Genomic DNA, 1153433 nt, shown 5'->3' with positions numbered 1-1153433 from the left:
TTCCAGGAAGGGTCTGAGCCCGGAAGAAGGGGATCCAGGGGTGAAAAGCCATCACCCACCAACACGTGAATGCAACAGATACATCTTTTGTATACAAGACAGAGTGAACCCGACTGAGGTAGGCTGATATTCGAGTGGGGGCTGAACCCGAAAGAGGAGGACCCAGGGGTGAAGAATCATCCCCCAATTGCAATCAGAAAGGAACTTTTGTTTATTATTTTGAACACATCAGGTCCTCAGAGGAAAGAGACTTTTTGAAGACAAGAGACTTACCCACCAAAGGTCCTGATATCGGAGAACGGAACTGTAGTCTCGTGCCGGGAAAAATCGAGGGTGTGCTGTGCTCAGGAGTCCCGCCTTGTCCTGTGCTCAAAACATGGGGAAGGGAGAACCCTGGCTACCACATCCTGACTTAACATTTGTGAACACTTCTTTCTTTCTTGTGAACCCTATTGCACACTCTTTTAGTATTTAGTTGTAAGGTTTGGCAATCGTTTTTTTAAGTGTAGGCCCTTTTATTTGACAAGACAACACTAGGACTGCCTTATTATTATTTGCTGGTCGTAGCTTGCTCCCATCTTAGATTTAGGATTAGATTAGGCATTTAGCTCAGCCATTTTACAGTTTAATAAACACCCTAGAACTGTGATCACTTGTGTCTGTCTTACTTTGATAGCATGCCTTCCTTACAGTGGGAAAAACCAGAGGGTGATTCACAACCTAGTCCCCGGGGATCCCGACTCTGGGGTGGACAAGTGAGGGAGGATCAACTAGGTAGAGGGTCCTCTGGTAGTGGGTGAGAAACACCTGATAGTGAGACATGGTACCCCCCTATTTCCACAACCATCCTGCTTATTTATTAGGAGAATACAGCTCAAGGGATTCTTGAAAGGGCTTTACTTCCCCAGTTAAAGGAAGAGACATAACAGAAGCTGAAGGAGAGAGGAGATCTAGGGTTTGGAGAGGCTGATGAGAGACCTAACATCAATACTATCCATGATGACGAACCAACTGTCCTTTCAGATTTGGCTTTTGCTCAGAGAAATGATCCATTATCAGCAGAGGCTTTTTTTACAAGTAATTCCAGAGTTTGAAAGCAAATATAAAGGAGGTCCCTTCTTTTTAAAACAGGCACTGTTATATTGAAAGGAAACCTCACGGGAAGGAACATGTAAAACCCGGTTTGTAATACTCAAAATCCATTGTAAAACAGTTCTGGAAATTGCCTAATTACATTTAACAGGGGGACATTTTGGAAAAGTTAAAACCCAAGCCCATATCAGTGGAATGTTTTATTGCCCAGGAATATATGCTGACATTAAAACCTGTGTGCAGACGTGTGAGATATGGAAAAAGACCAGCACAAATATTGCTCCACCTGCCCCTTTAAATCCACTACCTATAATAGAGGTCCCATTCTCCCGAATCCGGATGGACATCATTGGGCCAGTCAAAACCTCTAATCTGGGCAATAAATGTGTCTTATTTATTGTTGAATATGCTATCAGGTATCCCAAGGCCTTCCTCGTGAGAAATAGTACAACCCAGCAAATATTAAAACATCAGCTTCCATACTTTTCCCGGGTCAGGTTCCCAAAAGAAATTCGAACAGATCAAGAAACACATTTTATGAGTACACTCATGGGAGAAGTTAAAGAGTTGCTTCATGTTACTACGTTAAGAATATCAGTTTATCATCCGCAAACAGGTGGATTAGTAGAATGATTTAATAAAACCATAAAAACCATTCTAAGAAAACTAGTTGATGAATGTGGGACAGATTGGGATCACATGATTCCATGGGCATTATTTGCTGTGAGAAAAACCCCTCAAACATCTACCAGATTTACACCCTTTGAGCTATTGTATAGTAGAGAGCCAAGAGATGTTTTATACATGCTCAGGGAAACCTGGGAATAGAGGGAGGAGGCCCCATTACTCCTGTCTCAAACCGCAAAATGGTTACGAGAACACTTGAACAAAGGTAGGTCTTTAGTCCATACCCACATGAAGAAAGCTCAATACCGAACAACAGCTTTCATATGATAAAAAAGTAAATTTAAGAATGTTTTCAGTGGCTCAAAAAGTTCTGTTTCTCTTGCCAACTTCAGAGAATAAATTTATCTCTTGCCAACTTCAGAGAATAAATTGATCTCGAAGTGGCATGGGCCTTATGAGGTGTTGGAACAGGTGGGAACATACAACTACAAAATAGCCCAACCAGACAGATGCCAAAAGACTCATATCTACCACGTCAACATTCTAAAGGAGTGGGAAGAAAATCCAGGGTTCTCCCACACTCCTATATTTTCTTGTTTGGTACTCCAAGAAATTGAGAACATAGAATTAATACCCCAAAAACTCCCCAATGATAAGAAAGAACGTTTGAACGATCTTGTTTCCGCATTTCTTGATGTATTTTGCAAGACACCAGGGAGGGCACACAGATCTTACCACTATATATGAACACCACCGGGGGAAGTATTTCATTTAAAATCTTACATACTTCCATAGAAAAGGAAAAAAGATCATTATTGAAGAAGTGGAGAGTATGCTCAGGGCTAACGTTATCGGGCCTTCTTCAAGTCCTTGGTCATCTCCCATTGTACTGTTGACCAAACCAGACCAAACTTGAAAATGTTGCATAGATTTAAGGCAAGTTAACTCTATCTCAGCCTTTGATGCATATCCCATGCCTCGTATAGATGACCTGATAGAGAAATTGGGGAGTGCAGTTTTCTTGTCAACATTAGATTTAACTAAGGGATACTGGCAGGTTCCCTTGCATGACCCAGACAAAGAAGAAACAGCCTTTTCAACACCGATAGGACTTTTCCAATTCAAGGTCCTGCCCTTTGGTTTACACAGTGCAGCAGCGACTTTGAAAAGACAAAAAGGATGGGATTTTACAGCCCCACTCTGATTTTTGAAAGGGTGTATATTGATATTATTTTCTGTAGCCAAACATGGGAAGACCATCTTTATCATCTGTACACCATTATGAGAGCCCTACGAAAAGTCAGACTGACATATGCCAGCTAATGCTAGAAAATGTAAGCTGGCTCAGTCAGCTGTAAAATATCAAGGCTTTTTTGTAGGAAATTGTAGTATACAGCCTCAGCAAGAGAAAATAAAAGCTGTTCTAAATGCCCCAACACCTAAGACCAAGCAAGACCTTAGAGCATTTTTGGGTCTAATTGGATACTACTATCACAGGTTTGTTCCTAATTTCTCAGAAAAAAACATCCAGATTGACTGACAAGCTAATAAACGCTGAACCTCAAAACATATGTTGCACTAATGAGGGTGAAGTGTGTTATAAAAGTTTGAAACAAACTTTATGGCAAAATCCCATATTTAAAGTGGCAGACTTCTCAAAGGAGTTTATACTTCAGACTGATGCCTCTCTGGACTGGGAGCTGTACTGTCCCAAGTACACAAAGGCTTAGAAAACCCTATTTTATTTGCCAGTCGCAAGTTATTTCCCAGAGAGAAGGACTATTCAGTGTTAGAGCTAGAAGCATTATCCATCAAATGGGCCATCCTTTACCTCAAATATTACCTCTTGGGAAGAAAATGAATTCTAGTTACTGACCATTCGCCCCTTGTCTGGATAGGTCAGCGAAAGGAATCCAACCCACATGTTATGCAATGGTTTCTGGACCTTCAACCATGCTGTTTCATAGTAGAACATCGAAAAGGTAAAGATCAGAGCAACGTAAATTTCGTTTCATGGTCCTCCTGTGAAACAGAGTCGTCCACATCGCATAGGGGAAGGGTATGTGAAAAACCAGAGGATGTTTCACCATCTAGTCCCCAGGGATGCTGTACTCAGGTGGCCATGGAAAGGCCATCGCTTTTGGATCCTGACCCTGGGGGTGGACCAGCGTGGGAGGATCACCTGGTTAGGGGGTCCTCGGGGAGTGGGGGAGAAACACCCGATAGCGAGACATGGTGTCCCCCTATTTCCACAACCCATCTAACCCCTATTCTTGCTTATTTTATGGAAACTACAGCCCCCATAATTCCTCCCCACGGTACATTGACAACACTACTGAGCCGAGGAAGATGAGGAATAAGGTCAGGCAGATTACCTCCACTGACTTGCACTGGCTCTGTCCCTGTAATGAGGCCAGTCTGAGTCAGGCACATAATCCTAACTATATACGCCTGCCACTTGTTAACAGTCACGCTCAGACAAATAAAAGATGGAGCACACAGGCACTCAATGAGCAAGGCTAGGTACGAGAAGGAACAGCTCTTTCCGTGATGATGCGAAGCAAGCAATGGAAGTCAGAAGGCCAAGGGGCTGATCTACAGTTACGAAGATTGAGAGAGAGATAGGCAAGAATCCCCACTTTTGGGAGTGAGCAGAAGAAAGAAACCTTCAAGGTACTTGAAAACAGCCTGCGACCCTACCGAGTGAATGACAGAGTTGGGGAGGAGCAAAGGAGGTGCTGGAAACAGCCTTGACTGCTGCATGAAAGACTAAGATGTAAATAAGGCTAATAAACACAACCAGTGAGTTATTGAAGGCAACAAAGGTCTGGATTCTGTTGAAAGCAAGAGTATCTGTAACTCAAAGTTTGATGGTTGCGTGTATGCCGGCAAAATACATAATGGAAAGGACAATTGCTGAATTGTAAAAGGAATGTATACAAAGTAACAGGATGGTTCCTGTGAGGCGAAGTCACACATTTAAAAGTCTCTGTGTAATGTTCTGAGTTGATTGTGAATTAAAGGGAAGAAAAGAATCGAGAACCTGAAAGAAAGTTGAACTCTGAATATGCCAAGAAGGCAACATATATGAACCATAAAAGAGGCCAAGAAGGCCATAATAGAGGCCAAGAAGGCAAACCGAAGAGAATGAGAAACTTCAAGTACAAAGAAACAATGGTGTTTTAAGAGGAGGAAGATTGTGGATTGTAGAATTAGCGAGAGGTCGAAGTGGTCATGCAGAGGTCTTTGTAAAAATCCTTTCAGTTTTTGAAAGTCTTTGACAGTGAAAAGGACAGTTGAGACAAAACGTGGGGAAGGGAACCCCCACAAAGTGAAAGACAGACGCAAGCCCGTCAGAGGGAAGCCTGTGCAGAACTGTGATAAAGTGAAAGGCGAGAGACAGGCTCGAGCCCGACAGTGGGAAGCCTGTACAGTAAAGGTCCAAAGTGTATAGTTATGACAAGGCGGAGGAAGCCTAAGGAAGTGACTGAACTAGAAGCTTGAAGCCCAAGTCTGAACTGGTAAATTGTACCAGTAAGCAAAAGTGTGCAAGACTGAAAGATCTGTGCCATCCATCTATACTTTTTAGGAAACTCTCTAGACCCCGTGGTGCTGAACATGGGAAAGGGAGTTGTTATTTAAAGCCATTCTGACATTTCTTTTGAGACACTATTTCCCTTTCGAATTCCCTTATCACATTTGTCATTTTGAGAAGGAGGCCAAGGTTAGGATTTCTTAGTATAGGCCTTTATATTTTGACTAAGACTGACTTGGCCTGTTTGTTTTTTATTTAATGGTCGCGATTACTCCCATTCTAGAGTTAGGGCCAGTTAGGAATTCTACCAACCCAACCAAATGACCAAATAAAGGTTTTCGAAACTTGTATCCATTGTGTCTGTGTCTAAAATTGATATCATGTCTTCCTTACACAGGCAGCTGTAAAGAAAAGTTTAAAACTGTGGGAAGATACCTGGCATGGAAGTATACCAGGGAATCTGAGAAGCACATGAAAGATGTCCTGCTAGGCAGATACACTAGACACTTGAAGTTGTATAAAGACTCCATTTTGGGAAGATACCTGGCAGAGGAGTATACCAGGAGATATGAAAAGCCCATAAGAGGATTTCTGGTAGAGGAGTATAGCAGATAATCCTTCAAGATTACAAGAATTTTTTGAAACTAATATAAAGAAACAAAGGAATTGTTGGATGTTATGGAATATATTGTTTGAACAGGAACTTTCTGAATCTAGTAAAGATCCAAAGGAACTGTTGGATAAAGAAGCACTTGTGTGATACAAAGACACTGTTGTTCAAAAGAAACATTTTTGCCGTCCTGCCTAAAAATCCAGGGGAAGGGAACCACCCTCTGGATCTAAGGGTTTCTCCTTGGAAAAACGTTCATTGGATTTACCTTTTTATAATTATAATTGTTTATTTATAACACGCTAAATACCAGGAGTGGTTTCTAAACTGTGTTGTGCTGCGTTGTCTTGTTTCAAAGACAAACGCGTTGCCTCTGAGCTATCATTAGGAGCACTTTTACTAAACATCAAGTCAGACACATTTCCCTGCACCCTTAGTTGTTTGTTTCTAGTGTGAAGGTCAGATTAGAATGTTTTGGACATAGGGACAGTTTCTAAGTTACTAACTACTTGACACAGGGCCTCATTATAACTGTGCCGGTCTGGAAACAACGGTGCCGGTAATCGTACCAGCACCGTTGTTTCCAGACTGGCACAGTACGGGATTGCCTGCCGGAGCCGCTGTGCCCAATAGGGCAGACCCTGCCCGACACAGTGGCCATGGTAAGCAAGCCGTAACGGAAGCACCGGCACCGTTATGAACGGTGCCGGTGCTTCCGTGTTCCCCATTCCCATTGAGTCCTATACGACTTAATGGGAATGGGCAATTACAATTTACAGGCGCCTGACTGTCCAGAACGCTGGGGTTGTAACCCCCCCGGTGTTACCAGCAAGCCAGGCAACAGTAAATCTTACAGGTCTGGCAGCAACCCGCCGGTAGCACCAGCAGAGTTACCGCCGGACTTGTAATGAGGCCCACAGATGGATCTTTAGATTTAGTTTCCTAGGCAGGCAAACTCTTCTTTGGGATACGGCTAGAGAGAAGTTTTTCCAACCCATTTTTGTTTCATAAAATGTCTGACAATGAGAACATTCCAACTTTGTGACCGCCTCTCATTTCTAACCCCTCACAGTGCTCACAGCAGAGGGAGGTACAGAGACCAGGCCATAAGAATGGGAGTGAGAACAAATGAGCTAGATCCCTGAGGGACAACCAGGTCCAGAGAGGGAGACAGACATACATAAACAGATGGGTTATGGGAGTCCTATAAACCTGAGCTTTGAAATGAGCCAAACGGCTCAAAGCGACACAAAAAAACCAAGAGAAAGATATATTGGGGGGATGTTCATACCCCTATGAAACAAGTGAGAAACTGGGAACACGAGAACCAAGGGAGCCAGGAGGGCGCTATAAAACAAGTAAGGAATCATTTGAAGGGGAAACCAAAACCGAACAAGAGTGGATTCTTGTGGGGAAAGACCCACATAGTTGGTGGAAGAGGATTAAATAAATATCACTTCACCTACGATCACTAAGAGAATTGACTTTTGTTTGAGCTTGAGAATTTATGATTGACGTATGGGATACATTACTCACCATAATCATATTTCTGATGCTTGTTTCTGCTTAGATTCACATGCTGTGCATAGGCCGACATCTAGTGGAAGCTTCGGAGTACTACAGTTGTTGTTTTTGAAACTCGAAAAAGGGACGCCGACAGGGCGTGCCAGTAATACTATCCCTAGTGTGAAGTCCACTGTACCCATGATCCCTCACGCGTCGAGGTCCCTCAGATTGTTAATTTTTCTGACATGAGATAACATGAGGTGTAGCGCGAGTACAGTTGTATCCAAGCAGATACATATTAGACAAGCTCATAAGCATCCATGCGCCTTCTGTTCGTAGAGTGTGGTTGTGGGTGCACTGTTAGTCCCTCATGCTGGGTGAGTAGGTTGCACTGGCACGGGAGTTTGATGGGATCGCACATCGCCAGTTTGTGCAGATGTGGATACCACGGTTGTCTTGTCGACATGGGAGTAACTAGGATAAGCGTCATCGGTTCCTTGTGTAACTTGTTCACCACCTTCCTCATGAGAGGAGTTGGGGGAAAAGCGTGAGCAAATTTCCCTGACCAGTTCATCCATAGGGCGTTCCCCTTGGAGCCTGGCTGGGGGAACCTGGACGCGAAGTCTGGGCATTGACGATTTTCACTTGTGGCGAATAAGTCTATAGTTGGGAAACCCCATTGAGAGAAGAGGTGTTCTACGATTCCTTCGTGTAGCCGCCACTCGTGTTCCTCTGGTAGGGGATCTCTGCTCAATGAGTCTGCTGGAGCGTTGAGTTCCCCTGGAACATGTTGTGATGACAGGAACATCTTCCGTTTGAGTGCCCATTTCCAGATTTTTTGTGCAAGTCTGGACAAATTTGGAGAACGTGTACCCCCTTGTTTGTTGATATAAAACATTGCTGTAGTGCTGTCTGCTAGGATCTACACCGACAGGTTTGTTAAATGGGGTTTGAATGCCTGAAGGGCTTTGAATACTGCCATAAGCTCCAGCACATTGATGTGGTTCTGAGCTGTGTGGTAAAGGTAGTGAGGCCCCCACCCTGCCAGTGAGGCGTCAGTTGTGTCCACTCCCTGTACCTCTGGGTCGTAGAAAGGTTTCCATTTTGTTAGGTTTTCTCTCGTCCACCAGCGAAGATTTTGTACAAGCGTTGGCGAAACGACCACTAGATCATCCCACTGACCGCTTGCCTGAGACCACTGTTTCGCCAACCACTCCTGTAAGGGACGCATGCGCAGGCGCGTGTGAGGAACCAGGTAAATGCAAGATGCCATCATGCCTATTAAACTCATTGCTTTGTGCACCCTTATCTGGCGGCCGGCCTGATAATGTGGTATTTGCAGTAACACATTTTTTACTCTTTCCTCTGAAGGAAAGACCAATCCTTCCTCTGTGTTTAAGACAGCTCCTAGGAACTGTTTTGAAGTGCTTGGCACTAGGCTTGATTTTTTCTCGTTGATGGAGAAGCCCAATTGAAAGAAGAGGTTGATTGTTGTTTGGATGTTTCATCTGCAAATCAGAGGTGATTCCCTTGTTATGAGCCAGTCGTCCAGGTAAGGGTACACTGGGATTGTTTCCCTGTGCAGGTGTGCTGCCACTACCGCCAGTGCCTTTGTGAATACCCTTGGAGCCAAGGCTATTCCAAAGGGTAGCACTTTGAATTGGTAGTGCTTGTTCGCTATCTTGAAACGCAAGAATCTTCTGTGCGCTGGAAACATTGAAATATGAAAATAGGCATCTTTCATATCCAGTGTTGCCATGTAATTCCCCTTTTTTAGTAGTGGGATGACCTCTTGTAGCGTAGTCATGCAGACCTTTTGTGGCTTGACATACTTGTTTGCAGGGCGTAAATCTAATACAGGGCGCATTGTTAGATCTTTCTTTGGCACAAGGAAGTAAGTTGAATAAATACACGTGTTTACCTGGTTGGCTGGGACCACTCCTATGGTGTCCTTTAATAGAAGTGTAGTTATCTCTTCTAGAAGGATCCGCTGATGTTTTCCTGAGTGGATTTTCTGTCGTGGGGGTGGTTGTGAGGACGTTGAAGTTGTTCTATACAGTAGCCCCCTGCTACCGTGGACAGCACCCATCTGTCCGAGGTGATACCCTCCCATGCATGGGTGAAGTTGGAAATGCGTCCTCCTACTGGAGATGCATGGGAGGGTACCTGGAGCGGAACGTCACTTGCTCTGAGGTGGAGTGCCACCTCGAGCAGGGCCTCTGCCCCGACCAAGACCTCTGCGTTGTCCTCTGGGATAGCCTTGGAAGGCATGTCCTTTATTATTTCCCCAGGAGGAGCCTTGGCCTTGATTGTAGCCGGATCCTCTTTGAGGATTTTGGCCCCAAAAACGGCAAACATTACCGTTACCTCTCTGACCAGTAGGCTTGTTTGTGAGCTGACCTAAAGATTTTAGAGTGTCATACTCATCCTTTGCTGTTTTGAGTGCGTCTTCCACTGCTTTACCGAAGAGCACGTTAGGATCCACTGGCATGTTTATTAGAGTGGCTTGTGTTTCTGGCCTAAAGCCTCACTGGCGCAGCCATGCATGCCTCTTTATAACAGTCCCTCTGCAATGACTCTTCCGGCATTGTCCGCTGCATCCAAATTTGATTTAAGGAGACAGGTAGATACAGCCCTTCCATCTGCTGCCACCTGAGCTAGTTGTGATTTGAGTGGCTCCGGGGCAGATGAAAGTAACGCAGAAATCTCTTCCCACTTATGGCAATTGTAACTATCCAACAGGGTTGCGTTGTTCGCTATCCTTGTTTGATAGGCCGCAGAGGAGGCGACCTTTCTACGCACATGGCATAGATCTTTTTGCTTTCCTTATCCGGTGGTGCCTCGGAGGAAGCAAGGGGTGTGCCTTCTCTCTTTCTAGTTGTGGTGACAACTAAGGAGTCTGGTCTTAGTTGGCCTCTAATATATAAAGGGTCTGAAGGTGCAGGCCTGAATAATTTCTCCATACGCGGGTTAATGGCCCGTGTGAAATTGGGTGCTTCTAAGGAGGGCTGTATCCTGCGTTGCACTGATTTTAGTAGCAGGATAAACTGGTCCACTGTCTTTTTTGTCCCCCAGTATGTGTTCTGCAAAGTCTCTATCCTCCTGTACCTCTTGTGTGTCAATTTGGAAGTGTTCCGCCTTGGCTAATACTTCATTGAGGAGGGGTTGATTATCGACAGGGGAATCTACAACTGGAGTGTCTTTATTAAGAGGGGAATCTATGGAGTACATGTTAGCCTCTTGGTCTGCCTCTGGGTCTTCGTCATCCCCATAATAAGGTTCATCTGTATCCTCTTCATTAAGTTGAGGGTCAGATGACTCCACAAAGGAGAGATCTTCTTGGTCTTCTTGGTCTAGTTCAGGGTCATATAAATCTATAACCGTACTTTGTAAGGGGACATTCGAGCGGGACCTCTTAGAAGGGGTTTGAGTGGGTAAGGCACTTGAGAGCCGGAAGGGGCTGAGGTGGGAGGAGTGGAGTGGAAACTCTGAAAGTAATCTGGGTTTTTCTCATAAAAATTGGCCATGAAGGTCATTCTTCGCATTACTCTATCAATATCTTGGGAAGACCATTCCTTGGAACTTGGGATCACAATAGATTGTGGGGAAAGACCTAAGTCCTCATTAGTGGGAGGTATTACTTTAGGCATAGAGTCCTTAGGTTTTTCTATGGCCTTGGATAATATTGGCTTTCCCTTCTGTGGTGTCTTCTCCCTAGGAGGGCTCTTGACCCTATGAGGGGTTTAGAGGTCTTGTTGTGATGTTTCTCCACACCCTGGGGTCCAGAGGAGTGTTTTACAGACTTCTTGGGGTCTGCCGCTTTATCCGATGTCAAGCGTCGAATTTCGGATGTGGAAGCCGAGGCTTCGTCCGCGGACGATCTATCTTCGGAATAGTTTTTCGAGCGACACCCTTGCCATCCTTCTATGGTTGAACCCTGCCGTGTGGCGATCTTGATCGAGATTGCCCAGAGGACCAGGACTTTGTGGACCTTTCTCGGGGTGTCGAACGTTGTCGAGTGTTCGACTCCTTAGTCGAATCTCGACTGGGGCTTATGTGCTTTGTGGTGTGTGCTTTTGTAGTGCTGCCGCCGCTGGGTGTGGTCCCGGCAACATGGCCGCCGACTTGTCCTACGGGTACGGGGGTCTGCGCTTGAGTAGCTGAAGCTACTCCATCGCCCTCGCCGTCCGAAAGTACGGCGTCGCTGCCATCGTTAAAGGTTCCCTCTACCTCAAGTTGCCTGGCGTAGTGGGCCCAGCGTTTTGTGGAGCGGTCCTTTAACGTCTTTGGCTTGAAGAGCCTGCACGCTCCACAAGACGTTTCGACGTAGTCTCTTGGAAGACACAAATTACAAACTAAGTGTTTGTCCAAACACAGGCCTTGTCGGTTACACTTGGGGCAAAATTTAAAAAGTGTATTTTCCATAATTATAGGTTATGGATATGGCAGCTGGGCGAACAAAGTGTAGGAAGGGGAGAATATGCATTCTAAAATAGCCTCCCCCCTCTCTCCCTACTGTTCGGGCCGAGGCCTGGGGTGGCCTTCCAAAGCCGAACGGTCCGTCGCGGTGGTCTCCGACGAGCAGTTTTCTTTCTTTACCATGGTGTTTCGGCAGTCGGTGAAAGGATAGAAAGAAATACTATTGTAATTGTGAAAAGTTAATGGCTCAGCGCCGAAAGGAACTCCACTATACGCGTCTGTCTAGCATGGTGGAAAAAAACTATCTGAGGGACCTCGATGCGTGAGGGATTATGGGTACAGTGGATGTCACACTGGGATAGTATTACTGGCACGCCCTGTCGACTTCCCTTTTCGAGTTTCGAAAACAACTGTACTACTCTGCAGCTTCCACTAGATGTTGGCCTATGCACAGCATGTGATCTAAGCAGATTCCAAAAGCCTCAGAAATATATATATCAGAAACCCTTTTCTTTATCTGAAGCTCTGACAAGATGGAAATGAACTCATAAAGTCAAGAGACCTGTAAATAAGTGTGGCACTTGAAACTAGAAGAGATTCCTGGAAATACTGGGAGACTGCAGAATACAGTACACTGAGGGTAACCCCTATTGCCAGCTTTCCCTTTTTAAGTCGTTTTCTCTAAGTGGTAGTGCTAGCTTAGAAGTAAGGATCTGGACCGAGGACAAGATTGATTATTTTGACTAATATTGACAAGCATCCTTAGGTTAGTTTGTTAGGTAGGGAACTTCCCTATTAGCAATACGGTCAGTAAGGAGTTTTCTTCAATTTAAATAAACTTTCTGTAGTAAAATACGTCTTCTGGTCTGAGTCATTCTTCTGGCTTGCGACTTGCCCAATACCAGATATTCTGGGAGATTTAGATTTACAAGGACCTTAGTATTTCAGGTGGTCTCTCATTCTTGAATTTGGACACATGTGGTGGGATGGTTACCCAGCCCCCATGGATGCAACAGGTGGCTATGGGATTAATGTAAGGAAAAGGGCCTGTAGGTCTGGAAAGGTCGTTCACCACGTGTGTTTTGTGCCAAAAAGGGGAAAAGGCTACAATCCCCATGAGCCTTTGGGGCGGCTGTTGGCTGGAAGGAGGCAGGTGCAACCAACTGCTATTTAAGAGCTCCTTTGGTCTGTGCTGCCTGTTGGTGATTGTTGGCGTGGCACGAGCCAGAGGGAGCAGGTGTGCAGTCATAACACGTGAGGAGTCTTCTCATACAGGAACAGGGTCTGGTGGTGAATTCATGAGACCTGGGCTTGGCAGTGAAAACGCTGCAACGCAAGGCTGCTCTTTCCTGAGAGCAGAGCAGGGCACGGCTGGAGTCCGTACAATGCGGGAGCTACACTGCCTGGGGAGTTGCCAGCGAGTCCCCCCAGCCCTCAGTTAAGTGCTGGCATGAACGTTTGGGACAATTGATGTGGAGGCTCTCATAAGAGTCTCGTAAGGAGTGCAATTGCTGTATCAGTAAACTTTTGCTATGAACTAACGCACACCGGTGCCGAATATGTGCCGTTAAGAGAAACGCACAAGGTTACATGTTTTCCTACAACATGTAAACGTGTTAGGATAACGTGTGTATTCCCAGGACTGTAAAGACGCTCGTTAGGGTGAAAGCAGTGGTCAAGGCATATCGTGAAGTAACGTTATGTTTGTTTGTGGCTATTCCTTGTTTCATTTCATGTCTTACCAATTCATCATGTTTTGAGTCATGTTCTGAGCCATCAGGAGGTTTAGGTGCCATGGTAGCAGCGTTAAGGCACCTGTTGGGGACATAACTAAATAAGAAGTACTTGCCTGAACATCTCCTTCTTGGTACAGGAAGGTGTTATGTGTTATAAGTGTTATGTTTCAATTCATCCATGCTTCATGTGTTTATGTTTGTGGCTAACTCAGAAAATCTATACAGATGCAGGGTGGAGCATTGGCATTCTAAATAAGAAGGATACTGACAGTAGGAGTAAGAACTAAGAGAAGTTGTTATATGTTTTGTGTTTGGTATGTTACCCAAATCCCTTTTTTCGGTTACCCTAAACACCCCCTACCTATCCACAACCTCTCACTAACCCACTTTCTCCCTTCGGCTACCTCTGGGTGCCTGTGAGTATAACAATCAGGAGCCTGTGCCAACCAAGGTGGGGGGGGGTTACTACATTTGGCTTCTGTGGTTAGGAAGGAGTTGTGTATACTCCAGGAGTGTGACCATTTCCTCTTCTTCAGTTATGTGAAGATAGAAAGTCTGGGCGAATAGCGTTGTATGTACTGCCAGAGTCTAACAGGGCCCAAACCATCTTCCCTTGGACTTGCTCAAGAACCCGAAAGGCTCCTTCCCGTAGGTCAGCCTGGTGTAAAGCTGATGATGCTGGGAGTGTCCTTTGTCTGTTCTTTTCTGACCATTCCTCTGGGTTACTAAGTTCCCTCAGGAAGCAAGGTCTGACTCCTGGTGTCTGGTTAATAGGCTGTCACGAATCCCAGGGTCTTGTCACTGCTTCCATGGGGGAGACCCCTTTCCATGAGGCCAGGGAGGTGAGGCTGCTTCCAAATAGTCCCCCTAGGGGCGGTACTCAGCGGGTGGATGCATGGTAGGCAAAACCCTCTGTGGGACCAGTGACAACCTTGTTGAGAGAACGCAGTATCCCTTTAAACCTCCCAACTTCCCTCAAAACCCATCCAATCCCATCCAACCCCATAGTAGGCAATGTCTCCATGTGTTTCTGTAGCATTTCTCAGACTACTGGGACGAGGTGGAGGCCGCGAGGAATGCAGGTCACTGACAAGAACGAATGCGTACGTTCTAGCCTTTCAAGTGATCCTGTTGGTCAGCTGTCATCCAGAAGCAGCGAGGGAATGGAACCATAGTGTCTTTGTTGTCGGCTCAGCAGGAGCCGATGGTGTCCAGGGACGGGCAGGACTGCAGAGCAGAGAGGCAGATGGTCGCAGGAGGGTAGCACACTTGCGGAGGACCAGTGATGTGGAAAGCAGACTGGAGGAGAGGGAAAACACCTGCCGGTGACTGAAGCTGGAGTGCCTCTGAACTGCCGGCAAAATGCAGGTGAGACACACGAAAGACCGGGCAAGGTCCCAGTGAGACAGGAAAGCCCACAGAAGTGCCTGGTAGATGGCCAGACCCTACAGGTACAAGGGTGGCTAGTCCCAGGATTGGAGAGACCCAGAGAGTGCATGGAAAGCAACAGTGAAAGACAGAAGGAATGCCCATGTGGGCAGAGTGACCTAGTGAAAGATATACCCCGATAAATAATAAAGGGGGTAAGAACTTTGCAGATACTAGTGGCATGCACAGACCTTGGCAAGAGAGTAAACAAGGGCTGTGGATCAAAGAGAGATGAGCCGAAGAGAACAATGTGAGTAACCAAGTGAAGGGGTTCTGGGACCCACATCAGGAAGACATACCCCAACTAGTCATGAAGAGGAATATGAATTTTGCATACATAAATAGTACTGACAGACATTAGCAGGAGAGTAAACCAAGGCTGTGGCTTAAAGAAAGATCAGACACAGAGAACTGGGAGAGTAACCAAGTGAAGTGGGTGTGGGACCCACGCTGGGGGAACGCACCCCAAACATTAATCAAGAGAAATACAAACTTTACATGTACAGGTGGTACTCACAGACCTTTGCAGGAGAGTAAACCAAGGCTTTGAGGTGAAGAAAGATCTGAGAGAGAGAGAACATTGAGAACAATCGAGTAAAGGTTGCATGGGACCCATGGTAGGGTCACACACCCCAAACAGTGATAAGAAGGATACGAAGGTTACATGTAGCTTACATGTATAAATGTCAAAAAAGTGGTGAGAGCACAAGGACCATAGGAATATTGAGCTGTACTGGCTCGATTATTGAGGATACGTTGAGCTACCAGTTGTAGGATTCCCATGGGACAGTGCTCACGTGCCCCAAGTAAAGGAGCAAGGAAATTGTTGTGGGAATCTTGCGATATTGGCGCTGCAAACGTCTGCACGCCTCAAGCCTCACCTATCAGGCCATTTAGAAACACAAACCGTGCCTTGATAAAGACCCTTGTGGGGTCGAAACACGTGTCGGCACCTCGAGCAACAATAAAGACCCAATGACAAAAATCTAGAGCAAAAGTGATCTTTATTCCTCTATTTATTGTGACACAATATTCTCAAGTACTTAAGAATACTCATAAACCTGATACGCACCACGATATCGCAAGATTCCCACAACAATTTCCATGTATAATTGACACTCAGAGATATCAGCAGGAGAATAAACCAAGGCTGTGGGTGGAAGGGAAGAAAGAAATATAGAATTGTGAATCCAAGAACGTTCCCTATGTGATGAATGCAAGGAGTCATCACAGACGTATCCCCTGGCGGTAACCTCCTCCCATGTGGCCAGGAGTCAGCAGCTGCAACCTGATCCTGACCCTAACCCAGGGGGTGGCTATATGAGGGACCATCACATGGGAGGAGACAGCCTCTGGGGAAATTTCATGGCTTCATTGGATGAGACATGGTATCACCCATTTGCCCATGAAGAAAACCCCTTGATACCCAATACCCTAATGGCCTATTGACATGCATCTATTCCTCCTCAGGGAAAATAGAGAAACATTTTCACAAAACCCTTTAGGCCACATTTCCATCCCTGGTCTAAAAAGTAAAAGCTCCAAGAATACCTTTTCCACTTCTAATTCCCCTTCATATAGAACTGGCTTATCATATGGAACCATTGAAAGTGATGTCCCAAGTAATCTGCATTAGTTAACATCAATGAGCTCCAATTCCCACAAACACCCAAGTACTGGGACGAGGAGGAAGAAGGGAACGTTGCAGGGCAGAAGGAGCCTCAACCTCAATGAGCGTGCTAGTTGTTTTCAGAAGGCATCTGTGCGTGGGACATTTAAAGATAGAAAATGCACTATTGGAGGCTGCTGTTTTGGAGAAGACATTGCATCTCTCTGAGAGGCATGTGCAAGCTGGAAGCACGAACTGGTGTGTCGGACCCAAGGGGCTCGCCAGCAAAGAGGAAGAAGAACGTTGCACAAGCAGGACGTGCTGCAGAGACGTCAGGAACCAAGGAAGATTTCTGGGCGTTCGGCAGCTGGAAAAAGCAACGTTACACCTACCGGGACCTCAAGGAAGGCGCAACAGAAACTGGAACAACGTAGAAGCAGTTCAGAGTGGAAAGCAGGCGGCAACACTGCGCCGCATAAGCGTGAACGGGACTGAAGAAGCCACACAGAGCGTTGAGTCAACCCAAGCAAAGTGGGGACCCTAGGGCGTTTCGGCCAATGCGCCAAACACAATTTATACATGTTAAAGCCACAGAGAGAGAAACAGTAAGAAGATTATTTCCAAATCAAGAAGGCATATGGCAAATACGAACCCCAGTCATATATGAGTGCATGTAATGCAGATATGGGGGAAACGCAGAGTGAATGTTGAAACAACCACATATACAGAACCAAGAAAAATATATGCAATTGTGGAAGTAAAAGAGGAATGTTACCAATAGAAATAAGAATTCCTGGCGGGTGAGTAAACCAGGCAGCTACATGTCCTGGCAGGGTAGTACACCAGGCAATCACAAGTGCATAAGAAGTCCTGGCAGGGGAGCATACCAGGCAGTTGAAAATCTACAGGAAGTCCCAAGAAAGGACTGTGTTTGTTGAACAAAGAAGGAACTTTTAATGAAAGGAACTACAAGGATGAATAGCTTTGTAACTAACAGGATTGTTGTGTGTTAGGAAGTATGCAAAGAACTGTTAAACCAAGAAACATTGACATAGCATTTAAGAATCCAGTGGAAGGGAATCACCCTCTGGAGCCAAGGTTCTATTTTTCATTTATGAACTCATTTTGCAATCCCCAGGTTAAAGGCATTTCCCCTTTCACCTTATAGTTTGGCTTTTACAGTGAGGGTCAGGATAGAACGTTTGGACACAAGGACAGTTTTGATTTTGACATCCTGACACAGACAGGTCGTTAGTTTTTGGTAGGGAAAGTCGTTAACAAAGAACATGGCAACTTTGTGTCCGGCCGGGACCCTCAAGACAGCCTGGAAAAGGGTGTTCAGGCCATTCAGCCTTGTTACAGGGTTGGAAAGCCAGACCTCATAAGTATAAAGACGTATCCTGCTCATTAAAGATACAGAGACAATCTTGGATAAAGTGGAAAGACTCAGCGGAAGGGGAATCAACCCCTTAAGACTTGTGGCACTTTTGCTTGCTTTATTCCACCTTTTTGGAACTTTTGATTGTGAGCTACAAAGTCGAGCTGCAGGTCGGCAGTCAGAGAGACATTTTCCTTTGCACCTTTTGTTGAGTTTAGCTTGTGAGAGATAGGTTAGGTCATTTTATTGAGGCAGGGAAACCCCTATTGGAGGTAGGGCTAGTTAGGATTTCCTCTACCTCCCCCCCCCCCGCTCTTGTTATTAATAAAGGTCTTTGCCAATCAACTTACCATCCATGTGTCCGAGTCTTACTCCTACACTCTCACAAGGCAAAGATCTTGAATGGGGATCTTTTCCTCCAGAGTAGATTTATAATTTCCTCTGTTTCACTCTCACTTTTCTCTGTGAGGCAGTCCAGGTTCTCTTCTTTGGGTTGATGTTGTAGAAGGGAAGCCTATAGGTGCTCGAGTTCGAAGGAGGTGACTAGTAGGGGGGAAACAGCAGAAAGTACAAGGGAGACGAGTCTGTGATAGGAAGACTGAGGGCCTGATTCTGAGCTCATGATAAAAAGTGTGTGGAAAGCTAACATTCTCCCCTCCAGTTTCCAGCATCACCATTCTGAAGTGGTTGGAAGTATTGGAGGGGAGATGTCGTATTTTCCAGCAACAAAAGCTGCTAAAATCTCCCGTTGTGGGGGAAACGTGCTCCAGTGGCATTGCGAGCATTTCTTTCAAGACTGCAACTTTTCTATTTTAAGAAAGTTATCTTAAACTTCCATTAATCTAGAAAAGTGGTGCTGCAGTCTAAATAATTCTGTGTTTATTAAGGGGAAAAGTGTGCAGTGGAATTTAACGGCACCTCAGAGGTGTCGTATTTTAACTCCAGTTTTATCATGCTAAATCATTGCTGCTCAGAGGAGAATCCCCTCCATGTGGCTGCCTTACATTCCTCATGGTTGCTACGGCGGTTTTCAAGCCGTAAATCAGGCCCATGCAAAAGCCGAGGCTTTCATGTACCTGCACCACATTCTTTACCTGTCAGAATATGGTGCAGTTAAGAAATGTGTTGTTCTAGGGGGGTCACTGTTGCGTGGCTAGCGAAGATGGCCGCTGCCTGAAAGAGCTCCGACATAGGCTAACAAGCATCCTCTCCTTTCTCCTCTTTTGCCAGCGTAACTGCACTACAATCACGTTGAAGTTGATGTGAAGACCTCCTGCTGGCAGCTGTGTTGACCGGGTCTCTGCTGGTATGGTCTACCGGCACTATCGGGCCCCGGCCCATCCCCTGTCTGACTGCCATACCCTTCAGGCGAGGGCCTGCACCTCAGACTACTGCCGCGATTGCGGCTGGCTGTGCTGCCATCAAGCCCTTCCCTGGTCAGCCCCGTGGACTGGGGTACTCTGGTTTCTGTGCTGAACATTGTGGGACTGTAGTTGCGGTGTTGGATATCCTGTGCCACGCCCACCTGCCCGGCTTGGACCTCCATACCTGACACCTGCGGGCTGCTGGCGGCGTGCCGGCCGAGCTGCGGTACGGCGGCCCGGGCATTGGGGAGTGGTGACACACGCCTACATACAGCTCCTACTGGGTCCTTTCGGCCCGCGGCGGGCCGTGCTGTGGGCCTACTCCTCACGGGTGGGCCTGCGGTGTGCTACCTGGTTGGGCCGCCCTCCCCCTGATATAATCTGGGGATCGTGTGGGGCTCGCTGTCCAGCGGCGACACGAGGTTGATGACACCGAAATCTCTGACTAAGCTTTGGGAGCTGAGGCCCGTTTAGACGCTCGCTGTACTGCTCTGAGAATCACAGTCCTCCCTTCCACGCAACGCAGGGAGCCCCGCGGCTGAACCATCATCTGTGACCATCCCTACTCGGAGTAGTTAGTGGACTGCTCCCTGGCTCTCAATCTCCGTTGTGGACTGAGCTCTTCCTGAGATCTGTTCTATCTCGACAACAGGTGGGTGTCTCGGCAGTGTGGGTGGCTGTGGGTGCTCGGGTCCTACATGCAGTACCCTAAAGAATACCCCTCACCAGGGGTTGATGACCCTGCCAATCCGCTGCGGCGTGCGGCCCCTTCTCCATCAGTGGTCGTCACTCCTGAAGGGGTAACTCATTCATCCTTCATAAAGAGCGGTGTCCCGGCACATCAACACCGACCACACGGTGTGCCCTTGCCCTCCCAGTGCGGATCCTGTTGCACGCCCGACTGTGGGGGGCAACTGAGCGAGGCCCCCCGCCTCTGCGGGATCATCAGCCACAAGCTGGATTGTGCAAAACGCTGGAGCCTCTGCTCCCCCCCCCCCGCGGACCTCGGTTTCTGTGCGTGGACTCCACCTGGTAGGGCTGCTAGACCAGATTGGGTCTGTAAGAGCTGTCTTGCCAAGTCGTCTGTTTTGTCCCTGTTGACTACCAGTTTGCGCCTTAAGGCATTCGTCTCAGAGCGGGCTGCATGCACCTCGGCCCATAGTTTGCCTAACAATAGGGAAAGCTGGTCTACCTCAGAGGTTTCGATCGCTCGGGCAAAGGTATTGAAGACGGCTTTGTGTTCTGTAACACTCACCTGTCTCTCTGCAGGAGCGATGGATGAGCCTCCTTTGACCCCGAGTTCTCACTTCCCCTGTTTCACCCGGAGGAACACCTGTCAAATACAAGATGTACACTCAGACTAGAATTCACCTGATTCCCCTGGACCCTTCCCTTCTCTTTCTGTGTGCTGGGATGTCCCTTAAGGGCTTACCTTGATTTTTAGTAAGGTGTGCACTTCATCCTGCAATCGCAGAGGCGCGTTTCAATTGTAGGGATGGTGGCAATATCTGTTGGCTGAGTTCTGATGCCACATGCTGTTATATGCCTTCACAGCGAGACAGAATGTTCAATGTGCCAGTTTCTTCACTAGCTAGAAAGTCCTTTCCACAAAGTGAATGTTGCGCGGTGGATGTTGAGTGTCCGGAATTGTCCGTATTGTCCTTATTTGCCAAGGTATGTTTTAGGTGAGTAGCGCTGCGTGTAGAAGTCAGCCGCTGGTAGGTATGCGCAGCATCATAGGTTCGAGCGCACCTGGTAATGTCCCTCCTTTCCCTTGCAGGAATGGATTGTGGAGTGCTAGCGCCTCGAGACTGTTTTGAGTCCTTGACTTGGTGGTCTGGTAAGTAGAAACTGTGGTAAGTATGCACCGCGTAATTGGAGAGTGCGCAGTGAATTATGTCTCTGCGTTATTGGAGCGAGCGCAATGAATAATGTCTCTTCTTTCTTTTGCAGGGCTTCGAGCGCTCGGACCACTGACCTGGATTCCAGCGTAGCGGGAAGATTCGGTGAGTATGTGCAGCGTTATTGAAGTGCGCACGCTAACAAAGTTCTTCTTTGTGCTTACAGGTGCCGGAGTAGGATTCTCCTCCTGACCGGAGAAGGCTGCGGCGTGGAGAAAGCACGTGGGTTGATCCGGAGCAGGTAAGCAGAAGCGGGATGATCCGGAGCAGGTAAGCAGAAGCAAGATGATCCAGAGCAGGTAAACAGAAGCAGGAGCAGGTAAACAGAAGTAGGATGATCCGGAGCAGGTAAGCAGAAGCAGGTTGATCCGGAGCACAGCGAGTGTGTTGCTGATGCAGCTCACAGTAAGCAACACGAAGCACTGGAAGAATCTTGGGTGTGGCTTATATAGCCAGCCACACCCAAACAATAGAGAGCTCATGAATTGCCACGCACTTCCTGTTTGGCAACAGGAAGTGGTAACCAGGAAGTTACTACAAACACCAGGAAGGAATGAAAAGAAGGTATCTGCTATGGGCTTTTTGTGTGCCTATGCCAGGCCTGCCAAGCCTCTACCCAACTTGCCCCGACTACCTACCTGGTACCCATGACAGAGCACCAGCTAGATCCCATATTGGAGATAGAAGACCCAGAAGAAGTTTTGACCAGGGATAATGAGAAGACCCAGAAGAAGTTCTGACCAGGGATAATGAGGAGATCAATAGTGTGTTCCGGGATTATTATGACCGACACTACTCTTCACAAACTGGAGCCACCCAGGAGTCGATCTGTGAGTACCTGGACAGGATGGCCCTCGGCTGGCTCGATCCGGCTTTGGGGATGGCTCTGAACGAACCCCCCCCTCCGATGAGGAGTTATGGAAAGCAATCCTTTCCCTCCCCAACGGAAAGGCCCCCGGTCTGGACGGAATCACTGCTGAGCTATATAAAGCATACGCAGATCTGTTAATTCCTCAGCTGCGAGTCATGTATGAGGCGGTCAGGCTGAACGGAACCCTGCCAGAGTCTACTAGGACCGCCCTTATTACGGTCCCACTGAAGCCCTCCAAGGACCCCTGCAAATGCTCCTCTTATAGACAGTTATCTCTGATTAACACAGATAACACCATTTTTGCCAAGATCCTTGCAGATAGTTTATTGCCACATATACCGGCGCTAGTCCTTCCCAACCAGGCAGGCTTTGTCCGCTCTACCCAGAACAATTTACACCGCTTGTTTTCCCTTATACACAACGTAGACTGGAATATCCCAATAGTAGCGGCTGCACTCGACGCCGAGAAGGCTTCCCACTCAGTGGAGTGGGCCTTCCTCTTTTAGGTTCTCCGGAGAATGGGTATTGGCACTTGCGTTTCTTAGCTGGATCAGGTTGTTATACTCTACTCTGATAGCTAAAATATACACCAACCGTAGGCTGTCGAGCAGTATATACCCCACACGAGGAACGTGGCAGGGGTGCCCATTGTCCCCAATCCTTTTTGCGCTAGCAGTTGAGCTGAGAGTTTCACACCCAGAGAGGAGTCAAAATGTACTCTTACCTCTCCATCCTTTCTCTTTATGCTGGTGAAATGTTGCTATACGTGAAACATTCAAAAAACAATTTGATGCCCCTGGGGGAGGAGATCGTCTCCTCTGGTACCCTATACGCCTTGAAGATTAATTGGTCCAAATCTGAGGTTCTTCCTTTGACCCCCTGTGTAGTGCCTTTGGATGTGGGGGAAGAATGTCGGTGGTGCCCGGACGGTATCCGCTATCTGGGTGTGCAGGTGTCCACCTCTCCTGCTGCACTGTTTAAACTCAAATATGTTATAACCCTGGAACAATTAGAACATAAGGTTGATATGTGGATTCACCTCCCCATCTCCCAGGCGGCCTGCATGACCCTGGCTAAAATGGGGATTCTCCTTAAACTCCTATATATTTTTTAAAAATGTATGGCCTCCATCTGCTTACTGGTCTCGTCTCGGGAGTTTGATGATTCATCTAGTGTGGCAAGGGGGCCAGGCTAGAATATCCTACGATACCCTGATTTTACCATATGACCAAGGCGGTCTTGAGTACCCGGATTTAAGATCCTGTTACTTAGCAGCACAGATTCAGTATTCTGTATGGGAGTGGGCCCCATCCCCCAATCCACATAACCTCCTTGAAAAAGCCACAACCTATCCAACAGACGTAAAAGGGTTGCTCTGGGACGCTTCAATGAGTGAGGGGGAAGACCGAGATACAGCCAGTGGCTAATACCTTGAAGGCCTCGAAACTGTTACAGCAAGAGATAGCCCGCGAGGGATAGTGCTCCCCCGATTTATCCCTATATCGAGCCAAAGGAATCCCCTTCACTCACAAACTTATCTTCAGGCAGCACTTTGAATGATTGGGGATCAACAAATTGGGCGAACTTCTGCAGCAAGGCCGATTTATTACCTGGGATTATCTGAAGGGTAGGGGGAACTGGTCGGCGGTTACATAATTACTGTATTTACATTTACAGGAAGTGATCAAGGGCAAATGGGCCAATTTCCTGATACCCCCCCTTCTCCAATTCTTCAGTTTGTTACCAGCCCCCCCCCCCCTCCAGGTCCAACCTTGTCTCATCTCTATATAAATGTATCCAAGCCCAGAGGACGCACCCCACTCATAACTCTAGAGCTAAATGGGATACTGACCTGGGCAGGGTGCTTACCGGCAACCAATGGAAGCAAGTCTGTGCACAAACCCGTACTATCTCCATGTCTGGTCACTTAGGACTGATCCACTTTAAATGTATCCATCAGACATACTACTCTCCAGCCAAACTCCACAGTGTTTACCAGGCTAGGTCCCCTCAATGCATCATATGTATATCGGATTACGCTGACTTCTTTCATGTAGCCTGGTGCTGTTCCCGGGTACCACCCTTCTGGGATAGTGTTAAAGAAACTATGTCTGAAATTCTAGAAGGATATAATCTATGTGCCTCCGAAGTGTGGCTGCTTGCCCTTTTTGACCCGGGCCCAAAGAGTGTGGTGAAGCTGATCGCAATGGCGTCCGTTGTGGCTAGATCCGATTGCTAAAACTTGGGGACAGTCTAGAGCTCCCTCTCAGCGGGAATTGTTTAATTGCATGAACATGTGCGAGAAGAAAGAATCCCTGTACAACGCATTGCTCCCAGAGGGCAGTAAGCCTACAGGCTACTGGGCACAATACAGAAACGATGTAGTGCGTGCTCAGGACAGCTCACACCAGAGCTCCCCCAGGGAGTTGGTAGACGGTGAACCCTACCCCCGTCCCATATTTCCAGGGCATGACTCCTAGAATCTGCCCGTACAGGGTGGAAAGGTCTGAATTTGCTCGTTGTGTGACTTGCATATTTGTGGTCTCCAATGTAAAAGTGTTGTTTTGGTTTAACACTTTTGTTCGGGGGTAGGGTGGGATTGAGTTTGTTATACTTGCTGAGTATGTTGTCTTTTCTATTTCGCATGGAGTGTCTGTATCAACTTCTGTGTTTGTTGACAACTGAAACTCAATGTCATGCACTCAGCCAGGTCACAATCACGGAGTCGGCTTACCCCGTCACACCGCCGCTCGCCGACTCTGTGTGCATGCTGGCCCCGCTGTAGTCCCTTTCGGCACCACGATCCAACCCAGGCACCGGAGGACATACCACAGACCGTCCCGTGTGCGGTTCAAGCTGCATTTTCAATGGAGGTTGCCCTAGCGACTGCAGGACACTCGGAGAGCGCCTGCAGTCATGCCCAGGGAACACGAGACATCACATGAGCGGTACCCCGGTGACCGCATAAATACGCTCGCGGTGCAGAACACGTCGCTTCGCAGCTGTGCTTTTGCCGGTGTGTGGCGTTCTGGTTCGCTCGTTCTTGCTGTTACTTTTGGGATTTCCTGGCTTTTTAAATCATTTTTCTGCTCTTGGATCATGTTACCTTTGGATTTGCCCACTGACTTGGTCTCCTGGATCTCCCTCCTGGTCTTGAGCGTGGACTACCTAACGGATTGTTTTTGGAACTCCCATTAATCCGCACTCATCCTGGTTTTGACCTCGGGCTGCTTAACGGATTGCTTTGGAACTGCCCACTGAACTCTATACTTTGAGTATCATCATCCTTGAGGAGCTGGTTTTCTTTGTTTGCTGGGGGGCTGCCCTTCTACTTCCACCCAAAGGAGCCCACTGGCCGCTGGAACCTTGCCATCTACCCTGCCCTGGGTTGGGTGGGTTGTGGACTCCTGCAATGCGTGAACCCTGGTCTTCTACTCCCACCTCCATGCCAGCCACAGTCTCCCACTAGGTAGGTGGTCACTGATACACTTGCACCTATATCTTGACACGTCTGCTCTGATTCTCACCTGCTGTTTTCTTTTCAACCTTGGAGACCCGGTGCCACTGTTCCAGCCACCTGTGGCCATAAAGATCGGTCAGTGAATGTATTCACTCTCCCCGACTTCTACTTGGGGACGGAGGTATTCATACTCCACGCGACAAACCACACCTTGACACTCAAAGAAAGTTTAAAAAAAATAATATATAAGAAATGTCTTGTTCCGGCTTGGAACAACACATTTCTATTTTTACATGGACCTCTGAATCAAGCCCTGAATCAGGCAGTGTCTGAAAGGCACTACTCACTACCCCCTTTTAGTGAACTAAACCTTGGACAATGTAGTATCTGTTTAGGAAGTCCCAGAAGAAGGTAGATAGATAGGTCATTTGGCCTTTAGGTTTTCACTTCTAGTAAAAGTCAGAACTTAGACAGGTGGAGTCAATTTTCTGCATTTGCCAACCTGGCGAGTTGTGTCACAAGGCCAGTAATCTGGCTTTGGAAAAGGCGCAGAAACCCCTCTCAGCTGAGGCAGGAGGCCTACCAGGGAGGAATTCAGAAAAAGGTTGCACACCTGAATCGGACGGCGGCAGCAGACAGCCCAAGTCATGTTTCCCCAACCCGTGTGTCAGTGTGTCCCTTTGCAGACCCTTAGCTCAAGCCATGGGTGTTGATTCTGGCCAGTGTTTTCTCATTTTCAGAAACATCCAGTCTATGAATAGCCACGGCACCGAAGAGAACCGATCGCAGCACCCCACTCACCAGTGAGAGAAAAATGCCAGCCTTGCAGAGCTACAGTAAGGAGTCCCGCTTTGCCGGACCGACAGAAACCACAGTCAGTCTTGCACAGTTACCCACTAGACTGCCAGAGACTAAGGCTGTGATGCTGGAAATGCCTTATGGAGGTACAGGGCATCCTAGTCCTTGTCCTACCACTTCTCTGTGTGTTTTCTCTATGTTTTCTGCCACTGAGGCCCAGCCTGGACCTCTGGCAGTGCAGTTCTTCATGTTTTCCTTTTGGTGAACAACACCCATGGGATACCCTTATGGCACCCATGGGTGTGGTACACCCTTGTACACCTTATGTGTGTTTTTGGGCACCTGTGTGTTGCCCACATAGCAGGATATGGGCTGGTGGCCGCTACATGCAGACTTGGCAGTGGCTCCGAGTTTCCTCCATGTTGGGACGTCCCAGACCCTGCCATAGAAATCAATGGATTCCTGAAGAAAGGCAAGATGGCCACTGTGGCCACTTGGTTTCTATTGCCTTTTACCTTGTTTCCCAAAGTCCTGGGAAGCCCTCACTCTGTCCCTTCCCCCTGACTGGCTGGTGGCTGGAAATACCATATATGGCTCTCGGGCTGCCTCCTGGCAGACTGACTGGAACCTTCTCATGGGCTGTGTGTTGTGGGTACACCCTTGGGATGGGACCTGTGTGAATGGAGTCTGAAGTGAACTCACATTCTGTTTTATGGGTGTCTGGTTTATGTGTGTGACACAATGCCTGAGACAGCCCTGTCTGAAACTGGTATGACTGCAGTGTAGTGTGTTTAAAGGCTGGGTGCTTACCCCAATCCACATTCATTTTATGGGTGTCTAGGTGAAGTGAATAGCCTGAATGCCTGTGAGCCTAATTGGCTGGCTGCCTGCCTGCATGAATGCCCTTATGTGCGATTGGTTGACTGAGCTTTGCTCAGCCTGAGTGAATGGGGAACAAATGTATATAACTAGGGTCCATGCGCTCACCAATTTGTTCAGAAGTCGAAGCTGAAGCAACAATAAGCTGTTCCTTGAAGCCAAGCTGGAGGAGAAGTATGCTGCTGCAATTTCTTCTTGTAATCCAAAAGCTGCTATGTTCGTTGAAGGACTGATGCAGAGAGGACCCGTTTAGAAGACCTCTCCTCGACCTACAAGGGACCATCATGCAACCTGCTGCTCTTCATGCTAAGTACCCTGAAAGCCAGTCTTGTGTGCCTGCCATCTGTAGAAGTGGTCTTCGTGAGTCCTCAAGAGGAGTGCCGGACATCTCGAGTCAAAAAAGTCCATAAGTGTCACCCAGGGTCTGGAGGAGCGTTCCTGACTGCTGGAACCCTGTTGCTGTCTACTGCACAGAAGAGGGGGTACCCTGGTATAGTGCTGCTTGACACCCATAGGTGCAAAGGTTCCAAACAGCCGAAGAATACTTCAAGGGACATCCTTGCCATTATCACTGACCATTTTTCCCCACCAAAGAAGGTCCAGGGTTGCTGAGTGCAGAGGAAGGTCCGCCGGTGGGTTTCCCGCCACCAAAATCAACCAAAGATGTCCAGAGGGTCCAGACTTGGTGAGGGCCTGTGGTCCACTCCAGTGGTTGAGTCCAGGTCACCAAAAGTCGTCCAAAGGTCTGTGCTGTGGCTGCAGCACCGAAGAACCGAAAGTCGGAAAACCACATAATCCCGAAACCCGACACCAAATGTGACCTATGCACCTGTTGCCGCCAGATGTCATCACAGGTTCCAAGGGTCTTACTCTCATCTGCCATGCCTTTGAGGGGCCCACAGCAAGTTTCATCTTCCCAGGACTTCTACAGTCCGAGCAATCATCGACCAACGGAGAGCACCGTGAACAGCCAAACTGCTGCACTTCAGAAAGACTTTGGTTCTATTTTTCTTCTTGGACTCTGTATCCCAGTGGCTCCTTCTTCCGAGGCGAGGGGGGGGAATTCATCCTCGAAGGGAAGCGTTGAGTGAAACCGAGGAACTCTGCCACTTCGCCTGCCAGGGCACCAAAGGTACTGTGACAAGGAAGAGCATCTTCTAGCCTCAGGAGTCATCCATGGGTCCCATTTTTGACTTGGATCATGTTCTCCTGTGGCCACTCAAGTACTTTGGGGGTGGTGGAACCTTTATAAAAAAAGTAGAGGGCTAGTGAACATTTTTGGACTGGGCTGTAAAAGACAAGATAAGTTATTCCATAACTTTTCCATTACAGCTCGTCCAGGTGGGGGGGATCCTCACACAGAACTGTGTATCTAGTCTAAAGAAAGCATTCTGCCACTGTTTATAACTAAACTGCCTTTTTTCCCTAATATATGCTGTTACACCTCACTTAAGAATTCACATGCCTATTTGAACTGTCTGCAGTTGGTGCATTTATTACTGAATTTAAGTATTGTGTGGTACCACATAGAGTGTATATATTGCCATTCTTTGAATAGAACTGCCGGAGTACAAAGTGTTATAATTTATATTTTGAATGGATTGTGTCCTCCCACGCATTCCTCATCTTTGATACATTCAAGTCTGCTTGCAGATTGCTTCAGATTTTTTTTTCATAGGGTCGAGCATCATGCAGCGTCGAATCTTGGTCCTCGATGGCCTACATAGCACCCTTCGAGACGTCAATGCTGATTATATATTGGCATGCGCGTTGACCGTTACCTCAGTTCTGTTATTTCCACATTGCTGCGTGCTTAGGAGCTACGGCCTTCAAGCGGTGTTCGAACTGTGGGGCCAAGATGTCGATTACAGACCCGCACCATGCTTGTCTGTGGTGCTTGGGATCGGGCCACAAGGTCGATGACTGTGGCTCGTGTCAGTTGATGACAGTTAAGGCCTTGCAGGAAAGGAAAGGGAAACTCGACGCAAGTAAGCCCTCTCCCAAATCTCTGACTTTACCCCTTCGAAGAGGAAATCTTCCTCTGATTAGAGAGATGTCTCTACTGTTAAAAAACATTTGGAAACGGCATTGCAGGTCCTCGTCGTCGTCTTCATCTTCCTCGACTCTGGCAACATTAGAAAAATTCAGTTTAAAGATGTTAGACATTTTTAAAAGGCACGCTCCTCTGAGTGTTCCTCTAAAGGAGTCAGAGAAAAGTGGCCACCCCTCGACGTCTATTGAGACTGGTAGGGAGTCCCGTGTGTCCCCTTCTCGCATTAAGGCTCAATAACCGCTAGCACTAAGCACTGTTACTGATGCCCAGGTTAGGGCAGAAGGTTGTGGCTAGTCAAGAGAGGGAGAGACAGAACTAGGCCGCACAAAGATCTCAATAAAAACCCTTAAACTGTCCTCGAGACTGAGTGTTTTCTATGGCTTTTGTGACAGCAGAGATGCAAAGGCTAGGAAGGATTGGTGCTTTCTAGATGAGAGAGGTACATCCATAGGGCCTGATGAAGCAGTTAAAAAAAACAGGACCGTCTCTAAGTCTCTGAGTATTCTTGGCAATTCTTTGCTTCTCTGCATCCGAGGCTGGCAAGTTTTACAGTGCAGGTGACTTGACTATGCCTGCCGTTTCCCAGCGTCTTCAACCCACAAGCTCTCGCCACTGCTGCACTGCACCATTATATGCTGTCAACGCTTCTCCCTGACTCGAACCCGGCTTGGTTTTGTAAAGTGCACAGAATGCTGTTTCGGCACTAGAAGAAAGGTATTTGAAGTGATTCTGTTCCCCTGCCAGCCTTAAACGGCCCTTGTGACTTGTGGGAAACCACACTCTACCTTTTTAAAGAAATCTTCAGTGATTTTGCCATTGCTGGTGAAAATATTGCCTGTGCACTTGTCTTCAAACCCAGAGGGCCCATTTTCTGCTCAAATCTGCATTCTGTGTGGTTTCCTTTACAAGGGTGGATTTTAGTGTTTTTGATGAATTTTTTGTATTATTAGCACTTTACTTATTTTGTTTGGTCCGTTTCTGTACTAGCAAACACCCCTCCCGATAGGCTGTACTGGCCCTGTGTTACGAAGTTCCGAAAAAGGTATATGGAAGAAGTTCCTTTTCCACCTTTCTGAACAGGATCAACTGCTGGTTTAGTAGTAGCGTGGGACTGCGTAGAAATGATGCTTATTTTGACAAAAATGTTGCTATTTGTTATATCTAGCTTTCATTGCACCTGCTGCACGAGTGCAATGCTGTGCTTGAGTGATGTAGAATCTAGAGCAGAGAATGTTGTCTTATGACAGGGTTCCAGGGATGTCAGTTGGAAGTATGTGATCCCTGAGAGAGGAGGCCGGTGGATGTTATCTGTCCCAATTACCTACCTACCTCAATTAACTGTACCTGGTGTACTTGGAACTTAGTAAAGAAGTTGACAGTTCACTGAGAGATGTCAGTCATTTGTGGCCAGGGACCCAACTTACCTTCATGGTTCAGTGAGGTCAAGGTTGAGTGTATGTGTTGAGTGAGGGGAGTGAGTTGGTATAGAATGCTGTGGTTATTATGTGGTATAGAGTTATTATAGAGTGCAATAATGTATGGTATAGAGTTATTATAGAGTGCATTAATTTAACTTTTGTGGATTTAGATGTTTAGAGAAATATGATAATATGTTTTCTCCACAGATGGACTTTTAGTATTTTATTGATCTCAAAGATGAGGCCTTGTCTTAACATGCTGTGAAGATGTATATTAACCTTTTGGATTTCAGGTGGGACTCTTATGGACAACATGTTGATGAAATGTTAAATGTATCACAATGCACAGCTGGGGCATAAGTAACAATGTTCAAGATTTTTAATATTATAAGAGAAATGTTTTAGAGTAGCGCTTGTTGCAGGTGTCTAGTGGTCGATTGCCCTCTGTTGTTGTTGGTGTCGTTAACGGGGGAAGATATGTTGTATCTAACTTTGATTGCACTTGCTGCATATGAGTGGAATGCTGTGCCGAGTGATGTAGAATCTAGAGCAGAGAATGTTGTCTTATGAGAGGGTTCCAGGGATGTCAGTTGGAAGGAAGTATGTGATCCCTGAGAGAGGAGGCTGGTGGATGTCATCTGTCCCAATTACTTACCTGACTCAATAAACTGTACCTGTACCTGATGTACTTGGAACTTAGTAAAGCAGTTGACAGTTCACCCAGAAGAGTCATTTGTGGCTAGGAACCCAACTTAACACTATTCTTTACTTCCTAAAATATCCCTCTCCATCAAAATGTCCTTCTAGGGCGATCCAAAACGTCATCATGTTTATTGGATGCTACATACAGGAAGCAAACCACACTGGGCCCAATATATAAAATCAGTATTTTTTCCGCACCATGAAGCGTTATCGTGACTCAATACCTGTGGTGTCGTCAGACACACGGGTCACATGACAGGGGACTTGGGGACACTGGAAGGGGAGGAGCGGGCAGAGGGAAGGAGAATCATTATTCCCTCTGATGTTCCAGAATAAAGTTGTGTTGTACCTCTGTCCGGCTCCTGCCTTGTGTATCCGTATGGCACATGCTTGAGGCCATGGGAGGGGTATGGTAGGTCCACTATAAGATTCTACACTGGCGACGAGGCGCCTACGGACCCGGAACGTGTTTTGCTTTCATCCCGCGCTCATGGCAAGGTGTAAAGAGCCACTCGAGCTGCAGCGCCACAACTCAACAGAGCGGAAGAACTTTCCCGCTGACGGTGAGGAGCGGATTCGGGAGAGCATCGGGTCCCCGCAGGTGGACAGTGCACCCCCCCTCACCCATCGACTCCGGGAGGTTAAGTAGGTCTCCCGCTGATGGCAACGTCCTAGCAGGCGGGTCGGAGCGTCGGCTCCCCACAGTGAGCAGAGTGGGCCCCCCCTCCCCTCACCCATCAACACCGGGCGGTTGAGCAAGTCTCCCGCCGACGGCAAGGCCCCCCTGAGCGGGTAGGAGTAAGGCTCCCCACCACCAAGCGGTTGAGTGCATCTCCCGCTTATAAGCTGGCAGAGCAGGCTGAGGCCTGCGGGGAAAAGCAACAAGTGAACACAAAATTCCGAGAGCGGGCCGGAGCCCGCGAAAAATTCAGAGCAGCAGGCTGGTGCCCGCCAAACACACATATTGCATGCCACAGCCCGCGAAAACCCCAGAACTGCAGGCCAGAGCCCGCCAAGCAGATACTGCAGGCTGGAGCCTGCGAAAATTCTAAAGTCAGCAGGCCAGAGTCCGCCAAATACAAAGACTGCAGGCTGGAGCCCGCGAAGATCCACAAAAAATAAAATATCAATAAAGTGGGAAAAGCAGGCTGGAGCCCGAGGAAGCCAGCACAGCAAAGTGTAACCATCAAAGTGAGACACACCCCAGGCTCCCAGCCCAACAGTGGAGTCCACCATCATGTTGAGGCACGCGGACACACACACGCAAACAAGGTTAGTGCGCAAGGGGCAGACAGCATTAAAGTGCTCCTTGTGAAAGGAGCAAGCCTGCTCACCTGAGTAGGAAATCAACATGTCAGATAATGAATCATTAACAGTCCCCTTTACACCAGCCCAAGAACTCCCTGCCAGGATGCATGACAGCCTCATGACCCAATTACCCACCAATTTTGACCTTACCGACTCTGGCACCCTGGGTCCACGCTGGAAGAGGTGGATAAGAAACTTTGAGGTATGCTTACGAGCCATTGACCCCATAGAAGATGACAAAAAGCAGAGCCTATTGACTTTCTCGATCGGCTCCAACATCAGAGACATTGTTGAAGAACTCCCCACAGGAGCGACGGACACCTTCACAAGCTTAAAATCAACGCTTACAGACTATTTCACACCACACAGGAACGTAGATCACGAGAGACAAATCTTCCACACCACCAAACAGACCAAGGGTGAGACCATGGATGCTTTCATAATGCGCTTAAGACTCAAGGTGAAGCACTGCGACTTCAACACTATTCCAATGAAGAAGCTCTACGCTCACAAATCATAGCAGGGTGTGAAAGCGTGGACTTCAGGAAACGTCTACTACAGAAACGACGAAATCTGGAAGAAATCCTGTGACTAGCCTGCTCTGATGCTGCACTGACTGCTCAGGTTGAAGGGCTAGACGACATCAAGATTATTCACAGCAAACATGAAAGCCTCAACAAACTGGAAGGTGCATCCAGGGGCAAAGCCGAGCCATTCTTCTATCGATGCAGCCACTAATACCCACACAATGGGCAATGCCCCGCGATGGGCCAACAATGAAGGAGAGAAACAAGTATTAAGTCGAGGTCTCAGTTTTGTCCCTGTCAAAAAGGCAGACGACTTCAAAACTCAAATCGAATTACAAAAATTCTTCAGAACTATACGTTTAAAATATTTTTTCAGAAATCCAACCTCTAATGAGAAAGAAAAAGATAAAAGCATGACTGGTCTAAAACCAAAATCCACCTTCTGCCCCACTATAACGATGATAAGTCCAGCCATTGCTGGTTTTGAAAACAAAATCATCGATGAAACAAAAAAGTTGATCTCGAAAAACAACTTTCTGCGAGATAATCTGAGCCGATCTGAAAGACAAGCACTAAAAGACCTACAAACCAACTCCCTGTTTGTAATTAAACCTGCAGACAAGGGAGGAGGTATTGTCCTTTGGAATAAAGAAGCCTACAATGAAGAAGCCAAGTTCCAACTCTCAAATCAAAAATTCTATAGACAACTCCAGGCGGATCCGACACCAAGACTCAAAGAAGAAATATCTAGCCTAATGGCGCACGCCCAAGAAAGAGGGTGGATAGATCATGACGAAAAAATGTTCCTCACTAACTCAAACCCTATGATTCCAGCCTTTTATTTGTTGCCAAAAGTGCACAAACACAGTGAAAAATCATCAGGACGACCGATTGTGTCAGCAATAGATTCTATCTTGGAACCTCTGTCCATATATGTTGATTGGTTCTTGAGACCATGGGTCTTAAAAATGAAATCCTACATCAAGGACACTACTAGTATGATCAATACTTTGGAAAACATTCAAATTGAAAATGGCGATATTCTAGTTACGCTAGATGTAGTGGCCCTTTATACCAGTATCCCGCAAGCAGAGTCTCCAAATCCTTGAACAATATTTGAATCAACGAAATACAAACAACAGAACGGTGCCCACCGCCTTCATCCTGGAATGTGCCAGGTTAGCTCTCACAGAAAATTATTTCCTGTTTGAGGAGACTTTCTACAATCAAAAACATGGAACAAGTATGGGTGCACCATTTGCACCAGATATAGCCAACTTATATATGGACTATGTGGAAAGTAATTCAATTTATCACAACAACAACCCATATTCATCAAATATAAAAGCTTGGCACAGATATATTGATGACTGCTTCATGATATGGAGGGGTCCAGTTTCCCTCCTTGAGGATTTTCACCAACGGCTAAACCAATGTAATCAAAACATCGATTTCACTATGGTCCACAACACTGAAGCCATTCCCTTCTTGGACCTAGAAATCAGGACACAAAATGATGGCACTCTAATTACTAATCTATACAGGAAGAAAACTGATAAAAATACCTTACTAGAGTACCAAAGCTTTCACCCAGCGAGCCTAAAATCTAATCTTCCGATAGGACAATTCTTAAGAGTCCGAAGAAATTGCACTCGTCTGGAAGACTATGAAACACATGGAAAGCAACTCAAACAACGACTCAAACAACAAGGATATCCAAAAAAACAAATAAACGTGGCATATAAGAGGGCTAAGAACCAAAACCGTGAGGTATGTCTGAACCCCATAAAAAACACCCCCACAGAAAAAATTACCTGTGTTACAACCTTCAGTCCGATAAGTCACAATTTACGAAAACTAATTTTGAAAAACTGGCACATCATTAAAACAAAGGATTTTTCACCTGCACCACCGAGGTTTGCCTTTAAAAGACAAAACAATCTACGAGATAATCTTGTACATACATATCCCAAAGAAAACAAAAAAACCAACATGCAAAGAACACTATGGGATCTCCCAGCTGTTACAGGAAATTTGAAATGCGGCAACTGTTCAGTCTGCTCTCTAACCAAAAATATGAAGAGTATTCAACTGAAAGGAAAACCTTGGGTGTTTAAAAATTTTACAAACTGTTGTTCACAATGGGTTATTTATGCCATCCAATGCCCGTGCCAATTACTGTACATCGGCAAAACGAAAATACAAATTAAAACTAGGATCGGAGAACACAGATGCAACATCAGAAATCAAACACCTAATAAACCTCTAGTGGCCCACTACATGAAGTTAAAACATAAACCAAGTGAAATGTTTTGGTTTATAATCCAAACATCTCAAGCATCGAAAAGAGGGGGCAATAGAGATCTGGCCCTCCGGAAGACTGAACAAAAGTGGATTTTCGACTTAGATACTGTGAACAATGGTCTGAACTCTGCAGTCGAATGGGGCATCTTTTTCTAACTTCTAGATCTCCCTCACCTATCCAGCTGATGTATATAAATATCTGAAACAAGCTTATGAAGGTATACTATTAAATTCATCAGTGACTACATCATGAATCTAAGCCCCTAAGTAGGTGGCGTGAATATCAAGCGGATATATATGAGATATATATAACATCTTAAATAAGCTTGCTGAGATGCACTATTGATTTCATTAGCGATTGCATCAAGAATCGAAACCCCTAAGTAGGGGGCGTGGAAAACGACGTCCTCAAAATAACTCTGAGAAATATGCCAGTTTTAAAATACATCTCACGGCGGCAGAATCTTTAGTAATTACGAAATCAGACGGCACCAATCCAAATCCACACAATATAAAATAATATATATTTCTGAATAATTCACTAATTATCTTGGTGTTTGCATCATCCACCTATTATTGAGCGAAGTAGCATTTCAATTTGCACTCTCGCTCATGCATACCACTTCAAGATGGCGGCCCGGAAATGAATTCAAAATACGGTACATTCAACGTCTCCCAATCATAAACTCTGACTACGCTTTAGACCACGCTGCATTACGGTGCATCATCACACTTACACATGATCACCTGACCACATAAACATGGCAGGGAATAACTCGCGGCTCCTTCGAACTGTTTGACCACGAAGGTGCACGCGAACGGAGATCTGAAAGACGCCCACGCATAAATATTGAAAACGAGATCAACTATCAGGTAAACAAATGCCGCTGCACCCCAGCCGCTTGTATTACAAATATAGAATCGATTCAGCGACTACTGAGTAACTAAACACAGGCGGCTAGATAAACATGCAATATGGTAACTTGTTTTCCATCGGGGACTAATATAATTACAAACTCGCCCGCTCATTTTGTTCCTCAGGCAGACGTTCACAAAGTTGAAGTCGATGCACGCGGGCCCTCAGAATCTCCTTTAGAAACAGAAAACAGCATCAAAAAGCCGTGAAGAAGCCTAAGCAAGGAGGTACGTTAATTAATGCATCTCTGCAAGAGAAACTTCTTCTTTTTTTAAAAAACAAAACAAAAGGTTTTTCAAAAATATATCAGACAACCTTGTGTCTGTTTTCCTTCCCTCTGTCTATGTCACAATAGGTTTAGAGCCTCAAAATAAAATGCAAAAATGCATCTGTCCTCCGAATTGCTGAGAAACAGATTTGAAGCTACCAAGTGGATAAATTGTCCAAATTTACAAATTCATGATACAGGAAATTACGGCCTGAAAAAACTATCAAATACTTTAGTCCAACCATCTCAAGATCAAAAGGTCAGTGAAACTGCTCATATAGGGCATGCAAATTGCCCGATCAGATATACATTTAGCCAAAGATAATGTTTTTTTAAAATCACTTTGTTTTTGAAACTTTGCACAATTGGGGACAATTAACCAAAAAAGGACTTCAATTTCTTTTCTTTCTTTAGAGTCTCCTTTTCAATTTCAATCAAACGGAGACGGGAGCATTGAACGTACTGTCAATTTTTTAGAACAACACACTGTCCTGAAGAGGGCTTTAAACAATAACAGCGGAACACCAGGGAATGTGTTCACGGTATTCTGTTTAGCCGAAACATATGTAGACATCCCCAAGACACTTTAAACAATGTTGTCTTTTCTACACAAAACATCTGTGTAACTTGTGTTTGAACACTGATAGTTTGCTCCTTTGTTAAAACAGACAATAACAACATTTTATGTTTATGCATAATCGTGTCTGTCATTGACTAATCTCAGCCATAATTGGCATCATTGTGCCACTACTCCAGATTTGTTTTGCCTAATTGTTTTTTCTAAATTGTCTTTTTCAAATGTACTTTGTTTTTAATATATTTGTAAGATGGTAATGTCTTGTGGAAAGCATATACCACACTATGTATTGAATTTAATTATTGATTAAAATGTGGTTTTAAACATCTGTATTTCTCTGGTATGACAAAGTTGTCTGTCAACATATATGTTAAGTGGGGAAATGAAATAGAAACTAAATCAATTGAGGTGAATAATCTATCTGACTAGCTTATAAGGTGGACTAAAAGAGAGGTAATTGAGCATTGTTCTTGTTGTTTACATTGTATGAATAGTCCCCTTTTTTGCTCAATCCCCCTTAAAGAAAAAACCCGGGACTTACCCATTTCTCTCCCTGTGGAGGAGAGAACCATTACAAAGCGGTATGCAACATATTCCGCAGCAAAGTGAGAGGCGAAGGATGGAGTGGAAAACCGCCTCCAGAAATGGAACGAAGGCCACAGAGCCCACCCCGGGCATCAAAACAAGGGCAGGAAAACCCCCCAACGCTGGCACAAGGAAGAGAGGTCGGACAGGAGAAGAGAATGGACTTCAGGAGAATGGAGAGAAAGCTGACCACCCACCTCCTGGCCAAGCAGACCCAGAAAATATGTCAGATACCTGGTCGAACACTCTCAATCCGACAGTGGGTCAAGTGCGTCCTCGGAAGAAACCTCAGAAAGACACGAAAAACCATGGGAAGAACCGTGGAAAAGAGAGGCCATCTCTACGCATTTGGAAACCCAACAGCGAACTAGCACAGTCCAACCCTGATGATACAGATCAACAAAACGGCGGCTGAGTTCTTGGTGGACACAGGGGCCACCGTGAATGTAATAAGCGAAGAGGTTTATAACAGTATACTGCACGTCCTACGCATGCGACTTGCAAAGGCAAAAATCTACCCATACGGCTCCAAGACACCCTTACCGTGCAAGGGCTACTTCACAGCATCATGTAGCTACAAAGGGCAATACAAAGAAATCCCCATGCACGTGCTCGAAGCTGCCACCGAGAGTGGATGTATCCTAAGCTACAAGGCTGCGATTGAAATGGGCCTCATCCACATCCTTTACTGCCTTATGGTGCACAAATACCTAGACCCCATGGCAAACATCGAACAGGTATTCCCTGCACTACTCAAGGGCCTGGGAAAATTGAAAGGCCACCAGACAGAACTGCACATTGATACAAAAATCACCTAAGTAGCACAACACTATCGGGGAATCCCCATAAACATTCAAAAGCAGGTCGAGGAAGAACTAACAAATCTACTAGAAGCAGACATCATCGAACCTGCAGAAGGCCCTACGCCCTGGGGGTCCCCCATAGTGCCCGCGCCCAAGAAGGACTCCACAGACATCCGCATCGGCGTGGACATGCGGCGGCCAAATTAGGCCATACTCAGAGAACGCCATCAAGCCCCACGCATCACGATCATGGTGCACCTTCTGAACGGAGCAACAACCTGCTCCAAATTAGATCTCAATAAAGGTTACCATCAATTAGAGCTCAATAGGACGTCCCGATACATCACCACGTTCGCCACACACCAAGGCTTATACCGCTACAAGCGTCTCAGTTTTGGTGTCTCATCGGCGGCAGAGATTTTTCAATCTGAGATAAATAATGTTATTATACATATACCCAACTGCCTGAACTACAGTGATGAAATCCTAGCGTTTTGGCAGACCCAAGAGGAACACGACAACACGCTCATGAGAGTGTGCATGGCATTGGAGGAGGCCCATCTCACAGTGAACAAGGAAAAATGCGAGTTCAGGAAACAGACGCTGCGTTCCTTCAGACACATTCTCCTCAAACGGCATGACACTGGGCCCGGAAAAGGTCAGTGCACTAACAGACACAGTGCCACCTTGCTCCACGACAGACCTACGATCATTCCGTGGTTTAGCAAGCTATTGCACCCACTATATCAAGGATTTTGCGTCCGTCAGTGAACCCCTCAGGGCACTCACCAAACAAAATACGGAATTCAAGTGGATAGAAAAGTGTCAGCAAGCGTTCCAACAAATAAAGCAGCGCACATCCAACGCACAGAACATGGCCTATTTCAACCCAAGGAAAGCCACTGAACTGATAGTGGATGCAAGCCCCGTGGGTCTCGGGGCCATCCTGACACAACTGGACGAGAAAGACAACCAGTCGAAACACATTGTGGCATACGCCAGCAGAAGCCTGTCCAAGACCGAGCAGGCTTATTAGCAGGCGGAAAAGGAAGGACTAGCGGTGGTGTGGGCCTGTGAGCACTTCCATCTGTTCTTATATGGGAAACCGTTCACGACTGTCACTGACCACCAGGCGCTGCTGTTCATCTACGGGAACCCGCATGCCAAGATGCCGTCGCGAATAGCACGATGGGCACTGAGACTACAGGACTATAACTTCAACATAATCCACAGCTCGGGGACGGAGCACAACCCCGCAGAATTTCTCTCGCGTCACCACTGCAGGAAGTCTCAACCGTCTTCATCCATAGCGGATCAATACATTTGTTATGTGATACAAGGAAACACCCCAAAAGGCCTCGACTTCCATCTGATCGCCCACAAAATGAACAATGATCAGGGCCTACAAATCATCCTGATATGCCTGGAAACTGGGCATTGGAAACAAGCCAGGCAGCTGAAGGACAACACAAGGGAGACCAAACCAGACATCACCTGTCTCCTTGCTGTAAAGGACGAACTGGCTAAGACAGAAGAAGGACTGCTACTAAAGGGCACCAAACTAGTAATTCCCCGAAACCTGAGAAGGAAGGTGCTGGACTTAGCACATGAAGGCCTTAAGGGCATAGTGTCCACAAAAAGGATGGTCAGACAAAAACTCTGGTTTCCCCATCTCGATGCACAAGTGGAGGATCTGCTAAAACACTGTCCCACCTGTGCCACCATCAATCCACACACAAGACCTGAGCCACTGTGCATGACAGCGCTGCCCGAAGGGTCATGGGAAGAAATAGCAGGGGACTTTTTCGGACCACTAGATGGAGGAGACCACATACTTGTAGCAGTGGATGAGTATTCACATTTCCCGGACATTCAAATAGTACCCTCCACCTCGGCATTTCACACCATACCCGCTCTTGATAGAATGTTCGCCATCTATGGCATTTCCGAAAGTGGTAAAGTCAGACAATGGACCCCCGTTCACTGGGCAGGACTTTAAAACATTCTCCGAATACATGGGATTCCACCAAAGGAAAATAACGCCACTGCGGCCCCAAGCGAATGGCACAGTAGAGCGATTCATGAGCAATATCAAGAGAACAGTACAAATTGTGCCTGACTGGTGAACCAGTAGAGAAGATGCTATGTCAGCTCATGAGAGACTATCGAAATACTCCGCACAGCACCACTGGAAAGACTCCTGCCGAGGTGATGCTTGGAAGAAACATAAGGACTCGAATCCCCCACATAATCTGGGAAGAGGAACGCTACGGAGGGGACCGAGAAATGAGAGAGCAAGACTCCAGAAAGAAAGCAGAAATGAAGAGAGGAGCTGATGAGAAGAGAAGAGCACAAGAAAATGAGCTCGAACCTGGAGATGTGGTCACAGCACGACAGGCCCAAAGTCGCAAAAGCATGGCTGCTTTTAGGGAAGAACCCCTGACTGTCATCCACATAAAGGGGTCCCTCATCACTGCCGAAGGGGACCGAAGAACCACATCCAGATACTCCTCACACTTTCAACGATGCCGGGAGTAGTGCCCGTGGCTGACCACCAATCACCTATCCCAACCACCGAGTGGGATGCAGCCTATGAAGGGGACGGAGAAGAGTCCAGCGCAGAAGCTGCACTTTGGTCCCACACCGCAGAAGAACCAAGGGACCAAAGACCCCACTGAGCGTGGAAGAAACCGCAAAGACTCATTGAGGAAATGAACTAGAGTTGAGTTCTTGTTTAGTATGGGGGATGGGCGGTGGTGTCGTCAGACACACAGGTCACATGACAGGGTGACACGGGAAGGGGAGGAGCGGGCAGAGGGAAGGAAAATCATTATTCACCCTGATGTTCCAGAATAAAGTTGTGTTGTACCTCTATCCGGCTCCTGCATCGTGTGTTTGCATGGTACATGCTTGAGTCCAAGGGAGGGGTATGGTATCTACTCTAAGATCCTATAATACCTGCACTCCCCTAACGCGCGATATCAAGCACTGTTCCTCTAGTAATGATTCCGCTAATCTGGCAGCGCGTGAGTTTGTCTCCCTCATTCTGCGATTTCTTCCCTCATCCACTCTACCGTTCCTCTTTCGTTACCTACTTCTGTAACGCACAACATTATCTTGTTATGGTTTGCCCTGTACAGGGAATCCCTACACAACCTAGGACGTTGCTGTTTCACTTTCGGAGTACATCGACAACCCAAGCATTGCAGCGAAGACGGTATATTTCAGAGGTTCGTTCCATTCCCGAACCGCACCATGTTTCCCTTAGCTCCAGCTATCGCGTGTTGTGCGGGATTGTCATATGCTCCTCAGCCAATCAAAGGCCGGGACAACACGGCGTGGGGCGCATCCACGTGGGCAGCCGGCTTGTGTGGGCGGGCTTCATAAGGGCAGCGGCATCTGTGACGTGGAACATAGGGCGCGGCCACAGCACGCTGCTTTCACAATACAGAAGGGCAACAAACAACGTGGAGGAGGTGTGGCCTTGGGCAGCTGGCTACAACCACGTACACCGAGAACGGCGGACCTCGCCCCACACTGCAGCCCATTTTGGATCCATACCAAGTTTCCACGTTGGGGGAGTGCTTCTGGAAGGACAAGGCACACGATCCACTTTGGTTCCTGTTAACAGTACAGCTCGGGCCTAGCTCTCTCATAAGTCTGCGTAACTAAGCTAACAGCGAAAGACGACAGCGTGCTTGTTTCGTCACCCGCTGCATTTGTACATGGGCGTGGCTGCACGCGCTCATCTGTGGAATAGGATCGTTTCTGTTGACTGACGCCGGTGGCGCAACGCCATTGGGCTGATCGGACTTTAGTCCTACCCCCACCGCACTAGCCTCGGGAGGGGGAAGGGGGGAGAGAGGGCCGAAGCACCCGCCTACACGGCGCACAGCCTGCATTCATGCATTCATGTGCCTAGTTTTTTAGGTAATTGAAATCATGACGTAGGGTTACTGCTTGCATGCCAACAGAGTGACTGGAATAGGAGGGGGCATAGGAGACAGTTCATTCTCGTAGCAGTCCTTAAGTGTCTGGTTTCAGGTGTGAAGGATAGAGTTAACTGCTTGTAACTTTCAAGCTGCACTGGGCTAGTTTCATCAGAATGTGTTGATGTTAGATGCACCCCAACACAATAGTTTGCCCCTCCTCCGTAGTCTTTGAAGTTGGTGCCTCGCCCAACATTTAAAGGGTTAGAGCCTCTGCCATTTTAGCCTAGGTTCATCTTTGGTAGGGGCTGATGTGCATGCTTGCTTTTTGTTAAGCAGACTGTGAGGGAAGCTTTTCCCTAAACTTGTGGCTTTAAAGTTTTACTGTTTCGTGCGGAAACATCTATTTGCACAAACTTGAAAGCTTCTATTTGCAGGAATGGCTTTCCTCACCTCTCTGCCTAAGAAAAATCAAATGCACACATCAGCTACCCCCCTTCCGGCCCACCCCCATGGGAGCAAACATAACAGATATGTGCTCTTTCATATCGGAGGGGAGGGGGCTGATGTGTGCACTTGCTTTTTCGTAAGCAGCGCGGTGAGGGAAGCATTGTTGCATGTTAGCTCATTATGTTAAAGGTATTTATATAGCGCACCGTCACCAACGGAATTGGTCTCCAGATGCTCAGGCGGATCTGTAAACAAAGAGGTGGGGTTGGGTTAGTGGGTGAAGAGGGCGTAGGAAAGTGAGAGGTGGTGTCCTGTTGGCAGCTTCAGTTTGGTTTTCACTGTGTGCTGAGCTTGGATGTGAATATAGGATCGAAGTGAGACCTTGTGTGCTGTTGTTGTGATCTATGTTTTGATTGTTGGTGTGGTGAAGTGTGTGTGGTTTGCTATGAGAGAAGTGGTTGTGTGAGTTAAGTATGCAGAAATTTGAGGTTTTGGTTAGTGGGTTATAGGTCTCTTAATCCTTGTAGTTTGTTTTATGTATCCGGTTGTCATACTGGGTAGGTATACTCTTTCTCTTTCTTTCCTGACTGTCTACTTTGTAGGGCATTGGCAAGGCTGGTCCCCAGTTAGGCTATTGAGCTTAGTACACCTGGGTGGGAGAGCAATATCCCTACTAAGGCAGTGGTGTTATATTATCATTCACGCACCTTCCTATCTGTTTAGTGTCTGTGGTCCATTGCTGTCTGTGATTAAAATGTGGGCCAAGGTGTTCGTACTTTGGCTTCCTTCCCGATTGATTTGTGGATGTTCTTTGGTATGATTCTAGGTGGTCTATCTTCAATTAATACGTGGATATGTTGTAGATCAGTATATCCTTTACCTCTATTAAGGGTTGAAGGTTTAGGGAATAGGGGATAGGTTCCTCTCTAAGCCTATTTCCGCTGTGTATGCCCCTCTGAGCATTCTTTCAAGTTATGGGGTGAAGAGCCAGGATTTGTGGTGTTTCCTAAATTGTAGGTGATCTCTTGTGTTCCGTAGGTTCTTTGACAGTTCGTTCCAGATTTTTGGTGCGAGGTGAAAGAGGATCCTCCCGAGTTTTCTTTTGATGTATGATTTTGGTTCCAAACAATGTCGCTACGTGATCTGAGTGGCCTTGTAGTGTGATGTACGTTTATTTTTCTTCTACGGAACTCTGCGCCTTGGTCGTGGATTGCTCTGTACGTTATGCACATTGATCTTAACTTTATCCGCTGTTTGATGGGTAGCCAGTGGAGCATTTTCAGCGCTGTTGTGATGTTCTCTTCAAAGTAGTTTAAGGAGCAGCCGCCGCCGCATTTTGTATGCTATGGAGTTTATTTAGGACTCATTCAGGCATGCCTAGATATAAGTTATTGGCGTAGTCTAATTGGGACATGAGAGCGATAATGGTAGTTGTTTTGTTAATGAATGAGAGGAATGGTGGGATCCTTTTAGCCGCTTGCAGGAAAAAGAAACATTTCTTGATTAGGACGCTAACTTGTGGCTATAGAGTGAGTTCATTGTCCATCAGTACTCCCAGGTTTTTTACAATCGATGATGGTGCTGAGGTTTCACCAAGTTCTGTTGGTCATGGGATGTAGAGGTTGTCTTCTCCGTTTTTTGTGATGATCATTATTTCTGTTCTGCCTGGGTTGAGTTTGAGGTAGTTTTAAGTTCATCCAGTTGTATAGACTATTTTTGTATTGTCAGCGTAGTTGTAACAGGTGAGGCCATGTATTTTGGTGATTTAAATTAGTTGGGACAGGTAGATGTTGAATAGCAGAGGTGCAAAAGATGATCCATGTGGGACTCTGCATGACGATTCTCTTGGGCTTCATTTGAATGGTTTCATCCATATTGTTTGTGTTTTGTTTGTTAGGAAGGATTTGATCTATAGTAAGGCGTTATCGGTGATTCCGAATTCAAGTTTCATGATGAGGATGTCATGGTTAACTGTGTCGAATGCTGCAGAGAGGTCTAAAAGTATCGGAGCAGTGCTGTTGTTTGTGTCTGCGCTTGCCTTTAGATCATCCCAGATTGCGATAAGTGCTGTTTTTGTTCCTCATCGGTCTGAAGCCTACTGGTGCCTGGTTTGATAGGCAGTGTTCCTTTATGAATTCTTGGGGTCCATTTATGTGAGTTTCCAGGAGTTTAGCTGGGTAGGCAATGTTGGAGATGGGTCTTTAATTGGAGAGGTCCTCTACGTTTCCTGCTGTATCCTTGAGGAGTGGTTTGATGGTATGCTCATTTGAAGGTTTGTGGCACTCTCCCTGTTCTGATAGATTGGTTGAGGACGTTCCTATAATATTCCATTGGTGTTCCTTGTGAGAGGATTTATTTGTAGGTGGTAGGGATCCGCGGGGGCGCCTGATTTGTTGCTTTGATTTATCAGTTTGACGAAAGTCTCCACTGATATGTGTGTGAAGTTTCGGAGTTTGTTGTGGTGTTCCTTGCATCGATGGGTGTCTTTAGTGTTGTGGTTGCATGGTCTGTTGGATGGTAATGATTTTATATTTTAAGTGGTCTGCAGGGTCACTGCATAGTTTCTTCGATGGTATTGGACAGTTGCTGCAGCCGGGTATTTTTTTGTTGTAAAATTTCGTTTGATTTTAAATGGTTCTTTTTGGGTGTTTGGTGCTTTGAGGATTCTGTTGTCGTAGTTTCCTTTTTGCTTTTTGGATTTCCTTTTTGTATGAACGGGTATGTTGTTGCAGTTTTTAATGTTTTTCCCACAGCCTTTATGGTTCCTCCATTCTAGTTCTAGTTTAGTTTTTTCCTTTTCATGGCGTCTAGTAGTGTAGTGGGGTGAACCATTTTGCCGTTGCTCTTTTGCGTGATGGGTTGGACGTTTTTTCTTTGGCAATCTCGTCAATTGTTGTGATCCTGTTGTGAAGTATATCTATTTTAGTGTCCAGGTCAGCTTCATCCATAGTTGTTGCTTTAGGTTTGGTGATATCCAGTAGTTAGGTTAAGTTGGTGTTTTTTATGGTTCTCCAGTTTCTTTTCATGATGATCGGTACATTTTCCTGTTTCTTGGTTATTGGGGAGGGCAAAGAGTGTGTATATGTATTATGTAATGTGTGTGAAGGAGTGCATGATGAATGGTGGACTTTATGCGTGTGAATGGGGGCATTCAGTAAATGGGGCAGCGTCTCTAAGTTTGCCCTGTCCAGTTTCTGAAGTGAGAATTTAAAGGTCTGGGAGGGCAGCTCGCACTCTGGCTAGTAGTTGATCTGTGACCTAATCAAAGTATCCCACAATCCTATGTAGTCCTAGACAGATAAGTCAACAAAAATTGTAAAGTTTATTCCACGTATTGAACAGCCGACATGTGTTTTCAAGGCTGTGAATTGTCCATTGTATTATAATATTTATGAAATTAAGACACAAAAATAATCCAAATTTGTTTTTGTTGTGAACAATGACAATATTCATTCAAAAAACATGTTCATAAATCATATTCATCATTATAGTTTTTAAAATATAAAATTAGCCCAACATACCCCATTTCAGGACATAGGCGGCTGGTGGATTCAGATATCCAAAATTAAAAGAAAATGGAAGATACCAAAATAAATAAAAAACATGAGTTCAAATACTAATCAACAACCCCACTACTAGGCACCCTGAAAAGGAGTCGGGTTGCCCTTGTATACTCCACCCCCCCCCCGCCCCACATCCTGCTGAACTGTCATACCTGCCAAGCCTGGCCTCTCGCCTTCCCGCACAGCCCAGAGGACAGCCAGGCCTTTTTTCACACGTTGGTGGCTCTTGGGGAAACGATTCGGTGAATGTTTTTCTAGCGTTTCCTTATGCTTAAGGTGACAATGCATTTCCTTCAGCCATACCTCTTAGAACGTCCGCCTTGCATACGTGAGTGTCAGCTGATTGAATGTCATTCCGCGTTACACGCGAACATTAGCTGACGTGTATTTAAACCAGAAGCGTTCCTGGTTTCGGCGCTTCTGATCGTGGTTTGTTCTAGCTATGTTCCGGAGCTTGTTGTTTCTTCAAGCTTCTCACCGCTTTTCCTAGCGGTGCGTCCTTCCGGCTGCTCAATCTCCTATTAGCGAGCAGCTGATGCTCTACCGCATTTCCTTGCAGCGTCTACTTTCCAGTTGGTCAGCTGTTCTACCTAGCTTCCAGAGCTGCCTCCTCCGTCGCTGCCTTGTTGCGCTACCTGGCGTCGTCGTTCTCCTGCCTGCAGCTGCTCCTGTCCTGCTTCCTCTCAGCTGGGTCTTGGAGTCGCAGCCATCCATCTATTTTCACCCGCTCCTAGCCAGCAGTATCCACAAATGGGTCTTGCATTCAGCACGCCAAGGTGAGAGCGGATCCTACTGCAATTATTCTGCGCCTTGTCTATATACCAATCCATATCCCATTTCACCAGTCTCTGCTTTATTGTCAGTCTCTGCTTTATTTTGAACTCCTTTTGATCCACGGACTACTCCAAGATAACACTGCTCTCTACCTTCACTGTCTCAGTCTAAGGCTACAGGATTCAGTGCACTGGACTTTATGGACGCTACCCTGTGTGCACCACCCCGTATCTAGTGTGGCCCTCGTTACGTTCGGTTTAGTTTCCTTACTAACTTCCCTTTCCTTTTCGTTGGTTCATTTATTTCGTGGAGTTCCTGAGTGACAATACTATTGAGCAGGTTAGTGTATTTCAGCCAGACTTATACTAGTTCAACTCATTCTGGGTCAGTTCCTAAAACTACTTCTTGTGGTTCCTTTTCATTTACACGCCCTTTCCACTGATTACTCCCTTTTGACGGTTAATTTAAATAGTCAAAGTCTCAGGGACTGAGGAAGTCCTGACTTGGTCAATGCCTTTAATTCCCACCTCCTCTGCCTCCTCATCTGTACTTGCTTCTTCAGTGGAGCTCTGTCGATATTGCTCTTCTTTCTCTCCAGGTGGTGTCCAGCTTTTTTTGTGAAGTCTAGGTTAGCTCCACTGGAGGCCACCTTGCCAACAAGCTAACTGCCCGGCAATGGGACCCCCAGGGAGCCTGCCCCCTCAACCAGGGAAAAGCGTAGCTGAAAAACCCTGGAGGACTGGTAAGTTGCCAGTACTGTTGGTGAATTGGAGGTGTGGCTTGAAGATGTTGTTCGAAGAGAGAACTCCAACTCCCAGAATGCACTCCAGGAACCAGAAGGATGAAGAACCAAAGTAGGAGAGAGGCTTTGTGGCCAACTGGAAGCCAACGGTGCACGGGAAGCCAGGAACGGAGCTTCCGTGGAGGAGGGGCAGAAGGACGACTAGGAGCCGAAGCAAAAAGGCGGATGGAGCCCAGGACCCCGGAAGGTAAGCAAGGAATGGAAGAGCCTGAACCGAGCCGACTAAAACGAGGCTCAGAACAAGGAAAAAAAAAACACAAAAAGGCAAAGGAGCAGGGAGGACAAATGGAGGAGGGAACTGCAGACTGAAAGGAAATACTTACTTCGGAGTACAAAGAAAGAGGATACTCAGCATGTTAACCCGTAGAGGAAGCAGGGTTGCAACACACCGGTGCTACTGATTGACGCGTCTTCTGCGCACATGCATCAGAAGACTAGACCGCTGCCTATGCTTCCATGTTAGCCCCTCTTCCACCGTCTCCACAGTTTCCATGGCGTTCGCGTCATGACACAAAGTGACATCAATTGGAAGGTCTGAATTCGACGGACCGCGCCGGAAGAGTCCTCTCCAGAAGACTCTACGTGTATCCTTTGAATATTCCGGTATCCTTTATTTGGTGTTGTGGTAGTATTCCTGATACCTTAACGGAATCAGAAGCCTTTAAATGGAGGGCTCTGACCCCTTAACTGTACTCACTCAGCTAGTTTCTGACCTGAGCCAGGAAATAATATCGGCTCAGGATACATTGCGCCATCGCATGGATGTGCAGCAGGATGCCATGCACGCATCCCACAAGGGCCGACAGGCATGGAACCAATAGCTTCTGGTTCAGGTCTCCTTGCCCCTCAAAGGGAATCCGTGCAGGTACTCATGCCAACTTAGTTTCCCTTGGCTCCACCTGAGAGGTTCAGGGGTGGTCCTAAGAACTATCGTACCTTCGTAAACCAATGTCGCCTTCATTTTCTATGTAGGCCTAGCTCTTTCCAGACTTGACCACCAAAGCGACATTTGTACTGTCGCATCTGGGAAGTACTGTTGCAGCATGGGCAAACCCATTACTTGAATCAAACAGCCCATTGTTGTACGATTGTGATGCTCTATTGTCTGCTATGAGTAAGGTTTTCGATATGCGATATGCTACCCAGGCCACGGATTTAGAACTGTTGAATTTGCAACAAGGCAATCAGACTTTGCTGGCCTCCCTCGCTCGTTTTAACCAGCTTACCGCGGAAACCCAATGGCCAGAAGACAAGAAAACGGCAGTCTTCTATAAAGGACTGTCAGAAGAGTTCAGACTCCTTGTCAACAGTCCCTGTGGTTCCGGCAGGGCTTTCGGACCTTTTAGACCTAGTACTCCAAATAGATGCACGGCAATCAGCTGGAAAAGGGGGAAAAGAAACCCTTAATGTCAACACCTGGTCATTCCGACGCATCTCAGTCCGCCTTCAGTGAACCTGAACCCATGCAGATAGGCTCTGTACGTGGCCGCTTGTCGGCTGCTGAACGCGAGAATCGCCGCAAGAATAAATTGTGCATGTACTGTGGTTCAGCAGAACATCAGCTGGTTTCATGCCCCAAAAAGCCGGTTAGGAAGACGGGCAACGCCAAAGCTCGGCAATAGCATGGGTCCCTCTGTCGAGTACCAAACTGGACTCTTCTCTGTACCTGGCACCCTTCATAGCAGTAGCAGTGTCATTAGAATTCAACGGGAACACCATCCACTCCAAGGCGATGTTGGATTCAGGCGCGCAAATAGCTACATCGACACAACTTTTGCTACCCAATCAGCTATAACTAAGGTTACCAAACCAGTTCCAGAAGCAGTTAATACCATTGATGGTTCAGCCTTGTCTTCTGGGTTGGTAACGGAAGAGACCATACCTATTAGGGTGTCTCTACCCGATGGTCACACAGAATATCTGGTTTTTGATGTAATTGCCGCACCCCGATACCATTGATTTTGGGTTTGTCATGGCTCAAACTGCATAATCCCGTCACAGATTGGGTCACATGTCACATTCAATACCCCTTGGATTATTGCAATGAGAAGTGCTTCCTGGAATCAAAAGTGGTACACACACCTATACTGGCTTTCCTTGAGGGGGCTCCTAGTATAGGTGCGCTTGTTTCAAGCACCGTCCTGGTGCCTAAGGAGTATAATGCTTATTCCGATGCGTTCGACAAGAACAAAGCGGAGTTGTTACCACCACATAGGCCGTATGATTGTCCTATTGAGCTAGTTGTGGGTGCCAAAATACCAACAGGGCGTGTGTATTCACTCACCGAACGGGAGCATGAAGTCCTGAAAGATTACATTGACAAAGCCCTCAAGAATGGGTTCATTCACCCTTCACAATCGCCGGCAGCCTCTCCTTTGTTCTTTGTTCCAAAAAAGGAGGGGTCCTACGACCGTGCATTGATTATAGGGCTCTCAATGCAATAACTGTAAAATAAACAGTACCCCTGCCATAAATCAATGTCCTGCTGGATCAATTGGGTACTTCTGTCATTTTCACGAAATTGGACTTGCGGGGGGGATACAATCTTCTGCGCATTCGACAGGACGACGAATGGAAGGCTGCGTTTAAAACCCGGTATGGTCTCTTCGAATACCTCGTCATGCCGTTTGGCTTGTGCAACGCCCCCGCAACGTTCCAGTATTTTATGAACGACATCTTCATTGACTACATCGATCAATTCGTGGTCATCTACCTCGATGACCTACCGATTTATTCGACCTCCGTGGAGGACCATATTGCACATGTCACCAAAGTCCTTCAAAGGCTAAGGGAAAATCATCTTTTCGTAAAAGCTGAAAAGTGTATCTTCCACACCCAAGACGTAGAATTCCTGGGCTATGACATTACCAGTCAGGGGGTGAGAATGTCAATCCAAAGTCAAAGCCATCCTAGACTGGCTTGTACCTACCTCTGTGAAATCCTTGCAATTGTTTCTTGGTTTTGCGAACTTCTATCAGAGGTTTATCCACTCTTTCTCTAAAATAGTAGCACCTCTCACAGCCTTGACAAGTCCTAAGAAGCCGTATCACTGGACAATAGAGGCCCAAAAGGCCTTTGATTTGCTGAAGGAGACCCTTACCTCAGCCCCGGTCTTACAACATCCAGATCCAAATACACCATTCATAGTAGAGGCGGATGCTTCCAACTTGGCTATTGGTGCTATCCTTTCTCAAGAATGTACATACACCGGGGTGGAACATCCTGTGGCATTTTTCTCTCGTAAATTGGCTCCCTACGAAAGGAACTACAGTCACAGAGAAGGAACTATTGGCTGCTAAAGATGCGTTCCTGACTTGGCGACACCATCTTCTTGGAGTAAAGCATACGGTGTGTGTTTATTCAGATCATCGTAACCTCCAAGCTATCAAAACAATGAAATGCCTGACTGCACGCCAGGCTCGATGGAATTCATTCTTTGCCCAATTTGACTTCCGTATCTCCCAGCCAAAGTCACTGTGTCAGCTTACTTTGAAATTTGAATCTAGGCATTGTGTCAGCTTACTTTAAAATTCAAATCTAGGCACTGTGTCCGCTTACTTTGAAATTTGAATCTAGGCACTGTGTCCGCTTACTTTGAAATTTGAATCTAGGCATTGTCAGCTTATTTTGAAATTCGAATCTAGGCATTGTGTCGGCTTACTTTGAAATTTGAATCTAGGCACTGTGTTAACACACATAGCATCTAAGCTTTTTATTGTGCAAAATGGTCCTACCAGGCATCTACTCAATACTGTTGAAAACTATTCTCCACCTTATTAATTCTACATGCCCTCCTAGTTCCACCCTGAGCTTGGCCACAATAGGCACCACTCCACCACCCATAGAGCCCCACGCCACAACCATGCTACTCCAATTCTCTATACCATGCAGCTTCTCTGAAAGAAATACCAGACTACGGTCCAGACTACCTAAACTGTACAAGCCTCGAGCCAGGGACTCTATCCAGTCCAAACTGACTAACCGTTCCACTACCATTAGCACCTGCACCAACCTTACGCTGGAAAGACCCAAGTCCAGCCCACCCAATACTACGCTCAAACACAAAGCTCCCAACACAGCCACCATCCCCACCCCCACTAAGACTACTACCGCACCTATAAAAGACGCCCTCATTAATGCACGCTCCATAATAGCCCATGCTACAGATATAGCAGACCTCATTATAGCAGAAATCTAGATTTCTTAGCCATAACCGAGTCCTGGCTCCACGCAGCCACAGGTCCAGCCCTCTCGCTAGCCATCCCCGACGACTACATCATCCTCCGAGCGGATAGAACAAAATCTAGAGGCGGTGGCCTGGCTGTAATTGCCAAAACACATCTCAACGTTAGACTTGACTCCGCTACCCACCTCCCATCATGCAAATCACTCACAGCTAAGCTGTCTACTACTAACTCCCAAACGATATCCATTCACTTACTCTACAGACCTCCCGGACCCTTAAGATCCTTCGAGGAAGACCTCTGCACCATTCTCACCAATAACCTAAAAAGAAAAACCCAGAGCCTCCTCCTAGGGGACTTCAACCTAGGTTTTAAACACCCTAAAGATCACCAGGCCACCCTCATCAACAACACTCTCTCTGATATAGGCTTTAAGTATCTGGCCCCACCCATAACAAAGGGAGAACATTCGACTGGGTAGCAGACTACAACTGCGTGGCCTCCATAACCGATAACACCCCTCAACTATGGTCCGAGCACCATCTCCTCTCCTTTACCCTCGAAGCCTCGAGCCCCATCACCAACGATTTGCTATCCTCGGCCATCCCCTCAAGGAAAAACTGATCCCTCTCATTCTCCCCACACTCAACCAACTCCCTGCTACCTCCAACCCCTACGACCTTTTAGAAGGCTATAACAAAACTATGTGCACAGCCTTAGACTCCATTGCACCATTAAAACTAAGAAAATGTAAACCGAAAAAACATCTCAACCATTGGTTCTCTAGTCACCTAAAAACTCTTAGATTAGAAAAAACGCAAAAAGGAACAAGCCTGGAGACAATCTCCCAAAGACCATAACAAAATATTGCTCAATAAAATAACATCCAACTACAAAAAAGAAATCATAGCTGTGTTACGCTCACCTGGACCCCACAGGGGTGTCGATTGGACCCAGACAGCTGCGGTCTCCTTCAACGTGATGCGTAGTGCAGAGAGGACTGTCTGGACTGGCCCGCCCAGTCTTGTCTGCTGGACCCGAAGAAGTATTTTCCTGCAGTTCAGACAGGGATTAACCACCTGTGGGTTTTAGTGATGGCCTCCCAACTGTTCTCGCTCTCCCCCACTAATCACCTCCGATATCCCCTTAGTAACCTCACCTTATGTTCGTAAAAGATGAGCTCTCCATCCTGCGTGTCTTGCAGAGGCGCGTAGATACCAGTTACTTCACTGGTTGAAGGCGTTGGGAGAGTTCCGGTAATATTGACTCTGAAGTCCCTGGCGGGATTGGTAAGTATCAAGTTCAAAGAGTTCAATGTGCCCGATGTTCACTCTTGTCCCCTACCTTCCTTAAGTTGCAACTGAGTTTGTGAGAAGAAGGTCTCGTAGCTGCTGCTGGCGTTCAGGTAAGAGTCTGTGTTACCCAACGCTGTCCGGTAACTATTGCATGCGTTAACGTGTTGTTTTTCTCCCTCTTTACAGATGCGGCATATGAAAATGTGGAGAGTTATGGAATAATACCGCCAGTGGTAAATCAGGTAAGTCTATGGTGGTAAGAGGTTGTATTTGTTGAGTCCCTTGGCTCACCTTGTTTTTTCTTGTGTCCCCTAGGTGCCGGATTACGGCAAAGAAATGATGGAGACAGTGCCGGATCGAAAGATGCGGTGAGAACTGGTGAGTATGGCGCCGTGCTGGAGCTGGTGAAGCGACGCGTGAAGGACTTATGTACTTTCCAGGTCCGGAGATGAAATGGTTCCGGAATTAGGTGAGGAATTTGAAATAAGTTTGTTTTCTAACCTTGTCCTTTTCTTCTTCTTTATTCTAGGAGCTCCGGATTCGAAGCGGGCGTGGCAGAAGACTGGATGCAGGCACGCGGGCGTGGCAGAAGACGATGCTGGCTGCAGGCACGGTGAGCGTCACGCTGCTGGATGCAGAATAATGCGAAGCATGTGCTGCTGTTCGGGTGTGGTTTAAATAGCCTCCAAAGTAGTTCCAGGCAAGAAGTTCCCTAGAGCCACGCCCGAGTAAAAAATAGTCCCTGTAACAAAATAGTCCCATCCAGGCCTCATGTAGGCTTGGACTCGTTTGCAGCATGGTCTGCATCAGGTAAGTAAAGTCTATGAGCCTGGCGCCAGGACTGATTTCTATGATGAGCCTGGCACCTAAGGCGCCAGGACTGAACCCAGACAGCCCCTAGCCGGGGCTGCTGGGGTTTAAACAAATGTCTGGGTGCCTGCTCCCGGAGCTGAGGGCCTTGGTCCTGATGCCCGGGGGTAGGCATCATGACAAGCTGCCAAACCAGAGTCTTACAACCAGAGAATTGCACAATCCAACTCTAGCACCTGTTTACGATCATTAAAGAACTGGAAACACCTGTGCTAACTCCAGACACTTGTGTGAAGGACAAACAATGGTGCACCAGTGTCCAAAATGCCCTTAACAATAAAGTCACAGGCCTACAAACTAAAATTAAAAATAAGAAAGATTCCATAGCTAAACCAACCAACCCTACTAATACGACCCCCGCACCTCACATCTCAACACCCTCTTCCCAACCCCACTCGCTTCAGCTTCTCCAAAGTCCCCACTCTTAAAGTGGAAAAAATAATTCTCCGCCTAAAACCAGCTAACTGTCAGGCGACCTTTGCTCCCCACAAATTATTAAAGATGCGGCAAGAGACCTCTCGCCATTCATCACCAGACTCATCAACGCCTCCTTCACCTCAGGTACCATCCCCAGCAACCTCAAAGAGTTCTGGGTCCTCCCCCCTACTCAAAAAGCCCTCTCTTGACCCCTCCACTCCCACCAACTACAGACCTATTACCACCGTCCCGTTCCTGCTCAAGGTATTAGACAAGACAGCCTACCAACAAATTCAAAAACACCTTGAAATCATCTCCTCGGTATTCGGCAATCAGGCTTCAGACCCCAACACGGGACAGAAACGGCCCTTGTCGACCTGAAGGCTCAAATTGACACTCTTAGAGACAAAGGGAAAACTGCTTTATTGCTTCTCCTTGACCTCTCCGTGGCATTTGATCTAGTTGATCACAAAATCTTATGCAATCACCTGGATTCAGCTGCCCACTTCTCCCAAGAAGCCATCGGCTGGATGGAGTAATTCCGCAGCAACAGATCCATGCGTGTCTTCTCCACCACAGCTGCTGCCGACCCCATTCCCATCACATGCGGAGTCCCCCAGGGTTCATGCGTCTCCCCTACACTGTACAACGTGTTCACAAAGCCCCTGTTTGATGATCTAGATGATCTGGGTATCACCTACACTAATTATGCCAATGATACCCAGATCCTCATCCCGTTGACGGTAGATTAAAACCATGATTTGGCCTTGGTGAACAAGGTGTACCTCCTCATCCAGGCATGGATGGCAACTCACAGTCTATGCCTGAATGATGACAAGACTGAACTCCATACTTGGTTCCACCGCAAACCTAACTAAATTCGACCACAACTACACCAGCTTCATTATAGACGGGAACCTGATCAAAGTAGCCAAGGAAGTGAAAACCTTAGGAATATACATTGACTCCTCCCTCTCCTTCCATAAACAGGTTAGCTCTACGGCATCTTCCACGGAATACACATGTAAGCTTATAAGAGCAGCCAAACCCTTCTTATCCACCCAGAGCTGCATTACATTAGCCAGAGCCCCTGTATTATCAAAACTGGACTATTGTAATGCCCTCTACATAGGAGCTAGCAAACAGGTTACTAACAAAATACAGATGCTACAAAACAACGCTCTCGGAGCAACGCTTAGCATCCCCTAAGAGAGAACGCATCTCTAACATCAGGAGAGCCCATAACTGGCTCAACACTACAGATAAAATCATCCTACTCAAAGTAGCCTCACTAACACACAAATGCCTTAACAACGCTGCCCCCGCTACTTAATCGATAGAATAAGTAAACACACCTCCAATAGACCTACTAGAACCTCCAACGCTAATCTACTCACAATTCCCAGGTTCAAACACACCAAAATGGGTGGCAACAGCTTCCAGGTGAAAGCAGCCCAACATTGGAACTCCCTACCACCTCTCTAAGGACACCCCAAACCTACACACACTTTAGACGCAACTAAATACAATGGTTGAAGAACAATGACCGCTAATAACAAGAAATAGCGGATTGGGTTTCTCAGAATCCCCAAGAGGTGCAGAATCTGAATCTGGACATCAACGGTGGACTCCCATACTACAATGGTCTGTTGTACCTACCCACAGAAAAGACCCGTTCCAAGGCATTGAATTGGGGTCATGACTCTTTAATTGCGGCCCATCCTGGTCAGAAAAAAAACCTGGAATTGGTCCAGAGATGGTGTTTGTGGCCGAGAATGTCAAAGGACGTAATAGACTCCTTCTCCTCCTGTGCTCTATGCACTCAATGCAAAGGGCTGCCAGGTAAACCTATGGGATTATTGCACGCTTTACCCATGCCTCACAAGCCCTGGTACATGGTATCCATGGACTTTGTGGTTGAATTACCCCCTGTCCAGGGATATGATACAGTGTGGGTTGTGTTAGATTACTTCACCAAAATGGCGCTATTCATACCTTGTCGGGGTATTCCTACTGCCAGTGTCCTGACTGATCTCGTTCTGCAACATGTATTCCGGTTCGTCGGATTGCTATCTGTGGTGATTACCAACAGGAGGTCGCAGTTTGCATCTTGTTTCTGGAAGGCCTTGACATCAGCCCATCTGATGGACGAACGCCTATCCGGTTCTTATCACCGCCAGACCGATGGGCAAACGGAACGGGTTAACGGTACTATGGAACAGTATCTACAGTGTTTATTGCTACACTATCAGACCTCTTGGCTTGCAGTATTGCCCGCAGCCGAATTTGCGTATAACAACTCGGAGCATTCCTCAACCGGTGTTTCTCTGTTTTACGCACTATACGGTCAGCATCCCCGGTCCATTCCGGTGGATCTGAAGCTTCCCAGTACTGTCCTTGGGGCAGCCAACAAGCTGAATGCGATTACTAACTTGCATGCCAGTATTAAAAGGAACCTAGAGGAAGCACTGGCCCGCTCAAAAGATTATGCAGACAGGCACAGACGTGTTGCTCCGTCCTACAAAATCGTTATGTCAGTCTGGTTATCCACTAAAAACCGGAAAATACCAGGCAAAAGGAAGCTTCTACCTCATTTTGTGGGGCCATATAAGATCATTAAAGTGCTTAATCCTGTGGCTGTGCATTTGGATTTACCCTCTCGTTGGAGAGTGCATCCGGTGGTTTATGTTTCCCTAGTGAAGCCATTCGTGGATGGAACTTGGTTGCCCATTCGGCCTTTGTCAGTATCTGTGAAGGGCTCTGATGAGCATGAGGTAAAAGCGATATTGGACATGAAAATGCGTGCAGGGGTTCCTCACTACCTCATTGACTGGAAGGGATACGGCCCCGAAGATCGCTCCTGGGAACCATTGGCTAACATCCATGCACCCACGCTTTTGCGCTGGTTTCACGCTTCCAGAGCGGTGAGACGCCCTTTGGGGGATGGCACTGTCATACCTGCCAAACCTGGCCTCTCGCCTACCCGCACAGCCCAGAGGACAGCCAGGCTGTTTTTCACACATTGGCAGCTCTTGGGGAAACAATTCCGTTAATGTTTTTCTAGCGTTTCCTTACGCTTAAAGTGACAATGTATTTTCTTCAGCCATACCTCTTAGAACGTCTGCCTTGCATACGCGTAGTGCCGATCATGGGATCCGATCCACGGCATACGTGAGTGTCAGCTGATTGAACGTCATTCCGCGTTACATGCGAACATCAGCTGACGTGTATTTAAACCAGAAGCGTTCCTTGTTTCGGTGCTTCTGATCGTTTTGTTCTAGCTACTTTCCAGAGCTTGCTGTTTCTTCAAGCTTCTTACTGCTTTTCCTAGTGGTGTGTCCTTCCGGCTGCTCAATCTCCTCTTAGCGAGCAGCTGAAACTCTACCGCATTTCCTTGCGGCATCTACTTTCCAGTTGGTCAGCTGTTCTACTTAGTTTCCAGAGCTGCCTCCTCCGTCGCTGCCTTGCTGCGCTACCTGGCGGAGTAGTTCTCCTGCCTGCAGCCGCTCCTGTCCTGCTTCCCCTCAGCTGGGTCTTGGAGTCACAGCCTTCCATCTAATTTCACCCGCTCCTGGCCACCAGTACCTACAGAGGGGTCTTGCATTCAGCATGCCAAGGTGAGAGCGGATCCTACTGCAATTATTCTGCGCCTTGTCTATATACCAATCCATATCCCATTTTGCCTAAAGGACTCTACAAGTCTCTGCTTTATTGTCAGTCTCTGCTTTATTTTGAACTCCTTTTGATCCACGGACTACACCAAGATAACCCTGGTCTCTACCTTCACTCTCTCAGTCTAAGGCTACAGGATTCAGTGCGCTGGACTTTATGGACGCTACCCTATGTGCACCACCCCATATCTAGTGTGGCCCTCGTTGCGTTCGGGTTAGTTTCCTTACTAACTTCCCTTTCCTTTTCGTTGGTTCATTTATTTCGTGGAGTTCCTGAGTGACAATACTATTGAGCAGGTTAGTGTATTTCAGCCAGACTTATACTAGTTCCACTCATTCTGGGTCAGTTCCTAAAACTACTTCTTGTGCTTCCTTCAGCAGGCTGGTGGTTCCTTTTCATTTACACGCCCTTTCCACTGATTACTCCCTTTTGACTGTTAATTTAAATAATCAAAGAATGACATCAGTTGGAAGGTCTGAATTCAACAGCCCGTGCCGTATTCCAAGTCATCTCCAGAAGACTCTGCGTGTATCCTTTGAATATTCTGGTAACTTTTATTTGGTGTTGTGGTAGTATTCCTGATACCTATTTCTTGCCAGACATCCAGGGTACCAACTGGTTCCTCCCTCCACCCCCGGAATGAATTTGGTTAGCAAGGAAGGAAGTATAATGTCCTGCCACATATGAAAACTGGAAACCATCAGGGTTCTAATAGTAGGGTCCCAGAGGTGGCTGACTGCGCTGGGTGTGAACATCTGTGAAAGGGGCAGAGACAAGGGTGCCCAACTGACTGATGCTCCTGCCAATATTGTATTTATTGAAATCGGAAATGTCTTTGACAGCAACCTTTGCACAGAGTGCATGTGGATACAGAGCAGAATGGGGGGTGTCTTCTAATGTTGCAGGTGGAAGTATGAATGAACAGAAACTGGTTGTACAAAAGTCGTGAGTACTGAAAATGGATGTATATGATTTGGCCGTGGCACAATTGTTCGCGGCCAAATTGACTGTGGTCATTTCGGCCGCGAGACAATTTTTCATTTGCCAAATCGGGCCAAATTTAAACCCCCTACTTACCTTTTTCACGTCCGCTTTGTTTCTGACCATGCGGCGGCCGCTGCTTTTTTCTTTTCTTTATTTTTCCCGCCTCCAAACCTCCATAATTGGGGGACACCCCCATTCCCCAAAAGCCATCACTACCAAACATGTTTGCAGTGATCACCCATGGTACTGGCCAAATTGCTTAGGAGGGACCGTTAATCAGCATATCACTGAAATAAGAGTAGATGATCAATCCTTGCTGGTACAGACTCTTGCCCATCAAGAGTCACCAAGCAAGGATCTAGAAGATGAACACTCGGTGGATCTTAAGCCAAAAGAAAGGACTAGAAATGCTGTTCCATTTTGGTGAACATCAAGATACTGTGGTGTAATGACCTGATTGGTCTGTACATATATGGCTCCTTGAGGTCCTGAGACACAATCGGTTCTAGGTTGATAGGCAGGGAATGATCCACTGGAAAGTCTCTTTCTTGAAGCTGGGGTTTTCTGACATGCACAGGGACTTTGTTTATTTCCAGTATCAGCTGGTGCCGCCCTCCTCCAAATGACTTGAGGATTAGAAGTATAGCTGAGTAACCACGCTGCCTCTGGCCTATTAATGATTGGACAGATAGCCCTCTTCTCCAGAAAATCCAGGAACTCCTGCTGAAGGGAGGCTCTCTTCTCCACATGCTTGGGCCAAGGGTGCTTCTTGTTCAACCTCCTTGAACTTAACCTACTTGCATATCCCCTCTGGATGGTGTCCAGGACCAAAGTATCTGATGTGGAGTGGGACCAAAAGGGTTAGAACTGCCCATGCATGACCCTTAACAGATACGGATGTCGGGTTCTGGCCCATTCAGGAGTGGGATGATTTGGGTGGAGTCATTGTTCTGGGTGGGGGCCTTCTGCTTATCCCTTGAAACACGTGTCGTATCCCACAGATCACTGCTGAGTCGCAGAGGCAGTTAAAAGGTTTTTATTAGAATCTCTGCAGGCACCAACGCTGTCCATCTCTTGCATGTATTTTAAAGCACCTGTACCCTAATCCAGGTGTCCCTAACCACCAGATAAGTAGATAGACGGTTGATCCCTAGTGTCTAAAGTCTTCCTCGTACTTGCAGTGAAGACCCAAAGTCACATCTGCCTTTTCTAACTAAGCCTCCCGCAGGGTCTTCCTAGCGGTTCCTACACTATCCAGATGTTAGCGTTCTAATGGGATATTTGGGAATTGTGCCATACAGATACACTGTTGGATTCACGCTTCCTTTACCATGCTCGCCTCTCTTTCTTTTCCTCACAACTCTACCTGCTCCTGCCTACAATCTTATGTCCCTTTGCTAGCTTGCACTTTCTTTGGCTTGCCTTTACCCATTGATATTACTACTTCCTACTGTGCACTTGTCACGCCTGCGCCACGGGCGCATCCATTTACGCTCAATATGGACTATTTGTTTATCATTTATTTACAACAGATTCTTGGATCCATCTATATTTACTTTGGGAACTTTATTTCCCATTTGCGAGACTTTGGTGCTTTATTATTTTTTCCAACAAACTACGTATACCACAATGCACCTCGCTACAAGCATCGATTCCTGGCTGTTCCTATTGGTTATCAAAGGAACTACACCCCCCAGAAGGCCTAGGGACTTGCCCTGCTTCCACCAGCCCAGGAACAGAAAGGGAGGTGGCCGATTGCCTGCAGGTGTGCTTAGCCAGGTGCAACCAATTAGCCTGCCTCTGTGCTGGGCTAGGCAGTATAAAGGCTGCTGCCTGCAGTGGCTCAGCCTCTTGCATCTGAGAGTCCTTCCTCCACCTTTCGCGTCTTTCTACGGATCTTTGTATGCTGTTTACCATCTCTCCTGCTTGGATCCTGCCTTGCAGCTTGCTACACCCTGCTGCCTACAGCCCTAGCCTTCTGGGCTCCCTGCCTCAGTCCAGCTCCTCTGGGCTTCCTGCCTTGCAGCTTGCTACACCCTGCTGCCTACAGCCCTAGCCTTCTGGGCTCCCTACCTCAGTCCAGCTCCTCTGGGCTTCCTGCCTTGCAGCCTGTTACACTCCGGCTGCCTTCAGCCCTTGTCCTCTGGGCTCCCTGCTCTGCAGCCTGCCTCACTCCGGCTGCCTTCAGCCTTTGTCCTTTGGGCTCCCTGCTCTGCAGCCTACCTCACTCCGGTTGCCTATGGCCCTTGTCCTCTGGCCATCCTACTTTGCAGCTTATCACGCTCCGCTGCCTACTACCTATCTTTTTCCGCTGGGTTCTCGGCCTAGCAGCCCGCTACAGTCCTCTGCTACCTTCTACGGTCAGCGGCCCTGCCCCTCAGGGCCCACTCCTTGCCGCCCGGCCCTTCTGGGTTCCTTACCGTGCAGCCTGCTTTACTCTGCTGCCCTAAGCCCTTTTCATCTGGGCTCTCTAACTTACAGCCCTGCTCCTGTGGGCTTGCTCATCGCTTTCCTGCTCCTCTGAGCTCTCAACCTTGTTCCTTACTGTCCTCTACTATCCTATCCTGTTACACGACTTTCCCTTCATTTCCTACTGCTAGTTTGCTATCACCTCCTTTCCTGGATTTGTCTGTAGTATCTTCTCTTGTACTGTTTGTAGACCCTTTTGTACAGAGCTTGTCTGTTGGTTCCCATCAGCCAACCTCTGCCCCTTCCCTTGTTTCGTTTCTACATTACAGACACCCATAGCTGCTGTTCCAAGCCATGAGCAAACAGCGTGGGCCTCTGTTATAGCAAACTGTGTAGAAGGCTAGAGTATTTCCTAAGGTTCGTGGAATACTCTTTTCCTAGATCTGCATACACCCCAAGAGGTAATTCATTCTGTACCTTTTTCCCTTGCTACTCTGGCCTACTCTTTGTTCTCTTTCCTCTCTGCTGTGTGTGTACTTATCTGTCCACTTTATTTTGGCACAACCACCCAAACCCTTTCTGGGTGTCTTGTGCTACTCTTAATAGAGTGCCATCCCTGACAGCACTACTACTCCCTCCTCTGCTTTACTAGTCTGTCCTCCTCACTGCTACTCCCTCCTGCACACCATACTCCCAACACCTCCTTTCACTCAGTATCATTCCCTTCAGTCACTCCATACACTATTCCTAACCATGCTTCTTTCCCTCACTAGTCAATACCCTACATTCTCAAATAATCACCTCCAGTCTGCCATTCCTTTCTACTGATCTTTTGGTGATCCTCCACCTCTGACCATATCCAAAATACCACACTTCATCCTTCATGCTGCTGCGCCCCCTCCCACTTGTGATTGATCCTCTTTCCCTAGCCGATCTGTTGACTTTGGGAGGGGCATTTTCCACAAATCGCCCTAGTGCACGATTGACAAGGGGTATGACTCGGCAGAGTGCTTGACAATGGCCAGAGCAGTTGACTAGAGGCAAGTGAGGTTGGCTTCTGTCGCTGGGTCCTGGCTTTAGTTTCCTAACATGCTACCTTATACTCCTTGACTTTCAAACTAATCTCGTACCCAAGGGCACCTTGTATTGTCATCCTCTGCTCTCCCATCTCCCTCCTTCCTGTTTTTCCTTGACGCTTCACCACTATACATTTCTAGACCTAATCCAGGCTCACCCTTTTCAAACTCGGGGATGAGGGGTTTGGTTTGGGAGGGTGATTGTCAACTTCGACTTCCTATATATACCATTTGCTTAATCGTCCAATCTCCTTAACCATATTTGTTTTCTGCCTCCTGCACAGAAGCTTTTATATCTCTCCCCACTTTGTTTTCCTTTCCTGGTGGCTAGTCTCTTTCCCTTCCCTTCCCCTCCCCTACTCCCTCTTTTCCCACACCACTGTACATCTCCCAATTTGTTTCCCAAACCTTATCTCCAATGACACCTACTTTGAAATCCTCCTAATCTGTTCTGTAAAGGTAAGTCTCCTTCTTATGGTCAAAACCTTCTTCCTCTTTCCCGGGGATACTGGCTTCCTCTGCTCTACCTCTTTCAAAACCTTCGACAGCAATGAATTCCTTTCTCTAACTTTCTTTCTTCACTGCTCTTTCTCAGTCTCTAATCCCAGCTCCAGTAACCTCCTTTTCCACCTTTGCTCTTTCTCACTCACAACATCCCACACCTCCTCCAATATTTCCTCTACCACAGCCTCGATGCACACTTGTTTCTTCCATCACATTTGGTTAATCTTAACTTTCCCATTCTCCCCTCACTACATCCTTCATACGTGCACCTTTCAGGAGGCCCAAGCTGGATGCAAAAAATACACAAACCAAAAAAAAGATTATGAAGTGAAGGTGACATAACCAAGACAGACACTGAGTTTGATGCCTTCGCATCTCCTATTCCAAAAGTGGGCGTCCCAGAATTTTATAAACCCAAACCCTGTTGCCAGTCCTGGTTCCCCAAGAGGCTCTGGATAAGCCTTCCCGTCTCTGCCGGGTGCAGGAATAAGTGTAGCTTCTTCGTCGATTTGAAGTGGAGCCCAGAGTTGTCGCCTGCTATTCCTACCAACCTGTTTATCCCCATGCCTAGTCCCACCCAGTCACAATGTTTGAGGCTTCCCATCCTTGCTTGCCGGGTCTCCTACTCTTGTGGTGTTCTTGCCTGCATGTTCTGGCCGTGCCACTCACAGTAAGAGGATCCCATTGTGGCAAACTGGGGCTCGCCATTCATAGTCGCAACCCAACCTGAACTATATACATTCAAGTTTTTTACCTTGCATCCCTTTTCCTTGGAAGGCATTGTGACTTCCCTATTGGATTGCGCATAATGCATGTCCCATAATGCACCTTCTGGTAGTTTGGAAAACTTGTCTGTTCCTATGTAAGAGATTGAGAACCACAATGAACAAAAGCCCAATAGGCCTACTTTGCTTTCACTTTTCAAGTCCCACACAGGGAGGAGTTGCATTGCTTTCAGGTGTGGTGCTCCTGTTGCAGCTAATGAGCCTGCTTCACCCATGGGTGGTTCATTACGTAAGCAGCTGCCTGCAGGTTCACTTTGATGCCTTGTTTTACAAGGCTTCATTGTATCCCGTCATCTTCAACCTCATTATGGAACTTCTGTCGGACTCCCCATGAACACTGAATTTGAGTTACACCAGAAGACAAATCTTTACCTAAAGGCCAATTGCTTAAGCAACAACCAGCGAGTCAAACACTGTCGGACCTCGTACAGCCTGCACATTAAGCACCTACCTGAAGCTTGCCCTACCACACGACTATTGGGTATATTTTCTGGAGGAGTTGCACCTGATCATGGGGTGTTTTATTATTGTGATAGATGATGTTATCTTGTGATGATGCATTGGTGTCTTCCCTATTTATATTGGTAACACTCCCCTCAGAATATAGCCTAAAATGTTTCCTTTTTCCCAGGGTTTTTCAAATTACCAGTTACTGGACCTATTACACTTAGTATGTGACAGTATCACTTCTTCTCAGCAACTTATCTACCATGCCGAGGTATGCTCTAGCAGACAAAATGCAAAACATATCATATTATCAATAGGTGACTGTATAGACACACACACCATACACTCCAACTCCCTTACTAGTGAAACTACAAACCTACTTCAGATTTTACCACCTGTGGTCAAATGAATTACCACCTCCGGTAAAATAAGCCTAGTCCCTGTGAACTCTGTATCTGTGCAAATGAGTGCAGTCATGGAAAGAAAACCCAAGTCCATATGTTTTAATTTTCCATTTTTATATACTAATGATGTTCAGAATTGTTCAAATAAAATACATATTGCGGTATAAGCCATGTGTACAGAAAAATAGATTATATTTTACATTACAGAGTTTGTACCCATCAAAAGGCTCCCCTGAGCATTATCTTACCCAATGTCCTTGTATGCGAAGAAATTGGCAGGAAAAGCAGGTTGAGAGAGAAACTATCACAACAGCAAAGAAGAAATTTCCATGAACATTTGAAACTATTGTTTTAAACATTATACATGAACAGTCTGCTAACCCTGTATGTATTTGTATTTTGTATGTTATTGAATTTATATAGCCCTTTACTCCGAAGTGCTTTATGGATAACTGCTATGCATTCCAGTGGCAAATCCTCCCCCATGACTCATATTTACCTAGAAATTGGCAAGATTCCTGACACAGCTGATTGTGGAAAACCTTCTCAGTTGTTCTGCCACCGATAAGGAATGTCACGACCCCAGCAACTCCCAGCACTGCCTCAGCGCAGCTCTCTGAAAGCCCTCTAGAATGTGAAGGTACACACTCCCGACACAATATCCCAAAGTCAGAATAATCAGTTATTCCTACATACTCCCTCCTTTTTTCTACTGCTGGGGCATCAATGCAGGAGAAAACGACATCAAATGCTTTACAATGTATGTGTCGAAAATAAATATGACCTACATTGAAATCTAGGCATCAAAAATTATGTACATCCCCCAGCTTTGTACAAACAATCATCATTCCCAATCATATATAGGGACAATAACAATATTTTGTAACATGAATAACAATACTGGTGTATATTTTTAGAATTTATTTTTTAATCTAAAGATCTCATAATTGTTTTTCATCAGTGGTCTGATCTCTTTTTTTGAAATATATTTGTATCTTTCTTTGGAAAAATTATCTATTTATATATTTATTATTAAGACCATCCTATCATTTGATCAGCATCTTTGAATGTATATATACGGAAAAAGCTGTTGCAGCAGAGCAGCACTCCTAACCCATACGAAAATGTCAGAGCTGCCCCGGACAAAGGCAAAAGGAACTTGTGGTCAAATGACTGTCAAGTTTTATTTACTGATTAAAACCAAAAAAAAGCAAAACATGCACGCAGAGGTAGGACATCAAAGGAATGAGTTCTGTAACGCATTTCGCGGTTCACTTGGCGCTTGTTCACACACAAGGGACACACTGTCAAGGTAAGTTTAAATATTCAGATGTTAGTCCTTCCATTGTGTCTAAGGCTAAATTCATCTGTATAGCTAGTATTCATGGCAGACATCTTGTAACAGTTTGACCAACAATAAAAAAGGAAATAAATACAAATAGCCTCAGTTAACGACTGTAACAACACAGGCCATGTACAACATTGGAATAAATGCATTAGAACCCACAATAGGTATCGCAGTGAATCAAAATGTGTATGAGACAATTCACAAAGGTGTTAATCATAAAATTGCTCAGATAATTAATAAAAAACATTATAAAGTGCAGACAATGGACTGTATAAAATGTACTGGACCAATAAAGTGCATTTTGCATTCAATTTGATAGACTTGAGCAAGTCATGACACTAAAGAAAATGCAATGTTATATGCCAAAAATATCATGAAAATTCATCTTGATAATTAATATAATACAATGTGATACTGCATGGGATACCAAGGTCATTAAAGTTAACAAGAATACGAGAATGCAGCAACAATGGAACCGACAATAAAGAACAATCCATCTCAGAATAGCAAAAGCAGTATAATAAAATGCAAGTGCATAAAGTGCTATATATATATATATATATTATATACACATATATATATATTTTTTATTGGTGATCCAATTTATATGTATATTATGTATGTTAAAACACTTTTTTTTGCACAATTAACTCGTTACATTTACAGACATTATTCGCACATCTGTGTCAATTAATTAAATGTCAAATCAATAAAAAAAAAGAATATAATTAAAAACTGTTTCCTGTAGTAAGATAGTTTGTGATAACAAGCGTAGAGCGACCTATGCATCAGGTGTGTCCAGTCCATTAATCGTTGTACTACAAATACATATAACGCTGTTGTTAGCAGTACTCTGGTCCGGAACTCCATAGGACCTCCTCCTGGGGCGTCATCTCCACTGCATTTTCGGGCTCCTTATCTTCACCCCCATTCTTCGGTCGCAGGGGCTTTCCTGTTGACTCCGATCCAGGGGTCCACCACTCCAAGGATCCGGCGCTGACGAGGAAATACATTTTCTAGAGTTAAAAGAAAAAGACCCATTAAGTCCGAGGCCCAATACATTTTTCATTCCCTCTTCCACTGGAGCATCTAAAATGAATTCCATTATCATTTAATGCAAGTTATAAAAACAACATGCCATGCTGGAGCACCTGAAAAATAAATCTATTGTTAACATGCGAATTGGAGACCATGCAACCAAAACAATTTCAAAACTATACACACCCCTCCCCACATTGTACCTTCATACCAGAACCACTTTGCACTTTCCATGTACCAGTAACATCTACATTTCCCCCCTGGCTAGGGCAAATGTCCATTTGGCACTCATTATTAATTATCCTCAACTTGCTCAAGCCTCTTCACCTCATTTTTCGGGTGAAAAGGTTTGATTTGGTTAACATGGACAAACTGCTCCACTGTCAACTCACCCTCCTTTTTAGCTATCTTATACACTACAGGCGAGATCTTGTCTGTAATTTTATATGGCCCTTTGCCACGCTGCAAGACATTTTGAGTTTTTATGTCTTCTCTTTCCAAAGTTAAACTTGTACATCTTATCTCCTACCTTGTACTCTTTTGCAGACGTCTTCCTATCATATGTTTTTGCCCCGTCAGCGGCCTTTTCCAAATTCCGCTGCATAAATGCAAATGCATGTTGTAACTTCCTCAACGCTTCCACATATTCGTGAATTGTGGAAGCATTTACCAGGACCTGCTCATTTGTCTTGTAAAGCAAATGCTTTGGCATCACCATTTTTCTTCCTGTCAATATTTCATGAGGGCTGAGATTTGTTGATTTAGCAGGAGTCGACCTAATGGCCATTAATAGCAATGGAAGCCGAAGGTCCCAACTAGAATCTGCTTCTGCCACACGTTTTTTTAACATATCCACTATCGACCTGTCTCACCGTTCCACTCCCCACTGAAGGGGAAGGCCATTATGAAATATGTAGTTTTCTCTTCACACTGAAAATCTGCCATATCTTTGTCAGCAATGCACTAGTGAAATGACTTCCCCGGTCCGACTCTATCCTTTGAGGTAACCCAAATCTTGAGAAAATGTGATTTACAAGTAATGTGGCCGCTGTTTGTGCACTGCAATCTGAGGCTGGAATGCATTCCTCCCATTTGGACATTAAACAAGTTTCCGGTAACATATACCGATTTCCCCCTGCAGATCTTTTTACAGGCCCGACATAGTCGATTTGCAAATCAGACCATGGGAGGGTCAAACCGCTTTTCATTAATGGTGCTCTATGAGTAGGTGAAGCAGGTTGAAATTGTGCACATACTAAACACCCTCTGGTGTATAGTTCAACATCTTGGGATATTTGTGGCCAACAAGCATAATCTTTTAAAATGTCCAAAGTTTTCTATGAACCCCTGTGTCCTGCAGTTATAGCATGATGTAACATCAATCCACAAAATGACAAAGGCACTACCCATTGTATTTGACCTGTCATATTCTCTAATCATCAGTCCATCTTGTAACCTAATTCTCTTTTTATTGTTTAGCAACACCCTCAATTCCTCTTTACCTTTACGATCTTTTTCAGTCAGAGGATTTTGCTCTGCATCTAATGGATGATTATAAAATAGGCCTAACATCACGTCTTCCTTTTGCCCTTTGATCAGGTCCTGATCTGGAGTTCCAAAACTGCATTGCACCGCGGGCTGCTACACTGCTTTTGGAGTTTTGCATATTTTCCATGTGGTATGCACAACCACCTACATACACAGTTGGTAAATCCCTACATACCTTCTCATTGAACGCCTTTTGTGGGGATTGTTCAAATTTGATTTCTGTGGCCTCCGATGCACAATTGTGCAAATCTGCTAGCCCTTGGGCAACCAGGCTCTTCTTATTTTGTCCATATCTTACTTCCACATGAAAAAGTGCCAGTGTCCTGCGTGGAATTCTGGACTGGGCCAAATTCCCTGCAGAAACTGCAGAGGCTGGTGATTTGTTTCAATAATTACTCTTTCCCTTGAATTATGGGACGGAAATGCTGTACTGCCCAAACAGTGATAATGAGTGCTTTTTTAACATTCACTGAACTTCTTTTCAACCTGTGACAAGGCCTTGCTAGCATATGCAATAGTTTAGTTGCTCAAGTCATGCTTTTGATATAATACTGCTGACATGCATTGATCAGTGAATCCTATCTCTACTAAGAAATCCTGGTTCTTTATGGGATATGCCAGACATGGCGTCTTCATAAGACATTCTTTTAGCCTGGCTACCGCTTCACATTGTTCCTTTTCCCACTTCCAGGGTTCACCCTGCTTTAGCAATCTCGTTAAAGGCTGTGTAATCTCTGCATAATTCTCAATACATTTTCTGTTGTAACCGGTCATCCCTAATAAACTTTGTAATCCCTTTTAGATTGGTAGAATTCTGTATTGCCTCCACTTTCTTCTTTTGAGGGTTTAACCCATTCTCGGTCACCCCATGACCCAAGAAGCCAGTAAAGATGCTTCTCGGGACGATAGCTCAGGGGTAACGTGCTTGCCCTGGAAGACGACACAGAGCAACACAGGTTCGAGCCCCGGGCCTGCGCTTAGAAACCTCTGGGTATTAAGCACGTTATAAATAACATATCATACTTTGGCTCCAGCCTTTAATAACTCGCTAAGCATGTCTTATCTCATTGAAATGAGTTTTCAGATTCTCATTCTTAATTAGCACATCATCCAAGTAAACTAGTGTCCCCCTTTCTGCTGCATCTGGGAGCACCTTGCTCAGGAATATCCCAAATTAACTCCAACTATTGACTTATCCAAAAGGTGTCCGGGACAACACATATTGTGATTTGTCAAAAGAAAATGCAAACCAGTTTTGGGTATCTTCAGCCAGTGGTACACACCAGTATCCAGCTGTAAGATCTAATGTGGTAAACACCTTTGACCCGTGAACCTGTGCAAGACCTTGATCAATAAATGGAAGTGGCCACATTGAAACGGGTACCCTTTTGTTTAATTCTCGTAGATCTGCGCACAAACGCCACTGGCCATTCGGTTCTAACACACCTAACATGGGAGTGTTTGATGTGCTATGAATGGAGCTAATGATTCCTCTGAATTCTAAATGTTTAAATATTTCAGCTAGTGATTCCAAACATACATGGGGCAACCGATATTGTCGCACAAATACTGGTTCCCTACCATGTCTTTCTGATAATGTGGCAACATGCAAATCTGTTGTCTAAAATCATTAGCGTCTTTGGCAAAAACCTCTTTGAATTCCATAAATATTTTTCTCAATTGGTCCTTTTCTTCATTTGCGCACGCATATGCAGCCTGAATCTGCTCCTCTACCATCTTAGGGAACTCTGGGAAGTTCTCCAACGGAGGAACCTCTTAACTCTTCTCTAACCATGTGGCTGCATCTCTTTGGCAAGTCGACGCACTTAAATATTTTGGAATATTGACTTCCATTTCATTATGCTGCTTTTCTCTTTTATTCTCCTTGAAATCAAATAGAATTTAATAATCTTGATGACAGCACACTGTTTCACTTGACTCATAAGGATACACAGACTGAACTTTAAAGATTCCTTTAGGTTGAGAGTTCAAGGATTCTGGCACTCACCCTGCACAGTCACATACCTTTCAGGGATGTTCCCAATCACTGCATTACTGAAGTCTGCAGTAAAATAAGATTTTTGTATTGCCATTCCTATCGATGAATTCTCTTCTAAATGTCCTGGCACCCTTTGTTATCCACCAGAATTTTAATGGGTCCATCCCCAATCTCTATCAGTGGTGTATATTTGCATTCTAGCCCTTGCTGCCTCATGGATTCATTTAGACATACAAATGCATTAGAATCTTTTAACTGTTGTTCCTTTCTGTATTTTATCGCTATTGTAACTTGTCTGTTGAATGCAGGGATGGTAATATCCTTTCTCACCTGTCGTTCAACTGCATATGGTGCCATCTACGCGCAATGATAAGCTTGTCTTTTGTCCTCCAATTCAGGCATAGCCCCTCCTAATCTGTCCTAACCTTTTGATTAAGGAAGTCTAACACTATACATATTCTGTGCATGATATACATTTCCCAAGTCATATTTATTTTGTGTCCCGCTCACGATCCGCACATTGTGATGGATACTCTTGCGACCAATTGTAATCTTTAACGTGCATCTTCCTACAACCCTTTGCCCTGACTCGGGATCATCCAAACCAAAAATGTGTTGGTTCTTCATTCTGAATTTTGGGATCTCCTCCCTGTCAATTATCTGCTGAAGTCCTTTCTCATTAATGAAACTTCTTTCGTGCTCAAGTGTTAAAGTCACTTCTATCATTTCAGAATGCCCATTTACATGGATAGGATCCAGGGCTGCCCATATCCCATGTGTATTTCAGAAAGGGTTGAAATGTGTTTTTCTGTGTTTATCTCTGGAGTGACATGTGGCTTGCGTTTCTCTTCCTTTTGATAAAAGCGCAATTTGTATTCATCTATTTCTGTTTGCCATTTTTTCTTGGGGTCCAAATCGCCAGAGACTGCTTTTCTTTTTCACCCCACACTTCCCCCTGACACTTGAGAATGACAGTGACACTAGGCGCACAGCCATTCTGAAGATATACCTCCACTGCACTTTCTGACTTAGCCACATCATGGCATTCTCGTACATTGTTGTTTTGTGTCATTATTTTCTAAGGCCTATCTCGGGACAATAAGACCCCATTTACCCCATCAATGAGAGGCGACAACCTCTTTAGGCAATTCGTCCCTATGAGAAATGGTATTTCATTGATGGATGTGATCAATACTTCCTGTCTCATCCGATGCTTCCCTATCTTTATGTCAACCTCAGCGACACCTTCGATAGGTATTTCCTCACCATTGAAGTTGTGCACAGGGCCTCTGTTTTGTCTCACTTTTATATGATTTTGAGGGGATTTCCCTTCATTGATATCTTTTACCAACTCCTTTCACATTATCGTGGCCTGGGCACCCGTGTCAATCATTCCAAACGCATTACGTTTTTCTTCCACAGCGATAGGAGCATAGTACCTGTCTTTAACTTGCTCTAGATAATTTCAGGACTCGCCTTCCTTAGCCCCTTTTTCGCTCCTTGCCGAGCACATGGGCATGTCAAATTTATATTTTTCCCTCCTTTTTTCCCAATTCATTTTGGATTTCTTTGTCTATTTTTCTGTGCTCTGAACCCATCTGAAGTGTAGCCACTAATTGCCCCTCTGACCTGGGACTACCTATGTTCACTGAACATTATCATAAGTGTCACGTGGCAGCCTGTCGTTTTCTGGCTCATGACACTTATTTGTGTTTTGCATGGTACCTGTTCTTTCTGGCTCTTGGAATAAGTGTGGTTCAAAATACTCCTCGGGTGACTGATCTGCACCCTCCTTTTGAGCTACCGTTTTTTCTGTCTGGAGCTCAACAATATTCTCACTATTAAGGGAGGATATTCTAACTACCATTTGCACACACATCAATAGTCTGATTCAATTCTAAATTGAACCACACTCCCTTTTTGTGTGTTGCCATTCCCTGTCTCACTTTCATTTGTTTGTATTCTTATTTTTGAATCGGCAAGCAATTCAGGACTGTTATACAAAGGTGAATCATGTGTTTCTGTATTTTTATCAGTGCAGGAGCTTTTAAATAGTCACTTGTCAGAACGCATAAGATCACCTCTATGGCATTGTGCACCTTCACTTGGCTTCTGTTTTTGAACTGCACAGAGCTTTCCTATTTATTCGGACATTTTCACTTAGGCCTTTAGGCATTGAAACCTGTCCATGTCCCTGGATTCTTCTCTTTGTGGCCTGGGCCGGTATTGGTTAAACTCACCCTGATTAGGTCTATTCTGGTACCGCTCACGAGAGTGATTTCTATTTGTGTTACTTCTGAACTCATGGGCCATAGGAGGTGGGGAAAATGGCGTGACCATCTTTTGACCATGGCCAACTGGTGGTGGTGATTGGTTATAATGGCGAGGGACATAGTTCATATTTTGTTTTTCATTTGGTGGGAAATGTCCCCTATTCTGATTTCCATTTTCAATATATTTATCCACATACCTTGGTCTTTCTTGGTGACCATATATCATTGTATTGGGGTCAAATCTGCTCTGCGCCCCCAGTGTCTGGTAAGGGCCATTGTACACTTGAATTTGATTGTTATTCATGCCTGACATATCGTGGCGAAATCCCACTCTGGGGGCATTGCTCAGATATCTAGGGCTAATGTAAGACTCTCTATTGCTCGGATCCACAGTTTGGAACATAGGAGTTTGGGATGGTGTCCCTTGCGGTGGCATGCCCCTCCGATTAGTTGTCATGCTGCTCCTAGTCTGAGTTTGTGCTGATCCAAGTGGCATTTTTCCCTCCATTATTGCCGGTGTGGATTCTTTGGACTTTGATTTTGTCTCTTTAATCTTAGACCCTTCCTCTCTCTGACAAAAGATTACTTCATATAGTTTGCTCCCCTGTTCTATTATTCTTTCTAATATTTTTCCCTGTCAAATTCACGGATTAACTGGGATACAATTTCTTTTTGGAGGCGCTAAAAGTGCATTCCTAATTTCTACAGAATTAGGATTAAAGGACACATCAAAGTGTGAAAATGCTCTTGGAGGAACTGGCAAGGAGACATATCTGGTTTTGCAGTCATTGTATATGCTGCTTTTTTTTTGCCTCTTGTATCGACTGATCAGGTGAAAATGTATGTCTAACCTCTTTTTCAAAGTTTGTTTATTCATTTCTAATGCGCAACAGACCCGGGGGTATTAAATTCTAATGCGCAACAGACCCGGGGATATCCGGGCATAGCAATTACAGGATATGCAAGGCTTAGGTTACAGATTATGAGCAGGAATAATGCACATACACGACAGACATATGTCAATAAATACATTGAATAGAGTATACAGATACATTACAGGACTATAAATAACACGGCGATCAGAACTAAAAGTCGGCAGATTTGAGCAGGTTGATGTAACTGCGTCTTAAGTTCAAGTATGGTTGATCTTTCCTAATGGGGTGTGGCAAGGAGTTCCAAAGTTGGTCCGCTTTCACGGGGAAACTGCAGTCACCTGCCTTAAGGAGCTTAAATCTTGGGATAGTGAGGTAGTTGGTGCTGATAAGTCTCATGGGTCTGGTAGATGTTCTCCTGTGGAATCTATCCGTGAGATAGCTAGGGGCAGCATTATTTAATGCTTTATGGGTGAGTGATGCAGTTTTTATTTGGATTTTATTGTGGGTAGAAAGCCAGTTGTTTTGGTGCCTAATCACTGAAATATGTGATCTTCTGGCAACACCAAGTGCTGCTCTTGGGGCGTTGTTTTGGAGGATTTGGATCCTCTGGATGATTGATTTGTTGGCACCGATGTAGAGGGCGTTGCAATAGTCTAGCCTAGAGAGTATTAGGGCTCTGGCCAAGATAATGCAATTGTCTTCTGAAAGGAAGGGTTTGCCGGTCCTAATGAGCTTACAAGTGTAGGCCGTGGCGGAGGCCATGGGGTTCACTTGTTTGGCGAAGGAGAAGGTGGAATCAAGGTAGAAGCCAAGGGTCTTTACCTCCTTGGCCACCTTAATGAGGTTACCATCAATTATGAAGGATGCATATTCCTGACCTAGTTTCTTGAGATTAGTGCGGGTGCCCAGGATGATGAGCTCGGTCTTGTCATCATTCAGGCATAGACCGTGGGTCGCCATCCATGCCTGGATGAGGAGATACACTCTATTCGCCAAGGCCAAATCCTTGTCGTAATCCCCGGAAAGTGGGAGGAGAATCTGAGTATCATCTGCGTAATTAGTGTAGGTGATATCCAGAAGGTCCAGATCATCGAAAAGGGGCTTAGTGAATATATTGTATAATGTTGGGGAGACACATGAGCCCTGGGGTACATCGCACATGATAGGGAGAGGGCCAGCCGCTGCTGAGGGGGGAAAAGACTCTCGTGGTCCTGTCGCTCAGGAAAGGCTCTATCCAGATTATGGCCTCTTTGGAGAAGTGGGCAGCAGAGTCTAGGTGGCTGCTTAGGACCTTGTGGTCCACAAGGTCGAATGCGGCCGATAGGTCTAGCAGTAGGAGGAGGGCTGTTTTCCCGTTGTCTCTTAGCTCATCGACCTGTGTCTTCAAGTCGATGAGGGTGGTCTCTGTTCTGTGTTGGGGGCGGAAGCCTGATTGTCTTGCTCCTAGGAGTTTATGGAGTTCCAAATATTTTTGGACTTAAGTGTATGCAACCTTGTCAAGTATTTTGAGCAGGAAGGGTACTGTAGTAATGGGCCGGTAGTTGGTAGGTATGAGTGGATCAAGGGTTCGCTTTTTTAACAGTGGGAGCACCCAGGATTGTTTCAGACTGGTGGGGATAATGCCAGATGCAAGTGAGGCACTGATAAGTTTGGAGATAAAAGGGGCAAGATCTCTTGCGGCATCCTTTATGAGCTGGGCTGGGCAAAGGTCACCATGGCAGTTGGACGGCTTGAGTGAAAGAATAACTTTTTCTACCTCACGAATCTGGCAGGGGAGTCGGGTAGTGTTTCCTTGGAGGGGAGGTTAGGAGTGTTATTCGGTTGGGATAGAGAATTGAGGGAGGCTTTTTTTTTTTTGTTGGGCTCTTTTATTTTGGAGAGTGGTTACTTTGTTAGAGTGTGCCTGTTGAATATCTGAGCATCATGTTGTGTTTTTAGTGCAGATGCCAGGCATGTGGATGGGAGACTCTAGTTCTTTTAGTTCTTTTAGGATGGTGAATAATTCCTTCTTGCTGGAGTTGGCGTTAGAGATACGTTCATTGTAGGAATTACATTTGGCCAGGTAAATTTCCTTTTTATATTGGGACGAGATTTCAGTTAGTTTGGTTCTGTTGGCTTCTGACGGGAGTAATCTCCAGGAGGTTTCCCACCTTCCCTTTAGAAGTCGTAGGTCCCTTAGCTGTGGGGTGAACCACTTGTTCAGGTGAGATTTAGGCTTGCTTGGTCTGAGTTTGAGTTGCGCAATACTGTCAAGTGAGGTTAGCATAATTTTATTGTACTCATTGACCAACGTACCTGGATCTAGGTTGTCAGCAAGCGAGTTGAGGGTCGGGAGGATGGCGGGGATCACTTTGTCCGCTGTGATGTCCTTTTTGTTCCTTGTTAAACAAGGTGGGGCAATCAGTGTGACTAATGGGAGTGGCCTGGTGATTGAGAGCCCATGACAAGTGTTCCTGTTCATTGGGACACCGAATGACCCTAGCAGCTGCTGGATGAAGCGTTAGGTGAAAGTACCGTCTATACTGTTCACTAGGTATCTGGAGGGCTTTAAATATATCGTAGATTGTTTCTAAATGGTGTTCCATGCAACAATCTCCTCCCTTTTTGAATGGTTTATTCAAAGTTTTAATAGACTTCATGATTTTGATAGGGCTACATGGTTCTGTTCTCTGGTTTGCAGGAATGATGGTAACCACTGGCTGATAATTCATATCCCATCAGTGGGCTATAATTGGGTCTGGCCACAGGAATAGCTCTTGGTACACCGTTCCCTTGGGTGGAGCTGGGATTAACCTCCACTCCATTGAATGTAGTGCCTTATCGCCTTTCCTGAGATTTTAGACTAAATATTTGCTGTTGCAGGTTCTTGCATTGTCCTTGAAGTCGTTCTGCCACATGACAAAGATTAGAATTCTCATCCCTGATCTTCTTAATCACGGCTTGCAGCTCATTTATTTGCACCTGGCACTGGTCAAAAGCTCTGGTCTTTCTTGGCATTCTATTCCAAGAATGTAACTATTTCTTGTTCTACAGCACGGAATTCCTTATCTTTCTCCATGTTATTCTTTCTAAGTGTTTGTAATTCAGAATGGCATCTTTGTCTTGTCTTATGCATCTAAAATTCCCTTTAAGTGCACCAATTCTTGCTCATTTTAATGTTTCCTTCTGAGCCAATTGAATATTCATATTGCTACATTTAGATTGCAAGTCTGTATTAGACTGCTCTAATTCCGCTTTTAGGCACTCTATTTGATTAGCTGCATCATCTAAACTGCCCTGCAACTCACTAATTACCTCAGAATCATTTCCTTGCATTTTCAAAGACTGGTGTAAGGGAAACCATAATTTAACGCATAGCCTTATGATACAATCGTTCTCCCCCTTTTGGCCTGGAGCTCTAAAAAGTCTCACAAAGCATAGTTGCACAATGCTCCCTTCCTCAAAAATATTTTGCAGCAATTCTTTCTCCACTTCCCTGCATATTCTGTCTTTCCACAGGGCTGCATTTTCTATAGACCAAACTCCATGAGCAAATAGTTTTGCCTCAAGGTAGTTCGCCAGATCAGAAAAATCAGCTTCAACTTGGGACATGGTGACACTGCACACGATGCTGCACTATCACTTCACAAGCCAATTCCTTTTTAAGTGCACAGAATGGCTCTGCCTAACGCAATGCCACGCCCAGTAACTATTTTAAGTTCCCAATTGCCAATGCACCATATATGTTAAATACATTTTCCGGAGCAGTTACACCTAATCTTGGGGTGTTTTATTATTGTGATAGATAGTGGTATCTTATTGTGGTATATTATTATTCTAATGATGCATTGGTGGCTTTCTTATTTATAATGATAACACTCCCCTCAGAATATAGCCTAACAAATGTCCTTTTTCCCAGGGTTTCTTAAAGTACCAGCTACTGGACTTATTACACTTGGTATGTGACAGTATCATTCTTCTCAGCAACTTCTCTTCAATGCAGAGGTATGTTCTAGCAGCCACAATGCAAAACATCGTATTATCAATAGGTGACTGTGTACACACACACAACATACGCTCCAAAACTCACTGACTAGTGAAACTACAAACCTACTTCAGATTGTACCACCTGTGGTAAAATGAATTGCCACCTCTGGTAAAATAAGCCTTGTCCCTGTGAACTCTCTTTGTGCAAATGAGTGCAGTCATGGAAAGAAAACCCCCAAGTCCATATGTTTTAAGTTTCCATTTTTATATACCAATTATGTTCAGAATTGTTTAAATAAAATACATCTTGCGGTACAAGCCATGTGTACAAAAAAATAGGGGATTATATTTAACATTACAAAGTTCGCACCCATCAAAAGGCTCCCCTGAGCATTATCTTGCCCAATGTCCTTGCATAAGAGGAAATTGACAGTGAATGCAGTTTGAGAGAGAGAAACTATCAAAACAGCAAAACAATTTTTTCCATGAACATTTGAAACTGTAATGTTTTAAACGTTAAACATTATTTAATGTGATACAGTTTTACAAAGAAAACTTTACACATAATCGTAATAAAAATCTAAAACAAATCTAAAACCGACATAAAACAAAATGTACATAGGATTAACTTCCATACTTCTAGTCAGAATGACGTATGCAAATTAATAATGCGATAAAATCCTCAAACAAAAATCCATTCATGTGATCAACTAAAATGCATACATTCATTCCATCACTAACATCTAACAATGATCCATAAGAACAACTCAATTCAAATGACCCAGCATCTAATGGTTAAGTCACTGGTTAATCAGTCCATCTTTACAGAATTCATTGACTACATCTGGTTCATAATACTATTGGGTAATTAATTGCCCAGCTTCGATTACATGTCTCAGTTTGGGTATTACCACCACCACCAAAGTCAGCCTTGAATGAAAACATTTTGCAATTTGCTCTAAGTCTTCGTGAATTCACTTCATTGGTGCACCATAGTTTTTCAGCCACAGACCATACTCTGAATAAAGACCTATGCAAACTTATATTTTGCGTATTGATGCACTTATACCATAAGGAGGATGCTTTGATCGGCTCCAAATGGTGTACGAATCTGACGTAATGTTTCATGTAGATCTTTCCCATAATTGGACATTCAGTTGGTATATGCTTGGCAGATTCGCTGACAGCTTTATTCATACATATTCTACATGAACTTTCATCCCTGGGGATCCGGCGCTCAACACCAACTACAGCCAGTACTGGCAAATGGTTAATTCTAAGCAATAATATACATCTTCTAAGATTGACAGATGGACATAGTTTCAAATATATTTGTGACCTCTTAAACGTATAAAAGACATTGTGAGTAAATTGATAGTTCTTCAAACTACCCATGTGGACAACATTTCCATGCCAGTCCCAGTAGTCTCTGCTTTTCCAAAAGTGTATTTCATGTTGGCGAACTCCATTTGGGGGTCCAGCCTATGTCCCCAAACAATGTGTCCAATCTTTTCTTAAACAGAGAGTTCCCCCTTTCTTTTCGAATATCATCTCTCATACTATCTATGAGCAGATTTGCTGGGGCATTGAGTGTTTTCGCATATCATTCTGCCCTCTTCAAAACCAATAATGTTAATGAGAAGAGGAGGCCCAGCTCCAGCCTTAAAATGGCCATAGGGACACACTGGGGGAGCCCCAATAACTTCCTCCAGAACCTTCCTTCGATATTTTGAAGCCACTTCAGATCAATAATTATGAGCGCTTCTAATCCGTAAATTACCATGGCCACCACAAACTGTATGTAAAATTGCCCACTCTGTTTACAAGTGAATTGGTGAATTAATGCAGTTAGCTGCACCGCTTTACCAATGCATGACTGTATACCTTTCACATCAAGCTCTACCCCCAGATATTTATGATGGAGTATAGAATATCTCAAGGGCCCTGACATACATACGTGGGCAAGCTATCTTTCTGCCTGTGTACACCATCAGTTAGGTTTTGTCACGGTTAATAACCAGATCGTTCTTTTCAACATATAGCCAAAGCGCTTTAGCTGATCTGTGCAGCCCACTGAAGGTGTGGTCTAAGATGACTAGATTGTCTGCATAGGCTAATATGCGGCAGTGAGTGGTAATAAACATTATTAATGAAAACTGTCTGCTAACCCTGTCTGGCTACCTGCTATGCATTCATGCGGCAAATCCTCACTTATGACTCATATTTCCCTAGAAATTAGTGAGATTCCCGACACCGTTGACTGTGGAAAACATTCTCACTTGGTTTGCCACCGATAAGGAATGTCACAACCCCAGCAACTGCCAGCACTGCCTCAGCCCAGCTCTCGGGAAGCCCTCAAGAAAGTCACAACCTGGATGCCAGTGGATGCCTGCCTCCCAAGTCTCCTGCACGTCTGAACTGAAACACCCTCTCCCGGTTCCTTTTAATACCTCCCACTGTCAATCAAAATGAATCCTTCCCCTTGCCCAGAACATGCTATTTCACCCTTCCTGCCCAGTAATTTTTCGTTTGCGAATGTCAATCCTGCTTACTATAAATGTAACATCTTCCCCTTCCTGCACACACAATGGTGTTGTTCTTTTAGCATCATGATTTCATATTTTCGCAGCTTGCCACAATCTGCTGCTATGCTGCACATTTAAGAAAATCTCATGGAATTAAACCACACAGCTAAACGTCATTGCAGAATAGCATTTCAAAGTTGTTTTCAGGTTATTTCATCTGGACCAATTTGCACTAATTTATGTTAATGAGATGTTACAGGTTAATGGTTGGCCTGCTAGTTTATGTTAGTATTTATGATGCAGTGCAAGCCAGTCAAATGGAACGTTACCCTGAAATGGAACATTTTTAAACATGTGCTCACTGCAAGAATGTGTGCATTTCCATTTATGATGAGCGCCAGCTGCAATTGTCATTTATATTTGTATTTCTACATAAACCCACTACCACTACATATGCATGGACCCCTGTAACTCACACCCCACAGTTATTCTATCAAGCATGGAGGGTTAAGAATTTGCAAACTGACCGGAAGCCCCACTTATTCATGCCTCAAATATCACCCAATGCCAAATTTCTCTGTTTTACCATTGACTGTGTCTTCTCATTCAAAACGCACATTGGCAAGAAGACAGTGTGGTACCAGCTTGCTCTTCTCTGCAAATTCAAGTCTTTCATTCCCACCTTCAGTTTCAGAACAGTTGTTCAAGCCCTGCTCCTCCTACCTGGATGGATGCAAGGCCCTACTCGCAGGAGTCCCATATGCCATTTTGACCCCTCTGAAAGGCACCCTGAATGCTGAAGTAAGCCTCATCCCAGTACTCAAAGAATACAACCGCATCACCACCAGAGCTGCGGAGGCTACCCTTTGAAGCATGTATCATGTTCGAAACAGCCAAGATCATCTGCAAGGCAGTCGCAACAGAAACACTACATTGCTGAAAAACTCGCCTTCTAATGGATTGTGTCCTCCAACGTAGCCCTCATCTTAGATGTATTCGTCCAGCTTTAGCTGGTTCGGAATTTTTTTCTCGGCAGAGGGTGCTGTGCGTCGATGTCGGCGAGTCGAAGTCCCTCGAACGCCTCCGTCGAGGGTGACGTCATCGGGTATACAAGTAGCACGCGCGGCATCCGTTGGCCTCAGTTCCGTTTTTACGCAGTATGTGTTGCTTTGGAGACTCGGCACACCTCGATAGTTCTGTGACGCAGTTATTGTGAAGAAGATATTCGAGATGTCCTCATCGTCGACCCCTACTATCCCGCGTTTGGGGTTCAAGAAATGTAAAACCTGCGGTTCAAAAATATCGATCATGGATCCACACCGAGAATGTCTATGGTGCCTTGGCGAAAACCACGACATGGAGGCCTGTACGAAGTGTCAGGCAATGACGGGCAAGGCCTTGCGAGAGAGGAAGGGAAAGCTACAGTCGGTTGAAAAGTCTCAAGCGTCAAGTCGAGATCCCATGAGGAGAAATCTCCTCGACGCGAAAGGTGAAAACATAGGTCTAGGACCCGAAGTGGTTTCCACCACTCTTCGTCTTCGCCGAAAAAGTCTAAAAAGAGGCACCACTGGTCCCCTTCCACCTTGTCTTCTGACGAATCCCCCAAGAAAATGAAATGCCCCACAAAACATTCTTCCTCCGAAGAATGGGAATCATTTAGAGTTAAAATGATGGAGGTTTTTGAAAAGGCTAAGCCTTGGTCCGCGCCTTCCTCGGAAGCCGGCCGAGAGCGTAACCGTTCCGATACTTGCGCGTCCTCGAGCCTGGGTGATCAAAGGAGGAAAGATCGGAACCTTTCAGGACCCCGAGTGATAAAGATCGCTCGAGTCGACCGCTCGAGGTCATCAACGCCGTCCGGAACCCAACACACCTCGAAGGACGAGCCTTCGTAGAGCGTCTCGAAGCCAGCTCTGTCGACTACTGCTATTTCGTCAATGCCTTTTCGGCGTCGACCCCGAAGCTCTTGGTGCCAAAACTTTCAAAGGCTCCAGTTCAGCCAGAAACTGACAAAATAGCAGAAAAAGAAAAAGCTGCAAAGACTACAAAACCACTGTAACAGTTGCTCCAGAAAAAATGTATAAACCTCTACCAAGGAAAGAATATTTTAAATCCTTGACTTCAATTTTTGAAGAATAATAAAGGTTTGAGGAGGAGGATGTTCCTTTTGGCCTAGAGTATGGCACCCCCAATGTCCCAGAATGTCTAATTTCTGAGGAAAGCAGAATGGGGGATTTAGTGGAAACATTGCATAATACATCACCTGAGACAGAATTTGGCAGACCAGAACCAGGGGAACATGCCAGTCCCCCATAGAGACAACTGATGACAAAGGTGGTGGATTATTTAGGATGGGCTAGACCACCAACTCAGTTTATCTGAGTATAAACTGAGTTGGTGGTCTATGACCTGACTGACATATTGGATCATGGCCCCACCGAAGATCCGATTTTACCCTTCCACATAGCCTTACAAAATAGGGTGAGGATTAGAGAGACGTGGATTCGATAAAGTTATTCTACAAAATAGGGTGGCCAAGAATTGGGAGGAGACTCAATTCCTCCTGTGAATAAGTCCCTCACTTCAAAATACCGCCCTTCTAGTAGCGACCCCGGCTATCTGTCCAAACACCCTACTCCTGAGAGTCTGGTGGTTCAGGCAGCCACAGCTTCAAATAAGGTGGCTTACCCTTCCATCCCTCCGGATAGGGACGACAAGCGTGTGGATGGTTGGGTACGCAAGGTATTTTCAGCTGGGAGTATGGCATTAAAATCGGGCAGCTCCACATGTGCCTTGGCAACATTTTCGTACACTCTGTGGGAGTGCATTGCAATGGCAGCGGAGCACATACCAGAAGGGGAAGAAGGGGAAGGATTCCTAGCCATCGTTGGAGATGGAAAGGAGGCCATGCAGGAATCCCTTCAGTCTGGATTGGACAGTGCAGATAGCGTGAGCAGGTGCATGGCCACTAGCCGAGTAATATGCAGATTTGAGTTGTTGCGAAGTCGGGTATTTCGCACCAGATGTGCAAAACAGCCTTTTAAACATGCCTTTTGACGGGTCTCACCTTTCCGGCAACAAGGCTGACGAGAGCCTTGAGAGGTTGCAGACCTCGAAAGCAGCAGCCAAATCTTGGTGTCAGTCTTGCGAGAGTTGAAGTGGTAATAACACCAGAAAATCTACAGAGGGGTAGAATGGGAGGGCCATGAGGAATACATTGGAGGAACATCCAGTCAAAAGAACGTTACCAGTTGGTAAGTAAGATGTCGCGCTCACAACTGAACTAAAACAGCTGAGTTCGAGACACCCCGGGAGGAAGGGGGAAAGTGTAGAAAATAATAAACTCAGACACTGGATCTTATGTCTTCATCCGGTCTCTGCATAAATGAGAATTTGTGAAGCATTAAATATATATATTATTCTAATTTACCAAACATATATTAAACTAACATCTAACAATCCTACCTGATTATCCTCTGCAATAGCTTAGAGGAAATAAACTTTATTCTTTAATGTATTAAAAAAATGATGGCCCCCTGACACTCTTCAAAACCAATACCAAACTCTTGTTAAAACTGTGCAGCAGGAACCAGAGTTTATTTAAGAGTCACCTTTGTAGTCTCAACTGAATGAGTTCTTTTTTTTTTAGCACATAGAACATCCTAGGCACTGTTAATAGGGTTCTGAGAGACTTATGAAGAACCTTTTTTCTTTAGTTTCAGATGAGCGCCTAAATTGAATTTTTAAATAATTACTCTTCTTAAACTTTTAAAATCTTTACAAATTCACTGCAGATTTCAATCTCTTAGAAGGATGATTGCTCAACATACGGTAAAAAATGAAGTTGAAAGTTGAACGTTATTTACATATAATTATATACATAAAAAATGTGGAAAAAATTTTAATGCAAGAAATGTTCAAAATCAACTTTCCTTTAACTGAAACATAGTTCCACATAAAATACGTGCTTGTGCTGACATTGACTTTGTTGCCTTAAGTTCGTAAAGCTTTAGTCTTTTAAAAGTTTTACCGCACAATCAGGAAACCGGAAAAACAACACAAAGCAACAAAAACAAACGCGTAGGCTTACCTTGTTCTGGATGGGCGCCCGAAAAGAATCTCCCTCTCTCACCTTCAAGACGCAAAGGAAACAAATCTCCTTTTCATTTCTTGCAGACGCGAAGAAAACCGATCACCACGGGAAATCTCTCACCTCAGGATAAATGAAACGCGACGCTGTAGCCGTCCTCTTACTGGATCCGTACACGACGATACTAAAAAGGCAAGCAAAATACGTTAGCAAAGATTCACACACGCGCGCGCAGTCATTTCACTTAGGACGTAGTTTAGTTTAGTTTAGTTTAGTTTATTATTTGATAATGCGCTCCAAACCCAGGGGTAGCCGGGCGCAGAAGTTACAAGTATACTTGAGCTTGGTTACATACAATAATACAATAATACATAAAGAAAGTATATAACAAGTGTTGTTAACGATTAACAAGCAGGTAAGAAGGTACAGGCCGAGAGGCACTCTTATGCAGCGAAGGAGTCGGATTAGGGATCAGGAATATCATATCAGTTATTCACAGTGGTTAGTCAGTGGTAGGTCCAGGGAAGGAGAATTAGTGGTTAGTTGTCATTCGACCAGAGCCAGTTTTTCACGTGGCGTCTAAAGCTCGCATATGGTAGATTAGCTCTCAATGCAGAGGGAAGGGTGTTCCATGCGCAGGCAGCTTTCACAGGGAAACTGGCTCCACCCGTTTTTTTTTTAGTTTAAATTTGGGAATTTCGAGTAAGAGGTGGTTAGATGCTCTAGTGTGGTAAGTAAAAGATTTTCTGGTTAGTCTAGCCGAAATGTATGGTGGTGCCGCGTTGTTCAGTCCTTTATGAGTAAGGGATAATGTTTTGAGGAGGACTCTATCGCTGATTTTTAGACAGTGGTGATCTTTTCTAGTGTTGGAGATGTGTGCTCTGCGGGGTATGTCCAGATCTGCTCTAAGGGCATTGTTTTGTAGTGTTTGCAGTTTGTTTACAGTAGTTTTGCTGGCGCCCGAGTAGAGGGCGTTACAGTAGTCTCATTTAGACATTACTAGGGCATTGGCTAGCGTGATACAGTTGGTTTTGGAGAGGTAAGGTCGGCAGGCCCTGATTAATTTGCAAGTGTAGGCCGTGGAGGATACAAGGGCAGTGTGATACTGTTTTTTGAGAGATAGTGTGGCATCCAGGTAGAAACCTAGAGTTTTTACCTCGGTTGCCACTCTGATTATATTGCCATCTATGTTGAAGGCACGGTAATTAGGGCAGAGTTTTTTAAGGTTGGCATCGGAACCCAGGATCAGTATCTCAGTTTTGTCGTCATTCAGGCAGAGGCCGTGGGAGGCCATCCATGCCTGAATGAGGAGATAAATCTTGTTTGCCAGAGCTGTGTCTTCAGCAAAGTTGCCATAAAGTGGTATGAGGTTCTGCGTATCGTCCGCATAGTTAGTGTATGTTATCCCCAGTCTGTCAAGTTTGTCGAAGCGGGGCTTAGTGAAGATATTGTACATTGTGGGGGAGACACAAGAACCTTGTGGGGCGCCACAGGTGATATGTATTGGGTCCGCAGAGGCTGAAGGGAAGAACACTCTCATTGTCCGTTTGGCAAGGAAGGATTGTACCCAGGCTATAGCTTCACTTGAGAAGTAGGCGGCAGACGCTAGGTGGTTGCATAACACTGCATGGTCCACCAAGTCAAAGGCCGCTGATAAGTCAAGGAGGAGGAGCATAGCTGTGTTGCCTTTATCCTTTAACTCGTCGATTTGAGTCTTCAGGTCAATTAGGGCCGTTTCAGTGCTGTGTAGTGGTCTGAATCCAGATTGGCGTGATCCTAGTAATTGGTTCGTCTCTAGATAGTTTTGTATCTGGAGGTAGGCTACTCTGTCAATAATTTTGAGGAGGAATGGTACTGTGGTGATGGGCTTGTAATTGCTGGGGATGGCTGGGTCAAGGGACTGTTTTTTTAGGAGGGGTAGTACCCAGGATTCTTTAAGGTTGGTGGTTACCGTGTTAGTTCTAAAGGATGCGTTAATTAGCTTAGCTATGAAGGGTGCTAAGTCTCTGGCTGCATCCTTGATGACTTGGGCAGGGCAGCTGTCTCCTTGGCAATTGGTGGGTTTCAGGGAGGATATCACCTTTTCAGTATCCAATATGGATATGTTGGTAAATCTGAATGATTCGCGATTGATTTGGGTAGCTATTCTAGGTGTATCAGACAGTTGGGTGGTCTGGGTTGCAGTAGCGCTCAGGGATGCTTTTTTCTTGGCAATTTTGGATTGGAGAGTTATAATTTTGTTCGCTAGGGCATTTTGGATGCTAGTGCACCATTGTTTGTCCTTGGGAACATTATCTATGGGATCGATCGGATTTTCCATTTCCCGAAGGATGGAAAAGAGTTCTTTCGAATTAGAATTCGCTTTGCTGATTTTCTCGTTGAATGGGTCTTTTTTGGTTTGGATTATTTCCTTCTTGTATTGTTTAGCAAGGTTGTTGAGAAGAGTTTTATTCTCAACTGAAGGTGTGTGCCTCCAAATAGCTTGCAGTTTGCGTTTTTGGGTTCGTAATTCTTTGAGGTGGGGGGTAAACCATGAGTTAAGGTGGGCTTTTCGTTTACTTTTGCGTTCTTTGATAGGAGCAATAGCCTCCAAGAATTTGGACATTGTATTGTAAAATTTCTCTACTAACGTATTTGGGTTAGGGTTAGTCGTGCTTGCTATGAGATCAGGTAGGAGAAGCGGAAGCAATTTTTCCCTCGTAATATCTTTTTTGTTTCTAGTAGGCATGGGTGGTACTGTTTCCAAATTGGCTGGTTTAGGTGGCTCTATAGTGGATGAGAAGCAGATGAGGTGGTGGTCTGTCCAGGTTTGTGGTAGTATATTAGTGATGGTAGTGGTGCAGTTTCTGTTAGCTATCCAGTCTAGTGTGCGACCTTTCATGTGTGTGGGGACTAAGACTTTTTGTGTGAGGCCATGATCGGTTAGGATAGATTGGATGGAGTAGGCCTGTTTATCCTCATCATCATTAAAGCCCAGATTAAAGTCACCTAGTAGCAGGAGCTGGGTGGAGTCTTTGATGATATTGCTGAGGAGGCTGGAAAGGTCTTCTTCGAAGCTGCCTAGTGGGCCTGGTGGTCTGTATATCAGCAGGACCGTTAGAGTGCTGTTATTTGAAATAGGAATTTTAGCTGAGAGGAGTTCACAGGAGGTGATTTCAGGGTGTAGGGAGAGTCTAGTAGATAATTTAGTTTTGGCGATAATGGCCAGGCCACCTCCCCTAGAGTTGGGTCGATCGGCTCTTAGTATGTTGTAATTGTCAGGTATGGCAATCATGAGTGCGGGACCTGCGGCATCATGGAGCCAGGTCTCAGTGATCGCAAGAAGATCTAGATTGTCTGAGGCAAGTATGTCCGCAATTTCCGTGTTGTGTGCTACGAGGGATCTCGCGTTGATGAGGGCTCCTAGCAAGGTGGAGGATGTAGCTTTTCCTTGTATGATTCTAGGAGAGTGAGGGCTAGGCTTCTTCTGGACCTGCGGGCGGCAGTCTGTTTGTGTTTTGGGTCATCTATCTGCAGTTGGGGCAGACAGGTTGTAGTTGGGGGCGGTCAAAGTTGGCCTGGCGCCTTGGGGAATAGTTCTTTTATTTTTGATGTCATAGAGACGTGGCAGTCTAGCTCTAAGCCGCATATTTCTCTCTTACAGGTTGCAGAGAGTGGTGTTGGTCTGGGCCATTGTTGTGGTAATGGTTAGTATGGTCCAGAGGAGGGAACAGAGTGAGAATATATGGCAAGTCTTAATGGTGCACATAATGGATGGTGGCAGAGAGTAAAGGGCCACTGAGTTTCACAGTACAATAGAACCTGGGGTGTGCGCATCAATTGGCATCAGAGTTTGGCAATCCTAACATTGACTAAGGTGCACACAACAGGGGACATCTGGATTTGGCAGTCCTAACAGTGCCTAAAATGTACACAAATGGAGTCGTCTAAGTTTGGCAGACCTAGCAGTGACTAAAATGCACACAGCAAGGGACATCTAAGTTTGGGAGTCCTAGCAGGGCCTAAAATGCGCACAATACGAGTCATCTAAGTTTGGCGGACCTAGCAGTGACTAAAATGCACACAGCAAGGGACATCTAGGTTTGGCAGTCGTAGCAGTGCCTAAAATGCACACAATACGAGTCATCTAAGTTTGGCAGACCTAGCAGTGACTAAAATGCGCACAACAAGGGACATCTAGATTGGCAGACCTGACATTGACTAAAATGCACATAGCAGGGGACATCTAGATATGGCAGACCTAGCAGTGACTAAAATGCACATAACAGAGTCTCTTGAAGAGTCTTGAATTGGCATTTCTAACATTGATTATGATGCACACGATAGGAAGCATCTATCTTAGGGAGACCTGGCAGTGACTAGAGTGAACACAGCACGGAGCAGCTGAATTTGGCATTCCTAGTAGTGGCAAAAGTGCACACAGTGATGATGCGTCTAGATTTGGCAGGACTAGTAATCAAAGTATTCAATCACATACAATTGGATTAGGCAAGCAGGTTGCTGTTATAGATAGTAGTGAAGACGAGGGCGAACAGGTGGTCACAGTCTAAATATAATTGTAGGGGTACTCAGAGGTCCATTTTGAGAATAATTGTTAACACAGTTAGACAGCGTGCGCTAGTAGCATGCTTGGGGAAACGGGATGTCAGCAATGAACATGAGATAATGCACGAGTCGTCATAATACACTGGCAGGCAGTCGCAGGGCGGAGAAGTTCCGAGTTCAGGCAAAGAGCAGGGCTGGGGGCTGAACCCTAGTAGGCTCAATCGAACAGTAACAGCATGGGCATGGAATGTTACCTTGGTATGAATCACTGGAGGTCCAGGGGGTCTGGCCTTGACGATGGAGGGCCGGCTTCGCCTGCCGGCACCCAATGGAGGGAGTAGTAGCTCCTGTAGCCAATCAGATGGCTCGGGGCTGCTGCTGGCTTCCTGGAAAGGTACAGATGGCTAAGGCATCAAAGGGGCGGCATTCCTTCTCATCAGCGTTTCCAAAACAAATGCATTAACCCCAGCACACCCGGAGAAAAGTTTAAAACAGGAAACAGCAACTTGAAATAGCTTTTTGAAACTAGGTAGTACGAAGTATTTTTACTACTTTTTGAATACTTAGTTAGCTTTTAAACTGAAGTTGAAGACTTGTCAGCATATTTTTCATTACGGTTTAGAAGTTTTCTTCTTAGAGGGCTGTATCTTGACTGAGATGATAAATCTTCATAACAAATGCTTTTTCTTAAGAGGTTCTAGGCCCAAAAACTCTGGAGAGAAAATAAAACATGACCTGCACTGAAGGCATAACAAATGAAAGGCAGTTTAGAATGCCGGGATTTGACCACTGTCTTCCTGCCACCCAATCAACACTCCCGCCCCTGTCCTCCATCCCGGCCCGGGGTCCCCCACGCACTTCAAAAATAAAGGTCAAGACCCAAACCAATCTAAAAATGAAAGGACAATTGCTAAACATAAAACCTTGAAGTAATAAAATAAAATAAGAACGTAATATTAATAATGCTTTTTATTACCATTCTATCTACTCAGGAACCTGACACACCGCTAATAAACAAGCCTGTTGCACCCTTCTACTCAAGAAAGCTTCCCTGAATCCTAATATGGCAATACATTGTAGACCCATTACACATTTGCCGTTTCTTTAAACATTTTTAGACCGCAGCATATTTATAAATCCACGCTTACCTGGATGAGCCTAATCTTTCATGGCCCTAGGCAGTCAAGCTTTCAAGCCTATCACAGTACAGAGTCGTCCCTCTTAGATCCGAAATCCAGCCAACCCCTAATATGGATCAGGGACATGTTTCTACACTTTTATTACGTGATCTTTCAGCAGTTTTTGATGTGGTGGATTTTAACATTGTATTCAATTAGAATACAGTCTGAAGCATTTTTATCAAGATCTGCTGCTGATTGGAGATAATCTTTTTTTAAAATGTTATTAAGATTTTAACAGAACAGGTTAGGCAACATACAATTATTGCGTGGTGCAGAACTTATCTGCCACAGTCCGATCCCTCCTACACACTCCCCAAACTAATCCTGGAGCATTATCTCAAAACAGAACTCTCATCCACCCACCCCTCTGACCCCCAGGAACATTGTATTATCCAACATGTCTCCTCATATAACATGATCTCACATTTGGCATGCGGGTCACATTCAGATTTAGGTCCCTTTCAGTGTTTTTGGGCTGCTTCACCAATATGCTTACCAGAGTACATTCTCGATCACAACAAACCAGCAGTTCTCAGAGCAGTACAATGTTTCACCCCGCCTGTCCGTGTATACCGTCCGTTTCACCTCTCGGGCATCATGTTTTACCATTGATCAAGCATTGATTACATATTGATTCACAAAGTCGCCCCACAGGGTCTCATACTTTGTGGGTGGTTTCCATGTAGGGCAGCCGTAATCTTTTCCATCACTGTGATATTAGTGGCCACATTCCTCCATTCTTTCTTATCCGGGGCCGTAATCGCCTTCCAACGCAACATGATACACGCTTGTGCAGTGAGAAGGAGAGATGCCACTATTCCGGTCACCCTTCTAAACTCATCCTCACTTTTCCAACCCAAATAGCATCAGAAGGGGTGTAGCTTCCCTGTGGTTCCCATTGAGATCTCTAATCCATCCGAGAACCTCACCCCCAATACACTCTTAATTCGGGGGCATTCCCACCACACATGCCAGTAATCTGCTTGTTGACCGCATTGTCGCCAGCATAAGGGACTCGTCGTCTGATACATCTTAGACAACCTGTGGGGGTCATATTGCCATCTGTGGAGAAGCTTTATAGCATGTAATTTGTACCGGCACGCAATCGATACTAGCGAGGCCCTCTTACACATTTTTGTCCACAACTCAGGGTCTATCTCCAGATTCATGTCTTTCTCCCTTTTACTCTTCAATTTAACCGTGGACCCTTTCCCAGCATTTATTAATGTTTTATACATAATTGATATGAGGCCCTTGGTCTCTGTGAAGTTGAGAATGGTTTCATTTGGGGTAAGGTCTCTCTGTAAAGGGGGGTAAGGTCTCTGTTTTTTCTCCTTCCATGGTTCACTCATCAGTACGCTTTTAAGTTGTAGAAAGTGGAAGAAAGGGAGGGGCCCTATTCCCAGCGAATTCTCAAGTTCTGTAATTGTGAGGAAGTTACCCTCCCTCCAGAGTTGTCCACCCTCTCCGGCCCAGCCTCAAACCAAGGTTGGAATCTACTGTGCTTTGGGATCTTGTCTCGGATCCCTGGTGCCCAAATATGGCTCAGGGGCGATGGCCATGAAGTGATGCCTCCCATGTCTGCACCCTCTCTCCAGATCTCCCAAATGGTACCTAGTATGGAGTGGTGTCTTAATTCTACTGGTTAATTTGTCCTTCGGTACCCAGAGCCATTCCGATAGTGTGGCAGGAGTGAAGTTGCAATTATCTAGGTGTATCCACTGAAAGTGTGTGTGGTTTCTCATTTGAGACACTAAGATTCTTAACTGTACCGCTACATATTATTTCTGAAGGACGGATAGACCCACTCCCCTTTTTCCTTGGGAAGGGTTAAAACCTTGTATGCTATCCTCGCTTTTTTCCCTTGCCAGAGAAATCTCAAAATGGCCCTCTTCACCTCTCCAAAAAATAGTTTTGGCATCTTGATGGGGAGCATCTGGAACAGGTACAGGAATCTAGGAAGGCACACCATTTTAATTGCATTAAGTCTCCCCATCCACGGGATCGTGCGCTTCTGCCACTTGATTAGATCAGCATGAAATTGGGAGAGCAGGGGGGTTGGGGGGGATTTGGCCTCATATAGGGCGTCCAGATTGCGTGTGAGATTTATCCCCAGATATCGCAACGTTGTTTCCCCAATGGTGAGACCTAGTGTGGAAATCTGTCAGTGTCCTGTTGGGTGGGTTCTTTCAAGGGGAACAGGATTGACTTAGACCTATTCATTTTAAAGCCGGACAGTAGTCCATATTGTTCATCAGGTGTATGGCTCTTGGTATAGATCCTAATGGATTTGATACATGCAACAATAAGTCATCAGCATACAAGGCTATCTTATATTCCTTCCCATTTACTTTCAGACCTTCCACTAGGTGGTCGGCTCTAATTGTCTGTGTGAGGGGTTCAAGTGATAGAGCAAACAATATCGCGGATAGAGGGCAGCCTGCCTTGTTTCTTGACCCAGAGCAAACCATCTTGAGTAGTATGAGTTAATTGATACCGAGGCCCTGGGGGACATATAGACCGACTTCGCCCTCCTTCTGAATTTCTCACCAAGCCGTACCTTATTCAGGACCGCCTCGAGGAAACCCCATTCCACCCTGTCGAAGGCTTTTTCAGCATCGACGGACATGAGGGCAGGGTCCCCCGTCAACTTTATCACCTCATGTATCAAGTGTAGAGTTTTGCGCATCGTATCTACCCCCTGTCTCCCCAATATAAATCCCACTTGGTCTCCAGCCTAGCTGCCAATATCCTTGTGTATATCTTCACATCGATATTGAGTAATGATATCGGGCGATACCATCCGCAGTGACTTGGCTCTCTACCTTCTTTGGGGATAACCGTGATCACTGCCTCCGAGAGGAGTCTGGGGCTATACCCGTCTCCAATATATCATTAAGTAGGTCTACCATAAGTGGGAGGAAGGGCGACAAGAAGGTCTTGTATAAGCCTGCCGTATAGCTGCCGGTCCCTGCGGCCTTCCCAAGCCGCAACCTCTTCACTGCCTGCTCCACTTCTTCGGCCGTGATCGGGCATCCATCATGTCTGCCTCTGCACGGGTGACTTTTGGCATCTCCACACCTCCCAGGTACCCCTCTATTTCAACTTCATCTTCAGTAGTTTCGGATCTGTATAGATGCTCGTAAAACCATGCAAACGCTTCTGGGATGTCCCCTTTCTGCGAGCCCCAAGGTAGCATCTCCTCCATTATCTATAGCGGTCAACCACATGTCTTCCCTCTGTCCTCTTATTCTCGCTGCCAGAAGGGCATCAGCCTTATTTCCCTTCTCATAGCACCTCTGTTTAAAGAGCCGTAATTTGTGGACCACTCATCCCTCCTCGAGGAGACAGAGCTCTTCCTTTTTCTGTCTGGCTACAGCGACCTTCTCTGCTCTGCCCTTGGTGGCTGTCCGTGCGGCCCAATCCAGGTGTGTGACCTCGTTCCTCAATCTATTTTCAATGAGGGCTCTCTCCCTTTTCTTTCTAGCGCCTTCCCTGATCAATACCCCTCGCCGCGTCTCCTTCCCCACCTCCCACACTGTTCTCTTTGATATCTCCCCCGTGTAATTTGCTTTGAAATATTCTTCTATCTCAGTGCTCATTTCCGTTCCAAAGAGAGTCCTTCCACAGTGTTTCATTGCACCGTCATTTCGACCCTCAGTGTGGAAGGGATATTAGATTTACGTCGGTGGCAACCATGTCACGGTCTGACCAGGGAATATGTACAATCTCTGAGGCAGTCGCTACCTCCGCTAACTCTTCTGAAATGTACACGTAATCAATTCTAGTGAAGGTGCCATGGGGCGCCGAATAGAAAGTATATCCTGTTTCATTCGCCTGAAATCCTCGCCATATATCCCATAACCCATATGTCCCCATAATCTTGACTACAACTGTCCGGCCACCATCGCCTGGCTCGGCCTGATCAGGGTTGCCTGCCTGCCTGTCTGTCCTCTTTGGCGTTTGCCCAGAGGTTGAAGTCTCCAATGAGCATCACATTCCCAGCGGCTTCTATCATTATTTTTGATATAGTTCACTGTAGAAATCTGGCTTGGCCGGTATTGGGAGCGTAGAGCATCGCAAACGTGAACTTGATTTTACTCCTAGTACCCACCACCACGAGTGCCCTACCCTCCACATCGGCCCATACCTTGGTGACCTTTAGGTTTAACTCCTTTCTCACGAGTATCCCCACACCCACCTTTTTGAGAGGGCCCGAACCTCAGTATTCCATCCCTACCCTAGGTTGTAAGACCCTACGTTCGTCCCCATGCGCGTATTTGGTTTCTTGGAGAAAGAGTACATCCACCCATGATCTTTGAAATTCCCTGGACACCAAAGACCTTGTCATAGGGGAATTCAGTCCCTTGACGTTGAGCGTACTGACTCAGAGGAGGTTGGCTTTCATTATATCAGCGTTTACCGCCATTTCTTCCTTTCTACTCGTAATGTGCTCATCGCAGCCCCTAACAACTCTGACCCACATGTATAACATCTTAGACCACATAATTCGTTCTCACATAAGCATTCATTCCTGTCCAACACCCTCCCTTCGCCCAACCCCCCCTCCTCCTCCACCGATCCCGTAGTGGCGTCCAATCCAGCTCGGTTAACATCACCCAGCCAGTATCGGACCACCAGTCAGGACTGGATCCATCAAAGTCCCATCATAACACAACCATATAACCATTGAGCCCCCGTCATCAAACCCCCCGCCCCCACAGTCCCTAAAACCACTACATTTCCCCTTTGGCTCAGAGTGAACGCATCCCATTCTCTGGTACATCACCCAACTTGTCAGAGTTCAAAGCAGCTGTAGTCCTGTTGCCCCTTCTTCCACAACATCTCCAGAACAGGTTATTGCCTCGTGGAGCGCCCACAAGGCGCAACCGCCCGATGTACGGTGCTTGGAGTGTTCATCATATGTGATTAATGTTTTTGTTCGCATTTGTGACGTCTGGTAGTCCTCTTTTAGTAGGTATTCGACTATATCTATAGTAAATCATGTCGGCCACGAGGTTGGTCTCATCGATGATGTTGTGCTGTGATATGTTGTTCAGAGATCCGCACCTGGTGAGGAGTTCCTGGACCCTGGTATTCTCCTCCAACCTCGGACCTTGAATGCGCCATTGCCTGCCCTCTTCTCCTCCTGCCCGTTTCGCTCCGTTCTCCTGGTTTACCAGTAGGTCAGTTTGTGTCATGCACCTTTAATCTGAAATGACCTCGGGAGAACTCGGGCTGCAGGAGGAGGACTGGGAGAGCCATTCACTTGTGTCGGGATGTGTCTTCCCTATTTATGCGCGGCCTTCTAAAGTTGTATTCGCCTCTGCATAACCTTCACATCATTTGTGCTGGTTCAAGCACCCTAAAACCAATCGGCTGCGGATGAGGAGCCGATATCCATTTGGAAGCATTTTTGCTCATAACCAGGGGGGCATGTTCCACCAGTTGTTTCAGCAGAGTTCTTCGGGTTGGGGGGCCTTAGAGTGGGGCTCAAGCCACTTTTGGGAGGTTAGATCCATCCGTGCGCCCCCTGGTGGCCAGTCCTGATCTTTTTTCATGGGGATCGCTCCTCTCTCCCACATGTTTTTATAAAACTGCTTTTTGTGATGCTTGATGAGGAAGATGTCCTTTACACAAAGTATGCTGACAAACAGATACCGATAAAATAGTCTGCCGATTTATATATCTAGAGTAGCTCTGATCAATATTATCTTTGATCTCATTCAGTTTTGGATTGCACACAATGGGCCTCATTACGACCCAGGCGGTAAGTTACCGCCTGGGCCGTGACTTTACCACCATGGCGTAAACTACGTTTACGCCATGGTGGTTGGCGGATTTACCGCCCCATTCCAACCTTGGCGTGGCGGTAAATCCCCATTTTCCCATTTACCCTTCCCCATTCCCATTTTGCCCCATAGGGCATAATGGGAGTGGGGAAGGCGTTAATTACGCCACCGTAAATTACGGTGGCGTAATTAACTCCATGGTCCCTTAGCGCCATGGATTTTAACACCTGCTAAAAGCAGGTGTTAAAACCTCCATGGCGCTAAGGGACCTCGTACTCAGGCGGTAAGGGTCGGCGCTGTTTACGCCGCCGTAAAACCCTTACCGCCTGAGTTGTAATGAGGCCCAATGAGTTTGCGTTCAATGAGACTAAGACTGAGTTACTTCTTGTTGGTACACGACAAAGGTTGGACAAACTGCCTGCATCTTATAAGAGTTTTTCCATAGCTGGTTGTCTTATCAAGCTGCTTCCAAAGGTTAAAACCTTGGAAGTATTTATTGATTCTACATCGTCCATGACAGATAAAGTGAATTTCATGACTTCTTCCTCAGCATATTATCTGAGGTTGTTGGGCCAGATTCGGCCTTACATATCAGAAATGAACACTGCCATATTGTCTTGTGCAATTGTGGGAGCATGATTGGATTATTGTGGTCCCCTGCTTGTAGGGAACTCCCAGAAAAATCATACAAAGTTGCAAGTAGTGCAGAATAACGTAGTGAGGATAGTGGTTTGCTTAAAGAGCCGGGGATCACGTTACCAGAGCCAGAAGCGCCCCATACTGGCTGCCTGTGAGGGAGAGGCTAAAGTTTAAGCTACTCACCATGACGCATACATGCCTGTTTGGTAAGAAACCAGTCTATCATTAGCATAAACTGAGTGTAAAACAGCACACTAGGGCTTTAAGACCAAGCCATAGCAATCTGCTTTGTGTGCTGTGTTTTAAACTGGAGAGAGCATGCAGATGTGTTTAACTTTCTTGCACCAGATCTCTGGAACAGTTTGTCGTCTCATTTGCGGTCGGAGACCTCGCTTGCATCTTTTTAAGAAGGCATTGAAAAGTCCTAAAAATGCTACCGCCAAAGGTTCGAACACCAAATGTTCGAACCTTTGGTGGTAGCATTATAGGTAAGTATAAAAGAAAAGTCCCCCGCAACACCCCGCTCACTATACTGTGTGGTACAGTGAGCAGGGGTTGCGGGAGAAACCCCTGCAGCCCCCGTAAAAAAAAAGAAGAAAAGAAAAGGACCCTGCAGCGCCGGTTCCCAATCACGGAAGTGAAAGGGAACTGGCGCCGCAGGGACTCAGCGTGAAGAAAAAAGTAAGTAGGGTTTGTGTATGCTGGGTGCGTGGGTGGGGGTGTGTTGTGGGTGGGGGTGAGGATATGTAGGGGTTTCAATGTTTGCTCGCATGGGAAATGTGCAAACTTTTGGTGGTTCGCACATTTCTCATGCAAACTTTCCGGCCGCGGTAAAATCAGCCGCGGTCGGATCACATAGATCCAAATAAATAACATCTTACCAATCACTGAATGCTTCACTCAACCTAACTTCCCTCTCCTCTAGGGCTCCTCTTACCACTTCTATCTACCTCCGCACCTGTTACATCTCCATGTGTATTGACTTGTGCAGTGAACGTTAGCTCCTAAGGACTGACCAGATGTAAATCCATCTAAATGTCATGGGGCCCTTCGTTCATGGCTGCTGACTCCCAGATGGCTTTCTCCTCTCAAAAGGAGACTTGGAGGGATTTCAATCAAGGGGTTGCCCTTCAGAACCATACATCCGCAACCAAAATAAACCTCTTGTATCTTAAAGGTGGCATGTCCAGCAAACCACAATTTAACATGTCTGAACGTTCATTTATTAATTCAATTATTTCAACAACACCTTGTGTTCGGTTTTAATAAACATGTTTTGCAACATTTTATCGTGAACAAATATACTTTTGTGTCAGCATAAGAACTTGACCTAATGCTCAAATTATTGCACTGTGCCCTATTCATTAGCTGATTCACACCCAAACACTCACTCAGCACAGCTATCTGTAAATACTGTTCATATAGCACAGCAAGTAGAGCGCTTGCCCCTGATATCTCTGCACAGTCTGCTGTGGCACGTTCGAATCCCGGCAAGGTCAACTCAACCTTTCATCCTTCTGAGGTCGATAAATTGAGTACCACTCTGTTAGATAATGTCATCTGTTATTATAGCACGGCAGAGACCCATGGGTGTTTAGCGCTATATAAGAACTAGATATTATTAATAGTATCCTACGTGTTTTATTTCACACACTTCAATTAAAATCAATACACAGAACTTCATCGAGGAAATAGCGGCCACAATTGAACAACAGTTATTTAAATTGTAATATTAATCAATCAAAAGAACAATTATTTCTGTAAAATGTTACATTGTTGATTGAACATGGGGTTGTTGATTCCCACATGGTGCCACCTGCTATGCCACTGCTTAATTCTTCTGTGTGTAGGTGAGATACAGCACAGAAAGGTGAATTTCAATGTGGACAATGCAGTGGTGATGATAGAGAACAGGCCAGGAATGAGAAAGGGTTCAGGTTGATGTGGGGTTTTGTCCTAGGATGTTTACACCACAATATTGTTTTCATGGACATGCCTGTTCCTGGTAAGGACAATGGCATAGCTGATGCCATAAAATACTCAGGTTTTTGTGCAAACCATGGACTCCACAGGCCTCTGTTTTCACTGGATGTAGCACACGAGTTCACCGTATCTGACGTTTCTTTGCTTGTTTCTCACCAAAAGACACAGGCCAGCCACTTGTGTAAACTACAGTCTGCAAAAGCTGACTCCTGGCAGTGTCATTTGTCTCGTTGGCTGCTGTGATCTTAAGGAAAGAACTGTTTGCCCCTGCTCATCTACATGACTCACTCCAGCTGATTTATTTTAATTTGTTTAACCTTTTTAGTTTCATTTCAACACAAAACAATACAATTAACAATTTAACTAACAACACACACAGCTCTTCTACTGGCACTTTCATCTTGGAGTCCTTGATGTTACTTGTCTGCTTGATTCACGGCAGAGCCCTCTCCCACTGTCCGTGATATTTCTGCACCTTCTTGTGCTTTCCGCCCTGGTGTGAATAGGCGAACCCCATTCTCTCAGCTCCTTTCCATTGTCTGTTAGCCCTCGGCCCGGCCGCCTGGCTTGTCCATGCTGTCCCTTTCGTTGCTTCCAAACAGTTTGTGCACTAGTGCGTTCCATGCCAATATCCTGGCTCCACTATTGCCCTCCCCTCTCTGCGTCGCCCTTGTCCACATTGATGTTTCGGCCATTGCCCATTTGTTCAGATCCACCCACCACCCCTCCGTCGAGGGTCCTGTACTTGTGTTCCACGCCATTGCTATGCAGTGTTTTGCCAGTATTGTCATCAGTTCTTTAATCTTTGCCAGGTGCGTTCTCTGCTTGTCTCCCCTCGGAAACAGACCCAGCAGGTAGGAGGCTGGCGACCACTCCTGCATCTGGATACTACCGTTCTGCGGTCTTTCCTTGATAGTCTCCTAAAAATGTGTTATTCTCGGGCAGGACCAGAACATGTGCACCATATCTGCCAGCTCTTCCGCACATCTTGGGCAGCATGGGTCTGTTCGCCTCCCATACTCGACATCCGTTTTGGCGTCAGATATGCTCTATGCGTGAGATAAAGCTGCATCTGTCTGAACCTTGCATTCCTGGACACCTTCTTTGGGTACCGGAGGACCCTGTTCCATTCTTCATCTGTGAAGGGCTTCTTCCCATTTCGCTCGTGCCCGCAATACTCTCCTGTTGTTGGCTCCTAGTAGTTGTTCATAGAGCCTGGACACTGTATGTCCCCCCTTCAGAGACATCGTACCATGAGTCTAGTGCCTCCCCTGTGTCATCATCCTCCGGGAGGGTTGCCCACCTTTTCCTGATCGTCTGGACCATGTTATTATACAGTATGAATTGGCCGTTGTGTATGCCCTGTTCCTCCACCAGTGTCTGGAAGTCCACCCAGTGCCCATCTTGCCACAGATCTCCTATTTGGGCTACCCCCTTCTCCTCCCTCTGTGTCCTGAACGTTGCCAGGCTTGCGATGCGGTCATCCACCAGTCCTGCTAGGGGTATTCTCCTAGAGCAGGGGTCTCTTATGTCCTGGATTTTCCATGCTCTTTTCCATAGGGCTCGGTCCAGCTTTATCATGTTGGGGAGAGCGCTGGCCCGGGTTGTGTCCATCCACAGAAGCTCTGTTAAGTAATATCATTGCAACGACGATCCGAACAATACCGAGTCTATGGATGTGTCCTCGCCTAGCCACTGCACCACGAACTGGCGTTGAGCTGCCAAGTAACACCCCTCAAAGTCCGGGAGCCTGATTGGTCCCCCACCCCCATTCGTAGTCCCTTTGTAATGTGGTCAGTGCTACTCTGTTCCTCCCTCCGTCCCACAAGAACTCCCTTGCCTTGGCATGTAGCTGTTTGAAAAACGTCCCAGGAATGTTGTAGGGAATGTTAGTAAAGTAATAAAGAAGGCAAGGTAGGACTATCATTTTTATCAAGGCCTCCCTCCCTCCCTATCATCCCCAGAGATAGTGTCCTCCAGAACTGCACGGCCTTTCCTATTTTGGCCAGGGCCACCTGTGTATTACCTATATGTGTCTCGTTCATGTTGTAGTATATGTCCACTCCTAGATATCTAAAGGTGCGTGGTGTCCATGTAAGGACCAGGTCCGGCAACCAGTCTGGTGCCTCGCCCCTCAGACTCACCAGAGGGAACAGCGAGGATTTACCCTTGTTGATAGTAATTCCGGACAGCCTGCCAAATGCTCCCAGAGCTTCAAGCAGGTCTGGCAAGCATGTCCGTGGGTCCTGCACATAGAGCAGCATATTGTCTGCATAAATTGATATTTGGTGCAACTCACCACCTATCACTATTCCAGTGTCCCTATACTCCGCCCTTAGGAAGGCTGAAAATGGTCCAGGGCCAAGATGTACAGCATCGGGGACAGTGGACATCCTTGCTTCGTGCCCCGTGCTATGCTCCACTCCTCCGAAACCTGTCTACCCGTCTTCACCCTCACCTTTGGGTCCTTGTATAAAAGCTTAATCCAACGCAGGTATCTGTCCCCTATCCCAAAGTGGGCGAGCACTCCCATAAGCCACTCCCAGTTCACTGAGTCAAATGCCTTTACGGCATCCAACAATGCCACTGCGCTCTCCCCTTCTTGTTGGTTTGTGCTGTCTATGACATAGTGCAGTCTGCAGAGATTCCACGCTGTATTCCTTGCCTGTACATACCCTGTTTGGTCTGGGTGCACCAGCGCGGGTATTACCCTTTTAAGCCAGTTTGCCAAAGCCGCAGTAAGGATCTTAGAGTCCTAATTTATCAAGGCGATCGGTCTGTAGGACCCGCACTCCACAGGTGTCTTCCTAGGCTTTAGTATTGGTACTATCACAAATTCTGACATGCTACTCGGAAGCCTCCCTCTCTCGTATGCCTCCTCCAGTGTCTCTAGCAGTCTCGGGCCAGGCTGTCTCTATATTTCTTATAGAATTCACCTGGTAACACGTCGGGTCCTTGGGATTTGCCAGTCAGGAACCAGGCTATAATCTCTGACAACTCCTCAACCGTGAGGGGCATATCCAGCATCCGGGCCTGTTCCTCCGTTAGTTGGGGGAGTACGATCTCCACTAAAGCATCCGCTATGTCTCCCTTTCCGCCTCCTGGACCTGGGAATATAATTTCCCATAGAATCTCGAGAAGACCGCATTAATGCCCTCTTGGGACCTAATCAGTTCTCACTGTTCGTCTGTGATTGCAGTGATCGGTTCCCGCTTACCCTCCTGCCTGGTTAGCCAAGCCAAGAGCCTACTGGGCTTGTCCCCTTCTGCGTGTAGCCTCTGAACGTATCTCCCGTAGTCCAGCTTCCCAAGCCTCTCCCAGGTTGCCATACACTTCTGTCTCATGATAGTGAGATCACCCGGTTCTGTTCCCTCCGCACCTGCTCGTGTTTCCGCTCTTTCAATCTCCCTTTCTATTTCTTCTAATTCAGCCAGGATCTCTCCCCTGAGGCCCCCTGCCTTTCAAATTGCTGCTCCCCTTACCACCACCTTGAATGCCTCCCAGACAGTCCCAGTGATGTTCACACTCCCCACATTATACTCGAAGTAATCATCTATCGTGCTCTCGATGTGTTCCTGGAACTCCCCCTCTTGCAATGCTTCCACCCTCAGTCTCCATGTGGGTATGGGGGCATTCCTTTATATGTGTGCCCATGTCACCCCTAGCGGTGCATGGTCGGATAGTGTCTGTGCATGTATATGTGCCCCAGTAAATTCTCCCAGTGTCTCCTTGCCAGTGAACAGATGATCTATCAGGGTGAATGTGCCATGCATAGCGCTATAATTAGTATATGCCCTGCTGTCCGTATGTACCTTCCTCCAGCTGCTTCAGTATCCTCTGTAGCGCTCTGGCCGGCTGCGTCGGCCTCTTATACTTGGTGTCCGACCTATCCAGCCGGGGGTCCAGTGTGCAATTGAAGTCGCCAGCCCAAATGGTTGGCACGTCCCTGTAATGGGGCTATTCGTGGCATAGTGTCCTAAAAAACTCTGGTGCATCGTGGTTAGGAGCATATGTGTTCACCAGGCACACTTGTTGGTTCTCCAGCATACCCTGTATGATCAGGACTCTGCCCTCCACATCTCTTTCTTGTGTTACGAGCTGGAACGGGATCCCCGGGGCAATCCATGTCAGCACTCCCCTTGCGTAGTTCGAATATGTTGGACTGTATACTTGGCCTCCCCTTTTCTTGGCGACCTTGGCTTGTTTTTCCGCCGTCAGGTGCGTCTCCTGTAACATTGCCATATGGACTTTCGCCTTGTTTAGTTAGGCGTAAACCCTCAGGGCCTCATTACGACCCTGGCAGTAAGTACCCGACACTACCGCCATGGCGTAATGAACGTTTACGCCATGGACCGATGGCGGAAAGAGCGCCACATTCCGACCCATCGCGCACGAGCATTACGCCATGGCGGTAATGTAAATAACGCCATGGCGGAAAGGGCCCCTACCGGCATCGTAGGCCGCGCAAGGTGCACTACAGCCACCCATCTCAGCGGCCACCGTAATTAGCGGCCACCGTAATCAGCGGTGGCCGCAATTAGCGGTCACCGTGAAAAGCGGAACCGGAAATAGCGTCATCGCGGCGGAACGGGAAACAGCACGGCGGCCATCTTTAAAAACACAATCCATTGCCATCCTTCCCAACAACACCAGATCCAACCCTGACACCTGTCCCAACCCATCACCCACCCACTTAACCACCCAAAAATGCCCAAAGTCGTCGAGAAGGCATGCGACCGCCAGTGCCAGGACAGATTCTCCCGGGAGGAACTGAGCATGCTCGCGGAGACCCTACAAGACAATGCAGCCGTTGTTTTCTCGCCGCAAATGACCAGGCCGGCGATAGCCAAAAAGAAGGCCATATGGGCCCTGGTGGCAGAGCGCGTCAGCGTGGTGGGGACCGTACCCCGCACCCCACAGCAGTGCAGGAAGCGGTGGGATGACCTTAGGCTATGTGTAAGAAGCATCATCTCTGCCAACCGCAACCTTGCCCTGGCTACCGGTGGAGGTTCTGAATCCCCACTGAAACTCCAACCGTGGGAGGAAATATGTGCCAGCACGATTGGCATGGAAGGCATTGAAGGCGTCGGAGGGATGGAAAGAGGAGTACCGACAACTGGCGATGAAGGTAGGTGCCTCAAATCAAGACATGCCATAGTCACTGAAGTCCATTCATGTGTAGCACAATGTTGCCCTAGAGTTTAAATGCAACACATTAGCTGGACACTGCCCACAGCCACATGCGAGCTCCACCCTGTATACATGTAGCATGCACACCCTAACTGCCGGCACCCACATACCTCCATCCTCATTCCACACAAAAAGGAGACAACCTGCATGCCCTTGCCTCAAATGTGCCTCATCTAATGACCAAAATCATGTCAATCATTGTCATTCCAATGTCCGCAGACCCATCAATAACGCTCTCCCTCCTTTGCTCCACCACAGGCTCAGAATCACACCCCGAGGACGAGGACACCCCTGCGACAAAAAGAGCCAAGAAGGCCAAGACAACCATACACGCACCCTCAACCTCAGCTGCAGTGAGCCAGACCCCACAGCAAGCACAATCCACTGCCAGCAAACAGGACGGCCCACCGGCAAGCACCCCAGTAGGCAGCAGGCCAGCAGCAGCACCACCACCTGTTCCAACATTGCCTGCCACAGAAGGCACCGGTTCTGCGGCCAGCAGCAGAATTGGAGAGTCAGCTGCCATTGCAGCATGCTCAGACTCTGACATTGAGGAGCACGACGTCAGACACCCCACTGACCTTCCACATTCCCCCTGTTCGTCCCATGCCAGCCCCCCCATGAGGATCCCACACAGGAGCACACAGAGGAAGAGGAGTGGCCATCTACCCCATGCGCAGTTCTAAGTCCACAGGAGGGGAGCAGCCCCTCCATCACACCACCAGCAATGGGCACGGCCCAGCAGGGGCAACAGTCCCTTGAGGACATCATTCAACGGCAGGAACAGCTGTCCACGCTACTCACCGAGCATGCCGCGGAATGTGTGGGGGCTAGGGCAGCCATCGAACAGGCTACGGAGACCCTAAGGGCCAAAATTGCGCAGAACACTGACACCCTGAGGGATGCAATGCAGTCCATGTCAAGGGACATTTGTGGCGAACTTGCCGGGGTGCGCCGTGTGCTCTCTGAGCTCTCCCACACCCTACAGGACATGCATGCACGGGAGCAGGCAGGGACATCCTCCGCTGCCAGTTCTGCCCAGAGCAGCCCCGTCCGCCGTTCAGGACGGAACCTGCGCACCACAGGCAGGGGTGCCCCGGGGGCCGGGAGAGGGGGCTTGTAATAGCCTGTGCCCACTGTTAAAGGCATCTGTAGACACTCACAGGGGGTGTGTTGGGGTGTGCAGGGGGGGAGGGTGGAGGGGGTAGGGGGTGTGTCGGGGTGTGCAGGGGGAGGGGGTGTGTTGGGGTGTGCAGGGGGAAGGGGGAGGGGGTGTGTCACGACAAATTATGATTAAAATACACTTTTTCCTTTTTCTGAAATGAAATGTGTGGACATTTTTATTGCTTATGTGTGCTTTATTGGTGTACAGTCCACAGTGTGCATGTCCCAGAGGCACACAGTGCCCCAAGTGCCGTCTCCATGTGATACACACCATCCATGTGTGCTAGAAGCATTGGTCGATGATATTTTGACGCATTTCACGCCCCTCCTGTGCATCGCCTCCTCCATGAGGTGCGGCCCCATCTGCACCCTCCTCATCCTCATCGTCAGGTGGTTGCAGTTCTGCGTCAGGGGGCAGGGGCACATTTCGTCTGACGCACATATTGTGTAGCATGACACATGCCATGACTATCTTTGCCACCTTCTCATGGCGGTACAGGAGTGCCCCACCAGACCTGCTGAGGCATCGGAACCATGCCTTCAATAGGCCGAATGTCTGCTCAATGACCACACGGGTACATGTAGGTGCACGGTTGAAGTCCTCCTCGTGCTGGTTCTGCGGGCTCCGGACTGGTGTAAGGAGCCACCTCTTCAGGGGATAGCCTGCATCACCTGTATGTAGGCGAGAATGTATGTGTCAGTCATGACGTCTGATCAAGAACATGATGTGCCACCATGGCTTGCATCCAACTGTTACTTTGGACAACTTCTAAATGCACTAATTGATTCACACAATGCAACCAGTATATGCTCATGGCTCTCATGGCCTTTTTTGCATGCCATCACCCAATGTATGCAGAGGGGTGGAGTGCATTGTGAGTGCCCATCCACTGTGTCCGTTCATGCCGTTTGTTTTGTTGGCCTGGCACGTGTCCTGCGATGTCAATGCGCACATCATTGCAACATTGCTGTGGGCCTCATCATTGCCCCAGTGAGCAATGCTGATGTTGATAGGGACATTTTGGGGGCCCTGCTGTCTGTGTAATGGTGTGTTGATGTTTCTGTCCGTCATGTGCCTCCTTCGTGGGCAGTTATGGGGGACAGGCCTTTCGGTTGATGGTGTTTGGTGACGTGCATGTAGGTGCATTTCATTGTTGACAATGTGGTCTGAATTGGTAGAATGCACTTGCAGATGGTTGTGTCATGGTTGGGACACAACCTCATTCACATGGTAGGGCTGCATACATTGGGTATTGGCTTCACTGGTGTTGGGTGGAGTTTGGGTTGCTTTAGGGTATCATCTGTCTCCGTTCTCTCTGCTACTCACAGCCAGGAGGAGTATGCATCATTCCCCCCCCCTTTCAGCCAGGTGGAGTATGCATCATTTCCCCCCCCCTTTCAGCCAGGTGGAGTATGCATTGGTACGTCGTTCACCTACCCACTTCACATTTCCATGGTCATGACATTAGACTCACCGAGTAGCCAGGATCTTGGGCCTGCATGTCGCTCCATGTAGCATGGTATTGTGGAGTTCCTCAGGACCATTGAATCATGGGTTGATCCGGGGAATCGGGCACAACAATGTGTGATGATCTTGTTGGAGTCACAGACCATTTGCACGTTGATTGAGTGGAATTGTTTCCGGTTGCGGTACGGTACCTCCATGGCACGTGGAACCACCAATTCCACATGGGTGCAGTCGATGGCACCAATGCAACCAGGTATGCTGGCTAGTGCATGGAAACCCACTTTGGTGTTTGCAATCTCCTGGGCAGTCCGTGGTAATGAGATGTGGTCGTCTGTGTGCTTGAGGAGGGCAGCGAGCACTTGGATGAGTGTACGTGAGAATAATGGTTGTGAAATGCCATGCAAGTGCCCCACTGTGTGCTGGTAGGTGCCTGTGGCCAGGAAGTGGAGTACAGACACTACCTTCAGTAGGGGTGGGATGGCTGTTGGACTTTCTATCATGCTGACAATGTCATTGTGTGTCATGTCTACGATGGCGTTGATGGTGTCCCCGTCCAAACGGTACAGGGTGTGGATCTGCTCAGCAGTGAGGTTGAATGGACTGGCTCTGATGCGTGGGATTGGGGGCTGCCTGCGTGGTGGCACTGGCTGTGCTGGTGGGGCTTGCTGGCCCTGCCTTGCCCTCCTTCTCCTCCTGCGTCTCCTCTGTGCTGCCTGTTGTTGTTGTTGTTGTTGTTGTTGTAGTAGCACTTGCATTGCTATCAGGTCCTCCAGCCCCAACATTGCAAGTCGTATTGGTATCATTGTGGAGTGTGACTGGGTGTGGGAAGGGGTGGGGTGTGCTCTTTTTGTACTTCCTGAGTCTGTATTGCCTCCACCTGTGCTGTTTCTGTGCACCTGTGGCAGCTGGATTCACTTTACATGGCCATTTACGGTTGGTTCGCGATGGCGTACTTAGCGCCATGGCTGTAAGGTACTTAACGGGCTGGGTGATGGCGTTAGGTGCATGTCCGCTTGGGTCGGCATTCGCGTACCTTTCCGCCATGGCGCTAAGTACGGTGTGGGAGGTCGCGTGCGCGCGTCCTTGACGCAGATAGCGGCAGCGTTGACTACGATGCCGCTAATGGCATCGTAGTTAACGGTCAAGGGTCATAATCGGGCCTAGCGGAAAACGATGGCGGTAATCATTTACCGCCATCGTTTTTCGCTTACCGCCAGGTTCGTAATGAGGCCCTCAGTCTTTTGACGTATGCATTTAGTCCCCTGACATTCCTTGTGACCACGTTCAAGACTTCCGAGCCCATATGTTCACTGTTTCTGGCGGCCTGTGCCTTCCCATGGGCTCATGGGATGTTATTTGTCTAGTATCTGGTGTTTCCGGCCTATTCCCCTCAGATTGTCTCTTCGATTCGCCACTTTTGGGCGCAGCTCTGTCTGCTCTCTCTCTTCACCTCTGCTGTGTTCTGGTCATTTCATGCTTCTTCCTCCTCCAGTGCCCAGTGCCTTCTCCTAATCTAACTAACCACACAACTCCTATAACTATAAACAAACGGCCAGCCCCCCCCAACCCTCTGCTCGGGCTCCACCGCTTTCAAAGTGCTTCCCTCCCTCCTGTGGGTGCACTTGTTGCGGCGTGGTGCCTTGAAACTGGCTTCATAAATTCTGTCCTCCTGCGGGGTCGCTTCTGTGGGTCTTGGCGGCTTGCTTTAGGGGGTGTGGGCTCCCGCGTTTAACTAACTGCTGATTCAAGTCTCTAAACTGTTACTCTTATATCCGTGTCTTCTTCCCGGGTCATCGGGAGGGGGGGGCTTCTGTTGTCGTGCACATCCTTATCTCAGTTGTGGGATCCCCTGTTGGTCCGTCCACTCTTGGGCCTCTGTCGTGGTCTCAAAGAAATATGTTCTGCCATTGTGCAGTACTTTCAGTTTAGCCGGGTATAGCAGCATAAATTGCACCTTGGCGGCCCTAAGGTCGTACCTTTGTTGGCTAAAATTGCGCTCTGCGCTTTTGCACTTACGCTGTATAATCTGGGTACATAGTTATTCTGGCAGCGTTTCCCGTTATGACCCCACCTTCCCTTGAAAATGTCAGGATCTTTTCTCTGTTTTTAAAGTTCATGATCTTGGCTGTCATGGGTCTTGGGCGTGCCCCTGGTTGACGTTTCCTGGTTAGGGCCATGTGCGTGCTCTCCACTACAAAACCCTGAGACAGGTTCCCTGCTCCCACTTCCTGAAGCAGTAGGTTCTCGATATAACCTGTGGGGTCCCTGCATTCTTCTCCCTCCGGCAGCCCCACTATTCGTACGTTGTTATGCCTGGCCCTTCCTTCTGCATCTTCCACCCTCTGTTCCAGAGTTCGTATTCGGTCCAGCACCTCCGTCATTTGGCTCTGGGTGGAGGTTATGTTCGCTGTATTAGTTTGCACCTGTTGTTCTGCTTTGCCGACTCTTTCTGACAGGTTCCTCACATCCTGCCGAGGGAGGCTTACGTCCACTATCACTGCATCCGTTTTGAATTCAAGCAAAGTTTTCAGCGCCACGATAGCCTCCAGAACACGTCCCTCCTCTTTCGCTTTCTCCGTCTGTGCAGTGTCCGTTGTACTGAAGCCTCTGCCTGTGGGCGCTTCTGCCTTACGGGCAAACGCCTCCATGCTTGTTTGTTTTCCTTTCCCCCTTTCTGCTTTTCTGACATGTCTGTGCTGAGGATCTCTCGTCTCCTGTGTCAGGGCCCCAGTCTTGCCTCCTTCCTGCTGCCGCTGGGCTTCCTGTCCCTGTGTTTCTGCACCTATCAGTGCCTTCAAGCTGGGCTCTCTCTTTTCCTGATTATGGCTTATTGGTTTTATGCTCGAGGGCTGTGGCCTCCCACGCAAGGTCCGCTTGCGCCGTGCCCTGCTGCCTCTTCTTGCCTATGTTCCGGCGTCTGCACTGCACCCGCACTGCAGGCACCGTGGGTTGTCCCCCCTCACTCCAGCACCTCTGCGGCTCGATCCTTCTTACCCCTCTCACCGCTGTTGTATTTTGGGAGCCACTGTTCTGCAGCAGGGGTATGTGCCCTATTGTCTCCCTGAATCGGGATTTTCCTGTGTCCGTTGCAGCCCCTGATATACGGGAGCTGAGGTCTCCCACCTCGGCCTCATTGATTGCCTTTGTCTGGGTGCCGTGAGTTGGTGCACATTCATAGGCTGCTTCCCCTTGAACGTGTGCGCCAGTAGGCCGTGGCCTCCCTCATGTGTTTATTGTCTTGCAGGAGTGGTCTGCCCCCACTGCTGGTGGGGACTCTGTGAATACGTGTTGAATGTTGTGTGACCTCTCACTTCGGGTCTCTGCCCTGGTGTGGCCCCCCCTGCAGTGCCGCAAAGTCAGATGGCCTCAGCTTCTGCGCTACTTTGGATTGTGTGTGCCACACCGGCGCTGCCCAGTTGTCTGGTCTCTTCCCTATGGCCTCCCTGTAAATTGCTTACTAGTTCAAAACATGGTTAGGGTCTGTGGACTGCGGCCTCCCACGTATCATGCGCTGTCTCCCCTCACATATTCTGCAGGGAGCATCGCGACAGTTCAATGTACTTGGCAGCGCCACTGTCCGGCTGGTCCCCCCTCCGCCCCCAGGTCCCTGCTGGCTCATATGTTGCCAGAGAACTTCTGGACAATGCAATCAACTAGTGTCTGGGGCTTTTATTCCTGCGGTATCTTGGCTCACTCTGTTCTCTTCTCCCTCCAGGAGGCACTTGGGAGTGCTAGTGTTCCCGATGGGGCCACCGCCAGCGGCGCACTTACTGTATGCTTGCCATGTCTGTACCCTTTCCAGGCCAAGGCCCCTACTCCTCTCCGTGACCTCCATTGGCCGTGCTCTGTCTGTCCTCTTAAGCGCTGGGCCTCTGTTCTTCTCCTCGTTGGGTGCTGCTGGTCCTTGCAGTGCCTTCCCGCCTCTCGGATTGTCCCCTGGTGGTGTCTTCTCGCTGTCTGGGCCCTCTCATCGGCGGCGTCCGAGCGACCCTAAGTGGTCTGCCCAGGGCCTGCGTATCTTCACCCTCCTGTGCCCGCCTGTGAATACACCGCTCTGTGGCTCAGGGAGCTTCCCTCGGGCGCTGTCTTCTCACCCAAGGCGTTCTGTGGGACCTTCTGCCCGCAGCTGTAGGGGGGTCTGTGGTGCCCTTCTGTGGGAGGGTCCACGCCGCCAGCTTCCGCTCACACTGCGGGCATCCACTGTGTGCGCCCAGTGTCTGCGTGGACCCCTGCCGGCCCTCGTCCGCTGGTCTGCTTCGCTTCACAACCTCCAGTTGCCAGCTGTAGTTAGAGGTTGCCTACGGCCATCGGATGGCCCTCCAGCTGGTTCGCCCCTTCTGTGCGCTCCTCGCTCCTTCTTATAGCGAGTCTCATCTCGCTGGCCATGCCCCTTCTCCGGCCTGGCCTGCTGTACGCGCCATTTTGCGTGCCAACCTCTTGAGACCTTCACCCGTCGTCCTGGGTCACTCTCCGATTTCTGCCGGGATTACGATCAGCTGTGCCCCACACCTTCCGACACCTTTTGCTGCTATTTTTTCCGATTTATCAGCCTCTGCTATCTCAGCATATGCGGATCTGTCATATCATGCGGGAGCCTGGTATCTCTGCTCCTCAACGCATGGCCGCCAAGCCACGCCCCCCCATTCCAGCTGATCTTTATGACCAAAACCATTGCAGTGTTGGCCACCTGCCAGACCATTCGACCTGGTGAGTTTGGGAGTCTGCAGGAGTGCCTGAGCACCTGGGCAGTGAAGTGGGCTTTGGACAGGTCTTGCTGCTGATCGGTCTTCACTTCTCTTCCAGCCCCACTTGTGTTCCATTGTGTAGGCATCTATCGCTGCCCTTCCTGCCTGTACTGCAAGCTTTAGGAAGACATCTACTCCTGTCCTACCCAGATGGTCCCTTCGCACTCCCCTTCCTGACACACATTGTCTGAGGGGTGTTTGGAAGGATAAGTGGTCCGTGCCGACCGACATCGGTTCCTGTGCAGTATCAGAGAGTTCAAAGCCAGACAATTTGCATGGCTAGCCACTTTTCACATTCGAATGGATTTGCCTTTCTATTGCACTCCTACAAATAAAGGCCTAGCTGGGCCAAGTCCAAATAGATGTCTCAGCCGGTCGGTCAGAAATGGCTGCCATATGTGATAGGTCGGGGCCTTTCAGGAAAGCCCTTCAGGAAAAGAGGAACTGGAAACTCGGTGGGCTTAAAACTAGATATGTCGCCATCCCTGGGTCCCAGCTTCAACCAAGCACAAAGAGATGCCGATGTGACGAAGCAAGCAAATTTGTCCCTTCTCCCCCAGGGGGAGCCCTCTCCCCTGTTAGACTAGGGCAGTGAGCCTGCTCTGCAACACCCTCCTTTGGGGTCGAGGCAAGTGGGACGTCACTGGGAGGGTCTCACCCCTGCAACCCCCCCTCCGTAGGGGATAAGGACTTCCATTCCTGTGAGGAAATCCCTGATAGCTTCCATGTGAGGGCCTATATGGAATTTTCTAACATTCCAAATCAGTACAAGTTCCATAATTGGGATGAAGAGAAAATGTACTTATACCATTACCAAACAGAAGAAGAGACTAAATGGGCTTAAAAACTCTGAATAACTGTGCCGACACTTAAAGAAGAGGACAAGGCAGAAAGAGTGACGCAAGCAGGGGAAGGCCCCTGTACGTGAAGCGCTTGAGGAATGCAGAGCCAATGCAAGCCATGGGGACCGTGAGTTTCAGAATTGCTTTGGGGTGGAGCAAGGACGCTGAAGGGTCAGCGTGTGCAAGGAAGCAGAAGCCGGGAAGACCAGAACAGAGAGCTTGGTAGTGGCGTGGTGGGCAGGTTGTCCCCTCAACTACGCTGATATCACCGCACTGATGAACCGACTCATGGACCGAATACCCATAAAGATACTGAGATGCCGGGAAAGTGAAAGAAAGGCACCAGAAGCAGATGCCACAGAGAACAAACATAGAAATGAAGAGGAAGGAAAAAGAAGGCCCCACACACCTAAGGGTACCGGAGATAATCCCCCTTGAAACGACTGAAGGTAAGGGGGAGAACGGAATACCGGGAAGGAAAAAAAGACTTGTTATAGGATCAGAAATACTCGTCCCAGTACAAATGACGAGACTGTGAAAATCTGAAATGGAACTGTATTGATGTGATGAAGAGAAGCCTAGAATCTTCACAGAGGGAAACAAAACTGGAACAGTGCTACCTTGGGAAAAGGGTAAAAAATTACCCAGATTCTAAGAAGCACACATTGGAACACAATAGAGAGAGATAAATTTGCACGAAAGATCCGATGGGTCCCTAGGGTAGACTGCATACAAAGATGTCCTGAGAAGGAAAAGTTGAATTACAACTGTATAGAAATCCAAAGTCTCAGAGGAAAAGACTCTGGATCAGAAATCTCAGAATCCTATCGGAAAGAGAAAAGGATTCCGACCAGAAGCAAGCAACCATTAATAAAAGGAGATAGAAAGCCTATCAATTCAATCAGGGAGTTACAACATCTAATACAAGGAATCACAAGAGAGTAGTTGAGAATTGCATACTAATCAGGAGAAGAGAAGACCAGTGCAGCAGCATAACCAACAGGAGAAGGTAGCCTGTTTTCTTTGGACAGCTATCCACCACTGAAGAGCACCTTAGTAACATTTGTAGGGAATCCACATATTGATAGGGAAAGATAGGCATTCTTTTATTATATAATACAAACCTGTTACAAATGTCCTCAGTGTGTCTGCGTCGTTTTTCTAATTCACCACATGTGGTGTCAGAGTGGGATGAATACCAACTGATAAAAGCTGGGGGCCTATATTATTCACTAGGTTGAGTCCCATTACCAAACCCCCCCCTACAGCCACAGATGAATCTATAGGATTTCTATTTACAAAGCACTGAGGCGATAGTAATGTCTCCCAGATGAGAGATGCCTAATCCCAACTTGACTGACCTTAGTACTTCCCCAAGGAACCTATATTGGCATCAAATGTTGGATGTTATGGTGGGAGTCATTGATCCTGACTTCCGTGGGGATATCAAAGTCCTCTTACACAATTGTGGGAACAATCCATATACCATTAAAGAAGGGGGAAAGTTGGCACAAGGGATTCTTGAGAAAACATTAATCCCAGTGCCACAACACATACTAGATGCTACAGAAACAGAATGGGGAACCAAAGGTTTCGGAGAGGCAAACCTTCTCAGAGTAGAGAAAATCCCTGAAGAGTTAGAAGTCGTGTCACCCCCTTAACTGATCTGGCCTTTGTCCAAGGAAACTACCCCATCCTTACAGAGGCCTTCAGCAAAGTCACGACTGAAGAAAAGGGACGAAGTTAGGCCAGTCCCTTCTTTTTCTAGTTGTCCCACAAAGTCGCATGAGAATTGTTGTAGAATTAGCACACTTGCATCTCCACACTTGCATCTAATAGCCAGCCAGCAAGGGATTTGAAAGACCCAAAGTCAGATAACACCCCGATTTTATGGGCCAGGAGTCTTTGCTGATGTCAAGAGTTTTGTACTGACTTGCGAGATCTGTCGGAAAACAGCAACCAATCCGATCCCTCCTGCCCCCTCACAACCTTTCCCCTAATGTTACAAATGTCCTCCGAGTGTCCATAGCCGCCTTCTGATCCGCCACAATACACGTGCTGCTACTGGAACGCTCATATGGTAATCTGAATACGTGTGAACTTTCCCAAATATATTGCCTTACTTCAATGACTATTAAAGACAAAAAATGGTGTACTTCAATTCAGGATGCCTTGAATAATACAATCAAAAAGATTCTGGCCGATATCTGCACCAAAAGGGGCACTCATGGAAAAAAACTTCCATCCAGAAATTCCCCAGGAGGTTAATGAAAACCACCCATCCTTTGCTTTCACTCCGGTCGCGAAGAATGAGATGCTCACTCTGCTGAATTGGCTCAAACATACGTTTTGTAAGGGAGATGTGTGCCCATTGAAGGTAGCGAAATCGTGTGCCAGCCAATTGATCCCAATGATTACAACATTGGTGAATTCTTCCTTCAAGGAATGCTCTGTGCCATCCTGCTTGAAGCAGACTTGAATGTCACCTTTATTTTTATTTTTTAAAAGCCCTCCCTCGACCCTGATGTTCCAGCAAACTATAGGCCAATTTCAAAAACTCCTTTTTTGCTAAAGATATTAGATCAAGCAGCATGCTGCATACAGGTTCACGATTTTGTGGAGAAATTCCCGATCTTAGGTCGCAGGCAGTCAGGTTTTCGAAAAGCACACAGTACAAAACTTGCTTTGATTGACCTTCAGGCCAACATGATGCACATTGTGGAAAAAGGAGGCACTGCTCTCCTTATGCCGATGGATCTTTCAGCAGCATTTGATCTGGCCTATCACACCCTGCTGATCGCTAGACTTATGCACTCTGCCAGCATCTGCAAAATGGGTTGAATCCTTTTTGTTTGAGCGCACTGCTAGGGCCGATGATTTCCAGGTGCACTGTGTATTCCCCCAGGCTTCATGTCTGTCCCCTGTTAGACCTATTTATACTGCCACTATTTTAACGTCTGGATGCCAATGGGGTATTGTACACCAACTATGCTGATGATACTCAGTGTCTCATCCCAATTTCGAGAGATTACATACAGGATACTGAGTCCATCAAAATGGTTTATTCACTAGGGGCGTGGCTAACCAGCCATGGACTAGGTCGCATCTCCGTGCAGAGCTCCTGTTGATCTGTCTCTCATCCGAGAATGTACGCTGTTAATATGTCCTTTGGATGTCTGAAATTGAAGAATATGATGTCGGAAAGTACAGGGAACTGAAATCCTGAAAGGCGAGGCAACCGTGTCTGTGGATCGGCAGATAATGGTCTTTTTGTGCGGCGGCAGTGTTGCAACGTTTTTGCCAAAATGGCGGACAACAAAGGAAGCGGCATCGTAGCCCTGCGGATGTTCGATTGCTGAGGAACTGTTTGGATAACAAGTGAGGCGGCCGCCTGCATTTTTGGAAGACTTGCATCGCTTTGTTTATGCTTTCACGACTCGGACCTGGATGATTGTAGCAGCTTCAGTGCTACATCGTGTGCAAGGAGGGGCCATGGGTCGAGGCAGCTCTCCGCTGCCTGACGAGACTGCTGGGATCCGCCGAACCAGCGCGGGGCATGAGCACAGGGTTCGGCGCTGCTAAACGGGCTGTGCGTGCACTGATTTAAATGAAGCAGCACCCGCGGGCGGCCGCAAAGCATCGCGGCCCCCACCCGCTCATGGAATGATGCTTCAGTGATGATCGTGGAGTGCTGTGATAACACAAGCGGACTGCGGAGGGTGAAACAGGCGGCTGGAGACACACGGGTCGCGTGCAGTGTGATCCTGGGTGCCATGAGCAGCATTGAGGCGCCCACGCACGGGACACACGGATGCGCGCACCACAGCTGCACTAAACTGGGAGAGAAAGGAACGTACTATTAGCTGTCCGGGCACAGTAAACATATAGGTGTGCACAGCCTATATGAACATTATGCTACATTAGGGGTGCCTAGCAGGGCGCCGGCAGGCGGATGGACGAGCTCTGATGTGTGCCCAAGTGCTGACCCTGTTTGGGTCCGTGATGTCAACTGAACGGCCGAATGATAAGGAGATGAAGACAGTGTGACTTCTGGGCAAACCATGTGGGATATAACTCTCAACAGGCTACAAAGGTGAACCACCATTACCTAGATGCACAAGGACACTGGCACGGAAGGTATGTTTGGAATGGATGGATGGTGATACCTGCAGGATATTAACCAGCTACGTGGGGAGCCCTTCCTGTCACCTGGTGGTACCAACGAATACTGGGTGCTCATAATATTATGAGGAAGGCTACAATCCACTTGGTGGCAACGTCAGGGGCTTTACTAAATATGAGTCAGCAAATACACCCCAAAGAGCAAGAGAACTATCGGAGCCACGGCTTCAGCACGGAATAGGAGCATATACGGCTGAGGGGTGGTACTATGTTGTTAAAAGGTCTAAGAGCCAAGACCAAACAGCCCACAATGAGGGTCTTTGCCAAAACGCAGAGGACCCCTACGACTTCGGCGCAGAGCATGGCAGCGACTCCTGCGGAGAAAGCCCTGCACGGTGACAAGCTCCAGATCCCAGAGGCCATTGCAGAACTGAGCACTAAATGGGGGTCGGCAATGGCGGAGCTACGAACAGCCCTAGAGAATAAAATTGACACGGTAGGAACTGAACTCACTTAGTTATGACAAGACGTCAGGGCGCTGGCGGACAGGACAAGTGGGCTGGAAGGTGCAGTTAAGACCAACACTGACGTTAGTGCGAATAATGCAAAGGAAGTTCACGTGTTGAAGCAGCAGGTGGCCAATCTTGAAAATCGGGTGGAAGAAGCGGAGGGAAGGGCGAGAAGAAATAACATACGGGTGGTCGGCCTGCCGGAGGGGGAAGAGGGCCAGGACCCCACAAACTACGTCGAGAACATGATTCTCCAGGAGATAGGAGCGGACAGGCTTTTGCAGGTGTTCACGGTGGAGCATGCGCACCGTGCCTTAATGAGGAAGCCACGACCTGGGGCTCCGCCGAGACCAATCATTGCAAGGATCTTGAACTACAGGGATAGGGAGAAGATCCTGGAATACTTTCGCAAAGGCAGAACAATAGAAAGAGCATCCACCAAGGTTACGGCATACCCGGACTACACGATGCTGGTGCAGAGGCAAAGATACAGTTACATGAACGTCAAGAGGAGGTTCCGTGCAGCGGGCATTCGGTACATGCTTCTGTATCTGGCGAGGATGAAGGTGCTACATAAGAACAAAGTGTTTTTTTTTATACCCCTGAGGAAGCAGTGACATTGCTGGACCCTCAGGGTTGTCCAGAACAGGATACGGACCGTGACCCGAATGGACAAGATAATTAACGTCTTTAGGCCTTGAGCGTTGAGGGGGTAAGTGGGAAGGAGCTCCTGGTATGCTGGGGAAGTGAATTTGGCTGAAAAATGATTGACACTCGAGCCTTGTGCTCGATATGGACTGGAATATAGCATGTAAGATGCAAATTGGAGGATGTATAGTACTAATAATTAGCGTAACAAATCCTGAAAAAAGGAGCGAAAGGATGGAGGTGACCTGCCCCAAAACATTAGTAGTTAAGTGGCCATTAGGGCAACTTTACCCTACTGAGCCCTGAGCACGGGTTGGTGTGGATAGGACTAGATGTGGGGATGCCTGAGATCCAGGAATGGAGCTGGGCAATTGTTGGGGATGGTGTTGTTGGGGACGGGACGGGTAGGGGGAGGGGAGGGAGGCGGGGAGTTCGGGATGTACATAGGTATGGGGAGTTCAAGTTTAAACATGAGCGTTTGCGGAAGAACTAGAGTCAGGAATCTGTTTTGCGTGGGTGGGAGGGCTGAGTGGAAGGGAGAGAGGGAACTATTGACTAGCCATGGGGGATCTTAAGATAATAACGTGGAATGTTAGAGGACTTAACAGTTATTTAAAACGGAATAAGGTCATGCTGTATTTGAGGAGGCAGAAGATGGATGTCGCACTGCTACAGGAAACGCACCTGACGCGAGAGAAAGTGGAGTTGATGGGGAGAAAATGGAGAGGGATTGTGGTGGGTTCGTCATATTCTGCCTATGCTAGGTGAGTGCTTGTCTGGGTGGCGCCGCATGTCCCATTTAAGCTAATTGAGGAAGTGGTGGAGGCAGACGGGAGGATGGTCATATTGACAGGGCTGATAGAGAACAAAGTAGTATGCTTTGTGAATACGTACGCCCCTAACCAAAACACGACGGCATACTTCAGAACATTGTGCACCAAACTTAGTGCGTGTGTGGGTAGAGCGGTGATCTGGGGCGGGGATTTTAATTGTGTAATTGTGGATGATAGGATTGATAGGCCCACCCCAGCGGCTAAAGCATTGCAGACGCTACTAGCGGATTTTGGCTTGGTAGATGTGTGGAGAGCAAAACACCCTGATGAGAGACAATACTCACACTACTCGGCTCCGCAACAGCTGCATACGAGGCTTGATTATGTCTTTGCCACTCCGGACGTAGTCGTAGAGAGTATCCATATAGAATATAAAGCGAGAGTCCTCTCGGATCACTCGCCCCTGGTCCTCGGATGGCAATATTGCCCCCCGAGGGCGCGGATACCGACATGGCGCCTCCGGGCAGAAGCACTCAAAGATCAAGTCTTTAGAGAGGACATAAGAGATGAGATTACTAATTATTTTGAGGTGAATACTGGTAGTGTGCAGTCTGCGGGTACTTTATGGGAAGCCTTTAAGGTGGTGATGCCTGGGGTTGCCATAGCTAAATCAAAGGGATTGCATGGTGGAGTTCTAGCTGATCTGCAAAAAGCAGAGATCGAGCTGGAAAGAGTATTGGAAGGTGGCGGGGCTGATACGGAGTTAGTACTCAAATTACAGCAGCAGTGCGCGGAATACTGGGATAGGCTTTGTAACCTCAATTATAAAAAGTACATAGAGAGGCAGCATGCAGGAGGAGATAAAACGGGCCGGCTTCTAGCGTGGTTGTACAAGAGCGAAACCCCTAGACCCCCGATTCGGATTGTAACCAAAGAAGATGGCGAGACAGTAGATACCCAAGAAGGTGTAAATAGGGAATTTGCGGAATATTACAAGGTGCTATATGAGGATGGAGAGGGAGGCAGCCATGAGGAGATAAATGAAACACTAGAAGATATAGGTCTGCCCAAGATAAGTGAAGAAGAGAGGGAAGAGCTGGAAGCACCAATAACTTTGGAGGAACTGAAAGAGGTTGTGAGGCAGTTACCCACTAGCAAAACTCCAGGAGCAGATGGGTTCCCTAGTGAATTTTATAATGTATATGGGGTGGAAGTGCTCCCCCCCATGCTAGAAATGCTTAATGAGGCGTTTGAGGTGGGACGGTTGCCGGAGTCCCTCAGGGAAGCGATCATAATACTGCTCCCCAAGCCCAATAAACCAGAACACAGTTGTGGCTCCTACAGGCCCTTGTCGATGCTGAACCAGGACAGTAAGATACTGACAGCTGTCATGGCAAACAGAATGCGGAGAGTAATTGGCAAATTAATTCACCCAGATCAAACGGGCTATGTCCCGAGCAGGATCATAACTCACAACCATAGGCGACTCCATCGAGTGGTCGAATGGGGGTGTAGTAGTGAAGGCGAAATGGCGATTGTGTCATTAGACGCAGTTAAAGCGCTCGACTCGGTTAAGTGGCCATGGTTGTTGGCGGCCCTAGGAGGATATGGAGTAGGGTCATGTTATATTAAATGGGCTAAAATGTTATACAGTGAGCCGTTGGCCAGAGTTCGAACAGGTTCAGTGATATCTGAGAGATGGCAGCTTAGCAGAGGTACTAGGCAGGGGTGCCCCTGGTCCCCGATGCTTTACATTTTAGCCCTGGAGCCCTTAGCAATATACCTCAGGCAACAATATGACCCGATAGGTATTGAGGTTAAGTGGCCATGGTTGTTGGCGGCCCTAGGAGGATATGGAGTAGGGTCATGTTATATTAAATGGGCTAAAATGTTATACAGTGAGCCGTTGGCCAGAGTTCGAATAGGTTCAGTGATATCTGAGAGATGGCAGCGCAGCAGAGGTACTAGGCAGGGGTGCCCCTGGTCCCCGATGCTTTACATTTTAGCCCTGGAGCCCTTAGCAATATACCTCAGGCAACAATATGACCCGATAGGTATTGAGGTGGGAGGGGAACGACACTTAATATCCTTGTATGCAGATGATTTGTTACTATATCTGAAATACCCGGAAGAAAATCTCCAATATATTTTGGAAGTGTTGGAGAGGTATGCCAGGCTGTCCGGCATAGCGGTGAACCCCCAGAAATCTAGCATATTCCCGTTGGGTGGCTATGTGGGAATCCCTGTAGAAAGATTGCCGGTGCTACACATACCGTGGGCAGTGAGTTCCTTTCGCTATCTTGGGATAGACGTGTATCACACGGCAGAGGAAGAACATAAGTCTAACACCGAAATAGCCATTGGGAAATGCATGAGGTTTTGGGAGAAGTTGCCCCTAGCAATGATGGGACGAAGTGCAATGCTTAAAATGGTGGTTCTACCTAGGCTTTTACATTATTTTAGCAATATTCCATATATGATACATAAGAAGTTCTTTGTTAAGCTGAACAGTATGTGCAGGGACTTCTTGTGGCATGGTACCTGGAATAGAGTGGCATTATGGAAGTTACAGAACTTCTACGAAAAAGGCGGTGTTAAACTGCCAAATTTTGAGGCTTACTATGTAGTGGCTAAACTGCAATATGTGGCTAAGTGGCTCTCTGATGAAGAGCCCCTGAACATAGGTTGTTTGGACGGAACTGTACTCCTTTTTATTTGCGGGAAATGATCTGGTTGGTTGGCTCAGAAATGAGGGAGCGCCCTGGGATGATGTTGATGGGGTGGAATATGTGGCGTCGAGCTTGCCGGATGATGGGGGACCCTTTTCCATGTGCCCCGCAGATACCGTTGGTTGCACTGGCAAAAGGAGATGGGCAGCTGAGGGCAATTATTAGGACCTACTGGGAATCAGTGGGACTGGTTACATTGGGGGACATCTGGCAAGATGGGACTATTACGGATTTTGAAGGACTTGGGGAAGTAGCGGGATTACATGTAGGCCAATATTTTACATAGCACGGAATAGTGCATAAGATTGGAAATATGTGGCCTGAAACTATTTTGACAGAGGAACCAGATGCGGCATTATACCCCAACCAGTTGGGGCAATATATGATATATCGGAGGATGGGCATGAGATCTCTAGATTGTATGAGATGTTGATGACTAAGTTCGGGAAGAAGTTGGTACATTTGAGATTGGAATGGGAAACGGAGATGGGAGTCCCGATGGAAGATGGGATATGGGAACGTGCTTTGGGATATCACAAGAAGGTGTCAGGGAATGCCAGTTTCAAACAAATACAGCTATATATAACGCACAGGGCATACATGACCCCTCTGAGAATATCAAAGTTCCGAAATGTTGGGCGCCAGACGTGTCCTAAGTGTGATGAGGAGAACGCCGACATGATACACATGTTTTGGTCGTGCCCGGTAATTGAATGCTTCTGGGGCGAAGTGGAACAAAAGCTAGCGGGGAAGGGGGTCACGCTCATAATAGACACGGCCTGGGCCTGCTTGCTGGGAGGGTATCCCAGATCACGAAAACTTAAACATGTTGGGAAATTGAAAGATTTGGCATAAGTGCTTGCGAAACGGAGGATTGCTATGGGATGGAAGAAATGCCATAAGCCACGAATGGCGGTATGGTGGAAAGACCTACAGAAATGGGCGGAGGCCGAAACAATGGTGTGGCAAGATACTAGTAACACGAGTGGGGAAGAAGAAATGGGCCCCCTCATGGCATGGAAATTATTGATAGCTGAAATGTTTGGAGTAGTATTGGATCCAACAGAATCCGAGGGCAGCGAAAGGCTGCCACACGGAGCAGATATTGAATGCGAAGAACATACAGGCTCATAAAGGGGGGGTGGGACCGGGAGAGCAGTGTCTAAAGTTTGAATGCGCTTGATTGAATTGTCATTAATTGCACTGCATGTTTGGTTTGTATTGTTGTTTGGTTTGAATAAAATAATAAAACCTTTTTTAAAAAATGGTTTATTCACTAATTCAATCATGGATGATGAACAATCTGGCACTTAACGATGCAAAAACTGAAATGATTGTGGCTATAGTTTCACGCTTAAGGAAACTGACCCCAGACTATAAAGAAGTGCTCATAGCAGTATGTGCTATCGCCACCCTCTCGAAATGAAGACCTTGGGGATGGTGACTGACCAGGAATTCAAACATGAAGTCTCATGTGAGTTACGTGGTCTCATCCACCTCCTATATCTCAAACTCCTTACACAGCTGAGGCCTTTTTTGACACAGGGAAATTGTGCCTCCATTGCAAGGGCAATTATTGCTGCCAAATTGGATTACAGGGCCAGCTTGCTGCAGGGAAAGGAGAAATCATGCACCTTCAGGTAATTCCAAATAACGCAGTTGGAGCGCTTAAGGGCCTGAGGATGAATGAGCACATCACAGAAGCTACACTGGCTTCCTATAGCCAGTAGAGTGACATTCCGCCTTCTCTGTATTACACACAACTGCTTATATGGAATAAGCCCAGCTTACCTCACCAATGACCTTGCTTGGCTGCCGGTTGGAAGGACACTGAGGTCAATGTGGGGCTTTTAAGTGCCCTGTGGTCTAAACCTGACCGTGTCCATCAGGAATCATTTGTCTATGCTGCCCTGAAGAGATGGAATGCACTGCCTCCCAGACTGGGATGATGCTAGTCTTTCGCAAAGTTGAAACGGGATCTGAAAACACGGATGTTCTGCTGATTTCTCGGATAGCGCAGGTTTCAGGCATGTTTTGGAATGTGGCCGCTATGCACTAGCTTGTCCCAACCTTTTTGGGAATCTTATGCCTTAAGCCTTATTTGTTTTATGTGATGTTCTTGGTCTGTCTTTGTCAGTGCTATTATGCCGCCGGGCCTGTGACATGTGCTTTATAAATAAATACATTTTCTTGTGAACCCCTCCTAGTTCCCAAATGACCAGTCCAAGGTTATCTTCATTATAACATACCTAGGGGGGAGAAGTGAGCCATTAATCTGGGACACCCCATCACTTAGTTCAGACAATCCCAGTGCTTTGTTTTAAGAAAATGTTTTTAAGACGTTCCTTGTCTCAGGACAAGAAAGTGAAAATTCTGGCCTTGAAACAGGGGGCCTGTGATTTTATTTTTTCTGTCTTGCACTGCTCCCAAAAATTGGTTTCGGAGCTCCACTGTTCAGACATTGCACATATTTGTTTCAACATGGACTCAGGACCCTTACATATGTGCACTCAGCCCCAGCTACTAAGATCTTATCGATGTGGCACTTCAAATTGATCCGCAATTCTAAGAGCACCAGTTGTAACTAAAGAAACCTGAAAACAATCAGACTTTACATTCCTTCCTGGATATTCTGCCAAGCCCCATTAAAACTGTGGCTGTGGAACAACTTCCCACCCATAATGGTTGAACAAGTCCGCAGTCCCTTTTCTTTAGAAAAATGGAATGATAGGTAGGGCTATGCATGTACTGTGGAAACAAGGACCACTTTGTACAAAATTCCTATTTAGTGAGATTGCAGCATGCCAAAGCTCTGACATAAAGGGGAACTCTTCTATGAGCATATCTAATTCTCTCTTGTGTTCCTCATTTGCCTTTTCTTCGACTTCTGTCTTTGCACGTTTAGGAACCTGTTGAGTTTATAGAAACTACATCCCGTGACTATGGTCAACCGGCAAATTTATGGATCGAAAGCTTGCCAGCAAAAACTTGATACCCATGTTTGAAAGCTTCAGCGTGTGACCATCCATTCCATAGATGGTTCCCTCCCTGACCTCCAGGGACATCACACATGTAACTATTTCTTTATGAATGTGCATGTGAGATCATCAGGAATTAATTTGCTTTCAGCTCATTGCCGCCACCAATTTGCAAGTAATCCGGAGGATGGTTTTTGTATTCCGTCACAATCCCACCAGCAACTGGATTAAGTAGCAAGTGAATTTTTCATCACAGCACCATAAACAAGTCTGCCAGACTCCTGTCTTCATCAACTAGGTTCATGAAGTAGCTTCTTCATGACCCACAATAATTGCTGCTCTGGATGAGATTCGGCCTGAATATCAATGATAATTATGTGTTATTTATAAAGTGCTTACGCCTAAGCGCTTTACATGTAACATATATGCATACAATATCACCCAACTGGAGTTGGTACTCAGTTAACGACCTCGGAAGGACAAAGGGCTGAGTTGGGCTTGCTGGGATTTGAAGCTGCGACTTGCAGATCACACACATCGCAGCAGTGAGCTCTCAACCTGCTGAGCTATCTTACCACCGGTTATCAAGCATTCACTGATGTGTTCTCACCATTCAAAGCTGAGAAATGACCATGTCAACACCCTTATGATTTCCTAATAGCCCTCCTACCAGATGGAAAATTCCACAGGGAAGAATCTACTCCTTCTCTGCTGAAGAAGAAACTTCTAAAGGCCCAACTATTTTCAGTAAAGAAGGCATCCAGAGAGCTCCATGTGTTTGACTACCGTGAGTTAAACCATATCAGGGTGAAGAACCAACACCTGCTACCACTCTTTCCGGAAGTCATTGAGCAAGTCTATAATGCCCCCTGGTTCACGAACCTGGATTTACTAGGAGCATACAATCCGAAAAGGAGACCAGTCTAAGAGATTCAGGCCAGCTACTTTTGAGTATACTGTCATGCCATTCAGCCTCTGTAATTGTTCTGCTGCCACTATCATTCATGTGTTCCATTACAAAAGCAGGGTTTATGTAGCTGCTTATCTGAATGATATACTCATCTACTCTGATAATAGCCAAGACCATATATGCCATGCAAAATTGGAAATGTGACAGTTCTACAAGAAGGATGCAGAGTTCTTGGCTGTATGATAGCCCTCAATGGAATAAAGATTGATTACTGGCAGGTGCAAGCTGTCGTGGAGTGACCCACATGTACCAATCTGGAAAAAACGACAGTGCTTCGTGAGGTGATTGCTGAAAGACTTTTCTCAGCTGGTGCAATTTCATTCAGAAGGAAGACATGCAAGAAGGCTTCACCTGGATCACGGAAGCCTTATGTTCTGCCCATGTCTTGATCCAACCTGGCGCCAGTCACATGTTTGTACTAGAAGCAGATGCTTGCAGTGGGGCCATCAGAGCCTTGCTGTCTCAAAAAGGAAAGATTGGGTTGCTTCACCCTGTGGCCTACCATTCACAAAGAAACACCCCCACAGAATGCAAAAACCAGTTCACACAATGGAGGTCTCTCTTGGCGGCACCCTGTGAAAGTGCTAACAGACCACAAAAATCTGTCTAGTGGATCCTGTTTTTTGCTTGCATCAGCAACACTTTGTCATCATTCTGGTTCAGCACAAGTGTGAAAGCTGATGAGTTGTCCCATACTTACCCCAATTCCAAAAACCTGGTGGACCCTCTACATGTTCTGCATCCTGTTCCAGCCCCCATCATTGGGCTTGGGATTCTATAAGCAACTCCCAGTACTGCTTCAAGCCCTCAACCTTGTGAAATAACACCCACAGGGAAGATGGGATATGTGGTAAAAAGGTTTGAAGGTATTAGGGAAGTGGAAGTTTGATGGGTATAGGGGCTACTGAAGACCCCATGACATTGTCTTGGTGGGAAGGCTGGAGCAGGCTGAACTGATAGTTGTTTCTATTTTCCAGATGATGCATCCAAAAGGAGTGGTGTTCCCACGTTGTATGTATTTGATGCATTTTTTTGTTGAAGTGGATGGGACAGCTGGCTGGTCGGATAATTTGTGGCACGCATCTGCTTTGTAGTTCTCAAGATTTGGTGGTTGGATGGTCTGCAGTACCATGGGGTGTTTTCAGTGGTCGCGGTCCATTTTGGGGAAATGATCTGGTCTGGGATGTGAGTGTAACATTAATTATAAAGATTAAAACAGCTGATGGCGATGAGGGAGGGCTGGCCATGTATTTAGTTGTATTTCACTGGCTTACGTCCCGGGGCTATAAAATATGAAGTCATACAAATGAATAGAGAGGAGGGCTGCATCTGTGGATACTGGCAATGAATATTACATTTTGAAGTTGAGGATTGTACTGAAGAACTATGTGGGCAAGCTAAACATATAAGGGTGTGCGGCAGAAAGAACATCGCTGGTGAGGGTTTTCTGAGAGCCATTTGCACAGGAAGTTTGGTTAGCAGTTGTAACAAAGAACTTTGGTTGATAGGGTTTTGGTTGCATTAGCATTAAGGAGAGCTTAGTTAGTTCTGCTCAGATGAACAATCTGGCCCGGGGCAACAGTGGGGGTGGGAATGTCAGGCCTAAAAGGGGATACCTGAAGGCATCTCCTGTAGGCCAGTGAATGTTGGGTGTTAATGCATGGTAGTAGAAATTGATAAGCAAACTGGGGAAAGTTTAAAGAGGAAGGAAGTAGGGCATGAAGCGCAAATTATTGTTACATGGTCTGTTAGAAGTAATGCAGGTTTAGTCTCCAAGGCATTTGCTCCAGGTTAGTAGAGCACTATAAGCTTGCACCTGTCAATTGAAAGTGTGCTTTCTACTGTGGTACAGGTTGAACGATGACCCACATGAAAAAGGTATGCATATGGTTCAACAACTAGCTTTATTGTAGGTAATGGCTTGGACCAAACACCTACAGGATTTAGGGGACAAGCTATAAAACCTATGGCAATCGCTAAAATCAAAGGTGTCAGGGTGGGACAACATAAAGGCTTGCTCCAGATGTTCATCTTTCGAAATCTAAAATCTTTTTGTACCAGTAAATGCTCCTCTTCATATGGTGTGGCCAAAAAGGTCTGAGAATCTATCATTAAGAAGTATTCTAGCGGCCTCCGACCATACGCTTCAAACACTAAATGTTTCCAAAGCTTTGCCAACAAAAGAGTTCACCAAACCTAATCTTTAAATGTCAAGTCACAATCTAATAAAGCAAAATGTACAAATTCTTCTTGGACGGCTCTTCGAGGGCTTACTCATAGTTCGGACTCTCCAGCTTTTACCGGCTCTCTGAAGACTTTTCATAGATGTCAAGTTCTGTGGTTGCTGTCTGTCAGGTTCTTTTTCTTTAGGTTTTTAATCAGCCCCTGGTTTCCTCAAAGTATACAATGCTCCTCCCAATACTCCTGTTATATTATAAGTCTTTCTCCGACCTTGGGTTTGTGTGGTGTTCACAAATGGGTCTCCAGAAATTGGATTTCTTCAGCTTTCTCTGCCAGGCCTTGCGGTTCCTCAGCATTCACAATAGGTCTCAATTGACTCTCTTGGCTACCCAGCTACCTACCTTAATTTTCTGGTTACTTCGTCACAGGGGCCAAATGCATCTGAGAAACTTGTAGCTGATATATACAAACTCTTTCTCCCCAAGGAAAAATGAATTATTGAGAGATATACCTTGTATACAAGAGCACAACGCCCAAACAACACTGTTGCGAAACACATTGCAGATCTCCAAACAATAGCAAACAGAGACTTTGGGTCTCACCCCAAGTTACTAGGGGAATCCAGACATGGACCCCTTGCTCACTATTCTTAGAGAGGCACAGCTACACCCTACTGATGAGGTTCAACCAGACCGAAACACGTCCCTGGGGTTGTTGTTGGTACTCTTGTTCAGAGGAGAATTGAATAGCATTTCGGTGCTGGACTGCCCCAGGGCAGGACAAAGACTGATATGTTTACGATATTTATCCTCTGTGAAAGATAGTGAGCTAAAGACTCTGGGTAAGGCTCTTGTAAACAGGACTCATGTCTGGCAGAGAGTCTACCAGGACCCCCCTTGTTATTTGCATATTTCAAGTAACTTTGGGTCTCGCCCCAAGTTACTAGGGGAATCCAGACGTGGACCCTTTGCTCACTATTCTTAGAGAGTCACAGCTGCACCCTACTGATGAAGTTCAACCAGACCGAAACACGTGTCTGGGTTGCTGTTGGTACTCTTGTTCAGAGGAGAATTGAATAGAATTTTGGTGCTGGACTGCCCCAGGGCTGGACAAAGACTGATATGTTTACAATATTTCTCCTCTGTGAAAGATAGTGAGCTTAAGACTCTGGGCAGGCTCTTGTAACCAGGACCCCTGTCTGGCAGAGAGTCTCCCAGGACCCTTTGTTATATTGAGGCCGCACCTTACGTAAGGATTGTGGGGGTGGTGGAAAATCATATGGGCCTCTGTGGCTGGAGCCACCACGCACGGGCTAACAAGTCCTGGAGGTGTAACGTGCTGGGGCCCCGGAACACATTTACCATCAGGCTGTGTGCCGGCGCGCACGCATTACGGAACACTCTTTTAGGGCCAGCCCTGCCCATGCCAGGTGCTGGTAATTGTCGATGGAGGCATGGGCAGAGCGGCAGCAACTGGCATGGCGTTCATGACTGAGAGGAGCTAACGTTTTTCCTTGTCTAACCGCTCAAGGTCTGTGCTGGGATGGTCAGCTCTCGCTCTCGCTCAGCTGCAGTCCGGTGATCTGGAGGTGCACGGCAAGTTTTCCCTGTGCTCGAGTACTCGGACAAGACTTCAGCCATCAGATGTTTGCCACCCATGATCATCTGCTCGGGGCTGCCTTGGAAGGTTGGTGACCCATAATCTGACCATTGATTGGTTAGCGTGCACACTAACCTTTGGTTCCAAACAATGTGAAAAACATTTGCATGATAAGGCAGGGCCTATCGCCTTTTTAATGGAAGGTGCAGTAGCACATGCAAGTATTGGGGCAGTGGAAATCGAGTTACCGGAAGTCTAGAGAATTTGCTAAGGTTTTTGACAAAGGAAAGGCAGAGACATTACCTCCACACAGGGGCGTTGCTAGGGGGGGACTAAGGGGGCTATAGCCCCTGATCTTTTGGTTGTAGCCCCGGATAGAATCTCAGGAGCTACAGCCAAAAGACTAGCTAGCCCCCAGTCCCAACAGTTCCGACATCAGCGTAGCCCCGGGTCTTTTCCAGACCTAGCATCTCCCCTGCCTCCACATAGATCTTATGATTGTATTATTGATCTAGAACCATGGCTGAGCTACCTTGTAGTCAGATATATGCCTTGTCAGAACAAGAAAATCAGCATTTTGTGAAAATACATAGATGATATGTTGGCTTGTGGTTTTATTTGACACTCCAAGTCGCCAATTTCTTCACCTCTGTTTTTTGTGCCAAAGAAGGAAAGTACTTTGCGTACCTGCAAAGCTACAGAGCTTTGAACAACGTGACGATCAAGAACAGGTTTCCCCTTCCTCTGATTTCTTTTATTGCATTTGATGAAGACATCTGTGAGGGGGAATAGCTCAGGGGCAACGTGTTTGTCTTGGAAGCAAGACAATGCAGCGCAACACAGGTTTGGATCCTGATCCCGGGCTTAGAAACCAATCTCTGGTATTAAGCGCATTATAAAAGAACAATTATTAATATAATAATTTATACCCAATTAGATCTGAGAGGCGCATATCATTTGATCCTAATCAATAAGGGGAACGATTGGAAGACAGCGTTCGAACCAAGTTTGGCCTCTGTAATGCCCCAGCAGCCTTCCAACATTTTATGCAGGAAGATCCGAGAGAGTATTTAGATTGGTTTGCCATTGTTTACATTGATGATATTCTCATCTATTCAGAGACAGTGGAATAACATGTGAAGAATGTCAAGGCAGTGCTCATGGAGTTGCAGGATTAAAGGCTGTTTGCTAAACTAGAGCAGTGTGTGTTCCACCATTCTAACTCCCTCTGGTATGACTAGGGATGAGAAAAATGTACAAGCTGTGACCAAATGGCAGTCTTCCCAATGTATAAAAGATGTGCAATCCTTTTTGGGCTTTGCAAACTTTTACCAAAGGTTCATTAACAATTTTTCTCAGATCATTACTGCGATTACTCGGATGCTGTGAAAAGCATCCTGATTTATATGGGATGCGGATGTTGAGAAGGCATTTAAGAACCTAAAAGATGCGTTCACTGTGGCTCCTATTTTACGGCATCCAGATTTGGAGAAGCCATTTCAGGTGGAGACGGATGCTTCCAACCTGGTGTTTGGAGCAATTTTTTCACAAAAGGACGCTCTGAGAAACCTGAAGGTGTCTCACTGTCTGAACCCTTGGGATCTCTTTTTCAGGTGGCCAGGGTACGCCCACCACCCTTGTATCCAGACCCTGCGGGTGGACAAGTGCGGGAGGATCACCTTGGTGAGGGATCCACAGGGAATGGGGTGAGACATCAGATGATGAGACACGCTACCCCCCCCTTTTCGACACTTCCTCCACCTTTTTAGGTTATTCTGAATCCTGTTTCATTGCCCCCTCGCGAATTCCAACAAGTACCAACTCAGAAAGGAGGCGTGAGAGAGCCGGGAGAAATAAATGACATATATCACCCTTTGTACTAAAACAGCAGGACTATCCCCTTGTCTCAGATATGCCCCTACCTGACATTCCGTCAGTTGAAAAAGAATATTGTCAAACCAGTTCTTTTATGCCCCATTACCTTTCTGGGAAACCACACATATGCATTTATTTACCATCACACACTCGCCCTGTTTATTTGGACAAAACCCCACACAGGTTTTCACCTAATTAATCAGAAAAACGACAACTCCCACTATCCCTCCACACTGTGTTTTTCTACAAACACTGAGACGAGTACGAGGGGAGCTGAGAGAATGAAGCTCTCTCAAAACACCACTGAGTGATTGAAGAAAGACGGTGCCATATTAATACTGGACTGCCCCGCTAATGAGGCCAGACAAGGTCAGGCCTCCCTTTCTAACTACTCACACCTGACTCCACTTAACACTCCCAGCAAGAATAAAAGGCAGCGCAGGAGAGCACACTTTGACTGAGCTGGGGATGCCAGAGGGTGCCAGGACCCCAGAGAGAGACCTGTGGAGCTGAGGGGAACCTGGAAGGACTGGAGGAGAAATATCTACCCAGACCCTGAGCCTGACGGCGCTGGGGAGGCCGCAGTGTGGAGTGGAAGATGTGCCTCCAAGCAGCCTAAACCAGGGGCAGCTGGGGTTACCTGGTGGCACCCACAACAAAGCTTCTCCCCTGGGCTGAACAGGAGAGCCCAGGCCTCTGGGGTGCAGGTGGCAATACCTTGTCCCCCGGTAAATTTCCCCTAGTGCTCCAGCAGCTCCTAAAACCGAGAGAATGCTGTTTTTGGGGAGCTGAGGAAGTGTAAGCAAAATACGAAGAACTGCCTTATGGGACTGGAAGTCCGAAGACATTTTTTCGTTTTGTTTGGATAAGTTGAAGAAGGGTCCAAGCCCAGAAGAGGGAGGCACTTTGGGAACCTTGAGAGGGGTCAGAGCCTGGCAGAGGGAGACCCTGTCTGAACTTTGGGAGGGGGTCCGAACCCAGTGGAGGGAGACCCTGAAAGACTGAACAAGGCCAAGCAACGAAGAATGGAAAAAGCCGAATCTTCAAAATAGCCGGTAAGTCGGAGGCAATGTGCACGAAACCAGTCTGTGAATGAAACCAGAGTGAAAGTCAATTGGCAGATGAAAGATTGAACTTTTAAAGAGCCAAGACAGATCCCGTAAACTGAGTGGTCCGGTGCCACGTGGGTGCTTATTCGAAGGTCTTTGTTAGGTATCCAACTGAAAGGTGGAAAATGTACGAAGGAATTGTGAAGTTGAAGTGGTCCTGTAACGGGTCAAGCCAAGCCCTGTGCACATTCGAAAGTCTTCGATAGTTGATGCTAACTGAAATTGGTCCGATCCCGGCTGAGGGAGACTAATTGTATTAAGAAGAGGATAGGAGCACGACTGAGGAGGATCCGAGATCTGAGCCCAACTGAGGGGGATACGAGATCTGAGCCCGACTGAGGGGATACGAGATCTGAGCCTGACTGAAGGGGATACGAGATCTGAGCCCGACTGAGGGGGATCCGAGGTGAACCCTGAGTGACCCGAGAAAGAATATCCTATGAACATTGTGAAAGAGGATCTGAGCCCAGAAGAGGGCGATCTAAAGTGACGATGGTTGTATGAAAAGGAACTGAGCCCGGCTGAGGGGGATCCAGGATGAATAGTGAATCGCCTGAATTGAGTACTTGTAAGAGGAAAATAACATTTTGTTTGTGTTTTCACATGAAGCCCTCTGCATGAAGAGACTTTGATGGGCAAAGAGACTTGGGCACAGAAGGCCCTGATGCTAATGATTGAACTGTATCCTCATGCTAAAGAAGCCAGCGATTGTGCTACGCTTGAGTGAACCGCCTTGTCCCGTGCTGAAAAAGTGGGGAGGGCAGGCCAACTGCCTGAACATCCTGACATATCATTTTGTGAACACTTTTCTTTTTCATAAACACTGCCCCCACACTATTTGTATTTAGAGGTAAACATTGACAATAGTTTTTTTTTTTAGTATTGGCTCTTTTATTTTGTCAAGACACCACTAGGACTGTGTTATTATTTTGATGGTTGTAGCTTGCTCTCATCTATAGATTTAGGATTAGATGGGCATTTATTGTACCCTTGTTGAAGTTATAAACACCCTTGAACTGTCACTTGTGTCTGTCTTACTGTTGATACCATGTCTTCCTTACAGCAATGAGGGAATCTTTCACCTAGTAGCTCACTTTTCATGAAAACTTACCAGCTGTGAGCAGATTTATTCCATAACTGACAAAGAGTTGTTGGCAATGAAGGCAGCATTTTAGCAATGGTTGCATTATTTAATGGGTGCACACCATCAGGTTTTTGTGCTGACAGATCATAACAATGTGCAGTATTTGAAATTGTGCTGACGGATCATAACTATGTGCAATATCTGAAATCTCCTAAACAGTTATGATGGTCTCAGTACTTTAGGGAATTTGGCTTTTTGGTAACCTATCATCCAGGCAAGAGTAACGGCAAGGTGGACGCTTTGACCAGGCAACAGAATACTGAAGTGGGTTCCCAAGAGGAGTGATGTAAAATCATGGTGGAGAAGATCGATGGGGCAGTGGCTCAGGACTTACTAGAAGAAGTGCGTAGGATTAGCACAGCATCTGAACTAAAGGAATGGTTAGCTGAGAATCCAGGAAGGGCCATACGAGAAGGGTTACCGTAGCACGATAATAAGCCGCTCCTACCCCAATACCATTGAGAGAGAAAGCCTTATTCTGGTGCCAGAAGTCCCCAATAGGGGGCCATTCAAGGGAACGTAAGACTAAACACATGAACCTTGGAGACATATATCAATGGATTTTGTCACTGACCTTCTGAAGGATAAGTATGACACGATCATGGTGGAGGTTGACTATTTCTCCAAGCAGGCTCATTTCATATCTTGTGTAGGGGTGCTTTGTGCTCAGTTGTTTTTGCAACACCTGGTAGGTTTGCATGGATTGCCGACATCTATAGTGTCTGATCAGGGATCTTAGTTTTCTTCGCAGTTTTGGCGTGCCTTCTGTGAGATGATGGGAATCGGCTGTGCATTATCTACCAGCTCTCATCCTCAAACTGATGGTCAGATCGAACGAGTCAACCAAACCATGGAGCAATATTTACAGTGCCTGCTAGCAGAAGGGATGGAGTCTTGGGTTAAGGCCCTGTGGCTTGCAGAGTTTATTTATAACAACTCAGAACACGTCTCATTGAGCATGACTCCGAATATGCGCTTGTATGGTCAAGAGCAAAAGCAGTGGCAGAGCGCAAGCTGATGCTTCTCGAAATTCACCAGAAAGCATGTCAAAACCTGGAAAGGGCAAAGGAGTCTTGCAAGAAGACTGCAGACAGGAAAATGTCAGAGGCTCCTCAATATGTAGCAGGTGATAGGGTTGGTTGTCCAAACAGTACATACGTTTGGTGGTGGCTCGCAAATTCGTACCTAGATTCATTGGTCTGTGTGTGATTGAGAAGTGTTTTCAGAACAGCTGTACGCTTCCGTCTTCCTCTCAACATGAAAATTCACCCCGTTTTTCAATTATCTCTGATTAAAGCTGCAGCTGCTGGTGCTAAAACCAAGAAACCACTGCTTATGTCAGATGGTCAGAGCGGCGTCGCCGGTATTTGGTGGACTGGGTTGGTTACGAGCCAAAGGATTGCTGAAGAGAAGCATGCTTTCAGTGAAAGACAGAGAATTTGGGTAGGGGTGAGTGGGTGGTACAATGGACAGTCGAACAACACTGCAATCTTTATTTGAGTTTTCAGTCTCCCTGGAGCCTTGATGGGTAAGGATCTCTGCTAGAGGTCCTTACAAATCTTTGTGCAACATGTAAAGGACGGAACTGGACAAAAACATGCATGCAGTACTCTTTCATATTGTAAGGGCTGTCCTTCCAGGGAGAAGCAGGAGCTATCAGGGATTGCAAAATGCCCAAAGTGAGAGCCGACCCCACAAGGGTATTCCTGGAGCTAGGAAGTTACTGTCTCACCCTTTAAGAACTATTTACACTACAAAATAAAGGAAAGGGGATAGAGGCTGTCTTTCTGTAGTAAGGTGAGATTGACTGCTGTGTGCTCTAGTACTTGAACTTGTACACAATTTGGTATGATTTCTGTTATGAGAGTCAGGGAATTGCGCTTGCAGAGTTTAGAAGCTGGTTCCAAAAGCTATGAAAAGACATACTTTGCCATGTGGGCTCCTTTTGCTTGCCTGGTCACTTTCTCCCTTCTTGTGGTGTGTGGGCTCTTCATTTTGGAGGGCCTGTTTGTTTATTTTATTTATATAGCGTGCCTGACCCGTAGGTATCTGGGCGCTAGTAAATGAAAGATTGGTTTCAAGTTAAAAAAACATTTGAACAGTAATTAGGTCACTAATACATGTTACAATCATTTAAGATTACCGAAGTCACTTAATGTAGATCATACAGGACATATTATACGAGGCAATAGATACAATCTGTGGGCTGGTGCAAGCATAAGTACAGTGAAGTAAAGTCATAGATGAACATGTGTGGACATATAAAGTCATGCTGGTGCAGAAAGCAAGGATGGAGATAATGTTAGTTCTTATTGATTAGCCAGATGATAGCACATCTTCTGAATTTTTCGAAAACCTGTATAGTTTTTATGTCCTGTGGGAGTGTGTTCCATAACTGGGCGGCCAGGACAGGAAAGCTGGAGCCGCCAGCTCTTCTGAGGTTGTATCTTGGCACCAAGAGGCAGGAAGTGTTAGAGGATCTTGTGGTACGGGTGGAAGATCTCAGGATGAATTTGTTAGTCTGGTAGGGTGGGGCTCGGTGGTTCAGTGCTTTGTGGATGAGGCATAGAGTTTTGAGGTTGATTTTATCTTGCATAGAGAGTCATTTGAGGGACTTTCTAGTTACGGATATATGCTTTCCTCTAGGTATGTTTAGGGTGGCTCTAAGAGCGTTATTTTGCAGAATCTGCAATTTGTTCAGGATGGACTTGTTGGGACCTAGGTAGAGACCATAACAGTAATCCAGTTTGGATTGTATAAATGCTCGGGCTAGTATGAGAAAACTATTAGGTGAAAGAAGTGGTCTACACGCCCTGATCAGCTTGCCTGCATAGGCGGTAGCTGAAGCAGTCATATTTACCTGTTTAGTATGTTTGGAATTTGCAGAGAAGTAAAAGCCTAAAGTTTTTACATCTTTGGCAATGGGAATGTTGTTCCAATCTATGCAGATGCTGATGTAGTTTCGGCTGAGTTTCTGTAGGTTGGTATGTGATGCAACCAGGAGAATTTCGGTCTTATCATTCAGGCAGAAGCCGTGATGGGCCATCCATGCCTGAATGATGGTATACATTTAATTAATCCTGGCTACATCTGTGTCATAGGTACCTGATAGAGGTAGGAGAATCTGAGTGTTGTCTGCATAATTAGTGTAGGTGACACCCAGATTGTCCAGTTCATCAAATAGTGGCTTTGTAAAGATATTATACAAAGTAGGAGACACACATGAGCCTTGTGGCACGCCATAGGTGATGGGAATAGGATCAGCAGCTGCCGAGGGTGAGAAGACCTGCATTGTCCTGTTATCAAGGAAAGATTGAATCCACTTGACAGCTGAGCTTGAAAAATGGGCAGCCGATGCGAGGTGGTCACAAAGTACCATGTGGTCGACCAGGTCAAAGGCCGCCGACAAGTCAAGGAGGAGTAGGATGGCCACTCTACCTTTTATCTTTTAGGTCGTCAATCTGGCATTAATTAGTTTGGTGATAAAAGGGGCCACATATCTGACTGCACGTTTTATGATCTGTGCTGGGCAACTGTCACCATTGCAGTTATAGGGTTTCAAAGAGGCTATCATTTTTTGTACCTCTGGTACTGTTACATTGGTAAATTTAAAGCCAGAGTCAGGGTTTATGGGGGCGGGTATGGTCGGGCTGAGTTGATTACCGGTGGTTAATTGGTGTCGTTTGTTGGCTATTTTAGTCTGGAGACCAGTGATTTGTTGGTGAGTGACTTTTGGATGCTGGTGCACTAAGGTTTATCCTTAATGCAGGAGTCTGCAGGTGGGTTAGTTTTTCCAACTCTCTTAGGATCATAAATAGTTATTTGGAACTGGAGCTTGCATGGTTTATCCTATCATTGAAGGTTTCTTTTTTTGTATGGCTAATCTCACTTTTGTACGTAGCAGTGATATTTGCTAGGTTAGTTTTGTTCTCAATGGAAGGGGTGTTCTTCCAGAGTGTTTCGAGTTGCCTCTTTTTTGTGCGTAGTAGTTTAAGTTCGGGTGTGAACCAGGACTTCAGGTGTGCTCTTGGTTTCCCACTGTGCATTTTTAGAGGGGCAATAGTATCTAAGGCTTTGATCATAGATTCATTGTACAGATCTACCATCCGATTTGGGTCACTGGAGGGAGGTAGAGCATTGAGTCTTGGGATAACTAGAGGTAGGATGGCCTCCGCTGTTATATTACGTTTGTTTCTAGTAGGCAAGGTGGTGCAACAGGGCTTTTTATCATCTCTAGATTGTTGATGTTGAGCTCAAAGGGAAGAAGGTGGTGGTCGGTCCAAAATAGGGGTGATGACTCCTTTTATTGTGATATTGCAATTTAGGTCTGATACCCACTCGAGTGTCCTACCTTTCTTGTGGTTAGGTTGAGTGATTTTTTTGTAGGTAGCCATGTTCTGCCAAGGCATTAACTACCGATATGGCAGGTAAATCCTTAGGATCATTGTAGCCTAGGTTAAAGTCACCTAAGATAAGGTTTTGGGCCGCAAGTTTAGTGTTGTCCGCTGCTGTAGCAGAGCTGTCTTCTTCAAATGATCCTAAGGGACTGGGTGGTCTGTATATAATTTGGAGGGTGATGGTACTTTTAGGTAAGGTTTGGAATTTGACTGATAGGAGTTCGCATGAAACGACCGGAGACGAGGTGGCTATTCTCATGTCTAATGTGGATCTAAAGATTAGAGCAGTGCCTCCTCCTCTGGAATTAGGTCTATCAGCTCTAAGAATAGAGTAGTTTTCAGGGACTGCTAGGGCAATAGACGGGCCAGCTGCATCATGCAGCCAGGTTTCCGTTACTGCAAAGAAGTCAAGATTGTTGGACAAATTGGTGTCTGTGATCTCTGTCGTGTGGGCCACGACGGACCTGGCATTTAGTAGAGCCCCTTTAATAAGGTGCTTCTGAGTGATGTGGGGGTTCTTATTGGTCAGAAGCTCTTTGGGCTTGCAGTGAAGTCTTTTATGGTTCATCTTTTGGTCAGTGTGTTCTTTGGGTGGTTTGCTAATAGACTTGGGATTCTGATTGACTGGACAGCTGTAGCCGTAAGGAGCCTAGCTCTTAGTCTGTCATTTCTGTCGGTGGTATCGGGGTGAGTAGTAAGTATGCCTGTTGAGAGGTTAGGTGTAGAAATGTTATTGGTAGGGATGGTGGTAGTATCATTATTATTCCAGGATGAGGCAATGTATAGATTAGGTAGGAATGGTGTGGGCCTGATACTTAGGTCCCGACTGAAGGTACTCAGTGCAGGTAGGAAGGGGGTTGCCTTGATCGAGGTGAAGGTAGAGGTAGAACTTTGGTTTGTGTCCAACAGATACTCCATCGGGACAGTGTTGCATGAACAGGTGTTGAACCAGGTGAAATGGAGTAGCAGAGGGAAGAGGTGGAATATGCTCACCATGGTGTGTTGATTATCGGTGAGGGGCAGTATTGTGTTGAGAGCGGGTTATAGTCAAGCAGAGGCCTAGTGGGAATGGTCTGCACAGATAGGCTAGTTTGCAGTATCAGCACTTGCCCAATGATCCATGTAAATTTAAGCAACGGGATGGGCTAGTACAGGCGTGACGGCACTAGTTACAATCATAGATAGTTACTTCGTCATAAATCAAGTAAATTGGTACAAGCTACTACAGGAGTGGCGACAATGGTTCCAATCCAAATTGTGCTTTGAGTTTCATATAGAGTAGTCATATAGGTGACTACAATTGCAAAATGACAGTAATATTTGAGATCAAATAGTAAATCTATATGGGATAGTGCGACAAAGCAGGGTGGCTCGGGATATCAACAGTACATGCAGTAAGTCTGCATTAGTGGGGCTAGACAATGGAATAGGGCAACATCACAATAAATCAACAGTGGAAGCCGATCAACAGTAGGCCTATGATAGGCGAGGCAATGGAATGGGCAGAATCAGAAAGCAATAGTAGGCACAATGTTCATCAATGGCTCAGGAAATCAGTGATAGGTACAGACTGGCAGAGGATTTAGGAAAGGTTGGGGCAGAGCTAGGCTAACACTGGTTACAAGCAGGTTGAAGTGCCTAGGTACATCCTAACAACAAAATGGGTTAGTTCAAACTTAGCGAAGGTCAGAGCCGTCCAATGGCTAGGTACAGTTGATGGTGGACGGTAGAAACGTGCATATATGCAGCAGATTCTGTGAGGCGTGCAGTAGTGTAGCGAGACCATTTGCGGCAAAACGTTAGATCGTTCGGGAATGGACAAATAAATATGTTGATAGAATGGAGATAACTCTTAGGCTCATTCAGTGAATGGATGTTTGCGCAATGTGTGGTAGAACACAGTACATGCGCTGTACTTTCGACAGCCACAAGGGGTTAGAGGGACGTCCGGCAAGTATCAAAGGTTGTCACGATAAGTAGTTAGTTCCCTCATGGTGATTGTAAGGACAGTTACCCGAGTACGACTTTGGCAATCATAAAATAGCTGTTATTTCACCGGCTTCTGCGGCGAACAGGGGGCAAACAGGGGCCTTTGTGTGGGCCTTCGTTTGAGGCCGCCGGCGGTTCCGCCTGCTGGCAGATGTGGCCTATTCGAAAAGGCTGCTAGTAACCTAGCAACGTGGCAACATCCTTGATATGTCGTTGCGCTGCGCCCAGCATCACAGGGTCATGCAAACCAGGTCAGGCAATGCGATATCGTCGTCGTCGCATGCACAATGGGCCTTGGAATTGGGATATCTTTGTGCAGGCATGGGTGGTCATGGGAAGGGAGCCTTACCACAGTGGATAGCTCTCCAGGAGGTCATGGTGCAGCTGGATGCCGTGGGTGTAGATCGGCATGGCACGTCTCGTGCTCTGGCTGCTGGCTGCGAGCTGCTGTTGCAGAGGAGGAAGGGCTCCTGCCCTCTCCTCAAGGTAGCTGCTGATGTGGCTGACTGGGGCTCCAGGGGCAAACAGAGGCCTTTGTAAGGGCCTTCGTGTGAGGCCGCCGGCGTTTCCGTCTGCTGGCGGATGTGGTCTATTCAAAAAGGCTGCTAGTAACCTAGCAACGAGGCAACTATAAAGTATAGTATATGCGATTTAGAGGATAGCTCTGCCATCTAAAGCCTGACCATCTAGGCTGCAGTATAGGCTATTTAGGAGCATGTTGGGGCTGTCTAAATCCTTGTCACACACAGTAATTTAGAGGAATAGCTCTGTGGTCGAAACCCTGACTATGAATGGTGGAGTATATGCCATTTAAGGGGATAGTTTTGACCATTTATGGTGCATCATGGCATAAGGAGTCGGCACAGAATTAAAGTTGTGGGGGAACCCTGTGACCCCATGACCCAAGTAGCAGAGGGTTGCCTTTTGCAACTAAGTCCCCTGCCTTAAACCTGCTTCACTGAGTTTGACGGGGCCAGGCGTTCATCCGTCTGAGGTTGATGCATTGATAGAGCACCATTAAATTAGGTGATATTAACCCCAATCGTTGCAGTTCTTAGAAGAGGGGGGGTGGCATGAAGCCCTATATAAAATGATGCTATTATTATTACTACCACTCATTATAATGTTATTCCACAGCAGCACGCCTCATCAAAGCACTAAGAAAGTTGGACCACATCACCCTCATCCCTTACGAGCTGCAGGGGCTACCTCTCGGAGCACACATCCTCTGCAAGACAGCCTGCATCACCTACAAATCTCTCACTACCAAAACACCACTCGACATGGCCAAGAAACTCGCCATCGCTGGGGGCCAGCACACCACCAGAAGCCACAACATTGCCAGGCTTGAAACAAAGGAGAGGCAAGAGGAAAACAACAGGAAAGTGGACTTTTCCTAATTTTCCTGTCCCTGGAAGTTTCATACTACATTTCAAGAAAGACCTAAAGACTGTACTCTTCAAAAGTACATCTCACCAATCGCTGATCGCTCCACTCAACCCAACCGACTCCCCCCTTGATCTGCCTACTGACCCTCATCGACCTTTCCATCCCAGCTCCTCGGCTACCACTGCATCCTTACTTGCAACACTCTGGGTGCATTCCCCCCATGTACAGAGCTACGTTGCTTCCCATCTAGGTTTGCGCTTTATAAATCCCATTCAGAAATCCCATAAACACTCCAGACAGGTCTAATGACCTCTAAGCTATTTGTTGTGTCGGTTTGCTATGCCTCTGAGTGCCAACAGGAGTGGGTAACTGAAGCTTTCATCTGAGTGCTTTTAACTTGCCCCTGCACCGCTCAGCATGGCATGTTTTGTATACATATGGATATAGTGCCTCCATGTACCCTTAGTGCGCTGGACCGGGTAAGGAGACAGTTGAGCAGGATGCTGCATAGGTCCCTCGTGTGTTGTATAATACACTGGGGATCATTTTCGTTGGGGTGTAATGTAACAAACATGTGTAAAAGGCTTTTATGCATGTTTGTTACATCACACCCCATTTTCATTCATTTGTATTGTGTTTCCGCCGCCTCCCTTTCTCTCTGCCATACAAATGCATGCATTGTTATGCGGCCCAAATGCTGGGGATCCCTGCGTAGTCTGCCGGGTTTTTAAAGCAGGCGGACTGCATAGGGATCCATTGTAAACGCTGTCTGCCATGCCTACCATGCGTGCATGGCAGGCAGTGTTTACTCATTAGCACAGCGGGGTGCAAATGTGCGGGGCACGCATGTTTACCGCCCATTACCCTGCACATCTGCGCTTTGACGTGCAAATGACCAAATTAGGAGCTCTTTGAAAACAAGCTCTTTAGTAATTGATTCACAGGCCCTCATTACGACCCTGGCGGAAATCGAAAAACGATGGCGGAAATGCAATACCGCCATCGAATACCGCTCGGTGCGACTATGACCCGTCACCGTAAAGTACGATGCCATTAGCGACACCGTAGTGAACGCCAACGCTAACTGCACCAAGTACGCGCGCGCGCGCCATGCCAAACCGTAAATACCACCATGGCGCAACGGTACGCGAATTCCGACCCTAGCGGACATGTACCTAACGCCATCAAGCACGGCGGAAAGTACCATTCCGCCATGGTGAGAAGTACGGCTTCGCGAATCAACCGTAAACGGCCCCACTGAGTGCCTGTACACCGCTCCCTGGCCACATTGTACAACTCCCCGTAGGTGCAATGAAGTCACAATGCAACCAGTGAAATGTACAAGTCACCCATGCATGCCAACGAACAAAAGAATCTCAAGAGGGGCCAATGGGAGCTGCAGGGCACAGATGGCACGAATACAGAAGCCATTCCAATGGACATGACCTCAGTCTCCCACCAAGAAACGCACGCAAACACAGGCACCTGTGACCAGCAATATGCCGAAAATCACATCATTCCACCAGTCCACCTGGCTGACCGGCATCTGTTACACAAAACCTAATCCCCCGCCCCTGAGCATGACATCATTCAAACAGTCATATTGGCAGCCCTCATCCCTGACCTCACTGGGCTTCGTAGGCAAATGCGCCCAGCACAGTACCACGCAACCATACTCCGAAGCTGGAACACAATGCAGATCTCCTCACAATACATCGCTCCCCAAATAGGAATATGCCACATCACTTGCAGAGACGAACGCTACACGGCCCATATCAGAATAGAAATTTAATGCACAACAAATTCACCAAGCCCATACAGCCATTAGGCCATGAACTCCAAAACACATTTCACCATTGTGGGCTGCATCCGCAACAAATGACCAGCTACTTCTTGTGTGACGCCCTGTTCCTTCATGGTACACAGGGCCACATTCTCGTACGAAAAGGCAACATGGAAGCGCACAGAACCGCAGGGCTGTCCCAATGGGGAGGCACTAGTCCAGCTGAAAGGCCGAAATGTTGCTCCGAGCCACTAGTACTGCGTAAGGGCATGTGGCCCATTGGCGATCGTCCCATAAGATCGTAATGCTGCTCCACTGATTAACACGAAGCAGCAGGTGTCGGGAGTAAAATCCATCTGCAGGAGTGGCATACAGATGGCAGTGGCAAAAGGGGAGGAGATACCTGTCAACCAAAAGAAAAGAAAAAGAATAGAATGGCCATCAGAACTACATTCGAACAACTCACTTCAATGATCACACTAAATCCACAGCCATATGCATGCTAGCCCACTCCAAAGGATCATCACCACCCAAAAACCACTTGCGACTCATAACTATCTATATCGAGGTGAAAACACCATCACAAACGAGTGTACCTGTGCATGCGTCTGTGAAAACAGAATCCATCAGATGGGATTGGTAACGTGCATGGACACAAGTGTCTGAAGGCGCGTCGAGACAGGGAGGGCTCAACAAGGCCAGATAGACGATGGTCCCACTATGGCAGCCCTGCATCACATAGCGCAGGGGAGGCGGACAGATTCCAAGAAGCCCTGTACATGGCAAACACTGTATCAAATCATCTGTCCATGCATCCATTCATCATTCCCTCATCCCGTAATGATAACACCTGTTTCCATACTCACATAACATGTGAGAATTCCATTGAGTCTGTGCGTTATGCAGCCTGCAAAATCCACTGTGCCCCAGCCCGTAATTCCAGTGTTGTGAAGTAACATGTATTTGGGAACGTCCGGCCTCATCGTCCACTTCGCTATTGCGCATCCCAAACTATTCATATCAATAATTGCATCCTCGCCATGGCCCCTGTCCCAAGGACATTGAACAATAGAACGTTATATTTGCAGTCAGACCTGTGGGCATCTCCTCGCCGCTAGCTGATAACCGAAAGCGCCGCCCTTCGAATTCCTCATTTGCAACATCACGTCGAAAAGGCATCTGTGGCCGCTTGAAATCACAAATTAATCCATCGAGTGCGGCTGTGTGTGAAAATGGCAACTGCCTTCACTCACAAATGGGACGCCCCGCCCGTCGTTGCAACTCGGTACAGTGATGCATGAGGGTCCACCGTTACTCGAGTACTACGTTCCACTGACCCTTCACAAGTCTGTTCGCGACTGCTAAGATAGTATGTGAAACAATGGGACCATAGCCGAATGAACATATCAACCAATTTTACACGGCCATCGGGTACAAATACATGATTGTAATAGCAAGATGCCATTCCTCGAATTGCAGCGTTGTGTGCGGGACGTGCTCGGCCAAAGGGGAGAGCAGCTTGCACAGGTGGAATGAATCACCACAGGTGGAGGCCATACAGCCTGAAAACACATAAATTGCACACCCAGTCTCCTCCCACACCCACTCCGAAATGCTACCGGCAGGACTAGCTATGTTGGCCCTGGGGGACCTGATAGCACTGCAAGTACTCCAACTCCAAGAAGAAGACGAACACCAACTACAACCGGCCGCACGGAGGAGACGCAGGAGGAGGAGGAGGGCAAGGCAGGGCCAGCAAGGGCCGCCAGCACAGCCACTACCACCACGCAGGCAGCCCGCAATCCCACGCCTCCGAGCACATCCGTTCAACCTCACTGATGAGCAGATCCACACCCTCTACCGTTTGGACCGGGACACCATAGCCGCCATTGTGGACATGACACAGGCTGACCTTGTCAGCATGATAGATAGCCCAACCGCCATCCCACCCCTACTGAAGGTGGTGTCTGTACTCCACTTCCTGGCCACAGGCACCTACCAGCACACAGTCGGACAGTTGCATGGCATTTCTCAGCCACTGTTCTCACGGACACTATTGCAAGTCCTATTGCCCTCCTGCAGCACGCAGACGACTACATCTCTCTACCACGCTCGGAGCAGGAAATTACCAACACAAAAGTGGGATTGCATGCACTTGGCGGCATACCGGGTTGCCTTGGTGCCATCGACTGCACCCATGTGGAATTGGTCGTCCCACATGCCATGGAGGCCCAGTACCGCAACCGAAAACAATTTCATTCTCTGAATGTACAAATGGTGTATGACTCCAACAGGATCATTACACATTGTTGTGCCCGATTCCCTGGATCTACCCATGATTCTATGGTCTTGAGGAACTCCACTATACCACGCTACATGGAGCGACACGCAGGGAACAGATCCTGGCTACTCGGTGAGTCTCATTTCATGCATGATGATGTGGGGTATGTGATGCGGCAATGACCTGGCAGGAAGGGGGGGGGGGTGCGTACGTAGCAATGGCATTCCACATAATTCGTTTATCGTCCACATACAGGTGATGCCGGATATCCACTGAAGAGATGGCTCTTCACACCAGTCCGGAACCCACGGGACCAGCATGAGGAGGACTACAACCATGCCCACTCACGTACCCGTGTAGTCATTGAACAGGCATTCGGGCTACTGAAGACTCGTTTCCGGTGCCTCAGCAGGTCTGGCGGGGCACTCCTGTACCGCCATGAGAAGGTTGCAAAGATGGTGATGGCATGTGTCATGCTACACAACATGTGCGTACGTAGAAATGTGCCCATGCCCCCTGACGCAGAACTGCAAGCACCTGAAGATGGTCATGATGAGGGTGGGGATGTGGCAGCACCTCAAGGAGTCCGCGAGGCACAGGAGGGCCGTGACATTCGTCAGCATCTCATTGATGCATGCTTCTAGCACTCACGCCTGGTGGCTGATACATGGACACGGGACTCGTGGCACTGTGTGTGTCTGTGTGTGTCTGGTACATGCACAATATGGACTGTACGCCTATGATGGCCTAGTACACAAAGATCATTGTCCACACATCTCATTGGTTGATCGTGCATTGTTTATGGCATATGTGATATCATGTTGAACACCCTATCGACCCGCCACCCAAGTGAGCCCAACACACCCCCTCCACCCTCCTACCTCCCCCCCGAACACCAGTGTCCAAAGATGCACATTGTCAGTGGGCAGTCGCTATTGCAAGCCCCCTCTGCGGGTATCAGGGGCACCCCTGCCTGTGGAGCGCAGGTTCCTCCCAGATCTACGTTGGGGGCTGCCCTGGACGGAACTTGCAACGGATGATGTCTCTGCCTGCTCACGTCCATGCATGTCCCTAAGGGTTTGTGAGAGCTCAGTGAGCACACGGCGCACTGCGGCAAGTTCGGCACATACGTCTTTGGACGTCGCATGCAGTTCCCCCCTCAGGCTCTCGGTGCTTCTCTCCATTTGGACTCTCAGGCTCTCGGTGCTACTCTCCATTTGGACTCTCAGGCTCTCGGTGCTACTCTCCATTTGTGCCCTTAGTGTCTCTGTACTTCTCTGCATTTCTGCCCTGAGTGTCTCAGTTGATGTTTCTATGTCTGCCTTAGTGCCCCCACATTCATCGGCATGGTCCTTGAGGAGCGTGGCCAGTTGCTGCTGTTGCACGATTAACTGGTCGAGGGACTGTTGCCTCTGCTGGGCCATGGCCATTTGCGGTGGTGTCACAGAGTGGCTGGTCGCCTCATGTTGCCCTGCCACAGGGCTTGTGGGGGATGGCCAGTCGTCGTCTTGTGGGTGCCCCTGCGTGGTATCCTCATGGTGTACGGGATGGAACAGACAGGGGGATTGGGACAGGTCATGGATGGATCTGACTTCGACATCCCCGTCTTCTGTGTCGGAGCATGCTGCCATTAATGGGGTGTCACCTATGGTGCTGCTGCCACCGGAGGCAGTGCCTTCTGTGGCATCCATTGGGGGGACCTGTGGTGCTGCTGTTGTGGGCATGCTGGCTGCTGGGGTGCATGTTGATGTTCCCTCCTCTGTGCTGCCACTTGATTTGTGCTGCTGCCGTGTCTTGATGCGTGCAGCTGAGGTGGAGGGTCTTTGGCCGTTGGTCTTGGCCCTCTTTGCAGGTGTGCTGGTAGGGGTGTCCTGAAGCTCGTCGTTTGGATCGGACCCTGTGGTGGAGTAAAGGAGGGCAAGCGTTATTAATGGGTCTGTGGGAATTGGAATGGCAATGTATCACATGCATTGGGGTGGTACCTGAGGGTGATTTGGGTCGGGGCCTTGGAGGTGCTTTCATTTGTGTGTGGAGTGAGGGTGCAGTTGTTTGGCAGCCTGCAGTTAGGGTGTGCCTGCTGCATGTGTAGTGGGTGTTTTAGGGGTTTTTAATTATTTATGTATTTATTGTGAGTTTTAAAGTGCGCTATCAGGCCAATGTGTGTGGACGTTCTCCTGGCCATGTGTTACTGTTGCGCTATGTGGACACATGTGATTCACATGATTGGACATTGTGGATTTGGCATGGTTTTATTTGGGACACCTACCTGATTCTCCGGATGTCTGCACTCCTTTCTCCATCCCTCCGACTCCCTCTATGCTCTCCATTCCTATGGTGGAGGCACAGATTTCTTCCCAGGGGGTCAACTTGATGGGTGATTCCGATCCTCCCCCGGTGGCTGTGGCAATGTTGCGGTTGGCAGAAAGTATGCTACGGACGCGTATCCGCAGGTCGTCCCATCGCTTTCTGCATTGCTGTGGGTTGCGGGGTGCGGTCCCCACCGCACTTACCCGCTGTGCCACCAGGGCCCATATGGCCTTCTTGTTCGCAAGTGCCGTCCTGGTCATTTGCGTGGAGAAGACGGCGGCGGCATTCTCCTGGAGGGTCTCTGTAAGCACGGTGAGTTCCTCACGGGAGAAGTGGACCTGCCGCTTGCGGTCGCACGCTTTCTTCGCTACTTTTCCCATTTTTCTTGGTTTCACTAGGGTGGATGACGGGTTGGGATGTGTCTCAGGGTAGTGTTTTTAGTGGTTGTGTGGATTTTGTGGTTTTATAGGTGTACGGCGTGTTGTTTCCCGTTCCGGGCCCATGTTTTTACTTCCGTTTCCGTATATTTACGGTCACCGTACTTTCCGGTTGGCGCTCACTGTGGTGTCCGCTAAGATGGGTGGCGGTATTGCACCTAGGGCGCCGTACGGTGGCGGTGTGGGCCGTTTTGGGGTCATTTCCGCCATCGCGGACTTTGCACTTCCGCCATGCCGTGGTGCTCGTGCCCGATGGGTCGGAATGGGCCGCACTTTGCTCCATCGTGCAATGGCGGAAATGCTATTTACGCTGTGGCGGTCCGGTCAGTCACTTTCCGCCAGGGTCGTAATGAGGGCCACAGAGTCTTAATGAACCAGGCACACGTCATATCACTCTCTGGTGTGTTGGTTCTTCTGGACAGATTGGGGCTTAGGGCCTCACGGTAGGTGGAGGACCAAGGTGCTATTAGCACCTTGGTGCATGCCGGTAAAATACCGGCACCGCCTTGGTGGAAAGTGGAATTACCGCCCTATTCCAAGGTTGGCGGGGCGGTAATTCCCCCTTCCCCCATTGCCCTTCCCCATTCCCATTTTTGCCCCACAGGGCTCTATGGGAATGGGGAAGGCGCTAATTACGGTGCCGCAAATTTCGGTACCGTAATTAGCACCCTGGTCCCTTTGCGGGTTGGTTTTTAACGCCTGCTAAACAGCAGGCGTTAAAGTACCTACCCGCAAAGGGACCTCGTAGTAAGACGGTAAGGGTTAACAGTTACCGGTACCGTTGACCGTTAACCCTTACCGCCTTCCGTGTAATGAGGCCCTTAGTGTCAAATAGGTTCGGATGGTGTGAATGCAGTTGTTTGCGTTCTGGGACTTGTAGCCTTGGATTGGTAAGTGAAAAACCCATTGACAACAAATCAGGACTGGACTAGTGTCCAGCCAATTGTTTACATGATTACATGCACAGTCTTCTGGCCTGTAGGTCCTAAATACACCACCCTCGGAGTTAGCCACTGCATCTCCACGCAGAACCTTTCCTCTGTAACTAGCAGCATGCTAAACCAACCAACCTGCACAGGAAAGAAGCAGAGGCAAAATGTTTGCCGCCAGGGGCCCGGGAATACGGAACATACTCCCAATGAATCTGTTTCAGGAAGGTGCTGAGACATTCCTATACAAAAAGGGCCTTCCCAGCCTAATATCCACCATTAGGAAGCTGGATCTGAAGCACAGCTTTGCTTCACACTTGTTCTTCCCTCCTCTTCCCACACTCCCCTCTTGGTGCTCTGTAGCGGGTATGTGGGGGATTGCTGCTGGTCATAACGCCAAGGACACAATGGTTGTCGGTGTTGTTTGGCTATTTACCCTCCCATTGACTGCACATTGACATGCTAATCCCTATGCCCATTCCCACCCACTTCCTGCTCCTCAGTGCCCAAAACGCGCCCTACTGTGGTCTCTTTTGAGCTAACTTTATCTAGCCTTAAAATCAAACTTTGCATTTGAAGTGGCTGGCAGGATTTTTTTTTTTAAGCAGTGTTCTGAGAGCTAATGGTTTAATTGGTGTTGTAAACGTGCTACTGCAGTAAAAAAGGGTCTTAACCATGTCTGCTGTTAGCCACTTGATTTATAAGCAGCTTGTGTGTCCTTCACTGAAGTCCTGTTAAAAACGAGCACTGACAAAGCCAACAGTTTTGGCTTGTGTACAGGTAACAAATATGCATTTGCTGGGCGCTGCTACCATGCCCAGCTAGTCACATCATTATCAAGCTGCTACTATTAATGGCTGGTAGTACCATCACAGCAATGCCTGCCAAATACCTTTCCCATGTCTACACAAAAGGCCAAACTGTTGGCATTGCCAATGCTTCTTTAAAATGATCAACATTTTACCGCAGAGCACCTGCAAACCTCATCTTGTTGAAGCAGGATGTTTTGGCGCGGCTCATTTGGCACCGCGAGTTTCGGCGCGGCAACTCTGCCGCAGATCCCCTCTGACCGCAGCCATCCGAGTGCAGGGATCTTTTGTCATCTGCATTTTCCATAATGGTCAGTGGTTCTCAAACCCTGGTCCCTGATTTCAAGACCCAGCACTTGGCCACAAGACCAAATGAGCATATAGCTGAAAAAAACGACTTTCCTACTTATATCAGTAAATGCATGGTAAGTTAAATGTTGTGCTGAGGGCCTCATCAGGGGCTGGGCGCAGCAGTAAAAATGCAGTGGTAGCGCTATTACTGCTGCATTACAGCTCTGCCCAATCCCGAGTTTGGATGGAAAGTTTGAGATTTACCTCCAGCTTTAAGCTGGAGGTAAGTCTGGCCACTTTACGCCCATTTTCGGCACTATTAGTCCCTCAGTAATATCGCTGAGACTGTCTTTATAGAGTCCATATGAAAAAATGGGGAGCAACAGTATTGCTGCTACTCGGGATCCGGCGCTAATAGCGTTGGACTGAGTTGCAGTAACGCTATTTGCGTGGGGCGGTATCCTGGCAGATTTACCGCTGGGATGTCACCCAATTTGTGATGACACCCGAAGTTTCTTTGGTCTCGTGGCTAAGCGCCAGGCTTTGAAAACCAGCGATATGTGTTCAGATGCCACTGAGTGCAGTGACAAATTTTAAAATGTTATATATGAAAAGACTGTGGGCTTCATATGTTTGGCGGTGTGGCCAAAAACAGTAGTAATGCGGTATTACCACTGCATTACTGCCACATTACCACACCATCAAACTATGGGGTTGGAGCTAAGCTGGAGGAAAAACCTTCAGCAAAATGCTGGAGGTAATTCCTCCGCCTTACTGCCCCAAACCATCCAAATCGGTGGTCTTGCCGGTGGCGGTAATTCCACAGAAATCCCCATGGAGTCCTATGGACTCCAATAAATGGGGACTAATACCACCTACTACCACTTGTAGTCCGGCAGTAACAGTAAATACGTTTGGTGGTATTTCAGCAGATTTACCACCGAAATAACACCAAAGCTTGTAATGAGGACCTATGTGCCCATTTGGCGTGAGGATAATTTCGGCACAGCTGGTAAATGTCAGCAGCTGCACCTAAATCATCCTTGTGCCGGATGAGCTGTGCTGAATTGGCTGTTGTGCTGTTCGCGCCATTTTGGCCGCGCCTGAAAGGTGCCTGCAGTAGAACAGGACATTTCTGAGCTGCCAGTTCGGCATGGCCGATTTGACGAAGATGTTTCGCCGCAGGAGCCAGTTTGCCGCAGCCAGTTCGCCATAATTTTAATTAACATTGTACTTTTAACATTGCACTTTCAATACAAATAAATAATAAATATACAATTAGGGCAGTTGTGTACCTTGGCCTGCAGAGCTGCGTGTCTGAACAGTTAACCGCAAGACCATAGAGATCTTATCTGCACCATTTACTCGTATGAAGGTTACACTCAGTGGTCGAAGTGGGGGGGAGCAGAGCGGTGCTCCTCTACTATTTTTTTTTTTATTGGGATTCACTGTTCCTATACTTTTATTTTCAAAAGAAACCGTTTTTAACATGTGTAAGACGAATTTGAAACGTGCACTTCAGTGCACTGCATCAGGGGTAGGTGGTAAGGGTGGTTTTATTTTTTAGCATGTCCCTAAAGCGGTGCGAATGGTGGGTGATTAGAAAGGGCAGGGTGCATACAGTGCATGCTGTGGGGCACAACGAATAACGTTAATGGGGTCATTTAAAATGCATTTTGCGTTTTCTTTTCAGCGTTTCTTTCCGCCTTTACACAGTGGTGGGGGGTAGAACTGAGGAAAGACGGGACCCAGTTATGGGGTTTGTATTGGGTGTGGGAGGGGATGTGGGGAGGCGGGCCAGCAGGCAACATAGTTCCATTACTTCTTTTCGTATACTTCGACCACTAGCGTTTTCATGAAATTATAAGATCATGATAGTCTAGTGGTTATCTCTTCGGTCTCGCGCCCTGCACGCATCGGTGCGGCCTGTGCCGAAATGGGGTGTACTGCCCTGCGGCCACGGTGGGTCGGTAATAATCGCTCGCGCCAAAACCGGGCGCATCATCATCTTGTTTTAAGTCGATGCTTAATGTAGGCTAAGATTTCCGTGGGCTAAGATTCCCCCCTGCTGGCGATCAGTGGGAATGCAGATACTAAAACGCATGCATGTATTTGTTTCCTCTAATCTACTTCACAGTGAGTGCTCTCAGAGATACATTAATGTACGAATCATTTCCGAATAGCTGCACCACGTCGAATGGCCAATGCTCTTTGAGAGTGGCCATTGTTGTTGTCATTCCTACGGTGCACCCTGATACTGAGTGACTGGGCGTTGATTTATAATGCCAAAGGCAGAGTGTAGAAACAGTGCTACATACCCTTCGCTTCTTACCGTCTGCTTAAAATGCAGGCATGGGCTGTGTTATTGGCTTACTTCTGTGCTTGTGCCTTTTCCCCCCTAGGAGAGAGTTTCGACCAAAAAGGTGACCAATTGACGTGCACGCCCCTATCTGCACATCTATTGCTGTGCACAACCAAGGACTGCCACAGTGTTCTTATGTGTGACCCTCCCAAGTGTATTGCCCTTATAAGATGGGCCATGACACCTAATAAAAGGAGCTCCTGCATGTGCGTGCCTCAGAACGGCTGCAGACTCTCAACAACGGAACAGTTGGCTTTGTCTCTTATTTCTAGTCTGCAGGCCCCTACTGTGTGATCACGGTCCTGCAGGTCTCACTGCTCTGGGCCCCCCAAGACCTGGACCCCCCAGATCGGTATGGTGCCCCTGATCCACCCAGGCCACCCTCCATCCAGGATGCTCCCGGCATCCACAGTGCCCCCGGCACTCCAGGCCCATGTCCCCATGTGCCAACAGGGTCCCGCCCTGCAGCAACTGTAAGTCTGGGTGATCCCGGCAATCCACAAAGGTGCTGGGCCCCCCAGCACTGGTGAGAACAGCCATGTGACCAATGCCAGCCCCACAATAATGACGATGATGAGAAGAAACTCTGCAATGTGCCCCGTCCCCTGCTGACCCTCCTTTTCAAAAGGAAAAAAGAAAAGGAAAGTTGGGGCTCTGCCACCGCTGTGGTGGTCCCCGAAAGAAGAGGAAGCAGCATCTACTGCTGTGAAAAATGAGGAGTGGATGCCCAGCGCCCCGCTGGAAGATCCTCCCTGGCCGTGGCCCTCTGCGAAGAGGGTGCTGTGCGGCCAGGATGAGGGTCAGCCTGCAGCCACTGCGGCATCTGTCAGCAATAAGTCTGGAAGTGTGTTAATGCGGGGAAGGGGTGCAAGGTGTAACAGATGATATTAATGACAGTTCCATAATGATGAGGCCTGACAACAAAATATGGTGGAAAAAACTTTGGCCACAAGCTTTATTGTCTCATGAGCCATGTGCAAAGAAAACCAACCAACAAAAACATGAAAAACAACACAAATATTTTGGGGAACAAGGGATCAGGTGAGCAGGGACCCTACACCCACGTATGGCCAACTCGAGGCTGATCCCTGCTGCCCATCATACAAAGCTTGTGACATTCTGTGGACCCAGCGTGTGAGCTGTGTCCGGTTTATCATCATTACTTTCAAGTGACACTCTACAGTTCAATCTTTATTTGCAAAATGACTCCATTGCTTCACCAACAGCATTCAATTTCCTCAAAGTTTATTTCAATTTACCATCCTGGTGAGGTGTTTGCCTTTTTTTCCTTTCTTTAATGTGTTTTTTTTTAAAACCACTTTGGTAATGGCATTACTAGCCTTCCTTTTGATATATAATCCCTTTTTGGGATTGGCCTCCTCAGAGGCATTATTATTTTTCCATGCTTCCTGGTTAGGCGTTTGTCTTTTTCCCGTTTTGCATTCTGCACCATTTTGAGGCATCTATCTACCTTCCTTTTGATATATGTCATCCTTTTTTAGGATTGGCCCCATGAAAGGCGTTGTTAATGTTTTCATGCTCCTTGATCTGTTTCCTTCAAATTTTTTCAAGGCTCTATTTTTTTATTTGCCTCTTGTGAGGCGTTAGTAGTTAGTTGATACTTAGCAACTGGCTTTCCCCATCTGGCCAGTACACCTTGTCTTAATATTTTTCTGCTTTGTGAGGCGTTCGCCTTTTTGGTTATTTTGTGCCTTTTGCTCTTTAATGGTGGATTACTGAGCTTCCGCTTTCACCATACTCGCCTTAAGTTCTGCCCCTTGCCCGTGTGATTTGGTTATTTAATTACCTCCTGTGGGGTGTGTTGTAACGTCTTTCTTTGAGCATTTCTGTGCATTTTATATTTTTTCAATTGGTGCCTGCTCCATTCTGTGAATTTTATTTATTTGGTGCCTGTCCTATTTCTCTATTTTTCTCTGGTTGGGAGTATAGCTAGGGTTGTTTAAATGGGTGCTACCTAGGCTTGCTCCAATAAGAGGGAGGTTTTTGAAATGTTTTCACCTTTCGCTGAGAGGACAGACCGCGGTGAGCACTGCTCCTTCAAGTGCTGGGGAGAGGGGAAAGCTGAATGGGGGCTACCCTGCCCTCCTCAGATATAGGGCAAAATTGACCTGAGGGCAGGTAGCCCCCTTTGAAGTATCAGAGGCCCTTTGTCCCCATCCGTCCGATGGGAGCAGGGCCTTTGATGTGGGTTCCAGGGGCAAGGACTACCAGGCTGTCACCTGCCGCTGTCACCCTCTTGCTGGCTAGGGCGCCCAGAAGTCTGGGACCCCTTTGTCCCAGGAGCTAGTGGCCCACCCTGATCACATGTGTGCTAATGGATAGGCACCTGGCAAGTGCTGCCCATGTCCGCTTCCCCTGCAATTCCCACCTCCCATTCTATGCCCCTGGGCCTTCCACCTCCGGGGGCCCAGGTAAATAAGCCTGTAAGTGTTTTAGTGCGGGGAAGGGGTGCAAGGTGTAACAGATGACATTAATGACAGTATGATGAGGCCTGACAACAAAATAAGGTGGAAAAAACTTTGGCCACAAGCTTTCTTGTATCATGAGCTATGTGCAAAGAAAACCAACCAACAAAAACATGATGAAAAAGAACACAATTATTTTGGGGAACAAGGGATCAGGTGAGTGGGGACCCTACTCCTACGTAGGGCCAACTCGAGGCTGATCCCTGCCTCGAGTTGAATGTCCAAAAGATGTCCCTTGTAAAAATGCCCATACCTTCTATGGAGAGGTGGACCCCTTCACAGATAAATAGGGCTATATTATACAATGTGATCCCATGTTTTATAAACTTGAGTCCTGAAAATGTGGAGAAGTTTCACAATGCTTTGTTCAATTTACGTCTTGATATTTCTATTGCTTTGTTGGACTCAGCACCTTGCCCGTGATGGCGCGGAATGATTTCAGACATAAGCTCCATTTGTTTCCAACAATGTCATGCAATGCTTCTGAGTGAGGAGCACATTTCTGTCAGTAGTGGTTTTTTTCCTAACTGGACCAAGTCATTGCCCCCAAGGTGGATTATCAGTAAGTCAGGTGGTTCGAGCGCTGACTCCCAGTAGGCGGGCAAGCTTGTCGTGCAGTTCACCCGAGCACATGCCGGACTTGCCCCACCAGTAAGTGACTGTATTCTGAAAATGCAGGCCTTCCTGGGTTTCCTCGAGCCATCTTCTGACCCTTGTGATGAATGAGTGGCCCGGAATCCATGCAGTTTTTAATGTAGGTCCCCCTGTGGGAAGAGGGTGAGAAGAGGAGGGGGGCTGAGGAAGGGGATAGTGTGTAACTGTTAGATTAGGTCTTTCCTGATATATTTTCTGTATACCCCGGATTTCCATCCCCCAATCCCTTTTTATTGCTATCTCCTTTAAGCCTCCCATCCACGCTGATGTTGCTGCACCGATCCTGAAGGAGTGGTACCCAAATTCTGCTGGGTCCCATCCCACTGTCCTTATGGCTTTTTTAAGCACAGACCTTAACTGGAATCCGCTAAGGGCACAACCATTTCTATGGGCCTCATTACACGGACGGCGGTAAGGGTTAACGGTCACCGTTAATGGCAACGGTGACCGTTAACCCTTACCGCCGTACTACGAGGTCCCTTTGCGGGTTGGAGGAATTAACGCCTGCTTCTTGCAGGCGTTAAAAACCAACCCGCTAAGGGACCTCGGAGCTAATTACGGCACCGCAAAATTGCGGTGCCGTAATTAGCGCCTTCCCCATTCCCATAGAGCCCTATGGGGCAGAAATGGGAATGGGGAAGGGCAATGGCGGAAAGGGGATTTACCGCCCCTCCAACCTTGGAATGGGGCGGTAAATCCCCTTTCCGCCAAGGCGGTGCCGGTAATTTACCGGCATGGTCCAGGGTGCTAATAGCACCCTGGATTACCGCCTTCCGTGTAATGAGGCCATATGTGTCAAGAGTTGGCCTCCCATCCCTGAGCGTTTACCAAGGAAGGCTCTGGTGTTGCAAATGGGCAGTACTCTGCCTCCTCTGCAATAAAGATTGATAATTCTTCCTTTACCAGTCTGGTCAGTCTTAGATCTGTTTCGTTTTATTGCCATTGTATCTTTTCCCAGGTTGATGTCAAATACAGCCAAGCCCTCCTCTGAAGGTGTATTTGTGGATGCAATTTCGCTAATTCTAAAAGCCCCAAAGTGGTTTAATGTAAAGGTGCCCTAAATAGGGTTGCTTCATAGGTGCTGTTACATACCTTCTGTAAGCTGTCTACTAGGATTTTTAATTCAGCAAAGTTAAGAGGGTGCCTAGTGTCTCTTTTTACCCACTCTAGTTTGGACCAACCTTTCAAAGCATATCTTGTCAATGCGCTATGCGTGGGGTCAGTCCCCCCCGCCCCCGCCAGTTTGGTGTAATAAGCCATTGCTGCCAAATGGGATGATGCCCATGCCTTCTTTTTATTCTGTCTGAAGGCCCATTCCATGAAATTATTGACGTGGCTTTCTTTGATGTTGGTGATTTTGGTTATGTCCCCAAATTCTTTGAGGCATTTACTGTACAGCTTTGCTGTTTTCTGGGCCAGGGCATTCTTTGCCAGGTCCCCCAAGTTCCCCCTCGGCTCACCGGTTGGTGTACGATGCCGTGATTTGATTCCAGCAGTGCCTTTTCCTTGGGAGCGTATGTGAGCAGGGTTTTTTCCTAGGGGTCCTTTCTTACTGGAATGCTGTGCCGGCATTGTTTTATCCCAAGATTTCCCATACTTGTTCTGGTACAGCTGTCATCCTTTCCTCTGCTTGAGGATTCAGTGCCATGAAAGTATGGAACTGTCAACGGGACAGTGCGCCAGCAGCCTTATTTTCCTTACCGGCAATGTGGCTTGCAATAAGAACAATGTTGCATTTTAGGCTAAGTCTTGTTATTTCTCTTAATGCCTTTAGCACCAATGTGCAAGACGTAGAACCTTTGTTTAGCACATGCACCGCTGCCACTGTGTCAGACCATGTGACCAGCTCTTTATTGATCCGCATGTCCCCCCCATATGTAAAGTGCCATCCATATGGGAAATATTTCCAGCAAGGTCATGTTTTTGGTCCAACCTAGTTCGCGCCAGCTGGGGGGCCCGTGGCCTGCACACCATTTATTGCCAAAACATATACCAAAACCTTTGCCCCCCTGCCGCATCAGTGAACAAGGCCTTTTTGGCAGTGTCATTTACAGGCTTGCGCCATATAACTTTCCCATTGAAGTTGTTAAGGAATGTTTGCCATACTGCTAAGTCTTTTTGTATTTATTTGCGCAGCCGTATGTGGTGATGCTGTTTGGTTGCCCCTCTCATTCTCATTTCTAGACTCCTCTGTGAAACACCCGGCTTTGTGGCATGATCCTAGTTGCAAAATTGAACTTCCCCTCTAGTGACTATGTTCCTTTAAGGGTTGCTTTGGTTTTGCCTGCAATTTTTTTGATTGCCCCAGTAAGTCATCTACTTTCTCTTTGCGTATACGGCATTCCCCCTTGATGGAGTCAATTTCAATCCCTAAAAATGAGAGGGTCTGTGTTGGGTCTACTGTTTTCTCACCCATTAGCAGGACCCCTAAAATACCACGATTTCACTAAATGTATTAATACCGGAGCTGTACAGGATGGACCCTTCTGGTCCTGTAAAGAAAATATCATCCAAGTAGTGAACTACTCTAACCCCTGGCATTGCCTTTTGAGGGGTCCATTGCAAAAAGGAACTTGATTGCTCGAAGTATGCACAGGCAACGGCGGAACCCATGGGGAGGCATTTGTCAAAATAAAGATTTTTGTCAAAGTGAAAACAGAGCCACTGGGATGCACTCTCATGGACCGGCAGCAGCCTAAAAGTTGACTGAATGTCTGCTCTGGTCATGAGTGCATTCCGCCCCGATAACCTCACTAAATCAACTGCATCCTGAAAGCTGCTGTAAGAAATTGCTGCTTCTGTGGCGGGGATGCCATCATTGAAAGAAAACCCTGGAGGGTAATACAAGTGGTGCATCATTCTAAACTCCCCCCCTTCTCTATCTTGGGTACAAGCCCTAGGGGTAAGCATAAACATTCTGTGAAAGGGGGTTATTAAAAGGCCCCTCTATCCTGCCCAACCCTAGCTCTTTTTCCCCTAATTATTAAAGGTATCGAAGAGACAGATTTAAAGTTATTGGGGATTTGCTGGGATCCATGTCCATAAATTGGGATTTTAAATTATTTCTTAAAGCCTTGCTCTAAAAAGGGTTTTGCTGCTATATCAGGGTAATCTTTTAACATTATTATCAGCTGATCTACCTTCAATGGTGAGGCCCCGATTTTAAAGCTAGTGAGCGTTTTTCCCCTCTGTGATTTTGGGTCCTGGCCTAGCGGCGGGGTTCTTGGTGCATTTGCCACTGCTGTGTTCTCCACCACATGTGCTACATTGGTGTCTGAACCTACAATTTTTTCTCCCCAACTGCAAGAGCCTTTTTCATAGTTCCAACGGTAGGGGGTGGTGTTCCCCCTTGTCCCACCCGAGTTATGCAGGCTTGTGTGCCCCTGGGTCTGTTGACCAGTTCGCTGCCCCCCTGGGGCTGGATTGCGAAATGGGTGTTTTTTGTTTTATGTTGGGTTGAACTGCCTCTCTGGTATCTGCGTGAGCTGCACTGCCTGTATCCCCCCCACCCCTTCTATGACCCTGTGACTCATACTCTTTATTATTCTGTGTATTTTGAGATGTGTCCTCTTTAAGGACATAAAACATATATAGCTTGGGATCCTCATGCTCCCTCCCCAGGTCAGGAAATCTTTGCATCTCTTTTCTGAATTCCCTATAATAATTCAGCCAGGATTCCCCCCTAAATGTATAGTGGATTTCCAAGATCATGTGGTCTTATGCAATCAGCGTTGTGCCTTCCTCTGGGAATATTTCTAACATTATTGTGGCTAGAATTTGAAATGCTGCTTCCCAATTCTGTATAGTTTTGTCTAATCTTGGTCTCCTTGCTCTCTCTTTCTCTTCCTCTGTTCTGTCTTTCCTTACAATGTCAAGGCCTATTTCTTCATATTCCAACAGGTAGAAGATTTCTATCAAACGTTTTTCCCATATTTTATTCTTGATTTTGCGCTCGATATGCCATGCAATAGTCTTCTTCACACTCCTATTCACATTCTTTCCCGCTGTGCGCCTGCCAAACTTGGTAGTCTTGAGCCCTGCGGTCTCCTAACTGCTACTGGGCCCGACCCATGCCCTGAGGTGGCCTTGGTCATCCTCGCTCTCACTTTCAGACCCTGTGTCAGGACTTTCACTATCGCTGCTGGAGCTGTTAGTCTTCCCCGTGCCTTTTTTCTTTTTCCCTGGTCCCCCTTCTTTATGCCATCTTAAAAACTGCTCTAACATTGGCCCCAAGTCATTCTGCACAGTACCTGCTTTATCTTTTCTTGTTCTGCCTGGGTGGACATGTGCTGAGGTTGGCGGCATGCTGAGGACATCTTGGCGCCTTTTCTTCTTTCTGCGCGTCTTGTTCCGCTTGGTCATCCTCCTCGCTGGCCTCGCCTTCTGTTGCTTCATCTGCATAGGCTGCCCCGCTGGCCACTGCTATTTTGGCCATCTACTTCTTGACCACATCCATGCCGGTGAGGGCGTCAGTCATCCTTGTTCCTGCCCTTGACACTTGCTTGCAGATTTGGCTGTGGGCTTCTCTGTAGAGTGCCAGCCATTCTAGGCAGGTTCGTCAATTTCTCTTCTCCAGCAGTGGCTGGAAGGCCGCCCTGAGTTTTTTCTGCTGTTGTCCGCGTTGAGCTGCAGCTGCTGCTGCTCCTATCCTCCAACAGCGGCGGTCCGGAAAAGTGGAAAACAAAATATTTTCACCTCTCGTTGAGAGGACAGACAGCAGTGAGCACTGCTCCTGCAAGTGCTGGGGAGCGGGGAAAGATGAGCGGGGGCAACCCTGCCCTCCTCAGATATAGTATAGAAAGAACAGAGAAGGCAGTTACCCCGCTCTTAATTCGAATTCTTCAAGGAGACGGCAACCAATTTCCTGACTATGCAACAACAGAAATGTATATGACAAATTGACAACAGATGAATTTTGGGTCAAGTTGTTGCCAAGACTTGCAAATATATGCTCACGTACTAACCCCACCTTCCTAGAAAAGAATGATGCAAAGGAATCTCATTTTACTATACAACATATGTAATTATGTTTTTTAAAAAAAGTTTTTTGTAATTATATTTTGAATAAAATATATTGGGCCTCATTACACAGTAGGCGGTAACCATGGCGCTATTAGTGCCATGGTTGCCGCCGGTATTCTACCGTGTCCGCCTTGGTGGAAAGGGGAATTACCGCCCTACTCCAAGGTGAGCGGGGGCGGTAATTCCCCATTCACTAAGGCCCTTCCCCATTCCCATTTTTGCCCCCATAGGGCATAACGGGAATGGGGAAGGCGCTAATTACGGTACCGCAAATTGCGGTACCGTAATTAGCACCAAGGTCCCTTTGCGGGTTCGTTTTTTAAAAGTACCAACCCGCAAAGGGACCCCGTAATAAGACGGTAAGGGTTAACAGTCACTGGTACCCTTACCGGTGACCATTAACCCTTACCGCCTTCCGTGTGATGAGGCCCATTGTTTTTAATGGTACGGAGTCGTCTCTAATGACCAACCTACATGCATTCTTTTTTTAAGTATGCAGGTGCTAGATGGTGCACTAATCTTGAAGAATTCAATTAAGAAGGGGGTAGATTACTTTTTTATTAATTCTATACATGTCTCTTCCCCTACGGAAGGCTGTCCCCCGATAACAACAAATAGGGGCCACCCATTAATGTTTACTTTACTCCTCGGATATAGGCCAAAATTGGCCTGAGGGCAGGTAGCCCCCTTTGAAGTATCAAAGGCCCTTTGTCCCCCCATCCATCTGGATGGGAGCAAAGCCTTTGATGTGGGTGTCGGGGGCAAGGACTACCGAGCTGTCACCTGCCCCTGTCACCCTCTTGCTGGCTGGGGCACCTAGAAGTCTAGGACCCCTTTGTCCCAGGAGCCTGGTGGCCCACCCTATTCACCTGTGTGCTATGGGTAGGCACATGGCAGGTGCTGCCCATGTCCGCTTCCCCTGCAATTCCCACCTCCCATCTTATGCCCCTGGGCCTTCCACCTCCGGGGGCCCATGTAAACTGTTTGTTAAACTCCCGCCAAAGGGATGCCCAGAAAATGCCCGGCTCCACGATCGGAGCACCGTAACAAAATACAACCCAGACCAGATGAAGTAGCATCCACCGTCAAAAGTAAAATGCAGAAGAAGCGGCATCCGCCACCAGAGAGAAGAAATGTGCCCCAAGAAGGAGGAGAGAGTGGGAAAATGAAAAAGGAGGTTGCCCGTGCTCCCTTTTGTGTAGCCGAGCTGCCTGGCGGTGAACAAAAAGAATGAAGCGCTGCGCGTCGCCGCAAATAAAACACAAGTGTATGGCCCTCCAGCTATCCAGGGCTGACCGGTGGTGTGAAGGGAACAGCGCTCCATGGCGGAGCAAGGAAAATGGATGGGCCCCCTCCAGATCCTGGGCCCATCAGCGGTGAATTGTGAGGCATCATAGCCATGTAGGAGCATGGAAAAATGCTGGTGGCCCTCTGCAGATTCTGGGCTTCCGGCGGTGAGAATGTGCGGGCTGCTGTCATCGGAGCAAAGACAGTAAAATCCTGGGTCCACCAGCAGCGAATGAATACACGTTCTGAAAAGGAAAACAAAGGACAGAGACGCTGCAGTCTCTATTTGATGCATGCACCTGCCTGGGGCGGGGGGGGAGCTTGTGGACGTTGTGTACCCCTGCATGGGAGCAGAAGTAACAGCAGTACCAAATTAATGAAGGTAACGGGTCTGTAACTGCGTGGCGAAGTATGTCCTGTGTAGCCCCAGAGGCAGCCTACAGAATAATTGGGCATTGCCGGTTTGCCATTTCACACTCTGATGGATAAAGAATGTGCTCTGTGCCCAGAATGCTTTTGTCTCATCAGATTTAACATTTGTCACCATTCATTGAGAGAAGGGTAGGCACGGCACATCCTGGCGCCATAAGTTCATGTAGCGCTCCTGCCTTGTGGAGAAGAGGGGTGGTGCCGCTCCATTAAGAAAACGTGCCTGCCTGGGGCACCACTCTGGACAGGGGAGGCTGAAGTGTATGAGGCCGACAGGTCATACCCCACCATACTGCACATGCCACAGTAAAGTGAACATCCACTGCCTGGGTGGGGAGAGGCCGAGCACCGGCAACTGCCCTGCCTATGAGTAGGCGGCCGCAACCCCTCCAGTCACTCACCTGGCTACGGCTCTCAACCCAAGAGAGTGCTCGGGCAACCAGGTCACAAAGATGACTGCAAGACCTCCTGCCTCAGGGAGCGTGGCCGACACCCTGCCAGAGTGGTTGGGGGGATAAGGAATGGAAGAACTGAACCAGCGCCTCCATAGCGAGGCGACCCAGCACATCCCCAAGACACTAATGCACATGTGGGTCGCAACTCGGTACGAGTGATTGTGCCCCCTCCACTTGTCCTATGCCCACAAACCCTGCCTGAAAAGGGGGGGGGGGGAGAAAGTGCTGCATGCAAGCCCCATGGTAAGAGCGAACAGTACTCCTGCCTGGGGGAGTCTGAATGTGGCTCAGCATTTTTATTTATTTATTTATTTATATATTTGTAAAGCGCACGGTCGCCCAGAGGCATCATGGCGCTGGTAAGGAAGCTGCGAGCTCAGGGAACACAATAAGGGCAGAACGTTAGAACAGGGTGGTCTTCAGAGCTTTCCTGAAAGCCAGATGGTTAGCTGAGGATTTAAGTGATAATGGCAGAGTGTTCCAAAGCTTGGCTGCGGTAATAGAAAAGGCTCTACCGCCATGTCTTTCCCGATTGAACCTGGGAACCTTAAGTAGGTTGGTTGTAGAGAAGCGAAGGTTACGATCCGGGATATATCGGGAAAATTTAGCTTGGAGGAATTCCGCTAAAATGCGGTGAGAAAAAAAAAACAAAATTAAAAAAAAAAAATGTGGCTCAGCATAGATGCCCCTACCGCCAGTGTCTCGCTGCCTGCACCAACATCAAGGGACTAAGCCGATGTGACCCGGGTGTGGCTTTGCCAGCCATTGAACTGTGATATCGACTGTCCTGAACGGGTACTAGTGCAAGGTTGAACTGGCTCCTTGCAGCCCTGCAAATGCTTAAAGAGGTCTCAGTAAACTTGTATTTTGATGCTGTGAGCCTGCATGTTATTTCCATGCTTAAAGTGGTCTCAGTAAGGATATCTATGTTAAGCTGTGCTTCTGCAAATTGATGGTGTGCTCTAGATAGTGCCAGTAGCAGACAGTAGTGTCATTCAGTCGTTGAAGTTCCACACACTCCAGGTTAATAAAGTGTCTCTGAAAATGTGGTAGGACTTCCAACATACCACAAGCAGTACCCCAACCACGATTGTCACCCGCTGGATATGTATGGAGTGTTTGATGTGTTATATGCATCATTGGTTTATCCTAAGATTCATTTATCCTGCAATTCCCAAGTGGTCTAAGTATTTTCATTCTGTAACGGGGGGAAATCAGTTTATATTTCAGTAACATTTGTCTTGGTTCGTTATGAAAAAAAAGGAGTGTTATGTGTGACCCTCCCAAGGGTAGCCCACTTATAAGATGGGCCATAACGCAGTCATGGCCCGACCTAATAAAAGGAGCTGCTGCGGTTGTGCCTCAGAAGAGCTGCAGACACCAACCATGGAACAGTTGGTTCCGTCTCTCATTTCAGGCCTGTAGACCCATACCATGTGATCACGGTCCTGCAGGCCCACACCGTGTGATCACGGTCCTGCAGGCCCACGCCGTGTGATCACGGTCCTGCAGGTCTCGCTGGTCTGGGCCCCCCAGATCGGCATGGTGCCCTGCGTCCGCCCAGGCCACCCTCCATCCAGGATGCTCCCAGAATCCACAGTGCCCTCGGCACCACAGGCTCATGTACCCATGGGCCACCAGGGTCCTACCCTGCAGCAACTGTAAGTCTGGGTGATCCTGGCAATCCACAAAGATGCTGGGACCCCCAGCACTGGTGAGGCCGGCTGTGTGATCACTGCTGGCCCCACAATAAATGTTACACAATACTCCGACAAAACTCATTCCATTCCGATATGTTTTTCAACATTTGGCTCACATAAAACTGAATTAAGAGAAGAGGGCTTCTAGACCCTATAAAACATAGAGAGGACCGTTTTTTTTTTAAAATCAGTGGTTAGGACCGTGCCCCATGAAACACGTACTATCTACAAAAAGGTCCTAACTCCTCTCAAAAACTCACCCTTAAGGATCTAGAACCATCTGTTCAGCAACCTTGCAGACTACCCTCCTCAGTTGCAACAAATGACACTCCCAATTATTTTCTTGAAAAATATATATAGCTATGTTTTATTACAAACTTGTTTTTTTTAAAAAAAAACATTTTTTTTAAATGCATATCTAACACATTAAATCACAGTGTGCTAAACAAAAAAAAACTAAAACGAAACAGTGGAGAACAAACTAACAAAGTGGTCCTAGATTAGGACCCAAGAAACTCCTATAAAGTCTATGTACTTCTAAATTAGAAACCAACACCATTAGTAAAGATAGAAAAAATGACTAGATATAAAGTGTGATTTCCTGTGTGGTCGCTATCGACACTACAAAACAACACATCCAATTGCATACTTAACAAAACAAAAAACATAAAATATATTATTAGCATCTATGATAGGACTACAGTTCTGATGTCTAATCTGGAATCTCCTATACAAGTAACAGGATCCTTAAAATGATTCTAGGTACAATTCAGCTATTAATGCCTTATTGATACTGTGACACTATTCTCACAGTTGCGTTAACCCGACATGTTTCATTCCCATTGTCCTTAAAAAGATTTAAAATGGAAAATTCATCAGGGGAGTACTTTTTTTTAGCAACAATTGGCATGTCTATAACTGAATATGTTCAGTATACGTTCTGTGCAACTTGGTGCAACCGGAAAGGTAGCTCTTTTAGGGTGGCTTTCTATCACTGTGAAGCACCAACCTCACCGTCGACTTGTAAATAGTAGCAGGGGTAATGACAGAGTCTTCTTATAATGGAAGGTTTGTTTTCTGCCGCTGTTGTCTTTTATTGAAGCAGCGGCTGGAGCGTATCCTACTCTTATGGCTGTGACCATGTGGGACTGGTTGAAATTTCTTTTCTGCCGCCGTGCTGTTTCTCTGGTAATACTCAGTCTTTTTGCATATGTGCCTTGGCGTGTATTCAAGCTCTTCCCAACACCTTCTCAGTCAGTCTAGATTGGCAACATTTGTTCTCCCCTACAGCAAAAATTGCTTGACAGAGTTGCACCAAATGTGTACAGGAAAGTGATATCTGATCGCAATTGCGTGCTCTGCTTAGTTTTGGTGAGAATCCATTCAGTGGGCCTCATTACGACCCAGGCGGTAAGTTACCGCCTGGGCCGTGACTTTACCACCATGGCGTAAACTACGTTTACGCCATGGTGGTTGGCGGACTTACCGCCCCATTCCGAGGTCGGCGGGGCGGTAAGTCCCCAATCCCCATTTACCCTTCCCCATTCCCATTTTTGCCCCATAGGGCATAATGGGAGTGGGGAAGGCGTTAATTACGCCACCGTAAATTACGGTGGCGTAATTAACTCCATGGTCCCTTAGCGCCATGGATTTTAACACCTGCTAAAAGCAGGTGTTAAAAGCGCCATGGCGCTAAGGGACCTCGTAGTTGGCGGTAAGGGGTCGGCGCAGCTAACGCTGGCGTTAACCCCTTACCGCCAGGGTCGTAATGAGGCCCAGTGTCTTAAAATAAATCCTAAACGTGATCAATATCCTGTTGGGGATATTTCATGTTGGTGAACCCCAGGTCCATTTGGTGGGTCCTGATTGGCTCACTCACTGGGATAGGTAGTTCTGCCCACACCAATCTGATTGCCTCATTGGAAGAGAACCAGTTTTATTTGTCTGGGTTCTGGCAAAAATGTCTTAATTGATGTCATTATGGCCTGATGATTTCTGCAGTGGGTCTGTGGAATCTGCTGTGAAAAGCCACAAAAATGAGGCCTATATGAGCCCTCTAGGAGTTCATCTCACCCTAGGCAGAGGCGTGGAATATGTCCCCAAAAAGAAAAGTAAACCGAGGTTTTGGCAGCAGGGTCCCCAGGCTGCGTCCAAACAGGCCATGGATGCCTGCAGTCGCGACATACCCAGTGGCAGCATGACGTGGCTTGGGACTGGTAGGGACATGCATGCAGGCTAGACCCAGTGACCACATATGGTGTTTTGACTGTGCCCTGGGCATATGCACATACAGTGTAATAAGGCCTCAGAACAGCGGTATAAGACACCAACATGAAAAAACAGAATTTTTGGCAGTGGACCGGGTCCAAAGGGTCGGGTATGGCCTGAAAACCCAGGATGGCCACAGGAAATGGCCACATTGGGTAGTTTGCGGGTACCCAGGGAGTTGCCAAATGTCATAACTTCTGCAAAATGGCCACTGCAGGTACCGAGGGCATAGCCAAGGGCCATGTACTGGGAAAAGTGGCTATATGGCATGATCTTCGGCAAAACGAACATTGAATGTCCAGGAAGGTGTTGGTGGATGCCCAAACAGTCTGCCCAGGCAAAGTGTCCACTGGGCACATCAGGTGTCTTCGAGGTGCCTGGAGCATCGTTAAAGACCATGCCCTGGGCAAATTGGGCACTGCTTATGGCTGAAGACCATGTACAGTGAATGTAGTGGGTAACTTGGAAGTTCACGATGTATGGCCCAAGTCCATTCACCAAGATAGGTGGCCACTAGCCTGGGCAATCAGGACAGGTACTAAGTGAAAAGATGCTGCAGGGAGGGGCATTGAATGAGCTACCGACAAGAGCATGCAGAGTACAGAGAAGGAGCCAGGGAAAGCTGAAAGATTGCTCATAGCTATATCTCAGACACTCTAAGAGACCAAACCCAGAGAAGAAGAGAAAGCTGTAAGCCTGCTTAGTGATAATTCTCAGACCATGGCAGATACCAGACTCAGAGAAAGAAAGAAAGAAAGCTGAAAACCAGCTGAGGGATAATTCCTAGACCATGGCAGATACCTGACTCGGAGAAGAGGAGGAAGCTGAGAGCATGCTGAGTGATAATTTTCTGACAATGGCAGATACCAGACCCGAAAGAATCATATGATATGGCATTTGTAACTCGCCTATCCACAAGTGTTTCAAGGTGCGAAGAGGCAAGGAAGGGGGAACAGAGGGAGGACAGAGAGGACAATCTTACTAGGCCAAGTGACATTGAGATCGCGCAAGTGCAGGGGAGGGTTGCGGGGAAAAGTGGCATGGGGTAAGTGGGAGATAACTGCCAATGGGAGATAACTGAAAAACTGCTAAGGGATTCTCAGACAATGGCAAACACCAGACGCAGAGAAGGGGAGAAAGCTGAAAGCCTGCTGAGGGATAATTCTCAGACAATGGCAGATACTAGACCCTGAGAAAGAGGCAAAGCTGAAAGCCTGTTGACTCCTATATCTCAGCGACTGAGATAGATCAGGCCCAGAGAAGGAAAGAAAGTTGAATGCCTTCTGAGGGCTATACCTCGGACTATAGCAGAGACGGAACAAAAAGAAAGAAAAATGCGGCCTGTGGCTGGTGGCTAACAGTATTCAAGCCTGACAAAAATCCTAAGCAAGAGGGAAGAAACACTTGTGAGTAGCAATGTGTATAACTCTATTTCCATTGGCCCAGGAGGGCGACCCGCAGCCAGAAGGTGATACTATCGGACCCTGAATTGTACTCTAGTGCAACAGGGAGAAGACCCTGGTGGAAGGTGAAGTCAAGGAGGGAGCTGGGCATGAGCTGAGACTGCAAAAACGCTTTGCAAGCTGGGTACTATACCAATGTGTCTTTGAAGCCAAGCAGTGCGTTGGGTGCTATCGTTCCGTGGCTGTAGCTTTAAGCCAAGAAGTGGTGGGCACTATGCCATTGGAACTGTATATTAGATTATGGAGTTCTGGAAGCACTAGTGATCCTTCAGTTAGGGTTGTAACTATTTTGAGTAACCCTGACACCTTTTAGGGTAGTTATCCCAATTCATGTGCGTTCACTCCACCCATCCTGTTGCAGTTAATACAGATTGTTGAACAAGACTTTGAAGACTTCTGTGGTTTGTTGATCAGGACACAGCCACGCTAGCTTTACATTTTTTTTCTTTTGTGACGTCTTCAAGTACTGCCATTCTGAACAATCGTTGGATGTTGATACCAATACTGTCCTGTGGGATAGATATCATGGACAATTCTGGAACAGCGTTCAGCAAAAAATGTAGTTTTTTTTTTTAGTTAGGCCGTAAGCATACAGTGGGATTCACCTGAGCGTTGCATTGTTCTGAACCTTGGTTTGTAATTGTCAAACCCCTTTCTTTGCTGGATGTCAGGGAACACAAAATGACGCTAACCTGGATGGATCAGGAAAGGGCAAGAGTATCCAAACGGTCATACCACTTGAGGTGTTTCAGATCAGTTGCTGAGTGGTGGAATAAAAGTGCCCAAGTGCCCCCACCCAACCACTGGGAAACTCTGAATGCAAGTGTACCACAAAGAATGCAACACTAGAAATTGGCACACTGCTAAATGTTTTGGTTCTTTTCTCTTTATGTAATTTCCAAAGTAGACAAGGCACATAAAGGCAAAAAATGCAATTGGATCTCCTTTCCTTAGTTGACCTAAACCATGGGCACAACCCGCCAAACAAATTCCCCTAACAGACTCAGTGGTGCAGAACACAAGTCCCACAATGTAACATTCTGAGTACTGGATTGGAGATAAGTCTGTGTGCTAACCCTCCAGGCCACGCGGATGATTAGTCTATCATACACCCAGCTGCAGAGTGCCTGCACTTAAAATAATGTAATGACACACTTTTTGTTGGCATCAATTGCTGGCAGGAATTACATGGCAAGTGCCTGGTGTAACTTAGCCTCAAGTGAGGGGGTCTTTCTTCAGCAGAACCTGAAAACAACCATTCAGAATCAGACAAGAGAGTGAGCTCCTGACTGTAGCACCCTTTATCCTCTTCCCTCAAGCAGAGGTCTGGTGCCCTCTTTCCCAGACTCACAGTGGGTCCCTTGAGGGTGCAGTAGTGAGAGATTGATACACAGGTGGCATTTCTGTTCGTACAGACTGTTATTTAAATAAAAATAGCATTGGGGAAAGGCCTCACTAGCCCTAACACTACAAGGGGTTTCCCTGTCTCAACACAAATCTCAAATGGGTCCATCAGGATGTCCAAATAAAGATATGTCCACTGTCATGTCAAAAACCCTAACTCTTGCCCTCACACTAACAACTCAATATAAAGTGCAAAGGGGTAGTCTTCGCAGCAGATCCTTCGTAGTTCTTTCCAAAGTTCAAAACACAAAGTTCCAAATGGAGCAAAAACAAAGAAAGTTCCAAAGGGGTCAAGAGAATGTCTCCTTTCTCTTGACTTCTCAGTGTTTACAAGTCCCAGAGAGAATGAATACTTTCCCTTGGTTCCTTTTCCACTTACTTGAAGAGTGAAGAGAATGCCTCCCTGTATCTTAGCTTTGCCACCATGGTTACAATCCCATGGGATGTCTCCCTTCCCCAGGGTTCTCTTCCTTTACACACCCAACCAGGTTTACCCTTCCCCCCGGTATTGTGACTATGAAGAGGAGTGACAACTGTACTTTTTATATGCGTGCAAGTGCCAGACTTGCTTGGTTTCAACAGTTCACTTTGTAGGTAGACTTGGTGTACGCTAAGTACTACATATTGCACAGCCAACCTGGTTCACTTTCCTCCCAGGTACTGTGACTATGAAGATGAGCAATTTATGTAGTTCTGTAATGGGTACGAGTCCCAGACTCGCCTGTCTTCGGCACTTCTCTTTATTGGTGGGCATGGTTTACTTCCCTGCCAAGCCCTGCCATATATGATCATAGATGCAAAAGTTTCTTCAATGTCACTCTCAGGGTCCCAGACCCTAGGTTCGGCGTATTACCCCCCCTCCCTTTTACTTGCCACCACCTCTTCTGCTTGTCTGGGTCCCAGAGCTTAGGTTCAGGGTGTTTCTACCCCTCTTCTACTTGCCACGACTTTCTCTGTTGGTCAGGGTCCCAGACTCTAGCTTTGGGGTGTTTCACCCCTTTTCTGCTTGTCACCACTTTCTCGGGTCCCTGTGTCTCCCTTCCCCTTCGTATACCTGTTTTCCTGGTTTGCGAGGGCACCAGCCTTCTCCCAGCTTCTTCTGTCAGCTGCAGGACTCCTAGGAAGGCATGGTTCCTAGGAAGGCTTTGTTTGGTCTGCGGGCGGTTCCACAGCACCAATCGTCCTTAAGGAAGCCGCTGCGCTTCCAAAGCCTTGGGAACGCTGTCGCCTACGTCTGCCAGCCTGCCGTACCTTCCTGCGTCTCAGGACCGACTCCATAGCTCTCAGCTTCTTCTTGGGCATCCCAGCTTTCTCCCCAGGTACGGCAGACACAGTGCCTTTCCTCCTGCCTCCTCCAGGGAGGACTTGTCCTCGATGGAAGTCCTTCTTTCCTTTTTGTTCTATAGCCAGGTTTGGCTAGATTGAATAGGCTGGTCTACTCACTGTTGTTCCGCTGGGTGCTCTTCCGCACTCCGCGTATCTTAATCTCCGTACATTTCTTTATGTATTTCTTTGTTTTCACCTGCAAACACTTTTTGCTGTGTAGGCGCCATACACATGTTCAATAAATAAGATGGCATGACTGTTCCTTTTCGTCTCAGTACTTTTTAGGGGAGGACAAACTTCTACTTTGCTCGAATACATAGAAGTATGGGGGATTCCAGAATTCCGTAGAGGGTAAGAGGGTGAGGGAGCTGGTACAGTGATAGAAATATACTACATCTCTCCTAGGGTGCCATCCGTCATCCCATGAAGGTTTTCCCTCCCCCTGTGATCCTCCCGTGGTGTACCACCCCCAGGGGGATTATTGGACTGTGATCACACCGCCCTGTCCACAGGAGAAGGGGTCTCCCCCATGGGAGAACGGATGACATCCAAAGATATGTCACAGTCCCTTGTCTAGAACCCTTTGTTCCCCTTGCAGGAATGTTCCAAGAAGCACATGGCGAGGCATTGTATCACCCTACATTGAATCAATGCATCACAGTACTTAACAACATTGCCACCTTTCTCCAGCAAGGAGTAAGAGAACACATGTTGCACTATCACATATATATAGTTCTCTATCAATATGCTAGCTTTGCACATTTATTTGAGATTTTGTTGTAACTATTTGAAGCAACTTTGCTTCTCAGCATGGAACCAGAACCTCGAGAGGTACATTGCACAGTATCTCTATATGCAGTATTCACAAACTCTTTTGTTCATACATTGTTATGCAGCTATCTGCCTTAGTGACTCCTGTGTAGCATTCACATTTCACAAGTCCTTGCTCTGTTTTCATATCCTTACCGGGGCAGTTATTTCTCACACTGCCAGCACCGGCCAAGGGTGTGTGTGGTATTTATCATAGATGCCCAGTAAAAAAGGCCATGCCACAGTAAGATATTATGGTTAGACTGGCTGCACCAAAATGCCAGTCTAGCCATGTAATAACACTTATCATGTTTGCTTTATCATCTTTTTTTTTAACTGTCTTTTTATTGACCTTTTTAATAACAACAAGGAACAACTTTAGTAACATCCCTTCCGAACGCCCTCTCCCCACCCTCCCCCCCTCCCTTTCCTTGGGCTCGAGACAACAAAGCTTATCAACCAATCTTATGAAACGAACAGTAGATTTTGGCTTCAGAACATATTAAGAATACGAATATTATGAGGACACCCTTGGAGCATATAGTCACTCTGGAGATATTGTAGAATTGGACCCCAGTTCGTATGGAAGGTCTCGGTGGTGCCCCGCAGTTGGTTATGCATTGCCATACCTTTCTTAGCCATTGGAGCTGTGCCGGTGGCGTCGGTTGCTTCCAGCCTTGGGCTATGACCAGCCAGGCAGCGACAACCAACACCATAATCACTTTCTGTTGTCGCTTAGGGTGCGTTTTCTGCGCGTTGTCCCATATGCCGGTTAGCCATATACTGTCTCCTAGATTTTCTGCCCCTTGAACCATTTTCTCCACCTGGGCCTTGACCTCATTCCAGAAAGGAATGATCCTCGGGCATGTTTTCCATATGTGTTTCCAGTCTCTTTCTTGACGGCAGCCCCGCCAGCACAGTCCATCCATGGTTGGGTACATGTCCTTCAGTCTTTTCGGGGTAATGTGCCATTGGAGCAGAACTTTTTTCCACATTTCCTTCAGATGGATGGAGTTTGACAAGGTGGTGACGTTTCGCCAGGTTCCCTCCCAGTGGGAGCGCGGAATATCCATCCCCCAGTGTCCTCTCCCACCTCTTCATGTACAACCAACAAACCTGTTCCCCTTGCGAGTTCAGGTGGGCGTAAAGGTTTGATATCAGCCCTTGCGTGCCTGGTCTGTTATCAGGTAGGTCTCAAATTGCGTAAGGTCTCTCGTTGCTGCTTCTTCGTTGGACCGGAATGACAGCCAATAAGTCATTTGAACATAGCGGTACTTCTCGGTCCTCGTCACTCCCAGTTCTCGTACACATTCCTCAAACGACCTGATTGACCCGCCTTTGTACAATTTTTGGTATTCTGGTGCAGCCGGCCTGCTTCCATGAGGTGAAAGCCTTCGGGTCCATATCCGGCGGAAAATCGGGATTGTGGAATAGCGGCGTAAACGGAGAGGGGTGCGTTGTCAAGCTTCCTCTCTTTAAGAACTCGCAGCTGTGCCGCTTCATAATATCGTTTGAAGTGTGGAAAGGCCAGGCCTCCCTCCCTGACCACCGCTGTCAGTGTGGTCATTGCCACCCTCGGTCTTCTGCGCTGCCATATGTATGCAGATACCATTTTATTTAAAGAGCGAAAGAACGATCTGGGGAGCCTGATCGGGAGGGCCTGGAAGTGGTAGAGGACTTTAGGGAGGATTGTCATCTTCACAGCCGCGATGCGCCCATACCAAGATGTGGATAAAGGCGTCCATCTCGTCAGCAACCTTTGGAGGTGTGTAAGCAGGTCCGGATAGTTTGCTGCGTATAACTGACTCGTCTTGGGGGTGAGCTTTACTCTGAGATAGGTGATCTTGCCTCGTGCCACCTGGAAACCCTGCTCCTGGGTCAATTTTGAGATAGTCACGGGGTCGGCAGAGAGATTCAGTATCTCAGATTTCTTTTTATTAATTTTGAGGCCTGAGATAGCTCCAAAAGCCTCCAATTTGTTCATCAATGTAGGAAGAGACCTGATTGGGTCGGTCAGCGCCAAAAGCATGTCGTCGGCAAAGGCCATTGCTTTGTGCTCCAGTCCGCCCATCTGCACCCCCCTTATCAGGCGCTGCTGACGAATCCTTGCTAGGAGAGGCTCTAAAAACAGAGCGTACAGGAGGGGGGACAGGGGGCATCCCTGTTTTGTGCCTCTCGTCTGTGCGACCACTTTGGATAGGAAGCTTTTGACAGAGATTCTTAGGGATGGACTTTATAATTTGCTTTTAACATCCCCATGTAGGCGGCCCCAAAGCCCATGTGGGTCATATTTCGAAAGAGCTGCGACCACTCGACACGTCCGAATGCTTTTTCTGCGTCCAAGGTGAGTAGCATAGCCTCTATGTCAGTGCGTTCGGCCTTTTCTATTATGTGGCAAAACCTTCTGGTGTTGTTCACTGCTTGCCTTGTAGGGACGAAACCCGACTGGTCTGCGTCTACCAGAGAGGGCAGGTGATCTGACAGCCTGTTGGCTAGAATTTTCGTGAAGAGTTTTGCATCAAGATTTATGAGGGCTATCGGTCTGTATGACCCTGGGAGGGTGGGGTCCTTTCCAGGCTTCAAAAAGAGTACCAATTTTGCCTCATTCATTGACGCTGTAATATTGCCCCTTGATGTGAAGGTGTTGAAGAGGCTTGTAAGTCTCGGGGCTAGGACGTGTCAGAATCTCTTGTAAAAGGCTTCAGTGTACCCATCTGGGCCCGGAGCTTTGTTCCTGGGGAGTTGTTTGATGGCTTGTAGCACCTCCTCCTGGGATATATCCTGGTCCAATGCCTCCTGGGCTTCCTCCGTCAGGCGCAGAAGGGATAACGCCTGAAGGTATAGTTCTTGATCCTCCTCTGATGGAGCACTGGTCGTGTATAGATCCTGGTAGAAGGATCTCATTATCTCCCCCATTTCCTCGTTGGTCGTTTTCCGGGCGCCAAAGGGGTCCACCAGCGCTAGAATGGATCTTTCCCTGGTCTCTTCCCTGAGCTGCCGAGCTAGTAGGGTATCCGCCTTGTTGGCGAGGATGTAGAATCTTTGCTTCGTTTTCATGAGCGCGTGGCCCACCTTTCGGGTATGCAAGAGCTCCAACTGACCCTGGATGTGTTGCATGGCCCACCTTTTAGCCCTGCTCAGGTTCACCACTGCTTCCTTTTGGGCATCAAGCAGTTGAGCTTCCAGATCTCTCTCCCATTGCCTTAGTTGTTTCTGTCTCTTGGATTTCATTGCTATCAATTCACCTCTCAAGACCACCTTGAAGGCATCTCACAGCGTCTCTTGAGGGGTCTCCCCCGTGTCATTTTCAATGAAATACGTATCGATCTTGTCTTGTATTTCTTCCACCAACCCTTGATCCTGCAGTAATTCCGAGGGGAAGCGCCAGGACCCCACCCTTGACTGCCTTGAAAACAAGTGCCAAAGATAAGGTTATAGGGGCGTGATCCGAGAGGACGATGGGACTCGTCTTCACATCTCTGATTGTGCCCAGAAATGGCGTTGAGACCCATATATAGTCTATCCTCGATAGAGAATTGTCGACATGGGAGTAGTGCGTGAAGCCCCGGCGGTCTCCATGCTGTGCTCGCCTAGCATCGGCCAGGGAAAGGGAATCAAATGCCTTCTTTAGTGCCGCCGATGGGGCTTTCGAGCTTTCGTTAACACTTCTCGACCTATACAGTAAGGGGTCCCAGGCCAGGTTCATATCCCCTCCCAGGATGATTTCCCCCGTCGCAAATTGCTCAAGCGAGTCCACGTCCCTGAGGAATGTCTCTTGGCCCACATTGGGGCCATAGACCGACGCTAGGGTGATCCTTCTCCCATTGATCGTAATGTTTAGGAAGACATACCTCCCCTCCCCGTCGGATCTATGGTCGTGAATCTGGAATTTCAAGGTGTCCTTTATAGCCACCAAGTCCCCGGCTCTCTTCCCCTCCGCGTTTGACTGGAAAACATGTTTCACCCCCTTTATCTTGATGCAGGTTTTGTCTCTCTTCTTTATATGCGTTTCCTGATATAGTAGGATGTTCGCTTTCTGGTTCCAGGCCTGTCTGTCCAGTTTGGCTCGTTTTACGGGAGTGTTCATACCTCGTACATTCTGCGATAGCACTATCACCGGGACCTTATATGTCGAGTTCATTGCGAGGTTGGTGCGTAGACTCGATATGGTCGCCTCTTATTTCAATCGGGAATAGTGTCCTGCCCAAATGTCGCCTCAAAGCCTTTAACTCGTAAACCCCCCCCCCCAACAGTACCCACAAGGTCTGGGCCGGGTTGCTACATGCCCTAATATGAAATGTCCAGAGCTCCCGGCTCGTATTTCCCCTCTTAAACACATCGTGGGGAGTCCTAAACCCCACTAAAAGTTCCATCAAACTTCTCCTAGTTCCTCTCCCGGCCTGCTATGAGACTTACAGACTCATCAGCCGCGTTCTTCTTCTCCTGTTAATGACACCTCATCGGAGCGTAGTTCAATCTGGAGTTGGTGAGTTCTTGGCATGCCCCGGGCTTGCCTGGGCTTCCTTACTCTCCCTTTTTTTGTGGATCGTGTCCCATGTCTCTTGTTGGTTTGACACCTTGAGTCTCCCCCGGGGATCCAGGCGCGTCCGCTCTGCACCACTCGAAATGCCCAGCAAACTTTCCCCTTCTTCACAGGACGTGATCCTGTGCTGGACTCCCTCCCATGTAAATAGGAGACCGAATGGAAATGTCCATCTGTATTTGACCTGGGCTGCTGTTAAGTGGCAGACCACCGGGCCCATCAGCTGTCTTTTAAGCAGGGTGGACTGAGCCAAGTCCTGATAAAATTGTACCTCCTGGCCATTTGCTCTTATCTGGGGGGAGTGCCTGGCCTTCCTCAGGATCTGCTCTGGTCATGGCCCTCAGCACATCCCTGGGTCACTGTCCCGGTTCTGCCCGTCTTGTAGGACCCACCCTGTGGCTACGGTCGATCCCTATCGCTGGGTCGCCTTCTTCAGCCAGAATCTCCGTGAACAATTGCGAGAATGTAGACTTTAAGTCAGGGTCCCCTATAGTTTCAGGCAGGTTTTTGATTCTGACGTTGGACCTCCTCGATCTGTCTTCAAGGTACATGGTGGTCTGGGCTATCCTATCTAATGTCTCTTCTGATTTATGGGTGTCCTCTTCTACTTGTTGGAGTTTTCTTTCCAGGATATCAGTTCTCTCCCCCAGTTTGGTGACGTCCTGTCTGATTTCCTGGATGGATTGCACCATCTCTCCACTCAAGAGTTTAAATTGCTCTTGGACGGAGTTTAGCAGTTGTGATTGCAGATCTTTGAAGCACGCCTGCATGTCCACTTTATTCATTGTGGCTTCGTCCATTCTGCCTCTGGTCGAGATGGAGCCCAGCAGGGGGAATTCTTCCGATGTGGGCGTGGATCCAGCCTGTGTCCCCCAGAACTGCTTCAGGTTCTTTCCTTGGCTTCTCGGCAGGGAGGACCGCGTGGAGGATCCCGCCCACGTCTTGGACATTTATATTCCTTACTGGGTTTGAGTATTGTGTTCCCTGGGGGGGCTTACTCCCGCCGGCCCCGGGGAGGCTTCTTTCACGTGTGACCCTCTGAGGGGATCTGTGTGCGTTTTTCCTGTTGGCTTTTGTCTAGCTGGGCAGCGCTTGTGAATAGCAGAAGAATGCAGCAGCTTTTCCCAGGCTTCACTGGGGGTGAATCTATGGGGTCTCGTTGCCTGCGAGCCCCTCTTCTGGAGGCGCCCGACCGGGTGTATTGTTATGGGTCTCCCCCCTCCTTTTCGCTGCTTGTGCGCACGATCCCTCGCCGTGAGTGAACTGGGGGTGGCCCAGGTCTGGCGCAAGGGCCTCAGATCATCAGGGATTGTTCCCTCAGCGTGGGCCCCCCCAGCCCCTTCTGGAGCGCTCAACGTGGGTCTTTTGGTACTGCGGGGGGGTCTCCCCCAAGGCGGTTCTCCCCTCTTCCGGTTCGTGCTCTGCCTCCGCCTCGCTGCACCCGGGGTCCTCTGCTCACCTCGGCTGGGTGCACCGGCGCTGGGTTGTGCTCCTCACTCCTCGGGACTCCTGGGCCCGGGATCCGAGCTCCCGCCTTCCTCCGACGGCGGGCTGGTTCTTCCCTGCCCGCACCAGCCCCGGTCCGGCCTGCTGTCTGTCTCCGAGGAGGAAGGGGGCGCCACCTGCGTCAGGCCTCCCAGATCTCCTGCTGCTCCAGGTGGAGAGAGTGCCGCGACCCGACACAGGTCCCCGGCTGGGAGGCCCGAGACCACTCACTCCGCTCCGTCTCGTGGCCCCCTACTCCACTTGAATGTCCGCCGCTGACCGGGTCTCCGGACCTGCTCGCCCTGATTGCGGCTCCCAGCACCACCGATTCTTCTCCTGGGAGCCCGCCGTGCCCACCGTGGGCTGGTGTCGCTTCCGGCTGCTGCGGTATCTCCCCTCGGGCCTAGCCCAGGCACGGCTTGGCCCTTCTATCTCGGGAGCGTGGCGCAGCTCGGCTAACTTGGGGGGGGCCCTACCAGGCTCGGAGCACCGCGTATCTTCTGCGGTTGCTCTTTCGGGGGGTCAGCCCTTCAATCGTGTCCCGCTGCTGTGTTATCTGGTGCGGGATTGTCCGTTTCACTTCGTTAAGGTGCTAGATTTACGGCCCAGGGAGGAGAGACGGTCAGGTGCGTCCTCCTACAACGGGCGCCATCTTGGAACTCTTATCATCTTTATTTTAAATGCTCAGTAAACATGTCATACCACACTAAAAAATTGCTAGACTGGCTGAGCCAAAATGACAGTTTAGCCACATAATAGCAGTTATCATGCTTGCTTTATCATAGATGCCCAGTAAAAAAATGTCATGTCACAGTAAGAAATTGCTAGACTGGCTTCACTAAAATGCCACTCTAACCAATGGCGTAATAACAATGATGCCATGACACAGTAAGAAATAGCTAGGCTGGCTGCACCAAAATTCCAGTCTAGTCACGTAATAACACTTATGCTTGGTTTATCATAGATGCCCAGTAAAAATGACATGCCACAGAAATAAATATTCAGACTGGCTACATCAAAATTATAGCACTTTTTCATACTTGTTTCTTCATAGATGCCCGGTAAAAAAATGTCATACAACAGTAAGCAATGGGTAGGCTGGCTGCACCAACAGTCTAGCCACATAATAACAGGTATCATGCTTGTGTTATGATAGATGCCCAATAAACAAAGTCATGCCACAGTAAGAAATGGATAGACTGGCTGCACTAAATGCCAGTCTAGCGACGTTATAATGATTATCATGCTTACTTTATCATAAATGGGCAGTAATAAATGTCATACCAAAATACCCAAAATGCCAGTCTAGCCATGTAATTAACTTATCATGTTTGCTTTATCAAATAATACTTTTTTACTGGGCATCTATGATAATGCAAGCATTGTAAGTAGTATTACGTGGTAAAAGTGTCATTTTAGTGCAGGTAGTCTAGCCATTTTTGTGGGATTGGAACCCGGGAAACTACGCTGAGACCAGGACAGACCGGAGGAACGACTCCTCCCATAGGAACACGAGGGCCACAGAATCTGCCAAATCGGGCAGAGAAGAGACTGGGAGGGAAAAACTGTCTTACCTAGCAGTGTGACCACGCTGCAGCCCTGGTGAGTCTGGGACCTGGGAAACTACACAGAGGCCAGGACAGACCAGAGTGCCGAATCCTCCACTTGGAATGCAAGGACCGCACAGACTGCTGAATCAGACAGAAAAAAAGAAGCTGACGTGGACGTGTCGGCGACACCATGGAGAAAGGCGAACAGCAAAATCCCTGCTAGGACGTCGTCCTGTTGAAGCACACCCACAGGCATAGAAGGTACCAGGGTTGCACTGAGTTGAGGGAGGTGAGCGGAAACAAATAGAAAGAATGAAACTGACAAGGAGGGTTACGGGAGCCCTAGTAGCCCGAGTATTGAATCTTGGCAATAAGCACATATACAACCAGAGAGGTTAAGGAAACTCGAAAGCCAGGGTGGCCTGGAGAGTCCTCGAGAACCAAGTGACATTGGTAAAACATGAGCAGAAGGGAACCTGGAAGCTTCAATCAATTTGTTCAAAATACACAACAATGAGAAACTGGTAAAGTTGGTGCGAAAGGAATTAGGGAAGCATTCCTCCAAGTAAAGAAGTTGATACCTTTGAGTTCTCTAGCGACTTGCCACGGTTGTGTAGTAGGAATAAGGAAAACATCCCCCACCCCTCACCTCCGGAAAGAAGTTAACACATTTGATCTATCTATAGCCTGGCCAACGGGGTGGCAAAGGAATAAAGGAAGACATTCCTCTAAGTAACGGAGTGGAGACGTTTTACTTATGTAGAGTCTTCCAAGTCTATCTGAAGAGGCAAACAGGAGAGCTGAGAACATTTCTTTTCTGAACTATTTTTGTATGAACTGGAAACCATCTCCAGAGAGCGAGATCCAAAAGACAATTGAACCGACATAGCCTAGGTTGAGAGGCTATTGCTTTGGCTTACTTATTTTTATGTTGTTTTTCCACAGTGGTAGGGCCAGAAAGCAAAAAGGTTTGGACTGAGGACTACCTTTTGATTTTGACGATGGTAGAGCACCCTTAGCTTAGTTGTGTAGGTAGGGAATTTCCCTTTTAGTAGCAAGGATAGCTAGGCATGTTCTTTTTAGTTTGATAAACACCCTTGAAATGTCATCATGGAGTCTTACTCCTTCTTCTGGTTCACCATAGCATCTACGATAAAGCAAGCATGATTAGTGTAATTACGTGGATAGTCTGGCATTTTGGTGCCACCAGTTTTGCCATGTCATAACACTTATCATGCTTGCTTTATCATAGATGGCAAATTGAAAATGTCATGCTTGCCTCTTGGCCCATACATCTTGGATGCACACATAATGACATTCATACCCATTCAACCCTCAGTCACTCACCCATACACCATCTCTTACATTCATTCACACGCGCACCCAGAATATTCAGAAAGCATTCTCCGAACGCGCACCCAGAACATTCACACACACTGTATTCTCATTCACATGACAGGCACACTCACACCCTTACATACATACACACCATTCACATGCATGCACGCATACATCAATAGAATACATACATACCCACCCGACACGCATGCATGCATAATACAAACATACACACATTTAAAAAAGGTTTTCCTACCAGTTTCCCACCTGACTGGATGCTCTGCCTTCACTCCAGCCTCTGGCACCCGCGCTCCATGCAGACAGGAAGCAGGAAGCAAGGAGAGCTTACTGGTTGCTGCCTGACATGCATAGGGGAGGTGGAGTGCCCCATCCCACAATGTCAGCCAGCCACCACTGCAGTGGGCCAGAGCTCACCTCTAGCCCTGTCTAGTCAGAGTGAGGGCTGAGGTGGGCACCTTACCCCCCCATGACATGGGTTGGTGGGGCTCCCTGCACTGCAGGGGCTGCGGAGGCCCCTGGTACACCAGTGGTAGGAACCTACCAAAGATGTTGAGAGCAAGCCTAACATATATTGGCTCACTTATAAATAAAGGTGTGCAAGTTATAAGAGAGATGACACTCCTTGTGAGTGCAATAACTTAATGTGTGAATTTGCAAGCATTCAAAATAGCATGGTCTCAGTCTATGATAGAGCAGATTTGCTTAAACATAGGACTGCAGCGTCTAAACGGCAAATGCAAATAGAAGTTTTCCTTACCATCCAGTGAATTATTTTAGGCTGTTTAGATGCTTGTGATGGTTTACACTCATTCACTTTGGCTAAAAATGTACCCAAGTTATTCTTCCTTTCTGATCAAACACAACTTTATTCAGCAGTTAGAGCCATAAAAGCATAAAACAAGATACATACCATATAATACACTTCATAACACACAATACTACATCATAAAAGTTAATCTGGGGACTGTAAGAAAGGCATGGCATCAAAGTAAAACAGACACAAGTGTTCACAGTTCAAAGGTGTTTATTAAACTCTAAAATGGGTGGGATAAACACCTAACCTAAATCTAAGATGGAAGCAAGCTATGACCATTAAAAAATAATAATAATGCCGTCCAGTGGAGTCTGGTCAAATAAAAAGGGCCTATATTAAAAAACCTATTGCCAATATTGCCAATCCTTACAGATATGTTACAAAAGACTGTGGGACAATGTTCACAAGAAAATAAAGAATTGTTCACAAAATGATAAGTCTGGATGTTATGGCCGGGGTCTCTCTTCCCAACGTTTTTAGCACGGGACAAGGCGGGACTCGCACAGCACATTCCTGAGCTTCTCCGACATGAGCTTACAGTTCCTTTTCCCAATATTAGGACCATCTGTGCCCAAGTCTCTTCTCATGCAAAGTCTTCAGAGGGCCTGATATGCCAAAACAAAAGTTCCTTCTGTTAACCTTCACATAGGGTGGTTACCCTTCATCATTGGATCCCCCTCAGCCGCGCTCCGATCCTTCTTTCAGCGTCAACCTCCCCAAGCACTTGCCGATTTAAACGGAGACTTCCGAAGGGCGATCTTGTCCCGCTGGGTCACTCTGTTAGCCTACGGCAAGTGCATGTTTCACAAAATCAATTCGCACAGCATTCCCCTCAGCCGGGCCAAATGCCTGTTTCACTCTTCCCTCAGTCGGGTTCACAATTTCACAATCCTCAGAACTTCTGCAATGTGTCAAGGACTTTCGATTGTACAAGGGGTTTGGCTTGACCATTGTATGACCACCTTGATACCTTACACCAGCCTTTTCTATGGCCTCTTGGTACTTGTAGTTTCTCTTTTAGCTCAACACATTCTCTTTCTTCAGGCGAGGGGTACCAGCTAGAGAACTTCGATTGAGTGCCCATGAGGCGCCGGACCACTCTATCTCTGGTACCAAGTTTGTTCACAAAAAGTCTTTGAATCATAATCTTCTTACTATTGCCACTGCAACCTTGAGCCTAACAAAGGCCGGCCCACTATCAGGTTCTTCCGACTCACTGGCTGTGCGGAACTCGTTGGCTTTTCTAGCGCTGCTGAAGTCAAGGACGGTACCACAATGGCAACCGCATCTCCCTGTCCTGATTATCAGTGCAGGAGGGTTCCATGCACCGCTGACAGCCGTCAAACCATTTGCCAGCTGCGATTCCTGATCTTGTGTTTCTTTCATCAGAGGATTTGCTGGTCTGGGTTGAAAAGGGCAAGGACAGCTCCCTCCTTGACGTCCTTTTAGGTCTCGCCACCTTTCTCCTCCGTTTGAACTGATGTCCTGGAAAAGACGCTTCTTTGTGCGTTCGGCCTTGCTCAGAGTGTGCTCTTGTGCTCCGCCATTTATCCCTATGGGGAAGGGAAAGGGCAGTCAAGTGTGTGTAGTTGTCGGTAATTGCCTGACTCTGCCTGATGCTTGTGTTGGCATATGTCAGGTAAACGGTTCTGGTATTAGTCCATTGTCGTTCAGTGTGAGAAAGTGTTTGTGTTGGAAAAGGGGGTGGGGTAGAGTTTCTAAGTATCCTACTGTGCAGGATGGGGGAAAAGGTGTCATAAGGAAGGGATACTGCGTCTCACCCTTCAGTGTCCCACTTCCACTTCCCAAAGATCCCTCCCATCCAGGTGATTATCCCACACTGGTACACCCCAGGAACTGGATCCAATAGCGATGGCCGTGTCCTGGCCACCTGGATGACAGATCCCTGGGGACTAGAGGCGAGACACCTTGCGGTGTCTCAGAGGACCCATTATAGACAATCATCATATGATTAACACCCAACAATCACTTTTAAAATACATAATGTCAAAATTAGCATATGTTGACACAGCATAAACAAAATTTAGGAAAAGGCTGTGCACAGGATACTATAATTTCTACTCGAGGGTCAAAACAGAAGGCTACCATAGTTTCTCCTAAAAGGGGCAAGAAGGAAGGCTCACTATTACTTTGGTCATCTCAGCCAGGGTCGGGGTAAAAATGTAGACACTGCAAACCGGGTCCTTGGCATTGAAACAGAGCTCCAGGGCAGCTTGCAAGTTTAAATAGGGGTAACAAATAGCGTAATCCCAGGTCATTGTATCTACCACAAAAAACATAGTGCATAAAGGATTTGTTAGCTGCCCCGCAGGCTGCACACACAGCGCTATTACTCGCCTTCATTTTGGCTGTAAAGGAAGCTACTTTCATGGTACTTGTACGCAGCTGTACATATAGCGAACGCACATACCCAGGGCTAACATTATCAAGGTATTTGTCAAATCCATGTGACAATTTATAAGACAGATAAAGTCGTCAGTGCCATACAGTCCTGCTTCTGCCGATTTATTACCACTTTGTGATAAGCTTGCTTTACCACCATCTTTGAACCTGAGCTCATGCTATAGGAGTCTCCCAAAGTATAGCCAGGTCAAGTTTGGTGAGCTCTACACGTACAAACCTAAACCAAGGAAGTGAGTGTGTCTACCAAGAGTTAGAAAATTGGTTAGTGCCAATTGGAATGGTGCTAAGTGCTCATTTGACCAGATCCGGACCCAATACAGTAATGGTCTCAAGGACAGTTCACAGGCAATTGGAGGCCAATTACACCCCATCCGAAGGCTGGCTATTGGATCCCTCTTTGACTGCATCAGAATAGCCCACAGGAAGTAATTCTCTGTAACACTGAGGGAGGGGACCCTTTGATGGCCCCACAGCTCTGCTCCATCTAGTACCACGGGCAAGGACTGGGATCTATACATTTCTAGGGCAGGAGATATGGCTCCCCTACTGTGGGCATTAAAAAATCTCAGAATTCCCCCCACAATCTTTGTCCATTGACACTGTTGCCCTATGTAGCTGATTCAACCAATGGAGATTCTCTGAAAACCGAATACCCAGGTAATCATACGTGGCAACTTGTTCCAGGATCTGACCCTCACATTCAATGCTAAACGTAATTCTCCTGGCCAATTTATGCCTAAAAACCATAGCCTTAATTTTGTCGCTGTTGATCGCCAACTTAAGGCACCTACATTTCTTCATGGAAATAGCGAAACTTTGCTTAAGGCCCATAGGCGAGGTCGACAGGATAACTGTGTCGTCCGCAAAAAATAGCGCAGGTAGCCTGTCTTGTCCAACCCTAGAGGCGTCAAGACAATGGTTCACAAGTCCCCAATGATTTCATCTTTATACAGGTAGAAAAGCAAGGGGGCCAACGCACACCCCTGCCGCACGCCCTTCTCTACCGGTAATGACTTAGTTAATTCCCCTCCTAGGCCCCACCTCACTGATGCTTTGTTACAGGTATATAAAGTGTGAATGTTGTTCATAAGCTTCCCAGGTATACCTTTACTACCCAGCGCTTCCCACAGCAACTCTCCTGGTACACAGTCAAATGCTGGGCAAAGATCCACGAAGATTGCATAAATTCGGGTTTTATTAACTAAAACATATTTAGACAGGATCATAGACAGTCTGAAACCCTGGTCTATCGTGCTGATACCTTAGCGGAAACCTGCCTGTAAATGGTTTATAGCTTAACTTCCGTCGACCCATTTCTGCAGGTGGCCCAAAAGAACCTTAGCATAGATCTTTCCTGCTGTGTCCAAAAGTGAAATAGGCATATCATTCCCAGGGACATGCCTATCGCCTTTCTTATAAATAGGCACAATGTCTGTGTCACGCCAGGACGGCGGGACACTGCCAGTATCCACCATGGAATTAAACACACAGCACAGAACAGGAGCCCAAGCCCGTACCTCATCCTGAAAGAGGTCTATTGGCATTGTTTTGGGCCCCAGAGTCTTCCCTGCACCCAATGCCATAATGGCCACTTTCACTTCCTTAGGTGATTAAAAACCTTAATCCCTGCCCCGGGTATCACAGTTTAAAGAGAGCTGTGTGTTCCCTCTGAGTAGCAGACCGCTATGGTACAGGGCCCTGAAGTGTTCATGCCAGGAATCAGGGGTGATCTGGCACCTGAGCGTCTCCGGAGAATTCAGACCACTCCCATTTATCAGCCTCCAGAACCCAATAGTGTCACCCGCGCTACATTTTGTGTGCAAGTCTTCCCAAAAATCCTGGTTAAATGTAGATTTCTTCCTCTGCATCACTGCTTTATAATTTGCCCTCAGGGATTGCAGGAGTTGCTTATCTATTGGGTTTGCCCCATTCAGATATTGCACTAGACTGTCCTTGGCAGCCCTACAGTCCAAATCAAACCAACCTTTGGATTCTAAGGCCTCCTGATGCACCTTCTTGACTGGCTTGGTTACAAAAGGGTAGATAATACGAAGCATACTATCATATGCCTCCATAATGCTCCCAGGGAAACTTTCATCGCCACAGATTTCTAGCAGGTAAGGTACAATAGCAGCATAGAGGCCAAGCTTGACTACGTCAAAGTCGGCTGCAGATGACTTTAACCTTTGCCTAGCACGGCCAGCGATAGTGACCAATTAGCTCACCATCCCAGACCGGCCCCCATCCTCCCCAGAACACAAGCCCTTCGTTTCACACCATACTGGGTTATGGTCACTCTCACTACGCTTTTGGACATCTACGCAAATAATCTTGTCCCAATACCCAACACTAACAAAAATATAGGCAATCCTAGAGATCCCCATCGGGCCATCAAAAGTAAAATTAGCAGGCTGGTCAGAACTGAACCGGCCATTATAAGCTCTTGCGGTATTACCCAAATTGACCTTTTACAATTGACCTTTTGCACAATTGACCTTTATATTATTTTAGTTATTTTATATATGTATTGGGTTGGTTTTGGTTTTGGATTATGAATAATATAAGGGGATTGGGTGGGGGATTGCAGGTGTTTTTGGATTGGGTGGGAGGTTGCGGGGGTTCCCCCCCATATATGTCCTAATTGACCTTCTAAATTAGGTCAATTCTCCCAAGGTCAATTGTGAAAAGATCAATTAGTATACAGCCGTTCTTAGGTTGGCACTGTATAATAAGCGAGCTACATCAATGGCCAACCCGTGAACTCTAATAGGTTTCTCACACACCAGAGGCTGGATACCCAATGCGACATCCAACTCGTCTCACAGCCCCACCAGTATAACAATTGGCTCAATTTGCATGTTCAAATTCCCCCATGGCCAACACTTGGGGGCTAGTGCCTTCACACGATTTGTATTCAGTGATGGTGTGGCAGTTTCTTTAAGCTTTCCATGGGGGTATTGCCATAAGGTCTATTATAGACATTAAATAAAAGCAGACGTTGCAGTCCCTGCAGTCTGTCTACTGTCCTCTTTTCTGAAGGAGGAGCTGCTGAGTAAAACCTCTACCTCCTATGCAGAGCGTTCGCTGAGGTTTGCAGAGGTTGCAGTTATTGCAGTCGGTGACAGGTGGCGGTGGCAGCGTCCGACTCATTCCCGACAACGGAAGCTGGACAACTAACCACTGTTTGACAACTTCCCGAGGAAGCAGTTTCTACACATCCTGCACAACATTCCGCATTTGGGGGAGGGGACGATGCAAGAACAGAGGTGTTGGGTCTCCTCGCTTCGCTCTGAAGCGGACCCGGGCCGATGACCCTGCGCGCACCGGAATGATACGCGGGAGCCAGGAGTTTCTCACAACTCGGTTTATTAATCACATCGGCGGAACTGCCGAACCTGCCCTCGTCCCTCCCCCTTCCCCCGACATCGCGTCCGGGACGTCATGTCCTGTGGGACCCAACAGGGGTCCGCCCACACAACGATGTGGGCAACCTGACATCTCCTCCCTTTTTAACACGTTAGTTGAGGGGCTCCTCTCTTACCCCATCTCCTCGATGAGTCGCACCGGCTTCATACGACTCCTCTGCGGTCGTGTTGCCTTGCTCGGGGTCGGTAATCCCTGGCGGGTGGGGAGCGGGGCGCTTCGCCTTCTGACTCTTCTCCGTCTCCCTGATATGCTTCTTCGCGTGGTCTGTCCTCATCGCTATCTCTGTCCCAGGTCCATTGGCCTGTTGGAGCCGGTCTGACTCGTTTGAAATGCGAGCTGTTCCTGGTTATCGTTGAGTGGTCATCTCTTTGTGCCGTGACCATAGAGCCCTTCTTGTGTGTCACGACCAGCGGTGTGGGTGCGAAGGTGGCTTCCTCTTTCCTGTTCTTGGGTTGTCTTAGCCATACTTCGTCTCCTGGTTGCATTATGTTCTCCCGAGCCCTCCTTTTCCTGTCTGTGATCTCTTTTGTTTTCGCTTTGCTCGCGGTGTCATTTGCTTGCGCTTCTTGTTCCAGCGGTGTTGGATCTTGTGGTCTCGGTCCTCAGGTAGTCGCGTGGTGATCGGTCTTCGGAACATCAGGTCTGCCGGGCATACACCCGTCGTGCTGTGGGGCGTGTGTCTGTATTCTCGTAGGAGTTGATTAAGGGCTTGTTCGAATGGCTTGTTTTGTACATGGGCTATTTGTAGGGTCCTCTTTATGTTGGCCATGAATCTCTCGATCATGCCGTTGGCCTGTGGCCATCGGGGGGTGATGCGTCGATGTTGAAACCCCATGTATTTCGCGAATTGCTGAAAGTCTTGACTGATGAATGTGGGACCGTTATCGGACTTTATGATCTTGGGGATGCCATAGGCAGAGAGCATCCTGTCGATAGCTGGAATGACGCATGCGGTGGCGCTGCTCTCTACTATTTGGGCGTCCGGGTATCTGGAATGTTCGTCCATGAGCACGACCACGTGTATCCCGTTGTTAAGTGGTCCGAATAAGTCTATTGCCAGCTCTTCCCACACTTTGTTTGGCAGCGGTGAGGATTGTAATGGGTTCGGGTGTGGCGGGGGTGCCACTTGCGCACAGACATGGCAATTGCCCACTATATTTTCCACCAGGCGATCAAGTTGAGGGAACCAGACTTTCTGTCGTAGGAGGCGCTTTGTGGCGACTACGCCCCTGTGTCCTTCATGGGCTAGGTGTATTATCCTCTCCCGGAGCGTTCTCGGGACGATGACCTTGCATCCTTTTAGTAAGACATTATCCTCCACCACGGTCAGCTCGTCGCGGACTTGATCCAGCCACTTGATGTCTTCCTTCGTGGTATCCGATTCACCTCTGGCCTGCTGTTTCATGAGGGCCGTCTTGTCCACCTGTAGGCAGTGCCGGGCAATTCGCAGCGCTGGGTCTGCTTCTGATTGGATGGACAGCTCCAGCCACCCTACCGGAAGTGGTTGTAGGTGTTGGATGATGTAGTTTATGTACGCGTCCGCTATGGACGGATGAGACGCCGTCATGGGCAGGGGATGCCGGGAGAGATAGTCCGTCGGGTTTTCCTCCTTTCCTGGCCGGTGTTGTATGATAAACCTGTAGTCCTGTAAGCGGAGGCCCCATCTGGCGATTCTTGGTGGCATCCTGGCCTTCGGGCTGCCGTATATGGTGAGTAGTGCCTGGTGGTCTGTGATGATGGTGAACTCTTTGCCAAATAGGAATAGATGAAAGTATTCACAAGCCCAGACGACCGCGAGGCTCTCCTTTTCCGCCTGAGAGTATGCCTGTTCTGTGGTCGTCAGGCTCCTGCTGGCGTATGCTACCACGTGTTTGGTCCGTGGCTCCTTGGGGTCTTTTTGTGTCAGTATGGCGCCTAGTCCCACCGGGCTGGCGTCCACTATCAGCTCGGTGTCACGGCTGGCATCAAAGTATGCCATGTCCTCTGCCTGTGTAATGGCCTTTCGTATTGCTTCGAAACGCTGCTTGGCACTCCGTCGACCACGTGAACGGCGTGTCTTTCCTGGTGAGTAGTCGTAGGGGATTGCTGACTGTGGCATAGTCTTTCAGGTACCTGGAGCAGTAGCTGGCCAGCCCCAGAAACGATCTGAGGTCGGTGGTGTTCACGGGGGGCGTGGCTGAGTTGAGGGCTTCCACTTTCTCTGGGTCGGGTCTCATGCCTTTATCTGAGAAGATGCGCCCGAAAAACCTCAGCGATCCTTTGGAGAACTCGCACTTGGCTTTGTTTAGGGTGAGTCCTGCGTCGTCTAGCGCTTGACATACTCTGTGCAGTGCCAGGTCGTGTTCTTCCTGTGACTTGCCGTATACTAGGACGTCGTCCGAATAATTCAGACAGTTGGGAACGTGCCTGATCACTTTGTGAATCTCCTCCTGAAAGATCTCGGGGGCCGAGGATATGCAAAAACTGAGCCTTTTGTGAGGTCTAATTTGGAGAAGATCCTCGCCCCGTGGAGGAGGTGAATCATGTCCGTGATTCTGGGTGCTTGATGTCGCTCCCTTTCGATGGCTGTGTTAGCTCTGCGCATGTCGACGCATAGCCGTATGGATCCTTCTGGGGACTTCTTCGGGACGGGGACGATGGGTGATACCCATGGCGTCGGGCCTGATACGGGTTCTATAACATTCATTTTGATGAGCTTGTCCAACTCCTCCTCTACTTGTCTCTGGATGTTGAACGGGATGCCTCGGTAGTGTTGGGCCACCGGTTTGACTTGAGGGTTGATGTGGAGGTGCACTTTCCGGTTGCGTAGTTTGCCGAGGCCGGTGAAGAGTCTAGGGAATGGCTTCCTCGTGGTGTGGCCTTTGTCCCTCTCTACTCCCCTTTCTCCTGCTGCATGTCAGATGCGGCGGCACGTCTTCTCGTGCGCACCCGTGTGTGGGGAGGCGGGGCCGCTCTTATCGAGTGCCTCCGCGGGTCTGGAACGCCCGTGTTCCGTGGGTGCCTTTGTGCGGCTTGTGGGCCGTGTCACGCGGGAGCCGGGGCCGCGCTCCCGCGGCGCACTCGTGATTGGGAGGCGGGGCCGCACGTGTCGAGTGCCCCCGCGGAAACAGAGCACGCGTGTCCCTGCTTGTGGGCTGTGTCACACGGGAGCCGGGGCCGCGCTCATACGGCGCATCCGTGATGCATGAGTTTTGCAGGCCGAATACCAGGCCTCTGTCACGCGGGAGGCGGGGCCGTGCAGAGTCGGCAGCCGTGCCCGAGGTGCGCCGACACGCTGAACTGCTCGGCCGCAGACCTCGGCACGGTGCCTGCGGGGTCCGCGCCCGCTCGTCGCCAGTGTTGGGTCTCCGCTTCGCTCTGAAGCGGACCCGGGCCGATGACCCTGCGCGCGCCGGAATGATACGCGGGAGCCAGGAATTTCTCACAACTCGGTTTATTAATCACATCGGCGGAACTGCCGAACCTGCCCTCGTCCCTCCCCCTTCCCCTGACGTCACGTCCGGGACGTCATGTCCTGTGGGACCCAACAGGGGTCCGCCCACACAACGATGTGGGCAACCTGACAAGAGGCAGTATGAGGCTTTCCGGGGAAACCTGACCTGCATTCCGTTCGATATCGCAGTTGAGATATACTGAGAGCACAGTGCGGGACAAAAATCGGAGCTAACGAGATCAATGACACTGGAAACTAATCAAAGCTGCCAAAAACACAACCGTAGCTGAACGAGGCTAACCCAGGATTAAAATCAGGACCAGCAAATCGCGACTGGAAATAAAGCAAGTTCAGGGTTACAACGAACGGTTTATTTATGTGCATTTTTAAAGCGCTCACACAGCCCGGGGGCATCGAGGCGTGTTACAGAATGTGTTGTTGTTGTTTTAGTTGCAGCATATTTATAACGCGCTTAAATACCAAGAGGTTTCTACGCGCAGACCGGGGATTGAACCAACCCGTGTTGCTTCGTGTCATCTTGTTTCCAAGGCAAGCACGTTGCCACCATGCTATACTCCCAGGACTATCCGAAAATATGCTATTCTCGCAGCATAGTTCCCAAAGCAATAGGGTGGGTCATGGGGCAAAGACCTCTAATGAACATGAAATAACGACGAGCGCGGCTACTAAGGCCAAAGCAATCGGCAATTGTCTGCTCATTAATAAATCAATATGGCACCCGGTGGGTCTCACTACCAGTGAACCATTTTAAAATCAAAGATTTTACTATGGAAAACCACAATCAAAGTGGATATTTGGTTTGGATGTGCACCAGGGAGAACAACAAACTGCCGAGGTTCCAGCCAAAGTTCTGCTCGAAAGCACTAAAAACATAGATCTGGAGACCCCCGGGGTCACAGACGAAATGGCTGCCTGAGCCTTCGTTGTCCCTGAAGCCCGTTAAGTAATGCAAGATCAGCCCGTAATGAATAGCGAGCAGATGAACGAGTAGTGGAAGTAGTTGGCACCAGACAGGTCTTTTTCTGGAGGGAATCGGTGGGGGCAACCACCCGAACCCCGCACGGACAAGGGCACTGCCCGCACCGTTCGCAGGCCCCTTAGCGGGACTGAGTCCACCCCATACCTGCCTAACCTCCGGATTTTTCCTGGAGACTCAGGAATTTTAACCATTTCTCCCGGTCTCTGGGAAAGACCCTGGAATCTCAGGAATGTTTTCTTTCTTTCTGGGTCCCATCAGAACCTCCGCCCGATTGGCTCTCAAAGACTGCTGCCGGTAGCAAATCGGGTGAAGGCTTGCGCGGACCCGGATATGGCGCAAATGTGCCTCCTATGAGCCCGTTGTTGGTTGTTATATGGGGCCCGCTATGGACATCCAGCGGGCCCCCTGAGTGCCACGGTCACCCGCACTCTACAGGCTCAGTGCCTTTAGGGGTTGGGGCCTGCCCTGGACATCTGGCAGGCCCCCCCCCCTTGGCACTACCAGACATCTGCACCAATGGGGGTGGGGGCACAGCCAGCCATACCCCTGACTGTGCGGGCCTCTACCACCATGCTGGCATGAGGGTCCCACGGCATCGGAGCATGCAGGCCTGTGCCTCCCATAAGAAAGGAGACACGGACTCAGTCGCTCATCTTCTCGGGTCTGTAGCCAGTCTTCCGCACGTGCCTGCAGGGCTCCCTTTTATCATGGCCCATCTTAAAAGGGCAATACAAAGGGGCAATACACACAGGAGGGTTCACTACACAACATCCCTCCTTTTCCATAAAGAACAAACAACCGGTAATACAACAAAACTGATTCCCCCCCCACACCCCCACACACCCCCTGTTACAGAACGACATTACTTCAGGGTCTGGGAACCAACTTCAAACAGGATTTGCTATTAACACAAATATGGTCTCACATTCTTCTATACATAGCACCTCCCGACCCATCAGCCTCAGGTGACGGTCACAGGGGGATGCCCCCGGTGGCTGGTTGGCAGTTGGACTGCAAACTCCAAACCCTTTATTAACTTGGGGTACGGACTTGTTGCCATTGCCTGACGCTCACGGATAGCCACTGGTACCATATAGAGCACCCCTACCACCTGCAGGAGCACAGCTTCACATCACTGTCTTTTACGGAGACCACTTTAAGCATGTAAATGCTATGCCGGTTCACAGCATCCAAACGCATGTTTACTGAGTCCACTTAGAGCAAGGGCATTACTGCAGGAGACCAGTTCAACTTTTATCGGTGTCCCTTCCGGAGTCACTTCCCCGGAACCTGGTCCGTTGATGGTACAGTTCAAAACCAGCAAAGCCGCACCTGGTGGGTGATGCCAGGGGCCACATCGGCATAGTCCCTTGACTTTAGGGCAGTGAAGCGAGAGGTAGGTCACTGGGCGTTCAGGCTGCTTGACGTCCTGCTTACAGGGTACGGGCGATGGGCCATTACTCACCCTGCTCCTCGGCAATGTTCCTCCAGTCCGTGACGTGCTGTTCTCCAGTGGCACGTGAGGGCGCACAAGCACTCCTGAGGAGCTGCAATCCTTACTTTACCCTCGCGGTGGGTTCCAGGGCCGCCCGTGTTCGTTGGTCAGATCGCAGCTGTATGTTGAACTGAGGGGGGCCGGTAGGTACCTACCCCAAACCCATGTTGGCCTGGCCCTTCGACGGGATGACATGATGGGTACATTAGTGGCAGGCGGCCAGGGTGTGATCAGTGGCAGGTAGTCAGGGCCACTAGCTCCCTGGTCCTCGGACGGTACCATCAGGGACACTATCGGCATGGTGTTGAGGCCACTTATAGGGCAGGCAAGGTATCCTCCACGTCAGGGTGTCCTGTTTCCAGATGGCACTGCTCCGGGGTGATTACCTTCATCCTTGTTGTGACACACCCTTCGACTGTCGGTGTGGTGTACGGGTGCTCGCCCAGCTGGCAGTGCGGGACTGGACTGGCATCCCAGGTGAGTGGTGGGAGTTGATCTCTCGGATCACCTGATCATGCGTAGCACCTCTTCCCCGGTGCTGGAGGGTCATCATTTTGTCACGCCCTGTGCAGGCAGCATCCGCTGCTTGATAGTGGGTGTGCGGTGTACAGAGCGCAGGACGCCCCGGTGCTTGTGGCTGTGAATCCTGAGGAGCATGAGGGTCGAAGTCCCACGTCGGCCACGGGGTGGCCACAGTTGGTGTTGGGTCCATGCCATACTACGTTAACACAGGGCTGCCTTTTGTGCAGAGTCCTCCTTTTCTTTCCCTGGCACGGAGTCATGGTGCCCCTCCGTCCCTGTTGCTGCCATTGAGGTCCGGGGTCTGACGGCATCCCTCCCATGCTGTGAGCACCTGACATGTCTGTGCTCGATGATATTGGCACATGATATGCCTGTGCTGACATGGAGTCCTATCCCATTCACTGCCGGGCCAGGAAACCCTGCTGGGGCCGCCTCCTGTATTCCCTTTTTCCTGGAGTACTTTAACTGATCACCGCCACCTGCCCCGGGCTTTCAGAGGGCCATCTGTTTCGTCTCGCCTCAGCTCCGGCAGAGCATACATTTTTGTTTTCCATGATGGCACCATGCCGGGAGGTGAATGCTTACAGTCCTGTTGGCCTTGCCTTACTACTTCTGGTTCCGTGCACGGGTTCTCGTCCGACTGGCCATGCGGGACTGGCCTGGCCTCCCAGGTGCATAGTGTGCTTCAGTCTTTTGCGTGTAGCCTCTCACGCATTGCGCAGTTATGGAGGTGTATAGTGTGCAGAGCGCAGACTGCTCGGATGCTCATGACTTGGAACCCAGTGGAGCATAAGGGTGGTCGTCATACGGTGGGGGTCGCCTGGCCCATTGTTGGTGCTGCTGCAGAGCCTTGCTCTATTGATGCATGGCTGTCGGCTGGTGGGCAGAGCACTTGTTATTGAGCTCCTCCTGACTGGAGACCCAGCAACACCGCTGCGTGTGAGATATGCAAGCCACATTGAGGACCTTGTCGTTGGTGTGTAGCAGACACCACAGGGGGCAGGTCAGACTAGGATGAACGTGACTCTTAAACACACAGGCCCTCATTACGACCCTGGCGGAATTCGGAAAACGATGGCGGAAATGCAATACCGCCATCGAATAGCGCTCGGTGCGACTATGACCCGTCACCGCAAAGTACGAAGCCACTAGCGACACCGTAGTGAACGCCAACGCCAACTGCACCAAGCACGCGCGCGCGCGCGCCATGCCAAACCGTAAACACCACCATGGCGCAAGGGTACGCCAATTCCGACCCTAGCGGACATGTACCTAACGCCATCAAGCATGGCGGAATGTACGGCATCGCTAATCAACCGTAAACGGCCCCACTGAGTGCCTGTACACCGCTCCCTGCCCACAAAGTACAACTCCCCGTAGGTGCAATGAAGCCACAATGCAACCAGTGAAATGTACAAGTCACCCATGCATGCCAACGAACAAAAAAACACAACAGGGGCCAATGGGAGCTGCAGGGCACAGATGGCACGAATACAGAAGCCATCCCAATGGACATGACCACAGTCCCCCACCAAGAAACGCACGCAAACACAGGCACCTGTGAACAGCAATATTCCGAAAATCACATCATTCCACCAGTCCACCTGGCTGACCGGCATCTGTCTCACAAAACCCAATCCCCCGCCCCTGAGCATGACAACATTCAAACAGTCATATTGGCAGCCCCCATCCCTGACCTCACGGGCTTCGTAGGCAAACGCGCCCAGTACAGTACCACGCAACTAAACTCCGAAGCTGGAACCCAATGCAGATCTCCTCACAATACATCGCTCCCCAAATAGGCATATGCCACATCACTTGCAAAGAAGAACGCTACACGGGCCAAATCAGAATAGAAATTTAATGCACAACAAAATCACCAAGCCCATACAGCCATCAGGCCATGAACTCCAAAACACATTTCACCATTGTGGGCTGCATCCGCAAGAAATGACCAGCCACTACTTGTGTGACGCCCTGTTCCATCATGGTACACAGAGCCACATTCACGTACGAAAAGGCAACATGGAAGCGCACAGAACCGCAGGGCCGGCCCAATGGGGAGGCACTAGTCCAGCTGAAAGGCCGAAATGTTGCTCCGAGCCACCAGTACTGCGTAAGGGCATGTGGCCCATTGGCGATCGTCCCATAAGATCGTAATGCTGCTCCACTGATTAACACGAAGCAGCAGGTGTCGGGAGTAAAACCCATCTGCAGGAGTGGCATACAGATGGCAGTGGCAAAAGGGGAGGAGATACCTGTCAACCAAAAGAAAAGAAAAAGAACAGAATGGCCATCAGAACTACATTCCAACAACTCACTTCAATGATCACACTAAATCCACAGCCATATGCATGCTAGCCCACTCCAAAGGTCCATCACCACCCAAAAACCACTTGCGACTCATAACTATCTATATCGAGGTGTAAACACCATCACAAACGAGTGTACCTGTGCATGCGTCTGTCAAAACAGAATCCATCAGATGGGATTGGTAACGTGCATGGACACAAGTGTCTGAGGGCGCGTCGAGACAGGGAGGGCTCAACAAGGCCAGATAGACGATGGTCCCACTATGGCAGCCCTGCATCACATAGCGTAGGGGAGGCGGATAGATCCCAAGAAGCCCTGTACATGGCAAACTCTGTATCAAATCACCTGCCCATGCATCCATTCATCATTCCCTCATCCCGGGATTAAAACGCCTGAATATTTACTCACATAACATTAGAAATATCCATTGAGTCTGTGCGTTATGCAGCCTGCAAAATCCACAGTGCCCCAGCCCGTAATTCCAGTGTAGTGAAGTAACATGTATTTGGGAACGTCCGGCCTCATCGCCCACGTCGCTATTGCGCATCCCATACTATTCATATCAATCATTGCATCCTCGCCATGGCCCCTGTCCCAAGGACATTGAACAATAGTACGTTATATTTGCAGTCAGACCTGTGGGCATTTCCTCGCCGCCAGCTGAAAACCGAAAGCGCCGCCCTTCGAATTCCTCATTTGCAACATCACGTCGAAGAGGCATCTGTGGCCGTTTGAAATCACTAATTAATCCATCGAGTGCGGCTGTGTGTGAAAATGGCAACTGCCTTCACCCACAAATGGGACGCCCCGCCCGTCGTTGCAACTCGGTACAGTGATGCATGAGGGCCCACCGTTACTCGAGTACTACGTTCCACTGACCCTTCACAAGTCTGTTCGCGACTGCACAGATAGTATGTGAAACAATGGGACCACAGCAGAATGAACATATCAACCAATGTTACACGGCCATCGGGTACAAATACATGATTGCAATAGCAAGATGCCATTCCCCGAATTGCAGCGTTGTGCGCGGGACGTGCTCGGCCAAAGGGGAGAGCAGTTTGCACAGGTGGAATGAATCACCACAGGTGGAGGCCATACAGCCTGATAACACATAAATTGCACAGCCAGTCTCCTCCCACAACCACACCGAAATGCTACCGGCAGGACTCGCGATGTTGGCCCTGGGGGACATGATAGCACTGCAAGTACTCCAACTCCAAGAAGAAGACGAACACCAACTACAACCGGCCGCACGGAGGAGACGCAGGAGGAGGAGGAGGGCAAGGCAGGGCCAGCAAGGGCCGCCAGCACAGCCACTACCACCACGCAGGCAGCCCGCAATCCCACGCCTCCGAGCACATCCGTTCAACCTCACTGATGAGCAGATCCACACCCTCTACCGTCTGGACCGGGACACCATAGCCGCCATTGTGGACATGACACAGGCTGACCTTGTCAGCATGATAGATAGCCCAACCGCCATCCCACCCCTACTGAAGGTGGTGTCTGTACTACACTTCCTGGCCACAGGCACCTACCAGCACACAGTCGGACAGTTGCATGGCATTTCTCAGCCACTGTTCTCACGGACACTATTGCAAGTGCTCGATGCCCTCCTGCAGCACGCAGACGACTACATCTCCCTACCACGCTCGGAGCAGGAAATTACCAACACAAAAGTGGGATTCCATGCACTTGGCGGCATACCGGGTTGCATTGGTGCCATCGACTGCACCCATGTGGAATTGGTCGTCCCACATGCCATGGAGGCCCAGTACCGCAACCGAAAACAATTTCATTCTCTGAATGTACAAATGGTGTGTGACTCCAACAGGATCATTACACATTGTTGTGCCCGATTCCCTGGATCAACCCATGATTCTATGGTCTTGAGGAACTCTACAATACCACGCTACATGGAGCGACACGCAGGGAACAGATCCTGGCTACTCGGTGAGTCTCATTACATGCATGATAATGTGGGGTATGTGATTCGGCAATGACCTGGCAGGAAGGGGGGGGGGTGTGCGTACGTAGCAATGGCATTCCACATCATACGTTTATCGTCCACATACAGGTGATGCTGGATATCCACTGAAGAGATGGCTCCTCACACCAGTCCGGAACCCACGCGACCAGCATGAGGAGGACTACAACCATGCCCACTCACGTACCCGTGTAGTCATTGAACAGGCATTCGGCCTACTGAAGGGTCGTTTCCGCTGCCTCAGCAGGTCTGGCGGGGCACTCCTGTACCGCCATGAGAAGGTTGCAAAGATGGTGATGGCATGTGTCATGCTCCACAACATGTGCGTACGTAGAAATGTGCCCATGCCCCCTGACGCAGAACTGCAAGCACCTGATGATGGTCATGATGAGGGTGGGGATGTGGCAGCACCTCAAGGAGTCTGCGAGGCACCGGAGGGCCGTGACATTCGTCAGCATCTCATTGATGTATGCTTCTAGCACTCACGCCTGGTGGCTGATACATGGACACGGGACTCGTGGCACTGTGTGTGTCTGGGACATGCACAATATGGACTGTACGCCTATGATGGCCTAGTACACAAAGATCAATGTCCACACATCTCATTGGTTGATCGTGCACTGTTTATGGCATATGTGATATCATGTAGTACACCCTATCGACCCGCCACCCAAGTGAGCCCAACACACCCCCTCCACCCTCCTACCTCCCCCCCGAACACCAGTGTCCAAAGATGCTCATTGTCAGTGGGCTGTCGCTATTGCAAGCCCCCTCTGCGGGTATCAGGGGCACCCCTGCCTGTGGAGCGCAGGTTCCTCCCAGATCTACGTTGGGGGCTGCCCTGGACGGAACTTGCAACGGATGATGTCTCTGCCTGCTCACGTCCATGCATGTCCCTAAGGGTTTGCGAGAGCTCAGTGAGCACACGGCGCACTGCGGCAAGTTCGGCACATACGTCCTTGGACGTCGCATGCAGTTCCCCCCTCAGGCTCTCGGTGCTACTCTCCATTTGTGCCCTTAGTGTCTCTGTACCTCTCTCCATTTCTGCCCTAAGTGTCTCAGTTGATGTTTCTATGTCTGCCTTAGTGCCCCCACATTCATCGGCATGGTCCTTGAGGAGCGTGGCCAGTTGCTGCTGTTGCACGATTAACTGGTCGAGGGACTGTTGCCTCTGCTGGGCCATGGCCATTTGCGGGGGTGTCACAGAGGGGCTGTTGTCCTCATGTTGCCTTGCCACAGGGCTTGTGGGGGATGGCCAGTCGTCGTCTTGTGGGTGCCCCTGCGTGGTATCCTCATGTTGTACGGGATGGGACAGACAGGGGGATTGGGACAGGTCATGGATGGATCTGACTTCGACATCCCCGTCTTCTGTGTCGGAGCATGCTGCCATCAATGGGGTGTCACCTATGGTGCTGCTGCCACCAGAGGCAGTGCCTTCTGTGGCATCCGTTGGGGGGACCTGTGGTGGTGGTGTTGTGGGCATGCTGGCTGCTGGGGTGCCTGTTGATGTTCCCTCCTCTGTGCTGCCACCTGATTTGTGCTGCTGCCGTGTCTTGATGCGTGCAGCTGAGGTGGAGGGTCTTTGGCCGTTGGTCTTGGCCCTCTTTGCAGGTGTGCTGGTAGGGGTGTCCTGATGCTCGTCGTTTGGATCGGACCCTGTGGTGGAGTAAAGGAGGGCGAGGGTTATTAATGGGTCTGTGGGTATTGGAATGGCATTGTATCACATGCATTGGGGTGGTACCTGAGGGTGATTTGGGTCGGGGCCTTGGAGGTGCTTTCATTTGTGTGTGGGGTGAGGGTGCAGTTGTTTGGCAGCCTGCAGTTAGGGTGTGCCTGCTGCACGTGTAGTGCGTGTTTTAGGGGTTTTTAATTATTTATGTATTTATTGTGGGTTTTAACGTGCGCTATCAGGCCGATGTGTGTGGACGTTCTCCTGGACATGTGTTTCTGTTGCACTATGTGGACACATGGTACTTCACATGGATGGACTTTGTGGATTTGGCATTGTTTTATTTGGCCCACCTACCTAAATCTTCGGATGTCTGCACTCCTTTCTCCATCCCTCCGACTCCCTCTATGCTCTCCATTCCGATGGTGGAGGCACAGATTTCTTCCCAGGGGGTCAACTTGATGGGTGATTCAGGACCTCCCCCGGTGGCTGTGGCAATGTTGCGGTTGGCAGAGAGTATGCTGCGGACGCGTATCCGCAGGTCGTCCCATCGCTTTCGGCATTGCTGTGGGTTGCGGGGTGCGGTCCCCACCGCACTTACCCGCTGTGCCACCAGAGCCCATATGGCCTTCTTGTTTGCAAGTGCCGTCCTGGTCATTTGCGTGCAGAAGACGACGGCAGCATTCTCCTGGAGGGTCTCTGTAAGCACGGTGAGTTCCTCACGGGAGAAGTGGACCTGCCGCTTGCGGTCGCACGCTTTCTTCGCTACTTTTCCCATTTTTCTTGGTTTCGCTAGGGTGGATGTCGGGTTGGGGTGTGTCTCAGGGTAGTGTTTTTAGTGGTTGTGTGGTTTTAGTGGTTTTATAGGTGTACGGCGGGATGTTTCCCGTTCCGGGCCCATGTTTTAACTTCCGTTTCCGTATATTTCCGGTCACCGTACTTTCCGGTAGGCGCACACTGCGGTGTCCGCTGTGATGGGTGGCGGTATTGCACCTAGGGCGCCGTACGGCGGCGGTGTGGGCCGTTTTGGGGTCATTTCCGCCATCGCGGACTTTGCACTTCCGCCATGCCGTGGTGCTCGTGCCCGATGGGTCGGAATGGGCCGCACTTTGCTCCTTCGTGCAATGGCGGAAACGCTATTTACGCTGTGGCGGTCCGGTCAGTCACTTTCCGCCAGGGTCGTAATGAGGGCCACAATCCCGGTATTCATCACTAAAAACAGTTTTTTTAACAAATGCAGTTGTTTGTGACTGTCAACAAGGAAGTCTGCCAATGTCCAACATACCAGCCCTTCGAGCTGACATTACAACAGAAGGATCCTCCAGCCGCGTCCATGTGAACGTCGCATTACCGTGGATTGGAGTGGGTGGATGGTTCGGAGGGTCCTGCCATGGCAGTGAAACTGTTTGACTAGATGCGAATCTCGCACCCTGTAAAGTCAAATGAGCTCTTGGACCGGCGTTGCGTAGAGTGAAGTGGCGATCGGCTGTGTTGAGTCCAGCTGCATCACTGGCAGTAATGGAAGCCTCGGTGGGGGCGTTTAAAGCTGGTGGGGTTGCCTACTTCAGGACTGACTGGAGGGGTCGAACTCGCACTGCACGGCGCTGATGCTGACAATGCTGGGCTTGCTGGCCACCTGCGGGTGGTCTCTGCTGGGGGGGAAGCTTTCTGAGCATGCCATTCCCCGCTCCCCGGGGCTAGTCGCATTGTCCGCTGCACACTTGAAGAGGCCGGCCCGGCTTCCTGAACTCAGGGAAGGTGAAGCGGTGCATCAGCTTGCTGCCTGTTATGCAGGGCACCCACCCCCACTTGTTCGCTCCTGACTGGATCACTTCCTTTAATTCACAGCCGGGGCTGGGCTACAGGCGAGACCCGAGATGTTTCCCGGGTGTTTCCTTTTCTGGCGGCGGGTGCCACAGGGGATAGCAGATTGGATCCTCCCCTGGCCGCACAAGCACCCTCTTTGCAGAGGGCCGTGGCCGGGGTGGGGGGCCCACTGCAAAGGCTGCCTTCGAGCACCACTGTGTCCACGAGCGGGCATTTCCTTTGCACAGCAGCGGCCTCACCATTTCACTCCCCCTCTCCCCCCAATGAGGCGCCAGTTCTCTTGCGGCTGTGGCTGCACCATATCCTCACCCCTGGGCAGCACAACCCGTCGGTTTGCGGCAGATTCCGTGGGGATGGGGAATAGCACTCTCTCCCCGCGGGACCCGTCTTCTTCGCAGCAGCGGCCGCTCAGCTTCTTTCCCCTTTTTAAGCGCACACGCTCCTCCTTTGCAGCGGGGTGCCGCAGGACGCACCTCACCGCAGGGTGTCCCGTGCTTACCCCGCAACGCAGGCAGTGGGGCGCAGGCCAATCCTGGTTAGCGGTGGGGTTCAGGCGCTCCACTTCTCGCTCTCCCACCTTTCATTTGCCTGAGTCCACGAGGGCCGCAGGGATTGCACTTTGTGTGCTCGTCCTCTTCTCTCTCTTAGCGTGGGCATCCCAGTGCCTCGTCCTCCCCCCTCCTCCATGCCCTGGCCCCTTGCTCCCCCCTCCTTTCCTCCCCTTTTGCCACCCGGCACATGTCAGACTTCACATGTTGTAACAAACACTCGGACACTTTGTAGAGTTGGAAGAAAAATGCCTCAGCGGCTATATTTGCATAAAGTCTTGGAGTTATCTTACAGGCGATCCGTAATTCACCGCCACCGGTATACTACTCAGTGTGCGGCTACCTAGGTATCCCTTGACCCCCCCCCCGCCTTACCATCCTCGTCCGGTGGACGCCTCAGGTTGAGCCCGGCCCTTGCTAATAACCACTCTCTACCCCCGGCCGCTTGTAGATTCCCATGACCGTGTTACCCATGTGCCCCACCTTTTTTCTCTAGGTCTTTATTGGGAATGCCCAGCCCCCCCATCTCCCCTGACACTTAATCCGTGTCCTGGGTCTGGGTCTAGATAAAACCGGCAGCCACGCGGTGCCTCGCTAGTGTTCAGGTTCCTATACCGGCACCACCATAAGTGCCCCAGCGTTACACGTATCCCACATCCGTTGATAAGGCCGACACCGCCCTCCGGTGCAGGCCCACACCTTTCTGCCTGCCTAAATGGTCATCGCTTTGCGATGCCCGTTTATTCGAGTCCTTTCTACTCTACTCTGTCCCCCCCTTCCTCCCCCCAACTGCCGTTTGTACTGAAAGCCCCATCCTGTCTCTGCTATGCTGCCCCCCAGGTCTCCCTTCCGTCTTGCCGAGCCCCCGAGAGCTTCCCAGTTCCCTCTCCCCCAAGGCCTCCCTGCCAAGTCTGACCCAGTGCCCCCCTGCCTGCGTGATGTCTCTACCGGGTACCCTATCCCTTGATCTTCCTTCCTTTCCCAAACTTGCTCCTCCCGATGCAGGCTTCCCAGCCCTGTTCTTCCGTACCCCGTCTCCTGTCCCCCCAGCTTTTGGTCCTTGCCCCCCTCCACTTCCTGGATACTGACTTCCTCCCCCCGGTTCCCTCTATTCGCCTTGCCGCCCTTTCTTGAATCCCCCGCCTCCCTCCCCCTCATGCCCCCCTCCTTCGTGAAGACTTCCCCTTGCTGTTATTTTTTCACCGTTACCTGACCCCCCCTGTAGTCTCCTCTTGTCCCCCCCCAACCGACTTCCCTTGATGGCCTTGTTTGTGAGTTTGATATTCGTTCCCTCCCCCCCCCCCGCAATTTTGGGCTTGGAATTGGCTGCCAAGTCCCCTACCTCCCTCCCCTTTTCCCAGGGCCTCCCCGAGCCTATTGCTTTTGGGGCGACGTAGATCTAATCTGTTGGCTGATCATTCCCCTATGGGTCTGGCAGTACTTCGTTAAAGGGATTGACCTGTGACACCTCCAAAACTCTCTGCTGGCTGCCGGCGGCGGAGAGTTCCCCCAGCCTGCACAGGGCACTCCCCTCTTTAGTTTTAGCAATTGTCTTGTTTTAGCATGCTTTCCCCGCCCTTTTTGAAGATGTGTGGGCGATGGGTGGTTGGGGGTGGAAGCAGGGAGTGGGGGGGGCAGCAAGTGGAGCAAAAGGGGGCTCCCCCTTGTCCCCCCCTCCACCCACCCCTCACCCTTACAATCTGCACCCCCCTTACGTGCATCCCGTGTTTTCTAACGCCGTCCTCCATTCTAAGGACATTATTGCGGTGCGTTTTGTCCTTCTCGAAATAACCGGGTACCTTTAAGGTAATGAGGGGGTGCCTAATCCATACCATCCCCCTACTTTTTAGGAAACCCCCCATCCGGCTGTTGGTTTTCCTCCTCCCCTCCTCTGTGGCCCCGTGGCGTACCGCCCCCCTCCATTCCTGCCTTGGAATTATCTAGGACCACATCACCTCGCACTCCCTGAATGTCCTCCCTATTCTGGTTAGTAAAGTTCTTAATAGCTCTGTCAAATCCTTCCTTCCTTTTGTCACAAGATAATTTCCCCCGATATGTAACAAGAAAATGTCGGGCGACGGGTGTTGCTGGGCTGCCTGTTCCAATGTCTCCCATAAGTACGTGCTTTTTTTGGCGATCCAACTGATCTGCGTATTCCGGAGGCCCAGGTTACCGTCCCAAAACGCCGTCTGTGCTCTGGCAGCTGCCCTGGCCACGAAGGAGTGGCCCACGACCCATACCCTGTTGATTTCTGTGGAGACATGAGTGGTCATATTAGGTATGTGGCCTGATTAGTGTCCCTTGCGCCACCTGTAACCCTACCCCCCCCCCGGGCCGCATTGGCCTGGTTATCGCACATATAGTTTGTATTTGTCGGATGTCCATCTCCCTAGCTTTTTGACCCTGTCCTCCCCCAGAACTTCCCTGCTTGCCGTCGTTGCTGCGCCTATGCGGAACGAGTGAGTCGAATATTGCCCTGGATCCACGCCAGCACTTTTCAAGGCCCCCTCCAAAACTCTCCTGAATTAGAACTGGGTAAGCGGAGTTCTGTCCTCATGTCGGAACAAATACCCCGGCTCCCCCCCCCCTGATCGCAAAATATGCCGTTGTGTTCTCGACTGGGCAAAACGCTTCCTGTCCCAGCCTGGCCAACACTAGCTCGCATCCCTTGGCCCGCTGATCTGTTTTAGATATCCTGATGGTGACTGATATCCCCCCCCCTTATGACATACGTCTCCCCATAGCAGGGCTCTGAAGCTCTGGTCATTCTTTGCTTTCGCCACTAACTCACTGATCCGTAGGGCCCCAAAAAAGGCCAATGCAAAGCATGCTTTAAACATAGTGCTTTCGTATTGCGAGTAGCACACCCCTGCAGTTGCTGTCATGACCTTCTGTAATAGCTCAAAATCAATGGGTCTCCTCTCTGAGGTTGGTGAGGTTGGTCCCGTGGCCCCCCTGCCCCTGTCTCAACCTTTCAGTGCCGCTCTTACCAGAAAGCCCTTTGTTGGGTCATGCTGGCCTCCCAGCTGGCTATGAAATGCCACCGCGCTAAGGTGCCCTGTCAGCCATGATCTTGATTTGCCCGCCCCCTTGGCCCAGAGCACAAAGCAGTCCACCCTCTCTTCCATGCTAACCCCCCCGATGTTTACTGTTCTTCAAGAAAGTATCGTAGTTGGCCTTGTATCGCGTCCATGTGCTCCCAGCCAACGCTCTGGAAGCGAGCTTCCTCATTCCTTGGCCCAACTCACTAGCTGCCATAATTCCTTGTCGAATGGAGTCATGATGGGCTTTGCTTGGATGTGTGCTTTCCTGAATCGCGTCATCTGTGAACGAGAAAGTGCATCGGCCGCTGTGTTATCCACCCCAGGTACGTGACGCGCTTTAACCGCTGCATTAATCTCAAGGCATTTGCGAATCATGTGAGGTAGTAGACACAACGTGGCAGGGCATCTTGCCGAATGAGTGTTCACCGCCTGCACCACTGCCATATTGTCCGACCACACCACTAGTCTCTTGTTACTCAGTTCGTGCGTCCAAATGTGTATTGCTGCCACCACCGGGAATAGTTCCAGCATGGTGATGTTTCTGCACAGCCCCTTCCTGGCCCAATCCTTAGGCCAGTCAGCCCTGCACCCCTTTCCTAATATGGCTCCAAACCCCACCCGACCTGCCGCATCGGTGAACAGCTGTAACTGTGCGCACGCCGTCCACGGGGACTGCCATAGGCATACCCCATTAAATTCTCTTAAAAAGGAGCGCCATACTCTGAGGTCCTCCCTCAACCCTGTCCCGAGGCGTATCTTGTGCCACCCTTTCTCGTGCCTTCCTGTTGCCGCCGCCAGACGTCTTGCAAAGACTCTCCCAGCCAGTATTAACCTGGCAGCAAAATTGAACTTACCCACCAAGGATTGAATGCTCTTTGTGGTTGCCTTGTCCCCGGCCACAGCGCTGTCGATATCCCCAATGAATTCCTTGATCTTTTCCGTAGGTAATCTGCATGCCCCCTCCACCGTGTCTATTTCTATCCCCAGATATGTTAACTTAGTGCAAGGCCCCTGTGTTTTGTCCCCCGCCAGGGGTACTCCCAGATCCCTGGTTAACTTCACGAACTTTTCGAGGAGTGCTGCGCAGATATTGGTGCCTCCCCTACCCACAAACAGGAAATCGTCCAGGTAATGCGTTTTTCCCCCCCTGCCCTCCAGTTTATTAAGTGCCCATTCGAGGAAAGAGCTGAATGCTTCGAAATATGCGCACGATATGCTGCAGCCCATCGGCATGCATTTATCAATATACACATGTCCCTCAAACTGGAAACCCAGGAGGAAGAAACTGTCCGGGTGGACTGGTAGCAGCCTGAATGCCGCCTCTATGTCAACTTTCGCCAAGAGCGCCCCTCTACCTGCTGCTCTAGCTAAGCTTATGGCTTGGTCAAATGAAGCGAATGTTACTGAACAATCCTCCATGTCCAAGCCATCATTCACCGACCCTCCTTTGGGGTGTGATAAATTATGTATGAGGCGAAACTTCCCAGGCTGCTTCTTTGGTACCATACCCAATGGTGAGATGATAAGGTTACTCAATGGGGGTCGCTGGTAAGGGCCTGCTATCCTCCCTAATTCTATTTCTTTGTTGATCTTTGCCCTGGCCACATCCGCCCATTCGTTAATTGACTTGGAGTTGTTCGCTGTTCTTGCCCCCACATGACCCTTATAGGGTATGCAAAACCCCTGCACAAACCCCTGTGCTAACACGTCCCTTCCCAGAGCCACCGGATACTGTGCTAACCATGTGAGCAGTCTGTCGACATTGATGGGGGAATAACCTTTGTCATTGAGGCCTTTTCCCAGGCTCTCCCCGCCCCCTTTCCCCTCGCCCCCTTCATTACCATTGCTGCCTCTCCTGACTGCTCCCAGCGGCGCGAATGCCCTTGTCCCTTCACACCTTGATGTACCAAAGATCGAGACACCTTAAGGAAAAATTTGTTTATTTTAGTGAACAATGTTGATTCAAAACATGATGCCAATATCTATTGTTCAACATTAAAAGCCACACAAACTACAGTTGGCCCCCGTTAGAGCCGACCTGATGGTTCCTATTTCTGTTGCTCGATTGGCGTTGGCCGTCCCCTGCATGTTCGGCTGGATGTCCATGGGTCCCGCACGTGGAGCACGCATGTCTTAATTTGCATGTTGTGCCCCAGTTGCATGTCCCCTCATTAAAGAATCTGCAGTATAGCGGTGCCCTCCCGTTAACTAGGTTTGTTTGCCCTCCCCCCACTGGCCTTGTCATAGCTTCCGTGGCGGCGGACTGTACTGGCCCTGTGTTTCCCCGGCCTGGTTGAGGCCCTATGCTGTTACCCCATGCTGTCATTTCAATCTTCCCCTCCCTCTGTGCCACTGGATTGGGAGCCGAAACAGTCCTGTTCGGGCCTGCGCCCCTGCCGCGAGCCCTTCCCCTATCTCTGCCCAGGGATTAGTGCGACCTCCCGCCAAAATTATGGTCCCATCGGCTTGCTCGATTGTCCCGCTGGAAGACTCCAGCCAGTCCTCGACTGACTTATGGTTCCATCTAAGTTTGGGATCGTGTTCCATTCGCAAACGAAAACGCTGGTCCCTCAGGAACCATTCATTTCCACCCTGTTGGTTATATTCATGGATGACGCATGCTCTGTATCCCATTAAGTGCGGGCCCAAGTCTGGGTCCTTTTGGTTGAGAGTTTGGGCTAATATCTTGAATGCAGCGAGCCAGTTTTCGAGGGTTTCTGCGGGCTTCACTCTTTTCCTGGCTTTGGCTATTTCCCCCCCCCCCTGTTCCACGAAGGGTGTCATTGCCTTTCATTTCATGTTCCAAGAGAGATAATATGTCTATGAATTTGCCCTCCCAAATTTCCTGTTTTACCCACTCTGGCAGGAGTCATGCTGAGTATTTTCCCCCTGTTGCCGCCGGCAGCTTGGGGCTGTTGCTGTTACCGGGCTGCAGCCCCGGTTCCTTACCCACCTGTTCGTCTGCCCCAAAGCTGGTCGTTGCGCCGGGGGCCGGAGTGCCGCTTATTACCCCTTCTTCCCTCCCCCCCAGACCTTGCTTGCTCCTGTGGTGACCGACCCCAGTGCCCCGCTTGCTGCGGGGGCCAGTGGGGCATTTGCCCCTTGTGCTGCCAACACTGCCCTGACAATTTTTTGTATGAATTCTGACTCACCATCCCCGCTGATGGGCGCACCGCTCGGTAGCGGCCCGGCCTCCCGGTCCGGAGGGGTGATCGCTTTGGGTTGTCCTTTTGGCAGGGGTGCAGGTGGCTGTGGGGTCAGGGTGGGTGTTTGTGGATTTGGGATGCCCGTGGGGCCTGGTGGTGTTGCACCCAGCCGAGCCTTCAGTGCCGCCAGTTCTTCCTGCAGATCCCTTTTTGTTTTCTTTGCGTGTGGGCCCCCACTTGTTTTTGCCGTGCGCTTTTGTGGGTGACCCCCCTCGAGTCCAACTCCCGCTGGCAGGTTCTCGTGGCCGCCTGTGTCTTCGCCACTTGGGAAGTCCTTGCCCTCCGGGACAGTTTTCCCCCCTTCCGGGTTGTTCCCCGGGGTGGCGCTTGTGTTGGCAATCACCGGGCCCCCCATCCTTGCCATAGCTGCCTGCCACCCCAAGACCTCTGCTAAGGCTAAATATTCAGCCCAAGATTGTGCATCCGTTCCGCGCACAGAAGCTGATGGTCCTGCTGCTTCTTCTATTGCCCGACTATCTGCCGATATCACGAGCTCTACGTCGAGGGCCGGATTGACTGCGCTTGCGTGTACCGACATGTCGACCTATGTGAGACAAATTTTGAGTCACTGGGGAGTACAAACTGCGTGCTTCTTTCAAAGGACATTCTGGATCTGTTCCCAGGTCCCCAAGCCCTTTGCACCGTACTCCTCATTTTTCCCACTAGATATGCAGCATTCCTTAATTGTCGCCCTCTCGCCCCTGCCTGGGCCCCCCACCTAAAGCCCCACATCAATGGTGTTACACTTGGAACGGAAACCAACCCCGCCCTCTGCCTCCCTTGCCACCATCTGGTGTCAAAAACGAATTAAACACTTTTCCTATCCCTATGAACATGCCGCCCTTTCATAAACCTTACCTTGCAACCCCCTCGCCCCCGCGATGTCACAGATGTTACGCCCCTCCAACCCTCTTTGTAATTGACACATGCTAGCCGTGACCAACCCGTAGAGGATGACCAGGAGAGTGTGAGGTACGATACGCAATACTTGATTGGCCAAGCCAGTTGTTAGCAAAATTAGGCAAAGTGAATACAAATACAGCACATAGTTCCCTTAAAATACCCCGCCCGCGGTCATCTTTCCTTGTGTGCCACTGCTCGCTGCTAAACACAATTGGAAATTAGGCAAAGTAAATGCAAATGCCGGCGAAGTAAATCCAAATGCCGCACGTAATGCACCTAAAATACCCCCCCACCCCGATGTATACCCCGCCCGCGGCAATCGTTCCTTGTTCTTTTGTTCCCTCCTGGTGGCCCCAAACCTTTTTTTTTTTTCTTCTTCCCCCCCATTTCCCCCCCCCTCCTCTTACCCGACTAGCCCTTCTAGGACACTGGAACCTAGTTCTGCCTTCAAGCGGGCCCATACTCGCAGTATTTCGGTGCACATGTCGCACGCGCCGCATCCCAACCCCACCAAAACCCCTGCTCCAAATTCAACACGCGGCGACGCGGCACCGCCAGCATACCCCATCCCAATCCACTGCAGCCCTCCCCCAGCATCCTCCCTGTGCAACCAACAATCGGCGCTCCCGCAGCGACCCCAGCCTTCCCACAACGACTTCCCCCCTGCAACCATCGAGCGAACTGAGGTTTCTAAGCACGACCCGGGGATCGAACCTGTGTGGCTGCGTGTCGTTTTGTTCCAGCACGCCTCTCAGCTATCCACCCGAGACTGTAGGTTGCGTGGCTAAGGACATCACACAATGAGCGCAGGCGTGGGCATAACATGAGCATGAAGGGGCATATCAGTGAAATCTCCAGGATAAATCAGGGTTTCGTGAGGGCGACCCCCAGAACGCGAGGAGATAAACACCAGGTCAAACGAGGGGATGCAAGCGCATGCTGAGACATGTGATGGTGTCGTTAGACGCCAGCAAGCCTCATACCGAGAGCAGTAAGAATATTCCGACTTCCTGCGGCTGACTGAGGATGCAAGATGTGCAAGGGCCTGTGAGGAATGTGTTTGCAAAATAGTTGTTTCTGTCAACACCTTTGTAATATGCATTGCATTTTGGCTCTGTCTGTAGGGCTATTAGATGAGACCCTTGCCCCTTGACCATGTCACACTGGGGCACCGGTTGGCCAGTCCTGGACTTTTATTAAGCAAACAAATGCATTCTGGGAGTTGTAGTCTTGGTTAGCTTCAATGGAACACAATGGAGTTAAATCATGCAAATGATTTGTAAAAGATAACTCCAAGACTGCACCAAGGTGGCATCAGTGACAATGGTGAACCGTGGCGCGGCGGCCATTGAATGGAAGCATGTCTCTATGACTATGGTCTTACGTAGCTGAATGCAACAAACCAATTCCTAATGCTGGGTGGAAGGCGTAATCTAAAGCCTGGCACGGCGGCCATCGTAATATAATGTGCAATGGTAGTAATAACATATATAACTATATGATAATGAATAATACTAATATGTGAATATTATATACAATTACGTGGTTGATGAATGGCAATGTAACTGCACCTGACTGTGGTTTGTGCGTAGGTTGGCGCGGCGGCCATAATGGGTACTACATGCATTGGTGAACAGGGCGAGCGTGGCGCACGTGGTGCGGCGGCCATTGAATCTAAATCCTGCAGCTATGACTAACTTTGAGAGAAAACCAAGCTTTGTTAACAGCGATGCACTGTGGACACATGGCGCGGCGGCCATTAAAACAAAACGCATGAGTAACCCATGCATACACTCTCCGGATCGAGTCGGCCGTCCACACCACTAGGATACGTGGCAATGTATTAAGCTGACCCCCAGTGTGTCAACCATCCAAATGAAACATCACCAGGCAAGCAGGCTGTAAATTGGCACGGCGGCCATCATGAGAAACCCATGCTCACTTCAGCTATGTCGCACTGTGGGCACATGGCGCGGCTACCATTGACCAAACGCATGTCTCAATAACTTTCTACGCCAATCTTTAAAATGCACAAACGTAGGCGTGCCCACACTTGCATCTAAACACATGCCCCCACAACTTTGCTAACGTCGTGGGCTCCCACTGCAGCGCTATACAAAACATTTTTAACTTTCTACTGCAAACATAGGCGCGCCCGCACTTGTATCTAAACACATGTCCCCACAACTTTGCTAATGTTGTGGGCTCCCACTGCTGCACAATACCAAACATCTTTAACTTTCTGCCGCAAAAGTGGGCGCGCCGGCACATGCATCTAAACACATGTTTCCACAACTTTGCTAACGTCCGGGCTCCCACAGCTGCGCAATACAAAACATCTTTATCTTTCTATGGCAAACGTGGGCGCGCCGGTGCTTGCATCTGAACACATGTCTCCCCAACTTTGCTAACGTTGTGGGCTCCCACTACTGCGCAACACAAAACATGGCATGTTTCCCCACATTTTTGCCCCCTTCCATAGATGCAATGGTGTCTTTCATGAACCATCTTCTAAATAACATGACTGCGGCTGTGCGTATTATGGCGGCCCACATGAGTGACACAAGCCCACTTCAATTATGTTTAACATTGTGGGTGAACAAATATTGGTAATAACGATAGTTGTTCTGCAGCAACCCGTGGCGCCCTTCCCCCAAGCTTTCATTTCGGCCGCGACACACTGCTAACGTAGCTGTAACAGCATGAGCGAACAAGCATCTGCCCCGATTGATGGACTATGAGTCCCTGGTGGGCGGCCAATGCATCGAGATACTTGTCCATATACATTTCATCGGCATACCGTGGCGCCATTCCCCCATATTGCGTGTAAAGCTCGATGAACCGAGCGTGACACGGTGATCCCCCTGAGGAAAACGCGTAAGAGTAATCCCGCAATTGTTGCCAGCGTGGGACGGCGAGTATTCCGTATACAACATATCCCTCTACCTCGCGCTAACACCCACGTAACGCGATTTGCTCAGAGACCTGCTCTCACTCGCCCCCTAGCCCGCGCACCCCCAACCTCTCCCCTTCGTGTCACAACCACATACTCCCCGCACAACTTTACCTTCTTTGCCCGGCTGGAACGAAATCTCCTCCACTGGAACGCCCGAACCTCGCCACCGAATTCCCGTGGTACACCTGGAACGCCGCCCGACCTCACCAACCAACAGCAGCCCGAAAGTCCAACGTCGCTCTCCTCTTAGGCCGAGAAGGAAAACAAAATGCGTACTCAGGCGGGGGCAAGTACCGAGGGAGAGTGAAACGAAACCACGATAGGGTGAGGCGGTAAACCGAGGGAGAATGTGGTAGTGTTTTCGCCAGCCCGTGCCTTTATGGGCTGGCTTCTCCCTCGGTTCCCCGCCCCGCCCTTCCCTTTTCGCGCGCTTCCGGGGGCGGGCTACTGGTTCCTCTCCCCTGCCCGCCCCCTGACTTATAGGCATCGAGGGGAGGAAGTCGGCTGGTGCAGCCCCCACTAAGGGGCGGCGCCCGCCAGGCCACTTTCACTGGCGCGTTCGCCCGCCATTTTCCTTGTTTTTGAGAGAACGACTTCCTCGTCGCCAATGTTATATGGGGCCCGCTTTGGAAACCGAGCGGGCCCCCTGAGTGCCAGGGTCACTGGCACTCTAAAGGCCCAGTGCCTGTAGGGGCCGCCTGCCCTGGACCGGCAGGCCCCCCCTTGGCACAACCAGACATCAGCACCAGTGGGGGTGGAGGCACATGCCACCATGCTGGCACGAGGGTCCCACGGCATCAGGGCATGCAGACCTGTGCCTCCCATAAGAAAGGAGACACGGACTCAGTCGCTCCTCTACTGGAGTCTGCAGCCATTCTTCCGCACGTGCCTGCAGGGCTCCCTTTCATTAGCTTGGGCCATGACAAAGTCATGGCCCCTTAAAAGGGCAATACAAAGGGGAAGGGACACATCCCCTTAAAGGGGCAACATACACGGGAGGGTTCATTACACAACATCGGGTGGGAGGCAGCTTTCACTGATTGCTTTTTTAAAAATCCTTGCAGGACTTCACCACCGCGGCCCCCTGCCTGAGTGTGTCATTGTCTATGCAGCAATGACTGTAACGCTTCCAGCACATTGGCAAAAAGAATGCAGGTAAAGCAAAATAACGCGCGTTTATTTTGCTTCACCTTTCATTCTTTTTTGACGACTTTCAATGCGAACACGCGTTTCTTTTGCTTTTGTTTTTTTTGCCCAGGTTAGGGTGGACTCAGCCCCATTGAACCACAGCAATCAGGTTTGCAGGCTGGACAATTTACCACTGCACTTGCAGGGTAATTCATAGAATTTCGCAGAAAAGTGTCACAAGCGGCTGGCGCAGAGTGTCCGCGTGCGATTGTGTGCGCCAGGCACGTGCGCTAAAACCGATTTCCGCGCACAGCGTATTCATGGATTCCATGCTCCCAAACCAGCCGTGGCGCAGAGAATCGCAGCGACCCTGCAGCAGCGCCAGTAACGCCCCCAAGAACGCCCTCGCGCAAGGAAAAGCCATCAACATCGCTAAATCATCGCAAAGGGCTGCGCTAACCCTGGACCAGTTTACAGGGCTGCCAAACAAGGAACGCAAAGCGGGCAACCTTCATATCAGGAGTACGCGGGAAGTTTTACACGCGATTAGCCAGGGTACGTGTATTACAGGGGTACGCGGGAAGTTCAACACGCGATAGTCCAGGGAACGTGTATTACAGGGGTACGCGGGAAGTCTTACATGCGATTAGCCAGGGCACGTGTAATACAGGGGTACGCGGGAATTATCACACGCGATTTGGCAGGGTACGTGAATTACAGGGGTGCGTGGGAATTATCACACGCCATTTTGCTGGGTACGTGTATTAGAGGGGTGCGTGGGAATTATCACATGCAATTAGGCTGGGTGGGTCCTCACAGGTGTTCCCTGTACACCCTCCACGGCCCCTGCAGGCAGCCCACAAAACAGGGGACTACCCTGCACACCTGCTCATGTCCCCCTGCACCCCCACCCCCCAGCCACCAGGGGCACCCACCACCAGGCCCCCACCCATGTCTCCTACCACCCCCACCCCCCAGCAGTGCAGGGGCAGCCTCCACCAGGCCCCCACTCATGTCTCCCACCACCCCCACCCCCCAGCAGTGCAGGGGCATCCTCCACCAGGCCCCCACCCATGTCTCCCACCACCCCCACCCCCCAGCCACCAGGGGCAGCCTCCACCAGGCCCCCACCCATGTCTCCCACCACCCCCACCCCCCAGCACTGTGGGGCACCTGCCAGCAGGCCCCCACCCATGTCACCCACCACCCCCACCCCCCAGCAGTGCAGGGGCATCCTCCACCAGGCCCACACTCATGTCCCCTATCACCCCCACCCCCCCGCCACCAGGGGCACCCTCCACCAGGCCCCCACTCATGTCTCCCAGCGTGCTACGTGTATTTCAGGGGTGCGCGGGAAGTTCCACTCGCGAATAGCCTGGGCGCGTGTATTTCAGGGGTGCGCGGGAAGTTCCACACGCGAATAGCCTGGGCGCATGCATTTCAGGGGTGCGCTGGAAGTTTTACACGCGATTTCAGCAGGGTACGTGTATTTCAGGGGTGCGCGGGAATTCTCACACGCGATTTGGCTTGGTACGTGTATTACAGGGGTGCGTGGGAATTATCACACGCGATTAGGCTGGGTGGGTCCTCACAGGTGTTCCCTGTACACCCTCCACGGCCCCTGCAGGCAGCCCACAAAACAGGGGACTACCCTGCACACCTGCTCATGTCCCCCTGCACCCCCACCCCCCAGCAGTGCAGGGGCAGCCTCCACCAGGCCCCCACCCATGTCTCCCACCACCCCCACCCCCCAGCAGTGCAGGGGCAGCCTCCACCAGGCCCCCACCCATGTCTCCCACCACCCCCACCCCCCAGCACTGTGGGGCACCTGCCAGCAGGCCCCCACCCATGTCACCCACCACCCCCACCCCCCAGCAGTGCAGGGGCAGCCTCCACCAGGCCCCCACCCATGTCTCCCACCACCCCCACCCCCCAGCACTGTGGGGCACCTGCCAGCAGGCCCCCACCCATGTCACCCACCACCCCCACCCCCCAGCAGTGCAGGGGCAGCCTCCACCAGGCCCCCACCCATGTCTCCCACCACCCCCACCCCCCAGCAGTGCAGGGGCAGCCTCCACCAGGCCCCCACTCATGTCTCCCACCACCCCCACCCCCCAGCCACCAGGGGCAGCCTCCACCAGGCCCCCACCCATGTCTCCCACCACCCCCACCCCCAAGCACTGTGGGGCACCTGCCAGCAGGCCCCCACCCATGTCACCCACCACCCCCACCCCCCAGCAGTGCAGGGGCAGCCTCCACCAGGCACCCACTCATGTCTCCCACCACCCCCACCCCCCAGCCACCAGGGGCACCCTCCACCAGGTCCCCACTCATGTCTCCCACCACCCCCACCCTCCAGCACTGTGGGGCACCTGCCAGCAGACCCCCACCCATGTCACCCACCACCCCCACCCCCCAGCAGTGCAGGGGCATCCTCCACCAGGCCCCCACCCATGTCTCCCACCACCCCCACCTCCCAGCAGTGCAGGGGCAGCCTCCACCAGGCCCCCACTCATGTCTCCCACCACCCCCACCCCCCAGCCACCAGGGGCAGCCTCCACCAGGCCCCCACCCATGTCTCCCACCACCCCCACCCCCAAGCACTGTGGGGCACCTGCCAGCAGGCCCCCACCCATGTCACCCACCACCCCCACCCCCCAGCAGTGCAGGGGCAGCCTCCACCAGGCACCCACTCATGTCTCCCACCACCCCCACTCCCCCGCCACCAGGGGCACCCTCCACCAGGCCCCCACTCATGTCTCCCAGCGTGCTACGTGCATTTCAGGGGTGCGCGGGAAGTTCCACTCGCGAATAGCCTGGGCGCGTGTATTTCAGGGGTGCGCGGGAAGTTCCACACGCGAATAGCCTGGGCGCATGCATTTCAGGGGTGCGCGGGAAGTTTTACACGCGATTTCAGCAGGGTACGTGTATTTCAGGGGTGCGCGGGAATTCTCACACGCGATTTGGCTTGGTACGTGTATTACAGGGGTGCGTGGGAATTATCACACGCGATTAGGCTGGGTGGGTCCTCACAGGTGTTCCCTGTACACCCTCCACGGCCCCTGCAGGCAGCCCACAAAACAGGGGACTACCCTGCACACCTGCTCATGTCCCCCTGCACCCCCACCCCCCAGCAGTGCAGGGGCAGCCTCCACCAGGCCCCCACCCATGTCTCCCACCACCCCACCCCCCAGCAGTGCAGGGGCAGCCTCCACCAGGCCCCCACCCATGTCTCCCACCACCCCCACCCCCCAGCAGTGCAGGGGCAGCCTCCACCAGGCCCCCACCCATGTCTCCCACCACCCCCACCCCCCAGCAGTGCAGGGGCAGCCTCCACCAGGCCCCCACCCATGTCTCCCACCACCCCCACCCTCCAGCACTGTGGGGCACCTGCCAGCAGGCCCCCACCCATGTCACCCACCACCCCCACCCCCCAGCAGTGCAGGGGCAGCCTCCACCAGGCCCCCACCCATGTCTCCCACCACCCCCACCCCCCAGCAGTGCAGGGGCAGCCTCCACCAGGCCCCCACTCATGTCTCCCACCACCCCCACCCCCCAGCCACCAGGGGCAGCCTCCACCAGGCCCCCACCCATGTCTCCCACCACCCCCACCCCCAAGCACTGTGGGGCACCTGCCAGCAGGCCCCCACCCATGTCACCCACCACCCCCACCCCCCAGCAGTGCAGGGGCAGCCTCCACCAGGCACCCACTCATGTCTCCCACCACCCCCACCCCCCCCCGCCACCAGGGGCACCCTCCACCAGGCCCCCACTCATGTCTCCCAGCGTGCTACGTGTATTTCAGGGGTGCGCGGGAAGTTCCACTCGCGAATAGCCTGGGCGCGTGTATTTCAGGGGTGCGCGGGAAGTTCCACACGCGAATAGCCTGGGCGCATGCATTTCAGGGGTGCGCGGGAAGTTTTACACGCGATTTCAGCAGGGTACGTGTATTACAGGGGTGCGTGGGAATTATCACACGCGATTAGGCTGGGTGGGTCCTCACAGGTGTTCCCTGTACACCCTCCACGGCCCCTGCAGGCAGCCCACAAAACAGGGGACTACCCTGCACACCTGCTCATGTCCCCCTGCACCCCCACCCCCCAGCAGTGCAGGGGCAGCCTCCACCAGGCCCCCACTCATGTCTCCCACCACCCCCACCCCCCAGCAGTGCAGGGGCAGCCTCCACCAGGCCCCCACCCATGTCTCCCACCACCCCCACCCCCCAGCAGTGCAGGGGCAGCCTCCACCAGGCCCCCACCCATGTCTCCCACCACCCCCACCCCCCAGCACTGTGGGGCACCTGCCAGCAGGCCCCCACCCATGTCACCCACCACCCCCACCCCCCAGCAGTGCAGGGGCAGCCTCCACCAGGCCCCCACCCATGTCTCCCACCACCCCCACCCCCCAGCACTGTGGGGCACCTGCCAGCAGGCCCCAACCCATGTCACCCACCGCCCCCATCCCCCAGCAGGGCAGGGGCAGCAGGCAGTCAGGCAGCAGCAGGTGGGAGCGTGCTCGGGGCTCTGGGGGGCAGTAGTTCGGCCTTCCGGGCAGGAGCGTGGTATTCCGTGTGCGTACGCGTGGCCAGCTTGGTACGGAGTGATTTGGCACGTGAAAATCCTGCACGTCAGCGTGAAAACTGAGGAAAGGCCCTCAGCGCGTAAGCGCGTCTGTGACGTGACCCGCACAGGTGTATCCCACACAGCACGTGATGACAGAGCACACGTGGAAAGACTGCACGTCAGAGTGTAATCGCGTGTGATTGGTGGAAATGGCCCTACACGCAGAAGTGACAAAGCATGTAATTCGTGGAAATGGCCCTAGCGCGTACACGCCACGTAAGTGACGCTGGACGTGTGGGCCTGTATAAAAGGTACGTGTAGAACACGTTTTCCTTGTACGTGCTTTTCGTGGAGAGTGAGTGGGTGAATTCTGTACTTCTTGTCGTTTCACACGCGATTTACTTCACGGCGTTTCAAATTCGTATTCCCTGTTACCTCTGACAGCTTTTTCTCTTTTTTCTCTTTTACTGGTTTACCTGGGCCTGTTCCCTCAAACAGTGTTCCCTTCTACTGTTGTCCTGTCTCCTCAGACAGCGTACAAATCTTCTTTTGGCGGGGGTGTTGCCAACCAAACGTGCTCCTTTTACACGCTCGTTTACCAGGCAGACGGTGAGTCACGCACGTATCTAACATCTGTGCTTGCCCCGTGTGTAGCCTACCCCTTCAGAGGTCATTCTAGGCTGCGTGTGACACGCATACGTTCATTCTTGTGTTACTGGGTGCCACAGCGTAGTGCAGGTTTTTCTTTCTGCACACGTGGTCTAGGAGGGGTTGCGTGCACGTCATCTCCCTTTTTTGGGCCTCCTGTGCGTTGCGTGACCCGTCATCTTTCCCCAGGGGTTACATTCAGCCTTGCTAGAGCACTAGGGTACAATTACCATCTGGTACCCAACCCCTTTGACCCCCAATTGCCCAGGACAATAGTCTACATCCACTCCCATACGCACATTAACATCAGTGCCATGGCTGGGAGGCGAGGATTCCGTAAGGGTGGCAAAGGTGGAAGAGCCACAAGTGGTGGCCGTGGTGGATCCGGTAGGGGACGTGGCCGTAACTTGCAGGATGAGCCTGTCCCCCCATGTGTGGAGGACCAGTCACGGGCACGCTAATCCCCCCCCCCCTCCCGTTGAGGCTGATGTGGCTGACACCATCCATGCTCAGCCCTTGTTGGACCAGCCCATTGTGGCACCAGACCTGGCTGACTCCATGGCTGACTTCCAGGTCAGCAGGGCTACGACACGTGCGCTGGTGCACGTTGATGCCATCATGCCACGTGCATCTGGGGCAGCAAGGTCATCTGCTGCACCAAGGAGGCAGGGCGGAGAGGCTGCAGGGGCAGCTGCGGCTCCATCCACCCCAGCCCTCACACACCCAGCCAGGACAGTGTCGGTCCTAGTCCATGCTGCTGACATTCCCCCTGACACCATCACACTAGAGCCAATGCCTGCACCAACTCCCATGCTGAGTGTGCAATCCCACACTCCTGATACAGAGTCCACCAGGGCTCCTGCCCCTAGTGTCCAGAGCGGCGCAGGACACTCAGGATCACCACCACCTTCCAAGCGGAAGAGGAAGAGTGCTCGTCCGGCACAGGCTGATGCCCCAGACACGGCTACACAGTCCGGCCCGTCCAGGAAGCCCAGCTTCACGGATGACGAACTGAATGCACTTGTCGAGTATGTGTCCGCACATGACAACGAGATGGTCATTGATGCAGGATCCAAGACCACACCTGCACAACGCCAGGCACACTGGCAGACCGTTGCGGACATCGTAAGTGCCCTTGGAATCGTGAGGCGCACAGCCAATGATTGCTATAAGCGCTGGAATGACCTAAAGCGCAGGGCAAAGAGTAAGCTGGCCTCAAGTCATGCCGCAACTCTAGTGACTGGAGGTGGGTCTCCAGTAGTAGACATGGAACTCACTCCACATGAGTCAGTCGCTGGGACCTACGTCACGGAGGAACAGATCCAAGGCGTGGGAGATCTGGCTGATTACGAGGCATTGTCCGGTGAGTGCACATGCATGTGTGTGTCATCCATGTGCATGGTGTGTGTGTGAGGGCTTCTGTTTGTGTGCCAGGTAAGAGTGTGTGCGCCTGAGTCGTATGGGTCAGCCATGTGCTTCATGCAATACTTCCTGCGCAGCTGCATTTGGCCATAGCAGTATCCCTTCTGCCAACAGTAGACATCTAGCCCAACTGCACGCCAGTTGCCCTTGAAGTGTCACCTTGCCACAAGATAGTTGCTTATTATTCACTGTTCATTCAGTCATATTGTTTGCATTCCCCCACTTTTACTAGCCATGTCGCTGTCCACTAGTCACATGTCTGACATGGCTATGGTGAAGTGGAGTGACTTTGTTACCTGGATATCATTTGTACACACATGTCCCTGTGCAATTGGACCATTTCAGACTGGCAGCTCTAGGTGAAAAATCTGACCTGTTAGAATTAGAAAAGCAATTACATGCGGGAACTGGACTGAATGAATAGGTGCTGCCCTCCTCTCCATCTTCACTCAATAGCAATGGTACATGCCATCTGTGTGATGGCATGTGTGTTTCACCTGGCAATCACAGGCCAATGTGTGATGCCACTGCCAGGCAGCATGCAGAAAATGTGTTCATTTTCCATCTTGGTGTCATCAGTGTGTGCCATTTGCCTGCACTTCATACGCAGTGAGGGTGCATGCATGGGAGGGTTTTAGTCATGTGGGACATGTGTCAATCAAGTACTGGTTCTCTTGCTTCTCAGCCCTCATTGTGTGCCATGGTGCTAATGCCTGTTTCCATTTCTTTGTTTTCATGTCTTTGCAGGGGAAGACGCACCTGATACTGCTGGGGTTGTGGAGATGGTGCAGACCCAGGAGGGGTCCGAGGGCCGACCAACCACCAGTGAGGGACGTGGTGTGGTGGTGGGGGAGAACCCACAAGTGCTGCAGGTCGTGCTCTCAAGGGGTGTCTCTGGCTGCACCTCCCCCGAGCTGTACTCAGGTGTTGATTCGGATGAGACCTACGTGCCGTCGCAGGTGAGTGTTCCAGGGAGGGATTCTGTTCTGTCTCACCCACCTGCACCAGGGTCAGAACCCTCCATGGGGATGTCAGTGTTGGCAGCTATGCCTTTGGTGGTTACGGATGCAGGGTCACACTCCGCGACATCTGATCCTGTTCCTGGGCCAGCAGATCAGAGGGGGAATGCAGTCCTGCAGCCTCAGGCAGTGCCGGCACAGCAAGGCGCAGTTCGCCTTGCCCCAGACAGGTGTGGTGCCCGCCGACGTGGTGGCCGTACGCCACCTGGCAATACCGCATGGGAGCAATCCATTTACGGTATGGCAACCCAACAGGCTGCATCATCCGAGATGATGGCTCAGGCCATGGATAGGGTGGCCACTTCCATTGTCCCCCCAGAAAGGCTGATGGAGCGACTAGAGCAGGCAACCGACTCCATCTGCCAGTCACACAGGGAGGACATGTTGGGGTCCAACAGGGACAGGCGGGCGGCACTGGCGACTCTGCAGGAGGCCATCTCCATTGAGTCCCAGGGCCACAGGGAAGCCCTGAGGCAGGAGCTCCTTCACCTCAGGACGACTCTTGTTGAGCTTGAGGCTTCAACACACCAAAGGACAGAACAGCAGCTGGAGCGTCTCACCCGTACGCTCTCAGCTGAGATGCAGGCAACGAGGGCGGAGGTCTGGGCATCCCGTGAGTTGTTGCATGGGGACCTCCGCACACTCATCCTCCAGAACCAGACCTACCACACCCGCATGCTTGCAGCCATGGAGGAGCAGACTAGGGCCTTGCGTGGGCTGCCTCCCATAGTGCAACCACCTCCGGATGCAGCTGCACAGGGTGATAATAGCGACAGCAGTGATACTCCCACAACAGGGTAGCCGTGTGGGCCATGAGCCCATGGAGGTGTTTTATTTTCCCAGGATCCACGCAGGTGGGTTCTGGTGTGCATCCTGTCCTCGGACCTCCTGGGAGGCCTCCCCAAACCCCCCGGGCCCATCAATGGCCATTTTTGATTGTTTCTTATTTTTATTTTTATTGTTATTTATTTTATTCCCTATTTTTTTGGGACGATTTGTTGGCTTCCGTGGTTCCTGTGGGCATACGCTGCATTGTGGCTGGGCACATGCAGGCTTGTAATGTATTTGGTTCAGATGCTTGGGTTTGAGTCACACACACCCCTCCTGCTTCCCGTTTCCATGGGCTTGCAAAGGGTGTGCCCAAGTGACAGTGAATTACACGGTGACGTTGGACTCCCATGAGCTGTGTAGGCAGTCTGTAGTCAATACTGTGTATACATTCCTAGTGCATATTGCTGTTGTGTTGTACACTGCATGTTGCATTGATGTGTAACTCATCTTCTGTGTCTACCTCCCAATTTGCAGGTCCCTTCCTCATGTCTACACAAGGACCTCTAGTCTGGAGATGGGGTCCATGTTGGCAGCAGTGCACCTACAACTCTACATGGCGCCAACACTGCACAGTTGGTGGTGGTGGGAGTGCAGGCATTTCCAGGTGGTGAGACTACTAATATGTAAAATTTGTGATGTCATGTTAATGGTAGTACGTGCTCAAGTATGTTGTTGGTCCGGCATTGCTGTGAGCATTTCAGGTGTTGCAGGTTTCTAATAGGGACACTGTACATAGTGACACTAGTGTCATGTTGTGGGGATTACTTTGTTTACCTGCAAATAGCATGACATGGCACGGTGTGTCGTGTGGCGGTGCTGGGGTTGGGTTGGCTGACATGGCACTGTCCTCTTGTTGCATTTTGCAAGTGGGTATTCTTTTTAGCTGCTTGAATGTGTAACTCCACAAAACTGCATTGGTGGTGTCTGTGTGGGCAGGGATGCACACATTGTGACACTTCCAGGTGAACAATCTCAGGCTGATATGGTATTCACGGTTCATTCTCCAGACATTCAGGATCAGTGTCAGGTTGAGTCATCATTGATTGTCAGATGGAATGTGCCAGGGCAGTGTGCACTCCACAGGGGTGTGATTTCTATGTGAAGTAATTAGCCACTAGCTGTGTACGGGCTGCCTCCCCACGTGCCCTTTCCCCTCCCATGCGCAGCGGCTGTGCATGTGGTTGGGGATGTGGGGCCACCACCATGTCCACGGCCAGGCCCCGGCGTGTTGCAACGTTGTGCAGGAAACATGCTGCCACTATGATCCTGCACACTACTGGGGGAGCGTATAACAGCTGCCCGCCAGAACGGTCAAGGGAGCGAAAGCGTGACTTTAGCACTCCGAATGTGCGCTCCACTATGCCCCGGGTTCTAATGTGGGCTGTGTTATATCTTACCTCGGGTGGCGTGGTGGGGTTCCGAATTGGCGTCATCATGTGGGGGCTGAGAGGGTAGGCACTGTCCCCTGTGGAGGTGGTGATTGGTATCATTGGTGGGGTTGTGACCTTGCTCAGTATCCAACATGCATGCATGTGCAGTGGCATACATACTCACCAAGCAGCCATGTATCGCCATGCCGCCCAGCATCTAGGTCCCGGCATAGGGTGGACATTCGGTAAATGAAGCTGTCGTGGGTGGAGCCGGGATAGTTGGCATATACTGAGGTGATGATTCCCTTGGCATTACATACTACCTGCACGTTGATGGAATGCCAGTGCTTGCGGTTCCTATAGATGTGCTCAGATGCCCTGGGGGGACGTAGAGCCACATGGGTGCAGTCGATGGCACCTAGCACTTTGGGGAATCGTGCCACACCGTAAAAATCCAGGGCGGCAGCATGCCTTTCTGCAGGTGTTCTGGGCAGGTATATGTGCCTGCGGACTGATGGGCGTGCAGTGATGATGTTCAAGACCTGGTGTAGGCAGCGTGACTGGGTGGCCTGTGACACCCCACCCACTATGGCACTTGTCCGCTGAAATGATCCAGTGGCTAAGAAGTGCAGTACATTGAGGACCTTCTCCAGGGGGCTGAGTGCTTGGGAGCACAGGGTGGGTGATGTGAGGTCATCCTCCCACTCACTCACCAGGTCCAGTATTATGTGTGGTGGAAACCTGTACCTTCCATACACCTGGTCATCAGGCATCCCGAAAAGGCTGGTTCTGGGTGTGAATATTCTGGCCCTGACTATCCTCCTCCTCCTCCTTTGGTAGCCCACTGCCACTGCTGCTAGGAACGGTATGTTCATCCTGGCGTCTGGCTTGTTATTGTTTAAGTGCGCAAATTCATGCTTTGCGCGTGTTCTAGGCGAGCGTGTGACCCGCGCACCCCTGGAATCCAGTTCCCAGTCCAATAGCGTGTGGAAATTCACACGCACAACGGGATACAGGTGCGCTGACGTACTTGCGTGTGTAAGTGCCCGCGCACCCCTGAAATACACGTACATAGGCCAATCGCGGGTACGCGCACTTTTGTCCAATTACACGCGATGACACTCTGACGTGCAGTATTTACACGTGTGCTCCGTCATCACGTGCTGGGTGGGGAACACCCGTGCGGGTCACGTCACATACGCGCTTACGCGCTGAGGGACTCTGGACCAATGGAATCGCGTATGCGTGCTTACGCGCTTACGCGCAAAGGGCCTTTCCTCGGATTTCACGCTGACGTGCCGAATTTTCACGTGCCAAATCACTCCGTATCAAGCTGGCCACGCGAAAACACACGGAAGACCACGCTCCTGCCCAGAAGGCCGAGTTACTGCCCCCCGTGCCCCGAGCAGCCTCCCACGTGCCATCTGCTGCTGCCTGCCTGCCTGCCTGCTGCCACCGTGCCCTGCCATTTGGTGCCTGCACATCAGCCATCTGCAGGGGTCCAGTTGCTGTGTCCACCCCTGCTGGAACTGAAGACTCCCGACTGGGATTACATCGCTCCACAGCCCAGCCCCAGGACCCAGTTGCCCACCCACACCTGCCTCTGGGGTTGCCATGTCGGGCACTTCCACATCTGGCACCAGTGGCAACCCCAGGCCAGAGGGGCAGAGGGGCACCAGCTTCACTGCCACCGAAGTTGGTGTCCTGGTGGAGCATGTCCTGGGGCAGTATGATGCCCTCTTTGGATCGTCCCGCGCCAGCAAGGATGGACGGGAGAGGATCTGGGCCGACTGTGTGGTTGCCATCAACGCGGAGGGGGTGGCAACCCGCAACGTCCAGAAGATCAGGAAGCGCTGGGAGGACTTGAGGTCCAGGACCCTTGTGAAGGCCCGGCGCCTCGTGGAGGGGGGCCGGGGCCGCATGAGTTCCATCCAGATGAGGGTCCTGGAACGCGTACGCCCAGCGCTCCATGCCCAGATCCTTGAGAGGGAGGCCCGTCTGGAGTTGACCGGTAAGTGTCCAAGCATTACTGTGTGACACAGGGCATGTTGCTGTGTGCTGGGTCTATGATACTTGCCTGTATGTGTGCCATAGGCCATGTATGCATGTATGTGTGCATGGACATCATGGTAATGCATGTGCAACCAGTGATGTGTGACCCACATGGTTGTTGCATGTGTTCAAATGCCGCATGGGGACCCCTATGCAGATTTTGAACATGAGAGCATGCCAGTCTCTGTACCGGAACATGGGTGGGGGTGAGGGATGGGTGCCGATGCCAGGTACATATGTGGTAGCCATGTCTGTGTGGCTGACCTGCGTGTCTGTGACTTGTGCATGCCATGGATGCATGACACATGTGTGTGACAATGCACAGATTCAGTGAAGCAGCCAAATTACCCTTGTATCCGCTGTGTTTGTTGTGTTTGGGGCCAGATGGATGTGACTGAGGTGAAGTGTGTGCATGTGAAATGCATGAGCCATGATGCATGTGAGTTCCATATCATTGAATGTTTCAAGAGTCCATTGGACATGCATGGAAATGTCCATGGCATGCAGCATGCCTGTTACTGTGTGTGTTTTGCCTGGACTGACCCATGTGTTGTGGAGGGACATGATGGAAGTGTACTTTGACAGTGGTGGTCATCTGCTATTGCTTTCTGTCTAGGGGACCATTGTACAGTACCCTGATGCTTGTGTTCTTTGTCTCCCTCTACACAGCGGCTAGTGAAGAAGAGGGCGGAGACGGCGCTGTGGAGCAAGGCGGCGGGGATGCCCCCACGGCTGCAGCGGAAGGGGTGGGTGAGCCCCCACAGGGGCCTGCTACGGTGGGAGACGGTGAGGAGCCATCCAGGTTGGTGGTTTGCACAGAGGAGGAGGAGGCCGCCACTGGGGCACACATGGGGCCTGGTGGGGGCATCCCTGCTGGTGCAAGTGGTGCAGTCCAAGGCCAGGGGCAGGAGGCAGCACAGGTCACCGTGGAGGGGCCTGTGCATGTCGCTGTCCCTGACCCTGTGAGTGCACCACCATGCACCAGCAGGGATGCCCCGTCCCAGGCCCGTCCGCAGGTAGAGGGGATGTCCATGTCACCTGACTCCCCTCCACCTGCGGACGTGGGAACCCCTGGCCGTGCGGAGAAGGTCCTGATTGGGGTCGCGATGCGCACGGCTGTGATTCGTGATGCCGTGCGTGCTTCCCGGGAGGAGCACGCACGTCATCACGAAGTGCACCGTGCCGACGTGGCCCAATTGGGATCGGCGATGTTCGGGGGTTTCCTGCATGTGTTGGCCAATGTGGGGGCCCTCTCCTCCTCTGTGCAGGCTATACACCAGTCGTTCTCCCTGCCGTCTTCCAGCCCAGATGCCACCAGGGCCCCCTGTGGACCTGCCCCGACCAATGCAGCCAGCTCGGTGGGGATCCCATCCCTGCCACAGTTGGGAGTCGGAGGTCCAGCAGGGGTGGACAACACAGCAACTGGACCCCAGCAGATGGAAGATGTGACAGCATCATCAGGCAGGGCACGTGCACGACGGCGTCGGTGGTTTCCATCAGCCTGGATGCCGTCGTGCTGGCAGAGGCAGTGGCGTCGGAGGCAGCAGCGGGCTCGACGTGGGAGGCATCATGGCTCGGGGCCATCAAGATCAGAGGGGCAGGCATCGGCCGGAGGGCAGGGCAACCCTGGGATGGCAGTGTCTTCCGTGTGGGAGCAGTTGGTCCAGCGGATAGGTGCGGAGCGGCAGCGGGCGGAAGAGGAGCGGCTCGCCATGGTCAGGGCGGAGTTCTCCATGCGTCGGGCGTTGAGGCGGGCTGAGTGCCTCGAGGAAGCTCGCAGGGAGTTTGAGCTGGACATGGGGTTATCCCTGCGAGACCTCGGGGCCAGGACAGAGTCCCGCCTCCAGGACATCGAAATGGAGTTCGATGATGCCCTGGCCAGCAACATCACCGAGTGAGCCGCAGGACTTGCCCGCTGCCTTTGTATATAGTTATTTAGTTAGTTAGTGTTAGGTTTCCTTTATTCATTTTTATTTATTTGGACCGCTCGGACAATGGCCACTTTTTTGTATATATTTTTTCATTAGGTAGTAGTAGGTTTCATTTATGGTGTTGGGCTCATGGACCCTTGAATTTTCGTGTATATAGTTTGCTTTTTGAATGGACATTTCTTTTATTTATTATTGTGTTCACCATGAGGAAATGGTTTTTCATTATTTTCCTTCCACATGATTTTGCTTTGGACTACATTTGTTTTTGGATTCCTAATTTTTTATATTTTTTTACATTTGTTCTCGGACATGGACCTTTTATTTTGTTATCCCCATTGTTGTGTGTTTGATTTGTTTACTTATTTCACATCTTTAATACAATTTTTTTTTACTTTCACTTGTGGTATTTTCTCATTGGTTTCATACATGTCATGATATGGGTTTTGACATTCACTTGCACCCATTGTGTATGTGTGTGTGACGGACATGTGTTCATTTACATACTTGCCATTGGGGTTGTATCATGTAATTGCATTCACTATGTGGGTGGATGCAATCCTTGCCTGGGTGTTTGTGCTGGGTATGCTGCCCATTACTGCCATGATTGAGTATCGTCAGGACCTGGGGGCAGGGGGACATGTGTGGGTGCCTGGTGGAGGGTGCCCCTGGATGCTGGGGGGTGGGGGTGGTGGGAGACATGGGTGGGGGCCTGGTGGAGGCTGCCCCTGGTTACTGGGGGGGTGGGGGTGGTGGGAGACATGAGTGGGGGCCTGGTGAAGGGTGCCCCTGGATGCTGGGGGGTGGGGGTGGTGGGAGACATGGGTGGGGGGCTGGTGGAGGGTGCCCCTGGTGACTGGGGGGTGGGGGTGGTGGGAGACATGAGTGGGGGCCTGGTGGAGGGTGCCCCTGGATGCTGGGGGGTGGGGGTGGTGGGAGACATGGGTGGGGGCCTGGTGGAGGGTGCCCCTGGTGACTGGGGGGGTGGGGGTGGGGGGAGACATGAGTGGGAGCCTGGTGGAGGGTGCCCCTGGTGACTGGGGGGGTGGGGGTGGTGGGAGACATGAGTGGGGGCCTGGTGGAGGCTGCCCCTGGTTACTGGGGGGGTGGGGGTGGTGGGAGACATGAGTGGGGGCCTGGTGGAGGGTGCCCCTGGATGCTGGGGGGTGGGGGTGGTGGGAGACATGGGTGGGGGCCTGGTGGAGGGTGCCCCTGGATGGTGGGGGGTGGGGGTGGTGGGAGACATGAGTGGGGGCCTGGTGGAGGGTGCCCCTGGATGCTGGGGGGTGGGGGTGGTGGGAGACATGGGTGGGGGCCTGGTGGAGGGTGCCCCTGCACTGCTGGGGGGTGGGGTGGTGGGAGACATGAGTGGGGGCCTGGTGGAGGGTGCCCCTGGTGACTGGGGGGTGGGGGTGGTGGGAGACATGAGTGGGGGCCTGGTGGAGGGTGCCCCTGGTGACTGGGGGGGGGTGGGGGTGGTGGGAGACATGAGTGGGGGCCTGGTGGAGGGTGCCCCTGCACTGCTGGGGGGTGGGGGTGATAGGGGACATGGGTGGGGGCCTGGTGGAGGGTGCCCCTGGATGCTGGGGGGTGGGGGTGGTGGGAGACATGGGTGGGGGCCTGGTGGAGGGTGCCCCTGGATGGTGGGGGGTGGGGGTGGTGGGAGACATGAGTGGGGGCCTGGTGGAGGGTGCCCCTGGATGCTGGGGCGCGGGGGTGGTGGGAAACATGGGTGGGGGCCTGGTGGAGGGTGCCCCTGCACTGCTGGGGGGTGGGGGTGGTGGGAGACATGAGTGGGGGCCTGGTGGAGGCTGCCCCTGGTGACTGGGGGGGTGGAGGTGGTGGGAGACATGAGTGGGGGCCTGGTGGAGGCTGCCCCTGGTGACTGGGGGGGTGGGGGTGGTGGGAGACATGAGTGGGGGCCTGGTGGAGGCTGCCCCTGGTTACTGGGGGGGTGGGGGGGTGGGAGACATGAGTGGGGGCCTGGTGGAGGGTGCCCCTGGATGCTGGGGGGTGGGGGTGGTGGGAGACATGGGTGGGGGGTTGGTGGAGGGTGCCCCTGGTGACTGGGGGGTGGGGGTGGTGGGAGACATGAGTGGGGGCCTGGTGGAGGGTGCCCCTGGTGACTGGGGGGGTGGGGGTGATAGGGGACATGGGTGGGGGCCTGGTGGAGGGTGCCCCTGGATGGTGGGGGGTGGGGGTGGTGGGAGACATGAGTGGGGGCCTGGTGGAGGGTGCCCCTGGATGCTGGGGGGTGGGGGTGGTGGGAGACATGGGTGGGGGCCTGGTGGAGGGTGCCCCTGCACTGCTGGGGGGTGGGGGTGGTGGGAGACATGAGTGGGGGCCTGGTGGAGGCTTCCCCTGGTGACTGGGGGGTGGGGGTGGTGGGAGACATGTGTGGGGGCCTGGTGGAGGCTGCCCCTGGTTACTGGGGGGGTGGGGTGGTGGGAGACATGAGTGGGGGCCTGGTGGAGGGTGCCCCTGGATGCTGGGGGGTGGGGGTGGTGGGAGACATGGGTGGGGGGCTGGTGGAGGGTGCCCCTGGATGCTGGGGGGTGGGGGTGGTGGGAGACATGAGTGGGGGCCTGGTGGAGGGTGCCCCTGGATGCTGGGGGGTGGGGGTGGTGGGAGACATGGGTGGGGGCCAGGTGGAGGGTGCCTCTGCACTGCTGGGGGTTGGGGGTGGTGGGAGACATGAGTGGGGGCCTGGTGGAGGCTGCCCCTGGTGACTGGGGGGGTGGGGGTGGTGGGAGACATGAGTGGGGGCCTGGTGGAGGCTGCCCCTGGTGACTGGGGGTGGTGGGAGACATGAGTGGGGGCCTGGTGGAGGGTGCCCCTGGTGACTGGGGGGGTGTGGGTGGTGGGAGACATGAGTGGGGGCCTGGTGGAGGCTGCCCCTGGATGGTGGGGGGTGGGGGTGGTGGGAGACATGAGCAGGTGTGCAGGGTAGTCCCCTGTTTTGTGGGCTGCCTGCAGGGGCCGTGGAGGGTGTACAGGGAACACCTGTGAGGACCCACCCAGCCTAATCGCGTGTGTAACTTCCCACGCACCCCTGTAATACACGTACCAAGCCAAATCGCGTGTGATAATTCCTGCGCACCCCTGAAATACACGCGCCCAGGCTATTCGCGTGTGGAACTTCCCGCGCACCCCTGAAATACACGCGCCCAGGCTATTCGCATGTGGAACTTCCCGCGCACCCCTGAAATACACGTACCCTGCTGTAATCGCGTGTGGGACTTCCCGCGCACCCCTGAAATACACGCGCCCAGGCTATTCGCGTGTGGAACTTCCCGCGCACCCCTGAAATACACGCGCCCAGGCTATTCGCGTGTGGAACTTCCCGCGCACCCCTGAAATACACGTACCCTGCTGTAATCGCGTGTGGGACTTCCCGCGCACCCCTGTAATACACGCGCCCAGGCTATTCGCGTGTGGAACTTCCCGCGCACCCCTGAAATACACGCGCCCAGGCTATTCGCGTGTGGAACTTCCCGCGCACCCCTGAAATACACGTACCCTGCTGTAATCGCGTGTGGGACTTCCCGCGCACCCCTGAAATACACGCGCCCAGGCTATTCGCGTGTGGAACTTCCCGCGCACCCCTGAAATACACGTACCCTGCTGTAATCGCGTGTGGGACTTCCCGCGCACCCCTGAAATACACGCGCCCAGGCTATTCGCGTGTGGAACTTCCCGCGCACCCCTGAAATACACGCGCCCAGGCTATTCGCGTGTGGAACTTCCCGCGCACCCCTGAAATACACGTACCCTGCTGTAATCGCGTGTGGGACTTCCCGCGCACCCCTGAAATACACGCGCCCAGGCTATTCGCGTGTGGAACTTCCCGCGCACCCCTGAAATACACGCGCCCAGGCTATTCGCGTGTGGAACTTCCCGCGCACCCCTGAAATACACGTACCCTGCTGTAATCGCGTGTGGGACTTCCCGCGCACCCCTGAAATCCACGTACCCGGCCAAATCGCGTGTGAGACTTCCCGCGCACCCCGGTATACACGCACACGTATTTTTTGTCAGCGTGTCCGTGTTTGTGGATACCCCTTTGCACGTAATTTGTCCAGGAGGGCCACAGTATAGGACATTCATCATGGCAGTATATGGGTGCTATTTGTTGGCGCACCTTTTGGCGCACATTTCTTACAGCCGCAGAGACGCTACCGCCTGCTTTCTTGTGGCGGTCGTGTTTGTGCCTGTGCGCTGGTTTGAGCGTGTGCTTTTTTGCCCTATTCTATTCCATGAATACGTGTTGTAGGCGAGCGTGTGGGCGTTCCGCGCACTTGTGCCCTGTACTTCCCCCGTGACGCCCACGTTTTTGCAAGTTGTTCCCCATTCCGAGTGTTACGCCCGTGTTCCGCCTACTTTTGTTGCGTGCGCCGCGCTATGTGCGAATTTCGCTGTGGCCTGTGCGATTTTCGCTGTGACCTGGCGCACGCTGTTAGATGGCCTGTGCGCCAACGTGCGCGGCGCACTTTTTATCGCACATCCGCTGGTTTTCTCGCGCACGGACTTCCATGAATCGACGTGCGCTGCTTTTCGTGCGATTTTCGCACTTTCACTGCGATTTTCGCTATTCCACTGCGATTCGCACGTTTTTGCCCACTTGCGCCGCGCTAATTATTCCATGAATCGGCCTGTTAATAACTTGATGAAAAACAACTAAGGTGAAATGTCCAATTTCGGTACTGCAAAATTCGGGGAAAACCTTTGTATTGTTTCTTGGAGTTTACATGTGCACATTTTAACGTGCGGATTTTATGGAAGGCGAATTCCTTTTCTACTATGATATTTGGGTGGTTGTGAAAAGGCAATTTAATGAAATATGCACATTTCAATTTCGAACTGCAAATTTCGGACATCACATCACATTACAACAGAGTGACTGTGGGCGGGGCATAAATCTCATGATTTTTGATTTACAAATGTAGCCAGGTATGGTCCATCCTCTGAAAAAAGTGGGTGGACTCTGTTGCGTGTACCCTGGACTTGCTTGTACCCTGGACGTGAGCCCCGAGCCTGCTATAACAAATCTTGATGTTTCTCAAGGTCCATGGGATTGCAGACCTTGTTGGGGAGCTGCCCCATGGTTCTATTGCAGGCGAGCGTTGTTCCTTTGAGTGGATTGCAGTCTTAGTGGGGGATCCGCTGTTACAGATGCGCATGTCTATTTCATCAAGTGGTTTGGCATATTCCCCCGTACATCCTGACATTATTCGGGACCAACTGTGCAGCGTTCCGTAGTGGTTTCTGTTCATCTTGGTGCCAGTTAGGGTGCGCTGGTATGCAGTCCCTCTCTACATGCTCCTGTGGGCGGTTATCTTGTTCGACCACCGCTAGGATATCTGGTATTTGTAGTTTCCTAGAGAAAACAGAGAACAAGTGGCCAGTATCTGCTATAGGTGTGGGTCTACTGCCAAGCACTTTACGAAGGGACAGGAGCTGGGGCCCTCCCAACTGCCATATTCCCTCTCTGGGGTAGGAGGCTTCCGTTCCAGGAAGCCTCCTACCTCAGGCTGAGAGGGCCCCCCATCAGGGACTCATTTCACCAAAGCCCAGGGGTAGCGAAAAGTGACATCACACAATCCTTGACCTCTGGTAACATCACAGGAAGTGATGTCATTTGACCCGACCGTGAAGTGACATCACAGGAAGTGAAGGAACCCCTTGATAAAACAGTTAGGGGCATCACATAGCATTGTTCCTACGTACACAACGAAATATGGGTACTTTATCACTATAATGTGATATACATTTCATACAAGAATGGATCGCCACGTGTATCGTGTATCGTTAATATCACTGTGTATAGGGCCATATTGCCAAATTGCTGTGAATGCAAGAAGATGTCCAAGGCCAAATGATAATGATGTGTTATTATATAGCACTTACGCTTAAGCGCTTTATATAGAACAAATATACATACAATATCAACCAACTAGTGTTGGTACTCATTTATCGACCTCAGAAGGATGAAAGGCTGAGTTGAGGTGTTTAAAAATAGACTAAATCAGGCACTCACCCCCTGAAGTGTGCCTGAAATAAACCTTTAATGAGTCTAGCAATTATTGTATAGAATTCCAGAAAGACAAATTATTTGTTATTCCAATTCGGGTCACTACTCAAAGTGTTACACTAATGCAACCCCCTGTTTTTTTTTAAGAGGCCGGAACAAGAAAGCCAGCCACTCCAGAAACAAAGAGCCACGTGGCACTGGCGACCCCTGGCAGCCCCCAATGACATCCCTGCTCCCCACCCCCTCGTCACAACAAGCTGATGTCCTTTGGGAGCTACGTTTTTCACGAATGGGCAAGGGATGCCAAAGTGCATGCCTTCACTTATAATACGAGGATTTTTGAGTGGAATCCTGTCTCCTGATCATACAGTATTTAACCCTTTCACTGCCTTAAGACGTATGCATATACTCAAAGTAATTTCCATAACAAAGCAGTGAAGGCCTAGCAATGAAATTACTAGCGTATGCAGTGTTTTCCAAATACTGAATGAGGTAAACACCTCGCTGCTCATAACAAGTATGGTCAGTGCAACCAGGTGGTATTTCGAAAACACTGCCAGTTTTTTCAGTTTTCAGCATACTCATAACGACTCCCTAATTAGGGCATTCTTTTTAAACATGCTATCTGCTGAGGGTGTTCCTTGTACACCTAACATGTTTCTGCACTCTTACCCACAGCAGTTTGCGTGTTATTGCAGATGGTTACAAGGTTTATCCATTGCATTATCCAGCAGATTTTCATACATTCAAAACAATGGGTTGTTTGCTTTACACAGATCAAGTGCACTTGTTTAAATATGTCTGTGCAGGTTCTTGACAGAAATGCAAAACCGCGGCTTAACGTTTGCTATTATGAACAGTTTGTGGTTCTTCAGATGCTCCTATTGTCATGTGATGTTTCAAATTGACTTGTGTGGCTCTCGGTGAACCTTGACTCTTCCCATTTGGATTCTACATCACGTGCATCTTTGGAGGCATTACAGTCGCAGCCTTTTCTGGTTATTATCATGATTTGTCAGTGATCAATACTTTTCGATCCAGTAACGTTATAGAAAGTCAAGATTCTATTAAAGACAAGGAGTATGCTCTTCTTTCTTTACTTTAAACTCGAGCAGCATTATAACATTAACAATATAATGCAACATTTCAACACAAATAAAGAACTACATTACCCAAGAAATGTCCTTTTTTGTAGTCCATTTTTGATATGTCAACTTGAAAAATGTGATATGTTTAACCTATGCTCTCTCTCCGCTATGTGAAAACAAAATCAAAATATCGAGGCTGAGTACCCCAAAAGGAAATACACCGAACACGGGTTACAAAGGAACATACAAAGTACTTTATTTTATACTGAATCCAGTTACAAAAACAGAGCAAAATCAGATAGCTATCGGCCCTCAGTACAACAAAACGAACTCCAGCGTGGTTCAGTGTGTTCAGTGAGAGACGTTGTACATTAGAATGCATTCGCTTTTTATACACTTGGTGGGCACGATGTCCAGCCCCACTTCGGGTTAATATTCCACTTAATACATCACCGATCTAGGGTTCGTGCCAAGTCTTGAACAACCGCATATAACTGGTTTGCCTTTAATACATGTATCAAGAAGCCTATGCAATAACTGTGTATTCTAAGATTTTCCATGCAGGCCTTCTCAAACATTAATACAATGTAGTTAAACAGATGTTCTACGTTCAGTATTTGAATACATTGTTTCAACATATGCTCATGGATTAGTTTCACTGCACGAGTAATCCTTCTACACACAGGTCAACGAAGGACAAGGTCTCAGTTCACGACCTCAACAAGTGGCCTGCAGGCAAGTTACATATTAGCTATGTACAGAGGTCAAGACAGCCATGTTGTATTCTGGAATGACATCGTCCACCATTTTAATTTACAGGGTGACTTTTACAAAGCGAATCCTAAAATGGCGGCTTACATTGATTTAAGGTTAGGACCTTGCAACACGGATTCTTTTGCAAGCGACTTTCGGGCAGCTTGGCGTAGGCCAATATTCATATATTTATTGCAATAGGAGGCACAATATGATTTCTCTTTTGACAGCTAGCCCATAACCTTCTCTTCATTCCTTTGTCCTTCCTCTTTCTTTGTCTACCTCGACGGTTAACTCATGCGCCCCAACCGGTAGACGCTGAAACGTAAAGTTGTCTCTTGCTTGTCTCAGGATTTATTTATTTATTTTAATTTTTGATAACGCGCCAACAGGCCTCAGGGCACACACAAGACAAAGAAAACGGAGACAAAGTGGCCAGACAACAGGTGGAAAGGAATCTAGGGGAAATCTAAGTCAGTGATGCGTTAAAGATAAATATTTTCAGACTCTTCTTGAATTCGGCAAGAGAAGGAGCCTTTTTTTAGGTCAAGCGCGATGGCATTCCATGTGGCAGGGGCCAGGACATCAAAGATTGTCTTCCCGTGTTTGGCCAGACAGAATTTGGGCTGGATTAGTTCGGCCTGATCTAGAGACCTGAGGGAACGCAAAGACACATAAGGCTTCAACCGCTCTGTGAGGTAGCCAGGGGCTTCAAGGGCTAGGCACTTGAAGGTAAGGGTCAAGATATTGTGTGAGACACAATGCCTCACATCGCGCCTTGAAACACTTGTGTATAGGCGTGTTATAAATGCCATATCATATCAATGCAAGTTTCTTCTTGCTTCTGAGATGGAATGCTGTCTGGAAATGCCCAGGACTGCTGCCGTAGCTTCAGTTCCTGGTAAATGATGAAACAACAAGCTGAGGCTAGCTGCCATAGGGTGGGCAATCGTTAAAATACAATTTCTCACAAAACATTTTATTCCATCGGCATTACATTAGAATTCAACTCACTCTTAATACAATTGACTGGGTGGGATAATGATTTGCCTCTGTGTCTTTAATAGAATCTTTACTTTCTATAACATTAGTATGCAAAATCAGTACTCTAAGTCAAGACTGTCGGCTCGGATTATGGTAGTTCAGAGCTTACTCACCACCAACGTAGACGGTTGATCTATCAGTGTAAAGTAAAATTCCTTGAACGTTGATTCTTTTAACCAGTCGGCTGCTTTTAAAGTGTCTTCTAATCTGGCTCCTGCATTATATGCTTTTGATGCCATAGCTCCTTTAATGGAATGAGCTCCATAAATTTAAATGTCAATGCCCGCTTACAGCATACACCATTTGACCCATCTAGCTAGAGTTGCCACTGAAACGGCCTTGAATGGTTTCTTTAGTGCAATGAATATTTGTGTTACCCCTGCCTGCCTTATACTGTTGGTGGCATTCTCGTTACACTTCGGGCAACAAACTGGACACAACCTGGGTTGATCCGGAAAGGCCGAATATGTGACAGTCTTTTTTTAAACACTCTTTATTGGCATTTTAATATAACAATTCCCCAACTCTCCCTCCACCCTCCCCAACCTCAAAAACCATTCCCTCCCATAAATTGTCAAAACTTAACCAACAGTACTCTCCTTTCCCCCCTCTAATCCTCCCCCTTTCCAAATCCCGTATAAGTCCTCCTTCTTCCACTAGGCACAGCAGTCCAGCACAAAATTTCACAGTTCGGTGAGGTTAGAGTCAATCCATCTGCTACCCCCATCTCCGAGCCCCCCCCCCCTCGTCGCGGCCTTTTCCCAGCATACGTTACTTCAGGGTGGGCGCAGGTCATTATCCTTTGCAAGGTCATTCAACAATTGGGACCATTGAACCGTTACCTCCCCTGCATCTTTCCCCACCTCCAAGTTCTGCAGAACCGTCAACTCCGCTAAACCCCACCTCCTTACGTCCTTCCTCCATAACTGGATCGTCGGACCCAGGGGGGACTTCCACTCAATCGCCAATCAGCATTTTGCCAATATAAGTAAAAACCGACCCATTCTGTTCCGTAACTTGTTACGTTTCCCCCCCGGTAGGTTCCCCCACAAACAGATCTCCGGACGCCGCTCCAGGTTGGCTCCCAGTAACTCATTTACTCCCTTAAGCACCTCATCCCAGTACTCTATTCTTGCCCTACACTCCCATACCATGTGCCAAAACCCCGCCTCCTCCGACCCACATCTAGGGCGATCACCCGGATGCTCCCCGTTCATCGCCTTGAGCGCCAATGGGGTAATATACACCCTATGTAAAATGTTAAATTGAACCAGCTGGAAGCGGGCGTTCCTCAAGGATTTCTGGACCAAGTCCCAAACCCCAAATCGAGCGCCTCATATCCGCTTCCCATTTCTCCTTTACTTTCAGCTCCTTCTCCGCCGCTCTCTCTCCAAGACTCTTGTATATCCGTGAGATACGTCCCTTCCCCCCTGCCCAATCAAGTAGTACTCGGAGCACCGGGCATGACTCCGGCTCCTCAGGGATCCCCTCCCATAGCTCCGCCATCCTCCGGACCACCGCCCCATACACCAGAAAAACTCCCTGTGGTAAGTCAAACTTATCACACCACTCCCTGCAGGTAAGAAGCTGTCCTCCCTCAAAAAGGTCCCCCAACTTTTCGCATCCTTTCTCCTTTAACCTTCGTATTCCTACCCTCCCAATTGCCTGACAGAGTTTCTGGTCGGCCCCACATGTGAGATTAGTTTCATAGCGGCCCTTAACCCCCTTACCGCCCACATATTTCCTCCATGTCTCCCTTACCGCTTCAAAGACCACAGATGTCCCCACATTGCCCAATGGGTACCACAAGAGCTCCGCTGGCCGGCATCCCTGCTGCACAGACCCCACTAGTGTACCCAGGAGCTCTGCGTCCAGATGATCCCACACCAGCACCGATTGTAATTGCCCTGCCATAAAGTATTTTTCGTAGTCCGGAAGGCCCAATCCCCCACCCTCCCTCGGTCTCTGCAGAGTTTGCAGGGACATCCGTCTCCTCCCCGAGTCCCACAGCAATTCCCTGACCTTGACATCCAGCATTTTAAAAACTACCTTCCTTGCCACGTACGGTATATTTGTGAAGAAATAAAGCAACCGCGGGAGGATTACCATTTTACATAATGCCACCCTACCCATCAATGAGAGTGGTAAAACCTTCCAGAACTGGATGGAGTCCCCTATTTTGGAAAGTGCCCCCCCAGTATTGTGTACAAACGTGTCCACTACTTCATGGAACACCGGGACCCCCAGATACCGAAAGGATTCCGTCTCCCATCTTAACCCCAACTCTGGTATTTCCTCCACTGGACAGTCCCGTAGCCCTCCCACCGGGAATAGAACCGATTTCTCTGGATTTATACAGAACCCCGACATAGCTCTAAAATTACGCAGGATTTCTAAGAGGTCTGGGAGGAATAACCTGGGGTCCCCTACGTATAACAGGTCATCCACATATAGGGATACAATATGCCTCTGCCCATCCACCTCGATTCCAGCCTCACCCATCTCTTGCCGTAGATACGCCGCCAGTGGTTCTAAAGCCAGAGCAAACAAAATTGGGGAAGCCGCGCACCCCTGCCTAGTCCCCCTCTCCAACTCCCATGTATCCGAAACCCAGTTATTAGTTTTCACCATCGCCAGCGTTTTAGTATACAGCAAGGACAGCCATCTACAAATGTTCTCCCCAAACCCAAACTCCTGTAACACCCGAAATAACCACTTCCACTCCAGAGAATCAAACGCCTTCATGGCATCAAACGATGCTATAGCCATGTCCCGCTATTGTGATTTCACTCGATCCATCACGTGATTCAGCCGGAAATATTTCCCGACGTATTCCTGCCCCCTATAAACCTACATTGATCAGGATGTACCAGATTCAGTGCAACCGCCGCCAGCCTGGCCGCCAGAATCTTCCCCAGGGTTTTCCCGTCTAAATTTAAAAGCGATATGGGACGATACGCCGTGCAATCCCTCAGGTCCTTCCCCTCCTTTAGGATCACCGTGATCACTGCTTCCCTCATTAATTCCGGGAGGCATCCCCCCTGGAACGCCTCCTCATATACCCTCTGAAGCTGCGGGACAAGTAAATCAGAGAACTCCGCATAGAACTCCACCGGGAGCCCGTCGCTACCCGGCGCTGTGCCCCTCCTCATAGCGCGTATCGCCCAACGTATATCCTCCTCCCCTATGGGGGCCTCCAGTTCCTCCCGACTATCCTCACCCAACTTCGGCAGCTGGAGCATCTCCATGAGGTCCTCCACCTCTACATATCCCCTCTCACCCGTATAGAGCCCCTTATAGTATGCCACAAAGGCTGCATTGATCTCCCTTTGCGTCCCAACAATCCCTCCGTCATTAGATCGGACCTGAGGTATGATGCGGCTTGGGGTCTCCCTATTAATGAGCCATGCTAAAAGCTTGCCCGCCTTATCTCCCTCCCCGTGGAGTCTCACATCCCGTCTGTTATCATCAAAATGTGACGGCTCGGCCAAGGTCTTCTGGTGCAGCTCCAATGCTCGCGGCAGGGTTTCCCCCACCTCTGCCCCGCCCGCTGCCTCTCTATCCAGTCTCGCTATCTGGGCCTCTGTCCGCTGTAGTGTCTCTGAGAGGCGTTTCCTCATCCCGACTATCATGGCTAAGCATTTCCCCACCTAATGGTCGCCTTAAAGGCGTCCCATAACATCCCCCTATTGCCCACCGTGCCCTCGTATAGTTCAAAATATCGCCCGATCTCCTCTCTAAGCTCTGCCACAAACGCCCCATCTCGTAGCGCCTCCATCCGCAACCGCCACAGCCGCCTCAGTGGGGTCTCACTGGGCTCGCACAACGTCGTCACCAGAGGGGAATGATTCGATAGAATGCGCCCCAAATAGGTAGTTTCCCCAAAATAATGACAATATTCCCTTCCCACTACCATATAATCTAGGCGCGAGTAGGAACCATGTACACTCGGGTAATAAGAGAAACCCCATTCTTCCCCATGTTTCTCCCTACAGAGCTCCACCAGATCCATTTCCCGCATTACCTCCCGTTTTTTTTTTTTTTTTTATTTTACTTGTAACAATTAGTTATTTACACAACTTCAATTACAAAAATTCATACAAAATTTCATCATCTTTCTTTGTCATCAATTAGCTCTCTTATAGGTTCATTGTTTTCTTCCGGCTCTTTCAGATGAAAAGTTTGTTTTCAGCACAAGGCTTTCTCCAAGATGTTATCGAGAAAATCTACCACTGCACAAATTGATTTAACATTATTTCCAGCTACCAGCATGCACCACAAATGGTCCGTTGGTTGGACAGTTGTTAGATGTTTAAAGAAGAATGCACGCTGAGTCGCCACCTGGTCACAATCAGAGACTAGATGTTTAAGTGATTCTACTTCGTTTTTACAGAGCCTACATTTATTATCATCTATCTCTTTGTAGTGTCTCAGGTACATTATCTCTTTAGTTTCATATAAATTTAGCCGAAATCTTAAAAATTTGTTGCGATGGTATCTTGACGGAAATCTTGTTAAGTATTTGGGCAGCTTGTCAAGAGTATTACATGTCAAGCCTAAATTAAGCGAAGATGACATTGCCATTCGACGTTCTTCGTTTTTTATCCAGTACCAGGATCTCAGTTTTCTTTTTGCAATCTGTGGTGTGTTACATACAGACTCCCAAGAGATATCCATGACCGCTAGAGATTTCCTAATTTTCGTAGCCCAAATATGTATCATCCCTGAATATTGTTTATCTTCTTTTTGTTTTAAGATCTCATAGGCTGGAGCGACTATTTTTAGGTTCATTTTTCGTAACAAAACAATGGACTTCCAAAGAATCAGGCCGTCTAAGGGATCAAGGCCTAGTTCATGTCTTATTGCGACAATAGACACACAGCTTGGCAGAGCTAAAACTCCTCTCCAAAATTGCCCTTCCAAAACTGCCCAAATACGATTATCGATATTTAGTCCGGCCTCCGCCCCATAGGTCAGAGTAGGAATGACTTTTTGTCGATAGAAGGTTAAGACTGGAATCAGGGTAAATTTGCCAGATTCATTATGTAGGCGTTTTCCTTGTAGGGTGAAAGAAGTCATACGATGCTTCAAATCTAAAATCCATTCTTGTTCTCTGATGGATTTGTTTATTTGTATCCCTAGATAACGTATAGTGTGTACAGTCTCGATCTTTTCTCCAGCTGCATACCAACTGAAATTCTCAGCCAATCTTTTCTTTGTTGGTCCAAAGGACATGATCTTTGATTTCCCAGCATTTATTTCCAAACCGTTTGTCTGCAGATATATAACCAATGCTTGTATTAGACGTTGGAGTCCTATTTTAGTTTGATCAAATAATACAATGTCATCGGCATATGTCGCATAACTAATAGGTTGGTTATTTATTTTCGGTGGAAAGCAGCGAGTATTCGGGAAGGCCTTTGGTAAATCAGCAATGTATAACTTAAACAGTAGGGCTGCCAAGGGGCATCCCTGTTTCACTCCTTTGGTGGTTGGAATTTCATTTGTCACGGTGCCTTTATTATCGATGCGGACTTTTATTGAGGTACCTGTGTGTAGGGCCATAAGTGGATGGAGAATATTTGGAGGGCATGACCATGATGTTAATTTTTCCCATAGATTTGTGCGATTGATTTGGTCAAATGCCTGCCGCATATCTATGAATGCTATGAAGATGCTCCCTTTGTTCTTCAATGATTCAAGTTTAAGTATGTTTAGGATGAAGAGATTGATTTCAGTTCCGACCTCCTTTGTGAAACCTGTTTGTCGCTTATCCAATAAGTTGTTACAAGATGCCCATTTGGAGAGTTTTTGTTGTAAGCAAGTAGCAAAGATTTTCCCTATTATATCCAAGAGGGCAATTGGGCGGTAGTTGGCCGGGTTCTCCCTATTGCCTTTCTTGAATATTGGTACTATAATTGCAGTCCTCCATGAGCACGGTATCATCCTAGCTTCTGAAATTAGCTCAAACAGGTCTACAATAAAGTCGGCCCAAAGCTCCTTTTTTTCTTTTAATAGAACATTTGTTAGCCCATCAGGGCCCGCTGCACGAGAATTCTTCAATTGTGTTATTTGAGTAAGAATTTTTTCTCTGGATTCACATACATCCCATGTGACCGGATTTATCTGTTGTATTGGGCTGCTTAAAGTTGAAGTGCTTACAAATACTTTCCTAAAATGTTGTTCCCAGGTAAGCTTTGATATTCCATTAATGAAACCAGAATCTTGAGTGTTGTTGTTATTTAAAATTTTCCAGATGTCTCGTGAGTTCCGCTGAATAATTAGGCCTACCATTGTTTCAGCTCGTTCTTGATCTCTGATTATCTTGAAAGATTTTAACCAGTTTCGGTATTTCGTTTTACAGTTTTGGATTTCCCTTTTTTTCTCAAAAGACTTAATATCTTTCTTGTTGATTTGCCTGATGCTTTTGGTCATTTGTTTCTTTTGCAAATTTACCTGTGCACTATATATATATTTTTTCTGAGTTTGCGAGGTTTTGTGAGTTTGTTTTTTTGTAGTGCCAAATTGGATTAGCAAAGGTGCATAGTTTATTTTGTCGGGAGTTGTTGTTATGTCATCCTTAAGGCCATCTCTCAGCTGACGGATGTGATGGTTTTTAATTCGTAGCCTACTCAGCCCCTCATTCACTTCCAGAGGTAAATCATACTGTGCTGATGTTATGCACTGTTCTAGAATACAGATTAGTTCCAATATACTATGATCACTCACTACTGTTTTAGTTATTGACATTTTTGTAACTTTTGACCAGAAAGGAGCAGAGATCCAAAAGTAATCTAATATTTTTTGGCTTTTATCTTTGTTCCAGGTAAAGTTTGGGGGAATGTCACCTTTAATTGAACCATTGACCATCTCGCAGTTTCTCGATTGCATCGCTTCTAACCATTTATCTCCTCTAGTTCGTATTACAGTTTGTTCAGTCTTATTTTTGGGAGGTAGTTCGAGCCATGAGAAGTTAAAGTCTCCACATATTATTATAATGGTCTCCAAATCTGATGTTAAATAGGGATCAATAATTGCTGTTACTGATTTAATGAAACTTGCAGTAGAGATCATGGCTGGGTTCCAATAAAGATTAATAATTAGCAGTTGTGGGGAGGGTATATTTTCCTTCTGGCTCAGCTGTAGTAGAGTTCCTAGTACAAAGAGGTTTGGCATAAATGTTTGAATGACCTCCCATCCATAGGCATTATTAACCATTGTGATTAAACCAGAGAAAGGTCTCCCACGTTGATGTTTTCCTGCTTTATTTAGAATGATGGAATAACCGTCTTTCGATGGAACTTCTCGAAGCCATGTTTCTTGGAGACAAATGGCAAAATTATTTATTAAGACTTTAGGAAACTCATTGAATAGATGAAGGAATCCTCTGGTGTTCCAAGAGAGGATCCCGCATTTTTCCATATCCGTTTTTGGTGATGGTTATGTTTGTTGATCTTTCTGTGATGTAGCTCGTTTTATGGTTTCATCATAATTTTTCCATGTAGGTTTTGTTTCTACTCCACATTTCCGCAATGACAATTGGTTCCTCAATTTTTCGCGACGACAATCATTTCTTGATTTTATTTCATCACTTTTCCCATAATTTAACATATTTCTCTCTGAGTGTATTTCAAAACCAAAGGCCAGCAGTTCATCTTGTGCAGCAAAAAGAGTTTTTTCCACTGCTGATGAATTAATATGTAAGAAAACTTTGTCAGCGGATTCCTCTGAAATGTATTCAACAATTTGAATGTCTTCTGATGTAATTGTACGGAGTGAAGGGATGATATGCAGTAGTTTCATAATGTTTCTTCTGTTTAAGTTAACATCTTTATAATCAGACATCACATTTTCCACTCTGATTCTCCAAGAATGATATTTGGAGCTAGATTGACGTCCATCGCTTTCACTTATTCTTAATGAGATTTGTTTATTTCGCTGAGCAGCAGTCATTTTCGGATTGAAATTTTGTAATGATTCAGATACCATTTTTCTGTTTGTAACTTGGTGTGTTCTAGGTTGATTAGGTTCCGAGGAGTTCGTATCAAAGGTAGGAGGAAACATGGTGACCTTTTTATGCCCTTTATCCTCATCACCTATAAGTTTCCTAGAGAGTACTTTGCTTGGTCCAATTGGTTGTCTTTTACTCAATGTCTCTGTAGATAAGGTTAAGGAGGAACTGTCAGAGTCAATTGAGTAAGTTGAGAGGTCACATAGGTCTACTGAGTCCTCATCTTGTGCAGAAATCGAATCTAGACGAGCACGCTTATTTGGATTTTGTTTTTGTATTGACGATGATTTTGCATCATTCAATTTATTCCGTCTCTCCTTTGATTGCACAGTGATGACATTATCTACAGCAGCCTCTTTTGTAGGTCGTTCGAACAGCGCAAGCTTTTGTGGAGTTACTATATTTCTTACAAACTGTTTTACATTAGTATTACGTTTTTTTGCTTGATTGGTTGCTTGCTTTTTTGGAGCCAATCGTACCTTTTTTTCAGACAGTGTTGGTATCTTTAAGCTGTCCACTTGAAAATTTTTTGCTCCACCCTTAAAGATGTCAAACGAGTTTATGAGCCTCGATGTAGACGGTAGTATTTGATTTCCAGTCGCACTGTGAGTTTCCAGTGATTGTATTGGTTCTCCGATCTCTATAACCAAGTGGGTCGGATCTGTTATTTCTGCAGCATCAGAGGAGGTCTGGGTTTCTTGTATTTGTACCGTTGAGGTTGTTCTTCTGTCTGCAAGTGCCCTACTAGTATTTGTAGTTGAGCAGGTCAGCGGAGCTTCAGTATTTTGTTTAGTTTTGACTGCTTGAGCAGGAATTTCCTGGAGTTGTCTATTATTCCTGTTAGAACTAGATGACTCCACTTGAGGATTGTTCTTTGAGAGATGGGCCGCAGCTGAAACGGAGTTTGTGATTTTAGGAGCAGGAGTAGTTTTATTCAGCGTGACAGCTCCATTTAAGTGCTCTGGTAATTGTTCCGTATTTATTGGAATGTTGTGCCTTGCCCATTTCATACATTCAAGCGTTGCGGCCATTAAGGTGGAATTATCCACGTGGGTACTTGCTAGAAGATCTCCAAGGCGATATTGCCATTGTGAGGACGTCTCCGCCTCTCTGTCCATTCTTTGCAGCAAGGCATTATTCATATGTTCCATCTTGTCAACTTTTGAGATAAGCTGAGTAATTTGCGTACTCTGCTCTTTTATAGCCTCATTTAGACTCTCGTACAGTTTTACGAACGGGATTAGCGCCAAAGAAGTGGCGGCCAATACATTATTGTGGATTTGAATGCCAGCTGCTACTGACAGGTTGGATTTATTCATTTGATCCTGTGCAGAAGTAGCAGCTGTAAGTTTTGGCGCCGTTTCATGTGTTTGTTTGGCCATGGAATCTCGTCCCTTCCTACGTTGCTGTAGAGACTCATTTTCTACCTCGTCTTCATTCATTTGGATTAGATTCTCCATCTCAGCTGTCTTTACAACATTTTTATCACCGATGGTTGTGTAATCAATTGTTGAATTGTGGTTTGGAAGATTCTGATCAAAAAAACCAAATTTAGAGTGACGGCAGATGTTATTGGGGCTATGTCTGCTTATTATACGATTTACATGCTTAGAGTTGGACTTTTCTCCGAAACTCTGTATCAGTTTTTCTTTGATGGCATTGTAATCAGCAGTTAGCCTCTCTGTCAGACGTGCCTCTCGTCCTACTGGATCTAGAGCTTTTAATGAGATCTCTAAAGTTGGTATTGGATTTGTTTCTATATTAAGCAGATGTGATTGAGGTGTTGTAGAAATTTCATGTGGGTTCCAAGTTTCCACTTCATGTACTTCTCCGGTGCTATTTGCTGTTATAGGTAGACGAGAGTGTAACAGGTTTGACTTAGTTGAACTCTGTTTGAGGTTTACAAGTCCAGTTTTTGTAGAACCTCGGGAGGCATATGATGACATTAGCACGTTAGATTCAGCTTCATGCAGTTTTGCAGTTGCTACCATCATGGGCGTCATAGCTCCTTCTTTAGTTTGAGATTTATTCTGTACAGTATTTTTGTCTACCTGACCATTTGATTGGTTTAGGGGGGACATGGATAAGGTGTTTGCAGACACTTGGATTGACAATAGTTCTGAATCCGTTACATCGAAAGGAGACTGGATCAAGGAGGTATTTATCTCGCACACATTATCCTGCGTTCTCAGTTCCGCAACTCGGGTCGTAGAGCCAGTAGATAAAGTCACGGACCGGATTGTAAAGATTTCACATTTATTGCAGTTCTCCGCTAATGCTGTTTTATCCAGAATATCTACACTTTCGTGTACTTGGGCAAATTTTGTGTATGCAGCACTTAGAGAACTCTTTCTTGCTTGCCTCGTTAAGCATAGAGCGCAGGGCAGTAGAAGTATTTGTTCACGTGTTGCATTTGGCGTCAATTTCAGTCGGCAGTGAGTTAGTAAATTAACATTAATAATAAGATTTTCTGTCAAAGTAAGCAAGGAGCTTACTGTATATAGTGGCGTTGTGTGTCCGCCATTTTCAGTTTGTGTGATTTGAGACAATGTAGGCACATTTAATGTAACAGTTCTTACCTCATTTACATCATTGACCCTCGAGGTATTTTCCTCAGCGATATATACCGATGCCTGCAAGGGATAAACCGCTCGTTCGGACTGTATTCGTGTTTTCTGTTTTTGGCGTGTTTGGGGGCCCATCATACGGCTTATTTGCGTCCACTGCGTACAACAGCCGTATAACAGCCAATGGGCTTCTTTCCACCGGGCTTACAGCCACAAGGGTGGTAGCCTCCGGGTTTTAAGGTGGCGCCAGGTCACGTGATACAGTCACGTGCTGAGTGACACGCCTCCTCCAGGAAGCGTGTAGCTGGATCGAAGTCAGGCACAAAAACGAACGTTTTCCTCTGCAAGTAGACGCTCACACTGAGCGGGTGGCAGCCTCCGGGTTTTAAGGTGGCGCCAGGTCACGTGATACAGTCACGTGCTGAGTGACACGCCTCCTCCAGGAAGCGTGTAGCTGGATCGAAGTCAGGCACAAAAACGAACGTTTTCCTCTGCAAGTAGACGCTCACACTGAGCGGGTGGCAGCCTCCGGGTTTTAAGGTGGCGCCAGGTCACGTGATACAGTCACGTGCTGAGTGACACGCCTCCTCCAGGAAGCGTGTAGCTGGATCGAAGTCAGGCACAAAAACGAACGTTTTCCTCTGCAAGTAGACGCTCACACTGAGCGGGTGGCAGCCTCCGGGTTTTAAGGTGGCGCCAGGTCACGTGATACAGTCACGTGCTGAGTGACACGCCTCCTCCAGGAAGCGTGTAGCTGGATCGAAGTCAGGCACAAAAACGAACGTTTTCCTCTGCAAGTAGACGCTCCCGTAATGACCCTGCCATACACTTCTTTGCCCCCCCAGTACCTTGTCCGTCCAGCCGCTTTTCTAAATGACAGTTAAAATCTCCCCCCCATATTATCATTTCCCCCATATAGGCCCCCATTATGCATAGCACCGAGGGGAAATACTCTTTGTCATCCACATTGGGCGCATATGAGTTAACCAAACATAGTGACCTATTCTCCCATGTACCACGTGCCAGGACCGTCCTACCTCCCCCATCCGCCATTCCCCGCTCCAATTTCAACGGCACCCCCCCATGCCACCAAGATAAGAACCCCCCTCGCCTGAGTGGAGTACATTGTGCCCCGTATCTGACCCCCCCACTGTTTCTCTAGCTTCCCCAACACCTCCACATTCACGTGTGTCTCCTGCAACAGGGCCACCTGTATCCCCTGCCTCTTCAAATATTCCCCCACCCTCCTCCTTTTCTAATAGCTCCCCAGCCCTCGGACATTCCATGTCCCAATCTTCAAACTTCCCATCTTACTCTTTCAGCGTGTCCGAATTTTGCCCCCAAGTCAGCCCCTCTCCCATACATATGACTCAATCTCCTGTACCCTCCTCGACTCCTAACTGCTGTGCCAAGATTCCCCTCCAATATTCTTATAGCCCTCCTGCCCTCCCGCACCGAACTCCAACTTGGTGCCTGCCCCCAAACTCTCCCTCCCTCCCCTGACCCTCCCCCCTTCCATCCTCCCCCACTCCCCCATCCCTTTCCTCTGCTCCCCTCCCTCTCCTCCTACCATAACAGTAGACCCACTACACTATTCCACCCTTTTTCCTCCCCTTCCTCGGGGCTGGTAGTTAGTGGTGTTGGGTAAACTAGGGGTCCCACCACCTGCCCCATGCAGCCCCGCCTACATCTTCCCCTCCTTCCCCCGTACCACCCCACTTCCAGGAGTTGCGTCTGCCAGGGGTCCCCCTCAGCGGCCCCATATCAAATTTGGTCCACACCTTCCCCATCTCAAACCGACCTCCCCAACCAGGACCATCCGGAGAAGGATACGCTTTATAATGCCCCATGTCCAACCAGTCCCATACCTCTTTCGGGCCAGTGAAAAATCAGGACCTCCCTCCCGACAACACCTTCAACTTTCCCGGATAAAACATCATATATTTTAAGTTGAGCTCCCGCAGACGGCTCCTCACCGCATCGTAGGATCTCCTCTGACGTTGTACCTCAAGCGTAAAGTCTGGAAAAATCCTCAACTTTGCATTTCCGATCGAATATTGACCCACACTGCGCGCATCCTGCAGAATGGCGTCACGGTCCCGGAAGTTCATGATCTTGGCCACCAGCACTCTCGGCGGGTGGAACCCTGTGTGCCCTTTCCACTGTAAAGAGATTCGACAAGCCCTTAATCCCCAGGACTTTTAGGATCAGGTTTTCCACAAAAAGCTCCACACTAGGGCCCTCCTCCCTCTCCGGGACCCCGACCAGACGGATGTTTCAGCGCCTGGAGCGACCCTCCGCATCCTCAGCTCTAACTTCTAGGGTTCGAGTTGCGCCTAATAGGCCCGCCACCTGGTTCTTCAGTTTTTGGACGTCATCCTCCACCGTACTGACCCTCTGTTCCACCTCCGTAACTCTCACACATATTTTGCGGAGGTCCGCCCTCACCAACGAGACATCCACTCGAACCTCCTTAATGCTTTCCTGAAGAGTGTCCCTGGAGACCTGTATTGCCTCCATTAGCGAGTCTAAAGTCACATGGCTTTTTTCCTTCCCTGCGGGTATCCCCTGCCGATCCGGGCCCTCTTGTCTCTGGGGTCTGTCTTTCATCTCTGTGTATTTCTCCATCCGTTGCTGGCTTTTACCCATGGTGCCCCGGTTCTAACAGGGGCTCCTCCTCAGGTGCAGATCTCAAGGTTAGTCCTCAACTGGCGGCCTCAAGTCTATATCCACTAACTTCGCCTGAACCTCCCTTCAGGATCCCACCTCCCTCTCAGCTGTCTCCTGCCTTCACCGATTCCACACTGGCCCTGTAGCTTCAGCAAAGTCCTCCAACATTTGCCCACTGTACTGTTCAATCAGGGCCAGTCTCCAAGGGCCTCTCCACACTCCCCACTCAGCCAGTCCAGGGGGGGGAGCCTCACTCCCGGGGGCCCCCCTCTCCCCAGTCCACTTAATATATTCCACTGGGGCGGGACGTACTGGCAATCCAGAGTCAGCCAGGGAGACACCCAGAACCTCCTACCAAGAGAGGAACCAGGAATTCTTCCCCTGCCTCCACCTACTCCTCTGCCGCCTCCAGGGTCCGTTCCAAGCCCGCAGCCAGAGGGAGTCACTGCTTCGTCCTGCTTACTCTCACCGTCAGAGAGCTGATGCCTCTTACAGCCCTGTGCCCTACTCACAGGGCCGGCACCTGCGCCCCCTTTCCTCCAGGGGCCGGCAGTCTGCAATGTGGGCAAACCCTCCCACACGGAACCCGCCGCGCGGGTCCCCGCTCACCTCCTCCTCCCGGGGTCCCGTCTCTCCTCCCGCACCGCGGCAGCCCATCCCGCAGCGCCGCAGCCCGGGTTTTCCGTTCCGCCGAGGGGCCTCTCCTCGCGGCGGTACTCGGTTCTGCAATACCAGCCGCTGTATTGGCCGGCACCTCCTCTCCACGTCCTCTGGGCCACTCCTCCTCAGGTGCAAACCTACAGCTCCCAGCCGGGACTCAGCGTCCTCCCCAGTGGTGACACGCTCCACCGCCCGCCGCCAGAGCCACGTCTCCTCACACCTCGCCAGCAAGGTCCAGTCCCCCACCTCCGCCAGGGACACCACAGCGCTCACCCGGATCCTCGCCGCCACCGGAGAGCACCACTTCTCGGCAGCCCCCGCGGGTCCCACACTACTCGTCCTCCTCACTGCTGCTGCTCCAAAGGGGCCATCTTAAGTCCATTTTCCCGCCGAAGCGCCAGACTTTTCGGCGTTGCAAACAAGTCTCACACAGCTCCACAACTCTTCACAGGCTGGTTATCCTTCGCCCCAACAATTCAACTCTGTTCCCCAGCATTTCCTACGGCATCCATGGGGAATATATACAGGATTTCATGCGAATTTCGGCGGCCGCACAGGAGCTCCTAAAAAAATCACCTGCACATGGATCGGCAGTTGGCCACGCCCCCATATGTGACAGTCTTAATCCCTGTCTTAGTCCTCTTGTTAACATGGAAAGTGACCCCTGAAGGGCCAAATGACTTTCGTTCTACTTCGAGTGCTTTAACGTCAGACACTCTCTTACAAGATATGAGGCAAAGCAGTGTAGTGAGCTTTGCTGATAATGCCTTTCTTGAAAGCTGGTCATTATCTGGTATTAAATAAACTCAGTACTATGTTAACATCCCAAGTTTGGGAGTATCTGGACTTCGGTGGTTTCAAAATCCTTACCTCTCTGAGGAGTTTGCATACTAATGGATGCTTGTCCACTGGTGCATTCTCTATCTTGGGTTGTCTGGCTGATATAGCCGACCTACACGTATTAACTGTTCTGTAGGCTTTGCCCTGAGCTGCCAAAGCCGCTTGTAAATTCACTATTTGAATTATATTTGCCCTATTGGGATGCATATGCCGTTCCACACACCAGCTGTTCCACCGTGCCCAAGCTGACCTCTAGGCTTTCGTGCTACCTGGTGCCCAACCCTCTTCGATGAATCTCTCAGCGTCTCCAGAGAGTCCTGGCTTCTGCCAGGTTCTCCGGAAATTGCCCACACAATTAATCTTAGGTTGCCTTCCTGAATCAGCGGATGAATCTCTACCACTGGATTCCGAATCAACTCTCTGAATTGTGGAAGCAACAGTGTTTTGTCTATAGATAATTCCAGAAGGTCCAGGAGCCACACCTGACTCTTCCAATCTGGCGTCACCAGAATTAATTTTGCCTGCTGTCTCCTGACCTGCGCTACCATCCTCACAATCATAGCGAACGAAGGAAAGGCATACTCTCTCTCCGGACCCCACTTCTGTAGAAATCCATCTGTCGTTGCTGCGGCTGGGTCTGTTCTCTAGCTGAAGAAACGGGTCCACTGCATATTCAGTCTGGATGCAACCAGGTCTGTCTTGCATGGGCCGCTCAACTCCATTAACATATGAAATACTGTTCTGTCTAGATGCCAATTGCTGGCATCCCTCAAATGTCTCGAATAACAGTCTACCATGTCGTTTTGCAGACCTGGGATATTTTCTGCTTTCACACTGATCCTGTTCTGTAGGCACATGTGCCAGAAATCCATCGCTAGTGCGGCTAGCATCCTTGACTTCATCCCTCCTAACCTGTTTGTGTAGTGAATGGCGGAGATGTTGTACATTTTTAGTAAAACGGAGCAGTTCGCCCTGTCCTGGGCCCTGGGCACCTTACAGCGAAGTACCCTGCCATCAGTTCTAGGCCTACCTCCTTCCCTGACCATTTGCCTCCCGTTGTCATCTCTCCGCAACAGGCTCCCCAGCCCCAACGGCTGGCATCCGATTCTATGATGAGGTCTGGGGATGAGCCACACATCGCTCTCCTGTTCCAGTCCTCCATGTGACTGAACCACCAGTCTTGTTCCATCCTTGCCTCTGTGGAGATCGGTACTTCTATTTGTACGATAATGAATCTTTAGGCACTTTAGTGCCCTGTAGTGTAGGTGCCCCGGGAAGATCGCCTGAATGGAGGACGCTAGTCTCCCCACCAAACTGGCTATTTCTCTTAATAATAATTCTTCCCTCACTAGTATATTCTTGTGTCTATCACCAAACCCCGGAACCCTAGTGATTGAGCCGGTTCCAATTTGGATTTCTCCCAATTTATCAAAATCCCAGGCTCTGTAAGAGTAGTATTGTTACTTTTGCTTGTTGTTCCAGTCTTCCTTTGTCTTGAACCATCAGACAGAAGTCTTCTAGGTATACTATCATTCTGATGCCCTGTTCTCTCAGGTGACTGACCACTGTCCTCATCAATTTCGTAAAAAAGCCCAGGGTGCTGGCGCTGGCCCGAAAGGGAGACAAGTGAATTCCCACTTTTGACCCTCCCACCAGAATTGAAGGAATCTCTGATGTTCCCTTGGAATAGGGATCGTTAGGTAGGCATCTTTGAGGTCTATCCTCACCAGCAAATCCTCTGATTTTAATATGTCTCTCAAAAGGTGTATTCCCTCGATCTTGAAATTCCTGTATATGATAAATGCGTTAAACCTCTGACGTTTATCACTGGTTTCTGTTTGCTTTTACTTTCACCTAGAACATATTGCTTATGAATATTATCAAGGACTTGGCTGCTTGTGTAATGGCCCTTTTCCTTGCTAGTTCCAAAATGTCTTTGTCTAATAAAGCTTTGTCTTCTTTGGTGAACTTTATAGGTCTCAGGTAATCTGTTTGTACTGGTTGCTTATAGAATTCTAAATGGAACCCTTGTACTGTCTGTTCTACCCAGGCATCTCCTGATAACTCTGCACTTTTCGAAGAATAGTGCCGTCCTGACCCCTATCAGTGATGTCTCTGGATTTGCTGGGTCTTTTAGTACTCCTGCTTTTACTATCACCTGTGTTTGTTTGTTTGGCCTCTGCCGCTGCCTCTCCAGCCTCTGCCTCTACCCCTTCCTCTTGTCTGAAAGAAGAGGTTAGGTTTGCGCTCCTCCTGGTCTCTCCCTGTTATTGTAGCTACATCTTTATGATGAGTAGCAGCTGGCAGTGGGGCCCCTCCTTTTGCCAGCCCTTCCAAAAACCTTCTGGCCAAACACTCTTTTTAGTGATGCCTGTGCTTTGTCGATAGCGGTGTAAGTATTGGCAAATTATGGCATCTCTTTAAGGAAAGGCGTTCCCAAAGAGTTTGCCTTTGCTGTCTGATGTTGACTCTGCAGTGGCTAGTTCACTCATCTTGGGGTCTATTTTGACCAAGACAGACCTGTGCCTTTCTGTTGTCAGGGTGTTGTTGTCGTTGCCTAATAGGCCTATTGCCCTCTGTGTTATGGGTCGACGTTCACCTCGTCCTGTGCGGAAAACCCGGCCACCTGTGCCCCTAGCACTTCTGTTTCCCAGTGCAGCTATCAGGAAGGTCAAGAGGTTCGTGGCGCTCCCCAAAAGGATACGGCATAATGCTGCTCCATTCTATGCACGATGGCAGCTGCCGTGGAAGTTAGCAACTCGAAAACTACACTTCCCAGAAAACCTAGCTTCGTGCGGTAGTTCGGCTGTAGAGCCTCACGTTGGCTTGCCCCGCCTCTCTCACTGATGTAGTGCGTGGATGCAGCCAGAACGCCGCTTCTGTTTACAGCTACTCCCGGCATTTAGAAGTTCCTCCTTCGAGTGCCAAACCCTTTGTCTCTTTACGGAATCGACTCGGATTGTTTACTGGACCCGCTCTTGGAATTCCCTTGTTGGCTTGCCTTGCTGTGTACCGAACCTGTTTTGCTTCCACGGACCCTGCTAGAAAAAGTTTTGTCTTTGTTTTCGCCTGCAAGTGTACTGGAACCCTGTCTTCTCCCGGACTTCTCTTCTACACGCTTTTGCCATAGTCGCTGTCCGCTAGTGTGCCAGACCTTGCCTGCCTTCGACTTACCTTTCTCTGGAACCGCCATCCCGACTGGTTGTTACCTGCATTCGTGCCAGACCTTGCCTGCCTTCAACTTACCTTACTTGGAACTGCCATCCCGACTGGTTGTTACCTTCATTCGTCAGTCACCAGTGGTAAGACTTTTCTGCCTTACGAACGGAACTTTTGGATTGAACTTTGTTTTTCCTGTGCACTTAAGGACGCTCTGCAGCTGTGCACCATCCCGAATCCAGTGCGACCCTCGTGCCGCCCGGGTATTAGTATCCTACTAACATTCCCCTTTTTCTTATTTTATCCCTGTCGTTGTGTTCTAAACTGCTCAAATCCTTCAGTCCTTCTCCACTGGTAAGATCCTGTCCACCTCCTGAATTGTACCTTAGTTTAAATCAGTTAGGTGCTAAGTCTTGTGATATTCCTAGGTGATTCCCGGTTTCGTGCCGTACTTCCATACTACGGGGGGAAAAAGCTCAGGTATTCCATCAATTAGTAAGACTTACAGGGGACAAGTGTTACCTTCGTATTACTTACTTGTTGTTCTTTCCTTTACAGCCTGGTTCGTGGCGGTGCGTTCTCCCCGCCCTTCTGGGTGATCAGTCCCCTTGTCTGGTTAATTACAGCAAGAGGTCATATCATTTTGAAGGTCTTATTCCCTCACAGAGAGGAGGCTTGGGTGGAGGCTCTACCCAAAGCTCTTCAAGCAACTTCCTGGTTTTTGGATCTGCTCCCCGGTTCCATGCACTCATCTCACCGGTGAGTAACACTCTGTGCCCATACGGCTAGGATGTCCGGGTCTACTCTTTGCTCTGGCGGTTTTGCCTCTTCAGCCATCTGCCAGATTTTTGTTAGAGGCCCTAGGATATCTAATACTTTATCCTGGCACGATCGCCTGGATCTATCAATGCCTTTCTTAATGTCTGTGCCGTACCTTCCGATGAAGGATAACATTTTCTAGTTGATCTCTGGTGTTTGCGCTGCACTATCTGGTACCTGTGGTCTGGGGCATTCCTCCCGTAGTTTGCTCCTGGCTTCCTTTGATAAAGGTTTTCTAATCCTCCTCTTAATATAGTTGGTAAACTTGGCGGGGGTTTCCCACTCCTCCGACCTGGAATGGATAAGAGAATCTGGGTCGAAGACCTCGCCCATCTCTTCCCCCTCCCTTTGCCTTTTCATTTTCTTGGCAGCTTTGTTTTCTAGGAGGGCTTGGGAATGAGGACTCTCGCTCCTCAGAGCTTTCTCTGGACGTTTTGTCCCACTCTTCCTCTTCCAGTTCCTCATAATTGAACTCCTCATCCATGTAATCTGTGCCTCTCCTCCCCCACAACCTCACTCTTTTTTCACCACTCTTCTTTCTGCGTGGTGTGCCCGGTGGGGGGGCTCTGGCTGCTGCGTACATTTCGGGCTTTCTTTCTTCCCCCATATCCCTCGTGATGTTTCTCTGGGACTTCTCCTCTCAGGGCTTGCATTCAAATGGAGAATGAGATTAAGACTTCCACCAAACTCCTGCCCTGGGTTAACGGTCCCAGGCCTGCGCTCAGTACTCTTTGTACTGCTTGTCCCCTGCTGGGTTTTGCCCACCTCCTGCTGGTATGAGGCTCCTCATATTCAACGCTGGAGTTGTGTATTTTTTGACCCTTTGGTTGTTCAGTACAGGCATCTTGGGCCTATCCCCGTCAATATGCAGCTTACTGTGCATCTGGGGTGTCTCACTGTTTTACAGCTTGTCCTCTGTCTGTGCCCGTCTATTGTGCAGTGTACACACACTGCATTTTATTAGCTGCCATGTCCCTGCTCTCAATGCAGGCAATTTGTTTCCTCATAAGGATTTAGAATATATGTATGCCACCAGGCGCTGCGGTCTCACAATCAAAAAAAGTTCTTCCCCTTTGTGGGTTCTGTTTGTCAGACTATGCCCTCACACTGAAGCTCTGGGCCTCCAGTCCTATGTTTGATCTTTGAGGGGGGGGCTTTTATATGCTTTTATAAAATTATTGGTCACTTGATCCTGGATGATTCCTGATGCGCTCCTCTCATGAAATGACGTTGGAGCGGCGCCGGAATTAGTATCGTGTTGCACCTCGTGTCTTCCGTGAGAGAGAGCCCTCTAATACCAATCATTACTCAGTGCCGGACCCCCCAAAGGGCCCGTCGCGCCTGATGTCCCTCGGGGCTACCCGGAGTCGCTCCATCTGAAGCCCTCTTCTTATACTGTGCGCATGCACTTGAAACACTACTCATCAAATAAACATTAAATGACACAATGCTTTCACATCCATACACGTTCCAGCATAACAAAATGGGTACTTAACTGCGTCCCAAGCAGCAAAGAAAGAGGAAGGACAAAGGAATGAAGAGAAGGTTATGGACTAGCGAAGAGGGAGGATTGGTTAAATATATCACATGTTGTAAGTAGACATAAAAAATTGACTACAAAAAAGGACATTTCTTGGGAAATGTAGTTCTTTATTTGTTTTGCAATATTTTATTACATTGTTGATGCCATAATGCTGTTCGACTTCAAAGTAAAGAAAGAAGAGCATAATCCGAGCCTATGGTCTTGACATAGAATCAGTGAGGAACGCTGGTTAAGCCCCCTGTGTCATGACCCGGCGAAATTGCACCTTCTGGACCTCATGGTCATTGTCACGAAGGGCTTGTACTCCTTGTTCCTCCCAACATGGCCGTACCAAGCTCCGTGCTACGCACTGGCTTTCACGTCGTGGCACGTACTATAAATTGGTCACTCCCCTGCGGGTCCGCGCGTCTCAACGCTATCTTCGGTAGTGACCCGACGTGTGCTTCTTTCTACATTGGTTCCTTTGATCCTCTTACTTCCTTCCTTGCCTTTTATCCTGTTCCTGGATTTCCCCCCCTACTTACTCGTTCATCGCTAATCCTGGATACCCTGGAACCACGAACTTCCCGGAACTCTGAACGCGTCCTGCAACCTGACGAGGCTCGGGCGAGCCTATTCAAGACCCGAACCATCCACAGGAAGAGTCCTGCGGCCGAACAAGGGAGATCCAGATCACAGGTGAGACGGGGGGAGATTTACGACAGTTTGAGACGCCAAACGATCAATACGGATTCTACCATGGAGAATGCTATTCAGGACCTGATGCGCGGAATGCAAGAACTTTCCACAGAGATGCAGAATTTAAAAGCCGAGAATGCGGTGCTAAGACAGCTTGTCTTGTCACGTGACTCCGCGAACAAGGACAGCGTATTATTGGGAGGAGTGGTTGATAAATACGACGGTTCAACAAAGACCTTACGTGGATTCCTGGATTCTTGTTTGGTACATTTTACCTTCAAGCCCTACTATTCCTCAACTCCTAGGGCTAAGGTGGGCTTCATAATATCGCATCTTTCCGGTAATGCCCTTACATGGGCCACTCCTTTACTCAATTCGGGGGATGCTCTCCTGGATGATTATGAAGGGTTCATTGCGGAACTCAAGACCATGTTCGAACGTCCAGAGCTGGTCCACGGTGCTCAAGAGAAGTTACTTGACTTCCAACAAGGATCCCAAGACATGTTGACCTATGTTACCAGATTCAAACAGCTAGCCAAAGAGGCGGACTGGCCCCTGGAAGCCAGTTTTACCTTGTTTCGCAGAGGTCTAAATGAAGAGATTAAGGATGAATTAGCCAGAGTGGCACGTCCTAGTTCATTCCAGGCCCTCCTGGACTTGTCTATGCAAATAGACTTCAGAATCCAAGAAAGAAAGGCCGGAAAGAAAAAGAATAAAGTCTCAATTCAAAGAAACTCCCCAGAGAATACTACAAGGACCGAATCTGCCAAGAATCCGAGCACTGATTCTGAACCCATGCAACTTGGAGCCTTTTGTGGACCAATTTCCCCGCAGGAAAGGTTAAGAAGGATACACACAGGCTTATGCATGTATTGTGCCTCAGATAAGCATTTAGTTAAAGAGTGTCCTCTGGCTCCTCCCCGACGCTCGGGAAACGCCAGCTCCCGATCCTAAATGGAGCAAGGTTTCGGGAGAGCGATGTTTGCTCCACATCAATTCCATCCTTGAACTCTCCTGGACAAAACAAACTGGTGATATTACAGGCCTTTTTATCGCCATTCAAGGACAAGGTCTACCCCATACTGGCCTTGGTGGATTGCGGAGCAATGGGAGTCTTGATTGATCAAGATTGGGTCAGAAGTCATAACATTCCGTATGAAGCAAGAAGTTTTTCACAGCCAGCGGAAGCTATTGACGGAAGACCTCTTTCCTCAGGACCCATAAGTCTGCAAACAAGGGAGATCCATCTTTCCATAAATCATCATCAAGAAAGGATTGTGTTTGACATTATAAAATCAGCCCATTACCCCTTTGTTCTGGGCATGCCCTGGTTACAAAAGCACAATCCATATATCAACTGGACGGCCGGATCCTTATTCCTGGGCTCAGAGTTCTGTATGAACCATTGTTTAAACCTGGATACCTCAGTCACAGCTCCTATAAGTCTACCAAGGTGTCCAGAGACACCACTCATGGTTTCCAATATTGTACAAGTTCCAGAGATCTATCAAGGGTATGCTGATGTATTCTCTACTGCCATTGTTCAAGCCTTACCTCCACATAGACCCGAAGACTGTGCCATGGTGACATGGCCCCCTTTCGTTGCTGTTCGGGCACATGCTCGAGGATGGGAGCCAGCCGTTGACACATTTAGTGATCATAGCGGGCCACTATGACCACAGCATTGGCCGCTTTAACTGTTGTTGCCCCGATGGTCAGAACCTTTTTGCAGAAAGCATCTATTTTCCTGCTCTCGTTTTCCAGGGGTGTGGCGCATTTATGCTGTGACTAGCCATTGCTGACACCACTGACTCCAGGGAGGGCTGAGAGGTTAAACATTTAGGGGCTGTGTCGGGTGCTTTGAACTTTTTGTCCAGTCTTCCTTTTACTGTGGGTTTAGTGAAAGGGTGCTTCAGGGTTCGCAATCCCTCTTGCCACACGTGATCCAGAATGGGTATATCAAACACAGCTTCTTTGACGTTTTCCCATATGATCAAAAAGAAAACAGTCTTTCTTTTCTTCTGCCGTTGTCAACCCAAATTCGTGGCACGCCTTTGAGACCATGGCGTGGAAAGCACCAATGTCGTCTGGTGGGAAAGGCTCTGCTGGACTACCTGGCGTTGCTTGGTCTGCCTCATCTGTATCCCAGGTATCATCTTGGCAAGGGGAGTAAGATGTGGTGGAAGAGTAAGTGTCCCTTGGATCAGTGTCCTGGTCTGTGTACACTAGCTCCCCTTCTTCTTGTCCGCCTAATAGCAGACTACTTCTGCGTGGAGCATGGGGTCTGGGTGGAGATTCAGACCTGTGCGCTGAACGTGGGCGTTTGATGTGGTCTCGGGCCGAGTGCCCCGATCTCTTCTTGGAACCATTTGGGCCTGTTGAATTGGCGCTACCTGGTCCCCCCTGTGTTGAGGAATCACCTGAGGTTGAGGTGGTGGCAGCCTGGCATTGAGTTGCCCTAATAGACTTTGCAAAGTTGACAGTACTTGCAGGGATAGTACAGACTGTGGGTTTATTAGTGGATACGTTGGCGTCACCCCTCCTGTTCCTGAGGGTGTAGAAGGAAAACCGAGGGGTACAGCTTGCTGTCTTACTGGTGTTCTTTCCCCTCTTCATTGGGGTGAACGGAAGGTCTGTCCTGCGAGTGAGAATGGATTACTGTGTATTCTTCGGAGTCCGAATATGTGACGCTTAGACACTCCTTGCTAGGAGGCTCAAAATCTGACATTATCTCATGTTGCAGAATTTCTTCAGGCATGATTTCTGTGAATTTTATGAGTGATACACCTAGAGGGAGCTGTTGTGGTTCTGTTGGTTCTTAGTATCCCTTTAGTACAGAAGAGTATGCTTTCCTCCTGCAGCTCTGAGTTAGGGTGCTAAGGATGTCCATGGTTGGAACTGCGTATAAACCCATTGACAGGTGTGTGTGTGTGTGTGTGTATACTGTTTTAGGGTTCTTGCTTGATGTTTTCTCGCTGCTTCGCGATTTTTGTTTTTCCGTTGTTGACGGTGATGCCCCGATTTTGTTGAAGGATGTGCCGTCAACGATTCTTGTTCGGAAGAGGACCTATGCCCCTCTCTGGGAGAATGGGACTCCGACGATGAGCAGTGTTTCTTCTTCACTGACGGAGTCTTCATGGACGATTTGTCCTTATGCTTGCTTTTCAGCTGTGAGGTTATTCTTGACGACGAATGGGAGGTCGACATTGTTGCCGGGCGTGAGCACGTGCTTGTATTAGACTTGGACAATGATTGTCCCATTTTGGTCATCAACGCTGTTGGTGGATTTTCCGACGACTATTTATTCGTGGACCGCGAGCCTTCGTGCCTTACTGGTTACTTTTGAGAAGGATACCGGGGTTACTTGGCCACCTGCCATGGCACGTCGACAATTTCATCTCACCATGTGTTGGTTGTGTTTTCTGTATTTTCATAGGTCATTCTTCTGACCTGTACTTATGGCTGGATGGCAACCGCTTTTCAGAGGTAGTGGTAGCTCTCCCACTTCTTGAAGAGCCCGCTTCCGACGCCGGGTAAGACCCCTCGTTCAGTCAGCAAGTTAGGTGACATTTTATGCCTTTGAGGGTTTTCAGAGAGAAACCCTTACAGATTTTGCATTCTTTTGACAAGTGATTCGGTTATAGGGATTATAAACAGTCTACATGCCTGTCATCCTCAAACGTTTTTTAAGCCGCACGTACCACAGGCTCAACGGTCTCCATATTCATTGTCGACAAAGGATCATCGGTTGTTCTAAATTAACTATTTTGCCAAATATTTTATTTTCTGAGGTTAAAGAAGATTTCTCTGTGAAGAGAAGAACTCGAGGAATTCCACCAGCTAAGAAGACGGTTGAAATCTGAGAGGTAGCTGCTGGGGCGGAGCTATGCACTCAACGTCCTATTGGTAGGGACCAAAAGCACCCACAGTGATGTGGGTGGGACACTCAGGTGTCAAAAGTTTTGTCATAGGGAAAGTACTAAATTATAAATAACCGGGGATTCCCAGCCTGATGACAGGGAATATTCACAGCATGTGAATCTATGAAAGATCCAATGCTGGAGAAAATAATGTTAGGAGAGAAAAAGAAATGTAAAAAAGAAAGAGGACCCTGCTGCGCCTGTTCCCATCCATGTAAGTGAAGGGAACCGGCGGCAGAAGGATGGAGGAGTTGGCGGCACACAGCAATGTGTGCCGCCATCAGGTAACTAGGGGGCGAATCGGGGATTCGGCAATTTTCGAATTCAAAATTTTGAGCTTCGGTCTAATCATGGACAACCATTTCAAAGGGGCTGGCCAGCAGTACAAATGAGGTTGGCCAGCCCCCTCGCAAACATTTGCGTCAGAAGTGTTCTCATGGAACCTGGGAGAGCATTTCATTTATTATCATTATAGGACATACATACAAAATAAAAGAATGTATATATTAGTTTGTAGAATAAAAATGGAAGTGTGACAACATTTCAATGTTCGTGGATGGGGCAACATGTTTTGCTGCATCGGAGGAGCCGTGCTAATGCATCTCGTCACTTGTGTCTGGCGGCATCCATCCCAACCGAGCAACCGACCATTGAGCCCATAGCCATAGACAGGGTGTCGTAAATCTCCCCCCGTCTCACCTGTGATCGGAATCTCCCTTGTTCGGCCTCAGGACTCTTCCTGTGGATGGTTCGGGTCTTGAATAGGCTCGACCGAGCCTCGTCAGGTTGCAGGACGCGTTCAGAGTTCCGGGAAGTTCGCGGTTCCAGGGTATCCAGGATTAGCGATAAATGAGTAAGTTGGGGGGGATATCCAGGAACAGGATAAAAGGCAAGGAAGGAAGTAAGAGGATCAAAGGAACCAATGTAGAAAGAAGAACACGTCAGGTCACTACCGAAGATAGCATTGAGACGCGCGGACCCGCAGGGGCGTGACCAATTTATAGTACGTGCCACGACGTGAAAGCTAGTGCGTAGCACGGAGCTTGGTACGGCCATGTTGGGAGGAACAAGGAGTACAAGCACTTCGTGACAATGACCATGAGGTCCAGAAGGGGCAATTTCGCCGGGTCATGACAGCATGCCCCCTCCGAAGACTGGTTCCTCCAGGCTTGCCTGGGTGAATAAAATGGAATCTTCTGAGCAAACGAGGTTTCTTTAAATTAGAAACTGGTTCCCATGTTCTCTCGCTAGGGGGGTAGCCTTTCCACTCGACCAGATATTGTAGTCGACCCCTCCTATACCTGGAATCACATATCCTGGACACCTCATATTCCAACTGGTCGTCCACAACAACAGGTGTGGGTTTGAAGGGTTTTCGAGTAGAACTAACGTAGGGTTTCAACAGGGAAGTATGGAAGACTGGATGTATCTTCTTCCAGGAATCCGGGAGCTTAAGTCGGAAGGAGACAGGATTGATGATCTCCTTTATAGAAAATGGACCATAATAGCGAGGAGCTAATTTGTTTGGTCGTAGATGTCGAGATAACATTTTCGAGGCTAACCAGACTTGATCGCCAACTGAATAGGAAGGTGATGGTCTTCTCTTAGAGTCCGCATATCTTTTGGTTCGAGTCTGGGCCTGTTCTAACTGATCCTTTGCCTCTCTTTGTTAGTCGATCAGCGTCTGAATCCAAGAGTCAAGGGTAGGTACTGGAGTAGATTCTGGAAGAACTGATGGTAAAACAGATGGGTGATAATCTTGACTGCAATAAAAAGGGCTGATCTTGAGAGCTGAATGATCTGAGTTATTGTAGGAGAAATCGGCTAAAGGTATAAGGAGAGACCAATCGTCTTGAAACTTGGTGGCAAAACAACGAAGATATTGTTCCAGGGTTTGATTTACTCGTTCCGTTGTCCCATTGGTTTGTGGATGATAGCCTGAAGAAAGGGCACGTTGGATTCCTAGAACACGACAGAGATGTTTCCAGAATTGTGAAATATACTGAGGTCCCCGATCTGAAATAATCTTGGAAGGAAGGCCATGAAGACGAAAAATATGTTCCAGGAAAATTCCAGCAAGTTCTGAGGAAGATGTTAGTTTATACAATGGTGTAAAATGAGCTAGATGAGTGAACAAGTCAATGGTTACCATGATGGTTGTATACCCTCGGGAAGGTGGTAATTCAACAATGAAGTCAGTGGCAATAACTTCCCAGGGTCTGGTTGGCAACGTAGGTTGTAGAAGCAGACCCGCCGGCCTCTGATTATCGTATTTGTTCTGACTACAAATAGCACAGGTCTTGATGTATTGAACTACACTGGACTTCATCCCTGGCCACCAGAACTGTCTTTGTATAAGACGGAAGGTGTTGGTTACTCCTCGATGGCCGGAGTGAAGAGTATCATGGCATAGATTCATTACCTTCTGTTGAAGTTCTTTTGTCGGAATGACCACTGAATTGTTCTTGAATAAATATCCTTCCTTGATTGTCAGACGCCAGGGATTTTTCTCCGATATGTCCTTCCAGAGTTCAGATAATTGAGTCTGTGCTCTGATTTCTTCCAGGAGATTGATCACTTGAGCTACAAAGATTGTGGGTGGAAACATTTTAGGATAGATCTTATCCTCCAAGGGAACGTAGTCGGGACGCCGAGAAAGGGCATCGGCAATCAAGTTTTGCGATCCAGGAACATGTGAAATTTGAAATTGATATTGAGCAAAGAAGTAGGCCCATCGAGCTTGTCTACTGTTCCTGCACTCCATGGATTGTAGGACCTGAAGATTTCAGTGATCAGTACGGACTTGAACTGGATATTTAGCACCCAGGAGTAAATGTCTCCATTCAGTGAAGGCATGACGAATAGCCAATAACTCCTTCTCCAGAACTGAGTAGTGGGTCTCGCTGGTGGTCAGGGTCCGTGAGAGGTAAGCAATGGGATGTTCCAACTTATCATCGGATTCTTGTTTTAAAACTGCTCCTATGGCGTAGTTGGAGGCATCAATTTCCACTAGAAAAGGACGATTTATGTCAGGTTGGGCCAGGATAGGGCCCTGAGTGAATTCTTCTTTCAAGCGTTGGAATGCCTTGTCTTGTGGTATAGACCAGTTAAATGGAACGTCTTTCTTCAGGAGATTAACAATGGGTTGAACAATCTCGGAAAAGGTCGGAATAAATTTCCGGTAGAAGTTGGCAAGCCCCAGGAAGGATTGTATTTGCTTAACAGATGTTGGGGCGGGCCAAGCCAGTATGGCCTTCACCTTTGAAGGGTCCATACTAATTCCTTCTGAACTGAGGACAAATCCCAGATAGTGAACTGATGTAACATGAAACAAACATTTTTCTGGTTTGGCTAAGAGTTGATTTTCACGCAGACGTTGAAGTACTGCTTTTACATGTTCTTCATGTTTCAAGGAGTCCTTGGAGAAAATCAATATGTCAGCCAACGATAACATTGAGAAATAACATGTCAGAGAACACCCTATCCATAAAACGCTGGAAGACTGCGGGAGCATTAGTCAGACCAAAGGGCATGACTAGGTATTCAAAGTGACCAAAGGGTGTTCTAAAGGCTGTTTTCCATGTGTCTCCTTCCCGGATACGGATCAAATGGTAAGCACCTCGGAGATCCAGTTTCGTGAATATCACTGCACCTCTCACAGCTTCAAGGATATCCGAGATCAAGGGTAGTGGGTATCTGTCTTTCAGGGTGTATTGATTTAGGCCCCGATAGTCCAGGCAAGGTCTGAGCTCTTTGGTATCCTTTTTTGGAACGAAGAACAATGACGCACCAGCTGGTGATTTTGAAGGTCTTATGGTGCCGTTCTCAAGATTAGTGTCTAGGTATTCCCGGAGGGCTCTCTTTTCGGGTTCTGAAAGGATAAACATCCTGCCAAAGGGAATCACTGCTGAGGGTTCAAACTGTTATTGCCCCGATGGTCAGAACCTTTTTGCAGAAAGCATCTATTTTCCTGCTCTCGTTTTCCAGGGGTGTGGCGCATTTATGCTGTGACTAGCCATTGGTGACACCACTGACTCCAGGGAGGGCTGAGAGGTTAAACATTTAGGGGCTGTGTCGGGTGCTTTGAACTTTTTGTCCAGTCTTCCTTTTACTGTGGGTTTAGTGAAAGGGTGCTTCAGGGTTCGCAATCCCTCTTGCCACACGTGATCCAGAATGGGTATATCAAACACAGCTTCTTTGACGTTTTCCCATATGATCAAAAAGAAAACAGTCTTTCTTTTCTTCTGCCGTCTTCTGCGTTTCTTCTGAAGCACCCTTTCACTAAACCCACAGTAAAAGGAAGACTGGACAAAAAGTTCAAAGCACCCGACACAGCCCCTAAATGTTTAACCTCTCAGCCCTCCCTGGAGTCAGTGGTGTCAGCAATGGCTAGTCACAGCATAAATGCGCCACACCCCTGGAAAACGAGAGCAGGAAAATAGATGCTTTCTGCAAAAAGGTTCTGACCATCGGGGCAACAACAGTTAAAGCGGCCAACGCTGTGGTCATAGTGGCCCGCTATGATCACTAAATGTGTCAACGGCTGGCTCCCATCCTCGAGCATGTGCCCGAACAGCAACGAAAGGGGGCCATGACAATTGTACATGACGGGGAGGAGGCCTCGAACCATAATAGAAATATTGCAGTCGAGCTTGTAGAGACGTGGTCTAAGCAGATTGGTAATGGGGTGGTCCTGAGAAGGCAAGGTTGTGCAACCTAAGGTTGTGGACATGCCATTCGAGGGTGAAAACATTTTTGTTGGGAAAATAGACGAGGCTCTTAAGATCACAAAGGCGGATTCTGATACTGCATGATCACTGACTGCCTTACAAGGCAAATGTCTTTTCGTCGAGCCTCATGTCAAATCAGGTTGTCTTCAGCAAGAGACTCCAAAAGGTACGCAAGATCCGGCCACTACACCCAGGGATATAGAAGAAACTACCAGTCTTCCCTACGCACCAGAGACTACTGCCAGCTGCAACGCAAACACAGCTCAGCCACCTCGCAGAGAGGTAGGCAGAACAAGTCCTAGCAATGACTGCCCCAAAGACGCACCAGTAGAAGGAAATGTGGCGCTTCGCAGCGAAGGTGGCGATCAATAACGAAGGACAGATGGGTGCTAGATGTCATCCAACACGGCCATCTGATGGAGTTCAAGCACAAACAAAACCCCATACCCCCCCGTGACATTGTCACATCCACAGATCCTTCAACAAGAGGTGCGTCAAATGTTAGCCAAAAGAGCTATAGAAAGGGTTCAAAGGGTAGGAACAGGAGTATACTCCAGATACTTCGTAGTAAAAAAGCCGGACGGAAAGTGGCGTTCGATCCTGGACTTAACAAAATTAAACATAAACATCAAGAAACAAAAAATCATAATGGTCACGCTACAAGATGTCATAAAGGCGGTACAGCCTCACGAGCATCTAGCGGCGTTAGACTTAAAAGACGCCTACTTTCACAACCCAATACACCACAGGCATCAACAGTACCTCAGGTTCAAAGTCGGTGAGAAGCATTACCAATTCCGAGTCCTCCCGATCAGCCTCAAATCAGCCCCCAGGAATTTCACCAAATGCCTAGCTTCAGTGGCAGCTTTCCTCAGAAAATAGGGCCACCAGGTCCACCAATACCTAGACGACTAGTGGAGCAGAGCCTGAATGCACCTAGAAACAGCGAATTTACTAGCTCAGACGAAGACTCTACTCCAACAACCAGGATTTACTATCAACTACACCAAATCCTGCGTAGTGCCATCCAAAGGTCTGGTATTCCTGGGTGCACATTTCTTCACGGCACAAAGCCTAGTAAAACCCTTGGCTGACAGAGTGCACAGGTTGAAAGCTCTGGAATGCTCATTCACGCCAAACTCCCAGTGTGCGGATACATGGCGCTGCTAGGAACCATGTCGTACTGCGTTCCACTAATACCCAATTGCAGACTACACATGCGATCAGTGCTGCAGTTCCTGGCAACCAGATGGTCACAAATCCAAGGTTCCTGGGGAGACAAAATAACCATCACTCCTGCGCTCTGAAGATCACTGAAATAGTGGACAGTGCGCGACAACATCTTGACAGGGATGCCACTGTTAGAACCGTCCCACCAACTCACGATCATGACCGATGCCTCCTTGGCGGGATGGGTAGCCCACCTGGGCCAACACCAGATCAAAGGCCTATGGACTCCCAAAGAATCGACCATGCACACAAATGTCCTGGAGCTGCGAGTGATCCATTGGGCCCTAAAATCTTTCCTTACACTGATTTAAAACTAAGTAGTGCAGATCCTCATGGACAATACCACCATAATATTTTACCTTTGCAAACGGGGAGGAACAAGGTCAAGCACCCTGTATCAGGAAGCTCAAACCATCTGGCACTGGGCCATTCACAACAGCATCGAACTGGAAGCATTCCACCTGCCGGGGATACACAACCAGCGGGCAGACACCCTCAGCAGGGACATGACACAATCCCATGAATGGCAGCTTCACAGCAGCCAAATAAACAAGATCTTCGCCGCATGGGGCCAACCTCCCCTGGACTTCTTCGCCACAATATCCAACAAGCAATGCAAAAAATTTGCAAGCAGGTTACCGCACCCGAGCTAGCAGGGAGACGCGTACTCATTCCCATGGACTGACGTCTTCACATATGCGTTTCTGCCAAATCCTCTGATCAGGAACACAATCCAAATGATCCAGAGATACCCTTGCAAAATAATTCTTGTGACACCATACTGGCCCAGACAAACCTGGTTCTCGGACCTCCTGCAGCTATCACCGGACAGCCCAATACATTTGGCAGCCCAGGCAGATCTCCCGTCGTAGAACAGCGATGCAATCCTGCATCAAGACCCACGCTCCCTCAGGTTGACAGCGTGGCTCCTGATCACGCAGAATTTGGCCACCTAGTCATCTTGCAGGAATGCCATCGCATACTGGTGGCAGCCAGGGCCCCTTCCACTAACAGCCCATACAACCAAAAATGGAAAATGTTCTACACATGGTGTTCAGAGCAATCCAGCCTACAACCACTCCCCATACAACCACAACAGGTTCTCCATTACTTGCTGAAGCTAGCAAAGGAAGGTCTTGCTATCTCCTCCATAAAAGTACACATGGCAGCAATCTATAGGTTCACCAGAAAAAGAGGGAAACCACCTCTCTACAGTGACAGACTGCTCAAGCATTTTATGAAGGGGCTTTTTTGCACTTTTCCAGCAAAGAAAAGAATACCACCGGTGTGGAGCCTAAACCTGGTCCTAGCCGGCCTCATGAAGCCCCCCCTTTGAGCCTCTCTCTTAAGTGCACCTCAATTTTGTGACCTGGAAGGTGGCTTTCCTGGTCGCTATTACATACTCCAGGCGAGTCTCAGAACTACATGCATTAGAGGTGGACCCTCCGTACCCCAGATTTGCAAGGGACAAAGTAATCCTCTTCACCAATCCCCACTTTATCCCGAAAGTGCCATCTGAATTCCACAAGAAAGCAACTATCAAGTTACCTACGTTCTTCCAGGATGCCAGCTCCCAAGCGGAGAGAGCACTGCACTCCCTAGACGTTAAAATGGCACTGAAATACTACCTGCACTGGACAAAATCCTTTAGAGCAGCAAGATAGCCCTTTATCGCTTTCGGACCATTGAACAAAGTGAAAGATATCTCAAAGCAGGGTATCGCTGAAAGGGGCCCCTAGGGGACCCTGATGTCTATGTAAACATGGCGGGTCACCACACACGATAGAGACGCCAGACACAAGGTTGTATTCCCAAAGCTAGGGTTTTATTGCAAAGCAGAAGTCTCAGTTGGCCAACTCGGTCTCACGCCCCGCGACGTGTATCGCTAGACCTCGAGGGACGCAAGAGAGTGAATCACGTACATCAGTTGAACTTGGTGTGATGATGGACATTTCCGACCACTATGACACGTTCAAACATCTATTCTAGTAACAATTTGCAATTTGTGAGTGCAAAGGCATCTTTCGGTTATTGAATAGAACACGGCGCTTCTGTTCTTGGAAGCGAACTACATACGGGGGGGGGTTGCATTCCGGACCTTGCTATCTATCAGGTGCTATTCGCGTCCTGGGAGCTGACATGCTCTAGCGGGCTCAGCAAAGGGGGGCCGTTAGAACAGCATAATTCAAGCCTTTAGCTGTATTATTTTAACATATTCTACCATATAACGAGACTGGCTGGCAGCTGTGAAATGATTAAATGCCCTGCAGCTCTGCTTCAAGGCTACATTCGGGAGGGGGCCGGGCATTCTTCCTGGCGCTGCCTAAGTTTGTGTTTCAGCTAACTCTTGTTATCCTCACGGCCCTGCGGCCTTGTCCTTTTCTCATATAGACAACAATGATCCACAGTCGAGCAGTGTAAGCGGAAAATATACTGCGAAGCAATAGGAACAGAAAGCAATGAGCAATGGTTAGAAAACAAAATGGCGATTCTTGCTACATCAAAATGGCCGTTCATTGGCAAACTCGAAAACCTATATTCTGTCGTATCGTGCATGAGACGGTTGGTCCACGGCCACCAAAATGCGTTTGCGGTCTCAAAGTAGAGGTATCCGTATTTCTAGGCTGACATCGCAACGTGGATATCCTCTACAATTTCTTTCTGCCACACAAAGGCCAACAGGCCACTGCAGACTACAGCCAGGGCACATTCTATAAGAGCCACAGCTGCTTTGGCAGCTCTCTGGTCGGGAGTGCCCATCAAAGACATTTGCCAGGCAGCCACCTGTGCAGTGCCCCACACCTTCACTATGCACTACTGCCTGCAGCAACAGCATGCGGAAGCCATGCAGTCCTTAAACGGCTGTTCCAGTAAGGTAAACCCCTCTGGGGTTTGTAGTTATGTATGTATACTTCTGGCATGGGCATAGAAAGCAGGGGCTCAAATCTCTGTTTGTCTGGTTTTTCTCCTCCAGTCATGAATACTGCTATAAAATCTATTCACAGCAGGTGAATCTGAGAGGTCCAATGCTGGAGAAGGGAGTAGTTTCTTACCTATAACTCCATTTCTCCAGTATTGGTCTTTCATAGATTCACATGCACCCTCCAGCTTTCACCTCCAGGCAAGCATCCTCGACAGGGGGTTATCCTCCAGCTTGAGTGGTTAAAATTTGAGAGCTGATGGGGTGGAGCTACACACTCAACGTCTTATTGGTAGGGACCAAAAGCACCCACAACAATGTGGGTAGGACACTCAAGGTGTCAAATATTTTTCCATAGGGAAAGTACTAAACTATAAGTAACGAGGGATTCCCAGCCTAACGACAGGGAATATTCACAGCATGTGAATCTATGAAGGATACCAACCCCGGAGAAATGGAATTACAGGTAAGAAACTACTCCCTTATCGGGTGCAGGGGACACCCTCGCAACCCCTGATGCCATTGTAGTGAAAAAGGGTGCGGGGGACACCCCCGCAAACCTGGCTCCCCTTGTTCACTATAATGGCAATGAATGGGAGATTTGTTAAACATTTTCGGCTGTACGAAATTCAAACAAATCTCCCATCGTTTTCTTTTTTATTCGAACTTTTATACAGATACCCTTTGAAATGGGTATGAAACCTGTGAGAATATGGTGATCTGTGTATTTCTCAAATGAATGCATTCCCTACGATTTTTTTTTTTAATTGTCCCCCTATGTTTACATTGCAGGTAACACAAATAAAACGCATCATACCGCGTTGAGAACTTTTCACTTTCCATTGGAGAATGTAATTAGTAGTGCAAAAATCTATGTTCTTGTGTACTTGCCTGCCTTGCCTTTAGGATTACGTTTTGTGTTTGTGACTAATGATTACGGTAAAACCCCAGCGGTAAAGTGAATTGTTGGTGTTAAAAACTGTACAGTGTTTTAAACTTAAAAGTAGCAAACTAAATGAAATAATACAACAAAGATATCTGAATATCAGTACAAACATTGCATTTAAAAAGATAGTTCGAAACTAAGGAAATTATTTTAAGATATTTTCTCCAAAGTTTGATGAAATGTGGAACATGGTTCTCTCTTCCCTAGTTTTCCAGGATAGTTTTTGAAAAATAAAAACCGAAAGATACACCAAAATCAGAAAACATTTCGAACAGATTTTTATAGCTTTAGGCATAGCAATGTTGCCATTTCAAAGGAAAAGGTTATTTTAAAACGGATAAGTGTATGCTTGGCACCTCTGTGAAGGGTATTTTTTGTGTGAGCTTTTTTCCTCTTATTCTCCCAGCGTCATGTTAGGATGTCAGATAAATATAATATTGAAAATATGTATATTTCAGACACGGTGGGTGACGAATCGCAGGAATTTGTCCCTTCTCCCCGAGGGGGATCCCCCCTGTGAAGCCAGAGAAGTGAGCCCGTTCCACAACACCCCCCTTTAGGGGACGAGGCATTTGGGACCTCTCCAGGCGAGACTCCCTCTTTGGGGACAAGGATTCCCATTCCTGTGAGGAACTCCCTAAACATCCTTCCAAAATTTGCTCTTAATACATATTCAACCAGCTTTTATAGAAGAAAGCTTTGATAGAAGAAGGCACAAGGATGTTTTATTGCAAAACAAAATGTGAATATCCCTTTAAATGGAACACACAATTTAACTGCGACGAGGAGGAGAAAGCAAGAAGGTGAGAGGTTGCAGGACGCAGAAGGAGCAAGACACAGATTTATGCTGGGGTAAGCTCATGGCTGAAAGGGGATGAGACTGCCGTGAAGGGTCAGGAATGAAATTCGAGCACAGGCGATTCATGGTTTTGGCCATAGACATTTATTGAACAGAAATGGGTGTGGAAAATGCCTCTCTGTCCCTGCTCTAGGAGGTATTTCCTACCTAGAACAAAGCTAATGGGTCGGTCGTTTGTCAAGATGTTCGAAATAAACTGTTCTGTGTTCAAAGTACTTTTCTGACCCTCACATTCTAGAAATTAACTATAAGGTGAAAAGGCTAATGTCTTTGGCCTTGCAAGGTATACAAATGTTCAAAAGAAAAATGCTTTCCATGGAAAAAGTTCTAGGAGGACAAAGTGCAGTAGCTTGGCTGACAGTCTTGCATTTATTCTGCTCTGTCTCTTTAAGAAATATGGCACTCTTCATTCCTTTTCATTTGCTTCATTTACTTCTATTTGCTTTCAGTCCTATTGCTGAAATGCCCAAGTGTGCCCTCTTTCCTCGGGCGGGCTCTCTGGTTTGATGTAGCAGCAACGGCCTCTCCCGCGATGATCCTGCAGCGGCTCAGTGACTCCTGCTTCCTTCTTTCTGGCTCACCACCTCTGCTTCTTCCTTCCTCGACCTCTCGTGGCTCTCGTTAGTCTGTTCCATGCTCCCCATGGCTCCAACAGCACGTAGGCTGCTCTTTATACAGCTGCACACCAGGAGGCCATCCTTCCTCCTTTCTCGCATTGTACCAAACTCTGCAGTCTGCCTCCTTCAATTTCTCCCATGAGCCGGTTGGTTTCACGGACCTCGCATTCGCCCAGCAATCCCTCGGTCAGCACCGAGAGGACTCAACCTCTCCAGCCAGCTCTGGTTTTCCTGTTTAATTGTCCCGCTGGCCAATATACCCTGACGACAACTAGAGCGTGGAGTAGCTTGTGAGCCTTTACTAATCTTCATAACTCGGTTCAGCTTTCTCATGGCAGTACGTCTATCCTTAGAAGAAGGGAAGTCAGGTTGTGATAACTTGTAGACAGAGTCCGGGAAGGTGTTCTCAGTAGTTTTAAATTACAAATTTGAAGACTTGTATGGCGAGTTTGAAGGAGCATTTTAAGTAATGTTGGAGTTAGGTTTTAGCTTACTCAGAAGAAATGGATATCGAGTAGCCTGGGGAGTAATCGTCACCACTCCCTGCCATTTCCCTGTCTCAATGCATCGCATATTCTCCCTTGTAGGAGTTTGACGTTTAGAGACACCAAATTTACATGGAGGTGGGGGTAACAATATGCCATTAAGGCATGGGAACTGAGGAAGCATCCGTTAAGGAGAAAGGAGAGTATGTGATTTCCTCCACTGATGCCATCGGGTCTCCTTGACAGTCCCCTCCCCCCTCCGGTGCTCTTCCTTCATAAAGCCGCCCCCAGGGTCAGAACCAGGAAATGGTGGACATCCCCTGGCCACATAGTGGGGGATCATCCCAGGGAAAGAAGTGATGACATCCTTGGATTCATCACAAACCCTTGCCCTAAAGAAAGGGCTCTTTTACTTGGACTTGAGGTTTTTCCCAGAGGAGGAGGTCCTTCCTCTACCTGGGTTTCCCACCTCCAGATAGGGCTTTCAGGTATAAAGGCATCTTCCATCCAGGAATCAAAAGGGGAATATGAAAGGGAGGAATTATTTGTGTTTTTGTTTTTGGAGGGTCTCAAATTGTTGGAAATCAGTACCAATTATGGTCTCTTCCGGAAGTCCGGGAATTACAGCAGCATTTATCTGTGTTGATTCTCCCTGAACTGAAGATGGTTACTGGAGTTTTATGATATACATCTTCATCTCCATGGACGCAAGTCATTTTCACAGGATGTCCCCTTCTCAGGTCTCAAGTTGGAATTAAATCAGCTGTTACAGCTGCCTACTGTGAGAAACCTGTAAGTGTCTCCCTGACTAGTCCCCGAGGGTCTGTCATCCAGGTGGCCAGGACACGGCATTTGCCATTGGATCCAGTTCCTGGGGGTGGACTAGTGAGGGAGGATCACCTGGATGGGGGTCCTCGGGGAATGGAAGTGGGACACCAACGGATGAGACGCTGTATCCCCTTTCTTATGACACCTCTTCCCCAACCTACCACGTAGGATACACAAACACTTTAGCCCCTCCCTTTTTATAATGCGAACACTTTTGCATATTACGAAGGACGACGGACTAACACTCAAGGCATTTACCGGACATTTCTCCACACCAGGGTCAGGCAAAGTCAGGCAATTGACATGAACCACAGACACCTGACGGCCCTTTCCCTTCCCAAAAGGGATAAAAGGTGGAGCACAAGAGCACAATACGAGCAAGGCAGACCCCACGATGAGAGAGCTAACTCAGCATGGCAGTTCAAGAGAAGGAGAAAGAAGGCGCATACCAAGAGGGTGACAAGGAGAGAAGCAATCCTGCCCTTTCCAACAAAGGCCTGTGAAACCTCTGCAAAAGAGGAATCATTAGACCGCGTACAATAGCCAGCATGTGTAGCAGCAGATGTCAACGGTACACAAGACCCTCCTCTGCTGATAACCAAGCCGGGGAGAGACACTTGCCTCTGTGGTGCCAACCTCGACAGCAAATCGAAAGAAAGTCAAGCGGTTCACCACAGCCGTTCAGTCGTGGGGAGAGTCAATAAGAAACCAAACTGTGTTGAACGAAAAGTAGCAAACGGTGAAAGGTTAAAATGACTATTGATGCTGAGAGGGGTGCTCACTCATGAACTCTGGGCGATTACACGATTGTTGAAACTACCATAACCAGATGGCCTTGGGACCGGTGAAAAGGGGGGTCAAAGTGGTCATACAGGGGTCTTGTAAAATTCTCTTTACATTCGAAAGTCTTTGACCAAGAGAAGATTGTGAAGCTAAGGGAAGGGAATCCTGCATCGTAACAGCTGAATGGAAAAGGGACAAAGTCTAAAGTCCCGAAATGTTGACAAGAGTGAACACGGTAGAGGGATGTCCACAGTGGACTGTACAAAAAGACATTCAGGTTTGTGAAAGTCACAAAGAAGATTGTGTTGAAAGCCCTAGTGAACCCTGGCGGAGGGAGGCTAACAATTAAGAATGGATCTGCTTCCAGAAGAGGGGGATACAGAGGTGAAAAGCATCACCCAATGTATATGTGAAAAGGAACTCTTTGATTATTATTTGAACACATTAGGCCACAGTGGTAAGATACTTTTTGATGAAACAGAGACTTAACCACCGAAAGCCCTGATTGCTGAAAGTGGACCTTTTCGCTTGTGCTGGGAAAGCTCGAGCGTGTGCTGTGCTCTAAAATCCTACCTTATCCTGTGATGAAAACGCGGGGAAGGAAAACCTCAAGTACCGCATCCTGGCTTATTATTTGTGAACACTTCCTTCTTTCTTAAGAACATTATCCCACACTTCTTTTTTGTATTTGGCGTAAGGATTGGAAAATAGGTTTTTTAGTATAGACCCTTTTATTTGACAATGACACCACTAGGACTGCCTTCTTATTGTTCGATGGGTGAAACTTGCTCCCATCTTAGATTTAGGTTTAGATTAGGTGTTTTTCCAACCTACCTATACAGTTTAATAAACAGTACAGTATAAACAGTTTAATAAATACCCTTGAACTGTGATCATGTGTGTCTGTCTTTACTGTTGCCACCACAAGTTCCTTACACTACTTACCGCCTGAGTCAATTAAGGCGTTAACTGGTACCCCATTCACTATTGCGGAATCATGTGTTTTGAATGGTGTATTTCCACACAAAGAATTACTTGTAGTTTCAACAAGTTTTTCTTTGGTCCAAGAGTCAAGAGGTGAATATGGAAGAACAAACTTATTACTACTTCCCAAGGACTTCTTATCAGAGGGTTCGTCTTTATGGGTTCTCACTTTGCTTGGTAGTTTTCGGCAAACCCATTGGTCAAACTTCTGATGTCCAGTGGGGCTGGTAAATTGGGGATTACTGCCCGAATGTCATTAGGAACGTGCGGTTGAAGGGAATTTTCAACCTGACCCTAAACCCAACCTATTCTCTGATTTCCAATCTGGTTCCACCCCAGGGGAAGTAGCTCATGCGTAAGAGCATACCCCTTTCTCCTAGCATCCAATTGAGCCCAAATGTTTCTTCCATTGAAAATTACTGGAATTTCACATTTGGTTAAGGATTTGGAATAGAAATTAGGGAAAGGTTTTCTCCAGGTTCTATCTTTTGTTCTTCTGATTTGTTTTAAGGGACAATCCCCCTGGGGAGAACCTGCACTTGTCCCAAGAATGATCATGTTCATCTTTCTAAGGGGGTAACAGTTTAGGAGACAATGTTCTCTGCTCCTTTCCATCTACTTTAACAATTTCTGGGTTGGTCAGTGGTATAGAATATTTTGATAGATTATTTCCCTTTCCCCTCTCATATTTAATGGGACTTTTACCTGTGGCAACAAGTAAAACTTCTTTTGAGCAAAAGGTTTTATGTGTTCCTGTTTCAGGAATTCCCCAAAAGGATGTCAAATTACAGAAATCGATTTTATTTTTAATCAGCAGTTCATTTTGTTCCCAGGTCTGTTGATCAATTGAAGGGGACATAGAGACTTATTGCTCAGATTCTTTACTACACCCAAACAATAGGGTGTTGTTTTTTTCCTGTGGGCAAGTGACCTCTCCTTTCAATGGACCAAAAGACAATTCTGGGCATCCTTTCTTGTTAGATGTACGTTCAGCATTTCTTTTCTCTTCCCTGAGACTAGCAAGGGAAGGACGTCCACCTATTCTTTCATACACTAGACTTTCCAAAATCACACCACTCTGGATTTTAGATGCAATTGGCGTAAAATGTAAGAGGATGCACTTTAACTCGGCTCACTAGGCAGGATGGGAAGAATTTGTAACCATTCTCTCTTCCCAGATAAAACATAAATGGCAAGGTTAGTAGAATATTCCATGTGTAGACCCAAGGAGATGATTACTTTATCTTTACCCTTTATCATACACTATATGGGACAGAAAAGCTGATAAACATTTCCCTCCACTGTTTCCCTTATAGGCAGAATGCCTGTGAGGTCAGGGGATAAAAGGTAACTCCTGACTCCTGTCTCGTAGACCATATGTTGAAGGGTTTCATGTTCTTTTATCCCACACTGTTTTGTTTTTCCATTCAAGGGGGCGGGCAAGGTAAATCTCAGTATCTAGAGAGTGACTTCTTGGAGCAGAAAATGTTGTTTACTGAGTCTTCTCCCGATTATAGTTAATGTAGGGCTATACTTTCTACTATTTTTGTGGGAACCCCACTTTGTGTCAACTGAGCCCGATCCCAGTTCTGACAACATATGTGAAGGGTCAGGATTGAAACTCAGACACAGGTGATTCACGGTTTTGGCCGTAGACTTTTATTGAACAGAAATGGGTGTGGAAAACGCCTCTGCGTCCCTGCTCTAGGAGGTATTTCCCCTACCTAGAACAAAGCTAATGGGTCAGTCTTTTGTCAAGATGCCTGAAATAATCTGTCCTGTGTCCAGTATTATTCTGACCCTCAAATCCAAAAAATTACCTATAAGGTGGAAAGGGCTATGTCTTTTGCCCTTGGAAGGTGTACATGTGCTCAAAAGGAAAATGCTTTAACTCCCACATTAAGGTTCCACAAGGACAAAGTTCACCATTCCAGAGGATGGTTCCCTTCCCCTGGATTTCTCTTCACTCAGTTTTACACTGGTTCCTTAAGTTACTTTAGATCAAATCTAATTAATATACAAAGTAGCTTGGCTAACTGTCTCGTTCTTGACAGATTACCTGGTGTTCTGTCCTGGCAGGTTTCTTCTTACAGTTTGTTTTATAGATTGTCCAATTTGTTTCTACCCTTTGTTGTTAATTTGTATCCATTCTGCGTATTTCTAGATCTCCATTCATTTGAGCGATTATGTGTTTTTATATTAATCTGTGTACTTGTGTTAATATATGTTATCCGTGCATTCTTAGTCATATCCTTTAACTTTGATATTGTAGTGTGCCGTGTTTTAGTCAGCTCCTTTTTATCCAGTGAGCCTTTAGAAACTTGATTGTTCACTCCTTTGCTGCTCTCTGACTCCTATCAGCCTTCCAAGAGCTGTGGTCTGCATCCCGTCTAGCGGGTTTTAAAGCAGCCGTGGCTCCTATTCTTGGAAACTACATTTCCCAGACTGCCTGGTGAATCTTGCGTCCTTTTATTTGCATACCAGGCGCGAGAGCGCCGGTGTTAGACCACCAAGCGGTCTGTGCCAGTCCGTGAAGGGCCGGAAGTAGGAAGCCGCCCTCTGTTTGGTTCGGTTGTAACCATGGGAATTGTGGAAGTGCTGGCGGCAATAGCTGTGGCGAGGAAGATTTTCGAACCCAAGATGGGTGGACTTCCACATTCTGAGGTAATGCCGGTAGCTCAGAAAACTTCTTCGAGCCTAGTAGAACACCATAACCCCAATGTTACTAGCCTGAAAGATGTCGTGGTTGAGGGGACTCTGGAGAACGTTCCTCTTCCTTTGTATACGGATGAGGAACCTTCATCGGTCCTATCTGACCAGGATGATCAATGTGCCGGCAATGCCCTGATTGAAGTTGAGACTACAAACCAGTTAAGGCAGAACGTGGCGGTCACAGATATGATACCGAATTGCATAGGTGAAATAACTCCCGTTTCCGAACTAAAAATATTATCACTTAAAACCTGCTCGTTGATTAAACATGCTACCGAAGTAGCTGTTTTTATTTTGGAAGAAAAAATCGACATCTGTGCTATAACAGAATCATGGGGTAATGAGGCCGTGGGACCTTCTTTGGACCTGGCTGTACCCAATGGATACATCATGGTCAGGCATGACAGAATCAAGGGCAGAGGAGGATGGGGGGTGGCCATTATTTATAAATCTTGTCTGTCCATTTGGGAAGTAAAACACCTGCCTCTGGAAGACATTGAAATGGTTTTTGTCAAAATAAGCCTAAATGCTGAGGCAACTGCTAATATTTTGCTTCTATGTAGGCCCCCAGTGCTTATGGATGAACCTTTTAACTAACTGTTGTACATCTTTCATTGTAATAACAAACTATGTTTAGACATATAATTCGCAATTGGAATCAAGTGAGGGAGCTGCTTGTCAATTACTTTGCAATGTAACCACAACGCAGGTCTCGAGTACAAAGGAACCTGTCAGACTGCTAGCAGCCAAGTGTGAAAGAAAGCAGCTCTGGTGGAAAGACGTAAACAAAAGGCGTTCAACACTGTTATATCCGCCCTACGTCCCGCAGCGCGGTGACGTAGGGCCGCTTAATAAAAGCCCCGCCCCCGACAGTGGGAGGCAGTTCCGGGCGAACCCAGCACAGCGTGTGGGTGTCTCCTTTTGTCCGCGCTGCTGCCGATGCCGTGCCCCAGGCCACGCGGCCTCCTGGACCGGGGCCAGCCCCACGTGCGGGGCCTCCCGAGCACCGGTACATAACAATGGCGACGAGGAAGTGAGCGAGCAACCACGCGCTCTACATCGCCTCACACGCGGACGCCACACGGACCTCCCGCACAAATTTTTGGACACCCGGTGGGGGGCCACCGAGACCATGTAACCCCCACCCCAAAAAAAAAAATTCTCTCGTTCATCCCCTATCCAAAAGGGGCCGAGAATTTTTTTTTCTCTCTTCGTGTGCTTTTCCTCCTGCATGGCGCACATGCTACAAGGCGCCCATCGGTCGGCGCACAAGTGCCAGTGGGCACATTCACCGCGAAAGAACACTCCTCAATACAATGTGCAGACGAACTGATGAGGCAGGACGACATCAGGCCAGCACGACAGCATAACCAACAGACCGAGGGTACGTGACACCATGGCGGCTGGGTCATCAACTCCTGGACCTTCCACACCGTCCAGGATCGCGGCAAACCTGTCGATGGCGTCGCCACCACCCCGCTCGCTGGGCAGTTCATCGACGTTGGTTCAACCGTTCGACCCATTCACCGACCCGTCCTCCAGTGGACCCAGATGGCAGTTATGGCTACAAAAGTTCGAGATGGCCATGGAATGCAAGGACATCACGTCATCCAGAAAGATGAAAGCTCATCTGCTCCTCAGTGTGGGCGACGAGGTGCTACGCATCTTCAACTCCCTGAATGTTGATGATGGCCAAGACGCGTACCTGAGTGCGAAGGACGCCTTAACGGCGCATTTCCTCCCGCAACTAAATCCAGACTATGAGACTTTCATTTTTTGCACGACTATCCAGGCCACTGATGAGACTATAGACGCCTACCACACGAGGCTGAGGAAACTGGCCATGTCGTGTGAGTTCACGAACACTGAGAGGGAGATCAGACGACAAATCATAAATGGCATACAGTCGGAGAAGCTGAGGCGTCTCGTACTCAGTGAGAAAGGCATCCCTCTACAACGCATCCTGGAACTGGGTCGACAGAGGGAGCTTGCCCACTCCAGGGCCGCCAACATGGAAGCGACACTACAGAAACTGCAGCCGCCACTCTCAACAGCGATGGTCGCCCAGATCTCTGACAGACCATTTACGAGAGGTGAAAGCGGCGGCAACCACACCCAGAACAGGTGGCAACCTCGAGTACCAGGACCCACGGAATGTGGGTGGTGTGGTGGTCAAAGACACGGAAGGCGAAACTGCCCGGCGCAAGGCACCACGTGCGGAGCGTGCGGGAGGAAGGATCACTACGCGAAAGTGTGCAGATCAGCGAACACGACACTGCAGCCCCCACAAGGCACTCAGGATAAGGGGTCCCAGAAAAAAAAGAAGCAAGCCAGCGCAAGGAGGGTCGCGGTAGTCAACTCCTCGACGGAAGAGGAAGGCGATGATCTCTCAGCCCTACGGCAAACGGCAGGCATGGAGAGCGAAGGAAAGGGCCGAAAGGTATACCTGGTATCTGCATTGAACCAGGGGCCAGTACTGCCGAAAAGAACCGCCAGGCGACGAAAATGCACGGTCTCCATCCAAGGCCAGTACGTACAGATGACCATTGATACGGGAGCCTCGGTAAACGTCATGCCAACCAGTGTCTTCCAAACTCTTACACCACCACCTGAGCTCAAATCTACAGACACTCGTCTATTTGCCTACGGCAGCCGGAGACCCCTGCCAGTCATCGGGAGGTTCCGCACCATGCTTGAACATGGCGAACAGAAGGTGTGGTCAAAGATATATGTCCTGAAGGCGGGGATCGAAAGCCTACTGAGCGGAGATGCGGCTGAAGATTTAGGCGTGGTAAAATTCATCTGCCACATTGACTACGCAGCCGAAGTCGAGAACTTTCTCAGGCAACACCCCAAGCTACAGAAGGGGCTAGGCTGTCTCAAGGGAAAGACTATCAAACTACACATTGATCAATCAGTGAAACCACGTGCGGTGAGACACCGGAGGACACCGTTCCACATGAGGGAACAGGTAGAGAAAGAGTTAAAGTCACTGGAAGCTGCCATAATCATTGAAGAGGTCACAGGACCAACACCGTGGGTCTCCCCGATGGTGGTCACCAGGAAGCCCAAACAGCCCGGAAAAGTCCGGATCTGTATTGACATGCGTTTGCCCAATGCGGCCATAAAAAGGGAACGACACATAACACCAACAATCGATGAAATCATCACCAACCTCACTGGGTCATGTGTGTTCTCGAAGGTAGACTTAAAAGCGGGGTACCACCAACTTAAGCTCCACAGAGAGTCGCGCTACATTACCACGTTCTCAACCCACCTGGGTCTGAGGAGGTACAAGCGCCTGAGTTTCGGCATCTCCTCGGCCGTGGAAGTCTTTCAACAGACCATCCAGGAGGTCATCAGAGGCATACCAGGGGTATTGAACGTGAGCGATGATATCCTAATACATGCACCTGACACCAAGGAACACATCACGAGACTGAAGACACTCCTGGGCAGGTTGGAAGAAGCCGGACTCACAATCCATCGAGAGAAGTGCGAGTTCCTCAAATCGGAAATAACCTTTTTCGGGTACAAGTTTGACTGCACTGGCATCTCACCTGATCCCCAAAAAGTGGCAGACATCCAAGCTGCTAGTCCCCCAGCGACCCCCACCGAAGTACGCAGTTTTCTGGGAATGGCCACCTACTGTGGCAGATTCATTCGAAACCTAGCGACCCTATCTGAACCGCTACGGGAACTTACAAAGGTCAGCACCAAGTGGGTCTGGGGGCAGGAATGCCAGGAAGCTTTCGAGAGCATTAAAGACTCCCTGTCGACTGATACCAAGATGGCCTACTACGACACGGACCTACCGACAGAATTATTTGTGGATGCCAGCCCAGTAGGACTTGGAGCAATCCTGATGCAAGTCACGAAAGAGCGCGAAAAAAGACCGATCGCATATGCATCTAGGGCACTCACAGCTACGGAACAAAGGTACTCCCACATAGAGAAGGAGGCCATTGCCGTACTATGGGGGTGTCGACACTTCCACATGTACCTGTATGGGCGCAAGTTCACAGCAGTCACTGACCACAAGCCCCTACTACCAATTTTCACCGGGTCATCGGCGCACCCACCAGCCAGAATCACCAAGTGGCTGCTACACCTCCAGCAATATGATTTCGAACTCGTCTATCAGCCGGGCAGTAGCAACCCTTCCTTTCGAGACACCCACGTCCAGCCACTCAGCAGGAAGTTCTGATCGCCGAAGAAACGGAGGAACACATTTGTCAAGTGGTTCGCACCATGAGGCCCAAAGCGGTAAACATTGAGGACATTGCAACTGAAACCCTAAATGACCCCTGTTGCGACCTGGTAAAAGATGCCATCATGTCAGGCAACTGGAAGGAATTCATGACGCACACCCGCAACAGAACCGAGGGCGCTAGGGAGTTCCTGTCCGGCATGTTCACGGTTCGACAAGACCTCTCAATCACCGAAGGAGGGCTCCTGCTGAGGGGAGATCGTATCATCATACCCCCAAATTTGCAAGACAGGATAGTAGCCCTAGCGCATGAGGGACACCAGGGTCTCGCAAGAACAAAGGCCCGGGTCAGACACAGGGTGTGGTTCCCGCACATCGATGATCGGGTCGAAGGCTTAGTGAACACCTGTTTACCCTGCCAAATAACGGGTGGGCCCCCAGATCCAGAACCGATTCTGTCGGCCGAGCGCAGCCGGGCACGATGGGAAGCGATCAGTATTGACTTTTGCAAAATCAGAGAGGGTCTACATCTACTGGTGGCAATCGACGTTCACTCACGCTACCCAGAGGTCGAGATACTGGAGTCCACCGCCGCGGAAGTGGTCATCCCGGTGATAGAAAAGATGTTTGCCACTCATGGTCTGCCCACAACCATTAAGAGTGACAATGGACCCCCGTTCACAGGGGAAGAGTTCAAGCAATACTTACAGGAATTGGGCATCAAATACCACCACATCATGCCGAGGTGGCCACAAGCCAATGGGGACGTCGAGCGGTTTATGAGGACCATCAATAAGGTGCTCCGAGTGTCAAGGGCAAACGCCAGCCCGTGGAAGGTCGACCTATACCGTTTCCTGCGGAACTATCGGGTCACCCCACACAGCACCACGGGCATACCACCTGCTGACCTCATGTTTGGAACCATCATCAAATCGTGGATTCCCCATCACCCAAGCAGGACCCCCGATGACGTCGACAATGCCCGCATGGAGATGAGGAGAATATGTGCCAATGCTCACATGAGAGCCAAACGAAGAGCAAGGCCGTCCGACCATCGGGTGGGTGACCAAGTCATCATGTTACGAAACCCCACAAAGTCCAAGCTAGACACCAGGTACGAGGAACTGCCATGGACTGTCAGTAACCGGCGCGGAACCATGATAACAGTGACCCGGGGGCGTCGGAAGGTGACAAGGAATGCCTCCTGGTTCAAGCCCGTGCCCTGCACTCTCTGGACGGACTGCGAGGGCCCTCAAGACGATGACAACTTTCGACAAGACAGCGAAGAGCTGGCGCAAGACCCAGAGGAAGAAGCCGCATGGGACTGCAGCTGGCAACCAGAGAGCCTGGCCGGCAGTGTGGACGCCTGCAGTGAAGGTGAGCAGATTCACGAGCCGAGTGGGGACAGCCCCCAGGTGAAGCGGTATAGTCTGAGAGCCAACACGAGGCCGCCCGCGAGGCTGAATGACTATGTATGCTGAGCAGACACCGTCGCCAAGCATCCCACACAAGGGGGAGCTGGCACAGTGTGAAAAGAGAACTGTGTCAGGTGTTTGAAGTTGAGTATGTTGATTGTGTTATTGTTAAGTTTATTTGAAATAAAGGAGGAATGTTATATCCGCCCTACGTCCCGCAGCGCGGTGACGTAGGGCCGCTTAATAAAAGCCCCGCCCCCGACAGTGGGAGGCAGTTCCGGGCGAACCCAGCACAGCGTGTGGGTGTCTCCTTTTGTCCGCGCTGCTGCCGATGCCGCGCCCCAGGCCACGCGGCCTCCTGGACCGGTGCCAGCCCCACGTGCGGGGCCTCCCGAGCACCTGTACATAACAAACACCAGTGAAGTGAAGTTTCCCTGTGTGGCCATTAACGTGTCCCACAGAACCCTGCGGTTCATTCAGCAAGGATCACGTAAAAAAATAAGTAACTTTCTCGTTCTATGTCCACAGATCGTTTGTTTCAAACAAGTATTTACAGCAAACATAATGCAGTACATTTCATTGATGTTCCTCTCAGTGTGGAAATTGCTTTGTGGCCGGAAACTTTAGAGAAACAAGGAAAAAAGACTTAAATGAACTTGTGTGAGGCACATTTCTCGCAGCAAAATGAATTGAATAAACATGCGTGAGGAACATTTCTCGCAGTGAAATGAATTCCATAAATGTGTGTGAGGAAAATTTTTCATGTGTGACAAAAAAATTAAAACACATGTTCAGATGAAATGCAATTTGTGTCAGGTGTATTTATAACAGCGATATGTTCAGAGGAAAAGCAATGTGTGTGAGGCGTATTTATAACGGCGATATTTTGTACGATAAATTAATTTGAAAGGATATGATTACGTGATACCCTATAATGGTGGAGGAATTGGCAATGATCATCAAGCAACTTAAGTCCACCTCGTGTAAAGGTGATCCCTGCTCTGCCTTAATTATTAAATCTTGCCCGGCTATTCTACTGGACGCAATCTTTAAGTATATTAATGCTTCCTTTGCCGAAAATCTGATGCCAATGGATTTAAAAAGGCATGGATTACGCCTATTATTAAAAAACCTAGCCTATCTGAGGACAACCCTTTGAATTTTAGACCATCAAAAATACCCCCTTCTTATTGAAGATTCTTGATCGAGTGGCTTATGTCAAGATAACCGCCCACTTGAATTCTTATCCCATTCTTCATCCACACCAATCAGGTTTTAGGCAGGGGTATGGAATTGAATCAGCCCTTTTGGAACTGAAGTCAAAACTGGTTGACCGTATGGATAGAGGCTTGCCATCCCTCCTCATGCTTTTAGACCTCTCAGCCGCCTTCAACCTGGTGGATCACTTCATATTGATCCCCAAGTTGAAGGCGGTGGCAGACCTCTCCAAGGGAGCGGCTTCGTGGCTCTTTTCTTTTCTAAGTGATAGGGAATGTAGGGTCTTCTCCAGAGAGGCAGAATCCCCACTGACAATGTTTTAATTTAGGGTGCTTCAGGGAGATTGTGTTTCTCCCTGTGTGTATAATATTTCTGCTGTTCCGTTTTTTAAATATCTTGATCTTAATGGAATAGAGTTCACTAATTATGCAGACGATTCACAGTGTCTGATACCACTATCCGGCAACTTTGAGAAGGATGAAAGTTATCTTAATAAGGTATACTCCATTGTAGAAAACCGGATGGTCCAGAATAACCTTGCTCTAAATAAGGACAAGACAGAGCTCATGGTCGTGGGCTCAAAGAAACGTGCAAAAAAAATTAGGCCCAGCCTACCAGAACTTTAGCTTAAAGGAAATCAAAATTACAACACAAAAAAAGGGAAAAACACTAGGTGTAGTGCTGGACCAACACCTTAATACGAAAGCGCATGTCAGTTCCATTGTGCCCTCGTCCGCTTATTATCTTAAACTCCTTGCACACCTGTGCCCTTTTATTACTCAACAGAACGCAGAGACCATTGCCAGAGCAATAGTAGGTGCGAAAATAGATTATTGTAGTAGCCTTCTGACAGCAATTAATAAAGGAGAATGCAAGAGACTGCAGGTTGTACAGAACACTGCAGTGAGAATAATTACAGGAATTGCGCGCAGAGATCACATATCAGAGGCCCGTCGTAACCTCCACTGGCTTCCAGTGGAGTCCAGACTTGTATACCGCCTTGCTCTCATGTATTTAAATGTTGGCAGGGAAAGATGCCGGAGTATCTTCAGGCCCTGATTAGAGAAAAGGGTCATCTCAGGTGCCTAAGGTCATACCGCCTTGCTGCATATTCCGAAATCTAACACAGTCAAGGCCAGTAAAATTGCCTTTTTGCATGCTGCTCCCAGAATCTGGAATGTACTACCCACTGAGCTGCGGGTGTTGAAATCCATTGATGTTTTTAAAAGGAAACTCAAGACATGGCTTTTTAAGTAACTTTTTTAACATGCTAGTTTTTAACTGCCTTAGCTATCCTTGATGTTTTTCTACCCTCTTCTCACTTTTTTATGTTTCTCGTGTGTATGTCCTTTGTGGCACCCTTAAGCCTTCGGGTCCATGGATAGCGCAGTATAAATGATTAAAATAAAGCAAAGTAAAGTACCCGGTGTACTCTCCTGCCGGGATTCTCTCATATGTTAACACTTATTTTCATCAAACACAAACATTTATGACTTGCAATGCCTAGTATACTCTCCTGCCAGGGCTTTCCTCGTGTGCATACCTCTGCACCTTGGGTTTGCCTAGTATACTGTTCTGCCAGGGCTTTTCTCATATGCAAATTCTTCTTCTTATACACAAACAATTGTGACTGAAGTGGGAGTTTGAGTTTAGACACACCAACTTTACATGGAGGTGGGGAGTGAGGGTAACAATATTCCATTAAGGTGTGGGGCCCTGAGGAAGCATCCTTTAAGAAGAAAGGAGGGTATGTGATCTCCCCCACTGGTGCCATCAGGTTTCCCTGTGAGTCACGCCCCCCACCCAGGTGGTCCTCCCTTGTAAAGCCAACCCCCGGGTCAGGATCAGGTAGCGGCTGCTGTCCCCTGACTACATAGGGGGGATCATCCCAGGGAAAGAAGTGATGACATCCTTGGATTCATCACAGTGGGAACTCCAAGGAGCCCACAAGTTACAAACCCGCTGGCGAGCTGAGGCAGAAGTGCTGGATGTGCTGCTTCCTGGAAACCGGAGAGTGAGAGAAGCAGCGAGTGGTGGTGTGACCACAGAGGGTCCATGGTGGACCGACGTTGCTTGCAACAACAGCGAAACCACTACGCAGTTGCAACCGCATAACACCCTGGTATTGTGGATATCAAACAGCCACCCTAGACGAAGATATGAAGTACCAGAAACCGAAGGAAGACAGGAAGTCGGTCAGGCGTGCAGGAGAGCCTAATCCAAATGAATAGAAACCCTGGTGATGTTATTCCTGAGGTTGATGGGTAACAGGGAAAACAGGAGACCTGGGTGGGAAACAAAGAATCGTTATGAGAACATTGATACTCGTCTCAGTCGGGATAAAGAGATGATATCAGTGCGAGCAAGAGATACTCGTCTCAGTCAGGATAAAGAGATATCAGTGAGAGCAAGAGAAAGTAAAACAAGTGAAGAGCATTCATGCTTCTCTCAGTCAAGATAAAGAGACAGTACTCAAGAAAGTAAGAAAAGCAAATGAGAATCGCTACAAGAGTATTTATACTTGTCTCAGTCAAAATAAGCAGACAGTAACAGAAAAAGCAAGAGAAGTGAACACAAATCATTGCAAGAATATTCATATTCATCTCAGTCAGGATAAATAGACGATAAGAGAGAAAGCAAGAGAAGTGACTGGGAATTATTATGAGGACATTTGTACTTGTTTAAGTGAAGAGAAAGAGACGATCACAGTGAACCCAAGAGAAGTGAAGGACTGTTGCCATAAGAGTACTTGTACTCGTCAAAGTAGAGAAAGCCTGAGTAAGGAAAAGAGTGCAGCTATAAGAGAAAAACCAGATGAGAGTGATACACAAACTAAAACTATTCATAAGAAAAGAGATAGTAGTCTGGAATGAAAGAAACCCTGTTGTGAGAAGAAACCAAAAAATAAGGAAGTATTGAAATAACTGTATCAACTGGTCAAAGAAGTCACAAGAGACTATTTAAAAATCAGCTATTGAATAAACGATTGCAAGAAGCAACACCCAGGAGAAGGGAGTCATTCTCCTGTCTTTAGTTGTTAAGATAGTGGTAGGGTCAGTAAGAGTTAGTTTGGATCGTAGACAGATTCTTTTAAGATATTCACCACCGGGTGAAAGACGCCTGACTCCCACTGGTTTAACATTGGCCCCTCACAAAGGAACATACCTAATATTGACCTCAAAATCTAGGCTAGCTTTGAGACATGGGTTAGATGTTCTGGCTGGAGTCATCGACCCTTAATATCGAGGCAATGTTAAGATCCTTCTAACAATCACATAATAGCTCATATACCATAAAAGAGGGTGAGAAGGTAACCCAGGGGATACTGGAAAAAGCATTGTTCCCAATACCACAAAAAAGTAATGACCCAAGATTAAACAGATAGATCGTCACAAGGGTTTGGGGGAAGCCAATCTCTGCAGGAAGGAGAAACCCCCCTAAGAAATAGAGGAGAAGAGGTCATCCCCCTTCCAGATCTGGCGTTTGCCCAGAGGAATTACTCTATCCTCACGGAGGCCTTTGCCAAATGAATTACAGAAGAAGAAGGACAAAATCGGGCTGGTCGATTCTTCCTCTTAAGAAAGGGATTGTTGTATCTGGGCGATATAACCCCAGAAGGAGTACCTCGTTCCCAACTAGTAGTCCCACAAAGCCACAGAAGGATTGTTTGGAACCAGTCCACTGTCATTCGACTCATCAAGGGGTGGGAAAACCCCTAAGCCAAATGACACCTACATTCTGTTGGCCCAGGATATTTGCAGATATAAAGAACTTTGTGTTGACATGTGAGATCTGTCAAAAGACCACCACTACCACGGTTCCCACCACCCCCTTACAGCCACTACCTTTCACTGATGTCCTATTTTTAAAGATGGCCATGGATATTGTGGGGCCACTAGAAACATCCAAACTGGGAAATCATGTAATCCTAGTGATAGTGGACTACACCACTTGCTATTTCCCGAAGTCTTCGCTTTGTGAAACAATATCACACAGCAAATATTAAAGCATTTACTTGGGAGGCAGATGTATACATCACCCACAGCTTCTGCCCCGACTTGATCAAGTTTTTCACAGGTGAGGAGCGTTACTAGACAACAGTACCGCCCTTATGCAAGGACAAACATGGTCTAGTTAACGTTGCACTAAGTAATGCACGTGTATTAGACACAAAGTAAACATGCACTCCACACTCAGAACACACACACTAGGTCATGCATTTATATGTGAAAAATATTAACATAGCAACGACAAGACCCTCTGCATCGTCCACAAGGCTTTCCTGGGTCAGGGACCACACTAGATCCAACTTTCTCTTCCTAATCACATCTTGCTTCTCAAGCCCTCCCCTCGTCCACCTCCAACTCTCTGAGGGTCAGACGCTTCTCCAGGCAGAGAGTTTGGGTGTTAGGCAGGATTTGGAGCAGTACCCTTTGGTGCACTACAACAACCTTGTCCTCCTAGCAATAGGAACCCAACCTTTGGTATAAGTCTGTACTGCACAGCTTGGTAGTGTGGCTGAGCAGCCAGGCTCATGTCAAGAGGGGTCAATGTGAGCAGTACGGTGGTTACACATACATTCACAGTGATAAGTGTCCAAATAAACAGTTATACTCAAGGTTTCTTGATTAAACAATTATTAATGTATTTAACAGTCAGTTGAACAAGCCTTCTTCAGAAGAGGCAATATACCAGCAACATACAAATACACTCCAAAATACACACTCTTAGTTTCTCTAAATCAGCAAATACCCATTGGGAATGGCACACAGACACTTCCTACACCTTTAGGTGACTTGCATATTTAGGACACTGTGGACATTAATATATCACTGGTGCATTTAGAGAAATACTAGAAAGCATGTCAAAGAAAAGGGTTATAGAATAAACCAAGAGTTCACACAATTATTCTGAAGCAGGTAAGTACTTTTGAACCCCCAATGCAAAGTAAGTTAGCCACTTCTTGGAAGGAAAGGTAAACAAAATGTCAGAGGAAAGACGGTATTCAGGGAGCCAGGCCAGCCAATGTCAATTGAGCAAAAGTCTAGGTGAGCTGAAGCACTTCTTGTAGGTAAGTAAAAGTCTTGCATAATGTTTTAGAAGTTTTTGTAGACAAAGTAGAATCAATGTAGGGCCACAAGCTTGGAGGCTTGTGAGAAGTAGAAGATGCAAGCAACTCTACAGAAGCAACCAAGACAAGTCTCAACTGAGCTCAAGTAGGGCTACAACAACAAGAGGTAAGTCCTCTCAAACTTTACAGTACCTTTCGTTAGAAGAAATGGTTCTAGCTGATTTCTGATCCTGTGCAGCTCTGCAGATCCTTTAGTTCCTGGGCCTCAGTCGTGGGGACAAGAGGGAGGATGTCTGGGGACTCCTGCACTGCAATAGGATGGTCAGTGGCAGAAAAGGCCAAACTACTATTCAGCAGTTTCAGCTTCTCGCGTCTCAGTAAATAGCACCATGCGGTCTCACGGATACCACTCTGGACTTTCCTTGCATCTGGGGTCCAGCACTCTGCTGAGGTGGCTCAGACTTGGTCAGTTCAGCTTCAAGGGAGTCCGGGGGAATCTTCCTTCAGCATGGGTCCATCTTAAAAGTGATGCACTCTGTTTTGGTGTTCCTCTCCCTGGCACTTCCGTTCCAGCAGCAGCAGCAGTGGAAGTACAGCCAGCTCCAAGAGGATGTCCAAACGAGTTCACTTTGGAGTTGATTGGTCCCACCAAATCAAGGGGAGAAGTCGTCCTTGCAGGGCTTCTCTAGTCGAAACGAATTCAGAGCTTCAGCACAGCAGGAGGGCTTCACCGGGCAAACCAACGGTCCAGGAGTTGCAGCAGGCGTCTCTTCCAAGTTCTTTTTCGGATTCCTTCGTCCAGTGGTCGACTCTGCCTTCCAAGCCAAAAAGCCTTGCCTTTTGTGCTGGTTTCTCCCATTCATTCCAGCCTAGCTGTCAATCACACAGCAGGGTGGTGTCCTTGCCGGACAGCCAGCCGGCCAATCAGCTTTTGGGTGCATTCCTGTAACCAAGGGGATTAAGCACAGGGGGTTTCGGGCACCTCCCTCACTTTCTGACCCTGCCAGACATACTGGAGCCAGAGGCGGGCTTCACTCGTGAATCCCATCAAAGGCAAAATGAACAAAGGGACCAAACCTGGTTTGGCACACAGAGTAAATCTCAAGAATGACCTTTCCAGCAAGAAATGGCGAAAAAGGAAGACTGCAGCCATTTTGACAAAATGGGCATCCCTGGGTGCCTTACTGCAGCTGCGAATGCAGCCCGCAGTAAAAACACCCAATGGTAGTAAATAATAAACAACTGCCACCAGCCATTAATTGTAGAAAGGGTAACATACATTTGTTACGTGAGAAACTGGACAAAGGGGACATTAAGTAACCCCTCCAGCACCGTACTGTAAGATAGTGTGTGCTGGGTCTAGAAAGTTACAATATGTAAGTAAAGTCAATTTCACTTCACTACTCTTGCAAACAGTAGTTATCCAAGAGAAGGTATTTCAACCTTTGGGAAATCTAAGCGATTTCCCTGTGCCACTGCACTGAAGGGGCTGTGTGTCACAATGTAAAGATGATGCTTATGGAGTTTTGTCATACTCCAAAGCTACAAGAAACACAGAGTTCAAATCACAGAAAAATACACGAGAGAGTGGGAAAAAGGGTCTCACTCTCTCCAGGTTAAAAATCAAAAGTCCTAGAGTCCAGCAAATGTGCTGGGGGTCTCTAAGGTAGAGAGAAATTAGCACATTTCTAAGCATTCTCCCTAACAGGGGGGTAGATCTCTGCCCTCGGCTGGGGCCTCCCACTGGAACAGCCTTCCTGCCTCTCTCAAACTTGAGCAGGACCACTTAAGGTTCTGGAAGCAACTCAAGAGCTTCCCTTTTCTCTTCCGCTTTCAGTCTCCCTCTCCCTTGCTGATGCCCCTGTCTGCTGCGCATTCTGGCTAGCTGGACACCCACTGAACTCACTGTCATGCCTGCTGGACATATCTCTGGACCAGGAACGACCTCTCCATACAAAATGAGTTACGCCCATAGAACCACTAGACCATTCTACTCGAAATGGAGGTTGTTCGATGCATTGCCCGGAAAACGACGTCTGCATTGTTCACGTCGTTAAAATTCACGTGACTTAGTTCCGTCACGTGTATCACGGCAGTGCGTACATAAGCAGCGTGGAAACGCCGATCGCTGCTTCTGATTAATTCATTTTTGGCGTTTTGTAGCTGAACTCCGGACCTGCGTTCTCGCATTCCCTTCAGCAACTTCTTTGGCCTTTTTGTAGCGTGTTTTCCTCCACACGCTAATTCCTGGAGCCGTGTATCCTGTTCGCGAGCCAAATCTCCACGCGGACGCTGTCTGCAAGCGCGGCTGTCCTGAGCTGCGTGTATCCTGGTTGCGTACCAAATCTCCACGCGGACGCTGTCTGCAAGCGCGGCTGTCCTGAGCTGCGTGTATCCTGTTCGCGTGCCAAATCTCCACGCGGATGCTGTCTGCAAGCGCGGCTGTCCTGAGCTGCGTGTATCCTGTTCGCGTGCCAAATCTCCACGCGGACACTGTCTGCAAGCGCGGCTGCCCTGAGCTGCGTGTATCCTGTTTGCATGCCAAATCTCCACGCGGACGCTGTCTGTAAGCGCGGCTGTCCTGAGCTGCGTGTATCCTGTTCGCGTGCCAAATCTCCACGCGGACGCTGTCTGCAAGCGCGGCTGTCCTGAGCTGTGTGCATCCTGTTCGCGTGCCAAATCTCCGCGCGGACGCTGTCTGCAAGCGCGGCTGCCCTGAGCTGCGTGTATCCTGTTCGCGTGCCAAATCTCCACGCGGACGCTGTCTGTAAGCACGGCTGTCATGAGCTGTGTGTATCCTGTTCTCGTGCCAAATCTCCACGCGGACGCTGTCTGCAAGCACGGCTGTCCTGAGCTGTGTGCATCCTGTTCGCGTGCCAAATCTCCACGCGGACGCTGTCTGCAAGCGCGGCGGTCCTGAGCTGCGTGTATCCTGTTCGCGTGCCAAATCTCCACACGCGGACGCTGTTTTCAAGCGCGGCTGCCCTGGGCTGCGTGTATCCTGTTTGCTTGCTAAATCTTCACGCGGAAACGCTGTCTCCAAGCGCGGCTGGCCTGGCTGCGTGTACGCTGTCGCGTGCAATCCTGCACGTGGTTTTCTGAACTTCTTTGAACCTTTTATGCCTGTGACAGTTAACAGGTGAAAATCTAATTTTGTTCTTCGTGGGTAAGAAAGTATTTCATGAACTATTGGAAGGTGATTGTGCACAGTACTTTGGACGCTATCCTGTGGTGCACCAACCCGGTATCTAGCGTGAGCCTCGTGTCGTTCGGGATAAGTCTCCCTTACCAATCTTCCCCTCCTTTATTGTTGTTTCAACTCCTGGTTTTCTTCAAGAGACTTTCGTTGAATTCTTCAGTTTGACCATAAGGTTAGTGTTTCGAATTAATGCTAATACTGTGCTATCATAGTGATTTGAGCTTGGGACAGTTTCTTATGATACTTTATCTATCCTAGGCATATCTTACGATACAATACCCATGCCCTTTCCAGTGATCCATCTCTCTGCCTGTTTATTCAGTCAGAGAGTTGTATCATTTGGAAGGTCTAATTCGACCTACCTACAATCAAGTCGTGTGAAAAAGGATCCGGAAGAGCCCTACCAATTGTATCCTTTTTTGGTTACCGTATCCTTTTCAATTGATACATTGGTGATTTATGACACTCACATGGCCAGGCTCCTGCATGACCAGTTGCCCTTGCACTGCCTCTGGGCCACCCAACCACTTAAGGGACTGCATCTGCAGACCTACAGTCCCCTGACTCTCTGCACTTATGAGCCAACTCCCAACAGCACTTACGAGTTACTTGCACTTCTGTCCCCCCTCACTTGCCCAATCTGAATGATACAATGCCTTGTAAGATCGTTGTTTTGTCTTCCCTTCCTTGTCTTGTCACGCCTAGAAACACTTGTGTACAGGCGCGTTATAAATGTCATATCATATCATAACATTAACATAACCAATGTATAAGCTGAATGCAATACGAACGACGCACAAGTATAGCTCACTAACCTAGAAACCAGAGAGTAATGAGGCAGCCATCTTCTTTAAAATGGATGCTGCAGAATGCTTTTAAATAGGCCCAGGCCTCAAGACTTTGAAAGACCTCGAAACGCTGAATCCACAGAAATACAGGGCTGTGCAGAGCTCAGGTGGTAGTTAGCAATTAGCGAGATAGTGAGGATGAGAATAGTAGAGCAAAGGCAGGAGATAGCAGTTCTCCAGACACAAGCAGGATACTCCCAACGTAATTCAAAAGTTTATATGAAGACAACCATCCTTTGTTAGCCAGGTGCACAACAATAAGCCAACAAGCTCCATGAAGAATAACTCAAGAGAGTCCCCGGTGGAAGTAGAAAACACAACACTGGGCCTCATTACGAGTCCAGCGGTAACCGAGCCGGAAAAACCGGCAGGTTACCGCCGGACTTGTATTACCATTCCGCCTCCCTGATTCCTGGAATTACCAGGGCATTACAACCCGGTGACCTGGGAATTCCGGAGGCGAAATTCTGTAAGTCCCCATTCCCATGGAGTCTGATAGGACTCCATGGGAGTGGGGAAGTGGAAACACCGGCACCAGCTTGTAATGGTGCTGGTGTTTCTATGTCCGCCTGCAGACGGGTGGTGTTAAACCCGCCAGGTCAGACCTGCCTGGAGTGACACCTCCCGCCTGCAGAACTCGAGATCAGCCAGTCCGGATAAAGAGGCCCAATGTGATGAATCGGGTGGTGCCATCACTCCTTTCCCAGCAGTAGCCTCTCCCCATGTGGCCAGGGGACAGTAGTCGCTACCTGATCCTGACCTTGGGGGTGGCTATATGAGGGAGGATCACATGTGGGAGGCAACCCTCAAGAGAGTATGAGGGGTCAGCAACGAGAGGCGGACACAAAGTTGTAATGTTCTCAGCATTAGCCATGCTTATTAAAAGAAAAGGGGTTTGGAAGAAGGCCTTTCTTTCCCTACCCAAAAGAGAATGTCACTGCTTATGAAACTAAAACTAAAGCAAATTGACCTTGTGTCCACAATACCTCTGCCCCTCACACTAAATACAAAACCAAAAGATACAGGGAAAATGTTCTTCTTTCCAATTCAACACAATAATGAAAAGCCGTATACATAAAAGTTCAACCAAAAAAGTCATGTATCCAGGGTTTGTTCCTTTCCCCTGAACTGTTTCAAGAAAAGTTTTTAGAATGTTCTGTTTCACCAAAGTTTTGTTACAAGTAATGAAAATGTCTCTTTACCTTATTGTTCTCCTTAAGATGACAAAGTAAATGTCCTTTCTACAGCACAGGTTGGAATATCCCAAAAGAAAGTCTTTTGTTCTTTTCAGAATGACCAAACAAATATTTTCTACACACTGGTTGTAATTTAGTAAGAGTAAGTATTTCTTAATTTTCAGGATGGCAAAATAAATGCTCAATTTCAACAAAGATTTGACATAACAAACTACATTTTTAACACAAGATCGGATTTCCTGCCAGGAATTCCCCAAAACAACAGATATTCTGGTTTACTCTCCTGCCAGGAATACCTCCCTTTTCGAACACAGATTTGATATGACAAAGTATCTCTTTTAACACAGGATTGGATTTCCTGGTGACTCCCTTGCCCGGAAATCCCCAACCGAACAGCTATCCTTGTTTACTCTCCTGCCAGGAATATCTCCCTTTAGGTCCTTATAGTTACCCTGGTATTCTCTCTTTCCAGGTATTTTTTCTCAAAAGGTTAACTACCTGATATACATCCTGTATCAGGTCTGTCCGCAATATTCATTTTCCTTTTTCAAAGTCTAACTCAATTGTACCTCTTCAATAATTGAGCTTTCTTGACTACTGGTGAAACTTGTTCCTATTTTACCCACACTGGCATCCCATATATGGAGGTTGATTGAGGCTGTTGGAAGCGGCTTCAGTAGTATATAGAGGTTTGCTCAAGTTCTGTTGGTCAACTTCCTTCTTAATACAGATTGGCGTTTGGCAATGCTTGTTCCCAATTTCCCCAAATTGATATCTCATATAAAATGATTTGTAAAGGTTTTGCCTTTGGATCCCTTCCTTAAAGTGTTTTGGCTCATAGCAATGCGGTTTCCAAGTTTCTCCAAATTGACATCTCATATAGGGGGAGTTGTACCACTTTTGCCTTTGTACTTCAATTCTGTTTGGTCGATATTCAAAATATGTTCCCAAGTGTTCAATAACTTGTGGGCACGTTCCGCAGCCCCAAACTTCTCTGGGTCGACTCACCAGTTCTGTGGGCAGCTGTGGCAGAGATTCTCGGTTCGGTAGGCTTCCCCCACTGGGCTAGGCCTCTCTCGGTTCCCGCGTCGGCTCCTTATTGCTTTGCTGATGGAACTGTTTCCATTTCCCAGGACCATGCCTTCTCCGGTCATTCGGTGAAGATTTCTCATGTAGCGGTCCCTCAAAGGCTCCTACTACGAGAGTACCGGAGCTCCTCTCCTCCGGCAACACACACATCCAGGCGGCTGCCTACAAGCATCTCTACATCTGTGCACGCCTCATCTCTACCATTCTGCCTCTGTGTCTGCTTCCCGCTCCACACACTGTGCAGCTTGTTTTCACTTCTTCTATACCTGCAGGTGATTTCTGAGTTTAAATGTCCCAAGCAGCTTATTGAATGGTTGACAACTAAACAGCACGTTACACTTGGCATCATTGTTGCTCTGCATTAACTCCCCACTCCTCTTCTTCGTACCAGTACTCAAAGCTTTGTGGGAAATGGAGTCCACAAGATGTTCATGTTGTTTCAGGTTACATAGTGAAGCTGAAGGGAGCAGTGAGGATCAGCAAGGGTGAGAAGCACAAGAGGCGCTCTAGTGGGTGCAAGCCCATGATAGGTGCTGGGACATTTAAAACCGCTAAACAGCTGACAGTAGAGAGATGCTGCTTGGGGAGGATTCACCCTTTCAGTGTAGACTGAGAAACCTCAGAGCAAAGAAGTCTGTGGAGCCATGGGCTCAGGGAGAAGGCAGAGGATGGAGAACTGAGAGAGCCTGTTCGCTGGAGACTGCGGAAGGAAGGATAGAAGAGACTTCCTTGCGGCCATGAGAACCTGGGAGCAGCCTCAATGCCGCCCAGAGACAGAGAGAGGCTCAGTGGGCAAGCAGGTGCTGCGAAGGACGTGGAAGCTGCTGAACGAAACCTGCAAGCGTGCAAGGTAGACACACGCTGTTTCCCATTAACCGCAGAGGAACCGAAGAACGCTGCGAGAAGCCAGGGGGTCCTGCAGTGGGGAACTGGAACACTCGGCACTTCGGCAATGCTGCCAAAGAAGAATTAAGGAAACTAGAACAATTGAGAAGGAATATGAAATCCGATATTATCAGGAAAAGATTAATTGAATGTATCTGAGAAATATACCAGTTTGCAAATTACATAAAAAGCCCTGGCAGGAAAATATACCAGGCACAGACAAGTTTGCAAGTGTGTAAAGCAAGTCACATACAAATCCCTAGCAGGAGAGTATACCAGGCACAGTTTCATTTACAAGTGTGTAGAACAAGTCAAGTTAAATGTTCACTTTCAAGGCCAAAGACATTTCCCTTTTATCACTGTGAGAAACCTGGGGGTTTTCTCAAGTGTAGTCCCCAGGGATCCTTGTTCTAGGGAGCCAGGAAAGTGCCATTGCTCTTGAATCCCAACCCTGAGGGTGCACAAGCGAGACAGGATCAACAGGAGGAGGCATCCTTAGGGAGTGCACGTGGACGACCCTCAGGCGAGCCGTAGTATTCCACGTGGTTAGGCGAAGGGGATAAAAGCTACTCTGAAGCTTTTATAGGGTATTCCAACACCTATCACTTAGAACCCAATCCTAAAATTGTAAGAAAACTGTTAGGACGCTGTTGTGGTAAAGTCAGGGAAACATTCAGCCCTAATATCAATTTGAATCTATCCTCCTCCCCCTCAGCCGATTCAAACTGTTGTAGAAACCCTTTATTCCATCCTTTAATATCTCCATCTAAAACCAAGGGGTGAGGGAAGAAATCTTGCTCTCATATCATTATCCCTCCCACCATCATTACAAGAAAGGGATGATGCAGGAGAGATCGAATAAGTCATCTGATCATTCACAGTGATCTACCTATCCCCCCTTTCCGATTACCCCCTGACCTGACATTCCCGAGTCCTAAATGACATACATTTAGCCCGACCCTTGTTTTTCCATAAACTTTCCTTGTTTTAACCGTCACAATATCACTATGACCGAACAGCTACTTTCTGAGAGATATTATTATTGCCATGAATCTCACATTGACCACAAAAGTGATGGGTGGAAGGTTTCGAATGAATCTAAACCACTGGCAATTGCTCTGGGCAACCTTCCACACCACCGTTTTTTAGCCCGTCTGCGCCATTGCAAAAGGGGACCAGCCATGTGCAAATCAGTCAGCAGCTGCCGCCACCGAAGGTAGCAGCCCAGCCCGAACTGCTAGGCCAGGTCCCCTATGCACAGAAAACCAAGCAACCCCAGACATGTTTCGGCCTTGTTGGACCTCCTCAGTGAGGTGCAGCCTGGTTCCCTGTGGCGCAGCGAGCAAGGGACCCACGTCTGGGCATACCCTCTCTCACAAGGAGAAACAAACTGACCACAAAAGTGATGGGTGGAAGGTTTCGAATGAATCTAAACCACTGGCAATTGCTCTGGGCAACCTTCCACACCACTGTTTTTTAGCCCGTCTGCACCATTGCAAAAGGGGACCAGCCATGTGCAAATCAGTCAGCAGCTGCCGCCACCGAAGGTAGCAGCCCAGCCCGAACTGCTAGGCCAGGTCCCCTCTGCACAGAAAACCAAGCAACCCCAGACATGTTTCGGCCTTGTTGGACCTCCTCAGTGAGGTGCAGCCTGGTTCCCTGTGGCGCAGCGAGCAAGGGACCCACGTCTGGGCATACCCTCTCTCACAAGGAGAAACAAACTGACCACAAAAGTGATGGGTGGAAGGTTTTGAATTAATCTAAATCACTGGCAATTGCTCTGGGCAACCTTCCACACCACCGTTTTTTAGCCCATCTGCGCCATTGCAAAAGGGGACCAGCCATGTGCAAATCAGTCAGCAGCTGCCGCCACCGAAGGTAGCAGCCCAGCCCGAACTGCTAGGCCAGGTCCCCTCTGCACAGAAAACCAAGCAACCCCAGACATGTTTCGGCCTTGTTGGACCTCCTCAGTGAGGTGCAGCCTGGTTCCCTGTGGCGCAGCGAGCAAGGGACCCACGTCTGGGAATACCCTCTCTCACAAGGAGAAACAAACTGACCACAAAAGTGATGGGTGGAAGGTTTCGAATGAATCTAAACCACTGGCAATTGCTCTGGGCAACCTTCCACAGCACCATTTTTTAGCCCGTCTGCGCCATTGACACGGACAGGCGAAGTCGGGCACTGAATGAACATTGTAGCCACCGGAAGCCTGTTACTACTACTCAGATGTATAAAAGGAGTAACCACATGAGAGAGGAGAAACGAGGTGGAGCTGGCCAAAGTATGTGAGTCAGAGACCGAGCTGACAGGCAACAGAAAAAGCCTGTGCACCCCGAGAGAGGCTGTTGGAGAACAGAGCACCAAGACTCTGAGAGGCTGTGGTTTGAGAGGGACAGAGAAAGTGTGGCGAGGGAGCAGTGTCTCCAAGGAGCTGGAAGTGAGTGGTGTGGAAAGCTGCTCTCTAAAGAAAAAGTCCCTGAAAGGTGCTCATTCCCCTGGGCCAGAGATGCTGCCCAGGTGTGTTGGAGTGTTGGAGGGGCGAGCAAGGAGACCCTGACCTCGAAACGGAGAAACTGAGATAGCTACACTGATCCCAAACAGTGAGTTCAAAGTCAGAAGGGAACCCAGTTGGTGAAAGACGCGAAGCACAAGAGATTATTTGTAGCAAGAGAAGGACAAGCGTAGGATGAAAGAAGCGATGAAGAGAAAGGTTCAACTGTCCGTTGTGAACTGTAAAAGTGATTGCAAAAGGAAGATGAAGGAAACAAAGTAACAAGGTGACTGTGTGTACCTTTACACGTTGAAAGATTGTGTTAGAAACTCTCTGAAAGTGCAGGGGAGCTGTGCGAAGCTTGAAGTGAGAGATAAAGCGAAGCATGAGAAGGGGGATGCGCAAGACAGGAAAAACAAGCTGAAACGCCAAGTTAACTTGAGAGAGCAATAGTATAAAGGAGTGCTGTGGGCACAATCCCAGAAATGCCAAGGTGTTGGAGTGGTCACGCATGGAGCTAACTAAACTATACGCATTCGAAAGTCTCAGATATGAAGAATTGATGAACTGTGATAAGTTGTGCAGTTATAAGGGAAGGGAACCTCTGTTGAATCAAGAGTGTTAAAGGTGTTTAATCAAGATTTAGAGCACTTTGTGATACACCTCTAAAGTGAACTTTGTGAAATAGTGATTGAAGATGAAAACCCTTTGAAGAGTGTTAAACGTGTGAACTGTAAAACCAAGATGACTGTTGAATCTGGGGAATAGGAAAGCCTGGAGAAGCCAATGGATGTTTTGAGACTTGTTTGAAGCAATTCAAGTTTGGGGAAGGGAGCTGTGGGACAGCTCCACTATTGTTCAATGAACACTGAGAAGAAAGCTGCAGAGCAACTGCAGTACAATCCTGACCTTATTTTCCTACACCCTATTTTTTATGTTAACCAAACCCATACACAGTATTTTTCTAAAAGTGAGGGCAAGCTTAGGTTAGACACAGACATTCTTTTTTTTTTAAACTTTCTTTATTGGCATGTTGACTTAAAACAAATCAAGCAAACAGTAAGGTCATGCGCCGACCATAAAGAGAAAGGAAAAACACCCCTCTACCCCCTGCCACCCCCCTCCCCGCCCCTCAAACTAGACAGTGTCACCATGACAAAGTCAATATCACTGTGGTGCCGCCTTCGAGGATTCTACGTTCTGAAACAAGCTAGCATTTGAGTCCCTTGATGGGGAAGAATGTTGTGAGTCCAAAGCATTGTTTGTTGAAACCAGGTACGAGATGAACGGACCCCATATGTCTGGCGGGCGTGCGTGCAGTGGTAGAGTCTTGATATAGTCGGTTTCTACATCTTGGCAGTATGTTATGTTCTTCAACCAGAGCGCCAGACTTGGTGATGGTCCCCTGCCCCAGTTGTATGCGATTCTTCTTCATGCAAGGACTAGCAGCAGGCCTGCCAGTTTTCTTACTGCCTTTGGCAGCGTTTGAGTCAGGCTTAATAGCGCCATTTTCAGTTCGAGAACGAGATCCATTCCTATTATTGCGGACGTTTTTCAAATACTGCTCCCCAAAAGGAGGCTACCGGAGGGCAGGACCACGCTAGATGAAGAAAGTCCGCTGCAGGCGCCCCGCATCTGGCGCACTCTGTTGATATGGAGATCCTCTGGGCATGTAGTTTTGCAGGTGTGTGATATGTTTGATGGTGGAAGTTGAAGTGGATCAGCTTGAATCTCGAGTTGATCGCTACTTTCTGAGTGAGCCCCAGCGTGTAGGACCATTCTTCGTCCGAAATTGTGCCGCCCAATGTTTTTTCCCATCTTTTTTGCGTTTGAGCAGGGTGGGTTCCGTTCGCTGAGGAGGGCTTTGTAGATGCTTGTAACTAGGTGCCCATCTCCATGAGCTTGAATTGTAGTATGGAGAAGCGGCCAGACAGGTGGTTGTTGCGGGAAGGTCGGCATTACCGACTGTAGCGAGTGGCGAAGCCTAAAATAAATGAAAACATCAAGGGCATTATTGCTTCCTCTTTCTTGGGCTTGTTGCAGGGTCAAAAAGGTGCCTTCCGGGAAAAGATCATTCATGGAATGTAGGTGTAACTTTTCTGACCAGAGCAGGAATATTTTTTCGTTTGTGATGGAAATTCCGGGTATGTGTTTGGTCGGGAGAAGGGGAGAGAATCTTGAAGTGACGTTACTATCCTTAGCAATCTTCCTCCATATTGAGTATGTGGTAGCGACGGGGTTCATGGATGATTGGGTGACAGAGAATTGTCCAAAAATTATGGAGTGAAGGAGATGTTGTGTCGCCAGCGCCCTCTCTATCTGTACATGGGGTCTTATGAACTCCGTGGCGTACCATTGGCTTAGGTACTGGGCTTGGGCCGACCAATAATAGCGTTCTAGATCCGTGAGTGCCAGCCCTCCTTGCCGTGTCGGCAGAGTTAGTGTGGTGTATGCCACTCTCGCTATTTTACCAGCCCAGACGAGGTCGAGGACCATGCTTTTGATGTGCTGAAGGAATTTTTGTGTGAGAAGCAGAGGCATGTTTGAGAATAGATACAATAGCTTCGGGAGAATGATAATTTTTACAAGTGATGCTCTGCCCCAGAGAGTAAGCAGTAGGGATTTTCACCTGTCGATTTTGGATTGGATGGTATTTGCTGTGATTTCATAGTTGTCGCGTATGACCTCTTCCTTCTGTCGGGACATGTAGATGCCAAGGTACCTGACATGCAAGTGTTGCCACTGAAAGCCAAAGTAGTCCGCAAATTCAGTGGTGGCGGCGGTAAGAGGGAAATTCACTGACTTGCTGTTGTTGATCTTCAGGCCAGAGAAGCGGCCAAACCGCACCACTACTCTCATTGCTGGGTTGAGATTCTCCCTTGCGTTTCGTAAGAACAGGGCTACGTCGTCTGCGTATAATGAAATGATCATCTTGTGTGGGCCAAATGAGAGGCCTCTGTGGAGGTGATGCATGCGCATATCAGAAGCTAGGGGTTCCATAACTAGGGCGAACAGAAGTGCGGAGAGTGAGCAGCCCTGTCTGGTCCCCCTTCTTAACTGGATGTCAGCCAAACGGAGACCTCCCAATATGATGTTAGATGTTGGCTTTCTATAGAGTAGTGACATTAGATGAATAAAGCACTTTCCCAGGCCCATCCTTTCCAGGACTGTGAAGAGGAAGGGCCATTCGACCGAGTCGAAGGCCTTCTCGGCGTCCAAAAGCACTGCCACTGCCTGACTGTCTGGTTCGAGGGCTTCCATTGCTCCAAACTTTCTTCGTAGTCCATAAAAGGTGTTTCTTCCAGGAACAAAGCCTTCTTGGTCGGCTAGCACCATGGCGGGCATGAGGGGAAGTAGCCGCTTAGTTAGGATTTTTGCAAATATTTTATTGTCAAGATTTATTAATGATATTGGTCGATACGAGCCACATTCACTCGGGTCCTTTTCAGGTTTGTGCAGAAGAATTATGTTGGCCATGTACAGTGAAGGCGGTAGTTGGTCATTGGCCAGTGCCTCGTCGTAAACCTGTGGGAGCAAGGGGGCTAGGAGGTCGGCGTAGTGCTTGTAGAATTTGCCGGATGGACCATCCGGACCCGGAGCTTTGGTGTTAGGCAGCTCTTTAATGACATCAAGGATCTCCTCAGTGGTGATGGGGGCATTCAGTGGTTCCCTGAGTCGACCCAGTAAAGTTCCACTGTGTCTAAATAATGTGCCAGCTCCTCCGGATTGGTGGAGTAGTCTGAGTCATAAAGATCTTGGTAAAATCTGCGAAATGCTTCAACAATGTCTTTTGCTGAGTGGACGGCGTTCCCTGTGTGGTCCAGCACTGAGTCGATTGAAGTAGGTGTTCTGTCGGCAGCTATGAGCCTTGCAAAGAGTGCACCCGGTCGATGTCCCTCACCGTACTGCCGGATTTTGTGGTTCCTATCTAGGAATTTCACTTCTCTCTCAGCTGCGTTTCTGAACGTCTCTAACTCCTTCTTGATTGCAGCTACCGTCAGTGGGTTATTGTCTGTTGACAGCACTTCTTCGAGATCTTTGAGTCGGGCTTCACTGGCGTTCAGTTCTCCTCGAATTAGTTTTAAGATTCCACTTTCTTTCATGATGCAGATCCTCTGGTGAAGCATTTCAATGATTCCCATAGTGTCCGGGCTGAGGTCACCGACCCCTGGTTGACATCCACAAACGAAATCAGTTCCCTCCGGAGTTCATCCGCAAAGACAATGTCATACAACGCTCTGGGCTTGAATCTCCATGGTGGTCTGGGTTTGATTGATTGTGTAGTGTTGCATTCTAGTGACACCATGGAGTGGTCCGATAAGGCTCTCGGTAGAATACAACAATCCCCCCACTGCAGGCGACTGTGAGCGGACACTAGAAGATAATCGATTCTTGAGCTGGTCTGATGAACCCAGGAGTGAAACGTGAAATCTCAGATGTTCTGGTTTTTGTGTCTCCAGATGTCGACGAGATCATAGGCCCTGCAGATTTCAATAATTTGTAGGCTCGCTTTGTTTGTGGCCGTCGTCGTATTGTGCGATTTGTCTTTGGCTGGATTTAGGGTTGTGTTGAGTTCTCCACCCCATATGATTGTGGATCGCCTGGCCGAATATAGGTGGGTCATTACCCATTCGAAGCTGCTGGGGCTGTCTGTGTTCGGGCCGTATGAGTTCACTAGGGTGATTTCTTCCCTGTCGACTGTTCCATGCAACAGGAGCGATCTGTCTTTTTACTTTTTCGTGCGAGCGGTTTCTTGCGGACTATAGCTAGATGGTTGAGGTGGTGGGTCCTGGTGCGGTGGCACTGAACCGGGTGCGATCCTCTCCTATGCGGCGCATGTGGTGAGCCACGGGCTCGGTGAAACTTGGTAACTCCCAACTTGTGTGAAATCCCCTCCCAACCCGCGCGAGCAACCCCCAACTTGCTCGTCGTGATTCCCCCGTCTTCTAACATATAACTTTTGAACTTGAACATTGCTGTGCTAGGGGCGCTTGGATCTTCCCAAGTCGCGTGGCCTTAGGGTGTTCAACCTCGTTATTGTGTGTACTGGTGGTATGTCCTTCATGTTGGTCAGCGTTCTGTTTCCTCCGCTTGTCTATGGCGGATTCCTGTGGGCTCTTTCTCTTTGGGCGCAAGCTTGGTTGTTCTCGGGGGGCGGCAGCCTGCTTGGTCAAGACATACACTTGCTTCTTCTGGAGAATGAAAAAACTGGGTCTTTCCCTGATGTTGTACCCTCAGTCGGGCTGGAAACAGCATCGAATAGGGAATCTGGTTAGTGCAGAGCCTTTGTTTGATGTGTGTAAAGGACCTCCTCTGCGCCTGGACCGCTGGTGAGAAGTCAGGGTAGAAGTGGACAGTGTCGCCGTCGTGTCGTAGCTCACCCTTCTCTCTGGCCATTCGAAGTATCGCGTCTCTGTCTTTATAGCTAAGTAATTTGGCAATTATTGGTCGGGGTGGTGCTCCGGGAACAGGCTTGGACGTTGGTATTCTGTGTGCCCTCTCAATGACAAATAGGGGTGAGAGCGCTTCTGGTCCAAAGAGAGACTTGCACAGCTCTTCCACGAAATCTTCCATTTTGCCCTGATGATGCTTCTCTCTCACCCCCACTATCCGAATGTTGTTCCTTCTGGAACGCCCTTCGAGATCTTCGTTTCGTGCGTTAGCGGTTTTCATTTGGGCCTCGAGAAACGACACTCTGGTGGTCAAGGAAGCGACTACATTGTCAATATTGGAAATACAATGCTCTGCTTCGTCCAGGCGCTCATTGTGAGTATCCAGCCGATGCTGCACTTGATCAACTTTGGAAGAGAGGTCATCTAGCTTGCTGTCAAGGTTGCTAATACCTGATTTCAATTCTAAGAGAAGTTCCTTGATGTCGAGCGTTTGGGGGTCACATTCTACATAGTTTGAGGCGCGTGACAGTGAGTCGGGTTCACTACTGAGTCTTGGCGTTTTGGCTGAAGTGCTAGCTTCACAGTTCAGTTTGCGCTGCATTTTGTCCGTTTTCCCCATTGTGGAGTCGCGTGGGCGGTATAGCTAGTTGCCCAGTTGGGGAGTCTGGGGGCGGATGATGCAGGATGGGGAATTTTGGGGGGTCTACCCTGGTTATAGGGGTCCCTGCGGCTCTAAGGGTGTTTGCGAGTCACTTTGTTACCCTGTGATGCTGGTTCGTGATCAGCTTTCCGTTCCCAGCAGATGTCACTATTGGTGTCGGGAGTGGAGGGGTCTCGTCAGCCTGACTATTTGCTGGTGACCCTCTGCCCTGGGTGGGGGCAGCTGTACTGGTTTGTGAGGCTTTTATTGCTGGAGTGCGTTTGAAATGCTCCTGACCGGTGGCTTGGCTTACGCCAGCTGCGCACTGCCCCTGCGTTGCAGAAGCAGATTCTTTCACCAAAAGCTAAAGGGTTGTAAGGGGTCAGCTGCGAGGGGTGTTCGTGTTCTTCCCTGACCTGGGGGGGGGGCTGGTGGGACCTGCACTTGGATTGCGGACAGCAATGGACTCTATTTTTTGCTGTATGTAGGCCCAGCCCCCCCCGCACGCGCCGTACCTGGAGGCTCTGCTTGGATCTCGCCCTGTTGCTGGTTCATCGCTGGCTGCTGCTGTGGTTTCGAAGTGCCGCCGGCGGATTCGTTGGCAGAGTGTGTGGAGACTCCCCGCGGTCCCCGCGGAGTGGCAGGCCCTCTGCCCCCTCGCCCCGCCGCGATGCCGTGGCGGAGTGTCGCAGAACTGGGCTGGGGTGCGGGTATGATCAGCTCACCTGCCCGGGTGTGCTGGTACCTTCTTCTTTGGGCTCCCCGGTGAGCGCTGTGCTGTTGTTTATTTTCCGGGGGGGTGCTGCCGAACTGAGTGCTCCGTCTCTCCCCACTGGATTCAAGATCCACGGCACGCACCCAGGGGCCGTCTGCTCTACACGAGCGTCTCTGGCGGTCCACGAGGATCTCTCCAGACTTCGTTTGCTTATGGCTGCCGCAGATGCCTTCTAAATAGCGTAGGGCAAGTTAGGAGAAATCCCAACCCCTTGTCTTAAATAAAGGTTTTGAAACTGTATCCTTGGGCCTCGTTACGAGGTTGGCGGTAACCCGCTAGTGCGACCAGCGGGTTTCCGCCGACTTCATAACACTATTTCTGGAACGTAGCTTCCCAGTGCCACAGGGACATTACAAGTCCCGGCGGCCTGGGAAGTCAGGGGGCAGAAAATGAAATTCCCGATTCCCATGGAAGCATTCTGATGCGTTGAAGCAAATCATGAACTGTGTTAGAAACTCATTAACTGTTGTTAAAGATGGCTATGTGAACTCTACGGAGGGATGTCTAGGGAAAAGCAAAGAGAGTAAATCCCGCATGTGATAAAGCAAAGTGAACTGAGCGTTTAGCAAACATAAACCCGGTTGAGGGATGCCTGCGAGTTGGGGTGAAATGTTAAGCGCCCGTGAATATTGTGTCGACAAGAGTGAACACTGCTGAGGGTTGAAACAGTGAGAAGTTATTTAAAAATACATTAAGGCTCTTGAATATTGCAAGCTGCATTTGAAAGGCTGTGGTGAACCCGACAGAGGGTGGCCCAAGTTCCAAGAAGGATCCGAGCCCGGCGCAGTGAGATCCAAGGGGCAAAGAGCAATCACCCAAGGTGTAAGATTACCGAAGGAACTTTTGTTTGTTGTTTTGATCCATCAGGCCTTCCAAGGTGTGGTGTCTTTACTTGACCCTTCATTGCCGTCGGCTCGTCGGATGACAGTGGCATCTCGTGATGCTACATCTCCCCCCAAAATAATGACAGTCCTACCCCATTTCCTCGATCCAGCGGCAAGACTTTTGGAAGATTCGACAGGGTCTTCCTTGTCAAGGCGATGTGGCTGTCCCTTCCATAAGTTCCTCCATGCTGTGGCGTTCTTCTTTGTCTGGCTTATCTTTGTCCGCCGAGTATCTTGACCCCTTTTCTCTTTCTTCTGCTTCTTCTTCACTCCCTTTTCCATATGCCCGGATGGCAGGGGTGTTGCTAGGTGTGGAAAAGATCCAGGGCTACACTAATCTCGGGATTATCAGGACTCGGGGCAAGCTAGCCTTTTGGTTGTAGACCCTGAGATTCTATCCGGGGCTACAACCGAAAGACCCGGGGCTATAGCCCCCTAACCCCCCCCTAGCAACGCCTCTGCCAGATGGTGTCCTCTCCTGCTTTTCTGAAGAATGAGCTGTTTCTCGTTATGACCCATCCATCTCTTTCTGCAGTGATCATGGATCCCTTGACATGAGATACTTTCATGGGCCTTGGATCGAACGGTGGCATGTCCTTGTAAACCTGGGTTTGTCTTACTAGCACTTGTTCCCCTAGTGATATGTCTGATGCTCGTGCACTTCTCCTCCGACCTGTCTAGTTCTTCATTCTTTCCTTTGCTCGATTATCTGTTTCCCTTGTCTTTGTCATCTCTTCACCAGCCTCCACTTCCTGATCCTCCTGTGGTATTCTTGACCTTATGGGGTGCCCGAATATGAGTTCTGCCGGATACTTCCCCGTGGAGTCATGCAGTGTGTTCCGATAATCTCTTAGGAGTTGGACATGTCTGTGATTGTTGCAATGCAGACTGGCCTCTCGTTGCTGGCCATAAAGTGCTCCACCACTACATTCACATGGGGCCACAGGGGTGTGATTTCTTTTTGTCTGAATCCCATGTAGTTTGCAAAGTTTTGGAAATCCTTGCTGGTGAATGGAGGGCCATTGTTTGATTTCACCACCTTTGGTACTCCAAACACTGATCAAGTGCCGGTATCAGTGCTGTGGCTGCTGTGGATGCCACAATTTCTGTCTCAGAGTAGCAGGAATGTTCATCCGGGGCTACCAGCACATATTCAACTGATCTTAGGGGTCAAAAGAAGTATATTGCCACTTCCTCCCACACTCCATCAGGGAGCTCCGACATGCCTAGTGTTTCTGGGAAGACTGTGGTTTGCAAACTCAGGTAGATGTGGCAGGATTTTTGCATTTTCTCTATTAGTCTGTCCAGTCTTTGGAACCATACCTTGCTTCGCAACATGCGTTTGGTGGAGTCAATTCCATGATGACCGTCCTGTGCTATCTCTATGACCTTCTGGTGGAGAGTTTCCGGTATTATTATTCTATCTCCTTTTAACAGTAGAGATGACAGTGATATAGAAGGTTCCTCTGTCGACTTCGCCAGTGTTTTGAACAGCCGCTCATCCAGTGTCTAATCCCCTGATTTGCAGCAACTTCCGTTTTGGATCCAGGACATTACTAATGCTAGTGTGGCATCTTCAGCTATGTCTTTTACAAGTTCTGTCATGGCAATGGTGGCTGGCATTGTGTGGTGAATTATGTAATTGATATATCCATTCGCCCTATCACGTGAGGGCATGCCTCCAGTGAGTGGATGTCGAGAGAAGAAGTCTGCTGGATTTTCATACTTGCCTGGTTTGTGTAGCATTGAGTATTTGTATTCCTGGAGACAGAGTCCCCATCTTGCACTTCTTGCCAGCATTTGTGCTGTTGGTTTTCCGCAGATCGTGACAAGTGCTTGGTGGTCCGTGATTATTGTGAATGGCTTTCCATACACAAACAAATGAAAGTGCTTGCAGGCCTACTCCACTGCTAGGGCCTCCTTTTCAGCCTGTGAATATCTCTGCTCTGTGTCCGTTAGACTCCTACTGGCATAGGACACTATCTTTCTTTTGGCGTGCTCACTCCCAGAGTGCTGTTCTAGGGTTGCCGCAGTCCTACGGGTCTGGCATCCATGGTGATCTCCACCTGTAGGTTAGGATCAAAATAGGACATACATACAGCTGCAGCCATGTCCCTCCGTATGGTATCAAAACTGTCCTGTTGTGCCGGTCCCTATTCGAATTTTGCATCCTGTTTCGAGAGTGCTTTCAGGGATGCACTGGTGGTGGCAAAACCTGGGAGGTATCTGGTGCAATATCTCGCTAGAACAGGAAGGATTGTACTTGTGCCACAGTTCCAGATCTCAGAGAATCCGTCAGTGCTTTTATTTTGTCGGGGTCAGGTTGGATTCCATTTTGAGAGAAAATGGAAAATGTGTCCAAATAATTTTTGTGTACTTTTGTTAAAGTCACATTTGTCCTTCGCTTGGTTTGGAGCCCTCATGTTAACACATAATCTTATTTTGCCATCCGCAAAAATGGTGACTGGCGACCGGTGAGACCCATTGTGTGGGTCCACATTCCATGCTCTATGATGTTGCCTACCAAAAGCGACAGTAGCTCCTTCTCAACTTGATGCTGAATGTTGAACGGGATACCTCTAAAGTGCTGTGCTATGGGCTTCACCTTTGGGTCGATGTGTAGTTATTTTCTGTCCTTTGAGTTTTCCAATACCCTTGAAAAGGCTTGGAAAACTTGCAGCCACTTTAGCCGCCAGAGACATGTACTTCCCTGCCATTAATCGGCATAAAATGTGGATAAGGCCCATTTGAACTGCGGATTTGAAACTTAATATGCAGTCGCTTGCGGCCTCAGTTGCCAGGACGTGAACAGTAATATTATCTTTCTTGTCTTGGTGGTGGCACAATGTTCTAAAAGCACCCAGAGATGGCAGTGGTTCCTTGGCTCCATATGCGTAGATGTCCACTTGAGCCTTGCGTAGACTTGGCTTGCACTTGAGTTTTAGGTATTCTGATTCTGGCATGGCGTTGATTGTTGCTCCAGTATCCACTATGAATTTGTATTCTTGATTTTGCATGGTCAATGTCAGGGTGGGACTATGTTCTGATGCAGTGGGATTCCTAGGGCATAAAGGTATCCCTTTTTGCGTCTGTTCGTGCTGGATTCTGACTCCAATTCACTAGTGCAGGGTGTAGGCGTGTATAGTCTGTTTATTCTTTTTCTCCCTTTTTGACGCCCCTCTGGGGATTTCGAGTGCTTGCCTCTAGCGTGTCGTGTCTCCTTGTGGTATTTCCTTTCAGTATCTCTTGCTCTTTCCTCCCTGTCATATCTGGGTGGGGACCGATGTCTGTGCAGACCTTGATCTGTGGAAGTGGCCCTCATTGCTTTCAGATTTCGGCAAATTGCTCGATAGTGATCTTCTCCGCCGCAGGCAGCACATATCTGACCAATGGCCGGACAAGATCCGTCATGGGGAAGGTTGTGTACGCATCGAAAATACTGATGTTTTTCCTGTCTGATGTCATGTGACGTGGCTAGCAGTGACATCATCTTGTTTATCCCCTCTTCTTTGATGACAGGGGCTGTGATGTGTGTCTTGCTCAATGTAAAGATTTGTAGTCCTAGGGCTGATGATGTCCTCTCCAGCACAAGTATTTCTGCCAAAGAGTGTGGCACTTGCAGCAGCTTCTGTTTTAGCACCAGTGACTCGCAGCCTGCGATCACTTGCGATTTTATAGCGTCCTCGTTATTGTATAAGTGGAATTCTCAGTGTTTTACTCTGGCCCTTAGTCGTATGACAAATTTGTCCATGCTCTCCCCTTTTAGCTGTGTGGTGGTGTGGAAAATGTGCCTTTCATAGTCCACATTTCGGTGCGTGGCAAAATGTTCTTTTAATATCTTCTTGAGGTCATCATACTTGTATTCTATATCTTGGGTAATTCAAAAATGATGTCACGTACCTGCAGTGACGGTGAGTAGACAATGATGCGTTTGTCCTCTTGAAGCACTACTGCATCCATGTAGGCATCAAACTCTTTCATCCACCTAATCCATCGTGGACACAAACTGGTGGTATCTACTGTGTTAAAAGGCAGTATTGAAGGCACATGGAATGAATCTCTCCCTTTCTGCTCCTGTGCGCGGCAGGTGCAGCCGGATTCTGATCCTGGTCTGACATGGTGCCCTACTGGCCTTCGCTACCTTGCTTGTGTATCTGGGTGAAAGTAAAATGCTCCCTTTCTGTGGTGCTGGCAGTCTTATGCAGCTTCCTGCGCCTTCCTTGCCTGCTGTGCAATGCTGCTCCCTCCCTCTGGTGCCTCTCCAGGCACTCCGGGGCATCTGTGGGTGTTCCAGGCCGTGTGACAGTGCTATACGTGCTCTGCATACTCACCTGTGGGCCACAGGCCTTGCCGGTCCCTCTTTTGCCTTCTGTGAGGCATCCACTTCCTTCTGGAATGCCGTGACAAGCAGCGCATGATCCGCTGACTGGTAGCGGGTCGGGCTCTATCCTCGTCGCTATTGTGGTGTATTTACTTGAGAGGGAGGGCGCGCAGGGCCAGTCGCGGCAGCAGCGCACGCACAACCACCCGGACACCGAGAATACAGAGTGGTAACTAACTTTATGCGCGCAATGCGCTCGCACCATTCCTGGATCACATGACCCTTCATTTCCGTTGGCGCGTCGGATGACAGCGACATCTTGTGATGCTACACAAGGAAAGAGACATTGTAGAAAAGAGACTTGGCCCCTGAAGGTTCTGGTGTCGTTGAACTGGAATTGTGAGGATTGTGCTGGAGAGGCCCAGGAGTGTGCTGTGCTCAGAAGTCCCACCTTGTCCCCTGCTAAAAACATGGGGAGGGAGACCCAGCCATTCCATCCTGACTTATCATTTTGTGAACACTTATTTCTTTTCTGGTGAACATTATCCCACACTCTTTTTGTAACTTTGTGGTAATGATTGGCAATAGGTTTTTTAGTATAGGCCCTTTTTATTTGACAAGATGCCACTAGGACTGCCTTATTATTATTTCATTGTCGTAGCTTTCTCCCATCTTAGATTTAGGTTTAGATTAGGCATTTATCCCACCCATTATAAAGTTCAATAAACACCCTTGAACTGTGATCACCTGTGTCTCTTTACTGTTGCCACCACGAGTTCCTTACACAACTCACAATCAGTTCAAGCCTCTTAATTCTCAAAACCTTTTCCAGGTCGACTTTACAATCCTTCATGCTCTTCAATGGTTTTAACAGATTGCTGTCTTCTGCATTCACTTCAGCAATCTAATTCAGAAGTGAAGATTCTTTATCTTTACTTTCCTTTGCTTTTCCAGACAGGGCATCCTCCGTCTAGACGCAGTTGTCGGACCACATGGTCCATCCATTACGGATCACCAAACCGATAACCCCAGGCTTTCTTGCTCACACAGGTTTCTCTTTCACTGCACCTGTGCTCTGGTTTACATTTACTTTGGTTTCTCCTTGCCAGTGTTCTTCCACACAACTCACTTCGTTGTGCTCACTCTCTTCCACCACCTTGCTTTCACAATCTTCATAAATACTCACCACTTGCTTTTCAGAAAATGTATTCTTTGTCCTAAAGTGTTCAAAAAGTGTGCTTCACACATGCTTTGATTAAATTCGTAGGCTTATTAAAGTTTTCCTTTAGTTCGGTATTCAATAATGCTTGCTTTATATTTACATTTAAGTTCCTTTACTTGCTTGCTTTATATTCAAGTTCTTTTACTTATTGTTCAGCGTATGCTCATATTGCTAATAAAAAAACTCACTTTGGGTTCACCGTCAATTCCACAAATATTTCAGTTCATCCGGCATCTCAATAGGCCCCATTGTAGCCCCAGAAGGGCCCCGGTATGAGTGTTCCCCCGATTCTCTCACCGGTCGTGGGTGGCTCCTCGGGGCATCCTTTCGCTTCGTTCTGGACTCAGTGCACACTTCTCTGTACCTCTGCAAGCAGCTTTCGCCTCCTGCAAATCTTGCTGTAGGTTGCCGGTAGCTGCGCTCTCCACTCATGAACGCTACCAGTGGCTGGCCGCACTGGGGAGTTTTCCATGCCCCATAGCTCCGGCTGTGGGCATCAGGGAGAGTCAGCTTTGACCCTCTCACGACCCACTCAGGCCCAAGCGTCGCAGTCTCTCCTTGGCAATAGCCGGCGTCATGGCCTTCAGGCAGGACCCTCCTCGGCAGCCCCCTTCTGGGCAGGAATTCTCGCCTCTCAGGCCTGTCTCTCCGAGCCCGGCTTCTCTCCTGCTGGTTTCCCCTTCCTTGCTGGTGGCTCCACATTTTATGCACCTGTGACCTGTTAACAGGTTGCAGGTGTGAGACTGAGGGTAAATAAGAGGAAATGTCTGACAACAACCTAGGAAGGTAGGGGGAGGGGAGGATGTATTATTACAATGGAAATGTGGATACCATGCATTGCCTAAAGACAGCCTCTCCCCACTCCCCTAGGACTCTTCATCTAGGGGCAGGATCCAAAAGTGATGGCGTTATCGTGGCCACCCGACAAGAGGATCCAAGGGCAAAAGGTGTGAATATGCCCTCAGGTTTTTCCACAGTACTCATACTCATCACAGTCAAAGTAAAGAAAGCCTCAGTAAGGAAACGGCTATAAGAGAAAACCCAGAGGAGAGTGAAAAACAAACTCAAACAATTCATAAGGAAAGAGATAGTAGTCTGGAATCACAGAAACCCTGTTGCGAGAAGAAACCAAAGCATACAGAAGTATTGAGAGAACTGTATGAACTGATCAAAGAAGTCACAAGAGGCTATTTAAAAATCAGCGTTTGAATAAAACATTGCAAGAAGCAACACCTAGGAGAAGTGCGCCATTCTCCTGTCTTTAGTTGTTAAGATATGTGATGAATCCTACAGACTCCTCACTAAACCCCTGCCTAAAGTCTCCTCCCATTTGGACAGGGAAAGGCTGATGCTTTCTGATCCTGACTTTGGGGGTGGTGTTGTGCAGGAGGATCACCTGGGAGGAGAAAGGGCCCAGGGGAATGAGAGGACTCTGTGAGGTACGACGCAGTACTTGTCTTCCTCTAGAGAGGACATCTCCTCAATACCGAAGTATGTAATGGCTTGATGTCATAACAATCTTCCTGCTCCACAAATTTAACATCCTAATGTGGGTAAAAACTATCAGACACCCTTAGGCATTGAGAGAAAAAAAACTTCTAAAACCTAGGAGACTTTTAAAGCTATAAATTCCCCTAACTACCAAAGGTACAGTAAAAGGACGTCTGTGTCAAAGGTGCTTGCGGGTAAAGACATGCCCACAAACCTGAATGGAGAAAAGTACACAAGAAGCAGGAGTGTAAGGAGTGCTGCAGACAAGAAGGATAGGCAACAAAGACAGTGAACAGAAAAGGGCATTGAGTACAAGTAAAACAAACACGTTCAGTTCCCTCTTGAGCTATATGCAGAATGGGGGAAGTGTTTCCCACAGAACCAGGGAAAGTCCAGCCTTCTGACCAGGTTACTATTACAGGGTCCCACTCTGAATACTCATGGAAAGGATCAGCAGCAGTGGGTGTCTGTGTCTGGACCCAAAAGCCCGAACAAGGAAACAGTACTCACAAGACTGAAGCCTGTACGGGTCCAGCAGGAACTGAACAATGACTGCCTCCTGAAACAGGAACCAGAACACTGTTAACAAGAACACAAGGTTCAGTACTGAAACACGACAAAGGTAAGGGGCAGAGATTGCCTGCTGATAACCCAGCAGCCAAACTCTGAACAAAGGAATTACACAAGGCACAAGTGAAGACAAGAACTGTAACAGAAATATCCAGGGAAAAAAAGGAAGTCAAAGTGAGAAAGGTTCAGGACAGAGGAAGAAAGAAGAAAAGCAAGGAAACTAGAACCTGAGAACAGGTTAAGGAGACTGGAAACTGCAGACTGATAACAAGGAACAGTAACTCTGGAGTGGGATAACAAGGGCAGGACTGAAGACTGATAACAAGGGCAATGGGCACAGAACAAGTTACTGCAGCTAGGGAACAGGATAATTAGTGTTAGAGAGCAAGGGGCTGAAAACAGGGAACAGAGGACTGTTCGCAGGGGAGCAGGGCTGCAGTGTAGGAAGCACATATAGGTGCAGTGGCAAAAAGCAGGCTCAGAGTAGCAGGGCTGCAAGGCAGGGAGCACAGGGCTCTGGAACATGAAATGAATCTGGAAACAACATGACATGGCAGAAATCCAAGGATCAAAGCAACAAAGGGCTGGAAGCGAGGTCAATGCAGGAGACCTGTGCTCCTGCAGACAGCTGCTTAAATACTGACCTGACCTGTGCTGAAGCAGGCTAATTAGCAGCATTTGGAGCAGTACACCTGAAGATACTGGGCCTCCTCCCTCTATGGTCCTGGTAAAGTGAAAGCAGCACTGATCTCTAAGGCTTCTGGGATTTGTGTAGTTCTAAGATTGCTGCATAGGAATAGACAGAGAATGGGAACTGCCACAAGGTGCATTGTGGGGCATGTAGTTTGTGAAATTAAATAGGAAAGTTCCAAAGTCTTGCAAACAGAAAGTTAAGACAAACATATGAATAGATATTGTCTTGGAAGGTTTATGGTGATGATTGAGTACCATGCAGTCCACAATGGGTGCCAATTGATGCTCCAGTGGCACAGTCGTGACAGTCTGTGAATAATGATAATTCAAAATCTGAAGAACATTATTTCTCTATACAATCCAGTTTTGAGATTGATCCTTATGATATTCCTATAAAGAATATTATGAGGAACAGAAATTAGTTGAAGACCGAAAATCAAGTTAGAAAACCTAACTTTTTCATTTGGGACTTGAAGTCCCATAATTCCTGAAGTACTAGGATGAAGAAGTGGGTTAAAGAGGAACAACACTATGGAAGTGTTCAGCTTGTTAGTGGAAATGACCCACGCAAGAGGGAGATTGGGAGGTTTATAAGGCCCTCTCAGATGCAGGCCATTAGAGAGCAGAGAGAGCAGAGTGAGATGGGAGAGCAGTGTGAGCAGCAGAAGCAGAACCTGGAGGAGGGAGAAGATGCCGGGACCACTGTTGAGCAGAGAACAGTAGCCGGCCCTGAGAGGGTGCTTGCCTCCAGAAGCATTAATTGCATAGGTCGCGCAGCGGGAAGCTTGAAAGAGGGAACTTACCCTCTGAAGACCTGTTTGGCAGAGGCTGTGCAGCGGGTACCAAAAGTATGAAAGGCTTTCTTCCCTAGAAGGCTGTCTCCGGTGGACGGCGAGCAACAGAGAGCCTCCACAGTGAAGGAAGCTCCTTTTACAAGTGGCGCTGGTGGTGGCGAACCAAAAGAAGTAGATTGCCGGGTCATGAGAAGCCACTGAAGCAGAGTACATGTGAGCAGCGAGGGAATCGGATGCGCACGCCTTACCCGGTGAGTTCACCAGCTGATTGTGACCCCGCAGTGCTCCTAGACCGCTTGCATGCTCGACACGGGCGTTTGCATAGTAGAAAACACTTGCGTGTGAGTGAAAGTAAAGTTGAAGGCAATTTCGAATACCAAACTATCAGCAACCAGACAAAACTGTATTTTCAAAGCCAAATTACTGTGTGTTAAGCACGCGAGGTTATTGAGAACCCAGCAACACGAACGTTATTGTTCGGGCAGGGGAATATACCACCCGTTCAGGAACCTTTGAAGTAGTAGGCCTGGAAATAAAACCAGGTGTGAATGAATTAGTAGGCCTGGTATGGGAGTAACCAGGTACAAGTTGATCAAGTGCTGTGGAGTGGTGTTAACAAGTTATTCTAACAGACATTTATTGCTGAAGAAATAACTGTATAACATGGCTGCAGAAGTGTCATATATCTATATGGCCCGAACTCCCCTCAGTCTGTAGTAAAAAAAAAAAAAAGGGTGGGGGCGACTGACGTTCAGGATGATTAACCCAGACAGCATCTGTTAAGGCCTTTCATGACCGCCTTCAAGGACTTGTGGAGTTTTTGGCGGGTCCCCCTTCCTGAGGAAGCCCCCCAGGAGTTGGGAGTGCTAGCTGAGGTTTTGGGAAAACGCACCACAAGCCGTTCTGGCATTCCGCTCCAGAAAGATGTTCTGCAGGTGGCGAGAAAGGTCTGCGAGAAGCCCAGGGCCAACACATAGATGAACAAGAATTTGGACAGCAGGTTCAGGCTGACCATCAGCTGCACTCTTCAGTTGTGGCCACAGCCTCACTCTATTCTAAACCATTGTTTTCGTCTTCCTCCTCAGGAGCCTCCTCCTTTTGCCTGTCCAAAGAGAACACAGTCCTTCAGTCTTTGGATAAACGGTGCTACGCCATATCAGGGCTGCATTTGCAGCAGGCCAATGCTGCCGCCCTTTTGGTTGCGGCTAACCCGAAGCTGTAGTGGGAGCTGGGGAAGTTTCTGCCTGACCCCTGGATAGGCAACCCTTCAAGGCTGGTCTGGCGGATGCCTGGGCCGTTGCGCAGTACCTCATGGAATCTTCAGTCTCCAAGCCAGGGTGCCTGGGTGTCGAGATGAGGACGGTGTGGATGCAGGCCACCAAGTTTTCATCTGATGTGCAAGAGCGGATCCTAGATCTTCCCTTAGAGGCTGTGTACCTCTTTTATTCATCCACCGATGGCGAGTTAACAAAGACCTCCATGTGAACCCCCCAAGACCCTGGCCATCCTGACTAAGTCAGGGCAGAAGTCCTTCCCTCAGTGTTAAGATGGAATTCTGAACTCAAACCTGGTGGGCAGAGGTTCAGAAGGCCAGCCTAGTTTCTTGGAACAGTGTAACCTTCTTGACATACCAGGGCAAGCTAGGTAGCATTGGAGGGGGTCAAGACTAGGTCTCAGGAGGGGTGAGGGTGACTGAAAGACGTCAATGACCACACAGAGTAAAGGACACTTACAAATCACTCCCAGTCAGGTGTATATATTAAAAATACAAATACATTTATTCAAGGTCTTTGATTTTTAACTCACAGTAATTATCAATAGTAATACTTTTAAACCAATACGATCCTACTACACATATACAAGACCAACTGGCCTAAAGGGTTAAAAGCACAGAATGTATCCACAACCTGCAAGGGAAGGAAGCAAGCAGTGCAAATTATCTTTAGGCAGTTCTGTGAAGTTCAATGCCTAATTGAAAGGCAGTCCGGTCCCTACGTTGAGAGGAGCCTAGTGCTCAAATGTACTTTCAGGTGCTGGTGCACGCGATAGTGCAGAAGGGCAAAACCGGGGTCTCTTGTAGCGTCTGTAGCAGCTCAGAAAGGTGGGTGACGTGATGCAGAATAAGTTCCCACTATACGTGGAGGGTCTCCCCAACAGGGCAGAGCAGTTTCCAGGAGTTAAAAATGGTTCGATAGCTCAGGCTATCTGTGAAAAGGAGAGTGGCCCTCAGGGGACACTTGTGCGTAAAAATGGGTGGATGTGCTAGGGGCCACCGGTAAGGGTTGCAAGTACTTGCCGACTCCCGGCGCACTCTGGACTAAACTTCAGCAGTCGAGTCCACTTCAGTTGCAGGTTGAAATGCAACAGTTGTGCGGCTCTGTGGCTTTCAGTGGCGAAGTTACAGTGTTGATTCCCAAACGGGACAGCAGCGATTTCTCTGCTCCTGGTGGATGGATAAGGCCAGTTTCACTGTAGCAGGCTTCAGGGCACAGCAGCAAGGCACCTGTGAAGTTCGTCAACAAGGTTGGGCAACACAGTAACCGCATGTACTCCGGTTCAGGCACTCTTTACTTCAGACCTGGGAATGCCAAGTGTACGAAATTTGGTCTGTGAGTGCCGTGAACACCGAGCTTACGATGTCCCAAGTTTCAAGGGTCACCTCGAAACGGCCGAAGTGTCAGAGCAAAGGTCTTGCGCAAGCTGGTCAGCCGACTGGTTGGCCCAGGGACACTTCCGAGAAGGCTTACTTTCCGGGTTTGATGAAGGTGCTAAGAATAGTTGGTGCCACTATTCTAATGGATCGAAGCGTCTTCGCAGACCTTCTAGTTCGATCAGATGCAGAGGGGTCCAGCGGGACAACGGCGGGCTCAAGGTGCTAAACCTTCCAGTGGGTCACCAACGGTTCCTCGACTTCTTGGTTTCAGGATACTTGGATCCTATCCTTCAATCAGAACTCCAGAGATTGACCTGGTATGGGTATTTGGAGCCATCTCTTATCCAGAATCTCCTTTGCGCCAAAATGAAGAGGACCCAATGGGAGATCTGCTCACATACAGGCACACCAGACGTGGACCAATCACGGACCATGGTGGTCCCAGTCATTCACAGTACACCAGAGTATCTGGTACCCAGGATGTGTATTGAAGGTACAGTCCAACCCACATGCTGGAAGCACGCACAAGGCAAGCAGAAGCCCGCAAAAGCTTGGCCTTTTGTGGAAGAATGCACGCCCAAATGAGGACTGACCCGGGTCGGCTCGACCAGGGGAAGGGGCAAGATGGCCAAAGGATAGGACAAAGAACCTTGTGGCATGGCCATTTTGGATCCAGGCCACCTTTCTGTGCCAACCGCGGTTTGAAAGGGTTAAAAATACATGAAGATAAACTGCCACCAGCCCTGTCCAAGGCACATCTGCACTTCTAAAAAAAATCCTTCAAGGGTGAGGGTGTCTAGGGCCTTTGGAAATTGCAGGAGAGCCAAGCGCACTGTACTGTAAGGTACATTGTGCACTTGTAACATGTTGCAGAAAAGTTGCAACATTGGAAAGGACTAAGGGAAACAGTCTCCCAGTACTGACTGTTAGGCAGAATTGCATGTAGTACCATATGGGACCACCACATACAATTAGGACTACAGGTGTAAGCCAAACCAACCTTTGATATAAGCCTGCACCACACAGTTTTTGGTAGCGAGCTGAGCAGCCAGGCTTATCTCAAGAGTGAATGTGAACAGTCCAAGAGGTTACACAGAGGTCTTTCAATCACAGTGCTTCAAGTAGACAATTATACTTAAGGTTTCTTGGTAAAACACTTATTAATTTATTACGCAATCATTTAGAAAACATTCACTAGAAGGAGGCAACTTAATATTATACTCACACACTTCAGTACTGAACCAACAAGTTAGGCTGCCCTGAAGTAGGAGCAAAATGGCACTTCAGTTGCTTTCAATGGTAGTAAAATGCACAAGTTAAGTAGAAAAGATCATAAATACTTTCTTAGGCAGTGCAAATAGTTTCAGTTCACAAGAGGACTCAATTCAGTTCGATAGGCATAGGCCAAAGTCAATGGACTAGTGTTTTGGATAGGAAAGAGCAGTTCTTGCAGTAAACGGTAAAGTCTTTGCAAAAGTTCTCAGAAGTAGTTTAGGCGAAAAATAATCATATGTTGGGTCACAAGCTGATTAGGCCTGCAAGTTGGAAAAGTTACACAAACTTTCACAGCGAGAGTGGCATTCTCTCAATCGGGTTGGCACAGTACCTTAATATGAAGAACAAAATGCAGCTGAAGACGTTGGTTCCTGGCAGGTCCTGCAGATCTCCCTGTTCCTGAGCTTCAGTCGTGGGGACAAGAGGGAGGACGTCGGGGGACTCCTGCATGGGATAGTCAGAAAACGCTGACAAGATGGAGTCACTTCAATTCCAGTAGCTGTAATTCAAGCACACAAGCTGGTGTCCCTCTCCCTGATTAATCCTAACCAGCCTTGAGAACGGTATCCAGGTGGCTTACGAGTTGATTGGTCCCACCAACTCAAAGGAAGAAGTCATCCTTGAAGGAGCTTCTCTGTTGAGATGAACGTGCTAATTCGGACATGCAGCCGGGCTTCACCGGGCAAACCAACGGTCCAGGAAATGCAGCAGCTCTCCTCTACCAGCACTTCTTCGGTTCTTTCGTTCCAGTGGTCGACTCTGTTTAAAAGGCGAGTCTCTTGGACTGGAAAGCAGTTTTCTCCCTTGCATTCCAGCCTAGATGTCACTCACCCAGCACGGTGGCTGTCCTTGCCGGACAATCAGCCAGCCAATCATGCCATCGTGCATTTGTGTCTCCTAGGAGACTAAGCACAGGGAGTTTCGGGCACCCTCCCTCACTGCCTGCCCACCCCAGGCACTCAGGCGCCAGAGGCGGTGTTCAGTCCTGAAGCCCGCCACAGGCACACAAGGGGACCAAACCTGGTTTGGCGCACAGAGACAAACTCTAGAAGGCCCTTTCCAAAAAGAAACCGTTGAAAAAAGAAGACTGGGACCTGTTTAAACAAAGGGACTTAAGGCGCCATCTTGAAAAACATGGCTCCTGTGATTTTTAGCTACCAGTGTTTGCGTTCGGGAAAAATCATGGTAGTTCGTTATAAAACCACTGCCACCAGCCTTTTCAATAGGAAAGGGTAGCATTTGACTGCTACATGAGTATTTGGACACGGGATACTATGCAACCCCTCCAGCACTCCATTGTAAGATGGGGTGTGCTGGGTCTAGGAATTTGGAAAGACTAGTAAAGTCAATTTCACTTTACATTCTCTGGGAAACAGTAGTTCATCTCAGAGAAGGTATTTAATCCTTTGGGAAGTCTAAAAATCATCCCTTTGTCACTGCACTGAAGGTGCTGTGTAACACACATGAAAAGATGATGGCTATGGAGTTGTCTAAAACTCCATAATCAAAGAACACAAGTGTAAAACATACAACAAAATACATGAAAGTGGGAAAAAAAAGGCTCTCACTCTTTTCAGGTAAAAAAAAATAAAGTCCTCAAAATCCAGCAAAGTTGCTGGGAGTCTCTAAGGTGAAAGAAATTAACACATTTATGTGAATTCACCCCAACAACTGTCTTTAAGGGCATGTCAGTTTCCCCATAATAAAGTGAGCTAAAAGTCTGTGGGAGTGCAGCTGAAGGCTGTGCTCCTAAACAGCAACAGAACGTTGGGGGGGTACACAACTGGAGGGGAAACTTCCCATAAATGGGAATCTTTCCTAACACTCAGTCTCAGGGTGGGGGCGACTTCAAACACTACACTTTCAATGGCTTTGCGGGACCTTGGTGCGCAGAGGCTTGATGGGTCGCCCAGCGACAACAGGAGGAAGCAGCAGAGCATGTTTCTTTTCTGTTACTACCTCAGACGCCATAGAGCAGTGACATCATGGTCGGGGGATAAGTAGAGGGCAGGCTGGCTCTCTTCCAGGACAGCTGGAAGCGTTACTTCGAGAGTCCCTGTATCCTTTTTATAGTCTCCAGAGGCTTCAGTCTTCCTCTTCTTATACTGTCCTCTCCTCCTCTACGTCAGATAGGGTCCCCAGCCCTTTTACCGTACATCCTTTCTCTTCTGGAGATGGAGGCAGTGGAGCTGATTCCTTAGTCAGGGGCTCATGGACCTTTCTGTCCTTAACTTGTCTTTACCGCTCAAACGCTTTATGATTAATCCTGTGCACATAGCAGAATCTCTGTGCGCAGGGGACTGTATGTTCCCCAGACCCGAAGGATGTGTACCTTCATGTCCTTATTTACCACCTGCATCAGAAGTTTCTGCGGTTCACGATTGTCGTACCACTTCCAGTACAAGGTGCTGCCTTTCAGCCTGAACCCGGCCCCTTGTGTCTCCTCTGCTTGGAGGGCCATCACCTATAGCTTAGTCTGGACGACTGGCTGGTAAGGGGGGGTTCACCCAAGGGGGTGATGCATTGCTGCCAGAGATTGGCGGATATTCTTCAGCTGGGATTCTCACTCAACCAGAGGAAGTTACAGCTCTGCCACTTCCAAGAGCTGGTCATCATAGGGGTGCATTGGAACACGGCTGTTCATCAGTATTCCCGGCTCCTCTCCCTTTGCAAGGTGATAAGGCACTTTCTGGCCATCTCGGTTTTGTGGTTCCACTACCTTCTGTGGGTGATGGCCTCCTGCATGCTCACTGTGCAGCATGCTCGCCTCAAGATGAGGCGCCTCCAGCTCCTATTTTACAAAAGTGTAGTCTAGAGGGTGTTTACCGACTGGTTGAAATAATCTCACTAAACCATAATCTATACTTATAAAAATATTCCACCAGCCTTGTGGTGTAGATCCTTATGTAGTGTGACACTTCTCTCAATTACCATATGCTTCCTTTCAATTATGGCAAGCCTTTACATTTTGCAATTTGTTTTAACAGAGCATACACTATCTTAAATTATTTCAACCACTTCCTTAATCATATGCCGTGACTCATATCATGTTCAATTAAATGATTTTAATTCATCATGTTTCCAAATCGAGTCACAACCATCTAGTTCATTCATATACAATTTCATGTTGTGGAGTTAACATTAGTGTAAGGTGATTGTTTCTCTATACAACACCACCTTCCTGCAGCTAAAACGCTTTGGTTTCAATTATACTTTTCACATTTAATTTAATAGCAACATTCACTCACATTCCATACAGTACGCAACATGTTTCTTCCTCTTACACTCTATATAAGAACAATTTCATAGGCATTTCATCAGGGCAACACTCATTTTCATTTGCACATCATTTACAAGTATTTGACAGTTACACATTCTTGCTTCGGTATTCAACTTCTTTCCCGTTTCCTGTTTTATAAGGGGATATGTTTACTCTGCAAGAATCCTCTTCTTTCACCATCTACAAAGGATCAACAAGATTACAGTTTTAATTAACTGTTCCTACACTTGAAACCATTTTTTCAAGTAATATTATTGCACATTCGATGTGTGCAAAAAGAATTCAATTCTCAAACATACTGGCATTGAAGATTGGGCATACATACTCTCTCACCTGTTTTAGGTGTGTTCTGTGTAATCCTCGACACTTCTGGAGTCTAGGTTTCAGTTTTTACTTGCGCTGTTTACCATCTGCACCCATACTCTAGGTATAGAGACACAAAACGTGGACTATGGGTTAAGGGAAAAAGGAATGAATCCATTGTTTATTTGTTACATATGTCGGCCAATTGGGATCAGGAGATAGGGTCTCAGGGCCTCATTACACGGTAGGCGGTGGACCAAGGTGCTAATAGCACCTTGCTCCATGCCGGTAAAATACCGGCACCGCCTTGGTGGAAAGGGGAATTACCGCCCTATTCCAAGGTTGGCGGGGCGGTAATTCCCCCTTCCACCATTGCCCTTCCCCATTTCCATTTTTGCCCCATAGGGCATAATGGGAATGGGGAAGGTGATAATTACGGTACCGCAAATTTGCGGTGCCGTAATTAGCACCAAGGTCCCTTAGCGGGTTGGTTTTTAACGCCTGCTAAAATAGTACCAACCCGCTAAGGGGCCTCGTAGTAAGGCGGTAAGGGTTAACGGTCACCGGTACCATTACCGTTGACCGTTAACCCTTACCGCCTTCCGTGTAATGAGGCCCTCAGTCAGACAGGATCCCAATAGCCCGTCTCCTCCTGCCTGATCTTCACTGGTGGTTGATGGTCAGCAGTATCTCTGTGGGAGCTCCCTTCACCCGACGGCAGCCTACCCTTGGGGTGACAAGACTCCTCTTTCGGGCTGGGAAGGCTATGCAATTCATGATGCATAATCGTGGGCGGGTGCTCTTCTGCATATCAATCTGCTCGAGCTGAGGGCAGTGGGCCTGGCCTGTTCTGGTGAGGACTGACAACTCTACTATGATATTTTACCTGAACAAGCAAGGTGGCACCCGTTCTCCCCTACCCCCACACCCCTGCCTCTGCATGGAGGCGGTAGCTATCTGGCAGTGGGCAGTGATTGGAATGCATGGAACGGATTGGAGTGCATGGAACGGCACGGTATTGAGTGCTTGAAATGGTCGTATGCATGGAACGGCACGGTTTTGAGTGCTTCAAACGGTTGTATGCATGGAACAATCTGAGTACATGGAACGGATGGAGTACATGGAACTATTGGAGTGGGCTCGATCTCAAGCACCTAAGGTAAACCACCATATCAGTATCACATCTCCACGCTTACTCTCTTCTTTACATCACCACTCAACTAGAACACAGCGATACTATGACAACATTCGGTATAGCTGTTCTCATACCATCATTTGCCTCTTACTCCCCATCACCCTAACTAAACACTGCTGGTTAAACACCCTCCAGCCTAGGCGTTCTCCTCAGGCCTAACGCAGCCAGAATCAGTCTGGATAACAACCTGCCAGAACGAACACATACTCTTGAGCTCTCAACCACCACACCTACCGCTAAGAGGCAGCTATCACACGAATGCCACACCAGCTGCACACATATCCAGTGCTCACACGCACCTTTGACTCTCTCTATTCTCTCTACTGACTTGAACTTCGGTTCCTGAGGGCGTTCAACCTACCAGCACCTTCAGACCATACCAATGGTATATAAGGCGCTATATAAATGCAAAGTAACATAACATAACATTGCATTTTCAGAGATAATCAGTTGTGGCAAAGGATCCTGAAAAAGACAATTTATGCTGCTACTGACGATCTAAGGAAATATTCTTTGTTTATGTCAAGGAGATAATTTTGAATCTAACTATTGCAAGAGAAGAAAGAGAAAGAGAAGGAACCTTTTTGTTTAACCACTGGAATGTTGGAACTTTCTGTTGTCGATGATTTGGAGTCACAAAGAACTGCTTTGGAACTTTGTTACAAAGTAGGATTTTATTGTTTCTCCTTGGAAATGTGGAGTAGAATCCTGTTTGAATCTGGCAAAAAAATATAAATGAGTTGCCTTTAAAACTGCCTTGCATTACCTTATTGAGTTACTGTATGTATAAGTGTGAGGGACAGATACTATTTTTTAGAGTGTTTCTTAAATATTTTAGGCAGGGAAATCAACGCCAGGTTAGGGATAGTGAGGGGTGAATCCAACCTTTTAATTTAATAAACTGATGTCTTTTGAAAAACCTCACAAAGTTGTCTGCATCACATTTCCGACCCCTCGCAGATAGTGGTAGGGCCAGTTAGCGTTAGTTTGGACAGTGGACAGATTGCTTTAGCAGCAGGGAAAGATAGGCATTATCTTTTCTTTAATAAAGACACCCTTAAAAATGTTTTCTAAGAGTCTGCGTCCTTCTTCTGATCAGCCACAGGTGTCATTGATTTTGTTTTGTTGTGTATCATTGACTATGTCAGTTTTACCTCCTGCTTAATTTTCCCATCTGTATATTAATTAAACATCATAAATGTAAACAAGATTAAAAAAAGAAAAGCTTCTTCTTGAGATAACATTGAAAGTGGAAAACAAATATAAATCTCAGGCTAGAGGTTGTGACCAAGAGAGAGCACAGAGCGGGTCATCCTCGTCACCATGAAATGCTGGGCACTACAGCACTGGCAGGTGCTGAGGTGATGTAAATGCTCTCTTATGCATATGGACTACTCCGAAGGCTTAACAATCCATTCCTAGGATTGGTAACAGGATCCCACGCATGTAATCCGCATTTGCATTTTTTGGCATTGGTATGTGAGCCTTAAAAATACAAGAAGCCTACAGTATATTTACCTGCTGCCATCGACTGAAGCAGAATATTGTCTGACTGACACACTGAGTACAGGGAACAGAAAGCAGAGCTACCATTTTGAGGAGGACTGAGCTTGCATACCAAGGCATATACAATGCAATCGCCATCGGACATAGTGCCCTTCATTTTCTACATCATTACCTTCGTGGCAGGGCTGTTGGGAAACATGTCCATCTTGACACTGAATATCTTGGACTGGATGAAGAGCTTGGATCTCACCTCCTGTGACCTCATTGTCTCAGGTTTGGGTGTTTCTAACATATGCCTTCAATTTGCTTTCTTCGCAAGCTATCTCTGCTCCCTGATCAATCTTGAATTTTTTCAGAGGCACGCTGTCCAATATTTCCTCACCAGCAAATGTTTCTTCGATTTGCTCAGCCTCTGGATCACCACTTGGCTCTGTCTCTATTACTGTGTGAGGATTGTGAACTGCAGCTGGCCTCCCTTCCTATGGGTGAAGGAGAAATTCTCCAAGATGGTGCCCTGGCTGATTCTTTATTCAACAATTGTGTCCCTGGCCATTAGTCTTCCAAGAATATGGGATTTCCTCAGAGTGACCTCAGCCAACTCAACATTGAATATCTCAAGTAATTCTACCCCAACAAACCAAATGACAGATAGCAGCTCAAACATCCTATTTGTGACCCATCTCACAGTTTCCTTGCTGGCCTTCACAGGCATGGTGCTTTCTGCTGTTATAATCATAACTTCCCTCCACATGCACATGAAGAAAATGGCACGGGGGTCTGATGGCTTCCGGAGCCCCCAGACGGATGCTCACTTAGGTGCAATCAAAACAGTCTCTCTCCTCCTTATACTCTATATCTTGTTTTACACTAGTCAGAGTTTCCTAATATTGCGAGTTGTCAAAAGAGGAGAAAAAGCATACATAGCATGTACATGTGTGGTCTCCATTTTTCCAACATTGAATTCGTTGATTTTAATCATGGGAAGCTCAAGGCTGAAGAATGGTCTGGTCCAGGCTCTCCTGCATGTAAAGTGATTCAGAAAGTCTGCAGACATAGCCGCTGTTTGGACTTCAGACCTTCAGTTGCATTGTACATCTTGTTTGTACCTCAATTCATCTGCATCAATGTGTTTGACCAATAATGCTAGCAGAGTGCCCTTTACTGGACTGGACATGAAAAACAGCCCCGAGGTCTGTTTGTTTTTCCAGGGTTAGGTAAAATATTCCAAAACTGCATAACTCACCCGCATTTATAATTGTGATTCTTCTTTTATCCCACAACACTGATGCTAGTGAAAACAATGGGATGTTGTATTGGGGAGTGGAGGGAGGACTTCTCCTGTTTACCAATTGTACCTCTTCTGGAACGTTGGTGACTCCATCTTTCTTTGGCAGCAAGCTTTTAGAGTCACGTGTGGGAGTTGATCCCATGTGTCTACATGTGACTCTGGATGGATAGAGTTTTTCTGAGCCATATCAGGCTTGGATCATCTTATGATGAATAGTAAATGTAGGACATCCTAATTGTTTGATACTGTATGTCTCTTTCACATCTACATCCTCATGTTACTTGTCTTTGTAATCTCTGGAAAAAAGAAAACAATTTAGTGGCACACTTTCCAAGCATAATTTGTGGCAGTGCTGATTCTAATTGCAATGTTTAACATTTCTTTTACGTGAATGACCTACAAGATACTTGTGCAACCACAACCCTGCTATCTTGATCCTCGGTTGTAAATTGCAGAGGGTAGGAGGAGCTAAAGAAGGGCATTGGTCCATAGTTATCAACACCAATCTATACCGAGGGTGGAGATCGCAAGTTCCAATAGCCCAGACCTTCTTATCTGCTATTTTCTTGAGCCACTCCTCAGATATGGAAGTTACTACCACCTGAGCACTGCCTTTTGCCCGAGTTAAAAGTTTTCAGGACAGTTTTAAAAACTATTATATTTGTGCATGCCTAGTGTAATTTCTATTTCTGGTTTATCATATTTATTTATATCACAAAAATGTGAAAGGAGGGTGACTGTGTCAAAAATGAAAAGTTTATAACATGTTTAATGATTCAATATAGACGCATTTTGATGGCCAATGACACACAAGTTAAAAAACAAATGAAGACAAATATACAATCGTTGCAAAAAGTAAAGAGAATAAATGCTTCAATGTAGACCAGGGGACAAAGACAATTTTTTGGAAACAGATAGCATAAATTCTTTTTCTGTTCAGTCGGGTTCCTCAATGGATAACCCCCTTGATTCACAATCTGACTATTAATTCCAAATTGAGTTGGGGGCAGGTTGACAGCAGTGTTGCTGATCTTCAATGAGACCAACTAAACATCTGGCCCCGGCGGCTACGCTATCCCTGGCAGCCAGCCTGGACCTACACGCCAAGTGCAGTCACAGGCAAGCGGTGTCCTGCGCATTGCCCATGAAGCTTTTATTCTCTTTGCTTTCTTTACATTATATGTGTTGTATATTTGTCTTCATTTGTTCTTTAACTTGTGTGTCATAGGCCAGCAACATGCGGCTATATTGAATCAATTAAAATGTTTATGAACCTTTCGTTTTTGACATAGCCTCCCTCCTTCCTCATTTTTGTAATATTTATATATATTTGCTCTGGAAAAGAGGGTTTATGGGCACGCCTACCTTGTTGTAAGCTATTATCATATTTAGTTGTCTTTGTTGACTTTGTATTCTATTTTCACTTGTTTTTTATTTTGCTTGTAATTTTGTCCAACTTCTGCCAGTTTTAATGATCATTATTTGATATTATTTTTAGCATCTTCCAAATTGCCTTGTGATAAGTGTGTGTGTTTTTTTATAACACTATGAATAAACGAATACTTAAATAAACCTTTGATTTGTGTTACTTTCCATACTTCAACAAAGGAAACTGTGTCATGTAAGTTTTCCAGGGAGAGTTATCCCGTCCCATGGAGCAGTGAGCTCTATAAGGGGGAACGCCCATACTCCCTTCGCTAATGACTTGCTTCAAAATAAACGTTTATGAGCAGGCCCATTACTGCACTAATTCTCATGATTTACAGATAGAGTTTCTGAATTTCAGTTTCTTCGACAAAGCCTGGAAAAACACAGCAAAGATACTTGGTGAAACAGTGGTTTCTTTTCAGCTACTTGCAGTGCTTTCCTATGAGTAACCCAATAGGTACGTTTAGCACAAATAAACAAACATTGGGTGAACCTCCTATGGGGAGCCGAGGGATTCTGGAATGGGAGATGCCCACAACAACAGTGAAGAGCTAACCGCAGGTGGTCAACGGGGCATTCTCTGACTTCCTTCCACACTGCCCAAGTCACAGCCAGTCTGCAGGGGTCATCCCTCTTCACAATGCCAATATCTAGCAAAACACCACACCATTGCTTTAAAAGGAAGCTCCTTAGACACAAGAGGCAAGGTATGCTGAGCACCACTCAGAGGGAAGGAACACATACTTATCCCTTATTCAACCAATGAAGCGAGTGTCAGCTGCCGCCTTTGCCTCCACCTTCACTCCCCCTCCTACTGCCTCCACTGACGCTCACTCTGCCTCAGTCCTCTCTAACCTTCAACTCTCCATCTCCAACACTCTGGATATCCTTGCCTCAGTCATGAGGGTCCGCCTGAAACCGGCTGCCAAGTGCAACTCATGCTATGACTGTGATCTGGCCGCTCTGAAACACAAGTGCAGAGTTGCTAAGCGGAAATGGCAGGCTTTGAGCACATCCTCTGACAAACTGGCCTGCCGCCTGCTTCTAAAGCAATACAGACTCTCCTTCTGCTCGAAGAAGAGGGCCTATATCCAGGGCCGCATCTCGGCGGCCACTAACAATATGGCTGAACCTTTCAAAATCTGCAAGGAACTAGCAAACCCTACTGCAGTCTCTGATTCTCCTCTACCTTCCCAGCTCCTCTGCACTTCTCTTGCCTCTCACTTCATTTCTAAAACTCAGGACATCTTGTCCTCACTCTCCTCTACTCCACACCCTTCTCCCTCATCCACTCTCAGGGCTTCCTTGTCTCCCCTTTCCCCACCCCTCACAATCTCCTCCTTTTCTCTCATAACACCTGATGAGGTTTCTAGACAAATCCACTATGTGAAAGTCTCATCCAAACAGGTGCTCCCTGCTCCTCCAGAACTATCAAGGACAACATTGTCTCCCTTGCTACAGCCATGGCCAATTTCTTCAATCACTACTTTGAGACTGGATCCTCCCCCTTGCCCTTCAATCACTCCCTTGTGCACCCTTTGCTCAAAAAGGCTTCTGAAACCCTTCCTGTTTGGAATATTACAGCCCTTTCTCCATTACCCCCTTCCTGGGCAAACTCTTGGAGAAGCTTGCAATCTCCCAGCTTATCCACCACACTGAATCTGTTGGTTATCTCCATGACCACCAGTCGGGCTTCAGAGCTGCCATAGGCATGGAAACCACTCTCCTGAACACCCCTGAAGACTTGCTCTGTAATCTAGACTCCAGCTCCCCTTCTGTTCTCATCCTACTGGACCTCTCCTCTGCTTTTGACACAGTCAGTCATGTCACCCTGATAAATCGGCTCTGTGATACCCTTGGCATCACGGACCTGGCTCTGGATTGGTTGACCTCCTTCCTCTCGGACTGACATTCCCAGGTTCAATTAAGCCCTTTCCTCTCCACCATCTCACTCCCCACCTGTGGTGTCCCTTGGGGACCTATCATCTCGCCCTGGCTCTTCAATATCTACCTGGCCCCCTAGCCCTTCTGATCCCCACCTTCTCTTCTAACTTCCAGTGTTATGCTGATTACAGGCAGCTTTCCTTCAAGCTACTCTCCTCTTCCTCCTCTTCCTCCCTGACTGCTTGTCTGCTATTCAGGCATGGTGCACTGCTAACATTCTCTTCTGCCTTAATGCCAGTAAGACTGAGATCATTCTCATTGGAACTTCTGTTCCCTCTTTCCCTCCCACACTCTGGCCACCCCCCTTGGGCTCCATACCCTCACCCTCGTGTGAAGCTTAAATCCTTCTCTCCTCACATCATGGACCTGGCCAAGAAAGCCTATTTTCAGCTACACCTCTTCAGAGGCATTCTCCCCTTTCTCTCAATTTCACCAGATCTCTGGTTCTCTCCAGGCTTGACTGCTGCAATAACCTCTTCCTCAATCTTCCTAACTCTTCCCTTCGCCCCCTTCAACTAATCCAGAATAGGACTGCAAGACTTATTCTTGGCCTCAAGCCCAGGGACCGAATCTCTTCAGCCCTTAAATCTCTCCACTGGCTTCCGGTTGCTGCAAAGATCAAATTCAAGACCGTCTGCATAATCCACACTAGAGCCCTTCACTTGTCTTGCTCCAACTCTTTTCAAATCAGACATTGTTCCGGGCAGAGAGTGGGGGGTAGACCTCTCTCCTCTGCAGGTGCCTCTCTCTGGAATGGCCTCACTGCCCCTCTCAGACTTGAGCCAGATCTCCTTACGTTCCAGAAGCTTCTCAAGACCTTCCTTTTCTCTTCTTCCTTCCCCCTCCTCCTCGCCTGCTAATGTTCCTCTCTACCTGAGACTGGTGGCCTGGTTCCCTCAGAGCCCTACAGGGCGCCAGGCCCTCCTCTTCCCAGTTTACCCCTGTACTTACTCTCCCATCCCCTGCCCCTCCCAACCCTTATCCTGCACTTGCCCTCACAGGCCCCCCTGCCCACACTTAGCTGGTCGGCCTGCGCCCCATTTAGCTTTCCAACCCCTTTATTTGTGCTTGTTGTGCACCCCACTCCATTCTCTTCTTCCCCCTGGCCTCCCTGGTACTTCCTTTTCCTGGGCCCTATATCCAATCACTGCACTTCCCCACTTCCCTTCCCCCTTGCACTTCTCACTACCGCACTTGCACGATCTGAATGTCGCAAGGACTATTGGGATCTCTACTGTCCTCACTCCAGTTGCCTTCCCCCATCGTGCCTTGATGCGCCTCGAAACACTTGTGTATAGCGCATTACAAATGAACAATAAATAAATGAATAAATACCCTTGCTCTTTTCTCGTGAAAAGGTAAGACATTATCTCTTAACAAACAACCCACAGTTTCAAAACCAAAGAAAAAAAAAAGGACCATCACCGGCTCAAATACTTCAAATGCTCCATCTACCTTCACCTATTCCAGACTCAAACCAAGATCCAAAGCGGAAACACCTCCTTTAGCAAAGTTGTCTGACTGGGACTTAAGCTCGAGGGCAGACTCAAAACCATGAGTAACAAGCATGGATAGCATTCAGGCCAGGCTTATTCTTCCCATGCTGGGGGACTCAATGGGAGAAGAGAAGAAGGAAGACAAGGGAGATGTAGGGCCCCAGGAACAGATCTTCCTCTTAGGGCCCTTTTCTTTAATCATCCTAAGAAGGGCTTCATACCATTAATCTGCTCTGAAGAATGGGACTAAGTGAATCCTCCAAAAGTCATGTCCATTAGGTTAAACCGGGAGATTAGAGTAAAATATATCCAGAACCACTATTAAAGATCACGGAGAGGAGGTCCAGGAATTGTTTAAGCTATCCTAAAGTGTAGATAGAAACCCAGCAAAAATGGTGTTAGAGAACTTATTGAATCCTCTAGAAGCGAGCCAATCAGCAACAACAAATGGCATATCAACACTTTAAAAGAGCTGAAGAGAGCCAAAGTGCCATGGGTATTTCTCCCCAGTGCAAGGGCCTTTTTTGGTGATTTCGGTATGTGGCCATTCAATGGCTTGTAACTTTTGTTACATGAGGTATCTCGGCCAAATTTGGCTCCTTTTTTTCCCACATGTAGGCGGTCGTAACGCCACCCAGGAATCCTAGGTTGCTGTAGGGGGGTGAGAGAAAATAAGCAAAAAGGGCGGAAATTGTGGGTTTTTTCAAAAAATGGCAATACAATGATGTACAAAGAAGCTTGCGTTTTTTTCCTTGTACGAGCTAGGAACGAATGGTTTGCTGTGCTGAATTCCCCAATTTCCTGGCTTTCAAGAACAGGTTGAATGGAAACGAAATAAAATTATTTTGATGTGGTTATCAACCGTTTTGTTGAGAGGTAGGCGATTTTGGCCATTTTTGCCAATTGGACATACATGGACAGAATAGAAAAAAGGGTAGGAAAGTCGAGTTGGAGGACAGAAAGGCAAGTATTTCTGAAAAGTAGACAAAATTCCAAGTTTTGGAAGGGGTGATTTGCGTAGGTCAGGCAACAACTAGGTAGGGGAAACTGCCATAGATTGGGGGAAAAGCGAGAAAATGACCGGAAAAAAAGGTATGTGTTGGACATGGTGGGCTTGGTACGGCAATGGCTTCTATGAATTTTGAGAAAAGCAATGCTCCGATACATTCCCAAGACTCTTGCAGTTAGGAGAGCACACATTTTTTGTAGTGTTTTACAAAACAAGCAATACCACAAGCCAAACACTGAGCCATGGTACACAGGAGTTTTACGCTCACGGCCTGAACAGACGCACTTAGCATGTGTAAATCGGGAAAACCAATGTGGTGAGGAACGGCAAGCATACATTTTTTGAAAGAGCACAGGCAGACCTTTTCAACGGTAGGTGACTTGTGCAGGTTACAAAAGTGTATGGTGCCTAAAGCAGCGACTAAATTTAGGTCACATTTGGGAAATGAAAGGGTTGTGTGACAAAGGCCACCAGCAAATGGGTCAAAACGTTATGAAAACCACACAAACACAACACATGGCCTACCGTCCCGCGTTCCCACAGGTGTCCCGATGAAAACGGTACCTCACATGTGTGGGTGCACCTAGCTGGCCGCCAAGGGGAAAGCCTAAAACACAAGTAACCCCAAGTCTGTTTTCAGACCGGAATTTGAGACGCTCTGCCGACCGGCACAACATACAGATATGAGCCTCGGGTGTCCAAGCCACCGGGGAAAACAGGGAACCCCATGCATTTCCGAAAAGAGGACACCCGTTGGAATCCGCAGAGGTATTATATGCCCAAATCGCCCCAGAATTTATTACCCAGACAACCCTGCAAAGTCCGAAATGTGGGGAAAAAAAACGCATTTTCCGCACATTTCGCTCAGCTCACCCATCGAAACATGCCCCCAACAACACATGGCCTACCGTCCCGCGTTCCCACAGGTGTCCCGATGAAAACGGTACCTCACATGTGTGGGTGCACCTACCTGGCCGCCAAGGGGAAAGCCTAAAACACAAGTAACCCCAAGTCTGTTTTCAGACCGGAATTTGAGACGCTCTGCTGACCGGCACAACATACAGATATGGGCCTCGGGTGTCCGAGCCACCGGGGAAAACAGGGAAGCCCATGCATTTCCGAAAAGAGGACACCCGTGGGAATACGCAGAGGTATGATATGCCCAAATCGCCCCAGAATTTATTACCCAGACACCCCTGCAAAGCCGAAATGTGGGAAAAAAACGCATTTTCCGCACATTTCGTTCGGCTCACCCATCGAAACACGCCCCGAACAACACATGGCCTACCGTCCCGCGTTCCCAGAGGTAACCCAATGAAAACGGTACCTCACATGTGTGGGTGCACCTACCTGGCCGCCAAGGGGAAAGCCTAAAACACAAGTAACCCCAAGTCTGTTTTCAGACCGGAATTTGAGACGCTCTGCCGACCGGCACAACCTACAGATATGGGCCTCGGGTGTCCAAGCCACCGGGGAAAACAGGGAACCCCATGCATTTGCGAAAAGAAGACACCCGTGGGAATCCGCAGAGGTATGATATACCCAAATCGCCCCAGAATTTATTACCCAGACACCCCCGCAAAGTCCGAAATGTGGGGAAAAAAATGCATTTTCCGCACATTTCGCTAGGTTCACCCATCGAAACACGCCCCCAACAACACATGGCCTACCGTCCCGCATTCCAACAAGTGTCCCGATGAAAACGGTACCTCACATGTGTGGGTGCACCGACCTGGCCGCCAAGGGGAAAGCCTAAAACACAAGTAACCCCAAGTCTGTTTTCAGACCAGAATTTGAGACGCTCTGCCGACAGGCACAACATACAAATATGGGCCTCGGGTGTCCAAGCCACCGGGGAAAACAGGGAATCCCATGCATTTCCGAAAAGAGGACACCCGTGGGAATCTGCAGAGGTATGATATGCTCAAATCGCCCCAGAATTTATTACCCAGACAACCCCGCAAAGTCCGAAATGTGGGGGCAAAACGCATTTTCTGCACATTTCGCTAGGCTCACCCATCAAAACACGCCCCGAACAACACATGGCCTACCGTCCCGCGTTCCCACAGGTGTCCCGATGAAAACGGTACCTCACATGTGTAGGTGCACCTACCTGGCCGCCAAGGGGAAAGCCTAAAACACAAGTAACCCCAAGTCTGTTTTCAGACCGGAATTTGAGACGCTCTGCCGACCGGCACAACATAGAGATATGGGCCTCGGGTGTCCAAGTCACCGGGGAAAACAGGGAACCCCATGCATTTCCGAAAAGAGGACACCCGTGGGAATCCGCAGAGGTATGATATTCCCAAATCGCCCCAGAATTTATTACCCAGACATCCCCGCAAAGTCCGAAATGTGGGGGAAAAAACACATTTTCCGCACATTTGGCTCGGCTCACCCATCGAAAAGGTGTCCTCTTTTGGGAAATGCATGGAGTTGCCTGTTTTCCTTGCTGGCTTCGACACCCTAGGCCCAAATCTGTAGGTTGCCCACATGAACAAATTGTGCTGTGGCGAAAGGCTTGGGGTTACCAGCGGGTTACCCTTTTCTTTTTGCGCCCCCGGTAGGTGCACCCACACATGTGAGGTACCTTTTTTGTCGGGACACCTGTGGGAACGCGAGAAGGTATGACATCTGTTGTTGGCGACGTGTTTCGGTGAGTGGACACAGGGAAATGTCTCTGAAATTGGCTGGAAATTAAGACAATTCTCAGACATTTGGCTCTGGTCACTCACCGAAACACACCGCCAACAACACGTGGCCTACCTTCTCGCGTTCCCACAGGTGTCCCGATGAAAACAGTACCTCACAGGTGTGAATTCACCTACCGGGGGCGCAAAAGGAAAAGGGTAACCCACTGGTAACACCAAGCCTTTCGCCACTGCCCATTTTGTTCATGTGGGCAACCTACAGATTTGGGCCTAGGGTGTCGAAGCCAGCAAGGAAAACAGGGAACCCCATGCATTTTCCAAAAGAGGACACCCGTGGGAATCCACAGAGGTCTGCCTTGTGCAAATTGACACAGTTTTTATTAGCCACAATCCCCGACAAAGTGCGATATTTGGTGGGGAAAAAACACAATGTTCATTTTGTCTGGGGTTCTGGGTAATAAATTCTGGGCCGCTACCGACTTGAACACCTCTGTGGGCTGCCAGTGGCAGAGCTGGATGGGGTGGTGCTGGCTGAGGCTGAGGTGACTGTTAGTGTAATTATGGGCAAGCGTCCTTGAAACGCCTGCTGGGCAACCAACATTGACTCGGCAATGCTTGACTGCACGCTGTTCCCTTCCCTGACATGGCGTGCCAGGGTGAGAATGTGGCCGCAAATCGTCCAATCGACCTGGTGAGCCGACGCACCGACGTGGCATTGCTCTCCCGCTGCAGCCAGGCCTCCTCCCGCTGCAGCCTGGCCTCCTCACACTGCAGCCTGGCCTCCTCCCGCTGATGCATGGCCTCCTCACGCTGCAGCTTGGCCTCCTCCAGCTGTCTTTCCACCAGCTGCATCAGTGTGGCCTGTTGTTGCTCGATGTGCTGCAATCTTGTACATAGCTCGCCCATGGATGGAGTTGGGGAGCGCATGGGGGTGTGCAGTTCTGGGGGGATGAACTCTAGCCCATGGATGGGTGACAGGCCATCCATGTTGTCCCCCTCACCATGTTGTACTTCTTCGGCCTGCATGGCCGGGGCACTCCCATCACTTGATGCAGCCTCCTCAGCTGTGCAGATGGGTTGCGAATCATCATCCGGGGCCAGGGTGGGTGGCTGCATGGGGATGGTGTTGTCTGCTGATGTGCCTGCTGCAGCCGGTGTGCCTGGTTCTGCTGGTGTTCCTGATGTTGCCGGTGTGCCTGGTTCTGCCGGTGCCTGTGTGCCAGAGCAGCTTGCATCATCCTCCTGGAAATGAGTGCTGCGTTGTGCGCCTGCAGGTGGCCGCTGCGTAGCCTCTTGTCCGTCGTCGCTGTCACTTGTCACAACTGTGGGGATACAGAGGACATGCGGTTAGTTGTGTGGTGTTACGTAATGTGTCCATCACATGCATCAAACACCACAATCCATGTCCACTTGCAATTCAACACTTTTGACTATTGATACACACAGGTGTGTGAATTTCAAGGGGTCATGCTTTGGGGATGTGATACTCGTCGTTTGGCCAGTCAGTGGGTCCATTGGGTCACTCCTGCCCTGTTGGGGGGGCATTGGGAGTGGGTCCATTGGGTCACTCCTGCCCTGTTTGGGGGGGGGCATTGGGAGTGGGTCCTTTGGGTCACTCCTGCCCTGTTTGGGGGGGGGGCATTATGAGTGGGTCCATTGGGTCAATCCTGCTCTGTTTGGCGGGGGGGCATTGGGAGTGGGTCCATTGGGTCACTCCCAATCACACATATGGCTTTGTACTCTGTGCACTTACCAGCATCTGCAGGTGGGCTCACTCCTGCCTCTGCCTCTCCCATGCCGTGGATGCCTTTGAGGTGCATGACACTGCTGCAGCGCTCCTCCCACGATTGCAGCTTCAGAGGGGATGCAGGGCCTCCACCAGTTCCAGTGCTGTGTTGTGGTGTGCTGTGATGAGGTTGCGCACCCGGAGCTTGAGGTCATCCCACCTCTTGTGGCACTCCTTCACTGAGCGTGTGGTCACACCAACAGCTGTGCACTTGCGTGCAGCCTCCGCCCACACCTCCTTGCGCCGTTGCTGAGTAGCGCGCTGATGATCTGCACTAAAGAGCATTTCAGCATGCTCAACAATGTGCTCCACCAGTACTGTGAGCTCAGCCTAACTGAAGCGCTGCTTTCTCTGTCTGCGTGCTGGTATGTTGGATGCCATGATGGTGTTGGATGGTTTGTCAGTCTCAGGGAGGTGATCTGACCTGTGGTGTCTGAGGATGGCAGTGGATTGTGCTTTATATAATGGCCGCCTCTCTGTTTCCTGTATTTTCCCTGCGGTCATGGTATTTCCGCTTCCGGTGTTTCCATGTCGGTGGGGGGGGACACGGTTCTAGTGCCATTTTCTGTGGCGCTAAGTCTGCGCGCGTAGGTGTTTACGTGACGGCGGTGACTCCGTTTATGCCTCGGTGTGTTGCGCGCGACCCACGCGCCGTAATCGGCCCTTTTTTCCGCAACCTTGTGGTCGCGGAAGCGGAGTCACCGTCGACACGGAATCACCGCATTCCAGCACGGCGGACTCGTAATGAGGCCCATGCCTTCCTTACAGAACCGACCATCAGAACCTGAAAAATCTTCAACATGCTGGGACCTAAAATAACAGTCCAGCTCGATGGGCATATTTCTTCTCACTGTTTAACATCTCCTTTACAGTCATTCAAGGAAAGTCTAGCGTTACGTCTGATGCTTTATCCTGTAAATATGGACTCCCATTCCCTTGTTTCCAGAAAGAACGCCTGTTTCCGAAGCCACATTTCTATTTTATGTATCAGATTTCGTCCAGAATCTTCGTAAGGCCTTGCAAGCACATGAAACCTATGGGAAGTCTTTAATGGCAAAATATCACTTGGTTCAGGAACAAGAATTGTTTTTCTATGGCCAGAAGGTTGTAATCCTGACCCTTGCTCTGCAAAAGTCTGTTCTTCATATGTGCCATGAACTAATGTTTGCTGGGCATCGTGATGTGAAGACCACATTGAATCTCATCCAACAGTAGTTTTGGTGGCCCAGTGTGGCTTCCAATGTTTGTGACTATGTTGCTTCCTGCGTGACTTATCTTCAATCCAAGACCCCTTGTGAACGCCCGTTGGGCCAACTTGTTCAACCTGTTCTACCATCCAGACTGTGGAGTATGATATTGACTGATTTCATGGTTGATCTTTCTTCTTCCGGCTGATTTACAGCCATCATGGTCACAATTGATTTCTTTACCAAGATGGCACATATCTTGACTTTACCACAGTGCCCAACGGTCTCACAAATGGCTTGTCACTTTTTGCATACTATCTTTTCTCTGCATGGTTTTCCAGATTCGATACTCTCAAACCGAGGTCTACAATATATCTCGGCATATTGGTGTATTATCTGTAAATCGTTGGGAATCCAAAGAGCCCTTAGTACTGGCTTCCATCCCCAAACCAACGGTCAGACGGAGAGGCTAAATCAGACCCTGGAATGCTACCTCCAGTGCTTTGTCTCTGCAGCACAAGATAACTGGTCAGAACTACTCCCTCTCGCAGAGTTTGCTTACAACAAATTGACACACTCTACACTGGGAGTAAGTCCCTTCCGATGTTCCTATGGTTATGATCCCTTTTGTTTTCCTTCAATATCGCCTTCTTCTGTGAAGTTTCTTTCTGTCACGTCTTTGATCTCTGATAGTTCACTGAAGGTCACTAATCCACCATTTATGCTCGGAGCGCAGCACGACTTTGTGCCAAATATTATGAACACTTGAAACGCACTTCCATACAGGGGATTTAGTATGGTTGGCTTCCCGTTTTCTCCCCAGACACTTGATTCCATCCAAACTCTATCCTAAATATTTTGGTCTCTTTTTGGTTCAGGCCACCAGAGGGCCTGTTGCATACACACTGAAGTTACACCCATCCTGGTCCCAGATTCATCCTGTTTTTCACGTCTCCCAGCTGAAGAGACCTATTCTGGACCGTTTTCAAAGACACAACAGACCTAGACCACCTCCTGTTGACACCCCTACTGGCCTAGAATATGAAGTCTCTGGTATCTGTGACTCAATATTTACGAGGAAAATTACATTGCCGAGTGGATTGGAAGGGATGTGGACCTTCTGACTGCATTTGGTAACCAGCATCCCAGGTTCATGCTCCACGATTGGTCCGTTTCTTTCATCTGTGGCATCCGGGAAAGCCCAGGTCTCCTACTCTTTGGAAGGGGCATACTGTTGCATCCCGGCATGGCTCCTGGTACCTATGGCGACATTGGAAGCACACCCATTGCATGTTTCCAGCCATCACGTCAGGCATTCCCGCTATGTTTAACCCCATGCTATTAGAGCGGTCTAGCTGTTTCTTTCCTTCTCGCTGCGAAGTCCAGGGCGTTGCGCGATGACATCATCCAGGAAGACGGAACTGTTGCAGAGGACATCGAAAGCAGATCTGACTCTGGAATCGATGCGTCGCTACTCCTATAATTCACAGACGCTCCGTAAGTTTCTTCTTGCTGTCCTTCCTGCCGTCTTTGTATTCTGTCACTAGCCTTTACTTAAGTTCTAAACCTTCCTTATTGTATTGCTGCAGTGCTCCCAGACAAGATGATCCTTGTTCCTTCTGCTATCCCGCCCCTTCAAGCCTTGCAGCCATTGGGGATATTTGAAGTACTTCTACCTACTTTTCTGTGAAGATGGCTCCACCAGTCTTCAGGCTTTTCTACTCCAGGAGGGTTTCCCTGAGACTTCTGCTCCCCGTGTTTACACTACTGGTGGCAGAGGTTTGGGGGCAGTTCTCATTCTCCTCAGGTTTGATCCAAGAATATACAATGTGCAGAAGCACCTTTGGGCGTTCTTATGAGCAGAATGGGATTACCATAATAAATGATCTCGGACCCAAATAACCGGACAGACTCAAAGAATACGGCACAATACTACTTTATTTTCAGCTAAATAAAGTAGGGAAACCTGACGAACAACACATCGTAGTCCACACACTCTCAGTAACATTTCGGTTACACAAAGGCTTTATTCCTTCATGTTCCTCAGTTATGACATCATCCTATGTGGCAAATAATAAAACTTTGACGTTGCTGAATGTTTTCTTCCTCTGAACTTTAAGGGGAGTTAAGGTACATCATTATCTTTGTCTGCAGCTTATGAATAGGTCTTGTTATCTGGTCTTGCACCACATGTGAAGAGACCATGATTTTGTCCATCTCGCCTTTCAATTTAGTGCTATTTGATTTAATGATGTCAGGGTTCATTACTATCTTCGGCCTCTGGAGACTTAATTGTTCCATCTCACATTGCTTTCTGCATCTTAAATTGTTCAATACTTGCCATTCACAAATGTTCGCTCATTCACTTGATCTAAGAGAACTATGTCCTGTGTATATTGCTTACCTTCATTGACTCCCTTTGTACCCTGCAGTTGCTTCTTGCTGTGGCATCCATTTTCCAGCATCTTTCAGCTCTGCAACCGTGGTCTTTCTCCTTCAAGCTTCTGGCATACTTTTATTCAGGGCCGACGCCCATCTTTTCAACATGGTCGCTTTACTTGTCTTATATTTTCTACTGCAGCAAGCTTCTATGTGACTCATCTACCTTGCGTTTCTGTGTGTATACATTTACTACTCATCTGGTTACTTAAATTCTTTGTATATATGGTTTCTTCTCACTAGTATATATGTTTACTTTGCTTCTTCAGTTACATCTTCATTCTTTAAGTATTCTTATATCGTTTCTATGTGTCATTGTGTCTTCTCTTTATGACATCACTTTGCACCTGTCAGATTTCCTTTACAGCTCTTCGATGTTCAGAGGTATCTGCAAATCTCCTGCTACCACTTCTGTTCGAGGGTACATTTGATACGGTTGTCTGAGTGCATATTGTCTCTCATACACCCGATGCGGTACTGGAATGATACCTGCTGTCGTGCACAGTGTTTTCTTGTCCTTCATCCAGTATATCGGAGGTGAGAGGTCAGGTTCTATCAATAACGTACAAGTCTGCCTCTCTACAACAGGTCAGTAGTGTAAACTGTATATTGCGTGTAAGACTATAACAGTTTCCAGTTGACGTTGGAATGCACTCACCTACAGATTGTACTGCAGCCATTACTGGGTCTCAGCCATATTTTGTGACAACAGGAAGAATATTGTTTCAAGTGATGGACAGGTCCACCTAGGCCTTCTCGCCCATTTCCACAGTGGTGCTCTTGAGGGTCTTATCACCTCTCTCCCCTGGAGTCCTGGCATATTCTGTCTGTAGAACCACTGTAACTCTCATCTGGTCCTGGCCCTCCTCAACACCATGCCATATGCTCATTCTTCCTCCTGCTGTGGGCTCAACCCCTTCTAGTCAGGGCTTCAGCCCTACCCACTAATTTGCATGATGAATACCCTCTTGTTCCTTCCTATTCTTCTCGACTCACTAATCCTGGATAGTTCATCCGGCTTCCTAGCGGAAAGATGGAAAAGATGGTGCCTGCTGGTTCTCTCCTGCCACACCAGATATTCTTCTTCTACCATCAACGGATGTTCACCTCCTGAAACTACTGGATGTTCTCCTTCCACCACATGATGTTCAACTCCTGCTATCCCCATCTGTCAACCACCTGCCACCATTGGCAGTTCTCCTGCACCCCTTATGCTCTCATCCTGCCACATCTTTATGCTCTCCTCCTGCCACTTAATGTTCACCCCCCTGTTCCATCGTTATGCTCTCGCTCCACACTCTGGCCATACTTGTTCCAAACATGACAGGCTGACTTTCCCCTTGCAGGTTTTCATATCCATATACTTCCTCCCTCTGGATTCGATCAAGTGCTTCCACCTGGATTTTTAAATTAATTCTCTCTAGCAGATTAGTCTTGGCCTAACAGGCATTAAACCACAGTGTGTGTAGTGTTTCTTTGGAGCGGTAGGTGGTCCATGGCTTTAAAAGTGGCGTCTGCCATCTTGCACTGGGATAATGCATATTCTTGCACACATTAGCGTACAGCTTTAGGAGCAGAGTCACATCTGCTTTGCTCTGTGCAGTGAGTATCTGCAGAGCACAAACTGCAGATATAATGTACTGACCAACTTGTCTTTCTTCAGCCATGGATGTTGCTTCCTGGGGCATTGGTAAGTGATGTTGGGGAACTCCTGACCTTTCCTGCACACATTTCTATCTTGCAAAGGGTGTCACAGATAGCTCAAACAATTCTCCAAGTCTCAGAGACGGTTTTAGGGTTTCTATTGAAATTGTCCTGGTCTTAGAGCCGCCCTTCTCTCTCTCTCTTCTAAGACGCACAAGTTCTCCCTAACGCAGGGGCCCGACTCCCCAGGTCAGTATATTCTGCCGATTCCACCCTACTGTCTAAGTTCTCATTGGTGCTAAAAGTGAGGATCTAAAGTCAGAATGCCTTCTCTGTCTAAACTTCATGAGGAACTTCCCAAACTGTCCCTACACTATCGAGCGGTTAGTAACCTAAAATGGAAATTGGATTTTGCCGTCCAGAGATCCCTGATTTGGTCTTATTTCTATCAGACCCATGTATTCCACTCCGTCTCACATCCTGATTTTCTCTTCTCACTACTCTCCTCTTCCAATTCCACCTGCTTTCACTCTCTACACCCTGTGTCTGCCTCCTTTGTCTCACATCCACCATTTGATGTCAATACTTTCTCCCTGAAACTTCTACTCCCCCCTGAACACTACTGCTTCCTCCTCCACACTACTACTCCCTCCTTCACACTATTACTCCCTCCTCCACACTACTGCTCCCCCACCACACTACGCCATCCTCCACACTACAACTTCTGCATCCACACTGCAACACCCCTTCCCCACTACAATGCCCTCCTCCACACTACTACTTCTACTCCAACCCACAGCCTCTTTTCACTCACACAATCACTTCACCTTCACTCCCTAAACTTTCTCTCCTAAACACACTTGCCACTCTTTCACGCATACTCACAGTCCAGCACCACTTGTACTTATTAACCAATGCCTCACCTGACTCAGAAATCCCCTCCACAATCCACTCCACCATCCTTCTTTCTTCTTTCTGCTGGTCTTTTGATCTGCCACCTTCACCTCCTCTGACCTCACCTGAACAACCAAGGACCACTTTTTCGCAAGGTCCGCGAATCTGGCTCTCCTGTCATAAATAGAAGTAACCCTTCATTGACATGGAGCGGAAGACCTGGGCACAAAGCGCATGCCAGTAGGCTGGTATGCATTTAGGGAAACACCAATCTGGAATTCTTAAGGTACATTTCAGAGGGTGCGGTGCTTATGGGAATACATAAGCACAGAAGGAGAAGTGAAGAGCTGCATCCAGCAATACAAGTGTCATGTCCTCTGTCATGTCCAATCGCTCACCAGCTACTGTTCCCAGTTCCCACATGCACTCTCAACGGCAGCGACAGCAGCAGCGGCACAGAGGTTTCCCGGCTGGTGGACTAGTGTCTTTACACCCCTTTCCAAGCTGGCGGTTGCCATGGCGATTCATTCACGCTCCGCGGCGAAACAAGGGCGTAGGAAAACCCACGCGTCACATGCTCGGAAGACGCCCGCAACACCAATCCCTGTCTGCGTTGCGTTCCACGTGACATGCAGCTGCGGTCACGTGACCGCGTCACATGACCGCGTCACATGACCATGCTCGGATTGAAATAGGGCGAGCAAACGCGGAAACATTGCTTCACAGCTCCTTCACGGAGAACTGCTTGGCATTTGGATTACTCTTGTTATTCACGTACTACCTTGATCACGGAACGTTTGTTTGGACTGTCTTTTGGATTTTCCCTACCTGGATTTTGGCGTGCTCTCTGATCACCTGGACTTTTGACCACTGGCTTGGTTACTGGACTTGGTACTTGGATTACCCTGTCTGCAGTTCTGTCTTTTGGCTCCTGACCTCGGATTGTGTTTTGGATTGATCACGGATTACGTTCTTGTTCCATACATAACTCAGTTGTCTCCCAGAGTGCCATCAGAACACCTCAGCCTGCCGCTGCTGTCAGCATACTACCTGCCTACGCCTACAACCTCCCACCTGCCCACTATAGGTAAGCTGCTGTTACATTGTCACTACTGTGCTTACCATTGTTGTCAATTATCACTGCTTAACATAACCCTTTATTACCTTACAGTGGTCAGGGGGTTCTTCCGGCGTTCCCGGTTCCAGGCTGACGACACTCTACACCTGTGGCCTCAAAGATTGCTCGAGTAGTGTTTTTGCTCTTACTCGTGTGGTACTTGGGGACAGAGGTATTATTTATCTACACAACCATCAAGTCAGAACAACAGGGAAATTGGACTCCAAGTGGAAGGAGCTCCATACTGCAGGTATATTCCCAGTAGGTTTTGCCATCTAAGGAGGAATTCTAGTGAAGGTAATTGCAATGACTAAACAACATATATCTGTCATGCCTGCGCCATGGACGCACACATTGGCAACCATCATGGACTATTTGTTATTCATTTATCTTCAGAATACTCTTGTAACAACCCCTATTCACACTTTGGTACTTAATTCCCATTTGCGTGACTTTGGTGCCTTCTTATATAACTCAACTAACTGCATGTACCACAATGCACCTTGCCACAGCTATCAATTCCTGGCCATTCCCATTCGTCAGCATTAGAACCACAATCTCTAGAAGCCCTAGGGATCAGTGCTGCTTCCACCATCTCAGGACCAGAGAGGGGGGAGGCAGATTGTATTCAGGTGTGCTGCTCCAGGTACTGCCAATTAGCCTGCCTCAGTACAGGGCAGGCCGGTATTTAAGCAGCTGCCTGCAGGAGCTCAGTCTCTTGCATCAAGAGTCCTCCCAGCCCCTTTTTGCCTTTTGTCTCAAATTTGTATGCTGTTCCTGCTGCTGCATTTTCCTGCTTTTGTTCCAGTGCTCTTTCTGGGCTTCCTGCCTTGCAGCCTGCTATACCCTGCTGCCTACAGCCCTAGCCTTTTGGGCTCCCTGCCTCACAGCCCTGCTCCGCTGGGCTTCCTGCCTTGCAGCCTGCTACTCTCTTCTGCTTTCAGCCCTGACCCTCGGGTCTCTCTGCCTCTACGCCCTGTTCCTTTGGGTTCGCTCCTTGCTGCCCTACACCTCTGGGATCTCTGTCTGCCGCCTACTACAGCTCTCAGTCCTGCTCCTCTGGACTCTCTGCCTAGCAGCCTACTACAGTCCTCTGCAATCCACTACATTGTTTCTGTACCTTGTACCATTTGGTACTGCAGCCCTGCTTCCTTGTTTGCAGCCCCCTCTTTCCTGGCTGCTTCTCCTTTGCTCTCTTCCTTGTTTGCAACTCTTTGTTTGTTTTTGATCCCTAGCCTTCTTTTCCTTGACTCCTCTGTCCTCCCCTTTAGTTTACCCATTTCTATTGTACTGTTTCTTCTTTCATTCCCTTCTGCTAGATTTCTCTTAGACTTCCTTGTCCCTGGTTATTTCTGTTCTTGTCTCTCTTGTGTCTTATGTTGATCCTTTGTACAGAGCTTGACTGTTGGTTTCCGGCAGGCAACCTCTGCCCCTTCCATTGTCACGTTTTCTGTTTAACAGACACCCACAGCTGTTGTTCCCAGCCATGAGCAGACCGAGTGGGCCTCTGTAATAGTAATCCGTGCAGAAGGCTGGAGTTTCCAAAGGTCTGTGGAACACTCTTTTTCCATATCTGCATACACCCCAAGAGGGAATCCAGTTTGTTTGTATCTTTGTATTTCCTGCCCCTTTCTGTTCAGAACTACAGTTGCCTACTTTTCTTTCTTGATGAGTTTCCTGCTGTGTATGTACTTATCTGTCACCTCACATCAACATAGCCACCCAAGCCCTACCTGGGGGCCCTGTGCCACTCTTGACAGAGTGCCATCCTTGACAATATCTATGTAACAAGATGCAACAGACCCCAGGAGAAATATAGGGTAGGAGACCAAAAAAACAAGACTAGTGCCATTTACCAACTGGGACAAAACGCATGTAAGGACAAAGGGAAGTCAAGTTAAAAGCTGAACACTAGGGGTTATCGTAGTAGGTCAGGATATTGGGGATGAATCTACATATAGAGACTGGAGCAATATAACAGTAAATGATCCGGAAAAGACCCCATGCTGATTGCAGCAAGCATCATCGCATAGCAACGGACATCAAAAGATAACAAATTAATCAACAACGGGGTATATCCATATGCTTATCTGGAAAATAGAAATTATGGTATGAGTGCACAAATTGTGACTGGACTCTAGCACATAACCCTCAACACTCTGGCAATATTCAACGAGAGATTCAATACAATTCTACGAGTCCTAAGGTGCAGTGAGCCGCCTGTGATTATTGATCCGCCATACAATGTTCCGAAATAAAACTAAAGAGACAGTAGAGAGGGCAGCGATCTCAAAACCCAGAAGAAGAAGCAACAGGAGGGGGCTATTTCTAAACTATGGCACAAAGAAGGATAAGAGGGGCCCACTGAGGGAGGCCAGACCACCCATCAAGAAACTACTCAGGCTCCATTACCAAAGACGCAGTCAGAACGAGACTCAACAACAGAGACAATTAAGCAATGCTTCAATGATTTTAAAGAGCAGATGACCGAAACGCTTCAATCCCAACTTACCCTCATGAGAACTGAATTAGCACAATCCCTACAGGAAGTAAAAAGTGATATTAATAATTTGGCGGGATGAGTTCTAACAAATGAGTCGGCAATCCAGGAAATTGCAGAAGACACCCGAAAAATAGATTTATTAACAGATCAGCTGGCAACGGTGACTCAAAACTTCGAACTACAAGTGGAGGATATAGAAAATCGACCGAGAAGATCCCACATCAGAGTTAAATTACTTCCAGAGATGATCGAGGACAGGGAATTGAGATCAACAATGCAACAGGTGTTTGCCGATCTAATAGAAATGGAAAGCGGATATAAATCCTCAAATGGGCGCACACCATCATGGAACCATGTAACCAGAACAAACACCCTAAATAACTTCCCGAAAATATACCCATCTTGCTACAACCTCCTTTTCCTAATCGCCTGGGCAGCGGGAGGAACAAGTCTCATGCCACCGACCCATCCTAATTTCAAGTATCGTAAGTTCACTTCTCTCAACCCCCGCCGTAGAAGGCCACAAATTTGGTAAGCATAATCAAAAGCCCCAAACATTGGTACATTCCAGGCAAATAATCAAATCTGTGAGCCCCTAACCAGGGTGAACTGCAAAAATGACCATATGCACACAGTGCATGACTCGAATATGGGCTAATAAAGCCCAACTCACCATGCCCAAACGGCCCTCTCCCATGAGTGAAAATGCCTCAGCTACCACTGGGAGTACACCAGATGACCATTGCACCCCAAAGGCTGTTAAGCTAACACTTGTATCATGGCCTAAGCATGGTAAGGGGCCACTCCTAGTCTTCAAGCAGCCACTGCTCCCCCGCCCGACCCCACATCTCTACTAGAAGGGCTTGCCATCAGGTTTCTCTGTTGCGTGACCCCACCTCCCTGACATGCATGTTGGGCCTCTTTGCAAAATGAACCCTCCATTTCTCCTCTGGTGGTGAAATCCATGGCCTTCACCTATACTGTTAAGAGCAACTCGCAAAACATGATATATAGACAATGTGGACGCCTGCGCTGAGAAACATGTTACTGATTGCTCCTGACTTGAGCACTCTTGGGAGTCTGCGTGAAACTATAGCCAAGCTGTCTACTCGCATTACCACTGAAAAAATTAAAAAGCAACTGTTGTCCGAAAACTGTTTGGTCACAAAACATACTGCCACAATGTACAGACCTACCCGTGAGTAAGTACTTAACTTAATTCTCCCAGCTAAGATATAAGCTAGTGTCCAAGTGACTTAAAATATGACTGTCCCCATAGACTATCCACCCAAGCTATCACCAACAGCTTCCCTATGGGGCATCATAATTCTGCCTAAACTGGAAACAGACGGAACATAGAGTACGCGAAACGAAAAAGGGGTTGTCTTTAATTTGGGGATATTACTAGTGTAAGTTCCTTGTGGTGTATTCATACCCTTTGGGGGTGCAATAATGCTTCGGAGTGGGAGGAAGGTTTTTCTTGACAGTCCAAATAAGAAGATGGGGCTGCTCAAATAATGTATTTGGATTTATTATTTATGAGGATATGGGCGAGGTGAGCTCTTTCAGGGGAAGGTGAACAAAGTACTTACTAGTTCTTACTCTCAGTGCAGTTCCGTGTTGTGGTATGGTTTGTTTAAGATTCAACTTAGTGCGATTTTCTTTCCTTTTGGTTCAGTTTATGATTTTTGTTTTTGTTTTTTCAAACTTTATTTTCTTTTTGAAATCAGAAGTGGTTTCTAATTTGTCCAGGGTTGTACAGATGGCGGATTCTAGCAATTTGATCAAAGACTTTATGCGTTTGATTTCTTGGTACGTGAATGGTTTGAAGGATAACATAAAAAGGAAAAAGGTAATGTCTCAGTTGAGATCTTTGAAGGCTGATGTGATACTTTTACAGGAGACTCATTTTACAGAGATTGAGGCAGATACATTTGAGAAAGGATGGATGGAGCAGGAATTTCACTCAACATGCACTTAGAGATCTAGAGGGGTAACGATTTTACTTAAGAAAGATTTCCAAGGGAGTGTGATGGACTATAAGGCGGATAAGTTGGGGCGGTGGTTAATGGTCAAGATCTGGGTTCAGGAAATGGTGCTCACTTTATGTAATATTTATGCGCCTAATATTAATGGTGATGCCTTCTTTAATGATCTAGGACTATATCTGTTAGACATGGGTGGTGAGAATCTGGTGGTGAGTGGGGATTTCAACCTGGTGGTGGATCCATATTTAGATAGAAACAATCAAGGTGTTAGAGATGGTAGGAAAAAGGACAGAGAGGCTTTGCATTTGTTAATAGAAGACTTTGCATTATCAGATGTTTGGGGATTGGAGAACCCAATGAGGAGGGAGTACACTTTTCATTCAAGTGCTCACAATATCTGCTCTCGTATTGACAGCGTGCTTACCTTAGGTGTTGTGACAAGGCATGTCAGGAGCTGTGAGATAGAGGGTATAATTATATCTCATCATGCTGCGATTAGTTTAGTTCTCTCACTGAATTATTCATCTAATAAGGCACGAATCTGTAGATTGAATACAGCAATTTTGAAAGATGATGATTCGAAGAAAACCCTGGTGGACGAGGCCATAGATTACATAGGTACCAACTTGAATGGGGAGGTAGGGATTGAAACTGGTTGGGAAGCTTTCAAGTGTCTGATGCGTGGTGTGGCTATGAAAGTATCAGGGATTAAAAAGAAGAAAAGAGAGGAAGAGATGAAACAACTAAGAATCTCAGTTAATACTTTGGAAAAGAATCTTATGAGACTCTTTGATAAGGAGAAGTATATGAAATTGATGAGATCAAAGTATGAATTAAATAAGATCCTTAATGAAAAGGCTGAATTTGCCGTATTTAGAAGAAAATGTAAATACTATGAAGGTGGAGACAAATGTGGAAGACTACTAGCCCATCGGTTAAGGACAAGGGAATCTACTAGAGCAATAGGTGCTATTAGGAAAGATGGTGTGGTGACCAGGGATCCAACTGAGATAAATGATGTATTTAAGCAGTTCTATATGAACTTGTACAGTGGAAATGAAACAGATGACAGAGGAAGAAAAATCTTTTCTGGACTCAGAAATATCTCTGGAGGAAGTCAAGAAAGCGGTATGGAGTCCGAAAGTTGGGAAATGTCCCGGTCCAGATGGTTTACCTTCAGAATTCTACCGTGCTATGCCTGATGGCGTCCCAAGCATGACGAGAGACATGTTTAAGAATAGTAGAGTAAGTGGTTTTTTGCCGCCATCCTTACATCATGCAACAATTTCCCTTCTACTCAAACCAGATCGTTTGGAGTTGGATCCAGGGAGCTACAGACCGATTAGTTTAATAAACTCAGACAGTAAAAGCTTGTCTAAAATCTTGGCTACTCGGCTTGAGAAAGTCTTCCTGGGGCTAATTCATCCTAACCAGGCTTGCTTCGTCAAAGGAAGAGCTTCATCAACACACATGAGGAGATTGTCAGAAATCGAGGTTGGAGTCAGTGGCCTTATCCCTTGATGCCAAAAATGCTTTTGATAGGGTAAGGTGGGATTCTTACTGTACACAATGGAAAGGATGAATTTTGGTTTGGAATTCTTAAGTTGGGTGAAGGTTTTGTATAATTGTCCAACTGCAGAGATTAACAATGATGGACAGCTGTCTGGAAAATGTGTGCTACAGTGTGGAACTCGTCAAGGGTGCCCTTTGTCTCCGTTACTGTTCGTGATCCCCTTGGAATCCCTGGCAGAGGCTATACGATCAGCGGTCCGAATAGTGGGTATCAACTATAATGGGACATGTCAAAAGCTTTGGTTGTATGTGGATGATTTGATGGTGGTGGTGTAGTCTATGGCGACATCAATTGGTGAGCTGATGGAGTTTTTGAAAGATTTTGGTCAAATCTCAAACTATAAGATCAACTGGGCTAAATCAGAGGCTCTGCCATGTTCAAATTATACAAACCATACAGTAGTCAAGAGTTTTGGATTTAGATGGTGTGCGGATAAAATTAAGTATTTTGGCATCTGGGTCACTAAGGATATGAATGACATGATGAAAGTAAATATGGACATGTGTGTTCAGAAAATGAAACGAGAAATCGAACGTTGGAATTCACATAGCCTATCATTAGGAGGCAGGGTTAACGCCATAAAAATGACGCTGACACCAAAGCTTACTTATGTGGAATAAAAAGGTTCCTAGATTGAAACTCTGGAAAATGCAACTCCAATTTGACAAGGGAGGCTTGAACGGTCCCATGTCATTTCATCGCGATGAAAGGACGTCGTACTGGCTTGAACATACCTAACTTCGAAAGATACCATCGGTCATTTACTCTAGGACATATCCTGACTTTTTTTAACAACGAATGATGATTGGGTTACAGCGGAAGCAAAGGGTGCAGGACCCTTGGATGCTTGGGCTATTGTCTCCACCACCAATATTAAAGGTGCTGGCAGTTCAGCTTTAACAGATTTATTAAGATATACCTGCAAAGGCTTATGAGGTCACAGCTAAATTGAAGCCTGAAAAGACTGATACTTCTTCAGTCTGGTTGAACCCAATGATTAGAATTGATTAAAAAGTCCTATTTTGGAGAAGTTGGTTCGTTGCTGGGATCAAGAGAGTTGGAGATTTATTTAACGGGTGTCACGCCCCTTCGAAGGCGGTGGTCCTTGTGGCATCGATGGACCTTAGAACGGTGGGTGTCGGCCGTTTTTACTAGCAAGATGCAACCGTAACTAGAGATGCGGGTCTAGCCTCTGCAAGACTCGGTATCCAGGAAGTGCTGTCTCCCTACCCGAGTGTAGGTATATCTGTTCCTGTGATCAGCACACGAATGCGTTGCTACTCTGCTTCAACAATGCTACGTAAGTTCGCATCTAGGTATCCTGATACGGCTTGCTAAACACTAACCTTTCAGCCTTCTAAACTTTCTTGCTCTGTCTCAATTTCAGTGCATTCCTCACCGCCTCTCTGTCTCCCGATTCCACGGACTCCATCTCTTTCTCTCCCAAGTTTGCCCACCGGTCTCGTTCCGGAGCGTGGTAAGCTTCATTCGGGATTCTCCGGCATATTGAATTCCCGTTTCTCTACCTTTCCCAACTCACTATTCTATCTTCCTTCGCATAGTTACAGGCTTATGGCACACCGGTATTGCGACCGCCCGTGCAAAACTCTGCACTATCAAAGCAACTCCTAGCTCCGCCCTTCATGCCTCTCAGGTAAAGATTTCCCCGTGGCTTTCCCCTATTCAATCTAGTTATCTTACTAGTTCTAATCAAAACCTTTTCCTATCGTAGAGGTTTTCGGAAGTTTCTGACTGGCACCTTTTCCCACACATCGTTCCTGTTTAAGGGTAATCAACATTCCTAAACATCTTACATTTCCATATTTCCACTTACCTGTTTATACTTACCAGTCTCTTTCTCTTTCAAGACGAACGTCCTCCGGACTTCACCTGAATCTCCGCCTGCAATTGAAGACATCTTTCCCGCAACCTTCGGCACAGGGTTTTATTCCCCAGAGGGTTTCCCTGGGGCTTCTTCTCCTACCTGGTTTATCTGGGAGGGGGAAGAGGTTCTTGGGAGGCTTTCGCTTTCATCTCCCCGCTTGGAACAAGGAGAGTCTTCCCCTGCTGGAAGGTGTCAGTCACAGGACAGGAAGAGAGGTAACGGTGAGTCCTTGGGGTAACCTGGCAGTTGTTAAAATTGTAATGAGTATTATGACAGTTAGCAACGCCCAAAATATCATTGTTTTCGAAATTTAACCTGAGTTATCAGGAATTCTGAGCAGGTTATCTCAGGGGTTCAGGGTTACAAGGAAATATGGACGCAGCCCAACAACAGCAATTAGTTACTGCTGTACAAGCATTGACGGCTAAAGTGCAGGTTTTAAAACAGGAGAATGCCTATCTCCGACAGCAGGTAGGCAGAGTCCCTAGTTGTTCTGAGATACCTCCTGGCCCAATTCCGGGGGGTTTATACGATGGTAATCCTCATAAACTCAAGGCCTTTATTGAGGCTTGTAACGTTCAGTTTTCATTCAAGACAGCCTTTTTTCAAAGTGACCGTGATGAAGTAGGACACATGATTGCAAATTTAACAGGTCCCGCTTTAGCATGGGCCACACCTCTTGTTACTACAAATCATGCCTTGCTAGATTCTTACCCCGCCTTTTTGAACAGTCTTAGAGCCATGTTTAGCCGTCAAGAAATCACGGTTTCAGCCCAAGAACAGTTATTGGATTTCAAACAAGGATCCCAAGATCTGTTGTCTTATATCACCAATTTCAAGCAGTTAGCAGCTGGCACGTCATGGGCTGACGATGCTCTGGTCACTTTATTCCGCAGGGGATTAAACGAGGAGTTAAAGGATGAGATCTCCCGAGTCCCCAGACCTCCAAATCTGGCAGAATTAATTACCATGGTCATGCAGATCGACTACCGATTACAAGAAAGATTAAAGGAACGACGTCGCGGCCGTCCCATGAGACAACCTGTTACTTACTCTCCTAGTTTAGGGAAATCTCAGAATGAAGAACCTATGCAGATAGGAACTACCAGAGGTCGTCTTACTCCAGAAGAGCGCAATAGACGTCGAGTCAAGGGGCTGTGTATGTATTGTGGTTCCAAGGAACACACCATTCAAGATTGTCCTCTCATCCCAGTCAAAAGACAGGGAAACACCATTTCCCAACCGCAAGGGGAACCGCGGCTAGGGAATCAGTAACAGGTTCCTCATCCTCTATGATACCATCACAAGTAACAGAGATCCCCGATCTTACTATGCTGGCCTTGCAAGTCCAAATCAAATGGGGAGATTCTGATCCCATTCCGGTCAGGGCCTTAATAGACTGTGGGGCCGCAGGGAATTTTGTTGATACCCTCTGGAAGACCACTCATAACATCCCGTGTTCAGTTAAGACCTTGGCAATACCAGTTGAGTCGGTGGATGGTAGTCCGTTAACTTCAGGACCCATAAAGGAACAAACAATACCCTTACGGATGAATATTTCCTCCCATCAAGAATCTATTGTCTTTGATGTAATCCGTACAGCACACTATCCAGTAATTTTAGGGTTACCCTGGCTTCGAGCCCATAATCCTTATATCAATTGGAAGGCGGGCACTGTCTTTCTGGGCTCTGAACATTGTTTGACGCACTGTCTCTTGGACGGACCTGTTGGTTTTCGTACTACTATCTCAATGTTGGAAAATGCGGGTTCCATCTCTATGTTGAACCATATTCAGGAATTACCCCTCGAATACAGGCAATTTCAGACAGTATTTTCCGATTCAGAATATGCCGAACTACCCCCACATCGGAGAGATGACTGTGCCTTGGAACTAGTCCCAGATGCACCGATTCCTTTTGGTCGCATGTATGTCCTATCAAAACGAGAACGTGAAGTCCTTAAGGAATATCTCCAAAAGAATCTTTGCAATGGACTTATTCAAGAATCCACCTCGCCAGCTGGAGCTTCCTTATTCTTCATCCCCAAGAAATAATCCACGGAACTCAGACCGTGTATAGATTTCCGGGGCTTGAATAAGATCACAATCCCTGATCACTATCCTAGGCCTCTCATACCAGATATACTCGAAGCCGTTAAAGGAGCTACCATCTTCACAAAACTAGATCTCCGCAGGGCTTACCATCTCATCCGTATACGAGCTGGCGATGAGTGGAAGACGGCGTTCCGTACTCCTTTGGGACATTATGAATATAAAGTAATGCCTTTCGGTCTGTCCAACGCCCCCGCTGTCTTCCAACGCTTTATGGACCACATATTTTCAGACATTCTTCTTCACACAGTTATTGTCTACTTAGATGATATTCTGGTTTTCTCTACATCCCCATTGGATCACCGTCAGCATGAGAAGGAAGTCCTACGGAGACTGTTTAACAATCATCTCTATTGCAAACTAGAGAAATGTGAGTTTCACAGGAACCAGGTTGCCTATCTAGGATACATAATTTCTGCAAATGGGGTAGCCATGGACCCTAAGAAAGTTTCAGCTATTACTGACTGGCCTATACCGATGTGCATCAAAGATCTGCAGAGATTTCTGGGCTTTACAAATTTTTATAGACGTTTCATCCCACATTATTCTCAAGAAATTCTCCCACTGACGGCTCTTCTTAAAAAGAATGTACGGTTCTTTTGGTCAGAGGAGGCACAACTAGCATTTGAGGGACTGAAGCAACATTTCCTCACAGGACCCATCCTGATTACTCCAGATCAAGCCAAGAGATTCATTATTGAATCTGACGCGTCTCATCAGGCAATTGGGGCCGTTCTGCTTCAAGAAAATGATCAAGGAATAGAATGTCCTATAGCCTATCTTTCTAAGACACTGTCTCCCTCTGAAATAAATTATTCAGTGCTTGAAAAGGAACTGCTGGCTATAAAAAGGGCATTTGAAGAGTGGAGACACCTGCTATTGGGGGCAAGACACCCATTTGAGGTCCGAACAAATCACAGTAATTTACGCGTCTTACAATATTCTTAGACCCGAAATAGCCGACAGGCACGTTGGGCACACTTCTTTTCACCATATGAGATTGTATTCACCTTTATTCCCAGAAGAGCCAATCTCAAGGCAGATGCTTTGTCTAGAAAGGATTATAACTCCTCTACGCCCTTCCGAACAGAGCCTCTGTTTCCCAGAGCCACATTCGTGCAGGTAGTTACCACATTTCTTCAAAACGTGGATAACTCGACTTTGCAATTTACCCAGTTGAATCCAAGATTTCTGGCAACCTGGAAACTTACCTTGGTCCACGGATGTGCTTATAATAACAAAAAGCTCTTCCTCCTTTCAAGTGAACTACGAAGAACGGTTCTGAATCTTTGTCACGACTCTTACCTAGCTGGTCACAGAGGTGTGGCTAATACTAAAGAATTGATCCAGCGTAATTTCTGGTGGCCGGAAATGACTCGAGACATCATAGATTATGTTTCTGCTTGTGCCATCTGCTTGCAATCTAAATGCCCGCGATCTGCCCCTTCAGGTCTCCTCTCAGTAATGCCAGTTCCTAACCGTCCTTGGCAAATGGTTTCAACAGATTTTATTGTAGATCTGCCAATCTCAGACGGTTGCCCAGTAATCATGGTAACAATCGATTACTTTACAAAATTGGCACATTTTGTTCCACTTCCGTGGATTCCTACCGCATCCCAGATGGCAAGGATTTTTCTTTCACAGATTTTCTCTCTTCACGGACTTCCTGAGACCATCGTTTCTGATCGAGGTTCACAATATACGTCTCGATATTGGCAGCAAGTATGCAAGAGTTTGCATATCTCCCGAGCATTGAGTTCAGGATTCCATCCACAGACGAATGGTCAGACAGAACGTCTAAATCAGACCCTGGAGGGTTATTTGCGTTGTTACATCTCTTCCTCGCAAGACAACTGGTGTTCCTTGTTACCTTTGGCAGAATTTGCATATAATAACTCTCGACACTCAGCCTTGGGGTTCAGCCCTTTCTTTTGCTCCTACGGATATCACCCTCAGTGTTTTCCCAGCGGTACAATCTGTGCATCTAGGTTTCCCGATGTGGACGATCTCATCAATGCTATTCGGATGGGACATCGATCAGCCAGGACCTCTCTTCTGGAAGCCCAGGCCCGTGTCAAATGCCCTGCTGATAGACATCGCACTCCAGCTCCGAGATTGGTGCCAGGAGATTTAGTTTGGTTGGCTTCCCGATTTTTGCCTCGTCATCTGGTGCCGTCCAAATTGTCCCCGAGATACTTCGGTCCCTTTCCCGTTTTGCAACGAATGGGGTCGTCTGCTTACAAGCTCAAGCTCCCTCCGTCTTGGTCCAGGATTCATCCTGTTTTCCATGTGTCGCAATTGAAGAAGGACGTGGTGGATCGTTTTTCCCGAGTACGGATGGGTGCACCCCCTCCTGTCATCACCCCGATGGGTCCCGAATATGAAGTGGCTGGTATTTGCGATTCTCGTCTTTTTCGGGGACGTCTGCAGTTCTTGATTGACTGGAAGGGGTATTCTCCGGCTGATCGCTCATGGGAACCTGCATCGGCTGTTCATGCTCCGGCTCTGGTCCGCCGATTTTTTCGATCCCATCCGAATAAACCGGGTGGCCCGGGGCATTTGAGGGGGCATACTGTCACGCCCCTTCGAAGGCGGTGGTCCTTGTGGCATCGATGGACCTTAGAACGGTGGGTGTCGGCCGTTTTTACTAGCAAGATGCAACCGTAACTAGAGATGCGGGTCTAGCCTCTGCAAGACTCGGTATCCAGGAAGTGCTGTCTCCCTACCCGAGTGTAGGTATATCTGTTCCTGTGATCAGCACACGAATGCGTTGCTACTCTGCTTCAACAATGCTACGTAAGTTCGCATCTAGGTATCCTGATACGGCTTGCTAAACACTAACCTTTCAGCCTTCTAAACTTTCTTGCTCTGTCTCAATTTCAGTGCATTCCTCACCGCCTCTCTGTCTCCCGATTCCACGGACTCCATCTCTTTCTCTCCCAAGTTTGCCCACCGGTCTCGTTCCGGAGCGTGGTAAGCTTCATTCGGGATTCTCCGGCATATTGAATTCCCGTTTCTCTACCTTTCCCAACTCACTATTCTATCTTCCTTCGCATAGTTACAGGCTTATGGCACACCGGTATTGCGACCGCCCGTGCAAAACTCTGCACTATCAAAGCAACTCCTAGCTCCGCCCTTCATGCCTCTCAGGTAAAGATTTCCCCGTGGCTTTCCCCTATTCAATCTAGTTATCTTACTAGTTCTAATCAAAACCTTTTCCTATCGTAGAGGTTTTCGGAAGTTTCTGACTGGCACCATTTCCCACACATCGTTCCTGTTTAAGGGTAATCAACATTCCTAAACATCTTACATTTCCATATTTCCACTTACCTGTTTATACTTACCAGTCTCTTTCTCTTTCAAGACGAACGTCCTCCGGACTTCACCTGAATCTCCGCCTGCAATTGAAGACATCTTTCCCGCAACCTTCGGTACAGGGTTTTCTTCCCCAGAGGGTTTCCCTGGGGCTTCTTCTCCTACCTGGTTTATCTGGGAGGGGGAAGAGGTACTTGGGAGGCTTTCGCTTTCATCTCCCCGCTTGGAACAAGGAGAGTCTTCCCCTGCTGGAAGGTGTCAGTCACAGGACAGGAAGAGAGGTAACGTTGAGTGCTTGGGGTAACCTGCCAGTTGTTAAAATTGTAATGAGTATTATGACAACGGGTCAGGTTGGAAAAGTTTCTGAGAACTTCAAAATGAATTCAACATGCTAGGCTGCTCATTTGGTGAATATAGGAAGTTAAGAAGAGCTGTGAACTTGTCGTCATTAGAGAGATCAAATCTGTTGCCCAACATCATGAGGATTGGCGGTGCTGATCACTTGGCCTCCAAGATGTACAACCTATTAAGTGAATTCTCAGAACCGGATCCTAAAATCCTGTTGGCCTGGTCCATAGTTCTGAAAGATGAGATGACTACAGATAGATGGTCAAATACCTGTGGAAACATCAAAAAGATGTGCTTGAATATAGGTGAACAAGATCACCAAGTAAATATTCTTAATCGAGTATTCTGAACTCCAGTCCGATTATTCAAACATGGTCTAATAGTCTGACATTTTCTGGAGATGTAGCCTGGTTCAGGGTTCATTGGAGCACATGCTATGGGGGTGTCCAAGGTTGAGGGACTTTTGGAACGGGATCGCTGAGGTGATGAACAGGGTGTCATGAGAAGGTCTGAAATATGATTTTGAATCCCTCGTCCTGGGAGAAACCGACATATTTGAAGACTTGAATACACATCAAATCACCTGGGCCTTGAGAGGAGCAGCGGTGGCGAAGAAATTGATTTTACGTGACTGTCACGATATCAAAAGATCTGAGGGGCGTTCCTGGACTTGGATCCGACTTAGGACATTGATTTCGCAGAAACCAACTACTTATGATGGGTATTATTTTATGTTATGTTATTTTGGAAATTGCTTATATTGTTGCACAATTTCTTATGTTTTGTGATGTTTGAATATCCTGGATTGTTGATGATGTGCGGGGGAGGTTGTTTTTAAAAAAAATTATTATTATTATTTTTTCTTCTTTTTTTTCCTCTGCTTTTCCTCACTCAATGTTGGTATTTTTTCTACCATATTGTGATATTTTTCTGAATGTTGGTATTATTGAGGGTGTTTTTATTGGTTGTTAATTGTTCTTTCTGTTTATTCTTATATTTTTGTCTTATGAAATCTTTAATAAATTGGTTAGAAAAAAAGAAATGGAAAGCAGAGAAGATGTTTTGATTGACCGTATACATCGGGTCGGCCCAAAACGTAAAGAGCCTAGAGCAAGACCTACGGATGTGGTTGCTGCAATCCAGAAATACGACCAGAAAGAATCCATCTTGCTGGCTGCAAGGAAAGCAGCCCCCATCAAAGTCAATGGTTCGTAAATTCAGCTTTTTCAAGACCTAGCGTAAGCAACCTTAGTGAAATGAAGGCTGATGGGTCCAGTGGTACAGGCAGTAATCAAAAATCAGGTTAGTTATAGGTGGACTCTGGTGAGTGCGGACACAAGCTGACATCACGTAGAATTTTGAAGGAGCAATTAAGGATTACCCAACTCCTGCAATACTGACAGATGAATGATGGGCTTAGCGCAAGGCAACTCAATCCTGATAGGACCACAGAGACCAGACTTCTCTCACCTAGGATCCAGTTGATACTGACTCCTCCCACCTAGGATCCTCCCACCTAGATCCACGTTCTGTGTGAAAATGGTGCAGTAAACTGAAAATATTTTTAACCCTTGCAAGTCCCGCCCACTCTCACCTGACCTCCCAGAACTCCACAAAAAGCCCAGTGCTCATACCATTGTACGCGTGCTGTTGTGAAGCCCTGTGTTTAAGGGCTGTTTTGAGGCTGTTTCACAGATTTTTTTCGCTTGCATTTGAACTATTTTAATTGTGCTTAAAATCATCCAATTGCGCATGCTTTTGGATTGTGGACTTTATTGCTGTTTTTTTTCTCTTTCCACTTTTCTTCTCTGTTGTTTGTTAACTGTGCAAAGCAATTCTAAAACATCACCATTTCAGTACTACATGACTAAAGTATTCTCATTTTTGTAGGTAACTCAATCCTGATAGGACCACAGAGACCAGAATTCCCTCACCCAGGAACCAGTTGATACTGACTCCTCCCACCTAGGATCCTCCAACCTAGGATCCACGTTCAGGGTGAAAATGTTACGCTCTTATACATAAACGTCCTTGTGCCTATATTTAATTGCCCGCTCTGTTAGACTACTAAGACTTGCATTTTTTATGTTTTAGGTGCAGTAAACCGAAAATATCTTCAACCCTTGCAAGGCCCACCCGCTCTCACTTGACCTCCCAGAACTCCACAAAAGGCTCAGTGCTCGCGCACTGTTGTGAAGCCCTGTGTGGAAGGGCTGTTTTGTGGCGGCTCTGCAGTGGTCCAGGTGTGTCTTAGCCTTATAACAGATTCCCTAAAAGATCAATCACATCTGCGAATTCGGAGAAGGTTAGCGCCGTGAAAGCGCTGTTTGTGTAAGGGCTGTCTTGGGCTGCTCGGGGGTGAATGGGGCCTCGTTCGCTGTACTCATTTACAGAGAGGGGCAACACACATCCAGCATACAGAAGCTGTTATGTTCCGCTACGCGGTGACGCAGGGCATCTCTAATAAAAGCCCCGCCCCCGCGTTTGGGAGGCAGTTCCGGGGCAGACCAGCAACGCGTGCAGGTGTCTGTCTCTGCAGCTCGCGCTGGCGCTGCGCCACAGGCCGTGCGGCCTAGCCCGGACACTCCAGCCCCCGCGTGCGCACACCGCGGGCTGGAACACAACAATGGCGACGAGGCGGAACGAAGTTCAACACACGCTCGGCGTGTAAAGCATACCGATGGCCCACAGCCATCGCGGTGAAATTTTTGGACACTCGGTGGGGGGTGGATCACTCGCGTGACCCCCCTCACCCCAAAAAAAAAAAAAAAAAAACATTTTTTCTCTGCATTTCTCCTTCGCTCCACGATCTCCTGCTGGGCATGGTGGAGCCATTTCAACATCTGGCACCCCCCATTTGAGTGCAGCGACACGGATTGCCAACCAGGACAACGTGGAGACACCAGGTCCTGCGCTTCATCACTCAGTGGCTGGGGACCGCAGCACGTCCAGAGAAGGCCCATTTCCACGGCACTGGCGATGATCTAAGCGAATCACGACAACACTGACAAGGTACACGTCGACATGGCAGCCGGCACATCAACCCCTGGGCCCACCACGCCATCCAGAATTGCGGCAAACCTGTCGCTGTCGTCCCCCCAGCCGCGCACGCAAGGAGGGTCGTCAACTCTAATCCAGCCGTTTGACCCCTTCACGGACCCATCGTCAAGCGGACCCAGATGGCAGCTGTGGATCCAGAAGTTTGAAATGGCGATGGAGTGCAAGGAGATTACGGCGGCCAGGAAGATGAAAGCACACCTACTGCTCAGTGTGGGTGACGAGGTATTGCGCATTTTCAACTCCCTCAATGTTGATGATGGCCAAGATGCATACCAAAGCGCGAAAGATGCCCTCACGGCTCACTTTCTCCCTCAACTAAACCCGGACTACGAGACTTTTATTTTCTGCACCACCATGCAGGCAGCGGACGAAACCTTAGACGCGTATCACACCAGATTGAGAAAATTGGCTATGTCCTGCGAGTTCACAAATGTGGAGAGGGAAATCAGGAGGCAAGTTATCAACGGCATACACTCAGAAAAACTAAGACGCCTGGTCCTCAGCGAGAGAGGTATTCCCTTATAACGCATCCTTGAACTCGGACGCCAAAGGGAACTGGCTCACACCAGAGCGGCCAACATGGAGGCCACGCTACACAGATTGCAACCTACCCTAAACACAGCCATGGTGGCCCAGATTGCCAACAAACCATCCTCGAGGGATGATCACAGTAGGGGATATGGCCAGAACAGGTGGCAACCGCGCATTCCTGGGCCCACAGAGTGCGGCTGGTGTGGTGGCCCACGACATGGCCGTCGCAACTGCCCCGCACAAGGAAACACGTGTGGAGCATGCGGCAGGAAGGATCATTATGCGAATGTATGCAGATCAGCGGGCAGCTCCATCCAGCCCCTACAAAATCTTCCTGAGAAGAATGCGACCAAGAAAAAGAAGCAAGCCAATGCAAGGAGGGTCGCAGTGGCCAACTCCTCCACGGAGGAAGAAGGGGATGACGTCTCGACGATGCAGCAGAATCCCAGTAAAGACAACGACAGAAAAGGAAGGAAGGTATATCTGGTGCATGCATTGAGCCAAGGTCAAGGACCGCAAAGAAAATCTGCCCGAAGGCGCAAATGCATGGTCACCGTCCAAAACCATCCTTAAAAGCATCCTTATGACCATTGATACAGGCGCCTCAGTGAATGTGATGCCCACAAGCACATTCCAGACTCTAAACCCTCCACCAGAGCTGAAAAGCACAGACACGCTGCTATACGCATACAGCAGCCGGAAGCCCCTACCAGTGATTGGGAGATTCCGCACCATGCTGGAACACGGTGAAAATAGACTATGGTCGAAAGTCTATGTCGTGAGGGCAGGAATTGAAAGCCTCCTGAGTGGGGACGCAGCAGAAGATCTGGGAGTGGTTAAATTCGTCTGCCACGTCGATGAGGGCGAGGAGGTGGAGAACATACTGAGGCAATACCCCCAGCTGCAAGAGGGAATAGGCTGTCTGAAGGGCAAAACCATCAAACTACACATTGATGAAACAGTACAGCCCAAGGCCGTAAGACATCGGAGAACCCCATTCCACATGAGAGAGCAAGTGGAGCAGGAACTCAAGGCTTTGGAAGAAGCCGGCATCATAGAAGAGGTCACAGGACCCACACCATGGGTCTCGCCAATGGTGGTAACGCGGAAACCCAAGCAGCCTGGAGAAGTGCGGATCTGTATAGACATGCGCCTCCCGAACACTGCCATTAAAAGAGAGCGCCACATCACACCAACAATCGATGAAATCGTGGCTGACCTCACGGGTTCCTGTGTATTCTCGAAGGTTGACCTGAAGGCGGGGTATCACCAACTCAAGCTCCACAGGGACTCTCGCTATATCACGACATTCTCGACCCATTTGGGGCTGCGGAGATACAAACGCCTGAGCTTCGGGATATCGTCGGCAGCTGAGGTATTCCAGCAAACCATTCAAGAGGTCATCAGGGGCATCCCTGGTGTCCTCAATGTGAGCGATGACATTTTGATTCACGCCCCCGACACGGAAGAGCACATCAAGAGGCTTCGAACCCTACTGGACAGACTACAAGAGGCTGGGCTCACCATACACCGGGAGAAGTGTGAGTTCCTCAGATCAGAGATCACCTTCTTTGGCTACAAGTTTGGCAGCACGGGCATCTCCCCTGACCCCCAGAAGGTCGCAGACATTCAGGCCGCAAGCCCACCGATGACCCCCACGGAAGTACGCAGTTTCCTAGGCATGGCCACCTACTGCGGGAGGTTTATCCGAGACCTGGCCACCCTATCTGAGCCATTACGGGAACTGACGAAGGCCAACACCAAGTGGGACTGGGGGCAGAAATGCCAGGACTCGTTCGAAAGCATCAAAGACTCCCTGTCTGTCGACACCAAAATGGCATATTACAACACCAAGCTGCCCACTGAACTGTTCGTGGATGCAAGCCCGGTTGGGCTCGGTGCCATCCTGATGCAGGTGACAAAGGAAGGGGAGAAAAGGCCTATAGCGTACGCATCGAGAGCCCTCACGGAGACCGAACAGAGGTACTCTCACATCGAAAAGGAGGCCATCGCCGTGTTGTGGGGGTGCCGGCATTTTCACCTCTACTTATATGGGCGTCGGTTCACGACAATCACCGACCACAAACCCCTGCTGCCCATCTTCATGGGGACATCGTCGCACCCTCCGGCACGAATCACCAAATGGCTCCTACACCTTCAGCAATACGACTTTGATTTCATCTACCAGCTAGGCAGTGGAAACCCCGCAGGTTTTCTCTCGAGACATCCGCGAGCGGCGACCCACCAAGAGATCCAAGTGGCCGAAGAGACTGAGGAACACATATGCCAAGTGGTACGCGCAATGAGGCCTAAGGCGGTGAGCATTGAGGAAATTGAGTCGGAAACCCACAAGGACCCTTGTTGCGACTTGGTGAAAGATGCCATCATCTCGAGTGATTGGAAGACTTTCATGAGACACACCCACAACAGGACAGAGGAAGCGAAAGGGTTTCTGTCCGGCATGTTCACCGTCAGGCAAGATCTGTCGATCACTGAAGGTGGGGTGATACTCCGAGCAAACCGCATCGTAATTCCTCTCAAACTACAAGCCAGGGTTGTGGCCCTAGCACATGAAGGACACCAAGGACTGGCTAGAACAAAGGCCTGCATAAGGCACAGGGTATGGTTTCCCCAGATCGAGGAACGTGTAGAGGCACTAATCAGCACGTGCCTATCCTGTGAGATAACGGGAGCCCCGCCAGAACCGGAACCAATTCTATCGGCTGCACGCGGCCGCTCTCGGTGGGAGGCAATCAGCATTGACTTCTGTAAGCTACGAGAAGGCCTCTACCTACTGGTGGCCATTGATGATCACTCGCGCTATCCTGAAGTGGAAATAGTCGAATCCACCGCGGCGGAAGTGGTCATTCCGGCCATCGAGAAGATGTTCGCAACTCACGGATTACCCACCTCCATCAAAAGCGACAACGGGCCGCCGTTCACAGGGGAGGAATTCAAGAACTATTTGCAAGAACTCAATATACAGTATCACCACATCATGCCGGGATGGCCCCAGGCAAACGGGGATGTGGAACGGTTCATGAGAACAATTAACAAAGTGCTAAGGGTATCCAAGGCGAATGCCAGCCCATGGAAAGTTGATCTGTACCGTTTCCTCAGAAACTATCGGGTCACCCCCCACAGCACAACCGGTATACCACCGGCGGACCTTATGTTCGGCACCGTTATCAGATCCTCGATTCCGCACCATCCGAGCAGGACCCCGGACGGGGTCAACGAAGAACGCACAGAAATGAGGAGAAGGAGTGCCAATGCCCACATGAGCGGCAAGAGGAGAGCCAGGCCGTCCAACCATCAAGTAGGGGATCAAGTCATCATGCTACGCAACCCCACCAAGGCAAAACTCGACACCAGATACGATGAACTGCCATGGACCGTCAGTGATCGGCGCGGAACCATGGTGACAGTGACACGAGGACGCCGTCAAGTGACGAGGAATTCGTCGTGGTTCAAGGCGGTGCCCCACACCATGTGGACAGACAAAGAGGACCACCGGGAGGAAGAGGATGCTCGGTCCAGCGAAGAGGAGCCCGGATCCATCCCGGACGAGACAGGAGCGGGGGACAGGACTTGCGAACCGCCGGATGCCCCTAGCCTCGAGGATACCACCAATGAAGGTGAGCCAGATCAGGGGCCAAGGGGGGGTAGTCCCCGAGAAGGGCGATACGGCCTGAGAACTGCCACGAGGCCGCCAGCCAAGCTAAGTGACTATGTGTGGTAGCCAACACACCCCGTAGACTAACGGTGAACGTCCAATTGATTGCAGTTGTATTGTGTTTGTTTGTTTTATAATAAAGGAGGAATGTTATGTTCCGCCCTGCGTCCCGCTACGCGGTGACGCAGGGCGTCTCTAATAAAAGCCCCGCCCCCGCGTTTGGGAGGCAGTTCCGGGGCAGACCAGCAACGCGTGCGGGTGTCTGTCTCTGCAGCTCGCGCTGGCGCTGCGCCACAGGCCGTACGGCCTAGCCCGGACACTCCAGCCCCCGCGTGCGCACACCGCAGGCTGGAACACAACAGAAGCTAATAGCCAAGTGCATGCTCATTGTTAAAAGGTAAAAATTGAACACATTGTTGCTAGTACTTTATTAATGAATACAAGTATTGTGACTCACTGCAGATCGATTCACCCTTTGATGCTATAGTGCAGGCGGTCGTGTATTCTGAACCAACCATTACAAGTTGTGTTGCTTTGTGAAATTACATGTTCATTACGCCGTACACATTAAAAACCAACATACCGGTTGGCCACCAAGGGGAGCACGGATGCTCGCCTCTTTCAAGTGAGCTCCGTGCCTCTGGTCCCGTAATGCGGTAAAAGCCCCCACCGCTATTACAAGACGCAGGGTCGGAAATGACCCCCCCCCCAGCTGGGAAAAATCAGGATGAAAATCGGCATCAAATTTGTGAAGAAAATCCACATTTCCCACTGTGCCTGCAGCTATGACACACGAGCCCCATCCCCCTTCTAGACTCGGCGACTTCAGCCCCTACAGTGGAGCGCAGTGCCCTGAGAACTTCCTGCTGGCGCCCATAGCACAACTTGCGGAAGCGGACGAAATTGAGGGGCCCCATCTGACACCGCCAGCCCCAGTGAAGGTGAGGCAGTCTGCAGCGTGGGCGCAGCGGGTACACAGTGGAGATCCACCCTTTGCACACTTCGGCTCAGTGCGCCGCCCCGTCCCTCACACCGCACCTTAATCAACGCACCTGGCGCTGGCGGTGAACTTAAAAAAAACAGTTTACATGTTGAAATAGAGAAACAGTGCATTTCCTCCAAGCCAGATCAGGAGTCAGCACATACCAGCGGGCCCCTCTCAGGACCCCAAAACCTATTGGAATATCCAGCAGCCAAGTGAGCTACCCCCAACGGTGAGCCCAGGTGAAAGCAGACCAGGGAGGAGACCCAGCCCCACCAAACCGCCGCACTACACAGTGAGACCACAATATCACGGTGCCCCAGTGCTCCAGAACAGGCAACCACGACCTACGCTCTCCTTAGGGAACTGGGCATGGCTCTCCCATTAATATAAGCACTGTACCAAAAGTAAAATAAGTGCAACTGCCGGATAGTGCGCCGGAAAAAGAGTAACAAAACTGCAAACCCAGGGAGAAGGGACGCAACACCTTAGGTCTGAACCAACAAATGCAGACTCTCACTTCTTGAAAGCACACTGGGGTCAGCGATAACTGAGACTACCTACACCTGTGGCTCACTGACCCAGTCAACACGGTAGTGCAAAAGCAAGCAAGTGGAAGCAACATAGGACCCGAAAGCGTCCGGCCGCCAGGCGTTAAACACAAAGTGGGGAATCCATTGACCAATTCACTGCAACGGTAACAATCAGATGCTTGGAAGGTATACATCAAATATCACAGAGACTCCATAAAGGCTGTATGTAGGGACTACTGCGAATAGAAGCTACCACCACCTAACCACTTGGCCAAAAGGTAGCGTTGGGGTCATATGAACGCACAACAGAAACTGGCCATGTTTGCTTACGCCCCGACACCCCACGGCGCCACCGACCCCACTATGGCAACCACAATGACACAAATGTGTAAACTGCAGCCACAAAGAGCGACATTGCCGCTCTACTGAGCGAAATAAAGAGCATGGGGACCAACATAGGCGGCAAAATCGACAAGATAACGCAACGCTTGGACAATATCGAAGACAGATTATAAGGAGTAGAGAATAACCAGGCCTCGATAGACACTCTAGAGACACAGCTGGAACGCCGAATGTTCGATCTGGAGCAGAGGGAAGAAGAAATCAAGCTCAAAATGGATGACCTTGAAAACTGCGAAAGGCGGAACAATCTGCACATTTTTGGAATTCCAGAACAGGACGGAGAGACGGAAGGGGACCTTAAGAAAACGCTCCACGACATAATTAAATTACTAGTCGCCGACAACACCATTGATGAGCCCAGAACAGAGCGCATTCACAGAGCTGGGGACCCCCCTGGAGGCCCAAGGTCAGTCCTCGCCCGGTTTCACAGTTACCAGGACAAGGCCAGGGTGTTGGAAAAGGCAAGGAGTAGAGGCGCAATTACTCTGAGAGGGGCACAAATAACGATTTACCAGGACCTTTCCTCCCTCATACTAGCGCTCAGGAGAATGTGTGGACCCCTCACGATATGGTTAAAAGAATGTGACACTCGTTACAGATGGGGATACCCCTTCTCCCTTTCCTTCGAACATGGAGGCACAAAGGTTAGACTGAGAAATGAGAAGGAGACCAAAGCATGCATATTTGAGCTGGTCGACCCAAACGGACAAAAAAATGATCGAGCAGATCCGCCAAAGGAGAAGAGAGAAGGGCGTATACAGGGTCCAAGCCGGAGACGGGTGAAGGGATCAAGAAAATATCGCAGGGGCAATATCTCCCCAGACCGGGGCAACTAGATCGCAGGAGCCTTGCTGCATATTAGGGAAACACGTTGCAATGCCACAAAGTTCAACCAACGGCTCGTAGACTAACAATGAGTCTGATGGCGAACGGGCCCAAAGAGACAGCAGGAGAAAGGACTGAGACAATATCAAAGAGGCAACTTACCCCCGAAGGGGTCAGGTAAATCTGAACAGATGTAACGTACTAGAACTAGATTGGCTATATGAACACCAAAGGCTCACGGATCCGCATGGCGATCCACGACTTTCACTGAGATGTGGAGTTAGAACGGGGGGAGCAAGTGGGGGCTTAATGTTATTTTGATGTTAATTTTGCATGGGACCGTGAGGTAACGGTTCCTGCTGGTGGTTCGCAGTTGGGTCAGTGCTTTAAACTGGACTCGACTGGATGCCGCCAAATGAGGGGGGTGGGGGTAGGGAGGGAGAAATGGGCACAGGGCAAGGCTGGGAAAAATACCAAGACAAGACTTACTACAATAAAAGACGGGGGTTATGTATTGAAATGTGCCGAAGAGATGGCGTACAAGCGGCAGCGATTTAAAATTTTGTATACTTTGATGTTGCATAAGCATGACCATCGCTGAATCAGGCAAACGGGACCTCCTGAGGGTGGGGACACTTTATGTGAAAGGCCTGAACTCTCCAACCAAGAGATCACTTGTACTGAGGGAATTTCGTAGAGCTAAAATTGATGTCCTCCTTTTGCAGGAGACCAAATACATGAAGGGAGATGAGAGACCAGTCCTGGAGAAACGCTCTGGCATAGAATTCTGGGGTTCCGGGCTACTGCGTAAGGGGGGATTGGGAATCCTCATTAAGAAATCAATAGACTTCCAAGCTACCAAAGCTTGGCCTGATTCAAAAGGTCGGGCTCTGCTAGTAGTTGGAACCATTGGGGCGTGAAGGTTACAATAGCTACGATCTACTCTCCTAATGCAGGCCAGGTTAGATTCCTCCCCAAAACCATCCCTAAAATAATGCTCGAAGCCACAGGGCACGTTATGCTGGGGGAGGATTTCAACCTATGGGCAGATTATGACCTAGACCGAAAACCTGGCAATCCACCCCTGATGATATGATAAGAAGCGAACGTAATGAACTTGCAAAGATGATGCAATTATATGAGATGGACGATGTATGGAGGATGATGCACCCAGATGTAAGAGGCTATACCTTCCACTCAGCCCCACACAATACCTTCACCCAAATTGATTATATCTACTTTTCACACAAACTATATGACGTCACGACACATGCACAGATCTCCCCGATCACATGGTCAGATCATGACATGGTCATAGCCCAGTGGCATAACACAAAATGTGGGTGCCCCCCTGCGAGCCATGCTGTGGGGGCCCCCCCATCTCGGCAAAAAATCACGGTCGTGCCGAACTCTGGGCCGGCCTAGATTATCACGCTTGCACAATACGCATGAACGTGCTGCTGAAGGGTATGCCGCACACTGTACTAGGAGAAAGATATAAATATGTTTTTTAATGCAACATATAGCACACTTTCTGAGAATAATTGGCCAAAAAGCCAGAGTGTTTGCAATTGTTTTGTAGGGTAACACCAATCCAATATATGCAAGTCACCAACGGTGCACAGGAACATTAATGCTTTGCTATTAAAAATGCCATGCCACATTCAAAATATGTCCCACTGGCTGCACAATGTAGACCAGTGAAGATGTGTTATGAAATTACAGTAAAGCATGCCCGGCCACATTTATACAGACCTAGACTGGATGCACAAAAATTCCAGTCGAAGCAATAACACTCATCAAGAAGAGAGCACACATTGAAGCCCGGGTCTCTGCTGCATTGAACAACACGGCCAAACTCTTTAAAATCTTCATAGAACTGGTCAATCCTGTTGCGGTCTCCACCTCTCCGGTTCCCTCCCAGGTCCTCTGTATGGCTCTGGCCTCTCACTTTTCAGCTAAAACTCACTACATCCTGTCCACTATCTCCTCTTCCTCTCCCTCTTCCTCTCTCGGCCCACTTTGGCCATCTCTACCTCTCCTCCTCCTTTCTCCCTCTTTCTCTCTGGCAACACCTGACGAGGTTTCTAAGACAAGTCCGATCCATGAAAGTGTCATCCTAACAGGTGCTCCGCTGCTCCTCCAGAACCATCAAGGGCCATATTGTCATGATGCCCGCTCCCGGGCAGCCGGTTCAAGCCCTGCATCCCCGAAAGCGGACATCCAGTCCCCAAGGAAGGACCCAGCAACCCCATATAGGGGCCCTTTGGACAGTGTCCTGGCGCCTATGGCGCCAGGCTCTTAAAAGACATCAGTCCTGGCGCCATAGGCGCCAGGCTCATTATGGAAGTGCTTGGGTGCACTTACCTGATGCAGACCATGCTGCAGGATCCCGGCCTCCTTGAGGCCTGAAAGGAACTACTTTACCTGTGGGACTAATTTACCATCCGGGCGTGGTCGGGGAAGGATACATACCTGATTGGAGGAAGGATACATACCTGGAACTTCTTCCAAGGCTATTTAAACCCCACCCGAACAGCCACACCTGCTTCGCGTTGTTCTGCATCTAGCAGGTGGACGCTCACTGTGTCTGCTCCTGCATCCTGACTTCTGCCACCCCTGCCAGCATCCTGGATCACCTGCAAAGGAAGAGAAGAAGAGAACAGAAGAAGGAAAAGTCCTTACCTGCTAAATCCGCATCCCGGAGACATCTCGCCGACAACCCTGAAAAGGAAGACTTTTATTTAAAAGCTCATCGCGTCGATCGCTGCAGCGCCGCATTCCACTCACCTTTACTGGGCGCCTCCATGTTCAGCAGCGGTCATCCGGATTCGCAGTCACGCCCCAGCGCCTAGGGAGAAAAAGACCAGAACAAAAGGTGAGAGAGAGAAGGGAATAAGGAAAGCTAAATCTCCATGTTAAGACTTACCTGTTGATTCATTCCCTCTTCATTTCGAGTCTGCGCCGCATCCTGGCATTTCCGGACCACGGCCCCTAAGGGGAAAAAGAGACATCAGCGTTAATGAGCGAATGAAAAGACATTGCCAAAAAACGCTCATTAAAGATTTACCTGATTTCTACAAGGATTTCACCTCTCATCTCGGGTCGGTGCCTGTCCCCCGGCATTCCGTACCCCGGCCCCTATGGGGAAAAAGACACTAGCATTAGTACATTAATGCATGGACACAAGGGGAACCTCTTATCCAAAAACTTACTTGGAAGCCAAGCAAGTTTGGTTCTCACCAATCCGAAAATCCAGTGAAGTAACTGGATACCAACGCGCCCCTGCATCAGAAGCAGGATGGAGAGCTCGTCCTTCCAAACCCTAAGGTGAGACGCTACGAGGAATCACAGAAGGGTTTCGAGGAGGGTGAGAGGGGAAAGTGGGAGGCTGATTGCATTACCCCGCAGACAGTTAATCCCCTATTTTCACCTACAGAAGGATACTTCTGCGAGCCAGACAAGCCAGATTTGGGGGCCCGGTCCAGTCCGTCTTCCGAACCCTGCGCATCACCTTAGAAGAGATCACAGCAGCGCGAACCAGGCCAGCGCCTCCGTGGGAGTCAGGTGAGCGTTACAGAACGCAAAGACTTCCTACAAATTCCCACCCAGGCGCTATGGAAAGTTCTGAGACTGATCAGTTGGCCCAATTACTGGGGGAATTACGGGCCGAAGTACATGCCGCTCGTCAAGAGACTAATGCCCTCAGAAGGGAATTCATAATATCAAAGGAAAGAACTGATGACCTGGCCAGACAGCTTTTGCAAGGTCAAGCTGGGCAAACTCCTCTACCCGGTTCCGGAGGGAACCCCGCTCCTGTGGTTTCCAGTAACCCTGTGCAGATTAATCTACCTGGAAACATGCCGCTGGCCCCACCCGAACGCCTTGCTGGGGACCCCAAACAATTCGCCGTATTCATGAATCAGTGTCGTTTGCACCTCCTATGCAGACCTGGGGCCTTCCCTAATGATTAGACCAAGGTAGCCTTTGTATTGTCATATCTCAGCGGCTGCGCTGCCAATTGGTCAGTTCCACTGGTTACTCAAGATGACCTGATTCTCCGTGATTTTCAAAGGTTTCAAGCAAGCATGGAAAGGTTATTTGCTCGACACTCTCAGGGGCAGGCTCTGGATGACGAACTTCTATCCCTGCGACAGGGTAATCAGGACCTCCTATCCTATATTGCAACCTTTAATAGACTAATTGTGGAAATGGGATGGCCAGAGGATAAAAGAGTCACGTTGTTTTATCGAGGCCTACGCGGAGAACTTGTCTTGGCCCAAGTTGTAAATCCGCCCCAAGAATGCACAGAGTATATAGACTTAGTGGTCCAATTGGATCACAGACTTCAAAACAGCAAAGCAGATCGGTCCAGGTTTGAGACCTGGGTGTTGGTCAAGACCCATGCTAATCCCAAGGGAGTTGATGTCTCTGAGCCTATGCAAATTGGAGGGGTTAAAGGACCCTTAACTCAAAAGGAACGTGAAAGGAGGCGGCAGTTAAAATTATGTCTTTATTGTGGGAATTCTGGACACTTTCTACGAGATTGCCCGGCAAAACCGCCCCGAAAGGCGGTAGGAGCCGCTGATAAAAACCATGAAGACTCTGTTTCGGGAAACGACTCCGCCCGTCAAGTGTAGGGGTCCGCTTGCCGAGCTTGAAAACTAACTCTCAGACCTCGCATTTCATTGTGCCAATGGTTCTCGTAGATCCAGAACAGCCTAAGCGGTTGCATGCAATAAAGGCATACATCGATAGTGGGGCTATTGGAAACTATATGGATCGTGAATTGGTCTCTAGGATTAACCTCCCTCTCTGTCCTAAAACCAGCAAAGATGTCATCACCACAGTCGATGGAACTGAAATTGCCTCTGGACCGGTAACACATTCCACTACTGAGGTGACTCTTATTGGTCCCGACGGCCATCGGGAGGGTGTTGTGTTTGATGTAATCAAGGCTCCACAGTTTCAGGTTATTCTTGGAATCCCTTGGTTAGAGACACATAATCCTCGAATTGATTGGTGAGCTAAGAGAATAACCTTCCCGGATTGTACACAAACCTATACCCAGAAAACATGAAGATTAATCTAGCATCTGTAACCTCTGCCTCCATGCAACTACCTCCGGAATACCAAGACTTTCAGGACGTCTTCCAAAAGGAACAGGCCAACACGTTACCTCCTCACAGATCGTACGATTGCCAAATCGATCTGGTGCCCGGTGCACAACCCCCTTGTAGCAGGATTTATGCCCTTACCGAACCTGAGAATCTGCATTTGAGACAATATTTGGATCAATACCTAGCTAATGGTTTTATTCGCCCGTCAAAGTCCCCGGCATCCTCGGCTTTGTTCTTCGTGCCCAAAAAAGAAGGCGACCTTAGAACTTGTATCGATTACCGCGCATTGAACCAGATAACGGTTAAAAACCGTTATCCTCTGCCTCTGATCCCTGAACTCCTTGACCAGGTGAAGGACGCTTGCATATACACCAAGTTAGATCTCCGGGGGGCTTATCATCTGGTACGAGTTAAAGAAGGCGACGAATGGAAAACTGCCTTCCGTACTAAATACGGATTATTCGAGCACCAGGTGATGCCTTTCGGATTGTGTAACGCGCCGGCTGCCTTCCAATACTTCATGAATGATGTCCTTCGGGAACTCATCGATGTTTGTGTTGTCGTATATATCGATGACATTCTGGTGTACTCCTCTTCGGAATCTGATCACAGAAAACACGTCAGGGCAGTACTTGAAAAACTGCGCCAACACAAACTATTTGCTAAATTGGAGAAATGTGTTTTCCATACCACAGAAGTCGAGTTTCTAGGTTTCATCCTGACACCCAAAGGAGTCCGAATGGATTCAAGAAAAGTGGATGCCATCCTCAAATGGCCATCACCTAGCTCTGTAAAAGGGGTTCAAAGCATGCTCGGCTTTGCCAATTTCCATCGCAGGTTTATCCCGGAATTTTCACGCGTGGTACAACCCATTACTGCACTCTTGAGGAAAAATAAACGTTTTGAATGGTCTGAAGAAGCCGAGCAGGCCTTTCAGGATTTAAAAGCTAAGTTTACCTCCGCACCTATATTGAAACACCCGCGTCCAGATCTCCCTTATGTCGTCGAGACTGACGCATCCAGCCTAGCCATGGGAGCTGTCCTGTCCCAAAGAGATCCCGAAACCAACCTACTGCATCCCGTAGCATTTTGGTCCAGAAAATTCTCGGCACCCGAGGTTAATTATGCAATCACAGACAAAGAACTGTTAGCCATTAAGTCCGCTTTTAAAGCCTGGCGGCATTATCTGCTTGGCGCTCGACATACCATCACAGTGATCACTGATCACCGGAATTTACAGTATTTGAAAACCGCCAAGGCTCAGTCATCACGGCAGCTGCGATGGGCTTTGTTTTTCGCTGAATTTGATTTCGTGATTACCTATCGACCTGGCTGCAAGAATGGCAAAGCAGACGCCTTATCACGAATTGGAATGGGAGAATCTGATACAAACTCAGAACCAGTACCAATAATTCCCGAACAGAGGATTCTAGGCATGACTTCGTTACAGACGCTTGAAGACATTCAAGCCAGAGTGAAACAACTCCTGGACCCTACAACCTTACAGGATTGGATACAAAAGGGATCAGACTTTACCATAGATAATGGTTTACCTTATTTTCAAGGACGCTTATTCCTGCCACATAAGGAATTACACAAACTAGTTATTTCCGGTTATCATGATGCATTAATAGAGGGACACCCCGGTATTGCCAAGACAGAGGAAAAGGTGAAACGACAATTTTGGTGGCCCTCTTGGCGAAAAGATGTTAAATCTTTTGTGATGTCCTGTGGTGTTTGCGCCCAAAATAAAAGTCAAAAGAAAAGACCAGCCGGTCTCCTTCAACCTCTAGACATACCGCCAGCACCCTGGCACACCCTATCAATGGATTTTATTACGGACCTGCCTCCTTGTTCGGGGTACAATACTATTCTGGTAATTGTGGATTTGTTTTCCAAAATGTCCCACTTTATTCCTTTGAAAGGTTTACCTTCAGCTTCTGTCCTAGCCAAAGAATTCCTCGAAAATATTGTTCGGTTACATGGATTCCCATCTATACTAATCTCTGACCGGGGAAGCCAATTCATTTCCCACTTCTGGCGCAAATGTTGTCAAATGACGCAGATCGACGTAAGATTATCGACCAGTCACCACCCTCAGACCGATGGTCAGACCGAGAGGACAAATCAGACCCTTGAGCAATACTTACGGTGTATGTTACAGCAATCTGAAAACAACTGGAAAGACATTCTTTGGATAGCCGAATACGCATATAATAATTTGGTACACTCTGGAACTGGCCACAGTCATTTTTATACTTTGTTTGGGCATCACCCTCAAACCTCAAACCTTGACTCACCTCAGAACCTCGGAATGCCTGCAGTAGAACATCTGCATTCTACAATTACCCAAGCCTTCAAAGAGGCAACTACGCATTTACAACAAGCCAAGAGAAAATACAAGGAGAATGCTGATCTACATCGGAGTGAAGCACCTCCGTATCAGATTGGGGATCAAGTGTGGTTAGCTACCAGACATTTACCACTCAAAGGGCCTCGAACTTTTAACCCAAAATATCTGGGACCTTATTCTATTACGGCAATAATTAACCCAGTGGCTGTTAAACTTGATTTACCAGCTAGTATGCAAATTCACCCTGTTTTTCATGTGTCACTTCTGAAACCAGTGGTACCCGGAACCCGACTACTCACCCGACTACTCAAACCTCCAGAACCTATTCTAATAGATGGGGAGCCCAAATTCGAAGTGAAGAACATTTTAGACTCAAAAATGTTTAGGTCAAAACTGCTCTACCTAATTGATTGGAAGGGGTACGGACCTCAGGAGAGGTCGTGGGAACCCAGCGACCATGTGCATGCACCTCGATTAGTCAGGAAATTCCACCGACTCTTCCCAGACAAACCAAAACCCCCAGAGGGAACAACCTTGGGAGGGGCCTTGGGGGGGAGTGCTGTCATGATGCCCGCTCCCGGGGAGCCGGTTCAAACCCTTCGTCCCCAAAAGCGGACATCCAGTCCCCAAGGAAGGACCCAGCAACCCCATATAGGGGCCCTTTGGACAGTGTCCTGGCGCCTATGGCGCCAGGCTCATAAAAGACATCAGTCCTGGCGCCATAGGCGCCAGGCTCATTATGGAAGTGCTTGGGTGCACTTACCTGATGCAGACCATGCTGCAGGATCCCAGCCTCCTTGAGGCCTGAAAGGAACTACTTTACCTGTGGGACTAATTTACCATCCGGGCGTGGTCGGGAAAGGAAACATACCTGATTGGAGGAAGGATACATACCTGGAACTTCTTCCAAGGCTATTTAAACCCCACCCGAACAGCCACACGTGCTTCGCGTTGTTCTGCATCTAGCAGCTGGACGCTCACCATGTCTGCTCCTGCATCCTGACTTCTGCCACGCCTGCCAGCATCCTGGATCACCTGCAAACGAAGAGAAGAAGAGAACAGAAGAAGGAAAAGTCCTTACCTGCTAAATCCGCATCCCGGAGATATCTCGCCGACAACCCTGAAAAGGAACACTTTTATTTTAAAGCTCATTGCGTCGATCGCTGCAGCGCCGCATTCCACTCACCTTTACTGGGCGCCTCCATGTTCAGCAGCGATCATCCGGATTCGCAGTCACCAGCGCCTATGGAGGAAAAGACCAGAACAAAAGGTGAGAGAGAGAAGGGAATAAGGAAAGCTAAATCTCCATGTTAAGACTTACCTGTTGATTCATTCCCTCTTCATTTCGGGTCCGCGCCGCATCCTGGCATTTCCGGACCACGGCCCCTAAGGGGAAAAAGAGACATCAGCATTAATGAGCGAATGAAAAGACATTACCAAAAAACGCTCATTAAAGACTTACCTGATTTCTACAAGGATTTCACCTCTCATCTCGGGTCGGTGCCTGTCCCCCGGCATTCCGTACCCCGGCCCCTATGGGGAAAAAGACACTAGCATTAGTACATTAATGCATGGACACAAGGGGAACCTCTTATCAAAAAACTTACCTGGAAGCCAAGCAAGTTTGGTTCTCACCAATCCGAAAATCCAGTGAAGTAACTGGATACCAACGCGCCCCTGCATCAGAAGCAGGATGGAGAGCTCGTCCTTCCAGACCCTAAGGTGAGACGCTACGAGGAATCACAGAAGGGTTTCGAGGAGGGTGAGAGGGGAAAGTGGGAGGCTGATTGCATTACCCCGCAGACAGTTAATCCCCTATTTTCGCCTACAGAAGGATACTTCTGCGAGCCAGACAAGCCAGATTTGGGGGCCCGGTCCAGTCCATCTTCCGAACCCTGCGCATCACCTTAGAAGAGGTCACAGCAGCGCGAACCAGGCCAGCCCCTCTGTGGGAGTCAGGTGAGCGTTACACATATTGACACCCTCGCTGCACCTTGGCCAATTTCTGTAATCACTCTTTCACCACTGTAACGTTCCCCTCTCCCCTTAAGCACTCCCTTGAGCACCCACTCCTCAAGAAGCAGTCTGCCGATCCTACCTGTCTGGCAAACTATCGCCCAATCTCCATCACACCTTTCCTGGGAAAGCTCTTGGAAAAAAGCTGGCATTCTCCCAGCTTACTCTCCACGTTGAATCTGTTGGTTGTCTCCATGACCATAAGTCTAGCTCCAGAGCTGCCAGAGGCACAGAAACATCTCTCCTGAATACCTGTGATGATCTGCTCTCTAACCTTGATTCCAGCATTCCTTCTGTCCTAATCCTCCGTGATATTTCCTCGACTTTCGACACAGTCAACCACGTCATCCTGATCAATCGACTATGTGAGAACCTGGGCATCACGGATCAGGGTCTGGAGTAGCTGACCTCCTTCCTCTTGGACTGCCCCTCCCAGGTCCAACTTGGTCCCTTTTTTTCCATCACCTCTCTCTCTCTTCCTGTGGCATTCCCCAGGGCTCTATCCTCTCACCCTGGTTTTTCAACCTCTACTTGGCCCCTTTGGCCCACCCGATCTCTACCTCTCCTCTAACCTTTAGTGTTATGCGAATGGCACTCAGCTTTCCTTCAGGTTCCTCTCATCTCTTGCTCATTCCTGACTGTCTATCCGTGATTCAGGATTGGTGGACCTCCAACGATATCGACATTAGTGCCATTAAGATGGAGATCCTTCTCATTGGGACCCCTGCCCCTGCTTTCCCTCTCTCACTCTGGCCACCCACCTTGGGCCCTCTTCCTTCTCCTTCCTGCGAGGCAAAAAACATTTTGTGTCATCTTCGACTCTACTCTCTCTCTCCTCGCATCTCGGACGTCGCCAAGAGGTCCCACTACCTACCAGCTGCTCCTCCTCAAAGGGTCTCTTCCCTTTCTCACTTTCCCCCAGAAGCTCACTGTCTCCAGAGCCCTGTTTCTCTCTAGGCTGGACTACTGCAAAAGCCTCTTTCTCAAGCTACCTTCCTCTACTCTACGCCCTGTGCAACTTATCCAGAACAGGACAGCGAGACTTGTCCTTGGCCACAAGCCCAGGGATCATATCTCTACAGCCCTGAAATCTCTCCACTGGATCTCGGTGGTTGCAAGAATAAAGTTCAAGGCCCTTTGCATTATCCACAAGGCTTTCTGGGGTTGGGCCCACACTACAACCAACGCTCTCTTCCAAAATACCTTTTTTCTCTTTCCCTTCCACCGGCTACCTCCAACTCTCTAAGGGCTAGATGCTTCTTCAGGCAGAGAGTGGGGGTGGTAGATCTCTCTCCTCTGCAGATGCCTCCCTCTGGAATGGCCTCCCTGCCCCTCTCAAACTTTAGCGGACCACCTGATGTTCGGATGCAGCTCAAAACTTTCCTCTTCTCCTCTGCTTTTGCTCTCTCCCTCCCCTGCTGACCTACCTGACCTACCTGTCTGCTGTACCGACTGGTTGCTTGGCTACCCTCAGAGTCTCACTGAGTCCAGGCTCTTTCTTGATCAGTCACCCTTTCACTACCGATGGCCTACCATGCACTTAGGGACTGTAACTGTAACCCTACAGTCCCTTGTTCTCCTTGCACTACCCAGAGCTGCACTGTCCTGGCTGCACTTACTCAGAGCATTACAGCCCTGTTTTGCCCGCCCTTCTTCCTTGCACTCCCCCTCCTTTTCCCCTTGCATTTCTCATTCTCGCACTTGCACGATTTGAATGACACAAGGCCTAGTAAGATCATTTGTCTTGTCACTCCCTCTATCTTCACTCCATTGCTTGTCGCGCCAAGAATCACTTGTGTACAGGCGTGTTATAATAGACTTTTATCATATTTTATCACAGATGCTCAAAAAAATATACAATGCTGCAGTAAGCAATGGTTAGACTGGCAGCACCCAAATGACAATCTGGCCAGGTAATTACACTTATCAGGACTGCTTTATCAGAAATGCGCAGTTAAACAAAAGTCATACCAAATTGAGGAATAACTAGACTGGCTTCACCAAAATGCCCCTCTAGCCACTAATATCACATATCATGCCTGCTTAGCCTGGACATGGACAACCATTATGATTTATCGCACAATCCCACTTCCCACACATGCCCTCTCCCTCCCATGCCCTACCCCAACCTCCAAAATCAGCTCCTTGGCCCAGAATTACCTTCACGTCCCTCCTCCTTGTCCTAGAGCTTACGTTTGAGGCTCCTGGCCTCATAGGTAAGTACTGGGATGAGAAAGAGTGGGATTAGGAGTAATGAAGATACAGGTAGCTAAGTCAGGCATTACCTCCATGTATCTCTACCTCATCCCAGTGCTTGTGTATGAGGCAAGTACTGCCTCATACACAATTACAGAGACAAGGAAGAATAGGGCTAGGATGACGATTACCAACAAGTAATTAAGGCATTAAACACAAGTAGGGTCTTAACAATATTCAGTTGACTGGGCTGCAGCACTTGCCCCCAGTAATTTTGGGCTATGTTGACTCAACCTGGCTGACCTTCAGAGCAGTTGCCGGACAGAACAGGACACCGATGTTAAACGGCACCTGGGTTAACAAGGGCCAAACAGTTACTAACTTAAAGCATTTCACTGTTAGTACCTGCATTCAAATGCCAAATATTTTAAGCAATTGAAATTGTGATGTGTGTTTAGCACTTTCATGGCAGGGAAGTGATGGGAAGTGTAGAAAGGGAACAGGAGACCGTTCATTCTCACAACAGTTCATAAGTGGGTGCTTTCACACTTAAAGGAGAGAGTTAACTGCTTGGAACATTAAAGCTGCACTGGAAAAGTCTCATTAAAATGCGTAAAGAAGTTAGATGCCCCCACACAAAAAAGTTTGCCTCCCTCACCACCCTTGAAGTTAGCGCCTCCCCCAACATTTGAAGCATCAGCCCCCTGAAATGTAGGTTTTGCTGCACCCCTGAACACAAGCACAAACACCGTTCACCATATACACGCATGCACACCAGCCATCCTTACATTTAAGGGTGCACCCTTTCACCGTACACGCACACACGCACACCCAGTCACCCATACATTTGTGTGCACCCTTTCACCATACACTCACACACACACGTCATTGGGTTGAGGGGAGCCCTATTACTTCAAAAAGAAATTGGGCCTCAGTATAAGTTTGCCGGTCCGGTAACAACGGTAACGGTAAACTTGCCGGTACTGTTGTTACCAGACCGGCAAACTATGAGTTTTGCTCGAGGTTGCCTTCCCGCCAGCCAGGTCTGACCTGGCGGGCGTACCGGCACCCGTGAGCAGGGCATGTCGGGTGCACCGCCACCATTATGAATGGTGCCGGTGCATCCGATCTCCTCATTCCCATTGAACCCTATGGGGATGAAATGGGAATGGGGAGCATTTGTTTCCGCCGCCCGCAAATGGGCAATTACCAGGTCCGGCGGGGCCGTAATGACCCGGTAATTGCCCATTCGCGGATGCTGGAAAAAAGCGCAAGTTTGGCGGCAGCCTGGCGGCTTTACCGGCAAGGCTACGGCCAAACTTGTAATGAGGCTGATTGTTTCTTTTTGAAGTCACTCTGACTTCATAAAGACATTATTTCTGTTACAGAAATAATTTCTTTATGAAGGCAAAGTGATTTAAAAAAGAAATTAAAAAAAAGATTTTGAAAAAAATATTTGTTTTCATTTTTTTTTAAGTGGGGCCCCCTCCCAGGACATGTGCTAGCGGGGCCCCCCGCATAGCGGGGGCTGCGGGGGCCCCTGTTACGCCAGTGTCAAAGCCGATACACAATGGGAACACCTACCAGTTAGGGGAGGAAAATGGAGATGCAATGAGGCCCTATGGAAGGATTCAGTCTTTAAGACCAAAATTGAAACAGAGATCACAGAATACTTCAAAACCAATAACACCGGTGAGGTCTCCAAACAGGGGGTATGGGAAGCGGCCAAAGCTACCTGGAGAGGAGTCCTCATACGAGAGGGGGCCCAAAAGAAAAGAGAGAGATCTCTGATCGAAAACAGACTTAGAGGAGAAATAACCCACCTAGACACTGAAGCCAGGGTGGGTTAATACAATAGGCTCCGACAAGATTCAGGAAGCAAAAAAGAAAAGAGAGGAACTCCGACTACTAGAACACGACCAGATAGTGCGCAAGCTGCACCTCCTAAAACAAAAATGTAATGAAAAAGGGGATAAAGCCGACGCATTGTTGGCTGCTAGACTCAGGGCGCAACGCGCAGAGCGCAGGGTGATAGAGATATCCGATGTAAGGCCAGATCAGATAACAAGCAAACCCACCATCCCCGAAGCTTTCGCCGATTTCTGTGAAACACTATACACCCCAGAGGCAGACCCAGAGTCAAGCACGATAGAGAATTATCTAGCAGATATAAATATCCCCAAGGTCGGAGACACTGACTCGCGACATTTAGAATCTCCCATAACGGAGGAAGAAATACAGGATGCAATTAAAAGGCTGACATTAGGTAAATCCCCAGGAGAAGACGGATATACAGCCGGCTTCAATAAAACCTTCAGTACTCACCATACACCATTCCTGGTCGAGCTATTCAATGAGATCCTTGAATCAGGAAAGGCCCCAGACTCTTTCGTCAGAGCGCTCACAACAGTAATTCCCAAAGAAGGCAGAGACCCCAAGCAATGTGGGTCGTATCGCCCTATATCTCTACTCAATGTGGATGCGAAAATCTATACAAGGGTACTAGCTGCTAGACCGGAGACACTTATGCCCCACCTCATTCACTCTGATCAGGTGGGATTCATAATAGGGAGACAGGGAGCCGACACTATGCCGAAAAGGCCTTCGACAGAGTCGAATGGGCCTTCCTAGCAGCTGTTCTGCACACAGTCGGGATAGGCCCGAAATTCAGAAGGGGGATTCAGGTGGTTTACACGGCGCCCAAGGCCTCTGTATTTGTTAACAGGGAATATTCAAGATGGTTTGAGGTAAAACGAGGCACTAGGCAAGGATGCCCTCTCTCAACCATCCTCTTTGTTCTCTCGTTGGAACCATTAGCCCAGAAGATGAGAGAGGACACCCAGGTAGAGGGAATGCGAATGGGACAGACTGAGTACAAGATGGCACTATATGCCGGCGATATGCTCCTTCACGTGACAAACCCGAACTCGTCCATCCCCAGAGCATTGAGCTTCCTAGAAGAATATGGCCACATGTCAGGGTTCAGGGTCAATAAAGCTAAGTCGATTATTTTCCCCCTATGGGGGTCTACAGAAACAAATAATGATAGACACTCCTCATCAGGCCTCACGATGGGACATAATCTGAAATATCTAGGAATACAGCTCGCGAAAAAACTAGGAGACCTGTACGAAGCCAACTTCCTGACTCTCCTTCGAAATTTCCATGCAGACCTTGCTCGGTGGGACAAACTGACCATATCATGGCTAGGACGCCTCAATGCTATAAAAATGACCTGTCTCCCACGGTTCTTGTACCCCTTCCAAATGCTCCCCATCAAAATACCCGGGCACTTCTTCTTTGAGGTTATAAAAGCAATTCTAAGGTTCTTATGACAAGGGAAGAAGGCTAGAATAGCTTACAATACTTAACACTACCCAAAGATAAGGGAGGGGTGGGTCTCCCAGACATCCAAAAATATTACGAAGCAACACAACTAAGAGTACTCATCCCCCACCTCCACAATCAAAAAGAACCCCAATGGATAGCTATGGGTAACCATTACCTATCCCCAGCTACTGTTTCTGAATGGCTGTGGGCACCAAGGAGAAGAGTGAGTACTCAGGAGGTCAAAAGCACACCAGATACTAGAGACCATATGGGAAATATGGAAGGAAGGCACAGAGATGCGGAACATTACCACATGGCCATCACCATTGAGCCACCTGTGGTCCCCAGGTATAAACAATCACATCCGCAATCTGGAAAGATTCCAATCATGGTACAAGGTTGGATTAGAGAGAGTAGGACAGCTCCTGAAAAAGACTCCTATATCACCCTCCCAGAGCTAGAGGAGGCTTTGAGAATAGGGGTACTGTCCGCATTTCACTTCTTGCAGATCAAGGGTGTCCTGATGAGAACCGAGTGGAAAGATAAACTGAGGCGAGAACTCACCCCTTTCAAACACTATTGAACTCCAGGACAGAAAAGAAGGGACTGATATCGGCCCTGTACGAAACACTGATAGAGGCCGGAAAGGGAACCACAGAATCTCTCAGAGCGAAATGGGAAAGGGACATGGGAGAAGACATTGACTCTGAAATGTGGGGGAGGATGTGCCAGGCAGCGCCCAGAACTTCGATCTCATGTCAATATAAACTCCACGCCATTAAATTATTACATCGGTGGCAATACAACCCTCACAGACTCTCCAAAATGTATCAATCATCTAGCCCATTATGTTGGAGGGAATGTGGAAGCGTAGCTGATTACTGGCATATGTGGTGGGGTTACCCCTGAATCAAAGAATACTGGGAAGAGGTACTGGGGTGGATTAGGCATCTGGATGGGATCCAGAGAATGGCAGAACTCTTCCTCATATTGTTCAGTTTTGAAAAAATTGAAGATGAGTGGAGGAGGGTCAAAGGCCTGGTAGCACAACTTTTACTAGCTGCACAGGCTCTGTTAGCCACAAAGCGGAAACCTCCTGCAACCTCGACCGAGAAAGAGTGGGTCAATGTAGCATCTAATATATGCATCATGGAAAAGGCAATGGGCCTCATTACGACCCTGGCGGAGTGGGTTTACGCCAGCGTTATTCGCGGCGGACCCGTCCGCCCTACTACGAGTTCCCGTAGCGCCATGGAACGTTTTCCGCCTGGTTTTTCCGGGCGGAAAAATCCATGGCGCTATGGGACCTTGTTGTTAATTACGCCACCGTATTTTACGGTGGCGCAATTAACTCCTTCCCCACTCCCATTATACCCTATGGGGCAAAAATGGGAATGGGGAAGGGTAAAATGGGGAATGGGGATTTACCGCCCCGCCAAGGTCGGCATGGGGCGGAAAATCCGCCAACCTCCATGGCGCTATCGGCAGCTTTCCGCCGTGCTCCGCGGTGCATTTAGCACCGCGATTTCCTCCAGGGTCGTAATGAGGCCCAATGTGATATCCTGTGGATGGAGTTTCTCAATAAATACATGTCAGTACCGACACGGTAATCGGGAATGATGTGTCCGAGGACTGTGTCAGTCAATGACCAAACAAGCAGATTACATTGTGGTCCGGCACTAATAGATAAGCGACCCTACCTAAAGTGAAGACATGAAAGGAGATGTTCCCCTTCAAGGAGGTCCCCCTAAGACATAAAACTCAAAACGCAAACAAACAAACACAACACAATGCAACCCTCACGAGAGGTAAAACCAGCCTTGGGGGGAGGGGGGAGGGAGGACTGGAGGGGGGTGAGGGAGTTGGTAATGTACATAGTAAGGGGAGTTGGAAATGTACATAGTCACTGCAAACATATAGACCGAGATTCTAAAGCATAAGTGGTAGATGCTGAAAACTGATTTCTAAGTATAACATTCTTGACAATGACAATGTAATGCGAACAAATGATTATTTTTCTCACCAGACCGGTTTTGTTGCTGGAATGGGGAAAGACATTAACCTAATGTCATTATACGCGATCAAACATCAATTCCATGTCTTGAGGCAGCTGTTATACTTTGAATATATTGATTTTCATGCTAGCTTTGACTCCATATCACGACAGCTGCTTATTAACAAACTACAGAAGGTAGAATGTCCGGACATCATACATGAATTACACTCGAGAACTTCACTGCAAATTAGATTGAATGTTGAGGGTCTGCTTTCAACCCCGTTGCAAACTGCAAGAGGGCTGAGGCAGGGGTGTATTCTCGCCTCAGCCCTCTTCAATTTCTTTCTGTATGATTTGCCTGAGATATTTGAGAAGTGAACACAGATGCACTGAGACTGGGACGAGAGAGAGTGTTGGCGTTACTTTAGGCTGACGATTTAATTATAATCTCAAAACCCCCCATAGATTTACACAATTCATTACAGGCTTCATCATCTTATGTAAGTATTAATCAGCTTACAGTCAATATAAAAAAAATGATGATTTCTAATGCCCCCAATTCAAGACGTAACAGACTCAAGTGGAAGTTGCAAAAATCTGAGCTAGAGGTAGTGGAGCAATGCACGTACCTGGGCATGCAACTCGATAACCAGCATGACAACAGAGCACACTTGGCTTTATTAGAAGTAAGATTGAAAACTGCCATTTCACAGATCAAATTGATTTTAAAGAAAGACAGCAAATTTTCATTACAGTCAGCAGTTGCATATTACAACCAGAAAACTACTTCAGTGCTTCTATATGGCCTGGAAACATGGCCTAATTTAAAAAAACAGGACCTTGCAGAAATTAGAAGTCAAATTCTGGAGGCAAATTCTGAACTTGCCCCAATGTGTACCAATCACATTTTTTCGGCAGGAGATTGGCCACATTTCTTTGAATATGAAATACATATGGCGACAGTGGGCTCTGTTTAGAAAATGCATTTTATCTGATAACCCTAACACTTTACTCTCACCCCTGTCCTGTTACATGTTTACATCAAAACATGGCTTTGCTGTGGATTGGAGAAATGCAGTTTGTGACATATTGGCAGCTGCGGACATCTCCCTAGATGTTCTCATAGAGAATCCAGAGAGAGTGAAGAGGAAATTGTATCTGTATTGCACTTGCGCAATCTGAATGACACCTGGCCTAGTAAGATCGTTGTCTGTCTTCCCTCTGTTCCCCCTCCCTTGCCTCGTCGCGCCTTGAAACACTTGTGTATAGGCGCGTTTTAAATGCCATATCATGTATGATTGGATAAAAACAAGAGATCAATGTTGTTTATACCAAGACTTTAGGGAGAATACCTTTGGAAGGAAGAGATTCGGGATAGGTGAACCATACTTGATCCGTTATCCATCGGTAGCTCTTCGATCTGCCTTCCTATGGTTCAGATTTAACCTTTGGCTGACTAGATCGGTATTAGCAAAACAGAATCACATCCCTAGGTCTCTAAAATTCTGCTGATTTTGTAAAAACGTAAAGCAGAAAGAAACACTACGACACATTTTTATGGATTGTGCTGCTGTAAAGGACAAAAGAGAATTTTATCTATGTAAACATTACATACATTTTAATACGCTTGATGAGAATGAAAGATGGAACTTATTCTTTTCAACAAACCAAATGTCAATTTGTATTGCAATTGAGAACTTTTTGGAAGCGATGTTTGATTCATGATTAAATGTATAAACCGTCAATTGAAAGTTAACATGACACCGTATATGAGCACGAAATGCAGATCGGTTAAGGCGTAAAGCAGAACAATTAGATTGTCAATTGTTTTCTTTTGATTACCAACAATTATGCATACTGAATTGGATCACATGTATTATATCTTGAAAAATGTCAGTGCTTTTACCTAACCCAGTGTGTATTAGGGTCGCTCTTAACACTGTTTGTTGAATTGAAATGTATTTATTACCTTGTACGTTATAACATAAAAAATATTGTAAAGTTGATTGATTTATCAGCTATACCATTAATTAAAAAATAAATTAATAAATACAAAATAGGTGGACATTTCTTTTCGGACTCTTGTTTACATGGGATGGACAACAACACTGTCACATTGTGTGAAGAAGGATTGCAGATTTTGAAATTGTCAGACGACGACGAAGGTAATTAGCAGAAAGACACTCATAAAACCTCTGAAAAAGGAAGATTTAGAAGATGGGAATGGACTAAACCAAGCTGTGACAAAACATTGTGAACAAGGGTTGAAGAATTCAACGACCGATGACGTTCTCCATGGCAGTGGTGAGGGGTGATATGTTTTTGTAACTATAGACGCAATTTTGTCAGAAATAGTGATATGTCTAACAACTATAAAAAATGGAATTCTGCAAGGAACAGGGGGCGGGTAGTAAAGTTGAAAGGGGCAACACGTTTTGACATGTTAATTGGAGGCGGCATGAGATGGAGGGTTTATTCTCAGTGTTTGGAATCAGCGGTTTTAGGGTAGAGGTAGACCTGCACAACAAATCTCCGTGTGTGAAGTAGGGTTCGACCTCCATGGTATGATACGTGGAAGGAGGGGGAAGGGGCTGGCCTCAACCGGGGAGAAGGGAAGGATTGGGGGGGGTATGTTTGGGAGGATCTGGGGTTGTTATGTTGGGGGGCTAAAGTTTCAGAGGGTTAGGGAAGTTAGCGGTGGGGCGAAAGGCAAGAGGGGGTGGCCAGCTACCAGAAGTATGAAGGGTGAAAGATGTTTAAGATGGGGGAAATGAGAACTCTACATGTTTTCGTGTCCTTTTTGAATTGTGAGAAACCTGATGCAGTTGCGTTGCAGGAGACACATGTGTCAAGGGGAGATGCAAACAAGCTAAAATGATATGGCTATTCAAACATTGTCCAATCTAATGGCAAGTGGAAAGAAAAGAGGGGTTTTAATAGCCTTCAAAAGTTGGGTAGGTCATACTATAATGGCACAAGAGAAAGACAAAGAAGCTAGATATCTATTTGTTAAAATACAACTGGGAAGAAAGCATTATATGATTGCAACGATTTATGCTCCAAACATGGGGCAAGATGTGTTTCTACAACGAACAATGGTTAAACTCGAACGGTTTGCAGAAGGACAAATCATTCTCATGGGGGATTTCAATATGGCTTGGGACCCCCAGATGGATAGGAGTAAGGTATCTCAGACAATGCAATGAACCCCAATACAAAAACAAGGGGTATACATTCTATTCATCAGTGTACCGGTCATTCTCTATGATGGACTATGTGTGGGTCTCTGTATCGTTATTGGGGCAAATACAACAGATGGAAATGGGCCCAATATCTTTATCTGAACATGCACCATTAAAATTGACAATTACATATGGAAATGAAGGGACAGGGATATGGCAATGGAAATTCCCGGAGCACATAATCAATGATCAGGTGATGGGAGAAGAAATTAGGGAAAAGATTTAATAATATATTAAACTTAATGGAGCCCAGGGTACCCCTGAAAAATCGGTGTGGGGTGTGTTCAAAGCGTGCATAAGGGGAGAGCTTCTCGTAAGAAAGGCTCAAAGGGAGAAAACCGTATCGACAGCCCAATGGGATTTGGAAACCCAATTAAATTTAATAATGAAGGAAATGGAAACAAATCAGGGCACACATTAGGAAAAAACACAGGTACCTGCGAGGACAATTACAGCTACTGCAAACAAGACATGCAGAGAGGTGTTTGTTATATTTAAGGCAGCGCTATTATTGTTACAGTTAAAGGCGGTCAATAAATTATGGTTACTAACCTGTTCTGATGGCAATCTCCTGGAGCAGCATGGGAGAATCTCCCGGAGACCCCTGACCCCCCCTCCCAAGTCTCGGGGGATATGAATGCCAGAGAGGGAGGGGCAGGAGCCCCAGGGAAACCCTCGGGGGAAGAAAACCCTGGGTGGTCTTGACAAGTGCTTGTGGGTAGTGGTCTCTTCTTTGGTGCAAGAATTGTAGCAGCAAAAGCGGAGTTCCCTACAGAAGAAGGAAGAAGAGGTGAGTTATGGGAGTTGATAGAGTGTCGGGGAATAATAATTCTATTGGGAAGTAGCCCCCACTTACTGATGTAGCCTTTAAACTGATCTATTCCTTAGGTGGAAGATGGTGTCGGGAGTGTTGGCTCCGTGTAGGTCTGGAGATTCGGAACAAAAATACAAGGTAAGTTATGGAAATGAAGGAGAAGAGAGAAGAGTACTAGTTCTGGAGAGGGGATAACTCACTGTCTCATGAAAGAAGGCTGGCCCAAAAGGGATTCTGCACAGGAAGGTGAAACCTGAACGGGATGAGAATAATGAACCAGGAAGTTCGGGAAAGGGATTCTCGTGGGAAGGACGGGAGACGCTGAATTGCTGACTGGGAAGAAAGGCATATAGAAATTAAGGTAATATCGATGGATATTCGTTGGATTCTTTCAGAAAAGAGAAACGTCTTACAAAGCAGAAGCGATGCACTGGAGGGAAGGTTTCTGGTCTTTTAAGGCAGTCACATGATCGCTCGATCGCGTGAGTGTAAGGTGCAGCAACTAGACTGTCAATCCTCCTGTGCCGGTGATTCCCCGCCATCTTGAAATTCCCGCGAAGTGCAGATCTGTACAACAACCAATGCCGTCTAGACTGCCATCGTTGAAAAGGTGTAACAGTATGCCCCCTCCTCAGAGGAGGTGATCCGGCTTACCCGGGTGAAGGCGAAATAACCGCCGCACCGGACGAGGTGCATGTACCCCCGAGGCAGGTTCCCAGGTCTGGTCTGCCAGGGAATAGCCTTTACAGTCAATCAAGAACTGGAGACGGCCCCGATGGCACCGGGAGTCACAAATGCCGGCCACCTCAAATTCTGTTCCGGAATTAGTCAGCACAGGAGGGGGAACAGGTTTGGAAGATCGTTGAAAGCGATCTGGGACAGCCAACTTAATTTGCGATAGATGAAAAACTGGATGAATTCGGCACCAAGAAGGAGGTAAGGACAACCTGACTGCTAAATCCCCCACCCGATCGATCACCGTGAAGGGTCGAGATGCCAACCATACTTTGTCACCCTTGTTGATTGGTGGAGTGGCTCGGCGTTGTTTATCCGCATACTTCTTGGATCGGTCTTGTGCTGCTTGAAGGGCCTGATGAGCCCTCTTATGACCCTCCTGGATATCTGCTATAAGGTTGTCTACTCCGGGAAATCTCGAAGAGGTTGATGAAACAGTAGGGATAAAGGAAGGATGATTCCCATAGGAGCAATGAAAGGGGCTTGTATTCAGAGCCGAATGTTTGGCATTGTTATAGGCATATTCTGCTAAAGGTAAGAGTTCAGCCCAATTGTCCTGGGCTGCCGAAACAAAACACCGTAAATAGCCCTCCAAGGTCTAGTTCAGGCGCTCTGTCTGCCCGTTGGTTTGAGGATGAAACCCAGAGCTAAGAGCCCTCTTGATTCCGAGAATGTGGCATATATTCTTCCAAAATTGCGAGGTGTACTGAGGGCCCCTGTCAGAGACAATGATGTCAGGAAGGCCATGTTGAGAGAATATATCGGAAATGAAGACCTTGGACATTTGGGCTGTGCCAGGGATCTTGAGCAGCGGAATAAAGTGGGCATATTTAGTGAAGTAGTCTATGGTGACCATGATGGTAGTATAGTGTGATGAAGGTGGAAGCTCCACTATGAAATCCGTAGATATTATTTGCCATGGTCTCTCAGGGATGGGCATACGGGCAAGTAATCCTAAAGGAGGGGTGCATATAGTCTTAGACTGAAGACATATACCACACGCCTTGACGTAGTCGATGACATCTGACTGGAGAGTGGGCCACCAGAAGTGTCGTTTGATGAGATCGAGAGTTGTTTGAATACCTCAATGACCGGCTGCTGGGGAATCATGGAACATTTTGAGCACTTCCAATTGTAGAGAAGGTGTGGGAACCAACACCTGTTCTGCCTGGAAGTATAAATTCTGGTCCTTTTTCAGATGATAAGTAGCCGCTAGATCTTCGCATTGTTGTAGTCGGTGGGAGGTTTCATGTCTAAGAATCCAAAGGAAATCCGAGATAACAGAAATGAATCGGGCACGAGGAAACATCTTCTCCGAACAGAATCTAGACGTCTGAGGGATCTTGTGAGACAAAGCGTCTGCTCTCAGGTTTAGTTTCCCGGGTACAAAAGTGAACTCAATATTATAGGGTTAAAAGAAATGGGCCCACCGTGCTTGTCTGCTGTTGGTAGTCTGGGCCTGTTGTAGCACTTTCAGGTTCTGATGGTCTGTGCGTACCTCTATTGGAAAGGGTGATCCCAACAGGAGATGTCTCCACTCTTCAAAGGCTCTCTTGATCGCCAGAAGTTCCTTTTCGAGTACAGAATAATGTTCTTCTGACGTGGTGAAAGTCTTGGAAAGATATGCGACCGGTCTTTCTACTCCTTGTTCCGTTATTTGTAGGAGAACTGCCCCTAATGCCTGATGGGAGGCATCTGTTTCCACCATGAAGGGTCGTGTCTGATCAGGATTCCTCAAAATAGAAGCAGAAGTGAACAACCTTTTCAAGGTATCAAATGCCTGTTGAGCAGGCAATTCCCAATGGAACGTGACTCCCTTCCTTAGAAGCTTGGTAATTGGCAGGATGGTTTCAGAATAACCAGGATGAACTTGCGATAAAAGTTTGCAAATCCTAGAAAACGTTGAATCTCTTTAACGGTAGTTGGGGGTGGCCAATCTACAACGGCTGACACCTTTCTGGGATCCATGGATATGCCGTGAGCTGATAAAATGAATCCCAGATAGGTGATTTGAGTTTGATGCAATACACATTTTTCGGGTTTGCAATATAACTGGTTAGTTTGTAACTGATCCAGAACAATGTTGACATGACGTATGTGATCACTCTTGTTTGCGGAGAAAATCAGAATATCATCTAGGTAGATAATAACAAAATGTAAAAGAATATCGGAAAACAAGTGGTCCATGAATCTTTGGAACACAGCGGGGGCGTTGACTAAACCGAAGGGCATGACTTGGTATTGGAAATGGCCAAAAGGAGTACGGAAAGCTGTCTTCCACTCATCTCCTGCTGCTATTCGGATCAAATGATAGGCCCCTCTAAGATCCAACTTGGTGTACAATGCGGCTCCTCGAACTGCTTCCAAAATGTCCTTGATTAAGGGCATGGGGTATTTGTCGGGGATGGTGATTTTATTAAGTCCCCGGTAATCTATACAAGGACGGCGTTCCTCAGTGTCCTTCTTTGGAATGAAAAATAGAGAGGAGCCTACAGGCGATTTGGACTCGGTGATCAATCCATTTTGTAAGTTGGAGTGGAGGTAGTCTTTAAGAGCTGTCTTTTCTTTTTGGGACAAAACATACATCCGCCCGAATGGAAGAGGCTGGTCTGGATGTAAAGGGATATGACAATCATCCGTGCGATGTGGAGGTAACATTGGAAAGAGAGGACTTGATAAAACCATGCAATATTGTTGATGACATGGTGGGATCAGTTGCAACTGGCTGACAGAGGAGACATCTGGAATATTAGGATTCTCCGAAGGGATCTGCAATCCTATCGCGTTTTGAGACAGGCAATGACTAATGCAGTACTCAGAGCCCAAGAAGAGTGTTCCTGCCGTCCAGTTAATGAACGGATTATGAGTACAGAGCCAAGGGAGTCTTAAGATCACTGGGAAATGGGCCGTTCTTATTAGGTCAAACACCAGTTGTTCCTGGTGGGATGCGATCAAGCATGTCACTGGTTGGGTCTGTTCTCGAATAGGACCAGATATTAAAGGATTCCCATCCACACCTTGGATCGGAGTGGCGCAGGATTTGGCAATTCTCGCTATCCCATTTGTAGTCGCCCATTGATCATCCAAAAAATGTCCAGCAGCGCCACAATCAAGCAAGGCTGGAATACCCGGGATTACCCGATCAGGCAGGCGAAGCATCAAAGAAAGGATTACCATAGAATGATTGTGATTAGCTGGGTCCAGAGATAACCCTAATTTCGTGGGGGGAACTCTTGTAGGGGTCCCTTGCCGCGGTTCCCTCTATGGCAGGGACTTGGCGTTTCCCGATGTAGTAGGTCGAGGCCTGCGAGGAGGGACGATGGGACAATCACGCAAAATGTGGGAGGATGAGCCACAATACATGCACAGGCCTAGGGACTTCCTTCGCTCTCTTTCGATACTTGATAATGGCCCTTTCACAGAGCCGATCTGCATAGGTTCCTCGGTTGTCGTAGGCTTATTCATGGAAGAAACTGAATCTGTTTGAGAGCAAAAGCCCTTAGATCTCTTCTTTTCATGGCTTCTTTCTTGAACGCGATAGTCGATCTGCATAGCTAGGGTAATCATTTCTGCTAGATTAGCTGATCTGGGAACCTTAGCAAGCTCATCCTTCAGTTCTTCCAAGAGGCCTCTGCGAAATAGGGTTACTAATCCGTCATCAGGCCACCCAGTCTCCGAGGATAGCTGCTTGAACAGGGTGATATAAGACATTACGTCCTTTTTGCCCTGCTTAAGATCTAGAAGTCTCTCTTGTGTGGTAACAGAAATTTCTTGACGACTAAACATAGATCTTAGACTATTGAAGAAGGCAGAATAGGAGTCGAGTATAACATTGCCCGATGTGAATAAAGAAAGTGGCCCAGGCCAGGGCAGGGCCTGACAAATGGGAAATCAGAAAACAAACCTTGTCTTTATCCGTAGGAAAGAAACGAGATTTAAAAGTGAATTGGATCGTACAACTGTCTAGAAATTCCTTTAACTTGTGTGGGTCCCCATCAAACTTACCCATGCTTAGGGCACTTGGGGGGGTTTCAGAAAAGGCTTGATTGACCTGTTGTCTTAATTGGGCATTGTCTTGCTTAAGGTTTTGCATCTCCAAAAACATGGATTGCATTGCCGACATTAGCTGCTGCATTTGTTGCTCCATGATAAAGCCACCAGTCAGGTAAGCCCTACTCTTTTAAGGCGTCGCTTACTGTTACAGTTAAAGGCGGTCAATGAATTATGGTCACTAACTTGTTCTGATGGAAATCTCCTGGAGCAGCAGGGGAGAATCTCCCAGAGACCCCAGCCCCCCCCCAAATCTCGGGGGATATGAATGCCAGAGAGGGAGAGGCAGGAGCCCCAGGGAAACCCTCCGGGGAAGACGAGTGCTTGTGGCTAGTGGTCTCTTCTTTGGTGCAAGGATTGTAGCAGCAAAAGCGGAGTTCCCTACAGAAGAAGGAAGAAGAGGTGAGTTATGGGAGTTGATAGAGTGTCGGGGAATACTAATTCTATTGGGAAGTAGCCCCCACTTACTGATGTAGCCTTTAAACTGATCTATCCCTTAGGTGGAAGATGGTGTCGGGAGTGTTGTGTCCGTGTAGGTCTGGAGATTCCAAACAAAAATACAAGATAAGTTATGGAAATTAAGGAGAAGAGAGAAGAGTACTAGTTCTGTAGAGGGGATAACTCACTGTCTCATGAAAGAAGGCTGGCCTAAGAGGGATTCTGCACAGGAAGGTGAAACCTGAACGGGATGAGAATAATGAACCCAGAAGTTCGGGAAAGGGATTCTCGCAGGAAGGACGGGAGACGCTGAATTGCTGACTGGGAAGAAAGGCAGAAAGAAATTAAGGTAATATCGATGGATATTCGTTGGATTCTTTCAGAAAAGAGAATAGCGAACTTACGAAGCGTCGTAGAAAGCAGAAGCGACGCACTGGAGGGAAGGTTTCCGGTCCTTTAAGGCAGTCAGTGAAAGACGTGCAGCAACTAGACTGTCAATCCTCCCGTGCTGGTGATTCCCTAAAATCTTGAAATTCCTGCAAAGTGCAGATCTGTACAATTACCAATGCCGTCTAGACTGCCATTGTTGAAAAGGTGTAACAATTATATCAAAGCTACCAAGGCAGATTCCCTGTTGGCACGTCAGGTAAGAATGAAGGATGAAGTTAGAACTATCCGTACTATTAAGTCGGGGCAAGGGAAAGTCGGCTCTTCCTCTAAGCACATAATAGATGCTTTTACCGAATATTATTCAGCATTACATACTTCGGATTGTCCGGATTTTGAAATGCAAAAGGTGTACTTGGAACGGTGTCGGTTAAAGAATTTAGAAGCTGCTAACAGTGAAGCGTTGGAGGGTCCGATTACATTAGAAGAAGTTAGAGAAGCTATAAAGTAATTGCCACTTGGCAAGGCACCAGGACCGGATGGCTTCACAGCAATATTTTTTAAAACTTACAATGCAGACTTAACCCCGGTGTTTACCTTAATATTTAATTATTTTACGGGGGAAGGTATTACGGGGGAATGGAAGAAGCAAAAGGTGGTGCTCTTCCCAAAATGATACACTAAAATATTGGCAACTAGACTAGGAAGATTAGTACCCGTGCCGATGCATCCAGATCAATCTGGATTTGTGACAAATAGACAAACCTTTCGACAATACTCAACGGGTGGCCCATCGGATAGAGAAAATAACAAGGCGGAACTATCAGCGGGGGTACTTACACTTGACGACAAGAAGGCATTCGACTGAGTTTAATGCTCCTTCTTATTTTTAACAATGGAACATATGGGATTCGGTCCAGAGTTCCTACAAATGGTAAAAGCAATCTATCAAAAGCCAAAATTGTGTTTGGCTATCAATGGGACACTCTCTAATGAAATATGGGTTTCGACAGGGACTAAACAGGGGTACCCATTATCTCCCTTATTATACACTTTACATCTTAAGCCATTATTGTCCAATATGAGACAAGACGAGAACATTAAAGGGATCCAATTTGGGGGAGAAGAACATACAGTTATGGCTTTTGCAGATGACCTATTACTAACATTAGAGGATACATCTTCTTCTTTATTAGCTTTAACAGCAGAGTTGACACAGTTTGGTGAAGTAACGTGCCTACGAATAAATATGCAAAAATCAACACTCATGAAGTTTCAGGAGGTGGAAAATGTTATACAAAGGGAAAGCCATGAAATTAAGTTTAAAACCACGAAACAAGGCATGCGATATTTGGGCATACAGTTATCAGAATATTTGGAGTCAATGTACAAAGTAAATTATATCCCTCTTTTGGTTTCAATCAAACAACGGCTTAAAGAGCGCATTTGTTTTACAATATCATGGATGGGAAAAATGAATGTAATTAAAATGATGATTCTCCCATGGTTGTTATACTATTTCCAAGCACTACCGATCACAGTCCCAGTGAAGTTGTTTAAGGAGCTAAATAGGATTTTGAGGGAATTTATTTGGCAGGGTAAGAAACCTAGAGTTGCCTGCAAGACATTAATAACACCAGTTACAAAAGGGGGTATAGGGGCACCTAATTTCCAGACTTATTATCAAGTGTCCCAAATTGCGGGTTATCAAGGAATGGTTCAAAGGGGACTCAGAAAAAATATGTGTACGAATGGACAGAGCAGTAGTTGGCAAGCCCCTCCAAGAAGTACTATGGTGCCAAAAACAGGATCGTCCTGCTAATATGTACAAAAGTAAAATAATAGCTTTTTTAGCTCAGATATGGGATTGTGCAGCCCAAAGAGCAGTTATTACCACATCTCCCTCTCCTTTTACACCTCTCTTTCGTAACCCTCAGTTTACACCAGGATTAGAACAGAATGCATTCAAACAATGGGAGGAAGCAAGATGCTTGAAGATGAGAGATGTTTGAAGGACATTAAATTGCATTAAATTGCATTAAATGAAAATGAAAGACTGAGGTATGCTCTATAACGTCACTGGCTAAAGTCCAACAAACAATATATAATAATGGATCTGTCAACATTTGAGAAATACATTACTACTAATACGGGAGATAAACACATGGTGGGAGCACTATATTAGATATTAGGAGAGAATGTGAGTCGAACACAAGGGAATTATGAACAGCTATGGGATAAGGACATAGGTGCAGTGGTTTCGAAGACTCAGTGGCTGGAGGTATGGAAGGGAATACCTAAATTGATGCGGGCAATTCAAATACAAGAAATGTGGGTGAAAGTAATTTTTCAATGGCACCTAACGCCAGAGAAGTTGCATACGTTTTATACAAATGTAACAGAAGAATGTTGGAGGGAATGCAGAGAAATAGGAACTAAGGTACATATTTGGTGGGATTGTCAGAAAATTAAACCTTTCCGGGGGAAATTAACAAAGCTATGTATAAGATATTTGGTTCCCAGATACGAAGAGGCACAGGTGAATCGATGCTGCGGTTGGGTGATGTTTTGGAAATTGTAAAGGCAAACAATCATAGGAAAGCTTATATGATTCTGTCGATGGCCGCAGTATCACTCATAGCGCAAAAATGGAAGCAAATTGAGGCCCCAACAGCACAAGAGTGGGTAGCAAAAATGTTGCATTATGCCACCCTAGAATGGGTTACCTATGTTTTACAGGGCGAGCAAAAGAACTTCAAGAAGGATTGGAAGCTTGTGTTGAACTTTTTGCACAAAGACTTTCAAGAGAATTGGAGCCTGCAAAGGTTGTGGATTCTGTTGACTTGTTCACTTAAAAGACCATACCATCTAGACTATTTTGAACTGTGCTTATACTAAGGTAGCTGTCCGAGTGTGGGAGGATGGGAGGTGTGGTGTTTGGGGTTTTGCGGGAAAGTGGGGTGGAGCAGGGAGATTGTATGTTTTTTTCCCAGTTATTATTATATTTTGAGGTTCTGTAAAAAATTAAATATAAATAAAAATACAATTAAAAAAAAAAGAAAAGCAGGAGTTTGTGTGCTTCGTGCTACTGGAAGAACTATTGCAGAGACCGGTGAGTTTATATCTGATGAGAAACACAGTACGCAAATGATTGAACTTTACCATTGGTATAGAATACTTTGAATCAGAGTGGTTGCGTGTCTTAAGAAGAGCGTTTTCGAAGGTCTCCAGTCCAGAGTCAATTCCATTGTTGAATGTTGCAGCGGGAGGAAAACATTGTATTGGAGTGGTTGTGTATCTTCAAAATAACTATTTATATGGTCCTGTCTTGCAAGAAGAAGGTGATCCAGCCGTGGCATCGGGGGAAAATCTGGCAGTGGTGGGGAGGTGGTGGCAAAGGATGTTGTGGTCTACAAGGTCGAATGCCGCAGATAGGTCAAGGAGTAAAAGTAGGGCTGGTTTCCCTAAGTCTCTGGCATCGTCCATCTGTTTTTTTAGATCCAGTAGGGCAGTTTCCGTCCCATGCCTTGGGCGAAAGCCAGATTGCCGAAGTCCTAGGAGCTTGTTTTCTTCAATGAAGTGTTGCACCTGCAGGTATGCTGTTTTGTTAAATAGTTTGGTGATACGTCTGTAGTTGTTTGGAGAGGTAGGGTCGAGCGTAGGTTTTTTTAAGAGGGGGCGGACCCAAGCTTCTTTGAGGCAGGCGGGGACTTTCCCAGTGGTAAAGGAGGCATTGACAAAGGCTGTTAGTAAAGGTGCCAGTGTTTCTGCACAATCCTTAATAATGGCGACAGGGCAGAAGTCTCCCTTGTTGACTTTGTATTACTGCTGCGTAACCTTTTGGCTGTTGGAAATATGGGTTACAGTGTTCGTACAATTGGTGTCCCATGTAAGGGGAGTTGAGCCCTTACCGCCTTTGTATTACTCCTTTGCAGCCTTTAGGAAGTTGGCAATGTGGGTACCAGGTTTCCCGCCAAGCGGAGTCCCATATTGATTGATTGACGGCTTATCTATAATGCGCCTATACACAAGTGTTTCAAGGCGCAACCAGGGACGGGAGAACAAGAAAAACAATATTACTAGGCCTAGTATCATTTAGATCGTACAAGTGCGCAGACAAGAAGTATGGGGGAGAGAAAGGGGGAGAAGTGCACCCAGTGGAACAGTCTCCTGGGTTAAGGGGAACATGCCCAGGAAGTACAAGGAAGGCCAGGTGGAAGTGCAGGAGGCCCTGAAGGCAAATGCTAGGGACTGGGCAAGGCGGGTTGTGGGGGCAGGTATCCTATATGACTCAGATGAGCGACAGGCAGCCAGTCGACGTAATAGCAGGAGGAAGGGAAGGATAGCAGAGGAAGGCAAAGAGAAAAGGAGGTGTGGAAAGGTTAGCAGGGGAGAGGCAGAGAGAAGGAAGAGGAAAAAAGGAAGGTCTTGAGGCGCTTCCCAGAGCTTTAGGAGGTCTGGTTCAAGGCAGAGATTGGCAGGGAAGCCATTCCAGAGTGAGGCACCTGCATAGGAAAGAGATCTACTGCCCATTTTCTGCTTGGTGAAGCGACTTACCCGTAGAGAATTGGAGGTCGATGAGCGGAGGGCTCTGGAAGGAAGGTACTTATGAAGAGAGCTTTGGAGATAGGACGGGCTCCGGTCCCAGACGCCTTGTGGACAATGCAGAGGGTCTTGAACTTGATCCTTGCAGCCACCAGGAGCCAGTGGAGGGATTTTCAGAGCCGGAGAGATGCAGTCCATTAGCTTAAGGCCAAGGATAAGTCTTGTTGTTCTGTTTTGGATGAGTTGCAGAGGGCGGGGGTAGAGTTACGTAGATTGAGAAAGAGGCTGTTGAAATAGTCAAGCCTACAGAGAACCAGGGCTCTGGAGACAGTGAGCTTCTAGGGGAAGGTGAGAAAAGGTAGAATACCTCTGAGGAGGTGCATTTGAATATGGGACTTTTTCGAGACGTCCGTGATGTGTGGACAGAAGGAGAGAGTGGAGTCGAAGATGACCCCGAGAGTTTTGCCTCTCAAGAGGGTGAGGGCACAGCGCCAAGGGAGGCCAGCCAGAGTGAAAGGTGAAAAGCAGGAGGATACTAGCATTAAGGCAGAGTTCATTAGAGGCGCACCATTCCTGAATAGCGGAAAGATAGTCAGGCATGAGGGGGGAGGAGGAGGAGGAAGCAGAGGGTAGCCTGAAAGAGACCTGCGTTCATTTGCATAACACTGAAATTTAGAGTAAAAAGTAGAGATCAGACAGGCCAAGGGGGCCAGATAGACATTGAAAAACCAGGGCGGGAGGATAGATCCCTGGGGGACACCATATGTATTGAATGTGATGGAGGAGAAGAAAGACCCAAGTTCAACCTGGGAAAGTTGGTCCAAGAGGAAAGAGGATAGCCACCCCAGAGCCTGATCTGTGATTCCCAGGGTATCTCAGAGACAGGTGGTCAGGATGTTGTGGTTCATTGTGTCAAAGGTAGAAGAAATGTCAAGGAGGATGAGGACAGAGGGTGAGTTAGAGTCAAGGTTAGAGAGAAAGTCTCTACAGGTGTTCAGGAGAGCAGTTTCCATGCCTCTGGTGGCTGCTCTGAAGCCAGACCGATTGTCATGGAGACAACCAACAGATTCAGTGTAGAGGGTTATCTGGGAGATAGCTAATTCCTCCAGGAGTTTGCCCAGGAAAGGAGTAATAGAAATTGGGCGATAGTTTGCCGGGATGTAGGGGTCGGCAGAAGGCTTTTTGAGCAGGGGGTGCACAAGGGAGTGCTTGAGAGGAGAGGGGATACCTCCAGTGGCAAAGGGGTGGTTGCAGAGGTCGGCTAAGGCTGGAGCGAGAGAGTCAATGTTGTCCTTAATGGCTCTGGATGAGACTTTCATAGACTGGACTTGTCTGGAAACCTCATCAGTTGTGACAGGAGAAAGATAGGAGAGGAGGAGGGGAGAAGGAGCGGCCAATGAGAGCCTAAGAGAGGTAGAGGGAGGGAGGGGAGCAGGTGAGAGTGAGGACAGGATGTCCTGAGTTTTCGTGGTTAAATGAGAGACCAGGGCCGAGCAGAGGGCCTGGGTGGGTGTGGTAGAGTAAGATAGTGCAATCGGATTGGGTTGCTCCTTGCAGATATTGAAAGGTTTGGCTGTGTTGTTAAATGCCACAGAGATGCGGGCTTGAATGTAGACTCTTTTTTAGAGCCTATATTGCCTTTGAAGTAGGCGGCAGGCCAGTTTGTCAGAGGGTGAACCTGAAGCTCCCCATTTCCATTCAGCTGCTCTGCACTTGCGTTTCAGGGTGGCCAGGTCGGAGTTGTACCAATAATTACACTTTTTGGCAGGCTTCAGGCAGATCCCCATGACAGGGGCAAGGATGTCAAGAGTGTTAGAGATGGAAAGGTGAAAGTTAGAAAGGGCTGTGTCAGGAGGGGAGTCAGCCGCAGGAGTAGGTGGAGGCAAATAGGTGGAGACAAAGGTTGCCACTGACACTCTCTTCGTGGGCCCGGATGACCGTGAAGGAGGGTGGCAGAGCTAAGTGGATCATTGCCAGGGTACAGGAAGCTTCAAGTGCGAAGAGAGAAGAAAGTGATCAGTCCAGGAGAGAGGAGTATTGAGAGGGTTAGAGCGAGGGATGTCAGAGGTGATGAGAGCACCGAAGGTGTGTCTGACAGGTTGGGTCAGACCAGAGGGTAGAATGGAAAGAGAGACAGTCGCAAAGGTTACAGAAAAGCCCTGAGGAGTCAGGAGAGTCCAGGTGGATGTTGAGATCCTCAAGAAGGAGAGAAGCTGGAAGGTAGAGGAGAGGAGAGAATAAGTGAGGTCAGCCCATTCAGAGAGGAAGAGGGTGGTCTGGTTAGGTGACCGGTAGAAGGGGACCAGGGTCAGAGAGGAGCCAGGAGAAACAGAGAGCCTGCAGACCAGATATTCCAAGGAGCAGTAGGCTTGAGTGGGAAAGATGGAGACAGGAATCCACTCAGGAAAGATCAGGGCCACTCCGCCTCTGGGCCTGTTGGACCTGGGCTCGGAGTGGATCTTGTAGCCCTCTGGGAGAGGTGTGTCAAAACTCATGACAAAGCTGGCCTTAAACCAAGTCTCAGTATGGACGAGAACATCTAGATCCAGCAGTTTAATGGGGTGGAAGATGTCATAGGAGTGTTTAACAGCAGAGCAACAGTTAAGAGTAGCAGTGTGGAGCAGGTTGCCAATTTTGAAATACTTCCGGGAATGGGTACAGGGGACAGGGGTCCCCACCGTAAGTGGCAGAGGAGTCTGAGAGGCAAGGGGAATTGCGCCCTGGCCGCCTTCGTACTGCATTATTTTGTCGCGATTCAAAATTAGTTAAACGTCCTTTCCAGACTGCCCCAGGGTCACCTTTATTCTCGGGCACATTCACTGGTCTTCCATGGCATCTCTGTTCCCCTCTGTCTTCTGTTTTTTCCATTGCTGACTCTGGCGTATCTTCAGCGGCCTGCTTCCTGGAGCTCTGACAGCTCTGTTGATCCTCCGCACTCGTCGGCACATCTAAACACCTCACATCGGTTTGGGAGCATGTCTCTGTCTCATCCGGACTTTTTGTCCCAACACCACTTTCCGCTGTGCTTAGTCTGCAAATTCGCATACCTCCACGACATCAGCTGGCATTCTCCTTTCTGCTTCTGCGGCAGACCCAGCACTCTGGTCTGCCTCGGCCTCAGATACTCCTTCAGCCTCCTCTCCCAGCTGCAACTCATTCCTGAGTTTAAATGTCCCGCTCAGGTGTTTAGGTCTGTAACAACTAGACTGCTCAATCTGCTCAATGGCTTTGCTGATCCTTACTTACTCTGAGCCCCTCTTCCTCGTCCCAGTACAAAGAGCATTATGTATCCTGAAGTCCATAGTGGTTTTGATATTTAAGGAGTTTGGATTGCTTTGTGAAATGGGAGTTGTTATAGTTAGGAGAGGTTGTGTAAAAGGTATGTGCTTTAATTTTCGGGTTGGCGTCTCTATTTAAGACATGATCATGACAATTAGAGGATGTTATATTTAATTCCTGCACCCCGCCCAAAGTATACATCTTATTTTGGTTAGCTGACTTTTCATAGCATGTTATTTGGATATTTCTATAGTAGGGACTTGTACACTGACAACATGCCATTAGGTTGTTGGGGATTATGGGAATATAATCTCCAGAGGAAGGGAAGAATGGAAGATGAATACTGAAACTATCCCAGTGCAGTCACCACATCCCCCTGACAGCCGTCTCCTCCTATGTGATCCTCCCTCATGATAACACCCCCAGGGTTAGGTTCAGGTAGCGACTGCCTTACCCTGGCCACATGGGATGAGACTTTAGACTCTGGTTTAGTGATGTCTCAGCAGGAGTCATCACAGCGTACTCTAATAAAAAGTTGTTACTAGTGTTAATTTTATCAAGTTGAGCATTGGTGGGCCCTCTTGAGGACGGGAGGGGTTTGGTTAAGATTTTGTCAGTACACACAATGTCAGGGTGTGTTTCACCTTTAGCACCCGATGACCTAGTTTTAATATATGAATGTGTTTGATAATTACAATTTTCTAAACTTGGTGTGCAGTCCACCCATTTATTTATTGTGATATGAAGGGAGCCTGGCAATCTTTGCCTCTGGGATGCCCAAAGACGTAGTGGATGGAGTCGAGGTGACTAGCATTTTATGTGCAGGGAAGATCTGAAAGCTTGTAGAGAAGTGCCAGAAGCATGTTGTTGGATTTCCTGTGCTACAGACTAGACTGGTGTTGGGGTTAATTCTACCATATAACCAGAAGCTCCTACCTCTGGAGAGCAATTTGTGAAGTGGGTGTGCCCTGGCACTCTGATAAAGGCAGAGCTTGCACCACTTTCTGACAGCACTAGAAATTAAATTTAATCGATAGTGGTTTGCTGAGCTGTACTCAATGTCCAATATGTAGAGTACTGGTTTCAGAAGCGCAAACTGAATGAGAGATCGCTTGCAGGGAAGTAAATTATGTGGTTCTCCCAGCTCACCATTTTATTGCCAAGCACAGCCAGGAAAGTTTCCATCTTTACATAATAACAAAAAGCTTGTGAGGTTCATTTGGATTCCCCTGAGATACCTCACACTAAAGCTGCAAGTTAAGCTCCGGTTGGGTTCAGCATAGAGGCTTCATGAATATGCCTACCAGTAAGCTGGCAGAAAGTTGTTGTGCTTCGCTGGTGTAGCTGGCAGTTACTTTTAAATTGTGCTCACATGATCTGAGTCCACCAGCTCCATGCTCAGCACCCGGCCAGTGCTATTCGACATACAAGATAAAAATGCCAGATATGATAGGCGCCAACACATGAACAAGATGGATGCTAAATAAATGATAGCATAAAGACCATTAAAAAACATGTAAAAGAGCTGGTGCAAAAAGTCAAAGAAATGTATTTGAAAATGACTCAATGGGCAGTTGGAATTGAAGATAATGGATGGTATATAAGTGAAAAAGATGATAATTATGATACACCTGTGACAAGGCCAGTATCCTACCTTGCCATGCGTGATGGGAACCACTATCAGCTGGGGCTGGGGGCCTATGTGACGAATCACAGGATTCTGTCACTTCTCCCGAGGGGGGAGTCTTTTCTTGTGAGGCTAGGGAGGTGAGCCCGCTACGCAATACCCTTCCTAGGGGGAGAGACAAGTGGGACCTCCCTGGGAGAGACTCCCCCTTTGGGGACAAGGACTCCCGTTGCTGTGAGAAGTCAACTACCATAGCCGCATATATGGGACTATCTTCCATGAAGAGTAGTGTGGCAACTTTATGTTGGCTGAAGACAGTGTGAAAATAAACAGATGTGAAAACAGAAAGGAAGATGTCTCTTTAACCAGAGATGGGTATTTAACTGGGACTAGTCAGAGCAGAAGGAGAGAAGGAGAGTGCTATGCACAGGGAAAACCGCCCAACATCACGCTGTGTGAAGGTGGAGTCAAGGCAGGTTGGGGAGCCCATGACTTTCGAAGAGCCAGAGAAACACAGTGGGGGATGCAGGAGCCCTGGTGTATGCAACCGCAAAGGAACAATCTGGGGACAAGGACTCTCACTTCGATGAGGAACTCCCTTCCAAACCCATTCAGCACCCAAATAACAGCAACCTCACTTAGAGAAAACCAGAAGAATCTCTATATATTTGTTACTGTCATAAGCCAGGTGAGAACCATTGCCTAGTTGGTACTGGGACAAAGAAACCCAAATGAGTAATAATGAATGTGAAGGAAACACAGAAAAAGGACTACCACGAGCTGCTGGGGAAGCCCCAGAGTGCATCATAAAAGTGGTAGAAACTGGAGATCTGGTGCTGGAGAACACAGGGAATTGCTGCTTCCCAACTTGGGGAAGAGCAGCAGAGGACGGGGCACGAGACGCCCTGTGCAACAGGCAGACTACAGAGAGTCTGTGAAGTGGAGCCGAGTCCCAGGAGGGACGCCCAAAGAAGAAGTGGTGGCTGAGCCGGGGAGGAATCCCCAACCGAAGCTGATACCACTTGTGAGGGGAAGCAAAGTCCAAAAAAGGAGGGACACCCTAGGAAAAGATGCTGGCTGAGCTGGGGGAGAGAAAGAAGATCCCAGCAAGAACTGATACCACTTGCACGAAAATACACACAAACATGTGGAGAGAAGGAAAACAATTGAGAGACAGGAACATCCTGGCAAGAAGCTGTGCGTACAACTAGGAAGCTGTTGACACAGTGACGCAGCACCGGTAGAAGGAAGGTAACAGGGAGAGCACGAGACCCAGGGAACAAGACACATGTAATGTATGGCACAGCCGTGATCGTTACAGAAAGAAGAACGAATATAATGATTGGGACAATCCAACTCATCCTACTGAAAGGGATAAAAGTTATATGTGGCACAATTATATTTGCATAAGTAACCAAAATGAATATAACTATTTAAACTCTCATCCTACTCGTCTCAGGAATAATGCGAGTGATCAAGAAAGTGAGAATCGTTACTGGGCTCATACTACTCATCCCAATAATACAGCAAGTGACCAAGAAAGTGAGAATCATTACTAGGCTCTTCCTACTCCTCCCAGTAATACAGCCAGTGACCAAGAGAGTGAGAATGATTACTGGGTTCATCATACACATCCCAGGGAGAGAGCAAACAACCAGAGGAAGCCTGTGAATCATTACTTAGAGTATCATACTCATCCCTGTGAGAGGTCAAATAACCAGAGGAAGCCTGAGAACTGGAACAATAAGGAGATTGGTCCTGTTTTTCAGAAGGTAGGTTTGACATTAGCGAAAGAGAGACTTTCAAAAATATTGGAGAAAGCAGAGTGAAGGAAACTCAAAGGTAAGGAACACAGAAAAAGAGGGTCTTGCATAACCAGGAGAAGGGGAAGCCAGGGATTTGGAAAAGTACCCTAAGTGAACTGAATGAATTAATGCAATGGATAGCCAAGAACTAGCTGAAGATTCTGTATTGAGCCTGAGGAAGCCACTACAGGAAAAAGGAATCGTTCTCCTGTGCTTTAGTTGCTTTATCCTAGTGGCACGGTCAGTGGAGCTTAGTTCTGGACCCCGGGCAGACTTTCTTTATGGACTTCACAAACAGACGCTGAGCACCCTAGTTAGTTTTATTAGGCAGAGAAATCCATTGATAGGGATAGTGAGGCAGTTTTCTTATTATTTCAATAAAGAGATTGTTGAAAATGACAAGACCTGGTCTGTCTCCTCCTTCCGACCCGCCACACCTACCACAGAGCAATCCAGAGCCAGTCCTTCTCCTGAGGAGGCCGAGGGCAAGTGGGAAGGTCCCAGTTCATACTACCCCTTGTGCTAACATGTTATTTATGGGATGTATACGGTTTGGCAGTTGCACAATTGGTCGCAGCTGAATTGATCATGGTCAATTCGGCCGTGAAGCCAATTTTGCCACGGCCAAAACCACAAAAACTAAAACCCCCCCACCGACCCCATACACTCCCCCACCAACCCCTACTTACCTTTTTGCTGTCCGCTCATCTTGTAACCCTGCGGCATTGGATCCCTCCCTCTCACGCGGGTCGGATCCGACGCCACAGGATCCGCTTTTTATTTTGTTCTTCCCGTCCCCTGCCTCCAAATCTCTGGAAGCGGGGGACACCCCTGCCAATCCCAAAAGCCATCACTACCAAACATAGGGTGCGGGGGAAACCCCCACTACCCCTGCTCCCCATGTTTGGTAGTGATTACCCAAACTTGATCGTTTACAAACGATCAAATGGTACTGGTCGAATTCGGCCAGATTTACCATACGATTGTTTGTAAACAATCAATTTGGGTAATTCCGATTTATGCAGAACTGATTTGTCTCATGTCATACCTCCTATACAAGATGCTTGCCTGTCTTCTTCCTTTTCTTGTGGATCCCACACACATGAGAGGAGATAGAGCCAACAGCATCAAAGAAAGAACAGCTTTCCAAGGTTCTGCGCTGTCTGTGAGCTATCAGCAGCGGTCTGGACCATAATAAAGGAATGCAATCCTTCGGTATGCAACAATGTCAGCGTCTCACTTCCACAAGAGGAAATCCAGCAGTGAGAGAGAGAGCCAGCAGAACAGCGATACCAAAGCTGCAGGAGAAGCCACACAACGTTTTCCAGAGCCAGCAGCAACACACCGAAGCAGGTGGCATCTTTCCTGGATCACCAGGGACTTTACAAATAGGTCATAAAACCCAAAGAGAATATACTGACAACAGGGGCACCCAGACCAAAATCCCCAAACTCGAACACAAACATTGAACGGTGCAGGATGCCATCAAGGTGCCGCAACAGGCTCTTGCAGGGAAAAGGGGCTGGGCTTATGCTGGAAGTTAACAATTTTGCTGATCTTGTCACACCCCAGGTGGGAAACACAAGCATAGAATGGTCAGGGAGAGGAGGCCCGTGGCAGGAGAAGTGGCCACATAAAAGAAAGGGCTGGAAACAGGACATTGTAGGTTGTTCGAGCAAGGTCAGACCAAGACACCAGCAGGAGGCAAGAAGAAACAGGAGACTGTGGAGGCGATTTCTTGAAAAGGTGAGGTATTAGTTTGTGAGTGCAAGTGATACTGCAGTGTGAGTGCATGATAGTGTCACGAATGTGGACACGTCAGATAGTGTAAGGAGTGAAAGGAGTGTGGCTGAGTAGGAGGTGGGCGGTGCTAGAGTAATTGTAGTGTGGAGGAGGGAGTTGTAGCATGGAGGCCTGGGGTCATTCCTATGCCATCTGTGAAACACTGTTGAAGAATATTGAGAACACAATTTCTGAGATGCAATGTCTCTCATGGAAGATTGATGATCAACTAAATGTTGCAAGGCACAATCACCTTTTAGTTATCAGCCTGCCCGAAAAAACAAAGCGCCAGAATGTGATTGGGTTCCAGAAGGCTCTTTTGAGAATTGGATGAAAGGGGCAGTATCCACTAGGCACTCAGTTTCCTCAGTTGATACAAAAGAAACTGCCCCCACTGCAGAGTAATTTGAGGGATGTAGATCAGGATTCCCTTGAAGAATTATAAGGTCTTTGAAAATGGGAGGAGAGGCTTCAAGAAGCATGACACCAATTACTGTGCTTAACAGTAGATCCGGGACAACTTTGTTCAAGTTTATGTCTTCCCTTTTGATTAGGGCAGTATCAGGCAAGGGCAGGCTTTCAGGTGGCTGGCCTTCAAAGTCTTGTGTGCTCAGGTTGACTGATGGATCTGGGGTATTATTTTGTTGGTATTCAAAACTGGACTCCATTCAGCTACTGGGTTAAGTTCAGGATTGGTCTCAATGTCTGAGTAATGGTCTTGTGCAGGAATATCTATAGAAGCGGAGTACATATCAGACTTGGTCACTTCAGTAGAGGCTGTAAGTGTGAGTAAAGGACCGACATCAAGGGCATGAACTGGAAAATCTTTTGACTCAGCAGGATCTTCACTCAGAAGATTACACTTGAGCTGTTTGGTCAACAGGAGGAGTGAATTCTTCACTAGCTGTACAACAGTCTGAGTTACTTTGGCTGGTAAGTGGATGAGCTGTGTTAAGATTTAGCTGGTATGCATATGCCAACTTCAGGTCTTCCATCTGCTCTGTATAGGTCTGTATCTGTTTATTTGTTTCCATTCCAGGCCTTATTGTGTCAACATTTCAAGACAGAATGTCGGGTGTTTGGCAGAGTGTTATATGGTCTGATAAATTGTGGCCCTTTGCAAGATTCTTATAATGCAAGTAGACAAATTCATCATAGAGGTCTTCAGTTTTTCTTTTAAGGCACAAGAGCTGTTTCTGTAACTGGTATGTTCGTGTAATATTTTCCAGACCTACAATGTCAGACTCTGGTGTAGCAGAAGAGCAAGGTGTTGAAATGTGAAGACTGACTTTTGTGTTATCATGGCTTGTAGTCCTTGGGGAAGCGTTAAGAAAGCCTATGGTCTGTATTGGTCTTTTGTAAACAGGACCAGCTCCACTAACCTCAGGACACTGAATGTCTTGTTCTGTTAAATGAGTGTTATTAGCACTCTGGGGTGGTTGTGTAGCTAGCCACGCTGATCTAGAGCAAATAACTTTGGCAACATTGATCCCATTAATGTACTTCTGTGGCATGCCTTCTGAGGTCTGATAAGTGCCTGGAAAAGGAGCATCACATAGATTCAAATGGGGAGTAGTTTGCTCTGAGAGAGGCACAGTGGAATGCAGGCTCCGAGAGGTATGTACATCATTGGCATGAGGGTCTGAATTGATGTGTGCATTGGCAGCACTAAAGATATCATGGGGATTTCCCATGGGCTGTGCTAGTAATGTTTGTGAAAAGTGGTTCTAACCTTGCAGTTCCTCTGTAGATAGTAGCTCAGGGTCATAATGACATATGTCACTGTAATTCAACATTGTTGGATCACTGAGCCACTGCGTATAATAAGCGGTATCAGGTAATATTATCGCCACCAAAAATATCGCCGTACATATGGTCGTCAGGAACGGCCATAGGCAATATTTTTGGTGGGAATAATTTATGGGGTAGATGGGTGGGGGGGTTGCGGGGGTGTCCCCCGCTCCCTTTAAAAATATATGGGGGTTGCGGGGGTGTCCCCCGCAGGTTCCATGTGGTAATATCGCCAAAAAAATATGGCAAAATGTTTGTATGGCGATATTTTTGCGGCGATATTATCACATGGAACCTAATAAGCAACACGCAAAATGTAATTCTCTTGAATATATGTCTCTCTAAGACTAGCAGTTCTCTTGGCAAAGGTGCGTGAACCTGCAGTCTTACGCATGGGTTTCTTTTTCAGGTATAAAGATACCTTAGGCTTAAGTGTACCGACCCTTGGGGGGCGTGACTTGGAGAGCCATGTAAGAGGACATGTTTCTACCGGAGCTCCTATTGATCCTGCAATCATCCTGTTGTAACCGTGTGAAAAATGGCGCATTTGTCTCATAAACTGAAGTTCTTGTGTGCGATGCCTCTGGGCATGCTTTGATACAAGCTGGAGCCGATTCGCCTAGAAACTGCAAAGGTAGAAGCTGCAGAAGATCCCGGAGCTCGGACGTAATGACGAAAAAGATGGCCACCGCCCGTAGAACAAAGGCAGGACGATAGACATGCCGGAATCGGGCGTCTGATCGTGGCCTTGCGACACACCGCACTGGTTACGATGAAACTCCGATCAGAGCTTAACAGCTGCACGGGTTGTGTGCATTCAATGCTGAGAAGCCCCCGGATTAACCCTGGTTGAGCACGGCGAGCGCACTGAGGTGGCCTGGATTGCACCGCGCTACATTGTTGCACGTGTTCTGAGGCCGGTGCGGATAGACTAGCTCTTCGGTACTGCTGCCGACAAGAAGATCGCAATGATACTTTTATTAAGTGTTGGGAGTTGGAGCGAGGCCTGAAGAGCCAAGTGAAAAGAGGAGTTCTCTGGAGGGCTTCCGTTCGCCCGACAGAAGGAGGAGTGGACTCACCAGCAACAATGATGGTCTGGAAAGCAGGATCGGAACCACGAATACCCGAAACATGACTGGAGGTGGCCGGGCGCTCGTAAAATAAGGAATAGCAATGAAACGGGACACGGCTGGGTCTGCACTGTCTGGAACAAGCAGTTTCAAGATGGCGGACCCCTGAAGAACAAAGGGGCTCGTCGGACAAACTCGCCACCGGCCGCAACACCGGGGAGCCCCACACGCAGTGACAGACACGAGTTAATATAACGTGTAGTGCAAAGCGGACTGGAGAAGCGGATTGCACTGTACACGCAATGTAGGCCATGATCGCCCTGCCTCGCGAACACTGGTTAACAACAGAGTAGAGAAGACACAATAACGAACTTTGCACACACGGATTGCAACATCGCCCAGGTCGCAACTGTTACAGCCTAAGCTTGGGAGGCAGTGTAGCGGATACATTGTGGCTCTAACACAACCAATATAGAACGCGGCGAGCGGCGTGACTGCAGTGCACCCCCCGCCCTTTAAAGGACACTGTCAAGGATGAGAATCCATGAAGAGGGCTGGTTGGAAGGCTGCGAAGCACACGCTTGTAACAGCTCATGAAATGCCCCACATAATGGCAGCTAGGAGGGGGAACAAAGGGCACAGTGATTAGAGTCACCCACAGTGAACGGCGTGGTGAAGCGAAGTAAGCCTGAGGCGGCATACAATTGCAGCCCGAGGGCACACGGTGGAAGGCTGGGACCAGTGACACGGTCACCTACAGCAAGCCAAACCTGAAACCCCTGCCCCTGGGGCATGTCTAGTGAAACAAGGAGCTGAAGCACCCCATGTCTAAACACCCACACTCATCTGAGCTGAACAACATTTAAAGGGGAATATACACACAAAGACTGTGAACACAGGTACAAAGCCATGTGAAATGATGTGTTCCCGGGAGAGCCTTCACCCATCCACCCAACAACGATCCGCAGAATAAAGTGCATTCACATGTACCTTGCGCCGACCGGAACACGCGGCACAAAGGGAGCCTGAAACCTTCCAAACAGAGAGCAGAAGAGTGGAAAAGCACACGACACACTGCACCAGACGTGGGAGGACACAGTCCATTCTGGAAATAGGGGAGGTCACTGGAGGTCACCCCTGAAACGATCAGGTTGGGCCTGGACATTTGGGCAACTCAGTACGTTCTAGGAGGATACAGCACGCATTGGGGCCGACTCACTTTACCCTAACACAACAGGATGTCCAACAAACCTATCAGACAGAAAGGCAAGCAGCCCACATTGGACGATTTTGCCAAAACACCATCAGGTGTTGAAGGGGCCAGGCAGAAAGAAAGAACCCCTGCTGGGGGTCCAGACATTATAGGCAACCAGGAGGTACTTGTGGCAATTGCTGACCTGAAAGTGGCCTTGGAGACCAAACTGGGCCTGGCAATCACTGAATTGAAAGCTGCACTTGAGCTCAAAGTTGGAGCGGTGCAGGAGGACGTAAATCTTCTCCGGCAAGACGTACGATTGTTCGATGAGCGCACGGAAGACCTGGAAAAAGAGGTGGCCACTCCCCCCTGGTCCTGAAATGGCGGCATCAACCTCCCAGGGCACGGATTCCCACTTGGGAGCTCAGAGCCGAGGCTCTGCAGGACCTGGGATTCAGGGAGGATGTAAGGGAGGCGATCACTGAGTACTTTGAGATAAATACTGGTAGTGTAAGCTCTATGGGAACTGTTTGGGAGGCCTTTAAGGTAGTTCTGCGGGGGGGTTGCTATTTCCAAGTCTAAGGGGCTCCAGGGGGGCATAGAGCAGGAGTTGAAGGATATTGAGGAGGAGCTGGAGGGCAGGATGCACATGGAAGGCACTGCTGATGAGGATAGAGACAGAATAAGGCATTTACAACAGGCTAGTGGGGAATGCTGGGACAGGCTATGTAAATTAAGCTATAGGAGATACGTGGAGAGTCAGCACGCAGGGGGAGATAAGCCGGGCAGGTTGCTGGCCTGGCTATACAAGAGTGAGACGCCGCGAACGGTGATTAGGGAAATTAAAGGCGAGGGTGGGTGGACACAGAATATCCAGGAGGGGGTGAATGGGGAGTTCCTGAGCTTCTATAGACATCTTTATGAGGGCACAGGTGGCCCTAGAGACCATGAAATTCGGGTAGCATTGGAGGACATGGGCCTACCCACCTTAGATGAGTCCGAACGGGCAGACCTAGACGCCCCTATTACGATGGAAGAACTCGAACTGGTGGTTCGCTACTTGCCCACCTGCAAGGCCCCCGGGTCCGATGGGCTTCCGAGTGAATTTTATAAAACCTATAAACAAGAGTTGCTTCCCCCGCTGCTGGCCATGCTTAATGAGTCGTACGAGCAAGGCAGGCTGCCAGAGACCCTGCAAGAGGCATTGATTATCCCGCTTCTGAAGCCGGGCAAGCCTAGCACTGATTGTGAGTCGTACAGGCCTTTATCGATGCTCAATCAGGATAGTAAAATCCTCACTGCGGTGCTGGCAAATAGGCTTAAGGCGGTCATTGGTAAGCTGATACACCCCGACCAGACGGGCTATGTCCCGGGCAGGAACATAACTAACAATCTCAGAAGACTGCATCACATCCTTGACCAAACAAAAAATGACCCAGGTGAACTGGCAATAGTTTCACTAGACGCGGTCAAGGCCTTCGACTCAGTGAGATGGCCCTGGTTGATCGCGACCTTGGAGGGCTATGGATTAGGACCGGGGTACCTCAGGTGGGTGAAAATGTTATACTGCTCCCCGATCGCCAGGGTCAAAACGGGTGCTATCATTTCGGAAAAATGGCAACTAAGCAGAGGCACTAGACAGGGCTGCCTGTGGTCGCCTATGTTATACATACTGGCACTGGAGCCATTGGCCACCTGCCTGAGACACCAATATGAGGAGATAGGTATTCGCACTGCGGGGGGTATGTACCTTGTTTCTTTATATGTGGATGACATACTGTTATATCTACGCTACCCAGAACAGAACATGCAATATATTCTAGATGTGATGGAGCAATTTGCCGTTCTCTCCGGCATAGCGGTGAACCCCAAAAAGTCTAGCGTGTTCCCTCTGGGAAGATACAGGGCTGTCTTGCCCGGGAGCCTGCCAGTGTTGCCGATACCCTGGCGCACAAAGTCGTTCCGATATCTCGGAATTTACATATACCATACGGTAGAAGAAGAGCATGCACGAAACACGGTTAAGGCAGTAGAAGGAATTAATAGCAGCATGGGATTCTGGTCCAGGTTACCCCTGGCAATGGTGGGGAGGGCTGCTCTGCTTAAAATGGTAGTTTTGCCCAGACTGTTGCATTTCTTTGTTAACATCCCGTATGGGATCCCGAGGCGCTTTTTCGCTAACCTCCATAGCCTGTGTAGGGACTTTATCTGGGGCAGCTCCAGGAACAGAGTGTCCCTCTGGAAACTACAGAACTCGTGCGATAGGGGAGGTATCAACCTGCCAAATTTTGAGCTATACTACCTGGCAGGGCAACTGCAGTACGTAGCAAGATGGCTGTCTGACAAGGAGACGGCAGAATCCAGGCTGCTGTGCAGAGAACTGCTCCCCTTCTTCCTCAAAGTAGTGGTGTGGCTGTCCAAGTCGAGGGTCCGGGGGATGGCGGGGCTGCTGGTGCTGGGATGGGAGATATGGCATAGAACGTGGCAGATTGCGGGACACCCGATTTCGTACTCAATGCAGGTGCCGCTTGTGACATTATGTGAGTAGGATCCCCAGCTGATACAAGGGGTCCGCAAGTACTGGAAACCAGTGGGCTTGGCCACCCTGGGAGACATATGGCTGGAAGGGGAGGCATTGGAGTTCCCGAACCTGATTGAAGATACCGGGGTGCATAAAGGGCAGTACATAACTTACACCAGAGTTGTTAAGAGAGTACGAGCTAAGTGGCCAACAGAGGTGCTCACCGGAGAACCGGATGCCACCATGGAAGCTATATATGATATTTCAGAGGGGGGGGCATGAAATTTCTCGCATATACGAGCTATTGAGGTCCAAGGTGGGGAAGGACTTTACCCAACTGAGACAGCTTTGGGAGGAGGAGGTGGGAGAGCCCATGTCGGAAGGGCTCTGGAAAAGAGCCCAAAGATATCATAAAAAAGTGTCCCGGAACGCAAGGCTCCAGCAGATCCAATCATATGTCATGCATAGAGCATATCTCACCCCCAGTAAGATCGCTGGGTTTGGTGGCCATACGACTCAGAAATGTCCTAGGTATGGTGCGGAGGAGGCTGGACTCCTCCACATGTTTTGGGCCTGTCCGGAGGTGGGGCGGTTCTGGCAAGAAGTCAAGATACGCTTAGCAGGAACCGGTATTACACTGGAGGTGGAGTCGGCCTGGGCATGCATGCTGGGGGGATTCCCAAGGCCACGCAATTTAAGGCACATAAGCAAAATGAACGATCTAGCATATATCCTGGCCAAACGGAGGATAGCAATGTGCTGGAAGGCAGCCCAGAGGCCGAGGATAGAGTTGTGGTGGGCTGACCTCTTAAAATGGGCAGAGGCAGAAACGGTTGTTTGGTGGGACGCGGTTTGTAGGGGAGGGGAGGAGGAGGTAGGTCCTCTAATTGAATGGAGGCAACTGGTGGCTACCATGAGAGGCCCCCCCACAATCGGATCGGAGCGATGATGAAACGGATAATGAGAAGACGATAAACCCGCCTGATGAATCACAGGATGATGACATGGACATATTGCTCAAGTTAGGGGGGAGAGAGGGAATGGGACTGGACAATGCTAATTGTAACATTTCGATGTTGAATCAGATGGGGGAAGTCCCAAGTTTTGTAATGTTTAATGTTTGGTGTGTTATATAAAATAAAAATTGTTTTAAATTTTTTTTTTTTTTTAAAGTGTGCCGACCCTTACTGAGAAAGCAGAATAATGTGGCTCTTGCATTCTGTCACAAGGGCTTGCAGGTAGAGATGTGCCCACAAAGCCAAAGGGAGAAAGTACACAAGAAGCAGGAGTACAAGGATGCCTGCAGACAAGAAAGGATAGGCAACAGAGGCAGTGAACAGAAAGAGGCAGGGAGTACAAGTAAAACAAACACATTAGGTTCCCTCTTGGGGTGTTCGCAGAATGGGGGAAGAGTTTCCCACAGAACTAGGGAAACTCCAGCCTTCTAAGCTGATTACTATTACAGGGCCACACTTTGAATGCTCATGGAAAGGAGCAAAAGCACCGAGTGTCTGTGTCTGGACCCTAAGGCATGAACAAGGAAACATTACTCACAAGATGGAAGCCTGTACGGGTCCAGCAGGAACTGAACAATAACTGCCTCCTGAAACAGGAACCAGTACACTGTTTACAATGGCACAAGGTACAATACTGAAACGAGACAAAGGAAAGGGGGCAGAGACTGCCTGCTGGAAACACAGCAGCCAAACTCTGAACAAAGGAAATACACAAGGCATAACTGTAGACAAGAAATGTAACAGAAATATCCAGGGGGGAAAAGGGAGTCAAAGTGAGCAAGGTTCAGGACAGAGAACTGGAAGAAAGAAGAAAATCAAGGAAACTAGAATCCGAGTACAGGAGTAAGGAGACTGGAAACTGCAGACTGATAACAAGGAACAGTAACTCTGGAGTGGGATAACAAGGGCAGGACTGAAGACAGATAATAAGGAAACTGTAGCTCTGAAGTGGGATAACAAGGGCAGAACAGAAGACAGATAACAAGGAAACTATAGCTCTGAAGTGGGAAAACAAGGGTAGGATTGAAGACTGATAACAAGGAAACTGTAGCTATGAAGTGGGATAACAAGGGCAGAACTGAAGACAGATAACATGGAAACTGTAGCTCTGAAGTGGGGAAACAAGGGCAGGACTGAAGACTGATAAGGGCAGAACTGAAGACAGATAACATGGAAACTGTAGCTCTGAAGTGGGGAAACAAGGGCAGGACTGAAGACAGATAGCATGGGCAATGGACACAGAACAAGTAACTGCAGGTAGGGAACACGGTAATTAGTGGTAGAGAGCAAGGGCCTTTAGACAGGGAACATAGGACTGCAAGCAGGGGAGCAGGGCTGCAGTATAGGAAGCACAGAGGTGCAGTGCAAAAGGCAGGGGTGTGAAGGCAGAGTAGCAGGGCTGCAAGGCATGGAGCACAGGGCGGCTCTGGAACAGGAGCAGATTCTGGAAACAATAGGACACAGCAGAAATCCAAAGATCAAGAAAACAAAGGGCTAGAAGCGAGCTCAATGCAAGAGACCTGTGCTCCTGCAGGCAGCTGCTTAAATACTGACCTGCCCAGTGCTGAAGAAGGCTAATTAGCTGCACCTGGAGCAGCACACCTGAAGGTAATTGCCCACCTCCCTCTCTGGTCCTGGGAAATTTAAAGCTACACTGATCTCTATGGCTTCTGGGGACTGTAGCACTGCTGCATAGGAATAGCCAGGGAATGGGAACTGCGACAAGATGCATTATGGGACATGTAGTTTGTGAAATTAAATAATGAAGTTCCAAAGTCTTTCAAACGGAAATTAAAGACAAAAATATGAATAGGTATTGTCCAGGAGGATTATGGAGATGAATGAGTCCCAAATAGTCCACAATGGGTTCCTATTGGTGCACCAGTTGCACAGTTGTGACACTGTCAGAATGTCCAAAATGAAAAAGCTGTCCTGTATCCAACATTCTTTTCTGACCCTCAAACTATAAACAAAATTCTAAGGTGAAGATGGAAAGGTCTTTAACCTTGGGTGGTTTAGAAAAGTGTTCATAAAGGAAGAATAAATATATCCAACAGGTTCTTCAAGGATAAAAGCCCTTGCTCCAGAGGGTGGTTCCCTTCCCCTGGATTCCTCTTTTCTCTCTGATGTTTCACAAACACCAGTTCCTTGTGCCTTTTTTGGCTAACAACAACACTGACACACAAAACTGTCTGGCTTTGTAATTGTGTCTCTTTCAGGACACCTTGTATACTTTTCAGCCAGGTTCTTGCTCCTCTCTTGGTTAACACAATTCCTTTTCTTAGTCCTGATGTTTCTTCTCAGAACCTCTTTTACCCCTAATGAACAAAATCCTTTCCCTAGTCCTGATGTTTCTTCATAGGACTTCTTTATTTCTTGATTAACACAATCCTTTTCCTAGTTCTGCTTTTCTTATCAGGACCTCTTTATTTGTTGATTAACACAATCCTTTTCCTGGTCCATGTGTTTCTTCTCAGGACTTCTTAACTCATTTATATTTCTTATAACTGCCTGGTATGCTCTCTGGCCAGAACTTTTTAATTGCAGGCTTGTAATTGCCTTGTATACTCTCCTGCCAGGGCTTCTTGTATTCACACACTTGTAGTTGCCTGGTATACTCTTCTGCCAGGACCTCTTGTATTTACACACTTGTAGTTGCCTGGTATACTCTGCTGCCAGGGATTCTTGAATTGACACACTTGCCTGAAATACTTTCCTGCCAGGGCTTCTTGTATTCACACACGTGTAGTTCCTTGGTATACTCTTCTGACAGGACCTCTTGTATTCTGACACTTGTAGTTGGTTGGTATAGTTTCCTGCCAGGGCTTCTTGTATTCACACACGTGTACTTGCCTGGTATACTCTCCTGCCAGGACATCTGTTCAGATGGGATCGCTGCCCTCTGCCAGAGTTGCACATATACTTTGTCGTCTTCGCCTCCTCCTTCTCTCCCCTCCTCTCCTGCTACCCATCTCTTTCTGCTCTCTCGCTCTCTCTCCTTTACTTCTGATTCAGTTTTGCCACCAGCCTTGCCTGCGCACCTTCAGAGCCTCACAGGTTCCAAGCTTCCTCGCCAGTCTCCTGCAGTTGCCCCCGGGCCTTGCACTTGCCGCAGCACTAATGCACTTCAGTTACAATCCATGAGAGTGGTATCTCTCTGCACTTAACCCATGCTCTGACGGGACTCGGTGCACTTGGTCCCTATTGCCCCCCTCCCACGCATTTTCTTTTTTTCTGTTCACCTGCATAATCTGAATGTACCATGCCTAGTAAGATCATTTGTCTTGTGTTCCCTATGTCTTCCCCTCCCATGCATGATTGTGCTTTGAAACACTTGTGTATAAGCGCATAATAAATAAACAATCAATCAATCTGATAATATATCTTCTTGATATATAATCCTATTCGGGTTTCCCATATACCTGCATAGTATATATTCACATACTTATAAGGGTTTTGATTGTAGTTCAATTACCCCTTTAACAATAAGTCCTTTTGTTCTTTCTCGCTCAGTGGCTTTATTTACAATTACTAGCATTCTGCATGGCTGCTGATACACCCTGTTGTCGCCGCTTTCTCTTGGAGGACTCACTGTCTCTTGTTGGCGTTCCTGGATTCTCCCACTGTCAGTCAGTTAAGTGTTTCCATCTGCTTCCTTATCGCGACCGCTTTCTCTTGGATTTCCCATCTGTCATGGCTGCCACTTGACACGCCTGCTTCATTCCAGGCTCCGGTAAGTGAAGAGCTGCACTCTGTCCCCTGCAAAGGCCCAGGAGTCTCTCGTCAGTTCTTGGCGTTCCCACAGCATGTCCTTCTCCTGCAGCAGCTTCTTTCTCCTTGGTCAGTGAACCACCTGGCCCCACCATGCGGGTCTCAGCCTTTCAGTCACTCAATCCTTGCAGAGAGACGCAGCTCTCTCCCGCCAGCAGCAGACATCAAATCTCTGCATCTGCTCTTTAAATTCCATGGGCATAGGTGTATTCGGGCAACAACTAGAGTGCTGGCTGGTTTTGTGGTCTCCTTCGCTCTGCATTGTTCGATCCTTCTTCCTTGTCCCAGTATTTTGGTAATTCTGGGAAAAGAAGTACATTTTTGACTATTGGTTAGAAAAACTTGAATAAACATTCTCAATGGTTGTCAATGGCAAGTTAGTCCTGGGTGATTGATAGGTGGAACTTGAGAAGGCCGTTTCATAAGTTTCACAAGGCAGATCAAAGGTGGAAGGTTGACTTGTAGGTCTTGGGGAATGGTTTTCCCTATTCTTCATAGGAGGGTGAGTAGATGCATGTCAATAGGCCATGATGGTATTAGATATGGGAGGTGTAAGGAAGGCATGGTATCAACAGTGAAACCGACACAAGTGACCACAGTTCAAGGGTGTTTATTGAACTTCAAAAAGGGTTTGAGAAACGCCAATCTAATCCGAAATCCAAAGATGGGAGCAAGCTACAACCATCAAATAATAATAACGCAGTCGTAGTGGTGTCTTGTCAAAATAAAAGGGCCTATACTAATATACCTATTGCCAATCCTTACCTCTAAATATATATAGTGTGGGAAACAATGTTATGCAAAAGAAATAAGTGTTCAAGAAATTATATGTCAGGATATTCAGGCCATTGGTCTCCCTTCCCCACGATTTCAACACGGGACAAGGCGATACACTCGAGCTTAGCACAGTCTATGACTTCTCTAGCACAAGGGTGCAGTTCAAACATTAGCATCAGGGTCTTCCCTTCCCAAGTCTCTTTGCCATTCAAAGTCTCTTCTTTCAGAAGGCCTGGTGCGACAAACAAACAATACGTTATTTTCCGCTTAGGATTTCACACATACTCAATTTCTCAGGTGATTCACTATTCACCTCGGATCCCACTCAGCCGGGCTCAGATCCCCTTAACACAATGCTCGTAGGATTTCCATGTAACCAATTTCTCGGGTGATTCACGGTTCAGCTGGGCTCAGATCCGTTTTAAGACAATGTTTAATCAGTCTCCCTCCGCCAGGCTTGGAACAATTATATTCACTCCAACCCAAAACTTCCACTTGATCTCCCTCATTCAGGTTCAGACCACCTTTATCTACTTTGTCATCAACTTTCTTGGCAGTATCAACATCGAAGTCTTTTGATTGTGCACAGGATTTTGCATGACTCATTGCAGGACCACTTCGATTCACAATCCTTTGCCACTCTTTCGCTTTTATCACCTCTCAGTTGGACACCTTACAGAGACCTTCGAATGAGCATGCACGTGGTGCTGGACCACTCTGTCAAAGGTAACGTATCTTGGTTTCAAAGTTCAATCACTCATCTGTTGTTCAATTTTACTTGCATTGTTTATCACATGCATTTCATACACTGTTTGCTTCAGCGCTCATCATACAATGTTGCCCCTTGTGACCTTGGCTTCAACACAGACTGGTCTGATATCGGCCTCACCAACTCACCGTCTGTCTTGTTTTCACTGGCGCTGCTTTGTTGTAGGAGCCAAGGACAGTAACACGGCAGCAGGCGTTTCTCTCCGCCTTGGTTATAGACGCAGGAGGGCCCTGGGAACCTCTGACACGCAATGCAGGATTCTTCAGCTTAGTTTCCTGGTTTTACACTTTCTATTCTCGAGGTTTTGTGAAAGGAACGGTTCCTTGTCGAAAAGGTCAAGGGAACTTCCCTCCTTGTGATGCCCTTCGGTTTCGCTGTCTTTCTCCTCGTATTAAACTGCCATCTTGGAACTGCTGTTTCCTGGTGTGTTGTGCCTCGCTCAGAGTGTGCTCTCGTGCTCGGCTTTTATCCATATGTGAAAGTGTAATGGAAGTCAGGTGTGCGTAATGGTCAGTAATTGCCTGACCCTTCCTGACCATTGTATTGGGACATGTCAGGTATACAGCTGGGGTGTTAGTCCGTTTTCTCTCATAGCTAGCTGCCCGTGAGAAAGTGTTTGTGTTGTGGGGTTTGAGTTCCTAAGTATCCTACCTGGTAGAATGGGGTGAAGGTGTTACAGGGAAGGGGATACCATGTCTCACCATCTGGTGACCCACTCCCAGAAGACCCCATACCCAGGTGATCCCCCGGCACTGGTCCACCCCCAGGAACTGGATTTAAAAGTGATGGCCATGTCCTGGCCACCTGGTTGACAACTCCCGGAGACTAGTGGGTGAGACACCTTCAGGTTTCTCACAGAGGGTTATCCTCAAGGGGAAATGGGGGATACCATGTCTCACCTGATAAAGCCATCACATCTCCCCGGAGGTTGTCCCCCCCCCAATTGATCCTCTCTCATATAGCCGCCCCCAGGGTCAGGATCAGGTAGTGGCTGCTGTCCCCTGGCCACATGGGAGGAGGTCATCGCCGGGAAATCAGTGATGACTCCATTGGATTCATCACAGAAAGGTGATGGTAGAATTGTGACAATGAGGGCACAAATTAATCATGTGTCCAATTCAATAGAAAATTGTTTGGTATGGCCCCTAGTTGGGGGGGAGGCGGTGGTTCAGATCTTCCTGGAAAGTGTGGTGCCTCCTTTAATACCTATTGCGGAATTGGAGACCTTGAATGTTGCATAATAACGAAGGACATAGAAGCACTGACATAAAGTATTAATAAAGGTAAAGGTAAGAGTCCAGATAGCACATCAATAGATTTCTATAGGAAATTAAGAAAGGAATAGGCCTCAAAATGGTGCAGGGGGTTCACATCGCCCAGGTACCTACATTTCGTGAGGCCACTAGATTTCTGTTTTTAAAGGAAGGTAAAGACCCTCTGACTTGCAGTTGGTATAGGCCCATTTCTTTAATGAACACAGGTGCAAAAAGTCTAGCAAAATGTTTAGCAGTATGACTCAAAATATCACTACTGTGTCTTCAAGGTAACACCACTGGGACATTGTATATAAATTAATAACTTTCGAACTCTTGATCTGACTGGCAACATGCTGGGTAATATATCTCTCGCCACACATCATCAGAGATACCATTCTCTTAGGCATGTTGTGCCTTTATAACTTCTCACAATGACAAACTTTCTGTCCATCTTTCAGCTTTATGAAATTCAAAATATGACTCCATTGTTTTGACATTTTATTCTCTGCCAGACTTTTACCCAATTCTGGTAGTTCATCCTTAACAATTTACACTGCTCATAGTATGATGAAAGGTCTGCCGAAATTTTGTTTTCACCTGTATAAGGTTAATATCAAAGTCGCATTTATGCTTTCTGGTACAATCTGTATTGATTGCAATCAACCTACTCTGCTCACAAATAATTGCAACAAGATTAGCAACCAATGCTTCATATAAATATATATGTTTCTACTATGATCATTAACAGATTCATATCCTGCCATCAAATGAGACATATTGGCATCATCTTCCAATCGTACAATAGCCTATGATATATTTCTACATCTAACTCAATTGCCACTATGCATAATCAGCACTTTGTCAATTTTATCGACATCACTGATTCTAGGGGAACCGATTGCCCAACTAAGTTGTAACTCTCATGCTGCCGCACAAATTCTAAATTGGCAATTGAAATATAATCGGCGAGACTGATGAACATATAGTCAACCGAGGATGTTGAGCAGTCAGTAACTCTAAGATACTGCCCAGGGTTATCGCCAGGAGCCCAACCATTCGGCACTGGGGGTAACAAAACTGTGCATTAAGGGTAAAGCAAACATGACCAGTGTTATTATATGGCTAGACTGGTCTAGACTCCGCAGCCAAATGGTCTTTGTGTGTCATGGCATCAAGGGTAAAATTAACTAGTGTGATTATGTGGTTAGACTAGCCTACTCTCTGCATAGGCCAGTCTAGCCATGTAATAACACTGATCAGGTTTTCTTTACCCTTGCATAGTAGTGCCAATCTGCACATACCTTCTTAACATGGCATGACATTTTTTTTACTTGCCATCAAGGGTAAAGCAAACGTGATTAGTGTTATTACGTGGCTATCCTGGTCTACATTAGTGCGGTTAGTCTCCACTAATGTGGCATGGCATTTTTTACTTACCATCAAGGGTAAAGCAAACATGATAAGTGTTATCATGTGGCTAGACTAGCAATGTACGCCAGTTTAGCCACATATACTGTATATACTTTCTTAATTTGGCATTGCATTTTTACTTGGCATGACAAGTGTTATTATTGGAGAGCCTGGCCTGCATTGTTGGTCTCAGTGTACATTTATTTCTATAATATGGCATGGTATTTGTTACTTTTTAATTCACATTAAGGGTAAAGCACATATGTTAAGTGTTTTACGTGGCTAGACTGGCTTACATTGTTGGCTTCTATCTGGCCATATGGTCTTGTGTGTCATGGCATCAAGGGTAAAATAAGTGTGAATACGTGGTGCACTAGCCTAACTTGGTAAAGCCAGTCGGGTACTTTCATTCTGTGGCATGTCATTCTTTACTGGCTGTGAGTCCTTATACAGTAATACTGGCATATACTGGTGCAGCCTGCAAGGGCATGTATGCGCACAGCCGGCATGAACATGTTTTACATACTGGCATATTTTGGGGGCATAGGCATTATGAAAAATGTGTTGGAAAGTGGTCTAGTCCATTGTTGGTGACTCGCTTCCTCCCAGGACATATATTCCACTTCCTCTGCGAAGCGGAGAGAAGTGGTGGCAAGTGGAGTTGACCGGATTTTGCCGGGAAGCCATCGGGCTCGAGCGCTGTGTCATCAGCGACCGCCTAGCCTAGATAATGCTGGTCACCAGCTGTTTCCCAGGAACGAGAACGCATCAACAGGTAAGGAGGGGGATCCAGGAGGCATGTAATATCGAGGATGACCATCGGGTCTTTCAAGCGGTGAGTAATTTGGAGCTCCCGCCAGTTAGTGTTGAAATGGATGCCTTGGTTGCGGGGCCTCAGCTAGAGAAGGAAATGGCAGTGGCGGGGGAGGCAATCTATGGGGACACAAATTCTGACGTAAATCTAGTAGAAGGAAGGGTGAATGAGATTAATTCTGTCAAGCACCTAAACAGTAATGATGTTGAAGCTAACCAATCGGGCCATCTACGACCTCAACCTATGCTGACAGAGGACTCTCACAAAGGCATACCGTCCTTGCTTTGCCCACAAAGTCTCGTTGAAAAACCAGCCACAGTGAAGACAAAAAGCCGGGCTGGGGAAACATGTTTGACTGCTTCCCCACGTTTAGAAAAGCAGGATGTATGCGTAATGAGACCCATAGAACTCATGACAAGTGAGCATGAGCGTCAGGACCTGGAAAGATTTTAACACGACCGAGTAGGGCAACCAGGGAGCAGTGAGAACATGGGCCTGGCAACTCACTTGACCAAGGAACTTGCGGAATTAACTTTAAAAATTGCACACTAAAAACACCTTAGACTGTCAAGGGTCAATAACTGACTGAGAATCCTTGACCAATCCTTACAACAGGCATATATGGTGGTGGAAGGGCAGGCAGCCGACCGTAGATACTCATCCATCTATGTGCCAGCAGGTCAGAGAAAATGGGAAAGGAAATCGGCCAATCAACAAACAGAGGATTGGTCAGTGGGATCACTGATGGAGGAAGGAGAGACTTTCAGTCAAAAGATCACAAACAATCCCCTGCGATCAGGTGAGGTCAGGAGGAAGGAACAGCCCCGGCTGCCTGTGGCGAGTAGTGATGTGATTGATGAAAAGGTTAATGACTGTGTTTGGGGCGAATGATACTACCGCTTCTACCTCCACATCGTCATCCGTTAATGACCATTTGGAGGATGTCCAGAAGAGAAATTGGAGTGGGGGTGGCTGTTTGAGAACGCAGGGTAGGGCCCTCCTCCAACAATTTATAATGGCGTCCGTAACAACGTCCTTGCTACCCTTCACCAAGTTGTATGAGGCCATACATACCAGCCTGCAGGAGCAATCTACACAAATTACTGGAATGGCGAATAAGTTGATAGGGTTGGAAGTCTTGGTGAATAAGGTGGATTCACGGCTGGATAGAGAAGTAGAAGCTTCTGCAAATTGGCAAAGCCGCCTGTGCGACCTTGCCAGGAGAGAAACCGTGGATTAAACGGTAATGATGGAGGCTCTGTTGTTGGATTGTAAATGGATGCGGACTCACTTTAAGCCCAGTCAGAGGGCGGAAATATCAATGATGGAGGAGTCAGTGATAGTAGTTGAAAAATGTATCCCTATGGGGAAGTTAAAATCTGTGCAAAACACATATGAGCCGGAGGAAGTGGCTGCGGAAAACAACATTTTCTCACTGTTTAAGGTCCAGAAGTTGGCAGAAACCAAAAAAGTTTCCCTTAGTGGCCCTAAGGGAAATGAGCTTCCTAAAAACGTGGAGCTTCCCAAGCAAAGTCTGCAAGGTAAGAAGAAATCAGAAAACATGACAGGGATGCTGAAGAGGAAATCAAACGGCTCCAGAGCATTCCTGAGAAACCTACGTGCGCTGCCGACATGGCAAGCCTGCAGGTTTCTAAAAAGGCACGAAAAGATTTGATATTGCCGGAAGTTAAATCAAGTAATGCAAAGGCTCACAGGACAAAGTGGAGGCAGAGAAAGAGAGGGAGCGAGAGGAGACTCTGGAGATGGATCTCAGTGACTTTATTGAAGAAATAGAGAGAACAAAGACCACGAGACCAACCGAAGCAACGAGATCCGCAAGGACCTGCTGCAGCCTTTAAGACATTGGAAACTAAGTGAAAAGGATGCCTACTGGCGGAGAAAGCTAGGGCCCCCATGGTCAAGGTCATGGGAACCGAACAAGAAAAGGGCAAACAGCCTGATCAATCTGCAAAAGTCAGGGAACATAGCCAAAAAGGAAGTGACAAGACCCCTGTGCAAATGAGCCCAAAACTGTACATAGAAAGGATTGTAGAAGGCACGAACATGCCAGTCCTAAACAGAAGGAATGTCCTAAGACTATTGAATTGCATTCTTCCAGCCTGTCAGATGTCGTCCGAGGACATCGAAATTGTTGAATTTGTGATGGAGAAAAGGACTGACTGGGTCATTTTACATCTGAAATCAAAGACCAAGAAAGATCTGTTGTTGTCGTTGAAAGAGAAGTTTATATGCCTGGGTTATAAAATATGCGATTATCATACGAGAAAAGCGAACGGGAGAGAGGCAACGATCCCAAAGTAACCATCAAAGAGAAGGTCAACTGCTCAAACCCAAAATAAGGAGATAAGTGAATATGCCTGAGGGAAAACCCCTTCATATACAAAAAAAGATCTGATCCCATTGAAATATACAATTGCTAACCAGAAGGAAAAGACCATGGCAGAGGAGGCCAATCTCGACGAATCAACAAGAGAATCAACTACATGGGATTGGCTAGGTGGGGCATTGAACAGACCAAAGGCAGCCTAGAGTCTCTACCCGGAGAGGCTGGAGTCTCTCAAAATAGCCTCCTGGAACACTAGAGGATTTGGAACTTTGTTTTCGCGAAATGTGCCAGATTTGGAGAAGTTCAATATCTTGTGTTTCCAGGAGACCTGGTTAAGGGCAGTGCTGCAATGTTAAGGACATGCTGTTTTCTTGAATCCGGCTCCTATGGGGATAACAGGGTGTCCATACGCTGGCCTCTTAACTTTGGTCAAGGTAGAATCAGGTTGGAGTGTAGCGAAGGCTGTATGCCCAAATTCGTATGTCCAGATTCTATCTCTCGTGCGAATGGGGAATAAAAAAAATATACCGCTGCTGCTAATCAATATATATTGAAGGGTCAATATGTCAAAGAGCACTAACATGGTAGAGTCAGTAATGGAAGCCATGGATAAAGCAATGCATGAGTGGGATAATGTGAAGATAGTTGTATGTGGAGATTTAAATATCAAACTCCTCAATAAAAAGGGCTATCCATTAGAAGAAGGTAAATGGACAGAAAGAGAGCATAAATGAATGAGGTGTATGAGAATGAGGGAGATGCACATGCTTAACTCCCAAACGGTCAGTGACATACAAGGAAGCAATATGTGGAGAAATGGGGAGCTGGTGTCATGTATCGACTACTGCTTTGTGTCGGACAATCTAAGAGATCGGGTGGAGAGTTTTGTAACTATGCCTGACGATTACAGTGACCACGACCTGTTGTCAGTTTCCATCTCGGGATGGGAACGGGGTAGTCCCCGTAATCAAATGGGGGAGGTTTAACTGGAATTGGATGTTAGGCAGAAACCTGTGCAGTTCCCTCTGGGACCACTGCAAAAGATTTAGGACTACAGGTGTTTGGCAGTAAACCCACTTGGTAGCAGTCTGTACCCCACAGATTCACTTGGTAGCTGTGGCTGAGCAGTCAGACTTTCCTCAAGAAGACTTAGGCCGTATTTGGAGTATACAGGATAGGGCAATTTACACAGTAGAACAAGCAGACACTGATCAGAGCTTGGGTGTAAATATATATAATTATTTATTTAAAAACACATCTATGGAAAACACACTGGCACTAATATGGCAAACAACTTCAATCACAGTTACTATAAGTATATATCAATCCCATAACAATATTTCGACAAGTCTAGGTTCAACGGCACCACTTATTTGCAGACAGAGGTGAATGCTTTAACCTAGATGGCACTCTAGTATTCGCTAGAAAGGGAGAGAGAAAAAGGCAGAGTATGAAACCAACTCAGTACCAACACTTTTACGAAACAAATGCAAGGCGAGCAAGGCAGGGTCTACTGTAAATCACAAAGTTCAGAGGCCAGGCCCACTCGGAGAGAGGCAAGGCTGTATGTCCCAAAAGTATCACAGTGGAAATGCACTTCAAGTCTTTGTAGCAAAATGTCACAGAAAGGTTGGACCAGTTTAGAACAAACGTTTAAGAAGGTCTGGAGGCGACCGAATGGGAAGGTAAGGATTTAAGTCACCTCACACTAACCGTTTCAAGGGAAGCCAGGCGGACACAGTACCTTGAAAGTGAAGAGACAGCTCCGGCGGGGGCAGTTGTTCCTGGTGGTGGATGCAAGTCAGGGCTTTGCCAGAAGATGAGATGATCTCGGCGTCGAGGAAAGTTGAGGATCGTTGCACCACCAGAGAAGAGACCAGCCACGGAGTGCTCAATCACAAGGCATCACCTTTTGGTCGCGGTACAGTGGTTAGTGGCTATCCGGTTGCCGGGGTGCTCAGCACGGGCAATTCGACCACTAGACGTCCTGGAAGCGAAGAAAAAGCAAGGGACTGGTTGTTCCCACCAGTCAGGGGAAGAAGACTCTCCAGCAGGGAGATCTCCTCTGTCGTTGGGAAGTGGTGAGTCGGTTCAGCAGGGCTCCACCAGAGGTGTCGTCGTTGCAGGTCGGCTCAGCTTTACCCTCGTCGGATTCTTAGGTCCTGTGGCGACTTCTGAAGTTCCAGTCCCAAAAGCCCTGCTTTATGCAGAAAACCTCCATTCATTCAGCCTAGCTGTCAATCAAACATGCTAAGTGGTGAGCGGGGCGGCTCACCACTCGGGCCAATCACACAAGAGTGCGACTTGAGTTGGCAAGGCAACTCAGTCCAGGGTGCCTAAACCCCCTCCCACACCCCCTGTCGTACCCAGACAAAATGGCACCACTATGGAGGGCTTCTGTGCAGAAGCCCGCCAAAAGTGGAACAAAGGGCTCAACCTTTGGTTTCGGAGTTACAGAGGCGAACACATACGCCATTTTAAAAACCGAGTTCTGGCAGAAAATACCAACCGGTAGATTTATTTAAGACAAATAAACCGGCGGTATGTTAGAGACTAATGTGAAAAAGTATAAGCCTCCAACAATGGGAAGAATCCCATAGGAATATATTCGCGGTCGAATATAAAAAGTAGTATCCACTGCCACCAGCCAAAACTCGACGAGGGGGACGGGACAGTGCCCCCTCGAACAACAGACCCAGGGGTAATCGAATTACCCCTACCAGTACTTCCACAATAGGATGGTTTGTACTAGTTCTGTTAGTAAATTTAGGTCTAGTAAAGCCAATGGTGGCTTTACATGCCCTGGGAGACAGTAGTCAGTCCCAGGGTATGGAGTCTATGGTGGGGATCCTCTAGGACACCCCAGTGTTACGGCACAGAGGGTGCGGTGTAACACACATAGCAAAACACATGAGGCCCTATGGAGTAAAAGACCCCAGAGCCCATAGAACACATTGACATTCAAAGAAATCAACCACATTCATGTCCAAGAGTGGGAGGAAAAAGAGTCTCACTCTTGGCAGGATGAAAAAAACAAACTCCAGAAATCCAGCAAAGCTGCTGGGGGACTCACTAGGTTAGGAAATTCAGCCTAAACAGAGAATTCTCCCTAACACTCGCCCCCCCAGACTAAGGGACAGGAGGATTTAATCCACTCCTGGATGAATCTCATACCTCTAGTCGATGATATACATCCTAGAGAGACCATCAGCATTTTGGTGGTGACACGCTGACCTGTGCTCAATGGTGAAATCAAACCCTTGCAGGCAGATTGACCATCTCAGTAGTTTTGGGTTTTCCCCTTTCATTTGCATTAACCATTTCAAGGGTTGGTGATCAGTATGACAAAAGTAGAACCATACAAGTATGGCCTAAACTTCATCAGAGCCCACACGATAGCAAAGCATTCTCTTTTGATTGTTGCTCACCTTGTTTCAGGATCCTTCAGCTTGCGGCTGATGAAGCAAACGGGGTGCTCCCTACCTTTCCCATCCAGTTGACTGAGTACTGCACCTATTCCTACATTTGAATCATCTGTCTGCACAATGAAAGTTTGGTGGTAATCAGGAGCTCTGAGTACTGGGGCTTGGCAAAGAGCCTTTTTCAGGTTTTCAAAGGCCTGATTGCACTCCTCATTCCATTTAACCTTCTTAGGGAATTTTGGAGAGGAGGTGACATTCAGAGGAGAAGCTATGGTCCCATAGTTCTCAATGAAACTCCTGTAATACCCAGTGAGACCTAAGAAGGCTCTAACCTGGGTCTGAGTAGTAGGGGTTGTCCAATTTTGCACAGCTTCAATCTTACTGAGCAAACGCCTTATTTCTCCACCCCTACCTCATGTCCAAGATAGACTACCTTACTCTGCCCAATTTGGCATTTAATCACCTTTATGGTCAGATTGGCTCGTCCAAGAGCCTGCAAAACATCTCTTAGGTGGGTTACATGTTCTTCCCAGGAATGCTGAACACTGATATGTCATCCAAGTATGCCATGCAGAAGTCCTCCATCCCATTCAGAACCTGGTTTACCATCCGTTGAAATGTAGCAGGTGCATTTTTCAATCCAAAAGGCATTACCTTAAACTGGTATAAGCCAGCTGAGGTAGAAAATACATTTTTCTCCTTGGCATGGCCTGTCAGGGCTATTCCAATAGCCTGATGTCAAGTCAAATGTGCTGAGGAACTTGGCTGAACCAAGTCTATCCACCAACTCATCTGTTCTTGGCAAAGGGTGGGCATCAGTCTTGGTGACTGCATTAAGAGCTTGGTAGTCCACACAGAATCTAAGTTCTTTAGATCCTGCCTTTGGTACTAACACAACTGGGCTAGACCATGGACTAGTAGAGGGCTCTATTACCCCGAGATCAAGCATCTTGCTGACCTCACCTTTGATGTGGGTTCTTACACTTTCTGACATTCTGTATCCTCTGCTTTTGACTGGCAGACAGTCACCAGTGAGTGTGTCATGCTGGCCCCAAGGGGTCAAGCCTGGTGAAAATGAGAACAGAGAGGCAAACTGATTCAACATAGATTTGCACTCTTCTTGTTGCTCAGGTGTCAGATTTGAAGAGAGATTTACTCCTTCAATCTTTTCGTCTAAAGGTAAGCCTTTGAGGAGATCCGGAAGAGCTTCACTCTCTTCTTCTTCCTCTGATGATGCTAGAAGCAACGCTCCTACATCAGGTCTCGAGACATACGCTTTGAGTCTGTTGGTGTGGAAGACTGTCGGAGCCTCCTTGGGATTTCCCAAGTCCACCAGATAGTTGACCTCTCCAAGTTTACCCACAACTCTGAAGGGTCCCATCCATTTGTCTTGCAAGGCCCTCTGCCTTGTTGGGATCATAACGAGAACTAGCTGGTCTTGAGTGAACTCAACCATGTTAGCCTTTTGATCATGCCAATGCTTGACCAATGCTTGTCCAGCTTTCAAGTTATCACTTGCTTCTGCCATCATGTGTGACATTCTCCTCTGGAGACCTATCACGTAGTCAGTCACTCTGACTGGCTTGGGGGAAGGAGCACTCTCCAACCCCTCCTTAATCAGGGCCAATGGACCTGTGACGGGATGACCATAGAGAAGCTCAAAGGGAGAATAACCTACTCCCTCCTGAGGGACTTCTCGATAAGCAAAGAGAAGGCATGGCAGTAGAAGGTCCCACTTCCGTTTAAGGGGTTCCTCTAAAGCACCTATCATGCTCTTCATGGTTCGGTTGAACCTTTCTACCAACCCATTGGTTTGTGGGTGGTAAGCTGTTGAGAACTTGCAAGTAACTCCACAGGTTTTCCACATGGCTTTCATGTAGTGGGACATAAAGTTTGACCCCCTGTCAGAGATTACTTCCTTAGGAAACCCGACCCTGGTAAAAATATCAAGGAGGGCCTTAGCCACAGCTGGAGCTGTAACAGTCCTCATAGGAATTACCTCAGGATACCTAGTAGCATGGTCTACTACAACAAGTATAAACCTGTTGCCTGAGGAGGTTGGAGGATCAAGGGGACCAACAATGTAAATCCCTACTCTCTCAAATGGGACTCCCATAACTGGGAGAGGCACTAAAGGTGCCACATTCTTGGAGCCAACCTTACCAGAGGTCTGGCAGGTGTGGCAGCTCCTGCACTGTTTTTCTACTTCGGCCTCCATCTTTGCCCAATAAAAGTAGAGAGAGAGCCTTTTTTTTAGTCTTCTTGAAACTCAAGTGACCAGCCAAAGGAATCTCGTGGGCTAACTGCAAGAACTGTTGTCTGTTCTCTTTGGGTACTACAAGTCGTTTGTAGTCTCCAGGTTCAGACTCGGTCGGTTCACTGTAGAAGAGGCCATCTTCCCAGTGCAACCTGTATTTCCCAGGCTCTTGCCCTTCAGCCTGAGCTTCTGCCTGGTGGCGAAGACCTTCCAGAGTTGGACATTCTCTCTGTCCCTTACTGAAGTCTGCCCTGTTGGGTCCACCTTCTGCCAGTAAAGACTGCAGCTCAGGATGGTCAACAGGATCCAGATCTCCAATGAGTTCCTGGCCTTCCATTAGCTCTTCTTCAGAGTCTAATTCTACCACACAGGGTTGTACCACCCTCTCAGCCTCAGCTGGAGAGGGAGTTACTGGTGTAACTTTGGACAACCGAGGGGAAGTCCTTGTTGGCTGCACTGAAGTGCTGGGTGCTGGTTTCTGTATAGAAGTTTTAGGTTTCCCTTTCGCTTCTGATTTCTTTGAGACAGCAGCTGACAATTCCAGTGGAGCAGGAATGATATCCTTCTTCATCATCTCCTCAGGAGTACCTCTCATGGTTCTCTCCCTTGCAGGTCTGGTTAGCTCCTGTAACCGTTTAGTAGGAGGTCTGGGGGTATGAGACACAACTCCGAGAGTTTTTAAATCGTTACCCAACAGAACTCATCCTGGTACCTCACTCTGTATGCTGACAGGTATCTTCACAGTCATGTCATTACACTGGATGAGAACTGGTAATTGGGGAAGCATCTGCACAGGCCCTCCAGCTAACTTGGTGAGGCGTTTGGGTGCCTTAGCAACATCCTCAGCCTGAAAAAAAGATTTATCCACCACAGTTATGCTGGCTCCAGTGTCCCTAATGGCAGGAGTTTCCTGGCCATTCACCTGGACACTGTCCTTATAATACTCTTTAGTATTATCTGGGATGGAATTATAGACATCTAAATTCTGTTGTTCCCACAAACCCAGAGACACTAAAGAAACACTGGCTGAGACTCCAATGGGTTCATCAGCCAGCAGTAGAAAGTTTCCACTTGCCATTTGGACTTCCTCCTCTGGAGCGAAGGCTAAGGAGTCCAGCTGGACCCCTGAAGGTTTACCCTTGCATCTGGGATCTCCTTTTACATGGTCAGTACAGCCACAAACAAAGCATTTTCCGAATGCTTTCTGGAATGGTGGCTTGTTCTGGCCTCCCTCTGGTTTGGCACCAGAAGGGACACTATTCTGCTGCGGTTTTCCTTGTGGCTTACCCTTATGGTTTTGTTTGGGGCCCTCTTTTGAATTTGAGGTATTAGAATTCTCTTTTGAGTCTTTTTTAGGATGTTTTCCCTCATCCTTTTTCTGAGTTGCCACAGAATCCTTATGAGTAGCCCTGTTGGCAACCCACAAGTCAGCAGCCTTAGCTAGCTTCCTGGAATCCAATTCCTTCAAATCAGCCAAGTGCTGTCTGAGCTCAGGAGAACAGGCATCATAAATAGACTCCAACATAAAAGGATTCTTCATACCCTCATAAGTGTTCACCTTGTAACCCTTACTCCATCCCTCTAAGTTTTTCAACCCTTCACTCACCCCGGTAGCCCAAGGGGTACCATCATGCTTTTCGAGGGTTCTAAACCTCTTAAGATACTGGGAAGGGGTCTTCCCACATCTAGCTATCAAAGCTAGTTTCACACTTTCGTACTCTTTCCTATCCTCCTCCCCCAACTCCATTACCACATCAGTTGCAACAGGGGGGAGCCTAGAGAACAACCAGGTAAGTAGCTCATTACCTGTGATGTTCTGGAGCCCATGATTGTACTCAAACAAATTCAGCCAATCCAACACATCCAGCTTTGGTTCATACATACCAATTAATTCCTTAGGCATCCGGGGTCTTTTGGGACTGGAACGTCTAGAGGAGCCAGAGACAGAAGCAGTTTCGACAGACAACTTTTTCATTTCTAACTCATGCTTGGGTTCCATTTCTCTGAGCCTAAGAATTTGTTGCATTTCTTGGTGGTTCTGTTCAGTTTGAGCAGTAATCCTTCTGAATTCCAAGTCTATTTTCATTTTTTCTAGTTCAAGGACTTGAGGACTTAGTGTGGGACCTGCTATAGGCCCGGTAGGTACAGCTGGTAAGGCAGACAGAGGATCAGGGGAGACAGTTTCATTAGCCTCTCATTCCTCTTCAGCCCCTTCATCACTATCATCAGAACTTTGATTTAGATCAACACCATTACTGTCATGTACATTTGCTGGAGAAGTTGGTTCCTCTGAACCAGTACCCAGACTTTGGTTTTCCAACAATCTCACTATCAGTTCTACTTTCTTGCCTTTTACAGAAAGATTCTCTTGTCTACAGAGAGCTCTCAAACTCAAGGACTCCTGACTGTAAACTTCCATAGTAGACATGTTTTTAGAAAGTTGCTTTTTAGTGCTAAGCTTTGTGGTTAGTTATCCTAAAGTGTTTAAAAGCACTCTAAACTGTATACTCAATACAAATCCCACCGCTGTACACCAGTGTTAGGCAGAAACCTGTGCAGTTCCCTCTGGGACCACTGCAAAAGATTTAGGACTACAGGTGTTTGGCAGTAAACCCACTTGGTAGCAGTCTGTACCCCACAGATTCACTTGGTAGCTGTGGCTGAGCAGTCAGACTTCCCTCAAGAAGAGTTAAGCCGTATTTGGAGTATACAGGATAGGGCAATTTACACAGTAGAACAAGCAGACACTGATCAGAGCTTGGGTGTAAAGGTATATAATTATTTATTTTAAAACACATCTATGGAAAACACACTGGCACTAATATGGCAAACAACTTCAATCACAGTTACTATAAGTATATATCAATCCCATAACAATATTTCGACAAGTCTAGGTTCAACGGCACCACTTATTTGCAGACAGAGGTGAATGCTTTAACCTAGATGGCACTCTAGTATTCGTTAGAAAGGGAGAGAAAAAGGCAGGGTATGAAACCAACTCAGTACCAACACTTTTACGAAACAAATGCAAGGCGAGCAAGGCAGGGTCTACTGTAAATCACAAAGTTCAGAGGCCAGGCCCACTCGGAGAGAGGCGAGGCTGCATGTCCCAAAAGTATCACAGTGGAAATGCACGTCAAGTCTTTGTAGCAAAATGTCACAGAAAGGTTGGACCAGTTTACAACAAACGTTTAAGAAGGTCTGGAGGCGACCGAATGGGAAGGTAAGGATTTAAGACACCTCACGCTAACCGTTTCAAGGGAAGCCAGTCGGACACAGTACCTTGAAAGTGAAGAGACAGCTCCGGCGGGGGCAGTTGTTCCTGGTGGTTGATGCAAGTCGGGGCTTTGCCAGAAGATGAGATGATCTCGTCGTCGAGGAAAGTTGAGGATCATTGCACCACCAGGGAAGAGACCAGCCGCGGAGTGCTCAATCACAAGGCACCACCTTTTGGTCGCGGTACAGTGGTTAGTGGCTATCCGGTTGCCGGGGTGCTCAGCACGGGCAATTCGACCACTAGACGTCCTGGAAGCGAAGAAAAAGCAAGGGACTGGTTGTTCCCACCAGTCAGGGGAAGAAGACTCTCCAGCAGGGAGATCTCCTCTGTCGTTGGGAAGTGGTGAGTCGGTTCAGCAGGGTTCCACCGGAGGTGTCGTCGTTGCAGGTCGGCTCAGGTTTACCCTCGTCGGATTCTTAGGTCCTGTGGCGACTTCTGAAGTTCCAGTCCCAAAAGCCCTGCTTTTATGCAGAAAACCCCCATTCATTCAGCCTAGCTGTCAATCAAACATGCTAAGTGGTGAGCGGGCCGGCTCACCACTCGGGCCAATCACACAAGAGTGCTACTTGAGTTGGCAAGGCAACTCAGTCCAGGGTGCCTAAACCCCCTCCCACGCCCCCTGTGGTACCCAGACAAAATGGCACCACTCTGGAGGGCTTCTGTGCAGAAGCCCGCCAAAAGTGGAACAAAGGGCTCAACCTTTGGTTTCGGAGTTACAGAGGCGAACACATACGCCATTTTAAAAACCGAGTTCTGGCAGAAAATACCAACCGGTGGATTTATTTAAGACAAATAAACCGGCGGTATGTTAGAGACTAATGTGAAAAAGTATTAGCCTCCAACAATGGGAAGAATCCCATAGGAATATATTTGCGGTCGAATATAAAAAGTAGTATCCACTGCCACCAGCCAAAACTCGACGAGGGGGACGGGACAGTGCCCTATCGAACAACAGACCCAGGGGTAATCGAATTACCCCTACCAGTACTTCCACAATAGGATGGTTTGTACTAGTTCTGTTAGTAAATTTAGGTCTAGTAAAGCCAATGGTGACTTTACATGCCCTGGGACACAGTAGTCAGTCCCAGGGTATGGAGTCTATGGTGGGGATCTTCTAGGACACCCCAGTGTTACGGCACGGAGGGTGCGGTGTAACACACATAGCAAAACACATGAGGCCCTATGGAGTAAAAGATCCCATAGCCCATAGAACACATTGACATTCAAAGAAATCAACCACATTCATGTCCAAGAGTGGGAGGAAAAAGAGTCTCACTCTTGGCAGGATGAAAAAAACAAACTCCAGAAATCCAGCAAAGCTGCTGGGGGACTCACTAGGTTAGGAAATTCAGCCTAAACAGAGAGGTCTCCCTAACATTGAGTGGTAACCAATTAAGATTAAAACTAAAAGAGATGACCAAAGTAGTTGATCGATAAAAGGCGCTAATTCTTGAAAGCCTGAGTGAAGTAGATTATCTGGGAATTTTGAAGGAATTTGGGCAAGTAGGTGACAGGAGTGGAAAAGGGAATGGGAAGCAAAAACACGTGTATGATCATGATCTGGTAGAGAGGAGAAGATTGATGAGAAGGAATAGTAGAAACATCATAAGGGATGGGCATAACCTTAAACAAGAAAGAGTAAGAATAGAAAGGCAGAAATACAGAAATTGGTGTAAAGGCTCTAAAATAATCAGAGCTCAGAATGATGTGGAGAGAATGTTCAAGGCAGTGTGCACAAAAAGCTCTAAAAACACCTGGGAATTAATTAATAATGGAGGTACCTTTCGCCAAGCCAAATCTCTTACAATGGTGTCAGAAAAGGCGTGGGTATTACATTATACCTCTCTATTTGCAAAATCGGGATGGAGGTTGTGTGGCATAGGTGGGCCGCCACTTGTATTTTGGAATTTTGCTTTTGATGATCATGATGCAGAGATGATGATAGGTAATCTAAGCTCATCTCAAGCGGCTTGGCCTGACGGCCTGTCAAACCAGCAACTGAAGAAAGATGAGAAACAGTGGGGTACATTGCTGGTAGCGATGTTCACAAATCATGATAAAAAGGAAATTCCACCTTCCTGGAGAGAGGCTAACATCGTCCCAATTTTTTAAAAAGGTGAGAGGGCTAGGCCAAAAAACTACCATTGCATTGCCCTCCTTGATTCGGTGGGCAAACTCTTCGTGTCTGTTCTACTTAGAGATTTAAAATCTTGGGCTGAGATGAGTGATATCCTGGACCCTAGACAAACAGGGTTTATCAAGGGGGTGGGTACCTCTCTCAAACTCTATATTATTAACATCTTGAAAGAGAGGGCCCTGGAAGCAGGTACATGTTTGTACTTAGCCTTCATGGCCTTAGAACAGGCGTTTGATGGAGTAATCAGGGAGAGATTATGGGCGAAGCTAAGAGCCTGGCACTGCCCAGCGGATCTGGTGGAGGCCATGGAAACGCTTTATACGAACACCTCAGTGAGAATTAGGTTGACGGGGAAGGGTCACCTGTCACAAAGATACCTACATATAGAGGTTTAAAACAGGGGTGTGCTTTGGCACCCCTGCTTTTTTGCCTCTATATAGCCGTCTTGTCAAGTTCACAAGCTGAGGTGGCAGCCCAGACTTTACACCAAAAATAAACCAGATAGAAGTGCCATGGATCCTCTTTGCAGATGATTTAGTCTTGCTTGATCAGACCCCGATCGGACTGCAAAGGAGAATTGACGCACTTGACACATATCTGAGTGAAAACGACATTAAAATCAATGTTGCCAAGTCCAAAATTGTAACCATGAAGTCGGCCTGTAAAAAAAGAAAAAAATGTGAGCTGCATGTGGAGAGGGGGAGTCGTCCCGTGAGAAGTAATGGAATCAATGACCTACTTGGGAGTGGTGATAAGCAGGAGTCGTCGTGAAGTTAACCAATATAAATATCTGTGAAACGGCTAATCACCCTCACTAACAAGGGAATGGCACTCCGCCGAAGATGTGGACGATTATCCATTATTCCAATCATCTCCTTCTATAAACAAAAGGTTTCCCAAGTATTAACGTATTGCTCTGAGGCGATGTTACATCTATCGTGGGAACTTTGGGAGAAGTTAGAAGGATATTTCTGGAGAAAAGTGTTGAGATTGCCAAATGTGTTACCACCGAGGGCGATTAGACACCAATTAAAATTGCAATCACTGGAATCTATGGTGGTGTGTAAGACCGTAGCACTTTATAGGAAGTGTGATTATGAGACGTCTAGAACCCCTTTTGCCATTCTTGACCCGAATAAAGAGTTCCAAGCTAGACATCTAATTGCATGGAAACTGAAAGTGGAGAGAATTCTGATGCTAAGGGGGATTGCTATGAATGAGTTGGCTGAAAATCCATCTAAAGTTAAAAAGAAGTTGCTAAACTCTGATTGGGTGGACACTGTAGATCAATGCAGCCATGGTGAACTCAGGAAACCCCTTAATGTGGAAAAAAGGTATGAATTGTCTCCCGAAATACTTGCTAAACTTTCCCTGCCCTAAATATCGAGACCTTCTGCTAAGATGCCGGCTAAACATTCTTGGAACAAGGGAGGGCTATTGGGCCTGGAAAATGTAGGAGGTGGAAAGTGCCCAATGTCGATTTTGTAAAGACCCAGCCTCAGTAGAATGCCTGTTCCACTTGGTAATGGCCTGTGAGTCATTGAATCTAATACGGCGTAAATTCCCTTGGTGGCCACAGGGGTATGGTAGAAACACTGAGTCAAGAAGAGTGGTGGGAATGGGTTCTACTGGGGGAACAAACGAGCTTGGTAATAGCAGCAATGAAGTTAGGGAAAACAGTGGAGTGGTTCCACCTTTGGGTGCGCTGCCAGCTGATATAAGTTATGCAACCAAAGCAACAATGATCATCGGAGTCAAATTAAGTCCAAATCCAAAATCAATTGCTCGTCAAACTTGGATGAATGTTTGGGTGATTTAATTATGATCACTTCCAATGGCAGAGTAGCGTGCCAACACGTGTTTCGACCCCAAGGGTCTTTCTCAAGGCAGAACTCAAGTAGAAAGTCACGTAAATCATTATCCGCTTGTGAATGTTGCGAGCGGATCTACGACCGGTATACGGTCATCTTCATATGAAGGTGCCTTCACTCATCAAAATCTGAAATTGACCCGTCAATCAAATTTTAAAATACAGCAAGCCATCAATGGCAAAACCTCAATAAGCTGCCGTCTGCTAGTCCCGATTCTGCGCCAGTGAGTCTTGCAGCAATGAAGTTAGTTGAATTTGTTCTAGGCAGTGGGACGGAAAGGGAGGAATCGCAGGCGAATATTGAGGAGTGAAGTAAATTGTGAAATTAATATTGCTCTCTCTCATTGCTGATTGTGATTATCTCCTTATGGTGTTGCTTCTCCTATCCTCTGTTCAGGGGAGTTGCTAGGTCTGGAAAAGACCCGGGGCTAAGCTGATGTCAGAACTGTTGGGACTGGGGGCTAGCTAGTCTTTTGGCTGCAGCTCCTGAGATTCTATCCGGGGCTACAACCAAAAGATCAGGGGCTACAGCCCACTTAGCCCACCCCCCCAGCAACGCCCCTGCCTCTGTTGCTCCCTGATTTGGGCGAGAAGTGGTGATCTGGGCGTTTTTTCCCTTTTCTCTTCCTTTCTTTTTCTTTCCCTTCTTTCCCTCAAAATGCCAAGTTCTTTAGTCTATTTTTAGAGTAATGTGTTAGGAGAAATGTAATGTAATGTTAAATGTTTGGTTTTATTTAGTCAGATAGTTTGTTTAAAACTTTTAAACCAATAAAACATGTAAATTAAAAAAGAAATTGTTGGTGACTTGCACCTATTGAGGTTTTTCATGCGCTAGCATATTCAACTGATTGTTATCTGTGTGGCTCTTACCCAGTTTTCACAGAAAATGCTGTAAAATGCACCATTTTCACCCATTATGCAAAAGGAATGCTCGGGGGCAGAGGGGGTACGCTTGGTCACTCACCCATATTTGCTGCATACATTTACGCCCATCACTTCAAAAATTCAGCCGCCGCTACTGGTGGGACCAAACATGATTTGCATATGTTTCAATAATGGCTTGGCAGCGAAAGACAGATCGCCTGGAGGGTTGCCCAAAGCAGGTGCCTGGGGTTAGGTTTCACAAATTGAAAAACACAATTGCAAAAGCACTGCCTCAGGTTTCAGTGGCACTAAACCTTTTCCGTAGTGGGCTTTGCGATAAATGCGGTCTGCAGGTACCAGATTATGAATTATTTTTCCTAGCCTCACAATTATCGGATGTATCCCAATGCCTGTTAGATGAGGAGATCACAGATCTCATATTGTTAGCCGGGTTCTTCGTCTGTACACACTCAAAGAGGTACTTTGGCTGAAATGCAAATAGCTACATTTCCCTGGTCTGGTACACTTGAGTCACACGTTCTGGCAACATACTCTCGCCACCCTAAAGAATGTGCCTATGTCCTCACTTAACATTCCATTGGGACTGGATCAGGAGTTGGAATGGGTCTATATGAAGCTATCCATAAGGAGTGGTAACCCTGTGGGTTGGCAGTATTGGGAGCTCTTTTTCAAAATGTATTATTTTTTTGTTTGTTAATGGAGCATATATTTATTTATTTATATACAGGAGGGACAATGTTCTTTTGATCACAAAAGTACGTACAATAAATAAGAAATCAGATTTGATGGGAAACAGTGAGCATCTTACAACGGGGTGAGTTTGAGGGACATTCTGACCAGGTTGTGGAGGGGAGTAAATGGAACAGTTAACAAGGAGAATACATAAGTGGACATACACCGATTAAGGACAACCAACATGAGATATTTTGAAGTGCAGGCAGGCAGTACAGCCAGCTGTGCTCGGGATGTCACAATGATGGGTGAAGTGCTAGAGTGGAGGCAGAGGAAGTGAGGGACAGAGGCAGGTTAGAGGTGAAGAAAAATGTTGGCTGGCAGGCAGATGAGAGATAGGTCAAGATGGTAACTCGGAGGCAAGGTGGTAGGCTTGTAGTATGGTTTTAAACAATCCGTGGTATACTAATATTTTCTAGAATTGATCAATTAGTATGATATCCCAAGTGGTCAATTTTTAACATGCGCAGGATGAACAGCTAAGGCCAGGAAACAATGGCAGTCACTGCCGTTAGAAATGGGCAGATCTGGGGATGGATGCATTTCTCGCCATGTGCATGCTTTAGAGGGAAAGTACAGATCCATTTCCACTATATTAAGAACTTTAGATCATAACAGAGTGGGAAGTGGACCTTGATAAAGATTTCACAGATTCACAAGTTGTTTCTTTTTTCTTCCAGAGTGAAACTGACCATCCACTGATGAACCAGACTAGGTACAGCTCAATTGCAGCAAATGTCTCAGGGCAAAAACATACTCTTGGTAAAAACAAATATTCCTGCATCTTTTGCCACATCCATGTATTGGTTCCTTCCCGGCTGCTTGGCACAACAAAAAAGCCACTAATAGAGGTGGGAAGGAAGTGTGTGAAAGAAGAAATGCTAAGAAATTCGGCTTGACATGAACATGGCTTGGCTTTCTCAACTTTGCAAAAAAAAGACTGTCTCTCAAGTCTCCTACTGGGTTCTCACTGTCTCCCTCCAGGTCACTCACAGTCTCTGGGGTGATATATCATATATGTTCTTGTGGTGTTCCTGCTTTCGTGGCTGGGTCATTTATAGCTGGGATACAGTTGGGGGACCAAGTACAGTCATCTTAATTCACATTTGTGGTCACCGGTCGAGACTGCATTAGACGTTAGAACTTAGCCAGTTTCACCAAGGGCTATAGTCTAAAGCAAATAGCAGGCTACCTTACAGTTTGCACTGGCTTTTCTACAGACCCCTCGCCACCCACTGTCTCAGGGCCCTGGCTTTACTGACCCCTCGCACTTCCCTTCTCAATGCCTTTCCATGTGCTTGTAACTGCGCTGATCTCTCCTACACCCTCTGTCCTCAGGCTTCACCTGCTCCACCTCTCCTCACTATCTTCTTTCATCATATTTGTCTTGGGTCTGGCACACCCCTTTTACACCAAATTTCTCTTCCTCCTTGACGTTTCCTCCAGCCATCTCTCCCAGTCTCTCCTTCTTCCTCAACTTACTGGTGGTCTTCGCTACAGCTTTTACCCTCCTCCATCCTCTTAATGATGTTCCTTCCTCTTGTCCTCTCCTTTCAGCCTCTACCTTCCTCCTACTGATTTCCCACCTTTCCTCCTCTCCACTCCTGTAAACCCGCCCCTCCCTCTCTGATTGATGTTCCTCCTCCGTAATTTCCACTCGGTTATGTTCCTACTCCTTCCTAATTGCCTGTCTTACTCTCCACTCCTGTCCCACTCCTTCCTTCTACTGATGTTCCTCCTTACCTCCTATCCACTGCTGCCATCCTCCTCCTTCTCCACTCTTTCTGTCTCTTTCCAGCCCCCTGCCTCCTACTCACTCTATGGTTCCAGTCATCTCCAAATGGGCTCCTGCTCCATCTCTAAGGCCTCACACCAGTAGGTCTGACTTCCCTCTTTTTATGTCTCAGTTGGGGTGGTGACTAGAGCTCCATTTCCTTTCTACTTTTCACCTGTGCCCATATTGGTATGGGTTGTTCAAAATGGCTGGCTCTGATTGGGACTACAATACTATAATTTGTGAGTAATTCAGTGGTGCTCCATTCTGCGTAGTGGACCATGGGAGGAGGCCGCTTGCCTTGTCAACTTGTTCCCAGCCACTTCCATTTCTGTGTCACCACTCTACGTATTCTGCAAATATACCCTCTGTCACAAAGAGTGCCCGCCAACTACTACAGTGAGTGGGATGTCATGCTAGCTCTAGGACCAGGTCTATGTGTTTCTTCTTCAGTGTTGCAGCTAACGCAACTTGCCTCTGTATGTGTGTGGACATCTTCCACCAGCTTTTCGGGATATTCCTTCCCTCACAGGTGGCTGCAGAGACTCAATTCTGTATCCCTTAAAGAGACAGTACTTTACGTGGATCCCATGTGGCGAGCCACTGCCTCCTGCCCATGATGTGGCGGGATAGCCAGGGGATCTTCCCTACAATACCCTTATGCCCAACATCACATAGCAGCTGGCAGCACCTGACCCTCTTCATTACTCCACACATAGGGCCAAATAGGGGGATATAGTGGCAACTTTGTGTCCCTGACACTTGCTGAGTATCCTCTACAAAAGTAGGTTGTCTTATGTTGTGATGATATGATAAGTCCCTACTCATTTAGAACTCTGAGGAAAATAAACAGCTTAATCTATAGGTCTGTCAAAGCTCAATTAAGAACAATATTTTTAACAGGACATTTGAGTGAAACAGCAATCACAAAAATGCAGACAGGAGTTACGGGTGCTAATGAAAATCAAGCATATCATGAACACTTAAGTTGCTGCTTTGGTCCTTGACTGAACTCTGAGTATATATATTTTTTAACACCTTAAATACATGGAGGAAGAAATGCTACAGTCACATATATGTTTTGCTAGAGACGAGAAACTGAATGGCACATACTAAGATGAATTAGCACAGACCTATGTAAAATAGAACTGGTATGTGCTGGAAGATAACATCAACGTCGTTTTCACAGCTACAAATGCATCATCAGTACTGTATTATGAAACAGTAGTAAGCAGGGTGTCCCATTAGTTGGACAATAGACGTTTTGAAGTTTAAACTAGTTGTAGGAAGACATTTATTATAAATCAAGTGGCAAAAGGCACAATTGGTTAAGCATGTTTTTTAACTCAAGAAACAGATTTACACCTGCAATTAATCTATTATCTGTCGCAACTGTGAGGGATCAGAAATGAGAGGTGGACACAAAGTGATAATGTTTTCAACATTAGACATCTTTATTGAAATAAAGGGGTTGGATAAAGGCATTTCTGACCGTAGCCTAAAGAGAGTTTCTCTGCCTAGGAAACTAAAATGAAAGATCAGTCTGTCTCATCGTCCAAGTTATGTAAATCGTCCTTGTGTCCAAAACATATCTGACCCTCACACTAGAAATGAACCATCTAAAAGGTTCAAGGAAACATTTGTCTGATCTAGATTTTTAAAGTGTTCACATGTAAAGAAAATAGATAAATCCAACAAAATAGTTTCCTCTAAGAAATAGTCCTTGGATCCAGCGGGTGTTTCCCTTCCCCTGGATTATTTCAGGAAGAATGGTGAAAGTGTCTTTTTCAAACAATGTTTCCTTAAGCATGGCAGGAATGTTTCTACCGCACAACATCTCAAGGCTGGTAAAAGTGTCCCTTTTACACAGCAACTGCTTCAAGCATGGCAAAACGGTCTCTTTTACACAACAATTTCTTGAAGACAACTTCCTGGTATACTCCCCTGCCAGGAATCCTTCAGTAGACTCTTTAGACCCCTGCTATAGCCTCCTGCCAGGTATCTCTTCACAATCTTTCATATACTCCAAATGGATTACCTGGTGTACTCCCGTGCCAGGAATCCCCTTCTGGGTTTTGTAGATCCCCTGGAATACTCTCCTGCCTGGTATCTTTCCCCCCAAAGGCTTACTACCTGATGTATTTCATTTATCAGGACTTCTTTCAATGTTCTATTTTTCTTTCACGTAACATTTTATTGTTTTTAAAGCAAACATTACCAACATAAGCACATTGCCTGACATAGAAGCGTGATCATGTATGAGAGATAAAATGACCAGTCCTGTGATCGGGAGCCCTAGAGGCCACTTACTTGTCCCAACTAACTACAATTTCCCATCAAAGGGAGAAGAGAGAAATCCCATCCTACCCTCCACCCCCACCCTCCCACTTGCCCTAATGTTTTGTACATTTCCCCAGATATGCCAGAAAGTTATATACCCGCCTCTCCAGGGCCATGCACATGTCTACTTCTGCTGTCCATCGCCCAATCCGTGGAGGTTACAGGGACCCCCCACTCCACCCCGAGAGTGACGCAATCACTTTTTTGCTCTGTCCCAGGGCGACTGATAGGAACAGTTTTTCATGTTTGGTAAATCCCACCTCCCCCCATAGCCCCAACAATACGCATTTTGGGTCTCAAGGGACCTCAGTTCTCATCAATGCTGAAAGACTGTCTAAACATTTCCCCCAGAAGCGCTGCACCTGCATACATTCCCATATTATGTGGAAACACGTGCCTCTGTGTCTCTCACACATCACACAGTCATTATTTTCAACCCTCCCCATTTATACAACTGTGCAGGAGCAATACGTTCAGTGCAGGTTCTTGTGCTGTACTAGACTTAGCCTGGTAGTTATTCCAATTTCCCTGAGGAACATTCCAATGTCCCTGAGGAACATCAAAGCCTCCACTCCTCTGGGTCCAGTGCCCCCAGGTCTCCTTCCCACCTCCCCTTAAGGTGAGATAACTCCTGTGCCCCCCAAAAAAACGATATCACTTGATAGAGGGTCGAGGTGACCTTGGAATCTATGTGCCTCGCGAACAAATTGGCATCCAGAGGGGAGCCCTGTGGTATCTCCTGCAAATCCAAAAGCTGCAACCTTAATGCATGTGCCAACTGCATGTATCTAAAGCTGTCTCGCCCCAAAGACCAAACCTTTCTTGTAATGACTCGAAAGGGAGGAGGCTGCCCTCTAGCACCACATCCGCTAGGCACCGAATCCCCAGATCTTCATCTACTCTCCCATACAGGTAAGCCCTCGGTGCCCCCGCTCTCTTGCCAGAGCCCCGCCCCATTTACACCTACCCCAGTCACTTCCCCTCCCGATACCAACCCTGGCTCCATTTACCTGCAGCAGCCGTGTCCCTCGCTGGACCACGAACAATTGCAGCTGTCCCTCCCGTGCTCAGTGGTTGGGAGTGGTTGGGAGTGTGCTCCTCTACTTTTTTTCAATGTTTTACTGTTCTTATACTTTTATTTGAAAAAGAAACCGTTCCGAAAGGGTTTCGTTTTAAAATAAAAGTGAAGGTAGAAGTTGAAACTTGCACTTCAATGCACTGCACTGAACATTCCCTTATTTATGTATTTAATTTGAATGGTTATTTGTAGTGTGCGTATACATGATGTGTTCCAAAGCGCAAACAGCAGGTGTGTTTGTTTGAGGGTTTGGCTTGCACGTGGGAGGTTAGCGTGGCGATGGGGGTTGTGGGGAGCGTTGGCAGACCAGCAGGGAACATAGTTCCACTACTTCTTTGTGTACACTTGGACCACTGCCCATGCCCCCACTCAGCTGTAATGGCGGCCATGTAAAGGCAGAAGGGACTACTCACGGGGGCGGGGGTGCCCCCACTCAGCTGTAATGGCGGCCATGTAAAGGCAGAAGGGACTACTCACGGGGGTGCCCCCACTCAGCTATAATGGCTGCCATGTAAAGGCAGAAGGGACTACTCAGGGGAGGGTGCCCCCACTCAGCTGTAATGGCGGCCATGTAAAGGCAGAAGGGACTACTCACGGGGGTGCCCCCACTCAGCTGTAATGGCGGCCATGTAAAGGCAGAAGGGACTACTCACGGGGTGCCCCCACTCAGCTGTAATGGCGGCCATGTAAAGGCAGAAGGGACTACTCACGGGGGGTGCCCCCACTCAGCTGTAATGGCGGCCATGTAAAGGCAGAAGGGACTACTCAGGGGTGTGGGGTGATCTAGCCCTGCACCCCAGTAGCATGATTTCTGCTCAAACCCATACCTGTTTTTATCCTGCACTAATCCACCTACAGAGTAGCACCGGGATTTGCATTGCTCTAAACAAGTTCTCTGCTGCAGGGAAATCTATTTCCAGCTATTTTGATTGTGTAAAGTAGTGGTTATTTACATTGCAAAGAAGAAGGGACATATTCTCACTTTGCTTTAGAATGTTTTGAAAGTATTTGCAATGACTGGAACGGATTGTCTGATTTCCACAGGAATTTCCCTGTGACAGTTTAAGGCCATGCACGCAAATAGACTCGGACAAACCATGTGATTATAAACTACATCGCAACATAACAACGAAGATCCCCCTTGCACTTTTTCAAAGGGAACTTTGAACTTGTAGAATCACCAGTAGCGCAGTGGCGTAGTGAGGGGGGGGGGGGCGACAGCGCCCGAACAGGGCGCCCTCAGACTAAAAAAAGGCTCCCCTACCCCATGACACGGAAGCCTACACGCTGGAGGCCTCCATGTCATGGGACAGGGAGCCCTATGACTTCAAAAAGAAATAGTATATTTTTCTAGTCAATCTGCCTTCATAAAGAAATGATTTCTGTTACGCTGAAATCATTAGCAGAGTGACTTCAAAAATAAACAATTTTTTTTCCCAGTGAAGCATACCAAACAGTTGCATACTCATAAAAGAAGGCTCGGGCCACCCGCCTGGCCCATGGAGAAAGGGGATTGCTCGCAACGTGTGGGAGGTTCGGAGAGAGTTGAATATTGCAGGAGCAGAGCAAAGGAACAGAAGATTGGAGGAAATAGAGGAGAACAGGGAAAGGAAGTTGTGTATAAGGGTTAAATCAGAAGAAAGGAGCTGGAAAGGAGACGCAGGCTGGAGGGCAGCAAGAGGGTAGCCATCAAGAGGAAGGGGGAAGGAAACACCAGGAGGAGGACAGTGAATAGGGGATAGGCGAAGAGCTGAAGAAAGGGAAAGGGGCCAGTACCATCAGTGCCAGAAGGAGAAGAAGGAGGAACAAGGTAGAAAGAGGTGCTGGACAGTGAGATCTAGTGAGTGGATCCAGCTTCGGCTAAGCCACCGCAGCTAGAATGGTGAGGGTGGTGCCTAAAGGTAGATGGCAAAACCAGTGGGGCCTAGGAGGCGGAGGAGACAAGGTACCTGAACTAAGAGAGTTTAGTGTCTTGTGGGCCTGGGACCAGAGATGGATAGGGCCGAAGCTTGCAGATCCCCGGGAAGCTGGTAGATAAGAGAAAAGACAGTGAAACCAGGATCCATACGCTGGGTCTGGTAGGACTGGCAAGCCCACCAATGATGCTAAAGAACACTTGCCCACCTGAGAAAAGAAAGATATAAGCAAATTAGCTGGGAGTCAAACCCAGACCTGGTGCTACTGGCAAGTCCACCAAAGGGAATAAAAAATATCCCAATAGTCAACATTCATAGGGCATCATTACATTGTTGCCGGTCCGGTAAGCTCACCGACCCCCTTGTTTCTGGACCAGCAAACTATGTGTTTGCCTGCCAGAGCCGCTGTGCCCGAGAGGCCTGGCCCTGCCGGGCGCAGCGGTCACAGTAGGCAGACCCTTCACGGAAGCACAGGCACCGTAAGCAACAGTGCCGGTGCTTCCGTGTCCCCACTCCCACAGAGTACTAAAGGAATGGGGATTAACAAATATACCAGCGCCCGACTTCCCATCCGCCAGACTCGTAATGAGCCGGTGGCACCGGGAAGTCAGGCGCTGTTAAGTTTTTATGGGATCCGACGGCAACCCACCGGTAGCACCGGCAGGGTTACCGATCGACCTGTAATGAGGCCCATAGACTGTAACCCTTTAGGCTCCCAGGGGATTTAAGGACATTCTTTATCCTAGAAATCTGAGGCTGGTGAAGGAAAGCCTGTGATGAAGCTACGACTTTGATAGGTTCCTATGATCTTGAACCTAATGGAGCAGATTGTGAGATGCATCATACCAGTCATTAGATCGACCTGCACTGAAAAAGAACGTTTTTCGATATATTGCTGTGGAAGCAAGAAAGCACTTTACAAGTCACAGGGTGAAGTGCACGGCTCGGGAAGCAGATTGCAAGGGATCAATACAACTGTCATGACCCGGCGAAATTGCCCCTTCTGGACCTCATGGTCATTGTCAAGAAGGGCTTGTACTCCTTGTTCCTCCCAACATGGCCGTACCAAGCTCCGTGCTACGCACTAGCTTTCACGTCGTAGCACGTACTATAAATTGGTCACGCCCCTGCGGGCCCGCGCTTCTCAACGCTATCTTCGATAGTGACCCGACGTGTGTTTGCTCTCTCCATTTGCTTCCTTGATCCTCTTACTTCCTTCCTTGCCTTTTTTCCTGTTCCTGGACTTCCCCCCTACATTGCTTGTTATCGCTAATCCTGGACACCCTGGAACCACGAACTTCCCGGAACTCTGAACGCGCTCTGCAACCTGATGAGGCTCGGGCAAGCCTATTCCAGACCCGAACCACCCACAGAAAGAGTCCTGCGGCCGAACAAGGGAGAGCCCGATCACAGGTGAGACGGGGGGAGATTTATGACAGTTTGACACGCCGAACGATCAATACGGATTCTACCATGGAGAATGCTATTCAGGACCTGATGCGCGGAATGCAAGAACTTTCCACAGAGATGCAGAATATAAAAGCCGAGAATGCAGCGCTAAGACAGCTCGTCTTGTCACGCGACTCCGCGAACAAGGACAGCGTATTATTGGGAGGAGTGGTTGATAAATACGACGGTTCAACAAAGACCTTACGTGGATTCCTGGATTCTTGTTTGGTACATTTTACTTTTAAATTCTACTATTTCGCAACTCCTGGGGCTAAGGTGGGCTTCATAATATCGCATCTTTCCGGTAATGCCCTTACATGGGCCACTCCATTACTCAATTCAGGGGATGCTCTCCTGGATGATTATGAAAGGTTCATCGCGGAACTCAAGACCATGTTCGAACGACCAGAGTTGGTTCACAGTGTTCAAGAAAAGCTACTTGACTTCCAACAAGGATCCCAAGACATGTTGACCTATGTTACCAGATTCAAACAGCTAGCCAAAGAGGCAGACTGGCCCCTAGAAGCCATTTTACTTAGTTTCGCAGAGGTCTAAATGAAGAGATTAAGGACGAGCTAGCCAGGGCGGCACGTCCTAGTTCATTCCAGGCCCTCCTGGACTTGTCTATGCAAATAGACTTTAGAATCCAAGAAAGAAAGGCCGAAAAGAAAAAGAATAAAGTATCAATTCAAACATACTCCCTAGAGAATACTACAAGGACAGAATCTGCCAAGAGTCCGAGCACTGATTCTGAACCCATGCAACTTGGAGCCTTTCGTGGACCAATTTCCCCGCAGGAAAGGTTAAGAAGAATACACACAGGCTTATGCATGTATTGTGCCTCGGATAAACATCTAGTTAAAGAATGTCCTCTGGCTCCTCCCCGACGCTCGGGAAACGCCAGCTCCCGATCCTAAATGGAGCAAGGTTTCGGGAGAGCGATGTTTGCTCCACATCAATTCCATCCTTGAACTCTCCTGGACAAAACAAATTGGTGATATTACAGGCCTTTTTATCGCCACAAGGTCTACCCCATACTGGCCTTGGTGGATTGCGGAGCAATGGGAGTTTTCATTGATCAAGATTGGGTCAGAAGTCATAACATTCCGTATGAAGCAAGACGTTTTTCACAGCCAGTGGAAGCGATCGACGGAAGACCTCTTCCCTCAGGACCCATAAGTCTGCAAACAAGGGAGATCCATCTTTCCATAAATCATCATCAAGAAAGAATTGTGTTTGACATTATAAAATCAGCCCATTACCCCTTGGTTTTGGGCATGCCCTGGTTACAAAGGCACAATCCATATATCAACTGGACGGCCGGATCCTTATTCCTGGGCTCGAAGTTCTGTATGAACCATTGTTTAAACCTGGATACCTCAGTCACAGCCCCTAAAGGTCCACCAAGGTGTCCGGAGACACCACTCATGGTTTCCAATATTGTACAAGTTCCAGAGATCTATCAAGGGTATGCTGATGTATTCTCCACTGCCATCGTTCAAGGCTTACCTCCACATAGACCCGAAGACTGTGCCATAGATACTGAACCCTCAGCAGTGATTCCCTTTGGCAGGATGTTTATCCTTTCAGAACCAGAAAAGAGAGCCCTCCGGGAATACCTAGACACTAATCTTGAGAATGGCACCATAAGACCTTCAAAATCACCAGCTGGTGCTTCATTGTTCTTCGTTCCTAAAAAGGATACCAAAGAGCTCAGACCTTGCCTGGACTATCGGGGCCTAAATCAATACACCCTGAAAGACAGATACCCACTACCCCTGATCTCGGATATCCTTGAAGCTTTGAGAGGTGCAGTGATATTCACGAAACTGGATCTCCGAGGTGCTTACCACCATTTGATCCGTATCCGGGAAGGAGACGAATGGAAAACACCCTTTAGAACACCCTTTGGTCACTTTGAATACCTAGTCATGCCCTTTGGTCTGACTAATGCTCCCGCAGTCTTCCAGCGTTTTATGGATAGAGTGTTCTCTGACATGTTATTTCTCAATGTTATTGTCTACCTGGATGACATATTGATCTTCTCAAAGGATTCTTTGAAACATGAAGAACATGTAAAGGCAGTACTTCAACGTCTCCGTGAAAATCAACTCTTAGCCAAACCAGAAAAATGTTTGTTTCATGCTACATCAGTTCACTATCTGGGGTTTGTCCTTAGTTCAGAAGGAATTAGTAGGGATCCTTCAAAGGTGAAGGCCATACTGGCTTGGCCCGCCCCAACATCTGTAAAGCAAATACAGTCCTTCCTGGGGCTTGCCAACTTCTACCGGAAATTCATTTCCACCTTTTCCGAGATTGTTCAACCCATTGTTAATCTCCTGAAGAAAGACGTTCCATTCAACTGGTCTATACCACAAGACAAGGCATTCCAACGCTTGAAAAAAGAATTCACTCGGGCCCCCATCCTGGCCCAACCTGACATAAATCCTCCTTTTCTAATGGAAACAGATGCCTCCAATTACGCCATAGGAGCAGTTTTAAAACAAGAATCCGATGATAAGTTGGAACATCCCATTGCTTACCTTTCACGGACCCTGACTACCAGTGAGACTCACTACTCAGTTCTGGAGAAGGAGTTATTGGCCATTCGTCATGCCTTCACTGAATGGAGACATCTACTCCTGGGTGCTAAATATCCAGTTCAAGTCCGTACTGATCATCGAAATCTTCAGGTCCTACAATCCATGGAGTGCAGGAACAGTAGACAAGCTTGATGGGCCTACTTCTTTGCTCAATATCAATTTCAAATCTCACATGTTCCTGGACCGCAAAACATGATTGCTGATGCCCTATCTTGGCGTCCCGACTACGTTCCCTTGGAGGATAAGATCTATCCTAAAATGTTTCCACCTACAATCTTTGTAGCTCAATCGATCAATCTCCTGGAAGAAATCAGAAGACAGACTCAATCATCTGAACTCTGGAAGGACATATCCGAGAAAAATCCCTGGCATTTGACAATCAAGGAAGGATATTTATTCAAGAACAATTCAGTGGTCATTCCGACAAAAGAACTTCAACAGAAGGTAATGAATCTATGCCATGATACTCTTCACTCCGGTCATCGAGGGGTAACCAACACCTTCCGTTTTATACAAAGACAGTTCTGGTGGCCAGGGATGAAGTCCAATGTAGTTCAATACATCAAGACCTGTGCAATTTGTAGTCAAAACAAATACGATAATCAGAGGCCGGCAGGTCTGCTTCTACAACCTACGTTGCCTACCAGACCCTGGGAAGGTATTGCCACTGACTTCATTGTTGAATTACCACCTTCCCGAGGATATACAACCATCATGGTAACCATTGACTTGTTCACTCATCTAGCTCATTTTACACCATTGTATAAACTACCATCTTCCTCAGAACTTGCTGGAATTTTCCTGGAACATATTTTTCGTCTTCATGGCCTCCCTTCCAAGATTATTTCGGATCAGGGACCTAAATATATTTCACAATTCTGGAAACATCTCTGTCGTGTTCTAGGAATCCAACGTGCCCTTTCTTCAGGCTATCATCCACAAACCAATGGGGCAACGGAACGAGTAAATCAAACCCTGGAACAATATCTTTATTGTTTTGCCACCAAGGTTCAAGACGATTGGTCTCTCCTTATACCTTTAGCCAAATTCTCCTACAATAACTCAGATCATTCAGCTCTCAAGATGAGCCCTTTCTATTGCAGTCAAGGTTATCATCCATCTGTTTTACCATCAGTTCTTCCAGAATCGACTCCGGTACCTACCTTTGACTCTTGGATTCAGACGCTGATCGACTTACAAAGAGAGGCCAAGGATCAGTTAGAACAGGCCCAGACTCGAACCAAAAGATATGCAGACTCTAAGAGAAGACCATCACCTTCCTATTCAGTTGGCGATCAAGTCTGGCTAGCCTCGAAACTGTTACCTCGACATCTACGACCAAATAAATTGGCTCCTCGCTATTATGGTCCATTTTCTATAAAGGAGATCATCAATCCTGTCTCCTTCCGACTTAAGCTCCCGGATTCCTGGAAGAAGATACATCCAGTCTTCCATACTTCCCTGTTGAAACCCTACGTTAGTTCTACTCGAAAACCCTTCAAACCCACACCTGTTTTTCTGGACGACCAGTTGGAATATGAGGTGTCCAGGATATGTGATTCCAGGTATAGAAGGGGTCGATTACAATATCTGGTCGAGTGGAAAGGCTACCCCCCTAGCAAGAGAACATGGGAACCAGTTTCTAATTTAAAGACCCCTCGTTTGCTCAGAAGATTCCATCTTATTCACTGAGGCAAGCCTGGAGGAACCAGTCTTCGGAGGGGGCATGCTGTCATGACCCGGCGAAATTGCCCCTTCTGGACCTCATGGGCATTGTCACGAAGGGCTTGTACTCCTTGTTCCTCCAAACATGGCTGTACCAAGCTCCGTGCTACGAACTAGCTTTCACGTCGTAGCACGTACTATAAATTTGTCACGCCCCTGCGGGTCCGCGCGTCTCAACGCTATATTCGATAGTGACCCGACGTATGTTTGCTCTCTACATTTGCTTCCTTGATCCTCTTACTTCCTTCCTTGCCTTTTTTCCTGTTCCTGGACTTCCCCCCCTACATTGCTTGTTATCGCTAATCCTGGATACCCTGGAACCACGAACTTCCCGGAACTCTGAACGCGCTCTTCAACCTGACGAGGCTCGGGCGAGCCTATTCAAGACCCGAACCACCCACAGGAAGAGTCCTGCGGCCGAACAAGGGAGAGCCCGATCACAGGTGAGACGGGGGGAGATTTATGACAACAACAGAGCATGGAGCTAACAATTCGGGAGAGGAAGGGCAGGCAATTTGGCAGAAAAGAGGAAGGAAGGGGGAGGAAACAGGGGGGATCAGATTTACCAGTCTCTGGTTAGGCAGGGCGCGGAGAGGGTGTGGACCTAGGTGTTAAGGACGACCACAGAAAACAGACAGCAGAAAGATGGGAAAAAATACACTTACACTAACAGCAAACAGAAGACCACAACCAAGCATGGACAGGCTTTGTCTAAAGACTATTTGTGTGCCTAAGGGTCTCAAGAGTGCAGAACTAAAGACCTGTAAGAGGGTTTCATTATTCAAAGACCTCTATAACTGAGGCCTAAAGTACAGTGGCCCTTGTTGTATGTAGGAGTTCTTCGAAAACCAGAACAAAGGAATTTTGGAGAACTTGGTTCTTGGTCCAGGAGAAGCACCTTCTGACCTCAACCCTGAAAGAGACTCACACTGAGCCTGACAAACCTTCCCTGCACCTATTCAGTTCTCTTTGCCCTCACATTCCTTTAAGGAAATGCATCCTGTTTTGGTTTACCGTGCTCCAACCTTAAAAGCCTGTCTCACGGTAAAACGTGCTTATTTATCTCTAAAGCTCATCTAAACGTCTTTGATTGGTCACCCAGAGTGTGACTGTGCCTCCTCTTTGCTTCAGCACGAACACAAGGGACCCCCCAGCATGTTAGCTGGGAAATGGTGTCCTGCACACCTAATCCAGGAGCCTTGGGCACAACACAGTCATTCACCACTACATGGTTATCCACTGCAGCTCTGCTAGAGGTATCTTTGTTGGCAGCTTAGCTCTCCACCATTCTTCAGCATCTGTCGAGCTGCTAGTTCTTCCCTGCAAGTGCTCAACTCCCAGCCCTACAAACCTACATATCCTTACATACCTTTGTTATATTTATTAAGTTTATTGATGAGAAAGGTGAAAACTTGTGTCAGAAACACAGTACAAATGCAAACAACTCTGAGAAAAGCAATCACTTTCCTGCTTGCTTTAAAGGGGTCCATCCAGCTTCATGGTTTGCTCCCTTGGTCTTCTATGCAGACATAGGCCGCATGGAGCTCTCTGCCTGGCGCTCACAGTCACTTGGCTACCTATCCTCTCACCGGCCTCTAACATTTTTCAGAAAACTGTCTCTTAGCGGATCTCGCTGCTTCCTATACTGTGTTAGGCAAATGCTCTTAGGTTCTCTCGCTAATCTCTTGCCTTTAGAGGCCCCTCTTAGTGGATCACACATGTTCGGTCATTTTCACTTAAGAGTCCCTGATGGGCTATGACAACTCTCTTGGCTTTATCAGGCAAGCATTATTCAGGGACTGACACCAGCCTTTGGGATTTGTCAGGAAAGCATTTATTAGGAACTTGCATCAGCCTCTTGGCTTTATCAGACAGGCATTGACATTCTAGAGACTTTCATCAGCCTTTTGGCCTTGTCAGGCAAAGCATTCTGCATAGATTTTCACCAGCCTATTCCCTCTTTCAGCAAAGCTTTCTTCAGGGACACACCATTCTATTAGCTTTGTCAGGCAAGCAATCTTCAGTAGCTACTGTTGTGTATGGGCATACCTCTCAACCATTTGTCTCACAAAGGCGGGTGAAATCACCCGATTTTGTTTTTGGCGGGTGAGACGCCCATTGGAATGAATGGGCGTGCAGGAGGCTTGGCGGGTGAGTCAGCCCTTTGCAAGGCGGGTGACACCCGCCAAAAGCGGGTGAGTTGAGAGCTATGTATGGGTCTAGTGGTTAACTTGTGAGAGCGTCATGACATCGTCATGACGCTTCTCTAATAAAAGGGGGCTCTGCTGGCACACACGAGTTCCCAAGAAGAATACAAAACCACGAGTTCCCAAGAAGAATACAAAACCACGAGTACATACTCAACCCGAGAAGATGTAATGAGGCTCAAGCCTTAGAAGATCGCAGCTGATGGATAAAAATCTATCAGCAAGAAGAAGAACAAGAACAAACACACGAGTTAGTGCAGCAGAGACCCAGGAAGCGGCAACTCGTGTTTGTGTCTCCTTTGTGTGTGACTGTTCTGCCGTGTGATCACGGCCCTTCGGACAGTCCCCCACTGGGTGCCCCCAGTGCAGAGGCAACCTTGTTTTGGGTGCCCCCAGCAGCTGTCCTACAGTCCGGTGCTCCAGTCTGCGCAAAGTGATCCCTGCCGTTCGTGTGCACGTGATTGCAGGTTTTGAGTCCTCGTCGGGTGATCCCGACATCTGGTGTGGCCCACCCCGGGGACCGGAGGTGGGCCACCACATTGGTGACGAGGGCAGTCTCGGCCCCATGCACCATGTTGTGTGTGGGCTTCCGGAAGCCTGTGGAGCGTTTCTGCCTGCAGCGTCGGCCGTGGTGGAGTGTGGAGACCTTAGCTGCGCAGCTGGTGGCCCAGGGACCTCGTGCTGAACGAAGGCACGGGTCGCCTGGTGCCAGCAAGTGCAGCTGGGGTAGACCCGGGCCTGCACAAGGGTGAAAATAATTATTGAATTGGACATAAAATAAACAACAACAAAAAACGATACTTCCCTCTCGCCCGTGGTGCGTCCTGCAGGGGGCGTGGCCTATGGAACTGAGCCGCAACGTCATAGCCCACCATGAACAAAGGAAAGGGACGTGGCCTACTGAACACGGAGACAAGGACAAAAAGCCTATTTCAAGTGGCAAGGACACACTTGTGAAGCAGGGGTGGCCAGCATTTCCAAGGATCGGTGTGCCCAATACAGCGGCAACTAAATAGTAAGAGACCCTCCTGGCATCTCTGCCACTACCAGTATCCCCGAAGGGTAGCGGCTCCGGTAGGAGTGCTCATGCGCCTTTCAAAAGACTTCTGCAGTTGTCAGGTCACCTGAGGCCCACTGACAGTGAACACACCCTAATACCCACCAGCAGTAGTTACATCTCGCGCCACTAACAGTATTCATCATGTTGGATGAGGACAACAAGGTGGTGTATCGACAAGGAGGGCAGCTGGCGCCATTACATCATTTCGATATCACAGTTGCCCCTGCCAGTCTGGGGCCCCGGTGGACAGCCTGGGTAGAGAACCTGGAGCTGTACTTTGAGGCGGTGGAGACCAAGGACAGAGCAAAACGCCCAACCCTCCTGTACTCCGCCAGACTGCCCATCCAGAGGCTGTTTAGGACCCTACAGCCCGCTGACCAGTCCTATGGCACAGCCATCGCAGCCCTGAATGATTATTTCAGAACCATGGTCAACAGGGACTACGAAAGATTCAAGATGCTGTGCGCGAGACAGGAAGAAGGGGAGAGTCTCGACGCATTTCATGGAAAACTGCGGGGCATTGCGCTGTCCTGTGCGCTAAGCAATTGCGAGGAGGATGAGATCAGGGCGCAGATCATCTACGGCTTCAGCTCTTCGAAGCTGCGCAAACAAGTCCTGAGGGATCCAGCGCTAACCCTTGAACGCATATTAGCACTTGCCCGTGCCGAGGAGCTGGCAGAGGTGCGGGCATCGGCCATGGACTCCTCCAGACAACACCTCAAGCTGGAGGCCCCCATTCAACGGATCAAGCTGGAGGAGGTGTCAGCTGTCAGCAAGTGACAAGGAGGTGGGCCAATGAGGAGAGGGGATTGGCCAAGGAGAGACCCTGGTGCCACTGTATGCCATCAGTGCGGGTGGGATCTTCCAGATACGAAGGACTGCCCAGCTAAGGGACGCATCTGTGGGAGGTGCGGGAAGGTGGATCACTTTGCACGGGTGTGCCTCGCCCCAACGCCCGCCAGCATGGTGGGGACATCGGGCGGGAGTGAGTCGTAGGGAAGCGGGGGGAGGAAGACCCCAAAGGTGGCTGCTGTCCAAGTGGCTGAAGACCAGAGGACGCGATGGCGTGACGTCGCAGAGGAAGAGGAGGAGGAAAACATATTTTTCTTGTCCTGCGGCGGCGTTGGCAGCCAGTTTGATCCGGGCATCTTTTGAATCCCAGAGTCAGCTGTCGGGGCCCCCCCTGCGGGGTGAGGACTGGAGCACACCAGTTTGGTTGCAGTGTGGAACTAGTTTATTAGGTGGTGCCTGGAATGGAATGCACCTTAGGTTTGCAGTGACTGTGTAGGATTAGGACAGGTGCACAGAATGGATTGCACCATGTGTAGACCCAGTATTGGGTCCCTGTTTGCAGTGTGTGGTGGTTTTGTTTTGTTATAATAAAGGAGGGGTGTTGTGTATGGGTCTAGTGGTTAACTTGAGAGAGCGTCATGACATCATTATGACGCTTCTCTGATAAAAGGGGGCTCTGCTGGCATGCACAAGTTAGTGCAGCAGAGGCCCAGGAAGCGGCAACTCGTGTCTGTGTCTCCTTTGTGTGTGACTGTTCTGCCGTGTGATCACAGCCCTTGGGTCCGTCCCCCACTGGGTGACCCCAGTACAGAGGCGACCTTGTGTTGGGTGCCCCCAACAGCTGACCTGCAGTCCGGTGTTCCGTTCTGCGCAGGGTGATCCCTGTTGTTCGTGTGCTGCGTGATTGCAGCGTTTGAGTCTTCGTTGGGTGATCCTGACATCTGGTGTGGCCCGCCCCAGGGACCGGAGACGGGCTACCACAACTACCCCGTCCTCTTGACTTTGTCAGGCAAACATTTTTCAGGGAATTCTACAAGCCTCTTAAGGGTGATTCGTCACAGGGTGATTACTCTCCTACCCCCTTACTTTGGCCCTCTTACCCTTGTCTAATGTTCTTCTTTTCTTTTAAGCCACTAGCCCTTTCTCATTTGTTCAATGTGTTTTTGGGTCAATGTTATTCAGAAATAGGTTATTGCGAAAAATGTTTTTCAGAGGATGTTAGGCAGAATCAATGCAGTACCCTTTGGGCACACTAACACAATTAAGACTACAAGTGACAGTGTAAATTCACCTTTGGTATAAGCCTGTACTACACAGTAAAGTTGTAGCGATGGCTGAGCAACCAGACTTATCTCAAGAGTAAAGTGAGCAGTATCAGAAGATACACAAAGTTCAGCAATTATTATGGTTCAAACAAACACTGACTCAAGGTTTCTGAGTAAAACAATATACATTTATTTACACAACCATTTGTAAAACAGATCACTAAAGTAAAGCAGCAGAAAATCACAATCTTAATACACTACACACCACCCAATGAATTCTAGACAAGTTAAGCTCAAAATGAAGTGTGAGCAAAATGGTACTCCAGCAATTTAAAAAGGGAGGGAAAGACAAGGTTATTCAAAATCAAGCAGCACCAACAAGTAAGTAGGCAGAGCAATCTAGAAAAGGCTTACTACAATGAGGATTCAAATCTATAGGCCTGGGCCAATGTTGATGGTTCTTTACACAGGATCACACAGTTCAGAGTAGTTTGCGGTTAAGTCTTTGCCAAGAGTTCGTAACGAAGTTGGTCGGAAGAAAAGTTAAAAGAGTAGAGAAGGACAAGCCCTCGGATTAGCAAAAGATTTCAAACACTTTCACTGCGGTCGGACGGAACGAACGACCGGATTTGAACAGTACCTTAGTAGAAGAAGAATGCTGTAGCTGAGGTAGAAGTTCCTGGCAGATCCTGCAGGCTCACGGTTCCTGAAGCGACTGTCGCACTGACATGAAGGAGGAAGACTGGAGGGTCCTGCACTACCCAGGGAAGAAACCAGCAGCAGAGCAAAGAAACAAATAAAAGGTGCGCTCCTTAAAACCCAAACAGGGTCCGGTCCTCCTGGCTATCCGGTTCACTGCAGCGATGCACAGCAAATTCGACCAGGGGAGGCAGGCCTTGCTTGGTGTTTGGCGAACTGGTTGGTCCCACCTGCTCAAGGGAAGAAGATTCCTTGCAGATATTCTCTGTCGTCGAAGTGTAGGAGATTCGGTCCCCACAGCAGGGCTTCACCGGGAGGTTCAGTAGTTGCAGTAGTCCTCTTCCTTCAGCTTCTCTTCGGTTTTCTCGATCCAGTGGTGACTCTGCCTTCCAAGTCCCAGAGATCTGCTTTATATGCATTTGTCCCCCATTCACACAGCCTGGCTGTCAATCACACAGCAGGGTGGATGTCCTGGCAGGACAGTCACCTGGCCAATCAAACAAGAGTGCGACTTGGGTCTCCAAGGAGACCCTGTGCAGGGGGCCTAAAACCCCTCCCTCACATCCTGTCTACCTAGACTCTCAGGCGCCTAAGGAGAAAGACCTCTACAAAAAGAAATGGCGAATAAACCCAGCCGAAACCAAATAAAATTAAATGGGGTCCAGCGGATTAGAGTTCGAGGCTACTAACCTAGCCTAAAGGATTACCAAGGCTATTTTCATAGAACGCTGTGGGAAAAATACGGTAGATACCGCTGCCACCAACCAAATCTTAAAGAAAGGAGAATGAAATAATGTTCCATGAGAAACAGACAAAAAGGGATAACTATTAACCCTTTCCAGTACTCTATGGAAGATAGTTTGTACTGGGTCTGTGAATTTAAAAAGACTAATAAAATCAATGACAACTTTACATGTTCTGGGAGACAGTAGTCAGTCCCAGAAAATGGAGTTAAAAGTCTGAAAAAGACAACCCTGTGTCACTGCACGAAAGGTGCTGTGTGACACACAGTAAAAAGTTTATGCCTATGGAGTAGGTGAGGCTCTACAGTCTATGAACACAAAAATGTAAAACACACAGCAAAACACATGTAAGAGTGGGAAAAAAGGCTCACACTCTTACGAGGTGAAAAAAAGAAAGCTGCTGAGGGACTCGGTAGGTAAGGGAAATTAGCCATTCTGGAGAATTCTCCCTAAAAGATGATGCTTTCACGAGTATCATGACTCGCAGGACATACCACCATTTGTGTAAAGTTGTGTGGTGCCTGCCTTGGCGTCTGCAAATTAGCGGTCCAACCAGCACACTGCGATACCCGTGCGTGTGGCATGCGTATGAGCAGACCAGGAGCGTACGCTGCTCTCTGTGAATGTAAGCTGTGAAACAGAAATGCGACAAAGCCTCTGCATGTAGCCAGAGAAAATCGTTTCCAATGCGACTACTTCCAGAGAGTGGGGCTTGTGTATATGCGGATTGTATTTGGATGTGTGACCCAGTCGTGTTGCTCGACTTTGTGCTTGTCTAGTGATAGAAGTAGTTGGCGATTTCCGTTTCCTGACAACAGATTCTGCATTACCAACTTGCTTCTGAATCATCCTTGAGTATCGGTCTGTGGTACAAAGCAGTTTTTGACATAACTTAGTTCCTGTAGTGCCTTTTGGATTACCCTTGTTTAATACATTACGAAGCTCTTCTACAACAGTACTGCTTGCCTTTTGGCTACTTACTGTCCTCCAATTTCCCAAGCATAACCTTACATTCTTATTTCCTATTTCTCCATTGTGGTCTGCCCTGTCCAGTAGTTGTGTTCGCATTATGCGCAATTCCTTGCAGATTATTTATCTTTTGTACTGAGTCCTGGATTGCAGAGGAGGACACCTTCTGGCCTATGGAATAAGGCATACTTGCTGGTGAGACACTGCTTAGGTTCACAGTTTTCAATTCCTCTCTCTAAGGTACATGTGATAATCACGTGTTGTAGTCACCTGGCACAGAAAGACGTGACCGTAAGAGACCACATCGCTATGAGAAAAAAATGGAGTCAGTAAGCCCGCGAAGGACTGGATCAGAACCCAAACCCTCTGATCAGAAGACTCACTGCCACCACTGCAAACCCCTTCGACCGCTACCCGCGGCCAATCACAGCGAAGACCCTGTGAAACCGCCCTACTGTGACAAGCCCACACAGACCAAGAAGAATCCTAACCCACGACTACATACTCACCCCGAGAAGATGGAGTTATGAGGCTCAAACCACGGTATCCAAATATCACCGCTGATGGATAAAATCTATCAGCAAGAAGAAGACAGACTGAGCGAAGGGCACTGCCGATCCGGAATTGCAAACAGTGTGTGTGTCCCTCCTTTCAGGTGTTGCAAGCCGGCCCCCTTGCCTGAGGGTGCCCCCACACGCGCAACTTTACATTGGCGATGAGGCTAAGAAATTACCCTATGCAAACCGCACCTCAGGCCCAGGTCGTGCGACGCAGAGTTGGCCTGCAAATCACACCCCAAACGCATACAGGCCCGCTGACTCATCCGCAGAGTTGCACTTGTTCCACGCCCTCTCTGAGTGCCAGAGTGCGCAGCTGGATGCACCAGGGCCAACTGTAAGTAATATTTGAGCGTCAGCGCTTCCCCCAGCGTACTACATTTGAGGAACCCGTGCATCTCCTCACGGGAAGAGCCCCAGAGCCGGCTTTACCCTGCAGAGCCTACCACATAGCAAGTGGCCAAAACAATAGCTGGTGCCCACACAGGGTGCTCACCAGGGACCACAAGAGCACACAAGTAATGAGGGAGAGAGATAAGAAAGTGCCACACCTCCGCGTGCCCACAACTAGATCCAGCCAAGCACGCGCAGGCGCCCAAGAAGGATCAAACCCCCAGTCACGTGGAGCACACGCCCATGGCCCCTACAAGACCCCCTTGGCCAATCCAACAGAACAAGCACCATCGTAAACATCCATCATGGCGACTGACCCCACTTCATCACCAGCCAGGACACAAGGACAGAACCCAGACTCCAGCACGTAGCTAGACACGACGCAGGGCACCTTTATGAAACCTTTTGAGCTTTTCGTCCCCAGAGCTGCGCTCCGCGGGGAACTGTGGGTCCAACAGTTCAAACTGAGTTTGAAGTCAAGGAAAGTCACAGAAGAGAAAAGGACGCTGCTAATGCTCAACCTCGGCACAGTGGCGTTGAGACTCTTCAAAGCGCTCCCCAACAGGGGCACTGAGGATGACTTTGACACAGTGAAAGCCGTATTGACAAAGAAGTTCAAACCCTAGCTGAGCCCATATTTCGAACATTTCAAAATGAGCCAAGCACGACAGCGCCTGCAAGAAAACATTAACTATATACACAGGCACCTATGGGAAATAGCCATTGGATGTGATTTCCCAGACAAATTCGCAGTCAGACAACAAATCATATATGGCCTCTCCTCTGAGAAACTTTGCAGAACGATACTGTCTGAAACCAATCTCCCTCTAGAAACCATCCTCACCATGGGGTGACAGCACGAGAGGACAGATGAGCACATGGCAGAAATGGAACAGACAATCAGCCGCCTGCCGCTCGATGCTGAAACCCCAAATAATAGCACGACTACCATCAATGCACTGCGACAAAACAGATCCCAACACGTGCCCACACCGAACAGACCCAATGACTGCCTATGGTATGCCTCAACTCTAGGAGAGCGAGAGAACAACTGCCGTAAGAAAGGGCCTGATATTGGAGAAGTGGCCCAAGGTCCAAGAACACACAGCCATTCTGCCCATGGCAGCCAGATCAACGCCCATGGAAACAATCAACAAAGACCCGCGACAGGCCTAGAGGGTAGGCTCACGCAGTCGAAGGAGACAATGCGGACAGCAGCAGCGATGATGATGACCAATCGAGCGGAGAGCCCTGCCCGAACCGCATAAACGCTATCAAATGTCGAGAAGGGAAAAGGCACACATGAGCTCAGCAGACAAGGCAGCAAACAGCAGCCAACCACATAATACTAGATCGCACCGCACCTGCATAGTAGCAGTCGGAGACATCCCGGTGAAGATGATTGACACCGGGGCCACCGTAAATGTAATGCCAACCACCAAATTCGACAAGCTTTACCCCAGACCAACCCTACAGCAAAAGCCCATCCAACCATTTGCCTATGGGTGTAAGAAACCCCTACCAGTCATAGAATACTTCAAGACAAGCCTTAGCTACGGCGAAAGGAGCTGCACAAACACATCTATGTAGTGGACAGGGAAGACAGGGAAAATGGCCAAAAAACTACAACTAATCCTGGTCACCTTTGCGATCCACTCCAGGGAAATCGATCACATGCTAACCAAACACAAGAAGCTGTTCCAAGGTATCGGATGCCTGAAGGGGAGAACTGTGAAACTTCATATTGACCCCATAGTGCAACCCAGAACCGTTCAACACCAACAGATTCCATTCCACATGAGGGTGGTGGTAGAGGCTGAAATGAACAAGCTAGAAGACCTCAGGATAATCAAAAAGACCACAGGTCACACCTCATGGGTTTCCCCCAAGGTTTTAACAGTGAAACCCAAACAACCACAAGCCGTTCGAATTTGCATTGACATGCGCTTACCTAACGTTGCCATCGGGCAAGAAAGGCACAATACCCGATGGTGGACGAACTAATTGTAGACCTAACAGCAACCACTGTGTTCAGCAAGCTGGACCTAAGATCGGGGTATCACCAGGTCCGTTTAGAAAAAGAGTCGAGGTACATCACAACCTTTTTGTCACACCTAGGACTGAGAAGATACCGCCAGCTCAACTTTGGAATCTCCTCCGCGGCAGAGGAATTCCAACATGAAATAAGAATGGTGTTACAGGACTTACAAGGAGTCACCAATGTTGGTGACGGCATACTAGTCTAAGGAAAGACAGAGGAAGAGCACAGCAGACGACTAGCAGCGACACTTCAGCAACTGGAAGAGTCTGGGCTAACCCTCCATGAAGAGAAGTGTGAGGTCGGGAAGTCAACAGTATGTTTCTTCGGATATGTATTTAATGAAAAAGGAGTGTTTCCAGACCCCTGCAAAGTTGCCGACATCAAAAATGACCAAGTTCCCAAAACAGAAGTCCACAAATTCTTTGGAATTGCGACATACTGGAGGTGATTCATCCCTCGCTTAGTGTCAAAACTCTCACCTTTGCTTCCCCTTTCCACCAACTCCGCCTCACCTGATTCTTCGATGGAGTCTATCAGAGATTCTGTCTTTTTTCTTCTAGATTTCCTGGGTGCCTTCTTCTTTTTGTCCTTCCTTTGATGTAAATAAGGACGTGACTCCCCGGAGGCCACTGTGACCAGACAGGAACCAAATGTCAGGTGCCTCCCAGGAGCCAGCCCCCAAATTCAGGGAAAAAGCTGTAAGGCTGGAAAAAACCCTGTGTAGATTGCGTTCGTTCTTGCAGACTGATGAGTTTGTGTTGAATTGTCCAATAATTCAAAGGAGTAAGGACTCTGGTTCCGGAAGGCACTGAATGGTGTGACTGCTCTGCAGGATTGTTCACTGTTAAAACATGTATCAACATGCACAGAGGTCTTTGAAGTAACAGAACCGTTAGCACTGGCTGAATGGAAATGAGGCAGGTAGAACAGTCTCTGAAATGCGGATACAGCCAAGCAGAGGCGCCGAGGAACAAGTAGCGCTCAACTGGCTGGGCAAGCAAACACAGGTGTGTCGAGGTAGACGACACAAGTTGTGTTGATTTGTAGAAATAGATGAAGCTGGAGCGCTGCAGAAGCAAAAGCGCTAAGTCCGCTAGAACAGCTTTAGACAGTTTGTTCTAGCAGAAGACAGAAAGAAGCAGACGAAAGTTAGGAGGTAAGGAATTCAAAGCAACCACAGAAAAAGGTAAGAAACGGAAGGAGAGCAGTATAGTGAAACAAACGAAAGTACAGAAGCAAACAAGGAAGTGGATAGTGACTGAGGAGTATGAGAACTTACCTCCTGTGCAATTAATAAAGATACGAACCGCACAAAATAGCTACCCAAAAAGGACTTAAGAAACCAGTGAAAGGAGTAGATATAGCGAAAGAAGGGAAGACTGAAAGGTTGAAATATATTGGTATGCAGAGAAAGAGCTCTGAGAACTAGCGTTGGGAAAACACGAAAGTATTACGATACAACGCATCAGAGTGCCTGTGCGTGCCAGGTAAATACGTGATGGAAGCTGTCTTGGAAGAGACATAGGGCCTCATCACGACCCTGGCGGTAAGGGGTTAACGCCAGCGTTAGCTGCGCCGACCCCTTACCGCCAATTACGAGGTCCCTTAGCGCCATGGCGCTTTTAACACCTGCTTTTAGCAGGTGTTAAAATCCATGGCGCTAAGGGACCATGGAGTTAATTACGCCACCGTAATTTACGGTGGCGTAATTAACGCCTTCCCCACTCCCATTATGCCCTATGGGGCAAAAATGGGAATGGGGAAGGGTAAATGGGGATTGGGGACTTACCGCCCCGCCAAGGTCGGAATGGGGCGGTAAGTCCGCCAACCACCATGGCGTAAACGTAGTTTACGCCATGGTGGTAAAGTCACGGCCCAGGCGGTAACTTACCGCCTGGGTCGTGATGAGGCCCATAGACCGTTAAGACGGGTTTACAGCCTCCATGTTGGGTGTGTCTCCAACGATACCAGACCTTCCACGGCTGGTGCATTACACTTAGCCACCATCGTCACCCCATTGCGAGAACTCACTAAGACAAAGTCAAAGTGGGAGTGGAATGAAATGCAAGAAACAGCATTCCAAAAGATAAAAGAATCTTTGTCCAGTGATGCCACCATGGCCTTCTTTGACACGTCACGGAAGACGGAGTTGCTGGTTGACGCCAGTCCGGTTGGCCTAGGAGCAGTACTCACCCAGACTGAGCGAGATTGATCAATAATGCCCATTGCATTTGCTAGCCGGGCACTCACTCCAACAGAAAGTAATTACACACACATAGAGAAGGAAGCTCTTGCCATAATATGGGATTGCCGACACTTTCATGTATACACTGTGGGTCACCCAGTGAAGGTACTAACAGTCCACAAACCCTTGATCCCAATATTCAAAAGATCGGCACTACACCCCCCTGCCAGGATAGAGCAATGGATACTCCAACTGCAACATTTCGATCTAGAAGTACAGTACCAAGCAGGAGCGGACTACCCCACAGACTTCCCATCACAGCACCCGAGACCTGCCACTGTGACGAAATGCGAGGCGACCAAGGAAACAGATGAACATGTATGCCACATTATTGCGTGCACCATGCCCAAAGCGATGAGACAAGACAAAATGGTCTCAGAAACAAACAACGACACATGTCTACAAATCGCCAAGGAAGCCGAACTGACAGGCGAAGGGAATACCTTGCTCACAGCAGTTACCCATCGAACGCAAGCACAGGAACTGATGCAAGCACTGTTTGGGATCAGAAATGAGCTGTCCGTCTCCCCGGAAGGAGTGGTCCTCAAAGGACACTGCATTGTAGTGCCCTCCAACCTACAAAACAGGTGCTCCAACTCGCGCATGAAGGACACCAGGGGATTGTGAAGACACAGGCATTCCTCAAATCACGACTATGGATGCCCCAAATAGAGCAAAAAGTAATATCCCTTGTAGAGGCCTGCGCCTCATGCCAAGCTACCCACCAGCCAGGACTATCAGAGACCATGGCCTGCCCACCCACAAGTGAATGCAGGTGGGATGCTGTAAGTGTGGACTTCTGCACTCTCGCCAATGAGGCCTATCTCCTAGTAGCGGCAAATGAATACACGCCATACCCAGAAGTTTAACCAGTCAAATCCACCGACGTAGCCTCCATAAGAACCACACTGGAGAAAATGTTCGCCGCCCATGGCATCCCCTCATTGCTCAAGAGCGTTAACGGCCCACCATTCAGAAGTAAAGAGTTCCAACGATTCTTCAACAATGTGGGAGTCTAACACACAACATCACACTGAACTGGCCCCAGGCCAATCGAGACGCCGATTCATAGCATTAATAAACAAATGCGTACAAATCGGCAAAGACACAGGGAGACCATGACTGCCAGAACTGTACCGGCTTCTCCAGACATACTGACAGACACCCCATTCGGACACACAAGTGAGCCCCACGGCACTCATGTTCGTGGTGCAAATCCAGGCAGAGCTCCCCCTCTACTATTCCTGGTGCCCTCCGCACGCAGACCAAGAGCGGATTGAGCAGAGGAAACAAGAATATAATACAAAGGAAGATCGCACAAGGAGAGCGGCACCACATCACTTACAAGTAGGGGACATGGCACTACTCAAGAACCGGGCTCCTCCCAGAAAGATGGCACTCCCCTATGAGTGGCCCTGCTGCGCCTGCCTTCACATCTTTAAACATTGTTCCAGGAGTCCAGGGCTCACAAGGCAGTGCAGCAGGGCCATCATGCCTTACATTGGAGAGCCACAACCATGGCTTTCCCCCCGCCCCCATCAAGGGGAAGATTTGTGCTATAGAGGGAGTTGTTTCCAGTCACCTGCCAGCAAAATCAAGTGAGAAAAATACAAGTACAAGAATCCTCAGAGCTAATTAATTTGTTACACCTGAAACAGAAATGCAGACCCGCCTGAAAAAACACAGAAACTCAGCCTCCCTGAAGATTGATGAAGTCATGAAAACGTGCGTTAGGAGTAGAAGCTAAAGACTGGTAACAGAGCACCTGCCTTCACATCTTTAAACATTGTTCCAGGAGTCCCGGGCTCACAAGGCAGTGCAGCAGGGCCATCATGCCTTACATTGGAGAGCCACAACCATGGCTTTCCTCCTCCCCCCATCAAGGGGAAGATTTGTGCTATGGAGGGAGTTGTTTCCAGTCCCCTGCCAGCAAAATCAAGTGCGGAAAATACAAGTACCAGAATCCTCAGAGCTAATTAATTTGTTACACCTGAAACAGAAATGCAGACCCGCCTGAAAAAACACAGAAACCCAGCCTCCCTGAAGATTGATGAAGTCATGAAAACGTGCGTTAGGAGGAGAAGCTAAAGACTGGTAACAGAGCGCCTGCCTTCACATCTTTAAACATTGTTCCAGGAGTCCCGGGCTCACAAGGCAGTGCAGCAGGGCCATCATGCCTTACATTGGAGAGCCACAACCATGGCTTTCCCCCTCCCCCCATCAAGGGGAAGATTTGTGCTATGGAGGGAGTTGTTTCCAGTCACCTGCCAGCAAAATCAAGTGCGAAAAATACAAGTACTAGAATCCTCAGAGCTAATTAATTTGTTACACCTGAAATAGAAATGCAGACCCGCCTGAAAAAACAAAGAAACTCAGCCTCCCTGAAGATTGATGAAGTCATGAAAACATGCATTAGGAGGAGAAGCTAAAGACTGGTAACAGAGCACCTGCCTTCACATCTTTAACCACATCATTTCTACTCCCGCCATTATATGGGCCACTTCTCCCCAGAATTTACTTATCTCCACATATGACCAAAACATAGGCACCATCTCCATGTTCACCATCCCGCACTTCGGGCACCCCTGCACCTCTGCCCAATTGAATTTAGCTATTTTCTGTGGGGTTAGGTATGCCCTGTGGGTCACATACAGTTGAATCTGCTGAAATCGTACAATTGTGGACAACGTTTTGTGGTATCTTTGCACTCTGCCCCACATCCCGTCGGACATGGGTTCTCCCACCTCTACCTCCCAACTCCTTCTTATGTGAGTTACCTCCTTTCCCACCTTAGTCTTCAATAGATCATATATACAGGAGTCCACATGTCCACAATCTGCCACGTCATAGAACATTTCTATGACCCTTTCCGCTTGCAGTGCCAGTTCCGCTTCCGGCCACTTATCTATCATGATCTTTAGGAGTCGGGAGTATGTGATATAGTGTCCACGGTGTAACCTTGTGTCCGCCACCAAATCTTCAAAACCCTTGGGTTTCCCTTCCACCAGTACATCCCCATCTGTCGCTATCCCCACAGGCTCCCACCTCCCCCTGACGTTCCGCCTAATCTGGTCATCTACCCCTTCAAGTGCCACCAGTGGTATTTGCGGGGAGCGTGGAGTGGGTTTGTTCATCATGAAGCAAGCCTTACGCCAAACCGTATTTCTCAGGCGCAATAATAGATGCTGCCTATAAATTTGCTGGTTGGGTAGCCATATTATCTTGTTCACGAAGTACGGTGCACTTTCCGTCCTTAGCAATCTAGATTTGGACATCTTTTCCTCTGTTTGCCAAAGTGGGCACAAATTGGAGCTGACTAGCCAAGTAATATACCTCCAAATTGGGCAATGTGATACCCCCTAGTTCATATGGGTTCTGCAGTTTCCACAATGCTGCTCTATTTCTTGAGTTATGCCAGAGGAATCTCCTACATATACCTTGCACTCTTGCAAAAAACATTTTTGGTATTACGTACGGAATATTCGCGAAATAGTGTAGTAGCCTTGGCAGTACTACAATTTTTAGCAATGCTGCACGTCCCATCATAGATAATGGTAACCTCATCCAAAATACCATGCTCTTCTCAATTCCAGTTATCGTCCTTTCTGTGTTATACCTATGTTCTAACTTAGGGTCGCGATATACCTCTATCGCCAGGTACTGAAATGTATCTAATTCCCATTTTATCGGAAGTACCGGCAGCCTGTGTATAGGCTTCCCTACGTATTCTCCCAAGGGGTATAAGATCAATAATAACGGTTATACCCAATAGTGCAGCGTATTTTGCCAGCACATCTAGCATAATCTGCAGATTCTCCTCCGGCTACTGCAGGTACAGGAGCATGTCATCGGCATACAATGACCCCTTCCCCAAAAATTATAGTTATATCTCCCATGGTGCATTGCAGGATCATGGTTTTCAGAAATGAAACAACCGCCATCTCGTTTTTCTCTCGATGCAAGAGATATTCGGGGCAATAGCTGAGGTTATGAGCAAAGGAAACACAGTAAAAAGCTATTCACGGGTCAGAAAACATACAAATGCCATCAGGGTAGAGGTGGGGGGATAGCTAGAAAGCACTGTGTGAAATCTGGGAGTTTGAGCTCGGCTATACCATCTGCAGCAGCATGTGCTCTGGGGTGAAAGGAAGCTGTCTGGGGAGACAAATCACTGGATATGGCCAAAGGCCATGGTCATGGCCAGTGACTGAACTGCCATCCAGGACCCCCATTCATGCAGTAATCAAGACAAACTCTGCTTATCTTCAAAGTTAAGAAGGGGTCAGCCTTCTCAGGCCATGTTGCCTGATGAATGAACCAAACTTACAAGACCACTTAGGGGAAAGGGCCGTCCCTTTTCTTGCTTTGAAGGTAAGCAGGGTCAACCCTGCTTTGATGCTAAGCAGGGTCAGTCCCGATTACTGCATGAATGGGCGACCGATTGGGCATCTGAACTATTTACTTTTTTTAAACCGTGCTACTGTCTATCCTTGACGGTTTTGCACTCAGAGAGAATTCTTTACCTTTTGCTGAATAATTGCTGGTATTTGTAGTCCCCCAGTCAATAATAAAAAATAGGTATTTTTACAGCAACAGTGGGTTTCCTATCCCTGCACTAACTGGGACGAACCCTGCTTAGCTTCAAAGTGAAGAAGGGATCAGACCTCTAAGGCCATGTTGCCTAATATATAGGCTCCCCCTTACAAGAACACTTAAAGAAACATGGCCTAAAGGGGCTGGATCCTTCCTTGCTTTGAAACTAAGCAGGGTCGGTGCTAGTTACTGCATGGAAGGCAGACAGTCCACGATACTGAATTCCGTGTTTTCTTAGTTTTAAATATCTCATTACACACGGCATCCACATTTTTATAAAACAGAAAAAAATAAATTAAAAAAACACATTTATGCTGAACACTGCTATCAGAGAACCCTGGCCTTAAGGCGTTTGAGAAACAGAACTTATGATTATGCTACAGTGATGTTTGGATTTTCATAAGTTTCATACCTAGCCTTCTATCATTTACAATATTAAATTATAGGCTAAGTATGAAATGTATGCCCCACGAAGCACCAAGCCATTGTGGCCTAATGGTTAAGTACTGGACCTCAAACTCTGGGACACCAGGGTTCAAAGATGTATGTTTTTTTTTAATTTAACTCATTTAATTTAATTAAAAGAAAAGCAACGCAAGTGTGAGGTGGCAAGGTTTGTTGCAGTGTACTCCCGTGATCTTATTTAGCATGAGGTCAATGTCAGCCACATCCAAGCATCCCTTGCGCCAAAATAACAGCACCGGAATAGCTTTCCTGCCGAAAAGGGCGCACCGAAATGGGCATGCCAAATCGGCACATCCCAAAATGATGGTGCCAAAAAGGGGTGTACTACTTGGAGAACGCTGCTTAACCAAAGTGTGTGCTCCATGGCAAATAATTGAATCTCACTGCACATTACCTAAAAACATTCTGAGTTCTCAAAGTTTTCAATATCTCATTGTATTTGTATTGTATTTATTTATTTGTAGAGCTCTACCGAGCCCTGAGGCATCTGGGCGCTAGACTTACAGGTTACATAGGCAGGTATATACAGGAATAAAACAGGTACGAAATGATACAGACATATTCGCCACTAGATGCATTTACAGTAATTACAGTAAAACATTTTTTACAAGGGCAGTCAGAAATGTACAATAGGCATAGGCCAGTATTACAAGTAGTCATTCATTAAAATATTACAAAAAGGACACAAGGCAACATTTATTTATTTATTTATTTATTTATTTATTTGTGTAGCGCAACATACAGCCCATGGGCATCGCGGCGCTTGAAAGTCAATGAAAGAAAGCTTAATTGTGAAACAGTGATACAGTCTTTGTTACAGGCATGTTAAGTAAGCAAAGATAGGCTAAGGCTTATACTTGACAAATCAAACGAATAGTCTGGCTTTAATGGCTTTACGGAAGGCCAGATGGGAGTCAATCATCCTGAGGTGAGCGTGAAGGGAGTTCCAGAAAGAGGCGGCCATGGATGGGAAGCTAGTGCCACCTGCGCGCACTCTCTTGCTTTTGGGCGTGGAGATCATGTTGGTGTAAGCCATTCTGGTAGGCCTTTGAGAGGAGAGTTTCTGAATACATTGGTGTATGTACACAAGTCATAGTACTTAATGATGAGTTTGAGTCTAGAGATAGGTGATGTATCAGAGGTTATGGGCTGAATGGATTGAGGTCCTGTTCAAGGTGCCAGTATTAGTCTTAGCGCGAAATAGGGAGAAGGATGATTCATCTCTTATTGCTACAGGGAGGGTATTCCATTTCTTAGCAGCGAGGACTGAGAAGACAACCCCCCCCTCGGCACATTGTTGATTATAACGTGGGATAGTCACACAGTGCAACTGCGCAGTTCTAATGGGTCTTGCTGAGGAGTGACGCGAGAAGGTGTTACATAGGTATATAGGCGCTTGGTTATGTAGGCACTTGTGGGTGAGTGAGAGTGTTTTCAAATCTATTCTTTGTTTGATGTTGAGCCACTTTATAGATTGTCTGGTTGCCGTGATATGTTATTTTCTAGGAATGTTACAGGCGGCTCTGATAGCGTTATTTTGCATAATTTGCATTTTGTTGAGGTTTGTTGCAAGGTACCCAAGTAAAGCGCACTGCAATAATCAAGCTTTGATAGTACTAGTGCTCTCGCTACTGAGATACAGTTAGTTGTCGTTAAGAAAGGTCGACAAGCCATAATGAGCTTGCAGGTGTAAGCCGTAGACGATGCTAAAGCATTAGTTTGTCTAGTTAAAGTGAGAGTGTAGTCGATGTAGATCCCTAATGTTTTCACGTCATTGGCTACTTTAATAATGTTGCCGTCAATGATGAAAGAGGAGAATGGGGTGCCTCATTTGTTTAAACTAGTTAATGAGCCTAAGAGAAGGAGTTCTGTCTTTTCATCGTTAAGACATAGACTATGCTTGGCTATCCAGGTCTGTATGATACTGTAGATGTCATTCAGGGTTTTAATGTCTACAGTGTGAACACCAGTAATTGGAATGAGTATCTGGGTGTCATCCGCATAATTAGTATACGTGACTCCCAGATAATCCAATATGTCAAAAAGAGGCTTGGTGAGCACATTGTAGAGAGTCGGGGAGACACAGGATCCTTGTGAAACCCCGCAGGTCACTGGTGTTGGTAAAGCGGAGACGGTAGGTGCAAAGACCCTCATGGTTCTGTTGCTAAGGAATGCTTCTATCCAAGAGTTTGCTTGGTCTGAGAAATGCACAGCAGATGACAGGTGTTTGCATAACATTTTGTGGTTCACCAAATCAAATGCAGCTGAGAGGTCAAGTAATAAGAGTAAGGCTGATTTGCCTTTGTCTTTCAACATTTGGATTTGTGTCTTTAGGTCAATGAGCGCGGCCTCAGTCCCATGTCTTGGTCTAAAACCTGATTGTCTCAGTCCTAGCAGGTTGTTACTTTCCAAGTACTGCTGGATCTGTAAATAGGCTGTACTGTCCAGGATTTTTAGCAAAAAAGGCACTGTAGTGATGGGCCTGTAATTCGATGGGTTATTAGGATTTAAAGAGGTTTTTTTTAATAATGGGAGTACGCAGGCGTCTTTCAGATTATTGGGTACAATACTTGATTCAAATGAGGCATTAATGAAAGATGTGATGAATGGGGCTAATGCATTTTCATAACACATGGCATCCACATTATTATTTTTTAAACTGTGCTACTGTCAGTCCTTGAAATCGTTACACTCAGAGACCATTTGTTTGCCTTTTGCTAAATTGCATTCTGGTATTTGTAGTCTCACAGTCAAGATGGGGGGGGATAATGCCACGATTGTACACTTTTGCCTAACATAGTTCTATAGGGATTTATATACTTGAGTGACACTATGCTATGTGTACTTTTGAAGTTAGCTTTATAAAGCAGAGTATTGTTGAAAGACAGACATGGGGGCGAGGAGGGGAAATGATGAGAGGGCAAGTAAGTCATGAGTATTTGCCCACGATGTGGCAAGAGAGTTTGTAATCCTGGACACTGGTGCAGATATTTTACCCTGATTGTGGTTGATTTTCAGAGCACCATTAAAGGACACATGTGGGTGGACAGCGTAACCTTTTTTCAGAGGGCGATGCAACCCCTTGTTTTTTTTTTAAGTTGGTAAGCTTGCTCAAGTATTTGGATACCAGGATTTTATTCAGGTTGTCATGTTCCCAGTGCAGACGCTTACCCACAAGACCACAAGCACTTGTTTCATATTGAGATTTTGTTTTCCATGCAATATTTCACTACAGATTGCTGGGTTTAAAAGGTGAGCACCTTTTATACTTTGCCCGCATATTTATTGAAAGATTTCCTCTCTCAGGTTATTTTTCTGGTGTTCATTACTTTCTTTAATGTGGATGTAAACATTTTTGTCACGGTTCTTGCTGCAAGAATACTCCCCTGTATGTCAACATTAATTCATCCTGATCAGTCAGGCTTTTTCCCATCTGGCTCCACTGCATGGAATCTGAGACATTTCTGTTGTATTATACCACAGATCGACCCTGGATCCCAAGCAGTCGCAGCCTCGTTGGACACAGAGAAGGCTTTTGACTCAGTTTCATTGCAATACCTCTTTTCGGTTCTTGGGCGACTTAGGTTTCGTCCGTATTTTCATGGCTGTGTCCACTGTTGTATTCCCCAAGAGCCAGATGAACATCCCTGTATAGAGGCACTAGTTAATATAGAGGAATCTAGAAGAGTGGTCTCCAAAATATACAATTTATCCCAAGAACATCAGGCCACTATAAACAATGTACACCCCAAATGGGAGCGGGACGTAGGTCACGAAATTACTGACGAGCAGTGAAGGAAATATTCCCTCCTTACTAAGGAAGTATTCATGTGTGCTAAATATAGGCTCTTCCAATTTAAGATCCTGAATCGCCTATATCATACCCTGGTGAAGATAGCAAAATTCTCACCTGACATCAGTGATGCTTGTCTTATGTGCGGTGTGTCCCCAGCTGACTTCTTACACATGTTCTGGTTATGCCCTGTGAAGAATCCTGCAGATCACTCACTAAAACCCTGCCTAAAGTCTCCTCCTGAGCGGCCAGGGGAGGACAGGCGCTTCCTTTTTCCAACCCTGGCGGTTATGTACTACAGGAGGATCACCTGGGTGGAGACAGGGCCCAGGTTAGTGAGGAGACTCCGTGGGATGAGACACAGTATTTTTCTTCTCATGGTGAGATTCTTACCACTATGCCAGAAGAGGTTATGGCTTATTGTCATTTAAATATCTCTCAAACTTCTGTTAAATCTAAGGTGGTAAACCCTAAGGTTGTAACACCCCAACCTATTACACAAAAAGAAGAATCCTTTTGGTCCCTAAAAGCAAAGGTCTTCCTCAATATCAAGGGTACACTACAAGGAATAGTGAAAGTGTTGCCTTCTCTACACCATCTTCCTCTAATAAAGTTAAAAAACATAAAGGCCCTCTGTTAAACATACTAAGGGAAGTAACTCTACCCTTAAAAATACACAACAAGTAGAAAAACCTAACTTTGATTAAGTAAACTACATGTCCCAGAATCCCATAGGGATTGAGACAAAAAAGAGAGCTGAAGAAGCATGTAGATGTAAAGGACAGGAAATTGGGCCTAACAGCCTTTGCAGGGGTCAGGCAATTGACATTACTGTCCTGCCCCTGAAACCAACTGCCCCACCTATGAGGCATAAAAGGCAGAAGCAGGAGAGGGAAGATGGAAGGAGCAGGAGCTGGCAGTGTGGCAGTAGTAGCAGAAGCAGAAGAGCACAAGGCTGTCAGTTCATGAGGAAGTGTGATCACCTAAAGGACGCCGGGAGGTGGAGACAGCAGACTTCACCTGCAAGTTCTGAGAGGGTCCTGTGTTCACAAACCCTCCCTTGCCAGGGCTGCACTGAGAAAGATGTGCTGAGAGTGAAGGCTTTCTCAGGTGTGTCTAGTGACTGTAATTGCAGAGCTGTGACTGTGCTGAAGCCCAAGGCCCATTGCAGAAAAAAAGCAGAGCGACAGAGGAGTGAAGGAGACTCCCAGTTGACGTGGCCGGACCTGAGACACCCGTGCTGCAGAGGGGTGTGGGTCCCATGTGTGCATAAAGCCGTAGTAGAAGTGGAAGTGGAAGAGGTCATGAAGGTGAAGCAGCCTGCAACCACAGTGTTCCTGGAGCCGGTGAAGCTTGGCATTCAGGTTCACGCAGAAACCCTTACTTACCAGCTCTAGAGTGACTCACGTACGAGAAGAAGCAGGTATAAACAGTTTGTCACTGTGAAAGGTATTACTAATAATGGAAATGTATCATTCGCACTTCAAGTAAAAGTTATAGCCCATTGTTGAATTCTTAATGTTGCCGGAGTGGTTGCGTGTCTCTAATTAAAGATGGAACGCTTGCTAAGACATTGCGAAAACCCTAATGTTGACTTTCACTATTGTTACAAATACTTACAGCATCAAAGGAAGGTCGCGTGTGGCCCAATTTGATTCCTGACAGGCATTAGAAAGCATCTCCATGATAATACGTGGGAATACAAGCACTTACAGTTATTTAAGGCTAAATATCTACCTTAAAGAGTGGTTGTGTGTGCCTAAATCTGTTTTTCCTTTAAAGACTGAACCTTGTAACATTAAGAACAAGTGTTCTTTAAACCCAGAAGTTATATTAACAAGAAGAACAAGCAAAACCCAAGCCAAAAAGCAAACCTGTTCTATAGTGAAGCAAGCCCTGTCTAAATCTATCCACCAAACTGGCAAAGTTGTTAAAGGTCCAGTTTCCTCTATACGAGTGTGACTTTGTTATCCGAAGCTGGAAGTGTGGCAATACATCTTCAAGGTAGCTACTGGAACCAAGAAGGCATGAATAACGCTGGGGAAGGAAGCTGGGTACTCGTAAGAAGATTGAACAAATAATCTGTAATGCTGATACTGTTGAAGTTGGGAGAAAGTCAATCTGAAAGCAGAAGCAGGTTATACTTGTGGCAGTAAGGCAGACTGAAGAGGCTGCCCCTTTCTTTGAGCATTGGAGCATAGGAGCATAGGAAAGAAGAGTGCTGTGCCTACCTGTAGAGGTTGAAGAGTCTTGTCTTCAAACACCTAACAATCCTGAAGTGTAAAGTTGAAGCAGAAATACCAGAACTGTGGGTGTATATATTACTGTCAGTGGATGTTACATTGATGTTAGTTGTAACAGTTGCATACTGTGGAACAAATGAGTCTGTTCCCATGGTAACAGTAGTAGAAGGGCGGTTGTCAAGAGGAAAGCAAAAACCCAAGACGAAGCATCCTAACAATTATACCAAATACACGGCAGAGGTAATAAACGCTTGTAAGGTTGTAGAAGGAAAGGTTGTTACTCTATTCTTTGAACTGTGGCAAAACACTCTTGGAAAGAGAATGGCCCTCATTACGAGTCCGGCGGTAACCGTGTTGGTAAAACCAGCAGGTAGCCGCCGGACCCATAATGAATTACTGCTGTCTGACTTGCCGGAATAACCAGGGCATTACAGCCCCGGTGGTACGGTAAGTCAGGCGGCGGAAATTGTAAATCCCCATTCTCATATGAGTCCCATAGGACTCAATGGCAATGGGGATGATGGAAGCACAGGCACCGTTAAGACTGGTAGTGTGCTGGTCCGGTAACCACGGTGCCAGTAAGCTTACCCGTACCGTTGTTACCACACCAGCACACTTGTAATGAGGGCCAATATCCAGAATTACCATTGGTACTATTTTCTTGGCTAGAATAGGAAGGGGATCTTTTCAGCTGAAAGCTGAAACTGTTACCAGTGGATTTATGTTTGATGAACTCTTGTTTTTCTTGAAATTTACAAGAACCGGTTCAAGACTTTAATTTTCCTTTTTTGACATTTGGGGAAATTAACGTTAAACAATCCTGGGAAAGGGATTTACCCAGGACAGGTGAAGGTCATCCAAAATACTGGTTATTTGTTGTTTCCACTTTTATGTTGTTTATGATTTACTTTGAATGTTTTGTTGTTTAGTGGGAGGTCCAGTTTTTTTTTATTTTACGAGTTATCCTCTTAGCCTTTAGACTAGGTAGGGAATTCCCTGATAGATTAGCAAGGATTATTTTGAAACCTTTTTCTTTAGTCAAATGTTTAATTGTGAGAAAAACACAAGAAGTTGTCAGCCTCGCATTACTGACCCCTCACAGCCCTCACATTGCAATATTTTGGCTGAAAGTTGCTGAGATGATTGCATACATAATGGATATTCCACCCTTATTGGCCCTGTTAAAATACCTATTAAGGGATTAAAGTAATTCGCTGTCATCACTCAGAGATTTTTCAACATAGCATGTAAAGCCAAAAAATGTATTTTGAGGCACTTGAAATCCAAATCTGTTCCTACATCTGCTGAATGGTTGAAAGACATGGTATACACCAATGAGAGAGAGGAAACGTATATCTTCAATGTAACTGTGGCTTGCAGACCTAAGGACATTTGGGGCCAATTTCGAACCTACATGGCCACTGGGCGAGGTGGGCGTATCGAAGATGGCATAAAACTTGCATGACAGGGGTTAAGGATTCTAGACTAGATTGTAATTATTTTGCTTTGTGCTTCCTGCTTTGATGGTTAACATTTGGAAGTGTATGCCATATGTTTTATAATCTGGCAATTTAAATAAAGTGATGTGGAGAAGAGAGGGGAAATATCAACTTCCCTTTGCTCTTCTTTTCTCTCTTCTTTCTTTTTTCTTAAGAGGATAGTGTGATTTTGTTGAGTGCTAAATGATGAATGAAGGGGGATTTGATGTTGATGTAAAAGGTTTTATTTTTGTGAAACCAAAAAACATTTTAAAATAAAAAACAAAATATTCAATGATTATTACAAGATATAAAATGACAGTGTCTATCGTTTCTATTATGTGTTCCTACATGACACACACAAAGATGGGTTGGCATTTATATAGAATCTAACATGTTCTTCACACTGTTTATGAATGAGCAGAAAACCTATGTGAACCCATAAACAGACAATATCATAACATTATCTTTTGTTAAGTGTCTTCATGTTTTGCAAGTAACTTTGCACAGATCATTTCTAGGCATGCATTACTTTGCATTATGGAACTTGAATTCCTCCCTTCAAGGGGGAAAAGCTACAATTATGCTACTTTTTGCTTCAGTAATTTTTATAAGGATATATGTCAAACTGTGTCCGATTTCTGTACTGTTCCCATCATCTTTATCATACAGATTATTCTTTTTCACACTTCGGGTGAAGAGGAAAGTGAACAGGGTAACAGATTGCAACACCAAAATATGGCTACCGCCGAGCAAATATAGGATCTAGTGGCTGCTGTGCAGAATCTCAATTTGGAGGTTCAAAACCTGAAGACAGAAAATGCGGTTCTCAAACAGCTGGTGACGACTCGGGAACCCCAGTCCACCGATTTACCTCCCATAGCTCTTGTTTCTGGCAAATTCGATGGATCACCTAAGAAGGTGAAGTGGGAGAATGGAAGAACAGGCTCCCGTCCTTCACCTCTCGCGCTTGGCCTAGAGGGTCACGGCCCAGACACCCGCCGCGAGAAGAGTTTGTCCATTTACCAGACGACCAGGTACCCTGGTACAGGAACATACGGATGTGTCCACCTGCCTGCCCAGCAGCCCGCACTGGCCATGCCGACACCTGCGGCTCGGATCAGCTAGACTAAAAAACACACGTCGTTAGAGATGCCATGACGACCTAGACAACGGGAAGCACATCTGTACAAGTATACACACTTAACATTTCCACACCAATCTACACGAAGAACATACTCAGTGCTCTGACGTAGGCGACAGGCATATTCACGGACGTGCATCTTTATTATTTTTACATAGGCTTTCAGAATGCAGAAACGCAAGATGCATCATGAACTCATCTATAACGCTTGCTCACGCTTCCCTTGAAACCCGTTACCACCATGAGAGGTATAATGGAAACACGATACTGGTCATGGAAATGTATGCTACTATAATCTAAAGCACCTATGCACCAAACAGACTACTTAAGCACCAGGCCCGAGTAGGCCTCAAACAAGAGCTCCCATGGACATTAACAAAGCAAGAGTCAGGTTGCTGATCCTGCAGAAAGAACCCGATGGAGCAACCAGCCAAGGTCGCAATGTTGCAAGCCCACATCCAAGAACAAATCATCAAAGGCACGATGTTGCAACCTCGCACTCCGCGTACCAACGTTAAAGTCATATCTACAAATTAAACCAGACACACAGTGGAAAAGCAATATTAATTGTGCAGAATTCTGCCTCAAACACGGTCCCGCCTCACGTGACCAAGCCGAATCTGACGAGATGCCAAAACCCAGGAGAGAAAAGGCGTCTGGGTCCCTCACTACGAGACACAGGCCGAGACACTTGAAAGGCTCAATGGACACCTGCTACAGTGGGAGCGGTCAGCCTTCCACCTATGAATAAATCCTCACATTGTCTGCACGTACCCATATTGAAACATTGTTGCAAACACAGGTACACCGAGAGCTGGGAACAACGGTGGTCCCAGGCTGGGGAGCTCACGGATGCACCAATCAGAACATGGGGCTCTTATCTCAGACGTCAGTAACATTAGCCAATCCTCAGGAGCCTTCATGTAACAATTCTTATGTATCCAATTATAGGGACAACCCAGATATACCACCTGACTACACCTTGTCCACTAATATCATTCTCTATATGTGTACTATACTAACCCTACCACTCGAGCAACCAATTAAGAGTGGCGATAGGTTTTTTGTTAACTTTCTGAAGTGACGCAAGTAGCGCGTCATAATGCAGTAAAAAGGGCCTGCGAGCCCCATGATTGTGTGTGTGTCAGGACGGACGCGTACGCTCCTTGACCCATCCCTGCCGTTTTGTATAAATAAACAGCAGAGTCGCCTTGCTCCTTGTGTGTGTCTCATACTCTATCTCATCTGGGATATACGGGAGGAGTTGGGGCCTCCCTGCCCGGAGGTCTGCGGACGGCCCGGCTGACCCCGGCAGAATTTCCCCCCGACAAGTTGGAGGCACTGCTGAGATCTGTTTAAGATCAACTTTTATTTTTAGTTTTTCCAGGCACTCCCGTTGCGAGGAGGCCCGGCGGCGCGGCCCCCTCTGCCGTTGCCCCCTTCTGAGGACTACAGGACCATCGCGGAGCCGCGAGAAGACCGGACAGCGCAATCCGGATATTGGCCCTCGGGAGCCGGTTGAGAAGTATCCCGCCCGCGGTCGGCGAGTGTCCAGACGTGGTCCAGACGAGGGGAGGTGGCGAGCCGCTTGGAGGGTGAACGCAGTCGAGCGGCCTTGCATCGAGAGAACTTGGTGAGCATGACACGCACAACAAGCAATGCGAAATTGTGAGGGAGGGTAAGGAAGTAAATAAGGGAGGGGGGAGGTATTGTAGAGATGTGCGGCGAAGGTTTAACTGAGTGTTGCTAATGGAATGAATGGTAGCAAAACGAGTGCGAGAACAGTCGGCTAACGTTACGCGAAAGAGGGGGGCGGGGCACGAAAACATCACGTGCAGCCACTCGTAACAGTCAGCTATTGTTACGCGAAAGAGGGGGGCGGGGCACGAAAACATCACGTGCAGCCGCTCGTAAGACACTGATGGTCTAAATTGCGACTAAGTGTGAGGGTGGGTGTGTGTGGTTTCCTACGACTTGACATTTATTGATCAATGAGTAGATGAGGTTCCCTGTTGTTCGAGCAAGAAACTCGATAGGTAGATGACGTTTCCCTGTGGGCGGTAGCTAGTTACATAGTTGCCCAAAACGGAAGATAATTGGCTGGTTAAGCCCTCCTGTTAAGGGGCGTATCACACGCGAGGCGACGCAGCGTGCGCAGTCCGGTTATATTATTGATGAGATTACCTTGTTCCAGGAGAGACAGGAAGACAGCTGTAGGGTTAGCGGGGTAGATTGCAAGTGTATTTTGAACTTAAAAAACATAACAAGAATATACCAGTAGTTCGAAGAAATCGGTGACGTCACCAGTAGGGATTTAATAGGATATCGCGAGCACAAGGAATTTTGGGTTTGAGAGTGGTGGGGAAGAGAAGCATGATAAAGGAGCTGGTACGGAGATAAACTATAAACCAGTGGATCGAAAAAAGGGGAAAGGGGCGTGGCTGCGCACGGAGAACGCCGGCCACGGCAAGTGTAAACGGGGGAGGAGAACGGAGAAACAGGACGACTGTATAAGATCATCGTAAGGGGTACGCAGCCGCAGGGGGCTGCGTGCGCTTCGGCCGCAGGGGGCCGTAGGGGAAGGAATATAATATAACATCATATTTATTATTATTGCATAATTTGTCAAAAGGATTGTCGAAGGTCCCCACACTTGCGGGGCGAGGTAAGCAATACAAGGTTGTATATCGTAAACTGCTAGTAAGGGGAAGGGTAACAAGGGGAGTGAATTTATGTCATACGGGAGAGGGTCGGGAGGGTGGGGGAACACCCTCACTACCCCACTACAGCACATATGCACCACACTGCCACCACATAGGGAGAAGTTAATTAAGTACAGCATAGAGTGGACCCAGGGTACAGATAACAAAATGTTAACACCATGGCCGCCTAATGGTAGTTTCGATACATATGCCCAACATTCACTACTGAACCATCTGCACAATACATACAAGGGGAAGAAGTTGGCAAACCATGTGGAGGTGTTTAACTTATGGAGGATGTTCCAGGGGTCTCGACCAGGACCAAATGGAATGTTCACTATGGGGGAAACACCGGAAGAAAAGGAGATTAAGAAAGAAGGAACGGGTGGGGAAAAGGAGTGCGAAAGCACAAAGAATACGGGGAACGAAAGACAGGGAGGAGAAAAGATTGATAAATCAGACGACATAAAAAAGGAACCGAGCAATGGGATACCCATAACACCGGGAGTGAAAACAGAGGGAGGAGGGTTGTACCCTTTAAGAGAATTAGGAGAAATAGCAGGACAGTTAAGGGCGGCTGAAGGATACTCAAACCCGGCATACAGCCCTCCACCATATGTGGCTCATGGGAAGATACCAATGGGGGACAGGAGGATTAGAGAAGAGCAGACTGTAGAGATAGGAAACGATGAGTGGATAGCTGCACAGATATTGTTGAAATTACGAGGCTCACTAACTGGAGAAGAAAGGGAGGCGGTAAGGAGAACAAACGAGGATAGTGCCAGAGAGAGTGAAATGAGGGGAGAGGAGCTACTACGGCAGAAGGAAGAGATTTTGGAGGAAAGATTAGCAGAACTAAGGGATGAGCAGAATGAACTGATCAAACAACTTGAGCGGGAGGAAAGAGAGAGAGTGAGGAAAAGGAAAGAAGGTAAGGACGAATTGGAAAAATTAAGGGAACGAAGTGAGGAACAAAAGAGAGAAGCTGAAAGGGTAAAAGGAGCAGCAGATAGGGTATCAAGAGTAGTGCTGAGAGAGAAGAAGAAGGAAGAAGAAGAAAAGGAAAAAGAAATGGAAATATGGAGGAGGAGGATAATATCAGAGGCAACTAAGAAATATGAAGAGGGGAAGGTAATAGAGAGTATAGTAGAAAGAGAAAGGGTGAAATGGGAAAGGAAGAAAGAGGATGAAAGGATATTGGAACAGATGAGCAACGAAGTAATGGAGGAGTTGAAAAGGAAAAGGGAGGAAAATAGTAGGGAAATGGAGGAGAGGAGTGAAGGAGGAAGAGAAGAGAGGGGTTGGGAGAGTGAAAGATGGGGAGATGTATATAAAAGTAGAGAGGTAGCAACAACATCAGCACAAAGGGGGACAGTTGGTAACAACGGAAAGGGAGAAAGAGACCTAATAGACTTAAAAACAGTAACAATAAAAGGAAAAAAGGCAGAGTGGGGGGTGCCGTTTATGAATGATTTTTGCAGTGAGGAGGAAGGAGGAGTGGAGAAGGATGGAAGGAAGAGTGAAAGGGAAAGCTTAGATAAACTATACCTTACTAGAACAAACATAGATTCGCCCTGGATGAGTAGAAGATGGGAGGAGCTGGAGAGAAGTAAGGAGGAAGTGAAAAGAATAGGGGAAACACAAACCAATGAAACCACGCCACCCACATCACCATCGCACCCTCCCACGTCACGCCCTACATGTTCAACTACCGCGCGCTCTCTGCACAGAATAAAGCTCGCGCCCTTCATGAATGAACTTACACCTTATGCATGTCGGCTTAGGGACCTCCCTAGTCGCAGGCAAGACAGACAAATAAACATACCCATATTGAACACAGGAAATGATGAAAAAAGGGGAAAGGAAGAAGAGGGAGGTAGGAGCAGAGGTAGTAAGGAAGAATTTGAAGTAGTAAAAGAAATGGGGGAAGAGGAGGGGTGTGAAGACTTAACATTATGGAGCGTAAAGGGTGACACAAGACAGAATTTAATGCCACTGCTGGAGAGAGGAGGGGTTAGACCACAGTATGTACCTTGGAAACATACGGATAAGGAAAATATAAAATGTAGGCTCCCATCACTAAGTGGAGGTGCAGGTAAGTGGATATATGAAATGGAAAAACACACCGCAGGACAGAAACTAGCAGTAGGAGATGTGAAGGGCCTGTTAATATCAATATTAGGGGATAGAGCGGATGACATTTGGAAAAGAGCGGGATTCCATGGGGTAACAATAACGAACACATCACATGATGGGGCACCATTTGCAAACTGCAGACATGCGCTATGGCAGGCACTGAGAGTGCAGTACCCAGACACATCAGACATAGGAGCCATTACTTCCCGTAAGATGGGTGAAAATGAGGATCCTGTTGATTATATCCAGGATGTTCAAGAGAAGTGGCGCATGGAAACTAGAGAACAATGGGACAAAACACCAGCCATATTTTATCATATACTAGTACAAGGGCTCCCAGAAGGAGTTCAAAAACAACTAAAGAAAGTAGTGGGGATGGAAGCAAAACCATGGCCAGAAATACAACTGACTATAGTACATCACTGCAGAACATGGCAAGGAAAAATGAAACAAAAGGAAGAGGATAGGAAAACAGAAGAGGCCAAATTAGTACAGAAAAAACTTACTAAATACACAATGGAAGGGGCACTAATAACTACGCCCACACCAATGGCCCAAAGCCCAACGCAAGTAGTGGCTGCACAAGATCCCGCACAAATAACGCCTCCACAAGGTGTAATACAGCAAGTGCCGCCTCTGCAATTACACGCACCAAACATGGGAGGAGGGTACCCAATGCAAGGAACTGGGTATTATAGTTATAACAGAGGGAGAGGAGGGTTTATGAGGGGGAGAGGATATGGATATAATACCCAACAACAGGCTGGGGGACTAAGAAATAACTACCCCACAGGGCAACCCGTATACCAGGACAACACAGGGAGCTTCCCATGGCAAAACAGGGAACCACCCGTGTGTTGGAGCTGCGGACTATTAGGACACATGTCACGTACATGTAGGGTCAGGCCAGGAACACCAGCATGGAATGAACAAGCACAACCTAGGACATTACCAGAACAGCAGGGCATACAACAACAGCAGACGTCACAAAAAGGGAGTGACCCACAACAACAAACAACACAACAGCCACAAACCTATTCACTGCCACAACAACAAATAACACAGTACCTGCCACCGCCACAACAACAAGTAGCGTTAATACAACCACCACCCCAAAATGAACGAACACAATTGGGTGGGGTGACGGTGTTGGGACACAACCCTTACACAGGGAATGGCCAATCATTGTACCCCCAATAGGCCAGCCCACAGACGGCCTTGGTGTGTCCCATCCTGTCAGTAACACCTAATAGTGCGGAGGAACCACGCATAGAGGTAACGATAGGTGACAAAAAATTATCATTTCTTGTTGACACCGGGGCAACCCGGTCTTGCATAAGGGAAGGTAAATTTAAGATGTCAGGCGAAGCCATGAACACCCAAGGATTTTCTGGGGCTAAAGGGTTGGTTCCATTTACTGATAATGTTCCCTTATCTATTGGAGATTATGATCTGTCAGTTCCACTCTTGTATTATAGTGCCTCACCAGTAAATATACTGGGGAGGGACATAATGAACAGGTTGAACATGACGATCTCCTTTACAGAGGATGGCATAATTTGCTCTACTCCAGGGATTAACATGCTCGCAGCACGACAGATTTTGCAAGCATACTGTGGACAGACAGCGATTAGGGCGGAGCCAGTAGATGGCGAGATATTCCAATATGGCACTGACATGGCATTTGCATGGATGCCAGGGATAGAAGGGAAAATATGGAGGAGACCAGCAGCCTATCTATTCCGACCAGAAACACCAGTTAATGAACTAGAAGGGAAGGTGTTTGTAGTGGACATTGAGAGCATTATTGCAACAGCTGATTATGTTGCTGTGCACGCCCAAGATAAAGAAGGGAGAGCATGGAGGGCGGTGATAGCACTAGCAGAAGGATGTAGGCTGACCCAGGTGTCAGATGAAGAGCTGTTCTCAGAAGAAAAGGAAGAAAATGAAATGGTGTTCATGATGAGTGTAGAAATATGGCTAAGAGTGGCTCACAAACAAGTAGCACAGAAAATTGCAATGGCACTTGAGGCACCCGCAGGCACCCCAGTCCCATTTTTTAAGGAGGATATGTCAAAGGTGCCCAAATCATTATGGACTATTAGCCCTTATGACGTGGGATGCATAAAAAGCATAGGGGGTGTAAGGATAAAATTGAAAAAAGGTGCCATACTACCAAGAGTTAAACAGTACCCATTGTCAAAAGAGGCAGATGAGGGCATATATGAAACCATAACGGCCCTTATAAACAATGGCATATTGGTCCCCTCAGAATCACCATGTAACACAGCTGTGTACCCGGTGCGCAAGGCTAAAGGGGGGTCCTGGCGCTTCATACAGGACCTCAGACCCTTGAACAACATAGTAGAAGCAGAGTATCCAGTAACAGCAAACCCGGCCACAATATTGTGTGGCATTCCAGCAGAAGCATCACGATTTACAGTGATTGACCTTAAAAATGCTTTTTTCTCAATACCATTACACCCAGACTCACAAGATTTGACAAGCTTCACTTACCGAAATACAAAGTGGAAACATACCAGATTACCACAGGGGTATTGTGAATCACCCTCAATTTTCAATAGAGTAATACAGATGGATTTGGGTAACGTTGAGGTGGAAAGCACAGTGTTACAGTATGTGGATGACATAATAATTTGCAGTACAAACGAAAGTAAATGTAGAGAGGACTCCTTAAAAATGTTGACGATACTGGCAGAAAAGGGGTACAAGGTAGACATGGAAAAGATACAATACTGTCAGGAACAGGTACTTTACATTGGTCAACTGATATCCCAACATGGAAGAAGGATTGCACCACAAAGAGCACAGGCCATCTCAAGCACTCCCGTGCCACAGACTGTGAGAGAACTGCAGCAATTTCTGGGGCTGTGCAACTACTGTAGAGCATGGGTATTTGATTACAGCTCATACATAGGACCCCTGCTTGAGGGTTTGAAGGAAGCAAATAAAGGGGAGAAAAAGTTGGGATGGACTATGGAAATGAGGGAGGCATTTGACGAATTAAAAGACGCAATATCAACTGCTCCAGTACTTGCATCCCCAGACTATGAGCGGCGCTTCTTTATATTTTCACATTGCGACTCAGCAGTGATGAAAGCAGTATTGGCCCAAAAAACTAGCATGGGCTATAAACCAGTAGCATTTTACAGCGGTCACTTAGACCCTATAATGTTAGGCCACTTCTCTTGTGAACAAGGTCTTGCTGCAGCTGCTTTTGCAGTAGAAAAAGCATCAGCAATAACTATGGGGTGTCCAACTACACTATTTGTGGAACATGCACTATTTGCGATATTGAATAAACCTAAGTCCACATTAACGACACAGAGGGCATCAGGTTATGAGATTATTTTGTCTAAAGCTGAACTGGCAATTGTTAGATGTAGCACGGTTAACCCTGCAAGGTTCCTAGCAGAAGTAATTGAAGAGGGAGATTACGCCCACGACTGCACCCAAGTAACTGAAATATACTCATGTACTAGGAAAGTTGAAGAAAACGCACTAGAGGGAGGTGAGCTTTTGTTTATTGATGGGTCATCAACTATTGATCAAGGAGATGGGATACGAAGGACTGGGGCAGCAGTAGTAAAAATGATGGAGGCGCCGGTGTGTGTGGCTATGAAGTGTGTACAATTACCACAGCACTACTCTGCTCAAGCGGCGGAACTCGTTGCACTAATATTGGCATTAAAGGAAAGTTTTAATAAAAGAGTAACTATATATTCCGACAGTGCATATGTTACATCCACTGTCCACTCAGGGCTCTCAAAATGGAGAAGGAGAGGGTTTAGGAGAGCTGATGGCACTCCAGTACAACATGCCCTCTTGTTGGCTGAACTAATTGAAGTAATAAACGACCCCCAAGAACTAGCCCTAGTAAAATGCACCGCACACACCAATGGAGAAGACTACGTTTCAAAAGGAAATGCAGCAGCAGACGCACATGCGAAATATGCTGCATATTTTGGTGAGATATGGAACCCCACAGACTCACAGAGAGGGAGAGGGAGGGGAATAGCGAGGGAGATGTTAATAAGAGAAGGGTACACCCATCTCCCAGCCACACAGATTATGGAGCTACAAGCGGCTGCACCAATGGCCGAAAAAGAAGTATGGGTGAAAAGAGGATGCACAATGTCACCAACCGACGCACTATGGCGCCAGGGTGGCACTGGGAAAGTTGTAATACCGTTGGCACTGTTAAATACCGCCTTGAGCCAATTACATCACCCTGCCCATACAGGCAAGGAAATAATTGCAGCACGAATTAGAGAAGATTGGTTTTGTCCCGAGTTAACCTCCCATGTGTCAAATTTTATCAGCAATTGCCTCACATGTCAACAGTTTACGGCCGGTCATACTCTAAAAGTGATAAGAGGTACAATACCCCGGCCAGAAGGACCTTTTCGGCACCTTCACATTGACTATGTTGATATGATCAACATCTGTCAAGGCAATAGGTATATGATTGTAGTAGTATGTCCATTTTCTAGGTGGATTGAAGCAGGGCCCTGTTCACACCCTGATGCGTTTAGAGCAGCCAAATTCATAGTAAGGGAGGTCTTCCCCAGGTGGGGAGTGTGCGAGGTGTTAAGATCAGACAACGGCCCCCATTTCGCAAATGAAATGTTCCAGCATATTACATCCCTGCTGAACATTAAACACAAATTTGCATGTGCATACCACCCGCAGGCTAATGGTGTATGTGAACGCCTGAATGGCCTATTGAAGGAGGCAATTGCTAAAATACAACAAACAACAAAGAAAAGTTGGTTGTATTGCCTTCCGTTAGCATTGTTTGAACTTAGAAACAGGCCAGGGTCCGACCACCACCTCACCCCTCACGAAGTGGTTACTGGACGTCAAATGCGCCTTCCCCTAACACCAACGTCAAGGGCATTCACCGATAACGAAAGTTCAGCGAATGTGTTAGGAGATGAAATGTATCAATATGTGTCTTCTTTGATTACTAGTGTCGTGTTTGTGTCTCAACAGCTCGAGCGCACACGGGGCGGGTCTACCAGCAATCAAGAAAAAGACGAAAGTACGGAATTGGGAAAGGAGAAATCGTGCAAACTTGCCAAAGGTGACCACGTACTACTTCGCAATTTCAATAGAAGGTGGCACGAGAAGAGGTTCACTGGCCCCCATCTGGTAGAGGACGTATCAACAAGAGCAGTAAAACTAAAGGATAAGCGTGCCTGGAACCACCTACATGACGTAAAGATCTACAAACTGCAGACCCGCCCCAGCGCCAACGACAGGTCCATTGGAAGAACAGCAACAACATCGCCGACAGCGGAAGAAAGTTCCACCACAGACAACGACCCAATTGTTCCCTCGGAGACAATAACTGACGAAGAAGGGGGTGACCCCCATACTGCCCACCCCATGATCACTCGCTCAAAGAGTAAAAATACTTCCGCCATCTGAGCGCAAACCCCCCCATTGACTGCTAAGTACAGTTGTAACTAAAATTGAAGGACATTGTTTGCACCAATACACATGTAAACACGTGAATGTTCTCTTTTTCTCTCGCACATACAGGAACTGCGTAATATTGTATTGTTAAGAAAAGCTAATTAACAAGTTCAGTGTGCAGGTGTAGATGGTGCTGCCAGACGATAACTACCCAGAAGAATTGTCACACCAATTTGTATACGAAATAAAGAGGCCAACATACTTAAAAAGGAGAAGGGTACGTGTATACTACACAGCCTTCCTCCTGGCCATAGAATATTACATGCCCCACCTCCGCCCATACTTGCCGGTCCTAAGAGACCCATCACTTAGAGTAGCGTGGGAGCAGCTCTTCGCCTGGGCACTGAATGACTACTTGATAGGGAGAGCTTAAAGGAAACAAAACTAACATTTAATAACGAGCACTTTTGAGAATTTTTAGGCGGGCAACTGTAACGTCGTAAGAATAAGCTGCCAGGACCGCAGCAAGGTAAGAGCAAAATGCCGGTGAAATTAGCATATGTAATAAAAATAATAGGGATTTTTATGATCACCGGGTTCTTGGCTGCCTCTGTCTGGCAGTACAGCTATGCTATTGATTTTATTGCTGCACCCAAACTTAATATACCCCCGTCCCCTGCTGCAACAGGTGTTACGTCAGGTGGTAATCGTAATTTTGCACCCAAGCAAAATAGAGTTAAACGCAGCACGTACTCAGACAATAAAGGTATTGATAAGATTCAGCACACGTCACAAACAACATATGGTACCAACACATGACCCGCATTGGTAAGCAGACAACTGAGGATAGCTGTTACGTTTGCTCATTAATACCATACGCCATGAGCGCTTCACGAACATTTGTTGCCACAGAAATAGATGAAAAAACAGCACAGTGCATAATATATTTGGCCCTGTTCCAAACGAAAGGAAGATTTCAAGGAACAGTAGTGCACATGACATGGAAAACACGAGACTCATACCCATATGAAAACAACTTCCTCAAGACCTATCTGAGTTATCACAAGACCAGTTTACATGCTGAAGCATTCAGGTACATAACAAGTGGCCCTGCAAAAGGAGAAACAAAGAAGGTAACACTGCAGTATCTACCATGTGATTGGTACGCAACTGAAGTTCCGGGTAAACAAGGATGCTGGGAGAGGCCGCTACTGACGATAACAGGAAAGGTGTTCCTGGGCAACAGCTGGGAGATAGGAGTGATTGGCAGCAACATGGTAACAAAAGAAACTATCTCAACTATCGAGACACACAATCATCGATGTTGGACGACGTGGATCAAGTATGTACCAATGCTCACGTGGGTAGAAGAAGATGAAGACCCGATAACTATACTACCATTGACTGCGCCTAAAGTATGCTACCAGCATAAAGGAGAGGTGGACGTAGGATATAACACCAATTGTGCAAGCGTGATGGAGTTGCCTGAGGGGGGAGCGGGAACAGCAGTAATAATGGACCATTATTGGGCCTGTGGGGAAAAGGCATATCATACACTGCCTCCCCTGTGGAATGGTGTGTGCACAATGGTACACGTCAATGTACCATCACTAGTGGTACCTAAGAAGCATGTCGATGTGGCGAAATTTCCTAAAATGGATGAAGGGGATAAGAGAAGAAAGAGATCTGCACCACTTCAGAAGGAGCAAGGAAACAGGACCAACAGCAATGATACTGTCCTAAACAGGAGAAAAAGACAAGGAGAGCCATTGACAGGAAATTACCTGTGGGGAAGGTCGGAAACGGAACTAACATCAATACCGCCAGAACACAGACTATTCAGCAGAGCAGCAATGTTCTTCTCCTCAATAATACATCCGGGACTACAGGCATACGCAAACGCAAAATGGCTCCAAATAACAAGGTGGGAACTAATGATGACCATCAATTCAACAGTAAATGGGTTCAACGCAATTAAAGAGGAGCTGTGAGCTGTAAGGATGGTAGCACTCCAGAACAGATATGTATTGGACCTTCTCACAGCAATGGAAGGAGGAGTTTGTGCAAAAATAGGACAATCTTGCTGCACGTTCATACCTGCCAACGATGCTGACAATGGTACACTGACAGAAGCAGTTTCACAATTGGCCCAGATGCACTCCAAAATGATGGACGAAAGTAACGGTGTAAACAAGGATAAGAGCTGGTTTTCACTATTATGGTCATGGATGCCATCTTGGCTGTCAGATGGACTGAAAATAATAGTGGGATGTGCTATTTTGGCTGGAGCTACCCTGATCATAATTAGATTTTGGAAGGCCCGGAAAGCACGCACGACTGACGAGTTGCTGGAAATGGTGGGAATGCACCCCTTAATGCCAGCAGATGACGGCCAGCATACAGGTGTGATAATACAAGAAAGGGAGAAGTTGCGCACCCAAATCATCACCAATCATCTAGACCCACCATCAGTGAAGATTGAGAACCCAAGGAACCCCAGGAGCTACATAGGAAGATGGGTATACTGTACTCCTGGAGGAACATGTGAATACATGTATTGGTCATTTGAAGATCATGTAAACCATTATGGACATCTCGGAGGGATAACTAAGATATGGAGGGTAAGAGGAGATAACGAGAAGGATATGTTTGTGGTCGACAGGTCGACCAGAGGGGGGACTGAAGTGGGAGAATGGAAGAACAGGCTCCCGTCCTTCACCTCTCGCGCTTGGCCTAGAGGGTCACGGCCCAGACACCCGCCGCGAGAAGAGTTTGTCCATTTACCAGACGACCAGGTACCCTGGTACAGGAACATACGGATGTGTCCACCTGCCTGCCCAGCAGCCCGCACTGGCCATGCCGACACCTGCGGCTCGGATCAGCTAGACTAAAAACCACACGTCGTTAGAGATGCCATGACGACCTAGACAACGGGAAGCACATCTGTACAAGTATACACACTTAACATTTCCACACCAATCTACACGAAGAACATACTCAGTGCTCTGACGTAGGCGACAGGCATATTCACGGACGTGCATCTTTATTATTTTTACATAGGCTTTCAGAATGCAGAAACGCAAGATGCATCATGAACTCATCTATAACGCTTGCTCACGCTTCCCTTGAAACCCGTTACCACCATGAGAGGTATAATGGAAACACGATACTGGTCATGGAAATGTATGCTACTATAATCTAAAGCACCTATGCACCAAACAGACTACTTAAGCACCAGGCCCGAGTAGGCCTCAAACAAGAGCTCCCATGGACATTAACAAAGCAAGAGTCAGGTTGCTGATCCTGCAGAAAGAACCCGATGGAGCAACCAGCCAAGGTCGCAATGTTGCAAGCCCACATCCAAGAACAAATCATCAAAGGCACGATGTTGCAACCTCGCACTCCGCGTACCAACGTTAAAGTCATATCTACAAATTAAACCAGACACACAGTGGAAAAGCAATATTAATTGTGCAGAATTCTGCCTCAAACACGGTCCCGCCTCACGTGACCAAGCCGAATCTGACGAGATGCCAAAACCCAGGAGAGAAAAGGCGTCTGGGTCCCTCACTACGAGACACAGGCCGAGACACTTGAAAGGCTCAATGGACACCTGCTACAGTGGGAGCGGTCAGCCTTCCACCTATGAATAAATCCTCACATTGTCTGCACGTACCCATATTGAAACATTGTTGCAAACACAGGTACACCGAGAGCTGGGAACAACGGTGGTCCCAGGCTGGGGAGCTCACGGATGCACCAATCAGAACATGGGGCTCTTATCTCAGACGTCAGTAACATTAGCCAATCCTCAGGAGCCTTCATGTAACAATTCTTATGTATCCAATTATAGGGACAACCCAGATATACCACCTGACTACACCTTGTCCACTAATATCATTCTCTATATGTGTACTATACTAACCCTACCACTCGAGCAACCAATTAAGAGTGGCGATAGGTTTTTTGTTAACTTTCTGAAGTGACGCAAGTAGCGCGTCATAATGCAGTAAAAAGGGCCTGCGAGCCCCACGATTGTGTGTGTGTCAGGACGGACGCGTACGCTCCTTGACCCATCCCTGCCGTTTTGTATAAATAAACAGCAGAGTCGCCTTGCTCCTTGTGTGTGTCTCATACTCTATCTCATCTGGGATATACGGGAGGAGTTGGGGCCTCCCTGCCCGGAGGTCTGCGGACGGCCCGGCTGACCCCGGCAGAATTTCCCCCCAACAAAGGTTAAAGAATTAATTGAGGCTTGTGGAGTTCACTTCACTTTCAGAGCCAGTATGTTTTCTACGGACCATGCCAAGGTTGGTTTTATGATAACTCACATGACAGTTAATGCCTTAGCCTGGGCAACCCCTCTTGTCACACAAGCCAACCCGGTTCTACAAGACTATGGAGCCTTTCTAACTTTATTGCGACAAACCTTCCAGCGACCCGAGACCTCTTTTGTTGTTTGTGAAGATCTTTTGGTTATACGGCAGGGTTCAATGGACTTGTTAACCTACATTACAACCTTTAAACAATTGGCGGCCGATGCAGGCTGGCCAGAACTGGCCCAATACTCGATCTTCCGCAGAGGCCTAAAGGAAGAGTTGAAGGACGAGTTGGCCAGAATTCCGAGACCACCTACCCTACCTGATTTACTATCCACTGTTCTTCAGATAGAAATCTGCATGTCAGAATGACGTTCTGAAAGAAGAAAGATGCAAATCCTCTTGTTCCCCGAGTCTCGTGTCCCTCCTTCCTCACCTGCTCCACGTCCGTCGAAAGATAAAGAAGAGCCCATGCAAATCGGAACAGCTAGGGCCCCACTTAATTCCGAAGAGAGACAAAGGTGGAGAGAGGGAAACCTCTGCATGTATTGCAGATCCAGCGCCCATCTATTGAGAGATTGCCCAGAAGTCCCTCCCAGGCGTCAGGGAAACGATCGTCCTCGGTGGTAACAGGGACAAACTACCGAGGAGCTCAGTTACGTCCCTACACCACATTGTCAGTATCCACCCCTACTGGTACTGAAGACACACGTCTCATGGTTATCTCCATCCAGATACAGATCCATGAAAGATAGATTGAGACTATAGCATTGTTAGACTGTGGGGCAGCAGGCAACTTTGTGGATACAGTTTGGGCCAAGCAAGAAGGGTTGAACCGTATCGAAACGAAAGAGGACCAGAAGGTAGAAGGGGTCTGTTAAGTAGCGAGCCAGAGACAAGGAGGTAAGGTAACAAATAGTTTTATTATTTATACCGCACACCAGCGGTTACGCCTTTGGGTTGCAAAACAGTATTCACCTCTTTATTTAGCTTCAATTATAGTTCGTAAATAAATCACTGATTTAGGGGTCTCCCCTGCTGCTCCTCATGAATATAACAAGCGTTGCAGACTTTAAACAAAAGGACAAAACCAGTCCGTAACCTTTGATGGCTGTTTCATCTAAATGCAGTCCATAACGTGTAAAAACTTCAAAAGTAAACAGTCGTCTTTTCCTCAACACGACTGTTCCTTCCCTGAAAGCCCAAAAGAAATCATTCCTCCTTGAAGTAACTGGATGTCGAAATGGGAACGAATAGTTTCTCCAGCGGCCCGTGTAATCCAGCAAAAATTCAGTCTCCTCGCCCCTTTCTTCCCACCCTCAGGCTTGAGTGACCTTAAATAAACAAAACCTTTCTACGTCTGCTTTCACACGAGAAAGAGGAAAACAAAACACATTCCTCATTTGACGCCTTCGTCCACGGTGCAGTTCTGGTTTACTGCGGGTTCGGTATGGTTCACTCCTGTACCGGTTTCCTTTTCACTCTAATACGCCCAGCGATATGGATGACTGGCCTCGTACCATTCCGAGCCCGGTCCGTCAGCCTCCTTCCACTCCTGTAAAATGAGAGACAAGTTGAGTTGTTTTCAGCTGGATTTAACCTGTGTGCCCCTCCTTCCCAGCCATTCACGTCGGGCGTTCCCCGCCCTGAGACCATTACACCTGATGCTAATTTGCCACCTCCCTGCTGAAGTCTTGCAGAGTCGGCTTGGTTTTTAACTCTTGATTGCAAAAGCCCATCGTTATAGGGACACGTGGTTTTTCGCCTTCTTTGCCTTCTTTCTTTTCCCATTTTCAGGCTTTTCTGTTGAAAATGCATCTGGGGTGTCATTGGGTCTCTTACGGTTGATTGGTGGGGCATTCTGAGACATGTAGGCTCTACTGGGTAGCTACCACGGGTTCCCCATCACAGGGTTGATGGAGAACGACTGAGCTCTGGTCTTATCACCCATTCTACTGTAGAACTGTCAATAACCATAATGCAACACACGGAAAGGCTAACATTGGACATTATCAGAGCTGTGCACTTCCCTGTCATCCTAGGTATCTCTTGGCTTAGACGACATAATCCCACCATAAATTGGTCTGAGAATTTGCTCAGTTTTCATTCCTCATTTTGCCGTAGGAATTGTCTCTCTGGAACTAACATTGATGTGGTTAAGGTCCAAACAAGCTCGGATCAATGTTCTATCCACTGTTTATCAATTTACCTCAAGGTATTCCAGATTTTTTTCTCAGGCAGTCCCCATAGACCTTCCACCCCACCGCCCGGAGGACTGCTCTATTGATTTGACTCCTGGCGCATTGGTTCCTTTCGGTCGCAATGTACCCCCTATCCATCACCGGAAAGGAGGTCTTGCGGAAATATCTGGATGCCAACCTTATTAACGGCCTTATCAGACCTTCCAGATCCCCAGTAGGAGCCTCCCTCTTCTTCATTCCCAAGCGTTATTGTAAGAAACTAAGGCCATGTATCGACTATCCGGGCTTGAACAAGGTAACCATCCGAGATAGGTATCCTATGCCTTTGATCACTGATATTTTGGAAGCTGACCAAGGAGCGACAGTGTTCACTAAACTGGACCTACGGAACACCTACCATCTTCTTCGCATTAAGGCAGGAGATGAGTGGAAAGCAGCATTTCGTACCCCATTTGGCCATTTCGAATATCAGGTCATGCCCTTTGGGTTGGTGAATGCTCCATCTATATTCCAACGGTCCATGGACAGGCTTTTTTCCGACTTACTCTGCCAGACCACTCAGTCTATCTCAACGACATATTAGTGTTTTCCAGAGGCAAAGAGGAACACCTGAATCATGTACATGAAGTCATGGCAAGACTCCAGAGCAATCACTTGTTAGTAAAACCAGAAAAGTGTGTTTTCTCTGCAAGTTTCATCCCCTATCTGGGATTCATCTTGTCGGAAGAGGGCATCACGATGGACCCCCGCAAGGTTGCTGCGATCATGGACTGGCCTTCTCCTACTTCTGTGAAAGAAGTGCAACCGTTTCTCGGGCTGACTAACTTCTACCGACGGTTCATACCGGAGTTTTCTAAACTGGTCCTGCCTATCACCTCGCTTCTCAAGAAAGCTTCAGCCCCCTTTCAGTGGAGCCCTGAGGCCGAGGAGAAATTCCTTCATCTTAATCATCGGTTTTGTTCAGCACCCATTTTGCGCCAACCTGATCAACACAAGCCCTTCATTCTGGAGACAGATGCTTCCTCGGCAGCCATAGGCGCGGCTCTTCTACAACTCCATGAAGGGGTGGAACACCCAGTGTCTTATTACTCCAAGACGCTTTCCCTTAGTCAAAGGAATTACTCGGTTATTGAGAAGGAACTGCTAGCCATAAAGAATGCTTGTGAAGAATGGAGACATCTGTTACAAGGCGGAGAATACCCTTTTTTGATCCGCACCGATCACAAAAATCTCTAGGTATTGCAACATATGGAATATGTAAACTCCAGGCAAGCAAGATGGGCCCATTTTTTCGCTCAATACAACTTCAACATCACCTATCTTCCTGGCTCAAAGAACACACTGGCAGATGCTCTTTCACGGAAGAACAAGCAAGAGGCTGAAACCAATAGAGAACCCATGTTTCCGAATCTTATCTCTACTGTGTCTTCCTTTGTGCGAGAGGTCAAAGAAGCATTACAAAAAGAAGCCATTTTATCCATTCCCATGGATCCCACCCACCTGGTTGAAAGGGAAGGTCTACTATTCTATAAGAAGAAGTTGTATCTACCATCCGAAGAAGTCCGCCTGTCTGCATTTCACTGGTGTCATGATTCTTTGACGGCGGGTCACAAGGGCCAGAGAGGTACCCTGGAGTTGCTCAAGTGGTCTTTCTATTGGCCCAAGATGGCTCAGGATATAGACCAATACATCCGAACATGTCCGGTATGTGTATGCAGCAAGAGTCCCACTCAAAGACCCTTAGATCTTCTAGAACAGAGTGCCATCCCCACAGGACCTTGGTCCCACATTTATACAGACTTTATAGTAGAACTGCCCTTGTCTCAAGGTTGTATCTGTGTGATGGTAACCATCGACTCTTTCTCCAAATTGGCTCATTTCTCACCACTGCCGGGCCTTCCTTCTGCATCTACCATGGCAGAGGTCTTTCTCAAGGATATATTCCGACTCCACGGTCTAAACCAAAAGATCGTATCTGACCGGGGACCTCTCGTTTCTGGTCGGCCCTTTGTAGTCGTCTGGGAATTGAGCGGGCTTTGTCTTCGGGGTTTCACACGCAGACAAATGGTCAGACGGAACGATTAAATGGGACATTGGAACAATACCTCCGTTTTTATATCAACAAACAACAAGATAACTGGATATCACTTCTTGCCACCGCAGAGTATGCCTATAATAACAAAATCCATTCTGCCTTGGGTATGAGCCCCTTTTTTACAACCTATGGTTTCCATCCTAGATCTGCGGTTCCCTCACTTCTTCCCCCCACCAATCTTGCCACATTGGAAGAAGTCCTCTCTCAACTCAAAGAGGCCCATGCTCTAGCCCGCCTCACTCTACAAGATTCCCAGAAGGTATATAAGAAACAAGCGGATAAACATCGGAATCCCACACCTGATTGGACCGTCGGGTCTAAGGTATGGCTATCAACCAAATACCTTCCCCGATGGGTTCACCCCAGCAAACTATCACCAAAGTATTTCGGACCTTATGAGATTCTAGATCGTATCAATCCGGTTGCCTTCCGCTTGAATTTACCCAAGGGGCTCATCCGAATTCATCCAGTTTTTCATTCTTCCTTGCTTTGGTCTTACTCTGCCGGTACCAGGTCTTCTCCACGTCTCTCTTTTAGACCACCTTCCCAACCCACACAGGACGAATATGAAGTGTCTCAAATCTGTGACTCCCGGTTCCACAAAGTAAGACTGGAGTACTTAGTTAAGTGGAAGGGATACCCTGATTCGGAGAACTCATGGGAACCAGTGTCCTTTGTTCATGCTCCCTTGCTGGTGAGGCGTTTCCATAGATCTCATCCGGGCAAGCCGGGGGGAATCCGGTACAATAGGGGACATACTGTTACACATCCCGGGGGCTGGAAACTGTGGAGCCGCTGGAAAGGCGGAAACCATTGGTATTGCTGTCATGTTTTATGCACGTTCTATTGACGCGGTCTAGTTTCTCCATCCATCATGGCCGCCGCCGAGAACTATTATTCTGGGAGTTTCTCGGAGACCGGCGCATTGCAACTCGTATAGGTGTCTTTCCTCTGCTTAGTTGAGCTCGCTTCTGTGTTTTTTCCCTTTGGCGGTGCTCCGCCCGTCCTATCCTCTGTCCTCCTCTGTTTTCCCCTCCGTTCTATTTTGCCTTTCTACCTTAGTTGCTCGGCTTTCCACAGCAACTGCTTTCTTTTCCTCCCCTTCTCCGTACTTCGTTCCTCCTTCGCTGCACCACTTGTTTTTCGGTCAGCGCCTAGCTCCGCTTTCCTGCTTACTTTCTTGGTTCCTTGCCTTTTCTCCTTTCCTGAGTTCTCTCTTCGTTTTCTCTTTTGCCTTTCGTTTTTTTCCATCCTCTGGACGTTGCCAGTACCTACCTTTTATTTGCATACTGGCCTTTTTTCCCTTCTGTATTGTTTACATTGTATCTTGGATTACCCTCCAGCAGTATCTTTCTCTCTTTTTTTTGGTACCGCCCTTTATCCGATTCCAGCCTCCAGTGGCTCCACCCTTGTACCTGGATTACGCTTGCTTACCTGCCATTGTACTACTTTCACTGGGGTTTTGTATGCCTCAAGGCTTTTTCCCCCTTATTCGGTGGTTCCAGAGGTTGAGTCCCTTTTCTTTGTCATATAGGCAATCAAAGTGGCTTCCTTTCGTAACCGACCTTACCTGCAAAAAAAAAGAAGAGAGATTCCACAAAGAAGAAGGAAGAAGATACCAACACCCGATCCCAGGACTTCAGGTGAGGAGGAGGAAGGGGATTTTCTAACCGAATCTAACACTTCGGGTGAAGGGGAAAGTGAACAGTGTAACACATAATGGCATATGAGGAGGGACGCACAGCTTGTAGGTGTTGTTTGGTTTTTTTGCCCACCCATTGAGTGCCCATGGCTATGCTAATCCCTATGGCCATTCCCACGAGTTCCTGCCCCTCCCTACCCAAAATATCCCTCATGGAACTCTTTCAGCTCGCTTTAATCAAGCTGTACTATCAAACTTTGCACCCAAAGTACCTGCCATTGTTTTTTCAAAACAGTCTTCTAGGTGTTAATAACTTATTTTTTGGCTGTAAATGCGCTACGGGTGTAATAGAAATGTCTTAACCAGGTCTTCCCTCAGCCACTCGATTTATAAGTACAATGCAAGTTCTTCACTGTAGTCCAATACAAACAAGCATTGTCAAAGTGTGACGAATCCTCGGATGTCGTCACTTCTCCCCTAGGGGGAGCCGCTTCCCATGACGCCAGGGAGAGGGGGGCGCCATCCGATAGTCTTCTGGCTAGAGAGTGGAGCAGGAGTGGATCTATGTTGTACTATGGCAGAGGATGCAGTAGCTTTTTCACTTCCATTATTAAAGGCAGACCTTCCCAATGGAGTTTGCTGTTCTTCCTACTTAACCCCCTCATACGCCTGAAGCCCAGCGTGAGAGTGAAGCAGGATTGGTTCCAAGGTGATTCGACTGGGTTCGCTGGAGAGGGACTACTTTTCAGCATGTACCTTCATGCAAAACTACTTATCTTGGATTGCTATTTATTGCAACTGGCTGCTGTATATTGGACTGTGGGGAGTACCCGCATTGGCATTTTCAATCCAATTGCCACACACTACATCCTTGATTATTTTGACATATGATAAAAACAAGCAAAGGGTGGAAACCTGGCCTCTGCAGTGCAACGGCTGAAAGACTAAAAGTTACTAATTCACCCGTGCCTGTGCCTGTGCCTTGTGCTCTACCGGATACGACCACCGGTTGTGAACAGGGAGGCGCTGGCCAAAAAAATAGCTCTAAACAAAATGATGGGCTATTATGGGATAGCACAGGGCGGTGCTCCTGCAACTGACTCAAGCAGCTGCCCCTTTCTCTCTTCCTGTCCCATTAACACTTTTAATCCATATGGTGGGGCAATTGATACTTACAGATACTGTGCCTGACTGTGAACCATTGCCGACCTAGTCACTTGCCACTGTACTCATACTGGAGCCGTTGGCTGAAGAGAATCATGACTCAGAGCGGTCCTCACAACCTGTGAGAGACCAAACAGCTTCGCCCTCTGCTTCTATTGATAACAACAGTTCTTTACTTAATTTAGTTCCGAATCTCTAACAAAAACCATTGGGACCCTCTGAGAGGAAAGTCATTTTGAATTCTTCCTCCACACATGACAATAAATTTGGAACACAGTTATCAGCAACCACCGACCTAAAACGTCTACACTCCTCTAGTAGTTCCTCTAGCAGCTTTGATAGCTCAAGCAAAAGCAATAGTGAGATGAGTGTGGTGGGGCGCTTGAACCTGGCTCCTTTCCTCCAATTAACCCTTGGGGTAAGCGGGCAGTACCATCTCACTCTAAATTGAAATCCATCATGGCATCTCTCGAGTTATTGTTCACACTGTGTGCTGGTATGGCAAAGGAACAATCTGAGATTAAGACAATTCTGGCTAAAGTGGTTGACGTCATTCTTATACCTCATGGTACAATACCCGATTTCCCAGAAGCGGTTCACTTAACTTTGTGTGGCAGACCTATTGTCCCCAGGCAAGACACACTCCTCGACATTGCAAACTTTGAATCCATTCAATGCAGTTTCTGATATGCTAAGCCTTACTATTGACCTTACATCGCAAACGCAACCAATGGCAGATGCTGACTCAGTGCCTATAGAATCTGTTGCCTTGCTGTCAGTGGAAAATTAATCCTTGACTCGACCGAGCCTACATACCGTGCCTTCTACTGCCTAACCCTACGAATGCCACAAAGAAAAACAAGACTTGTCTGCCCCCTTACGTAAGCTCCAAGGAAATCCAATCTTTTAGAAATATGCCAAAGACATTTAAATACTCCAGAGTCAGTAGGACTTGATAACCCTAGTAACCTTTCTTTACCATTGGGACCACTGGGTCCGTCCTGTGATGCTGTATGCAGACCCACCTTTAATGCCACTAACACTCTTGCTGACAGTACGATTCATCAGGCTGATATACGTGGCCCACTTGAATGATGGCTGCAAGTCAGCCAAAAAAACAAACAGTCCACTAATACCTATGCATGTACTTTGCATTTAGCGAATCATTATTCCATACCGGTCTCCAACTTTGTACCAAAAACTGAGCAAGTCGCTCCCCTGACTTGTCAGCAGGAATTTGAACCTGCCCTTGATATGATGCAAACCCAGTGTAGACCTCCTATATCGGCTGCTCATAGTGACCTTTATAGATAACCACCTAATTTGGGTCTTGACCAAGACTGTCGAAAAGCCTTGACATTGGGGAAGGGTATGAAATTGAAGGAACGTTTACATTTATCGGCCAGCCTCTTCTTGAATAGAACTCAACTGATGTCTATATTTCAAAGCATTTCACCACTTAGAAATATCTGCAGACATGACATCATAAGGCTTGTTCTAACTGAAGCACAGAGTGCTACTAATTGGGCCATTGTTGGATTTGTCTCATCAGCTATCACAGCTCTGTTGTGTTCTTATCAATCAGAGCTTAAGAAGATGGGTTTTTTGTTGACTGTCTGCTGGAAGAGCCCAACTCTTGTGGCACACTCTAACTCTGATGCTTGTAGGAATACTATAACATGCCTTGCCCCATTGACATCTGATATGTTTCGCCTCAACACTCAAACATTCCATTTGATTACTGAGCAGAGGTCTCAAAATCCATAGCTACTGGATCCTCCCATCCATCTTAGATCAAAGCCTGTATGAATCCCTAAAGCTCAACCACAAATCAGCTGAGTCTCCTGGAATACACAGGGTGTCAATTCATTTTTTGAAAAACCGGTTCGGTCAGCTTACCTTGATATGCTATGACATTTTTTTGCAACAGGAGACCTGGCTGACTGAGGACTTCTTATTCAATGGATACAGTATCATCTGCTATAGAGCCAAGCATAATGGTAGAGGACGCCCTTCCAGTGGTCTAGCCATAGGATCTAGGACATATATCTCGATGACATGCTTGTCAATTGGCCCTCCCTCTCCTTATGTACCATCAGTAATTTTGCAGAATAAGTCTTTCTTTATCTCTCCTGTTTTGGTTATTAATATATACAATCCCCCAAAGGGGAAATGTAGTAACCTTATATGTAGGAAGATTACTTAGATATTAACTTACTGGTACAATCGATTCCCTTTGGTTCATGTGATAATTACTTGGGATTTCAATGATAGCGTCTTTTTAGGGAATGAAGCATCACCCACTTTTTATATGGACGATCCCATGGGTTTATTAGGTGATTCTACGGGCCTCATTTTAAGAAATAACTGTTGGAGACATTGTATGGAAGGCTAGTGAAGATGAGGCAAATCAATTTAATAGGTGGCTGAATGAACAAAATAGATACCTCAAATTCACCATAAATATGAGCAACAATCTAGTGAACATTTTGGATATTTCCATATATCATCAACAAGGCACTTTATTGATCAAACCATATACTAAAGATACTGACAAAAACGCTCTCCTCCACTTTAACAGCCACCATGCCCAACATGTAAAAAATAATGTACCCTTTGGTCAATTTTTGCGCATTAAGAAAAACAGCAGCACTAATGAATCCTATGAGAATGGGGCGAATAACCTAATTGATAAATTAACCAACTGGGGTTATCCCAAACGCCTAGTGAAAAATGCAGCTAAGAGGGCATTTAACAATAATAGAGAAGGCCTTTTAGATCAACAACTGCATAGAAACAGGGACACAAAGGAGACCCCATTGGTATTTGTCAATACCTTCAGTAACCTGTCCTACAAAATCAAGGGAAATATCAACAAGAATTGGAATAAAGTTATGACAAAGGAGTGTGACAAACCCTTAGTAGCATTAAGAATAAAGTACTACAATATGCAATCTAGTGATGAAGAATGATATTGGGAACAGCAAAGAGAAAGAATCCCACCAGACAAGATTATGGGGGTTACCACCAGTATTAGGACACAACCCATGCGGTAATTGTACTATGTGTGCACAGCCAGGAAGACTGTAACAGTCGATCTGGGTTTAGAAAGGGAATAGAACATCACAAAACACACAAACTGCAACACGGTGAACGTGGTTTATGTAATTAGATGCCCCGTAAATATATTTATATCAGTAAAACTGTGATGCTGGAAATGCATCGGAGGGACAGGCCCTCCGTATCCTTGTCCTTTACTGCTTTTTATCATGTGTTCTGTCGTGTTTTCCGCGCAGGAGTTCATGTGGGACTCCTGGCGGTGCAGCTCTCTTTCTTTTGGTTTGGTGAACAGACCTGTGGAATACCCTAACGGCACCCATGGGCGGGGGTACAACCCTGTGCCCCTAGTGTATGTTTTTGGGCACCTGTGGGTGGCCCCCAGAGCAGGGTATGGGCTGGTGGCAGCTCCATGCTGAAATTGACAGGTGCACGGAGTATCCTCCATTTTGGGATACCCCGGCCCTGCCATTGGGATCAGTTGATTCCGGATGGAAAACAAGATGGCCCCTGCTTTCTATTACCCATTACCTTGTTTTCCCAAAGTCCTGGGAAGCCCTGACTCTGTCCCTTCCCCCTGACTGGCTGTTGGGTAGAAATGCCATATATGGTGTTGTTGTGAAGGCCTGGCCAGACTAGCTGGAGCCTTGCCGGTGATGTATGCTGTGGGTACCTCCTGTGGGTGGGACCTAGGTGAATAGAGTGTGTGACGAATATGCATTCTGTGTTGTGAGTGTCTAGTATCTGGTGGTTGACACAATGACTGAGACAACCCTGCCCGAAACCGGTATAAATGCAGCTTGGAGTGTTGAATGGCTCGGTGCTTGTCCCAATACACATAACTTGTTGTGAGTGTCTGGAGAGAAGTGAATGGCCTGAATACCTTGTGTGCCTGATTGGCTGGCTGCCTGCCTGCATGAATGCCCGTAGTTGTGATTGGATGCTTGAGTGTGACCCAGCGGAATGAATGGGAGATCAACAGTATATCTGGGGACCTCTCACTGCTGGGAATCATGTTCAGAAGCTGAAGTCCACTACGACGCGTAACTGGAGTAACTGACGCTTGGCCTTGAAGCCCTGCTGGACCAGAAGAATTGCTGTTGCTCTCCTTCACAATCTGAAAGCTGCTGTGCCTCCAAGGACTGACCCAGAGAGGACCTGGTAAGGTGCCCTCTTCCCGAGCTACGAGGGACCATCGTGCACAGCTGATCTTTGCCAAAGCTCCCTGGTAGACAGACCTATGACAGGCTGCCGACCTGGGACGGGGACTGCTGCGGAATCCCAAAGAGACACACTCGGACTGTTGTCTGCCACTGTCGCCGACCGCCGTCGCCGACCGGAGCCGCCGTGCTCCTGTTTGCCTAAGAACTTCCATTGATCATCGGACGCTCTCGTCTGCATAGTCATCCGCTTGTCTCCTGCTGGAGAAGGCCCGACAGTCGACGCGCCGAGGAGCATCCACCGGTGGGTTTCCCGCCACCTAAAGACCACAGAGACGTCGACGACTCGACGCCCTTGCTGGGCCACAGTTCTTCATCATCTCTTTGCGGTCCAGAACTATCGTCACCGAGGTGCCCCGCACGCCTCTTCCTTGCAGGGCGCCAATGCTCTGTCGTCGACGAGCACCGCTAGGAACGAAGCTGCCACTTCCCTGCCGTAGTTCACCCTGTTCACCGTCGGACATTCGATGACCCGTGACTCCTGCCTTAAATGGAGGGCGCTCAAGAAGGGCCGTCGATTCCCCGACACCGAACGCCAAGTTCCCCGATACCTCTCGACGATCCGTGGCTCCCGCCTGAAAGGGAGGCACTCAAGAAGGATCGGTCAACGCATTGTTGGAGAACTCTACTCCACCAGGTACATTGGGGGGTAAAACCACAATAGGGAGAAGGGAGACTATTGAACATACGGTCTGGGCTTGTGCGATATATCTTATTTTACAGGTTTCCCAGGTGGGGGGGATCTCCACACAGAACTGTGTCTAGGTAACGGGGCCAGCATTCTGCCTATTGTTTCAACCATTTTACGTTCCTGCCTATCTCTATTGCTGGTTTCCTCGTTATTAATCTGTGTGACATTTTAACAGTACAGTTGATGCACTTTAATGAGATTCGATAACATTAGTGGTACCACTTTAGAATTGTATATATTTATCATTATTGACTTCCGAGTACAAAGTGCGTCATTGTGATCGTGTGCATACCTTTTAATATTAATTATATAAAGACTGTGTTTTCAGTAATACAGTGTGCGGCATTCCTTTGGGGGGATTCAGGGACTACACTGTACTTAAAAACCAGCCTGCATCACCTCCTGAGAAGCTAGGCCTTGATTGCTCGACCACGTACCAATAATAGAGAATCTTGGCTGGGGTCCTCTGTGCCTCTCCTCTACCATATAGAGAGCAGAAGTACAGACACCCCCTACCAGTCTTTACAAAAACCATCAGAAAATGTAAAACGAGAATGATTGAGCACAAAAGTTGTATAAAAAACAAGATAGATCAAGCACCGCTTGTTAAACATTTCTTAGAAAAAAATCATAAAAAACACAGGAAAAAATTAATAAGAAATCATTGTGCCTAGAACAGAAATTAATCTTTTTGACTAAGAGTCATATCCATCTCAATGAAAATATTGAATGGCATAATGCCTGGACGGTGCATACTCACGTGCTCAATCAACTCGTTAGTGACATTGAATTGCCATATTGAAGTAAGAGGGGGATAGGTAATGAATCCAATAAAGGACATCAGGATTGTAAAATGTAAGGACATGTAGGATTTGTAAAGGTAACCATCCTCTGTTGACATACTGTATATGAAATCCTACTAATTTGCATTATACTAGGTTATTCTTGCCTCTCTGTTTGTCTTTTTGGAAATTGTCAGTTAAACTTCATTGTATGAAACCTAGATCTCTATTGTCAAATATGAATATTGTAAACTGATGCTGAAATAAGGTAATCGAGTAATTTGTGGTTGGAGTCAGCATGTTTATATGTCAGGTGTATACTTTTTTTACAAACAATGAGATGTGTGAGGTTCCGCTGCTAAGATCCAAAAGATTACACTTATGGTCCTTTTGTGGTTTCTACAAACCAATTACAGACATACTCAGAAATAAATATAATACCTTTTGAAGAAATAGGAAGACTGACCCTGTGGTCCATAATCTCCTTCATGTTTGTTCCCATATTATAACTAAAATCGCGGCTGTTACTCGCAGGGAAACTACATTTCCCTATGGCCATTGTGAAGTGTATAGGAGAATCATTACATTGCCGCAATGCTATGCGCGGCACGCGATGACGTCGGTACGTAAGGACGTGATGATGTCATTACATTACGATGCGCGCACACGCTTATACTTAAAGCAGCCATTTTTGACTGTCCACTGACCGCCAAAACAACAGACAGTGAATCCTTCCACTTTGTGAACACGATTTTAAGGTGAGTGTAGCTTTTGGTTTCCACTCTGTTTTCTCACTCTGACTCACAGAATTCTGTGTAGTCAGATTTATAAGAACAAGACAACAAATACTATCAAGAATTTGTGGTTCTTGAGATTTGAAAAATATATCTCTGACCATGGGGAAATTATTTTTCCTTTTTGTCCTTCTCTTTATCCTTAAAGGTGAAGATGAGGAAAACTCCTTCTTCTCCCTCATATGGAAGCGAATAGTATGGGGACTCCAAGATCTAGTCACATGCAGAAGTGAGCAGCTTGGTACTTTATAAAAGTAAGTACATTTAGCTGCTCCTATTTTCTTGAAGGTCACATGACAGTGGATACCCAATGGTTCTATATCTACATACTTATTAAGGCTTTGTTGCCTTTTTTCTGTTCTTGTTTCCATCTCTCTTCAGAGCCATATTGGTGCAACATACTCACCCCCATTTTTATGCCAATCACATGACGGCATACTAGAAGTGTGGATAAATATTAGCTATAATCCTTACAGGTAAGAAGATCCTTTATAGGGGTAGAATAGGCCTCATAGTTTAATTCAATCTAAAGATAGCTTCCTTTGTGTCTCTGTTTTGTATAGAATAGAAGTAAAGGTTGGAGTGAAATTCCCTATGAAAAGGAAATCTTCCCTGCTACCACCATTCATCAGTGTATTTCAGACTGTGGAAATGTTCAACACACTCTAGAAGGTATGTAAAGGGAGAAACATATCTAGCCCCCTAGGTGGATCGGGGATGCTCTATTAAGGTCTAATGAGAAGATCAAAATTACAATAGGCATATTGTTACTTGTGTGTCTTTAACCTACAGGGTTTGTTTTACTGAACAAATATGGCAGAAAATAAGTGAGAGGAAAGAAGACTTATCCCCTTTAAAAACACAAGCAACATTTTACCCCTGATGAATGTCCTACATTTCTCTGTGCTTTAGGGACAGAAACCTGTGCAAGTTGGGTTCAGAAAAACAATAATAGCATTTCAAAATAAGGAAAACCACTCCAGTGCGAAGTATCACACGGAGTGTTCATACAGTTATTATTAGAACCAACCCACATTGTTTGTATCTCTTGTGTTCTGTGAGATATATGTTTTATATGTTTTTTTATAGAGTTTTATGTAATGTGATCATTTTAGGAGTGTCAATTTCTATATGTTTAATAAAAAAATGTTTTAATGTTCATGTATGAATTTGTGGGTACTAGATATATCATCTGTCTTATTCCTGTGGTTCAGACACGTCAATATATCTTCTTTTTGTATAATATTGATCTTATCCATGTGGTAAGAAGTGTATGATCCCCATAGCATGGTACATGCCGTTTGAGAATAGTGTATTTGGAGACCAATAGGTCTCGGAGGCTTTGTTTAGCCAAAGTACCTTTTTTTCTTTTTTTCTTGATTTAACAGAGGACACTTTTGAGACCATTTGAAATTCTATTGTGAGATGGCTTCCCAATCTGAAAAATGTTTAGTTTATAATGATGAGTATGTACGCAAACTTATGGAATGTTTGCCAATAATGGGCCTGGATAAAGATATAGACATTCTAAACAAAGATGACCAATGGGATGAACTTGGTTGAGAAAAAGGTTGATATGAACTGCGCTACATGCCATTAGTATGCTTGAATATGTTAGAAATCAGGCTCTACCACAAGGACTCATTGTAAAAAATGAACCTAGATTATTCATAGATAACAATGACTTTATGCTCAAATGGAGCTACATCTCTAATAAATGTGGCCGAGACTGGCTTATCTTAATAAAAGAGACAGCACAGGAAACTGCTAAGAAAATCCAAATTGACTTAAAATCATTAGAAGAAGAAATCAAACAGAAATTCGAAGTAGAAGCCTTTAGGAATAGTCTAGAGAAACATCTGAAAGAGATGCAAGACTTAAAGACTGAGACAGTTACGGAACAAGTAACATGAATGAAAAAGGATGTGCAGAATTTCACTCATGAAAAAGCCTTCCTATATACAAATAAAGATTACACATTTAGCGATCCCAGACCAAGACAATATTCAAATCAGAAACAGAATCGTAGAGTGTGCTTCAGGAATACCTCATATAGCTCAAGTGGGGCCTCTGATGATAATGAAGAATATAACAGATCAGGTACCAGTGGTGGCAACAATGAAGGAGATAATAGACCCAATTGAGGAAGAAGCACAAGAGGCAATAACCAAGGCAGAAATGGACAACGTCAGCCTTTTTTAGAAAGAAGCAATGCTCAAAGACAATGGGCTCCGGACCGGATGCAGACCAGGAGCCACAGGGGTAGGTAGTGAACCTTTCTATGAATTTACTGACGGATAAAGACAAATCGGTTTTGAACAAAGTTTTGAATTATGTGATATCAAATTAACACAATCCCTTTGAATTTAGAGTTGAATTCCAACAGTTCATGAGGAAAGTCTGCCTCAAAGAGTTTTTTAAGAACAATTCTTTTAGGGAAACTGATAACCATAGCGGACTCAGAAATCCCTCCATGTTTTGTGCTCCACCCAACTCCTACACTCCAGAGTCCGTAGTGTTTGAAAGAAAGTCATGGAAGACATTCGGGTCCTCGAATCTAAGGGCATTCCTAAACATTCCAATTTGAGTAAGAGTGAACGAATCATCCTTAAATCTTTGGGTACAAACCAGGACATCATCATCCGACAAGCAGATAAAGGCGGTGCGATAGTGGTGCTAAATAAAAAAGTTTATGTGGAAGAGTGTTTAAAATTACTAACTGACACCAACCACTATCAGAAAATAGATAGGGGCCCCACTAATGAGGTATCCAGCATTTTTCTTAATGCGCAAAAATTGACCAAAGGGTTAATTATTTTTTACATGTTGGGCATGGTGGCTGTTAAAGTGGAGGAGAGCGTTTTTGTCAGTATCTTTAGTATATGGTTTCATCAACAGATTTCCTTGATCATGATATATGGAAATAACCAAAAAGTTTACTAGATTTTTGCACATTAAGAAAAACAGCAGCACTAATTAATCCTATGAGAATTGGGCGAATAACCTAATTGATAAATTAACCAATTGGGGTTATCCCAAACGCCTAGTAAGGACGTGATGACATCTTTACGTTACGATGCGTGCACACACTGATACTTAAATTGGCCATTTTTGACTGTCCACTGACCGCGAAAACAACAAACAGTGAATCCTTCCACTTTCTGAACACGATTTTAGGATGAGTAGCTTTTAGTTTTCACTGTTTTCTCACTCTGACTCACAGAATTGTGTGTAGTCAGATTTGTAAGAACAAAACAACAAATACTATCAAGAATTTGTGGTTCTTGAGATTTGAAAAATATATCTCTGACCATGGGGAAATTATTTTTCCTTTTTGTCCTTCTCTTTATCCTTAAAGGTGAAGATGAGGAAAACTCCTTTTTCTCCCTCATATGGAAGCGAATAGTATGGGGACACCGAGATGTAGTCACATGCAGAAGTGAGCAGCTTGGTACTTTGGAAGTAAATACATTTATCTGATCATTTTTTCTTGAAGGTCACATGACAGTGGATACCCAATGGTTCTAAATCTATATACTTAGTAAGGCTGTGTTGCCTTTTGTCTGTTCTTGTTTCCATCTCTCTTCAGAGCCATATTGGTGCAACATATTCACCCCCATTTTTATGCCAACCACATGACGGCATACTAGAAGTGTGGATAAATATTATCTATAATCCTTACAGGTAAGAAGATCCTGCATAGGGATAGAATAGGCCTGATAGTTTAATTTAATCTAAAGATAGTTTCCTTTGTGTCTCTGTTTTGTATAAAATAGAAGTAAAGGTTGGAGTGATATTCCCTATGAAAAGTAAATCTTCCCTACTACAACCATTCATCGGTTTATTTCAGACTGTGGAAATGTTCACCACACTCTAGAAGGTATGTGAGAGATAAACATATCTAGCCCCCTAGGTGGATCGGGGTGCTCTATTAAGGTCTAATGAGAAGATTGAAATGATAATAGGAAAATTGTTAATTGTGTGTCTTTAACCTACAGGGTTTGTTTTACTGAACAAATATGGCAGAAAAGAAGTGATAGGAAAGAAGACTTATCACCTTTAAAAACACAAGCAACCTTTTACCCCTGATGAATGTCTTACATTTGTCTGTGCTTTAGGGACAGAAACTTGTGCAAGTTGGGTTCAGAAAAACAATAATAGCATTTCAAAATAAGGAAAACCACTCCAGTGCAAAGTATCACACAGAGTGTTGATACAGTTATTATAAGAACCAACCCACATTGTTTGTATCTCTTGTGTTCTGTGAGATATGTTTTATATGTTTATTTATCAAGTTTTATGTAATGTGATCATTTTAGGATTGTCAATTTCTATATGTTTAATAAAAAAACGTTTTAATGTGCATGTATGAATTTGTGGGTGCTAGATATACCATCTGTCTTATTCCTGTGGTTCACACACGTCAATATATCTTCTTTTTGTATAATATAGATCTTATCCATGTGGTAAGAAGTGTATGGTCCCCATAGCATAGTACATGCCGTTTGAGAATAGGGACATTGTATGGAAACATATGGTTTGGTCTGCATCAGTGCTAAGGGAAAAGGCTCTTCACCATGGGGGTACACTTGGACTAATGGACGGTATTCCTCCTGTATTGATTATGTTTTGGTCAGCCATGAATGTTGATCCCACCTCAGCTCCATTGATGTTGTTGAACTGAATCTTAGCGATCATCTGGTATTCACTTGAACAAGCGTGTTGGAAGATGGTGACAAAATGCTCCCGATGGTCTCGGTTAACAAACAGAGAAACCGTATTTGCAGGTCGGGATTCAACATTGAAAAACATAAATTATTTCTTTGTAAAAACCCTGTATGGTTTGAACAGAGGCCCATCCTTGGGGGAGATATTAATGCAGCTTTCACACAATTATTTGATCAATTAAAATTTCATAGAATGAAAGATGCACTACCTAGAATGATATGTAACCCCTTTGATGTTGCCATACAACAGAGAAAGTAAGCCTACGTAAGAGCTCGAGCAACTATTAGGAAACGTATTGACCTGTCAGAATCGATACTGAACTTATAGTTCTTAATGGGTAACGTGTCATGCTGTGGATGGGATGCAGAGTAACTCTTGCACCAAATAATCAAACCAACTCAGGAAGATGGCAAGTCCAATTTGACTGTTTTATTATCAATTGTCTAAAACAGGGAATTACAACAGACATCAACGGACATCGCACCACATTCTCTCTAAGCATTTCATTTAAAAGTGTACTTTTATAGCAAAAATGTGTCATACGTGCCGTCATACTACGTGGCAAACAAGAAAAACCTACAGGGGATTGTAGTACGCTCAAGGGGAACATCTACTTATACTTTCTATACAGGGTCGGGTTGTGATAGGCATCTACTGTCAGGTGGACAACTTAAGCCTGCCTGTAGTGCAAGTCATCCTCAACACTTATTAAGTACACAGAATACTATTGGCTCTCAAACTATAAGGCCATTTGTTATATGGCCCTCTACAATTGGTTGGCACGCTTGTGCCATGTCTGGAACATTCGGCTCACTCAGAACCTGGCCTTGCAAAGTATCCTTGTCTCTGGGAATATAAGGGAGTGAGGGCACGCTCTTCTAGTTCTAGAACTTAATGCCTAATGCTAGTTTCATCCTCGGCTCACGTGACAGGAGATCGTACTTCAGCCTGGTTTGCAGCATTTAATTGTCTTAAATTAATCAAACTTGACACTCCCAGTGTTCTTTCATGCACCTTGATAGGGAGCGTTTCAGCTTCTCATGTTTGCTGCCTTCAAGAATAGATAACCGCCTTGGCTTGCTCCAACTTGATATCAAGCCAAACAACTTCATTCTCCTAGTCTGTGATCTTCAGCTCAAGCCTTTGCTGCGACACAGCTCTCAATCGTTCTTTCTCTGTGGCTTTGAACTTACTAAAGTTTGTGACACTGATGTCCAGCTTCTATACAATGGCTGCTCTGCCTGCAGTATATTCACTATGTATAGCCAGCTTCTATGATCACTTACTCTACTTGCATTGTTGCATTTGTACAGGTATCGAAAGACTTGTATTTTCTGCAGTGCGTCACACATGTGCACTCTTCTTTCTACATATGAACGCTTATGTGATTCCTTATTTCGTCATCGCTTTCTATAAGCTCCATACATCTTCTTCAGTTTATCTTCTTAGTACATCACGATCGCTTTTTGTGATGTCGCCAGCTCCTCTTTCTCTCATTTTCATATTCCTTCGGGGAGTTCCTCCCTTAGATTGTCATCTCTTTGAGGATGCATCAGATATGGTTTTCTCAGTGGATATCTTTTCTCGAAGATTTGCTGCAGAATGGTCACAATTGCTGGTGTCAAGCATGGCATGATTTCTGACTTCCAACATACAGGTAGTGAGGGGCGGGAGTTCTTGCAGAGGCATTTGGCTGCTCCTCTACACTCCCCCCTCTGGTTGATCCATCGACCACACCTTCACCGGCCTCCACATATTGATACCTTCTTTTGAAGAAGTGCTTCTTCGGAGTTCAGATCTTCACCACTCCCTTCAAGGAACCGGCTGATTTGACATGTTTGCACACACTCCAGGTCATGTAGCTGCAATGTCCATCCGTATTGCAATAGGCCCATCGTCCCACATACTTCTTGTGATTCTTTGGATACAGGAACTTTGTTCCCTCAGGTGCTATGATGCTGGCCTCTATGTATTTTCTGATATCTTCATCTATCAACTCTTTGGGTCCAAACCATGATTCAACATTGAACATGTGCTTCATTCCTACTACTTTCTTTGCAGTCTTCTTGCACTGTGTACTTATTATCCTTATCACACAGAATCCAAACATTACCATCACTAATACTGCTCCAAGAAAATTGAAGATGTTTGCCATCCACTGTTGAACCCATGAGAAGATAGATGCAAACCAACTGTCGTCTGCAACATCCTCTGTCTCGTCTTCCATCTTGTTATGTAGTTTTGTCAACCGTGTTAGAGCCTCTGTCAAGGTTCCATTGTCGTCATCGTGAGAAGGTATGAACGTGCAAAATGATGGCCCAATTTTGGTGCAAACTCCTCCTTCCATCGCAGTGATCATATCAAGGACATATCTGTTCTGGAGGGTCATCAGTCTTATGGCCCTCAATTCTTCCTTGATAGCATTGATGTTACGCTCACCTGGCTCCCACAGGGGCGTCGATCGGAACTGGACAGCTGCGGTTTCCACCCACGTGACGCTTAGTGCAGAGATGACAGACTGGACTGCTGGCCCACCTAATCTCGTCTGCTTGACCCAAAGAAGTATTCTCCTGAAAGTGGAGAAAGGGAATTAGCCACCCGTGGATTTGAGTGATAAACCCCCTCCCCACTGTTCTCCCCTCTAATCACCTCCGGTGTCTCTTTTTATATTCTCACCTTAGGTTTTTAAAGGATGAGCTATCCCTCCGGCGCGTGGATAACCAGTTTCTTCACTGGTCCGAAGGAATTGGAGAGTTCCAGAACAATATTGACTCTGAGGTTCCTGGCGAGGAGCCGTAAGTATATAGTTCGTAAGAGTTCAAAATGTCTGACTTTCACTCTTGTCCGATTCCTTGCAGCTGCAGCTTGACCCTAGAGAAGATTGCCTCGTGCGGCTGGTAAAGTTCAGGTAAGAGTCTGTATTATCCAACACTGTCCGGTGAATGACACCTGTATGTAATCTGTTGCTTTCTCCTTTATTACAGGTGAAGAGTGAGAAATGATGGCGTTTTGAGGAATAATACCTGCGGTGGTAAAATCAGGTAAGTCTATTATGGTGAAAGAGATTCCCTGGTTTGTTCTTTCGGCTCACCTGGCTGTCCTTTTGTTCCCCTTAGATGCCGGAGTTCGGCGAAGATGAATGGAGGGTGCGCCGGCCCGTGGAGATGAGGAATGCCTCCGGCGGTAAAATCAGATAAGTCTATTGTGGTGACTAATATTGCCTTATTATTCTCTCGGCTCACCTTGCTGTTCTTTATTTCTCTTAGGTGCCGGAGTTTGGCGTAGAGATGATGAAGACAGAGGTGGATCGTGGAGGTGCTGCGAAGTCTGGTGAGTATAGCGCAGCGCTGCAGCAGGCGATGCGCATCAAATAATGTCTTTCTTCTAATTCGAAGGCGCGATGGATCAAGAATCAGGTGAGGAAATAAGTATTGTTCTTGTTCTAACCTTTTTCCTTCTTTCTCCCTTTTTTCTTGGAGCTCCAGACTCGAGGCGGGCGTGGCAGAAGACTGGATGCTGGCTTTCAGGCACGGTGAGCGTTACACTGCAGGATGCAGAATAACGCGAAGCGTGAGCTGCTCTTCGGGCGTGGTTTAAATAGCCTTCAAATTAGTCCCAGGTAAGACCACACCCGAGTAAGAAAATAGTCCCTGAAATAAAGTAGTCCCCCTTCAGACTTCACATTGGCTTGAATGCTGAGCAGCATGGTCTGCATGAGGTAAGTGAAAGCAAATGAGCCTGGCACCTATGGCGCCAGGACTGACCCCTTCTATGAGCCTGGCACCTACGGCGCCAGGACTGTACCCAGATAGCCCCTAGCCGGGGCTGCTGGGTTTTTTACCAAGTATCTGGATGCCTGCTCCCGGGACAGATGGACCTGGTCTGGATGCCCAGGGGTAGGAATCATGACAATTGAATCCTTTTATAGTAGGGTTGATTGTCTGCACAAGCTCCCATCTGGTGATCTGCAACCATTTGGCATCGGCCATCGTCTGGATCCCAGGCATAAAGATAGCCGTGAAGATTGAAGCATTCTTGCTGAACAGCCTATGCTCATATGGGATGGCCTCATATGCATCTATTGATTTAGCTGAGAAGTAATTTGCTCTTTTGGTTCGATTGAGAAATTCAAGCGATCTTCTCCTTCTAAAATGGGCATTTACCTTCAGGAATCCTTCAATGTTAAGGTCACTCTGAGGAATCACTAATGCTGGAACATGGATAAGCACTAAGGAACACGTCCCTCCCCAATCATTGGGCAGCTTCATTTAGGCTTTGGACCCACAAGCCCAATATCGATTCATCAGGACAGCGGTCCCTGCTCTCATTTTGGTCACATCAACTGGAGTTCTAAAACCTTTATTGTCTCCCACACAAACTCTTCCTTCTCTTCGTAAGCACAACGTCACATTCGCCAATGGGATCACGATCATAGGACCTGATTCATCTTCTATGCATGTCAGCAGTTTAGCATGTTTGGCCCACAATTTTAAACATCCATCGTTTACTCTCTGCACTTCTTGCACATATTCTGATTTTAACAAATATGCTGTACAGGACATCAGGCCTTCTTTTCATCCCTTCTTGGACTTTACTCATCCATAAACTAAAACTTGAGTTTGTTCCCAAAATCCAGGCCATCCAGCTACTTCCGTTTTATCAGGGCAGTTCAATCTCTTCATGTCTGCAATAACACCTCTTCTTGTCCTGTCACAGGATTCGTAAGCATTTGCTCTTCCATTCAGGCTCCTTTCCATCTGTGTAGTCTTGATATAATCATCTGGAATGGAAATGACGATTTAAATCTCCATCGAAGGGTAGCCCAATTTCCCTGGAACTGTCCTCTAGTCATGCATGTTGCAAGGCGAATAAGGCATCTAGCACCATGTTCTGGGATTTTTCTTGAAATAAAAGTTTGCACTGTATTCATGGCATAGGGTATGAGGGCACAGACATAACAACTCTCCTTAGACGTTGTCTCTCCCACACCTTTTCATGTGCTGATGCCACATGTTATGACCCAGGTGTGCTGCATTGTCTACATAGGTATTTATTCACTCATTATCTTCCTCTGCATTTCTCTCATGTCTCACCACTACAAATTCAGAACTTGCATAGTAATCAAAAAGCCAATCAATAATAAGAGTTATCTTTGTGGGGAGAACCATAAGAGCCTCCACCTTCATAGAAGTAAGTGAGTCAAAAGCAGTTCCTGCAGTAGGGGAAATCATACTAGCCTCTAGCTCAGTGGCAGTATTTGTATAATATAAACTGGAAACGAAAAGGGATAGAAAGACAAAAAGTGCAACTGTGCAGGCATATATCATGCACCAAAACACTGATGTCCATCTTTTGTGACATTCTGGTACTTGTGGTTCCTTTTCCAGAATCATTCCAACTTTTGAATATCTCATTTTTTACTACAATCATAAAAGAAAATCTTTTACTCTTGCAACTACAGTACTTCTTCTATTATAGCAATAACTGTAATAAGCCTTCTGATGACAGGCCCATTTTTAGGATCCTCTAAAAAAGTGTGAACATCAATTTTTCTTCTGACAAGAGCAGGATAAGCTTGAAGGATAAACACAAAAACAGCAAGCAAAAGCCGATGCACATCGCTATCGTTCAACACCATGAGATTCGAATACTTAACTTAAAAAAGGTATGTACCAAGAAACGATTCAGGATACTGAGCACGTTTCCAGTTACATATTAGAAATTGGCGTTTAGGCATACCTTTAATACATCATCACAATTCTAAAGTTCATTTTTCAAGATTCCCAAGGCTCTCAGCAAGGGTTTGCACTCCCGCTATGATATCTGTAAGGAGTGTCCAATAGAGCCCTTAGTCCAAATACAAAGTCTGCATTAATAGTTGATTCCCTTATCGTCCTTCTTCTTTGTTATCGATCAAGTCTGCACACACTGAAATTCTTCTTTTTGTCTTGCTTCTGGTTCAGCAACGGTGGGAGGTACGGTCTCGCTTTTGTATGGTTTTGTGTCATTTAAATGAAGCCAAGCTTGCCTGCCTTAGACGTTTACTGCAGAGGGAGTTATGTTTTCAACAATAAAGGGGCCATGGAACCGTGGCTTGTGCCACTTTTGGGTGAAGTTTCTGATCAGAATGGTGTCACCAATAAACAGTTTAGGTATAGATAATAGTTCATTTGATCTGGTTGCTGAGTGGTCTTCATCTGTGTTTTGAGACCGACCCCCCTGGTGCTTGATTTGTTCTGAAATGAGAGAGATGCTAGACATCATACATGCCAATATTCATTTAATTCATTTCCTAACAGTTTTGCTGTACTCTGGGCATCACTTCTACTCCTCGATGAAGGGGTAAGAGGCATTCTCATTCGCATCCCTGTTACTAGTTCATTGGGGGTGAGATGATGGTCCAAACTAGGCTGATTCCGTAGGGCATACAAAGCTAAGGGCAGGCAATATAGCCATCCCTTCCTCAAAGTTAGTTTAATTTTGGCAATCCTTTCTTTAAGGAGGCCGTTGAGTCTCTCACATATCCCGTTCGCTTGCAGATGATAAGCAGAAGAAAACGTATGCAATAGGAGCCCTATTTGTTCAAATACTTCATTGACAAAATGTGCCCATTATTGGATCTCAGCACTTCACACACTACCCATCTCGGAACGACTTTGCGTACTAAAAACTTTGCTATGCAAGCGGCATCATGGTGTGTACATGGACCTATGAAAATATAAGGGATGCCTGGTAATGTCTATGGTCCTTCAGGCGAGTATACAGTAAACAGGAGAGGGGTGGACCAACTAGACCAAAGATGACATCTTACTATTTCTTAACTCATAGTAACATCATATTTATTGTACAAATACAAACAATCCATATGAAAACTATCCATATGTTAGGTATCGTGATTAGTGCGCCTGCAGAGGAAGACACAACTCATGGAGAAGAAGGCCGTCACCTTGTTTGCAGCGTGACATCAATAAATATTTCTTAACTCATAGTAACATCATATTTATTGTACAAATACAAACAATCCATATGAAAACTATCCATATGTTAGGTATCGTGATTAGTGCGCCTGCAGAGGAAGACACAACTCATGGAGAAGAAGGCCGTCACCTTGTTTGCAGCGTGACATCAATATATACAATTATACAAAAATTAATAAATTAAGCTCAGTGTACAAAAAACATCCCTCCACAATCTATTCATTCATAACTCACACAGGCATTCATCATACTCGCATACGTTAGGACAACCAGGTAATGTATTATTAACATCACAAATACTAATCAAACAAATGTCATTTTAGCACTCTGGTATTCTATAATGTGCGTAGAAAAACTGTCGTCGACATATGTTTCGGTTGAGTTCTTAAAACAAGGGTAAGGTCCCCTTGCCCGGTAATTTTGGTCAACCTTCCTCAGGACAGAGTGCAATCGCCAGTTTCGCGTTGCCTCTTCATAACACAACAAAATAGGGGGTGTGTAACAAGAGAGCCTCAATTCTGGGGAACATAAATTAGTCTCATAAGTACCCATCTTGTCATCTTTGCTTATTTATAACCTTTTAATGATATAGAATACAATTGTGTTGATCAGCTGTATAGTGGCGACTCACCTCCTCTAGGCTACCAGGGACCGGAGAATCGGTAATTGGAGTAAATCCTGGCGTGGATGCTCCCAATAATGGCGCTCCACATCAAATTTGATGTCCTGTAATATAGGGACACGAACCTCAATAATGGGCCTAGTGCTGTTGAAATTATTTCATCATTAAGTTTTTAGCTGATACTCACTATTGTCTTGAGTGTTCCTATGTGAACAACTCGGCGTGCCGTACGGCAGAGGTGTCAGGTCAGAATTGAAAACTATCCATATGTTAGTATTCATGATTAGTGCGCCTGTGAAGACACAAATCATGGAGAAGAAGGCTGTCACCTTGTTTCCAGCATGACATCAATAAAACTTAAAGGTGACTCGATAGAGACTTGCTTACTTCAAATGGCCGCTAGCTGACTCGATGGCTGCTGATGGTCGAGCACGTGCACGCGTTGTCAGGATATGACTGAAAAAGACTGAAAAAGACAACAGGAGGGACGGCATAAGTGGCGGTCCTAACTCGGTCGACATAGAATGTCCAATAAGAAATAGGGTTGCGTCGTTCATATGTCTTGCCTCCTGACAAGTTGAAATCAGAGAATGATTTCAGGCGCCGGCTGCAGGGATCCGCGCTTGGAGCCTTTGTCTACTTCCTCAAGCAAGGCTTCTGCCGTTACCAAGGATACATGGGTAGCAGGCTGCTTCACTAGTGATGCACCCGGATTGGTTGCTGCTCCGTGTCATGTCTCAGCATAGGATTCTGCGTATTATGGTCCTAGTAAATAGTAAGTCGTACACAGAGGCGCTTGTTTATTACGAGGCACAGAGCACTGGGTGGCATCTCCCACTCGGTCCTGGTGACTCCCCAGGGTTCACATAATCCCAAAGGATGCCGGATATCGTGGTATGCATAAATAGCCACTCATACTATTCAGTGCATGGGCGAAAAAGTGAACACATAATTAATGTAATTTCACTCAATCCTCATCACACCTCATGACTCCCAAGTAGTATAATGTTAACGTTGGGAGAAAACAAGCTGGCAGTTATATTATTTTGTGTTTAATACATTCCATTCTACTGAAATGTTCAGACCATTCTGTACTGTGTCCAAGGAATAAATCAATTTTGCTCTAAACGGTGCAATGCACTTGCCATTTCACCGCCTTTGGTTTGTGTTTGTATGGTTTGTAATACAAACCATTTCATCTCAGTGTCTTTATGGTTATTTTTTATTGAAGTGATCAACCAGGGGTTTGGCTGGTGTCCGGTTCCTAATGCAGGACCGTTTTTCACCAATTCTCACCCTCACCTCTCTTGTGGTTTTGCCCACATATAGTAGATGGCATGGGCACGAAATTACGTAAATGGCATTTTTTGTTCGGCAGTTAGTATGACTTTACATAGTCCATGTCTTCCCCCCATATTGGAAAGTTTGTTTAGTCTCAGTCAGGGAGCATACACTGCAGTTACCACATTTGTGATGTCCAGTGATCGGGGGGAGTCCCCATTGGTTCAAGATGGTTTGTTCCTTTGATTTTTCTCGGTATGTATGTACCAATTTTTGTTGTAAATTGCAGTTACGTTTGAAAGCAAACATTGTTTTTTTAGACAGCGAGCCCGGGTTTTTCACTAAATCCCAGTTGCGATTGATGATCTTCTTAATCTCATTGCTAACTGGGTTGTATGTGGTGACGCAGACCAGTCTCTCATTGGGTTTCTTTTCTTTGCTTTGTAGAATTATTTCTCTGTTCGTATTGACGGCTCTCTTCAAGTTGTTTTTAATCAGTTTTTTCGGGTAACCCCGTTTGTCGAGCCACTCCTTCACTTGGTTGGCATGTGTGTTGTAATCTTCTCTGTCCGTGCAATTGCGTCAAATCCTCAAAAATTGTCCATATGGTAGATTGTATTTAAGACTCTCGGGTGAAAGCTAGAGTAATGGAGCAGGGTATTTTTGTCCTTAGTTTTTCGGTATAGTGAAGTGCTACATTTTTTCCTTGTTTCTTGATCATCAAGTCGAGAAAACTAATTTGATTTCAGCTCCATTCAATGGTGAATTTAATATTGGTGTCACAGGTATTAAGCCACTTATGAAAGGTAAGCAGAAATGTATGATCCCCTCTCCAGATGATAAACACGTCGTCAATGTAGCGATGCCACATTTTAAGCTGTCCACATGTCTGGTCCTGTAGAGCTTCATCAAAGTGTCTTGACTCAAAGTCGGCCATGTACAAATTGGCTATATGGGGTGCGCAAGTCGCACCCAGGCTCACCCCTTTCTGTTGTTTATAGATTTGATTTTTGAAAACAATTTTTTTTTCTGTCATCTGGATAGGGGATCATACATCTCTGCTTACCTTTCATAAGAAGATTACAACACACATGCCACACAATTGAAGGAACGGCTGGACAAACGGGGTTACCCGAAAAAACTGATTAAAAACAATTTCAAGAGAGCCGCCAATACAAACAGAGAAATAATTCTACAAAGCAAAGAAAAGAAACTCAATGAGAGACTGGTCTGCGTCACCACATACAACCCAGTTAGCAATGAGTTTAAGAAGATCATCAATCGCAACTGGGATTTAGTGAAAAACCTGGGCTTGCTGTCTAAAAAAACAATGTTTGCTTTCAAACGTAACTGCAACTTACGACAAAAATTGCTACATACATATCGAGAAAAATCAAAAGAACAAACCATCTTAAACCAATGGGGACTCCCCCCGATCACTACACATCACAAATGTGGTAACTGCAGTGTATGCCCACTGACTGAGACAAAACACACTTTCCAATATGGGGCGAAGGCATGGACTATGAAAAGTCATACTAACTGCCGAACAAAAAATGCCATTTATGTAATTTCATGGCCATGCCATCTACTATATGTGGGCAAACCCACAAGAGAGGTGAGGGTGAGAATTGGTGAACACCGGTCCTGCATTAGGAACCGGACACCAGACAAACCCCTAGTTGATTAGTTGATCACTTCAATAAAAATAACCATAAAGACACTGAGATTAAATTGTTTGTATTACAAACCATACAAACACAAACCAGAGGCGGTGACATGGCAAGTGCCCTGCACCGTTTAGAGCAAAAATGGATTTATTCCTTGGACACAGTACAGAATGGTCTGAACATTTCAGTAGAATGGAATGTATTAAACACTAATTAATATAACCGCTAGTTTGTTTACTCCCAACGTTAACATTATACTACTTGGGAGTCATTGTCGTGACTTGCCGCGTAGTGAAGAGTAATGGGCCTCTGTCCACAAATCACCCACAGTGAAGAGTAAATGAACTCCCTGTGCGAGCTTTGAGGCCACAGGTGGTTTGATGGTTCGCCGGATCCGATGACGCCAAGGACCCCAGAGGCTGTTAAAAGGAAGTTTAGATTAGCACAGGCAAACACAGTACTTTGGTATGAAGAAGTGTGCAATAATCTCTTACCTAAACCCAGCAGGGATGATTCTGGGGTAACTTGGGTCTGGTGCGAGGGAGTGCCGCAGATCCGGACAGCCGTGTCCCAGAGGGTAGGTACCGGCTGTACCTGTGGCGCTGTCGTGACTTGAAAGGTACTTGAAACCAAAACACGTAGAGCCAATGGCCGAAGATCGTAGAGTCAAAAAAGGGGTGATCCGTAAACAATCCGTTAAGCAAAGCAAAGTGTCCAGAATACCGAGATCCGTGCAGTTCCGAGCGACAAGATCGAGGAGTAAGCAGGCCAGTCCGAGATTCATAAGCCAAAGTCCAAATCCGAAGTAACCAAGAAACGGGATATCTGCAAGCGCCGAACAGAGTCGTGGAACAGCTGTGAAGCGGTGAGAAACTCGAACTTCCCGGTTTTTATGTACGTCGACTCCCTATCACGTGAGCGGTACTCTGGACACGTGATCGGGAAGTCGTCGCGGAACCAGGAAGTAACCGCGATCGGGTGCTCCATCTCGAGCGCAGTCTCCATGGGAGTTGCCAATGGAAACGAGGCAACAAACCGGGCCAGCCTCTACGCACGACCCGCACCCGCTGGTGACGGCGACTCCCTCGCACCCTAAGTGAGGATATGTCTCGGGAGGTGGGCGGCAACCCGGGGAAAGTAACAGTGTGTGCTGGGGTGTCAATCAAAGAGGTGCATTGTGGCGAGACTGGTTTGTTGTGCATGACAGAGCCCCCCCTCAATGGCCCACGACCACATGGGCAGGAAGGAAGATCCCGGTGGAAACGGGAAACGAGTTTCGGGGCATGGACATCCCCAGCAGGGACCCAACAACGCTCCTCGGGGCCAAAACCCACCCAGTCCACGAGATACTGGAGACCACCCCTAATCACACGAGAACCCAATATAGCAGAAACCTCATACTCCACTGAGTCACCCACTGTGATAGGGCCAGGCGTAGACCGGAGACGAGTAGGGGCCGGACAAGGTTTCAACAAAGAGGTGTGGAAGACGGGGTGAATGCGCCAGGAGGCAGGGACTGAGAGGCGATAGGCTACAGGGTTGATCACAGCAGAAATCCTATATGGGCCCACAAAACGGGGAAGCAGCTTGCGACAACCAGGAAGCCTAAGGTGACGAGAAGAGAGCCAAACCTTGTCCCCCACTACATAGGAAGGCGCCACTGCCCTCTTACGGTCCGCTGCAGCCTTCATTGTTTCCCGGGCCTCCTGAAGATGTGAAAGTGTTTGGGCCTGAACGGCCGCCAAGTCGCGGGCACAGGCGACAGCAGCCGGGTTGTCAGAGGGTGCCAGGTCCGGGATAGGTAAGGTGCGGGGGTGTTGACCATACAATACATAAAAGGGAGAAGAGCCAGTGGAGGAATGTGTGGAGTTGTTGTATGAGAACTCAGCGAGATGTAGCAAGCCCAGCCAGGATTGTTGGTGTTGCAGAATCAGACAACGCAAATACTGTTCCATGGCCTGGTTCACCCTCTCAGTCTGGCCGTCCGTCTCCGGATGGTAAGCGGAGGAAAAGCGGGAATCGATACCCAGGAGAGCCGTGAGAGCACGCCAGAACCGAGAAGTGAATTGGGGCCCTCTATCCGAGACTATAATCGTGGGTAACCCAAAGAGACAAAAGACCGATTTAAAGAAGAGATCGGCCAAAGCTGGGGCAGAAGGGATACCAGAACAAGGTATGAAGCGAGCCATTTTGGAAAACGAGTCGACCACCACCCATATGGTGTCGAATCCCTTGGTCCGGGGTAGGTCTGTTACAAAATCCATGGAAACCGTGTGCCAGGGTCTGGGGGGTACAGGTAACGGAAGCAGGAGCCCCACCGGACGCCCTCTGCGGTGCTTACACTGGGCGCATATAGCACAGGTGTTAACATACCCTTCTACGTCGTGTTTCATGGAGGGCCACCAACACCAACGTCTGAGAATGTCCAACGTGCGCTTTTGTCCGGGATGACCATTGATGGCGCTATCGTGGGACCATTCCAGGGCGAGATTGCGAGCGTCGGTCGTAGGTAACCATAATCTGTTTTGGATATACGGCAACCCTTCATGAAACACCGGATCCCACTCGGTGACCTGATCAGGATGTAGCGTAACCCATGTGCGGATCGAGTCTAACAGAGACAAAGGAGGGGTGCAGAGACAAATGACATGTTGGTTTAGTAGGTTTTCTGGGAAAACAGGTAAGGACACCCCACCCGGAGAGCGAGACAAAGCGCCCGCCTTCCCATGGGACAGCCCGGAACGATGTTTGATCTGGAAGTCAAAGGCCGCGAAGAATAAATGCCACCGCACCTGCCCACTGTTAATACACCTCAGCGAGGCCAGATCCTGGAGGTTGCGGTGGTCGGTGAACACCGTGACTGCGTGCCTTGCCCCCAACAAGTGATGCCGCCAGACTAAGAAGGCATCTTTGATGGCCAACAGTTCCTTCTCCGTGACGGTGTAATGCAGTTCCGTAGCAGAGAATTTTCGGGAATGAAACGCCACCGGATGCAATTGACCCGAATGAGGGCATCGTTGGGACAAGACCGCCCCAAGAGCGAAAGAGGACGCATCAGCCTCCACAATGAACGGGAGTTCTGGGTCGGGATGTTTCAGGACAGGAGCAGTTGTAAATGCAGACTTCAGGGCGTTAAAAGCCGCTTGGTGTACTTCCAACCAGACAAAGGGTGATTTGGGGCTGGTTAGGGCAGTAAGGGGAGCTACCAGAGACGAGAAGTCCTGGATGAAGCGTCTGTAGAAATTCGAGAACCCAAGGAAAGACTGCAGGGACTTGATGTTGCTGGGCTCCGGCCAGTCCAAAACCGCGCGGACCTTGGACTGGTTCATGGCTAAACCCCCAGGGGTAATATGGAATCCCAGGAATTCAACGCTTTCAGTGTGGAACTGGCACTTCTCGGGTTTGGCGTAGAGTGAGTGTTGGCGGAGGCGGGACAGTACCTCGCGGACGTGCCCTATGTGTTCTTTTATGTCCTGCGAGTATATCAGGATGTCGTCAAGGTATACTGCCACGCATACGTCCAACAAATCGTGAAACACTTCGTTCATGAAACGTTGGAAGGTAGCAGGGGCGTTACAAAGCCCGAAGGGCATGACTACGTATTCAAACAATCCACAGCGAGTACAGAAGGCTGTTTTCCACTCGTCTCCGGAGCGGATTCTGACCAGGTTATAGGCCCCGCGGAGATCGAGTTTTGTGAAGATGGTAGCGTGACTTAACCTGTCTAGTAATGGGGTAATCAACGGTATGGGGTATCGATTTTTTATGGTGATTGCATTTAGTCGGCGGTAGTCCATACAAGGACGCAGATCGCCCTCCTTTTTAGGGACAAAGAATATAGGGCTGGCAGCTGGAGAGGTGGAGGGACGTATATGACCGACCTTCAAGGCTTCATGGATGTACTCCTTTAGTGCCTGTTCCTCCGAAGGAGATAAGGAGTAGATGCGTCCTGAGGGAATTGCGGAATCAGGGACTAGGTCAATGGGGCAGTCGTAGGATCGGTGTGGTGGGAGCACCTCCGAGGAACCCTTGTCAAAGACCTCCTGGAAGTCACCGTATTCTGCAGGGAAACCAACGGCAACTGCCCCCACCACATGAGGCTCCGGAGCCGCAGGGACATCCCCGTGCAGTGTGAGCTGCGCTATGGCCCCTAGGGCACGTGGAGGTGATTCTGTGTCGTCAGGAGCAGTGAGACAAAAATTCTGACACGTCTCAGATTCAAAATGGACCTGCCCCAACTTCCAGTCAATCAAGGGATTGTGTAGATGCAACCAAGGAAGACCCAGGATGATTCCGAACTGTGGCATTGTAATCAGATCGAAGGTGATGATTTCCTGATGCGTGTTTTGTATAATGAGGGTGATCGGGGCGGTTTGTTGCTTGATAGGGCCTGATATCAATGCTGTACCATCCACCGCTTGTACTGGCTCCGGATGTTGCTTGGTGATCAGAGGTAGGTTTAACGATCCGGCTAAGGTTATGTCGATGTAGTTGCCTGTGGCGCCGGAATCGATGTAAATCGAGACGACGTGGGCGGTATCGGGTGTAGGGTTAAGTGTAGCCTGTACCAACACTGGCCTGATCCTACCAAAGGCGGGGTTCCTGTCCGGGGAAACGGGAGTACTGCTCGAGCCGGTCCCCGGATCTAGGGTCGAGCACTCGGAAAAACCGGATTCTTGAGCTTAGGGCGTCTGGGACATGTCTTTACAAAATGGCCATTCAGGCCGCAGTAGAAACAAGCATGGTCGGTTCTCCTGCGATTCCTTTCTAGTTGCGTGATGGGACTGCGAATGCCACCTATTTGCATGGGTTCAATGCCTGTACCAGAGGAGGAGGAAGGTGAAGTGGCAATGGGGATTCCTGTTTCAAACCGACGCTCGGAACGTCTGGCGTCGATTTGCAATGCGAGGTCCACTAACTCAGTGTGGGTCGTGGGCAAGGATGGGACAACGGCCATAGCATCTTTCATGGTGTTATTGAGCCCCCTATAGAAAATGACTGCCCTTTTCGGTTCAGGCCAGGATGTTTCAGCGGCTAGCTGGTTGAAACGGGCAATGTATTCTAGGAGAGTACCCTTCCCTTGAGTTAGGTCTAACAATTCGAGGTCCCGAGATTGGGCTTTGTGACGTGTGTCGAACACACGGGACATGTCTGTGACTAGTAGCTCAAAGTCGTACAGGGCAGGGTTGTCGTTTTCCAACAAGGGGTTGGCCCATTCTGCTGCGGTACCGGCCAGATGGGACAAGGTGAATGCCGCTTTAGTGGTGGCGTCAGGAAACGCCTGAGGTCTACAGAGGAAATGTAACTTACACTGATTTATAAAGGTACGAAACTTTCGGGGGTCACCGTGGAACCTCTCAGGGGCGGCCAAGGGAAAAGGCATGGGCATGAGTACTGGTAACTGAGGTGCTGCAGGAGCAATATGAGGCTGGGGAATAATCGGCTGAGTAGCTGGGGGCCGTGCTGCAGCAGCGGCCTCCCCGAACTCGGCATCAACGGGCAAAGGAAATCGTGTGCTTTGGATTAAGTCTAGCCTCTGGTGTATCGTAGCATTAGCGGCAACCATATCCGCTCTTAGCAGTGTGAGTGCCTGTACCAAGGCAGCCACTGGGTCCTCAGCCGTAGGCTCCATACTCTCCACGACGCAAAGGCTTCACAGTCTGTCGTGACTTGCCGCGTAGTGAAGAGTAATGGGCCTCTGTCCACAAATCACCCACAGGGAAGAGTAAATGAACTCCCTGTGCGAGCTTTGAGGCCACAGGTGGTTTGATGGTTCGCCGGATCCGATGACGCCAAGGACCCCAGAGGCTGTTAAAAGGAAGTTTAGATTAGCACAGGCAAACACAGTACTTTGGTATGAAGAAGTGTGCAATAATCTCTTACCTAAACCCAGCAGGGATGATTCTGGGGTAACTTGGGTCTGGTGCGAGGGAGTGCCGCAGATCCGGACAGCCGTGTCCCAGAGGGTAGGTACCGGCTGTACCTGTGGCGCTGTCGTGACTTGAAAGGTACTTGAAACCAAAACACGTAGAGCCAATGGCCGAAGATCGTAGAGTCAAAAAAGGGGTGATCCGTAAACAATCCGTTAAGCAAAGCAAAGTGTCCAGAATACCGAGATCCGTGCAGTTCCGAGCGACAAGATCGAGGAGTAAGCAGGCCAGTCCGAGATTCATAAGCCAAAGTCCAAATCCGAAGTAACCAAGAAACGGGATATCTGCAAGCGCCGAACAGAGTCGTGGAACAGCTGTGAAGCGGTGAGAAACTCGAACTTCCCGGTTTTTATGTACTTCGACTCCCTATCACGTGAGCGGTACTCTGGACACGTGATCGGGAAGTCGTCGCGGAACCAGGAAGTAACCGCGATCGGGTGCTCCATCTCGAGCGTAGTCTCCATGGGAGTTGCCAATGGAAACGAGGCAACAAACCGGGCCAGCCTCTACGCACGACCCGCACTCGCTGGTGACGGCGACTCCCTCGCACCCTAAGTGAGGATATGTCTCGGGAGGTGGGCGGCAACCCGGGGAAAGTAACAGTGTGTGCTGGGGTGTCAATCAAAGAGGTGCATTGTGGCGAGACTGGTTTGTTGTGCATGACAGTCATGAGGTGTGACCAGGATCGAGTGAAATTACATTAATTATGTATTCACTTTTTCGCCAATGCAGTGAATAGTATGAGTGGCTATTTATGCATACCACGATATCCGGCATCCTTCGGTATTACGTGAACCCCGGGGAGTCACCAGGAGCGAGTGGGAGATGCCACCCAGTGCTCTGTGCCTCGTAATAAACAAGCACCTCTGTGTACGAGTTACTATTTACTAGGACCACAATACCCAGAATCCTATGCTGACACGTGACACATGACACAGAGCTGCAACCAATCCGGGTGCATCACTATATATATGAAAACTCCAGTCAGGGGAGTGCTAGTCAGGCTTGCATTTAGATCAAGTTTAGTGAAGGGAAGCAGCCTGCTACCCATGTATCCTTGGTAATGGCAGAAGCTTTGCTCGAGGAAGCAGATGCAGGCTCCAAGCGCGGCTCCCTGCAGCTGGAGCCTGAAATCATTCTCCTATTTCAAGTTGTCAGAAGGTAAGACAGATGAACGACGCAACCCTATTTCTTGTTGCATATTCTATGTCGACCGAGTTAGGACCACCACTTAGGAAGTCCCTCCCGTTGTCTTTTTCAGTCTTTTTCAGTCATAGCCTGACAACGCGTGCACGCGCTCGCCCATCAGCAGCCATTGAGTCAGCTAGCAGCCATTAGAAGTAAGCAAGTCTCAAACTAGTCACCTTTAAGTTTTATTGATGTCACGCTGCAAACAAGGTGACGGCCTTCTTCTCCATGAGTTGTGTCTTCCTCTGCAGGCGCACTAATCACGATACCTAACATATGGATAGTTTTCAATTCTGACCTGACACCTCTGCCGTACACCACGTAGAGTTGTTCACATAGGAACACACAAGACAGTAGTGAATATCAGCTAAAAACGTAATGATTAAATCATTTCAACAGCACTAGGCCCCTTATTGAGGTTCGTGTCCTTATATTACAGGACATCAAATTTGACGTGGAGCACCATTATTGGGAGCATACACGCCAGGATTTACTCCAATTACCGATTCTACAACCCCTGGTAGCCCAGAGGAGGTGAGTCGGCACTATACAGCTGATCAACACAGTGGTATTCTATATCATTAAAAGGTTATGAATAAGCATAGATGACAAGATGGGTACTTATGAGACAAAATGTAGTCCTTTTTAATTTTTTTGTTCCCCAGAATTGAGGATCTCTTGTTACACAACACCTACTTTGTTGTGTTATGAAGAGGCAACACGAAACTAGTGATTGCACTCCATCCTGAGGAAGGTTGACCAAAATTACTGGGCAAGGGAACTTACCCTTTTTTAAGAACTCAACCGAAACATATGTCGACGACAGTTTTTCTACCCCCTGAATATGTACGGAGGGTCACATTATAGAATATCAGTGTTAAAATTAAATTTGTTTGATTAGTATTTGTGATGTTAATAATACATTACGTGATTGTCCTAACGTATGTGAGTATGATGAATGCCTGTGTGAGTTATGAATGAATAGATTGTGGAGGAATGTTTTTTTGTACACTGAGCCTAATTCATACATTTTTGTATAATTGGTTGTTTGTATTTGTACAATAAATATGATGTTACTATGAGTTAAGAAATAGTAAGCTGTCATCTTTGGTCTAGTTGGTCCACCCTCTCCTGTTTAGTGTACATGGACCTGCCTCAATCCACCTGGAGAAGGGACACACCACCACTATCATATACCTGTATCCATTACAAATTTGCAGCATATCAACACAATCAGTATGTAAATGCTGAAAAGGACCATTCGGTTGAGGAATTATTCCTCTAATCGTTCTCAGTGTATGCCCAGTGTTAAACTTTTGACATACGATACAATTTACTACATAAAATGCAATGCGTTCTAACAAATTTGGAATTAACCAGTCTTGCGCAATCGTTGCAGCAAGACTTTCCCTGGTTGCATGCGCAGGATAATGCAGCTGTTGAAGCGTGACCTTTAATAACGCTACTGGCATCACCGGCTTTCCAGTTCTAACGTGTCGTTATAATGCTTCTGTGGAGGATAAAGAACACCCCCTCTGTTTCCATAATTCCTGCTCTTCCTGTGGTGCACTTCCTTGAATCTCCATTAATTGGGTCATTGGTATTCTATTAAACACCATAATTGTGACTACTTTTTCTTTGACATTTGGCGTATCAAAGCTTGAAATATCAGGAGAATATGCAACTCTTTTGGCTTCTGCATCTGCGGCTTCGTTCCCACAAGAAATAAAATCTTTTTGCTTAGTGTGAGCTGCACACATAACGACCGGTATGGCTACTTGGAGTTGTAGTGCTCTAATAAGCCTGTCCAACAAGGATGCGTGCTGCACTGGAGTGCCATCCGCACAGAAGTAACCCCTCCTTTTCCAATGTGCTAAACCCTGCATGTACGGTTGACGTCACATAGGCAGAGTCACTGTACACTGTTATTTCCTGCCCTTCATGTTTCTCGAGTGCAGCAATAAGCGCTACCAATTCTGCTGCTTGCGCTGAAAAGTGAGACGGTAGCCTTGTACTTGCTACAACTTCAAATTCATCATTCAATCTATACCTCATTAGAGGTGCGCCAGAATGTCTTTCCCCACTATTTTCATCAATTTTCGAAGAACCATCAATAAAGACAATTTCCCCCCTGACAAAGCATTTTCTTTCACACAAGGTATGTCATCATAAAATTCAAAATAATTAGCACAGTCATGCACATAGTCACCCTCTATCACTGGCTCAGCTACAAACATGCCAGGATTCTTTTACATTTGACAATTTTGATCGTTGGGTTCAAAATCGTTACTTCATAGGCAGAAGCTCTGTGAGATGTCAATGTGCCTTTGGGTTTCTCTAAAATGGCAAACAGAGCATGCGCCACAAAGAGAGCCATAGAGCAGCCCATCACAATACTTGTAGACTTCTCAATTGCGAACGTAGCGGCTGCCAATGACTGTTCACAAGGAAAGTGTCCTTTCATGATCGGGTCTAAAATCCCACTGTAATATGCTTAAGGCTTGTAACCCAATGTGGTGCTCTGTGTAAGCACTGCTGTCATGTCTGTCCCATTCGTATGCGAGAATAAGTAAAACTCCTCAGCATAATTGTGAATTCCCAAAACGGGAGCTGTACAAATTGCTTTTTCAACTCCTCAAATCCTTCCTCCATTTCCTCAATTCATCGCTATTGTAACTTTGTCCACTTGTGCTTTCTTTAAAGCCTGCAAAAGGGGTCTTGTGTACGAACTGTAGTCAAACACCCAGGCTCTAACATAATTACCTAGTCCTAAAAACTGTTGCATCTGTTTTGCGGCTTTCATAATCACCTCAGCTCTTTCAGGTGTCACCTTCTTTCCCTCATGTGAAATCAACTGCCCTATGTATAACACCTCTTCCTGACAATAATGCAGTTATTCTTTGTCTACCTTGTATCCCTTGTCTGCTACAATAGTCATCAGCTGAAATGAGTCTTGTCTGCACTCATCTTCTATGGTGCTGCAGATTAAAATGTCATCTACGTCCTGTATCACCATGCTCTTCAAATCAACATTGCTTAAGTCCATCTGTAGGACTCAGTTAAAGATTGATGGAGAGTCACAGTACCCTTGATGCAAATGAATATGTTTCAAATGGAAATGAAGTCAAGTCTTGTGAGTCCTTGTGCAACAGGATTGGGAAAAAAAGCATTTTTCAAATCAATCACTGTGAAATATCAAGCTTCCACTGGGATACTGCATGGTATCGTCACTGGGTTATGAACGAAAGGAAACTCTGCATCTACAATCTGGTTAATCAGTCTCATATTTGTACTTCCCCATCCCCTTCAATAGTCCTATGTGATAAGGGCCTGTGGTCCAAAGGACACTTGGCACCTTGTCCAAGTCTTCTTCAAAAAATACTGGACACTGTGGCATTATTGCCATTTGCTGTGGGATCTCCCTTTTCTCTATTCTTATCCAGTATTTAATGCTCATAAAGAACACCACTTCATCATCTGTTGGGTCTTCTCTAAACCTATTGTCATCAGTAATGTTAGTCAGTCTGTACCCTTCTTCAAGAGCTATTACTGTCCTCCATGGTCTACCCACATCATCCGTTCCTTCGAGCATTGCCATTTCCCTTCGTACTATGGCTGCTTCTAATTCTATAGGGATAGTCTGTCCCTCCTCTTCATCCATAGCTATCTGTGGTCTAAACGAGAATTAGTCAGGCATCCTCACAGTCTTTCCCATTAAACGATCCGCCACGTTTTCTCTCAAACGCAACGTGCCGGTCTAACTGTTTTCTACCATGGCCGCCGCTGGGAGGTACATATTCTCCCTTCTCCCAGCGGTCATTGGGTTGCAACCCTTCTGGCGTGTTTTTTCTCCTTTGGGCGAGACGCTCGTTTTCCGTTTTTTCCGCTTCCTTTTGAAGCTCTCTTCTCTCTGCTTTTCTCCGTAAAGCTACTGCTTGTCTGCACCTATCCCTCTTTTCGTCTCCCGGTCCCCCGCTCCTGCAGCGGCCTTTTCTCTTCCGGGTCTCCCGCTCCTTCGGCAGCCCGGCTTTCTTTCTCTCTGCCTTTTCATACCTTCCTTCTACCCTTTCTTCCTATACCCCTTCTGCCTTCTGCTTCTCTGCGGTTGGATACAGCGCTGCTGGGCTCGGCTTCTTCCTCTCTGGGGTTCCACACACACCAGAGGCTCTCATCCTGGTTTGGTGCTGCTCCCACATACCGCTGTACGATCCATACGCTCCTGGACCATGCAGGTTACGTTCTTGCCGATTCTGTCGGAAGCTGCTGGAACATCTGTCTCTGGAATTTGAACTCATCCTCTTCAGCTGCAAAAAAGGTTTTTTTATGCCTTTGGGCTTTTTCCCTTGTCTTGGCCATTTCACGGGAAAGGAGCCACAGGACTGCTGTTCCATAAGCATTCACTGTAGCTTCCTCCCGCGGCAGGCATCTTCCACAAAGAAAGGAGAAGGATTACTTGACCTGGCGCCATCTACAATCCAGAGACTTGGAAACAATCAGCTCAGGTGAGGAGAGTGGAGAGGAGAGAGGGTTGGCGAAAGAACGCAAGCCGGACAGAAATACACTATTCCTTCATCAGTAAATGAAATCGTCATGTTAAGCTTTGTCATCAAATCTCTTCCCAATATGTTAACTGGTGTCTGTCGTGAATACAACAATGGAACAGACATATCACACGCTCCTATAGAGACTGGTAATTCATCAGTAAAAGGAACTTGACTTGTAGCTCCAGAGAGCCCTTGAGCATTCATGGCAATTCCCAACATTGGATATTTTCCCTCTCGTATACATGAACGAGTAGCCCCAGTGTCTACTAGGAAAGAAAAGGATTTGCCTCCTATCATCACATCGAGCACTGGTTCCTCTTGCGGATCTGGTGTCAATGATAGTACTGAACACATCAAGTCACCCTGTGAGCTGTCCTATTGTGGGTACATGCATACCCCTCTTCGTGGAAAAAGGATTTCCTCCCACTATAGTGGCACCTCCGATTCTGGGTGTCAGTAGTCTTGTGTTTGCATACTGTTGTGTCTGCATGGGAGAGTGTTGCGACTGCCCTTGTGGTGGATTCATTTGCAATTGCTCTGGTTGATGTGTCTGTTGTATTTGCGCTGCTTGCATCTGATACACTGTCTGATCTTGGGCAAACCCTTCCCTGGTTTGTGTGCTATATGGTGGAGTATAGGCTGTCCCCCCCTCTCGAAGATTGCCCATTCTGTACATTCCCTTGGCTCCCACATACGCGTGCAATGTGTCCTGTCATCCCACAAGTCCAACATACAGGAGGTGCTCGTCTAACATGTCCTCCTTGTGCATTTTGATTCTCATTCTGTGCATTCTAAAACCCAGCTTGATTGTTTTGGAATCCCCTTCATCTATAGCCCATACCTCTGCTTCGTGGCATGAACCCATTCCCTCCTTGGTCCATCAGGCGTGGATTATTCGCCTGCGAGGCACCCAGTGTTTGCTGCATCCCCACTCCTTCTCCGCTTGTCAATACCGCCGCTTCCATGGTGAATTTCGACCACTTCTTCTGAACTAATTTAGCTTCCTCAACTTTCCTAGCCTCATCTTTCTTCTTGTTTTTCTCCTGTAATAGCTGACAGTAATGCACTATCGTCAGCTGTATTTCAGCCCACTGTTTGGCTCCCATTCCCACCTTTTTCTTCATTACCCTCTGTACTTTCTCAGGCAACCCCTGACATAAAATGTGGTAAAATAATGCAACCATCTTTTCCCACGGCTCCTGGGTTTCAAGTTGCCAACGCTCTTGAATATCCTGAATGTAAGCAATAGGATCTTCATCTTCTTTCATCTTACGTGTCATAATTGCACCCATATCTGATATATCAGGATACTGTACCCTGAGAGCCCTCCAAACATCTGCTCTGCAATTATTAAACAGCGCTCCATCATGTGCTGTATTTTGTGCTGTCACACCTGCATACCCGGCTCTCCTCCATATGTCATCAGCTCTCTCTCCAAGAATGGCTGCCAAGAGACCCTTAATGTCCCCTATGGCCAATGTGTTTGCTCCTGTCATCTTCTCTAACTCGTATATCCATTTCCAAGCGCCCGATGTCAAACTCGGGAGCTTGCACCTTAAATTATCCTTCTCCATCTGTGGCCATGGAATATACTGCGGTCTTGCTCCCCCTTTTTCCAATAAGGGAAACTGCGTAAACCCTAACTCGCAGTTGCCTCCCATCATCTATTCATGGCAGGGACAATCGTCCCTGACCGTCTCCTCGCTGGTAGCGATCTTAACCTGGTCACATATGGTGGTGATTCTCCCTGCTCACTATACGATCGTCCTCAGCAGCTTTCCAGTGCTATGCGGACGATACCCAGCTCATTTTCAGGCTACCCTCAGCCTCCCCTTCTCCTTCCCTCATCTCTGACTGTCTGTCTGCTATCCAGGAATGGTGTGCCGCCAATGACCTCTGCCTTAATGCCAGTAAGACTGAGATTCTACTCATCGGTACACCCACTCCCTCCTTCCCTGCAGCTCTCTGGCCTGCCTCCCTTGGCCCCCTCCCTGCTCCTACCTGCAATGCAAAAAACCTTGGGGTCATCTTCGACTCCACACTCTCCTTCTCTCCTCATATTTCTGACGTCGCTAAGAAGTCACACTACCAGCTGCACCTCCTCAGAGGTATTCTTCCCTTCCTCTCCTTCCCCCAGAAGCTCACTGTCTCCCGAGCCCTGGTTCTCTCAAAGCTGGATTACTGTAACAGCCTCTATCTTAATCTGCCTGCCTCCACTCTCCGCCCTCTGTAACTCATCCAGAACAGAACTGCGAGACTTGTCCTTGGCCTCAAGCCCAGGGACCGTATCTCTCCAGGACTGAAATCTCTACACTGGCTCCCAGTGGCTGCGAGGATAAAGTTCAAAACCCTCTGCATTGTCCACAAGGCCTTCTGGGGCCTGGGTCCTAAATACCTTCAACTCTCTCTTCCCAAATATCTTCCTTCCCGAGCCCTTCACTCATCCGCCTCCAACTCCCTCAGGGTCAGCCGCTTCTCGAAGCAACGAGCTGGGGGTAGATCTCTCTCCGCGGCAGGGGCCTCCCTCTGGAACAGCCTTCCTGCCTCCCTGAAACTTGAGGAGAACCATCTCCGGTTCCGGAAGCACCTCAAAACCTTCCTCTTTGCTTCTGCTTTCTCTCTCCCTCTCCCCTGCTGAACATCTAATATTCTTCATTGAAACTGCACTGATTCTGCAACTAGACCACTCTTAACAGCCTCGGTCCTGGGCCCAGTCACTCTCCACTTAAACTGATGCCCTGGAACCCCTCTGCACTGCGGGACTGTCTCTGTATCCCTACAGCCCCCCCTTTTCCAGCACTTGTTCTGCACTTACCTTGCACTTGCCACCAGCTGGCCCTATTTATTTATTACTTTACGCCACCTACCTTGTACTGCACTTCCCCCCTCCCCTTCCCCTTGCACTTTTCCCCCTTCCCCACCCCTGCACTTGCGCGATCTGAATGACACCTGGCCTAGTAGGATCGTTGTCTGTCTCCCCTTGTTCCTCCCCTCCCTGCCTCGTCGCGCCTTGAAACACCTGTGTATAGGCGCGTTACAAATGCCATATCATATCATATCATATGGTATTGGATCTGGCGTCCTGTTCTTAGGTTGCTCCAGATAGGACCAGCTTACTTCTTTATCTGCCTGCAGGCTTCCCTCGGGTCACACGTGCTCCCTCCCTCTTCCCCAAGGAATGATTCTCTTTCCTCGCCTGACATGTTTCATCCCCAAGAAATGTGACTGTCATCCCCTTTACCCTTCTCTAAGTTCAGTCTACTTGAGGACAATGTGCGAGACGGAACAGATTTTCTTCTTTGCTTTGCAATTGAAATGCCAGGGCTTGATCGCCCTTCCCTTGGTTCCAGATTTGTCCTTCCCTTTATTCTTGATAGGCCTTATCGATCCTGTCTCCGGCACTTCCTATCTAAAAGTTTTCTTCTTCTAATGCTACTCTAATGCTACTCTAGATGCCCCTGAAGTGGCTTCCTTTAACAGAAGGAACTCTTCTATTCTGTCCCATCGTATTGCTGGGCTTAGCACTACTAGTTCTTACAAATGATACTGGCATCAAGCCCCTGTTGTCACCTTGTTCGTTCGAATTCTTCATCTAATTCTCTTTGTTTTGTCACTTCTTTTCTAATTCTTTCCTCTTCTTGTTTCCATTCTGCTCTCCTTTCTTCCTCTTATCTTCGTCTCTATTCTTTTGTCCCTTAATTTCTGCACTTCCTCCTCTTCTCTCTTCCTTTCTTTTCTATCCCTGTCTTCCATTGCCCTCTGCCTATTGTCATACTTCCTTTGCTCTTCTGCTCTTTCTTCTTTCTTCTGTTGTTCCTCTTGATACATCTGTTCTCGCCGTTCTTTGCTGTTTCTTCTTTGCTTGTCTTCCTTCAATCTCCTTTCTTGTTCTGTGTCTTTTCTATCCTGTTAGTCTTTATTTTCTCTTTGCTTTACTTCCTCAATGCTTTTCCCATTTAGCTTCAGTAATATCTGTCCTCCCATTCATTCATTCTGCACAAGCGTTACCTCGTGAGCTTTGTCCTTTTCCATCTCTTAATCTCTTTTTCTATTTCTGTCGATATATTTTATCGCTAACCTTTCCCTTCTTTGTCTTGTATGATCTTAAAGATCTCCTCTTTTCTGTTACTCTCTTCCGGATTATCGTCACTGCTATAAGCGGGCAGTTCGTATATCGGATTACTATAACCCGCCGCCACTTTCAGTTCCTTTAGAGGATACAACCCTACTTCTTCCATAATTCCATAATAACGCCTTTCTCTTCAGGTGAGGTAAGTAGAGCTGAGGGCTTAACACCTTCCTCCTTACACTAGTTAAGCATCCACTGCTCAGATGGCGGATCCTCTCTCTTTCCTGGTAGATTTTCCAAAGCTCTAAAATAGCTAATCTTGTCTCTAATGTCTTCCCCATGTATGAAGCATCCAAGTCTGTGGTCATGTGTTGCAATAATGCTTTTGAAAGTGATCCCACATGTGGCCATAGCATGAACATTTTATCTGCTGTGCCTTTCACCCATTCCGCAATACACTGTTTGAGCTTGGGCTTGCCATAGTACCTGAATAGTGAAGAAGCATAAAATCAACAGTGAGAAAAATAAAAACGTTTTTGTTTGTATACAGTAAAGAAGTTAGGTTTTACCTTACAAAGCAGTGTAAAATAAATATGAGAAGAAACAGCCATGTTACAAAAACCCATAGTGAAAAGACAAGAATAATAGGTACAAACTTTGAAATTTCGCATTGACAAATGCACAAAATAAGCAGTGTAAATGTAGAATATTAATTCATGTTAGGTAGTGTAAGTACCTGTTCTCAGTATGTCGTACTTGGTAGATAGCTGAACAGAGCAAAAATAAGTCAGGGAGGCTCGTAATGAAATAGACTGACACAAAGGAAAAAGAAACCAATGTTGTCTGATCATAATGGGTTTGTTTATACTTGTCGAGGAAAGAGGCGTCTTGACATTTCCATGGAGACACGTCAATAGACTGCGCACAGAGGACGTTGACATGAGACGTTCATTGGTGTTGTGAAAAGGGGTGTAAGCATCTAGTGATGTCAACTTGAGGGGTGGGTGATCTGAATTACTGCCGCAAGGGCACTTGAACTTAGGGCGATGGATCAACAGCTAAGTTTACCACAAGATGGCGGTACCCGACCCATCAGTTTCACATGTGTAAATGTGAGAAAAACAAAGATAAGATGCATTGGAATTTTATTTTACGATTGATCGGTGTATGCTCAAAAGTACATGCCCGATCGACTGGGACAACACAATTTCTGAGCAAACTTCCCCTTTAACATTATTTATTTTGGTATGCCAGGTGGCGCTGTGATAGACAAGCATTTTATAGCTTGAAGAGAAGAAAATGCAGTTTCTATAGTTAGCCACTCAGAGAGTGCAGTTTCCAAGAAATACTGGATGTGGCATCCTGGAGCAGTATTACTCATCAGCATTCCATTAGCATTTATTATGGCCAGTCACTACATCATTTTATGCGAAGAGGCTCCTGAGGTGCGCTTGTGTGATGTTCATCTGCCAATCAATTGATTAGCATGAAATATGTATCACCACTTATATTTCATCCAGTGAGGGGGCAAGCATCCCTATTATGAGGGTTTGGTGTAACTTAAGTCGGACCGATGGAAGGAGCGCTACGAGCATACTGCCATCCTGCAGGGTGCAAACCACCCCCCTTACTCAATTCCTACACCATAGTCTCTCCACGCAACTGAAATAAATCTAGGCTGAAACACACAAATCCAAAGGTTCATGGTTCAGCTATGGCCTGATAGTTGAATGCAATTAGACAAGAAACGGAAAATGGCGGGGTCCGAGAGGGAGACGAAGGCGGCCAGTAATGGAGGCTGCAAGCATAACAGTGGCATTATCCACATAGGATAGTAGTGAGGGAAGGGGCGGATGCCTGTGAAAAAAGAGATGAATAGCCAGAAACTGAATGAGCGAGCAAAATAGCGGCACCCAGTGGGAAAAGTCAGGATTGGCCAGCATCATTTGAATCTGGGAAGGGGAGGGTCATTACCTCCACGCCCACTCTTCCTCGTCCCAGTGCTCAAGAATGAGGGGGCCCACCTCCCACAGAAACCTCTTTTCTATTTCTATTTCTATTTCCCTTAGCAATGCTGTCTCCTCTACCCGCCTCTGGGCATAAGAGCCCGCCTCCCGGAGGGGGCGTTCCTGACGCCTGTGCCTCGATCGGCCCCTGCTGGGCTGTGGACCGCTCTGTCACAGGGATGTTTACTCCGGGGGTCCCTGCTGGACAGGGACCCTCTGTTGAGGTGAGCAGGGTGATTGGATCCTCCCACCGACGCTGGCATAGCCGGGGGTGGTGGTTGGGGAGGCCCACCTCGGCCGTGGGTGGGACCCAGCTGTTCCCGACCGTGGGGCGAATCGGCTTGCTGCAGCTGCTAGCCCAGGGGGATCACACAACAGGTAGAGGTAAGGAGTTGGGCCCTGCATGCTCATGGGGTTTTTGGATCCGTGGCTGGCTGTGCAGTGTTGGGGCGGTGGTTGTCTAGCAACACTGTTTTCGTGCATTCTGGCACCTTATTTGTCTTGGCTGGCTGGCAGCATCTCTATCTGCATTTTTCTGTGTTGTGCCTGTCATGGGGACGCGCTCTGCCAAGCTGAGACATGTGGAGCCGCGCTCCTCCTTGTCATCCTCCTCCTCCTCCCCCCCCCCAGGAAGAGAAGGGGAGCAGGATACCAGAGGTCAAGCTTCTAAAGATTTTCAGAAAGGCCCTGCGGGTTGAGGGTGTCCAAGGTCGCCGCAGTAGGGGGTATCCCCTTCGTCTTCTTCCTCTTATGCCTCCTGCTCCAACTTGGCCGGCTCTCCCTCCTTCAGGTCTGCAGAGTTTAAGGGCAAATACTTGGACAAGGAGGTGACAGCTGAGGTTCTGCTGCAGGTGTCCCACTATATAGGGTTTCTGGTCTCTGGGCCTCTACCATCTCTACCGTCTGTGTTGGGGGGTACTAGGCCCCCTCCGCCCCAGTTCAAGCACATGCTGAAGAGAGGTCTTCCTCTCTGGCTGAGATTAAGGCTGAAGTCCGCCGGGAATGGACTGAACCCGATAGGATTGTGGTCCCCTGCTTTTTGGCTAAACTGTATCACCTGCAGAGGGAGGAGGGTGCTATTCTGCAGGTCATCCAGGTCGATGACATCATCCCTAGCCTGGTGGTGAGGTCTTCTATGTCTCCCGAGGATAATATCAGGGACCCTAATAATAGGAATGTTTACTCTACCTTGAAGAAGGCTTATGGGAGTGCCAATCTGGCCTTGCGTTCTGCCGTACTCCTCCTACACGGCAGAGGGATCATCCTAGTGTGTGGGGTCATCTGGTGATGGGATGGAAATGGCGCTCTAGTCGGGTTTCCCCTCAACGCCAGCAGAAGTCCTGACGTCATGGCGGTTGGCGGTCATCTGAAGTTTTTCTGGACCCTTTGGACCCGTCTGTCTGGGGATGACTGGGTCGATCGGTTGGTGCGCTGAGAAGTACAAGCTGAAGTTTGAGTCCTCCCCTCTTCCATCTGGCACGATTCTGACGTCCCGCCACAGGCACCCCGTCACGAAGATGGCCATGCGTCAGGCCCTGCAGGACCTACCCTCCAAGAAGGTCATTTGTCGGGTTCCACAGAGTGAGCAGGTTCTGGGTGTATACTCTGTGGTGTTCCGTTCCTGGTGCCTAAGCCCTCGGGGTCATACTGTCTCATCGCGCCACTTTGGCTGTAACATCAGGTGAGGAAGCTGACCCACTAGAGACCCTCCTGGGCCCTACTTGTTTTATTTTATTTGGCTGTTGCAGCACTCTGAGCACTGTTGTTTTTCCAGCTCTCCTGCCTATTTCCTGATCCCTTCTCCCTTCTGCCTCCGAGCCCGCCCACCTACCTTGATTGGTGGCTTGTTTCTGCTGCCTCGAGGCTACCGGCCCGCTCAGCCTCCCTCGCGCCACTTTGGCTGTAACATCAGGTGAGGAAGGTGACCCAATAGAGACCCTCCTGGGCCCTACTTGTTTTATTTTATTTGGCCGTTGCAGCGCTCCGAGCGTCGTCCTTTCTCCACCTCCCCTACCTATTTCCTGATCCCTTCTCCCTCCCGCCTCCCAGTCCGTCCACATCCTGTGATTGGTGTGCCCACTGGTCAACACTGGCCCTCCCAGGGCAGCCCTCTGCCCAGCAGCCTCTGTGGCTAAGGAGCCAAGGCAAAGGACGGCTCCTACAGAGGTGGCTCCAGCTAGTGTCTGCAGGTGTCAGCAGGGGACGCCAGCGGCCTGCCGTCGGCCAGAAGCTACTAAGTAAGGTAGAAGTGGCCCGGGTCTGGAGTGGAGCCTTTACTCTACTCTGGATACCGTGCCACTTAGCAAATTGTCAAATTTAGGTGTGTTTTCTCCTGTTTGTACAATTGCGTTGTGAAAGTAGTGCTGTTCTTTGCCTTTGCCTCCTAGCAAAGCACTCATCTAGCGAACCTTCTACCACTATCTAAGTGCCTGTCGCTTGTCGATTTGTCTACTTGTCTCGCCTCTCTCCGTCTCGTCTGCTTGCACCCTGCCCTGTGTCCTTCCTTGGTGTTCTCCCCTACCCCTTCCCACTCCCCTCCTCCTCTCTCCTCGCCCCACCTACCCTATGGTGCTCTCTGTATCTCCTATCTTTTCTAACTGCTCTCCTCACTAAATCTGGTAGGAAGAAGTTTAAAAAAGATATCCTGGTCTCCAACCCAGGCGTCCCTATCGCCGACACCTATCCCAGTACCTCCTCCAGGCAAGCTTTCACTGACATCCTCTTTGTTGTTCCCTCGCCAGATCTATGGACTCTACATATGGTCTCTGTGCTCTCTCCCTTCTCTTCCTCTTCCATTAATAGTGGCACCCTGTGGGAGGCCCTCCTGGCTTCCTTCCACTCCTCTAAGGTCATCATTAATGTTTACTTGAATTCTACAGTCTTGGTTCAAGGCCCTCAAGCCAACCTTCTTCTCCTCTATGACAGACGTCTCCTGCGCCTCATCAATTTCCTTTCTTCTCCTGCTGTCCCCTCTCTTCCCTCCACGGCTTCCTTGCCTCCCCCAGCTGTCTCCTCCTTGGCTACCTTGCCCTCGCCTCCTTCCTCTTCTGCCCCGCCTCGGGCTGCTTCTGCACCTCCGGAGGGCATACCTCTGCTTTGCACCCCTCCCCGGAAGTCTTTCAAGGATGGCAACCTTCTCCATGTTGCCACTCTAAACTCTCGCTCAACTGTCAAACACTCCCCTGACATCTGCCGCCTCCTGGACTCACCGAGACAGGGTTCACAGCAAGCACTGTCACGAGCTTTGACACTCTCCTCCCTGATGGCTACAAGATCCTCTCCACGCCCAGACACAACCGTTCAGGAGGGGGTGTAGCCCCGATCTTCCCTGAGTAGATTCCTGCCTCCATCATTCCTACGCAGGCCTACTCCTCTTTCAAATGCTTCGTTTGCAGGCTCTCTCTCTCCTGGCCATTCCCTCAGTGTGGCTACCATCTATCAGCCACCTGGTCAGATCTCCTCCTTCCTCTCTGAGTGGGCGGAACTCTCCTCTTCCCTCCTGGTCTCAACCACTCAACTCCTTCTTGGAGACTTCAACATCCACCTGGATGCTTCCTGTCCTTCCACTGGATTCTTTCGTGACCTTTGTGACTCTCTCTCTCTTCTCCCCTCTGGCCCGTCTCACTTTGCAGGGCACACTTTGGAAGCACTGATCTCTTCAGACCTTCCCCTTTCTGCCCCTCTCACCACTCCTCTCTCCTGGTGTGATCACTTTCTCCTTTGCTCTCATCTCACCCTCTCTACCCCTCAGGCCAAGCCAACTCCAGCACTGCCACCTACCTTCTCGGTTATCCGACCCATGAAGCATGTGTCAGTTTAGGCTTTCGCCGCCACTTTCTTACTCCCCCTCCTTTGGCTGACACACACCCTGACACAGTCCTTCCCATACTCCACTCTGCTATATCTGATACTCTCGATGTTCTTGCCCCTGTCATGAGGACCCGCTTCAAACCCAAAGCCAAGTGCAATTCTTGGTACGACTCAGACCTCGTCACCCTTAAACGCAAGTTCAGGGTGGCTGAGAGGAAATGGCGCACTACCGGTACATCCTCTGACAAACTGGCCTGCCACCTGCTCCAAAGGCAATACCGGCTCTCTGTCAGCATCAAGAAGAAAGTCCACATCCAAGCCCATGTCTCTGCGGCATCTAATAACTCGGCCGAACTCTTTAAAATCTGCAAGGAGCTGGCCAATCCTACTGCAGTCTCTACCTCTCCTGTCCCCTCCCAGGCCCACTGCACAGCCCTGGCTTCTCATTTCATCTCTAAAACTCAGGACATTCTGTCCTCTCTCTCTTCCTCTCCCCCTCCTCCCTCGCCCCCCCGCTCTCCCTCTGGCCCTTCTTCGGCCACCCGCCCCTTCTCTGCCTTTCCCCTATTCTCAGACGAGGCTTCTAGACAAGTCTGATCTATGAAAGTCTCATCAGAACAGGTTCACCCCTGTTCCTCCAAAACCATTAAGGACCACATTGACACCCTGGCTCCTGCTCTGGCTGATTTCTACAACCACTCCTTCACCACTGGAGTCTTCACCTCCCCCTAGAAACACTCCCTTGTGCACCCTCTTCTTAAGAAACCCTTTGTCGACCCTTCCTGCCCAGCTAACTATCGTCCAATCTCCATCACTCCTTTCCTGGGCCAACTCCTGGAAAAGCTGGCCATCTCCTAGCTTAATCTTCTCACTGAATCTGTTGGTTGTCTCCATGACCATCAGTCTGGCTTCAGAGCTGCGAGAAGCATGAAAACTGCTCTCCTAAACATCCGTGAAGACCTGCTCTCCAACCTTGATTCCAACACCCCCTGTGTCCTCATCTTACTTGATCTCTCTTCTGGCTTTGACACGGTCAACCATGCCATCCTGCTCAACCGTCTCCGTGATAACCTGGGTATCACCAATCAGACCTCCTTCCTCTCTGATCGACCCTCCCAGGTGCAACTTGGGTCCTTCCTCTCCTCTATCTCTATCTCTATCTTTACCTGTGGTGTTCCCCAGGGGTTTAACCTCTCTCCCTGGCTGTTCAACCAATACCTGGCACTTCTTGCCCACTGCATTGTCACGCTCTGCCCCAACTTTCAGTGCTATGCGAATGACACTCAACTAATTTTCAGTCTCCCTTCCACCACTTCTTCTCCTTCTCTCATCTCTGACTGTCTGTCCGCCATCCAGGAGTGGTGTTCCGCCAATGATCTCTGACTTAAAGCCAGTAAGACTGAGATTTTCCTCATCGGCACACTTGCTCCCTCCTTTCCTGTCACTCTCTGGCCGGCCTCCCTTGGCCCTCTTCCTGCCCCCACCTGTGAGGCAAAAAACCACGGGTCATCTTCGACTCCACACTTTCCTTCTCTCCTAACATCTGTGATGTCTCTAAGAAGTCACACTACCAGCTGCACCTTCTCAGAGGTATTCTTCCTTTCCTCTCCTTCCCCCAGAAGCTCTCTGTCTCCAGAGCTCTGGTTCTCTTGAGGCTGGCCTACTGCAACAGCCTCTTTCTAAATCTGCCTGCCTCTACTCTCCGCCCTCTGCAACTCATCCAAAACAGAACTGCAAGACTTGTCCTTGGCCTCAAGCCCAGGGATTGTGCCTCAAGCCCAGGGATCGTATCTCTCCAGCACTGAAATCCCTGCACTGGCTCCCAGTGGTGGCAGGGATTAAGTTCAAAACCCTCTGCATTGTCCACAAGCCTTCTGGGGCCTGGGGCCTCAATACCTTCAACTCCCTCTTCCCAAATATCTTCCCTTTCGAGCTCTTCGCTCATCTGCCTCTAACTCCATCAGGGTCAGTCGCTTCTCCCAGCAGCGAGTTGGTGGTAGATCTCTTTCTTCTGCTGGGGCCTCCCTCTGGAACAGCCTCCCTGGCCCTCTGAAACTTGAGGAAAACCATCTCTGGTTCCGGAAGCACCTCAAGACCTTCCTCTTAGCTTCTGCTTTCTCTCCTCCTCTCCCCTGCTAATCTCTTGGCTGAATCTGAAACTGCACTGGTTACCTGGCCACCGTCTGATCTCCGGCACAGGTGCCCTCCCCACTAGTTGCAAACCTGCACTGCACCCTTGCACTCAGGGACTGTTTCTGTATCCCTACAGCCCCTACTAGCACTTGACCACTTTGTCTGCTCTTACCCTTGCACTTGCCACCAGCTGGCCTCACCTTTATTTATTTATTTTACTGTTATCCTATGCACTGCACTACCCCTTCCCTTCCCCCCACACTTTTTCCCTTCCCACCTACCCTGCACTTGCGCAATCTTAATGTCACCTGGCCTAGTAGGATCGTTGTCTGTCCTCCCTCTGTTTCCCTCCCTTGCCTAGTCGCGCCTTGAAACACTTGTGTATAGGCACGTTATAAATACCATATCATACCTCAAGTCCCTGAACCGTCACATTCTGACTCAAGGTTTCAAGATGGAGTGCCTTCAACGTGTTATTCTGCTTGTGAGAGACTTGGATTTCCTGGCATTCTTGGATCTGCAGGATGCTTACTTTCACATTCCCATCTGGTCCTCTCATCAGAAGTTTCTCATGTTTGCTGTGGGCAGACATCATTTCCAGTTCCGAGCCTTTCCATTCGGCCTGATATCTGCACCCTGCCTCTTCGCCAAGGTTCTGGGGCCTGTCGTCACGGCTCATCACCTCCAGGGGATTCTGGTTTTTCCATATCTCGACGACTGGCTCCTGATAGCCCGGTCAGAGGTCCTTCTGCTTCATCACGTGGGCTCTACATGTGCCCTCCTTCACTCCTTGGGCTTCCTCATCAACTGGACCAAGTCTCACCTGCAGCCGTCTAAAGACCTTCAGTTTCAATAAAAGTAACGTACAAAATGTGAGAAAACTACAATCCCCATACGTTGAGAGTCTTTTGTAGTGTGTAGTGTTATTTGTCTTCCAAACATGTGACCTTAATACACCAATAGCCTCTGTCCATCTCTACAAATCCTGTCCACCATTTTATGAACTCCTCTTTCTTTGCTGCTCGGGCAGCCAGTTAAATGCATTTTTCCGTTACTTCACTAATTACTGTGCTGTTTGATTATATGATAGTCTAAATGTTAGATTGGTCACATAGCGCAAACAGAACTAGTGTGCAGCGTTAGACAAACGTGGCAGAGCATATCTGCGAGTGTAGAAAACGTTTTATATGCTATGCTTATATGCGGTCCACAACAGGACGAACAGTTCCGGCAGGCACAATAATGACTTGTCGGTAAAGGGGGCACTGCGGTCACTGAAGTGTTAGGAGCGCGACAGGACTTATCATAGTTCCTCAATCCCACTTCCGTGACCGTTGTACAGAGAGCAGAACCCAACAGACATACGGTTTCATCAACCGGTGTCAATTGCTTTGTTGATTACCTCTGAATGTAGCGCAAAGTGCGTGTGAGGGATACCAACTGCCAAACAACACAGATCAAGGCTGGTGACCAGAAAGACCGGCTCGACCGAAAGGAGGTAAGTAGACAAATGTATAGCCAATAGAAGGCTGCAAGTTTACTCTGCCATATTAAAACATATTGTGGACAGGTACAGGCCCAAGATAACTTGTTTAATTGACAAACCAGTGGCACATTTGTCCTCTTATAAAACCTTGAGATGTCCAGCTCCACTGAAGAGGGAAGGACTCAAGTGAGCCAAAAAAGAATACAACCCAGTATAGGTCCAAGTATTGCATCAAGCTCTGGGAAAGTGTCAAGGACACAGCTCACAACAGCTGGAAATTATGGAGGACTGGCTAAAGTTTTCCAAGGGTATGGAAGAACTTAGAGGGGCTAGTGAACAAGGAACTGAAAAAGGGGGAAGAAAGAAAGCCTGTAATGCCCAATAGGCCAAGAGGAAGAAGCCGGGAAAAGTTTGACCCGGACACCTTGATCCAGCCACGTTCCACAGAATGAAAACCGCTGACAAAGATAGTGGCATACATAAAGAGAAGACTCAGAACACCATTGGCAAAGGAAGCCAGACGTAAGTTGAGGGCGGAATGCCCAGGACCACATCTGTTGGAAGGCATAGCAGAGACCTGAGATATTGACGACCGCATTGTCACGTTTATGGGGAGATACGTTAGACATTCAAAGAGGTCTGGACAGATCCTGGCGCTCATGCCAGGACAAGATGCTGGACGTGATTGGTCCTCTGACAAAAATCATGGAGATGGCGGATGAGGCGAAAGAGAAAAAAGAAGACATAGACCCAGTGTCCTGTCTGGATGGGCCCAGACAGTGATATGCTGGCTGGGTAACGCCAACAGCGCGATCATGGCAGAGAGAAGGAGATCGATCTTACTGAAGATCGATCCCAAACTCAGCTTACTGGCCACGTCAGAGGCAGCCGCTTCCGCTCAAGGGAAACTCTTTGGAGACACATTCATAAAAGAATTGACAACATTTGCTAATTCATAGATGGCAATTGATAAAGCTCAGGCATCCCTAAAAAGAGTATTTGGCAAACAGGTTTTTGGCAGGGCTGGAAGAGGCAGGGGTTCTCTGCCAGCCGCTATGCAAGCAATAGGTTCCATAACAATAGATATCAATGGAAGCAAGATGAAAGGTAGTCCAACCCTGTTCTTTCCTTTGAGAGGAAGAGGAAGAGGGAGAAGTTGGAGACATACAGAAAATCAACACCATCCAAACACAGGTGAGAATGAAAGCGCAAGCACAAACGTCAGACGCACAGACTCCTGCAATAGGGGGGAAGAGTAGCAAAGCATATAGGAAAATGGCAACTGATCAGATGCTTGGGTTCTAGACACCATACAAGGTTTCTACATAGATTGGCAAGACACACCAAGTCAAGGGAGATGGCTGGCCAAAGACATTAGTGCAGAGCACGACAGACGACGAGCTGTAAAATGCGGAAATAAGAGAGCTAGCATGCAAAGCTGCCGTAGTGCAAGCAGCAGATACAAAGGACAGCTTTATAAGAAACATGTCTAGTGAAAGGATGCCACAAACTAAGACCAATCATAAATCTAAGGGAACTGAATGTTTTTGTAGTATAGACACTTCAATATGGAGGGCATACACCTCATGCGGAACATTTTACAGCAAGGGAACTGGCTAGCCAGAAAAGACCTCAAAGATGCTTACCTGACCATACCCATTGCAGTAGAACAACATACATTTCTGAGATTTCGATGAAAAGGGCAAATATGGAAATGTACATGCCTAACTTTCAGGCTAGCATCAGCTCCCTGGTGCTTCATGAAGGTGATGAAGCCAGTAGTGACCTTCCTCAGGGAACAAGCAATCAGGCTAATTATTTATCTGGACGATATTTTCTTTATGTGTCAGGACAGACTACTGATCAAGGAACAGGTGGACACCACCTTAGACCTCCTCCAGCAACTAGGGTTTCTAATAAACTGGGAGAAATCTATCTTACAGGTGGAACAGAGCATGGAGTTCCTGGGCTTCAGGATAGATACAGTGCAGGGAACATCGAGTCTCCCACTGACCAAAGAAAACGGCTTCAAGAAGGAGACAAGAAACAGACTAGCAACAGAGATGATATCATTGAGAGAGATAGCGAGACTAGTGGGATGCCTGGCATCCTCAATTCAGGTGATCTTCCTGGGTCCGCTCCACTACAGTGCCCTCCAGAGATTAAAGATACAACACCTCAAGAGGGGTGTATCTTACGAGCAAAGAATACCCCTTTCCCTGGAGATAAAGGAGGAACTAGAGTGGTGGTTACAAAACATGGATGCCTGGAATGGCAGGACAATATTTGGCTCATCCCCAGACCTAGTGATAGAGCCCAATGCCAGCAGGTGGGAATGGGGAGCCAGATGTGGAGATCTGTCGACAGGGGTCAGATGGTCAGAAGAGGAACTGAGCCTTCACTTAAACTGCCTGGAGCTCCTAGCAGGCTTATTCGTGGTGAAATGTTGGACGCTGGAGAGGGCACAATGTTGCATGCTCCTCAAGATGGACAATGTGTCTGTAGTCCGATATATCAAAAGACTGGGAGGCACAAAGTCAAGGATGTCAGCGTTGCTAGCGAAAGAATTCTGGCCGCCTACAGAGAGAGATATCAGTGACGGCAGAGTACCTTCCGGGCAGTCAGAACAGGATTGCCGACTGGAACTCCAGATTCCACAGGGATGCCAGCGATTGGAAGCTGGACGAAAGAGTTTTCCAGAAATTAATGACGAGATGGGGCCCGTGCAGAACAGACATCTTTTGGGTCGAGATTGAGCAAATTGCTTGGTTCTTCAGTTGGAAACCAGACCCAGAAGCAGAAGTGATAGATGCATTCCCACAACAATGGGTGCCGTGCAAGGAATATGCATTTCCCCCATTCGCAATGATAGCGAGGACACTGGCTCAGGGAGGAGACAGCAAGTATCCATAGTGCTGATAACTCCACATTGGAGTGGACAAGCATGGTTCCTGGACCTTTTAGGGATGTCCCACGACAACCCAATAGTGCTACCAAGCATCGATCTCAGGGGGAGGTCATCCAATGGTGAAGACAGGCAATCTCAATTACATTGCGTGGGCAATTTCAGGGGATCCTGTGCTAGGCCAGGACTATCCGATGAGGCTGAACAGATTATCGAAGAGGTCTTGGCACCTGGGACCAGGACAGAGCAGCCTGGTCAACATGGCACAATTGGTGCTTGGAAAGGAACGTGCATTCCACTGGAACAGATGTGGTACATGTAGCCAAATTCCTGGCACAGTTAGCAGCTTAGGGCAAAGCATATATGACGATTAACACAGCCTGTTCAGCTATTTCAGCGGGACACCCAAAAATAGAAGGGATGCCAGTGGGAGAACACCCACCGATTTGCAGACTTCTGAGAGGGGTTAGAATAATTAGAACTCCGGGACAGAAATATGACCAGGTATGGGACGCAGATAAGGTCCTTAGAATGCTCACATCATGGCTGGATAACGATGATCAAGAAAAGCGTTATCAGCCAAACTGGCCATGCTGCTATGCTTACTGTCATGTAAGAGAGTATCAGATGTGAGAGCGTTAGAGGTCAATAGAAAAACTGTATCTCCACAGGAAATTACATTCCATATCACGAAAAGGACAAAAACGTTGTTGAGATCGGTATCATATGAAGCATTGCCGAAACACCCGGAGCTGTGCCCAGTGAGGTGCATTTTAGCATACGAGTCCATGACTAGGGAATTGCGACCCTCAGGAGTTACTCATAGCCCTAAAGAAACCTTTCGGGCAGTGGCGTCAGCTGCACTGGCAAGATGGATCCGATGGGTTATGTCCCAAGCAGGAGTAGATACAGTTTGCTACGGAGCCCATTCAGTGAGAGGGGCGATGGCCTCAAGGGCCTTTCAGATGGGGGCCAGACTAGAAGACATTATGAAGGCAGCAGACTGGTCGAATGAATCGACTTTTAAAACATTTGATTTCAAGCCAGTAGAAAAAGTGGCAACGTTGGTGGTAAGTAAGCTTTGAACAGGCATAATACGAGCCTCTGGATCTTGACATCAAATTCAGATTTTCCCCACATATGTTACAGAAAGTCACAATTCTATTACACAGAGGCGAAGGATTATCCCACCCAGTAATTGTGTAATGAGATGTTTTAATGTAATGACATGTTTACAAAGTGATGACTCATGTGTTTTTTTTCTTGCTGATGTCGATTACCCACCCCTTTGGACAGGAAGCCTGAAATATGGTTTGTTTTTCAGATTCTATGGCGGATAATAAATCAACAGGTTCATGATGTTTGGTTCAAGGGAACTGTTCAACAGCGTTTATTGGTTGGGTTGCTACAGTTCTGAAAAGACCAGCCAAAGAAAGAGGCGTTCATAAAATGGTGAACAGGATTTATAGAGATGGACAGAGGCTATTGGTGTATTAAGGTCTCATGTTTGAAAGACCAATAACACTACGAACTACAAAAGACTGTAAACATGTGGGGATTGTAGTTGTTTCGCATTTTGTGTTACTGTTATTGTTTGTTGATGCAGCTTGAATAGTAAAGATGAGAGAAAAGCATAATCCCTCACCTGCGCGTCTTTAATAGAATTATGTCTTTCTGTAAAGTGAGTGGAAAATCTGAATTGTCCAGAACACAGCTGGTCGTTTGACAATCCTTATTGAATATAACTGTGAAATTGATTCATGATGTGTGAAAATTAAGTTATGTTATTTGGCATTTATATAGTGCTCTATATTTCATTGGTATGACCTCAAAGCGCTGGTAAGTTGAACGCCCTTGGGGACTGTAGTCCATGGTCAGTTGAGAGAATAAGGTGTGAGGTGTGGTAGGGTGCTTAGGTGCACTAGTTATGTGTGCAGCTGGTGTAATTGCCTGATGGTAGCTGCATCCTAGCATTTAGGTGTGATGTTATTGATATCAGTTCAATGTGCGCAGTCTGGCGGGTGGACACCAAGACAGTGTTTTGGCTGCGTTAGGCCTGTAGGACGCTTATGTGTGTAGCTATGCCGGTTTGTCATGGGATATAGCTGCATTTTCTTAGAATGATGAGGTGTTTTTTTGTGCATTTTTAAAGCACTCACACAGCTCGGGGTCATCGAGGCGCTGTAACAGGAATATGACTTAGTTGCATATTTATAACGTGCTTAATACCAAGAGGTTTCTAAACGCGGACCCGGGAATCGAACCTGTGTTGCTTTGTGTTGTTTTGTTTCCAAGGCGAGCATGTTGCCGCTGAGCTATCCTCCTGTGTGAGGTAATGTTCGTATGTGAGCAGGAATGCCGAATTTGATTGAGAGGTATAGCTGTACTCTAAATGAGTGATGGTGTAGAGAGTAAGCATAGTGATATGGGGGTGAGAGTTTGGGTTGAGTTATGATCTAAAACAAATGTAAGTAACTTACAGAACTATGTCAGGTGGCCCTTTCTAGTTGTGAGTTGAGTGTGTGTCAGAGTCTGTGCCTTCCTCCCCCTGTATCTCCTCACCTGGATCCTCAGAAGAATATTCTTGGAGGGGTTTCCTCTCTTCTTTTCTCCTCCTTACGGGATTTCTGGTCGCCTTCTGTCTCTGTAGTCTTCTTTCCCTTCTTCCGTTCGTAGAGATAGGGACGAGCTCCACCCGAGGCCACCTTCACTGTGGTTGTGAAGACAGTCAGGCGGACTCAAGGGATTCTGCCCCAAATTACAGGGAAAAAGCTGATTCAGGCATAAAAAACCCTGAGCTGTGAGAGACTGGATCAGTAGAGTGTAGCTGATGGTCGAAATATTGCAGGCAGAAACCTTGTCCTGGGAGAGGCTGGATTGATCCTCTGCACACACAGTACTAGGAGGAGCAGTTCTAAGCAATGAAGAGAAGCCAAGGACAGCTCGCGCTTCAGACTACTAACAAAAGGTAATAGGGGTAGCGCAGGGAGGAGACCCAGAGCAGCCAGGAGAGAAACTAAGCCGAGGAGGAGAATCCCCAAGAACGGTCAGCAGAAGGAATGGAAAAGAATCTCAGGTAAGGAACCAAGGTAAGTGATAGAAGAAGAGGGCGTAAGAAAATGGAACGTTGGTGAAAGAAAACAGGATCAGCTAGGAAGGACATCGAGAGAGAGAGAGAGAGAGAGAGAGAGAGAGTACAGAGCGAGAGCGGGAGAGTCGGAGCGGGGTAGAGCGTAGGAAATGCAGAAAGGCTAGAGCAAATAGATCAGCCTGCAAGGAGTTAGGGTACCGGGGAGAAAAAATGAGGAGGACTAATGTCACAAAGGGAATATAGAGTAAGGATCGAACGAGAAGAGGAAAAACGAGAGAGAGAGAGAGAGGAGCCGAAAGGGACGGAGACGGCAGGGAGGGGACTGCGTTCCGTGAAATGTAACAAAGGAGAGGCGGAATGATAGAAAAGAGGAGCACGCCAGAGAGCGCGGGAGTAGGAGACAGAGTAGGGAGAGAGTAGTAAGAAATTGGCCAGCGTAGAAGTACCTGCCCTGGAAAACAATACACAGGGCACAGAGGATACTGAGCAATGCTAACACAAGCGGGACAGTTCGAAAAACTGAGCGAGCGAGTTGCAACGCGACAGGAAGGGGGCGTGGCCTCCCTATATACAGAAGTCTGGGAAGGCTACAGCGCTACTGCCGATCCGGCTGTGGCTCAGTGGAGCCTCCATTTCTGCCACACCTTCCATGGGCGAACCGTGACAGCGAGTGAGAACAATTCTAATTGTGTAGCGCATGCAAGTGAGTCACGGTGCTATCTCAGCGGTACTTCAAGATGTGAGTTAAAGTTGCTTTCTAGAAGTGAATCAATATAACCATTTGAATCAATGTAACAAGACCAATGTAACACATTAAAAGTGTGCAAAGCAGACTAGGAATTACACAGTACTATCACTGTGGGCACTTTCTAGGTTTGGTTCAGTGCAATGCTGACGGTTTCTAAGTGTTAAATATGCACAAATCAATTTCTAACTTCAACGCAGACTAGTAGACTCACAGTTCTATCACAGTGGGCACTTTCTAGGTTTGAGTCATGTGGGTTGATGTGAGCCAGTATTCACAGTTCTATCTAAATGTGACAAAGGCTAACATTTACCATCTTGCCTAGATGTGATGCAGGTAAATATTCACAGAACTGTCCGAGTGTGGCAGTGGCTAGGGTACATAATTATATCTAAATGTGTTGTTGGCTAACATTAATAGTTCTGACTAGAAGTGGTGCAAGCTAGCATTTACAATCTTGTCTGGAGGACACGTTGTTACTAAATGTGGTAATTGCTATCATTTGAATTTCTGTCTAGATGCGACGCAGGCTATTATTCACAATTCAAACTAAATGTGGTCATTGCTATTGTTCACAATTCCATCATAAGTGTGGCATTTGCTATCATTCACAAATCTGTCTGGGTGCAGCGTAGGCTAATGTTCACAATTCCATCTAAGTGTGGTGCTTGTTAGTATTCACAGTTCTCTCCGGGTGCTAGGCAGGCTAGCATTAACAGCTCTGCCTAAGTGTGGTAGACACCAATGGTTTGATATAGTTATACTTGAGAGTAGATTTATAATTGGTGATTGATAGTGTTGAATATTCCATAAGAGAGTGATGCGGAATACATTACAAGTAGATGTCTGTAAGTATAAGCCCCTGTGTAGTGGCTAGTACTTTACACCAACTTGCTACATTGGTTTAGGGCCGTTTTCTTCTTTAAACGGGGTGAATTCAAACCTATTCGTCTATGTGTAAACTGTCAGAATTCAATTATATAACCCTGACAGTATTAACTTCGTATTGCTATATGTCGTGCCGAGTTTAATTTTTGCATCAGCCAAATCTAGTATTAAACCGGGTATTAAACACATTTTTGTGAAACGTGAAGCGTTGTACCGTGTGTTCTTTATACTTGACTTTTCTGAATGGTGCTAGGTTACCTCTTTCACTCCATGTGAGTGGGGTCATATTTCCGGTAGAGCATTAGATGTGCTATGTTGGCGGTGGCGTGGTGCTCCCTAGGAGGATCCAAAAGAAGACACCACTGAGACCGTGCGCAGGCCATCCTCTTGTATGCAGGGGTGTAAATTGCTAGGGACTGTCGGGGCTAGCCAGCGTTTTGGTTGTAGCCCCTGAGCTTCTATCAAGAGCTACAACCAAATGACCCGAGTGCTAGCCCCTCAGTCTTGCCCCACTAGCGACGCTTCTGCTTGTATGTCAGCTGGTGCCGCTCTAAGGTGGCGGCGATATAGAGAACAGCTTCAGAGATCCCCCGAGCACGGTCTTTCCTCCCTTTCTACTAACCTCGCCAGCGCGTGGCCAGGATGTTGTGATTCCGCTGTCATTCTGTGAACCCAGAAATGATGGCGGCAGACGGAGATTTCTTGCTGCGTTATCGGGCAGTGTCCAATAAGTTAAAGAAGTGAGTGGCCGTTTGCCAAGGATGTTCTGTACGCATACAAATAAGCGGGGGGCGTGGCGGATGTGAGACTTGCGAGTGAAAGTGTTTGTTTCAGCAAGCTGAAGCAGCGTGAATTGGTGGAGGCAGCTGGTGTCCGGTGATGGAGAGCAGTATTGGCTTGGTGGGATATGATTAGGTTATACCTAGACAACTCCAATAATGTGGACCATGCGTGCCTCCGAAGATTCGCCAAAGGATTCTCGGAAAGATGGAGCTTGCTTTAAAATGAGTTCTGGAGTGAACATTTGGCGAAACACCAGAATACGCTCCCCAGGGTTGCTCCTGTAATGCTACTCTGCCCCCCTCCCCCAGCATGATGGAATCATTGCAATTTAAATACCTTTTTATTCACTTGTATTTAAAATTAATAAGTAGACACAACATATTTCACACGAATTAATTTTCTATCTCCTGTTTTTGTTCGTTGTCTAATGAAGGGCACTCTCCTAGATGATGCTTCTGCAAAAGTGTCTATTGCTGTTGCTATAATACTATTGTTCCAACCATTTTCCTCTCAATTGAAGGTGTAACGAGAGCCAACAGCTCTCTTAATTTCGTGAACACAGGGTTCAGAGACTGTACCAAATGCTCCTGCAGAAGGATGGAAGATGGGTGTGAAATAAAGGGAAAGAGTTAGGCGGTGGTGAAAAAGAAGGCAGTTCCTAGATATATTAAGTAAGGCTAGGCTATAAATAATTCCTTGATACTACTTCTAAGTGCTATAAGGGAAGAGAAAAAGGGAGTTTTTGCGACGAAGCAGTTATGTTGCCATATCATCTGTGTACCTAGATAAAGTAGAAAAATATTTGCCAAATGTTATCCTTGCACGATTTCATGGGAAAACCTGGTATTTGGGGAGAGTTCCTGAGTGTAGGATGACAATATCTAGAAAATGGCATGAGTATGTAGGCATGTGATGGCAACAGCTCCCTAATGGGGTGAGTTCCTGGGCATGTAACGTTAACTCCTGGCAAATGGGCACATGTCAAATTGATAGCTCATGTGCAACATACTGGTTTTGGGAATGAGACAATGCATGCAACATGTTTGAAAGCCTGGTGGTACTGACTATGCCCTTTTTGAATCTGAGGACGATGAATCGAGAACCATCAGTGGTTAATAATACTGATTAATATAGGGATTAGAAATGCATCTTCTTGAAGCTCTATACAAAAAAAATCACATAATTATATGAAACAAGTACAACGCCAACATTTTGAAATGTCTAGTAAATTGTGCTAGTTGCTGTTGTCTAATGTCAAAAGTTGGCCGTTTGTGTGAATACCTGGCAGTGATGCAAGTTTGTTACTGTAGAACAATACCTGTTAGATTTTGCCAGGATGTGTTAATATAAAACCTATGAAATTATGGTAACATTGCCTTTCTATTCTAACGCAAGACGAATCATAAATGTACATGGTCATGTGATTTCAACTAAACCCAATGGGATGCACAGACCGCAACTCACAGTACTGTTAAAGGATGCCAACCCAAGCGCTGGCTGCGCACATCATGTACAGTTCTCCAGTGCTCTCGAGCTAGGTCTGCACTTTAAACAATACATTAAAAAAATGTCAATACAGTAGCTAGAAAGAAAACCTTTTCCCTAGACACATGTCAAAACTGTTGGGTTTGCCATTAATTGTTGCTACAATAATTTATTTTACCTTTACACATACATTTTTTGACTACAAATAAAATACATACAACCCACCAAACAAAGGAAGTAATCCCCTTAAGTGTAATCTTCTCCACTTTCAACCCTTCCAATTATCCAATTCCTGACCCATTTGCTATACTCTAAAGGGCAGCAACACCCATATGTACAAATATAGTTTTTTTTCTCCATGTTTACTCAACCAGTTTTTGCCTTCCAGTGAAGAGCATGTTTTGGCAAGGTTGCTTCATACAGTCCTGGTCTTTCCTGCAGCACATCAATGCATTCTGGGAGTTCTTTTGTGTCAACTGGCTTAACCTACTGGAAAACAATGACTTGCAAAGAAAACTCCAGTGGTGTTCAGATGAGTTTCTCACTTGAGTGCCCTAATGCATCTCACAAACATGAAAATGAGCCTATTCACCTCCTAAATGCCATGCATGAATACCAACTCCTCTGCTCCTCATATTATACCTTCCTTTGGCTATTTACTCTGGTCCCCCACAACTGCCTACTCCTGTGAGCTATCTCTGTCCCTTTTGATTAAGCCAGCAAAAAAAGAAAAAAGCCACCCTTTCAGTCCACCATAAACACCCAATCACGCCTTTCTAGCATGCCAATTTGGGGGCGGACCTCTAATTACTTCAAGCCAAGCAGGCCCACCACCTGAGGAATGAGTGCACATTTTGTATGTAAAACAAGTTGATTGTACAATTGTCTGGGGGGCAGTTAGATGGTGCCATGGAATTACACTAACCCAAGTCTCAACGAACCACATCCGTTGATATATTTCATACATTTTCACAACAGTTAAAAACCTCTCAGATACTTTGTTACAATCCACCCCCACATGTGATTGGACAAACCCTCTTCAAAGAAATCCCATATTTCTCCAATTCCTACATTCCCATTGCTAGCCGTTATCTTAACTAACATTTTCAGCTCATGTGTAGAACGCACCTCCTTTTAAGATTTGTCTGTGGTAGGTCACAATGTCATCAACCAGTTTGTATGCAAACCTAACTCATTACTATTAATAACTGGCTTAAGCCCTTTTAACCATAACTCTTAATTGCACATGGTTCACATAAATACTTCAAGCGATATGAAGAAGGCTGAGTAAACAAGTTCTCTTTGAATTAGCGATGACTATATCATCCCGCCGTTCACCGGTTTTCCATTGAAACGTTCAATCTAAATAACTACCATTTCATTGCGTTCGGCACATCTGAAAATGCAATTGAAACTCCTGGGTTTCAATTGCTATGGCCTTGAGCATTGATTCACCCCATGGTTTTTTGCTGGTCAGAATAAATAGTGAAAACTCTCTGTCAAGCTCACATGCATTCAAGAGATTACATCTGCCTTCTGCAATACTTATTAGACCATAAAAACCAAGGCCGGCTCCTTTAGCAGAGCTGCCTATTGCTAAGGTGAAGTTACCTACTTACCCTTCCTCTGGCCTCTGATACTCTGTATAACCAGTTTCTCAAAAGTCAACCCCTGACTGCTGTGTTTTAATCTGTTTATAAAAAGCCCACTACATGTAGATTCATAAATCCCCTTTTATATGTTTTCTCAGTATTCATTTATGTTTAATAAATACTGTCTTCCCTTTACAGTGAATTCTTCAGGACAGGCCTCCTTTCTCGCAAGCGCATTATGAAAACTCCTCCTTGCCTGCGTCTGGGCAATCCATAGCACATTACGTTAATGTTAAAAGATATTTGTACCACGCACTATCGCCACCGGAGTGGTCCCCTGGCGCTCTGGCGGTTCTGAAAAAAGGAGGGGGGGTGAGTTAGTGGGGTAAGCTGGAAAAGTGCAAAATAGCAGTGATATGCTGTTGGCAGCCTCAACCCGGTTAACCCCGTTGGCTGGGCTTGGGGTGTTTTCCGGTTGACGAACGTTGTGTACTGTTGTGCGAGTCTATGTGTGGTTTGTTTTGTTGTTGCAGTGTAGTGAAGTTCGTGCGAGTTGTTGCATTTATAGGCTTTATGGTTAGAATTTGAGGGGTGTATGCAGAGGGTTGAAATTGTTAGTGGATTGGTTAATTGGCATAGCTGTTGGGAAGTGAAGCGCTAAACTTCCATATTTCCTCTCCGCGTGGGGCACGCAAGCGTCTCCTCCATCCAGATCTGGGACCGGCCCACGCCCTATAGTCCCTTCCACACATGATGCCCCCCCACACTCACACCGTGTCCAAGTTTGGTCTTGCCTATCTCTATCACGTTTATATGTCATTTGGCGGTTTTAGCATTTACCTTTCTACATGCGGCAAAGCTAATATGTATCAGTTTAACCAAAATGTAACATATCCCATTCACAATTAACTATACTACATACATATGAAACTAACATCGCGCTGTTTGCTGCACCCCGAGACACTAATATGGCGCAAGCAACAAAAAACCCTCTTGATCGTGCGGACCTTTCCTGACCACCCCAACCCCAGTGCTACGCAGCAATTATCACACTGTTTAAGCATGATTCGTTTCACAAAGAGATGCTGATTTGGAAGGTGGGAGCCTTCTAAAAAACACTCTCACCAGAGTGTTAAGCCATTGACTTCATCATGGGTGGTAGATGGATATGGGCATGCTAGGCTTTTATCCCCTGGCTTTGTTTGCGTAGTGCCCAATGATCCCAGCTCTCCTAGTGGGGAGATTAATAGGAAGCGTGCTGCACCCCTTTCCCCCAACTGTACTATGGGCCTTTGTCCAGTTTGCCCGCATGTGGAAAAGGACCTGAGAATAGAAGGCAAGATCTGTGGGAAGATTGAGGTGGTTCACTAAAATCTTTTTTACAAGATAGACTTTGAACTGTTAGAGAGCAGTTGTGACATGTTTGGTAGGATTATGGATTCTGTCATAAAATCCAGAAAACATATTCAGCTTTTTAAAATGTTATTTACTTGGTGCTACGTTGCCGCACCTGCCTCCAGCAGTGAGGGTGTGGACTCAATGAACATTTTAAGATTTGTTTACTATCTTATTTCTCAGTAAGGCCCCTCAGTCATATATCTGTCAGGCTCAATGTGATTTCTTCATTTGAGACCACAAACCATGTAGAATTAACCTGCAATACTTTTTCTTAGAAGCTCACTGTGTTTGTTAGTGTACTTGATGCATATATGATGGTTCAAGAGTACAGTTTTAAAATGGATATCATTACCTCATTCTAAAATGTGATTAACAGATGTATTTGTTTTGGTGAATGTCAATGAATAGTGTGTATATTGGTAAGTGCTCTAAGATGTAGCAATTTTTTCATGGATCTGACTCAGAAGAATTGTGCTGTTTTCTGCATGCATCCAAACGATATTGAAACCATATGCGCAGGAACTTTTGCGTGTTATAGTATTAGACTGTGTGCGGATTTATACAAAATGGAAAGTGGTATATACCTTTCCAAATAGTATGTGTATGACACTGTGCCTCCAAGAAATTGGATCTGTGATGTTATTGGTTGTGGGTATTAAACAATAACTGATCACTGCATTGCCAAATTCCTTAGGAGTGAAACCTACATCAATATTCAGCTGCCTTACAAAATACTTTCACGTGGACCGGCCTGATGTATTATTTCAATTAAATAAGCTAAAATATCTAAGGTAAGCCTTCCCGGTGTGTTTATGATTGACATTTCCCTCCTCATTCCATGCCTTATCCTAGTCCTTACAACCATTAGGTGAGTTCACTCCTTAGGTGTCATGTGTTTTCATCGCTGGAATTTTCACTGCAGCTATTTTGATCCTGGTGTTTTAACCTTGGTTGTATTTGGCGGTTTCATTTTTTTAATTTAAAAACAAATGTTTAATGGGGGGGGTCCCACCTCAATCCCTCCAGCTCACCCACCACCCCCAAAGCCCCTACACTATCACAAACCAAATATATTTGAAAAAAATCGCTGAAACGGCCAGGATGAAAACACCACAGTGAAAACAGCCGCGGCAACATAACCTGGGTACTTGTCCACAAAATATACCAACATACTTGCATTTTTCGATCTGATACCCTTAACTTTCTTTGTTGGCATAACGGGCTGCAGGTTTATTATCACACATCACTAAACACTACATGTTTGTCATCACAGCAAAACACTCTTTGAGAAATCGTTCTCCAGGTGCGGCGACCAGGCGACTGCCTCATCTCTACATTGCTTCCCCCATTTTCCAACCAAGTCCACTCTAGGCATAAACTCCCCCAGCCACCATTGTCTGCGCTCCACCTGCCTTTGCAGGTGACCCTAGGCTGGAGGAGTGCCATTCTAGCTGGGGGAAGCCAAGCCCTCTTAGATACCTCCAGTGCCCTTGCTGCTAGGCCTCAGAGGAGCGCTGATCGCGAGATTAGCAAAAATGCCTCCCGCTTTCCCAAGCTCATTTGTAGTTTCTACAGTGCCACTGGTCACTAACACACTGCCATGCCACTGCTGGGTCCATGGGTGGTGCCCCCCCAGCCATGACCTCATAGCTCCAGTAGCTTTGTGAACAGATTCCAGAAAAAACACTCCATGCAAGCCATTGACAGATGCACCCCTTTCTCCTCGTAATACTCTGGTGACTTTAGATTGATCAACCCGTGCCTAACCTAGGTGAAGCCTCTACCCCCTGCAGAACGAGGCCATTGCCCCGTTCAACTTCCTTCTTAATTTTTCCACTGCTGATTGACACTCTGCTCCTCTCCATGCTTGCCTCTGTATGATTCCTGATCACATGATTTCCGTCTCCCCTAACCGGGAGACCAATTTCTGAAGGGTGTCCATCATTAACCTCATTAGCACCCTTCTGCCCAAGTTTGTGAGGTCGTTTCCTCCTAGATGGATCTTTAGCACATCGGGTTTGGGGTGCTGTCTCAAAAGCATTTGCCGATGACCTTCCAGCTGGCCCCATCTCATACCCGGCATCCCATGCCACCAGATCTTAAATTTGCTTGCCGTCATCCTCTCCCTTTCTGGGATCAATTTAGCCTTGGCCCTTGTCACCAAGGAGTGACCTTTCACCCAAACCAACCTTTTTCCTCCTTTTGGCTGCTGTTTGTTGAGGAGAGATGGGAACGGGACTGAATTAACATCATCTTTTGTCCAGTCTTATATATCTTATAAAACAGTTAGGCGTCCATCCCCCCCATCTCCTTAATTGCTTCTGGCCTAATTCCCAGCCCTGCTGCTGAGGTGGTTACACCAATTTTGAACGAGTGGGTTCCAAAAACCCCTTCCGTTGCACCTATGCCCCTTAATGCCATATCCATTATGCTTTTGAACTGGTACCTGCTCGGCGCCGCCTCGTCCCTGTGCAGAAAGAGAGGTGCACCTGCTCCTGCTGGGGGTCTTATGCTCAGGTATGTAGCTAGACCTACTACTGGACAGCATGGGCTCCCCTTAATCCATTAGAGTGTAATTATTCTCACCTTCCCTTTCTGATCAGTCTTGGACCTTATCGGATGTAGCTGTGCCCACTCCTCTGCTACTATGTAATCTTACAGCCTCAAAAAAACCTTTACCCCCACCTTCTTTGTTGTCCGGAACCAGCTCACTGACCCCGAAAGCCCCAAAGAAGACCAACGCGAATGCCACCCTGAACATGGCAACCTCAGTCATCCCTGCATATCTTTGGCAGGATTCCTATCAAGCTCTGGAGCTTCAACATGTCTATGGGGCGCCTGGGATCCTCTTTCTTCTCCGTGCGTTTAGCCCAACCCTTCATCGACATCACGACATAGTGCTCCTTAGTGGGGTCTGGCTTCCCTCCCAACTTATGGTAGTGGGCTATTGCTGCCAGATGGGAAGCTACCCAGGATCTGGTTTTCTGTGTTTGCCAACCCCACCTGATGAAGGCTCGCTCTGAAGATCCTCCCTGGTGCTCTGCCCAAAAACCTCCCATGAATCTCAGGAATCTCTCCCAACACACCTCGTATTGCCTCCCTGTGCCTGGCGCCCGGGCCATACGCATTAGTGTGCTCAAATCTTCCCAATCATGCCCCTCCACTGAATGGGGTCATCCCCTCGTTTGCATCTAGTCTGTCTTGCCGAAACCTTGCAAACTATAAACGAGAGAGTCAGCCGCTACATTCTTTACACCTGGTATGTGTCTTGCTCTTCCGTGTTCAAAGTGAGCAAGCTCGTTGCCAGTTCCCTGAGCAACCACAAAACCCTCAAGTTGCTAGATGTCACTTGATTTATGATCTGTACCACTGCCAGGTTGTCTGACCACAGAATCACCCTTTTGCTGGCCAATGATGTCTCCCATAGCCGAAATGCCACTACGATGGGAAACAACTCCAGCAGTGTGATGTCTCGTGTCACGCCCTCCTCATGCCATAGCGATGGCCATGCGTGTGCACACCAATCCTCACCCAGGACTACTCCAAACCCGTGAGAGCCTGATGTGTCCTTATAGAGCCTCACACTGTCGCTACTTGCCCACTGTTCCCTCCAGAGAAGTACCCCATTAAATCTGTCCAGGAACATGTCCCACATTTTCAGATCCTCTTTTACCTCTGAGCCCAGACGAATGTGTTGGGATGCATGTTGCAGCACCACTGTCTTCAATTCAGTACTCCTGGCAAATACCCTGCCCGCTTGAATAACCCTACAAGCGAAATTCAGTTTCCCTGCCAAAAACTGTAGCTCCCTCAATGTCGCCTTGTTCCTGCCCCTCAATCCCTTGATAGTGTTCTTTAGGTTCTCCACCTTCAGAGTCAATCTCAATCCCTAAGAATGTTAGCCTTGAGAGACAGCCAACTGTCTTTCCTTTCGCCAGAGGGACCCCCAGCTCCTTTGTCAATCTCATGAACTGCCCCATTAAAGCGCCACATTCCTCTGTACCTTTCTTACTGATGAACAGAAAGTCATCTAACTAATGCATCACTTTCCCGTCCCTGGCCCTCTCTTTCAGTGCATATTCCAGAAACGTGCTAAATTTCTCAAAGTATGCTCAAGAAATTGAGCAGCCCATGGGCAGGCATTTGTCATAATTATACTGGCCACCGACCTTGAAGCCCAGCAAGTTATAGCTTCCTCTGTTGATTGGCAATAGCCTGAAGGCAGATTCTATGACCCTTTCCTTGTGGCCTTCACCAGTTCCGCAGCATCCTCATCAGCAGTTTCACAGCGTCCTCAAAGGAGGCGTAGTTCAGCCTACAACTTTCCTCTGCAATGCGATTGTTCACGGATTCTCCTTCCGGGAAGGATAGGTGCTGAATGAGCTGAAATTGCCCCTCCTCCTTCTTGGGCACCATGCCCAGGGGTGATAAAGTTCTCAAATGGGGTGTGGCGAAAGGGCCTGCTACTCTTCCTAAACTGATCTCTTAGGCGATCTTCTGTTTCACTATTTCTGGGAATTTTAGTGTAGACTTCAGGTTCTCTGCCTCCCTGTTGCCCGCCGGACCAGAGTAGGGTATAAAAAAACCCACCCGAAATCCATCCCAAATTAATTTTGCATCTGCTCTGTTATGGTAAGAGTTTACAAATGGCAGCATTTTGGTCAAGGGTATGGGTGTTGACAGTGTGCTGTAAGGGGGTGCGGAATTCAATTTCGTTTTGGATTCTCCTTTGGCTTTGTGTTGGCACTTTTTTTTTTTCTTTTTTTCTTTTTCCAATCACATGATGTCGTGCTATGACTACTGGCACATTTGGTACATGCATGTTTACAGATTTTTTCAAAAGGGCAATATCCTTGCTTGAATTTTCCAGCATGTAGCTTGCTCCCCGTGCTGGTAGCTGGACCTATCGCTCCAGGAAGAACGCCCGCAAAATGATCTCCTCTTCCAGCCCCCATATGACAATTTTTCCTTTCTATAGTAAGGCTTCTCACACTGCACCCTGTCCCCCACTTCTTTTGCTGCTACAATAAAACCAGTAACATCCACCTCGTTCCATGACATTGCTGGCCAAATTTGCTTTTTTAACTGAAAACCCCTGTCCTAATTTAACCATGCGTTCCCCTCCTGCCCCCCCATAAGTTAAATAAGCGTTTTCTGAAAACTGGCACTTGTCGAGACCTGTTTGTTCTAGATCAAGCAAGGTGAAAATATCTATGAACTCCTTTTGCCGTACCCTTTCTTTGATCAGCACTGGGATATGTCACACTAACGTGTTCCCCTTAGCCCGCAGTGGTGCGAACCCTGGCATCCCTCTCCCATAACCGGTACAATTCAATGCCATCTCCCCTCACCCTTGACCATTGGTAGACATTGTGATCACTTGATGTTGCTTGGGAACTTCCCCTTGTAGCAGTACCCCGGCCCTGCTTTCCGCTTGCCCTGGCATACTAGCCCCTAAGCCCCTATCGGACCCATTGTCAACCCCTCTCTGAGCATCCTCCTGCCGATGAACAGATTCTGCATTCTGCCCCACTTGGTTAAATGCTTTCACATTCCCACTCGTTTTCCCACTAAACCCATTGCCCATGAGGGCCCTGACACACCACCTTCCAGCTCCTTTGCGACCTTCTGTAGCCAGTTAGCGCCATGCCTGGCTGCTGCCATCCTCGCCGTCTGTAGAAACTGCTCTAGATCCTTTTAAGCACTGCTCGTTCCGGGTTTGCCAGCCCCTTGTCTACATTTTAGTCTCTTGCATCGGCCTTTGTGCACTAGAATTCTCCTTTAGCATACGCACTGCCTGGGTACCCCTTTCTGCTTCCTCTGCTTCTATGAGTGCTGCTTTGCTTCCTCCAGCTCTGCTTAATAGCTATTGTAGCGGTATGCAGTTCTTGTTTCTTGCTCTAAGTAGACCGCCCCCACCGTCCTTTTCGGTTGTTTAGTGCTCACTGCCGTGGCCCGCCTGCTGGTCTGCTCTTCTCCACGCCGTTTAGATTGATCGTCTTGCTCTGGCCTTCATTATAAGGTTTGTGGGCATGGTAGCATTTCCTTCCAGTGATTGCGGGCCGGCGTCCCTCCTGGCAGCAGCCTCCCTGGCACACGCACTGCCTGATTTGCTTCCGCCTGCCCCTCACTCACCCAACAAGTGTTTGCGTTAGGGCGCTCCTCCTGGCAGCAGCCTCACTGCCACACGCACTGCCTGATTCGCAACCGCCTACCCTTTCTCACCCCACGAGTCTTTGCGGGACGGTTTTCGGCCTCTCGGGCACAAGCACTGCCTGATCCGCTTCTCTGACCTTCTCCGATGCTCGTCCCAGCCAACGACAGCGGCACACGCACTGCTCTGTCCAAAGTAGATGCAGCGACCTGCTTCCCGGGTGCCTAGTTCCGGTCACCGCTGTTTACAAACCTTCCTCCCGGAATCCTCAGTCAATGCAACCATGACTCAGTAAAACAGGTAGGACTCCTTTCTTCCGGCACCGTCGCTGCAAAAAGATGGTGCTGTTTGCCGGGTACCGCGCCTTATACCTCCTGGCGCTTCCTGTGGCTCCCCATTCCCCTTTCGCAGACTTGCTGCCCATTTTTTGCTGGCATTACACCCCTTTCTTTTCGCGGGCTGGTTGCTAGATTTCGCAGGCTTTCACCCCCTCCCACCCTATCACGGGAGAAGGGAGGACATGGCCATGTTATCTGGGTGCCTCCTTGAGGTCCCCCCCCGTCGTCCCTTCCATTACCGCGATGAAAACACTGTAACCATCTTAGACGAGCACCAACCATACTGCAGTCGAATGAATTAGAATAGATAACATTTGACATTTTATTTCCACCCCATCTCTTTTTCTTGAAGGTGCCACACAGTCCCATTTTTCTCAAATAATTCTGGTGGTATGTGTCAAGTGTCTCTTTGGCTATTCCTATGGGCTTTTTACCTCTCCCTGTGGACTGAAGCTGGCAAGGCTGTGTACTTGTGTTTTCCCTTGACAGCAGGCGAGGAGGAAGGGCAGAGAGTAGAGCTGATGGGAGATGCACTGCTTGGTATGGGAGTGGACACTTTGTGTTGTTCACACGAATTTCGTTGGGTGGTGTTGAGTTACTGGTGTTAGAGTTCAGCAAGTTTCATGTCTTTGAGAGGAGCAATCTTAGGGCTTCACTCTGTTTATATGAATCAACCATAAGGTCTGAGGTCAATCAAGGTCTTAGGATAACAACTTTTTCATAGGGTAGTTGTAGGCACAGTTGGATTTGTAGTCACTCAACTAGGGTTTAGTCACATAGGAAATAATAAAAGAAGCAGACACAATTCTGATTGGCTTGCTGACATTGCACGCTTCCTGCAATGCGAAGTATAGTTGTAATGTTTTAGATCTGATCAATGTAAACAATAAGGGCCTTGTTTTGAGACCACTTGGGTCCTTTTCCAATGTGAGCTGAGTGGGAGAAAGCATGCTGTTGTGTTATTTTATTTTTTTCTATAGCAATTTTTGATCATGTAGGCCGTGTGAATGTGAAGGCTAAATAACGAGGTCAATAGTGTTGGTTATGATTAAGAGGATCTTCAAGCAAGCAGGACATTGAAGATGCTAGTTTGATCTAATTGCTGAAGCTGGGAAACGGTGCAATTAAGAAAAGCTGGACCTTTTTTGATTCTTTTTTTTAAAGATAACTATTTTATTAAACTAAGAGCAAAGACAGAGCTGAAAGATACGTTGATTTTGATTCCCAGTGTTTGTCAAAGCGGGAAAGAAAAACATGGTTGTTTGTGGTTGTATGCAACTACACATGGTAGATTGCTTAAGAGTGAGGGATGATGGAGGTTGTATAGGAATTTCTGATCACTCAGTGAATTGATCAGTTGCAGCAGAGATCTGTAACCTGGAGGCTCCCCAACCTAGTAAAATAGCCATGTAGGTTGAAAATTAGTTAAGAACTAAGTAATCTGCTGGTCACTAAATATCAGTAAAATAGTTCAGTGGCCTCTTATAATATCTATGTAATGGGGAAGGCACAGATCTGTTTTCTGTTAAGAGAAATTAATCATATAATATCTTTGGACACATTCAAAAGTTCCTCCATTGCCTGCACAAGTCAAGCCACTTTACCCCAAACAATACGAATACCACATACTGTGAGACTCGGGTAAACTAAAACAACCACCCCCCCACCCCACCAGTGCAGACGCTAACACAGACTCCACTCTCAGCAACCCCCTTCTTGCTATCACTAACACTGTTAACATTCTTGCCCTAGTGAGGATCCGCCTGAAACATGTCTCCAAACGTAACACCTAGTATGGCTCTGAACCTGCAGTCTTGAAACGCAAGTGCAAAGCTGCGGAACAGAGGTGGCAGACCTCAGGCTCACCCTCTGACAAACGAACCTGTTGCCTGCTCCAAAGGCAATACCGACTCTCCGTTTGCTCCAAGAAAATGGCCCATATCCAGGCTCGCATCTCTGGTTCATCCAACAACACGGCTGAACTCTTAAAAATCTGCAAGGGACTTGCCAACCCCTCCACCTTCTCCACCTCTCCTCTTCCCTCCAGGTCCTTCACTGCAAAAACTCAGGACATCCTGAGCACCCTCACTTCTCCTTCCCCTTCCCTCCTGCCACCTATGGCCTCCCACCTCCCGTCTGCCTTTTTATCCTCATTCTCGCCTATCACATCTGATGAGGTCACTAGAGTTGACTGCTCTATGAAGGTCTCCTCCAAACAGCTCACCCCCTGTTCTACCAGAACTATTAAGGACAACATTGGCTCTCTTGCCCCTGCAGTTGCTGATTTCTTCAATCACTCTTTTGCTACCGGGTCTTCCCCTCTTCCCTCAAGCACTCTCTTGTGTGCCCCCTCGTGTAAAAAAACCTTCTGCAGGCGCGTCCTGTCCAGCTAACTACCGCCCCATCTCCATCACCCCCTTCCTTGGGAAACTCATGGAGAAGCTTGTCTTCCCTCGGCTGACCTAGCATACAGAGCTTGTTGGTTGCCTACACAACCATCAACCTGGATTCTGAGCATCCAGAGGCATGGAAACTGCTCTTCTGAACACCTGTGAAGAACTGCTTGCATCTCTTGATTCTAATTCTTCTGCTGTTTTCATTCTCCTAGATCTCTCCTCTTCATTTGCCACGGTTAACCACTCCATCCTCCACATTTACCCTAAGTATCTCAGAGCGGGCACTGGACAGGCTGACCTCCTTCCTCACTGACCGTCCTTCTCTGGTTATCCTGTACTCTTTCTCCTCTCCCACCTCTATCTCCACCTATGGCACCCCCCCAGGGCTCCAACCTTTCCCCCTGGCTCTTTAACACCTATCTTGCCCTGCTTGCACACCTAATTTCCACCTACTCCCCTCACTTCCAGTGTTGTGCAGATGACACACAACTTTTCTTCAAACTTCCCTCTGATCCTCTCGTTATCTCCTCAATCATTCCTGACTGCCTATCTGCCGTCCAGTCCTGGTTTGCCTCCAATGATCTCTGTCTCAATGCCAGCAAGACTGAGATCCTTCCCATTGGGACTCCTGCCCCCTCTTTCTTCCCCTCACTCTGGCCACCCTCTATGGGTTCTCCCCCTTCTCCTTCACCTGAAGCCAAAAACCATGGCGTCCTCTTCGACTCCTCTCTTTCCTTCCTCCCTCACATTCAGCACCTTGCCAAGAAGGCCCACTTTCAACTCCACCTCCTCAAAGGAATCCTTCCTTTCCTCACTTTTACCTAGAAGCTCAATGTCTCTAGAGCTCTGGTACAGCTTGACTGCTGCAATAGCCTCTTCCTTAATCTAACCTCTTCCTCTCTACGACCCCTCCGGCTAATTCAGAATTGGGCTGCAAACTTATGCTTGGCCTCAATCCCAGGGACTGCATCTCTCCAGCCCCAAGAACCCTCCACCGGCTCCCGGTTGCTGCAAAGGTTACATTCAAAACCCTCTGCATCATCCATAAGGCTGTCTGTGGCAAGGGACCACGCTATTTACAACTGGCTCTCACTAAATACACTCCCTCCAGATCTTTACTTTCCTCCGGCACCAACTCTCTGCGTGTCAAGTGATTTGCTAAATAGCGAGCTGGTTGACAACCTCTTTCCTCGGCTGGTTCCCTCTTATGGAACAGCCTCCCACTTGCTCTTCGTCTTGAGCCGGATCTCCTCAAATTCCGGAAGCTCATCAAGACCTTCCTTTTCATCTCATCCCCCCACCCCCGCCCTGTGATGCTGGAAATGCATGGGAGGGACAGGGCTTCCATGTCCTTGTCCTGTAGTCCTTTTATCATATGTGTTCTGTGTTAATTTCTTTGTGGGACTCCTGTCAGTTCAGCTCTTCCTCTTTTTGGTTTGGTGAACAGACCCTTGGGAAACCTTGTGGCACCCATGGGTCAGGGTACAACCCTGTAGCCCTAGTGTATGCTTTTGGGCATCTGTGTGCGGCCCACAGAGCATGGTATGGGCTGGTGGCAGCTCCACGCTGAATTTTACAGTTGCTCTGAGTATCCTGCATTTTGGGATACCCAGGCCCTGCCATTGGAATCAGTTGATTCCTGATAGGAGACAAGATGGCCCCTGTGGTCTCTTGCTTTCTATTGCCTGTTACCTTGTTTTCCCAAAGTCCTGGGAAGCCCTGACTCTGTCCCTTCCACTGACTGGCTGTTGGGTGGAAGTTCCAGACTGGCTGGAGCCTTCCCAGTGACTGTATGTTGTGGGTACACCCTTGGGGTGGGACCTGAGTGAATGGAGTGTGTGACCAATATGCATTTCATGTTATCAGTGTCTGGTTTCTGGTATGTGACACAAAGACTGAGACAGCCCTGCCCGAAACTGGTATGAATGCAGTGTGGAGTGCTGAATGGCAGAGTGCTTGTCCCAATCCACATTTCTTGTTGTTAGTGTCTGGAGGGAGTAGAATGGCCTGAATGCACTGTGAGCCTGATTGGCTTCCTGCCTGCCTGCATGAATGCCGTTCTGAATGATTGGTTGCCTGAGTGTGACCCAGCAGAGTGAATGAGAGACCAAACAGTATATCTGGGGACCTCTCACTGATGGAAATTGTTCAGAAGCTGAAGTTGAAACTTGATGCTTATTCTCGAAGCCGAGCCGGAAGAAGGTGGTTAACTGCTGTTCCCTTTGATGCAATCTGAAAGCTGCTGTGCCTTCAAGGAACTGATCCAAGAGAGGACCTGGCTAGGAGACCTCTTCCCTAGCTACGAAGGACCATCGTGCACCAGCTAACCTTCACTGAAGCGCCCTGGAAGTCAGCCTTCGAAAGACTGTCGTCCGGAGACAGGGACTGCCGAGGAATCACTAAGCGAAGCACCCGGACATTGAAGTCCACCACTGTTGACGACCAACATCGTCGACCGGTGCTGAAACGCTTCATTGCCTAAGAACACTTTGAATCAAGGACTCCCTTGCTCACCACCGTCAACTGCTTTGTCCCGCCGGAGAAAGTCAAGGTCGCCGACGAACCGAGGAGAATCCGCTGGTGGGTTTCCCACCACACGAAGACCTCCGAGACGCTGACGAAGTTCAGAAAGCCAGCCGTGGTCACGTCCCGTTTGCCGACGACCTGACGCCCTTGCTGGGCCAAAGTTCTTCATTGAGTCTTTGCGGCAACTAACTATCAACCTCGAGGTGCACCGCATGCCTCATCTTTGCAGGACGTCCAGGACCGATCGCAGACGAGCACCGCCAGGACCAAAGCTGCTGCCTCAACACCTTTGTTTACCCTTTTCTTTGTGGGATCTCGACGTCTGTGGCTCCTGCCTTAAAGGGAGTTCACTCAAGAAGGATCCGTCGACGACCTGACGTTGAACTCTGCTAAACCAGGTACATTTGGGTGGTAAAACTTTATAGAAGGAAATAAGACTCCTATAAGCAATATATGGGCTGGGCTTGTTTTAAATCTTTATTTACAGGTTGCCCAGGTGGGGGGATCCTCCCTGTGTGTAGTTGGTAGGGACCCATTATTCTGCCAATTGTTTAACTACTTGTTTTCCTCCTATGTTTATTGTGGATATACTTTACTAATTGATTTGTATGCCATTTGAGCTGTCTACAGTTGATGCATTTTAATGGAATCGGAGAAGTCATTTTGGTACCACATAGAGACTGTATATATTTATCATTTTAGAATTGTCTGAGCACAAAGTGTGTTATTGTATGTGTACATAATCAAAACCTTATTTGTATAAAGAACTGTGTTTTCACTAACATAGTGTGTGGATATTCCTTTGTGGGGGATTGGGGACTACATTGTACTTAAGAACCAGCCTGCATCACCTCCTGAGAGCCAAGCCTGGATTGCTCGTCCAACGTTACCAAGATAGAGAATCTTGGCTGGGGTACTCTGTGCCTCTACTCTGCTGTATAGAGAGCAGGAGTACAGAGACCCTCTCCAGTCTTTACATCCCCCCCTCCTTTTGCTAAATCCCACAGTCGCTGAGATTGGTGACCAGGGCCATTTTGTGTCCACCTGGGTCCTGGCCTCACACCCCCAAACGCTTTCAGCCTCCCCCCACACCCAGCCCTTGCCTTAGGTGCACACTGGCCTGTGCTATCACAGGCCTGCACATATTTATTGGCAGTCGTCCGCTCACCAAATGATCTCTGCCAGTCACTTAACATCCTGCAACATACTCCCTAGCACTTACCTCCTTGTTACTCCTAGCACTTACCCCTCGCCCCACCCCCTTCTCTCTCTGCGCTTGCACACTCTGCATGCTCACAAGGCTTATTAGGACCGCCTTGCTCTATCATTGTTATATTTGCCTTTCTCTCCCATGTTCCCTCCCTGTTCCCCTGTTGGTGCTTTGAAACACAATTTACTTGTGCTATTAGCGCCTTCAAAATACACAATAAATAAACTTACATTTTACAGAAAACCTATGGCCCTGTGTTCGTTGTATATAATGGATAGACTCCCACATTTTCAGAGCGAGAATTACGAGATGGGTTCTCAAGGTTAATTGAATTGAAGTGAAGGGATGGATAATTACTCCAGTACTCTTCCCCCCAGGCCGCTTTGAGCTGTCAGGGACTGAAGGAAGTGGGTGAGGAGAGTGACTGAAAGGAGGAGCCGATCGGACCGTAAATTGACTCTTGTTTTAAGCGTGGTGTTTGATGCCGACAGTGCTAAGCAAGCGGTATTGCATCACATATTATGATGCTATACTCAATGTATGCCTTGAGAGGGAAACTGTGCTGCGTTAACATAAGGTTTCGTTGAAGCTGAGTGGATGGTGATGTATAAGGATATGTTGACGCTTATCTGCGCTTCTATCGGGCCTCACAATTTGCACTAGCCATTAGCTAGGCAATAGTCTCTTTGCAAGTAAGAAATGGTGTGTCTTGTTATGTGGAGAAATGAGGGGGCGAATGACATTTTAATGTATATGTAGTTATTTGGAACTTGTCATTTTACCCCTGCTTCTAGGGGCTTCTTGGTTAGGGCATCCGTTATTATGTGTTTTGAGGTCTCCCTTCCGAATAAGTAACATCGTGGGAGCTGGGTTCGAATTCCACCTTCTCTAATGCCCTTTTGAGTTGACCTTCTTTGTTTTCTTTAGTTGCTTCTGTTAACTCTCTGACCATGGGGATCAGTGCTGTCCTACTTGACGCTGTACAGGTTTCAGTGCTTAAAACTGTTTAGGTTCAGAGCCTCTTTAAATCCAAAGCCGCTTTCTAATTCGCTGGTCACACATTGCTTTCCGTTGGGTTTGGGCCACAGCAACTCCCTTATCTCTTGCCTAGCATTTATCTGTCTTGCGAGCTTCGAATCCTTATTTTGTAGCGTTGCTCTTATTTACCTTCTGACAAATGGAACAAACAAATATATACTGTAGACAATATGTCAAAGATTAAGTATGCTTTGGTCTGGAATTTGCTCCACAGCTTCGGCATCCTGTGCGGCAATGCTGAATAATTTTTTAATAGGGCATCTGTAGATCAAAGTGCACAAGTTAAGCATCCTTTTTTTATTCCACAAACAGTCGAACTTTTTAATTACTACAACATTTTTAAACAATGCTGCTTCTTTGCAATGCACACTGTTGTGTGTGCCATCGTTTTTAACTTTTTCCTTTGAACTTTAAGTTGGGTTTCTGTCAGGTGAATATGCCCTTCTTATATTAAGATGAAAACCTCCTGCAGAGTCCCTAAAACAGCGGCGGCTTCTTGCAAGATGTTTGCACCTTTCACATGGGTGATTTTTCTGGTAGCCCTAAAGATCAGGGGTGTATCGGACACTTTTACTCCATTAAAAATAGCAAATACTCCCAAAAAATAAAAACGGGGAGTAAAAATACTGCAAACAAAAAACGGACGCATAGAACCTTGTGCCCCTGTCTTCACTCACGCAGCTCCATGGATATGTTTGGACTATAATGCATGTACTACCACTGGAACAAACTACTATCATAACTGCCGGATCGAAAGAAGTAAACCTGTATCTTTTAATGTGCATGAATAACTAGGTGCAAAGAAATAATTATTACAAAAACATATCCGTTTGCCAGTTAAAAACATTTTTACACGCTTATAAAAACAATTCGGCCAATTCGCCCATTAGGAATTGGACTTAGATTTTTACTCCCTAAAAATCATTTTACTCTCGTCTGTAGTCCTTGATTGAGTCCCTAGGTTTGGCGGCTTTGGTTCTGCATGATTTTAAGGAAGTAAATAACTTCATGGTAATTTACTTAGTCAGAATTACTTCAAATTTTGTTTGATTTTATTTTTTTTAATTTTTATAATTTTACAACAAACCTTAACCCCCCATTTCACCCCCCCCCCCCCCCCTTCTTGGGCTTGTGTTTTAAGTCCTGTAGGGTCCAAGGAATTATTCAAACTTATCAACTTAAGTCCAACAACTTCAGGCGCTGGGGACACCATTGCACTCTGTAGTCTTCTTTTAGGAAGGTTAGAACCTCCCCCCCCCAGTCTCTAGCGAAATGTGACAGATTATTATTCATAGCATATGTTGCCCATTGTAGTGCTACAACGTCCCACACTTTCCGAAGCCGTCCTGCAGCGTGGGAATGGCCTCCCCCTTTCACCTTTGTCCGATTAGCAACATCATGGCCATGGTTAGCATCCTCATCGCCATTCTGCAACCCAAACTATCTCAATCCTCATTCCCATTTCCCAGTTTCAACAAGACCATCTCCGGTGGCACAATCTCCTTATCCCCAAATGCCTGGACTTGGGCGTCCTGTACCTCCTTCCACTAGCGTTTAAGTTTGGGGCATCTCCACCAAATGTGTGACCATGTACCCTCCCCTCCACACCCCCTCCAGTATTCCTGTGTCGACCCTGGGTATATTTTTTGTAGGCAGACCGGGGTGTAATGCCATCTATATATTAGCTTATACCAACATTCATGCAGCTGGACTGCTTTAACTAATCTCGGAATTATTTTACATAGTCTCTCCCATACTTCCCTCGGGGAGCTCCTTCCCCCATCCCCATCCCATCCCGCCTGGGAGATAGCCTTAAATAGAAGTTTATAAAAGTTGGAAATCATTCCCTTAGATCCATCCTGTGTCATGATTAATTTTTCGAACTGTGTGAGATCGCGGCAAGCTTTTGCCCTGACCATGGGGTTCGGGCGCCAATGCCGTAACTGAAAGTACCTGAGCCTTTTGGTTTCACCCACCTCGTAGCACTGTTTGCAGTCCGTGAATGATCTAATGGTGGATCCCTGGAACGTTTCTCTTACTTTCCTGCATCGCCCCTCATGCTATTTCCCAAAAGTGCCTGTTTCTGTGCCCGGTAAAAAGTCTGGGGTACTGTTTACTGGGGTGAATTGGGAAGGGAATCTCGTGATCCCATACTTCATTATCAATTTGTCCCATGTTTCCACCACAGGTTCGTGATAGAGTTTAGGTACATATGTTTCGGTCTATTTTGTTGCGCAACCACAGAGCATCCAGATCTTGCCTCACCACCGCTCAGTCCATTGCAGCCCACTGGGTCCCCACTTTCCCCGTAAACCATTCCTGTATGATAAGCAATTGGGATGCCTCATAGTACAACTGGAAGTTAGGGAGTCCTGTCCCACCTTCCCCTCTCTGGGCCTTTAGTAACGCTCGACCAACCCTTGCCCTCTTACCCTTCCAAATAAAGTCGCCCGTTGCTTTTAACAAATTTTCCGGAACCGGAAGTGCCTGAAATAGATAAAGCAGTTCAGGGAGCGTCACCATCTTCACTGCCACCATTCTCCCCATCCTTTTTAAGAGATCCGCCTCGATTGATTTTTGACAGCATAGGTGGGTAGTTTACCTTATTCCAGCCTAGTAAATTGCGGGTTATTTTTATTCCTAGATATTTAATCCCTTTGGGGTTCCATATAAATGGTGATGATTCCTTCAGACTCGCCACCTCCCTTCCTTCAACCGTAAGGTTCAACATTTCTGATTTAAGTTAATTTTGATGCCTGTTGCTGCCTCAAACTCCGACAAAATTACCATACTTGCCGAGAAAGATTCCCCCAGGATTATTAACGTCAGGAGCATGTCGTCTGCAAAGGCAACAACTTTATGTTGCGTACCTCTGAATGGGTTTCCATGTACTCCTTCCGCCCCCCTAACTAGTTCCAACAGTGGTTCTAAATATATAGCGTAAAGGAGGTAGAGACAAAATCCCTGTTTTGTCCCCAGTTGAATACCTTTAGACATTGAACCGTTAATCCGGAGACCTGCTATTGGGGATACATAATTTGCCTGGACCTTTCTCAAAAAAATCCCTCCAAGGCCCCTCTTTTCCATCACCTTGAACAGAAAAGGTCATTCCACCCGATCAAAGGACTTTTCGGCGTTGAGAGACAATAGGACCGTGGGAGTTGAGGACTTATTCACTTTTTCCACCAGATGTGCCACCCTCCTTATGTTATCGAACATTTGTCGTCCCCGAATAAATCCTGACTGGTCCGGTTGTATCCAGGTCGGCAGTATTCCCCCTAGTCTGTTGGCAAATATCTTTGTGTACATTTTTGCATCCACGTTTATTAACGCTACTGGCCTGTATGATGTGCACTTCCTCTGGTCTTTATTGAGCTTGGGAAGGAGGATGATTTTTGCTTTCTCCATTGACGCTGTTATCTTGCCTGTATCGCTGAAGCGATTGAATAAAATGGTCAGCTGTGGGACCAGCAATCCCACAAATGTTTTATAAATGTTAGCTGTGAATCCGTCTCGTCCCGGTGCTTTATTTGGGGGGAGTTCCCTTTATAATTCTCCAGACCTTGTACTCATCTCCTGCCCTATTTATTCGCTTACTTCCTCTCCTACCTTGGGAAGGCGGATCCTCTCCAAGAGGTCCGTATGTGTGCTTTACGGTGGGTTGTGAGACGTATGGAAGTCCTTATAGAAGTCAGCAAAGCACTCCTGCATCTTTTCTGTACGAGTGTGACGGAGCCCTTGCTCATCTATTATGTCTGTGATATTATTATTGCTGGATGCCCCTTTAAGGAGCCTATCGGCTTTATTAGCCTTGGCATAAGTTCATTGTCGTACATACATTAATGACCTTTCCGCTTTCTTTCTTCTCAACAAATTGAGTTGGCCCACTGCATGGCGATGTTCTCTCTCTGTTTTCCTAGATGGGACCCCCGTGGCCTGTGTCCAGCTTGCCTTGACCTCCACCTATTGTTGGGCTTCCGTGACCTTAAATTGTCCATCCCTTTGTGCCTTCAGTGCAATAAGTATCCCCCTTGTCATAGCTTTAAATGCTTCCCAGTGTACACTCTTCCCCCATATCTGAGCCCTTTATTGAGGGCAAATAAATCTTTAATCCTCTCCTCCAGTTCCCCCTCTCTCCCCAACCACCGGGTCCCGTAATAACTCCCCCGGCACCTTCCAACCCCACAACCTTGGCCTACGCCCTGGCAATTGCAGGTCCATTGTGACCACCTAATGGACAGCTATGCCTAGGGGGCCTACCACAATACCCAAAACTGTTTCTAGGAGGGGGGAGGCTGAGACCCAAACATAATCGATGCAGGACTGTGTCCTATGAATCCTGGAGAAGGTGAATCCTTCTCTGTTCCCCTGTGCCCTCTCCAAGCATCCCTTAATCCAGGGGCTACAAACCTATTCCTGAGCGAGGTTGAGGCCACTGCCCCTCCGTACGCATTCCCCCCTTTACTCCTATCTAATTCCCAGGACCATGCCATGTTGAAATTGCCCATTAGTACCATATTGCCCTGTGCGAACTCCTCTAGATCCCTATTAGGTCTCTCAAAAACCCCTCTTGTCCCACATTAGGGGCATAGGTGGATGCCAATGTATACATAGCCCCAGCATATTCTCTCACTAGAATAATGTACCAGCCTTCCTTGTCCATTTTGGAGTTCTTAATTCTAAAATCCACCTCATCGAAGGACTAGTGCTTCTCTGCATTTATTCATAGAGTTAGAGATGTGATAGGTACTTGAGAAGCCCTGCAGTTTCAGTCGACTTTGGTCTTTCCTCAGAAGATGGGTCTCTTGAATAGCCAATACATCAGGAGCGTGTTTCTTAGTGAACAACCTTAATTTTTCCCTTTTGAGAGGGGAATTAAGCCCTCTCACATTATGTGTGCACCACTTGAATGATTATACCTTGAGGGTCACCCCCCAATACTCCTGTTGCCACATCTTCCCCCTATTGCCTTCCACTGTCTGCTCCATTCTGCCCTTCTTTTCTCCCCCCTGTCCTTTAATTCTTCCTTCTCCTTGGTTCCTATATGGCCTCTACTCCTCTGCCATGTGCCCGCCCCCCCTTTCCCAACCCAATCTCGCCCCTATGCCCATCTCCCACCCCCCAACCTGGGGATGGATCCCACCTCCCCCCTTCCTCCCTCAACCCTTCCCCCCCTCTCCCATCCCCCGAACGCCACCGCCCTAACCGACAGCAAGAAGCAACGTTCTCTAACACTCTTGCAGCCCAATTACATGCATTCAGGTTCACGACCCCTTTTGATTTTAACCTTAACATCCCTTCACCTCTGTATTTGTTACCCATCGATTCTGTTCTCTCCACTGGGCACCACCCCCTGAATTGGGCCGAGGGCCTCGCAGTGCGGTTCTTCTCCATCGTTCTCCCACTGTTGTCCACTCCCATTGGTGGAGCCTTGGGCGAGCCTCTGCATGGGGGGAACGATCTTCTTGATGGTCTTGGTTAGTTTCCAGCCTTACAAGGTCCTCTCCTTCTTGCACTGTGGTAATCTGTTTTTGAGCTCCTTCCCACTTAAAGACCCGTCCGAAGTGGAATGTCCATTTGTAGCGGATTCCTTTTTTTGTCAGCTCCCTTACCACTGGGCCCATTAACCTCCTCTCAAGCAGCGTGCTGCTCACCAGATCCTGAAAGCGGGATAACGTGACACCCTTGTATGTAACCGGTTCCTGTGCCCTAGCTGTTCTCAGGACTGCCTCCTTCTGGGCATACCTTGAGAATTCTTCCAGCACATCCCTTGCCCTGCCTTTCGGATCCTTAGGTGCCCTGCCAGATTGATGAATCCTGTCCAATTCGATGCTATCTGGACTTATATTTCCCAGGAGGTTCGTGAAAATCCTCTGCACTTCCCCTTTCAACTCACTATCCTCCACGGCTTCAGGGAGTATTTGATCCTTCTGTTAATCCTCCTTGAGCGATTCTCCATGTCCTCCATCTGCAGTTCCAGGTTGTGCGTGGCCACTTGGAGCTGCTCTATTGCTTAGCCCTGTGCCGTGTTGTCCGTATCCATCTCTTGCAAACCTTGTTCCAAAAAGTCTGTCCTGTCCCCAAGCTGGCCGACCTCTTGCCTTATTTCCGTTAACGCTGAGTTAAGGTCCGTTCTCATCAGTTGGAATTATTCCTGGAAAGCTTTTGTAAGTGTCTCTTGGAGGGACAGCATGTCGTGGTGAAGGTCATGTCTTTAAAATAGCCCCTCGGTCCCCCCCCTTGCTCAATCGTTTCTTGTGGGCCTTTGCCCTGACCCTTCACCTCTGACGGGCCCCATATAGTTGGGATGGTGCCCGGCATGTCTGCTGAGGACGCCGTCTGTTTTGAGCTTTCACCTTGCTGATTTAGACATCTGTTTTTTTTGCCTTCCTCGTTTCACCTCTCCTCTTCTTAGCTTAATTTTATGTTGGCATGTTTCCCCTGGTCTCCTTCTTGTTTTGAGTACAGGGGGGTAAACTGCCAGTCTCCCCTCGTTGCCCGCTTGCTGCCTCTGCCGGGCCCCCTCCTGTATGTGTCCCATGCAAGTGGGTTGCCTTCCTGGATCGCAGATTGCTTGTCCCTCTCTTTCCGTGTGCTACTTGCTGCCGGGTTGGGAGTGAGTACCTCTTGGCAGCTAATTCCTCTGTGCAGGGTTTGTCCCCAGGTTTCCTGCCCCTTCCTCGATGGGCCGCTAGCATTCGTGACAGGTCCTTGTCTCCTTTTGCGGTGTAGGGAGGAGTGGGCCAGGGGGGCTTTTCCCTCCTGTCCCTTTCCTCTGATGGGCTTTAGTGCTGTTCCCAATGTTATCAGGGTGGGCCCCTCCTCCTCAGTGCTTAGTTGCGCCCATGGGGTTCTAAAGAGTTCGTCTGCTCCTGGTTGTGTTCACTTCTGCCCCTTTGCTGCACAGCTTCATCCTTGGGAGTGCCTGCCAACTCCTGCAGTCCTTGTCGCTCCCCCCACTCTATGCGATTCTCCTTACCCTGTTGGCTCCTGCTGGCGGTGCAGTAGTGGCGGTTTAGTGATGCAAGGTTCTGACTAGCCCTCCGTTCCTGCCACCTAAGTGCTGCTCCTTAACCTCTAGCTTTTATTCACTGCCATGCCGTTTCTGGTGCATATGATCTACAAACCCTCTCCCTTGCTTGGTGTAATGGTCTGGTCCTTCCCTCTGCTGGCTCCTGTGCCTCTTCTATGCTGTCTGTGTCAGCCTGGGCCACCCTCTGCACTCCGTTCGGGTGTGCTGCTCGTAATGAGCAGTGTGTGCCTGCTCTCCACTACTGCCCACGCAGGTCCTCCTGCGCAGTGTGGTTCCCTCTTTGCTGGTTGCTCCGGGCAGCAGTGTGATGATGCATGGACCCGTCGGGTTCCCGCTCCTGCCTACTTTTCCTCGGCTCCGGACACTCCCATGCTGCTCCTCCTCCTGTAGCTGCTAGGTGTCTCTGGGCCGTGTCTGGCACCCAGAGACCCCAGCCCCGCACTTATATTATTAGTTTCCCTTGTTGGAGATCTGGATCGGCCTAGGTCCTTTCGTCTGCCGGCTCCTCCACTTCCTCCTCTGAGGTCTGTAACAGCCTGGGGCTGCTCCCTGCGAGCCGAGCCGGTCTGCCGCTCTTCCTCCAGCTCAATTTATTTTCTCGATGGTTTCCCGCACAGTTCACTAGCCTTATGGTGGCTTCCAATGGCTCCTGGGTGGTGAGGTGGTGAGGATGCCGTGAAAGTTCTGAGGGCTTGCAGAGCTGCTGCTGACACGTCTATCTGGTGTTGGTGGCCATCTTGTCTCCCTTCCATTTGATTTTAAAAGGTGGGGTGCCCCCTGACACTAACAGTCTTACCCCTCTGCCCGCTGGCCCTTCTTAACCCTTCTAACCCTTAAAACATCTGTACATTTTCTTCCCCATGAAGTCATTCTGACGAAGTAAATTATCTTGAAGTAATTTACTTCTTTGAAACCATGGTTTATGATGGCTGTACTTTAGACATACTCTGCGACAAGTAAACTCCAGGCTTTTTGGATGTCTTGTGCACTCCTCTTTCCATCGTACCCATTTAAAGGGCCCCGTTTGTAGACAACTATACAGTTATTCATTTAGCAGTGAGGAATGGCAAGGAGATGATTTTTGGTTCTGGCTATTCATTATGGATATCCAGCAGTGGTTTATAACCCTTGAGATTTAAATTGTGCTGTTTTCCAACTAAGACCACACCAGTTGGAAAGGACACCCATGTCCGAGGTGAATTAACCATGTGAACAAGTCAGTGCTTTACAGTACTGCCTGCTGTAGCAGGTGGGGGGGTATCCATACTGTACATGTTAAGCATCTCTTTTTAAGAGGGTGGACTCCCGATTTATGCTTTCTCCCTCCAGGAATACGCTAACTTTTTATAATAGAGTCCAATAGCTCAAAAAATTGGAGGCGTCAGTTCAAATTTGTGACAGCGACCAATTTGAAATTAAGTTGTAAATTCAAACATTTACCTGTTCAGTTGCATGACTTTTAAATTAATGGCCAGGCCATTAAATTAAGACATGCCTGTGAGTGAGCATAGACCAAGGTATGTACTTGTAACATACTTTTTCTTACAAACAAACGTACAAATACGTTTTAAATATTTACATGGGTGATGAGTTGTCCATAGTCTTTTTTTCAGATTTTGAGTCTGTAATCTGGCAGAATGAGCGCAAGTGGACTTCTCACTAGGCAAACTGCTACTGAATTATTTTCAGCAGTTTTAGATCTGTAATTGGGCGGGTGGTATTTCCCGGCAGTATCAGCGGTTTTACTCATACCACCAAGACTCAATCTTTTTAGGCAAAATAGTCTTCTTTCAATTTGCTCACCACTTGGCACAGCCCCCTTCCTTTGCAATTCTTTCCAGACATCTGCAGCTTCTGACTCACTTCTTGTGCTTTGCCATTTCTACAGCTAGTCTATTGTAACTCTAAGTATCACCTGTGGTTTTGGCAGCTTAGTAGTAACATTCAACAACTCTCTTTGGCTCGGAGAACCCCTTACCATAGCATCTGGATCTAGGACACATTACTCTGAACCAGAACCCGCCCCCTCTCATCATTCTGTCCTTAAGTTCCTCCCTGTTATCAAAAAAAGCTTTATTATACATTTACTGTTAATTAATCTTTTCATTATTTGCTCCAAATAATGTTCCTTTCCTTGTTCTTTGAAGCCACGAAGGGCATAGGACAGTACTTACTTTACTACCCATCAGCACTTCAATTGTGATCACCCGTGTTCATGCTGTGGTCTGAATCTGCGCGCTTCAATTACCTCCTTCACATCTCCTTCAGTTGTGAACCAAACGTCCTTGTTATATGGAGTTGCTTTTTGGATGACCTGGTTAAACCTCTTTACCACCCTGTTGCTCTCAGAATTGTATATGGTGCTAGTTTGGGCATTTATACCATTGTTTCTGATCTATTCCACCATTTTGTCTGATTTCAGTTGAACCGACTCCATTCTTTAGCATTTCGGCAGGATTGTTCCCAGGAATATGTTTTTTAAAAAATTGTTACTTTAGGTGGCTATACGTCCAGTAGTACAATTTTCATTTAAACCTCACATTATGGTAAATGGTTAATCAACATTAAACAATATTCCAGATTGAACCTACAGTGTATTGGCCACCTTAATCTAATTCAACGTTTTCCTGCTCTTGCTTCCTTTTATTTTTACGAAGGTCATATGATCATTCTTTGTCGTCTTACTCTTTTCACTCAGTTCATGATGTCTGATCATTATTGATCTTTCTCTCTCCGTGCCTTGCCCTGGTCACCAGCGGTCATTTTTTCTTTAGTTTTTCTCATACCCAATTGACTCTGAAGCCTTTTTCTGTTTCATTCTTACTTGCTGGGTTATTATGCAATTTTCTCTTATGACAACTCTTCTTAAACATATACCTCCTCCTTTATGATCCATACAGCATTCTACCCAATGTTTTTTAACCACTCTTTTGACATGGCTCTGTTACTGATCATTTTCCTAATTGTCGTCGGCTCCCTTACCTCTTCCTCTGCTTTTTCCCAGTCTGCGTCCTAGACTGCACCATGTTGTATCTGTAAAGAAACCCGCTCCTGCACCAGTTCATCCTCCATGAGTTCATCATGATATTTAAATGGCATTCTCATTCTATACTAACAGTCCACAGTCGCATATTTTCAGCCCAGGTATGTATGTGTTCTTTAATGCTGTCTTCCAACGCCTATTGCGCAGTTACTTGAGCTAGACTATTTACTTATAAAAACCTTTGTCAGTTGGGTACAATGTGATGAAGTGCTCTGGAGGTTAAGGATAGGGTGACCAAAGGGCTCTGGGTCAGCATGGAGAGGATCCCTTGGTCTAAAGCTGTTCTCCCAAGAGCATGGCAGGGACTTGTCACATTGTGCCCACAATTAATTTGGCCTGTTTTAGAAGCACGTTAAAAGGTGATCGAATTCTGAAAGAACAGAGAGACTTTAGAGCATGAACTGCAGAATCGCAGGTTTTGTGGGAAAGTGACTATTGACATGCACTCATTCTGTTGGCTTGCAAGCCCTGCACACAGTCATGATTAATGTGTAGTGCCCAGCTTTGCTTTGTGATCAACCCAGCTCTGAAGCGCAAGAATCACGTTCGAGATGACGCTGGCCGCAGATTTCGACTTGCTTTGCTAACCCATGTATCTGATGAGCGGAGCAAACTGTGCAGGCTTTATACCACCACCGAATTGAAACCCATCAATCCAACCAGTGAAACTATTGTGAAAATCATGTGATGGACATTATAGAGGAGAGGGATCAGGCCCCTTAAAGAGAGTTGAGGTTTTGCAGACCGAGGTGGATGTCCACTGAGGCCAGTTGTGCAGAGAAGAAATGTAGGCAAGGGAAGAGTGAGTGAGGAGAAGCTAATTTCGAAGAGAGTGGGGGAGAGGAGGTGACTGCGAGTAATGAGGAGATGGTATCTTATATGAGACCCGACAAAGTGGCTTGGTAAAGGAATGGAGGCGGGGAGAACAACAGAACAAGGCAACACAAAGTATAGGAGGAGAGTATGTGAAGGATCTGGAGGAGGTTGTGAGAGAGCTAGAAAAGGAGATGATAAAAGAGCAGCAGGAAGTGCCTAGACCATTAAGAGAGGAGGTTTATGAATACAGGAAGAGGTGAGTTGGTGCCCGGTCTAGATGAGGAGATGGCGAGACATTTAGATAAGGACTCCCTGCTAGAGCAGGTGGAAAAGGTAATAGAACCATTCGAGGAGAAACATCTAGGCGAGGAGGAGGAGGAGGAGGAGAAGTAGGAGGAGGAGGAGGAGGAGGAGGAGGAGGAGGAGGCGATGAAAGAGCAGGAGCAGACACTGAGAAGAGTTGGAAGAACAGATTTACCATCACCTGGAGGTAAAGTAAAAGTAATGCAGGGTTTGAAATTGAGGGGAGCTGGGAGTTATTTAGCTCCTGCATCTAGACTTGGCCTGATTAGCTTGACAGCAACAGCTCCCAGGAGCTACTTCGGCTTCCCAGGCTAACAAATGCTGAACAAACACACCTATGTGAATTTAACTATAAATAGAAATTGACACATCTGTAAGTCATTTAAAACATAAGAGGTTATAAATAACGGCTACATTGATAAGTTTGCATCTCATGTGGAAGATGGACTTTGCAGAATGCTTTGTTCTAGCTCCTCGTTCCCAGTGTTCGCTCCTGGTCGCTGGTTAATGCTAGATACCCAGGAGCTGCCTTAAGCTCCTGCTTAGCCAATCTAATTTTTAATCCCTGGTAATGAAGTGGTCAGTGCAAACAGTGGCAGTAAAGCTATAAATGTCATGCTTTCGTATTCTTTGTGAGAGGGTCAGTGACCTGAACCTGTTGGGAGCAGATGGGTCAGCTCTCAACCTGGGGTGAGAGGCCTACCAATTCATCTTTTATTTTATTTTTTTATTTTTTACCAGAGCCAGTGCTGTCCCAGTGAAAGGACATGGGAGTTTGATGGGGTCTCCTGTTGTTTTAACGAAGTAAATTACTTCAAGGTAATTAACTTAGTTGTAATTACTTTGAATTACTTGGTCGGGAAGCAATTATGTAGATGTGATTAAGAGTTAGGGGTAGGGTTTGTAATGAAGGTGGATCTGGGGGAGCCCCCCTAAAATTCCAAGTAAATTGCCACAGAGTAATTTAATTTGTTTTAATAACGTAGAACCGTTGTAAGGGACAGCGACTGGTGCCCTTCTCTTTGCCTGGCTGAACGAATGGAGTACCACCTTAATGCCCCATACTCTATTGCACAACGTTGGCCAGTTTCTTTCTATTTGTCCTGTAGGATAACATCACCCAGAAGGCCTGGCAGTGGAGAAGAAAACGAGCAACCCAACCAAGAAAGAAACGGCCATGAATTGCAGGTCTGCAAAGCCATGTGCACATCAAATCGGCAATACCAAAGCTCTATGTGACATGAATGGTGGCAGTTCTCTTACTGCAGCAGAAATGCTGAGCTTTCTGGCCATCATGCCAACAACCCAGACGATTATCTTGATACGAATTGCAGCAGTATTCTTACCGTTAGTAGGGCCACAGGGCGGTCCGTCGTATCAAACCAGCAGTTCAGACGCTTTCCAAATGGAGGCAGACCTGTGTACAAAAGGGTGTGGTACTTAACCCTGCCTTCATGTGTTTGCTCATCTGTCACACTGTCCCCAGGGAAAAGAAATTCAGGGGTTGGCCCAGGAAACCAGCTGAGTCGGCGAACAATGGAGTGGGAAATGGGAGGATGATAATGGGCACAGGAAACGGGAAGATGTGTTTTTTTTTTTTTGGGTAGGCTGAAGGATGACCAAATGTTGAAGCGGAGGAAGAACAGAGCAGAATAGTGTGGTGAAGGAGTGCGCAAGGTAAGGTTTTGGTTGGTGGGAGAAAGTGGTACTTGGAGGTGAGTTTGTGTGCAATGTCTGTAAGTGAGACTAACGGGGAGAGGGGTAAAAGAGTGCCTGAAATGAGAGAGAGAGTGAAAGGTGGGTGAATAAGGGAGAAGGAGCGAGAGGAGTGTAGAGTAGCAATAGTGGAGAGGAGGGAGTAGTGTTAAGAGTGGAGGAGAGGCGTAAGAAGGAGAGCATCTGAAGGTAGAGAGGAAGAACAAGAGGGAGAGATATCAAGTAGAGCGGGAGAAAAAGAGAGAGTAGAAGAGAGGAAGGATAGAACATCAGGCTAAAGAGTACAAGAGTGCCTGAAAAGGACAAACTAAGACATGAGTGTTTGGAAAGCACCTCTTCTACTAATTGCATTGTGGGACCTAGGTCATGGTTCACCTAAATCGTTCCTAGGGAGAGAGAGAATGGGTGTTTGCCCTTAGGCCATCACAACCAGCCAGTCCGTCATTAGACAGTAGGGGTGACCGATCTTTATTGACTATCTTGGGGTTGAGGAATGCTTGGTCTAGGGAGGGAACTGCCCGGGGACAATGCGACAGCGAGGTACTGCTTCTAGTGAGCTTTTTCTCAAACCCTTGAACTGTCTTCGAGAGTTTCTTTGTTCTTGAGTCCATCTTTGACAGATTGAAAAAAGTTTAAAATGCTGGCACGTGAAGTGCAATAATTGCTAGTATATTTATATTTTGGCCAAATGAGCAACACTTGCCACTTAGATATTGTGCCAAATATGAGTCTTGTCAGTTTCATGGTAATGGACATGGAAGGAACGGCATCACTCTCCTATTAAGAAAACTTTCTAGTGAACTGGTAAATGTGATTTTGCTGTGGTTTTATGCATTGCCATAAATGTGGAACATTACTTGAGAGAGATGACCATATAATACATGTCCCAGTAGCGATTCGTCTCCAGTCCGAAGTGTAGAGAGGGAACTTCTTGTTCAAGTACAAGCAGCTACCCAACTCCACACTGCATGAAGGATTTGCTGTACACTGCACTGAAGAACTATTCCTGAGAATGTAAAATTGTCACTAGCTCTTGATTTTTTTTTGTAGAAATGTCTAGTAGTACTGTGTTCTTCACAATTAGAATACATTTTCTCTGGGTGTGATTCCATCGAAACCTTTCTCATTCTCTTACATTTCTGATCAAACCAAGAAGGGAAGAAATGGTAATAGAAAATGAAGTTGCACATCCTTGTAACACACATCACCTCTTTCCTTTTTTTTCCAGGAGGTTTTTACGGAAGCCAAATGTGGCAGAAGCAAGTGAACAGTTTGGTGAGTATACTGACTACATTGACAATTTTCTGATGTCCTACATTATTGGAGATTTTCAGAGTGCTGCTTGATAAAGTGCCAGGAGGTGGTGGGACAGATAGTTGGGTCGGAAACTGGATCTTGTCATTGGAAAGAGTCTAGTTTAAGGGCGCATAAGGATTCAGACACAAAGGTGGCATATGTGGGACTATAGACTTTTATTAGTAAAAGTAAAGCAAGAGAAAACCTACCTTTCCCTATTTCTACGATGGGTTTCCCTGCCTCAACTAAACATCTAAGGTGACTGTCAGGATGTCTGTTAAAGTATGTGTCCACCGTACTGTGCCAAGAAAACCTTACTTCTGGCCCTTTCACTATAAACTAATACATAACGAAGCTCTGTGCTGATCCCAGGAGAAGTCCTCCCTTCTCCTCGGTTATTTTCCATGTTCCACACAATGTCTTCTTGGTGGCCCAGGAGAATGCTTCCTTTCTCCTGGTGTTCAGTTTCAAACAACCTGGGGGAATGATTCCCTTCCCATGGTCACAAAACTCAAAATACATTTCCAAATAATGGGCCTAGTGGGATGATTCTGTTCACAGGTCATAAAGTTCCAATATAATAGTTGCTTCATAAGCCACGGTCTCAGTTACAAGTACGCCCGGGGGAATTACTCCCTTCTCCAGACTTGTTGGACCTTCCTCCTGGTCAATGTTACCAGGAGAATTACTCCCTTCTCCTGGTAGTTATGACACAGTCTCATATAACCAGGGGGAATGACTCCCTTCCCCTGGTCTTTTCCTTATTAGGTTTCACACTTCGAACACGCAACTGTGAGTGCTGTGAGGATCTGCCACCCTGGTTTTTCTCAAATCTTTGGTTCGGCCCACTTGGTTCCCTTCCCTGCCAAGTACTGCCACGAGGAAGATGACTCGTATCACTCTCTTGGGTTTGGGTCTTGACCCTTGTTTCTCTTCTTCTTTGGCTTGGCCCCCTTTCCTGCCAAGTATTACCACAAGAAAGATGAATCGCATCACTCTTGGATTTAGTCCTCAACACCAGTTTCTCTCCCCCTCTCGTTATGTTTCCTTGACTGCCTCGCTTGCAAAGTACTGACACGAGGAAGATAGTCCTACTCGTAATCTCGGTACAGGGTTTGTGTCTTCCGCACCTTTCTACCCCTACCAGTCCCTGTGCCTCTCCCGTTATCTTGTTTACAACTGGGTTGCATGGTTGGTTCTTCCTGGGGCCCTTCTCCTGCTCTGAGCCTTGCGCTGGCTTTTCCACATCTTTCCTTTGCCTTGAGAATCTCCCACCCAGCCCTTGGAGTTACAGTATGGACGTGGCTTCTTGCGTTTGCGTTGCTGTCTGCCAGCCCCCCAGTACCGCCTGGACGCTGTCGGGTGAAGGAGTGCTGTTGTCCTTTTGACTCTGAGAGCAGACTGCTCTCGGCTCTTTCCTGGCCTTCTATTTCTCTCCTTTGTGCTTCCTGGGCTTCATTGTCTCTCATCCTGTTTGGCTGCATCTCTCCGACATGCAGTCCTTCTTTGGTCTTTATCGCATAAGCGGGAATATACATCTGCGGAAGTCTTTACTGCTACTGTTCCTTCTTGCCATAGTTCTTCATTGCTCCCCTGTGCCATCTTATCCCGTTACCTGGGTTAGCTATGTTACTGATGTTCTTCTCCATCTCAGTCCTGGACCTTGAGGTAGTCTATTTTACAACATAGGTCTAGTCTCTACAAAGAGATTAGCAGAAGAAGAGGCTAGAGTGTGTTGGTGTATGGTGTTCCAAAAAGGGATACAACTTAGATGGTCGTCCTTCTCCCTGAGGGGGATAGAGGGAAAGTCCCTCCCCAGCATACAAGATGGAGAAGTAGCAAGAAAAAATGAAACGATGTAGACTGTGGAAGGAATTGGGGAGTATGGTGTGAGTTGGGAGGATGAATTGGAGTGTGGCAGGGATCGGGGAGTGCAAATTGTGACTTTGCAGTGTGATAGAGCACCCAGGTATGTGCATGACAGAGTGAGCGATTCGGGTGTACGTTGTGATTGGGAATTGTTGAATGTGAGGGGTCTTGGTGAGAGAGGTGTGTGGGTATTTGGGGGATTGTTGAACATAGAAAAGGAATATTTTCCCCATTACAACAGATAATTAGCAATCCAGTTAATATTAAATAGGCATGTACATTAAACCAAAAAAGTAGTGCAAAAACTGTTCTGTCAAGCCAGGGAAATCTGTGGCTCCTCCTATTAAACTGATACATAAGGTACAACCAATGACAGACTGGCTCTCGTGTAGCTTCGCACACTGCCTCTTTCCTGCATATGTGCCAATCTTGCACCCTCCAGTCAATAAAAAATGTGCTGCAAAAACGCAACAATAAATAAAAGTTAAAGCAGCAAAATTTGCTATTTTATGCTGCAAGATTTACCATTTCATGATGCAATATCCTGAAGGGTCTGCTTACTCCAGCACCCCACACTGTGCAGAGTGTAATCAAATTGATTCAAGATAAACACAATTAAGGGAGCCCAAACCCGAAAAATAAAATTGTGTCCCATTCACCAGCTTCTCTTCCTTGACGGGTGCATTGAAAGATGTTTCGTTTTGATTCAAGTATATTGACTATTTTATGCAAACTGAAATAAGAAAATATGAAGGTTTACACAAAAAAGAGCTCTGAGGAGATGAGGTGGGGCAAAGGGGAAAAAGAACACAGAAGGCTGTAATGCCTCAATCTTTACAGTGCAACATCAGACTATGCTCGATGTGAGACAGTTCATGCAAATCGAAAAACATATAGCATGTCATTTAATGTTCTCATACCAAATCATCGTCCTATTGAGTGAAAGGGGGTTCATGAAAGGATAAGCGTATACCTTGATGCCTAGGTAAACCCCAAATGCATAAGAACAATGCAAATATATCATCTAGTCAAAACACTCATGTGGTATCAATGCAAATCAGATAACAAGCAAAACTGTCAAAATTCATATGAATACTACTCAACGGTAAATTAAGCCCCTCCAGTTTTTGGTGAATCATACCTCTGAAGACTAGCAGAGTCCATTAGACCTGCTCACTTTACTGTCATGCCCTCCACTGTATACTAAAGGGACCATACCACAACCATCCTCCACTCTGTTCTGCTCAAGCATCAGCTTGAGGGAGAAGCACAAGATGTTTAAGGAAATCTGGCCAAATATTTCCAAATCTGTCACAACAACCCAACACTCAAGACCTTGAAGTAGAAAGCACCATTCTGTTAAATGCTACCCAGTGTGAAGAATCCTACAGATCCCTCACTGAAACCCTGCCTACAGTGTCCCCCCATGTGGCCAGGGGAAGGCAGACGCTGCCTTATCCCAACCCTGGTGGTGGTGTACTGCGGGAGGATCACCTGTTAGGAGACGGGGCCCAGGGTGGTGAGGAGATTCTGTAGGATGAGACACAGTATTTTTCCTCTGACAGGAAGATTCTTCCCAATGTACCTAAAGAGGTCATGGCTTGTTGCCATTTTAATGTCTCTAAACCTCTAGGGGTGTGAACCCTAACTTATACAATCAGAGCAAACTATACCAAAAGAAAGATCCTTTTTGGGTCCTTTTTGGTTTAACATAAATATCTTCCTCAATCCCAAGGGTAGTATTTAAAGGAGTATGTAAGTGTTGTCTTCACTAAACCATCTTCCTCTGTAATATCTAATTCTCATAGCCCCTCTTTTAAAAGGCTTAAGGGAATTAAATCTACCCTTGCATCTATTCTAGAATCCTAGAGGTGCTGAGACAAGGCAGAGGGATGAAGTGGCATGCAGATGTAGCATTCAGGCAATTCAGCCGAGTAGCCATTGCAGTAGTCAGGCAATTAAGGCTAAAAGCCCACACCTGAAGACAATTGTTGAAGCTGTGAGGCCTAAAAGGCCTCCTCAGGGAAGTAGGAGTAGAAGGAGCTGGTATTAGAGCTGGAAGGCTGGCTGTATTAGTAGTAGTAGTAGCAGAGAAGAAGCACAAGGCTGGCAAATCAGAAGGGATGCTGGAACGTGGAGACAGCAGATTTCACCTGCAAGTTCTGAGAGAGTCCTGTTCTCCCAACATCTGAAGTGCAGAGGCTGCCCAGTGGAAGACGTCCAGGAGACACATTTTTCCACATGTGAGCCTAATTGCTGTGATTGCAGAGTCGTGGAAGTGCAGGAGACTATGGCCAAAGGCAAGTGGCAAACAGAGGGTCTCGGGAGGAAAAGGAACTCCCAAGTTAAGTGGCCTAATCAGAGACACCAGTGTTGGAGAAGGGTGTGTCCCCCCAGTGAGCCAGAAGCCGCACAAGTGGTAGAGGAAGTCGGGGGAAGCAGTGCAACCCGCAAAACCAGTGTTTATGAAGCAGATGAATGAAGCACAGCATTCTAGTACACTGTGTGAGCCTTGCCGGTAACTGTAGCTAGCTCATAAGTGACTTGCGTATTATTCTATGTACGTGAAAGCTGTTCGTTGAATGCCAACGTCTAATGAATAATGGAATTGTAGCGCTCGCGTATCCTGTGAAAGATCTAACACTGCGTGAGAAGCTAAAGCTATTGAACACCATTGTTGAAATGTTTAAAGACTCTTATTGTATAACACAGTGGTCGTGTGTCCCTAATTAAAAGGGGGAACGCTTTTCTACACTATTACCATATACCTAACCTTAATTATATACGAGATACAAATTATAAAGACTGAGCACTACATCAAAAGGTCACGTGTGCCTAATTGTAATTCCCCAAAGAAGTCAGAACTTTATTCTGTGCTGTTACGTGGGAATGCAATTCTCTCTTTATTCTTAAACCCTGAAATCTACTTTAAAGAGAGGTTGTGTGTGCCCAATTGTGTTTTCATCTGAAAGTCTGAATCGGACACTATATCTTGAAGAGAAATTTCTTTAATTTCTACAAAGTGAAGAGTTTAAACTATTGAAAATAAGAGCACACATTACCCAAGCCAAGAGGCAAACCCTGTTGATAGTGGAACCTGCATTTCTAAATGTTAAAGAGCCATCCTGCTGCACTGTGAAGCTGTTAACAACCAAGTGGCTTCAAAGACACGTGTGCAAGTATTACCTGAAACGTAGAGCGTGGCACCAAGGCTTCTGGGTAATTTCTTGATCTTAGAACTGGCAGAAAGGTGTGAGTAAGCTGGGGAAGGGTGACTACTTGCTTGTAAATAAACCTTTTGAAGTACCTATAACCTGTGAAGCCAAAGACTTTCTAAACCAGAGAGGAGTGAGTCTGATGGGCAGAAGCAGGTTTTTATTTTGGCACGAAGATAGAAGGGGTAAAGAGGCTGCCCCTTTTAAAGAGAGTCATTAAAAGGAAGAGTGCCTTGCCTACCCAAAGAGGTTGAAGTATCTTGTAAAAAACCTTTCCAACAATTGAAGTAATGAGCTCCGGTACTAATACTGAAATCATGGTGGTATATTATTAAGCTGTCAGCGGATGTAACCTTGAAGTAGTCTTAACAAGTAAAGTACTGTGGAACGAAGGTGACTGTTCTCATAGTACCACCAGTAGAATTGTGGTTATGGAAGTTGAAACGGTAACAGTAGGAAAGCATCCCGACAGATATACCAATGTAGATACTGTAACCAACAACATCCAACTGTTAAGAACTGTGTTGTTGCCAGTAGGGACTTTATACTTTCTTTTTTGAACTGTGGCAAACTATCTGAAGAAGAGACACTGTATTGTAAACAGAATTACCAATGGGGCTATTTCTTTTCTGGAAGCTGGAAGGAGATCTTTTCATCCAGGAACAAAGATTTGTTACCAATGTATTTCTGTTTGATGAACTTTTTCATTGACTTTGAACTTTCAAGACCTGGTTCAAAACAATTATTTTCTTTTGCTGAACATTTTGGAGTTAACTTTGAATCCTGGGAAAGGGATCTTACATTGCAAAGCCGGGTTGTGAAGAGTGCGGATTGTAACACTGGAAACGCGTAAGAAAGAGGACCACGTTCCCGGGAGTGTTCAATTGGAGTTAACGGGAAGATTTCAGAGAGTGCAAAGACATAGATACAAAGTGTGAAGTATAAGCGCAAGAAACGCTGTGCTACTAAAGTGCTAAATAAAGGGAACCAGAAGGGACAACACCTTGTGTGTGTGCAGACTGTCCTCCTCCCCAGAAAAACGTGGCCTCAAAGAATAAACAGCACGCCTGTTCCCATATACTCCAGCCTCAGCCACGAGGAGCCACATAAAGGGCAGTGCTCAAGCAGGGTGTCAGTAAAGGCCCCTGAGTAACGGAGACCAAGCTGGAGATACGATAAAGGGCTTGCTAGAATACAGGGCAAAGTCAGAAAATAGTGAGTTGCACAACTGACACAGAGTAATATCTCCACATACAGGCAAACCAATAAAAGATCCCAGCAGTAACGTGACGCTAGGAACAAGAGATGACAAGGGAAAGTCGCATACGACCTAGCCCAAGAGCGGACACAAGTGCCACCACACCTATAACTGCAGCCTAAGTAGAAGGTTGATCTGGAGACCGCGAAAGCGAATTAGGTGCAAAAAAGGACAAAGGAAGACAGAGGGAGCTGGCACAACAGTACAGGCTACAAAGGACTACAGAGGAAGGTGGTCCCCTATGAAGTACTAGATATCAGCGGTCTTATTAAAGGTGATGGCACACAATGGCAACCAAAGGTAATAAATCAAAGAACTAGCAGACTACAAGGGAAACCTTCACGAAAGGACGAGCACACCGGCAGGAGTGGGACAGTGGAGATAAAGTGAAGGAACAGATTTCTCCCTTAGCAGACAGAGTGAACTTGGGGAACCAACAGATCCTGGAAGCCACTGCAGCATTACAAGCTACACTGGAAGTCAAGATTGACGCGGATGGCATTGTTGTGGGACTATTAGAGCAAGACGCACGAGCTATAGCGGAACGCACCAGAAAATTGGAAGAACAAGTGAAGGAAAATACAACGGTCAGGGTGCAGACAACGAAGGATATTGACATTCTTTTGCAGAAAGTTAAATTGCTGGAAGATAGAATGGAGGACGCGGGAGGTCGGGCATGCTGAAACATAAGAATTGTACGGTTGCCTGAAGGAATGGAAGGGTCTGACCCCACTACATACATTGAAAACCTGTTGCTGCAGGAGATGGGAGCGGGGGAACTTAAGCAAGGTTTTATGATAGAAAGAGCGCACCGCCGCCTCATCAGAAGGCCACCGCCTGGTGCACCGCCCAGACCTATGATACCAAAAGTTCTCAATTATAAAGACCGGGAGAAAATCCTTGCCATCTCTAGGGCTGGAGGGCAAATACAAAGAGCCTCTGCGAAGGTCTTGGTATATCCAGACTACACCTTCTAGGTTCAAACGAGAAGAGCTCAATATATCACAACGAAAGCAAGACTCAGGAAGGCGGCCCTAAAGTATATGTTGATATACCCGGCGAAGTTGAAGGTACTCCACAATGGCAAAGATGGAAGCAGAGGATTGGATGGACGGTGCTCAGATCTCAGAGACTACAGATCAGAGTCAACGAACTTCAACATGAATTAAAGAATCTGCACAGCCCTCCATAGTTTAATTTAAGATGTGCGGATATGCTTGTCGGAGAGCAGATCTGCTTAGACTACATTGAGAATATTGCCAATAAGAAGTATGGAAGCAATATAATACTAAAATACTAGCAGGAGTAGTACAATGTACTCAATACAGCTTGTATTAGACTGACCACCCCATTATTATCCTTGGTATGGAAATGTAATGGCTGAGACAGTTAAAATTATCGCATGAATTGTCAGGGGGCTTAACTATGTTAAACGCAGAAGAGTAATTATGTATACAAAGAGAAATAAAGTGGGGATAGTGTTACTGCAGGAAAGACATTTAGATGAACAAAAACAAAAGAATCTGACGGGTGCGTGGGCAGGAGTGTTGGTGGGCTCTCCTACTCGTCATATGCAAGAGGGGTCCTCATTTTGGTGGACCCGGCAATACCATTTAAAGTGTTGACCACGAGGACGGATAATCAAAGTATAATGGCTATCGTACATGGGATATTAGAGAATCAAGAAAAATGCATTAACACCTATGCACCAAATCATGAAGCCACAGTCTTTTTCAGATCGTTGTATGCTAGGCTAGTACCTTACAGGGATGGAATATTGATATGGGGGGTGGGGGGAATTTTAATTGTACAATTGACCATACCATGGATAGATCTGACATTAAACACAAACGGCCGTCCCCCCCAGCCAAGGTATTAAACTCGCTTTTGAAGCACTTTCAGCTGAGAGATCTATGGAGAGTACAACATGGTGATGTCGGAGAAGATTCCCGTTACTCTGCCCCACATAAAGTCTACACAAGAATAGCTTACTTGTTTGCAGAGGATGAACATGTGACTGAATTTACAGAGGCTAGAATCCTGTCGGACCACTCCCCACTTACGGTAAAATGGCAGGTATTTGCCCCTACAACACCCATACCCACATGGAGGTTGAGAAGCAAATCATTATTAGATAAAGCATTTACTGAGCACATGAGGAAAAGTACAGTGGATTTCATTGCAATAAATGAGAGAAGCATGCTAAAGATGGGCACGGTCTGGGAAACATACAAGGTGGTCATCGGGGGTGAAATGATAGCATAGTTGGGGGCAGTACACAAATCTATTATCAGTGACCTGAAAAACAAGGAGGAGAAATTGCTGATATTGGAGAGGGATGCAAATATAAATAAGGAGCATGTAGAGGAGGTAATCAGATTTGAAGCAAGCATGCCTAGTGCAGTGGGACAGGTTGGGGAAATGTAATCATGTGAGATACCTAGAAAGGAGCCACGCACAGGGTTATAAACCCGGGAGAATGCTAGCATGGTTGTATAAACGAAAGGGCACAAGATCCCCTATATGCTCCGTCCGTAACTCGGACCAAGAGGAGGTAAATTAAGTTGTTTTTGAGTATTATAAGGATTATACCTGGATGCCCAGATAGATGGGGAAAGGGACCTACATGATGCCCTAGATCTTATTACCCTGCCGCGTCTGAATGCCCAGCAGTCGGATGCACTGGAGGCGCCCATAACCTAGGTAGTAGCCACCATCAGAAGGTTGCCCTCTGGGAAAACCCCAGGCATGGATGGGCTGACAGGTGAATTTTATAAGGCCTACGTAGACACAACAGCGCCACTTCTTGCCAGGGTGTATAATGAGGCGTAAGAAGAGGACATCCTCCCTGATAGTATGAGGGAAGCCCTAATAATCCCGCTTCTTAAGCCGAATAAATTAGACATAGACTGTAGATCCTACAGACCACTGTCAATGCTGAACCAAGACAGCAAGATTCTCACAGCAATCTTGGCAAATAGACTTTGTAGAGTAATACCTGCGCTGATCAATCCGGACTAGACTGGGTATGTACCAGGGAGGAATATTGCTGAGAATCTGAGAAGGCTGCACCACGTGATTTACAGCACAAGAGACAGCACAGCACAGTGTGTGGTCGCTTCATTGGTCGCAACTAAGGCATTCAATTCCGTTCACTGGAATTGGTTGTATGCCACAATGGTAAAGATGGGAATAGGACCACAGTATATGAAGTGCCTACAGCTTATATACACCAAACCAATGGCCAGCGTTAGGACGGGGAGCACATACTCGGATAAATGGCAACTATATAGGGGTACGAGACAAGGATGCCCCCTGTCCCCTATGCTATATATCATAGCGGAAGAACCTGTAGCCGCCTATTTGAGGCAGGAATATAGTGACGCTGGAATTGATGTAGATGGGGTGAAGCATATAGTGTCCATGTATGCTGATGATATGTTGCTCTACCTGTGCAATCCAGAGATAAATCTGCCATATGTACTGGAGGTGATGGGCAACTTTGGTACATTGACAGGGATCAGAATAAACTAGAGCAAGTCATGTCTGTTCCCAATGGCCAAGACGGTGACTGTGGCAGGGGAGGACCTGCCGGTCCTTCCCCTGCCATGCATGGAGCAAGACCTCCTTCAGATACCTGGGGGTTAACATATATAATGACCCCAAACGCGAACACAAATTCAACGCGTTACAGGCAAAAAATGGGATGGTGAAATCAATGGCGTTTTGGAGCAAGTTACCTCTGTCTATGATGGGAGGAGCGGCATTGCTAAAAATGGTGGCGCTGCCCAGACTCATGCATTGTTTTGGAAATGTCCCGTATAATATTCCACAGCAATTCTTCAGAGTTTTAGAAAAAATATGTAGAGGCTTCCTTTGGCAAGAAGGAAGACAGAGTTGCGCTGAGTGTATTGCAAAGGCTCTATGAATTGAGCCAAAGCGCTTAACATGGAACAACAGTTAATACATACATAAGAAGCAATTAATACAAGTCATGAGTCAAATAACCGAGGACAATTTGCCATGAACATTAGAATAAACATGAGAAAGAGAGAGCGATAGAGTGGAGTGGTAGAGAACTGTTAAGTTAGGGATTGGAGAAGGTGGAATGTTAAGGACGTGCGGAAAGATGAAAATGAGGTGATGGAGCAGATAAGGAGAGGGAGAGAGTTCCAATGGAGAGGGGCTTGGAGCTGAAAGGAGCAGTATCGGGATGGTGCACATGGTGCTTGTGGGACAGTGAGTCGGAAGTGATCAGCAGAACGGAGTGGGCGAGAGGCAGAGTAGAAGGAAAGGAGGGAGGAAAGTGTCATGATCTCTGCTTCCAAAAGATCAGGACTTGCCCGACTCCCTTGGAAGCAGACCCATAACCCCGGTTCCGAGTGCCAGCCAGTCCCAATTAGGACCTTTTGGACCCTGTCCTGGCGCCAGTGGCACCAGGCTCATAAAGATGCCCAGTCCCAGCGCTGGAAGTGCCGGGCTCATAATGCTTGGGTGGACTTACCTGCAGCAGACCATGATGCTTACTTACCTGCCAGTTGAACCCCTGATCCTCTTCTGTTTGGGACTACTTTTCCTGTTGGGTGGGGCAGGAGCCACTCCCTAGGTTCAGAACACTGGAACTCTTCTGGAAAGCAGGAACTCTTTTCTTACCTAGGCGTGGCTGTGGAAGGAGGGACCTAAGCACTACAGGAGGCTATTTAAACCACACCCGATGGATGAATCTTGCTTTGCGTTATTCTGCATTCTCTGCAGCAGAACGCTCATCGTGTCTTCTGCTTCTGATCCTGGGTCTAAGGGAACAAAGGCTTACCATCCTGGAATCCAGTCTTCAGCAGCACCTGTAAAGACAAAGAAAGAACAGGTTAGCACTACGGTCTTCAGTGGCAGCGCATCTCTTACCTGGTCCATCGGCTGTCACCAACGCCTCGCGCTGCATTCCGGCATCTGAAAGACAAAGGCTTACCTACTCTTTGCATACTCCGGAGGTCTTCGCACTGCATTCCGGCATCTGAAAGACAAAAGCTTACCAGCTCTTCGCACGCTCCGGAGGCCTTCGGCGCTGCATCCCGCATCTGAAAGACAAAAGAAGGTGCGTTTAAAGACATTGGGCAACTTTATTACTCACGTGCCATTACTCCTTCCCACGCCGAATCCAGTGGGTATTCCAGCACCCTTCAGCTTCTCTAAAGCTCCGAACTTGTACCTGCAAGATAAAAGGGACAGTTAGTGCGCATCGTGAAGCAGGCTACAAGCGCTTACTTACGTGCTTCCAGGCGCTTCTATTCCTCACACGGGTTCGATCCTCAACTCTCATCAGCCCGCCATCCGCCATCGCCGGAACCCTGCAAAACAAGAGATATCATTACAAAAGACTTTTAAGACATTTGAAGTGCCCAGAACTTACAGTTCGTGCAGTTAACGACGGACAGCAGTCCTCTGAGGTCAAGAGGCCTGCACCGTTATCCAGTGAAGAAACTGGTTACGGCACTCTGCCCCGAGGCAGATGGAGAGCTCGGCGTTCACTTACCTAAGGTGAGGGCGTTAACCTTTGGGGTTCTACAGGAGAAGAGAAAGGGAAGAGGAGAAAGGCACCCAATAACCCCAGTTCATTAATCCCATATTTTCTATCTGCAGACATCTTACTCTTCGAGTCAGACATACAGTGCACAGAGGTCCAGCCCAAAGAGCCAACCGTGTGTTACACATCACCTTTGAAGATACGGCATTCACCCAGTCAAGACCGGCGCCTCTGCGGGAATCAGGTGAGCGTTACAGAAAGGTGGGGAGGAGGCGAGACCGTAGAGAGATTTGAAGATGAGGCAGAGGAAGTTGAATTTGAGTTGAGAGTGAAAAGAGAGCCAACCAAGAGAGGAAAGTGAAGAGGAGATGGAGTCATAAGGAGCGGGAAAACCGAGAGAACGGATGGCAGAATGATAGAGGGATTTGAGGGGGGCAAGATGTGAGGCAGGGAGGCCAAAGGGGAGAGTGGAACAGTAGAAGAGTCGAGAAGAGATTAGAGAAGATAGTGGCGTGAAAGGTGAGGAAGGATCGGATTTTGCGAATGTTATAAAGATGGAAGTGGCAGGCATGGTAGGTAAGATATATATGGTGAGTAAAGGAGAGGTTTGAGTCAAAGTGGAGGCCGAGATTGCGAGCAGAGACAGAGATGGGGTGATGGGAGGGGGAAAGAGAATGGAAGGAGGGGGGTTGGGGAGAGGGAAGGTGTTTGCAGGAAGGAATAAGACTTTGGTTTTATCAGTGTTTAGGGTGAGAAAATGGGAGGACATCCAGGGTTTGATGTCCGTGAGACAGGAAGAGTTTAAGGTGGATGTCCGGGGTGAAGGAAGAGTAAGAGAGGAAGAGTTGGATGTCATTGGCGTAGAAGTGGTGAGATACACCAAAGGAAAAGATGATTGAAGCTAGGAAGGAGGTATGTAGGGAGAAGAGAAAAGGGCCAAGCACAGAGCCTTGTGGGACGTCGAATTCGTGGGATTAGGTAGGGGAGATGCAAAGGAGCGATTGGATCGATAAGAGGAGAACCATTTCAGGATAGAGTCTTTGAGACCAAAGGAGGAAAGAGTGTTTAGAAGTAGGGGGTGATCAACAGTGTCAAAGGCGGCTGAGAGGTCGAGGAGAATGAGAACAGAAGAGTGTTTAGAGTAGCATGCTGTGAGGAGGGAGTTAAGAACAGACATGAGGGCAGTGTCAGTTGAGCGTTTGGGGGCGAAACCCAGATTGAGTAGGGGGAGAAGAGAGAAGTTGGAGACAAATACTGAGAGTTGGGAGTAAACTAGGCGTTCGAGGAGCTTAGAGAGGAATGGTAGGAGAGAGATGGGGCGATAGTTGGAGGCCATGAGGGGGTTGGCAGAGGGTTTTTTCAATATAGGGATGATGGTTGTCTGCTTCAAGGCTGAGGGAAAGGTTGCAGTGGTGAGACAGATGTTGAAAAAGGAGGTGAGGTATGGTCTAAGGAGAGGGTAGATTTTTGGGAATTAAAGAGGTTGGGAGGGGGCAGCAGTGGGGTGAGTATTGAACAGGAGGAGGGAAACCTCAGAGTGAGAGACTGGTGAGAAGTTAGATATGTCAGAGGATGGGGTGGTGGGAGATGGAGAAGGGGGAGAGTAAGAGGGGGGAACTTAGAATGTTTTGGCGAAAGGTGAGTATTTTAGAGGAGAAGTTTGCGAAGTCCGTGGTTGAAAGGAGAGGCAACGGAGTGGTCTGATGGTGAGTCAAAGTTTAGAAAATTCGACGATGGTGGGAAAATTGAGAATGGAGGAGGTTAGAGAAGTAGGATTGTTTAGCAGCGTTGAGGCTGGAGTCATAGAGGGTGTGGTAAGAGAAGTAGGAGGCTTGGTTGGCAGGTGAACAGTGTTTAAGCCAGTGTCTTTCAAGTTGTCGGAGGAGGCGGCGCATGGATAAAAGGTATGAGGAGAGCCAGGGTTGGGCAGGTTTGGAGGAGGGGTGGAAGGCAGTGAGAGGGTATAGTTGGTCGAGGCTGGCGGAGATGAAAGAGGGATAGGGTGGACAAAGCATAATTTGCAGAGAGAGAAGAAAAGTGGGTGAGGGGGGGGGAGGAGGCGCAGATATGGTAGAAATGAGAGGGCTTGAAGTTAGAGGTTGCGTCGGGAGAAAGAGGAGGAGAAGGAGGAGAGGCCGGAGAAGTGAGGGAGAAGGAGAGTAAGAAATGATCAGATAAACAAATGGGGAGGTTAGAGACTGAGGAGGCGGAGAAGGAAGAGACAAAGATAAGGTCGAGAGTGGAGCCGGAAGAGTTAGTGGGTGAAGTGGAGAAAGGGGTGAGAAGGTAAGAGTAGAGTAGAGTATAGATAAGAGGGGGGAGGTATGGTGGGTGGTGGAGAGGCAGAGGTTGAAGTCACCGAGTACAATTAGGGGTGTGGGGCTGGGGGAGATGAGGCTGAGGAGGTGATCAAAATCATCGTGGAAGGATGCAAGGGGGCCAGGTGGGCGGTAGATGATGAGAAAGGATATGGCATGCGGGGCGGGCAACTTGAGTGAAGGAAGAGGAGGAGAAGGAAGTGAGTGATGCAGGGACAGTTGAATTGAAGGGGGGGATCCAAGTTTCAGTGATGCATAGGAAGTGAAGGTTTAAACGTAGGAACAGGTCCAGAACAGCAGCAGTCTTGTTACAGAGAGATCTTGCATTCCATAGGGCGATGTTGATGACGTTGGAAGTTTCAACAATAGGAGGATAGATGAGGTTGTGGTGGTGAATTGAGTTAGATGGGCGTTGGGTCAAACGGGGGTGAGGAGGTAAGGGAGGGTTGAGTATGTTGATGGTCATTATGATGAAGCAGAGGGTTTTGATGGATGGCCAGGTAATAGAGTGGGGAGTGGAGAGAGAAAGCTGAGTGGAGTGGTAGTAGAAGTAGAGCATACCTGGTGGTGCATAGGAGCAGGCTGGTAATGGGCCACTGTGTTTTAGTAGGCAGGTCAGTGTTGTCGGACGATGGGAGTGAGTAGGCTGTGCGGGAGGTTGGGAAAAGGTGTGGTAGGTAGAACCAGTGAGATGGTAGTGGCTGTAGGGTAGTTTAGTAGAGGGCCTCAGGGTGTGTGATGACTAGAAGGTCGTGGCGTAAAGTACACAATGAGTGAAAGCGTAGTGTGAGTGCACAGGGTTGATGCTGGGTTGGCAGGGAAGGTCAGGATGCGTGAGGGTGAGGACAAAGCTGTTAGGGCTGACTGGTAACTGCTGAAGGCGCAGCTGGTGAGAGGATTCCGTGGATGTTGGTGGAAAGGACGAGGTAATGCAGGGCAATCCGATGGGCACAGAGCAGGGTGGACCATTTGAGACAGCCAGAGAGGACCAGGGTGGCGATAGTTGAGGAGGTGTGAGTTGGGGGTTGCAGCAGCGGTGGGTGAGAGGGTCGCTAGAGGAGGGAAAACGGTTAACCTCAAGGTGAGAATGACATGCGTCAGGATGGAGACATCACAGTAGACCTGACTGACAACTGTTGAAGGCGCGACTGGCGTGAGGACTCAGCAGACGTTGGTGCAGAGGAAGAGGCACTGTTGGGTAATCCAATGTATCCAGAGCGGGGTGGATCTTTAGAGTCAGCCTGAGAGGAGGAGTCCCCCGGATCGGACTTCCAATGCGTCGATGCCCCAAGTGGTGGTAGTGGTGACCAATTAATAGTAGGGGGGGAGTAGTAGAGCCAACCGGTGTAGTCAGATGGGAAGTGGGGAGCGAGAGTGCGCACCCGATGATTGCAGGCAGAGAATGTAACTCAAGTTCCCTTTATTTTTCTTTCTTTCTATCTTTCTTTCTTTATTTATTTTTGCTTAATCGATGTGCAGTAGTCGGCTGTGCGTGGACTCTGGGATAAAGCCGTGATGGCGCCGGTGTTTGAAGGTACTGAACATGGGGGGGGGGGGTTGAAGGTACCAAATTGTCAGTTGTACTTTCTGGTGGGCCAGCTACAATATGTAGTGTAATGAATTGCAGATGATCCCACGACAGTAACTGTGCTTTTGCAACCAGCCATAAAAAAGAGATACCTCAGAGACCTAGTTTGGATTCCCGCTAGAGAACAAAATAGGGATCCTTATTTGGTGGAAATGGGCAGATTTGGAAAAGCACCTGTAAAGTCATGGGACTAGAAGATACACTCTCGCCACAGACCCCTATAGCAGCGATAATGTAAGGTATGCCAGGCAGTGGGGCAGTGGTGCGATCACTGTGGGAACCCATAACCATATGCGGCATAGCTACGGTCCGAGACCTGAGGAACAAACAAGGGTTGGTGAGGTTTGCTGAGCTGCAGGAGGTTATGGGTATACATAAAGGTCAATTTTTGCTGCAGAACACAGTGGTAAGGGTGTTGAAAGGCAGGTGGCCGAACAGCAATGAGGAGACCATAGTGAGTGAAGAAATAGAGACATTACTTACCGTAGCATAGGGGGGACACGCCATTTCATGGATCTATGAGATATTGATAGAACGTAGCTCAAAAGCAGAATTGAGGTACAGGGAGAGATAGGAAAGGGAATTGGGGAAAAATGTTTGAAGATAGAGAATGGAAGGATATAATATAATACCATAAGAAGGTCTCTAGAAATGCCAGACTACAACTAATACAACTTTACATTACGCAGAGAGCATACCTCACACCAGCGGCTTTTGCAAAATTCAAGGGAACGAATAAACAATGTCCTAGATGCAGGATAGAGGCAAGTTTTATACATAAGTTCTGGGGATGCCCAATAGTGCAGATGTTCTGGAGGGGGGTGGCACATAAAGCGGCCCAAGGAGGTATAGAACTCGAGATTCAAACCCCGGAAGCTTGCATGCTAGGCCGATATAAGAGAAGTGCGAAGGACAAGCCTCTGAACAAGATCAAGGATCTGATGTACAAACTGGCCAAGCGCAGAATAACTGAGGTAGAAGGACGCAAAGAAACAGGGTATTGCTAGATGGTGGGGTTGTAAAAATGGGTAACCGCAGAAACTGGAGTATGGGAAAAGGTGCTGTGAGAACAAAAATTTAAATTGGGAATGGACATCCAACGGTGGATCGCTTTAACTGTGACTTTGTTTACACGGGATAAAGGGGAGGTCGCTATGCAGGCTACATTTGAAGTAGATGCAGTGTCATTTGAGAAGTACATATTAATGACAATATGCACAGGCAGGGTTGGCAGGAGTTGGGTAGTTTTAGAGGGGATATTGTAACGAATATGGTAATATGATAATGTACACCGTTGTGTGGTTTGTTATTGTTTGTTCTAAACAATTTAAGAAACATTCAGTAAGTAAAAAAAAGTATAAGCGCGAAACTGGGAAGACGCGCTTGTGTGCAAGAGTAAAGAAAGTAAAATTGCACAGTGAAGTAGTGTGAATGCAAAGGGGGCTAGAAGCCTGTGAAAAATGTGCAAGAGGCACGAAAATCGAAAAGGTGCAAGAGACATGAAAGGAGAGAATGCAAATCGGGTGCGAGTGACCCAGAGAAACGGAAACAAGCAAAGAGGTGCCTTGTAAATTAGAAGAAGCGTGCAAGAAGCATGACATACAAATGGAGTAAAGGACAGTGCAAGTGTGCACAACAAAGAGAAAGGAGCACATGAAAACAAAGACCGGGGCAAGAGGGTCAGAGTGGTCGCGCTGATGAAAAAGAAAGAGCATGGCATTTTCAAAAGCCTCTGATTCTACCCCATGAGAGGATCACATTTAAGAAAGGCTATATATATGAAAAAGACACATCCTGAATGTCAAGGTGCTTGCCCCCAGACATCGGGAGTAGACCAGCCTGCCCCAGGTACCGGCACCTATGGGGACCTTTAAGGCCCCAAAAGGTTGCCTCAAGACTTCCTGGACTCTGTCCTGGTTCCAGGCTCATAATGTTCTTTCAAGTAAGGCAGGTTGCAGGGTAAGAGGAATCACATTCAACCCAGTCTGAGGCATTCTGGAGGGACTACTTTACCTGGGACTACTTGTGTAGGGTGCGGTTGGAGGGACTACTTCACTTGGGACTACTTGTGTGAGGCTATATAAACCACATCCTAAGAACAGAACATGCTTTGCGTTATTCTGCACTCCTGCAGCGTAACGCTCACCGTGTCTGCTAGCTTCAGTCAACCCGGTCTTCAGCCACGCCCGTCCTGATTTTCACGAACCATTGCCTGTGGAGAAAGAGAGGAGGAGAGAAAAAACAAGAACAAGACAGCAGTTAAGTTCTTACCTGACGCTCCATCTTCAGTCGCTCAGGAGCCGCCGCATCTGCCAAACAGAAAAGAAACATCAGGTTAGCCGCACAGAGTAAAAAGCCACATTAAAGACATTTCAACATTACGCTTCGCTAATACTCACCCGAAGGCTGCACACTTTTGCGATCCATCGAGACACCATCACGCGATCGCCGCTCCGGAGTCACCGCACCTGCAGAACAGAAAAGGAACAGCAGGTTAGTCGTGCAGAGGGACAAATACCGTATTTTAGACACTGTCACTTCGTATCATTGTGGAGAGGAGACACTCTTCATCGGGTGCATCGAAAAACGCATCTGCAAAGAAACAAGTACAGTAGTGAGGATTTTGGCAACTTGAACTCAAAGCAAACCATACCAAGAATTATTGGCATAAAGACTTACCTACAGAGTCACAGTTGTTCAGGACTCTACAGTAACACCGCAGGATCAGTGAAGTAACTAGATCCTTTGAACAGCAACGCACCCCTGCATACAGTCGCAGGATGGAGAGTCTGCCATTCATAACTCTACGGTGAGACATAGTAGAGGGGTGCACAAGGAGGTCACGGGAGGTGGGAGCCGGTCCTCCTCCTTATGGCTAGTTAATATTTTGTTTCAACATTTCAGGCAAGTCTTCATTCGTGACAGAAGGGTAAAACAGAGAGGGCACGTGCAGCCATTCACCACTCCGCTTCGCATGACGCTGGTGGAGACAGTCGCCGCCCAGCTTCGTTCGGCGCCCCTGTGGAGACCAGGTGAGCCTAACACTGAACAAATAAATAGCTGTTTGGAACTAGAGGGGCCTAAGCTTGAGGAAATGCTCCCCGAGAGATCAAGAATGAACTGTGATACATATTGCTTTGTATTTTGAGCCCTTAGCTTGAGAAAGGGAACCATGAGAGGCCTGCTGAGAAAAATTGACTTTGTTTTTGTTGAAAGCTGAAAGAGGCCTGAGAGGCCCCCCTGAAGAAAGTAAAGTGAGAAAGTTGAAGGTTGGTGAAGGGAACCCCAAGGAACTCAGACATTGAAGGTATTGGAATTCACTGTAAGGGCCCTGGGGAGAAGACCATTCGAACAGCCCAGTACATTGAGCGCATTTTTGTGACATTGAAAAAAATTGCACCTGGTGGGAAGACCACTTGAAACCAACTCCTGGTTTTTGCTTTTTTATTGAATCACTATTTTTCTTTTTCACATTTTTGTAGAACGTGAGGGCAAGCATTGGTTTAGTCACAGACAGACTTTTGTTTTGGACTATTAGACAACGGCGGCCATTAGAAACATCATTTAAGGGTACCATCCCTTTAGAGTTGGGGCCAGTCAGGTATTCCACCAACCCAGGAGCCTTAGTAAATAAACGTTTTAAAATGAATATTTCTGAGTCTGTGTCTCTCTTGATATCATGCCTGCCTCACAGTACCCATAATTCCAATAGTTTGACAAAACATTTCAAAAATGACTGCAAGAAAAAGTATGTGCTGTACATGTTTGCACTTGTATGGTAATGGCTTCCATGAATATTCAGAAAAGCAATGCACCGCTACATTCCCCTGACTCTTTTAGTTGGGAAATCGCACATTTTTTGTAATGTTTCACAAAACAAGCAGTACCACAAGCCAAAAACAAAGCTATGGTACAAAGTATTTTTATGCTGATGGCCTAAACTGACGTACTTGGCATTTTGAAAAGAACCTAAATCTATGTGGTGAAGAATGCCAATCATACATTTTCTTTGAAAGAGCATAGACTGACCTTTTGAAGGATCGGTGACTTGCGCAGGTTACAAAAATATACAGTCCTTAAAGCAACAAATAAATGTAGGGCAGATTTGGGAAATGAAAGGGTTGTGCAACAAACCACAGTAGGAAATGTATGAAAAAGTTATCACAACCAAGAGGAAACCGCACATGTCCTACCTTCCCACATTCCCTTAGGAGTCCCGATAAAAATGGTACCTCACATGTGTGGGTGCACTAACCTGGGCGTAAGGAGAAAAGGATAAACCACTGGTACACCAAACGCCCAGTGAAGATGAAATGTATAGTGTTTTGTGGACAACCCACACAGTTGGGCCTGGGGTGTCACAGCCACCAAGGAAAATAGGGAACCCCATGCATTTCTGAAAAGCAGAAGCCTGTGGTAATCCAAAGAGGTCTTGCATGCGTGTGCCGCGCTACAATTTATTACCCAGAATGCCCAGCAAAGTCCAAAATGTAGGGGGGAAAACATAATTTGGAGACATTTGCGACCAGGAAACCACCAAAACACACGTGCAACAACACATGTCCTACTTTTCACACGTTCCCACACGTGTCCCAATGAAAACGGTACCTCACATGTGTGGGTGCTATGAGAAACCTGAAGTTGTCTCCCTGTCTAGTCCCCGGGGATCTGTCATCCAGGTGGCCAGGACACGGCCATCGCTATTGGAAGCGGGAGGATCACCGGGATGGGGGGGTCCTTGGGGAGTGGGGGTGGGACACCGACGGGTGAGAAGCAGTATCCCCCTTCTTATAACATATTTTCCCCATCCTACCATGTAATACGAGAGCCGTTTACCTGACATGTCCCAACACAAGGGTCAGGCAAAGTCAGGCAATTGACCAGAACCACGCACACTTGATGGCCATTTCCTTTCCCCACAAGGATAAAAGGTGGAGCATGAGAGCACACTACGAGCAGGGCAAACTGCACAATGAGATGGCTATCCCAGGCCGGCGACAAGGAGAGAAGCGATCTTGCCCTTCCCGACCCAGAACCACAAAGCCTCTGTGAAAGGAATCCTAGGACTGCGAACAATAGCCTGCATGTGTTGCAGCAGATGTAAACGGTACACAGAGCCCTCCTACGTTGATAATCAGGACAGGAAGAGACGCTTGCTACCATGGTACCGCCTTGACTCCAGAGACAAGAAAAGACAAGCGGTTCAACACAGCCGGCGAGTTGAAGGGAGAAGCAATAAGAAAGCGAACTGTGTTGAACGAGTTGCAAATGCCAAATTAAGGGGAAAGCCAGCTGCAGATGGGTCCGGCACCACCTGGGTGCTCCCTTGATAGGGGAGACGAATCCTGCATAGTGAGAAAGGAGAAGGAACTATGTGGTTGACAAGAGTGAACACGACAGAGGGATGTACACAGTGGATTGTTTAAAAAGACATTAAGACTTTTGGAATAAAAGCCAAAGTGAACCTGACGGAGGGAGGCTTACATTCGAGAGGGATCTGAGCCTGGAAGAGGGGGACCCTGGGGTGAAAAGCCATCACCCAACGTACACACAGAAAGGAACTTTTTGTTTGTTATTTTGAACCCATCAGATCCTCAGAGGAAATAGACTTTTTTTGTAGAAAAGAGACTTAACCACTGAAGATCCTGATACTTGAGAACAGAACTGTAGTCTAGTGCTGGGAAAGCTCTAGAGTGTTCTATGCTCGGGTGTTCTGCCTTGTGCCGTGCTCAAAACGTGGGGAAGGGAGTCCCCCGGTTATAACATCCTGACTTATCAATTGTGAACACTTCTTTTCTTTCTTGTGAACACTATCCCACACTCTTTTTGTAATTGGTTGTAAGGATTGGAAATAGGTTTTTTAGTTTAGGCCATTTTATTTCACAAGGCGTCACTAGGACTGCCTTATTATTTGATGGTCGTAACTTGCTCCCATCATAGATTTAGGTTTAAATTAGGCGTTTTTTCCAACCTACCTATACAGCTTAATAAACACTCTTGAACTGTGTTCACTTGTGTCTTTCTTTACTATTGCCACCATGAGTTCCTTGCACTGACCTGGTCATAACGGGGAAAGGCTAAAACACTGGTACACGAAACACCCTGGGAAGACAAAATCCGTACTCTATTTGGATTTGTGGAGAATTGAACGACAATAAAAGGGACCCCCCCTGCATTTGTGAAAAGAGGACACCTGTGGAAATCCAAAGAGGCATCACTTGTGCGAATCGCACTACCATTTATTACCCAGAATGCAGTGCAAAGTTCCAAATGTGTTGGAAAGTACACTCTTTTCACAAATTTGCCACTGGGAAACCACAGAAACACATGGGTAACAATGCATGTCCTAGCTTCCCAGGTTTCCACATATGTCCCGACGAAAGCCAGACCTCAAATGCGTGGGTATGCTCACTTGGGTGGAAACTGGTAAATCATCCGCGTGCCAAGTGCTCTGGGAATACAAGAATCACTGTGCATTAGCCACCACTTCTTTCCTCTTCAAGCCCTCTCACATGCACCTTTGCTCACTCTCCTCGAACATTCAGTGCATAGTGAAACAGGACACCCATGGTTGGTTTTAGCACAAGAAAAAAGAACTTCTGAGCAGTAAAGCCGCATCAAGGCACCAACCACTTTACTGGCCATTCATACACCTTTCGTGTCTGCAGTCGCTAGCCATCCATTTTAGCAGTTGCATCACTACCAAATCACCAGCTCCAGAGAAGGTGGCGTTGCTGGACAGACTCCAATCAGGATTCTGGTCTAAGCACAGGACTGAGACGGCCCTGCTATCTGTGCACGATGAGCTGCTGGAGGTTGCAGATAAATGAGGGCTTGTACTCTTTGTGATGCTAGACCTGTCTGCGGCCTTCGACACAGTTGACCAGGACACTGTTCTTGAGCGCTTAAGAACGCTGGGGAACGTCCCTGAACAGGCCAGCAAATGGTTTGGGTCATTTCTGGGAAATAGACATCAGCGGGTGAAATTTGGGGCCTTCACCTCAGACCCCATTGGAATGAACTGTGGGGTCCCACAAGGATCCTCACTGTCTCCCCTTCTATGTAACTTGTACATGCAGCCTGTATTGAATATTGTGAAGAGTCATGGTCTGAGCTATCATTCATATGCCGACGATACACAAATCTACATTAAAATCAACAATATTGAGGATGCTTTCCTTAAGGTTAATCATTGCCTGGAAGAGAGAAATACCTGGATGGCATAAAATCAGCTTCAGCTGAATGCAGCCAAACCCAAGCTTTTTTGTTTCGGGCCCAGGCAACTGGCTAAGGCTGCAAGGGAATCCTTTGTCCCATGCATCCTTGGTGAGGAGCTTCAATTTGCCACCAGAATTAAGAATTTAGGTTGCCTCTCGCAGGAGAATTTGGGCAGCGAAGCTCTGGTTGGGGCGGTCCATTATTATCTGCGTATGCTTTGTCGAAAGTTACCTTTTATCCCTGAGGAGGATCACGCCGCAGTGGTCGGTGCTCTATCAAACACCCATTTGGACTATTGTAATAGTCTTCTGGTGGGAATTCACGGCAAACAGATGTACAGGCTCCAGAAAGCACAAAATGCTAAAGTTAGATTGGTTGGCCAACTGGGCAGATTGGCCCATGTCTCCCCTCTTCGCAGATCACTGCACTGGTTGTCAGTGGAGGAGGGTATTAAATTCAAGGTGGCATGCCTAGTTTTTAAGTGTATAAACGGGTTGGCTCCCGAATACTTAAGTTCCAAAATCTGCCGCTAAACTCCCCGGAGGTCGCTACGTTCAAGTGATCAGCTGCTACTGAGTGCCTTCTGCTCGACATGCGTCTCTAGAGGAGACCGAAGATTCGCCGTCTTTGGCCCCAAATTTTGGAACAATTTATCTTTGGAGATTAGGGGTTGTCAGACACTTGCCCAGTTTCGAAAGGCGCTCAAAACCTTCCTGTCTAAATAGTGGCAGGATGGTTAATCGGGTGGTTTGCTTCCCTTCACTACAACTGTGCTATCACCTTCCTGAGATCCAACTGGACCTTTATACGGTTAAGTCCTTCCTGTTAGGTTAATTTCTTAAGTGCACGGTTGCCCAAGAGCATCATGGCGCTAGAGAGGGAGATCATGTAAAGCCAGATAGCAGGTAGAAAGGAGCATGCCTAGAAAAAGCAGTTTTAAGAGCTTTCCTAAATGCCAGGTGGTTCGATAGTTTCCTAATCAGGAGTGGTAGTCCATACCAAAGGTTGGCCGCAGTGATGGAAAAGGCACGGTTGCCTATCCTAGTATGCCGAAACCTGGGTACTGTCAGAAGATCTGCAGTAGAAGAACGCAGAGGGCGCCCAGGTTGATATCGGGAGAATTTAGATTGGAGAAATTCAGCGTCTTGGGAATGAAAAGCACGGTGAACTATACACAAGGCCTTGAATCTAATGTGCTGGCTGACCGGCAACCAGTGAAGAGAGCATAGCACCAGGGTGATGTGGTCTCCATAAGGAGTGCCAGTTGCCAACCGGGTGGGTTTTGTAGATGCTGCAACCGCTGAATAAGGCCAATCGGCTGGGACAAGTATAGCGAGTTGCAGTAGTCTAGGCGAGATAGAACTAAAGGCGCAACCACCAGCGGGTGGAGACGATCCGGAATCATGGGGAGCACACATCCCGGGCCAGCTGAATGTCACAGCGGATGCCCTCAGCCGGTGGACAGTGGTCAGCTACGAGTGGGAGTTGAAGCCGGAGGTCCTCTCATGGATTTTCTCGCGTTGGGGCACACCGGAGGTGGACCTCTTCGCTACGGCAGTAAACAAGAAGCTTCCCCAGTATGCCTCCAGAGGGGGGCTGGGAGCCTCCTCTCTGGGGGATGCTCTCGAGATTCCATGGCACAACATGAGAGCTTACGCCTTCCCGCCTCTGCCTCTAGTTCACCGGGCAATTTGGAAGTTGAAGAATTCGGTGAACTGTTACCTTCTACTCATAGCCCCGTGGTGACCGGCCTGGTTTTGGTTCTCATAGCTTCACCACCTATTGGTGTATCCGCCGATCAGGTTACCAGTAACTCCCGATCTTCTTCACCAAGGGGAACAGCAGCTGTGGCACACCTCCCCTCAATCGCTCAGCTTGGCGGCATGGTTCCTGAGTTCAAGTCTTTAGAGCATCTGAATTTATCTACGGATGACATGCGTATTATCCAGGCAGCCAGGAAACCCTCAACCAGATCTCCGTACAAGAGTAAATGGCTCAGGTTCTGTCATTGGTGTTTGGAGAAAAAGTTGGATCCAAGGGTGTCCATGGTTGACACAGTGCTGTCCTTCGTATCCTCCCTAGCAGAGTCATGGGTTCATGTTCTGTCATGCAGGACTTATCTCTCAGCGGTTTCCGCTTATCTTTCTACAGACCAGTGTTCTTATTCCCTGACTAACCCAGTGGTGAAGAGGCATTTTGCTGGCTTGACACGCCTCTACCCTCCGGTTCGTAATCCGCACCCGCCGTGGGACCTAAATGTGTTCCTGTCAATACTGTCCCATAAACCCTTTGAACCAATGGCTACTGTGGACCTCAAGTACTTGTCCTGGAAAGTGTCCTTTTTGGTCGCCGTTAAGTCAGCAAGGAGAGTGAGTGAGCTCCAGGCATTGTCGGTGGAGCATCCTTTCTTGGTCTTTCACAAGGAGAAGGTAGTCCTTCGGACAAACCCGGCCTTTCTGCCAAAGGTTGTGACCGAATTCCATCTGAATCAGTCGATTTCCCTACCAGTCTTTTTTCCGAACCCTGCCTCTGAGGCTGAGAGGGTTCTACACTGTCTTGATATCCGAAGAGCTCTCAAGTTCTACCTGGACAGGACTTCCGACATTAGGAGTTCTTCTCAACTTTTTGTGACCTTCGGTAACCCTCGGGGCAAGCAGGTGTCTAAGGCAACTATTTCTCAGTGGATCGCCGCCTGCATCACGGAGTCTTTCACCGTCCAAGGGCTGAAACCTCCTAAGGGTATTCATGCACACCTGGTGCGGCGCAAGGCAGCCGCGGTTGCTTTTCAGAAATATGTCCCCTGGGAGTCCATCGCTAGGGCAACTACTTGGGCCTCCCATCTGCTTTCTGTAAGCATTATTGTCTCGACATGAGCTCAAGGGCTGACGCTCAGTTTGGTCAGGCTGTGCTGAAGAACCTGTTTCAGTGAGGGGTATTTCCATCCACCCGTAGTTCCTGTAAGGAGTGCTTGGGAATCTCCCATAAGTATGGAGGAAAGGGGACGGGACGTAGGAGTATTACCAGGTTACTCACCGTAGTGACCACCTTACTCCTAGTCCCCTTTCCTCCATACGCCCGCCCGCCGTCCCCTCTAATGAGGTTCCTCTGTTATTGCTAATGGGTCTTTGACTTGGCGATAGAAAAGGACTGATGGGCGATGCGCGGGGCGGAGCCAAGATGTGCTGGGTTACGGCCGCGTGCCGGGCCCCGCGCAAGAAAGAGAGGAAGGACACATTTTTGGAAAAAATGTTGATGCTTTTTACAAAGTGCTCCGGTCCTGTCCCACAGGACGGAGAGATGTCCCATAAGTATGGAGGAAAAGGGACTATGGACTAGGAGTAAGGTGGCCACTACGGTGAGTAACCTGGTAATTATATTACACACTTCTAGTTCAACACATAAATCACATTTATCAAAGCATAAAACAGTCAAGAAAAGTATACACAACTCCCTATTTCAATTTATAGACAAGTTTGAGCCAGAGTGAAAACTGAGCAAAATGGCACAGGGTCAACCAAGCAAAAATGGCACTCTAATAATTTCTCAAAAGGGAGGGAAAGGACAAGTTATACAGAGTTAACCTCTTACACAGGAGCAACACTTCCCAAGTGGATTGTGAACAAATTAGGCAAGGTAGCACTTTAGCAATAGTCATACATAGGTGAAAACCGAGCAAAATGGCACTTCAGCAATACTTGAGGGAACGAAGAGTGGTTGTAAGAGTTTTGGGTGCACCAACACAGTTGAGGATGAAAAGCAATCTAGTGAAGGAAGTTGTAACAGATTTAGGCAAAGTCAATAGGCCTGTGCCACAGTTAGTGGTACAGGGCAATGTGCCCAGGATCAAACTGTTCTAGTAGCTGCAGTTAAGTCTTTGGTTTAATGATTCAAAAGGAGGGTGCAGAAGGTAAAAGATAATGTTAGTCGATAGTGGCGGCCAACCCAGTAGGTAGGTAAAGGATTTCAAACACCTTTAGCAGTACCCCTCGAAACGGGAGGCCTGACGGAACAATGTACCTGAAAATGTGGAAGCGCCTCCTGCGGTGGAGGTGGTTCCTGGCAGTTCGTGTTGTCCAGCAGAGGAAGAGAGGCTCTCGTCGTGGCGGAAGGTTCGAGTTACTGCACTGCCCAGGGTAGAAGCCAGCCGCGGTGATGCCGAAACGGATTAAAAGGTACGCTCCTTTAAATCGCAGTCATGGTGGACGGGTGCCTGGCTATCTGGTCTCTGAGTGCAGGGCACCGGCAATTCGACCAAGGCAGGTCCAGGAAGGCGATTGACGAACTGGTTGGCCCCACCAGCTCAAGGGAAGAAGACTCTTGCACGCGAAGATCTTCTCAAGTCGTCGGAGAAAAGTGGTGAGGATCTGCAGCAGGGCTTCACCGGTGGTTCAGTCTTTGCAGATGTCTTCAGCTTCTCTCCTCTTCGGTTTCTAAGTTCAAGTGGCAACGTCTTGTCCTCCCGTCCTCAGGACCCTGCTTTTATGCAGCAAGACCCCCATTTATATAGCCTAGCTGTCACTCACACAGTGTGATGGCTCTCCTGGCGGGAGTACCGCCCAGCCTATCCGGGCAGAGTGCGCCTTGGGTTGTGTAGGCAACCCTGTCCAGGGTGCCTATTCCCCCTCCCACACATCCTGTCTACCCCAGACTCAGTGGCGCCGAGAGGAGGGCTTCTGTGCAGAATCCCGCCAAAAGGACGAACAAAGGATCCCCAACCCGGCTTAGGATTTCAGAGAAAGACACGAGAAAGAAATATTATTAAAGTTCTGGCAAAAAAAACACTGGTTTAAAGTTAATATTAAAATAAACCGGCGGTATGTTAGAGGCTGTCAGTAAAAGTGGTAGCCTCGAACAATGGGAAAATCCCATAGGAAAATATTCACTGTCGATTATTTATGGTAGTAACCACTGCCGCCAGCCAGAAACTTTTGAGAGAGGGACTGTACGGTACCCCCTCAAAAATGAACACTAAGGAAATACTATTAACCCTTCCCAGTACGTCCATTTTAAGATGGGTTGTACTGGTTTAGTTCATAATTATTGACTAGTAAAGTCAATGGGGACTTTACATGCCCTGGGAGACAGTAGTCGGTCCCAGGGTATGGAGTCTATGTTTGGGGGTCGATACGACACCCCTGTGGTACGGCACGGAGGGTGCTGTGTACCACACATATTAAAGTTGATTCCTATGAGGGTGAGAAAAACCCCACAGACCTTAAACACAAAAAATAGCCTAGAACACACATTAGCAATCTGTCTAAGAGTGGGAAAAAGAATCTCACTCTTAGCAGGAGAAAAAAACAAACCCTTCAAATCCAGCAAAGCTGCTGGGGGACTCTATAGGTAAGGGAAATTAGACCTAGAATGAGAATTCTCCCTAACAGGGGAAAGTACAGGGCAGGCCCCTTCAAGAACATTGCTGGCACCCTTTCCACAAAAGCCCTGCACATTCACATAGGGCAGGGGGTCGAGGGGGAAGGTCACAAGCACCAAATGGCTACAAGGGCCAACAAGAGGAAATAAACTCCAAAATGTGATGATGCTTTGAAAACAAATAGGCAGCCCTTATATATTGAATACATTGACATTCCACCAAAACAAAGTACAATGCAGTTCCTAACAAGTCAGAGTATCGCTGTCAACAGATTTCATCACCGTTTTATTTTTTTTACCTTTTATTTTATATGGGTGAAAAAACGAAACCTTTACAACATAGATAAAACAATACATGAAAAGGATTGGTACAGGGTCAATTCATTATGAAAGTGTCAAAACATTTAAAACATCCAAACAATGTCTTTTAATAGTTCATTGAAAAGGAAGAGAGAATAGGGTTAAATTCAACAAGGTACAGGACCAATTGATCTGTTAAACTATAATATCCAAGGCCCAGGATGTAATAAACGCTGCTACAGTAAGACCATCAGTAGTAAAATGACTCATCAAACACCTTTTCCATAAACTATCCTTGTCCATCCACTCAGTGGCTCCCATTACATTCTTAAAATATAGCATATGTTTTAAGTGGCGGGCAGGACATTCCAAGAAAAGATGTTTCACAGTCTCCAGCAGTGCATCATTTTTACAAAACCTACATGCAGCGTCGAGCCAGACAATCATCCCTCTTCTCAATAATACTTCCCCAGTAGGTAAAAGATTCTAGCAGAAACTCCTTAAAAGAATATGATAAAACAAATTTGGTGTGCAATAAAAGATACAGTGCAATAGTTCCCCTTTTTTATATTTATGTTATAGATGGCTCAATGAGGGTTAGCTGTAAAACATGTCAGTATTGTCAGACCAGTTGTGAGTATAAAGTGCCCCCTTAACTTTCATATTGATTAGAAACTAACAAATGAGCATTCACGTCAATGGCGGAAAGCAGCGGATCACAAAGCGCTCTTAATTTCCCAACAAAGCCCAAAGAAGAGACAAGGGAGGAGTCGACTGCTCCCAACAAGACTCAGCGTAGAGAGAGCCCTTAATCGTGGAGATAATCTTACGGTATAGTGACAAGAGACCACCTTCAAGATTAACAGGCCTAACTTGTACCGCATTGCTGCCACTGGAACAGCATTAGGCACCCTCAGGACATGTCTCCAGATCTTCCCCTCTGACATCCAATCAGGAGTAAGACTCCATGGGCCAAAGCTCAAAACCATAGATCAATTTAGGCATGACTTTCCCCTTGTAAAACTGAATAGCTGCCTTAATGGAGAATCTCCCAAATGTTCGATCCATAATTATAAGCTGGTTAGTAAAGCTTATTGCCTTGACAGCAATAGCCTGCTCGATATTTCTCACTGAAGGATGTGCAGAGATATGGTATCCCAAGTATGTCGCGCTCATAGTAGCCCTTATGGTAATATCCTGGAAAAGCCAACTATATGAACTGCCTTTCCTGCCCCTCGACGGCTCCAGAATTTTGGTTTTAGAGGGATTCATCAAAAGACCATTACCCGTAGCTTAATTAGAAAAGGGCAAAAGAAGACTCTGCATGCCAATCCAGGAGTTACTGAAAAGTCGGAAATCATGCGCGTAAGCCATCATGATGATTTTACAGAGCCACATTTTGGAACAATGAGTGCCATGGGTTTCAAACTTTGTCCTAAGTCAGAAACAAAAAGATTAAAAAGGCAGGGTGCCAAAACGCATACCAGCCTTAATCCTCAAGAAGTATTGATCCGACGGGAAAGATCACCCTCTTGATTCAATCGAACATAAATGCCAGAGTCCTCATGTATGCCAATGATTAATCTCAGAAGGCTTCCAGGAATTCCCATTTGTCAAGTTTAGACTGTAATCTGGAGCGGGCCTACCCTATCGAAAAGCCGAAGAGGTCAATCGAGGCCATGTATGTAGACGACCTCTTGTCCTCCCAGACTTTTTCTGAGACTTCTTTAATGACTACCTGTAAGGAACTCATGGTGGCAACTGTAAAGACAGACACATGTGATCACAGTTCAAAGGTGTTTATTAAACTGGATATGCAGGTTGGAAAAAAGCTAAGATGGAAGCAAGCTACGACCATCAAATGAAAAATGAGGCAGTCCTAGAGGCGTCTTGTCAAATGAAAGGGCCTATACTAAAGAAACCTATTGCCAGTCCTTACTACTAAATACAAAAGAGTGTGGGATAGGATTCACAAGATTGAAAAGACGTGTTCACAAATAAGTCAGGATGGGGTAACCAGGGGTCTCCCTTTTAGGCAGTACCTTCCCCATATTTTGGGAACGTGAAAAGGTGGGACTTCTGAGCACAGCACGCTCTCAAGCTTTCCCAGCACGAGACGACAGTTCTGTTTTTCAGCTATCACAACCGTCGATTGTCAAGTATGTTTTCTCAAAAGTCTCTTACATTCGAGCACCTGATGTATTCAAAATAATAAATCAAAGTTCCTTTTAAATGGACGTGGATCTCCCTCATCTGGGCTATCAGGACCTTCGGTGGTTAACTCTCTTGCTTTCGAGGGCCTGACAATTTCAAAATAACAAAAGTTCCTTTTTCGGATTGCACTTGGGATGATGATTCTTCACCCCTGGGTCCCCCTCTTCTGGGCTCAGACCCCTCTCGAATATCAGCCTCCCTCTGTCGGGTTCACTCTGGCTTGTATTCAAAAAGATTTCTCGGTTGCATTCACTTGTCAGTGGGGTGCTGGCTTTTCACCCCTGAATCTCCCTCTTTCAGGCTCAGACCCCTCTCTAATGTTGGCCTCCCTCCGTCGGGTTCACTCTGGCTTTCCTTGTATTCACGAGTCTTAATGTCTTTTTAAACAGCTTACTGTGGACTCTCCTCTGCCTGGTACACTCGTATCAACACAATGTTCATTGGGACTTTAGAGTTCGCCCCTTTCCATCGGCATCCCTCTGTCGCGTTCACTCTTGCCAATTACACACAATTTCCTCTACTTTCTTATGATGCGGGATTCACTTCCCATAGCTTTACACTTTTCTGCCAGTTAAAGACATTCAACTGTACAGAGGATTTTGCTAGAACCCTGTATAACCACTTTGACCCCTTTCTCGACCTGTTCCCAAGGCCTTCTGGTAACAGTAGTTTCAACAATATGGTAATAGCCTAGAGTTTCTCAAGTGAACACCAATGTGGTGCCAGACTCCTCTGCAGCTGGATTTCCCCTCTCGCATTAACAGTTCTTTGTACTTTTCTTCAATTAGCCGTTTGCTACTTTTTTTTCAACTCAGTTTGGTTTCTTATCGGCTCTCCCTTCGACTCACTGCCTGTGATGAACCGCTTGGCTTTTCTTTTCTCTGGAGTCAAGGATGGTACCATGGTGGCAAGAGTCTCTCCCTGGCTTGGTTATTAGCGGCGGAGGGCCCTGTGTACCGTTGACATCTGCTGCAACACATACTGGCTATTGTTTGCGGTCTTACGATTCCTTCCTCGGAGGCTTCGCAGGCTCGGGTCGGAAAGAGTAAGGTTGCTTCTCTCTTTGTTACCCTTTCGGTTCTCGCTGCCTTTCTCCTCCTCTTGAACTGCCGTACTTGGATAGCTGAGTCGCGCTTTCTGCCTTGCTCCTTGTGTGCTCTGGTGCTCCACCTTTTCTCACTGTGGGGAATGGAAAGGGCCATCAGGTGTGTGTGATTCTGGTCAGTTGCCTGACTTTGCCTGACCCTTGGGTTGGGACATGTCGGGTAAACCGTTTTCACATTAATCCGTTGTCTTTCATGGTGTAAGAAAGTTTGTGTCAGAAAGTGGGGTGGGGGTGTATTATAACAGTAGTATTTGTAAATGCAGATCGGGAGTTCAGGAAATAAAAACCAGATGGATATGGAGAAGAATGACTGGGAGTATTCGGGTAGGCAACAGAAAACTGGTATTCTGAGAGATGTTGTTTTCTACTGTGACAGGGTTTGGGCTCTTAATAGCTTTACCAGAATTATTTAGGGGTGATTGGATTCTGGTAAGGGAGACTCATTGGGCAGAAGGGGGTTTGATCTGAAACAGCCTACAAAAGCTTCAGGGACTTCGTCCTCCTCCTCACCTTCTTCCCCGGTATAATCCTGCGTCTCCTCTGGGGCATTCCCCTGAGCATAACCCTGGGCTCCCCTACCCAGGTGATCCTCCCTCGCTCGTCTACCCCTAGCATTGGGATCAGAGAGGGCCAGTTCTTCCCTGGCTTCCTGAATAAGGGAGTCCCAAGGACATTTGCCACCCTTGTTCCAACGTGCCTGCGTTGTTCCCCGCTGGTCTGTCATTGGACTGTGGTGGCAAGTTAGACAATTATCTAACTCCCGGGAAACCTTGGCGCTTCCCCCTAGTTTCATTCCACTCAATCTTGCGGAGCAAAGAAGAGTCACACTTTTCAGTTCTGAAGCCTGAGTTGTTAAGTTTCAAGGCTTCAGCCAACACGAAGTCCATACCCATAAGTGAGTGAAAATGGATAGTGCATGTACCGATTTTTGGACCTTTAGAGAGCTTGATCCTTTTAATGTCAAGAGAGGAAAGTGCACTCAATGCCGGTATTTCAGAAAAGATAGTCAGCACATTAGTTCTATTCAAACAAACGTCTCTCACACTCAAGCATACTTATTATGCACATACTATACTCAGTGTTATCCTGCAAGTAATGGTGAGGCCTCCTGTAGTCATTAGAATTAAGGGAATTGTAACGCAGGGTACGAGGACCAGGCCCCATGTCTGCAACACCTCTTGTAGTACATACAATACCTCCCACTGGCCTAGCCATTTCAAAATGCAAGTTTCGAGGGGATTGGGTCCTCCGATGTAGTCCATATCTTTGACAGTAATCACCACAGCCGTGCTGCTTCGGAAAATTTTCGGCTTCTGCGTCGATGACGTCGATGTGCCGTCCCCGAGGACCTCCTCCGACGGCTGACGTCACCCGATATGATAAGTAGGACGCACGACGCCCGTAGCCTCAGTTCTGTTTTTCCGCGAACGTGTTTGCTTCCTGAATCTCGGTACGCCTCGACTCTTTGGAGTTCTGTTGTATTCTTCTCGGTTCTTTGAACCTGTTTGGTTTTTGGGAAAAGCCTGTTCGTGACGATGTCTCCCTCGTCTTCAATCCCGCGTCCGGGCTTCAAGAAATGCGGAGACTGTGGGTCCAAGATGTCGGTAACGGACTTGCACGGCGCCTGCCTCTGGTGCCTCGGGGAGGCCCACGGCATGGATGACTGTGTCGACTGTCAGTCGCTCACGGCCAAGGCCTTGCGGGAGCGCAAGAAGAAGTTGTCGGTAGGTAGGGTGTCTAAGCCCCGGAAGTCGAGGTCTGCGGGGCTTTCAACGGATGATTCGAGGCGACTCTCTGCGTCATCGTCGGAGGTCCAGTGGGTCTCTTTCCCGGAGTCGGTTTTGCCACTCCTCTTCGAGGCATTCCCGGAAGCGCCGGCATCGGTCTCCTTCCCCGGCTTCTTCTGAGGACTCTGCCCGTCGGCGGGTCGCTTATCCCACCATGCAAGCAACACCGGAGGAATCGGCTTCCTTCAGGAAGAAGATGTTACCGATTCTTGAATCGCAGGGCACCGGTCCGTCCGCGCCTCGGAGTGGGATCGGTCGAGAGACACCGCCCGCATGCCTTCGGGCTCGGGTGGTCGGCACGGTTCGCGGGAGAGGTCCCGCTCGGACAAGGGTAACCGTTCTCGCCATGCCTGTTCCAGGTCCCGGTCCTCGACGTGCTCGAGACCGCGTGATCCTGTGCAGTCTTTGAGGAAGACGTCGACGCCTGTGGCGGCGAGGTCGTCGACGACCTCTCTCGAGGCTCCGCCTCCGAGGGGGTCGTCGACGCTGTCGGAGCCTAGGTCGTCAAAGGACACGCTCGGAGCTCTGGCTTCGAGGCCTGTGTCGACACCGCCGATGCTGGCGGCGCTGCGGCTGACGTCGATGCCGATTCGCTCGACGCTGATTCTCTCGGCGCTGGGTCGTTCGGCGCCCTCGACGCCTTTCGAGGCAGTGGTGTCGGAGGTGCCCCGTGGCACGGGGATAGCCCCTAGAAAGGCTCTGGCTAAGGTCGGGCATAGCTTTGGTCCCCGGGTGTCTTCCTCTCACCGCCTGGAGTACATTTCAGAGGGTGATGAGGGCTCTGATGAGGGCTTGGTTCTGGTTACGGTGCCAGATGAGCTTCTCTCAGGCCATAGCCAATTTGATGACCTGAGGCAGTCACTGCATGATGCCAGTGGACTGGATACCTCTCTGGTGGTGGAGTTTTGTAGGCCTGAGCCTGGCACTCATACCGATTCTTCGTACCGGCGCCTTATGTCTCGGGTGACCGAGTACTTGGGATGGTCAGCTCCCCCAGGGGAGTGTGTTCAGGATGATCTAACGGACATCCTCGATCTTGGCCCTCCCACTGACCCGGTACTGCCGTTTCGTATGGCTCTGCAGAGAAGGGTGGCGGCGGCTTGGACTGCTCCGGAGAGTCTCCCGGCAGTGGGCAAGTCTTTGTCACGAAAATACCGTCCAGCCAGTAGCGACCCCTGCTACTTGTCCACGCACCCCACTCCGTAGAGTTTGGTGGTGCAGGTGGCTACGGCCCCGGCAAAGCAGGCGTCGTATCCTACCATCTCTCCGGATAGGGACGACAAAGGTTTTGATGGCTGGGCGAAGAAAGTGTTTTCTTCAGGCGCTTCAGGCGGCCAACTCCATATGTGCCTTGTCTCGTTTCACACACACTCTGTGGAACTGTGTTGCATTGGCGGCTGAACATATTCCCGAAGGGGACGAACGGGATGGTTTCCTTGCTATGGTTCAGGATGGCAAGGATGCCATGTGTGAGGCTGTTCAGTCGGGTTTGGACATGGCAGATTGTGTCAGCCGGTCCATGGCGGCAGGCACCGTAATACGCAGGTTTGTGTGGTTGCGGAAGTCAGTGTTTGCTCCTGATGTGCAGTCCCGGCTCCTCAACATGCCCTTTGACGGCGAACATCCTTTTGGCAGCAAGGCTGATGAGAGCCTTGAGCGGTTGCAGACCTCCAAAGCTGCAGTGAAGTCGTTGGGCGCTGCAGTTCGACAACCTCCGCCTTTTCGTCCTAGGGGACAACAATGGAGGGGAGGTTCCTTTCGCTATTACTCGCTCTTCAGTAAAGCGAGAGGGGCTGTCAGTTAAAGAGGCCACCGTTAAGAGTGCCAGAGGTGGAAAACAGGGTACTTGAGGTGCCAAGGCCGCTCGGGCAGTTGCCTCTTTGCCCTCAGGTAACGCCGCAGCCGCTACCACTCAGCCATGAGGCCAGGTCCCATGGTTCGCCGGTTGGGGGAAGGCTGGCGCAGGCATCTTGTAGAGTGGCGTGCCATTACTTCAGATGTGTGGGTTCTGGAGATCATAACCCACGGCTACTGTCTTCCCTTTTGGCAGAGGCCTCACGACAATCCACCTGGGAACCTCTCTTTGAAGAGTCCGGATCCGCTCCTTGCGCAGGAAATTCAAGCCCTGCTGGAGAAAGGCGCCATAGAACTGGTGCCTGTAGCGGAGAGGAACAAGGGATGGTATTCCCCTTGTTTTTTGATTTCGAAGAAAGACAGGGGATTGAGACCCATCATGGACTTGCGCGGTTTGAACAAACTCCTCAGGAAGGACAAGTTCAAGATGGTGACTCTCTCTCAAGTCCTCCAGGCCCTTCAACTTCAGGACTGGTTGGTGTCTCTCGACCTCAAGGACGCTTACTTCCATGTGCCGATCCATCCCAAGCACAAGAAGTACCTGAGGTTTGCGGTTGGCGACTCGCACTTTCAGTTTCTGGTCCTGCCGTTCGGATTGACCTCCGCGCCGACGGTTTTCACCAAGCTCATGGTGGTGGTGGCAGCGCATCTCCGGAAAGGGGGGATTCATGTCTACCCCTACCTAGACGATTGGTTGATCAGGGGGAGCTCTCCCGAGCAAGTCCTGGATCATCTGTCCGTCACCTGCCACTCCCTTCACAAGCTGGGCTTCTCCCTCAATTTAAAGAAGTCCCATTTGACGCCAACACAGCGGATCCAGTACATCGGAGCAGTGCTCGACACATCCCTGGGGCTGTGTTTTCCTCCCCAGGTGAGGGCTCTTCACATTCAGCAGATGGTGCACAAGTTTCAACTTGCCCAGACGCTCCCTGCATTCGAGTTCTTGAGGTTGCTCGGCCTCATGGCATCCTGCATTCTTCTGGTGCCAGAGGCTCGTCTGCGGATGAGATCTTTGCAGTGGTCGCACTCTTCCGGCAGGATGTCGGACCCTGTTCAGGTGCTGCCCTCGGTCGCCCAGGACCTTCTGTGGTGGTCCGTCGAAGGCAATCTGATGAAGGGGGCCCCATTTTGGCTGTCCTGGCCGAGGTGATGATCGTGACGGACGCATCCCTCACGGGATGGGGAGCTCATGCCAACGAGTTGACAGTCAGCGGTCGTTGGTCTCCGTCAGAGTCCAGACTCAATATCAATCTGTTGGAGCTGAGGGCCGCCAGGCTAGCCCTGAAGGCTTTTCTGTCGACTGTGCGAGGAAAGAGTGTCCTGATTCTAACGGACAACACGGTGGCCATGCACTACCTCAACAAAAAGGTGGGTTGGGGGCAGGGTCACTTCCTCTGTGCAGGGAGGCGATGCAGCTCGAGTTCTGGGCCATCCAGCAGGAAGTTTCGATTTCGGCTGTTCATCTGGCCGGAGACGACAACGAGACGGCGGACGCTCTGAGCAGGCAGAGCACGATCTCTCACGAGTGGGAGCTGGCTCAGGAGATTCTCCTGCTTCGGAAAATTTTCACCGTCTGCGTCGATGACGTTGATGCGCCGTCCCCGCGGACCTCCTCCGACGGCCGACGTCACCTGATGTGATAAGTAGGACGCATGACGCCCGTAGCCTCAGTTCCGTTTTTTCCGCGAATGTGTTCGCTACGTGAATCTCGGTACGCCTCGACTCTTTGGAGTTTCTGTTGTATTCTTCTCGGTTCTTTGAACCTGTTCGGTTTCTGTGAAAAGCCTGTTCGTGATTATCCAATAAACTGTCCATGTCCACATTCATATTATAATCAAAAGGCCAATTAGAATTCTCTGCCGGGCCAGCCACAATGGGGTTCAGTCTGCATCCAATCTGGCATGGTGTGACTGGCTCTCCAGCTAGATGACCCAATCGGCACAAATGGGCGAGACCTGGAGCAGTGACCAAGGAATAGGCCCGATAGTTGATGTTCCCATGAGTAGTTTCAATCAGAGAAGATCTACTTCTGGAGGCAAAAACAGGTCACACTAGATCCAAGATCTGAGGGCCCTCTGCCTGCACAGATGGGGGCATTTCCAGGATAACTGGTTTTGAAACAAGGTCCACTTGGGTTCCAGAGGAAGTCTGAGGGAGCCCTGGCAGGGTCCCCATCCCTCACCAGAGGGAAAAGCTGTAATGCAGCCCAGACAGAGCTCGAGGACAGTCGGGCTGATGTCCTTGGCCTTGGACACGTGTCTCTCATTTGGGTTGACCATCTCCAAGCTCAGCGGTGGTCCTGGGGAGCCCCAGCACATTCCCTGTCCCACCCTGCAAAGGAGAAGCTGGAACGTGCACAGCCAGAGCTTCGGGACAGCCAGGGGTGCTGCCCCCGACCTTGGGAGCCTGTTTCCCATGTGGGTCGACGTCCCCAAGCCCAGTGGTGATCCCGGGGAGCCCTGGTGGGGTCACTGTCCCTGCCCGAAAGGAAAAGCTGTAACACGGCCCAGCCAGAGCTCTAGGACGGTCGGGGTGATGTCCCCAGCTTTGGGAGCCTGTCTCCCATGTGGGTCGACCATCCCCAAGCCCAGCAGTGGTTTTAGAGAGCCCCTGCAGGATCCTTTGAATCCCATGGACCCCTCACCAAATTCCTGCCTAAAGTCTCCTACCAGGTGGCCATGGAAAGGGAGACGCTTTCCGATCCTGATCTTGGGGTTGTTGCTCTGCAGGAGGATCATCTGAGGGAAGAAAAGGCTTGGGGAGGTGAGAGGAATCCATGTGGTGAGACACAGTATTGCTCTTCCACTAAGGAAGAAGTATTACAAAGGCCAAAATACTAATCGCTTGTTGGCACAATAATCTAACTGTTCTGCTGGTTGAACACCTAAATGTGGATAGAATCGGCCAAAGCACCTGTGGTATAAAGGTGAATAAAAACCAATCTCAAAGAGCCAAGTATTTCCCCAACTCAAAAAAAGGAAATGGACAGAAGTCTGTAAATAATAATCACCAAACGTTTAGAACACCTTATTCCTCTTTTTAAACCAAACGAGTAACTGAATTATATAATGTTCCTTCAAAGAATGCTATAGAAAATGTAAAGTCAATCAGCAAAGCACAAAAAGTTAGAAAAACTAACTTTGTTGCCAGGGACTTCAAGTCCCATAATTCCCTCAGTACTGGGACAAGGAAGAGGGATACAGAGGAACACTACTTTGGGAGTGATCTCTTAATTGGTGTAAATGACCAGCACAAGAAGGTGCTTGGGGGGCTTAAAAATCCCCCTCATCTGCAGGCATTAAGAAGAGGGAGAAAGAGAGACGCCGAACTGTGGAAGAGGAAGAAACAACACAAGCCGTGGTTGCAGCTGAGAGGGAAGCTTGAGGCGAGAGTAGAGGCTGGGATCACTGATCGCTAAAAGACGTGGTGGGTCCTGAGAGAGTCTTTACCTGTGACTCTGTTGCAGAGGTCGCGCAACGGGCAGCGTGAGATCAAGACGCTTGCCCGATAATTTTCGTTGTGCATTTCGCACAGTGGAAAGCAGTAGCAGTGAGGCAAGTGTTCCCTCTTGTGAGGATCAAGGTGGCTGGGTTGTACCTGGCCCTCTCTAATGCAGAGAAGGCTCCAATTGCCAATGGTGTAAGCGGAGAAGGACCAGAGGGGGCTGTCCACCGGACCGTGAGAAGCCACAAGCCCTGAAGACCTGTGAACACCGAGTGGAGCGTAAACAAGCGACTTATCTGGTGAATTAACAGCTTGCAAGTGACTCCGGAGCGCTCCAACGCTGCCCGCATATTCACAGCAGGCCATTTCACTCTCGAGTGAGTGAAAGCGACAATAGAAGTGATTTTGAATACCGAACTATACGAAACCAACAAAGGTTAGGCCTGTTAAGCGCACGAGTTTAAAAACCACATGGGAAAGCTGTCATTGTTCCAAAAGCTTACAAGCAATACCCAAGTCATGAGTTTATAACAAACCAGCAAAACCATTGTAACAAACAGTACTCAAGGCAAGAGGTGAATATTGAGAGTCTTATTGACCATAGAGCTTACTGCTTGTGTCCTAGAAAATGCAAATCTACAAGTGATAACCGACATTGCCAAAGCCAAGGTAGAAGAGAAGAGAGACTATCTTGTGATCCGAGTTTGGTTGTTGGTACAGAGGGGAAAGAAAGGTAGCAAACAGGCTGCACTTCTGGAGTAGATTTTCCAGAGGGAGAGGAGCATAGCTGCCAAGAAGTCTTGAGGTACACTAATATGGTTTCTTGTTTCCCCTCACACTATGTTTAAAGTTTGATGCTGAAAAAGTATAATGAAGTTGTTGTTACACTAAGTTGGAAGTTACCTCTGAAACACTTTTCTGTTCTTGATATAATATGGTGTTTATAACGCGCCTATATACAAGTGTTTCAAGGCGCGATGAGGCAAGGGAGGGGGAACAGAGGAAAGACTGAGACAATGATCTCACTGGGCCAGGTGACATTGAGATCGTGCAAGTGCAGGGGGAGGGGAAGGGGAAAAAAGCGGGGGGAAGGGCGAGGGGGCAGTGCAGTACATGGGAATGACAGTCAAATAGAATAAATAAGCAATAAGTAATAGTGCAGCCAGCTGGTGGCAAGTGCAAGGGTAAGTGCAGACATCAGGAGTCAAGTGCTGGAAGGGGCTGTAGGGATACAGAAAACAGTCCCCAAGTGTGGGGGAAGTCAGGGAGGCAGTGCAGGGGTGCAACTGGCAGGGGATGGGACCTGACCCCGAGATCGGAGGGTAGCCAGGTGACCAGTGCAGTTTCAGCCAGGGGTTCAACAGGGGAGAAGGGGAGAGAAAGCAGAAGCAAAGAGGAAGGTTTTGAGGTGCTTCCGAAACCAGAGATGGTTCTCCTCACGTTTCAGGGAGGCAGTTCCAGAGGGAGGCCCCAGCCTAAAAAAGGGATCTACCACCAAATTGTTGCTTGGAGAAGCGACTGGCCCTGAGGGAGTTGCAGGCGGATGAGCGAAGAGTTCGAGAAGGAAGATATTTAGGAAGAGAGAATTGAAGGTATTGATGCCTCAAGTTCCAAAAGGCCCTGTGGACAATGCAGAGTGTTTTGAACTTTATCCTCGCAGCCACTGGGAGCCAGTGCAGAGTTTTTAGTCCTGGAGAGATGCGATCCCTATCCTTGAGGCCAAGGACAAGTCTCTCAGTCCTGTTCTGAATGATCTATAGAGGGTGGAGAGTAGAAGCAGGCAGATTTAGAAAGAGGCTGTTGCAGTAGTCCAGCCTAAACCCAGTGCTATGGAGTCAGAGAGCTTCTGGGGGAAGAAGAGGAAAGGAAGAATACCTCTGAGCAGGTGCAGCTGGTATTGTGACTTCTTAGAGATGTCAGAGATGTGAGGAGAGAAGGCGCTTGTGGAGTCGAAGATGGCCCCGGGGTTTTTAGCCTGACAGATGGGAACAGGACGAGGGCCAAGAGAGGCCGAACATACAGTGACAGGAAAGGAGGAAGCAGGTGTGCCGATGAGGAGGATCTCGGTCTTACTGGCATTAAGGCAGAGAGTATTGGCGGCACACCACTCCTGGATAGCAGACAGACAGTGAGAGATGAGTGAAGGGAAGAGGTGGCGGAAGGGAGCCTGAAAATGAGTTGTCATCCGTATTGCACTGAAAGTTGTGGCAGAGAGCGGCAGTGCGGTGGGCAAGAAGTGCCATGTATTGGTTGAACAGCCAGGGAGAGAGGTTGGACCGTTGGGGAACACCACCGGTAGAGATAGAGGAGAGGAAGGAGCCAAGTTGGATCTGGGAGGGTTGATCAGAGAGGAAGGAGGTCAGCCAAGCCAGGACCTGATCGGTGATGCCCAGGTTATCACGGAGACTGTTGAGCAGGATGGCATGGTTGACTGTTTCAAAGGCAGAAGAGAGATCATGTAAGATGAGGACAGAGGGGGTGTTGGAATCAAGGTTGGAGAGCAGGTCTTCACAAATGTTCAGGAGAGCAGTTTCCGTACTTCTGGCAGCTCTGAAGCCAGACTGATGGTCAAGGAGACAACCAAGAGATTCAGTGTGAAGATTAAGCTGGGAGATGGCCAGCTTTTCCAGGAGTTTGCCCAGGAAAGGAGTGATGGAGATTGGACGATAGTTAGCCGGGCAGGAGGGGTCAGCTGTGGGTTTCTTAGGAAGGGGGTGCACAAGGGAGTGCTTCAGGGGGCAAGGGAAGACACCAGTGGCGAAGTAGTGGTTGCAGAAGTCAGCCAGCGCAGGAGCCAAGGTGTCCATGAGGTCCTTGATGGTTTTGGAAGAACAGGGGTGAACCTGTTTTGATGAGACTTTCATAGATCGGACTTGTCTAGAAACCTCATCTGGGGAGAACAAGAGAAGGGCAGAGAAGGAGGGAGGAGAGGTGGCCGAAAAAGGGCCATAGGAAGAGCAGGGAGCAGAGGGGGCAGGGGGAGAGGAAGAGAGAGAGAGAGAGGACTTTTAGGGATAAAATGAGAAGCCAGGGTCGTGCAGAGAGCCTGGGAGGGTACAGGAGAGGTAGAGACTGCAGCAGGAGTGGCCAGCTCCTTGCAGATTTTAAAGAGTTTGGCCGAGTTGTTAGATGCCGCAGAGACACAGACTTGATTGTGGTCTCTCTTCTTGGTGCAGACAGAGAGCCGGTATTACCTTTGGAGCAGGCGGCAGGCCAGTTTGTCAGAGGATGTACCGGAAACATGCCATTTCCTCTCAGCCACCCTGCACTTGCGTTTAAGGGTGACGAGGTCTGAGTCATACCAGGAATTGCACTTGGCTATGGGCTTCAGGCGGATCCTCATAACAGGGGCAAGAACATCGAGAGTATCAGATATAGCAGAGTAGAGCATGGAGAGGGCTGTGTCTGGGTGTGAGTCAGCCAAAGGGACAGGGGTGGTGAGAAAGTGGCAGCGAAAGCCTCAACTGACCCACGCTTCATGGGTCGGATAACCGAGAAGGTAGGTGGCAGCGCTGGGGTTGGCTTGGCCTGAGGGGTGGAGAGAGTGAGCAGGGAGGGAAGGAGAAAGTGATCACTTCAGGAGAGAGGACTGGTGAGAGGGATAGAAAGGGGAAGGTCTGTAGGGATCAGAGCATCAAGCGTGTGCCCTGCAGAGGTAGTCGGGCCAGAGGGGAGGCTAGAGAGTGAGAGAAATTTGCAAAGGTCGCGAAAGAGTACAGAGGAAGGACAGGAAGCATCTAGGTGGATGTTAAAGTCTCCAAGAAGGAGGAGTTGAGTGGTCGAGACCAGGGGGAGGGGGAAGAGGAGAGGTCCAACCCACTCAGAGAGGAAGGAGGAGAACTGACCAGGTGGCCGATAGAAGGGTAGCCACAGTAAGGGAATGGCTAGGAGAGAGAGAGCCTTCAGATGAGGCATTCGAAAGAGGATTAGGCATGTGCAGGGATGACAGAGACAGGAATTCACTTGGGGAAGATCAGGGCTACACCCCCTCCGGAACGGTTGGACCTGGGCACGGGGAGGATCTTGTAGCCGTCAGGGAGGAGTGTGTCAAAGCTCGTGACAGAGCTGGTCGTGAACCATGTCTCGGTGAGACCAAGGACATCGAGGTCAAGTTCTTCCAGGAGGCGGCAGATGTCAGAGTAGTTTTTGACAGCTGAGCGAGAGTTAAGAGTGGCAATATGGAGAAGGTTGCCGTCCTTGAAAGACTTCCAGGGAGGGGTACAAATCGGAGGTACGCCCTGCGGAGGTATAGAAGAAGCCCGAGTGGGGGGAAGAAGAGGAAGAAGGAGAGGGCAAGGTAGCCAAAGAGGAAACCGCAGTGGAGGGGAGAGAGTGGACAGCAGGAGAAGGAAATTGATGAGGCGCGGGAAGCATCTATCGAAGAGGAGAATGTTGGCCTGAGGTCCTTGGACCAAGACGGTACCATTCAGGTAAACATTAATGATGACCTTCGAGCAGTCGAAGGAGGCCAGGCCTTGTTGTTGAAGATGTAGACGGGCAGGCGAGTAGACCCTTCGGGCAAGAGACATTGCCCAAATGAGCCTGCCAGAGGCATAAGCCAGGTAGTAGTTGATGCCAGTATTCTTTTATGAGATCGTATTTTCTATTGTATGATTTATTTTCAATTGTGAGTATTGTCTTTTTCTCTTTTTTTTCTGAACACTATTTTTTTTTAAATATTCTTGTAATGTTTTATTCTTTTGTGTAAGGTTTATTTAAAACCAAATCACAATTTAAAAAAAAAAGAACCCAGAGTGTGTGTGTGAAGCTCAAGTGTGCCAGCTTGTCCCGTGCTAAAAACGTGGGGAAGGGAAGCCAACTGCTCAACTATCCTGACATATTGTTTCTTTAACACTTTTATTTTGCATACATAGTTTTCCTACATCATTTGTATTTAGAAGTAAGGACTGGCAATAGGTTTATTAGTATAGGCCCTTTTATTTTGACAGAGACTCCGCTAGGACTGCGTTCAATAAACATCTTTGAACTGTGATCACTTGTGTCTGTCTTCACTGTTTGATACTGTGCCTTCCTTACACTAAGCAGCCAGAATACTCTATTCAGGTCACGCAGATCATTCTACAATTACCTCTGCACCACACGTTCCCGCCCACACCACTGACACTCCATTCCCGATCCCGCCACTAACAATCCCCCCCCTTTATGATGTATAATAAGGAAAGGAGCACATTTTATACTACTTTTATATAAGACAGCGAAAGCTTCAGCTGTAACCACTACACTGTCACAACTGTAAATGAAACAAGCAAAAGAAATGTGATCATCTGTGTTAGCCCAACAAAAACTCATCCAAATTTTCCTGATGAATGGTACATACCATTGTTCTGCCACCAAGGAAGACTACATTGCAAACTGTAATTACTTCATATCTAATGGGAAATGCAGATTAGGGCAAGGGGCATATGGAAACCCCCAATACCCAGAACATACTTTTCCAGGGGGAACAGCAATATTCTGCCAGCATGGGGGGCAGTTCGTGGCCAGACCCTGCAATTGTGGCTCATCCCACTGAAATACCCCTATGCACAGAGGAGGAATTGGACCGGACCAAGATGGACCTCTGCTACGGCAGAAAGTGTCTTGCCGGAGCTCTGTTCTGTGTAGGCAAGAGCCCCAAGTCCCGCCCACCCTACTGACAATCCATTCCCCCTGTATAATGTATAATGAGGAAAAGAGCATATTCTGTACTTCTTGGATAACAAAGGAGAAGCTGCTACTGCAACTATGGACAAAGGCAAGCGCACGAGACCTGTAAACGAAACAAAAAACCAGTAATTATCTGTTGTCAGCCCAGCCAAAATAATCCAAACCATCATGCTTCTATCTGCAAACCTTTTGCTTCTTTGGGCCAGATGAATAGTACATACTGTCAACAACTAAGGGGCATATGGAAACCTGTGGTGTGAAGGCATCATGAAGTACAACACAGACAACAGACTTCAAGTTTAAACAAAAGATGTTTATTTAACTAAAACGTCAGGATGGTTAAAGCCCTAAATTGCCCTATGCTAATATGGTATTTCCCTACCGGAATAAAAATAAGGAAAGTCTGTGTGAAAGAGTTCAAGTTAAGTCTATTTGTGCCCAAACCCTATCCTTGCCCTCACAACTATATAAGTTCTGAGCTTCTCGGGTTAACAGCTTTCTCTCAGCTCCCCTTCCCCAAGTATAAGAAAGTTCCATGAAAGAAAAGTCTGAAAGGTTATCTTCTTCAGTTCAAGGCAATATAGTTCAAGACCAATCCTTGGGGTTCCCTTACCCAAGTTTTGAATAGCACAATCCAGAACAAAAAAGGTCTCTGGATTCTGGTCCCAAGACAAGTATAGTTCAAAGGTGTTGCAGTGGTTTTGTTGAGCTTGTTTCGTAATGTCTTTAGCTGTCACCAATTAGGATTCTCTGGTCTAGGCGCAGTTGTCAGACCACGCGGTCCACCCATCGCAGGTTGTGCAACCATGTTCCCTGGACTACTCAGCCCAATATACATGTTCCTTGGCACTTGCTCCTGTTTGCCACGCCACCCTTACTTGACTCTGCTGTGCGGGTCTCCTGGCTTTTAGGGTGTAATCGTATATCCTTTGGCTTTTTCTGGATTGCCTCAAGGTCCTGCCACCGTGTATCACACACCCTTCACTAGGTAGTTGTCTTGCCACAATGCATTAATTCATTAAAGTTCATTGTTCATGCTTTCTTTAGTCTTTACTATAGTCAATTGTAAGGTAGATGTAATTCACTGTGCAACACGGTTTTACTATGATTTTAGTTTCAATTCGGATTTCAGAAGTATTTTTATGTTTCTTAAAATAGTTCCAGTTTGAAGGCACACTTGCATTGTCTGCAGGTAAAGGTATTTTAGAGTTCGCAATTCAGTATGTTTGGTTAAGTCTCATATAGGTTGGTATTCAGTATATCTGCATTTCCTTGTAATCTTAAGTTTGCATATAGTTCGGTAAGGCTTCATGTAGTTCGGTATTCAGCATACCTTGTTTTCTTGCAAGATTACGTTTTCATATAGTTCTACATGCAATATGTGGACGGGCACTTGCCTGCAATCCAGTTTAGTGCTCCCATGTTCCTGTGTTTCCCTCTGACACTCATGAGTGGCCTGCTCCAGATGGCTTCTGCTGTGTTCTCTGCTCTGCTTCTATGGCGGGGAACACTGCAATGCCAGTCCTGCTATCCTTGATGCTTCTTACGAACGCGCATAACGTTCTTTGAGGCCTGGGTCTGCCTGCGTCCTTGTTTGGCATCCAGTTCCACCATGGCTGTCCCTCGAAAAGCAGATCCCCTGCTGGACTCTCTGCTTCGCCTTCACGGCTCTCTTTGCTGGTTCTCCTTGTGGTCTCCCTCTCTCTTTCTCTCTCTCTCTCTCTGTCTCTCCCTCTTTCTTTTTCTCTCTATTTCTCTCTCTCCCCCTCTGTTGCTCATTTTATGCACCTGCAGCCCTCTAACAGGCTACCGGTGTGTCAGGTTAATTAAACCTGCCTGACTATAGTTAGGTAGACATGCCTGACCTTCCCAGTGTTTGGGATGCAGCTTCCTCGTCTCAGTGCCTAAGTGGTGAAGAGGGGTAATCTTCATTACTTTCAGTGGCCTCTTCTCTGTCGGGTGTTGTGTGTGGAATAATGAGGGGAATTGGCCTGTAACCGCCTAAAAAGGTTGGCGGAGGGTTAGGTTGACTGTTACTAGGAAAAGGGGGGATACCATGTTTCACCTATGGGCACCCCACTCCCAATCCTCAAGGGCCCTCCACCCAGATGATCCTCCCTCGCTTCTCCACCCCCAGGGTCAGGATCCAAAAGTGATGTCCTTTCCCTGGCCACCTGCGTAGAGGATCCAAGGGGAGTGGGAATGAGAATACCCTCAGGCTTCTCACAGTGGCCATTGCTGCCTCCTGGGGTTGGCAACATGGTGGGGAAACCTCCAAATTGGCCCCTCAGGGGAGAAGAAATGTTCTCACGGCATAAGGGACATTTCGTGTGTTGACAATGCAGGTGTGTCCCAGCCCACTACCATACCCCCCATGTACATGGGAGGAAGTGGGCCGAAACAAGACAGAGCTGCGCTCTGGCAAAAACGGTCTTGCTGGAGCTTGGTTCCGTGTAGACAAGGGACCAACACCCACCCCAAGTTGAAGAACCTATCCTCCCCTCCCCTGACTGCTGTGCGTCTCCTGAATACTGTGTTTAAGACATGTGCGGCAGAGGGCTTCCTCAACTTGGGGTGGTTATAGCACTCTGCTGCATTTCACTGCTCAGCTGCACATACAACCCTCCAGTCCTAAACACAATATCGTAACTCGCAACTCACAAGTGACGCACCCGCCAAAGCCTTTTATCCGCCTACTCACTTCAGTGGGCTCTGACCCATAAAAAAAGGTTGTTGTCACCCACTTTGGCAGCCCACAAAGTTCAGAGCTATGCCACAGCTGTAACTCATGCTTAAGTCACCCGCCAAGGCTTCTATTTGCCCACTTATTTCATGGGCATCTCACCAGCCCCCTCCAAAAAATAAACAAACAAACACACACACACACACACACACACACACACACACACACACACACACACACACACGCACACACACACACACACACACACACCCCCACCCCCCATCCCTTTGGGGTCCGGAGCGGGAGAGGGCCGCTTATTATAATAAGCGGCCCCTGACTCATCCAAAAAGGCATCTCTGCTGATCTAGTCGCATTGCTGGGTGCTGATTGAGCAATTTGCTCCCAGCAATGCCCTTTGTTTTTATGTAAAGAAGCCGGCATCCTTTTCTGGCAGCCCACATACTCTTCCCATAACAAAAAATAAAGTGTGAAAGCACTGGCCAATAACAAAAGAAACACACTTGGCACCTGAGGGGGAGAGGGCCGCTCCACCCCTTAAGAAACACAACCCGGTGCTCTATTGTTAACCACCACCCAATCCAAACACTTTATGGTGCACAATAATAAATTTAAAAAGTTTGCCCCTTCCTAGGGACAGATTGGCAGATTACACTGCCAATCTGCCCCCCATAGAGGGCAAAATTACAGGCTCCCTCCATTTGGGGCAGGAGGGGGAGAGGGCCACTCCCTCCCCTTTAAAATCCATACATTTGCCACATTAAAAAATTGAAAAATAAAATATTTTGCCCAAAAATGGCAACCTACATTGCCCCATCCCTTTGGGGCTGAGGGGAGGGAGATGGCCACTTATAAACTAAGTGACCCCAGCCCTCCCTTCAAATAAAACATCCCTGGTGCTCTAGTGGTGTTGCAGATCGCGGATCGAACAATGCTTCAAAGTAAGTGTCAATGGAAAGGGCAGAGTATGCCCTTTCCAACGACACCTCCGTTGATCAAAATGCCACAATAATGCCAGAAATCGAGCGAGGAACCTACCTACTCCTTCCACGTCGCAGCCGAAATGGTTGCGGCATGTGAATTTCCATTCATTATCACATCAGTCCACATTACACATGCTGATGTGGAACTGAATGAAATCCAACCCGGGGCCACGAGGATGGAACCACCTCCTCACATATCCCGGGGGTTTCCAGCTAAACAGCCAAAAGCATCTGCAATGGGTCTAACCCCAATTGAATCACTGTGACTTCTTTTGTTTCAAATTAGTACTTCATCCCCAAAAATGTGCTCCCTGGGGCACCTCCATCACATATGGGAGAGAGATTCCACCTGGCCAGACCCCCTAGGGCAGAGAGGAGAGGCCCCACAAACATCTTGGAGAGCTTCAATGGGTCCGTATGCCAGCCCATCAGCATTTTATAATTGTGTTCAATCGTGGAGGTAAATAGATTGCCATGAAGGTCACATGATTCTCGCCCATTCCTCCACCATGATGTCCTCTCCCACCAGGTCAACCCAGTACCTCTGAAACATTTGTCTCCTTGTCAGGCACGTTGTATTAATGGCTTTATATAATCTGGATAAAACGCCCTTTCTTGTGGGGACGAATCTAGGGCCTTCTCAAATGGGGTCAGGCCCCTCAAGAAGGAATCTCCCCATTTTGGGTCAGTCGGCATACCCATGACACGTATATATTCAAAAAGTGAGATCTTGTCCCTCCCCAGAACCCCCTGGACCAGTCCCAGAAACACTGTCCTTAAACAGTTGGCCCGCCCTCTCGAGTGCTGAGTCGACCATGCCTGCGAGTATCTCAGACCCTGATGCACAAGACTGAAAGGGGGACCCCACACCAAGGACAACGCTGAGGGCCATGACGAAAACCTTTGGTTGCCCTCATTATCCCTCCAGATCGACCATGGCACACTCAACATTAGGTGGGTCCGAAGTCGCCTCCGGACAGTCCTGGGTCAGGACCAAAGATAGTCCCACACCTTCAAAGGATGGGCCACCAGGTACTCAAGATAGGTCCAGAAGATTCTTGTATCCTCTCTCATGTGTACAAGCATAATACGCAATTGAGCTGCCTTATAATACAAGCGAATATCGGGGAATCCAAGCCCTCCCTTGTACCTTGGGAGAGTCAGCATTGCCATTTTCACCCTAGGTGTTTCATTTTGCCAGATAAATCTGTGGAATTCTCCAGTACAATAAAAAAAATCACTCAGTGAACTGCCACGGGATGGCAGTGAATAAATACAGAAGAAGGGGGAGCACATTCATTTTTATTGAGATCATGCGCCCATATCATGACAGAATCAAGGGGGCCAATCTGTTGTGATTTTAAAGCATCTAGTAAGCGATCGTAATTGGCCTTCACCATCTCCCCCAGATCTCTTGTGACGTGACCTGGATCCCCAGATATTGTATGCACTCCTGTTCAACCCACATTGATTTTAAGACCCAAGAGTCCGCCATATATCGAAATGTGTCCCATGAGAACTGGGAGTGAATGCCTGTATGCCAGTGAGATAACCAAATATATCATCCACAAAGAGCGAAAGTTTGAGCTTGATCTCGCCACCAATTATGCCCCTAATCCATCGGCTCTCCCAAATCAAAACGGACAGAGATTCCATAGTAAAGGCATACAGTAATGGCGAAAGGGGACAGCCCTGTCTCATACCCCTTGACAGTCTAAATACCTCTGAGAGCCCACCGTTTGAGAACCCTTGCCCTAGGGCCGTTATAAAGTGCCGTCACCCACCTCAAGAATTTCATCCCAAACCCCAGTTTCCCCAACACCTAGGTCTGCTGATTGGGCACAGTGATTTAATTAGAATGGATTGTGTCCTCCGACGTATTCCTCCTCTTTTGACACGTTGTCCAGCTTCAGCTGCTTCAGAAACAAAATGTCGGCAGAGGACGCTGTGCGTCAATGGCGTCGACTCGATGTCCCTCAAAGGCCTCTGTCGAGGATGATTCCATCGAAGGCATATATAGTTCACGCAGCGCCCGTTGTCTTCAGTTCCGTTTTTCCGCGACAGCGATAGCTTGGAAGAAATATGGCACGCTTCTTCACTTTTGAGATCAAGAGGTCTTCTTTATCGACACCGACAACTGGCCGGTTTCAAAACGTGTCGGGATTGCGGGTCGAAAATGTCTCTGACCGATCCCCACTGAATCTGTTTGTGGTGCCTCGGGCGGACCATGACACCTCTGACTGCTCCAAATTCCAGTCTATGACTGGAAAGGCCTCGAAGGAACGGAAGGGGAAGCTGAAGGCAGGCCGAATCCCGAAATCTCCTACCTGGACTGTGAAACCTTCGACAGACAAGTCGAGAGGTGACTTTCCTCGGAAGAAGAAGGCCAAGCTGTCGAGATCGAGGAGTGGCTCACACCACTCTTCTTCATCTTCATCTTCTAAGAAATCGAAGAGAAGGCACCCTAGGTCGCCTTCGTCGACTTTGTTGTCGACTGCTTGTTCAACCAAAATATCCACACCGGCCGAGTTGGAGGCCTTCGGAGCAGAGATGCTCAAAATATTAGAAAAACAAAAGCCTCCAAGCCATGCTCCTACCGCACCTTCGAAAGAACCCAGGAAGGAAGGGGCTCAACCTCAAATCCTGTGTGCCCTTGAGCTCGGGATAAAGGCCCGATCCGCACGCCCGATCCTCACGGTGAGCCCCGAGGCCTCGATCTGATGAAGTCTCATCGAAGGATCAGTCGAGCCACAAGCACAAATCGAGGTCGTCAACGTCATCGACACCTTCAACGCCAGATGCGCCATTGACACCGAGCACCCCAGTTAAGCCATTGGCGCCGATAAAGAAGGCCTTGACGACTACTCCAGCGTCAAAACCATTACTGTCAAAAACCATGATTCCTGAAAAAACATATGTCCCACTACTTAGGAAAGACTATTTTAAGTCTCTTTCTTCAATCTATGAAGAGGATGAACAGTCTGATGAAGAGGCCCCATTTGTCCTACAATATGGTAAGGCTAATGTACCCGAGAGTTTCATTGCAGAGGAGTCCAGGATGAGGGACCTCTATGATAACCTGCAGACTGTAAGTGGGGTGGATACCGCACCTGAACTAGAGTTTGGGAAACCAGAGGCTGGGAAGCATGCAGATGCATCCTGCAGGCCACCCATGTCAAAGATAGTGGACTACATGGGTTGCAGTAGACCTCTGTTACCGTACAAACAAGATGACCTTACTGACATTCTAGACAAAGGTCCACATTCGGATCCCATTTTACCATTCCACATTGCATTGCAGAAAAGGGTGGTGACAAATTGGGAGACCAATTCGGCTATTAATAAAAACTTGACCAAGAAGTACCACCCTTCCAGTAATGACCATGACTACCTGTCAAAACACCACAATCCGGAGAGTCTGGTGGTGCAGGCAGCTACTGTGACATCTAAACAGGCAGTGTACCCTACCATCCTTCCTGATAGGGACGAAAAATGAGTAGATGGATGGCAAGGAAGGTATTTTCCACAGGGAGCATGGCACTGAAATCTGATAACTCCACTTGTGCTCTTTCAAAGTTTACGTTCACTCTGTGGGACTGCATTTCCATGGCGGCAGAGCACATTCCCGGAGGGGATGAAAGAGACGGCTTCTTAGCCGTAGTTAGTGGCGGCAAAGAGGCCATGTGCGAGTCTCTTCAGTCAGGTTTGGATTCTGCTGATGGCATCAGCAGAGCCATGGCTACCAGGAACGTTATGCGCAGGTTTGCGTGGCTGCGGAAGTCTGGTTTTGCACCGGACGTGCAATCCAGACTTCTCAACATGCCTTTTGACGTGTCTCACCTTTTTGGAAACAAGGCTGACAAGAGTCTTGAGAAGTTTCAGACCTCGAAGGCGGCAGCCAAATCTTTAGACCCCACAATTAGGCACCCTCAGCATTTTTCGACCTAGTGGACAACTTTGGAGGGGTAGATCTTTTTGCTACTACTCCTCAGTTGAAAGGGCGGCAGGAATGGCCACTGAAAGGGGCCAAAGAAGATTTCCTCGTGGTGGACGAGGAAGGGGTGCAAAGCCAGCTCAAGCAGTAGCTTCATAACCATCTGAGGTTTTGAGTCACAGTTCACCAGTGGGGGCAGGCTGTCTCAGTATCTAGAAGAGTGGTGAGACATTACTTTGGATGCTTGGGCTCTAGAAACTGTAGCCCATGGTTACTGCCTTCCTTTTATAAGGAGACCTCGGAACAATCCACCGGGGAACCACTCCTTGAGGATTCTGGATCTGCTCCTTGTGCAGGAGATTTTAACCCTGCTAGAGAAAGGTGCTATAGAAACAGCGCCTGTAGTGGAGCAGAACAAGGGATGGTATTCCGCTTATTTCCTAATATCCAAGAAGGACGGAGGACTGAGACCCAACTTGTCCTTCCTGAGTAACTTGTTCAAGTATCTCAAGTCCAAGTTCAAGATGGTCACACTTTCTCAGATCCTTCAGGCCCTCCAAATCCAGGATTGGTTGGTGTCATTGGACCTTCAGGATGCTTATTTTGATGTGCCTATCCACCTGAAGCACAGAAAATACCTTAGGTTTGCAGTTGGCGGTTCTCATTATCAATTTCGAGTTCTGCAATTCGGGCTAACCTCCGTCTGAGGGTTTTCACCAAACTGATGGCAGTGGTGGCAGCGAGTCTTAGGAGAGGGGGCATTCACCTCTACCCCTACCTGGACGATTGGCTGATCAGTGCGTGTTCTCCCGAACAAGCCCGGGATCATCTCAATGTCACCTGCCACTCTCTTCAGACTGGGCTTCTTCTCAATTACAAGAAATCCCACATGACACCTTCTCAAAAACTCCAGTTCATCAGAGCTGTGCTGCATACTTCCTTGGGAAAGAGCTCGCCACCCGAGGTGAGGGCTCAAGACATTCTTCAGATGTTTACCATGTTTCAGAATGCCCACAGTCTACCGGCCTTCGAATTTGTTTTTTTTTTTTTTTTTTAGGTTGCTCATTCTCATGGCATCCTGCATTTTTCTGGTGCCAGAGGCCCGCCTGAGAATGAGATCCCTTCAATGGCCTCTAAGAACTCAATGGTCCCAGTTCTTAGGAAAGATGTTGGACCTATTTCAGGTTCCAAGCAGGTTCGCACAGGATCTTCTGTGGTGGGATTGCGAGGACAATATTCTGAAGGGAGAACCATTTTGGCAGCCATGGCCGGATATAATAGTAGTGACGGATGCCACACTCACAGGGTGGGGAGCCCATACCAACGATCTGACAGTCAGCGGTCGTTGGTCTCCATCGGAGTCCAAACTACATATCAATCTTTTGGAGCTGAGGGCAATCAGACCAGCGCTGAAAGCCTTTCTGCCATCTGTACGGGGAAGGAATGTCCTGATAATGACGGACAACACATTGGCCATGTACTACCTCGGCAAGAGAGGAGGTGTAGGGTTCACTACCACTGTGCAGAGAGGCAATGCAGCTCTGGTGCTGGGCAATTCAAGAAGGAATCTCACTATCAGCAGCTCACCTAGCTGGAGAGGAGAACATGGCGGTGGGAGCTCTGAGCAGGCAGAGAACAGTCTCCCACAAGTGGGAACTAGCTCAGGAAGTACTGATCTTCACCCTTTGGTGGATCCCTCAAGTGGATGTGTTTGCGACCGGTGCCAACCGGAAGTGCAAACTGTACTGCTCCAGGGAATTTCCCCCAAAAGGCGCTTGAGGAGATGCGTTTGTGGTGGACTGGGAGTTTCCACTCCTGCACGTGTTTCCTCCAGTCCCCGTCATTCCTCACGTGATCAGGAGGTTGAGAAAGTTTGGGAAACACATGATCCTAATTGCCCTGGATTGGGCCAGGAGGATGTGGTAGACAGACCTTCTGGAGATGTCCATCTGTCCTCCAATAAGTTTCCACAAAGAGAGGACCTTCTCTCGCGAGAGGAGGGTCAGGTTCTCCATCCAGAGGTCAAGATAGTCAGCCTTCATGCTTTTTTCTGAAAGGTTGAGATACAAGGATTGGGACCTCCCGGGTGATTTAAGGAGATTTTGCTTTCCACCAGAAGGCCAGCAACAAAGACTTTGTACTGTTGCCGTTGGAATAAATTCTGCAACTTATGCAGAGAAAAGGATGTCGATCCTTTGCTATGTAAAACACTGGATGTTTTATCCTTTCTGCTATCTTTAGCCGATCTGGGGCTCCAGACTGGTACTATTAAAGGCTACTTGGTGGCGCTGTCCATCTTTAAGCACTCGTCAAAGGAATGTTCCTACTTCAAAATTGCACTCGTGACACAATTTCTAATGGGACTTACCAATGTGTCCCCCCCCCTCATCTCCTTTCCAGGTTCCAGTTTGGGACCTTATTCTTGTTCTAAAATGTCTAATGTGTGCACCTTTTGAACATTTACATTCATGTCTTTTAAGGTTGTTAACCTTTAAAGCCATTCTATTGGTAGCTTTAACATCAGGTTAGAATGAGTGAGTTGCAGGCACTTTCGTCCAAGTCACCCTTTACTATCTTCCACAAGGATAGGGTTGTTCTAAGGGTTAAACCTTCATTTTTGCCCAAAATCGTTTCTGATTTCCATATAGGACAGGAAATTGTTCTACCTTCTTTCTATCCCCACCTGATGCTGGCAAGGAGGAGGAAAGACTACATAGGTTGGACCCTCGTAGAGCTTTAAGCTTTTATATATCTAGAATATCAAAACTGCTTGTTGATCAACTTTTCATTGGATATACGGGTCATGAACTGGGTCAGGCTGTCTCTAAGCAGACCTTATCCAGATGGATAATTCTGTCCTTTTCACAATGTTATAGGTTGACAGAAAAACCTGTGAGGTTTAAGGGCTCATTCCACCAGGGGCATGGCTACCTCTACATCACTGCAAATGGGTGTACCAATTAAAAACATTTGTGAAGCGGCAACATGGTCTACTATCCACACATTCACAGAGCATTATTGCCTGGAATCTTCCCTCGGTCAGGATGGTAGCTTTGGTAAAGCAGTCCTGCACTTGGTTCATGAAACCATATAAAGTCCAATTCTACTCCCTCCTCCAAATCAAATACTGCTTTCAGAGTCTGTGAAAAGATGAGGAATATGTGGGAGGACACAATCCATTCGAAGAACGAGTTACTTAGCCCTGGTAACGTTCTTTCAACTGGATGTTCCTCCCACGTATTCCTCATCGCCCTCCCAACCTACCCCTCAGTAGACTTTCCTGTGCTATTACAGCTTCCGTTCCATCAATGGTCATTCCCATGTTTTGCAGGTATTTCTGCTGTTAAAGAGGAAAAACAAGTGAAGCCAACGGGCGCTGCGCATGCTATATATGCCTTCAATGACATCATCCTCGACGGAGGCCTTAGAGGGACATCGAGTAGATGCCATCGGCGCACAGCACCCTCTGCCCAATTTCTTTTTCCAAAGCAGCTGAAGCTGGACAACATGTGTCAAAAGATTAGGACTACGTGGGCGGAACATCCAGACGAAAAAGAAAGTTACCAGGCCAAAGTAACTTGTTCATCTATAGTCTTCCGTACATTATTTGACCCCTGTTTCCCCCTACTTGGTCGCAGTGAACCAGTGATGGGAACAGTATCTCCAATCTCGTTGCCAAGATTTTCGCTATGATTTTAACGTCATTGTTCAAGAGGGGATGGGTCTATATGGGGAGTAATTGGTGGGTTCTTTCCCCTCCTTGTGAATGGCTACTATTGCTGCTAGCAACATCGGGCAGGCAGAGCTTCCCCCTCCAGGCATGCATTAAAGACCTTCACTAAATAAGGGGCGAGAAATGATTGAAACAATTTGAAGAACTTCATAGATGAACCATCTTCCCCTTGGGCTGTTCCTACTGTGATGGGTCAGTCAAGGTTCTCCGCCATGTCATGGGAAAGGCTGGGGAGGAGAAGGCCTTCTAAGAAAGTGTCGATCTGTCCCTCTTCCCCTACCATTCTGAGGTATAGAGGTTCGTATAATATTTGGCAAACTCCCTCCCGATGCCCTGTTGATCATACACCATGCCCCCCTCCTCGGTCCTAATACCCCTAGTGGTTCTCCGCTTTTTCTCCTCCCTTAATCTCCACGCTAGAATCTTGTCTGCCTTTTTCTTTTTCTTTTTAAATTTGTTTCATTGGTTTAACACAACCTTACACTTATACATATCAGTACCAACCATCATGTCATAAGTGATCTTCAACTCGTCAATTTAACAATTTAACTTACCCCAACAACCCCCCCTACCCCAAAGCCTCAGTTCAGTATAGCGTATTCCGTAGTAGATCTGGTATTCCTACTTCATTTTGTTCATAACATCTAAGCTGAGTTATTAACTTCAGTCTGGCAGAACATAATTATGGTTGGGGCTATCCATTGCATCGGGTCTGGACCAGGTTCTTGCTTTTGTTCACTCAGCGCCCTCTCCCACACTCCAGTTTCAGCTGTTGTCCATTTTCTCAAGTCTTCCCACCACCTGTTCACACTTTGAGCAGCTATAGCCTTCCATGACCTAGCAATGCTGTGCTTCACTAGTGCATATACAAGATCTTTAATCTTCCCCATTGCGTTCTGTTTCGGTCCTCTTTTAAATTCCCCCAATATGCATGCCTCCGGTGACTTTACGTCAAGGGCAATTCCTCCCACCACCGCCTTGGTGGCTATATTCTGCCAAATTTCCTGTATAGCAGGACATCCTCAAATCATGTCTCATACCTGCATTTTCTGCATCACATCTGGGGCACTTCTGACTGCTTGCTCCTTTGAATTTGGCTAATGCCTCGGGTGTGAGGGTATGCCCTTTGGGTGATGTAAAATTGGAGCTTCTGTAGCCTAGCGTTTCACGAAACCTTGTTGTGGCATACTACAATGTTTTCCTACTTCTTGTCTTCAAAAACCTTCTCCAGCTCTTTTTCCCACCCTGCTCTGCATTCCTTCTCCTCCTTTGAGGTGCACCCAATTAGGACCTTGTACAGCCTTGATATGGCATGCCCTCCCTCTGAGATATTTAGCATGGTTTCCATGTCATTGTTGATTGCCAGAGCCTCATCCTCTACCGGCCACCTGTTTTTTATTGTTTTTAATATAGTCGTGTGCATCAGGAATTGCCCATTGTGTATGCCGTGGATACATGTGGGTCCGAGAAAGCTACCGGCTTGTCTCCCTCCCATAGGTCTCCTACTGTCGATATCCCACAGGGTTCCCAATGTGTCTTAATGTCTCTAGCCCCCTTTGTCTGTCATTACTACTGCTAGCGGCGTCTGTGGTGAGATTGGGTATTTGAAACCCGCAGCCCTACAAGCCCTGTGCCAGACCTTAATGCACAGGGTCACTAGGAATGGACACTCGATCAGCTCCCGTACAGGTACTCATACCAAGTCCCTCAAGTGTAGCCTGTGCACCGCAGGCTGCAGAAGCAGTATCAACTGTAGGTTCATTTGCCATCCAGTGTACCACATATTGTAGCTGATACGCAAGATAGTACAATTGAAAGTTGGGTATCCTCAACCCTCCCATTTCATACGTTCTCTGTAGCGTATTCAATGCGCCCCTGTTCCTGCCACCTTGCCATAGAAAGCCCCTACACTCTGTATCTAACTCGTGGAAGAAGTTCCTGGGTATGTCCTATGGAATATTCCCGAAACAGTGCATCAGTCTGGGTAAGGCGACTATTTTAAGAAGGGCAGCTCTGCCCATCATTGAGAGGGGCAGCTTGCTCCAGAATTGCATCAGCTTAATCATCCCTGCTTTAGCTTGTATGGTATTCTGTTCATGCTCCTGCCTGGGATCATGGTATATGTCAAGACCAAGGTATTTGAAGTGGGACACACTCCATGGCAGGGGAAGCACAGGTAAGTCTGTGTTCCTCTCCTTCGTCATCTGGGCTAGGGGAAATAGTGTATTTGTTCTTGTTTATCCTTATTCCCGATAAAGTACTGAAATTGTCCAGGACCTCCAGCACATACTGTAAGTTCGCTTCCAGGTCCCGTAAGTATATCAACATATCGTCTGCATATATGGATACAATGTGTTCGACCCCGTTTATGTTTATTCCAATATCCCTGTATTCCTGTCTCAAGTATGCTGTTATTGGTTCCACGGCAATGGTATACAACATCGGGGACAATGAACATCCCTGCCTAGTGTCCTTCTGGAGCACCGACCTCTGAGTAGGTTGTGCCAGTCTTGACCCTTGCAATGGGCTCCGTATATATCAGTCTAACCCACTTCATGAAGTTGGGGCCAAATCCCATTTTGGACATTGTAGTGTAAAACCAGTCCCAGTGGACAGAGTCGAAAGCCTTCGCCGCATCCAATGATGCCACTGCGCAATCCTCCCTGTACTATAGATCACGTTATGCAGCCGTCTTAAGTGCCAAGATATATTCCTACCAGGGACATACCCTGTCTGGTCTGGGTGTATTATCCTATGCATCACTTTGCGCATCGTATCCGCTAGCACTGCGGTGAGGATCTTGCTGTCTTGATTTAGTAATGACAGTGGCCTATAAGATCCACAGTCCGTAGCGCTTTTGTTCGGCTTCAACAGTGGGACTATGAGAGCCTCTCTCATACTGTCCGGAAGGAGCATTGATTCATATGCTTTGTTGAACACTTTGGCCAGGACAGGCGCCAGGGCGCACGCATATTCTTTGTAGTATTCTCCTGGAAAGCCATCCGTACCTGGAGTCTTGCCCGTAGGGAGAGATCTTATCGTGGCTAGCACTTCCTCTGCAGTAATAGGTGCCTCCAACCTTTCTTGCTGTTCTTCGTCTAACTCTGGGAGACTTAGCAAGTCTAATGTGTCTAATAGTGCCTCTTAGTTGGTCATATGGGTGTCTTTATACAGATTTTCATCGCAGCCTTGAAATGCTAAATTAACTCCTGCTTGTGTGTGTTCTACCCTTCGTCTGCCATTTGTATGGAGTATATTGGGATCCTTGTGTCATTGCTCTTATACAGACAGGCCAGCAACCTCCCAGGTGTATCCCCTTGTGCATGAGCTCTTTCTGCATATTTAGTGTAACTGAATTTGCTTAGCCTGTCCCAGTGTGTGAGACAAGCCTGTCGGAGGTCTATCTCCTCTTCCAGATGATCACCTCCTCCACTATTGCTCTTTTCCAGCTCAGCTATTTTTGCTTCCGTCTTCTCTAAATCAGATAATGGATTTCATGATCATAATCACCAGTTTATACATTGCCAGATTGTAGCCATTTGTTTAACACTTCTTTCATTAACCTCCATAAACTCAGTTGTGCGTTTTCCGGGCCTGTTCTTTAAATGCAGTGTCTAACAGTGCTTCACTCCTGAGTCTCCAGTTGGGTATGGGAGGTCTTGGAGACGCTATCACCGACTTGAGCAGAAGGGGTGCATGGTCCGAGAGTACTCAAGGTAAGTATGTGGTCTCAACAAATTCAGGTATGTGTTGCGTGGAGATGAACACGTATTCTAGTCTGGTGTATACACCGTGTGGGGCAGAGTGATGAGAATAGTCCCTTAACTTTTGCAGTGTCCTCCATATATCAACTAGTTGGAATTGGGATGGAGTGTGTTCAGGATTTTGGCTGGAGGGGCCGGTCTTTTGAATTTGTTGTCAGATATATCTATCATGGGATTCTGGGTACAATTAAAATCTCCATCTTATATCATAACCCCTTCTCTATACGGGCCTAGTCTCGTGTACAGGGACTTAAAAAGATAGTGGCATCATGGTTAGGTGCCTAGGTGTTTACTATGTTCACTGTCCTATTTTCCAGCAGACCCTGTATGATCACCATTCTGCCCTCATTGTCTGTTTTCGTGTGCAATACTTTGAAATGGATCGAAGGAGCAATACATGGTAGGACACCTCTGGCGTATGTTGAGTAATTAGAGCCTGCTACCACCCCCCGACCGCCCCACTTTCCAGCCAGTTTCGCCAATTTGTGGTCAGTTAGGTGAGTCTCTTGTAACATTGCTGTGCCTACTTTATGCTGTCTCAAGTATGTAATTACCATCTGTCTCTTGATCTAGTTATTTAGGCCCGCACATTCCAGGTCATTATTTTAAGATCTCCAGCCATTGCAAACTTGACCGCACAAGTTCCATAAAAGCTGTAAACCAGACCAGTGTATTGTCTATCAGCAAATACATTTTTCTACTGTTTCTATCAGGCTTCGCCCCCCTCCCCTTAATACTGCCAACCCCCCACCCCCATCACACATAACCTAACCCCCCAAAACTTAAACTGTTCAGCTATCCATCGCATGCTTAGACTTGATCCGCTTCCGCTCCTCGGACTCCCGCCAGCTGGCAGGGCTCCTGGTGCCCAACGTGTGGGTACTACCATCTACCCTCAAACAGAGTTGTGGGGAAACAGTTGGGCCATCTCAGGCATGTCCTGAAGGCAGGACTTCCAAAACCTCTGCCGTGGTGCTCCTGTAGTGAGCTGCGTTGTCTGAACTGTAGAAGGGCGTCCTTTCCTCATTATATCCTTAAGAATCCGATGCCTTTATGAACACTGTCCATCCAGTCCTGTGCTTCAGTCAGTGATTCAAAGAACAAGGCCTTTCCCTTGTACAGGACCTTGAGTCTGGCTGGATAGATCAGCATGTATTTGAGCCCGCTTTTCACAGCCTTTTCTTTGCCGTGATGAACTGCATGTGTCTTTTCAAGCTTACTTGTTTGTTCAACCAGGCCCCGCACATCTTGCCTCAGTAGTCCAACATCCACCCTAACTTCCTCGATGTTTGCTTCTAATGTCGCTTGCAGCGTTGCAATGGCACTTAGTATCTGTTGGTTCCCTTGGTTAGCTATTTCGGGTCGGTCAGCAGTCTTGCCTGTATTTCCATTTCCCTCCTTATCTTTCCCTGCGCCGTCTTGGCTCTTGGCATAGGACATGGTAGAAAAAGCAATTAGAGCTAGGGAGTCCTCTTTTTTAGGGGGCTGTGTGGCTGAGGACCAAGTGTAAACATGTTTCTGATGCTTGTTAATCTGCTTAGAATCACATGCTGTGCATATGGTCCGACATCCAGTGGTAACCGCGGAGTATTGCAACTTGTCTTTCGGGGACCGAAAGAGGACGTCGGCATAGGCGTGTCTGAAACACTATACCTATCGTGACGTGTGTAGTACCCAAAATCCCTCACGCGCCAAGGTCCCTCATTGTTTTTTTCCGCCCAGATAACTGGTCGCCCTATAGCGGAGCTCTTCATGAGACATTGTTCATCTTACCGAATTGTCGGTTTTATTCCCCGTTAAGTCACTTCGCCCATCAAGAACATCTTTGACGAAGACTACGGGGGAATCGTCTACGGCTGTGGGTTCCGGTGCCTAAGATCCGGCGTTCGGACTTCCACGTGGTCGGGCCTTCTGGCGGCCTACACAGTAGGGAGAGTGGGCTCGGTGTTTGCCATACTGTTATTATGTCTTTCCTCTTTTCCACTGCTTTCCTTTTTGGTCTGGTCACCCTTCCCTTCTGCTATGGAAAGGACTCCATTTAGATTCTGCCCTGTGTGTAGGGTCAGATATCAGTGGAAAGACGAGCACACGTCGTGTAACGCTTGTCTCCCCCTAGAGCACGACGAAAAGCGGTGTTCGGCATGTAAACTCCTTAAACCCTTAAGGAGCGCCGGTTGAAGCGGTGGGCTGCGGACAGAATGTCGCGTGTGGAGCCTCCCTCCCCTGCCGCGACACCAGCCGAAAGTGACGGGGGTACATCGGATGACCAAATGTCCAATGCGGACGTTATAGACCTTGATGCAGACTATTCTAGGGCCGCCATGTCCGCTCCCGACCCTTCCAGGCTCGATTCCAGTCTTGCTACAGGGACCACACCCGGTGACAGGGGCGTACAATTGCACCGCACAAAGCACACAACCCAAGCGCCCTCCTCGACGACTTCGTCGAAGAAGGCGAAAGCGCCAACGGGTCCGCCGGAAATTTCGGCGGTGCCCACGGATCGGTCTGATCCGAAGCCTTCCCCGCATCCGCAGCAGCGCATGACGACTGGGCATAGCAAACATAACAGGGGCGCTACTCCCCAAATTACACACGCTGAAGTTTCTGTACAAGAAACTTCGACGGTTTCCAAGGCCCGTACAGGCCCGAAAACTACGAGTAGGCCTCTGCCCGAGAAGCCATCCGCTGGCCCTTCTGGAGCCGCGGAAGACATTTTCACTGCCGACACATCATCGGAAGCGTGGTCTCCCGAAGATTCGGTGACTATCCGTAAGAGCATCAATAGGTTTGCTACGGCGGTGGCCCTAGTTCCGGTACGGCCCACAGTTATGGGCCAATCCGCCGAAAAGTTTTCCACGGATTTCGATGACAATCCCGAAGACTCTTATGAAGAAAGCCAGGTACCCCTCTCAAGTACCCTGAGGAGATCCTCTCAATGCCTTAGGGCGGAGGAGAACACGGTTCCTACTCAGCTAGGTCCATTTGGGTCATCCAAGTGGACCACGGAGCAATTAGAGGGGTGTATGGATCGGCTGGAGCAGTTTTTCAGGGTTTCTGATAAACCTCTGCCGGAAAAAGCTCTGGTAGACCCTTACCCTCAAACACAAGATGTCCAACACCAAGTTGACTATCAAGAAGATGTCCAGATGGACACGTATAGAGACATCTATACAGAAGAAGAGGAGTCCTCTTTCTGGACAACTATGGGGAAGATCAAGGAGCAACGGACAACTAGGAGGACACCCAGCAGGACGACCACAACTCTGATATCGTTTGCCTCGACTCTCCCCCATCCACCCCGATTCGACAAGCTTCCCCGGTGGATCATCAAAAGGCTTTCAACAACATGTTGAAAAAAGCAGCGGAATTCTTTAAAATTGCCACGCTTGAAGCCTTGCCCGAACAAGATTTTGCAGAGGACATTAATGAAAAGCCTCCGGCAAGCCAATCTATCCCTCTCTTGAGCTCTGTAAAGAGACGGCTGGCCCCTTCCTTACTCACACCCGCTCAGACTAGGGCTGTGAACCCAAGGGTCGAAAAACCTTTCCAACCCTCCCCCACCGACCCGCTTTATATCAAAGGACATGCAATCCCAGACTCGCTGGTGGTGACCAACACTCGCAAGAGAGCAGGGGTTCCCCTTGCCACGGGAGAGTCACCCCCGGACAAGGAGTCCAAAAGGTTGTATGCCTTGGGCAAACGGGTTATGTCGGCGGCGGCCTATACCGTCCGGATTGCCAATAACACAACGTTACTAGCAAGCTACGTCGACGCCCAATGGAACCTACTCCAGGAAGGCATTCAGGAGGTTCGGGAACCAACCAGAGCCAAGCTTCTCGCCATTGTCTCGGAGGGCAAACTTGCCAATCAAAATGTGGTAAAGAATACCCTGGACACCGCAGAGACAGCAGGCAGGTCTCTCGCACAGGGTACTCTCGTAAAGAGGCACGCGTGGCTGCGCACGTCGGGCTTCAGGCCTGAGACCCAGGCATCCATTATCAACAAACCCATCGAAGAGGCCAACCTCTTCGGGAAGGTGGTAGACGATGCGTTGGAGACAGCCAAGAAGGAGCACGAGACTATTAAGTCACTGCACCAAATTTCCCAGAAACCCTCTTCACAGAGAGGCAGTAATTCTCGGCGGTCTTTTCGAGGACAAGCCCGCACCGCTCTAAACAATTTCGGCACGGGCAACTTCAACTCAAGTCAACCGGCTGCAAGCCCCACTTACTACCCGCAGAGGGGTCAGAAGTGCGGAAAGAATATAGGCAGAGGCTCCAATTCCAGAGGAGCGTCAACTTTGGGTCAGAAATGACCACCAAGTCCAGGCCCCCTCCCATGTCTCCCCGGTCGGGGGGCGATTAACATCTTTCCTCAAGGCATGGGAGGGGATAACTTCAGACCAGTGGGTCTTAAAGATGGTCGCCCACGGTTACTGCGTGGAATTCGCCCGACCTCCACAGTTCAGACCGCCGAAACATCGACGCCTTTCGCCGGAACATCTGCAGATCCTGATCCAAGAGGTGGAAGCGCTGCTGGGAAAGGACGCCATAGAAGCCGTCCCGATTCTTCAGGTAAACGAGGGTATCTATTCAGTGTAATTCCTTGTACACAAAAAGGATCTCACCATGCGTCCTGTGCTAGACCTGCGCCCAGCGAACAAGTTCATAAAGCCCCAGAAGTTTCGCATGGTAACACTGCAAGAGGTGATCCCATTGCTAAAACAGGGGATCTTCATGACAACATTGGATATGAAAGATGCATACTTTCATATTTCAAGCTGCCAGCGCACAGAAAATTCCTAAGTTTCGTGATTCAGGACAAACACTACCAGTTCAAGGTACTCCCCTTCGGCATAGCCTCGGCGCCAAGGGTGTTTACCAAGGTCCTGGCAGTGGCAGCGGCACACCTGCGCAGACTTTCAGTTCCAGTTTACCCTTACCTTGACGATTGGCTCATCATGAGGGACTGGTTCGACGTTTGTTTTTCGAACACCAAAAAAACAGTAGACCTACTGTTCAGCCTGGGATTTTCTATCAACGAAAAGAAATCCAGCTTAGTCCCCAGCCAAGTAAAACAGTTCCTGGGGGCTCTAATTCGTACAGAAGACGGTCTAGTCTTCCCTTCTAGCGAGAGGGTTCAGAACATGCTCTCTCAGGTTCCTCAGTATGTAGCCAGTCGAGAGGTGACGGTACGCAAAGCTATGCGTTTGCTAGGGATGATGGCATCCTGCATATACCTGGTTCCCCACGCATGGCTGCGCATGCGTCCCATGCAAGAGTGGCTCAACAGCCAGTGGTGCCAGGCCAGCGGACAATGGGAAGATCTGTTAGTTGCCTCGCCAGCCCTCGTTCTCGCTCTGCAGTGGTGGTCGAGGGAGAACCTCTTGAAGGGGAAAACCTTCACCACCACTGCAGTGGAAGCCACTCTCACGACAGACACATCTCTCACGGGGTGAGGGGATTACCTGCTTCAACAGACAGCGCACGGAGTGTGGCCCCCTCAGGTAGCGTCCAACCATATAAACCTACTGGAGCTACTAGTAGTGTTCAAAGCGTTGAAAGCCTTTCAGGAGAAATTGCAAGGGAAGACAGTGCTGGTCCTAACCGACAGCGCAACAGCAATGTATTACCTGGACAAACAGGGGGGGGCACTCACTCTCCAGGGCTATCCAAGCTGTCCCAAAACATCTGGATATGGGCTCTCAAACACAAAATGTTCCTGATATCCCAACATGTTCCAGGGGAACTCAATCTTCTGGCAGACGTACTCAGCAGAGATTTTCCTCTGCCAGAAGAGTACGAATGGCGACTCTCACAACAGACACATCTCTCACGGGGGGGTTCACCTGCTTCAACAGACAGCACATGGAGTGTGGTCTCCTCAGTAGCGCCCAACCATATGAATTTGCTGGAGCTATTGTCGGTGTTCAAGGCATTAAAGGCCTTTTAGATGCAACTACAAGGGAAGACAGTGCTGATTCTAACAGACAGCACTATAGCCATGTATTACCTGAACAAACAGGGGGGCGCTCACTCTCCAGGGCTAGCCAAGCTGTCCCAAAACATTTGGATATGGGCTCTCAGACACAAGATGTTTCTGTTGTCCCAACATGCTCCAGGGGAACCCAATCTTCTGTCACACGTGCTCAGCAGAGATTTTCCTCTGCCCGAAGAATACGAATGTCGTCTGCATGAAGACATTGTATCCAACGTCTTTGCAGAATGGGAGTTTCCAGAGATCGACCTGTTCGCTACTCAGGAGAACGCCCAATGCCAAGATTACGCCTCCAGGTACCCCCAGAATCGATCCAAGGGGAACGGTCTCTCGATAACTTGGTCGGGGAAATTTGTCTACGCTTTTCCCCCGACTCTCCTTCTGAACAAGATAGTACACAAGATGCACTAGGAACCAGTCACCATGATTCTGGTGGCTCCCATGTGGGCCGGTCAACCTTGGTTCGCGCACCTGATGGAAATGTCCCTCTCCCCACCAGTCAAGCTGCCCTGCCCGTACAACATGTTGTCTCAGGACAGGGGGGAGACTCTGCACCCATGCCACAAACTCTGAACTTAGCAGCCTGGCTCCTGAGGTCATAGAGTTTGGACATCTGCAACTCCCTCAAAGATGCATGGACATAATGAGGGAGGCAAGAAAGCCTAACACACATTATTGCTATGCCAGCAAATGGAAACATTTTGTCATCTGGTGCAGTTCCAGAGGCGTCAATCCCACCGATTACCGATTGCTCGTCTTCACACATTGTGTTATATCTAACCCATCTGTTGGACTCTGGGTTAGTCTTCAATTCCTTAAAGGTTCACCTAGCGGCGTTGTCAGCCTACACCACGTCACAGCAGAAGGTGTCGTGGTGGAAAATACCTGTGATTAAAGCCTTTATGGAAGGGGTTAAAAGAATGTATCCCCCCATCACTCACCCAGACCCTGGGTGGGATCTAAATGTGGTTTTAACTAGGCTCATGGGACCCCCTTTTGAGCCTATACATAAAGCTAGTCTGAAAGACCTGACTTACAAGACAGCCTTTCTAGCAGCTTTCACTTCTATCAGAAGAGTTAGCGAACTACAGGCCCTCTCGGTTTTGGACCCCTTTGTTACAGTCCACAAAGATAAGGTAGTTCTGCGCACACATCCCAGATTTGCGCTGAAATTTATTTCGAAGTTCCATGTGAACCAGTCAATCGAACTACCCTCGTTCTTCCAGAGACTTACTAACAAGGCCGAAAGAAGCCTTCACACACCAGATGTGCGCAGGGCAGTCATGTTCTACATGGATAGAACTAAACAATTCTTTGTTTCAGTGGCAGCTGGTAGAGAAGGGGACCCTGTCTCTAAATCAGCAATATCAAGGTGGATTGTCAAATGCATCACACTATGTTACACTCTTGCAAAGAGAGAACTGCCCTTCAAGCCTAGAGCACATTCTACTCGAGGTACTGGGGCATCCATAGCATTCATTGCAAATGTTCCCCTAGAGTCCCTTTGCAAAGCGGCAACCTGGAGTTCTGTACACACCTTTACAAAACACTATTGCCTAGACACTCATTCTAGGTCTGATTCTCAGGTGGGACAAGCAGTACTAAGACATCTTTTTCTACTGTTCCTTCTCACAACCCATCTCCAACTCCGGGTACTGCTCACTAGTCTATGCACAGCATGTGATTCTAAGCAGATTAACAAGCATCAGAAGACATGCATTACTTACCGTAAAAGCATTTCTGATGATTGTATCTGCTTAGATTCACATGCGCCCTCCCTGTCTCCCCGCTCGGGGTGGAAGGAACATAGACTTCTTACTACTTCTCTCTTCATGTACTCACTCACTATAGCCTTGGGCTCCCTCATGGCAGAAAAAATACAATCGGAGGGACCTCAGTGCGTTAGGGATTTTGGGTACTACACACTTCACGATAGGGATAGTGTTTCAGACACGCCTATGCCGACGTCCCCTTTCAGTCCCCGAAAGACAAGATGCAATACTCCGCGGTTACCACTGGATGTCGGACCATATGCACAGCATGTGAATCTAAGCAGATACAATCATCAGAAATGCTTTTACGGTAAGTAATACATGTCATATAGAAAAATGCCACTGAAAACAGCTACCCGCCTACACACGTACTGGGTGTGTCTAGTTGCAACAAGTGCTAACAATCATGTAAGTCAATAGATAAAAACATGAAAAGTAGAGATAAACATATTTTAATTTAAAAGTATAGAAGCACTCAAAATACTTTATTTTGAGTGCTATTTTATTTTGAGTGCTTTTATACTTTTAAATTAAAATGTTTATCTCTACTTTTCATGTTTTGATCTATTGACTTACATGATTGTTAGCACTTGTTGCAACTAGACACACCCAGTACGTGTGTAGGCGGGTAGCTGCTTTCAGTGGCATTTTTCTATATACATCTTGGCGTAGGACTCCATGATAGTTTTCTTGCTTTTATGTTTTTTGTGTCTGGCTGCCATCCGTTGGCGGGAAATCTCTGACCCACTGCCCTTGCACCACCAGCATCCTGTACTCTTCCTTCTTTGTTACTGGTTGTGGCGTTGTTTGCTTGTTCAGTGCGTTGTAATACTTGTGGCTGCTTACACTGCCTTTACAGAGCTACTATGTTAGGATCTCTCCACTTCCTACTTCGTGTCCGGTTTTAGCAGTTCTGTTTCGTTCAGTACTTGGTTATCCCACACCTATGGCACCTGTCCAGGGCCTTCTTTGCAAGTCTACCCGGGCCAGTGTCACACCATACGGTCAATCCCAACCATCTGCTTTCCCATGTCTAGGGGCGTCTTTGTGTGTGTGGGGCTACCTGCCCTCCTCAAAGGTCTGCAGATCTAGGCTTACCGTGCTTTAGATGGCTCCCAGCTTTGTGCAGTGCTCAAAGATCCATGCCGCTGTCCACAGGGCCTCACAATGTTCTGTTGTCATTAGAGAAGGAGGGCGGCTTTCTCCCCACGAACCTACTCAGGACCTTGCAGTGTATAGTCCAATGGGGTGTGCGATAACCCGGGCAGCGTGCTCTTGTTTCACCAAATGAAGGTGCCCGACTGCGTGGCCCAACCGGACCAGCCGCAGGCCCCCTGTTATCAGGAGGGTCTCACCACTTAGCTAGTGCTGTGTTGCGCCAGGCGGTGGGAATTCGGCCCTTATATCGCTGCGGTGCCCGGGGCGCTTTGTCTCTTCTTATCAAACCCTTCTAACCACTTTCTTTTAGCAATGTGTGTGTGGTAGCCCTGGGCTCGGAGCCGCTCCAGCCCACTCTGCACTGAGGGCACTATCTCCCTCACGAGGTGTCGTCTTCTCTTTGCTCTCCGAGCCTCTGTCCGCCACCTGACCTGCACCCAGGCCCGGGATCCCACAGGCGTACGCCACTGCACCTCCTTCGGGGTTCATACTCACCTCGTGTCCACGGCAGCGGAGTCCCTCCACCCTAGTTGTGCAGGGGAAGGGTTGCGCTTCACAGCGGTGCACCACAAGTGCCGTGCAGGGTTCAGCCATGGTCTGCGCTGTCAGTGGGTGCAACCGGGTCACGCAGCTCCGGCCGCCATCTTTGGTGTCGCCATCATCGGCCAAAAGTTTTCACCTTGTCGCTCGCCAGCCATACCCATTCAAGAGTTCATGAGCACCTTTCCGGCTGGTACAGTGCTCCGACGTCCCTTTCTGTCAATTTCCAGTAATTTTAGGTAAAATACGCAACATGTCAGCCAATCGTTGTTTGGATCGCACACAGCTCACTCAGGGCACGTCTGCTTACATAGCCATTGGCCACACCCCCTAGAATCTTGTCCGCCTTGACTCCTCTTTCGTAGTATTTGTACTTCAAGAACAGGAGTTGTTTCTCTGTATCTCGAACCAAAATAGTATTTAATTGCATTTTATACTGTATGAGCTTACTCCCCACTGCAGGAGACCGTGAACTGCCCTCTGAAACCCCCGGTTGCAACTTAGCTGTTTTCCTAAGGTCATGTTCCTGCTCCCCCCCTCTCTCTTTTTCTGGGACCCGATCCTTATCAGAACTTCCCGGATCGTTGCCTTGAAACCATCCCAGAGGGTCTGGACACCCAACTGCCTGTGTTGTTCAAAACAAAGTAGTCCTTGATCGATGTGAGCAGTTCTTGTGTCACCTCCCTGTGCCTCCGAAATAGTTATATCTCCAACTCCCAAGGGGGCCTAATGTCCATCCCGACCCCACAACCACCCTCACCATATCGTGGTCTGACCATGATATTGCGGCAACCTGGAAGATTAAAACCTGCGCCTTTAATTCCACGTCCACTGAGATCAATTCGATCCGCAAGTAAGAGTTGTGTACTGCTGAAAAATAAGTAAATGGCCTCTCTTCTTCGGAGGGAGGATGGATAGTGAGTCTACCAAGTCCAAGACCTCATTCACTCTTCTAAAACAATCCGAATCCCAATCACCCAATCACACGAGCGAGGTGCTGATTTCTTCCCCATTCTCTTGCAGTCTTTCACTGGGTCTAATACCATGTTCAAATCTACCCCAATCACTAGTTGGCCCTTCACAGAATCAGTTTATCCATTACACTCTCCCAGGAGTCGCCTTGGCCCGAATTAGGAGCATATACAGATCCCAACGTAGTCTGGGAGCCATTGAGTTTCCCCATTGACAAATACATACTGGCCATTCTGGTCCGACAATACCCCTTCTGTAAGGAATCCTAGAAGGGCCGAGACCAGGACCGCCACGCCCCTCTTTTTCCTTGTGTCACACTTTTCCCACCTCTCTGGCTTTCAGACGGGGTTCCCTTCCCTTCTGCCAGTGGGTCTCCTTTAAACACATCCAGTCCAATTTTGCCCTCATAACTTGCAGAACCATCAACTGCTTACATGGTGAATTGAGGCCTCTTACATTGAGGGAGCCGATTGTTATTTCACCTATTGATATAATATTTCCTCTTCCAAAGCCCTACCCACCTCCGCTAGCTCCTGAGATCACCCTTCAGAGAAGTCCATAATACCTGAGCCCACAGTGCCCCTAGGAACCTTTTGTAAAAACACTGCCTGGAACTTATAGATATGTATAACTTTTAACATACCCTCCCCCGCCCGCCCCCTTGACATCCAATCCCGTCCTGTTGCTTCACTTAAGACAGGATCGAATCACCAGTGGTCCTCCCAACCGTAGGACCCGCTCAGTAAAGCCTAATCCCTGAGACCCCAACCCCTCAATGCTGCAACCAATACTTTCTCATTTCCCCCCCACTAAACTCACCAACCTCTTTCCGTCAGTGCCCCCCGGAGAGTGGGCGAAGTCTGTATCGTTCACCCTCCCCACCAATCCCCAACTTCGTCTCTCAATGGAAACATTAGTGTTTAATGTCCTCGGGTCCAGTCTCAGCGGTTCCCTTTTCCACCCGGGGAGGGAGGGGGAGGGAGCGTTGAGTTGCTTATGCTTGCGTGTCTTGGGAATCTTCAGTCTGTTCCTCGACAGCTCCCAGCTTGTTGCCCCCTCTGTCGTGTCCCCAGGGCTGTTAAGCCGAGCATGAGTGTCTTCCATGAGTTCGGCATCCACTCTCTGAATGTCATCTTCAGTGACTCATTTATACGAATACCCTTCATGCTCGAAGGAGATTGAAAAAGGAAAGCCCCAACGGCATCTAACCCCTTTTCACTTAGAGGGGTCCGCATTACCCCCTCCTAGCAAAAGTAAAAGCAGATCAATCCTGGTAAATAGTTATTTTGACAGATCCATAGTCGAGGGATCCCGCTTTCCTGGCCCTTTCTAGTATCTTCAGTTTTTCTTAGAAATAGTGGAATCTGGCCAAGACTGTCCGTGAGCCTCTGGGGCTCCCTCCTGCCAGGTGCGCCCGATCTATCGTGGGATCATCAATGACATCCAAGCCAAACAGAAGCCTCAAGACCTCCAATATTGAACGCTTAATATCGCTCTCTGATTCCACCTCCGTCTCAGGGAACCCAAAGAAACAGAGGTTGTTCCTCCGCTCTCTAGCCTCAAAATCATCCATATTTAACTTGGCCTCGGTCTCTCTTCTTTCAAGGTCTTATAGTCGCATATCCATTTGCGTCCCTGTGTCCAGCAATGTCTGATTGCTTTCAAGGCTCTGTACCCTATCATCAATTGAGTCTATCCTCTGGTCCCATTTGTCTAGCCTTTGGCCCAAAATTGTGCGCATGCCCCTTATTTCCTCCATAAATTTTGCAATTTCTTTCTTTGTGGATACTGTGTCATTCACCACAATCACAGCTCAGTCTGGTTCAATAAGGTCAGTGTTTGCATAGGGGCCAGAAATTGAAATGTCTGTAGCATAGCTCTCCAGGTCATGTACAGCCAGCCAACTGGTGCTTCTCTCGAACCCCCTGTGTCTCACTTAGGAACCGGTTCATCCTGCTCAGTTTCCCTGGATTCACCACTTTAGAGGACGACTGCTTTTGGGGCTCTCAGCACTTTTTTCAGGTCAGGTAAACCTTTCTGGGCCTATGGGGACCAATGGTCAGATGCAGATTCGTGGCCCTCCCAGGAAGCTGTTTATTGCGTGCACAGGGGTCTCTGTCCCTGCACCCCCTCTAGGGAGGCAGGGTGCCCCTGGGACAGGGAAGATGACTTCAGGTCGTGATTGTGGGGGCACTTTTAGTGGATTAATGTTGCAACGGCTCCCAAGTGGTGCGATCCATGTAGCTCCTTATCCAGATTACTGTCTTTGCACCAAGAGGTGGCTCTCCCCCGCACTATTCCCCAACAAGCCGTCTTCACTTTTTGGGTACCTCTGGTCTGCATTCTTGCTTCTGGCAGGGAACCATTTGAGTGAAGGAGGCAAATAAGAAAAAATGTTATCGTTATCATCAAAAAGTTGATGGTGAAAGTCAAAGGATGAGATAAGTCTTCCTACGGCAGTGTAATAGAGGGTGAAGAACAGAGGTCCAAGGACTGATCTTTGGGGCCAACAAAGAGAGGGGTGGGGTCTGAGGTTTGTGAGTTCCAAGAGATTTTAAAGGATCGACCTTCAAAGTAGGAGTTGATCCAGGCAAGAACAGATTTTTGAAACACAGGGCCCGAAGAATGAGGATAGAAGGATGGTCGACAGTCAAAATCAGCAGAAAGTTCTAAAAGGGTGAGTATAGAACAGATTTCGGAGTTGTGAGCATTAGAGGGAAAGTTGGAGACCTGCATGAGTGCAGTCTCGGTGGAGAGTCTACTGCAGAAGTCAGATTGAAGTGGATCTCCAAGGCCATTATCCTCAAGGTACGTAGTGATTGGGTTGAAGACCATCCGCTCAAGGACTTTTGAATAATGGGGGAAGGAGACCAACTGGGTGATAGTTTGCTAGGACGTTTTTGAAAACAGATGGTTTCTTCAATCGGTATAAGACAGTTGCACATTTGAAGGCGGAAGGGAAGAGACCAGCAGAGGTCTGGGGGGACCTCCTAGTGATGAGGGCAAGTGATTGAGACTAAGGGTCTCATCGTAAGTTTGGCGGAGCCGTAAAAATGCGGCAGTAAGGCTATTACCGCTGCATTACCGCTCTGCTCAAGTATCAGTTGGGTGGAAAGTCGGCCAGCTTTACCTCCCGCTTTGAGCGGGAGGTAAATCTGGTGAGTTTCCGCCCATTTGCAGTACTATTTTCGCCGCGGTAATAGCTCCGAATATGTCCCAATGGATCCATGAATCCAATGGGAATGGGGACCAACAACCTGCAATTCAGGATCCAGTGCTAATTGCGCCGGACTGAGTTGCAGTAACGCCATTAGCGTTGGGCGTTATCCCGGCTCATTAACCACTGGGATACCGCCCAACTTATGATGAGGCCCAAAGTATTTGACCATTTGGGGAGCAAAGGGGTTGATGGGAGCGCAAGATGGGTTGGAACTGCAAAGGATCAGTGTTGATTCAATAGTAAGCATAGGGAGGAATAGTCGAGGTGGTGAACAGAAGAAGGGTTTGGGAGGGAGACCGAGGAGGCCTTTAAGTGCCACAAATTGTAGTGATTTTAGAGCAAAAGTAGTGAACAAAGTAATTTTATTTATTTAATGTGATATGGTTGGACATCTTAACCTTACACATAACACAAGTGATTACATTCTTAAATACACAAAAAGCATACATATTTCCTAAAATAAAATGTCCAATGTTCTAAAACCTAATTTTCTCCCTGGGTACAAAATTAAATTCACATATACATTACAGGGATCGAAATTAAGATTTGATAAGCAGGAGCTAAACCAAGCTGCTGGGTTTCCAGCTTTTATCAGTGACCAGGAGCTACCCCTGAGGAACCAGGAACTCGTATATAGCGTTCCGGAAATCTAACTTACACATAAAATGCAATCATATCACTTTGTTCATTATTTATGACCCCTTATGCTTTAAATGGTGTGTAGATGTGTTCCAATGCTTATTTATAGATTGTAACAAATGCACAGTGTTAAATCCACCTAGGTGTTTAATCTGTATAGGTGACAAGCTAACCAGGCTCTCCGAGGCCAAACGCAGGAGATAAATAGCTCCCAGCTCCCCTCAATTCCGAACCCTGACATTAAGAACAATATATGTGTATATATATATATATATATGTTACATTAGTGAAAACCTATCAAATTCAGTGAAAAAACATTAGTTGAAGGCACGTTCTGGTTAAGTTCTACTAATAAAAACCATGAAATTCAGTGACCAATCTTTTGTTAAAGGGATTTTATGGTTACAAAGTAAAATCCAAAAAAGAAATATGCCAAAAATGCTTTGCTTTGCAACCATAAATAGCACCACCTCAATGCACTGCTAAGGCTAACACCCAGGACATATTTTGTGCAAAGCATACTGATGTTTGTCGTTTTCAGCAGTGCGTGCTTGGGCTGCAAGTTATGGTTGAATTGCCTATGGCATGAGGCTCAACCATGACCCCAGCCCCACCAAACCACCCCTTTTATCCACTGCACCTAGCCTGAGTCCTGGTCCAGTGTCCACTATACCCCCATAATGTGACCAATGGCCAGTTCTCATGGCTTGCAGCCATGGCCAGTCTCCACAATCCATGGGGCATGGGCTTCAGCCATGCCAGAGCCCCCAGTTAGCAAATCAGATTAGACAACCCCATTGCCATTCCTAGAATGTTGTTTCCCATTCAAGCCTATCCCGATTTTGAAAACTTTACCACATATCCGGTCCTTGGTGGCCCATTGCTGTTCCTAGCCCTGGACATTCTAGCCACAGGTATAGCATAATTTCGTGTACCTACATTATGACGCTTCTCAAAAAATAAAAACGGGCCTGAAAGCATGCTTTTGCAAATAAGTCTGTCTTTTATTTTTTCAAAAGTGTAAAAATGTAGGTACTGAAATAGTGATATAATTTAGCCCCCAGTTGACAAAATCAATTCAAACTTTGCACAAACTTTAAAAGTTGAGTCTATAATCTATTTACAAACATATGTGCAGCTATGCCAAACGGCACCAAAGGTATAAGCCATCTAAAATTGTTGCGACCTTCCCCTCTAATTTTGCCCCCTCTTGACAAAATCCCACTAAACTTTGCAAAAACATTCACAGTTGGGTCTAAAATCATTTTGCAAACATTTGTGCAGATTCCTTAAATGGCACCAACTATGTAAGCTGTTCAATCATTTTGGGACCCCCTCTCATTTTACCCCCTCTTGGCAAAATCCAACCAAACTGTGCTAAATATTTAAAGGTGGGTCTACAATTATATCCCAAAATTTCATGCAGTTTTATTGAATGGTGCCAAAGCTATAAGCAATCCAAAAACCGCTTTTCACCGACCCTGTAATGCAGAAAAAGCAGATATATCCATGATGTCCTCGTGAACTTCACAAAAGTTCGAACACAGGAATGTCCCCGAAAATCAGAGATAAAAACATTTGATTTGTGACTTTTTATGGCATATACCATCCCATCCTCATCACCCCTCTCCTCCCCAGAGATTCTTTTGTTTGTTTGACAAGTATAATGTTGTGTTTTTTAATATGTTTTTACTGCAATGTCTGCGCGGACTACGGGCGCAGTTCGAGAATCCATCATGGCGTCTTTTTCAAAAGTTTGACGCACCTCACGTTTATAAGTGAGAAATCGGCAGGCGCGTACGATATCCGCGAACATTACGCAGCTCTTTCATTGGTCCAGAGGTGTTCACGGACACCAGATCAGGAGTGCATGGACCTGAAGCAGATATCACATTTTTTTAACTTACATTTTGGCCATTTAAAAAAAGTCTACTTGACGAATAAACCCCAAATTTTCAAAAGCAAACTTTCAGGACCAGGCTGACAATTCTCATGCAAGTTTGGTGCCAATCCGTCCAGGGATTTGGGCTGTAGGCATGAGCAAAATATATTCCCATTCATATCTATCCAGATTCCAAATGTTTTGAACTGCACAAAACTTTGCAAAATAATTCAGCGGTGCAATGTTTTGTGCAAATTCATCGAACAACGCCAATAAATGCTCTTCCTCTAGGTTGAGCAACATAACCATAACCACAGGGCTGCTACTGCAGGCCTTGTTATATAAGTAAATAAAGAAAATCCTATCCTGGCTCTTTTTTTGACAACTAACACTAAGGTGTAAAGGGTCTTGTCTTTGGTTCCAATATGCACAAATGTTCAAGTTGAACAAAAAGGTACAACTCCAACTAAATGGCTTCCACTTAGGTGGTGTTCACAGTTATTGGGAATGACCCCATCCCCAGGATTCGTTCTACCAAAACAAATGTTCAAAAGAATACCCAAGTTCTTTATAATCTCGCAATTCACTCCAGGGGAAATGGCTCCCTTCCCCAAGCGTTTTATCACACTCAATACAGTTCGACTTCTGAGGGCATGTGTCTTCCTTGGGACTCTCTCCTGCAGTTCTTTATGCAGCTTGGGTGCGGATCCCAGACTCGCTAACCACCTGGTATACTCTCCTGCCAGGTTTTGTCGTACACTTTCTTGTGGGTGTGAATCCAGATTTGCAGTTCGATTGGTATACTCTCCTGCCAGGACATTAGATTTCCGTTTGTCTTTCACTCAGTGCAAGAGGGTATGGGTCTTCCCCAAGCTACTTCAAGGCAAAGTACTGTGACTATGAAGATGACAGTGATTCCAGTGAGGATTACCTTCTTTCCCACTCTTGACAACCAATGAACTTTTTCAAAGTCACTTTGCCTTACTTTCAGCGTCCCACTCTTACCTCTCTGTTAACTGGCAACATACACGTTCTCTTGGTTTATATCTTATACACTTGTATTCTTAAGTGCCTGGTATACTCTCCTGCCAGAACTTTGCCGAACGTCATACGATTTTCCATTCTGCCAACGGTGGGTTCTTGCCCTCTCCCTGGTGGTGGCCAATGCTTGTTTGCGTTCACTGTTTTCCTTGCTCAGGGTTTCCTGCTTTCCACAGTCTCTCACTTTCAATATTCTCATTGCTGGTTTAAACGGTCAGACTTCCTTACCCATGTTCTCCACACAGGGTTTTCTCGCTTCATTCCCCCTACGGTGCACACAGTGAAGTGCCCCCTGTGTCCCTTGATGCTTGTTTGGTCTCATCTGTAGTTTTTGGCTCCTTCAGCGTCTTGCACGGGTGGCGTCCAGTGCAGCGGTCTTCCTTCTCTTTTGGCTTGGCGTCTTCTGTGCTCTCAGGTTCCCTCACCTCTCTGGTCTTCACGGCAGAGGCCCCTCTGCTCCGTATCTTGTGACCACGGCGCTGCTGGTCTCGAGCTTCTCATTGCCAGGGTCCCCTCGACCTGTCTCCGGCTCAACTGCACGCCACATCTCTTCTGTTTTCTGAATGGCATTGGGAAAGGAGTTTCTCCATTTTCCTTTTTGCACAGGAGTTTTAAAGTTCTCAGCACAGGTCATATGATCAAAAGGACTTGACCACATGGTGTGCTTCGTGCTGCTATTACCCTACATTACTCTTACCCTCTTCTTCCCAGCGGATTCATAGCCATCACTGTATATTTTCTTATGGGTTTCACTATCTTCCGAAATGCAGTATGCCATGTAAGTTTGAGAAGAATATAATACATAATTCTAGTCCTTTCAAACGCTGGGTTTATTGGGTGTTTTCCAAGCCGGAACACTGCTACTCTCCTGAGGTTGGTCTCTCCCATGTAGTCCTCCCACAGGTAGCCACCCCCAGGATTGGAGGTAGGTAGCTTCTGCCCTTCCCTGGCCACGTGGGTGGGGGGGCTTTTCCCAGTGAGTCAGTGACAACTTTGTCAGATTCGTCACAATATATATATTTTCATTGGAACAGTAAGGTAATAAAATACTATAAAAGTCATAATAATTACTAAAGGTTGGACCACTAGAATTCGAAGTGCTATAGTTCAGGTATGACTGAGAACTTTTCTTACGAAGGCATAAGAACCAAATTTATCTCGGGTAAGCATCTTAAAACTGCCATAATTAATTGCTTCATGCCCACTAATTCTGTCCCCAAACATTTCCATCTTGAGCCAGAAAGCATTGGAAACAGATCGAGCAAACACCTCAGTTCTTAATTCCTGTTAAGCTGGGCATGCAATTAAAACATGTCTTAATGATTGCATTTCCTCTTTACTTTCACACGCATTGCAGGATCCAGGTAGTTCATTATTTTTTTTGCATTTTGATAAAACCTCTTTTGTGCTCAAATTCATCCTAAAATGGGAAAACCTATTTCTCCAATACGCATTGGGGAACCTTCACAAATACCTTGGCAAAGAACCCTAGAGCGTGTCTATCTTTGAGAAACTACAGTACATGGTATACCCATGCATTTTCTCAATTGTATATATCCAATCACATTGAAATTATTTTGTACAAATAAATGTTGGATTTGTTCTCAGTTCATCAAGCGGGAGATGGCTCTCCACCAAAATGCTCTCAAAAAACTTTTAAAAAGAAATAAGAACAGAAGATTTCTCAGCACCCAATATCTCATTTAGATCTTCATATAAGGATTGCTTGAGAGGAACTAACAATTTACCATACAACCATAAAAGGTCCCCTTAGTGACGTCTAGCCCAATTCAAATCTGTCACTATCTGCAATCATTTTGGCAGATGAAGCACCTTTTTCTATATTCGCCCTTCTATGGTGTCCCAGTTTAGGCTTCTAACATGTGATTCAATTTTCATACCGTACAGAATAGAAGGGACAACTTTTAATTTATAAAACTCAATTAGTGGCGAAATAGTTAATATGCTCTATTTTTTATAAATACAAATTGTGTCGCTTTAGCTTTCAATCTGGTCATCATTAAACCCTTATTTGGGGCAGCACTAAACTTAAAGCCCAAATATGTTACGAACTTACCAGGAGCCATCCTAGAGTTATTTATTGACCAAGTCTATCGATGCAGTCTATCCGGGTTTTTATTGAAGTGGGTTGTGATGCTACAACTGCTGTTGGAGGGACATGGCCTCCTCGTCCTACCACTTCTCTGTTGGTGTTTTCTGTGTGTTTTTCTTCACAGGAGTCTAGTTTGTACCCCTGGCAGTGCAGTTCTTCATTCTTACTTTTTGGTTAACGGTACCCATCGGGATACCCGTTAGGGCACCCATGGGTAGGGATACACCCTTGTATCGCTAGTGTATGTTTTGGACACGTGTGTTGCTCACAGAGCAGGGTATGGACATGTTGGGTCACGGCGTATGTTTGTTTTTGAGGGTGATCCAAAGCTGAGAACAAGGACAGAAATGTACTCACCGTCTATCGGCCACCCAAGGACATGCCCCTTTTCGAAGTACAGCTCATTGACCTCATAACACAAATCGGTCAAAGTAAAAGCCCTCTTATCCTCGTGGGCGATCTTAACTACTGGACCAAACCATCTTGACAAAATAGGACTCAGTCTAGAGGACTCAATCACCTCTATTGGACTAACCCAGTGGATTAAAACACCCATACAAAAGAGTGGACATACACTTGACTGGCTTATTTCACAAAATGCTATTATTTCAGACATCTTGGTTACACCATGTATATGGTCTGATCCCTCTCTTATCCAGGCAAAAATCTCACTACCAGGTTGTCCACATAAACTCAACACCAACCCACGCCTGTGAATACTAACTCGTGATATGAAAAACATTCCATCTCCTAAATTCTCATCCCTAGTAGCATCCAAGCTTCAACCTATAATTAACTTAGTGGACTCCTCCGCCTTAGTTAACCACTTGACTCTCTCTATCAAACAAGCTGTGAATGAACTAGCACCTATGAAAATGAAATCCATCAAGTCTGAAACTACAAAAAACACCTGGTTTTCAGATGATCTTGTTAGGGCCAGACAAAACAAAAGGGCTCTGGATAGATCCTGGAGAAAGGACCCTAACAACAACACACTAGATGCCTACAAAAAAATCAACCCATGAATACAAGAAACTTATCACTAATGCCAAAGCCACACATTACAATAAAATAATTATAAATGCTAAATCCAATGTTGGAGAACTGTTTAAAATTCTATCTGATTTTCAGGACCAGCCTCCACTTTCCAATAACTTAACTAAAGACTCCAAATGGTGTCAAGACATCCACGATGCTTTCCTTTCGAAAAATGGACTCTCATAAAGACAAAATCAATAGAGCCCATAGCAATGTAACACAACCACTGCCCACAAAAAATGCCAAGCACCCCAATAACAATGAAGATAAAATACCCCAATTCTCCTTTTCCCACTATTCTGAAAAGGAAGTGCTCAAGGTCATTCAAGATCTTAATTCTACTTCCTGCCCTGGTGACGATTGTCCCACGAACATTTTCAAAGAATCGACTGACTTGCTAGTACCCTGGGTCATCAAGTTGATAAACCTATCTTTTGACAAAGGTGTGGTACCAGATGTGCTAAAATCAGCTTGGAAAACACCCTTGCTGAAAAAAGAAAATTTAGACCCCATCAATAAGGATAATTATTGGCCAATAACCAACGTGCCTTTTATACTGAGGATACTGGACAAACTGGCCTACAAACAACTCCAGGATCATGTTGAAGAACACAAGATCGTCGGTACTCGGTTATAGGGCTCGGCATGGTACTGAAACAGCCATGCTCGACCTTAAGTCCACAATGCCGAGCATTGCTGACAAGAATCGAGACGCACTACTGATGCTTCTTGACCTCTCCGCAGCCTTTGATCTGTTAGATCACAGCTTACTAGTGACAAGGCTCGGAGAGGTCACAAATTGTTCCTCGATGGCATCTAACTGGATCGCCTCCTTTCTGGGCCCTCGCATGGTTAGGGTTTGTGTAGGGAGTCACCATTCCACTACTATCTCTCAAACCTGTGGTGTCCCACAAGGCTCCTGTCTGTCGCCACTGCTTTTTAATTTGTACATTCGCCCTCTCTTGGACCTCTTAAACAAACTTGGTGTTCAGTATACTAACTACGCAGACGACACACAGGTGGTCATACAGCTTAATGGTCAGTACAGAAATGATGTTGAGGTCATCAATAACATCTACAAAGCCATCCAGGATTGGATGGCTTGTAACTCTCTAGCCTTAAACAACAATAAAACCGAACTGATTATAGTATCCTCCAAGAAGACCCTGAGCAAACTAGATACTGATTACTCCAACTTCCTTATTGCAGGCAACATCATCATAGTCCAGAGGAAGGTAAAAACTCTGGGAGTTGTCTTAGACGGCGAATTATCCATGAAGCCGCATGTCTCTTACATCAGGTCTAGCTGCGGACTGATCAGTAAGCAAATCAATTACATCCGTCCATTTCTAACAACCGAAAACTGTGCTCTTCTATCTATGGCGTTGATAAACTCCAGACTGGACTATTGCAATAGCCTATTGTCTGGTACTACTGCCGCAAAAATCCATTCCTTACAAGTGGCCCAGAACAATGCCGTGCGGACCATCTTCACTCAATCTCGTCGCTCCCATATCTCCATCTTCAGGAAGAAGCTTAATTGGATACTAGTCAAACATCGCATTACACATAAAATGCTCACTACGACACATAAATACCTCTCTTTCAGCAGTCCTATCTACTTGTCTGAACGCATGAACATCAAGAGCAATGGAAGAAATCTTTGTTCATCCACTGCCACAGTCTTTGCTTCCCCCAGATTTAAGACCGCAAAATTTGGAGCCACCATGCTTGACGTTCAGGGCCCTCTACTTTGGAATGCTCTGCCGACAGGGCTACGACAAATAAAAAACTACCTCCTATTTAAAGAAGCCATAAAACCTACCTTTTTAACATGGAGTAAGCCTTATAACCCCTTTCTGATCATGCTTGCTCTCTTGTTGTCCTGTCTATGTCCGTTTTCTGATCGCCCTAAGGCCTAGGGGCATGCGGCGTGTTATAAGAATTAAAATAAATAAAATAAATAAAGGAAGGTTTGAATGTGTGAGCAGGATATTGTTGGTCAAATGGAGTCATTCGTGCATAGTGAAAATCAGTCCTGCCTGACATTCTTCCTAGTCATTGATGAGTGGAGATGAGGAGTAGACGGTGGAGTGATCGAGATGGTAAAGTGAACAATGGAGTGATCAGAGAGAGAGAGAGAGTTGTCAATGGGGAGGTCACAAGAGGAGATTTGAATTAGAGAGAAGGAAAATGCCCACCTTAGTGGTTAAGCTGGTTGTCCAGGGAGTGGTCAGCTAGGAGGGAGTCAAACAATGCAGATGGCTGCAGAATGCTTTGGGAGTTGAAGTCCCACAGCATGAAAATGAGGTTTTTGGCAGGAAGTGACTCAGAAGGGTCAGATCAAAGCAAAATTATTTGAGGACCACGGGGTTAATAGAAATCCAGAAAAGTGAGAGGAGTAGGAGGAAAACATTGAATAGTGGCATATTCAAAAGAGGAAGATTTGATGTCAGGCAGGGGTAGATGGACAGTGTTGATGGCCTTATTGATGAGGAACCCCACATTGCTACCCTTTCCAACAGGTTGGAGGGAGAAGGTAGCAGAGTCTATTTGGAGAGCTGCTAGCGTAACCGAGTAATGAGGGGAAATCTAGGTTTCTATTATAGCTAGAAATGAAAGTTGAGGGGGATAGTCGAAGAGGTCAGTGATGTAGGGAGAGTGAACCAGGAGTTACACCAAGTTGATGCTAAAAAATGGGCGTGCAGGTAATCAAAAGACAGATAACGGGCACAAAACAGGACTGTTACTTGCTGAAAGGATAATCGGTGGATGGAAAGATCCCTATGCGTAGAGCAGAAGTTTGGTTATGGGTGAGATAGGCGAAGTTCTGCCTTGAGCAGGCTTGTAACGCATCCGAGATAGAGAAGCTAGGGCAATGAGGAATCGGATTTTTTAACCACTTCTCCAATTCCCTTCCAAATCTCCAATTTCAGACCCTGGTATAAAAGATTCATTATCCGTGTGAGCTGGTGGGTTGAGATCCAGAAGCCTGGTAAGGATGCCTGTGGATATGTTTTAACAGACTAATTAATGGTCTTCCCTTTTCCATATGAACTCTGCAATATGTTATCAAGAAGGTTAATGGGTTAAAAGATCTGCCTTTTAAATTTGATATTAACTGCCTCACACTGGTCCCACCAGGAAAGATGATTTTCTTAGGCGCTCAGATACCTTGGTGGTAATGGGCCCAATTATTTCAAGAATCTCTCGTTTTCATTGAACCTTTGAATTGCACACAGAGGAACTTTTCACGTACACTTACTTACACGTAGCAAGTTGTCTCCATACAGTTTTGTTTGATTTTACAAATGGGGTTTAAAACTACATGCCAACCCGGACATGGGCGTTTGTGCAGATTTAAAACCCACGTGTGAAATTAATCGGAAATTACACCTGCAATGCCTCTGAATTGCAGAGAACGTTTACGTAATACCTTATGGAAGCCACGTGATTTTTGCAGGTGTAAAAAACAGGCGGATGTTCAAACAGCATTATGACTCTCGGCCTTAGGCAACATGAATGCGGGTGGTTACTTACACGTAATGTCTGCATGAAGTGGCAGGAGAGACCGATCGGGACTTGACTTCCAGCCCCACTGCTCCATTCAGAAGCTACGTGAACATTGCATGACTCATAATTGACTGGCTATGAAAGCAGGCTTAACACCATTACTGTTCTCCACATTGCCTATGTGTGGTGTGTTTAGAATTACTGCTGACTATCTTTTTTTTTTTTACCAACTTTATTTAATTTTCAAGGCATCACAGATGAATCCATTAGAAAGACTCAGTACAACCCCTATCCGGGGATTCAGTGTAAATACATATGGCTGTGTTGCCCATGTAAATAGAGTAACAACCCCTGAACTCCCTACTTCTGACTATCTTACAGTCTTTCCTTTTTCACCATGCTTCATTATGAAAAACACTTAAGATTTTCAGTGCCTATTTCTTAACCTCCGAATGGGGTATTTAAAACCATTTACTCATCTCACAACTCTCTGAATTTGCCTTTCACAACCATTGTTGCTTCTGACTTCCTGGTGAATATGGTGTTAATAGCCATCGCTATGTATCTCAACACCCTGCTATAGAGCCTGTTTGAAGCCATCAGTGTACTTTGCGCTGCCAGTTTGAATAAGCTGCTTAAACTATTTCTATCCATCTTTTACATCAGGTGTGGCGTACTTCCTCTGTTCTGGCTGTCATGAGGAGTGGGTGGTTCTGGAGAAAGCTTTCCTATCGCACGGCCCTGCTTCACTCAAATGAACAGGACTTCACACTGTCTTCTCTGTGATCTTTTGTACAAACTGAAGTCTGAGGCCATGATAAAACAAGCATTGGCAATGCCAACGGGTTTGGCTTTTCTGTAGGCCTGGGAAAAGCATTTGCCTGGCACTGCGGTAATGGTACTAACTAGCCATTAATGGTAGCAGTCACAAAATGCTGCGAGTACCTGGACATATAAAAGCAGTGCCTGGCAAAAGCCTATCTAATGCCTATAAACAAACCAACACTGTTGGCCTTGCCAATGCTTGTTTTTACAGGACGTCAGTGAAGGACACACAATGCTTATAATTCAAGTGGTTGAAGGCAGACCTGCTTAAGACATTTGTATTAATCCAGTAGTGCATTTACAGTTCGAATTAAACAAAAACGTTTTGAAGACTGTTTTGAAATAACATGGCCAGGTACTTTGAGTGCAAAGATTGATGTTACGGCTTGTTAGATAAGCTAGCTCAAAGTGATGCCAGTAGGATGTCTTTTGGGCGGAGAAGGGCCGGAAGTGGGTGGGAATGACCATAGGTATTAGCAGTCAATGAGTGAGTAAATAACCAAACAAGACCTATATGCTTTGTGTCACTGCCCATATTCACCTCTCCCTTGCTGTACTCCAATAGTTTCGGCTTTTAGGTAGTGCCACCTAATGGCCAAATATATCAAATTGCTTTGTGTCCCTCCTTTTATTCCATTTCTCCCTATCTGTACTCTAATGCAATACTAGTTTGGTGCTTTTGTGTCAGCATTGAAAAGTCACTTGTCAGGCACTACTGTAGTGCTATTAACTGGACATTGATGGCAGCGGGTGCAAAATGGTACGAGTACCTGGGCATCTAATGGCAGTGCCTGGTAAATGCCTAATACTTGCACAAGTCAAAACCTTTTGAACAGGACCTCAGTGAGGGACACGCATGGTGCTTATAAATCGAGTGGTGCTTTGAAAAAAACACTGGCAGCCACTTCGAGAGCAACGTTTGATGGCAAGACTTGATTAAAGCGAGCTGAAAGAGTTCCCATGAGGAGGTTATTTGGGCAGGATCTGGGTGGGAATGTCAATAGGGATTGGCATGGGCAGTCAATGGGTGGGCAAATGACCAAACTACACCTTCAAGCTTTGTGTCAGTCCTCATGTGCCGTGTACTCTAATGCAATGTTTCGGCTTACAGGTGGATCTGCTACCTAATAGCCCAAACTAAAAACTGTTTGTTTTATGACTATTCACCTAAAGAATGACTAGGTGCATTCGTCAATGGTTAAAAAATGCCGCCTTACACATTCCTGTAATATTGATATCACATAATGCTTCATGCCAGATTCCCCCAGCTTCTAAGCAGAAGGGAACATTGAAATGGCTGGCGCTTCTGAAACATTCAAGTACTACATTAAAAAGAGCGTTGTGTACCACGGGCTGTCATATGATGCCAGGTAGTTTAGAGCTCAACCTGGATGGTTCCAGAGAACGAAAGAGTTGAAGACGGTGAAAGTGGATCAGTGTTCCCCTTTTGAAACCGGTGTTATGAGGCATGCCCTCCAATACCAGGCACTCTCCTAAATTGGGGCATTGCATTCTGATGTACTTAGTCCTACTGGGGTTTCTGCATTTAGACAGGATGTATTCTGGGCAATCTAAAGTTATGCGTCTTCTTTACTAGTGAGGCACAATGCATTATAGAACGTGTATTTCATTGGGTCACTGCAAGTTATACATAATGCACAGTTCACATGCATTACCATTAGGGAAACATCATTGAGTGAGGCAGATTGCATTCTGGGAAATGTAGTTTTGTGAGGCCCCTGAACAGAGTGACCTTGCATGCATTCTGGCATTTAGTGTCGTATTCTTGTATTTTGAGGCCCTGCCTCCATTCAAACTTGATTTAAGAGATAACAGCCTTCAGGGACTCTGCAATCCGCCACATTTCTAGCTATGCCAGGGTTTAAAAAAAAACACATCATCAGTCAATGATTTGCATTGGTGGAATGGTCTCCCTTCCACCTCTTCTTCTACGTTATCAGAACAACGTACCTGTTTGGCTTCACTGCTGTGCCTGACCCAGTTTACTTTTCAACTTATAAAACACCAATTGTCTCCTCTTAGCCCATACCACCAGCTCTTCTTTACTCCACTACTGTCATCCTGTACAATCATCTTGACTTTTTTAAGTGCTAAATTGTCCTGAATACGCTTTTCACAATTGTCCAATAATAAATCATAGATGTGGAGTATAGAGAATACATTAAGTAAAACTGAACTATTTGGTCCTTGCCTTCAAATGGCCAGCAGAAGTGTGCTCCTTTCTTCCTCCCCAATGTACTTTACCTGCACCCACTGTTTCAGAGGATTGTAAAAATTAGTGAAGTTGAGCTGGATGTTCTGTGGTGTTCATGCCAGTGGTTTACAGACTTTGGCTCTACAGATGTTTTGGACTACCATTCCCATTAGCACTACCCAGCAAAGTCAATGGTAAGGTGTCATGGTAGTCGTATTCCAGAACATCTGAAGAGTTGCAGGTTACAGACCCCTGCTTAACGCTATGACTTTGGGTATTTGAAATGATGCTGTTCTGCGAATGTGCTGTATCAAGCAAAGAATTTTGTTTCTGGTAGATGACTATACCTATTGTAGTAAGTCAGAATCAGGAGATGGACAAGGTGACATGTTGATGACTGATCGGTTTGTTCACACAACTACTCCTCTCTGCTCCTGATCATCTAGGGTCTAGTCTAAAGAAAGATGTCAAAAGGGTGCACGTCAAGATGTCCAGAAACAAAAGCTTTGTCCGTCGTCCAGAACCTAACTTACCCTGACACCTGTCCCTGCCCCAATACAGGAAAATGAACAATCAAACCAGACAAGGCAGCAACTTCCTGCCCTAAAGATTGAATGGTGGTGGGCTTCTGACCCCAATTCTGTATTTTATTCAAAGAGAGACACCAGGCCCAAAGTCCAGTCAACACAAATTGGTTCTTTAACCTCCCCCTACTGAATAAAGTGTTCTCTTCAGTTTAGTGCTTTCCCCTTCCTCTGGTTTTCCTGGTCTTTTAACTTTGTTGTATGATTTGTACCCTTTCCAGGTGATTGGTACACTAGGGCTTTGATAAATCGAATTTCTGGTCTGGGGTTTTGTATTTAAAGGGTTCCCAGAATGTCCTTGCCAGTGGTTACTCCTCTCTGGGTCTCAACCTTCAAACCCCCCTCCCCCACACCCTCACATTGGGGTTTCTCTGTCTCTGGCCCAGCTCAGGTTTGAATCTCTTTCAGCCTGGTTCAGGCTTGTTGGTTTCTTACTCCGTCACAGGGCACTCTTGTGTTTCTCGCCTTCGAGTCATTTGGATTGCACTACATTTTGACGTTTTCTCAGTCCCACCCCCTCGTAGGGTTGTTCCTTTCTTCCACTTCTTTCTCTCAGGGTTTGTTCAACAATCAACCTCAGGTTTGCTTCACTCAGACTTTTTCTTGTTGTCTTTTTCACCCCCTGGTGTGACCTCCTTCTTCGCCCACCTCAGGCTTGTTTCGCTTTCACCTCTTCTTGTGACAGTCTCTTTCTCAAACGCTCTTGCGGTCTGTTTCTCACCCCACTTCAGGGTCCTTTTGGTTTCAACCACTTCATGGGGTCGTCTCTGTCTCACCCGCACTTTCCGTCTGCTTTGACCGTACCTCCCGCCACCCGACTACCTGCATACTTTTTGCTGTCTCTCTGTGTTCCTTGGGTCGTGTGGGTCGGGGTGGTGGCGGGTCTTCATCAGGTCATCTTCCGTTGATTTCGTGGGAGCGATAGCTCTCTCGTCGCCAGCGTTTAGGGGGTTCCCAATGACATCTATGCGTCTCCATTTGATCTGGGCACTGTTTCCAGCTGGACTCCCTGCGTGGGACCGGTTCATTCCTCATTGCTGCTCGTTGGCCAAGACTTCCGCGGGTTCAACCACAGTCACAAACCCCACGTATGGTGTGTTCTCTCTGCTTAGGTTGGCATCACTTTCCCATCCACAGTGTGGATGGGCTTTCTCCCCCTACTGTAAATGAGGGGGAGGGCTTATAACTGGTTCGCGGAGTTGACTTGCGTATGGTGCCTGCAGATGGTCGCCACACCATCTGTAAATACATGCTTTGGCAACCAATTACCTTCGTCGATCTCCATGTAGCTAACAAACACTGTATTCTGGAGACAAGGGAGGATAACGCATGCTCTGGATTGCCTGTCCTCTAAGGGTGCAGTTCACCCCCAGTGGGTACCACCTGCCCTGTCCGGTAGGGGTTGTTAAGCCTAGCAGACCCACCTCCCTAGTTCGAAAGAGGGAGGCTCCACCTCGGGGAGAGGGGACGAATTCCCTGGATGCATCACAGTATGCATACGATTCTGGACCTGGGCTAGGGACCACTTTAACGTGCCTACAGACCAATTTGTGCGGTGCTATTTTGCTTCAATTAACAGATTTAACCCTGTGTTCCCAGGTGATGTGGCTTGTATTTGGGAGTACTTACTTTATAGGCCATCAATGTACGGTGAGACCTTTTTTGGTTTGGTCAAACATGTTATAGCACTTTAGCGCATCCCCGTGTCCAAAACAATGCTACAGGGAAGGAGGGAAGGGATGTTGAAAAGATAATCATGTTGTCAATTTAGCTGTCAAGTCTTGTGGCATGCTTTGGATGGTACCGGTTATTTGTGTGTTTTTTCTCCACCATATAAATGAATGAGGGTTTGTTTTGCTACATTTGGGGCAATCAGTAAAAAGGGTGTAGAAATGTGCTCTGTTCCCTGTCAGCTGTGCTGCCCCCATGCTTTCTTCCAACAAGTCCCAGGGCATGCACACACAAGTAAAGCCCACCTCTGACTAAAAAGGTCTCTATCCGTCTCCGTTTTTCACTCTCTCTTTCTGTGCCTACATGTCTGTCCCACCCTACCCCCCCATGGGTCGCTTTTTGTCTGTATCTTTCTCCATTTCTCCCGTTCTAGCACCCACTTTCTCCCCCTTTCCCTGCACTTTCACTGGGGAGTGTGGTGTTGATTGCGGAGGACATGTTGAAAGGGGAGGCTAATAAAGAATTAAAGACTGCATGGTGAATGTATAGGGGGACTGGATGCTGAATGCATAAAATGTTATGTAATCTGAAATCATTTAAATTTTGTGTGCTGTAAAAAATAACCTGGATCTGTATGTGGTATGTTTACATTTTCCATGAAGGGTGGCACTTGGTTGAAGGGTATCCATGGAATTTGATCTGTTACTAAGAGTGAATCTTGCATAGAAGCCATGAGTAGAGCAGTTGCCTCCGTTTCCCCTGAGTAAATGGCATGGTGTGAATGCGGCTAAAATGTTTCTTAGTCAGAGATGGTTATATGCTCTTCACGCTTGCAGCACTTTGTTACATCAGTTTTAACTAACATGTTTACATTAATGTTGATGCCCTCTGTGACTGTGCATGGCTGTTGGACTGGTGGTGAGTCTTGGTAAATCACCATATTCCCATCTTTGGCAAATGGTACTTATCAAGCAGTACGTGCTACACATGGTCCTGTGAATGAAACATGTCTGTATTGTGTTTCTAGTAGGGATGTTCTTAATTTGATACCCTACAGTAAATGGATTGTTGGGGAATACACTGCTCTGTTGGATAGCAAGCATGTATGGCTTTGGGATTTGGGCTTGAAGGTGTTTTTACATTAATTGATGCCATGCCGAATGGTAAAGAGCTCAAAAGCATCTTATGGTGCAGTGCAAGCTGCAGGATTCATGCCTCAGGTGCTGATGTAAAATGCTAGAAGTATTAAATAAACCAGAAACGGCTAACTGCTCATGTACTAAGTCATGTGATGGCCCTGCTGTTTTGCTTGCATGTACTTTCAGCAGGGCAGGTTCTGTGTGGGGCAGACACACCTTTATACTGTGTCAGAATGCCATCTACGAGGGTGGGAAGGCTGAACATTTTGGTCTTTTTAGACTAAAATTATGTGCGTCATTTTGTTTCCTAAAGGGGCACCTTATATTCAGACTCCCTTTCATAATGCTCCATGCCAAAAACATTGTGCACCCATGTCCCTTTGAGGGGCAGTCTCATGAAATCCCTCAGTGACTGTTCTGCAGTGGCAACTAGGCAGGTTCAAAGATTACATGTGCATTCCTTTATACAGCTGCTGGGGCACAAAGTTCTAACAGATAGCGGTGGCTTTTTACAGTCTGCACCCCATGGTCAGATTCTTATAGTTGGTTACCCCAGCAGTATGTTGGCACGTTAATCTTTATATATAAAGCTGTATGTATGTGTGTGTGTTTGTCCGGCTATACAAATCCACACCGTTGAACCCACGTCTACCAAATATTACATGGATACCTTTTTTGTCTGGGGCAAGATCGTAGTCTGTTTGGATGTAAAAAATGTACTTTGTATACACTCTAATTTACTGAAGTAAAATGTTTGATATGTTGGCTATTCCTTTAAAATCTATTACTACTGTATATAGTTCGAAAGTGTTTATTAAAGCATTTTTAAAGGGAATTGCAAAAGAAAAAGAATTAACATTATTTTTTATCACACCACTCCAAATATGGGAAATGGCAATGTTACAGTTCACTTAAATCCATTCACGAAAAGAGAGCTCAATCAATCTTTCTTGGACATTTTCCCAAATGTGCTGAAGCCATTAACTGAAACACGCAGCACAAAAAACAAACATCACTTGGAAAAGCTCCATCTGATGCAAAGTGAAAATCAATATCAAGAGCTTCTGAAACACAACAACAAACAGCAGTAAGACTCGCTGACATTAAGACAAGAGCAAAATCCTCTATTGCACATGAGACACCACTCGATCAGGACACGGGCAGCACCGGGTACCCCAGCTAGTATTTAAATATAATCCATGTCTGGGTATAACATGGTGGCTACTTGGATTACACAAACTACCACAAGCATAGGATTTCATATTTCTGTCAGCTTGGTGAGCCAGAACTCGTGCATGGCAGGGCTGAGTACCTCAACCATGTGGTACCCAGTCCAGGAAGTTTATCTTTTGATTTCCCCTGAGGAGAGCAGACCCCTTTTTCCAGGGAATGGTGGAGTTCACCTGGGAACTTGGGCGTCAAAGACATTAATTCCATGACAATGGAACGGCCCTCTCGCACCAGGGTGCTGATTAATGTATTACTTCTGAAGTAGTCAGCCAGAGGAAGGGAGTGGAGTTAAGGTACCCCAGAGGTGAGGCTCACACCACAGAGTGGTCTAACCATATTGGATTTGTAAGGGCTTGCCAGACCTCTTATGCCTCTTCCCCACTTCCTGCAGATAAGACATTCTGGGCATGCCAGCAGGCAAAGGGCGCTTGTTACAACGGCCTGGGTTGGACCCTTGACAACAGTTGTTCTCTACCAGATTGTGGTGGTGCTGCTGTCCTCTCATGCTGCTCCATCCAAAGACTTGCCAGGAAAGATTGTTCAGTTGACCTTCTTTGAGAGGACTTCCTTTGTCTTGCTGTAACGCACTGGGTCCCACCCGTAGCATCCACTGCTACGCCCGGATAGGTGGGCATTGGGCTACTGTGCTGCTTCTGCTGTTCTAACGTCCACCAATGTGAGGGTCATATTCTGTGAGTTTGTTGGCCTTGTATACATTGATGGATCCATTCTATGGTGCATGTAGCTCTGTGTGCAGTCCTTGTGCCTGGAGCCAGGTAGGCTCCTAAATTACTTGAGGCCTCTAGATAGAGACACACATGGCTGGGGCTACCTCAGTCCTTCAATTAACATCCATGCCCCATTCAGGGTTTTTGTAGCCTTCCAGTCAGGGAACGCCAAACTCACTCCTTGTGGGCTGTGGGTCGAAATCTCACATAGGCAGAACTGCAAATATGGCCTTTCCCGACAGTTAAAGCGCCAAAGAAAGACCACAAGGAAAATGGCCCGGTCACATGAATTTAAAAGCACTAGCCATTAGTCTCCTTTTCAGGGGGCAAGTGGCTACCTTTGTGGTATAAAAGCCATACCTAGGTGTTGCTACAATATTAAGGAGCATATAGCTGCCTCCAACATGGGACTGATACATTTCCTGGGTGGTAGGACATCAGGGGCCCTTAGGGAGTATCTCTGTCATTGATATTTGTATGGGCTGTCAGAGCAGCACATTGAAATATGAGTTGCAGCCTTTATTGAGAGTTAGGAAAACGTCTTACTGCCAGAAGAAATAAGGCCACCAAAATGACAGTCTGGTTTCATCAAGAAAACCTAAAAGGGATTTCTAACCCAACAGCACCCCTTCCAATCGATGAGGTAATAAAATGGACCCTGCTGGATCCAATATTCTAAAATGTTGCTCAGCTCATATTTGTCTTCTCGGTCTGCATATATGGGCAAAAGCTTGAACACGATCATGTATTTGTTTGCATTTCATGTACACTGTTTGGTACATCCGATGTATATTCCAAAATATGGGCATATGCCATCAAATCCCCACAGGTTAGATGGTTCCTTAAATTTAGTAAGGGCTGGCCTATTTAGGCAGAGGTATACCTGTCCCATGCAACCACAGGTGGTAGTATCCAGATAGACCTTATTGCCAGTTTGATAATCCAGTGGCTTGGAGAAGCTTTTGTCTGCTTATCATTTATGGTAATATTCGGTGGCTGTCAGCTGTTCAGGGCCTCTTTAAATGATTTGTATAATGGTCGAACATGTTCCTGGCTGCTCTTCCCTACCATGTTGGGGATTACCTCAGGAGGCATACAGTGATGATAAACCTGTGAAGTATAAAGCAGAACAACTCTGGAAGATGAATGAGTAGCATTGTTTTAGCATACTCTGCAGTACACACTCAAAGTTGATTGGCCTGGTTATAGATACAAAAACATCAGATATACTAACCCAGCGTTTGGTTAACTCTTTCCATCTGACCATCAGTTTGAGGGTGGTGGACAGGAAAAACCTATGTTATGTTAATGGGATTCATACCACACACACTACTGCAATTTGCATGGTGTCTAGGTGCTCTGGCAGATCTGAAAAAAAGTGGTGTGCGTTAGGTTAGTTGGGCGAGAGGGAAAATGCCTTTGTATTGAAATGTACAGACTGGATGTACCTTTAGCTCTGCATGAAGGTCTGTTTCTAGGTGTCGTGTTTCTACAGCATGGAGGCATGTGTGCATGTAGTGGTAGGATGCATTATCTGGGACTGACGGTAAAGCTGATTACAACGCTAAAGTGTTCTGTTGTTTAATATCTTTTGGGAGGGTATTCAGTTGGTGTCTGCTTTAATCGAGAAGGTTAGTACTAGGAGTTTAGTGGTGGGCAACTTGGAGCATCCATTTTGTGTGGCCATGACGTGGTCGCGTTGCCCTTCAAGTGAGTTAGTTGTGTGACATCCTGAGGCACCCTGGAATGGGTTGGTATCTCTGGCAGTGGACAGTGCAGCAACTGGTTGTTCATTATAGAGTGGGTGAGCCTGTGGAGGAGCAGAAAACATAGCAAACACGCAGCATTGGATACTGAGTAGACAGTGGGTGAGAATTGTTTTTGAGGGAAGTTCAGAGTATGGATTCCTGGGAGGTCTAAGGGTGCAGAAGTACAAGTCTGATACAATGGTGACATGGTGATTGGTAAAGACTTTTATTATGGTCTGAAGGTAAATAAAAGGAAAACCTATCTTGCCCCATTTCTAAGAGGTGTTAGCCTAAACAAAAGTACTACGGAATCTTGTCAGGTTGTCCCAAAACCTATTTTCTTCCCTTACACTACAATTAAACTAAATAACTGAGGGGTCTTCAATAGTTGCGAACTGAGACTGCGTTTTGAGGGAATGCCTCCCTTCCCCAGGATAGTATCATTCTGAAACAACATAAAGTTCCAGGTTCACCAGGTTGTTAAAATTCAAAGCAGTACAAAGCAATATCCCTTGTTGGTTGTAGTTGTTTTCACTATGGTATCCTTGGCATGCACATTTTCTCAGTCTTTCTGACCAGGGGAATGACTCCTTCCCCTCTGGCCCCAGTTCACGATGTTAGGGGAATGTCTCTTTCCTGCTAACCTTTCTCAGGTCCTTGGTAGATTAAGTCTCTCTAGGGAAATGCCTTCCGTCCCCTAGTCTTTCTCATACTTCTCAGTTGACGCAATGCTTTTGCCTTTCTCAGGGCTTTCAAGATAACACAATGCTTGATGGGGTAATGTCTCCTTTCCCCTGGCCTTTCTCAGGTTTCTAGGCAGTTCGTGGTGTCTGGGGAAATGACATCTTCCCTGGCCTATCTCTGCTTTCGTGAAGCACAGTCAACCTGCTCCACTACACTGCCAGGTACTGCAACTGTGAAGAATGATGTTGATCTTTCTTCCTTTTATGTGTGCAGGTCCCAGACTTGCCTTTCTTGCTTGACGTTCCTCATTGATAGACTTGGATTTCTCTCTCCTGACAAGTACTATCGTGTGACCCAAGGTATGACAATGTCTCTCCCCTTTGGTCAGGGTCCCAGACCTTATATTCTCGGCTTTCTGCTCCTTTTGGGGCTTTCCACCACCTTCTGAGAGCCCCAGCGCCTTCCCAGCAATGAGTTTACCCTTTCTTGCAGTCTGCATTCATTCTGGGTCTTTCTTGGAACCTGCAGCCAGCTCTGGGGCTTCCCAGACTCTCATGGTCTTCTTTCAGGCTGTGGTGGCTCTGAAGCTGTAAGCTTCCTTCAAATAGCGTAGTTCTCCCTTCTTGCATGTCCACAGTTTTAGTAACGCCCGGAGCTTCCCTCTCTGGGGTTGTCCAGTGGTTCTCGCACTCTGGACTGGCCCTGGACCTTCCCGGTTCCTTCTTGGCATCCCAGTCTGCTTGCATCCTGCCTGGACAGTGCTAGCTCGCGCAGCTCGGCCAGGGAGGATCGGATGACGTGTGCAGTGCTTCTTCCATTTTTATATTTTTAAAGGGTCCGCATTAAATGGAATGCGTACCTTGGTGAAACGGTACGCTCCTCATTCCTCCGCCGCTCCTGTTAATCTCAGTATTGGCATGATTACTCTCCACTAGGTTATATGGACTCTTCCTCGTCTCAGTTTTCGTATGCACGCCATATGGGCAGTCCCTACTCTTTTTCGTCTCGGTATGTTTCATGAGGATGGGGTCCTCTTCTGTACAAAGACATTTAGAAGTGTTGGGGACTACAGAGGTGGGTGTAGGGTAGGAGGATGAGGGAGTAGGGTTGGAGGATGGAAATACTGCATACTCCCATAATGGTCATCGCTGCTCGCATAGGGTGTTTTCTTCCCCATGAGATCCTGTCGCTGCGTACCAGTCCCAGGGGGACTATCAGGTAGCGGCCCCACCCCGGGGGCAGTGACCAGACCCTGAGATTCATCACACGGGAGAGAGACCTGGATTAGCCCCCCTACAGACAAGTTGGCATGCAGTGAGGTCAAGTTGTGATATCTAGGAGCCAGTCACATGAAACTAACCTGGGCATTGTATAGCAAAATGCAGTAGCATACTCATTGCACTAGCTACAAAGCAGGAAAATCACATTTGGACATCCCAAAGCAAAACCTCAAAGGAGCAGAATTAAAGTGTCACCCACAGTAGCAAAATGACAGTCTGACACATGAAGCAAAACTCAGGGGGTGAGGGGAACATCGGAGAGTGGGGCACCTGGAGCCATTATCATGCAAGTTTGAAAGTTGAAGGGTGAGCAGGTTGGTGAAGAGCGCAAGCAATCAAGCTGCATATAGCAAGGCTTAACTTGTCCCAACATGGCATGATAAAGGCATGACATGGCATAACAACATATTCAAAGTTGTGGCTATGTATGAACATTCCAAACCAGGGAAAACGGCCTGGCCCCAAACCACACAGGCCCATACAGACAGCTGCCATTTCAATTTCTTGGTCTTTCTTTCTCGTGCTCTCGGCCCTGCTATGATGTTTTCCCACCAGGGGATCAGTGCAGGGGCCAACATTTGTGTTTCTCCTAGAAGTCTACCCTAGTGAATCCAAAAGGTTTCAAACCTCTCTCCCATAGCTCACACAGCAACAGGCGGAAAATGACACCCCGCAACAGTCTTCCCTCGCCTAGTATCGAGATGGCACCATCATTTCAGTTTCAGAATGATGCTGAAACCCAAAAGGGTGCTCGTGAGATGAGGAGCTGGCAAGATTAAAAAAGGTGGAGTATTGACTCGTCAAAGTTCCCACTAAGCTGGATGCAGGGGTCGTAGCTGGAAGATGAGGAGAAATATGCTGACAGTAAAAGAAGAGGTTTCGGGGCTGTGGGGGAGAGGGGATCGGATGTTAATCCCACAATACAGCAATCTCGTATTTGTAGTACCTAGACACTCTTAAGAAATGGATATTTAGCAGATCTCTTGGGCAAGCTCTGTGCAGGTGCTAAAGAATGGACCATGGCGAAAGGCATCAGGACAAATGGTTCCTTCGCATAACAGGACAGTATTTGGTAGAAATAATACAAGGAATGTGAAGGCAACCCACATCTGGTATCGTATTATGGATGAAGCTATAGCAGGAGGGTCATTAAGGTGCCCCACATAGCAGAGTGCATCACCTCTTGGCTCAGGGTTCTCCAGTTAGCAAAACAATCATCAATTCCCAAGCAGAAAATGTGAGTCTATATCCAACAAGGCTGCCAAGGTTTTCCAGAACATGGAAGCAAATTATTACCACATGTGGCACCTTCCCAGTAGGCAGATTATAGCTCCAGAACATTGGACGTAAAGTCGAGAAAGCATGGCTGTAGTGGGTACTGCGACATGCAATGAAATGTTGTGTTTTTGTGAAAGAATGTATAGCTACAAGGATTGTGTTTCAGCGATCAACAATCAGTAACTTGACAATACAATCTGCTGAAGGTTTGTCATGGTATGGTTAGTAAAGGCAGGGGCTGCAGTAACCCCATAGGCTTCCATGTTGAATGTGTGCATTGGGCACATAAATTGCATTTCTTCATACAAGCTGGGCCTCTGGAAATATTGTTGACCACCAGGACCATTGCTGTAACAAATCAACTGATTCCAGGCACCAGAAACGCCTGCCATCTTTGGATAATGACAAAAGAATATGGGACGGTACCAGATCGAAGACCTTGCGAAGTGCAGCATTGAATCTGGGTATGGAAGACTGCAAAACCCCAAGCTATGGTTCATAAACCAGATTGTGAATAATCTAAGCATAGAGACAACGCACAAACATGCACACACTATGCATGCAAGACTGGGCATTGGCCTTCCCTTGCCTGATTCAGATTCCTGTCTACTCTGTGGACCTTACCCCAAAATCATGTGCAGTAAAGATCCAGTGCCACATCACTTAACCCAGGATTAATATACTTTGATGTACTAAAAGCTAACAATCCTGTCTGATTACAGTTACACTGATACTTGTTTTGCCTCGTTGAGATATGTCTCAGTTTTAGGAAAGCTGCACGTATAGCTTGGCACACTGTCTGTGATGGTGTCATGGAGCTTGAGGTAGAAGGTGGCAGCTGGAATCGGATGGATAGTGCATCTGGGTGCATTGTTTTGACATTCTGGCACCAAGGATTGTGTCGAAACATCTGATTCAACAATGAAAGGAAGCATATGGTTCATATGCTGCAAAATCAGGGCAGTTATAAAGGTCTGTTTCAAGATGTCTAGGGCATCCTAGGTTTCGGTGTTCCCATGATATGGTTGCGTATTACCAAAGCAGAGAAAATACAAACCTGCAATGCAAGTTGGCAAATCCTCTGAATGTTTGTAGGGCCTTGATTGAATGTGACATGGGCCAATTCAGGATGATTTAGATCTCTGTATCATCCATGGTAATTCTGTGGAGGGCTACTGGCTACTCTGAACACCAAGAATTTCACCCTCTTTGTGAGGAATATGCACTTCTGTTTTAGCAATGAGGCAGTGCTCTTGAAGGGTTTGCAGCACCTATCATATCTTTTGTTGCAAGAAGCAGTATATCAAAATGTTGCTCAATTAGTACCTGACAGGTAATGCCCCCGCTCCAAGCCTTCTCAGAGCTGGAGGCTGCCATCTTCAACTGCCGGCTAACAGGTAAGTGCTCCCCTGTGCATCCGTATCTCCATCCCCACCCCGCTTTGCCACGTTTAGCTCCCCCCCTCACCCCACTTACCGGCGCGTCCCGGAAGTGAAACTAGACACCACGGAAAGGGAGAAGGGACTATGTGTAATTCCCTTCTCCCCAATCCATGGCGGCCATCTTATTTAGGTATTTATGTTAAGTTGAGAAATGGCGAACACGTTGTTTCTAAACCTTAAAAAAAAAGAAAAACTATTAGTACCTTGGTACAACGTGCAGGGGTACTAATCAGAATATTTCCCTCGCAGGCCGGGCATTATCCAGGCAGGTAATGCTCCGGGCTATCCTTAAAGCCCTCGCTTTGCTAAGGCTTTTAACTGGCCCGTGGCATTACCTGGCCCGGTAATGCCCCCCCCCCTGCTCTGGTAATATTGTTTAAGGAGATGAATGCAGTGTGTTTTACATCACAGAACACCTTGTTGCGCGACTCAACCAGCATAAAGGTGTATTCTTACAATTTGTGGTGTGTACAGGAGGCTTCCTCGATAAGATTGTTGGCGCCCCTCCAGATCCAATTTAGTGAAGATGGCTGCAGAATCACTTGGTCATTCAGGATAGTGGCCCGGTGCAGCGGGTACCCATTTTCTCTCATCATTATAGCATTGATAACACTGTAGTCATGTGTTTCTGTAGCGTCCCTTCCTTTTTCGGCATGGAATAAGTGAGGTGCTACTGCTGCAGATTTGCGGTACTGGGTGAGTCAGTTTATGATTCTATTAGGAACCTCCATGTGCTGAACCTAATACAAAGAGAACTGATATATCCATCCACGTGGTAATGCAGGGTTCAGGAATCAAATTGAGCTTGCAGTTATTGTCCCTATAAGGAGGGAGTTTCTCTGTTTTTTGTTGAATACATCACAGACGTCATAGCAACCTTCACCGGAAGAGAGGTATGTATTATGGCCTGCACTGAGCAAAGCCTACTGCCGTGAAGTGAACAGTTATGATTGTGGTAGAAACACTGGTCCTCACAATGGAAGTAACAACCTAATCGTCTCCCTCAATAACTGGATTGTGCAGCACCAGCCATGGAAGATCCAGTGCACAGTGCAGGCATAAATGAACAATGTGTGAGGCAGAGACTAGTTGAGGAAAGTCAAGGGCTTCTAGTACACAATGCAGACTATAGTAATAAGGATCACAGGAGCTCAGAATACATGCTCGCACCAAGAAGAGTTCTTGCTGTTGGATGGTGAACCACTTCTCGCCCTTTATTTTACTTCTTGCGCAGGGCTTCTATGTGTATGACGTCTGACTCAGTACCACATGCTCTGGTCCATGTTAGAGCTGCCCCAGGCCTATGGTGATTGTAGTCTGGGGGCTTCGCCTCCGGTTCAGAAGCCACCACTGAAGACTCCAGGAGTGTCTGTGGAGTGAAGTGCCAACAGCATCTCCATGCTTTAACCCCATTTCATATAGGAACACCATGATATGTGAAAGCAGGAGTTGCAGAACGTTAAAAAAGAACTTTAAGGGAAAGCTATATACACAGTCCTATATTACCTTGCAAGGTTGTGTGTTGTTCACATGGGGGAGCTGCATGTTCTTCCAGGTGGACTTGGGAGCAGGTCTTCCTCATTGATTTGGGAAATGTAAATGGAGAACTAGAAGGACGAGAATATTAATTCTACACATTGTATGTTGGGTTCTGTAGATATGGTGGGGTCAAGGTGCCACATGTTTGTGTATCATTTCACACTGGGAGAGGTGAAATTGCAACTTTGAAATAAGAAGTTTATATAAAATGCTATTTTTTGTGATTCTGCGGTCCCCTGTGCCTCTCTCCTCTTCCCCCTTGGGCTTTGGGTTCTTTATGACATTCTGAGAGGTAGATAAGTGAAAATGAGTTTAATATGCAAATGTTAAAATAGTAAGTGCTTTTATAACCTAATTCTGCTTGATTCTGATATGCTTTTGTATTTCTGTATATGCTTTGAAATGAATAAATGGAATGAATAAAAAAAACTGGATATTACATTACACCACAAACCTTTGAAGCGAGTGCTTAACTCTATGCTTTCCATCGGAGCTGTGGGAAGTGCTAAGAAAGTTGCAGTACAGAAAGGCTTGCAGTGAAAATTCTGTACGCTGTTATGAGCGGAGTAAACTCAATGTATTCATGCATAGGATCCACTAAAACATACTATACTCCAGAGTTAAAATGTATTTCTCATTTTGTGTTCCAGGTCAGCTGGCAAAGGAACTTAAACAGCAAGATTGCCTTCAGTATGCTGGTTTCTGTAATCTTGCCATGGCCCGGTTAGTAGATCACAGTATTTGTTTATATGCGTCTCTCTGGATTTTAACATTCTAACGTATATATGCATGTAGACTGCAGAATATAAGCATTTTCATTTAGTATTTATTGTATAGCGCACAAAAACCTCGGGTATCTAGCTGCGAATATGGTTACAGGAAGTGCTTGCATTGGTTACATACCAGGACCGGGACTGGGACTGGGACTGGGACGTGAGTAGTATAGAATCTAGGAGGTATTGCCTTGTTGCAGGGAGTTACTTCCAGAATACATACAGAGACATAAGTGCGGAATATATATACTGGGAAAAACTTGCCTCTTGTTACAGGGAGCTACATCCAGAGTATATTCCAAAGACATGATGGATACAGGTTATATAATATGGGAAAACTTGCCTCTTGTTACAGGGAGTTACGTCCAAAATACATACAGAATGACATGGTAGGTGCGAAATATAAAGACTGGGGTAAAAGTCACCTCTCTGTAAATAAGAGTTGCAAATGGTGCAAGTTTAGTGCAGTCAAGGTACGTAGAAAGAGTACACGGCTTCATAAAATGGGGAACCATTTCAATCTTGTACCATTACAGAGGTCATAAGAGGGAGAATAGGCAGTCCAGATGAATGGGGCCACCCCAGAGGCTCCATCAATAGCATTCCGATCTATTTATTTAAAAATGCCATCGAGCTAGGGGCGGGAATGGAATGGAATGGGGGGACTGAGAGAGGCTTTGGAAATTGATCCCGAAGGTGGCCAGGGCTGCCCAGCTTCAGGAGGCCTGGTACAAGTACCTATTCGGCTGGCATATACCCCGGCTCGCTTCCGTGCAATATTCCCAACAACACCCATGCTGGAGGGGTTGTGGCGAAGAAGGCACAGAGGCTCACAATTGGGCGGATTGCCCTAATATTTGGCCTTTCTGGAGGGTTATCTCCCAGGCGCAAGACCAGGCGTTTGGGGAAGGCACGAGTCAGGACCCTCGCGATATCCTATAGGGAAGGCGGCGAGAGTCGGGGAAGGGGGGACAATATAAGGTAAAAGTTGTCTTCATACTAGCAGCGATAGCTCTCATTGCCCAAAGGTGGAACAAACGGAGCAGGACTTGCTGAGGAAAATGTGGGAGATTGTATCGTCGGAGTGGGCTACTTTTGCAGTTAACTGCAACTTAGGGAACTTTGAGGTGGAGTGGGGAGAGACCTTGGATTACTTAAAGGGAGAGTTCCGGGAGCAGTGGCGACCCAATATTCTCTCTTGGACCTGCATGTCTAAGTCGCCAGATGAGAAAGGGACAGGGGAGGGGGGGGCTGTGGGCGCTATGGCAATGTTGGTGGGGGGAGGGAGGTGGGACAAGTGTGTGGGTTTCGTTGTTTCCTCAAGTTATTAAAACAAAGAGAAGTTAAAAAAAAAATGCAATCGAGTCCAAATGCAAAACATGAGGTGCCTCCCGTTAGGATGTGGGGGGCCCTTCGATACAGAGGAATTAGGAGTGAATCGAAGAGTACAATAGTAGAAGAGCTTAGAACGGCGTAATAACAGGAGATTGCGACTAAGGTGTGAGTGTAACAGATACATATAGGAGTAGAGCGGGGGAGACAGCATAGCAAATAGTTACATCGCACAACACAGGGGTAGAGCAGGAGCTCAGATTAGTATGCTATGGAGTGGCCAGCGTGAATCAGAAACTTAAACTGCGGTAGTACGTGTGCTGGGTACAGCTATGAGGGTACCTATGCCAACCGGTGAAGGAGGTGGAAAACATGCAGCACGCGTGCTGCAAGGTAATCGGAGTCCTTAAAATCCATGCGAAAAGTTCAGGATTAGTACAAATAAGATTGAGGCGTGGTGCGAGCTGAAGGGGGACGACTAGAAACTTTTGCACAGAGTAACGTGAAGAACAACAATGTTTGAGCCTGCAGGCAAAGGTGCGATCATGAAATCTGCAGAGATGCAAATGGGGGTATATGAGAGCGACACAGGACGGCACTATTGGATGTAGTGTGTGCTACATTAGGTTTAAGATAGGAAATGGTGGTAATCCCAAACCTCAGAAAAGTTAAGTTACCTGCAGTTTTCAGCTATGCAGACAGAGGTTCTTGTAATGAGGTGGGGTGATTAACGGTGAATGGGACATCCCGAATTGCTGTTCACTCCCAGAAAGGCCCAGAGCCTTGGACTCAGGCCTTTGATGTCGGTCGGTCGGGTCAGGTATAGTGAGAATCGTTTTTGTTTCTGTGTATGCATATGCATGCTGTCTCTCTGACGTACTGGCCCAATAAGACAAATAAGGATAAGACACAAATGTGGTTTGTGTTTGGATATAAACCTTTATTATCCAGCAACGGGTTGGACACATGCCTCTCTATCCCTAAAGCTAAGAGGGGTTTTCCTGCCTCGGAGAAAACTAAGGAATATGTCAAGATGTCAACACATTCTGTTACCATTGTGTCCAAAACCCTACTTCTGGCCCTAACACTAATAACCTATATCAACTTTGTAGGGAAAGTCTCTTCCAAAGTAAAGTGTTCAAGATCACTCTCCCCAATTCTTGGGTGATCCAAAAGACAGAAAAAATGTTCTACCAGGTAAAACTTCCAGGTTTCTGTGGGTTTGCTCCTTCGCCCTGAATTCCTTCTGGTTCTACTTTCCTTTTCTCTGGGTCCTAAAGCCTTCTCTGGTAAATTTCACTGTATTTTATATCCTCACAAGGAGTCCACGATTTGTGATTATTTATAATAGCGGCTTGGTGTATTCCTCCTTCCAAGTATAGGTTTTTAATTTTCAAACTCTCCTTTGGGGGCGAGTCCCAGACTCGCGGTGGATGAACTTAATAGCTCGGTTCACTCTCCTGCTAAGTATATGTCCAGCTTGGTTCACTCTCCTGCGGAAGCGTAGGTCCTCTCGTGGACTGTCTTTATATTTCCCGGGGTCCCAGACCCTCTTATTCTTCGACCTTCATATGGGTGTGGGTCCCAGACTCGCAATATTCTCTTGCAGTGACTTGGTTTACTCTCCTGCCAAGCATCTGCTCCTTTATTCAGGGTCCCAGATCGTCTTTCTCTCTTATTCTTATGTGGGTTTGAGTCCCAGATTTGCAAAATGCCCTTGCAGCTGCTTGGCTTACTCCCCTGCCAACCATGCACTTCTTCTGCACTTTCCCTTTTCTCTCAGGGTCCCAGGCTCTTACTTTCTCGTCTTCATATGGGTGCAGCAGGTCCCAAACTTGCACTGTACGGTTGCAATAGCTTGGTTCACTCTACTGCCAAGCAAATTCTCCTGTCGAATGGATTTGTGTCCTCCCACGTATTCCTCATCTTTGATAATTATCTTCCAGCTTCAGCTGCTTTTGCAAAACATTTTCTCTACAGAGTGCGCTGTGCGGTAGTGTCGTTGACTCAATGTCCCTCGAAGGACTCTGTCCGATGTTCGACATCAACCTCAGTATATGTAGCACGAGCAGGCCCCTTTTGGCTTCAGTTCAGTTTTTTCGACCCAGCTTTCGCTTTGAGAGAAATTGTAGCACGCTTCGGTTCGTTAAATAGAAAAACGTCATGTCTTCACCATCGACTCCATCGACACCCAAGACGGGTTTTAAGAAATGTCAGGATTGCGGGTCGAAGATGTCCATCACCGACCCCCACCGCTATTGCCTGTGGTGCCTTGGCACGGAGCATCGTACGAAGGAGTGCAAAACCTGTCAGGCAATGACTGACAAGGCTCAGAGAGAGTGCAAAGGTAAATTGGCGGTGGGTAGAATTCCAAAATCCACTTCTGTCCCGAAAAAACGTACTTCGGATGAGTCTAGAGATTCTCCTCGTCGAAAAAGATCAAAGAAATCTCTATCGAGAAGTTGTTCGCGTCATTCTTCATCTTCTTCCAGGAAGTCGAAGAAAAGACGTCATAGGTCTCCTTCCTCAAGTGAATTCTCACCCGAGAGAATAACATGTCCAACTAAATCCGACTCCCTTGCAAAATGGGAAGAGTTTAGGAGGGAGATGATGAAAATCTTCGAGAAGCCCCTATTCCCTCGAAAGAACGGAATAAAGACCATGTCCCGGTTGCTCTGCATAAAGACGTCAAGGGGAGGTCTAAGACTAAACACTGTGCACCCTCGAGTCCGGGACGCAAGTCTGATGAACATCGAGAGCCTTCAAAGCCTCGAAAGAGTGAATAGATGTCGAGGACCTCGACAAGTGGAGAGTCCAGCACTTCAAGGGTTCTGTAGAAGACCTCTTTGACAAAAGAAAATCTGTTCCATCAACGCCCTCTATGTCGGTTACCTTCGACACCCATATCGAAGCCATCAACGCCATTGGACTCGATGCCTTCTCCGAAGACTTTTTCAGAGCCATTGAAGGCAACACAAGATAAAAAGGCATAGGTTACATCATATGGCAGAAAGCATGATGCCTAAAAGCGAGTTATCAGGACCGAGGGAAGAACCTAGCGAGAGGGATAGAAGGAAAACCCTAATTTTTAAACACAGCAGCAAATGCAAGAACACACAGATTCCACTTTCCTAGAAGGGGGGAAAAGCCCCACAGGCTAATTGCGACATTTCAACAATGCCAGATAAGGATAACCTACAACTGCCAAGTGCAGCAGACTGCAGAATTAAATAATACAAGTAATAAGAGAGGAGGGACAGTTAAATAGGGAGCAGTAATGGCTGTTTCCCCCCTGCCTGCATCCTTCTTACCTTGTCGGTCATTGCCATGGAAGCATGCAGCGCAGCCATCAACCAGCAAATACCCCCTAAAGCAATGTTGCTTTAAATACTGGGTAATTAGGGTAAACATACTAGCATGGAAATTACACAGAGATGATTATCACTCTGAGCTCTGTCGTAAACCTGTGACCCCTCCACTCATCACCTAAGCAAAGGTATTTACTCCCTTGTTAGGTCCATTAGCATTGCACACATAACTCATTCTCAATGATTTGTGAATTGACTGTGCACCCTTGCTGTAAATTCTTACTTTACTGCTTTGGTAGACTCTCTGTACGTTGTTGGACTGGTGTGAAAAGTGTTGTTTAGTACTGCTTTCAGCAGCTAGTCGAGTTCTGCTGGTTCTTTAGATAATAAAGTATCATGTGTAAGGGTGTAGAAGTAAGGCTTGGACACAAAGGTGACATGATTTTCGTTATAAACGTTTATTAACCAGGGAAAGGGTTGGAAAATTACCTCTAAAGCTAAGAGGGGGTTCCCTGCCTCAATGAAAGCTAATAAAAACGTCAGGATGCCAAACAAATAGTCATTCGTGTCCCAAAACCCTACTTCTGACCCTTACACTAATAACCTAAATGTAATGTGCAAGGGGGTTTCTTCCCAACTTAGTGATAATGACAGTTCTTGCCAACAGAAAAGTTCCCAATGTCTCAGGTGATATAAAAATAACAAAAGAAATGTTCCACAAGGTATTACTCCAATGATTAGGGGTTTGCTCCTTTCCCCTGGATTCCTTCTGATTCTACTTTAGGATCCTTCTGATTCTATTCTAGGAGTTTGTCTGCTCCTTATGTAGTTTACTTTCCTTCTCTTAATTCCTTGGGTCCCAGACCCCGTACCTTCGTGAATGAACTTCACTGTATTCTCATATGGGTGTGAGCCTGAGACTCACAATGCTTTGTTATCCCAGCTTGCTGTTCTCTCCTGCCAAGTACAGGTTTTCTTCTGATCTGTCTCTTTTGCTTTCAGGGTCCAAAAACCTCTTATTCTCAAGTTCTCATATGGGTATGGGTCCCAGACTCTCAATGCCTGGTTGCAGTAACTTTCTTTAGGTTCCATGTAATAATGCCTCCTGACAAAAATGTTGCTGTTGTTTGTGGAGACATTATTGCATTGAACATGCAGGGACACCCCAGCAACTCCCGATTCTTCTTTTTTCTTTTTTAACAAGGCGAGCTGGGGACATCCCCGCAACCCGTCCCCATACATAATGTCACCATATATAATGTCGTCAATGGCTTTTCCCAGCGACATTACGTATGGGGACATTATTACCTGATATCTTTCTTTACTCTCTTGCCAAGTATATGCCTTATTTTGTACTGTCTGTTTCTCTCAAGGTCCCAGACCCTCTTATACTTTGGCTCTCATACGGGTGCGGGTCCCAGACCCTCTTATCTTGTGTTCTGCTGCTGTTCTGCGCTTCCTCCCGGACCTCCAGCACCTCTTGGCCTGCCAGCATATCTGTTTCTTTGGTTGGTGTCTTCCGAGCAACTGTGCTTCCCTCTGAGGTTCTGGCAGCGTTCAGGCATTCTCTGTGGTCGTCGGTGTCCCCGCAGGTCAATTTGCGTCAGGTTCTCTTCCCGTTGGCGGTTGCTCCACCAGTCTCTGCTCCCTTCTCAGGATGGGGCTTTGCTTTCCAGTGTCTTGTCGGACTTGGGGGCGTCTGGAGGTTTGTTCAGGTAGCAAGCAAAGTAGCTCCTTTTCCTTGGACTACCTTTGCGCTCCTGTTCACCTCCGTGCTTGACATCTCCTGCTGCGGTCCCCTGTTCGCCAGTTTGGCATCTCCTGGGCTGCCTCATCGGATGATGGATCTCCCCATGTTGGTTTCCCTGAGATGTTTTATATTTCCTCAAACTAATCAAATGCCGTGAGAGACTAGACCATTCACTTTGATTCTCCAGAGTGATCTGCATACTCCTGGCCTCCTTCATCTTCATAGTACATGTAATGAAGCTATATGGAAGGCAATTGGTATTTTCAGGGCCACTAGTCTGGTCTAACATATGAAGTGGATTATTGTTACAATTGCAGACATTGGTGCTGGTGGGAAAGAGGGAAGGCGAGTTTGGCTTGGGGAAAGAGGGAAGGTCTAACAAGGTGGTGATTTACTGTGTTCCGAATGGTGGCCCCTAATTCCATAAGGAGCTTCCTTTCCCATATGATCCTACCCAGTGCAACACGCCCCAGGGGGTTTATTGTACTGTGGATGCACCACCCTGGCCCCATTGGAAAGGTCTCCCCCCCCCCCCCCACCTCCCCCCAGGGGACAAGAGGCGACATTGACAGACTCGTCACACATGGCAGCCATTGTATGATGATTCTCCTGTCATTCTTTCCATGATATACTTCTTCACACCTTTTAAATCCCAATGCTCCTACACTTTCACAAAGTCAGACCTATTGAATTTGCCAAGGTTTGTGTTTTTTATATAGGTTACAGGTGCTTGCGCATATAGGATACATGCTGCCCTGCTACCTTAATTCTTCCTCTTGTTGCTCATGTGTAGTTTAGGCAGAAGTTCATACTTTGCTTTATTATTCTAGCTGTGAGCAGACTCTGTTTAATGCCCCAGGGGAAGCGATGGCGCTGACAGAGGCCGCCCGTCTGTTCCTGCAGGCAGAGAAGGATATACATTGCTTACATTGTCCGAGCTTCGAGGAGCACCTACAAGCTTCTATTAATTGCTTCAGCTTTGCCATCAAGGTAAGCACCTAAAGTGCAGCACAGTACATTTTGTGATGAGCCCTTCCTTACAAAGAAAAACAAAATTACATGGTTGGTGATAGTGACTCTCTAGTTATTGTTTAGTTGGACCTCCCATGGAAGAAGCACTTTTTGAGATGTTAATTAAACACTGTTCACTGTATATCCATGAAATGTTTGCAAAGAATAGACCGGAAACCTAATTATTTTGGAATGTTTTGTGAAGTTCTGCCAAGGAGGTCAAAGTATTGAGGTGCCTCCCAACGTGTTTCCTATGGAATTCCACATAGGGCAAAATTTGCTCTGACCTACGAAATATACCGCTGGACAAATTTGTACAAAACATTTGCAAGGAGCCAGTGAGTGATTTGCTTGTTTGATGCAAATCGATCCAACGGTCTGTTTTAAATCTAGCAAAAAGTGGCCAGCATCCTATTAGGGATTTCTGGGTATGCCCAAACTTTTTGCTTGTACATGGAGCTTTTTGCGTGGCCTGATAGGCCAGTTGGTGTTGGGTGAAGCATCAAAAGCGGTCATATTTCCGTAAGAGTACAACCAGACTGGTTTGGGGCTTGGAAATATTTTCCTAAGAGCCATCATTGTTGTTCATTGACATTTTGCAGTGTAGTGGAGACTCTATGCTGCAATAAGAGACACCATTGGGGTACTCCTGGTAGTCTCCTGACTATAGGAATGATGATGGGCGGTGGGGGCAGAGGAGTGGAATATGACAAAAAAAGGGAAAAAATACCTTTGTTCATGGGGTGTACTAGACCCAGTCTTGGGGTCCTGTGAAAAGAACAGCAGTGTGTTGGCTTCCGAGTGTTCCCACCTCATCGGAGGATGAGGCGTTTCCTGATGCGTGGAATATAGCACCAAATAAAGTTAATAAAATGGTTGTTTTGGCCACAGGGCTCACTAGTCACCAATTGCGTCTGTCTGCTCAAGACTAAACCCATACCTGGTTTGAGGCAGAGGCCATCGGTGGATACTGGTGGCCTGGGGACCTGCAAAGTCGGGTGAGTAGTAACTTGGCCTACTAGTCACATCAGGAGGCAGGCCAGTGTCTAGAGCAAGGGAAATGGCCGAACTCCAAGCCCTTGTTGGTTGCCGACCATGGGCGGTGCAACTTTGGGGGTTAGGAGGCCACTGGCCTTTTCCATAGACTGTGGCCTGGGACGATAACTGGGCAGTTTGCAGGGCCCGACCATGCTCCAGGAAAAGTGACCATTGCCCACTAGAGGGCACTTAGGAGGACCTGGGGAATAGCCTAAGACTGAGCAACGGGCAAAGTGACACTGTGGATGGCTGGAATGCACTTTGTCTCGTTTGTGGGGGGCTTGGGTCATGGTCAAAAGTAAAGCCCCAGGCAAGGGGGTCATGTCCACTGGCGTGACTTGGAGTGGACTGGGCATAGACCAAGAGCCAATTCGGCATGGTAGAGACCATGTCTACTGGGCACTCTAGGTTTCATAGTGTATATCATGAATCTTATAAATTCAGTAAAATAGGTTGGTTATGGTTACGCTTACTGTTATGAGGTAGGGCTCAATCCACAAGTACACAGACCAGCTGTGGAGCCACGTAGGTTAGTCCAGGAAGGCTTTATCATACATATGTGCAGGTTCTAGTTTCTTGCAGTATGTACATCACAGGATCAGGTAGACACAAGTAGACATTCTAGAAACAGACCCACCAGCTATCCTCACTCCCAGTTCAGGCCCCTAACTGACATTCATTGAACACTCACACACAACCCTCACTCAACATTCTCCTGAGCTGTCTATCATGCATACATTAACATTCCATCAGCATGCACTCCTGGCCAGTGATACATAACAAGACAGTCACACACCACAACATCTCCCTTCCATACAGAAACACACACACAGCATTTTTCACCACAACCAACAACCTTCCATCCAGATCTGCCACTCCCAGAATACAGAGTCTGCCACACACACCCAAGTGTAACCACAAGAAAAGAACCACACACCAGGAGGTGGAGAAACAAAAAGGGGGGACCACGGATTGCCCATCACCGGACCGGGATGCATCGCAAAACATCGATTCAGAGCCAAAAGAAACATTGCTGCAGAAATCCACAAACTAGCACACCGGGAAGGTGGTGTTGTCCATAACAAGAACAACAAACACAGAAGAGGTACGTAATCCACCAACTTCCATTCTCACATTCCAGACACAAACATTTGCAATCGGCTCCCACTTATTGCCCAGTTTAAATAGTCCCACAGGAACATCAGCCACCAAGGTACTAGTCAAAACGCCCAATCAAAACCTCAAACATCTGTGTAGGAAACCATCACCACACATCACCAGAAACCAACACTGACACATCACTACATGCGTGCACTACAACAATCAAACGTCAAAACAGGATAGTGGAATGAGGCAGCAAAGCAACGCGTGCAAGCAAACCTCTCACAAGAGGTGGTGTCATGCCACATCCAACATGACCACTAGGAAGCAAACCATGTTCATCTCTACATGTTCCATCATCCATATTCACCCGCGCCACATACATCCAGTGTAATCACACTCGCGTGCATTCACCCTACACACAAACATACACCTTGCAGCACACACACTCATCACACAACATATAACAAATTCAAAAGATAAGGCAGCACCAGTAACCAACTACAATTATCTCATTTGAATAACATAGCAAGAAACTAAATAAGAAAACTTAGCCAGCATTTATACTAACTAGCTAGCTTTTCTATACATCTATTCTCAGCTGGGTGCACTGCAACAACTTTTCACTTTATATCTCTATGAACATTTTTACTTTTCTTAGTCTATGCATTTTTAACTTCTCCTAGTCCATGTATTGACCTTTTCCTAGTTCATGTATTTTTCATTTCTTTTTCCTGGCTTATGCACAACCAACGTTATGCACGTTTTCCCATAATTGCACAGTTTGCTCATTTACCTTTCCCAGCCTGTGCATGGCCACAAACTTATGGAACAATGAAAAACGTTTAATTGTTTCCAATCCTTTCCCCTTATACTGCTGATGCACAACTCCTTATGGCAGTCAGCTTTACTTTAATTTATAATCTGGATGCAATACCTAACTGTATGGCTGTACTACATATGCACTTCATACATAACCACTACTAGACACATTTAGACTAGAAAACATATAGCCACTGTGATCCTCCATGGTGAGTAGACCCAGCACCATCAAAACAATGTGGTACTAGGTTCACGATAACAAAATATGATAGGTTGGTTGGGGCCACGACACTTAACACCACTACACATGAAAACGGCCCAACATCAAGCATTTCAAATTCTGGGTATCACTAGAGCCCTAAAGCTGCATCAATCAATTGAATTCCTAAAACCGAATTTCTTTTTTTGCCACTTCCAAAATCTTTTAAATTAATTCACACATGCATTCTGCGTTGTATAATCTCCAAACATTTTCAAATGAAATGATTCTTCATACTATCACCGCAATAAATCAACACTTGCTCACAATTAGCAAAGCTTGTGATTAAACTTTTCCAATTACCGTCCATATTTAAATTTGAAAAGAGACTTTTTCCTTAAATATCATTAATGTTGAAGACCCTTGATTCAACTAGTGCTGCAATAACAATGTACCTCCTTAAAACTGAGAGCACTGGCGTGATCAGGGCTAGCACTTAATGTGAAACAAATGCAGCCGCTTAATTGTCGATTCAAATGTCCATCGCCAATGAAAACATTTCCGAACAGTGATGAAGCACGTTTCATATGCACTACAACCGTCGTACAAATCATACCTGATGCAAACTAAAAGTAAAAATACATAAACTCTTCCTTCGCTATGTAGGCAAAGTATTCACTATGATGCGTCTTCATATTCGTTCTTTTCCCGATGTGCTTCAACCAGCAACAGTCTTTGAAACCAAGTAAAAAAACAAAAATGTCTGTGACGAGATTCACGCACAGAGCACGCCTGCAGTGCCTTTCCTCTAGCTCGCACTACCTCACTGTGAGCTCAACGCTTTCGTTGCACGGCAACAGAACGTGGTGGTGTTGCTGCTGTTGGTGCCGTTGGTGCCGTGGTTGACGTCATCATTCACAGGCAGGAGTGGGAGCACAAAGATCTCCACGGAGCGCCTTCTCATGTTGCTCTTCTGTCAGTTGCATTAGCCCCCCTTCTTTGTCAAACATACAGCTCTTTGCATGCCACGTCCCTGCTGCGCCTCTGGCCACAACTACGATCACTGTCGGCCATCCGGCTCCACCATCTTGGACAAATGTTGGCCCGCCCCCATTTCACCATCGGGGAAAAAGCCCGCCGCAAAGCGGCAGGTTGCAGGCAAAACGGGGCTCGCCACATGATGCACGTGGCACCAATATTAACAAAGGTAAAGGGAAACCTCCTGTAGGCGCATATGTAGACTGGCGTGTTTTACCTTCACTTCGCTGTTCCTGGTCACATTCGTAAAAGTAAACGTTCGTACAGGCAACAGTATCTCTTGTCCTAAACTTGTATTGCACTCTTATTGGGGGTCTCTGGGGTATGATTTATTAATGGGGGCCTCCTGTCCAGAGAACCCATGTAAACTTAGCTGGCAGAGGATGGATACTTTTAAACGCACGGGGAACAGTGCGTTTTACTGCAGCTGCTTCCCCCTGCCACAGCTCTCTTTACTTTATTAGGTTGCTGCTGTCTTGTAGCAGGTGTTGTCTTCTTGGTGTAGGTTCTTTAAGTATCCTCGTCGCCAATGTTATGTTTTAAGGTAGGGCTCATCTCACAAGTACACAGACCGGCTGTGGAGCCACCTAGGTTAGTCCACGAAGGCTTTATTATGCATATGTACATTTGTATAGGTTCCAGTTACTTGCAATATGTACATCACAGGATCAGGTAAACACAAGTAGATGTTATATGAACAGACCCACCGGCCATGCTCTCGCTCCCAGTTCAGGACCCCAACTGACATTCATAGAATACTCACACACAACACTCACTGAACATTCTCCTGAGCTGTCTATCAGGCATACATCAACATTCCATAAGCATGCACTCCTGGCCAGTGATGCATAACAAGACTGACTTACATTACAGCACCTCCCTTCCATAGCCAGTCACACACCACACCACTTACCTTTTGGAAAATCTCTTTGAAATTCAGTGGAGGAGCTTTGTTAAAGGGATGTTATGTTTGCCACTGTGACGACTCGCTGGATTCAGCTACTTCTCCCCAACGAGGAGCCTTTCCCTGTGAGGCTAGGGAGGTGAACCCGCTATGTGATGCCCTCCCTAGGATTAGAGGCAAGTGTGACCTCGCTGGGAGAGACTCCCCTCTTGGGGACAAGGACTCCAGTTCTGATGAGGGACACCATACCCAATCCACCTACAAACCAGTGTTGATGAAGCCTGCTGGACGAAAATATGAAGTGCAAGTGGATATCTGCTATTGTCATATCGAAGCCTTTAGAGAATCTGAAAAGAATTACCTATGTGGAACTGAGATGAAGAAAACTACTGGAGTAATATCAAATGCAAGCAAAACACAAAAGAAGGACTGTAACACTATGCCGGAGAAGTCCCAGCGCAGCATCCTAAAACTGGGAGGAGGAGACATGAGAGAGAGAGAGAGAGAGAGAGAGTATCCCGGGAGTTCCAGATCTGCTGTCGGAGCGGAGCCGGAGGAAACCTGGAACCGCAGCTTCCAATGCCGGAAGGAAGCTGGCGCATGCAAGTGCCTGAGTTGCACTCCCATAGATCCAGGCTGAGAGACATAGAGGAACTGATGCAAGGTTCCAGGAGGAACCGAAAATATGAAGTGCTGATGTGACCGATGATACGAGGGAGTGCCTTTAGAATGCTGGGACCACTTACCAGAGGGCACCATGGAACGTGCAGAAGGAGTAGAAAGCGGCAATGAAAGACGCCGGCCTGACATCACAAGAAGAGCCCCGACTGCTCTGCATGCCCGGTGATATGATCCCTGCATCCGAAAGAGCTAATTCGGAGATCGGGGGACTCAGGGGGGGCTTAGGGGGGGCTGAAAATAACACATGAGATACTGACTCATCCCAGTGAGGAACCAGTGTTGAACAAGGATGGGAATTGTTACTGGGCTATCCCTTCTCGTCCCAGTGAGGAACAAGGGTGGAACAGAGAAAGGATAATTTCTGGATTAATCTTATTCCTCCCAGTAAGGAGCAAGTATTGAAGAAGACTGAGAATCATTATTGTAGCGATCTTACTTGTCTCAGGAAAGAGGAAGTGTTGTAAATATATAAGGAGAGTGTGAACTGTAACAAAACCAGTATTGGTTACCCTAATCTGGAAGAGGGTTGGACATTGAATCAAGCGAGAGTCTCAAGTTTGCATAACCAGAGGAGATCAAAAGACCCCCAAGAGAAAGGAGCAAACAGAAACAAAAAGATCACAAGAGAAGTGGAAAAACTTAATATCTGAACTTTACGACTCAAGTATTTACAAAGAACTACCTACGAATACATTACTAAGCTGAACCTGCAGAGAAAGCAGCCCACAGGAGAAGGGAGTCATTCTCCTGTGCCTTAGTTATCTTGATAGTGGTAGGGTTAGCGTAGATTAGTTTTGGACAGTGAACAAATCTTTCTTTTGGACTCACTGACAAGCACCCGCCTTTAGTTTGGTTAGGTAGGGAAAACGATGCCTTGGGGATAGTCGGGTATTTAGCCATATTCTTCAATAAAAGTCGAGTCAAAATTAAAGATCTGAGTTGGCGTCCTCCTTCTGATCCACCACACCACACAAAACAAACACCACAAATTCCAGTTATGGGTCTTAAAGCAATCATAACTCGGCAACCACAATTTACTGGTTCTGATCCTTTATTTGGGTTCTTTTTCTTTCCCGCATGCTTTTGGGGCATAGGTCTTTAGCTTTCCTGCTTGGCCGTGCTGCTCCTTTTATCAATGGGGCTCCTGCCTATGTGTATTTCTTACTTTGAAGGGGGTTCTGCTCTTTCACCCCCAGTCCATCTGCTGCCCCCCTCCCTGCATATCCCTCCACACTCACGGGCTTTTCTCAGCTAGTCTTGAGCCTCCTTTCCATGTTTTGCCTTCACTGTCCACTTTCCTGCCCCTTCACCGTCCACTTTACTGCCTCTTCCCCGCGTCATCTTCAACTGGACATGCCTTTGAGACTGCACCGCCATGAGCAAAACACTGGTCTGGAGGATTGGCCAGAGCAATTGCCAGATGTTAAGATGCTTTCTAAACCTTCCAGCCATCACCGCTTTTGTTTTTAAACCGGAGTGGGACAAGTATGCCCAGGTGTGGGTCCCAAGCCTGCTGGGCCTAGAGACCCCAGCTATACCTCACTGATGATGCCCATTGAGCCCGAAACATGTATGGGGTTGCTTGTGGTCTCGTGCAGAAGGGATGTGACCTAGGAGCTTGGGCTCGACTGCCCTTTCAAGGATGGGACCAAGCCTGATTTGCATATGGTCTTTTGATTTTCTGCAATGGCTTGGCAGGCTAAAGGGTTGCGCAGAGCAACTGCCAGATAATTAAAATTAATTCTAAACCTTCCAACCAGCACCCCTTATTTTACATGATCCGCATAAGCCAACACAAATGGCAGGCAAGTACCAACAGTTCATAGAGAACATGACTAGCAAATGGAGATAATTAAAAAAGTAAACCAAATAGGTTTTGTTTTTTGGCTCTGCAACCGTAGTGTTTCTTTGACCATGTGTTTTTAATTGAATTTCAACTAATTCATTACAGATGAAAGCAACCATAAAGCACCTTTAACACAGGGTTTTCCCTCTTACTATTTCTGAGGCTTGTGGAGCTGCTTAGAATCACGTGCTTTGCATAGGCTGACATCTAGTGGTAGCTGCAGAGTATTGCCCATGACGTTTTCGAAGTTCGAAAAGGGACATCAACTGGATGTGTTTGTAATTCTATTCCTAATGTGACGTTGACTGTACCCATGATCCCTGACGCGTCGAATTCCCTCAGATTATTTTATTCCGCCATCGTGGTCAGTTATGTTTCTGGGAAAGTCTTGTAGCTATGCTACTTTTTTGAGTTAATCTCTTTCATTACTACTTAACGGTTACCGCTTGACGCTAACCTCGATGGAAGACCTCTCGAAGACCGAAACATAGATCTGTCCGAAAAAGGGTTTCGGCCTACACTTGGCTTTGGCCTAGCGGTAGGGAGAGTGGAAGGACTGATCTTTTTTCATATAGAGAATGCCTACCTCCATTCCCTGCTTCTACTGCTCTCGTCTTGTTGCCCTTAATTTCTCTTTCCACCATGGAGGGCACTCCATTTAAATTCTGTCCAAAGTGTAATGGAACGTTTCTGTGGAAGGACACCCATAGAGTGTGCAACCAATGCCTTCCCCGAGTTCACCAGGAGACCCGTTGTGCATCCTGTAAGCACTCTAGGCCCAAAACCCTTTAAAGAGCGTTGAACAAAACAGTGGGTGGCACATACCATGAGTCGGAAAATGCCACGGCAGCGAAGGCTCCAGTTCGGATCCCGGAGACACCACAAGGGAACCGTTAGGCTCCCACGCGTCAGTCCCCACCCTGGAAAGTCAAAGGTGCTGCTATGGGGAAAGCCTTTGGTGACAATGACGCACAGGCACGCAAGCCCACACCCAAACAGATACCCCAAAGCCGCTCCTTGATGGAACCGTTGAAGGAAGGCTGCTCGCTGGCAGAAGACGCATCGCGGCCTACACAACCAATGTCAAAAAAGCCTGCTGCAGTTCCTCATCAGCATTTACCGCAAGGCGATAAAGACAAAGTACCGGTTATAGGCATGCGTAAATCCCATTTGACGGATGAATCATAGACACTGAAACATCCATCGAAAAAACACAAAGCTCACTTTTCAACAGAAAAGCACCATAAAAAGACCAAAGCCATAAAACACTATGCCTATGAAGAGTATAAAGAGGCCCATTCTCCACTTTCTTTATCCCTTCAAAAGGAAAGACCAAGGGAAGACCCTGAACCAAGGAGAGACCTTGAAGCAGTTGTGTTCCCTTTGACTGGCGCACCAAAAACAGGCCCTGGAAAAAGGAGCAATTTCAAGAGAATATGGACAAAGTGTCCTCTTTGTCAAACTTAGGAATAAGTACCTTATTTGCGAAAAGACTTTAGACCTCGAAATGTCTCAGCCTCTTAAGTCTAATCGACTACGGCGTATACCGTCACCTACTCCTTGCCCCACCCTTAAATCCATTGATGCCTTCCGGCGCTTTCAGTATGAAGACATTCAGCCTGACCAGGCAGATCAAGACATCTAGTATGTTGACTCCAGTCCAGACCCTGATGATTTATACTTAGATGATCAGGATGAACCAGATGTCACTATCATTGACTGCCCAGATGTTATAGTGGTCATACATCTATTGATGACCAATTGCTATATAACGACCTGCTTATAAAAGCTGTTCAGCATTTCAACAGCCATAGGCAGGAGACAGTTCCTGATAGTACTGATTTTGTGGAGGACATTCTTAATGAGAAGAAGCCTGTCATCCAAGCTATTCTCTTGCTCCAGTCCATTAAAAAGAGGATTGCACCCATCTCTTTCCACACCTTCACTCACAAGAGCAGTGAACACAAGAGTTGATAAAATCTTCAAACCTTCACCTTCTGACCCCTTGTTTATCAGGGGACATGTGAAACCTGAATCTCTTGTTTTCACCACTACATGAAAGAGAGGCTGGTGTTGCACTCTTCACATTGGAAGCACCCCCTAACAAGGAGTGTAAACGCCTATACACTTTAGGCAAGCGCATTACCACCTCAGGCGCCAACATGACCAGGTTTGCGAAAACACTGCTCATAAGCTATAACACTCAATGGGATGAAGTACCTGCAAGGTTGCATATGGTTAAAATCTCTACAGAGGGCAAGCAAATGTTGCAGAATATCCTTAAAGATATCCTGGACTCAGCTGACACCTCAGGAAGAATCATCACTGAAGGTACACTTCTCAAGAGACACCTGTGGCTCCTTGACTCTGTGTTTAAGCCTGAGACCCAGGTGGCACTAATCAATATGCCTATTGAAGAGGCAGTCCTGTTTGGGAAGGCTGTTGATGAACAATTTGAAACCGCCAAAAAGGAGCATGAGCCCATACAAACGCTGGGGCAGATTACTAACAAGCCATATGTCCTTGCACACAGCGTCCCTTTCGTACCCAAGGCTTCAACAGATAAAATCAACCAGGATCTGGAGCATATGGCTCCTCTTTCTACAGTCCCCAGTCTCAATCTACCGCCCTTTAATCCTATTGGCAGAGGGGTCTTTGCCGTGGGAAAGGGCAAGGCAGTGTTGCAGCCTCTAGAGGTGCAGCAGCTCCTGCCAACAAATTACGGGCCGGATCACGTTCCCTCCCATCCATCCCCAGTCAGTGGTTGCAATGGGAGCGAATAACATCAAATCGCAACAGTGGCAAAACAGTAAGCCAAAGAGTTCCTCAAAACACCACGCCACCATCCGTCTTGTGCGAGAAGTATATCTTGAGAAAATGTTCTAATCCTACAAGAGGAGATCCAGGTACTACTACTACAAAAAGGAGCAATAGAGCTAGTGCCATCTGCAGAAGATGATCAAGGTATCGGTGCACTTCCAAAGTTGTTCCAAAATACACCCAGTGCTGGACCTGCGCCCTGCAAACACACATGTCAAGCCTCAAAAATTCAGGATGAGTACATTACAGGAGGTATTGCCCTTGCTAAAACCAGGGGATTACATGGCAACATTGGACACAAAAGATGCATACTTGCATATTTCAATGTTGCCAGCTCACAAAAAATACCTGAGATTCAAAGTGGGTGACGAGCACTACCAATTCAAAGTCCTACCCTTAGGCATAGCCTCAGCCACCAGGGTGTTTACAAAGGTCCTAGCAGTAGTGGCCGTCCACTTATGAAGGCAATCCATTCCAGTGTATCCTTACTTAGATTTGCTAATAACAGGAGTCACACCCCCTAAGGGGTGCCTACAAAACACCCAACGAACAGTCGAACCTTCTGTCCAATTAGGCATCGCCATAAATGAGAAAAAGTCAAGTCTAGTGCCCAGCCAAGTAAAACAATTCCTAGGGGCACTAATCAAAGCAAACAACGGACTAGTCTTCCCCTCCAATGAGAGTGTCCAAAACATGCTGTTCCAGACACCTCCGTATGTCGCTGGTTGTCAATTAACAGTGCGAAATACAATGTGCCTTCTGGGAATGATGGCTTCCTGCATGATCTAGTGCAACACGGTCGACTGCGCATGCTTCGCATGCAAGAATGGTTAGCAAAACAATGGTCGCAAGCAAGCGTTACATGGGCCGATCCAGTGTGGTTTCGAAACCTCTAATTCAATCGCTGCTGCGGTGGTCCAAGGACAACCTGTTAAAGGGAAAGCCTTTCAACACACCTGCAATCGAAACCACTCTTACAACAGATGCATTCCTGACAGTATAGGGAGCTCACTTCCTCCATCATACTGCACACAAGGTGTGGACACAGGCGTTAACCAAGAAACATATCAACCTTCTAGAACTGCTAGCAGTCCTCAAGGCACTTCACGCATTCAGGACTCCGTACACAAGACAGTCCTCATCCTGACAGATAGTACCACAACCAATGTTACATAAACAAAAGGGGGGTGGGGCATGTTGTTCTGGGCTAGTTTGGACAACTCTGGAGATTTAGCGGTGGGCGCTAAAACACATGTTGCTCCTAGCACAACATGTTCCAGGGGAACTCCATTAGCTGGCAGACGTACTAAGCAGAAGTACAGTGCTACCCTCAGAACACAAGTGGCAACTAAGGGTTCTCAAATTGGGGGTTCCCAGAAAAAGACCCATTTGCTACTCAAGAGAATGCACAATGCAGAGATTACGGATCCAGATTTCCTCAGAAAGGGAATACACTACTAATGAATTGGTCAGGGAAATTTGCGTACGATTCTCCCTGCAACACCGCTTCTCAACAAGATAAGTCCACAAGCTACACTGGGAATGAGTAACGCCTATCCTGATGGCTCCAATGTAGGCACGACAAACCTGGTTCTCACACCTGCAGATGATGTCCCTGTACCCTCCCATGAAACTACTTTGTCCAGCTAACATGTTGACACAGGATCAAGGGACGACACTCCACCCCTGCCCTCAGACATTGATCTTAGCAGCCTGGCTCCTGCGGTCATAGAATTTGGTCACTTAAACCTGGGCCAAAGATGCATGGAAATCCTTAAAGAAGCACGTAAACCAAACACACAACGTTGCTATTTTAACAAATGGTCGCGTTTTGTGTTATGGTGTAAGACACGTTCACTCAATCCAATTGAATGTTCATGGCCAAATGTAGTCACTATCTACTACAACTATTAGACTCTGGCTTAGTCTTTAACTCACTGAAAGTACACCTTGCTGCTCTCTCAGCATACAGCACTTCACAGAGAAAGGTTTTGTGGTGGAAAATACCAGTAGTTGAAGCCTTCATGGAAGGTGTTAAGAAATTATACCCTCCAATTTCTAATCCTACTCCCAACTGGGACCTGAACATTGTACTTGCAAGGCTCATGGGTGCCCTCTTCGAGCCTATGCAGAACAAGCCTTAAACATCTCACATATAAAACGGCTTTTCTTATAGCTATTGCGTCTTTCAGAAGGGTCAGTGAACTGCAAGAACTATCAGTACAAGACCCCTTAGTTATTATCCACCAAGACAAGGTAGTACTATGCAGTCGCCCCCTGTTTTCATCTAAATTCATATCTAAATTGAATGTACACCAGTCCATGGAGCTTCTTGCATTTTTCAAACACCCCACAAATGCAGCAGAAAAAAGCCTTCATACATTATATGTATGAAGGACTGTCATGTGCTACGTACAAAAGACCACAACTGTCAGAAAAACAGACCCTTTTTTAGTGTTTTAGTGTCCATAGCCACAGAAAGAGAAGGTGATCCTATCTCTGAATCAGCAATTTCAAAATGGATTGTCAACTGCATCCAACTTTGCTTTTCTCTTGCTAAGAGAACCTTGCCATTCAACCGTAGAGCACACTTAACTCGAGGCAAAGGGGCAACTCTAGCCTTTATAGCAAATGTGCCCTTGCATGCCATTTGCAAGCCACTTGGAGTTCATTTCACACTTTCACCCAACATTACTGTGATACACAGGTGGGGCCAGCAGTGTTAAAAAATATATTTGCAACATTACCTTCAAACAACCCACCTCCTTCTCCAAGTACTGCTCGCCTAATCTATGCAAAGCATGTGATTCTAAGAAGATCCAAAATCCTCAGAAGGCATACAATACTTACCGTAATAGTATTTCTGATGCTTGTATCTGCTTAAATTCACGTGCGCCTACCCTTCTTCCCCTCTTGGAGTTGAAGGTTCTTGGGAATACATAGATTTTTAACACCTCATGATCTATACCTCCACTCCACACTTACACCTTACACTCCCTCTTGTCAGAAACAAATAATCAGAGGCACCTCGACTAGTGAGGGATCATGGGTACAGTCGACGTCGCACTACGGATAGAATCACAAATTCGCCCAGTCGACATCTCTTTTCGAACTTCGAAAACTTCATGTGCAATACTCTGCAGCTACACTAGATGTCGGCCTATGGGAAGCATGTGAATCTAAGCAGATACAAGTTTCAGAAATACTATATTACTGTATGTAATGTATGCAACATATATATATTGCACGGCCTGCGTCAGCGGGCGGGTAGTTATAGTTAAGTTGCTAAACCCATAGGAAGACCACTTTTTCAGCGACTTATAACTTCAATCCCACTGGAGGAATCGTCACCAAACTTTGCAAAAAAAGTATATGGCCGGCTCTGAATTTCTTTGCCAAGTTGGGCGAGGTTTCGTGCAGGGGGGGCAAAGTTATAGGGGGGGTCCCACATTTTTTTTCTTTTCCATAGAGTGAATGGGGAAAAACATTGGCCACGGTTACAGGTTGAATGGCTGGACAGGTCTGCACCAAATTTGCGACTGGGGCGGGAGCTTAGGTCAGAATGCTTGCTTTGGTGTGTTGGGTGGGAATCCGACCAGTAGTTTTGTTGCAAAGGAGTGAAATGCATGTCTCAGAAAATGTGTGATATCTGGGTCTGCTCAGCGGACCCATTTCCCTGTTCGCTCCGCAGATCGAATTCTCATTGGCCTGCGGTACGCCATGCTGTCGGCGAACATTGGACGTGGCCGGTGGTTGGCTGGAGGGAAGCGTGATGTGCGTCAAAGTTTTCGGGAACCGCAGCCATGGTGAACCGGAGGACAGTGCAGCGCTGAATGGGACTGGAAAATATACCGTATGCCATGTGTTGGTGGTCAGAAGGGATGGAAAGGGTGGGGGAGTGAGAAGTGGTTCATGTGACATATGTAATGAGGTGGAAGAAAACGGAGGTGTGCCTGCAGTATTTGTGCGTAATGCGCCAATTGGCGGGTATCTTGACAGGCGACTGCCTTGTGTGGTGAATGGAGGCAGCTGTCGTAAAGGGCTGTTAGATTGTGTGGCGACCTGTTTGCGGCAACCTCTGTCCGTGTTGAGTTGCCAAACCAACAGATTTAGGCAGTAGGCTACTGCTTTTTAAGCAGTGGTACCGCCTACAGATTTGGGTGACAGATAGTACTACTTTTTACAGTGGCAGGTGACTTTTGTGACTCTACGGCAGGTAGCAGGACAAAGCATTGAACACATTAAGTAGTCTGTCTGTACAGTGGCCTAGTAAGGTGATTACTTTGATTGGTCTCAGACCAATCCACTGACTTGACAGCTACGTGACCCCTTTAGGTGAACCACCAGTGAAGGCAAGTGTCAGAGCGTACCGACATCACACAGCATCTGCCTATCAGACTGAGGGGGGTATCGGCTCCATGTCATTCAGTGCTGAAGTTGCACTGCAGCAATACATAAGTATTGGCCAGGCTGCTGCTACAGAGCAGTGGCAAAGGTTGCCTACTAGCTCTGTGTGATTACCTTCTGCGAAGTCAGGTAATTTAATTTGGCGTTAACCTACCATGCAGAAATGTACATGTGTAACATTTGACCATCATTTCATGTTGTGCTGTTTGATGGGTTGTACATTTTAGGATGCTTCAATGGTGCCAACACTGTATGTTTTGTATTTTCCTGTGATGTCATTATTATGCGAATTTCTTTTTAAAACGTGAAAACTCCATCTTTTTCGGAATGTGGGTAAGTATGGCAGTGGTGGCAGGTGATTTTGAGAAGGGGAGTGAATTGCACATGACATAGGTTGGGTGGGAGCGCGGGTGGCTGTGCTATGTGGGTGGATTGCAGTAGTAGGGCACATGGTGGCATGCTTGCATTACGTTGTGGTGGCTGTGTTGAAGGACGGGTGCATTGGGTGCATGGCCAAAGGACAGAAAGTCTGGAGTTGTGTCTTTGTCTTCGTTTTTTAGTCATTCCCAACAGGCATTGGCACTCTCTTTGCCAGATTTTCCTGTTTTGGGTTTGTTGTCTTAACCTAAGTAACCCTAGGTCAACTCAGTTAGTCTACGGGATATTAAATTGAAATGTACCCGGAGCATATGGTCTGACATCCCGTGGTAACTGTGGAGTATTGCATCTTGTCTTTCGGGGACCGAAACAGGACGTCGGCATAGGCTTGTCTGTAACACTATCTCTATCGTGATGTGTATTGTACCCAAAATCCCTCACGCGCCGAGGTCCCTAAGATTGTTTTTTTCTGCTCAGATAACTGGTCGCCCTATAGCGGAGCTCTTACATAACAGACATTGTTTATCCTAAACCGACTTGTCGGTTATTTCCCCCCCCCCTTAAGTCATTTCGACGCAGACTACGGGGGACTTGTCTACGGCGGTGGATTTCGACGCCTACGATCCGGCGGCTGAAGCATCCATGTGGACGGGCCTTCTGGCCGGCCTTTACAGTAGGGAGAGTGGGGTCGGGGTGGCCATATTTCTGGTATGTCTTTCCTCTTTCCCCCCTCTTTACCCTCTCGGTCTTGTCACCTTCCCCTTTTGCTATGGAAAGGACTCCTTTTAGGTGCTGCCCCAAGTGTAGGGTCAGATATCCGTGGAAGGACGAACATAGGACGTGCAACTCCTGACTCCCCTTAGATCACGACAAAAAGCAGTGTGCGGCTTGTAAACTGCTTCGGCTTGAGACCCTTAAGGAGAGCCGTGTAAAGCGGTGAGCCGCGTACGGTATGTCTCGGGTGGAACCTCCTTCCCCCACCGCCACACCCGCCGAAATTGACAGGGGCACCTCCGATGACCAAACATCCGTTGCGGATGTGATAGACCTCGAGCCGGACACTTCTAGGTCCGCCACGCCCGTCCCGACCCTTAAAGGCCTGACTCTGGTCTCGCTTCAGGGACAACACCCGGCGACAGGGGTGTACAATTGCATTACATTAAACACACAACCCCTACACCTATTTCGACGGGTACTTCAAAAAAGGTGAAAGCGCCAGCAGGGCCGTAGAATATTTCGGCAGATTCCTCAGATCGTTCAGATCCAAAGCCTTCCCCACATCCGCAGCAGCGTCTTGCAACTGGCCATTCCAAAAAAAAGGGCGTTACCCCTAAATCAGGTTTACACGTCGAATCGTGGAAATCCAACGCTACGACGATCCCGAAGGCAGCGGTAGGCCCAAAAATCACAACTAGGCCTCAAGGCGAAAAACCGACCGCTGGGCCCTCTAAAGTCACGGAAGGCAATACATTCAGGCCCACTAATTCACGCCGATTCAGCGGTAATCAAACACAGCATTGCAAGAATTACTTCGGCGGTTGGGCTTATTCCTGTTCTGCCGAAAAACATGGGGCAGGCCGTGGACAAATCTTTGGATACGCCATGGTGCCCCGATTCCCACGATACCTATGAGGACAGTCAAGAGCCTATTTCCAACACCTTGAGAGACAATTTTCGGTGCCAAAGGGCAGACATGACGCTTTTCCACCCGTAGGCCCTTCTGGGTCCTCTAAATAGACAAGGGAGAAATTTGAAGGGTGTATGGACCATCTTGAAAGAATTATCAATTTCTCTGAGCATCCTTCCCCGAAAAGATCTTGTGGAGAGCCTAATCTTCAATCTGCTTCACATGTCCAAGAAGATCAGCCTTCTGTCCCCGTCCATCATGAAGACATCGTCCAGATGGATCCTTATCAGGACATTTTACAGTGAAGATGAATAACCTTCCTTCCTACAGAATTAGAATGAGGACCAGGCGGATGCCACAGACAATTGGGAAGAAACCCAGCAAGTGGGGACTGACCCTTGGACGCTCCCCCATCAAGATCAGGACACTGATGTATTGTGCCTGGATTCCCCTCCGTCCACCCCGGCTCGCCAGACCTCGCCTGTAGACAACCAAATGGCCTTCAATACCATGTTAAAGAAGGCAGCTGAGCATTTTACAATCTCTACTCAAGAGGTAGTGCCTGAGCAGACTTTGTAGAAGATATTCTTAAGGAGAAACCTCCCTCTAGCCAGGGTATTTCCCTCCTTTATTCTATTAAGAGAAGATTGGCTCCCTCCCTGCTATCACCAGCTCAAACCTGGGCAGTGAACCCAAGAGTTGAAAAGTTATTTCGGCCAGCTCCTTTTGGACCCTCAATACATTAAAGGGCACGCCACCCCCGATTCCCTGGTAGTGACTACCACCCGGAAATGGGCAGGAATACCACTTGCTACAGGGGAGGCGCCTCCAGATAGAGAATCCAAGAGGTTATATGCCCTAGGTAAACGGGTTACCTCGGCTGCCGCATGTACCATGCGCATAGCGAATAACACTACGCTATTGGCGAGTTATGCTGACGCTCAAAGGAACCTAGTACAGGAAGGTCTCCAAGAGGTACCAGAGCCTGTCAGGTCCAAGCTTCTCACTATTGTGGCCGAAGGCAGGCAACTGAACCAGAATGTAATAAAGAACACTCTGGACACGGCTGAAACAGCAGGCAGGTCTCTGGCCCAAGGAACCTTACTCAAAAGGCACGCTTGGCTTCGTACCTCCGGGTTTAAGCCTGAAACACAGGCCTCTCTCATCAATAAACCAATTGAAGAAGCTAACCTCTTCGGAAAGGCGGTCGATGAGACCCTAGAAACAGTCAAAAAAGAGCATGAGACTCTAAGTCCCTGCAACAAATCACTCAAAGACCTTCGTCCCAGAGAGGAAGTAATTCTCGGCGGTCCTTTCGAGGGCAGTCCCATGCAAGTCAGAACAACTATGGCACAGGAAACTTGCCGGACAAACATAAGAAAGCCCCACATACTACCCTCCAAGGGGTCAGCGTCGTGGCAAAGCCAGAGGTAGAGGCCCCAATCCTAGAGGAGCTGCAGCCTCCGGTCAGAAATGACAATCGATCCAGGTCCCCTCCCATGTCACTCCGGACGGGGGGCGGTTAACATCTTTTCTCACGGCATGGGAGGGGATAACTTAAGACCAGTGGGTCATGAAGACGGTCGGCCATGGGTACTGCGTGGAATTTGCCCGACCTCCACAATTCAGACCACCGCACTCACAGCGCCTTTCACCGGACCATCTGGTCATAACAGGGGACTCATACTACACAGGTTTTTTGAACACCAAAAAGACCGTAGACCTTCTGTTCAGTCTGGGGTTCTCTATCAACGAGAAGAAATCCAGTCTAGTCCCCAGTCAAACAATTTCTCGGAGCTCTAATCCGGACGAAAGACGGCCTCGTCTTCCCCTCCAACGAGAGGGTTCATAACATGCTTTTTCAGATCCCTCAATATGTAGCCAGTCGGGAGGTGACAGTGCGCAAAGCCATGTGTTTGCTAGGAATGATGGCGTTGTGCATATACTTGGTTCCCCACGCGCAGCTGCGCATGCGTCCCATGCAAGAGTGGCTCAACAGCCAGTGGTGTCAGGCCAGGAGACAAGATCTGGTAGTTGTCTCGCCAGCCCTCGTTCTCTCACTGCAGTGGTGGCCAAGAGAAAACCTCTTGAAGGGGAAGACCTTCACCACCCCTGCAGTGGAAGCCACTCTCACAACAGACACATCTCTCACCGGGGGGTTCACATGCTTCAGCAGACAGCACATGGAGTGTGGTCTCCTCAGTAGCGCCCAACCATATGAATTTGCTGGAGCTATTGTCGGTGTTCAAGGCATTAAAGCCCTTTTAGATGCAACTACAAGAGAAGACAGTGCTGATTCTAACAGACAGCACTATAGCCATGTATTACCTGAACAAACAGGGGGGCGCTCACTCTCCAGGGCTAGCCAAGCTGTCCCAAAACATTTGGATATGGGCTCTCAGACACAAGATGTTTCTGTTGTCCCAACATGCTCCAGGGGAACCCAATCTTCTGTCACACGTGCTCAGCAGAGATTTTCCTCTGCCCGAAGAATACGAATGGCGTCTGCACGAAGACATTGTGTCCAACGTCTTCGCAGAATGGTGCTTCCCAGAGATCGACCTGTTCAAAACTCAGGAGAACGCCCAATGCCAAGACTACGCCTCCAGGTACCCCCAGAACCGCTCCAAGGGAAACAGTCTTTGAATAACATGGTCAGGGAAATTTGTCTACGCTTTTCCCCCGACTCTCCTTCTCAACAAGATAGTGCACACGATGCACCAGGAACCAGTTACCATGATACTGGTGGCCCTGCCAAGCCTGGCATCTGACGGAAATGTCCCTCTCCCCACCAGTAAAACTACCCGGCCCATACAACATGTTGTTTCAGGACAGGGGGGAGACCCGACTGTCATGATCTCTGCTTCCAAAAGGTCAGGGTTTTCCCAACTCCCTTGGAAGCAGATCCATAACCCAGGTTCCGAGTGCCAACCAGTCCCAATTGGGACCTTTTGGACCCAGTCCTGGCGCCAGTGGCACCAGGCTCATAAATATGCCCAGTCCCAGCGCTGGAAGCGCCGGGCTCATAATGCTTGGGTGGACTTACCTGCAGCAGACCATGCTGCTTACTTGCCTGCCAGTTGAGCCTCTGATCCTCTTCTGTTTGGAACTACTTTTCCTGTTGGGTGGGGCTGGAGCCACTCCCTAGATTTAGAACACTGGAACTCTTCTGGAAGGCAGGAACTCTTTTCTTACCAGGAACTCTTTTCTTACTTAGGCGTGGCTGTGGAAGGAGACACCTAAGCACTACAGGAGGCTATTTAAACCACACCCGGTGGATGAATCTTGCTTTGCGTTATTCTGCACCCTCTGCAGCAGGACGCTCATCGTGTCTTCTGCATCCAGTCCTGGGCCTAAGGAAAAAGGCTTACCATCCTGAATCCAGTCTTCAGCAACCCCTATAAAGACAAGAAAGAACAGGTTAGCATTCCGGCATCTGAAAGGCAAAGGCTTACCTACTCTTTGTGCGCTCCGGAGGTCTTCATACTGCATTCCGGCATCTGAAAGACAAAAGCTTACCAACTCTTTGCACGCTCCGGAGGCCTTCGGCGCTGCATCCGCATCTGAAAGACAAAACAAGGTGCGTTTAAAGACATTGGGGAACTTTAATACTCACGTGCCATTACTCCTTTCCACATCTAATCCAGTGGGTATTTCGGCACCCTGCAGCCGCTCCGAACTCGTACCTGCAAAATAAAAAGACAGTTGGAGCGCATCGTGAAACAGGCAACAAGCGCTTACTCACGTGCTTCCAGGCGCTTCTATTCATCACACGGGCTCCATCTTCAACTCACTTCAGCCGTCATCCGCCATCGCCGGAACCCTGCAAAACAAGAGACATCATTACTAAAGACTTTAAAAAGACATTTGAATGACTCGAAACTTACCGTTCGTGCAGTAAACGACGGACAGCAGTCCTCTGAAGTCAAGAGGCCTGTGCTACCTATCCAGTGAAGAAACTGGCTACAGCACCCTGCCCCGAGGCAGATGGAGAGCTTGGCATTCATTTACCTTAGACATCTTACTCTACACGTCAGGCATACAGTGCACAGAGGTCCAGCCCAAAGAGCCAACCGGGTGCTACACATCACCTTTGAAGATACGGTAGTCGCCCAGTCAAGACCGGCGCCTCTGCGAGAATCAGGTGAGCGTTACAGAACGCAAAGCCTACCGCAAAACTCTCGCCCAGGCGCTATGGAAACCTCGGATACTGACCCCCTAGCCCGGTTACTTGGGGAACTAAGGGCAGAAGTGCATGCAACTCGTCAGGAAACGAATGCTCTAAGAAGGGAGCTAATTATTTTCAAGGAGAGAACAGACAATCTTGCTAGACAAGTGCTACAGTCACAAGCCGGACAGACCCCGTTACCCGCATCAGGGGCAAATCTTCCTTCAACATCCTCTATGAATCCAGTGCAGATCAACCTACCTGGGAATGTACCTCTGGCCCCGCCCGAGCGATTTTCTGGTGACCCAAAGAGGTTTGCAGTATTTATCAATCAGTGCCGGTTGCACTTCTTATGCCGGCCAGCAGCCTTTCCAACTGATCAAGCTAAAGTAGCTTTTGTACTTTCATACCTTAGTGGCAATGCGGCAGACTGGTCGATCCCTCTAGTTCATCAAGATGATCCGGTTCTCCATGATTTTCAAGCATTTCAGCTTAGTATGGAAAAACTGTTCGCAAGACATTCACAGGGGCAGGCCTTGGACAATGAGCTTCTTTCGTTGCGACAGGGTAATCAAGACCTTTTGGCTTATATTGCATCTTTCAATAGACTAATAGTGGAAACTCAATGGCCTGAGGACAAAAGGATTACGCTGTTTTATAGAGGTCTACGTGGAGAGCTCAAAGACGTTTTAGCCCAAGTAGTGAATCCCCCACAAGACTGTTCGGATTACATAGACTTGGTCGTTCAAATAGATCACAGGCTGCAGAACAGGAAGGCCGATCGTTCCAAGTTTGATGCTCGAGTATTTTCCAAACCGCCAACTCCTTCCAAAGGAGTAGACTCCGGGGAACCCATGCAAATAGGGGGTCTGAAAGGTCCTCTAACACAACGGGAGCGGGAAAGGAGGAAACAGTTGCAATTATGCCTATATTGCGGAAACTCAGGGCACTTTCTTCGAGACTGTCCGGTGAAACCTGCCAAGAAGGCAGTAGGAGCTGCAGTTACCAAAGTTACAAACTCTGAGCAGGGAAACGACCTCGCCCGACAAGAATAGAGGTCCTCTTGCCGAGCGTAAAAACCAGTTCCGTGACCTCGCATTTCGTGATACCTATGGTCCTCATTAGCCCTGATAATCCGGATCGATTACATGCAATTGAAGCTTACGTCGACAGCGGTGCCATCGGCAATTATGTGGATCATGAAATGGTTTTGAGGATGAATCTAACTCTTTGTCCCAAGGCTGTAAAGGACGTCATTACTACGGTGGATGGTACGGAGATAGCCTCCGGGCCAGTAACGCATACCACTCAAGAAGTGACGCTAGTAAGTCAAGATGGACACCATGAGAAGATCGTGTTCGATGTGATCAAGGCCCCTCAGTTTCAGATTATTCTAGGAATACCTTGGTTAGAGAAACACAATCCTCTGATCGATTGGCGAGCAAGAACGGTCCAGTTTCCAGAATGTGTCTCTACTTGTCACCCTCCACCTGGTGTTGCACTGGCCGCAATTTCTTCAGAGACTCCCCAGTTACCTCCCGAATACCTAGAATACCAAGATGTTTTCCGGAAGGATCAGGCTAACTCTCTACCTCCTCATAGGTCTTATGACTGCCAGATAGACCTGATACCTGGATCTACTCCTCCTTGTAGTAGAATTTATGCCCTCACCGAGCCTGAGAACCTTCACCTTCGACAATACCTGGATCAATACCTGGCAAATGGGTTTATTCGTCCTTCCAAGTCCCCTGCTTCTTCAGCTTTGTTCTTCGTTCCAAAAAAGGAAGGAGACCTTAGAACTTGTATCGATTATCGCTCCCTGAACCAGATCACCGTTAAGAATAGATATCCGTTACCTTTGATCCCTGAACTCCTGGACCAAGTCAGAAAAGCATGCATATATACAAAGCTGGATCTTAGAGGAGCTTACCACTTGGTACGAGTAAAAGAGGGCGATGAATGGAAGACGGCCTTCCGCACCAAGTATGGGCTATTTGAATATCAGGTCATGCCCTTCGGACTTTGCAATGCCCCGGCCGCCTTTCAATATTTTATGAACGATGTCCTCAGAGAGCTCATAGATGTATGTGTTGTTGTTTACATTGACGACATCCTCGTTTATTCTTCATCGGAATCTGAACATCGGAAACACGTGAAAATGGTCCTCGAAAGATTGCGTCAACACAAACTTTTCGCTAAGTTGGAAAAATGTGTTTTCAACGTGACTGAAGTTGAATTCTTGGGATTCATATTATCACCTGGCGGAGTGCGTATGGATTCAAAGAAGGTCGATGCAGTTCTCAAATGGCCATCACCATCCTCCGTAAAAGGTGTGCAAAGCATGTTAGGCTTCGCTAACTTTTACCGCAGGTTTATCCCCGAATTCTCTCGAATAGTCCAGCCCATCACTGCCTTGTTAAAGAAAAACAAACGTTTTGAATGCTCTACCGAGGCGGAACAAGCTTTCCAGGATTTGAAGACTAAATTTATCTCTGCACCAATCTTAAAACACCCTCGCCCCGAACTCGCCTACATCGTGGAAACTGATGCTTCAAGCCTTGCCATGGGGGCAGTTCTATCACAAAAGGACCCGGTAACCAATCAGTTGCATCCCGTGGCATTTTGGTCCCGCAAATTCTCGCCTCCTGAAGTCAATTACACGATTACTGACAAGGAACTTCTGGCTATCAAGTCTGCCTTTAAGGCTTGGCGGCATTATCTGCTGGGGGCCCGACACACCGTTACTGTGATTACGGATCACCGAAACCTGCAATATTTGAAAACCGCAAAAGCCCAATCCTCTAGACAACTCCGTTGGGCATTATTCTTTGCCGAGTTTGACTTCATAATTACCTATCGACCTGGTACAAAGAACGGTAAAGCCGATGCCCTTTCTCGGATGGGAGTGGAAGAACACTTGATCAACCCTAAACCTGTACCAATCATTCCCGAACAAAGAATTCTGGGTGTAATCGCCACAGAATCCATAGAGGAAGTTAAGGATAAAGCCAGGCAACTTGTAACTCCAGCAGATATACAGAATTGGCATCTGCAGGGAAAGGACTTTGCAGTAAAGGACAACTTATTGTATTTCCAAGAACGATTATACCTACCCAGCACAGATTTACAGAAAAAAGTAATCTCTTGTTATCACGACTCTTTAATGGAAGGTCATCCCGGTATAGCCAAGACCTCAGAAAAGATCAAGCGCTACTTCTGGTGGCCGTCTTGGAAAAAAGATATCAGAGACTTTATAATGTCCTTTGGAGTATGCGCCCAAAACAAGAGTCAAAAGGAAAGACCAGCAGGCCTCTTACGCCCTATTGACATCCCACCTCGCCCTTGGCATACGCTTTCTATGGACTTCATCACCGATCTACCTCCATGCTCCGGATACAATACGATTCTAGTAATCGTGGACTTATTCTCCAAGATAAAGGGTCTGGTTGGCTCTAGGATTGGAACCTGCCCATGCTAAGCACCATTTATAGGTTGGAAGGTTTGTTCTGGTGTCGCAAGATCACAGGAGTGGTTAGGGGTTTAGCCAGGACCCCAATTTGGTGCGTATGAGAGGTGGGTTTACTCCTGGTTATCTTGTCTGATTCGGTATCAATAATCCTTCTAACACGGTAGTTAGTGCGATACAGGTTCGCTTTTATTGATGGTTTATGAAAGATTCCACTTGATACAATGATTAGTGTGTAGAACACTGTTATGGCATTTTATGCCTTGGTGCGGTCAGCCGACACGTGTTTCAACCCAAACGGGTCTTTCTCAAGGCAAGTATGTCATGCTGCGGTCCCTGGGTGGGGTTCTTGTTTTATTGTGGGTGGCTGTCCTTATGGCAGTCTAGCTCCTATTGGGCTCTTCGTCCGAGTAGTGTCTTCAGTGAAGCCGCAGGGAGCAACACATCACAGACACTACTCGGACGAAGAGCCCAATAGGAGCTAGACTGCCATAAGGACAGCCACCCACAATAAAACAAGAACCCCACCCAGGGACCGCAGCATGACATACTTGCCTTGAGAAAGACCCGTTTGGGTTGAAACACGTGTCGGCTGACCGCACCAAGGCATAAAATGCCATAACAGTGTTCTACACACTAATCATTGTATCAAGTGGAATCTTTCATAAACCATCAATAAAAGCGAACCTGTATCGCACTAACTACCGTGTTAGAAGGATTATTGATACCGAATCAGACAAGATAACCAGGAGTAAACCCACCTCTCATTATTCTCCAAGATGGCGCATTTCATTCCGCTCAAAGGCTTGCCAACAGCAGCAACTCTGGCCCGAGAATTTCTCGAAAACATCGTCCGACTGCACGGTTTTCCTTCGGTTCTAATTTCGGATCGAGGTAGTCAATTTATTTCTCATTTTTGGCGAAGTTGCTGTCGGTCGGCTCAAATTGATGTGAGACTATCGACCAGTCACCACCCTCAGACCGACGGACAAACCGAGAGGACCAATCAAACTCTGGAACAGTATTTACGCTGCATGCTGCAACAAACTGAAAAAACTTGGAAAGATATCCTTTGGATAGCCGAGTATGCCTACAATAACTCTGTCCATTCGGGAACTGGGAAAACCCCGTTTTTTCTTTTGTACGGCAGTCACCCTCGAACCTCGGAGTTGGATCCCCTCCAAGATCTTGAAACACCAGCAGTAGACTACCTGCATTCTACAATCACCCAAGCCTTTAAGGAAGCTGTTTCTCACCTTCAAAGGGCTAAAGAACAATACAAGAAAGGAGCAGATCAACATCGGAAGGAAGCCCCTCACTATCAAGTAGGGGATCAAGTCTGTTTATCCACCAAATATCTATCTCTAAAAGGGCCACGCACATTCAACCCAAGATACCTTGGTCCCTATTCCATCACTACCATAGTAAACCCAGTAGCGGTCAAGTTGGACTTGCCCCCGCACATGAAGATACATCCGGTCTTCCACGTCTCTCTATTAAAACCCGAGCAACCTCAAACCCGACTAACCAAATCTCCAAAACCTATCCTAGTGGATGGAGAACTCGAGTTTGAAGTCAAAAGCATTCTGGACTCCAAGATCTCCAAATCTAAACTATTCTACCTAATTGACTGGAAAGGCTACGGCCCCCAAGAGAGATCCTGGGAACCTGCGGAATATGTCCACGCTCCTCGCCTAATCAAAAGATTTCACCGAACATTTCCTGACAAGCCAAAACCCCCGGAGAAGCCCGGTTTGGGAGGGGCCTTGAGGGGGGGTACTGTCATGATCTCTGCTTCCAAAAGGTCAGGGTTTTCCCAACTCCCTTGGAAGCAGATCCATAACACAGGTTCCGAGTGCCAACCAGTCCCAATTGGGACCTTTTGGACCCAGTCCTGGCGCCAGTGGCACCAGGCTCATAAATATGCCCAGTCCCAGCGCTGGAAGCGCCGGGCTCATAATGCTTGGGTGGACTTACCTGCAGCAGACCATGCTGCTTACTTGCCTGCCAGTTGAGCCTCTGATCCTCTTCTGTTTGGAACTACTTTTCCTGTTGGGTGGGGCTGGAGCCACTCCCTAGATTTAGGACACTGGAACTCTTCTGGAAGGCAGGAACTCTTTTCTTACCAGGAACTCTTTTCTTACTTAGGCGTGGCTGTGGAAGGAGACACCTAAGCACTACAGGAGGCTATTTAAACCACACCCGGTGGATGAATCTTGCTTTGCGTTATTCTGCACCCTCTGCAGCAGGACGCTCATCGTGTCTTCTGCATCCAGTCCTGGGCCTAAGGAAAAAGGCTTACCATCCTGAATCCAGTCTTCAGCAACCCCTATAAAGACAAGAAAGAACAGGTTAGCATTCCGGCATCTGAAAGGCAAAGGCTTACCTACTCTTTGTGCGCTCCGGAGGTCTTCATACTGCATTCCGGCATCTGAAAGACAAAAGCTTACCAACTCTTCGCACGCTCCGGAGGCCTTCGGCGCTGCATCCGCATCTGAAAGACAAAACAAGGTGCGTTTAAAGACATTGGGGAACTTTAATACTCACGTGCCATTACTCCTTTCCACATCTAATCCAGTGGGTATTTCGGCACCCTGCAGCCGCTCCGAACTCGTACCTGCAAAATAAAAAGACAGTTAGAGCGCATCGTGAAACAGGCAACAAGCGCTTACTCACGTGCTTCCAGGCGCTTCTATTCATCACACGGGCTCCATCTTCAACTCACTTCAGCCCGTCATCCGCCATCGCCGGAACCCTGCAAAACAAGAGACATCATTACTAAAGACTTTAAAAAGACATTTGAATGACTCGAAACTTACCGTTCGTGCAGTAAACGACGGACAGCAGTCCTCTGAAGTCAAGAGGCCTGTGCTACCTATCCAGTGAAGAAACTGGCTACAGCACCCTGCCCCGAGGCAGATGGAGAGCTTGGCATTCATTTACCTTAGACATCTTACTCTACACGTCAGGCATACAGTGCACAGAGGTCCAGCCCAAAGAGCCAACCGGGTGCTACACATCACCTTTGAAGATACGGTAGTCGCCCAGTCAAGACCGGCGCCTCTGCGAGAATCAGGTGAGCGTTACACCGACACCCATGCCCACAAACCCTGAACTTAGCAGCTTGGCTACTGAGGTCATATATTTGGGCACCTACAGCTCCCTCAGAGGTGCATGGACATACTGAGGGAAGCTAGAAAACCCAACACACGTTATTGCTATGCCAGCAAATGGAAACGTTTTGTCATATGGTGTAATTCCAAGGGCGTCAATCCCATCGATTGCTCACCCACACGCATTGTGCTGTACCTAACCCATTTGTTAGACACTGGGTTGATCTTCATTTCCCTAAAGGTTCATCTGGCTGCTCTTTCAGCCTACACCACATCACAACAAAAGGTGTTGTGGTGGAAGATAGTGATTAAGGCCTTTATGGAAGGGGTTAAGAGGATTTATCCTCCCATTTCTCACCCAGCTCCTGGATGGGACCTGAATGTGGTGTTGACCAGGCTCATGGGATCTCCATTTGATCCCATGCATAAAGCAAGTCTAAAAGACCTGACTTATAAAACAGCCTTCCTAGTGGCTATCACTTCTATTAGAAGGGTTTGCGAACTACAGACACTTTCTGTTCTTGACCCCTTTGTTACAGTCCACAGGGATAAGGTAGATCTGCGCAGTCACCCCAGATTTGCGTGTAAATTCATCTCGAAGTTCCATGTGAACCAATCTATTGAACTAGATACCTTTTTTAAGAATCCTACTAGCATGGCCGAAAGAGGCCTACGCACACTAGATGTGCGCAGGGCAGTCATGTTCTACCTGGAAAGAACTAAACCACTGAGGAAAACAAACCAAATTTTAATTTCAGTGGCAGCTGGTAGAGAAGAGGATCCTGTCTCTAAATCCGCTATCTCAAGGTGAATTGTAAAATGCATCACACTATGTTACCCTCTTGCTAAGAGAGAACTGCCCTTCAAGTCTAGAGCACATTTTACTCGGGGCAATGGGGCATCCATAGCATTCATTGCAAATGTTCACCTTGAGTCCATTTGCAAAGCGGCAACCCGGAGTTCTGTACACACCTTTACAAAACACTATTGCCTAGACACTCATTCTAGGTCTGATTCTCAGGTGGGACAAGCAGTACTAAGACATCTTTTCTCTACTGTTCCTCTCACAATCCACCTCCAACTCCGGCACTGCTCGCTAGTCTATGCACAGCATGTAATTCTAAGCAGATTAACAATCATCAAAAGACATGCATTACTTACCATAATAGCATTTCTGATGATTGTATCTGCTTAGATTCACATGTGCCCTCCCTACCTCCCCGCTCGGGGAGGTAGGAACCTAGACTCCTTACTAATTTCCTCTTCTTCATGTACTCACTCACAATAGCCTTGGACTCCCTCATGTCAGAAAAAATACAATCGGAGGGACCTCGGCGCGTGAGGGATTTTGGGTACACTACACGTCACGATAGGGATAGTGTTACAGAGACGCCTATGCCGGTGTCCCCTTTCGGTCCCCGAAAGACCAGATGCAATACTCTGCGGTTACCACTGGATGTCGGACCATATGCACAGCATGTGAATCTAAGCAGATACAATCATCAGAAATGCTATTACGGTAAGTAATGTATGTCTTACCCTCTTTTCCTGTCCCAATTAGATAAGCGGCCCATCAGTGCTTCCTTGCACTAGAGCGGGACTAGGCAGGCGTAGTAAGAAAATCAATCTATCCTTCTGTCTTTCTCCTCAACCTCGTCCTCCATAAGCCACTTGCCGTCTGTGGAAGCTCCTTCGTGCTGCAGAAAAATCACACACAGTTGTGTTCTGAAGTTTCTAAGGAAGCACCTTTAAAAAAAAATAACAAAAAAAGGCTCTTTTAAGAGCCGCCACTACTGACGAGGTCCTCTACCCTGGTTGGCAAAAAACGTTGTTAAAGGGACTGAGGAAATTCCCCAGTTATGGTAGGCCAAGCAACCATAACTTGCGTTACCACCGTGCACTGCTAAGACTAATACCTATGTCATCAAAGATGACATCACAAATGTAATTCATGACATCACCGATGACATCACATGTGCATTTAGTTTTCATGCACAGCCTCTACAAGGGATTGTCATTATAATGTTGGCTGAAAAATGGCAAAAAATCATTGGAAGAAGTATCATGCGCCAAATAGTTCATTAGGAGATGCTTTCCTATAAGCACCATTGTGTTACCGACTTCATTCCAATACATGAACAAACTCCTATACAAATGTAGAGTTTTGTGCACACATGTAATAAGTACCTAACAATGCCTCCCTTATTTCATAATTGTACTACTACACACAAAACATAAAGAGACCACAATGCATACAAATATGAGCATATACACGGAAAGTAAAGTAAGCAAAAAAGCAGCAGCATTACCAGAAAGTGTTCGTAACCGAAGTACTTCAGTTTATGCACAGACATGATTGCTGTGTCTCAAGGCTGCTTCTTGTATGATGTGAATGGATTCTAAGGAATGTAGTGAAAGTACATATGAGAAGAGTGAGGTCTACATAGTACCTTTTGCATTTTTACTTCCTGACTGTTAATGAAGAAAACCACTTGCACTAGATATGTTAGTGAACTACAAAGAAAGGGTAGTCAGACATGTGATGTCATCAGTGATGTCATGAATGACATTTGTGATGTCATCTTTGATGTCTTGGGTATTAGTCTTATCAGTGCACGGTGGGAGCGCGAATTATGGTTGTTTAGCCTACCATAACTGCCAAATTTCAGGGTTTTTCAGTTTTACTTATAACCATAACGTCCCTTTAACAACGTGTTTTCACTCAATTTGATGGAGCTTGTGGATCTGCTTAGATCACATGCTCTGCATAGTCGACATCTAGTGGAAGTCGCAGAGTATTACAAGATTTGTTTTTTGAAACTCGAAAACGGACGTTGACCGGGCGTGCTAGTAATACTATCCCTAGTGTGACGTGTACTGTAGCTATGGTCCTTCACGCGTCAAGGTCCCTCAGATTGTTTTTTTCTGCCATCTAAGTCGGTCACAAATGCAGAGTTCTCTTCCAGACTGATGCCTTTAATTAGATGAAAGTTTAATTGTAGACTTTCTTTCTTTCCTTTATTGTTTGCTTTGCCGCACGGCTAACAGACTGACCAATGGCTTTCGATGAACAACCTCCTCATCAACGACTGACTGATCGACCAGACGCGGTCTACGTGGGCATACTGACCTCTTTAGAGAATGCATATTCTGTCATCCCCTTCCCCTTTTTCTCGCCAATCTGCCCTTGTAAAGTATAATGGACAAAACCCCCTTTAAATGCTGCCCTATGGAATGGATGGATGGAGGGATGGGATGGAATGAACGAACGAACGGACGGACGGACGGACGGATGGATGGATGGATGGATTGGATGGATGAACGAACGGATTGAATGAATGGAACGGATTGGATTGAATGGATGGATAGAATGAATGGTGGGATGGATGGATGGATGGATGGATGGTTGGATGGATGAAATGGATTGATGAAATGGATGGTATGAAAGGATGAAATAGATGGACTGGATGGATGGATTGATGAAATGGATGCTCCGATGGTATGAAATACTAGGACGGGATGGAAGGGATGGAAGGAACGGATTGGATGGATGGATGGAACTGATTGGATTGGATGGAATGGATGGGATGGGATGGAATGGAACGGATTAGATTGGATGGAAGCGAAGGATAGAATGGTGGGATGGTATGAAAGGATGAAATGGATGGAATAGATGCGATGGATGGATGGATGGATGGAATGAATGGATGGGATGGAATGGATGGATGGAATGGATGCTTCGATGGTATGAAATACTGGGACGGGATGGAATGGATGGATGCAATGGATGGATGGAATTACCCTACCCTCTTGTCCCGTGTGTGCCCACCGTGCACGTGTGTCTCTGTGTATCCTGCTTTCTTGTTCCCTATGCTGTTGTTGTATATCCCTACGTCCCCCTCCTATCGCTGTAAGCCCAGCCCCCTGACACTGTGTGTCCGTGTGTCGATGCGTTCCCTGCCATCCTGTTCCCATGATGTCGTCATGCATCCCAATGTATTACCCAACCCTCTAGTCACTGTTTATGCCCACTGTGCCTGTGTGTCACTGTGTACCCTGCTTTCTTGTTCCCCATGCTGTTGCTATATATCCGTATGTCCCCCTCCTGTCGCTGTAAGCCCAGCCCCCTGTCACTGTGTGTCCGTGTGTCGCTGTCTTCCCTGCCATGCTGTTCACATGCCTGGTCTCGGGCGCTTTAAAGATGAACCATCATATCATATCACATCACTACGCTTACTCTCTACTATACACCATTCCACAACTAGAACACAGCTATACCCCTCAATACATTTGGCCTAGCTGTTCACATACGAACACTACCCCATGAACACCTCATCACCCTAATAAAACGCAGCTATCCCATGACATTCTGGCCTAGTTGCTCACATAAGTGTCTTTCAGGCCTAACACAGCAGAACCCAGTCTGGGTGTCCACCCACCAGACTGCACACATTCAACTGATATCTTCAGCACTACACCTAATGCTAGGATGCAGCTACCATCTGGCAATTACATCAGCTGCACACATAACTGGTGCACCCACGCACCCTATGACACTATCTCTCTCTACTGACCAGAACTGCGGTTCCTGAGGGCATTTAACCTACCAGCGCTTTGAGATCATACCAATAATAGAGCACTATATAAATAGCAAGTAACATAACATAAATCCGACTGATCGGAATGCACAATGGACGGGAGGAGGGGGAGCAGTCTTTCCGCCAGCATTTTGGAGAATATGTTCGTATACGTATTAATAAGGGATATTGGCCTATAAGAGGCACAATCCATTGCGTCCTGGGCAGGTTTAAAAATTAAGGTGATAATCCCCTCACGCATTGTGGGAGTCAAGGAACCCGACTGCATAGCTTCCTGCCACACTTGGTTTAAACTATCAACCACCTTAGAGCCGTATTCTTTAAAAAAAACTCTGAGGCAATACGGTCCAAGCCTGGATCTTTAGACATTGCGAGATTCTTAATTGCCTTCATAACATCCTCAAATGTGATGGGCGTGTCTAACGACTCTTTGGCCCCAATGTCTAGTTCGGTCAATGCAGTCTCCCCAACAAAAAGCTGTATAGTTTCCCAATTTGCAAAATCCCCCAGGCCTCCTACAATTTGGCATACAACGATCTAAATTTTTCAAGAATTCGATCGGGCTACGAGACCAATTTTCCATTTGCCCTTTTAATCACAGGAATGTCAGTCTGGCCCTTCTAAACCCCTCAGTAACCTTGACCAATACCTACCCGGTCTCCCCCCTTCTCTATATCTCTGTGCCAGTTAAGGAGCTGCAGGAAATCCGACTTCCCTCTCCTGCTCGTCCTGGAATTGATCAAGGGTCATCCTAATGGCTGCTATGTTCTCTCTAGAATACTGACCCGCATGCCTGACGTGAGGCTCTTTCAATTCGCCCTCTAAACTTGCCAGTCCCTCTGGATTGCCTTGAGCAGCCCATTTTCTAAAAAGATACAACGCCCACTCAAACTTTGTATGTTTCACAGAGAACCCCAGTGGAAGTCACAGACCCAGTATTTGTGGCGAAGAATGAAGTTATGAACTCCAACACCTCGATCCGATACACCACGTCTAATAAAGCCTGACCCTTAAAGCGCCAATGAGGTCTAAAAACAGCCAGATCCTCCATCCGAAGCTGCCATACAATTGGGGAGTGGTCTGACAACGTCTTTGGCAACATGCAGCAACTCGTCATGTTATGAACAAGTTCAGGCCCGTCATTATATAATCTATACAGGACTTTGTATCATGGACAGAGGGCTAGTACTCCATCTGCTCAGGTTGTAGTGTTCTCCAAAGATCCACCAGGTCAAGATCTTCTAACCCCCATGTATTGCTTTATATGATGAGGATAACACTGTTGCACCTGGTGTAGATTGTAGATGTATCCCGGTCCATATGTAATATTGTGCTCAAGTCTCTGCCTACTGTCAAATGTGTGTGTACGTAGGCCAGACACTTAACCCAAAGGGAGTCATAAAACTTTAGGTCATCGATATTTGGGCCGTACACATAAATGTTGCAAGTCGACTGGTCAAATTCCATGACACAATCCCATATTTCCTCTCTGAATCACATTCATACTTCAATGGTTTATGGATAGTAATTGACACCCCTCGAGAATATGAAGAATAAGAGGTGAAAAATCTATTATCCCTCCATGTCTTCGCAAATACCTCATTCAGCCTCCCCACTGGGTTTCCTGTAGTTGGAGAATCGTGCCCTCATGCCGCTCCCCTTAAGCCTTTTTAGCATATCTATTCAAACCACGCACATTCCAACTAAGCAGAGTGCATGATTCCAGCATCTGTCTCCTAGTCGCCATCAACCCATTTTGTGCACATACATGTAGAGGATAACTCTCCTCGGGAGAAATATCATGTGCTACCTGTGGTACTGGTACTGATCGCAATGTGAACATTTTTTAACAGAAATTCCCAGCCCACATCACATATCTTCCTTCAGGATCGCATTTGTCTTATATTGGTTTAAACTCTAATGACTTGTGAATGATAATTGATACATTCCCCCCCCCCACCCATGTCCTAGTGAATACCTTGTTCAACCTCCCCATTAAGTGAGTTTCCTGGAGAAATAGAATCTTGGCTGTATATCGCTCCCCGTATGCTAAGATCTTGCACATTTTGGCCTGATCATTAAGATCTTGCACATTCCAACTAAGGAGTGTGCATAATTCCGGCATCAGTTTCCTAGTCACCATCAACCCATCGTGTGTATGTACCCACCAAGTACATCTTGACCTGGAAATAGGATTGTGCTTCCTGCAGAACTCAAATCAATGTGAATGATTTTTAACACATAACCCCAAAATCCAGCTGTCACCCTCCCACCCCCTCCCCCACTGCCAACACCCAACCAGCAGTGAAAACACAACAATCCCACAACTTAATCCACTCCAAGGAACAAGAGCAGGTAACCCACCCAGAGACGGCAATTGCACTGCCCATCTCCCCCCCACCCCCCGCTCCCCCAGCCCCCAAGCGCGAGGCCAAAACACATCTAGACCTTGCACAATTAGATGGAAAACTGGACCGAAATGTTACATATCTTAAAAGCAAAAAGCCTCCCGCCCCCTTGAGGACCTTACCCATAAGAGTTCAGAGTCAAAATCTACAAATGCGTCAATGGGTTGTCCCACAACTACACTGAGCTACATGATGTGCCTCCAAAAAACATCCAGAAATGACAGGCCCGCCAACACAAATAACTATCAGTCAGCTTCAACTCTTGGGCAAAGTTTCAAGGAATGAGTTTGCTGCCGCCGGGTCGTTGAAAAAGTATGTTTTGTTGTTGTGGATGACCCTCAGCTTGGACGGATGGAGCATTGCATATTGAAAACCTTTCACGTACCTGCCGTTTTACGGCTGCAAAAGAAATTCAAGCCTTTTGAAGAGAAGGGGTGAAGTCGGGCTAAAACGAGATACTAGTTCCGTGGTATTGTATGTCGCCAAGCTCTCGTGCTTTGCAGAGTATGATGTCTCTGCCCCGGTAATTTAGAAGACGTGCAATAAAGGTGCAGGGTCTGCTACAAGGCACAAAAGAACAGGACGCTCTAAATTTAGAATTTTTAAAGAGATATGTGAGACCAAATAAAATAGGGAAATGTAGCCATTAAGCAAAGTAGTTAGGGCAATGAAGTCTTTGTTAATTTAATGTAGAAAATTTAAGACACCTTAAAAAACATGTTAGCAGGCCAAAAGCTACTCACAAGCAAATAAACACAAGAAACCATAATTACATTCACTGAAGAATCTTCAATGAAACTAAATAACTTTCTAGCCAAACACACATTCAACCATACCCCATCAAAGTATGTCATGCCAGAAGAGAAAGGCATGTATAACCCCAATAAAAACCAAAGTGCACCACCTGTGCACGTGTACCATCCAAGTGACAAAGAAAGAAAATTGCAACTCCTGAAACTATATATATTGAACAAAAGAACACAGTTGGAGATGTATCCTGCAATTATATTCCACCTTAATCTGCACTTGAGTGTCAGCTGATGCACCAAAAAGATTGTTTGTTTGCAGTGATTTAATACTGTTTTCTGTCACCCTAGCATTTATTTATTTATTTTGCATTTATCGTAGCACATTAAACCCCAGGGCATCTAGGCGTAGTTACAGGCAGGTTACTAACCGTGATGAAGGATAATTAAACGGGTGAGTTTTTAGTTTTCGGAACAAATTGTAAGATGGTTCTGCCCTCAGGGCAGGAGAAGTGAGTTCCAGAGTGTGGCGGCAGATAAAGGAAAGCTGGAGCCTCTGGCTTTAGAACGCTTGAACCTGGGAATAGTCAGGTGGTTGCAGTAAGTGGTGCGTGTGGGTCTGGTGGCAGCGGGAGCAGAAAGTCTCCGGGCTAGGTAGCTGTTGAGTGGAGTTTGAGAGGCAGCGATGTGTGATGGTAAGGACTTTGAACTTTTATTTGTTCTTTGATGGGGAGCCAGTGGGCCTCTTTCCTTGCTGCCGAGATGTGGTCATGCTTGTTGAGGATGAGGGCGGCACAGAGAGGATTGTTCTGAATAGTTTGCAGTGCGACTACGTTTTTCTCAGAGGTGCTGCAGAGGAGCGCATTGGAATAGTCCAGCTTGGAGCCGATGGTGGCGCGAACGATGTTGGGCCTGTTGTCAGTGGATAAGAAGGTTCTGCTGGCATGGATACGTTTGTGGCATAAACGGCTGAAGAAGCAATGGCATTGACATGGTATGACATGCTCAAAGTGACTTTTAGGTGGAAGCTAAGCTTCTTGACAGGAGTAGCGATGTGGATGGTTTAGTTGTCGATGTTGAACGATTGGTATGCTGTGTCCAGTTTGGTGGGTTGGGTTGTCCATGAGGAGGAGTTCTGTATGTCATCTTTGAAGCATAAGAGGTGGGTGGCCATCCATGTTCGAATAGTTTCATAGATGTAGTTGACTTTCACAGCTGTCGATTAGAGGGATGAGGATCTGAGTGTCATCATCGTAGTTCGTGTACGAGATGCCTATTGAGTCGAGGTGATCGAAGAGAGGTTTGGTTTATATGGTGTACGAGGTGGGTGAAACACTAGAGCGTTGGGGTACCCCACATGAGCTAACAGAGTAGTTGTCAGAGAAGACTCGAAGTGCGGTCAGCAAGGAAGGATACAAGCCATTTGGTGGCAGCAGTTGAGACACAGGCAGAGATGGTGAGGTGGTGACAGATGGTGGCGTGATCAACAATGTTTAATGTAGCAGACCGGTCAAGGAGCATGAGAAGGAAACATTCAATTCCCCTCTGGGTCAGAACAACAACTGTAACTTTACACCAACCTCTGTATGTATGCCATGTTGTATGATAAAAGATTTAGGGGAAACCCTTGATTGCGAATATATGTATCAGGAAAAATGTACTGAGACGAAGATGAACAACCGAGTAATCAAGATTACTCAGAGAAACCACTGACGCATACTAGTTGTTTTCATCATGTGATCAATACCAGGAACTTTGAAAATTGACAGAGATCTGAGAAGATGGATCCCAACCTGGTTCTGGATGCAGTAATGGCACGGTTTGGAGAGGCAGATGCGTGAGAACCAGAAAAACTCTCTGGTGAAGAGTCTGAGTTGAAGAGACTGCGGTTGCAAGGCTGGGAGCAGCGGAAGCTCCAGAGTGAAGGCTGAAGTCGTGACTGGACCGAAAGGGGCTGGAATAGTCACCACGAGAAGCGCGAGGTTCAAGCTGCAGCTCTTACACGGCAGAGGACTCTGAAGTGACCAAGTAGGTCCGGCGAGCCAGGAGGAAACCGTGAGGGTGTCGGGGTGCTTCCATGCATGTACCGCAAAGCAGCCATAGAGGCGATCCTCCATACAACTCAGATAAGTGATCGAGTGAATGAACAAGCATGGTCGAAAGCCAATGGTGATATCATTAAAAGTATAAACCGAATGACTGAACAAGTATTGTCAAAAGCCAATAGTAATGCTATTGAAAATATATAAAAAGGAGGAAAAGTAAACAATCAATATAATATAAACCTAATGGTTATAACACTGAAAGCACAACAGAGGTGAATGAGGCAGTTCAACAAGCGTTGGCCAGAGATCATAACCGAAAGGTTAAGAACTCAAATACAGTTATCCGAGAGGGATGGCAACCCTTAATGAAAGACATTTGCGAATTAAAACATGGCAGAAGAGTATATACCACGTCTTGGGAAAGTGAAATTTCTTAACAAAAGACTGTGGATCCTGGCAGGAGAGTACACCAGGTATTCCAAAAGGAGTTGAAGGTTGTTTAATAATAACCTGGGAATCCTGGCAGGGGAGTATACCAGGCATTCTAAAGAAACCTGTAACTGTTTAAGGAGAATTTTTTACAAGTGATGTCCTTGACAGCATCACTTGTAAAAAAAGAACAACTTCCTCTGGAACGACATCTGCCGAATTCACTTTTTCCAAACTTCCAGTGGATTTCGATTTTTCACAAGTTCGTATGGCTCTCTTTAAAATCATAGCTGCTTCAAGAAGGGTTCTCATATTTTTCTCAATATCCTCAAATTCTTCTTCTTCATGGGATGGTTCATTTAACTTTCAGTGAGATTCGTGGTTCATTTACCCTTTTGGTATTACTAAAAATAATGGCAATACATTCAAGCTCTTCTATGAAACTTTTGATTTTGTTTTCATCTGTCCTCCTCCTAACCCATTGTTGGCTGCAATGTTCCTGTAAAGCTTTTCAATTTCCCCCATTGTTACGTTGCCTTCAAGGAGAAAATCACTGATTGAAGATACAAATTCAACATTTGTTGCTTCGTAAAACAGTGAGTTTGGCTTCATCTTTCTGCTTAGTGTAGGCTTCCCTCGTAAGACATTCACCCCGAAGCTAGTGTCACACTCCCCTGTGTCTCTGCAAGAGCGATGGACAAGCTGCCCTTGACCCAGAGTCTTCACTTCCCCTGTTTCACCTGGCGGAATACCTGTCAAATACAAGGTGTACACTCAGACCTGAATTCACCTTATTCCCCTGGGCCCTTCCCTTCTCTTTACTGTGTGCTGTGATGTCCCCCTATGGTCTTACCTTGATCTTTAGTAGGGTGTGCACTCCATCCTGCATTCGCAGGGTTGCGATTCACTCATGTGATTGGTGCCAATATCTGTAGGCTGAGTTCAGATGCCAAACGCTGTTTTATGCCTTCACAGCGAGGCCGAGAGTTCAAGGCGCCAGTTTCTTCACTGGCTAGAAAGTCCTTCCCACAAGTGAACGTTGCGCGGAGAATGTTGAATGTCAAAAATTGTCCGTATTGTGTTTGTTTGCCGGTATTTTTGTGGGTGAGTAGCGCTGCGTGTAGAAGCTAGCTGCTGGTAGGTTTGCGCAGCGCCTTCAATTCGAGCGCGCCTGGTAATGTCTCTCCCTTTCCCTTGCAGGAGAAATTATGTGTGGTATTAGCGCCTCCAGTCTGGGTTCAGCGCTACTGGAGACTTGGTGGTTAGGTAAGTTTGCACTGAGGCTTTTGGTAAGTATGCACTGCATAGAGAGAGAGAATGCAATGAAATAAGTGTCCGCGTTATTGGGGCGAGCGCAATGAATAATGTCTCTTCTTTCTTTTATAGGGGTTTGTGCGCTCGTACAACTAACGTGGATTCCAGCGTCGCAGGAAGATTTGCTGAGTATGCGCAGCGTTACTGATGTGCGCCTGTTAACGCTTTACTACTTTGTTCTTACAGGTGCCGGTGTAGAAGTCCCCTCTTGACTGCGATAGCTGCGGCGTGGAGTAAGAACCGGGTAAGCTGAAGCAGAATGATCCGGAGCAGTTAAGCAGATGCTGGCTGATCCAGAGCACGGCAAGTGTGTTGCTGATACAGCTCACAGTAAGCAACACGAAGCACTGGAAGAATCTTGGGTGTGGCTTGTATAGCCAGCCACACCCAAAAACTAGAGATCTTGGCAACAGGAAGTGATAACCAGGAAGTTACTACAAACACTAGGAAGGAATGAAAGGAGGGATTTGTTATGGGTTCTTTGTGTGCCTATGCAAGGCCTGCCAATCCTCCACCCAGCTTGCCCCAACTACCTGCCTGATACCCATGACAGCTAGGTCCACGCTCAATAAATACCGTAATAATAAATAATTCACTACATGTGTGTTCCAACATAGCTCGTGATATGCAATTGTCCTTGCGTGAGGGTCTCTAGGATCTGTTCAATGTGTCATTGTTGGACAGTTCTACTGCTCTTCAAACAGATGCCTGCTGAATCAGTTGCTTTCCAATGTAATTGATTACTTCTTTTTCCTTCTTTATTACAAAAGAAGCATTTATTTCTGTCATACATAGGTATTTTTGATCTTGTAGTGTAGCTACGTTCTACTTTTTCCTCCTTCATTGCTGGAGATAGACAACTTTGCCTCACGTAACTGCTCTTCGTACAATCTTTTGCATCGATCCATGTTTGTCATATAAGTACATTGCTTGTAACATTCTGAATGCCATGCTGCTTTTTCATTTTTCAGTTCTTCACGTGTTAAGTTGCCTAATCGTAGACCTATGTTCAAGTATTCGTTATTGTTCCACTCAGCTCTCTTTTTAATACACTGTAAACCCTTTTCATAATATTTGGGATTAACTAGTTGAGATTTCTTTCTGTTGAATTAGGTACACAAGAAAAAGTCTGTTATTAATTTAGTCGATTTTACTGGAAGATAGATTCAAATTTCAAGCTTTAAGTGCTCTTAAATAATGTTAACATTTCCTTGTCAATTACCAGAACGTGTAACAAAATAGAAGGGAAAAGAAAGTTAGAAATAATGAAAAACTAATTGCGAACAGAAACTCCTAAACAAAAAGCGATATCAAATTCTTTTAAGGACTTTCTTTATTCCGTTTTTATTGTGAACAAAAAAGGTCCCAAAAAATGTTTGAAAGGATCACTCTGAAAGGAGTTATAGATCAAATTCTGATTCATAAATTGTAGCGGTGGCCATCTTGGATTAATACGGTCACACAGGCCCTCTGCCACAAATTTAGACAAAACACCTGACCATTCATGAATATATGCTTCACTTGCAAAGCAACCCCGAAATTCATAACTTCCCTTCATTCAAAATCCCATTGAATAATATATGCCCCTCAACTAGGATGACAAGGCAAGAAAGAAATGTCAGCGACACTTAAAAAAATGCCAGGATTGTCGGCTTGTAATGTGCCCACAATTCTTCAAATCTTTCAAAACATGGCTCTTTCAACAACACCTGAGCAAAGACGTATTGCATTGAATGCACATACAGACGCACAGAACTCACACTACTGATAAAAGATGCCAGCCCAAATGTCGGCTACCCACGCTCTGTACAGCGCTCCACTGCTTTCGAGCTTGCCCCACGGTTTAAACAATAAAATAAAAAAAAATAAAAAATTGTCAGTGACTGTGAAGAGACCCATGTTTGAGGTTTTCGAAACTTACAGTTGAGCTCAAGGCAAAGTTTTCCTTGGTGGTGTTGAACGTTATTAGGCTGGGATCAATAAGAATTTACTCTGTTGTGGTTTTCTGTACCTCTCCATGTCTGCATGTTACTGATGATACGTGGTTTCGTGACAGGGGTCAGAAGTTACTTGGCTGTTGACAAGGTATTCACTTTAAAACTGTTCTGTGTTATACACAAGTGCTATCACATCAGTGAAACAGATAGAGTGAGATATTAAGCAATCAGTGAGCAGTTTTATTCTCTGTTATATATTTTTACACTACAAGTTTGAAGCTCCCCCATTTCAAAAAGAGTTCATTATGATTACACAACGTTTCCGGTCACACTTTGGTTTCCGTTTCGGATCCCATTCTGCAGCATCCATCTTCCTGTGTTTAGTCATTTGCCTATTTATTCTAAGCTCTCAGAATGCCCAATTTAGTTACTTGGCTCCATGTGCCACTTCATTTCATTTTTATAGTGAGGGGTCATATACTTGCTTCTAGTACTGCATTCCCTATTGGGAGATTAGTGTCTTTTCTCTAATCCCAAATGATTACAGGGATTAGCTGTAAGCAGTAGCAGCATCATCCCTGCTTCAATGCTTTGCATATGTTTTATGTCTGACATTAGAATTCATTTTCAGCATTTTTTGTAGGTCAGTATAAAATGTGTTGTTTTTTTTAAATCAAAGCTGGATAAAATATAAATCGACATGGTATATCTAATAAAACCCTTCATATGTACCACTGTTTTTTAAATTAATTTTGACTGCTCTATTATTTTAATAAAACAAATTCAAGCAGTAGACACTGCAACAAATATTGACACCAAAATGTTTCAAAAAGGTTTTCCATTGTGATGAAGAGCAGGGATTTGGTAGAGCCAGGGCCCACTCTGTAATTGGGATTCTGGCCTCTGAGGTATTACAAGGTGCATCCACCCACTCCCTAGCCTGGTTTGTTATGATGCCATTGAATTCCTGAAATTACTGTATGGCCCAGAATGACGGTTTTACATACAGAAAGGCAGTTCTCTTTGGATGTTGAGGTCTGGGGTTCCACGAGCTGCAGGGTAGCATATGCACTGTTAGAATTCAGAAACAAACAGGTTGAATCAGCAAGTTCACAAGTTAGCTCCTCTGAGCCTGTGTGACGCAAGCAATCTTTCCAGAGTATTATCTAAACCGACTGTTAGAAGACTGAATCAACTGCGCACTTCTGTTGAGCCTTCCTGTAGTTGGGAAAGCATAAAGGAGCCGCTGCCTGACCCCAAGATGGGTGCAGACCTATCTATTGCGCCAGTGCGCAGAGCCGCACATCGGCCCATCACTTGTGGAAGTTGTAGTCAGCACCCACAGTAACTGACCAGGAATCCTACTCCCTGGACATGCACAGCTCTTGTCAGTCTCCCAATAACTAGAATAATTTCCCAACGCATGTAAAAGTGGGTCACACAGAGAGGGGGTTGTGGGTGTTAGGAGACCATCAGAGCAAGGAGACCGAGTGGAGAGAAGAACAAGAGATGAGGCAAAAGCTGGAGTGAAGCAAGCGAGGGAGGAGGGGGGGGGAAGAGGGGGTGAGACAGGGGGGAGAGGGGGGAGATTGTATCTACGATGGAGAGACATTGACACATCTAAGAAAGAAAGATGGGTGGAGAAGGGGAGGCCTCCAAAGAGAGAAAAGGAGGGGGTGGAATAGGAAGTGAAATGGCTAAAGATAAAGAAGAGGGAACACAAGGTAGATAAGTTGATCCAATTGGAGGAGGGAAAGGAGGCAAACTAGAAAGAACTAGAGGAAGGGAAGAAGGAGAATGATCAGAGGAGAGTAGGCCGTGTAAAGAAGATGGAGGCAGAAATTCAGAAGACAGTAAGGAGGAGAAAATCTGATAAAGAAGGGTGAAATCAACTAAAGAGTGGTGAAGAACTGGAGCAGGAGGAAACTAGAGCAAGTTCTGAAAGTGTGAGAAAGAGAGTGGCAGCTCTGAGGAATCTGTGGGCGTCTTCATTTCTTTCCTCAATATATCCTCCTCCAAGGTGGTCAGGGAAAGGCCGTCACTATCGGATCCTGACCCTGGAGGGTGGATATTTATTTATTTTTATTACATTTGTATAGCGCACAAACAGCCCATGGACATCGAGGCACTGTTACTTGCAAAGAACTTAGTTACAAGGAGGGTACAGCAGGTAAATGCACTAGAAAGCATTTGTACACTGATGCATGCATGGTACATAGTTAAGAGTACAAATTACACAATATATTAGAGGTCATTCAGGCTGGGTTGATGATTGTGGCGCATATTTATGCAAAGAGCACAGTTTTTATGGCTTTGCAGAAAGCCATGAGGGTTACTTCTCCTCGGAGAGTAGGAGGTAGAGCATTCCAGTGTGAGGGTGCGAGGTAGGGGAAGCTAGAACCACCTATTCTGTTTCTTTTCACCAAGGGCACACAAAGCATGTTGGCCTAGGGTGATCTCTTTGGTCTTGTTGAGGTGGAGGGCTGGATCCTTTGGGATAGGTATTCGGGTGCGGTGTGGTGGATGCACTTGTGGGTTAGAGTTAGAGCCTTAAATATGATTCTGTCTTATTGGGAGCCAGTGGGCTGATTTCCTGGCTGAAGTGATGTGCTCCCTTTTGGAAATGCCTTGGGCCGCACGGAGCGCATTGTTCTGGATGACTTGTAGTCTATCCAGGTTTTTAGTAGCGGTCCTTAGGGAGAGTACATTGCAGTAGACTAGCCTTGAGCATGTGATTGATCTGGCTATGTTCGTGCAATTTTCTTGGATAGAAAGGGTCTGGCTGCGTTGATTTAGTTTAGCATGGTACGCTGCGGCAGAGGCGATTGCTTTGATTTGTCTATTCATGGAAAGGTTAACCTGGGTTGAGGAGATTTAGGGAGTGGAGATGAGGCATTCTTAGGTGAGACGTGGTATTCCCCGTTCCCTTTTCACCATGAGTCTAATGCACCCCCAGCCGTTGTATTCGATCGTCAATCCCTTCCCTATTTTTCCCCTAAATCGTTTCCCATTAGACACAGTTTGGTACTGGGACGAGGAAGAGACCAACCGGAGAAATATATCCTCTCTTTTTTAACACACACGCATACAAACACCACTTATGTACTGGGGTAAGGAGGAAGTCAGCAAGAGCAATGCAGGACTACTGAGCCAACAATGAGCGGTCTAGTCCTTTTTGGACCAACCAACCTGGCGGGAGGTTTAAAAGCAGGAAGTACAGTGGAAATTGAGTCAGCTATGGAAGCAGGTCTACGGACTGCAAGACTAGAGCAGAACTCTTGAATGCTGATTTGAATGAAAGCAAGTACTTTTTTTAATACCGATCCGAATGAGAATAAAAGTAAACACTTTTTGAATAACGATCTGATTGAAAACGAGTTGGTGGAACTTCCTGAGAATATAAGGAACTGTTAATTTGAGAAAGCAAGCATTGACAAGCATGCTTTGGCAAGAGCCATAAGAGTAAAAGGAACTGTGTAACTTGAATGATGTAATTACAGTTTGTAAGTCAGTCCAAAATCTTTAGTTCTGAAAAACATTTCCTTAAAAGATCATATAAAAGATTTCTAAAACATGAATTAAAACCTTGGGTGCCGATGAAGATACACCATACTCTGATAATATTAAAAATGTTGTTTAAAGATACAAATCCTAAATCTTCAATTCATTAGGAAAATACTTAATTGTATCTGATATTCATACTAAACTACTTCATAAAATATGAAATGGCTGCACAAAAACCTAAGGGGTTATCTTATTTGAGCCCAAATAATTATCATTCTAATTGTCTTTTTTTTTTGATGACTTTAACCATTTCATCCACAAAGGCCATACCTTCTTGTAAGGGTGCAGAAGTAAGGTTTGCACACAAAAGTGGCATAGTTTTTATAATCTTTTATTAACCAGTAAAAGGGTTGAGAAAACGGCCTCTCTGTCCCTAAAGCTAAGAGGGGTTTCCCTGCCTCAAAGAAATCTAAGGAACACCTTAGCATTTTAAACAAATAGCCAGTCACTGTTTTGTGTGCAAAAGCCTGCTTCTGACCTAAACACTAGGAACTTAAGTCTAATGTGCAGGGACGCTGTTTTCTGAACTTAAAGTGGTAATGACAGAAAAGTTCCCAAAGTCTTGGGTCTTAATACAACAAAATAAATGTTCCTTTTCCACAATGGATTACGCCATTGATATTAGGGGTTAACTCCATTCTCCTGCATTCCTTCTGATTCTACTTTAGGAGTTCATCGCCTCCTTATGTGGTTTCCTGTCCTTTTTTAAAAATCTCCTTGGGTACCTTCTTGAATGAACTTTACTGTATTCTTAGATTTTCATATGGGTGCAAGTCTCAGACTCGCAATGCTGTATTATACCTACTTGGTCTACTGCCAAGTGTATCTTTTCTTTTGATCCGTCTCTTTTGCTTTTTTATTCTCTGGTTCTCATGTGGGTGCAGGCTCAAGATTTGCAATGCATGGTCACAATAGCTTGGTTTGCTCTCCTGCCAAGCATATGTATTTGTATTTTGTATTTATTTGACATTTATAGAGCGCTATACTCCAAAGCTCTGTACAAAAAAGGTACAGTACAATAAAAATGAAGATTGATTCAATTACAAACATTTTCAAGGAGAGAATTGGGATTGGAGAAGATTGTTCCTTGGAGAAGTACGGAATGAAGAGTAAGAAGTAGTAGAACGAAGAGTAAGAAGAAGTAGAACGGAGGGGCAAAGGGAGAGAGATCCTGTGGGGGCAAGAGGAGAAAATGAACAGAATCAGGATTGGGCACATGTAGGATGAGGGACAGATAGTAGAAATTGAGATTGAGAGCGAAGGGAGCAAGTGGGGGCAGAGAAAGAGACCAATGATGACAAATAACTGGGAGCAAGAGCATACGGATTTGAACACAATACAAAGAACATTTAATTTTAGCCGAGAAGAGAAGGATAGCCAGCCAGGCGAAGACAGAGATTGAGAAATGTAATCACAAGGGGTTAGCTGGTAGAGAACACAAATAGAAGCATTTAAGACAGACTTAAGTGGTACCAAACGAGAGAGAGGAAGAACAAAGAGAATAATAGAACAGCAAAAAAGGCGAGAAAAAAATTAGAGATGAGATCAGGAGTTTGGTAACATAAAAGGTCAGAAAAAAACGAGCTTTGGGAATATTAAAGTGATGAAAGCGACAAGAATTGGAGACAGTAGAAATGTGAAGGGAAAAGGATAGGTCTCTCTCATGGAAGAGGATGAGACTGCGAACAGTGCTAGAAAGAGATAAAGAAAAAGGAGGCACAAAGAGGAGGGGGAAGGCGGGGAATAGTGGTGGCAGGGAAGAAAAGAACTTCAGTTTTGGATGAATTCAGGACAAGGAAGTAGTCTGACATCCAAGACTTAATTGCAAGCTAACAGGAAGTTAAATTATTGTGAATAGCCGGAGTAAATGAAGAGAAAGAGAAAAAGTTGTGTGTCATCTGCATAAAAGTGGTGAGAAATCCCAAAGGACGAAATAATTGCAGTAAGAGATGTATAAATAGAGAAGAGAAAGGAGCCAACAATAGAGCCTTGCGGGCCGCCATGAATAAGAGGAAACGTTTTGGAGGAGGAACCAGCCAGGAGAACAAAGTAAGTACGGTTAGAAAGATAAGAATTAAACCAAGCAACAACACAGTTAGCAAACCCAAAAGAGGACAGAGAAGATGAGAGCAGTGTGTGACCAACATTGTAAAATGCAGCAGATAAGTCTAAAAGTATTAAAAGAGCGGAGTGTGTGGTGCAACGGGCAGAGAGCAAGGAATCGCAAACAGAGAGAAGAGCAGTCTCAGTTGAGTGACAAGGACGGAAGCCAGACCGGAGAAGGGGAAGAACAGAATTCTCATTAACAAAGGTAGAAACCTGAGTATATGCTTGCTTCTGTACGGTCTGTTTCTCTCAGGGTCCCAGACCCTCTTATACTCTGGTTTACATATGGTTGCGGGTCCCAGACTTGCAATGCGCTGTTGCAATAGCTTGGTTTACTTTCCTACCAAGCACATGTTTCCTTTTGTACTGTCTCTGTTTCTCTCAGGGTCCCAGAACATTTTCTTCTCTGGCTCTCATGTGGGTCCGGGTTGCAGACTCGCAACAATGTCTCTTGCCTGCTTGGTTTACTCTCCTGCCAAGCATACAAGTGGCTTTCTCTTGTATTTGCAGGGTCCCAGACTCTTATCTCGTGTTTTGCAGTTCTTCCCCGACACCTCCTGGACCTCTAGCACCTCTCGGTCTGCCCGTGTACCTGTTTCAGTGGTTCACGTCTTCCGAGCACTGATGCACCACTGTAAGACTCCGGCAGTGTTCGGGTGTTCCCTGGGTCAGCAGTGTCTCTGCTGCTCAATTCTTCTTCCCCAGGCTGGACCCTCCGTCTCCAGCCACTTTCGAGTTCCTCCTCCCATCAGCAGTTGCTCTGCCAATCTCTGCTCCCTTCTCAGGCTGCGATTTTGCCTTCCAGCGGCTTGCCAGACTTTAGGACACCCGGAGGGTTGTTCGGGCAGCGTACGAACTAGCTCCTTCTCCCTGGACTTCCTTCATGCTCCTATTCGCCTCTGTGCTGCGTCCCCTGCGTTCTTCCCTGTTCGCCGGGTCGGTGCCTCCTGGGTTTTCTCTGTGGAGGATGGCTCTCTCCATGTTGGTTTCCCTCTGTTATTTTGTTTTTCCTTTGACCAATCAAATGCTGTGAGAAACTAGACCATTCACTCTGGTTCTCTGGAGTGATCTGCATACTCCTGGTCATCTTCTTCACAGTCCTTTTATTGGAACCATATGGAAAGCAACTTGTATTTTCAGGGCCGCTAGTCCGATGTAACAAACTAGGTTGGTTGACATTGGCACTGGTTAGTTGGGCTTGGGGAAAGAGGGAGGGTCTAACAAATCAGTGGTATGCCACATTCTCAGCGGATGTCGTCCCTAATCCTATAAGGGGCTTCCTATCCCATGTGATCCTCCCCCACAACTCCCAGGGAGCTATTGTACTCTGGATGCACCTCACTAGCCTCATGGGAAAGGTCTCCCCCTACTGGAGAAGGGACAACATCCACAGATTAGTCACATTCCTTCCCCTTATGCTGCTGATTTCTTCATCTCCTAATGGAAAATGTGACAATGTCCACATTACCTTGCGCTTTACCTTTCCGGGGTTCTGCTAGAAAGCAATAAGGTTGGAAATCAAGAAACCAGCACATAATTTGGGGTTTGATATCTTTGCGAAAACTCATCCATGTGAAGGGTGAGTGGTCAGTAACTAACCGGAACTTCCAACCTGTAAGATAGTACTTCAAATACCCCACAGCTGATTTTATGGCTAGAGCCTCCAGTTCAATTGTAGCATAATTAGTTTTTCGACGGAAGAGCTTTCTACTGACGTATAATGATGTGGCTAAGAGGATTGGTTTGAAGTCTCTTTGCCTCGTGCACCTGGCCTATTGTGGTCTGGGGGCCGACTACCTTCAAGACAAGTTTGTTCCTGATCTTCCCGGACAGACTCTCCAGTAGTGCTTGCTTAGTGTCGGTTCCCAAATTTCCTCTTTCTAGGGTTGGGGGGTGATATGATATGATATGATGGGTTATTTATAATGCGCTTAATACCAAGAGGTTTCTAAGCGCGGACCTGAGGATCGAACCTGTGTTTCTCCGTGTTGCAATAACCTGTAATATCATCATACCTACTAGGCCTTGTGAGCATTCAGAATGTGCAAGTGCAGAGCGAGAGAAGGGATGAGGAAGTGGGGGTAAGTTCTAGGAGTACCACAGAGGGAAGTGCTAGGGAGTAGGCAGCTTTGGTCAGTCAACTGCCAATAAAAAGAAGTATAGACCTGTGGTGGCTTAGGCCAGTGGGTGCCAGGTCAAGTGCTGAGAGCGAGAAGAGGTTGAAGGAAATTGGGTGTAGGATGCCAGGACCGAGGAGGACACAAGGGCCCTGGTCACCAATCTCAGCAACTGTGGGGTTTAGCAGAGGAGGGAAGAAAGGAAGGAGGTGGTGAAAATGAAGGTCTTGAGGAGATCCGGCTCAAGACAAAGACGGAGGGGGAGGCTGTTCCATAGGAGAGAGCCTGCCGAGGAAAGAGATCGGGCACCAGATCGCTGTTTAGCGAAACACTTGACACACAGAGATTTGGTGCTGGAGGAACTTAAAGATCTGGAGGCAAAAATATTTAGTGAGAGGCAGTTGTAGAAAGTTTGGTCCCTGGCCCCAGACAGCCTTATGGATGATGCAGAGGGATTTGAATTTGATCCTTGCAGCAACCGGGAGCCAGTGTGGAGATTTTAGGGCTGGAGAGATGCGGTCTCTGGGCTTGAGGCCAAGGCTAAGTCTTGCAGCCCTATTCTGGATTAGGTGAAGGGGTCGTAGAGAGAAAGAGGGTAGATCAAGGAAGAGGCTATTGCAGTAGTCTAGCCTAGAGAGAACCAGAGCCGGGGAAGGGAACCTCAAGACCTTTCTTTTGTTTGAACTCTACTGTATTGAACTTGAGGAAGCGAACCTCAAGATTTGACGGAACATTGTGGAGACACGCATCCATCAGAGCTGTGTTGAACTTGGATTAGGGAACCCAAGAAAGAACTTTGAGCTATGAACAGCTGAGACTTTACTTTTGAACACTATTCTGTTAGCTAAAAACCCATACCACGTTTTCTGTAGATGTGAGACTAAGCATAGGTTTTGACATAGACAATATTTTGATTTGTACTTACTGACACAGACTTCCCTTTGTTTTATTCAGGCAGGCGAACTCCCTATCTTAGGTATGGAACAAGTTGGGCCTTACACCATCCTGATATTTAAAACAAAACATTCCTTGAAACTTGAAATCTGTTTTCTGTGTCATCTATTCTTCTCTTCGGTATAATAGTTAAAAATGCCAGTTTGCTTCTGGAGTCCTCATGGAGTCTTGAAAATCAATACTGCATTGTCGATGTTGGGTAGATTTTCCCACAGCCCTCTGGTCAGGGTTGTGAAGCCATCTAACCTAAGGTGAAACAGGGTTCCAACCAAATGTAAAGACCAGACCCTCTATTGTGGCAGCGGCGGCAGAGCAGTCCGGCTTACTCAAGGGAGGGAGGAAGGCTGGGAGTGAAGCCCAGTTAGTCTGCATGGTTACTCCCAAAGAATACATCACAATGGTAAACAAATATACCCTTTTATTAAATCGCACAGAGAATCTCTACTTTAAAATATGTGCTTCAGGGAAAGCATAGCACTTCAAAAAATATAGTGTATGTATAAATACAATCCTAAACTAAAGGTGTTGACTATTGTCTGGTTGGTAGCACAATACAAGGCTATGGGATGGGAAGAAAAAGGAACCCTATACACTTTGCTAAAGTACCTTCATCTAGTCATATTTGGGACCCAAAATGCCAAGACAGAATATAGTCACAGTAATTCCCAGACCTCGAGGGCATAGTACCATAAATGTTACACATGCACCCTATATATTCATATAGCACCTACAGGGAGAAAAAGGGTCTAACTAATAGTTGAACACCTAAGCCCATACAGCAATTTGAAAGTGCGGTTTAGGTTACATTGATGGTACCAGACCCATAAGGTCTTATTACACTTGTGAAAAATAGAAACAGTTGTACAATCTAACTTCGAACAATTTCAGTAGCAGGAGTGTATTACCTACATTTTCAAAATACATTTAAAGTCAGGAGCACATGCTGACATTCCAGTCTTTTGTGGGAAATTTGAGAAACCTGAGGGTGTTCTCCCAAGTAGACCTCGGGAAATACTTATTCAGGTGGCCAGGGGAGGGCTCGCACTCTCAGATCCCAAACCTGGGGGTGGAAGAGCGAGGGAAGATCACCTGGATAGGGGAACCGGGGGTTATGCTTGGAGGAACGCCCCAGGTGAGGTGTGGTACCATGCACAGGAGGAAGGAGAGGTGAATAATATCCATGAGGCCTTTATAGGCTATAACACGTCTGCCCCACCTCCTCCAGTTAAATCTCTTGTACCTAGATCCAGTGACCCCGCAGTACAGAAACAATCCTGTAACATTTCAAACCCGCTTGCACTCGAAGATTATCCATCCCAGAATCCCCTTTTGTCGTTTCCCTACCTGAATACTCCTGGTCATTGCCCTTCCCATTCTTCCTCACGTCCCTCTAATTATTCTTCTCCAAAAACCCAGTATACCGTATTTACAGAACACTAGGATTCCCACAACCCCCTCTGTTCACTCCACAATCCCAGTTACTCTCATTTGCTTCACAAACCCTACCAATCTAGTCCCTCTGATTGTCATCTTTGGAAACCCCAATCTACTATAACTGAATACTACCGTTCCCACAATCCCGTATGTTCTCTTCTCCATCCCGGTCATTCTCGTCTATTTCACAAACCTTCCCCATCCTATCCCGTAGGGCACTCAGGAACTCTACCACCTTCCTTTTCTACCCTTAACACTTCCTCACATTGTGATTGACAACAGACTTGTAATACACCTGCTTACCTGACATGTCCCAACACAAGGGTCAGGCAATTGATTTAAATCACACATACCGGACGATCCTTCCTTTTCCCCACAAGGATAAAAGGTGGAGTAAGAGAGCACAGTACGAGCAAGGCGAGCACAGTAGATAGCATGACGGCACAGCTACGCAGGCGCAGCAGTTCAAGAGAAGAAGAAAGGCACCAGGAATCGAGAGGGTGGTGAGGAGAGAAGTGACCTTGCCCTTTTCATCCCAGGCCCGCGCAACCTTTGTGGAAGAGAGCCTAAAATCGCGAACAATAGCACAAGTGTCTTGCAGCAGATGTCAACGGTACATGGGGCAAGCTTATGCCGATAAGCAGGACCGAGGGATGCTCCCTCGCCCGTGGTACCGGTCCTGACTCCAGGAAAGCCAAAAGCCAGGCAGTTCATCACAGCAGTGAGTCAAGGGGAGAATCGAAAAGACTGGGCTGTGTTGAATGAGTAGTGCAAAGTGGCAAGTTTGAACCAAGTTTATTGAACTATGAAAGTACTGTAAAAGTGTGAAGGGGAGACCCGCTGCAGAGAGAAACGGGCACCAGGTGGGTGCTAACTCGAGAGACTCTGGTCGAGCCCCCATGAGAGAAACTACAGATACCAGAAGGCTGTAGGAGGGCCATCGAAATATGTCAAAGTGGTCATACAGAGGTTCAAGCAAAATCCCTGTACAATCGAAACTCTTTGATCTACAAGCAATGTGAAAGAAAGGGAGGTGAATCCCGCAAACATTGAACTGAGTAAAAAGAGAACATGTAAAGTAAGGAAGGGTCAGTGCCCAGATGAGGGGGGACCCAGGGATGAAACCATCACCCTATCTGAACTGTGGATTACATTTGAGAAGGGTCAGCGCCCAGAATAGGGGGACCCAGGGGTTGAATCATTATCGCCCTGACGAACTTCCATTTGGTTAAAGGAACTTTTTTTTTTTTTTTCCCCAGATGTCAGGCCCCCGAAGGCAAGAGACTCTTAAAAGGAAGCGAGACTTGGCCATCGACGGTCCTGAGAACTGCCAATGGAATTGTCGTTGCGTGCTGGAGAAGCCCGAGACTGTACTGTGCTCCAAGCTCGCATCTTACCATGTACTCAAAACATGGGGAAGGGAGACCCAGGCTGCCGCCTCCTGGCATATTTTTTGAGAACACTTCTTTCTTTTCTTGAGAACTATTCCACACTCCTTTTTTGTAATGGTTGTGTGGTTTGACAATAGGTTTCTTAGTATAGGCCCTTTTATTTTGACACAACGCCACTAGGACTGCCTTATTATAATTTGATGGTCGCTACTTGCTCCCATCTCAGATTTAGGTTTAGAATAGGCATTTTTCCAACCTGCATGCAGCATTCATTGTTCAATAAACACCCTTGAACTGTGATCACTTGTGTCTGTCTTACTTGTTGCCATTATGAGTTTCTCACAGAAACTTCGGGACAATAGGAGGAGATCCCAGGAAAAGTGACATGTTTCAGATAAGTACCTTTAAACATTTTTTAAAGGGTTTTGTAAAGCTGGAAACATCCCCATAGGACATAATGGGAAAAGTCTGTCGGCAGAGCCGCGGTTATGTGAAAATATCAAATAAGTCTAAGTTCTATCCCATATGTGCAGAGAAGGTATCCACCTAACCCACAGGGGTACAGAGATGACCCCCTCAAAGAGCTCAAGTGTCCGGTTTGAAACCCAACAGCCCCAGGAAGAAGAGAAGCACAGCAGAATTTTGTGTCATTGCAAGTCAGTGGAAATCCATGACTGTGGACTACAGGTACCCTGAGCGGAAGTATCTTGAATAATCCACAAATCAGGGCCCAGTGGGAAGTACTCATGGTGGCAGTTCTCGTAAACACAGTTCAGGAACAGCGAAACAACCAGGTGAATAAATCTTCCTTTGCATGTTGAGTTGCGGTCGCCTGTTACCCAGGGACTTAAACCCCAGACCAATGATTTATTTTATTTTATTGGACATTTGTATGGCACCTTTACACCAGGTGTTTTCAGGTGCCTCAAGACAAGATGGGGGGGGTGCATGGGAATAAAAACAGTAGAACAGAAATGGATATATTGGCCTTGTGACAATCCTACCGTGCAAGTGCATGACAAGGTGGAAACTGCAAGGGGGTAGACGGAGAATTGCAGGAGTGGGGTACCCCCTAGGGTGGGGGCGCGCAAGTGCTTGGCGGGCCAATGCAACAAGTGCCAAGGGAAATGGGGGATGATTGTGGTGGACAGGGAGGACCATCTTGGGCTAGTCCGGGGATGGGAGCCTGACGGCTAGTGCTGTCAAAGGATGCTGGGGGACTGGTAGGGGGTGCTCTAGCCCCTGTATCACTCTGAAGGGGCCAGGCCCCAGTCGCAGCAGCAGATGAGTTAGCAAGGGAGGGGGAGAGGGAAGTAAGTGGAAAAAGAAAAATCTTGAGAAGTTTTGGAGAATTTAAGAAGATCTGTCTCAAATATTAGGGGGGAGGGAGGCCAGCCGTTCCAGAGGGAGGAGTCAACCAAGCTTAGGGATCTACCTCCCACTGTCTGCTTGGAGAAGCGTTTGACCTGCAGAGAGTTGGAGCCAGAAGACCGAAGTACTCTTTTGCCGAAAGGTATTTAGGGAGGGAAAGCTGGATGTAAAGAGATCTCAGGCCCCAGAGAGCCTTGTGGATGATGCAAAGAGTCTTGAATTTGATCATTGTGGTCACAAGGAGTCAGTGGAGATATTTTAGGGCTGGAGAGATGCGGTCCCTGGGCTTGAGGCCAACGATAAGTCTTGCAGTCCTGGGGCAAAGGGAGGAGAGAGGCAGATTGACTAAGAAGCTGTTGCAATACTCCAGCCTAGAGAGCACCAGGGCTCTGGAGACGTTGAGCTTCTGGGGGAAGATGAGGAAAGTTAGAACTCCCCCGAGGAGGTGCAACTGAAAATTGGACTTCTTATGACACCCAACTGACTCAAAAGTAGAATTGCCCTTCTCTGGATTGGCTCCCATCAGCCTAGACAGAAAATAGCGACCAAGATGGCTCCAGGAAGACTGAGGAACCCTCCCAAGCCGGTTCCAACTGCTTAAAGGCCAAAGAGGGGCTGCCAGACAAGTGTCCAACAACAGAAATCGTCCCAGGATGGCCCATGCGAACAGCATCGGTAGTCCCACTACCCTTGTGGATGACTGCAGGTTCCTACCCCAAAGCGCATGACCAAGGCAATCCTTCAGGAAGCTGCTGGGAGAACGGACCAGAAATATTCCCACACACGAGTCCCAGCTCAGCCAGTAGGAGGACCAGGCGGACAGCCCAGAAAGGCCAAAGAGCAGCCAGAAATTAAAAAGGAGCATTCAAAAAGGACAGAGGACCCTTCCACCATGGCCAGACCTAATCCTAATATTTCAGCAGCTTAGCGGCAAAATCCTCCACCAAGTAAGTTAACCTGCAGAAACCCAGCAGCGTTCGGGCAGGTTCTCCTCTAGATATACCCAACTCTTATTGGCTAGCCTAAGCTAGTCCTCCAGTCACAGACAGAGGAACTCAAAGATTTTTGCGGTCATTCATCCAGGCTGGTTTTACAAACTACCAAACACACAGGTCCACCTATACAGTATGTGCATTGGCACTGTCTCTTTCTGGCCCGCAACTGAAGTCATCAAGGTCCTGTGTTGGTCCTTCTAGACACTCCCTTTGGGCACCACCACCTGGTACCCCTACCTCATACAGGGGATGGGTGTTCAGTACAGCACAAATAGTTGGACCCTAAGGTACATGTGACTTTTCTCTTCAGGTTCTTCTTGGCTAACTACAGTTTCAAATTAAAACCCAAGCTCGCTATTGAACCTTTGGTATTCAAACCAGCAGACATTCTTCTTCCATTAGGAAGTTAGGACAAAGTCTTGATAAAATACTGCTTGACCTGTTTAGGAATTGCTAGGGTATTTGAGCCCCTTTGATAGGAAAATGATTTACTTATTTGAACGTAGAGTATTAAACCCAATAGCCAGAGAGGAGCAGAAATACCCCAGTTTACATACCCCAGAGCAGACGTTGGGGGGGAGGGGTTTGAGGTGGGAGCTGGTGTGCTGCTGCATACTGGGACCTACTGTGCTCTCTCCCCACCTGTTGCCTCACCCTGGCGTGGTGCAAATGTCTCAGAAACCGTGCATTCTAGGGTTGAGGACTGGTCCTTCTTCGTGCCTCGAAACACTTGTGTATAGGCGCCTTATAAATGCCATATTATATCATATCACATGGACGTTTTGCTGATTTCAGGCAACCGTCTCATGTATGAAGGTGCTGAAATCTGGGGAAAGGGGTGGGGTGACCAAATGTTATGTAGCCAGTAATGTCCATAGGGTCCTAACAGGTAACTATACAAAATGTGGTGCAGATTGGTGAAACAGTGTGGATTAACAACGCTTTACCAAGCCATAAACCCACACATTTTCACATATATGATCAACATATTAATATGCTGTACAAGGTTGTCCAATTTATTTTAATGTTTAAAGTTTAGTATGCTACGTGTTATATATATATGTGTATATACACTCTTGGTATATAGGTACACCTTATACATTTCCTACACTTACCAGCCCGCTGCCTCAAGGTGCGTATGGAGGGTACCCCTTTTCAATTCTGCCCCAAGTGCAATCGCAAATACCCTTGGGTCGACAGGCACACCACGTGCAATCTCTGCTTGGCGAGGGACCACCCGAAGCGAACTGCAGAGCGTGTAGTAGGTTTAAACCTAAGACACTTAAGGACCGTTCGACGAAGCGTTGGGCCCACCACGCCAGGCTGGCGGCCATGGCAGCGGAGGGCGCCTTCAGCGATGGCAGCGACGCCGTACTTTCGGACGGCGAGGGCATTACGGCGTCGAAAGACAGCCGAGCGCAGGTCCCCGACCTCGGAAGGTCGTCCGGCAGGGCGGCTATGGGGAAGACCCCTGGCGACACAAGCGCTTCACATACTACACACACTAAACACACTAAGTCCAACCGAGACTCGACGACGTTGAGTTCTCGGAAAGAGGCACACACAGAACGGTCCGATTCAGTGTCCTCTGGGCGCTCTCGATCAAGATCGCCGCATGACTCCAGGCAATCATCCACTCTTGCCAAGAATGCCTCGCTCCCTAGGCTAACAGAAGTTCGATCGTCGGAAGACGAAGACGACTTCCACCCCCAGGCCGCGAACCAAGAGTCGGAGCCCGCGCTTAAAGCCAGCGAGGCCCCACGCTCGAAGGACAGGAACACCTCTCCCGATCCTCGACGCCAGGCGTCGAAAAACTCCGGAGCCACTAAGGGACAGGGAAAACATTTTTCTACGCACGGGGAGGGGGAAAACAGCAGAAGAAACTACCTGTACATTCTTCCACACCTGTGAAACACTCCACCCCCCTAAACAGACAGACAAGCCCAGGTCTTCTGATAGGTCCACAACCAGCAAAGCTACTCAAGATAAATCCCATAGACTTTCTGAGAGAGTCATTCCCAGTTCCAAAAAATGGTCTAGTGAAGACATAGATAGGGTCATGTCAAGAATGTCTTCTTTGGCTGATTTTTATGATAAAAATCCTGAACATTTCCTCTCGTATGATCCACAAGAGGCAACACCCTCAGGCTCTACTGATCCTATCCCCCCCGAGTAAGAAGGCCCGGTTTGAAACCCCGATGAGGTCTGAACCCTTCGAGGTACAACCTTACGCAACACCATACTCGCGGTATCAATGGGGGACTTCCCTTTGTGAAGACCAAGAATTTGGTATGATAGAAGAGCAAACCGGGACGGGCTACTATGGGGATGATGAGGACCAAGAAGAAGAAGAGGATGACCCGGAAACATACAGAGTAGATTCCCCGGTAGAGAACGAAGCCCCGGTTACCGACTCCCCGGTCGATAACCAACCCCTCCTAAATGAGGTTCTTGCTCGCGCAGCAGAACATTTCCACATTGACACCCACGGTGTACAGGAGGAAAGGGTCTTCGCAGAAGAGTTAGTGGGTGAAAGGAGGCCTGTTGCCCAGACCATCCTTATCCTTATATCCATTCAGCGGAGAATAGATCCGTCCCTGGTGAACCCAAACCTCACCAGAGCAATCAATCCCAGGGTTGATAATGTTTTCAGGGCGGCACAATCTCCCCCTCTCTATATAAGAGGACATCTGAAGCCAGACTCCCTAGTTGTCACCAACACTCGTAAGAGGGCTGGAACACCCTGGTCTTTGTCAGAAGCTCCTCCCGACAAGGAGAGCAAAAAACTATACGGTTTCGGCAGGAAGGTAGCCTCAACGTCCGCCTATCAAGCAAGGATTGCTAACTCCAGCACCCTGTTGGCCATCTACAACTGCCATCAGTGGGAAGAAGTCGCGGCTCTCATAGCCTCTGCTCCTGAACCGTTAAAAGGCCAATTAGCTCGGATTTCCGCAGAGGGTAGAGCCGTGTCTGGTTGCATTTTGAAAGCAACCTTCGACGCCGCGGACAACGCAGGCAGATTGATAGCAGAAGGTACTGTTATCAAGAGACATGCGTGGTTACGGCAGTCTGGTTTTAAGGCAGAAACACAGGCATCATTGTTGGACAAACCGGTGGAAACCGATCTGTTGTTTGGTAAGGCGGTCGAAGACGCACTGAAAAATGCCAAGGACGAATACGAGACACTCAAGTCCCTTGGCCAGTTAACCAATAAACCCCCTAACCAGAGAGGGAATAGTAATTTTTGTCGCCCACGCGGCCAAAATTCCCAGAGAGGATCTAACTATTCTCAGGGGCAGGGTACACAGTGGAACAACAACCAACAGTCTACCCAGGGTTACGGCAGGGGTAATAGGAGAGGTCGTGGTAAAGGCAGAGGCAGCCCCACCAAGGGAGGCGGCACGCCTCCACCAAAGCAGTGACGCTCAGTTCAGGGTCCCTCCTCACGCAACCCCAGTAGGGGGACGCATTTCCAACTTCACCCAGGCTTGGGAAGGGATCCCATCAGACAGGTGGGTGCTGTCAACAGTATCCACAGGATATTGTATAGAGCTACTGCAGCGTCCCCGGAACCATCCTCCACGACAAAGAGTACACTCCTTAGAACATCAGAAGATTCTCCTCGAGGAGATCGCCATTCTTCTACAAAAGGACGCGATAGAACTCGTCCCGGGACACCAGGTAAACAAGGGTATTTATTCAACTTACTTCCTTGTGCCAAAGAAAGACTTGCCAATGCGCCCAGTATTGGACTTACGGCCTGCCAACAAGTATGTCAAGCCCCAAAAATTTCGTATGACCATGCTACAAGAGGTAATCCCCCTCCTAAAAAAGGGGGATTACATGGCAACCTTGGATATGAAAGATACTTATTTTCATATTTCCATGTTCCCAGCGCACAGAAAGTACTTGTGCTTCAAGGTGGACAGTCGACACTACCAATTCAAGGTACTGCCCTTCGGGATAGCTTCGGCTCCAAGGGTATTCACCAAGGTACTGGCGGTGGCGGCTGCACACCTACGCAGGGAGGCAATCCCGGTGTACCCTTATCTGGACGACTGGCTCATAACGGGGGAAACCCCAGGAATTTGCAGGACAAATATTCAAAGGACTATCGACCTCCTCCACGAGTTAGGCTTCTCAATCAACGAGAAGAAGTCAAGCCTGGTGCCAAGCACCTCAAAACAATTCCTAGGAGCAATCCTGGATACCCAAGAGGGGTTGACCTTTCCTTCAGAAGAAAGAATTCGGAATATACTACTGCAAATTCCGCATTATCAGTCCGGTCAACAAATAACGGTACGCAAAGCAATGCGTTTACTGGGCATGATGGCGTCATGTATTTACCTGGTCCCCCACGCGCGCCTGCGCATGCGTCCCATGCAGGAATGGTTGGCGAAACAGTGGTCTCAGGCAAGTGGTCAGTGGGACGATCTAGTGGTCGTTTCGCCAACACTGGTACAAAGCCTTCTCTGGTGGACAAGAGAGAATCTCGCACAGGGGAAACCCTTTTACGATCCTGAAGTACAGGCAGTAGTCACTACAGATGCATGTCTGACGGGGTGGGGAGCTCACCATCTCCACCACACAGCTCAGGGTCTCTGGTCTCACTCAGTGGCCAAGAACCACATCAACCTGATAGAGCTTCTGGCAGTATTCAGAGCGCGTCAGGCTTTCGAGCCCCACCTACTAAACCTGTTAGTGCAAATCCGGACAGACAGCACAACAGCCATGTTCTACCTGAACAAGCAAGGAGGGACTCGCCGGCCAAATCTGTCCAAGCTGGCCCAGAAAATCTGGATATGGGCACTCAGACGGAACATCTTCCTGTCATCACAACATGTTCCAGGGGAGCTCAATTCCCTAGCGGATGCTCTGAGCAGAGACTCCCTCCCAGAGGAACACGAATGGGTTCTACACAGAGAGGTCGTAGAAGATATCTTCTCTCAGTGGGGTTTCCCCACTATAGACTTATTCGCCACAAGCGAAAACAGACAATGCCCAGGATTTGCATCCAGGTTCCCCCAACCAGACTCCCAGGGGAACGCCCTGTGGATGAACTGGTCAGGGATGTTTGCGTACGCTTTTCCACCAACTCCTCTCATCAGGAAATTGGTGAACAAGATGAACAGGGAATCGATGACGCTCGTCCTAGTTGCTCCCATGTGGGCAAGACAACCGTGGTTCCCACACCTACGCAGGATGGCGGTGTGCGAGCCCATCAAACTTCCAGCCTGGTACAACCTACTTTCCTAGCACCAAGGTCAAACAGTGCACCAGCAACCCAACTCAATGAACCTGGCAGCATGGGTCCTGAGGTCATAGAGTTTGGACATCTCAATTTGCCACAGAGGTGTATAGACATCCTAAAAGAATCTAGGAAACCAAACACAAGGCACTGTTACCTTGACAAGTGGAAGAGGTTCGTTATCTGGTGCCAGAGTAGACAAATCAACCCGGTTGATTGCACTCCTTCCACTATTGTTACATACATGCTCCACTTGCTAGATGCAGGATTGGTTTTTAACTCACTGAAAGTACACCTGGCAGCCCTGTCGGCTTACACCATTTCCCATAGCAAGGTTTTGTGGTGAAAAGTACCAGTAGTTAAAGCCTTCATGGAAGGAGTAAAGAGACTTCACCCTCCTATTTCAAACCCACCACCAGGGTGGGACCTTAATGTGGTGCTAGCCAAGCTCATGGGCCCCCCTTTCGAACCCATGCATAAAAGCAGTCTCAAACACCTGACTTATAAAACAGCCTTCTTAGTAGCTATTACTTCTATAAGAAGGGTCAGTGAAATTCAGGCTCTGTCAGTGCAGGATCCCTTCTTTACTGTCCATAAAGACAAACTGGTTTTACGCACACACCCTAGGTTCTCACCTAAATTGATATCAAAATTCCATGTACACCAGTCCATCGAGCTTCCGGCTTTCTTCCAGGACCCGCAAAGCTCGGCTGAGGTGAAACTACACACCCAAGATGTGCGTAGGGCGGTCCTCTACTATGTAAATAAAACCAGACCGCTAAGAAAAACAGATCAACTGTTTGTCTCCGTAGCTACAGGCAGAGAGGGGGATCGCGTCTCTAAAGGTGCCATCTCGAAGTGGATTATTAACTGTATCCAGCTGTGTTACTCACTCTCTGAAAGAACTCTGCCTTTCACGCCAAGAGCCCACTCCACTAGAGGCATTGGGGCCACTCTGGCTTTCATTGCAAATGTACCCCTTGAACACCATTTGCAAAGCAGCTACTTGGAGCTCTATTCACACTTTTACTCAGCATTACTGCATTGACACCCATTCCAAGGCAGATACACAAGTGGGACAAACGGTTCTAAGACACTTATTTGCTCATGACCCTTCTCACATCCCATCTCCTTCTTCAGGTACTGCTCGCTAATCTATGCACAGCATGTGATCTAAGCAGATTCCACAAGCCTCAGAAGGGATTCATTACTCACCGTAATCGTATTTCTGATGCTTGTATCTGCTTAGATTCACATGCGACCCACCCTTCCTCCCCTCTGAGAGAAGGCGCATGATTGCTTGAAGTCTTACCTTTCTGTCTATCTGCTTGGATTATCTGTACTCGCGCTACTCCTCATGTTACCTAATGTCAGAAAAAAGACAATCTGAGGATCCTAGACGCGTGAGGGATCTTGGGTACAGTGGACGTCACACTAGGGATAGTATTACGGGCACGCCCTGTGTCGACGCCCATTTTCGAGTTTCGAAAAACAAACTGTTATACTCCGCAGCTTCCACTAGATGTCGGCCTATGCACAGCATGTGAATCTAAGCAGATACAAGCATCAGAAATACGATTACGGTGAGTAATGTATCATATATATATATATATATATATATATATATATATATATATATTAAACATCATGCCTCAGCTAGGTAGTGAGTAGGGGTAGAAATAACCAAATGCTTTCCAGTAGAGCACGGAGTGAGGCAATGGTGTGTATTGACCCCATTATTATTCTTCGTGCACATAACCATATGATCGCAGAGATGGCAGTCTATGCACCATGACTCAGTGGATAGAAAGTAAGTATTTTTCTCTTCCTCGAATGAAGTCCATTTCTGTGAATTCTGCTGTTCCGTGTGTTGGATACCTAAACCTTTTGCTTTTTTGCACTTTGGTTTCCAGGTTCTGTGACTAGTTTTTGTGGTTAGAGGGACTTCTACTTAAGTCCCCCTGCCATTGTAACCCCTTTTTTGTACATGGTTCGATGGTAGCCTCTATAACTAGTAGGATTGTGTGCTATTTAGGCACCACATTTTGGCCCTAAGGGGATTTTATCATCCGACATTTGTTTTAGAGAGTAAGCTGGTGGCAGCTGTAATTTACTATTGGCTTAACCACGGTGCAGCGTGATTTACCACATTAGTAGCCTAAGGTACCCTCTTTGTTGCCATTTGAGTACTAATGTCATTTTGCAAGTCCTGCTCCCAGCCATTTTGTATTTGGGCTTTGACTTAGCTAGGAGAAACCATGACCTAGGTCTAATATTGCTCCTGTGCAAACTTGGGCTCACTCTGAGCCCAGCCTTGCACCCTCAATAGTAGTTAGGACAGATTTAGACCAGCCCCTGGCCAAGCCAAAACACATACTTTGTGGGTGGACCTGGGTGTTTGGTAAAGCTTAATATAGTTATTTCTCATTTAGTTTCAAGTCCTCTGACAATTCCTTGGAAGCCACACCAAATAATCAACAAATACATTCTTCGTCAAGTCTCTTCCACTGTTAACATCTGAGCTTGGTGGAAACTAAATAACATAATTTTTCTTTGCAGTCATTTTGGGTAAAAAATTGCTAATATCTTTGGACGTTGTTTTATTTGTAAGACAGTAACCATTCCCTGCAACTTCCCTTCAGACCTGCAGTGTAACTTCAAACCCAAAATGTCTTGTCATCACCACAGATTCCAAAGTTTGGTTTTAAGTTTGCACTTCAGTAACTTTGAATTTTTGAAGTCAAATGTGTTTCATATCACAGGTAATTCTTACTGATTGCTAGACTTTTACGTATTTGAGATTTAAGCTGAAGATATGGATGAGATCCTTCCAAGATTGTGTAGCATGGGCATGGATGACAGGCATATATTTCCTGGGAAAAATCCAATTGAATTCAAGTCTTATAATTTGCCCAGGAGTCCTTTGTGACCTGAATACATCCTTTCCATTCTTTACCTGACATTTAGCCCCATGCTGAAGTAGCTCGTGCACCTCACATTCTTGTCCCCAGAGTCACCTTTGGAATATCTTTAGGCTGTATACCTGAATAGACAGGGCCTGCGGTTAAGTACCAAAACTGCTTGTGTTTATTTTTAAATATCTTTATTGATTTTATCTAGTAACAATCAAAGTTACTAAGCATTATGCAGTATTACATGTTTGCATATCAATGTAAATACTTTGATATCTAGGCTTGTTACTGAAGAAAAGAAATGAGAACCTAAGAGCGCACTCCAAAATCCCCCCTCCCTTTGCTATTATCCTTCACACTCTTTGCCCCAGTTTCAAAAACAGGTAATTGCGACCTTGACAATTATCATGGTCATTTTGCTCATTCGTTGGTCACCCATATTATAGAAAATAAACCATTCCCAAAGAAATGTGCACATTATTCAAGGTGGCTTGTCATCTGATCTACGGATTAACTTTAGCTATACATCTTCCCACGTATCAGTATATCCTGTTTTCCTTTTGTAGACACTTGGCTTTTGCTCCCCTCTACAGATCATATACCTACAAAATGTCTTTTAGACTGGCTGTCAATTTCTGCGCAATAGCTATCCTCCTAATGGCCAGTACAGTTGCTAGATTTATTGATATGTTCTACAGGATCCTTTTTTGCAGCACTGGGCACAGTCCCAATAGAAAGGTATCTGTTGAGTCTGGGGTGCGCTCAACCCCCTTCAGTGACATTGTGTGGCGTAAGTTCTCCCAGACTGATGTTATCTACTGGCATGACCAGAACATGCGCAGTAGATCTGTGTTTTGTAACAGACGTTTTTGACAGTGGTGAGACAAATTGAGCAATGTCCTCGGTAAGCGTTCAGGTGTCAAATAACAATCTGTGCATGTGGATATGTTGAATCATTTTGAAACACCCATTTATCAAGACTACATAGGATATAGCAGTATGTTAGACCATTGTGCATCATCGAATCTTCCTTTAACACCCCATGTTTCTGGATAACAAGATCCGAATGCGTTGCTTGGTCTAGTAAGGTATTGTTTACAGGCAGTTATTACGCCCACCCTGTCTCCCCTTGCTTACAGTAATTAGCCACCCTAAATCTATGCAAAGATCAGCGCTACCTTAACTGCTTAATCAAAGCCATGCCAAGTGAGTAGCCAAATTTGCATGTTTCTTTTACCCAATTATCACATTTACTGTGATCTGCAGCAGCAGTAAAAGGGAGGGCATTCCTTGCCTCCAGTGACTAAGAAAGGCCAGGACGGAGGCGGGATGTTAATGATTCACTATTGGCAGTTCAGGATACTTGGCATATCACAAGAGGAAGGAGTAATTGGTCTATAAAAAGCAGGAGAGACAAACCCCTGCTGCTGAGCAGGGATGAAATCCAGTAAAGTGTTTTACTGTTGTCTATCTATGGATGGAAGCAGCACAGTGCTGCTATGTATCATGTTAAGCTAATCCTAGTGTTCTACAGTAGAGCGCTGTATCTAGTGGTGTATAATGTTCGACTGAGTGAGGAGACTGGGATGAGGGCCTTGTTTGACTACAGAACGGAAATGGCCCCTTCATTTGGCTTGCTTTAGCTACTTTTCAAAATTTTGCAGTGGCAAAGCATAGCTTGCATTTAGGACATTTTGCTTTTTCGCTTCAACTGACACTGCAAAGTTGGCAGGTAGGTTTGGCTTAGAGTAATCATCTAATCCACTGTGGCAGTGCGACTTTTTATTTTAACATGTGACTGCACCTCTGTTGGAGAATTATATTTGTCTGCAAGCCTTAGCGGGATTCGTTATAGTCCAGGGTTACAGTCTAGTCAATTTATGGCTAAAATTGATGGCAGCTTTTTTCTTTTAGTGACCCTGGTTTAAACAGTGTGGCAGTTTTACTCTCATTTTAGTCCAAAAGCAATTCCTTCTGCTGTACCCCATTAAATATTCTACAGTGTAATGCAAATTACAATTGTAAAAGATGAAAGCCATGCTGTGATGTCATCCTCGAGTCTGCTGATAGATTTTCGGCCTTGGATGGGCCTACCTAATTTTCTTGTCGCCTGATCTGTACATCGCAGAAGTTGGCGCAGTGCTCGTCTTCGTATAATGTGTTAATACTATGCTCATTATGTTTTTCAGGAAACTGTAATGGGAAATGTCTGCATCCTTATTTTTTGCATTACTGTTGTGGTGGGTCGGAATGAGGAGTTGGACACTTTGAGGACTTTCACTGCTCTCTTTATTAAAATTGAAGATTACTTCTATCTCCCCCTAGGTTTTTAAAAAAAGATATTTTTATTAGATTTTAAACATGTAAGGTTCAACATAACATAACTCCCTGGTATGATTTCCCCCTCCCCCCACGGGTACTGTCAGACTTGTTCGTTTTCACAAGATCTTTTTTTTTATTTTTTTTTTTTACTTAAATAGGTCTAATATCCTTTTTTTACGTGGGCACCACTGTTCTTTATAGTCTGCTTGGAGGTATTCCAATACCATACCCCAGTCATTTCTGAATTTTTCATGGCTTCCTTGGATGTTGTAAGTTAGTAGTTCCATGGCCAGATGAGTCCACGCCCTTCTCGTCAATCGACTGCGAGTGGAGGGGATTTTTGTTTCCAATTATATGCTACTTCCAGCCATGCCCCTAGAAGGAGGCCCATGAAGCTCCTTTTCTGTATGATGCTCAGCTGTTTGTCTCTAGGATCCTAGACCCCCTAGCCACACTTCTTCTCCTATTTGTGCAGCCCCCGGGAACATTTGTCATTTAATCTTTTATCTCATCCCAATATGGTCTCAGTTTCGGGCAGTCCCACCATATGTGTCTCCAGTCCCCCCTCCCGCCGCATTCCCTCAAACAATTGTCTGTGGAGTTAGGGTACATTTTATGGAGTCTCTCCAGAGTATGCCACTGCAGGATTACTTTTGTCCACATTTCTCTGGTTTGGATAGCTCTCGTCAATTGCAGAATCATGCGCCATGTACATTCCCATCGTTCCCTGGGGAGTGTAACGCCCAAGGATTTCTCCCACCTTTTCATATATTGCCATGTGGTAGGTTCGGGTTGTGCTTTTAGATATTTATATGTGTTGGAGACAAATTTGCGTGTGCCAGTGTGCGTCATGATGTATGTTTCAAAGGGAGTCAGACCTCTGGATGCTGCGTCTTTTATGCTAGGTGCACTCAACCAATGATGCAATTGTTCATATTTAAAGCGGTCTTTGGGAGTTAAATTGAATAGTGTTGTGCAGTCTTAATCTGCTGTTCCAACTGCATATCTCCGGGAATCTTACACCCCGCCTCCTCCCATTTCCGGTATGCTCCTTTTTCCATTCCTGGTGGTAAGTCAGGATTCCCAAACAGAGGGATAAACGGGGCTGGGTCCTTTGTGAGAGTTTCTTTTTTTGTAGCATCGTCCCATACCCCAGTGCCGCCCTCATTATCTTGCTGATGTGTGTGTTAGCATGTCTGTGTTTTTTGTTTGACCATAGGAGATGTCTAGTGGAAGTTGTAGCTACTGCCCTATCTTGCATCTCCCAGATTTTTTCCCCATTTTCGGGTATCCATTCCTCCAAAACCCAGATTGGCTTCGTAGTATTTCTAGAAGTGAGGCAGGGACCAACCCCCCTCCCCTCTGTGTGCCATCAGGACCGCATTTGTGATTCTTGGGGTTTTGCCCCGCCACACATAGTGTGTCACCATTTTCCTAAGAGATTTAAAAAACGCTGGGGGAAGCCTTGTCGGTAGAGCTTGGAATAGGTACATTAGTTTTGGGAGTATTGTCATTTTCACGGCTGTTATTCTGCCCCTTCACAAAGGGTGTCTTGGGAGTCCCTCTGCCAGACATTAGTCCTGGTAACGAGAGATTTACCCAGAGTCTTTAGCTCACTATCTTACACAGAGAAGAAATTTCCCAAAAATATCAGTCTTTGTCCTGCCCTGGGGCAGTCCAGCACCGAAATGCTAGGCAATTCTCCTCTGAACAAGAGTACCAACAGCATCCCCAGACACGTGTTTCGGTCTGGTTGGACCTCATCAGTAGGGAGGAGCTGTGCCTCCCTAAGAATAGTGAGCAAGGGGTCCCCGTCTGGATTCCCCTAGTAACTTAGGGTGAGAACCAAAGTTACTTAAATAGGCAAATTCACAAGGGGGTCCTGGGAGTCCCTCTGCCAGACATTAGTCCTGGTTACGATGAGGCCCAACAAGGCCGAAACATGTTTGGGGATGCTTGTGGTCTTGTGCAGAAGGGATGTGACCTAGCAGTTCGGACTGGACTGCCCTCTTTGGGGTGGGACCAAACCTGATTTGCATATGGTCTTTGTCATGATCTCTGCTTCCAAAAGGTCAGGGTTTTCCCAACTCCCTTGGAAGCAGATCCATAACCCAGGTTCTGAGTGCCAACCAGTCCCAATTGGGACCTTTTGGACCCAGTCCTGGCGCCAGTGGCACCAGGCTCATAAATATGCCCAGTCCCAGCGCTAGAAGCGCCGGGCTCATAATGCTTGGGTGGACTTACCTTCAGCAGACCATGCTGCTTACTTGCCTGCCAGTTGAGCCTCTGATCCTCTTCTGTTTGGAACTACTTTTCCTGTTGGGTGGGGCTGGAGCCACTCCCTAGATTCAGAACGCTGGAACTCTTCTGGAAGGCAGGAACTCTTTTCTTACCAGGAACTCTTTTCTTACTTATGCGTGGCTGTGGAAGGAGACACCTAAGCACTACAGGAGGCTATTTAAACCACACCCGGTGGATGAATCTTGCTTTGCGTTATTCTGCAACCTCTGCAGCAGAACGCTCATCGTGTCTTCTGCATCCGGTCCTGGGCCTAAGGAAAAAGGCTTACCATCCTGAATCCAGTCTTCAGCAACACCTATAAAGACAAGAAAGAACAGGTTAGCATTCCGGCATCTGAAAGGCAAAGGCTTACCTACTCTTCGTGCGCTCCGGAGGTCTTCACACTGCATTCCGGCATCTGAAAGACAAAAGTTTACCAACTCTTCGCACGCTCCGGAGGCCTTCGGCGCTGCATCCCGCATCTGAAAGACAAAACAAGGTGCGTTTAAAGACATTGGGGAACTTTAATACTCACGTGCCATTACTCCTTTCCACATCTAATCCAGTGGGTATTCCGGCACCCTGCAGCCACTCCGAACTCGTACCTGCAAAATAAAAAGACAGTTAGAGCGCATAGTGAAGCAAGCAACAAGCGCTTACTTACGTGCTTCCAGGCGCTTCTATTCATCACACGGGCTCCATCTTCAACTCACTTCAGCCCGTCATCCGCCATCGCCGGAACCCTGCAAAACAAGAGACATCATTACTAAAGACTTTAAAGACATTAGAATTACTCGAAACTTACCGTTCGTGCAGTAAACGACAGACAGCAGTCCTCTGAAGTCAAGAGGCCTGCGCTGCCTATCCAGTGAAGAAACTGGTTACAGCACCCTGCCCCGAGGCAGATGGAGAGCTCGGCATTCACTTACCTAAGGTGAGAGCGTTAACCTTTGGGGGTCTACAGGAGAGGAGAAGAGGAAAGAGATAGGGACACCCCGATAACCCCAGTTCATTAACCCCATATTTTCTATCTGCAGACATCTTACTCTACACGTCAGGCATACAGTGCACAGAGGTCCAGCCCAAAGAGCCAACCGGGTGCTACACATCACCTTTGAAGATACGGTAGTCGCCCAGTCAAGACCGGCGCCTCTGCGAGAATCAGGTGAGCGTTACAGAACGCAAAGCCTACCGCAAAACTCTCGCCCAGGCGCTATGGAAACCTCGGATACTGACCCCCTAGCCAGGTTACTTGGGGAACTAAGGGCAGAAGTGCATGCAGCTCGTCAGGAAACGAATGCTCTAAGAAGGGAACTAATTATTTCCAAGGAGAGAACAGACAATCTTGCTAGACAAGTGCTACAGTCACAAGCCGGACAGACCCCGTTACCCGCATCAGGGGCAAATCTTCCTTCAACATCCTCTATGAATCCAGTGCAGATCAACCTACCTGGGAATGTACCTCTGGCTCCGCCCGAACGATTTTCTGGTGACCCAAAGAGGTTTGCAGTATTTATCAATCAGTGCCGGTTGCACTTCTTATGCCGGCCAGCAGCCTTTCCAACTGATCAAGCAAAAGTAGCTTTTGTACTTTCGTACCTTAGTGGCAATGCGGCAGACTGGTCGATCCCTCTAGTTAATCAAGATGATCCGGTTCTCCATGATTTTCAAGCCTTTCAGCTTAGTATGGAAAAACTGTTCGCAAGACATTCACAGGGGCAGGCCTTGGACAATGAGCTTCTTTCGTTGCGACAGGGTAATCAAGACCTTTTGGCTTCTATTGCATCTTTCAATAGACTAATAGTGGAAACTCAATGGCCTGAGGACAAAAGGATTACGCTGTTTTATAGAGGTCTACGTGGAGAGCTCAAAGACGTTTTAGCCCAAGTAGTGAATCCCCCACAAGACTGTTCGGATTATATAGACTTGGTCGTTCAAATAGATCACAGGCTGCAGAACAGGAAGGCCGATCGTTCCAAGTTTGATGCTCGAGTATTTTCCAAACCGCCAACTCCTTCCAAAGGAGTAGACTCCGGGGAACCCATGCAAATAGGGGGTCTGAAAGGTCCTCTAACACAAAGGGAGCGGGAAAGGAGGAAACAGTTGCAATTATGCCTATATTGCGGAAACTCATGGCACTTTCTTCGAGACTGTCCGGTGAAACCTGCCAAGAAGGCAGTAGGAGCTGCAGTTACCAAAGTTACAAACTCTGAGCAGGGAAACAACCTCGCCCGACAAGAATAGAGGTCCTCTTGCCGAGCGTGAAAACCAGTTCCGTGACCTCGCATTTCGTGATACCTATGGTCCTCATTAGCCCTGATAATCCGGATTGATTACATGCAATTGAAGCTTACGTCGACAGCGGTGCCATCGGCAATTATGTGGATCATGAAATGGTTTTGAGGATGAATCTAACTCTTTGTCCCAAGGCTGTAAAGGACGTCATTACTACGGTGGATGGTACGGAGATAGCCTCCGGGCCAGTAACGCATACCACTCAAGAGGTGACGCTAGTAAGTCAAGATGGACACCATGAGAAGATCGTGTTCGATGTGATCAAGGCCCCTCAGTTTCAGATTATTCTAGGAATACCTTGGTTAGAGAAACACAATCCTCTGATCGATTGGCGAGCAAGAACGGTCCAGTTTCCAGAATGTGTCTCTACTTGTCACCCTCCACCTGGTGTTGCACTGGCCGCAATTTCTTCAGAGACTCCCCAGTTACCTCCCGAATACCTAGAATACCAAGATGTTTTCCGGAAGGATCAGGCTAACTCTCTACCTCCTCATAGGTCTTATGACTGCCAGATAGACCTGATACCTGGATCTACTCCTCCTTGTAGTAGAATTTATGCCCTCACCGAGCCTGAGAACCTTCACCTTCGACAATACCTGGCAAATGGGTTTATTCGTCCTTCCAAGTCCCCTGCTTCTTCAGCTTTGTTCTTCGTTCCAAAAAAGGAAGGAGACCTTAGAACTTGTATCGATTATCGCTCCCTGAACCAGATCACCGTTAAGAATAGATATCCGTTACCTTTGATCCCTGAACTCCTGGACCAAGTCAGAAAAGCATGCATATATACAAAGCTGGATCTTAGAGGAGCTTACCACTTGGTACGAGTAAAAGAGGGCGATGAATGGAAGACGGCCTTCCGCACCAAGTATGGGCTATTTGAATATCAGGTCATGCCCTTCGGACTTTGCAATGCCCCGGCCGCCTTTCAATATTTTATGAACGATGTCCTCAGAGAGCTCATAGATGTATGTGTTGTTGTTTACATTGACGACATCCTCGTTTATTCTTCATCGGAATCTGAACATCGGAAACACGTGAAAATGGTCCTCGAAAGATTGCGTCAACACAAACTTTTCGCTAAGTTGGAAAAATGTGTTTTCAACGTGACTGAAGTTGAATTCTTGGGATTCATATTATCACCTGGCGGAGTGCGTATGGATTCAAAGAAGGTCGATGCAGTTCTCAAATGGCCATCACCATCCTCCGTAAAAGGTGTGCAAAGCATGTTAGGCTTCGCTAACTTTTACCGCAGGTTTATTCCCGAATTCTCTCGAATAGTCCAGCCCATCACTGCCTTGTTAAAGAAAAACAAACGTTTTGAATGGTCTACCGAGGCGGAACAAGCTTTCCAGGATTTGAAGACTAAATTTATCTCTGCACCAATCTTAAAACACCCTCGCCCCGAACTCCCCTACATCGTGGAAACTGATGCTTCAAGCCTTGCCATGGGGGCAGTTCTATCACAAAAGGACCTGGTAACCAATCAGTTGCATCCCGTGGCATTTTGGTCCCGCAAATTCTCGCCTCCTGAAATCAATTACACGATTACTGACAAGGAACTTCTGGCTATCAAGTCTGCCTTTAAGGCGTGGCGGCATTATCTGCTGGGGGCCCGACACACCGTTACTGTGATTACGGATCACCGAAACCTGCAATATTTGAAGACCGCAAAAGCCCAATCCTCTAGACAACTCCGTTGGGCATTATTCTTTGCCGAGTTTGACTTCATAATTACCTATCGACCTGGTACAAAGAACGGTAAAGCCGATGCCCTTTCTCGGATGGGAGTGGAAGAACACTTGGTCAACCCTAAACCTGTACCAATCATTCCCGAACAAAGAATTCTGGGTGTAATCGCCACAGAATCCATAGAGGAAGTTAAGGATAAAGCCAGGCAACTTGTAACTCCAGCAGACATACAGAATTGGCATCTGCAGGGAAAGGACTTTGCAGAAAAGGACAACTTATTGTATTTCCAAGAACGATTATACCTACCCAGCACAGATTTACAGAAAAAAGTAATCTCTTGTTATCACGACTCTTTAATGGAAGGTCATCCCGGTATAGCCAAGACCTCAGAAAAGATCAAGCGCTACTTCTGGTGGCCGTCTTGGAAAAAAGATATCAGAGACTTTATAATGTCCTGTGGAGTATGCGCCCAAAACAAGAGTCAAAAGGAAAGACCAGCAGGCCTCTTACGCCCTATTGACATCCCACCTCGCCCTTGGCATACGCTTTCTATGGACTTCATCACCGATCTACCTCCATGCTCCGGATACAATATGATTCTAGTAATCGTGGACTTATTCTCCAAGATGGCGCATTTCATTCCGCTCAAAGGCTTGCCAACAGCAGCAACTCTGGCCCGAGAATTTCTCGAAAACATCGTCCGACTGCACGGTTTTCCTTCGGTTCTAATTTCGGATCGAGGTAGTCAATTTATTTCTCATTTTTGGCGAAGTTGCTGTCGGTCGGCTCAAATTGATGTGAGACTATCGACCAGTCACCACCCTCAGACCGACGGACAAACCGAGAGGACCAATCAAACTCTGGAACAGTATTTACGCTGCATGCTACAACAAACTGAAAAAACTTGGAAAGATATCCTTTGGATAGCCGAGTATGCCTACAATAACTCTGTCCATTCGGGAACTGGGAAAACCCCGTTTTTTCATTTTGTACGGCAGTCACCCTCGAACCTCGGAGTTGGATCCCCTCCAAGATCTTGAAACACCAGCAGTAGACTACCTGCATTCTACAATCACCCAAGCCTTTAAGGAAGCTGTTTCTCACCTTCAAAGGGCTAAAGAACAATACAAGAAAGGAGCAGATCAACATCGGAAGGAAGCCCCTCACTATCAAGTAGGGGATCAAGTCTGGTTATCCACCAAATATCTATCTCTAAAAGGGCCACGCACATTCAACCCAAGATACCTTGGTCCCTATTCCATCACTACCATAGTAAACCCAGTAGCGGTCAAGTTGGACTTGCCCCCGCACATGAAGATACATCCGGTCTTCCACGTCTCTCTATTAAAACCCGTGCAACCTCAAACCCGACTAACCAAATCTCCAAAACCTATCCTAGTGGATGGAGAACTCGAGTTTGAAGTCAAAAGCATTCTGGATTCCAAGATCTCCAAATCTAAACTATTCTACCTAATTGACTGGAAAGGCTACGGCCCCCAAGAGAGATCCTGGGAACCTGCTGAATATGTCCACGCTCCTCGCCTAATCAAAAGATTTCACCGAACATTTCCTGACAAGCCAAAACCCCCGGAGAAGCCCGGTTTGGGAGGGGCCTTGAGGGGGGGTACTGTCATGATCTCTGCTTCCAAAAGGTCAGGGTTTTCCCAACTCCCTTGGAAGCAGATCCATAACCCAGGTTCTGAGTGCCAACCAGTCCCAATTGGGACCTTTTGGACCCAGTCCTGGCGCCAGTGGCACCAGGCTCATAAATATGCCCAGTCCCAGCGCTGGAAGCGCCGGGCTCATAATGCTTGGGTGGACTTACCTTCAGCAGACCATGCTGCTTACTTGCCTGCCAGTTGAGCCTCTGATCCTCTTCTGTTTGGAACTACTTTTCCTGTTGGGTGGGGCTGGAGCCACTCCCTAGATTCAGAACACTGGAACTCTTCTGGAAGGCAGGAACTCTTTTCTTACCAGGAACTCTTTTCTTACTTAGGCGTGGCTGTGGAAGGAGACACCTAAGCACTACAGGAGGCTATTTAAACCACACCCGGTGGATGAATCTTGCTTTGCGTTATTCTGCAACCTCTGCAGCAGAACGCTCATCGTGTCTTCTGCATCCGGTCCTGGGCCTAAGGAAAAAGGCTTGCCATCCTGAATCCAGTCTTCAGCACACCTATAAAGACAAGAAAGAACAGGTTAGCATTCCGGCATCTGAAAGGCAAAGGCTTACCATCCTGAATCCAGTCTTCAGCAACACCTATAAAGACAAGAAAGAACAGGTTAGCATTCCGGCATCTGAAAGGCAAAGGCTTACCTACTCTTCGTGCGCTCCGGAGGTCTTCACACTGCATTCCGGCATCTGAAAGACAAAAGTTTACCAACTCTTCGCACGCTCCGGAGGCCTTCGGCGCTGCATCCCGCATCTGAAAGACAAAACAAGGTGCGTTTAAAGACATTGGGGAACTTTAATACTCACGTGCCATTACTCCTTTCCACATCTAATCCAGTGGGTATTCCGGCACCCTGCAGCCACTCCGAACTCGTACCTACAAAATAAAAAGACAGTTAGAGCGCATAGTGAAGCAAGCAACAAGCGCTTACTTACGTGCTTCCAGGCGCTTCTATTCATCACACGGGCTCCATCTTCAACTCACTTCAGCCCGTCATCCGCCATCGCCGGAACCCTGCAAAACAAGAGACATCATTACTAAAGACTTTAAAGACATTTGAATGACTCGAAACTTACCGTTCGTGCAGTAAACGACAGACAGCAGTCCTCTGAAGTCAAGAGGCCTGCGCTGCCTATCCAGTGAAGAAACTGGTTACAGCACCCTGCCCCGAGGCAGATGGAGAGCTCGGCATTCACTTACCTAAGGTGAGAGCGTTAACCTTTGGGGGTCTACAGGAGAGGAGAAGAGGAAAGAGATAGGGACACCCCGATAACCCCAGTTCATTAACCCCATATTTTCTATCTGCAGACATCTTACTCTACACGTCAGGCATACAGTGCACAGAGGTCCAGCCCAAAGAGCCAACCGGGTGCTACACATCACCTTTGAAGATACGGTAGTCGCCCAGTCAAGACCGGCGCCTCTGCGAGAATCAGGTGAGCGTTACAGTCTTTCCCCTTCTGTAATGGCTTGGCAGGCGAAGAACGATGGTCTGGAGGGTTGCCCGGAGCAATGCCAGTGGTTAAGATTCATTCTAAACCTTCCAGCCATCACCTCTTGGTTTTTGTTATTCTGCCCCACCAAGAAGTCATCAGCGGGTTCCACCTAAGTAGATCTTCTTTGATCTTAGCTAAAAGTTGTGGATAATTGTGGGCGTACAGTTCGGCCATTTTCCTCATTAGTGTGATTCCCAGGTATCTGATTCCGGTGGTCAATATTTTCAGTTGGAATACCAAAGCAGCTGCTCAAATTTCTTCTTTATTCCCTGCCAGAATCAGAATCTCGGTTTTCTGCCTGTTCATTTTTAGCCCGGAAATCTCTCCAAACGTTTCTATCACGTCCATTAGGTGCAGGAGGGATTTCCCCGGGTTCCCCAGTGCCACCAGCATATCATCTGCGTACTCTATCGCTTTGTGTGACTGCCCCGCCATTTCTATACCCTGTATGTCAGGGGTTTCTCTTATTTTTTCCAGTAGGGGCTCTAGATATATCCCGTATAGGAGGGGGAAGAGCGGACACCCTTGTTTCGTTCCCCTTTCTAGTCGCTCTGGTTTCGAAAGGCCTCCGTTTATTGCTACCCTTATGGACGGGGAATTATAATTAGCTCGGATCATATCTATGTATCCTTTATCCATCCCCATTTTCTCGAGTACCCGAAAAAGGAATGACCATTCTACTCGGTCAAACGCTTTCTCAGCGTCTATAGCTATCAGGGCTGCTGCTGTCTAATACCAATTTTTTCCATCGGTGCATTACTCTCCGTATATTATCGTGTGTTTGCCTATGAGGGACGAATCCAGACTGGTCTTGGTGAATTAGATTAGGGAGGAGGGGGGCCAATCTGGATGCTAAAATTTTCGTGTACAATTTCACATCCAGGTTGATTAGGGCTATGGGGCGATACGCAGTGGGAAGTTGTTCCTCCTTTCCTTTTTTATGAAACACTAGCACCTTTGCTTCATTCATGGTTTGGGTCACGTTTCCCTTCCTCTTGAACGTGTCAAATAAGGCTGTGAGTGGTGGGGCCAGAATATCTTTATAGGTTTTATAAAAGAATGCTGTATATCCGTCCGGACCCGAGGCTTTATTTTTCGGGAGGGACTCAATTGCTGCATATACCTCCTCTATGGTAATATTCTTGTCAAGGGCTTGTTTCTCTGCCTCTGTTATCACTGGGAGTTGTACACCAGCTAGGCTTCTTGCTGGTCCTTTCTCGGGTGGTCTGATGAGCATAGTTTTTGATAGTAGCTTTGAAAAATGTCACCTATATCTGAGGTTTGGGTCTTTAGGTGTCCTGCCTCGTTTTTCAATGCTTTTATCGTCTGTGCCTGTTGCCTGCCCTTTAGTTGTCTCGCTAAAAGTTTGTTGGCCTTTTTCGCATTCGCATAGTACCAGTGTTTAGTTTGGAGTGAGAGCCCTCTCCGCTCTTTTTGTACGGAAAGCTTGCAATTGCCCTTGGACGTGTCTTAGAGATCGCGTGAGTTCCCTGGTTGGGGTCTTTATTATTTCGGCTTGGATCGCGCCTATTTTTGCCTCTAGTTCTTTTTCCCCATTGGCGATTCATTTTTTCTTTCTGGGATTTAAGTGCTATGAGGTGTCCCCTAATTACTGCTTTCAGGGCATCCCACAGAATTCCCTTATTTGTGTCCGGTAGGTCATTATCTGCCAGATATTCTATGATGTATTCTCTGAGAGTCTGTCCCAGCACTTGGCCTCTAATGATATCCTCCGGTAGATGCCAGGTCCACAGCCGGGGATAGTTTCTGACCCAGTTAATAGAGGCCTACACAGGGGCATGATCCGAAAGTGTTATTGGTTCTATCTCTGCCTGCTTAACATTGCCTAGTAGTCCCACCGAGATCCACAAATAGTCTATTCTTGAGGCCGTATTGTGCACATGCGAGAAGTAGGTGTAGCTTCTCATATTCCCATTCAGGTTGCGCCATGTATCTACTAGTCCTAAGTTTGCCATTTCCTGCTTCAGTGTTTTTGACGGGGTGCCCTGGTCACGTTGGTTAATTCCTGATCTGTCTAGTGAGGGATCACATGCCGTGTTAAAATCCCCTCCCAATATTATGTTCCCTGTTGCTTGGAGTTCTAATTCAAGTAGTGCATCCCTTAGGAAGCCATCTTGTCCTATATTGGGGGCATAGAATGTGGCTATTGTCAGGGGCCTTCCATCAATTGTTATTGTCACTATCCGGTATCTTCCTTGTTTGTCTCCCCAGGTGTACTTTAGTTGTGCGTGCAGGGAGTCTCGAATCGCGATCAGTACCCCTGCCTTTTTTTCTTGTGCGTTAGCCTGCTGAATTAGATTAAACCCTCTAAAACAAATTTTATGTTTGTCTTTTTTACATGTGTCTCTTGGAGCATTACAATATTGAAGGCGCCCTGCTTGAGGAATCGCTCCACCTTTTTCCGCGTGACCTGATAGTTGAGACCCCTAACATTGTATGTGAGTGTTTTCAACCCCATCCCCTTGTCTTTATATGGAGTTTCCCATGTAAATAAATACCCCTTTTTGTATAGTCGGATTCCCCCCCCCCCCGGTCTTCCCCTGTCCCCAACCTTCCCTCCCCCAACTTGGTATTGCGCAAACCCCAACTGGCGGGGTCCCCAACCCCCCCACCCCCCCAACTACCCTGAGGATGGCATGATTTCCTGCAGTCGCTCAGGCATGTCGCCCTGCGTGTCACACCCTCTATTACTCTCAGGGATAACTTTGAAGGGGATTCTAAACCCTTCCCCAGGACTTCCGTGGCTACCGGGTCATTTCCCCCCTTCCCCTCCCGGCACCTGTTTAATGGGCTCTCGGCCTTCTCTTCTCCTGCAGTTAAGATCCGTTGATATTACATTGATGATGGGTATCTGTTCCAGCTAGCAGGGTGCGTCCTGTTCGTAATTATTTCCTATTGGGACGTCTCATCCTTCTGTTGGCTGTTTGCCATTCCCATTTGTTTCTTCTGGTAATTGGATCCATGCCGCCAGACTGTGGGAGCTCATCTTCCTGATCTTGAATGTTCAGCAATCTCAGACCTTTGTCTTTAGACGTTATTCTTTTTTGCATCCCCTCCCATGTAAACAGCAAGCCAAAGGGAAATATCCACTTGTATCTGATTTGGCGCGCGGTCAGTTCCTTCGTTACCTGGGACATGTCCCTTCTTTTTTGGAGCGTAGACTGGGCCAGGTCCTGAAACAGGAGGACATCCTCCCTGTTCATTCTTATGTGTTCCAATGCCCTTGCTTTTCTGAGTATCAGTTACTTTTGTGTGTACCTAGAGAGGGCCACCAGGACATCTCTCGGGCGAGCGTTCTGAGCCGTTGTTCTCTTTGGGCCCACTCTGTGAATTCGATAAATCGGAATGCCCTCCTCCTGATCTAGGATCTCCTTAAGCACCTGTTGTACTGCCGATCTGAGATCTTTATCCTCCACAGTCTCCGACATGTTTTTAATTCTTATATTAGATCTTTGCGATCGGTTTTCTAAATCTTCGTACTGGAGTTACAAGTTATGCGTTAGGCGGACCATATGCTCTTGGGTCTCCGCCACTTGTTGCGTCTCCTCTTCCATATTTTGGACAACCTTCCCTAGGGTGTCTGTCCTGTCACCTAGCTCAACCACTTCCTTCTTCAGTTCCTGCAGTGCAGATTTAAATTCTCCCTTCATTGATTCCATGTGCGTATTCATAGTGTCCATAAATTGTGTTTGGAATTCCCTGAACCACGACTTCAGGTCTTCTCTTGTGGCCATCTCGTCTGGGGGGGGGGGGGGAGAGTCTGTGTGCTGCTCACTTTTTTGATCTTTGTGTGGTTTTGCCTTTTCTGGGTTCCCTTTGTCTCCTCCCCAGAGATGTACCAGGTTCTGGTCCTGTTTCTGTTGCTGGGTCGTTGTATTTGCCTGAGCTTGCTTTCCTCTGGACTGACATTTGGGCCTGTATTCTGGTCACTCTCAGTCTGATCCTGCGGTCTGCAGCTTGGTGTTCCGCTCTGGGCCTCTTCCGTTATCTATGACTCGGGGGCTGTGGGGGGGTGGGGAGTGTTGTGGGATAGGAGAGAGCATCTGTAGCGGCCTGGTTTTCCCCCTCTGCTGCCACTGGGTCTCGGATCCCCAGCTATTCCCCCCGATATGGGTGGATCACTCGTGGCCCCCACTGCTTCTGTGACGCTCCGTTAGTGCTATATTGCTTCTTTATCCTGAGTGTGGTCACCACACTCTATGGTGAATGCCTTGGATCCCGTAGGGATGGAGAGTTTCCGTTGGGGGATTTGCCAGGAGTATCCCCTTCTTCAGTGTCTCCTTATGATCAGAGGCCCGGGGTTGGGTTTATTTACTGGGGGGGGGGGTGGATCTGGGTGGTGTATTGCCGGTCTGTACTACCAGTTTTCTGGCCATACACCGTTTTCCCCTCGTCCCCCTTCTGTGGTTTTATTACGCCGGGTACTGAGTAGCTTATTCACTTTAAGTCCCCCTATCGCCGTCCTGTCTCTGCTGCCCCTTAATGGTTCGGAGAGGCTCTCCTCGTATGTTGGCTGCCCGTGAGAATTCCCGCTGCTACTGCTCCCCGTGGTGAGTCCTCTTATTCTGGTGCAGGATGGTCCGCGCTTTACTCTCCCCGGGCAGGTCTCGCCGGAGGATTTCCCTCGCTTCTCCCTTCCCCCGCCATGGGGCATTCCGTTCCTCTCCGCGTTGTTCTTGGAGATGTGGGCTCCCTGTTGATCTGGGGGGCGCTGGGGTTCCTGGCGCTGCTGGTTTGCTATGTGGCTGGGAGGTTCCTCCCCGGATCACTGTGTATTCACCTCCACCTTATGTTGCACGTAGCGCAGGAGTCTCCACCCTTTTTGTTGCGCTTCTCCTTCTGTGTGGAGGCACCGCGGGCCGATCGAGTTTCCGTGGTTTCCTTAACTGCGCTGTGCTGTGGAGTCAATCAGCTGCATGTGCTGGTCTCTCCAGTTCTTTTTTGTTCTCAGAGAGGCTCGAGAAGTCCGCTTTGAGTGTTTTGCTTCTGTTGCGAGCTGGGAGGGGAGACGGAGCTAAGCTCACGCACGTCCTCCCTCCACGGCGGCCATGAAAGTCCCTCCCCCTATGTTTAAAGGGAATAGCCTACCTATCTAAAGAAACAAGAGGTGCTGCACGCCAGATGTCAGGAAGTCCCAAGTAGAAATTTCCTCTGTCCAAACTAGCCGTATCAGACCCTACCGCTAAATAGAACTAAATTAAATAGGCCAAGAATGTCTCTTCTTCCCTTGGTGGTCTTTTCACTTTGGATAGTCCTTTTATATCCAGGCTTCTTTTTAGATTATGTACTTCTTAGAGTAATCTCCTTTGTTTGTCTGTCTTATTAGCTCTTGCAACTTGGAACCTTCCTCCATATCACCATACAAATTCTCCTAAGATTGGGTCAGTCTTGCAAGTAGACGTTGTTATAAAGCATCATTTTCAAAAGCAATTTCCTTTTTACATCCTGTTTGTTTTGTGACCGAGTTAATCTGCCTCCTTTCTATCTCCCACTGTTGATAATTGACCACCGCCCTCTCCATTCACTTTTCTGCGCTTTCAGTGTTTACTAAATTAGGGGTCATTTTAATTTAATTGTATGCAGGGGACTAACAATGCTTCTAACAATGCTTCTGCTAACGTGTTGATGGTCACCTGGATGCAATTTTCAACACCCACAAAGCAGAGTGTAATTGTGATGGGGAAATTGCCCTTACTCTTCACTTTCGCTCTCTGCTTTGTGCGAGGTAAAATGCTGCATGCAAATTGCACTTTTCAGGCAGCATTTTCTAAAGCCCTCTAATGCAATCTGCCTGGTTTTTAGCAAGTGCTAAACCAAGACCTATACCATTAGAATGCTTTGGTTTTTTACACTTGCATGAAAACCGTTTGTTCTTCCAAAACTTAGGAAGAAACCAAAGCAGTGATGCAAACTCTGCTCTCTTGCCTTCCTATGCCTTGGACCAACAGGAAAAATGGGGGAGAGCATTAAGTGGAGGGCAGATCGTTAAGTGGAGGCGTAAAAGCAAAATGCCTTGCTTTTACACCTACATTTAATGACAATGGCCCTCATTGTGTCTCTTAACAATAGTAATTGATATATCCGTTTGCTCTTTCAGGGATAGTGATAACCATTTTTGTAAGTTAACGCAGTGGAATGAGTATATGCTTCAAAAATCTATGTGTACAAGTTGACCAAGTGAACTATTTTCAATACATATTTTATGTGTTTCATTTCACTGAAATCTGTCATGCTTGGTTATTGGAGTTTGGGCATAAGGTACAGAGGCGAAGGGATGGGAGCTCAAGTCTTCAATTATTTGCTGCAGAGTGTTTGATTTTTCTGTAACCAAAAAGTACAGGTGACATTTTGAAGTGCGATTATTTCACTACCAAGTTTTGAAATGGAGGAACAAAAGGGTATATTGTTGGGAAGGAGACGCCCTCTTTCTACACCCCCAATAGTGGGCAATGAAGCGAAGGGGTGGGCGGAGATTCAAACGATAATAATGCACTGCTGTAGGAGAATGAAAAGAGTGGGAGAAGGAAGCGGCCCAAAGGCTGCATGCTGAGAAAGTCACACTCATGCAGAAAAAGTTAGCAAAAATAGCAGTAGAAGGGACAGCGCCATCGAACACAATGTTGCCTCTGGAGGTGAGAATAGCAGCATTTTGGCCAGGAGCAGAACAAGGACAGTGGGGTGGCGGACCGAAGTACTCCTACCCTGAGCAGTACCAAGGAGGTCAGCATCAGGGGAGGGGTGGTTTCTGAGGAGAAAGGGGGATTTGAAGGTATTGGGCCTTGAGCGCAGGCATGGACCCCTCACAATGCTCAAGCTGTGGGAAGTGGGGACATTTCAGAAGTAGGCAGGGGACGGAATATAGCCCTTATACAAATTATCAGCCACAGTTCCAGCCCCAACCACAGGTGCAGCTCCCGCTGCCAACATCCATACCCTATGAGATCCATCAAGCTTACACACAACTGCCAACCGACCACCAGGTGCATCAAGCTTACACACAACTGCCAACCGACCACCAGGTGCACAAGGACGTAACCCACAGATGCAACAACCACCAATGCCCCAACAGAATGCCATGTATGGGAGTAACATGCCGACAGTAAACGCAGTGCCCAACGTCACTGTTGTTACCCTATGGAGGAGTGAAGGTGAGGGGGACCAACCCATTCACGTTCCCAGGCACAAACACATACCCTGACTAGGACAGCCCACAGATAACTCTTGCGTGCCCAGTACTATACATGACTGTCCACCCTGACGAGGAACCCTTGGTGGGCGCTGAGATGGGTTTCATGCAATTCATCTTCTTGGTTGGCACAGATGCCACTAAATCATGCATCCGTGAGGAAGGCTTCCCACTATCAGGTGAAACTCTTGACACGCTGGGCTTCTCTGGGGCTGTTGCAACGGTTCCCTGTACAACAGAAGTGGATATCAAAATAGGAGGGAAATTGATACGTGCACCCCTATTGTATTCTGAAAGCTCCCCCATAAATTTGCTCGGGTGAGACCTGCTGAGTAAGGTGAACATGACCATCTCCTTCACAGACAGTGGGGTACTGTGTGCCACCTCTGGTATGTGTGTCATACAGGCAATGCTCATTATACCTGCACAGGGAGGAGAGGCCGTGGTTCTTAGTATTCCCATGGACCCAGACATGTTTGTGTATGGTATAACTATGCTTCTAGAGGCTGTGCCCCAAATTGGCAAGGCCTGCTGGCGAGTGCCATCCGACTTCCTTTCCGGCATGTGGTAACACCTGAATTGGTAGTAGGAACCATATTGTCGCTAGATTTACAGTGTCTAGTTGTGTCAGCTAAAAGGATTGTTGTAATAGGTACTGATTCAGATTGATGTCAATGGTGCACAGTGTTCTGTATCGACCCTACAGTGGCTGTCTGAGAACTTACTGACGCAGATTTGTTTAAGGACCGACCAGAAGATGGTGAGATTATACTACCAATTTCTATCCCTTGTGAAATTATGGTGCAGTATCGCAAAGTGCAATGTCCCTTGATGGCTCTTGTAGCCCCACCCACCTTCACTGACACAGATTTAGAGCAGGTCCCTGAAAGATTATAAACAACAAATACACATGATGTAGGGCTCCTACAAGGAGTAGCTTTGGCTTCAGTTCATATAACATTGAAGCCAGGTGCTGTGCTACCCCGGGTGAAGCAGTACCGTTTATCAAGTAAGGCTGAGGAGGGCATACAAGACACTAATGTGGCCTTACTAAATCAGGGGATAATTGTACCATCTACCTCCCCATGTAACACAGTGATCTATCCAATAAAAAAGGCAAAAGGGGGGATGATTTGGAGGATGAATCAGGATTTGCACCCTTTAACAACATTGTACAGGCAGAATATCCAGTAGTTGCAAACCCTGCGATAATACGTTGCAACAGCCCTAAAGATGTGGACCATTTTATAGCAGTGGATCTCAAGAATGCCTTCTTTTCTGTTCCCCGGCAACCTGACTCACAATATCTCACTGCGTTTACGCATGGGGAATGCCCTTTCGAACACACAAGATTGACTCAAGGGTACTGGGAGAGCCCCAGTATTTTCAATAAGATCCTACACACTGATTTAGGAAACATACAGGTGCCCAGCACAATTATTCAATACATTGATGACTTACTAGTGTGTAGTATCAGTGAGCACAAGTGCAGACAAGATTCAATAACACTCCTACAGGTTTTAGCACACAAGGGATACAAAGTTGACAAGGCTAAATTACAGAATTGCATTTCTGGGTCTCTGCAATTACTGCAGGGCATGGATACTTGATTGTGTAGCATACACCAGGTCCCTCCTTCAGGCCCTCAAGGAAGCACAGAAAGGGGACCACAGGATAATATGGACAGAAGACATGCTCTCAAATTTCAGTTGTCCCAAGGAGGTCCTATCAACAGCACCCGTTTTGGCAACCCCAGATTACATGCAGGAGTTCTACTTATTCTGTCACTCCCAATGGGCAACTGATGACCACAGTTCTGACACAAAAGGAGCAGCGTGGGCCACAAGCCACTGGCCTATAATAGTGTTATGCTAGCTCTGTGATGCAGGGCTAGTTTGCATGTGAGCAGGCACTCGCTGCTGCTGTGTTTGCAATAGATGAGAGTTAAACTATTGTCATGGGATGCTCTGTAACTCTGTATGTTGAGCATGCAGTTTTCGCAATACTAGAGAGTTCAAAATCCACCCTGATAACACAGTGAGCGTTGGCCTATGAGGTTAGCCTATCGAGTACAAACATTCACATTGTTCGATGCAAGACAGTAAATCGGTTACTTTGTTGACAGAAATGTGTTCCGATGAGGACTTGGCCAACCATGACTGTGTGACATTTGAGGGTAAGGAAGATGATATCCCAAAAGCACATGACAGACCGCTCGAGGGTGAGGGGTAGGTCCTTTCTATTGATCAAGACACAGGTTTTCTACACACTGGTGCGACAATGGTCCGCCTGGTGGATGGGGGAAAATGAAACACTAGTGCAGAAAAGATTACCAATGCATTTCTCTGTACAAGCGGCAGATCTCATAGCTTTTATTGAAGCATTACAAGTGTCCCAGGGGTGGGTGAGAAACCTGAAAGTGTCTCCCTATCTAGACCTTGAGGATCCGTCATCCAGGTGGCCAGGACACAGCCATCACTATTGGATCCAGTTCCTGGGGGTGGACCAGTGCAGGAGAATCACCGGGATGGGGGGGGGTCCTTGAGGAGTGGGAGTGGGACACCGAAGGGTGAGACGCGGTATCCTCTTTCCTTTGACACCTTTTCCCCATCCTCTCACGTAGGACATTCAAAACCACTGCCCCTCCCCCCTTTTTCCGACACAAACACTTCGGCACAACACAAAGGACAACGGACTAACACCAGAGTTGTTTACCTGATATGTCCCAATTCAAGGGTCAGGCAAAGCCAGGCAGTTGACCAGAAGCGCACACACACCTGACGGCCCTTTCCCTTCCCCAAAAGCATAAAAGGTGGAGCTCGAGAGCACAGTACGAGCATGGCAGAGAGCACGACGACAAGGCTAATCAGGCACAGCAATTTAAGAGAAGGAGAAAGGCATCAGGAATTGAGAGGGTGGCGAGGAGAGAAGTGACCTTGTCCTTTTCGTCACAGGCCATGTAACCTTCATGGAAGGGAGCCTAAGACCGCAAACAATAGCACAAGTGTCATGCAGCAGATGTCGACGGTACACTGGGCAAGCCTACGCCGATGAGCAGTAGCGAGGGAAGCTCCTGCATCCATGGTGCTGGCCTTGACTCCAATGAAACCAAAAGCCAAGTGCTTCATCACAGCGAATCGTGGGGAGAACCGATAAGAACCGGGCTGTGTTGATTGAGAATCGCAAAGTGGCAGGTTTACACCAAGTTCAATGAACTGTGAAAGAACTGCAAAAAATGTTAAGGGGAAACCAGCTGCAGAGGGTAACGGGCACCATGTGGGTGCAAACTCAAAAGACTCTGGTCGATCCCCATCTGAACGGAACTACAGATACCAAAAGGCCATAGGAGGGCCGGCAGAATAGATCAAAGTGATCATACAGAAGCTCAAGCAAAATCCCTGCACAATTGAAAGACTTTGATATAAGAAAAGCAAGGGAAGTGAATCCCCCACTGTGAATGAAAGAAAGGGACGTGAATCCCGCAAACATTTGAAAGCAAAGGTAAAGTGAACCCGGAGGATGCCAGCAAAGCATTTGAAAGTAGTGAAACAGCAAGAATGAACCAGAAGGAGGGATGCCAGAGAAGCGGGGCAAAGTCTAAAGTCCCAAGAAACAGTGTGTTGACAGACGTGAACCCGGCCGAGGGATGTCCACTATGAACTGTTTTAAAAGACATAGAGAAACCAAGGGAAGCGAAACCCGCTAAAGAGAAAAGAAAACCATAGCGCACCCGGAGGAGGGAGGCTAATTGAGAAGGGACTGAGCCTGAACGAGGGGGATCTAGGAGTGAAGCTATCACCCAACGTTCATTAAGGAAAGAACTCTTATATAATTGTGGCATACGATACGTGAGGGTTCAGCGCCCAGAAGAGGTGGACCCAGGTGAACCATTATCACCCTAACAAACTTTCATTTGGTTAAAGGAACTTTTGTTTTGGTTATATTGAACACGTCAGTCCCTCGAAGGCAAGAGACTTTTAAAGGAAACAAGACTTGGCCATCGACAGTCCCGAGAGCTGCCATTGGAACTGTTGCCTCGTAATTTGAGAGCTTGAGAGTGTACTGTGTCCACGATCCCACCTTACCCTGTGCTTAAAATGTGGGGAAGGGAGACCCAGGCTACCACATCCTGACATATTATTTGAGAACACTTCTTTCTTTCTTTTGAAAACTATGCCACACCTTTTTTGTATTAGTTGTAATGTTTGTCAATAGGTTTCTTAGTATCTGCCCTTTTTATTTGACACAATGCCACTAGGACTGCCTTATTTTCATTTGATGGTCGATGCTTGCTCCCATCTTGGATTTAGGTTTAGATTAGGCATTGTTCCCCCCTGCATACATTGTTCAATAAACACCCTTGAACTGTGATCACTTGTGTCTATCATACTTGTTACCACCATGAGTTCCTTACAGGTGTCATATGACCATCTACTCTGACTCTGCATATGCTACCACCACAATGCATGCAGGCCTGGCGCGATGGAAAAGGAGGGGTTTCAGGAGGGCTGACGGGTCTCCCATACAACATGCTGCATTATTGGACAAGCTCATTCACGCACTAACACAACCAACGGTAGTGGTGGTCATAAAATGCACCGCCCATACAAACAACACAGACAAAGTCTTACTCGGTAACGCTGCCGCGGATGCGGCGGTGAAAACCACAGCATATCTCCCAGTGTCACAAACATCAGAGTAGCCCATGTTAATGTCCAGCACACAGCAGTTACCACTACCTTATAATGCCCTACCACTTGTGCAAATAATTGAGTTACAGGGACGTGCACCACAGGAGACAAAAGACCTCTGGGTTAAAAGAGGGTGTGAACAGTTCCCAACCAATTTGTTATGGAGACATGACATTTCTGGGAAGGTGGTAATGCCACACAAGTTATTGCTGGTCGCATTCAACCACCTGCACCATCCATCTCATGTTTCCCAACAACCCATTGCAACATGGTTATACACTGCACCTTGTGTCAAAGCTACAGTACAGACATGACACGAGGAACGATTAGAGGTTCTCTGCCCAGCCCTACTGGCCCGTTCCTCGTGTTACACATTGATTACGCAGATATGGAGGGAAAGGTACAATGGATTGCGCTACCTCACTGTGGTCGTGTGTCCCTTCTCTCGGTGGGTGGAACCGGGACCCTGTGCACTGTGAAAAACCTGAAGGTGTCCTTCTAGCTAGACCTCAAGGAACTGTCATCCAGGTGGCCAGGACATCGCCATCGCTATTGGATCCAGTTTCTGAGAGTGGACCAGTGAGGGAGGATCACCTGGATGGGGGTCCTTGGAGAGTGGGAGTGCAACGAGTGAGATGCGGTGTCCCCTTTCTTCCAGCACCTTTTCCCCAACATACCACACACGATATTCCAAAACACTGCCCCCCCTTTTCCGACACAAACACTTCTGCACAACACGGAAGACAACGGACTAACACCAGAGCCGTTTACCTGACATGTCCCAATACAATGGTCAGGCAAAGTTAGGCAATTGACCAGAATCTCACACACACACCTGACAGCCCTTTCCCTTCACCACAGGGATAAAAGGTGGAGCACAAGACGAGCAAGGCAGACCCCACAACATGAGGGCTAACTCAGCACGGCAGTTCAAGAGGAGGAGAAAGACGGCGCAGACCAAGAGGGTGACAAGGACAGAAGCACCCTTGTCCTTTCCGACTAAGGCCCGTGAAGCCTCTGCAGAGGGAATCGTGAGTCCACGAACAATATCCAGCGTGTGTTGCAGTAGATGTCTACGATACATGAGACCCTCCTTCGCTGATAACCAAGCCGAGGAGAGACGCAGGTCTCTGTGGTACCAACCTTGGCTCAAAGAAGAAGAAAGCCAAGTGGTTCATCACAGCCGGTGAGTCGAGGGAAGAGCCCATAAGAAACCGAACTGTGTGAGAATGTTAAAGATACACTTGACAAAAGAGGGGTAAAGCCAAAAACAGAGTAGTCCGGCACCACGTGAGTGTTCATGCAGGAAACCCTGGGTGATTACCCGATGGTAGAAACTACTGTATCCAGAAGCACTTGGGAAAGAGGCAAAAGAAGGTCAAAGTGGTCATACAGGGGTCTTTTTATTTTTACACAGCGCCCCAAGGATTGCCTTATTTTTCATTTTATGGTTGACGCTTGCTCCCATCTTAGATTTAGGTTTTAGATTAGGCATTTTTCCAACATGCATTTATAGTTCAATAAACACTCTTGAAGTGTGATCAATTGTGTCTGTCTTTAGTGTTGCCACCATGAGTTCCTTACAGCACATCCAGATGCAAAGTGCACCGCAAAATATTTGGTGCTGGAGGTTTTTCCTCGATGGGGCGTGTGCAATGTAATAAGGTCGACAGTGGCACACACAATTAACATTTTAAGGACATTTCGGCATTATTGGGCATTAAGCACCGGATGTGCACCATTTACCACCCAGGGCTAACGGAATCGTGGAACACATAAACGGCCTATTGAAGAGCAAATTGTTGAAACTTTGCAGCACTTTAAATCAAAATTGGGTGCATTGTTTTCCACTCGCGTTATTCAGCTTGCATACACAGCCCTGCAAAGACCACCATTTATCACCCCATGAGGTGGTAACAGAGCGTTGCATGCATACACCACTCTCCCCTATTAAGAGCATGTTGGATGCTCACATGGGAGCTTCTGTTTTGGGTGAGGATTTTAAAAGCTATCTGTCCTCTCTAACGAAGGCCATAACATTTATCTCCCAACACATTGTGCCAACCCGGACAGGGGAAAGGACCAGCGCAGCAACAGACAAGCTAGCGACGTCACCCCTTCTGAAATTAGTTCCAGGGGACTGGATCTAGGTTAGGAAATGTGTACGCTGATGGTCACAACCCAGATATAACGGACCGTACCAGGTTGTTTACACCACTCCCCTCACAGTGAAAGTTAAAGAACTGCCTTGCTGGGAGCACCTCTCGGATGTACGCAAAGCACCCCAAACTGAGCAGGAAATACAAGAACAACTTGCCCATCTCTGTCGCTGACAACCACTAATAAATATCCAATTGAATAAAATAGCATACACCCTGATCCCATGTAAATAGTGCCAATACACTGCTACTCATTTCATTCGCACAGGGTGTGCACTCTTGCACTTCCCCAAACTCTTCACTAGCTCTTGTTCTCTCTCTCTCTCTCTCTCTCACTCTCTCTCACTCTCTCTTGTCCCTTTTTTTTCTATCGTTGTTTTGTAATAGGGTTTCCTTCTAGGTGATTTCGGCGATGGATCACACTGGCCCAAACAACTCTGTGTACGTTAGAAAAAGTAGTGTGTATGATAGTATGCTAAATTTTTCCTTTTCATATATGTGTGCACTGCATTATATTGCTGGGTTGTTTACTGTGTTTATGTTCTCTCTAGGCATATATTGGAGCTCAGTTTTTATATGGGCTGAACATATAAAAAGGGGAGGAACGTCAGTATTGCTAATATTACATCAACATACACCAATATTCCTAGCCATACCTCTGCTATTAACCTAAAATCTAATGTCACCACTCGTAATATGAATACTGCAGAGGACAAAATGATATGAAGTTCACAAATATAGCCATGCCATTATTTTTTCCTAATGTGTTTTCTAACAGGATCATAGATTCGAGCTTCATGAATTCAAGTTTCCCTGCAGTAAAATGTTCCAAAAGGGAAGCACGAAGGGACAAATATGATGCCTACAGAGGACTAGGGCTAGACATAATAGAAGATCTGTACCTCCCTGAACAATCCAATAGCCGGTACGCAAACATGAGCTTGCTAGGGAGAAAAAGTGTGAATGGAAGTTATGGTTGTTCATTGAAACCACACACGTCTCGGGCACCCAAAGAATTGTTAACACAAGAATTACCAATTCTAGAGGCTCAATGCCTAGTTCATCTGGCACTGTATAGGATGTGAGGTTCATTCCTGGCGCAGAGTGTGCAACTAGAAGTTATGTAACCTGATCAGCTGATATGCACTCAAAATCCCAAGAGCATCCAGATTGTGTGGAGACCATACCTAAAAGTGCAAGGTGTAAAATATGTGGCAAACAAGTGGCAAGAAACATCAACAAACTTTATGGCAGGTGGACTACTGGAGTTCAGGGACGAACTGTTAGCCCAAGTGAATACTGCATGTGCATCATTCTGGAACGAACATATCGGAAAGCTTACATGGATAAACGCAGTAGAAAAGCTGGTGAAAGTTCAAAAGGAAGAAACGTATGACCTTTGTTTTTATAATGAAGTAATTGTCTTCGTAGGGTCCAACCAAATATGCAATAAGTCACTCTTCATTCCAGACCTCAAAAAAGGGACTGCTGCGGTAATGGACTTTTACTGGGTGTGTGGACAACATGCATTCTTGCACTTCACACCATCTTGGAGGGGCTATTGCTCGCTGGTCACGTTGCACTCAGTGCTTCTTGTGATCCCTGAAGATTATCTCATAGTGGATTCGAAAAAATGACTTACCCCGACACAACACAGGAGCCCACCAGAATCCCGGCGCAGCACCCCATCTTCCGTATCCTGCCAGAAAAAGAAACCAAATACTATGCAAAAAAAAAAGATCAAATTACCTGTCTCAAGATTCCTCTGATCTGCTCAGAGATACCAGATGAATATAGACTGTGTAGCAAAGAACTGCATCTCTCCTACTGCCTGGGTTCCAGATGGCGGAAAACGGCTCCAAATAATGTGGTGGGAGTTCATACAGCTGGCGAATGCTATAAAACATGGACTAAACGCTTTTACTTTTGAGATGCGTGCCATAAGGATGATGACCGTTCAAAATCGTTATGTGCTCGACATACGGCGATGGAAGGAGCCGGTTGCCCCAAAATTGGTGATTCCTGCTGTACATTCGTGCCTCCAAACGATGCTGACAACGGTTCCCTGACACAAATAATAGCAGCACTGCACACCCTTGGCTCACACATGAAAAGTGAAGCTGGCATAAAAAACTGTGACTGGTTCAAGGACCTTTTTGTCTGGGCACCATCCTGGATTGAGGCTATTGAGAAGATGCTGATGCCCGTTCTTGTGTTATTGAGGTTTTTTTGCACTCGCCAGCTGGGAATCCGATGTTGTGCCAAAGCAGTACCTCACAGTGCTATGATGATGGTTTCAATTGGGGGTTCTAGTACAACTGGGCATACAAAAGATAGTGCGGTCCAGACAGATGACCCAAACCAACCACGCATGTCGATAATAGAGCAACGTTTGCATCTTCCTGGCACTATCACCACACCCTCACCTGACCCTGAGAATTATAAAGAGCATTGGGTTGATTTGGCAGGAGATGGGGGCTGTATATATATGACTTGCCCGCCTGAAGAGTATGCCCAGTCTTGCCAGAGTTTATGCCATGCATGCAGAGCTTGGGTCCTGAGGGAGGGGTTACCGCCTTATTTAGAGGCAGAAAGCTTGGAGGAACAAAGATAGAGGAGGAACGCTGGGGTGGTTTGGGAGTTTGTTAATGTACAATTAACGAAAGGGGGAATGTTGGGAAGGAGACGTGGTCTTCCCACACCCCAAGCGCTTCAGAATAAGACAAATACCATAGAGGCCAATGTAGGAGACCGGGGGGAGGGAAGTGCCCTTAAGGGCTCCACGCAATCATATTATTGCATACTTTTAGATGTAGAACACGCACAGAGACAAACGCCATCTTAGATATTAGCAGCCATATTGGGACACAAGGCATAAAACTCAATGCAGCAGCCAGACCCTCAAGGGCAACCCGCGAACATGAAAAAGAAACCAGGTTGTATCTTGCGAAGTGATGAAAAAGGTAGAGCCACACAGATCCATAAACCCTTCGTTGTTCTAAAATGTTGCTGCCGTGCCCTGGGAAGAATGTGCCCTGCAAGACCACAGGAAGAGGACTGCATGTCTCTGCATGATACAATCCCATGAGAAGGAGGCCACGGGCCTCCAATCTCCACCAGTCCCAATCCTAAATTATAGCACCCAAATGCCATGCCCGAAGACCCCAGAATTCCAGGGTGCCAGCCAGTCCCAGACCACTAATTGTAAAACTGCTAGACCCCAGATCGATCAGGAAAGATCAGAAAAGATCAGAAAGCAAGGTTCCCTTGCCTTCACTTCTGGGTCATGTGATTTGTGATGCGAGGTGTAGGGAGGGATGAAATCTAGGGTGGCAGATCTTGGAGACGTGCCGGCCTGCCTGGGAGAGAGTGAAGTGTGTGAGTTAGCGTGACCTCAGTTCTTCTCCCGGGCCCCTGTCTGCTCATGCCAGGTGTGCTGTTACAGCGATATAGATGCATTGTTTAGTTTTGTGAATAATTGCCAATTAACAGCCTAACACAAATGGCGGATGATCATCATCCACGTTAAGGAAGATAGACGGACGAGGCTGGGACCAGTGGCCTGGCATCCCTAATGGAGCAGGCTTATCATGTATAGGGTCTCACCAACCAGTCAACCATGTTTTCACTCTATATAATTACGTCATAAGGTTCTGCTCGCGCAGATTGTGGCAGAAAGTTCTGCGGCAGCAGAGTTCTTTGTTGGCACATCTATTTTTGTGGAAATGCACCTTGTTATCCTTGCAAGAGGTGTATTGGGCCTTTTTCCCTAGCGGGTTGTACTTTTTCTGGTGCGAGCGTCTAGGGGGCATTCCTACTATCTTTAACCACGTAAACATATTTTTCTTATTGTAGACAAAATACATACCGTACATCCTGTAAGGGATCAAGAATAAGACCCACACAGAAACCACTTTGGTATTTTTCTAATAAGAAAATAATAAGACGTGTTGGGGCATTCTACTTGTCCCTAAATCCTGGAGAGGTTTCCCTGCCTCAACAAAACTAAGGAACCTCTGTGTCAGGATGTTAAACAAAAGAGCGTCCTCCGTCCTGTGCTCAAAAACCCTACACTGACTCTTACACTCTAAACTCAATGTAATGTGTACAAGGGAATTTCTATAAGCTATACATGTGCAGCTTTTTTCCAAAGTTCTCAACATAACATTTTAAGGTACAGAACAGAAAAAGATATGAAAGTTCTGACAGAGAAAGGGATCCTCCTTCCCCTATGTTTTCTCTTGTAATTTAAACATTCCCCCCCCCACCTCTGGATACAGGTAACCAGTGTTCTACAAAAACAGGGGTGGAGGGCCCTCCTCCCCTGCACTGCGCCCTTCTTAAAATATTTAATTTCACAGTTTCAAGAGGGCAACTTTTCCCTTGAAGTTCTCAATTTCTTATACTTCCATAGTTTTAGGGAAAATGGTTCTTTTCCTTGGATTAATTTACTTTCAGCACCCAACACTTTAAAACCATTCCACTTTGCCTAGGGTGAATCAACCTTCTCTTCCAGTACCTCCACTTGTTATACTTTATCACAATTCAACTTTACTAAAGGGGGATGAGTCTTCCCTCAAGTTTCTCTGAAGCATGCGGTTCTTTGGTTTGTTCAATTTCTCACACTCTGTCCTTTTTCTACCCCCGGCATACTGTCCTGCTATGGTATTTGTGACTTTCTCTCTGGTCCTTAAAAGGGGTATGAATCCTCTCTTATGTAGTCATAACTTCAGGTTCAACTTGACTTCTCACTCCTGGTTTACTCTCCTGCCAGGATATCACTTCACGTCTTACTCCTGGTTCACTGTCTTGCCAGGATACAACTTCTCTTCTCACTCCTGGTTTATTCTCTTGCCAGGATATCACTTTAGTTTGTATCTTCCTCTCCTTGGTATGAACCACAGATTCACTGTTTGCCTGCTCAGTAACCTGACAGTGCTTTTTCTTTCTTCATTAACTCTTTTTCCTCCACATGACAATGTTTTTCCAAAGTTGGGTCACTGACCCTTTCTTGACAGTTTGTATCTATTTGACCTCCCCTTTTCAAGCTTTGGGCCTCCATCCCTCTCTCAACACTATTCACAATTGTATATCAATTCTTCTTTTCAAGGGTTTGGTGTCTGACCCTCTGTCAATAATATTTGTATGTATATCAATTCCTCTTTTCAGGCATTGGGCCTAGCCCCACTTTCAATACTGTTGGTATATGTATTATTTCCACCTTTTTAATGTTTGGTCACTGCCCCTTCTTTAACAATGTTCTCATCCATGTTAATTTCTTTAATTGGTCTCTCCTGCGTTATCAATGCGATGCAGCATTTGCCTCCAAGCGCACCGGTAACCCATTCATTCTCCCTAGGGTTATCGGGCGGCTTTGGCGGCCCTCGCGTCTCTCTCTTTCTGCTTCTCTCTCGATCCGCTGACTAGGTGTGCGTCCTGTGAGCCGGTCAGCTTTCACTTTGCCTTCCTTTGCTCTGGGTGGCTCCAGCTGCCCATGGTCACCAAGCGGTAAACTCTTTTCGGTACCGTCTCCCTTCACACAGTCCATGTTAGCCTCTACCCTGCTTCTTACAATCTGCTTGTTTATGGTGTCCCGACCGTCGCCAGTGGTTTCTGACAGTCTCTGACTCTGCCACTCTCTGTCGTCTCTCTCGGCTACCTCTCTTCCCTCATACTGTGATCAGTTGTCGAAGTTTTTAAGTTCCCGGCATTGGAAAAAATTCTCCAAAGACTAGAATGTGGCTTTGGCTTACCGCTTCTAGTCGTCTTCATTGCTCCATCCCTCTTCCTCATCTCAGTACTAAAATGGGGGTGTGGGTAAATAAGGTGATTAGTTGGGAAAACCTGGAATTTCTTCCTCTACGTTACAATAAGCCATATTGGGATGTTGTAAAGGTGTATGGGTGTCATGTGGAATTATGGCTGCCAGGCTATTTTGGTCTATCATTTTCCTACCTCTCTGGAGTTTGTCTTCACCCTATGTGATCCTCCTGCAGATATCCACCTCCAGGGTCAGAGTCAGGAAGCATCTGCCTTTTCTGGCCACGTAAGAGAAGCTTCCCTCCAGAGAATCCGGGACGATATTGCTAGATTCGTCACAATCCTAATAATTCTACTGATAACAGGCCCCTCAACAGGGGCTTACCTCTCTGCATTTATGTATCTTATGGAAGTTGTTGGGGCGTGGGGGGGGGGGGCGGTCAGTGGCAGCTTTTGGTGCGTGAGGGGGGTGAATAGCTCATGAAGGAGAGGAGGCGCTGAAATTAGGCATTTTGCAGCACAATTTTTGACAAACTTACATAAACAATTTACAGTTGGTCCTGTAAGGTAACACATGGAAAAATCCAGTAAATGCCATGTCACGAACAGTACACTACATAGGAGTACTTTATACCATTTTCATGAGCCTGCATTTAAAACCTATTTATTCCAGTGCTGGTCAGTGTAAAATGCCTGCATGAGGCTGCATCCACAACCTACCTTTGCCTGTGCCGGTTATGCACCAATTTGTAAAACATTTATAAATATGCGCGACAAAGGTGGTCTTGTAACTTATACAATGATAGACAAGTTGTAAGTCATTGGTTTAGAAACAGTTAAGGTTTACATTTTAAAAAGTATATTTAGTAATAATTCTGCTTCAACACAGTCTTTAGATTTCTCAAAGGTACTTTCTGTTTGAAAGGGCAATTTTATTGGCCTTGAAAAGGCCACTATTCCTGTTGATTATTTTGTGCATTTCGAAGTCATTTCGAATCTGATAATTAGTCTGTGACATTAGGAAAGCAAGTATTGGCAAAGCCAATACATCTGGTTTCACAAATGTAGAATAAGCCTTTTTTGCCTTGCGGTGCCTTTCTAAAATAAATCGTACCCTCTACAGTTTAAAACCAGGCCTATTGGCTTTGTCAATACTTGTTTTCAATGGCGCCATTCTTGCAGATACGGTTCAAAACCCCACATCCGGAATAGGATTGGTGTTTTACATTTTATACTCCTTCAGCTGTAATCTGGGGGAAAATATACCTATTCCTATAAGGACTGTACAATGGACAAATTATTAAAAGGTGTTGCAGATGTCTGTGACTGCTAGAAAATCCCTTGTGCCACTAGTACAACAAGCATTGTTAGTGTTTTTGTTTTATTGTATTCATTCAAGTATTGTATTAATTGTGATCAACTACAAAATGCATTTAAGTGGGCCTATTGCTATAAAGAAAATAATGATTGAGAAATGTATGAAGTATACTATGTGATTATTTTTTTTCCACTGCCCTATCCTCCACCTTCAATACCAGTTTCCATACAAGTCTTGAAAGAACCCTGTCTTTCTTTGTATTGGGCAAGGTGTTTTCATGTTCCACCATCTATTGGGTCACTCCTGCTTTGCCATGGTGTCCATCTAGTTCCACATCCACCTCTATGCCTCTAGAATTTGTCCAGCACTACTCGAGAATGAACACAGTGACAGCTGCCCAATGTGCATCAAATTACACTGAGCGCTGCCTTACTGCAGTAATATCAGTGTAAATTGCCTTAAATTTAATTGCATTCTAGTGAGACCGCTCCTACTGCGGCAGTTTCATTAAGGGCTGCCATAACTCCAAAAATGCTGCAATAAATACCACAGTTGGTTCCATGTAATAATGTCCCCTTTCCCTATATATATGGTCACCCATATAATATCGCCACAACCTTTTCCTGGCGATATTATATATGGCGACCATATGTATGGGGATAATATTACCTGATAGCCCACAGTTAATACAGAAATATAGTTCTGAAATTGGAACGTACAGCTGCAGTATCACATTGCCAGCAATCTCATTATCTTTACCTCACACTTGGAACTGCTCTTACTGCACTAATAGGAGTAGTGGAGCTGTTCCTTTCAGTCATACCACAATAAGTCCTACCATTAGTGCAGCATTTTCACAACACACTGCTATTTGTGTAGTGTGAGAAACCTGAAGGCGTCCTCACATTTTTTCTCTCTGGATCCTTTGCTCAGGTGGCCTGGGAAGGGCCATCGCGCTTGGATCCAGATTCGGTGGCAGACAAGTGAGGGAGGATCACCTGAGTAGGGGGTCCTTGGGGAGTGACCGGGGGGGGATGTGTAAGGAACTCATGGTGGCAACAGTAAAAACAGACACAAGTGATCCTGATTGAAGGGTGTTTATTTAAACAGTATGCAGGTTGGAAAAACACCTAATCTAAACCTAAATCTAAGATGGGAGCAAGCTTTGACCATCAAATGAAAAATAAGGCCGTCCTAGTGGCGTTGTGTCAAATAAAAAGTCCTATATTAAGAAAAACCTATTGCCACTCCTTATGCGAATAACAAAAAGAGTGTGTGCTGGGATTTACATTAAAGAAAAAAGTGTTCTCAAATAATATATCGGGATGTGTTAGCCAGGGGTCTCCCTGCCCCACATTTTGAGCACGAGAGAAGGTGGCGCTTCTGAGCACAGCACACGCTGGAGCTTTCACAGCACCGAGCTGACAGTTCCATTTAAGGCTGTCGGGTTCTTTGAAGCCACAAAGTCTCTTTCCCTCAAAGACCAGATGTAGTTACAAAAATTTATAAATGACAGTTTGTCATACTTGGGGTGATCCTTGTCACCCTTGAATTCCCCTCGGCCGGGCCCAGATCCACAAAAGGTCATTAGCAATATCCGGCTCTCTGCTTTCCAAGGGCCTGATATCTGGTGTCCTCAAACAATAAAAGTTCCTTTCTTATGGCACTTACGGTGAGGGTTCTTCATCCTTGGAACCCCCTCATCCGAGCGCAGACCTCTTTCGTGTTTTAGTCTCCCTCTGCCGGGTTCATTATGGCCTTGTGGTATTTAGGGTGATGGCTTCTAACCCCTTGGTCCCTCTTCCAGGCGCAGACCCCTCTCAATTTTCAGCCTCCCTCTACTGGGTTCACTATGGCTTTTCCTTGATTCACAAATCTTTTTTTTTTTTTTTAAATCTGTTTTTATTGTTTACATTGTACCAATAACGTGGTTACACAACAAAACAAAAGTGCAGTTACACCCACCCCACCCTCCCTCCCCCTATCCCAACTGTCCGCACCAAAACGTAATACACCACAAGTTTCAGCTTTGTGATTGTTGTGAGTCATTTGTGTCGTCGCCAGAGGAGCCTTCTGCATTAGGGTTGAACAATGTAACAATTAGCTCCACCCATTGTAGTAGGTCGTCTGAGGTGTCCTGTCTTTGTTGGCACTGGGCCATCTCCCAAGCCGCAGTTTCGGCATTCGTCCATTTGCGAAGGTCTTCCCACCATGTTGACAAGGAGGGGGCCTGCGGGCGCTTCCAGTTCATGGCAATGCGTCTCTTTGCCAGTATATACATTAGGTCTTTTAGTTTATTGAGTGGTCTGTTCTTCTTACTTCTGGGGTATCTGCCGAGGATACATGCTTTTGGCGCGTGGACCTCCAGGGTGATGTTCGCCTCGGCCACATTAGTTTGGACCTGGGCCCAGAAGGACTGTATGGTGGGGCATCCCCAGAACATATGTGTCATCACTGCGTGGGGTTCGTTGCATTTGGGGCATCCTGTACTCACGGCTCCACTAAATCTGGAAATTATGTCTGGCGTGAGGTACGCTCTGTTCGTAATGTAAAATTGAATGAGTTGGAACCTGGCATTCCTAGATACCTTCTTGTGGTATACCATTATGGCCTCCCACTCTTTGTCTTCAAACTGTAAGCCAAGTTCCTGTTCCCACATTTCCTTACACTTAAGGCTTTGTTGGGTGACGCTGTCTAGCAATGTGTCATATATTCTGGAGGTCTCGTGGTCCCCCTCCGCCGCCCCGAGCAGGCTCTCAAATGTTTTTGTGTCCGGTGTTCAAGTTCTCCATCGTGGGCCAGCGAGCTGCTAGTCTCTTGACCACTGCATTGTGCAGTAAGAACTGTCCCGTGTGGATTCCAGAGACTTTGTGTAGCTCAGTGAAATTTAAGATTCCTTGGTCGTCCACCAGGTCGCCCAGGGTGGCGATGCCGCAAGGTTCCCAAGTGTCTCTTATTATCCTTTGACTTCCCGGTCTGTTAGTCATGATGGCAGCTATCGGGATCTGTGGAGAGTAGGGGTCCGGGAGCATTGCGGCCTTGCAGGCCCTTTTCCATATCTGGATACCTAGGAGGATCAGGTACGAGTGAGGTTGTTTGGTTCTGGGTTCAGACCATAGCAGATCCCTGAGTAGCAGTTGCGTGACTCCTGGCTGCAGCAGGCGAGTGTCTGTTGTGGCCTCGTCGGCCATCCATTGTATCACGTGCTTCAGTTGTCCGGCAAGGTAATACAGTTCGAAGTTAGGCACCCTGAGGCCCCCCCTGTCATACGGTCTCTGCATTGTTTCCAGGGCGACTATGCGCCTTCCGTCTTGCCACAGAAACGTCCTGCACAGCCTATGTAGTTCATTGAAGAATTGTCATGGTATGTTATATGGTACGTTGGTGAAGAAGTATAGGAGTCTGGGTAGCGCCACCATTTTTAGTAGGCCCACTCTGCCTGCCACCGATAGCGGTAGCCTGCTCCAGAACTCCATTGATTTTGCCAGACCTTCCTTTGCCCTAACTGTATTCAGCGCGTGCTCTGTCTTGGGGTCTCTGTGCACCCTAATGCCCAGGCACTTAAAGGAGGAGGGTTCCCATTTTAGGGCTAGTTTGGGAAGCTTTCCGGCCACTTCTCCGCTCAAGGCGGCTAGGGGGAACAGGCAGGATTTGTTCTGATTGATCTGGATCCCAGTATATCTGTGAAATCTGTCTAAAGTTTCTAGTACGTAGGGCAGTATGTGTGCAGGGTTCGTTAGATAGAGGAGCATATCGTCGGCGTACATAGAAATCACGTGGTTCACCCCGTCTACCATTATGCCCCCATCTCCATATTCTTGTCTTAGGTATGCTGCCACTGGCTCTATAGCCATAATGTACAGCATGGGTGATAGGGGGCATCCTTGCCTAGTTCCTCGAGAAAGCTCCCATTTGTGTGAGAAAGTGTTGTTGGTGCGTACTCTGGCCTCAGGGTTGGTGTAGATGAGTGTGACCCACTTAATGTAGCTAGGCCCTATCCCCAACTTGGACATGGTAGCCAGGAGCCATTTCCAGCGCACTGAGTCGAACGCTTTGGAGGCGTCCAAGGACGCCACTGCGCATTGCGTCCGTCTGCCTTTGGTGCTGTGGATGACATGGTGCAGTCTGCGTAGGTTTTCTGTGATGGTTCTGCCGGGCACATATGCTGTCTGGTCTTGGTGGATCAGGCTCGGGATGACTCTACGCAACCTCATGGCCAGTATTGCCGCGAGTACCTTACTGTCTGTGTTTAGTAAGGACAGGGGCCTATATGAGCCGCACTCTGCGCCATCTTTGTCGGGTTTTAAGAGTGGTATGATGGTCGCCTCCCTCATGGTGCTAGGTAGTTGGCCTGTATCGTATGCCTTGTTGAAGACTTGAGAGAGTAAGGGGGCTAGTTCGTCTTCATAGGCCTTGTAGAACTCGCCTGGGAGTCCATCCGGTGCCTTCCCAGAGGGAAGCGTTCTAATAACAACTGCAACCTCTTCAGGGGTTATTGGCCCTTCCAGGGATTCTGCTGCGTGTTCCTCAAGATGTGGTAATCTAATGATGTCCAGTACGTCCTCTATTTCAGTGTCTGTGGGAGGTGGGGTGTCGGTGTAGAGGGCCTGGTAATGCCCAGCGAATGCGTGGTTTATGGCAGCTTGTGAGTGCGTGTCTATGCCGTTATCATCGCGTATACGGCAGATGGGTGTTCTGGGGGTTTCCCGCTTGTAAAGCCACGCTAGTAGCTTGCCCGGTTTATCACCGAGGGCGTGGTTTCTTTCGATGTATTTGGTGTAGCTGAGTTTCCCGAGGGCCTCCCAGTGTTGTAGGCAGGCCTTCTTTAGTTCGATTATTTTGTGTACGTGGCTGGGTCTGAGGAGGCTATAGATTCTAAGTGCTTCAGCTCTTCTTCGGCGCTTGCCAACTTAGCTGTGATAGATTTTTGGGCTCCCCCTGTGATGGCTATCATCTCCCCTCTGATCACTACTTTGTAAGCTTCCCATGCCGTGCGGACGTGCTGGACGCTGTCCATGTTCGTCTGCCAATAGTTTGCCGTGCATTGTCTGATCTGTTCCTGAAATGCCTTATCCAACAGTGCTTCGCCTCTGAGTCTCCATGTGGGTATGGGGGGTCGGGGTGCCATTATTGTCCAAGAGGTAACTATGGGGGAGTGATCCGATAGTACTCTGGCAAGGTATTGCGTATCCTCGAATGTGTCTAAGTGTTCTTCGCTCACCAATAAACTGTCAATTCTAGTGTGTACTGCATGTGGAGGTGAGTAAAAGGAGTAGACTCTGCCTTCTGGGTGCTGAGCCCTCCAGAGGGTCTAGTAGGGCGTTTTGATGTAAAATGGCTTTCAATATTTTTGCGGGAGGGGAGGAGCGGGTATGTTTGCTATCCGATCTGTCCATGCGTGGATCAAGGGTGCAGTTGTGATCCCCCACCCCATATGAGCGTGCCGTCTCTGTCCGGACTGAGCCGGGTGTATAACGAACGGGAGAAGACCGTCGCGTCGTGGTTGGGGGCGTAGGTGTTCACTAGGCAGAATTCTCTGCCTTCAATGGTGCCTCTGAGCATGGCCATCCTACCTTCGCTATCGGTGTTAGTGTATGTAAGGTTGATGGGAATGGAGGGGGCGATCCATATCAGAACTCCCCGTGCATAGTTGGAATACGTGGTGCCTATCAGGGTTCCTCTCCAACTCTTAGCCAATGCTGCCAGCTTCTGTGCATTTAGGTGGGTCTCCTGTAATAGGGCAATTCCTATCTTGTGGCGTTTAAGGAAGGTGTGGACCCTGTGCTGTTTAATGTAGCTGTTCAGGCCCCTGACGTTCCATGACATGACTTTGACTACGTTATTCATGAATGTGGCGTGTGTGTGGGTATGTGGGTGGGCTGCATAGTGGCGTCGCCCTCTGGCCTATCTGTATACGGTTCAGTGGCTTGTTCTGGCAGGAGGCCCTGCTGACTCTAGATCGGATTGGTGATGTGTGGTGATCAAGGTGGTCCTGGACTTCCCTTTTAACTAACAGGGACGGGATTTCAACAGGCGGGTTCCCATCCCTATGAACAGTGAACTTGGCGTTAGCCGTTAACAGAACTAGTCTAGCGTGGTTCCCCCCGTTCTGCTCCATTAGACCTACGGTCTCTTGGTGCCCTACCGGCGGGTTAGTCACCCAAAGAGATTCGGGGGTGCGGGCCAATCCCCTTGGTAGTGTCCAATACCACGCGGTGCCATTCGGTCAGCTCCAAGACACTCATTGGTACCACAATCTGCAAGTTGAGATTACTTTGCGTGCTTTCCAATAAGGAGGTTTCATTAGGCTTCCCAGGGGGTGTCGTTTTCTCGTGTTTTCCGTTGCCTTCCGTCTATGTCAGGGATCTGCTCCCTATCCATCCATTCATTTATTTCTGCCGGCGATTCGAAGAGGTGCGTTCTATTGTTGCGGATGATCTTTAGTCTGGCCGGGAACAGTAGCATGTATCGCAAGCCTGCATCTTTCAATCTGGCCTTAATGTGGGCGTATTGAGCTCTACTCCTCTGAGCCTGGAGGGTGTAGTCCGGGTAGATTGCGATTTTGGCGTATCCAAATTCTATGCGGCCCCCGTTCCGTGAGTGAGCTAGGATAGTCTCTCTGTCTTTATAATTGAGGACTTTGGCAATTATCGGCCTTGGCGGATTCCCAGGTGGTGGGCGTTTAGTGAGAGATCTGTGCGCCCTCTCGATGGTGAACCCCTGAGGCAGTTTGCCAGCTCCGACCCCTTGCAGCAGCAGATTTTCGACGAAGTTTGTGGGGTCGTTTCCTTCTGTTCCCTCAGGCAGTCCAATGATCCTGATGTTATTGCGGCGCGCCCGCCCTTCCGCCTCGTCCGCCCTGTCTTCGAGGTTCTTTACTTTTTGGGCTAGGGCATCTACCTCATTCGAGAGGTGGGTTTTGGCTTCGGTGTTTTCCTTTACCTGGGACTCTAATGCTTCTGTTCTGCCTGCGATGGAGCGCACATCTTGTCTAAGTGGATTTAAATCGATGGCCACGGCATCTATTTTGCCCTCCATGGTTTTTTGGAGCGCCAAGATGGCTTCCAGTAGTTGCGAGTTCGCGGGCTCGGGGGGCCCTTCCTCCGAGGCCGCCGAGGTTGTGACAGCGGCATCCGGCTTGGAGGTTGCCCTAGAGCATGTGGTCATGCAGTTCAATTCAGTGCAAATGTGAGCGCCGTGGTGCCTATCGCGGTGGTCTAAGTAGGGGCGCCGGCGAGCTGGGGCGCTGGGGGGGGTTGCGGTCCTGGCGGGGCCCTTGATGCCGGAGCACAACGGCCTCAAGTTCAGCCGGCAGTGGGGTGCGGCCCCTCTCCGGGGTGGTGTAGTGGGCTTGATCAGTTGAGTCGAATGTCCCCCCAGCCCCACTTCCACTCCGTTTCTCGCAGTGTGGTGTCGCCTTCGGGCGCGACCGATCCTCGGGTCCAGGCCTTTCGATGTGTGTCTCCGCCGTAGGCGCTGCGGGCCACGCGCCGGGGAGGCGCACGGAGGCGGGCACAGTCCTCGGCCGACGGACGACAGGGTCAGCAGTTCCCCGGGCAGCCGTAGCCTGGGGCAAGCCTCCTCTTCCGCTCTGTTCTGCGGCGCGGTGCAGCGCTCGTCTCTTCCGTCGTCAGCAGGCAGCCGCCATTTTCGGGCGCGCACTTTCCACCAACACCACGGCGTTTCTCCTCGTTGGAAGCGCGCACAGGTCTCGGACCACCGTCGGAAGGTCAGCAGACTGTACTGAGGCGATCTCTGGGTTGCAGATATAGTTTAATTCAAGTTAGATGCAGATTGTGGGCAAAATGATGGGCGCATCGGCGGAGCTGCAACGAAGCGCGGCTTTCTCACATGGCGGTTGGCCACGCCCCCCTGATTCACAAATCTTAATGTCTTTTTAAACAATTCTTCAGGCTTCGTCCCTTTCTGTTGGCGTCCCTCTGCTGGGTTCACTCTTGCCAACTTTTAATAAACAGTTCACTGTGGACATCACTCGATTGGGTTCACTTCTGTCAACACACTGTTCATAGGGATTTCAGGCTTTGCCCCTTTTTGTCAGCATACCTCTGCTGGGTTCACTGTTATCAATTTTATCGATCATTTCCTTCACTGTCGGTCAAAGTCTTTCGAATGCACAGAGGATTTTGCAAGACCCCTATATGACCACTTTGACTGTTACTTTGTGGCCTTCCCAAGGCCTTCTGTTATTCGCAGTTTACCAGAGTGTCTTGAATAAGCACCCACGTGGTGCCGGATCCCTCGGTAGAGAGTCTCCCCTTTATTCTATCAATTTTTTTAACTTCCCTTAAGTTGCTATTTTGCGACATTCGTTCAACACATTATGTTTTTTATCGCTTCTCCCCTCGACTCACCGGCTGTGATGAACCGATTGGCTTTTCAGCATTTCTGGAGTCAAGGCCGGTACCACTGGCTCCTCCCTCGGTTCTGAATCTGTTTAGGCACTCTCTGTGTTCCGTTGACATCTGCTGCAACACACTTGAGCTATTGTCCGCGGTCCTACAACTCTGCAGATGTTTCGCGGGTCTGGTTCAAAAACGGCAAGGTCGCATCTCTCCTCGTCGGCCTCTCGCTAGTCGCCGCCTTTCTCCTCCTCTTGAACTGTCGTGCTTGGATAGCTGTCTCGTCGTGCGGTCTGCCTTGCTTGTAGTGTGCTTTTGTGCTCCACCTTTCATCCCTGTGGGGAAGGGAAAGGGCCGTCAGGTGTGCGTGATTCTGGTCAATTGCCTGACCATGTCTGACCCTTGTATTGGGACATGTTAGGTAAACGTCGGGTGTTAGTCGGTTGTTTGAGGTGTGCAAAAGTGTATGTGTCAGAAAAGGGGGGGGGCAGTGTTTCGGAATATCCTTTGTGGTAGGAGGGGGAAAAGGTGTTGAAAGAAGGGTGATACCTCATCTCACCCGTTGGTGTCCCTCTTCTACTCCCCAATGAACCCCCATCCAGGTGATCCTCCTTCACTGGTCCACCCACAGGAACTGGATCCAATAGCGATGGGCGTGTCCTGGCCACCTGGATGACAGATCCCCGGGGACTAGCCAGGGAGACACATTCAGGTTTCTCACAGATTCCTGAGGGTAAGACACAGTATCCTCCCTTTCCCAATTATCCATCACCCTACTCTTCCCCCAGCCTTTATGGGACACTACCATTCCTATCCCGTTTCCCCCTCCCCATTTCCAACATATACTGGGACGAGTAAGAGGCGACCGAGAGTTAAGATTATCTATTGAAAAAGTACTGTGAGGAGGAAGATGAAGGAAGAAGCCTACTACACTACACCACTAGGCTGTCCCTTTGAGGTCAGGCAGAGACAGGCACTTGACAGCAGTTATTTACATCTGAACTCTGTTAAATACCACTCCAGGAATGACAGGCAAAAAGGGGTCCTAGGGTTCAGCATGTCCTACTAGTTGGCCCAATGAGTCAGGGAAGGGAGGCCAAGGACCCACACCTGAAACCCCTTCACAGTTCTCAGGCGTGTAAAAGGTGGGGAATTCAGCAGTGCAAGGATCAGCAGCAGCTGGGAGAGCAGAAGGGAGGCTGTGTGGCAGCAGGGGATCCCTGCTCAGTTTCAAGCCAATTTTGCCAGGAACAGCAGAGCGAGTTGTGGGTGCTGGATGGACCGTAGGGGCTGAAGAGCAGGAGGCTGCAGCTGGAGGATCCCGAAAGATCTGGAGAACGGGATGCCGAGACGCTGACCTTGTGTGTTAGAGGGGTTGCAGCATGGCGAGGGAGCCGTGTCTCCTGGGAGCAAGATCGGTCAATGCTGTATCCTGTTGGCCATGTCCAAGGCAGTGCTCGTTCCTCTGGGAGATGTCCAGGTCCCATGGGTATCTGAGGTGCAGGTGGTGAGACTCTGACCTTGACGCTAGCTGCCTAATGAGTCCGCCGCCCGCCGCCCGCCGGCACTGAACTACGCAGTGAGTTTCAATGTAAGGGCAAAACTCAGTAGCATGTGGGAGGCTGGAGCGTTAGAAAAGTGCAAGCGACACGAAAGTGACAGGGTGAGAGAGGAAAAAAATATAAAGGTACTTGGGCAGCGCGAAAGAATAGAAAAAGGAAACGCTGTGAATTGTAAAGAAAAGGAAGAAACAAGTGGGTTAGAGCAACCTGGTAAATAAATCAAGTGAAGTTTTAAAGGTGCGAGAGGAACGAAACGAAAAAGTAAAAGAAAGAAAAGTGTGCAAGCGGCATGAGGAGAGAAAGACAGCAGTGTGCAACTGGCATGGAAAGGCAGAAAGTGCCAAAGGAAAGTGTGCAAGTGGCACAGAAAGGCAGAAGGTGCCAAAGGAAAGCAAGAGACCAGAAAAAGAAAGGCAGAAGATGCCAGAAACATGGGGGAAAGGCAAGTACCATGAAAGTGATATAAAGAGTCTAAGGAGAGGGGGCCATATATCAGAATGGTTGCGCATGGGGAAGAGTAAAGGCCTTGCGTTCTCGAGTCTCCGATATTGCTCTAGTGTTAAACACAGGAGGTGTACAGCGCCACTTGAGAGAAGGTGGAAAAATGGGAGCCACACTGAGAGTGACGTGGGAGCAAAATCCCCAAAGTAAAAGAAAGTCTGTTGAAAACCCAAAAGAAAGAACTGTGATTTGAGAGGTGCATCCTGACAAGGTGAGCTTTTGGTGTTTTGCGTTTCTGAACTTATAAGTCAACCTTTTGAGACAAGAGGGGCCTAGGCTTGGGGAAGGGAACCCTGAAAGGCCCAGAGGAATTTGAAATTAAGTAATTGTGAGCCTTTTTGAATCAGAAGGGCCTAAGCTTGGGGAAGGGAACCATGAGAGGCCCATAAGAACTGTAAACTGTATGAAGCTTGGGGGAGGGAACCCCAAGAGAACTTTTGGTGAACTGTTTTGTTTTGTTAGAAGAGCCATGCCCGGAAGGGCACCCTTTTGAGTTTAACTGTTTTTGAACTGGCAGAGCTGAACCTGGCTACGTTTGAGTTGAACTATGTTGCCAGGCAAAGCTGACCCTGATGAGAAGACCACCTAAATCTTGCCTAGTTTTATACTTCCTTTTGAAACACCATTTTTCTTTTAAAAATAACCAACACCACAATTGTTTCAAGAATGAGGGCAAGCATAGGTTTGACACAGACTGACTGTTTTTGGGCTTACGGACCTCGACTCCCCTTAGAAACAACAGTTGAGGGAACTACCCCATTAGAGTTGGGGGTCAGTTAGGCATTTCACCAACCCTACTAATTTCTTAATAAAGCTTTTTAAACTGTTATCCGTGAGTGTGTGTGTCTCATGATACCATGCCTGCCTCACAGTAGTCGTATCAAAGTTTAATTTATTTGTATGTATTTTTATGTAGTGTATAAAACACTGCCTTTAAAGTGCTGTGCGAAGGATAAAAGAAACTGTGCAAGGGAAAGCAGTAGAATAAAATATAAGTGAACATATGTTATTATTAAGGTGCCATCAGACCGAGCTGCCATCACCTCAAGTACCTCATACTGAAATCCATGTATTAATGCAGCACAGCAGCATCACACTGGGAGATGCCGTCACTGCAGTCACAATACTATGCAAGATGCCATTACTGCTTTGGTAACACACTAGGTGCTGTCATGACTTTACAGACCACCCACAGGAAACCCCACTTAATGCTATCTTCAGTTCATTCAAATTATAATGGGAGATTCCCTTCCTGCTGTTCTCTCATGCTGAGAGATTCCATACCATTAGTGGTATCACACTTTGAATTGGGACAGCACCATGATAACTGGCCACCCATATTGCAGTGACACCACATCACACTGTAAACTGCTTTGATTACAAAAACGTTATACTCAGAGCTGCCCTTTCTTCATTTCACCATGATGGAAACTCCCCTTTATGCTGTCACATTATACCTTGATCCACCCTAGCTGCAGCACCGAACATCGAGTGCTGCCGTGAGTGAAGTTGCATCATATTTACAACTGCCCATGCTGCAGGGGCATCACACAGACAAATGCCTTACTTTTGTCTTGTCAGTGTTAGCTGACTTTATTGCAGTGAGCTTGTACTGTTTTCTTATATGCTTGCAATACCATCACACTGATCACATTTAACCTTGGTGCTCTGAAAATACACAGCTAGTTCTCTGCACCACGATTAATTACCTCGTCATCAGTCATGCATCCCGTCTGACATTCAACAGCACAAGGCAACCATTCGACTCCATCTATGCTACTGGTGCAAGAATTGCTGCTCCGCTCCTCTTTCTGCCTGCAAAGACCCTATCCTTGTCCCTGCTACTCGTAAATCAGTAAAATCCTTTTATTAAACTGGCTTTATATCTTCTCTCCGCTCGCATCCCCACAGACTATGCATGACCAAATGGTGTCGTCCTCGTCTCCCTATAAAACCATCCCTTCACTCTCAGCTGACGATTTTACCTCTTCTCTTCCAAACTCACTAAAACACGTCAAACCCTGTCTACCTTCTTATCCCTCCCACTATACTCCTTCCTCTCCATCTCGTTTTACCCCATAATCTCTCCTCAATATTCCACCTCCCCCATTGAACTCATGCTTGTCCGCCACTTAGTCAACTTATATTCTCCAATTGACCTTTGCTCTTCAAACAATTAAACATACACCTGTCACTTTCTCTAACCTCTTCTCCCTCTTCAATTGTTTCAGCTGAGCAGGTATCGTCCCTGCCTTAGGCAGAGTCATTCCCATACTGAAAAACTCAGTACTGGACTTAACAATCATCTTTCAACAGACTTGTCTCTCTTCTGCTCCATCACTCTAAAATCGACAGAGCTTTCTTTAACGGTATCGTAAACTAGTTCAAAGTCCACTGACACTGTCCTCCTGTCCAATCAGGTTTTCATAGAAAAAAAACCTAATGTAATCTTACCTCACCCACCTCTCTAACTACTGCTCCCCATTCCTTCCTCTCTTTGCCCTTCTTCTGATCGATCCCTCTGCGGCCTTCTATGCTGTGTATCATCACTTCCTTATGAAAGGCCTCTCCTTTCTTTTCTTTAAGGACGGACAGGGTACTTTATTGACCAGCCACTGTGACGAATACCAGGATGCCGTTGATGCTTCTACATGAGGAGCCCCTTCCCTTGAGTCCATGGAGGTGAGGCCGCTAGGCGATAGTCCCACTGGGGGTGGATCTCATGGGAGGGGAAGCCCCCCATGGGACCAGTGATGACTATCATGGGAGAATGCGGTATTCACCTTACACCCCCTCCACTCCTTCACCCCCACTTTCCCCACCCCTACCTTCCTATCTTACATGTTTCTGTATTATGAAACAAGTAGATGGGACTGAGATGAGGAAGAATAGGGATGAGTACAATGAATATCTGAAACAAGAAACTGGGACGAGGAAGATGTGCAAAGCCGTGAAGATCATTCAGGGGCATCCATCGGAATGGTCCAGTCTTCATTACACAGAACTTACTTGCGATCAGCATAAAAACTGATGATGGACTCAGGCTCCTTAGAGGAACCGCGAGAGGGATCGACACTGGCCAAGGAGACCAGCAGGAACATACCTGGGTGCGGAGACGCTAGGGTGGCGACTGCCCACTGACATGCTGGGTGAATCCGAAGGGCTGGCTGGAGGATACGCCAACAGCACAGCACGGCAGAACCAGGCAGTCTGCCTGCAAGAAGCACACCGAAGAGAACTGGAAGCCACAGAAGGGAGCCAAGGAGAGCCACACAGCACAGGCGTGCCAACACAAGAGCAGGGGAAGCCCGCGACGGAACGGAGGGCTGTAGCCAAGACCCAAAAGATATTTGGGTGGCTGAGCCTATGGTTGGGGGTCCTCAGAGAGTGCAGGAAACCCTAAATCCCACAGCATAAGGAAAGTGGGGCATAGAAAATAACGTCTACAGAGCATTAAAAAAAACGGTATTCAGATAATGCAACAAAGGGAATATCGTCTGGGACCCTTACCACATGGAACCGCATGTCATAACAAAAGTACCCAATCTTGTTCGTGACAGTGCTTGGAGTGAAGGCACCCCTGGGCTGTCAAATAAGAGATGGGGGAGCAAAGAAAACTGTGAACTTGAGACATTTGACTGCAACACTTGGCAGGAGGGTAAACCGAGTTTGCAGTTGAGGTCAAGAGGCCTTGAAAAGAACTGTCGGAGTGAAACAACATATGAGAGCAGTACTTGGCTGAGCAGTAATCCAAACCTGCCGGGAAGAATAAAAGATTATAAAGAAAACTGTGAAGGCAATGTAGATGAACATAACACTTGACAGGTGAGTAAACCAAGTCTATGTTTGGGACCAAGAGACTTGATGGAGAAGGAAATCAGGTCTACTGTTTGGAGAAGCATCCAAACTTCTCTTCTTCGTCGCAGTACCTTGTAGGAGGGAACCAGGTCTGCCAACCAGGGTCGGGAACCTAGCACAGCTTGGGAAAGCACCTAAGCTACTTTTCTTTGTCGCAGTGTCTGGTGGAGACGTACTCGGCCCGACAACCAGGTTCAGGGACCCAGCATAGCTTGGAAAAGCACCCAAGCTCCTTTTCTTTGTCACAGTGCTTTGTGGAGAGGATCCAGGTCACCCAACCAGGGCCAGGAACCCGCCAGAGCTTGGCAGAGTATCAAAGATTCTTTATTCTGTTTCAGTCTCGGCAGAAGGAAGCCAGGACTGCCAATCGGGACCTGGGACCCCAGAGAGATAGAAAAAAACCGAAGGAAGGCAGGTTGGGGAAGAGAGACATTCCCCTACCAACTGCTGAACTGAGTTAGGGACCTAAGGATGGCTGGGGAGGGGAGAAAATACCCCAGCAATTGGTGACCTGCATCAAGAGCCTTGGGAAGGATTGGGGGAAATAGACATTCCGTCCCTGCATCACTTGAAATTGAACTTTAAGGAACTGCCTTTTGTACAGGGGAAGGGAGACATTTCTCTGTACTAAGGCCTTCTTTTGATTTAGTTTAACTTAGAATGTAAGGGTATACAGTAATATGGTTGCTGAAAAATTGCAGTTTTTACAAACAAATCGCAGGAAAAAGGCTGTGGTGTGACCCAGTGAGTGTTTCCATTATACCACACAAGGGGAGCAGGGTTTGCGGCGGTTTCCCCTGCTCCCTTTGTGTGGTATAATGGGTCCAGAGGTTGCAGCGGTGTCCCCCGCATTCATTACATGGATTGCGGGGGCCACACCACAGCCTTTTTGACACGATTATTTTTAAAACGCCCATTTTTGCAGCAACTTTATTACATGGAACCGAATGTGGGGGGCAGGGTTAGGATTCTGACACCGAACTGTGTACTTTTACTTTGAACATCCTCACTCGGACATTAGTATTTTGGATGAGGTAGGGAAACCCATCTTAGATTTAGGGCAAGATAGCTTTTCTTTTCATTTTCACTTGAATAAAGGTTTATGCCAACCACCATGAACCCTCTGTGTCAGAATGTTACGTCTGCACCCTTACACCACCTATCAATCTGACATTCTCCTTCTCCATCACTTAGAACTCTCCCGGTAGCTATCCTTGAAAGATCAGTTTCCTTCCCAAACCTCTTTGCACTGCCATCTCTTTGCTGATGATACGTCAATCTTTTCCTCCATTCTCTCCTACACTACTCCTATCCCTGAAAGCATCTGCAGGTGCCTTACAAGTTCCCATCACTGGATCTGGTCCCACAGATCTGAATTAGGGCTCCCTGCTAGTCTATTTATGGTAGTGTGATTTGACAATTTTTCTTGGGTCTTGTGGTTGTGGCCCTGCTAGTCACTGACAACAGGTCCACAAGGCACTAACCGTTTGCCCTGATCTCCAGCGTTCAAACCAATTCTTGCCCCACAGCATTCGTCTTATATATCCAACAGCTTTTGACCACTTGCAAATTATTTTGCATAACCCATATTGATCTGGTTGTCTATAAATTTCAACTCTTTGCTGCATTGAGCAAATTAAAAAAAACACTACACCTGTATGTGCTCTCTATATCTAAATAAAAAATATCATGAATTGCCCACGGGCACTGATTTTTTTTTTTAATTCATTTTTTGTCAATTGCTAAATTATTTGATTTATTTCACCTGAGAAAAAACATATCCCTTGCTTCTTGATTTTTTTTGTAAAAGAAGCCACTTAAACGAAATTCTTTGCACAAAAATATATTTGGTTTCAATTGAAGAATACATTTTCAATTAATTCTCAATTTCCATACAGTCGAAACAACATAAACCTTAGATCATTAAAAATGAAGTAATTTCACCTAAGTTTAAACGAAGACAAATTGTTAAGGCATATGAATATTACATTGTCAATTGGTTAATAATGTTGTTACAATACTACAACAGCCTAAACTTGTTTCACTCCTAGGGCCTCATTCATCATGGGCCTAATAGTGAGCTTCCTTAGGGCCTATGGAATTAAATCTAGTTGATATAGATGACTATTTCTGTTTGTCTCCTGGAACAACTTGATGTGTTACTCCTTTTGATGTGTTGCTGAAGTTTTGCTTCTTTTTAATGCGTTGTGTGTTTGCTCTCCCTCTGACATTTCTCTACCTTGTTTTAAGGTTGAAGAGCGTGGCATGTTCACCTTGTATCCCCAGCGTTTCTGTGTAAAATGATAACCTTTCTTAGCTTTGCCAGTTTTGGGCTTTCCCAGTATGTACCTTCCTGACTTTTACTGTCCCACCACCTTCTGCCACTTCTCTCCTCCTTCCAGCATTGGTGGTTGGCTCTCTGTCTCCTTCCATCACCTGCTTTTTATCTCCTTATTCCTTCCTCCTCTTGATCTTGCCCTGATGTAAGTCATACCTCTCTTAGCTCGCCTCCTTCCTTCCTTCCTGCTGCCATTCTCCTTTTGACATTGCCCATTCCCAACATGTGTCTCTCCCTCCTCTTGTCACCTTTGTGCTCTCTCCTACTTCAACTCTTTCTGCTACTGTGTTTCCAAGCTCCCACATAGCTAGCCAGGGGCAGCTCCCTTTTATACTCTGCATTCTCATGTAAGTGGCTTCTTAATTGGCTAAATGGTGACAACTCTGTAGACCCATAAGTCAGGCTTAGGGATTGGTAGCATTCTCTGCCCCAACCTGGGTGCAGTGCAGCGATTTGGTAGTTACTCTGCATGTCAACCTTACAAGAAGTTGGGCCACCATTTTGGAAACTGGTGACCCTGCCATGGCGGCCACGTAATTTATACATTTCTCCTCTTGTGTGTGTGTGTCTTATTTCTCTCTACAGCGTTCGTTTTTTGTCATAGGGCCCCTGCTGCATACCTCAAGGCTACATTTATCCAGGTCTGTGTAGTTCTCTCCCGCTCGCATGCAAAAACCTCTAAACATGAATCTCGCTGACACCAATCACTAAACCTTCTTCCTTTCTCTCCTCAAGAGAGTTGTGGCTGGGCTTATTACAGTGGCTGGTTCTCTTTGACCCTGGCCTATAACTCCAGCAATTTATTGTGGCCACTGACACTCCTGCCAGGATTAATCTTCCCAATTAAAGGAAAATCCAGCCCAACATCCTCCACCAATCGCCTCGGTCGCTACCCTCATGGTCAGTACAATTGATTGCTGCTCAAGCCTACTCCTTTGTCCTCACCTCCAGTCTTTCTCCTAATAAGGTTTCTAACTTCACCATGTGCAACCCCTGCAGCCTTCTACATCGCCTCACCTCTACATAGCGACATAACATTGCATGGCTCTCCCTGCAACATCAAGCTCTTTACGTTCCAATTCTTCCTTCTTAAATCTACTCATGGTCTCTTACCCCCCACTACCTTGCTGACATCATTCCTCTTTTCTCTCACTGTAGATTTCATCAATTCTTTTCCCTCTTCAACTTTACGTCCTACTCTAACCTTGTACGTCCTTCTGCCTCCACTACGTCTTCATGCTTGTCCTGTCAACTGGAATGCTTGCTTCCGGCCATCAAAGCCAGCACTTCAATGGGACTTTTCAAGGCCTTAGGCCGTTAATAGATCTATTTGTGTTAACTAGCCACTGTCACTGTTCTGTCTCACTATACTACCTCATCATTTACCTGTGCACTCCAGTCCAGACAACCATCCTATATTGCAAAGGCACCCTATCAAAGGAATGCATACAACATCTGTAAAGTATCCAATGTATGTAATTTCTATTACAAATGCCATTCCAGTTGTTCATTCAATACAATGAAATACAAGAGCTTCCATGGCAGCTGGCCCTCCCTCTTTGGATGTTTCGACTGCAGTCTCATCCCACAGAGTAGACTACAAGTGCTTCTGCTGTAGCATAACACTGCACACTTTTCTGACTACAGGAACACATATTGATAGCTGTCCTTAATGCAGATATACCACAATGGAGATATCCCGATTGCAGAGCATTGCGTTCATTTCTTCTGTGTCTGAAATTGCACCATATTAGGAGCTAGCCTCTCTATAATTGGGTAATGGGGTTTGTCTTGCATGCAGAATGCAACACTAGGTGATGCGCTTACTGTAATTACCTCACTCTAAGGTACCTTTGTGACACATCCAAACCTTGAAACGCGTCTGTATTCTGATACCTTGAGTACATAAAATGGACTACTTTCACACACCTCTTTTTTGTGTTTCCTTATCCATCACTGTGCACATCAGTCGTTTTGGGGTTTTCTCTTTATTTCTGCGTTTCATGTCAGGGTGTGGATTTCGATCCTGTAGTGTTGGTTCTGTAGAGGTGTTTAGCATTTTCATTGAAACTCTTGCTTACCGTATGCCTTTCTTTTCTGATAGGTTTATATTGAACTGAACCAGCCGGTAATGGCTGCAAGCCTGTGTCTGGAACTTGGAAATGCTCTGCAGGTTTGTGAATATTAATTATCGATTACTGATGTTCATATTAACTGTTCTTAAAACATGAGCAGCGATTGCCCTATGCATGGACTGAGCCGATGTGTACACATTCCCTCATCCACGCACAAAATGTCTGCAAGTCTCATAATTATGCATTTTATGGAGAAGATTAATAATCATGGACTATGTGGTGGAATACTGTAGGGCAATCTATGAGTGACATTTTCAAAGTGTGTTAGAAAAAAGGTTGCTAACTGAAGGATCATACAACTCCTAGGACTCTGCTCCTTGAATATAAGCTTTTATATGGTTAGAAGACACATTAGTAGCAGGAGAACCTTTCCAACACATGCCCGAATCTCCCTTTTCATATTCAGAAGCACTTTAAAATGTTGGCTGGAAGGGTAGGTGAAGGGATGAAGAAATGCCTGCTAGTAAGATCGGGACTAAACTATTCATGAGCGAAGCAAGGAACTGTTAAGAGCTGATGAATATGTGTCTACTGAACTTTAACTTTGAATAAGTATATGGCCAAATTCCAGGTGAAAACAAAAGCCATTCTGTGCCAGGCGAATAGCGTCTTGCTATTTAGCTCCTGTCGAATGTTTTTTATTCTCATTTGAATGCTACGTAACAAGTCAGAGACACATATGTAGCGAAACTTGCAAAAGAGCATGGAAATAAAAATTGTCTGCATTCCTGATGATGTATTAGAATATGGTTCATATATTAATGTATTGGAGAGAAGTGGTGAGGATGACTGAGGTGAGCATAGTTTGTCCTTAAGGGAAATGTCTATTGAGAAACTTGAAGCATTCATAACAGATAGTGGAGATCAACAAGACTGGGGAGTGAGCCAGTTTCATGTCAGGCAGAGTGGCATGGCGCCAACTGAGAAGCCCCTCAGGAACTTCATGTTGGGCAGTCTCTCTAGTTCCTCTGAGACAGTCTGCTAGAAAAAGTATAAAGTGGTACATGTTAGAACTTAGTTTGTATGGGACCTAGAAAGCTATGCTATGTTTATGAAATTAGTAGAGGTGGATGATGTTTGGAAATTGGAAGAATTCCCAACAGGCGTCTGTCTCTTCTAGGTAAATGGGGCTGAGGCAAGTCAGTTACATGTCTGGCAGTGCAAGATGTGGCCAACTTTTCCAAACCTATATTGGCCTCTTCAGAAACCTTTCACACTGGGAATCTCTCAAATAACATTACAGGGCCAGTCTGTATCAACAGTAAGTGTGAGAGATGGGAGCCCTTTCCTATATAGACCGAGCTAGATAGCACTATATTTGCTGATGTTATGGGGTTGAAGGCTGAAGAGTGAGAGAAATGGAAAAAGCCACTGAGCCTTGCATCCTCTGGTGTGGTGAGAAAAAGGTGTGGGGTAAGTGGATGTGGATTGAGATTTGGCCAAATTAACCCCCTGCCCAAAAGGTAAGGACTTCACTAGAGCTTGTAGGCATTTGTCACATGTGAATTATGCTATGTGGGATTACATATTTTCTAAGCATATTAGACAGGGGGAAACCTTATTAGATGGGGGTGGGGGTGGTCGGAAATCGCCAAGCAATGGAGTCTGCTCAACTCACATGAACCCTCGACTTGTGATTTGCATTAGCGGGCAAAAACCATTTATACGTTTAAATGGAGCTTCAAGGATGGTTTGAAACTTACTTTTCACCTAAGATACTTTGCAACTCACAGGAGATTGCAATGTGTGTTATTAACAATGGCAATTGCACATTTCTGACTAGTATGCATTAAATTAGGATGTTGATTAAAATGAAGAGAAATACATTAAACATGGAACACATTTAAAATAGTGTTTTAATGTTTTTTTAAAGTTGTTTTTCAAGGTTGGGACGCGATTTATTAAATCAAACAACTATTCAGAGGAATATTTGCAGGCACTATTCAGCATTCTGCCGAATACTAAATATGCTAATCTGTACACACTCCACTTATGAGGTTGGACCGGATGTGACATACTCTAAATCCATGTGAACTTTTAAAGAGTGTGTCAGATGTTGGAAAACAAACGAGCTGCAAGATTATGTGCTGTTTTTACCTATATTTAACAGTAGATGATGTTTTACTACATTTAGGTTCAACAAACTGAATAGTGAGGAAACTAAAGGATCTTTGGCTGATATAAAGAGTTACACAGGCCTTTGTAGAACTAAAGTCCTAAACTTTGTAGCATTTCTTTGTGGAATTTAGTTTTTCAAGTAAAGCTGGCATGCCATTTTTAAGTGGGAGTACCGTACCCATGGTTCTTTGAGGTTAGTAGGGATGGTGCCGGTGGCAAAGGATGAGTTGATGAGCTTGGATATGAAAGGTGACAGGAGTCGAGCTGCATCCTTGATGAGTTGTGCCGGGCAGAGATCACCCTTGCAATTGGTTGGTTTGAGAGACAAAATAATTCTTTCCACCTCGATAATAGATACTTTAGAGAAGTTAAATCGGATGGGATGGTTTTTAGCGGTATTCACAGATAATTTAGGTGTGGGTGGAACATTTAAAGATGCTTTTTTTTGGATATTGTATTTTGTAATGTAGATACTTTATTGGCTTGTGCGTATTGGACATCTGAGCACCATTTTTTATCTTTGGATTTTAACATTCAGAAAACGTTTGCCGACTAGTAAGATGTTGGAGAGTTCAGGCCTCTTCACTCTAAAACAAGATATGTAATTTGGCTGCTGGCACACACATTGTGTTCTTTTTAAATCTAGCCATTAATCGATCGGTGCCTGGCCAATATTAAGGTTATTCTTTGCCTTGGGCATGTGCAGGGCCATCTTTTTATTTTTTATTTTATTTTTTTAGAATGGTCCAGCAGATAGTATACCTCATTATGTGTCAGACTCCTGGGGTTTCCTTCCTGTCCATACTTCCCTAAGGGAAGGGGCCCCCTCAGATGGTGACCTAACATAAATTCAAAGACACAGGCACCAACTCAATATTGAGAAGATCCACTTCACGCAGTCCTGGTCTGTACAGTGATGGGAGGATTGTGTGTCTAGAGAAGGTGCTTATCAGGCCTCTCTGCTGCACAGTCAGCTGAGAGGCTGAATAAGCATGCTTTCCCTGGCCTGCCCTATGACTGGATCACTTTGGCTGCCAAACCCAGTGGCTCATGGTGCACCCTGCCTAGTGTGTTCAACTGGTTCCCTAATAAGCTTCCACCCTAAGGGATATCCGTGTGCCCATCTTTTTTTTTATTTTTTAAACAATATTTTATTGAATTTAGGTAATATACATATCAATTAAGTGACGGAACAATTCATGAGAAGTTACATTATATTGAAATTCATTTTCCTTTCTTTAACATGTAGTTGTCACAAATTCATCAGACTTAACAATATAATCAATGAGTACAAGTCATGAACGAGTAGGGGATTCAACAAGGATGGAGCACAAGAGGGAGAGAGAAGGGGGGAAACAAAAACAAAAAACAAACAAAAAAAAGGAAAGGTTTACAAATGCCAGCATCAAGCTTTCATAAAGTGTTTCAGGACTAGCGGTTGAAAGAACATTTGCTCTCTATCTGACACAAAGGGCCTCATCACGAGTTGGAGTGAGTGCTGGGATCCCTTTTCCTCGGTCTGTAAGTGTTTCCTGAGTCTCCCCCTTGCTATTGTTTAGTCTGTGATGTGGCCCCAAATTACTGCCTTTCTGGCATCCCACATTGTCGTAGCTCACCTCCCCAGTGTCATTTCCGGCAAAATAGTGGTTTATGGCTTCCGAGATATGGGACCTAAATAGGGGATCTTCCAAGAAGAGCTCATTCAGGTGCCAGGTTACTGTAAGTGACCTGTTGGCGTTGGGAGGGGCTAATCTAAGCATTACTGGGCCATGATCTGACAAGGCCTTTGGAAGGATCCCCACAGCAATAGTCTGGGCTATGAGGGTGTCAGAGACAAGAAACATACCTAGTCTAGAAAAACCCCTGTGCACTGCAGAGAAGAAAGTGTAATCCCGTTTGTTCTGGTGAAGGAACCGCCACGTTCTATGAACAAGTGTTCACGCAAGAGTGTGGTGAGTGCAAGGACATTTCTTTAATCATTTGCGGTCAGGGTTGGGGTTTGTCCATCAAGGAATTGACCACTGCGTTGAAATCTCCCCCCAGAATGCAATCTCCTTCCGCATGCTCACTCAGTGTCTTGGATAGTGAGGCAAAGAACAGGTCTTGGTGAGAGTTAGGCGCATATAGCGAAACCATGGTCACCTTCCGCCCAAAGAACATTGCAACCAAGAGAATATATCTACCGTTCTCGTCACGCAGCTGCTTCTGCACCTTCAAAGGGGTACCCTTGGGCACCAGAATGGCAACCCCCCCCTGCTTGTTCAGCCCTGAGGAAGCACAGAATTTCGTAGGATACAATCTGTTATTGAGACAAAATTCATCCGAGGTTAAGAGATGAGTCTCTTGGATGAAGAGGAGCGACAAATTAAGGGTGGCCATTCTATGAAATAGCACTGTTCGTTTTAGGGGGTAATTTAAGCCTTGTACGTTCAAAGTAAAACAGTTAATATCAGTGGCTGCCATTCTGATATCGCTCAGGTGTCTGCGCAGATGGATATTAAAAAACCCTCCCAGCAAAGAGCCAATCTCGCGAGACTTCCACAATCACCACAAAGGCCCGTTCATGCATTGTTCGTGAGTTCCCAAGAGTTTTTAGTTCTGGCATTGTGGCGAGAAAAACATTGGAGAAAAATCCAGTGATCATGATAGGGGCCAAAATAAGGTTCAATAAACTGTGGTATAAACTAAAGTAAGTAGAAAAACTCATAGGAGAGCTTGCCAAAGCTTTCCCTAAGACAATTATCAACTTGAGGACAACAGTAACGGGCACAATCCGACCTGAGCGCCCGATCAATATCAATTTCTGTTCCCACCGTTTTATTGCAGGTGTTCAGAGATGTAGTTGTAGAAGCAAAAATATCTTGTTACAGTTGGCGGTTCTTCTCGGTAGTGGCCATCTGGTGGTAGTTATTTGGAGTTATTATTGCGGAAGTACTTGAAGACCGCCAGTAATAAGAGTCCCTTGGTAAGACTTAGTTCAAAGTTATGTAAGTCGTGTCTAGAGCAACAGTTTCATCTGCCTTTGCCCTTCAAGAATTACGGAGCCACTGCTAGTCCGACCAGCGTCATGTAGGATCTGCTTTTTCCGATTCAATGCGTAGGGTTCTCTTCACAGAGGGCCAGACCCTAGGCTTCCTTCCATCTTTTGGTGTGGGGCTTTGGCGTGAGTTTCTCAGCTCTTCAGCCCCCGCAGCGGCATCATTATTGGATTCCAGCATCGGATCTCTAGCTTCTTATTCAGAACTAATAGCATTGGGGCGGTTGTGAAGCTCATAGATCAGTTTACACAGGAACCCCCCTCAGTAGTGGACCTTTTTTAGCTTGAAGCCATGCTGTAACTTTTTGCAAGCGCCTGCTGTTTGCTAAGGTGAATGGCTGTGGATCCTGAAACACGGTTAAAGATGCTCTTCGAAACTTCACTAGCTCTGCCAGTCTGGCTGCCTCCATGATTTCCTCTTTTTGCGGGAAAGAAATGTACTTGAGAGAGAACATTAGGCAGGAGATTCCGTCTCTGCTGAACTGAGGAATAAACCCGATGGGTCCTGTCCAGGATGAGTTTGTCTGAGTCGCCGAGGTTCAGAAGGGATTTAAAGAGGGCTTTCACATTATCTGGTAGGTCTTGGTCTAGGATTTGCCGCAGGACCCCACACAAGCGGATGTTATTTCTTCTTGACCAGTTTTCCAGGTTGGCCTGTTTTGCCCACATTTCTTCGAGCTTTTCCTCCACACCCTTGACCTTCTTGGCAAGTTCCTCATGATTGTGCACTTGCTCACAAGCCGTGCTCTCCAGATCATTGACTCTAGCTTCCATACCCACCAGTTGGGAATTCAAGTCAGCAATTGCACGTGCTAGGGAATCCTTGTAGGTCTTTATCTCTTGAGAGCTCTCAGCATTTCTTCGAAGCACTGTTTGGAGAGGGTAGACTCTGGGAGCAGGGCAGCCTCCTGGGGTATGTGGACGTCAGCTTTTGTAGTTTGCATCTTCTGGTCTAAGGGCGTTTGGGGTGTCAAAAAAGCAGCAATTTCATTCTTCTTGCTCTTTTGCGCCAATGTAGGCATTGTTGGGAGAGTCTGTTAAAGTGTGCCCGCTGGCATGCAACAGCAATTCAGTTCAACAGCGCTGGTCAGTATCTCGAAGAGACTCCTTGAGAAGTTTATCGGTGCAGTGGACTAGAGAGAGCCTGCCCCCCTGTGTATCCTTAGCATCAATTGATTCCAGCATACTTCCTATTCTGCACCAGGTGTTCCTTCATTCATTGGCCCTCCTTGTGCACCTTTTAGAGGATGTGGAGAAGCCAGGACTCCTGCGAGCCGAGTAGAGACTTCACCTCGCCATTCAGTTGTATTTATTGTGTCACTGATAGCCTCCTTCAGCCGTAGCAAGCGGGCGCAAACGCGGTATTCGACCCAATGCACGGGACTGCATGTAGCGCTCGCAGGCGTGCACTGCCTCCAACTCCAGCACCCACAGCAAAAGCGACGATTCCCAGGGACCAATGACTGTTGATCTGGCGCCCGCTCTGTCCCCAAGAACCTTCTCGAAGATGGCCAGAATAAACAAAATGACCGCTCAGGGTCTAACGGCTGCAGGCACCGATAAGCGGCAGCAGACAGTGACCTCTCCACCGCTGCTCATATTACTTGGCTGCAGGAAGCGATTGCGGATTTAACACCTACTCTGGTGCCGGGGACTGCATAGACGCTCGCCGGCATGCTCCATCTCCCACTTCGGCGATCATTCAGGGAGTCAGCTACAAGTCCACTGACTCCCAGTCTGCAAGGGGCAATCTCCGGGTTGTAACTAAGCAGGGAGGAAGGGGGAGATCCATGCAGCACCGTTGTTGTTGGCCCTGAGACGCCCGCCCCCACTCCTTACCCCACTCCGGGCGGTCACCACAGGGCCGTTCCTTTGCTTCCGGGCCCCCACGCAGCTCCAGCTAAAAGCGGCGGGGGCCACACCGGGATACCGCTGCGCTTTTCCACGTGGCCACCGGGCACACACCTTACTGCCACCAAGGGACCAGCAGGCCGCCCGCTATCTTGAGCGCTTTGTCGGAGGCCAGGTGCTGCGGCCGTGCGGGCTCTCAGGAATCAGCTCGCCAAATGACAGATCCGCTCCTCCACCTTGTTTTTTCAAGTCAGGGCACTTTCAAACCACATCTTGAAGGGGAACTTTCTTTCAGGGAACGCTAGAAGTGCTGATTTGGGTCAACCTAGTTTTAAGTTTGGTCACAATGCGAGGGAGCAACAGAGGATGTGAGACTCCTATTATTTAGTCCAAAACAGATGGGTTGGAGTTCAGCTAGAACCAAACACGGATGCACTTCCACAAAAGTGTGCGAAGTTTAAAGGAAAAGGAAACAGCTGAGAGAAATGTTCTCAGAAACAAATGCCTAGTCTACAATTGAACTGTAGTCCTGCTAAGTCCAATGTCTACTTTATCCTTGTTTAGGGCCAGATGCGGCTCTCCTGAATGAATTATGAAGTCACTGACATTTTCCGAGGGTCCATGAATCCTAAAGCCTCTTTCTATAGATTGTTGGTGTATGCTGCCTCTCCAGGGCTTTGGTCACTTGGCTTTCAGACAACAATTGATTCCTTCCCTGCTGTCCTGGGTAGATTGTCAGGCTGCAATCAATATTCAAGCCCACAAGCCAAGGGCAGTGTTTCCGGTTTAATACCTGCTACAGGTGTGGATAGGTTCATAGTCTTTGCAGGCTTGGATGTTTCCAGAGCACACCACAGGCTTCTTCTATGCTTATATTTTTATTGAGTTGTTTGGGCACAGGTTGCCTGTGAGCCCCTTCGTTCTTCTCCTAAGCAAGACTTTATGGCCTTGGTTCACAAAATGCCCTCTTGCCTCTGCCTTCAGTGAGTTCTCCTGTTCGACTCTCACTGAGTTCTACTGGTTCTGTTCCAGGTGAAGTCCCCTTCATTCAGTTTCATGATCAGCCTTCCTTGCACAAATTTGTCTCAAGCCTTCCTGGCATATGGTCACCATGCCCAAATCTGCTTGTATCTTCCTTGTTTGAGTTGAATGCCTCTCACCAGAATCTGGCTCATGGCTCCCAGCTTTTATAGAAGGGTCTAACTCTCTGTCACACTCCTTGGTTTCTTCTTACCAGGTCTTTATTTTCTTTGGTGGACTTAATAGTCCCACTAGAATTCAGACAGGCTTTTGCCTAGCCTGTCTTTTACTGTATCTTTCATTTTGCTTCTATTAGGTCTTTAGGCCCTATCTTCCAACCTTCCCCTGATTACCTCCTCCTTCCCTTCTCTCCTGGTCTCTTCCAACATCCTCTTCCTTGTACTGCTCTGTGTCTACCCCAAATCTGTCCTTTCCCAGTTCCTGCTTTCTTACTACATTCTCCTGTTCTTGTCCTCTTCCAACTACTTTCCTTCTCCTTGCTTGCTTCAGACACCTCTGCATTCTCAACCCTTGTCCAAACTCTCTGAATCCAAGGGCCCTGTCTGTGCTGCTCCCACTACTCGCTGGTCGGAAAGAGGGAGGCCTCACACCAACAGGCTCCAGAACCCCCCCCAGATCCCTCCCTAACCTCCTGGAAGCTACGGTGAGCTGGAGCTTGCACATCGTGAATTGTAGCATGCTGCCCTACTCGTGTTGCAAGGCTCGTAGGGTGGGCTTTTTTGCATGCCTTAATTAGCGCACTACCATCCTTTGCAAAGCGATTTGTTTTGATTAACTTTATTTCTGCATTTGCTGTGTTTTTGGCACAATATCCTTTAAAAAGCATATTTCCCGAATTGCATCCACGATGCACAAAGATGGCCGCCATGGAAGTTAGCAGCCCTTTGTGTTCCTGCAGGCAGCTGCAAACCTCCTGATTTGCTGCTAGTCTGCTCTTTTCAGCCAACAGCAGACCGGTATGCGAAGCTGGCCCACAACCAAAGGAGCTCACCTAAGAACCCTGTCCGGGCCTGCCTGGACTCGGCTGGCCCCCTCCCCCTACTCTTCTACAGGCAAAGAATGCACCATGATGCTGGGCAGTTCCACCTCTCGTCCTTGGATTATGGCCTCCTTCCTCCTGCAATAACGTGAGTGCTGACATTTTTCTCTGTTTGTCTGCCTCCGCTATCCTTGACTCTGCGCCTGTGACCCCCTGCCATTCTCACTGATCTATCTCAACAGGCACCTCTCCCCTTGTACTTCATGTTCAAAAACTCTTAAATTGCCTTCACTTCCTGAGCTCTCATTTCCACTGCTTCCACTTCTGTACTGCAATACTTGTGTCTTAAAAAATAGAATTTAGGTGTGATCACATCCTGCATTGTTTTTGACTGTTACTCTTAACATCCACTTGGCTGCCTGTGAAATAAGGCCAGAACTGTGCACTGCAGCACCCCCCCTGCATATTTATCTCTCTGCCTCTCACTTCTTTCATCTTGCTCTGAGATGGCACTCTCCATCTCTCCAATCTACTCGAAGTGCTACACTATCACCTATACTTCCGCTCTCACAAAATCTTGTACAGAAAAAGCATAAAATAGACGTCCGTGCTGCAAACCCTGGCCTCCCAATTGCAGACACTTATGTGAGTGCATCCTCCAGCAAAATCTTCACTGACATCCTTTTCTCTCTCCCATCTCCAGACCTATGGACTTCTCATCTCATCTCTACTCTCTCCCCTTACTCTTCCTCTCCCATTAATGGCGGCACCAAGTGGGAAGCCCTCTTGGTGGGCTTCTTCGCATCTCACTGCTGCATTAATGTCTACTTCACAGACACCATCCTGGTTCAAGGCCCTCAGGCCAACCTCCTTCTCTTTAACCGGATTGTGCCGTTTCCCATCAACTTCCTTCCTTTTCCTGCCTCTCCCCCTACTTCCTCCTCCTCTGCTCCGCCACCTCTGGCTAAAGTACCACGCCCCTGTTCTCCACCTCAACAAAACTTTCAAAGGAAGTGATTGTCTCCACCTGGCGACCCTCAACGCATGCTCAACCAGCAAGGACTCTGCTGACATCTGCCTTCTTGAAGACACTGACCTTGACATACTCATGCTCACTGAGACTTGGTTCAATGCCAGCTCAGTCACTTCATTTGACTCTCTCTTACCCGACAGTTTTAAGATCCCCTCCAAGGCTTGACCTCACAGGCTGGCGGTGGGGTTGCCTTAATCTTCCCTGAGTGGATTCCTTCTTCCATCCTACCCACTCAGCTCTATTCGTCCTTTGAGAGACTAGTATGCAAATTGGTCATCCCTCCCGCCTCCACCCTGACCATTGCTATCATTTTCTGGCCTCCAAGCGCTTCCTCTCTGTTTCTCCCCGACTCGGCTGATTACTGTTCCTCCTTACTCTTAACCACCTCCAAACTGGTCCTCCTGGGTGACTTCAACATCCAATTAGACTCTCCGTGCACAGCATCCACCCTCTTCATTGACCTCTGCACCTCCCTATCCCTCTCCATTCTTCCCTCTGGTCCAACCCACTCTGTCGGACACACGCTGGACGCCTTCATCCATTCTGACCTCCCTCTCTCATCTCCTATGGTCACCCCTCTATCTTGGTCTGACCACGCTGTTCTCTCCTCCAACCTGGGTTGCTATGGCCTTGTGACAACTCCACCTAAAGCCCTGGCAACCTCGTTCACGAACATCCTTTCCAATGAAACGAGTTTCAGCTGCTGCCTTCACTTCCACCTTCATTCCCCCTTGCACACACAACTCGGACTCAACCTCTGACTCTTCTATCAGTAATCTCTATCTCTCCATTACCAGCACCCTTGACAACCTTGCCCCAGTCATGAGGATCCGCCTGAAACCTGCCTCCAAGCGTAAGAACACCTGGTACAACTTCGCAACTTGCAGACCTGAAACATAAGTGCAGGGCTGCAGAACGGAGTTGGCAAACCTCAGATTTACCCTTTGACAAACTGGCCTGTCGCCTGCTCCAAAGGCTTTACAGATTCTCTATCTGTGCCAAAAAAAGGGCCCACATTCAGGCATGTGTAACTGGCACATCCAAAAACATGCTGAGCTCTTCAAAATCTGCAGGGAACTTGCCAATCTGTCTGTAGTTTCCTCTGCTCCTATTCCTTCCCAGGACCTTTGCAATGCACTCGCCACTCACTTCACCTCCAAAACCCAGGACATACTGAACAGCCTTGTCACGCACTCTTCCAACCCATCTCTCCCCAATTGCCTTCCTTAACCCCTCACCCGTGTAAGGAACGCATGGTGGCAATAGTAAGACACACAAGTGACCTCAGTTCAAGGGTGTTTATTGAACTTTTACAAGGGTATGATCAACGTCTATCTAAAACTACATCTATAGATGGGATCAAGCTACGACAATCAAATAATAATAATGCAGTCCTAGTGGAGTCTTGTCAAATTAAAAGGGCCTATACTAAAAAACCTATTGCCAATCCTTACCACTAAGTTACAAAATAATATGTGGTAATGTTCGTGAAAAAGAAAGTGTTCACAAAATAATGTCTGGGGGATCGGGGCATAGGCCTCCCTTCCACACGTTTTCAGCACGGGACAATGCGGGTCACTCGGGCAAGGCACACACCCTGGCTTCTGCGGCACAAGGATACAGTTCCATTTTCCCAGTTCAGGGCCTTCTGTGTCCAAGTCTCTTTACTTCTCGCAAGTCTCTTGACGAGAAGGCCTGCTGTACAAGAAACACATAAATGTTCTCTTCAATATTCAACTTGGGTGTTCACCCTGGAGCCCCCTCCGCCCGGCTGAGATCCTTTTCATAAATAAGAAAAAGTTCAACGTTGGATCCCCCTCTCGCGGGCTCAGTTCTATTTCAAACAAGGTTCAGTTAGTCTCCCTCAGCCAGGCTCGGACCAATTTGGATTTGCTTTATACTATTGAAGACTTTAGAATGTGTACAGGGTTTAGCATGACCCGTTGCAGGACCACTTTGATCTCTCTCCCACTCAACATCAGTTGGATACCTAACAGAGACTTTCGAATGAGCACCCGTGTGGTGCCGGACCCCTCTGTGTATGGTATCTTTTCCTGGTTTCCCCAAGTCCAGTTACAAAGTTCAACTATGTCTTTTGGCTGTCAATTGTATTTGCGTTGCTTATCTCAAACGCTTCACACACTGTTCTCTTTATACAATATCGCCGCTTGCAACCTTGGTTCAAAACACAAGCTTGTTTGGTATCAGTCTCTCCGACTCACCGGCTGTGCTTTCTTTTCTGAGGCCCCTTTGTTGTAGGAGCCAAGGACAGTACCACTGCGGCAATCACTTCTTCCCAGCCTTGGTTATCAATGCAGGAGAGCCCCGGGTACCTCCTACACACAGTGCAGGTTTGATTAGCCTTAGTTCCTGGTATTCGGTTTCTTACTATCTAAGGTTCATGAAAGTAACAGTCTTTATAGGTCAAGGGTGCGTCCATTCTTGCAACCCTCTCCGGTCTCGCCGTCTTTCTACTTGTATGAAACTGCCATCTTGGAACTGCTGCTTCCTCGTGTGTTTTGCCTTACTCAGAGTGTGCTTTCATGCTCCACCTTTTATCTGTGTGGGGAAGTGAGATGGAAGTCAGGTGTGTGTAATGATCTGTAATTGCCTGACCTTGCCTGACCATGGTGTTGGGACATGTCAGGTATACGGCTCTGGTGTTAGTCCGTTGCTGCTCACGGTGAACTGTCAGTGAGAAAGTGTTTGTGTCGGGAAGGTGGTGAGGGGGATGTAGACTTCCTAAATGTTCTACCTGGTGGGCTGGTAGGATGGGGAAAAGGTGTTGCAAGGAAGGGGATCCCGCGTCTCACCCTCCGGTTTCCCACTCCCCGAAGACCCCTCATCCTGGTGATCCTCCCGCATGGGTCCACCCCCAGGAACTAGATCCCAAAGCGATGGCCATGTCCTGGCCACCTGGGTGACAGATCACCGGGGACCAGCGGGTGAGACACCTTCAGGTTTCTCACACTTTCCTCCTTTTCCTCCTTCGCCGATGTCTCTCCGGAAGAAGTCATCAGATTTGTCAACTCCATGAAGGTCTCTTACAAACAGGACACCATTTCCTCTCTCACACCTGCTCTCGCTGATCTTAGTAAACACTCCTTTGCTTCTGGTTCTTTTCCATCCTCCCTCAAGCACTCCCTTGTGCGCTCCCTCCTTAAATAAATGTCAGCAGCCAACTATTGCCCTATCTCCATCACCCCTTTCTGGGGGAAACTGCTTGAGAAGCTGGCCTTGCCCCAACTTCACACTGAACTTTTTGGATATCTCCACGACCATCAATCTGAATTTCAAGCATCCAGAGGCACAGAAACTGCTCTTCTGAACACCTGTGAAGAACTGCTCACATCCCTTGATTCCAAATCCCCTCTGTTCTCCTCCTCCTTTATCTCTCTTCTGCATTTGACACTGTGAACCGCTCCATCCTCATAAAAAGACTGGACTGGCTTACCTCCTTCCTAACTGACCGCTCTTCCAAAGTCATAATGGGCACCTTCTCTTCGCCTACTTCCTTCTCCATCTGTGGCGCCCGCCAGGGCTGCATTCTTTTGCTTTGGCTCTTTAACAGCTACCTTACTCTGCTGGCATGCCTCATTTCCTCCTCTCCCCCAACTTCCAGTGCTATGCTAACGACACACAACTCTTCAAACTTCCTACAGATGCCCCCGTGAGCCCCTCATCATCCTCGACTGCTTCTCATTCATCCAGGCCTGGTGTACTTCTAATGATCTCTGCCTCAATGCCAGCAAAACAGAGATCCTCCCTATTGGGACCCCGGCAACCGACTTCTTCCCTGAACTCTGGCCTTCTTCCGGGCTCTCCCCCTGATCCCTCTATGGAAGCCAGAAACCTTGGAGTCATCTTCGGCTCCTCTCTCTCCTTCCTTCCTTCCTTCCTCCCTCATACTCCGGACATTTCCAAGAATTTCCACTTTCAGCTTTTCCTTCTGAAAGGAATTCCACCTTTTCTCACCTTCGCCCAGAGACTCGATGTTACCTGGGCTCTGGTTCTCTAGGCTTTACTATTGAAATGGCCTCCTCCTTAATCTATCTTTGTCCACTCTGCGACCCCTCCAGCTAATCCAGAATAGGGCAGCAAGACTTATCCTAGGCCTTAAGCCCAGGGACGGCATCTCTCCTGCCCTACAAAGTCTTCACTGGCTCTCGATCGCAGCACAGATTAAATTCAAATCCCTCTGCATCATCCAAAAGACTGTCTGGGGCCAGGTACCACTCTATCTCCAACTCTGTCTGACCAAATATTCCTATGTTCCTCTGGCACCAACCCCTTGTGTGTAAACCTGTTTGCTAAACAGAGAGCAAGTGGTCGAACACTTTCCTCAGTGGGCCCCCTTCTCTGGAACAGCCTCCCCTCCCTCTTCGTCTTGAGCAGGACCTCCTTAAGTTCTGGAAAAGTCTCAAGACCTTCCTGTTTATCTCTTCCTTCACTCCTTCTCTCCCCTGCTAATCGCATAGTAGTTTCATTGGTGTGCAGGGCCCTTATGCATCCTCTGGACCCTGACCTCCCACATCTTATATTCCCTGCTGCTGTCTATCGTCTGCACTTGCCTCGGCTTACCCTCCGCCACTGGAGGTTGCACTTAACTTTTTTCTTCATAGCACTAACACTGCTGCTCTCCACGAACACCACAGCACCTATCCCATACCCCTCTCCCCTCTGCACTTGCAGGTTCTGAACACTCACAAGGCAGAGTAGGTTCGTCTTCCTCTCCCCATTGTCTCTTCTTATATTGTTGTATTTAATTATTTAACGTTGTAATTTCATTGGCTGTCATCCTGTCTCCTCCCTGTTGCCCTTTGAAACAGTATTTGCTTCCTGTATAAGCGCCTAACAAATGAACAATAAATAAATACATAAATAAAGAAATCTGGGTTTGTCGCTACCAACTTTTACATCTCTGTTGTGGCTGTAATTGGGCCTAAGATTGCTTTATTGGGGAAACATGGGCTTTAAGGGCTTCAACCCGAAATTGAATACTGGCCTTTGATCCATCCCCAGCCCCATATGTGGCTAAAGCACGCTGTATTACTTGTTTCTGGCCCGAAGCACAGTAGACAGAACCCTTTTAATGGAGACTGCCATCTTAAACTCATGTGGCCAACTAATTCGCCGACCCATGGGAAACCACAAAAAAACATTGGTGCATTGTTTGTTTGTGGTTTCTCTTAGATCTCCTGCTGCAGTGAGTATCTTATGCGATTGTGATCACGCCTGCATTATACACTGCGGTCCGTGCTTGCATACATTACATCTCTGCAGTGATCAATGCAGCATTTTTTATCACTGCCACGTGTGCTTGGGGGAAGGCCGATGGCTTGAGTGGTGAGTTTAGGAATGGGGAGATGCCCTGGGAGACCTTCTATATACAGACTCCCAGCTTAGCATCCATGAGCCGGTGGCTTCTTCCAACCCCCAGTGTCCCATTTAACCCACTTCCTGGCATCACTACTGGGACTTTGTCACAGTTCCTACTTAAATATGATGATTGTAGGGACACACAGCTGCTTGGGGATAAAGAGAGTTCCATATTTTTGTGGAAGGTGTTGTGTCTTGCGGTCCACTACTTGCCAAGAGTAGCCCCACCATCATTACCTTATAATAATGAAGAGGCATCACCGTACCGAGTTTAATCGCAGCTAGCAAACCTCCCAACAACTGCCTATCAAAGTATCTTTTTCTGTTTCTTTAGAGGTTTGACTGGAGGTGGTAGAAGCAAAAGTGTGTTGATACTATTTAGATGCATTGACTAGATACTGTTGGCAGTAGAATGTGCTGTTCCAACTATTTTCAAACACTGATAACTAGCTCTAAAGAGCGTGGTGATATCATTGCTATGTATAAGGATCATTTCTCTTAGACAAGTTACCTTTGCATAATTATTGGTCTGTCTGTGTAAGCATTTAAAAAAACATGGCCTAGTAACGTAAGCAATGACGTACACCATTTTCATAGTGTTTATTATTTTGTGTTCCCTGTAGGAGATGAATAAACTTGGAGAAGCTGTGGTGTATTTCCAGCGAGCTGCAGAGTTGCAGTACCAGGTCCCAATTGAGTGTCTGCTTTCTCTGGGCTATGTGGCTTCTTGCAAACTAATGACAAGTACGTTAATCCTCCTGCATCACTTACATTGTGTTAACCGGACAAGGCTGCTGAGACTAAACAAAAACATACTTAATTAAATTTCACTGTAGCACCAAATCTTCCGAATCTGCTTCCTTTTTATCCTTCAGCTTTTTCCTTATCATTTCTGTTGTACTTTGAAAATCTACTTCTATTATCTAGTTATCCTTGCCCAAATTGGTTGGTTAGTTTTTGTCTTTTTTCTTCTGTTCTGTCTTAGTCATTTTTTTTATATATTGCAATTATATTTCTGTTGGGCGCTGAAGGCTTCATTGGTCTGTAAGAGTTAGGGTAGCAATGAGAGTTAGGGGAACAGAGATGGGGTGATTTTGGAGGTTTTATTAATGGTTTGGGTCATTGATAGGGTTACAGCCTTGTACTTTTGTATATTTAAAAATAGCTTTTTTGGCAACCTTATTACTGTCAATGTATTGAATAACTATGCCTTTTTGCTGGCTACATTTTCACGTGACGTTTTCCTGCTGACATTTTCACATAGAACCCCCAAACAGGGCTGACATTCAGAAGATTCCAGAAGGGAATAAGAGAAAGCATCTGAGAAACAGCAAGCAAAGCGAAGTCACACAGGCCAATTGCCCACACAGGGCTGATAACGCGAAGACCCAAGGTGGGGGTAAAAGAAGCCCTAAGAGAAACTGAAACCAAAGCAGGGCAAAGCAGGCCAGTAGCCCACCTAGGGTTAATAACCAGAAGAACCCAAGAGAGCATGAAAGAAACTACAACTCCAGACAGAATGTAAGTCAGGTGGGGCAAGCCCCCTGGCCTACCCGAGGCCGAAAGCAGGATTATCCGAACAGTAACAGGAATGGTGTTTGTTAAAGACCAAAAGGTACAAAGCAGAGGACCTCATTTGGACTAACTGTTAAAGCTGTTTTGTGTCAAAAGAACATTAAGACACATTTTGTTTTGTGTTATTCGTTCACAGGGGCCACCAGGCGAGAGCTGGAACAGGCTTATTGTTGAACCTTTTGTTTATTAATTGGAACCACCAAATCAAGAGCAGGAAGAGACTCTAGAGATCTCTTTGAAGCAGGGAAGGCGGTGTCCTCATGCGAACTCCCAAAATCACATAATCTAAAACACTAGTATTGTATTGCCGCGTTCTTTCCTTGAACAGTTGCAGAGTTCATGAGCCGGGTACTACAGAACGATAATCTTCATTACTTCATTTGCACTCTTCCTATCGCAATTCTTACTTTTGAGGATCCATCCTCCATGGATGCCAACGTTTGATTTTCGCTACATGGTCAGAAATTCCCACACCGAGAGACACGAGGGTGCCGTACTCATCCAAGTGTCAAAACAACCCATTTTACATCACTGTTTGCTACAGGAATTGGAAAAAGCCTATGGTGCTTGGATACAAAGTGAAGGAGTGTTTTAGCCTTTGGACGCTTACCTGCTTTTAGCTTTTGCACAGCACTGCGAGCGCTGCTCTTGCTGGAAGAGCATATTTTGTTTTCACCGCCCTGCTTCCTGGAGGAGGCGGGATTGATTGGCTGCACGTGACCAATCACGTGACTTCACCAGAGCATATCACGCTCGAGCCACCCTTGCGGTGTTAAGCCCGATAGGGGTGAAGGGCGCCGACTGTTTTGCGGCTGTTTGGCGCTGGAGAAGCCCACAGAACATCACAGGAGTTCAGCGGCGAGTTTTCCAGTGTTCCCCAGTCCGCACCATGACGGACCCTACGAGCAAGAAAACTGGCCCACGGACTCGCCATAAAACACTTCAGCAGCGTTGCATGCTGAATCCTTGGACCGCCTTACAAAAGGATGCAATACTAAACGGCAAGGTAAACTGTCACCATGCCGACTCCGGTTACTACAAGTGAGCCCCCAATGAAATCACCTGTTAGAACGAGCTGCGACTTACCCAATGTATTAGATACACTCATAGTGCCTGTGTTGACTGCAGGGGGTGGGGATCCAATGCCGGCGGGGCCAGAGGAGGCTCTATCAAGCTCACTTCTGCTCCTGGACACGGTATCCGTTGACCAGACAGTTTCAGCAGATGCAAACCCTATGATCATAGAACCACTCAATAATGTTGTGGTATCTCCCGCACATGAAGGCAATGGAAATGGTCTCCCCGCACTTGACCTGCAACAGGAGCCTGCCCAGGAAATCACACCTTTGCCACCACCATTGAGATTGTTATCTCTGTCCAACTTAACACCATTATTACAGTCACAATCGATCTGTGCACCTCATGAAGTTACATCGAGCCCCATTTCTCCGGAAATGTTCTTTTCTCCATTCGAAATTACGGATGCTGACTTGATGGCAGCGCCTCATGCTGTATCTGCATCAAATGAGAATGCTGAAACGCCCTTGTCAAGTCTAGGAATCAACACCCTCCAAAAATGCTCAGATAGTTCTGAGCCGACTGGCCACGTGCACAGCGAGCCGGGACAGGTACCGGCCAAGGAAAATGATATCTGTCCTCCTGTAACCAAATCCAATAGATCTGTAAGAGCCATCGCTAAGCATGATTCCAAGCCCACGATTGCAACATGCGAAGAACCTTATATTGAGTGCGGCTAACAACCGGCCTGAGATTGATTGCTGACATGGTCTGGCCACAATAACCAGCGTGCACAAACAGCGCGATGACACCACACAACAGCTTGGTCAATCATCATTGGGAATAGCAATGCCCTCTGGCTCTAAGACAAGTCAGGGCAAGTCTATGATTATGAACACACAAAAACCTGAAACGCGGATTTCATCTCGAATTTCGGAGCATACAAAGCTCATTACAAGCACTCCGACAATGCAAAACAAAAGGAACAAAACAAGCACTGGCCCTGAGACGACTAGGAAAGGCCACTTGATGAATGAAACATATGCTCAATCGAATGACTTATCAAGTCTTTCGCCAAATGGGGGAGATAAAAGCGGGCAAACCCCGGCGAAAGCCAGCATCTCGGCGGCCGCCGCGATGCAAATTCATAATAATGTCCTAGCCGCTTCCTCTTTGGCGATGATTCCCTTTGTCGAACTGTAGGAAGCCCTATGTGAAAAGATACAAGACCGAAGTGCGCTGTTAGTGAATCTAACTCAGAAAATGGGTCAGGTGGAAACATCAAGTGTGTCTCTCAAAAACATGATCCAGGGAGAAGCGGAACGAACAATGGAATGGCAACAACGGCATCACGACCTAGCCCGTCGAAACAGCCAAAAACAAGAGAAACTTGTCGATGACGTACTTGACTTGATGAAACAACCGCGACACTGTCAATGTCACATGGTATGTGAGAAGGTCACTCTATGTCATAACAGCACTAACACGTGTCCAGTTGGTGGCTCCACATCTCATAATCTTAATCTAACAATTGTGAGAAATTCCCCAAATTCTAATGATAAAGTGGGACAAAAAAATTCAAACAAAAAAAATACAAACAACGAAATCGTGATTGAAGGAGCGAAGTCTTTGCCTAGTATTCCTACTGCTGTTTCTCCTATCATTGATGAGTCTTGTGCAGGACCTCTTGTAGTTCAATCGAAAGCAATAACTAGAAAAGGCGTCGGCACGGAGAATTTCTTGGACAAACGTCAAACAAAACCTGTAGCCCCAGATGTCCAGTTTTCGTCTTTTGGCATTTTTACTGGTCCTGCCAAAGCCATGTCAACTGAGCCATTAGTGGTTGCTACCAAATCAATTGGGAAACAAGGTTGTGGATCATTAAAAAATCTTTCAAAAAGCTCCAAACCAGCTGGCACTTCAAAGACCAAAGCGTTTATAAGGAATCTTTCTACGCCACCAAGACAGAGTCTATTTAAGCGGAAAGAAAACAACAAAAAGTTAAAGGCAGACGCCGAATTGCAAAGAGTGGCCTGCCCTCTTCCAACGAAGGCCAAACTCAAACCTGCCTTGAAACGCAGAAGATTAATTTCTGAGTCGGAGTCCAGTAACATCACAATCACCTCTACATCAATAAATCTTTGTGATTTGTCCACCTATCCATCGCAAGATGAGCACGATGTAGTAGACTTTCTGTCCTATTCTCGTGCTGCCCCTTCTCAGTCATTTGATGCGAGTACAAATAAGGATGCTGCAAAACCAACAAAATCAACGATGGTGCACAGGCAAAGAGACTCGAGAGGCTCAGAAAAATCTCCTCAGGCCCAAGCTGTGGTTTCACAACTGAATCCTAAATTCACCTCAAATCAGAGCAACCTACGTAATCACTTTAAAAGTCAAGTGCATAAATCGACCCACCGCAGAGAGCAAAGCGTCTGCCGCAAGTTGCGGCTACAAAACATCCAAAGCGAAGAAGCTAAAGTAAATTTAAATCGAACGAACATTTTGAAATTATTCAAGTGCGTACCTTCGCTGCGAACCATCGTCTCTGACGATATACGAATCGTGGAGTATGCTACTGAAACATGTTCAGACCAGGTCTTGCTACATATCAACTCAGCTACGGTACGCAGCACCCTTTTAAATGCTAGTGTTGAATTGTTGTTTTTCGGTTTTGAAATTCTGGTTGAACCAGATTGTGAAGTTACAAATCGATCTGAATGCTCCAAAGATGGATACAAGAAACCAATGAAACCAGTTGATGCGGCTGCTCTAAAACAATCGATGTGTGACTCATTGACCTCAAGATCACATCATGTCCCGCAAAGGAAAGCTACTGAAAAAAATACCAAGGATAATGGGCCCAGAAACCAACATTAGCCACGATTAAACAATTCTGGCAACTCAACCCTTTTTATTTCCTGGAATACACGTGGATTTAAGCACTTATTTAATGATTTTGAAACACTGCTAGCAAATATCTTCATTATATGTTTGCAAGAAACTTGGCTCTGCTCACCTCCCATTTGTGATGGATTTACTGTAATCTTAAATCCAGCAATAAAAAATGTGAAAGGCCGTCCAAGCTCTGGCCTTATAACTATGGTGAGGATTTCAAGATCATGGGCTGTGCTGGAGTCTAAAAATCCCAATCCATATGTACAAGGTACAATCATACACACAACTGGCAAGAAAGCTAACGCGAGGAAATACCTTCTGATTATAAACGTTTACTGGCACTCGACAAAGATCAGGTCAGACATCTTTATATCCGCAATAGCTGAATTAATCGACGTCGCAATGTTGACCTACACCAACATATCAGTGATTTGCTGCGGGGACCTGAATTGCAATTGGTTCGGGTTTGAACATTCGTCGGGGAAATTTCAGTTGGTCCCTCCCGCCTTGATTGACGAAAGAGAGAGCTGTTGGCAGACTGCTATGTCGATTCGTGATATACACATGCTAAATGGAACAACTAAAAGACATCCCTGCTAAGCCAACGTGGCATCGTGAAGCCACCAACAGCATTCTGGATTACATATGGATATCAAGTAACCTTGCAACCATGGTTGTTGACTTAGAAATAAAACGAATGAAATACAGCGACCACTGCCTGTTAAAACTCTGCATAGTGATGGAAATGCCATTGCCAGATTGCTCAAGTAACATCATTTTAGAAGTAAACTCAGGTGGAAATCTTCTACGATTAAGTGGCAAACAAATCCAACGGCTCAGCACGAAACTTATGAAAATTCCAGATAATCATGTGGCAGAGTATACTGCCCTGCTGATTGCCTTTAAAATGCCTGTAGTTGGGTCTCAAAATCAAGGTCGGTCTCACCAACATATTTATTGTAAGGTGCTGCACGATGAGAAAAAGGCAATGCCAAAGATTTAAGGCAATTTAAGAAAAGCTTACCAAAATCCAAAGCTCAACAAGCGATAAAAGCTAGACGCACACTCTATAGAAATTGGGCAAGGTCGCAGGCGCAAATAATAGAGCAAGATCGTGCGGAACACATGTTACGTCTAATTATGACAAAAAACACCCGTGATATCTGGAAGATATTGAATATGGACTTCTCCAAATGTATCCCATATGTAATAAACACCATCTCAGGCGACATATGGGAATCGCATTTTTCTTTGGTATTCCAAAACTCAAATGGTAACGATGTGATGACATCGAGCTCTGTGGACACTCAATGGGACGTGCTAATGGAATACGACGACCTTATTATTGCTATCAAGGCGCTAAAGAACTCACGTGCTGCTGGGCCAGATTTGATTTCAAATATCGACTTAAAACGACATCCAAATGAGTGGGCAGCTTTCATTGGAAATCTTTTCAGAAAAATCAGCTTGGCAAAAAAATTGCCTGATTCCTGGAAGACTGCGATTATCGTTCCAATTCATAAGCGGGGCAGTTGGGACGACCCAAACAACTATCGCCCAATTGCCCTGCTAGATACGATTGGTAAAATATTTGGCTCAAACCTGCGCATCAAACTTGCCAAATGGGCGGAAACCGTGCAAATAAATGATATACGGCAAACCGGGTTCACAAAAGGTGTTGAGGTTGATGTTAATTTACTCATCCTAACAATCTTAAAATTGGAAACCATGAAATCAAATGGCAAATTACATCTTGCCTTCATCGATTTGAAACAAGCTTTCGGTGGTGTAAATCGCAACCTGTTGTGGGCAAAACTACGGAAATGGTGCTGTCCTGCATCTATCTTGGAACCAATAATGGTGTTACATACCCATACCTCAATCAAAGTGAGGCTGAATAACAATGGGCCGCTCTCCAACTCAATCATGACCCAAAAAGGTGTCAAGCAAGGATGCCCCTTAGCTGCAGAGCTATTTAAGTTGTTCCTGGCAGACCTAGCAACTTTTCTCATGCAAATTCCATGCTTCTCGTACAAAATAAATCAAACCGCAATCAAATGTATCGTATATGCGGACGATTTGGTACTGCTGGACCGAACGCAAATTGGGCTGCAGAGGCTACTAACAGGCCTGCAAAAATATATGGATCTAAATGAACTAACCATAAACACCACAAAAACAAAGATTGTTTCAATTGGAAATGTCAAAGAAAAAAAGGATAAATCCTTTAGGTGGAAAATTACAGAAGCAATTATTTCATCGGTTGATTCAATAAGATACTTGGGTATACAATTCAACAACTCAGAGAACAGCAATGGGTGACAGATCTAACTTCTAAAATGAAGAAACTAACACTACAAGCTGTAAAAATCAACAGGAACTACGGCAAATTTTCTCTGGAACCTGTCATTAAATTCTACCAGCAAAAAGTGGTGCCAGTAATGATCTTCGGGGCTATTGCAGGTTGGAACATAAGTGAGCAAACCTGGCATGTTTTAGAAGGTCATTTTTGGCTGAAGGTTTTGAAGCTCCCACAGTCCACTCCTATTGCTATTGTGAGATATGAATTAGCCACCAACTCTCTACACATGAATATGGTGTGGAACTCAATAGCAACGCTGCGTAAAATGTGCTTGGAAGCGCCGGAACCCGCATACAAATTGTTTGCTTTCAACCAGATGCCAAAAAAGTTCGAGCTTCTTAATATTTGGTTTGGCAAACTAGTGGCATATCTGTCTGCAGCAAATATCAGCAATGAAGAACTCCTACTTCGTCCACAACATGCAAAAAAGAAATTTGATCATTGGGCATGGAGCATCAATAATGACGAAAGAAAAAAGCTGAAGTCAACCAAAGTGATGGATTATGACTGTCGAAAACTTAACGAACCAGCTCGCTACCTTTTGCATTGCCCATCCCGTTATCATAGAGCTCAATTCTTACGGTTGCGAGCAAACATCCTAAAAACCAAGGAACTTTTATGGCAAAGAAAGGACCCATCCTTAAAAGATAATCTGTGTCGTTTTTGTGAATCTTCGATAGAAACCACCAAACATCTATTAGTTGAATGTCAACGAACAACTACCCAGCGATCGTTGCATCTTGGTCAATTTTCACCTCTGGATGATGACATGGAGACGTGGTGGGCCAGGATTATCACTGGTCACAGTACACTACTTGTTTGTGCAACTGTGAACTATTTTGATATGATTTTGAAAACAGATATTTGATATCAAATTTTTGGATTGTTTTGATTTGCTTAATTCTGATTTGATCTGTTGGGTCTGGTTCGTTGGTGATTCGGCTGATGTGAAACAAAAGTTTGTAATTTCAAACTGTAGTTTTTCAATAAAAAAAAATAAATAAATCTTCCGAATCTGCTTCCTTTTTATCTTTAGCTTTTTCCTTATCATTTCTGTTGTACTTTGAAAATCTACTTCTATTATCTAGTTATCCTTGCCCAAATTGGTTGGTTAGTTTTTGTCTTTTTTCTTCTGTTCTGTCTTAGTCATTTTTTTTATATATTGCAATTATATTTCTGTTGGGCGCTCAAGGCTTCATTGGTCTGTAAGAGTTAGGGTAGCAATGAGAGTTAGGGGAACAGAGATGGGGTGATTTTGGAGGTTTTATTAATGGTTTGGGTCATTGATTGGGTTACAGCCTTGTACTTTTGTATATTTAAAAATAGTATTTTTGGCAACCTTATTACTGAACCCGCAAACAGGGCTGACATTCAGAAGACCCCAGAAGGGAATAAGAGAAAGCGTCTGAGAAACAGCAAGCAAAGCGAAGTCACACAGGCCAATTGCCCACACAGGGCTGATAACGCGAAGACCCAAGGTGGGGGTAAAAGAAGCCCTAAGAGAAACTGAAACCAAAGCAGGGCAAAGCAGGCCAGTAGCCCACCAAGGGTTAATAACCAGAAGAACCGAAGAGAGCTTGAAAGAAACTACAACTCCAGACAGAATATAAGTCAGGTGGGGCAAGCCCCCTGGCCTACCCGAGGCCGAAAGTAGGATTATCCGAACGGTAACAGGAATGGTGTTTGTTAAAGACCAAAAGGTACAAAGCAGAGGACCTCATTTGGAATAACTGTTAAAGCCGTTTTGTGTCAAAAGAACATTAAGACACATTTTGTTTTGTGTTATTCGTTCACAGGGGCCACCAGGCGAGAGCTGGAACAGGCTTATTGTTGAACCTTTTGTTTATTAATTGGAACCACCAAATCAAGAGCAGGAAGAGACTCTAGAGATCTCTTTTATAGGGGTCAGAAAACCAGCCACCACCTCCTAAACCCAGAGGGACAGCACCCTATTTTAAGTCATACTGTAGATTGTGCTTCTTTGTTTTAGTGGTAGGTGTGGTAGGTCAGAAGAAGGAGGCAGACAAAGAGGTGGCATTTGTACCTGAAATTGTATTCAAATAATAAACAAAGGGCCTATCTACTCCTACCAAACAGGAGTTTTCCCTACCTAACAGAATCTAACCAGGTTGCTTGTCATCAGTGAGGTGGTCCAAATCAAATTAGTCAGTCATCTGTCCAAAAACTACTTCACGCTGACCCTCCCACTAAATATCAATTAACAAAACAAAAAGGGATTCCAGGAGAATAACTCCCTTCTCAGACTTAATAGTCTATCTTGAGATAGTTCCTTGTGACGTAGTTAATCAGTTCCTTTAATTCCTTAGGGGGACCTGTCCACCTTCTCTCAGGTATCCCCTGTGTTAACTTATTTAAAGTTCCTTGTTTCCAAACTCAAGGCTCTTGACCTTAATTCCTCTGGATTTTCTTTACATCAATATCTCTCTCTTGTACTTGCTTCGCAGTCTCATCCTCCCCAGAGACCTCTGCCCCTGTTTTCTTTTACCATTCCTTTGTCTTGCAAGTACCTCCCTTTTTGGGAAACGCCATGTAGGTTCCTCTGTTCCCCTTTGCTATGGTCTTGGTCTTCCCAACCACACAGACAAGTATTAGCACGTTTATTTGACTTTCTTGCTTATTTTGACTGCTTTTGTAACCACTGGGACGAATGTGATGAGTCCCACTGCGTTAGATATATACTCTACTGCTTTCATATTTACTGAGACGAGTATGATGAGCCTCTCGGTATTCGTTATACTACCGTTACAGATACTGGAACGTTGTGAGAAACTTGAAGGGGTCTCCTTGGCTAGTCCCTGGGGATTTGTCATCCAGGTGGCCAGGAGATGGCCATTGCTATTGGATCCAGTTCCTGGGTGGACCAGTGAGGGAGGATCACCTCGATGGGGATCCTTGGGGAGTGGGACACCGATGGGTGAGATACGGTATCCCCCTTCTTGAAACACCTTTTCCCCATCCTACCACGTAGGACATTCCAAAACAGTGCCCCGCACTTTTTGGACACGAACATTTTCGCACAACACAAAAGACAACAGACTAACACCAGAGCCTCTACCATGTCTCAATACAAGGGACTGGCAAAGTCAGGCAATTGACCAGAATCACACATACACCTGACGGCCCTTTCCCTTCCCCACAGGGATAAAAGGTGGAGCACGAGAGCACAGGATGAGCAAGGCAGACCGCACAACGTGAGAGCTAACTCAGCACGGCAGTTCAAGAGTAGGCGAAAGACGGCAAATACCGAGAGTGTGACAAGGAGAGAAGTGACCTTGCCCTTTCCGATCAAGGCCTGTGAATCCACTGCAGACGGAAACATAAGACCGCAAACAAAGGCCAGCGTGTGGTGCAGCAAATTTCTGTGTTACACAAGACCCTCCTCTGCTGATTAACAAACCGGGGAGAGATGCTTCTCTCGGTGGTACCAACCTTGACTCGAAAGGAGAAGAAAGCCAAGCGGTTTATCGCAGCCGGTGAGTCAAGGGCAGACTCGATAAGAAACAGAACTGTGTTGAACGAAAAGTAGCAAATGGCTAAATTGAACATTGAAAGATATAAACAATTGATGAAAGATGGGGAAAACCACAGCAGCAGCGGCATCCAGGTCCACGTGGGTGCTCAAGCAGGAAACTCTGGGCGATTACCCAGCGGTAGAGACTACCGTAACAAGAAGGCCTTGGGAGGAGGCGAAGAGAGGTCAAAGTGGTCATTCAAGGGTCTTGTAAAATCCTCTGTACCGTCGAAAGTCTTTGACCGACAGATGATTGTGAAGGAAAGGGAAATGGTGAAATCAGTATTTCAACAGCGTGTTTCATAAAGGTTGGCAAAAAGGGGTGAAGTCCAAAGTCCCGAAATACAGTGAGCTGTTTGTAGAAGGTGACGAAAGTGAACCCGGCAGAGGGAAGCTGACAACCAGAATAGTATGTTGATCGAAGTGAACCTGACCAAGGGGTGTCCACAGTGAACGGTCTGTAAAATTTGGTGGGAGTGAACCCGGCAAAGGGAAGCCGACAATCGGGGACAAGCTTGAAGAACCGTTTAAAAATACATTAAGACTCGTGAAAGTAAGAAGTATTGGAGGACCAGGGGAAGTGAATTGTCCCCCTTTTCAAGTGAGTCCGAGCCCGGTCGAGGGAGATCCAGGGGTGAAAAAGTCATCACCCAAAGTCCATTGAGAAAGGAACTGTTCAATTGATTTGTTGACTACGATTTGTGAGAGGTCGGCGCCCGAAAGAAGGGGACCCAGGGATACAGCCATCGCCCAACGTGTATGCAGAAAATAACTTTTTGTTGGTTTGTTTGTTGTGGAATACATCAGACCCCGAGGGCAAGAGACTTTTTATTGAAAGAGACTTTACCTTCGAAGAACCCGATACCTGGAACAGAACTGTCGTCTCGTGCTGAGAAAGCTTGAGCTTCTGCTGTGCTCCAAGGTCCCACCTTGTCCCGTGCTGAAAACGTAGGGAAGGGAGACCCCTGGCAATCGCATCCTGTTTTATTGTTTTGTGAACACTTCTTTCTTTATTGAGAACATTACCCCACACTTGTTTTTGTATCTAGAGTAAGGATTGGCAATAGGTTTTCTTAGTATAGGCCCTTTTATTTTGACACAACCTCAAAAGGACAGCCTTATTTTTATTTTATGGTCGAAGTTTGCTACCATCTTAGATTTAGGTTAGGCATTTTTCCAACCTGTATTTATAGTTCAATAAACACCCTTGAACTGTGATCACTTGTGTCTGTCTTTACTATTGCGGCCATGAGTTCCTTACAGACGTGTATGATGAATCTTTCAGTATTTGTGATACTCTCTGCTGTTTAGCGTCTGCTTGTGGCCCCTCTCGGTCTTCTACCAGTCCCTTTACCTCTAGCTTGTTGGGTTGCCGGCAATGGTGACAATTGTCTGACACACACGCACGCACACACCCCCCCCTACCCCATCCCTCCCCCGATGCATTGTGCAGTGCTTTGCCCCCTCTCCCTGCTCTACCCGCCGCGGCCAATGGAGCGGGGGGTGACGGGGCAGGGGATGTGGCTGTGAGTTGCTTTTGGTCGGCAGCCTGGTAGGACCCTGTGTTTGCTTACGAGGTGAAATGGAGAGCCTTTGGGTGCTAAGGCACCAGAGTATGGCATAGGTTGATGTAAAGGTTAGGAGTGTGTTAAATTGGCAGTCTCTGATAGGCACAGACTAAGCAAGTGGAGTGATTACCATCTGTAGAGGATCAGCAGTCTTTGGTTACAGTTTATAGAAAAACACAGTTGCAGGCGGTTGGGAGGCAGGAGGAGATAGAAGAGTGAGACCTACTCAGCTTCAGCTACCATGCTCTGGGGAGTGCTTCATTGATTCACTCTGTGTGTAGTGCTCGGAAGGTGTAGGGGCATGCCAGACAGCTTACACACGGAAGAGGTTATATCCCTTCTGGAAATATTGGGCAGTGCTCCCCCTGTGAACAGCTCACTATTCCTGCCTCCCGCATTGGATCGAGGTCTGGAGGAACTTGTGTTATTGTGGGTCAAGGGCACTTTTCACCTGTGCCAAATTCATTGGAATACACATTGACCTCCATGAATATTAAGAAAAAGATGAGACTTTTTTCAATGCAACCAACGTGCATTAGAGGGGCGCATTCCCACAGAGCCCTTGATTAGCCAGCAACCGGGGCGAGGGGAACACAGTGGTCCTAAACCCCCGCTTTCAAAGGAGCTGATGGGCAAACATCGAGATGGTTGATCATTGAACCTCAATGTCGCTTAAGAATGGGAGCGCACGGTTTGAATGACTGACCGATATGCCAGATTTGTTTAAATCCCCCTAACAGAAGCACAAAATGAATCCATCGATTCTTCAATGCGCTCAAGTTCAACAGAATATTCTCACCACCCTGTTTTTGAGTTAATTAAAGATGAAGTTAAGACCCCTACAGTGCAATTGACAGAAATTCAAGGAAAGCTAGAAATGTGTGGTACAGAATAAATCAACCCAGCAGGAGGGGGTTTTATCTGGTTCCCCGCCTGTTTGTGAACCTCCGAATTTTATTTGTGATACTCCCCCCATCTCAGGAATTTCTGAAAGACTTTGGAAGATTAGGTGCAATTTTGTGTTCTCATGAAGACACCATTGTGGTACTAAGCCCGGACTCTGCCCCTCAGCTTAAAGAATGTACTGGAAAATGTAGAAGGAGAGGGAAAAGTAAAACTTCAGAAAAACCAATGAAGAAGCCAAAAAATCAAAAACCTAACCATTGTTAATCGTTAAAATCTATACGCTCATTGAATATACAAGAAGCCGCTGAACTTAGTTCATCGGACTTCACTGCAGCTCCCTCAGCATAACACCTATTTTTCATGTCCCTTCGAGACAGAAATGCAAAGAGCACGAGTAATAACAGTAAACATGCATGTAATGTAGCTTCCAGGGCTCCTGGGCCTGAAGAGGCTGGGGTTGACGTCTCGTTCATTAAGTTGGTTGGTGTTTAAAAGGCTTCCCAGATGGATTCCCTGGTGGGAGGGAAAAATAGCTTTCAAGTAAAAGAAACTTATCAAAAGACATCTGCAAGATCTATTGAAGAAGCCGCAATGGATGTTGCACTCAGCCTATTAAGAGATGACGGCCTAATTTCAGTGCCTATAGAGAAAACCCGACCAAAGAGGAAATGGTGTTTAAAAAAAACAAGATCTTTGGGTGTTATCCAATCTCCCTGTAGGAAAGGGGGGGTTCTGCAGATTCTAAAAATTACAATCCACGCTTAATTCTGGAAGCCGTCTTTCCCAGGAAGATAAGATTACATTAAATCAGAGTACTATCTTGTTTATTACTCATGATATTACGAAGTTAAGAACTATTACATCCAGGGATATTGCTTTGGTAAAAATGTTCGTTGGAGCAAGGACTGATGTTGTTGCTATTGACATTCCTTCTAAATTAGTTAGGGAGTTCATATTAGCCTCAATAGATGATTTGAGGCAAAGAGGATTTGACCTTTATTTACCAAGAGTTGTAGTGTCCCAAAGATGCTCTACTACTGGTAATTCTCCTCAACCGCTGCCCATTTCTTGTACAGTTGGGCAAGTCCCCACAAGAAAGGGGACTATGTCCAAGCCACTGCTGTCTGAACGATCTAACATAGAAGATTGGTCATGGCTGACGGGGACTTTATCAGGCTGTAATGAAGGGGTGCTCAGACGGCCTGGATTTTAGCATATGTTCCTGGGATTCCAGGGGTTTTAAGCACCTTTTAATGGATGGAAACGTATGCGTGAATCTTATCAAATGCAAAATGATTCTTTTGCAGAGAACCTTTCTACTAGAGGATGTAGTTTTGGACGCCTAAGGGAGGATATTTGTTTTTTGCCTGCTCTGCTGGGGCATGGGAAGTAAGGATTTGGGATGCATCGCTTCCCAGCATTCTCGCAGTCCAGGTGAGTAACTAAATGGAGTGGAACACAAATTCTAGTGGTAAACATCTACTGTAATTATTTAGAATTCAAGCAAGAGGTTATGCTTGACAAGTTGGCAGACATTTTTTTGTTATGGTTTGAACTGGGAATCTCTAGTAATAATATTATGGCTGAAGATTTTAACAGACTATATTCTGATGTTAGAGCATTTCAATAATCATAAAGTTTTAAATAAATCGCAGTCCGGCTTCAGGCAAGGGCATTGTACATAAACGCCTTTGCTGGATTTAAAATCCAGATTATATAAAGTAATGGATAAGGGTCAAGCTGCCCTAGATATTCTACTTGACCTGTTCGCGGCTTTCAACCTGGTGTACCAACCATTATTAGTCACCAGGCTGAAAGAAGTGGACCCTTTTTCTGCTAGACCTTTCTGAGCAACAGAAGGATATGGGTGTGCAGTAAGGACGCAGTGGCCGTGCCTTCCCTGTTGCATTTTGGGATGCTGCAGGGTGTGTGCCTCTCGCCTTCGCTGTATAATATTTTCACTGTACCTCTCTTCGATCTGCTGCATGATAAATGTATTTGGTTTTCAAACTATGCAAACGACACGCAATGTGTCATAGCGTTATCTGGTAGTCATGAAGAGGATACTAAGAAGATTAACAAGGTATACCAAGTGATACAGGCTTGGATGGTCGGAAGTGGTTTGGCTCTGAATGACGATAAAAACAAGCTGATGGTTGTTGGTACAGAGAAGAAAATGTTAAAGCCTGCAGCTGAATACTTACAGTTCAAGGTTGCTGACTGTATCATTGCGACAAAAAAGAAAGTAAAAACCCTAGGAATCCATTTAGATAAAAATCTTAAGTGAATAGCTTGGTTTCCACTTCCGCCTACTACATTAAGCTGCTAGCACAGTTACGACCATATATTTCAACAGCTAATTACGAGATGGTTGCTAGGGCCATCATTGGTGCAAAAATTGACTATTGTAGTAGTTTATTAATTGGGATCTGTAAAAATGATTGTGTTAGGCTGCCAGTAATACCAAATAGTGCAGTGAGTATCATTGCCGGTTTAAAAAAGAGAGATCATGTTTCCGATACAAGAAGAAGATTACACTGGCTCCCTATTGAGGCCAGGATTCAATACCGCCTTCTCATGATCCCTCACAAATTCTTGCCGATGTCAAACACATTATACCTGGCTGAAATTCTAGAAAGCAAACCACTTGTAAGAACTCTTGTATCTAACATCTCCACCTATTGAAGGTGCGGAGATGCAAACTTACACAGGTCAATAAAGCTGCTTTCTTTGCAGCAGCACCTAAAGCTTTGAATACGATACCTCCTGATTTAAGATCAATTAAATCTACAGAACATTTTAGAAATAAGTTAAAAGCCCTGCTTTTTAGATAACTAACCCCATGTTCTACCTGAACACGTCAGCCTGGAGTTTTGTCGATTGTCTGTCCTTCATTTGTCTAGCGCCCGTATGCCCCCGGGCCACTTGGTGTGCTATATAAATATATTAAAGTAAAGGTCTGTGTGGGAAGTTTACAGAAGGGATCCGGCTGTAGAAGGAATACAGATGCTAATCAATCTAGAAAGACTGTGTGCGGGAGAACCTGGGATAGATTGTTTAAGAATTGGAATTTGCGTACTGTGGATGGGGTTATGGCTTCAGAGGGGAAAGAGCACTATACCTGACACCAGGATTCTCAAACAGCTAGAATCGACTTCATTGTGGCTGCATCCAACCTTTGGCGGGACTGTGTGTTCTTTGAGGTCGAGAATGGTGCTCCCAGTGATCATCAAAGAATATGTGCTACATTTTGGTCAATCTCCCAAATTTCCTGAAGTAGAAGTTTCTAACAGACCTAGAACTATTAATGTGCTCAATTCCCACATAAGGGGGAAGGTGGATTTGGAGGTGGCAAATTTATGTGAAGAAATGTGTTCCCCTGTCTGCTTTCTTTCATTCATTAAAAGCTCCCTAATCTATGAAAAGCCTGTGCTAAATAGCAAACATTCATGGCCCTAGTGTTTTAATAAGCAGATCCAGGAAATCAAATAAATGTTTAGGTTAAGTGTTAAATGGATATAAATGATATATAGATGGCGAAATTAAAATGAATTAATTGAAAAAATTATAAATTATAATACCAATGGCAAAATAGCGATATAAAAATAAAATGAAAGCCCTTTGTTTTTTTATTTATTAACAGCAACAGGAATTAATGATTGCTTGTGTTATAAATAAATTGGATACACATTATTGGAAGTTAATTAACAACGTCCAACCTATTAAATCAGTCAAATCCAATCTGAGAAAGAAAGTGTATAAAACGCTTTGAAGATCTTGACGCTGCTTCTAAGAACAGTATGGCAAAATTCCAGGAGCCAAAGGAGGAAGCATGGATACTGCACTTTGATCTGGAGGACATTAAACTGCAGATCAGTAAGAGTAGCCAAATGGCCAATGCAATCAGGTTTTCATAGGTGATCCGTTCATGTGGACGTACCTATTGAATGAATTGTTTAAGTCGATAGTGCAGAGGAAACAGACCCCGGAAATGTGGAAGCTAGCGCATATCGTCCTGGTTTTTAAGCAGACCTACTGAATTACAGACATGTTGCCCTGCTTGATGCAAACTCAAAGATTTTTGTGTCTCTTATTTTGAATGAAGTAAAATTCTGGGCTTCACGTAACAATATTTTGAAACAGAACCAAGTAGGTTTTGGAACAGGTGTGGGAACATCAATGGCAGGATAGGTTATTGATTAAATCCCAAAACTGACTTCGGAGAAAATGGTGCCAATAGTGTTTTCTGTGAGCATCCTTGACCTTCGATAAGGTTAATTGGGACAATCTATTGACGAAATTGGAAAAGTGGGGACTTCAAGTGGTTTATTGAATATTCTAGTATATTTTCACACTGACTGCGCCCTGAAAGTCCAGCTTAATGCAGCTGGAGAGTCCACCTGTGAAATTATGACTATTAAAGGCTTGCACCAGGTATGCAATTCAGCACCTTTTTTTATTTAACTTATATCTAGCAGATCTTGCTGAAGCCCTGGAAGGGGCATCTTTTATTCTGCCTACAATAAATGGTAAGTTTTGTTGGATAACGTATGCAGACGATATAGTCTTGTTTGATTGTACCCGAGCAGGGTTACAAAGACCAGTCAATGCCTTTGAGGAATATACTAACAGAAATTATTTACTTATTAACACAAGTAAGACAAAGGTGTTAAGATTTTCGGCAGGACAAAAGAAAGTCAGCTACAGTTGGTGACTTGCTGGACTAAAACTAGAAATTGTCAATGACATAAGTATTTAGGTTTCAAAATATATGTCCGACCAAGCAAGACTGCCTTAATAAATTATCTGTAATAAAATCTTTCCCAAATGAAGCATTTTAATAGATGGTATGGCAAGTTATCTTTGCTCCCAGTTGTAAAGAATCTTATGAGGGGAGAATAGTCATGCTTTAAGTTAAGGGTTGGAAGGGCCCTTTAGATGACTGACAGGGCTATTGCTGACCATTGCTAAGCGGTGAGTGGCAATGGCAACCCTCAAGGTGTAGCTGGATACTGGTTATAGTGTACTGTTACGACATGGAAACTGACTATAGGGACATGGCGCCAACTAATAAGAGACCTAAAGGTATATGGGCCTTCTATAACAACTACCCATCTTCCAATAATTTATACCCATTGTCCCGCTCACTGACCCCACCTGGAGACTCACATAATGAACCTTAGGCTGTATGACTTTGTAGGTGGGCCTGAGATGGAACGTGTAATTTGTATTTGTGAGTATTCCGCATGGTATTACGTTGGCACAGCCTGTTATTATACTGTCACTGATCCTCATTGTCTGGAAATGCTATCTATTATTTTGTAACAACAACAAATTAAAAGAGAATGTAAAAAAAAACATACAGCTTGTAGATCCACTATAGCTTACATGACTATGATTTCACCCTGTTGGAAGGTATTTTTTGGAAGGAAGCATTACCTCTCCCAAAATCGACTCCTATGGTCGGCCATACACTTTGAATTAGGGTTTGTGAGTTCTGTGGAGGAGGTTTCTTTTATGTAAGAATCTGCAAATCCCCCCCTCCTCCCCGGGCTCTTTGTGTGAAGTATTTCAGGCAGGAGAGGCATGTATCACTCAGCTTAAGACTTGTGACTTTGTCTATAACTTGGGGATGCAGAATCTAGCTGCTTCCAAAACACATCTTTGGAGGAGGGATTGATGCTCAACCCGGGATGCTTTAGGGAACTATAAAAAATTCCTTGATTTATTAAGCACCCATAAAGGTTTGGGGCCTGTGCCTCGCATCTTGTTAGATTCCTTTTTTGGATGTTTGGAAGTGTAATGTGGACTCACAATGCTGAGGTTCAGTTTGAGCTTACTACCTACAAGGGAGAATTACTTTCTTTGAAAGAAGGCCGAGTGTGATAGTATGTCATGCCACTATTGCGGGAGTGAGGTTGAAACTCTATAGCACTTGATTGTAATATGTGAATCTTTAAGAAATCATTGCATGATATGTTTTGGAAAATGTATCCATGCCTTGAGACTTTCTCCCTAGGATACTTTATGGGAGCAGGTATTTAATTCGTCATCCTTGGCCCTACCAAATGCACTTCATCAATTGTTTATTAGAGCAAATCTAATTGAAGATTAATAATATGAATTACTCCCCTGAATTAGAAGGATGTTTTATTGGTGACTTGACTTCTCTTAATAGAATGACATTATTTAAATTGATTACTGAACCCTTGGTGGAATGATAGACCAGTTCATGACTGATGCACATCATTTTAGAATGAATTATCTACTTTTTTGTGTTTTATTGGATTTGATGCTGGGCAATATGATGATTTTATTCTTTGCTTACTTTTCTCTGTTAAAATGGTTGTGTAAGGTTTTATATGAACTAAATATACAATAACATTTAAAAAATCAAATGTTTTTTCATCCTTCATTTCTTTCTGTGGTGCAATGGATGATCAAAGTACCAGTTATATGTTTCTTCGTGCAACAGACCATTGACATAAAAGTTGGTAGTTAGCCTGCAGGGTCAGGGGGGGGGGTCAGAATAGCTTTCAGGGCAGTTTCCAAACTCTAAAACGGTTTGCCTTTGCAAGGTTTTTTATTAATCACTGTCATACTTTAATCACTTTTCTCTTTTTGTAATTTATTTAATAGAGCTTCCCGAACTTAAAACAATGCCCTCATGTATTGGGTGCCCTAATATCAGCCATGATAAGACTTCTGGTACAGTTATGCACATTTTCCCCAAGGGTATGTCGTTGGTACGAACATGGTTGGTCAATTGTGGATTATCCCATATCAAAGATTGAGAACAGAGCCAAGAATGTCTTGGAGGACATGGGGGGCAATTGATTCCGCGTCTGCAGCATGCACTTCTCGGAAGATATTTACGAACCATCAAAGTTCACTAAAAGTGTTGCCCCAGACTCGCTTGCAAATTACTTTCCAATGCAATTTCAACTTTATTTCAACCCAAACTCTCAGTTGAGTAGTGAATATGAACAATTAATGTATGTTTATGTATACACATTTGAGGGAAGGATTTGGGGAAATTCCATCCCTAATCGGATAAGGGGGGGGGCAATTATTTAATGAGGATACTTATATCTCAAAAACCGGAGATGATGGTATTTAGATTTTTTTTCTAAAATGGAGAAACGCGTGTTTTACCATTTTCTGAAAATCCAGTGAAAGGTGGTCGAAAAGGGGGGTGAATTGTTTTTGAAGGATACCCATATCTCACAAACCGAAGATTTTCGAGAAGTTAAAATTCACATTTTAAATCTTCATTATAAAGTAAGTTTACAAACTGCTTCCTAAAATTGGTAACAGAGTATCCCGTATTTGAGAGTAACATTGTCATCCCTTCCGACCTAGGCACAGTCCTCGCATCCAAAATGTACCCTGACATAAAAAAGCAAATGGAGAAATCTACATAATGGTTATGTGAGTATTCCATTTTAAGGCCAAAGGGCAGCATGGCTGCCCTAATCAATAAAATATTTATTTTTTCGGAGGAGTCCAAATGGAGTACAAATCTGTAAACTCAGTGGTTCAAAGTGATGACTCCGTCCTCAACCCCCTTGAGTGCTTGAACACTTAAATCCTCATGGTCTTCCCGAACACAATCTTCTTCTCAAAGTCGGAGCACCTGTGATATTATTGCAGAACCACAACCCACCTAAGCTCTGTAATGGCACCCGATTGAGAGTAAAAGATCTCCACAGAAATGTGATTGAGGCTATGGTGCTAACCGGTTCTGGCCAGGGGGAGACAGTGTACATACCACAAATACTTCTTGTACCTTCAGAATATCCATTTGAATTCAAGAGACTTCAGTTCCCCTTAAAGGTTTGTTTCGCCATGACCATCAACAAATCTCTGGGGCAGACTTTAAAAGTAGCAGGGATTGACCTAAGGGAAGACTGTTTCTCGCATGGGCAGTTTTACGTCGCCTGTTCCAGAGTGTGCTCACCTAACTCTCTGGTAATTCGAGCACCTGAAAGGAGAACCACTATTGTACCAAATCCCAAATTCACGCAAGCGAAGCTGCGGGCAACAGCTAGTGTGTGTATGTGTGTGTGTGTATATATGTGTATATATATAAATATATACATATATATTATATATATATATAATTACATGGACGCAGTAGCGTCCATGTAGTTATGGTTAAGTTGGTGTTTCCATAGGAAGAGCATTTTTTGGGTGGCTTATAACTTCGCTCCCTCTGGACGAATCCTCACCAAACTTTGCAAAAAAAAGTATATGGCCCACTCTGAATTTTTTGCAAAGTTTGGAGAGGTTTGGTCCGGGGGGGCAAAGGTCCCATGCTCCGGCTTGGTAATATGAAACTGAGTGATGTGGATGTGGGGGAGGAGTTATAGGAATTTAAAGAAATAGAAGAAGGTCCTGTCTCGGAAGCAGGGGCCTCATGAAGTAAGTACTGGGACGAGGAAGAGTGGACGTGGAGGTAATGTTTGCAATTAAACAAAATGGGGGTGTTCTGAGAACGCTGTTCGTATTGTTCGTTGTCAGGTTGAAATTTTTCTAAGAACCCTCCTTATGTCCGTTGACATTACAATTTCCTATAGTCCTTACCCGACTTTTTGTCCACTAAACAAACGATAAATCAGGCTGCTGTGCGTCGACATTATGTGATAATCCTATTACTTGCCCCATAGACCTGGCTGACCTGCTTTTGCCACACTAAATCATATCTCCCGCCCCTAAGCCTGACATTATCAAAGCATTCATATTCCCCGTCTCTCTCCGTGACGGTACAGGGTGCGTAGCCAAACGCGCCCAGTCGTCTCCAGTCCTACGCGACTTTACACAGAACCCAGAAAACAACACAGATCATTTCACAACACAGCGCGCAACAATTCGGAATATGAAACTGATTTATAAGCAAACAGCAAGATTGTACATTTCGTAAAGTACTTTTATTTGACATCAAATGTTTAGAGAATATTCAGCGATTTGCATTTGTCTTTGCTGTCGATCCGCAAAAGTTCATCTTGAGTCACGCGCTGTTCCTTTGCGGTACACAGGGTGTTGGTTTATGATAAAAGAAGCACTATGGTCGCACTGATAATCGGAAGGCTGTTCCAACAACGAGGCATTAGACCACCATAATGGTTGGTATGTTGCTTCTAGCCGCTAGTACCGCGTAAGGGCATATTGGTCCTTGGCGATTGTCCCATAAAATGGTGAGGGTCATGAAGTTGTTTATAAGTAGCTGCACCTGGCAGTTAAAAAATCCGTCGGCCGGGGTCTGAAAATCGTGGCATTGACAGTACGGAAGGACATACCTGTTTTAAAAAACATAAATTAGTCTCACCAGCCGATCTTCATTAAAAATATTCATTTTATTTATTAGGGCGTGAAACTATTTGCTAGCGAGGATAGTGCAACGGAGTATGTTAACTTATTCCCATTAACCCACCCTCTGTCCTCTGCCTTTTTCAGAGCCCTCTAAGCAACAGGGGACCAATATCGGCGGTGATAGTGCGCGGTAGAAAACACTATGCCACATTGAACGAACAAGTACAACTTAACCGGGCTTTAACGCCACGCTATTGTTATTATATTCCGGTATAAAATAATCTAATAGGTTACTTACATTATATTGGCATTTTCCATTTTCTAAGCATAGTGCAGTCCCAAAATACGACTCCGTCTGTGCCAACGATCTTTCTCATAGTGATATAATAAATAAAAGTGGTTTCGTTTCAGAAATTTCATCCTTATCGTATCTTACGTTTTTGCAACACTCTTTGAAAAGAAGTCTTTTAGCACGATCCCTGTCTGTCAAGGTAAAAAAACAATGGAACCTTATAGTGCGAGTCGTGGGCCCCTCCGGCACGCAAGCAAAAAATGGAAGCAGCTGACCTTCACTGTAAACGACCATAAATTCTTAGTTTGCAACATTCTGTGTTTAGCCATCTCTGAGAAATTGCTTTTTACACTCCATCTTTGTATATTGTTTGCATGCTAATAAAAAAACGTTGTTAAAGGGACGTTATTGTTCGAAGTAAAACCGAAAACCCCCTGAAATTCGCCAGTTATGGTAAGCTAAGCAACCATGACTCGCGCCACCACCGTGCACTAAGACGAACACCCAGGACATCAAAGATGGCATCACAAATGTCATTGATGACATCACTGATGACATCACATGTGTATGTACTTTTCATGAAATATGTGTACAAGGGATTCTTATTATAATGTTGCGAAAAAAGTGTCAAGGATCATTGCAATAAATATCATACCCTAATTAGTGCTTTGAACGATGCATTGATATAAATAGCATTCTATTATGGGGTTCTATCTAGTATACTAAACTACTAATGCAGAAACATAGCATTGTGTGCAGCGTACAAGATGAAGGTATAATATTCGTAATGTTAATATGTTGAATAATGAAATTATTGTTTTCTTAATAGATTTTTGTGTACTGTGAAATATGTAATAAGTAGCTAATAAAACCCATGTATTACATAATTGCATTACTATAGAGAAAACAGAAAGAGACAAGAACACATACCAATATACATATACATAGGGTAAATAGCAGCTTTGAAACAGAGAAATCATCATTTATTTGCTTGAAAATAACGCTGTCTTTAAAGCTTGTGTCTTCCCCTATGTATATGTTTTATATGATGTGACTGGACTCTAAGGGAATTAATATAAGACTGTTACTGAAGAAAACCATGTGTCCTAGATATGTCAGCAAAAGAAAAAAGAGTGAGCCAGAAGAACACTTGCGGTGTCCTGAAATGTTCATACATAAAGAAAATGGGGGTGTTCTGAGGACGTTGTCCGTATTGTTCGCTGGCAAGTTGCATGTGTTATAAGAACACTCGCGGTGTCCTGAAATATTCGAAAATAAACAAAATGGGGGTGTTCTGAGGACGTTCTCCGTATTGTGTGACTGCTTAGCTGTATGCAATGAGGGAATGGCACAGAGAGTGAAGTGGAAATGGTAGAAGGGCTGTCCAAGAGTTACGTGGGCCGCGGACACCGCGGCTGTCCGTGGACAAGGCGTGCTACGTCCGGGATTTTCCAGCAAATCCAGCATGGAAAGAAGACTGTAGGGATCAGCCAATCAGATGTTGAGGTTGTGGATTTGTGTTGAAAGAGACTCTGTGTAGTGAAGATGGCAGAAGTGGAGAAAGTCAGGGTGTTGGTGCTCGGAGATATGTTTGTGCATGGTTTACAACAGTATGCTCAATGCAGGCATGTTGCAAAGAATTTTGATGTTAAAGGAGTGGAGGTCGTGTGGAGCACTGTGCCTGATTGCAATGTACAGGGAATTGTACAAGTTTGTGAAGATATGGGCAGGATCAACAGTCCCCATGTGGTAGTTTTGCACTATGGTGCTTTCCGTTTGGGCTATGTCAGTGCCCCTACTTTGTTGGCAGATTTGGAACACTTGGTTCAAGCAGTAATGAACATCCTTCCAAATGCTGCAGCACCTACCTTGAAGCAGCATTATTGTTTTCGGGAGAACAAACGCTTCTGAGCCGTGAAGGGGCTCTTGCTGGTCCTCTGTCCCGTGCCTGCTTCCTGGAGGAGGCGTGGCTTGACAGAATCACGTGAGACATCACGTGACCATCAGCTGCCTCAAAACACGGAGACACCCGCCCGAGGGGCGAACGCTGCAGCACCTACCTTGAAGCAGCATTATTGTTTTCGGGAGAACGAACGCTTCTGAGCCGTGAAGGGGCTCTTGCTGGTCCTCTGTCCCGTGCCTGCTTCCTGGAGGAGGCGTGGCTTGACAGAATCACGTGAGACATCACGTGACCATCAGCTGCCTCAAAACACGGAGACACCCGCCCGAGGGGCGAACGCTGCAGCACCTACCTTGAAGCAGCATTATTGTTTTCGGGAGAACGAACGCTTCTGAGCCGTGAAGGGGCTCTTGCTGGTCCTCTGTCCCGTGCCTGCTTCCTGGAGGAGGCGTGGCTTGACAGAATCACGTGAGACATCACGTGACCATCAGCTGCCTCAAAACACGGAGACACCCGCCCGAGGGGCGAACGCTGCAGCACCTACCTTGAAGCAGCATTATTGTTTTCGGGAGAACGAACGCTTCTGAGCCGTGAAGGGGCTCTTGCTGGTCCTCTGTCCCGTGCCTGCTTCCTGGAGGAGGCGTGGCTTGACAGAATCACGTGAGACATCACGTGACCATCAGCTGCCTCAAAACACGGAGACACCCGCCCGAGGGGCGAACGCTGCAGCACCTACCTTGAAGCAGCATTATTGTTTTCGGGAGAACGAACGCTTCTGAGCCGTGAAGGGGCTCTTGCTGGTCCTCTGTCCCGTGCCTGCTCACTGGAGGAGGCGTGGCTTGACAGAATCACGTGAGAGATCACGTGACCATCAGCTGCCTCAAAACACGGAGACACCCGCCCGAGGGGCGAATGCTGCAGCACCTACCTTGAAGCAGCATTATTGTTTTCGGGAGAACGAACGCTTCTGAGCCGTGAAGGGGCTCTTGCTGGTCCTCTGTCCCGTGCCTGCTTCCTGGAGGAGGCGTGGCTTGACAGAATCACGTGAGACATCACGTGACCATCAGCTGCCTCAAAACACGGAGACACCCACCCTCGCGGCGTTAAGCCCGAGGGAGTAAAGCACATCGGCTGTTGTGCGGCTGTTTGGCGCGGGGGCGCACCACCTCAACTTGGGGAAACTGCGGAGATATAATCTCTTTGATCCCCTCTTGACCGTAAATCCATATCATAACAGTCATAAATACCAGCCGGAAAGGAAACGTATCCCAAAAAAAAAAAAAAAAACCCTGTATTGTTCTACCTCTCGTATTTCAATACTCCGTAAAGCTTGCGGCACAAGGGCTGTGCTCGAAACTAAGAAGACAACCACAAAGAGAGGCGTAGAACGATGGCCTCGACAATAATAGTAACAGAAGACAGTAGTAACATCTCTATAGGAGGGGCTACAGCCCGCCCACTCACAAGAGCAACTTCAAGACTTCCACTGCAACAAAGAGAGAGACTGGGGAACATCCATGACATACACAAAGAAAGAGGTAAGATTGCTGCCTTTCCCAGATTATCGAACACTGACTTGTCCAAAAACTCAGAGATGGGAGGGAGGGAACTGAGGAGGGAAGCAATCAAAGGAGATATGAACATCAACCCACTCAAAGTGACAACATCAGCAAGCGTACACATAAACACAATCACAAAAGTTTATGATGAAGGAAATGTTTTTTGTGAAAAAGCCTCCAGGGAAAGTCCAACAACAGAGTGGGCTGACCAAGTCCAGATCTTACCCACAGGCGAAAACGTAATACAACAGCAGTGTATAAACGAAAATGAATCAAACTGCGAAGACTCAGATCCAACAACACCATCGCCAGCTGAACACCTAAACGTGACAGACGCCGAACTAACAGATCTTGGACTGTTGATGGAAGCGCAACAAAATAGAACTGACTTTAGAACGGAAGAGGATGAAACAAGAGGAAGTCTGCCCGTGGAAGAAAGGAAAGAGAGTAGTCTAACAACGATAAACAGAGAACATGATGGAGTATATCCACCAGAACCTCAGTTAGAGCAAAATCAAAAAAACAAACTACTAATGACAATGGAAGATGAAGAGATTACCAGCGTAAACACCACTGAAAAAGTCATACAACTACTTAACAAAGACTTAGACGAATCAGTTTACTCAGATGCCTCCGAAATACTTTCTATAAGTGATAAAGGAGAGAACCATAAAACAGACAATAGCAGAATATCACACGATGATTTGAATGTCTCCAAAGAACAAATAAATAACATAAAGGCACAAACGGTAGTAGGACCAAACGAGAATGACTACAAAAAATTGGAATCATTAATCATGCATAGATCGCAGAAAAGTGGACTTAATCAGAAAGAGGGGACTGACCCACTTAGACAGATAAACCAGCTTCTTCAATCAGCAAAGAAAAAACTGCCTTCCCCCTTAATCGGGAAAAGACCTGCTGTAATAATTGGTGGTCAGGAAACCTCAATTGCCGAAGAGATTGGAGAACATGAATGGAGAGAACGTTTTATTAAAACAATGGAAGGAAACACTATGAAGAGAATAACAACAGGTAATAGATTCAAACCTGGCCAGGAAAGTAGTCCCTCTCTAGGGAGAGGTGAACTTAAAGACCTGGAAGCAAGAACAAAAACAACGACCAGCGCTTACGGACATCGAACTGAGAAGACCCCGTGTAGGGCACTAAGAACCCAGCAGTTTCTTAATTTTGAAGATGCTGATACATCAACATATTCACCAACTGACAAAAGATGCTTGCATTCAACATTCGAAAAGAGGCGCCGGTTCCTTAACGCTCAAATGCAACAAGGGGAAAAGTCGTGCAAAAACGCCACGACGAGATATACCGCAACACAAACAGATGAACGCTCGCCACAAAGAAAGGCTCAACACACCATTCACTCGCAAAGTATCAAAAAAAAAAACAACAGGAAACACAAAAGAGAGCATAAACAACAACGAAGAGGTAGTTGTAGGTCCAACTTCATTCCCACAACTGGGAACACAATTGCAGAATAATGTAAGGGCCGCCTTAACAATCTCGTTAGCCCCATATATGAAATTGTATGAATCCATCAGTGAAAATGTAAAAGACAATAACGCTCTCGTAGCTTTAGTGCTCACCAAGCTAACTGCCCAAGAAATAACAGCCTCAAAACTGGAAGCGAGGTTAAATCAAGAAGCAGAAACCTCAGCAGCATGGCAAAGGAGACTGTTCGACCTTGCAAGTGGAGATAGACAAGAAAAAGACATCCTGACAAACGCTTTGCTAGACTCATTAAAATGGATGCGTAAATCCACTGAGTCTGCAGAGAGGAACCAAAAAATCCAGAGCCTAGTTGCAACTACTAAACAAATGGTCATGAGGGAAAACAGACCAGACACAAGTAGTTTCGAGGGCTATAATAAAGAAAATCAAGAATACTGCCCAGTATTAACACACAGTGAAAAAACGAATAAAGCTACACTATTAAAATCTAGAGCGCAAGACCCAGACGATTCAAGAAATCGACCGAGTAGCATTAGCGAAAACACGACTTGTAAGGGAAAAATCTATGAAGGTCCGGTTGAAGATCCGTTGAAGAACAACAAGACTAAGCGAGCCGACGATCTCTTAGCTGAAACAAGAGATAACGAGTATATAAAGAAAAACTTGAACAAAGACGAGCACTACCCCGTGTTCGGTCCTAAACAAGGGCAGGAGACCCAAAAAAAAAATACGGCCGAAGCTACAAAAACATCAAAAAAAATACTCAACATAACTAAAACAGTAGAGGCTAAAGAAAAGAGAATTCCGAAAACCTCAAAAAAAGGAGAGGGATCCATAAAAGGCATACGGTCAATATTTAGGAATGTTAAACAAACAAAAGAAAATGAAGACGTGACCTTAAGTAAAGAAATAGATCGAACAACTCGACCGCCTCCCAAACAAAGTGAAAGGCATGTAGCGCTGATCACTGAGGACGAAGATAGCGTCCTAGAGTCACATGATGATTAAAAACATCTGATCGAGGATGCCTCTTTCTACATTGAAGAGGTGGAAGCATATAACAGGCAATATCCAATGGAAGTGGCTGAGCCTTCATGGCAAGTGCAAAATGAAGTAAGGCCACTACAAAGGGAAGAGAAAAATAAACAGGATGATGAAAGCTCGTACACGGACTCGGCTGAAGACGACCACCATGAACGTCCAGGGTTCCTAACATTAGATGAAAAAAGAAATAGAACCAACAGGGAAAAATTTCCGACTGAAAAAGCAAAGATCAAGAGAGACCTTTCTGGAGAAACGTATAATCCATGGAACCCGAAGCACCCGAGGAAAAAACAGTCCAATGAGCCGAATCGCAATTACATGGAAAAACAGCATAACAAAAGAGTCCAGTCTACTAAAAAGGTGCTGGTCGAAAACTTGCTTGAAGAAAACGAAGGAAAAAACCTAAACCGGAAAAACGTGATAGCCCTGCTTCACTGTGTGGATAAATTGAGAAAGCTAAGAAACGAAGATATAGCGGTGGTTGAATATATTGACGAAGATCGTGTGGATAAAGTGGTTTTACATCTCAAATCAAGAACACACAAAGAATTAATTTTAAAAGACGGAAAAGAGCTGTTGAAACGAGGCTACGAGATTCGAGAAGTTTTAAATAATTCAAAAACAGACGACAATAAGAAAAAAGAGCAAACACCTCGAGAACAGATAAGAGCATCAAAAACTCCTTTACCGCAAAAGGGAGCGGTCAGAATGCGAAAAGAAAACTTCAAAATAACAGTGACAAACACAAAGGGTGAACTTGAAGAAATGGTGAAAGATCATTCAAGAATAACAGAAAAAACGAATAGGGACAGAAAAGACAGTCTGAAAAGGAATGTAGAGCTACAAGAAGACTGGCTATGGTTAGCATGTTCCCTATCCTCAGATGGAAATGACCGGAAGCAAGAAACGAGGAATCACTGTTTTCTTGGAACACGAGGGGATTTAAGCACTTGATGACGAAGGAGAACCCACTATTGAACAACGCTACAATAATATGCTTACAGGAGACCTGGATACGCGAAATGCCTGTATGCAGAAATTTCGAGATTGCCATGAACCCCGCAAAAAAAGAACGAGATGGGAGACCTTATGCCGGCCTAATCACATTAATAAGAAAGGGAAGTGGCTGGAGGATCATGGAGAAAGGTAATGCAACCCACCTTATACAATGGACTCTGTTAGAAACCAACAGCGACTCTAAGAATGTGGAAATGTCTTTCTTATTGGTGATAAACGTCTACTGGAACCCAGCAGGAACAACAACCACCCAGTTCCTTCAAGCAATAACAGACATAATAGTCAAAAGAAGGGAACAGAATTCAACTTGTCAAATAATATTATGTGGTGATCTAAACATAAAATGTCTGACAAAAAACGGGCTCCCGCGGTTAGATGAACTACAGATGGGGAACTCAAACGCGGCCAGATGGGCACAGATGGCAAAAGGTTTTAACCTGCATATGTTAAACGGTCAAACACGTGGCGACATTCCAGGTAAACAAACGTGGTCGAATGGCCAAGCATCAACAACAATAGATTATATTTGGGTCTCTCTACCCTTGAAGTTGGAAATAGAAAACTTTGAAATATTATTGCAAAATGACAGTGATCATAACATCCTTAAAACATCATGAAGGAGAGAGGAAAGTTTAAAAACTTACGGGCAAAGTACTAACCTAGCCTTAAATCCGTCTGCAAATCGATTAAGGCTGACAAAGAAAAACATCCTATCGTTGAAAGAGGTCTTTGTCGAACCAGAAAAGAATTTGACGGGACACCTCAATTATGAAACATTATTAGAAGCCTACAAAATAACGAGCTCAGGACTTAAAACTAATGCATTAACACACAAGCACAAATACAGCAGAGAACTAGTTGAAAGGAGGAAACAACTAAGAAAGGAAATAAGAGCGTGTAAAAAAAGAAAAAAAGACTCAAATATAGATAAACAAAGGAACATCAAAGTATGCCGAAATCAATATAAAAACTGGCTCACAGAATTCAAAACAAGACGACTCCAAGAGCAAGGGGAATTAATGCTAAAGACCTTACAAAAGTCCAACACCAGAGAAACATGGGACCTGATAAACAATTGTACCCTGAACCATCAAAGTAGACTAATATGTGGAGTATCTGAGAATGATTGGGTAAAACATTACACAGAAGTCTTCTCTGCTAGAGCTGATGACGTAGACTTACCTGAAGAGATAACAACACTTCCTTGGATGAAAATGATGGACGAGGTGGAAATCGAAACCACAATTCGGAAATTAAAAGACTCCTCCGCTGCAGGGCCTGATGGATTAACGAATATCCACCTGAAGAAAGATCCAAAATCATGGGCAGTGATAATAAACATCTTATTCAAAAGAATTGTATTACAAAGAAAGATCCCAGAAACATGGACAAAAAGCATAACAGTGCCAATATATAAAAAGGGTCAAAGAGATTTGCCTACAAACTATCGACCTATCTCGTTACTAGCAACAACAGGAAAACTTTTTGCAGCAGACTTACAGAAAAACCTGACAAAATGGGCAGAGACGAACAACATCATCGACCCACGCCAAACAGGGTTCACAAAGCGAACAGGAACTGATCTAAACCCATTTATCATATCAATGCTAAAAACCAACGCAATAGAGTTAAAAAAAGAACTACATTTGGCATTTATTGATCTAAGCCAAGCATTTGATACCGTAAACAGAAGAAAGCTATGGGAAAAGTTAAAATCCTGGTCGTGTCCAGCGGAATTACTGAACCCAATAAGGGCGTTACATCAAAATACGACCACCCAAATCAGAGTAAACGACCGAGGGGATTTGACGGCCAACATCAGAATCAACAAGGGTGTGAAGCAAGGATGTCCGCTTGCATCAACATTGTTCAAACTGTTTATAGCCGACATTCCAGAAATAACATCATGCACAAGACATTTCAGTCCGAAAATAAACAACCAGGAAGTGGCGATAATATGCTATGCAGACGACATAGTATTATTAGATGAAACAAGAATCGGGCTGCAACGACTCATAAATAACTTACAAACCTACATGCAAAAAAATGAGCTGCTGATCAATGTGGGAAAATCAAAGATTCTGACTATAAATGGCAAGAACAACGCCATAATGAAAAAGTTTAAATGGCATATAGCAGGAGAACCTCTTGAACGAATACAGACGATAAAATACTTAGGTGTCGGACTCAACGCCTCTACAGTGGAAAAGAGCTGGGAAGAAACTCTGCTTGTAAAAGTCAGAAATTTAAGCGCACAAGGAAGGGTCCTAGATGGTAAATACGGTAAATTTTCATTGGCACCGGTAAGATTGTTCTATGTTCAAAAAGTCCTGCCCTCCTTAACATATGGCAGTGAAGCCGGTTTGAATCTATCATATAAAATATGGTCGAAACTGGAAAGTGGATTTTGGAAACCAGTATTGAAGCTTCCAAGGTGCACTCCGATAGTGGCAATAAGAGCTGAACTGGGGCTCGAGTCACTTGAAGCCACAATGAAATGGAAATCATTATGCCTGTTGAGAAAAATCTGCGAAACCAGTCCGGCTGAGAGTTATAAACTACTGGCAACCAAAGGATTAGACAAAAGCTCAACCTACCTCAACCATTGGAAAAGAGAATGGTCGCAAGCACTAACAAAAATGGACTCATCTAAAGAAGAACTGGTTACAAACCCCAACAAAGTAAAAGAAAAGCTCATGAGAGAGGACTGGATGGCAACAAGAGAGGCCAAAATGAAGTTAACGAACATAAAAAACATGGCAGTCGAACATAGAAAAAGAAATGTGCTCCCAGAGTATCTAGTAAAATTTCCATCATACACACATAGAGCAACACTACTAAAAATCCGTTTGGGAGTTTACCCAACAAATGAATATAAAAACAGAACTGGAGGAAGAGGCATTAATGAAGGGCGCTGCAGGTTCTTTCAAAAAGAGTGGCAACTGGAGACACCGATGCATCTCATGATGAACTGCACAGCCGTTTCAAAGGACAGAAAGCGTTTGTTATCAAGGTATATGTTAAAAATAACCCAATGCAACGACGAGGAACGATGGGACTATTTTATTCAAGGACACAATCCCAGATTTTCATGTGCGGGTATAAACTTTTTGGATAAAATCCTCAAAGAAAAAGACGACGAACTAGCAGAGGAAAACATGCAAACATCTGGACACACCAAGTGAATAAACAAACATATACCTTAGGAGGCGTTGGACTTAAAGATAGTCACGACGAAATGAAAGGAAAAGAAATGAATTGAAATGAAACGGAAAGTGTGATAAAAGTTTAAATTTAAACTAAAACACTACACTATAAAAAAAAAAAAAGTAATTTTTTCTGGATTACTACCTCGGGCAATATGGGACACTATTTCAGTTTTCTGTCCTCAGCAAACCAATGCTAGGTGTGTAATCAACCGAGGCATGTGTGCCTTCATGCTTAGAGCTGGTATGTTCTTCTGTAATAATGAGAATATTGATTCCAGTAATGCTGTTTATTTTAAAGAAGATGGCATTTCCTTATCTTTTATGGGAAATGCCATGCTGTTTTGGAATGTAAGGGTTGCTTTGGAGAAGGTTATGTGAAGATTTTAGAGTAAAGTAAGAAAAAAAGAGGAAATAAAATACAAAATAACAGGTGTCTGTCAAGCATCTGCAAAAAAAAACAAAATAAACGGCTCTTTTCAGAGCCTACCTCAAAGGGGAAATGGGGCACACTATTTAAATGTACATTCACCACGCTCAGATTTTCGATATGTCCGCGGACATGGCGGTAGTCCGCGGACATCGAAATCACTAGCTAGGGGTTCAGTATGTTCTATGTTGCATGTATTTAAAGTCAGGGATATTATGGTTAAGTTTCGGTACTAAAAACCTATGAAATTCAGTAAAAAAACGTTGTTAAAGGGACGTTATGGTTCAAAGTAAAACCGAAAAACCCCTGAAATTCGGCAGTTATGGTAATATAAGCAACCATAACTCGCGCCACCGTGCACTGCTAACACTAACACCCAGGACATCAATGATGACATCACAAATGTCATTGATGACATCACTGATGACATCACATGTGCATTTACTTTTCATAAAAACTCTGTACAAGGGATTCTTATAATGCTGACCAAAAACTGTCAAGGATCATTGGATAAATATCATGAGCTAATTAGTGCATTAAGCAATGCATTGATATAAATAGCATTCTATTATGAAGTTCTATCCAGTATACTAAGCTACTCATGCAGAAACATAGGCAGTGTGTGCAGCATACATGATGAAGGTGCCATGTTCATAATCTTGCCATGTTGAATAGTGAAATAACTGCTTTCTTATTAGAGTTTTGCGTACTGTGAAACATGTAATAAGTAGATAATTAAACCCACTTAATACATAATTATTACAGACAAAACACAGAGACAACAACACATACAAATATGAGTATATACAGGGACAGTGAAGTAAACAAAAAAGCAGAAGTAGTAGCAGAAAGAGTTCATAACCTATCTGATTGTCTTTATGCAGAGAAACTATTGCTCTGTTTCAAAGCTGCTACTTACCATATGTATGTGTATCACATGATGTGACTGCACCCAAAGGAAAGGAGAGTGAGTATAATGTATACAAATATGAGCTTATACAGGGAAGGTAGAGTAATAAAAATAAAACTATGAGAAAGTGCTGATAACCCTAATGATTATCTTCATGCACAGAAAGGATTGCTCTCTTTCAAGCCTGTGTCTTCCGCTATGTATATGTTTCATATGATGTGACTTGACCCTAAGTCTACAAATATAGTACCTTTTCAATTTTTACTTCCTGACTGTTACTGAAGAAAACTATGTGGCTTAGATATGTCAGTAAAGGGAAAAAAGGGAGAGCCAGACATGTGATGTCATCAGTGATTTCATCAATGACATTTATGATGTCATTTTTGATGTCCTGGGTGTTAGTGTTAGCAGTGCACGGTGGCGCGAGTTATGGTTGCTTATCTTACCATAACTGCCGAATTTCAGGGATTTTTCGGTTTTACTTTGAACCATAACGTCCCTTTAACAACGTTTTTTCACTGAATTTCATAGGTTTTTAGTAGCGCAACTTAACCATAAAGTCCCTTTATCAAAGTTTTTTTACTGAATATATATATATATATATATATATATATATATATATATATATTTCTGAGGCTTGGGGAATCTGCTTAGATCATATGCTATGCATAGGCCGACATCTAGTGGAAGCTGCCGAGTATTACAGTTGTTTTTGAAACTCGAAAAGGGACGTCAACAGGGCGTGCCAGTAATACTATCCCTATTGTGATGTCCACTGGACCCATGGTCCTTCACGCGTCGAGGTCCCTCAGATTGCTTTTTTCCACCATCATTTTCGAACGCTAAATGCGAAGTTTGCTTTTGGGTAATGCCATTTATGCACAAAGGAATCCGAGCTAGTTCTCTCTCTGTCCTTTTTGAAGCCGCTCCTCGACAACATCGACAACTGTTTTCGAGGTCAAATATAGTCGGATGAAGAACTTGCCTCGACGATCCTATGGCATCAGAAGGCCGCTCTGGGCCTCAGTCCAGAAAGTAGGGAGAGTGAGGGGTGGTACACATCTTAGCTTACTAAGAAAATGCATTTTGCCCCTTCTCCCCTTTCTAATCGCCAGGCTGCCCTTCCAATTAATAATGGAGAATACACCCTTTAAATTCTGTCCTAGTTGTAACAAAAGATTTCCCTGGAAGGACTCACACCTGGTGTGCAACCTCTGCCTTCCGAGGGATCACAACGAGGGTCATTGTAAAGCTTGTAAGCTTTTTAAACCCAAGACCCTAAAGGCCCGAAAGACAAGTGTTGAGCCCACCACGCCATGCAGGCAGAGGCCGCTAAAGACATTGAGGGTGCTTCTAGCGACGGCAGCATCATTGTCTTTTCGGACGACGAAGGCGATAGGAAACCTTTGGATCCCCACGTGCAAGCCCCCGACCCCAACAGACAGGCCGGCGGCACTGTTACGAGGACAACACCCGGCGGCATTGGCACAGACCAGTCATCCCAAGCAAAACACACAACCCAAGGCCAGAAGTCGACGACAACACCATCTTCACGGCCACACAAAGCGTCAAGGGGAAGGTCCACTAGCTCCCTGTCCTCTGAGCATTTGCGATCACGCTCGCTGCACGACATGCCCCCAATATCGAGAGATAAATCTGACTCAGACGCCGTGTCCAATACTGCCGCCGAAGACCGACCATTGAGAGACGCGACCCTGGCTCGCCCATCTGCCAAAAAACGACAGTCTTCTAGAACATCAAATACAGCAAAACACCTGCAGACATCAAAATTGTCGCACTTAGTCATGAAACATGTCCCTGAAACACTGCTTCAAGGGCGGACTTCGAAACACCATTCTTCGAAGAGCCACAACCCCATAGGGAAAAGGAAAGTGCATCACATAGGGAGAAAGACATTGCATCCCATAGGGAGAAAGACAGTGTTTCCCAAGGGGTGGGTACTGTGACTGCAACTATGAAACATAAGAAGCAGCCTACACCAGAACTACCCCCTACTCCAGTCACTATCCCAAGTTCCTCACAGTGGTCTGCTGATGATATAGACCGAGTGATGAGACGTATGTCCTTTATGGACGATTCTTTTGAGAAAAACCCTCAATCTATGGGTAATATTGAGAATACACCTTAAGCTACCGGGAGGACAATGTCTCAACCCCCAGCAAAAAGAGCCTGGCCAGACAAAACCCCGATCAGCAGGAACCAAACCAATTTGATCTCTATGACCCCAATACAGATTCTGAGGATCAAGAGAACCTAGGGGAGGTAGATCATTATTTTGATGACGACAAAGAAGACGTCTACATCTTACCCTCTCAAGATCATGTAGAACCGCCAGTGGAGGATTCACCAGTGGACAACCAACTTCCATTTAATGACGTGCTGCTAAAGGCAGCATAGCATTTTCAAATTCAAACACAGGAAACAGAGGTCGACAAAGACTTTGTCAAGGATAGATTGGGTGACAAAAAAGCAGTAACCCAATTTATCCCATTATTAAAATCCGTACAAAGTGAGTTACCTCCTATTATAAAGCAGTGAATGTTTATCTTCAGGGCAAAATCTACTTTGAGTGGTTGCTGATCATTATTTCTAATTTGTAATGCACTTCTATGAGATCAAACGTGAAGATTGTGGGTGTGATCATAGGGGAACATGTATATGCATTATCAGGCATACAATTTAGTTTGATTCAACCTCCACTCTCCCATGCCTCGGTCGGAGTATTCTTTTTTTTTTTTTTTTTCGTCTCCATCCACTTGTGCACAACAACTGAATGCCCAATGGCAGGCTGCATTATGCTACAGAAGGCTTGAAATAAACAGGATACAACAGGTGAATGATATGGGATCTGGAACCTATACCAAGGGTTCTAGAGGTTCTAGGAAGATCAAAGAACGATTTGGTAGGAAAGCATTTGCGTTTTCAACTGTGCAAACTGTGCAATTCTAACTGTGTGAACACTGTCCACGACCACCTTGCCTGTGTCTTTCAAGCTAGGTGCTGTGGAAGTGAGAGCGCACCTTCATGACTATAGTGACTTATGCCAGGCCAGGGCACTACTACTGGACTGGGAGATGGACACCTGCAAATCATTCGTCTTGGTCCTGCTGTAATAGAACTTACATTATGGTTTATGCTCTGGTTTCATATTTGTTAAATGTCACTTATCACTTATGGTTTATAGTATCAACTATGTTCCACTTATGATCTGCTTTGAAATATTGATATAACCAGTTGCTCAGTTTTATGCTATCATCACTACACATGATTTATGTTGTCATGAGATGACATCCATGTTCATTTTGACCAGTTGTGTACGTGCCTGAAGTTTTTGTGTTGTTTGACTTTGTGCTGGTTGTCATGGACTTGGGTCATACAAAGATGAAGTGTATTTGTGGCAAAGGGTCTACTGATTGGATCTAAATGGCTGATTGGAAATGTGGTATAGTTCACATTGTTGGTTCAGGAGTCTGTTTGTTGCATCCTACACTATCCCGCCTTGGACATGTGATACTCATGTTTGAATCTGCATATGGGGTATTGCTCTGTGGATTATTTAATTATGCCCCTGACTTCATTTTCTCTACTCTCTACCTTTTATTAGTAGATTGACTGGGGAACATTGTATGTCTTGCTATTTATCCTTATAGGTTAGTGATTATAGGGACTAGTTATGTTTGGCCTATTTTATCATACAGCTGGCACTAAGGTCTTCTAATAAATGCTCATACTGAGGGGAATTTTGGTATTCTTTTTGATTGCTCTGTGCATTTTTTAGGATCTGATTATTCCTGAGCTGTGGATTCCTACTTGGATTATTCTATTGTGCTTGTTACTGACTGGAATTATACAGGGGAAGGGATGTTTGGTGGCGTGATTATTCATGTACAGTGGTCTCATTTGCTGTATAACCTTGACCTTGTAGTGGATATATGAATTTTGTGTGATTTGACTCAAAGCGTGGGATTCCTGGGTTGAGGTTATGAGACTGACTTGCAGTTTGCTTCTCAAATGGTTATAGGCTTCTAGTCTGAAAATAGGAATGTTTACGCAAATATGTATTTTACATCTTATATGATGTTTTCTGGAGATAGAATATGCTTAGGTATGGTTTGTGTGAATTTGAACAGGTGATACATTAGTCATTTTAGTTTATTGATCATTCTTGTTATGGAATACGGGAGAATTTGTTATTCACTTTTTATTGTTTCTGGGCAGGTACAACCTTGATGGAATAAGCTTGGAACACTGCTTATTGCAGAATGTATTTATTGCTCACTATTACTTGGGGGTTTCCCTGAGGTTTAGGTTTTATTATGCGTTTTGTGTTTTTTGTGTTGTGTCTTGTGGATTTGTTGTATTTGTATTTGTTGCTTATGACTGGTTTGTCCGGATATCTTGTTTAGTTTACCATTCTTTGAATAAAGCTCTGCTACATGAATGGATGGGAAGGAAATGGAGTTCGTCTGATCTCTCATATTGGAATAAAGGAAGAAAGGGTTTAATAATATTGGTTTGGGACTAGTGAGATGGATGTATGTAACCTAATGATTACGACTTGGAATGTAAATGGATTGAAATGTCCAAAAAAGAGGAGGAAGGTTGTGGCGCGCTTATGGAGCTCTAGGACTGACATTGTTTTTCTGCAGGAAACGCACTTGACTGATTAAACTACACAATGGCTGGTCAATTCCAAATATTCAAAGGAGTTGTCGAATTGTTTCTCTTCTAATTCTAGAGGAGTCAGTATTTTGTTCAGGAAAGGACTGCAGTATAAAGTGGAGGGAGTGGGGATGGATTCAGAAGGGCAAATGATTTTTGCTGATATAATTTATAGGGTGAGATGATTACATTAGGTTGTATTTATGGTCGTTGCGTTTCTGGTAAAGATTTTTTGGAAAACATTTCTGAGATGTTGAATGGAATGAAAGGTGAAACAATGATTCTGGGAGGTGATTTCAATTGTGTTTGGGATCTCAAGCTAGATAGGGTCAGTACATATAGGTATACTAATATGAATATTTGTAGGGAATTTGATCATTTTCTTGATAAATTTGATTTGATTGATATATGGAGTGAATTGCATCCATTGAAGAAAGCGTTTACTTTCTTTTCTCCAGTGCATGATTCATTCACCAGACTGGATTATATCTTTATCAACAAGGCTTTATTGGATAAAACTTGTGAAGTCAATATACGAGAACGAGGAATTTCTGATCATGCTTTGGTTTGTTTATGGATGGATGTGGAGGTCCAGTCTTTCAGGAAATGGAGATTGAAAATGGGAATTTTGGAGGAGAAAGAGGTGTTGGTTGATTTACTGTCACGCATGACTGTTTTTTTTTTAACTGAAAGAGGGATCTGCTGATGAAGGCATAGTATGGGATAGTTTTAAGGCTACAATCGGGGGTTTTCTGATTGATTGGACATCCCGTCTTCGGAAAAATCTTTGGAAAATCTTAATGTATTGGAATCCCAATTGTCTGGACTGCAGCAGAGGTATGCCCCCAGTGGAAAGATGGAGGATAGAACTGAAATGAATCAAATTCGGGAGAGATTAAACAATGGAAATAATTTATTGGCAGAGAGGGGTCTTTTTTTTTTCAAAACAAAAATATTGGGAGGCTGGTGATAGGAGTGGCAGATTGCTGCCGAATAGATTGAGGGTAATGCATAATGAGACTTTTATCAAAGTGATTAAGGATTATAACGAACAACTATTGTGGAAGAATAAGGATATTTGTTCTAGTTTCAGGGACTACTACAAAACATTGTATACGGAAGATGTATCAATAGCCAAGGTAGATTTGGAAAATCTATTTGAGAATATATCTATTAAGAAATTGTCTGTTGATGATAAAGTGGGATTGGAGGCGAGTATAGATGTTGATGAGGTTCTTTTAGCGATTGGACAAGTGCAATTGGGAAAGTCTTCGGGATTAGATGGGTTGCCCATTGAGTTTTATAAGAAGTTTGATACTTTTCTAGCTCCAAAGTTTTGTGCTTTGTTTAATTCTTTCTTAGAAGGGAAACATTTGTGTCAGTCGATAACTGAAGCCATGATTTCTGTAATTCCTAAAGTAGGGAAAGATAGTAAACAATGTAAGAATTATATGCCTATCTCTTTGTTAAATGTTATTAAACTTTTTACAAAAATATTAGCAAATAGATTAGATAGATGTGTTGTGTCTGTTATTCATGAGTCTCAGGTAGGGTTTATGAGAGGTAGATCAGGTTATGGTAACATCAGAACATTAATAGATATAATAAGTCTTCATGGTAATGGGAATGTTAACACTGCCCTGGTCTTTATGGATGCTGAAAAGGCGTTTGATAGGGTAAACTGGAATTTTATGGACTTTACTATGGAGAAAATGGGTTTTGGGATTAGATTCAGAGATATGGTTTGTAATCTTCAGAATTCGGCTACAGCACGAGTTTGGGTCAACAATGTTATGTCGGAAACGTTCACTCTTAATAGAGGTACGAGACAAGGATGTCCTTTGTCGCCTTTTTTATTTAATATTGCTCTTGAGCCCTTGGTAACACTAATACGTAACGAGCGGAGAATATGTGGTTTGACATTCGGGACTAAGGAAATTAAAACGCTCTCTTATGCGGATGATATGGTGGTGGTGCTCTCAGACCCTGGCAAGGGGAGTATGGTTCTTAAGGAGATTCTTGAGAAAGTTGGTAAGTTTTCTGGTTATAGAATTAATTGGGACAAAACTGAAGTCTTTCTGCCCTCGACTGCGGTCAGAAGGGATGATTTTGCGGAATGGAAGTGTACATGGTCTGAGAACAATGTGAAATATTTGGGGGGGTTTCTGATCAAAGATGTGCGGAAGATGGTTCAATTTAATGTAGCTAAACTGTTGGATACACTTAGGAGAGATACTAGGAAGTGGTCCAGATTAGATTTAGGGATCTGGGCTAAGGTTAATACTATTAAAATGTCACTTTTTTCCTAACGTTTTATGTTATGCAGTCAATCTCTCTGAGTAGTTTTTCAAGGAAATTACTTAAGAACATTGATCAGGTATTCCAGGATTTTTTTTGGGGTGAAAAAAAGGCTCCTAGGATTCCAAAGTATATTTTGCAGAGGGAAACTAAGGAAGGGGGTTTTGGATATCCAAATTTGGGGAACTATTATAGGGATTTTGTTTTGAAGAAGGCTGCCCAATATGTGAAATCGGAGACTGCAGAGGAGCCAATTTGGTTGACTATAGAGAGAAATTCTTTAATGCCCTTCAAGTTGGATAATGTTTTCTCAATGGGGATGCTACCTAGAGGCTCTAATAAGTTGCCAACTATTAAAGTGTCTAAAGACTCGATGACATGGTGGGTACTTAACTTTAAGGGTAACGTATTTCTGAATCATGTTTCTTCAATTTGGTATAACCCAGCATTGCAAATAAGTAATAGAGTATTGTGTTGGCGAAGTTGGCTATCTAAGGGGTTGTTGACTTTGGGAGATTTGTTGCGAGATGGGGAATTGAAGTCTTTTGAGGAACTTAAATGTGAGTATCATTTGAGTAGTCAGGAAAAGAATAGATATAGGGATCTTGAACGGCTTCTGACCCAAGTATTTGGTATGATGAATTCAGAACTGGAAAAAGAACCGGGGGGTTGGACTGTGTTCCACTTATTGCCACATAATGTATCCAAATTTCTGAAACTCATGAGTGTGGATGATCCAGTATTGCAGTCTTGGGACACATTGAAACAGAAGTGGGAGTTGCATTTAGGTTTTACAATCAGTGATGGATTCTGGAAGTATGTATAGCAGATTGGTTTTAGTAATAAGATGGATCTCAAGCTGCATCTTACACATCAGAACATTTTGGGAAGGTTATACTGGACTCCAGTGCGGATGCATGGTTTGGGATTACTTGCAGAAGATATTTGTTGGGGATGTGGATGTGACAGAGGGTCATTGATTCACATCTTGTGGAGTTGTTCGAGAGTGTCGACTTTTTGGACGGAAGTATTGGATAGGTTGGATATCACTTTGTCGATTTCCTTTCCAAGGGAAACCTTTCAGGTTCTGTTATTGGCAAAAAGTGGTTGTTGTTTGAAAGCTTGGCTGTATGGGTGTTGGATAGATAAGATATTGGTAGTAGCAGTTGTTAGGCAGAAACCTGTGCAGTTCCCTCTGGGACCACTGCAAAAGGTTTAAGACTACAGGTGGTTGGCAGTAAACCCAATTGGTAGCAGTCTGTACCACCCAGATTTACCTGGTAGCTGTGGCTGAGCAGTCAGACTTCTCTCAAGAAGAGTTAGGCAGTATACAGAGTATGCACAATAGGTCAAAAGAACACAGTAGAACAAGCAAACACTGACCAGAGCTTGGTGTAAAAGAGATATAATTATTTATTTAAAAACACATCTGGTAAACACACTGGCACTCAAATCAAGCAGTTCAAAAACACGGTCACTAAAAGATATACACTCCCTTCAACGATTATTAGACAAGTCTTAAGTAAAGCAACACTTATTTTCAGACAGCGGTGAGCGCTTAACGAAGATGGCACTCTAATCAATCGGTAGAAAAGGGAGAGAAAGGCAGAGCAAAGATAGCAACAGATCCCAACACTTTCGGAAGAACGCAGTAGGAGAAGAAGGCAGATTAAAAGCGTAAAGGCAAAGTTAACAAGGCCGGACCCACTTTAAGAGGCTCCGGTCGAAATGTGTCCAAGTTCACACGGTTGAAAGTGCCCAAAAGTCTCGCACAAGGTTCAGAAAGAGTTGGACCAACAGTAAGGGACCAGTTAGATGGTCAAGGGGGCCAGCCCAGTCCAGAAGGTTAAGGGATTATTGTTACCTTGTAGCAATCTTTAGAAAGGGAGGCCTGGCGGACACAGTACGTTTAAAATGGTGAGAATGCTCCAGCGGGGGCAGTTGTTCCTGGCAGCGGGTGCAAGTCGATGCTTCGTCCGGGGGAAGAGTGGATCTCGTCGTGGAGGAAAACAGGAGTCCGTTGCACTGCCAGGGAAGAAACCAGCCGCGGAGTTCTCGATTAAAAGAAGCAGTCCTTTTATTCGCGGTCCAGTGGTAAGTGGCTATCCGGTTGCCGGGGTGCTTGGCACGGGCAATTTGACCACCAGACGTCCTGGGATGCGAGAAAAGAAGGTAAACTGGTTGTGCCCATCAGTCAAGGGAAGAAGACTCTCCAGCAGGGAGATCTGCTCTGTCGTTGGGAAGTGGTGAGTCGGTTTAGCAGGGCTCCACCGATGGTGTCGTCGTAGCAGGTCGGCTCAGCTTCTCCCTCGTCGGATTTTCAGGTCCTGTGGCGACTTCTAAAGTTCCAGTCCCAAAAGCCCTGCTTTTATGCAAGAAACCCCCATTCATTCAGCCTAGCTGTCAATCAAACATGCTAAGTGGTGAGCCGGCCTGCCCCATTAGACCCCCTCTAAAGAAGGGGTCAATTGAAACCCGATTCACTGGTAGTTACCACGACAAGGATAAGGGCGGAACACTGATCGCTTCATCAGAAGTACCCCCTGATGAAGAGAGTAAGAAACAATACACTTTCGGAAGGAAAGTGGCCACCTTTGCAGCTTTTCAAACAAGCATTGCCAACAACACCACTCTGTTGACCAGTTACAACTGCGACAAGCGGGAGGAAATAGCCACCTTAATGGCCTCAGCCCCGGAACCATTAAAATCTCAATTGTTCCTCGTAGTAGCAGAGGGTAAGGCTGTATCTAACTGTATTCAAAAAAATTATTTAGATGCAGCTGACAACGCTGGCAGAATTATAGCAGAGAACACAATTATAAAGCGCCATGCATGGCTGCGCCAGTCAGGTTTCCAATTAGAGACACAGGCAACCCATCTCAATATGCCAGTAGAGCCGAATGTGCTTTTCGGCTAAGCATTAGAGGATGCATTAAAGAGTGCAAAGGAGGAGTATGACACTCTAAAGTCCCTGGATCAACTCACCAGCAAGCCCTTGGGCCAAAGGGGCGGAAATAATTTTCATCACTTCAGGGGCCAAAATTCACAGAGGGGAACCGGATAAAACCAAGGTCAGGGTTCATCCTGGGTTCCAATCAAGGACAATCATCTCAAGGTTTCCAGGGGGGCCAGCGAAGTTCTCACGGCCGGGGCAGATCCTCTTCTTTCAGGGGTGGGTCCACACCCTCAAAGCAGTGACCACCTGCTTCAGGTCCCCTCTCATGTCACTCCAATAGGAGGACGGATAACACATTTCAACCACGCATTGGAGGGAATCACCTTGGACAAGGGAGTTCTTTCTACCATAGTGAGCGGATATTGCATAGATCTGCTGCAGCGACCCTACTTCCACCCCCGTGACAAAGAGCCACCACAAGGGAGGAATAGCGCATACTCCTGGAAGAGGTTACAGCGTTGCTGCTAAAGGACGCCGTCGAAATCGTCCCGGCGAACCAGGTAAACAAGGGTATCTATTCAACGTACTTCCTTGTGCCCAAAAAAGATCTGACAATGTGCCATGCATTAGATTTACGTCCTGCAAACACCTATGTCAAGCCACAAAGATTCTGCATGACGACGCTACAAGAAGTAATCCCACTGCTAAAGCAAGGGGACTACATGGCAACCTTGGATATGAAAGATGCCTATTTTCATATTTCAAGTTTCCCAGCGCACAGAAAATTCTTGCGTTTCAAGATAGCAAACCAGCACTACCAATTCAAGGTGCTACCCTTCGGCATAGCTTTGGCTTCAAGGGTATTCACCAAGGTACTGGTGGTGGTGACAGCGTAACTGCGCAGGGAAGCAATACTAGTGTACCCATACTGAGACAGTTGACTGATCACGGGGGAAACAACCCAAATTTGCAAGCAAAATACACAACGACCAACAATCAACCTTCTTTTTCAATTGGGCTTCTCTATAAACGAGAATAAATCAAGCCTCCTACCAAACAAGACAAAACAGTTATTAGGAGCTGTAATAGAAACAGAAGAAGGGCTAGTCTTACCATCAAAGGAAAGAAACCAAAACATACTGCTGCAAATAACTCAGTATCGAGCCGGTCACCCGATAAGTGTACGGAAAGCTTTGCGTTTGCTCGGCATGATGGCATCTTGTATTTACCTGGTGCCACACGCATGATTGCGCATGCGCCTGATGCAGGAGTGGTTGGCGAAACAGTGGTCTCAGGCAAGTGGTCAGTGGGACGATCTAGTGGTCGTTTTGCCAACACTAGTACAAGCCTTACGCTGGTGGACAAAGGAAGACCTGTTGAAGGGAAAACCCTTCCACGACCCGGTAGTTAGAACAGACGCATCACTCTCCGGATGGGTGGCCCATCACCTTCATCTCACAGCATATGGTCTGTGGACTCACATCACAGCACACAACCATATCAATCTGCTGGAACTTCTAGCAATATTCCAAGCACTCCAAGCCTTCAAAAAAAACCTAACAAATCAGTCGGTACAAGTTCTCACAGACAGCACCACTGGAATGTTCTATATCAACAAGCAGGGGGGCACACATTCTCCAAATGTTTCCAAGCTACCACAGAAAATATGGAAGTGGGCACTCAGACAGGGATTGTTCCTGACTTTCCCAACATGTTCCAGGGGAAATCAAAACCCTAGCGGACTCATTAAGCAGAGATCCTCTACCAGGAGACCATGAGTGGCGACTCGACAGAGAGGTCGTACATCACATTTTCTAACAGTGGGGTTTCCCCATGCTAGACTATCAGTACAAGAGAAAACAAGCAATGCCCAGTCTTCGCGTCCAGGTTCCACCAACCCGAATCCAAAGGGAATGCCCTATGGATGAGTTGGTCAGGAAAATTTGCCTAGGCTTTTCGCCTATGCTTTTCATCCAACTCCACTATTGAGCAGAGTGGTGAACCACAGGGAACAGTTGACGTTAATCTTAGTTGTTCCCATGTGGACGAGACAACCTTGGTATCCACATCTGTGCAAACTGGCGATGTGCAAGCCGATCAAGCTTCTGTGCCCGACCAACTTGCTTTCCCAGCACAGGGGGACAACATTACACCCTCAACCTCACTCACTGAACTTGGCAGCATGGCTCCTGAGGTCATAGAGTTTGGACATCTTAACTTGCCTCAAAGGTGTATGGATATCTTCAAGGAGGCACGTAAACCAAACACAAGCCACTATTATTTTGACAAGTGGAGACGGTTTTTTAATTTGGTGCCAGTCTAAACAAATAAACCCAATAGAATGTACTCCAACTCACATTCTTCACTACATGCTCCACTTATTAGACTCAGGGTTAGTCTTTAACTCAATAAAGGTGCACCTAACGGCGCTATCCGCATACACCACCTCTCAGAGTAAGGTATCATGGTGGAAGGTACCTGTCATTAAGGCATTCTTGGAGGGAGTAAAGAGACTCCACCCTCCTATATCAAACCCACCGCCAGACTGGGACCTCAATCTAGTACTTGCAAAACTCATGGGAACCCCCTTTGAGCCTTAAACATCTCACGTATTAAACAGCTTTCTTGGTGGCAATCACCTCCATAAGGAGAGTCATTGAACTTCAAGCATTGTCAGTGCAAGACCATTTCTTTGCTATACACAAAGACAAATTGGTTTTAAGAACGCACACTAGCTTTTCACCCTAAGTTCATTTAAAAATTCCACGTAAACCAATCCATCAAGCTACCGGCCATCATTCAGAAACCCAACATGCTCAGTTGAGAAAAAACTCCATACACTAGATGTAAGGAGGGTGGTGCTTTACTATGTAAACCTGACCAAATCGCTCAGGAAAACAGACCAACTGTTTGTCTCCGTAGCACCAGGTAGAGGAGGAGACCGCATCTCCAAGAATGCCATCTCCAGATGGATAGTCAGATGTATACAGCTCTGGTACTCTTTATCAGGAAAAACACTGCCTTTCACACGAGAGCTCACTTCACAAGGGGTACAGGAGGCACTCTGGCCTTTATCGCAAATGTCCCGCTGGACACCATTTGCAAAGCAGCTACATGGAGCTCAGTACACACTTTCACTCAGCACTATTGCATTGACACACTCTGAAGCAGATACTCAGGTGGGACAAGCAGTTCTAAAACATCTATTCGCCGCTGAACTTTCTCACAACCCACCACCTTCTCCTAACACTGCTCGTTAATCTATGCATAGCATGTGATCTAAGCATATTTCACAAACCTCAGAAGGGATACATTTCGAGGGGATTGGGTCCTCCGACGTATTCCATATCTATGACAGGTAATGTCCACAGCTGTGCTGCTTCGGAAAATCTTTGGCGTCTGCGTCGATGCGCCCTCCCGAGGACCTCCTCCGGCGGCCGACATCACCCGATGTGATAAGTAGGACGCACGACGCCCATAGCCTCAGTTCCATTTTTTCCGCGAACGTGTTCCCTTCGTGAATCTCGGTACGCCTCGACTTGTTGGAGTTACTGTTTTCTTTCTCGGTTCGTTGAACCTGTTCGGTTTGTTTGTGGTGTTGTCTTTTTCGTCTTCTATCCCCGCGTCAGGGCTTCAAGAACTGCGGGGACTGTGGGTCCAAGATGTTGGTCACGGACTCGCACGACGCCTGCCTCTGGTGCCTCGGGGAGGCCCACGATACGGACGACTGCGTCGACTGCCAGTCGCTCAGTGCGAAGGCCTTGCGAGAACGCAAGAAGAAACTGTCGGTAGGTCAGGTGTCTAAGCCCCGGAAGTCGAGGTCTGCAGGGCTTTCGACCGATGACTCGAGGGGTGACTCTCCGCGTCGTCGTCGGAAGTCCGGTGGGTCTCCTTCCAGGAGTCGGTCTCACCACTCCTCCGCCTCTTCTAGGCATTCCAGGAAGCGCCGGCATAGGTCGCCTTCCCTGTCCTCTTCCGAGGACTCCGCCCGTAGGCAGGTCGCTTATCCCTCCATGCAAGCGACACCAGAGGAATGGGCTTCCTTCGGGAAGCAGATGCTAGCAATTCTGGAATCGCAGGGCACTGGTCCATCTGCGCCTCCGAGTGGGGTCGGTCGGCACCGGTCGAGAGACACCGCCCGTACGCCTTCGGGCTCGGGTGGTCGGCACGGCTCACGGGAGAGGTCCCGCTCGGACAAGGGTAGCCGTTCTCGCCATGCCCGTTCCAGGTCCCGGTCCTCGACACGCTCGAGACCACGTGATCCTGTGCCATCTTCGAAGAAGACGTCGACGCCTGTGGCGCTGAGGTCATCGACGATTACTCTCGAGGTTCCGTCTTCGAGGGGGTCGTCGACGCTGTCGGCGCCCAGGCTGTCGAGAGACATGCTCGGAGCTCCGGCTTCGAGGACTGTGTCGACGCCGCCGATGCTGGAGGCGTTGCAGCTGATTCGCTCGACGTCGACGCCTTTTCTGTTGACGGCTGCGCCGACTCGCTCGGCGCCCTCGATGCCTTTTCTGTCGACGCCGACTCGCTCGGCGCCCTCGACGCCTTTCGGGGCAGTGGTGTCGGAGGGGCCCTGTGGCACGGGGTTTGCCCCTAAAAAGGCTATGGCTAAGGTCCGGCACTGCTTTGGTCCGCAGAGGTCTTCCTCTCCCCACCTGGAGTACATTTCAGAGGGTGATGAAGGCTCTGATGGCGGTCTGGTTCCGGTTACGGTTCCGGATGAACTTATCTCGGCCCATAGTCAGTTTGATGACCTGAGGCAGTCACTGCATGATGCCAGTGGATTGGACACCTCTCCGGAGGTGGAGTTTTGTCGGCCGGAGCATGGCACTCATGCCGATTCGTCATATCGGCGCCTTATGTCTCGGGTTACCGAGTACTTGGGTTGGTCGGCTCCCCCAGGGGAGTTAGTTCAGGATGATCTCACGGACATCCTTGATCTCGGTCCACCCAATGACCCGGTTTTGCCTTTTCATATGGCTTTGCAGAGAAGGGTGGCTGCGGCTTTGACTGCTCCGGAGAGTCTCCCGGCAGTGGGCAAGTCTTTGTCGCGAAAATACCGTCCAGCCAGTAGCGACCCATGCTACTTGTCTAGGCACCCCACCCCGGAGAGTTTGGTGGTGCAGGCGGCTACAGCCCCGGCAAAGCAGGCGTTGTATCCTACCATCCCTCCGGATAGGGACGACAAACGTTTTGACGGCTGGGCGAAGAAAGTGTTTTATTCTGGGGGTATGGCGCTTCAGGCGGCCAACTCCATATGTGCCTTGTCTCGTTTCACGCACACTCTGTGGAACTGTGTTGCATTAGCGGCTGATCATATTCCCGAAGGGGACGAACGGGATGGTTTCCTTGCTATGGTGCAGGATGGCAGGATGCCATGTGTGAGGCCGTTCAGTCGGGTTTGGACTTGGCGGATTGTGTCAGCCGGTCCATGGCGGCGAGCACCGTAATGCGCAGGTTTGCGTGGTTGAGGAAGTCTGGGTACGCTCCTGATGTGCAGTCCCGGCACCTCAACATGCCCTTTGACGGTGAACACCTTTTTGGCAGCAAGGCTGACGAGAGCCATGAGAGGTTGCAGACCTCCAAAGCTGCAGTGAATAAAGCGAGAGGAGCTAGCAGTCAAAGAGGCCATCGTAAGAGTGCCAGAGGTGGAAACAAAGGTACTCGAGGTGCCAAGGCCGCTTGGGCAGTTGCCTCTTTGCCCTCAGGCAACGCCGCAGCCGCTACCACTCAGTGATGAGGCCAGGTCCCATGGTTCGCCGGTTGGGGGAAGGCTGGCGCAGCATCTTGTAGAGTGGCAAGCCATTACTTCAGATGTGTGGGTTCTGGAGATCATAACCTACGGCTACTGTCTTCCTTTTTGGCAGAGGCCTCACGACAATCCACCAGGGAACCTCTCTTTGAAGAGTCCGGATCCGCTCCTTGCGCAGGAAATTCAAGCCCTGCTGGAGAAAGGCGCCATAGAACTGGTGCCTGTAGCGGAGAGGAACAAGGGATGGTATTCCCTTTATTTTTTTATTTCAAAGAAAGACAGGGGATTGAGACCCATCATGGACTTGCGCGGTTTGAACAAACTCCTCAGGAAGGACAAGTTCAAGATGGTGACTCTTTCTCAAGTCCTCCAGGCCATTCAACTTCAGGACTGGTTGGTGTCTCTCGACCTCAAGGACGCTTACTTCCATGTGCCGATCCGTCCCAAGCACAAGAAGTACCTGAGGTTCGCGGTTGGCGACTCGCACTTTCAGTTTCGGGTCCTGCCGTTCGGATTGACCTCTGCCCCGAGGGTTTTCACCAAGCTCATGGTGGTGGTGGCAGCGCATCTCCGGAAAGCGGGGATTCACGTCTACCCCTACCTGGACGATTGGTTGATCAGGGGGAGCTCTCCCGAGCAAGTCCTGGATCATCTGTCAGTCACCTGCCACTCCCTTCACAGGCTGGGCTTCTCCCTCAATTTAATGAAGTCCCATTTGACACCAATGCAGCGGCTCCAGTACATCGGAGGAGTGCTCGACACGTCCCTGGGGCAGTGTTTTCCTCCTCAGGTGAGGGCTCTTCACATTCAGCAGATGGTGCACAAGTTTCAATTTGCCCAGACTCTCCCAGCGTCCGAGTTCTTGAGACTGCTCGGCCTCATGGCATCCTGCATTCTTCTGGTGCCAGAGGCTCATCTGCGGATGAGATCTTTGCAGTGGGCACTCAAGCTCCAGTGGTCTCAGTCCTCCGGCAGGCTGTCGGACCCTGTTCAGGTGCCGCCCTCGGTAGCCCGGGACCTTCTGTGGTGGGCCGTCAATGGCAATCTGATGAAGGGTGCCCCATTTTGGCTGGACTGGCCGGAGGTGACGATCGTGACGGACGCATCCCTCACGGGATGGGGAGCTCATGCCAACGAGCTGACAGTCAGCGGTCGTTGGTCTCCGTCGGAGTCCAGACTCCATATCAATCTGTTGGAGCTGAGGGCCGTCAGGCTAGCCCTGAAGGCTTTTCTGCCGACTGTGCGCCGGAAGAGTGTCCTGATTCTGACGGACAACACGGTGGCCATGCACTACCTCAACAAAAAGGGGGGGGCAGAGTCACTTCCGCTGTGCAGGGAGGCGATGCAGCTCGAGTTCTGGGCCATCCAGCAGGAAGTTTCGATCTCGGCAGTTCATCTGGCCGGAGACGACAACGAAACGGCGGACGCTCTGAGCAGGCAGAGCACGATCTCTCACGAGTGGGAGCTGGCTCAGGAGATTCTCCTGGAGATCTTCACCCTTTGGGGGACCCCTCAAGTGGATCTCTTCGCCTCCAGTGTCAACCGGAAGTGCGAAAGGTTTTGCTCGCGGGAATTTCCTCCAAAAGGAGCCTTAGGAGACGCGTTCGTGGTGGAGTGGTCATTCCCACTGCTGTACGCGTTTCCGCCAGTCCCCGTCATCCCGCAAGTGTTGTGGAGGTTATGGAGGTTCGGTTCCCGGATGATCCTCATTGCTCCGGCGTGGGCCCGGAGGACGTCGTACCCGTACCTTCTAGACTTGTCCATCTGCCCGCCACGTCGTCTTCCCTACCGAGACGATCTGCTCTCAAGGGAGGGGGGTCAGGTTCTCCATCCAGAGGTCAGATCCCTCAATCTTCACGCTTGGCTTCTGAAAGGTTGAGGTATAAGGATTGGGACCTCCCTGAAGACGTGATGGAGGTGTTGCTCTCGGCCAGACGGCCGGCAACTAAGTCTCTGTACCGTTGCGTTGGAGAAAGTTCTGCGACTGGTGCAGAGTTCAGAATGTGAATCCGTTTGAATGCGACATTCCCATGGTTTTGTCTTTTTTGCTTTCTTTGGCCCACAGGGGCTTGCAAGTGGGGACCATTAAAGGTTACCTGGCGGCGCTGTCCATATTTAAGCGCTCGTCTGAAGAGTGTTCCTATTTTAAGATTCCTTTAATTTTGCAGTTTTTGAAAGGGCTCACTAATGTGTTCCCTCCGTCACCTTTTTTGGTGCCAGGTTGGGATTTGAACCTTGTTCTTAAGTTTCTTATGGGTGCTCCGTTTGAGCCTTTACATTCTTTCCCTTTGAGGCTGTTAACTCTGAAAACTGTGTTTTTAGTTGCGGTTACTTCCGCTCGCAGAGTGAGTGAGTTACAGGCACTTTCACTTAAGCCACCCTTCACTGTATTTCACAAGGACAGGGTTGTCCTTAGGGTTCGTCCTTCTTTTCTTCCGAAGGTGGTTTCGGAATTTCATTTGAGCCAGAAGGTTGTTCTTCCGGCGTTCTATCCTCCTCCGCATCCTGGTAAGGAAGAGGAGAGGCTCGCAGAAAACTGGTGGCACACGTTCTGGGAAAAAACTATAACTGAGGCTATGGGCGTCGTGCGTCCTACTTATCACATCGGGTGACGTCGGCCGTCGGAGGAGGTCCTCGGGGAGGGCGCTGTCATGATCTCTGCTTCCAAAAGGTCAGGGTTTTCCCAACTCCCTTGGAAGCAGATCCATAACCCAGGTTCCGAGTGCCAACCAGTCCCAATTGGGACCTTTTGGACCCAGTCCTGGCGCCAGTGGCACCAGGCTCATAAATATGCCCAGTCCCAGCGCTGGAAGCGCCGGGCTCATAATGCTTGGGTGGACTTACCTGCAGCAGACCATGCTGCTTACTTGCCTGCCAGTTGAGCCTCTGATCCTCTTCTGTTTGGAATTACTTTTCCTGTTGGGTGGGGCTGGAGCCACTCCCTAGATTTAGAACACTGGAACTCTTCTGGAAGGCAGGAACTCTTTTCTTACCAGGAACTCTTTTCTTACTTAGGCGTGGCTGTGGAAGGAGACACCCAAGCACTACAGGAGGCTATTTAAACCACACCCGGTGGATGAATCTTGCTTTGCGTTATTCTGCACCCTCTGCAGCAGGACGCTCATCGTGTCTTCTGCATCCAGTCCTGGGCCTAAGGAAAAAGGCTTACCATCCTGAATCCAGTCTTCAGCAACACCTATAAAGACAAGAAAGAACAGGTTAGCATTCCGGCATCTGAAAGGCAAAGGCTTACCTACTCTTCGTGCGCCCCGGAGGTCTTCATACTGCATTCCGGCATCTGAAAGACAAAAGCTTACCAACTCTTCGCACGCTCCGGAGGCCTTCGGCGCTGCATCCGCATCTGAAAGACAAAACAAGGTGCGTTTAAAGACATTGGGGAACTTTAATACTCACGTGCCATTACTCCTTTCCACATCTAATCCAGTGGGTATTCCGGCACCCTGCAGCCGCTCCGAACTCGTACCTGCAAAATAAAAAGACAGTTAGAGCGCATCGTGAAACAGGCAACAAGCGCTTACTCACGTGCTTCCAGGCGCTTCTATTCATCACACGGGCTCCATCTTCAACTCACTTCAGCCCGTCATCCGCCATCGCCGGAACCCTGCAAAACAAGAGACATCATTACTAAAGACTTTAAAAAGACATTTGAATGACTCGAAACTTACCGTTCGTGCAGTAAACGACGGACAGCAGTCCTCTGAAGTCAAGAGGCCTGTGCTACCTATCCAGTGAAGAAACTGGCTACAGCACCCTGCCCCGAGGCAGATGGAGAGCTTGGCATTCACTTACCTAAGGTGAGAGCGTTAACCTTTGGGGGTCTACAGGAGAGGAGAAGAGGAAAGAGATAGGGACACCCCAATAACCCCAGTTCATTAACCCCATATTTTCTATCTGCAGACATCTTACTCTACACGTCAGGCATACAGTGCACAGAGGTCCAGCCCAAAGAGCCAACCGGGTGCTACACATCACCTTTGAAGATACGGTAGTCGCCCAGTCAAGACCGGTGCCTCTGCGAGAATCAGGTGAGCGTTACAGAACGCAAAGCCTACCGCAAAACTCTCGCCCAGGCGCTATGGAAACCTCGGATACTGACCCCCTAGCCCGGTTACTTGGGGAACTAAGGGCAGAAGTGCATGCAACTCGTCAGGAAACGAATGCTCTAAGAAGGGAACTAATTATTTCCAAGGAGAGAACAGACAATCTTGCTAGACAAGTGCTACAGTCACAAGCCGGACAGACCCCGTTACCCGCATCAGGGGCAAATCTTCCTTCAACATCCTCTATGAATCCAGTGCAGATCAACCTACCTGGGAATGTACCTCTGGCCCCGCCTGAGCGATTTTCTGGTGACCCAAAGAGGTTTGCAGTATTTATCAATCAGTGCCGGTTGCACTTCTTATGCCGGCCAGCAGCCTTTCCAACTGATCAAGCTAAAGTAGCTTTTGTACTTTCGTACCTTAGTGGCAATGCGGCAGACTGGTCGATCCCTCTAGTTCATCAAGATGATCCGGTTCTCCATGATTTTCAAGCCTTTCGGCTTAGTATGGAAAAACTGTTTGCAAGACATTCACAGGGGCAGGCCTTGGACAATGAGCTTCTTTCGTTGCGACAGGGTAATCAAGACCTTTTGGCTTATATTGCATCTTTCAATAGACTAATAGTGGAAACTCAATGGCCTGAGGACAAAAGGATTACGCTGTTTTATAGAGGTCTACGTGGAGAGCTCAAAGACGTTTTAGCCCAAGTAGTGAATCCCCCACAAGACTGTTCGGATTACATAGACTTGGTCGTTCAAATAGATCACAGGCTGCAGAACAGGAAGGCCGATCATTCCAAGTTTGATGCTCGAGTATTTTCCAAACCGCAAACTCCTTCCAAAGAAGTAGACTCCGGGGAACCCATGCAAATAGGGGGTCTGAAAGGTCCTCTAACACAACGGGAGCGGGAAAGGAGGAAACAGTTGCAATTATGCCTATATTGCGGAAACTCAGGGCACTTTCTTCGAGACTGTCCGGTGAAACCTGCCAAGAAGGCAGTAGGAGCTACAGTTACCAAAGTTACAAACTCTGAGCAGGGAAACGACCTCGCCCGACAAGAATAGAGGTCCTCTTGCCGAGCGTAAAAACCAGTTCCGTGACCTCGCATTTCGTGATACCTATGGTCCTCATTAGCCCTGATAATCCGGATCGATTACATGCAATTGAAGCTTACGTCGACAGCGGTGCCATCGGCAATTATGTGGATCATGAAATGGTTTTGAGGATGAATCTAACTCTTTGTCCCAAGGCTGTAAAGGACGTCATTACTACGGTGGATGGTACGGAGATAGCCTCCGGGCCAGTAACGCATACCACTCAAGAAGTGACGCTAGTAAGTCAAGATGGACACCATGAGAAGATCGTGTTCGATGTGATCAAGGCCCCTCAGTTTCAGATTATTCTAGGAATACCTTGGTTAGAGAAACACAATCCTCTGATCGATTGGCGAGCAAGAACGGTCCAGTTTACAGAATGTGTCTCTACTTGTCACCCTCCACCTGGTGTTGCACTGGCCGCAATTTCTTCAGAGACTCCCCAGTTACCTCCCGAATACCTAGAATACCAAGATGTTTTCCGGAAGGATCAGGCTAACTCTCTACCTCCTCATAGGTCTTATGACTGCCAGATAGACCTGATACCTGGATCTACTCCTCCTTGTAGTAGAATTTATGCCCTCACCGAGCCTGAGAACCTTCACCTTCGACAATACCTGGATCAATACCTGGCAAATGGGTTTATTCGTCCTTCCAAGTCCCCTGCTTCTTCAGCTTTGTTCTTCGTTCCAAAAAAGGAAGGAGACCTTAGAACTTGTATCGATTATCGCTCCCTGAACCAGATCACCGTTAAGAATAGATATCCGTTACCTTTGATCCCTGAACTCCTGGACCAAGTCAGAAAAGCATGCATATATACAAAGCTGGATCTTAGAGGAGCTTACCACTTGGTACGAGTAAAAGAGGGCGATGAATGGAAGACGGCCTTCCGCACCAAATATGGGCTATTTGAATATCAGGTCATGCCCTTCGGACTTTGCAATGCCCCGGCCGCCTTTCAATATTTTATGAACGATGTCCTCAGAGAGCTCATAGATGTATGTGTTGTTGTTTACATTGACGACATCCTCGTTTATTCTTCATCGGAATCTGAACATCGGAAACACGTGAAAATGGTCCTCGAAAGATTGCGTCAACACAAACTTTTCGCTAAGTTGGAAAAATGTGTTTTCAACGTGACTGAAGTTGAATTCTTGGGATTCATATTATCACCTGGCGGAGTGCGTATGGATTCAAAGAAGGTCGATGCAGTTCTCAAATGGCCATCACCATCCTCCGTAAAAGGTGTGCAAAGCATGTTAGGCTTCGCTAACTTTTACCGCAGGTTTATCCCCGAGTTCTCTCGAATAGTCCAGCCCATCACTGCCTTGTTAAAGAAAAACAAACGTTTTGAATGGTCTACCGAGGCGGAACAAGCTTTTCAGGATTTGAAGACTAAATTTATCTCTGCACCAATCTTAAAACACCCTCGCCCCGAACTCCCCTACATCGTGGAAACTGATGCTTCAAGCCTTGCCATGGGGGCAGTTCTATCACAAAAGGACCCGGTAACCAATCAGTTGCATCCCGTGGCATTTTGGTCCCGCAAATTCTCGCCTCCTGAAGTCAATTACACGATTACTGACAAGGAACTTCTGGCTATCAAGTCTGCCTTTAAGGCTTGGCGGCATTATCTGCTGGGGGCCCGACACACCGTTACTGTGATTACGGATCACCGAAACCTGCAATATTTGAAAACCGCAAAAGCCCAATCCTCTAGACAACTCCGTTGGGCATTATTCTTTGCCGAGTTTGACTTCATAATTACCTATCGACCTGGTACAAAGAACGGTAAAGCCGATGCCCTTTCTCGGATGGGAGTGGAAGAACACTTGATCAACCCTAAACCTGTACCAATCATTCCCGAACAAAGAATTCTGGGTGTAATCGCCAAGGAATCCATAGAGGAAGTTAAGGATAAAGCCAGGCAACTTGTAACTCCAGCAGATATACAGAATTGGCATCTGCAGGGAAAGGACTTTGCAGTAAAGGACAACTTATTGTATTTCCAAGAACGATTATACCTACCCAGCACAGATTTACAGAAAAAAGTAATCTCTTGTTATCACGACTCTTTAATGGAAGGTCATCCCGGTATAGCCAAGACCTCAGAAAAGATCAAGCGCTACTTCTGGTGGCCGTCTTGGAAAAAAGATATCAGAGACTTTATAATGTCCTGTGGAGTATGCGCCCAAAACAAGAGTCAAAAGGAAAGACCAGCAGGCCTCTTACGCCCTATTGACATCCCACCTCGCCCTTGGCATACGCTTTCTATGGACTTCATCACCGATCTACCTCCATGCTCCGGATACAATACGATTCTAGTAATCGTGGACTTATTCTCCAAGATGGCGCATTTCATTCCGCTCAAAGGCTTGCCAACAGCAGCAACTCTGGCCCGAGAATTTCTCGAAAACGTCGTCCGACTGCACGGTTTTCCTTCGGTTCTAATTTCGGATCGAGGTAGTCAATTTATTTCTCATTTTTGGCGAAGTTGCTGTCGGTCGGCTCAAATTGATGTGAGACTATCGACCAGTCACCACCCTCAGACCGACGGACAAACCGAGAGGACCAATCAAACTCTGGAACAGTATTTACGCTGCATGCTGCAACAAACTGAAAAAACTTGGAAAGATATCCTTTGGATAGCCGAGTATGCCTACAATAACTCTGTCCATTCGGGAACTGGGAAAACCCCGTTTTTTCTTTTGTACGGCAGTCACCCTCGAACCTCGGAGTTGGATCCCCTCCAAGATCTTGAAACACCAGCAGTAGACTACCTGCATTCTACAATCACCCAAGCCTTTAAGGAAGCTGTTTCTCACCTTCAAAGGGCTAAAGAACAATACAAGAAAGGAGCAGATCAACATCGGAAGGAAGCCCCTCACTATCAAGTAGGGGATCAAGTCTGGTTATCCACCAAATATCTATCTCTAAAAGGGCCACGCACATTCAACCCAAGATACCTTGGTCCCTATTCCATCACTACCATAGTAAACCCAGTAGCGGTCAAGTTGGACTTGCCCCCGCACATGAAGATACATCCGGTCTTCCACGTCTCTCTATTAAAACCCGTGCAACCTCAAACCCGACTAACCAAATCTCCAAAACCTATCCTAGTGGATGGAGAACTCGAGTTTGAAGTCAAAACCATTCTGGACTCCAAGATCTCCAAATCTAAACTATTCTACCTAATTGACTGGAAAGGCTACGGCCCCCAAGAGAGATCCTGGGAACCTGCTGAATATGTCCACGCTCCTCGCCTAATCAAAAGATTTCACCGAACATTTCCTGACAAGCCAAAACCCCCGGAGAAGCCCGGTTTGGGAGGGGCCTTGAGGGGGGGTACTGTCATGATCTCTGCTTCCAAAAGGTCAGGGTTTTCCCAACTCCCTTGGAAGCAGATCCATAACCCAGGTTCCGAGTGCCAACCAGTCCCAATTGGGACCTTTTGGACCCAGTCCTGGCGCCAGTGGCACCAGGCTCATAAATATGCCCAGTCCCAGCGCTGGAAGCGCCGGGCTCATAATGCTTGGGTGGACTTACCTTCAGCAGACCATGCTGCTTACTTGCCTGCCAGTTGAGCCTCTGATCCTCTTCTGTTTGGAATTACTTTTCCTGTTGGGTGGGGCTGGAGCCACTCCCTAGATTTAGAACACTGGAACTCTTCTGGAAGGCAGGAACTCTTTTCTTACCAGGAACTCTTTTCTTACTTAGGCGTGGCTGTGGAAGGAGACACCCAAGCACTACAGGAGGCTATTTAAACCACACCCGGTGGATGAATCTTGCTTTGCGTTATTCTGCACCCTCTGCAGCAGGACGCTCATCGTGTCTTCTGCATCCAGTCCTGGGCCTAAGGAAAAAGGCTTACCATCCTGAATCCAGTCTTCAGCAACACCTATAAAGACAAGAAAGAACAGGTTAGCATTCCGGCATCTGAAAGGCAAAGGCTTACCTACTCTTCGTGCGCCCCGGAGGTCTTCATACTGCATTCCGGCATCTGAAAGACAAAAGCTTACCAACTCTTCGCACGCTCCGGAGGCCTTCGGTGCTGCATCCGCATCTGAAAGACAAAACAAGGTGCGTTTAAAGACATTGGGGAACTTTAATACTCACGTGCCATTACTCCTTTCCACATCTAATCCAGTGGGTATTCCGGCACCCTGCAGCCGCTCCGAACTCGTACCTGCAAAATAAAAAGACAGTTAGAGCGCATCGTGAAACAGGCAACAAGCGCTTACTCACGTGCTTCCAGGCGCTTCTATTCATCACACGGGCTCCATCTTCAACTCACTTCAGCCCGTCATCCGCCATCGCCGGAACCCTGCAAAACAAGAGACATCATTACTAAAGACTTTAAAAAGACATTTGAATGACTCGAAACTTACCGTTCGTGCAGTAAACGACGGACAGCAGTCCTCTGAAGTCAAGAGGCCTGTGCTACCTATCCAGTGAAGAAACTGGCTACAGCACCCTGCCCCGAGGCAGATGGAGAGCTTGGCATTCACTTACCTAAGGTGAGAGCGTTAACCTTTGGGGGTCTACAGGAGAGGAGAAGAGGAAAGAGATAGGGACACCCCAATAACCCCAGTTCATTAACCCCATATTTTCTATCTGCAGACATCTTACTCTACACGTCAGGCATACAGTGCACAGAGGTCCAGCCCAAAGAGCCAACCGGGTGCTACACATCACCTTTGAAGATACGGTAGTCGCCCAGTCAAGACCAGCGCCTCTGCGAGAATCAGGTGAGCGTTACAGGCGCATCGACGTCATCGACGCAGGACGCAGACGCCAAAGATTTTCCGAAGCAGCACAGCTGTGGACATTACCTTTCATAGATATGGAATACGTTGTCGGACCATCCCATCGAAAGAACGTTACCAGGTAAGAAAGTAACTTGTTCTACTCACCGTAATAGTATTTCTGATGCTTGTATCTGCTTAGATTCACATGCGCCCCCCTTTCCTCCCCTTGGAGTAGGAGGTGCATAGATGTTTTCTGAGCGTTCATTGGGCTTTATCTGATACTTATCTTCCTTAATACACCTGTACTCCCGCTACACTTCATGCAACCTCATGTCAGAAACAAAACAATCTGAGGGACCTCGACGTGTGAAGGACCATGGGTATAGTGGACGTCACACTAGGGATAATATTACTGCACACCCTGTTGACGTCCCTTTTCGAATTTCGAATACAACTACTGTAATACTTTGCAGCTTCCATTTCTGAGGCTTGTGGAATCTGCTTAGATCACATGCTGTGCATAGGCTGACATCTAGTGGAAGCTGCAGAGTATTACAGTTTGTTTTTCGAAACTCGAAAATGGGCGTCGACACAGGCCGTGCCAGTAATACTATCCCTAGTGTGACGTCCACTGTACCCATGATCCCTCACGCGTCTGCAAAGGACGCGATGGAACTCGTCCCGGGACACCAGGTAAACAAGGGTATTTATTCAACTTCCTTGTGCCAAAAAGGACAATGCACCCAGTATTGGATTTATGGCCTGCAAACAAGTATGCAAGCCCCAAAAATTTCGCATGACTACTCTCCAAGAGGTAATCCCCCTCCTAAAAAAGAGGGATTACATGGCAACATTGGACATGAAAGATGCCTATTTTCATATTTCCATGTTCCCAGCGCACAGAAGATACTTGCACTTCAAGGTGGACAGTCGGCACTACCAGTTCAAGGTACTGCCCTTCGGGATAGCCTCGGCTCCAAGGGTATTCACCAAGGTACTGGCGGTGGCGGCGGCACACCTACGCAGGGAGGCAATCCCAGTGTAACCTTACCTGGACGACTGGCTCATCACGGGGGAGACCCCAGTAATTTGCAGAACAAACATTCAAAGAACAATCAACCTCCTCTTCGAATTAGGTTTCTCCATAAACGAGAAAAAGTCAAGTCTGGTGCCAAGCACCTCCATGAACTAAGAAAAGTGTCTAAATTTAAAGACACTGCCGTCCCCTGCACACCATTAGAGCTGAAATAAATCAGTCAATACAATATTTATATTTTCAAAAATATGTAATTCAGAGTAATCAACTCAAAGTAAAAGTATATATACATTTGGTTTAGTTTCTAGGACCTGTCCTAAACACACATGAGGGGTTGGCCTTTCCATCAGAGGAAAGAATTGGGAATATACTGCTGCAAATTCCGCAATATCAGGCCGGCCGCCAGATAACTGTATGCAAAGCTATGCGTTTGCTGGGCATGATGGCGTCATGTATTTACCTGGTCCCCCACGCGCGCCTGCACATGCGTCCCATGCAGAAATGGTTGGTGAAAGAGTGGTCTCAGGCAAGTGGTCAGTGGGACGATCTAGTGGTCGTTTCGCCAACACTTGTACAAAGCCTTCACTAGTGGACAAGAGAAAATCTGTCCAAGGGGAAACCCTTTTACGATCCCGAGATACAGGCCGTAGTCACGACGGACGCATGCCTCTCAGGGTGGGGAGCACACCATCTCCACCACACAGCTCAGGGTCTCTGGTCTCACTCAGTAGCCAAGAATCATATCAATCTGTTTGAGCTTCTGGCAGTATTCAGAGCGCTTCAAGCGTTCAAGCCCTACCTGTTGAATCTGTCAGTGCAGATCCGGACAGACAGCACAACAGCCATGTTTTACCTGAACAAACAAGGAGGGACTCGTTCGCCAAATCTGTCCAAGCTTGCCCAAAAAATGTGGGTATGGGCACTCAGACGGAATATATTCCTGTCATCTCAACATGTTCCAGGGGATCTCAATTCTCTGGTGGACGCTATGAGCAGAGACCCCCTCCCAGAGGAACACGAATGGTGTCTGCACAGAGAAATCATAGAAGATCTCTTCTCTCAGTGGGGTTTCCCCACTATAGACCTATTCGCCACAAGCGAAAACAGATAATGCCCAGGATTCGCATCCAGGTTCCCCGAACCAGACTCCCAGGGGAACGCCCTGTGGATGAACTGGTCAGGTATGTTTGCGTACGCTTTTCCACCAACACCTCTCATCAGGAAGGTGGTCAACAAGATGAGAATCAATGACGCTCGTCCTAGTTGCCCCCATGTGGGCGAGACAACCGTGGTTCACGCACTTACGCAGACTAGCGGTATGCGAACCCATCAAACTCCCGGGCTGGCATAACTTACTGTCCCAGCACCAAGGTCAGAAGGTGCATCCTCAACCCAACTCAATGAACCTGGCAGCATGGTTCCTGAGGTCATAGAGTTTGGACATCTCAATTTACCGCAGAGATGTATGGACATCCTAAGGGAATTTAGGAAGCCAAACACGAGGCACTGCTACTTTGACAAATGGAAAGATTCGTTATCTGGTGCCAGAATAAGCAAATCAACCTGGTTGATTGCACTCCTTCCACAATTGTCACATACATGCTCCACCTGCTGGACACAGGGTTGGTTTTTAATTCACTGAAAGTACACCTGGCAGCTCTGTCAGCATACACCACCTCCCATAACCAGGTGTTGTGGTGGAAAGTACCAGTGGTTAAAGCCTTCATGGAATGAGTAAAGAGACTTCACCCTCCAATTTCAAACCCACCACCAGGATGGGACCTTAATGTGGTGCTATCTAAACTCATGGGCCCCCCATTCGAGCCCATGCATAAAAGCAGTCCCAAACACCTGACTTATAAGACGGCCTTCTTAGTAGCAATTACATCTTTACGGTTCATAAAGATAAACTGGTTTTACGTACACACCCTAGGTTCTCACCTAAGTTTATTTCTAAATTCCACATGAACCAGTCCATCGAGGTTCCGGCTTTCTTCCAAGACCCACAAAGCTCGGCTGAGGTGAAACTACACACCCTAGATGTGCGTAGGGCGGTCCTATACTATGTAAACAAGACCAGACCGCTAAGGAAAACAGACCAACTGTTTGTCTCCGTAGCTAGATCGCGTCTCTAAAGGTTCCATCTCCAAGTGTATTGTTAACTGTATCCAGCTGTGTTACTCCCTTTCTGAAAAAACTTTGCCTTTCGCGCCAAGAGCCCACTCTACAAGAGGCATTGGGGCCACTCTGGCTTTCATTGCAAATGTACCCCTTGACACCATTTGCAAAGCAGCTACTTGCAGCTCTATTCACACCTTTACCCAGCACTACTGCATTGACACCCATTCCAAGACAGATACTCAAGTGCGACAAGCGGTTCTAAGACATTTATTTGCTCATGACCCTTCTCACATCCCACCTTCTTCTTACACTGCTTGCTAATCTATGCACAGCATGTGATCTAAGCAGATTCCACAAGCCTCAGAAGGGATACATTATTCACCGTAATCGTATTTCTGATGCTTGTATCTGCTTAGATTCACATGCGACCCACCCTTCCTCCCCTCTGAGAGAAGGCGCATGGATGCTTGTAGTCTTATCTATCTGCTTGGATTGTCTGTACTCGCGCTACTCCTCATGCTACCTCATGTCAGAGAAAACACAATCTGAGGGTCCAAGACGCGTGAGGGATCATGGGTACAGTGGACGTCACACTAGGGATAGTATTAATGGCACGCCCTGTGTCGACGCCCATTTTCGAGTTTCGAAAAACAAACTAATGCTCCACAGCTTCCACTAGATGTCACCCTATGCACAGCATGTGAATCTAAGCAGATACAAGCATCAGAAATACGATTACGGTGAGTAATGTATTATATATATATATATATATATATATATATATATATATATATATATATATATATATATATATATATATATATATATATATATATATATATATATAATAGGAGCCTGCAGAAAGCAGGCGGACCGCACTCTACGTGTAAAGATGGCGAGATAAAGGTAAAGTAACAACCAGGATTCATTATCTTGGAAGTTAATTGGTGCTTCATAGATAGATAGATATAAAACACTGGCTAAAGTTGATAGTGTTACCTATTGGAGATCCACCTATTTTAAAGACATGTTTCTATCTACAAAAAGAACATACATATCCTGGGGCAATTTGGATGGAAGTTTCATGTCAAGGTTTCTACAAATGTGCCAAATGCAAAGCTTGCCAATATGCTCATAATCGTGCCACATACGCCCATCAAGTATTGAAACATACAGTGAAAATCAATTTGTTATATTTCTTGCAATACTGAATTGCAACAAATGGTATGTAGGCAGCATGGTATGCAAATTAAAAATGTGCATACTTCAACGTGCAGTAAGAATAATGATCCTATGGCAAAGAAGCACTATAGTGAAGTATATGGGGGTGAATTGGTGGGTTTTAGATTTTTTTGCTTGACACCGTATACCTCTGTCGCATAGAGTTGGTAAACTAGAATTGCTACTTGGACAGCACGAAACCAGGGCAATACTTGATCTTGAAACCCAAATGCCTTTTGGACACAATATAGATGAAGAGTTAAATACTTTCCTATAGGATGCTGATGGTAGAATATAACTGTGAATATTTGACAAAAATGGAAACAACTGAAGTAATGGCTGCATTTGTCTGCTAGTTTAATGTCTGGCTTTGTTTCCTAGAAATTTGCTAGATAAATGGCTTTTTATATATTTCCAGTTTTTACATGTTTTCCTTCTTTGATCTGATTACTTTTTGTTTGATTTTCCAGTCACCACTGTCAAGGAATTGTGAGTTGATTATATGGTTTTATTCATCGATGTTTATTGTGGATATTCGTTTTACATATGTACATTGTGGATTTCTCCAGCATGGGGTCCTGCATGGATTCACATGTTTATGAATATTCTCCACGTCAGGCAGGGAATCCTCAGTAGACAAAAAGCAGTTTCACCTTAGACTGGAAACTCCCAGTCTCCTCTATAACCAATCACTGTCATTTGGGTCATGCTGCCCCTAGCCAATGATACTCATCCTAAGCTCCACCCCTGGTGTCCATCTTCAGATATTTACTGCACGTTTCGGTGTTGGGAGTCCTGTTGTTTTTCACCTTGAATTTTTGACTTTTGTGCTTTGATAATTTTGTTCGACCGATGCCCGACGACGGGGATCCATTGTTGGCAAAGATCGAGCTCCATCGTTGGATCAAGATCCTTGAATTTGGCAGGCCCAGGCTTGGGCCTACATCTCACCTCGATGATGTCCGATGTGGGCAAGAGGAGTCTCTTCAGGGCCTGTGCATCCTGTGGCCTGAGGAACGTTTACATTGAGGATCAGCACCTCAAGGGTCTATATTGTCTACACCTGGACCACAAGGAAGACGGATGCAAGATCTGCTGTGGTTTCCCAGCGAAGACCAAGCGAGACAGCTGTTGCTATGGTTTCCCAGTGAAGCCCAAGCGAGACAGCTGTTGCAAGTTGGTGGCATGGCTCAAGGAGGACAAGGCCTTTGATGTGGCCTCCGGCCGCAGTCATGCCTCGTCGAGGACTGGCCGGTCCCATGAGCTTGCTCCCTCTGAGAAAGAGGTTGAGGTCCTTTGGGAATGCCCCTTTGCAGGGGATCCAAAAGAAGGTTGAGCACCACACCTCTGATCCCACGAAGGTCGCTGTAGCCGCAGGGCCTGGTTCAGGAAGTACCCGCTCCCTATCACCATTTACAATGAGCCTGCTGGTTGGTGAGGTGTCTTCTCCGAGGAAGTCCCTGACCCCTTCCAAGTCTTCAAAAGAGAGACCTGCAGGGCACCCACAGACGGCTCCCTCGTCTTTGTCAGCTTTGGCTCAGACCCCATCTGCGATCACAATCAGTATCTGCAACCACCTCGTTGACGACCCCGCCGACCACCACCACCACCACCACCATTACTTTGTTGACGAGAGGTCCGGCGACGGCTGTCATGTCCATAGTCTCTGCCTCCATAACCTCCATCTGCAGTATGCACCACGACTTCAGCGGTGACAATGCCAACTTAGCAGGCTCCCTTTATCGCCTCCTTCCCGAAGGATTTGGCTAGGTTGAGGGAGTTGCTGCCTCCAACGGAATTCTTTCCGATACCCGTGAGGGTGTCCCACCCAATGCTTATGGGGTCCCTGAGGAAATCCCCTCAGATTTATAGTAGCTATGAGGATGAGCATCTGCCTGAGGGTTACTACTCGGACCATGAAGGGTGCCACGTGCCCATGTCCCAGGAGTGATCTCCACGCCAGGAGCCAGATCAGACATTTGCTCCTCCCAGGGGTTTCAGGCCCGATCATTTTCCAGCTGCTCCATTCGCACCCCAGCCGGCACCCAGGAATATCCTCACCACCCTTCACACCTTGGTGTCAGAGATTCAACAAGCACTGCCTGCTGCCCCTTTGCCTGTTCTGGCTCGTAGCCCTCCTAGGCTGCAGACCAGGAGTCATCCCAGGCCAAAGCATCTGCCTATCCCTACCAGGCCAAAGCGTCAGCCTAGCCCTTCAAGGCAGAGGTGGCAACCAACGCTGCTCCATACGGCCTTGACACCAGTGGAGAAGGCGCAGCCAAGTGCCGACACCGGTACGGACACTGATACCACATCTACTCATACGGATGAGTATGAGGATTATGTACCTGCTGACGGGAATCCTCTGCACACAGACAAGCCCACCAGGGCTTCACTGCTAGACAAGCTTGGCTCATTCCACTCCATGATCTTGAGAGCGTCCAAACTCTTCAGTCTGGTGCTGGAGGAGAAGAAGGAGGGGGTTCTCTTTCAGCGATGTGAGTCCTTGAGGATGATGAGGTCATGTCGGTTCATTTTTTGGTTGACGTCTGGGAGGAAGGTTTGGCCCTGATGAAGGTGCCATGTACCACACCGTTCAAGAGAGACAGGCTGGAGAATAAGTGCAGGGTCCCGGACTCGGCCCCCAGGTGCCTGAGGTCACAGCGTTCTCTGGACTCTCTGGCGTCAGCCGCCTCCAAGAAACGCTTGTCCAACCCATAGTCCTCTTCCATGGTTCCCCCCGGATCAGGAGGGCAAGAAGTTGGATACGGTGGGCATCATTTGCACCGCAGCTCCCACCGCCACTGCTGCCAATGCTATTGCCATCCTGTCTCACGACGATAGGGAGCTTTGGTGTAAGCTCGGGCTGATATTGAATTTCCTGCCAGACAAGAATGGCCAGGAGCGTGAGTTGGCTTCGGACCATGCCATCATGGTGGCGCTGGACATAGCGGACTCTGGGTTCTGCTAGATGGGCAATGATGTGGCCCTCCAACGCCAGGGTTGGCTAAAGGCCACAAACTTCAGGGCAGACATACAGTACAAGGTGGTGTACATGCTTTTTGATGGGGACAATTTGTTTGGGAAAGCAGTGGACAAGGTGCTGCAAGCAATTAAAATGGATACAGAGACGGCGTGCTCGAGTCCAACGGGTACACCAAGGGGTACGCTACCCCCTATTTTAAGCCCTCCCGCTCCACAACCCAAGAAGCCTACAGGTGCCGCTCACAAGCCTACGTCAGCGGAGGCCAGTGTTGTTGCCCGCAGGCCAGGACGCAGACGCCCAAGCAAGCCTGAACGGGTTGTGTACCCGGGCCCCCACTTTCCCACCCCAGTGGAAGGCCGGCTAGCAAATTTTGTGGAAAGCCATCACCTTGGACAAATGGGTGCTGGATGGTCTTCATCAGGGGCACACCTTGACATTCCAACACTGTTGCCCTCGCATTCCTCCTGTGTCACGTTAAGAACTACACATGGCTCAACTGTTGCGGGAGGTTCAGGCCATGTTGAGGAAAGTGGTAATAGAGCTTGTCCTTCAGTGACTGTGGTGCTCCATAGTGTATTGTGAGGAACTCATGGTGGCAACAAGTAAGACCGATGCAAGTGATCACAGTTGATGGGTGTTTATTCAACAATTAATGCTGTATGTAGGTTCGAAAAACACCTAATCTAAACCTAAATCAAAGATAGGAGCAAGCGTCGACCATCAAATGAAAAATAAGGTAGTCCTAGTGGCGTTGTGTCAAAATAAAAAGGGCCTATGCTAAGAAACCTATTGCCAAACCTTACAACTAATTCACAAAAGGGTGTGGGATTGTTCTCAAGAAAAGAAAGAAGTGTCCACAAATAATATGTCAGGATGCTATAGCCTGAGTCTCCCTGTCCCACGTTTTGAGCACAGGGTAAGATGGGATCTTGGAGCACAGTACAGTCTCTGGCTTCTCCAGCACGAGACGACAGTTCTAATGGCAGCTCTCAGGACACACTCTCCAGCTTTTCTAGCACGAGATGGTAGTTCAACTTTTAACTCTCGAGCTTTCAGCTATCGGGGTCGTCTATGGCCAAGTCTTGTTTCCCTTGAAAGTCTCTTGCCTTCGAGGACCTGACGTATTAAAATAACAAAACAAAAGTTCCTTTAACAAATTGAAAGTTTGTTTCCAATGTTCGCTGGGTGATGGGTTCACCCCTGGATCCCCCTCTTCTGGGCACTGACCCTTCTTGCATATCTCATTCCACAAATTATATGACGGTTCTTTTTCTATGAACTTTCGGGCAAAAGCTTCACCCCTGGATCTCCCTCGGTTGGGCACTGACCCCTCCTGACTGCCAATATTTGGGTGAGGACTTCACCACTGGATCTCCCTCTGTCGGGTTTGGACCCTTATCAACTTCACATTTGCTTGTATTTGCTGGTTCACTTCCCTTACTTTCTCATATGGCGGGATTCACTTCCCTTGTTTCCTCTCACTGCTGGATTCACTTCCCTTGCTTTCACACAGTTATAGATCAAAGTCTTATGAATGTACTGGGATTTCACTTGACCCTCATTATGACCACTTTGACCTAGTGTGCTGGCTCTCCTACGGCTTTCTGGTATCTGTAGTTTCTCTCATATGGGGCTCTACCAGCCTCTCTCGAGTTAGCACCCACGTGGTGCCGGTGTCCCTCTGTAGCTGGTCTCTCCTTAACACTTACTACAGTTTTTTACACAGTTCATTAAACTTGGTTCAAACTTGCCACTTTGCGCTTCTCATTCAACACAGCCCGGTTCTTATCGATTCCCACCTCGACTCACTGGCGGTGATGAACCGCTTGGCTTTTGGCATTCCTGGAGTCAAGGCTGTTACCACGGGCACAGGAGCTTCCCTCGGTCCTGCTGATCGACAGAAGTTTGCCCTGTGTACTGTTGACATCTGCTGCAAAACACTCCTGCTATTGTTCGCGGTCTTAAGGTTTTCTTCCTCAAAGGTTCTACAGGTCTGGTACAAAAAGGGCAAGGTCAATTCTCTCTTCGCCACACTCTCGATTCCTGCCATCTTTCTCCTTCGTTTGAACTGCCACGCCTGATTAGACGTCTTGTCGTGCTGTTTGCTGTGCTCGCCATGCTCGCCGCCTGTTCTCTTACTCCACCTTTTATCCCTGTGGGGAAAAGAGCTGTCAGGTGGGTGTGATTTTAAATTAATTGCCTGACTTTGCCTGACCCTTGTGTCGGGACATGTCAAGTAAACAGGTGCATTGCAAGTCTATTGTCTGTCATAATGTGAGGAAGTGTTCAGAGTGGAAAAGGAGGGTGGTAGAGTTCCTGAGCGTCCTATGGGGTAGGATGGAGAAAAGGTATTGTTGGATTGTCCTACCGGATATGATGGGGAAGGTTTGCGAAATGGACGAGAATGACTGTGATGGAGAACAGAACACAAGGGATTGTGAGAACGGTAGTATTCGGGTTTCAAAAGATGACAATCAGAGGGACGGGATTGGTAGGGTTTGGAAGCAAATGAGAGTAATTGAGATCGTGGAGTGAACAGAGGGGATTGTGAGAATCATAGTGTTATGTAAATACAGTATACCGGGTCTTCGGGAAAGAATAATTAGAGGCATGCGAGGAAAAATGGGAAAGGAAATGACCAGGAGTACTCGGTAGGGAACAGACAAACGAGGAGTGTGGGATGGATAATCTTTGGGTGCAAGCGGGGTTGAAATTTTAGGGGATTGTTTCTGTACGGAGGGGTCTGTAGAGGAGGTCCCAAATAAAGCCTGGACTACAATCGCCCATTTTGAAGTACGAGGAACGTTCACACCGAGATGTGTGACGTATGATGAGCAAATAAATCAGCAGAGAGCCGCAGCCCAGTGCCTATCAGAAGAGCAACACCTATTGAAGTCCCAATACCCAGAAAACCATGGACAGTAAGGTGTCCATTAAGAAAACCCTACCAGCAAATAAGACGAAATGAAGATTGCCTTAGTACTGTCCCGGAAGAGACCAAAAAGGCATTAATGAAGACGAATGGTGTTGTTACTAGGACCCGGACTGACATACAAACAGAAGAAATGACGACCCGAGAATGACACACAGAGATGAAACGCCATGAATAAAGATATTGTGAACCTAAAAGGGGAGAACGATGTTGAAATACAAAGAAGCTTAAGCTGTAAGCAGGATGAAGATATTCAACCAACTAACACCTGCAAATTTGCTTGGAACCGCAAGAAAGCTAAGAAAACAGTGCAGCTTGCTATGCCAAGTAGAAGGGTAGTGCTGCGGCAAGCGCCATTATACATAATCTACCTCAAATGAAGCACTTTATTATAAGTATATTTCCACTTTGCATGAAAAGCAGAATCAACCCAGGTTACTAGAGGCCAAACAAGACAAGATTCATATTCTAGCTAAACGAGAAGAGACGGCTCAATCGAGACTTGGCAGGTGCAACTCGTGCCAGGAGAGCCAAGGTCATACCAATAGAAGGAACGAACAGTAGCTACACATAATTAAAACTTAAGAACAGAGTATCCTGTCTCTGAAATGCCAAGAGAAGGAGGAGTAGACAGGTGGCAAGCTGAATAAGAATCAAATACACAAATTGAGAGAAACGAGACAAATTCACGGTGTGGGTAGCACGTGACCAGCCGAACAAGAAGAAGCACAGGTTCACACCTACGCTTGGCATCCATCCAGGCAGAGATATCAGAACTTTTGCAGACAGAAGATACAGTTTCGAGGCCAACCAAAGTAAAATAATTGACACATAGTTGCTGAAGTGATGATTGATTGTAATCTTAATTGGAGGAAGGCCGGTTAACTGAGGGGCACCTCGCACCTGGCTGACCGTTCTGCGTGCTGCTAAGCAAAGTGAAAATGTATGCATGGGGTTGGTGCCAACCCAATCACAAAGGACCAAATAATCTAGGGTCCTATAGTTGGTAGAGCCAATGAGACGTCATACTTTTAGTGACATCTACAGTAGTCATTTTTGAAGGAAGGGCTTAGACACCCACCTGACAGTGTTTACCTAATCCCCTCACTCCGTTACCATATACAGATATAGTACTTATAGTAAAGTTACCTTTTCCTAACCAATAGAATTGCATATTAACTTTTGAGTGTTATACGTCAATTATGAAAAGTTTTCAGTATAAATGCTATGATTTTTATGACGTTCGTTGGAGTTGAAGCGAGAAGGACGATCGCATCACTGCTGATTTCCATGACTCCCCGTTTTTTGTACTTGTCATTAAACGGACTCCCTTTGCCAAACCATTGAGTTGTCCTTATTGATTGGTGTTGGAGTAATAAATCTGCACCCCATCCATCTCAAGGGTGCAGCTATCTCGTCTTAAAGTACTTCGGAGCAAACCTCGGCTCTATGGGCCGGCCGGGGGTCTCCAGAGTACACTTGGTAGCAGAGATTGGATGGTTATCGATTATTGATTAGAATAAGTCACCCATTGACCGTCGACATAAAGTAACTCTAGGTCTTCGGCAATATCACAAGTCCTTTGACCAGGGTCTGAAGGGACTTGTATTCCCCACATATCCCTTCCCATTCATACGGGCAGCTGAGCGGGTGAAAAACCAACAAAGGCGGTAACAAAGGCGGTGATCCCGAGGATCCAGAGAGGAACCATGCGACCGGTGAGTGAAAAAAAACGAAGTGTTCTGGCAAAATTGCATGCTTTAGAACAACTAAAGGGAAAAGGTAACGGAGGGAGGTGGGAAAACAAAATATACTTAGAAGTAGAGAATAATGTATATATATAAGGGAATAATAACTTGAGAATAATTAAGTAAATAAAGGTTACCGGGGAGGACACCCGAGAGAGGTTACCAGGGAGGACGCCCGAGAAGTGAGAGGATTCGCCTTATTCCTACGCTTTTAATACAAGCGTCTAGAAGAAACGTGTACCCAGAGTCCCAGCTAAAGGGGGAACGATTAGACTACCACGACGGTTAAAGACGTTGTGAAAAGGGGTACGTTTAGACTCCATGAAGGGGTAATGATTAGAGGCAGGGTTATCTATGACCAGCTGGTGTTCGTCTAGTCTGTCAAGCGTCTGTCTTACATGCTTTTTGTTGTGACGTCATACATCGAAACATTTTCCTTGAGAAAACGGATTTAAATTTTACGCAATTGAATAGCTGAGATAAAATCGCATATGAATTCATATTTTTGAGTAAATTTGAAGGTATAACATTTTGTGAAAAATTTGGATTGGATCTTGCGGTGTTTGGTGCCCGCTCATATTGTTGGAACTGTTTGAGTCACGCGAAGTGTTATTTAAGAGAAAAGGGAACAGATTTAATTATGGAAGATATGACACCATTGACACACTTATGCAAGCAGTTGCCAAAACACGCACCCAAGCTAAAGAAATATAGTACAGAATGTGTTAAAGGAACCGCCCACAAGATGTTTATGCCATGGCCACAAGGTGGGTCCTTATCTAAAGCCGTCTTGCAAAACATGATGACATATTTGCATGCCACATCCACGGGCAAGAAGGTCGACAAACGCCTGGCTGTTCTGGAGCTTTGGAAAATGTATGAACAGGGAAAGGAAGAGGAGCCGCCAATAGATTGGATACTTAATGTATGCACAGAGGGGGGCGAGACGCCTACTGCACCACCCGCCCCATCTGAAACAAAAGGTGAAGAAAGAACGAGGGATTATACCCGCTGAGAGAGCTTAAAGCAGCCACGGGGTACAGCAACCGGGCATATGAGTCATCTACTCAAAGTAGTGACAAAAATCAAGGGAAAGATAAGGATAAGAATATTACCTCCACAGTCCCATGAGAAAAGGGGAGACGCGATGACTAAAGCATGTGCATCTCTCGACAAAGAGAGAGAAGGGAAGAGATGGAAGGGAAATGAAGACAGAACTGATGAGATAGCATTCACAAAAAACAAATGGATGGGAGGGCACATTTTCTTGAAACTTGATGGCAAAATGCATTAATGACGCGAAACAAAAGGAAAGGATAGAGGATGTACAGAGAAAGGGAAAAGAGGAGTTAAGAGACGAAAGAATAAGAAAGAAAGACAGACAAAGGTGAGAACAGCTATATCGCGAAGAGCAAGAAAGACAGCTCGATCGCAAACCAAGAGTAGCCAATAATCAAGACAGACAAAGAGTAAGAAGAGGCGAGGAAGCGCAGAGAATTCGATGACGACATAGAAAGTAAGCGGAGACAGAGAGCACACGATCTTGAATATCTGGGGAAAGAGGTTAAAAAACCTGATCCAGTAATAGATTGGGAAGATATAGAAGAATTCTTTCCTGCGTACGATTCAGTCACAGGCACGTGTGGGGCAAATATGGAAGATGACTTTGATACCAGAAGCATCGGTGAAACGATTGATAGAATATATGATGAAATGGGGTTAGAACAGACACCCCAAGGGGAGGGGGAAGACGAGCGCCTGGAGAGCACTCAGCTGTACGACACTGAGGATGTCTCCTGAAGTAGTGGCAATAGAGACCTATCCCTGGATAGACTAGAAATAAGTATGAGTAAGGAGAACACAAGAAGTGGCACTAGTTGGGGACAGACAATGTCCGACTCAGAAAGGGAGGAGCGTGAGGAAAAGGAGGAAGAGAGACGGAGCGAAAGACGACTCCCAAGGGAGAAAGGGATACGATGGTCAGACACCAGCGAGTCTGCACCGAGGGCATTGGAATCAGCCACGCAATCAGACCAACATGAAGAAGTATCTCACGGTCAGAGGGGGGGTTTCTTCACCGTCCTATGTAGACAGGCTTAGGACATTGCCAAGCAGACGGTGATGCAGGAATATTACCCCTGCAATAGACAGGAGAACAATGAGAGAAGAGAGAGGACTATGCATCCCAATTTCCACTACTCGAAAAGGGGGAGTAAGACCACAATATATTGCATGGCCACACATAGATCGAGAAAACTTGAAAAACAAGCTTCCATTGCTGACATCGGGAGCCCTAAAGTGGATACACGAGTTAGAAAAAATGACAGAAGGGAACACATTAGCTATAGGGGACATCAAAGGTCTCCTAATCGCCATGCTTGGTGAGAGATAAAACGATGTGTGGGCACAAGCAGGCTACCCTGGTGTAACCACAATTAATACCGCGCATGATGGAGCTCCATTTAACAATTGTAGAGCCGCAGTATGGAAAGTTCTACGAGTGTTGTATCCAGACACTTCCGATATGGGAGCTATAATGACACGAAAAATGAAGGAGTCTGAGGATCTGTTAATTTATGTACAGAATTTTCAAGACGCATGGGTACTTGAGACTCATGAATCTTGGATAAAATCTATACCTGTGTTCTACCATATATTGTGCCAAGGGTTGCTAGAACCAGTGGAGAAACAACTCAAGAAATTGGTAGGAATTGAGGCTAAACCTTGGGCAGAAATACAGCTGACCATCGCACACTATTGCAGATTACTGCAAGAAAAGAATTGCAAAAAGGAAGCTGCTCGAAAGGGTGCAGAAACGAAATTGGTACAAAAGAAATTGTCAAAATATGATCTTGAGGGAGCCATGATAACTAGCGCAGCTGAATCAAGCATGCAACAGGTGACTAATAGTCAGGGCAATGCAGGGTTTTACCCCAGGGGAAGAGGATTTAGGGGAAGAGGATGGCAGAGCAATCAGGGAGGTTTCCAAAACAATCGAGGAGATTTTCAAAATATGCAAAATGGCAAACAAGATATGTCAAACGGGCAAATGATCCGACCACCTCCAGTATGTTGGTTGTGTGGAATGACATGGCACTTAGCTCGCACATGCAGAAACCAAGGCATGATGCAAAACGGCCAAGGAACAGGAGCAGGCATGGCGAGTCCACCTGCAGTTGTACAGCAGGGTATTGCACAAAATCACATGGTGAAACACCAATGCCAGGAGTGCAGCAAGGGGTGCACCTCAGAGCATGGAGAATTTTCAGCAAGGACAATCCCATCAGGCACTGTTGCAACTATCACAGAAGATGAGCACAGGGCAGACCACGAACCCTGCAATGGGAAGTAACCACGGGAATGGGGGAAATCCACCAGCACACAGTGAGCCAAAATTGTATATGGACTGGGACAGCTCACTGGGAACCCTGATGTGTTCTATCCTATCAGTGACACCAGACTCTCACCGGGAACCTAGGGTGGATGCCGTTATAGGGAATAAAGAATATGCCTTCCTAGTTGATACGGGTGCAACACGCTCGTGCATACATGAAGGCAAGTTTTCCTTGTCCGGCGAGGCCATAAATACTCAGAGTTTTACAGGAGCTACCAGCCGTGTTCGCTTCACAAATGCACTTCCAGTCTCCATAGGAGAATGTGAGATGAAGGTGCCTTTACTATATTCACGTCAGACCCCAGTAAACATTTTGGGGAGAGATTTAATGACGAAGTTAAACATGACAATCTCATTCACGGAGGAGGGCATAATATGTTCAACTCCAGGAATGCACTATTCAAATGTATGCGAAATGATCAGAGCGTACGCAGGACACAGCCATGAGGGCTATACCATTAGAGCCAGAAATATTCGCATATGGTATGCGTGTGCTTTTGGCAGGATTGCCAGGCCTTGCAGACAGAATCATGAGAACCCCCGATTAGTTCCTATTTAGACCAAGAATACCGATGCACGAGGAGAAGGGACAAGTATTTCCCTTGATGATACACACAGCTGCAGTACGAGGGAGAGTGGCCTTGGTTGACGGTTATGACGACGAAGGCCGACAGTGGTGCGCAGTAATCGCCATTGAAGAAGGATATCGATTGACTGACGTCACTGATGACGATCTGTTTGAAGAGCAAACAGATATGGGAGAGACAATGGTGGAAGTGAGTCTCACCTTTTGGGTGAGAATGATCAAAAGAGAAGTACCCCAGAGAATGATGCTGGCACGAAACCGTCCTGAATATTTTGATGACGACATGGTGCCCAAGTGCCTGTCTCACTATGGACTACAGGACCCTATGACGTAGGCCTCTTGAAGGGGGTTGGAGAAGTGAAGATTGAACTGAAACCAGGAGCAATGCTCCCAAGAGCACGACAATATCCCATGTGCAGAGAGGCAGATCAAGGGATTTTTAAGACAATTTTGGCTATGATGGAGCAGGGCATCTTTGTGACGTCAGAGTCATCAAGCCATACCGCAGTTTATCCGATCAAAAAATCAAAGGGAGGGTCTTGAAGGCTAATTCAAGATCTAAGGCCAATAAATGATATTGTTGAGGCTGAGTTCCTTCTAGTCCCTAACCCGTCTACAATTCTATGTAATATACCCGTAGAGGCAAAATATTTCACGGTGATTGACTTGAAAAATGTATTTTTCTCAATCCTGTTGCACCGTGACTCACAAGATCTGACATCATTTACGTTCAGACAAATGCATCTGAAAAGCACAAGGCTGCCACAGGGATACTGTGAGTCTCCTATTTTCAGCCGAATCCTGCAGATGGACCTAAGCAATGTTGCATTAAATAGTGTTGTCCTGCAATACGTGGATTGCATCTTAATTTGCAGCCCCACAGAAGAACAATGCAGGCACAATTCTGTTCAGCTATTGACTATACTGGCCGAGAAAGGATATAAGGTTGACAAGGGAAAGTTACAATATTGTCAACAAGAAGTGCTTTACATAGGCCAGTTGATCTCACATGAAGGAAAGAGAGTGACCCCAGAAAGGGCTGAAGCCATACTGAACACAGCGAAGCCACACACGATAAAACAAATGCAGAGATTTATAGGTCTATGCAACTACGTTAAGGCATGGGTCTTCGACTATAGCTCTTACACTAAGCCTTTACTTCAGGCCTTAAAGAAGGCCCAAGTGACGAAAGAAAAGATTGAATGGTCTGAAACCATGGAGAAAGGATTTGCTGAAATTAAAAAAGCCATTTTCACAGCGCCAGTTCTAGGGATTCCCAATTATGCATAGGAATTATACCTGTTTTCACACACGAATGGCAGCGTTATGACGACAGTACTCGCACAGAGAACCACGTTGGCGTACAAGCCCCTGGCACACTATAGTGGAAATTTTGACCCAGTGATGAGGTCATTTCCTGTGCGAATAAAGTTTGGCTGCCGCAGCGTTCGCCATAGAGAAAGCTACAACCATTGCGATGGGATGCTCCATGAGGTTGTACGTCGAGCACCTACTATTTGCCATTGTAGAGAAACCAAAGGGCACATTGACATCTCAGAGAGCTTCTGCTTATGAAGTGATCATATCAAATCCATCGATTAAGGTAGTCCGATATACGATAGTGAACCCAGCTATGTTTATAGCAGAGCCAGTCACTGAAGGAGAGCCAACGCATGACTGCGCAAATTATGAATAAATCCCCAGGGTGAAAGAAAATGCCTTGGCAGGAGGAGAGATCGTCTTCATTGACGGGTCTTCGAGGATCGATCAAAGTGACGGACAAAGATATACTGGCATTGCTGTAGTGAAGCACACAACAAATGGAGAATTTCGAGTACTTATTAGTGCGCGAATACCATCATATTATTCAGCGCAGGCTGCAGAATTATTGGCGTTTGATACTTGCCATCGAGAATCCCGCAGACCAGGAAGTAACGGTGTACAGTGACTCCGCCTATGTGACGTCAACAGTGCACGCGCGCTTAGCGCGCTGGAAAAGGAGGGGGCTACCTCCAAGCGGACGGCACACCAGTGCAGCACGCAGCCTTATTGTTGGATATGCTGATAAAGGCACTACAGCTCCCCGTGGGCATAGCGGTCGTGAAATGCGACGCCCACACAAAGGGGACAGATTTTATCTCATGTGGAAATCGAGCAGCAGACACGGAAGCCAAGCGTATAGCATCCAAAAGTGAAACGATCATGGAAGTTTAAGTTATCCATGCCAACGAGTGAATGATGGTTACACCAACTACACCTGAAAGTTACAGTAATTTGGGGCAAACACAGCTAATGGAACTCCAAGGGGAGGCACCACAGGAAGAAAAGAATAATTGGAAACGTAAAGGGTGTTCTTTAAACCCCTCTGACAGCTTGTGGTAACAAGAGAGCACTGGTAAACCAGTAATGCCTGTAGCCCTATTAAAGATAGCGCTGGAGCAGTTACATTATCCAGCACATATGACAAAAGAGAATCTAGCAGCAACGTTCGCTGAAGACTGGTTCACACCGAATTTAGTTGAGCACGTTGCATTCTTTATAGTGAACTGTATAATCTGCCAGCAATTTACGGCTGGGCACACATTAAAAGTAATGAGGAGTCATCCCAAGGCCAATTGGGCCTTTTCAGCACTTGCGTGTCGATTACGTCGACATGATTCAAGTATGTAACGGGTACAGATACTTATTTATTTTGGTGTGTCCATTCTCTAGATGGATTGGGGCAGGTCCATGTACACATCCAGACTCTACCTGTGCTGCCAAATTTTTTGTAAGGGAAGTGTTCCCCAGGTGGGGTGTGTGCGAGGTCATGAGATCAGATAATGGCCCTCACTTTGTTAATACGATATTTGAACAGATTAGCTTTCTACTTGGTATAAAGCACAAGTTCTCGTCGGCGTATCATCCACAAGGTAACGGGATCTTTGAGAAGCTCAACGGCTTGTTAAAGGAAAGGATAGCCAAGTTGAAGCTTACTCTAAAGAAGGGATTGTTGCACTGCCTTCCTTTGGCACTGTATGCACTTCAAAACCAACCCGGTTCGGACCATCATCTTACGCCACACGTGAAAGTCACAGGAAGAAGAATGAGAACTCCCTTGACACGTCGAGATAGAGCTAGATGTGATGCCCAGTCAACAGGAGAAATTTTAGGGTCTGAAATGCAAAACTATCTGAACTGCATGACATCTTGCCTTACTGTAATTTCAGACCAGCTGCAGCGATGACTAAAAGGGTGAAGGGCAGCACAGAACACCGAAGGAGATACTGCAACAGACCAAGTTCAAGGTTTACGTGTTCCATCCGTCTTCCCTGGAGATGCCGTCCTTGTGAGGAACCATACAAGGAAAAAGTGGGACGAGCCAAGGTTTAACGGTCCCTTCACGGCAGAGGACTGCACTCCATCCGCAGTGAAACTACAAGGCAGGAGAGCTTGGATTTTTCTCTGTGATATCAAACCTTACATCGGAGAAGGCCCCCTGCTGCACCCCAACAAGAGGAGTCGACGAGCGACGGGGAAGAAACACAGGACATGCAGACGAGATCCATGATGAGGAAGAAGGATGCATGACCAGCCAAACAAAGACGAAGCACTTTTTGCAAGCTGTGGCTTAAATTGGACACTTCCTCTAAACAAAAAAGGGGATAAGGACATAAAAAATGGACACTCGGTGCATCCTGGTTGCAGGGTGAAGAAGAAGAATTTGCATGCATAAGCCACAACATAGCCTGTGAACTTTGAACTGAGGAACACTTAAGCCTTGACAAGAAAAGAATGCCAAATTTTGACCGAGGACACTTACATTGGAAGCAAATACAGTATCCCAACTCATTCCAGACCGAGACCCTATTCTGAATCATTTATGGTGTCCCGCCGTAGCGACATTGCTAAGGATCTGGTCACCTATTTTGATCTAGTACTAAGTGTCATGATGCCTACCCCCGGAGCACCAGGCCAGGCCCAGCACCCCCGGGAGCAGGCATCATGCCCCCGGGTAAAAGCCCAGCCGCCCCTTATAGGGGCTCTTTGGACTCTGTCCTGGCGCCATTGGCGCCAGGCTCATGTTGGAAATCAGTCCTGGCGCCATAGGCGCCAGGCTCATAACGGTAGGTGTTTTGTGCACTTACCTGATGCAGACCATGCTGCAAGATTCAGGCCTACCTGAGACCTGAAAGGGACTATTTTTTCATCGGGACTATTTTGCCACTCGGGCGTGACCGGGGAAGGATACTTACCTGGAACTACTTTGGTGGCTATTTAAGCCACGCCCAGACAGTAGCTCACGCTTCGCGTTGTTCTGCAGCTGAACGCTCACCGTGTCTGCTCCTGCATCTGGTCTCCAGCCACGCCCGCCTCGATCCTGGAACATCTGTAAGGAAAGAAGAGAAGAGAAAGGTGAAAACCAAGAATTTTATCAAACTTCTTACCTGCATCCGGAACCTTCACGCCAGCGTTGCTGAGAAAAGACTTTCATTTAAAAGCACCGCCTTGCTCGCTGCAGCGCCGCGCTTCACTTACCTGTCCTCGGGAGTTCTTCTGGCTCCACCGCGACTGTCTGCACCGGTCGCCACATCTCTGCGCCTAGGAGAGAGAAGAAGAGACAAAAGGTGAGCAGAAGGAACATATGAGGAAAGCCTAATTTTCCGCCATAACACTTACCGGTCTTCTGTTGGTGGACCATTCCTCATTTCGGGTCGGCGCCGCTTCGTTGGCAGGTACCACATCCCGGCCCCTATGGGGAAAGGACAAAATACATTACTGGAGGAATATAAAGACATTAAGAGGGATCGCCCCCATCGCTAACTCACCTGAGTTTACCATCGGCAATTCAATCCCTCAACGCATCGCCTTCATTCTGCACCTGAAATAAAGGACAGATCACAGGTTAGGAAGGTAACAGAAAAGGAGGCTCTACACTTGAACTTTTGTAATCTTCATACTTACGGCATTCCGCTCGGAAAAGTCAAGTGGATTTTGCCAGCGCCATTCTGAAAACCAGTGAAGTAACTGGACAAACACGCGCCCCTGCACCAGAAGCAGGATGGAGAGTTCATCCTTTCAAACCATAAGGTGAGCTTCAACCGGGGATTTCGGAGGAAGTTAGAGAAGAACGAAGGGGGAAGGGGGAAGGGGGGAGCAAGCACACTATTCTGCAGACTGTTAATCCCCTTTCTCATCTGCAGAAGGATATTCCTAGAGGCCAGACAAGCAAGATTTGAGGGTCCTGTTCAATCGGTGCTCCGAGTTCTGCGCATCACGCTCGAAGAGACCACAGCAACCCAGACTAGACCAGCGCCTCCGTGGGAGTCAGGTGAAAGTTACACTAAGATCATACCCGTCATTGGTAGGGAGGCTCACCAATGTCACTGACTTTCTTCAAGATCCTGAAAACTAAAACACAATAAAGAGATTGCTTACTGTTATTGCCGAACAATTTCTCTTACTTCCTGAGTACAGTGAGAAAGAACCAAATGTCTCAAACACAGGCGGAAATAAATGAGCTTATCAACACCTTGTTCTTTAGTATAATCGAAGCTTGTCCAACTCTTGTCGGAAGAACAGACACACTCACATTTCTTCGAGATCCAGCAAATACAGAACACCTAAGCCATCTCCTAAATAAAATCGTAATTTTAGTCCCCCTCCACTCGAATGGGCAGTGCAGACATTGTTTACATTGAAGAAGAGTATACAATCCTGAACCTCAGCAAGACCGGATGGATGTCCCTGTCACTAGAAGATAGCAGGTTGGCTCACAATGCCCTTTTTCGTCTAGTCACTGACTTTCCAGAGCTAGTGGGGAGACCAATCGATGTTGACGTCCTTACATCATCAGAGATCCAGCTAATGTTGTACAGATGGGCATGCTATTGCATGGAATCGTGTTACAAATAGAGCTCCCGAACCATCAACAGAACTATCTGAGGAGATTCTAAAAAGCTTCCTGCCGAGGGACAGATCAAGGAAGCAGTGTCAAGAACTTCATTTATTGCATTTGTTATTATTTTGTCCCTATTTCTTCATATTGATCAGCATACAATATGTCCTCTGGAATGAAGCAAATCCGATGAGTGGACTGGGAGCTTACTTACTTTGAACATGCACAGTAAAAGGACTTATTGAAGCGTTATTTAATTTGATTTTTCCCATAGTCTGGCAAAGGAACTGCATCCTGAAATAAGAGACAACTCGTCATCCACAAGAGGGGGGACACTTGTGGAGCACCTGACACTCTTAAACACAGAACTCAAAAGACTATATTGGTTAAGGGAATACAATAAAATTGACATTTGGCGAATGATCGAGATGGGGTTCCAGAGCAGCAATCTGGTCCTCCCGCAGGAGGAGAGACGACCACGCTTCTCTGGAAGTAAATGCTGCCGCCTGACATACAGGGGCATAATGTATCTATGTATCATATTCATTATTGTTTTACTGTCATTAACGGTGCACAAAGCGTTCCAATTCCAGTGCACCCACATAACGATGCACGCATGAAACCCTCAAAGCACCCAGACCTTACATAGTCATTCCAGTCCCTAGAAGATCTGATGGTGGAGTGAATGAACTTGAAATGGATGTGATCAGCAATAATACACACACACTCGTGGTAACAAACAAAAAGAAAAGCCGGACACAGGATCGGCAAGGAGTGAATGTAGAAAGATTTTTGACAACCACACGCACGCAAACACTGAATGCACACACAACAGACCTAGTGTCAATAACTGCAGAACCACAAGCCAAAACAGAGAAGAAGAGACCTGCTATAGGAAAATCCACAGCAGACATTGTGGAAAGACAAGAAGATTTGGAGAAGGAACCAACAGAAATGATGATAAACACTCCTGAGACAACACTGATGAAGACAAAAACGAACTCAAAGAAGATCTCACAGGTACAACTGATAGTAGACTCATTATGGCCGTTCATAGCCAAAGCAAAGAAAATGCAAGAAGAACTGAAGAATAAAACTGCAGAGACTGTATTGCCAAGCATATATGTTCCAACACAAGGGACAAGAACCAGTTCCACAGTACAACCATATACACGACCGATGCCAGAATGGATACAAACATTTCCAGCCCGACAAAGAAAGATGTATGAAGAGAGGGAAAGAACTGCCAGACTTTTGTCCACTCAAATGGCACAGATGAGGAGGCCTGCACCATGGACCAGGATACCTGAGAATCCTCCAGCAAGAAAGAGCCATACAGATGCATTCAGGGATGTAGTTATAGCGAACTACAGGAAAACACTAGGAATAAAGAAAAGCATGCATGGAGATGACAATGAACTGAACGACTACCTAGACAGCACAGAACATCTGGGAAACATTTGGTACCAGCACATGAAGGAAGTTGGAAGGCGGAATTCAGAAAGGGAATGCTTTGTTTGTGCACTCCTACCATACAGCATGGGAAAGTCCAAGATCTTCATAGCTGTAGAAATTGATGTCCACACAGCACACTGTCTTTCACACGTAGCCATGTGCAAAACGAGAGGCAGGTTTATAGGGAGTGACGCTTCCCTAATATGGGCAACTGAAACAGCCTATCTCGATGAAGATGATTATGTTCAAGACATCAAGATAAGAAACAGAGCTCAAACTAGAAATCACTTGATCGGGTACGAGAAGTCTGTAGTTAAAGGAGCAGAAATAAGAAGATAAGCAAATCAAAAGCTAAATGTCCAAGGAAAAACTCCAGAAGAGGCTCGAAAATGGAAAAACAGAGGCCAAATGCAGATTTGGGGAACAGTGCTTTCACCAGATGAATGGGAGAAAGGAGTAGTGATCTGCAGAGAATGGATGGTCGCTGGAGCCTGCAAGGAGGCAATTGAATATTCACAAAGGATATGCAAGCCATTATGGCCAAAGCTTGCAAAACTACTGACATGGGTCATAGACCGAGGAGGACCTTTGCAGATAGTGCCACTGGAGAGCTCAAAATTGTGCTTCAGGAACAATGGCACAAGAAAAATGGGAGAGAATCAGAACTGTGGACGAATTTTTGATGCTCCAGGAATTGTTCAGGAACTGCAGTTATTATTTATCATTATTAGGCGTGTGGATCCAAAGCATACATCAGACTGCCGAGAAACTGGGGAGGTATATGCACAATAGTGAACGTTCACGTTCCACCAGTGGAGCTGATAACTCGAATGAAGCGAAAAAATTACTTTTCCGCTCAATCGGAACCATATGAACACAGGCTGTTCAGCCTCACCTCATCGATGTTCACAACGATTTTCATGCCAAGGATCCAAATTGGAGTAAATACTAAATGGTTGCAGAGAACCAGATGGGAGTTACTGCACACCATCAACACGACCATAAAAGCATTCAATGCGATTAAGGAAGAGTTAAGAGCCATCCGACTGATGACTCTCCAGAACAGATATGTCCTTGACATGATCACAGCTATGGATGGAGGAGTTTGTGCAAAAATAGGAGAATCATGTTGCACATTTATACCTTCTCACGATGAGGAGAATGGAACTTTAACGGAAGCCATAGGTATGCTAACTAACCTGCAGAACCAGATGATCAATGAAACTGACGAAGTTGATGATGACAGCTGGTTTGGATAACTGTTTTCATGGGTTCCACAATGGATGGCAGATGCATTCAAGTTCTTGGGAGCCCTGTTAGTGATAATATTGCTAGAATGTTGTCTTATCAAGATGATAATCTTGCAATACAGAAGACTGCGAAGAAAGCCATAGGGATGAAGATCATGATTGATGTCAAGCCAGGATGGAAGCCCAAAGACCTGACTGATGAAGAAATAAGAGACTTTGTGAAGACAAATATTCACACACCAGAAGGAACAAAGTTTCTCTAACCCAGGAAGCCCAGAAATGATGTGGGGAAAATGGGTTTACTGCAGCCCAAATGGACAATGTCAACTAATGACATGGAATAAATACGAACATGTAAAGACAGCGGGAAGCCTGAAAGGAGTAATACAAATATGGACTCCAAAAAGACACTTCTTCAAACCATCATGTATAGATGCAGAAGAGGAAGAAGGAATGAATCCAGGCGATGGAGTGAAGATAAATACAGAACCGAGTAAGATAAATCCAAAGACGAAAGTAAAAGTGGTTGATGAATCGCCCAGAGAGTTGTTCTCAAATAAAGCCTGCACTCCAATCGCCCATTTTGAAGTACCAGGAATGTTCACACCGAGATATGTGATGTATGATGAGCAAATAAATCAGCAGAGTGCCGCAGCAGGGCTCTGCCCAGTACCTATCAGAAGAGCAACACCTATTGAAGTCCCAATACCCAGAAAACCATGGACAGTAAGGTATCAATTAAGAAAATCCTACCAGCAAATGAGATGAAATGAAGATTGCCTCAGTACTGTCCCGGAAGAGACCAAAAAGACCTTAATGGAAGACGAATGGTGACGTCACGAGGACCTGGACTGACATGCAAACAGAAGAAATGACGACCCGAGAATGACACACAGAGATGAAACGCCATGAATAAAGATATTGTGAACTTAAAAGGGGAGAACGATGTTGAAATACAAAGAAGCTTAAGCTGTAAGCACGATGAAGATATTCAACCAGCTAACACCTGTAAATATGCTTGGAAACGCAAGAAAGCTAAGAAAACAGTGCAGCTTGCTATGCCAAGTAGAAGGGTAGTGCGGCAAGCGCCATTATACATAATCTACCTCAAATGAAGCACTTTATTATAAGTATATTTCCACTTTGCACAAAAGCAGAATCAACCCAGGTTACTAGAGACCAAACAAGACAAGATTCATATTCTAGCTAAACAAGAAGAGACGGCTGAATCGAAACTCGGCAGATGCAAATCGTGCCAGGAGAGCCTAGGTCATACCAGTAGAAGGAACAAACAGTAGCTACACATAATTGAAACTTAAGAACAGAATATCCTGTCTCTGAAAGGCCAAGATAAGGAGGCGTAGGCAGGTGGCAAGCTGAATAAGAATCAAATATACAAATTAAGAGAAACAAGACAAATTCACGGTGTGGGTAGCACTTGACCAGCCAAGCAAGAAGAAGCACGGGTTCACACCTACGCTTGGCATCCGCCCAGGCAGAGATATCAGAATTTTTCCAGACAGAAGATACAGTTTCGAGGCCAATCACAGTAAAATAATTGACACATAGTTGCTGAAGCAATGATTGATTGTAACCTTAATTGGAGGAAGGCCGGGAAACTGAGGGGCAGCTCGCACCAGGCTGACCGTTCTGCGTACTGCTAATCAAAGTAGAAATGTATGCATGGGGCTGGTGCTAACCCAATCACAATGGACCAAATAATCTAGGGTACTATAGTTAGTAGAACCAATGAGACGTCATACTTTTAGTGACGTCTACAGTAGTCATTTTTGAAGGAAGGGCTTAGACGCCCACCTGACAGGGTTTACCCTATCCCCTCACTCCGTTACCATATACAGATATAGTACCTATAGTAAAGTTACCTTTTTCTAACCAATAGAATTGCATATTAACTTTTGAGTGTTATACGTCAATTATGACGAGTTTTCAGTATAAATGCTATGATTTTTATGAAGTTCGTTGGAGTTGAAGCGAGAAGGACGGTTGCATCACTGCTGATTTCCATGACTCCCCGTTTTTGTACTTGATCATTAAACGGACTCCCTTTGCCAAACCATTGAGTTGTCCTTATTGATTGGTGTTGGAGTAATAAATCTGCACCCCCATCCATCTCAAGGGTGCAGCCATCTCCTCTTAAAGTACTTCGGACTAAACCTCGGCTCTATGGGCCGGCCGGGGGTCTCCGGAGTACAGGTCAATGGATCTAGGTAGAAGAGATTTAATGCGAGGAGGTGAGGCAGATGTGTTATAGCCTTTAAATAAATATCTTATTCGCCTCTCCTTCTTCCTCGGCGTAGTACCACGTCTCACCTGGGGCCGCGTCACCCCTCCGAGGATTTCTGAGGTCTACTTGGGAGAACACCCTCAGGTTTTTCACAGTATTCCATATACTCTCTTGTTCGGAAGAAGTCTGGAGGGTGGTGGCCGATCCTAGTCCTGAGATGCCTCAGTACTTGAAGTTCAGGATGGTCACATTGCAGCATATGCTCGGCCAGCTGGAGAAAGGAGACTTTCTGGCAACTCTGGACATGTACTTTGACATCCACATTCACCGGAAACATAAGTTCCTGCGTTTTGAGGTCCGGGCTGGCACTACCAGTTCAGGGCTCTGCCCTTCGGCCTAAGACCAGCTTCAAAAGTGTTCATGACATGCCTGGCACCGGTGGAGGGCCATCTATGCTGCAAGGGCATCCACATATACCCTTATTAGGACGGCTGGCTCATCTGCTCCAGGTTGTCCCTTCTGGCAGACCACCACACAGCAGAGACCATTCGCCTGCTGATGACTCTCAGATTAATCAATAATCCAAATTTCTGCTTGTTGCCATTCCAGAACAATCTGTTCCTGGGCGCCCTCCTTAACACGGTCGCATGCCTGGCGACCCCCTCGGAGGAGACAGTGAAGACCATTCTGGGGAAGGTTTAACTGCTTTCCGCAGTACCGGTCACAACAGTAGGAACCATCAAGTCAATGTTGGGTATGATGTCCTCCATCCATCTCTTTCCCTTTTGCAGGCTCCACATGAATGCCTCTCCAGAAGTTTCTTGACGCCAGGTGGCTGCAGATCACAGGCGCTTGGACAGACAAGATGTCCCTCACCCAGGAGTTCCGGCAAGCTCTGCAGTGGTGGGGAATGCGCCCACATCTCATTCGGGGAGCTTGCTTTTGAACTCCACTGTACCAGTCCAGTCGCCACAGATGCCTCCCTCGAGGTTTGGGGGCCCACACAGAACAATCTCATGCAAGGCCTTTGGCTTCCGCAGGAGAAGGAACTCCACATCAGCATCCTTCTGGACTCTCGAGTCATTCCAACTCCAGCTGCGAGGGAAGGTGGTGCAGATTGTCATCAATGATGTCAGCAATGATATTTGTGATGTCATCTTTGATGTCCTGGGTGTTAGTCTTAGCAATGCAGTAGATGGTGCGAGTTATGGTTGCTTAGCTTACTATAATGGGGGAATGTGCACTGGTGTTTGGTTGCACTGTGAAGTATAACATTCCTTTAGTGACATTTTTTTTTACTGAATGCACATATATATGTATGGCTGGGAAGGAAAAGAAAGGGGCTAAGCAAGTGATGTTGTCACTGATGTCCGCATTGACATTTGAGATGAGATCTTTCATGGTCTCGGTGTTGGTGTTAGCAGTGCACAGGGGTGGTGGCAGGGGTTGGGGCTTAGTTTACCATAACTGGCGAATTTCAGGGGTTTTTCGGTTTTAATTTGAAGCATAAAGGGGAGGAGGAAATTCTTTTTTTTTTAGTGCAGTGTACAGGTTTTTGTTAGGGCAACTTAACCATAACATCCCCTCAACAAAGTTTTTTTTGTAGTGAATTTGACAGGTTTTTGCGAGGGCAACTTAACCATAACATCCCCTTAACAAAGTTTTTTTTGTAGGGAAGTGTATAGGTTTTTGGAAGGTGGAACTTAAGCATGAAATTGTGGCAATGAAGTCGTTGAGCAGAATGTACACTGTAATAATGTGATTTTGAGAGATATGTAGTATAATCTACGTACTTGACATACATTTAACATAAAACATACAGAACCCCGTCCCTATTGATATTGGAAAGGGACGGACTGAGCGCCTGTTTGCGGACGGGGTTGGACAGTATCAACATTACCCAAAGAGGCGGGGGGTAGGTGAAAATGTACTGTTGTCTTACACAAAAAGTGTTCAACGTAGAAGAAGGACATAAAGATATTATAAGTAGTAATAAGTAAATATGGAAACCTGAAGCTGGGAAAAGAAAACGACACATTTAATAACCATGTAGAATGAAGTGGATGGTACCATAAAAAAGAAAGGATGCCTCCAGCATAATCACTTCACAGAAACTCGGCAGCCTGGAATGACAGTGGACGGACGCAGTACGACGAAGGGAGATTACAGCAGAAGAGTGAGTGCAGGTCATTGTTTTATATGGGTGAGGTTTGTTTGTGGTATGTGGTGGAGAAATAATTATTTCTTTCTGTTGTTTTGACTCAGAAATGGCTAGTACTTCGGAGTGGCTGGAGGAGTATTTCCCACATGATGAAATGTCTGAAGACAGCGACAATAATGGTACACATTGCTCTGCATATGCAAAATAGTGATCAGTATTGTAGAGGTATTCAACTTATGTATTTTGTTTTTAACAGGCCAGGAAAGAAAAGGAGAAAGGGCAACAAATGAGACAGAAGAAGATAGGATAAAAAGGATAGAGCAGAAAATGGACATGTTGAATGTCAATTCTCAAAGTTTATGGGAGTTTGTGGAGGACTGTTTGAGAGGAAAAATTTGGTACCATTGCCCCACCTGCACCTGCCCGGCTTCTCCATTCCCTAGTGAACCATCCCCAAACCTGCCAGAGGAAAATAGATGTTTCGACGAAGTATCCATCCCTTCTTCCCCTCACAAATCTTCCCCTCATAACCAGCCCATTTTAAATCCAAATTCCCCCATATTTGTTTCAGTGTCCGCTTCCCCCGCTGTGTTTTTAGATTGATGTGCGTGTATGTGTGTAGTAAATGGTTTTGTACAGTAGTTGTAGAGAAAGAGTTTGTGTGTAAAAGTTTTTTTTAAAAAGATGTAAAATGTTTGCGAACAGCGCACCTGTTCGACCTATCTGCAAGCAATGGAATGTGGGTGCTGTCTGATGCCTAGTAAGACGGATGTGATGTGTGGCCGCACCATCTTTGCAAAAAGTGCGTACATAAACAGAAAGGGTTGTCCAAAGGATATACTACCTCAGCGCACCGCTTGCAAACGAGATAATACATGGTCGTAGAACACACAAGTTGTCCGGAATGGGTGTAAATAAGTAAAAAGGGAGTGTGTGAAGGACAGTATAGCGGTCCATATTGGGCGCAGTCAAAATGGTGCCGTCCTTAGAACAGGCACGGTGGCCGGCAAGTTCGTAGGCATACAAAATGGAGTTGTCCTAAGGACACTGGAACTGTCCGTGCAGTGAACATTGCATGCGTGCTGATGCGCAGTGCAAACGAAAGGATTGCCAACATTGCGCCAGTTCCTAACTGTCTGTCTCAATTGTGTCGCACTTGGAAGTAGTTTGAGAACCAGAACACTGGCCGTAGGTCATTTGTGCGCATGTTTGATTCTTTGCATTTGCTATCCAGGGGACTTTCATTAAGGGGGCGGATGTGTTGAGGACGTCATCTTCTGACCGCACCTACGCTGCGGGTGGGGACTAGTTTCCGCGGTTTGTGTGCTTCCTCAACACTAAAAATAAACTTGTAGACACAAGGCAAACTATTGAGGAGTGCAAAAATGTTAATTGACACATCCCAAACAATAGACCACCTCAGGAGTTGCTGTGTAAAATGTGTGTACTGCTTTGTAGGGATGAAGACGGTCACGAGGCACACCCCTGCACCCCTTCAAAAGGCCACACCCCGAGCGCATCTTCATTGTCCTTCTAGCTACAGTAGATAGAGGTGCGTTGCCTTTACTGCTGTAGTGATGAAAAGGAAACTAATCGGTATGGCTTCCATGGCTGCTGTTGGGTTATTAGCCTCTGCACCACCCCCAAACCCACCACCATCACCACCTCACCAAGGGCCTGCAGATATATGGGTGAGGATGTAGAGATTGAGGAAGAAGAGGAGGAAGAGAACGAAGTGGAGGAACTCCGCATTAGGAGCACTCGGCGGGAGTCGTGGGTGTGGCGGTTGTTTTCCGTTTATGGAAACGTAAAAGCACGTGCGTACCTGGTGAAGTGTAACCAGTGCGATGTGGTGTTGAGTCACGGAAGATTTGGAGCGTACAGTTTTGGTACGACAACCGTGAAGCGACGCCTCACTTCGTTCCACACTGCGGACATTCGCAAGGTGGTGCCATGTGAGGAGCGTAGTCGTTTGAGTTCCTCCACAGCATCCTCGGAATCTGCTCCTCCCACCACAAGAGACACTCCTGTGGGGGAGCGCCTCCCTCCAGCTGCTTCACAAGCCATTTGCAATGCTTTGGACCCTTACCTTTCAAAGGTGACAGTAGTGTGCATGTATTGTGACGCAGTACTCTGCAGGGGGGAGAGTTTTCGAAGTGCTTTTGAGGCTACAGTCACCGAGCACCAGAAGATTTGCTCATTACCTAAATAGAGATCATCCGTAATATTTGTCTGTTGAGTTGCCCTTTCTTATCCCCGTGGCTGGTGGCCCTTCCTTACCCTCCTTTCGTCTCTTCTCCTAGTGTGGCGAGTGCGGGTAATTAATGAACATAAAAACAACATAAATGACACAAAAGGCTCTTTTCAGAGCCGCCTTTCTCAGTGTAACAATTGAACTATGAAGTGAAGGCCGTAGACCCCTGCGGAGTTCAGCAAATGTTCGCGGACAGTCGTAGAGGGGTAAAAGGGAGGCTGCAAGTGGCGCAAACGCAATAAAGTGTACGTTGGGAGTAAGTGGCGGCTCTAAAAAGAGCCTTTTGGTGGTGTGTTGTGTGGGTCAAAAACAGTGGAATGGGGAAAACGGATTGTCAGATAGGTTAGTGTGATTGCAAAAGAGGGTGCAATGCATTTTGTACATTGCGAAGAAAAATCTGCTTACCAGCATATGTGAGGTGGACTCCATCTCTGCGGAAAATTAAACTGATACTAAACAAAATGTTTTCATTGTGGAAAGAGCACATGCCAACATCCCTTGAAAAGGCACACACAGCCTTATTCACATTGTGTGTCGCTTTCTCCATTTGTGGACCAAATGCTGAAGAACGCAACCATTTTTGTCTTTGGGCAATACGGGAAAAAAGTATTTGACAATTTGGAAACCTGCCCATGAGCTTCGTGAGTCCTTCCTTCATGGCAAATTGTAAAAAAATGCCGGATACATGGCCTAAACTGTTTCCTCCACAATGAATGATGAGTATATCTGGAGGACGCTCTGTCTGTAAAGTGACACAAAGAGGTACCAAATCCATCCATCTCATGCCACGCATGCCATGCCAGTGCACTTCCGCATGTGGAAATCCGAGATTTGTAGATAAACTGCAGCTTTCTGCATGCACCTTCAACCAAAGTATCCATGAGTCTCCCACAATCCCGATAATCTGTTTTCGAGCATGGAAAGCCATGGCTGTGTGGTGTCCTGTGAGGGAGAAGACGGTCTTACTAAAGTACGTCGGTCAGAACACACCTACTAAACTTAATGGACAAATCCCTAGCTCCGCTCATTCTCATTTACATGCGGCTCCACCCTTCAATTCCCAGTGGTGATATGTGCTGGCTGCTAGGTACCGCCATGTTCACGGACATGTACAGGATCAGAGCGTGACGACGGTACATTAAAGTACTACTCCCCTTTTTCCCCTTTAAGGTAGGCTCTGAAAAGAGCAGTTTTTTTTGTTTTTGGCCAAATATCGTACAGACATGTGGTATTTTATGTATTTTTTTGTATTTTTTGTCCTTGCTTTACTCATGCAAACATTACAGAACGTTCTCTAAAGCAAGTCGTATATTCCAAAAAACATTGCATTTCCCAAAGAGGATAGCGCAACACCATCTGCTTCAAAGTAGTGTGCATTGCTTGCAGCAATGTTATCGTGGCTACAAAAAAACATACCAACTCGTAGCATGAATGCACGCATACCGCAATTGATGATGCACCTCCCAATGCTTTGATCTGGACACAAAACAGAAGTGTTGTTCCATTGCACTCTCGGGAGTAAAGTAGAAAAAATAAATGTCGATGTGGGGAAGATGGTCATGAGTGCTTCAACCAACTGTGCCAAATCTGCGAACAAAGTACGTGAAGTCAGGTATCCCAAGTGGCAAGCACCATAGTGCAAAATTACCACATGAGGTCTGGTCATTCGACGCATGTCTCTGCAAACTTGCAGAATTGCTGCAGCATTGGCATCAGTGTCAGCGCTCCACACCACCTCCACTGCTCGCACATCGAAATGGTGTGCCAAATGCCTACTCTCGGCATAGTGTTGTAAGCCTTGCACAAACATGTCTCCAAGCAGCAAAACCCTGGCCCTCTGCTCCTCTGCCATTTTCAGTGTGCGCACCGTCTTTCGACACAAAAGACTAATGTGAACATCTGATTGACAGATGCCTACAGTCGTTTTGCCATGCAGGATTTGCTGTAGAAACCTGTATGTGACACACCCTACCAGCAGACAAGCGTTGCCTATGTGCGGCATGTAACTCTTACCCAGTCCTTCCACCCTTTCTATAGCGGTAGCAAAGAGAGTCCCTCATTGGACACAACTAAGCGGGCGCACAATCATCCACCAATCACATAGAACATCGCTAATTTTAACTCTGTCATGAACATTGTGCACTTCAAAATTACTCTCGATGATTCTTAATGAAAATCGCATACCATTGCAAAGCACCTACTTCAGAAGCGACTGTGCAAGGATTGTGAATTTCTACGTACAGCTCCATGCATGTGCACATGCATCAGTATAGATTACAGGTATGTACATTTTAATCAGAGTAAATGTGGAACCCTTATGATGTAAAATAGACAAAATAATGGTGGTAAATTTCCATAGGGAACACATAACAACGCTCCCCCTTTTAAAGTGCAACAATGCCGATTTGTCATTAACAAATCGCACGACCGCTTACTGTCCTCTGCGTAACCTGTACATACGTTGCAAGCATGCCTATTTAGGCATAGCTCTCAACCATTTTTTTCTTAAAGGCGGGGGTGAAATCAGCTGATTGTGTTTTTGGCGGGTCAGACGTCCATTGGATTGAATGGCCGTGCAGGAGGCTTGGCGGGTGAGTCTGCCCTTTACAAGGCGGGTAACACCCGCCAAAAGCGTGTGAGTTGAGAAGTAGAATTTAGGGCAGACCTCAATTTTGTAAGTGAAAATGTCGGAGCTCTATACTCTATACTGCCTACAGTAATGCTACTTGCAATGTGATTGCATGAGAGTAGTAATCACTCCCGATTGTGGTGCTCACATGTGCTTCGGAGGGTTTCCCGATTTTTGGACATCGTGCTTTTCATTAACAAGTACAACATGTTTGGCCATCTAGTACTTTGCCCTATCACTTACAAACCTCTGTCCTATGCATACTACATTTTGTAAAGAACAAGGCATTTCCAAACCCTTAAAAAATGTAGTTATTTTGAAGGACTTACAAGTACCATATTGAAAGTAGTATGGAAAGACTGCATAGAGAGAAGTGAAATGTGCACGTGGACTGGGTTCAAATATGAAAGTTAAATCCTCTGACGAGAGAAGTAGAAGTAAATTCTGCAGTATCGTGACCGCTGCAAACACACAAAGTAATTGATATTGTTTTTTTAATTCACAGTGAAGACTACTTTCCTGAGAATCAACAGCATCTACACTACAGACGACATATCCGAAGAAACCTGGTCATCTTGTACAAAGAAGTAAGTACAGTACAACCTTGATATCGTAACTACTCCTTAAAGAGGCTGCTTGGGTTATTTCTTTGTTTTGGGCACCAAAGCAAGCATTGATTTGTAAACCATTCTACCTACAAATATCCATTTATTGAACAAAGAATAACAGGTGGAATGGCTGACAAATCCCTGTGTGTTTGGTACTGAAATAACATAGGGAATCCTTAGAAGGTTAGATTGTGAAAGTAAGTTGTGGTAGGAAGTTTTTGGCATTTCGGTTATTAATAATGGGTCTCGCCACAAGTAGGGCACTTTCTACTCTCATGTAAAGCACAGTGTACTAGTATACAAACAGTAAAGTAGCCTTACCAAATGATAGTTAGAGGTCACTGTGCGTTGACACACCATGCCAAAAAGCTGCCCATCACACTTATGCACACATGCATACATACATTGGACAACAGACCAAAGTATATATTCTTTTCTCAACAGACACCAAAGAATGCCTACCAAAAAGCAGCTCTGTAGAAAGGAACGCAGAATTAGAGCACATCAAAATAAAGGTGGCCAATGTAAGCATCCACCTGTTGTAGAGTTAGTGGAGAATCTTGGTACAAATCACCTAATGCAGTTGGGTAACATAGTAAAAGAAGTCTCAACTACCGAAACTGTACCTCCTCCATCAAAAAGTGTCACAAATCACAGAAATGTTGTCAAAAAAATGGATGCCAGTACAGCTAACAATGTTCCTAATAATCCTGATAGTGTAAGAATAACCCATAGCAAAAAAAGTATTTTAGCAAAAATGTTTTGTCACAGAGTCCTTCAGAATGTACTAAGAAGAGGACCAAAATCACCCTCGCCCCTTAAAACGTACCGTTGAAAGTTAATTCTACAAGCAGTCGTGGACAGTGCCATCCTTCTCAAAAGGAAGTTGTTCATATTAGGTTTGAAAAGGATGAAAGAATGAACAAAACTAAGTACCAAACTACAAATGAAACTCAGCAATAAACGGAATATGAACAAAAATAATTTTTTGCATGTTTGTGGTGGTGAATGGAGTCACACAACAAGCACAGAGCCATACTTTAATGAAGAAGCATACAAACAAAATCAAACAAACACAATTGCCATCCATAGCAGTGGACGAGGGTATGAGAAAATCAATACTACCATCATGGAACAAGAAACACTGCTTACAAAACTGTCCTCTGAAGACTCAGAATTACCTCTTGATTCAGCAGAACCACACCGTCCAATATATAAATGGCCGTGCACATCAATGTGTGCCATTCCAAACAAAGCTTTCAAATCTTTACGTCAGTTCCTTAATCAATATGTAAAAGGTAAAGACAAATGTAAAATGAAAGTGCTGCAAAATATGGATATTTGTGTAGTGCGGAAAGTCACAGGACTGAAAGGACATTTATTAGCCTGCATTTCTGGCCCTATTTGCAAAAGTACCTTCCATGATATCAAAAGAATAGCAGTACATCATTCCAAAGTAAGAAATTTAGTGTACAAAATATACTGTGCAAAAAGTCCAGCTTCAGAATTAGGCAATTTAAATACCATTCTTCTGCATGGTACACCCAAATACTTACAAGAAGAAATGGACCGTATTCATAAAAAGTATTTTGGAAGGGAAAGCCACGTAGAAAATGCAACAGTTTTAGACCATTGTAGTGACAATTCTGCACATAGCAGCCTTCTATTACACACATACAGAAAAGAAATACTAAAATTTAAAAGGTCATCGGCTGATGTACCAAACCATGTGTGCGTATGTTGCCGCAGAACATTTTACAAAAGGAACACAAAAAATGTGGACATAGCATACAAAATAGAAAACAATGAGGACTCTAAATGGTTTGAATTAGCTTTGTATCTTTTAGCTGAAAGCAAATATGAAATAACTGAACGCCTAATATGTTGCAGTTACTGTACTGCAAAATTAGACAACAACCACATTTCTTCACTTGCAATTACAAATAATTTGGAATTGTTTCCATTACCAAAAATCCTGCAACAGCTCAATTTGTATGAGAGCATAATAATTCAAACAGTTCACCCATTTCAAGCAATTATACGCCTTCATCCAAAAACAGCAAATTTACCTTCCTCTGAATTGGTGAAGGGAATTTGTGGCAAAGTAGTTTACTTGCCATTAGATCTAACGGAAAATGTGCACACTCTAGGAGTGGAACGTTCAATAGACCATTCTTTAATAGTCTTGGTAAATGGAGTACCAACAAGGATAAATAGATTTAGCAACAATTAGTAGACTTACACAAAGTTACACAAGCATTGCAATATCTAAAAGATAACAATGATTACTACAAGGAAATAAATATTGATGAAAGCTTAAGGCAAACAATTGAAATAATTCAAGAGCCATCAGAAACTGGGCGATTCGAACGTCTGGATCCAGCTACAGTATCCACTCTTTTGGACCAGTACACAATTCATCCATTGCATTCCAATGAAAGCATAGATGGTGCACTAGAAACTTACCAAATGCGACAAACCAAAGGGTCACCAATGAGTGTTTGGGGAAAAAAGTATAGAAGCACATGCTTTTCTACTGCTATTTCCTACCAGCAAAGGTGGCAGATACGATGATGGACCCACTCAGATTGGGGCATCAGAATACCGCTCTTTACGAATGTATTCGTAAGATCCCAGATTTAGGCAAAATGTTGAATATATATTCCATCTACTCTATGAAAGTGAATTAGCAACACTATGTTATGGAGTTGCACACATTCTTAAATCTGGAACGCACTTTCAAAATATGTCAGCTACGCAGTTAATGCAAAAAGTACAAGAAAAAGATGAGGTTTTACAATCAAGTATAACAAATTTGCAAACATGCGTGGTACAAAGGAATACTGGTTCAGACGGTACAGAGACGTGCGTTGCATGATCAGAAACCTTGGACCACCAACTTGGTTTGTTATGCTAAGTTGTGCAGAATATGCATGGAAAGATTTACATGAGTTCCTACGCATACAGCAACAAAAACACAATAGATATATTAACACCTGGAGAACTTTGCTCTCTAGATCCAGTTAATGTCTCAAGATATTTCCATCATAGTTTCATTGCAATGTTACACTTTATTTGCAATTAAACTGTTACTCCCCTTGGAGAAGTGCAACACTTCTTTTGGAGAAAGGAATATCAAGCGAGAGGAGCACCACATATTCACATGCTGTTATGGATCAATGGTGCTCCGAAATTTGGGCACGACAGTGATAGCACTGTTTTGCAGTTTATCCAAAAATATGTCACATGTGAAATCCCTTCACAACAGACACATAATGAGCTGTATGGGCAGATTTTACAATTTCAAAGACACAAATGTGGCAAATATTGTTGTCGTAAATGTAAAAACAAAGATAAATACTACAGTAATTTGCCGCTTTGGTTTCCCTAGACCAGTTACAGAAACAGGTGAAGTAAACAACTTCATGTCTTCAGTTCGACATAGTGTTAAAGGTAAATCACCTAAAAACACGTATTACATAAAAAGAAGGGAAGAATCAAAATATATCAATGATTACAATGCAATCATTGCCCTATTATGGAATGCAAACATAGATATGCAGTACATTGCAGACAATTCAACTGCTGTTGCACGATATGTTACAGCCTACTTAACAAAAGCAGAAAAAACAGAGCTTCGAGACCTCTGGGATGACCTAGCATCGGACAAAACATTATCACAGAAATTGTACAGCCTAGGCATAAAAATTCTGTCTCATAGAGAATGTGGGGCCTATGAAGCAGCAGATCGTTTAACCGGCACTGCTTTGTATGGAATATCAGACAACATAGTATGGTTCAGTCTTGGTCCTGCAAAATCTAGAAAAAGAGTGCTAACATCACATGAGGACATAGAAACAATTGCCAGAATTGATCCCAACAGCCAAGACATTCTAAAAAAACAATTTACTGGACACATACTATCCGAACAGGAGTACCACTCTGGAAAGCATGTGTCTATACCACATAGCTCAAAACTTTGCATACAAAAATAATGTGAAACCGGATTAAAGCAAACATCGATATAGAGTGACCGATTGTGAAGGGAGCTTAGTGAAACTTAACAAACGAAGCTTAATCATGTGAAATTGTCATTAAAAACTCCTCAACAGAAAGAACTATATTACATGTCTCTGTTGCAACTTTTCAAACCATGGAGAAAAGAGGAAGACATACTAGATAATTATGAGTGCTATGAAGATGCTTTCAAAGCAAATGAAAGCACTATCACAGATGTTAACTTTACGCAGTACAAAACAATGTTACACAATGAGCAACAACAGGAAGAAGAAATTCAGGCCCAACTAGATAAAGACTCTTACGACAGTAGTTAACCTTCTGTAACAGGAAGTCAAGAACCATTAGGACAACCACTAATAGCAAATGAGGCTGAAGTTGCTATGGCAGAAGTAGAAAACACCATGTATCAGTATGAAGAAGATACAGAGGACTTAACTGTACAACAAGTAAAACTTAGCAACGATCAGCGCACCATTTTTGACGAGATAACAAAACAAATTGTGCATGGCGTACAACACGAAAATAAAGAATGCACCTGCCACAATTACAAACCTATACTGCTGTACGTCAGTGGTGATGCTGGATGAGGGAAAACATTCTTAATCAAAATTATCAGCAAGTTCCTGCAACAATTGACAAACAACAAACTGTTAGCTGTTGTAAAAGCCCCCACAGGTTTAGCTGCCTACAACATAGGCGGTGTGACTTTACACCGATTACTACTGCTTCCAGTAGAGCATCAAAATAAATTTGACTACTACAAACTTTCTGCAGAAGCTGCAATGGAATTACGTAGAGTATTGAAACAAATGAAAATGCTGCTAATAGATGAAGTGAGCATGGTCTCAAATCTAATGTTGGCTTTGATTCATCTCAGATTGCAAGAAGTACTTAAAAGTAATAACGAAGAACTCTTTGCAGGGAAACACATTATCGTTTTCGGAGATCTTCTACAATTGACACCAGTAAAAGGTGAACCGATTTTTAAAACCTTAGGCCACAAACTCTGCCAGAAAACTGTTGGTAGCATAGGTAATGTTAACCTTTGGCAACATTTCCAATACAGAGAATTAACTGAGAACATGCAGCAATCTGCAGATCTCACTTATGCCAACATCTTGAAAAGTATTAGAGTTGGTGTATTATCGCAAGAAGCACAAGCTGTATTGAAAAAGCGGCATATACATGCACTTTATGGCGATAATGCATGTGCAACTGATGTTATGGAACAAATAGCGCACAAAAATGTAAATTGTATGGCCTTAATGCCAACTCTTGCAAGGTGTTTCAAATTCAATGAAACAATGTTAAAGAAAGAAATGCAAGCAATAATAGAAATTAGCGCCACAGACAAACTAGACATACATGGTTTGACAGTACCCATGTGTGAGCAAGCTACAACAAGACTAAATAGTTTAGAAAATTCAATCTACAACACAGCTTGATTGGGAAAAGTATTGAAATTATCATTAAATTGTAGAGTAATCCTTAAACGTAACCTTGACGTAGAGCAAGGGCTGGTTAATGGAGCAGTGGACACAGTTTTTGGCTTTCAATCATACCCACGTGATAGCAGCATTCAGTTTGTCAATATTCGCTTTGATAAACCTTCAGAAGTAAAAAGGATAGGGTGCTCAATGGCTCGATTCCTTCTCTTCAAAGACATGTATGTACGTAGAGAGCAATTTTCGCTAACTCTTGCATATGCAGTTACCATTCATAAATCCCAAGGTCTCACCCTAGAGAAAGCAATGATCGATATAGGAAAGACAGTGTTTAAGGAAGGCATGAGCTACGTAGCATTATCACGCTTACGTACACTTGACGGTCTAATGCTAATAAACTTTAATTCAAGTAAAGTCAAAGCTGATATTCCTTGCATTGTAGAGTAGAATAGATTGCGTTCACTGTACACCCCTCATCTGAAACAATACCCTGTTCCAGATAAAGTGAAACGTGATAAAAGAAAAGTAAATGAAACAGAAATGCAACAGGAAATTCTGCAAAAAAAGGAAAGAAGCTAAAGTTTCATCAATTGCCGCAAACATAGAAGAACCTATTAGGGAATGTAAACCAGGCACATCGGCAAAGAAGCAACAGAAAAAATGGAAAATGCACTCAGATACAGAACCTGCTTGCCTATTCAAATTTACAAATGAAAGTGGAGTAAGTTGCTATGCAAATGTAGCAATGAATATTGTATTTCAATTGCCACCAATTGTTAACAATATTTACCTGCACAGCACAGACCAATTGTGTTTGTAAATGTTACTGCTGCATAGAAACACAACAAGCAATCCTGACAACACATACAGTGTTTATGGAGTAAGGCAACAATTGGACGACTGTGCTGGAATAGTGAGATTCACTAGGAACTCACAAGAAGATCCACAAGAATTTCTAATGTACATACTATTAGTATTGGAAAACAAAAGCATACCTGTAAATTAAATCTTCCAAATTTTGTACATGTGGAAACATACATGCACTCTCTGTAACAAAGTGATACAGGAAGAAATTCCAAATGAGCGATTTGTGTATATTACCATACCAAATTGTGAGAGCATTCCATTTCAGCAACTGGTACAAAATGCAAACCATGGCAGATTATGTAGTATTTGCAATTCAGACAATCGCTCTAACTTACTGATACAATCACATAGTGCCTACATAATAGTTATGCTTCTACGTTATAATGCAGATGGCACCAAAAACAACTGCAAACTGGATTTACACACGGTCAAGTGTCACTTGGAAAGAAAACCTTTACAACAGTAGGAATAATCTACCATGCAGGAGCTACAACCAATGCAGGTCACTACACTGCATACATTAAAAAGAGTTCTGGATGGTTTGAATGTAATGATAGCACCATTACTCTAAAGCAGAGGTTGCCAGCTAACCTAACAAATGCTTATTTAATGTTCTTGAAGCCAAAATTTACGTAATAAGGTGTACTTCAAAATTGTCAACAAAGAATGTGAAAGACTACAAACAGTTAGAATACCCCCACAGGTATCTAACTACCCAACAGGATGGAAGAATGACACAAATAAATGATTATCACAGATCGTTGGAAACAAATGCACAGGCAGAATACGCCTAAACGTATCTACCTGTTGGTAAAAATGGGCAGAAAGGCAACAAAGAAAACATGAATGGGAAAGATGAAGGAAACAGGATGTAACAACGACACGAATGAGTATCAAAAATCTGTAAGAACACATGCTCAGTTAGAATACACCTACAGGTATCTAACTGTTGTTAAAAATGGGCAGGAAGGCAACAAACATAACATTGATTAGAAAAATGAAGAAAACACTGAAAGGAAAAAATGAAGTACTTAGTTGCTTAAGAAATGGAGGGTTTTTTTAATCTGACAAGGATTTTTTTCCCCAGACCCAAGGATTAGAAAAGCAAACACAGGATCTGACCGCAATGCACAGTACACTGGTTTGTAAACTAAATATGAGGGTCTAAAAAAAAAAGTTAACTGTCTATTATGCAATGTGTCAAATGTGGAAAAACTGCAAACATTAATACACCTTTTTCTTTCATCACAGAAATGGAAAAAGTGAATCTTCTGCCAAGTACGATAACCAATTGTAAAAAAATGTATGAAGTCTGAACAAAGTAAGGAGTAAGTATATTGGCATGCATTTTCTACACATGGGAATCAGCTAGTCTAATGTATGTTAGTAATATGCTGCAGTGCCTGTAAACTGGCCTTTTGTCTGTGGTAAGTAACTTACCACCTACGCCTTACAACCAAGTTTCAAGGAGTACAGTTCCTATCCACAACCATCGCTGCATATGTAAAACATAGTCCTTGTAAAGTAGCTGCTTATAAATGTACTTTGCAGACCATTGTCTGCAGCCATGAAGTGAAGAAACTAGGGCATGAACACAACGACCACAATCCACCACACCCATATTAACTTGTAACTCCACTGCTTATGAATTCAGTCTTGCGTGCATGGGCTTTAGCCATGCACCCAAGACTGCAGGGTCTCTCCACAACTACCTCGGCGATGTGTGGTAGTGGGGGTTATTCTATATGTGTGTTATCGTTAAGCACCTCTACCCAGAGCATACCCTCGTAGGTGTTTCTGTAGACCTTACATGGAATGGGTGTGCAGTGTCTTCTAACTCTAGTACTTACCACTTTGTTCTTCGTTGCATGGCCTTTGGCCATGCAGCCAAAACTGCACGCACTCCCCACAACTTGCCAATCAAAACGCAACACTACGGGTGTGTGCATGGGTGGCACATGTGGCGGTGGTTGTGGCCAGGGCCTACAGTCTTGTAAATAAGGGCTTCGGCCTTTGGCCGACGGCCATGCATCCAAGACTGTAGGCCCTGGCCACAACCACCGTAGCATGTGCCACCCATGGCGGTGTAGTAATGATTATAATAACCATTACAAAAAATAATGCATTCAGGGCATGTTGTCAATTTCAATGTTCCCTAACACCACACGTGTCCTTACAAATCTAACAACTCCCCCGTGCACTGCAGGGGCTGAAATACTGGCCTTATTTGACCCCTCATTTTTTGTTCGTACAAGGAGGCTACAGAACATGCGTAAAAAAGTAGGTATAAGTGTATTATGAGTGTTTAATGGGTGCATGGCCTCCCCACATCTACCTCTTTCTTCATGGGTGCATGGCCTTTGGCCATGCACCCAACACTGCACGCACTCCCCACAACTTGCTAATGAAAATGCAACACAAGGGGTGTATGTATGGGTGCCACATGTGGCGGTGGTTGTGGCCAGGGCCTAGAGACTTGGAAGTAAGGCCTTCGGCCGACGGCCATACATCCAAAACTCTAGGTCCTGGCCACAACCACCGTAGCATGTGCCAACCATGGGAGCGTACTAATGAATACAATAATAGCCATTTGAAACAGTAATGTACGTGCCCTTATAAATCTAACAACTCCCCCATGCACTGCACGGGCTGAAATACTGCCCTTATTGGACCCCTCATTTTCTGTGCGTACAAGGAGGCCACAGAACATACGTCATAAAGTTGGTATAAGTGTATTATTGGGTGCATGGCCTTCGGCCCTGCACCCAAGAGTGCAGGATCTCCCCACAACTACCTCTTTGTTCTTGGGTGCATGGCCTTTGGCCATGCACCCAACACTGCACGCACTCCCCACAACTTGCCAATGAAAATTCAACACAAGGGGTGTATGCATGGGTGCCACATACGGCGGTGGTTGTGACCAGGGCCTAGAGTCTTGGAAGTAAGGCCTTCGGCCGACTGCCATGCATCCAAGACTCTAGGCCCTGGCCACAACCACCGTAGCATGTGCCAACCATGTGAGCGTACTAATGAATATAATAATAGCCATTTGAAACAATGTATTCACAGCATGTAGGCAATTTCAATGTTCCCTAACACCACACGTGCCCTTACAAATGTAACAACTCCCCCATGCAGTGCACAGGCTCAAATGCTGCCTTTATTGGACCACTCCTTTTCTGTTCATACAAGGAGAACATAGAATGTACGTCATTAAGTAGGTATAAGAGTAATGTGTGTTCAAGATGTCCATACACATTACATCCTGACGGACCCCCAGAACAAGTGCATTATTTACCCATATGTTAAGACTGTAGCCCCTGGCCACTACCACCGTAGCATGTGCCACCCATGGCGGCGTGCTAATGAATATAAAAATAGCCATTGTGAGAAAGAATACTTTCACGGCATGTTGTCAATTTCAATGTTGCCTACTTATACCTGTGTGCTTTCACGACTGACAAATTCCCTGTCCGCTACATAGACTGAAGTGTTACAAATTTCGTACCCACTAAATGGACTGAAGTGCTACTGTTATTGCCCGCCCTCATTTACTGTACGTACAAGGTGTCCATAGAAATTACAGCTTGACGGCCGAAGAACAAATGCATAGATTACCCCTTTCTTACTGTCTGAACATTTCCCAATGCTCTGTGACACAGCAAAATAGGTTAATGAGAGAGGCATGTGTACGCTGGTTGTTGCTCCGCTTTCTGCGGATCCAAGATGTCGGGCACATCCAAACCATCTAACGCAGAACACGTCTCGCAGCGGCCAATGGGCAGAGATGTCGCGTGTACGCGGTCATGACGGCAGCCCCTTAGCCAATCGGTTTCTTGTTCGTCGACCGAACAGGGAAGTGTGACCGCGGAGCGAACATAGATATCGCTAATTATTTCAGACCTACTTTTTCATAATTATAAATGAACGTACTGCACGTATGGTGACAAATTTCACAAAAGCACGCTTTCTGGACCAAGCCCCTGTACCTGCCGCAAATTGCGTCAAAATCCGTCCAGCGGTTTCACCTGTAGCCGTGCGCAAAGTTTTTTCCCCCATTCAGTTTATGGGAAAAAAGACATATTGGGACCCCCCCCTATAACTCCGCTCCCCCTGGACGAATTCTCACCAAACTTTACAAAAAAATTCAGAGTGGCCCATATACTATTTTTTGCAAAGTTTGATGAGGTTTCGTACAGGGAGAGCGAAGATATAAGCCACCCAAAAAGTGCTCTTCCTATGGAAACAGCAACTTAACCATAACTACATGGCCAATATCGTGGCCATGTAATACATATTTATGTCATCGATGATATTTGTGATGACATATTTGATGTCCTGGGTGTTAGTCTTAGCAATGCACGTAGATGCTGCGAGTTATGGTTGCTGAGCTTACCATAATGGGGGAATGTGCAGTGTTTTTTGGTTTCACTGTGAAGTATAACATCCCTTTAAGAAAGTTTTTTTTATTGAATGTACATATATATATGTGGCAGGGAACGAAAACAAAGGGGCTAAACATGTGATGTCGTCCGTGATGTCATCAATAACATTTGTGATGCCATCTTTCAGGTTGTGGGTGTTAGTGTTAGCAGTGCACATTGGTGATGGCAGGTATGGGGGCTTAGTTTACCATAACTGGCGAATTTCAGGGGTTTTTCGGTTTTAATTTGAACCGTAATGGGGAGGTAGAATCATTATTATTTTTTTTAATGAAGTACACAGGTTTTTGGTAGGGCAACTTAACTATAACGTCCCCTCAACAAAGTTTTTTTTGTAGTTATATATATCAATTACATGGTCTGCAGTAAGCGGCTGTGCGGTTATGGTAAAGTTGCTCAACTCATAGAGCACTTTTTGCACGGCTTATTACTTTGGTGCCGTTCGACGAATCCTCACCAAAGTTTGTAAAAAAAAAAAAAAAAAGTATATGGCCACCTCGGAATGACTTTGCGAAGTTTGAGGGAGCAAAGTTGTAGGGGGGATCCCAAAACATGGGAAATCCTCATAGACATAATGGAAAAAACTATTTGGTCACGCCAACAGCCCAAACCGCTGTACGGATTTGCACCAAAATTGAACGAGAAGTGGCGGATTGGTTCCAAAAGTGTGCTTTTGCAATTTTGTGTAAATCCATCTGGTAGTTTTCTTTAAAATGCCCAAAAAGTGGGTCAAACAAAATGAGTGATATCTGGGTCCAGTCCATCGACTCATTTCCTGATTCGGAGTCCGCAAACACCTCTGTATCAATCGGAGGGTGGTTTGGTGTCCGCGGACGTCAAAGACGCACACTGATTGGATGTTCAAAAACTTGAGATGTGTTGTCATTTTTTTTATTTTATTTTTTATTTAGGTTTATTGAAATTTTCACAGTCGTATAAAAAGGAAAACAATACACTTCGATGTTAGGAACACTTCAATACATTACGTCTTAAAGTAAACCACTTCCCCTTCCCCATGTGTGCTTGAAACATTTCAAACAGCTTTTCTCCCTGCCCATCAGCCAACCCCTTCATGACAGGGTGTCTCGTTGTTATTTCAGTTGGAGTAGTTCTGAAGGTCGAGATTAGTTCTTAGTGTTAGCTTCCTGTGAGATACATTGAGCATGACTGCCTCGTTGCATTGTCCTTGAAGTAGTTATGTAGATCTCCGTCGGTTGTAGGCACTACACGTATAATGTGGAAGGGCAGATGGGAATATCGATTTGTCTTTCCCGTGGACTTCATGTAGTCTTGGTCATGTATGTCTTTACAAAGTCTTCCCACATTAGATCACATTGCATGCATTTGGCGTGTAAGGCAGCAATGATTTTTTCCATCACACACATATTGGTGGCTATATTAACCCAATCACCCTTGCTTGGGACCCGCTTAGATTTCCACATTATTACCAGAGCGGCACGGGCCGCTAATAGGAGGGGGCGGCCAGACCCCTGATCATTTTCGATTCTTCTTCATCTCTTTCAAACCCAAATAGAATCAGAAGGGGATCAGCCACCGGTTGGGTCCCGTCGAGGTCTTTGATCCACCCCAGGACCTCATCCCAGTACACTTTAATACGAGGGCAGCCCCACCACATGTGCCAGTAATTCGCTATTTTTCCACATTCGCGCCAACATAATGGACTAACTGATTGAAACATTTTAGAAAGTCTATGCGGGTCATACTGCCCCCTATTCAATAGTTGGATAGCATGCAGCTTATATTGGGTCGATATCGACACCTTAGAGGCAGCTCTGCATATCCGACCCCACATATCCAGATCAATCTCATCTCCTAGGTTGATCTCCCACTTGTTTTTCAAATGCATGGTTGATCCTTTCCCAGCATCTATTAGCTCTTTGTACATGGCAGAAATCAGGCCTTTCATTTCAGTTCTAGAATTTAACAATTTTTCAAATGGGGTGAGATCTCTACTGACGTTGTCCTTCCACTTGTCCTTAGACAGGATACCTTTAAGCTGTAGGAAGTGAAATACGGATAGGGGGACCAGTCCGAAGGCCTCCTCAAGTTCGCTAATTGTAATGAAAGACCCATCTTTCCATAAATGGCCCACTCTCTCCAACCCTAATTCATACAAGGTCTGGAATCTCTCTAAATTAGGGATGTCTTCCCTTATTCCCGGGGACCATAAGTGGCTCAGGGGGGATGGCCATGAGTTGATCTTTTGCATCACAGTCCTTTCTCTCTGCGTCATCATTTTTTAAACGGTTGTCATATTGGATCCTCGGACCGCTGCCGTTCTCCACTGACAGCGCAGTCAGAAAAAAGTCTGGAAATTACATTTGGGGTTATTTTGGTGGCCGAAAGAGGGCCTGAAAAGGGTGGGGGAGTGGAAAAAGTTGCTGTTTTTTATACGTGAAAAAAGCAGTGCAGGTGCCGCTGAGTCTGCAGGCAATTTTTCTATCCGTGGACGTCATTGGGAGTGGAGAGGTTCAGGGTGAATCTTGTTATTTGGACGTACTTGTTATATGGTTTAATTCTATTGCGAGGTTGTGGCCAGTGGGCAGATTCTTGGGGACATTCCACCAAGAATCTGGACACTGGCCACGGTCATAGTAATAAGTGCATAGTAAAAAGGAGTAGATAGTATTTCTAATATGGTGGAATGATATAATTGAAGTGTATATGGTATTTATGATCATAGCAGAATTGAGGATAGTGCTTATGGAATCTGTATTTATTTTGCTGTGAAGAAAATAAAACAATAATACTGGGTATGGTTACCTAGTTATATATGGTAATAAAGCTAGAGTCTGGTTGTTTTTATGTGAAAAAAACAGTATAATTTGTTAAACAAGATAGTTCAAAACCTTTAATTGCATACAATTCTACATATAGATTTATTTTTTTGACCCCCACAAATAGTACATTCTATGTACTATGTTTGGTACAACATTAGTGTGTGGTACATAGTGTTGTTGTATTGACATGACATAATCATTAGGTCACTTGGGGAAAAGAAAATCGTAGTGGATTAAAAAAAAAACTACTGTAATTACATAAAGTTTTGGGCATTTACATAGTTTTAAAGAATGTACATGTTAAGAATACGTGTGTGGTAGCATGGATTTATTATCTGAGTGTAAGTGAGATAGGATGTTGGTTTGAAGTGTGTTATAATTGAGGTTATGTTTAAAGTAGGTAGATACCGGTTGGCGTATTCTAACTATATTGGACTTTACAAGACGTTTTGCAGTAACTGCGATGGCATATTTGAACTGCATTACAATTGAAAGTATTTTTAAAGTAGTTGGAGACCCGTTGTTGTATTCTAACTGTGCATTGTACTATACTTTAGTGAGTACATTTGGGTTGAAGGAATATTATGTAGGCATTTGTTAGATTTGCTCGTAAACCTATGTTTTGGAGTAACAGAAGTGTTGTTACATTCAAACCCACCACTTCTTTTTTGACATATGCAGTATAGTGGCCTGAAGTAGTTGTAGCACCAGTGTGGTAGATTATGCCTACTGCTGTGAAGGTTTTCTTCCCAAGAGATACTTGGGCGTGTGTGAAGTTAGTAAACTTAGTTATTTTTGATGCCATCTGCATTGTACCTTAGAAGCATTAGTATGACATATTGGCCATGAGAGTTTATTTGTATGCTGGAATGATTGTCTGAATTGCGAAAAGGGCTTAATACGCCATGATTTGCATTCTGGAGAAGCTGGTGAAATGGAATAGATTTTCAATTTGGTATGGATACGTAGACAAATCGTTCATTAGGGATGTGCTTGTGAAACATGGTTGCAGAGAATGCATGTATGTTTCCACGTATATGAAATCTGGAAGATTTCATTTATAGGGATGTTTTTGGTTTCTAGTAAGTATATTTGGAATTTGTGTGGATCTTCCTGTGTGTTTATGGTGAATTTTACCATTCCTGTACAGTAGTCCAATTCTTGCCTTATATCTTGTTCATTGTTTTTTCAGCGGTATTGCTAGGAGATCTGCTATAGGTTCTGTTTGTATTAGTTTTCTTTTTAAAGGTTTTCCTTTTTGAGGTAGAGGGTACATCTCTAGATGAGGGGTGTAAAGTGCACGTAGCCTGTTGTATTCTAGGATGCAAAGAATGTCAGCTTTGACTTTATTTGCATCAAAGTTAACTAGGAATAGACCATCAAGTGTGCGGAGACGTGAAAGTGCTACTTAACTCATACCTCCTTTGAAGACCGTGCTGCCAATGTTAATCAATGAGTGACCTAGGGATAGACCTTGCGATTTGTGAATAGTGACAGCATATGCAAGAGCCAGAGCACCCAGGTGGGGTGGTTTGAGCGGGTTTGGCGGTGCATGGTGGTGTTGAATGTACAAACACAAATCTTGGAGAGTTTCAAAGTAGGTTTTGATGCAGGTGGCTCTGTTTAACAGGGGTCATGTAGTCTGAGAGTTACATGTGTTCAACTGAGATGACAGGGTTACATGTAGAGTTTTTGGATGTGATTGGTGGATGGATGTGTGATTGTTCGAAAGGAGCGAATGAGAGAGTGTTACAAACAAATGTAAAAAGGGTGGAAGGGCTGCCTTGTGTGATGGTGTCCATGTGCCATCCAGGTCTTTTAAGCATGCCTGGCATGGAAACGGGTCTGCAGAGACCACGGACAGTCACGAAGGTCAGTGTATTACAGTCCTTATTGTATGCCAGAGAAAAGTATTTGGGACAGAAAATTGATTCTTTCCTTTTTGCTTTTTTTCTAGATACAAGTCTACATTATTTCCATTAGCATAGTACAAAAGGCTAATGCAAATGTTGGAGAATATTATTGAGTAACTACTTTACTGAGAAATGTAAAGCAGATGGAGTCTATAAGATTATTTCTTTTACTTCTATTTTTTTACTATGAAAGGTTGCTCCAAAAGGAAGCCTTTTTTGGTGTTTTTTAATTTTGTATTTTTTTCTTTTTTTCAGGAGAGGCAAGGAAGAAAGGTGGGGGAGGGAACTGAGGGAAGGAGCACCAACCACAGATACGGTGGGGCATGTGGACAGGGGAAGATGTTGGGCGTGACTTCACTGTATGGCAGGGGGAAGTGTTTCTCATGCTCCTTGACCGCACACACACAAACAGGCACAGACACTAATCGCGGACACGCCATTCCGCCGGATGGGCGCGGTCACATGATGACGTACGTGGACCTTGGTTGTGGGAGGTTCAAGGTGCCTGCACAGGGGGACCGCAATCAGGGGTGTTGTCTGAGGACTTATTAAAGGTGCGTCACACAACAGCGGACACATCCGTACACGGTGCGATGTCCGCGGACATCATCGGTGCGAGACCGGACTCCGAACATTCCTATAGTTCACGGATTACCAATTAGGGTTTTACTTTTTCTAAATGAAAGAATGATATACGAGATATTTATAGTATAAAGAATAATTTTATTTATGAAAGGGATTGGGTGTCAGAATAGGTATAAGTAACTTCTAGGACATTAGGTCGCATGGGTAGAAACCTATGAAGTTCAGCAAAAAAACTTTATTAAAGGGACATTATGGTTAAAAGTCAAATTGAAACCTGCCGGAAATTTGCCAGTTATGGTAAGCTAAGCAACCATAACTCGTGCCACCACCGTGCACTGCTAAGACTAACACCCAGGACATCAACGTTGACATCACAAATGTCATTGATGACAGCACTGATGATGTCACATATGTAATAAATGTGGATGAAAAGTCCCTACAAGGGGTTGTGTTTACATTGTTGGTAACAAGATATCAGGGGTGGTCGGGAGACCTCTCATGACCTACTTAATGTATTAAAAAATGTACTCATGTAAACAAAACATTATATTGGAGTGTTGTTGTTAATACGGGAACCTAATCATACATACTCATAGGCAATGGCTGCAGCATGCACCATAGAAGTACAGCATTTTTTATCTGGTTACAGCATTTTATATCTGGTAATGTTGGCCAGTAAAATAATAAATGCTACCCTATCAGAGTTGTGACTAATGTTATACATGGAATAAATAGCTAACAATTCAAGACATAATACACACTTGTGTTAGTACAAACAATACACATAAAGGTCCACAATGCATAACCGTCAGAGGCACATACAGGGAACCTAAAGTAAGGAAGAAAGAAACAGCTTCACCAGAAAATGTCAATAACATTACATTTCATCATCATGTATACAAATTAATTGTGTTTGAGGCCTGTTCATTGCCCCATGTATGTGCACCATGAGCTGAGACCAAACCCTAAGGAAAGTACACGAGAAGGTTAACGTCTAGATATATAGCACCTTTTTGAATTTTCATATTCTGACTGTCAGTGAAAAAAACACCTGGCCTAGATATGTCGGTGAATAAAAAGAAGTGGCATCGATATATGATGTCATCAGGGATGTCATCAATGACATTTGCGATGTCATCTTTGATGTCCTGGGTGTTAGTCTTAGCAGTGCACAGTGGTGCCGCGAGTTATGGTAGCTTACCATAACTGGTGAATTTCTTTTTTATTTTTTATTTTACTTGTAAACATAACATCCCTTTAACAAAGCTTTTTCACTGAATTTCATAGTTTTTTATTAGTGCAACTTAACCATAATACGACCCTTTAACAAAGTTGTTTCACTGAATATATATATTTCTGATGCTTCTGGCCAGAGCAGGACATTTTGGCGCCGCCGGTTCAGCGCGGGTCGACTTGGCGTGGCCGATTCGACACAGTAGCGGGTTCGGCGCGGCAGCCTGCGCCGAACTGGCCGCACCTAAATGTCCTGCTCCCGCAGCCGCATGCAGCGGCATTACAGAGCAGCTAGATCGGAGGACCTTCTTGCCAGTAGGTTCGTCGTTGGGTGGCATTTCCTAGGAGTGCACCCGAATACAAACAATAATAAAAGTGACATCAGACACTATGCGGTACAAAAAGTGACATCAGACACTATGTGGGAAGCGAGTGGAGGGCGCCTTACAACCGAATTGGAACCACCTGTCAAAAACTCAAAATGCATATTTTTCCACCCCAAGAAGCGGAGGGTGTCTAATCCGCTGGGTTGCACCTCATGAATTATATGTGCCAAATTGGGGACTCGGCTTAACACAGCCCAGAGCCCCGACAATGCTAGCACAGTGAGCAAGCAAAACAACTATATGCAGCTCCTGAAGAACATACTAGTCGCAAAGCAGAGCATTTCTGTGAGAAGCTGCTGCACATACATAAGGCACCGAGAACCCATATGCCATAGAGCATATGCATGTACTGGCGCGCCAAAACATCCCGTCGCCGAACTGGCCACGCCGAATCGGCCCACGCCGAACCGGCGGCGCCGAAAATGGGTGTACCGCTTCTGGCATCTGCTTAGATCACATGCTGTGCATAGGCCGACATCTAGTGGAAGCTGCAGAGTATTGCAGTTTGTTTTCGAAATTTGAAAAGGTACGTCGACAGGGCGTGCCAGTAATACTGTCCCTAGTGTGATGTCCACTGTACCCATGGTCCTTCACGCATCGAGGTCCCTCAGATTGTTTTTTTCCGCCATCGTAGACAGACGCACAATAGCGGAGCTCCTCTTTCGGCATATCACCATTGATTATAATAATTAGAGCTATATCTCTCTTCCTATCCTTTATTCACCGACTATCGAGATCATCTTTGACTACGGTGAAGGAAGACGATCGTCCAAGAAGATCCTTTCAACAAATCCGTTTGGCCCTGGAGGGCCGCAGCGGGCTTCGGCCCACGCAATAGGGAGAGAGTGGGGAGGTCATTGAGAATGTATTTTCCCCCTTTCCCTACGTTACATTCGCCTAGCTACCATTACATGTTATCATGGATAAGACCCCTTTTAAGTTCTGCCCAAGTTGCAGGAAACAATTCCTGTGTGTCGACAAGCAACTGATATCTGCCTCCCACAAGCTCACATCGAGGAGAAGTGTCTAGCCTTTAGGCTCTTCAAACCAAAGACGTTGAAGGACCGTAAAATGAAACGCTCGGCCCACCACGCCATGCAGACTGAAGCCACCATAGTGTGGAAGGGACCTTCAGCGATGGTAGGGATGCCGCCATTTCGGATGGTGAAGGCGAGACGCTAGTTTCCCAAGTGCAAGCTCCGACCCTAACAGACAGGCCAGCGGTCCTGTTATGGGGACGACCCCCGGCGGCATGGGTGCTCTCACAACCCCTACCTCCACTAAACACACAACCCAGGACCGAGACTCGACGCGGTTGTCGAAAGGCCCACGCACAACGTCTAGGGAGAGGTCCACAAGTTCACTGTCCTCTCGGCATTTGCGATCCCGACCACCACATGAAAGGCCCCGACTGTCGAAAGACAGCACAGACATTGCGCATAAATCCGCACCCGACCATCGCACATCGGTTGACGAGGCATCTGGCCACTCCACGACCGAGGTTCAATGTTCTTTGTCGAAATTGGGTAAGGCCTTAATGCAGGCGGGACTAGCCCACTTAGTGTAAAACACGTCCCGAAAGGGCATAGAAAGAAGAAAGAGTCTAAGTAGCGCTCTTCCAAGACACTTCATAAGGATAGGTCGCTCTCCCCACCAAAAGCCCAGCCTCACAAGGTTACACAGCCTCACAAGGCTTCCCACTCTCACAAGGGTTCTAAACCTCAGGGGAAAGCTTCTTTACCAGAAAAGGACTCCTTAATAGACACTGTAACCCCTCAGGCTCCACAGTAGGCCCTAGGTCCATCCTGAGCTCAGCCCAATGGACATGTGAAGACATAGATAGGGTCATGAGGAGGATGACCTTTATTGGCAATTTTTTTGACAAAATCCCAGAAGCTTTCCAAAGCATCCAGAACACTCCTCCTACTACAGCTGCCTCTGGCTCTCAAGCCATCGCAAATGCCTCTACTAGTCTAACCCCATCTAAAAAGTCTCATCCGGACACTCTGGATATTTCACCGCAGGTTGATCCTCCCTACGTAGATCTTTGTGACACAGACTATTATGATGAGGATGCTGATGCTGTAGGTACTTGTACAGCTCAACAGGGCACAGAAGAAAACTATGGTGATGACGAGGAAGAGAAAGAGATGTACACTATCGCCTCTCCCGTCAACCAAGACCCTCCGGTGGCTGATTCGCCTATTGACAACCAGCCCCTTTTGAATGACATGCTTATTAAGGCGCCTGAACACTTTCAGATCAGAACACAAGAGACCAGCAGGACAAGGATTTTGTTGAGGATATCCTGGGGGGGATAAGAAATCAGTTACACAATTTATTCCAATCCTACAATCTGTCCAGAGAAGGATCAAACCTTCTCTGGAAACACCAAATCAGATGTGTATGGTTAACCCACGCATAGAGAAGCTCTTCCGTCCAGCACCCACGGACCCCCTCTATCAGGGGACAGCTTAAACCTGACTCACTCGTGGTCACAACCACAAGAAAAAGAGCAGGTACTCCACTAGCTTCCTCTGAGGCGCCACTTGACAAGGAAAGCAAACGCCTATACACCATGGGCAGGAATGTAGCCTCTTCTACGGCTTTTCAGACTAGAATAACTAACAATATGACTCTCTTAGCTAGCTATAATTGTCCTAAATGGGACGAGGTCTCTGCACTATCGTCAGCCCCGGAACGATTAAAGACTCAATTGGCCCAGGTAGCAGCAGAGGGCAGAGCTGTCTCGAGCTGCATCCTGAAGAACAATTTAGACGCTGCTGACAATGCTGGAAGAATAATTGCGGAAGGCACTATTATTAAGCGCCATGCTTGGCTTCGCCAATCTGGCTTTACGCAGGAGACACAAGCAACACTTCTAAATATGCCTATTGAGCCCAACGTCCTCTTTGGAAAGGCAGTAGAGGACGCTCTAAAGTCTTCAAAGGACGAATACGATACTCTGAAGTCCTTGGTATAGCTTACAGAAAAACCCTCAGGCCAAATAGGCAATAGCACTTTTCGTTGCTTCAGAGGTCGAAATTCCCAAAGGGGTTCAGGGTTTGGTCAAAACCAATGGTCATCCTGGGGTAACGTTCAGGGCCAATCCTCACAGGGTTACCCAAGAGGACAGCGCCTATCTCGCAGCCGGGGGAGGTCCTCCACCTCTAGAGTTGGAGCAACACCTCCAAAACAGTGACATTCTGCTTCAGGTGCCCTCCCATGCCTCTCCAGTAGGAGGGCGCGTTTCAAACTTCACCCAAGCATGGGAGGGGGGATCACCTTAGACAAATGGGTGATATCCACTGTGGTGGGTGGGTACTGTGTGGAACTAATCCAGCGACCCCGGAACCATCCCCCACGGCAGAAGAAAAACTTGGAGGAAGAACAATGCATCCTTCTCGAGGAAATCGCAACGCTGCTCCTAAAGGAAACCATAGAAGTCGTCCCAGTGAATCAGGTAAACAAGGGTATTTATTCAACCTACTTGCTTGTGCCAAAGAAAGATCTAACAATGCGCCCAGTATTAGACCTACGCCCTGCAAACAAATATGTCAAGCCACAAAAATTCTGCATGACTACGCTACAGGAAGTAATCCCTCTGCTAAAGCGGGAGGGACTACATGGCAACTCTGGATATGAAAGATGATTATTTTCATATTTCAATGTTCCTAGCGCACAGAAAGTTCTTGAGATTCAAGATAGCAAACCAGCACTACCAATTCAAGGTGCTACCCTTTGGGTATTCACAAAGGTACTGGCGGTGGTGGCATTGCACCTGCGCAGCGAGTCAATCCCAGTGTACCCTTACCTGGACGACTGGCAGATTACAGGGGAAACCCCCCAAATTGGCAGGACGAACATTCAAAGAATGATAATTCTTCTCTTTCAATTGGGCTTCTCAAAAAATTAGAAAAAATCAAGCCTAGTGCCAAGCACAACCAAACAGTTCCTAGGAGCTGTAATAGACACAAGGGAGGCCTTAGTCTTCCCCTCAGAGGAAAGAGTCCACAATACGTTACTGCAAATACCACATTATCAGGCCGGTTGCCATATAAGCGTATGCAAAGCTATGCGATTGCTAGGCATGATGGCATCTTGCATTTACCTGGTGCCACACGCACACCTGCGCATGCGCCCCATGCAGGAGTGGTTGACGACAGTGGTCTAAGGCAAGCGTTCAGTCGACGATCTAGTGGTAGTTTCGCCAACACTAGTACAAAACCTTCGCTGGTGGACACGGGAGAATCATTTAAGGGGCAAACCCTTCCACGACCCAGAAGTGCCAGCTATAGTGACGACATACACCTCGCTTGCCGGGTGGGGGGCTCATCACCTTCATCACACAGCTCAGGGTCTGTGGACTCATGCCACGGCACAGAACCACATTAACCCGTTAGAACTGCTGGCAGTCAAGCCCTTCAGACATTCGAGATATGGCTAACAAATCTTTCGGTACAAATCCTCACCGACAGCACAACAGCGATGTTCTACATTAACAAACAGGGGCACACACTCTCCAAATCTGTCCAAACTAGCACAACAGATTTGGAAATGGGCACTCAAATGGAAGATATTCCTATGCTCACAACACGTTCCAGGGGAGCTTAATACATTAGCAGACTCTCTAAGCAGAGATCCCCTACCAGAGGAACACAAATGGCAACTAAACACAGAAGTCATAGATCACCTCTTCTCTCAATAGGGTTACCCCAATCTAGACTTTGTTCGCTACAAGCGAAAACAAGCAATGCCCAGACTTTGCATCCCGGTTCCCACAACCAGGATCCCAGGGGAACGCCCTTTGGATGAACTGGTCAGGGAGGTTTGCTCACGCTTTTCCTCCCACTCCTTTCATGAACAAGGTGGTGAACAAGATTCACAGGGAACAAGTGACGCTCATCGTAGTTGCTCCCATGTAGGCGAGACAGCAATGGTATCCACGTCTGCTCAAACTGGCGATGTGCGATCCCATCAAACTCCCGTGCCAGACATACCTACTCACTCAGTACGGGGGAACAACAGTGCACCCTCAATCTCAGTCTATGAACTTGGCAGCGTGGCTCCTGAAGTTATAGAGTTCGGACATCTTAACCTGCCACAGAGGTGTATGGACATCCTAAAGGAAGCAAGAAAACCCAACACTAGGCACTGTTATTTCGACAATTGGAGGCAATTTGTAGTTTGGTGCCAGTCTAAACAAATAAACCCCATAGAATGTACTCCATCTCACATTCTAACTTATATATTCCACTTGCTAGATTCGGGGTTAGTCTTCAACTCTATAAAGGTCCACCTGGCTGCGTTATCGGCTTATACCACCTCCCACAATAAAGTATTGTGGTGGAAAGTACCGGACATTAAAGCATTCATGGAGGGAGTAAAATGACACCACCCTGCCATTTCTAACCCACTGCCAGGATGGGATCTCAATGTCGTACTCGCTAAGCTCATGGGGGAACCCTTCGAGCCGGTGCATAAATCGAGTCTTAAGCCCCTGACCTACAAGATGGCCTTCTTAGTGGCTATTACTTCCATAAGAAGAGTTGGTGAATTACAAGCTTTGTCAGTGCAGGATCCTTTCTTTATCATACACAAGGACAAACTGTTTTTATGCACTCATCCTAGGTTTTCCCCCCAAGTTCATCTCTAAATTTAATGTAAATTTACAGAACCCCACCAGCTCAGCTGAGGTAAAACTCCACACACTAGATGTGAGGAGGGCCGTCCTTTACTATGTAAACAAGACCAGACTGCTAAGGAAAACAGATCAACTGTTTGCCTCAGTAGCACCAGGTAGAGAAGGAGACCGCATTTCCAGGAATGCCATCTCCAGATGGATAGTCAGATGTATACAACTGTGCTATTCTGTATCAAACCAGACACTGCCTTTCACGCCAAGAGCTCACTCCACAAGAAGCACAGGAGCCACTTTGGCTTTCATTGCAAATGTTCCCGTGAACAGCATTTGCAAAGCAGCTACATGGAGCTAAGTACACACCTTCACTCAGCACTACTACATTGACACACATTCCAAGACATATACACAGGTGGGACAAGTGGTTCTAAAACATCTGTTTGCTAATAAACCTTCACACAACCCACCACCTTCTCCTAACACTGCTCGCTAGCCTATGCACAGCATGTGATCTAAGCAGATTCCACAAGCCTTATAAGGGATACTTTACTCACCGTAATCGTATTTCTGATGTTTGTATCTGCTAAGATTCACATGCGACCCACCGTTGGAGAGAATGAGAATGGATGCCTTATGAGCTTGTCTGATACATGTATGCTTGGATACACCTGTACTCACGCTGCACTTCATGCTACCTCATGTCAGAAAACAATCTCAGGGACCTCAACGCGTGAAGGACTATGGGTACAGTGGACGTCACACTAGGGATAGTATTACTGACACGCCCTGTCGATGTCCCTTTTCGAATTCCGAAAACAACAACTGTAATACTCTGCAGCTTCCACTAGATGTCGATCTATGCACAGCATGTGAATCTAAGCATCAGAAATACGAATACAGTAAGTAATGAATCTTATATATAGACAAAAAGATGCCTTGCTGATTATATTCGTATTTGTGTTCAGTACCACAAATGCACCAAAAGATGACCCTGTGTACACATGGGGTAAAATAGCAAAAACACAGCGCTCGGCTGTAAGTTTATTTAAACATTTAAAAACAACAGTCCACAATGGGAGAACTGTAATTAAGTACCATGACTAATGCAAAGTACTACCCTTAAAAATCACCACACATTCCACCTGTGACTCAGTCTTCTTCAGGCTTGTAAACAGTGTAAATCTTGCATTGCTTATGTAAATAAAGCTACAGACAAATTGTATTCCTGTTCACTGCAAGATTGTGAAAAATGCTAGTGAAAAAAGACTCATGATGGTGATAAAAAAGGCCATCTTGGACTAGTGTCTTGCAGCTAAGGTAAGTACCCAAAAGCTCAATGCAAATGCATGATCACAATTTAAAAAAAAGCAAATTTAAAAAGTCTGTTAATCAACAAATGTTGAAAATCGAGTTAGGAAATCCTAAACAACCTATCATGAACATGAAGTAAATGTCCTGCACTACTAAATAACTTATCAGCAAATAACGGGCAAGTGCCCTAATTGGCAAAAATCTATAAAGCATGTACGATATCACTGTGCCGTCACTCCATACCACAAAAGCTAATATGGGTAATTAGAGAAACAAAATGCATGGCAGCATAGCAAAAATGATTCAAGACAATGTTAATGTTCATTTGTACCGCGCACTATCACCACCGGAGTGGTCCCCTGGCGCTCTGGTGGCTCTGAAAGAGGGAGGGAGGGTGGGTTAGTGGGTGGAGGCTGGAAAAGTGCAAGATTGCAGTGATGTGCTGTTGGCAGCCTCAGCCCGGTGGTTCCGTCGGCTGGGCCTGGGGTGTATGCAGCCGGTAGTCGTCGTGTGCTGATGTGCGAGTCTGTGTTTTTTTGTTTTGTTGTTGCAGTGTAGTGAAGTTTGTGCGGTTTGCTGCGCTAGAGGTTTGTGGTTGTGTTTGGTTTGGAGTTTGAGAGGTGTATGCAGAGAAGGAAATTGTTAGTGGTATTGGTTAGTTTGTATTTCTATCCTGGACTGAACCGGTTGGGCTCGTGTAATCTTACACAACGGGATGCTTGTACACCCTGAGCCTCAGGAGGTACGTGCCCGTTTTTGCATTTGAGGCCGTTTGAGGATTTAGCTGTCCCCTCCGCCCGCTCCCTTAATAACCTTGCATGCTCCTCACCCCCTCCACATGACAATTCAAGACATCTATATGTATCCGTCTCTATGTATCCACCACCTCTTTTTCTCCATCTCTATATATGCATCCTACATCTCACTGTTTGCATTTCTCTGTCTGTCCTTGTCGACCTGTGTTTTGATATGTATAAATGAACAGTTCCACAACCTCCAGCAGTGGCTCTGTGTCATTGCTAGTAATATTTACATATGTATATGAATCTCTCCATCTACCTATATCCATCTGTGGCTCTGCATCTCCGTGTATCCAGATTTCACTCTCTATCAATCTCATTCATCTCTATGCTGACACGCAGATTTCCATTCATCTATCTTTTTGCTGAAGTAGATCTGTAGGACTCTCTTCCTTCAGCGTCTGGCTCCACTGGGCCACTTGATATACCCCAGACTGAGCGACTGATTCCTCACAAGGATTGCAAGAAAGGAGCCCTGATTTGTTTAGACTGCTGAAAACCCCAGCACACTTCTTTTGGTTGTTTCATTTAGGATCCAAGGAGAGGGCATCTTGATTTTGATCATACCTTTTATTTGTGTTGTCCCAAATAAACCTCTTTTGCAAGCATAGGTTTTGACATATCTCTTTATTTATTTATTTATTTATTTGTATTCGTTAAACATAACCTTTACAAAGAAAATAGAGAGAAAAAAGAAACCGCAATACAAAAAAAAAGTTTTAAATCACCAATCAAATACTGAAATTTAAAATAATCTTAGAAACAAATACAAAATAAACCTAAATAAAGAAGAAAAGAAAAAAAGAATAGGATCTCACTTAAAACATTCTGCCAATACATCATGACAGAGTCAATATAAAACATCAAATAAATTCACATGTCAGCATGTACTAGCTCCCACTATCTGGTTGGTCTGAATATCAGATCAGTACCTTAATCTTTGTTTTCATTGGGAGTTAGTTTACAATTAAGATTCAGAAACCTAACCACAGCAATCTGAAGCGGTACTTTCTTTCCATACAACATTTCCCAGCACAACCGATCAAGATCAACATATGCTAAATGAATTACACATTTTTGAAAATACTCTATTCGTTCCTGTCTGAGGGAAATGCAGTCAATTAATAGGTGTTGCAGTGTTACTGTCAGACCCACAGTGCTGCAAAACCACCACGATGTCAAACACTCTTTCCCCTTTTCCCTCAAGTCCAAAATCTTACTAGTCATCAACACATTAAATCTAAAATGCATAAAATCATTGCGCACTGGTTTATCAGGGAATATGTTCAAATATTGCTCCAGGATACCACCTTTCTTAAAATTAGAAACCAGCTGTTTATATAATCTTGTTTCAAGTACTTTTTTTTCGCAGGTGATTATCGAATCCATTTGTTCAGAAAGTTTTTTAACTTTATCCAGATGAAAAATAAGGAGCTTCCCTCTTACCCCAATTTGTTCAGAAAGGTCAAACACTCAGCTTTTAAATCCTTTAGGCAGCCAGAGGTGCAATTTCCATTGCGCATACCATTCCTCATCAGATCATACATAGTATGTTTCGGACTGGTAATCAATTTCCTGAAAAGGCAGACTCTTCGCCACATAACCAGGTTACCCATGGAGTATAATCCCAACTTGTAACGTATTGCAGCCAAGGGTACACACTCCGGTAAACACTTAAGTACTGACCTCAGTAGACATGCTTCTTATTTGCCCAATTCCTCGATCACCCGCATGGGAAAATGTTCGAGACTGTAGCAATACGGAGGTATTAACTTACATTTATAGTAACGCACAGTAGAGAGGAATGAGAATTTCCCAAATGCAATATCATTTATTTTTTGCTGCGCTATTTGGGAAATAACCTTCCCCTCTAGGTATTGCCTGTAGTTTGCCATTTTTTTGTCACCAAATATCAGAAACCCCAAATAGCGCAGATACGGTCTTACTGTGAGTCTTTTTTGATCCAACAACCATGCAGGACTTGTCCAGCCAGATCTAGAGTGGAGACGCAGAATTATTTATTTTAAATTAATCTGGAGGCGATTCACCAGGGTATAGTCTCTAAACGCAGTCAACAAACGTTGCAATCCATACGTTGCATAGTTATTTGTATAACTATAATTCATGAAACTTATGTACTTTGTTTTCAATCTTTTGTGGAACTACTCTTTGTGAAGCTTATGCTTACACGTATACACCTTATGACATACTTTGTCCAATAATAACATATGCAACCACAAGTGGCTACGATATAGTTCTTTCCTACTTCTCAAAATGCCTTGCTTTTTTTAAGTGGTTAACCCCTTGACATTGGTTGGAAGTGCAGACAGTGAAGACACCCCAGTTTGTTGTTATATTTTTTATCATGTTTGCTATTTGTCAGAAAGTTACCTTTGAACATGGTTTATTTTGTGTAGGTAATTTCATATAGCACCACAATTGTCACCTGTTGGCTACTTTAAGCACTTATGTACCGGAAAGGTGTGACATACACATGGTTCATGGGAAGAAAATCATGATGAGAACAGTGGATTAACACTAAGATCAGAGGCACAGTTTATAGATGCAAAAGAAGTGTACGATCTTGGGCATTAGGATACAGCAAGGGGACAGGGAGAAGGAATACTGCAGAGTTAATGGAAGACAAGTAGGAGAAGGAGTGGTGAGAGGCAAATGAAAAGAGTCAGACAGTAGATTCAGTTAAACTTCAATTATAGCCTGGCACATTAATTGCATAGAAGGACACTCCCTAATCCTGTGATTCATTAAAAGTTTGTTCTTCAGCATCTTTCTCAAGTAAAGATAGTTAGGCTGATCTCTTCAGGTCAGATTTAAACTGCTTAAAAGTGCCAGTCCCTATACTTCAATGATTTTGCAGCTCTGCTTTTTCTTTTTGATTATTTCAGCTTGAGGGTCTGTGACTTGGATGGTCAGAGTTTTCTGGCTGCTGTTTAGTATGAGGCCGACTTTTATAAATAATGTGGGCCTTTATTCCAGAAGGATTTGTGTATTGTACTCCAAACGTTGTGAACTTTATTCTGGTTGCCAGAATTAGCCATTGGAGGACTTTTATTGCCGATCTGATGCTATCCTGTTTTTAAGGTTAATGGCCAGCCTAGCTGCTTGAATTTGCATGCATTAAAGTGTGCCTGTCTTTTGTGGTGGACTAGAATACACTAGATAGAAGTAGTCCCAACATGCCACTTTAAGGATCTGGTAAATGTTATACCATAAGAGAGGCCAATCATTTTGTAACATTCAAAGTGGAAAATTGACAAAATAACCACTGCATTGACTCTGAAAATTCCTCCCATGTTTTTTACCGAGTTGGATGGGATGGGGCCATTGCCCAATGAAATTGGCCATTCCAGTGAGACAGTGATGTCTGCTCTGCTTTATGACAATATCATATTCACTGACCCTCATATTACAACTCAAGGGACTAGCAGAAACATTGATGCCCTTCCGAATGTGAAGTGCTACCGGTAGGTGTTATACAGAGGATTGCCCAAACTCTATCCTTGTGCTCAAGGGTAATCCTGTTTCATCAAGCTGGGTTCTAGGGAATGTGCATCATTATCTTGGAGACCAGAGGTGAGCTGGACGAAGCCCTATAGCCCTTTATTCCTATTAGACTTCCTTGACCGAAGGACTCACTTTAGTTCACGTGCCCCTATTTCATGCATAAGTACCAGTGCCATGCCCATTGACTACTCTCTTGCCTCAAGGCACAGTACCACATTTACTCCACTATTTCTCATGATGTGGGCAAATGCTCCACACCCATCAACTGCATTCGGTGCCACCATAATGCCTTTAGAAACCAAGTTAAGGGAAGCCTAGGCATGACTCCATCCCAGCGGTTCTCCACACCTTGTGTGAAACCGAGAGCGCACCTATTATAAAGCCACTGTGGAATATCTGTCCGGCACACAAAGAACTGAGCAACATACACATTCTTCCACTCACTATCCAGTGGGAACTTCACTAGGAAAGTTCAATTTCATCCAGAGCATTCCAATATACTGCAGAAGATCTCTGGCTCCCATGCCAGAGTCACAGTCACATACAGGCACATCCACTTCCGCCTGACTACATAATGATGCCACAACCTTTTAAGACTTTGTACACTGCTGCGAAAGACTCATCAAGAAATCTGAACAATGGAGAAGGGAAATAAGAAACTGGGAGACATTTTTACAGTATCAAGTCAAATACCTAAGGGGACCCAATTGGATAAGGGGAATAACCACCAGGAACCAGGATTAGAAAGAGCATGGGACACAGCCCTTGAATTGTTGGAATGGATAATCATAATAAGGAGTCTCCCTATAAAAGGGCACAGAGCAGAATGTGTCACAGACCGGGCTGTAACCTGGCATCAGAAAGAGCAGAAAATTAGTGCCTGAGAGAAAACCAGAGCTAGAGAGAGAGCAGAAGAATAACAAATCCAAAAACCTCATGGCAGGCTATCTCTTGGAATCACCACAGAGACTGGATAACCAGAAAGGGGAAAACAGAGAACCGGTGGCAGGCTAACTTTCAAATACTTTGAAGAGGCCATAAGCAGAAAGCGAACAAATATTTTTGCCTAGGAGAACAACCATTGGCTGGTGGGTTATGAAAACACAGCCTGACAAAAATCCTGACTAATGGGGGGAAGACATGCTTAGTGGTAGGAGAGGTCTGGTAGTAATGTGTCCAGGGTATCATTCACGTCTTTGGCCCAGAAAGGTGGCCTACCGCTAGAGGGTGCAAATATCAGAGACCAAGACATATCAGAGACCAAGACATGTTCAATGAATGTAAATAAGTACTTGCTAGTACAGGCAAAGAACGAACTGGAACTGTGATGAAGCCATAAGCAAAGTTGGGCACTATATCACTGAGACTGGTTACTAGGTATGGGAACCAAGGGAAGATCAAGATTCCATGGAGACACTGAATTATTCCATCCTAAAACTGCTCATTATTAGTATCTATTATGGAGCACCTCCCCTAAACCCTATAGTTGTTACCCTCGCCCATCCTGTTGTCTGTAATGAAAAAAGTTAAATCATGTTGGCTGCTCATGTGTGTTCTGTTGAACCCTTCCTCACAACACTTAGAACAATCTGTTTACGCAAATCAGATTTAAAATTCATTAAGGAGTGCTCAAAAACTGAAAACATTCTGTTTCTTCTAGATTCAAGCACCCATTACTATACATAAATAACCAGGAAAAAAGGCATAGCCATCCTTCATTTGGGCCAAATCACATTCTGTAGTGTGGCACATACTTGAAACATCTTCCCCGAAAACCCTCCAATCACGTCCACCTGGGTCTGTGATGGTGACCAAGAGACAGTTGGATTACAGCCTAAAATATGCATCCTACGGGGGAGAGGAGTCGCTTCTTTGGTCGTTATAACCCTAGGAATATTACCTATATGCCCACTGTCCACTGGCCGACAGGACAGTGAACTGCAAGCAATCAGGAGCTCTGATGTTCCCACCCATAAAGAAAATCGGGCGTGTCCATGCAGACTTTCCTACGGAGGTCACAGGCTCTCACCTTGCTTCAGCAGTCCTGCAGTCCAGCAGAGCACCAATGTGAGCATGGACCATAGTGCCACAGAGTCAGACTTCAAAATGGCAGTTATGGGTTAAAGCCCTTGGTTGGCGTCAGCCACTTAGCGATTAGAGCTAAGCGCTGGCAAGGTGAGGGTAAGTAGGTCCACTTGGTAACCTTAAGTAGGAAACTGGCCATCCCTGAGGGAAAATAGGGTAGGAAAGCAGAACCATTCTGCCCAATGAGGAGAATAAAACTGGTGTATAACTTATCAGACCTTTTCTTGGATAGCCGCTGTAAGGGTCTAGGAATAAGAGGCAGGCACAAGGGTGGCATGTTGATTGGCAAATACTTTTATTAACAACAACATTGTGGGGAAGTTGGAGGAAATCCAAACTTACTATACTTCTAAGAGGGGTTTCCCTGCCTCAACAAAAGTAGCTAATAAAATTGTCTGTCAGAATGTCCGAATTAAAGTTCACTGTCATGTGTCCAGATCCTAACCTATCCCTCACAAGCTATACTTAATATAATGTGACTGGGGAAATGTCTTTTGGCTGCCGACCTGCAGCTCAGCTTTGCAGTTCAAAACAAAGTTCCAAAAGGGTGTAGAAACACAAACAAAACTTCCACAAGACTCAACAGGTTGCTTCCCTCTCCCCAGAGTCTTCCTAGCTTTATCCAAAGTGATTTCTGTCTCTTCAATGCTCATGAAATGTCCTTATCTATGTTTGGCATACCTGTCTCCCATGCCCTGCGACAAGGAATAATGGCTTGAACACCCTTTCCAAGCCGTTCTGGGGTTTCTAGGCCCTGTGTGAGCATTCCTGACTCCCAGGGTACTGCACTGAGGAAGAACAGCCTGGCTCTCTCTTCCAGGCTATGTTGAGGGTTCCTGACCCTGTTTTCTCAATATCCCCTTCTTGGTCCGCTCTCCTGCCAAGTGGGGAATTCAACGATCTTGTTCTTACCATCCCTTTGCCTGGTTTCACTTCCACCCACAGCCTTGGTTTATTCTTCTGCCAAGGTCTCTGAGTGTCACTTGTGCACGTAAGGTTGGTATTTCTCTTTCACTGGTTGGAGTGCATCTCCCCACCTTGGGTCCCGGACTCCCCTTTGCTTGGTAAACTCACTGTTCTCTTTATCTGATGTTTCTTGATGCCACAGCCTTGGTTTACTCCCATGCCAGGTCTGTGAATGTCAACTGTAACTACAAAGTTCGTATTTCCTTTTAATGCTTTTTGGGATATCCTTTTCCATATGCGTGTCCCAGATCCCCCTTACTATGCTGCTTTGCGTTGGCAAACATTTATGAACGTTAGTCCTTATTTCATTTAGCGTTTCTCACATTCTCTGCGTCTCCCCAGCCTCAGCTACCCTAATACCGGCAGGGTGCTGGGAGCCGCTCTCCAGTGGTGTTCAGGTCTCTTGTGGTCTTCTGTTGCTTCTCAAGCTACCCAGAGCCTTCTCCTGTGTCCTGTGAACCTCTGCAGCAGCCTGATGGGTTTCCTGCGCTCAGTCAATCCCCTTTCCCGCAGAGCTTACTTCCTCTTCTTTGGGAAGCTTTGTGGGATCCTTGTGGACGTGCTGCCTTCCCCGACTCTGTCGGATTCTCTGTTCTGACCACCTTCGCACAGCCTGCCGAGCTCCTGGTCTGTGCCGAGACGCAGTGGGAGAGGCCACATCTTGGAGAGACCATATTAAGATGAAGCTTTCTGGGGCCTGCACCTCAGACCTTTGGCAAGATCAATCCCAGAATAACAGGGCACTAGTTGGAGGAAGCAGCCCCTCTTGGTAAGACTGAGAGCTACCCACTAGAGCCTGAGAAAGACCAGACCAAGAGAGCTCAGGGGATTTTTGGTAAGCAGTGGCACCCTCTTTGAGAACATCAAGAGCTTGCTGGATGCAGTACCCTAATGAAAGAGACAGTTTAAAGAGACGTGTAGTATGTGCATTGTCTGATGTTTCTCCCACCCATATACTTGTAATGCTTTAAATCTGGCCACCATAGTTGTTAATTAAATGCCACTATACTTGACCAGGACTAAGTGGAACACTTGGAACCAGGACTTCCTTTACAAGCAGGACATGTATGAGGTGTTATCCTCTTGCCAGGTTTCATAACGTTGCATGGTTCGAGCTTACTTCGATAACTATTGTCGTGCCTTTTGTGTATAACCTTGTGGTTATGTCCTGTAAATTGATTGATGTGCTGTATTTTTGATCAACTTGACTTGCTGCTTAATGAGCCATCTCCTCTATAAACATGCGCGCATTTCTTTGTATAGGGGATTATGATGGTGCACTGGCTGTGTTCACTGAAATGCAGCTATTGGCTCAGGAGAAAGGACTTCATACTTCTGGAAGTGGCACCCCCATTGGTAAGATGAGCCGCCACTATTTATTCTTCTTTTTGTTCTTGACAATCTTATTATCTAATAAATGTACGATGTATGTGAAAATATCCATTGTTTTTGTGTTTGGTGTTTGGCAGGGTCCTGCAGTGCATGTTATTGTACATCGTTTTATGCGTTTTATGCTTTGATGTGCGTCTTAGTCTGGCCTGAATGCTTCGGCTTAAAAAATGGATCTTTCACTTGAGCGAGGGAGGGGTTTGAGTGCTCAGTGATGCTTCAAGTTAGACGACTATTTTTCCTTTGTCCATCTCTTGGGTCCCAGTAGTTTCCTAGATTCTGCTGCTTGCACCAGCAGGATCTTCTGAACGGAAACCGCTGTTAATTCCTCCTTCTCTGACCTAGGGAATTTTTATAACAAATCTCATCAACAGCATAAATGTGTTGTACTTAAAAGTACAAGCCACTGTTGTAGGTGACTCAGTGAGGCTTTGAGTGCAACATTAGACAACATACAGCATCAAAGCAGATGTAGTACTACCAAAGTTGCTCGAAACCCTGGATCTTGATTTCCCCATATTTGAGTTATGTTAGACTCTTGTTGATTGATCCCATTTGCGCATAATAATAAATATATATATATATCATTTATTTTCAAAGGACAAAGTCACAGCCGTATTAATGCATGATTGGGCATGAAATGAACAAGTAGATAATCGAACAATCAACCTAAATCCCACAGGTTTAAACCTAATGACTTATGCTGCATCACCCATTGAAAAGGCTGCTGAAATGCATTTTATGTAATAATGAGCCCTCTTACAAAGCAATGTTCTATTTAATACAGGTATTCGATGTGATTAAGTAACTGCTAAGGTTTCTTGGCACTCAGCAACTTAAATTCACTGAAACACACAGTGGCCTGGCAAATTCACGGCTGATTTATTAGGCTCAGTCAAGGACAGAAGAGCCAGCATTTTATTTGCTTTCAGAAGGTTGTATTTAGATCTAATTCAAAAGAAGGGAGCTGCAGAGACTGGTTACCTAATATGCAAAGGTTCTAAACCCTACCCATACCCACTTCAATTTGTTTGACAAGAATGTTGACCTGTTTGAATAGTCTTGTGAATCAAACACAACACGTAGAGGTTTTTTAAGTTTATACATTTTTTACATTTTCTAAAAAGCAAAAAGAACACAAAAATAAGACCATTTAACATAAATGTATGCATTAATCAATGTTTGGAAATTAAGCAAGTAACTAGATGTTAAACTTCAAATATGATATAACATTAATGAATATGTTAAGTTGTAATCTATGTATATATTTGTGAAAGTGTGTTTGTATGTTCAGGGTTGGCTCCAGCCCCATAACAGTTGGTGGGCTGAAATGTTGACCCAAGGTCGGCATACCAGTCTTGGGTGTACTGGCGATAGTGCAATCTGACCAAACCCACCCATTCGCCCTGCACAGGGTGTGGTCTGGCCCTGTCCTATCAGTATAGACGATTTTGGGAGGTTGCCGATGTTGCGACCATTCCAAAAATAGGAAGTTAGGACACAAGGTCGGCATACCAGTCTGGGGTGTACTGGCGATAGTAAAATTTGACCAACCCCACCCTTTCGCCCTGCACAGGGCTGGAGCAGGGTCCGGCACTGTGCTCTCAGTATAGGCGATTTTGGGAGATTGACGATTTTGCAAGTTTTCAAAAATAGGAAGTTATGACACAATAAAACATACACAAGACTATAGCAGACCCCCACGTGTATACCGTGGCAATGCCGGGTGGTACCGCCAATTACCATATAATTCAATAAATAACAAAGAGAACAAGACAATTGACGCAACAGGAAAAAGAGGTGGTGGGGACAAGAAATAGTTGATTAAAGATTATAAACAGTTCATGGTGGTTTAGGAACATTAAAGTTGGGATCAAAACGCTGTGCACCAGTAACCGGAGGGTTGCAGTTAAGAAATTCCATAAAGGGCGCTAATTTTATTTATATAATAGATTGTTGCACGACAAGATTCTATTCTATGCGTAGAACATTGTAAATTCCACCATTCATTAATATTCAAACAATGTGATTCTTTCCAATGCTTTGTTATAATTTGCAAAGAGCGAGTATTAAATAAAAGAAACATGAATACTTTGATGTGCATAAGATTGTTTATGCCTAGGGAATTAATCAATATATTCTGTAGTGAGAGGGGGGCTTGAAATGTAAAAATGACTTGTTAAATCTATGAAATACAACCTCAAAACAAATGGACAAACTTGCATTAAAACAATCATAGTTTTAAAAGATGCACCCTGAGTTTCACAAGACCAACATATAGCTGCAGATTGATAACAACGGATGGACATTCTTTGAGGAGTAAAGATCTCTGTTCATTATAAAATACATGGATTTAGTGTTATTGACAGCCACACTTAAACTTAAAGTCCCTATCTGCTTCCCAAGCCAATTCAGCTTTAAATGTGTCTAGGGGTATTCTTAGTTGAGTCATAGATATATAAATATTTGAGTCTTTAATCAAAGTGGATTTTTTTTATAGTATTGGATAGATGATCTAGGATTGTTTTTAATGTAAGATCTAGACTCCTATTACAAATAACAGTAATTACATTAGTATACAGTTATGGTCAATATCCTCCAGCAAATATCTATCTTGCAGAAAAAGCAAAGGAATAGGCGTACCATGGTAAAATAATTGTTGAATATGTAAAATGCCTTTATCAATCCAAGAATGCCAAACAAGTGTTTGTTTTATTGTTAATGTTGAGTTCTTTATTATATCATATAGGAGTATTGGCTTGTTGACTGTGCTCTCCAATTATTTCAAGAAAGGTACTCCATGCTCGTTTTAAGCCCATGAGAATATTTAACCTTTTGATAAGGAGCCCATCAGTTGATTTAAAAAAATCGGAGAAATGAAAGGTTTTTACTAGAGATGTTTCTAACATACTTCAAGAAAGGAGCATATCAGTATCATTAACATAAATAATGAGTCTGAAGAAGTGCCTAAGGACACAAGATGAGTGTCCTTGTCTGGGAGTTCACAAGTCTGGAAACGACACGCCACCTTTGTATTTCGGTAGCCTACGTTTATAGCAATGCAAGTGTTATATTATTCCAAATTAATTTGGATAGCATTGAATCAGTGTTCTTAAAGAGTCAGGGAACATAAACTGTAGCTAGATAAGGAATATAGAATGATGGGGGGTGAACATCATTTTGATTGTGTCGAAGCATCCCCAAGATGAAAGGCATAATGGTAACCAGTTAGGACCATAAGTCTATCGACACTCTTTTTTTGGGTTGAGATTTTTAATGGAATTAAGATGCAAAAAACGATGTTACTTTTAGCTGGTATCATGCGCCCTTATCATGTGGGAGAAAAAGAAAGACAACCACTGCCTTATTATTCTCCAAGTTGTAAGCTTTGAGCTTTTAATTGTGCATTGATTCGAAAGGTTGCCCTTTAAGATTACACGTTTTTCGACGTCTGCGTCTTTTTCAAATCAGGGCTAGTCAGTTCGGTTTACAATTCATAAGTTTAATACTTAGATTGGATAGTCATGGGTTAAATCCCTGTTTGTCAGCGTATGCCGTTTCAAAGAGTCCCTCTTTGAAACGGCATACGATAAGGGCGCATGATACTAGCTAAAAGTAACATAGTTTTTTGCATCTTGATTTCGAAGGGAGCCAGTAATCCCCGTTGTTACTCAGTCAAGCAACCGTCATTTTTAAGTCAACAATCATTAAGGAGGGCGCTGAGGTCCACTGGGGTAGTGACCCAACAAAACAGGCTCCTTAACTACAAGATAATTATAATGGAATTGATCTTCTTGGAGATCAGTAGCCCCATATATTCCAAATGATTGGCAATTCCATGTCATTCCAAAACAATGAAAATCAGTTTGTGGCAGAGATTGCTTGACGAGCGAGAGAGGCAAGAAATGAACTGCCGACCTTGCACGCATGTGTATATAAAAGGTAGGAAACCGAAATGGCGAAACCCACGGGCGGGAAAGAGTGTATACCCCAAAAGCTAAGGCTTCCGATGCAGAAGCGCATATGTGCCAGACCCCAGAGGGCAGATGAGTACCAATAAATAGTGATGTGATATGATATGGCATTTATAACACGCCTATACACAAGTGTTTCAAGGCGTGAGAGGTAGTCGCCACACACAGCCCACATGCAAGCTCCAAAACAATGTAATGCTTAGCTTTCCAAGCATACATTTTCTCCCGTGGGTTTTGCCATTTCCGTTTCCTACCTTTTATATACAGGGGAGAGCGAGTTCTGGAGTTCATTTCTTGTCTTTCTCACTAATCAGGCATTTTCCGGCTGTGTAACACCATTCAACATGGTGGACACATAGGGGCTTGTCTTCCATAAAGAGGTAGCCGCCTCCCACTCGAATCAAGGGCATATGTACATCAGCCACATTGGACATCCGCTGCAATCGTGGAGCAGTAGCACACTCGCGTCATACCGCAGGTAAGACATACACTCTTTCGCCAACATGGGGCTTCCCTATAGACTACATTCAATCATGCAATTCTTCACACCTTCCTACTCCAGGTTTTCTATTTCCTGGTTTTTGCTACGCCCATAGGCAGACGCTATGGATGGAAATTAACAAGGGGCTCCTGGGAGTCTCTCTGCCAGACATTAGTCCTGGTTACGAGAGACTTACCCAGAGTCTTTAGCTCACTATCTTTCACAAAGAAGAAATATCCCAAACATATCAGTCTTTGTCCTGCCCTGGGGCAGTCCAGCACCGAAATGCTAGGCAATTCTCCTCTGAACAAGAGTACCAACAGCATCCCCAGACACGTGTTTTGGTCTGGTTGGACCTCATCAGTAGGGAGGAGCTGTGCCTCTCTAAGAGTAGTGAGCAAGGGGTCCACGTCTGGATTCCCCTAGTAACTTAGGGTGAGACCCAAAGTTACTTGAATATGCAAATTAACAAGGGGGTCCTGGGAGTCACTCTGCCAGCCACTTAGAACTGGTTCCCAACCTCAAAGCCACACAGAATGCATTGTGGATTTACTCACATTTGTGGAGGTTCTGTGAAGGGATCTTGAAGCAAGACACGGACAACAGATTCATAGCTTAAACAAAATCCTTATATTAACTTAAATGTCAGGATGGCAGAAGGCCTATTGTGTCCTATCCTAAGGTGGGATTTCCCTACCTAAAGAAACTAATGATCGTCTGTGTCCTTAAACTCAACTTAAAGATCTGTCTGTGTCCAAAACCTATGCTTGCCCTCCCATCTGAAGATACATAAAGTGTAGAGATGTTGGCAATCACAAAAATAATGTTCAAAATAAAGAACTGAGCTTCTTCGAGCTCCTCGGCTTGTGGTATAGCCCTTCTTTAAGTTCAAAGCACCATCACAAACCAAATCTCAGAGATCCTTTCCCCGAGGGTAAAACAGTTTCAACAAGGATCTTGGGGTCCCCCCTCTCAAGTTCAACACAGTTCCAAATTAAGGCCTTGGGGTTCCCTTCCCCATCTTTAACACCGTTTCAAAATGATATTCTGTTCTCTTGGTTTACAGTAAGCTTTCCACACCAACTTTGCAGTTCAAATAGGGCTTTTCGCTCTATGTGTAGTTGTCGGACCACACGGTCCACCCATCACAGGTCATGCAACCGAAAAACTTTGGCCCTTCATTATAGTCACTGGTTCTCTTTAAAGTTCCTTGCATGCACTGGCTCCCTCTTTATACCTGCACCATTTAGCTATTTGCAGCACTTTCCTCTTTGGCAGCCTACTAGGCTCTGCCTCCTCGGGACTTTAACAATGTTCACTTTGGGGAGACTTTCCTTGCCTTCTCAGCACACTTTCACACTTTGCAATAGCGTTGTATTTTTTTTTACTTCTCACTTGGTTTCAAAAAGCCCTGGTTACTGACTCTCCTTTAATTCCTATTTATATATATACTCAATCCGACGAAGCCCAGTTTGTGGTGAAACGCGTTATTGTGATTTTTTTTTATTCACAGGTGTGCTTTTACATGAAAAGACTAAAGGATGTTTTTCAATGGAGAAAGCATGAAAATGTGGTGTACTTTTTGGATTAATAGATGGAGGGGTGCCGCTGTGAACTGCTATTTTGCAGTTCGCTTTTCTGCTTTATATATATATATATATATATATATCTTCCCTACTATGGCTGCCACACACTGGAATGCTCTTCACACACACCTTAGGATGATTGACTCTCATTTAGCCTTCTGCAAAGCTATTAAAACAAAGCTATTTGTCTGATTGTGTGACTCTGTACCGGCTCGCTGTATTGTGGCCGGATGCTAGCACCATTTTAAGACCGATCTCTCCCATTAATGTAATGTATCATATGCGAACAATGAAACCTGCCTTCTCACTTCTGTTTATTACCAATGTATCTGCAACCAAGAGACCCTTTGTTAGCCTGTGCAACCCTTTAAATCAAGCTTACGTACCATTTCCTGTAACAGCGCCTCAAAGCCTTTGGGCTGTTAGTGCGCTCTACAAATACAAATAAATAAATGTAATGTTCATTGACTTCTTGATTCGACTTCCATTATTGTCAAAATTGTATTTCACGTTCTTTTCATTCACCCGATGGGTTTCACTTGCCTCACACAACTTTACTTCAGTTAGGTTTTCAAAATTGCAGATACGATTAATTTCATGTGTTTCACATAACTTTACTGCAGTTCAGTATTCAAAAATTGCAGGTAATATTCAGCAGCTTGTTCAGGTTTCATAAAACTCTCCTTTGGTCTCTTGACCCAACAAACATTCGCCTTTCTCCAATCAGCATCCTAGCATGCTCGAACCCAAGCCCCTGGAGTGGCCCGGAATGACTCTTATCCGGCAACTCCTCTGGGGGCCTTCGGTTCTCTTGGCATTCGTTTGCTTCCCGCCAGGAGCTTTGTCTCGCCTTATCCGAACCTTCCTGCTGTATGCTGCCGCTACCTGGAGTCTTCAGTGTCCCCCAGCTCCAGCAGGGGACACGCAGCCTCATAAATTGCAGGACTCCGACCCTTCTCACATCCCGGTCGGGGTGTGGCATCTCTCTGCTTGTCCTGCAATGCTTGGCGCCCTTTTCACTGAGCAGGCTCCTTTCTCCACAGGGGACACCGTCTCCTGCGTGCAGGGCTCTCTCTCCCAGCTGGAGTGGGTTCTCTCTCACAGCTGGATTCCAGCAACCTGAGTTCTCCTTCCCAGTTGGATTCTCCATCCTTCTGATTTCTTTCTCCTTATATACACTTGTGGCCTGGCAATTGGCTCCATCTGTAAGCCCTTTGCCTGACCCCAATTAGTCAGACTTGCCTGACTTGTATACTGATGTTTCATAGCCTTCTTCCTCGTTTCAGTACTAGAGTGGTAAAGTGTAACTAAAAATGTGATGGGTGGGAGATTTTGAATAAATCTGAACAACTGACAGTGCTCTGGGCAACCTTCCACACCACTGTTTTTTAGCCCTTCTGCGCCATTGAAAAAGGGGTCCAGCCATATGCAATTCAGTCAGGTACTGCCACCAATAGTAGCAGTCCAGCCCGAACTGCTAGGCCAGAATGCCTCTGCACGGAAACACACGCATCTACGGGCATGTTTTGGCCTTGTTGGGCCTCCCCAGTGAGGTGCAGCTTGGTTTCCTATGGCGTAGCTGTCACGATGCCTACCCCCGGGGACCCAGACCAAGTCCAGCAACCCCGGAAGTAGGCATCAAGTTATCCAAAGCAAGCCCAACAACCCCTGCTAGGGGCTATTTGGGTCCAGTCCGGGCGCCTATGGCGCCAGGCTCATGTGGAGAGTCAGTCCCGGCGCCTATGGCGCCAGGCTCATAGATTAAAACTTACCTGATGCAGACCATGCTACAAACTTACCTGATGCAGACCATGCTGCAAGAGCTCCAAGCCAAAAGAGGCTTGGAAGGGACTACTTTACTTAGGGCGGGGCTGGGGAGGAATACTTACCTGGGACTACTTTGGAGGCTATTTAAACCACGCCCGAAGAGCAGCACATGCTTCGCGTTATTCTGCATCCAGCAGCGTAACGCTCACCTTCCCTGCAAGTCTGCATCCAGCCTTCTGCCACGCCCGCCTCGAGTTTGGAGCTCCTAGAAAAAGGGAGAAAGAAGGAGAAAAGGTTAGAACAAGAGCAATACCTTTGATCCTTACCTGAATTCCCGATCCATCGCGCCTTCGAGCTGGAAGAAAGAAGTTATTTTATGCCCGTCGCCTCGCCTGCTGCAGCGCCGCGCTGAACTCACCGGCCTTCGCATCATCTTCACATTCCACCGCATCCTCCTGCATGTTCCCGCCGCACTCCGGAACCTAAGGAGAAGACAAGAACAGCAAGATGAGCCAAGGGAATACACCGAGGAATATTAGTTACCCCCCATAGACTTACCTGATTTTACTACCGGGGATACTATTCCTCTTCACGGGTCGGCGCAGCTTCCCTGCATCTTTGCCAAACCCCGGCCCCAAAGGGTAAACAAAAGGACAGCAAGGTGAAACAAAGGGACTAACAAGGGGAACCCTCCTCACCACAATAGACTTACCTGATTTTACCGCCGGAGGTATTATTCCCCGAGACTTCATACTTTCTCTCAGCGCCTGAATAAGGGAGAAAGCAACAGGTTACATATTGACATTATTTTATCGAACTGTGTTGGAAAATACAAATCCTTACCAGAATACTACCGGTTGCCACGAGGAACTCTTCATTGGGGTCAAGCTGCAACCTGCAAAGAATCGGACAAGAGTTAAAGTTAGGCATTTGAACTCTTACGAACTTTATACTTACGGCGTCTTGCCGGGAATCTCTGAGTCAATATTGTTCTGGAACTCACCAATTCCTTCGAGCCAGTGAAGCAACTGGTTATCAACGCGCCTCTGCGTTCAATGCAGGATGGAGAGCTCATCTTTTTAAACCATCAGGTGAGACTATAAGAGGGGACATCAAAGGTGATCTGTGGGGAGAACAGCGGGGTGGGGGTTTTACGCTCAACTCCACGGGTGGTTAATTCCCTTTCTCCATTTGCAGAAGAATATTCCTGCAGGTCAAGCAAACGAAGCTAGGTGGGCCAGTCCAGTCCGTCATCTCGGCCCTACGCGTCACATTGGTGGAGACCACAGCTGTCCAGTTCCGATCGACACCTCTGTGGGTGCCAGGTGAGGGTAACAGTAGCGAGCAAGGGACCCACATCTGGGCATACCGTCTCTCACAAACTGTAACCAAAAAAGTGATGGGTGGAAGGTTTAGACTAAATCTGAACCACTGACAGTGCTCTTGGCAACCTTCCACACCACCGTTTTTTTGCCTGTCTGCACCATTGCAAAAGGGGTCCAACCATATGCAAATCAGTCAGATACTGCCACCAATTGTAGCAGCCTAGCCCGAACTGCTAGGCCAGGTCCCCTCTGCACGGAAACACAACCAACTGCAACCCCAGACATGGTTTGGCCTTGTTGGCCCTCCTCCGTGAGGTGCAGGTTGGTTTCCTATGGCTCAGCGAGCAACACACCCATGTCTGGGCATACCCTCTCTCACATAGAGAGACAAACTGTAACCAAAAAGTGATGGGTTGAAGGTTTTGAATGTGGTTAAGTGATATGTCAGTGTGCACTGCCCTATGTCTCCTTTTCTTAGTCCTAGTACTAAAGTGGGTTAGGCATGGGGAAATTAGGGGAAATGCTTTACTAAAGCCTATAAAGGCCGGGGGAGGAGACGGTTGGTTCTCAGAAGTAAAAGGGGGATACCATGTCTCGCCTTTAGACCTGCTCTTCATCACTCTCTTCCTGGAGCCTCTAGATTGATAATATTTTCCAGTGTTTTTCTGGTCAGTGGGTGGGGGGAAAACAATATCCCATGAATACATCTGGGATGAAGGGTTCCTCTTGGAATGGAAATGAGGGATACCATGCCTGACCCAAGGACACCTCATCCCCAATCCCCAAGGACCCTCTACCCAGGTGATCCTCCCTCACGTCTTCACACCCAGGGTCAGGATCTAAAAGCGGTGGCCTTTCCCTGGCCACCTCAGAAGAGGACCCAAGGGGAGTAGCTGCGAGGACGCCTTCCGGTTTCTCACTGTTCCGCTTCACACAGTCCCCTTTAATCACCATACTAGTTGATTGGTTGGCTCATAGCATCACTCAGGTCAGTGCCCACTCCATGGTTCCTATGCCTTTTCAAAATACTGTTTTAAAAAAATGTGTTTCCATTGTACTCTGTTCATCACCACACTTGTTCTAATTAGTGAGAAAAGGTCCTTTTTACAGATCTGATACTATGGTTTGTTGTATCCACAGGCATCACGTATTGACTAAGCACATAGTCAGTTGAGATTCTCTCCTGTCCTTTGCCTGGTAAATAGGCAGCATCCCAGGAGCTACCTTCTTCTACCAGTCTCTAGAATAATACAAGGTTCTGGACGGGCACTGGACATTCAAGTCAGTGAGCTTTAGTCATGGGATATTCATGAGTTCTGTGCTTCTCCCTGTTATTGGTCTATTGTGAAACTTATTTTTTCAGTTCTTTCACATGCACCTGGAATTATACTACATAAACCTTCCCAGCCTCTCACTGTGATTTGGGCTTGGACGGGACTTGGACGGGTAGACAGGCAAATTATGACAATGTCAAGTCAGCTTTACTATGGTAATAATTTGGGAAAGTTTAAAAGGGGTGTTATTATGACCACTTTACATATTATTCATAGGTTCATGTTTATTCAACACGCCATAGATTCTACAAAGACGCAAGCATTTGTATCATTATCCAACTTTATCGATTAACATTCCCCTGAAGAATGTCTCATTGATGAGAACAGAAACATGTTGGGTTGTTAAAATTGCAGTTCACACTTGGTGTCGGCAATGCTGCTCTATATAACAGAGTTTGAAACGATCTTGTTCTAGACTATTGTAGCATATTGGCACTGAGTCACTGGGTATGGTGCTGGATCTATTTTTTTACATTTATATTATGTGGCGGTCTGTTTGATAAGCCTTACTTTTTTAAGGAACGTATTACATCATGATACTACGATTTCCTTTAATACAAAATTATTAGATATATTTATTATAATTATATACAATGCAGATGATTTGTACGTAGTTGTGATGGTAGACATCACACCTTCCCCATACATACCCTTCCCTTTACATACCTTTTAGTGAGGGAATCCTTGTGTTTATATAGATTTAATTTTGAAACTGCATATGTTAGTTATTATGGATATGAAATATAGGCCCACCAAGAACTGGCTGATTCAGCCTGAAATGTTTGCCCCCAGTCTCATGTGGATGGTGCCTTCTGGTTGTGTCTGGCAGATACCGACAGTGGCTAGTGTGCACACTGGTCCCAAAGAGGTGAGCAGTGTTAATTTCATATCTTCTGGGCTCAGCAATATTCGTGAAGCAGTTCTGGTAGGATCTTTAAGCAAGGACGACAGCTGTGGGTCCAATGGTGATCAAGAGTTGATGACAGAGAGCTACCATATCTGAGGTTTGGCTTTCCGGTAGAGGGTAAAGAGGCAGATCTATTAGTGAAAAATGTATTTGGAGTGCCTAGATTCACTTCACTTGGATTTCTTCATGTAATTTATATGCACTTCTGGCTCTCCTGTTTCCATTGATTGCATACATGCATTGTGTATGGGTATGATGCACACACACCCTTTCATGTATCTTGGTGTCAAACAGAGGAGGCAATGGACGACAGAGTTACAGAGTTATTGGGCAAAGAGGAGGGGCCTCAGGGTGTGATTGTATGCAAGGTGACATTGAAGAACCTGGAGAGAAACATTTTACCAGACCCGGGTTCGTGGACCGGTAATAGAGATGGCACTACCTCTAACAGTAGATGGGCACAAAATATGGCTATGCTGGTAGATTCTGAGCTGAGTGAGCAGGAATGTAGGGCAGAACCAGTAGAATTTTGGTGACCAGGCGAAGGATTTCTTTAGACACTCTGCTTCTGTATTGTTAACCAGTAATGTTTCACCATTAATGGAGAAGTGTGGGTTCAGCCGGGGCATTCTCGATCAGCTGATGTTAGTGAAGGATCTACTCAGGGAGCCATAAGTAATATGCGTCACCATAGCTCAAATAAGAAGTGTAAGGAAGGCATGGTATCAAAGTAAGACAGACACAAGTGAGCACAGTTCAAGGGTGTGATAAAAGCCTGTCTAAACCTAAATCTACAGATGGGAGCAAGCTACGACCATCAAATAATAATAACGCAGTCCTAGTGGAGTCTCGCCAAAATAAAAGGGTCTATACTAAAAGACCTATTGCCAATCCTTACCAATAAATACGAGTAGTGTGGAGTAATGTTCATGAAAAAGAAATAAGTGGTCACATAAGTCAGGATGTTCAGGCTGTTGGCCTCCCTTCCCCATGTTTTCAGCACAGGACAAGGCGGTTCACTCGAGCATAGCACACTATTGGGCTCCTTCGGCATGAAGACACAGTTCCATTAACAACATCAGGGCCTTCTGTGCCCAAGTCCATCAAAGTCTCTTGATTCAGAGTGCCTTATGTACCAAAACAAACAAAAAGTTCCTTTACAAATACTAAAGTAATGTGTGTTACCCATCACCCGTGATCCACCTCAGCCGGGCGTGGATCCTTTTTTTTAACCACAATCTTTAGTTTGGATCACCCACTTCTGGGCTCAGATCCTCTTCTCCAATGCTAATACAATATCTTTTCTCAGATGACTCACGGTTCACCCCGGATGCCCCTCAGCCAGGCTCAGATCCCTTTTACACAATTAGTCTCCCTCAGCTGAGCTCAGACCAATTGCAGTTCATATTAGCTATCGAAGACTGCACAGTGTTTAGCTTGACCCGTTGCAGGACCACTTCGATTTCACTGTTCACAATTTTACACTCTCAGTTGGATACCTTAGAGAGACCTTAGAATGAGCACCCACGTGGTGCCAGACCCCTCTGTATATGGTATCTATCTTGGTTTCAAAAGTTCAGTCACTCCTTGGATATTCAATTATATTTGCGTCACTCATCACATACGCCTCACACTCTGTTCTTTGCAGATTTCTTCATACAATGTTGCCGCTTGCAACCTTGGTTCTAACACAGTCCAGTCTGCTATAAGTCTCCCCGACTCACCGGCTCTGTTGACTTTACTGGTATTGCATTGTTGTAGGTGCCAAGGACAGTACCACAGTGGCAATCACTCCTCCCCGCCTTGGCTATCGATGCGGGAGAGCCCTAGGTAACTTCGACACACAATGCACCTTTCTTCAGCTTTAATTCCCGCTCTTATGTTTCTTAGTCTTGAGGGCTTGTGAAAGTAGCTGTTTTACTCCAAAAAGGCCAAGGGCAATTCCCTCTTTGCAACCCTTTCTGGTCTTGCCGTCTTTCTCCTCTTATTAAACTGCCATCTCGGAACTGCTGCTTCCTCATGTATTTTGCCTTGCTCAGAGTGTGCTTTCATGCTCTGCCTTTTATCTGTCTGAGGAAGTGTGATGGAAGTCAGGTGTGTGTGATTATCAGTAATTGCCTGACTCTGCCTGACCCCCTTGTGTTGGGACATGTCACGTATACGGCTCGGGTGTTAGTTCGTTTTCTCTCACAGTGAGCTGTCCGTAAGAAAGTGTTTGTGTCGGGAAAGGGGCGAGGGGGAAGAGTTCCTAAGTATCCTACCTGGTAAGATGGGGGAAAAGGTGTTCCACTCCCATTCCCAGATGGCCCTTCATCCAGGTGACCCCCTGCACTGGTCCACCCCCAGGAACTGGATCCAAAAGCGATGTCCCTGTCCTAGCTACTTGCATGACAGATCCCTGGGACTAGGGGGTGAGACACCTTCTGGTTTCTCACAGAAGTCACCATGGCTTCAGTGGCAGTGGCTTTATGGCTCTGGTAGAAAGAACAGAATTTTGTGGCCTTGCATGAGGGTATACAAATAGCTGCTAGTATTCACAGTGATCCTGGTGACAAAGTGAAGTTGCTGTCAAAGCAGAACCCCATGCTTTAAATAGCATAGACAGGGAATGGGGAAATGCCCATACTAGGGGGAACACATGTGAGGGCCTTACAGGTTGGCTCTGCCACCTGCACAGAGTCTCTCCCTCTTGTCAGAGTTCAGCTTCAGCCATTGAGGACCACCCAAAAGTCAGTGGCTTCCATGCTAACCGATGAAAGTGCTTAACATTGATCTAGATGGAGCAGGATCTGTGTGTGTCTGTGGCATCGAAGAATTGAAGGCAAAAGCTGTGTAATGAACAGTCTGTTACATGTAAGGCTGAGTGAAGGAGACAGAGGATGCCTGGAGGATAGGGCTGCAGCTATCGCTGTTACGGAAATACAAGATTTGAGTATGCAGAGGTTGGGATGTAGTGACAGTGGATATTTTGGGGCCATTGGCTATGAGAGGAGCTCAAGGGAACTGTGTGGTGGTGGATGCCTGATGTGGATGCGTAATGAGGTAGATTACTGCAAAAAGGATTATTTAGTTTCTAGAGACAGTCTTCTGGCAAGAGGGTTTTCTGAGAAAGATCATTTTGTATACTGGTCCACAGTTTGTGGGTAGAGATTTTGAAGAATTCTTGGAAGATGATGGCATTCAACATGCAACAACAGCACTGAAACACCCTAAAGGTAATGCTGGGGTAGAAAGGTTTAATAGGACCTTAATCGATGCAGTGAGGATCGCATCAGTTAGGAGAGGTGATTGGGTGCGGGCAGTGAAGGAAAGGGTGTTTCAGTATAGGTCAGCATCACCTGATACTATGGGGGTGTCACCATTTGAGAGTTTGAAGAGAAGGAAACCAAACACGAGACTGTGCCCAGGATGGTTGAATAGGGCAAAGCCTGTAAGTGTGAATGAAGAGGAGAGGGGAAAAGGAAAGGGAAGATGCCAAAAGAGAGATATGACAGGTTGAACTGTGACATTAGGTCAGAATAAACAAAATGTATATAGTTCGACATTATGCAGCCATACATGAGATGTGGAATGTGAGATAGGATTCCAATCTCAAAACTCAGGTGATTAAGAACTTGGAAGGTTTGGATTTGAAGTGAGGGGAGTTGAGTGAAGAAGAGGGTGGATGCAAGGAGGCTAGGCCTGCTGCTATCTCTTTAACTGAAATAAATGGTTTGAGACGTCCTACCATCTAAACACCCTGTCTTAATAAGTACCATGGAATGGGAGGTAAAGACTGAAAAGAATGGGACAGACAGCAGAGCCCTTGGTGACTTCAGGAAGGGAAGAGGAGGTGAATGTAGTGTTGATTACTGGCGCATCCAGACAGTGTTAACCTAATACAGGCTAAAGCATAATTTGATTTATGCATATACATACTACCAAGAGTGATAGGTTGCAGGCCACGTTTCCCTCCTGCCATAACAATATTGAGTGTGCCGGTTAATTCAATGGAAACCGTGATTGTAGGATGAAAGTGCAGAACTGAATAGATTATTATTTTAATGATTCAGCCAACCACTACATATGAACATATTCTAGTTAAATAGTATTGTATAATGTTTTAATCCTGTAAATCCAGTCATATATTCTCCAGTATACCATGCCTATCATTCACTTTCATTCTTGTTTAATGCAGGAGCTTTCCTGGATGTGATTGTGAGATGTGAAGTCTCCCGCGTGCTACTTCTCATGCTCTTACAGGTAAACAACACTCATGTGTCACTTATAAGTGAGGCTACTGGATTGTGTTTTTCTATGATGTGAGATTTTGCATTGTTGCAGCATATCATAAATGGCCCATGTGCTGGCCTATGCTATTTGTGCGACGTAGTGCCAGGATTTGTGAGCCATTTTAATAATGATCTCCTCATTCTTCTGACTGTTGCTAATACAACCTAGAAAAAATAATTGGATGGGCGAAGAGGTTGTCTTTTTCAGTTGCAACCGCTCCTTAACCCTGAGCATCAGGTCATTATTTCAGCCGACAAGACATCTCACAAAGTGAAACTGAAGGGCTCCACTGATCACACAAGAGAATCATTTAAATGAAAAATATAAGTGAAAAGTTTTTCTTAGCTTAAACAACACTCAGTCTGGCCTCTTGTTCAAAAAGAAGCTGTAATACTCTGCAGCTTCCACTAGATGTCGGCCTATGCATAGCTTGTGAATCTAAGCAGATACAAGCATCAGAAATAAGATTACGGTGAGGAATATATATATATATATCTGTCACTAACAAAAACATTGTTAAAGGGACGTTCTGGTTAAGTTGCACTAGCAAAAACCTATGAAATTCTATGGAAAAACGTTGTTACAGGGACGTTATAGTTACAGGTAAAACCGAAATCCCCCTGAAATTCGCCAGTTATGGTATGCTAAGCAACCATAACTCACGCCACCAGTGTGCACTGCAAGGACTAACACACATGACATCAAAGATGCCATCACAAATCGCATTGATGACATCACTGATGACATCACATGTGTGGCTGCCCCTTTTTTTGTTCACTGACATAAGTAGGCCAGGTGCTTTTCTTCAGTACCAGTCAGGAAGTAACAATTCAAAAGTTGCTACCTTTGTGTATGGCACCCTTCTCATATGTTCTTGCACTACCTTCCTCAGGGTTCACTCACATCATATGATATATATAGATATAGGGGAAGAAGAAAGCGTAAAACACAGCAATCATTTCTGTGCATGCAGGTAATCAGTTATGTTATGAACACTTTCCGGTAATACTGCTTGTTGTTTGCCTACTATATTTTCCCCGTATAGACTCATATTTGTATGCATTGTGGTGTCTACATGTCTACATGTTTTCTGTGCAGTAGTGCAATTAAGTAGTTATTAAGGCAATGGTAGCTATCTCTTACATGTTTCACAGTACCCAAAACTCTAAAACGAAAGCAGTCATGATTTCACTATGTAACATGGGAAGGGTTTTCAAGATTACACTTCTATGGGGCGTGGTGCAGACAATGGCTACGTGTCCACATGAGCAATACAATGGTGTGTATAGCAATGCATTGCTCAATGAACTACCTATCTCATGATAGTTCTTCCAATGATCTTAGATAGTTTTCGGCCACCATTACAATAACAATCCCTTATGGAGGCTTTCCATGAACAGTATATGCACATTTGATGTCATCAGTGGATGTCATCGATGCGATTTGTGATGGCATCTTTGATGTCATGGGTGTTAGTCCTTGCAGTGCACACTGGTGGTGCCATTTATGGTTGCTTATCTTAAAATAATTGGCGAATTTCTGGGGTTTTTTGGTTTTACCTGTAACCATAACGTCCCTGTAACAACGTTTTTGCATAGAATTTCATAGGTTTTTGGTAGTGCAACTTAACCATGACGTCCCTTTAACAATGTTTTTGTTAGCGAATTTCATAGATTTTTAGTAGGACACTGTAACCACTACGTTGCTTTAGCATAGTGTTTTCTGTAAAGATGATAGCTGTTTGGAACTACAACGGAACCATAACGTCCCATTAACAACGATTTGCTACTGATTCCTTGGCTGCCCTCATGATTAACGTGTGAAAAGGCCAAATTGTCTGGTGTATGTATCAATTTGCGCTACCCCTTCCTTTTCCGAATAGTGTTGGTGTATTTTAGCAATTACAGATGTACATGGTAAATGTTGATATGTTTGAGTAGTTTCTCTTTTTGTGTTAAAATTGTATGGTGAATCTGTGTCGCGCAGTACTGGCCGAGATGAGTACAGATGAGAAATATGGACGTTTCCTAGGTAGACTCCTTCTGGTCGGAGTATGTGCAATCACACTGCAAGTATCAGTAGGACTCCATTAGTGGCCGCATGTCTGCATCTTCTAATGCACTTTTAAGTAGTTGTGAAAGCGCACGTGTATCCGTTCCCCATCTAGACCCTTGCATAGGTCATGCACTGTGTGCTGGTAACACCGGCCGTATCACCAGTACTATGGATTCATACAGAAGGCTACTGCATTTCAAGTACTCCTGCTGAGTACGTGGGTGGCTCTGCAAACCTACCAATTCGTGGCTAAGGCATGCCTGACTGTATGACGCCCACCGGTAAACAAGGAACAGCAACCTGCAGTGTAATATGGGCGTGTTAAATGTTGCATTAATTTGATTGATGTGCTGCTTGCCTTTTCATGACCCGTGATCAAGACACATCGTGTATGCACTGAGCAGTGTGATGGAAAGTGTCAAGAGGTCGCCTGCGGGTCCAACAGTTGAAGAAAACCTGTAACTGCAGGTCGGACAGTTTGCAGTGAGTCTGCAAAAAGGCAAACCTGCTGTGACTTGGTCACGCAAATACCAGTGCATGTAAAGGCAAGTAAGCAAACAGTACAATATGCAGAACGCAAACAATCTTAGTGGTGGTTAGAAAGTACTGTAGCTGCATGTGCCGCACAGAATAAATGGCTTCCTGCTCCACGTAATGAAGCTGTGTTTCGCGTTGTTGTAAACATCTTGTATTCCACAATGTATGCATCTGCGAGAATGCTACCCCTAAGACTAATGGCGTAGCATGAAGTGTTTGTACTGCATGTGAAGACAACTGAAATGAAAGCACAAGAGACCAGTGGGCAGTCTACCGCCCTTCCAACAATTACGTAGGGTAATTTCATGTACAGCATTTGCCACATATGCTGCGGGCAACAAGAGGGACACTCCTGTAGGGCAGCAGAGCTCTAAAACATCCTTGCAGACCATATGCCGCACTATAGACCCTTACCCGGCAAAGGGCAGTGTGCTGCAACGTGCTACTCTACAGAGGGAAGGTACTTGGAAGTGCATGGGAAGGGTCCTTCCAGCAGCATGACAATGACTGTGCCTATGTTAGTGAAGGCCACCCATTAATTTCGTCTCTCGGCATGTCCCCTATAATATCCATGCAAGTGCTGCCCCTTCTGTACTGGGCCTTTGCTGCTGTTCCTTTTGTGGCGTGTGTCAGAATACCATAATAAATGGAAATGAACTTCCAAAGAAAAAAAGGTAATTAAGGAAAGCACCTTATAGAGAGGAACAATGGAATTGCCAATGAACGGATGCAGGATGGGAGGCATGGCACTGTGCAAAACACTGTAGTTCAATCGGTTAGAAAGGGGGTCTCTGTAGAAAGAGGTTTCTTTACGTGTTGCAGAGCGTTTTCAAGAGTGTCAGTGCGCAACACTTACTACAACATTTTTTCACTACTTTCAAGAAGGGGACCAAGGCAATTTGGATGGGGTGTGCATAAATCAGGATGGCAGGCATAGTAAGATGAACGTTATAACTGGGGAAAACTGTTTGTGCTTTTAAACATCATGTTATCATGTTTGAAGTATGCCATTGGCACATGTTGTACAAAGGCAATGTACTGCGCTTGCTCCATTTGCAGACCAGATTGAAAATGACTTGGCCACATCAGTATCTGCATAATGCGATAGAAAGTTATGCAAGAGATCAGAAACAAACGCATGTCCTGGGCAAGTGCCCCCTTCAACGCAAACGGCACTGAAACTCATGTAACATGCTGTGCAATTTTCCCTCCAAAATGAACAACAATAATATTGGCTTGATTGCGTGTCACCAAAGTGTCACACGGACAAACCAGAATCAGTCACTTCATTGTAGGGACTGCATAGCACTACACATCCACATGATAGATTCCAAAATGAGCAGCCACTGCACAGTGTTTTCCATTCACTTTCAGCCAATGTATTGCAAACTCCCCAAAAACCTGCACGCTGTGGCTCTTGAAACACACAGCCATAACCGCACCCTCTGCATTTCTGTTGACAAATACATTGTGTACCACAGTGTGTGCCTACACACCACACCCATAAACCTAATTGACCAATCCCATAGCCTGTACAGGCCCATTTGTATGGGCGTCATCTGCAAAAGGGGTGTATCTAACACATGCCACTCTTTAACTATCACAATATTCGCTGACCTTTTGTGCTGTGCATGCGCAGGAGTGGGGGAATATCTTTCAACCAGGGTAGGGGACATTGTTAGTTGTGGCGGCTCTTAAAAGAGCCTTTGGTTTTTTTGTTTTTTTTAAGGTGCTTCCATGGAAACACCTTTTTTTGCAGTTTTTATAAGTATTTGTGTTTTTAACGTCCGCTCACATTCTTACAATAGGGTCTTCACTGCAGCCTGTAGATTATGAAAGAAAATGTAATTCCCACTGGTCGACAAAGACATGCCATTTCCTTTGAAAAGGTGTATATATCGAGAACAAATGTCATTCTCACAGGAGAACATCCCAGCAGCACTCAAGAAGTCACACGTGCTTCTATTGATGAGACCCCTTCTGACCTCAGGCTGGCGACAGGAATCATTGCAATAGTTCCACACTATTCTCGGGGGACTACATGAGAAAAGGACCTTGGCAGTGGGAAAAATGTGCTGCACTGCTTTCATCATCTTCTTCAGTTGATGGTACACACGGGAACAAGGCTTGGAACCCAAAAAGAAGGCTCCAAAGTGCACGACCACAACATGTACAGGTCCAGAAGTGGCCATGCGTTGACATTCTACAAGCACTCCGCTAAAATAGCACGCTCCTACACAAAGGCTCCACTCGCCCCAAACCGAAATTGCCAAAAAGCCTTCTTGGAAGGCATACACGACCAGTTCGAGGGGATTGTGTCCTCCGACGTATTCCACATCTATGACAGTAATGACCACAGCTGTGCTGCTTCGCAAAACTTTCTCAGCGTAGGCGTCCTGCATCGATGACGTCGATAAGCTGTCCCTCGATGGCCTCCGTCGAGGGTCGACATCACCGGATGTTATATCTAGGACGCACGGTGCCCGTAGCCTCAGTTCCGTTTTTTCCACGAACATGTTCGCTTCGAAATATCGGCACGCTTGATTCTTCTTGAAGTCGGGCTTCAAAAAGTGTCAGGACTGCGGTGCCAAAATGTCCATCACGGCCCCGCATGACGTCTGCCTCTGGTGCCTCAGCGAGAGCCACGCCACCGACGACTGCAATGACTGCCAGTCCCCGACATCGAAGGCCTTGTGGGAGCGGAAGAAGTTATCGGTAGGTAGGGTTTCTAAACCCCGTAAATCGAAATCTGCTGGGCTTTCGACCGACGACTCGAGGGGTGACTCTCTGCATCGGCGTAAATCCAGGGGGTCTCGGTCTGGGAATGGGTCCTGCCATTCCTCTGCCTCTTCTAGGCATTCTCTGAAGCGCCGTCACCGGTCGCCTTCCCTGTTCTTGTCGGAGGACTACGCCAGATGGCGGGTGATTTGTCCCACCAAGTCTTCATCGCCGGCCGAATGGAACGCATTCTGCCAAGAGATGATGGCGATTTTCGATTGCAGGGCACCGTTCCGTCCGCGCCTTCGCGAGAAGCCAGCAAGGAACGAGCTAGAGCCACCGCTCGCACGCCTTTGGGCTCAGGGGGTCGGCGCAATCATTGGGAGCCGTCGGGGTCCCGATCGGACATGGTTGATCGCCATAGCCGGGCCAGGTCCCGGTCCTCGACTCCGTCAATACCGTCGGAGCCTGTGAGGCCTTTCAAGAAGGTATCGACGCCGCCGGTGCCATGTCCGTCGAGGGACTCTCTTGAGGCTCCGGCTTCGAAGAAGTTGTCGACGCCATCGGCGCCGAAGCCGTCGAAGGACACGCTCGGGGCTCCGGCTTCGAAGCAGTTGTCGAAGTCATCGTGCCTCGCTTGACGCAGATTCCATTGGCACCCTCAATGCCTTTTGAGGAGAATTTGCCAGAGGTGCCTCTGAGGAAGGCTCTCTTTAAGTCCTGCTCCCTCGTCCAGATTGGATTTATTCCAACCTTTGGATTATATTTCAGAGGTGGAAGAAGGGTCGGATGAGGAGGGTGTTGTACCTCCTGAGGTTCCTGATGACCTGTTGTCTGGTCACAGCCAAATGGAAGACCTACGTCCGTCCTTACATGACGCCAGTGGTCTTGACACCTCCCCGGAGGTTGAGTTTGGTAGGCCTGAGCCTGGTACACATGCCGAGTCCTCTTATAGGCGTCTCATGTCAAGGGTGACTGAGTACTTGGGGTGGTCTGCTCCACCAGTTGATTTTCTGCACGATGATCTGACAGATATCCTAGACCAAGGTCCACCCACTGACCCGGTGTTGCCATTTCATATGACCTTGCAAAGAAGGGTGGCGCCAGTTTGGACTGCTCCGGAGAGTCTCCCGGCAGTGAATAGGTCGCTTCCGAAAAAATACTGTCCAGCCAGTGGTGACCCCTGCTACTTGTCTACGCACCCTACTCCGGAGAGTTTGGTGGTGCAGGCGACTATGGCCCCAGCGAAGCAGGTTGCGTACCCTACCATCCCTCCTGATAGGGACGACAAGCGCTTTGATGGTTGGGCGAAGAAAGTATTTTCATCTGGGGGTATGGCTTTAAAGGCAGCCAACTCCGTTTGTGCCTTGGCAAGATTCACTCACACTCTGTGGAATTGTGCATCTTTGGAGGCTAAACATATTCCCTAAGGGGAGGAACGGGATGGTTTTCTAGCCCTCGTGCAAGATGGCAAGGATGCCATGTGTGAATCCGTTCAGTCGGGTCTGGATGTGGCAGACTGTGTCAGCCGGTCCATGGTGGCGAGCACCGTGATGCGCAGGTTTGCGTGGTTGCGGAAGGCGGGGTTTGCTCCTGATGTGCAATCCCGGCTTCTCAACATGCCTTTTGATGGTGTCCATCTTTTTGGCAGCAAGGCTGACAAGAGCCTTGAGAGGTTGCAGAACTCCAAAGCTGCAGTGAGTGCTGCAGTATGACAACCTCCGCCTTTTCGTCCTAGGGGACAGCAATGGAGGGGAGGTTCCTTTCGATACTACTCTTCCTTTGGTAGATCCAGAGGAGCTGCCAGCCAAAGGGGCCACCGTAGGAGCACCAGAGGTGGAAAGCAAGGTACTCGAGGTGCCAAAGCCGCTCGGGCAGTTGCCTCCTTGCCCTCAGGCACTGCCGCAGTCGCTTCCGCTCAGTCATGAGGTCATTGCCCATGGTTCGCCGGTTGGGGGAAGACTGGCACAGCATCTTGTAGAATGGCGTGCCATTACTTCAGATGTGTGGGTTCTGGAAATCATAGCCCACGGCTACTGTCTTCCTTTCCGGCAGAGGCCTCACGACAATCCACCGGGGAAGCTCTCTTTGAAGCGTCCGGATCCGCTCCTTGCGCAGGAAATCCTATCCCTGCTGGAGAAAGGCGCCATGGAACTGGTGCCTGTAGCGGAGAGGAACAAGGGATGGTATTGCCCTTATTTTTTTATCCTGAAAAAAGACAGAGGATTGAGACCCATCATGGACTTGTGTGGTTTGAACCAGCTCCTCAGGAAGGACAAGTTCAAGATGGTTACTCTTTCTCAAATCCTCCAGGCCCTTCAACTTCAGGATGGTTGGTGTCTCTCGACCTCAAGGATGCTTAATTTAATGTGCCGATTCATCCCAAGCACAGGATGTACCTGAGGTTCGCGGTTGGCGACTTGCATTTTTAGTTTCGGGTCCTGCCGTTCGGATTGACCTCCACCCCGAGGGTCTTCACCAAGCTGATGGTGGTGGTGGCAGTGCATCTCAGGAAAGGGGGGATTCACGTCTACCCCTACCTGGACGATTGGTTGATCAGGGCGCGCTCTCCCGAGCAAGCCCTGGATCATTTTGTCAGTCACCTGCCACTCCCTTTACAAGCTGGGCTTCTCCCTCAATTTAAAGAAGTCCCATTTGACACCTACCCAGCGGCTCCAGTTCATCAGAGCAGTGCTCGACACATTCCTGGGGCAGTGTTTGCCTCCCCAGGTGAGGGCTCATCACATTCTGCAGATGGTGGACAAGTTTCAACATGCCCAGAGTCTCCCGACGTTCGAGTTCTTAAGTTTCCTCGGCCTCATGGCATCCTGCATTTTCCTGGTGCCAGAGGCCAGGCTGCGGATGAGATCTCGGCAGTGGGCTCTCAAGATGCAGTGGTCGCAGTTCTCCGGCAGGATGTTGGATCACATTCAGATTCCGCCCTCGGTCGCACAGGATATTCTTTGGTGGGCCGTCGAAGGAAATCTGATGAAAGGTGCTCCGTTTTGGCAACCAGGGCTGGAGATGACGATTGGGTTGGGGAGCTCATGCCAACGAGCTGACAGCCAGCAGCCGTAGGTCCCCATCGGAGTCCAGACTCCACATCAATCTGTTAGAGCTGCCGGCTGTCAGGTTAGCCCTGAAGGCTTTTCTGCCGTCTGTGCGGGGGAAGAATGTCCTGATTATGACAGACAATACAGTGGCCATGCACTACCTCAACAAAAAGGGGGGGGCAGGGTCACTTCCGTTATGCAGGGAGGCGATGCAGCTCTGGTTCTGGGCCATCCAGCAGGAAATTTCAATCTCAGTAGTTCATCTGGCCGGAGACGAAAACGTGGCGGTGGACGCTCTGAGCAGGCAGAGCGCGGTCTCTCAAGAGTGGGAGCTGGCTCAGGAAGTTCTTTTGAAGATCTTCGCCCTTTGGGGAACCCCACAAGTGGATCTCTTCGTCACTAGTGTCAACCGGAAGTGCGAAAGATTCTGTTTGCGGGAATTTCCTCCAAGAGGAACCTTAGTGGGCGCGTCCCACTGCTGTACACGTTCCCTCCAGTCACCGTCATTCCGCAGGTGTTGCACAGGTTACAGAGGTTCGATTCCCGGATGATCCTCATTGCTCCGGCATGGGCCAGGAGAGCGTGGTACCCGGACCTTCTAGACATGTCCATCTGCCCTCCACGCCGTCTTCACTACCGAGACGATCTGCTCTCACAGGAGGGTGGTCGAGTTCTCCATCCAGCGGACAAGTCTCTCAGCTTTCATGCTTGGTATCTGAAAGGCTGATGTATAAGGATTGGGACCTCCCCGAGGACGTGATGGAGGTGTTGCTTTCAGCCAGAAGGGCAGCAACAAAATCCCTGTACCATTGCCGTTGGAGAAAGTTCTGCGACTGGCACAGGATACAGTATGTGGATCCTTTCCAATGTTCCATTCCTTTGGTTCTGTCTTTCTTGCTTTTGTTAGCCCACAAAAGCTTGCAAATGGGTACCATTAAGGGTTACCTGGCGGCGCTGTCAATATTTTAAGCGCTGGTCTGAGGAGTGTTCTTATTTTAAGATTACTTTTGATTTCTCAGTTTCTAAAAGGATTTGAATTTGGTTCTAAAGTTCTTAATGGGAGCTCCGTTTGAGCCCTTACATTCTTGCCCGCTGAGACTGTTGTCTTTTAAGACTATTTTTAGTTGCAGTTACTTCCGCACGCAGAGTGAGTGAGTTGCAGGCACTTTACGCCAAGCCACCTTTCACGGTGTTCCATAAGGATAGGGTTGTCCTTAGGGTTTGTCCTTCTTTTCTTCCGAAGGTTGTGTCGGAATTTAATTCAAGCCAGAAGGTGATTCTTCCGGCGTTTTATCCTCCTCCGCATCCTGGTAAGGAAGAGGAGAGGCTCCATAGGTTGGACCCTAGGAGAGCTTTGAGTTTCTATCTCTCACGGATGTCCCGGGTCAGAGTGGACGATCAGCTCTTTGTTGGATACGCTGGAAGGCGTTTAGGTCAGGCTGTTTCCAAGCAGACGTTGTCTAGATGGATCATTTTGACGATCGCTGAATGTTACCGTTTGGGGGGTAAGGACCCTCCAGTAGGCTTACGGGCTCACTCTACTAGGGGTGTGGCTGCCTCCACTGCTTTGCAGAGGGGCGTTCCTATTCGCAATATTTGTGAAGCAGCCACATGGGCCTCTGTCCATACTTTTGTGAGACACTATTCCCTGGACTCCATCCATGGGCATAATATGGCCTTTGGTAAGGCAGTCCTCTATTCAGCAATTTGATTGGGCATTCTAAAATTCAAAATTCTTTTCCCACCTCCATACTTTGGTACTGCTTTGGGAGTCTGTCATAGATGTGGAATACATCGGAGGACACAATCCCCTTGAAGAACAAGTTACTTATCTTACCTGGTAATGTTCTTTCGATGTGATGTTCCTCCGACGTATTCCACATCGAACCCTCCCAGCCTGCCCCTCTACAGAATTTCTCATGGGATTACAGCTTACGTTTCCGCAAGACTTTCTGCAGTCATACTGGCAGGAGATTGGTGTCACACGTTCTGGGGGAAAAAACTACAACTGAGGCTACGGGCGCTGTGCGTCCTAGATATAACATCCGGTGACGTCGACCCTCAACGGAGGCCCTCGAGGGACAGCGTATCAACGTCATTGACGCAGGACGCCTATGCCGAGAAAATTTTCCGAAGCAGCACAGCTGTGGTTATTACTGTCATAGATGTGGAATACGTATTAGGAACATCCCATCGAAAGAACGTTACCAGGTAAGATAAGTAACTTGTTCATCTTTCACAAAGGCACCGCCTACAATGAAAATTGTGCGTCCTGCCATGTTTTTCCATTGGCTAGCATGGTGAGAAGCGCAGAATGTGGCACGTGCCTTTCCCCAAGTACTGCGAGGGCCGCGCCCCAGTAAAGCTGCAGGAGTCCTTCGTCCTATTGGCATGCTTTTCTGTGACGCACACCTTGAGAACCTGACAGGACAATCCCTACAGTCCCATTTCCATAGGCCAGCATGGTGAGAATTGCTGAATGTGGCACGTGCGGTTTCCCAAGTATGGCGAGGGCCAGGCCCGAGTGAAGCAGGAGTCCTTCTTCCTGTTGCCGCACACCCTAAGCCCCTGATTGGACAATCCCCACAGTCCCATTTCCATGACTGGCACCCGCAAAATCCCCGGATGTGGCTTTCGTGCTGTGTGCGGGCGTGGGGGAATAACGAGGGTAGGGGGAGTTCGGACTACAGGCAGCTTTTAGAAGAGCCTTTTTAAAAAAAAAAAGTTTTAGATACTTCTACAGAAACACATTTTTCGTTTTTTATTTGCTTTTGTGTTTTCTTGTGCTCATATTAGTACAGTAAACTCTTCACTGCATCGTGTAGACGGGCAAACAAAACTGCACTGCCATTGGGTGACAACAAAATGCAATTTTCTTAGAAAACTCTGCATTTCCACAACTAATCGGGTCATTGTTGCAGAAGAACAGTGCACGAGCGGACAAAAAAGTATACATGCTTCTGTTGATGAGACAACTTCCTGCGTCTGGCTCGGAACAACATCCATGAGCAGTGGCCCCTACTCTTCGTGGTATTATGGATGAGAAAAAAAGAACCTTGGCGGTGGGAAAAAGCGTCTTCACGACATCCAGCAATCTCCTCAGTCTACAGAACAAATCTTAGCAAGCCAGGTAACCCATGCCGTCGTAGTGGATGACGATAACATCTACTGCTTGATAAGTGGCTAGGTCTTCGCAAAGTGCATGCATATCTGCAAAATTGCACTCATACACAGTGTTCCACAGTGCGTCCACTCCTACCAAACCAAAAATGCTGTCAAAGTGTCTTTCCAGGGCATAGTTGTGCAGATCTATGACAAAGGGCTCACCTACAGTCAACACAATGCGTTTTGCCATGTCAGCCACCCTCACTACGCAGAGTATAAGAAATATCAAGCTGGCTAGGGGATTAGGGGATTGGTTCTTACATCGTAGATTAATAAAGGTTCTTTTTATTTTTTTATTTTTTTTTAAATTTAGCTTTATTGGTTTTACGAGAAACAAAAAGAAGCAAACAGTATTCAAACAAGATCATACATCTGCCAGAGGTGCAAGTCGAACAAACAGTGCATAGTAAAAACAGTATACTAGAATCTCTTGGTAGTGCGACAGTCCCGGTTGTCTGGAAGAGTCTCATCGACTGTTCGCCAAAGCCCACTCCCACCCCCCTCCCCCACTTGGGTTAGTGTATCTCACAAGTATAATAGTTTGACAAAAGTGTTAGTATCATATGATTGACACAGTGTCGCATCTGATAGTACCATGGTCTCAACCTTTGTAGTGATCCTTAGGTGTGGCTTCATTCGGTCGGGTTTTTTTGGGGGCTCCTCTGGTTGGGAGTCATGAGTAGACGTGATATATGTATTCATGAAGTCCATCCATAGAGTTTCGCATTTCACTGATTTATTGTGCAGGGAGGCAGTGATTGTTTCCATTACATGAATGCTCGTGGCCAATTTAATCCATTCGGTCTTACCTGGAACCTGAGGGGATTTCCACTTGGTTGCTATTAGGGCCCTCACAGCCAGTAATAGCTGGGGAGCCAGGCCTTTGACCCGGAACCAATCCTCCTCAACTCTCTCAAGGCCAAACAGAACAAGGAGTGGGTCAAGTTCTCTATGGATGTCATCTACTTCTTTGATCCATCCCAGGACTTCAGTCCAAAACACTTTGATGTGCGGACAGCTCCACCACATGTGCCAGTAGTTGGCAGTTTCTCCGCAATTTCTCCAGCACTTTGGGCTCATGGACTGGGACATTTTGGAGAGTCGAATCGGATCATATTGCCATCGGTGTAGGAGTTTTATTGCATGCAGCTTATATTGGTTGGATATGGAGGATTTAGGTGCAGCTCTGCACATTAAGTCCCATTGTTCGGGAAGTATCTCTTCGCCTAGGTCTTTTTCCCATCTGGCCCTAAGGAGTTCCGTGTTCCCGCCGCCTGCACCCAATAGCGTTTGGTACATTATTGAGATAAGGCCTTTCATTTCCGCTCTAGAGTCTAGGAGTTTCTCAAAGGCGGTAAGATCTCTTCAGTTTTTCCCTCCATTCGGTTCTCGTTAACACCCCTTTTAGCTGGATGAAGTGGAATGTCGATAGAGTGCCTATCCCCAGTGCCGTTGTCAGGTCAGGTAGTGTGATAAACTCATCTTTTTTCTGGAGGTGTCCCACCCTCTCCAGTCCTGCCTCGTACCATGACTGGAACGGGATTTGGTCATTTATGCTAGGAGACCACAAGTGACTGAGCGGGGATGGCCAGGTGGTGACTTCGCGCATCTCTTTCCCAGTGCGCCATATAGCCCATATGGTGGATAGTATGGGGTGGTGTTTAATTCTCTTCTGGACCCGTTGGTATGGCGACCACAGCCACTCTGCCACCTTTGCGGGGGACAAGTAGTGGTTGTCCATCTGGACCCATTGCAGGTGTTTGTGGTCTCTGAAGTGTGGGATTAGGAGCGCAACTGAGTGGCATTGTAGTATTTTCTCAAATCGGGAAGCCCTAATCCACCCCTATCCTTGGGGAGAATAAGCATGTCATAAGAGATCCTCAGTCTTTTTCCCTGCCAGAGGAACCGCAGCATGATCTTACGGGCATCCACGAAGAATTTTTGGGGTATCTCTATCGGTAGCATCTGAAAGGGGTAGAGGAAACGGGGAGGCATACCATCTTGACGGCATTGATGCGCCCCAACCAAGAGATCGTCAGTTTGCTCCATTTCTCAAGGTCTCTCTCAAAGCTTTGAAGGAGCGGGGGGAAGTTAGCCTCATATAGTTCGTCTAGGGTTTTGGTGATCTGTATGCCCAAATATCGTAATGTTGTGTGTTCTACCTTGAGTCCTAAGGGGAGGAACTTGGTGTCATTATCATCTGGGGTACCGCGTAGTGGAAAGAGTATGGATTTGGACATGTTTACTTTAAACCCGGAGAACCGGCCATATTCTTCTATTAGATTTAGGGCATGTGGAATGGAGCTCATCGGTTTCGTTAGGTGTAGAAGGATATCATCAGCATACAGCCCTGCTTTGTATTCCGTCCCTCCCAGGCGTATTCCCTCTATTCGGGGGTCGTTCCTTATTTTTTGGGCTAGGGGCTCCAGGGAAAGTGCAAACAGGATCGCAGAGAGTGGGCATCCTTGTCTGGTCCCCCGTTGCAATTCAAACCATCTGGAATATTCCCCGTTCACAAATATTGATGCTTTGGGAGAGGTGTATATTGCTCGCACTCAATTTTGAGCCTATCCCTACTTTCTGGAGTACTGCACCCAGGAAATCCCATTCCACCCTATCAAAGGCTTTTTCTGCGTCAATCGATAGGAGGGCCGGGTCATCTGATATACTGTGCCCTGCGTGGACAAGGTGTAGAGTTTTACGCATGGTGTCGGCGCCCTGCCCCCCGAGGATAAATCCCACCTGGTCAGGGTGGACCAAATTAGGCATTAGAGTTTCCAGTCTGGCTGCCAATACTCGTGCGTAAATCTTCGCATCGAGGTTGAGGAGGGAAATGGGGCGGTATGACCCGCATAATTTTGGGTCCCTACCTTCTTTAGGGATGACAGTTATGAGGGCTTTCTTAAAGGAATCTGGTGCGATCCCAAAACTCATCTCATTAAAGAGCTCCGTGAGAAAGGGTGATAGCTGCTCGGCAAAGGTCTTATAGAAGCCTGCCGTATAACCATCCTCGCCCGGTGACTTCCCCAGTGTAAGCCGTTTGATCGCCTCTCGTGTCTCATGTTCGGTTATTGGGCTATCGAGGAGTTCGGACTCTGTGTGTGATATTGTGGGCATAGTAATTGGGGACAGGTAAGAGGATATATCGGGGTGAGCCGCAAGCAGCTCAGAGGTATATAGGTTTTCATAAAAGGTGGCGAAGCTCTCGGGTATCGAGTGGGGTGGATGTATCGCGGGGTTGCTGGGCTCTTTTATCTCTTTCACCTTGCGTTCTTCCCTCCTTTCCCTGAGCCTGGCGGCTAGGAGTGCATCAGCCTTATCCCCCTTCTCATAATATGTCTGTTTCAGGAATTGTAGCTTCCGCACCACCTGGCCATGTTCTAACAGCCGTAGTTCCTCTCTTTTACGTTGGGCCATGTCGAGTTTGGAGGAGTCCACCGTCGTTTCGTCTCTTATTCCTGCTTCCAGCTGGTATATTTCTTTGCAGAGTTTGTTTTCTACAATTTTACGCTCTTTTTAGAGGAGCCCTCACATATTAATATACCTCTCCACGTGGCCTTCCCCGCTTCCCAGATCACCTGTTTGGAGACCTCCCCGTTGTCATTCATCTTGAAATATTCTTCGATCTCGGTTTCCATTTCATTTCTGAACGCCGCGTCGGTCCAGAGGGACTCGTTGCATCGCCAGGATCCCCCAGCGGCAGGCAGGTCGGCCCAGTCGACGTCTGCTAGGACCATGTCATGATCTGTCCATGTTGTTGGGACAATGTTGGTATGACTTGTTGACCTTGCAAGGTCAGGTGCGAGGAATATATAGTCTATGCGTGAGAATGTGCGATGGGGGTTCGAGTAGAAAGTGAAACCCCCTTCGTCAGGATGTTGTTTTCTCCACACGTCTGGTAGATCGTAAAGTTCCATCATGGCAGCGAATTCAGTGCGATCCCTCCTATGCTGGGCCCGCGTGTCGTGGTTGCCTGGCTTCCAGTCAACAGTTGGGTTCACACACTGATTAAAGTCGCCTCCTATAATGAGGTGGCCTGCAGTCTCTAGTACTATTTTGGGAATCGTCTTCCGAAGAAATGCAGCTTGCCTGTTATTAGGCGAGTATATGGTAGCGATCGTGACCTGAACTCTTGCGATTTTCCCCACTATCAGGAGGGTTCGTCCACTCACATCCGACCAGGTCTTTTCTAGCTCAAAGCCTACTCCTTTCCTGATGAGGATCCCAACCCCTCCCTTTCTGAGTGGGCCAGAGCCCCAGAATTCCAAACCCCCCCCGCCCACCCCGATTCCCCAGGACCGCTCGCTCCTCTCCTCTGGCAAATTTCGTCTCTTGTATGAGGAGAATGTCAATGCCGGATCTTCGGAATTCTCTGCGCACTAGCGATCTCTTAGTAGGGGAGTTCAGTCCCTTCACATTGATAGTCCCAATTCTGAGGAGACCCTTGCCCTTAGACTTCTCATGTGATGCCATCAGCGGTTTGGAGACTAGGGTCTCTCACCATCAGCGAGCAGAGGGGCAAGTGGGTGCCCTGTGTCATCTTGGCTGTGATACTTCGAAGCAAACTTATTGTTATCTGTACATGTCCCAAGTGTTCGTTACCTCTCTCCCCTGTTGACGGCGTCTGGGACAGACTGGATGAGAATTTGCAGTCCGTCGGCGGACCATCAGTGGGGACCGTGGACCTATGGTCCCGAGCAAATTTACCATCGTAGCTTAAGGGTGAGCCCCCATCTCTTCTCCCTTTCCCCCAAACATTATGCAATTTTAACAGTAATAACAATAAACATATGAAAGTTTCAACGTTACGTGTGGCTTTCAGGACTTTCCACATGAGTCCACGTCATCTTCCATTCCTGGGGGGTGCTCTGTCCGCAGCGTGTGATTCCGGTATGTTGCATCCCTCGTGGGAGACAGTGCCACGTGTTTTAGATGTGACTGTAGCTAGCACAATTCCAGCGCGGTTTCTTTTGGTTAATCATGATCGGGGGTGTTGTTGGGGCGTCTAAACTTTCTCGATCCCTTTACCCTCTTGCGCCTCGGGCCCTGGAGCTCCCACTGCGATCCCGGTCGTCCGTCGTCGCCGCCTTCCTTGCTCCGCGGGTCTGCACCGAGGAGATCGGCGATGCAGTCTTTGATCTCGTCTTCAGAGCGTAGAACTATTTTCCTGCTGTCGTGCTCGAATGTAAGCGAGAAGGGGTATCCCCATCTATACCTTGTTCCCTGATCCTTGAGCCATTTCGTGAGGGGGCTGCAGAGGCGTCTCAGGGCTAAAGTTAACGAGGATAGATCTTGGAAGATGGTGATTTGAGCGCCTCCCATTGTGAGCGGGCCTCCAGACCTGGCCTTCTCCAGAATTCTAGCTTTGTCTTGGTATGGGTGAAACCTGGCCAGAACAGACCGCGGGCCGCCGGTTGGTCCACCGGCTCTATGTATGCGTTCGGTTTTGGGCTCGTCGATGTCTTCATCGGCGGTCAATATTCTAATGATGTCGTGGATGGTGTCTTTGAGATCTTTTTCAGTTTCACCTTCGCGTTCCGGAATGCCGAAAAAGCGGAGGTTATTTCTCCTTTCTCTGTTTTCTAAGTCATCCATCTTAAGCCTCGCCTCGACTTCTCTTTTTTCGATGTTTCGGATCCGTACGTCCATCTGAACCTCAAGGGTGTCGATCGAGGCCTGGTTATTTTCCACACTTTCCAAGCGTTCTTCGAATCTGTCCATCCTGAGTGATTTTGTCGATCTTGCCGCCCAGGTTAGCTGCCATATTTTTTATTTCGTTCAAAAGTGTGGCGATGTCACCTTTGGTGGCGGCGGCACCCGCTTCTGATGGGTCCGTGGTCATTGCACCTTTAGATCCGCAAGGCGAGACGTACGGTTCGTAGGCAAATCTGGCCAGTTTGTGGCGTAGGTCCATGCGATACAATCCTGGTTAGAGGAGGCACACGCCCCTGAGCAGGAGGCTCTACCCTCTATGAGGATGCTCAGATTGTGGGATCCGTATTGTCTCCTTTCTCCAGCACTTCGTATGATGTGGGACAGCTCCTTGGTTCAGTTCTGCGGGCCCTAAACGGAGGATATGTGTGGTTCTGGGGTACGCAATTGGAGGAAGTCCAACCGACCGCTCTTCTTCCTCCGGCGTAGTATGTTGTGCAGGGAGCGGTAGGGTTGGAGGGTCACGCGTGTTACGCGGCACCGCCAGGCGCGGGCTCTGGTACCGCGGAGTTTTGCGTAAAAGTCTCTCACTCACCCCGTGCAGTCGCCCGGTATCCTTGGGAGTCTTTGGGCTCGCTGTCTCACGCGGGCGAGGGATCACCACCACAAGCTTAGGGCACAGATGCGCACCGCGGGTAACGCCTATCGCACGGGCCGGACTACGCCAGACTTCGGGCCCTCTGTGGCGCAGCGGTTAGGCACTTCTGAGACTGCCGAGTTCTCGGTCAAAGCGGGTCCGATTTTCGTCGGGTTTTTTCTCAGCTGCGGGGGGTCCGTTCAGATCACAAAATTTCGAGCTTTTGTGGAGGGGGGATCCTTCAGCGGGGGCTCATTCCGCTTTTCGGGACCGCAGGGACGGAGCTCACGCAGGAGAGATACTCATCCGCGCGCCCCCTGGTGGCCAGTCTTCTTTTTATTTTTTATGTGCATGCAAGCAACTTTTTTGTGTTTTTTCTCTGTATATGCGTTTTCTGCCTCTCCTCACGTTTTTACCACATTCTGGTCAATGCTTCTTACACAGTGTAATAGAAAATGCCATTGCCAATGGTGCTCAAATAAATGCCATTTCTACGGAACCACTGCATGTTTTGCGACCTCATGATCTCATAGTGGGTGGAAAACATGCCAGCATTCTGCATAAATTCATGCATAATTCTGTTTATAACACACCTTCCGAGCTCTGGCTGGGGACAAATTACACCGTCATGGATTTATACTCTTCTTGGTGTTATGCATGAGAAAACGACCTTGGCAGTAGGAAAAATCTGCATCACTGCGTTCAGCAACCTCTACAGGTGACAGATTAATGGTCCACATGACATGTAACCCAAATGTAAACTTCCATAGTGCACCACGAAAAGTCAACGTTCGTGGTGGACGCCACATATCTGCAAAAGCGAACCATCCCGCTGAAACTGCAGTTACCCTGACAGCCCCAGAAAGCGTCCATTCCTTCCAACCCGAAATTACCAGCAACGCCTCTTTGCACACAACACCTGTGCAGATGGCCCACAAAGGTATCGCCAACGATAAGCACTGTGCGTCTCTCCACCAACCTCACAACACTGTATTGGGATGAAATGGTACTGCCCCTTCTGGTCAACCACACCCTAAACACCTAATTGCCTATTTCCCACAATTCCATTTCCATGTCACCGTGCTCATAATGGCTGCATGTGGCACGTGCGCTTTCCCATCTACACTGAGGTGCACTGCCCAGTAAAGCACATACAGTACTTCTTCCCTTTGCACTGGCATTTTTGCAGCACTCCCCCATTGGCTGCTATCAAATGTTCAAACACGCATGCAGCAATCACATACAAAACCTCTGCATTGCACACTATCACTTCTGTGCACCACTCCATATTTACAGTCAAACACTCTCAGTTCACGTTCCGTTTGATTCCAAAGCCCCTCCACCAGAAACTCCTGCTAAGGAATGCATGATTGCAGCATCCACAAAGATCCTGAGGCGCACCCAGCACACCTTTGGCCATGCAAACAACAGCGCAGCCCTTTTCACACCTACCTCAACACTATGGATCCATGCATGCGACCATGGGGGCACCTAACATTATGCACAACGTACCATACATAGCAGCACTTCTACTCAACTCCCCCACACCATAAAACACCCATTCACTAAAAAGTGTCACAATTGGTAGCATCCACAAACATACCACTGCATGCACCACCCCTACCCACTACCATTCACAAAGTATTGTGTCACTGGCAACCTATGCACAACAGCTTCACAACATTGGGCCTACTTCAATAAATCTGCACACAGCAGAGTAACCAAGCACATATAAGCTGCAGTTCAACAATACCCTCTTCCGTATTCACATTACTTAAACACTGCACCCTGTGGCCACACTACACAACTTCTCACTGCACCATCTCCTACCGTACACCAAATACTGTAGCATGTTGCAACTATCATCAAAAACATGGAACGCACAGTACACGCTTTGCAACTCACTTGTGCTGCTGTAGCACGTCTACAATGTGCTCCATACCCATTTCCCAAAGATCACCACCCTGTGCCTGATGCACTATCAGACCTGCATTGCTGTAGTGGGTGTGCTCCTTGCACACATTCCCTGCACCGTAATGCAACCATGCATGTCACCAACTACCACTATACACATACGCACCACTGGCACCAGCACTCCTACCCAACCTCCACACCGCAATGGATATGCGCAGCGTTAAATGCAACAGTTACCATAATGTACAAACATTACACTGTCTCTGGCACCCCTATGCCCTTTCATTCACATACTATTGTCTTCCCCACTTCCCCACAAAAAGTATTGTGTCACTGTCAACCTAACCACAACATGTTGACAAAATTGCCCATACTCCAAGCAATCTGCACACGGCACACTATCCAAGCACATATAAGCTGCCCTACAACCATACACGTTACCATACTAACACTATGCAAACACTGCACCCAGTGCCCACACTGCGTGACTTTTCACTGCTCCATCGCCAACCACACATGGAAAACTTGAAGCCCTAGGCTCTTCAGTGCATGGCCTATGGCCTATGGCCTTCAGTCAGCCATGCACCCAATAGTCTAAGCCTTGTACACACCCACTGCAACTTAATGCCACCGTGCATGTCACCAACTACGACAATCCACATACAGAGCACTGCCACCAGCACTCCTACCCAACCTGTGCACCGCCATGGAGCTTTGCAGGAAAAATTTGCAACAGTTACCATAATGTACAAATAAAACACTGTCTCCTGCACCCCTGTGCACTTTCATTTACATACTACGGCCGTACCCACTTCCATTCACAAAGTATTGTTTCACTGCCAACCTACCCTCATACTGTTCGCAACATTGGCCCTACTCCAACCAATGTGCATACACCACACTATGCAAGCACCACCTTCTACCGGATGCAGAGTCAGACATGCATTGGTGCGGGGGGTGTGCTCAAGCCCTAGCCTCTTGAGTGCATGCCCTACGGTCTACAGCCTTCTGCCATGCACCCAATAGTCTAATCCTTCAACAGACCCACTGCAACTTCATGCACGCCACCATGTGCCCAACTACCGCTATCCATCCGCAGAGCACAGCCACCCGCGCTCCCACCCAACCTATGTCATGTGCAATTCACTCCCTTTCTGAAAATCACCTGCCACCACTCACCACTGAAAAAGGTCGCCACAAACAAGTCACGGCAGAAGCTATCGGGCCATTACGACAGCTGCCTCCAATCACCACACAAAGTAATCACCTGTCTAGGTAACTGCGAATTGGCGCAATACACACGTATACTGCAGCCACTCCTCCGTTTTCTTCCATCTTTTTACATATGTCACTTAAACCACTTCTCACTCCCCCGCCCTTTCCCTCCCTTCTTGCCGCCAACACATGGCGTACAGTACATTTTGCAGTCCCTTCTGCCGGCGCACTAGCCTGCGATACACTGTGGCGGCGTTTGCCAAAAAATGTTGACGCAGAGCACGCTTCACTCCAGCCAACGACCGGCTGCGTCCAAAGTTCTCAGACAGCATGCCGTACCACATGCCAATGACACTTCTGTCCACGGAGCGAAAAGGGAAATGGGACCACCGAGCGGACCCAGATATCACTATTTTTTTGGGACATACATTTCAGTCCTTTGCACCAAAAGTACTGGTCCAATTTCCACCAAAGACACAAAAGCACACTTTCTGACCTAAGCCCCCGCTCCTGCCGCAAATTAGGTGGAATTCCATCCAGCCGTTTAGCCTGTAGGCATGTGCAAAGTTTGTCCCCATTCAGTCTGTGAATGGGGAAAAAAATTTTTTTTTGGGGGCTCCCAAAAAAAGTTTGGGACCCCCCACCCTCTCTAACTTCCTCCCCCCACCCCGCTGCATGAAACCTCACCAAAGTTGACGAAAAAATTCAGAGCAGGCCATATTCTTTTTTTTTTTGCAAAGTTTGGTGAGGATTCGTCCAAGGGGAGCAAAGTTATAAGACGCCGGAAAAGTGCAGTTTCTATGAGTTTAGCAACTTAACCATAACTACACGGTCGCTACTTCTGCCTGTATAATATATATATATATATATATATATATATATTTCTGAGGCTTGTGGAATCTGCTTAGATCACATGCTGTGCATAGGCCGACATCTAGTGGAAGCTGCGGAGTATTAGTTTGTTTTTCGAAACTCGAAAATGGGCGTCGACACAGGGCGTGCCAGTAATACTATCCCTAGTGTGACGTCCACTGTACCCAAGATCCCTCACGCGTCTATGATCCTCAGATTGTTTTTTTCCCGCCATACTGGTCGGAAGCATTTTGCGGAGTCCCTTGGCCTTAGCCATACTTTTGCTAAAATTTAAAATAATAATCTATTGACATCCTTCCCCACTCCAACGTCGAACTTCGACACTCGACGCCGGCTGGAGAAGAAATCGACCGTCGGCTGCTGCACGACGGATTTGGGCCTCGGAAGGCCGCTGGCCTCGGCTCGGGCCTGGTAGGCCGCTGGCCTCGGCCCTGCAAGTAGGGAGAGTGGGGGGTGGTACATACTCTACACTCTATATAGGTACACCTTATACATTTCCTACACTTAACAGCCCGCTGCCTCAAGGTGCGTATGGAGGGTACCCCTTTTCAATTCTGCCCCAAGTGCAATCGCAAATACCCTTGGGTCGACAGGCACGCCACGTGCAATCTCTGCTTGCCGAGGGACCACCCCGAAGCGAACTGCAGAGCGTGTAGTAGGTTTAAACCTAAGACACTTAGGACCGTTCGACGAAGCGTTGGGCCCACCACGCCAGGCAGGCGGCCATGGCAGCGGAGGGCGCCTTCAGCGATGGCAGCGACGCCGTACTTTGGGCCGGCGAGGGCATTACGGCGTCGAAAGACAGCCGAGCGCAGGTCCCCGACCTCGGAAGGTCGTCCGGCAGGGCGGCTATGGGGAAGACCCCCGGCGGCACAAGCGCTTCACATACTACACACACTAAACACACTAAGTCCAACCGAGACTCGACGACGTTGAGCTCTCAGAAAGAGGCACAGACAGAACGGTCCGATTCGGTGTCCTCTGGGCGCTCTCGATCAAGATCGCCGCATGACTCCAGGCAATCATCCACTCTTGCCAAGAGTGCCTCGCTCCCTAGGCTAACAGAAGTTCGATCGTCGGAAGACGAAGACGACTTCCACCCCAGGCCGCGCTCCAGGAGTCGGAGCCCGCAATTAAAGCCAGCGAGGCCCCACGCTTGAAGGACAGGGAAACCTCTCCCGATCCTCGACGCCAGGCGTCGAAAAACTCCAGAGCCACTAAGGGACAGGGAAAACATTTTTCTACGCACGGGGAGGGGGGAAAACAGCAGAAGAAACTACCTGTACATTCTTCCACACCTGTGAAACACTCCACCCCCCCTAAACAGACAGACAAGCCCAGGTCTGCTGATAGGTCCACAACCAGCAAAGCAACTCAAGATAAATCCCATAGACTTGCTGAGAGAGTCATTCCCAGTTCCAAAAAATGGTCCAGTGAAGACATAGATAGGGTCATGTCAAGAATGTCTTCTTTGGCTGATTTTTATGATAAAAATCCAGAACATTTCCTCTCGTATGATCCACAAGGGGCCACACCCTCAGGCTCTACTGATCCTATCCCCCCGAGTAAGAAGGCCCGGTTTGAAACCCCGATGAGGTCTGAACCCTTCGAGGTACAACCTTACGCAACACCATACTCACGGTATCAAGGAGAGGCTTCCTTTTGTGGAGACCAAGAATTTGGTATGATAGAAGAGTAAACCGGGACGGGCTACTATGGGGATGATGAGGTCCAGGAAGAAGAAGAGGATGACCCTGAAGCATACAGAGTAGATTCCCCAGTAGAGACCGAAGCCCCGGTTACCGACTCCCCGGTCGATAACCAACCCCTCCTAAATGTGGTTCTCGCTCGCGCAGCAGTACATTTCCACATTGAGACCCACGGTGTACAGGAGGAAAGGGACTTCGCAGAAGAGTTAGTGGGAGAAAGGAGGCCTGTTGCCCAGACCATCCTTATCCTTAAATCCATTCAGCGGAGAATAGATCCGTCCCTGGTGAACCCAAACCTCACCAGAGCAGTCAATCCCAGGGTTGAAAAACTTTTCAGGGCGGCACAGTCTGACCCTCTCTATATAAGAGGACATCTAAAGCCAGACTCCCTAGTTGTCACCAACACTCGTAAGAGGGCTGGGACACCCTTGTCTTCGTCAGAAGCTCCTCCCGACAAGGAGAGCAAAAAACTATACGGTTTCGGCAGGAAGGTAGCCTCAACGTCCGCCTATCAAGCAAGGATTGCTAACTCCACCACCCTGTTGGCCATCTACAACTGCCATCAGTGGGAAGAAGTCGCGGCTCTCATAGCCTCTGCTCCTGAACCGTTAAAAGGCCAATTAGCTCGGATTTCCGCAGAGGGTAGAGCCGTGTCTGGTTGCATTTTGAAAGCAACCTTCGACGCCGCGGACAACGCAGGCAGATTGATAGCAGAAGGTACTGTTATCAAGAGACATGCGTGGTTACGGCAGTCTGGTTTTAAGGCAGAAACACAGGCATCATTGTTGGACAAACCGGTGGAAGCCGATCTGTTGTTTGGTAAGGCGGTCGAAGACGCACTGAAAAATGCAAAGGGCGAATATGAGACACTCAAGTCCCTTGGCCAGTTAAACAATAAACACCCTAACCAGAGAGGGAATAGTAATTTTCGTCGCCCACGCGGCCAAAATTCCCAGAGAGGATCTAACTATTCCCAGGGGCAGGGTACACAGTGGAACAATAACCAACAGTCTACCCAGGGTTACGGCAGAGGTAATAGGAGAGGTTGTGGTAAAGGCAGAGGCAGCCCCAGCAAGGGAGGCGGCACGCCTCCACCAAAGCAGTGACGCTCAGTTCAGGGTCCCTTCTCACGCAACCCCAGTAGGGGGACGCATTTCAATCTTCACCCAGGCTTGGGAAGGGATCACATCAGCCAGATGGGTGCTGTCAACAGTATCCACAGGATATTGTATAGAGCTACTGCAGCGTCCCCGGAACCATCCTCCACGACAAAGAGTACACTCCTTAGAACATCAGAAGATTCTCCTCGAGGAGATCGCCATTCTTCTACAAAAGGACGCGATAGAACTCATCCCGGGACACCAGGTAAACAAGGGTATTTATTCAACTTACTTCCTTGTTCCAAAGAAAGACTTGACAATGCGCCCAGTATTGGATTTACGGCCTGCCAACAAGTATGTCAAGCCCCAAAAATTTCGTATGACCACGCTACAAGAGGTAATCCCCCTCCTAAAAAAGGGGGATTACATGGCAACCTTGGATATGAAAGATGCTTATTTTCATATTTCCATGTTCCCAGCGCACAGAAAGTACTTGCGCTTCAAGGTGGACAGTCGCCACTACCAATTCAAGGTACTGCCCTTCAGGATAGCTTCCGCACCAAGGGTATTCACCAAGGTACTGGCGGTGGCAGCTGCACACCTACGGAGGGAGGCAATCCCAGTGTACCCTTATCTGGACGACTGGCTCATAACGGGGGAAACCCCAGGAATTTGCAGGACAAACATTCAAAGGACTATCGACCTCCTACACGAGTTAGGCTTCTCAATCAACGAGAAGAAGTCAAGCCTGGTGCCAAGCACCTCAAAACAATTCCTAGGAGCAATCCTGGATACCCAGGAGGGGTTGACCTTTCCTTCAGAAGAAAGAATTCAGAATATACTACTGCAAATTCTGCATTATCAGTCCGGTCAACAAATAACGGTACGCAAAGCAATGCGTTTACTGGGCATGATGGCGTCATGCATTTACCTGGTCCCCCACACGCGCCTGCGCATGCGTCCCATGCAGGAATGGTTGGCGAAACAGTGGTCTCAGGCAAGTGGTCAATGGGACGATCTAGTGGTCATTTCGCCAACACTGGTACAAAGCCTTCACTGGTGGACAAGAGAGAATCTTGCACAGGGGAAACCCTTTTACGATCCCGAAGTACAGCCAGTAGTCACTACAGATGCATGTCTGACAGGGTGGGGAGCTCACCATCTCCACCACACAGCTCAGGGTCCCTGGTCTCACTCAGTGGCCAAGAACCACATCAACCTGCTATAGCTTCTGGCAGTATTCAGAGCACTTCAGGCGTTTGAGCCCCATCTACTAAACCTGTCAGTGCAAATCCGGACGGAAAGCACTAAAGCCATGTTCTACCTGAACAAGCAAGGATGGACTTGCTCGCCAAATCTGTCCAAGCTTGCCCAGAATATCTGGATATGGGCACTCAGACAGAACATCTTCCTGTCATCACAACATGTTCCAGGGGAGCTCAATTCCCTAGCGGATGCTCTGAGCAGAGACTCCTTCCCAGAGGAACACGAATGGGTTCTTCACAGAGAGGTCGTAGAAGATCTCTTCTCTCAGTGGGGTTTCCCCACTATAGACTTATTCGCCACAAGCGGAAACAGACAATGCCCAGGATTTGCATCCAGGTTCCCCCAACCAGACTCCCAGGGGAACGCCCTGTGGATGAACCGGTCAGGGATGTTTGCGTACGCTTTTCCACCAACTCCTCTCATCAGGAAAGTGGTGAACAAGATGAACATGGAATCGATGACGCTCGTCCTAGTTGCTCCCATGTGGGCAAGACAACCATGGTTCCCACACCTACGCAGGATGGCGATGTGCGAGCCCATCAAACTTCCAGCCTGGTACAACCTACTGTTCCAGCACCAAGGTCAAACAGTGCACCAGCAACCCAACTCAATGAACCTGGCAGCATGGCTCCTGAGGTCATAGAGTTTGGACACCTCAATTTGCCACAGAGGTGTATGGACATCCTAAAGGAATCTAGGAAACCAAACACAAGGCACTGTTACTTTGACAAGTGGAAGAGGTTTGTTATCTGGTGCCAGAGTAGACAAATCAACCCAGTTGATTGCACTCCTTCCACTATTGTTACATACATGCTCCACCTGCTAGATGCAGGATTGGTTTTTAACTCACTGAAAGTACACCTGGCAGCCCTCTCGGCTTACACCACTTCCCATTGCAAGGTGTCGTGGTGGAAAGTACCAGTAGTTAAAGCCTTCATGGAAGGAGTAAAGAGACTTCACCCTCCTATTTCAAACCCACCACCAGGGTGGGACCTTAATGTGGTGCTAGCCAAGCTCATGGGCCCCCCTTTCGAACCCATGCATAAAAGCAGTCTCAAACACCTGACTTATAAACCGGCCTTCTTAGTAGCTATTACTTCTATAAGAAGGGTCAGTGAAATTCAGGCTCTGTCAGTGCAGGATCCCTTCTTTACTATCCATAAAGACAAACTGGTTTTACGCACACACCCTAGGTTCTCACCTAAATTTATATCAAAATTCCATGTAAACCAGTCCATCGAGCTTCCGGCTTTCTTCCAGAACCCGCAAAGCTCGGCTGAGGTGAAACTACACACCATAGATGTGCGTAGGGCGGTCCTCTACTATGTAAATAAAACAAGACCGCTAAGGAAAACAGATCAACTGTTTGTCTCCGTAGCTACAGGCAGAGAAGGGGATCGCGTCTCTAAAGGTGCCATCTCGAAGTGGATTATTAACTGTATCCAGCTGTGTTACTCACTCTCTGAAAAGACTCTGCCTTTTACGCCAAGGGCCCACTCTACTTCGAGGCATTGGGGCCACTCTGGCTTTCATTGCAAATGTACCCCTTGACACCATTTGCAAAGCAGCTACTTGGAGCTCTATTCACACTTTTACTCAGCATTACTGCATTGACACCCATTCCAAGGCAGATACACAAGTGGGACAAGCGGTTCTAAGACACTTATTTGCACATGACCCTTCTCACATCCCACCTCCTTCTTCTGGTACTGCTCGTTAATCTATGCACAGCATGTGATCTAAGCAGATTCCACAAGCCTCAGAAGGGATACATTACTCACCGTAATCGTATTTCTGATGCTTGTATCTGCTTAGATTCACATGCGACCCACCCTTCCTCCCCTCCGAGAGAAGGCGCATGATTGCTTGTAGTCTTACCTTTCTGTCTATCTGCTTGGATTATCTGTACTCGCGCTACTCCTCATGCTACCTCATGTCAGAAAAAATACAATCTGAGGATCATAGACGCGTGAGGGATCTTGGGTACAGTGGACGTCACACTAGGGATAGCATTACTGGCACGCCCTGTGTCGACGCCCATTTTCGAGTTTCGAAAAACAAACTGTAATACTCCGCAGCTTCCACTAGATGTCGGCCTATGCACAGCATGTGAATCTAAGCAGATACAAGCATCAGAAATACGATTACGGTGAGTAATGTATCATATATATATATATATATATATATATATATATATATATATATATATATATATATATATATATATATATATATATATATATATATATATATATATATATAGAGAGAGAGAGAGAGCAGAATGTTAACATTAGGCAGGATCTGCCAGCATGCAGAAAGCTATACCTTTCCCTATATTATTAAGGGGGAAGAAGCTGGAGATTACCCTTGAAAAGTAAGGATGTCATGAGCCTGTATAGACCAACCCTAAGCGCATTGACTCTCCATATATCGGAAACTCATCCTTTCCTATTGGCATTAACTTTTTGTTCTCAACATACAAAGGGTATCTTTCCTATAGACTTGTTATGTAAAAAATGTTAAAAACAGAACTACACTGGATAGTAACCCATTTTAACGGATTAACTAACAAAAACCTTGGGCGGTCGGGAAATGATCTACAAGTTCCAGCTGTCTAGGTTGTCCAGGCATTCCTCAGGATGTAAAGGACTGCTTATTAATCAGGAAAGTCTTGAAAACATTGTTCACGAGGACACCCAGCTCAACACTTATACTGACGCACCCAAATTAGGCCATACTACTGTGCCTGTTTCTGCATCCAAAACGTAGCACACAAACGATGCAACCCCTAATAATGCCTTCCCCCTACTTAAAAGCTTAAATGTTGGTCTATTGCCCAACTGCCAGCTTTATCATTTGATTTTGCAGCCCTAACGGTTGTGCCGCTTTATTCTACTTTAGAAAATGCTTCCTTGAGTAGCCCGCCTACCCAAGAACATTCTTCACCTCAGGTTTTGTTTGAGTTGGGCCATGATTCTATGCCAGCTTGCTTGGCTTTTGCTAATTTGTTATCACTTGTTGCTACTAAATAGTCTATATTTAAAATAAGAATATAGAGCACCAATCCGATGACTGATGTGCATGTCTGTGCCTTTATTGTGCCCATGATGATAACCAACTTGGACTGAAAAATATTATCTACATAAGCAAGTATTTAACTTACTTTTGTCTTGGCACTTTATTGATCATGAGCTGCAAAGTGTATTGCATGAAAAGGAAAGACAGTAAATTGGAAGAACCTTACTGGGTGGGCTACCACTGACCTCTGCTGCACCATTGGAATTGGGTGCACCCGTTATTACCTCTGTGTCAGATCCGATGCTTTTCCTTTCTTGGCCTTAGAAATGTCTGGGATGCAGCATGAAGGGGCATGGATCCAGAGGTTAATGCTGCTTCAGTGTAATTGGTGATGCTGTTCCCTATTCCAGGGTAACTTGAGCTTGGATTCAAAAGGCCCCAGCACTCGCTCAATTACTTTATATTTGTTATGCAAACTGACAAGTCAGGAAAGAGCTGTATAGTTCTCAGTAAAACCGTAGTGCACTTTTATCATCAGATGTTAGAGCACCTTCTTTTACTTTTGAACTTTACATGAGCGCTGTTCATCTTATACTGTGACTGCTCATGATTTTTTTATACTACAGCAACAGCCTCTTTCTCAATCTGCCTACCTCTATTCTTCGTCCTCTTCAACTCATCCAGAGCTGAACCACAAGATTTATCCTTGGCCTCAAGCCCAGGGGCTGCATCACTCAGCCCTAAAATCCCTTCATTGGCTCCCTGTGGCTACAAGGATCAAGTTTGGGACCCTCTGCATCATCCACAAGGCTTTTTGTAGCAGTGGCCCTTACTACCTTCAGCTCTCTCTTCCTAAGTACCTTTCTCCTAGAGCTCTTTGCTCATCTACCTCTAACTTTCCGTGGGTGAGCCGCTTCTCCAAGCGGAGATTGGGGGGTAGAACTCTCTCCTCTGCAGGTGCCTCCCTCTGGAATGGCCCCTCTGCCTCTCTTCGCCTTGAGCGGACCTCCTTAAGTTCCGGAAACTACTCAAGACCTTTCTTTTCTCCTCTTCTTTCTTTCTCCATCTACCCTGCTAACCTTTCCCTGCTCCTTCTATGTTCTGCTGACTGGCTGCTTGGTTGTCCGCTGAGTCTTACAGGACACCTTTCCCCCCTCACCCCTTGACTAGTCCCCCTGCACTTGCCGCGTGGCCCTACTTGCGCTGCTGCCTGGCTAACCTTGCACTACCCGGTTGGGATTGCCCTTGGTAGTGGCAGCGCACACTGCACTTAACTCGGGGCTTGCCGCTCTGGGTGCACTTCTCCCTGTACCCTCTCCCCTGCACTTCTTGTTGCACACTTACACAATCTCAATGACACAAGGCCTAGTAAGATCACTGTCGTGTCCTTTCCTCGGTTTCCCCCCTCCCTTGCCTTGTTGTGCCTTGAAACACATATGTATAGGTGCATAATTCATAACCAATCAATGAATATATGCAACACTTTTTATGACTCAGTAATGCACTTTTGCCTTCATTTAACACATCTGTTACGGATTTTGTCTATTTCTAATGTTACCTATTTTTTTTTTATCTTTGATACCTGCATTTCTCCCACATTATGAAATAATGTTCTACTGTCTCTAGTTAACCACAATATTCACAATTTCTGTCAGTATTATATCTTAGCTTGTACTCTATTCCAAATATTATCTTGTGTCCTGTCAATTGGTTGTTTACTTCAATTCAATCTCAAACTACCGTCTTAAGGTTAAAGTAGTATATACTGTTTGTGCTCATTGTTCATGTGTGGGCCATTGACAAATATCAGCAAGTCCCCCCAGACACAGGAAGCGTGTTATTGAAAAACAGCTTTGCATGCTAGTATATCTTTTATGTCAATTACAAATGGATAGCTCACGAGTAAAGCGTGCTAGCCTACAACATAGTGCCAGCCTGCATTTCACGCTGGATGTTGTACTGTACTTCTACAACCTTGCATACGGTGCACAGTATGTGCACATTTTCCAAAATGAACAATATCCTGCTTAATTGCATGTTGTTCATGAGAAGAATTTCTAAGGGGATGGCGGATGTATGTCTGTATGTATTTGTTGGGCCCAGGAGAAAGGAAAAAGGTTGGAATTTGGGACTACAAAACAGGAAAGAAAGGGAAACTGATGTTTTCTACAGTGGGTGTGTGGTCAGGCACTTAATTTCAGTTCACTTAATTTTAAAAAAAAAGCCTCTTGAGCATGTATTTCTATTGTCCTACTTATGTTTTGTGTTAAAACGAGACTGGATCACTTAATTTCTGAGAGATACATTTATAACTGAAATAAATAAGATCCTTTTAGCCACTGTTTCTCTAATCTTGGAGTTTATGAAAGTAGTGTTTACATCTGTTCTGCCGAAGCCTTCGGTTGTCCCGTCTTGTGACTTCAAACTATTCTTGATGTTTCTGCTAGGGGCACCTTTGATACAGTCTTACTGATAGGGTTCATCACTGTGAAAACTATCTTGTCAAACATCATAAAAGTTTGAAATAGTTATTCTTGACATTAACATATATATATTAATCAGATTATAGATGTAACTGTTTTCACACAAGGCCGAAGGGACCTCTAACTTCACAATCAAAATGTCAGGATTATGTGACTCTAATTTAGTAACACAAAGACCAAGGTCATTGCGTACTGCACAGATGAGACCCTCGTAAGGTCATCCCTTTGGACCACGCTGGGCTTTCTCTACACATGTAGTTAATCCATCAATTACGGGTACCACTTCCAATCATGTCTCATGTAGACACACAATATCGTATGCATCCCCACAAAACGTATCAAACGATGAGAACGTATAATGAGAGTGCCCCTTAGTATTCCAGCATATCAGTTTTAATTGGCTCTTTCATTCATCCCTGAAACCCACTGGGCCTGGTTTCTGTAAAGATTTAGTAATGAGCTCCAAATCATCCATTCGTGTTCTTATCTCTTGAGCATGTCCCCTAAAATTAATCTTGCAGCTGGCCGCCTGATCGTGAGAAACACAAATACTTAGAAGGGTTAAGCCACCACTTTTAACTGAGTTGGGGCACTGGTCCCCATTGACTTTACTTCCTCCCCCTTAGCAGGCAAAGTAGTCAACTGTTCAAACACATCAATACCAAAAGAAAGCAAGTAATTTGCTACCTCCAAAACAGCCATTCTGACCACGCGAGATCAGAAGTGCAGTTGAATTAGAGCTATTGTCAGGTAAGGACAAAGGCAGTGAATATGGCAAAGGAAATGTGCACAAAAGCACACAGTGAATAGCTTTAAGTCAAACAACATGCACACAGGAACCAAGACTCATGTATCCTAAAACCCAGGAGTGCAAACAGAGTGTGACAACAATACAAATATATTAAAAGGGATGTGGGGTAAGAACTTAGATGCCCTTATGACTGCAAGGAAAGTCGGCAAGCACCTTACCCTCAATTGCTATTACAGGTACTGACCGCGCTAAACCCACATAAAGGGCAAGCAACGACAGGATCTGTGATCTAAAACTCTTGATGGTATTGAATAAGGACACCTAAAAACAGTACTCACGAGGACGAGAAATACCACTTGAATATCAGCAGCCCTCAAACCGGTGTCCAGTCAACTGGTGGAAAAAAAACTGGTCGACTGCAATTTGGTCGACGCAATTTGGTCGAAAACCAAATGGTCGATTTTTTTTTTTATTTATATATTTATTTTTCGGGTTTTCGTTTAGTAAAAAAAGGGGTTTTTAGAGAAAAAAAGGGTTAAAATAAAAAATAAAAAAAATTCGACCATTTGGTTTTCGATCAAATTGGTTCGACCATTTGTCTGGTCGACCAATTTTTTTCGACCAAATGTCTGGCAACCCTCAAACCCTGTTGATCAAACAGGGACCCAGAAAGGCTTTAACAGCAATGGAAGGATAACTAAATACATAAGGCTCAAGACAAGGGGCAAGTAGCAATAGTGATTACAGAATAGTGAGGAAAACATAGGCATTCACACAGGAGCTAGCTACAACAGCACACCACACCTAATAATCAATGGGAAATAAATGCAGAAGTGCAAGGGAAAACATGGAATGGATTCCAAGAAAAAGTAAAGGAAAAGGAGCAGGGAAAACGGAATTACAAAGGCAAACTTCCCCCACCCATGCAAGGAAAAAGTCAAAGAAATATAGAAAGCATGCAAACTGGGATGCACCAAAAGGGAAAGCACTGAGAAATGCTGCCTGCAAACAGAGGAAGACAGAAAGGGAATCTGGGAAGCAGAAATCAATTAAGCACATACATTTGAAATCCAAGGATAAGGAACAGGGAATAGAAACTTGGAACTAGGCACAAGGCTAAGAACCAGGAACAAGGGACCAGTCACAAACAGGAACACTGCATCAATGACCAGCGCTGGACCGAAGCAAACTGAGGCTTTTAAACCTGCTTAACGAGCACACGCCGTAGGTGTGCTGCTTGCTGCACCTGCAGCCACAGGTGTTGCCTATCCTCCACCCAGCCTTGTTCTGCAAGGGTGGAGATGAAGCTGTGGGCCAGGCATTCTGGGAAGCATAGTCATTTGATTAAAGCAGCATACTGGCTGCCAAAAACCTGGAATGGATCCGGAAGGGAAGTAACTTGGAAAATAAGGATTTAGCGCTCCCAATTCATAACAGCACTGTAGCATAAGGTTCGGAAGGAAAGTCCAGTAGGGAATAAACCCCAAATCATGCCCCCAAGTGGTGGGAACGGGAGCAAAGGGAGCGAATCGTGACAGTTATCTTATCAGAGTTTACAAATTCAATTTGCATTACATCAGCAGACCTCGGAAATCTCAACTGTGTTATTTCATTGAATCAATACAAAACAAACTGTCTGTTAAGTGGGGACCATGAGTCTTCCTCAAAGATCCATTCCATATACAGGGTGTTTTTGGTTAAGGCGGATCGAGTATCTGCTGCCTTATTTTCCTTATATAGAAAAAGTGGTCAGGGCACCCTTCTGCAAGGAAGAGCACGGCATGATAACCTGTTCTGTGTTAATGTACCCACCGCAGCCACATGTTTAAGCTCACTGTACCTTTCACAAAGGAGGAATACCCATTTGCATATCAGTCTTTGTCCAGCCCACTTGAGCTGTCCGACACCGAAATGCTATGGCAATCCTCCTGTTGAACAAGAGTACCAACAGCAACCCCAGACACGTGTTTCGGCCTAGTCGGGCCTCATCAGTGAGGTGGAGATTTGCCTCCATGAGCACAGTTAAAAATAGTCCACGTCTGGATAACCCTAGGTAACTTAGGGGGACCATCCCCAAGTTCCTTTTACATACAAAAAGTGATCAGGGCATCCCTCTGCAAGGAAGGACATGGCATGATAACCTGTTCTGTGGGAATGTACCCACTCCTGCAGCCACATGTTTTAGCTCACACAAAGGAGGAATATCATTGGCATATCAGTGGTAGAGGAGGAGCCAAGTACCTCTACCGGAACGCCTGCCCCCATTCTGCCTATATGTTGGCAGCCGGAAATTGCGACATGCGCAAAGCCAGTAATGGTACCTATACCGCGAAGAGTCTTTGAAATAGGATATCCATTGAGGAAACCCTATATGTATCCGCGAAAGAAATGACAGTCTTCTGAAGGAAGTTCCAGAAGAAGTGTGAAGATGAATGAAAGGGACTGGTGACGTCACATGAAGCAGAAATGACACACCCAGAAGAGATGCCAAAGAAGAAAGAATATAGACCTTATAGAATCTGATGGAGAAATAAAGAAACTCAGCAACGTTTCATGGGCGGAATGAAGATTGCACTTGCGAAGTAGCACTAAAGAAAGTGCAAAGCTATTTCACAAATGTACAGATGCAGTAACACAAGTAGACGAAGTAATCATAAGGATGGCTATACGTAGTGAATAGACTGCAGGCGATGCCGCCAATATATATATATGTGTATATAGAATCTGGAAGTACCACAATGCATTTCAGCAAACTTGGACCCCGTGAATGAAAGGGCTGGTAGTGTGGCGCAGCAGAATAGAATAGCTTATGGCAAAGGAAGGTTTGAGAAGGCTTGCCTGGGCCAGTGTCAAGAGTCTGGGCGCCAAGAGCCTGGTTATCTACTTGAGAAGATAGAATGAACGTGAGAAGCGAGCCGAGCTCCTGTTTGAGGTGTAACGGAAAAACACTAGAAGTACCAGGGTTTCTTCATTTAATGGTATTAAATGCAATGAAGGTGCTCAAAATGTGGTCTCTAGTCACAAGGTCAGATGAAAATAGACTTTGGGGCGAGCTACACCGAGACCAGAAGATAAGGCCATGTCTTCACCTCCTTTTATTCATAGGCACAGAGAGCCTTCGTAAGGCTGAGTTCAAAGACTAATTGACTGGCAGACAGCAGCAGTGATGGATGTTGGGCTAATGAGGCGGGGAGGCATGACCAGGCCAACCCTCCAGCACCTGGGTTACCAGCTTGCGCGCTGCTAGCGAGTGGAATATTCCAGAAGGGTACAAGCATGCCAACCAATTGTAGAAGACCACGTAGCAAGGAGCCCTATAGTTGAGAAGCCAATATTACATTGTGTATTTTCATGTAACGGAAGATGACTTGCACTTGGGGTGGGCTTAGTTGTCCACTTGACCTTAGAGATCCAATCATGATGCCCACCCTTATAGAAAGTATACTTAGATGTTCCCTTTAAGCCCATGACATCCCCTAGTAGGTTTTCTTATTTTGCCATGTAGTAGTACGTCACTTTTTTCATGTAATGCTTCGAGGAACTCTTGAGAGTAAATAATATGCAACGTCCATTGATGCCCGTTGTACTCCCTGTTTAAACAATTGTAATTAAAACAGTTGTGTTTTTGCCAAACTTCCTGAGTCAGTCTGATTATTGATGTCTGAGTAAGATCTACATCCCCATCCATCTCAGATACTGTTACCTCGTCTTAAAGGACCACTGGGTTCACAGTCCTTATAACTTCTGCCCTGCTGGTCATTCTTCCCCATGCCCCGAGTCTCAGTTCTTACAAGATGCTGTTTTTCTGAGCCATCCTTAGAGGGGCCAGGGATTTTACAGTGTCTCGTCTAATGTGATAAACGTGTTACCATCATCTTTCCATGGTTCCTCATTAAGCTTCTTTACTGGAAACAGTAGCAGATTCCCTAGCTGGTGGACATTGCCTTGCAGGTCCAACTGCAGTCTGACCAGTAATAGTACAACGCCTCTCCTCCAAAGTAAGGAATGATCCAACATTTCCATTATCTGAATTATATGTAGGTGCAGTTAGATGGCATTGTCTAGAAACTATATCATTTGTGATAACCTTCCTGTCATTGGCACCTTGCAAGTTACTCATAAGCACTGCTGGCAAAAAAGGCAATCCTGGATCATTCGTCATCTGGCAAGAGTCAGTATTCACAGCATCCAATAAATGAGAAATCCCCATGTCATTTTCAGACAGGCAGGGCGAGACCAGATCATGGTCATGGTCACTAAGAGAGTCCCTTCTCCTTATTCATTGACTTCCTCTAGCTAGATGGTTTGAATATTCAAATCTAGTGACGGGTTAGACGAGATATTGCGGGATATTAACGGGTTTCAAAAAGTGGGTAATACCCTGTTTTCCTAACAAGGGTTTAAACGTTTTCTAACCCCTTTTTAAAATCTAGATTTAGACTCCTCTGTGGACGACTTCTTAGAAGCTGTCAATGGCCCAGAATTTACGACACCACCCGTCTCCAAATTCCCAAACTCTTCCAATCACTTGATTGCACTACAACAACTGGGTTATTGGAGGTTGCAGCTCCAATTAGGCCTCATAATCGACATAAAAACTTCTTGAGCCTTTTATTATTATTATTATTTTGACTTTAATAATATTTTTCATGTTTTTAGATTTTATTTACCAGTATTACCTGCTCTATTTAATTGGTTATCGTTTGTGATTGTTTTTTTTTAAAACATCTTTTTATTAGTACGCCAACCAATAAATTACACAGCAGTACAATACAGAAATTAATAACAATCAAATAAACAATTCAAAATCAATTAACTAAATTGCATATCAATATACAAACATCATAATCAAGTAACCCCCAGACATACTAAGAAAACTTTTAATTAATTTAGACAATAAAAGATCAAAATACAATAGATGAAAAACATCCAATATAAGACACACACACAAACATCACACAAACACCAGACCAAACCCCCCCAAAAAACATTTTTGTTTATTTTTCATCTATTCTAATCTTATATAATGTACCCACTCCCTATATTTAACCACAACCCACAAAATCAATCATATAAGGTATTGAACGGTCCCCAAAATAAATTGTACACCCCATCTTTTTCTTTTACCTTAAACAAAAGCTTCTCAAAATTAGATAAAGTACGCAATTCTACTAACCAATCTTCAACATTTGGCTTCTTCCTAGTTTTCCAAACCCGAAGGATCAGCCTTATTGCTATTAATAAAGCCTTATCTATCCAATTGCTATATTTCAATGAACGGTAACATCTGTCTCGAAGTAGAAGTAGAATATTATTCCCACCTGATCTCTGTAAAACATACATCTAAAATCAAATTAATCTTCTCAATCACATCATTCCAAAAATATCGAACTCTAGAACAACTCCATAGAAGATGTAGAAGGGTACCACTTTCAATTCCACACCCCCAACATAAATTATCTGTTTGTAGTATCCAGTCTATACATTCTAACTGGTGTCCAGTACACTCTACTTACTACTTTCTGTCTAATCAGACGCAAGTTCAAATAAGCACTGACATTGGCACTCACCCTAAGTATACCCCTCCATTCTATATCTGTGAAGTTCATATTTAGATCATCCGACCATACCTTTCTCAATTTATCCCATGCCACAATATGCTTATTTTCTAATTGCATAAAGTTCTTATATGTACGCACTGAATATTCCTGGCCAGTAAGTAGTTGACACAATGCAGGTTTAGTGTCTAAGGAATTACCAATCATCCTTTTCTTGAGATCAATCTTCATACTTCCATCTTTCCCTTTGGTGCAACCCAAACTTCCTCTGTATTTCTTCAAACGTCAAAAGACGATCTCCTTCTAATACATCACCCAGTGTCAAAACCCCTTTCCGCATCCAAATCTGCCATATCAGACATCTGTTGTTAAATTGCAATACGTCATTATGCCAGAGAGAAGCATCTTCACTAAAGCCATATGATGGACTATTCTCTTCAAACCATAACTGCATGGTCCGCCTGGTTGCCACCATTGACTTTAACTTTAATCTATTGACTGACATATTACCCATAGTATAAAGATTATTCAAACAATACTGATGGCAGACCTCCCTCTCTATGCGCAGCCAGATAGCACCTTTAAAATCATCATTTGCATAATAATAAGTTCCCTTCTTGAGTAGAAACGCCTTACAGTACTTATTTAAATCCGGATAACCAAAACCACCTTCTTCCACACTCTGCATCAACATATATCTCGGAATCCGCTGCCTTTTGCCCAACCCCCACAGGAAACATTCTTAAAAAATTCTATTTGCAAAACTTGCTTTTTGGAAATCAAAAATAGAATCGACTGTATTATATATAACATTTTTGGCAACAAAATCATCTTTATCGCATTTATCTTTGCCCACAATGATAAATGAAGTCTTTCCCATCTTCTTATTGGATGCACAATTTTATCAATGAGTTTATCAATATTATATTGCATAATTTTCTTCAAATCACCAATGATGTAAATACCAAGATATTTAACCCATTCAGTGGGACCATTTGCACTTCCATACCTTCAGAATGTCTTTACTACATTCTTAGACAGTGGGAAAATCTGTCTTGTCCCAGTTAATCTTATGACCCGAAAGCTCACCCACTTCTTCAAACATCTGTTACAGAACCACACCACATTGTTCTGGGTTAGATAATAGGACCAACATGTCGTCCGCATAAGACAAAACTTTAACTTCAACTCCTCCAACACGTAAACCTTTGATTTCTCCACAGTGCCTAATATAAGCAGCCAACTGTTCAAGTGCCAAGTCAAACAAAAAAGGCGACAGAGGCACACTTGTCGCGTGCCCTTGGATAATGAAAAAGACTCTGACATTAAACCGTTCACAGTCACCCTCGCTTTAACCTCATAATGTATACATTTTATCATTTGCATAAACATTGGTCCAAAGCCCATTTTTAATTAGGTGTATTCCAAAAACCTCCAATTAACCCTATCGAATCCTTTCTCCGCATCAAAAACACAATGACCCCCTTTTCTTTTTTATTATGATGCATCCCAATAACATTCAAAACAGTCCTGATATTATCGTATCCATATCTTCCAGGAATGAAACCCACCTGAGATTCATCCACTAGATCACCCATATTTACCATAAGCCTATTCGCCCATATTTTCGTAAAGATCTTAAAGTCCACATTCAACAATGAAATTGGTCTGTAATTACTGCATTTTTTGTGATCTTTATCAGGCTTAGGAATGACAATAATCACTGCCTCAGTCATTGATTCACATACAGTTCCGGAATCTAAAAAATCATTAGAGAACACACAAAATAGGCGAGATTTGCTCAACAAACTTTTTATAACATTCTGAAACAATCCCATCCGGTCCTGGCGACTTACCATCTTTTAATTGCAATATAGCATTAGTAACCTCAGCCACATCTATCCTAGATTCAAGAATCAGTTTGTCACCCCGTAGCCCTAAAAGTTTAATTTTACCAAAAAAAGACTGCAAATCTGATTCATTAGGATGTAACTGCTCTTTATATAACTCTTTATAAAATAGTCTAAACTCTTCACAAATATCATCACTCCTATGAAAAACTTCATCTACATCATTTTCAGTTGATGAAATACACTTGTCTGCCATCTGTCCATTAAGCTTATTTGCCAGAAGTCTTCAATTTTTGTCTCCAAATTCCCAAAAAAGCTGATTTGTATAAAATATGCTCTTCCCTGCTTGTGATTGTAGAAGTATCCTTAATTCCCCTTGTAATTTGTTCAATTTATGTTTCATGCAATTCTTTTCCACTCGCGCGCAACTCCTCTGTAAAGCCACAATTTCCTTCTCTAACCATTCAATCCTTTCTTTTCTACCTTTTTTAGCATGTGAAGTTCTACAAAACCGCCTTAAAACAGTCCCATACAATCTTAACGTCTGCTGATCCAGTATTTTCTTCAAAATATTTTTGAACAAAGACATCTAGTCCTTCATTAATCAACGGGTCACTAAGAGAATTGGCTTGCATTCTCCATCTGTTGTTCTTACTAATATTATGCAAATTAACTTTCAAATCTATTAGCGCATGATCAGAAATACATCTCTCACCAATACTGGAACAAAACGTCTGATCCACTAATTTATCACTAATTTAAAAAAAAATCTATCCTTGAATAATAATTATGTACTGTCAAATAAAATGAATATTCTCTGTCTCTTAGATGATGAACCCTCCAAATATCAACCAGATCGTATTTAAAAACAAATTGTTTCAATTCTTCTCCTACCCTCCCACTATTATACCTGCAATCCGACTTCCTGTCCAGGTCACTATCCATCACCAAGTTAAAGTCTCCACCAAAAATAACCGTCTCTCCCTCCATTTCCTCCAAAAGATCATCTAATTTCCACAAAAAAAACATATCAGGAGCACATGGAGCATATACTGTCCCAATAGTAAGTTTCCTTCCATTATATAATACATCTATGAGTAAAATACGACCTTCCTGATCTTTTACTATTTTTTCAATTTTAATAGACAATCCCCTCCTGAACAATATACTAACTCCTCTAGATTTAGTATCATAATAATTCGATACCACCTGCGGGTATTTATGAATAGTTTTATAACGACCAATTTTGCTCATTCAAATGAGTCTCCTGAAGAAACACAACATCCCCTCTACATCCAATACCTCTAACATTCCATGAAACAAAGTTTAAAGGATCAATCTCTCACCACTAAAATTACATGCATTTTTACATATTTAAATTTCCATCTGCAGATACAAAAATATTTTACTAAATCCATTTGTGATAGAAAGATAAAAGCTTCCAACCTAAGAGTGCGAAAAGGATGAAAGATGAAAACAATAAATAAGAAAATAATCTTAAAACAGAAACAAAACCCCACCAACACACTCACAAACGACGACACAAAACATACATATCTATCATTTCCAGAAGCCCAACAACCATCAGGCTTATGATAAGCAAAATTATATACACACCAAAATCTATTCAGAACTATACTCCAGACATCCTAGGCCGATTTATACATGACATAAAAATTAGAGTTCTACCTCACTTTAAAGCCTTAACAATCCTAATTAACTCCTATGTGTATGCAACGAAAACTCCATAACATACCCTCACAAACTATAATTTCAAATACCTAACAATATTATGAACCTATGTCAACAAACACCCATCCTTTCCTCCCCCCAAATATTGCCATGACATGCAAACCCCTAATTCTATATTATCAGACCCAAAAAACTGATAGTCCCTCAACATTCAACATCGTCCATTTATATCTTTATATAACACAAAGATTATTAACCCACTGAACTACTGCACCATATATCCAGCCTATATTTTCAAGATAACACCCAACCCAGATTAGACTATAACAATCCGTCACACAATTTCTCATCATTTCATTTTTCAGACTCATCAATTAGGCATTGCCCACATCATCTAATTTGGTCTATTTAACCAAGTCATCATGACACGTAGCATTCGCTAATCAAAACCTACTTTCTTGTTATGAACCCTACCAAACCACATTAAATATCATATATGATAGTTTCAACTAGCATTCCATTATGGTGTCCATCACAAACAATAGATTGTTAACACAATCAACCTAACACTTTCAATAGTACAGTGGACACAACGTCCGTTATACCGCAACATATTTTCAAAGTATACAAACTTATACCCACAGATATATCCTTCAAGCCTAACTATGAGAGTCCTCTCAAACTACCCATGAATTGTAAGCAACTAAAGTAACCAAAGCACAATAATATTTAGAAACTATTTGTTTTGCCAGTTCCCACCAAGACAGGGAGAACCCCTTCATCTCAACCCAGCACATTTTAGGCAATACATTAAAAAATCCAGCAAACACTGAGACGAATGATTTAGACACCAGAGTAGAGAATGTAGAGCAGTGAACCACCAACAAACATGAAGACATTCTGTCTGAAGTGAGCACAGTAACAATGTATCATGCCTCCTAATATACATACCCTACCATGTATTTATTTGTTTAGGTATGTAGGCAAATATAAGCACACTTGGTTTCAATATGTAGTATTGACAAGACAGTAAATTGTATTACAATACGTAGTACCACATATCCACTTTAAATTTCAACTTTTGCAGAGTTAATAATCCTACAGCCCAAAAACCATTGAATCCTGAGCAGCAAGGTGTTCTGTTGCACACAATTTACATAGTGTATAGCCAATATTTCTCCTTCTAATATGAATCCAGCAGTGCCAAGACAGTTCAGCACCACAAAATGGTGCCCGACACCTGGACAAATTATTAAACAACTATAAAACTGGCATTATACATAAAAGAGACAAGGAATTGTTGGATTTGTATCTTGTTGACTCCACAAGGACCCTATTAGTCCCATCTTACCCTCTGACATCTAAAGTATTGATGAATAACAATAACGCGCAGGGAGAATAAATAAATAAATAAATATGCTTAAAGTCGTATTAACACACAAAATCCCGAATGATACTCAACCAAGCCAAGATGACACTGGCCACATATAGTTTTCCATGGTTTGCCTAAAACAGCCAATATAGATGCCATAGTATAATAGAGTGGTGGACTTATCATTAACTCTTGTCTGGATGCATTCAGCTCAAGAGAAATGGCCCATAACTAGTGCCAATGTCCAGTGTCCAACATCAAAGGAGATCATGAGTGGGCATCATTATCATCAAGAGGTATCTGAATAGAAATGAAGTGCCAGTTGTTGTCAAGTCGAGGACAAATGTCAAGCCCAGCATATAATCATATACAGAAGGCGTGGTAACATTTGCATGGCCGCCATTGCATGAATCGTTCATATAGATCTATTTCTCAGCATATTGACAATTGAACCAGACACTACACTGTTATACATGACAATTGCCTCAGCAACAAACTTGATATTCCAACTGAAAACCGTTTCAAGACCCACGGATTCTTATGCCCAGATGATATTACAAATGGAGTAGCTGTAATTTGAATTACAGAGTCAGAACCCGTAAAATGTCTCAGCAGTTCTCGAGTTCGAGCAACATGCTTGACAAATGTGGCCAAGTGAATGGAGCATATTCATAAAGCCTATACATATCAATGCCTCAACTCCCATAGTCCGATCAATAGTGATTGCACTTTGCGCTTTGTTTAATGCAGAACTGCAACAGGGCCGAGTACTAAGTTGCCTCCCAATTTAAAGTACTCTGGTATCAACTTAAACAAAATGTTCATTCTAGTGACCATCAAAAAACCTGCAAATCTGCAAACATGTTGATCTCAGCTACCTGAATGGTATGGTGACATTTCGGGATGACAAACCTGGAGCCAGCATCAGGTGTGACCCTCCCCATTCCTTTGATCTGACTAATTGAAAGGTTATATTACTTCAATATGCAACGGTGCACACATGAACGGTTTCGTGGTTTTCCCCATTTTTTCTTTTCTTTTTCACTTCTGCTTTCAGGTGCCAGTGCCATGGATACAAACGACCAGTTCCAACATTCCCTCGAGTTCCAGTTTTCACAGTTAGGTGTCAATTCCCATCCTGAATTAGTGGGGAATTTCTAGGATGTACTTGCGTTTTACTTTGTGTGCCAATTCCCATGAGTGCATTTTGGCTGTATTCAGTACATATTATCCAATTGAAGGGCAACGGACAATGGTAGCTGACGGATACACTTATGTGTGGGAGATGAGTTCCATTTAAGATGCATTTTTATTCTTACATTAGACAGTGGTAATGGTACAGCGTCCCACCATTCCACTGAGCTGTGAGGGTGCGAACAGGGTGCAGGCTTTTTGTTTGTTTATAATATTTCTACACTTTGTTGGGAAACTTTGCAGACTCGCAGGCGGTACTTGACAGCACAGAGAGTAACACTAAAGAGTAAAGGGGAGCCCACCCGCCTTCACCCCCCGTATCCCCACCATCTTGCGAATGTCTAACATTGCATGCAGGGATTCAGCAGCTCACATGTGGAAGCGCTGGTGCCCCTCTTTGCCACTTAAATGGCAGCTGCTGTCTTTATTCAGGGGCACCACCCCTTGAGTCCTGTAGAGCTAGCGGAGTGGCATCATCTGAATGGACTGTTATTTCCAAGCGGTACCATTCTTGCCCATTAGTTTCCACACATTATGCATTGACATTGTGTTCATTTGTGTTCAGATGTAGGTGCATGGGCAGCATCGGCAGCGCTGTGCGTGCACCCCACCATCCAAGATGCAGGCGCACCCCAACACCCAGGATGGAGGTCCACCGGCAGCGCCGCGCGCGCGCATCTCATTACCCAGACTATACGATGGATCCGTCCACATCTATCACATGCTCACTCACCGGCAAAGCAAGGCAAGAATTGGAATACATCTGTTCGTAGTGCCGGGTGTTCCAAGACTCAAAACGCCGGATAGGGTGAAGGAAGTGTCATTTTGGGGGCATGTTATTGTATCACTGCACTTACGTTTCATGACCAGTCCAGTCCAATCTGATCCTGCGCTCGTACATTGTTTTACGAGCCAAACGTATTCCACTTCCTCATTAGTTCCTCACGTTACTGCCACGTTTTTTACAGGGTGCCTTACTCTAAATATGACCGTGGAGAAGGACCATATGGAAAATACACAGGCAAGCTATTCCGTATATTTTCAATTGTACTCCAGTTTCCAAACAATTGTAAAAACAGCAAAAATGCCGGCGGCCATTTTAACAAATAAAAAAAATAAAAAATAAAACAAACAATTATTAATATGATTATGAAAGCAAACTTGATCTTCAGTCAGCATAGTTTGGCCTCCCTTTCTTCTTTCTCAGCAGATTAGCAGATTTGATTTCACTTCCATCGGGTCCACATCCAAATCTGTTAAAAAAGCCTCTGCAGTTTTACAATCATTAAAAGTATGCAATTGCCCTTCAACCACAACCTTCATGATGGCTGGGTAGACCATATAGTATTTCAATCCTTGTTCACAAGCTTTAACCTTTGCTTTGTCAAATGCCTTCCTTCTCTCTAAGACATTCTTACTTAAATCCACAAAAATCATAATCTTGTTTCCTCCCCAAGCAAGGTCTTTGAGTTCATGCGCTTTCTTCAAGATAATTTCCTTAACTGGGAACCTCAAGAACTTCACAATGATGTGTCTTTGGGTCTCACTTAATGAAGGTTTATGTCCAAGTGCTCGATGTGCTCTTTCAATTTCCAAATTAACAGCTGCATCTACTTTCAGTATTTTTGGTAAATTATTAAGCAGAAAGTCCATCATGTTACCCCGTTCTGCATTTTCAGGAAAACCAATCAGACGAGATTATTTCTTTGGGAGAAGTTTTCCTGTTCCGACAGCTTGGATGTTATTTTTTCATTGACTGTTTTCAGCCGCCTAATTTGATCCATCAATTTCAAAGTCCTTTCATCCACAATAGTAAGATGTTCCTCAGCTGAATCCACCCTTCTAGTCACTGCTTCAAATCTCTCTTCCAATTTAACAAGGGTCAATTTAATCTCAGCCATATCCTGTTTCAATTCGCCAAGCAAATCCAAAAGTTTGTCTTCTCTGCATTCTCCTTTGACCTACTGTGAAGCACCTTTCTGTCTTTTAGCTGGATGAGCCGGCTCAGGAGTACTTGGCACATATATTTCTAAGTAAGATTGTCAATTGAGGCCTAGGACAGGAGCACAGCAGTCAAGATGCCATTCCCTGGGCTGATAGTTCCAGAATCGTGATTATTATTCTTAACATTAAGTTTAGCTTTTCTTTGAGCAGCTGGCCTAGCTATAGACCCATCACACAAATTGAGGACAGCTCTCATGGTGTCATGGACAAAGCCTGTGGGACTATTGACATTATTAGATGCGACAGGCGTCGCAAGTCTGTTCTGATCAGCGTTCCCTATCTTGTATATTTGGGTCACTTGCCATATCATCAATTGTAAGACCAGCTATTTCGTTTAGGATTGGATCACACATCACAATAGACCCCATATCATTAGCTGCAGAATTTCCAACACAGAATGGATCATATCACAAATGGGGATCCTTACACTGAGGCACAGGTGTAGCTTTTGCCAACCCAAATATAAAACCTTACAAAAAACAAAACTTATTTAAAATCATCACCATATTGGTATTATTGTTTGTATAATCCTTATGCAAAAGCTCAAAGGACTTGACCAAATTCGTTAATGTGAAACTCAAAGCGCACAAAACTGTTCGTGGCACTGAGTCCATAGACTCCTTAGTAGTCGTTGGCGGAAAAAGTCTTGCCTCAAAATTTTTATTTGCAGTTTTATGGGCAAAAGCTGAGGGCTCTTCAAGTCTTGAAGAATCAGAAGCATGTAATGAGGGAGATTGAGATAACCGCGATGAGAGAACATGAAGAGGGGACACATCGGCCAAATCCAATAACTCAACCTCCCATTCAGGACCCTTTTCGGCAGCTGATGCTTCATTAATCCTGCTGGTATTCAGGTCCCAATTAGTGGGCTTTCTAGGGGCTAGCACAATGGTCTCTGTTGCCAACATTGCTGAATCCGACACAGGCTTCTCAAAGTCTTGACTGATTCCTGGCTGCAGCACAGCAGTTACCCCATCTATGACCTGCCCTTTACTTTGATGGCCTAGACGGGTAAAAATATTGAAAATGGTTGTCGGAGCATTCATAGCCTCGCTTCGAGGTATAATCGGAAATGTCGAGTGCTTGTGCCAAAGCCACCCCAAGTGGGCATCCAGGAAATTGTTAGGATTGCATGCCACCTAACTACAGAGCGCATGCAGCCTGTTGACTAGAGCTGAGGATCAAAATTACAGCAGTTTGCAGGTTTACCAACAGTTACACCATACCGGCAGATTTAGTGATCCACAAAATAATCGTTCCGGGGGCTCATCTTCACATCCACCAGGACACAGATTTTAAAAGCGAACCAGCGGCACTTAGAACAATCACATTTTGCAGACTTAACTGTGACCTTGAAAATCTAAGTCGCAACTAGCAGTACACGCTGAATAATCCATTTGCGTAAGTACAGAAGGGATATAGAAGGGAGTCACGGCAGGGCAAACTTCACTTACCCTGCTATCAACGAGCCCGAGAGACCACCTTTCGATCACCACTCTGTGCGGCACTCTGCGCCGCCAATGATGTTTTATAGGTACTCCAAAATACGGGCTCCACACGTAAAATAGAGGCTGTAGAAAGACTGTCAGCAGCACTCCTTAGCAGTAGCAGTATGCAACACAGGTACCACACACCACTCGATCACCACTTCTTGCATCTACCTGTGCCTCACGACCACCTGCACATTCGTCCGATGCAAGACAGTGGTCTCAGGCAAGTGGTCAGTGGGAGGGTTTAGTGGTAGTGTCATAGAGTCTAGTTCTAATTCACCACACCAGCAATAGATGCCAGTCTTGCCACAGACACGTCCGTATCAGGGAGGGGAGCACATCATCTCAATCATACAGTGCACAGTGTGTGGGCTCAGCCACTAGCGAACATGCACATCAACTTGTTAGAGCTTCTGGCAGTGTTCAAAGCCTTTTAAGACAGGTTACAAGGGAAAACAGTTCTATTCCTAACAGACAGCACTGCAGCCATGTTTTATTATAATAACAAACAGGATGGGGCACACTCTCCAGACCAGCCCAAAACATGTTACTCCTGTCCCACCATGCCCCCGGGGAACACAATCTTCTAGCAGATGTCCTCAGCAGAAACGTGCAACTTCCCTTAGGGCACGAATGGCAGTTACATGCCAACAATTTACACAACGTCTTCACAGAATGGGGTCATCCACATATCTATCTATTCGCAACACTGAAAAACGGCAATGCCCAGACTTCGCCTCCAGGTATCCTCAGACAAGGTTCAAAGGGAACGCCCTGTGGATGAATTGGTCAGGGAGATTTGTCTACGCTCACAACCCCCCCCTGATTCCTCTCCTCAACAGGATAGCCACAAGATGCACCAGGAACAAGTCAAATGTATCCTAATAGCTCCCAAGTGGGCCCGGCAGACATGGTACTCACATCTAGTGAGGATATCTTTGTCCTCCAGTCAAGCTTCCAAACCCGTTCAACATGCTGTCCCAAGATCAGACATCAACGCTGCATCCATGTCCTCAAACACTGAATTTAGCAGCCTGGCTCCTGAATTCATAGAGTTTGGACATTTGAATCTTCCTCAAAGATGTATGGACTTTATTAAAGAGGCACGAAAGCCTAATGCCAGACACTTCTATTTCAATAAGTGGAAATGCTTTGTCATTTGTTGTAGATCACGGACCATCAATCCTATTGACTGCACACCTTTTCGCATTGTTCTATACCTACTTTACCTTCTAGATTCATGGCTTGACTTTAATTCACTAAGAGTACATCTAGCTGCTATTTGTGCTTACACCACCTCTCAAAAGAACATTTGATGGTAGAAAGTCCCTGTCATTAAAGCTTTTATGGAAGGGGTCAAAAGATTACACCCTCCGATTTCAAATACAACCCCAGATGGGACTTGAATGTAGTCCTTACTAAACCTATGGGCCCGCCTTTTGAGCCAATGCATAAAGCCACTTTTAAGTGCCTCTCTTATAAGATTGCTTTTTTCATGGCCTTCACTTCTATAAGGCGGGTGAGTGAACTGTAGGCGCTCTTAGTTCAAGATTCACTTGTCACCATTCACAAGGTCAAAGTGGTTTTACGCACACATCCACTCTTCTTTCCTGAATTCATCTCCAAGTTCCATGTCAATCAGTCTATAGAACTCACAACTTTTTCCGAAAAACCTTACAAATTCACCGGAGAGAAACATCCATACATTAGATGTCAGAAGAGCTGGAATGTATTACATAAAACATAATCACTACGGATAAATGCCATAGCATATCCAGATGTGTTAATCTCTTTCAAGAGAACTTTACCCTTTATGCCCAGAGCACACGTTACTCTAGGCACAGGGGCTACTTTCTCTTTCATTGCAAAAGCACCTTTAGACGCCATTTGCAAAGCAGCTATCTGGAGTTCAATTCACACCTTTACATAACATTACTACTTAGATACAAATTCTAAGAGGGATTCACAGGTGGTTCACGCAGTGTTAAAACATTTTTTTGCCACTGTACCTTCTAACATCCCACCACCATCTCTTGGTACTGCTCGCTAGTCTATGCACAGCATGTGATTGTCAGCAGATCTGCAAGCCTCGGAAGGCATACATTGCTTACTGTAATCATATTTCTGATGCTTGCTTCTGCTTAGATTCAAATTCACACGCCCTTTCTCCCCTCTTGGAGTTGAAGGCACATAGACAGCTAATACCTTCTTTATCTTCTGTACTCGCGCATACTTCATGCTCCCTCTTGTCAAAAACAAAACAATTGGAGGGACCTCGATGCGTGATGGATCATGGGTACAATACACGTCACACAGGGCTAGTATTACAAGTACATCCTGTCGACGTTCCTTTTCGAAACTCGAAAACAAGAATGCAATACTCTGCACCTACCACTGGATGTCGGCCTATGCACAGCATGTGAATCTAAGCAGATACAAGCATCAGAAATCACATAATCAGGGAGGCAGTCTTTACATGCAGCTCACTCTGGTTCCCTGCACAATTCACCTACTCACCCAATGGTCTCCCCCTCCTACCTGTTTCAGTCAGTGATCATCACTTCATCAGGGAGGTAGTCTTTAGCCCCTCACCCACTGTGGATTGGGAGTGAGCGGGTACCATGCAAACCTGTTGACTACAGCTACCAGAAGTCCTTGTAGCAGCATCAACACTGATTGACAACACCTGCACTGGCTGTGAGCTGCAAGTAAAATCTGCCTCCATGATAATTGGATGAGCACTGAAACCAGTAGGAGGAGAACACCAGCGGCTTGAGTAGGTGAATTGTGCCGGGAAACAAAGTGTGCCCTTTCCCTCCTGTACTGTTTATATAATATATATATATTTCTTTTTTATTTCTCCAAGAAAAAAACTTCAGTTGCAGGGACATTAAGGTGAGAACTTAATGCAGAAAACCCTGCAAATTCAGCTAAACCCACCTTAACTTGGCGCCCCCTGCTGCGCAGACTATGTCCACAATGATGACATCACAAATCAAATCAATGATGACATCATTAATTAAATTACAACAGTAACTGGCATTAAGCATGGCCTTCAACGATGGTCAGTGTGCATGGCAAAATATATTTTAACACATGAATGGGTACTAGTCATGGCCTTCAGTTAAGGACAGTGGTCAGAACTTTCGCCCATGTGCACTGAATATTTTAAAACACTAACAAGCTACCAACTGTACATTTTGGCCTTTACCAGTGGATGCAGCTTTCAACAAAGCTTCTGGCCCAGCACTAGCCCTAGCAGTTCCTCCTGGCTACACAATATTCAGGCAAGACTACCCACACCCTAAAGGAGGTGGGGTGGCACTCATAGCAAAAGAATTAATCCCAATCAGAAAGGTGGACAGTGAGATAGGCAACCACAGTGACCACTTGCTCCTCAAGCTAAGCCCATCCCCCAACTCTACCATCTCCCTCCACATTGTATACCACCCCCCAGGACCCACCACTGACTTTCAGGCTTCCTTACTGCACCTCCTATCCGATAACTTAAAAAGAACCACCAAAGCCATTCTCCTAGGAGTCCTCAATCTTAGCCTAAATGACCCTAATGACTCCCCAGCCAAATCCCTAGATACGGCTTTAGCAAATCTAGATTTCAAACAAGCCATCACGAGTCCCACCCACATTAAAGGTCGAACCCTCGACTAGATAGCACACCACAACTTGAACCTTACTATCAACTCTAACTCCTCCCTTCCTTGGACAGACCACCACATCATTCTCTTCAATCTGATCACTACTAAGGCTACCCCCCAGCCAGAGAATCCCCTTTCTCCGGCACTCACAAGGAGTTCCCGCCTGCTTACTAAAGAAATGCTCCGACCCCACCTACCGGTGCCGGCCCTCAAGCCCCCTTTCTCCAATGACTCTAAATCTCTAGCACACGCATTCAACGTCATTGTTACCCAAGCAGTAGACTCCATCGCCTCTCTCACTTCAAGGAAAGCTAAATTTACTAAGCACACCAATGCTTGGTACACCCCCGAACTCCTGGCTCTACGCACCATGAAAAGGGAAGCGCTCTCCATTTGGAAATCCAAACTGAGTGACTCCACAAAACTAGATTTCAATAAAATAGAAAAAGAATACAAATTGCCCATCATTAAAGCCAAAGCCACCTCCTTTAACACTAGGATAGCCAACGCCAGGTCGGACACCAAAGAGATCTTCTCTATATTGAGGGAGTTAGAATCCCCCTCTACCCCCCCACAATCCTTCACCAAAGACGAAGCCTGGTGCAACAGCATACAATCGGCTATGCTGAGCAAACTCGACACCCTTCAGAACAAAATCCTAGCTCGCCAACAATCTCTGAACCACCAGAGACAAAACCCCACAAAATTCAATGGGAGCGAATCTCCCTGCTTCTCCTTTCAGGACTTTCCATCAAACCATCCAACTGTAAAGGGAACATCTGCCCCGCCCATCTCATTAAAGAATGCGCCTCTACTCTTGCCCTCTTTATCACTGCATTCATCAAGGCCTCATTTGCCACGGGGCATGTTCCAACCTGTCTGGAAGGTAGCCTGGGTACGCCCACTCCTAAAGAAACCCTCCCTTCACCCAACTAACCCAGGGAACTACAGGCCCATCACCACAGTTCAATTTCTACTAAAGAACTTGGACAAAGCAGCATAGCTCCAAGTACAGAAGTTCCTAGAAGCAAATAACCCCCTTGGTCTCTGCCAGTCTGACTTCCGCCCAGGCCACAGGACCGATACAGCCTTTTTAGACCTGAAGAATCAAGTGGATGACATGCGACTCGGGCAAACCAGCCCTTCTCCTCCTAGATTTGTCGGCAGCTTTCGACCTTGTTGACCACGACACCCTCTGCCATCACTTTGCATCTGCTCCCAACTTCTACCCTAATGCCATAGCGTGGATCACCTCATTACTCAAAGATAGAGCCATGAAGGTCTTCTCCGACCAAGCCTGCGCACACCCCAACATCAAGTGCGGTATCCCGCAGGGTTCCTGCATTTCCCCCACCCTGCACAACATATTCACCAGGTCATTAGTCCTCATCCTTGACACACTAGGCATGAACTACACAAATAACGCTGATGACACGCAGGTCCTCATCCCACTCTCAAGCGACTACAAATCCGACACCAAAACCCCTCAACTCAATCTACTCCACCATCCAAATTTGGATGGCAGAAAACTGGCTTTGTCTAAATGGGGACAAAACTGAACTTCTAATTGGCTCCCCTGAAACCCTAAGGAAACTCGACGACCAATACAACGCCGTCACCGTCGACAATGTTCAAATCTGTCTCCCAAGCCGTCAAACACTCAGTCTACCTGGATGTCAACCTATCCATGTCAAGACAGATCAACGCCATAGCATCCGCAGCTGCCTACCACTCCAAATACTAACTGCAGCCAGACCCTTCCTCTCAGGGCAAAACTGATGAACCAAAGCCAGAGCTATAATTGAATTCTGCCTTGATTATTGTAACACCCTCCCACTTTCGCCAAAAACATTGGAAACCTCCAGGTTGTCCAAAGCAATGCGATCAGGGCGGCAGTGGGCATCCTCAAAAGAGACCACATAACAGCCGCTAGGAAACCAGCCCAATGGCTCCCTATCAAAGAAAGGGTCATCTTCAAAACATTGGCCCTCCCTCACAAATGCCTACACAACACAGCTCCCCCGTATTTCTCTCAAAGAATCTCAAGACCACACACTACCAAACCCACCAGAACCCCTTACACCAACCAAATCACTGTACCTGAGGTCTTGAGAACACGCGCCAGAGGCTCCAGCTTCTCCTTCATTGCTGCCTCCCACTGGAACTCACTACCACCTCACCTCAGAGAAATAACCTCCCACCTACCTTCCCCAAAGCGATCAAGACCATGCTTTTCGTTTGAACCTGCCATCACCCACTATGGACCGGGTGCTCATTGTTTGCTAACTGTATCCATAAATAACTCATGTATCTAAAAGAAAGTTTTGTAATGTTTGCTCTTAACTGCTACGTTTATTGTAACCAGTAGCAATCTTTATACCGTGTTGCAAAGAAACACTTGAGGGGGTTATCTGTAATCCTGCTCTCTATGTGGTAGAGGAGAGGCACATTGGACCCCAGCCAAGATTCTCTCTGGACGTGCAATCAAGGCTTAAACTCTCAGGAGGTGATGCAGGCTGGTTCTTAAGTACAGTGTAGTCCCCAAGCACCCACAAAGGAATGTCCACACACTATGTTAGTGAAATCACGGTCTTTATATAATTAAGGTTCACGTTATGTACACAATAACACACTTGGTGCTCTGAAAATTCTAAAATGGTAAATATATACAGTTCTAGATGGTACCACGATTACTCTGATTCCATTAAAATGCATAAAATGTACTCAGTTCAAATAGCATACAAGTCAACCATAGACTTAGGAGGAAAACAAGTTGATTAGACAATTGGCCGAATACTGGCCCCGTTACCTAGACGCAGTTCTGTATGAGGATCCCCCCCACCTGGGTAACTTGTAAATGAAGATGCACTACAAGCCCATTCCAAATATTGTCTTTTAGAGTCTTATCTTGTCCTATAAAAGTTCTACTGCCCCAAAGTGCCTGGTTTCGTAGAGTACTTCGGCGAGTCGTTGACAGGCCCTTCTTGAGCGCACTCCCTTTAAGGCAGGAGCTGCAGGTCGTCGAGATTCGGTGAAGAAATGGGTGAACACTGTTGTTGCTGTAGCAGCTTCGGTTCTTGCGGTGCTCGTTGACGATCGGCCGAAAATGTCCTGCAAGCTGAGGCGTGCGGTGCACCTCAACAACGAGTGTTCGTTGCCGCAAAGAGTCAATGAAGAACTTTGGCCCAGCAAAGGTGTCAGGTCATCGGCGTCTGGCTTTGGCGAACGGGACGTGACCACGGCTGGCTATCAGTAGCTTTGTCTGCGTCTCTGAGGTCTTCCGGTGGCAGGAAACCCACTGGCGGATTCTCCTCGTCGGCGGCCTTTACTTTCTCTGGCAAGGCGAAAGCGGTCGACGGTGACGAACAGGGGAGTCCTTGGATCAAAATTTTCTTAGGCAAAGGTCGGTGGCGGCGGTCGGCGATGGTGGACGGCTGTCCGGGGCTTCTCTTCGTTCTCCTCGGCAGTCCACTTCTCCGGTCGGCAGCCTTTCGTAGGTCTGTCTACCTGGGAGCTTTGGCAAAGATCAGCTGGTGCACAATGGTCCCTCGTAGCTCGGGAAGAGGTCTCCTAGCCAGGTCCTCTCTTGGATCAGTTCCTCGAAGGCACAGCAGCTTTCAGATTAGCAAAGGTCAGCGGCAGCAATTCTTCTTCTTCCAGTAGGCTTCAAAGTTAAGGATCAGTTTCGACTTCAGCTTCTGGACGATTTCTAGCAGTGAGAGGCCCCCAGATATACTGTTGTTCACCCATGTTCACCCATTCACTCTGCTGAGGGCATTCAGGCAGTCAGGCAGCCAATCAGCTCACAGTGCATTCAGCCATTCTTCTCCATCCAGACACTCACAACACAGAATGTGGATTTGGACAAGCACTCTGACATTCAGCACTACACACTACACACTGCATTCATCCCAGTTTCGGGCAGGGTTGTCTGTCATTGTGTCAGACACCAGATACTAGACACCCATAACATGAAATGCATATTCGTCACATACTCCATTCACCCATGTAACAACATACAGTCATTGGGAAGGCTCCAGCTGGTCTGCCCTGGACTTCCCCCACAACACCATATATGGAACTTCCACCCAACAGCCAGTCAGGGGGAAGGGACAGAGTCAGGGCGTCCCAGGACTTCAAGGAAAGTAAGCTAATAGGCGATAGAAAGCAAGAGGTCACAGCGGCCATCTTGTTTCCATCAGGAATCCACTGATTCCAACGACAGGGCCTGGCCATCCCAAAATAGAGGATGCGCAGGGCAACTGTCTATTCAGCATGGAGCTGCCACCAGCCCGTACCCTGCTCTGTGGGCCACACACAGGTGCCAAAAAACATACACTAGGAGTACAGGGTCGTACTCCCACCCATGGGTGCCATAAGGGGATCCCAAGGGCCTGTTCAAACCAAAAAGAGGAAGAGCCGCACCGCCAGGATTCCCACATGAACTCCTGCGCAGAAAACAAGACAGAACACATGATAAAAAGCAATAAAGGACAAAGATTTGGAGGCCCTGTCCCTCCAATGCATTTCCAGCATCACACATGTAACTAAGACATATCCTTGTATCAGTGCCTCGATGCATCTGGGCTGCTAGTGGGCTTTATACATTTTAAAAATAAATAAATAAAACAGTGTCCACTGTATATTATATACACTGAACAGGCACTAGCCATGGACTTTAGTACAATACTGGCCAGTGGCCACAATCTTTGACTGTGCCCACTATATATTCTAACATATAAATGGGCCACTAGGCATGGCCTTTGACCTTGATCAATTTGTACATCGTTTGGCCATGTACACTCTACATTTTAATATAATGCAATAAGCGATGGCCTTCGGCCGTGCCGACTGTGTATTACACAACACTAACCAGCCACTAGTTATGGCCTTCGACCGTGTCCACTATATGTTATAAAACATACAAAAACAAAGTGTCCCAACCGGAAAAAAAAGCTATGGACTACAACAGAGGTCGAAGTCACTGTGTGCTGTCTCATGGGGTGATTATTTGAGAAAGGGGACACCCTTCAGGAGGTGTGTATAACTAGCACCTGGTGTGGTGACCTCATGCAGGCTCTCTATCCAATAAAGAGCTAGCAATATGTGTTCCTAAATAACACACACCTCTATGTCCTCATAATGGCTCTCTAAGCTTCAGGAACTGGAACACACTATGCTGAATGTTACGCACTTGTATCAATTTCACATATTTTTTATTCTTTGAAACAAGTATAAAATTTAAAGGAACAGTTTCCAAGTACATATAATATATAAAGTCACAGAAGTGGAGCAAGATAATCCTAAAATCAAAAACCACAAATTGAAAGAATAAAAAAGAGAAAGAAAAGATATCAAAATTCAAAATAATTCTAGCGAACAGTTGCAGTTGGTATCCAAAATAAAGCAAACTTCAGATACAATCGAACACAGGTTGCCCTGAGTGCTTCCTGGAGTCATACAATCAATTATGACCAAGGCTCAATATAAACTCCGCAATTCTCCCCATACATTTGTTTCAGACAATCATGTGTGCTTGAGAACTAGATCTAGAAATGAGACAAGCTAAAGTCCAAGTAGGGAAACAAAATAGTTGAGTTGCTGTTCAGTGGGTCTCAAAGTTTTAGTGAACTCAGGGTCACGTGTAGGGCTGATGTAAGTCCTGAACGGCGCTTCACTCATGCGTATCAAAATAGTGGCGCACACCAGTCGAAGCACATTGGAAGGACCTCTTTGCACCTCCTGCTGTTGGACTGACTCGGGACTTCCACAATCTTTGGTCCGTATAACTCACTAAAAACGAGTACTACCTCATTATCCAGACTTAAGCCTCGCCCATATGAGGGCGAGGCTTCAAAAACCAGAAATCGCGCGCACCAGTTTAAGCATCTCTTTGCACCTCCTGCTGTTGGGCTGACTCGGGACTTCCACGGTACTTTTTACATCGTTGTGGATGTATCACGGTTATTGCAAGTTGAAACTATACTCAAACTCTATTTCCTTTTCTTTAATGCTTTGGTCTGTATAAATCACTAAAAATGAGTACTACCTCATTATCTGGATTTAAGCCCCGCCCATAGGAGGGCGAGGCTTCAGTAACCGGAAATCGCGCACACCAGCGCGCACGCGCACCAGTCGAAGCACCTCTTTGCCTCTTCGCCAAAACAACGAGAGGCGGAGAGGTCTCCGGTGCTGTGCTGACTGACTTCCGCACAGCAGAGAATGAAGCTTAACTCGCTGAAAACTGGTATGCCTTTAGGAGTGAATTCCCCCAGCTCAACTCGGGTAAACCATTTGGAATGTTTCATTCCCTTGAGAAACACGGGTCATAAAAGCTCTCTTATTAATGCTCATATCCAGACTTTTTGTAAAGGCTCATTGTCCGCCTATAGAGCGAAAGAAAAAAAGAAAGCTGACGACCTGGTAATGGGCGGGGGGGGATAGCGGTGGAGAGCGAGGACCCTGGACTCTTAAAGCCCGCGATTTCCTCATGCATGCCCCTAGCGCCTTTCTCAACATTGTCGGAGCGAGTTGCGCCTGCCCAGGGTTTAAACGTTTGTACCATTGATAGCTCGATATCTGATACCGCGTTATTAGACCTACCGATGCCAGTTGGGAAAGTGCTTGCCTCCGTTCCTCAGACAGCTAACTTAGTGGGAGATGCGGTAGTCATTAATTTAGACATCGATGACTCAGACTTTTCAGACAAATTTATGTCCGATAATTTGTCAAGTACGCCTAGTATGTTTTCTGATTCTGCTTGCAGTCCCTCTGACTCTGAGGAAGCATTTATTTATTCTCAAGTTCAGACCATCCACACTCACACTTTAGGAACCAATTCTTCTCCTCACTCTAAATCTCTAATCACGCAAACTGACACCTCATTGCAAGCTTTAAATCTGGCGGTGCACACTTTGGATAAACTATATTGGATATTAGATCATACAAAACTTGAACAGAGAAAGTTATTGAGGGAGTTGTCCATTGCACATACACAGTTGAAGGAAGATTCTAAAGTTTCAGTAGCATGTCAGACCGAATTGATTACCGGTCCACAACTGTGTATGTGTACTTTTCAGAATGTGTTGCCCATTAATGAGTGCAGAAGTGTGCTACCATGTATTGAGTCTGTAATTTATGATGACCTGAATCTGCCACAAACACAACAAACACAAAATGTGGAACGACACCTAATGCAGCAGGGGCTGAGACAGCCTGTGGCATTAGGGCCGGCCCGCAAAATGTATCCAATTCTCGAAGTGCCCAATGGGAAACTCTTAAAGGTAGTGGACACATCGGTAGTATTGGATAAGCGAGTCTTTGATGATAAAAAAAAAAGTGAGAAAAAAGAGACATCGAAATTGCCCAAAAATCCGTTGGCTCCCAAACACACTGGCAAAGCAGTGTCTAAACGATTTTTGAAGGCAATTTCGATTCCCTCTAAGAACAAGAATGTAATCGCCTCGCAAACAATTAAGAAAAAGTACATGCTGCTAAATCAAGTCAAACTGAAAAAGACAGTAACTGACTCCAGAGGTGTGACAGTATCGTCTCACCCCCCTTTGGATGCTCTCCTATAAGAACTATCTAGAGCAGCATCAGACCGTTCCAAATCGACCAGTTTGTGTTCCATCTCCAACTCTATAGCTAAAAACGTTAACACGGTCCCTGCATTAGCCACGAATGCAGACTTGCAGTACAGAGTCGAAATAAGAAAAGCGGTTGATGCCTATATGGAGGGATATGTCTTAACTGGCTCAAGCATTGGCTTTCAGCCTACCGTCATAGCAGCGCCGCTCTTGCCTAATGGTACTTGTAACGGAACGTCAGGAAACCTGAAGCAGGCTCCAAAGAACGGCAGTCCTTGCCAGGCTCCAGAATTAGCTATCATTTCGGATTTAAAATCTGTGGGGTGTGGCAATAGGACATTGTCAGAGGCTACGTCTGGTGGCATAGATAAATCGGCTGCGCATGATCAGTTTTGTTAATAATCAGGGACGCTCTTGGTTCCTTGGGAAATAATTCAAAAAAGGACGTGGTGGTCCCACCTGTTGCCGCTCCATCTAGTCAGCACACTAAGAAAGAGGGGAAATCGAGCATGCGTCCGGCTATGTCCTTTAGATTTGAAATGCAGACCGGCGCCCTGCATTCAGTATGACAGTGCGAATATGGCTACAATCTAGGGTGGTCCAAAACCTAATTTGGAAGGCGAGAGGCTCCTTGTATGATTTGGGTATTATGTTAAGCGTGGATGAGAGCGAGGCAGTTGATATAATGGCTAGGAATGGTAATAACCCAGCATTTAAAGGTAAGACCCCAACGCGTGGCAATGAAGGCTTGAACCAGCCACCTGGGGCAAGGGCTCCATGCTCCTTCAACGGGAATTCAAACAGGCAGTAGCTAGTTCATGCCACATCACAGGACCCCGTTTCTTTTGTACGTTGGAACACCAGAGGCTTTAAACATCTTTTAAATATTGATGATAATGAACTAAACAAGTTTGATATAATTCTCCTACAGGAGACATGGTTAACAACTCCATTGCTATGGGCGTGGCCTGGAGCTCATGGCGAGTGGAAGCTGAGTCGCCGTGCTCCGGCCGAGGCGCCGTATCCTGATCCTTTTGCCTGCCTAAAACCGACCCCAGACACGTTACCGTGGTCTTCCCCCGGACTCGGACCTCGAAACCCACGGATTCTTCCCGATAAAGGCCCCCCCACCCCCCGGCGGGACCCAAGATGGCGGCCATCTTTCGAGGCTGATGTCGCAGGAGAACGCTAGCCGCCTTTGCAGCGAAACCAACTGCTGCTGCGACTGAATCGGGGGAGAAGAGCCTCCATCTCCACCTGGGTCCGAACCTCTGCTGCGGGGAGCCAACCGGGAGCTCCCGACCGGGGAGACCGGGCCCGTGCCCTGGACTACGGCACCGAGAGAGGCTGCGCCGACCCCCCGGTGCGGGGAGCCCTGCCATCGACAGCAGAAGAAGGTGGAGGTGAGGAGAGTGCTGGGCGAGGGCATAAATCAATTGAACATGTTCCACTGTATATTCCTCCGAGAACTTGATCACTGACTCTGCGTAAACCGGACCACCCTGCTTCCGGAACCATAAGTTCCCCAATCTCGCCCACCGTCATTCATCTCCACACGACCGAGTGGCGCCTCTCACAATGGCGGCAAGGAACAAGACGAAGGCAAGCACCATGGACACGTATGTGTCCGCTAAAGTAAAAACTCCTCCGCAGCCATGCACTTCCACTCCCGAACCTCCCCGAGCAAAACCGGCAGACTCTCCCAAAAATCAAGCTCAAGTGCTGGAGGCAATTGCATCACTGCGCGCATTTATAGATTCCAGAATCGGGGAGTTCAAATCCGAGCTACAACTCATGCGCCAGGATGCCCGCAACCTGACAGAAAGAGTAACCGCCGCCGAATCAACCATAAAGGAGACATCGGGAGATACAGCGGAGCTGAAAGCTAAGGTGCTGGACTTAGAACGGAAGGTGCTCACACTCAAGGCCAGGGCTGTGGAGGCCGAGGGCCGAGCCAGACGCGCCAACATCAGAATACTGGGGGTACCGGAGGGAAGTGAGGGCCCGAACCCGACGGCCTAAATAGAATCCCTGATACAACAGGAGGTGGGCGCTGGAAAGCTGACGCAAGGATTTTCGATTGAAAGGGCGCACAGATCACTACAGAAGAGACCCCCGCCGGGCTCACACCCTCGCCCTATAATTGCTAAAGTTCTCAACTTCCAGGATAGAGAGATCATCCTCCGGAACTCCAGAGAGGAGGGCCCCATTGAACGCGGGAGCTCGAAGATCACGATCTACCCCGATTACACCCCGAAAGTCCAACGGGAGAGGAACTCATTTGTGCCGATCAAAGCCCGACTCAGGCAACTGAACCTGAAGTATATGTTGCTATACCCCTCCAGACTGAAAGTGATCCACAAGGGCAGGGCGATCTTCTTGGAATCCCCGGCAGCCGCAAACATGTGGCTAGAAGACAACAATCTAGCTGCAGATAAAGACCCTCAACCCACTGAAAATTGAAGAACCCCCTGCGCCTGAGACATCGAAGATGCCGTGACTCATAAACCCAACTCAGACGTAAGGCAAATGACCTAAGAGAAGGTAAAATCACCCAACAGTTAGCAATGATGATGCGGCCCTCGCTCGGCCCACGCCAGGCACAGGGCCCCACCCCCCACGAACAGTACAGGACAGGCCAGTTGCCTGACCGACCTCCCTTGTGCCCGACACCTGGATGGGTCCTGACGGTACAAGAGCGCCTGAGCACCAGCAAGACCTTGTCGTTGCTGGCCGCACCAGTTACAGTTTTGTTAATTGTTTTTGTTCACACCACAGTCCTCAGAATATCAGCGGAGCGGAAACATGGGACCGGAGGCCCTTGGGGGCGGCGGAAGAGGAAACACCAGAACCCAGAGGGAAAGCCGCACCACCTGGAGAAGGGCCGCCCCGTGAAGACAGGGGCGACAGGGAAGATGAAACCAAGACACAAGCCCAATGGCACTCCAACTTAAGGTGATGACGTGGAATGTGAGGGGCATGGGCACGCACCTGAGAAGGAACCGGATCCACTCCTACCTGCGTAGGAAAAAGGTGTCAGTAGCGATGCTTCAAGAAACCCACCTCACGGAAGAAACCACGGCCAAATTATCCGATAGATGGGGAGGTATAGGGAAAGGGGCGCCATACTCCAAATTCGCCAGAGGAGTGTTTACGTGGGTGAGCCCGACTGTGCCCTTCCACCTACTGGGCTATGAAGCCGATAAAGAGGGCAGATACCTAATATTATGGGGAACCATTGAATCCATGCCAATCTGCCTGGTGAACTCATACTTTCCGCAACACGGAATACCCTTACACCTCGCAGCGCTCAGTGCCAAAATGATTCCTCGGAGAGAGAGTGCTTTCATATGGGGTGGCGACTTCAACTCCATCAGGAACGGTGCTGTGGACAGATCAGACCCCCCCGTCTCTCAAATAGCCCTGCATCCAACGCGCTAAACACTGCAATAGAACAGCTAGACCTAGTGGACATCTGGAGGGAACAACACCGCACCGAGAGGTGCTACTCCTATTATTCTGCCACGCACAAGGTCCATACGAGAATAGACTATCTGTTCATAGATCGTGAGCTGGCTCAACAAGTGGACGACACACTCTACCTGGGCAGAACCATATCCGATCACTCACCGCTGATCATGCAATGGGCCCCTAGAGGACCCAGACCGCCTATCCTGCTATGGAGAATGCCACCCGCAGTACTCACAGACCACGCATTTAGGGAGGAACTTGGCACCAAACTTGAGGAATACCTAGACATTAACACACGCTCAGTGTCGAGCTGGAGCACACTATGGGAGGCCATGAAGGTTGTAACAAGGGGTGAAGTTATATCAGGTGCCGGTGGTATCCGTAAGCACCTGAGACTGGAACTGGAGGAACTGGAGAACAAGATCACCCACCTGGAATCCGAAATCAACATCATGCCGGACGCCGAAATAGAACTGAAGGGCACCCGGGAGGAGTGCCTTTTGGCCTGGAACAGACTGTCCAAATTTGACTACACGACCTACATAGCCAGAGCTCACAAAGAAGCGGATAAGCCTGGTAGAATGTTGGCCTGGCTATGTAAGCGCGAGTTCCCAAGACACCTCCCAACTGAAATAACCGATGAAAGGGGGATAACTCACCGGACGCAGCGAGACATTAACTCAGCTTTTGCGGCCTTCTACTCCAGATTGTACGCCCACGACACCAAAATACCAGTGGACGACATAAAGCCCACACTGGCCGAGATTGAGCTCCCAAGACTGACGGAGGCCCAAAGAGAGTTACTGGACGCGGAAATCACTACAGAGGACGTGACGGACACGATTAAATCGCTGACCACCTGCAAAACCCCCGGGAGCGATGGGCTCCCGCCTGAATTTTACAAAGCGTACGAAGCGACCCTTGCTCCGACACTCCACAAGGTGTATATGGAGGCGTACGAAAACGGAAGCTTACCCAACTCCATGAAAGAGACAATTATCATCACTATACTCAAACCCAACAAACCCGCCAACAACTGTGAATCATACCGCCCAATCGCCATGCTAAACTATGACTGCAAGATCCTGACCACAATCCTGGCTAAGAGGCTGGCAAGGGTGATTGGAACCCTGATTCATGAGGACCAGAATGGTTTTGTGCCAGGAAGCAACACCACCGCGAACCTGAGGAGGCTCCAACACATCATGGCAGAGACCTATGATCAGGACGAGGACCTAGCAGTACTCTCCTTGGATGCCATAAAAGCCTTCGATTCCATCTACTGCGAGTGGCTGATCGAAGCGCTAAAAGAATTCGGCTTTGGCGAGAGCTTTGTAAAGTGGGTCGAGGTATTGTATAACACGCCGACAGCGAGAGTGAAGACTGGTAAGACGTTGTCCGAAGCCTGGCCGATACAGCGGGGCACGCGGCAAGGATGCCCGCTATCCCCAATGTTATACATACTGGGCCTGGAGCCAGTGGCTGCCTACTTCAGGACACAACACTTCGACGCGGGCATTGGACTGGGCAGTGATCACGCCATAATATCCATGTATGCGGACGACGTCCTCCTGTACCTGAATAACCCCCAGCTCAATGCACAAGTCGCATTGGACATCCTCGACAACTATGCCCGATACTCTGGAATAACATTTAGCAAACTAAAGTCGTGTGCGTTCCCACTGGCCAGACTCAGGGGTCTGGATAAGCCCGACCTCCCAGATGTCGGGATACAATGGCAACCAGAGAAGTTTAAATACCTGGGAATCGAGGTGTGTCATACTCCAGCGCTCACGCACGAACACAACACGGAAAAAGCAGTAAGAGCCCTCCGCAAATCTATGAACTTCTGGTCGAAGTTACCACTGGCAGTAATGGGAAGAGCGGCAATAGTCAAGATGATAGTTCTCCCCCGTTTCTTATACCACTTCACGAATGTATGCTTCTACATCAGACCCCCCTTCTTCAAAAAACTAGACTCTCTAATCAAGGACTTCATATGGGGGTTGTCCAGACACAAGATCTCCCTGCCCACACTCACGCTCCCGTACAAAGAAGGTGGGATACAACTACCCGATCTGCAAAGGTACTACCTAGCCGCGCAGCTGAGCCACACAACGAAATGGCTCTCTGACGACCTGTCAGCAGAAGTAGGGCTCCTGCGACATCCGACTCCCAAGCTGTTCCCTAAAGAAATGCTTTGGAACCCGACGAAACAAACTTCTGGAGTACCCATGATTGTTACCCTGGGCAGAGAGGTATGGGCCAGAATTGGCTTCCTTCGACAACTGAAACACCCCTACAATCCCAATACTCCCATCCTGGCGGATTTGTGCAAAACTCAGGCAGACTTAGCGACAGCTAGGAAATGGGAGAGAGCCGGAATCTAAACATGGGGAGATCTGTTTGAAGACGGCACGTTCAGAGAACTCGAATCACTACAAGCCAATGAAGCCATCCCGAACACCCAGTTCCTGTGGTACCACCGCCTCAAGCGGACAGCAAAGGCACAGTGGCCTGTCTGGCCAGAAGAACCCCCATCGGACCCCCTCCTCCAGGAGATGTACGATTTAGCAGACGGTTGGAAACTGGTCTCCCGCCTGTACACCAAACTAAATGACAGACCCAACCCGAAAAGCGTGTCCCTGAGACAAAAATGGGAATCCGAATTAGGGACCACGCTAACTGACAGTGAATGGGAGCGAATACTACTATACCCCAAAGAGGTGTCGAGGAACATTAGATTTAAACAAGTTCAATTGAACGTGCTATACAGGACATACATGACCCCACTAAGAGTTGCTACCTTCAACAAACATGCACCGCCAAACTGCCCCTGGTGCGGAAATGACAAAGCGGACATGATCCATATGTTTTGGACCTGTACCAAAACAGCAAATTTCTGGTCCATGGTGGAACGTACCTGCACCGAAGCGGGACTCACGAGATATGAGTGGAACCCAAAGGAATGCCTACTGGGAGCCCATCCCAGACTTAGCAAATACAAACACCTGGTCAAACTAATGGACCTAGCCTGCATCCTCGCAAAAAGGTCCATAGCAATGGCAATGAAATCCCCAAGGGGCCCAAGGCACGGACGTTGGCTTAAGGACCTGGAAAAATGGACGGAGGCAGAGACCAGGGCCTGGCAGGAGGGAATCCGCTCAAACGATGATGACTCCAACGACACCCTAGACTCATGGAAAGCCCTGGTGCGTGACATCCAATTTGCCTCCGACCACAAACCCCCCTGAGCTTTCACCCCTACTAGAGACTTGCTTGGGACTTACCCCCAAGAATGGTCAACCTGATAACCCAGCCCCCGTGACCTTGGGTGTGCCGCACACCAGCCCCTCTCCCCCCGCCACAATTACGAACAATATATTGAGCTACGAAGACTGTGGTAGTTAGTTAATTAGTTAATTTGACTTAGTTTGTTGTGTTACCGTTTGATGGTTGTGTTGTATTTATATAAATGCCAATAAAATACTTTAAAAAAAAAAAAAGAACTCCATTGCTATGGGCCAATCATGAAGTTAATTTAAATCCGGCCTGGAAGTCGGTGATGGGCAGACCATCCTCGGGTTTGATTGTTGCAATAAAAGTGAGATCTGGAAGTCCTCCAGAGTATGGGCCAAGCCAAATGGTTACATGTTGATGGTGAGAGCAGTCATCGAGAACGAGGTATATGCAATACTCAACGTCTATTGGCATCCGGTGGGAATTTCAATTGAGTGTTTCTTTAGAGATCTTACTACTTTACTTGACATGGTGTCTGAGGATAAAACTGTTACTTATTGTATTTTGGTTGGAGATTTAAATCTAAAGTGCCTTGGAAATGATGGCAAGCGTTATAATCCAAGGCTTGCACGATGGAAAGCATTGATGTCTCTGCGAGGTTTTCATGTTCTAAATGGCGCTATACCGATATACCACCAGCTCCCACTTGGCACAGAGAGTTAACCACCTCGACAATTGACTTTGTGTATGTAAATTCAGCATTATGGTCGGTGAGGCGATCTTTTCACGTCATTCCGACCATAGTAAGTGATCATAACATGTTATGCGCCGAATGGCGCGCAAAGCTCACAAACAATTGTAGTTTAAGTGCTTCGAAGGGTGGTTGCCTAGTTGTGAATGGTGGTGGGAATCACCTCTGATGGACGGAGAATTCCCTGATTCATTTCAACCAATTCTTGTGCAACTAATTCGGCTGACAACTGCCATGACTCAAAAGTGGGCCTGGTCTATAGTAACCTGATGCAAACCTTCAGTCAACACAGATCTGGGACCCAGACGGGCAGGAAACACTTGCACATTTTTGACAGATCTATATACATTAGAAAAAAGGCACTACGAGCTGAGATAAGAAGACTCTCAAGGCTTCCCATTCCACTCAGAGGGATTCTCACCCATAAAGTGTGCCTGTCATATAAAAACTGCTAAAGGGGCATAAAGCCAGACTTTATCAAAGAGATGGGGCTAACATGTTATCTATTCTCGCGGAGAAAAATGTATAAAAAATGTGGGCATTATTGAATCAGGCAAATAAGGACTTACAAGCCTCGGTAGTGGATGTACATCAGTGGGTTGAATACTTTGAGCACCTTTATGCACTCCCTGTGAGTTGCTCACCCTTGATTTCACTATACTTGGAATCCAGATTTTACATGCATCTCGAGCAGAGTGAAATTGTACAATTAATAAAGACTTCTAGTAGTTCGCGTACAGTAGGTCCGGGTGGCATTTCAAATTATGCAATGAAAAAACATCTGGAAATTTGGGGCTCATTGCTATTCAGTATATGTTCGGGCATACATTTCAATCAGAGACTTCCAAAGTCCTGGACCAAAGCCATCCCAATCCCAATATATAAGAAGGACAATCGGCAGTTACCTGCGAGTTATCGTCCAATATCATAATTGGACGCGCCTGGAAAGATATTTAGCAGACTTATTCTCAAAGAGCTGAATGAGCGGTCTGAAGAGAAACAAATGAAAGATCCGCTCCAGTTTGGTTTTGTAAAAGGCATGGGTACAATCCCTAACATCTTGGCACTGTCAATGATTCAATCATGTCAATTAGAAAGCAAACTACCTTTATATCTGGGCTTTATCGATTTTAAGGCCGCTTTTGATTCGATAGATAGATCCATGTTGCTGGCAAAGTTGAGGCAACATCAATGCCCCCCTTCATTAATACATTTAATAATGTTATTACACACGAATACATCCCTGCGAGTGAAAATTAACATGGATGGAAAATTGTCGCCCTCAATATTTACACATAGAGGGGTGAAGCAGGGCTGTGCCGTGGCCTCGTTTTTGTTCAATTTCTTTAGACTTGATTTAGGACCCACATTAGTGAATTGCATTAGTGATCCCCCACGCATAGGTTTCCAAAAGATCTCATGTTTACTTTATGCAGATGATTTAGTTCTTCTATCTCAAACTCCAGCGGGCTTACAGAACATGCTGAATCAACTGGGAACCTATGCGGCTGCGAACAATCTAATCATTAACACCACAAAATCACAAAAATTGGTGTGTAATAATAATTTATCGAAAGAACGCCATTTTAAATGGGCACTTCAAAATTGCGAACTTTCAGTAATATCACAATACTTAGGAGTCTTGATTCAGCATAAAAAAACCTGAGATATCCTGTCTAGCGAAATTAAAAATAAATTGCAAGCTTTGATATCGCAGTCAAAAATACTTGTGCGAAAGTATGGAAAATTCTTGTTGAAACATATAGTCTCTTTTTACAAATCGAAAGTGATTCCAATTCTCTTATACTGTCTAGAAGCCATTGCCCCCCAAGATAGTAAATTTTGGGATAGCACGGAGTCAAAGTATTGGAAAAATGTGTTACAGCTGCCCCTCAGAACACCTACGGCACTATTACGTTTCGAGTTGGGACTAGTGTCTCTGTACTCTAATGTTACATGGAAGCAATGCGCTTTGCTGCGGAAGATGTTAGACAGTATAGGTAAATCTTCTTTTTTTAATGTTTTAGCCCAGAATTTACTTACATCTAAGAATGATTTTCCAAGCAAGTGGCGTAATCACATCCTAAATATGGCAGCGGACGCATCAGTGACGATCGATCTGCTTTTGACCAATGCGGATCGTGCGAAAATAACATTTTTCCAACACGACTGGATTGGCAATATGGCGATGTACGCCAAATTGAAAGACTTTGACGTTAGTTCATTCGGAACAAAAAGATATGTTATAATGTCTGGTTAATTGTTGAAATGCCCTTCCCAATCATTACGTCGGAAATATCTAAGATTCAGATTGAATCAGTATGACACGAAAGACATATTGTTTAGAAGGAAACACATTTCACAGGATCAGTATTACTGTCGTTTTTGTCTAGACATTTATCAAAGAGAAACTCTACGGCATCTGATTGTGGGGTGCAGCGAATTGAAAGTTATAAGAGAAAAATATTTTCGGGAAAAACTAGTAATACAAAATTACATGACCGAGGATCAAATCTGGAATTTACTGTTCTCAAATTCGAGAACGACAATCCAGATAGCGATCATTAAATTCTTAGACATAGTATTACCAGAATGAACATTGTAAGTGTTGGTGTGAAATACATAGCGTTCACAAATTCCTTTGTATGTACGTGGAACGAAAACCAAGATCCCGGGTGAATGCATTGTAAATTTGCGCATAAAGCATGATATCATTTAATTAATGTACCTTTTGATAGTTTATTTTTGTGATTAGAATGGTTTAGCACAGAGTGTTCTGATTTAGATGTTTTTTACACTTTTTTTTGTTCCTTTCCTTGTTTCTTGCATTGTTAATTAATAGTATATTCATTTTCATGGATGAAGTGTAAAGATTCAGTTTTGAGTCCTCTAGATTTTATGAATTAGAAAAATTTTGAATTTAGGTATTGGCAATGTATGTATCAATTTTATGTTTAAAATAAAAATGATTATTTGAAAAGTTGATTGATCAACTATAACAAATAAACAATAAAAAAAAGTATCGTGACGCAAGGGTAATCTACGTTTTGGCAGCTAGAAGTAATTGCCGCCTTCCTCAGGACCAGGAGTAAATTTAGAATAAAAATGATCCCTGAGTAAAAGGAAAAGGAACTGGGTGAGAAACATAAGGAATCTCTCAATTAGTTATTAGTAAGGAAAATTGTGACTGGTCACGCATGCACAAATCCTTGTGATGTAGGTACTGGCCCTAAAGTCCATAGACATCAATGGGAACCAATCTCGATACTGAAAATAATAGAGGTAGTAGAGGCCAGGGCACATATGGTGGAATATCGCGAAATTGCATGCTTGTATGCCATATGTGGAATCAAAATGCAAGAAAGAAAATAAGACAAAGACGGAAACAAAGAATAAAAGTGCAAGGCAGCAGATGTGGTAAAATGCTGCTATTAACGGTCAATAAATTACATTATAATGGGAAGAACCCTTCCCATTATACCCACTGTATTTTATATACACTAACCAGCCGCTAGCCATGGTTTTCAACACCATACTAGCCAGAGGCCACGGCCTTTGGCTGTGCCAGCTGTATATTCTGACATATTAATGGGCACTAGCTATGGCCTTTAGCCCTGGCCACTGACTACAGCTTTCAACGTTGCCCACTGTAACACACATTTTGGTTAAGCAGTGTTCTCCAAGCAGTACACCCCTTTTCAGCACCATCATTTTGTCGAGGGCCGATTTTGCAGCCACGTCTAAATGCCCTCATGCTAAATAAGATCACAGGATTGCCCTGCAACAAACCGCGCCACCTCTTGCGTTGCTTTTCTTTTTATTTAATTAAGTTAGTTCAATACATAAAAACATAGTCTTGAACACTGGTCTGCCAGAGTTCAAGGCACAGCATTTAACGACTAGGCCACAATGGCTTGGTGCTTCATGAGGCATCCATTTCATACTTCGCCTATAATTTTATATGTTCAATGATAAAAGGCTAGGTATGAAACTTGTGAACAGCCAAACAAGAACATCAGTGTAGTATAATGGTTAAGTGCTGCGTCTCAAATTCCTTAAGGCCAGGGTTCTCTAATAGCAGTGTTCAGTATAGATGTGATCTTTTTTAATTTATTATTTTCTGTTTTATAAAAATGCAGATGCCGTGTGTTAGGAATATTTAAAACTAAGAAAACACACAGCATTCAGGACCGTGGACTGTTTGCCATCCATACAGTAACCGGGACTGACCCTTCTTAGTTTCAAAACGAGGAAGGATCTAACGCCCTTAGGCCATGTTTCTCTAAGTGTTTTTCTAAGGGGGGGTCCCATATTTTAGGCAACATGGCATTAGTGGTCTGACCCTTTCCTCACTTTGAAGCTAAGCATGGTTTGTCCCAGTTAATGCAGGGATGGGAAACTCACTGTTGCTGTAAACATACTTAGACATTTTTTTGTATTGACTGGGAGCCTACAAATACTAGAATGCAATTCCGCAAAAGGCAAAACATTGTCTCTGAGTGCAAAACCTTCAAGGACTGACAGTAGCACGGTTTTTAAAAAGTAAAAGTTCAGATGCTCATTCGGTCACCCATCCATGCAGTAACCGGGACTGACCATGCTTAGCTTCAAACGGGGCTGACCCTGTTAGCTTCAAAGCAAGAAAAGGGCCGGCCCATTCCTCTAACTGGTTTTTTAAGTTTGGCGCATTTATCAGGCAACATGGCCTGATGAGGCTGGCCCCTTCCTCACCTTGAATTTAAGCTATCTGTCGTGGTTACTGCATGAATGGGAGACCTGGATGGCAATTGAGTCACTGGCCATGGCCTTCTGCCATAGCCAATGATTCCCTCTCCCCCGATGTCACTCTAGTTATGAAAATATCTTTACCTTTTTGTATATTTTTTTTAATGTAACCGCAGGTACCGAACTACACATACCCGCGGTTATCTGTAGTCCTGTGTAACCTCTGATATAGTTGCGAATATCAGCAAAACAGCTGGATAGAAAATATGCTTACCTGTCCCCCCAGGCCATCACCAAGTGCCCCCCTCATATGTGCCAGCTCCCCCCGCTCCCACGAGGGCCTCCTCACCACCCCTCCCCTCTCCCTTTCAGCCCAGAGCACACACTGCTTCTGTGATGCAGTTTGCTTTCAGATGTCAGCTATTCACGGCTATAGCCGAGGCTACAGAAAGCTTTATATTGCAAACTCGGTCCCTGAACCCTCTGTTACGCTCACCTGGATTCCACAGGGGCGCCGAACGAAGCTGGACTATTGCGGTCTCCACCAGTGTGACTCGTATAGAAGTGATGATCGACTGCACTTGCCCACTCAGTTTCGTCTGCCTGGCTCGTAAGAGGATTTTCCAAGGGGCAGTAAAAGGGAAATTAGCCACCCGCAGTAGAAGGGGTTAACACTAACACAATCTTTCCTGAAACAACCTAGTGTTCACCTTCGTTGAGTCTCAACTTATAATTAGGAAGGATGGGCTCTCCATCCTGCGCTGGGGTGCAGGTGCGCGTAGAATTCAGTTAACTTCACTGATCTGAAGGTATTTGGCAGAGTTCCAGACAAGCAATGACTCTGAGGTAAGTTGTATGCAAATCCCAAATGTATAGTTCTTTAGAGTTCAAATGTCTGGTAATTTCTCCTTGCTCCTCTCATCCCTTTCTCCCATGCAGCATGATCGTAGGAGTGTGTTCGGCTCCGACGGATGGAGGTAGCGCCAAGGTAAGTGTCAGTATTGTACCAAGCACTATCTTGCAAGCAATATTGTCCAATATGAGATTAACCAATTGTTCTCTATTTTCGTTGCAGGTGCGGTGCTTTTCCGAAAATGAGGAGTGTAGGATGATGACCTACGATACCTTGAGCGGTATTATTCCAATTAAGTATCTTGCGGTAAAAAGTAAATGTCTTTGGCGGAGCCCGCTCACCTTTAATTTATTCTTGCTTTTACAGATGCCGATGTTTCGAGCGACAATTCAACAGGCGCTGCTGTTGACAATGCGACGCGGGATTAAATGTTTTTTCCCTTTCTCACAGATGCAGCGATTCGGGAGAAGATGACGACCAACATGGATCTTCCCGTTCTAATCTTCTCTTCTTCTTTCTTTTTCTCTCGGATCGGCTCTGGACACGGGACGGGTGTGGCTGTAGACTGGGTGCAGAGCTGCAGGCACGGGGAGTGTTACGCTGCTGAGATGCAGAATAACGCGAAGCGTGTGCTGCTCTTCGGGCGTGGTTTAAATAGCATCCACAAAGTAGTTCCCATGTAAAAGAGTTCCAGTACCACATCCAAGGAAAATAGTTCCTAGAAGAAAGTAATCCCTTCTAGGCCTCATGGTGGCCTATATGTGAGTTCTTTGCAGGATGACCTGCACAGTTTAAAGACAGCAATATGAGCCTGGCGCCTACGGCGCCAGGACTGAACCCACAAGGCCCCTAGGCCGGGTTTTGAGCTTCTCTGAGTTTTCTTGGGTGCCTGTCCCCTGGACAGATGGATTTGCTCCTGATGTCTGGGGGCAGGCATTGTGACACCCCCTCCAACTCCCGAATTTCACTCCGTGCTTTCTATCCATCCCCCACCTCTACCCTGGTGGCATTTGTATGTTTTTTGACCCGCAAATAGCTTTTTACTGCGTTCATTTTCCCATAACCTCGGTTATAGCCGCGAATATCTCTCGCATCGAGAGAAAAATAAGATGGCAGTGGTTTCATTTCTGAAAACCATGATCCTGCAATGCACCATGGGAGATATAACTATAATTTTTGGGGAAGGGGGCACCCCCTTCTCCATCAAATGTTCAAAAAATTACGGCACGGAATAACCCCAAACGACGCAGGGATCGCAAGTCAACGCTTCGTGCCCAAGTTGTTTCAGACCTGGTACAAATCCGTCCAGCGGTTTAGGCTGTGTGTGAATGGGAAGTAGGCTGCACTTTTGGAGAAAAAAAATGTTTGACGCTTAATAACTTTTTTTGGATTTTTTAAGGAATCTTTATGAAACTTTGCAGTCTGGGGGCCGAGGAGGCAGACTTTTAACCACTTTGGAAACTTCGGCAAAATCCGTTGCTCCAATCCAAAGTTATTAACAATAGAATTATGAGGGGTTCCTATGTGTGACTGACTCACCTTAACATAATATATATACATTTATGTATTTCACATGTTTTGTGTGTATATATAAAGATGGGGAACCAGGGGCCTTTTCAACAGTCTGTTGTAACGGTTTGGTGCTTGAGTGGTTTGTTACCCCTTAATTAATGTGCCAGTGTGCATATTGCATTGGGCCAGTAGTGCATAATGTTTAGAGACTTCAGTAGTCAAACTGCCAGATCTTGTCCACCCTGCAAATTTAGGTAGGACATTTCTTGTGTTTATTCTTCCAAGGCCTCTGTTTGCTCCCCTTAGCTTCTTTTCCTGTTCCTCTCTTTACTCCTGCTGTCCCAGCCTGTGCTGGGATATGAAATCACTGTTGAGCCATCTGTGCTGGGTATCCTGGAATTGAAACCTCCAATTTCTACCCATTCTATCCAGAGCTGTGATGAAATCTGTACTCTTGGTTAAATTAGCGAGGAAACAGTGGCATACAACCCTGAATAAACAATCTGTTATGCTGTACCTAACCTTGAAAAAATATGGGTCTCACTCCTATTTTAATCTCATAATCCAAACTATGGTTGGATCTCGTTCCTTTCAAATCAGAACCAGGTGGTCTAAACTGGGAATTGTGGCATTTTGTTTACTACCTGTGATCTGTGGTTTGATACTTAAGGAAGATGGAGCCCATTTTCCCTGCTTCTTGCTGGTACAGCAATATAAAAACAGTATTGCTGCAAAAAAACAGAGAACAGAATTACGAATGTGCTTTACTGTGCATTCAGCATGATCGAAAATGTCTAATCCCATTATACTGAACAGGGGTTGCGTGGGGTGTCCCCCACTTCCAATGTGGGGAGTCAGCGCCGGAAAAACAAAAAGAAAAGAAAAATTGTGACACAGCGACAGAAGTCCCTACCCGCTTTAGGGGAAGGGGACTTACGTCGTAGGCGGACGGATGAGCGTACTAGGAACAGTCGGGAATGAAGGTAAGTGTGAGGAGGCAAGGGTAAGTAGCAAGCCGGGGACGTGGCTAGGGGAAAGCGGCACAATGCGATCCATGTGCTCACTGTGTGCATCCATTTTCTAATTTGACATTTTCAGATTCGGTATAACAGGGCACGCAGTGATCATGTAGATAAGAAGATCACAGTATATTGTCCACTGGATCTAGAGAGGCCGAGAAATATTTGCTCAACTTAGATTCTCAAGCACATTTAAACAAGTTTGCCACATTAATTTCTGTGGCATTGAAAATTAGGAACAGCAGGATCTCATCTGTTTATTTACTGCCGCTGTTTATGGAACTTGGGTCCCTTTTATTTGATCGCTTGGAATTAAACTAATGTGGTACCCAGGTGTTTGTTTCTGTGCACATGGGAATGCCCAACTTTATGCATATTTCCCATATGATGTTCTTATATGTATGTTTTAAGGATATTTTTAAAATGTGGAGTAAACTGTGTATGCAGTTCAGTAATAAGTACTCTTTTTGCTAAATTATTATAAAAGATAATAAGCGTTAAGACGCAATACACTTCCTGTAAACATCCACTGCATTTTGTAGCCAGATAGAAGGCATCCAATCCATTATCATAATGGACTTCTCCTTTGTCCCAAAGCTAATTAGGATCAATAGAGGAGCGTGACGCAAAGGGTGGGGCTCAACATGTACACATTTATTTGGGATTGTTATACAAATGTGCCAATTTTAGAATAACAGTAGCATTATCTTTTCTGTGAGGGTCAAGAATAAAACGCCTCTGTGTTTCCCGATCACTGTTTGGGGTTCCTTCCCATTACAAGCCTCTCAAACCCTGCACTGGCCTCTCACTTCTTTTCTTACACTCAGAACATCCTGTCCTCACTCCCTTCTACACCACTCCTTTCTCCCTCTCCCAGGACTCCCTTGGCCCCCATCTCGCCTCCCCTCCTTCTCTCCTCTTTCTCTCTAATATCACCTGATGAGGTCTCTAGACAAGTACGCTCTATGAAAGTCTCATCCAAACAGGTACTCCCCTGCTCCTCCAGAACTATCAAGGACAACATTGCCTCCCTTGCTTCAGCCTTGGCTGACATCTGCGATCACTCCTTTGCCACTGGATCCTTCCCGCTACTCCTCAAGCACTCCCTTGTGCACCACCTCTTCAAAAGGCCTTCTGCCAACCCCTCCTGTCTGGCTAACTACTGCCCTATCTCCATTACCCTCTTCCAGGGCAAACTCTTGGAGAAGCTGGCCATCTCCCAACTTTTCCTCCACACTGAATCTGTTGGTTGTCTCCATTACCACCAGTCTGGCTTCAGAGCAGCCAGAAGTACGGAAACTGCACTCCTCAACACCTGCTCCATTCTCATACTTCTTGACCTTTCCTCTGCCTTTGATACAGTCAGTCATGCCACCCTTATTGTCTCTGTGATAACCTTGGCATCACAGACTTGGCTCTGGGCTGGTTGACCTCTTTCCTCTCTGACCAGCCTTCCCAGGTTCAACTGTGCCCTTTTCTCTCCTCCATCTCACTCTCCATCTGTGGTGTCCCTCAGGGCTCTATCTTCGTTCTATGGCTTTTCAACATCTCCCTTCCCCCTCTAGCCCATTTGATTTCTGCCTTCTCTCCTAATTTCCAGTGTTATGCGGACGACATACAGCTCTCCTTCAATTTTCCCTCCACTGCCTCCGCTTCTTCCTCTCTCATTCCTGACTGTCTGCTATTCAGGCATGGTTCAGTGCTAACAATCTCTCTTAATGCCAGTAAGACTGAGATCCTTTTCATTGGGACTCAAGCTCCCTCCTTCCCCCCTACACTCAAGCCACCCTCCATGGGCCCCCCTCCTTTGAGGCAAATAACCTTGGTGTCATCTTAGACTCCTGTCTCTACTTCTCTCCTCACAGCATGGACCTTGCCATGAGGACCCCTTTCAGCTGCACCTCCTTAGAGGCATTTTCCTTTTCCTCACCTTCCCCCAGAAACATAGCCGGTCAAGTGGCACAGCGAGTAGAGCGCTCGCTTTGACACCTGTGCAGAGCCTGTTAACGCAGGTTCGAATCCCGGCGGGGCCAAACTCAGCCTTTCATCCTTCCGAGGTCGATAAATGAGCACCACACACCGTGGGTAATAATAAGCAGCGCTCGGATACCTGAGGGTTTGTAGCGCTATATAAAAGCCTAATTATTATTATTATTATTATTATAATGTCTCTAGATGTCTGGTCCTCTTCAGGCTGGACTACTGCAACAGCCTCTTCCTCAATCTGCCTAACTCCTCCCTTTGCCCCCTTCAACTAATCCAGAATAGGACTGCAAGACTTATCCTTGGCCACAAGCCCAGGGACCGCATCTCTCCAGCCCTAAAAGCTCTGTGCTAGCTCCCGGTTGCTGCAAGGATCAGGTTGAAGACCGTCTGCATCATCCACAAGGCTTTCTGGGGCCTGGGACCTCGCTACATCCAACTCTCTCTCCCTAAATACCTCTCTGCAAGAGCCATACGGTCTTCTAGCTCCAACTCTGCAGACCAGTCGCTTTTCCAAGCAGAGACTGGGGGCTAGATCTCTCTCCTCCGCAGGTACCTCCCTCTGGAATTGTCTCCCTGCCCGTTTCAGACTTGAGCCGGATCTTCTTAAGTTCTGGGAGCTTCTCAAGACCCTCCTTTTCTCTTCCTCTTCCCTCTCCTCCTCCCCTCCTAATGTCCCCCTCTGCCACTTTTTGATTGGCTGCCTCGTTCCTTCAGATTCTTACAGGGCATCAGGCCCTCCTCAGCCAGTCTACCCCTGCACTTGCTCTTCTCTGACCCCTCTCACCCCCCAGCCTGCACTTACCCTTCCAGACTTCCTCCCTGCTGCACTAGCCTGGCAGGGACTGCACCCCATTGAGCCTTTACAGCCCATCCCCATCCCTAGCACTTAGCACGTGGACCATCTTTCTCCTGTGCATTCCCCTGGCACTTGTCCATCTGGTCTCCCCTTGGCACTCGCATAACCCATGGGCCCTTCCGCCATTACCGGCACTCCTCCCCCACCCCCGACCCTCCCCCCTTCCCTGCACTTCTTGTTACTGCACTTGCATGATCCGAATGACACAAGGCCTAGTAGGACTGTTTTTGTTCATCCCTGCCCCCCCCCCTTTTGTCTTGTTGCGCCTTGAAACACCTTTTGCTTTATAGATGCATTATAAAAACCCAATAAATAAATAAATGAGCATCAAAACTTCCACAGGTAGCCAGCCAGCTAGGTTTGTCTGTAGGTATGGGTAGCTTGGCCTTCTCCTTTATCTGGATCAGGGTCCTTGTTCTAATAGGTTGTATAAGGTTTTCTCTCCTTCATTCCTTCCTGTACCTCGTTGTCACTTCACCATGTTCTTGTATCTTTACTCCTCCTTACATCTGGTCCCCCGGCTGGTGGTTTTCCCACTTATATTCATCCACTCCTCACGGCTTCTCTTCACTCTTACTTCTCTCACCACCACCTCCCCTCCACCTAATATGTCTTCAAGTCCCTTCTGGGTATCACCCTCCAGCACTTTCAACGACTCCATAAACTCCTCAACTCCCTTAGTGATCAACCTCACTCCCGTCTCCCTTCTCCTAGCTACCTCTCTCCAGCCTCCGCCTTTTGCTCCCCTCTCCCTCCTGCTCCATCTTCCAACAAATCTCTCCAGCACAGTTGTTGCTTTCTCAAATCACCCTTGGCATTCTCTCCATTCTCTCCCTGCCCCAGGCTAGTTATTTGGCCACTCCCCAGGGGTCTCCCCTGTCTAAACATTTTCAGGTATTGGTTGTAACTGAAATTCTGATTGGCTGAATCTGTCTGGCCCACTGGCTCTATGCCGGCCCACCACCCTTCCTTTGAAATTGCAGACAGGTGACCCCAGACTTTAGTAAGGCTGATCGTCATCTTGGAACCTCATTAGTTTGTGGTCTGCAGTGAAATTCCTTTTGCAGAATTCAGTGGTTCAAGTCTGCTTATGGAAGCGTGCTATGGTGAAATGGAAGTTTCCTGATGCATGATCTTCCACGTCTGCTGCAGTGGTGGAAGCCAGCTCTTCAATGAGCATTAGCCAAGTTGCTTGTTCTAACATTCTTCGTAATGTGAAAAGACCAAACCCTCTTGCTTTTGCGGCCACAATATTTTACCTTTTATGGTATAACCTCCCCTGCGATCATGTTTCATGGAAGGTAGGGGTCTCGTGACATAAGGTAAGACTCTGGGGGTTAGGGTGCTACAGGTTTTCCAGTGAATGTGTTGGTCCTCTTGTGTTCAGGGTCTGCTTAAATGGGTTTGGTGCATATGATGTGCCAATGTGAAATGCCCCTACCAAACGGCTGGTGCATGGCTGGGGTCCCTCCCCACACGGCCCCAGAGTTCGACATCATGTAGCTGGTGGTGGTACCCATCCTCCTTGGGCACCACACCTTTTAACATGAGGGCATGCAGGAGGATTTATCACAACTTGCTCTAAGACAGTGTCTGCGTGCAATGAATGCAGAATAATAGCTGCTCCGTCTGTTTCTGCTGTCTTTGCAGTGCAGTGCTCCTAAGTGCAGTCAACTAAATGATTCACCATTATGTTATGTTGTGATTTATACAGCGCATAGCTACCATTTGCCATATATCCTGATGTCTTGTTACTATATCGCAGGTGTGATGGGCATGACACTTTTGGCATATTATTCTATGGTTTTGTTAGTGGAATCCCTCAGAAATAATGTGGCTCATTTACAGTACAGATTCTGTGAAGATTTACACTTATGATGGATGAATCTTCTATGTTGAAAGACATATTTTTAATATCTCACTGTAATCCTTGACTGTTCTTCTAGCCGCCACCTCAGAAGTTGCTGCCAGAACATGCTCAAACTCTGGAGAAATATGACTGGGAAGCCTTTGACAGTCATAGTCATGGTAAGGCTTTGCTTCTTTACTGTATGTAACATAAAAACAGAATAAGCCTTATTTAGTGTATGTGAGTGAACTTAATATAATTTGTATGTGATATATATATATATTGTACAGCAGTGCTGTTCTTTCAGGGGGACATATAGATGACTAGCTCTGATAAAGTGCATTGGTGACCCTGCCTTACAGGTTCTGCAAAAGACAAGTGTAGGGCGGTACAGAATCGGCACTGCACAGTAGCCAATGTGTGAACATTATAAGGGAGAAACAGGCCAAGTAGTGCAGAAAAGTGATTGTTATAAGCCGTGTATTGGGACGCCATCGACTTGTAACTGTGTATGTCCTCAACGGAGTAGTGTGGTCCCACCACAGATATAATACTAATATACGCATGTGTGACTGTTGGAAGCAGTCAGGCTATCATAGTTGGTGCGGTTTGACGCTCATTGTAGCGGACGGCTACGGGCGGTGCAGGGTCCTTTTCTTTGCTTGCAGCCGTTGTGTGCGGTGTCTCCTCGTGCAGAAATGTTCTGGGTCCCTGCTTCTTTTGACAGCCCCCACGGGGAAGGGGGTGCCCTGCATCGACTACTGAGGATCTGTCAACAACTATCATCAAGGGCTTTAGGACGACACTTGTCCTGCTTCTGCCAGTCCATTCGGATAGGATAGGAGCACACTTTACCATCTTCCTTTTCCCGGATCTGGCCCTTTATCCGGTAGAAGAAGTGAGCTGCTGGTCTGGTGGTTTGGGGGGCCCAGTTGCAGTTGACCATAGTCCTATACTATAGTCCTATACTATATACATCCATTCAGCGTTGCGGCAAGCACAGTCACAGTTAGGCTCATGTGAGGGTTTTTTGGACTGTATTGCAAAGCCACTTCTCTGTTCGGTTCCAGGCAAGAGGAGGCTAGTAGAGCACGTGTAATCCTAATCTGGCACTGGCTATTATTTCATGTGACATGTGTTATGGTGTATGCTGACAAGTGACAACTGCGGGGCAAGCCCTTCAAGTCACTGTTTGGCTGAGTTCATGATAGTGCGCAGTCATTGCTCTGCGCTGTCAGTTTATCTCCAAGAACTAGCATGCGGGTATGAGCTACGTACATAGCTTAGCACAGGGTTGTGGGCAGCAGGGGGGGGAAGAAGGCTGTTTATCACCTGGGATCGTCCTGTGGAAAAAGTCCAAAATTGAAAAAGGGTTGAAACGTAAGGGGAACCGTTCAAGAAAGATACTGAGGAAGCTGAGAGTCCATCTGCTCTCCTCAAAAGGGGAAGGTGAGCAAGAAGGCTCATCTCCAAAGGATTCAAATTTGTTTGCTGTTTTGTGCTAACTGGCATTACCTGTGTGGAGGAGGACTACAACAATCAGAATCCCATCTGTCAGTGACTGTGGGCTGTTTGAACCTTGGAACTGCCCGCCATCCTTATAAATCCAGAGAGGTGCTGAAACGGCACTGTGTTCCCTGTTTTGTGCTAACTGGCGCTACCTGTGTGGAGGAGGAGGACTACTAAAACCAGACTTCCATCTAGCGGTGACTGCAGGCTATTTGAACCTTGTAGCCACCCACCTCCCTTTATAAGTCAAGGGAGGTGCAAAGCGTGTCGCCGTTGGGCAGAGGGGAGGAGGAGCAGGGCGAGATGGATGGTCCAAACAAAATGGCATTGAAGCAATGCTGGACTCTGACGAATTGGCTGTAATGGAAGCTGTCTAGCGTTCACTGGACATGAATAACACCTATGCATTTCGCCATGCACGGACATGCCCCCTAAAGTTATTAAAGCTCCACACAAGAAAACCTTGGTGAGTGGAAGCGGAACACCCGTGAATAAAATTACAAAAGTTTTCTCAGTTAATGGGTTGGATAAGCCGACGTCTAGTCAATCAACTACCATAGACTTTTCTACAACGTTGGCATGCTTGGGTGGTAAAATTACTGAACCTTAAAGTACTATTGCTCCTACCAAGAGAAGCCTCATTGATTTCACCTCCGGCTTCAGTGATGGGCGATCATATTCATTTGGGCATGAGTCAAATGGAAGCTTGAATAGCGGGCAAATGAGTGTTCCGAATGATCACGTCATTTTACCAGAGCAGGATATTTCTAATGCTGTACAAACTGCTTTGGTTCCTATTGATGTATATAGATCACATGATCCTGTTACAGATACAGATGATTTGACCACAGCGGTCATGGAAACCGCTGAAATATGTCTGGATTTTAGTTAGGTTTAAAAACCAGCACACCATTAAGAATGGCACAGCCTGTGAATAATGGAGAGGCTGGGATGAAAGTTAATACCCAACTATGCTTACTCCCGAGCAGTTGGGCGGGGGGGCATGCCCAGGAGCAATTTAGGCCAAATTTCTCAGAGAGGCAATATATCTTTGGATTGTACTCAGGAGAACGAGTCCTCGATTACTCAATATTTAGCTTTGGAACAATTGTTAAAGGTTGTTCTTTAAAAATGTGACAATATTGAGATAAAACTGGTATGCAAGCTGATGATCTATATGCTTTTAGATTACCCTGTACTCTGGGTAATAGTCAAGTAAGCATGTGTAATGAGCTTAGGGAAAAAATTATAAGTTCCTCATCATAGTGACTAACGTACCCCTAGTCCATAGTCCCCTTTCCTCCATAATGCATGGGTGTCCCTCGCTAGGGACGAGAAACTGAACCTTTTTCAGCAGAAGAAAAGTCTTCCCCATTAAATTTAAATTCCACCCACCAGCGCCACTCCTCAGTCCCCTTTGACGCATCAACAATATTAAGATTGCCTAATGAGACAGGTTTTATTACGGGGAGGATGGTGGGACGGATGGAGGAAAGGGGACTATGGACTAGGAGTACGTTAGTCACTACAGTGAGTAACTTATAATTACTCACACGTCCCATCCCCTTTCTTCCATACTGCATAGGCGATTACAACTAAATGCAGCCCTACGGAGGAGAGTTGCCCCTCTTAAGAAAACATCTTCTTCAAAACTGCCTGGCCAAATGCCGTGTCTGACTTGGCGCTGGCATCCAAGCAGTAGTGCTTGTAAAAAGCAAAGGTGGTAGCCCATGTAGCCGCCTTGCTGATAGTCTGCCATGGGATGTGTCTTTGGAAAGCTACTGCCGTGGCCTTTGCTCTGATGGCGTGGGCGTGCATGTTTTCTGGCAAAGACATGTGCTGCCCCTCGTACGCCTCTTTGATGGCCATAACAATCTACCTTGCTATGGAAGCCTTGAATGCTTGACAGCCTGGTTTTGATCCTCCTAATGAGATGAACAAGGTGTCTGATTTACGGAAGCTCTGAGTCCTGTCCAGATAAAATTTTAGAGCACACCTGACAATACCACCGGATTGGAGGATGAACAAATATTGTTACCAGAGTTCTTGTAGGCCCTTATGGCTGCCAGATACGTATGGCATGTGTCTTCCTGCACACCTGATTGAGCCAGATGCACTGAGAAAGGTAGAACATTGTCCTGCGAGCATGTTAGTAGTTCAATCTTCTATGTTTCTGATCAGTGACAAAACCTGGTCCACGTGCTGCTGTATTGACTCCTGACTGGTGGAGTCACTTCTAGCCCCTGTATGATAGCCAGGTTATATCGCGACAGGCACAGATGCTTCAGGGCAACCTGTTCAGGAACCAAGCTGCGAGGGTGAACTTCTGCGGAGCAGGGTGAACCATGTGCCCCCCTGCTGAGAGAGTAAGTGGGCTGGGCCCAACGGGAGATGTACCGGAGGCTGGTCCGACAGCTGAAGGAGTTCCGAGAACCAGGGTCTTGCGGGCCATCATGGCACTATCAGGATGAACCGAAGGCTCTGGGACTCCTTGACCCTGCAGATGACCCTGTGAACCAGGGGAGTGTGGGAAAAGCGTACACGTTCATGTTGTTCCACAGGATCTGCAATGCGTCGCCCAACAAGCCCCTGCCCTGCCCCAGCCACAAGGCAAACTGAGGGCATCTCCTGTTGGCACTGGTGATGAAGAGGTCCACCTGAGGGTGGCCCCACCTGCTGAAGATCCCCTGGAGGACTTCTTCGTTTAACTGCCACTCGTAATTGTCCATCCCCAGCCTGCTGAGCCTGTCTGCCTCAAGGTTGGATTCCCCAGGAAGGTGGACCGCTGACAAGTGAATGTTGTTCAACAGTGCCCACTCCCAAATGTCGATCAAGAGCCTGCAGAGAGGCAGGGACCTGGTACTGCCCTGCTTGTTGATGTAATACATGTAGGTGGAGCTGTCTGTTTGGATGCAGACCGATTTGCTGATGATCATGGGGAGAAAGGCCTTGAGAGCAAGCCAGATGGCCAACATCTCAATCCAGTTGATGTGCTCCAGCTGCTCCTGATAAGACCACACTCCATGGACACTGTGGTTGTCCAGGGTAGCATCCCATCCCTCGAGGGACAAGTCACTAGTAATGGTGATCTGTGGTAACTGCTGCCGAAATGGCCTGCCTACCAGCAGGTTGCTGTCTGTACCACACCATACTAGGTCCTGGTGGAGATGCTGTGGTATGCTGACTGGCTCCGTCTGAGAGCCCTTCTCCTGATTCCAGGAAGCTGAGAAACGAAGCTGCAGCCTCCTCATCTTGAGTCTTGTATGCGGCACAGCGAGGAGACCTGCCACCATTATTCCCAGCAAGTGTTGGTACCACCAGGCTGAGGTTACCGCTCTGCTGAGAAAATGCCTCGCGGCCTTTTTGATTGCTGTGATCTTGTCCCTTGAAGGAAAGATCCTTTCGGTCCTTGTATCCCATATGAGGCCCAGAAAAGCCAGAGTCTGAGTGGGCAGTAGCTGTAACTTTTTGAGATTGATAGAAAATCCTGGATCGTATAGGGTGTGCATGAGAGCAGAAGCTGTGTGATGTACTGCCTCTGGGTACCCTGCTTGGTCTAGCCAGTCGTTGAGGTAAGGATAAATGTGGTGGCCTAGTAGAGCTGCTACAGCGTTCATTAGCCTTGTAAAGACCCTCGGGCCGAGTTGAGTGCAAAGGTTAGAACTCTGTATTGGAAGTGAAAACCCATAATCCTGAACCAAGGACAGATGGGGTTCCCAAATCGGGACGTACATCTAAGCATCCTTCAGATCCAGGGAGCACATCCAGTCTCCCCCACACAAAGTTTCTGCAAGGAAGGCTGGGGTAACCATCCTGAACTGTTGGAGGGGAAGGGAAAGATTCCAGGAAGAAAGGTCAAACACAACTCTCAGGCCAGCCTGGTTCTTTTTGTGTATGGCGAATATCCGGGAATAGAAGCCCCTGCCTCGTTGAGAGGCTAGAACCTCCTCCACCGCCTGTCTCCTACTAGTGAGCTAATTTCCGCCAACAGAGTTGCAGTCCCAATCTTTGGGAGCGGAGGGGAGGAAGAAGGAAACTGAGGTATTGGTAGCCAGAAGCCTGTGGACACTACTGAGAGGATCCTCTGTCTGCAAACCTTGTCCACCAGGAATCTATGTGTAGGGCAAGCCTGCCCCCAGTGGAGACTCGTGGATCCGGATGGACCTGTCACACCTTCTTTCCCTCTTAGGCTGGTACTTCGGGGGTGGGACTGGAAGAACCCCTTGTTCGCCGCTTTGTGCTGCTTGCGGCTTTGTTGGCTGAGAGACCTATCAGGTTGCCTCGAGCGTCTCTCCTGGAAGCCCCTAAAGCCTCCAAAGGCCTGACCTTTGTCCGAGTGCTGGTGAGCCTGGCTGTAGGTCTTGGGTGTGGATTTTGTTAAGATAGACAAGGATTTATCTGTCTGGGATCTATTATTTTTCTTGTCTAGTTCCTCGTATGTTGTCGACTGGAACTGGTCACCCCCCATCAAACTGCAGGTCAAGGATGCGTTCCTGCAAATCTGGGATGAATTTTGTCGCCTTGAGCCAAGCCGTCATCCTCATGTCGATGACGATACAAATGGCTCTGCCTGAGGTGTCAATGTGTGCCACCGTAGATTTCATTATATCCCGGGCCACAATTTTGGCCTCTGCCAACCATGCCTTGAACCATACCTGGCTGTGGGCAGGAAGCTCTGGAAGGAAGTCTGCGATATCCCACCACAACTTACGATTAACTGCCACCAACATGGCATCAGCGTTGGCCTGATGCAGGTGGAGCATGGCATTTGAGTATATCTTTTTTCCAAATGAATCCAAAAGCTTCTCCTCCTTGCTCAGGAGTGAGGAAGCGGATTGTGAGATGCCCAAGGCTATTCTCCCGAGTAGACCTAGAGAATCCCTTATTCAGGTGACCAGGGAAGGGCTGGCGATGTCAGATCCCAGCCCCGGAGTTGACGAGCGAGGGAGGGTCACCCGGATAGGGGAGCTTGGGGAAATGCCTCAGGTGAGATGCATTACTATACTGAGGGAAAAGGTGAGGAGAATGAAATCATTGAGGCCTTTGTCGGCTGTATTACATCTACCCCCCTTCCTCCCATTGAATCCCTGTTATCCAAAAGCCACGACCCCGCCATGTCTGGTAAGATCCATAGGAGCCCAAACCCTGCTACCCTCAAAACCACAACTCCGCAATTCCTGTTTCTCTGTGTCTTACCCAAATACTCCTGGTCATTCTTTTCCAAATCCCTCTAGTCATTATTCTTCGAACTCTCAATCTGCATTAACAAGAGACTACCGTTCCCACAAACCCCCTGTTCATTTCATGATAACAAATCCGGTCATTCCGTTTGTTTCCCAAACCCTACCAATCTCCCCCTTCTAAGGTTACCAACCCTCCTGATACGAGGGTTGTAATTCCCTTTAACACCTCTTCCCCATCCTACCCCTTGGAATATTCTGACACTCTAACCCTCCCCTTTTTCGACACAAACACTTTCCTACACCGTAAAAGACAACAGACTAACCACCAAGCTGTTTACTTGACACGTCCCGACACAAGGGTCAGGCAGTTGAGGGGAATTACGCACACCTGACGGCCCTTTCCTTTCCCCACAGGGATAAAAACAGGTGGAGCACAAAAGCACAGTATGAACAAGGTAGACCGCACGGTGTGACAGCTATCAAGGCACGGCAGTTCAAGAGGAGGAGAAAGACGGCACGAACCGAGAGAGTGACCAGGAGAGAAGCGACCTTGCCCTTTCCAAGCTAGACCTGGGAGACCTCCGTAGAAGGAATCGTAGGACTGCGAACAATGGCTCAAGTGTGTTGCAGCAGATGTCAGTGGTACACAGAGTGTGTCTACGCTGATAAGCAGGACAGAGGGAGACTCATGCTACTGTGGTACTGGCCTTCCCTCCAGATATGAAGAAGGCCAAGCGGTTCATCACAGCCGGTGAGTCAAGGGGAGAACCGATAAAGAAACCGAACTGTGTTGAATGAAAGTCGCAAAGTTCAAAGAACTAAGAATTAAGGGAAGACCAGCTGGAGAGGGGAGAGGCATCACGTAGGTGCTCACTCAAGAGACTCTGGTTGTTCACCTGTTAAAAGTGGTCATACAGGGGTTGAGCCAAATCCCTGTAAAGTCGAAAGTCTTTGACCAACAAACCATTGGACCGCAAGGGAAGTGAATCCCACATCGAGGTAAAGGAATTGTAAAGTGGAAAGAGTGAACCCGGCGGAGGGATGCCAATAAAGAGGGCCAAAGTCTAAAGTCCCAACAAACAGTATGTTCACAAAAGTGAACCCGGCGGATGGATGTCCACAGAGAAAACTTAAAAAGACATTAATATTTTTGAATGCTAGGAAAGCCATAGTGAACCCGGTGGAGGGAGGCTGAGATTCGAGAGGGGTCGGCGCCCGGAAAAGGGGGACCCAGGGGTGAGAAATCCTCACCCTAAGTGCTACAATGAAACAAACTTTTGTTTGGTTAATTGGAAAGCATCTGGTCTTCAAAGCCAAGAGACTTTTATTGAAAAGAGACTTAACCATCAAAGAACCTGATAGCTGGTAGGAAACGGAGGCTGACGTCTGAAAGGGGTCCGAGCCCGAAAGAGGGAGACCCAGTGAGAAAGGAACTGTTTGTTTTGTTGAATACGATTTGTGAGCTGTCCGCGCCCAGAAGCGGGTGTCCCAGGGGTGAAACCATCACCCTACGTATATGTAGAACAGAACTGCTCATTTGTTTGTTTGCTATTTTACCAATCCTCGAAGGCAAGAGACTTTTGTTGAAAAGAGACTTGGCCGTCGAGGCTTCTGAGAAGTATAACCGGAACTGTCATTGCATGCTGTGGAAAGCTTGAGGTGTGGTGTTTGCTCAGAAGTTCCACCTTGTCCTGTGCTCAAAACGTGAGTAAGGGAGACCTCTAGCAACCTGCATCCTGACTTATCAATTCTAAACCACTTCTTTCTTTATTGGAACCCTTATCCACACTCTTTCTATATTTAGTTGTAAGGATTAGCAAAGGGTTTTTTCTTAGTTTAGGCCCTTTATTTTGACTTGACGGCACAAGGACTGCCTTATTTTTCGTTCGATGGTCAAAGCTTTCTCCCATCTTAGATTTAGGTTTAGAGTAGGCGTTTTCCAACCTGCATACTGTTTAAATAAACACCATGGAATCATGATCACTTGTGTCTGTCTTTACAGTTGCCACCATGGGTTCCTTACAGGATGCAGCTGAGGAAGACTGCGGTTTGTAATATAGTGATGCCGCTGCTATAACAGAGGAATGTGGCTGCAGGTGCACCGACAATGAGAGGGAATCCCCCACTGTCTGCCTGACCAGGCACTTATTGTAATGCTGGGTGGAGTGTGGCTTGCCCCATCCCTTTTATGGTAGGGATTCCACGTCCTTTTGGAGAGGGATGCCAGTTCTTGTGGGAGGACAAGTGTAAGCACTTCGGCTAGAAACCCTGCCTCAGGTTGCTCCTCCTGTGGCTGAGGGATACCTAGGTACTCTGCCAGACACGCCAGCCTCTCATGGAATGCTTTAGCTGACGATGGAGTGTCTGGATCTTCCTCCTCATCCGTGTCTGTCGCCGTGTCCTGCAGATCTGGGGGTGCAGAGGAGTGCTGGGCGCGGGCAACTGTGGCGTGCTGAGCTGCCATGATTGGAGTGGGCGCCAGGGGCGAGCTGGACCCGGGGCCTGGACACCAGTGGGAGCTTGGGGTCGTACCTGAGGGAGCATGTCCCTGATTACATCCCTGAGGATGGTACCCATCTGTGGTGATCAGAACCTATCCCCACGAGCAGGAAGGTGTGCCCGATGGTGTAGGGGCATGCGCAGGCATAGGGGCCGGGCCCTGAGGCTGTGGTGTTCTGGGCGGTCCCTGTCTCGCCAAACTGGGGTATGCGTACCTTCCCTGCAATGTGGAGGGATAGGACGTTGACCAGGTAAGAGGCGTTGTCCAATCCCATCTGGATGCATGCTCCCCTGCCTGGTCTCTGAGCAGAAAAGGCACCAGCTGAGCTGCCATTTTGTCTGGCCCAGCTGCCATTTTGTCTTGCTCCGCACCACGTGCCTGAGGCGTGGTGATTGCTGAGCCGGGTCCGGTCTCGACCTATTCGCTAAATAGCGAAGGCTGGGACCTTCCCTGCACCTCAGAACCTGGGAGTCGGAGTGCTCTCGGCCATGGTGCCGGTAGTACAGCGTACAGGCACCTCCTCGGACATGGGCCCGGTACTAGGGTGAAGCCTCTCGGGTCAGGGCCTGTTAATAGAGCCTTGCGGCTCCTCAGCGGTAGGATCTTGCGACCCCTTTGCCTGTGGGCCGGTAGCTGGAGAAGCCTTGGTCTTCTTGCTGGGTTTAGGACCTGGGAGGTTCGCTTGGGCGCTTCCCGGGGAAGGAGTCGCCCTTACGGAGTGTAGAGGAGAGCACAGCACCTACCTTGGACCTGGTCTGGCGCCTCACGTATGCTGTGAGATCCTCTGGAGGTGACCTTTCCAAGAGCTCTCTCGACCTGGCCAACCGATAACTTCAGGGCGCGCAGGGTCAAGGCGTCGCGTAATAGGCTGATCTGGGCACGCTCTCCCGAGCCAGCGTTGGATCATCTGTGTCACCTGCCGCACCCTCCACAGGCTGGGTTTCTCCCTGAATTTCAAGAAGTCACATCTGACACCTTCGCATCAGCTCCAGTACATCAGGGCTGTGTTAGACACGTCCTTGGGGAAGTGTTCACCTCCCAAGTTAAGGGCTCATCACATTGTGCAGCTGGTGGGCAATTTCAACATGCCCAGTGTCTCCCGGCTTTCGAATTCTTAAGATTGTTCAGCCTCATGGCATCCTGCATTTTTCTGGTGCCAGGGGCCAGGCTGCGAATGAGATCCCTGCAGTGGGTCTTCAAGATGCAGTGGTTTCAGTTCTCCGGCAAGATGACGGATCCCGTTCTGATTCCACTCTCGGTCTCCCTGGATCTTCTGTGGTGGGCCAATGAAGGGAACCTGATGAGGGTGGAACCATTTTGGTAACCGTGGCCGGAGGTGACTGTAGTGACGGACGCTTCCCTCCCAGGATTTGGCGCTCATGCCATTGACTTAACCGCCAGTGGTCGTTGGTCCCCGACGGAGTCCAGACTCCACATCAATCTGTTAGAGCTGAGGGCCATCAGGCTAGCCCTGAAGGCTTTTCTGCCACTGTTCGGGGGAAGAGTTTCCTGATCATGATGGACAACACAGTGGCCATGCATTACCTCAATAAATAAGGGGGGGTAGGGTCACACCCGTTGTGCAGAGAGGCAATGCAGCTTTGGTTCTGGATCATCCAGCAGGAAATTTCAATCTCTGTAGTTCATCTGGCTGGAGACGAAAATGCGGCGGTCGATGCTCGGAGCAGGCAGAGCACGATCTCTCACGAGTGGGAGTTGGCTCAGGAAGTCCTTCAGGAGATCTTCACCCTTTGGGGAACCCTGCAAGTGGATCTCTTTGCCACCAGTGTCAACCGGAAGTGCAAGAGATTCTGCTCAAGGGAATTTCCTCCAAGAGGAGCCTAAGTAGACACATTCGTAGTGGATTGGTCATTCCCACTGCTGTACGCGTTTCCTCTAGTCCCCGTCATTCCTCAAGTGTTGCGGAGGTTACGGAGGTTCGGTTCCCACATGATCCTCATTGCTCCGGATTGGGCCAGGAGAGCGTGGTACCCGGAACTTCTAGAAATGTCCATCTGCCCTCCATGCCGTCTTCCCTACCGAGAGGATCTGTTCTTGCGCGTTGGGGGTAGAGGGGATGGGGCAGGGATCGGGTGGGGGATGGGATTCGGGGGTTGGGTCAGGTTATCCATTCAGAGGTCAAGACTCTCAACCTTCACGCTTGGTATCTGAAAGGTTGAGGTATAAGGATTGGGACCTCCCAGATGACGTGATGGAGGTGTTGCTTTCGGCCAGGCGGCCAGCAACTAAATCCCTGTACCGTTGGCGTAAGTTCTGTGACTGGTGCTGAGATCACAATGTTGATCCTTTTCAGTGCTCCATGCCTATTGTTTTGTCTTTCTTACTTTCTTTGGCCCACAAGGACCTTCAAGTGGGTATCATTAAAGGTTACCTGGCGGCGCTGTCTATCTTTAAGCGCTTGTCAGTAAAATGTTCTTACTTTAAGATTCCTTTGATTTCTCAGTTTCTTAAGGGACTGACTAATGTATTTCTGCCGTCTCATTTCCGGGTGCTGGTTTGGGATTTGAATTTGGTTTTGAAATTTCTCATGGGTGCTCCGTTTGAACCTTTGCACTCTTGTCCTTTGAGATTACTGTCCTTCAAGACTGTGTTCTTGGTTGCGGTTACTTCCGCTCGCAGAGTGAGTGAATTGCCGGCACTTTCATTTAAGCCACCCTTTAATGTGTTTCACAAGGACAGGGTTGTACTGCGAGTACATCCTTCTTTTCTACCTAAGGTAGTATCTGAATATCATTTGAGTCAAAAGGTGGTTCTTCCATCTTTCTACCCTCCTCCTCATCCTGGTAAGGAAGAGTAGCGACTCCATCTGTTGGATGCTAGGAGAGCTCTGAGCTTTTACATTTCTAGGATGTCCAGGGTCAGGGTGCACAATCAACTCTTTGTAGGATATGCTGGACACCGATTGGGCCAGGCTGTTACCAAACGGACCTTGTACAGGTGGATTATCCTTACCATTAAGTAGTGTTACCAATTGGCGGGAAAGGACCCTCCTGAAGGTTTGCTCATTCCACTAGGGGCATGGCTACTTTCAACGCCTTCCAGCGAGGGGTTCCTATTAGGAATATTTGTGATGCCGCTACATGGGCTTCAATCCACACATTTGTTAAACATTATTCCCTGGATACAATCCATGGTCAAGATATGGCCTTTGGGAAGGCCGTTCTTTATTCCGCAATCTAATTGGGTGCTTCAAATTCTTTTCCCTCCTCCATTTACTGGTACTGTTTTGGGAGTCTGTCAAAGATGTGGCATACGTTGGAGGACACAATCCATTTGAAGATCAAGTTACTTACCAACTGGTAACGTTCTTTCGACTGGACATTCCTCCAACATATTCCACATCACCCTCCCAGCCTGCCCCTCTGGAGGATTTCCTATGCAATTGCAGCTTCTGTTTCCGCAAGGCTAAGTGCAGTCAAGCAGGCATGAGACTGGTGCCACACGTTCTGAGGGAAAAAACTTAAACTGAGGCTACGGGCGTCCTATTTATAACATCCGGTAACATCGCCCTCGACGGAGGCCTTCGAGGGACATCGACCCGACATCGACGCAGGACACCCTCTGCCGAAAAAGTTTCTGAAGTGCACAGTTTCGGACATTACATGTCAAAGATGTGGAATATGTTGCAGGAACATCCAGTCGAAAGAACATTACCAGTTGGTAAGTAACTTGTTCTTCTGAGCTAAAACAATCTGTTCAGGTTCCTTATGGAAAAGGGCCTGATGACAACGTAGATCTTGAGTTTTCTACAATGGAACCCAAAAGCATTCCAGTCATATTTTTCAAAACAATCCTGTTGGCAGGGTTTTATTATGCTCGTGGAATACCAGAGGTCACAGTCATCTTTGGGACTGGGAGGGGTTGTATGAATACTGTAATCTGTTCTCTATAATTCTATTGCAGGACACCTGGATGGTTGAGGAGCTGGAGTTTTTAGGGAGACAATCTGCTATTTCAGCTATTAAAGGTTAAAAAAAAGGCAGGCCCAAGGTAGGTCTGCATATCTCGGTTGCTAATACTTGGAACATTCAAAAACAACTCCTTTAAGGTCTTCCCTTGTTTGTTGCCTACACATATTACTCAGCAGCATTTGACACAGCAGCAGAGACAAATTATGGAACAAACTGCATGCCTGGAATATCCCTGATCGTCTCCTATGTATGATTGTGGCACTTCCGACACTAGAGTGAGGGAGCGCTTGGATCAGGTGGGTAAGGTTTCAAACTGGATAAAAACCTCCAGAGGTGTTAAGCAGGGATGCTTATTGGCATCCTGATTATTTAACCTATATCTGGATGATCTACAGGACTTGGTAGAAGTAAATGGTACCTGTCCTGTAAAATTTAGAAAGTTGACATTGTCCTGGTTAGGCTATGCCGATCTGATAATCATGGACTATATACTACAAGGTATACAAACAAAACTGAACAACTTACAACTGGATTCCAGGAGTAATGACCTGAGAATCAATATAGTCAAAGCTAAGGTAATGGTTTTTAATCAAGGGAGAAAAAGAGCAAAAAATCATAGGTGGCACCTCCATAACCAGGAAATCAAATTTGTTACCAGGAAATCGAATTTGTTAGGTATGTACGTAGGAGAAGTTGTTGACAACTATTTGAAATGGAAAAACACTGGGAACTTGTGAACCTAAAAGTAAATAAGACTAAGGGAGCGATTAATGCTTTTGCAGGTACTTGGATCAATAATGACCTACCCGGATTAAATATGAGGTGGGGAGTTCCACACACGCCGTAACCAACTGGAAAGTAAATGTCTAAGGAAACTATTTAGGCTACCACCAAAGCTCTCTGTGGAATATGTCATGTAGGAATTTAGTATGCTAAGCTGCACAGCGGTTCCCTAGCAAAATGTATTATTATTGTGCAAGAAGTTGGTAACGGCTGATGGGGATACTTTGATACAAGGGTTAGGGTTGGCCAACCGAGCCCTGGATGCCCCTCTGAGAGGCTTCCTTATGGAAAAAATTAGAGTCCAAGCAGATAGATTGGATGAGGGGATGTTACAGTATATGATTGGTAAATGTAAGATCGCCCTAAGAGGAATACTGTAGGCCCAAGATAGAGAGCACCAAATTGTGTAATTAGCAAATAAATCAACCAGTGGTGAATTTAATTATATTGACAGCTGTCGCCCACCATCTGCTAAATCAACCAGTGGTGAATTGAATTATATTGACAGCTGTCGCCTTCCATCTGCTTATTTAGTGGCATATCCATATTGCAATACTGTCAGAAAATATTTGCCCGTTAAATATAATTGCTTGCTGTCAATGGAGGTGTTCGGCGGGCGCCTCGGTATCCCCGGGGAAGTAGATTCTTTCGGCTATGCGGTAACCAGCTATTAGAAACTATGAAGCACCCTATTACACACTCTGCTAGTTTGAAATTTCTAAGGCAATATTTATTAAATAAGTATAGCAATGATGGATCTATTTTTGATATGCAAACACTTTGGGTGGAGTTTTTAAATGGAAATGATGATTTTTACTTTTTTACATTGTAACATTTTGTGATGTAGTCTTATATATTTTGAATGATGTATGTGATCTTGATTTGGATATATTTATGCTTTGGTATATCTAAAAGGCCTTTTTTGAGGCCATACGTATGCAAGACATAAAATATATATATAAATAATACTGCCAAAGTGCTAGTTGATGAGCAGAGTGGAGGGAGACAACACAGATACTGTGGTATCTGTAAAGAAATGGCACTAAGGGAAATCCAGTATACGAGATTGTTGAACTTTCATGTTACTAGTAAGGTCAAATCTTGCTGTTGAGGATAATTGTATGGAAATGTATGGGAGTTGATCTTTGTTACCAGTTGTGAGGATGCCATATTAGTATTATATAAGTATAGGGATTTCTCCTGCTATACCAATGCCTGCTGAGTACCCTCCAAGCAGATAAGTCGTTTGATCTCCTAGAAGACAGTGAAACATTTTCACATATTCAAATTCTACGCTACTAGTGGGGCGTAATATATTTGTATAGGTGTAATTTATTTGTATAGGTGTAAACTGGTGCTACACTTAATTAAAAAAAAAAAAAATTGCAAGTAATTATAAAATGTAGAATGAGCAACTTAATGTGCTCCAAAGCCCGTTTTCTAAGTATTAAATCGTGCATGCATCCATTTGTAATACGTCTGTGTTTGTTGGATTCAATGCCCTGGCTGCAATAATCAAACACCAGCTCCCTCCAGTGTGCATGCAAGTTTATTGCCGTCAGCACAGTGAATTGTAAAGGCACACTGTGGTATTATAACTTGCATAAGACTGGCATGTCTTTGCAATTGCATTCTATAGACAAACCAGTCTTATGAAAGTTATAACCCCACCAGCAAAACCGGTGCTGTTTGGCTGAATGTAATTAGAAATTCAGCTATACAGGACATGTTGGCTGTGTTTTTACAGTTGAATTCTAAAGAAACGTTCAACTGTAAAGACACTGCAAACATGAGTGCAGTTGAAGAACTCTATTTGCAAAACTTTGCGCCCCATCTGCTCCCTTCCCAGTAGCCAGGAGTTCATGCACAATGAAGACTGTGCTATACCATAACTACCTCCTTACTTTGAACTCTTTCTTTCCCCTTCCCTGGCCATTTATCATGCTGATTGTCCACAACAACATTCTACAGGTTGCACTGGGAGCAGTGGCCCTGAAGAGACTCTTCTTAGTGGCGTCGGCCGTGCTGCGTGGTGAAGGCCCAAGTCTAAGGCGAAGGCATCACATGAAAAAAAGAAGATCCGATGATGGAATGGATCTTAACCGGCAACGGGTCCCCGCCACCGGAGGTCTCCAATGTGACCGCAGAGAAAAAACTATGAAGACATTCTACAAAAATAGAACACATCTTGAGAATTTCGAGGAGCAAAATCCGAGGACTCCCAACACGAACATGTGCGGTAAAAATCTGAAGATGGCCACTGAGGGTGGAGCTGAGGAGGTCGAATGCCATTGACTTGGGCACTATGGGCCGAAGTAACAGCAATAGGCTGTAGAAGCGACAAGCAATTTTAACTTCAAAGCAAAACTGCTTTTAATATTACTGAGGAGTCCCAGCCTGACGATGGGGAATATACATGAGCATGTGAATACATTTAAGATACCCATGCTGGAGAACAGGATTTACAGGCAAGCAACTTGTCCCTTCACTCTCATTTTATGGGGAACTTCAAACCTAGCGCCACGTTCCTACTTCTGCCCCAAGTTTGAAAAATGTTGTCACCCCATTCTTTCAGTGATTCTTACAGGTCTACCGGTAATTTGCCTAACGCTTTCATACTGTGCATTTTCCTCAGCTATTTAATCCTCTGATTTCCATTTTTGGCTCTTCCTACTCCCAGTGGTGCCCTAACTTAGTACCTGCAATGCACACTTCTTGAAATGTGATTTTCTCCGGGTAATATTCGCAAGTTGTTTACATTGTATAACTATGGTTCACTTGACGATAGTCAGTTTAATGGAGTTGTGTGAAATGTGTGCTCTGACTTTCCAATGCAAATTTTCCTCAGCAGGACGATGTCACCCTTGCAACGTGAGAAGATCGAGCCCCTTGCAGCAGTAGGCATACCGCTTGTCTTTCTTTTTGCTTTGGCGTCGCGTTTAGCCACTTCCTTATGTAATTGCTCCATTCTAGAGGCAGCAAGTAAGAGCGCAGTTTGCGTGCAAGCATGGGATCTGCAGGACATTTTTCAGTGGAAGAGTGTGGTGAGGTTCTGTAATACCACAGCTTGGCACATAACGATTGACTCAGTGTCATGCCAACATAGCCACTTTGTGTCTTGTAGGTTGGAATGTGTCCCTGTTTTTTCTGCTCGGATATATCACTTATGTGATTTTAAAGGGTAAAATTGAAGGAAATGTTGGTAAAAAGTACTACACACATAGGCTGAGACATTTTTTGTTTAGGAATTTGATTATGATGCATATAATGGCGAACTAGAATTACAGGTAAGCAACTATTCCATCAAAAACCTGAATAGTGTAATTTTTTTTGCAGTTAAGATGTGAATAAGGTCTTGATAATGGTCTTGTAGGAATTTGTGTCCAGGAACTCCATTGGGAAGGCCAGGAAGAAAATGTGTATCAGACATGTGTTGACCAAGTGAAAAACCATGCTATGCTGTTAAATGAAATGCAAGGGAAATATTGATTAAAAGATGTTCATAAATTTCGTCAGAGAGCAAAGGATCCCTTTGTAAAAGTGAAACATATATATTTCAATTAAATATATATTTTTCGGGGGAGGAGCCAAGATGGCGGATGAGCTGGACACGCTTCCATGAGGCTCCTGACGGCGGCCCCTGAAAGATGAGCCTACAGTGCACTAAACAGCCAGAGCACCGTTAAATTGTCTATCAAGTCTCTGCAGCTACAACTCGGGAGCTGGTGAACCGCATACACCACAAGCAGCATATTTGATGGCGATTTCAGAAGCCAGAGGTGCTGCGTGAAGACCACAACAAAAGATGCTGATAGATCAGGACTGACGAGCGATGGAAAGTGCACCCCCGGCCTCCAGTGTAGGCACTGCTGGTAATCCAGTGAGGCACAGGAGTGCGTGTATGACGGTGGTGAGAGCGAAGCGGCTGAGGCGGGCGTGAGAGGACCGACGATTAAGAGCTATGAATAGGAGGTAAGGGCATAGAGAGCCTGCCTCCTTCAGCCGAGTAAAACGGTGCTGAACGGTGGACCAGGAGCTGTGATGGGGCACGCGGCCTGGCAGTCGGTGTGCACCGTCCCTTTGAGTGGCAAAGGAGCCCTTGAGAGGCATTTGAGAGACCTTTTCAGTTGCATTGGGCAATGTTGGGGATCATAAGTAAGCAAATCGGTGCTGCATTAGCACTGGGCGAGACACAGGAAATGAGCGGAAGAGAGCGGATCCGGCAGCTGCGAGACCCCACGCCCCCCAGGAGAGACCAAGTCAAAGGGAACACTACTATGAAGGGGAGATTAGTGAAGTTTGGATCCGATGTGAAATGAAACCGACATACGTTCTGCCAAATGAAAGACAGTGTGTGCAGTGCGAATCCACTGCATTCAGATCAGTGCAAAGACCCCAATGAGGACAAGGTGATGGTTTCTGTTTGGAAGTGAGCTCAGAATGAGGAACGCAGTTCCTGGTGCAGTGAAAGTGGCATTGACTAGCAGGTTAGTCTTAAGGTGAAGCAATCTAGATATAAAAGCAGGCAGAATCTCCCCCCACCCCCAGCAAACAGCAGAAATGTAGCATTGACAGGTTTGAGTGGATCAATGGTGGAGGGGTTGACCCTACAGCCATGACGGCTCCCCTCTTGGGACGGGATGGTACACAGGGCACAGGGACACCTGTGGCCTTTACTAACGAAGACCTGAAGACATGTTTGAGAGACCTGCAAGACAATCTAGCCCTTGAAATGTCGGAACTGAAAGAGGGTGTCGCCAAAAGCATGGAGGGGCTACAAAAAGAAATGGACGCTTTGGGGGACCGAGTACAGGACATGGAACAGGCGCTTACGGCGGTAACAACGCAAGCGCCCAAGACCTTTGCAGTGATTGAAAAGCTCCACTGGAAGTTGACAGATCTGAACGACAAGTGCAACGACCTTGAAAATATGTAGAGAAGAGGTAACATTAGATTAAAGTTTCTGTGCTATGTCCTGATGACCCACCTGAGCTCTTGAAATTGGATAGAGCCCACAGGTTCGGCCCCCGCAAGCCGGCGTAGCAAAAATCAATGCCGAGAGATATTTTCTTAATACCGCACTCCTTTGCCCTAAAAGAAAAACACTATGCATGAGGCTAGAACAAAATGCCAATTCACCTTTAGGGGCTCGCAAATACAGCTATTCCAGGATGTGTCTAGCTCCACTCTACAGAAATGTCTTCACCACAAACCGTTAACAGAATGGCTAAAGAAGAACAAGTGGCAATGCAGGTGGGTGTTCCCAATTGGCCTGCAGTTTGAGCTAAACAGTAAGCAACACCTGGGCAAAACACTTGAGAGGGCTGTCATGTGCTCAATATGGCTGTACCAGAGTAGAGTCAGAATGTGGGTCCTGCGTCTAGCACAGCACTAGGCGGAACAGGCTGCAAGATGAAAACCACAACAAAACTCAGAGATCGCAACCCCACCTGAGAAGAGGCTGCAGGACATTGTACTGGCCACTGAAGCCTTGCAGTTGAGGTAGGCAAATTGATGCTCCAGTAAGGCAGTATGCAGTCGCCTGGGAGTGGGATTGAACATGTATCAAAGTAAAAGGTGGTATTGGGTGACTTCTCAATGTAACGATTTATGACATGGGCTTGAGTAGGGAGCCTCCTGAGAGGGAGACAACATGGATCTGTCCAGGCTAGGGATCTTGAGGAGGGGAAGTGGATCCTGGATCTTGTTTGGATGGTTTTGTTCTAAAGTTGGGGGAGTTAATGTTGGGGGTTTTGTGAGGAAGGCATGGTATCAACAGTAAGACGGACACAAGTGACCACAGTTCAAGGGTGTTTATTGAACTTATGCATGGGCTTGATAAACGCCTATCTAAACCTAAATCTAAAGATGAGGGCAAGCTACGACCATCAAATAATAATAATGCAGTCCTACTGGAGTGTCTTCAAAATGAAAGGGCCTATACTAAAATAAAAGGATTGCCAATCCTTACTGCTAAATACACATAGTGTGGGGTAAAGTTCATGAAAAAGAAAGAAGCCGTTGGCCTCCCTTGCCCATGTTTTCAGCCCGGGGCAAGGGGGTTCACTCGAGCAAAGCGCACACTCTGGCTTCTGCGGCACGAGGATACAGTTCAATCTTTGCAGTTCAGGACCTTCTAGGTTGAAACCTCTTTACTACTTGTAAGTCTCTATACTCAAAAGGGCCTGCTGTGTAAAAACAATACATAAATGTTCTTTTCCTTTCAAATGTATTCAAAGTTGGGAGTTGATCCTGGATCCCCCTCAGTCGGGCTCCGATCCTCTGTTGACATATGTACCCTTGTACTTCATGGTCTACCTTTTTAGATTGATTTCTACATTTCCTTAGCTCTCACCACATTGCCTACACTCCTGTACTGCTGTGCTGTAACATCTGTGCCACAATATTAGTTTTTAGGTGTGCTTTCATCCTGCTTTGATTGTGACTGTTGGTTTAAAAATCAAATGTAGGCGCATTTTCATCCTACATTTGTTTGTTCTTCTAGTTAGATATCCAACTTACATCCTTGCTCTCTGTATTGTTTCTGTGTCTTGCTCCCTTTTAACACCCCCCCTTCTGTCACCCACTGCTTTTTCCCATTTCTATTGTGTTTTGCTTTGTGTGCTTGCACCCTCCTGTGAACTCCCTCCCATGTGCCTCAGCTGCTCAGCCTGGTTAAGTGTACCACACTCTGTGCCCCCTACCTATGGTGCTTTCTATCTCTTCTATTTTCTCTCACTTCTTCTCTATCTCGTATCCTTCACCGCTCACTAAGTCTGGCAGGAAGAAACTTAAGAAGGACCCACTTCGCTCCAGCCCAGGCCTTCCTATCGCTGACACCTATGTCAGACATCAGCCAGAGACACTCTCACCGACATTCTCTTTGTCATTCCTTCTCCCGACCTATGGACTCTCCATATGATTGCTTTGCTCTCTTCCTCACACATCAGTGGTGGCACCCGCTGAGAGGTCATTCTTGCCTTCTCCTCGACCTCCAGGGTCATGATAAATATCTATAGAAATGGTACCATCTTGGTACAAGGGCCTCAACCCAACCTTCTTCTTTTTGATAGGCTCCTCCCTCGCCTTATCAACTTTCCACCTTCCTCCTCACGGGCTCCCTTGCCATCTACCACTGTCCCGGCTCCTTTGTCTCTATCTCTCTGGCTTACGAGGGGTATATCTGTCCCCTGCGCCCCCCGCCTTCCTCCGTTGTAAGTCTTGCAAAAATGGCAATCTGCTCCACGTTGCCACGCTTAACTCTCGCTCCGCAGATAAACAATTCTAAGACATCTGCCACCTCCTCGAACACCTGGACTTTGATGTTCTTGCTCTCACTGAGGCCTGGATTAAGGACAGCTCTGTCACGAGTTTTGACACACTCCTCCCTGAAGTTTACTAGATCCTCTCTGAGCCCAGGCTCAACAGTCCAGGAGGGGGAGTTGCTCTGATCTTTCCAGAGTGGATCCCTGTTTCCACCATTCCCACTCAGGCCTATTCCTCCTTCAAATGCCTGGTCTGCAGGCTCTCTCTCCTGTCTCATCTCTTACTCTGGCCACCTTCTATCGACCGCCAGGGCAGTCCATTCTCTTCCTCTCGGAATGGAATGACCTGGCATCTTCTCTCCTTTCCTCCTCCTCCCAAACATGCATCTTCACTCTCCTGACTATTCAGGGGCTTTCCACAATGTATGTGACTCGTTCTCTCCATTCTACCCTCTGGTCTGACGCACACTGCTGGGCACACCTTGGATGCCCTCATCTCCACAGACATCCCTCTCTCTATCCCTCTCACTACCTCACTCTCATGTACTGATCACTCTCTTCTCTCCTCTCACCTGAAGCTTTCTTCTTCTTTAGCACTGGCACACCCTGCACTGCCTCCCACCTTCAAGGTCATCCGACCCATGAAAAAAGTGTCAGTGGCTGCCTTTGCCTCCACCTACTCTCCTCCTCCTACTCTTGTGGCTGACTCCCACCCTGACACAGCCCTCTCTAACTTTCACCTTTCCATCTCCAATACTCTCGACATCCTTGCCTCCTATATGAGGGTCCGACTGAAGCCTGCTAAAAAGTGCAGCTCTTGGTACGACTGACTTGGTTGATCTTAAACGCAAGTGCAGGGCAGCAGAACGGAAATGAGGATCTTCAGGTGCACCCTCTGACAAGCTGGCCTGCCGCCTTCTGCAAAGGCAATATAGACTCTGCATCTGGTCCAAGAAAAGAGTCCATATTAAAGCCTGCATCTCTGCGGCATCCAACAACACGGCCAAACTTTTCAAAGTCTGTAAGGAACTGGCCAACCCTACTGCAGCCTTCTCCTCTATTGCACCCACCCAGGCCCTTTGCGGGGCCCTGGCTGCACACTTCACCACCAAAACACAGGACATCCTGTCCCCTCTCTCCTCCGCACCCCCTTGTGCACCATCATCGCTTGGGCCCCCCTTGGCCGCCCCCACCACGCACCCTCTTCTCTCCTCCCTCTCCCCTGTCACACCTGAGGAGGTTTCTAGACAAGGCCAATCTATGACGGCCTCTTCCAAACAGGTGGACCCTTGCCCCTCCAAAACCATCAAGGACAACATTGATTTTCTAGCTCCAGCCTTGGGAGACCTCTGCAACCTTTCCTTTGCCACTGGAGTTTTCCCCACTTCTCTCAAGCATTCTCTTGTGCAACATATCTGCTCAGAAACCCCTCTGCTGACCCATCTGTTCTGGCAAGCTATCGCCCAATTTCTGTCACCCCTTTCCAGGGCAAACTCCTGGAGAAGTTTGCTATCTCTCAGTTTACCCTCCACACTGAATCTGTTGGTTGTCTTCATGACCACCAGTCTGGCTCTAGAGCATACAGAGGCACGGAAACTGCTCTTCTGAACATCTGTGAAGACCTGCTCTCAAACCTTGACTTTAACTCGCCCTCTGTCCTCATTCTTGACCTTGATGTCCTCGGTCTTACTGAGACATGGTTCACAGCTAGCTCTGTCACGAGCTTTGATACTCTCCTCCGTGATGGCTACAAGATCCTCTCCACACCCAGATCCACCCGGCCCGGAAGCAGTGTAGCCCTGATCTTTCCCCGAGTGGATTCCTGCCACTATCATTCCCACACAGACCTACTCCTCTTTGGAATGCCTTGTATGCAGTCTCTCTCTCAAATCACCTCTTTTCTCTCCAAGTGGGCTGGCCTCCCCTTCGCCCTCCAGGCCTCTACTACTCAACTCCTCTTCCTTGGTTACCTCAACAACCACCTCGATTCTCCCTGTTACTCATCATTGCTTTTTCGCGACCTCTGCGACTCCCTCGCTCTCTCTATCCTCCCCTCTGGCCCGACGCACTCTGTAGGTCACACACTTCATGTCTTGATCTCTACTGGCCTCCCCCTCTCTATACCTCCGACTACTCCTCTCTCCTGGAGTGACCACTGCTCCTCTCCTCTCATCTCTCACTCTCTTCCCCCCCAAGCCAAGCCCACCCCAACACTGCCACCCACCTTCTCGGACATCCGACCTATGAAGCGTGTGTCAGTTGAGGCTTTCGCTGCCACCTTCTCCCCCCCCCTCCTCTGGCTGACTCACACCCTGACACAGCCCTATCCCTTCTCTAGTCTATTTTTGATATTCTTGATGCTCTTGCCCTTGTCATGAGGATCCGCTTGAAGTCCAAAGCCAAGTGCAATTCCTGGTTTGACTCCGACCTAGCTACATTTAAATGGAAGTGTAGGGTGGCTGAGAGGAAATGGAGGGCTTCTTGTTCATCCTCTGACAAACTGGCCTGTCGTCTGCTCCAAAGGGAATACCGACTCTCTGTCCTCATCAAGAAGAGAGCCCACATTCAAGCCATTTTAGGCGGCATCTAACAACTCGGCCGAACTCCTGCAAGGAGCTGGCCAACCCTGCTGCAATCTCTACCCCTCCTGTTGCCTCCCAGGCTCTCTGCAATGCCCTTGCCTCTCACTTTATCTAAAAAACCCAGGACTTCCTGTCCACCCTTACTCCGCCTTCCCTTGCCCGCCCCTCTCTATCTATGCCTGCTGACCCTCCTTGAGTCACCTCCCCCCAATCCTGTTCTCGTCCTTTCCTAATTTTTTCCCCGATGAGGTTGCTAGACAAGACCGATCTATGAAAACCTTGTCACAACAGGTTCATCCCTGTTCCTCTAAAACCATGAAGGACCACATTGACACCCTTGCTCCAGCCCTTGCTGACTTTTGCAACCACTCTTTTGCCTCTGGATCTTTCCCCTCCCCTCTGAAGCGCACTCTTGTGCATCCTCTTTTCAAGAAACTCACAGCTGATCCTACCTGTCCGGCTAACTATCGCCCAATTTCCATTAATCCCTTTCTGGGCAAAACTGGCCATCTCTCAGATTAACCTTCATTCTGACTCTGTTGGCTGTCTCCATGACCACCAATCTGGCTTCACAGCTGCCAGAAGCACGGAAACTGCTCTCCTGAACATCCGTGAGGATCTGCTCTCCAACCTTGACGCTAACATCCCCTCTGTCCTCATCCTACTCAATCTCTCATCTGCCTTTGACACGGTCAACCATACCATCCTGCTCAACCGTCTCTGTGATAACCTGGGTATCACTGATCAAGTTCTGGCCTGGCTGACCTCTTTCCTCTCTGACCGACCCTCCCAGATCAAACTTGAGTCCTTCCTATCATCTATCTCCCTCTCTACATGTGGTGTTCCCCAGGGATCTAACCTCTTATCCTGGCTTTTCAACCTGTACTTGCCAACTCTCGCCCACTGCATTGCCATTTTCCGCTCATATTTCCATTGCTACGCTGACCATACTCAACTCATCTTCAGGCTCCCTTCAGCCACCTCCTCTCCTTCTCTCATTTCTGATTGCCTTACTGCCATTCAAGATTGGTGTTCCGCTAACGATCTCTGTCTGAACGCCAGCAAGACTGAAATCCTCCTCATCGGAACACCTTCTCAATCTTTTCCCCTCAATCTCTGGCCTGCCTCCCTTGGTCCCCTTTCTCCCAAACACTGGTTCTCTCTAGGTTGGACTATTGTAACAGCCTTTTTCTAAATCTACCTGCCTCTTCTCTCTGCGCTCTGCAACTAATCCAGAATAGGACTGCAAGAATTGTCCTTTTCCTCAAGCCCTGGGATCGTATCTCTCCAGCTCTGAAATCTCTCAATTGGCTCCCAGTGGATGCAAGGATTACATTTAAAACCCTCTGCATTGTCCACAAGGCTTTCTGGGGCCTGGGTCCAAAATACCTTCAGCTATACCTCTGTAAATACCTCCCCTCTCGAATTCTTCGCTCCTCCTCCTCCTCTAGTTAGTTTCTATGAAACTAGCTGGGGGTAGATCTGTGTCTTCAGCTGGGGCCTCCCTCTGGAACAGCCTCCCTGCCACTCTAAAACCTGAGGAAAACTATCTCAGGTTTCGGGAGCACCTCAAGACCTTCCTCTTTGCTTCTGCCTTTGCCCCCCCTCTCCCCTGCTGATCTCTTCTCTTGGCACTGTGCATCGGGACACCCTCTGTCCTCTGGTCCCAGGTTCCTGCTCATTCTGCCACCCTACCGCACTGCCTCCGGACCACCCCTTGCACTGGGGTTTGTATCTGTACCCATACAGCCCCCCCTTTTTCCATCCTGCACTTATCAGACCGACCTTGTCTGCTGCCTTAAACCTAGCACTTGCCACTTGACTGCACTACCACTTTTGCTGATTTTATTATTCATTCATTTTATTATTTAGCCTGTTTCTCTTTTGCTCTGCACTTTCCACTTTCTCCCTCCCATGCACTTTTCCCTTCCCCCTCTCCCATGCACTTGCACATTCTCAATGTCACTGGGCCTAGTAAGATCGTTGTTTTGTTCTCCCGTTCCCCTCCCTTGCATTGTCGTGCTCTGAAACACCTGTGTATAAGCGCAATATAAATAAAATATCATATCATATAATTCTTCTTGAACTCTCCTCTGCTTTCGATACGGTAAACCACAACATCCTGATCTCCTGTCTCCGTGATACCCTGAGCATCACAGATCAGGCCCTGACGTGACTAGCGTTCTTTCTCTCTGACTGTCCTTCCCAGGTGGAACTTGGGTCCTTTTCCTCTGCTATCACTCTCTATACTTGTGGTATCCCCCAGGGTTCTGGTCTTATCTATGCCCCTGGTTTTTCAATGTCTACATGACCCCTTTGACCCACAAGATCTCTGCCTTCTCCTCCAACTTTCAGTGTTATGCAGATGACACACCGTTCTCCTTCAGGCTACCCTTGGCCTCTTGCTCCTCCTCGCTGATTTCTGATTGTCCGCAATTCAGTCCTGGTGTGCTGCTAATGATCTCTGCCTTAATGCCAGTAAGACAGAGATCATCCTCATTGGGACCCCTGCTCCCCCTTTCCCACTTTCACTCTGGCCAGCCTCCATTGGTCCTGCGCCCACCCATCAGTCAGACAAAGAAATCTGGGGGTCATCTTCGACTCTACGTTCTCCATCTCTTCTCACATCTCGGACATGTCAAAAAAGTCCCACTACGAGCTGCACCTCCTCAGATATATTCTACTCTTTCTCACCTTCCCTCAGAGGCTCACCGTCTCCAGAGCCCTGGTTCTCTGCAGACTGGACTACTGCAACAGTCTCTTTCTCAATCTTCCTACTTCTACTCTCCGACCTCTTCAACTTATCCAGAACAGAACCGCAAGACTTATCCTTGGCCTCAAGCCCATGGACCCATCTCTCTGGCACTGAAATCCCTCTGCATAGTACACAAGGCTTTCTTGGCCCGGGGCCCTTACTATCTACAACGCTCTCTTCCTGAATACTCTCCTGCTCGAGCCCTCCGCTCTGCCTCCTCCAACTGTCTGCGGGTGAGCTGTTATTCCAAACAGAGATTTGGGGTAGATCCTTATCCTCTGCAGGTGCCCCGCTCTGGAACAGCCTCCCGGCCCCTCTCCATCTTGAGCCGGACTTCCTTAAGTTCCGGAAACTCCTCAAGACCGTTCTCGTCTCTTCCTCTTTCTCTCTCCCTCTCCCCTGCTAACCTCCTTTCTCTTCTCTCCTGCTTTCCTCCTTCTTTCTCTCCCCAACTTGCTCATTTCGCTGACTGGTCACATGGTGCACCTCCAGAGACTCACATGTCCCAGGCTTCCCCGCCAGTCTTGCACTTGCCTACGGGCCTCTGCACTCTGCTTGGCACTACTGCTCTCGGAATACATTCCATGAGAGGGGCAACCACTCTGCAAGTAACCGAGGACCCATCTGGACTCGGTGCACGTGTCCCCACTCCTCGCACTTCCTGTCTGCGCACTTGCACAACCTTGAATGTACTAGGCCTAGCAAGTTTGTCTGTCCTGTCCTTCCTCAGTCTCCCCTCCCCAGCTTCATTGTGCCTGAAATACTCATGCATAGTATTAGATGACCAACCACCAATCAATCTGAAATGTCGCCAGGCATAGTACGGTAGTTTATTCTTCCATATGTCATTTTCCCTCTCCACCCTCCCTTTCTCTCCCCACTCTCTGTCACGCACTTACACTAGTAGAAATGCCTCTGGACTAGTATGCTAGTTATTGTTGTTAGATCATTCGGAATCTTCTAGGCCTAAGAATGACCACTGTATTTCCCTTTTTCCCTTATCTTCTTGAAGCCTTTTGAAGCACTTCACTTGTGTATATGCGCTCTACAAGTAAACAATTACAAATTACAAATAAGTTCCTACTACGATCCCCCTCTTACGGGCTCAGATCCCTTTTAAACCAATGTCCGAGAATCATTTCTCGGGTGACTCACGGTTCACCCCGGATCCCCCCTCTGCAAGGCCCAGATCCCTACCTTTTGGTCAATTAGTCTCCGTCAGCCGAGCTCAGACCAATTGTGATTTACCTTAAACTATCTTAGACTTTCGAATTTGCACAGAGTTTAGCTTAACCTGTTGCATGACCACTTCGATTTTGTTATTCCTTTTTCTCCCACTCAGCATCAGTTGGATACCTAACAGAGACTTTCGAATGAGCGCCCACGTGCCGTCGACCCACTCTGTGTATGGTATTGTGAGAAACCTGAAGGTGTCTCCCTAGCTAGTCCCCAGGGAACCTGTCATCCAGGTGGCCAGGACATGTCCATTGCTATTGTATCCAATTCCTGGGGGTGGACCAATGAAGGAGGATCACCTGGACCGGGGCTCCTCAGGGAGTGGAAATGGGAGACTGAGCGGAGAGACGTGGTATTCTCCTTCTTGCAACACCTTTTCCCCATACTGCCACGTAAGACATTCAGAAACACTGCCCCCCCTTTTTCCACACAAACACTTTCGCACACCACCAAAGACAACAGACTAACTCTAGAGCTGTTAACCTGACATGTCCCAACTAGGGGTGTCACAGTATTGGTTTTATAGGTTTATAGGTTGCCATATGACAGTATATCAGCGTTATTGCGGTATAGCAGGTGGAGTTAACTAATCTTAACAAATATTTTCTTAAAGCTCATAAATTTTCAGCATTTTGAAACTTGTCTCTGCACATTTTTAGCTGATCCTCCAGGAATCTAAGGCAGCTGCAGATTTGGTCTTTCATTGCACGCACTCGTTGATCGCCTTGAATGAAAGCGTGACTAGTGGAAGTGTTCAAATGCACATTTTGAGCAATGAGCTTGCTGCTCAGTAACAGGTCATCGATTTGAAAGATCGGCCTCGACCTGCATTATTTTGGAACCACATGGCATGGGCATCATGACCCCTCACTGCGATCAGTCATAAAAGTTTGTTTTGATAACGCTTTATCCGATTAAAGTGAGAAAAATCAACTCATGTGAGGTCTGAAAGCCCATGTCATTGTGTTTCTTTTGTCAAAATGTCATGGCCAACACACACTCACCGAATGGTTGCATATTGTTAAAATCACTATAGCTTGTTTACCATCTGCCTGGTGTATTATAAAGGTCTGATGTTACAGTCACCACTGACCATGTAATCCTAACAGGACAGCGTTCAGTGGGCGCTGTTGATTTCTTTCTTGTTTCTTACAGTACATGTTCATTTATCTTCATAAAGATAGTGGCACAAACACTTTTTGAAAATGGCAAAGTTAAAATACATATCGACACAAATATGGTCTGGACCGCCCCCTCACCACAGCCCCATGATTACCATTTTCTCCAGTTCTGAGGGCATTATGTCCCTTGTCATGTGAGTTGAGACTGAGGAATGCTTTCATGGGTGGTGTCACAAATTGAGGATAGACCTGAGAAATATCTCACCCCCATTGCTATGGCTACTTCAAATTGAATGTAGAATCTGTCCTGCCTGCTTGAGTCCAGTGCCATATGCAGAAGGCAGGTGAAGAGTCAAGCGAAGTAACAACTCTAGTGCCAATGTGCAAATCTACACGGAGGACAGCGGGGAGGGGGAGCAGTTTATATACTAGCACAAAGCACTGATGGGCCCAGTTCATACAGTCTACAGAGATGACGTTTTTTGTGGAAATGCATCAGAAGGGCATCCAGTTAATTCCCCCCTTTGAATTCTGGGATGTGTAGTTCCCCATCTTTCAAATTGGTGGGAAAACTACAAATTGGCTGATCTTTAACCCAACTCTACTGATCACAGAGAAAGAGCGCACCCACAACATACATCACTGGGAAGGCTCCAGCTAGTCTGACTGGGCCTTCACAACAACATCATATATGGCACTTCCATCCAACAGCCAGTCAGGGGGAAGGGACAGAGTCGGGGCTTCCCAGGACTTTGGGAAAACAAGGTAATGGGTAATAGAAAGCAAGAGGCCACCGGGGCCATCTTGTTTTCCATCAGGAATCAACTGATCCCAATGGCAGGGCCGAGGTATCCCAAAATGGAGGATACTCCGCGCACCTGTCAAATTCAGCATGGAGCTGCCACCAGCCCATACCCTGCTCTGTGGGCCACCCACAGGTGCCCAAAAACATACACTAGGGGCACAGGGTTGTACCCCCACCCATGGGTGCCATAAGGGTATCCCACGGGTCCGCTCACCAAACCAAAAGAAAGAGCGCTGCACCGCCAGGAGTCCCACATGGACTCCTGCGCGGAAAACACGACAGAACACACGATAAAAAGCAGTAAAGGACAAGGATACGGAGGCCCTGTCCCTCCGATGCATTTCCAGCATCACAAGGGGCAAACTCTAAAGTCCCAAGAAACAGTGTGAAGCCCGCAGTGGAGTAAAGGGCGCGGCTGTTGTTGGCTGTGCGGCTGCTGTGATCTCTCCTTACCTGCAACCGCGACTTGCTCCGATTTGTGTTAGTCTAACGGCTGGAGCCGTTAGTAGTTGAAGTGAGCACTTTTTCTTCCTGGTCTGTCACGTGACTGGAGTCACGTGACCCTTCTTTGACCACACCTACAGGAAGAACTATAAGAGCTGCACGCAGCGGCCCTTGCGGCGTGAAGCCCGCAGTGGAGTAAAGGGCGCGGCTGTTGTTGGCTGTGCGGCTGCTGTGATCTCTCCTTACCTGCAACCGCGACTTGCTCCGATTTGTGTTAGTCTAACGGCTGGAGCCGTTAGTAGTTGAAGTGAGCACTTTTTCTTCCTGGTCTGTCACGTGACTGGAGTCACGTGACCCTTCTTTGACCACACCTACAGGAAGAACTATAAGAGCTGCACGCAGCGGCCCTTGCGGCGTGAAGCCCGCAGTGGAGTAAAGGGCGCGGCTGTTGTTGGCTGTGCGGCTGTGTGCGGTAAGTACTCGCTCCTAATAATATATCTGGCTAAGACACTATCCTACTGTTATCCTCCCCATCGAGTGATATAACCCTTCAAATGGAGCCCATCAAACCACGAACTCGCCTCCAAGGCAAATTGGATGAAACGCTATCCTTGGCAAATAATGGTCCTACTAAAATAAATACAAAAGGACAACGAACCCTGAAATTATCTTCCCCTCCGCATGTAGATTTGGCGTTTGATTCACAGCAAGCAGATCACCAGGCCTCGCATTTAACAGCAATTCATCACTCTTCTGGAAATGCAATGCCAGTAATACAGTTAATCCAGAATACCGAGCCGGATCCTGTCTTGCCGCCACTTCCGCTCTCCCAACCTGCGCAAGTGGAAAGTAATTCTATATTTGACGACCCCAGCTATTCACAAACCCTTAGGGATCGAGCGAAACTTGCAAAACAACAATGGCAATCTTCTTATTTATTAAACAAAACGACTGTCAATGACAATCCAGAACCACTCCCAGCTCGTACTGCACGGTTATCGCTTGATATGACTGAAATCAATGCAATCATGGATTCCCAACAAAAAAGAGAAGACATTATCGGAGCTAATCAGAATTTAACAATAGCTCCAAAAATAAACACATCGACCCCAATTGTCTCTAAGGGTCTCTATGCACATATCAAAACCTCTCCAAAGACTATTCAAGATAATATAGAGCATGACTCGTTCTTACCTCCTAAGATGTCTGAAGTAACAGACGACTTTCAAGACCAACCAAACAGACTACCTACGACGATGTTGGAGCTACAAAACTCGCTAGTCGCTGTACTTTCTGTAGCTATGATTCCTTTTTTAAAATTACAAGAAGCAATGGTAGATTCTACCAAAGATCAAGCCACTCTACTGGCAATGATTATGACTAAGCAAACGTATTTAGAAAGTTTTATTGGAACTATCCATGAACGTTTAAATCATGAGGCGGAAACATCGAGGATATGGCAAAGCCGACTCGCCGAAGTCGCAAGATCAGATCGTGCCGAGAAACAAAATTTAATGGAGACTGTTTCCTCCATCACAAAAAGAATGCTAGATGAAAAAATAAAGAAACAATCGCTAGTGCTGCCCTCTCCTGCAAGTCTAGCAAAACAATCTCAAACTATTGACAGCACTGTACAAACTGACGTTCCAAAAACAGAACAACGACACGATTTTGAAGTACAACCAATCAATAGCGGTACACTAGATCCAAATCATATGATGCCTACTCCTAACTCTGAACCGCCGGCATGTATTCCTTTTGACATCTTTGATTTGACTAAACGAGGCTCAGTGGGAATATCACCTCTTCCAAAAACAAACAAAAAGAAACCCACAAAAAAAATACAAACGGGGTCACGGGCCTTTTTAAGAAAAATGCAAATTGTACAAAAGTCCGTGCAAGAAAACACAATCAATACCGGAAGGGAAAAACAAAAAAAGTTTAAATCTAGCAGCCTGTCAGCTGTTGCTGCCTCTACGTCAAGTGATACTGGACCAACCTCATCCAATAAAGATGTGGACAAATTGCAATCGGAACCACTAGATGCACTACTGGCCGTTATAAATCAAGACGCCCCTAATAAAATCATTGCATCAGTAATCGATGGCGAGAATAACTCTGATGACGTTACAACTCTTGAAGTTGTGACACATAAGACGTTCAGCTCTATAGATCCACAAGATGAGATCTTTCTTGTGCTGGACGAATGTAAAGAATCTTCCTTTGATTCTGTGGACTCGAGTTACACCTCTAGGCACTCCTCTATTATTTCTTTAGAATACTCAGAAGTGTCCGAGGATGACTCAGGGTCACAGTCAGAAGTGAACCAGAAATCAAGTGACAACATGTCTCGTTCAGCTCAACCGGACCCTCCACTGATTAGACCGACCTTTCTTAATTGGAAAACAAGGTCTCTTGCTTTCAGAATTTCTCTAGCTTCCTGCGCAGCAAGTAATGATGAGGCTGTAATATTGAATAGAGCAAATGTATTACGCCTCCTAAATGCTATTCCACAAACGGCGGATATTAAATCCCGAGATATAGAAGTAATTCTATTTCCTAATAAAAACAAAATGGATTCTGTACAGATAGATTTTTATTCCGAAAAACTTATGAATCGTGTATTGTCTACTACAAAACAATTGGAAATCCTGGGATTTGAAGTTAAAAAAATTACTGTATCAAGCCTTTTGGCTTTGAACAAATACACTCACAAACTTGCGATAATGGACTCCTATCGTCATAATAAAACAATTGTGTACAACAAAACCACAAAATATAATGAGGAAAATTCATTATTTGATCGAAATGAATTTACAAAGAAACGCGGGATAGGGAGAGATCTAGAACGGTCCCTCGACACAAATGTACTATATAACGATCATCGGTCCACGACCAAGAAAACATACTTATAACAATCAACAAGAAATCCAACACAACTGAGCGTGATTTCACTATGCTCGTGGAACACTCGAGGCCATAAACATCTTTTTAATGAAGGATCATCTGTGCTTTCTGAAACTGAGATAATATGTTTACAAGAAACCTGGCTGAAAGAGGAGGTAGTCTGCGAAGGGTTCATTACATTATCAAACCTTGCAATCTCCTCTCAACTTGGACGTCCAGCCTCAGGTATGATGATCCTAGTGAAAATCAATCCATTTTGGAAAATTATAATGAGAAAGAACATCCATCCTTGGGCTCAGTTTGTGACCATTCTTATTTCAACTTTATTTACAGACCAAGATCAATGTAAGGATAATAACTATATCACTATATTTAACATATACTGGAATCCGTCAGCAATGAACGACCATAAATTCCTGGAATCCATACTGGACGAAATTGATAATATTGTCTTACTCAATCATAGAACGGTCTTTTTAATTGTAGGGGATTTCAATTTCCACTTATTTGACAAACAAGGCCAAAAACTGGACAGAAATGCATTATCAGAGAGAGCAAAAAAATGGGTAAAAGAATTATCGATCCGTAACATCACATTAATCGACCCTGCTGTGGACAACAAAGGAATCCCGATTCCAACATGGTCCCGTAACAACACAAATTCTATTATTGACTACATTTTTTCATCAGAAGGTTTGAAAACTCTAATAACTTCGATTGAAAATCTTCCTCAACCTTCCAGCGATCACCAACAAATAAGAATCACTTGGGATTCAGCAACATTAAAATATCCACGAATAATTTTGCCACCTCTCGAGATTAATAATGCTCTTAATAGAATTCGTATTAAAAATCATCAAATACCTGAGTTACTGTCAACTTTTAAAGATTCTACACTTCATGATCATGCAAAACTTAACTATAGTTGGATTCTCGAGAAATACCATCATCCATCACATAAAAAAAACCATCCTATTGTCTGTCATAAGCATCAATTCAATCTTGAAATTGCCCAGAAGAAAAAGAAGCTTCAAAAACAAATTAGACAATTAAAAAAATTGAAAGAACCTGACTTTGAGACCAAAATAAAAAAAGAAAAACAAAAATATTCTAATTCAATTAAAACAATTAAAGCTCTAACTAAACAGAATGACGCTGAAGCAATTTTAGCGGCTCTAAAAGACAAAAACTCAAGGAACTTTTGGACTCTGCTGAATCCTGCTTCTAAAGTAACCGCTATGACCCAAGAAGTCGAAGCTCAAGAATGGATAAAGCATTTTACATCCTTGTATAACACCTATCCAAATGCGTCTCTAATTAATGAAATGCAAAACAAAGAACCTTGGAATCTCAACTGGGATGTGGAGGATATAAGAATTACCATCATGGAGTTGAATCCTTCCAGAGCACCGGGACCCGACGGTCTATCTAATGCTACCCTTAAAGCAAACCCGCATGAATGGGCATCCTTCTTTTTTCTTCTCCTCCAACTGATAGAAAAAACGAAACAAATTCCGCAAAGTTGGACGTTTGCCGTTTTGATTCCCATCTACAAAAATGGAGACCGCAAATCCCCTGCAAATTATAGACCCATAGCCCTGTTAGATCCCTTGGGCAAATTATTCGCAGGATACCTTGTTAACAAACTCACCAATTGGGCAATGGAAAATGACAAACGAGACCAAAGACAAACTGGCTTTATCAAGAAAGTTGGAACAAATGTGAACTTATTACTCCTGAACCTGATTAAACATGAGGCGATACAAAAAAAACATCAAATATATGTAATCTTCATAGATTTAAAAATGGCCTTTGATTCGGTGAACAGGTCAAAGCTATGGTCCAAACTGACAGCCTGGGGTTGCCCAGACTCTATCTTGCACCCCATCATGCAACTCTATTCAAATACTTCTGTTAGAGTTCGCTTAACGAACGACGGTACAGTTACTTCTCCTATTCAAACCTCCAATGGCCTGAAACAAGGATGCCCTTTGGCTGCCTGCTTGTATAATTTGTATACATTTGACTTTAGCAAACAAATCCAAAACTCGGTAGCAAATCCTCCTAAAATCAACAACGAAACTGTTCAGACTTTAATTTATGCTGATGACATCATCATTCTGGATAAGACTATAGCGGGCTTACAAAAATCTCTAGATAAAACCCAAGAATTCATGCAGGAGAACGATCTAGTGATTAATTGCAACAAAACAAGGACGATGAGACTCGCCCCGCAGAAAACCGATAAACCCAGCCTAAAAATATTCTTAGATGGGAATGAGATCGCCATGACAACCTCGATGAAATACTTGGGCGCGATGATCAACTCCTCTGCAAATGAACAGGAATGGAAAAATTACTTAGAGGACAAAGCCAGATCTCTGGCCAGACAAGGCTGCTTCTTCCATAGGAAGTACGGCACATATTCTTTTAAACCAATAATAGCCTTCTACAAACAAAAAGTAATTCCTGTTCTATCGTATGCTTCTGAATCCCTCATCAACTATGAATCCATTAATTGGACTAGATATGAAGCACTGTTTTGGAGAAAAACCTTATCCCTTCCAAGATCTTTTCCTATGGCTAGAATACGATTCGAACTAGCTCTCCAATCCATTAAATCCATCGTTCTATGGAAGCAAATGGACCTTCTTAGAAAAATAATCACAAAAGATAAGATCCCGTCATTGGAAATATTGAGAGAAAAAAAAACCGCTTTCCACATCACAGCACTTACAAAATGGAGCTCTAAAATTAAAATGGAAATGCAAGCTGGCGATATATCTGAGGAAATGTTAATTAATAGACCTCAATATGCCAAACGCAAAATTCAGACGAACGACTGGATCCAAACCATCGGTGATCAAGACCAATACAAAAGACATCTAAAATGCCAAATAGAATCAAGAGCCTTACACGAATTACCTGCTTATCTAAACATCTTTCCGGATTGCTATATCCGTGACCTGTTCTTCCGATTTAGGCTGAATATCCTACCAACACAAGAGTATCAAGCTATGATTGATAAAACAAATAGAATAACACCATACTGCCGTTTTTGCAAAATTGCAACCAACAAAGAAACTTTATTTCATTTGGTTATGGTCTGCACGGCCTTGATAGACCAAAGATCACTACACAGAGACTATTTTGGTATATCAAATAAACAACTAACAACCAGTGAAAGATGGGACAATCTGCTAAGAGGTCAAGATCAAAAGTTAATTTTAACAATTATTAAATTCTGGATAGCTATTAACAAATGACATTTGAAACGCACGAAGGAAGCAGAAACAAGGATTATATGAGATTCCTATTTTATAATGTCACTTTGTCTAGTTTCTTTTGTTGTATTTTATTTTTTATGAAGAAATGAAAAGTTTGTAAAATCAAACAAAACATTTTAATAAAAAAAAAAAAAAAAAAAAAAAAAAAAAAGAAACAGTGTGTTGACAAAAGTGAACCCGGTAGAGGGATGTCCATGGTGAGCTGTTTAAAAAGACATTAAGATTTGTGAGTGCTAAAAGAGAGATTTATTTGTGAAAAGCCATAGTTGAACCCGACGGCAGGGAGGCTGATATTCGAGAAGTGTCTACAAACAGAAGAGGGAAACCCAGGGGTGAAGAATCATCACCTCAAGTACAATTCAAAAAAATGTGTTGTTTGTAATTTGAACCTATCAGGTCCTCGGAAGCTGGAGATGCAACTTCCGAAGAACCTGATATTGATAAGAACTGTTTGAGGGGTCTGCGCTCCCGGATGAGGGGGACCCAGGGGTGAAACCAACACCAAACATACATTTGGAACAGAACTTCTTTTGTTTGTCGTTTTTGAACTGCATCAGGTCCTTGGGGGACGAGATGTTTTGTAGAAAAGAGACTTAAGCACCGAAGGTCCTGATACGTGAACCAGAACTGTTGTCTCGTGCTGGGAAAGCTTGAGAGTCTGCTGTGCTCAGGACTCCCGCCTTGTCCCGTGCTCGAAACGTGGGAAAGGGAGACCCCTGGATAACACATCCTGAGTTATAATTTGTTAAAAGATTTCTTGTGTACCCCATCCCACACTCTTTTGTATTTAGTGTAATGATTGGCAATAGGTTGTTCTTAGTATAGGCCCTTTTATTTGTCATAACGCCATTAGGACTTTTTATGGTCGTAGCTTGCTCCCATCTTAGATTAGCGTTTAGATTAGGCATTTTTCCAACCTACCTATACAGTTTAATAAACACCCTTGAACTGTGCTCACTTGTGTCTGTCTATTCTTGATACCATGCCTTCCTTACAGTATCTTTTGTTGCCCTCCCAAAGTTCAAAATGTACTCCTTTGGTTCCTATTATATTTGCGTCGCTCTTTGCAAACGCCTCACACACTGATCTCTTTGTACAATGCGGCTGCTTGCAACCTTGGTTCAAAACTTAGTCTGATTTGATATCAGACTCTCCAACTCACCGACTGTGCTGTCTTTTCTGATGCTGCTTTGTTGTAGAAGCCAAGGACAGTAACGGGAGGATAGCTCAGCGGCAGCGTGCGCATCTGGAAGCAAGACGACACGAAGCAACAATAGGTTCGATCCCCGGGTCCGTGCTTAGAAACCTCTGGGTGTTTAAGCGCGTTATAAATACGTAACTAAGACAAAACAAAATAAAAAAAATAAACAAACACTATTACGCAACTAAGAAAAACAAACAATTCCTGTAACAGCGCCTCGATGCCTGCGGGCTGTGTGAGTGCTTTATAAATGTAAAAAAAACCACAGCGGCAATCGCTCCTCCTCGCCTTGGTTATCGATGCGGGAGAGCCCCGGGTACCTCTGACACACTGTGCAGGTTTGATCAGCCTTAGTTCTGGTCTTTGGTTTCTTACTTTCCAAGGCTCACGAAAATAAGGGTCTTTAGAGGTCATGGGTACTTCCCTCCTTGCGACTCTTTGGTCTCGCCATCGTTCCACTTGTATTAAACTGCCCTCTTGGAACTGGTCTTTCCTTGTGTTGTTGGCCTCGTTCAGAGTTTGCTTTCGTGCTCTGCCTTTTATCCGTGTGGGGAAGCGTGATGGAAGTCACGTGTGTGTAGTAATCCGTAATTGCCTGACCTTGCCTGTCCATGGTGTTGGGACATGTCAGGCTCTGGTGTTAGTCCGTTGTCGCTCACGGTGAACTGTCCGTGAGAAAGTGTTTGTGTCGGAAAAGGGTGGGGGAGTTAAATATCTAGGTATCCTACCTGGTAGGATGGGGAAAATGCGTCATTGTGAAGGGGGTACCGCGTCTCACCCTCCGGTTTCCCACTTCCACTCCCCGAGGAAACCTCATCTAGGTGATCCTCCCGCACTGGTCCACCCCCAGCAACTGGATCCAAAAGCGATGGCCGTGTCCTGGCCACCTGGATGACAGATCCCTAGGGACTAGCGAGTGAGACACCTTCAGGTTTCTCACAGTTTGCAGGGCTAGTAAGGTGGGGGACAAAGGGTAATCTAGTGCTGTGTAATAGAGTATTCACTGAGCAAATCTTTCATGCCATATGACTCTAATGAGAAATGCCGCAAGTCTTATCTTTAAATGATAGGGGCTTGAAATCCTGCGGTAAGAGAGTAAAACTGTTTCAGATGCTACTCCATAAGGATGTGGATACATCCCTGATACAAGAGACACACTTGATAAAAAAAGTTTGGGGGTGCATGGAACAGGAGCTTTAACGTACAATGTTTTGCCTCAGCACAGGGGAATGGGAGGGAGTAGCGATAGTATGTAAAAGCAGCCCATCATATTTTTCACACATTCACGGTCTATACGAGAATAGATGATATACTGCTAGCGGACACACTGAGAGAGTGCGTAGCAGATGTGGGAATAGGTGACATAACATTGTCTGACCATGCTACTGTGATATTACAACTGGAGTTGGGATATCTAACAACACCAGATTGCTTGTGTACGCTGCCCCCACATTTGTTGAAGGTCCTTGTTTTACAGGAAGAGATCAGAAAGCAAGTAAGGGACTACTTTGCTGAGAATAACCCAATAGGCCCATCACACAATACCACCTGGAAAGCGTTTAAGGTGGTGGTGTGGGTTAGATTCCTGTCCATGGCTCGCACATAGCTAGGCTTAGGAAATGTGAAGGAGAGAAGTTGCTAGTAGAGCTCAGAGACGCAGACACAATTTATAGACAGACTGGCTCTCCCAAAATACTTAAAAAACGTACAGCGCTGAGAGGGCAACGCAATACCCTGAATGTTAAGAGTGGAAAGATCCCTGCTTGCCGGAAAAGCACGTTCTATGAGAAGGCAAATAAATCAGACAAACGGCTGACTGGAGCATTAAGGGACAAACGAAACCAAGCGCTTATTAAGTTAAAATCCGGAAGGCGTCTTAACCTATGATATGGGAGGTACTGCAGAGACATTTTGTGTCTTTTATGAGAAACTATATACTGGTGATGAGGCAGGAGTAGATGCGTGTCGCAAATACATTGAGGGGGTTGCTATGAGGCGGCTTACAGAGCAGCAAAGAGAGAAGCTAGAGGCCCCGATCATGAAAGAGGTCACCTGTGCGATCAAACTTGAAAGCGATTAAAGCTCTTGGCCTCGACGGCCTGACGAACCAATTCTGTAAATCATTGGCCGGAGAACTTTTAAGCCCTCTGGTTAACTTATTCAACTCCTTTTTATCTTCTGGGATGATATAACACACGATGAACAAGGCGACGATCAGTGTGATCCATAAACCGGGTAAAGACCCGGAGAACTGCAGCTCCTATTGCACTCCTTAACTCGGACGAAAGGATTTTCTCTAAGATTGGCACTGAGGCTAGAAAATGTACTCCCTGAATTGATCCACTCAGACTAGACTGGTTTTATCATGGGACGACAGACGTTCGATAGCATACAGAAGATGACCCATTCCTTGAGGGCGAGAAGTCTTTTGATACGGTCAGTTGGACTTTTTAAAAAGAGGTACGGAAAGGGGATGGGAGTTGGCCCTAACCAGACAAAGTGGATTGCAGCTATCTACCACAGCCAGCGGCCTGGGTCAGAGCTAATGGCATATGCTCAGCCCAATTCACACTACATAGGGGTACAAGACAGGGATGCCCACCATAACCACTCCTTTTCACGATGGTGATGGAACCATTCACACAGAGTTAGAAAACGATAAGACATGCAGGCATCCAGTTTGATGGGGTAGAACACAAACTGGCGTTGTTTGCAAATTTTGTCATTTTGTCGCTGTGAGCCCCTCGCACCTCCTTACCAGCATGCAAGATGAATTGGGGGAAGTATGGGATGGTTTCAGGATTTAAAGTAAATCTGGAGAAATCGGACATTTTTAATCGAACTACCCCTCTAGAAACTAGCTCATATGTGAAGGATACACTCCCATTCCGGTGCGCGAAAGAAAGTATCAAATATCTGGGTATACGGTTATCCGCCAACTTAAATAGACTTCATGCTATTAATTATCCTAAGATATAAAATATAAGGCAGACTTAAAAAGAAGGAGCAGAATTATTCTTTTATTTGGTTTGGAAGAATCAATGCTATGAAAATGAATGTACTTCCACGACTACTATATCCTTTTCAAGCCCTACGGACGAGTACTTCTGACATTTCAGAGCAAGATTACTACGTTTCTTTGGAAGGGGAAACGTAGTAGACTCACTATAACTGTTCCGAGTGTGAAGGCATCATGAAGCAAGACACAGACAACAGATTCAAAGTTCAAACAAAAATGGTTTATTAACTTAAATGTCAGGATGGTTGATGACCTAACCTGCCCAATGCGAAAGTGGGATTTGCCTACCTAAAGAAAGGATAGTCAGAGTCAGTAAGTTCAGCTTGAAAGGCTGTCTGTGTCCAAAACCTAGACTTGCCCTCACAATTAAAGCTAAAAAATGTGTAGGGATATCAGCATCAAAAGAAATAGTGTTCCAAATAAAGTTCTGAGCTTCTTCCAGCTCTGGGCTTACTTTCCAGCTCCCCTTCCTCACGTTCAAGACAGTTCCACAAAGTCTTGGGGTTGCCTTCCCCAAGAAGACAACACAGTTCCAAACCGAGATCTCGGGGTTCCTTTCCCCAAGAAAACACTGTTCAAAGTTAGTCTCAGGATTCTCCTTCCCCAAGACACCAGCTTGCTCAGCTTGCCAGCTTGTACTTAAGGTCAGTCTTTCAATATTCAAAACCAGTTCCAGGTAAAGATTATACTCCTACTTATTGATAGTTCATACAGATTGCTTTCTTCTGCTTCACTTTGGCAATCTCTTTCAGGAACTTGTAATTGCTTTCTGGATATTTCTTTGGCTTTCACAGACACGGTATACCCGGTGTAGGCGCATTTGTCGGACCACACAGTCCACCCACTACAGGTCACACAGCCGGTCACCCTAGGCTTGCTGGCCCACACAGGTTCTTCTGTAGCTGCACCTGTGTTCTGGTTCACGTTCACTTGGCTCTCTTTGCCAGCCTTTTAGCTTTGCCACAGCGTGTTTCACTCTTTGCCAGTCTCCGGACTTTGGCATGGGTTTTGTTATACAGTTCACTTTGTGGTGCTCTTTTCCCTTCACCACATTGCTCTCACACTACTCAGCAATAATCCATACTTGCTTTATATTGCATTTCATCAGATTTGCTCTTAACTTGCATATATGGTATTCAGTCTTCACACCAACTTGTTGTTTGCACATTGGTTTATTAAAAGCTTTCATATGCTCATTAAAAGCTTTCATTCAGTTCGGTATTCGATAGTTCCCATTTTATTATTTACTCACACTATGTAGTAATAAAACCATTTACTTTGGTTCACTGTATCTTGCACATTGCTCCTTGTTCATTCGGCATTCCCTTTTGCCACGGAACAGCCCCAGGAACACCACGGTTCGAGTGATTCCTTTCCTTCACTCACCAGTCTCTAGCGTCTCCTCTGGGCGGCTGTCAGCTTCTGCTCTGCTCCGCATTCACTTTGTTCGTGGACGGCGAGCCCCGCTCGCAGTTTGATCCTCTCTCTGTGGGCAGGGTCTGCAGGACACGAGCGGAGCTGCCGGTAACTTAGAACAATTGGATTTCTTCTCCGGCCCACAGCTCTTGATGCAGGCACTGGCAAGTGAGGCTACCAATACAGTGTCCTTCGCACGGCCCTTCATGGCGCCGGCGCCACAGTTCCTTTCAGTTTTTGCTGGCATCCTGGTTTTCCGACAGGACCACCCTCGGCTGCCTCGTACTCTGCAGGATTGCTCCCTCTGCAGGCCTTCCTGCTGGTCTCTCTCTGACCACAATTATTAAGCACTCTGGACATGCCTGACCCTTACACCAGTCTGTAGGCCTCTTCTTCCTCTCAGTACTGGAGTGGTGAAAGGATCTGTTAGTGTGCATTACTCCTAGTTGCCTCTTCCTCGTCTCAGTACTAAAGAGGAATGAATGAGAGGAAATGAGGGGAGAGGGTTTACAATAGCCTATAAAAACAGGGGGAGGGTGATGTTGATTCTCATTTGGAAAAAGGGGCTGCCAGGTCTTGCCTGTGGGTATCCTCTCCCCAAGGACCCTCCATCCAGGTGATCCTCCCTTTTCCACCTCCAGGTTTAGGATCCAAAAGCAATGGCCTTTTCCTGGCCACCTGAGAAGAAGATCCAAGGGTAGGAGGTGTAGGTGTGAGGATACCCTCAGGTTTCTCACAGATGGCCGAAACAGACAAAGGGGATTGCATGCCCCAGATATTCAGGCATATCACGAAGCAGCTCACCTACGCATATTACGGGAATGGTGTCAAACCGAGTCAACCCAACAGTGGTGGGCAATGGACACAGCAACTGGCGGTCTACCTTTTGTGCAGTATGCTTTGGCTCCCCAGACATCAGAGACCACAATCGATTTACAGGAATCTAATCACGAGGACTACCCTTATAGGAAGGTATAAGGTAGCAATACAGACAAATCTAACTACATTCCCTTCACCGATAACCCGTATACATAGCAATCCAGATTTTAATCTAGCTAGGTCCATTTAGTGGTTGGAAAGAAAACGGGGGCTAGTTTATAGCTGACATGTTTAGAGGGGCTGAGGTTATGTCCTTTCTTGAGTGTAAATGAGAATACAGCCTAAGAGAACAGGACTGTTTCCAGTATTTTCAGATGCACCATTGGGTTATGAGCAAACCAGTTAGGGAAGCGGCCAACAGGGCGCTGGCTCCCTTTGAGAGTTTGGTGACTAAGTCAAGCACAACGTAGGGACTTATTTCAACCCTATACCATATACTACTCCAAGCTAGAGGTCAGAAAAAAATGGGCCTACATGCATGTGTGGGAAAGAGATTTGGGGAGACAAATCACTGATGGAGAATTTGAAGGGATCTGGAAGAGAACAAAAAAGGTTGCTAGGGCAGTGCAACTTAAGGGGATGGCATATAAAGTAATGTTGCGATGGTTCCTAACACCAGACAGATTGCGGAAAATTTACCCAGATTTGGAAGGGAGATGTTGGTGGGAATGCTCGGTGATCCAGATGTTCTGTGGAGAAATAATAACACAGCTCCAGAATAATTAGTCTGAACTTTCTTTTTGTCCCGGGGCTGATACTGCTGCGTATTCCTGATAAGCATATGTAGACAGTACCATAATAACCCTACTGCTATTGGTAATAGAGGCACAGTGGAAAACCAAAGAAGCGCCACACATGAACCTCTGGTGGGTAAGGCTGTAGTCGGTGCTAGCGATGGAAAAGATGGCAGCCAATATGCAAGCAGACCGAGTGGGTTTCCCCCAGAATTGGAAACCACTGATGACTTACCTGTCCTCAGAATGTATGTACGGCACTTGTCCTCATAGATATAGGCCTGTGAACCCATTTGATATAGTAGACTTGTAAGGTACCGCATACAGAAAAGGACGGAGCCTGTAAGGGGGGGGGCCTAGCTGTAGCACACCTGAAGCTCAAGAGTGGAAGACAGAGGGAAGTGAGCTACAGAAATAGACCATGTTCACCCTTAGATAAACTCAGCAGCGCTACATTCAGGGGGAGTGGCGGGAAAGGGAAGTGATGGGGAGGAGAGCTCATGAAAGTTTTATGTTTTATGAGGACATTGGTTTTGGATAGACCTGGCTTTTACACTACTTTTCTGTCAATTTTATGATAGATGTGTATGTTCATGCTCACATTTAGTTAGACATAAAATGGTACAACGATGTTACATCGGCAGGTGTTTTTCGCTGAGTTTTTTGCAGAAAATCTTTGGACGAAAAAACGAAATGACAAATATGTGGGGGTAAGGGGACATAAGGTGTAGGGTGCGTGGGGAATAGTGACTACATAATAACAAAGGCGAATTTGGGGGGAACCCCCACAAGTATATAAAAACAAAAATGCAATGATTTTTGTTGGCTGAAAATGTTCGGCAAAAAACTCACCAATGTAAGAACATAGAACCACATAAAACACGAAAAATGCTTCTGAAAAAAATATACATTTTTCATGTGTCTCAATCAGTGTGAGAGACAAATGGGAGAAACGTGAAATTGATTCTTTTAAAACTGATAGTGAGGTAGGTTTCTTGAAATTCATAACAATTAGCTGAGAAAAGCTAGATTTAAGATTATACACTGTAAACTATTATGTATTTTGCATTGAGACTGGATTAGTCTGTTATGTCCCGTGATGGGGTGTCGCAACTAACCATTCGAGGCGCTTCAATAACGTTCCATAGGTTTTTATTTGGATATTACAAATCGGTTCAGCTGAGAGATTCTTGGGTATTCTTAGGGCCTACTGGGTTCTTTGAGAATGTTGGCGCCAGGGATGTCTCTATCGCTCTACTCTCCCTTGGGCTCCACGCACCCTAATCCAGGCGTCCTTATTGCAGTTAGTTCTCGCGCAAAGTAGCCCCTTCTGTCTGTTCTCTGACTTCAGCTGTTGGTAATTTTCTCCCTTGCTTAGTATTCTCTGGAGTTGGGGAATGGTGCCTTCTTTCACCCAGTTCCACCGGCTCATGACTTACACACTACCTCGCCTGACCCTCTCCTACTCTTGGTCCCAAGATGTATCTCCTCTCACCACTCTATTATCCCTTGTATCTCACACTCTGCCTTCCTACCTTAACCCTTTGATATTACTTCTCCTTTTAATCCTATACTCGCTTCCAATTTTTGCTCCAATTATCACTCTGCTACTCTCTCCTTTATCTTCTCCTCCCTCGCTAACTCCTTACCACCACTACTACCTACATAACAACTACCAACTTCCTGCCGTTCCCCCTCTACTACTCCATAACTGCTACAGACCACTACTGCCTCTCTCCAGTACCACTAACATTTACCACTACTCCCCCTCTACCTCTACTACCACTTCTGTACTACTCTCTCTCTCCTACTCTCACTACTAGCACCTGACTCCCCCCACTTTTCTACTACTCTACTCCTCCTACTGCACTCATTCATTAGGCCCACGCTGAAGGCCTGTTTAGACCGTGAAATGTCGGAACTGAAAGGGTATGTCGCCAAAAGCGTGGAGGGGCTAAAACATTCAACTGACCCCTCTCTCCAACACCTCCGCACTCCTGCCGCACGCTCCTCCGCTGGTCTCTTGGACGACCTCTGCCACTTCCTGTCCTCACCCAAATAACACACACTAAACCATTCACACAGACCTTCTTAAATACTCCCACCTCCCAGGATTGGTTGCTTAACTTGTCCAATTCACTTAGCTTTCTGGAGGGGTGTGTAAGGAAGGCACGGTATCAAACAGTGAAGACAGACACAAGTGATCACAGTTCAAGGGTGTTTATTGAACTTCAATGTGTCGGTTGAACGCCTATCTAACCTAAATCTAAGGCTGGAAGCAAGCTACGACCATCAAATAATAACGCAGTACTAGTCGAGTCTCTGTCAAAATGAAAGGGTTTATACTAATAAACCTATTGCCTATCCTTACTTCCTAATACAAAAGGGTGTAGGACAATAATGTATGCAACAAAGAAAAGTGTTCAAGAAATACTATGTCAGGACGATTAAGCCGTTGGCTTCCCCAGCCACATTTTCAGCACGGGGCAAGGCGGCACGTTCGAGCTTTGCACACACTCTGGCTTCTCTGGCATGAGGATACAGTTCAAAGCATAGATATCAGGGCCTTCTGCCAACGTTTTTTTCCAATAACAGTCTCTTACTGCAGAGGCCCTGTCGCAACAAACAAATCTCAGTTTCATTCCTATCAGGATCTTCACATGCACAATTTCTTGTTTCCAGTATTCATCATGGGTCTCCCTCCTTCAGGCTTGAACCCCTGTTTACCACAATGTTTACACTTGGTCTCCCTCCTTTGGGCTCAGACCATGGATCTCATCGTTTTGGCTTGGATTCTCTTGATATCAAAATCGAAGACTTTCGAATGTGCAATGGGTTTTGCTTAAACCATTGCAGAACCACTTCACACAATGTTCTTATCAATCTTTTGGCTTTCATTTCTTTTGGCAGGATACCTTACAGAGACCTTCGATTGAGCACACTCACGGTGCCGGACCACTCTGTTAACTGTATCGTGTCTTTCCTTCTCAAGTTCAAACATTCATCAGCAGTTTAGCTTTACTTGCGTCTTTCATAACATGTGTTTAACAATGTTTGTTCCAGCATTTCTTATACAATGTTGCGCTTGCAACCTTGACTTCAACACAGACTGGTCCTGCATTGGTCTCCCCAACTCACCGGCTGTGTTGATCGCTCTGGTGCTGCTTTGTTCTTGGAGCCAAGGACGATACCTACGTGGCTGCTGCTCCTCCCCACCTTGGTCGGTCACGCAGGTGGGCCTTCGGTATCTCCGACACACAATGCAGGATTCTTCAGTCCGGTTTCCTGGCCTTATGCTTTCTGCCTCAAAGGTTTCTTCAAAGTAACGGTTTCTTGCCAAGGGTATGTCCCACATTTCAAGCTTCTAGGTTTCCCGTCTTTCTCCCCTCATTGAGCTGCTGACTCGAAACTGCTGTTCATTCGTGTGCTTTGCCTCGCTTAGAGTGTGCTCTCGTGTTCAGCCTTTTATCTGTTTGAGGCAGTTTAATGGAAGTCAGGTGTGAGTGATTGTCAGTAATTGCCTTACCTCGCATGACCATAGTAGCGGGACATGCCAGGTACACTGCTCAGGTGCGAGTCTGTTTTCTCCCAGAGTGGGATGTCTGTGTGGCAGTGTTTGTGAAGGGCAAAGGGGGTGGGGGGACCGAGGGGGTTCCCACATATCCTATCTGGTAGGAAGGGGTAAAGGTATTATACGGCAGGGATACAGCATCTCGCCATCCGGTGTCCCACTCCCACTCCCCGAAGACCCCTCAGCCAGGTGATCATCCTGCACTGATCCACCCCCAGAGTCTGGATCCATATGCGATGGCCGTGTCCTGGCCACCTGAGAGAGGGATCCCTGGGCATTAGCATGTGGGACACCATCTGGTTCCTCACAGGTGTGACTGGAGAAGGACTTAGAGAGGCTTCAAAAAGGGCTTGCAAGCATGCCCCTTTCTCCATGCCATCTGACTACATTTATGGGATGAAAACCCCAGCAAACTGGCAAGAACTATTTCCCTTATAGATTGAGCATGTTAGCATTTAATAATTCATCCCTGGTGGTTTGGTAGGTTCTGTAAGGCTTTTCTAGAGGTCTTGCTAGCAGGTCCTTGGTCGATTAGTGATATCTTTCTTCGTGGACACCAGCAGACACGGTCTGCTATAGCTGTGTTCAGTTTCTACGCGCTGTGCTGGTGTTGTGGCGTATGCGGCTTCCTGTGGCGTTGGTCTGCTGCTTCCTGCTGTGACCAGTGTGGTCACATTGGCGGTGTCCTAACATTGGCTGTTCCACAGCCCTGCGCCGTATTCCGGGCTGCAGAGGGACCCGCTGCAGCTCGACCGCCCTCTTCCTCGGGTAAGCACAGGTAGGCACCTACGGGGCTGTTTGAGGGTGGGCTCCCTCCTCCCCTGACAGGGCCATGAAGGCGACCTGTCACAGTCCTTATGCCCAAAATGGTCACTTGTTTGAAGGTAGACATGCAAATTGTTGGGGGAAGTTGCCAATGACTGTATGCTACTCCAGCTGAAAACATTATTGCTTTATGACTTCTCTGTGGTTCATGTTATGACCATTCAAATTATGAAATAGCTGAAATCTGATCTCATAACAGACAGAAAATAAATAATAAAATGTAAATCAAGCATCTGTGGACAGGCATGATTCGGTGAACAAATGACAAGAACTGAATAGAATGGAATGAAGATCTATGTACGGATGGGGCTCATAGTACAAGGGATGGTCCCAAAGTATGAACAGGTTGACATGGCCAGGTTACAGACCTACGTAGGTTAATCATTTGTGGGGGGGGGGGGGTAGGCGGAAGTGGTAAATACATTTTTTTTTGCAGATGGGGGATGTTTACGAAGCCTTCAGCCAGGGCATGCTTGAAGAAACTAGAACTAAAGTATGAGGAAGTAAACAAATAAGCCCAATAGTAGTCAGTTAATTGCACATTGCCAGGAATCTGGTTTGTTTAATATGTGTTTAATGTTTTTAATATATCATTGAAACAGTAATAGAAAAGCATTTAATCAGTGAAAGCCCCATCAAAGGTGAGGCAGATCATGTTGTTCTAGTGTAGAGGGAAAGAACGTCCAACAACAGACTGCTGATCTTCTTTCGTGGGATAGAGCAGGATTTAGATTCCTGTGTTGTACATGCTTTCTTTTACCAGTGATTTAAAAACATGGTATTAAGCAAAAACTGCAGCTACTGCAGAGATACTCGACACTCCCCTTCTTTGCTGTTCATTCTTGTAGTAAGCTGTGAATTCCTGCTTTTGGACTTTAATACACAGTTTTGTTTGATTTCACAGCAAACTATCTGCCTGAAGGGATGTTCCTCCTCTTGCAGTCAGTAGTGGTAGGTAGCAGATCTTATATGGTTTTCTAATGTGCAAACACACAGTTTTGATTCCCAGTTTGCAATTGTGCTTTTTATTTCAGATGGCTTGCCAAGAAAAAGATAATGAATCTTTGAAAGTTTTACAAGTGGAGCTTTGGTAGGTACTAATCTCAAGTATCTCAGGATGTCTTATCACTCAAATATGTTTCGTTTTGGACACTAAAGTAATTCTGTACATTTCAATATCCTTGAGCAGTACACACTGATGTTTTGAAGCACATCCAGGTCTGCTGTTGTAATTGCAAACTAATGCAAGGCAACCCTTTGTAATTGTAAATCTGGTCAGCTGTTAGGGGATCACCAGAGACACGAGGTCAGCCCTCTTCCCTGTTGCCACTAAATGTGCAAATATTACTGGGTATTTCTCAGAGACAGACTTTGGAATATAAAAGGTATGCTGTTATTAACTTGCACACCCGGTCCTCCATCCACTGCAAATGCAAGTTTTAATTCAAACATTGTTTTAGTTCCTTAAATATGGGTCTCTGGTTCTGTGTGCCCACACCTCTTTCCACTTCATGTCCAGTCACCCCAGCCTGGCTTCTCATTTGTCTTAAATTAGATGGGCCAACTAAAAGGTTTGGCAGAAAAGGGAGGCTGGCTCTATTATCACCTTTATTATTAGGATGCTACGCCTACACACATGGACTTCTGCTGTTTTGATCACATGTGTAGAATACCCCATTGAAGCAGTAGTGAAGCTGTGTTTGATGAGAGGTATTTTTCCAGTGTGGGGCCATACTCACAGCAGTGTTGGCTGAGTTGCAATTTTCCTTTGCTTGTTCTCTTAGTCATAGGCAGACTATTGTCTAGAAACTGCTCGCACACCACAGAACATCTAATGCATTACGCTCCACATAAATCCATCAGCTTTCTCAAAATATCTACATCCCTTGAGCCCTTGCTTCAGATTATTAATTTGAATTTCAGATTAAGAGGCTACAGGTAACTCGGAACTCAGCTATTAGGTTGATTTTCTCACTGAGTAGAGTAACTTGTTCTTCTATCTCTTAGTTTAGAAGACAGTTACACTGGCTCCCGGTATCTCAAAGGATTCTCTTTAAGGTGCTATGCCTGGTATTTCGGGGGATCCATGGGACGGCTCCAGTTTATCAGAGCGCAAAGATTCTGTTGTACCAACCTCAGAGAGAGCTGCGCTCCTTGGACCAGTTACTTCTGCAGATCCCAAGTGGTACAACGGCCACCTGGGACGGGCACTGGTTCTCAGTCCTTGGCCCTCAAATGTGGAATGCTCTCCCACTGAACCTTCGACTCCATGAATCTCTAATATCCATCAGGAAGCAACTGAAAAGATACCTATTTGCGTAGTACAGAATTTACGAGTATTCAAACTCTCTGCAACACTGACAAATGCATAGACGAACACCCTGCACTTAGATGCACTCGTGCTCGGTCCCCTCAAGGGTATGCACGATATAATTCCTCAAATAAAATCACAGCAAGGTTAATTATTTGGCTTGATGTTTTCCACAAATCTGCTTCAAACATCACTCTTATTCTCCCACCTTTCTTCTTTGCTACTCCACAACATCCTAACTTGTTTGCCCTTCTACTCTTTCCATTAGTGTTATTAAGTAGCTTAAGGGTCCTATTAGGTGCCATCTAAGTGCCCCATCCTTCCCCTTTCTCCCAAACTCCTTTTCACTACAAGTTACCTTATTCCTCAATAGCTTTATAACCAGCGTGCAGGTGGTGCTGCACCCTATGTAAGCAACCAAGCGTACATTAATAATGGTTCCTGGTAAATGAGAGGGTAAGGGGACTTTGTTACTGTTAACATTAGAAGCCAGATTGAATATGCAGCCTTACCCACAACACTGCATTCCCATGTCTCCCACCCTTTCTGCCCACAAATGGTTATATGTTAGTGTTACAATCCATGCAAGACCCCTGCTTCACATTTCTAAGTTGCTCACATTTTATTTTTGGTGGCCAGGAGTTCTTCTCCCAGTGTGTTCCTTCTTTCTCCAAGTCCTATGTTTATAGCACTCAAAATATTAAAGCAGTGCAGATGTTATCTGTCTCTTTTCTTCAAAGATGACTACAAATCCTGCTGGCAGTTTTCAGACTTTAAGCTTTCTGCTTACGTTTCATCTTAAATCCATTTGCATTGAAATACTACCTAGTATTTATCTGGAAGATAATGGTTGTTCTGAAGCAGTCAAGGGGGATTCAGCTTGTGCCACATCCACACCTATCTCGGTCATTGTGCCATACTTGCACAGACGCAGAGGTGCTAGCAGAAGCAAGAGGTCAGCAGACATGCCGATCATGTGGACACCAGAGCCTTGCATGCTTCTGAGCATGTGCGCCTCAGAGTGACAGACTGCACCATTCAGGATTTGGGAAGTGAAGTAGACAATGCTGAGGCTTCACTTCCCTTAACACTACTGAAGCACGCTTCTCTGCATGCACACAAACTCCTCTCAATGGGGGGGGGGGGTGAGAGGAGGATGTAGCATGGTCTGAGTGTATGGGATGCCACAAAACTGAGGGATGGAGGTGGAACTAAGAAAGCAAAACTATGCAACAGTTCTGATGCTGCATGTGTGGGGGCACTGGTGCTTGCCATTTGGGCACCTCCCCACCATGCACACACTATCTTGCTTTCTGGTTTTGCATCCTGAACTATGCTGCGCCCTGCCTAACCGCGTATATCACCCTTCAACTCTCATGGTGATCACTAACTTAACCCTGAACTTTCATCATTGCAAATGAACAGCTCACTCATAAGGCATGGTGCTCCCAACAGTCTGTTATGGCCTTTATCCTTGGCATTGGCTAGAGGTGACTGATAGTGAGACACTAACCAGGTAAATTGGCTCCCACCAAACAATTAGAAGGCTGGACCTATCAAAGAGGACTGTTAATAGAGGAAACAGCAAAAAACACATTTACGCACGCTATCTGGAAATCTTGTTGTTCCCTTCTTAAAAAATGTTTTGCAGCTCTCACGGATTCCCTGATTGTATCACTTCCACATACGTTATTGTAGCTTTGAAGTATTGCTTAATACTGTTGAGTGATCCCTGAGGAAAGTCAATTTTTGCTCTTTCTGCCTTGAACTATGGTGTTAGCCTCCCTGATCTACCTTGATGCAGTTCCTCATATTGTGTATGTTCTGTTTTATTCTCACAACTCTTGATCTGCAATGTTGAAACCCTGTAATAACGCATCTCATTTTGTGAATGACTTTTTGTCGCTATTTGAAATTCTGCATCTCATGAACCCCTAAGCTGTTTTTGCTGCACATTCTGACAATTCTGTTTTGTCCTTTACCTTGACCTGGCTACAACATCCAATTTTATTTCTTGCGTTCTCCCACACCATTTCTGTTTCACACTTGTTTACCGTTGGTTCCCAGACTCTGGTGCTGGACAGTTGGATACTTTACTGTTTCCTGAAACTTGGAGCCAATCTAAAAATGGTATTGTTTCTGCCATACAAATGTTGCTAGTTGTATTGTTATTGTTTCATGGACTCCCTTCTTGGCATGAAAGACCAGTTGGCAAGTGTTAAAATTAATACAAAATTACACGGGTGTATGCAGGTTTTGAGGCATAGTAATGTAAATGCTTGTTTTGTCTAATGTCCCCCCGCGTGCCCTCCTCTTCCCTGATTTGTTACTTGCACTGTCCGAAATGTCGCCAGGCTAATTAAGATAGTTATTTTTCACATTCTGAATTGTTTCAAGGACTTGTAAGAATGTAACTGTATTTCTCCCATGTTCCCTCCTTCCTTGAAGCACTTTGACACACATTGTGTATAGGCGCTATACAAATAAACCATTCAATTCAATTATACAGGGTATCCAGGCCAACCCTTCTGGGTCCCTGCACTAAGGCAGAGAGCAGACACAGGAGCATGTACACACACTCACAAACCCCAATGACGCCCATTGCGAGGGGGGGGGGGCAGGTACAAACCCCATGATGATGCCTATAATCCTAGAACCGATGCATCTGGAGAGCTCTTCCAACCTCCTAGCCACACTGAAACAATTGGTGTAGGAATAGATGTCTATTCCTTCAAATTAGAGACCTCTATTTAGATACATTTCTTCCTTTGATACAACCGCTGAAGGAAGCATTCGGAAGAGTGAGTCAGACTCTCACAAACCAAAGGAGCTCCGTGGATACATTCTACAACAAACAACTCTCCTTGCCGATCAAAGGTTTCTTGGAGTATTGATGCTGAGAAAGAGGGACTCAGTTCAAAGAAGGCAATGTCCTCTGAGCCCAGAATGGGAGGAAGGGAACTTACACATATGTCCAGGAAATATTTAAAATCCAAAATTGCAGTAGATCCTAATCTAAGATCATTCTTGGGCTACCCCCTTCCATCCCACATGGCCCATTCCCAGACAGTCCAGCCTACACTGCACAGGTGCAACCCATCTCCCTAAGCATCTACCAAGTGGAGGAGAGAGACCATACCATAAAAGCTAGATTACTCAGTCAGGGGGTGTCAGTTTTCATGAAGCAGGTTGAGGTGTTCGTTTGGGAGAATTCGGCAAGCTGATAGTGACTCGTGGAAAGCTGAAAGAGACTGTTAGAAGGAGAGAGTTACCATCTGAAAGAGCGTTACATTGAGGAGGTTGGAGGGAAATTGTTGCCATTTGGAGAGAGTTCCACTCAGACGGTTGAAGGCCGAAATAGCATTGGGGAAGGCGTACAGAGAAAAGCTAGACGGGAAGTTAGTTGCAAGGCCTGAGGAGGTGGGAGGGAGAGCAGGCAAAGATCCCTCCGAGCCAGAGAACCAGGGAAACTTTTGGGGCCAAGTCCCACTGGGCAGACTTTAGAGGCAAGAGGCAGTACCATGTGGTGCAATGTCACTGACAGAGATAGGTAGCAAGCAGGGGTGTGACCCAGGAACCAGGTCCCTTGAACAGGGATTAGTCAGCTGATGGTGAACTCCCCAACCTCCTCCCTGAACTCCCTGAATCCTGGGAGAGTGGAGCAGCAGACAGAGAGGCCCCCATCTGTCTTCAACCCTACCAAGCAATGACATGTGAGCCTCAAAGAGCCCTTCCCACCCTCTCTGTAGAACCAGGAATCAGAAGACCGAAACCAGGGTGTTCCACTTGGCATTAGAATGCAGCTAGGATGAGCCCAAACCGGAACTTTGTAAGAGACCTTTTCTTTGCTCACTACTCATTTCAGATTTCACATTCGGTTTTTGTTTCATTGGACCAATTTGGAGAACCCTTTTCTGTGCCATGTCATGATTGTTTCTTCTTCACTGATACTCCGCTGAACTCAACCTTACTTTTTAGTTAATTATCCTGCCCACTGTCAGTTATAGTTAAACATTTCACCATCCGTTACCTGAACCACATTAAACTTTGTTTAATAAAACACTTGGATTATTCCAAACAACTTGTCTTATGTTGTATCCATACTGAGCACATTCAGGGACAGTCCACAAATCCAGTAATCGCCTTCTGGGGCACATGTACTTGTTGAAGTAATTTAAATCCTAAATCTGTTCCTGTTTCCCAGATTCCTAACCAGCCTCACACTGGCTATGGTGCCATAGCGACCAAAAGCCGGAACACTCCAGAGTGGCCACAACGTACACCCGGTCTTGTTCCAAACTGTTACCAAATCCTTCTTTTTCTCTGCTCATTCCGTCATCTTCTGGTACCTTTTCAACCCAATACAACTTGACTGTAGTGTGATGTGCATTCTAATTACCTCATAGAGGGTCTCTGTATCATGAGAGAGACAATTGCACTTAATCTTAAACCGGATTACACCAATAGGATTCCTCCTTAAGGAGTAAGGATTCTGTTGGTCACAAAAAAAGTACAAAAGCATGAGCACGTCTAGCACTTCATCTGCCAGCAGAGGTCGTTTTTGCTATTGCTTATGTTTCTTCTGAGTCTACAAGAATCCACCCACAAAGTATAGGATAGGGGACCCATAGTGTTGAGTTTGTAAAATTTGATACATTGCACACTTAACATGCGATCCCAAGTAAGGCTGGCCTCTTTGATTGTGATTGGTCTTTGGAGCTATCCCGCAATCTTATGGCAGTGGAAGAGCATGCCGAATATTTTATTCTCATACACGAGTGAAATACATCAAGGGTGCCCTGTCAACAACGGGACCCTCCAGAGGAACATAGTAGAACACTTACACTGTGAAAACATAAAAATTGCTATGAGGCTGGGAAGCCCAAAGGAAACGCACCAACACAGGTTACAAAGAACATAGAGGTGCTTTATTTTAAAAGCTACAACAGTTACCAAAGTCAATTGACAAACGGATAGCTATTCGGCTCTCAGAGTAACGTAACAAACTTCAACGAAGGTTCGATGCATTAGTAGAGAGACCGTACATTGGAATATTTGGGTCTTTTATACGTTTTGTCCAGCCTTTGGCCAACCCTCTCGTGGGTTAACCATTCTTGGGATCAGGCCTAGGGTTCCTTGCCAGGTCAATCCTATAATGTATGCATTTTGATCGGTTCCGCTGATACAGTTGTTCATTTGCACGTAGGTCAGTAATAGGACAAGGTCTCAATTCGCGACCCCGACAAGTGGCCTGCAGGCATATTAATTATTCGTGTGTGCGGAGGTCACAACGGACAGAATCTCACTCAGAATGTCATTCAGCCTCCATTTTGATGTTCTGGGTGACTTCCACATTACAAGAGAACCTAAAATGGCGGCTAAATCCAAGATGGCGACTTACATTACTTTTCGTTAAGGTCAAGACCTTGCAGCGGAGTCTATTTACATTATATTTTAGACAACTTGGCGTAGGCCAATACATATTCAATTACTGCGATAGGAGGCATAATATTATTTCATTTCCAACAGACCCTCCTTTTGGCCTATGCCAAGTGCTAATATCATTTCTAATACTTTTGCAAATAACTCCATGTATTGTCATCCATACATCCCGAATCATTGTCTGTAATATCTATAGCCATTAGGTCGTTCATCAGAACCTCTTGTAACACAAACTCTTTGGATGCTGTATCTGGGGCATATATTCTATTCCCTATTGTGCTCACTGCTTGGGCACAACATCCCCCTAGCATACCACATATACTCTGAAGACATTGAAAACAGCAACAAAGAAATAGCAGGATCCCCAAAATAACCAAAATAACAGAAAGCACCTTCCAGCCCCAAGGTCGTAAAGAATCCCAGAACCAGGTGCTAAGATTCCAATCTCCTACAGGGATATGTACTTCAGAACTAAGGATATGCAAGTTCTGTATTGCTTTAAAAATTGTCGGCGATGAATCTGGTGCGAAAACACAGCAAGCGGACCCCACCAATTTGCATACTCCACCTCGTTCTGCCAGAATGACATCTAATGCCATCCGATTTTGGAATGCTACCAATCTTATTGCTTTTTGTTCTAGTGTCATATTGTAGAGTATGTCCGTGGTCCGGTTGATCGTTCTCTCCAGTACCCTTGCTAATCCCCTAATGTTCTCAGAGTTTGTTATTTGTCCCCAAAAGGGCACAACTGATTTTGCTATATCGCCCAATACTTGCCCAGGGGTATCTCCGTTCTTGTCCCGCCGTGGGCGAGCCTTAGAAACCTCCAATGTACCAGCTACAAATACCCCAGGTAACAGGATTCCTAAATAACAGGTTCCCTGCCAATCCTTCGGCAACCAGGGAAATGCTAAACTACCACAAACAAAATAAACAGGCCCCCCTACATACAGAGGCCTGTTTTCTCCAGTCAAATTTACGGTGTTCATACAACCTTCAAAATCTCCCATTGGCCGAGTGCCATTTCTTTGTACACAAAAGGGGACCGAGTCAGGGCTATGATTTATAGAGTAAGAAGGAGGCACGGCGTCCTTATTGCCTATCGGAGCCATTTTAAAGGAAATTAGAGTTTGAAAAGGAAGAGACAGTTTATCAGACGGCCTAATAGAAGCGACATTAGGTTTACTTCTATTTGCAAAAAGAGAGCATCCCAGGGGAGTTCATTCACGTTTCTCGAAATCATTCAAATTAGTTCCATCAAAGTTCCCTGAGATGCTATCATTCCAACGGCCAAAGAATAGTGCTTTAAGAGAGGCATAGCAAGCAGTCGTTAAAGGTAAAGGGTGAATATACCATCCTAGCCCCTTGTTCCCATGTTGCGGTAAATGAGTGCAAATCCAACAATTACTCTTTATTAAAATTGGCATGCGTTGCATTCATTACTATCATCAGAGTATTATTATGATACTTTTGTCTATGCTGGGAGTCTCTAGGGGACAGAGTGTGAAGGTGTACAGAGGGAGTCAAAGCAGGTGGTACAATCTCGGTCGGTAGTAGAGGTTTTAGAGGATAGATTTCTTCAAAGTACCAAAGTCCTACAGCAGTAATTGCAAAAATACCAATTATCATTATCAAAACACAGCAATACGTTTTCGGGGCCCAGGCACATTGTTCATTGTCCAGGTTGGTCACCCCCTTATTCACAAGTCCAGTACGGGGAGCAGCAGTGGAGGTGGCAGGCATTGTAGTTCCTCAATCGACGACCCCAATGTTCGTTGCTGGCGACGCTACGGCCGTGCGATTTCTTAGTCCTTCCCAACCCTAGCCAGCAGAATCCCTTTTTCTTCCTGTTGTTCAACAGAAACTTTCTTATACAAAAGAAAACTTTCAATCACTTCTCTTTCCCAAATGCACGAAAAGACCCGTGCCGTAGTTCTATTTCCTTCGTCGAAGGTTGTACCTGGTGGTACCCAAGATTGTTTGATCCGAAAATAAGGTGTCGTCACTTCCTGAGGGAAGCGACGTGTCAGAGGCGACGGAAGTCGCAGAACTTGAAACAGTGTTTTCAGGAAGTGATTTTTCAAGAGAGTGCGGAGACGAAATGGACTGTTCCCCAAGCTCCACGGGCTCAGAGAACTTCTCCGACAGCGCTGTTTGCTACTCCAAGATCAGGGACTGTAGCATCAGCGAGGGGATCTGCTTCTTCTGTAACATGTGGCGTCGGGTGAGGAAGTTTCTTGACATGCGTCGCGTGGATCCAGTGTTTCTTCCCAGCCACCCGCACTGCGGTCCGGGTGACCAACAGCACCTGGTAGGGTCCCTTCCAACGAGGAGCGAGACAGGAAGACCTTTCGTAGGCCTTCACTAGGACCCAACTTCCAGGCTGTATATCGTGTCCTGGGCCCGTGAACCGTACAGGTAAAGCTGAATATACCTGGTGATAAATGAAATACAGGTTTTTAGTTAACTGGTTACAGTAGTCTACAAGCAATACATTTTCCACCTCTCTCAGGGCTTTAGGTTTTGGGAGACCCCAAATGTTAGCAGGTCTCCCCATCACTACCTCAAATGGAGAAAGCCCAGTCTTAGTTTGAGGTGTGGTACGCATAGCCAATAATACAATAGGTAAGGCATCTGGCCATTTCAGTTTGGTATCGGCACATGTTTTTGCAAGCTTATTCTTTAAGATACCATTATGTCTTTCCACCAACCCAGCACTTTGAGGATGTCTGGCTGAGTGAAATCGTTTCTCAATATGTAATGCTGTGCATATCTGCAAAATTACTGCTGCAATAAAGTGGGGACCATTATCCGACTAAATTATCCTCGGGAGCCCAAATCGAGGAAAGAATTCTTTTACCATAATCTTTGCAGTGGTCATGGCGGTATCATCTTTAACGGGGAAAGCCTCGACCCATTTACTAAAGGCACAAATAATTACAAGAACATATTTCAGATTGTTACACCGTTCCATCTCAATAAAATCAAAGTGAATGACCTCGAAGGGAACAGAAGGGGGCCCAAAGCTTCCCCTTGGAGTTACTGTCCCCTTACCCACATTGTGCTGTAAGCAGATCATACAGTTCCGAACATGACGTCTTGCAGTCTCCAGAATCTTGTTATTCACCCAAACTTGTTCTAACATTTTCGTGATCTGCTGAGCACACACATGTGTAGGACCGTGTGCCATCGTAACCATTGCCAGTACATATGAATCGGGGAGCAACCATTTTCCTTCAGATGTATCCACCCAACACCCATCATCATCTAGTTTCCCCATTCCTTCGGCCCACCTTTTAAATTCTTCTGTTGTGGCATCAGTTTGAATATCTCGCACAGACCCAATACCTTCATCCATTATATAAGCATCTTTCATTTCCCTCAGAGCATACATGTCCGTGCTAAGGTCTGTGGCCGTTTGCCTGGCTATCAGGTCCGCAAAAGCGTTCCCTTTTCCCACATCATCTATGACCTTACGATGTGCTGCACATTTCATGATCGCTAACTGCCTAGGGAGCGAGAGTGCCGAGAGCAATTGCACTATCAAGGGGCCATGCTGAATCTTGGTCCCATGTGAGGTCAGGAACTCTCTTTCCGACCAGAGCCTCCCAAAGTTGTGAGCCACCCCAAAGGCGTACTGGCTATCAGTATATATATTTACTATACGCCCTTCGGAGAGTTCACAAGCTCGGGTCAATGCTATAATCTCTGCGGCCTGCGCGGAGTTATGCGAAATTCTCTTAGTTTCAACAACTTTACTCAATGTAGTAACTGCGTAAGCAGCTGTAGATGTACCATCTGAAAGTTTGAAGCAGGAGCCATCACAAAACAGCTCCCCTTCTGCATTGTCCAAAGGAGTATCTATAAGATCTATCCTGCCCTTCGTTTCTTGTTCAGTGGTATACAGGCAGTCATGTAATTCTTCGTCACCGCAAACAGTGTTTTGCGGGAAAGGTAAGAGTTCAGCCGGATTAAGAACACAACACCAGCAGGGATCATTGTCAATATTGTCGTTACATCAGGCACGATTGGGAATTGTGGGGCGACAACTCTGTTAATAGCACGAAGATCAATTATGAACCGGTATGGCATTTCATTGTCGCCTTTCTTATATACAGGCAAGATCGGACTGTTACACAAACTACCTGTAATCTCCTCGATCACCCCACGATGCACAAAATCGGAGACAATGCATTTCAAAGCACGCTCGCCCTCAGCTGATATTTTATACCGCGGAATGCGTGGTAGTTTAACTCCATGTTTCAAAACTATTTTGACGGGCTCAATCTGTAGTACCCCGACATCATTGTCGTCAACCGCCCATAAACATTCCGGGACAATGCTAAACTCAGGAGGTAAAGGTCGAATCAGAAACTGAGAATTAGGAAGTTGCTGTGGTGAAACCGTCAGCCGTACTCCATCAGAGGAACAATGAATTACTGCATTCAATTTCTTTAACAAATTCAACCCCAGCAAATTCTCTCCACAGTTCGAAGTCAAAAGAAAAGGGCAATGGTCCGTAAAGGTACCCAAAGAAACGGACACCGGTGAAGAAACCGGACAGACAATTGATATACCAGAAAACCCTACGGAAACATTTGTTTGCCCTGACAGTGGAATGTTTGGAACCCGAGAATGATCAATGGAGCACTTCTGTGCTCCAGTGTCAATCAAAAACTGGTGTTTCCTATTCCCTACTAATAATTCAACGTAGGGGCCTCTCTGGTTAACGGGAATAGGTGAAGTTTCCAAACCCTGCTTCGGGCAGGCCTAATGAAATAGAGTATCGTCAGAAGGAAGCTCTTCAGAAAGGTAGGCAGCAGAAGGGTGATCAAATATGTTCCTCGAGTCCACACTCGAGGTCTGATTTTCCCGTGAAAAAGGTTGCTGAGGATCTTGCAAAAACTGACCTCTATCAGGGCCCCCTGCTCCAGGGCGGCCCCTAGGTCGTCTACCCATACTCCCAAACGCACTGTTTGACCTTTGTCGAAGGACGGGGCACTGTGCTCGCCAGTGACCTTCCTGGCTGCAATAAGCACATTGATTAATATTCACAGAACCCAAAGGAGCATTTCCTTTTGGGAGATACTGACCTCTGGTCTGTGTCGTGCCTTCTCTGGGGTTTCTAACAATTTGTTGCAATAATACTTTGGTTTTCAAATCTCCTTTCCTCTTTTCTATTTTCTCCTTCTCATTATTAACACGGTTCTCATAATTCTGAGCCATGTGCAAAACCTCAGATTGAGATTTTGCCTGCCAAGCGCTCTCAGAGGACATAATCTGTGACTGGATGTCGGGCAACAATCCACGTACAAATTTGTCCACAAACAACCTTTTCCCAACCTCTGTACCCAAATCCTGCCCACTGAAGTCAGAAAATACCTGCTCGAATCTGTTAAAGAATTCGGTGGCGCCTTCAGTTTTCCCTTGAACACAGGCCGTAAGCTTGTCCCAAATAATTCTTTTCTCTGGAATTATAGTTCTTAATTTTGCGACAATTCTATCAGGCAAAGTAAGTATTACCTGAGGTGGTTTCTCACCTGCTGGTCTTTCCCCATCAATCCTAATCATATTAGCCCACGTATCTCCCAACCCTGGCACATCGTCTATTGTCCGAACCTGCTTCCATACATCTACGGGTAGGAGTACAGGGAATAGCAAGTCAATATCACTTAAGGTGAGCACAGAGGACTGCAAGACGGACTCTATCTCTTTGTAAAACCCCGTCGGGTTTTTCCTGATATCGGGAACTGATTGTCTAATAGTGTTCACTTCCTGTCGTAAAAACGGGACGTGAACGAATTGTGATACATAATGCGCAGGGATATCCACAGCGGGTGCACCAGTCCCAGCGTTAGCGGGAATCTCAACCTTTGGGACGAAGGTCGGAGGAACCTCTCTCATAGGCAACTGAGATATAGGTACCTCCGGCCGCTTACTAAGCAACAGAGCCAGGTCGAGCGCTAAGGCAGCCGAAGAAGTGTTGGGCGAAAAAGCCCTTTTACAAATCCCCAACAATTCTATGGGGCAACTAACCTTTTTTCTTACACATTCTTCTTGCAGGTACTGTACCATTACCTGAATTACCTTTCTTTGCATTTCTACTGTATACTGACTATACGTGTCATATACTTCATCTGGCGGAATCGATGAATCCGAGATCCATCGAATCGCATCTTTGGTACAAATTCGTACTTCCTCAGGTGCCGATCTACGACACGGAAGGAACCGTTTCTGTACATACATACTATCGTCTTCGTCATCCTCATCTCGTGACTTTTCAAAGTCCTTCCTATACTCAAACAATTTTTCAACATGACCATATACTTTCTGCTCTGTGTCCCTCGAAAGTGCCAAAGCATTTAGATCTCTTACTCCTTGTGGAAGATCCGAATTTTGTAATCTACCCCACATCACACATAAATGAGTCCCCAAACCTTCGATAAAAACATTTTTCTCGGGAAAACTGTTCAAATTAGATAATGTGGAAAAAACATCAACTTTATTACCTTTCTCCATACAGTGCTTAGCCCATGCAAACAATTCCTGTTTCTTATCTGCAGAAACAGTATTACGAGTGACGATCTTTGATCCTGCACCTTGATCAACTACAGTCAATACTGGACCACTCGGGAGCGGAGGTGCAGGTAAATTTAATAAAGGTGCAACTATCGGCGCAGGAGGAAGGGGCGGTGCGATAGGTGGAGGAACAACAACTAGAGGAATAGGAACAATAGGTTGTACAGGGGGAACAGGAATAACAGCAGGAACAACAGCAGGAATGGGCAGAGCGCCCAAGAAAGGATCATACGGAGGTGGCGCAGAGGCACCAGGCCTGCGTTCGTTTCACAATTTTTCAATAAATTCTTCAGAAACATGAAAATCTTTAGAGGGGTAAATTTTCTGGATTCCAAGTGAAAAAGCCCTATCGATATTTTTAACTGATTCTGAATGTTTTTCTTTATCATATAACAACGCTTTTTCGGCATTTGTTTGATGACGGCGTGCATGTTTATCCCTACTTTTAAGCTGCTGTAACGCTTCTTTTTTCCAGTTCTGCAAAACATCAAAGGCTGCAGGTCTAGCCTTCTTTTTTAACAAGACCGATTCTAGGTATTCAATACGGGAGATCTCAAAACTGCCACTGATTGGCCACTGAAATTCGGAGGCATGCCTGGTCTGTCTGTGCCAAATATCATTAAATACTATACTACCAATGCCATACTTACAGTACATAGTACATGCCGGCGACCCCTCCTGTGGTGCCGGGCGGCTAAATTCCAAAGATTGTTGATCGCTGCGGAACAGTGCCCTAAAGCAGCTAGACAATTTCCCAGGCATTTCACAAAAAATTGGTGTTACCTGGTCAATAATTGTGTCTGCAGATACAATACGCCAAATTCAAATTGTCAGGGTTAAATTAAGAGCCGGGTCACGACTGCACCTGACCAAACCTAAGGAGGACCGTACGGTTTATCAAAGAACTTACCTAACAAATTTTACCTTGTGTTTGGTGGTTTCGACAAATCTGCCCGCCTCAAAAAATGGACCCTCGTCAAGATGCCGTGTCAGACCACACGACTATCGTCCAAGGATCGGATCGTGCAGCGCTGCCGAGGTATCGCGTCTCGTTCGGTCGGGCCCGCAGAATCACACCGTCCGATCCCGGTTCGATAGTCTGCGTCAACCTTCAATGATCCGGCATCAATCTTGAGGGTCCCTATTCGGGCGCCAACTGTGAAAACATAAAAATTGCTATGAGGCTGGGAAGCCCAAAGGAAACTCACCAACACAAAGAACATACAAGTGCTTTATTTTAAAAGCTACAACAGTTACCAAAGTCAATTGACAAACGGATAGCTATTTGGCTCTCAGAGTAACGTAACGAACTTCAACGAAGGTTCGATGCATTAGTAGAGAGACCGTACATTGGAATATTTGGGTCTTTTATACGTTTTGTCCAGCCTTTGGCCAACCCTCTCGTGGGTTAATCATTCTTGGGATCAGGCCTAGGGTTCCTTGCCAGGTCAATCCTATAATGTATACATTTTGATCGGTTCCGCTGATACAGTTGTTCATTTACACATAGGTCAGTAATAGGACAAGGTCTCAATTCGCGACCCCGACAAGTGGCCTGCAGGCATATTAATTATTCGTGTGTGCGGAGGTCACAACGGCCAGAATCTCACTCAGAATGTCATTCAGCCTCCATTTTGATGTTCAGGGTGACTTCCACATTACAAGAGAACCTAAAATGGCGGCTAAATCCAAGATGGTGACTTACATTACTTTTCGTTAAGGTCAAGACCTTGCCGCAGAGTCTATTTACATGATATTTTAGACAACTTGGCGTAGGCCAATACATATTCAATTACTGCGATAGGAGGCATAATATTATTTCAATTCCAACAACACTTGTCTGAGGCAGGATTGTAGTTTCTTGATTAAAGCTCCCTACGTCTCAGTTGCCTTTCTCACCTGTGGATCCTGCATTCTCTTGTGTATCCCTGATTCTGGTACAGTAAATATTTTCTGAAAAACATTTTGTTGCTCTTTTGAGGTAGGTCTGTGCTATGTTAATGCCTAAACATTTAAAATTGGAAAGGTATATCTGCCAACCTTGCTCCCTTACCAACTCCCAATAATCGGGCTCTTGTCACATCATCATAGCTGGATGATACAGAAGCCATTCTTGCACTCTTAGCTTATTTTCTTTGTCACTTGAGATGATGGTGAACGAGGATTTTGAAACAAACGGCTGGTCCTTCTATGTGCAATATGTATGCAGCTGTGATCTGTCTTGGTCTAAAATCCTGCACAACGCAATATTGTCAATTTTTCTTTCTTCTGGTGACAGTCTGTTATTTGCATTTGTGCTGCAACAGATGTTGGGTATGCTGATGATGAGTACACATAATCTGCTAATATATTACCACATATAGATACTTTTGTTCCTTTAGTCCTTTAGGCACAGCCCAGAATTTTCAAGTTCCATACAGGACAACATGTTCTAAAAGTGTACACACTGGGTTAGTCCATTATGGAAGCAAACATGGTGTACAGCAAATGTATTACACACAACGAAGAATCGGTGTACATCCTCTCAATTCCACATCAAGTCTTGCTTGATGTTGGTGACCATCAGTTAAGGAAGCTGCTCTGCATTCTCTGCCAAAGCTCTTTCAGACAAGCAGACATAATTGTTTGCATGGGGAAAAGCTTTTTAATTTCCTACTCTTAACACTACCCATTGAAGACACAGTTCTTAGGCTGCAAGTTCCAAATGTTCAAAGATATTGAAAACCTAAAACATAGCTGCTAGCCTTCTCCCTAAAGAGGTACGTAGGGGGTACTTAAAAATGTTGAGGTGACAGTGTTTTATTATGTCTGTCCCGTGACCACACTGACACCATTAGCAAGTCAAAGGTCATTGGAGTCTCTGAAAGGGGAAACTTCAGATTTACTCCTTTTATGTTACTCACTGGAATTGAAGGAAAAGTTAGGAGTCTTGCCTTGCATCACCTGATCTTCCTAATATGCAGAGGGAGTTCTGAATTAGGGTTAATCAGGAGCTGTGACCACAATAACAAACTGAGCTCCACCAAAGTCGACCTACAGCCTTGGTCAAGGTTCTCATCCCAGTAGCATTAACAAGGATCTTGCATGGCTGTCAGTGTGTCACCAATCAATAATTCGATACCTCCAAAATCTTAAAAATCCATACGTTTCTTTCCTCCGTAATAAAGTGTGCGTAAAAAACAAAATGTTTCTCTCCCATCCGCATGTCTTCAGATCCTCCGGTTATGGGATAGGTTGTGGACTTTCGCAAATATCTGGATATGCACACCTAACCTTCCCACTACTCCTGCCTCCCACCCCGACTGTATTGTCGACACTTCTCCTTCCACCAAGTAACACCTATTCTGTACAACAAGGGGGCTTGTTGATTAATGTGGCCACATCTTTTCTTAGTCCATCTTAATAACTTTATTTTTTATAGTGGCCCTGCTGTGCACTGTAGAAGGGAAAGCTAGACCGCTGCCCCTATAAAGCCAGTTGCTACTCTACCATATGCCTTGCTTCATCAGAGGTTTTGATTCCTCATCATAACTTGGTAGTTCTAGAGAGCATGTGGTGTGAAGGCCTCTTATTCGCAGATGGAGCCAAATTTGAATCTAAAAATGTGCATCACCTAGCTCCACCTGACCTGTCCTTCGTGTCCGAAGACAGACTATTGGTAGTTGCATTTTTCCGTCTCAGACACAATAAAGTAGCAAACAGAGTTGCAGGCCTACAAAGAAAACCTGAAAATCTGTGTCCACTTAATTATTCCAAATCCCAGTATGTCTGTTACTGTCAATTCATTAAGGTGCAAATGGAGCACTTGCAGGTCAAAATTAAGATTGCAAAAGCAGCAGCTAAAAGCAGCTGCTGGCTAATCAGCATTAGCATGTGACCAGGAGCTAACACTGGGGAACAAGGAGCTAGTTCCTCAAATGTCACTTACACATAACATGCAAACATAAAATTTTGACTATTATTTATGACCCATTATACTTTAAATGTTGAATAGATGTGTACTTATGTGTATTTATAAATTGTCCTAAATGCACAGTTAAACTCACGTAATGTGTGTTTGGCATCAGTTGGCCTGGGAGCCAAAAGCAATTCGTGGTAGCTGTTGTTATCGAGTTAACCAGGCTCTTGAAGGCGAAAAAAGCAATAGCTAAATAGCTCCCCTCAGTTTTGAACCCTGGGCTCTAATCTACAACACATGCTGGTGGCTCGCTCTGTGGTTCCAACAGGACAACTTATCTTAAATCAAAATCTTGTAGTTTAAAGGCAGTATTTCTGGTGCTAATAAAATATTTTCTATCGGTAGAGGTCAAGAAAATACTGGCTTATACCTAAAACACCTGCGCAATGTTTTTGTTGATATCGGGCCTTACCTGACAAGAGATTCTCTGTATGGTCTAAGTCGCACACTTCAAATGTTAAATTAAGCACCAAGTCAGCAACGATACAGAAGAATGTCGATATAGACATAAAAACAAATATTTGAGTAGCGATCTAATACATTTTACTGGTATATTGGACAGAATCAATGCTGTGGAACCTCTGAATACTGAAGTCCATAGGTTTATGGAAGGGAAGTAAAATGCAATAGGCTAATTAATGAACAGGAATACCAAATGTAAATGCTGACGGACAAAGCAATCATACTCCGCCAATGGGCAAGGTAACTAATCTACAATATGACCTGGGGAAACCACCAAAGACACCTGCTCACAAAACGGGCACAAAGAAGATAAGACACTTACTTTTACAAGAGGTATCCAGAATCCCAAAATAGTGTGTGAAAAGGTTTATTTTACAACATTTTCAGACCCAGGACTCTGATTGTACTGGATGAATGAGTGAACGTTTTCAAAGACATGAAAAGGGAACAATTTCTATTTGCTTTTGGATCCTAATCCATCAGTCCATCTCTCCCTTCCTTTGGGCTCTGCTTCCTGGTGGTCCAATAAGACACTCAGTCATTGGGGTTTCAAGTTGGCCCTGCACTTCTTTCATCGCTTGATTGGTGTGTTTCTGTCACGGACTGTCATAATGCTGAGGTTCAAGGTGGTCTGTTCCACCTGCCAAGCTTGTGAGGCCCAGGCTTGCTTCAAATGATGCCAAACATGTCTGGCTTTTCCAGATCTCGCTAGGCCTGAGACCTTTCTGGGGTAACCCTGGAATTCTGACTTTGGACTATTTAACTGTTGCCGACAGCCATGGATGGCCAGGACACTCTTCCACAGGATACCTTTGTGTCCCTCCTCAACCTCCTGATCTAGTCTAATCTTTATTTTGCATCCTCTATTTTTCATCTTCACACCTCACAATGCTTGGGCCATCTTCACCTCTTATTTTCTTATCCTTTCCCAATTATTTCTCGGCCTTGATGGCTCTCTGCCTTTGGTGACTCAAGGTGTCTGGTCTCCTTCACCATGCTTGCTTCTTCTTTCTTCACACATCACTTCTCTCCGAATCTGTTAACTTTTGGGTGCTCCTGATCTTTCCTGCTTCTTTACTCTTTCTCCCTCCTTCGGTCCTTGCCCTGCTCCAGTTCTTACTATGCCCTTCATCATCTGCTTGCCTTTTTAAATAGCTTCACTGTCTGCCTCCTCCATTTGTTGTTTCTCTTCCAAGGTCTTTCTACGATTCTCTCCTTAGGCCTTTCCACTCTCCTCCCAACGTATCTCACCTACTTTCTGCTCTCTTCTCCAGATCCTTATACTCCACTCTTTCTACTTGTTCTTAACTTTCTGCCCCCCTTACACCTCTTGATGATCTCCTCGTAACTTTCCACTTGTTATGCTTTCTACCCCACGAATCAGGTATTTCTGCCCTTCTCTCTTCTTTGTTACACTTTCTACCTCCACTCTCAACTTCTGCAGCTCTGCCTTCGCCTCCCCTACGTTTTGCTTGCTTCACCTCTCCTTGCCCACCCTTCATCTCTGCCCTGCACCACCTCTGCCTCCTTCCTTCCAACATACACTCCTGGCATGGACTGGAGGCTGCATACATAATAACACAGACCGACTTCCCGGGGCCATGTACTTCGAACCACGTTCATCCGTGGTACTGCTGATTCTAAATGCAGGATGGATTGGCTGTCTGATTTTTTCACCTGTCCTTTACAGTGTCTGAGTCACTCCACACTTCCCGGCGTGGCTCCACAGACCCAAACCTTCACAGTGATTGTCCATCTTGAATTTCACTTTGGTCTGGTATTAACTTCCGCTGATCATCCTCTCTACGGTTTGCTGATCAGGCACTGCTGCTTCTACCCTGCAGATGGTTTCCCTGCAAGTTTGTGGGCTGCCAGCAGCAAATATATGGTGTTTCTCCCCCTGTCAAACCCGCTGTTGATTATTTGCCGTTTGCACACAGGGGGACTCCACAGCGGCTAATTCCCTCGCAGGTCCCATGCTTTCTTGAGAATGGAGCAAATGACAAACCTAGCGAAATAAGGGCATGTTTAGTACACATTTGCTTCACTCCAGACATCTGTTTCTAGGGGACCTTACGGTGAAATGTTGATTAGAGAAGCCAGAACTTTCCAAATTTGTTATGCTTGTAAAGATGGCAGTTTATGGGACAAAGGAGGAAGGGTCAGAGTGACGGGGTGAACAAATCCCTAATGGTTATGTAGTCTTCTTGCAGAGACATGTCCTTTTCCTGTGGTGGATCATAAGTTTTAGGAGACATGATTATGGGAAAGGGTGACTCTTGTTGCTCTCACTCCAACCACTACTTCCCCTTCAAAAGAGTTCCTCCTCTTTGGCCAACAGTTGACTTCCCTGAGTTCTCGCCTAAGATCCCTGGTCTTTTGTCCTTTTGGGGTCCTTTGCTTCTTCTGGGTCAATCTTTCCCCCATCTGTTGGCACCTTGGGTTTTGATGGGGAAGAGCTACATCCTAGGTTGATGGTGGGCTGTGAAGCCGGGGGGGCCTTCCTTTGCCTCCTCTGGCCCTGCATCACATAGCAGGTGGGGGCATACGGCGTCCATGGTCACCCGAGCCCCATCACCCAGCCTGAAACATGCTACTTTGTCCCAGGGTTGACACTTTTAAATCATTGGTGGGGCATAAATGACAGTCCCATATTGCATAGTGAGTGTAAACCTAGCCATATCTGGTGGATTATGGGGACCAACACCTTTAAAGAAAATTTGGTGGGCGATTTGGGAAAGGTGTCCAGATTGTTCTTTCCAATACTTAAGTCTCCAACCATATAATGTTCATGAGCATTGTTGTGAAATGTGCGTCTGACTCGAACATTGGAATCACAGATGTATTTACGCCAGAGTGCATCATTGAGTCAGTGTCTGTGACAGTGTGCCTCCTATCATCCTGCTGATCACTTTTCGGCAAACACTGATAGTTGGTACCCCAGACCTGTCCCCACTACTAACCTCGATACAGTCTTATAATCTCCTCTGGTACTGTCCCAGCCATTTCCAATGTAAACTCTGCCTGTTTTGATTAATTCCATGTCTACCCCAAACAACCCAGCCAGCTATTATCACACCCCTCTTCTTTCTGACTATTCTAAAGTTCTCAAAGGTGTAGCATCCAAAAACATCAGTCAGTACATCAATTCCTCCCTCCAATCTTGGTTCTGCAGCAGACACTGCCCAAAGACAGTGCTCACACACACCACTCTACTCTATGATGAAGTTCCCTGCTTAAATCCGGGGGTGAATGATCGGGCGGAGGGAATGGGGGCAGGTGCTGCTGCACGCTGCGCGATGCTGACTGTAGGTGGTAAATGAAGGATCCCCTGGCTCATCCCACCTCTCCCCAGTAATGTGGCAGGGGATGGTCACATGGGACCTATTAGGTCATCTTCTCCTTTAAGGGGCCTTGTTGCCATAGAATCCCTTATGCACACTGGTTTGCAGTGCCCTGAGAGTGTAACAAAGCATCGAGGATACCCTAATTATATAAACCTCTCGTGTTTTTGGTAAGATGGGAACTGCCATTAGTTTCGCACAGGCAGCACCAGATTCGGAAAAAACAGAGGTCCAACTTGTGAGCGGAGAGGTGCACGCTGGAAAAACATCTGCACTAAAGGCTCTGGCTTGCAAACCAAAGAATGTGAGTTGGTTTGTGGAGCACGTAGATTCAGCATGCTTAGCTCCGTTTATACCCGTTATAGAGAGACAAATTCACGATGGCTGCAAACTGTTTTTCAGCACAGACCATGGAGCCACCCACTGGGGAATAAAGGAGGGGGCGGGGGGAATGAAAGCGATGGGAAGATTGTGGAACAGGAACCGTGAACAGATGTTACCATGGGGAAAAGGGAGGTCATTGGAGCAGTGGCAGGCCCCTATTTAAGGAATATGGTCTATAAAAAGTGTGTGGTTGATTTTAGAGAGTGGAAGCATGGTATAGGAGGCGGGAGAAGGAGTGTAAGGAGGATCTGTGGAGCGGATCAGAAAGCTGGAGGAGGTGAATTGGGAGAGCAGTGCAGAAAGGGGGTGGGAACGAGAAGGAAACAGAAGTGATGAGTGGAGAAGGAAGAGGAACGCACTAATGGTAAAACGTCAAGGAGGACATAGGAGAGGGAAACAAGGGGAACAGAGAGAAGCAGCGCAGAGGCCAGAAGAGAGGGATCCCCTTGGGAACAAGGCTGTCTCGAAATTCAGAAGAGCCATAGGAAAGCTGGGTGGCAGGGACAGAGAGAGGAACTTAGGTCCTGCACCCAGCATCCTGACTTGCTTAAATAGGCTAGAGATTGGCAGCAACTCTGGGGCCTAGCCTGGAGGCCTCTAAGGCATCCATCCCTCTTGCTGCGGGTTGTGCTTAACGCCCAGATCCACTTAAAGCCCTGAGACCATGTTGCAAGATCTCCAGAAAACCAAACGACCAGGACCAGAAGAAGCTGACTGCTTCCAATGAAACCAAAAGCCAAAAAAGAAGTGTAGACACACTTCTACCCCCCCAAACTGGGAGTGGCAGAATTATCATAGGGGCAGGACCCCAGAGGGAGAGACTTTGTTTCAACAAGAGACCTTTTTATCGCTCCAAGACTTTTTCTACAGTCGAACCACAGAGAAGCAATCCTGTGTTTTTATTTGCTTTTTTTTCTATTGAGTGAGCATACTAGGAGACATTATTTTCCACCTAGAGACTTTTCCTTTAGTTATTAGAATTCAGAGAAAGCACACGTTTGTCTTCTAAACTGAGAGGTTGTGGCAGTATTTGGAATATGTAGCATTGGGACTAACCAAACCCTGTATAAAAGTTCAATCTCTTGCATGCGTGTGGTGTTACAGCTCCTTATGACAGCTTTTGCCATTGATAAGGAATTTTCTCTTCAGTATTTTAGTTTTCGGATAGGACTATGTGCTTCATTACAAGTTTGGTGGTATCTCAGCGATAGATCTGGTGAGATCGAGGTACCACCGAGTGGATTTCCCGTTACCTCCAGTTGGTCTGGCGGAATTGCCACTATTACGCCCCATTTATGGAATCCATAGGACACCATGGGGATTACTGCCGGCCGTAATTCTGCTGAAAGGTGGCACAATTACCTCCAGCGTTTTGCTGGAGGTTTTTCCTAAACCGCACCGCCAAAAGCATAATTTGCCGGTGCGGTAATGCACCCGTAACTGTTACCGCTGCATTAACGCCGTTTTGAGCTGCACCGCTCAACTTGTAATGAGGCCCTATGTCTTCAGTAGGTTCTGCCTCCTTCCCCCTCTGACATCCTACTTTGGGGGTGTGCATCCGCATCCTGTTTTTTAGATATTGTGTCGCTCAGAAAAGCTAGTTTTCATAAAAAAAAAAAACAAGGTAAAAACTCATCTCAATGCGTCATATAAAATCAGAGCAAGTTTGCACAGTCTTAGAAAACCTAATATCTATTCTTCTACCCAAGTACGTACTTTACTCTTTCTCGACCGTCATTTGATACTTCCCAATTCAGTCTGTCGCCCATCAAACTGTTGTGCCCTTTGCAATTCTTTCTCACCCCTCAATCTGGTTCCATTGCCCACCTGATTGCCAAACACACCCTGCCAGATGCCTGACCATAATTTCCTTATCCTTTCTGCCTGCTGTCAAATGCAGTGCTGTAACTGCTTCCCTTACCATGCCCTTATCGGGTCCGAATTACTATGCCACTTACCCACCTGTTTGTGGCCTCTGTGCCCTTGCTTCTTTTTGGGGACCCTGCTGACGCAACTGCTCCACCTGGGCCCTATGTATTTTTCCATTGCCTGCCCGTTTGCAAAATGTGTGATGTTTACAAATTCACGCCTCCCCTGTCCACCCAATCACTGTTGCATTCCTCCAAGCCCTTTTGCAACCTGATTGACACAACCTACTTTCTGAAATGTTACCTATATTGTTGTATTAAAAATAAATGTGTCACTGTTTGTGGGATTATCTTGTGACAGTCCTGGTTCTTTTACTAAAAATAAATGGCAATATTTATGCATCCCAAATGTTCACCCAAAATTTCTCCAGCACTGACATTGTTTAAACATTTTCAACTGTAACTAATAAATCCTTTCATAAGGATGGTGGAGTAGAAGTATGTCCGGTCTGCAGACCTCCCATGCTGTATAATAAATGAAGATGGGATAGAGGCCAACAATAGTGAATTGTTTAAAACGCTAGTCTCGATACTTCTCGGTGTGTCATGGTATAGAAGTATTGAAATTACAGAAAGGACAGATAATTCAAGGAACCCTTTCCTTTCCAGTAGATGTAAACCAAACATTCAATAAGTTGTATTAAAATAATGTGTGTGTGCATATATGCAGGTAGAGACAGTAGGCCACTGGATGGGCGTGAGTATTTATACCGGTTATCCATGTATATGCGCCTCTGAATCAGTCGGGTATACCTAAGTTATTGAAATCATTGCTGCAAGTAAGGCAGAAACGATGTACTCCCACTGATCGTGTGTTTCTGTTTTCAGGCCTTTGCTGACCCCAGAACAGAACCATCTGCTGCATCTTTTGCTTGAAGAAATGATCTCTCCGTGGGGCCAGGGTGTCTGAGTCTGGAACTTACATTCCTGTTATCCCCACAGCATCATTGCACTGGTTACCAGCGGACCTTGAAGCACCTCCTGAACGTCTAGTTGATATATGAATTATGTGTGGTCTACTGAAGCAGACTTCTTAACTTGCATTTGTGGGACGTTGTTTTCAACTATGATCACTAATGCAAGCAGTATTTAATGGGGAGTGTACAATAAAGAGTTGTTGAAAAGAAGCGTGATATTACTGATTATTTGCGTTTACTTAAGGTAATGAGTGTTAATATCGAGTTTTTTTTCGAAAGAAGCTAGAACAAAACGAGCATTGCCAAGGTCTGTCGTTTGGGCTTTTGTGTAAGCAGTGTATAAGCATTGGCAACATATGCTCCAGTATCTGCACCACCTCCCATTTATTACACACCTATGGCGAGGTTCTGTAATGTTTGCCAGGGATTGTCATGATATCCTCTGATACTTCTATGACATCAATCACTTAGAATACCTCTGAAAAGGCCAGACGTTCACAACATTGCCAGGAATTGCCATCGAAACAATGGGCATGCCCACGATTGCAATATGGCAGTTATTGCCATCATATGGGCACACTGTCATGTTGTGCAGTCACATGCCTAGCCTCTCGTACCCAATTACGTCCTGTTATTACACCATTGCTATTACTACTTAGTCGTACCAGCACACCATGGCCACATTGCTGCGGGCACTGCTACTGCTTCATTTTTACTTTTCAGTACTGTCCAGTTAGCATGACAACAGATCGATCATGCTCTAGTTGTAATGTCCACATCCACATGCACAGGCACTGAGCTCTGCCCTGGAAGCGAATCGCCCAGTAAGAGCTCTTGTTATGCCTATAGAAGCAGGTAACAGCAGGTTGAATGTTTAGCAGCATGTAGACTTAAGCTAAAAAGACCAGCAGACCGCAAATACAGCAGCATGCAACCTCAAGCAAAGGCATTCTCCAGCATGGGGTCTGGCATGGATTCACATGCTCATGAATATTCCCCGTCGTCAGGCCGGGAATCCTCGGTATAGAAAAAAAAATCAGTATCAGTTTCGTTTCTGATCGGTCTTTCTTAGTAGTAACCAATCACTGGTCTCTGGGTCCTACTGCCCCCAGCCAATGACTGCCCTCTCCCTAAGCCCCGCCTCTGGCAGCCATCCTCAGATTTTTACTGCACGTTCAAGTGTTGGGAGTCCTTGTGCTGTAGCTCTCGAGCTTTTGCTGCGTTTTTGCACTTTTTCAGGAGATTTTTCTCATTTTTCGGTTAAATAGAGCCTCAAGCTCCACCGTTTCTACATCCGATCATCGGGGATCCGTTTCAGAGTTTTCTACGCCCCTCAAGGGTGAAGATTTCGTCGAGTTAAGCTTTTGGAGGATTCCAGAAGTTCCGAGGCCTACCCCGGACATGGCCCAGGAGAAAGGAAGCTCGACGCCCGGGAAGCTGTTCAGGACCTGCCCTGGATGCCAGCTTCAGAATGTTTTCAAGGAGGACGAGCATTCGTTATGCCTCTACTGTCTCCGAGGACAAGACGCACACAGAGAAGGACTGTGCGTTTTGTGGGAACATGTTGGAGTTAACCATGAAGGATCGCCACCTCTGTCTCGCCAACTGGCTGGAAGGGAAGAGCCCGTCAGGCGAGAAGAAGAAAAAGAAGTCCGAGCGGTCTTCTAAGTCCTGTGAGGGCGCCCCGGCGACGGGGGCCCAACAAAAGGCCCAGCACCGCGAGTCCGCGGGCACCGGGAGCGCCGAACAGTCGGGCTCCTTGGCTGCCAGGCAGGGCGCATCCTCCCCGGCGCCATCAACCACGAGCCAACGCTCTGGCTCGGGTAAGAGGAAGTCCGAGAACCCGGCGAAGCTTCTGGAGAGGCCCCGGTCGATCTCGAAGATTCCGGCAGAGGGGGAGCGAGGCTCGGACCCTCCCCCCAAGGTGAAGGCCCCAGGCGTACAGAAGGTGACGATGGCCTTAATTCACCCTGCTAAGACCTCGATTGAGGATGTCGCAGCGGCCCTGGCTCAGCCTGTGGAGGCTACGCCAGTGGAGGCGACCTCAGGACCCAGAGTCTCCCTACCACCGCGGAGGGAGTCATCTTTCAGGACCATTGAGAATACCCGCACAAAGTCCTCGTTAGAAAAGGTGGGGGAGGGGCACGTGGCCATCGTGGATACGAACACGACCTCTGAAGAAGAGCTCATCGAAGTCGTGGAAGAGGCCCAGCCCATCGGGAGGGATCCCGACGAGGGCGACGACGAGAGCGACGGTGTCGCCGACTAGGTTCCTCAAGAGCCCTCGCGCCCGTCGTTTCCAGCGCCACAGGACACCTCCGTGGCCATTTTGTCAGCGATTCAGTCCTTATGCTCGGAGATAAGGTCAAGGTTGCCCCTCCCCCCGACGGAGGTACCTGAGCCAGACCCGACGGGGGAACCGGAGCCAGGACCTTCAGAAAGTCCACAGCATAAGAGGAGTAGGACACATCCTACGCCACCTCTCCCACCTCTGCGGCCTGCTCTGCCTTCCCCCCGTCTACTACCCACGGGGATGATACAGGCACGGACACGGCTACGACAGGTACAGATGACGACGGAGGCGACGACGGGACGTGTCCCCCGTCACCCCCTGCCCGGGCGTCCCCACCCGACGAGATTGGATCCTTCCATGCCATGATTTCCAGGGCATCTGAGCTCTTCCAGCTCTGCCCAGAAGAGAAGAAGGAAGGGTTCCTTTACCAACGGCGCGAGGCTAAAAGGAAGACGGTCCTCGCCGTACCACTTCAACTTCCCCGCCGGACGGAGAGGGCAGGAAGCTGGACACGATGGGACGACGGGTCATCTCATCCGCAGCGACGATTATCAAGGCGGCCAACGCCCTGGCTATCGTAGCCCGCTACGACAGGAAGTTGTGGTTCAAAATCGCCCCGGTGTTGGACTTCCTTCCGGACGCCAAAAGGGCTGGAAGGTGAGATTGCTTCGGACCACGCCATCACGGTGGCAACGGATATCGCTGACACCGGTTACCGTCAGTTGGGCAACAGCGTTTGCCTGAGACGACGAGGATGGCTAAAGGCGACGGATTTCCGCCAGGACGTACAAACCAAGGTTTTGGACATGCCCTTCGACGGGGACAACCTGTTTGGGAAGGCGGTTGATGAGTCCCTTCAGGCCATCAAGACAGACATGGAGACTGCCCGGGCACTGGGAGTGCTCCAACGACGACGGCCGTCCTTTCGGAGCTCCCGAGGCAGACAAGGTGCCTCCAAGGGATCCGGCAGTGGCTCCTCCACGTACCGCCAAGCGGCAAGATCTTCGTCCCAGCAAGCCTACAGGGGACGCGGCAAGTCAGGTGGTGCCCGTCGTCGTCGACAGGGAGGTCAAGGAGGCAAGGCGGCCTCCAAACAAGATTGAACCGATTGTGGGGTCAGGCCCCCGCCGAAGCACCACGGTGGGAGGCCTGCTGGCGAGGTTCGTCAGCATGTGGTAGTCCATCGCCACCGACCGTTGGGTGCTGGATGCCCTGGCCCAAGGGCACGCCCTCAAGTTTCAGAAGAAGTGCCCTCGCGTTCCACCCGTGGCCAGGAAGGACACTCACGTCCCTCAACTACTGTTGGAAGTAAGGGCGATGCTCAAGAAGGGTGCCATCGAGCTCGTCCCAAGGAGGCTTCGGGGCTCCGGAGTTTACTCAAGGTACTTCCTGGTAAAAAAGAAAACAGGAGGATGGCACCCGATCCTGGACCTGCGACGACTGAACAAGTACATCAAGGCACAGAAGTTCCGGATGGTCACCCTGCAGCACGTGCTGGGACAGCTATAGGAGGGTGATTTCCTGTCGTCGTTGGACTTGGAGGATGCGTACTTCCATATCCCCATTCTAAAGAGACACCAAAAGTTCCTCAGGTTTGTGGTCCAAGGGTGGCACTACCAGTTCAAGACCCTCCCGTTTGGATTGACGTCGGCACCCAGGGTGTTCACCAAGTGCCTCGCACCGGTGGCGCCGCGGCTGCGCCTACAGGGGATCCATGTCTACCCCTACCTGGACGACTGGCTCATCCGGGCAAGGACAAGGTTGCTCGCCGTGGAGCACACTGCGAAGACCGTCCAGCTGCTCACGGACCTGGGATTCTCCATCAACTTTCCAAAATCCCACCTGGTTCCGTCGCAAGTCGCCCTGTTTCTGGGAGCCAAGCTCGACACAGTGATGCGGCTGGCCTCGCCGTCGGGGGAAAGGACCAGGACCATTCTGGGCAAGGTGCAGCATCTGCTGGCCACGGACATGGCCAGGGTAAGATCTATCAAGTCCCTCCTCGGGATGATGTCCTCCTGCATTTATCTGGTGCGCCTTTGCAGGCTTCGGATGCACCCCTTACAAGAGTTCCTCGACGCCCACTGGCTCCAGTCGAGGGGCAGCTTCGAGGACAGGATCCCTCTCAACGAGACGTTCCGTCAGGCGATCCGGTGGTGGGGTACCCGCTCTCATCTGTCGGCGGGCATGGACTTTCAGACCCCAGCTCACCAGGTGACGGTGACGACGGACGCCTCCCTGGAAGGTTGGGTAGCACACTCCCGAGATCTTCACGCGAGAGGCCTTTGGCTCCTGGAGGAGAAGTCACTCCACATCAACATCTTGGAGCTCCGCGCAGTGTTCTGGGTCCTCAGGTCTTTTCTTCCGTCCCTCAAGGGCAAGGTGGTGAGGATCTTCACCGACAACACCACCACGATGTTCTACATTGGGAAGCAGGGCGGAACCAGATCCCCTGCCCTATCCAAGGAAACCCAGGATCTGTGGCATTGGGCCGTCGCCCAAGGGATGTTTCTGGTGCCTCTTCATCTGGCAGGAATAAAAAACACGATCACCGACTCACTCAGCAGAGAGCTGCGCTCGTGCCACGAGTGGGAACTACGCCAGGTCAAGTGGATCGACTCTTCCGACGATGGGGCGAACCCCAAATTGATCTCTTCACGACGGCGAAGAATTCCAAGTGCCGGAGGTTCGCCAGCAGGTTACCCCAGCTGAGGAGCATAGGCGATGCTTTCTCGTTCCCCTGGGATGGCCTATTTCTTTATGCGTTCCCTCTGCTGCCGTTGCTGCTCCAGCTCATCAATCAGCTCAAGAAGTCCCGGTGCAGGATGATCCTCGTCGCACCGGCGTGGCCGAGACAGATCTGGTTCCCGGACCTTCTGGACTTGTCAACGTCCACACCAGTCAAGCTGCCGACGGACGCAGATCTTCTCTCCAGAGAAGGAGGCGCCATTCTTCACCACAACCCGGAGTCGCTGAACTTGCAGGCCTGGCTCCTGCAGCACTAGAGTTTGGAGGGTACGACATCCCGGCCGACTGCAGAGTGGTTCTTGCAAAGGCCAGGGCATCCTCAATTCTCAAGTGCTACGGACATAAATGGAAGAGGTTCTCTGTCTGGCTGGTGCCGTGCACAGAAGATTAACCCTCTGCGGATTACGGCCCCTCAAGTATTGCCCTACCTACTATCATTGGCCAAGGCTGGACTAGCTCACGCTTCCATCAAGATACATCTGGCCGCCATCTCACGATACACCAGAACTACGGGACGGGCGTCCTTGTGGTCTCATCGACTGGTGAAGGAATTTATGAAAGGATTGTTCCGATCATTCCCGCCGGTGAAGGCCCCTGCCCCGGCGTGGGAGCTCAACGTGGTGCTGACCAGGCTCATGGGGCCCCCATTTGAGCCTATGCATTCGGCACCGTTGAAGTTTCTGTCGTGGAAGACAGCGTTTCTCGTGGCCATCACCTCCGCACGATGAGTGGGAGAGATCCAGGCCCTATCTCGCAAGCCGCCATACTTGACGTTTCACGACACGAGGGTGGTGCTCAGGACGCACCCCTCCTTTATGCCCAATGTGCCGTCGGACTTCCACCTCAACAAACCCTTGGTGTTGCCAGTTTTCTTCCCGTCTCCTTCGTTGCCGGCTGAAAGGACTCTGCACTCGCTGGACGTAGCTAGAACGCTGAAGTTCTGTGTGGACCGCACAAAGAGTTTTCGGAAGACATCACAGCTGTTTGTGAACTTTGGGACTGTGAATCAAGGGAAGGCTGTCTCGAAGACTTCCATTTCCAGACGGCTCTCCGGCTGCATCATGGACTGTCACCGGTTGGCAAACCGACCGCTGCCTGGCCGTCCGAGAGCCCATTCGATCAGAGCGATCGCTGCTACCACAGCGTTCCTGTCTGGTGTGCCCCTGCTGGACACCTGCAGGGCTGCGACGTGGAGGTCGACGCACACCTTCACAAGATTCTACTGCGTCGATCGGGACTCCAGGGAGGAGTCCAGGGTCGGCCAAGCAGTGCTGCGCAACCTGTTCGCCTAAGGTGAGCCTGGTGAGGAGGTAAGAGATGCTTAATGTTAAGTTGTTGTATTGCTTAATATTGAGCCTGTTGCCACCTCCCGTGGTTGTGCATGTGTGTACTGCTATGTATTCTCTTATTCATCAGCATGTGAATCCATGCCAGACCCCATGCTGGAGAAGGAACAAGTTACTTACCTGTAACTGTTGTTCCCCAGCATGGGTCTGGCATGGATTCACATGCGAACCCTCCCGCCTACCCCTCTGCGGCTCTTCACTTGGTCATACTGCCACTTTACATGCTACCAAATCTGAGGATGGCTGCCAGAGGCGGGGCTTAGGGCAAGGGCAGTCATTGGCTGGGGGCAGTATGACCCAGAGACCAGTGATTGGTTACTACTAAGAAAGACAGATCAGAAACGAAACTGATTTTTTTTTTCTATACCAAGGATTCCCGGCCTGACGACGGGGAATATTCATGAGCATGTGAATCCATGCCAGACCCATGCTGGAGAACAACAGTTACAGGTAAGTAACTTGTTCCTTATCCGAAACCAGATACCTGAGCCGTTTTTGAAGCAATGAATGAAGATTCCTCTCTTGAAATGTTGCCAGGTCTTTGCCTACTAGTGAAAGCATCCATAATCACCAAATCCAATGAAGAGGGTGAGTAGTCTCAGAAGAATCCTTAATAACATAACGGGTGCATTTGTGAAGCTCACATTCACCCCTGAAGGGGCATCTTGGCGCTAATAACGGATGTTTATTGTTACCCAACTTAATGGTACTCATTTTATGAACCTCGGAAAGATGAGTGGACCAGCCAGGATTAGAACCAGTGACAATGAGCTTAAACAGGGCCCCTGTAGTGGATGCATTAGACCACTGAGCCACAGACCCGGCTTAATGACTCTGCTGAATTGCATAGTTGGTAACATGAAAGCAATCATGTACTGAAACAATAACCGCTTGATTGTTAGTCACTAGGCAAGGTCGAGTGTAGATGCATGTCTAAGATAAACTCGTTATTCCCTTATACCTCTTAAAACCATACCTCGCTTCCCATTTGCTATTAAACAGGGTTGTAACTTTGAAGCAGCAGTATTATTTTGCTAGTGTTTTAGAATATTGTGTGATATTATCTTGTAGTGCGAATCGGCATATATTTAAGCCATAATCCTGTGTTTAGTGGGTTGTATTTTGTGGAACCAGCCTACCTACACTCTCCCAGTCATCCAGCCTGTTCTGTCCATATTAGTTGTCTGGTTTTTGTGCTTTTCTACTGCCCGCAGTTTATTTAAAGATAGCACAGGCCGTCACTAAGTGTAGATGGGAACCCCGGCCTAGGAAGTAATACGTCCCACATTTGGATATTTATTAGGATTTTCCAAACAGCATTCAGGGTAGGGGGAATTCAAGGCATAAAAGTCACAAACTTCATTTCTCTACAGGAATTATGGTTGTCCCTTACCAACCCCACTTCGGTGACTCAGGGTTTGTGCCAGCTCTCTCCATTCCTGTAATGGACTAATGGACGTCCTTTGGGTGGTCCTAGCTGGTCGGGATAGCATGTGTTTCTACAGATCAAGCAGTTTCACTACACCTGGCTGAGTCTATCAGGAAGTTTTTTGATTATGCAAGAAAAGCTGTCTCTCTATTTTAGTCTTTTGGAAAGTTCACAGCGCTTACTATCCCAATCTAAGGCTCTGACTTGCTGCTGTTCTGTTTAGCTGCCTGGTGAATACCTTATGCATGAGTTTGCAGTGGGAGAACGGCTCCTTTCCCTCCTGCAGGCTCCAAAGTATAGTTCAACGCAGTCACATAAGATCACAGAGCGTCTAGTGGATAAGGGCTTTCTTAGGGCTCCTGTGGCTGTTTGACTGGGGCATTGACCACCTCCCTGCCTTCGGGTCCTTTCACTGGTGCCTACCAACCCACTTGCTGTTCTCTTTGATGCTCTGCCATGTGCTTGCTCCTACGGGGAGCTGATCTTGTCCGTGCTCTCCTTACTCCTGCACCTCTTTGATGTCTCACCACATGCTCATACCTCCAGCTCCCTCTGGTTCACCCATTTTGGGTACAGGGTTAACCTCTTTTTCTCTCTTGGTCCTGACCTCCTCTACCACCTCCTCGCCACTTCGTCCCCCTAATGGTCTTCCACCTCTCCACTCACTCTCAGCTCATCTTCGAGGTTTCTTTGCCTTTCTCCACTCTCTCCAACTTTTGTCTTGATGGAGCGCCTCTATTCTCCTCTTCCACACCTCTGTCTTGGCAACTTTGATGTTCCTGCACTACTCTTCCACAATCGCTTCGACTTTCCTCTCGCCAGCCTGCTCTCTTTGCTCCTCTAGTTACTCCCCAACTTGTCCCAAACATGCTCCTGCTCAGATATCAAACACCCATCTTACTGCCCTCCTCGGACTGCCTTTTGTACTTTGGTCTGCTCAAGGACATGCCCGTTTGTGTGTTCATGACTACTCGTCCATTACTGGTTTTCCATTTCAGCTGTTTGTAATTCAGTTTCACAGTTCATCCTTGCCCAGGAGTTTGAACCGCTAAAGGACCAGTCCTCCATTGTTTGCAGAACGTGTGCATGCACCTATGTACGCGAGTTCCGGCTCAGGCTGCTGTCCTTTCACAGGAATTCTGACAACGTGTAGTGATATATTTATGGCCCACCCTTAAAATAGGGATTCCATTCCCTCCCCAATCGGAAGCACCACAGATAATTTATCAATGATGTGATTCAATCTAGCCCTGTCTATGACTCATATAGAGCCACATAGATCCCTCCCCCTGTGCCACAGATAAGCCAAGAACCAGGCTGGTGTATAGAAAGAATATACATGTATTAAAGAATAGAAAAATTAATATTGATCATGCCACCTCACTCCGTGGCCCAAATGCTTTTCTTTCTTAATTTATTTTTGCACAAATTGAAAAACTATTCGGTTCAGGATAACACATATCACCAACTCTTTTTACCCCACAACATGTCAGGTCAAAATGATTTGCAGGAGGTTCACTTTTAATAGCATGTAGCACCTATAAGATCATATTCTAGACACTATACTTGATATCAAGTTTAAATAATATGCCACGCTTTTACTAAATGCAAAAATGATTTCACACATGCAGCGCTCTGTCTTTTTAATCTCCCTGCACACTTGGAAATGCTAGCCGTTTGGTTTAATTTAATCACATGCTAAATGAATTTGGACTGGTGATTCGCTCTTAGCAGTGCTGGCAGTCTTATAGCACAACAAACATTTCAGAACACACACTTTAATATATTTGAAACCCTTTCTCTTTGACCACTATGCAAGACAAAATCTCCCTCCTCTCAAGAGAACCTTCCTTACTTTCAGTAGAAGGTAAACTTTTTAAACCAGTGACTCTACTCTGTTTAACTTCGGGAAGAAACTGTTCTGTCCCAGCACACACACACCCAGGTTTTCAGTTAATCATTTGGAGCCCCTCTGCTTTAAAACAGGCCTCAGAGGAATGGAAACCAGTATGGAATTTCATTTTTAATGCACCCCTACCTTTAGGGACTTTTGAGGCTGGTAATCAGAAATAGGAGTTCCCAATTACTTTTACGGACTAGATTTTTATTCACTCTCAGAGTGATTTTGTTAATTTAAGGTTCAAACAAATCAGCCAGTGTTAGTTGGCTATATGTGAATTAATTAAATTATTGTTTAATAAAATGCTAATAATGTATTATAACCGTCCCACCCAATCAATAAAGGGAAGGTTACATCAAATAGATCCCCACAAGACTTGGTTTGGGTTGTTCAAGTTACTAACCTAGAATCTCTGTTTATTTTGCGCTCAGGAAAAAGGACAACAAGCTCAGGTCATCTTCACGTACAGGTGAAGGGACCACCAGAATGCACCATCAGTCATGGATATTTTCCAGGTTCCATCCCTTTATTTTGCTTCTACTTGGTCATAGTTCTCAGCCTCTGCCCCGTCTATCGGTTTTCTCCGGTAATCTCATCAGCAGTTCCAACCCAGGTAATTTCAAGCAGTTTCGCAGGCAAGGTTAAATTCGTCCGCAATCTTTCAGTATTCCCACCCAGAGGATTTTAGGCAGTTCCCCCTGATTCCCATTGTGCTTCCCCTTATGAATCTTAACCCACACCCAAAAAAATGTACAATTTTGATGTGACAGCTGTAAGGAAGGCATGATATCAAACAGTAAAACAGACACACGTGATCACAGTTCAAGGGTGTTTTTTGAACTTCAATTGGGTTTGAAAAACACCGATCTAATCCTAAATCTAAAGATGGGAGCAAGCTACGACCATCAAATAATAATAACGCAGTCCTAGTTGAGTCAAAACAAAAGGGCCTATACTAATAAACCTATTGCCAATCCTTACTTCTAAATACAAATAGTGTGGAAAACAATGTTATTTAAAAGAAAAGTGTTCAAGAAATGATATGTCAGTATATTCAAGTCGTTGACTTCCATTCCCCATGTTTTCAGCATGGGACAAAGCGGCACACTCGAGATTAGCACACCCTGGCTTCTCTATCATGAGGATGCAGTTCAAAATTTCCAACATCAGGGCCTTCTGTTCCAAAGTCTCTTTGCCATTTAAAGCCTCTTATTTCAGAGGGCCTGATGCAAAACGACAAACATTAAAGTTCCTTTCTTCTTAGGATTTCACATGTACAGCTTCTCTGGTGATTTACGGTTCAACCCCAGTCCCCCTCCGCCGTGCCCAGACCCACTTTTAACACAAAGCTTTAAATTGATCTCCCGTGGATGGGCTCGGACCAACTTTATCTACTTTTCTAAGCTTTCTTTACTTCAAAAATTGAATACTTGCGACTGTTCCTGTGATTTTGTTCAACCCGTCGCAGGACGACTTCGATTCACAATTACTCTTCTTGGTATAACCTCTTTCTCACTTTCAATTTTGCAATTTCTCAGCTGGATACTTTACAGAGACCTTCGATTGAGCAGCTACGCGGTGCCGGACCACTCTGTCAAGTATTGTATCTTGCTTTGAAAGTTCAATCACTCATCAGCAGTTCAACTTTACTTGCGTCTTTTATCACACACATTTTAACAATGTTCGTTCCAGTGCTCGCCATATAATGTTGCTGCTTTCAACCTTGCGTTCAACACAGATCAGTATGGTATCTGTCTCCCCACCGGCTGTGTTGAGTCCACTGACGCGGCTTTGTTCTTGAAGCCAAGGTCAGCACCACGGCGGCTTGTGCTTCTCCCTGCATTCATTATTGACGCGGGAGCGCCCTGAGAGGGCTCTGGTATCTCCGACACACAATGCACACACAATGCAGGATTCTTCACCCTGGTTTCCTGGTCTTATCCTTTCTATTCTCGAGGTCTCTGGAAAGTAACGGTTCCTTGTCGAAAAGGCCAAGGGAATTTCCCTCTTTGCGATTGCCGTCTTTCCTCTCTCGTTCAGCTGCCGTCTTGAAACTGCTGTTTCCTCGTGTTCTTTGCCTTGCTCAGTGTGTGCTCTCTTGTTCCGCCTTTTATCTGTGTGGGGATGTTTAATGGAAGTCTGGTTTGTGTGATGGTCAGTAATTGCCTCACCTCGCGTATTGGGACACGTCAGGTATACGGCTTGGGTGTTAGTCTGTTTTCCCTCGTAAAAGGCTGTCCGTGTGAAAGTTTTCATGTTGTAAAAGGGGGTGGGGAGCTGAGTTCCTAAATATCCTACCTGGTAGGATGGGTTAAAGGTGTTGCAGGGAAGGGGATACCACGTCTCACCATCCGGTGTCCCACTCCCTGAAGACCCCTCACCCCGGTGCTCCTCCCACACTGGTCCACCCCCAGGAACTGGATCCAAAAGCGATGGCCGTGTCCTGGCCTCCTGGATGACAGACCCCCGGGGACTAGTGAGTGACACCTTCTGGTTTCTCACACAGCTTATTGGCTTTCAATCTGGATTGGACAACTACAGTCCTCTACTCCCCCAAAGCCGAGCCTTCTCTCTGCGAATAGGCTCCTGGAGTTTAAGATTAATTTATGGGAAGCATCAGTCCACCCCTTTGAATTTACATTTTGCAATGACCCACAAAGACTGAAAATAATAAACCGTATGGTAAATTTGACTGAATTTAGGCTGTACGAAAATCCTGTACAACCAAAAATTGGATCAAATATGCCATGCGTGAACATTATAGCGAAAAAAAGGGAACTGAGGTTGCAAGGGCGGGGGGGGTCCCTTGCTCCCCTTGCTTGCTATAATGGGAACGGGGTTGCAGGGGTGTCCCCCGAATAAGGTAATAAAGTTAGAAAATAAATCATAAAGGAAAGGACCCTGCAGCGCCTGTTCCCAAGCACGTAAGTTAAGGGAGCCGGCGTTGCAGGAGGGAGTCGGCACACAACGAGGTGTGCCGCCAAAAGGTAGGTATGGGAACTGAGGGTGCATTTGGAGGGTATGCTTGGGTAGGCATTTACTTTGGGTTGTTTGACCATAACGGTCAAGTTAGCTACAATCTTTTTGGCTGCAAACCTTTCCGTTCTGGGCAAACAACCCAAATCCTAAATTTTAACACTTTTGTTTTGCACTCAAAAAACTCCTCATGGCAATGTTCTCTAATTTCTAAATAAACAGAACAATATGTATATATTTACATTATTCCCATGGCTGTACAAGGTTGCAGTTCCGAGCAGCAGTTTTTCATGGTTTACTGACAAATAATAAAAGTCAGTTTGATGCAGTTACATTATTCCCTAAACTACTAGCTCCCCGATTTCCTCTGCTTCATAACATTTTCTAGGGAGCTAGAAACACATTTTCGGTTATAACTTGGTTTCCAAAGGTCGAAATTAGATGTGAGGTGTGGCAACAGAAAGGCCTTATCCCAGCTTTACAGTGATATTTAAATGAGTTATGTGCACCTTAGATTCCTGATTCTGATCCTGCATACAATCATATAGCCATCTCTTAATGATTGCAAGTTGTATGCATATTTTTCTTGAAGTACATTAGGTTTCATTTCTCCACTGAACAAGAGATCTGGACCTCTCTTCCTCAGTTTTTATTTATTTTTTAATTATTTTGCATTTTTTTTGCAGCGCTCATAACCCCTAGGTATCTAGGCACTAGTTTCATTGTGGAAGGGCAGGTTATTTATAACGCGCTAGGGTTTTTTTTTTTTTTCCGAGCACAGGTCCGGGATTCGCACCTGTGTTTGCTCAGCGTGGTCTTGCTTCCAAGACCCGCGCGTTGCCACAAAGCTATCCATTAATCTATCTTGCGAAGTCAGGTCTGCTGGTATGCCCTTATCCTTTAGGCCATATAGTATACCCTTTACCCCCTGAGCATCATGAGGCAGTTCTGCAGCATGTCATTTGTCGTTGAATTCCTGGGCCACACCGCAAAATCGAATTTAAATGCTTATTTCTTAAAAAATATTTATATATATAATTTTTTGAGTGATTCAGGCCAAGGAGTTTCAATGGTAAACAATTCCCTTTTACACATGTCATATGCCCTTTTCTTTAAAAACAGTGTGAGAAAGGAATGGTGCTCAGAGGTAGACACAGAAACAAGGATGCAAGTGTCAAAAACCTTTATTTATAGAAATGGGGTTTGAAGAATGCCTAGCTTGGCCTATTTCTAAATGGGAGCAGTCTTGACCATTAAAATAAAGAAAGAATAGCCCAAACGTCTGTCTGTCAAAATAAACGAACCTGTCTGTGTCAAACCTATGCTTGCCCTCACTTTCTAACTGTGCAGGGTATTGGGTAAAGTATATAAAGGTCCCAAAAGAATAGCAGGATGACCATGGAGCTTCTTGTCAGCTACCTTGCCCAAGCTCAAGTTGCTTGGGATCTCTAAATGTTCTGTTTGTTCTGAATAGTTCACAAAAAGACAGTTCAATGGTTGTTTTATGTGGCTTCCAAACAGTTCGCAAAACGGCAGTTCACATTCTTCTCTTAGGCTTTCTGCGCCTGATTCAATCTTCTCTAGTAATACACTTCAGTTTTAAAAATGTTTTCTTTATCAGGCTTCCCTTGCCTGATTCAATGCTTTCTTGCATAACACAGTTCTGCTTTAACAATGTTCCTGGATGGACCGTTTATCTTTTTATCACTTTCAACTTTTAGCAATTCCCATTACATAATTTCTTCTTCTTGATACTCAGAGTTCCCTTCCCCAGTTTTCCTGCTTTCATCAAATGCTTTATGCGAAAACCTTCGAAAGGGCATAGCTTTACTCATCCCTATGCCTGACCACTCCGACACTGTTGCATTCTGGTCATTGTATTCTGTAATTTCTCAGACATGCTTTCTAGCACCACGACAAGTTCCGCTTTCTTGTCTAACTTTTTATGAACTATTTGAGTGATTTGTTTATACCTTCTACATCTGTAGTGTCCGATGACTCACTCAATATCCCTATTAGAAGAAACTTGCTATCACTAAATGTTATGCAATGTCCCTAGTGCTGTTGTGCCGCCTATTTAGGTAGGGGACAGAGAAGCGAGACTGACCCTCAGCTCACTCACTTCTTTCCTCGAAGTTATAAAAACTGCACACTTCAGAAAGTCTATTTTGCTTTTATTTCTTCCTTCTTGTGTGTCTTATATCAACAAAATAATGGCAAAAAAAGGTTTCTTCTTTTATTACACAGAAGCCTATGCAGATGTGATCTGCTAACATGATTAAATTCAATGTTTTTAAATCAAGCTTTCAATACATCTAAAAGGCTTGGGGTTTTTGGTCATTGCCCTGAACCACAGTTGGTTCGACCGGTTTCAGCGGTATATGTAAGTGTACTCGCTTTCTTCAGGACTAATACCCGACTTATTCATCAGGATCACAAATATGAAGAGTAACACAATTCTTTTGTGTCAAGGGCTCCATCTTATTCTTCAGGAGTTTTCTCTCTTCATCATTCTTCTTTCTGTATTAATTTCTTTTTAAGTACCCTGCAACAGGGGAACATAAAAATGGGAACCATCACTATGTTTACTATCTCTATATCTCCTGTGCGTGTTGGCCATTGCCACACATTTTACCCTCTATTCTTTCTCTTACAGGCTTGCCGTTGGCACACAGTTCTCATGTTCTGCCTGTAATCAAGAAAGAGAGTACATATATTTGGTGTCCTCCTCTACAATGTGCCAGGTTGTTATACACCACTGAACAGCTAAATATTCTGCTTACCAGTGTGTTTTCTTCAATTGTTTATAGGGCATTTCCAACTTTTCATTCTTTCATTCATAATGGGGAAATTCTCCATGGCATTCCTCCTCTCCTCCTATTTCTCGACCTAGTGAATGACAAGAACTGAGTTTCTACTGCTTCAAAAACTATTGTATAGCTCTCATTGCCAATCGCCACCAGTGCTATATTGTCATTATGCTCCTATTTCTCTGAGGCTAAAACATCCAATGTGCATGCATTTTATCTATGTTTAAAATTTCCCTTTCATTCTGGAACCCAAATTATGTTTACTCAGGCTCTCATTTAAAACATTTTAGAAAAAAGCTTGCTCGCGGCGTGTTTTCCCATTTCTGTAAGGTTGAATACCCAGCTTCCATGTATTCTGTCTGTGGTTTTACAATGCAATTCTTATCGGAGCACAATCCATGTTTTATCATGCTCTCTATTCTTAAAACGCTCCTGTAGTGTGCTGCTTGAACTTACTGTGTGTGCTCAAAAGTGTTTTCTCAGTAGGTTGATACACCGGCTGAGATCGGGTCGCAGGTGATACACTCGCTCTACGTGATAGAATCACGTGACATGAATTGTGTAATGCGGAGGCCAACAGGAACCTGTCCTCTTTCTGTATCCATGTTTTTTCCTCATTATGTTTCTGTTGCGGTTTGTTATTCTAAACGCGCCCAATCATGTTATTCTTTACAAGTAATTTTTTGCAAATATATGTGTACATAGTACCAAGCATCTCATAAGCATTATCATGATGTTGATTAGTTAAATCCTAATTACATTTTTGGTCTCAATTATTTTTAGCGCAGGGTGTAAAATGATATATCCCCAATTCTCTTAATTGGTGTACAAATTGCAAATAGATGTAGTGCCAGATTGTGACACATGTACAGTATGGGCGCAAAAATATAATATGGTGGGCGAGGCATAGTAATTCGACAAGGATTTTGCCAGATAGTCTCTAGCCCATACTATAGACATTTTATAGTGTGGCTAGGGTTTGCTAACAGATTTCTTCATTTAGGCCTTCCTTGTGGCTGTTAAGTCGGAAGATCCATAGTTCTCTTTTGAGGAGCATAGCTCCTATATTACCTCCTCTTTTTGGTATCTTCATTTTTTCCAAGACTGTCCATGATATATCATTTTCAGTGTGTTTTTCATACACATAATGTGGCGCTGTGATCCGTTTGGTTCTAATATTGGATCGATGTTCACATATCCTCACCTTTATAGCCCTTGTTGTCATGCCTATATAGTGTTTCTTACAGGGGCATATGATCAGGAAAATGACATTTGTTGTATTGCAATTGGTCAGAGTTCTTTGTTCCCATGGTAGTGCCCAACCTATATCTATTTCTGTCGTACATTTGGCGAACTGACATACCACACATTGCCCGCATGGGGTTTGTCCTACCACTTTTGGCAGGCCCCATAATCTGGTCTGATTCTCAGTTCCTTCATCATCTTCTCTATAGGTGTTAACCAGAGAGTCTCGTAAGTTTTTTCTTCTCTTAATCACGAAAAGTGGGACCGCCAGGATATCTGGCCCGACATTCAGAATGTGCCAAGGTTTCTTGACCTCATTCTTCAATGTGTTCACCACAGGTGACTGACTCAAGACTGCTGTTATTCGACCCTCTTCGTTGTGTCTTTTTCCGTTTTGGGTCAGCGTAATTCCCTCTGTATGTTCCGGGCTCTCTTCCTAGTATGTCCTATGCTTCTCTCTGGATAATTCCCCTCTCTTAGTCTGTGAGTCAGTTGGCTCGCCTGTCTATCATATTCCCTTCTAGTTGTACAATTCTTTCTACACCTAAGAAATTGTCCAAATGGTACATTTATTTTCAAACTCCTCGGGTGGAAGCTATTAAACTCCAGGAGGGAATTTGTGTCGGTTGTTTTTTGGTAGATGGTAGTTTCCAAGTGATCCCCACATCTCATGATTTTGAGATCCATAAATGTGGCTTCTTTTTGGCTGAATTGTGTGTGAATTTCAAGTAAGGATTTTGTTTGTTCAGCCGAATCATAAAGTCCCTCAATGTGTTTTCATCCATATAAAAAAAACATCAGCACATCCTCTATATAGCGTCTCCAACCACTTATGTTGTTTAGATAGGGATTGGATTCGTGATATATCGTTCTCTCCTCAAAATCTGCTATATATAGATTTGCCAGGCTGGGGGCAAATGTCGCACCCATCGCCATCCCAGATGCTTGTTTGTAATATTTATTTTCTAAGATTAAATAATTCTTTGTAAGGGCTATTTCAGCCAACTGCATTATCAATGTGGTGGGAGTTTCCACTCTAGGAGTGCGTTCTAGCAGCACTCTTTATATAACCCTTAGAGTTTCTTCTTGCAGTATTCTGGAATATAGATACTCTATATCTAGGGTAACTATAAAGATCTCGTTGTGAGGTAGAGTCATTTCGTCAAGAAGTCTGAGTACCGCTGTGGGGTCTTTTGTGTAAGACTTCATTTTGGCAACCTCATCTTTTATAAAGAAGTCTACAAATTGAGCCAGAGGTTCCAGAATTGATCCAATCCCAGAGACAATCGACCGTCCCGGTGGTGGTATAGTGCCCTTATGGATCTTTGGGAGGGCATAAAATGCTGAGCATCTTCGATGACTGGGACATAGGAAGTCTGCTTCACTTTTGCCTATGTGTCCTTCAGCTAGTGCTTCTTCAATTATTGGAGTAATGAGGCATCTCAAATTGTTGGTTGGATCTCTCCCAAGTCTCCTATATGTCATCTTGTCATTAATCAATGTATATATCATGATGTGATATTCCTCGGTGTCCATTATAACTATCGCTCCTCCCTTAACTGCTGATTTTATTACAATATTCAAATTCTCCTGTAGGTCACCTAATGCATCTTTCTCTTTCTTCGTCAGATTGTAAAAGGGAGTATTGTTCTGTGCTTCCATCTCTTCCAATTTCTTTAGTATTACTCTTTCAAAGGTCATTGACTCCGTGGATATATTCCTAGGAGGTGGATAGAACGCAGACTTGTTGTATAGATTGGTGACGTTGTTCTGGACTTCATAGATTTTATTGGCAAAGAATTGTTTCAGGCGTATCTTTCTCATCAGTTGCGTGATTTAAATTCTAGTTTGAAAGGGGTCATGGTGTACAGTAGGGACAAAAGACAGTCCCTTCTGAAGAACCTTGTAGTGCATCTCGGAGAGCTCCATTGTGGACTAATTTACCACTAATGATTGCTCAGATGTTCTTTGTGATGTGTCTTCGTTCATCAATCCTCTGGGGCGTTCTGTTGTTAACACCCTCTACCCATGTTGCATGTGATTCTGGGTGACTGGTCCTGCCACCAGCCTCTGTTCTTGCCCCCGGCCTCTGGGTTGTTGAAAACTCTGAATATTTCCCTGCCTGCCTTGTTCTTGATCCTCAAAACGTATCCCCCTTCCTTGGCGTATCCTGTATGTACCATCCATGGAGGTGCCTGCTCTTGCATCATCTGAGCTTTTGCTGGTGAAGCTCCAATTGTTAGGTCTAGGTTTGTTCCTCTGTAGGCATCCTCTGTGTGGGGCGTTAGTCTGCGTCTGATCCTTCTCTTCATAATAAGCATCTTTTACATATGGATATTTCTTTTCATGTGTGAACATAGTGATATCTTTTTTAATTTTATAATTTTCTTGTTTAAATTGAATTCTTTGGATTATTTTATAGTAGCGTCCAGTGCTTCTAGGCTTTGTTGTAGTTCCCAAGAATCATCTTCGCTGCTAATGAGTCCTGTTTATTTCTTTCATTATTTTCTCCGATACTGCCTTTGCCATCTGAGACATACTATGTCTAACTGAGACTTGGCTGCAAGAACCCGTCGGTCCTACCATCGACATTGCGGTTCCCCAAGGAATACACCATTCACTATAAAACAGAGTGATAGGAAAGGGTGGTGGTGTGGTCATAATAGCCAAACAAGACCTTAATCTATTCCCCTCACCTATCCATTGCAATGGATGTGAAACTCTTCTTCTCAAAATGACCCCAACTAAAAATAGTTGTATTAACATCATTGCAATCTACAGACCCCCATCACTACACTCTTGACTTCAATGATGAATTGACACAGCTGCTAAATACCCTAAAAGGTCCCAATCCAGGGACGGTACTCCTAGCTGACTTAAATAGATGGAGAGGAAATAAACAAGACAAAGACGCCATATCTCTTGAGAAAGATCTAACATCAATTGACTTTATTGTGTCGTGAATAACTCAGAACCTTCGTCTAATGAGGGAAACCAACTTGATTGGATAGTTTCCAACAACGTGAAAGCTACTATGCTAGGAACAAATCCATGCATATGGTCTGATCACCATAAAATTGAACTGATACCTAAAGAGAATATCAGGAACTTGAACAACGCACCTAACAAAGTCTATGGAAGAAACTTCAAAAAGATCACGCCCCTTATCCTGGCACAAGGCATTGGAAACATTATGAAGACAACAGTAGACGAGGACTCTTGTGAGAAAATCGTGGCAACATTTAATAACCAATTCCAAAAGATTATCGACCAACATGCTCCGATCAAAAGTAAGCAGGTTAGACCCAACCCCAATCACCAGAATTGGTTTAACTCTGAAACCAGCACACTTAAAAAGGAAATGGGAGGGAAAGTGGCAAAAAAATCCCACAGAGGAATCGAAGGAACTGGATAAACTATATAGAGATAAACTGACGGAAGCAAAGAAAAACTACTACAATGAACAAATCACTACTGCTTCCAGCTCGACTGGGAAATTGTTCCAGATTCTTTAATCGGTAGAAAAACTGCTGACACTGTCACCTCAATTTCAGCCATCACAAGAAGACTGTGAGAAGGTCCAAACAGCCTTTTACAATAAAATTCAAAAAGCTCACAAAGTCATAAAATCCTGTAAATTGGACATCCAATCACACCATCTCCTAGATAACTTAGAGCATACCCCTCACGAGAGGAGTACAGTCAAGTTCTCCCCTATCTCTCTAGAGGACATGAACTCTTTAGTTCAATGCACAGCCTGCTCCGAAAACATACTACCCCCCAAGCTTATACTGGACAATGCCGGGACTTTTGCCCTCTGTCTTCGTAGGATGGTGAATGCTTCGTTTAGAGACAACAAAGTCCCTACCGCAATTAAAACAGTTACTGTTACACCCATAGTCAAAAAACCTGTATTAGACCTACATGACCCTTCCAATCTCTGTCCAATAACAAACTGTAACTTTCTCCTAAAAATCTTGGACAAAGTCACTACCATCCAAGTCCAAGATTATGTCGACAGAAACACCCTCCTACACACCCAACAATCAGGCTTTAGAGGAGCACATGGTACAGAGATGGCCCTGCTCAACCTTCAGACTAAAATGCTTAGTATACTAGACCAGGGAAAAACAGGAATGCTGATATTATTAGACCTCTCAGCAGCATTTGATTTGCTCGACCATCAAAAACTCTACAAAGCTTTAGACAAATCAGGTAATTGTTCTTGATGAGCCATAGACTGGGTAACATCCTTCCTCAAAGAGCGGAGGTCCAAGATCCACTGGGGTGACCACTTCTCCATATCCCGATTTATAAATCAGGGCATACCCCAAGGGGCCAGCCTATCACTCCTTCTGTTTAATCTCTATCTACAGTATCTATGTACCCTATTAACTAACTTGGGTATTATCTTTACAAACTTTGCAGACGATACACAACTTGTCATCGAACTGTCCGGCTGTCATGCCACTGACAATAATAAGCTTGCTTGCATTTACAGCACCATCGAAGCCTGGATGATGACAAATTGGCTTTGCCTCAACTGAAGCAAGACTGAGCTCATGATCTTTGGATCACACCAGGCAAGAGCTAAGCTAGACACAGAATACACCACCTTTTAAGATCAAAGACACAAATGTAAGAGTCTTTGATAAGGTCAAGACACTAGGTGTCTACCTGCAAGCATCCTTGGGAGCGGAAGCCCACGTAACATATCTGAAAAACAATTGCCCATACCACCAAAAACTGCTCAGCCGCATCGGGCCATTACTGAGTGACAGCACCATTATCGCCATGAGCCATAATCTTATCCAGACTGGACTACGGGAATGCACTACTATTGGGGGCCAATACAAAATGCATCAAACAATGTCACGTCATACAGAACAATGCAGTAAGGACAATCACCAAGAAAAAAAGGGAGGAACATATTACAGAAGACAGAAAGTCCCTTCATTGATTAACCCTGGAAGACCAGATCACCTTTAAAGCAATGACCATTGTCCATCACTGTATATACGGATCTGCACCCGTATACCTAAAAAAACAAATAACCACATACAAACCTTGCCACACCTTAAGATCGAAGGCACACAGGTTTGTGAAAGTAACTCATTCCAAAAAAGCCAATGGACTTAGACAAGCATTCCCTACCAAAGCGGCATCTAAGTGGAACGAGCTCCCAAACAGCCTAAGGCTAGAATCCAAATACCTGTCCTTCTGGAAGAAACTGAAGACACTGTTTTTCAAATAAAGAACCTACTTAAATACTAATGTCCATGTAATGTAATGTAATCTAATCATACCAGTAATCTTACTCTACTGTCCCATTACTTTTCTGTTGTCCTTGTCTTCATGTAATGCGCCCTGATGCCTGTGGGTTTCGACGCTATAGAAATAAATAAATAAATAGATGGTCATCTCATTAGATGTCACCAGATCATCAACGGACAGGATCATTTTTCCATGTTTCAATGGTTTGTTGTTGGTACAAAGCATGCCTTGATTCTTCCAGTTTATCAGGTGTTCCACGAACCCATTCCGAACATAATCAGAGTCAGTGATTATGACCAGTTCTTTAAGTTGGTGGTGTACAGCAGTGAGGATGGCTTGATAAACGGTCATCAACTCAACTGGCTAGGAATAGGTAAGGCCCCTGCCTCAGTGGTAGGCATGAGGTAAGTTCAAATCCGTTCATTTATTTATTTTATTTATTTGCATTATTAAAGCGCTCACACAGCCCCGTGGGCATCGAGGCGCTGTTACAGGAATATGTCTCTTAGTTGCGTATTTATAACACACGTAATACCTGGAGGTTTTTAAGCGCAGACCCGGTGACCAAACCCATGTTGCTTCATGTCGTCTTGTTTCCAATGCAAGCACGTTGCAGCTGAGCTATCCTCATGGGAGGTTATAGGCGACCGACATGAGGTCCTTGATGGGAGAGACATCTCTCCTTGGTTGTAGGGCCCTATCCCATACCCTGATTGATCAGGGTGTCCTAATGCCTATTTCCATTTTTGGATTTCCATATTTAATTTCTAACAGGTGTTTTTCCCACTTATATTCAGAGAGTTGGATTTTTAACTCTGACACTAAGGCCTGGCTGACTGCAAGCAAGCATACTGCTCTGAGCCACCATTCAATCCCTTATTTTCGCTACTCATCTTGAAGGATTTCATCTTCCCTTTGAGATTCTTGTTTTATGCGCGCATGTTCCTGCCATTTTTCTTTTAACATCACAAGTTCTCTCTCTTGAGCTGTAATAGGTCAGCTTCTGCTTGCCTCAAACGCTCCCTAAGATCCATACTTTCTTCCCTGATTCTGGTCAGTTCCTAAAACTCAGGCTGACCCTTCTCTACAACCATTTTTAACTGATCCACTTTTTGTAACGGGAAATTATTATCCTGGTGTAGTTATCTTTTTCCTTAATCAGATGCATTTCTGTTGTTTCAGAAGATTTAAATCTTGGTGCATTGGATCAAAGTAATTCTGGGAGTTAACCCCTTTTATAATTGATTGTTGTCTTGTTTAAGCTCCTTTATAGACTGTGTAAATACCACAATTTCATACAATACTCTATTGTGAATAGTCTGATCATTCAATTTATGTTGAAGGTGGCATATGGTTTTTGCACTCTTTATCTGTGTCTTGCAGTGCAGCAAACTCACTTTCTTGCTCTTTGCTGGCCTGTAGGTAGGTTTTTACTTCATTTTTAAGTTGAATGATGTTTTCATGTTTTAATTCTAAAATCTGACTTTGTTGTACTCTATCTTCCAATTGCATGAGTGGTTGCTGGCCCTTTTCATGGTTTCCAGTCTTACTCAGGGTACTGGCGCCTTTATTTTACAATTGCTCTTCAACTAATGGCAAATGGAAATATAAATGAGCTACACGTTGAGCCATTTGAATTTGTTCCTGACAAATATTTTGGGTCCTGTAAAATTCCTCTAGAGCTTTACGTAAAATCCCATTATCCTGCCAAATGTCAATTCCTACTGAGGTAATTAATTTCTTGCCTTGTTCTAGTTTGCTAGCTCCCTGCCTCATTCTAAGGTCATTCTACTCGAATAAATAAAGTGGCTAGGCGATGTTTCCTGGCATCATCTAGTTAAATGGCACTCATTTTAAAAGTGCCTTTTTGCAACCTTAGAAACTCTCTGCAAGGGGGCAAAGACTGCACACTTTATTCCTGCTAGATGTCAACAATCATTACCAAATCCAACTATCTTTGCATTAACTCTACACAATCTTATTCCTCTGTACACACCCCTGACTCTCGGGGTTCAAGCTACAATGGTACTTCAGCAATTGCATGAACAACCTGCCATACACCTTGCCAACGTTGCACTAAAATGACTGGCCCCATTTATGTAGTGATATGTTTTATGGGCCACCCTTAAAATAGAGATTTCATTCCCTCATCAATCAGAAGTGCCATAGAAAATATACCAATGATGTGAGTTGTGGCTGTATGTTGTGTGTGTGTGCATGCGGGTGTGAGCGCATGCCATCGTGTGTGTGTTTGTGTACTGGTGTGTTTTTGTTCACAAGTACATTTGTATGCATGTTTTTGCTGTATGTGTGTTCATATATTGATATTTCTTTGTGTGACAGTACTTTTTTTGTGTTTATCAAATTTATTGATTTTATAAAAGTGAGGGCAATTCTGTTTCTGCTTCTACTTCTTTGCTGAATATTGTTGTTGCTTTTTAACCGTGTTTAGTGTGCTAAGCGGCCTGTCATTTAGTTTGCCTCTGCAGTCATTCAAGTTTAGCACATTCTGCAAGAGCTGCTTGTAAGGTCGTTGCAGTGGCGATGGTCCATGAAGACTTTTCGCGGCTTATTGTGCGGCTCCACCAAACCTCTTCTTCGCAAATCATGTCAGGATCTACTTTGGGTCCAAGATAAATTTGTCTGAGGTTCTTACAGTGTGACAGTACTTGCATGAGTGTGTTTGCAGGAATGTTTATGCATGTGTGTTCATATATTTGTATCTGCTTGAATGTGTGTATGAATGTGCCGCTTGTGGGCCTGCAATGGAATGCTTTAAATGTTGCTTACTGCTTTTTTTTTCATATACATTTAGACCTAGCTCGCTTTAAATATGGCTATATATGTATACTCTTTTAGACACCATGTAAACAGACAAATTTGTTCCGGTGCAAGGGTGTGCCCCTTTTCAAAATTGTGTGATTAAGTTCCCCCGATTTGAAATAAGACCCTTCCTATAGCATGAGATGTGATAGCTCAATGCTTGTTACACTTAAATCAGACTAGGGTTAAATTACTGACCAGAATCACACACTTTGACGCCGGGATTTTAACCACTCTGCAAATTTGACCTCATACTTTCCAAGCTTTAATGTCTACGTTTTGGATTTCAAGGTCAACAATAATACTGTCTTTTAAAGTTTACTGACAAAACAGAAGAATCACCTAGTAAATTCTAAATCTAAAAGACAGAGGGGCTCATCACAAGTTTAGCGGTAAAATGGCGCAATTACCACTTGGTGCAAATAGCATCACCGCCAGGTCATTCAGTGGTATCGGTGCCGGATCACAACCTGGCGTGCACGCACGCCGCGACTCCGACGGTAACACTATTAGCACCCGGAGGTAATTGCGGTGAAATAAGGGCTACCATTGTAAAACCGGCACTAATAGCGCTACCGCCGGCTGCCCCAGTGCTATTAACGCCGGTGAACATTTTGTCACAGCTGGAACAGGAAGCATTTGGGTGCCTTTTTTAAAAACACAATCCATAAATATCTCCACTTCCTGCAGCCACCCAGCACTGCAAACTTTCCAAAATGTCTCAGGGGAGGCTAAGAGGTAAGGTAGCTGAACATTGCCTCAGAAAGCCCATATTTAGTGTGGGTGTGGTCCTCACAGATGACTTAGTGGGCCGCTGTGAGGAGCTGTATGGAGCCAGGCAAAGAAAGACCAGTTGGTAGCGGCGGACAGCAATATGGTACAACATCGCCGAGGTCACAGCAGTTGCCAGTGTGCCCTGTGATAGTGAGGTCTGCAATAAAAGGTGGAGAAGACCTGAGGGTAAGGATGTGGGGACTGCTGTTCCAACACTGCCTGGAGTCCCTGGTGACAGGAGGCCTTGTCGAGCCACTGGCACTCACTGCTTGGGAGGAGAAATGCAGCACATTGCTAGACCTCAAGGGGATTCAGGGCGTCAGCAGTGCTTAGGTGGGAGCCAGCAGCCTGGAGGCAGCAGGTGAGTGCCCCTTCTACCCCCCTAAAATACATGCATAAATGACAACCCAGCATAGGAAGCCCCAGTGAACAGGGACACAAGTAAGCATACCCCAAAGCTGAGCACGCTGACAGGGCAGATTGACAGGTTGGAAGATCAGCCACCCTCCACATCAGCCATGGGACATGGTACCAAGGGCACCCCTGAGCTTCACAGCAGTGGGAAAGGCAGGGAAGTGAACAAAACAAATGCCATGTGCAGCACACCCCTACTGGCGCACTCTGTGCCAGTGTGAATGATGTGTGTGAATGTCCATGACACAGTGCAGCAGTCATCGCAGCAAGAGTACCAATTTTCGGTTGGGAGATATTGTATGTAAATATGTGCTCTGTAAAGCGCTTTGGATAAAGGCGCTATATAAATAACACATCATTATCATCATTAAGAAGCTGACCCAGTAGGTCTGCACCATGAGGGCACGGCAGACAAGCCACAGGGAAGTACATGTCCCACACACAGACGTGCCCAGCCTGCCGATCACTGTGCACCACAGTACAGCCCTGTTGGCAGTGCAGCATTGACCCATGGAGCCATGACAGTGCCATGGAATAAGCCATCCCGCCACCCCACCATGTCAGTGCCACCCATGGAGGGGAAGTGGGGCCATGGAGGTCCAAAAGCATGCCCATCAGACCTAAGCAGGCCCAGCAGGAACACCCTGACCTACACAAACACAGGCCAATGGCCAAAAGGCCATGGGTCTCAAACCCATCGCCACACGCAACCCCATGATGGTGGTCCCACATGTATTCTCCCAAGGCCAACCATGCCCATCTGCCCATATGTGTGGGGTCACACCATGTACCTTTGGAATTATGTCTTGCATACCAACAAACGTGGATGAACCATACCTGATGACACTTCCTATTATATGATATGATATGGTATTTACAATGTGCCTATACACAAGTGTTTTATTTGTCCCCGACAGGCACTCGCGCATTGACAGAGACCTCGGAGAAAGAGGATGCCATTGCAAGGCCATCAGGAGGTGGCTCTAAAAGGCCCTCAAGGTCTGCAACCACCACACCATGAAGGTGCACACAATACTTGACACGGCACACAGACTACTGTGCAACGCCTGCAGCCAGCAAGGCCAAGCCTGCCAGTGGCACTGCAGACCCTGTGCCAACACCACCAGCCGTAGGCACGGACACAGATGCACCACCTGTTCCCAGGGCCATTGAGGAGCCACAGAGCAACAGCAGCCCGTAGTCACCACCAGCAGCAGGCCCACACTTCCCCATGTAGCCTTCTGGTCCACCTGCGCATGTCTACCCCGAGCCTGACCAGGACACCCCATCACCTGGCTCACCTACTCACAGCCCCGGCCCAGTGCAGAGCCCCAAACCCAGTCAGCCTAGTCCTTCTCGCAATGTGCTGTTGCAAAGGCTGGATTTGATGGAGCGCAGGCAGCACAAAATGGAAGCGATCAGGCGCACTCGCTCTGCTCACCTGCAGGTCGTCAAGGACTGTATTCCGGAGTTCACCCGCAGAGTAGTGCATTCTTTTGGTGCGGAACAGGGCTGAGATCAGTGCAAACACTTATGACCTGACACACTATGCACAATGTGTCAGTGAAATGACAGAGGGTGTCTCTGCCCTCGGGGAAGCCATACAGCAGGACAATGAATTGCAGTGGCAGAGGAACCTGGTGGCGGAGTCCGTCACCTCCACCACACCCACGGAGGGGTCACAGGAGGGCACGCCACTATGA

General features: G+C 46.7%; 2 protein-coding genes across 4 annotated transcripts; both read left to right on the top strand.

The window, feature by feature from the left end:
- The first annotated feature begins 326448 nt into the window (after positions 1-326448).
- LOC138487315 (taste receptor type 2 member 7-like) lies at positions 326449-327357 on the top strand. Its single transcript, XM_069613921.1, has one exon. It carries the CDS (start codon positions 326449-326451, stop codon positions 327355-327357), a length of 909 nt encoding a protein of 302 aa, XP_069470022.1.
- A 231101-nt stretch (positions 327358-558458) lies between these two features.
- On the top strand, positions 558459-1125911 carry LOC138487934 (40-kDa huntingtin-associated protein-like). Of its 3 annotated transcripts, XM_069614572.1 has the most exons (13): positions 558554-558600; positions 590920-590966; positions 609661-609788; positions 691732-691804; positions 699075-699234; positions 814046-814114; positions 830138-830258; positions 957838-957930; positions 973515-973579; positions 1052520-1052601; positions 1101281-1101327; positions 1101411-1101466; positions 1125613-1125911. In XM_069614572.1, exons 3-13 carry the CDS (start codon positions 609731-609733, stop codon positions 1125692-1125694), a joined length of 906 nt encoding a protein of 301 aa, XP_069470673.1. In that variant the 5' UTR covers positions 558554-558600; positions 590920-590966; positions 609661-609730; the 3' UTR covers positions 1125695-1125911. The 3 variants fall into 3 exon arrangements, with proteins under 3 accessions (XP_069470672.1, XP_069470673.1, XP_069470671.1); XM_069614571.1 differs by lacking the exon at positions 609661-609788 and having other exon boundaries at positions 558459-558600; XM_069614570.1 differs by lacking the exons at positions 558554-558600; positions 590920-590966 and adding an exon at positions 608058-609565.
- Positions 1125912-1153433: the final 27522 nt, after the last annotated feature.

The sequence above is a fragment of the Ambystoma mexicanum genome, chromosome 9 (genome assembly GCF_040938575.1).
Source record: "Ambystoma mexicanum isolate Mex_15411 chromosome 9, UKY_AmexF1_1, whole genome shotgun sequence".
In the NCBI taxonomy this organism is placed as follows: domain Eukaryota; kingdom Metazoa; phylum Chordata; class Amphibia; order Caudata; family Ambystomatidae; genus Ambystoma; species Ambystoma mexicanum.
The sequence above is the reverse complement of the archived record's forward strand: the minus strand, read 5'-3'. Positions and strand labels throughout refer to the sequence as shown.

Coding starts and splice junctions, on each gene's coding strand:
- LOC138487315 (XM_069613921.1), top strand. CDS start 326,449: ATGCAATCGCCATCGGACATAGTGCCCTTCATTTTCTACATCATTACC.
- LOC138487934 (XM_069614570.1), top strand. CDS start 609,537: ATGGAGAGTCTGCCATTCATAACTCTACG. Junction 699,235..814,045: donor GCTTCAGCTTTGCCATCAAG/GTAAGCACCTAA, acceptor CTTTTCTGATAG/GTTTATATTGAACTGAACCA. Junction 1,101,328..1,101,410: donor TCCTCTTGCAGTCAGTAGTG/GTAGGTAGCAGA, acceptor TTTTTATTTCAG/ATGGCTTGCCAAGAAAAAGA.